General features: G+C 42.9%; 4 protein-coding genes and 2 pseudogenes across 5 annotated transcripts; 4 read left to right on the top strand and 2 right to left on the bottom strand.

Moving 5' to 3' along the window:
* Positions 1–23,052: 23,052 nt before the first annotated feature.
* On the bottom strand, positions 23,053–609,429 carry LOC126355358 (collagen alpha-1(XVIII) chain-like). Its single transcript, XM_050005652.1, has 29 exons — positions 609,350–609,429; positions 601,913–602,155; positions 496,269–496,346; positions 320,877–320,965; positions 205,044–205,297; positions 196,624–196,872; positions 187,362–187,436; positions 169,176–169,211; positions 161,844–161,925; positions 147,600–147,649; positions 141,247–141,333; positions 135,302–135,376; positions 128,596–128,634; positions 126,625–126,715; positions 120,177–120,259; positions 107,210–107,359; positions 98,951–99,068; positions 93,995–94,081; positions 86,158–86,288; positions 78,526–78,756; positions 75,220–75,315; positions 71,200–71,325; positions 67,630–67,735; positions 57,738–57,889; positions 53,963–54,055; positions 47,536–47,685; positions 39,792–39,986; positions 32,614–32,729; positions 23,053–24,917 (listed from the first exon to the last, which is right to left on the bottom strand). The coding sequence occupies exons 1-29, from the start codon at positions 609,427–609,429 to the stop codon at positions 24,593–24,595; spliced, it is 3,687 nt and encodes a 1,228-aa protein (XP_049861609.1). The 3' UTR covers positions 23,053–24,592.
* On the top strand, positions 583,824–585,778 carry LOC126356251 (uncharacterized). Its single transcript, XM_050007084.1, has 2 exons — positions 583,824–583,947; positions 584,047–585,778. Exon 2 carries the CDS (start codon positions 584,619–584,621, stop codon positions 585,744–585,746), a length of 1,128 nt encoding a protein of 375 aa, XP_049863041.1. The 5' UTR covers positions 583,824–583,947; positions 584,047–584,618; the 3' UTR covers positions 585,747–585,778.
* Positions 595,735–595,852, bottom strand: LOC126356748 (5S ribosomal RNA; annotated as a pseudogene).
* Positions 609,430–831,564: 222,135 nt separating the features above from the next.
* Positions 831,565–831,682, top strand: LOC126357335 (5S ribosomal RNA; annotated as a pseudogene).
* Positions 831,683–873,817: 42,135 nt separating this feature from the next.
* On the top strand, positions 873,818–874,379 carry LOC126355357 (THAP domain-containing protein 1-like). The gene is made up of 3 exons (XM_050005651.1): positions 873,818–873,888; positions 873,979–874,199; positions 874,363–874,379. The coding sequence occupies exons 1-3, from the start codon at positions 873,818–873,820 to the stop codon at positions 874,377–874,379; spliced, it is 309 nt and encodes a 102-aa protein (XP_049861608.1).
* An 11,719-nt stretch (positions 874,380–886,098) lies between these two features.
* On the top strand, positions 886,099–956,849 carry LOC126356250 (alanyl-tRNA editing protein Aarsd1). 2 transcript variants are annotated; one of them, XM_050007082.1, is made up of 12 exons: positions 886,099–886,793; positions 886,881–887,009; positions 888,223–888,382; positions 888,465–888,557; positions 903,063–903,184; positions 918,071–918,187; positions 928,484–928,614; positions 947,487–947,553; positions 947,629–947,720; positions 949,492–949,546; positions 949,736–949,830; positions 956,528–956,849. In XM_050007082.1, exons 1-12 carry the CDS (start codon positions 886,755–886,757, stop codon positions 956,661–956,663), a joined length of 1,236 nt encoding a protein of 411 aa, XP_049863039.1. In that variant the 5' UTR covers positions 886,099–886,754; the 3' UTR covers positions 956,664–956,849. The 2 variants fall into 2 exon arrangements, with proteins under 2 accessions (XP_049863039.1, XP_049863040.1); XM_050007083.1 differs by lacking the exon at positions 886,099–886,793 and having other exon boundaries at positions 886,951–887,040.
* The last annotated feature ends 3,434 nt before the right edge of the window (positions 956,850–960,283 follow it).

The raw sequence follows: 960,283 nt of genomic DNA, 5'->3' as shown, positions 1-960,283 counted from the left end.
AGCAGCTCGTGAAGGCTTCCCTACTGAGAAAGCAACAAATGATCTCGCAAACTCAATTTTAGTGAAATAAATGGCAGAAATCAGTCTGTTCGCATTTTCTGTCATCTTTGACTGTGTACAATGTAAAATTATGCTAGGGAAACTACAATGGTAAGGCATCCTTTGCATGGATGGAGCTATATATTAACAATAAAAAAATGTAGGCTTACTTTAGCAAATGATACAAAAGGTATAAGATTAAATGTATAGTGGGGAAACAAAATATGTTGTAGTGCATGTTTGGTGCTTGACTGGCTCCTCTTCTTGGCCTAGATAAATGATTTATTGGGGACATTGGAGGAACCTTTAAAAACTCTGTTTGCTATTGACCCAAGTATACTTATAAAAGGTCCAAATGCATCCATACCAGAAAAAGATGGAATGAACTTACACCTGGTTTGCAGCTAACACCTTAACCCTTAATTTTACAAAAAAAGCATGTTAAGCAATTCCAAACAAAAATAATTTACCGGTACCATGAGTAGACATCAGTGGGGAATACACTGGATGAAGCTCCATGTGTGATGTTCCTGGGTATCCAGATTGATAACAAACTGAGGTAGAACTAGTGTTTGGATAAGTTAGCCAAAAAACTTAGTTCTCCTTGTTTTGCACCCAGATGTCTTGCAATGTGTTATCCTGTTAACAAGACCCTAGCTTACGTTCATTTAGTTCTGTCTTCTGCCATAATCTTCTGAAGCACAGCAGTTAAGGCATGTTTGTTCTACAGAAATGCGCATTATAAATATTGTGTAAAGAGATAACCAAACTTCTTGCAAAAGCCTATTCCGGGATTTTGACATTCTTACACATACATGCCTCGTATACTCCCTAATGATATTTTTGGTTAATAATGTGTGAGTTACGATGACCTTTGCAATTCATAATCACAATGCCAGAAGTAAAAATCGCTTCCATATAGCCTGTGCATTCCTTTCTAGGCTTCAGAGTTTTATATTCTGGTGCAAAAGTCTATTACAGGTTGCCACTGAACATCAGATAGGAAATTAAAAATCCACAAATATTTAACACAAAGTAAAAGAATACTATGAACCACTCCAACTGCAATATATCCAATTACTTTGATACAAGAATGTAAATTCTGCCCAATCTAATGTTGTATTAGATAGATCCTGATTTTGCCTAATAGTGATACAACTAATAGTGCTCTTTGTCAAGTTGAAATGCTTTGTTTGAATTATTAAAGATTAACAGAAGCTAAGTAGCATAGGGGAAGGAGCAGTGGATTTTTTAAAAGTAGCCTTTTTTGCCTTAAATACATATATAACGGAATATAAAAGTACTTACCATAATTATCAGTAGTAGATTAGTGCTAGTCATAATTTTTTGTTAGTATACTTCACAGAAGTAACTAACAGTGGTTGCTCCTTTCCGTTAATTAATGGGATCTGTTTGAAAAATTCCGAAACATTCATAATTATGAGCTAATGGCATGTTGGAACAAAGTGACATTGGCGCCCCTGCACACACCTGTGTTTAATGTGTAACTGCCGGAAGTTTCATTATTGTATGTCAGTTAGTTATTGTTCAGTGCTGTATTGAATAGAAAATTACATCACACAGTTTGTGAATTTCGAGATGGGAGAGTTGAGCAGTAAAGTGTTTGCCTTAAATTTTGTGTGAAACTCAAGAAAACCTTTACAAAGGCACACCAAAATATGCACAAAGCCTATGGTGATGAGTGCTTAAGCTGTCCTTGGTGTTACGAATGGTGCACATAGTTTAAAAATGGCTGGATGGAAGTAAAGATGACCCTCATTCAGGATGCCCTTCGATATCTGTCGATGGTGCTCACATCAGGAACATCAATGAGATTGTGCCTGTCAGTCAAAGACTGACTATCCGAGAGATTGCGGAAGAATGTAACATTATGCCATGAAATCCTGACACAGCATATCGGAATGCATTGTGTTGCCACCCAAATTTATCCCACGGATAATGACTCAAGACTGTAAAGAACCTCGCCTCACAATATATGAAGATCTTTGGGATCGCACAAATGAAAACGTGGTGTACCTTAAGAGAATCATAACAGGTGATGAGACGTGGATCTACAGTTATGATGTTGAGACAAGGTTCAAGTCTCACAGAGGGAAGGAAAGGTTATCAAAGACCATAAAATTCTGATCAGATCATGCAAAATGTCAAAACCATGCTGATAGTTTTCTTTGACTGCGAAGGATTAGTTCATCATGAATTCATGTCACCAGGACAAACTGTTAATCATTGGTACTATGGGTGTGTTGCGATCCCTGTGAGAAAATGTGAGAAGGAAACGACCTGAAATGTTGTGAGACAATTCATGGCTCGTGCATTACATTCATCCCTGTTGGTGCATGACTGCTGCACAAAATCGAAATCACTGTGCTGCTTCATGCCATGTAGTCTCCAGACCTGGGCCTCCACAGAATTTTTTTTTAAATTTCTGAAGTTGAAAACCCTGTTGATAGGATTTGCAACCATAGATGAGACAAAAGAAAATTCTCAGATGGTATGTCGCATGATCCAGCAAGAGGCGTACCAAGACTGCTTCTGGAAATGGAAACAGTGTTGGGAGCAGTGTATCAATTGTGGAGGAGAGTATCTCAAAGGAGAGCATGCACAATAAGTAAAAGGTAAGTGTAGAAAAATTTTGTGGACTAAGCCCATAAATTTTGGAACAGACCTCATATAACTTCACCTGTTACATATTCCTGAAGGCTCTTCATGCTGGTACCCCAATACTGTACCCAGAAACTTACTTTCTTACATGTTTTCCATCAATTCCTCAAGTTGTTCTACCACTTCCTCTACTCTGTTGACCCTGATATCCATCGAGGCATTGGCACACAGACTAAATCTAGTTACGTGTAAATTATTACTGCTATTCTACTCTTCATAAAAATATGTAAATTGCGCTTTTTATGCTTTTCTATTACTGATTCTTTTATTTCTGTCATTAATACACTTTAAGAAAAAAGGGATGGGATGAAAATCATTAGATCTGGTGTACACATATAGACAAACACGTGACTAAAATTTCAGCAAAATTGGATGATTTATTCAAGAGTGAGAGCTTCACAAATTGAGAAAGTCAATAATGCATTGGTCCAACTCTGGCCCTTATGCAAGCAGTTTCTTGGCTTCTCATTGATTGATAGAGTTGTTGGATGTCGTCCTGAGGGATACTGTGCCAAATTCTGTCCAATTGGTGCATTAGATAATCAAAACCTTGAGACGGCTGGAGAGTCCTGCCCATTGTACCCCAAACGTTCTCAGTTGGGGAGAGATCCGTCGGCCGTGCTGGTCAAAATAGGGTTTGGTAAGCTCAAAGATAGGCAGATGAAACTTTTGCCATGTGTGGGTGAGCATTATCTTTCTGAAATGTAATCCCACGATAACTTGTCATGAAGGGCAACAAAATGGGACATAGAATATCATTGATGTATCACTGTACTGTAAGGGTGTCATGGATGACAACCAAAGGGGTACTGCTATGAAAAGAAGTGGCACCCCACCTGGTTGTGGAGGGTGACAGTCAGATTGGTATCCCACTGTAGCCCAGTGTGTCTCTAGTAATGTCTTTGGCCAGACATCTCAGTGAATGGAGTATAATTGTCTTCAGTGATAAGTTCTGGTTGAGACCAAGTCCCAACAACCAGAGATCTCAATCAAAAACAGTGCATTAGATATATTTCATGCTAAACGCATTTTGGGCAACTCATTTTGGGTGAATAGAATGGTAAACTTTCAGTTACCTTGAATCTGTTAGAAACTGTAGGAAATGAACTGAAATAGGAACATGGTTAAAAAAAATTACCATGCAGTACAGTTCTGAAAATTGAAATTTTCTCCAAAAGGCAGTTTTTGTTTGTATTTTGTGCAACTTAATTCTCATCACAAACCCCTACCTGAAATAGCAATGCTTATGGAAAAATTCTAACTGTTGTGATTTTTAATGTTTGAGTGAGATTGAAATACTGAGTGATTTCAAAATTAAGGTTTACCAATATTTTTTTGAAGCAGCATTATCTGACATTTGTTTACATTGACAGGGCAAAGTAAAAGGACACCACAAGATCCTTGGTCAATTCCCTTCAAGATGCAGCCAGGTAACGACTTATTAGTTCATAGTATATACTGCTGAGCTGGATGCAATCCTGAAGGCTCAGAGAGAGACAAAACATAACCTGTGTCAGAAATTTATGATCCTCTCTGGTTACGTAAGTTACATTGAGGAGATTTAAAACTATTTTTGTTTAATGGAAGAATAAGAGCATATACCTGTTGGGATCTACAAAGACATGTCAAGGTGAAATGTCCTGTCACATTAAAACTGTGTGCTGGACTGAGACTCAAACTTGGGACCTTTGCCTTTTGCCAGCAAGTTCTCTACCAATTGAGCTAACCAGGAGTGACTCACAACCTGTCTTCACAGCTCTACTTCCATCAGTACCTCATATCGTACCTTCCATACTTCCTGCAAACCTTGCAAGACTAGCACTTCTGGAAGAAAGGATATTGCAGAGACATGGCTTAGCCACAGTCTGGAGGATGCTTTCAGAATTAAATTTTCCCTCTGCTGCAGAGTTAAAATTCCATTCTGGAAGTTCCGCCTTCTGTGTCTAAGCCATGTCTCCACAGTATCCTTTCTTCCATGATTGGTAGTCCAAGTTTCACAGGATTAATTCTGTGAAGTCTGGAAGGTAGGAGTTACTAGTGGAAGTAAAGTTGTGAGGACAGGTCATGAGTCGTACCTGTATAGCTCAGCTGATAGAAAACTTGTCTGTGAAAGGCAAGTCTCATTTCAGCACACAGTTTTAATCTGCCAGGAAGTTTTGTATAAGTTTACTCTCTGCTGCAGAGTGAAAAATTCATTTTGCAAACATATCAAGAAGATATCTCACTTATGGGCATGAGGACATGTAAAAATCTAAGGAAATGAGTAAGCTAATAGAGCTAGCAAAGATCCCTGTTTACAACAGTAGCACACACTTTACATTTCTGCACCACCAAGGAAGCATGTGTTGTTGCATCAGCATCTAGTAGGCTGTTGCAGTCATCTGAGCGTTATGCAGACTGGCCACTTACATAATTCTGCAGTTGGCCACTGCAGTAATGTTGGTGTAGTGTTCTGGAATGCAGTGTTCCACTGGGCAGTATTGCTGCATGCTGCAGCACAATTCTGCATGCCTGTGACTGGCTATGTGTTGGGAAATTACCTCTTTCATAAAGTACCAAGCCAAGTCAAGTGTAAAGACATCCTGGTCTGACATTAGCAGCACTTCTATCAGTGCCATACTTTCATCCAGCCATTAGTCAGATGTGTGGCCAAGCAGCTGCAACCTTATTGAGAAGCATAATCTACTATCTGAAGCTGCTGGCCTACAAGCCACCAAGTAGCCCCATTGTTTCTGGGTTTCAAACTGCTGCTGATGAGAGCACCTGTTGTACACCATCACCTGACACTCTAGTGAGTCTCCAAGAGTCCTGGGTTCAATTTAGGGTATCTGCCATACCCTGTTGTCTGCTTAAGGCCATGCGCAGTGTTTTGTCAGCCAGCAGTCTAAACATGCATGCTGTGGAGTGGACAGACGCCTTCCTCCAGCAAGGGTCTGTCACTGACAGCCAGTTCCACGTCATTCGGCAGACTCACTTGCTGCTACTGTCAGCCGCTGCCAGTACATGCGGACAGCTGTCAACCTACTTTATGAAAGCTTCATGTAATAAAGAATGATGTATTGCGAAAAATCCTTAACTTCGTGCTGACTTCAGTACTCCCATCCTACAGCCGCCTGCACTCACAGTTCTGGGGGCAGAAGTTATAACATTATTTTATGTATAATCTCCCTTAATACAAAGAAGAACATAAATTGCCAAAAGGAAATCTGAGATGCTGTGGATGAAGTCAGAAAAGAACCTCAGTAACAGGAGAAAGAATATGATATTAAGTGATTTTGTTACACATGTTTACAATTAGCTAAAACATTATATCAATTACAGCTAAAAGCTGCTGAAAAATATATTGAAAGTATTGTAAACAAAACGCATTCTGAAATTGCACACAGGTACCAAAATAAATGTGAAGTCATGCACCCTAAATTGCATCAGTAAGAGGACAAACAACAATCAGAAGAGCACAGTTTTATGAAAGAGTTATTTCACTAAACTGACATCACCTTCTTTCAATTACTGAATGAAATTCTGAAGCAGTACTGTACTTTTCATCCATCATACTCGGAACACAAATGAACTGGTGACTAGAATTAAAGATATAGAAATTCCTGCAGGTGACAGGTTTGCTTCTTTTTATGTAATTAACCTATTTACAAATGTACAACTGAAGAAACAATAGATATAATCTTTGAAAAGTTAGCAAAATACAAAAAAAAAAATGTTAGTTGTAGAAATATCAGAAGTCAAGGACATGTTGCAGATAATATTGTCACAAAATTACTTCACATTTGCTTGGAAGTTTATTAACAGAAAGAGGGTCTTCACATGGGCAGTAGCGTATCAAGTTTCCTGGCAGATGTATTTCTCACTCATTTCGATAGTAAGTTCTTTGAAGAAAACAATATAATCAAAAGTAAAATTATGTATTACAGGAGATATGTTGATAATACCTTGCAGCTATCGGATGGAACAAAAGAGGAGATTGAAGAACTACTGGTATTATTCAGTTCTTTCCACAAAAACATAAAATTCACAATAGATCATAAGGACAACAACAGCATAAATTTCTTGGTTCATCAACCACCAACAAAAACATAAGTTCACCATACACAGAAAACACACATACATGGACACAACAGTGCTATGTCCTCCACCTGACAGGAACATTCCACATTTACTCCCATGCTACACTAAGTACACTTTCTTGATTGACAAGAAAACAGCCTCACAAATAAACTACATATAATAAAAAGTATTGCCATAAACAATGGCTACACAGGCAAAACAATTGACAATTTAGACAGGCAGATTCACACAAGTAAGACAGCAAATGGCCATACTGTAAAAGAAGAGAGAATATTTGGCAGTATCCGATATGTGGGCCCCTTATCACAAAAAAAGTAACAGTTGCATTCTTAGCTAATACTAAGTTAGGAAACTTACTTGTCCATAACATAAAATCAAATACACAAAAATTAAACAGCAGTGGAGTGTAAAAACTATCATGCCCCAGTTGTCATTCCTACTATGTAGGAAAATGGGCAGAAACTTCACAACCTATTTTCAAGAACACAAAAATGCTTCCAGGCTCAGCAACTTCCTAAAATCAGTTATTACACAACATATTTTGGAAATGAAATGTGTCATCAAATGTCTAGAAAACAATAACGAAGCTAATGGTAACATCCTAAATCTGTTAGGACAGCTGGAGATACACCTCCATAAATAAATAAGACAAACAGAATCTATGTTTAATGAACAGACAAATTTTGCAAGCCACAGTTACTTTAGTAACTTTAAATACATTTCTAAAGTTATTCCCTTCCTATGTTAGTTGTTTCATAAGATGATCTCTGGCACTACAAATAAATTCATCCCTGACTACACCATGTACAACACTATGTGTGAAGTGTTTACAAAAATGAATTTGCAAATGTGCCTCTTGAGGGAAGTGATATGCATGAACAAGATGGAGAAACTAATGTATGATAGTGTTAAAAATGCTATTCTTGGATTGTGTGAAGTTCACATAGTTAATTTTTTTCACTGTTTTCATGACAGGAACATGCATTTCACCTCATTTAATAACAAAAAGAAAGGGGTCCAAAATGCACTGTGTATTTAATAAGACACAAAGATTTGTGACTCAAGGCATTTTTTAATTCATACTTCCAGTGTATTGAAGACAGTCACGTTCACAGGTGCAAAACATGGATACAACTAAATTCAGAACAATTCTGACATGTAACATACTACTTATGCACTACTCTTTATTCATTAGTAACTGATATTTGCGTGTTTTAATGCCTTGCTATCAACACCAAAGAAATGGAACAATGATACACAGCAACCAGGTTTCATGGAAATTGTATCTATAACAAACATTGACGGTCCATTTCTTTTTCTGCAATTATCTGAAATAAAATTTGTTGTATGACTTAAACTGCTTTTATTTAAATTTGTAGTAAATAGAATATAAAATCATAATATTTACTAACAAAGAGATAGAGGGACTGGCCAGTACTTACCAGCTCAGTACAGCTGATAGATACACAAAAAACAACCGAAAATTTATGTTCCTAGCTTTTGGAATAAATGTTCCTTCATCAGGGAGGAGAGAGGGAAAAGAAAGGGAAGAAGGGAAAGTGGATTTAGTTACTCACAACCCAGGTTATGAAGCAACAGGGAAAGGAAAATTGGGAGGGTAGCAAAGATGGAGGCATGGTTGTCAGAGGGAAGCCAAAGATATTCTACTGTAAGTACTGTGCCAGCTTCAAACCAAAGAGGATGCATACAGAAGTAAAGAGGTATATAGTATAAAGATGTAGGATGAAAAGATGCATGAATGACTAAAGAGGAAAGGGAAAGAGAAGAAGACTGAAGAGTAAATGGGAGTGAGGGACTGCTGTTGGGTGGGAGAAGAACCTGCTACACCGTATGTACCATTTGGCTTTCCCCTCTGAACTGCGGAGATGGGAACTTGCACTCCAACACATCCTCTCATCCCGCCATCCCCCTGGACTGAACCTACGTTAAACAACCTCACTCCCATTTACTCTTCAGTCTTCATCTCTTTCCCTTTCCTCTTTAGTCATTCATGCATCTTTTCATCCTACATCTTTATACTATATACATCTTTACTTCTGTATGCATCCTCTTTGGTTTGAAGCTGGCACAGTACTTACAGTAGAATATCTTTGGCTTCCCTCTGACAACCATACCTCCATCTTTGCTACCCTCCCAGTTTTCCTTTCCCTGTTGCTTCATAACCTGGGTTGTGAGTAAGTAAATCCACTTTCCCTTCTTCCCTTTCTTTCCCCTCTCTCCTGTCTGATGAAGGAACATTTATTCCAAAAGCTAGGAATGTAAATTTTCGGTTGTTTTTTGTGTATCTATCGGCTGTACTGAGCTGAGGTAAGTACTGGCCAGTCCCTCTATCTCTTTGTTAGTATTTGTTTCACATCTTTATATGAGATTTTCCATTAATTATTTAAATCATAATATTTGGCTATTCAGACTGTCAGAGACAGCACATTTGGTGATTCAATGATCGGGCACATTCAGCGCTTTATATTGTTTAAACCGGCCAGCATTTCCTAACAAAGTCCGATAACCTTGTTTTCAAAGTATTTTTACATGTGTGGTAATATTAGTTAACGTACACCGTCAAGCATCATCAAGCATACTGCTGACCAAGATGGCACTTTGGCCTATACTAAATATGGATCTTGAAAAAACGAGAATAATTTAACAGGAAAGTTCTAAAGTATAAACTGATAGTTAAATGATTTCATCATCCTCTTATACAAAGAACGTTCATTCCGTATAATTTATGGAGTACTTTCTTCTGATATTTTAAATTGCATTGTTATATTAAAAGGTAACCATACCTTGAAAGGAATGCTCCAAAGTGGCCACTCTGCAACACAAGTGTCAGTGTAGCAGTCAACAAAAACATGACACCACTGTATGTGGTGTCATAACACATAACAGACTATGGTATTTTGGTGAAAGAAGAAAAAAATAGCTGCAGGTGTTACTGGAAACAGTGATCAACGTACCATGAAAACAAGGGAGTCAATCAGAAACTTTGTTGACAGCATTAGGAAACTGAATGTCAATACATACAACTTGATGGAATACGCTGACCCCAAAAGGCTCCTTCTACAAGAAGTAGGAAAGAGGGCATGGATCCTTTTTTGTGGGGCCTACTGCCTGACATGTCAGGGAGAACTTGAACACAGCAACTGTGACCGTGATGACGTTAGAAGAGGTAGTCACCTGAGGTCAGGTTGGAAAACAAATTTTCACTGGATGATTTAAGTATTACCATTGTGAATGAACAGGCCACATAAGGTGGGAATCATGAACTGCAGTGTAAGATGTGTGGGTGAATAAGGCACCTGGAATGGGATTGGAAGCGTAAGCCTTATGGGGCATGATAGGCGATAAAACACAATAACCCCCTGTGTAGTCAGTTGGGTTTAATCAGAGATTTATTAGGTTTTTACCGCTTTTGATGGTGCCTATCTAGGCTAAAAGTTTTATGTTGTATTTACTAGTACAGGGAGGCAGACATATCTGATGATCCCATAGATCAGAAGTGGTCATAACAAGGAATAAATTTTCGATCAAAGGTTGTTTTCAATTTCACAAACATATGACTAAATTTCCTTTACTGTTCCAAGAATGTCAAACAGATTGACTCCTAACTGATTCAGTGAAGCCATATTAATAGGAACATATTGCTTTAGTCAGTCAGTATCACTGCCAGTCTCCAGAACTGATACCCCATGATCGAAAAATTTTGTATCTCATCAATGCCACATATTAGTGTTACATTTCCGTCGGTATTGTTTCATCACGTGGTTAGTGTTTCTATCCATGATAAGATGTAATCTTTATTTCTGGGCATGAACAGAACTGGACCATGTGAAGGTTACTCAGTTGTCTTCCTTTTGGAGTTGGAAGATCCAGGAGTAATCTACAGAAATGGCACTTCCCTCTGGAAGAGGAGAGCCACAGACCATGGAACACATGCTGAATTGTCAACTGTATCCTGCACCTTGCACAAAAGAATGTCTTCTCCTTGTAATTCTGAATACAATTGAAGTTGCAAGGTTTCAGCCAACACTAGTGTGTCATGATAATTCTTTATTTCATTTGCTTTTACTAGTAATAGCCATGTATTGTATTTGTTTCTGACTTGGAAACATAAAGTACTGATTGTTAAAGGCCCATTTAAATGAAGTACAGGCATGTTCTATGATTTTTTTTTAATTATGAGCTCTGTGAGTGAATTATTGCTCTTATTCCATATGGCAAACAATTATTGGATACAAATGAGATGAAAGATTTTGTGTATGTGTACACAATTCTCAATCTGACGGTGCTTTTCAGCAGTTTAAAAAATTGTGTTATACATTGTTACTTATATTTTAATAGAAATACACATTTCTCCAATAACATATGTATTGCACCACCATCACGATGGAGTTTTCAAAACTGGTTATAACTAGGTCTGTCTGGTAACTGCCATTGTGTCTCCAGTGCCTTTGTAGATCAGCAACTGTGTGACCAAAGGAAGGTTCTACAAGGAGAGGGCCTCACCTGCAGATGCCCCTGTTCACATTCATTTCTAGTTGCAAGAGCAATGAAATCTTCAGGTCTGTCATATTGTCACTAGCTGTGGTGAATGTGTTTTGGCATAGTTGGCAGCATCACGGGTTGGCATGCTGTGGGTCGCCAGTTCAAACCCAACCACTAGCTATTATTTGTTCTTTAGTATTCTTCATTTCTGTAAGGTTCCTGAAATATCTTATGTTTGTATATTATGAAACTTTTTATGTTTGTATAAATACCAGCTTTCTAGAATATTCAGTTCTGGCTGTTCCTAATAAGTGTGCTTTCAGTGCTAAGTGTGATACTTCATTGATGACCCAGCTTTCGGATTTGTACTCGAGTGTGGTTATGGCATGACAATGGCAGAGACGCCAGGTACTTCAAAACATCTTCTTCACTGTATTCCAATTAGGCAATGTAAAAACTCTCACCTATGTGGACAGGAACTGGAATAAAAGCAGGGCATTGTTCTCACAATCACTATATTTAGGAGACCTATGGGTTCAAAGCCAGTTCACATCAGGCATCCATCATTGTTTCCCGAAGACACTGGTCAGACCCAAGAAAATGGCTGAAAGGATTTGACCAAGTTGGTAATACAACCGGTGGGATGACGTGATGTGTTTGGCAAACTTTTACATTTGCTTGGATGGCGCAGCCCAATATTGATTCGAGAACAACAAACAATCTCAATAGCTGGGAAAAATTTCAGGTCAAATTAAAGAAAATGTTTGGCAACAATCATCAGCAAGTCTGCTTAGGGCAGGGCCCAACATCATAGTAAATGAAACAGTCCTACATGCAGAACGTTACGGCTGTTTGCCACATTGTGAGTCCAAATATGACAGAAACTGACAAAATGTCACACTTAATGAAAGTAGTTGCAGAAGACATGTATCATGGTCTTCTGATAAAGGATGTCACAGCTACTGAGGGATTCATCAAGTAATGCCAACACATCGAGGAAATGCAACAAAAAATGACTCAGATTAAATATGTATAACTGAATCCCGAATGTGATCACTATGTCAGTTATTGAAGACACCATAACCTCACCTCTTTCATATACCAGATAAAGAGGGAAAAGATACAGCATTTGAACCAGAACTATTTGACTAAGTAAGCAAGATAAAGCAGCCATGAATGTCGACCTGATATATCAGGAGGTAACAGAGAATGTTGAGGAAGAGTTGTATTGATTTTTAGCATCTGTCTCTGTCACCAGCCAAATTTACTGGGAAGAACAGTCTCAGGCCAACTTGGACTTATGTCACAACTGTCAAATCACAACCCAGCAGCTTACCAACACAGATACACCCAATTCCTATATGAAGTATAAAGCCCTGAAAAGTACAGACATTTGGAGGGCAAAGGACAACATGCTGATATAGTTCCAATGTGAATGCTGTGGACAAGTATGGTGCGCTGCAGAGAAGAAGGCGAGTTTCTGACAACTGCTGTGCTTCCAAATGTCAATCACCACAACAGCTCTATTAACATCAGTCAACTATAGACGATTATAGTCGACCTGTGGGATGAAGCCTGTTGCAATACCCTGGACAAGGTCACTCCTCGTTGCTGTACAGATGTACCATCCCCCTGTCTAGCCACTAATTTCAGGAAAACTTAGCAAGACAATTACCCGCAGAGATTAGGCTGCTACAGTTGCAAATGGACAATAGTTACTCAGGAAATCTCATTGATGTTGTCATCAGTAGCCAAACTGTCCAGGTGCTAGTTGACTCAGGGGATTCCTTTTATGTAATGTCAGTTGCTTATCATCATCAGATAAAGAGAACTTTTCTGTCATATGGAAGTGATTGTGCTGAAAGTTGCAAATGGGAAATGGCCAACTGGCAGGAATGTACACTGGAAGAATATTATCAATGACAGAACACAATCCTTCGAATTTATTGCTTTAACAGAATGTTGTCATAATGTTATTCTCGAATGGGACTTCTTTCTGGCTTCACAGGCAGTCTTAGACTGTGGAAAATCACAACTTCAGACTGATGAAACTACTCCAACAAGCACACACAACAAAGATCTGAATGCCATCAAAGATATTGATATTCCACCTTCATCAATGAGATGAGTTCCAGTCATCAGGCGAAATGTTCAGTTAAACTGTGAAGCTTTTGTTGACTGCAGAAAGCTACTTAGGCTCACAAAATAAATGTACATGGCAGCGATACTCATAGGCATTGTAGATCGTCAAGGAGAAGTTTTGATTACTAATTGTCAGAAACAGCAGCATCTCATTCCTAAAGGTATGTGCATAGGAAAGCCAAGCCAGTTCACAGAGGGCAGATTAGTGTTAACACAGGATCATGCTCTGCTACCTTGACAGGCAACACAGGAATGGTAGTTAGTACTGGACTGCTAATAGGATGTGGCATGACCAAGGAACAACTTCAGTGAGTGATAGCCATTCTGCGTCAGTTTTCAGAGGCTTTCAGTTCCAGATAGCAGAAAAGAGAGACAAAACAGTCTATAAATCAGTGTATCAACACACTGGTGATCATCCACCAATTAGCCTGTGCTCATATAGAATATTGTCAGCTGAAGGATGCGTAATCCAACAGGAAATGAAGAAGATGCTGCAAGATTATGTCACTGAACCTTCAGAGAGTCTTAGGTCCTTTCCTGTGGTCCTTGTGAAGAAGGATGGCACATGTCATTTTTGTCAACTATTGATGACTGAACAAAATCACAAAGAAAGATGTCTATCCATAGATGTGCACTGATGACACGTAGACTTCTTAAGAGAAGCAAAGTATTCATCAACTGCAGACTTGCAGAAAGGCAACTGCGGCTCGAAGATGATGAAGCTGACTGGGAAAGATTGCCTTCATAACATCTGATGACCTCTGAATTTAAAGTTATGCTGCTTGGTCTGTCTAATACTCCAGCCAGCATTGAACTTATGGTAGACAACCTGTTTCGACACCTTAAATGGATGACATGTCTTTGCTATATGGATAACATTGTCTATTTTTCAAAGGACATCTAAGTCACTTGACAGCTGTGTATAAGTGTGTTCAGGCTGCAGACCTCCACCTGAATCTGAAGATGTAACTCTTCCCCATCCAAGAAATAAAGACCTTGGGGCATTTAGTAAATGGTGATGGGATCCTCCTCATCCAGAGATTTTCCAACTCCTCAGCACATTCATGATGTGAGAAGTTTTTTAAGGATGTACTTGTACTACTGGCAATACATAAAGGACATTTATACCAAGGCATGTCCCTTGCAAGAACTACCGCACTGAGGAGCCAAATTTTCCTGAATGAGGTCCAAGAAAGATATTTCCTTGTCTTTAGGGAGGTGCTGAAGAATATGCCAAGACAGAACTTCATACTAATACTAGCGATTATGGGATAGGTGCAGTTCTAGTATAATTCAATAAGATTATGAAAAAGTGATAGCTTATGCTGCCAGAATACTTTCCAAGTCCAAGATGAACTACTCTATTACTTAGGAAGAGTGCCTTGCAATTGTCTGGGTCATCAAAAAGTTCCAGCTGTATTTATTTGGCAAACCACTGACCATTATGATGAACCATCATTAACTATGCTTGCTGACTAACCTGAAAGATCCGCCGAAACACAAGGGTGCCAACAGCCTTTCAGTGTATCCTTTGGTGGAACACAGCAGTGTGGATGAAATCAATCATTGCTGGATTAAAGAACATTGCTGTGAAGAGACAAGATTTAGCACTACTGAAAACTCTGGGAGTCTTGAAGAATGAGAAACTGACCAAAGGAGGATTGCAATTAACAAATGAAACAGTGTATAGGAGGAGCCACAATCTGATGGGGCGGAAATGGTTGCTCATCATTCCAGCTTATCATGTGCCAGTGATCCTGAATTATTTCCACCTTACTCCAACATCTGATCACCTTGGATTTGTGAAGATTCTAGACAGAATCAGATGTAGGTATCAGTGGCCAGGTCTCTACCAAGCTGTTAGACTATGTGAACGACCAGAAGAAATGCCAGCAATGGTAGCATATGGTGCAATTACCTCTGAGGCATCTGGTACCAATATGGCGTGCAGCACTGTCATTCCAACGAAATGAAATCGATATCTTGATGAGGTTCATGAAGTCAATGGATAACAGACTTCACTGACTTCCTCAGTCGTTATGTTGTCCCAAAACTGGGTGTATTGCTGAAGCTTCAGAAACTGAAAAGTTTTTTGTAGAAGATATCATTCTGAAGCATGGAGCTCCCCATGTGATGATCTCTGATAATGCAAAAGTTTTCCAGTAAAGAGTAGTATCAGAGGTAATTCCGCATTGTGATATCTACAACAGGAACCATCCACAGATGAATGGCCTCAGAGAATGCTTTAATAGGAGACTGGTATATATACTCTCAAAGTGCGCTGCTGTTGAGCAGAGACACTTGTGTACAACACACCAAAGCAAGACAATACAAGTTTCACACTGTGCTTCCTGCTCCAAGATCGCAAGGTCAAACTGACAACAGATCCATTGTTTCCGTTTCAGCTGGAAAATACGATGAGTACATGAAACACATCATCACCAGGATCAAAGAAGCTAGGCAGCTGGCTTGCATACGGACCTTGGACATTGAGGAGGAAGACTGAGAGTGCCACAATGCCAAGCACTGGCAAGTAAAATACAGTCTTGAATTTTTATGCCTGTGAAGACAGTGGGACTATCTAAAAAGTTACTGAAGTGCTATTTTGGGTCACATCGTTTCCTTCATCACTTGTCAGAAGTCACATATGAAGTCAAGTATTACGACCTTCCATCCAGAAGACAAAACCGCACCGACGTCCATGTCCTCTGTACGATTTCCTACTACAGTCTAGAGGCACAGACCGACGATGGGAGGTTCATTGAAATCACAAGATCCACGGTCACGAAACTTTGATGGGAGGAGCTACCACTGATGCTCGTAATAGTGAAGAGGATGTAACAACACGAGCAGAACATGATGATTTACCAGTACTACCATAAAAACGATGATCGACAAGATATGGATCCAAAATGCTGTAGTTGGCTCCAATCAGAAGTTCTGAAACAGTAGGTTACTGCTTTTCCAGGAAAAGGGGCAATCTCACAACCTTTCTTGTGTACAGTGTGGCATAATGGTTAACGTCGAAGGCTAGCATGTTGCGAGCCGCGAGTTCAAACCTGACCACCATCAAGTATTTGTTGTTTAGTATTTATCATTTCTGCAAGGTTCTTGAAATATCTTTGTAATGTTAGTGTATTCTGGAATATTCGATGTTCATATAAACAGTTGCACTCTGCGTGCAGCAGTTCAATTCTGTTCTGGCTGTACATTGGTGTCTGTAATAAATGTGTTTTCAGTGCTAAGTGTTGCATTTAACTGATGAACCTACTTTTGGTTTGGATTCAATTGTGGTTACAACACGACAATATAAATGAACTGTGTTATTCCTCTTGGCTACAATTTGAAAGTTGGCTTGAGCTTTGTTCACTGTGCTAGCAACTGTTGAGTTTCCACAGAGCTATCATGGCGCTCTGGTTATTGTACCAAAGCTTTAGCAGCACCTACTTGTCTAATTCTGAGGTGAATCGATTATTCGGAGTTGAAAGTCACAGATTCATGTTGTGTCGATAGTTTAACAACAGACAGACATCCACAAAATGAATAAAATATTTATTTACAAAATGCACTAGTTGATATAATCGTAACATATATCCCTGAGTGTGATGTGAGTCTTTTAATAGCTGCTGTGATAGGTTAATACCATCTGGTTCCCCTGCTAGTATTTATTAGCTCAGTCACTGGCTAGCTGTAGGAATAGTAGTGGCATGCTGTAACGATGTGCTCTCACTGCAGATGTTCCAAGATCTGGGAGGGGAGAGCTCCGCCAGTGATGCCTTAAAAAGATTTGCCGATGGAGCAGTTGAAACCAGAGAGTTGTTTGAAGACGACTTCCTCTGGTTGTTCATGGTGCTACCCTTTTGCAGGTGGCGAGCACTGGAGAGGGCGGACTTGCGGAGACACGTTGGCAGGAGGTTTAAAATAATGTGTCGCCTCCTGCAGATATGTGAATGGCGCACGGCGGACTGTGTGGGGTCGATGAAGACACCATAAATACTACAGTCCATTTGTGTATAATTTTTATTATTTGATAAAAATCTTTTCGACCGAACAAGACCGATATGTAAAAAAGAAGAGATGAAGATGAGAGCAAGAAAAATGGATAGATGGATTGATATTTACGAACACTCAACATCCTGATTTTCAGTGCCCTTTCCTCAAACTATGGACACAGATGTGGTTAATGAGATATAAAATAAATCTGAAGTTCATTTGTTAAAGGTATTCATTCGCGCAAGCATGTACAATCATGAGTAGTTAATTTAGATACTACTGTATAGCAGCATTTAGCATCCCTTTCGACCCTGATAGTGGCAGAACTTCTACTGACATGAACTCCACGATCCACCGAAGTGATTTAGAAGCATTGTGATCAGCTAACTCAGAACTGCTTCCCACAACTCACGGAGATGTGTCAGGGACATACATATTTCATTCATTGCCATCTCAAGTTATACGATTGGAGGCAGGGGACCTGATGAGCCATTTAAGCACTCTCATCTCCATTGAGAGTTCCTCAAACCATCCTGACCATTGTGGAGCGATGCACTGGGACATTGTCTTACTGGAAAAATGGTCACCTGTGTGGTGTTATATATCTGCATTTATATTTGTATTCCACAAGCCACTTTGCGGTGCGTATGTGTGGGTGTGCTTTTTTTTTTGGGGGGGGGGGGATAATTTATGTAAATACCACTGTCACTGCCTCCCTTTCCTGTAATAGCGGTGAGTGGTGCATCACGAAAAAAAATGTTGATATACCGCTCTGTGAATGGAATCTGTCTTACTTGTTTGGTGTTTTGAGAGATATTTGTGGGAGAAAGCAAAATATTGGTGGATTCTCATATGAATGGCTGCTCTCTGAATTCTAACAGTAAACTCGTCTCTTGCACCACCTATCAATGAAATTGGATTAAGCATGCCCATGGGGCTTTCACGTTTACCAAACGAACCCATTGGGAAACGTACTGGCGTTTTTGTATCTCCCCTATTTCCTTTGTCCATCCTATCTGGTAAACGACAAGAACGAGAGAAAGTATTCAAGTATTGATAGAACAAGGGTTTTGTGGGTGAATTCTCCCAATGAACCTCAGTCTGGCGTCTGCCTTTACTGCTGCTGCATCCAGTGGATCTTGCAATGATATCGATGATCCGTTGAGCAAAACGGCGCTGCATGTACTGTGAAACGCCAGGAGAGCGGCGCTGCAAATGGAACCACGCCTCTCACTGGCAAACAGCCACCACCGGCGACTTGCACTATGTGATCAAAAGTATCCGGACACCCGCAAAAACATACGTTTTTCATATTAGGTGCATTGTGCTGTCATCTAATGCCAGGTACTCCATATCAGCGGCCTCAGTAGTCATTAGAGATAGTAAGAGAGCAGAATGGGGCACTCTGCGGAACTCACGGATTTCGAACGTGGTCAGGTGATTGGGTGTCACTTGTGTCATACGTTTGTACGCGAGATTTTCACATTCCTAAACATCCCTAGGTCCACTGTCTCCAACATGGTAGTGAAGTGGAAATGTGAAGGGACACGTACAGCACCAAAGCGTACAGGCCGACCTCGTCTGTTGACTGATAGAGTCTGCCGACAGTTGAAGAGGGTCGTAATATGTAATAGGCAGACATCTATCCAGACCATCACACAGGCATTCCAAACTGCATCAGGATCCACTGCAAGTACTATGACAGTTAGGTGCGAGGTGAGAAAACTCGGATTTCATGGTCGAGCGGCTGCTCATAAGCCACACCATCACCTCGGTAAATGCCAAACGACGCCTTGCTTGGTGTAAGGAGCGTAAACGTTGGACGACTGAACAGTGGAAAAACGTTGTGTGGGGTGACAAATCACGGTACACAATGCGGCGACCCGGTGGTAAGCGGTGGGTATGGCGAATGCCCGGTGAACGTCATCTGCCAAGGTGTGTAGTGCCAACAGTAAAATTGGTGTAATGGTATGGTCGTGTTTTTCATGGAGGGGGCTTGAACCTCTTGTTATTTTGCGTGGTACTATCACAGCACAGGCCTACACTGATGTTTTAAGCACCGTCTGCTATGTTTTCACGACTAAACCGCTGACTACTGTTGAAGAGCAATTCGTGATAGCGATTGCATCTTCCAATACTATCGAGCAACTTTTCATAATACACTGCCTCTGGCGTAGTCGTTACACGACAATAATATCCCTGTAATGGACTGGCCCGCGCAGAGTCCTGGCCTGAATCCTATAGAACACCTTTGGGCTGCTTGGAACGCCGACTTCGTGCCAGGCCTCACCGACCGACATCGATACCTCTCCTCAGTGCAGCACTCCATGAAGAATGGGCTGCCACTCCCCAAGAGATCTTCCAGCACCTGAAAGAACGTATGCCTGTGAGAGTGGAAGCTGACTCCAAGGCTAAGGGTGGGCCAACACCATACTGAATTCCAGCACTACCGATGGAGGGCGCCATGAACTTGGAAGTCATTTTCAGCCTGGTGTCCGGATACTTTGGATCACATAGTGTATATCTGTGCTGCAACAGGCTTAGGCAGGCAATTCTATCGTGCCCGTATAACCCCAATCTCGCCTGCCGTCAGCCGTCGACTGTGGACGTTGATATGCTATGATCACCAGCTTGTGCTGAGGATTGAGATTTGGACTTTTATTGACAGCCGTTGATGGCCTTGCTTGTTAATGCGTGTTCTCGTCAGAAAAATGCAGTTCGTTTCACTCTTCTAGTGTGGCTGTTCTGTTACTGTGCATTTACTGAGGTAAATAGATTCGGGCTGTGCCGATGTAACACGTGCAGTTATTCTTATGCCGCCATTCAACTTTAAATCAGTACCTGTATAAACACAAAGACATTCAGTAGGCATGGATGTCCCTGTTCCCAGTGATAGTGCAATTGAACAATAATGGACCATTCCACCTTTGCACAATTCGTTACATCCATGCTAATACTATAAATGTGGAAGCTACTCAGTCTGCTATGTTTTCACGACTGAACCGCTGACTCGATTTTGATGAACTTTGGTATGGAGATAGCTTGAGCCCTGAGGGAGATATAGGCTACTTTAGAAAGTAAAAGAGAATCCTGCAAGAGGGTGAAGTGGGAATGGAACAACTTTTTTCCATCAGTGAACATCAACCATGTTAAAAATTATTAAACTTGTTGCATAATGTATGCGTTGTATAGTGTACAGCTACTTCAATAACACCTGCCTACGCTCCTCTCACGAACTACACGACAGCGACGCTGAGCGTCCCATGTCGCTGCTTGTTGGGGCAGTTTGGCGGTGGCTGGGGTCGGGGGTGATGGCCCACATCATACCTTATAGAGATACTGACCTCTTTTTGAACTGTCAGGAATGTCTTCTCATTAACTGAGGTTAAATATAGGTGTTCCGGTTCCGTTAATGCGAAATCTTGATACGGCCGGTTTGCGTAACATTACACATATACAAATTACACGTCTGGGCCGAAAATTGTTAGGACTATTATAATTAGTGGTACAGCTGCAGAAGAAAGTGTTTTGGTTCCACTAATCCAACTTATAACGATGAATTTGTCTTTTCTTTTTTCAAGATTACAATTACCACTAAAAACTGCTTTTGGAATGACTGTAAATAAAGCTCAAGGGTAAACACTTAACGTTGCCAGCTCGCGTTTAGAAAAACTGTGTTTTTCTCATGGACAGCTCTATGTGGCGTCCTCACATTCATCCAACCCACCAAATCTTTACGTTCCTGCAAAATCCCTAATTTCTCGAATCTTATCTTCGTGGTCCTTAGGCAAAGTGTATGTTGTCGGCAGTAGGATCGTTCTGCAGTCAGCTCCAAACGCTAGTTCTCTAAATTTTCTCAGTAGTGTTCCTCGAAAAGAATGTCTTCTTTCCTCCAGGAATTCCCTTTTGAGTTCCCGAAGCTTTTCCGTAACACTTGCGTCTTATTCGAACATATTGGCAACAAATCTAGCAGGCTTCGATATCTTCCTTTAATCAGACCTGATCCCAAACATTCAAGTAGCATTCAAGAATAGGGTCCAACAGCGTCTTATTTGCGCTCTCCTCTGCAGATGAACCACTCGCCTTCCCTCCCACAATTCTCACACGCTCGTTCCACTTCATATCGCTTTTCCACGTTACGCCCAGATATTTAAACGACGTGACTTTGTCAGGTAGCACATTACTGATACTGTATCTAAACTTTATGGGTTTGTTTTTTCTACTCATATTCATTAACTTATATTTTTTCTACTTCTAGAGCGATCTGCCACGCATTATACCAACTAGATGATGATGAGGTCCCATACTCCGAGAAGCGTAGGGAACGATGCGGGAGAACTGCACCGTCGACTAGGCAAGGTCGTAGCGGAGGTGGTTTGCCATTGCCTTCCTCCTACCGTAATGGGGATGAATGATGATGATGAAGACAACACAACACCCAGTCATCTCGAGGCAGGGAAAATCTCTGACCCCGGGAATCGAGCCCGGGACCTCCTTCGAGGGAAGCGAGAACGCTACCGCAAGATCACGGGCTGCGGACATACAAATTAGAAATTTTGTCTAAAATGTGCACCCCATCAGTCTGCGTATAGTGTTGTCTCATGAGCAAGTTTTCCAAATGTTTGTGTACCGTGTGTCTGAGGCGAAACGTAAGTACCAGCCCGCTATTCGTCTACTGGGACGTGAGCAACCGCCTAAAAACCACACCCAAGCCGGCTGGCGATCCGGAGCCAGCGCATCTCCCCGTCATGAAAGCGGGCTTTTTGAAGCGCCTAACTTTTCAGGAAGTGTTCATATTGTTATCCTGTGTAATTTCAAGCAAGAACCACAGTGGTTTATTTTGGCTGTGTGCCGATATTCTTCTGACAGACAAGTATACATCAACAACTGTGTTCTTGAGGATCGGTTTCGGAGTCGCTAGAGCCTGTCGTGAACTAAGTACTTGCAACATCATGATTCCATTACGTTTGTCAAGGAAGCTGATGATGAAATTTTGCGTTTGAATGTATGATTCTCAATTATGTGCCTGTTAATGGAAAAAGAAAGGTGATCAAGCTAAATAATTTAACACTTACACTGAGTCCAGTGAATCTTCGCGATGTTATTCAGAATGAATGAAAGAGCTCAACTGAATGAAATGTCACAGCACAGAATATGATGAATACCGCTGGCACGAGTCTACACTCAGCACAATTTACATTATTTTATTGTGTTTTATAGCTGCATATGATCACACTTCACTCCCAGTCACAGTATCTTCTCCCACGGTTTATATGAAAACTTCGGAAGGCACGTTTGGAATATTTAGCTCTCGCCACAGCAGAACGAAGCCAATGGTTGATAGCAAATGTCTAATGATGAAATTTGATAATCATGAATCTTTACTTTTTTCTATGATATTTCCGCGAGTAGTTCATGGCGTCGCCAATTTCACGCAAAATGTAGTACATTTGTTATTTTTTGGAAAACAAAACAACCTGTCCGGTTATTGATCTAGGACGTCTTGGATCTCATTGGTACGTTTAGTTGTAAAATAAGACTATGAAACTAAAGTTATAGGGTTAATTTACTTCTAGTGAAGCATAAATTAAGGTTTCTTTCCCAGAGCAAATCAAACTCTTTTAAGCAACTCCTTTGAGTGTTCTAATTGGGAAGTGTTGTTATTTCAAAAATGAATTTACAATGGAAAGTTTTTACAGAGGACAGTGATAAAAATTTGTTATTGACTAGTATACACATATTATTACACATTATTCTGACAATAATTTAATTACAGCTTACAAAATATATATAATAAGTAACTAAAATAATTTATCAGTACAAAAAATTTAAACATTACGCGAAATACTTCACGAATTCGATATCAAGAAACGTTACGTGAAAATACACTTCTGCTCACTTGGATGATGAGTGTATTGCTGCAGGCACAGAATCACGTCGCGTGCCATCTGTAACATACTCCTGTACTAATCTCTACTTAATTTTATCACTGATCCAGCAATACAATTCCCGTGATAACTGATAATTCCTCGTGCAATTAGTTCTTGTTCTTTACGTGCAAATGCGTAATCGAATAATTATTCAGTTGTACAGAAATTTCATTTTGTGATTTTCTTCGGGTGCCGTTTGTTGTATTTCGTGTGTTTCTATCCGGCATGACTCACTGAAATCAGTGCAGATGGAATTGGTCTCTGAACTTTGTACATACGTCAAAGTCTATGATAAATTAATGAATTTAAATTCCCAAATCTTACTCGCCAAAATGATGCTCCTCACATGAATCTCTGTCGCTTTCATGATTCTTTGCTTTACTTAATATGCACAGCTGTATCAGTTTTGGAAAATTCTCTTTGTGTATGGGGCTGTCAGTAAACATGGTATCGAAATTACACACTCTGCTGTCACGTAGACCGATATTTGAACCTGAAACTGTCATTGGCTGTCATGCAGTTACATGTGGTTTGCACACAGAGATCTTCTGGCCGTTATAGTCGGTTTTCACAAAACAGATCGACTACTTAGCGTTAACGATTCTGTCAACAGTCTTCTCGAGGCCGAGTGTAGTCTGTGAGGTCCTGATGTACAAAATCCTGGAGATTACCAAGATTCGATCTCAGATCAGCCTCGCGACAGCCAAAGCAGAGACCAGTATGCTACGGAGGCGGTTTGTTATCACAAATAGTGGTTATTATGAAAGTACGGCATAAACTGTTTGAACACAATTTTGAGATTCTGATGCAAGACAAAATTTTCGTAAGAGGAAGTTGCGGAGAGGGGGTGGGATTTCTGATACAGCTGTAGCTCTATAGTGCAATGTCGTACGACTGTGAAGTTCCTAGATGAAGACTTGATGCACGGATGGTAAGGTCCATTTGGCACACAGTAGAAGTTCCATACTCACTGAAAAAATGAGTCTGCGTAATTTTAAAACACACAGTAAACATACTTTTGACCAGTTTATGCAAACACTCGGGACACTCGCCGTGTGTCGATGAAGCTTCGTGTCGATGAAACTTTGTTCGACGGACACCGAAGCTAAAACAGGGGAGACACCTGAGTTTTTGTTTACAATAGTCCTCTGGTGCAAGTAATAGGTGGCGTTATCGCCACGATTGACTGTAAGGCGACTTCTCGTTTGCAGCTTGTGGGGACACTACTCGCTCCTGCCGCTGTCCCCCTGAGCTGGGACGGCTTCTTCCTTTTCACGGACGCCTTCGCCGCCCTCCGCCACGCCCCCGCCGCCGCTGCCGTCACCAGCGTCTGTCTTGCGGCGGCGCCGGTAGGAGAGCTGACTGGTGGCTTCTATGCAGAGCACGGCGAGGCGGCTGCGGCAGGGCGCGCGCGCCTGCTCCAGTAGGCGTCGCGACGCCAGAGACGCTGCCAGCCCCTCGCCGCCGCTTGACTGCCATGCGTTGCAGTAGGCGTCCGTGCGGCGCTCGCCGTCGGGCCTCGAACCGTGCCACACCATCTTGGTAGGCCTGTGCCAAGCGGAAAAGAACAATCAGGAAAGGGCAGTTATCGCGAGAGGAACGCCGATCCATGAGCAGAATGAAAAAAGTTGTGCCGAATAATTCGAGCACTGATGGAAAGACAGAAAATTTTATTGAAATCACAAAAGGAGTACCACAGGGTTCAGTTTTGGGTCCACTCCTACTCATTATACAGGGTCTTCATTTTAACTGGAGACACTGAAATATCTCGAAAACCACGCATCGGATAGTATACAACAAACAGATCTAGTGCTTGTTATACACAATACAAGTGTTATAGTAAATTCCACCAGAGAGAAAGCAACAGAAGATTGTTAATTACGTTTTTTAAGAAATTATGAAGTCGTTCTCTGAAATGGACTCTCCCTAAATTTTGAAAAAAAAAAAAAACCACACTATGGTCCATTTCATACCAACAATTGACGTAGCACATAAACAGGAGTCATTAACTAGGGTAGAATGCTCAAAATTTTTTGTTGTGCATACTGATGAAAACCTGAACTGGAAGAAGCATACTACTGAACAACGCAAATATTTAAGGTCCACTACTTTCGCTCTTAGTATAACTCATAGTCTTGGAAACAATATTTTCACTCAGTAATGTCATATGGAATAATTTTCTGAGGTAGTTCATGACTTACAAAGGAAGTACTTATTGCAAAACTGGGCAGTAAGTATAATGTAGCTGCACGATAAGGATTAAAGAATAATGTGTTCATTTATGTTAACACTGAACATTTATACATAATTATACTGTAAAATGACTCGTTCCACATCGTTTTGAGAAAAGAATCGTTTAAATGAACTATTCAACAAGTAGCTAACTTACTAACGTTTACCGTCTCGTCGACGTCACATTACATTCACTTTATTATTATTATTATTGTTACTATTATTTATTTTATGGCCTTCATTGGACCACTCTAGTCAAAAATACAAAGCTGTAAACAAGTTGTTACACAGGTATACAATTTGGCTCAACAGTAGCTTAATATTATATTTAGGTAATATAATTATTAGAGTCTATTCTTATATGAAAGGTGTTTTGCTCTTCTGTCTGCCCAATATTTCTTCATTCATTCAGATATTTTCTTTCTTTCTTCATCTGAGACCACTCTTCCTGTACTCCTTTTATTGATTTTCATTTGTAGTCTGGTTTACGTCTCTTGCAGTATTCTGGTTTTCTCTGTCTTGTTTTTTAGATCATCTGCTGTAATTTGGAGTTCTTTTATATCTTCCTTAATTTCTGTGATCCATTTGATGTCGTTCTTGCTATTTCCCAATTCTTGGATTATTTTTTTAATAATTCTGTTTTCGGGGGTTCTCATCAGATGTCCAAAGAATGAGATGCGTTTCTTCCTAATCATGCTCATGACTGGTTCTATTTTCTTATATACTGTTTCATTTGATGCTATTTTCCAATGTCCATTTACTTTATACTGTTTGTTTATACATGTCCTAATTATTCTTCTTTCTATTTTTAGTACTCTGTCAATTTCTGCTGTATTAGTTGTTTTGAAGATAGTTTCAGCTGCATAAGTTATTTCTGGTTGTGTAACTGTTTTATAGTGTTTTAATTTTGCATGTATAGATACGCTTTTTTTGTTGTATGTAGTTTTGGTAATGTAATTTGCGTAGTTAAGTTTTTTTATTCTTTTCTGCCATGATGGCAGATTTAGATTCTATGTTATTAATTCGTCTAAATATTTAAATTTATCAACAATTTTGATTTCCTGTTCTCCTATTGTAATTTTGTTTGCAAGTGGTGGATTAGTTAGCATAATCGCCGTTTTTTTAAATGATATTCTAAGGCCTACTTTCTCTGCTATTTCTTGTGGTGATTTCACTTGTTGCCTGGCTTCTCGAACGGTGTTGGCTAGGAGAGCATGATCATCAGTGAATCCCAAGCAGTTTAAACTAATATCACCTTTTGCGCTTCCAATTCTTATCATCTTTGGATTGTCATTGTACCATTCTATCATTATGTATTCCAGTGCACAGTTGAACAGTAATGGTGATAGGCAGTCACCGTGTCTTAAGCTTGTTTTTATGAGGAATTGTTCCGAAATTTGTCCTCTAAACTTCACTTTTGATTTGGTGTTAGTTACAATGAGTTGTATTATTTTAATTAGTTTTGGATGGAGTCCTAGATTTCTTAAAATTTTTAATACTGAAGGTCTGTGGAGACAGTCATATGCCTTCTTAAAATCTACAAATGTTATTGCCAGAGGTTTGTTCTGTTTCTTGTAGTATGCCATAATCAATTTTAAACTAATTACCTGCTCTGCACAGCTTTTCCATGGTCTGAAATCTCCCTGATATTCCCATAACTCCTGTTCTAATTGCTCCTTGATTCTTTCATGTAGGATCTTGGATAGAATTTTGTATGTGCAAACTAGGAGGGAGATTCGTCTGTAGTTGTCTGGGTTGCTCTTATCTCCCTTTTTGTGTAGTGGTTGGGTGATAGCTGTGGTCCAATGTTTGGGGAGTCGTTCTGTTACCCAAAGTTTTGTTAGAGCCATGTGTAAGGAGGGTTTGACTGTGTCACTTGCATATTTCCACATTTCAACAAAAACCTGATCTTCTCCACATGCCTTATAATTTTTTTGTTCTTTAAGAATTCATTCTACTTCTTGGAAAATTGGAGGGCCTATTTTCTTAGGTTTGGTTTTTATTAGGGTATTTATGTTGATTTGTAAGGGTTCCTCGCAATTCAGAAGTTTGTTAAATGCTTTTGCCATGGTTTCTGCATTTTCCATGTTATTGTGTGTCATTTTTCCATCTTCATCTTTCAGTATTAGTGTAGGGGCCTCATATTGTTGTAGTTGTTTCCCAAAGATTTTATAGTAGTTCCTGGAGTTGGTTTTATGATAATTATCTTCTATACAGTTTATAATATCTTTATGGAATCCTCTCTTGATTCTTCTAATATTTTGTGTGAATTTTTTTCTTTCATTTTTTAGGATAATGGCATTATCTTCGTTTTATGTGTTTGAAACTTTAATCATACTTGGTGTCTATCTTCATGGAATTTGTCACATTCTGATGTCCACCATGCATGTTTCCTTCGGGGGTTCAAGGGGGCTAGATTCTCAGCTTCTTTTTTAAGATTAGGAACTAGTTAGTTGTTCTAGATCATCTGTTAATTTGATGGTTTGTGTTATTTGTTGGTATTTATTATTTTTAATTAGCTGATGTGGGTCAAACCTCCTTTTTATTTTATTAGTTTTTCCGGTCCTCTTCTTTAATGGAGTGAATTTGATTTTAATTTTAACTATATAATGGTCTGAGCCTGTGTCTACTCCTCTCAGTACTATAAAATTGTGGATCTCCTTATGAAAATTTTTGTCCATACATACATGGTCTAGCTGCCACTCCCCCTTCCTCCAGTCTGGATGTTTCCATGTTTTTAGTTTACTTAGCTTCCTTTTAAAGTATGTTGATTTAGATATAGGTTGTGTTCTCTGCAGAGTTCTACAAGTCTTTGACCGTTTTTATTTGTAAATTTATGTGGACTCCATTTTCCAATTATATCTTTATATTTCCTTTCTTTTCCCAACTGAGCATTGAAATCTCCCAATAAGATTATTACATTATTTTTATTTACTCTGTTCACTAATTAAATTCATTATAAATAGTGCAACACAACTGGAAAAATGTAAATAATGTCTACAGCTTCAACATTAGTGGTAAAAATGACCTTAATTGTTCTTGTGGTCTTTAGTTCGAAGACTGGTTTGATACAGCTGTACACGCTAATTTATAGTGCACGAACTACTTCGTCTCTGCATAACTACTGCAACCCTCATGTTTTTGTACTTACTTTATTTATGTCTTCATCTCTCTCTACAATTTTTGCCATCCACACTTCCCTTCACTACCAAATTTCAGTTCCTTTATGCCTCAGAATGTGTCCTAGCAATCGATCCCTTCTTTTAGTCAAGTTTAGTGACAAATTTATTTTTTACCTTATTCTGTTTGGTACCTCCTCATTAGTTTCGCAAACTACCCATCCAGTCTTCAGCATTCTTCTGTAGCAGCACATTTTAAAACGTTCTGTTTTCTTCTTTTCACATTTGATTGTCGTCCACGTCTCACTTCCGTTCAAGACTACTCTACAAACAAATTTTTAAATTTCTATTCAATCTGAACAAGTTTCACAAATTATTTTCGTGCTATTGCCAGTCTGCATTTTAATCCTCTCTGCTTCGGCCATTGTCAGTTCTCTTGCTGCCCAAATAACAAAATCTTCCATAACTTTTAATGTCTCATTTACTAATCTAACTCTCTTAGCTACTCCAGACTTAATTTTATTACACTCCGTTACCCTTGTTTTAATTTTGTTGATATTCATCTTGTAGCCTCTTTCCAAGATACTATCCATTCCGTTCAATTGATTTTCTACGTCCTTTGCCGTCTATGACAGAATTACAATGTCATTGACAAACTGCAGATTTTTTATTTCGTCTTGCTCAATGTTAATACCCTTACCAGATTTCTCAATGGTTTCCTTTATTGCTTGCTCAGTGTAAGGACTGTGTAAGATGAGGATGGGCTGCAGCCCTTTCTCACCGTCTTTTCCAGTGCGGCCTCCCTTCCACGTCCTTCGAGTCTTATAACTGCAGTCTGGTTTCTGTACGAACTGTTGATTTTATCCCTGTCACCTTTAGAACACACAGAGAGGCTGACGCACGTTACTCAGCGCTGCATGTGGTACTATTCCAAACTATTAGAAGCCACATTTTACGTGGTCGTCGTTGCGAAAGCGAGAGAGTTTTGTTTCGATTTGTAAGTTACATAACTGCTGGATATGTTTCCGAAATCGTGCCTGCCTTGTGTTCGGAATATAAATACATGGACATATCTGAAAAAAAAGATTGGATACTGGTGTTCAGTACATATTTTTATATATGCTCTGTAACTGTGCTGTATTTAGTGTGCATTAATTTGTTGTTTACTCGTGTTAGCGCTTGTTACATCCAAGGTTTCCTTGTCATGTAACTTAAGGCAGGTGATATTCCCAGAATTCTGCGTCGATGAAGATTCTTAACAAAGGTTTGCATATTAACTACTTTGTAGGATTTCCGAAACGTGAGGAACATAAGAGCGTTAAGTGTTTCTTGTGACTGGTAACTTAGTTTGATTAAAACAACAGTCGAGATCGCAATTAAATTAGTTTATATGACCAGTTTCGGCTTATGTTAAAGTGCACGATCGTAGTATCACGTGAAAAACGGACCCGCCAGTATCAGCCACAGGGGGGCCAAAATATCTAAGGATGGCTTTAACATAAGTAGAAACAGGTCATATAAACAAATGTTATTGCCATCTTGACTGTTGTTGTAATCAATGTTTGCACCATATAGATGCGCTCCACAGACAATGTCGAAATTTAAGAAAACTTAGTTTTGGGATGGAGGGTGTGGTAAATTACATCTCTTTTGTGAGAGTATTATAAAATAACTGATATAGTTTTTCACATTTATGAGAAACAAAACTACTGTAATTGCTTTTGCTGCTTTGTGTTAAATTTTAAATGAATTATAGTTTCACCTAAAAATGTAGTTAGTAGTTTTAAATTATAACTTCAAATTGTAGTGGGAACCGTTTGTACGCAAAGTAAAATGTGCAAACTGTAAATTACTCTATGAAACAATATTGGTATCCTTTCTTACATGGGTAGTCATTTTATAAAATTTGGATCTATGTAACGAGAAGATTATCAACTGATTCAGGAGAAAGACATTTCAGCTAGGTAGTGTTTTAAGCACTAATTTCATGAACTTAAAATAATCCATATTCGACTGGCTGGGTGTATTGTTGTATCGTACCTGATTCGTAAGTCAAAGTTTCCGTATTTGACCTATGTAGCACGTAGTTAATTTCACTTCTTTCAAATTGAAATATAAATTTAACTACATGCTATGTACAGTTTATAGAAAAGCAAAGTTTTTTAGGCCGTTTCTCTTTGAACACTGTCTCTGGGACTTGTGCATTACACGTATCTTCTACAGGTTTTCCATTTCTTTAAATTTTTGATATCTCATGTATAGAAAAGAACGTATTAAACCACGGGAAGAATGGTCCCAAACTGAATTCTTCGGAACGTGTCTTCTCACTCTAAACGTGACGCAATCGACGTCTGCGACTAGAGTATTTTGTGTGAATGTATTAAACTCACTGCTGAAAGACTATATAAATCAAATGTTCGTACAATATAGTCAGGAATAGTTTTGTTTCTTGCTGTAATTGATAAACAGCATAAAGGATGGCGGAGGGTTGTTGAACTTTATTCACAGTTGCCATTCTATGATATTCTATATCTCTGGTGCTGCTTGAGCCACGTGAACATGGCGGTGTGCGGTGAGAAACACCGATGTTCCAATATCTTGCAACAGCTACTGTGTTGACTCAGCGGGGTTGTAGAAATATCATTGTCTGACGCTTGTTTTACTAATCCTCATGCAAACAACCTTTCACCAGTTTGGTTAAGATATCAGACAACGTCCAGCTGTTCATTAAGATCATTTAGTAAGAAAATGGAAGATAAGGGTTCACTGTTTCTTTAAAGACAAGGTTATTATCCGTGGAACATCAGGCTCGGATTGCACAGGAGATCAGCAATATCCTTTTCATAGGAATCGTAGCAGCATTCACCTTAAACTATTTAAGGGAATCACTAAAAACCTAAACCGGGGTAGATAGGCAGAGATTAGAACCCTGCACATCCTAAAGTTCCAGTCACCTGTCTTAACTAATCCGTCCTCGATCGGTCCCTAAGGTTATTACTTAAACGACTGCGACGTAATTTTTCTTTGCTTTGAACGATGAACCCGTAGCAGTACACACTAGAGGGCGATCATTTGCAATCTAAATGCATTGCATTCTATTCAGTGAGAGTTATTCTGGTCTAAAGAACGTGCAGTGGATCAAAATTCATGGGCTTCTCTCTATGGTTACATTCCGTTGCTAATGCAGTACGTCTATCTCAAACGGCAGAAGTGTTCATCCATGGCTTGACGAACACGTTAAGCATATAGTGTACTTTCTCAGCACCAGCTTTTCCGGACGTTAAATCAACCGAAGGTTGGCGAAACTGCCACTGACGTCGAGTTCGCTATTAGAACCCTCAGCCACGCACCGTGTAAAAGTTATGAGATGCATCTGAAACGGCTCAGCAGGGACTTATTAGTGCCTGATTGAGTCAATCAGATGATGCATGGCTGCGAAAGCAGAGGTTACTCTAGGTTTAGCAGTTGGTTACAGTAAGACGATTCAAAGAAAGCACTGCCATCCAGTGATACGCTGAATAGCAACAGTTCGGTAGTTCAAGAATGTGACATTCTATGCAAATTTTTCGTTCTCGATTATATTGTCCATCTGTTCCACTTCTAGTATTTTTATGCCTCATAAGTAACTGAGCTATCTTCTGAACTATAAATTTAACGACAAGCAGAAAACAAATATCGCTTTCACAACTACCAATTTAGATATGTCTTCAAACTACTTAGAGGGGGAAGGGGGTATATAATATAACTCGAGTTTATTCTATGTTGACTTTGCTGGACATGCTGTAATTAGTACTTACCATCCACTGTGAGAAATTAGTTCTTTGCAATTCTTTTAAAGGCAAAAAAATTTCCGTTTGAGAGAAATTGCCAGTGGGATGTAAAAATGTGCTTACCACGTGCTGTCCTTCACTATGTTCTTCCCGTTGAAACTATATATCGTTGCATCCTCGGGCAGCAGTCCTTCTTTCCCGTTGAACATTTCTTTCCACGAGTGGAAGAGCATCTCGCCCTGAAGAAAAAAGATAATATAAGTGTTCGTCTACTGTTAATCAAGCATGCAAGATATGCCACCAGCGAGTATCTCGTGGATTTACATAGAGATTTTATTGATTTAATTTTCATATTGAATATACGGTGTAAGGCATTCATTATAGCATTTGCTGGATTGACTACAGGCAGCAAAAATGAATTTACGATGTCACGGCGTACCATCACTTCGCTACCACTGCCTGTTTTCTTTCTTTCATTTTAGGGCCCTATCGACAGAGACGTTGTCAGTGTCAACAAAGTATGCTGGTCGAAGAGAGATGGAGTTAGCAGGATTCCACGAAGTCATGCCAACATTTTTCTGAAGATACATATTTTTGGTTGTATTTTTTCTCGTAGTTTCAATATGTTTTAGTTTATAATATCCTTTCCACAAAAACTGATACTACGTACCTGTTTACGTAGCTCTGGAGCTCTGTGTCCAGGAAAACTCAGTTTGTTGGCAGTTGATGACCATTTTAAAACCGGCAGTTCAAGGGAACTGTATTTTCAATAACCTTTCCATGCTCTAAGCTAGTAAAGGAAAGAGAACCTCAAGCCACAAATGAAATCGTTTTGTGGAGTGCCTCTGATGAGTATTTGGGATAATTTTCCTTTGGTGTTTGATTTTATACTAAAGTTTGTTCATGGCAATAAATTATCAGTATTACGATTTGTGCTTTAAGTAAGCATTTTGTGTCTCAGAAAAATTTAAAAATGCATAAAAACTATTTTTCAGAACATCTAGATAGTGTTTCCGGTTTAATATTACATAAAAAAGCAATGCTTTGTGGTACCTTCGCTGTCGTTACCATTGTTCTAATACTAACGACGTATTAAGCAATTTTCTGTGCTGGTATCGATATCAAATATCGTATTGAATCTGGTATTAGGTCACCCTAAAGCATTTTGTTTAAGGAAAGCTTATAAAGAAAAAGAAAAAAGAAATCACTTCTTTGCGATACTTTTGTTGTCGATATTTCTGTTCCGATATTATTAGTATATCGATACAGTTTCAGGTATTGGTATTGATACCCGTTTTAATATTCACACCAGCTAACATCGAGTGGATACAGCGGAATAGTACTGAGCGCTTCACGGAGAGCGCTGGCGAGGTGTGGTATGGGCAGAGCCACTGACCCAGGTGTTTACCTGTCGGTGGCGATGGGCCTAGCTTGGCAGTTCTAATGCTGCATCGATCCCCGTTGACCAGACCATTCCCTCACGCAGTTCTCTGTTTCCATGTGCTCAGTTATCAGTCAAAAATGGCTCTGAGCACTATGGTGCTTAACTTCTGAGGTCATCAGTCCCCTAGAACTTAGAACTACTTAAACCTAACTAACCTAAGGACATCACACACATCCATGCCCGAGCAGGATTCGAACCTGCGACCTGTCTAGTGCAGGAATGCACAGACTTACTAGAGTAAAATATACTCCTGGAAATTGAAATAAGAACACCGTGAATTCATTGTCCCAGGAAGGGGAAACTTTATTGACACATTCCTGGGGTCAGATACATCACATGATCACACTGACAGAACCACAGACACATAGACACAGGTAACAGAGCATGCACAATGTCGGCACTAGTACAGTGTATATCCACCTTTCACAGCAATGCAGGCTGCTATTCTCCCATGGAGACGATCGTAGAGATGCTGGATGTAGTCCTGTGGAACGGCTTGCCATGCCATTTCCACCTGGCGCCTCAGTTGGACCAGCGTTCGTGCTGGACGTGCAGACCGCGTGAGACGACGCTTCATCCAGTCCCAAACATGCTCAATGGGGGACAGATCCGGAGATCGTGCTGGCCAGGGTAGTTGACTTACACCTTCTAGAGCACGTTGGGTGGCACGGGATACATGCGGACGTGCATTGTCCTGTTGGAACAGCAAGTTCCCTTGCCGGTCTAGGAATGGTAGAACGATGGGTTCGATGATGGTTTGGATGTACCGTGCACTATTCAGTGTCCCCTCGACGATCACCAGAGGTGTACGGCCAGTGTAGGAGATCGCTCCCCACACCATGATGCCGGGTGTTGGCCCTGTGTGCCTCGGTCGTATGCAGTCCTGATTGTGGCGCTCACCTGCACGGCGCCAAACATGCATACGACCATCATTGGCACCAAGACAGAAGCGACTCTCATCGCTGATGACGACACGTCTCCATTCGTCCCTCCATTCACGCCTGTCGCGACACCACTGGAGGCGGGCTGCACGATGTTGGGGCGTGAGCGTAAGACGGCCTAACGGTGTGCGGGACCGTAGCCCAGCTTCATGGAGACGGTTGCGAATGGTCGTCGCCGATACCCCAGGAGCAACAGTGTCCCTAATTTGCTGGGAAGTGGCGGTGCTGTCCCCTACGGCACTGCGTAGGATCCTACGGTCTTGGCGTGCATCCGTGCGTCGCTGCGGTCCGGTCCCAGGTCGACGGGCACGTGCACCTTCCGCTGACCACTGGCGACAACATCGATGTACTGTGGAGACCTCACGCCCCACATATTGAGCAACTCGGCGGTACGTCCACCCGGCCTCCCGCATGCCCACTATACGCCCTCGCTCAAAGTCCGTGAATTACACATACGGTTCACGTCCACGCTGTCGCGGCATGCTACCAGTGTTAAACACTGCGGTGGAGCTCCGTATGCCACGGCAAACTGGCTGACACTGAGGGCGGCGGTGCACAAATGCTGCGCAGCTAGCGCCATTCGACGGCCAACACCGCGGTTCCTGGTGTGTCCGCTGTGCCGTGCGTGTGATCATTGCTTGTACAGCCCTTTCGGTGTCCGGAGCAAGTATGGTGGGTCTGACACACCGGTGTCAATGTGTTCTTTTTTTCATTTCCAGGAGTGTACACAAAAAGCAACGAATACCTTCCAAAACTGTCGATATACATTATTTGATCATGTTTGTTGACATGATAAACTAGTGGATATGCGATCTGTTATAATTTTTTTTACGTTGGGGATTGAAAACCCATGATGTCAAGATCGCACATGAAATCGTCCTTATTTAGATTGCTTATTAGTTTCGGCAAACAATCTAGCAATCTTCAGGTCTAACGTTTTTTCTCATAGTAGCGATATACAACAGGTTACATAACTGCAAATGGTATTGAAGCAGGGTTCAGGAGAATACAGGGTGTATTATAATTAATGGCGTAAACGCATACAGTTGAAAGTAAACGATACTAGAAGCAAAAAAGTCTCAGTAAACATAGGTTCGAAAATGCATACCGTAAGAGCTTCGAGCAATTGTTCATCTTCGATACTGTGAAACAAATCTCTTCTACTGCAAGTTCTTTGCTTTCCATATTTTGGGAAGTGGCAGTACGGACCAAAATAAGAAAAAAGTACAGAAAACATTTGCTTTAAAGCGCATACCTTAAAAGTTACGAGCACTTGATCATTAGAAGAGTTGTGTTTCAAAGTAGCAAAGATGAGCAAGTGCTCATAGCTCTGAAGTAATGCATTTTCATCCCTATGTCTACTGAGACTTTTTTGCTTCTAGTATCGTGTACTTCCAACTGCATGCGTTAACGCCATTAATTATGGTACACCCTGTGTACACGAATTAGTTACAGAATACATACAATAAAGCTTTCTTCATTAGCCTTGGTATCATTACGGCTTCATACATCGTTGAAATCTTTCTTAAAATAACAAGCGTGCATGACATAATTCAAAACAGCTTTTCATTGTACATGGCCAATGTAATTGAACGTTGGTCATACAATTGAAACTATACATTAGTACAGGGAAGAGGCAGTGAAAATAAATCAATATTTGCATAAGGAAATAGCCAATAAAATGATAAAATGTAAAAGACACCGTCTTATCAAAGATGTTATGCTGTTACAAATTAGTAACTGACATAATCAGTATTTACATCACTTCGTAACACTGCTGTTAATGTGGTAAATGTGAACAGTATGGCAGATGGTGCCAACATTTTAGTGAATGGCTGTTCATGTAAATACTGCTTTATTTTCACTGACTTTTCTCTACATTAATGTATATTTTCAGTTGTATGACCATTGTTCATTTATACTGGCCAAGAACGATGATAAGCTCTTTTTAATTATGCCATGTACGGACGTTGTTATTTTAAAAATGATTTAACCATGTTTGGAGCTGTAATGGTACCAACACCAATTACGAATGTTTTATGGTATTCTGTAACTAATTCGTGTACATACTCTTGAACCCTGCTATGTGAAGTTAGATAACTTGTTGTATGTTGCAAATCTGAGAAAAACCTATTTTGTATCTTATATCGGAAGATAACCAGATTGTTAGCCGAAACAAGTAATCAATCCAAATAAGGGAAATTTCATATGGGATCTCGACTTCATGGGCTTTCATTAAATGTGTTCGCAATTGCGAATATGGACAACCATCAGCTATAGAATGGAATGTGAAATTTGCGCCGGGCGGAGTCTCGAACCCCCGTTCCTGCGAGCGGTCGCCTTATTACTTGGCTATCCGTGCACGATTCACGGCCAGACTCAAACTTCTCTACGTCGTCAACCGTGCGTCCACAACCTGTACTCGTTCAACCATTACGTATATTCCCGTACAGGCGGGACATTTTACTTGAAAGTCGCTTGCCCGGTGTCGGCGGATGAATACGATATTGCAGTGTCTGTGTGTTATTCTGAATACGATGCAAAGTTTCTTTGCACATGCATGCATGCATGTTCGAACGAACAGGCGCTGCGGCGACTACAGCCGTTATGAAATACATTAAATATATTCGCAACTGCGAATATGGACAACCATCGGCTGTAGAATGGAATGACGACAATGAAAATTGATGCCAATCCGAGAATGGAACCCAAATTGTCCGGTTATGGCGAGCGGCCGTTTTACCATTTGGCTATCCGGGCACGACTCATGGTCAGATTCAAACTACTGTATGTCGTCGAGGATATTTACCTTCAAACCACAGTAGCTTTTCATCGTAATTTAGAATAACACAGGCACTGCAATATCTTATGTATCCGTCGACACTGGGAAAGCGAAGTAAAATGTCTCGCCCGTATGGGATTATACGTAATGGATGTACGATTACAGGTTATCGAGATGGTTGACGACATATGGAAGTCTGGGTGTGGCTGTGAGCTCTGCACGGATAGCCAGATGGTATGACGACTGTACGGGATAAGCGGAAAATCCGGGTTAGAGTTTGGGTCCAGCACAAATTTTCATTGTCATTCCATTCTACATCTGATGACTGTCCATATTCGCAATTGCGAATACATTTAATGTATTTCATAACGGCTGTAGTCGCCGCAGTGCCTGTTCCTTTGGCATGCATGCATGTCCGAGGGAAAATTGCATCGAATTCGGAATAACACAGGCAGGGCAATATCGTATCACGGGTTTTCAGTCCCCATCATAAATAAATAAACTCGATACCTGTGTTCCGTCATACCGAGGTTTCCATGACAGATCTGGTTGAGAATCTAATACTGGAGTGCCGGTAGGAGTTTGGTTAAAGGAAACCTTGAACGTAATTAAAAGGCCATCAATATCTTGCAATTCTTCTAGTATCGACACTTTTGTTCCGGCATTATGGAGGTATCGCTGGCAATTATCGTATAGAACCTACACTACTGGCCATTAAAAGTGCTACACCACGAAGATTACGTGCTACAGACTCGAAATTTAGCCGAGAGGAGGAAGATGCTGTGATATGCAAATGTTTAGCTTTTCAGAGCATTCACACAAGGTTGGCGCCGGTGGCGACACCTACAACCTGCTGACATGAGGAAAGTTCACAACAGATTTCTCATACACAAACAGCAGTTGATCGGCGTTGCCTGGTGAAACGTTGTTGTGATGCCTCGTGTAAGGAGGAGAAATGCGTACCATCACGTTTTCAAGTTTGATAAAGGTCGGATTGTAACCTGTCGCGATTGCGGTTTATCGTATCGCGACATTGCTGCTCGCGTTGATCGAGATCCAATGACTGTTGACAGAGTATGGAATCGGAGGATTCAGGAGGTAATACGGAACGCCATGCCGAATCCCAACGGCCTCGTATCACTAGCAGTCGAGATGACAGGCATCTTATCCGCATGGCTGTAACGGATCGTGTAGCCACGTCTCGATCCCTGAGTTAAGAGATGGGGACGTTTGCAAGACAACAACCATCTGCACGAACAGTTCGACGACGTTTGCAGCAGCATGGACTATCAGCTCGGAGACCATGGCTGCGGTTACCCTTGACGCTGCATCACAGACAGGAGAGCATGCGATGGTGTTCTCAACGACGAACCTGGCTGCACGAATGGCAAAACGTCATTTTTCCGGATAAATCCTGTTTCTGTTTACAGCATCATGATGGTCGCATCCGTGTTTGGCGACATCGCGGTGAACACACATTGGAAGCGTGTATTCGTCATCGCCATACTGGCGTATCACCCGGCGTGATGGTACGGGGTGACATTGCTTACATGTCTCGGTCACCTCTTGTTCGCACTGACAGCACTTTGAACAGTGGACGTTACATTTCAGATGTGTTACGACCCGTGGCTCCACCCTTCATTCGATCCCTGCGAAACCCTACATTTCAGCAGGATAATACACGACAGCATGTTGCAGGTCCTGTACGGGCCTTACTGGATACAGAAAATGTTCGACTGCTGCCCTGGCCAGCACATTCTCCAGATGTCTCGGCAATTGAAAATGGTGTCCGAGCAACTGGTTCGTCACAATACGCCAGTCACTACTCTTGATGAACTGTGGTATCGTGTTGGAGCTGCATGGGCAGTTGTACCTGTACACGCCATCCAAGCTCTGACTCAATGGCCAGGCGTATCAAGGCCGTTATTACGGCCAGAGGTGGTTGTTCTGGGTATTGATTTCTCAGGGTGTATGCACCCAAACTGCGTGAAAATGTAATCACATGTCAGTTCTAGTATAACATATTTGTCCAATGAATACACGTTGATCATCTGCATTTCTTCTTGGTGCGGCAATTGTAATGGCCAGTAGTGTGTTAGTGGAGCGCCGGTGGGCGTGCTTCGTGGAGTGTTACCTTGATGTTGACGACAGGCAGCCGGCGGTCAGAGGGCCTCACGATGGAGCTGAGGTCCTGGACGCGCGAGGCGAGCAGCGCGCGGAACGTGCCCCGCAGACCGGCGCGCCGAGCCTGCCGGTAGCACGCGTGGTCGGCGCCGCGCACGCCCTGCATCTCTCCGGCCAGCGGCTCGTTCAGCGCCGCCAGGCGCAGCTGCGGGCAGAGCGCACCAGCTACACTACGAACACGGGGGCAAGCTGGCTTTACAAGAACAGAGTGAAAGTATCATTAATAAGATTGTTCAGCAAACCTGCATCTGACTGTGTCTGTGAACTTGTTTCTTGCACTCCTCCATTTTGCAAGAAATGCAACATATATTTGACTCAGCAATCAAGTTTAAGAGAACAATGCCGTTTGTGCAATGGCATTAAGATGGTACTGGAAAATTAACTCTTGGCCCTCATTGGTTCTTTCATTGGTGCGTAACTTTACTACTCATTTTCATATTCAGTACAAGCAAAGGATGTGGATTATGATTCAGGCTGTTAGATTTAAACACAATGTTGATCTCAATATGCATATTGTTAAAATTCTAAGCCGTACACAAAACCTACCATTTCAAACATTTTTGTAGCACGAATCACTCTTACAAAAAAATTTACAAAACGCTTACTGTGTCAAACCTTGGACATACAGATCCTAAGTCTGAACATTATCTAACTAAAACCAATTTGAAATGATTATATATCTTCTCTCATTTATGTGCTTAAGTTTGGTCAGGGGCAGTCACCACACGTCTGCTTCCTCCGGGAACCTACCTGCGACTCTCTGTGTGTTTTTTTTACTGCGAGTGCCCGTCTCTCTTAACCATTAAAGATCCTCCTCCTCAAACTCGTTTCACCTTGCGGTTGGCAACTACCGACTATTTTTTGGAGCTACCCTGATCAGACCTTAGCACATACCTTTCAAAAGCTACGCAACAGAGGAATTTTCAGGTTATGAGACTACAGGCAGCACAAGTAATTCACTTCACGGCCTAGTAAATGTCATGCGACTAGGGCGCCCGCCGGGAAGACCGTTCGCCAACTGCAAGTCTTTCGATTTGACGTCATTTCGACGACTTGCGCCTCGATGGGGATGAAATGATGATGATTAAGACAATACAATACCTATTCCCTGAGCGGAGAAAATCTCCGACCCAGCCGGGAATAGAACCCGGGCCCTTACGATTGACATTCTGTCGCGCTGACCACTCAGCTACTGAGGGGGGGGAGGGGGGGGGCGACCACGGTCTAGTGCCACCTTATAACTGTGATGCAGTCCAGAGATCGCGTTTGCCACACCAAAGTCTGCAACACACATTGATACCACAGACATTAGCGAGGGCTTGCTGCAATCTGCAACGACGTACAGGTAGCGCCCTGAAGAGTACTCCTCTTCTCTCAGCGCTGCAGCACCCTCGTACTGAGGTCAATATACCGGGTGATCAAAAAGTCAGTACAAATTTGAAAACTGAATAAAATGGTTCAAATGGCTCTGAGCACTATGGGACTTAACATCTGTGGTCATCAGTCCCCTATAACTTAGAACTACTTAAACCTAACTAACCTAAGGACATCACACACATCTATGCCCGAGGCAGGATTCGAACCTGCGACCGTAGCGGTCCCGCGGTTCCGGACTGAGCGCCTGAACCGCTAGACCACCGCTGCCGGGTAAAACGGAATACATCACGGAATAATGTAGATAGAGAGGTACAAATTGACACACGTGCTTGGAATGACATGGGGTTTTATTAAAACCAAAAAAATACAAAGGTTCAAAAAATGTCCGACAGATGGCGCTTCATCTGGCCAGAATAGCAATAATTAGCATAACAAAGTAAGACAAAGCAAAGATGATGATCTTTACTGAAAATGCTCAATATGTCCACCATCATTCCTCAACAATAGCTGTAGTCGAGGAATAATGTTGTGAACAGCACTGTAAAGCATGTCCGGAGTTATGGTGAGGCAATGGCGTAGGATGTTGTCTTTCAGCATCCCTAAAGATGTCGGTCGATCACGATACACTTGCGACTTCAGGTTAACCCCAAAGCCAATAATCGCACGGACTGAGATCTGGGGACCTGGGAGGCCAAGCACGACGAAAGTGGCGGCTGAGCACACGATCATCACCAAACGATGCGCGCAAGAGATCTTTCACGCGTCTAGCAATATGGGTGGAGCGCCATCCTGCGTAAACATCGTACGTTGCAGCAGGTGTTTATCAGCCAGGCTGGGTAAGATGCGATTCTGTAACATATCGGCGTACCTCTCACCCGTCACGGAAGCAGTTACTCACGTTTTGCTGTCCAGCGCCATCTGTCGGACATTTTGTGAACTTTTTTTTTTCGTTTCTAATAAAACCCCACGTCATTCCAAGCATGTGTGTCAATTTTTACCTCTCTATCTACACTATTCCGTTGTTTATTAAGTTTTCAAATTTATACTGAGTTTTTGATCACCCGGTAGAGCCGAGCATGGAAGAGCTCTGTTACAGTTCGTGACCTCATCTGAAGGAGTCGACATCGCAGTGTAGGACCAACGTGTTGTTTAACTTTCTGATGAAACTGTTCTTTAGTAAATGTTGAACATTGTATCTCAAGAGAACAGTTGAACAGTTTGTTAGTAAGTGCAGCACGTGCTGATTTGCTGGTCAGTGACAGTTATAAATTATCCACCATCCCTGTGGAAAAGATGTGTGTCAAAGTAATGTAAATCTTTTATTTTTATCGAATAAAAAGGACCAATATTATATGTGTTTTAGTTTGATGAGCAATTAAGGAACCTACAGTTATGGCGAGACAAAAACAGTTTTGTCTGGTCACAACAAAAACCACGGTCTTTTTTTCTTCTTTCAGTTTAGGGTCCCATGGACAGAGACGTTATTAGTGACAATCAAATGTCTCAGTCGAAGAACCATGATAGACTTTATGAAAGTTTTTAATGCAGTAACAACAAAATCTGCTCTAACGACTGGTGAGAAACTGAAACACATACGAGGTGCGACAATAAAGCAACCCTGCAGGCTTGTGTAGGCACAGTATCTTTGACCTTGGTCTATAAGCTGATACTAGTCCAAGCGGCACATCGATACAACTGCTCAGTCGTGAGTTGTGCTGTAATAAGTTAACATGTGTTTGTGTCTCTCGTCACGGAAAAGGAACAGCATAACATTGCGCAATGGTATACCATTTCTTTTTGTGTTAAATTGCGCGAAAATTGCGTCCACAACTTACGGTAAGGGCCGGCCGCGGTGGTCTCGCGGTTCTAGGCGCGCAGTCCGGAACCGTGCGACTGCTACGGTCGCAGGTTCGAATCCTGCCTCGGGCATGGATGTGTGTGATGTTCTTAGGTTAGTTAGGTTTAAGTAGTTCTAAGTTCTAGGGGACTAATGACCACAGCAGTAGAGTCCCATAGTGCTCAGAGCCATTTGAACCATTTGAACTTACGGTAAGCTTCAGAAGGCTTGTGGAGAGATTATGTCAAGATCTCAAGTTTTTCGTTGGCAAAAAATGTTTAGTGAAGGCAGAACGAATGTTGAAGATGAAGACAGCAGTGGACGACCATCAACCTCACGGACGGATGTCAACTTGGCGAGGGTGAGTGAACTCGTACAATCTGATCGAAGATTATCCGTGGAAATGATTGCAGAAGAACTGAACATCAATAGAGAAACGGTTCATCTAATAATAACTGAACATCTTGGTATGAGAAAGATTTGTGCAAAAATGGTCCCCAAAAATCTCACACCATAACAGCGAGAAACATGGAAAAATGTTGCAGCCGATCTGTTACAGCAAACGGAAATCAATCCAGAATTGTTGAGCCGTGTTATCACTCGTTGTGAAAGTTTGTTTTTTAGTTCGATCCAGAGGCAAAACGCCAAAGTTCGCAGTGGTGCACAAAGGGATCACCCAGACCGAAGAAACCTCGCATGTCAAAGTCAAAAGTGAAATGCATGCAGCCGGCCGATGTGGCCGAGCGGTTCTAGGCGCTTCAGTTTGGAACCGCGCGACCACTACGGTTGCAAGTTCGAATCCTGCCTCGGGCATGGATGTGTGTGATGTCCTTAGGTTAGTTAGGTTTAAGTAGTTCTAAGTTCTAGGAAACTGATGACCTCAGATGTTAAGTCCCATAGTGCTCAGAGCCATTTGAGCCATTTTAAATGCATGCTTGTGTGCTTCTTTGATTCCAAGGGAATTTTTCATAAAGAGTGGGTGCCTCCTGGACAAACAGTTAACCAATATTACAACAAAGAAATTCGTAAAAGAGTTCTTCGTATCCGTGCCAACATTGCTGATAATTGGATTCTGCATCACGACAATGCGCCATCCCATACTGCTTTGTCAGTACAGCAATTTTTATCCTCAAAACAAATTTCATGACTACCACAGCCACCTTATTCACCAGATATCGCTCTGTGCGACTTTTTTCTATTTCCAAGAGTCAAAACGACGGTCAAGGGACGCCATTTACAAACAACACAAGATGTCCAAAAAGCTGTGACGAGGGTCTTGGAGGATATTACAGAAGACGAGTTCCAGAAATTTACCATCAAAGACAGAAGCGCTGGAAAAAGTGTTAACAAGCAGAAGGGAACTACTTTGAAGGAGACAACACTAAACTTGACTAAAATTTTAAGCAATATTTTTTTTTCACATCAGTCCCATTACTTTATAGTCGCACCTCGTATGTGCCGTTTCTTGCTATTACCACCACTAAGTCTTGTAATCCTTGAACTGTGTACTTGCTCGTGTTATGTTTGATTTGCAACACATCGACAAATTGATGAAATACGGAATAAACTTTATCTCATGGGGTACTGTGAAGGACAGGGATCGTAGCAACTGGGTACAACGTGCTCTAACAACTACTTATGATACCTTTATTACAGAGGTATTGCAGCTAATACAATGTGATATGAAGGGTACTCAAATGAAAGTTACACAGATGGAAAAAAGTAAATGAATATTTATTATTTCGAAAGTAATCGCCTTAACTGTCAGTAAATTCACCCCAATACGAGGCAAGACGGTCAATGGAAAAATTTTCGGGATTGCTTACTGAACCATGATTATACCAAGGCCTGCAGATGTCCGTTTGAAGCAAATCGACGGGCGCCAATGTCTTTCTTGATGGCTCCAAAAATATGTAAATCTCATGGGAGGAGATCAGGACTGAATGGAGGATGTGTAAGGGCTTCCCAGCATAAGTTCTGCTCCCTTTGAACAAAAATTAAAAGGAAAACGATGCGTGTTGACGCTTGGCGATAACCACTTTGCCAGCAATGCTAATTGCATAAGTGGCACAATAAAGGGGGTCCGATGGGTCCGTCGTTCAGTTTCGTCACATTTCGGATTTGTCCGAAACACTTCATCTCGACTTTCCTGTTTTTTCATTTCTGCCAACGCTAGCGATTTAGCAGTTGAAGTGGCAAAATTGCGTGGTGAAGCTAAACTTTGCAGTTTCCGTTGGTAACGCTGAGTGCCGATAACGTCAACATTTCCTTTCAGAAGTCTCTGCCCACTGCAAGAACCTGTCTTGTCATTTAGACTTTTGTTCATCATTTTCAGCAACTGTTTTTGAGGAATGGCCATGTGAAGAAAAAGCACACTAACAATTTTAACGCAAATGGTGTGCTATTTCTTCACATCGGAAATCTCTTTATTCCACTCGAATGCCCCCCCCCCCCCCCTACTGAAATCAGACTACTGCTTTTGTGCCACCTATAATTCACACAATCAAAGAGAAAGACTGGACAGAATAAAAACTCAAATAGAAGTAAGAATGCTTCACACAGTGAAAGTAAAATGGTGTTTTACTACAATTTCAAAAGAAAAACTTCAAATATTAACCGAAAATTCTGAAAAATCATATAAAATAATATTTTCAGATATTAGATACGTCGATATTTTATCAACAACACTACCTCCGAGCGGCTATGGGTTTTCGTTTTACCAGGACCTCTCTCCCTGACTGTCCTCGAGCCTTACTGCTCTCCACCAATACGGCTGCAGTGACGTCGCACTAGTAAGAACTCTCCCAGTCAGTGGCTATTGTTGGGCTGGAATCAAGTAGTGCTGATTCACACCCAAATAACTCTTTTGTTGTACTCATTTTACGAGTTAAAATAAAAATTTGTTCGTGCTGCCTGGGTTTACTAATCGGCGTCGCTCTCTCAGCCACGGCACAAAAAAGGTAAAACTGGTCCTCTGTGTCCCAAAATCTATAAGCATCGCATTTCCTACAGGGGATTAACCCTTGAATTTCTGTACGAGTACATCATCAAAATATGGGACAACACCGTCAATGGAAATGGCGTTTGGCGTCATTGGCCGGGAGGCCCCTTGTGAGGCAGGTCCGGCCGCCTTGGTGCAGGTCGTATTACATTCGACGCCGGATGGGGATGAAATGATGACGATGAAAACAGCACTTTTTTTTTAAGTTCGGTGGTTGATCCTTCCACTCAGTTTTCTTATTACAGAGGCCAACCGGCTCCCCGGCCGAACACGCTGAACTACCGTGCCGGCAAGAAAGTAAACTTTTCACTCGAGGGAAGACTTGAACCAAGGACCTTTCGTTCCGCAGCTGATTACGGTAATCACGGGGCCACGGCGCTCCTGTGGCGAACGACACCTTCAACAAAGACGGTGGATTTGCAACTGAGAACGGGCTGGGATCCTGTGATTGGGGCGTTGAAGCGGGCTTAATGGTCGTACCACCAGAAAACTTCCACATATTGTGCAGGACTGAGCACCAGTGGCGTCACTGACGGTAGCGCGGCTTCACGAGTATAAGGACGGCAGTGGCTTACACACCACGGAGGAGATATCTGCCGAAAGCTCAGGGGCAGTTAACCACTTGACCTGTCTTAAAACCTGAGAATATTTTACTCTTGAATTTCTTTATGGCTGGAGATATGAGGCGTTTCCATTCCATAGTCTGATGTTTCCTCTCTGATTCAAAGTGGTGAAATCACATTTCATCTATAGTGATGATTTGCTTAAAAAAAAATTTTGCCTTCGTTAACATGTCTGTGCAATAGCTGCTGACACACTGTTTCACGACATCACCTATGCTCCTGAGTTGTTTTGATTCACATCTTGCACAAACTTTACGAAAATTAAGCTTGTAATTGATGTGGTAATATAAATAACCATGACTAATGCGCGTTTTGTTTGCCATTTCATTGACACTGAGTCACCAGTCATTCGAATCTGCTCACAGGTTCGCTCAATGTTGGCATCACTGGTGGGTGTGACTGTATGTCCAGCTGTTTCCTCATCCATCAAACTCTTTCGGTTGCTTATGGATTGTTCAATCCGCTGGTAACCACTTCGCCGTGGTGAATCACTGCTCCTGCATTATGCTGAAAGTCTTCTATGGTGTTTAGCTCCTTGCATACCTATAGACCAGAAAAAAAGGATTACAGAACTCTTTTCTTCATTTGCGCGCGTGGAAAATGGGGGCAACCAAGTTTACTTCCGAAAACTGCAAAGCAGACAGATGTGGCAACTCTGTAGCCTGGCACAAACGAAGATAACGGTGCTATCTAGATGCTGGCGAGCGTACTAAGCTGTACTGCCAACCTAAAGACGATTAGAACGAAAGTGCAGATACTTATTGGTGTACCCTGGTAGAAACACGACGATATTGGTTACATGAAAAGAGAAAATCAGCTTAGTCGAGATCACGCATAAAGTAAGCCAGATACTCACACTGGGTTCGTCGACGAAATTGATGGCCTTGAGATGTAGCAGGCGCTTCCGTGGCGCTGGTGGTGGCGGCGGCGGTGGTGGAGGTCGCGGGGTGGTGGCGGGGGTGGGGGCGGCTGCTGCCTTGCTCGGCGCCGTCGCCGTCAGGCCCAACTGAAAAAACAGGCCTTCTGTCAGCCACTCCACTTTACTAAGTGCGAGGCCCACCATTCCCCGGTCTCTGCAATTACGAGGTGTACCAGTAACTAACACCATGTGAATCTCGAAATTTTCCTGGGTTTCTGAATACTCCACGATGTTTCAGGAATGCTTCGTTTACTACTACTTGCTATATTTATTCTGAGTACCAGTCAGACATCTTCACATCGCACAATTTATTAGCGCGCTTTTTGCGTTCAGCTTATGCGTCACAATCATAATTTTGTTGCAAGACTACTCTGCCAGCAGACAGTGCCCCGAAACTCGAATTGTCTGGTTGGTTGTCACTAGCCCGGGCCATCGGCGTATTACGTCGTCTTCGCTGAGATCCCATCGTGGAAATAGAGGGTGCTCTGCCTGGTATGTACCCTGGTACACATTTTACATCCCATCGACTAGCGCCAACGTGTTCTTCCTCGTAAGTCCACGACTCACCAGTTCCATTGTGCCGAAAAACAGCAGATGTGCTCCTGCGGTTACCCAAATCTCCCTTTTGCTACAGGGTTTGACTTCTGTCGGCAGTAATGGACAACGTTATCTCAGAAATAAATTAAAAACAGATCCTATCCCCCCGGTTCCAAACAATGTTTACGGGAGGCTTACCTCGCCTCCTGCTTCACTGAAACAGTTCAATTACTTCAGTAAGGTGTTTCTAAAAGGTGTCTAAAGCCAGTTCGTCGCCAGTGAAACATTAAGGCGATATTCGCCTTCTGTCCATGGTCGGGTCAGCATTGTCCGTCAACAGTTGGGATTAGCCGAGCGGTCTAGGGCGCTGCAGTCATGGACTGTGCAGCAGATCCCGGCGGAGGTCCTCCCTCGGGCATGGGTGTGTGTTTGTCCTTAGGAGAATTTAGGTTAAGTAGTGTGTAAGCTTAGGGACTGCATGACCTCAACAGTTAAGTCCCATAAGATTTCACACCTCACACACGTGTCAACAGTTCTGCCTGCTTGATTGATTCGTGCACAAAAGGCAGCAGTGTCATTGACTGATGTTGTGTACACGCCATCTTTGACGTAACCCCATAGAAGAAGTCGAATGGTGTGACATTAGGAGAGAGTGGGAGTGATGCGACGGGACCAGCACAACACTGGCTGTCTCTTTAAACTGTGCGGCTGCTCCCGGCGGAGGTTCGAGTCCTCCCTCGGGCACGGGTATGTGTGTTCGTCCTTAGGATAATTTAGGTTAAGTAGTGTGTGCGCTTAGGGACTGATGATCTTTACAGTTAAGTCCCATAAGATTTCACACACATTTGATTTTTTCTCTTTAAAGTTTCTGAACCACGTGGTAATGATTGTTCTTGCCGTTGGTGCAAACCCATGCTGGCGACTATAATCCGGCAGTACCTTTGTCACATATGTGGATTCTGCATATCGGATGACACATTGCATCTTCTCCCCTTCTGGCAATGTTCTGATGTACTCAAGTCAAATCGGCAACAAGGGTCGAGGGAAACAACATTGAGAGATGCTGAACATTTTACAGTAAATTACTATTCTCTTTCTCTAATAGTTTCCAAGTTACGATTTTTTGAAATGATAGCGGGACTTTATGGACACACTGTAGAAAGGTTCTGTATCGGAAAGCGGCTTTCAATTGGATAATGCATCGAATCCCATTATTTTTACGATTTGTTCTCAGCAAGTACGCCGACGGCCACTGTTAGTGTCAACCCACCGGACATGTGGAGTTTCGCATTTACAGTATGGAGGGCGCTGTCCGTTCGCACTGTGGTCGACCTTGCAAAACAGATGCACGCACTGCTTACAGCTCGATAGTAAACTTTGCTATTGGGCAGTTGACGTGAGTCTTAGACGGCTCGCCTGAAGATGTCTGGCAGGTGTCCAGATGGTGGTATTAAACGACGACCGGCTGCAATCCTGAAACATCATATTGGCAGTATTACAAGCAGTGAACACACGCTCTTGAAGGAACGATGCAAGCTTTCAGCAAATGTTAACGTATGCTAACAGTTGGTATCATATGCTCATTTTGAGAAGGGCAGCTGAATATTCTAGATTCTGCTGCCCTTCTCAGTTTAGGTGGTGGTGGCGCCCTTGCGTATATGTTGCATATATGTAAAGGCTCCGCCATCTAAATTCAGAAGTGGAGCTAAGTTTGGAGGTTCAAGCCTTTAGGTGTATACAATGCGGAGGAACGACGAGGAGTTATAAAATTTTTCCTGGCAGGATACTGGAGAGGGCAAAATACTTGGAAGAGCAGTTGAACGAAATGAATAGTGTCTTGAAAAGAAGTTACGAAATGAACATCAACAAAAGTAAAACATAGGTAACGTAATGTAGTCGAATTAAATCAGGCGCTGCTGAAGGAATTAGATTAGGAAACGAAGCACTGAAAGTAGCTGAGTTTTGCTGTTTGGGCAGAAAAATAAATGATGATGGCCGAAGTCAGAGAACATTAAATGTCTACTGCTAATAGCAAGAAAAGGACTTTTGAAAACAGGAAGTTGTTAACAATGAATATAAATTAAGGTGTTAGGGAGTTTTTCTAAAGATATTTGTCTAGAGTGCAGCTTTGTACGGAAGTGAAACTTGTATGATAAGCAGTATAGGCAAAGAGCCGATTGAAGCTATAGAAGAATGCTGAGGGGTAGGTAGGTAGATCGAATAACTATTGAGGAGATACTGAGTTGAACTGGGAACAAAATAAATGTGTGGCACAACCTAACTAAAAGGAAGAATCGTTTGACAGCACACATCCTGAGGGATCAAGAAATGGTTAGTTTCTTAGTGGAGGAAAGTGTAGGGGATGAAAACTGAACAGAGTCCGAGGCTCCAGTACTTAAGTAGGTTCAAATGAGTGCAGGTTGCAGTAGTTAGGCAGAGATAAAGAAGCTTACACAAGGCAGACTAGCGTAGGCAGCTGCAAAAACCAGTCTTTGGACTAAAGACTATAAAAATTACAGTGCACAATACCGGGGCAAATAGATTGTGCAAGCTGAATGATGCATTCACAATTGTGAGCATAGCAGTCAAGGTGAGTTGTGGTGCTCTAATCGTCCCAGTAACGTCATTTCTGACTAGAACGAAACCTGGTGCTCCATTATGAGTTGGACAACAAAAGACAATGACCAAGAAGCAACTAAGGTTTCAATTCTTCTTATTATTGTCTTCTGGTATTTGAATATGTAAATTTAGGAGTGCTGTCAAAGGAAGAGTAAAACAGATAATACTGTCGGGTCCACGGCAGTGCATGGAGAAGGAGCTAAAGCCAGTAGTCCGATGTTACAGAGAACTTCCGCGTACACGTGGCGTGATATACAAGAAGCTGTAAACAAAACCAAGAAATAAGAGGATATCAAAAGAGAAATAACCACTTTGTCCTTATGTTAATAATACTTAGGAAACCTCAGCGCAGCTGCTGATTATTTGCTAAAACTAAAGTGGAAGTAGGGAAGGGGCGTGGAGGGAAGGGGGAAGAAAAATATGGAGAAAGAGAAAGAGAAAGAGAGAGAGAGAGGTTGGGAGGGAGTAGGGGAGGACAGGAGATTTACTTTATTCGGACAGGAGGAGAACGTTTTAAGCAGACATTTTAACATGAAAAGAGACAAAGAGGAAGAGGAAAAAGAAAAAAAATTAGACGAGAACGCATTTAGGTATTAACAGATGAACCATGAGAAGCTTTATTGGGATAAAGGAATGTTTGACATTAAGTTTGCTTTCATTGCTCGTACTCACGAAAGGAAGAAGAACAGAAATGAAATATCGACACGTTAGGGCCGTATGGTATAGCAAGGAGACAATTTTGATCATTTTTTTTCTTTACTGCTGATTCATGTTACTGTCATTAACAACCACTACAGCTGTATTAAAGTACATTTGTAATGTCTAGAGCGGTTTCTTTCAATGAACATCATAAGGTGACAATGCCAACAGTCTACGTCATAAAGTCCCAGAGAATTATGCTGTTATCATGACTCAGATAACCCAGTTGTCTTACATAACGATGGAGCCACGTTCTTAAACATAGCGAGCACACGAACGTCCTCCAGAATGTGGCTTCCTTCAGTGTTACGTAGGACGACTGGACTACCTGAGTCATGATATCGGCACAGTTCTCTGAGAATTTGTGACGAAAATTGTTCCCAGTGTCACCTAACAGTGCTCGCTGAAAGAAACCGGTCGTGAGATAGTAAATGTATTTTAATACAGCTTACTGACGTTAACATTCGTGGCAAGAAGAATCAGTACGATCTCTGCGAAGACGCTAATATCACTAATATGCAAAGTTGATTGCTAGAGAAGGTCCCATACTAACCTTTGTAGCAATATAGATAACATTTAAATATCTGGAAGCAAAGATACACTAATTGAAGTATTATGTTACCTTTTCATAGGCAGCATATGTCCACAAAAATTACACTGCAGCTATGTATAGGTATCAAAACTGGTGAAACAAGGAACTATCACTAATACAATTGATCTCCAATAAACGGACTTTATGATTTTTCTTATACACAGAACAAATGGAATGGAAACTGAGTATCAGTCTGGAGAGAAATACCTAGAACGTTTGTACGCTTTTCGAGCATAGGTAACTTCTTGAACCAACTACACTGCACTAAGCAAAGCATTCTACAATGCTTATATTATTTTTAAGCCCACAATGCTTTTCTATGCACGGTCCTACTGCAGGTGGTATGCACTTGGCTTCGTTCTAGTTGGTAAACAGTTGACGAGGTAAGTTAAGGAGAACTATTGACCACTTTTATTTCCAAAATAGATACCCTTGATAGAGCGTTGTCAAGCGTTAATGCTGCGTTAAGGATCAGAAATCGATGCTCAACTTCTGAGGAACAGTTTATCGTGCGATAAAGAGACGGCACCGATAGTAGAGTGAATACTGCAGACAGACTAGTGCAGAAATATATAGTAACAGCCATGTCTACGTTACTCTGCGGATTTTCGATGACCGTACAGTGTGTGATGATAAACAACTTCCGCCCTCTATATTTCAAATTTTATTTTATTGCTGCGACCAGTTTCGGCATTTCACTACGCCATCTTGAGGCCCCCTGACCTACGTGTAGGAAGAATCCAACCTCATGTACGATTTGAATCTGCAATCGATGAACGAAGGGATATCGTTGTTAAAAAAGATGTCTACGGATACCAGTTACTGAATGCTGGCCCCCATTTCGACCGACTGCACATGAAGCTGGATTATTCCTATAAGCCGGAAAAGTGGGCCTGAAGATAGCGTAGTGAAACACCGAAAGTGGTCGCATAAATAATATAAAATTGGAGTAATGGACGGCTGAAGATGTTTTTGGTTTGACATTTTACATTGAACAGCCGAAGTCCCCCAAATATACTGTATAAAGACAGATTTACAGAGACTTTCGATGATTCATCATATGCCACAAAATATACTGAAGTATATCGAAAGTTCATGAGTAACATTGCATTGTTATTGCAAAATTATTGTCGAAAATCCAAAAAAGCTGTCTTTCTGCAGTGAACAGTTTCATTAAGAACTTGGAATTTTTGATAAAGCTATTACTTTAGAACTTTGTGACAAACAAGAGCCTGCATCTCGTGGTCGTGCGGTAGCGTTCTCGCTTCCCACGTCCGGGATCCCGGGTTCGATTCCCGGCGGAGTCAGGGATTTTCTATGCCCCGTGATGGCTGGGTGTTGTGTGACGTCCTTCGGTTAGTCAGGTTTAAGTAGTTCTAAGTTCTAGGGAACTGATGACCATAAACGTTAAGTCCCATAGTGCTCAGAGCCATTTGAACCATTTTTTTGAACAAACAAGATTACTGGGATAAGAGATAAGGAGCTAAGGTGGTTTGTAGGATTAAGAAGCTAAGGGATTACATAGGGAAGGATATGTAAATAGACCAGTAAGTGAAGAACTTTGCTACAGAAATGGAAATTTCTGAAGCATACCGTTTACATGGGAAGATGGCGCGAGCACTATGGGACTTAAAAGCTGAGGTTATCAGTCCCCTAGAACTTAGAACTAATTAAACCTGACTAACCTAAGGACATCCCACACATCCATGCCCGAGGCAGGATTCGAACCTGCGACCGTAGCGGTCGCGCGGTTCCAGACTGAAGCGCCTAGAATCGCTCGGCCGCTCCTGCCGGCACATGGGAAGAAGAGGACGTATTTCCTATAATGATTTCCAGGTGGTTGGAAGAAGATTAAGACAAGAAGGAAACCAAACACTAGCCTTGAGGTTAGTGGTTGCTGGCGTGGCGTTTACCGACCTGCACGTACTGCCAGCCGGGATCCACCCGCACCAGCAGGGCCTGCTCGGCGAGCACGAAGGCCAAGGTGCCCAGCGGCGTCGTCTCCGTCACCTGGAACAACAACTACCTCCTTTAAAAAACGACCTCTGAACCAGCAGGAATGGAAAAATAATGCCTTGTTCCCAAAGGTAATGGAAATCATCTCCATTTTTAGCAATCGTGTACAACCGTTCGATCGACGAGGAATCCGTTCCTAAAGCCGAAAAAGTTACTCAGGTCACATCAATACACAATAGAGTTCAGCTTCATAACAATAATTTGTAGTACTATTCTGGAACATATACTGTATTCTGTAATTGTGAAATGCCGTAACCCGGGTGTACTTTCAACGCTGTGGTTACTTTGGCTACTCATACACCAAAAGTTTTACAGCTCTCTGCTGGCTCTCAGTTGGGCGTTTAGTATATCGGATGGTTATAATTAAACTTTCTCCCCTATTTAACATGTTACAACACGGAAACTAATTACTGTAAACGTACAAAACTTGTTAGCATTTATCTCATGGACATGGGGAAGAGAAATAATGCAGAATCAATTCAATTGAAACACTTTTAATGTGCTGCTACGGTACATCATACCATTATATCCGGTACTATCACTGCTCCAAAGGGGCTCAATATGGCGTCCTTCAGTGTCCAAAGGAGTCTGGAAGCGCAGGACTGCATTCTGCTCAGCAGAAGGAAGCATGCCCGTTGGTATGCTGGCTACCTCTCTTGATATGCTGTGCTTCGAATCAACACACGTGTGAATGATCCCTTCGTAAACTCTGTTCTTCAGATAGCCCCACAACCAGAAAACACAGTAAGTGAGATCAGGTGTTCGTGCCGGCCAAGCATTGTAAACGATCGGTTGATAATTCGATTGTTTCTAAAATTGTTTCGGAGAAGCAGGTCAACTTCACGAGCGATGTGCGGTGGGGCCCCATCTTGTATGGAAACTGTTGAGTTCAATGCGTCTCTCTCCTGCGGGTATGATATGCTGGCGAAGCATATCGCAGTAAAGCTGGCCAGTCACACTGCATGTCTTTGGTCCTTGAGCGCCAACCTGTTCGAAAGTGAATGGGCAATGATGAACGTAGCTGTGAAGCCACCCCATAAGCTGACACGTTTACCATGCAGAGAACTTCACGCGCAGTGACTGGAGGTAAAGATCCCCCCACTCGGCAGTTATGTGTTCTAACCTCACCCACCAGAGAAAAATGAGCTTCGTCTGTCCATAGGACGATCCAGGGCCAGCCCTCGTCAAGTTCAATCCTGTGGTGCAAACTGCTTTACGACATGGATCTTGCACGGATACCATTTGAGAATGGTTCGAAGCACCTTCCGTACAGTGGACCGCGGTATATTCAACTGTCGTGGCACAGCACGCTCGTTGCCTGAGCAGCGGAAAGTGCGGGCAGCGTTGTCTGCCATAGCAACAGCTATTTCATCAAAAATGCTTCAAATGGCTCTGAGCATTATGGGACTTAACATCTGAGGTCATCAGTCCCCTAGAACTTGGAACTACGCAAACCTAACTCAGGACATCACACACATCCATGCCCGCGGAAGGATTGGAAACTGCGACTTTAGCGGTCGCGCGGTTACAGACTGAAGCGCCTAGAACCGCTCGGCTGCTATTTCATCAACCACCTGTGGTGCAACAGGTCGTCGGCCTCTTCCCGGAGCGACGCTCAGTTCTCCAGTTGATTCGAACTTCTTCATCATGCTCCACACAACAGGCAATATTCTGGAAGTGCAGCTGCGGAATTACTGTTGTTTTGATGATAAAGCTTCACCAATAATGCCCTGCTTCTTTTGTCCAAGCTCTTGTTGACACGTGAACAAGGGCACTGCGACTGGTCACGTGTATGAGACTATGAATCACGATGTCTGATCACGGCACCTGGTGGCCATAGTTGGAACTGGACGGTGGCGCTGTGGCGCATGGAAATCATGCTCCCCATACTGTGGGCATTAATGCTTCCAAGTTGGTACCAGTACGGTAATTAGCTAAAGGTAAAGTTTAATTATAATCACCCGGTATATTTTTTGGTGGTAATATTCCATTAATATACGCTAGATGACGCCATGTAGTGGCGATTTTCTTGCAAGATAGTTGATGACATCTTGCGGCTTATAATTGTCTATGAAAAAGTGTGTTAAAATGAGTTTGTGCAAACTCCACTGATATCGTTTAAATGCAAAGCCACCGGTCTTTTCAACTAAATCATGTATGTTACTCCATTAACTCTCGAAACAGACCAATGGTAAGTTTTTTGATCGTATATATATATATATATATATATATATATATATATATATATATATATATATATATATATACGACCGTGATAAATAACGACCGTGATATATATATATATATATATATATATATATATATATATATATATATATACGAACAAAAAACTTATCAGTGGTCTGGTGGTGTATATATATCTTCCAGCATATTACGATTTCTGAGGCCATGTGCATGTTATCTCTGTTTCGCAGTAACTTTCACCACGTGACAGGTGAATTGGGGTGGCAATTATTAAAACAAAGGTCTTTTTGATATGAGGAGATCTTTTCACGGCATTTTAGCTACCAACCTTCTGATCTGAAAGTCAAAATATTTTATTACTCCCATCTACACACGAAGAAATAACGACCGTGATAATATAAGACAAATCATGATTGGAACGGAGAGATTTTGGTGCTCGTTTTCCCACATGCTATTCGAGAACGATAGAGAAATTTTGAAAGTAGTTCTATTCAACCTTTGGCAAATACTTAAATGTGCCTTCCAGAATAATAATGTAGATAAAACTGTAAATAAAAATGTCTGATGCCATCAGAGCATCGATGTATAATCATGTCCTAAGAATCTTTACTTCAATGTATTTGTTCCCATGTTATTTTCATAATTACTCTCCATGAAGTATTACGCTTTAACACGCTTGATCTTTCTCCTTAGGTCTTCACGACAGGGGAACTATATGATTAAGTAGGCCAATTTTTTGTCATCACTGCGGCGATACAATCTGTTACTACACACTAAATACTGAAATTGTGTTGCTCATTTTACATCTGTATGGTCAAATCGGTCTGTTAAGCAGAGCTCATCTGTAGTGGACACACAGAGCCACATGGGAGTGCTTAGGAGAAATGAGAAATGTAACACAGAGCCACATAGGAGCGCCCGGGAGAAGTGAGAAATATATGCGTCCATTCATGCGATATATTTTAAAGATATTAGTTGTTAAATTGATCATGTTTGTATTAAAAGTTCAGAAATTTCACCGGTACACTATATGCAAACTATTTATTAGGTAGGATACATTTTATAAAGGAAACTGTGATAAAAGAATCTATGCCATAGTTAACTGTAGATGCTTGTGATCAGCAAGAATGGTGTACAGTAGATGCCACCACAAAAAGTTGAGTCTGATAGACCTGTTTTCGTATGTCTCCTTCTATGATAGGTATTTTTACCTCAATTTAGAATTTTTTTGCTCTCCATAACGGATCCGAGGTAGCAATATACTCTGTACACCTATGGAAAAGTGAAAGCATACTTTAAAAAAATTCTGGTACATAAGTGTGGAGTTGCAGCTTTTCTAGGTAACGGACATATCTTAAGGACTGGTTTTTCAAGTATTAACGACTATACGTTTGCAGTACGTTTCGGAACGAACATTCACAAAACATGAAGCAGTATGGTGTGTCGTGTAGACGTAGACTTGTATGCGGACCTGGAACATGTCGTTGCTGGTGCGGAAGGAGATGGTGCTCGGTATGAGCTTCACGTCCGGCTCCTTGCGGTGCGGCTTCTTCTCGCTCTCCCTGTTCACCTCCAGCGGGCGGAACTGTGGGCCGTTTCCGTACATCTCGTGCTCCAGAGGACCTGCGGGAACCACAACAACCAGGAAATTAGATTTTACGTCTGGATAAAATTCCTCGATTCATGTTGTTAATGATTTCTGGGTACAGCAATAAATTTTCACTTAATTTCTTGCCTCTATTACATGAAACCCAGCACCCGATACCTAAAACATGCTATGACAATACAACAATTCTGAAATGTTAAATTTTATATACTGTAGTATTTCATCTGTTTTGCTGCTTTAAATATCACCATCTTATGTATTACTTCAAGCCTAACAAAACTCTACCATTTAGTGAGCAAGGTGTATGAGACAGGCGAAATACCGTCAGACTTCAAGAAGAATATAATAATTCTAATTCCAAAGAAAGCAGGTGTTGACAGATGTGAAAATTACCGAACTATCAGTTTAATAAGCCACGGCTGCAAAAAACTAACACGAATTCTTTACAGACGAACGGAAAAACTGTTAGAAGCCGATCTCAGGGAAGATCAGTTTGGATTCCGTAGAAATGTTGGAACACGTGAGGCAATACTGACCCTACGACTTATCTTACAAAATATATTAAGGAAAGCCGAACCTACGTTTCTAGCATTTGCAGACTTAGAGTAAGCTTTTGACAATGTTGACTGGAATACTCTCTTTCAAATTCTGAAGGTGGCAGGGGTAAAATACAGGGAGCGAAAGGCTATTTACAATTTGTACAGAAACCAGATGGCAGTTTTAAGACTCGAGGGGCATGAAAGGGAAGCAGTTGTTGGGAAGGGAGTGAGATAGGGTTGTAACCTATCCCCGATGTTATTCAATCTGTATATCGAGCAAGTAATAAAGGAAACAAAAGAAAAATTCGGAGTAGGCACTAAAATCCATGGACAAGAAATAAAACCTTTGAGGTTCGCCGATGACATTGTAATTCTGTCAGAGACAGCATAGGACCTGAAAGAGCAGCTAAACGGAATGGACAGTGTCTTGAAAGGAGGATATAAGATGAACACCAACAAAAGCAAAACGAGGATAATGGAATGTAGTCGAATTAAATCAGGTGATGCTCAGGGAATTAGATTAGGAAATGAGAGGCTTAAAGTAGTAAATGAGTTTTGCTATTTGGGGAGCAAAATAACTGCTGATGGAGGATATAAAATGTAGACTGGCAATGGCAAGGAAAGCGTTTCCAAAGAAGAGAAATTTGTTAACATCGAGTATAGATTTAAGTGTCAGGATGTCGTTCCTGAAAGTATTTGTATGGAGTGTAGCCATGTATGGATGTGAAACATGGACGATAAAAGTTTGGACAAGAAGAGAATAGAACTTTCGAAATGTGGTGCTACAGAAGAATGCTGAAGATTAGATGGGTAGATCACATAACTAATGTGGAGGTATTGAATAGAATGGCGAGAAGGGGAGTTTGTGGCACAACTTCACAAGAAGTGATCGGTTGGTAGGGCATATTCTGAGGCATCAAGGGATCACCAATTTAGTATTGGAGGGCAGTGTGGAGGGTAAAAATCGTAGAGGGAGACCAAGAGATGAATAGGCTAAACAGATTCAGAAGGATGTAGGTTGCAATATGTACTGGGAGATGAAGCAGCTTACACAGGATAGGGTAGCATGGAGAGCTGCATCAAAGCAGTCTCAGGACTGAAGACCACAACTACAACAACAACCTACATCTACTGACATTTTGCCCAGTAGTGGGCAGACTTACGGCCCTGCAATTTGCTGGCTTTTCATCCTATACTACTGCATTATCTAACAAATAATCACCGCTAGCTTATATTTAGTACAAAACAACATAAAATTAGCCTCTAAAGGAGTCATCATTATTTCATCTGTGGAAGTTGCACGCTCGGTTCCAAATCATACCAGCAACGGACACCAGACCATCCCCGGCAGTTTCTAGACGCCAGCCTACGGTCCTGCCATGCTATATGAAGATGGTATCTGTTCTTTCCGACACGTCATATAGAACAGATACCATCTTCATATAGAATAGGCTAACCGGACAATGATCTTCTCCAATGCGGATGCACTCACATTGCCCGAACTCTAACGGGAATGGGTAGACTGACTGCCGCGAGTAATGAGTGTAGTGGGCAGGGCCACTACAAATGTAGGGTGTGGACAGTAAGTAGAGAATGTGAGTGTCACAGGGAGCGTGCCAGAGGTAAGTTCCTGCAGTCGCATTATCCTCTGTGCCCTCGGTGGCTCAGACGGATACGGCGTCTGCCATGTAAGCAGGAGATCCCGAGTTCGACTTTGGTCGGCACGCACATTTTCAACTGTCCCCGTTGATATTTATCAACGCCTGTTAAGCAGCTAAAGGTCTGGATTTCATTTGTCCCACCCTCCTACCCCCTCCCCCTCACTGAATAATACGGCACATACGTTGGATAGCAAATACCGAGCGTAAAACGCCCTTTAATTTTCATTGGCTGCACAATACTTAATTTCATTATCTAACCATCTCATCCACATCTTTCTTAGATATTGCACCTGCTATGCTATTGAGTATATGCGGTTTCCCTTTGCCTCTAACTAGTTCACCTATGTTTCTGTTCGAGCAAAGGCCACCGGGACATACACGGGACACTCAGATATTATCTGGTCTGGGGTTCATTCAGGACGACAACATCGACAACCTCGTGTACGCTTTTCCCCTGCTCTGTGTAAACACGATGGATAGGGGTGTGAACGGTAAGGACGTGAACCATTCGGTGTCGGTTAGAAAAGAGAAATTAATCGCTTTCGCACTGTGGCACAAATTCCGTTCTGTTCTACGAACTGATTGATAGGCTCCTCGTTATTTATAGTTGTTTACACAGTATTATTTTTTCCATCTTATCAATTGCTAATTCGCTAGATACTTGTTTAATTTAGTCGAATTGCTCCTTTTGAAGCAATGATATGGAATTATCTGTGCACTGCAAATACGACTGATGTAATTAGTCCGCTGAACACGTCCCAAATGCGTCAGTACTTCCGGGAGTAATATTTCTTTGGACTCTCCTCTCGGTGATGGCACACTTCACGAGGTTAAGTCTTCGGGGATATATCAGACTACCGTAGAGCGTCAAGACGTTCAGAAAATTGAACGAAGGTCGTTTTGGTTTTTTGCCTTTCTGTGACTATGCTTTTAAATCAGTATCTTTTTCTTTTTTAAAATCAAGCAGGTCTCCACAACTAATCCTGTCACGAACATTTGCTTTGATCTGACGTATTACAACACCAGTCATTTCAGCTCTGAAGGAATGAAGAAATATTAATGTCCTGATGACAATGATGTCGTCATAAGTGGAGCACAGGATGGTACAGGACAAGGATGAACAGGAAAGGGGCCGTCTCCTCTTCACGTGAATCATCTCGGCTTTCATCTTAATTGATTTAGGGAAACGACGAAAATCTACATCTGGACGGTCGGACGAAGATTTATACTGCGGGTCCAGTGCCTCAACAACTGCAGTACCTCGCTTGGCCTTCAGTTCTGAATAGCCGTGTAACCGTTCTACAGTAGTCAGTATTTTGTGATCCCTTTTGATATTTTTTTCGCAACGCTTAACTAGCTCAGTGGGGTTTCAGATATATCTTCTCCCAAGTCCGACCGACTGAGTTCTCCCAGCACGACCTGCATTCGCAACTTTACTTTCCACAGGCTGTAGCTAAGCTACTACTCCGCAATACACTTTCTTCCAGGAGTGCTAATCCTACAATGCATAAGGAACGTCTGTGAAGTTTGGAAGCTAGGAGAAAGGTATTGACGTAAATAAGGATGTGTCGACGGGCAATGAGTCGTGCCTGGACAACTCATTCAGTAGAGCATTTGCCTGCCAATGACAAAAGTTGCGTGTTCGAATCCTGGTGCAGCACACAGCTTTAATCTGCTAAGAAGTTACAAGGCAGCGCATCCTTCACTGCGGAGCGAAAATCTTTTCTGGAAACACCCACTCACGTACGCCGTGATAGTATAAATTCTGCAGTGTGTCGTGATTTGTGACCGATAGTGAATGGTAATAGTGGCGCACTTAGCAGATATCATGTTGCCTTGCAATCTTTTCACATGTGAGTGATATATTCATTAAAATCAGACAGATTAGTTTCAGACTTTGTCTTTACACCAGTGGTCCCGGTGAAGAATTTATTTCTTGTATGAGAAGCTGAGCCCAGAGCACATTGAAACATGGGCATTGGTCTCTACAAACAATCGCTTTCTTCCTGCTCCCAACCGACGCAGTTCCGTCTTGCTCGGTTTAATCTGGACTTGCCCCCTTGTGACATGGCTGCTCAAAAATTCCCAGACCATTCAGTCTTCCTTGCACCTAAGCTGCAGGTAGTCGTTAATTCTCATATGTACAGAGATGTTGAAAAGTTTATCTTTCCTTAGCTGTGTCGTTGACTATTTGGAGTATCGTCTTCGTTACTGAGTTGGAAGCTGCCCCAGAGTGAAAGTTTGTCGTTACTGATCGGAAAAGTACGTCCTCAGTCAGCTGCAGTTGCTCTGTTTCCCTTTAGTGGCTTTCCTATGTTGAGTGCCGCAGTTCCTGCGATCTAGTAGAGCCTTGAGCAGAATTCAGGTATCATTTTCGGACTCAGTATCATCGACGACGATGTCCACCAAGTAGATGAAAAGTACGAAACTAGAGAAGCATATTGTACGACTCGGCATCATATGTCTGTTGATGACTTGCGGAACGTTCGTGTTTTTTAAAATTATTATTACTGCTGTCCAACTACGCTACAAGGAAGCTTGTTCTTGGCGGAGATAGTGCTTCTTGAATTTGAATGCTTTGTCACTTGTTACTCACAGGTAGTTCTTAGTGTCTCATGGTACTAGATCCATGCGTCACGATACTATGTTAGAGTTGCACTGAATAATCCGTGTTTTGTTACTCATATGGAAGTCACTCATATCTCCCTTTGCAGAATTAAGTTTAAAACATCTTGTTATGTGTTATTGAGGGTCTTATCTACAGATTCAAAACAGATTTTTTTTCTCCAGTTAGGGAAATGTGCAAAAAATTCTGTTAATCATTTCTGTCTGATCAAATTCGTATGTTTTAAAGGGAAGTGGAACCGTTACACTTCCTCGTGTTAGAGCAATCAGCGAAAAATATACGATTACTGTTACGAATCATCTACATCTACATCTACATCTACATGACTACTCTGCAATTCACATTTAAGTGCTTGGCAGAGGGTTCATCGAACCACAATCATACTATCTCTCTACTATTCCACTCCCGAACAGCGAGCGGGAAAAACGAACACCTAAACCTTTCTGTTCGAGCTCTGATTTCTCTTATTTTATTTTGATGATCATTCCTACCTATGTAGGTTGGGCTCAACAAAATATTTTCGCATTCGGAAGAGAAAGTTGGTGACTGAAATTTCGTAAAAAGGTCTCGCCGCGACGAATAACGTCTATGCTGTAATGACTTCCACCCCAACTCGTGTATCATATCTGCCACACTCTCTCCCCTATAACGCGATAATACAAAACGAGCTGCCCTTCTTTGCACCCTCTCGATGTCCTCCGTCAATCCCACCTGGTAAGGATCCCACACCGCGCAGCAATATTCTAACAGAGGACGAACGAGTGTAGTGTAAGCTGTCTCTTTAGTGGACTTGTTGCATCTTCTAAGTGTCCTGCCAATGAAACGCAACCTTTGGCTCGCCTTCCCGACAATATTATCTATGTGGTCCTTCCAACTGAAGTTGTTTGTAATTTTAACACCCAGGTACTTAGTTGAATTGACAGCCTTGAGAATTGTACTATTTATCGAGTAATCGAATTCCAACGGATTTCTTTTGGAACTCATGTGGATCATCTCACACTTTTCGTTATTTAGCGTCAACTGCCACCTGATACACCATACAGCAATCTTTTCTAAATCGCTTTGCAGCTGATACTGGTCTTCGGATGACCTTACTAGACGGTAAATTACAGCATCATCTGCGAACAACCTAAGAGAACTGCTCAGATTGTCACCCAGGTCATTTATATAGATCAGGAACAGTAGAGGTCCCAGGACGCTTCCCTGGGGAACACCTGATATCACTTCAGTTTTACTCGATGATTTGCCGTCTATTACTACGAACTGCGACCTTCCTGACAGGAAATCACGAATCCAGTCGCACAACTGAGACGATACCCCATAGCTCCGCAGCTTGATTAGAAGTCGCTTGTGAGGAACGGTGTCAAAAGCTTTCCGGAAATCTAGAAATACGGAATCAACTTGAGATCCCCTGTCGATAGCGGCCATTACTTCGTGCGAATAAAGAGCTAGCTGCGTTGCACAAGAGCGATGTTTTCTGAAGCCATGCTGATTACGTGTCAATAGATCGTTCCCTTCGAGGTGATTCATAATGTTTGAATACAGTATATGCTCCAAAACCCTACTGCAAACCGACGTCAATGATATAGGTCTGTAGTTAAATGGATTACTCCTACTACCCTTCTTGAACACTGGTGCGACCTGCGCAATTTTCCAATCTGTAGGTACAGATCTATCGGTGAGCGAGCGGTTGTATATGAGTGCTAAGTAGGGAGCTATAGTATCAGCGTAATCTGAAAGGAACCTAATCGGTATACAATCTGGACCTGAAGACTTGCCCGTATCAAGCGATTTGAGTTGCTTCGCAACCCCTAAGGTATCTACTTCTAAGAAACTCATGCTAGCAGATGTTCGTGTTTCAAATTCTGGAATATTCCATTCGTCTTCCCTGGTGAAGGAATTTCGGAAAACTGCGTTCAATAACTCCGCTTTAGCGGCACAGTCGTCGATAACAGTACCATCGGCACTTCGCAGCGAAGGTATTGACTGCGTCTTGCCGCTTGTGTACTTTACATACGACCAGAATTTCTTCGGATTTTCTACCAAATTTCGAGACAATGTTTCGTTGTGGAACCTATTAAAGGCATCTCGCATCGAAGTACGTGCCAAATTTCGCGCGTCTGTAAATTTTAGCCCATCTTCAGGATTTCGCGTTCTTCTGAACTTCGCATCATTATTAGACGCCGCAGCTTAGAGTAAATGTCACGTTAAGTGAGAAATTTCCACTGACAAAGGAGTAAAGGCCAGATGATAAAAGAAGTAAAGATAGGAAGACGCAGAGGAAGAATGGTACAGTAATGTGACTGTTATTACCTGCCTCACGTTCTTTTCGGAAAATACCATTTCTGTTGAGGCAGCTCTAACAAATTAATCATCGTACTAGCTGTTTGTTCCTCACCACGCTTCTTAGGTTGTATATCATGGTTGTCAGCCTAAGTTTTTTCTCAAAACTAAGTGTTATAAGGACTACAGACGTACTAGGCTCTCTCAGTCCTCCTGATTTCTTCGCTCCCATAAATCTGTGGACTTGTCGCCACCGTTAGCTGAGTGGTCAGAGCGGCAGAGTGCCACGCCAAATGGCCCGGGTTTGTATTCCAGCTGGGGCAGGAGATTTTCTCCGCTCAGGGACTGGGTGTAGCGTTGTCTTCATCATCATTTCATCTCCATCTCCGACGTGCACGTCGCCCAATGTGGCGTCGAATGCAATAAGTAGTTGCCCCGGCGCACAATGCGATACGCTCATTTCCATTTCGTGGACTTGTTTTTTGGATTGAAGTAATTCAAGGAGATTTTCAGCTGGCCAGATTCGGCGACAGTAAAATATAAAAAAAAATACTTAAGTGAAACGAAAGGTTGGACTAACCACAGAAAAGGAAACACAGGAGGAGAAACTACGTTTACTTTTCAATCCCCGAGGCATAAGACGCTTTGTCTCCCATATAGAACGACTCATATATTACGGAATAAGAATAGGTACACTGTGGAAAGAGGGCAAGGCAATTGTGGAGTTGTGTTTCTGATCATTCAATGAGGGATTCCGCGACAGGTTAGTTGCTGGTGAGTGTTACGCGCTGTATGTTCGTGGTCAGCATAACTTTTTTGGTTCTGACGTTTCGTCCAGACTTGCGCTGAACATCATCAGAGGTACTCCTGGACTGACGGGTTGGAAGTCGATCCCCAGAGGTAATCATTTACAGGAATGAAACTTAACTATCGGACGGTCATCTGTAAAAGATTTTATAGAGAAGTCATCGAAAGATATAAACTGGCGGACAATTTTAACAGAAAAGAAGAAACCAAGCAACTTAATGACATATGGTCAGCAGATCTGCGCAATCGATGCATGAACGATCTTTCAACACTCGACAATGCGATGGTTTTTATGTTTCACCTTTGACAAGGATCATCTCTGCCGATTACAACCCCTTTTCAAAGGACTTATGTTGCTCTTCGATGTCCTAATCATCAGGAAGCAAGACTAAATGTAACCAAGAGCACCTCTGAAGATGTTCAACAAAGTTCTGGACGAAACATTAGGAACAAAAAAACTTTACGGACCGCAATGATACAACCCAGAAGATTCACCAGCAGCTAGATGTAATTTTTCATTCCCAGGAGTACGCAGTTAAAAATATGTAATAAGTTTGAGGGAAGTATACTATCTGATCAAGAGTATACGAACACCCCGGTGTAATACGGAATTGACCACTAGACGTCACGAGTGACGAACCCGTCAGTACAAAACGTGGCGGGAAGTATTGTATTGTCAGTAGAGAGGCCGTAATGGCACAGTTGGTTGGTCAGAAGAGTTCTGTAACCTCCAGTGTGGACTAGTCAGCGGATTTCAGCTGAGTAACAAACCCATCAGCAACATTTCAACTCTTCTAAATTTGCCGAAGTCGACTGTTTGTGGTTTGACGGTGTCGAAACACGAAGAAAGAACCACAACTAAACCAGCCTCAGGCAGACCTCATGTACTGGCGGAAGTGCTACAGCAGTCCAGCTAGCACAGTGACTGTGGGTGCAGTGGCTGAGCAGCTCCTCATAAACCACACGTTTATGTTGTCAGCACTAAGCCATGCTTGAGGTGATGGAAACGAGTGATTTCGACTCGAATCATGCTATATCCTGTGGCAATCTGATGGAAGGATTTGGGTTTGGCAAATGCCTGGAGAACGTTACCGGCAATTATGTGTAGTGCCAGCAGTGAGAGTTCAGATGAGGTGGTTTTAAGGTGTGGGGATGTTTTTCGCGGTTAGGGTGTGGTCCCCTTATTACGCTTAAGAAAACACTAAATGCGGAAGGAAATGAGCAATGAGCATATTTTACAGCAATGTGTACTGTGCAAAGTAGAGCAACAGTTCGGAGAAGATGACTGTAACAGCAAGACAATGCGCCCTGTCATAAATCAGCATTCGTGATGTAATGGTCTTTAGACAATAACATTCCTGAAGTGGACTGACCTGCCAAGCACCACGACCTGAACTCAACGGAACAAATTTGGGATAACTTGGAACGTCGATTTCGCTCCATATCCAGCGCCCAAAATCACTACTTTCTCTAGTTTTGGCTCTTGAGGAAGAATGGGCTGCGACTCCTCCACAGACATTCAGACATCTCATTGAAAATGTCCTCTGCAGCGTTCATGCCGTGATGTGGCGAAGGATGGACCCATACCAAATTAATGTCCACTGATAGGTGTCGGGATCATTTGATCAAAAATGGTTCAAATGGCTCTGAGCACTATGGGACTTAACATATGAGGTCATCGGTCCCCTACAACTTAGAACTACTTAAACCTAACTAACCTAAGGACACCACACACATCCATACCCGAGGCAAGATTCAGATAGTGTGTGACTTTGTGCTGTTGGATCGTAAGTCATGAAAATGCCACGGGTCAAGAGAATCTATTTCACTGACTATCTCACCTGTATTGCCAGCGCTGGGGTCGTCGTACTGCAGGAAGCGGAAGCCGTTCCTGCAAGGTTCCCCTGGCTCCCCCTTCTGCCCTTCATAGGACAGTCCAGGGCGACCCTGCACAGAAAAAAATCTCAGTTATCTGCACTCTTTTAGGACCAAAGCTGCAGCAACCAGCATCACTTATTGTGCTATAGCGGAATTCACTATTGTATCATGCGTTTCGTGTCATCCATGACTTTGTCGTGAAAGTATATTTCGTATTACATGATTCCATGATCAAGAATGCCTAATGGTATTGATGGCCTGACACAAAGATTTGTTCTCAATGCAACTTACTGCTGTCAGCACCAGTGGACATAGTGAAGATCGTAAGACAGCAGAAATTGCGTTATATAGCGCACTCTGGCGTGGCGACAATGTGGACACACAGTGTTGTTGTAGCATCGGTAGTGTTTTTATCGTGGGCTTAAGCAAATAATAGGAAACAAAAGAAAAATTCGGAGTAGGTATTAAAATCCATGGAGAAGAAATAAAAACTCTGAGGTTCGCCGATGACATTGTAATACTGCCAGAGACAGCAAAGGACTTGGAAGAGCAGTTGAACGGAATGGACAGTGTCTCGAAAGGAGGATATAAGATGAACATCAACAAAAGCAAAACGAGGATAATGGAATGTAGTCGAATTAAGATGGGTGATGCTGAGGGAATTAGATTAGGACATGAGAGACTTAAAGTAGTAAATGAGTTTTGCTATTTGGGGAGCAAAATAACTGCTGATGGTCGAAGTAGAGAGGATATAAAATGTAGACTGGCAATGGCAAGGAAAGCGTTTCCGAAGAAGAGAAATTTGTTAACATCGAGTATAGATTTAAGTGTCAGGATGTCGTTCCTGAAAGTATTTGTATGGAGTGTAGCCATGTATGGATGTGAAACATGGACGATAAATAGTTTGGACAAGAAGAGAATAGAACTTTCGAAATGTGGTGCTACAGAAGATTGCTGAAGATTAGATGGGTAGATCACATAACTAATGAGGAGGTATTGAATAGAATTGGCAAGAAGAGGAGTTTGTGGCACAACTTGGCTAGAAGAAGGGATCGGTTGGTAGGACATTTTCTGAGGCACCAAGGGATCACAAATTTAGCATTGGAGGGCAGCGTGGAGGTTAAAAATCGTAGAGGGAGACCAATATATGAATACACTAAGCAGATTCAGAAGGATGTAGGCTGCAGTAGGTACTGGGAGATGAAGAAGGTTGCACAGGACAGAGTAGCATGGAGAGCTGCATCAAAGCAGTCTCAGGACTGAAGACCACAACAGCAACAACAAGCAAATAATTATTGAGATTCATCTTTGGATAGAAACTGGTAGTCCAGTGTTTTCGTAAAGCGTTTTCAGTCCTGAAGAATATTCCTTGTATGCCTTGTAGGAATCGTGTCCAGCAGCAACAAAACGATGAAGTAAATTCAGGACTGAATTCCTGTAAGATTAAAACTGTGTGTCCAACGCAGTCCGAACGCGGGACTTTTGTCTTTCACGGACAAATACTCTGCCGACTGAGCTAACCAAACACGACTCACAGTTTTACTTCCATACAGTTTTAACCTGCCAGGAAGATTCATATCAGCGCTCACTCCACCGCACAGTGAAAATTCATTCTGGAAAATCGAGGATGTTAGTATTCTTTTCGCAGAAACCGTATGATAAAAAATTGCAAATTTATTTCATAGCTGTAATGTGAAAATAAATGTTCATAGCAACATCGTTTACAGGTCAAATACATACTTAATACCAGTAAATGTTGCCAAATACACAGTAAGTCAGGGATTTAGAAGTTTAATTATGATAATTGTTACTGCTAGAACGTGGATCAAATTTTAGTGCCAGAAGAAAGGAACACGTAGATACGATTAAGTCTCCTATGCTTAGTACGTTCCTGATACTGAACATACAGTCAAAGAGAGTCGAAAGAACGTGGAGGTACAAGACGATGCCAACAGATCTAAAAAAGAGAATTGTGGAAGGAACTGAAATCCACCCACATTATCAGACTCCCAGCACCTCCTTTCTGCATAACATAACACTTTGTCAACGAAAACTTCGTTCAGAAATTTTTAAATTTTTTACATTCAAGGCAATAATACAACACCCAGTTACAACTCACGCTCCCCCCCCCCCCCCCCCCCCCCCCCCCGCCCGCCCGCCACATAGACAAACACAGAGAAACAGATAGACAGATAGAGAGAACATGTTCTAACACCACTTACGTAAATTTACGTTAGCACGTGATTCATATCTCTTAATTTTCTTAAGAACTTGTTTAAACCAAAAAATGGTCATTGTAACTAAAAAAAATGTCAGTCACATGTAACGTCGTGTGGACATAAAGTAATATATAATGTGAGACATTACAAGTTCTACTAGGAGGTTGATCAATACTTTGACTATCGACAATCTCTCTCTCTCTCTCTCTCTCTCTCTCACACACACACACACACACATACACACACACACACATTACATCACTATGTGCTCTCCTGTGCTAATAGCGTGAAAGCCACAATTATGGTTGAATATAGAAACCTGACTTGACCTGTCTGGTGCAGGAATGCACAGACTTACTAGAGTAAAATACATCCAGAGTCAAGATAAGAACTGATAACAAAGTAATCCAAGACATATGTTACTATTGTGGTTTCATTCTTTGGGAGTGGTAGAAATGTGTTAACTGTTTTGGTACAATCTTTCTAGAATCAGTTATTAAGCGACTTTGTAACCAGGTCGTTATAAATAAATTGGATCTACTCACAGAGATCAAGTGTAGGCTGCAATTACTGTGTGGCAGGGAAGTTAAATAGATATTCTAATGCGTCAGAGCGGAACCGATTTACAGTGGATAAAAATAGTTCCAGTTTTGGTCACCAGGTGCAAATCTGGCGCTGTGAATGCAAGAAAGACGCATAGAAATGTTTCCATATGTAATGAATTAGGAATGGGACGTGGGTAGAATGGGTTAAACAAGGAAGGAAGCCATAATGTTGATTTTATTACTAACAGCTGCTTACGCAGTTCGTTCAGTGTGAGCACTGGAGACGTCGACGACATGCTGTAGAGCGCAATCGCCACCTGGAGATCAAAACTGGAACTAAGTTTTTCGAGCGTAAATTGGGTCCGCATTAACATATTAGCAAATCTACTTAGTTTCGTTGTCATACGATAATTACAGCCCACACTGGACGTCTGTGAGTAACTACATTTTAATTCTAACCACATGGTACTATCAGTTTAGTTGTGCTCCAAAACATATAAACGTTGTTGAAATAAAATCAATAATCATATACTTCTGTTACATTGTTACAGTTGTAACAGTTAATGTTTTCAATTTTATTAATTGTAAATGCCACACTTAAGTAAACTGTTGATAATCAATAACTGTACTAGTGCAGAATAGCTACTCAAACTAGCTAATGTAATAAATTGATCACCACATAAGTAGCTTGCAAAGCGCGCTCAATGCGGCACACCGCGCAGGCTAGGAGGATGATGAGTGGCAGAGCGTGATGTGACTGAAGACTCACCGGCGGACCTGGAGGACCCGGGGGCCCTGGCACGGGTATGTAGGCCGTCTTGCAGTTGCAGGGCGGCGCCGGGCGTCCAGGAGGGCCCGGTAAGCCCACACCGGGGTCTCCCTTGTCGCCCTTCAGCTGTGAACACACAGACGTCATTACGTTTCATCCCTGCTGAGTGGAAGTATAATTCGGCCACTATCGAAGAATTATAACCAAAAATCACCGAGCGATTTAACGCCAATCGACATACTCTACCTGTAGTACATAAGGGGAGGCGGAAGGCAAGTGGGCTTCAAAAATTAGATTTTTAGATTTTCGTATATTTGAAATGCCTGGTCTTTCCTGCGTGAAACAGTTTTTGTTTTATATATGTATATATAAAATTCGGAGTGGGTATTAAAGTCCATGGAGAATAAATAAAAACGTTGAGGTTCGCCGATGACATTGTAATTCTGTCAGAGACAGCAAAGGACTTGGAAGAGCAGTTGAACGGAATGGACAGTGTCTTGAAAGGAGGATATAAGTTGAACATCAACAAAAGCAAAAAGAGGATAATGGAATGTTGTCGAATTAAGTCGGGTGATGCTGAGGGAATTACATTAGGAAATGAGACACTTAAACTAGTAAAGGAGTTTTGCTATTTGGGGAGCAAAATAACTGCTGATGGTCGAATATAAAATGTAGACTGGTAATGGCAAGGAAAGCGTTTCCGAAGAAGAGAAATTTGTTAACATCGAGTATAGATTTAAGCGTCAGGATGTCGTTCCTGAAAGTATTTGTATGGAGTGTAGCCATGTATGCAGTGGTAAATTTGTTGTTTATTAAAACACAACTGGTTTCACGGCTTAAAGTTTCATCATCAGGTGCAACCCACAAAGTAAAAGGCAATGACAGTGGCACCACATTTTGTAGATATTAAAACTAATAAAGGATCGTCTAAGAGATACTCATAGCGGTAAAAGGTCATGGACATATCCATCGTTCCTAGTCAAAATTTACTGTTCAGATATCGTCAATACTATTGCGAGCGAAAGGAAAAGAAGACGTGCTCCAATTTTACTATGCGAAAAACTATGTGGAGAGTATCATGTGCACACAGTAATTTGCATAGTGCCGCGACTAATCGTGTTAGCAATAACAATTTTTTAAACGCCAATCCGGCTCCTTTTTAAAAACCTTTAGCGTCCACTCACCATAAAATATTTTCGATTTTCTTTTTAGATGCTGGCAAACTTTAATGAATGGAGCACGTCTTCTTTACATTTTGTTCGCCATAGTGTTGAAAATATTCTCTGAATAATAAATTTTGACTAGTTAGGAGCGATGGGTATGACTATGATCTTTTAAAGCTGTGAGTATATTTTAGACATTCCTTTATTAAATGTGTACTTTGCTTTTTACGGTGTAGGTTGCACTTGATGATGCAGCTTTAAACCGCGAAACCGGTTGTGTTTTAACAAAAAAACAGTTTTGCTAGTTGCAAGCGGAGTTCTTCCTAACATCTTTTTTAATATGCTCAACAAACGTGTGCTCTATCGAGGTCCTAGACCTCTACCACGTTATTCACATGTGTATCAATATCACCGTCCCCTCCCCATCCCCTACTATCCCCTCCATGAGCACATGCAACAGTAGGAAGCGAAAAATGAGGGGTGAAAAAGCTTAAAATCCTTTTCTACTTCAGATCACTTTCAGATTTCGTCGAATTGTTTTGAACGGTCCCTAGTGGTTTCAGCCTGTATATCAGCGCAAAAATTGCGGCCACACTACACTCCATAAGGATTGATCACATTCAACGAGGTTGCACCCGCACAATTTCCTTAAAAAAGGGTTGAACCATCCAACGGTTGTCAACTGTGTCAAAAGTTGTCCATGAAAACTTGCGTAAAATTTATGTGTAATATTCTATTATTTGATCATGCCAGCCTTTATTATACTCAGTTATGGTGGATGCGATTGGATGCGTGGAGCGTTTTTAACACGCTTTGTCTTCCTCTGCGGTTTGTTAATCACTGTTGTTTTCGACACTTATCCTCATATCAGATACCTATCATCATTCTATTGCTGCAGCTTTGAAAGAAACTACCCAGTAGCTTGCTTCTAATCCAAAACACTTTACACTGAAGAGGATATTAATGGATGAACTTTCCTCTCGGCATATCCCAGGTGTCTTCCTTTTGTCCAATAGCGAACCAGAATCCCGACACATTGTCAAAGCTATCCATATTTTTCCAAGCCCTACCATCTCATCCCTATACCTCATCTGCTAAGCTAGCCCTATCACTTCTTGGTCTTCTCAAGACCAGACGGCTTCTTCTCAAGATATGATTCCTTTCAAACTGCTTCTGTACAAACGTAACAAAAAATTAGTTTCCTGTTAATTAGACTAAGATTTATGAACTACCATATATTATTATTATTATTATTATTTTATTATTATTATTATACAGAGCAATTCAAAAGTAGCTGTACACACTTCGTAGGTATAATGTGTTGATCAAAATGGGAGTAAAGTGTTAAAGTTTTGTCTGCCATTCCTTTATTTCCGAGTTACGATGCGTAACATCGTTTGTGTTAGGCGTTACAGCATGGGAGAGTAAAGGCTTTTGGCGTGTCGTGTTCACCTGCATATCGACTGATGTTGCTTTGTGCACCACTTTACACTGCTTGGTTGATTCTGGCACGAAATGCCTTTGCTTGATTTCCACCCATTTCGCCTGCAGAAGGTGCAGGATCTGAGACCTGTGGACTGCCGTAGACATCAGAATTTCTGTCAATGGTTACTCGAGCGCCATGCATGTGTGGGCATATCAGAATCCGTGGGTAACTTCAATACGAGGATATCAACATCGTTTTGCAGTGAACATTTGATGGGGTATAGTGGACAATCAGTTACACTGAACGCATGTTATTCCATAGCGCCTGACTGGCAGTGTGACGACAGTTTTTGGGACACGAATTGGGTGCTTCGTGATGTTCCCCCTCGCTACACGAAGCACGACGGTGGTCCTGCCCATTTCAGTCGGGAGGCGATAGAGTATCTCAGTGTCGTCTATCCCGATAAATGGCTGCGTTGAGCAGGACTAGTTACTTGGCTCGCCAGATCTCCGTATCTTTGCCCGCTGGACCTCTCCCTTTGGGGCCGTATCAGTGAGCTCGTGTATCTATTTGCAAATGAATATGGCTGCGCAGTTGTGCAGAATGGGACGACCGGAGCCTGCAAGATTCCAAGAATGTAGAGCACGTCAGTATCTTCGTCTATATAGGCATCATTGTCAACATGTTCCAGGTAAATGTGCAGGAGGTCTCTGAATTTTGAGTTCCTCCGCGACTTTGATTTCTGAGAAGAATTAATTTTATGTTGTTTGTGACGCACTTGTGATCCCTACCCTACTGCATAACTCGGAAATGAAGCAATTTCATACAAAGCTTCATTTTACACTTACTTTGATTCATGCGTTACACCCATCAAGTGTGTACAGTTACTTTTGAATCGCCAAGAAACAATTTTGTGTTGTTTGTGACTCACTTATGATCCGTATCTTGGAAATAAAACAATTTCATACAAAACTTTATTTAAAGCTTTATTCTTATTTTGGTGGATACGTCATACCCACTAAACACGTATAGTTACTTTTGGATAACACTGTATACTGCTCATGTACTGCACAAGTTGTACTGTTCAATCACTAACGATGTCTGATTAAATACAGGAGAGGGTCTGAAGACCCTAATATTGCTATAAGGAGAAAATAATTACTCTGGAACACTTTGAACAACACAATATCTTGGAGCAATCGCCGAATAATCTCGCAGACAAATTATTTCCATTGCTCTTCTGGGTGGCAAAACACACAAAGGCACAAAAATATTTTATTGTGAGAAACTGCACGACTAATGCGTGATGTTCTTACAGACAGAGCAGAAGCCATAACGGTTGGATGATGCCCTGACAGCAGTATGAAAACGAAATGCAAGAGAAAGTGAATTTGTGTCACTACTGGATGGAAGACGCTGCCGTGTACACACCTTGGGAGCTTCGCAGCTTTCTCCTCTGTCGCCTTTGACGCCGTCACGGCCAGGTATCCCGGGAGCTCCAGTGTTGCCCTTAGGTCCAGGAGATCCCTGTAACACAAGAGACAGTGAGACGACGACGTCATGGAGCTGCAGGCCGTAAGACTAACTTCATCCCCTTTTACTCTTTGAGTATAACGTTGTAGGCAATCGAACTTTTGAGGTTGTACTGTTAATTTGACATGCATTAAATCGGATTTAATTACTGACGGAGCCGGCAGCACTGATGAAATGCAGAGTCCCTGTTCAGCATCATATTTTTCAGTGTGTTACTTTGCTTTACTATGATTTGTGAAGATAACGTTTAACAAAATTTTATTTCACTGGTTTAAGCAGCAACATATCCAAAGCACTTTGATTGCTGCACCATTATCTGACAAAATAATAAACATAAGCCACGACAATAAAACTACCTGTCAGAGTTGGCTTTAATCCGAACATTGTGGTTTAGATTGTAGCCGTTATGAATAATAAAAGTTGAAGCTATTAATTAGCATAATCAGTCACATTTATTGTGTACTGTACAAGAGTTCTGCCAGATGATGAACTTAAGATTGAAAGTGATTGCAGAATAATAAAAATTAAAACTCGTTGCATCTTATGGTGGCTATTTACGAGAAAATGTCTTTTATGAGAGCTGTGAAGCACGATTTTAAGAACATTTACTATACTTTCGATTACGTGTTTCGGATGATTGTATGTTCATCGTTAGGTGGATTTGTATCAGAAGTACGACTTTTGGGTCACATGTGGTACTCTGTTTCACGGACCACAGGCTGCTTTTCCTGTCGTATTTACACCACATGCGCTATATATAATCTCAGTTAAGAAAAGATGGCGTATTAGAAGCGTCTTCAGTAACCTTTCTCCTAGGATGTACAACAGCGTAAAAAGAAGTATATGCCTTTTAAGGATACTTATGAGAAAGTTAACTGTCCAAAAAAACTACAGCTTAACTCGAATCTTCAAGCCCGTTTTTGTGTTCATCATTCCGAGACCACAAAGATCAGCCGTTTTACAAAGATACAAGAAAAGTTGGCAACTACAAGTCTACTGAAAACGAAACATTTATTGACAATAGAGAACAGAATATACTGTGATTTACAATAAACGTGTAGCTCATTTACAGATATTGCAGATTCAGGATATTATATTGTTGGTTACATGTACGATACCTGCAATCGTCGTCTTGTCTGATGTGCCGATACTTTAGGTAGCGTGATGTACGAGGTAGGTAGGTTTTCGAAGTTTTCCCACTTTAAGTGTGATAGTCCATAGAGAAAGTAGATAACTTGGCTCACTGGTCAAAGCACTCCACACTGTTTCAAGGGAGACCATATGAATTGTAGCTAGGTGACGCATTCCTGCATGAGCAGTCAGTCAGGTGCATCTGAAGTGCGGCGCTCAACTTGGGAAATGGTCAGGGAGCTCAGTCAATGAAACCCAAGAAAAGGTTGAATAAGTGAAAATATTCGTGTAGTCTCAAACTGTCGTAGACTGATAGGAGAGAGCTTATTGAAAAACGTACTATATATCCCCGACTGGAGAGCTTTGAGTGTGAGGGCGTGGGGGATGTGGGTCAGTGTGGGGAGTTTCAAGGTGACTTCTTTACGTTTTTCTCGGATAACTCCAAAACTGTTGATTATAGCAAAAATGTTTGTCAGTGCAACATTAAACTGCATTATTTTTCCTGTTCATTTCTTCTCTAGGACAAATAGCTCACACATTGCACAGGATGCAAAAATTGCAGATTATTATAAAATAGTATATTAATGGTAAAAAATTACTGTTTACTGTTAAATGAAGGGGGTTAAGAACAAATATTAAACGTGTGCTCCACGTCAAAGCGCAGGATCTTAAATAGGGGAGCTTTGTGTATGGCTCATCAGTATTCACCTGAAGATGGCAAGAAGACTCCGGGCCAAAATGTCATACGAGAAAGTAACAGACATCCGGCAGTTCTCCCAAAATTGTATAGAATAGTCTTAAAACAAATAACCAAGTCTTTATCAACAACTGCACAGCAGAAAATTTTGGAGTACTAGATGGCATCAACAAGGGGAGAATGGAATTCTCATTATTGACTCACAGAGAATTTCACACCTGTCTATAATCCCTTTCAAATCGCATAGTGACTTCAATGACACACTGTTAAAATATTAAGTTTTCATAGTGGAGGCGAGAACATATCAATTCTGTTGCACTGACACAGTTCACCTGCCCAAAAACACCAGGTAGTAGATATGCTTACATCTCTCTATAGTGTTAAAAACGATTTCTGCTATTAATCACTGTGACTAATCGCAGTGTAACATCTACCACGATAACTCGCGTAAACACCGTTTTAAGGGGGGTAGAACGTCAGACGGGCCGACTTGGAGCAGGGGAGGCACCGCAGGACATTTGAATTTCTACTGCCTATACTTTTACAAATAAATTCAGAAAACTTTGTGAGCATGACCAGAAAGGCTTCAGGATTCACATTCATAACAGTGGAAGTTCAAAAACATAACAAAATATTTTTTTTTACATGTGAAATTTGATTATTGTTTCACATACCATTGGCTGCCTTTGTTTCTGTAGGTACACTTTTCCTCATAAGTAAGAGAGATTCTTCGATGAATTTTGCACAGCATACAAACCATACTTACAAGTGTATGAAACTCTAGAATTTATTTAATTTAGGAAAAAATGAATGAGCTGTTGCATTTTAAACTTCATGTTTAGAAAAAAAAACTCAAATTTTATAGTTAATTATCTCAATTTTTACCACTGTTTTTAATAGATTAGGAAAATTCTAGAGTTTTATACACCTGTAAGTATGGTTTGTATGCTGTGCAATTTTCACCAAAGAATCTCTCTTTCATATGAAGAAAAGTGTTCCTCCAGAAACAAATGCAGCCAATAGTAAGTGAAAAAAATGATGATATTTCACATGTAAAAAAAATTGTTTTGTTATGTTTTTGAACTTGCACTGCTATGAGTGTGAATCCTGAATCCTTCCAGGTAATGCTGACAAAGTTTTCTGAATTTATTTGTAAAAGTATAGGCAGTGAAAATTAAAACGTCCTGTGGTGCCTCTCCTGTGGTGCCCGTTTGACGTCCTACCCCCATTAACGCTGATAAATGTTGTGAATTCGGAAAACTACAGTGTGATTCTAAACTGTGACTAATGGCAACTGAAAATCACAGTTACCTAAAATTAGCATTCACAGAAATCACTGATATCGGAAAATCGAAGTGCCGGCAGGTGGTACTTACGTCCCGGCCGGGCGGCCCTGCTGGCCCCGCGGGTCCGGGCGGCCCCTGCGGTCCGGGCAAGCCGCGCCGCCCCCGCCGCCCGGGCGCGCCCTTCTCGCCCTTTAGCTGCGGCGCGCCGCCCTCCGCCACGGCCACGGCGCCGGGAGGCCCGGGCTCCCCTCGGGGACCGGTCTCTCCAGGGACGCCCGGCAGCCCGCGGTCCCCGCGGTCTCCCTTCGCTCCCGGAGGACCCTGCAACAGGTAAGTACACGTCACAGCAGCTTACACAATGCACCACTTTCAATGTACATTAGTAATACCAAGGGAAACACATATTCAAAGGACTTCATGACCTAGAAAAAGCATTCAGCTACGTAAAATTGAACGTGATACACTGGCAGGAAGAACTGCAGCACCCTCAAGGACTCTGTTCACTGACACCAGGCTATAATACACGCAGGTGACAAAAGTCGTGGGATAGCAATATACTCTTATACAGATGGCGGTACTTTCACATGCAGAAGGTAGACAAGGGCATCGCATTGACGGAGCTGTCGTTCTACTCAGGTGATTCGTGTGAAGAGGTTCCCGACGTGATTATGGCCGCAAGACGGGAATTCACAGACTTTGAAGCCGGAATGGTAGTTGGAGCTGGATGCATTTAGATTAGATTAGATTTACTTTCATTCCAATTGATCCGTAGTGAGGAGGTCCTCCAGGATGTGGAACATCTCAGAAAAACAACAATACATGACAAATATTTACAACTAAAACAAATAAGCTAATGTACAATTCCACAGGTCCCAAGTGGAATGAGCGTAATTTTTTAATAAACACTATATGAGAGAGTCATTTTACAAACAATAATGCACTGAATTAAAAATAAAAAAGTTTATTTATTTATTTATAATGTAATAAACATCTAATACAAATACTATAATACTTTTTTACAATGAACACATTACTGCACTGAAATTGTGCAGAAGTTATATATATAATCAATTCAGTTGGTTTTACTGAGAAATTCATCAATGGAGTAGAAGGAGTTGGCCACCAATAAATCCATTAGGCTTCTCTTAAACAGAATTTCATTCGTTGTTAAGCTTTTTATGGCTGCTGGCAAGTTATTGAAAATGTGTGTTCCTGAATAATGCACACCTTTTGTACAAGACTAAGTGACTTTAAATCCTTGTGAAGATGATTCTTATTTCTAGTATTGACTCCATGAATTGAGCTGTTGGTTTGAAAAAGTCATAACGACAGATTTTATTAAGGGAAAATAATTGGAAAGTTGTAGTTAGTATCCCTCTTTCCATTTCGGAAATCGCTACGGAATGCCATATTCTGAGATCGAAGATGTCAAGAGGGTGCCGAGAATACCATTTTGAGGCATTACCTCGCCCCACGGACAACTTAGTGTCTGACGGCATTCACTTAACGACCGAGAGCAGCGGCGTTTGCGTAGAGTCTTCAGTGCTAATAGAGAAGCAGCACTGTGTAAAGTAACCGCAGAAATCAATATGGAACGTACGACAAACGTATCCGTTACGACAGTGTGAAGGAACCTGCGTCCTTGTGTAAAGAAAAAAGGGTGAATGTTAAGAGCTGGTAAGTCTGAGCAAGATTGTCTGAGATCCAAACCCGGAGCCATCAAAATTCATTCTGAGAAAGAAACTACTTTTGAAAGTGGTTACTTTTGCTAACGGTACGACATTGCCTGCTCCGCTCATGACCATACGGGTTGAACTCTAGAGGACTGGAAAACCTTGGCTTGGTCAGATGAGTCCCAATTTCAGAAGGTAAGAGCTAATGGTAAAGTTCGAGTGTGGTGCAGACCTTACGAAGCCAGGGACCCAAGCTGTTCACAAGCCGCTGTGTAAGTTGGTGGTGGCTCTATAATGATGTGCGCTGTGTTTACCCGGAATGGACTCGATGTTGGCTATTTGCACACCATTTGTTGCCAGACAGGGACTTTTACGGATGACAATGCGCCATGTCACCGGGGCACAGTTGTTTGCGATCGGTTTTGAAGAACATTCTGGACATTTCGAGCGAATGGTTTAGCCACTCAGCTCGACCGACACGAATCCCATCGAACATTTACGGGACATAATCGAGAGGTTAGTTCGTGCACAAAATCTGACACCGGCAACATTCGCAATTATGGCCACTAAACGCAGTCCTTGAGGGTGTTGTATTTTATCCGGCAGTGTATTTTGCTCGAGTTTACATATCTGAGTGATTTTTCTAGGTCACGAAGTCCTATGATAATGTATTTTCCTTGGTGTTTCTTGCGTATAATGAAAGTGATACGCTGAGGTAGCAAATGTCATGGACTACTTCCAAATATCGTGTCGGACCTGCTTGTGCCCGCGTAGTGCAGCAACTCGACGTGACATGGTCTCAACAAGTCGTTGGAAGTTTCCTGCAGAAATACTGAACCGTGTTGCGTTTATAGCCGGCTTCATTTGGTCTGAATTCGCCGTCATATATTCCTACAGTGATGAACTACGCGTCACATCACTTGTTAATGAAATGACATTGTCCCTATGGGTTTAACATTTTCTCACGGCAGTGTGCTTTGAATAAATTGTTCTCTGGATTCCAGCTGCGTCAAGTGTTTGAAATGATACGAGCTTTCGACCAAATTCTACTTGGCCATTGTCAAGTGTAATGATGGACCGCTGGTACGTCGTTATATACTCGGGGCTTCTGTCTGTGGCGTCATTGGTGCTCACAGCATCCCCCTATATGGACATTCGTTGATTCCGCGTTAGCTGAGCCCGCTTCAATCTCGCGATTGGTGGCTCCCATGTCGCACTGAGCTGCAGGCCCTGTCGTCTAAGATATGTGGTCCTACTTTTATCCGCAGCACAATCTGATTTTTCCGATTGGAAAATCTATTAAAAAATTTTAATTTATTTGTTTTAGCTGTGATAGTAAACAGGAGTACAGAAGTGTATTATTCAGGGATATTTCTGCGAACAAAAGTTTTGGTGTTTCGTTAATGTGTAGTCTGTTTTCTGAGTCCGGAGAAATGTCAGCAAATTTTTAATAATTTTGTAACGTTTCCCTCTTGTGGTTTACAATATGTGACTGATCTTCAGTAGTTCCTCCTGATTTTTCTTTCGAGTGCTACCAGCATTTTTTGAGCCTGTGTTAAATGCCAGTGGCTTGCATACGAGTTTTCCAACGTTATGAGTATGAGTAAGCGAGTGCATGTGACCGCGCGTTTTCTGTGAGCCGCCTTTATGTAGCGGTTGAAGATCCTTTCAGAAGAGTGACTTCTTTCTCTCAACCGAATGCTCGTGAGCAGTGAGTCTACCGTACCACTCCTGGCGTATTATTCCTCTACGGAGGCCACTTCGTAGTGAGTGGTCTTTTCCATTTTTTTTGTTTTTTCTACACAGTTTGGCTCCTGAATGGTGAAAGTGCAGGTATGAGGTATCGTCCTTCTTACAGAAAGTCTGAACGTGGCAACAGGAGGAAATAGCAATGACAATAACATTTATTAAGCAAGATTCATACCTGATGTTCTCGACAAAGATGGTATTGTAAATTCACCACACTGCAGAGAACTGATGGAATGAGGAAGTGGCTTCTAAACATTTCAAAATATCAACATTTATTTGTTCTAGGAAATATATACATGTGAACATATCAAACAATACTTACAAGGGAATTACCGACTGGACCTCCTATTTTTAGGAGGAAAAGGCACACTTGTAAGATCTCAACCACAGCAACTGTTCCCACGAGAAAACTTGGGCCATGACATGATGCTACGTAGTTATGACTCTCTGAAAGTATAACTTTTAAACTTTCGCCCGTGCCGTTTGTTTGTTCTCCGCTCCGCCCTACTGCAGCCGCCTAACACCGGAGCACGAATAACCGTACGCTGGAGTGACAACCACTTTTCCCAGGACGTTGAAGGCGAGGGAAGAGGAAGGGACGTGGGCACATCCTCCCAACGTGTTTTTAAATCTTGTTCGAGAACGCATGTTACTCTGCTAGAGAAATAGTAAGTAATATGAGTGCGTAATATGTCAGCCTCACACATATACAGGGTGGTCCATTGATAGTGACAGGGCAAAATATCTCACGAAATAAGCGTCAAACGAAACAACTACAAAGAACAAAACTCGTCAAGCTTGAAGGGAGAAACCAGATAGCGCCGTGGTTGGCCCGCTAGATGACGCTGCCATAGGTCAAACGGATATCAACTGCGTTTTTTAAAATAGGAACCCCCATTTTTATTACATATTCGTTAGTACGTAAAGAAAAATGAATGTTTTAGTTGGACCACTTTTTTCGCTTTGTGATACATGGCGCTGTAATAGTCACAAACGTGTAAGTACATGGTATCACGTAACATTCCGCCAGTGCGGACGGTATTTGCTTCGTGATACTTTACCCGTGTTAAAATGGACCCTTTACCAATTGTGGAAAAGGTCGATATCGTGTTGATGTATGGCTATTGTGATCAAAATGCCCAACGGGCGTGTGCTATGTATGCTGCTCGGTATCCTGATCGACATCGTCCAAGTGTCCGGACTGTTCGCCGCATAGTTACGTTATTTAAGGAAACAGGAAGTGTTCGGCCACATGTGAAACGTCAAACACGACCTGCAACACACGATGATGCCCAAGTAGGTGTTTTAGGTGCTGTCGCGGCTAATCCTCACATCAGTAGCAGACAAAGTGCGCGAGAATCGGGAATCTCAAAAACGTTGGTGTTGAGAATGCTACAGCAACAGCGATTGCACCCGTACCATATTACTATGCACCAGGAATTGCATGGCGACGACTTTGAACGTCGTGTACAGTTCTGCCACTGGGCACAAGAGAAATTATGGGATGATGACAGATTTTCTGCACGTGTTCTATTTAGCGACGAAGCGTCATTAACCAACAGCGGTAACGTAAACCGGCATAATATGCACTATTGGGCAAACATAAAGTGCGCGCCCAGGTATAAAAGCTGTGCGTTCAGGAGGTCGAGGTCATAACTGCATACAATTATGGCGCAAATATTCGCACGACGTCGATTTCTGGGGCTGATATCTTGCAGTGTGCTTCTTTCTCCTTAAAACATGAGGTCAAATTGGTGATGTTGCCTTGTTGGACGGCAGCTACATCCCCATTTTTCTTTACCCTTCCCATCTCGATTTCCTTCTGAATGTCAAATAACATGTATAACTGTTGTTCTTCAATAGAGCTGATATTTTCGCTATTGAAACAATTTTCATTAAAAATGTTAAAGATTAAGTGCACAAATTTTCATTTACATTCACTGTAGGGTTTTTGTCTGTCAAAGAGTTATGAAATGAAAATAACTTTTTGCTTTAAAAAAAATTCAAATGGCTCTGAGCACTATGGGACTTAACTTCTGAGGTCATCAGTCCCCTAGAACTTAGAACTACTTAAACCTAACTAACCTAAGGACATCACACACATCCATAACCGAGGCTGGATTCGAACCTGCGACCGTAGTGGTCGCCCGGTTCCAGACTGTAGCGCCTAGAACCACGCGGCCACCCCGGCCGGCTTTTGCTTTCAGATCGACATCTACATCTACATGACTACTCTGGAAATCACACTTAAGTGCCTAGTAGATGTTTAATCGGACTACCTATACGCTAATTCACTATTATTCCACTCTTGGACTGCTCGCGGAAAAGACGGACACCTGTATCTCTCCGTGAGACCTCTGATTTCCCTTATTTTATCGCGATAATCGATTTTTACTACGTAGGTTCACAGCAACATAATATTTTCTCATTCGGAGCAGAAAGCTGGTGACTGAAATTTCTTGAGAAGATCTCGGTGCAACGAGAAACGCCTTTGTTTTAATGACGGCGAACCCAAATGCTGTATCATCTCTCCTACGTGATATTCTGTATCTCTTGTGGAAGAGTATTCATAAGAACAATATCAAGTCCTCATACAACCTTTTCAACGCATCATGAAAAGCAAGCAAACACTAAAATAAAGATTAAGTGCACACATAAGCACCAAACCCGTTACTATAAAATGAGTGATCACGACGAAAATTGGTTGTAATTTCCAGTTTTAGCAGACAAGTCACCATTTGTGTCTCTGTGCATACGCCATCTTTAGTATGCTATGGATTTTAGAGCTCTACTTTCGGCGTAATCAGCCGATTACTTGCATCACTGACTCTCCTGTAGCTTGGATAGCAGGTGTGTAAGCCGGGTTTCCATATGCAACAAAATGACGCCACAGCAACTGACATGATGGCTGTTACAACAATGGGGCGGTGTGTTACTGTTTCTAGACCCTTCTGTCAAAACTGTCGTGGCAATGTTTTCACTACGGCTTCAGCTGGGACTATTCATAGGGGACATTGGTTTTGTCATTCAGGTTATGGTATTCGAAATGAGCCAAGAATCCATTAAAAAGGAGTGAAAGCACAAATATAGGATTTGGAAGTGAAACTTATGCGCACATAACACAGCGGCGTCACATAAAGTAATGGACGTAGCCCTTGTAAGCGAAGACTCATACGTGAAATACTTCCGGATAACGAAAGCTAATTTCGAGTAGTTGTAGAGCTGTGATTCAAGCTCTATTAAAACATCAGACACTCATATGAAAGATTCAGTTGTGGCTCAAGCAAAACTAGAAGCAACACTTCGACGTTTTGTCAAAAGCACTATTTCGAAGTTTTTGTGTTATATGTTGGATGCTTTCTACGATACCCTTAAGACTCATTTAAAACCTAATATTTTCACTCCTGAGTCCACATCAGTTAAATATGATAAAATATTAAATTTATTCTATACCTAATTCTGCTTCGTGCAAGTGTACTAAATAAAACTGTAATGTGACTGATTCCCTTTATTAAAAGATACACCTAATATAAAATAGTACTGTTACCAGAAAACTTGTTACTTCCATTCTCAAATGCACTGGGTAAATGTTTAAGAAGCATTGAAGTTTCCAGTACTAGAAATATTCTGCCAGTATTGCATTAATTTACATCGTTTTTAGAATAAAGTGAGCTGCTGTGAAAGTACAAATCACGTTTCAGTACTTAAATAATATTTGCTCATTTACACACAAATTTTATCCATTCAGCGCATAGTAGCAACTTCATATACTTTCACACTTTAACCATTATCTGCAATGGTAAAATTTGTGCACCAAAGTAGCACCTCCTAATACTGTAGCGAAATAAATCGTACTCAAAACAACGAGTTTCGGAGAGATTTTTAATGTGCTGTGTTGCTGAAACTACATTTTTCGTAATGTACAGGTACGAATCTGAAATCAAACAGATACAGTAAGTTATCTTGAAAGATGGCGGCCCCTTCTGGCGTCAATCGGTAGTAGGAGAAGGAAAATGCCGTCTCAAAGTTAACGCGTTTTGAAGTGTTGTGGGACTCGAGTGGTGCCACAGTTATTTGGGTGCTTCCACACGCAACTTCGGTGACGCCACCCGAGTGGCTGCCAAGTGGCGTCATGTTTGTTGCACATGGAACCCAGCTTTACATCCTGGAAAGCTAAGCTCAACCACCACGCATTGTCGATTTTGACTACAGTGTCATTCATGTAAAACAAGCTTAAATGAGTGAGAGAGGACATGAGGAGGGTGTACGCTGCACACTGTGCAGTGTCGGTACTACGCACCTGTGCCCCTGGTGTACCGGGCGGCCCAGCAGGTCCCTCGGCTCCTGCGGTGCCATTGTGACCGGGAGGGCCCCGCGCCCCAGCTTCTCCTTTTGGACCAGGATCGCCACGGTCTCCCTTCGGTCCTGGAACTGAAAATTTAAAAGTGATTAATGGAAAATCAGGTACAAATTAACGAAGAGGTTCTCAATAAAGGAACCCACGGCAGTAGCGTTGGATCAGGATGCTTATGTAAGTGTCAGTTACATACTATGATACATCAACATTTATTAATTTGATGTTTTTCCTTGGTTGGGGACCGCAATCACAATATACGCTAATGTGACAAGTCATGGGATACACAAAATATAAAAGGGCACTGCATTGAAGTGCCTGTCATTTGTACCCAGCTGGTAAACATGAAAAGGTTGGGTTTATGACGGGGATTAACAGACATTCAGTTTCGGAAATCTTTGTTGTTGTTGTTGTCTTCAGTCCTGAGACTGGTGTGATGCAGCTCTCCATGCTACTCTATCCTGTGCAAGCGCTTCATCTCCCAGTACCTACTGCAACCTACATCCTTCTGAATCTGCTTAGTGTACTCATCTCTCGGTCTCCCTCTACGATTTTTACCCTCCACGCTGCCCTCCAATGCTAAATTTGTGATCTCTTGATGCCTCAAAACATGTCCTACCAACCGATCCCTTCTTCTAGTCAAGTTGTGCCACAAACTTCTCTTCTCCCCAATCCTATTCAATACCTCCTCATTAGTTACGTGATCTATCCACCTTATCTTCAGTATTCTTCTGTAGCACCACATTTCGAAAGCTTCTATTCTCTTCTTGTCCAAACTAGTTATCGTCCATGTTTCACTTCCATACATGGCTACACTCCAAACAAATACTTTCAGAAACGACTTCCTGATACATAAATCTATATTCGATGTTAACAAATTTCTCTTCTTCAGAAACGCTTTCCTTGCCATTGCCAGTCTACATTTTATATCCTCTCTACTTCGACCATCATCAGTTATTTTACTTCCTAAATAGCAAAACTCCTTTACTACTTTAAGTGTCTCATTTCCTAATCTAATTCCCTCAGCATCACCCGATTTAATTTGACTACATTCCAGTATCCTCGTTTTGCTTTTGTTAATGTTCATCGGAAATCTTTAGGGAATTTAATATCCCGAGATCCATAGTGTAAAGAGTGTGCCGAGAATACCAAATTTCAGGCATTACCTCTCACCAAGGACAACACAGTGGCCGACGGACTTCACTTAACGACCGAGAGCAGCGGCGTTTGCTAACAGACTTGTCAGTGTTAACAGACAAGCGACACTGCGTGAAATAACCTTAGAAATCAAAGGACGTACGACGAACGTATCCATTAGGAAAGTGTGACGAAATTTGGCGTCAATGGACGTGAGTCCCTTTGTTAACAGCACAATATCGCCTGTGGCGCCTGTCCTGGGCTCGTCACTGTATCGGTTGGACCAAAGACTGGAAAACCGTGGCGTGGTCAGATGAGTCCTGATTTCGCTTGGGAAGAACTGATGGCAGGGTCCGAATGTGGAGCAGACCTCACAAAGCCATGGACCCACGTTTTCAACAAGGCACTGTGGAAGCTGGCGGGGGCTCCATAATGGTGTGGGATGTGTTTACATGGAATGGACTGGGTTCTCTGGTGCAAGTGAACCGATCATTGACTGTAAATGGTTATGTTCGGCGACATGGAGACGATTTGCAGTCATTAATGGACTTCATGTTCCGAAACAACGACGTCATGTCCCGAGACCACAGTTGTTCGCGATTGGTATGAAGAACATTCTGGACAGTTCGAGAGAATAATTTAGCCACTCAGATCGCCCGACATGAATCCCATCACACATTTGTGGGATATAATCGATAAGTCAGTTAGTGCACAACATCCTGTAACGGGGGCTTTTTCGCCATTTTGGACTGCTGTAGAGGCTGTATGGCTCAAAATTTCTCCAGGGGCTTCCAACCACTTGTTGAGTGCACGTCGCGCCCAGTTGCCGCACCACGGGCAGGAAGAAGTCCAACACAGTATTAGGAGGCATGCCAGGACTTTTGTTACCTTACTGTGCTTTTTGAATGAAATTATAGACATCATTTCCGCCATTTGACTGTAAGTCTTTTAAAATTATTTATTTTTTCACTATCGCGATTTAGGCTGTAGAGCCATTTTCAAGGGCAGTGGTGAAAAAGAGTCGTAAATGTCAGACACGTCTGAATGACATATCGTCGTCGAAATACACTACTGGCCATTAAAAGTGCTACACCACGAAGATGACGTGCTACAGACGCGACATTTAACCGACGGAAGAGGATGCTGTGATATGCATATGATTAGCTTTTCAGAGTATTCACACAAGGTTGGCACCGGTGGCGACACCTACAACGTGCTGGCATGAGGAAAGTTTCCAACCGATTTCTCATACACAAACAGCAGTTGACCGGCGTTGCCTGGTGAAACGTTGTTGTGATGCCTCGTGTTAGGAGGAGAAATGCGTACCATCACGTTTCCGACTTTGATAAAGGTCGGATTGTAGCCTAACGCAATTGCGGTTTATCGTATCGCGACATTGCTGCTCGTGTTGGTCGAGATCCAATGACTGTTGGTAGAATATGGAATCCGTGGTTTCAGGAGGGTAATATGGAACGCCGTGCTGGATCCCAACGGCCTCGTATCACTAGCAGTCGAGATGACAGGCATCTTATCTGCATGGCTGTAACAGATCTTGCAGCCAGTCAACAGATGGGGACGTTTACAAGACAACAACCAACTGCACGAACAGTTCGACGACGTTTGCAGCAGCATGGACTATCAGCTCGGAGACCATGGCTGCGGTTACCCTTGACGCTGCATCACAACCAGGAGCGCCTGCGATGGTGCACTCAACGACGAATCTGGGGGCACAAATGGCAAAACGTCATTTTTTCGGATGAATCCAGGTTCTGTTTAGAGCATCATGATGGTCGCATCCGTGTTTGGCGACATCGCGGTGAGCGCCATTGGAAGCATGTATTCGTCATCGTCATTCTGGCATGTCACCCGGCATGATGGTATGGGGCCATTGGTTACACGTGTCGGTCACCTCTTGTTCGCACTGACGGCACTTTGAACAGTGGACGTTACATCTCAGATGAGTTACGACCCTTGGCACTACCCTTCATTCGATCCCTGAGAAATCCTACATTTCAGCAGGATAATGCACGACCGCATGTTGCGGGTCCTGTATGGGCCTTTCCGGATGCAGAAAATGTTCGGCTGGTGCCTTGGCCAGCACATTCTCCAGATCTCTCACCAATTGAAAACGTCTGGTCAAAGGTGGCCGAGCAACCTGCTCGACACAATACGCCAGTAGCTACTCTTGATGAACTGTGGTATCGTGTTGAAGCTCCATGGGCAGCTGTATCTGTAAACGCCACCCAAGCTCTGTTTGACTCAATGCCCAGGCGTATCAAGGCAGTTATTATGGGCAGATGTGGTTGTTCTGGGTACTGATTTCTCAGGATCTATGCAGTCAAATTGTGTGAAAATGTAATCAAATGTCAGTTCTAGTATAATATATTTGTCCAATGTATACCCGTTTATCATCTACATTTCTTCTTGGTGTAACAATTTTAATTGCCAATAGCGTATTACAGAACATATGTGGACATATATATGAGTCACTTCATGTTGCAATCAGAGAACGAATTAAAAAAAAAAGAAAAGAAAAGATTACAGGTAACATAATGGTCGGCAGACTCACTTTGACGTACTGTGCTGTGGCAAACCTTGCCAACACAGTGCTGTGGTAGGCACAAACCATGTCCAAATATGATACTAATGGGCTGACACTTGCCAGTTCGCAGCTGGCAGTGATCTTAAACCAGTAAGCACATATTTCCCAACGAAAAGATGCTCATAAAAGGACGTAGAAAATTTCAGCAACAAATGATATAGATTAAATTGACCATATATTGGTATCCAAAAGATGAGCAAATAAAATTGAAAATTAACGCGAGTTTTAGGGAGCAAACTCAGAATTGGACCACTACCTTGTAGTTGCAGAAATGAGGAAAAGGATTGCTATGGCGTATAAACTATGAGAAAGCTGAAACGGATTTTTGAAAAACTGGAAGATAAGAGTGCAAATTTTGAATATCAGAATAAATGGAGATAGAATTTACATTAGTGGAGCACATAAATCACACAGATCAGAAACGGTAATGTATTAAGATTAATGTCATAAATGTGGCAAAGGACGTAGTAGTATGGGAATCTGGAAGACCTAGAAATGAGGTATGGTATAACGATGAATGTAGTAGACAGGTGGTGCAAGATAAGAAAGAAGCAAGTTTAAAATGTGTCCAATAAAATACGAGAATTAACCGGACCACTTATAACGAAAAGAGGATAGAAGCAGCAAGCGTACGCAGAAGGAAGAAAAGTGATGCCTTAAAAAGGAAGGCAGAAGATATGAAAAGAGTTCTTTATGGGAAAGAGAACAGAAAGTTTTATATTAAATTAAAAATCCGAACACAAGTGTATAAACCTAATGTAATAGGCGCAAGGAAGATGGAATCCTGCTGACAGAAATGCGGAAAATGCTGGAGAGACGGAGGGAATATTTTAAATAAAAGTTGGAGGACGAGCACATCAATGGGAAGCAACGAATTTACCCTGCAGTGGAACCATAAACAGAAGAGCGCACTCTTGTAGAAGTACAGAAGGTCGTGAATTATCAAAAATATCACAAACCTCCAGGAAATGATCGAATAACTGCCGAGCCGCTAAAGAGAGGCAGCATCACTTTAAACAAACGTATACATAAACTCATATTTTTAATTTCGATTCAAGAAAGAGTTCCAGAAGAAAGTACTATATGCGTCAAAAACTGATCGTGAATACCACAGCACTGTACTGGTATAATCATTCCACAGAACTTTAAAGTATGTTTACCATTATGTGGCCTGTAATCCTGGTATTAATTCGCACTCAGATTGTAATATGAAACGACTCGTATACATCCCACTTATGCTTGTTTTCGACGACGATATGTCATTCAGATATATCTGATACCGACTGTTTTTCACCACTGAACGTGGAAAATGGCTCTACAGTCGAAATTGTAGCAGTAAAAAAAAATAAAAAAATAAAAAGTACTTATAATCAAATGACGGCAATGATTTCAGTCATAAAAATCTGTTTTCTGCACAGCGATTATTGCCAGCCGTCATTCGATGGATGGACGTTATTGCCAGTCGTCTAGATACTGAGCCGAACCCTACATTCCATTAATTACAAACTAACAACTGTAATTATAGCAATGAAATGATAAACGGTTGACGCACTTATTCACAAATAATGTACACTGCGGTATTTGATAGTGTAACAATAAGTGAAAGAGTGATAATCCTGTTAACGTTTTCTGCAGCTTACTACTACTTAATACAAAGGTATAAACTATGAGGAAAAACTGAGTACATCTAGATAAAATACAGTAAGAGTGAGGAAAGTATAGGAAATAAGAGCTATGGGTAGGTTCCCATCGCAGCTGCCAGGAATTGTGGCCTTGGATTTTACATCAAGTCTCGATTCTACATCCCACTGCCAGTTGCCTACATTCTATTGCTGTTTCCGCTTCAAGCGGTATTGCAGGTGAAGTTCAACTTCTGAATATCTAGATCTTTTGTTAACTGTACAGGGCTATCGTTAGCACTCACTGAGGAACATTGAATTTTAGCATAGAAAATATATTATAGCTGACTTTATTAAAGTACAGGGTGGCGTCCGAGTACAGCCTTCTTCCAACTACATAAGAATTGTTTCCCGTCACGGGCAGATACAACAACAAATATACACTGAACCGCCAACGAAACTATTACACCTGCCTAATATCGTGTATAGCCCCAGCGACCACGCAGAAGTGCCGTAACACGAAATGGCATCGACTCGACTAATGTCTGAAGTAGTGCTGGAGGGAACTTACACCATGAATCCTACAGGGCTGTCCATAAATCCGTAAGAGCACGAGGGGTGGACATCTCTTCTGCACAGCACGTTGCAAGGCGTCCCAGATATGCTCAATAATGTTCATGTCTGGGGAGTTTGGTGGCCAGCGGAAGAGATTAAACTCAGAGGTGTGTTCCAGGAGCCACTCTGTAGCAATTCTGGACGTGTGGGGTGTCGCATTGTCCTGCTGGTATTGCTCAAGTCGGTCGGAACGCACAATGGACATAAATTGATTCAGGTGATAGGACAGGATGTTTACGTACGTGTCACCTGTCAGTCGTATCTAGACGAATCAGGGGCCCCATATCACTTCAGGTGCACACGCCCCACAACATCACAGAACCTCCACCAGCAAGAACAGTCTCCTGCTGACATGCAGGGTCCATGCATTCATGAGTTTGTCTCCATACCCGTACAGGTCCATCCGCTCGATACAATTTGAAACGAGACTCGTCCGACCAGGCATAGTGTCTCCAGTCATCAACAGTCCTATGTCGATGTTGACGGGCCCAGGCGAGGCATAAGGCTTTGTGTCGTGCAGTCATCAATGGTACACCACGTTCGAACTCACTTAAACCTTGATAATCTTCCACTCTAGCAGGAGTAACCGATCTAACAACTGCACCAGACAGCTGTTGTCCTATGTAGGCGTTGCCGACCGCAGCGCCATTCTCTGTCTGTTTAAATATCTCTGTATTTGAATACGCTTGCCTATACCAGTTTCTTTGGCGCTTCAGTGTATTTCATCCATCCTGGGAATCGAGAATCTAAACGATTTTTGCCTGTTTTCTATAGGGATACTGGCAAGATATCGGTCCAGGGAGATCGAAAACCGAATCAAACTCTCTACAGTAGTTCTCGGACTGGAGAGGACATAAAAAAGAAGCGAGCAGGGGCTTCAGTTTATATACATAGATATAGAAGATTTAATAAAATATTTTTTATTTAGTTTGCTATATCATTACTACGACTTACATTTTGTGTTTCCTTGCAGTAACGTTTGTCTATTATGGTTTTGACGGATGATGAATGCAATGTATGTTCTAATGGCAGAAAGGCATTTTCATGTGATATAATTACAATTTTCAGATTTTTTACTTTACTTGTTTCTTATCAGATTTCATGATTCTATGTCAAAGGGGAGTAACATAGATTTTGCTGAGTGAGTTCGCGAGTGTCAAAATCAGTGACATGAATGGCCGTATGATTTGATTACTTTGACTTATGAGCTTAAATTTTCTACACTAAAAAGGGACCAAAGACCTTAAGGATATAATTTTGAATTTTGTACGCCAACCTGTTTACAAGAAAGAGGAGTCTTCACAGACAGACAAACACACAGACGGATAAAAAAATGACAAAAATTGTTTCGTGATATTAGCAGTTTTCCGATTTCTTCATTGAACTCTACTGTCAAACTTTGCTTCTTGCTGATTTTCGTGATTCCATGTCAACTGACAGACAGAGAGATTGACAAAGAATAATAAAAAAATATTCTTTTCGTGTGATATACGTGCAAATTAAAACATTTACAATTTTTTTCCTTTACTTGTAATGTGAATCTGTGCGTCTCTGCGCAAATTTCACTATTCTAGGTCAACAGCAAGTACTCTGTAGATTTTGATGAGTGAGTTGTCGAGTATCAAAATTTAAGAGTACCTTTTAACTGAAATGACTTAGAAGCTTAAAATTTTTACAAGTCCACGAGACCATAGACCTTTCGGACACGGAGAATCTCTTATGGATAAAAATAAATAAAGAAAGTAAATGAAACGCATGAACTAACACTACACTAGTGTCATCAGTCAGAACCGAGGTTGGCTGTCCTCACCTGGTGCTACCTCATTGAAGCTGGGAGGTTCCAATGCTGGTCCCGGGGGGCCTGGAGGACCCTGCAAGCCAGGCGCTCCGGGTTCACCTGCAACATGTCCGACGTGTCATCACAGTATGCTGTATGAGAGAACAAATCATTCAGTAAGAGATAATGACAGTTTAACATTAAGTGGTCACTGTGTTCCTCCAGCTGAGTCGAAGAAGTATCATATATATGTCACTGCGAATCATCTGCAGTTTCAAACTTATTGGAAGTTCTATCTTCAGTCTACATCGCAAGGTAAGGAAAGAATGCGTATTCTGGTCGCAGCCCAACACGCTACAGCTCACTACATGAAGAACATACCGAGGTAACCTAAATGAAGCAATTCAGTTTCCGTAATGAGCACCACCGCAAATGTCGTGGCACACTTAGCGTCTCGATTTCACGCAACATCGGCGGCTTGCGTATCAGTTTCGCAACATATATAGAACCCAGTACGTTGTCCTCGAAGGTGAGTGTTCATCGGAGGTGAGGGTATCATGTGGAGTGCGTCAGGGAAGTGTGGTAGGTCTGCTGCTGTTTTCTATCTACATAAATGATAGGGTGGACAGCAATGTGCGGCTGTTTGCTGATGATGTTGTGATGTACGGGAAGGTGTCGTCGTTGAGTGACTGTAGGAGGATACAAAATGACTTGGACAGGATTTGTGATTGATGTAAAGAATGGGAGCTAACTCTAAATATAGATAAATGTAAATTAATGCAGCTGAATAGGAAAAAGTTCGCACCTGATGTTCGCACGCTACTGTCGTTAGTACCTACGGAAAGGTGCTGAAGGACTCTTAAACCACGAATAGGCGACAAGGCGTTGAACGTCCACACCTCATCACAGCACATGGACGTCGAGGGCTTGCTGTTATAAGGAAATATAGCAGCGACGTATGGCAGATCTGACAGCAGAGCACAATGCAGGTCCCAACACAAGTGGTTTGGTGCAAACTGTTAAGCGGGCGTAGCTGAACATGGGTCTTCGAAGCAGCCGGACTCCTCCTATTCCTACGTTAATCCATTGATAGCAACAATTCAGATGGCATTGGGCACAGGATCGTAGAGATTTGACCTTCGGTCAATGCATTTCAGTCACCTGGGCGGATAAATTATTCTTCGGATAAGCTGTCATAGAGGCGAATGGCTATTCGGAACATGCAACGCGCTAAGGACGTAGGCTGGTGGGGACTGCTTATGCTAGGCTTCCACGGGATCTGTGGTACTTACCGAACGCACAGCGACAGCTTCCCACTACATGATCGTTACGACGGACCACCTGCCTACCGTCATGCTTAATGCCTTTCCTGCTAGCGATGACATCTTTCAGTAGGATAAGAGGATAAGTGTCTGTGGTAAATATTTTCCACCTGGAACTCTGAATTGATTTATGTGTAATTTTTTTGCAGTTTTTTCCTCTTTTGCAGTTTTCTTCATTTTTTGTTTCGACCAGCCAAGGACTACGTTAGTTCAACCCTGCCTTTCCTTGAACTTTAAACTGTATCCATTACTCTCTCATTCGCTTTTTGTGAGCCTGCGTTTTTTCTTCATTCCATGTCTTGTCAGTTTTTATCTTTGGCTTTTCTCGGAAAGGCTGCTGTGTTTCAAGTTTCTGCTACAGAACATCATAGTTCTGGATGTCTTCATGTGTCATCATCGCTTCCTGAAGATTCCGCTCAACCTCAACGAACCAGGCATCTTTGTTTTTTTATCCAGGAAATAGGTAAAAATCCTCCTAGTCAGTCTATTTGGTCCCATTGGCATTTCGTGACCATAGTGCTGCATGCCAACCTTGTGTAGCCGAAGCCATCTCGCTGCATTATGGCAATGTCGACATAAGGCGGTCGCAGTGGATAGATTTCGTCACCGAGATTGGGTCAGGGCAAAACACAACATCGGCGTTTCTGGCGACCCAGGTAGCATACTTCAGCAGAATGTAGTGAGTCAGAGCAACGAAACAGTGTCATGTCACCTTCATTATGTGACGAAATAAAGGCTAAGGCGAATGCAACAAACGGCGCCAAGAGTTTTTACGAACCAGTTATATACTACAACAAACTCGCTAAGCAGGCGCAGCAGAAGGAAAACTGTTGATACCTTCGTAATAGCAAACCCTAAGTGTTCGTGGTGAATGACACCTAGTAAACATCATCCATTGCTTCGCTCCATAAATACACCAGCAGTTTCACTCATAAGGCAGTCGGTCAGACGGATTGATGGTGTTCATGACGTTCGTACTGGATTCCCTGATTGCAGGGAAGTGACTTATGACAGATTTCCTGCACACTACGGGCAACAAAAGCCGCTACTGGGACGGATGTCTACCTCGCCATAATCGCTAGTTGCAGAGCTCCATACCACAGTATACTTCTGTCGCAGATGGGAGGACCTGGAGGTCCTTCCTTCCTACCAGGATCAGGACACCAGCATTCCTGGCATTCCGCCGGGTTCAATAGGGCCCATCTGGACGGCAGGCAATATCGTCGAACTTCACGGCTACACAGCAACTGTCAACGTGGTACGAGGGATGACGAAGGAGGGTGGTTAGCGGGAGAGGGCAGAGCATCTTCCAAGCAGCCACGTGTAGGTTCAGTACACACTCTGTTGTCACTCACTGTCACAGCGTCGTGGCACAGCCGGTGCTGGGGTCACCGCAAGCAGCGAACTGCCAGTGCAGCAGCCGGCTGGATCGAAGAGTGCGGTGTCAACTGCCTTGAGCGGGCTTAAGGACGTTTACGAGGCGATTCCTCAGCTGTCATTGGCAGACGATGTCAGCCACGAGTCGAGACGCTACCTGTATTTTTATGGAAATAAATAACTAATTCCCAATCTTTTTTCACTGCGCCTACCGGCGACTACAGGTCACTACCATCCTTCCGAGGAAAACTGGCAAGGAGCGAACTGAGAGAGTGCCTCCTGACACACAACCAATTCTACTTACGACCTTCTAATAGTCACTCTTGCAGTAATAAGCAATCCTTTTTCTCATCGTGTTGTCACTTGTTACACATGCAAGAACAATTTTTCGTTTTACCGTCTTCTGAACCCTCTTATTGGGACTGAGTTCATGCTTAAGGTCTTTTCTCCCTTGGCTTCTTACTTCTTGTTCAGACCTTTCCTGTTCGTCGTGAGTCATTCTGCTCCACACAGTGTCTGTTGTCGAACGACTGCAAAATATATCTGAGCTTTGAGTCAAACGACCTGGAGCGTTTGCTGTATCCTAGGCCCTTGTAACTTTTCTGCTCAACTGATTTGTCCCTGATGTACGATTAGCGTTTGGCTGATGACTGATATAGACACATTTCTCTGTTGGACACAAAAGTTGTGAGTTCTTTGACTTGTTTTGTGCCTGTGCCTAGAAAATCAGAAAAGATCGCATCTACGGAAGCTTAGCAGTCGATGTCTGGTCTGTTATCCTGTAGGCCTTGTTACCCGATCTCGAGCCGTTCATGATGTTTCTGTGCCACTCCTGGACGATTTTGTTGTTGAAGATAAAGGTGAAACACCACTTCCTTTCCAAATATCTGTTATGATGTTGTTGGAGTCTGAAATATTTCCTCTAAAATTCACTTACGTAGTCGTGTCAGTCAAGGTTTGTTGGATAATCCCTTGTTTCTCTCAAAATTTGGAGTACGGTGTTTCTATCAGCTGAGGTGTAGATTTTAATGAAATCAACGAAGATCGCAATGAACTTTTCGTTCCCAGACTTCAGATGTGAAAGAACAGATGCAAGATTGAACACTTTCAAGGCAAAAGAGCTAATTTATCTAAATTTTTCTCATTATTCTTCCTATTGTGAACCAAGTCGTTTACCTGCCATGGTCTGAAGGGTTTTTTTTAGAGGAACTTGTGTGTTTTAGAGATAAGTGACATGCAATGGTAGTTCTTCGCGTCAGATTTTACGTCTATGTTATGAATAGAGTGACTGACGTTCTGATTACGTTTATCATCATATTCATTATTCTTTTATTATTTTTCTTTTTGATCAACGTTTACTCGTTATGTAATTAATTTACATTGACGTTCGCTTATTTGAGTTCAAGTGCCCTCCTCATCATCGTCTTTGTTGTGTGCATAGTTCCGCGTAGTTAGCGCCTACATAACTTTCCCACTAGAGCGCGCCCTGCTAAGCACAGCAGTGCAGGCGCAGCGCTCGTCCATCTCCGCACTACGAGACCAAATTCTGCTTCCACCGATCCGCGTATTAATATGTAACGCAGCCAATGAGACTGCTGCTAACGTAGAATCTTTTCTTCTCGCGGATCACACTCGCGCAGTGATACCTGAACGCGCGAGGTATTATAACGAGTGTCCAGACCTCCGATTAGTCGGTCTGTATTAGTCTGCATGAGTCTGCCTAGTAAGATTATCATATTCTTGTACATAGCCATGAAGAGAAATGTATAGACACTTTGTCAAATATCAGAGATATGTGAGAATAAGATTAACGTACCAAGACTAAAGGAACTTCAGATTGTCAATTGTAAGTAGCATCCAGAATCAAGTTAAGTAAGGTTTATGATTTTTATTATTTTAATAAATGTGTGTGAAAATTAATCAAGTTCTGTTTAAAGTTGGTCACCGTCAATCTGCTACTCTAAGCGTGCAAGTGGCATTTCTATCGTCTGACCTAACGGCAGAAGATAAACACGCCACGATAAGACCACGAGACATATTGCTAACACTCGCCTACTTCGTTAGAGCGACAAGTCAAATAATATGATGGTGTGTGTACCGGAGGTCTTACAGTACGCACACCACAATCTTCAACAACTAAAACAAAAACAGCATAACTAGTAAAACGTTCTTTGATTAGAAAACATAAAAAAATCCTACATCTGTCGACAGGAAAGTTATTGCCGTAAGAAAATTTTTTATCATGAGGTCTCTGCACGAGTAGAAGATGTGCTCCCTGCTCTAGACTCACCCCTGTCTCCTTTGGGGCCGTCCTTGCCGTCAGCTCCTGGTATCCCTGGGGTGCCGTCCAAGCCCGGCGCCCCCTGGTCGCCTTTCGGTCCTGCAGGACCCTGAGGCCCAGCAGGTCCCTGTAAAAACAATGCCGAAGATGACGTAAAAGTGGTTTAGCTAGCTGTCGGCAGCAACACGTATGTGTGTGATCGCGCTTTCAACTGGAGTGTAAAAGAGTACAGAGCAAACTGCATGTCAAATGCTTAAAGTGTTTATCTGTGCAGTGTCTGATTGTGAGATGAGAACTCACTATTGTTGCTGCAAAATCTCAACATAAATGTGCATTTTTAGGTGGTATCAAGGCAGTGGCCAATAGTAGCCCTGTCGAAACCGCAGATTTTTTTCACAGAGATAGGAGAAGAAACGTCACTGCCATTGTGGGCGATAGCTTGGAGCGAACTTCAAACCGGGAGAATTTTTGGGAGTATAACTGGAGATGAAGACACTTACCTCTCTTTCAGATATACAGACCCATGCCAAGTCTTCTCACAGGTAACTGAAAAACGCAGAACGATATCCACCGCCTGTAAGAGAAGAAGGCACGTTTTTCGTCGCCTGATTCAGAGTGCCATGTGTTGGAATACCTGCAAACACAGTCATGCACGGTGCAGATGTCAAATTGTGTCTTGCAGTCTACCCCGTAAGGTGTGCAGCTGACGGTAAGGCACAAGTCCAACCTGGTCGTACCATGTTGAGACTTCCTCGCCAGCAAGTCGCATTCCCAGCGTGCCAGACTTCACACTCAAGTTACTCGCTGAACCAGGCGATTGCCTCTGGTGCGTAGCTTCCTGAGCTCTATGCAGGGACAGTTTGGCAGCGGTGTCAGTATTTGTGCTGGTATTAGTCACTTCTCCTCCAATGAACCATGGACCTTGCCGTTGGTGGGGAGACTTGCGTGCCTCAGCGATACAGATGGCCGTACCGTAGATGCAACCACAAACGTGTGGTTCCTGAAGAGGGGCAGCAGCCTTTTCAGTAGTTGTAGGGGCAATAGTCTGGATGATTGACTGATCTGGCCTTGCAACACTAACCAAAACGGCCTTGCTGTGCTGGTACTGCGAACGGCTGAAAGCAAGGGGAAACTACAGCCGTAATTTTTCCCGAGGGCATGCAGCTTCACTGTATGGTTAAATGATGATGGCGTCCTCTTGGGTAAAATATTCCGGAGGTAAAATAGTCCCCCATTCGGATCTCCGGGCGGGGACTACTCAAGAGGACGTCTTAATCAGGAGAAAGAAAACTGGCGTTCTACGGATCGGTGCGTAGAATGTCAGATCCCTTAATCGGGAAGGCAGGTTAGAAAACTTAAAAAGGGAAATGGATAGGTTACATTTTGATATAGTGGGAATTAGTGAAGTTCGGTGCCAGGAGGAACAAGACTTTTGGTCAGGTGAATACAAAATTATAAATACAAAATCAGATAGGGGTAATGCAGTAGTAGGTTTAATAATGAAAAAAATAGGAGTGCGGGTAAGCTACTACCAACAGCATAGTGAACGCATTATTGTGGCCAAGATAGACACGAAGCCCATCCCTACTACAGCAGTACAAGTTTATATGCCAACTAGCTCTGCAGATGATGAAGAAATTGATGAAATGTATGATGAGATAAAGGATATTATTCAGGTAGTGAAGGGAGACGAAAATTTAATAGTCATGGGTGACTGGAATTCGAGAGTAGGAAAAGGGAGAGAAGGAAACATAGTGTGTGAATATGGATTGGGGGAGAGAAATGAAAGAGGTAGCCGTCTGGTAGAATTTTTCACAGAGCATAACTTAATCATAGCTAACACTTGGTTCAAGAATCATAAAAGAAGGTTGTACACATGGAAGAATCCTGAAGATACTACAAGGTATCAGATAAATTATATAATGGTAAGACAGAGATTTAGCAACCAGGTTTTAAATTGTAAAACATTTCCAGGGGCAGATGTGGACTCTGACCACAATCTATTGGTTATGAACAATAGATTGAAACTGAAAAAAATGCAAAAAGGTGAGAATTTAAGGAGATGGGACCTAGATAAACTGACTAAACCAGAGGTTGTACAGAGTTTCAGAGAGAGCATAAGGCAACAATTGACAGGAATGGGGGAAAGAAATACAGTAGAAGAAGAATGGGTAGCTCTGAGGGATGAAGTAGTGAAGGCAGCGGAGAATCAATTAGGTAAAAAGACGAGGGCTAGTAGAAACCCTTGGGTAACAGCACAAATATTGATTTTAATTGATGAAAGGAGAAAAAATAAAAACGCATTAAATGAAGCAGGCAAAAGTGAATACAAACGTCTCAAAAATGAGATCGACAGGAAGTACAAAATGGCTAAGCAGGCATTGCTAGAGGACAAATGTAAGGATGTAGAGGCTTATCTAACTAGGGGTAAGATAGATACAGGCTACAGGAAAATTAAAGAGACCTTGGAAAAAAGAGAGCCACTTGTATGAATATCAAGAGCTCAGATGGAAACCCGGTTCTAAGCAAAGAAGGGAAAGCAGAAAGGTGGAAGGAGTATATAGAGGGTCTATACAAGGGCGATGTACTTGAGGACAGTATTATGGAAATGGAAGAGGATGTAGATGAAGATGAAATGGGAGATACGATACTGCGTGAAGAGTTTGACAGAGCACTGAAAGACCTGAGTCTAAACAAGGCCCCGGGAGTAGACAACATTCCATTAGAACTACTGACGGCCTTGGGAGAGCCAGTCCTGACAAGACTCTATCATCTGGTGAGCAAGATGTATGAGACAGGCGAAATACCCTCAGACTTCAAGAAAAATATAATAATTCCAATCCCAAAGAAAGCAGGTGTTGACAGATGTGAAAATTACCGAACTATCAGTTTAATAAGTCACAGTTGCAAAATACTAACGCGAATTCTTTACAGACGAATGGAAAAACTGGTAGAAGCCGACCTCGGCGAAGATCAGTATGGAATCCGTAGAAATGTTGGAACACGTGGGGCAATACTGAGCCTACGACTTACCTTAGAAAATAGATTAAGAAAGGCAAACCTACATTTCTAGCATTTGTAGACTTAGAGAAAGCTTTTGACAGTATTGACTGGAATACTCTCTTTCAAATTCTAAAGATGGCAGGGGTAAAATACAGGGAGCGAAAGGCTATTTACAATTTGTGCAGAAACCAGAGGCAGCTATAAGAGTCGAGGGACATGAAAGGGAAACAGTGGTTGGGAAGGGAGTGAGACAGGGTTGTAGCCTGTCCCCGATGTTATTCAATCTGTATATTGAACAAGTAGTTAAGGAAACAAAAGAAAAATTCGGAGTAGGTATTAAAATTCATGGAGAAGAAATAAAAACTTCGAGGTTCGCCGATGATATTGTAATTCTGTCAGGGACAGCAAAGGACTTGGAAGACCAGTTAAACGGAATGGACAGTGTCTTGAAAGGAGGATATAAGATGAACATCAACAAAAGCAAAACGAGGTGCAGAGGGAATTAGATTAGGAAATGAGACACTTAAAGTAGTAAAGGAGTTTTGCTATTTGGGGAGCAAAATAACTGATGGGGGTCGAAGTAGAGAGGATATAAAATGTAGACTGGCAATGGCAAGGAAAGCGTTTCTGAAGAAGAGAAATTTGTTAACATCGAGTATAGATTTAAGTGTCAGGTTGTCGTTTCCGAAGGTATTTGTATGGAGTGTAGCCATGTATGGAAGTGAAACATGGGCGATAAATAGTTTAGACAAGAAGAGAATAGAAGCTTTCGAAATGTGGTGCTACAGAAGAATGCTGAAGATTCGGTGGGTAGATCATATAAGTAATGAGAGGTATTGAAAAGAATTGGGGAGAAGAGGAGTTTGTGGCACAACTTGACGAGAAGAAGGGGCCGGTTGGTAGGACATGTTCTGAGGCATCAAGGGATCACAAATTTAGCATTGGAGGGCAGCGTGGAGGTTAAAAATCGTAGAGGGAGACCAAGAGATGTATACACTAAGCAGATTCAGAAGGATGTAGGTTGCAGTAAGTACTGGGAGATGAAGAAGCTTGCACAGGATAGAGTAGCATGGAGAGCTGCATGAAACCAGTCTCAGGACTGAAGACAACAACAACAACATTAGTCACTTTTGTGCCAGTTTATCAAAATGGTCCAAATGGCTCTGAGCACTATGGGACTCAACTGCTGTGGTGATCAGTCCCCTAGAACTTAGAACTACTTAAACCTAACTAACCTAAGGACATCACACACATCCAAGCCCGAGGCAGGATTCGAACATGCGATCGTAGCAGTCGCACGGTTCCGGACTGCGCGCCTAGAACAGCGAGACGACCGCGGCCGGCTACCAGTTTATCCATTTACTTGTTCCAGCCAGCTAAAATTATCCACATAAGTACTTTATTTTTACGGGAGTCCGCCTTTGTGCAAAATCGCCCTGGCAAGCCATCGTAGGCCATGCTATTCTTCTGCTTTTTTTCATCACTCACACTGATGGTTTGAATACACAGGATGTTTCAAAATTCGATAGCACAACTTGAGGAATGGATTCCTCATATAACAAGAAGGAAAAAAGTCTAGTATACGTGGGCTGTGAAATGCATACCTCAGGAGCTACGAGCACCTCTTGATCTCCAGTAATGTAAAAAATATATCTTCTACTGCAAGCACTTTGCTTTCCTTATTTTGAGAGGAGATACTATTGACAGAAACAAGTAGAAACGTCTAGTGAACAATGAGCTCTAAATTGCATGCCTGGAGAGCTATGATCACTTGTTGATCTTCGCTACTATGAAAGACATCTCCTGTTTTGAACAAGTGCTCTTAGTTTTTACAGCTACTCGGGATACGGCTCTTTTAAACCTCCATCGCTCGATATATCTGGTGAGGGAAGGGGGGAACACATAGATGCCACCAGAGGAGGCCTGTGACTTGATTGGCTAGTGCATCTTCTTAAGTAGGCGTAATTCAGAGATTCGACTCGCGTTCAATGAATCCAAAAAAATATCAACATTAGTACGGAAGACTGCAGTGAGAAAATTACATCAATGCATCATGACACAACTAAGCATTATTAGTTATCAGTGACTATCTAATTGAATCAGCATTCTAGACTATTTTTTTCTATAAAGAATATTACTCTCATTGTATAGAACTCAGCACCACAAAATGACCTCACAGCACTTCAACGTTATGTATATCTCAGTTATTAAGTGTACATATCGTAAATGAACTTCTTAGTGTTTTACATTTTGTAGATGTATCATTGTCTTCATTGGCCACGTCAGTGTGTCATCACATGAGTTTCAATATCACTTGCCCAGCGTAATGGTAAATCAGAATGTTTGTAACTCTATGAATGGGCACCTACTACCTGGCTGGAGTCTTTTCTATAATTTGTCGAGTCGCAAGCCCATCTACAAGAATTCGCCCTCAGACAAGCAACTGAAAAGTATCCTGCGTGAAACATAGCATGTAATTATATAAAATTTGTTGCCATTTTCGAGATCCTTCATTCTTTTGGTACTGTACTCTCTGACAGCTGAAAAATTAGAAAATTCATACTTGTAAAAATATAAATACTTATAATAAATCTTTGGGGAGGTGAGAGGATGATTCCCGTTCCTCGTCACCTGCGCATCACAGACTGCAACTGACGGCTACCTGAGCGTCTGTACTAGTGCTGGTAGCAGAGTCAGTATACAGGAATGCTCGTAAGAACTTCTACATCTACATCTACATACATACTCCGCAATCCACGATACGATGCGCGGCGGAGGGTACCTCGTACCACAACTAGCATCTTCTCTCCCTGTTCCACTCCCAAACAGAACGAGGGAAAAATGACTGCCTATATGCCTCTGTATGAACCTTAATCTCTCTTATCTTATCTTTGTGGTCTTTCCGCGAAATGTAAGTTGGCGGTAGTAAAATTGTACTGCAGTCAGCCTCAAAGGCTGGTTCTCTAAATATCCGCAGTAGCGATTCACGAAAAGAACGCCTCCTTTCCTCTAGAGACACCCACCCGAGTTCCTGAAGCATTTCCGTAACACTCGGGTGATGACCAAACCTACCAGTAACAAATCTATCGCCCGCCTCTGAATTGCTTCTATGTCCTCCCTCAATCCGACATGATAGGGAAACGCTCCAGCAGTACTCAAGAATAGGTCGTATTAGTGTTCTACAAGCGGTATCCTTTACAGATGAACCACATGTTCCGAAAATTCTACCAATGAACCGAAGACGACTATCCGCCTTCTCCACAACTGCCATTACTTGCTTGTCCCACTTCATATCGCTCTTCAATTTTACGTCCAAATATTTAATCGACGTGACTGTGTCAAGCGCTACGCTACTAATGGAGTATTCAAACATTACAGGATTCTTTTTCCTATTCATCTGCATTAATCACAAATCCTGTCCAAGTCATCTTGCATCCTCCTAGAGTCACTCAACTACGACACCTTCCCGTACACCAAAGCATCATCAGCAAACAGCTGCACATTGATATCCACCCTATCCAAAAGATCATTTATATAGATGGAAAACAACAACGGACCTACCACACTTCCCTGGGGCACTCCAGATGATACCCTCACCTCCGATGAAGACTCACATCGTACTGGGTTGTATTACTTAAGAAGGCCTGGAGGCCTTGCAGATACCTGTGTAAGGTGTCAGGCAAATCCAACACCTTCCATGAAAACCCTGACATGATAAGCAAATCCAGTAGTATGTCACATAGCTCCGAATAAATCGTGACATTAAATTAACCAAAGTAATGTGAGTAACGAGTGAGCAAATGGAATGTCACAGACTAACACAAGAATGCCTAAATGCATGTCATACCTTGCCACCATGAGACAGACGCAGTTCCGAGGGGAGAAACGAGAACAGAAGCCGAGAGCAGAACCGTGTTAAGCTAGAAGGCCCTACGATAAGGGACGGAATGGACACCCACGTTGCCGGTTAACCATTAGGACAGCGCCAGCTGCATGTTTTAGCGTGAGATTTTTTCGCGTCTCTGTTACGTTAGGACCACCCTGCAGCCAGAGCCCTCCAGAAGATCAGTATAGATCTTACGATAACGCTAAAAGGACCACACCAGCTGCAAGTTTTAGCGTGAGACTTTTTCGCGTCTCTGTTACGTTGCAAACTTTAAAAACATTGTCCCACCACGAAAAGTATAACGTTTCTCATTGGATAGACATAATTTTTGGAGGCGGAGCTTAAGGTTAACATTGAGAACCTGATTGGTCAGATGAAAACACATCCAGATAGTTTTTTTTTTTTTTAACCAACTTCGGTAAATGGTAGTAAGGAGAGGTGAGTTAGTTCCGAGATGGCGAGCTGGATGGCTGCTGCGCAGCCCGCTGCCCCCCTGAAGCTGCCTAACCAACGACAAGGTAATGAACGCACGCGATGCCGCATAACAGCGCATAAAGCTTCACTCAGAACTGCAGAAGTCTCATCTGTTACACCTCCTTTTTTTGCGTAATACTAGTGTCGATCGTAAATTAAAGCTCATGGTGTTCACATTTGCCACTTGAAGTAAAAATCTGAAACGCGATGATTTCTCTGTTATATAATTATTGAGAAGCCACATCAGCCACTGTAATTTACGACAAATTAGATAAGTAATTAAAGATAATTGAGGATCACTGTAGACAATTTTGATAGTTTTCTCTCTTGTGAAACTTAATTTAAACCTAGATTATATATGTGATATGGCATAGGCCATCCTTTGATCCATTGTAGAACTTGGAAACCCACTCAGGGAATATTCGTTCACATTTTTGTTGAACGCAGTTGGTTTTTATCATCCTGTATTGAATTATTTCCTTTTATCAATAGTGCAATTTATAAACAATGTTTTGTGAGTAGAATAAAATTTACAGTGGTAAACTTAAACGCTTTTTCGACGTTATTTTACCAGCTAACTAAAAATAGGAAAGCCTTGGATCCCTTCTACTAAATTTAGTTAGTATTAAGATTCTTTTACAGGGAGTGCAGTGGAGCTGACGCTGAAATCATTAAGTATTTGGTTATATCATCGCTAGTCTCACTGAACTCTTCTGAATTCTGCATGTCATGTGTGGTCTGGCGTCTCCTTACCAGCAACAGGTCCCAGGTTCAAACTAGTCAATTCCCTAAAAAACACGCTCAGCGCGTCGTTGCGCGAAAGTGGTAGGGAGACACGAAATAGAACAAACAGACACCACGCAGAATGTTAGAGCTGGCTGGTTTAGCGCCCATGCGGGAGTTACCTGTGCTCCAGGGAGTCCAGGAGCGCCGTCCAGGCCCGGAGGTCCAGCGTCGCCCGCTGGCCCCTGCTCGCCCGCCGCTCCAGGCAGTCCGGGAAGTCCCGCCTCTCCCTTCTCTCCCGCTGGGCCCGGCGGTCCAGCAACCGCCAGCTTCTGCACACACCACACACCACTACTTTTTACACAGTAACTACGACAGAGCTGAAAACAAGGGCACCAAGACACCACATAAATTCTACACACATAAAAAAAAAGTTTTGGATCACCTCGATTCCGAGAGTTCCGGAAGCTGTACAGAAAATTCGAATAGAGATCAACATTAACATCATTTCCGTCCTTTTGAATGCTCATGAAAACCACACATTGCATGTTGCACCACCATACAGCGAGACCTTCAGAGGTGGTGGTCCAGAGTTCAGTACACACCGGTACCTCTAATACCCAGTACCACGTCCTCTTGCATTGATGCATGCTTGTATTCGTCGTGGCATACTATCCACAAGTTCATGAAGGCACTATTCGTCCAGATTGTACCACTCCTCAACGGCGATTCGGCTTAGATCCCTCAGAGCGGTTGGAGGGTCACGTCGACCATAAACAGTCCTTTTCAATCTAATCCAGGCATGTTCGATAGTGTTCATGTCTGGAGAACATGCGGAACAGTGTAGTCGAGCGATGTCGTTATCCTGAAGGAAGTCATTCACAAGATGTGCACAACGGGGATGCGAATTCATGAAGACGAATGCCTCGCCAACTATGCTGCTGATATTGTTGCATTTTTGGTCGGAGGATGGCATTCACGTATTGTACAGCCGTTACGGTGCCTTCCATGACCACCAGCAGCGTACGTCGGCCCACGTAATGCCACCCAAAACAGCAGGGAACCTCCACCTTGCTGTATGTCTAAGGCGTTCGGCCTGACCGGGTTGCCTCCAGACACGTCTCCGACGATTGTCTGAAGGCATGTGTGACACTCATCGGTGAAGAGAACGTGATGCCAATCCTGAGCGGTCCATTCGGCATGTTGTTGGGCGCATCTGTACCTCGCTGCATGGTGTCGTGGTTGCGCCGTGCGGGTTAGCCGAGCGGTCTCAGGCTTTGCAGTCATGTACTGAGCGGTTGGTCCCGGTCTAGGTTCGAGTCCTCTCTCGGGCATGGGTATGTGTGTTTGTCCTTAGGATAATTTAGGTTAAGTAGTGTGTAAGCTTGGGGACCGATGACCTTAGCAGTTCAGTTCCAAAAGATTTCACACACATTTGAACATTTTGTCGTGGTTGCAAAGATGGACCTTGCTATGGACGTCGAGAGTACAGCTGCGCATCATACAGCCTATTGTGCACAGTTTGAGTCGTAACACGACGTCCTGTGGCTGCAGGAAAAGCATTATTCAACATGGTGGCATTGCTGTCGGGGTTCCTCCGAGCCATAATCCATAGGTAGCGTTCATCCACTGCTGTAGTAGCCGTTGGGCGGCCTGAGCGAGGCATGTCATCGACAGTTCCTGTCTCTTTGTATCTCCTCCATGTCCGAACAACATCGCTTTGGTTCACTCCGAGACGCCTGGACACTTCCAATGTTGAGAGCCCTTCGTGGCACGAAGTAACAATGCGGGTATGGCCCGCATGGGCATGGCTGAACTACAGACAACACGAGCAGTGTACCTTCTTCCTGGTGGAATGACTGGAACGGATCTGCTGTCGGACCCTCCCCGTCTAAAAGGCGCTGCTAATGCATGGTTGTTTACAAGTATGGGCGAGTTTAGTGACATCTCTGAACAGTCAAAGGGATTGTGTCTGTGACAGAATATCCACAGATAACGTCTATCTTCAGGAGTTCTGGAAACCCGGGTGATGCAAAATTTTTTTTGATGTGAGTACGACATCTACATTTACATTGCAGGTACACTTTGCAAGCCATTGTGCAAAGAAACGATATTTCATAGAACCGTTAGCAGTTCTCTAGCACGTTACATTTCCATACAGATAGAGGGAGAGATGACTGTTAACATGATGTATGTCTTGTACAAAATGTCAACGTAGAAAGTGGCATATCCGATTAGAAGATATGCGAGTACATGCAGTGTGCGAGATCTGCCCCATCTGTTCTATACAGTAGTTTCTCACTGTTGTCGTTATATTAAAGAATGGCACGATCCCTAGTCTGGCAGTATTTTGTAAAGTGCAGTAACAGTGAAGAACAATGCTCGATTTACTTTGAGAGATTAAAAACGGGAGGAGCCACAGAAAACTTATGACATCATATGAGTAGAATACTTGAACCTTAACAATTTAGTCATGCTCTACGATAAAAGTAGGAAGTACCTGATCTGCTGTCAATGTCTACATAACATGCCTCTGTCTGCTTGTAGCCCTAGAAAAAGGACAAATTAACATGAAAAACAGTATTATTCAACCTCAGTTATAACCCTTTAACATTGACTATTCGTAAATCTTAAATAGCGGTATGCTCCTCGATTACAACATCATTTGTGGGCAGAGTTTCAAAGAATTGGAACCAATACGAAAATGCTTATAACTTTTTTCTAGTATGAAACCACTTATGATTTTTCGTGAAAAACAGCGGACTGTGGACGGACTAAGTTTTCTTTCATTTGCCCATTTCGTATAATATTTTGATTCTATTTATCTTGAAAGTGAGGGGTTCAAAATTTTTCAATTTCGTTCGTTTTCTGCATTTATCGAAGGAAATAATAAGAATAAAAACAGAAAATCGGTTATTTCAGAATCAAATTATTTCGAGCGGTTTTGACGGTCAGGTTATACTGGTACTGAAAAAAAGCGATGTAATCGAAAACCAATTGCTTCAGGGATAACCGCCATCCCTAGTAGTGAATCAAGAACTCATGGAAAAGCGAAAAACAAGGCAATCGAAGAGTTTAAAATGTTACGGAAGGATATTGAAAATTGGGTGCACTGATAAGGTAGGAAATTAGGATGTTATCCGTAGAATCGGCCGTGAAACAAATATCTGAAAAACACTGACTAGAAGGGATAGGATCATAGGATGTTTGTTAAACCGCCAGGGGATAACTTCTATAGTTCTAGAGGGAGCTGTAAAGGGGGAAAATAGTTTGGGGAAACGAGATTGAAATATATTCAACAAATAACTGCGGACGTTGAGTGTTAGTGATACTCTCAGATGAAGAAATTGGAAGAGGACATTCAGTCATCGCAGGCTGCATTAAAGCATCCAGAATACCGGTGACCCAAAAAACTTGTTCTCAAGATCCCTAGTCGATGATAATGTATTGACCTGGGCGCACGAGAACTACGTCTTTAACTGCTGTACTACAATATTTATGCGATGAGAGTGTTTAAAGTAACTGTCATTTTGTAAAATGAAGGCACGGTTATGTAAAATAAATTGTTGCTATTATACAACAACCAGCGACACTCGTTCCGATTGAGAAAATACAACCGACTTTCAAATGCGATCCGTTGCTGGAAAACTACAAACAGATTTTCTAGACGGACATTTCACGGCAACTCACAGTAAACCAACGCATCATATGTTTTGACGACAGCCTGAAAGCCGCCTGATGATGAATTGTACAAATTTGAAGTAATTAAAGGAAGTTTTTGAATAAAGTAACATAAAACCAGTTTGTGGCTGGCTGCTATAAACTATTAACAATTTAATGTTTAAGTTGTTAAAACAGTAAAAAATCATAAAGAACACCCCCCTCCCCCCCCACACACACACTTGAAAGTGGTAAAACCAGATTTGTGTCTCAGTTCTAAGACTTCGAGAAAAGAGCAATTCAGTGGAAATATCTAATGCAGTAGGGCTGCAACAGGTAAATAGGCGGATCACGAGTCAGCCATCATTCTGCAACAAAATAAAACGTCCAACGTAAAAGCTTAGGCTACTGGCTTAACACTATACACAGTTCTTACTTTTACGGCATTCGTTTCTTCACTAGCAAAACAACAGAGAGTATATCCCCCCTAAAATTTGCTTGTGCCGTCTCGTTAATAAACGTACTGCACTTACATAACTTGTGACGTACTTTTGTTTGCACTCTATAAACATCACAGACTGTAGTTTCTCCAACCATAGTACAGTCATGCGGTAATGGACAGTGTCTTATTCAGATGTGCGTCTGGGTGACTTCATTCTGCTACCAGTATGAGGTACAGCCGGGAAGTTGCTTTCACGGATACCAGTATATTCTCCGCAGCTGCCAGACACTTCCCACAGGTGCTTGGTTCTCTGACTCAATAGCGATGTGTCAGCCTCCAAGAAAAGGTCATATTGTGCTCCCTGCAGGACTCACTGATAGCTTAGCTTGTTTGCTTGCTCGTTTCCCCATATTCCCACGTGGATTGGCATCCAGCAGAATAACACGTCAACCGTCCTGTTGAGGAGGGATAAGTCTGTTATATATCTTTTGAGTCATTTTCTTCTCTGCGGTAAATATTTTATGCAGTTTTTGTAATGCGCTAATCGAAGTGTGATATGGAGGTATCAAATTTTTTTGGGCAATTTTCCACCAGCAACATTCCACCGTCCTGTGAAATTAGCCCTGTGAATTTTGTGCTAAGTGAAATTTGCGATGAGAAAAGGAAGAAGAACTGAAGACTCTTGCTTGATGTTATACTTCATAATGAGTGCCGATGAAGCGGAGAGCAGATGCTCGAGCCAGAAGTAATAATGTCCAAATTTTTACAATCGGTAATGAGTATAATTCATTTTTGCGGCCTTCAATAGGCTTATGCCTGTTTCTTGCAGTGAGGTCCGCAAGGTCCACCTAGTTCATTTTACATAACTGTAGAATTAACCTCTCTTAATAAAAGTTTGCATGTTTTTCATTTTATCCTATGACTGTGGCGCATTATAGTACTGTGGCATTATCTACGACCTCACTAAGTTAAAAAATTTACCTGTCTTTCATGAAGTAAAATGCGTCTCAGGTCTTATCTCATGTAAGCCTCGATTAGCAGTCAACTGTTGTTAGCATATTTTAAATTGACCCCGCTTTTAATGTGTCGTTTTAGCGCTATTGCTACTAGCTATTAATTGGCATATTACTTTCTGACAGGGTAAACTGTAAGGTTTCGTTATTTTCCCTGTAGACTTTTTTTTTTACTGATAACTGTGGTGCGTTCTTCCTCGTTGCCACTTATATATCCCCACTAAATTTAAAACTTGCTTGCCAGTAATGTAAAAGAAAAGTTTCATTGCACTTTACGGTTTATATAATAATCTTATATCGCAGCTTCCACTCAATTTTACCACAGCTCTGTACCGACCTGTTCAATACGGTCCTTTACTACGCATATTGCGCTTTTAACTTATTTCGTGCATTTTTTAAATGTATTTTTTGTTTTTTCTTCATTTTAAATGTAAACCGCTAATTGAAATTATGAACGGCTGGGCTAGTGGACCCACGTTCTTCTGTCCGTCAATAGATGGCAGCACTTTGGCCACTCTGGTTTACCAATTTGCTTCCTCTTCCGCATCCGTTTCTCGCTGTTCTGCGCTCATAGGTAGCACAGCGCGCCCAGTACACGTTCACCGCGGCTCTCGAGGGCCACAGCGCAGTGTAAGTGTCCTGCTATTATTTGTATATTTCGCTGTCCAGGCAGTCGTTCATAGTACTGCCTGGTGTCTCTTTCGCATTGGCATAGGTTTCACAGCAACTCGCCCGACCGGCGGTTTCGAAATATTTTTTGAAGGTACTTCAAAACGTTTTTATGCAATTGTTTGTTTATAAATGTGTTACGGCGTGTGAAAATCATCTCCCGCCTCTTGCTATTTTCAGTGCGACGCCTGAGGATAGGCTTACGAGAGCCCGAAACCCGTTGTGATAACAAAAGAAATTTACAACTGAAGCGGCATTTTGAACCTCTAGTACTATGCTCAGTTGCGGATGTTCTTCCAACAGGATTGTTTGCTTTTTATTTTCACTTGGACGCAATCACAAAAATTTTACTTGTGGTCGGTTCTTCAGAAACTACGGTGGAATTTAAGAGCAGAATCCCTTCTACGTCACAAAGCATACCTTGAAATAGGTATAAAATAAAATATGCAACACACTTGTGAATAAGCATATGCTACATGTAAAACATAAGATGCATTGTTACACGAGGCCTGCCCAGAAAGTAAGTTCCGATTGATCGCGAAATGGAAACTACAGTGAATATCAGAAATGTTTGTAAGGTGTCAGGCAAATCCAACACCTTCCATGAAAACCCTGACATAATAAGCAAATCTAGTAGTATGTCACATAGCTCCGAATAAATCGTGACATTAAATTAACCAAAGTAATACGAGTAACGAGTGAGCAAATGGAATACCACAGACTAACACAAGAATACCTAAATGCATGTCACACCTTCCCACCGTGAGCCCGACGCAGTTCCGAGGGGAGAAACGAGAACAGAAGCTGAGAGCAGAACCGTGTTAAGCTAGAAGGCCCTACGATAAGGGACGGACTGGACACCCACGTCGCCAGCCTACCTCTAAGACTACCACCCGCACGTTTTAGCGTGAGACTTTTTTGCGTCTCTGTTACGTCAAGGACCACCCCCAGCCCATGTTAAAAGCTAGAGCCCTCCAGAAAAACAGTATAGATCTTACGATAACGCTAAAAGGACCACACCAGCTGCACGTTTTAGCGTGAGACTTTTTCGCGTCTCTGTTACGTTGCAAACTTTAAAAACATTACCCCACCACGAGAAGTATAACGTTTCTCGTTGGATAGACGGAATCTTTGTAGGCGGAGCTTAAGGTAAATGTTGAGACCCTGATTGGTCAGATGAAACCACAACCAGATAGTTTTTTTTAAACCAACTCCGGTAAATTGTAGTAAGGAGAAGTTAGGAGAGTTGCTTCCGAGATGGCGAGGTGAGCAGAGCTGTGCTGCCCGCCGCTGCCCTGACGCTGCCTAAACACCGACAAGATAATGAACGCACGCGATGCCGCATTTTTGAGCGCATAAGGCTTCACTCAGAACTGCAGAAGTTGCCACTTGAAGTAAAAATCTGAAACGCGATGATTTCTATGTTGTATAGTTATTGAGAAGCCACATCAGCCACTGTAATTTACGACAAGTTAGATAAGTTATTAAAGATAATTGAGGGTCACTGTAGACCATTTTGATAGTTTTCTCTTTTGTGAAACTTAATTTAAACCTAGATTTAAGATGTGATATGGCATAGGTCATCCTTCGATCGATTGTAGAGCTTAGAAACCCATTCAGGGAATTTTCGTTCACATTTTTGTTGAACGCAGTTGGTTTTTACCATCCTGTATTAAAACATTTCCTTTTATCAATAGTGCAATTTATAAACGATGTTTTGTGAGTAGAATAAAATTTCCAATGGTAAACTTAAATACTTTTTCGACGTTATTTTACCAGCTAACTAAAAGTAGGAAAGCCTTGAACCCTTTCCACTAAATTTAGTTAGTATTAAGATTCTTTTACAGGGAGTGCAGTGGAGCTGACGCTGAAATAATTAAGTATTTGGTTATATCATCGCTAGTCTCACTGAATTCTTCTGAATTCTACATGTCATGTGTGGTTTGGCGTCTCCTTACCAGCAACAGGTTCCAGGTTCAAACTAGTTAATTCCCTAAAAAACACGCTCAGAGCGTCGTTGCGCGAAAGTGGTAGGGAGACACGATATAGAATAAACAGAGACCACCATTAATGTTTAGATGTTTCATTTCTAACAGTTAGCTACACCTTCGAGCTACTTTTCTACGTAGTCGCCGTTCTGACTCAGATATTTGTCGTAGCGTTGTATCAACTTTTCAATACCCTCATCATAGAAGGCAGCCGCCAGTGCCTTCCGCCAATTCTCCACGCTGGCCTGCAGCTCGTTGTCTGTACCAAAATGTTGTCTTCATATACAGCGGTTCGTGTGACCAGAGATAAAACTCGGAGGGAGACAATCACGGGCTGTATTGTGGGTAATCAAACATTACATCAGGAGCTTCTTCATTGGCCCTGCAAAATGGGGCTGTGAATTATCTTGAAGAAGAAACAGCGCGACAGTTATGTAATGTTGGCTGCATAGCTTCAGGCGAAATTTCTCACCAGGACCTCGTACTTGGCGGGAGACACTATTTTCTAGACATCTTTACGCGCTCACTGTGAGCTCAGAAATGAGAAGAGCGACGTGATACTATCTGGGGTCATACTAGAGACACTGCCCAACACATCTGTGCAAAGCTTTATCGGATTTTCATAGTAGTTTCCATTTCGCGATCGATCAGAACTTACTTTATGGTCGCCCCTCGTAATATCTAAACGGCTGTGGGTATGCACGTATATAGGTGAAATTAACTGTACATCGCTCCTCCTCCCACTCCTAGCTCTACATACGTGTGCCTTCTAGTTGAGACTTAAGACCATGTAAACAGTTTTTTATAATTAGAATTCTATATATCATTGTCAATATGGCTAGGTTCAAGGTATACGAGTATTATGAAATCCAGTGTTCTTTAAGGTATAAGACCTATGCGCTTTTTCGATATGATATCCAAAGCGCAATATAACCTCTACGTCCCATCAGGAAACAGGCGCTCTCTCTACCGCGCCGACTTATCTGCAATCCGCATGAGCTGGCACTCGGCCGTTGATCACCGGTAAGTGGATGATGGTCATTTGTGTGGGACATTAACGTTAAGTGATATTGCCAAAATTGAACATCATTTTGAGGAAGATAGTGTGTTGATATTCTGCCAGCTTACATTTTTTGCTGCTTAGTGTGCTATTTGGTATCTATAGAAATCTTTCTGAGCGTTTGATGGACATGTTTCATGAGCGCCTTAATGTGTAGACTGTACTGCTGTGCCTTAGGGCCCTTTATATTGTGGGCTTTAGACTTTAACTAATCCTGGTCTTATTTAAAGCAATCTCAATTTCAAGTCAATCTACGTACATTATTACCGGTTTCTGTTTCTCTGTTGTTTAAATTTTATTTATACATTTTTTAAAGAACTAGGATATGTCATTTGCCTTTTACTTAAAGAGGTTCAGGTAATATTTCTCTGATTTAGGTAACGCAGATATTTTACATTATTTTTATAGCTGTCGTTGGTTGTTTTTAATTGCTGCGATTTACAAGTGTCAATCCACATCTTGAGAACTGTTCAGTGACTTCTTTATATGGAACAAGGGTTAACTAAAACTTTCCATTTTGTCTGTTCTAGTAATCCCTGAATTTCTCATTATCTGAAATCTTTTTTGTCTTAGCAATGCCTAAATTTCATACTGTGATTTATTGAGATTGTGTTGGTAGAAGCTCTACGCAAGCTCACACTTTCAAACATCAACTGAGTGTTTCTCAATTTTCAGCTATTAAATCTTTTGCATGTTTTATTACATTCATTTGGCACAGTTAAATTTTACGTGTCTAACAGAAAAAATTTCAACTTGTTGAATAATGTTTTTCTGGGTGACGTGTTAGGTTGCTGTGTCCTGTCACCTTACCACTCCCTGATCCTCGCTTGCTAAAGTATTTCGATGTGTTTTAAAAGGACAGAGTACGCATCATAAAATAACTTACGTAGTAACAAGCAAACACATTTTTAAGGTAATAATGTTTAACATGGTTTTTTAATATTAGAGTAGAGTGTATAAAAGAAGTAAAATCAGCATTTAAACGTTACAACAACTGTAACAATCGCAATATGCATGTGCAAGAGGCCATATCGTAAAACGTTACGTCCACCATTGGTGGCTCTCACCTCCCTGCAGCAGAATGTTTACGTTGCTGGCCATATGCATGAAGGCATCAACGCAGCTCGAACACAGCGATACAGAAACCCATTGCGTCCATGCCGGAGGCAGAATTTCACAAGAACTTCGTCGACTTTAATCCAAAAATTTCCACTTACATTCCTCAAACATCTTTATTACAACTCAAATGACGAAAACTGCAGCAGCTGCGCAAAAATAATTTATTAATTATGACTAGTTTCATGGCACGACAACCGACTAAAGAATTATTGTAGTATCATATTGATTATCAAGTGACGTATACGGACCTTTCAATACATAATGTCCTTAAAATCATTGTAAGGATAAATACCAGAAATCCCTTATCTTCCTGCACGAAGCTGATATCATAAAGCACGCAGCTGTCACGAATAAAAACCAGTGGAAGTAGAGAAACACCTAACCTTAGAAACAAAATACTGTTGAACAGCAACTGGCACCACAAAATTTGGAAAAGAACCCCAAACCTAAACTAGCTTACCAGGCATATGTAATTCATCTTCTCAGGGACGGCGGCCCGCACCAATAGAACAATATTGACTCAATAAGGAGGCCTCGCTCTAGGAAGAATGTGCAAGAGCGACGTAGTGGACCAGAGGCCACAGACAAATGCGAAAAGTAACAGCAAAGTGGCAAACTAAACCTCTCTATAAATGTGGGTATGCATTGGAAGGAACGGAAACCACAGTATACAACAAAGAACCGGGATAGCAGAGGCAGGCCGTTCCGCAGGGGTACCATGGAAACCAATTAAAGGGATGTCCCTAATGGAAAGTCAACGACCGACCAGATGACTCAGAAGGGTAGAGTGAGTATAATGGCCCATCTGAGGGAGGACAGGGAAGAAAGCTTTTAGAAAACTGCATTTCGGAATTCCAAAAGGATACAAAACAAGACCAGTGACGCGTTTTCGATCACTTGTCCCGCAAATGGTACATATGTGAGAGAGTCAATGTACGCATTTAGGTGTCTGGGATGGGCACAAAACGTCCGATTGGCGGAAACGCGCTAGGAAGGAGAAAAGAGCCGAAGTTTGGAAGCAGTTTAATGGTAGGGACCTTGCGATTGGTAGAGAGAGTTTCCACAAAATAAGAGGAACGCTCCTATTGTTCGAAAAAAGCAGTGACGTGAAGAACGAAAGAACCCAGGTGGGGAGACAGTTCGGCTATGAGTAAGACAAGACGGAAATTTTCGGGGACTCTCCTCTGAAGTGGCGTCAAGTACAGAATGGAGCGCATAGCGTTCTGTACGATGCAGAGGAGTAATTTGTGTGAACAATGCATTCACAGCGGCTGATATCCAGCTAGAAATTAGCTGTAGCATCGTTTAGCTCCAACTGTGGAGAAACGAACCAGCCAGTTAGTTAATTGTTCTTGTGACAACTGAGAGGGCATTATAATATGCATGCTGCTCCAACCATGCGCGTGTGTATCGCCACATTCTAAGACTGTTCTCTCGCCTAAGGAGAAACATAGGGAAAGTTTCTGCTGGAAAATTTAGCAATGATGTAATTAGTTTTATAGGAATTTCAGCGGAAGAGAGCGGCCTAGCAGACGACAGCTCATCGCAGCTTAAGGTAAATACCGCGTGCAGAGGCGTAAACTTGTTGGTTCACCAGCTTGCGTCCACTGTAAACTCGAGCGACCTTGGGTAATCTTTTGCTCAATTTGTGACATAACTAACCATCCAGCGTAGACTTGACTGTCATCCTAAAAGTAGTACGGAACTTTGAACCGGAATCGGACGATTTTAGAATTACTGACCAACATCATAACGTAAGTGAAGAAAACAATTTTGTAAAGAAACTTCTAGTTAAACTTTAATATTGTCGTGTTTAGGATAATTTCAACTTCTGAGAGTTAATATTTAATATTGTCGTGTTTAGGATAATTTCACTTTTTGATGTTGACGAGATGCGTTATCCTGACAACTATTTTTGTTGTCGTATTGAAAACTGTGTAAAAGCGTGTATTTTTGTGCTACTATTGCGACATTAAACATGTCATTTCAACTTACACTTCAATCCTAGAATAAGTAAACCACAAATATTGCACCTTACAGTCTAACATTAAAACATCTTTCTGTCTGACCAACATATTTTACTGGGCAGGAATGACAACATATACTATAAACATCGTACAATTACTTGGGACTGATGTAGAAGTCGTATTGTGTCTAACAGAGACACCAAGATTCTTAGGTATGAAAAAAGCGGGTGTAACAGTCTTTGAACCCTATCCTTTGCTGACTCCTCCACATGTTCTACCTATGTTCAGGATCCTATGATGCCTCCTGTGATGTAGCTTCCCTGATTCTTCGCATGTACTGCTGGACATTATTTCTGGGACGGCACCTGCCTATTCAGTATGTGTTGCACTAGTGATGCGTGCTAGTGTACCTGAAAAGACGAATCACATGTGCCTGGTAAGCTCGTTTAAGTTGGGGGTTTTTTCCCACAGTTTATAATGCCGGTTCTTAGTCAACAATTTTTTGTTTCTGGGGTTACATACTTCTCCAGTTCCACTGGCAATTTTATTCATAGCGGTTGCATACTTTATAACGCTAGTTTCGTGGAGGAAGATAGAGAAATTCTATTTTTTATCCTTACAAAGATTTCAAGGACATTATTTATCCAAAGGTCAGTGTAATTTACTTGCTAATAAACCTCATACTAATTCTGTAGTTCCTGTTATAATATAGTTCTAATTACAATTTTTGTATCTTCCTTAAGTCAACAGTTTGTTACCTGAAGATGTGTTTATCATGTCACTAACTAGTAGTGATTAATACATCATTCTGACGCAGCTGTTGGGATTTTCATCATTTGCAACGTAACATTACAGCTGTGGCTGCCGTTCATGCCAGTGATTTGTTTGATGTCTATTACACTTCGGTAACTATCGTTACAGTAAAATGAAAAGTGTCACACCTCTATGCAGGAGCACACAGAATCCATCAGTCAGTACCGAAATAGATGTGTATTGGCACTTCGTTTGAAGCTGCGACCCCCCTTGAAGATGTTTCCCACAAATGAGAAAGAAGGATTGGGTTTCTCAAAGAAATTCATTCGATCACAGCCTGGAATATTTTAATAAGTGGTAAACCGAGTGCAGATAAACTAAAGGTAATGTAGCACTTTAAGTAGCCGTAGATCCTCTCATAATTCCATTAGTATCAAAAGACGCAGAATTTGTTGGAAGATAAACTTGGGACACTCACCTTGAGTTCCTCCGGATCTGGGGGCGGTCCAGGTAGTCCTGGGGGTCCTGGTGGACCAGCCGTCCCGTCAAGCCCTGGAGGTCCTGCAACGAATTGGAGGCCACTTCAAAACGTCTTTCATGTTAGAGTTGATACGTGAACTACAAGATATCGCCGATATTCTTACAGGAGATTTTGTTCGTTAAAACCAGAAAAAGAGTTCTATATTACCGGAAAACATACCTTTTGAGATGAGGGCTACTGTGTCCTATGAAAGCCACCTGTCTGTCGAGATTACAGGAGGCGTTCATATGGTAGCCACTCATTGAGGCCTCTGTCACAAATAGTCATGAACGTGTTCGAACACAAGTGATTAAGCGCTAGTTTGGCAGCACGTTTGCGACGTTCCATCTGTAATATGCCACATTATCAATAGGTGTGGCATACATCAATGAATTTAGTGACTCTGTAGCCAGTAGTCTAAAGGATCAAGATGAAGTGACTAGGGAGGCCATGTTACTGAACTTCCTCGATCAGTCATTAAACGTTCTGGTTGCGAACTGTCAGGTTTAGTAAATGAGTTGGAGTCACCTCGTATGCCCCATTGGCTTTCTGAAACAGTAGCATTTAACGATAGCGCTGGTAATTTGTCGTGTAAAAATGGCTGAGAAACAGCAGACGTCAACGTGTCCCGTGAAGTTTACGCACTTGCGAGGTAGCGTCTTCTACTGGCGTTTGATGAACATCACTGTGGCGTTCTCGCTTTGCTAAACGCAGCCGTGATGGACTGCACTGCTCTTCCTCATATATTCTGTGCCTTCTTTGTTAATAATGTCTGGTAACGCGTCTAGATTGACGAACAGTGCTCAAGAATCTGTCGAACGAAAGTTTGGTAATCTGCTTTCTTTAATGGTGACATACATTTCCCTACAGTTCTTTTATGAATTTCAGCCTGACTTCATCTATTCGTGTCATCTGTACTACGTAATCTATCCACTTAATATGAGTCTACACGCATTTTAATAATTTTATTGTTTATAGTGACTGGTCATCAGCTGTATACTTGAAAAAAAAAAAACGGAATTTTCCAGTTACACATTATGTATATGTTGAGGTTCTACAGCCAGTCATTGCACCCGAGTGTCATTTCTCTGCAGATCTTTCTAAGTATCGCTTCCGTTTCTGAGTTTGCAGTTTTCCTAAATGGAACATCGCCAGAGAATTGTCTCATAGAGGTTGCGACATTATTCGTTACGTAGTATATAATTTCCTTTATTATTACTATTAACGTCGTTGTATGAATCAAGTATTGGTACCTCATCATATCGCATCCTTGCACACTTACCCTGATGAGCCAAAACGTTATGATGGCTGCTCACCGCGAGACTGAATGCCCCTTGATACCGCTACGGACATATGATGCGGTATGGGAAGTGTCCAGGTGGAGCAGAGACGATTGAGGTGTTATTATAGTCATTATACGGAGCGCAAATGCGGCAGTCCACTGACATAAACAAGTCTGACAAAGCATAGAGTGTTACGGTCCGGCGCCGGGGAACGAGTCTCTAGGAAATGACGAAGCTGGTGGCTGTTCGCTTCCCACAGTCGTGAGCATCTATGGTAAGTGGTTGAAGGACGTTAAAACCACGAGTAGGAGACAAGGTGTAGGACGTAAACACCTCATCACAGAACGTGTAAGTCGGAGGCTTACCCACTCTGTAATGCAGGATATGTCGCAGTCTGTGACATATATGACGAGATAGTACAATATAGATTCAGGCACAAGTGTTTCGAAGGACATGGTTCACTGCACATTGTTGAACATGGCGCTCTGTAGCAGGCGACGCCTAAGTGTACTTCCCATGTTGACCCAACGTCATCAGTAACGAATGCAGTCAGAACGGGATCGTCGATATTGTACCGTGGATTAATGGGAAAATGCCGTTTGATAAGATGAAGCACGTTTTCTGTTACATCTTAAGCCAACGGTCCTGTCTGGATACACCCTCATTCAGTCGAGCGGGTACTGTAAAGAGGCATCGCGCCACGAACTCAGGCCTCTGGGGCAGTATTGTACTATAGGGGCCATTCATCTGGTCTTTCATTGTACCTATGTAGTGATCGAAGGCACCATAGTAGCTATGGAGTGCGTGAACATGATTGCGGACCACCTGCATCCCTTCATGATTAATGTTTCGCCCAACGAACGGAATACCTATTCACGCCATAAGGCTTGAAACGGACGACAGTGGTTTGAGGAGCATGTTGCCGGCCGCTGTGGGTGAGCGATTCTAGGCGCTTCAGTCCTGAACCACGCTACTGCTACGGTCGCAGGTTCGAATCCTGCCTTGGGCATGGATGTGTGTGATGTCCTTAGGTTAGTTAGGTTTAAGTAGTTCTAAGTCTAGTGGACTAATGACCTCAGATATTAAGTCCCATAGTGCTCAGAGCCATTTGAACCATTTGAGGAGCATGTTAGTGATTGTTGATGTCTTGACCACTAAATTCGCCTGATCTGAACCCAATAGAACACATACAGGACGCTATTGAGAGCTAGCTCCGTGCTCCTACGCCACTGACCCGTAATTTATGGCAACTGAGTGATCTGTGGGTAGTCATCTGGCGCTACATACCTCCGGAAGGCCATCAAGAACTTGTCGAATCCATGCCATGCAGAATGGCGGGAGTATTGCGCTCCATAGGTGGATCAACACGCTATTAAGCGAGCGCTCATAGTGTTAGGGAAGATAATTGTATACGTCGTGATGAATTACGGCAGCGCAACATTCCCTTAGCATACCTTCTAAGCTACTTTCACTTTTGACAATTTCATTACGTTAAGAATGACGTACTGGGTTGCATCGGCTACGAAGTTTTCCTCCGAATCACAATAACTGACCGGTAATCCTTAAATTCGATTGTGGTTCATTAAATCACAAACCGGAACTGTATTGAACGCCTTACAATGATCAAGAACGTCCCATCAACCTGGGATCTCTGCTGCTTTCTGAATCTCGAGGTTTATATGACGTTGTCAGTTTCAGAAGTTTCCTGTTTGTGGAATCCATGTTGTTTCTTACATAGGAGACACAAAGGAATTAAAGACATTGGCTGCCAGTGGGCACTGATTTATATCAATGGGGCAAGTTGAAAATTTGTGCCGGATCAGGATTCGAACATGGGTTTCTGCTTACTAAGCAGATGTGTTGACCACTACCCCATCCAGACCCACTGGTCAGCACAACTGCACGGATACCATAGCACATCCCCTGTCAGACCCTAATTCTCAACTCATACCACATGCTACTTAATGTAGTTCCCCTTCTCATTAGCCCCATTACTCATGGTATTTCGCTGATTCTCGTAAGAGTTAGAGTTTGGTGTGTATATTCACTGGCCGCCATCGCCTTAGTTATATACACTCCTGGAAATGGAAAAAAGAACACATTGACACCGGTGTGTCAGACCCACCATACTTGCTCCGGACACTGCGAGAGGGCTGTACAAGCAATGATCACACGCACGGCACAGCGGACACACCAGGAACCGCGGTGTTGGCCGTCGAATGGCGCTAGCTGCGCAGCATTTGTGCACCGCCGCCGTCAGTGTCAGCCAGTTTGCCGTGGCACACGGAGCTCCATCGCAGTCTTTAACACTGGTAGCATGCCGCGACAGCGTGGACGTGAACCGTATGTGCAGTTGACGGACTTTGAGCGAGGGCGTATAGTGGGCATGCGGGAGACCTGGTGGACGTACCGCTGAATTGCTCAACACGTGGGGCGTGAGGTCTCCACAGTACATCGATGTTGTCGCCAGTGGTCGGCGGAAGGTGCACGTGCCCGTCGACCTGGGACCGGACCGCAGCGACGCACGGATGCACGCCAAGACCGTAGGATCCTACGCAGTGCCGTAGGGGACCGCACCGCCACTTCCCAGCAAATTAGGGACACTGTTGCTCCTGGGGTATCGGCGAGGACCATTCGCAACCGTCTCCATGAAGCTGGGCTACGGTCCCGCACACCGTTAGGGCGCTCACGCCCCAACATCGTGCAGCCCGCCTCCAGTGGTGTCGCGACAGGCGTGAATGGAGGGACGAATGGAGACGTGTCGTCTTCAGCGATGAGAGTCGCTTCTGCCTTGGTGCCAGTGATGGTCGTATGCGTGTTTGGCGCCGTGCAGGTGAGCGCCACGATCAGGACTGCATACGACCGAGGCACACAGGGCCAACACCCGGCATCATGGTGTGGGGAGCGATCTCCTACACTGGCCGTACACCTCTGGTGATCGTCGAGGGGACACTGAATAGTGCACGGTAAATCGAAACCGTCATCGAACCCATCGTTCTACCATTCCTAGACCGGCAAGGGAACTTGCTGTTCCAACAGGACAATGCACGTCCGCATGTATCCCGTGCCACCCAACGTGCTCTAGAAGGTGATAGTCAACTACCCTGGCCAGCAAGATCTCCGGATCTGTCCCCCATTGAGCATGTTTGGGACTGGATGAAGCGTCGTCTCACGCGGTCTTCACGTCGAGCACGAACGCTGGTCCAACTGAGGCGCCAGGTGGAAATGGCATGGCAAGCCATTCCACAGGACTACATCCAGCATCTCTACGATCGTCTCCATGGGAGAATAGCAGCCTGCATTGCTGCGAAAGGTGGATATACACTGTACTAGTGCCGACATTGTGCATGCTCTGTTGCCTGTGTGTATGTGCCTGTGGTTCTGTCAGTGTGATCATATGATATATCTGACCCCAGGAATGTGGCAATAAAGTTTCCCCTTCCTGGGACAATGAATTCACGGTGTTCTTATTTCAATTTCCAGGAGTGTAGTTGTGGTGTCTCTTCTTTCAGACATTTATCTCAATAACTGACATTTTTGCGTTTGTGCGGTGTTTGAAAAGAGGAGTCGTATCACGATATTCCACAGCGAAACTTCTACGGAAGACCTAAATTCAGTTATTTCGGATTTCTCTTTTAGGTGCCACAGTGGTCACTGAGTGACTGAGTAGATGATTATATGTTTTTATTGATATTTTCGAGAGGTTCACCGTCTAGAAAAATTTGACAATGGATCTCACTCAACGATCCCCGCATTCCTAAACTTATCCTTATTTTGGCGCAGTCTAGCTTTTGTTTGTGAACAAGGCTTTGAATTCGCTTAAACCTGTCACGGAACTCTCTTTGTTTTTGTAACCACTTTCTGACACGGTTGACAACCACAATGGGTCTTCTCAATCCCTAATAACAGATTGTACACTTGTTTGAAATTTTATACATTTGCGTTCCACATCTTCGTCCCAACAAAAGAATACTTCACATTGACTGCTTATATAGTCATTAGTCTGTTTCCTGCGACGCTCCCTAAACAATGTTCTTTTCCTACATTATATACCACTATCTTTAACACCTGCATTAATTGGCGCTATAACAACCTGATTGTCACGGATTCCCTCCCCTCCCCCTTCCCTTTACATCGATTTATTAGAAGGGATTAAGTGTGATGGTTACTAGAGGATCTAAGACGCAGTCACGATAATTCAGTTCTCAAATTCTCTCACTGCTTGCACGAATTTTGACAAAATGCTTTCAGAATAAAGTCTATAAACCCCTACCTCTGGCATGAATTTCAGTGGTGTGACGTTTCCATTCTATAACTGACAAACTGACCTAGATATTCTACAAGTTTTTTCTCATGCTTATGCCATAAGAGCTCCTGATGCAGGTGTTCCATAAAAGAATACGAATGCCATGTTTGACCCACCTTTGACGCGTACTTTATGCAGATTCTTTCACATTTAGAATCTGAGTAACTTTACTACAAATGGAGTTCTCTACGGAAATAAATACACCGCCTACTGCCGTCCAGTCTGTCCTTGCAATACAGATTCCAATTTGAATTTAAGATTTCGCTGCTATTCATTTTCCATTCCTGGTACAACACTGGCACTTAAAAATTCTTTAAATAAGTTTCACTCTGTTATGGGACAACAGATCACTGTTTATGGTTTTAAACGTGTCACAGACCATCAGAAATCTACATTTATTGGCGACATGCTGTACCTTGGTACCGCTGTTAGATCTGATTCCATAACGCATAGAAAGTCTCAATGTATACCACGGAAAACTGACACAATGCTTTAGAAGTATTTTATCTATTCTAGAATGAAATCGTTTGCGTGTACTTTATTTGTCCTTTGTGCCATATTGTTTCCTGATGATTCCTGCATTGTGATGCCCTTTTACATGCAGTGTGACAAACCTAAGATTGCCACAAAAGGCCTGTCTGTCCGTCTGTTTGAGGTTTCCAGTAGTGGACGTATATGTGCAAGAGGTTTGTAGTCGTGAATGTACATCTACTAGAGGTTTCCAACTGTGGACTTACAACTACCAGAGGTTTCCAGTTGTGGACTTACATCCACCACAGGTTTCCCATGTGGGTGTACCGCAAGACAGTTCATTCACCTTGTGGTCCAGGTGGTCCTGCTGGACCTGGAGGCCCTGCTTCTCCTGTGTCTCCTTTGGGTCCTGGCGGACCCGGGGATGTCTCCAAGCCCTGCCAGAAAACAGAATCCATACTCAGCCAAGTGTTACTGCATAAAATGTCACAAACTGTAACAAGTTGTACAAATATTAAACTTTCTCATGACATTGCTAATCGACATAACGTTGGAAGAGTACTGTTTGTAGATTTACAGTTCAAACACCTAATGTATGGTAGGGAAAGTTGAATATACGAGGAGTTTAGAATACTCTATACACCAAGGGGTCATTACACAAGATAGATGTGTCAGTCAATCATGGCTGTAGGTGTACTATGTGTGAATCCTTTGCATCCAGTTTCTTTCTATGTTAATCAGCAAAGTGTCAAAGAAAAGGTAGTGTTCATAACATTATCGAAGATTGTTACATGTGCATGGTCTCTATTGCATCTACTTCTTTTCTGTTTGTCTTGTGCCGGCCGGAGTGGCCGTGCGGTTCTAGGCGCTACAGTCTGGAGCCGAGCGACCGCTACGGTCGCAGGTTCGAATCTTGTTTCGGGCATGGATGTGTGTGATGTCCTTAGGTTAGTCAGGTTTAATTTGTTCTAAGTTCTAGGCGACTGATGACCTCAGAAGTTAAGTGGCATAGTGCTCAGAGCCATTGTTTCTCTTGCAACTGTCTTGCAGTGGTATTCTAACCCTGATAATTTTATGATCAGGGTTTTAAAGGAAGTAAATTATGTTTCTATTTACTGATATCTGTAGGTATTGTTAAGAGATACATAGACTTTCTTTTCATCAGATGGATGAAAATTTGTCAGACACAGGGAACACAAGGGGAAACCAAAAGTTGACATTGTCAACTTATCTCATGCATGTGATAAAATGTTATCGGGCTTCCATCCGTGTCAAGTGGTAAAACGCCACGTGCTTTTAGCCAAGTACGCTTTGGCTTTTGAAAAATGAAGCGGTTGCTGGAGGGCTGTTGGTACTTCCTTATGTACCCTACCCATCGGCTGCGATGTCACTGGTGTCTTCGGTATCACCATAAAGGGGCGTACATTGTGTCTGGGTTCTCACATATGCCAGTGATAAACAGCTGTTATGGCTTTTGCCAGACCGTCTTGGCCTGAAATATGTCTGTGTTCATTCTGCTGATAGAGTACATTGAAATTTGATATACAGACTGCCAGAGTAGTGTCATTTTGAAAGATTTATAATATATTTGAAGGCAAAAGAAGTTCCTCATGTTAAAACATTTTGTATTAAAGTGTAGTTTCTGAAAGTGTACATCCACCTTGCAATCAAAAATTAGACACCACAACTTATGTAACTACTTTCTTAAATGTAGAATTAAACAAATGCCTTATGGTAAGTCATCATTATACAAATAGAAAAGTATTTTGGAGTTGATGCTTTCCATTCATAGGCTCAACAAAATAATCGGATATGACGTTAAATAGTTTTGTACAGTCATACTAAGGTAGGCATGAGTCAACTTATTTATTGATTTGCTTACTGGAGTTGTGTAATCAACGATCTCGAACGTAGACAGCGTAATCTACAACGCTGGTCATAATATTTTAATCATAACCTACAAAGAGTTAAGTTACGCAGTTAATTTTTTTGCAACTACAGGACTGCAGTCCAGATACACACTGAGATGCCCGCGTCACAGTGCCGTGGTAGCACGCCGCTGCGTGAACCAATTCCACGCCATCAGTGGGCTCCACCATTTTGATTTGGCTCCCCTAGAGTGCAAACCTGTAGCTGTAAGCGAACAAATTATTTGCATAACTTAATTGTTTGTGAGGTTAAAATTAAATCGTTAGGACTACATCTAGTCATGTACTTGTGGATTTCTAAGCGGTCAATGCGTAAGCATGTAGTAGGAAAGAAACAGATGGAAGGTCAGAAATACACCACAGAAAAAAGCATACTGTTGAACACTTACCGGAATTGGGGCCGGTTCTACTTCAATGGGATAACCGTCCTGAAACATCACAAAAAGAAGTACAGTGAATTAATTTCGTATCATAGTACACGGTCCAGTCATATTACTGTGACGCACCTGTGTTCGACGTCAACTTGCAATATCCACTCAGAGACAGCTGGTCGCAGCACTAACAGTGGAGGGTATATAAAGAGTGTCGGGGAACGCGGGAAGCAGTGCAGTCATTGTCGTAATGTGGAAACGCAGCGATTTATCTGACGTCCAAAACGTCATCACTGGCTTTCACCGAGCGAGGTGGCGCAGTGGTTGGCACACTGGACTCGCATTCGGAGGACGACGGTTCAATCCCGTGTCCGGCCATCCTGATTTAGGTTTTCCGCGATTACCCTAAATCGCTCCAGGCAAATGCCGCGATGGTTCCTTTGAAAGGGCATGGCCGACCTCCTTCCCCGTCCTTCCACAGTCCGATGAGACCGATGACCTCGCTGTCTGATCTCCTCCCCCACAACATCCCAACCCAACCCTCGCTGGCTTTCAGGCCAAGGGTGGATGCATTTCCGAAACGGCTTGGTTTAGTGCTGCCACGGTTAAAGTGTACGGAGTGGTGCATGGCAAAATGGCGCTATCCAAAACCGGCGCCGAGGCAACCGTGGTGCAACGGCTGCGGAGATGTGTACCGGCGATAGAGGTACAACTGTTGAGCAACTGACCGCCCACATGAACCAAGGGGCTACCAACACTGTGTCCTCAACTAATGTTCAGCGAACGTTGCTGCGTATAGGCCTCCACAGCAGGTGCCTGGTTCAGCTGACTGCTGTTCATTGGCGACGATGGATGGAATCTGCACGCCACTACGGCAACTGGACGTCCCATAGGAAGCGACAGGTGGCTTTTCCAGATGTTATGCTCCAACGGACAGATGGCAGATGGTATGTTCGGCGTGAAACGTCTGAAGGCAAACACCCCGCACGCGTTATGACCTGGAGAATATTTTCGTGACGTTTCCTGTATGATCTCGACGTTCTAGAAGTCACAGTGGATCAATACAAGTATGCATCTGTCCCTGGAGACCATGTCCACTCCGACATGTGGTTTGTTTTTCATTGGCACGGCGGAATCTTCCAGCAGGACAATGCAACGTGTAACACAGCTCGCAGCATACGCGCATGGTCCGAAGAGCATCAGGAGTTAACCGTACTCCTTTAGCTACCAAACTCCCCGCAATTAATTCCAATCAAAAATTTGTAGGACTACCTTGATCGGACTGTTCGCACCACGGATCATCAACTGAGAAACGTAGTGCATCTGGCCATGGCTCTAGAGTAGCATGGCTCCACATCCTTATCAACCGGCCGCAGTGGCCGACTGGTTCTAGGCGCTTCAGTCCGGAACCACGCAGATGCTACAGTCGCAGGTTCGAATCCTGCCTCGGGCAAGCATGTGTGTGATGTGCTTAGGTTAGTTAGGAGGAAGAGAAGACTTAGTGTTTAACGTCCCGTCGACAACGAGGTCATTAGAGACGAAGTTTCCGTAGTCTACGGCCTTTTATGGCGGACAGGACGCAGTTGTGGGGCGCCAACAATAGAAGTTAATAGCAAGCGCGCGAAGTCAGTACTAAAACACGGAATTAACGTAAAAGTGATTAATCGCGTAATGGGAAGAGTATTTCATGAAACAGGAATGTCGAAATATCCGTGACTTCTTCATAGGGAATGATTTTTGGGATTTGTCAGTTTAATCAAAGTGAATGGGTACGATATACACACCCCAACAAAAGTTTGAAATATTATAGTTTCCAACAATGACTTCTGACTGTACACTCATTGAGGTTTGTACAGTACCTTATCAATTAAAGACAATTCCTTCAGAAAACAAGAACAGTTTCGGTTAGTTACAAAAAATCGTTACAAAACAAAGCAGGCTCTATCCTATGTGTACATTCTGAAAACAAAAACAATGAAAATGTTTATCTCGTGATGATGATTATCGGTCTTCAGTAGAGAGTACGTCCTCCCCGCACAGGATGAGTTCTTCCGTTCTGCGAGGCATGCTCTGGATGAAACCATCAACTTTATCTTGGGGTACGATGTTCCACTCCTCAGTGGTAGGTTTAGTGAGGTTCTGAAGATTGTCAAGTGGATTCGAACGCTGTGAAATGGCCACGTTCGACAGGGATGAAGTTGTCACCGGCTTCACGTCTGCAGGGCCTTACAATCTTTTGTAGGACATCTTGGAAGTATCGGGGATCAGTTAAATTGCCATAGATGGGAATTAGAGCGATCCGCCGTCCCATCATTATTGACGCCCAGAACATTACATTTCTACCAGCAAACTGATGGATTTCCTGAGCGCATCGGCGTTCCTTGTGTCGTCTAGCGCTTCTCCAAACCCTAACGCGTCTAGTATTCGGTCGCAAACCATTCATGGTTTCGGCAGAAAACGTGCACAACATCTCACTGGTCTTCTGGAATAAAGACCACCCTGATGCAATCTTCTACGTACTGTTTGGTCTGAAATACGTATCCCTATTGCCAAGAAGAAGTCATTTCCAATATTTCTGGCAGTTGATGTTGGGTGCCTGTGAGCCGAGAGCTGAAGAAAACGATCCTGCTTTGGTGCCGTCGTACGAGAATGACCACTGCGAGGTTTATCATTCGTATCTCTCGGCTTCTGTACTTTCTCCGCATCTCGGACACACCACTTGAGTGGCACGTAACAGATCGGCAACAGCTTGCTATGTATGACCTGCTGAAAGTTAAGCCACTATCTTCACTCTATCAAAACGCTGTGTGCCTCTACGTGGCGTGTTACTGCAGTGCTGAACACAAACTGAACGAAGCTGTTGTTGATACTGGACTGCTCGCGGTTCGCCGCTGAGGTAGAGGTATGTTTATATGTCTGGGAAACGCCCACAAAGCATGCCACTAGTAAACACTGTCCAGATATGGACTCTAACTGGATAATGCATGAAGTGTCTAGGTCAATGAGACCTCAAGTATCGTAGACTACATTTTACAATAGTATTCCAAACTTTTGTTGTGCAGTGTAGATAGACGTGTTTTTCTTTATTTGAAGATGAATAAATTAAGTTAAAGGACGTTATATTTTATTTCAGAGGAATCATACCATCTTTTATGACAATTGTATTAGTAAATAATTACAGTTACGCCAAGAAAAGATAGGCAGTAGCTTAATATTTTGTATGATCGTGGTTGAAGTAAGTCTCTCATCCTATAGTCCATAGCCAACCATTACGTTCACTGTCGGATCTCTTAAAATTACTGGGGTGAAGGCTTACATTGCCATCATGTGGAGGAAGATTTCTGTTTACCAATATTTTCTCTCGGAACATATTTTCACAGGATGAGAAACGCAAATTGTACAATTATTCGTTCTACCGAACCTCTATCACTGTACGTAACACTTTGTTCGCAAGGCATTCTCAGCCGAAATATCCGCGCTGAATAAAAAGGGTCGTTGCTACTGTTAAAAATATTTATTCAAATACAGGGCCGGTTTCGCAAAATAATATTTTATCATAAGGTGTTTATCTGTATACAAATGTATGAAACAACATATTAGAATTTTGGCAATGTCAGGCAATGGAAAATAAAAGCGATTAGGTTCGTGTCTACCTACAGGCAGCGATCTGTTTAAAAGACGGAAAAAGCACATTACCCAACATTCTCACCAAGGTATTTATAATTTCTAACTCGCAAATGTGAGGACAGTAAACCTAAACAAGTATCCGATAAAAACTACTTATATTTTCATCGGGTCCCTGTTTAGTTTTAGGGTGGCCTTGGCCCCCTTTATTCTACTGGGTGATAAAAAAGTCAGTGTAAATTTGAAAACTTAATAAACCATGGAATAATGTAGATGTAAAAACTGACAGACATGCTTGGAATGACATGGGGTTTTATTAGAAAAAAAAAAAGTTCACAAGATGTCAGACAGATGGCGCTGGACAGCAGGTAACTGCTACCGTGACGGGTGAGAGGTACACCAATATGTTACAAAATCGCATCTTCCCCAGCCTGGCTGATAAACACCTGCTGGAACGTACGATGTTTATGCAGGATGGCGCCCCACCCCATATTGCTAGACGCGTGAAAGATCTCTTGCGCGCGTCGTTTGGTGATGATCGTGTGCTCAGCCGCCACTTTCGTCATGCTTGGCCTCCCAGGTCCCCAGACCTCAGTCTGTGCGATTATTGGCTTTGGGGTTACCTGAAGTTGCAAGTGTATCGTGATCGACCGACATCTCTATGGATGCTGAAAGACAACATCCGACGCCAGTGCCTCACCATAGCTCCCGACATGCTTTACATTGCTGTTCACAATATTATTCCTCGACTACAGCTACTGCTGAGGAATGATAGTGGACATATTGAGATTTCCTGTAAAGAACATCATCTTTGCTTTGTCTTACTTTGTTATGCTAATTATTGCTATTCTGATCAGATGAAGCGCCATCTGTTGGACATTTTTTGAATGTTTGTATTTTTTTGGTTCTAATAAAACCCCATGTCATTCCAAGCATGTGTGTCAATTTGTACCTCTCTATCTACATTATTCCGTGATTTATTCAGTTTTCAAATTTATACTGACTTTTGATCACCCTGTATTTATGGAAGTTCGCACATTTGCGAGTTAGAAATTATAAATACCCTGATGAGAATGTTGGGTAATGCGCTTTTCCCGGCTTTTAAACAGATCGCTTCTATGGATTAATTGTAAGTAGACACAAACCTAGTCTCTTTTATTTTCCACTACCTGCCATTGCCATAATTCTAATAAGTTGCTCCATGCATTTGTATGCGGATAATCAGCTGATGATGCAAATATAGTTTGCGAAACCGGTCGTGTATTTGAATAAAAATTTTTAACAGTCACAGCGGCCATCTTATTCCACTCCACTACTCTGATGTAGTTCGACACGGTACGAGCAGTGAGAAAAGTAGACAGTTAGAATTAACCATGAACGCTTGTGGGCGTTACATCTGCAACGTTTGTCTACCTTGCCATGTCAGTGCTTGATGCGCCAAGTCAGGGTGGTTTTGGACAGCCAAGTTACGTGACTACCTTAGGATGTCTACCTCATCGGCTGCTCAGTGCACAAACACTGCAGTACATCAGAGATTAAATACCCGTCGTCTCGTCATAACACAAGGTCCAGCTGTGCCCATTCATAAAACAGATGTATTGCCACACCCTTTCTGTATTGCTGCTGTCCGCCTTTGGAGCAAGCCGCTCTGCTCTCTACGCACAATTCAGTGCCCTACTGCTCTTAACAAGAAGCTGAAACAGTTACTTTTGGCACCCTCATAAAATTTTCCCGAAAATTAAAGTATGTGACCAATTTCCCCTGTGTCAAACAGCGAAGCCAAATTTCCTACCTTCTCCCAGTTAATGCTTCTTTCTCCTTTTCTTTCTCTATGAGTCACGCAACCTTCTTTTCCCTTACTGCCTATTCATTAACTGTGTGTTATCACGTTCTTATTTCTCTCCATCTTCCACCATTTTCTCTCGCGCCCATTGCTACTGGCGGTAATAATTAAAACATACTTTCTCGTAATTTATTGTTGTGATTATCAAGAAGGGATATAAACTGTGTGTTTCTTTGTCTGTGTTATTGTAATTTTTAATTTCTAAATGTTGCGTAACCTGCGTATCTTAGATCGTATGTAAAATGTGTACAACGCCTAATTAGGTGTAAGAGAGGACATATCACATTAAATAAAAAAGTATTTATCCGATCCTTTTCTCACTCTCACATCCTAGCAACCGTTCAAACAATGCCTTTACTACGTATCACAAACAAACCCCTTCATTCAGTACCTTATCAGTTTTACTGAAGTTGTCAGCATGTCCTAGCACCTCTAATACGGCAATCCCATTCCCTCGTTAGTGTTTTTACCACAAACGGAACACATATTTGAGGAACGTTTGCTGTAGTAACTGATAGATTACTGAAGTTACTACAGCGAAAATAACTAGTTTTGAATCACTATGCGTGATATTTAAGTTACTATTTAATGTGTTCTGTACGATGAAGTCCAAAAAAAGAAAAAAATAAGTACACCGAGTGATTTGAACCTGTAACGTCATCGTGATAGACCTGACTCTTACACGCCGAAGTACTTTCGCTTGATCGTAACATGTCTAACGTTACTAGTGTAGGGGGTACGCATTAGACTGAAACATCGATTTTCTCGTAAACTAGGGGCCGTCACTTGAAAAAAAAAATATTTAACAGGTATGATGGTGCCCTTGTTAAACAAATATCAGTCCCCTGTCATCGACCACAAACTACACAATTATTAAGCTATTACGACACCATTCTCCCTTCTGCTGATGCTACAGTTCTTCCATAGACTAGCCCTTGTGTCATTCACTAACACTCTTACTGTTGTGAAATTTCATTTTGTTCGTTCCAGTTTTGCAATACGTAACTTAAATTGATGGAGAGTAATATGGACCATTACCATCAAACGAGTCAGAGATGCAGTAAATAAGATTATTATAATACTTCTCGGCAGACACAGATTCCAACTGCAGTCGCTTGATACTCGCAGATTAAGAACTGTAGGCTTTTCAAGATCGTAAAATTCGGAATGCGAATCGAAATATTTGCAAGTAACAAAAGGTAAGAGAGTGAACACTCATTAGCTAAGAGGTATAGCGTGCGTAGGGAAGATACTCACGTAGATGGTTTCGTTAGATTCCTTGCAGTCGCAGACGCCCGGGGGGCCAGGTGGTCCAGGTGGTCCACGAAGCTTCTGTAACAGAATACGCTGATCAAATGTTTTGCACATACACACACTTTTCTCTCTATTAACAGAGGTTGGTGTATATACATGGTAAGCCGAACTCAAATGAAGCTGTTCGGAGATATTTTCTGAGTGTGTTGATATAAAGGACCCACGGTCTTGATGATTACACAGGAACTCGACTTGCGCCATAGGGTGGTGGGGTTTCGGGTTCCGCTGGATGGGTCAGGAGTCCACTACACACGGCAGGCGGCTACACGGGTAGCAAGGGTTGTGTCATGTGGACTGGGCAGTTATTTAGGTAAGATGGCCTCGGGCAAGTACAGAAAGAGCAACAGCCTCAAAGGGTGCGGGGCAAAGTCAGGACATGTGGGGAAACAAGGAGCAATCGGTATTGTGATTGTAAACTGTCGAAGATGCGTTGCTAAATTACCGGAACTTCAAGCGCTGATAGAAAGCACCGAAGTGCACAGACGGTGTTTAGAATAGGATAGATTGCATGCGACCGGTGGAGGCGTGTGTGTCGCTGTTAGTAGTAGTTTACCCTGTAGTGAAATAGAAGTGGATAGTTCCTGTGAATTATTGTGGGTGGAGGCTATACTCAACAACCGAGCTAGGTTAATAATTGACTCCTTTTACCGACCTCCCGACTCAGCAGCATTAGTTGAAGAACAACTGAGAGAAAATCTGGAATACATTTCACATAAAATTCCTCAGCATGTTATTGTCTTAGGTGGAGATTTCAATTTAGCAGATATAGACTGGGACACTCAGATGTTTAGGACGGGTGGTAGGGACAGAGCATCGAGTGACATTATACTGAGTGCACTATCCGAAAATTACCTCGAGCAATTAAACACAGAACCGACTCGTGGAGATAACATCTTTGACCTACTGATAACAAACAGACCCGAAATTTTCCACTCTGTAAGCGCAAAACAGGGAATCAATGATCATAAGGCCGTTGCAGCGTCCCTGAATATAAAGAAAGGGAGGAAGGTTTATCTTTTTAGTAAGAGTAACAGGAGGCAGATTTTAGACCACCTAACAGATCAAAACGATAATTTCTGTTCCACTCTGACAATGTTGAGTGTTTATGGAAAAAGTTCAAGGCAATCGTAAAATGCGTTTTAGACAGGTACGTGCCGAGTAAAACTGTGAGAGACAGGAAAAACCCACCGTGGTTCAACAACAAAGTTAGGAAACTACTGGGAAAGCGCCGCGCGCTCTAAGGCGCTGCAGTCATGGACTGTGCGGCTGGTCCCGGCGGAGGTTCGAGTCCTCCTTCGGGCATGGAAGTGTGTGTTTGTCCTTAGGATAATTTAGGTTAAGCAGTGTGTAAGCTTAGGGACTGATGACCTTAGCAGTTAAGTCCCATAAAATTTCACTCACATTTGAACTTTTTTTTTTTACTGCGAAAGCAAAGAGAGCTTCAATGCAAATTTAAACGCAGCCAAAACCATCAGACAAACAGAAGCTAAACGATGTCAAAGTTAGCGTAAGGAGTGCTATACGTGAAGCGTTCAGTGAACTCGAAAGTAAAATTCTATGTACTCACTTGACAGAAAATCCTAAAGAATGACACGCATAAAGCTGAAATACTAAGCACCTTTTTCCAAAGCTGTTTCACAAAGGAAGACCGCACTGCAGGTCCTTTTCTAAATCACCGCACGAACGAAAAAATGTCTGACATCGAAATAAGTGTCCAAGGAATAGAAAAGCAACTGAAATCACTCAACAGAGGAAAGTCCACACGACCTGACGGGATACCAATTCGATTCTACACAGAGTACGCGAGAGAAATTGCTCTCCTTCCAACAGCCGTATACCGCAAGTCTCTAGAGGAACGGAAGGTTCAAAATAATTGGAAAGGAGCACAGGTAGTTCCAGTTTTCAAGAAGGGTCGTAGAGCAAATGCGCAAAACTATAGGCCTATGTCTCTGACATCGATCTGTTGTAGAATTTTAGAACATGTTTTTTGCTCGCGTATCATGTCATTTCTGGAAACCCAAAATCTACTCTGTAGGAATCAACATGGATTCCGGAAACAGCGATCGTGTGAGTCCCAACTCGCTTTATTTGTTCATGAGAGCCAGAAAATATTAGATACAGGCTTCCAGGTAGGTGCTATTTTCCTTGACTTCCGGAAGGTGTTCGATACAGTTCCGCACTGTCGCCTGATAAACGAAGTAAGAGCCTATGCAATAACAGACCAGCTGTGTGGTTGGATACAAGAGTTTTTAGCAAACAGAACACAGCACGTTGTTCTCAATGGAGAAACGTCTACAGACGTTAAAGTAACCTCTGGCGTGCCACAGGGGAGTGTTATGGGACCATTGCTTTTCACAATATATGTAAATGACCTAGTTGATAGTGTCGGAATTTCCATGCGGGTTTTCGTGGATGATGCTGTAGTATACAGAGAAGTTGCAGCATAGAAAATTGCAGCGAAATGCAGGAAGATCTGCAGCGGATAGGCACTTGGTGCACGGAGTGGCAACTAACCCTTAACATAGACAAATGTACTGTAATGCAAATACTTAGAAAGAAGAATCCTTTATTGTATGATTATATGATACCGGAGCAAACACTGGTAGCAGTTACTTCTGTAAAATATCTGGGAGTATGCGTGCGGAACGATTTGAAGTGGAATGATCATATAAAATTAATTGTTGGTAATTCGGATAGCAGGTTGAGATTCGTTGGGAGAGTCCTTAGAAAATGTAGTCCATCAACAAAGGAGGTGGCTTACAAAACACTCGTCCGACCTATACATGAGTATTGCTCATCAGTGTGGAGTCCGTAGCAGATCGGGTTGACGGAAGAGACAGAGAAGATCCAAAGAAGAGCGGCGCGTTTCGTCACAGGGTTATTTGGTAACAGTGATAGTTTTACGGAGATGTTTAGCAAACTCAAGTGGCAGACTCTGCAAGAGAGGCGCCCTGCATCGTGTTGCAGCTTGCTTTCCAGGTTTCGAGAGGGTGCGTTTCTGGATGAGGTATCGAATATATTGCTTACCCCTACTTATACCTCGCGAAGAGATCACGAATGTAAAATCAGAGAGATTCGAGCGCGCACGAAGGCTTTCCGGCAGTCGTTCTTCCCGCGAACCATACGCGACTGGAACAGGAAAGGGAAGTAATGACAGTGGCACGTAAAGTGCCCTCCTGCTCACACCGTGGGGTGGCTTGCGGAGTATAAATGTAGATGTAGAACTACATTTCTTTTGAATTTGTATCCCCATTTATATTTGCATCTCTGCATCGCTTAAAAAGTCAGTGCACAGAGCAACAGAGCAAAAATGAACGGTAAGTGCTGTGTGCCTTATTCGCAAACAAACTCTTTCCATAATCCTCTTGCTGAAGCTGGAAGTAGTACATGAAACATCCTCAAACAACTGCTTCCTAAGCTCCTCCCCTCCCCTCTCTCTCTCCGTCCCTCTCTGTCACACACACATACCCAATTAAATTAGTTTCTCTCCCAGTAGACGCACCACTCGTACCAGGCACCGAATTTTGGCGCCACATTGGACAAAAACAAAATGATGAACCGTTGAGTGGCGACAATAACACAGGGTCCCTGGATGAGCACGGCGACCCCAAGTATTTTATGTATGAAAACCTGTGGTACAACAACATCTACATACATAGTCGGCAAGCCTCCGTGCTGCGCGTGGCGGAGGAGACCCTGTACCACTACTAATCATTTCCTTTACCGTTCCACTCGCACGTAGAGCGTGGGAAAAAAAGACAGTCTATACGCCTCCGCATAAGTCCTAATTTCTTCGTGGTCCTTGCGTGAAATGTATGTTGGTGACTGTAGAATCGTATTACAGTCAGCTTGAAATGCCAGTTGTCTAAATTTGCTCAATAGTGTTCCTCTAAAAGTACGTCTCCTTCCCTCAGGAAATTCTTGTTTGAGTTCCAGAAGCACCTCTGCAATACCTGCGCGTTGTTCAAACCTACCAGTAACGAATGTAACAGCCTATCTCTCAGCTGCTTCGACGGACCTGGCGTGGATGCCAAACACTCGAGCAGTGCTCAAGAATAGGTCGCACCGGCGTCCTACATCCGGTTTCCTTTACAGATGAATCACACTTTCCAAAAATATTCCCAATAAACCCGGTGAGGGTGACGTGTAAAAGATGTTAAAATAGTGTATGTAATTGCATCCAAAACAAGAAGCACACCAGAGATGCAAAACAGGACGGAAAAACTAAGTACAGGACATATACCAGTACTACTCTCGGAAAAAGTGTTTAAAAATCAATAACTATTTAAGCAAATGGTTGCAGAAGACATACTTTCAAACCATGGAGGGAAGGCGACGTTCTTTTCGAGAGGCACTATTAAAGAAATTTAGAGAGCTGCATTTGACAACAATTGCAGAACGATTCTACTGCCGCCAACGTATGTTTAGCGTAGGGGCCACGAAGATAAGAGAACTTAGGGATCGTGTAGAGGCTTGTACACAGTCGTGTTTGCTCGCTCTATTTGCGAGTGGAACAGAAAAGGAAATGGCTAGTAGTGGTACACGCTACGCTCTGCCATGCACCTCACGGTAGCTTGGGAATATATACTTAGGTGTAGACGTAGATAAGAAGTCATAAAAGAAATTCGACATATACAACTATACTTACCCAGTTAAGCAACTTCAGGTGAGAAAGCAAAGCAAAATTAAAAAGTCCATATGTTATAGTTTTAGGCCTAAAATAAACAACCGTGAGCGTCATATAATTTTCTTACAGAAATAAACTGAGACCCGAAGAAGATGACACAAATGTATTAAAACGTGTCTGGGTAAATAGAAAAAAGAAATAGATTGTGTTTTGCAGAAGGCAGGATGAAACAAATAAACAAATTTGTTCCAGTCGCTTTAGACGCAGGCATAAAAGCAGACATATAGCTGCAAGGTTGTAGCCTCTCCCCGATTTTATTCAATCTGTGTATTGAGCAAGCAGTAAAGGAAACAAAAGAAAAATTCGGAGTAGGTACTAAAATCCGCAGAGAAGAAATAAAAACTTAAAGGTTCGCCGATGACATTGTAATCCTGTCAGAGACAGCAAAGGACTTCGACGAGCAGTTGAACGGAATGCATAGTGTCTTGAAAGGAGGATATAAGATGAACATCAACAAAAGCAAAACGAGGATAATGGAATGTAGTCGAATTAAGTCGGGTGATGCGGAGGGAATTAGATTAGGAAATGAGACGCTTAAAGTATTAAAATAGTTCTTCTATTTAGGGAGCAAAATAACTGATGATGGTCGGGGTAGAGAGGATATAAAATGTAGACTGACAATGGCAAGGAAAGCGATTCTGAACAAGAGAAATTTGTTAACATCGAGTATAGATTTAAGTGTCAGGAAGTCGTTTCTGAAAGTATTTGTATGGAGTGTAGCCATGTATTGAAGTGAAACGTGGACGATAAATACTTTAGACAAGAAGAGAATAGGAGCTTTCGAAATGTGGTGCTACAGAAGAATGCTGAAGATTAGATGGGTAGATCACATAACTAATGAGGAGGTATTGAATAGAATTGGAGAGAAGAGAAATTTGTGGCAAAACTTGACTAGAAGAAGGGATCGGTTGGTAGGGCATATACTGAGGCATCAAGGGATCACCAATTTCGTATTGGAGGGCAGCGTGGAGGGTACAAATCGTAGAAGGAGACCAAGAGATGAATACTCTAAACATATTCAGAAGGATGTAGGCTGCAGTAGGTACTGGGAGATGAAGAAGCTTGCACAGGATAGAGTAGCATGGAGAGCTGCACCAAAAAAGTCTCAGGACTGAAGACCACAACAACAACAATAGCTGTCGACAGCTCCCCAACTCCAAAATGCGAGGATAAAAAGAGAGCAGAGCATGCTGGCACTCACCTCAGGATCCAGCTCTGGAACGGGGCCCGGCGGTCCCTGTGGTCCAGGAGGTCCTGGAGGGCCCTGCACCGATTCACCTGGTGGTCCCTGAAACAAGAACCACATACTATGCATGTAGATTCCTTTAGTGATGTCTGCTGGTCTTGTAACTACAACTATTTAATATCTAGAACATAGTCATCTTACACTGACAGGGGAAGTCTCTCGGTTCGAATAGGAATTCTCTGTTCCAGTTGCATTTGGAAGTTTTACGTACCACTGTGATTCGGGTGGTGAGAGCATTCGACTGCATTACACTTAGTTTGCACAATATCTACACGAGGTTCTTCAACAAAATGCATGAAGCAATATGCAGAAGTACAGTAGTCACATCTGGAATAGCAACGTTTGGACAATCGTCAGAATCACGTTCTTCAGCCACAAAACCAAACGCCACTTTAATTACATTTTTGAATCCATCAACATGTGCGGGAGTTCTTTACTCAACCACTTGCAGCAATATTGGAGCATAGGAAGATACACTGGAGCGGACAGGTTGTTATAAATAATAGTATGCATTTTCATTACGAAAATTCTCTTTCCCAATTTAGTGTCGAAGCTAGGAGAGAATCCTTATTGAGTCTTATCCTTTTTGCGTGTACACTGAAGCGCCGAACTGGTATAGGCAAGCGTACTCAAATACAGAGATATGTAAACAGGCAGAACACGGCACTGGGGTCAGCAACGCCTGTATAAGCCATTAAGAGTCTGGCGCTGTTGTTAGATCGGTTACTGCTGTTACAATGGCAGGTTAACAAGACTTAAGTGAGTTTGAACGTGCTGTTATAGTCGGCGCACGATCGATAGGACACAGCATGTCCGAGATAGCGACGAGGTGGGGATTTTCCCGTACAACCATTTCATAATTTTACCGTGAGTATCCGGAATTCAGTAAAACATCAGTTTCTGACGTCACTGCTCGCAGAAAGAGATCCTAAAAGAACGGTACCAACGACGACTGAAGATAATCTTTCAGCGTGACAGAAGTGCAACCCTTCCGCAAATTCCTACAGATTTCATTGCTGAGCCATCAACAGGTGTCAGCGTGCTAACCATTCAACGAAACATCATCGACATAGGCTTTCAGAGCCGAAAGCCCAATCGTGTATGCTTGAGGACTGCACGACGCAAAGAGTTACTCTTCGCCTGGGCCCGTCAACACCGACATTGGACTGTTGATGATTGGAAACATGTTGCCTTGTCGGACGAGTCTCGTTTCAAATTGTATCGAGCGGATGGACGTGTACGGGTATTGGTATGGAGACAACCTCATGAATCGACGGACCCTGCTTGTCAGCATTGGACTGTTCAAGCTGGTGGAGGCTGTGTAATAGTGTCGGACGTGTGCACTTGAAGTGATGTAGCACTCCTGATACGTCTAGAAACGACTGTGACAGGTGACACGTATGTAAGCATCCTGTCTAATCACCTGCATCCATTCATGTCCATTGTGCATTCCGACGGGCTGGGGCAGTTCCAGCAGGAGAATGCGACACCCACACGTCCAGAATTGCTACAGAGTGGCTCGAAGAATACTCATCTGAGAGCTTAGACACTTCCGCTGGCCACCAACCCCCCCCTAGAAACGAACATTATTGAGCATGTCTGAGACGGCTTTCAACGTGTTTTTCGGAAGACATCTCCACCCCATCGTACTCTTATGGATTTATGGAGAGCCTTGCAGGATTCATGATGTCAATTCCCTCCAGCACTTCTTCAGACATTAGTCGTTTGCGAAACTTCTGCGTGCTCGCTGTGGCCCTACACGATATTAGGCAGGTGTATCAGTACCAGTTTCTTTAGCTCTTCAGAGTATTTTAACTTGTATATCATAACATTTAAAATTATACGAACATTAATGGTTTCGTTAATTTTTACTGTCTGTGTATGACAATACGGACTCACGACACTAAACACGTCACTGCTTGTTGAGATAACTGACTGACTGCCGTTTTAACGCCACCACCATTCCTCCAAGACTGCAAGCGCTGTTGTGTACACAACAAGTGCAGTACAATCACACGCCGTCGCTGGAGTGGTTAGAAGTGTTTAAACACAAATGCCTGATCGAACTGAGAGACATCCCTAGTGAGAGACACTGTAGAGGAGTATTTTTTACACGTATACTGGGATATATTTAGGAAAAGATTATGTGAATGCATTGTAATTTTAATATACCCGGCATGTCTACGTCATGTGTAGACACCCTCGACTTGAAGTAACTTGTTCTCGTAAACGATGTCGAAGCCCACTGGACATTAGATTAGTCACCGCTAGGAGACGTAAAGTTAGTATCGTGTAACATAACATCTGGCCCTGGCGCCTGAAATTCGGCGAGGAAGAGAGTCGACAAGTTTTCTCAGATATGTGATGGCCAACTGATGATGAAACCCCGGACAGCTTTAAAAGTGTGGAGAACTCGAGTGATACGTTTCACCCGTTCTTCCAAATAGTCGCAGACTTGTCAATGGGATTAAGATCGGGTGATTTAGTGGGCCTGTCGATGTGCGATAGTGTTCGTCAAACCGGGACATATGCTTGTAGCTCTGTGGATACGGCTTTTGTCATCTTGGAAGACGGGAGTGTCCACAGCACCCTCATGAGAATGTTGGAATGAACATCATAGTTCATTAAGATACGGCATGGTCGCGAATTGAACACTGACCCAAGTGTTGAACAAATTTCCTGTATTTCATATCTATGGTCACAAGCTGGTCGTAGGTTGTCTTCCAAAAATGGACAGCATAGAGACAGAAGTGATGTCACTTTCTGCAGGACCTGACCATCATTTTGCAGGACAATGCTCAAGCACGTACAGTGCAAGCTTTTACTGATTTGTTTGACTGATGGGGCTATTAAGTGCTATACCACCTACTGAACTCCCCTGACTTAAGCCCTCGTAAGTTCAACTCGATTTCTAAACTGTAGGAAACACTTCACGGCGTTCGCTTCAGAAGTGCTACAAATTCATCGGGCAATAGACCGCTCCGCTCGAACTGTCAACACAACTGGCACTGCTAAGAGTATCCTACGCCTTCCCCATTGCTGGCAACGGGTTATACGTAATGCTGGTGACTACTATAAAGGCCAGTAAAACTTTGAAACACGTATCTACTTTGTGCAAGCTGTAAATAAATGCCGGCCGTAGTGGCCGAGCGGTTCTAGGCGTTACAGTCTGGAACCGAACGACCGCTAAGGTCGCAGGTTCGAATCCTGCCTCGGGCATGGTTGTATGTGATGTCCTTAGGTTAGTTAGGTTTAAGTAGTTCTAAGTTCTAGGGGACTGATGACCTCAGACGTTAAGTCCCATAGTGCTCAGAGCCCTTTGAACCAATTTTTTGTATATAAATAGTTGCCACTTTTAAAGTTCCAACTCTCGTATATACACTCCTGGAAATTGAAATAAGAACACCGTGAATTCATTGTCCCAGGAAGGGGAAACTTTATTGACACATTCCTGGGGTCAGATACATCACATGATCACACTGACAGAACCACAGGCACATAGACACAGGCAACAGAGCATGCACAATGTCGGCACTAGTACAGTGTATGTCCACCTTTCGCAGCAATGCAGGCTGCTATTCTCCCATGGAGACGATCGTAGAGATGCTGGATGTAGTCCTGTGGAACGGCTTGCCATGCCATTTCCACCTGGCGCCTCAGCTGGACCAGCGTTCGTGCTGGACGTGCAGACCGCGTGAGACGACGCTTCATCCAGTCCCAAACATGCTCAATGGGGGACAGATCCGGAGATCTTGCTGGCCAGGGTAGTTGACTTACACCTTCTAGAGCACGTTGGGTGGCACGGGATACATGCGGACGTGCATTGTCCTGTTGGAACAGCAAGTTCCCTTGCCGGTCTAGGAATGGTAGAACGATGGGTTCGATGACGGTTTGGATGTACCGTGCACTATTCAGTGTCCCCTCGACGATCACCAGAAGTGTACGGCCAGTGTAGGAGATCGCGCCCCACACCATGATGCCGGGTGTTGGCCCTGTGTGCCTCGGTCGTATGCAGTCCTGATTGTGGCACTCACCTGCACGGCGCCAAACACGCATACGACCATCACTGGCACCAAGGCAGAAGCGACTCTCATCGCTGAAGACGACACGTCTCCATTCGTCCCTCCATTCACGCCTGTCTCGACACCACTGGAGGCGGGCTGCACGATGTTGGGGCGTGAGCGAAAGACGGCCTAACGGTGTGCAGGACCGTAGCCCAGTTTCATGGAGACGGTTGCGAATGGTCCTCGCCGATACTCCAGGAGCAACAGTGTCCCTAATTTGCTGGGAAGTGGCGGTGCGGTCCCCTACGGCACTGCGTAGGATCCTACGGTCTTGGCGTGCATCCGTGCGTCGGTGCGGTCCGGTCCCAGGTCGACGGGCACGTGCACCTTCCGCCGACCACTGGCGACAACATCGATGTACTGTGGAGACCTCACGCCCCACGTGTTGAGCAATTCGGCGATACGTCCACCTGGCCTCCCGCATGCTCACTATACGCCCTCGCTTCAAAGTCCGTCAACTGCACATAGGTTCACGTCCACGCTGTCGCGGCATGCTACCAGTGTTAAAGACTGCGATGGAGCTCCGTGTGCCACGGCAAACTGGCTGACACTGACGGCGGCGGTGCACAAATGCTGCGCAGCTAGCGCCATTCGACGGCCAACACCGCGGTTCCTGGTGTGTCCGCTGTGCCGTGCGTGTGATCATTGCTTGTACAGCCCTCTCGCAGTGTCCGGAGCAAGTATGGTGGGTCTGACACACCGGTGTCAATGTGTTCTTTTTTCCATTTCCAGGAGTGTATATTTGAAGATACTGAGGCTGATTTTTTGTTTAACATTTGACGATGCCACTACAGCTTCAGTATATTAGGACATTTTTTTATAAAACAGACCTGAAGATGGTCTATGAGAGACCGACACCGGTAGTCTGATGACAAAAATGTTTGTGACCATAGACGTGAAGTAAAGGAAATTAATTCATTATAGTTCGTATTCACGCTAACCTGAAAGTACGAAATGTATCCCTGAAACATCACGGAACCAGCTCCGGACTGGACCATTCCCTCCTCGCACTGCGGGTTATACGCCTCATTAGACCGTCGAAGGACTCGACGCCTTGCGTCATTTGATGAGCGCAAAACCGCGGCTCGTCGCACCACATTATACGTCTCCATTCACCTACTGTCAAGTTTCTATGTTGTTTGGCGTGCTGAAGATCGGTAGATTTAACCGGCGTTGTGAGCAATGGCCTTTTGCGAGAAACCCAACCCCAAATGTCCATATGTTGGCCCAAAAATTGGTTGAGATTGACCTGCATTCGTTCAATGACAGCGGCAATCCACGCAGGAACTGAAACCAAATGCCGTTCCAAGTCGGTTAGAATCTTTTTGCGACCACTATTCTTACGCCACGGTACATGATTCATTCCATCATGCTTTATAGACATTGGAGAAAGTCCTAGGTGATGTACCAAAAAATAGGGCAACTTCACTCACGATCCGGCATAGGCACATCCTAAAACGATAGCTTCTGTTTCCACGTCGACGTCTCTTACTGGCATACAAGAAATACATGAGAAAGGTAATAGAGCTGATTTTTTATCTACCAAAGTTTTTATTTTTTCAAACAACAATATTGTCCCATTCAAAGTAGTTCCCTTCGATAGCTACATACCGGCAGAATCATTGTTCGAAGTGTTGGTAGAAGTGCTGAAAGCCTTCAGCTTTTAGGACCTTTAAGTATGTCGGTCACATTCTTTTGAATTTCCTCCAGAGTCAAAAAACGACTTTCTTTTAAGACAGTTTTCAATTTCTGGAAAAGAAAAAAGTCACAAGGACGCGAATCAGTTGAACAGGAGGCTTTGGAACAACAGGAATGCCTTCTGAGGTCAAAAATTCCGTGACGGAACTGGCTGTATGAGATCAGGCGTTGCCATTTTATGCACAATGCCACTATTATCAATCAAACATGTTATTATCCGCTTCTTAAAACTATCAATAAATGAAATAAATGCGTTGTTAACTTCTTGGGATGGAGAGAGGCAATCTCGTCGTAAGCTAGCACACCAGGAGGTCGTGTTATAAACCCAAAAGTTAATTATATCTTTTGCTATGCTTTCAAAAAAACAGTCTTTATAACTGTTGGAACTGTAATGAATAAAAACTATGAAAATATATTCCCCGATGATGTGCGACAGAGCATGTAAAACAACGAAGCTAGGAAGACCACCTTCGATGATACACCAAAAAATAGGACAACTGCACTTTCGATGAAAATTTCTTTTTCTGTAAGTTTTGATGTACTCACCGGAGGGCCAGCGTCGCCTTTTTCTCCTTTCGGTCCCGGAACCGGAATCTCTGAAACATAAACCGATTAACTGATATTGAGTTTTTTCTAAACTAAAGAATAAGTGTGATACAATTTTTTGATTAAATAATGGAAACGTTGGACTGGTAAATTTAACAGTCATAGCTATAGAGGAGTTTCTGGTAAGTTAGAAACTAAGTAGTCAGATACATATTTCTACAACATTTTCAGTTACTCAGCTGAAAAAAAAACGAATTTCCGTCTGTAAATACACACATTAAAATAAGTATTACATCAGTTCGATTCCTGGAGTTCCGGAACCTGTACAGCAAATTGGAAAAGAGATCAACATAAACATAATTTCCGCTCTTTTTATTACTATGAAAAGCACACATTGCATGTTGTACCACCATGAGACACTTAAAGTAGTAAAGGAGTTTTGCTATTTGGGGAGCAAAATAACTGATGGGGGTCGAAGTAGAGAGGAAATAAAATGTAGACTGGCAATGGCAAGGAAAGCGTTTCTGAAGAAGAGAAATTTGTTAACATCAAGTATAGATTTAAGTGTTAGGATGTCGTTCCTGAAAGTATTTGTATGGAGTGTAGCGCTTCCCACGCCCGGGTTCCCGGGTTCGATTCCCGGCGGGGTCAGGGATTTTCTCTGCCTCGTGATGGCTGGGTGTTGTGTGATGTCCTTAGGTTAGTTAGTTTTAAGTAGTTCTAAGTTCTAGGGGACTGATGACCATAGATGTTAAGTTCCATAGTGCTCAGAGCCATTTTGAACCATGAAGTGCAGCCATGTATGGAAATGAAACATGGACGATAAATAGTTTAGACAAGAAAAGAATAGAAGGTTTCGAAATGTGGTGCTACAGAAGAATGCTGAAGATTAGATGGGTAGATCACATAACTAATTAGGAGGTATTGAATAGAATTGAGGAGAAGAGGAGTTTGTTGCACAACTTCACTAGAAGAAGGGATCCGTTGGTAGGACATGTTCTGAGGCATCAAGAGATCACCAGTTTAGTACTGGAGGGCAACGTGGAGGGTAAAAATCGTAGAGGGAGACCAAGAGATGAATACACTAAACAAATTCAGAAGGGTGTAGGTTGCAGTAGGCACTGGGAGATGAAGAAGCTTGCACAGGATAGAGTATCATGGAGAGCTGCATCAAACCAGTCTCAGGACTGAAGACCACAACAACAACCACCATACCGCGAGACCTTCAGAGGTGGTGGTCCAGATGGCTGTACACACCGGTACTTCTAATATCCAGTAGCACGTCCTCTTGCATTGATGAATGCCTGTATTCGTCGTGGCATAGAATCCACAAGTTCATCAACGCACTGTTGGTCCACATTGTTCCACTCCTCAACGGCGAATCCGCGTTGATCCCTCAGAGTGGTTGGTGGGTCACGTCGTCTGTAAACAGCCCTTTTCTATCTATTCCAGGCATGTTCAATAGGGTTCATGTCTGGACAACGTGCTGGCCATTCTAGTCGAGCGATGTCGATATTCTGAAGGAAATCCGACGATCGTCTGGTTGAAGGCATATGTGACAGTCATGGGTGAAGAGAACGTGATGCCAATCCTGAGCGGTCTATTCGGCATCTTGTTGGGCCCATCTGTACCGCGCAAGATGGTCTCGTGGTTGCAAAGATGGCCTACGCGATGGACGTCGGGAGTGAACTTGCGCATCATGCACCTATTACGCACAGTTTGAGTCTTAAGACGACGTCTTGTGACTGCACGAAAAGCATTATTCAACATTGTGGCGTTGCTGCCGGGGTTCCTCCGAGCCATAATACGTAGGTAGCGGTCATCCATTGCAGCAGTAGCCCTTGTGGCGGCCTGAGCGAGGCATGTCATCGACAGTTCCTGTGTCTTTGTATCTCCTTCATGTCCGAACAACAATACTTTGGTTTATTCCGAGACGCCTGTACACTACCCCTGTCGAGAGCTCTTCCTGGCACAAAGTAACAATGCGGACGCGGTCGAACCGCGGTATTGACCGTCTAGGCACGGTTGAACTACATACAGCTGGCCGCGGTGGTCTCGCGGTTCTAGGCGCGCAGTCCGGAACCGTGCGACTGCTACGGTCGCAGGTTCGAATCCTGCCTTGGGCATGGATGTGTGTGATGTCCTTAGGCTAGTTAGGTTTAAGTAGTTCTAAGTTCTATGGGACTAATGACCACAGCAGTTGAGTCCCATAGTGCTCAGAGCCATTTGAACTACATACAACGCGAGCAGTGTACCTTCTTCCTGGTGAAATGAGTGGAACTGACCGGCTGTCTGACCCCCTCCGTCTAATAGGCGCTGCTCATACATGGTTGTTTACAACTTTGGGCGAGTTTAGCGATATCTCTGAACAGTCAAAGGGGATGTGTCTGTGACAGAGGATCCACAGCCAACGTCCTTCTTCAGGAGTTCTGAGTACCGGAGTGATGCAAACCTTTTTTTGATGTGTGTATAAAGTCTCACTCCGCCCGAGAACAACGCACAGAACGTTAATATAACCATGTGAAACTGTCAGGAAAAAACTCCTTCCCTGAGGTATTGTTCAATTCGCAAAACACTGTCGCACCTTCTTCGAACTTGGTGAACATCAGAGAACCATTCTGCATTTTTATCGTTTAGTGGTAGGTTCGTATTGTAACACCAAGTCCCGTAACTCTTGATGCCTTTTTTCGGAAAAGGACTGTCCGCGTTTTTCATTTCAATAAAGACACAACAGGTGCCTACGCCTTGTTGCTTATGTTCGGGATCCAGGTGTAGGACACAAACTTTGCACACATTTTTACATTCTTGAAAACATTCTGGTAAGTGTCTCGAACACTTGACTTAGAAATGTTCAGTTCGTTGCTCCATTGCGATTCGTGACACAAAACTTACACACTACGGTCTCAGGTCCACAGATTACCACTGCCTGCTCACAACTAACTGGCCGAATGAGCATCTGTAGTTTGCAGTTATTAGTCCAAGCTGCCATAGTAGATGCTGCGCTGACATCGCTTATATGCCAGGAATAAAACCTGTCTCGGAACTTTTTGGACGGACAGTGTATATACAAAACCACATCAGAGTCTGTGCCCAGAACCGGAGATCAAACGCCTGTCCGTAGTGTAATCAGTCAGAAATGCGAGGTCTGATAAGCAGAGCCCGAAACGTGTGGTAAACTAGAGGATGGACGTCAGTCAAGGTAGACATAACACTGGCGTGACTATACGCTGCTTATTCCGGAGTCCTTGCCAGAGGCGTTGCCTATTGGAGCCTACTAAAGCTCTGTATAGGGCGATACAGAGCCTCACACAGCACTGTCTCTGGCGGTGTCCGCAGCAGCTGCTGCAGTTAGGCACAGACGGAGCCCTTGCCTTTGAGGCTCGTCCAGTCAACTGCTGATTCTTAGTGGACTGTTTTGCAGAAATTTTTTGACAAGCTTTTATGTTTTCTAGAGTGCTAATGGGTATGAATTTTCAAAATCCCACCACAATTTCAGAAACTGGTCAAAAATGAAAAAAAACCCAAGTAAAATGGGACTTTTTTGGGTTTTACGATACAATTCAGAAATGACAATTTTCGGCAAAGTTAAGTATTTATGAAAATAAAGAACATAGATTTCCTACGAATTATGTCTCAGTGACTTTTCTCGTCAGACAAGCCGTGTGGTGTGCAGCAAATGTTGAAGTTAGCATAAGTCCTGCCGCCACCCCTAAAACCGAACCCCTAATTCTTCAGTATATTATGATCTTCCATCCAAAGGCATAATGAAAACTTCCATCACTCTTATTGTTCATGTTCTTTCAGATGCAGTGCGATGCACCAGAGCCATACGCCGAACACGATGGTCTTCCCTCTTAGTGGTGCAATGTGACCACCTGGAGCCCGATCTTCTTGCGACCATACATTCTCGTGACCACCGCTGCCAGGAATCATATACGTTGGCTACATTCCTACCAAGTCTTTCTGCAATATCGCAAAAGGAATATCCAGCTTCTCGTAAGCCTGTTACATGATCTTGTTCAAACTTAATAATGGCATCTTTGTCGCTGTTGTGTACATACACTCCTGGAAATTGAAATAAGAACACCGTGAATTCATTGTCCTAGGAAGGGGAAACTTTATTGACACATTCCTGGGGTCAGATACATCACATGATCATGCTGACAGAACCACAGGCACATAGACACAGGCAACAGAGCATGCACAATGTCGGCACTAGTACAGTGTATATCCACCTTTCACAGCAATGCAGGCTGCTATTCTCCCATGGAGACGATCGTAGAGATGCTGGATGTAGTCCTGTGGAACGGCTTGCCATACCATTTCCACCTGGCGCCTCAGTTGGACCAGCGTTCGTGCTGGACGTGCAGACCGCGTGAGACGACGCTTCATCCAGTCCCAAACATGCTCAATGGGGGACAGATCCGGAGATCTTGCTGGGTGTTGGCCCTGTGTGCCTCGGTCGTATGCAGTCCTGATTGTGGCGCTCACCTACACGGCGCCAAACACGCATACGACCATCATTGGCACCAAGGCAGAAGCGACTCTCATCGCTGAAGACGACACGTCTCCATTCGTCCCTCCATTCACGCCTGTCGCGACACCACTGGAGGCGGGCTGCACGATGTTGGGGCGTGAGCGGAAGACGGCCTAACGGTGTGCGGGACCGTAGCCCAGCTTCATGGAGACGGTTGCGAATGGCCCTCGCCGATACCCCAGGAGCAACAGTGTCCGTAATTTGCTGGGAAGTGGCAGTGCGGTCCCCTACGGCACTGCGTAGGATCCTACGGTCTTGGCGTGCATCCGTGCGTCGCTGCGGTCCGGTCCCAGGTCGACGGGCACGTGCACCTTCCTCCGACCATCGATGTACTGTGGAGACCTCACGCCCCACGTGTTGAGCAATTCGGCGGTACGTCCACCCGGCCTCCCGCATGCCCACTATACGCCCTCGCTCAAAGTCCGTCAACTACACATACGGTTCACGTCCACGCTGTCGCGGCATGCTACCAGTGTTAAAGACTGCGATGGAGCTCCGTATGCCACGGCAAACTGGCTGACACTGACGGCGGCGGTGCACAAATGCTGCGCAGCTAGCGCCATTCGACGGCCAACACCGCGGTTCCTGGTATGTCTGCTGTGCCGTGCGTGTGATCATTGCTTGTACAGCCCTCTCGCAGTGTCTGGAGCAAGTATGGTGGGTCTGACACACCGGTGTCAATGTGTTCTTTTTTCCATTTCCAGGAGTGTAGTTCCGCGTGGTCAGCGCGTACACAACTTTCCCAATAGAGCACGCCACGCTAAGCACAACAGCGCAGGCGCAGCGCTCGTCTGTCTTCTCACTACGAGATGGCGATGTCTTAGAGACGGACCAAATTCTGCTTCCGCTGATCCGCGTATTAATATGTAACGCAGCCAATGAGATTGCTGCTAACGTAGAACCTTTTCTCCTCGTGGATCACACTCGCGCAGTGATACCTGAACGCTCGAGGTATTATAACGAGTGTACAGACCTCCGATTAGTTAGTCTGCATTTGTCTGCACCAGTCTATAGTCAAGTTTCAGTCAGCGCCTAATAAGATTATCATATTCCAGTAGAAATGCATAGACACCTCGTCAAGTATCAGAGATATGTGAGAATAAGATTAACGTACCACGACCAAAGCAACTTCAGATTGTCAATTGTAAACAGCATCCAGAATCAAGTTACGTAATATCTATGTTTTTTATTATTTTAATAAATGTGTGTAAAAATTAATCAAGTTTTGTTTAAAGTCGGTCACCATCAATCTGCTACACTAAGCGTGCAATTGGCATTTCTATCGTCTAACCTAACTGCAGAAGATAAGTCAAATAATCTAATCGTGTGTGTATTGAAGGTCTTACAGTACGCACACCACAGTCGCCTTAAATTCATTCTTGACGAACATCAGCTCACCATGTCCAATCTCAAAGGTTACTAGCAGCACTCCTATGCAAGTGGCGCGAAAGCTGAACAGATATCATCTCTCAGATGTAGAAGCACGCCTACTAACTTTCAATCATGTCGCACAGCTCTTTCTTGGTGTGGCAGTTTTTTTTTCCGTCAGTGTATAATGCACACTGATGCTTGTGTTTCAGCCCTACGTCACCGTACCACTAACGTCGCCAAACGGCAAGTCACGACGCTAACACTACTAACAATAAATTCTGTACCTCGCAGCTTCACATAATTCCTGTTATGTTGGGTAAACAATACTGTAAATAGTTCCTGTCGACACTCGCTCAAATAGCAAAAGCTTAATTGTAATCACTCTGTACATATATACACTACTGGCCATTAAAAGTGCTACACCACGAGGTTGACGTGCTACAGACGTGAAATTTAACCGACAGGAAGAACATGCTGTGATAGAGCAAATGATTAGCTTTTCAGAGCATTCACACAAGGTTGGCGACGGTGGCGACTCCTACAACGTGCTGGCATAAGGAAAGTTTCCAACCGATTTCTCGTACACAAACAGCAGCTGACCGGCGTTGCCTGGTGAAACGTTGTTGTGATGCCTCGTGTAAGGAGGAGAAATGCGTACCATCACGTTTCCGACTTTGATAAAGGTCGGATTGTAGCCTATTGCGAATGCGGTGTATCGTATCGCGATGTTGCTCGCATTGGCGAGATCCAATGACTGTTAGCAGAATATGGAACCGGTGGGTTCAGGAAGGTAATAATGAACGTCGTACTGGATCCCAACGGCCTCGTATCACTAGCAGTCGAGATAACAGGCATGTTATCCGCATTGCTGTAACGGATCGTGCAGCCACGTCTCGATCGCTGAGTCAACAGACGGGGACGTTTTGCAAGACAACAACAGTCTGCACGATCAGTTCGACGACGTTTGCAGCAGCATGGACTATCAGCTCGGAGACCATGGCTACGGTTACCCTTGACGCTGCATCACGTACAGAAGCGATGGTGTACTCGACGACGAACCTGGGTGCACGAATGGCAAAACGTCATTTTCTCGGATGAATCCAGGTTCTGCTTACAGCATCATGATGGTTCCATCCGTGTTTCGCGACATCGCGATGAACGCACATTGGAAGCCTGTATTCGTCATCGCCATACTGGCGTATCACTCGGTCTGATGGTATGGGGTTGCCATTGGTTACACGTCTCGGTCACCTCTTGTCCTCATTGATGGCACTTTGAACAGTGGACGTTACATTTCAGATGTGTTACGACCCGTGGCTCCACCCTTCATTCGATCCCTGCGAAACCCTACATTTCAGCAGGATAATGCACGACCGCATGTTGCAGGTCCTGTATTGGCATTTCTGGATACAGAAAATGTTCGACTGCAGCCCTGGCCAGCACTTTCCCCAGATCTGTCACCAATTGAAAACGTCTGGTCAATGGTGGCGGAGCAACTGGCTCGTCACAATACGCCACTCACTACGCTTGATGAACTGTGGTATCGTGTTGAAGCTGCATGGGCAGCTGTACCTGTACACGCCATCCAAGCCCTGTTTGACTCAATGACCAGGCGTATGAAGGCCGTTATTACGGCCAGAGGTGGTTGTTCCCGGTACTGATTTTTCAGGATCTAAGCACCCAAATTGCATGAAAATATAATCTCATGTCTGTCCTAGGATAATATATTTGTCCAATGAATACCCGTTTATCATCGGCATTTCTTCTTGGTATAGCAATTTTAATGGCCAGTAGTGTATGACAGACAGCCCATGGTGATTAACGTGCTGTGCTTTCAGGTGTAAGGATAATAATAGTAGTAGCATTAAATTTGTGGTACCGGGATACGTCACTGACATTTGCGTCCTCTTGTATTACATCTAATGCGACAACATCGGAACGTTATTTCTCAGCAGGGCAATGATTGTCCACACATGGGACGCACCTCTATGAACTACCTGTGCTATTTTGAGGTAGTCGTGTTGCCAACAAGATCTCCAGATCCATCCTCAATAGATGTGTGCGTCCAACTTGCTCAACTTTGTTCCCGTGTCGTAACGGGAATATCAAGGACCAGTTACAACAATTGTCGGCGTGGTTGCTTGAGGAATGGTTTTATGGGGGCCACGTCATAAGCGTGCTCATACTACCAAGTTCTTTGTAAAGTTGATTCGACTTTGTAGTCACCGAAATAACATGACATCTCTCTTCAAGGTGTGCAAGATGTATGAGACAGGCGAAATACTTTAAGACTTCAAGAAGAATTTAGTAATTCCAGTCACAAAGAAAGCAGGTGCTTACGAAGTTACCGAACTATAAGCTTAGTAAGCCATGATTGCAAAATACTATGACGAATTCTTTATGGAAGAATGGAAAAACTGGCAGAAGCCGATCTCGCGTACGACGAGTTTGGATACCGGAGAAATGTAGGGACATACGAGCCAATACTGACCCGACGACTTCTATTAGAAGATAGATTAAGGAATGGAAAATATAGGTTTACAGCATTTATAGACTTAGAGAAAGCTTTTGACAAAGTTGGGTGGCTGTTATAAATGTCGAGGGGCGTGAAAGGGAAACGGTGGTTGGGAAGGGAGTGGGACAGGGTTGTAGCCTGTCCCCGATGTTGTTCAACTTGTACCATGAGCAAGCAGTAAAGCAAATAAAAGAAAAGTTTAGAGGAGGAATTAAAGTTCAGGTAGAAGAGATAAAAACTTTGAAGTTTGGTGATGACACTGTAATTATGTCAGAGACAACAAAGGACATGGAAGAGCTGTTGAACGTAATGGACAGTGTCTTGAAAGGAGGATATAAGCAAAACAAAGGATAATGGAATGTAGTCGACTCAAATCAGGTGATGCTGAAGGAATTAGATTAAGAAACAAGACATTTAAAGTCGCAGATGAGTTTTGTTATTTGGTCAGTAGAGTAACTGATGAAGGACGAAGTAGAGAGAATATAAAACGTAGACTGGCAATGGAAAGAAAAGTATCTTTGAAGAAGAGAAATCTGCTAACAACAAATATAACGAGTGATCAAAAAGTCAGTTGTTGTTGTTGTGGTCTTCAGTCCTGAGACTGGTTTGATGCAGCTCTCCATGCTACTCTATCCTGGGCAAGTTCTTCATCTCCTAGTACGTACTGCAGCCTACATCCTTCTGAATCTGCTTAGCGTATTCATCTCTTGGCCTCCCTCTACGATTTTTACCCTCCATTCTGCCCTCCAATACTAAATTGGTGATCCCTTGATGCCTCAAAACATGTCCTACCAACCGATCCCTTCTTCTAGTCAAGTTGTGCCACAAACTCCTCTTCTCCCCAATTCTATTCAATACCACCTAATTAGTTATGTGATCTATCCATCTAATCTTCAGCATTATTCAGTAGACCACATTCCGAAAGCTTTTATTCTCTTCTTGTCCAAACTATTGCCTCACGTGTTCCCATATTTCTACGGAATCCAAACTGATCTTCCCCGAGGTCAGCTTCTACCAGATTTTCCATTCGTCTGGAAAGAATTCGCGTTAGTATTTTGCACTGGTGACTTATTAAACTGATAGTTCGGTAATTTGCACATCTGTCAACGCCTGCTTTATTTGGAATTGGAATTATTATATTTTTCTTGAAGTTTGAGAGTATTTTGCCTGTCTCATACATGTTCCTCACCAGATGGTAGAGTTTTGTCAGGACTGGCTCTCCTAAGGCTGTCAGTAGTTCTAATAGAATATTGTCTACTCCCAGGGCCTTGTTTCGACTTAGGTCTTTCAGTGCTCTATCAAACTCTTCACGCAGTATGATATCTCCCATTTCATCTTCATCTACATCCTCTTCCATTTCTATGACATTGCCCTCAAGTACATCGCCCTTGTATAGACCCTCTTGGGCGCTGATGACCACGCTGTTTAGCGCCCGTAAACCTCAAACACACACACTATAGACCCTCTATATACTCATTCCACCTTTCTGCTTTCCCTTCATTGCTTAGAACTGGGTTTCCATCTGAGATCTTGATATTCATACAAGTGGTTCTCCTTTCTCCAAAGGTCTCTTTAATTTTCCTGTAGGCAGTATCTATTTTACCCCTCGTGAGATGAGCCTCTACATCGTTACATTTGTCCTCTAGCCATGCCTGTTTAGCCATTTTGCACTTCCTGTCGATCTCATTTTTGAGACGTTTGTATTCCTTTTTACCTGCTTCATTTACTGCATTTTTATATTTTCTCCTTTCGTCAATAAAATTCAATATTTCTTCTGTCGCTCAAGTATTTCTACTAGCCCTCGTCTTTTTACCAACTTGATCCTCTGCTGCCTTCACTACTTCATCCCTCAAAGCTACCCATTCTTTTTCTACTGTATTTCTTTACCCCATTCCTGTCAATTGTTCCCTTATGCTCTCCCTGAAACTCTGTACAACCTCTGGTTCTTTCAGTTTATCCAAGTCCCATCTCCTTAAATTCCCACCTTTTTGCAGTTTCTTCAGTTTTAATCTACAGTTCATAAGCAATAGATTGTGGTCAGAGTCCACATCTGCCCCTGGAAATGTCTTACAATTTAAAACCTGGTTCCTAAATCTCTGTCTTACCATTATATAATCTATCTGAAACCTTTTAGTATCTTCAGGGCTCTTCTATGTATACAACCTTCTTTCATGATTCTTGTAACAAGTGTTAGCTATGATTAAGTTGTGCTGTGTGCAAAAGTCTATCAGGTGGCTTCCTCTTTCATTTCTTAGCCCCAATCCATATTCACCTACTACGTTTCCTTCTCTTCCTTTTCCTACTGTCGAATTCCAGTCACCCATGACTATTAAATTTTCCTCTCCCTTCACTATTTGAATATTTTCTTTTATGTCATCATACATTTCTTCAATTTCTTCGTCATCTGCAGAGCTAGTATGCATATAGACTTGTACTACTGTCGTAGGCGTGGGCTTCGTGTCTATCTTGGCCACAACAATACGTTCACTGTACTGTTTGTAGTAGCTTACCCGTATTCCTATTGCTTTATTCATTATTAAACCTGCTCCTGCATTACACCTATTTGATTTTGTATTTATAGCCCTGTATTCACCTGACCAAAAGTCTTGTTCCTCCTGCCACCGAACATCACTAAGTCCCACTATATCCAACTTTAACCTATCCATTTCCCTTTTTAAATTTTCTAACCTACCTGCCAGATTAAGGGATCTGACATTCCACGCTCCGATCCGTAGAACGCCAGTTTTCTTTCTCCTAATAACGACGTCCTCTTGAGGAGTCTTCGCCCGGAGATCCGAATGGGGGACTATTTTACCTCTGGAATATTTTACCCAAGAGGACGCCATCATCATTTATCCATACACTAAAGCTGCATGCCCTCGGGAAAAAATTACGGCCGTAGTTTCCCCTTGCTTTCAGCCGTTCGCAGTACCAGCACAGCAAGGCCGTTTTGGTTATTGTTACAAGGCCATATCAGTCAATCATCCATACTGTTGCCCCTGCAACTACTGAAAAGGCTGCTGCCCCTCTTCAGGAACCATACGTTTGTCTGGCCTCTCAACAGATACCCCTCCGTTGTGGTTGCACCTACGTACGGCTATCTGTGTCCCTGAGGCACGCAAGCCTCCCCAACAACGGCAAGGTCTATGGTTCATGGGGGGAAAAAGGCAGTATAAATTTGAAAACTTAATAATCCACGGAGTAATGTAGATAGAGAGGTAGAAATTGAGAGACGTTCTTGGAATGACATGGGGTTTTATTAGAACCACCCCATATTGTTAGACGCGTGAAAGATCTCTTGCGCGCGTCGTTTGGTGATGATCGTGTGCTCAGCCGCCACTTTCGTCATGCTTGGCCTCCCAGGTCCCCAGACCTCAGTCTGTGCGATTATTGGCTTTGGGGTTACATGAAGTCGCAAGTGTAGCGTGATCAACAGACATCTCTAGGGATGCTGAAAGACAACATCCGACGCCAATGCCTCACCATAACTACGGAGATGCTTTACAGTGCTGTTCACAACATTATTCCTCGACTACAGCTATTGTTGAGGAATGATGGTGGACGTATTGAGCATTTCCTGTAAGGAACATCATCTTTGTTTTGTCTTACAGTGTTATGCTAATTATTGCTATTCTGATCAGATGAAGCGCCATCTGTTGGACATTTTTTGAACGTTTGCATTTTTTCGGTTCTAATAAACCCCATTTCATTCCAAGCATGTGTGTCAATTTGTACCTCTCTATCTACATTATTCCGTGATTTATTCAGTTTTGAAATTGATACTGACGTTTTGATCACACGGAGGTAAATATGGAGAGTAAAAATTGTAGAGAGAGACCAAGAGATGAATACAGTAAGCAAATTCAAAAGGATGTAACTTGATGTACACTCCTGGAAATGGAAAAAAGAACACATTGACACCGGTGTGTCAGACCCACCATACTTGCTCCGGACACTGCGAGAGGGCTGTACAAGCAATGATCACATGCACGGCACAGCGGACACACCAGGAACCGCGGTGTTGGCCGTCGAATGGCGCTAGCTGCGCAGCATTTGAGCACCGCCGCCGTCAGTGTCAGCCAGTTTGCCGTGGCATACGGAGCTCCATCGCAGTCTTTAACACTGGTAGCATGCCGCGACAGCGTGGACGTGAACCGTATGTGCAGTTGACGGACTTTGAGCGAGGGCGTATAGTGGGCATGCGGGAGGCCGGGTGGACGTACCGCCGAATTGCTCAACACGTGGGGCGTGAGGTCTCCACAGTACATCGATGTTGTCGCCAGTGGTCGGCGGAAGGTGCACGTGCCCGTCGACCTGGGACCAGACCGCAGCGACGCACGGATGCACGCCAACACCGTAGGATCCTACGCAGTGTCGTAGGGGACCGCACCGCCACTTCCCAGCAAATTAGGGACACTGTTGCTCCTGGGGTATCGGCGAGGACCATTCGCAACCGTCTCCATGAAGCTGGGCTACGGTCCCGCACACCGTTAGGCCGTCTTCCGCTCACGCCCCAACATCGTGCAGCCCGCCTCCAGTGGTGTCGCGACAGGCGTGAATGGAGGGACGAATGGAGACTTGTCGTCTTCAGCGATGAGAGTCGCTTCTGCCTTGGTGCCAATGATGATCGTATGCGCGTTTAGCGCCGTGCAGGTGAACGCCACAATCAGGACTGCATACGACCGAGGCACACAGGGCCAACACCCAGTATCATGGTGTGGGGAGCGATCTCCTACACTGGCCGTACACCTCTGGTGATCGTCGAGGGGACACTGAATAGTGCACGGTAAATCCAAACCGTCATCGAACCCATCGTTCTACCATTCCTAGACCGGCAAGGGAACTTGCTGTTCCAACAGGACAATGCACGTCCGCATGTATCCCGTGCCACCCAACGTGCTCTAGAAGGTGTAAGTCAACTATCCTGGCCAGCAAGATCTCCGGATCTGTCCCCCATTGAGCATGTTTGGGACTGGATGAAGCGTCGTCTCACGCGGTCTGCACGTGCAGCACGAACCATGATCAAACTGAGGCGCCAGGTGGAAATGGCATGGCAAGCCGTTCCACAGGACTACATCCAGCATCTCTACGATCGTCTCCATGGGAGAATAGCAGCCTGCATTGCTGCGAAAGGTGGATATACACTGTACTAGTGCCGACATTGTGCATGCTCTGTTGCCTGTGTCTATGTGCCTGTGGTTCTGTCAGTGTGATCATGTGATGTATTTGACCCCAGGAATGTGTCAATAAAGTTTCCCCTTCCTGGGACAATGAATTCACGGTGTTCTTATTTCAATTTCCAGGAGTGTAGTTATTTGGAGATGAAGAGATTTGCACAGGGTAGAGTAGCATCTAGATCTGTATCGAATCAGTCTTCGGACTGAAGACCACAGCAAAAACAAACAACAACTCTCTCAACCTTTGAAGTTTCATTTAATTTTCTCCTCCCCATCAGGGTGCTTCATGGTTTTTTTTTCTGTCAGCCAGTGTTCTTGACTTCTCTGACGGATGCGGAATCGCGTGCAACGTAGGCGGCAGGCTGAGATGGCGAGTAAAAGCTTAGGTTGCAGCTTGGTGGGCTGGGGTGGTGGAGGGGATGGCAAGGTGCCTGAAGGCGGCCAGGCTGGACCGCAAGATTGTGCACAACTCCACAGCTCGGCATGCCAATTGGGCTGGGCTGTGTAGCGTATGCGCCAAGCCGCTTGGTACACACTGCTCTGGCTGAAATTGCGTTTTCTGAGGGAGGGAATACCACCACGTGTAATTGCTGCACGTTTAAAATGGAGCCCCATATTGAGTCTCGACGTGCTGGAGTACTCACCCACTGGTGCCGGCGGAGGAGGCGGCGTGATGAACGGCGGGCCGCCTGTGCTGGCCTCGTCATTGTCCCAATCGTCGCCCTCCTGAAGCAAAACGAAATAATCGTCAGTCACTGCTACTACGTAGGTCGCTAAGTTGTCATGTAAGTAGTGTAGATAGCCATCAGAGGCTTGTGGAACATTCGTGTTGTTGGCAGCTGAGATACAAACGTTTGTATAGTGTGTCCTGTAGTTAACATCATTTCATTCCTATGATATGTTGGTCCCGACCAAGTGAATTAAAATGCATCGCCACAGAGTGTGTGTACGGCGCTAGAGGCGAGCTTTATGAGTGCTTCCAACCGTATATAAACAGTGTAGTCACATTAATGCGACTACCTTCTGTGTTCGGCATTAAACTGCAATAAGCAGTCGCAGGCTAGCACTAATAATTGAGGGTATATAAAATGTGACGGGGGACGCGGAACAGCAATACTGGTACCGGCCGCTGTCGCGGGGCGGTTCTCGGCGCTTCAGGCTGGGACCGCGCGACCGCTACGGTGGCAGTTTCGAATCCTCCCTCGGGCATGAATATGTGTGATGTCTTTAGGTTAGTTAGGTTTAAGTAGTTCTAAGTTCTAGGGGCCTGATGACCTTAAATATTAAGTCCCATAGTGCTCAGAGCCATTTGAACCATTTTTTAGCAATACTGGTATCAGCAGGTATTTGCTACAGCGACCACTTCAGCCATCACCTGCCGACTCAGTACGCACCAGTCATTGTTCTAATGTGGAAACAGCGATTTATCTGACGTCCTAAACGGTATGGTCATTGGCTTTCAGGCAAAGAATGAAAGCATTTCAGAAATGGCTAAGTTTGTAAACTGTTCCCATGCCGCCATGGTTAAAGTATACCGTGCGTGACAAAACAGCGCTATCCAAAACCGGCACCGAGGCAACTGTAGTGCATTGTTGAGCAACTGACAGCCTGCATGAACCAAAGGGCTACCAATAGTGTCTGATCGACGACCACTCAGTGGACGGTGCTGCGTATGGCCTCCGCATTAGGCACCTGGTTCATGCCCCCATGCTGGCTGCTGTTCATCTGCGAAGAGGGCTGGAATTTGCACGCCAATGCCGCTACTGGACTTCCAATGAGCGGCGACAGGCGCCCTTTTCAGACGAATGACCTTTTATGCTCCATCCGACGTTGGCTTCCAAGCGCCTGAAACAATCTTCGGAAGGTACCAGGCAGGAGAATGGAGCGTTATGGTCTGGGGAATGTTTTAGTGGCATTTCCTGGATGATCTCGATATTCTGGAAGGCACAGTCGATCAAGGCAGGTATGTATCTGTCCTTGGAGACCACGTCCACCCTTACACGCAGTTTAGAACGTGTCACACAGCTCGCAATGACGTGCGTGTTCGAAGAACACTATGATGGATTTACCGCACACCCCTGGCCACCAAACTCGCGGATTTAAGCCCAGTCGAGAATCTGTGGGACCACACCGATTCGCTGCAATGATCCTCAGGCGAGAAATCTAGGGCAGCTGGTCACAGCACTAGAATCGGCATGGCTCCCCATCCTCGTGGGTACCTTCCAGAACCTCAATGGCTCCTTTCCTGAACATCTCGCAGCAGCCCGCACTGCAAGAGGTAGTTATTCGGGCTTCTGGCAGGTGGTCGATTAATTTTAGTTATCAGTGTACATACACTACTGGCCATTAAAATTGGTACACCACGAAGATGACGTGCTACAGGTGCGAAATTTAAACGATAGGAAGAAGATGCTGTGATATGAAAATGATTAGTTTTTCAGAGCATTCAGACAAGGATGGCGCCGGTGGCGACACCTACAACGTGCTGACATGAGGAAAGTTTCCAACCGATTTCTCATACACAAACGGCAGTTGACCAGCGTTGCCTGGTGAAATGTTGTTGTGATGCCTCGTGTAAGGAGGAGAAATGCGTACCATCACGTTTCCGACTTCGATAAAGGTCGGATTGTAGACTATAGCGATTGCGGATTATCGTATCGCGACATTGCTGCTCGTGTTGGTCGAGAACCAATGACTGTCAGCAGAATATGGAACCGGTGGGTTCAGGGGAGTAATATGGAACCCCGTGCTGCATCCCAACGGCCTCGTACCACTAGCGTCGAGATGACAGGCATCTTATCCATATGGCTGCAACCGATCGTGCAGCCACGTCTCGATCCCTGACTCAATAGTTGGGGACGTTAACAAGACAACAACCATCTGCACGAACAGTTCGACGACGTTTGCAGCAGCATGGACTATCAGCTCGGAGACCATGGCTGCGGTTACCCTTGACGCTGTATCACAGACAGGAGCGCCTGCGATGGTGTTCTCAACGACGAACCTGGGTGCACGAATGGCAAAACGTCATTTTTGCGGATGAATCCAGGTTCTGTTTACAGCATCATCATGGTCGCATCCATGTTTGGCGTCATCGCGGTGAACGCACATTGGAAGCCTGTATTCGTCATCGCCGTACTGGCGTATCACCCGGTGTGATGGTATGGGATGCCATTGGTCACACGTCTCGGTCACCTCGTGTTCGCATTGACGGCACTTTGAACATTTTACGGTACATTTCAGATGTGTTACGACCCGTGGCTCTACCTTTCATTCGATCCCTGCGAAATCCTACATTTCAGCAGGATAATGCACGACCACATGGTGCAGGTCCTGTATGGGCCTTTCTGGATACAGAAAATGTTCGACTGCTGCCCAAGCCAGCACATTCTCCTGATCTCTCACCAACTGAAAACGTCTGGTCAATGGTGGCCGAGCAACTGGCTCGTCACAGTACGCCAGTCACTACTCTTGATGAACTGTGGTATCGTGTTGAAGCTGCATGGGCAGCTGTACCTGTACACGCCATCCAAGCTCTGTTTGACTCAATGCCCAGGCGTATCAAGGCCTTTATTACGGCCAGAGGTGGTTGTTCTGGGTACTGATTTCTCAGGATTTATGCACTCAAATTGCGTGAAAAGGTAATCACATGTCAGTTCTAGTATAGTATATATATCCAATGAATACCCGTTTATCGTCTGCATTTCTTCTTGGTGTAGCAATTCTAATGGCCAGTAGTGTATTTCAAGCAATATGCTTAGGTATAAGATTAGATCTTTCACGAATAGTACCCAGTGCGACCACAGAACTTTAAATGTCATATGGTGCATGCGCTGTGGTAAAAAAGTTGTAGTATTTGCTTTTATTTCGCTAGGAATCATGATAGTAAGTAATGTGTATGTAATACGTTGATTGGATTTTTGCCTAAATGCATGGCTGACATAACGTTGTCGTCTTTGGTAGTGCTAAGGCCACCTCCTGTGCAGACCGCGAGGAATCTTCTTTATTGTTTGCATATGACATGACTGAATACGAGAATGATGTCCTCTTAACATTGTAAAATATGCATTGACGCACATCCTGGTGCGGGTCGGAATTGGATGTGAAGATCGCAATTGTCAAATAAATAAATATAGTATGAATTTAGACGTAACACGTTGTATATGAAACACTCTAGGACTGTAGACAAAAGTAAACAGAAAATAATGCAACAGAATAATAAAAAAACAAATATTGTGGTTTATGGTTAGTTAAATGGCAATACTGAGAAGCAACAGATGGTAAGTTTCACGGGTTAATATTTGGAATAAAAGACAGGCTACGATTCTATGGAAACATAAAATGTGATGGTGATGCAGTTATGGTGCATCGAATTAGAGAGGGTTGCAGCACGGATGTGATGGTTTTGACAATGGTAGCTAGTAAAGAGGCAATAACTTTGAGGACTGTATGTTTGAATTAGGCTTGTGTGCCACATGGAAACATTGCTGGTATTGTGCAATGCATGATGTGGTCGACCTCTGCAGCGACTTACAAGCAGGTACAATGCGAAATTTGCTCCACTATCACAGAATGTGCAACCCACAATGAATAAATCGATCCATTTTAATATTGTTTTCTAATATAATGTAAACTGCACATATAGACAGGCCGAATTCCTCAATTGATGGAATATACGGACAGGAAGAACGTTAGAAAATATGTATTCGCCCTAAATGATAGTACACTGGAAAAGAAATGACGCATGTTCACTATCAGGACACGTATTTCCGCACTGCGGCTCTCCTCAGCTACTGATGTCGAAGGTCTGCCTTAGTTGGAGCGTTTTATCGGCTGAAATTATCCTTCTGCATTTCTTTGAACCTACGAGACGTGGCGGAATGATGTAGTCAGTTTTCTTCAAAGATGCGGATGACAATTCTAGAGACAAATTGCGATGAAAAACTACTAACCATTTTTTCCTCAGAAACGTGTCCTTGTGATAACTGATTAAGAGGTATAGAAAACATGGCAGAAGAAACTCAAAACTTTTGATGAACGTATTTCATTAAAGTCTTGAGCACCAGAACTAGAATGAGTAAGTCTAAATATGCAATGGAAAAGTTTATGATTTACTCGCCCAGAGTCTCAGATAAAAGAGCATTTGTTGTACCTCTGTAGGTTTTCATAACCGTCCTCAATGGAGAAAAAGCGAAGAAGATTAGACGTTAATGCCCGTAAACAACGATGGCATTAGAGACAAAGCGCAAGCTCAGATTAGGGAAGGATGGGGATGGAAATTGGCCATGCCCTTTCAAGGGAACCATTCCAGCAATTACCTCGAACGATTCAGAGAACTCAGGGAAAACCTAAATCTTCATGGCCGGACAGGGATTTGGACCGTCGCCCTCCCGAATGCGAGTCCAGTACGCTGACCATTGCGCCACCTCGCTCGGCCGTTGTCATTCAAGGTAATACATTCTAGGTTGTTAGGCTGCATCATGTTGTTCAGACTTCTTGTTCACAAACGTTCAGCTGTTCAACTAAGCAGAGACACTAGAAATTCCTGAGGCAGATTTCAGCAGATGGCTCGAAGTTTCTATTGTAAGGAAGGAATGTGAAGAGGCAGATAATGCAGCATAACTGCCAAGAAGATTTAGCTTTTTGTTTTTAGTATCCTTAGTATCATACGAGGAGTAGCCTTAGGCACATTTGATGGGAGAGGTAACAGATATCAAATGCACAGAACACCGAAGGCCAGTAACAATTTGATTCCAGAATATAGTCTCGAGAAACCTCGTAAGGAGCTGGTCGATTTTGAAATTCGTTGCAACTGGTATGTCAAGCAGAATACAAGAAACAGTGGATAGTTGGTTGAGCTTAGTACTCTGTGGATACTCATTCTGAGAGTCTATGGATATACTGGTACAAGTGACGATTTGTCCGTTAACTCATGTTTGCATATTGTATACACCATTCTCCGGCTAAAGATGGAACTCTCAGATAAGACAGTGTTACCTGTAACACATGACGAATGTTTAACAGTTCCTGGAGGAATTCAACCCAGTTTTTACGCAGGTAAGCATTTGTAAGATGAGGCTGTTCGTTTTCTGTCATTCTGCTGACGTAGCCATTCAATCGGAAATGCAGTGCACTTGTAGCCTTCACGTATTTTTGAAAGGAGCGTTGGAAGAAGAAATATTAGAGTTTAGCGTCCCGCCCAACAGCACAGTCATTAGAGACGGAACACAAGTTCGGATAACGAAAAGATGTGGAAGGAAATCGGTCGTACAATTTTCAAAGGAACCATCGCGGCATTTGCCTGAAGCGGTTGGGAAACCTAAATCTGGATGGCCAGAGCGGACTTGAGCCGTCGTCCCCCCAGATGCGAGACCAGTGCGGTAACCACCTGCGCATCTCGCTCGGCAGGATGATTGGAATTCAGCGTCTCGAGAGATGTCGACTTCATTTGCGACTGGGAGCTAAAGCAATTTAATAACGAATGGGAAGGAAATTAATTGAGACATGTCGCCGGAACAGTCCTAGCATTCGATTCAAGTGATTTGGGGGAAACAGTGAAGTTCTGAAACAGTCCATCTCGGTGGTTGCGGGTTCCTGACCAAGGAGGCCTTAGTTCCGATCCCGGATATTTTCTCCGTCCAGGGACTGGGTGCTGCGTTGTTCTTGCTTTCGTAATGTCGTGACTGATGAGAAAACCCTTCTCCAAAACACTGTCGCATCATCTTTCCGCTATTGAGATGGCTGAATGGGTGTGAACCGAAAGCAATAAATTGAAATTAGAGACAGATAGAGAGAGAGAGAGAGAGAGAGAGAGAGAGGTAAAGAAAGAAAAAATCTTGAAGCCTGTGGGCTAAACCACGATTTACTTACTTCTCACCTTTTTTTTTCTTTATTGTATTTAAATTCCCCATTGGGGCAGGCTGGCAGCAGCATATGCACTGACTGCTCTTCAGCCGAAAGACATAGAACAAACAATATAAGACAGTTAAAAATATACAAAGGAAAGAATATGGTGAACATAGATATGAAAAAGGGGGAACATCCATGGAAGTCAATAGACAAAAAAAGGGGCGACTGTAAAATGGAGATAAAAACCGTAAAAAGTAGCACACACAAAAAACCACACACTGCAACAATTAAAAGAACACAAGGCACAGTATGACCGGAGCATAAAAGTATCGACAGATGGTGTAGCACATAACAAGCACTGACAGCGAACCTCAAGGCAGTACGCAATTAAAATCACACCTCTTGATGCAGAGGCGAAACAGCACTAAACACAACACTGACGTGGCACACCGGCAATGACCAAAATGGAGGATCTGCCAGGCGCAAGGAGATGAGGGAGATCGGAAGGAGGGAGGGAGGGAGAAGAAGAGAGGGGGGAGATGGAAGGGGGGGCGCGCTGAAGAGGCCCAGGTAGGGAGGGATGTGGGAAGGAAAGAGGAAAGGATGGGGCACAGGGTCTCAGGGGGTGTGTGTGTGAAGGAAAATCCGCTCTGGGAGAAGGAGGGGAGAGGAAAAAGGGGGTCCTGGGGAGGGGGGGAGGCCAGGTTTAGTTGGAAGGAAGGGTAGATGTCATGGCGAAATCCATCGTCCGGGAGGGGGACGCGCTGGGAATTGCCCTGTTGAAGGAGATGGAGACCTCTCCTCCACGGTAACAGCCTAATATCTCAGCCGCTGCACATTCTTCTGGCAGGTACACATACTAGATTACTCGTGCAATCTTCAATCAAACGACTTAAACAAGATCTAGTGAGTGAGAGGAGTGATCAAATTCGGAGAGTTTTTAGGTAGATCGTGCTTATAGAAACAATAAGACAGCTGAAATCAGAGCGTCAGAAGCAAACCATCATGCGGTAAGTAAGCGTTAGTACTGCAATAAGTCTGCGCCGAGATGGTTAATGGCGGCGATATCATCAGCAGGTTGTTATGAGGTGTGCTGCCATCTGCAGGCGCGGTGCCGAATCACTCACGAGGAAGTCGTCCTGTGGCTCCACGGAATTCAGCGCCTGCAACAAGAGCAGCATGTGGAAAATTACACAGCCAAAGTTCCTGATCAGTATGACGAACATAATCGAATTATTTGTACAAGTTAGGGGCACTAATGACGTATCGTGCATATATGTTTTGCATCTTAGAATAGTTGGCAATCAATTGAGTGGCATTAAATTATATTTTTTAAGAAAACAAAGGGAATATCATCCAGAGATGTTCATAGACGCCAAGAAAACAAAGGGAATATCATCCAGGAGATGTGTATAGACGCCAAGCAGCTCAATCAATTTGCAGGACAATACCCAAGTACGTACAGTGCAAGCTGTTACTGATTTGACTGATGGGGCTGCTAAGTGCTATACCACCTACTGCACTCCCCTGACTTAAGCCCTCGTGAGTTCAAATCGATTTCTAAACCAAAGGGTCCGCAGCTCGTGGTCGTGCGGTAGCGTTCTCGCTTCCCTCGCCCAGGTTCCCGGGTTCGATTCCCGGCGGGGTCAGGGATTTTCTCTGCCTCGTGATGACTGGGTGTTGTGTGATGTCCTTAGGTTAGTTAGGTTTAAGTAGTTCTAAGTTCTAGGGGACTGATGACCATCGATGTTAAGTCCCATAGTGCTCAGAGCAATTTGAACCATTTTTTGAAACTGAAGGAAACACTTCGCAAAATTCTCTTCAGAACTGCTACAAATTCGTAGGGCAATAGACCGCTCTGCTCGAACTGTCAACACGACTGGCACTGCTAAGAGTATCATCGGCTTCCACATCGCTGGAAACGGGTTATACACAGTGCTGGTGACTACTTTGAAGGTCAGTAAAACTTTGAAACACCATCTATTTCGTACAAGCTGTAAATAAATAGTTGTCACTATTAAAGTTCCAACTCTCGTATGTACTGCAAACAATAACTGTCTAATGACACTTTCTTATGGTTCTCCTGAAATTAGCATATCTGTCGATATCATTCTGTTAATAGTGACATGTTCGGTTCTGTCTGCAGGGAAGTCCTGAATCTTGTCACAAATGTAGAATGCTCGTATTTTATTCACTAAACGACGTGACGCAACTGATGCCTTCCTAAAGTCAAGGAACACGGCACCACCCTGGACGCCGATGTCTTTGGTGCTCTCGATATCTTCGACGATTAGAGCTAGCTGAGTTTCTCGGAATTCTTATAGATTTTTGTACAGGAGATTTTCGTTCTCCAAAAGTGTCATAATACGAGAACTCGAAATATTCTCTAATAACAGACTGACGTCAGTGGTATTGGGAACTGCCGTGCGACTCTTCCTTGAAAACAGTAATGACTTGCACTTTCTTCCAGTCGCAAGGTATCATCCAAAACTCCAACGACTTACAGTGAACTAATGCTAGAATGACTGCAAGTTGTTTCGCATAATCTCTGCAGAAACTCACGGGTATTTCATGCGGTCCAAATGGCTTTCCAGTATTGAGCGATTTTACCTGTTTTTTCTGTTCTGCAACCCGTAATCTCAACACCTTCCGTTTCGCCGTTCCTGCTATGATTGAAAGGTGCAGCCGTATAACGATTTTCCAAGGGGAACGAATTTCAGAAGACTCAGTGTGGTAAAGGGAAGAGGCAGAGGCGACGCCCTCGGAAGTCAACACGCTGACTGTTATTCTAACTGCTCCAGTGTGTGACGGGTGGGAGTGGGGAGTTACGTGCTTCAAGAGAGAACCTGTTGTTGGTATGCGGACGGACGTATAATTACGTAATAGCGATAATGGCGCCCGTCCCAAGTCGTCCCGCCCAGGCGTGTCCTCTCGAAGCGACTGTGAGGAGCGGTTGTGCTGCGTGTCGCCTGGGAGACGAGACGAGTCCGGCTGCTGACTCACAGTATGCTGACATTCAGGTGCGGCTCAGTCGCAGGCTAATAGACTTTTTAGAAAAAAAAATACACTATGCGCAGACGGAAGTGGGTTTGATATTATATGTTAAAGCGAAACTGAAAACCTGACCAGGGTGACAAAACTGTCGTTTTGACGCTGAAGAAACAGGCAGGCAGGCGGCTACGTGGGGTTTCCTACAAGGGTGCAGCAGGTAGCGAAGCTGTCCCGAGCAACCGGTTCCCTGACGAGGTGTTTGCGAACTGAGCCTCCCCCACTGCTTGTCATCAAATCCACAATAACACAACTAATTTATCTATTTATTACAGTGTCCCATTAGTCATTCACCACCTTTCCTCTCTGTTTACCTCCTGCTCCCTCTCTCTTTTAATCTGCTTCTCTCACTTCTCTGGATGCACCTCCCCTCTCTCTTTTAATCTGCTTCTCTCACTTCTCTGGATGCACCTCCTGCCCCAATCACGTTCTCCTCTCTCCGTATACTCCTCCTCGTGCCATCTCCTCTTTCCCCATCTATGAAAAAATACGTATATCTGCCTACTTTCATGCTGATTGACGAAACGATGTTGAATTTATTTAAAGGTAGGACAACCCTCCGCCATCCAGTATACGTTGGCTTGTACAAATGCCTTCACCATGAAAACGTACATACGAGCCAACTCCCAAGTTGATCAGTAAAACGGTGTGTCATTCTGTTGTAAGGTATCCTCCGCCATACGCCGTATGAAATTTCACCTAGATGGTGAGGTTTCCCTTGTTCTGAAGATCAAATGTACAAATTTTCATCAAGATCGGAGCAGCACTGTGGCTTTTGTTGAAATCCGTAAGTAAAGTAGCCTCCACCATGGACTGAACGAAGTTTTATGTAGTCAGTGACCTTCCTCTTGGTTTGGGAAACAGGGATTCATTTTTGAAGACCTGGTCGCTCTTCGCCGACTTAGTTGCGAAACATAAATAATAGAATGTAATGATTTCTGTCGTATAAGGGGCAACATAGCTATTAAATAACAGCAACGAGATTACGAGAGCAGTCACTTTTAGTGTTACGTAAAATAAGGTTATACCTTGTAAATTATCACTACACAAAATGAAGATAATAAGCAATGTGGGACTTCCTTCCGTTTGCGTTTGAAACTCTCAGAGAACTCCTGTGTGGTGAGGAGGGTGGGAGGGGGCAGCAAGGGGAGCCTCACTTTGTTTTGCCGGCCCGGGCCACTGACAGGTTTAGTGCGCCACTGCTCGTAGGAAAACCCACGGTAGGAAGCCCCATGACACCTGGCAGGCGATGGCAGTGTACCGTCAGTGCTCTTACAGCTGGCGCGCTGTCTTTCACGCTACGGATCCACATGCCAATAGTCAGCCGGCCGATGTGGCCGAGCGGTTCTAGCAGCTACAGTCTTCAACCGCGCGACCGCTACGGTCGCAGGTTCGAGTCCTGCCTCGGGTATGGATGTGTGTGATCTGTGGTGTCACCACCAGACACCACACTTGCTAGGTGGTAGCCTTTAAATCGGCCGCGGTCCGGTAGTATACGTCGGACCCGCGTGTCGCCACTATCAAAGATTGCAGACCGAGCGCCGCCACACGGCAGGTCTAGAGAGACTTCCTAGCACTCGCCCCAGTTGTACAACCGGCTTTGTTAACGATGGTTCACTGACTTCTTCGTTCTCATTTGCCGAGACGATAGTTAGCATAGCCTTCAGCTACGTTATTTGCTACCTAGCAAGGCGCTATAGTCAGTTACTCTTGATACTGTGGATCATGTAATGTCAAGAGCGACGTTCGTCATTAATGGATTAAAGTTAAGTATTCCACCAGCTACGGCCATTGTTTCTAAATTCTAATTTCCTTGTCCTGTTCCAGACCTCACGCCAGCCTGCGTGAGCTTAAACGCGTGCCTTTCGGCCTCCTCTAGTAACCCTGTGTTGGCTCTCCGGCCAACCACAACATGATCGCCTTAGGTTAGTTAGGTTCAAGTAGTTCTAAGTTCTAGGGGACTGATGACCTCAGAAGTTGTCTCATAGTGCTCAGAGCCATTGGAACCATTTTTGAGCCAATAGTCGACGTAGCATAACAACCAGATATTGACCAACAGTTTTGTTTCACTCCTCACACACTGTCACAGTGACAACATTTTATTCATTGTGTGGTGTCCCTGGATCTACGTTTCTCTAGAATAAACCACATCTCCCTTTAGTTCTGATATTTCATGTTTTCGTAAAAATATCTAATGCAGTATGTCTGTTTTGAAACAATGGTCATGTTAGCAAATGTGACTCGCTTACTTTGACAACATTAAGCTGCAGATGACACATGCAGAACAATTTTGTTTGGTTGACTTGTTAGCATTGAAGTTCAGTTCTATGCGATGACATGTGATATTTCCGTAATGACTGTATTTCTTTGTACTCTTTATAATATCATTATAATTTTTGTTTGTTTTATTCATTATTTTTTTAATAAATGCCAAAACATTCCAGTGTAACATATTTTTTCACCCTGTGATTTCTGTGCATCATTTTTTTTTCGTTTCTGCTAGTTTCCAGTAACTTTCAGGATCTTTTTGAAGAAAGCTGTGTATCGCAGTGTTTGTATGACCTCGAGAAATAAAGGTAATTTCTGTTTGTTTTTATCAATTTTGAATTAGAATGTGTTTAGAATAAGCAGTGATACAACAATATATCCTGCGCTATCGAATAAGTGATTCTTTATTTCCTCACAACAATATGGTGACAAATTCGTTCGATGTAGCACCGGCAACGGTCTATACTTTCAGCTTCACTAGAAGAAAGCGAAGAAGAGTGAAAAAGATGACAAAAATACTGCATTTCCAATGGGCGCGCGGGGTTGCCATGCGGGCTAGGGCGTCTTGCCCCGGTTCGAGCGGCTACCCCCGTCGGATGTTCGAGTCCTCCTTCAGGCATGGGTGTGTGTGTTGTCCATAGCGTAAAATAGTTTAAGTTAGATTAAGTAGTGTGTGAGCCTAGGGACCGATGACCTCAGCAGTTTGATCCCATAGGAACTTACCACACATTACCAAAATTTCCAATGAGGGAACAGCCCAGAAAACCAAAGCGTGTGCCATCACCAATAGATAGGATGTTCCATGCCTGCATCTAGCTGAGATGAGGAATAAAAGGCAGAAAGGCCGTTTCGAACGTGCGTTGTCTGCATGTATACGTTTCTCAACAGCCCAGTACACTAAATGCAAACAGTATCTTTACTTCACAGAGAAATTGAATTGTTTTTTCCATTGCTATAAAAAAATCAGCAGAATGGACCATGCTCATAGGGAATTCAGAAAGAAAGTTACGCATCTCGTCTCACATTACTATCACTGCGCAACAAAAGCAGTGCATTGTCAGAGGACAGTACCTGTTCACAGTGTCCTGCAGAGACACTTTTGCTGCGGTACGAATAATACGCGGGGCATTCAATAAGCAATGCAACGCATTTTTTTTCTGAGAACAGGTTCGTTTTATTCATGATTCCACTGCATCATATTATTCCCCACTCTTTTGGCTACAAAACCGTACTTTGCAGTCCGAGTGGAGGTTCGAGTCCTCCCTCGGGCGTGGGTGTGTGTGTTTGTCCTTAGGATAATTTAGGTTAAGTAGTGGGTAAGCTTTGGGACTGATGACCTTGCCAGTTAAGTCCCATAAGATTTCACACAGATTTGATTTACGTACTTTGCAACATAATTTCCCTTCAATGCGACGGCCCTACGCCGTCTTACTAAGAGGGTCTGTGTGCCTGCATCTCAGTACTCTAAAAGTCGACGTCGGAGATAACGTCCTGCTGCACCAATAACTTCCCCATCATCAACGTACTGCTTACTGCAGTGTGCATCCTTCACTGGTTTGGCGACTCTCCACTGACCGCTGTATTGTTTCCGGTTCGAAGTGATGAATCCTTGTTTTTATAGCCAGTGACGCTGTTCGGCGAAAGATTATCACGTTGAGCCTCGTAACGCTGACCAATTCCGCATAGACGGTCCTTCGTTGCTATTGTGGTCTTCTGTTAGGCGGCCAGGAACGATGCAGGCACATACTTTTGAGTAGCCCAACTGGTGGTTGGTTGTTGTTTCGGGGGGAGGAGACCAGACAGCGAGGTCATCGGTCTCATGGGATTACGGAAGGACGGGGAAGGAAGTCGGCCGTGTCCTTTCAAAGGAACTATCCCGGCATTTCCCTGGAGAGATTTAGAGAAATCACGGGAAACCTAAATCAGGATGGCCGGACGTGGGATTGAACCGTCGTCGTCCCGAATGCTAGTCCAGTGTGCTACACACTGCGCCACCTCGCTCGCTCCCAACTGGCGGACGAGTATGTAAGCACTACCAATAGAGACATACAACAGAGGAAGCGAGGTGTGTGAGTTTGACCCACAGATCATCTCGAATGAAAGTGTCGGCATTTTCCAACACTGCAGGGGTCACAGCTGTGCGGCTGGCCAGTGAGATCGAACAGGTTCGCGGGATCTTATTGAGCTGATGACAGACGCCTCGCCCAACGACTCACCTTGCTTTTGTTCACTGTCTGCAAGCGCCTACGAATATCTGCAGTGCTCTGGTTTTGCGCCAAAAGAAACTCAGTGACAGTTGTGTGATTGGAACGAACGTACGTTACAGACGCTATTTTGAAGGCTATTTATGGCACCGCCTCATATCGGAACTTCATGAAACTATAGGGGCTGAAGCGAGAATATTCCACGAAGTCCTACAACAAATCCTGCATTTTATCAACCGAATTTGGCCGAGAAAAAAATGTGTTGCATTATTTATTGAACGCCCCTCGTAGGTACATCACAGCGCGGGAGTGAAAATGCATGACAACTGTAAACGTGCACCAAAGTTGAAGTATTTGTATGTCCATCCTGGTAATTTATGGTCCGCGGGACTTCGGCCGTTCACCTACGTAGTCAAACGAAACACCTGTAACCGTCGTTGATGTTATTTTCCTATTTTTCAAACAGTATAGGTGACTCAGTATACCATCTTCAGGTCGTAACTGGCGCAAAAGAGGTGAATTCCAATCGTATACACGATCCCAACATCTATGAACTGGCTTCAGTAGAATACTGTAAAAGCCATGTTGTATCCGCAACCATCAACTATCAACTGTAGTGGCGGTGTTGCAAGTAAGGTGCTTTAAATACAATTTTTCTTGGCTACCGTCGTATGTCCGCATGAAGTAATCAATCAATGAGTCTCTGTTTCTATTGAGGTTCAGTTGTAGTTGCAGGTAATGTGAAGTAACGGTTCAGTTCATCGGCTGGGACGATGGGATCAGCTGCAGCTTTTACTTTGCCTATACCAACCCCACACAGATTTTTCCAAAGGACAACTGTGTTTCTGTTGTCGGTTAATGTGTGGGCATGCCTGAGCTTTGCTTTCCTTTCGCTTGTGCTTTAAAAAAAAAAAAAAAAGGCTCAAATGGCTCTGAGCACTATGGGACTTAACATCGATGGTCATCAGTCCCCTAGAACTTAGAACTACTTAAACCTAACTAACTTAAGGACATCACACAACACCCAGCCATCACGAGGCAGAGAAAATCCCTGACCCCGCCGGTAATCGAACCCGGGAACCTGGGCGTGGGAAGTGAGAACGCTACCGCACGACCACGAGATGCGGGCTGTGCTTTTAAGTCATATGATTTTCAAGATTGGGGTGCTGTTTGTATGCATAATTTCCAGTGTCTCTGAGATTCATGGGCAGATTTAGTTCTTCAGTTAGGCAAGGTACAGAGTGCCTTCTTACTTTACCGGTGTCTTACAGTTGAGTAGGTGTGGTACTCAACAGATAAAGTTTTACGTTTATGTCCAAAAAAGGAATGGAAGACTTCACCCAATCTATTTTTGTGTCTCCGTTCCAAGTTCAGATAAATTAAGCCCCGGTATGTGGTCAATAGCTGTTTCTAGAGAGGACGTCATGAAAATTATGTTATGGGCGGAAATGCCAGCTGCAGGTATCTGAGAATTACGAATGTAATAAAAATTATACACTACTGGCATTTAAATTGCTACACCACGAAGATGACGTACTACAGACGCGAAATTTAACCGACAGGAAGAAGATGCTGTGATATGCAAATGATTAGCATTTCAGAGCATTCACACAAGGTTGGCGCCGGTGGCATCTACAACGTGCTGACATGAGGAAAGTTTCCAACCGATTTCTCACACACAAACAGCAGTTGGCCGGCGTTGCCTGGCGAAACGTTGTTGTGATGCCTCGTGTAAGGAGGAGAACTGCGTACCATCACGTTTCCGACTTTGATAAAGGTCGGATTGTAGCCGATGGCGATTGCGGTTATCGTATCGCGACATTGCTGCTCACGTTGGTCGAGATCCAATGACTGTTGGCAGAATATGGAATCGGTGGGTTCAGGAGGGAAATATGGAACGCCGTGCTGGATCGCAACGGCATCGTATCACTAGCAGTTGAATTGGCAGGCATCTTATCCGCATTGCTGTAACGGATCGTGCAGCCACGTCTAGATCCCTTGACGCTGCATCACAGACAGGAGCGCCTGCAATGGTGTACTCAACGACGAACTTGGGTGCACGAATGGCTAAACGTGATTTTTTCGGATGAATCCAGATTCTGTTTACAGCATCATCATGGTCGCATCCGTGTCTGGTGACATTGGGGTGAACGCACATTGGAAGCGTGTATTCGTCATCGCCGTCATGGCGTATCACTCGGCTGGATGGTATGGGGTTCCATTGGTTACACGTCTCCGTCACCTCTTGTTCGCATTGACGGCACTTTGAACAGTGGACGTTACATTTCAGATGTGTTACGACCCGTGGCTCTACCCTTCATTTTGCGGTTCTAGGCGATACAGTCTAGAACCGACCGACCGCTACGGTCGCATGTTCGAATCCTGCCTCGGGCATGGATGTGTGTGATGTCCTTAGATTAGTTAGGTTTAATTAGTTCTAAGTTCTAGGCGACTGATGACCTCAGAAGTTAAGTCGCATACTGCTCAGAGCCATTTGAACCAATCTACCCTTCATCCGACCCCGGCGAAACCCTACATTTTGCAGGATAATGCACGACCACATGTTGCAGGTCCTGTACGGGCCTTTCTGGATACAGATAATGATCGACTGAAGCCCTCGCCAGCACATTCTCCAAATCTCTCACCAATTGAAAACGTCTGGTCAATGGCATTCGAGCAACTGGATCGTCACAATACGCCAGTCACTACTCTTGATGAACTGTGGTATCATGTAGAAGCTGCAGGGGAAGCTGTACCTGTACATGCCATCCAAGCTCAATGCCCAGGCGTACCACGGCCGTTATTACGGCCAGAGGTGGTTGATATGGGTACTGGTTTCTCTGGATCTATGCACCCAAATTGCGTGACAATGTAACCGCATGTCAGTTCTAGTATAATATATTTGTCAAATGAATACCCGTTTATCATCTGCATTTCTTCATGGTGTAGTAATTTTAATGGCCAGTAGTGTATTTAACGTCATAGAATGATGTTTATTCAGTTTTCTTGATTCTGCTAGATGCATGGTTGAGTAAAGGTGCAGGACGAGTAAGTGAGTACAACCTCATTAATTTTGAGCTGGGCAATAAATTTAATTACCCCCCCCCCCCCCATAGTACAAGTTCTAAAGTAGCGGTCGAAAGTGACTAGCGGGTTAGCTAGTATTTCTTCTGGTGAGCTCATATCATATGGCATCTATAAAACAACCAGGGTACCTAATCGCACGACGTATTACACAATTGGTGTACACTGAGGTGATGAACATCTTGAGATAACGATATGCATATATACATATATTGGCAGCAACGCGTACACGAGGTCTAAAAGGGCAGTGCATTGGCGGAACTGTCATTTCTATTCAGGCGTTTCAGGATGAAAGATGTCCGACTTGAGTATCACCGCACGTCGGCCATTAATAGACTTTGAACGCAGAATGGTAGCTGGAGCCACATGGGACATTCCATTTCGGAAATCGTTAGGGAATTCAATACTACTAGGTCCGCAGTGTTAAGAATGTGCCGAGAGTACCAAAGTTCAAACATTACCTCTAACCACGGACCACGTAGCGGCCGACGGCCTTCACTTAACGACCGAGAGCAGCTGCATTTGTGTAGAGTTGTCAGTGCTAAAGGGTAAGCAACACTGCATGAAGTAATCACAGAAGTCAACGTGGGACGTACGACGAGCGTGTTCGTTAGGACAGTGCTGCGGAAGTTGGCGTTAAAGGGATACGGCAGCAGACGACCGACGCGAGTGCCTTTGCTAACAGCAAATCGCATGCAGCGCCTCTTGTGACCTCGTGGGCATATCGGTTGTACCCTAGACAACTGGAAAACCGTGACCTGGTAATATGAGTCCCTATTTCAGTTGGTAAAGAAAAAAAACTGCTCCAGAACATGCTGTGAAGGCCCAACGGTTACCAACCGGCAGCCGTGTCGTCCTAAGCCAACACGTGTCACTGGATGCGGATACCGACGGTGATGTGGTCATCACACCGCTCTCCCGGCCAAATGTCAGTTTCCGAGAGCGGAGCCTCTACTTTTCAATCAAATAGCTCCTCAGTTTGCCTCAAAAGAGCTGAGTGCATACCGCTTGCCAACAGCGCTCGGCAGACGGGATGGTGAACCATCCAAGTTCTAGCCTAACCAGACAGCGCGTAAATTTGGTGGTCGAACGGGAACCGGTTTTACCACTGTGGCAAGGCCGTTGGCTCAGTTGGTAATAGCTGATGGTATGTTCGAGTGTGGTGCAGACCCCTTGTCAACAAGGCACTGTGCAAGATGATGGTTGGACTGGAGCCTCTGTCCAACTGAATCCATCGATGACAGGAAATGGATATGTTCGGTTACTTCGAGACCATTTCTTGCCATTCATGGACTTCATGTTCCCAAACAACGATGGAATTTTGTAGATGACAATGCGCCATGACAGTGAACCACAATTGTTCGTGATTGGTTTGAAAGACATTCTGGACAATTCGAACGAATGATTTGTCCACCCAGATCGCACTACACGAATCCCATCGAACAGTTGTCGGACATAAAAATGGTTCAAATGGCTCTGAGCACTATGGGACTTAAATTCTGAGATCATCAGTCCCCTAGAACGTAGACCTACTTAAACCTAACTAACCTGAGGACATCACACACACCTATGCCCGAGGCAAGATTCGAACCAGCGATCCTAGCGGTGGCGCGGTTCCAGACTGTAGCGCCTAGAACCTCTCGGCCACCCCGGCCGGCTATGGGACATAATCGAGAGGTCAGACCGTGCACAAAATCCTGCACCGGCACCACTTCCGCGATTATCGACACTTATATTTCTGCAGGGGATTTCCAACAGCTTGTTGAGACCATGCCACATCAAGTTGCTGCACTACACCGGCAAAAAGGAGATTCGATACGATGTTAGGAGATACCACATGACTTTTGTCACCTCACTGTAAATGTAAGCTCGTGTTTTGCAGAGGACAGACGTTGGAACGCCTCCAAGCTAGCGAAGGATGGGTGTTACACACGTATTCAGCCTGTTATCTCGGTAGCCTTTGGCTGCACGACACCCATCAACCTAGACGGCTAATGTCAACTTTTCGCTGCATTAGGCTTAACCAAGGACGTTTCCTGCCCGACCTTCACCGTACTGGAACCAAACCATATCTGTACTGCGAATGCACCAGCTCTACAAAAAGTGACTTAACCACAGTCTCTTTGCGTACCCAAAATGGGAAAGAAAATACATCTACTATTTGTGAAACAGCTTTCCCACCTGAAAATAATATTTCTCACAAGTATTTCCATTCCGCTTTCTACGCACATTATTAGTATTTAGAATAACTTTTTAAAATTTTTACAATATGCCAAGATAACTCTGTAGTTACAGCACAGTATTTGAAGTTATATTAGTAGTTATTTCTAAAGAGCATGTAAGCGAGCTGTATATTGTGTAATCATAATATGAAATTGTTCCATCAGTATTACTTGTTAATGATATTGTGTGGTCTCTTCATCTTTTCTGCTTTTGTACCGAATAATTGTTTTCGTTAACACTGCACTTCAAAACTTATCATTAAACCATTGTTTTCACATTATTTCAATGAACATCTGCACTTTTAGCTTGTAGGAAGTCCTTTTGATGTGCTTTTGATTTTATTAATTTCATACTATAACTATCTATTCATGTGATTCAATGTATGTAACTTTTATCTGCTTAAATGGCAGATCTTTTCAAGAGGTAAAAGAGAAAATTATTTTATCTATGATACTGGTTGTAGAGCTTCGTGGGCACGTACTCAATTACAAATACCTCTACAGATACATGATTACTGTGCAATTCACAACTCAGTGCTTATCAGACGGTTCATCGAACCACCCGTCAGCTGCTTCTCTATCGTCCTACTCTCGCACAATGCGCGGGAAAATACGTAAATATTTCCGTGCGAGCTCTGATTTTTCTTATTTTATTATTTTATTATGAAGATAATTTCTCCCTTTGTAGACGGGCGCAAACAAAATATTTTCACACTCTGATGAGAAAGCTGGGTATTGAAATTTCATTAGAAGGCTTAGAAGGCCCTACTGCAGTGAAAAACGCATTTGTTTTAATGAATACCACACCAATTCGTGTATCATATCATTGGCACCCTCTTGCTTACTTCACGATAATATAAAACGAGTTGCCCTCCATTGATTTTTTTCTGTGTCCTCCGTCAATAGTATCTGTTGACGGTTGCATGTTGCACTGCAGTAGGAGAGAGCGGACAAACTTAGTGTAAGCAATCTCCTCAGTAGACCTGTTACATTTTCTAGGTGTTCCGGCAATAAATCACAGTTTTCGGTTTGCCTTCCCTACAAAATTATCTATGTGATTGTTCGAAATTAAATTAATCGTAATTGTAATCGAAAAGTGTTTAGTTGAACTGACACCCTTTAGATTTGTATGATTTATCGTGTAAGTGAAATTCAGCGGATTCCTTTTTAGTACTCATGAGGATATACATACTTTTCATTATTTATAGTCAAGTGGCACTGTTTTCACCATACAGAGATCTTATTTAAATCATTTTGCAACCAGGTGGTGAATGACAGTATCATCTGCAAACAGTCTATGAGGGCTTCTGAGATTGTCTCCTAAATCGTTTATGGAGACGAGGAACGGCAGAGGGCCTGTAACACTTCCTTGGTGAACGTCATATATTACTTTTGTTGAAAGAAATTTAGGAACCAGCCGCTTTTATATAGTTTTATTTACAGCACGATGAGACAAGTATATTACGAGAACTGAAGGTAAGCGAAAACTATAAACGCATGCTTGTTATCAATCGTACTAACAATAATGAGTCCACAACTTGTAGGCGCACGCCTGATTTGGATGAATTGAGATTGGGAACACCTAGGTCAGCCGTAATAAAGTGTCTGAGGACGTTGCGTGTCGGCTGCGTGATATCTTCGAGACTCCGCCTGGAGTAATAGCCAGAGGGGCGTTATTTACAGCACCAATTTCCGATGGAGTTATGCCGCCGCCTGGCTCTAACTCAGGCTGCTCTCTCGCGGACGTACGCCCAGTCTTAAATACTTGTCGTCTCGTTTATGGCTCGTAACTCACCGGAGCATACGACTACAATGGTGACTAAGCGCTCCATACCGGCTTGTGACGTCGTTCCAGGCGTAGCCGCGACTGCGCTTGGTTTGGTACTTCCGCTCTGATTCTTTCTGGTTTATTATTAGAAATTTGTCATCTGTTACATCAGATAATACACTGCGCACAGAGCTTATTAGTGTGTACTAATCCTCTTACTAAATAATTTCACTCAAAAGATGTTGATCGTATCAGTTTAGTCACAGGAGAATGTCCAGCGAAAGTTGTCCTAATTCACATTTAAGTAGATTTACTTGGGTCAAATTGTACGTGGTTAGGTAACAAGCCTTAACACATTCCGAAGACAACTTCAGACCTAACCTCGTCTATAATGGTTGTTTGAATATACTCAAATTTCCGTAAATAACAGCACCTGAGTAGAGGAACAATATTGCCAAGACTGAAGTCTATCTCCATTTCTCACAAAAAAATTGCAAATGTAGTTTAAAAGGATCTTAACGAGTAGAATGACCTCCAGTATATTAACATAACTGGGTGCGTGAAGCAAAAGTAAACTTGCAACAGACTATTACAAGGTCATAAATTTTCCCGTTTCACAAAATTTTTTTGTCAACTCATATTATCGAGTGAAAGAAGACATTTCTAAACCAAAGTTGAAAAAAGAAACGTTCAAAGAGTCCATGAAATGGTTTGTATTAAATGAGCACTCAAATAGATCAAAGAAATATTTGGCCCGGCTTTGAAAGATGCTCGAAATGATTACAGTAAATGAAGTTGGACCGTCTACATCATTCACAAGACAAATATCCTCTAGTACCCTCTTTAAAAATCGACACCTCATTCGCTGCACATGATTTCGAGCATCATTCAAAAGTGTGTCAAATGTTTTTCTAATCTATTTTGTTTCTTACCTCTAGACAAATCATGTCACAAAACGTTTGATAGTTTTTCTCTTATTTTTTTTAAACTGACAGTTAAATGTCCCACCGATCTAACTTTTTATGGGCAAAATACCTAGGCCTCAAGAAATGAACTTTTTCGTATTACATTTACATAGATAGCAGTCCCTATTCGCGAAAAATTTTCCACAAATCACTACGTTTTTCTTAATTACCCTGAGTAATTTCATTGCAATACTTTTTTTTTTCAAAAGCAGACATCATGATAGTCATTTTGATACCTCATTTGTCGATTTCCAATGCTTTGCTTGGCTATGAAATTTTGAACAAAACTTTTCCCTCAAATAACTTACTAACTCATTACTTTCAAGTATTTAAAATTTCTTGTAAACTAGACCTCACGATGGTCAGTGTGATTTGTCCATTTCAGATCCTCGCTTGACTAATAAAATGCAGAAAAAAATTCATTATCTGATTTTCTCCCAAATAATTAAGTTCTGTTTATGACAATGAATACAAGCAACTAACTTTTTTTTTTAAAAACAATACGTCTTCATAGTCGATTTAATTCCCCATTTGTCCAGTTCCCACTATCGGTTTGGGAATAAAAGTTCGGACAAATATTGATTGTGTTATTTCCAGGGACTTTTGTTTTCGAGCCACTCATACATTTGGCCAAAAAGTAAGTGTGACGGAAAATGCTATGAACAAACCACAAACAACGGAAATATCAGTGTAAAACAGCATTTCTTACTCATTTATGTTTCTTCAGATAATAAATAGAATAGCATTTCTTATTTCGAATGTCATTTTCATTCATAAGTCAGAAGTGCTAGTTCTGCAATAGAAATATAACATCGTAATCTACTTCAGCATATTTTACAGAGCTTTGGCTGAGGGCGATACCGTGCCATACCGGAGGGTCACCTAAGTTCGCAGAGCTGGATATTTATGTAATATACTTTAAACTTTTAAACATGTGCTGTAAAAATAATAGCATTACGTCTGCCATACAATAACTTCAATGTTGAAAATTACTGCAGAATAATAGAATATTTTAGTATCTTTTGGTGATTTTATGTTAACATGTATTTTATAAAAGCTATGCAGCACGGCTTAAAGAGAATTATTTATAAACCTTGTATGCTATATTAATGTAAACCTTTTTTTAAAATCTGGATCTTTGTGTGAACATAATGTAGAATATCTGGAATGCTTGGCCAGCTTTCGCAGTGGGTCCAATGTCACTAATCTCACTCGGAAAAACAAATCAATAAATAAAAAAATAATGAAAAAATTCGTGTAGAATTATGAATGCACTCTAGTGACAATATGATAGCATATCTAACAAAAATAATTTAAGAAATTGGGAAACAAAGCCACTGCCAAGTGAATGGACGTCTGAGTTAATACATCCCCTACATAAAAAAGGAGATAAAATAGATCCTAACAATCATACAGGAACCTTCCTCTTGCAGTGACCAAAACTGAAAGAATACTTGACCCTCAGTTAGGGGATATCAAACAGGGTTCAGAGAGAATAGATCTTATGTAGAACAAGTCACATACTTTAAGTATGTCTTAGAAATTAGGAAAAGCATAACCTTGAAATATAAGGTAACATTTGTAGATTTTGAAACGGCATACGACTCTATTGATAGAAATATATTATTCAACATTTTAAGAGAGTTTGGACTAGATAACAAAACAAGGAAAAAAATTAAAGCAACTTTAACCAACACAACATCAAAGGTAAATTTAATAGAAGAATTGTTACAAATTTTGAAAAATATATCATGAGTAAGACAAAGAGACGGTTTATCGCTCCTACTTTCTAACTATGCATTAGAGAAAGTGTTTAGACATTGGAGGAATGTCATAAATACCAAGGGTATACAGCTATGAAGGAAGCCAAACTTGATCGCTGTAACATGCAGATGACAAGTCACTTATCACAGGCTGTTTTGGAAGTGCAGAAGAACAAATCACAGAAATAGAACGTCAAGCAGTAAAAGTAGGTTAGAAGTATCACTTGGAAAAAAAGAATTCCAGACAAACTTCAGTAATGCACATCAAAATCTTAAAGTAAATAACAACCAAAAATCTAGAGTACACTGTTTTAAATATCTAGGAGAATGGGTTGTTGTTGTTCTTGTGGTCTTCAGTCCAGAGACAGGTTTCATGCAGCTCTCCATGCTACTCTATCCTGTGCAAGGTTCTTCATCTCCCAATACCTACTGCAACCTACATTCTTCTGAATCTGTATAGTGTATTCATCCCTTGATCTCCCTCTAAGATTTTTACCCTCCACGCTGCCCTCCAATACTAAATTGGTGATCCCTTGATGCCTCAGAGTATGCCCTACCAACCGGTCCCTTCTTCTAGTCAAGTTTTGCCACAAGTTTCTCTTCTTTCCAATTCTACATCTACATTCATACTCCGCAAGCCACCCAACGGTGGCTTCATCAGTTGTTTTGCTCCCCAAATAGCAAAACTCATTTACTACTTTAAGCGTCTCATTTCCTAATCTAATTCCCGCAGCATCACCGCCGGCCGCGGTGGTCTCGCGGTTCTAGGCGCGCAGTCCGGAACCGTGCGACTGCTACGGTCGCAGGTTCGAATCCTGCCTCGGGCATGGATGTGTGTGATGTCCTTAGGTTAGTTAGGTTGAAGTAGTTCTAAGTTCTAGGGGACTGATGACCCCAGCAGTTGAGTCCCATAGTGCTCAGAGCCATTTGAACCATTTTTTGAACCGCAGCATCACCCGATTTAATTCGACTACATTCCATTATCCTCGTTTTGCTTTTGTTGATGTTCATCTTATATCCTCCATTCAAGACACTGTCCATTCCGTTAAACTGCTCTTCCAAGTCCTTTGTTGTCTCTGAGAGAATCAAATGTCATCGGCGAACCTCAAAGTTTTAATTTCTTCTCCATGGATTTTAATTCCAACTCCGAATTTTTCTTTTGTTTCCTTTACTGCTTGCTCAATATACAGATTGAATAACATCGGGGAGAGGCTGCAACCCTGTCTCACTCCCTTCCCAGCCACTGCTTCCCTTACATACCCCTGAACTCTTATAACTGCCATCTGGAGAATGGGTATGAAACAAAATAAGGTAAAAGAAAGTAAGAGACCAGAATACATAAAATACAAAGAGCAACAAACATATATACTACAGTATCTTTATCCTCGAACCCAAAACTGAAACACTATGAAACAGTGGTCACACTAGGAATTTTCTGTGTACTAGAACATCTTAAACTGACTACAAAGGGAGAGCTAAAGAACTGGAAGAAGACTCCTAAGAAATGTACTAATGAGAAATAGATTAATATTCTCTGTGGACATACATGCAGGATTAAAAAAGGCAGATTAATCAAACAGATCTTTGGCTTACTAAACAATCACAAATCTAAAATAAGATGTCTGATAGAAGTAGGAAGATGCGGAAAATATAGAAGTCGACCTGGACACAATAAGAAATAGAAAACTTTTAAAGAAGGAACGGGAAAGGCAGGATTTCAGGACGGAAGAAAATCAATAAGTGGAAGAAAGAAGACGCTAGAAGAGAAGGAACAAGAATTAAATGTGGACCGAAAGGAAACTGCAGTTGAAACGAGCGAAGCACAGACACTGTTACTACATCGTAACCATATTTTATTAAGCTGAAATTTAAGTTATAGGGAACGGAGAGCTTTCAGTCTGAAGTAACAGACTGGGAATCTATGGAATGGTTGCAGCTGATCTTTGCTTAGAGGAGCGGTGAACGCAGACAGTGCTAGATGCGGTACTCACCCCCAGGAAGGAATCGTCGCACTTGTCGGCAGCCACGGACGGGTCCCCGAAGATTCTCAGCTCCTGGACGACGCCCTGCACAACAGCAGCGCGTGAGCAATCGTCGTCATGGCGAGAGCCCAGCACAGGAGGAAGCTGCGCCTAGCCCTGCCTCGTCTGCCGCTCACGGACTTGTGCGCTTATCCGCCTGCTTAGCTCCGCGGGCGATAGCAGAGCCCTTTCAAAATTCTCGACAGCAAGTGATACTGGAAAACGGTCGTTGGTCGTTTAATACTCGGCAGACCATTGTTTCGGGATGATGGAAACTAGCCCCTCGTCGTATTCAGAGACAGTAACCAGACATTCCTGTCGACATGGATTTCATCTTGATAAAGTTGCAATGAAGTGATCTGATTTTGTGTGTGTCGTGATATCATCTCGGCCTCCCCCAGAAATAAATCTAAGGAGCCACTACTGTGCCGATGGATGTTATTTTGTTCGGCATAACACCTCTGAAGGTGTCGCGTGCAGTTTTGGACGAAACGTTAGGAACGAAAAAGTGTAATGGACTACGACCATACAACCTGCAAGTTTAACTGACAGCTCTGACGGAATGCTGCGTTAAAAAAGGTCACGGCCGAGTTCCTTCTTCATGCATAATTCGAACTTGTGCTCCGTCCGTAATAACTCCGTCGCCGACGGGACGGGAAGCTCTTATCTTTCCTCCTTCCTTGAATTGTTGTTCAATAACAAAGCGTGCGCTAAGACTGATACAGAGAGTACACACTAAGATCATCTCTCTGTCTTTGTGCATAGCGCTTCCGTTCGCGGAAGTACGCCCGGATTCTGTGCTGCGGATATTTCTCAGACCGGAAGTTCCTCTTCCGCTATTCTCCATACTGCTACGACAACGCTACACTTTCCGCATATAACAAATGATCCAAAAGAAAGGCAAAAAATAAAATTATAACATTACCATATTACGGTAAAAGCAACATAAAAAGTGGAAAAATAATAATTTAGGAATTGTACACTCTTGTACAATGTTGTCGTCGAGACAATGCTATAGAGTGTATGTTACATACCATCAGACAGTTTATTTTTCATGCTGTTACAGAAAAATTTTAGCTTGAGGCACATTTTTCGTTGATTGTGCTCTATAGCTTCGATAAACTTTACATTTATAGCACTATAAGTTGCTGTTTAAATAATTATTTTTTGAAAGAATAATTTAAACAGCAACTTACAATGTTATATAATATTATTTCTTAAACGAAATTACTTATAGGACATCGAGATTACCTTTGATAGTCTACATGTCAAGTTACGTTATTATTGCCACGAGATAATATTTCAGTCAATATCCGTCTGTAACCGGGGCATCAGAAAGATGCACAGTGACCGAACCACAAGGTGGGGCAGGACATCTGCCGTGTACTCTTCTAAGCAATCTTCCAGATATTCACCTAAATTGATTAAGGGGAACCACGAGAAACTTGCATCTCAATAGCTGAGCTAGGTTTTTGAACGCCGCCAGATCAAGATTCCACTGCTTAATGATCTTCAACCAGTTATTACGTTTTAGATTAACGGACTACCTAACTCATTTACCAACTGCTAACTCCAGCTCTACGTGAAATGAAGAGAACGATCAAGATTTTGCATGCAAATATACCTTTTGAAACTCAGCTAAACGGCACCTTAGCTAAACACGTTAAGTAAGATTAGTGTGTTTAATGTTACAGAAGAGTGACTTCTGGAAGCAAAGAGAAAGAGTGGACTCGAACTTGTAAGTGTATAGTGGGCAAGTAAGTAAGCATTATAAGCGACCTGAGTTCACAGAAGTAATGGCCGTGAAGTCCAGGAATCGCCAGCACTCACCACCAACCGCAGTCTGGGCGCAGCTTCCTCCTCGATTACATAAGGTCGATCAAAGGAACATACGCTTACAGATAAAGGTTGCGTTACACTACAACAAAATAAACATTTTACAGTTCAGTTAATTTCTCAGGCAATTATACTCATCGTAATTATTCCTTGTGTTCTCCAAATCCGTCACATAGTTTACACATTTTATTTATTTACTTTCTGTAACTTGTTTTCAGTTTACGTTCATTATCACCTCTTACAATTTGAATTACTTCATATATATATATATATATATATATATATATATATATATATATATATATATATATATATATGTGTGTGTGTGTGTGTGTGTGTGTGAGAAATCGTAATGTTGTTAAAGACCTATTTCAAAGTGTAATGCAAAGTCACTGAGTTACGAACCTCTACTAGAGATTGCTTACTGTGCATTTCGTAATCTTAATCTGCCCCTGCTGATTTTCCCTTCTAATGTTCCTTCCAGCGGCCAGGTTGGCTATTCTTGGATTCCATATCAGATATCTCATTGACCTATCAGTTCTCCTGGTAAGAGTCTTCCATAGACTTCTTTCCAAGATAGTTCGTTTCACTACTTGTTCATTTCGTACTTTACCTGTTCACTTAATTTTTAATATTCTTCCATGTCAACACTTCCCAATGACTCTTGTTTCTCCTTATTGAGCTAAGCATTCAGTTAGGCTTCATTCAATTTCTCTTCATTATCTGCTTTTTCTTTGGGTATTCCCAACCTACATTCTGTGTGACATATGCATTCAGTCCCGTTTTTTATTTTTTATTTTTTTTTACTCCTGTCGGGAGGGCTATGTAAATGAGAACCTTAGAACTCCTATTTGTTCCTCTTGAAATTCAATTCCTCTTCCGAATTTTTCTTTCGGTTCCTTCATTTCTTCCTCGACGATCAAGTTGAACAGCAGGGTCCATCCGCTGCAAACCCCCTTTACAAACTTCTTAACACGAACTTGTCTTTCTTGATCTTTTACTTTTATTATTCCCATATGGTTTTGCAGATGTTGCAGACTGTCTCTGCACTGTACTTTCCGTTGATCCACAAATGACACGAATGCATAATGGCTTATATTTAGTCTGTCTTTCATTACCGTCTCTTATGCCTAATCATGTTAGTTCTTCTCCGATGACACAATATTTATCACACAGTGACATCTTCCGCATATAATTCCTTTGTCCCAAGGTGGGCAATGTGACATCTGTTTTGTAGCTATTTGCCCTGGACGTTATTCCTCCCAGTCTAATCTCAGGGATCATCAGTTGGCAAGTTATTCACTTTCATTCTCTCCCACTTGACGAAGCTTCTTGACTTAACACCTCAACGACTGTTGGGAAGTGTCTGTCCCATCAAAGGTTATCAGAGGACCAGCGAAAATTTATTGCATGTTATTGATATGTGACAACGTCCCATTGGTTTGAAACCTGCCAGTGGTATGCAGAGTTCTAATAAAGTCTTGAATGAACCGTGCCCCATAGCTTGTAGATACACTCCTGGAAATTGAAATAAGAACACCGTGAATTCATTGTCCCAGGAAGGGGAAACTTTATTGACACATTCCTGGGGTCAGATACATCACATGATCACACTGACAGAACCACAGGCACATAGACACAGGCAACAGAGCATGCACAATGTCGGCACTAGTACAGTGTATATCCACCTTTCGCAGCAATGCAGGTTGCTATTCTCCCATGGAGACGATCGTAGAGATGCTGGATGTAGTCCTGTGGAACGGCTTGCCATGCCATTTCCACCTGGCGCCTCAGTTGGACCAGCGTTCGTGCTGGACGTGCAGACCGCTTGAGACGACGCTTCATCCAGTCCCAAACATGCTCAATGGGGGACAGATCCGGAGATCTTGCTGGCCAGGGTAGTTGACTTACACCTTCTAGAGCACGTTGGGTGGCACGGGATACATGCGGACGTGCATTGTCCTGTTGGAACAGCAAGTTCCCTTGCCGGTCTAGGAATGGTAGAACGATGGGTTCGATGACGGTTTGGATGTACCGTGCACTATTCAGTGTCCCCTCGACGATCACCAGAGGTGTACGGCCAGTGTAGGAGATCGCTCCCCACACCATGATGCCGGGTGTTGGCCCTGTGTGACTCGGTCGTATGCAGTCCTGATTGTGGCGCTCACCTGCACGGCGCCAAACATGCATACGACCATCATTGGCACCAAGGCAGAAGCGACTCTCATCGCTGAAGACGACACGTCTCCATTTGTCCCTCCATTCACGCCTGTCGCGACACCACTGGAGGCGGGCTGCACGATGTTGGGGCGTGAGCGGAAGACGGCCTAACGGAGTGCGGGACCGTAGCCCAGCTTCATGGAGACGGTTGCGAATGGTCCTCGCCGATACCCCAGGAGCAACAGTGTCCCTAATTTGCTGGGAAGTGGCGGTGCGGTCCCTTACGGCACTGCGTAGGATCCTACGGTCTTGGCGTGCATCCGTGCGTCGCTGCGGTCCGGTCCCAGGTCGACGGGCACGTGCACCTTCCGCCGACCACTGGCGACAACATCGATGTACTGTGGAGACCTCACGCCCCACGTGTTGAGCAATTCGGCGGTACATCCACCCGGGCTCCCGCATGCCCACTATACACCCTCGCTCAAAGTCCGTCAACTGCACATACGGTTCACGTCCACGCTGTCGCGGCATGCTACCAGTGTTAAAGACTGCGATGGAGCTCCGTATGCCACGGCAAACTGGCTGACACTGACGGCGGCGGTGCACAAATGCTGCGCAGATAGCGCCATTCGACGGCCAACACCGCGGTTCCTGGTGTGTCCGCTGTGCCGTGCGTGTGATCATTGCTTGTACAGCCCTCTCGCAGTGGCCGGAGCAAGTATGGTGCGTCTGACACACCGGTGTCAATGTGTTCTTTTTTCCATTTCCAGGAGTGTATTTGCTAAAGGACAACTGAACACCATAAGCAGTATTCAAAATGTTTAAGGCCCAACGGGTACGTATAGATATCGATGTACATACAGTTTTTGTTGCCCACCGCATCAAATGTCACTGAGGGCGAATAATACATTCGAATAACGGTTTGGCTATTAAAATTTTTAAGTACAGCTATTAAACATTTGAAGTGCAGCTCACGGCGTTTACATGTCCTTAAGTGAATAATTGTTTATAACTTGCACCTGTACATAGTGGTGTTTTTCAGGTACCTTGTTAACCATCTGCTCCGCTCCTCTCAGTTTTGTCGCATCGAATTACTTCGCGCCTGCAGTTAGGCAATTCAGTGAAAATATCTGCAAAGTGGGCTGCTGTCGCTCATTCCGAACAATTTGTGCCAATGAACTGCATATACATACTAATGTTTGCCACTTTGTCTACAAAGTGGTGTTCAGTTTTGTTGCCAGGTATATCATAGATATTCTTTCTATTACTCCTCGATAATTTATTTTTCTTTGTTTTACTATCGGTCCTTATTTTGTGTTCATAGGCTGTTCATACCGTTCAATAGGACTTGTAATTCTTCCTCAGTTTTACAGAGGACAAAAACTTCATTAGTGAATCTCATACTAGATATTCTTACACTCTGAATTTTAACCATACTGCCGAAATTTACTTCTTTTATTGCTTCTTCGATACAAACATTGAGCATTAGAGGAGCTAGAGCATCGCATCCCTGCCTTACACCCGTTTTAATCTATTTCTCTCTTGGAACTTTTCCTTCGCCTTATTGTTTTTTTTTGTTCTTGTATAATTGTGTGTTACCCACTTCTCTTAAAGTGAGAACATATTTTTATGGGGATTTCAAACATGTTGCACGACTTTACATTGCCGAACAATTTTTCCTGGACGACAAATGCTGTGAAAGTGTCTTGACGTTTCTTCAGTCATGCTTCCAAGTAGTGCTGTAGCTGCCTCAACCTTTCCTAAGGTCAAACTGATCGTCATGTGGATGGTCCTCAATTTTATTTTCCATTCATCTACGAAGAATTCTTACCAGAAGATAATACAGTTACTGAAACATCAGATATGGTCTTTCCATATAGTATACTGGCCATTGCGGAGGATAAATACAGAGTAAAAGAGCTAGGTTTGAATAGATAAAATACATGATCAAGGATGCCTAGTAGGCATACGTATATAGGATATTTCAAAGTCTTTGGGACATTCTTTGGCAACAGCCTTGCTGCAGTGGATACGCCGGTTCCCGTGAGATCACCGAAGTTAAACGCTGTCGAGCGTGGCTGGCACTTGGATGGGTGTCCATCCAGAACCCCATGCGCTGTTGCCATTTTTCAGGGTTCACTCAGCCTCGTGATGCTAATTGAGGAGCTACTCGACTGAATAATAGCGGCTCCATTCAAAGACAACCATCATAACGACCGGGAGAGCTAAGTGCTGACCACACACCCCTCCTATCCGCATCTTCATCTGTGGATGACACGGCGGTCGGATGGTCCTTCAAAGCATGTCACAGGGGCAAGTTTTCTTACAGACAACATACTCGGCGACGTTTCCTGGTGACGTTAGGTATATTTAATAATTGATTATGACCACGAGAGGCATCAGGGCTTAGGCACTCTGTGGCGATCGTGTGGAATGTGTGGCGTCTATAAGCCGGTTATATGCCCCATGTGAAAGGTGATATGTCGGGCTTATGAAACATCTTTCTCCGCTTAGAGAACTCATCCTGAAGCTTTTCTTGTTGAAAATCACTCTATAAAATTACTGTGCTAGATAGTATGCAGGTGCAGCATTCTTGGCTCGTATGCTGTTGCAGTTCGGTTAGATATCGTTGTCTCAAGGCCGGCGAATTCAATATAATGATACCTGGCGACGCTGGAAATCGTCAGAGAACGTTTTGCCTCTAAGAAATGTCGTTGCCCATGGTGTGATCTATCACTGTTAGAAGTATGTCGGAAAGACTCCCAAACACCCTGTGTTTGTTTTAAACTTTTGCCCCCAGATAGCCGAATTAATATAGTACTGAGTTACAACTCTTTATTGTGAAATAGGAACATTTTGAATATAACTGTATAAATCATTTGAGCCACAAAAATGAGCCAACACGACATATTTCTTGGATGAAAATATACTGCTACACTAGTTGTCATTGGTTGCATCAAAGTATCTAGTGTAGATTCACTGTTTTACTATTTTCACTGTGCAGCCGTTTTCAAACTTATGTATTATAACCCACTGAATGGACCTATTTCGGTTAAAGTAAAAGTGTTCTTCAAGTCACAGAATGGTAAAAACTGTAGGGGGCTTAGCCAGTTGGGCGTGTAAGAGGGTACTGACTACTTACAGTGAAATCTCGCATCCTGTAAGAAACATGGGATGTTTGTAACTTCGATATTGATATTCAATGAAGCGCCAAAAAACTGGTATAGGCATGTCTATTCAAGTACAGAGATATGTAAACAGACAGAATACAGTGCTGCAGTCGGCAACGATTATAAAAGACAAGTGTCTGGTACAGTTGTCAGATCAGTTACTGCTGCTAAAATGGCAAGTTATCAAGATTTAAGTGAGTTTGAACGTTGTCTTATAGTTTGCGCATGAGAGATGGGACACAGCATCTGCAAGGTAGCGATGAAGTGGGGATTTTCCTGAAGACCAATTAACGAGTGTACTGTGAATATCAGGAATCCGGTAAAACATCACACCTCCGACATCGCTGGAGCTGGAAAAAGATCCTGCACGAACAGGACCGATGACGATTGAAAAGATTCGTTCAACATAACAGAAGTGCAACCCTTCCACATATTGCTGCAGATTTCAATGTGTAAGAGTCCTCTTTGATTATTTGTGATCATTGATGTCTATTGCGCATTCCGACGCACTTGGGCAATTCCAGCAGGACAATGCAACACTTCACACATCCAGAACTTGTACAGAGTGGCTCCAGGAACAGTCTTCTGAGTTTAAACACTTCCGCTGGTGTGGTGTGCGTACTGTAAGACCTTCGGTACACACACCATCAGATTATTTGACTTGTCGCTCTAACAAAGTAGGCGAGTGTTAGCAATATGTCTCGTGGTCTTATTGTGGCAAGTTTATCTTCTGCCGTTAGGTCAGATGATAGAAATGCCGCTTGCACGCTTAGAGTAGCAGATTGACGGTGACCAACTTTAACCAGAACGTGATTAATTTTCACACACATTTATTAAAATAATAAAAAGCATATATATTACGTAACTTGATTCTGGATGCTGTTCACAATTGACAATCTGAAGTTTCTTTGGTCTTGGTAAGTTAATCTTATTCTCACATATCTCTGATACTTGACAAAGTGTCTATACATTTATCTTCATGGCTATGTACAGGAATATGATAATCTTATTAGGCACAGACTGAAACTTGACTACAGACTAATGCAGACTGGTACAGACCAATGCAGATTGGTGCAGACTGGTGCAGTCTGGTACAGACTGGTGCGGACTGACTAATCAGAGGTCTGTACACTCGTTATAATACCTCGAGCGATCAGGTATCACTGCACGAGTGTGATCCGCGAGGGGAAAAGGTTCTACGTTACAGCAATCTCATTGTCTGCGTTACATATTAATAAGGGGATCGGCAGAAGCAGAATTTGGTCCGTCTCTATGACAGCGCCATCTCGTAGTGCGGAGAAGGACGAGCGCTGCGCCTACGCTGTTATGCTTAGTGGGGCGCACTCTAGTGGGAATGTTGTGTACACGCTGACTACGCGGAACTATGTACACAACAGCTGGCCAGAAGACTCCATGGACATGAAAGTTATTGATCATGTCTGGGATGTCTTGGAATGTGCTGTTCAGAAGAGATCTCCGACTATCGTACTCTTACGGATTTATGGACAGCCCTGCAGGATTTATGGAGTCAGTTCTCTGCAGCACTACTTCAGACATTAGCCAAGTCCATGCTACGTTGCGCTCGCGAGGGCCCTACACGATATTAGGCAGGTGTACCAGTTTCTTTAGCTCTCTAGTGTATGTTTTCACTAGCCTCTTATCACTCCTAAGTGACAGATCCTTAAAGTTTTTTACCATTCTGTGACTTTAGGAACGCTGGAGCTGTAACCCAAATATGTATATCTGAGGTATGATATCACATTGCTACTTGAAAATGGTTATACAGCTGATATTGCACTACAGTGGCTGCAAAGTATTTGGATGTTTTAACACACTCAATAACTGCCAAAGTTATGACATCTTTTACAAGTTTGTGGTGGCTGCAAAACCTTATTGAAGTTAAAAAAAAACAAAGATCTCATTTTTATTTTGACCAAAGAGATGATGAGGTAAAGCAAGAGGGCAGCACAGTGCAACCAGAAGTGCGTCACTGATGGCGAAGCGGGTCTGTTTCTCCTTTCCCCAGAACTGTCACTGCTCCACTACTGCCAGGGCGGGTGACTCACGGTGAAGGCTTTGGGCCCTCCGAGGCGCAGCGTGGAGCCCGGCGGCAGGGGCAGCGGCCCTCTGGCGCCACCGGCCGCCACGGGCTCGCCGTGCTGCTTGCAGTTGAGGAAGAGCGTCACGTTGCCCGGGGCGACGCGGAACGACAGCTTGGACCAGCGTTGTCCCAGCGCCGGCACCAGGAAGCTGGCCACCTCCTCGCCGTCCCGCTCGATGGTCACACGAGACTGGTCGCCCTCCGCCGGCCCGATCTGCACAACACCGCCACACAGACGCTGGCATATGGCACTTCACATGAAATACAGACTCTCCATAAATGTTTACCATAATTCCAAGATTAAATATTAACTATACAGGGTGTTACAAAAAGGTACGGCCAAACTTTCAGGAAACATTCCTCACACACAAAGAAAGAAAATATGTTATGTGGACAAGTGTCCGGAAACGCTTACTTTCCATGTTAGAGCTCATTTTATTACTTCTCTTCAAATCACATTAATCATGGAATGGAAACACACAGCAACAGAACGCACCAGCGTGACTTCAAGCACTTTGTTACAGGGAATGTTCAAAATGTCCTCCGTTAGCGAGGATACATGCATCCACCCTCCGTCGCATGGAATCCCTGATGCGCTGATGCAGCCCTGGAGAATGGCGTATTGTATCACAGCCGTCCACAATACGAGCACGAAGAGTCTCTACATTTGGTACTGGGGTTGCGTAGACAAGAGCTTTCAAATGCCCCAATAAATGAAAGTCAAGAGGGTTGAGGTCAGGAGAGCGTGGAGGCCATGGAATTGGTCCGCCTCTACCAATCCATCGGTCACCGAATCTGTTGTTGAGAAACGTACAAACACTTCGACTGAAATGTGCATGAGCTCCATCGTGCATGAACCACATGTTGTGTCGTACTTGTAAAGGCACATGTTCTAGCAGCACAGATAGAGTATCCCGTATGAAACCATGATAACGTGCTCCATTGAGCGTAGGTGAAAGAACATGTGGCCCAATCAAGACATCACCAACAATGCCTGCCCAAACGTTCACAATTGCGTGCAGATTTTCGTCAGCCCACACATGTTGATTGTGAAAATTTACAATTTGATCACGTTGGAATGAAGCCTCATACGTAAAGAGAACATTTGAACTGAAATGAGGATTGACATATTGTTGGATGAACCATTCGCAGAAGTGTACCTGTGGAGGCCAAAAAACGGTTCAAATGGCTCTGAGCACTATGGGACTTAACATCTATGGTCATCAGTCCCCAAGAACTTAGAACTACTTAAACCTAACTAACCTAAGGACATCACACAACACCCAGTCATCAGGAGGCAGAGAAATTCCCTGACACCCTGGGAATCGAACCCGGGAACCCGGGCGCGGGAAGCGATAACTCCACCGCACGACCACGAGCTGCGGATCGTGGAGGCCAATCAGCTGCTGATAGTGCATGCACACTCTGTACATGGTACGGAAACAACTGGTTCTCCCGTAGCACTCTCCATAGAGTGACGTGGTCAACGTTACCTTGTACAGCAGCAACTTCTCTGACGCTGACATTAGGGTTATCGCCAACTGCACGAAGAATTGCCTCGTCCATTACAGGTGTCCTCGTCGTTCTAGGTCTTCCCCAGTCGCGAGTCATAGGCTGGAATTTTCTGTGCTCCCTAAGACGCCGATCAATTGCTTCGAACGTCTTCCTCTCAGGACACCTTCGTTCTGGAAATCTGTCTCGATACAAACGTACCGCACCACGGCTATTGCCCTGTGCTAATCCCTACTTCAAACGGGCATCTGCCAACTCTGCTTTTGTAAACATTGCACTGACTGGAAAACCCCGTTCGTGATGAACACTAACCTGTGGATGCTACGTACTGATGTGCTTGATGCTAGTACTGTAGAGCAATGAATCGCATGTTAACATAAGCACCGAAGTCAACATTACCTTCCTTCAATTGGGCCAACTGACAGTGAATCGAGGAAGTAAAGTACATACTGACGAAACTAAAATGAGCTCTAACATGGAAATTATGCGTTTCCGGACACATGTGTACATAACATCTTTTCTTTATTTGTGTGTGAGGAATGTTTCCTGAAAGTTTGGCCGTACCTTGTTGTAACACCCTGTATACTGAAGCACCACAAAAATGGTATACGCACACATATACTCAAATGCAGAGATATGTAAATAGGCCGAATACAGCGCTGCGGTCGGCAATGCCTGTACAGGACAAAATGTGTCTGGTGCAGTTGTTAGATCGGTTACTGCTGCTACAATTGCAGGTTATCATGATTTAAGTGAGTTTGAACTTGGTGTTGTAGTCGGAGCATGAGCGGTGGGACACAGCATCTCCGAGGTAGCGATGAAGTGGGGATTTCCCCGTACAGCCATTTCACGAGTGTGCCATGAATATCAGGAATCCGGTAAAACATCAAATCTCCGACATCGCTGCAGCCGAAAAAAGATACTGCAAGAAATGCAAGAAGACGTCTGAAGAGAATCGTTCAATGTGACAGAAGTGCATTCCTTCCGCAAACTGCTGAGGCATCAACAAGTGTCAGCGTGCAAAGTAGTCAACGAAACATCATCGATATGGGCTTTCGGAGAAGAAGACCCTATCGTGTACTCGTGATGACTTCATGGCACAAAGCTTTACGCCTCGCCTGGGCCCGTCAACTCCGACATCAGACTGTTGATGACTAGAAACATATTGCCTAGTCTCTTTACAAATTGTATCGAGTGGATGGACGTGTACGGGTATGGAGACAACCTCATGAATCCATGGAACCTGCATGTTAGCAGGGCACTGTTCAAGTTGGTGGAGGCTCTGTAATGGTGTTGGGCGTGTACAGTTGGAGTGATATGGGACCTCTGATAGTCTAGATACGGCTATGATAGGAAACACGTACATAAGCATCCTGTCTGATCACCTGCATCCATTCATGTCCACTGGGTAATTCCAGCAGGACAATGTGATACCCCATACTTCCTGAATTGCTACGAGTGGTTCCTGGAACACTCTTCTGAGTTTAAACACTTTTGCTGGCCACCAAAGTCCCCAGACATGAACATTATTGAGCATATCTGCGGTGCCTTGCAACATGCTGAAGAAATCTTCACTCCCTCGTACTTTTACGTATTTATGGAGGGCCTTCAGGATTATGGTGTCAATTCCCTCCAGCAGTACTTCAGACATTAATCGAGTCCATGCCACGTCGTGTTGAGGCACTTCTGCGTCTACTAGGGAACCCATCAAGTTTCTGTGCAGTTGTGTGTCATTCAACACTTGCCCCTCAAGGACTGCCGCGTGAGCTATATAGTAAAAAGGCTCCCACCCTCCCCATCACCAGGACAAAGGTCAGTGTGTTGAGTGGCTAACAGGACCCAATTCACCGATTACTGTACAGTGAAACTTCGTGTCCAATTATGGAAAGAAAGCACCTGATGTTGGGTTAATCAGAACATGGATGGAAGCTTTTTTAGCTACGGTGTCGGTACAAACGGACAAGCAGTATTCGGAGGATGTGTAGGTAGTTCAAACCGCATTCACGAGCTCGCCACAGAAATCGATTAGACAAGCTTCGTGTGAGCTTCATGTGCCAACTACTACAATGCATAAAGTAGTTCTCGTCTTAAACTGTATGTGTACAATGTTCACATTGTTCAGGTATTACAACCAGTTGATCGCCCAAAACGTGAACAATTTTCACTCGACATGCTGAACCGTTTGGTTGAGCACGATGATCTCTTGAAGCGTGTGCGTTTTTTCCGATGAGGCTACATTTCATGACAGTGCCTCACTTAATAGCCATAATGTCCCGATCTGGTGAGCAGAAGATCCTCATGTCTTACGAGAACACATTCAGGACAGTCCAAAGGTTAATATGCGTCGTGGGTTAATGTATGGTTCAAATGGCTCTGAGCACTATGGGACTTAACATCTGAGGTCAACAGTGCCCTAAAACTTAGAACTACTTAATCCTAACTAACCTAAGGACATCACACACATCCATTCCCGAGGCAGGATTCGAACCTGCGACCGTAGCAGTCGCGCGGTTCCGGACTGAAGCGCGTAGAACCGCTCGGCCACACCGGCCGGCGGTTAATGTATGATAAAAGAATTGGCTCATTTTCTACCTTGAAAGCAGGGTAAGTGGATATTTTTACCTAGACATGTTGGTAAATTATGCCATTCTCCAGTTGCAGGATATGCATGACGATATCAGCTTTCAGCAAGATAGTGCTCTCCCTCATTGTTCTCTAGAAGTCCGCGGTTTTCTTAATGAAACCTTTCCCAACAGCTGGATTAGCAGAGAGGGTCCAATTCCATGGCCCCTGACGTCACCTGACATTACACCCATAGATTTCTTTCTTCAGGGGTACGTGAAAGATACTGTGTACAAAACAGTGGTTCCTGATATTGTGACATTGCAACAACATGTCAGAGATGCCATTGGCCCAATCACACAAGACATGTTGCACAATGTGTAGAAAAAGATGAATACCGGCTTGATATTTTGCTTGTTATCGGGTGTGCACATGCTGAAGTGTTTTTATGTTGAAGTGTATTGCCTGTATTAACTGTTTATGTAAGGTTGAAAACTTCATGAGCAGACAAAGGTATATATGGTATAACGCATTTCGTTTACTGTATCCAATAAAAATTTACATTGTCTTTATCAAGGTATACATTTGTAGACATCTTGTACAGTCAACAATACCTGAATAGCCATAAATACAGATAATACAGTGAGAAGAGTTGTTACTAGTATGTGCTAATGTCAAGCCTCATTACCTAGTCAAGACGTGATGGGTTAGTCACGAAAAAGCCATTTGGATGATCGAAGGAGGGCCTCAGTTTATACCTCATCAGCGTGCCGGTTGGTCTGTTTCGGTGCTCCACAATTACAGCTTGGGCTGGATTGCTTACCCAATTTGCACACGTTATATGCATACACTTCGTGTTCTGTTCGAGCGTGATTTACATTCTTCCACTCTTTCTGTGGGATTTAAAATCCCTTGGGTCTCTGTAAGGGGGGAATAACATGCTGCACTTCTGGTGGAGCATTCGTAGTCCAGGTTTCACGCCATTTGCTGTCAGTAGTGAAGCTGCTACCAGCAAGCTGTTGGACCATTCGTAAGGGAGGATTTTTGGAACGAAGTCGGTTTGTTGTCAACCCAGGGATATATCTAAGTGTGGGATTGTTCGTAATTTTGGAATATTCTTTAAACAGGTCTCATTTTCATGTTAATAGAGGAGCGGCTATGTAGCATAGTGTTGGAAGCCAATATAGTGAGTAGTTGTCATGAACCCGGAGATGGTTGTAATAAGCTGAGGGTCTATGTTATTTACGTGTGGACTGCTCAATTACATCGTAGCCCAATATTTAGCCGTAAAATACATTAAACTGTGTGAAGATGTTTGAAACGTATCTGCTGCCGTTGGCCAGTTAGTACAGCATTTTCCGGATAAAATTGTTTCGTGTACTTAATCTGGAAGTACCCTTTTTAGAGGTGTTTCCCGAAACACAGTATTTTGTTAACAGCCATTGTAAGATAATTTGGGTAGCTCTGGTAGGGAAGCACTATTTCGTTCATAGAGACCTCAAGTTTATGGTCTACTATGCTGTTGTTTAAGTATAAGCTGTTGACTTTGCTTTTAGAAAGATTGCATGTGCCTCCAAATGGTGAAATATTTATGTAGTTTGTTTACAACATCAGTTAGAGTGTTTTCAACACTCCTGAAGTCTTTGTGCTGAACCGTGGGCATATCCAAACTGCTTTGTGCTGCTTTCAGGTATGACAGAGGTATAAACGTTAGAAAGTACAGGGGATAATACTGAACCCTGAGATACTCCATTATATCGCGTCCGTTCTTACAACCTTATAATAATCTACACCAGACCTCTGGGTGGTGCTAAGCGAGCAACAGGGATCTGATAATTTAAATCATTCAAATAGTAACTAAAACTGTTCAGTAAAAGGTACCTGATCCTGGGTTTGAGTGTTGAATTAGAAGCTACAAGATTGAAATTTAGATGGCAGCTGTTTATAGCATAAAAACTTCATACTGAAATTTCTGTTGTCCTACGTACAGTATTTTTCGAGATTTTCCAGTAAGTGTGAATTTTGGCTTAGGATGAACTAAAATGTCAAAGATTATCCATCCCTTAGAGGTAATTAAGAACTTAGAAATTTCAGCACCATATTCTTGTTGACTTTATAAAAATGTACTAATGTTTAGTAGAATCAAAGTAATATTAAGTGGTACAGAGATGAGAAAGCGACGAGTTCAGAGGACATGGACGAATCAGAATTCAATTATAAAAATTGTACAAGACATATTTAAATAGAAGATCCAAATTCAGATATGATGTTCTATAAAAAATAATCTATCAAGATGGAAATAGAATTAAAATTGGGAGACATATTTGAGATTCATTGTTACGACAGGGTGTAATTTGAGCACACGGTTGGATCTGCAGGACTCGCTATATGTGTTGTTCACTTCCGAAAGGAAACTGCGAGTTATAACCGTGAGCCTCGGGTGGCTGAGTGCTGAAAAACTGAGCTCCTAAATGATACTGATTTCATAGATATGAACTTTCTTGTGAATGTTAGGATATTACAAAAGACTAAATGGTATTACTGTCTCATGCGTTTCGATTTCGTAAGTTTTTGTGAGTCACCCGTAACGAAAATCTGCGTGGCAAATGGATCATTATACTTTTCAGTTTTTAGGCAATTTACTCATTGTCTCATAGTATTGAGCAAGAGCTTTTACAGCTAAGGAGTGCTGTAATGTCATCAAGCAGAATGCAGAGTACAGGTTATTCGTTCCGACTGTTTTCAGGTTGCCTGTCTTAGTAGTTTTTAGGCAACTGTCAGTTTGGTGGACTAACGTGGGACATATTTGGGCCAAAAACAAATCTTGAGTCAACCTGTCACCGCACAACTCTTTCTGAGTATGATAACAACGCCTCACACTCCTTAAAGACCCTGACAAAATAATTCCATATTAATGTTTACAAGAGCGACATAAAACGTTACAGGCCTCGATGATGATAACGACAACGACGACGATGATGATGTAGAAACATTGGTTTTGTGGTTGACAGCGATATTTTTCATCACTCGAGTTAAAAATCTCGTATGAGAATTTTTTAAGAAAGTAAAGCTGTTCTCAACTCTGAGGTTGGTTTGATCAAAGTTCAGTCCTATTAGGTGTGAAATACCCAAGCTTTTCTCCAGCGTTTGAATTCACTTATACAGCCAGATACAGAGAATCCTAGAGTTTAGCCTGAACTCCGAATCACTGTGAAATTCAGCATTTTTCACAATAACAAATCACTGGCAGCCCAGTGGTGAAAGAACTGATAGCTGACGGAAAAAAATCGTAGTTCTTAGGGAGAGCTTTTGAACTTGTAGCATGTCAGTTGCGAACTGAGCTACTGAGAAGATTTAACGACTTCCTACGAACCATTTGCTCACATATATTTCGGTTTCGTTCAAAAGACCATCACCAGGTTACGAAACGGTAAAGACAAATTCCAGAACACGACGATCATTTCAACACACCGGCAACGGCCTGGCAGCAGCAGTATGATCGGTGAGCACAGGAAACTTTGCATGCTGTGTACACAGACATACCGTACACAGCATGCCAAGTTTCCTGTGCTCACCGATCATCCTGCTGCTACCAGGCCGTTGGCGGTGTGTCTTTTGAATGAACCCGGTCGTGACATAATAAACGTATATCAGGACCATTTGATGACACACACACACACACACACACACACACACACACACACACACACACACAGAGAGAGAGAGAGAGAGGGGGGGAGGGAGGGAGAGAAGGAGGGAGAGAGAGGGAGGGAGGGAGGGAGGGAGTTGTTAACTTGGTACATGTTACTAATTTTTAATTTCTTTCAGCTGTTTTTTTTGTGAGTAATGATCTTCTGACTGGTTTGATCCTTCCTGCAACGAATTTCTTTTCTGCGCCAAACTTTTCATCTCAGAGTAGCACGTGCAAGCTACTTCCTTAATTTATATATTAAAAAACTAGAAACCCGCCTCGATTGCGAAAAAAGCACCTCGTGTTAACCTAAGTTTCGGCGTAGATAACTACATCTTCTTCAGAACAATAAAACCCACAAGTGCCTAAGAAGACCTTTGTCAATGATTAAAAGAACACCATAGCTATACATTTATAAACGAAAAAACGGCAAACACAAACAGTACATATATACAAAGTCTAAATAACTACTTAACTTAATGGTGTAACCTCCACCTCACACCGGCCTACGTTCGCTGGGCCATGACCCGCCACAAACTGCAGCTACAAATTGACCATTTATTTTTAATGAGTCAGCATGTGTGTCAGGTACTGAGAAGCGAGACTGAACACAGACGCACCTTGAGGCCCAGCAGCACCTTCTCATTCCCGGGATCGGTGACGGAGAAGACGTAGCCGCCCTGGTCGTCAGCCGGATTGACGACGGCGTTGAGCGCGAACTCTGGGTACAGCTCGGCGGGCAGCGAGTCCCCGGCCGGCGAGCTGAAGTCGGTGGCGGGCGAGAGCGGGAACGCGGGGAAGCCGTCCAGGCCGGGCTCCGTCTCCAGCGACGAGTCCTTCACCTGCCGCAGCAGGTCGTGCCGCTCCAGCAGTGCTGCCGACACACCGCGCACCAAACGTTACACACACCGAGGGCTTCAAACACCACTAATGAGTACAACTTCCACAAAGACAGCGGAGAAGCAGCCGCAAGACATCCACGGTCCGCAATCGTCTAATTTACCCAAATAAAACATTAAAACGCAGCTCGTCAAACAAAGGAACGCCCATTAAAATACACTACTGGCCATTAAAATTGCTACACCACGAAGATGACGCGCTACAGACGCGAAATTTAACCGACAGGAAGAAGATGCTGTGATATACAAATGATTAGCTTTTCAGAGCATTCACACAAAGTTGGCGCTGGTGGCAACACCTGCAAAGTGCTCACATGAGGAAAGCTTCCAACCGATTTCTCATACACAAACAGCAGTTGACCGGCATTGCCTGGTGAAACGTTGTTGTGATGGCTCGTGTAAGGGGGAGAAATGCGTACCATCACGTTTCCGACTTTGATAAAGGTCGGATTGTAGCCTATCACGATTGCGGTTTATCGTATCGCGACATTGCTCCTCGCGTTGGTCGAGATCCAATGACTGTTAGCAGAATGTGGAATCAGTGGGTTCAGGAGGGTAATACGGAACGCCGTGCTGGATCCCAACGGCCTCGTATCTCTAGCAGTCGAGATGACAGGCATCTTATAAGCACGGCTGTAATGGATCGTGCAGCCACGTCTCGATCCCTGAGTCAACAGATGGGGACGTTTGCAAGACAACAACCAGCTGCACGAACAGTTCGATGACGTATGCAGCATCATGGACTATCAGCTCGGAGACCATAGTTTGCGGTTACTCTTGACGCTGCATCACAGACAGGAGCGCCTGTGATGGTGTACTCGGCGACGAACCTGGGTGCACGAATGGCAAAACGTCATTTTTTCGGATCAATCCAGGTTCTGTTTACAGCATCATGATGGTCGTATCCGTGTTTGGTGACATCGCGGTGAACGCACATTGGAAGCGTGTATTCGTCATCGCTATACTGGCCTATCACCCGGCGTGATGGTAGGGGGTGCCATTGGTTCCACGTCTCGGTCACGTCTTGTTCGCATTGACGGCACTTTGAACAGTGGACATTGCATTTCAGATGTGTTACGACCCGTTGCTCTACCCTTCATTTGATCCCTACGAAACTCTACATTTCAGCAGGATAATGCACGTCCGCATGTTGCAGGTCCTGTACGAGCCTTTCTGGATAAAATGTTCGACTGCTGGCCTGGTCAGCACATTCTCCAAATCTCTCACCAATTGAAAACGTCTGGTCAATGGTGGCCGAGCAACTGGCTCGTCACAATACGCCAGTCACTACTCTTGATGAACTGTGGTATCGTGTTGAAGCTGGATGGGCAGCTAGCTGTACCAATAGACGCCTTCCAAGCTCTGTTTGACTCGATGCCCAGGCGTATCAGGGTCGTTATTACGGCCAGAGGTGGTTGTTCTGGGTACTGATTTCTCAGGATCTAGGCCCCCAAATTGCGTGAAAATGTAATCACATGTCAGTTCTAGTATAATATATTTGTCCAATGAATAGCCGTTTATCATCTGCATTTCTTCTTGGTGTAGCTATTTTAATAGCCATTTGTGTATATCAAGCTGTTATGCCGTGATCGGATGAAATTCGTGTTGAAGCTCAGCTTTTCGTCCCCATCTGCGAATGATGTCTCCAAAGGCGATTGTAGGATTTTCAATGGTCCGATACGTACTCTGGCTCCCTAGTAAATTAAATTCCATTTCGAGTGCTCCCGCGCAGAGACACGACTTCAGACGTTGTGAAAGCTCGACCGAAAATGGCTGTTGTTGGCTGATGTCGTACACGACTGCTATCTCGCCATGGCAGAAGGTTGGTTAGATCTCCTCCAGCACCGTATTCCAGATATCATTCAGCTTCACTCCCCCCCCCCCCCCCCTCTCCTTCTGCTTAAAAAAATATGGTTCAAATGGCTCTGAGTACTATGGGACTTAACTGCTGAGGTCATCAGTGCCCTAGAACTTAGAACTACTTAAGCCTAACTAACCTAAGAACATCACACACATCCATGCCCGTGGCAGGATTCGAACCAGCGACAGTAGCGGTCGCATGGCTCGCGCTTTGAACCGCTCGGCCACTCCGGCCGGCTTCTGCTTAAAAAAGAATGTTGTTTAGCAATTTTTATAGTCTGTAGATCCACGTAATACTGAAGACTGAAAGAGCTGGCAAGTGCCAGAATTATCGCTTAACAGCGCATGCTTCCAAGTTGCTGACAAGAATAATGCACAGAAGAATGGAGTAGAAAATTGAAGATGTGTTAGACGACGATCAGTTTGACTTTAGGAAAGGTAAAGGCACCAGAGAAGCAATTCTGACGTAGTGGTTGGTAATGGAAGCACGACTAAAGAAAAATCAAGACACGTTCATAGGATTTGTCGACCTGGAAAATGCGTTCGATAGTGTAAAATGGTGTAGGATGTTCGAAGTTCTGAGAAAAATAGGGGTAAACTATTGAAAGAGACGAATAATACACAATATGTAGAAGAGCCGAAGGAGAATACTAAGAGTGGTCTATCAAGAAAGAAGTGCTCGGATTAAAAAGAGTGTAAGACAGAGATGTAATCTTTCGCCCCTTCTGTTCAATCTGTACGTCGAAAAAGTAGTGATGGGCATAAAAGAAGGTTAAGGAGTGGGATTAAAATTCAAGGTGAAAGCACACCAATGATACGATTTGCTGACGACATTGCTATACTGAGTAGAAGTCTAGAAAAATTACATGCCCTGCTGAATGAAATGAACAGTCTGATGAGTACAGAATACGGATTGAGAGTAAATCGAAGCAAGGGGGATGTAATGAGAAGTAGCAGAAATGAGAATAGCGATAAACTTAATAGCAGGATTGATGTTCACGAAGTAGATCAAGTTAAGGAATTCTACTACCTAGGCAGCAAAGTAACCAATGACGGATGGAGCAAGGAGGACATCAAAAGCAGACTAGCACTGGAAAAAAGGGCATTCCTGGCCAAGAGAAGTCTACTAGTATCAAAGACAGGCCTTAATTTGAGGAAGAGATTTCTGAGAATGTACATTTGGAGCACAGCATTGTATGGTAATGAAACTTGGACTTTGAGAAAACTGGAACAGAAGAGAATTGGAGCATTTGAGATGTGGTGCTACAGACGAATTTTGAAAATTAGGTGGACTGATAACGTAAGGAACGATGAGTTCCAGTGCGGAATCGGAGAGGAAAGGAATTTGTGGAAAAGGCTGACAAGGAGAAGAGACAGGATGACTGGACATCTGTTAAGATATTAGGGACTTCCATGGTACTAGAGGGAGCTGTAGAGTGCAAAAACTGTAGAGGAAGACAGAGATGGGAATACATCCAGTAAACAATTGAGGACGTAGATTGCAAGTGCTACTCTGAGATGAAGAGGTTGACACAGGTGAGGAATTCATCGTGGGCCGCATCAAACCAGCCAGAAGAAGACATATTAATAATAATAATAATAATAATAATAACAATAATAATAAAATTTATAGCTTCTCTGTAAAGCACTCGTAGAGTCCGCTTGTGCCTGCCAGTACGTGAGTCTCATCAAACCGAATCGAATCCGGTAGTGCTATGCTTCTCAGTTAACTGTTTCTTTTTTCTAGGTAGTGTATTAAGTAGGTGTGATAGTTATGGGGTATAAGTATGTTGCTCGCTCATTAACAGTATTAATGAAAACACAGTAATGTGCAACAAAGGGCGCGTCTCGGTCAGTATACCTCTCTGTGAGTGCAAATCACACGTAACATTTGCCCCAATTGAAACACCAAGATAGGAAAGACTAACTGAAGACAGAGGCGAGCAATACTGATTGCAAGCTTGAGTGCACTGGGTAAAGTTGCCGTCAGCAAGTACTGCGAGTGAATGTACCAAGTTTGTGTCCTAACAAGACACGTTGCACATTAGCGCGAATTATATAAGTTTAATACAGTTACAAAGGTGTATGATGGTACGAAATGAAACTAAATGTGATTACTATGTACCAGACACCGGAGACGACGGGTTCCTTACATCAGAGTAGAAAATATAATTGAACAACTGTCCTTTATATACAGATGACCCGAAACATTATATTGTTTCCTCCTATGTATATATCGCGAAGATATCATGAAGGTAAGAAGAATGAAATTCGAGCCGACACGCTTGCTTACCGGCAATCGTTCTTCCACCGAACAGATTTGTAAAACTAGCGTAGGCTACCACAAACTCTGATAATTAAGTTTTTCCAGTAGACTTGGTGAGTTAAGATCCTACCCACTTTATCAGTACGTTAGGTGAGTTGCGGACCTATCAGCGTTACCTCATTTCGATCGCTCTGTTTAGGTGTGTGATCAGTGTCTTACTAGATTCCCTCGAAACCGGAACCGTTGAACTGTGTAGAAACTGAGTGAGAATGTACAAAGGGCTGCAAAGCCCACGGGGCATTAGTAAGCGACCAACGTTCTTCAGCATGCATCATCGTTTGGAATTGTGGGAACGTACAATTCAAGTATCATCGAAAACAAAACAGAGGCCACGCGTGAGTATCGAACAACCTTACGTATATATATCATGATGCAGTGGCTACTCGTCTACTTCCAGAAGTGTAGACTCTGTCCACAATTTACCGAACTTGTGGCTCAGGGAACTTTACAAGAATCAGGAAGAATTTAGAGGACCATTTCTGAAACAATTAATGAAACGTCGATGCGTGCTATGTCTGCGACCTCACCTGATGAGCAGTTTAGTCTCTCGAACGCTGTGATCTGGTTAGCGTCGGTGTATTAGGACGTTTCGGATAAACATATAAATCAACTCATTGGACACTACGTAAAACAATAAGGTCGTTACGCTATTCGATGAGACCAGAAGAGAAATTCGCTTTATTCCTCTTGAGCGCCTGGTATGATACTGCCTCGCGACCAAACCTGTAGTTTGGGTTGCCGTCACAGCGACAACAGGCGCGGACTGCAAGGGGCCAATTCTCGCGAGCCTCATATTTGCAGCGCTCGCTTTTTTCTCTGCTCTGTTAGCTGCGCTTATCTGACTGTGGCTGTATCTCTCAGCGTCTGGTTTCTATCATATGTTATGTTATTCACGACATTAATTACTCCTAAAGGCATTTCTACTAAGGTTTACACCGATGTCATCTATTTTATTTAGTTTTTATCTTACGATCTTCACACGATAGACAAACTGAGGCGCACTCTCATCTGCATCATTGAAAAGCAAAGATATGGGTGTATGTTTGAAGATGGTTATATCTCTTAGTCAAATAATGACAAACGGGATACTCCGGTTTCTCTTCTTTTGTTGCGTGTGTACATAATATCTTACGGTTTCTCAGCTCCGGCATGTGTAGTTTCTTCCCCCAGGTCTCCAAGGGCCTACTGAAGTCGGGAAGTAGTACACTCCCAAATAGCTGCCTTCTGACCGCAATCTCAAAGTATGTCGGCCTGATCCTTCAGGCGCTTTCTTGTTAGGTTGATAATCGGCGCCACACTACCGCATAGTCGATTAATTATTCTGCAGGTCATTGCAGTGTCGACGGTGTCTACTGTCTTGACCACACACGGTAAGCCGCACGACGCTCACATCTGCGCAGAAGACGCAACACTTCAACGGGCCTCTAGCAGGCGCCACCGCGAAACACGCCATCTACAGGGCTCGCCGTATTCCTTCGTGTGGCGCGGCGTACGCCAACAGGCGTCGCCGCTTTTGCTTCCACTCACTACATGTAAATGTATTAGCCCCGCGCCTTTTTAAGAACGCGCTCGCCGCCTTTCACCCTCAGACTGGGGTGAGATTGATAAAGACATTCCACACAATGATTATACAGCAAGAAATACCGGGTGAGTCAAAAAGGACTTAACAGCTTTGGAATGACAGAATGTATTGTGATAACTTTCAGAACGGTAGATGTGTCATTTTGCAGCAAACAACTTCATGCTTGATTCATGTAGTGCGTCAGTACCCCATTTAGACGCCAGCGTAGAGAACAATTAAAATAGTTACTTTCACTTGTGCGGAGTGTACCCACTGCTTGTTTTGGTTTCTTTAAAGGAACAACTGTTCGGCAAACCTTTTGCTCTGAATATGCTAAAGAACCTCCAAGTAGACCTACAATTTAGCCTTGGCACAATAACTTTGTTGAGACGGGTTGTTCACTGCGACATGATAGATCAGCAGGTCACCCGCGTGTTGATGATTATGTTGAAAATGCTAGGTTGAGCGGAAATCCTCTTGCAACTCCGCAACACGTTGTTTGTGCCCTTAGCAAACTAAAAGTGTACGGTCCCTCTTTTTCATGGAGAAAACTGTCACAAGTATTGTGTATCTTGATATGTTCGAAAACTTTTTAATTCCACAGATCGATGAAGGTGACCGAGATGGGATGGTCTACTAACTGCAAGACGGTGCACTACCTCATTTCCTCGATAATCGCTTCCGAGGTTGGTGGATCGGTCGTGAAGAGCCAATCCCACAACCACCTCGCTCCCCAGACTTGATACCACTGGATTTCCTCTCCTGCCAAACAATTTAGACGACTTGAAAAATCGAATCTACGTACCGCTGCACAAGTTGCGCCAGATTTGCTACAACGACTATGGGAAAAAACTGATTACCGGTTAGATGTTTTCCGCATCACAAATTGTAGTCACACCGAACCACAATAACACTTCACACATTGTTACTTGAGACCCTTTGTTACAGGATGATGCATATACCGGTTCTTTAAGTATCTCAATAAACTTTTGTATCATTCCAAAGCTGTAAAGCCCTTTTTGACTCACAATGTATATCATAGACATTGGTGGAACAGAGACCCATAGTCACCTAAGCTTGTGTACATAATTCATTGCAAACTCCGTCCAATGACTCTGGTGGGTCCATCCGTGCCGACCGACCGCCACGTCATCCTCTGACAGTGGCGTCATTAGATGCGGTACGGAGTCAGCACTCCGCTTTCCCGACCGTGGTCAGTTTTCGTGACTTTGGAGCCGCTCTACTCGGTCAAGCAGCTCCTCAATTGGCGTTACGATATTTAGTGCACCCACTTCCAGTCTTCCCAGCAGGGTAAATTCATGGCAGTATCGCAAATCGATCCCTGGTCCGCCAGAGGGCAGTCAGCCATACTGACCACTCAGCTACGGAGGCGAATATACAAGTCATTATTCTATACACATTATAAATAAGTGTCTTGATACTTAATTCATTTATTTAAAAAATCGTTAAAATGGCTCTGAGCCCTATGGGACTTAACATCTGAGGTTATCAGTCCCCTAGACTTAGAACTACTTAAACCTAACTAACCTAAGGGCATCACACACATCGATGCCCTAGGCAGGATTGGAACCTGAGACTGTAGCGGTCACGCGGTTCCTGACTGAAGCGCCTAGAACCTCTCGGTCACCGCGGCCGGCCATTTATTAAATGTCTGGAGTATTCAAATTTTTCCCAGATATCTCGTGAAAACTACGGAGACAACAGACGTTCATGGAAATTTGATGCCAGTCGACTCATCTTCTTGAAATGGGTAACGTCTTGAAGACTTTATCCTAATCTGTGACGTGAAAGTCCTTCACTTTATTGGGTTGCCACATAAGTTCGTATCGTTTTTGCGAAAGTTCAATAAACAGTATACATAACAGGGGCTTTAACAATCAATAATATATTCTCCTTCACTGTTTATAACGGTCTGCCAACGAGGGGTAACTTTTCGATTCAGCGACTGTAGAAATCACGTGGTTTTCAGGGGAAGAACACGTCGAGCCATTTTCAGAGCGCATTTTCATCCGGAAAGGAAGATCCTTGTATGTTGTTCGACAGCTGAAAAGGTGAAACTATGAGGGTGCAAGATCATGTGAATAAGGTGGTTGCAATCTGACTTTTCCACCCGACTCCTGTGTAGTGTTTTTTGACAGTCTAGCAGAATGTGAGCAGGTAGTATCACTTTACACAGTCTGGAAGACGTCTTATTTGTTGGCAATAAACGTCAGCAGTGATGGTTATACCTCGGGGAAGCAATTCGTAGAACACCACACCGTCCCACTAAATGCTTAACATTATCTTTCGTCGATGCGCGCAGGTCTTTGTACAGGAGTTGCTGCTCTGTTTGGGCTCAACTATTCCTTTCTTTTCCTTACGCTGTAGCACGAAGACTTCATTTCACGTCACCAGTAACGATAAAGACTATGAATGATCGCTGTTACCTATGAGCCAATTGACGAAGAGCAAACAGGGATGCACATATGGCCGCCTGCTGATTTTCTTGATTTGGCTTAGAGCATGTGGTACTCATACACCCTACTTTTGAATCTTCCTCATTGCATGAAAATGTTGCACGATGGTGGAACGATCGCAGTTCATCACATTTGCCAGTTCTCAAGTACAATGAGGTGTATCATTGTGGATTAATGCGTTCAGATGCTGTTAATTAAACACGAAATGTCTTCCTGAACGTGCAGAGTCACTAATGTCAAAACGAACCTTCTTAAAACGAGAAAACCATTTTCTTGCCGTGCTCTGTCCGGTAGTACACTACTGGCCATTAAAATTGCAACACCACGGAGATGACGTGGTACAGACGCGAAATTTAACCGACAGAAAGAAGATGCTGTGATATACAAATGATTAGCTTTTCAGAGCATTCACACAAGGTTGGCGCCGGTGGCGACACCTACAACGTGCTGACACAAGGAAAGTTTTCAACCGATTTCTCATACACAAACAACAGTTGACCGGCGCTGCCTGGTGAAATGTTGTTGTGATGCCGCATGTAAGGAGGAGAAATGGGTACCATCACGTTTCCGACTTTGATAAAGGTCGGATTGTAGCCTATCACGATTGCGGTTTATCGTATCGCGACAATGCTCCTTGCGTTGGTCGAGATCCAATGAGTGTTAGGCAAATATGGAATCGGTAGGTTCAAGAGGGTAATACGGAACGCCGTGCTGGATTCCAACGGCCTCGTATTACTTAGCAGTCGAGATGACAGCCATCTTATCCGCATGGCTGTAACGGGTCGTGCAGCCACTTCTCGATCGCTGAGTCAACAGATGGTGACGTTTGCAAGACAACAACCAGCTGCACCAACAGTTCGACGACGTTTGCAGCAGCATGGACTATCAGCTCGGAGACCATGGTTTGCGGTTACCCTTGACGCTGCATCACAGACAGGAGCGCCTGCGATGGTGTACTCGGCGACGAACCTGGGTGCACTAATAGCTTACCGTCATTTTTTCGGATGAATCCAGGTTCTGTTTACAGCACCATGATGGTCGCATCCGTGGTTGGTGACAGCGCGGTGAACGCACATTGGAAGCGTGTATTCGTCATCGCCATACTAGCGTATCACCCGGCGTGATAGTATGGGGTGCCATTGGTTACACGTCTCGGTCACCTCTTGTTCGCACTGACGGCACTTTGAACAGTGGACGTTACATTTCAGATGTGTTACGACCCGTAGCTCTACCATTCATTCGATCCCTGCGAAACCTTGCATTTCAGCAGAATAATGCACGACCTCATGTTGCAGGTCCTGTACGGACCGTTCTGGATACATAAAACGTTCGACTGCTGCCCTGGTCAGCACATTCTCCAGATCTCTCACCAATTGAAAAGGTCTGGTCAATGGTGGCCGAGCAACTGGCTCGTCACAATACGCCAGTCACTACTCCTGATGAACTGTGGTATCGTGTTGAAGCTGCACGGGCAGCTGTACCTGTACACGCCATCCAAGCTCTGTTTGACTCGATGCCCAGGCGTATCAGAGTCGTTATTACGGTCAGAGGTGGTTGTTCTGGGTACTGATTTCTCAGGATCTATGCACTCAAACTGCGTGAAAATGTAAACACATGTCAGTTCTAGTATAATATATTTGTCCAATGAATACCCGTTTATTATCTGCATTTCTTTTTGGTGTAGCAATTTTAATGGCCAGTAGTGTATTACCCTCTTGCAAGATTCAAATGTTTCTGGCTACCTTTGCTGCTTGAACCAGAATGTGTCGGAAATGTTCCTATGTCTTCATTCGGTACTCCATTTTATAGCGTCCACAGTTCCACTCACTAACTCGAAATGACAAAATGATAAGCTGTAAATTCAAATAGCAACAGTGAACTACAAATAAAAAATGAGAATCGATAAAAAACCCATAACAACGGGAATATCAACAAGCAAAACGAAAACTTATCACTAGCTACTAGTAATGTGGTACGTTGAATACATCCTGTGCTTTCTCTTATATGAAGTTCACATTGTATTCCTGAACAGCTCGTCATATTGTTGTAGAATGAGTGTCTGCAGTTTTGTTTAGCTTGTCCAAAGGTACTACCTAAATGCCTGATCCGACATCTTTCAATAAGGACGACATCTGTTTTCTTCGCGTTCCAAACTGGGGAAGCTCATTCTGCTGCGGAGAAACACTGCTCGTAGTCGTTGGTATGAGAAAAGGACGGTTTGCACAGTGTCTCCTATACTGAAAACATATCATTTTATACTGATCTGTTTAAATCACTTGTAGAAGACTTTGTTCAATAATAAATTACGCGAGTTTTCCAGTAATATTGAATAAAAGTGCAAATTATTACTTCCTCATACTGTAACCCACTGGTTAGAATGCAGAAAGGAACATGTGGATGATACGATGCCCAACACTTAAAAGAAATTGTACCCCGGTTATTCAAACAAAAAACTAGGCGAACGTTCCGGTTCTTTGAATGAATGTCAACGACGTACTGTCGATCAAAAATCCCTTCAGTCATTTTTGAGCATTCAGCGCCCCTTAAATAAATGAATATATTGAAAGCAAAGATTACCTAGTGCCTGTTTTCCAACTCTCATGGAGTTAATCGAGATGAACGATGAATCTTTATCAAATGGACTCCAGTAGGCCAGCAGACATAACTTTTTATTTGCATAACTGCCCTTTTGAAGATGTGTAATCAAAACAGATGCCATAGCAGGATTGATTTCGGCATTTCAGGTGTAGAATTGGTTATAAACTGAACGTCTCATGTAAAGCCAATTAATTCATAAATATTGTGACTGGCATAGGCGACAGACTTCTCGGGGTTATTCGAATGTGTCTAGAGAAGTATGTATTTCAGCAGAAGCTTCAAATCATTGGAGTGGGAGAATTACGTATTGAATGGAAGAAATAAGATGCATTCTAGGTGATAGTATGGGTAGAACTCAGGAGTAATTTCGAGGTTTGAGAAGGGAAGACTGTTGAAATTATGCTGGAAAAGGGCAAGTAATGTGTGGAGATGTGAGGACAGTAGTTTAGGATTAAGCCCACGTGACTTGGGGCGCACACGTCCACGGTGAGTTCTTCAAACTATTCTGACTCATTTTGGAAGCAAAGAGATGGTGTGTTGTCCTGTTGAAGTTACTGGTCGCCTGCGGGCTGCCGTAGTGGGACAAGTGGATGCGTTTGATCGGACAGGAGTTACCAGTACCGTTCACTGATGAGTAACGACCATAGACGAACCTGAAGTCCCAGTTTATGGGGTAGTTTTTACATACCCGCATTATAATGATGCGTTATACACAGCGGAGGACTGAATATTCCGAGGTGATAACGCCCACAATCACTCGACTGGAAATGTACAGAATGGATTAGATGTCACCGCATCTGAATGCTATCGAGCTATCGTGATCTGTATTAGAAAATTAATGAATGGCACGTTAACTCCCATCAGACTCAGTTTAGGTTCAAATGGTTCTGAGCAGTATGGGACTTGACTTCTGAGGTCATCAGTCCCCTAGAACTTAGAACTACTGAAACCTGACTAACCTAAGGACATCACACACATCCATGCTCTAGGCAGGATTCGAACCTGCGGCCGTAGCGGTCGCGCGGTTCCGGACTGTAGCGCCCAGAACCGATCGGCCACTCCGGCCTTCGCTCAGTTTAGGAACTGAAATATTTCCATGTAAATCTAACAATGATTTCGTGTGAATCAGTGGGCTGATGCTAGTCTGATGAACCTTAAAATCATTAAGAAGTTTAGGCTAGGCTGAAGGCAGACTAAAAAATTCGGTGGTCCGACCGGAATTCAAGCCAGAGACCTTCCGTTTCCCAGGCATGCCCTTTGCTACCTTGTTTAAAAATTTAACTGTTTTTTCGCCTAACTATCTTCTTGTCTAACTATTTTCAGTCTTAAAAACAAAAATCAGAGCTATCCCTAACTGGCACCGTCGCTTTTACTCAACCGTAAGAAAATGAACTCTTCAGTAGTTGCCCCTAACTACTCCCAAAAAGTCTCTCATGACAATAGTATCAAGGGTTCCATAATTTTTTGCGTTGTTATAATTAGTAAATGTGTAAAAATGAAATCCTATGAAACATAATTTAACTAAAAGAATACTTCTTCTAAAAATGGTGCAACTGGATTTTTTTGTGCGCTGTAATCGGTGTTTTCTATCTGCAACAATGCCGTCTAAAATTATCAACAGAGTCATTGTGCTTTACCTACATCTACATCTACATCCGTACTCCGCAAGCCACCTGACGGTGTGTGGCGGAGGGTACCCTGAGTACCTCTATCGGTTCTCCCTTCTATTCCAGTCTCGTATTGTACGTGGAAAGAAGGATTGTCGGTATGCTTCTGTGTGGGCTCTAATCTCTCTGATTTTATCCTCATGGTCTCTTCGCGAGATATATGTAGGAGGGAGCAATATACTGCTTGACTCTTCGGTGAAGGTATGTTCTCGAAACTTCAACAAAAGCCCGTACCGAGCTACTGAGCGTCTCTCCTGCAGAGTCTTCCACTGGAGTTTATCTATCATCTCCGTAACGCTTTCGCAATTACTAAATGATCCTGTAACGAAGCGCGCTGCTCTCCGTTGGATCTTCTCTATCTCTTCTATCAACCCTACCTGGTGCGGATCCCACACTGCTGAGCAGTATTCAAGCATTGGGCGAACAAGCGTACTGTAACCTACTTCCTTTGTTGTCGGATTGCATTTCCTTAGGATTCTTCCAATGAATCTCAGTCTGGCATCTGCTTTACCGACGATCAACTTTATATGATCATTCCATTTTAAATCACTCCTAATGCGTACTCCCAGATAATTTATGGAATTAACTGCTTCCAGTTGCTGACCTGCTATTTTGTAGCTAAATGATAAGGGACCTATCTTTCTATGTATTCGCATCACATTACACTTCGCTACATTGAGATTCAATTGCCATTCCGTGCACCATGCGTCAATTCGCTGCAGATCCTCCTGCATTTCAGTACAATTTTCCATTGTTGCAACCTCTCGATACACCACAGCATCATCTGCAAAAAGCCTCAGTGAACTTCCGATGTCATCCACCAGGTCATTTATGTATATTGTGAATAGCAACGGTCCTATGACACTCCCCTGCGGCACACCTGAAATCACTCTTACTTCGGAAGACTTCTCTCCATTGAGAATGACGTGCTGCGTTCTGTTATCTAGGAACTCCTCAATCCAATCACACAATTGATCTGATAGTCCGTATGCTCTTACTTTGTTCATTAAACGACTATGGGGAACTGTGTCAAACGCCTTGCGGAAGTCAAGAAACACGGCATCTACCTGTGAACCCGTGTCTAAGGCCCTCTGAGTCTCGTGGACGAATAGCGCGAGCTGGGTTTCACACGATCGTCTTTTTCGAAACCCATGCTGATTCCTACAGAGTAGATTTCTAGTCTCCAGAAAAGACATTATACTCGAACATAATACGTGTTCCAAAATTCTACAACTGATCGACGTTAGAGATATAGGTCTATAGTTCTGCACATCTGTTCGACGTCCCTTCTTGAGAACGGGGATGACCTGTGCCCTTTTCCAATCCTTTGGAACGCTTCGCTCTTCTAGAGACCTACGGTACACCGCTGCAAGAAGGGGGGCAAGTTCCTTCGCGTACTCTGTGTAAAATCGAACTGGTATCCCATCAGGACCAGCGGCCTTTCCTCTTTTGAGCGATTTTAATTGCCTCAATGAACGCAGCTTTCCATGAATCAGTCAGTCTCTTCTCATTCTCACTGCTTACAATTCAGGACTTCCTTTCTCCAGTGTCATGTTGCGCAGAACGTCAGACTGAGCCTGGCACTCCTCAACTAAGGGGGTGGGGGTCGGGGTAGGGTTAACGACATCACTGCGTAAATAATCTGCGAAGAACGTACGGTACCTCAGTGACGTTGCGAGCGTTTTGCAGGTACCGTCAGTAATGAAGTTACACTTTCTCACCTTCGCGAAAACATTGTCGTTGGTCACTCTCTTCAGGTATGTAATCGCATAGTATTTTATGGGGGGAAAGTAACAGTCATCCGGAGAGAGAAGGGTCTGAAGTTGGGTGTGACGCGGGGGTAACGAGCTAAGGTCTTCTGTGTCGGTCGCCACACTGAGGGCGACAACACACACGCGAAGCGTTGTTCATCGGTGTCCAGGAGGCGACAGTCAGGTGAAAGGGGACAGTCCGTTAATCCGGCAGCATGGCGCCGGTATCGCGTCGCATATCTATTGTTGACGACTTGCTATCAAGTCGCTAGAACGGTGGCGGGCAGAAAGCGGTGGTGTATCGCTTTCCACCCTCGTGGCCAATGGTCACTTGGGTGCTCGGTTTTGTACCAATGGGCCGTCAGGCCATTGGCTATCGTTCAAGGTTTGTGCGAATCTATTTCCAAGAAAATTCAGACTCGTGTGGACTCTAAAGTTTGTCCTATGCGATAGTAAATGACTGTTCATGTTATTTTATAGACCTTATTGCAAAAGATTTGATGCTTGGTGAAACACGTTGCCGTTTTTACAGACAGACAAGGTGTTTTTTTTGTGGCTTTGCTGCTTCACGAGACCAGTGCAAGCAGACATATATTTGTAGCGTTAAGCGCCTGCCGCCTACTAACGAGACAGCTTGGCAGCTTACCAGAGACTGCGATACGACGGCAATCTCAGCTGTGGCGGTGCGGCCGCTGGTGCATGGAGCATGCTGTATAACGAGCTGCGGGCCAGTGCTCCTACACCAGGCGAGCAGAACCAAATAGCCTACGCGTCAACGACGAATTTCACTGTTTTCGCGGCAGACAGTGCAGTAAACGTAGGAGGTGGCACGAGGGCCACTATAGGACATCATGAGTAATTTAGTTTGAAACGGAGGATTTAAATCCTAGCTACAGCTATCACTGGAACCATGTCGTAACGAACGCCCTGTTGCCACATGGAAAGATATTTTCTTCTCATGTTACAGGGGGCATAAAAGCTTTCGCAAAGGTCTCGTATACAACTGTTCCTGAAGACCAGAGGCGAAAAGCAAAGCCGATTCAAGGGTATCTCCATCTCGAGAAAGCTATTATTTGGCGGAACAATAGGAAGCATCTCGTTATTTACTCATTTGCAACGAGCACCTGACACAATGAAGACATTATATGGTACTTTAAACACAATACTCTAGTCGTTATACATGTAAAGACAAACCTTGCAGATGCAAAGCTACAAATGGTTGGGATTTGTGGCCCACAAAGATCTATCTAATAACAACTCCAGCGACAATGGTGCAACAAGTTAATGAGCATACAGTTTACTTGCAAGTATATTCACAGTTCTGTGTTCTAATCCATAAAATATCTACTTAAATAGGTGGGATGATAATAGCTGAACCGATATCTCAAAGGGAGATAGCGGTAGCGTGGTACATTCTATGAAGAAATAAATAAATAAATAATAAAGCCGGCGCACCACGAAGGAGTGATGCAAATTGGTCACAAACTGATATTCACACAGGAATCGATGGAAAGTAGAAAATTGTAAACTTTGATGGCCGATGGATGAATGTGTGATGCTGAAGTACAATTTCACCACACAGGATAGTAAGCACGCGTCCTTTCGATACCATGGCATGAAGTCTGTGAGAATTTCATCACGTGTAGCCAGTTGGACAGTAACGATGTCTCGTAGACAGTAGCATGAACAATATCCGCTTATCATTTGAGATAGGACGTGTAGTTGGGCTCAAGGAAGCCGGTCAGAGTAATAGGCGAATAGGTCGACATTTGAAAAGGAGAGACGCCATTATTCGACGATGCCGGCAGGAATGGCTGAACACAGGGCCGAGAAGGAAGCGGTCGACCTAGAGAGACGACAGAATGGGAGGACGCAGCTATCGCCAGAGAGGCACTCAGAGGCACGGATTCATCATTAACATCGGTCCGCGGTGCAACCGGTGATTCAGTGACCACGAGGGCCTTTAATAGGCTATTAACAGAAAGGGAGCAGAGCTCACGGCGACTATTGCGCCAACTCTTATTGACCTCTGTACACCAACAAGCCCGCATGCTGTGGCGTTGCGCATATTCGGTCTGGAGAATGGAACTGTCTTCAGTGACGGGTCCACATTGAACTGAGCCACGATGACCAGCGGAAACGTGTCTGGAGACGCCTGAGGCAGCGGTGGGGTACTAATATGACTGTCATCCGCCATACAGCCCGACAACGAGGAGCGACAGCTCTTTTCATAGCAGCACCCCTTTGGTTGCCGTCCGCGATGCCCTTAAAGCGCAGTGATGCGTCGACGGTATTAATCTACATCTACATCTACATGGATACTCTGCAAATCACATTTAAGTGCCTGGCAGAGGCTTCATCGAACCACCTTCACAATTCTCTATTATTCCAATCTCGTAAAGTGCGCGGAAAGAACGAACACCTGTATCTTACCCTACGAGCTCTGATTTCCCTTATTTTATCGTGGTGATCGTTTCTCCCTATGTACGTCGGTATCAACAAAATATTTTCGCATTCGGAGGAGAAAGTTGGCGACTGGAATTTCGTGAGAAGATTCCGTCGCAACGAAAAACGCCTTTCTTTTAATGATGTCCAGCCCAAATCCTGTATCGTTCCTGTGACACTTTCTCCCATATTTCGCGAGAATACAAAACGTGCTGCTCTTCTTTGAACTTTTTCGATGTCATCCGTCAGTCCTATCTGATGCGGATCCCACACCGCACAGCAGTATTCTAAAAGAGGACGGACAAGCGTAGTGTAGGCAGTCTCCTTAGATCTGTTACATTTTTTAAGTGTCCTGTCAATAAAATTCAGTCTTTGGTTAGCCTTCTCCACAAAGTTTCCTATGTGTTCCTTCCAATTTAAGTTGTTCGAAATTGTAATACCTAGATATTTAGCTTTTAAATTACACTGATTTATCGTGAAACCGAAGTTCAACGTATACCTTTTAGCACTCATGTGGATGACCTCACACTTTTCGTTATTAAAGGTCAACTGCGAATTTTCGCACCATCCACATATCTTTTCTAAATCGTTTTGCAATATGTTTTGATCTTCTGGTGACTTTAGTAGTCGATAAAGGACAGCGTCATCTGCAAACAACCCAAGACGGCTGCTCAGATTGTCTCCCAAATCGTTTGCATAAATAAGGACAGCAAAGGGCCTATAACACTACCTTGGGGAACGCCAGAAATCACTTCCGTTTTCTTAGATGACTTTCGGTCAATTACTACGAACTGTGACCTTTCTGTCAGGAAATCACAAATCCAGTCACATAACTGAGACGATATTACATAAGCACGTAATTTCACTACAAGCCGCTTGTGTCGTACAGTCTAAAAAGCCTTCCGGAAATCCAGAAATCGATTGAAATCCCTTGTCAGTAGCTCTCAACACTTCATATGAATAAAGAGATAGTTGCAAGAACGATGTTTTCTAAACTCATGTTGACTGTGTGACAATAGACAGTTTTCTTCGAGTTATTCTGCGCCCCATTTTGTTGGCCTTTATAGTAAGCCATCTAGGGATTAAATTTCAACAAGGTAATGAACGCACGAACACGGCGAGAGTTTCTACTGTTTGTCGTCGGGAGTTTGACCATCTGACCTGGTCAGAATTCGGCACTATATCCCTCAGGTGGACATCCAACAACTCTATCAATCAATGCCAAGCCGAATAGCTGCTTGCGTAAAGGCTGGAGGTGGAACAACGCGTTATTGACTAGCTCAGTTTTGAAGTTTTTTCTCTTCAGTAAATCATCCAATTTTTCTGAAGTTGTAATCGTTTTTTGCCTGTACGTGTACCCAGTATCCACCGATTTACATCCCATTCGGATAATTCCTGCGTGCTGTGTCGTTTGTCGTTGTCTTAAAGTATATTTCCTTTTTTATCAGTAAAAAGAACTTGATAAGTAATTATGATTTTCTTAGTGTTATAAATGTACGATGTGTTGACCACAGCCAAGGACAACGATTTCCATTCTCGCTTTCGCGACTGTTTTCAATATGGAACGGTGTCCTAAAACGGCAGTTCACTGTTTCATCGCTATTGCCAGAATACTTTCCTTTTGATTTCTGTTTTTATTCTCTTCTTTTTGAATACATCACAATAATCGTACATTAACGCTACTTTTGGGAGTTTCGGTTCTACAATATCACAGTCTGTCCAATGCACCGATCTTCTTTAACATCTCTTTCCAAGAGGTGGGTATTCAGAACATTTTATGTTGAAACCTGTTCGTGTATACTAAGAATATGCTGCCACCATTTCGATTAGGGTATTTGGATACCGGTTAGTTTTTCTATATGTAATTAGATTGTTATAGTTTCACTTTACTTATGTAGCTCTTAAGTTAAGACCTGTAGGGGCGTCCTTAGACAGTTCGCTCTAGTCTGCTCACTTTGGCGAATTGTCCAACATTCGATGCCACACAGAGATAGTTTCCACATCGCAGTGTGATTTTATCATTTCCTCGTTCACGATTCTTTTTATACTTTCAGTTTGTTGCACTTTATTCGAAAAGTCGGCTTAGTTTGTAACTTGCTAAGTGTGACTGAGGAAATGAATAAAACCTGCTATTTACACTCCTGGAAATTGAAATAAGAACACCGTGAATTCATTGTTCCAGGAAGGGGAAACTTTATTGACACATTCCTGGGGTCAGATACATCATATGATCGCACTGACAGAACCACAGGCACATAGACACAGGCAACAGAGCATGCACAATGTCGGCACTAGTACAGTGTATATCCACCTTCCGCAGCAATGCAGGCTGCTATTCTCCCATGGAGACGATCGTAGAGATGCTGGATGTAGTCCTGTGGAACGGCTTGCCATGCCATTTCCACCTGGCGCCTCAGTTGGACCAGCGTTCGTGCTGGACGTGCAGACCGCGTGAGACGACGCTTCATCCAGTCCCAAACATGCTCAATGGGGGACAGATCCGGAGATCTTGCTGGCCAGGGTAGTTGACTTACACCTTCTAGAGCACGTTGGGTGGCACGGGATACATGCGGATGTGCATTGTCCTGTTGGAACAGCAAGTTCCCTTGCCGGTCTAGGAATGGTAGAACGATGGGTTCGATGACGGTTTGGATGTACCGTGCACTATTCAGTGTCCCCTCGACGATCACCAGAGGTGTACGGCCAATGTAGGAGATCGCTCCCCACACCATGATGCCGGGTGTTGGCCCTGTGTGCCTCGGTCGTATGCAGTCCTGATTGTGGCGCTCACCTGCACGGCGCCAAACACGCATACGACCATCATTAGCACCAAGGCAGAAGCGACTCTCATCGCTGAAGACGACACGTCTCCATTCGTCCCTCCATTCACGCCTGTCGCGACACCTCTGGAGGCGGGCTGCACGCTGTTGGGGCGTGAGCGGAAGACGGCCTAACGGTGTGCGGGACCGTAGCCCAGCTTCATGGAGATGGTTGCGAATGGTCCTCGCCGATACCCCAGGAGCAACAGTGTCCCTAATTTGCTGGGAAGTGGCGGTGCGGTCCCCTACGGCACTGCGTAGGATCCTACGGTCTTGGCGTGCATCCGTGCGTCGCTGCGGTCCGGTCCCAGGTCGACGGGCACGTGCACCTTCCGCCGACCACTGGCGACAACATCGATGTACTGTGGAGACCTCACGCCCCACGTGTTGAGCAATTCGGCGGTACGTCCACCCGGCCTCCCGCATGCCCACTATACGCCCTCGCTCAAAGTCCGTCAACTGCACATACAGTTCACGTCCACGCTGTCGCGGCATGCTACCAGTGTTAAAGACTGCGATGGAGCTCCGTATGCCACGGCAAACTGGCTGACACTGACGGCGGCGGTGCACAAATGCTGCGCAGCTAGCGCCATTCGACGGCCAACATCGCGGTTCCTGGTGTGTCCGCTGTGCCGTGCGTGTGATCATTGCTTGTACAGCCCTCTCGCAGTGTCCGGAGCAAGTATGGTGGGTCTGACACACCGGTGTCAATGTGTTCTTTTTTCCATTTCCAGGAGTGTATATTATCTCTAGCTGACAAGCCCGACATTAACAGTTAGATGTATTTGTAGTGTAATATCAAAAAATAATATTTCCATGTACGCATTCATGAAAACACATTTGAAATTATGAAACAGTCACACAAAGAGTTATGTATAATGTACAAATATATAAGTTCAGCATCCCACACGGTCTGTCTACGCTGGACGCAGCTGCTTCGCGTGTCCACAACGCGATTTTGTAAATGTCTCTATGGCAACGCCTCTTGATAGCTCTATTGACGGCTAATGTTTTCGCCTACAGCCGTTTGCACTTCACAGCTGAGAGCTGTCAAATGTGCTGCCAGGTGTCAGGAATATCCTTTAGTTGACTCGACTGTAGGACCGGCTCGGTACAAAAGAATAAATGTATTAAAACTTCAGGCATAATGCGGCATATTTTCATGCACCGCAGTGTTTAGGACACCATATCTCTTGAGCTATGTGTCATACCTAGGTATATTTGTGTAGGTACACTCAGAGGAATTATGGATTTGTCTGCAAAATGTGTTGAAAACAGATTTAGTAGCAGAGATGTAATAAATATAAATGTCATACACAATGCGGCAATTTTTTAGGCATCTCAGTGGTTATGACGTCATATCTCTTGAACTATTACAGGTAGGTAATTCATAGTTCATAGCGATTGTTGCCTGACAGTAGGAAATATGTGTAGCAGATTTGGTTGAATTCGGTCCAGTGGGTTAGGAGGAGATGTAGACAACACAAGTACATACGCATCCGATTTTACAATGTGTATCTATTTCCCGTTCTTTTTCAAATATATCTCGCACTCTCGCAACTTCCACCTTACACTTGGGTGACCTACGCTCTTTATCGCCGATTATCCTCATAAAGTTGATGGTACCAAATATCTGTTTCGAATCTTCTCCAGAGCAGACAAATCTTTAGTGCATACAAGCGCATGGACTTCGTTGCAGTGCGTCACCGTTTATGACATCCGCTCCCAATGTTTCTACAGATTTGTTTCGAACGAACAGGAAAAGGCCCTTGAACGAATTATCGTTGTCACACATACGTTTTTCTCTCGACGGAATCGTCAGGAACAAGAAGTCCAGTCTCAACGTTACAACATTAGTTTTCCTTTTTTAGATTTTTGTGACGATAGTGCGGCGTAGATAATTGGCGGTACACGCTGCCAGGACGTCTGGTGGAGAGCTAACATGGAGCCGACTTTATACTGTGGAAGCGAAACAGAGCCCGGCAGTGTACGCTTAATGAATATTCACCGGGTCGTTAAAAACTTAACGCGAGGAGACCCGCTGGCCGAGGTCAGGAAAGCGCAGCGGTGCCGCGTCTCGCCAGAGGACCAGCTAGCTGCAACGCTCCACCCTGGGACCGTCACTACACCTATTAACGAAATTATCATGAACATTAACAAACAGGTTCTGGTCAGTACTTTGTCACGAAACTTTCAAAGACGCTCTGTACACAGCTCAGAAATTGCAAGAAGTTTCCACTCAGCGAATATCTGAAACACGACGACAGATATTGACGCTGTTCATTCTTGGTATTACGGCTTGGTAATGCACTGAGGTGATGAAAGTCATAAGATACCGCCCAGCGTAGTGCAGCAACTCGACATGGCATGGACTCAACAAGTCCCTACAGAAATATTGAGCCATGTTTCCTCTATGGCCGTCCATAATTGCGGAATGGCGCAGGATATTGTGCACAAATTGACCTCTCGATTATGCCCATGAACGTCCGATGCGATTGAAGTCGGGCGATATAGGTGGCCAAATCACTCGCTCGAATTGTTCAGAATGTTCTTCAAACCAACGGCGAGTAACTGTGACCTGGTTACATGGCGCATTGCCATCCATAAAAATTCCATCTTTGTATGGCTGCAAGTGGTCTCCAAGTAACAGTACATGATTGTGGTGTCACCACACTTGCTAGATGGTAGCCTTTAAACCGGCCGAGGTCCGTTAGTATACGTCGGACCCGCGTGTCGCCACCGTCAGTGACTGCAGACCGAGCGCCGCCACACGGCAGGTCTAGAGAGACTTCTAAGCACTCGCCCCAGTTGTACAGCCGACTTTGCTAACTATGTTTCACTGTCTACATACGCTCTCATTTGCAGAGACGACAGTTTAGCATACTCTTCAGCTACGTCATTTGCTACGACCTAGCAAGGCGCCATAATCAGTTACTATAATTACTATATCTGAACAGATACTGTTGTGAGTCATGTAACGTCAAGAGCGACGTTCATCATTAACGGATTAAAGTTAAGTATCAAACTAATTATGTTCGTTTTCTGAATTCCAATTCCTTGTCATGTTCCAGACCTCACGTCAGTACTTCCCTCCTCACACCAGCCTGAGTAAGCTAAAACGCGTGCATTTCGGCCTCCATTCGTAACACGGTGTTGGCTCTTCTGAAAACACAACAATGACCACTTCCAATGAATGATCGGCTAAGCCATGTCTCCGCAGTGTCCTTTCTTTCAGGAGTGCTAGTTCTGCAAGGTTCGCAGGTGAGCTTCTGTAAAGTTTGGAAGGTAGGAGACGAGATACTGGCAGAAGTAAAGCTGTGAGGACCGGGCGTGAGTCGTGCTTGGGTAGCTCAGTTGGTAGAGCACTTGCCCGCGAAAGGCAAAGGTCCCGAGTTCGAGTCTCGGTCCGGCACACAGTTTTAATCTGCCAGGAAGTTTCAGCTCAGGAGAGGCTTTGCAGGTGATGTGCTGTTAGCAAAGACAGCTGTATCGGTCGTCTGCTGCCACAGCCCATTAATGCCAAATTTCGTCGCACGTCCCACATTGATTCCTGCGGGTATTGGGTGCAGTGTTGCTTGTCTGTTAGCACTGGCATATCTACGAAAACTCCGCTGCTCTCTGTCTTTAAATGAAGACTGACGGCCATTGCGTTGTTCGTAGTGAGAGGTAATGTCTGGAATCTGGTATTCTTGATTCACTCTTGACAATGTGGTTTGCATAATATTGAATTCTCCGGCGATTTCCGAAATGGAACGTTCCATGCGTCTAGCTGCGACTACCACTTCTCGTTCGAAGTATGTTAATTCCCGTCGAGCGACCATAAAAATGTCGGAAATATTTTCACATGAATCACCTGAGTGCAAATGACAGCTCCGCCAATATACTGCCCTTTTATATCTTGTGTACGTGATACCACCGCCAACTGTAAATGTACATACCGCTATCACATGACTTTCTTTCCCTCAATGTAAATTCATTACGACAGAATTTCTGAAATGCCAAAAGAAATCCATGTTTGTAGTGCGGATGTTGCAGACTCTGGTGACATAAAAAGTAGAAAATCTGGAAACCTTTCTCTTACTTTCACTCCGCATTGACAGGCGACATCATTTTTGTTGCAATTTTTCAAGTGAAGCTATCGTTTTCCGAGTCCACAAGCGCGTAATAGGTATTATTTGCAGTCAGGCAGATATGTTTAAAGAACTGGGGATAATAACTACTATGCCAAAATGATTTTTGCTATACAAAATATACCAGTCTTTCAGACAAACAGCTCTATTCATGGAATCAATAGCCGAAATAATCTATTTGAAGTTTTAAAGAGACTTATTTTGGTCCAGAAAGGAGTCTATTATCGGGGAACACACATTTTCAATAATGTGTCAGCAGCCATAAACAGTTAAGCTACTAATACAGTGCAAGTTAAGAGAGCCCTAAGGGATTTATTGATGATGATATTCTCTACTCCACTCTTGAGTTTCTTAGCGAATATTAATTGGCGTATACATATTACAATAATAGTAAGTAACTGAATGTCACATGCAAGACCACTTCTACATCTTCTGTGTAGTAATGTTGTCTGTACAACTGAGTGTTGTAGCCACATATCTTGAAACGGAAAGCAGTTTACAATATTATAAAAATAATATTACACACTTCAATGTATGGACACATACATGTTTGAGCCAAGTTTGGTATTAACTTTTAAATGTCAATATGTTTCACCTTTTAACCTGTTCTTCATCCTTGCGAAATATTTTACTGAAGATCTGTGGAAGGAACATTAGCATACCTGTTTCTTACGAGAACTGTTTGGGGAAACGTCTTAAGTTGGACGGCTTTTCCGTTATCAAATCATCCATGCACATAAGTCTTGCATTGCAACTAGACGTGCTTTTAAGTTACTGAAGAAATCCGTTTACGTGGCTGAAGCTACCCCTGAGGGTGTCACACTCAGTCGCACCACAATGTTTTACTTTCATCGTTATCCAGATAAATCGGCTTTGAACGTTCGTATGTGCCGGAGTAGTGCTTAAGGACCACAAACACAGCAGACCTAATACGACAAGAACCGATAAGAATAGCTTGTCCTGTACCACAATGGAGACAAAAAAATTACTTGAGCAGTGATGATATAACTAAAAGTGACAACCAGATTAATGTCCAGCAGCTTTCTGAAACCACATAATCGAAATAGCTAGACCGTCACAACTTCCGATGACGAGTCGGCCGTGTACGTGTTAATATAGCACGAATGAAATGGCACCAGGTAACCGTATCACTGTACGAAAAAAAAAAAATGCTATTCGCGTCAGCCGGGAGGTATAGAAATCCATTGTTCGACCAGCGACGCTTTATAGTTCCGAGCGCCGGCTTGCTTCGTGGGGAGATGAGGAATGTCTTCACACAATGGAGATGAAAATTTACTTTTATTTTATTGCTGCAGCCATTTTATTACAGCCCACGGTCTGGATTTTCTAAAGCGGGTTCAGCTGTAACTGCCACCACGAAGGGAAATGGCGCACAAATTATTACAGTATTTTATTTTTAGATAATTTTAGCTTTTAACTTTGCTTGCCGCTGTGGTTGTCGGACACGACACAGTCCCCTCTTGTTGCATGGAGGACTTTCAGTTATCTTTTATCGAAGTAATGAGTGGGATTTTAAGCATTTGTATGACTTAATCTGAACGAAGACGTACACAATATTAGTTAGGTGATATGGGTTTTGCAACTGCTTACGTTAGGCAATAGCTTAAATTGTGTACGTGTGTTAGAACCTTTTGAATTACTTCATTTGCACTTTTTGGAGATGAAGATGCTACGTTGGTAATGTTAGAAAGCGGATGCCAGTCGCAAAAATTGCTACAAAATGCAGAAACTGTGTGTTCGATTGTTCGGTGGACTACGCTGTTTGCTATGTTGTTTGCTGATGATGCCATGGTGTACGTTAAGATGTCGAAGTTGAGTGCCTGTAGGAAGGTACAAGACGACCTAGACAAAATTTCCTGTTCGAATGATGAATGGCAGCTAGCCCTAAATGTGGAAAAAATGTTAGGTAATGCGGATGAGTAGGAAGAACAAACCTGTAATGTTCGGATACTGTATTACTGGTGTCCAGCTTGACACAGTCAAGTCGTTTAAATATCTGGGCGGAACGTCGCAAAGCGATATGAGGTGGGTCTTGCATGTGAGAACTGTGGTAGGGAAGGCAAACAGTCGACCTCGGTTCACTGGGAGAATTTTTAGGAAAGACTGGCTCACCTGTATAAGAGACCGCATATAGGACTCTGGTGCGATCTATTCTTGAGTACTGCTGGAGTGTTTGGGATCAGTAGCAGGTCGGATTGAAGGAAGACATCGAAGCAGTTCAGAGAAGGGCTGCTAGATTTGTTACCGATAGGTTAGAACAAAACGTATTACGGACCGCTTCGGGAACTCAAATGGGAATACCTGGAGGGAATGTGGCGCTCTTTTCGGGAAACACTATTGAGTAAATTTAGAGAAACGGCCTTTGAAGCTGACTGCCGAGCGATTCTGCTGCCGTCAACATACATCGCGCGTAAGGACTACGAAGGTAAGAAACGAGAAATTGGGGCTCACACGAAGGCGTACAGACAGTAGTTTTCCCCTCGCTCTATTTGCGAGTGGAATAGAACGGGAAATAAGAAGTAGTGGTACAGGGTACCCTCCGCCACGCACCTTCCGGTGGCTTGCGGAGGATCTGTGTAGATGTAGATGTAGGAATGGTAGAGAGGTCTGGTGGGCAGAGAGGGTTCTGCTGCGTGACTCGCAAGGCTCCCATTGACATCCTAACAGTAGCTTGGCAGGGTTAAGAACGATCAGACTGCCGTGAAATTTTCCGTGGATTTCTAGCAATGTGATTCTCCCCTGGCCGCGTCGCAAACGCTGTGCAGGGTGCGAACAGTGGCGGGGCTGCACTTTTACTTCCGTCCCAGCTGACATTGTTCCGGACTTCATCTGTTCTACACAGACTGCCTTCTCTGCAGCTTCGATCTCTTATCCAGCTGTGTATTTCATTTCCCCAGAAGCACCCAAAATAAGCTAAGGAGGCCCCATTGGCCACATGGGGAGATGCCCAATGAGAGACAAGCCAAGGCTACGACAAATCAAGAAGCGATAATTTTAATTTCATGACACTGCTATTTGCTGGTGATCAGCTTTTAATAGCAGAATCAGAAGAAAAGTTTCAAGCTGCAGAACATTAGTTTCGTAAAATTGCCGCCAAATATGGCAATTGAAACTGCAGCGATGGCATTTCAAGGATTGGAACTCATAAGAGCCAGAATTGCTATAGATGGAAAACTAACTGAACAAGTAAGAGATCTTAAATGTCAGGGATATGATTTTAAATTTCCAGGTCAGATGATGAAGAGCTAAAATTGATCAGATTCAGACATTTCTGTGGAACCATGCTACATACATAAAAACGTAGTATTAATTAAACTTTACAAAGTTATAGCCTTAGCTTTGCTGCTTTATGTTGGTGAATGTTGGACCCTGACAATTAATTAATTAAGACATAGCAAATCCTTCGTTTCGTAGGAGGATATTCATTACTGAATCATATAAGAAACGCCGTCTTCAATCATACTCTTCTAAAAATTGTAAACACATAAGTCTGCCTTATATTGCACAGGTATTTCTCCAAATCCTCAAACGTTAACGAGGTATCATGAATTTTCTTCATTCTGCCTTCCATTATTAAGCACAACGTCAGAATCGCGGTGTTTCAGTACCACTGCGACTAAATCTTAGATTTACTAAAAGTACTCGCTTAGCATCTTCGCCTGTGTTTCTGTATTATGAAGACGCCAAATTTATTCACGTTACAAATTCTACGTAGAATCTAATTAAGATTATTCTCGTTTTTAACCCGTCTATTGTGAACGCTTCGTCGACGGAACATTAAACTCTAATAATCCTTACTTCCTTTCTTCTTTTTAATGCGCTGTACTGGGCACTACAGGGTTGTAATTTTCATTGATGTCATTACGTTCGTCAGTAGGAGAATGAGTTTCTCAGTCTTCTCTGTTAGCTTTAAATGGCCCAAATTAATTTCTCAGCGCCAGACAAAGTTTATGAATGTGCGTTTGGATGGCCCATGGTTTATAATATTCGGCCGCATTAGCGTTATTGTCAACATTGCTGCAAAGTGGCTGCAGTTCACGGCAAGTTTCCGGTAAGGCCGGGCAATATTGCTGATGTAGCAGGCTGCTGCAAGTAGTTGCGGACATATTTGAGAGGGGTTGCCGGTGTTCTCCACCAAGGGTGGAGAATAACTCGTGTTTTAGGGCAATATCTGTATCTGGTCTTGTCTGTAAATGCTTGTCTCTCGCTGTCGCATTTGTTTTCTACTTCTCTCGCCAACAGCGTTGCTGCCCTCACGTGTTTGAGCGAAAACAATATCGGTTCACTTTCGCACGTGCGTATAGCCACCTGTTTTGGTGGTTGTTTGTTGTTATGAATATGTTGTGTGTAACAATGGAAACTTGAAGAAACGAGAGAACTATGAATTTAAAAAAAATGGTTCAAATGGCTCTGAGCACTATGGGACTTAACATCTTAGGTCCCATAGAACTTATAACTACTTAAACCTAGCTAACCTAAAGACATCACAAACATCCATGCCCGAGGCAGGATTCGAACCTGCGACCGTAGCAGTCCCGCGGTTCTGGACTGCAGCGCCTAGAACCGCACGGCTACCGCGGCCGGAAACTATGAATTTCAAAAATGCGATTCATCTACGACCAGAGATATATGACGTCGAAAGTAAGATACAGAGTAGTTAAACTTTCGCTACTTGAGAGGGCCGCTATAAAAACGTATGATCGTAGGACAATCGAACTTCTTGGAAGCATTTGTAAGGACATGTGTAAAGAATAAACCATTGACAGAAACACATTTTATTTTCCTCATGAGAGGGTAACATTTGTTAATTGTGTACCATTTTGCGTTACAAGTTACAATCTTGTTCAATGTGACGACCCCCTGCATCCACGACTGTAACCGCAGTAAGAGATTGCTCTACTGCTGTCAGCAACACCTTAAGTGGGATGCTGGGTACCTCCCTCGCTATGCTCATCTTCAACCTTCAACGAGTGTTGGTGTCCCGCTGATAAACGCTGTCCTTCAGTTAACCCAACAGACAGAAATCACACGTGGTGGAATCTTGTGATCTCGCTGGCCACGCAGCTTGGAAACGATAGGCCAGTGATTCGCTTTTCTTCGAATGTGTTACTGTGTAACCGAGTGACAGCATGAACATGATGAGGTGGAGCTCCATTGTGCTTCAGAACAGTTGAATATAAATAACCTCTCATTCCCGTGGAGCAGGGATCACCTTAGGCGAAGGAGATCGCTGTAATGTGTGCCGTTCACGCTGCATGTCCTTGGTTCTTGGCGTCTGAGTTCCCCAATCCAAAATGGACCACGAACTGTGACGTGAAGTCACATCACACAGTGGTGAGTTCACTGTGCAGGTGAACTACATGAACATTTGTTGGCGGTGGCGAGATCCAAATGTCACAATTGTGAGACTTCACTTCCACAGTGCGCTTCAGCACTTCATAAAATGTTCCAAGGCTACAAGTCGTCAATTTCCATGCTTAAAATAACGCAAAGTCTACTTGAATGTCTGCGTCACGAGGCAAAAGTTGGTGAATGATGTGAAGTTTGTACAGATACCATTTCACAAATGGTCGCAGCACTTTTCGAATTGTGGACCATTGGATGTTCAGCTATCGTGACACGGCTCTGGCACGCTGTCTCATACTTGTATCGGTTTCAGCAGTTCTGGGACCAAGTCTTTGTACGAGATATTCTAAATCGTGTTTCAACATTATGTAAAATTCTGGCAAAAGTTACGGATCCAGTATCCGTTCACAACATAAATTTTCTGAATCTTTCCGCTTGTTAAAATAAAACTTCCCCCAGAAAGACCGCTTTCTCTTGTTCTTTCTTATTTTATTCCTTGTATAAAATAAAAGCAGTAGAGATTCACTCACTTCCACTAGCATGGTTCAAATGGCTCTGAGCACTATGGGACTTAACTTCTGAGGTCATCAGTCCCCTAGAACTTAGAACTACTTAAACCTAACTAACTTAAAGACATCACACTCATCCATGCCCGAGGCATGATTCGAACCTGCGACCGTAGCGATCGCGCGGTTCCAGACTGTAGCGCCTAGAACCGCTCGGCCACAATGGCCGGCTCCACTAGCTTGAATCCGCCCATTTTGTGGCTCGGAAATGTAATGCCGACAGCTTTGTCGGACAACAGTAGCTGGTAATGTTGTAGTACAGGTGGCCGAAATCGTGTGGCAGCAATGTTGCCAAACAACATTGTCGGGATATATTAACAGAAATATGCAATTTTTATCTTCACTGTAATCGTAGATTTAGAGACAAGCGAGTCGGTAGCATGCCCATACACTGACGACCAGTTTAGCAAGGCACTTTCTTTTATCACCTCAGTGGTGGCTTTAGGAAGAGCAGAATGTGATTGAAAGAATAGTGCCACTGGGATATGATATTATTTCTTCAGACGTAGAACAGCTAATGTAGTCTTCGGCATGTATCATTAGACCATTCTTGATTGATCCTTCCGTCTGTCAGAACTCTATTGTACAAGGTGTATGGTGATTAATAGGAAAAACTGATTTGGGTGAACGTATATGGAAGCAATAACTTTGCAGTAAACATGACCCGCAGATGTGTCGTTCGCGTTTTGCTTGGGGATATGTGTTCCGGAGCCGCCTCAGAATACATTATGGAATATTATGCTAGTTAATAGAAATAAATTTGTAACGCAAAACTTTCCAATAAATTCCCCATTCAACTGGTCTCCAATTTCACCCATGGCTGAAAGTCGTGAATGGCCTAGAAGGAGGTAGCTTAAAAAACCTCATTCGACTGATACTGAATATTGCTCGTCAGTCTGGGTCCCGCACCAGACTCACAGAGGAAACAGAGAAGATTCAAACAAGAGCAGTGAATTATGCCACAGGTACGTTTAGTAACGGAGAAAAAGCGACCCACATATGCTAATCCTGTGGTATCATCCAAAGATCGCGGCGCCACACCGAAGTCGGCACCGCGCATACTACAGACGTTACTGGCGTCTTGCTGCAATTCGCAGTGACGGATAGGAGAGGCTGAAAAAGACATGTCCTTTGTCTCAGCACAGCAACACCCTCGCATGGAGGTCGATGTAGAACCGAGTATGGATGCACTCCGCCACAGTTTCTGACCTCAGCTGAAGCAGTGAACATCATCAAGAAGCACTAAAGAGTTATTCAAGTCTCAGATGGAAATTTGCTTTCGTAAATGTTGAACGTTGTACTTCAAGAGAAAAGTTTGTTAATTAATCAACGAGTGACGCTTTAACAGTCAATGACAGTTGTAAATTATCAACTACTGTATCAAAGGATAGATCAAGTTAAGTAAATCTTTTTATCATTCATGTAATAAAGGGAACTAATATTTCATGTGTTGTAATTCCAAAGAGCTATCTCCCAGAGCACAGCCCCGGATCTACGATATTTCCGAACCGCGACAAAATCTTGATAGTGAGGTCTCCCCTCCCACCTCCCCCTCTTTCACCTATAACGTTTGAGATAGGATCTTAAAATTTTACAAAAAATGTATTTTTCAAAAATATGTTCATTTTATAGCGCACATCTTTCTGAACAATTTTATATATATGTTCGAGAAAATGTAAGAGGTGTTAGCGCCAAAGTGCAGTGCCATGCCTCTTCACACTTCTTTCTTCTATCGCACGTCAAAATATTTCGGTCTGTGGCATTCAAATGTGTCTATTTTGTAATGGAAGCCATGAAATATATAATAAGGGCACTGGAAATTAAAATGTCCTATGGTGATTTTCCTGGAAATCCTATTCCCCTTCGAAAAAAACGCACAGTTAGTACTGGGTGGGATTATTTGTGAGTGGGAGAATAAGAACTCTTCAAAAAAATAGCACTCTTTATTGCCCATTACCTCCTAACTTTTTCTTTCGTGTGACACAAAATTAAATATAGGAAACATAACAGCAGTAAAGACAAAAGACAAGGAACACAGTACACATTTACTGTACTCAGTTCTTCAATCCTCAGATCTCACCTTTTTTTTCTGCCATGGCGTGTTTTCCTTTCTGCGGCGTGTTTACCTCATCACCGATTATCAAAAATTTTGCTACATGAAAAATGAAAATGTTGCTGTCTGGAACCGAGCGACCGCTACGGTCGCAGGTTCGAATCCTGCCTCGGGCATGGATGTGTGTGATGTCCTTAGGTTATTTAGGTTTAAGTAGTTCTAAGTTCTAGGGGACTGATGACCTCCGATGTTACGTCCCATAGTGCTCAGAGCCATCTGAACCATTTTTTTTATTAATACCAATAGTACCCAAGACTGATGTGGTTTCTCGATATGATTACGTCTATTTTGTCACTGTCTGCTATATAAAACTGAAATAAGCATTTCTGATATTGCAGCAGTTGTAACACATGCCAAATAAGCGAAACTTTGTTGGCACATACGGTCATTTTTATCCATCTCATTTAGATAAATAACACGACAGAATATAATTCACGAAGTATCAATATCAAATGCCTATTTGGCCTACTACAAGCAAAAAGTTTTAAATTAGGAAGTAGTTTCACATGTAATTCATGTGCTCCAGTTTCTCAAGCACGAGATCGAAAAGTGGCAGTAGTACGAAGTTTGTATATAATTTTGGAAATGCTATATTCTTCGATACAATTTGTGTGATGTCCGCGTTTCTTCTCCTTCCTTCTTCTAACAAACAATCTTGTCATCACTAATGCTGTAACTATTCCCGCCATTGTCAAAACTTATTCTCTGGTTCACTTCGCTAACCCTGCCAGTTATCCCGCGTTTATTCTCCGGTTAGGCATTATTAAGCGTTTATTGTCCGGTTAAGCCTTATTACAAGTTTGGAAACGCCTTTTCTGCTCTGTTTCAAGCGGCAACTGACCGAGGACTGTACAGTTGCCCTTTATTAGTGTAGCTACCTGGAAAAAAATTTCCGTCAAAATTTGATTTTCTTGGATACACCGAGAAGATAATATGCAATCTTTCTTACCCGTTATTTCTGCTAGTCGTTTATTTACGTTTTAGTACTCTGAATCTATATAAAAATGGTTAGCCCAGCGGTCGAAGGCGCTGCAGTCGTGGGCTGTGCGGCTGGTCCCGGAGGAGGTTCGAGTCCTCCCTCGGGCATGGGTGTGTGTGTTTTTCCTTAGGATAATTTAGGTTAAGTAGTGTGTAAGCTTAGGGATTGATGACCTTAGCAGTTAATTCTCATAAGATTTCACACACATTTGAACATTTTTGAACAAAAACTGGTTCAAATGTCTCTAAGCACTATGGGACTTAACATCGGAGGTCATCAGTCCCCTAGACTTAGAACTACTTAAACCTAACTGACCGAAGGACATCACACACATCCATGCCCGAGGCAAGGTTCGAACCGGCGACCGTAGCAGCAGCGTGGTTCCGGACTGAGGCACCTAGAACCGCTCGGTCACAGCTGCTGACTGAATCTATCGATTTCGCTAATAATTACAAGAACGCTTATCATTCGCACCCCCAGTCAACGACATAAACAAACGGCGATTGGTATTTACCCGGTTTATTCGGTTCAGCAGTAGCCCCTTCTGTATGTGGGAAAGTTTTTTATTTCTAGATACGAAGGGGTTTCCCCTGACATAGACATCACGTAAACTATGCACACATTTAGAAATCAACTCATGATTCGCTCGGAAATCAACTTCGAATGTATTCGAAAATGATCAAAAACCAAGAGGGATGCGTTTCAAAATCATATGAACAATCTGTAGACCAAAGTGCGCTGGACGCTAGGCGCTTTGTGAAACAAGGTTTTTTCTTCAAGAATATGAAATTGGCGTCCCCTGAAAATTCCGCACGGGGCAGATATCCCGGTTTGCATGGGCGGACGATTGTAGTTTCATCGTGTCATAACGTTTCCTACTCTCATGGCAGACGCTGCAAGAGATCCTATATGCTTTACGGTGTGATTCACTGCTGAAATTCCGAGAATGCACGCTCCTATAAGAGCCAATCAATACAGCGCGTCCTTCTACGCAGGTAAAAGCAGTGCGTTTTCTAGCTTCCTCGGAGACTTACCAACTATCGTTCTTTCCGCGCACCATTCCGAGTGGATCAGTGAAGGTGGAAGTGAGAATGGTACACGGTGTTCGCTTCGACGCACGCCATATGGCAACTTGCGGAGTGGATGCATGATGTGGTACATGCATATTTACGGGCACATTTTGTGAGACGACGTCAAATGCGCCCGTATGGTGTGGCGGGCCGCATCAAACCAGTCAGAAGGCTGATGACGCAAAAGCCCAAGATGGTCAAATCGAGTAGGCCCTGTATCCTGGCCTTCAAGACCACCTGACGTTCTCCGGGTTTTCCTGTCCGGGGTTGGCGCAAAAGTGAAGAGTACAGGACTCCCATTAATACTGTTGAAGAATTAGTGCAGCGAATTTTATAGCCTTGCCAAGATCTACAAGACGATGCGGGGAGGGGGAGGGGGGGGGGGGGGGAGATGGATGGATGGAGGGGCAAGGTCTTCAACGCCCGCTCAGTAACAGGTTGAGACGTGCGTCCAGAAAATACTCAGAACAGGAAGATAAAACAGAATGTAAAACGCAGGTAACAAGCTTGGAAAAAAGCGTGGAACGAAGCATGCCGTCAGCAGTAAAACACGGACAACACAGGAAGAAAGTGGTAGAGGCAGCTGAAACAATATACCAGATGGAAGTGGCTGGCTCACCGCAAGGAAAAGAGGGGGCGGGAGAGGGAAGGCGGCTTTCAAATATTGCGTAACTCACTGTAGAGACGAGTGTATTACTGCATCCAAGTGTGAGAACGTCTTGTCGAACATCTTCTTGAACAGGTACGGGTGTACAGTAGATTTTAACATGGAATGGGCTGAAATAATGTTGTATTTCTTATTAAGGAAGGCCGTGGTTGAAATTTGAGCCTCGTTATTTGGAGGCTTAATCAAAATGTTTACATTAAAAATACGTCAGTTCTAATTTCGACAATAATCTGTTTGATACAGAAGTCGATAGCGGCTGGTAGCCACAGACTAACAATTACATCACCAACTGGTCTGTTGCGAACCCGTGTTTACTTGAAGGTTTTGCTACTACACTACTGTCAAAAAAATCAGAACACCCTCTAACAACCCTACCACAACAAAGGTCAAAAATTAATTATGATTTGTAGTCTCGCTCACGCTGCTAAATATTGGATTTTTGGGCAACAACAAAGTTATATTATGTGGCAAGTGTCATTAGAGCACAGTTAATAAAGTCATTTCATGAAATAATGGATAAACCAGGCACTCATCTTTTCGTGTTCCCCACGCTGGTCTCGTTGTTAATTCATGGCTCAATCGTCGAAAATTTAGGTAGTGATGATTCCAGGCTCCGATGCAAAGAGGCCTAGGTATTATCCTGCGATATTCAAAAGTTTTATAGATATGTTTCACAAACCATTCTTGAAGATTAAACCTTTGAAAGTTAGCACAATGGTGATGTAAAAAAGTAATCAGCACTCCGAATTTAAGTTACATTTCTTTTTTTTATTATTATTGCTTTTGTTGCGATATCACGTAAGTCATTCCAAAACATCACTTCAAAATGCAAAACATACTTGAAAAAGTCTTCCTCACTGTTAAAGTTCACATTTTATAAACTGACTACACTTTGCGTCTTTGCAACATGACGACCAAGACTTGACTCTCTAATAACCGCCTACGCGCCCAAAAATCAGAGTTACAAGTACGAAAAAGACCATAGTGACAAAAGAAAGAATACACATAAGAATAATATCATTGCAATATAAACATATCGATGTATCAAAGTACCTCTACATTAATGAAATCAAATCTGAATGTTGTCTCAGAAATATGTTAACTACTTTATAGAAACACAGCACAATACTGCTGGTATCGAGAGGTTGAGGTGAGGTGCCGTAATGGTTACGTAATTCAAGTACCATTACAACCCTTTTAAAGGTCTCTATAATTCACTCAAGATTGTTGCAATAGTGCATACGGAGTACATGAAGTGATGACATTTACGGATCATTAGCACAAGCGGATCTGATGTAATAGGTATCGACCGATGCTGCAACACCCATAAAAGTAAGTGGTGTAGGCTCCATGGGAGGCAGCGCAGGCGCTGACTCTAGCATCCAGATAGGGAATACTGTCCTGGGGTACGTTATGCCACGCCTAGTCGACGTGTTCACATAGCCCTGTAATAACTGTTGGCTGACGAATCGCACGAGCCACTTCTCGTCCCATCGTATCCCACACGTGCTCGGTTAGAGACAAGTCCGGAAATCGTGCTGGCCAGGGAAGTCGCTGCACGTTGTAAATAGGCAGTTTAAGTTTTTATGTTGGAAACGACATGTAGTGCTCTATACGAAAATCACTGGCTGTGCTGTGTTTGTCTCTGATTTTGTTCCATTTTGTCTAACTTTTGAAGCTGCTGTCCCATTTGTTGCATTAATTGTAATAACAATGCACTGGTGTCTGAAACATGTTCACTGTACTTTTCGGCACTGTATTTGCAGCGGCAACATTCGCAATTGAAAATCAGAAAATGTGTCTTGACTTGATCGAGAAACGGAGAATGACGCAAAACCTAAATCTACAGTATTTGCGAGATTGTCGCCTGTCATTTCGGATTCCCAGGACGAGCTGTTGCCGACCGACCGATCGACAATACTACCCTGTTCACTAATTGTTTCACTGCCTACACCATTATTTGTAGCCCACTCCATTTCCCTACCCACAATTACCAAATTACTATGTTGAACATTAGTTAATTCATTACACGGAGGCGCTAACACACTACTCTCGTCTTCACTGTCATTTCTCAGTTTAGTTTGGAGCCTAGTATTACGTTTTTCACACGCCAAAATTGTCACAATATTTCACACGATAACACAGAAAAGCACAATTTGAAGAGTAAAATAAGAAAACACAATAAAATAGCACTCAAAAAAATATTTAATTGATTGCAAGCACATCTGCGGAATACTTGGTGCAAATCTACATGCATGCCACATCTGTTTTACTGTACAACTATGAAAAACTACAACTACAAATAAGATTCTCTCTACAATTACGCGCTAGCAATAAACAATAGCTACACCAATTACACAAACTACAAAAAAAATCAGAAGATTCCAGTGAGGTATGTGAAAAATCCCCTTAGAAAATTTTATAAATGACTGTGCTGGAAAACCTCTATGTTATTTGATTTTCAAACAGCTGAGCAAAACTGAACGTACTCAGACATTTCTCTCTTTACTTACTCTGATCAGCACTACACTGACAGACACTATTTTTAGCGCAACGCAATCTGACTTTCAATAATGCCTACAAAAGAATAGCCCTGACTAACAATAATGAACAAAAATGAATCACTTACCTGACAAAAATCTTCATTAGTCGCACTACTGTAATTCATCGAGCGCCAGGTAATAAAAGATTTTAACCACTGAAGGCACTAACTACTGATAGGCATAGTTAGCAAATGAAAGATTTTGATAGAGAACAGACAATGTATTGTTCATGACATCCAGTATTACAAATTTACGCTTTCTGACGGACACACGTCCAGATCGTCCGCTCTTAAAATTCTGCCATCTCTCTCCCCACATTCACCACTGCTGGCGGCTCACCTCCAACTGCGCAACGCTATGCGCTGTTCACATCCAACTGCCCAACACTACAACAGCAAATTCCAACAATGCAAACCAGCCACATACTGCACACAGCACAGCCAGTGATTTTCATATAGAGCATACATGGCGTTACCAACATAAAAACCTGAACAGCCTACTCACAACGTCTTGCAGAGTTCGTTGAATTTCACAGGTAGTTTGTTATCTTGTTGGAACAACACATGACCTTCCTGTTTCAAGAACGGCAAAAGAACGGCTCTAACAACACTCTGCACGTACCGAGAGCTGGTTAACGTCCCCTCCAGAAACAAACGTGAACGAGAGTTGTAGCTTATCGCGCCCCAGACCATAAGGCCCGAGGTGTGACGGGCAAACGACCATCACTTGCTTGCAGGCAGAATATGTTTTCGTTCGTGAGATCACCACAAGCCATTCCAAGTGGTCCTCTGACGGCACCAGTCGCGCCGTGCACGTCGATGCTATGGCGTGAGTGGAAGACGGGCTAGACATGAGCGTGCCCGTAGTCCCACTGCTAATAACCGGTTCGCAACATTTCATGTTGACACATCTAGGCCCACAAGACCTTATATCTGTGCTGTGTAGCTGAACGATCTGCCACTAGTGCCCTTACAATACAACGATCCTGGTACGCGTCTGCGATGCGCGGACGTCCAGAAAGTCTTCTACGGGTGTGAGAATGTTCACGTGACCACTGATGCGTTGCAGTACGTGCAATGCTCAGAAACGACCATTCGCCCGCTAAGATGGTCCACAATTTGACCCCTTTCAAACTCGCTCAGTTGTCTGCAGGAAGCATGTGTGCGTCTGCGTGACATGGTTGCCTGCCTGATTCACACGTTTGCACCAGACTGACACTTGCGGCTGTGAGGATTCACCATTAAAGGATAGACACAGATGGCGCTCTGGTAGCTATGCCACTTACGCTATCTGTTGGAGGGCGACGTCGAAACCATTATCAGTACATCTCCCAGCTGGCATTTACTGTCATCGGATCTAAATCAACATCGACTTTCAAGATGCGCTATTTTTTGTGGCAGTGTATTATCGTGTACTTCCATGTGTGAGTTTTCGGTATTAATTAAGATGCATTATGTACATTTCTTCCACAGTCCACGAAGAACAACAGGTCGATTACTCAATCACCTGGCAGCCTAGTATATATTTGACCCTCCACTATATGCCGATAGGATTGTATCGTGTTTTGCCGGTGTGTATGGCTCTGAGCACTATGGGACTTTGCCGGCCGGTGTGGCCGTGCGGTTCTAGGCGCTTCAGTCCGGAACCGCGCAGCCGCTACGGTCGCAGGTTCGAATCCTGCCTTGGGCATGGATGTGTGTGATGTCCTTAGGTTAGCTAGATTTAAGTAGTTCTAAGTTCCGACTGACGACCTCAGATGTTAAGTCCCATAGCGCTCAGAGCCATTTGAACCATTTTTTTGGCTATGGGACTTAACTTCTGAGGTCATCAGTCCCCTAGAACTTAGAACTACTTAATCCTAACCAACCTAAGGAAATCACACACATCCATGCCCGAAGCAGGATTCGAACCTGCGACCGTAGCGGTGGCACGGTTCCAGACTGTAGCGCCTAGAGCCGCTCGGCCACCCTTGCCGGCTGTCAGGTGTGTAATGCCTTGTTGCCGGCTGACCTATTGGTTATCCCCACAAGGGGAGGTTGTGGGTAACACACATTAAAATCGCATTCAGGAAGGATAGAATTTAAATTCCTGCCTGATCATCCAATTAATACGAATGCCGGGATGGATCTTTCGCAAAAGACACGGCCGAATTCCTTCCCCATCAGTCGGCTACTTGAGCTTGTTGCCCATTTCTAATGATTTTAGGTCGACGGGACACGAAGTATAGTTCTTCCTTACCTTCTCTCCTGGCTTCCACAGTTGTTTTTTTTTTTTTTTTGTCGCAACACCCACATTAAAATTGTCTGATATGTATACATAGCTGATTGTAGTGTTGTGTGTCTTGTGGTTTTCTGGTTTACTATTGTAGCAACACACTCTACAGCTTTAAATTTCAAAATCGAGGAGATGGTGTGCAAAAAGCGATCGGTGGCGGCACATGTGGTATAAGACATCGAATTAGTGTGTGTGTACACAGAAACTAGTATACCTATAGACCCACTAAAGCTTTCATATTTTTTTTTCTGGCACATGTAAGTTGCAGAATTAGGTTTAAAATACCTCTCGTCGCACGCCCAAGGTTTTCTGGAAGTTTCTCTCCGTTGTTAGTCAAATTTTGGGATGAAAAATGTCCTCCCAAATTTTCCCAACTGCGACTCGCTGTGCCCAGCTAGAAGTTTCCCCTGTGTTAAGCTGAAAATTCTCTGATTGTACAATGGGTCATTATTCGAATATTCCGCGTAACCAAGAGAATCAGTTATAATAAAGACAATAATAATAAAATCGAATGGCGGCTTAGAAAAATCGTGTCCAATGTTAACGTAAAGTCCGCAGCTCGTGGTCGTGCGGTAGCTTTCTCGCTTCCCACGCCCGGGTTCCCAGGTTCGATTCCCGGCGAGGTCAGAGATTTTCTCTGCCTCGTGATGACTGGGTGTTGTGTGATGTCCTTAGGTTAGTTAGGTTTAAGTAGTTCTAAGTTCTAGGGGACTCATGAGTATAGATGTTACGTCCCATAGTGCTCAGAGCCATTTGAACCATTTTTTTTTTTGTTAATGTAAAAAAGGAAACATAGTTCGATCCACTGTATTTATTATTTTGATTATCGGTTTTAATCTCATGAAGCGCTCATTTTTAACTCTAAAATTTGGGAAAATAGAATGAATGGGTGTCGTGGCAGAAAAATAAAGAAGTGTAATGTCAAAAGATTTACAATGTTGCTACGAAAATAAAGAAAGTGCCTCAAAGCACCCTTTGTGCAAAACGTTGAGGACGTACCAGACAGTAACAAACCATGGGCAAGTTACGTTGTCAGCCACGTGATATAAATATACACGTGCAACGTTAGCACTTAAGTGATAAAAACAGTCGTAATATGTGAAAGAATTCTTCAAATATCAAAGTTTGGAAAAATACAATAAAATATACAAAAAGATAACAATATATTACAATAAATATGAGTATTACAAGATATGAGTAAAAATGTTTAAATTAAACTATAAACTTGCGAATCATAATATGTATTTTTTTACGTTACGTATTATACACTACTGGCTATTAAAATTGCTACACCACGAAGATGACGTGCTACAGACGCGAAATTTAACCGACAGGAAGAAGATGTTGTGATATGAAAATTATTAGCTATTCAGAGCATTCACACAAGGTTGGCGCCGGTGGCGACACCTTCAACGTGCTGACATGAAGAAAGTTTCCAACCGATTTCTCATACACAAACTGCAGTTGACCGCCGTTGCCAGGTGAAACGTTGTCGTGATGCCTCGTGTAAGGAGGAGACATGCCTACCATCAAGTTTCCGACTTTGATAAAGGTCGGATTGTAGCCTATCGCGATTGCGGTTTATCGTATCGCGACATTGCTGCTCGCGTTGGTCGAGATCCAATGACTGTTAGCAGAATATGGAATCGGTGGGTTCAGGAGGATAACATGGAACGCCGTGCTGAATCCCAAAGGACTCATATCACTAGCAGTCGAGAAGACAGGCATCCTACCCGCACGGCTGTAACGGATAGTGCAGCCACGTCTCGATCCCTGAGTCAACAGATGGGGACGTTTGCAAGACAACAACCATCTGCACGAACAAAAAAAATGGCTCTGAGCACTATAGGACTCAACTGCTGTGGTCATTAGTCCCCTAGAACTTAGAACTACTTAAACCTAACTAACCTAAGGACATCACACACATCCATGCCCGAGGCAGGATTCGAACCTGCGACCGTAGCAGTCGCACGGTGCCGGACTGCGCGCCTAGAACCGCGAGACCACCGCGGCCGGCCTGCACGAACAGTTTGACGACGTTTGCAGCAGGACCATGGCTGCGGTTCCTCTTGACGCTGCATCACAGATAGGAGCGCCTGCGATGGTGTACTGAACGACGAACCTGCGTACACGAATGGCAAAACGTTATTTTTTCGGATGAATCTAGGTTCTGTTTACAGCATCATGATGGTCGCAACCGTGTTTGGCGACATCGCGGTGAACGCACATTGGAAGCCTGTATTCGTATCACTCGGCGTGATGGTATGGGGTGCCATTGGTTACACGTCTCGGTCACTTCTGTTCGCATGGGCAGCTGTACCTGTACACGCCATCCAAGCTCTGTCTGACTCAACGCCCAGGCGTATCAAGGCCGTTATTACGGTTGTCCTGGGTACTGATTTCTCAGGATGTATGCACCCATATTGCGTGAAAATGTAATCACTTGTCAGTTATAGTATAATACCCGTTTATCATCTGCGTTTCTTCTTGGTGTAGCAATTTCGGTGGCCAGTAGTGTAGAATCTACTAAATCAACAAATTTAACCGAAGTAGTTTATTGAGTACCCAGTCTGCTAAAACCCGACTTTCAGAAACTCGTTCCGTTTCACAGTTTTATGTTTTCCTGGGTAGTGGATGGTTTTTATATTTTCGTCTTCATGAATGGAGAACAGTGTAGTTCTAATTATCTGTTGGGGGCGTATGCGTGCAGAGCTGGACAGGTTAGAGGCTACAAATCAGACGACGCTTTTACTGCTCGCCAAGTTCCCAGAGCCTCGATATAACAGTGTCCGTTAAAAGCGGAGGTACTTGTGGACGCAGCTCGCCGCTGCGCTACAAGACCAGTCAGCGGCGCGAACATAAAAATAGTCCTCAAAAGAACTGTCAGACCTCCCGGTGCGTTTATGCACCAACGCTGTTCAGCTAGAAAGCCTGGTAATATTTTAGGTAGACGAGGAAGAAATTTTGCAGTATGCTTACAATCGACGACTTTTTACCGCTGGAAGGCGCCGTTAAGCTTGTACTGCAGCGCGGCAGCAGACGGGTCGTAACGTTGTTTATGGGGTCGTCGGCCCAAGACGGACATCACTGACGCACGTCTCAGCTGTTCCGCACGCCTTTGTGCGCTCATCGGCTTTACACGCGAAACCTTACTTTCATGCTGCGCCGCGCTGTACAAACAAGGCAAGAGGTAAGACACTTTGTCCAGGCGGTCTTATTTCGACGACTCTTGCCTTAGAACTGTTTGATTAGGCAGCATTGACCCTAAACTGCCACAGGAAAGTTCTAAATTTGCGAGTAATAACACCCACGTTATCTTAAACGGAGATTACGGGAATAATTGTGTAAGGTAGCAGATTTTGCACCTTACATGATGCTAAATCAGTACTAATATACTGAATAATAATTGATAATTGGCCAACCGGTAGAAGAGAATGCAGACAGAAAAGGAAGTTGTGTGTGTCATGTCAAACTAACGAGATGGGCTCAGAGGCTGGAACACGGCCGGAACCCCTAAGGAAGGTGTTTATGTCATGTCAAACTAACGGGATGGCCGCGGCCGGACCCCTCTGTCGGCTGGCACTTCAGTCCACCAAAGACGTTGGGAGAGACTGGGGCATCACAACAAGACGTGGGAAGGAGTTATATGCGAAAGAGAGAAAGACGATTTCACGCCACAGTGGAAAATTTGCGGAAGACTGTGACGGGATTGGCGCAGAGCGCATAGAGATACGTGTTAAAAGTTTGTCGGCAACAGTAACCGCGGGTGAATTCTGTGTCGCGGTTGGGTACAAACGCTCACAGATACATGGAAGTCTGTGTCGTGATTGGCTACCAACGCGCACGGATCCATGCAGCGAAGAGCGGCCAGGTTTGCAAAAACTCTGAAGGAGGACTCTGGGGTCGGCTGTGGAGGAGAGCAGTCGCAGTGTCTGGCTGCCCTGCTTGGAGAGCGTGGAGAGAAGTAGGTTGGAGAAGTTACCAGCATTGAGTCCAGTGGTCACTCTGCAAGTCTGAATAGTTTAGAGCATACGAATCCACACACGTAGCATTATCTGTTCCTCTGAGGAGAGAAACAGATTTGTACTAACTTGTAGTGTTCATATGCAATCTGAAGTGTCCCTTTGCTGCCGCGCACTAGAGTCGACCAACTACTCTCGGCATATGTGCAAGTAGCTTGAGTATTGACTAGTGACGGACTCCACAATTGAACACTCACGTACAGGAGTTAACGGGGGCAAACCACGTCCACGTTGGAGATTAAAGCCAAGCTCGCTCACGGAGAAGACGGCATCACGACGTTGGCTGGGCCGACCGCCGTAATCACCACGGAGAATTACGGTGATTTTAGCAATCATCAGCCAAAGTAGGGCACTGTAATTCTAAATGAGTTCCTATTCCGCTAGCTCTTTGACTGGCGCTCTCTGAGTCTGTGTCCGTTCAGGCAGAACTGCAATAGGGTCACTTGCGGGTTCAGTGTTGACATAAGTAGTTAGGATAAGAGGGTACATTGTGCCAATGATAAGCTAGTTAGGTTAGCGAGTGTATTGTATTGTCATGTTATGCTAGAAATATGGCTCATCCTGTGCTGAATAAATCTTAATTTGGTATCATATGCTTATCACCGCATTATTGATTTCGTAGCTAGCAATCACCATATTTTTGTTTAGTAATTAGAGTGTAATGATAATTTCGATGCAAATGATACTGGGGCCATAACCGCGCGTTTAAACGGAGCCAACTTAAGTTAGAGACCAACTCATAGTCGACTAAGACTACCAATAGATATTTTTCAATATATCGATAATTTTACAATAAACCCCCCCGTACGTTGCAGTTGATATGAATATTTTTTATAGTTAAGGCTTGTAATTTCCTGTCCGAAATCCGCAGTTAGTTTCTGATCTGGCCATGACAGCAAATAATAGTTTTTCTATAAATTTTCGTGTGTCTCCGTACAGCTTCGCCGCGTCGTAACGGTGCATCAGTAACAACTTGAATTCGGTGAACGTTTATTCGACTTTCTAAAAATGGTTCAGATGGCTCTGAGCACTGTGGGACTTAACTTCTGAGGTCATCAGTCCACTAGAACTTAAGAACTACTTAAGGACATCTCATACATCCATGCCCGAGGCCCTTCTTCTTGTCAGCGTTCCTCACATTGTATTCTGTTGTATGTTGACGGGGGACCTAGAAACGACGGAGAGGCTCCGTCCCCGCCGCAGCCGCAGTGGTCCACAACCCCACGACGACTACCGCAGTCCACTTCTCCCTTCCGCTGCCCCACACCGAACCGAGGGTTACTGTGCGGTTCGGCCCCCGTGGACCCTCCCAGGGAAGTCTCACACCAGACGAGTGTAACCCCTATGTAATGGTGGTGTACACATAATTGGAGAACTTGTTTGCGCAGCAATCGCCAACATAGTGTGAGGCGGAATAAGGGGAACCAGCCCGCATTCGTCGAGGCAGATGGAAAACCGCCTAAAAACCATCCAAAGACTCGCTGGCTCACCGGACCTCGACACAAGTCCGTTGGGCGGGTTCGTGCCGGGGACCAGGCGCTCCTTCCCACTCCGGAAAGCCGTGCGTTAGATCGCTCAGCTAACCGGGCGGGCGCGTTCCTCACATATTTTTCTCTTCGCCTATTCTACGGAAATAATCCTCGTGCCTTATCTTACCAGTCCACCTAATCTTCAATATTCTTCTGTAGCACCACATCCTAAACACTTCGATTGTCTTCTGTTCCTGTTTCCCCACAGTAAGTGATTCACTACCATACAGAGCTGTGCTCCAGACGTTCATTCTTCGAAATTTCTTCCTCGGATTAAAAGCAGTGATTGATACCGTCAGACTTCTTTTGGTCAGAAATGCCCTCTTTGCTTTTTATAGTCTGATTTTTGTACCATCCTTCCTTCCTCCGTCATACATTCTTTTGCTTCCATGACGACAGAATTCCTTCGCTTGGAATATTTCGTAAGCACCAATTTTGATGTCAAACTTATCGCTAATCTCATTTCTTTTATTCATCATCGAATTAATCTTCCTCGGTTTACTCGTAATCCATATTGTGCTCAGTAGACAGATCACTCCATTCAGTGTATCCTCTAAATCTTCCTCTCTTTCACTGTTCATTAGAGACAAGGGTATCATCAGGAGTGCCCAGGGAAGTGTGATAGCACCGCTATTATTTTCTATATACATAAATGAACTGGCGGACAGGATAAGAAGCAGTCTGCAGGTGTTTGCTGATGAAGCTGTGATGATGGGAAGGTGGCGTCTTTGAATGACTGTAGGAGGATACTAAATGGTTTAGACAAAATTTCTAATTGGTGCGATGAATGGCAGCTAGCTCTAAATGTAGAAAATGTAAAATAATGTAGATGAATATGAGAAGCAAACGCTTAACGTTCGATTACAGCATTAGGTGTGTGCTGCTTGACACCTAGGCATAACATTACAAAGCTGTATGAAATGGAATGAGAATGTAAGGTTTGTACTAAGGAAGGCGAGTAGTCCACTTCGGTTCATTGGGAGAATTTTGGGGAAGTGTGGTTCATCTGTAAATGAGACCGAATATAAGACGATAGTGCGATCTGTTCTTGAATAGTATTCGAGTATTTGGGATTTGCACCAAGTCAGATTAAAGGGAGACATCGGAGCAATTCAGAGGCTGGCTGATAGACTTGCTACCGGTACGTTCGAACAACACACATGTATAACGGAGATGCTTCGGGTACGGAAATGGGCATCTTTGGACGAAAGGCGACTTTATTTTCGAAGAGCGCCGTTGAGAAACTTTAGAGTACCGGAATTTGAGGCTGACTGCAGTACTATTCTACAGCTGCCAACGTACATTTCGCATAAAGGTCCCTGGAAATAAAATTGGAAATATCTGGGCTCTTAAGGAGGCGTGTAGGTAGTAGATCTTCAGTCACCCTGTTCGCTACTGGAACACGAAAGGAAGTGACTAGTAGTGGTACAGGTACCCTCCGCCACGCACTATTACGTTAGCTTACTGAGTATGTATGGATATGCAGATGTAGATATTGTTCCACCCCAAATTTTAGTCTGGCTCTTGAACGTATGATATATAACCGACAGTGATTCTTCAACTGGTTGAAATGGCTCTGAGCGCTATGGGACTTAACTTCTGAGGTCATCAGTCCCCTAGAACTTAGAACTACTTAAACCTAACTAACCTAAGAACATCACACACATCCATGCCCGAGGCAGGATTCGAACCTGCGACCGTAGCGGTTGCAGACTGAAGCGGCTAGAGCCGCTCGACCACAGGGCCAGCACTGCCTCTTCACTGTATAAACTGATCCCTGTCTTGCGGTCTTTTTAATGGGAAAACTTCCTATTGTTCCTCCTTGATTCTCATGCATATCGTATACAACCCGTCTTCCCGTAAAGATTACGTCTACTTTCCTGAGAATTTTTATTAAGTCTTGCTTCTATTATATTGCTCAACAGCAATGCCGCTTTTCTAGTGCTTTACCTTTCCTAAAGCGAATAGTTGTCATATAAGAGGGCCTCAGTTTTCAATTCCGTTGAATATTATTCTAGCCTGTAACTTTGATGTAAGAGCTGTTAAGCTGATTGTACGAAGATTATCGCACTTACCTGCCCTTGCTACATCCGGTCTTACATGTAAGACATTTTCCTCAAAGTTGGATGATATGCCTGCAGTCTCATAGATTCCACCCATGAATTTGGACAGTTGTTTGACAGTCACTTCCCCCGCCGATTCACGAAATTCCGTGTGGATGTACGGATGTTATCTGCGGCTTCTAGCTTATTACCCCGCCCCCTTCAGCCAACGCCCGCGCCACCTCGTAAAAGCCACCTGTCAGCTGTACTCTAACAGTGGAATTCTAACAGCCTTTAAGTTGACTCACACCTTTGTTTCTAACTTCACCGAAGGTGTTTTTGACTTTTCTGTATGCTGAATCAGTCCTTGCGACGAGCACTTCTTTTTCGACTTCTTCGGATTTTTCGTGCAGTCATTTCGGCTTAGCTTCCCTGCATTACCTATTTATTTCATTCAAAAGTAGCTTACATCGCTGAATTCCTGTCTTTTCCTTAGGGTTTTTGTACTTCCTTCTTTGTTAAATAAGTATTTCTTCCGTTACACAAGGTTTCCTTGGAATTACCTTGCTTATATCTATATTTCTCTGTGTAACTTCTGTGAGTGTCCTTATTTCTTGAACTAAACTACCTATTACGGTAGAAAAAATCTCATTTCTTTTGTGTTACGATAGTAGGTGTGACAACATTGAAACGTCGGGAGTTGCGGTATAGTGTTAAAGCGGGTGCCGGGAAACCGAAAGACCGCGGGATCGAATTGTGACCGGATTGCAGAACATTTGAGTCTGTCTTTAAGCTGGCCTTCACTACTGATGTAAAGATTCACTAGGACTAACACGTGATTAGCCGGCTGGTGTGGCCGAGCGGTTTTAGGCGATACAGTCTGGAAGCGCGAGACCGCTACGGTCGCAGGTTCGAATCCTGCCTCGGGCATGGATGTGTTTGATGTGCTTAGGTTGGTTAGGTTTAAGTGGTTCTAAGTTCTGGAGGTCTGATGACCTCAGCAGTTAAGTCCCATAGCGCTCATAGCCATTTGAACCATTTGACACGTGATTAGCCTGCCGGAGTAGCCGAGCGGTTCTAGGCGCTACAGTCTGAAACCGCTCGACCGCTACGGTCGCAGGTTCGATTCCTGCCTCGGACATGGATGTGTGTGGTGTCTTTAGGTTAGTTAGATTTAAGTGGTTCTAAGTGCTGGGAGTCTCATGACCTGAGAAGTTAAGTCCCATAGTGCTCAGAGCCATTTGAACAATTGACACGTGATTAAATTGTAGGACATGCAAGGTGCGCAAGTAGCGTGCAGCTGAATTTCTTGTAACCGGCCGTTAAGGGACAAGGAATTGTTATTACATTGAAATTTATAATAAGTAGTAAAATAACGAAGATGGTTACAAATTTTGAATTTTTCGAACCGAAAAATCGATAATTACACGCTAAACAATTATGAAATCTGTAATGTCAGCACTCGATGTTAACATCGAGTATAGATTTAAGTTTCAGGAAGTCGTTTCTGAAAGTATTTGTATGGAGTGTAGCCATGTATAGAAGTGAAACATGGACGATAAATAAATTGTACAAGAAGAGAATAGAAGCTTTTGAAATGTGGTGCTACAGAAGAATGCTGAAGATTAGATGGGTAGATCACATAACTAATGAGGAGGCATTGAATAGAATTGGGGAGGAGTTTGTGGCACAACTTGACAAGAAGAAGGGACCGGTTGGCAGGATATGTTCTGAGGCATCAAGGGATCAAAAATTTAGCAGTAGAGGGCAGCGTGGAGGGTAAAAATCGTAGAGGGAGGTCAAGATATGAATACCTTAAACAGATGCAGAAGGATGTAGGTTGCAGTAGGTACTGGGAGATGGAGAAGCTTGCACAGGATACTGTAGCATGGAGAGCTGCATCAAACCAGTCTCAGGACTGAAGACCACAACTACAACAACTGTGAGCACAGCAGATTGGTATTAAATGCTGAGGCGGTACAGCGCACTGTATAAAATGACCCTAAAAAAATCACACGGCATGGAAGCGCCACAGTGACGGCGAATGGTTTTTTTTACGTCTTGGAGAAAGAAACTATTCGTTCTGTAGGAAATATCTAACCCGGGCCAAAACACGGAACACATTGCTCATTAATCTCGGAACAGCTACAAAGGGCAACATTCGGGTGAGACACCAGAACAAAGACAAACAGGAAACCGTAAATTCTAACGCCGGGTTCACACAGATTTAACGTAGCACGCTGGACAAGACGGACGTTCAGATGCTGGACAAATTTGTCGACGTTGGGGAGATAAATTAAGGCCGGAACAAGAGGGGAAACAGACACGGGAGGGACCCTTTTAGCCCGGTGGGCTGCTAAGAATAGGGGCATAAACAAGCGCCGTGCGCCGTGCGCCGCGCGCCGTGCGGCGGTAGGCGGCGTGCCCGAGGGCCAATGGCAGCGCGTGGCGCCGCGGGCGGCGTGCTGCGGCTCTGGCCGTGGTCACCGCCCGGCCGCGTGAACCACCGCGCGGGCCCGCAGCCCGATCGGCGGAGGGCGTCGCACCTGCGGCGCTGCACTGCCTCGGATCACGGGCTGCTAAACGTTTCCTCTGACGGCACGCTCTGACGATCCTGGGCCTTGGGGTTTGTTTTGAAGATTGATAAAATTTTAAAAATATATGCCAGCTGTGAATAGGACTCGCGTACTGAGAGTTTCGTACACAATTATGTAAACAGTGTAGTATCCTCGTCGCCACTGTAGAGTCTCTTGCCGCAAAGAAGCACTGGAGAGGATGTTGTTAGGCGTGGCTAATATACTCTTTCTTCAACACAAATGCACACGTGGATTAATACGATTCTTTACTTACATGAACATCTACTTAACTTGAATAGACTCCTTATGCTGTGGTATTAGCTCGTCCTCTTGCAGACAATATCGGTAATTTTGCTACTATAAACTCTAGTGTAATGTGCTGCGAATACATAGAAAGATATATCCCTTATCATTTAGCTACAAAATAGCAGGTCAGCAACTGGAAGCAGTTAATTCCATAAATTATCTGGGAGTAGTCATTAAGAGTGATTTAAAATGGAATGATCATATAAAGTTGATCGTCGGTAAAGCACATGCCAGACTGAGATTCATTGGAAGAATCGTAAGGAAACGCAATCAGAAAACAAAGGAAGTAGGTACCAGATAGGGTCGACAGAAGAGATAGACAACATCCAACGGAGAGTAGCGCGCTTCGTTACAGGACCATTTAGTAATCACGAAAGCGTTACGGAGATGATAGATAAGCTCCAGTGGAATACTCTGCAGGAGAGACGCTCAGTAGCTCGGTACGGGCTTTTGTTAAAGTTTCGAGAACATACCTTCACCGAAGAGTCAAGCAGTATATTGCTTCCTCCTAAGTATATCTCACGGGAAGATCATGAGAATAAAATCACAGAGATTAAAGCCCACACTGAAGCGTACCGACAATCTTTCCACGAACTGATTTCCCGGCGGGGTCATGTATTTTCTCTGCCTCGTGATGACTGGGTATTGTGTGCCATTCTTAGGTTAGTTAGGTTTAAGTAGTTCTAAGTTCTAGGGGACTGATGACCATAGATGTTAAGTCCCATAGTGCTCAGAGCCTTTCCACGAACAATACGAGACTGGAATAGAAGGGAGAACCGATAGAGGTACTCAAGCTACCCTCCGCCATACACCGTCAGGTGGCTTGCGGACTATGGATGTAGATGTAGATGTAGATGTAGTATCATTGCGGGAAAACTACACCACTGGCCATTAAAATCGCTGCACTAAGAAGAAATGCAGATGATAAACGGGTATTCATTGGACACATATATGATACTAGAACTGACATGTGATTACATTTTCACGAAATTCGGGTGCATAGATCCTGAGAAATCAGTACCCAGAACAACCACCTCTGACCGTAATAACGACTCTGATACGCCTGGGCATTGAGTCAAACAGAGCTTGGATGGTGTGTACAGGTACAGCTGCCCATTACCTTCAACACGATACCACAGTTCATCAAGAGTAGTGACTGGCCTATTGTGACGAGCCAGTTGCTCGGCCACCATTGACCAGTCGTTTTCACTTGCTGAGAGATCTGGAGAATGTGCTGGCCAGGGCAGCAGTCGAACATTTTCTGTATCCAGGAAGGCCCGTACAGGACCTGCAACATGCAGTCGTGCATTATCCTGCTGAAATGTAGGGTTTTGAACGGATCGAATGAAGGGTAGAGCCGCGCTTCGTAGCACATCTGAAATGTAACTTCCACTGTTCAAAGTGCCGTCAATGCGAACAAGAGGTGACCGAGACGTGTAACCAATGGCACCCCATACCATGAAGCCGGGTGATACGCCAGTATGGCGACGACGAATACACTCTTCCAATGTGCGTTCACCGCGATGTCGCCAAACACGGTTGCGACGATCATGATCCTGTAAACAGAACCTGGATTCTCCCGAAAAATGACGTTTTGCCATTCGTGCACCTCGGTTCATCGTTGAGTACACCATCGCAGGCGCTCTTGTGTCTGTGATGCAGCATCAAGGGTAACTGCAGCCATGGTCTCCGAGTTGATAGTCCATGCTGCTGCATACGTCGTCGAACTGTTCGTGCAGCTGGTTGTTGTCTTGCAAACGTCCCCATCTGTTGACTCAGGGATCGAGACGTGGCTGCACGATCCGTTACAGCCATGCTTATAAGATGCCTGTCATCTCGACTGCTAGAGATACGAGGCCGTTGGGATCCAGCACGGCGTTCCGTATTACCCTCCTGAACACACCGATTCCATATCCTGCTAACAGTCATTGGATCTCGACCAACGCGAGCAGCAGTGTCGCGATACGATAAACCGCAATCGCGATAGGCTACAATCCGACCTTTATCAAAGTCGGAAACGTGATGGTAAGGATTTCCCCTCCTTACACGAGGCATCACAACAACGTTTCACCAGGCAACGCCGCTCAACTGCTGTTTGTGTATGAGAAATCGGCTGGAAACTTTCCTCATGTCAGCACACTGTAAACGTCGCCACCGGCGCCAACCTTGGGTGATTGTTCTGAAAAGCTAATCATTTGCGTATGACAGCATCTTCTTCCTGTCGGCTGAATTTCGCGTCTGTAGCAGGTCATCTTCGTGGTGTATCAATTTTAATGGTCAGTAGTGTACAAGTCCCATTATAGTCACTTACGTGGTCGCTATGTACTATCATAGCCTGCGAGTAAACTGACAAACGCCAACTGGAAGAGTGAGTCAGTCAGACCCTCTTGTCAGCGGAGGCGGCCTAAATACAGTCGCACCAAAAAGTATCGGCACACGTGCGTATTTATCGTTGCTGGTTACAAACGCCGCACCTTCCGGTACACAGCACATCTACGTGCTACCTTACATACCAGACATTACAATTCTGCCCACAGTGCCTACCATTAACATACAAATGCAGTTTTAAGGCCAAACGTGTATCTCCTCTGCACACAAAAAGTATTGGTTCAGAGCGTGGCTTCTCGGTATATAGCTGGGTTTTCAGGTACCGGAACGCCATCTGCTGACGCAAGACACTGCGTGTTGTTGACGCCCCAGTCGCTGGTATGTCGATATATTGCGCGATAGTAGTCAGCATGGAGCCGAAGAAGAAGGAACATTCAGTGGCGCTGCTTGAGAGAGTGGTATTTCTCCATTCACAAGGGAGAAGCTATCGACAAATCGGAGCAGAGGTGTCTGTTAGCTACACCACGGTACGAGCCATCGTTCATAAAGAGACTGGAACAACAGTGAATATGTGTCGTCCTGGGCGTCCAAAAGTGCTTACAACCAGAGAGCGTCGCCGTATCATCGCACTTGCTCGAAAGGAACCTGCTTCATGTTCAGCAGCTATTGCTGAGCTTGTCCAGACAACGTCCGACAAGACGGTTAGTGTTCAAACTATACGAAATGTGTTGAATGAGGTTGACATGCATGGACGTTCTCCCAGGAAAAAGCCATACATATCGGAAACTAACCGGCAGAAACGCGTGCAGTTTGCCAAGGACTACATTAACAAGCCGGTGGAGTTTTGGACCACGGTGATATTTAGCGATGAATCGAAGTTCAATGTTTCCGGATTTGGTGCAAGAAAGAAAGTTTGGCGCAAACCGAATACGCACCTCGACATCAGACACTGCATCCAACAGTCAAACACGCTGGGGGCGGTATCATGGTCTGGGGCGGTATGGCGGCGTCCGGCGTTGTAAATCTAGCTGTAATCCACGGTACAGTGGATTATATGAGATACATCGACGTGTTGCGAGGTAATTTACACGCTAGTGCACAGACATTGGGCCTTACTGGGGTGTTTCATTTCCAGCAAGACAACGACCCAAAACATACCACCATGAAAACCTAGGAGGTTACTGTACAATGCCCCCAGAAGAGTTCCAACACCACCTCAGAGCCCTGATTTGAACCCCATTGAGAACTGTGGGCTCGTCTTGACACACAAATAAAAAAGCGTCCGTCCGGTATACACGACTTGGAGAAAGTGCTCCTGGAGGAATGGTCGAAAATTACCTCTGATATCACCCGGAATTAATTGCAAAGCATTCCTAGGCGCTTATGTGCTGTTATAGTTGCTAAAGGCATGCACTCTTGCTATTAGAAGGTGATCATCAATGAAGAAAACGAACACACTGTCCGATTCATGCGCGTGTGCCAATACTTTTTTGGATGCAGAAGAGCGATGTTTATTTTCATGACACTGTATGTTACTTTACGGACAGCTGATTTGGACATACTTGTAACCTATGTAATGTAAGGTGACACGTGTCTGGGTTCTGTTCTGAAATATATGTTTCGCTTAAGCAACAACCACTAAAATGTAACTGTGCCAAAACTTTTTGGTGCGATTGTACTTGCTGTCGAGAGGGAGTTGGCAACGTGTTGCTTGTCGATGTGTCTCTGGCCTCTGTCGTGATAGAGGCGCTCGATCCAGCGCCTACTAATCGATCTTCGCTGCATTTTTACCGACCGATGTGCTGGTGACTGCTTACGCCAGCACAAATAGATAGTTTATCCATTTCGGGAATCGAGAATCTCGACTATTTTTGCGTGCTATCGACATTGACACTGGGAAAATATCGGCCACAGGGCTTCCAAGATTTTCTAGAACGTTATTTCAATATTATAAATGTGGCAAAGTCGTGCTAGAGACAGGCGGCCATTATTATAATAACCAGGAGTTCTCCATTCAAGCTTACTCGGTCGCAATGGCAAAAGTCAAACATTAGCAAGGAATGACTTCATTGCCTGTAAGACGCTTTCCGGAATTTATCCATTGTAACACATCCAGGAGGCATTATTGCATATAGAAATGGCTAGTCTTCGAACGTTTGTTTCACATGCAACTTGACACGTCATATCTACATGCAGTAATCGCCCCTGGATCTCCAAAGATGAGTAAATTTCAAAACGTGTCATATGAGCAATAAATCCGGTGATTGACTTTTACCAGTCTGTCTGAATTCAAAACTACTGATTGTTTTAATTTCAGTTTCGATGTCAGGTTACAAATGAGAGAAGAAATAATTTTTTCGTGTTATATAAGTACAGAAATACGTTTAGGGATTTTTTTTCTTTTGGTTGTCCTGTGAAACCCTCCTTCTCGCCAAATTTCATGATTCTAGGCCAATTGGAAGTACCATACAGGTTTTGACGAGTGAGTTTGTGAGTATTAAGATATGCGACATAAATGGCCGTAGCTGTTGAATGCACCGAATTAGGAACTTCAGTGTCTTACACCGCCAAGAGATCACAAATGTGACATAAATTTCAACATGATACGTCCACCAGTTCTTGAGAAAAACAGTTTTTAACAGTCGGACAGACAGACAGGCAGACAGCAAAGTGATCCTAAAAGGGTTCCGTTTTTACCGACTGAGGTACTGAGCCCTAAAAATGAGAAAAACTTGCTTCATTAAATCATTAGTTCTTTTTTAAATCATAACTAATAACACAGAAACAATAGCAATTTTTTAAAAAGTAGTGTCTTCAAAATTTCGAAAAACAAGTAATGGTATTAACGGTTTTTCGCAGAGAACTTGCTTCCCGTGGAACATTTGCGTTCCGCGAAAACAGTTTGGGAAACCCTGCATTAGATTAGTCGTATTCCATTGACTTTTCGGAGAGTGGACTGTGGGATGTGGAAGGAAGTATAGATATGTGTATGTTCATTTTATTTAATTTAAATATAACACATAAGCAGCGGAAAACTACACCTATCGGAGCACAATAAAATGCGAGTATGTTCCTCTTTGTTTAAAAGACTCTGATTGAAATGTGGGTTACCTGCAACCTCATTCTACCTTTCTCAGCATTTCTTAAAATTTTCCCAACAATTTTGGTATGCGAACAGATAGCGCCTTTCTTCAACATGTTGCTCACCTCAAACTCCCACAAGCTCCCCTAAATATAACTCAGTCACACTAGTCCATCGCTGTATGTCTCTCATGCCCAACCACTATCAGATGCCCTTTCTCACTCACTCATTCAGCCCAACTCATTCGCTTTATCCCTCTGTGTGTACTTGTCACTGTCTCACAGCCACAGTCCCCTATGTTCTGTCCTACTAGGTTTCCCTCTTGCTCTCTCGTACTGCTACTATCTCATTCCTTCCTTTCTACTGCTGGTGCCTCTTCTCACTATAACTGACTCTGTCTTCCTTGTTGTCATTGTCATATACTTTGTCTTTCACGATCACTGGCTTTCAGTGATACATTTTGACTCGCCACTGCTGATTTCGCATAAAGCCCCGAAGCAGAGCAGCTGACATCAATAGTTCCTTCCCTTTCCATTCCTTTCTCCTCCTTCATCTTCAGTTTAAATAATGTACAGGATGCGTCAAAAAATGTATACACGCTTTGAACTGTCATAGACAATTTATTTCCTGTTCTACAAGGTTAAATATCTGTGAGAAAGTAATGTTATATTTCTTCAACAGGTGGCAACAGTGGACGTGCGTTTGAGCTTTGAAGTGCGGAAGCAGATAATTATGTGGTACTGGAAGTTTCAGAATGTAGCTGCGGTTCGAAGACAGTGAAGAAGTGAGTATGGTACAGAACCACCGTCAAGGTTAATAATTACACGTCTACGAGACAAATTCAAAATTCATGGAACAGTGTGTGATGTGCATAAAGGTAGATGAGGGCGACCTCGTACAGCTACAAGTGATGATTCCACAACTGCGGTCTTGAAACTGTTAACAGCGTTCGCCTCAAAATGTTCAAGGCAAGCGGCAGGTGAGAGTAATGTAAGTGCTGGTAGTTTGCTACGCATTCTGAAGAAAGGCAATCTTTATGTGTACATTCCAAGGCTGGTGCAACAGCTAAGTGACGACGATCCAGATCGAAGGTTAGAATTTTGTGATTGGGTTTAGGAGATGGTGAGACGTGAACCGGGATTTATGGGTAGCATAATTTCTAGTTCTGCAGGGATCGCAGGAGAGCTTCTGTAAAGTTCGGAAGATAGGAGACGAGATACTGGCAGAAGTAAGGCTGTGAGGACGGTCCGTGAGTCGTGCTTGGGTAGCTCAGTTGGTAGAGCTCTTCCGGCGAAAGGCAAAGGTCATGAGTTCGAGTCTGGGTCCGACACCCAGTTTTAATCTGCCAGGAAGTTTCACATCAGCGCACACTCCGCTGCAGAGTGGAAATCTCATTCTAAAAACAGTCGTGTCTAAATGTTGCGCGTTAAGAAATTATAGGACGAGCCACGCAGTATTGGGAAGTGAACGCCGGTTCTCCTTGCCCGTCAGCCACCTGCGGCCTACAGTAGCGCGGAACACGTGCGGGGTGCTGCGCCACGTGAATGCCCGCGGTGTTCGCGTCGGAAGCAACGCGGCGTGGGCAGGCGTAATCCGTGAACTTGGGCGCCGGGACTGATCGAGCTGCCGCTCGCCCACCGGCTGCCGTGGCGTGCCCGGCGACTGGTTTTCCATCTGGAGGCGCGGCCTACGCACGGCGCGGTCCAGCGCGCAGTCGGACGACGGCTAGGAGGTGGGCGTCGGAAGCGGAGCTGCGACTAGGAAGTAGCCTGACTCACCCCGGGCTATATCGGCCGGCCCGGCAGCATCCGCAGCTGCAGGAAGCAGAAACCGGCTCAGATTCGCCTGCAATCAGTCGCCGTCACGGCGTGCACCCACTCCGCTCTGTTTTGCAGCCCACATACATTCCGCGTCGCTGGCGGTGCAGCCTCCTCGCGACCTTGCGCTGCAGGCAGCGTTAACAAGAGCGCTGCGCCCTTCTCAGGCGCGTAGGACGGCAGACTGCGCTTAAACTAGAGTTGTAATACAACCGTACTCTACCGCAGACCATCGTAAGCAAGTGTAGACTACTGTAGTTTAAGCTTTGGTCTGTTAAGGTCACACAAGCATTACCTGTACTTAGGTGTGTTGCATACCTATCAGACATTACCTCGTAATGGTCTCTCAGTTTTCCTATGCGGTCAGTGTCTTACTAGATTCCGCCAAAAAACCTGAAGCGGTGAACCGTCTAGAAACTGAATGAGGAAGTATGAAGATCTGGATGACCTAAGAACAGTTTTGTTCTAAATAGCTATCCTTCTGTTTGTTACGTAAAAGCAAATGCTGCTTATAAAAAAAATAGAAATTTTCAACGTTTAATTCATATTTCGCTCGAAAATTGTTGATCTGTAACGTAAGTATAGATTTAAGTGTCAGGAAGTCGTTTCTGAAAGTATTGGAGTGATGTAGCCATGTATGGAAATGAAACATGGACGATAAATAGTTTGGACAAGAAGAGAATGGAAGCTTTCGAAATGTGGTGCTACAGAAGAATGCTGAAGATTAGATGGGTAGATCACATAATTAATGAGGGATTATTGAATAGGATTGGGGAGAACAGAAGTTTGTGGCACAATTTGACTAGAAGAAGGGATCAGTTGGTAGGGCATGTTCTGAGGCATCAAGGGATCACCAATTTAGTATTGGAGGGCAGCGTGGAGGGTAAAAATCGCTGTGGGAGACCAAGAGATGAATACACTAAGCAGGTTCAGAAGGATGTATGTTGCAGTAAGTACTGGGAGATGAAGAAGCTTGCAGAGGATATTGTAGCATGGAGAGCTGCATCAAACCAGTCTCAGGACTGAAGACCACAACAACAACAACAACAGATGATACATCAATCTGGGATTCATTACTAATAACTGGTTATAAGTTCTGGGAGTCTCATGACCTGAGAAGTGAAGTCCCATAGTGCTCAGAGCCATTTGAACAATTGACACGTGATTACATTGTAGGACATTCAAGGTTCCCAAGTAGCGTGCAGCTGAATTTCTTGTAACCGGCCGTTAAGGGACAAGGAATTATTATTACATTGAAATTTTTAATAAGTAGTAAAATAACGAAGATGGTTACAAATTTTGAATTTTTCGAACCGAAAAATCGATAATTACACGAAAAACAAATATGATATCCTTAATTTCAGAACTCGATGTTAACATCGAGTATAGATTTAAGTGTCAGGAAGTCGTTTCTGAAAGTATTTGTATGGAGTGTAGCCATGTATGGAAGTGAAACATGGACGATAAATAAATTGGACAAGAAGAGAATAGAAGCTTTTGAAATGTGGTGCTACAGAAGAATGCTGAAGATTAGATGGGTAGATCACATAACTAATGAGGAGGTATTGAACAGAATTGGAGAGAAGAGAAATTTGTGGCACAACTTGACAAGAAGAAGGGACCGGTTGGTAGGACATGTTCTGAGGCATCAAGGGATCACAAATTTCGCATTGGAGAGCAGCGTGGAGAGTAAAAATCGCTGTGGGAGACCAAGAGATGAATACACAAAGCAGGCTCAGAAGGATGTAGGCTGCAGTAAGTACTGGGAGACGAAGAAGCTTGCACAGGATAGAGTAGCATGGAGAGCTGCATCAAACCAGTCTCAGGACTGAAGACAACAACAACGTAAAAAAGAGGAATGTTGTTATAAAAATAAAGGTAACAATTTATATTTATCATAAAGCACTAGAAAACGCAATTTCCTCAACAAAAAGATAAAATAAAAGAAATCCGCAAAACAAAAATACATCATAAAACTGCTTCAATACTTCGCCGAACATATTAAAAACATATTCCTATTATTCATAAGAACTTTCACATTAAATAATAACAACAAGAAATTTTTGCGTTTGGTCATGATGACGAACGTTCTGTTGCGAATAAAATAACAAAAGTAATTATATATTTTTTTATGTTTGTGCATGTAAATTGTACTTGCATCAGAAGTACGAGGGTCACTCCAAAAGAAATGCACACTATTTTTGTATAAATACAGTTTTCATTCTGTATGAGTGAAATTTTTACAGTGTGTAGATACATCCTTCACACTTGTTTTCCGACCTAGTTCAACCTGTTCCCGTGAGTGGCGCCATCACAGCATGTCTTCAAGATGGCTGCTACACTTGACGTTCGTCAGAAGCAACGTGCTGTCATAGAATTCCTGTGCTGTGAAAACGAGACAGTTGGAAACATCCACAAGAGGTTGAAAAACGTGTATAGAGATGCTCCTGTCGAACGCAGTACAGTTAGTCGGTGGACAAGCAGGTTACGTGATGAAAGCGGGCATGGCAGTATTGAGGCTTGTCCTCGCAGCGGCAGGCCTCGTACTGCACACACTCCAGACAATGTGCAGAGCTTACGAACTGGTGACTGGTGACAGACGGATCACAGTGAACGAACTGTAACGCTACGTTGGGATAGGGGAAGGAAGTGTTTGTAGAATACTGAAAGTGTTGGCGTTAAAAAGGTTTGCGCCAGGTGGGTTCCCAGGATGTTGACAGTGGCTCACAAAACTCGGATTGACAACACTGAAACAGCCGCTTTACAGTACTGCCCTGACTCCATGTGACTATCATCTCTTGAGGAAATTGAAACACTCTCTTCATGGAACAAGGTTTGAAGATGATGACTCCCTTGTGCACACTGCCAAACAGTGGCTCCAACAGGTTGGTCCAGAATTTTACCATGCGGGTATACAGGCGCTGGTTCCAATATGGCGTACGACAGTTGAGAGGGACAGAAATTATGTGGATAAATGAAAATATTGTTCCTAAAGGACGTATCTACACACTGTAAGACTTTCAAACATGTAGAATAAAAGATAGATTTAAAAAATAGTGTGCATTTCTTTTGGAGTGACCCTCGTAATTGCTTTGGTTACATAAAAAGGCAGAAGTTAGACTACCAAATAATTATTATTATTTATAAAATACATTTATGCTAAATAGACACTGGACTAACAATGAATGATGTGCGCTTTATGGGCAAAACAAACAATCAAATAAACAAAGAGAAGTCGTCGGCTTCCAGTTTATCTCTTAGACATTCATTTATGTTTCATCTACACCTACGTGATTACTTTGCTGTTCACAATAAGGAGCCTGGTAGTGTGTTCAATGAACCACCTTCAAGCTATCTCTCTACCGTTCCACTCTCGAACGGCGCGCGGGAAAAGCGAGCACTTAAATTTTTCCATGCGAGCCCTGATTTCTCTTATTTTATCGTGACGATCATTTCTCCTTATGTAGGTGGCTGCCAACAGAATATTTTCGCAATCTGAGGAGAAAACTGGTGACTGAAATTTCATGAGAAGATCCCGTCGCAACGAAAAACGCTTTTGTTTAATGATTTCGACTCCAATTCACGTATCATGTCTGTGGTACCACCTCTCCTGTTTCGCAATAGTACAAAACGAGCCGCTCTTCTCTGAACTTTTTCGATGTCATCCGTCAGTCCCACCTGATGCGGATCCAACAGTGCACAGCAGTACTTCAGAATAGGGCGGACAAGCGTGGTGTAAGCAGTCTCTTTAGTAGACCTGTTGCACCTTCTAATTATTCTGCCAATGAATCGTAGTCTTTGGTTTGCTATACCTGCAACTCTATTTATGTGATCGTTCCAATTTAGGTTACTTCTAATTGTAATCTATTAGTATTTAGTTGAATTTATAGCCTTCAGGTTTGTGTGACTTCTCGCGTAATCGCGTATCTATGGTACCAATACTACCGGTAACTGTACAATTTACTACGTCATTTATGTTGTGTACCGAGCTACAGAACAGTAGTTTTGGCAGAGAGCACCTCTAGCATAAACAGTTCCGTGGCGTCCTGCGTGTCCGTGTTTACGATTCAGGCTTTGCCGGTCAAAGGCCGAGGGTTTACAGTTTACATCGACAAAATGCACTTAACGCATTTCCAGAGGAAAAGGACAGTCGACTTGAGAATAACTCTTGTTCTGAAATACTTGAGATATCATATGACGCATAAAATTGATGACTTAAGACCAGGTGTGGTGGCTGGACCATCTCCAACTAACATAGCTAGCCTCATTATCTCGAAGCTCCCTCTAGAAACGGAGGTCCTGAGTTCGACTCTGAAATGACTGCCTTAAATGTGTATTTACTGTATACCAGTCTGAATGCATACAGAAAATGAATGTAAAATGACAATACATACCCACATATGTGCAAACATATGTAATACACACTGATGGGCCAAATCATTATGACAACTGGCCACCGAGAGGTTGATGCCTCCTGGTGATGTTTCGGGCAAGTAACGCAGTAAGGAAAGAACAGAAGAGGAAGGGAGACGTATGGGTCATTACAGCGAAGATTCAGGCCGCAAATGCGGAAATCCACTGATATAAACGGCTCTGATAGGGCGCACGCTGTTAAGGCCCTACGGCTGGCAACATGAATGTTCGAAACGTCAAAGCTGGCCGCCTGTTGGTGTATTTCTATCGTGAGCACCCGTGGAAAGTTGTTGAAGAATGGTAGGTCATATGGTATTGGACAACCAAGTCTCATCGTAAATTGTAGAGTTCGGAGGATCATCCACTGTGTAATTCAGGACAGGCAGATGTGAGGGACCGATGGCCTTTGTAGTCCGGTCCCTTCAACCCCCACAAACCAACCAACCAACCAGGCAGATCTGACGTCAGAGTACAATTCTGGTGCAGGCACAAGTGTTTCGGGGTCGACCATTCGAAGGCCATTGTTGAACATGGAACCCCACGTCACACCACCCTTACGTGTTCCTGTGTTTCCCCAACGACATCATCAGTTACGATTGCAGTGGGCACAGCACCACTGAGTTTTCATCGTAGATCAATGGAAACGGGTCGCCTGCCAAATGAATCGCATTTATTGTTACACCAGGTCGATGGTTGGGCCCTTTCAAGCCGCCATCCAGGTGAATGGCTGCACGAAACATGCACTGCGTCACAGATACAGGTCGCTGAGGGCAGAATTGTTGTATGTGGTACATTGAGTTGGGCCTCCAAGGAATATGTGGTGTTAATCGAAGACGTCATGACACTAGTGAACTACTCAATATTTTTGCGGACCACCTTCATCGCTTCGTGCTTGAAATCTCCCCCTACGACGGTCGTATCTCCCAGCAGGATAACTGTTCATGTTGCAAGGTCAGGATCGCGCTGCAATGGTTTGAAGGGCAGTATAGTGTCTCCGATGTCTCGGCCAGCAAATGCGCCTGATCTGTACCCACTGGAACATATACTGATCGCCAGCTGCGTGCCCGTAAACCACCATCCTGTAATTTGCGGTAATTGCTTGACCTGTGCGCAGACATTTGGTATCACATACTTCTGGAATCCTGTCAAGGACTTGTGGAACACATGGCAAGCAGAATCTCTGTTGTACTGTGTTTGAAATTTGGAACACGCTATTAAGCAGGAGGTCACAATGTTTTGGCTCATTGGTGTATAGGTATGTATAGGCTCATTTTCTCTGCTGCTTCAGCAGATATTTATTATTTCACAATTACACTGTGTACCTGGAGTCAGCCCAAATAAATAGTACTCATAATATCTTTCATAAGACGACCAGTGTCAATGCAATGCGTCGGTTTGTTTACCGTTACAAACAAGATGATTTTTAAAGCGGAATTTTACATGCCCATTCGATAGAGCCGTCCCAGATCACTTTAATGCGATGTTTGTTATATCGATATGTATTAACAGGGACTGTACAACACGAAGAATAAACAGCAATACAGCAGCGACTCAATGGCGCTGCATGCTTGGTGGTAGTAATCAGCGCCGGTCAGGGCGGTGCTATCGCTGCTGCAGTACTGGTTATTCTTCCTGTTTTACATATCGATATAACACATATTGCACTAGAGTAATCTGGAACTGCTCTAAAGAACGGGCAAGTAAAATCCTGCTTCTAAAAATCAACGGGGAACAAACTTTCCGATTACACTGGAGGTCTCATGAAAGGCATGATGGGCACTATTTATTTCGGCTGACTCCAACTACACAATGCAAAAGCGTACCTACAAATATCTGCTGAAACACCAGAGAAAATGCGCCTGAAGACTCTTGCGAGAAACTCCCTGTATGTACTGACAAAAATAGTGAACCACCCGTAAGACTCTGTGGGATGTCAACGTAACTTCATACTCGTACACACCATCGACGAGTATGTAAATTATTGGAGTTGTAGTTCTCCGCGACAGGTATAACGGTCACAAGAATGCATTAGAGCTGTACGCGATTAGTATTCCTGTCATGTTTGGCAAGGTATATAAGAATTGTGAACAGCGTCAGATGTTGAGTGATCATTGTGAAGGACATGGAGACCCTGTGTATACGTGTGAGACAGCATTATCAGCACCTGGCAGATTTTGAAAGGGTTGAATTGTAGGCCTCCATGTCTTCGGCTGGTCGTTGCACAACATCCAGATTTGTGGAGCATTCGGACCAGACAGTGGTCGCATGTTAGCCTGTGTAGGAACCCTGAGGAAAGAGGTATACTCGTCGTCAAGTTTCTGGTCGACCACCTCTGATCATCGCAACGGAGGAACACCGTATTGTGCGCCAAGCACATCGTGGGCCCTGTAACCTCTGCGCCTGCCATCCGAGAACAATAAACAGACTCCCTGCAGAATTCTGCGTCGCCCCCTAACGAAGGACAGAGACTAGCAGACGCCGGACTAGGGAATTGCCCTCCCACGCGTAGCCAGCTGGTGCAACCACTACACAAACGGCTGCGTTTGGAGTGGTGTCGTCACCGGGAAGCTTGGACAGCTGATGAGTTGCATCGCATTGTGTGCAGCGATGAATCGCGGTTCTGCTCCACTATGGATTACCGTCATTGGCTAGTGCGGTGACATGGGAGAGTCTTGTTCGTCCAATGTTTTGAAGCCACTGACTGAGGGAAGTCTGATGGCGCAGTGGTACTTGAGGGACATGTTGTGTCCTCGTATGTTGCCGCACATGCGACAGTATTCTGGTGCCATTTATCAACAGGGTAATGCTCGCCCTCCCTTGGCACGTGTCTCTATGAACTGTCTGTGCGATTTTGAGATAGCCCATTTGCCATTAAGATAATCATATCCGTCTCCGATGGAATGTGTGTTCCATCACGCAACTTTGAAAAACTGTTTTGTTTATTTATAGGCACAATCACATGTTTATGACACAGTCATAACCGGTTTCCGCCATACAATGACCATCTTCAGCTGCTAAAACAATACAAAAGAAAATTTATATTAAAACCTAAAACATAAGTGCAGTATTTAACTATACTTATTAGTAATCTAACTGAATTTATGCGAAATACATTTAGTTCATACCTAAAGGCGGCATACACTGAACACAGGCTCACGCGTTGTCAAACTAGCTATAAAATGTAAAACACCGGTCTTATATAGATACAAAAAATTGTTAGATTTTGTTCACCGTTTTTGCGCTAGATTTTGAAGAGAATCAATCTCGCACTCCATAGACAAAATGTCGTTTTTTCCAAAAGTCAAGTTTGTGCCACCGCCTGTTTCCAGGATATCAAAGACCAGCTGGAACAGTTGTGGGCCAGCTCTCTCAGAAGAGGACACGACGGTTTTCCGACACCTATTCCATCCGAATCAGTACGTGCATCAAGGCCGGAGGTGAGTCATAGCCACGCTCGTGAGTAGCCTTATACTGTTTAGTTCTTTGGAAATTTGACTCGATCTTGTAGTAACTGGAATAACATCATATATCTCCCCGTACCGTAAAGTTTCATTTCGTTTCATCGTCATCTTCTGCGTGCTTCACTGCTTTTGTCAAGCTGTACCTACAGAGTCATCAAGAAAATTTTCTCTGGTGTTTCGCATTTTGTCCTTGCAGTGTGTATGTGGAGTCATTCCAAAGAAATACTATGCATTAAGCATTTCATTCGGTGTTTACTGACGGTATTTGTAAACGGTACCCACTGGGAAGACAGATGCTAGGTCGAGATTTGTTGTCAGAATCCTAAGGATATTTAACTTACGTACGGAGTAGAAAGTTTACAAGAATTTCCTTGTCCCTGTAATATGGGACTGCTATCAGGCAGGGTAATTAATAGGAGAGATAGGAAATATCTTAAAAAGAATGGCGGGTTTCGGTATGGATTTCTTTGTAAGTGCGATAGCTTCAGATCCATGCTGATCCAACTCGCCTAGCCTTTGTTACTGGAAAGTCGTTCATCTCTGAGCCGTTACTGTTAAAGTTCAGATTGCGTCCTTTCATGGAAGAGTCAAGCAATATATTACTTCCATCCACATATATCGCACTAAATGGCATAGCGATAAAATCCGAGAAAGTAGATGCTATAGCGAAGACATATCGACCGACTGTAACATAACTTACGAAGTATGGTTCTAGATGTTGCGTTCGATGGCACACCTTCGCAGACAACCTACTTGAAGAATATAATTTACTCTACAAAATTTAGTGAAAGCTCCCTTAGTTTTGCATGTAAATTTGGAGATTCAAGCCTTAGTACACGTACTAGAAAGCGATATGTTTGTTGGGTTAGAGAAATTGTACACAAAGTGCACAGAAAGGAAGGATGGAAGGACAGAAGGAAGAAAATGAGTTTAAGCTTTCCAATGCCGATGTTTAAGAACCCCTGACTGTTTATTCCATATAAATACACGAAACTGCAACTAGTCACTTTTTCTAAATAGTTCATTGCATGAACCCAGTTTCGAACCTTTTCAACCTGATTTTCAGGTAGCGTACAGGAAGTTACATGGCTATTTCAAGCATAATTCTGGGTGCTGGCTCTGTGACAAGAAGATGCAAAATGCTTGAAGTAGCTACGTAACTTTTCGCACACCATCTGAAAATGAGCCTGAAAAAGGTTCGAAAACCGCTTCATGGAATGAATACAAAACTATTTAAAAAAAGCGTCTGGTTGCGGGTTCATGTACTGCCCCGGCGAGGTCACTAGAGTCAGAGAACAAGTACTAGGATGGGGAAGGAAATCGAGCGTCGTCTTTCAAAGTAACCACCCCGGCATTTACCAGAAGCGACTTAGAGAAATCAGGGAAAATCTAAATCTGAATGGCCAGAATAGAATTTGAACTGTCGTCCTCGCGAATGGGAGTCCAGTGTGCTAACCTCTACGCCGCTTCGCACGGTTTATACTGCACAGGAGAGGAAACTGACGGTAGCAAGTGCCAAATTTTGTAGGGTTCTGACTTCATCAAAAATTACATAGCGTGGTCATTAGAAGGGACAAGTTCACCGCAGGAAGGTAAAGCAAGTCTGTTTTACTACAAACTGTCGCGATGAAACATTATCCGCCCGTCATGTTATATTTCGTACAATGTTTCACTTTCGAAGGATAGCACGATGAAAATCTCAAGTCGCTTACAGCTGCAGCACCTCGAATATTCCGTCTTAGAAGACTGACCCTACCACGAATAAATACCCAGAAAGAAAGAGGCACACACCCACTCACAAAGAGGCACATACAAATCCTCCCGTCCCCGTTCCACACACAAACACGCATATTCACATATACACGATCTGGTAAACATAAGCAGAAGGGAGAAAGACCAGTCTGAACGTGTGTGTGTGTGTGTGTGTGTGTGTGTGTGTGTGTGTGTGTGTGTTAGAGAATGGGAGAGAGACAGAGAGAGAGAGAGAGAGAGAGAGAGAGAGAGAGAGAGAGAGAGAGAGAGAGGGAGGGAGGGAGGGAGGGAGGGAGGGACGAAAGGAAGGAGAGAGAGAGAGAGAGAGAGAGAGAGAGAGGAGAGAGAGGAATGGATGTCGACATATATAGCTATAGAGAGAAAGATTAACTACTACAGCTGGAGAATGGTAACAAGTTGCTGGCGCGAGATTTCTTTCATACAATTTTATTAGAAACTGAGCAAGACCTGCAATTCCAAGCGATCATTTCTTCTGGGCACTCGTTACTTGGGCTAGAGCTTTTTTATTTATCGTATCAGACTAGCTGAAAGCACGATAACACTGGAAAGGACGGCGCATCGCATCTGCGTCTGAAGTGAAAGAAGACTCGGCGTTTTGACGACACTGGCATTACCACTCAAAATTTTCTTTGTAATCGTGTACAAATGATTGTGACTCTTAATATTTCAAATTGAATTGTGTTGATTTATGGAAAATTGTTATGTTAGAGTTTGGTCTGAAGTTATGACGCAGTATTATGAGTATCCAGTGGGTTCGAAGGTAAGTTATTACTTGAAAGACGATGTAGGTTCCTCTGCCTGCCAGAGGAAAGCATAATTTCAATACAATATTTATTCTTTAGGCTAGTAAGACGCCCCGAGAGCCGGGCGTGCTAAACCGTCGCTTCCGGGACGGGGAGGTGCGCCGATACCTAATCGAATCCTCCGGGCGGATTAACGACGAGGGTCGGTGTGCCGGTCAGTCTGATGTAGTTTTTAGGAGTTTTCCCACATACCACTAGGTGAATACTGGGCAGGCACCCGAGGCCCGCCTCATTTACACATTTCGCAAACAATTATATGACTTTCGCTCACTTTGACGTGAATAACACTACACGCAGATTGTTGGGGTACACACATTCCCTCTCAAGAGGTAACGGGATGGCGAAGAGAAGGACATCCGACTCCTTACATTAACGATGCCAAATCCGTTAACAACCTTCCCAACCCTGTGCTGATCGGGACCAATGCACAAGAAAAAGATACTTTAGGATACTGTGCCAAAGATGTGTATGATGTTGAATCTTCTTCTCTCGTGGTTTCTTCTCCGTTTCCCTAGTACCTATTTATTTCTGGACTTCTCATATGATATGAATTTAATTGTCTCACATTTCTAGCTATCTTCAACATCTTTCTACATGTAGATGTAGATGTAGATGTAGAAAGATGTTCAAGATAGCTAGAAATGTGAGACAATTAAATTCATATCATATGAGAAGTCCAGAAATAAATAGGTACTAGGGAAACGGAGAAGAAACTACGAGAGAAGAAGATTCAACATCATACACTGTGTTTCAGGAGGAACTCCAAATATTTTATGAGGTTTTAGTGTAGACTAATCAGAATACAACATTCCATATGACATAAATTATGTCCAATTTATAGTGGTTACAAAGATACAGCTGGTTACGTAGTCTTGTTTTAATTTCTCGTGTTGGTACTCCAGACGCTACGGGTTTATTTACCAATAGTCATTTTGCTTTGAATAAATTTCGAAATTGTGCTTGAGACTGCATGACTAAACTTTTCAACTGTCATTGTGATCGTGATTTTGGTCAGTTCTACTGTACTGTTAAATATGCGGCACGTATTTGCCAATGCCGCGTGTGCCGATATGGTACTTGTGTCCGGGTTTTGTAATAGAAGCACTGCTGTTTGTTTGTAGAGAATACGGTAGATGATTTCCTAAGAGACGTGTACCAGATTCAAGAGTGTTTATTTGCGATACTGCAGTACTGCCCTGGAGACACCTCACATGTGAACGTGTAAATGCACAGAGTGTTGATGAAGTTCGTGACGTTATTTAGTTGGTAGAACACACTCCTTCAGCAAGCACATGCAGAATTTCTGCACATATTGGTGTTCTACATACAATAATACAGTGAACAATACGTGCCTATATGCTTATCATTTACACGGGTTCTCTACAGTCTGGAACCGCGCGACCGCTACGGTCGAAGGTTAGAATCCTGCCTCGGGCATGGATGTGTGTGATGTCCTTAGGTTAGTTAGGTTTAAATAGTTCTAAGTTATAGGGGACTGATGACCTCAGAAGTTAAGTCCCATAGTGCTCAGAGCCATTTGAACCAACACGGGTTCATACTTTGTGGAAGGAGGTGACAGGAGACCACCAGTATTTTGCCGTTGGCTAATTTCAAATCGCCAAATAATCTTATTAATACTGTTAACATTTTCAAGACTGATTTACTGTAATGTATGACGTGGTATGACAGACAATTGGTGGACTGTGCATGTTGTGTTACCGCATCGTCTTACAGAGCCTGGTTACCTAGACTTCGTCGAAAACGGGCTTCCAGCATTATTAGAAGAGGTTATTCAGTCTACAAGGATTGATGTGTTCTTCCTGGAAAATATAACACTCGCACAGACCAGCCGTCAGGTGACACATAATCTAAAACTAATATTTCTCGGAAGATAGCACGCCAAAAATGGTCACATTTTTTTACCGCCAAGGTCCCCGGACTTAAACCTTCAGATTTTTGCCCTTAATCATGGCTGGAAGGCGAATTCTAAAAATAAAAAGTAAACACAAGAGTCTAATTGATCGTTTGAATTATGAATAGTGCTGCTCTCATCTAGAACTCCAAGACGATCTCAGAGGAACTACTTGTAGTGTTGTCAAGAGAATTCGAAAATAATTTGAAATAGGAAGTGGAATTTAAGAAAGAAGACTTCGAACATGATCATTTAGGTCTGCTTACCACTTGTGTGAATATTTGTTTGGGTTACATTCTTACAGTTGTACCCCTGAAACCAAAAAACTGGATACATGTTATATCGAACATTTTATTCAAATTACTCTATAATACCACTTCCCAAAATATTTACTATTCCGCCTTAAATACCCTGCTTATCCACTAGAATGATTGAGCGCAGACTCCTTTGCTTTGATTAAGTGAGAGATAACGAGAGGTGCTTTGAACACTTGTTCATCTTCGCTACTGTAAAATATATCTCTTCTACTGTGCTCATACCGCTTAAGATGTGCGTTTTTACGACCAATATTTACCGAGAAAACAACACGGTCAGGTCCTGAAGACCATGCGATAGTCGACCGACCGTCGTGTCACCCTCTGTCATTCATCATCGGATGCGGTATGCAGAGGCATAGAATCATAACACCGCACCCTCACCCGCTGTCTAAGTTTCGACTTTGAGTCGCTACCTCTCGATCGGGTAGTTCCTTAATTGGCATCACGAGGATGTGTGCAACCCAGGTCTAGCCCCCCCCCCCCCCCCCATAAAAAAGACTCTGGTATTAACGTGAATCGAATCCGGGTCCTCCGCCTGAGAGTCTGTCACGTTGACTACTCAGATATGGAGGCAGACCTATGTTTTCTAGCCAATCCTTTCTTGTTTTAGTCCATATTACTTCTTCCGAAAATGTGGGAAACAAAGAGCATACAGTAGTACAGATTTGTTTCACAGTATCGAAGAAGCTCTTATAGCTCATAAGGTATGTATTTCAGAGGTCGTGTTTATTAGACTCTTTTGCTTCGAATGATTATTCCTGTCAAATCACTGAATATTGACCATTCCTCCTCGGATACCCTGTATGCGCAGAAAGACAGACTTCTTTAAAAGTGAAATTGTTTGAGGTGAGAACACTGCCTCAGAACAATCCTCTACTTTACAGAGAACGAGGTGGCACATTGGTTACGATATTTCTCGCATTTGGGACCAGAGTACTTCAAATCTATGTCCTGACTTGCAGATTTAGGATTGTCATGGTTTTTTACTTAATCCTAGATTACTCAACCGTCGCAAAATTTACGACTGCAGTAGTCAAAACAGGAGATTTTGTGCGTAATTTGGTATGTGAAATACCACTGGAGGTCTAACAATTGAAATTAAGTATAAATTATGACATCCTTTGAACAAAACTGTAGTAAAATTTACGGTGGTTGAATAGCATTGTAACATTTCCCCGTTTTAATGTACTAAGGTTGAGCTGTTAGTTGTAGAATGGTTCTGCTGGTATAACTTAAGATGCAGCGCATTAGCTTGCGAGACACGGAGTTGAATCAGACCCGTGTCGAAACCGCTCGGTAGATTACTGACAGTTAGTCAGATACACCGGTCAGACTGAATGTGGGTTTTAGATGGTTTGCCACGCTAGACAAATCCTGAGTCCCTCCCCAACTTGCACTTCACCTGACCGAAGCGTTGATGGATCTGAACGCTTATTACTCTAGCAATCAACTTCGTTCGAACTGAGGTAAAACAAACTGTGTGAGTTTCATCTTAAACACAATCAGGCACATCGCGAACTTGATATCATACGGCAAGGGACACTGTTTGTAAATATGCACATCCAAAATACCTGGGAGTCACTTTGAATCGTACTCTGACGTAAAGGCAGTAAGAGAATGAAGCTGGTAGCGAAAAAAGAAGTGCTTCGGAAGACGGCTGGTAGCATGTGCGACTCCCGACCACAAACCCTGAGAATGACGGCACTAGCTCGTTACAGTGCTGCAAAGAGTGCATCCCCAGTCTCTTATAAATCCACCCACGCAAACATAGTGGAAAAGGTGCTAAGCGAAACATGTAGGCTGATTACAGCTTGTCAGAAACATGCACCACTTGCAAAACTCTACCAACTCGCCGTCATAGCGCCATTAGATATTCGTCGTGAAATAGCTGCCAATGCAGCAAAACCATCCACAACACGGGCACGTTCCAGCAGCACCAAGGTTGAGGTACAGAAGAAGTTTCCTCGTGAGCACTCCAGTCTTGCAAACAACAGCAGCTGCAGCAAGAAAACAACTTTGTATCTCTCGACTTCAGAATAACTCTACCTGGCCTCCCATCTGGACATGAGCAGAGTTAGGTCGTGTGGAGGTCACTCATCGTCTCCGTTCTGGTTCTGGCAGATCTAGGAGTAACTCCAGAAATGGCACTTCCCTGTGGGTACCACCAATCGTGACTGCGGAGAACCACAGACCATGGAGCACCTACTGGATTGTCACCTATGCCCTCCTGCACTTCGCGCAGAAGATGATGTTCTGCTTGTAACACCGGGTGCAGCTCAAGTTGCAAGTTTTTGGTAAAGAGGAGTGTAGCTTGATAATTCTTTCTTCCATTTGTTCGTTATAGTAATTATCGTTATTGTATTTGTTTCTGACTCGTTTAAACAATACTTCAGGAAAATGCGGTAGACAGATATGTCAAATACAACACACAGAACAAATTTCATACGATAAGTAGATGGCGCACGCGACTCCCTTGGATTAATTGGCGGGTACAGAACAAGAAGAGCACCCAGCAAGGAATACAAAAAAAAAGTGCTGATTCTGTGGACCCCGTAAGGAACGATAAACGTTAGAGAAGATAGTCCACTCTATATTCTGGCATAAACGATCTATTGCTCCAAATGACCTCATTTCCAGGTAAACGTGAAACTATTATCTCCCACATTTCAGTTCGCTTGTTGCGAACAAATCCCTATCATGTTCAAAATCTTTTGTGAAAACGTTATATCATCTCGTCTAGAAAACTATTATCAATATACTTTATGTTTTCAATTAGGTTTAGCAGAAATTCGGAACCAACGTTGCATATTTCGATTGAAATGCACGTTTCTTGTGAGAGGATTTTACAGTATCAGAGAAAGCCAGAAGTGCTCGCACAGAGAAGCTTCTGCAGCAACTGTGTGACGAAATTGATGAGGAAACATAAAAGATATACAAAGACATGCTAATCGGTGAAGTTACAGCAGGCGCGTTTTAATTCTGACCTTGGCACGTTTAGGGTCACTACTAAGCAGCGCGAGATATTTCCAGTGCCAATGAACCGAAGTCCGCAAAGTAATTCAGCGATTCTCTGGCTGCTAATCGAATAAACATGGCTCGTCGTGGACGTGCACTGCGTATACGGGTAGTCATTAACAGCAATTCAAAGACTTTAGCTAACAGCGTTGCTTCACGTCGTAACACACTCTTTGTAACGTACGGTGCGTCGTCCTTGTAAGATGAAGCGACTAATACGATAATTTCCTTCGATTCGCCAGTTATTTGTTTTTATTTTTGTGCAGCGCACGCTCTATGTTGCATTAAGGAAGAATAATAACTAAAAGTGGACGAATGATGTTAGTATTTTGGCTTCAGAATAGTATTAGTCTCATTTGAATAATAATTTTGTTTCAATATTGTCGCTCATCTTCCATACCCCACAGCAATGATGCCTTTCACGAGTTGAAACACAGAAGGAAAAGTCTAGATCCAGATATCTACTCTACGAATGTCTATCAGGAGTGTGGCAGAGGGTACTTTTTCTTGCCGAACGTATTAAGATTAGTCCTGTGAGAAGAATGGATACATCACCGCTTGCCTCTGAGTTCCTGTTTGGGTGATTTTATCTGCACGATCCCTACGGGACTGAAGGCGTTAAATATTCGCAGTTTTTTTGCCCTAAAAGAGGCTTAAAAAAGTTTCCTGAGAAAGTTCTCGCAAAGCGTATGGCGTCTTTCTTGGTGTGTCTGCCAGTTAAGGTACTGCAATATTTCTGATTCATATTGAGCGTGAAGAGCAAGAGTTGAGTTTCTCATGATCATTGTTTTCGGAACCTATGCACATTTCCAAGGATAAGGTTATTTTGTCCAGGGACATCATAACGATTCTTAAATGTTCTCAATAGATTACATTGTAAGATCCTGTTGTAAGTATGAAAGACGTGAACCACAGTTTTGTGCATTGCTTCTACTTCTTTTCTGTTTGGTGTGGTCTGTGCTGTGGAAATTTCTCTGCTCAAAGGTCCCACGATAGATTATGATCGAGACTGTGAAACGTCCCCTCGTGTAGTCCACGTAGATGCTGTGGCCGTAATCCTGGCAATCTGACTGCAGGAGACGCATTGCGCGTCGTATGGTTTTGAACATTAAGTAGGCGAGGTTTACTGTTGGACCCGTTACTGTGATGATATGCAACCGACGATTCGTTCGGCTATCAGCTACAAACTCGTAAACGAATATTTTTTATTTTACAGTGACTGCAACCAACATAATACAATGACGAAAAACACACATTGAAACATCCCCTTAGAAAAATTAATAAATTACTGTGCCGATAAACTTCTTACGTTATTTGATTTTCAAACAGCTGAGCAAAACTGAAAATGCTCATTTCTCTCTTTACTTATTATGACACACAATATTTTTTTAGCGCAATCTGACTTTCAATAATCCCTACAAAAGAATGGCCCTGACTAACAATAATCTATACCTTTCATGAATCGCTTACCTCACAAAAATCTTCGTTACTCGAACTACTGCAATATAGCGAACGGCCAATACTGTCAGCTAAATAAAAGATTCTAACTATGGGAGGCACTAACTACTGATAGGCACATTCAGCAAATGAAAGATTTTGATAGAGAACAAACAATGTATCTACCTTAATAATATTCAAAAGCCATCGTATATACAGGGTGTTACAAAAAGGTACGGCCAAACTTTCAGGAAACATTCCTCACACACAAAGAAAGAAAATATGTTAAGTGGACATGTGTCCGGAAACGCTTAGTTTCCATGTTAGAGCTCATTTTAGTTTCGTCCACCTACGCTCAATGGAGTACATTATCATGATTTCATACGGGATATTCTACCTGTGCCGCTAGAACATGTGCCTTTACAAGTACGACACAACATGTCGTTCATGCATATATCAGTCCATGATATCCAGTATATATATATATATATATATATATATATATATATATATATATATATATATATCAGTTCATGATATCCACTATTACAAATTTTTCTGATGGACACACGTCTAGCTCGTCCGCTCTCAAAACTCCGCCATCTCTCTCCCCACATCCACCACTGCTGCGGCTCACCTCCAACTGTGCAACGCTACGCGCTGTTCACATCCAGCTGCCCAACACTGCAATAGCAAATATTCCAACAATGCAGACCAGCCACAGACTGCAGATAGCACAGTCAGTGATTTCCATACAGAGCGCTACGTGGCGTTACCAACATAAAAACAGAAACAGCCTACTTACAACATCAGCCCTATAACCCTAGAGTCAGTGAGCTACGCATAATCTCCATATAATGCTTACAAACATTTTCTGCAAATTATTTCTGGGGTTTTGAATACCATATTTTGGTAAGGATTACGCGCATAGTAATTAAAATATAGAATCAATTTAAATTTCCCTTGCGTACAAGGAATTTTCTACATGTGTTACAATAATCAGTGTTGTTGATGAGGTAAATACATTCCCTCCATACAGATGTCCCACCCGTAGATGCCAAGATTTTCTGCTTCTTTTTCGCCTATTCTGCCAGGCACTTCTTCATTCACTAATTTATCAACCCACCTAGTTATCAAATCCTCCTACAGGCTGAACAGGCGACCGTAGCAGTCGCGCAGTTCCGGACTGCAGCTCCTAGAACCACGTGGCCACCACGGGCGGCTGCCTCAGGCATGGATGTGTGTGATGTCCTTAGGTTAATTAGGTTTAAATAGTTCTAAGTTCTAGGGGACTGATGACCTCGGATGTTAAGTCCCATAGTGCTCAGAGCCACTTGAACCATAATAAATGGCCGTCGTCCCGGAGACCCCCTGCCAAAAGGATGGACATATAAAAAGTTTCTAAATTATGGACGGCTACGGAAGCAGTATGCTGCACTGCGCTGGCTTCCGTGACTTTTGTCAACTCGGTGTAGTTAGTGTTTGTGGGTGCACTGCCCATTGCTCAGTAACGAAACACTCGTTTTACAATAGTTGTACTTGACACTGGAGGAAAATTATGCAAATTTTCGGTCTCTAGCCACAACCTGCCGTGTGAAACTGTTCTAAGAGTTGCAGGTGGGAAGATTGGGTTCAAATGGTTCAAATGGCTCTGAGCACTATGCGACTTAACTTCTCAGGTCATCAGTCGCCTAGAACTTAGAACTAATTAAACCTAACTAACCTAAGGACATCACACACATCTATGCCCGAGGCAGGATTCGAACCTGCTACCGTAGCACTCGCTCGGTTCCAGACTGCAGCGCCTAGAACCGCACGTTCACTCCGGTCGGCGTAATATTGGGAATTAGCTCTGGTTATATTCATGTTTGTTAGTGCGTTCCCGGTTCTTTCCAGATGTCTTTGTTGCCTACAGTATCCCCTGTAAAACGCTGATATTTAGTCTTCGGGTGAATGAATTGTTTCACCGTACAAAGACCGTCGCCTGTTGGATACAGGGAGAGAGGAAGATGGGGGTTTACGGTTTCGTCGGCGACGAGGTCATTAAAGACGAACCACTCGCACGTTTGGCAAAGGATGGGGAAGGAAACAAGCCTTTTGAGTGTAACCATGCCGGCAGTCGGCTTAAACAGTGCAGGGAAACTACACCTGGACGGCCGGACGGGGATCTGTGACCTGGAATGCGACTCCTGTGTCTCACTGCCGCACAGCCTCGCTCGGTGCGTATCAGCTGGAGAGATGACGCAAGCAGTGTATGTTGCTCCCGCGCCCTGGCTTAGGTACGGTGTGAGGTTTCATTGTGCGGGGTCTGTGTTTCCCACGCGAGTGCATGTGCAAACTAACCACGCAGGCGCGCATCCGTTCTACGTTTGACGTGCACGCGCTGTTAGCAGTCAACCAGCCGCTGCAGCTGCCGCTGGCCACTGAATACAGACCGCCGCCACACGCAGGCACTCGTTTGGTAATATGGCAGCGTCGCCGCTGTCCCAGTGACTCGCTGCTTGCGTTTCCGATGTAATTCATGAATTTCCTAGCAAAGGTCACTTCCACACTGCAGTTCAAGGTGAGAATTTAGGACTACGTTGACACCTAGTTTCCACATCATTATTTGCTGTCATGGGTGCACGTTTTTCAGTACGTAATCGTTTTGTTCCTGAATCTGCATATATTTTCTAAAGCATTCCGAGATTATTCTGAAAGAAATGTATTTCTCTAAGGGGTTTAATTGGAAACAGTTACACGAGGGCAGTTCAATATGTAATGTAAAACATTTTTTTTTTTCTGAAGGAATTTTTGTTTTATTCAGGATTCCAATATACCATCTTATTCCCCACTCTTTGGGCTTCAAATCCCTATTTTTCAACACAATCTCCGTTCAGTGCGGCGGCCTTACACCACCTCACTGGGAGACTTTGTATGCCCGCATGTTACCATTCTCTCGAAGTCGGATCCAACGACTTGTTGCATCAGTAATCTCCCCATCAACCATGTACTGCTTGCCGTCGAGTGCATCCGTTACTGATTCAAACGGAAGTGGGAAGGGGCGAGATCTGGGCGGAACCGTAGGTGAGAAAGAACAATTCAGTGACGTTTTGTGAGCTCCTTTCTGGGCGGAACCGTAGGTGAAAAAGAACAGTTCAGTGACGTTTTGTGAGCTCCTTTCGGGTGCGTAGACTTGTCTGAGGCCTTGAGTTGTCATGGAGAAGAAGTAATTCGTTTTCAATTCTGTGGTGACGAACACGCTGAATGAGAGTATCCGCACGTTCCAATATGGCAGGAGTGGCAGTTGTCTGCGGCTTGCCGGTGCGCGGGAGATCGGATAGGTTTGAGCGACATTTTTCGATGACAGGCGCCTCACCCAACGACTCGCCGTGCTTTTGTTCACTTTAGGTCTTCGTGGACATTCTGCAAGCACCTATGAATATCTGCGATGCTCTGGTTTTTCGCCAAAACAAAAATGACAGCTCTCTGCTTGGAACGCAGCTTGTTACTGACCTAATATTTACATACTTGTGTGAAACAAACATGCGTAGACTAGTCTGCGAATTTTTGTTTCGCATGGAAACTTGAAACGCCATATCTACCTTGAGTATTCGCCCCTGGATATCGGATGGTGGATAAATTCCAAAACACATCACATCAGCAATAAAGTCATTCCTTGCATGCTCTTTGACATTTACCATCTCACGAATGCAGAATTACTGATTGTATTAATTTAAAGTTTTAAGTCGGATAACAAATGATAAAGAAATATTTTTTCGTGTTATAGAATTACAGATTCATAATTTCGAGTTTTTTTTCTAACTTGTACTGTGGAAACTTGGTTCTTGGCAAATTTCATGGTTCCATAGATGAGTGGGTTTTCGAGTATCAAAATATGTTACATGTTCGAAATGATGAAATATGTGTGAATTCTTAAGGGACCAAACTGCTGAGGTCACCATTCCCTAGACTTACACACTACTTTAAACTAACTTACGCTATGAACAACACACACACACACACCCAAGCCCGAGAGAGGAACGAACCTCCGGCGGGAGGGGCCAAGCAATCCGTGACATGGCGCTTCGAACCACGCCGCAATAGACAGATGAATAGACAGCCGAATAATAATAATAATTTAAAAAATCGTGTGATATGATGTTTGTGGATTTTTTTCAAATCCCATGATTCTAAGCCAACTGGAAATGCCATATAGGTTTTCATGAGTGAGTTTTCGAGTATCAAAATATGTTGCATAAATGGCTGTATCTTACAAGTGCATTGCCTTAAAATTTTTACGCCGTTAAAGGACCACAGACACAAACGCCTGTGTATTCAAGAAATAGACAGACGGATGAAAAATGAAAAAAAAATTTCTTGTTATATAATTACGAATTAACAGCTCTGTTTTTTTCCCTTTACTTGTAATGTGGAACTTTAGCTCTTGCCAAATTTCACGATTCCAGGTCAACGGAAAGTTCCCTATAGGTTTTGATGAGTGGGTTTTCGAGTATCACAATATGTGAAAGACATGACCACATTGATTGCATTGACTTAGAAACTTGAAATTTTTTCACCTCCAAGAGACCGCCTACTTTAATAAGTGACAAAAATTTGAATTTGATACACCAACCGGTTCAAGAGAAAAAGTTGTCTTAACAGACAGATAGATGAGAAATGACAAAAACAGTATTTTTTGTATTATATAATTACAAAGTAACAATTTTCCGATTTTTTCCTTTACTACTATTGCGAAACCGTGGCCCCTGCTAAATTTCATGAATCTCGGTCAACGGGAAATACCTAATGAGTTTTCATAAGTGAATTTTTGTGTATCAAAATATGTGACATAAATGGCCGTATCTTATTAATGAATTGATCTGAAAGCTTAAAATTTTTACACTGCCGAACAACCATAGAGCTTAACATTTGACATAAATCTGAGCTTTATACGTTTACTCATTCATGAGAAAAAGGGTTCTTAACAGTCGGACAGACAGTCGGATAACAAAGCAATCCCATGAAGGTTTCGTTTTTGCAGATTGAGGCGCGGAAGCAGAAAAAGAAATAAGAAGAATACGGAAAAAAATAAAACAAAAAAGTAGAATATAAAGTAAGTAAGAAATAAGAAAATATAATTTTCTGAGGTAGGCACACAATTTTAATCTGCCTGGAAGTTTCTAATTTACAATTTTTTGAAATCCTTTACTAAGGTAAATTACATAATAATGATATGAAATAATTTATTTACCAAATTATTTTTTTATGTTTCTGATGAAAAATGTCGGCGAATACATCTGGTTGAAATAATAGACTGGTGTATTTTTGATGCTTTTCATTCGTTCATCTCGACAGACAATAACATCAAACGCTTCTTGTATAATGTATGGATGGACGATTCTGCACATAATTGATATAGAAACCTCATCTGGTGGCAATTTGGGCTCTTACGTCGCCCCTCTCACATCCATTGTTTTGCTAACGCGAAGCTACTCAGCTATGGCGGCTGCCCAGCAAGCATATGCAAGCGTCCACCCACGTGACTGATGCTGTAATTTCGGCTCCACGCAATATCCGGCCGACGATAAGACACGCCCCCTTCTGTTTAATCGGCTCACCTTGGCGCAGCAAACGGCTATGAAAGCAGATTTAGGGCTTCGGCAGCTAATTACACAGGGTACAGCCGTCCCGGTGGGCCTGTTAGCTATGGAGTTGGATTCCATTTGCTAGAAGAGGTAGTGATGGAAATAGAGCAGGTAGCGACAGTTGCGTCGGCAAGTCCTAACTTAAGCGGTTCCACCTCACTCACCACAACTCGCAAAGCAGGAAACTATTGGTGACCGAGACACACTGAACAGCTAAAGGAACTGGAACACCTGTCTAGTATCGTGTAGGACCCCCGCGAGCACGCAGACGTATCGCAACAAAACGTGGCATGGACTCGACTAATGTCTGAAGTAGTGATGGAGGGAACAGACAACATGAATCCTGCAGGGCTGCTACAAATCCGTAAGAGTACGAGGGGGTAGAGATCTCTTCTGAATAGCATGTTGCAAGGCATCCCAGATATGCTCAATAATGTTCATGTCTGGGGGGTTTGGTGGCTAGCGGAATTGTTTAAACTTAGAAGGGTGCTCCTGGAGCAGTCTGTAGCAATTCTGGACGTGTGGGTTGTCGCATTGTCCTGCTGGAATTGCCCAAGTCTGTCGGAATGCGCAATGGACATCAGTGGATGCAGGTGATTGACAGATTGCTTACATACGTGTCGCCTGTCAAAGTCGTATCTAGAAGTTCAGGGGTCCCATATCACTCCAACTGTACACGCCCCACACCATTGCAGAGCCTTGACCAGCTAAAACAGTCCCCTGCAGGGTCAATGGATTCATGAAGTTGTCTCCATACCTGTACACGTCCATCCGTTCGATACAATTTGAAACGAGACTGTTTCCAGTCATCAACAGTCCAATGTCGGTGTTGACGGGCCCAGGCGAAGTGTAAAGCTTTGTGTAGTTAGGTCATCAAGCGTACACGACTGGGTCTTCGGCTCCGAAACTCCATATCGATTATGTTTCGTTGAATTATTCACACAGTGGCACTTGTTGATGGCCCAGCATTGAAACCTGCAGCAATTTGCGGAAGGGTTGCATATCTGTCATGCTGAACGATTCTCTTCAGTCGTCGTTGGTTCCGTTCTTGCAGAATCTTTTTCCAGACGCAGCGATGTCGGAGATTTGACTTTTTACCGGATTCTTGATATTGACGGTGAACTCATGAAATGATCGTACGGGAAAATCCCCACTTCCTCGGAGATGCTGTGTTCCATCGCTCGTGCGTCGACTATAACACCACGTTCAAACTCACTTAAATCTTAATAACCTGCCATTGTAGCAGCAGTAACCAATCTAACAACTGCGCAAGACAGTTAATGCCTTATATAGGCGTTGGCGAACGCAGCGCCGTATCTTGCCTATTTACATATCTCTGTATTTTAATACGCATGCCTATACCAGTTTGTGTGGCGCTTCAGTGTAACTGTAGTGTGCAGTTTCTCTTCATAACCACTGTACAGATTTACTGCCCAGTCGTGCTAACAGATTTTCTCACACCCACAGCGAATACCAAAGCAACGACAGGAAAAGAAGGAATCTTTTTTCTGATCATGGTATTCCCAACTTGCATGAATTTCAGAAGCGACGTGTTATTTCAAGGAACACTTCTCAGCTGCGTTACAAATTTTATTGTTCTACCGTTTTCTGGTTTAGCCCATTACATTTGAAAGAAAAAAAACATATAATCTATTCGGTATCAACTTTCGTCTAGTAATTTACATATTCATGACATGCATGAATCTCATATTACTGCTCTAGTGCAATTCATGCTTTTCACGAATTTGTGATTAATATACATACAGGGTAAATCACCTAAGACTTACACCGCAAATATTGTGGAATTGGAAAGTGCTGTTGATGTGCGATTTTGACGGAATGGATTGGTAGTCAAAGGGCCGTACTGTCAGCTAATAAACATACTGTAATATTGAAACTTCCTGGCAGATTAAAACTGTGTGCCCGACCGAGACTCGAACTCGGGACCTTTTGCCTTTCGCAGGCAAGTGCTCTACCATCTGAGTTACCGAAGCACGACTCACGCCCGGTACTCACAGCTTTACTTCTGCCAGTGAGTACCGAGCGTGAGTCGTGCTTCGGTAGCTCTGATGGTAGAGCACTTGCCTGCGAAAGGCAAAAGGTCCCGAGTTCGAGTCTCGGTCGGGCACACAGTTTTAATATGCCAGGAAGTTTCATATCAGCGCACACTCCGCTGCAGAGTGAAAATCTCATTCTGGATACTGTAATATTACTTAGAAAATGTACTTTTTGTGCAAACATACGCCCTTTAAATGGAACAATTCCTATTGACATTAACAAAATGAAAGTAGGGTAAATTAAAATGTGAATCATGTAAATTGCGGGATTCGTATTTTGAAAAGTTTCTACACCTACATATGTTTGAGCTCTTCAACCTGCGTAGTTGCTAGGTACGATGCTGTTATGATTGCTTACAGTGTTCAAATGGCTCTGAGCACTATGGGACTTAACTTCTGAGGTCATCAGTCCCCTAGAACGTACAATTAATTAAACCTAACTAACCTAAGGACATCACACACATCCATGCCCGAGGCAGGATTCGAACCTACGACCGTAGCGGTCGCGCTGTTCCAGAATGTAGCGCCTAGAACCGATCGGCCACCTCGGCCGACCAGGCTTACAGTGTGCTTTGTGTTTCTTGAGTGCATTGTGATTTGATAGTCAGTTACTGTGTGAGTGGGCGATGGGATTTACCAGTACAGAAAAAACCGACACGTTCATGGTGTATGGAGAGTGCAGGGAGAACGCAGTTCGTTCATGTACGGTTACGCGGCAAGATATGCCAATCGACAACAACCATCTCAGTAATTATTTATCAGCCTCTTTAACCATTGATGTGGAAGTGGTAGTGTAACACCCGATGATGAGGATGACGTCCCATATTCCGAGGAGCGTAGGAGAAGATGCGGGAGACCCGCACCGCTGTACTAGGCAAGGTCCTAGCGGAGGTGGTTTGCCATTGCCTTCCTCGGACCGTAATGAGGATGAATGAGTGTAACACCTAGGTGAGGTAATAGGTAGAAACAAGTGACGACGCAAGAGGAGGAAATTGATGTTCTTGCCACTGTTGGAGCTGATCCGTAAGTTAGCTCCCGCGCGATCGCACGACCAAGTTGCACGAGCCAGGCAAGTGTCCTACTCATTCTCGATTGACATAAGTTCCGTCCCTATCACATCTCTCTCCGTCAAAAGCTGCTTGGAAACGATTTTGAGAATCGTGTTAACTTCTGTACATGGCGTTAAGACAAGATACTCCAGATGTATTATGTATCTTGTTTAGTGATGAAGTCACATTGGCCAATCATGGCCAGGTAAACAATGAAACATGCAATCGTTGTGGGTCTGTTTACAATCCCCGCTGTCTTCGTCAGGTGGAACGTCAGCGTCCCATGTAGTGTAAACGTGTGGTGTGAGATAGGGAACCATCAGCTCAAAGGCCGCTTTTTTTCATAGACGCGCACCGGTATCGCAACCTCCTAACATATTCTATGGCTGCTAGAAGAGGTCCTTCAGCAGATTGGGAGGAGAAAGTGGTACCAACATAATGAATGTCCAGTCCATAGTGCACGAAGTGCTGCAGCAAGTCTTTATTTCAAATCATTGGATTGCATACAGAGGCCGGGCGCGTTCCCTAGATTTGACGCCTGCAACTTTTTTCATTGGGGAAAGCTGAAAGACGCTGTATACAAGAACATACTAACTATAATCGACGATACGCAACGTCTTATCATATTACTGCAGCCTGTTCGGGCACCTCAGGTGAAGTACTACCACGCGTGGTGCAGTCGCTCCATACCACACTGGAAGCGTGTATTGCCGCTGCCAGTGGTCATTTTAAACACAAGCCGAAATGGTCAGTTGTCTCGTTGCTGGTCAGAATCCACAGAACTAGTCTACGCATGTATGCACGTGTGTTGTTTTCCAGTGTGTGCTAACACAGATATTGTACAAGTGTCGATGTGGAAACGTCTCAGAATACGATATATCGCAAACGACTCGTACTAGAATGCTGCAGCAATCACCGCTGACATCCCTATTTACCCAACTTTCAGTTTAATGATGTTAATAGGCATTGTTCCATTTAAAAAGAGTATATCAACACAAAAATATACTTCCTAAATATTATTACAATCCGTTAACTGGCTAACAATATGAGCCCATGACTGCCAATCGCACATCAGATTTCTGGTGCAAATTTAGGCTATTCACTCCGTATATGATACGCTCGTAGGGTAATGTAATCATAGGATTTCGTAGTACGAAGAGTGTATTACACTACTGGCCATTAAAATTGCTACACCAAGAAGAAATGCAAATGATAAACGGGTATTCATTGGACAAATATATTATACTAGAACTGACATGTGATTACATTTTCACGCAGTTTGGGTGCATAGATCTTGAGAAATCAGTACCCAGAACAACCACCTCTGGCCGTAATAACGGCCTTGATACGCTTGGGCATTGAGTCAAACAGAGCTTGGATGGCGTGTACAGGTACAGCCGCCCATGCAGCTTCAACATGATACCACAGTTCATCAAGAGTAGTGACTGGCGTATTGTGACGAGCCAGTTGCTCGGCCACCATTGACCAGATGTTTTCAGTTGGTGAGAGATCTGGAGAATGTGCTGGCCAGGGCAGCAGTTGAACATTTTCTGAATCCAGAAAGGCCCGTACAGGACTTGCAACACTCTGTCGTGCATTATCCTGCTGAAATGTAGGGTTTCGCAGGGATCGAATGAAGGGTAGAGCCAAGGGTCGTAACACATCTGAAATGTAACGTCCACTGTTCAAAGTGCCGTCAATGCGAACAAGAGGGACCGAGACGCGTAACCAATGGCACCCCATACCTTCACGCCGGGTGATACGCCAGTATGGCGATGACGAATACACACTTCCAATGTGCGTTAATCGCGATGTCGCCAAACACGGATGCGACCATTATGATGCTGTAAACAGAACCTAGATTCATGCGAAAAATGATGTTTTGTCATTCATGCACCCAGGTTCGTCGTTGAGTACACCATCGCAGACCCTCCTGTGTGTGATGCAGCGTCAATGGTAACCGCGGCCATGATCTCCGAGGTGATAGTCCATGCAAACGAGGCCGTTGGGATCCAGCACGGCGTTCCGTATTACCCTCCTGAACAAACCGATTCCGTATTCCGCTAACAGTCATTGGATCTCGACCAACGCGAGCAGCAATGGCATGATACGATAAACCGCCATCGCGATAGGCTACAATCTGATCTTTATCAAAGTCGGAAACGTGATGGTACGCACTTCTCCTCCTTACACGAGGCATCACAACAACGTTTCACCAGGTAACGCCGGTCAACTGCTGTTTGTGTATGAGAAATCGGTTGGAAACTTTCCTCATGTCGGCACGTTTTAGGTGTCGCCCCGGGCGCCAAACTTGTGTGAATGCTCTGAAAAGCCAATCGTTTGCATATCACAGCATCTTCTTCCTGTCGGTTGAATTTCGCGTCTGTAGCATGTCATCTTCGTGTTGTAGCAACTTTGATGGCCAGTAGTGTACAAGCAAATTACACTCAAAACTGGCCTTTGCAGAGGTACCGACCACAAACAGTCCGTGTATGTGCGCTACGTGGTTCGTAAATACCTAAGCACGTGCCTAAGAAACGAGGCTCAGGCGCGTGTTTGTGTGTAAGGTGCGATCAAAATGTTTCCGTTCGTAGGCCACACTAACCCCTTGCCTTCATATCGTTGCTTACATTCCCGCTTCGGCCTAGCGCTTGGTTACATGATACGCTGCAGCTACGCACTCAAACGGAAACTTTTTGATCGCTTCTTATATTTACGAGTCACGTAGTAGAAATGTGGTTTAGATGCTGAATGAAATATACACCGTAGGAAACCATGGTCTCTACGTTTCTTCCATGCAGTGTGATCAACTTTGCTTGTAACACTTAATAAAACATCTGTCGACAAGGGATCTCAGATCGATTCCGTATTCCTAGAAATCCAGAGGGCTTTTGATACCGTTCCTCGCAAGCGACTATTAATCAAATAGCGTGCATATGGAGTATCGTCTCAGCTGTGTTACTGGGTTCGTGATTTCCTCTCAGAGAGGTCACAGTTCGTAGTGACAGTCGGTAGATCATCGAGTAGAACGGAAGAGATTTACATAAATGATTTAGGTGATAATCTGAGCAGCCCCCTTAGATTGTTTGCAGATGAGGCTATAATTTACCGTCTTGTAAAATCATCAGATCATCAATTCTAATCACAAAATGACCTTTAGAGAATTTCTGTATGGTGCGAAAAGTGGCAATTGGCATTTAACAAAGAAAAGTCAGAGGTCATCCACATGGGTACTAAAAGAAATCCTATAAATTTTGGGTATACGATAAATCGCACAAATCCAAGGGCTGTCAATTCGACTAAATACGTAGGAATTACAATTACGAGCAACTTAAAATGGAACGAATACATTGATAATACTGTGGTGAAGTTGAAACAAAGTCTGCGCTTTGTTGGCATAACACTTAGAATATGCGACAAACCCACTAAAGAGACTGACTACATTATACTTGTCCGTCCTCTGCTGGAATATTTCTGTTCGGAATGGGATCCTTACCAGGTTGGATTGACGGAGGACATCGAAAAGGTGCAAAGAAGGGCAGTTCGTTTCGTGTTATCACGCAATGGGGGTGAGAGTGTCACTGACACGATACGCGAGTTGGGGTGGCAGACACTGAAGCGAAGGCGGTTCTCTTGGGGCGAGACCTGTTTACGAAATTTCAATCACCAACTTTCTCTTACGAATGCGAAAATATTTTGTTGACATCCATCTATGTAGGCAGAAATGATGAGCTCAGAGACCGTGGCTGCGGTTAGCCTTGACGCTGCATCACAGACAGGAGCTCCTGCCAGTAGTGTATTTAGTTGAAGTTGTCTTATTTACTGTATCACCGAAATTTAGTGGAATTCTTTTAGTGCTCATGTGGATGATTCACACTTTTTATTATTTACGGTAATTGCATGTTTTTACGTCAAGCAGATATCTTGTCTACATCATTTTGCAATTAGGTTTGACCATTTAATGACTTAACAAAACGGTAAATGTGAGCATAATCTGCAAATAACCTAAGAGCGCTGCTCTTATTGTTTCCTAAATCGTTTATGTACGTCAGCAACAGACGAGGACCTATAAGACTTTCTTGGAGAACGACAGATATTACTTCTGTTTTACTCGATGACTTTCCGTCAGTCACTACGAAGTATGGTCTTTCTGACCGGACCTCACGAACCCAGTCGCACAACTTTCTAATCTCTGGTACAGATCTTCCGAAGAGCGGGCGGTTATATAGGATTGGTAACTAGGGAACTATTATAGCAGCATTCTCTGAAAGGAACCTGACTAGTATACAATGTGGACCGGAGGCCTTGCCTTTATTAAGTGAATTAAGCTGTCTACATCGAGGATTTCTACTAAGTTACTCATGCTGCAAGTTGCTCTTGGTTCGAATTCTGGAATATTTGACGTATTTAGTAACTCTACTTTAGTGGCACCGTCATCAGTAACATCGTCATTGATATCGTGCAGTGAAGGTATTGATTGTGTCTTGTGACCGTAAACTCTTTCGGTTTTCTGCACGATTACGAGACAGATTCGTTGTGGAAACTATAAAAAGCAACTCGCATTGCAGTTCGTGCTGAAATACGAGCTTCTGTTAAATGTATTCAGTCGGAAATTTTGAGTTTTTTCGTTGCCTACTGCAACAGGGTTCTGAGTCGTTTTGCGTACCATGGGGGATCAGTATAATTGCTTATTAATTTGTTTAGTAGATGTGTCTCAGTTACTGTCGATATTATTTCCTTGATTTCAAATCACGTCTGGTCTACGCTCACACAGTCAGATCGGAAGAAGTGGAGGCTGTCTTCTAGAAGGCGTAATGCGAATTTTTATGTACTTTTTTTTTTTAAATAGATGTACTTTGCGTTTGTTTTCGGTGGGTTTGTGTGTTATGGTATTCAGTCTCGCTACAACAGCCTTGTGGTCGTACCCCGTATCTATCATGATGCTTCCTATTATTATTTGTTGCTAAGAGGTCAAGTATGTTTTCGCAAAGATTTACAATTCGATTGGGCTCCTGATCTAATTGTTCAAAATGACTTTCTGAGGAAGTATTCAGTACATTTTCGGGCGTTTTATATCTACCACCGGCCTTAAAACTGTATTTATGCGAACTTATCGAGGATAAGGTGAAGTTACCGCTAACCATAATTGCACGAGTGAGGTATCTGTTTGATTTAAGGCTCAAGTTTTTTTTTGTATTACATCTTCATGACGTGTACGTTCCCGTCATCCAATATGATGATAACCGTGGTCACAGCGCTGTACGCATACATTCCTAGATTGATGGCCACTCATTCAGCTTCACTGGCCCGGTAAAACACTCAGTCGTAACCCCATTGCAAATGTCTGGGACTATTTGGAACAGAGGTTGCTCTTCATGTCTACACCATATAATCATCAATCAGTGGCTTGAGACTAATATTGCATACGTGAAATCAGTTTCGCGCCGAACTAAATTTATTATGATTCTTAGAGGCAGTGTTACATGGAGTAAGCGTAATGTGCCCTGCGGATGACGATTTTTTTTTCGGTTCGCTTATTTCAGTGTATTAGATACGAATCTATTGAAGAAACATAACTGTTCGAGTTATTTTTCTGTGGAGATCTTATTAGGAGTGAAGGCCAAAAGAAAATTAGCATCTTTAGGCGCCCTTTAATGCGCCCATCTAATCGGAGCTTCTCATGTTGTAATAATTAAGCGTTGCAGCAACGGTCGATCTTTCGTTATATTGTATACATCGATGACAACCCACAATTTCAACGAAATTGGTTTTTGCTTTTGTCAGGACGGTTAATTTAGGCTCCCAGGCGGTTTAGTCATACGGTATTCGCTGTGTAATCATACCTGTAGATGTACAGCGAATAAGTATTAGTGTGGGGTGTCGGTAGTATTAATATAAATCAACAGTCAGCGAATGCATAGTTAAAATGAACAATTGGGAATTGCGCAGTTTCGGAACCAGGTTGTGCGGTCTTTGGTTTAGTACAGTTCATGTCTACGTGATACCTGAACGACCCTTTCGCCAATTATGAATAGGACACAAGTCACGCGGATGACGTCACGTTCGATTACCTTTCCCTGTTTGGGAATAGTAAGTGTTTCATAACGTGTCGCTGTTCAGCTCTCAGCTAAATCAGAGCGGTAGAATGTGGTCGAGGTCGATGATGTCATGATGGGTCACACTCGCACAGCACAAGTAAAAACATTCAAGCACGTGATTTGCATGATATTCAGGCTAATTTTAAGCCGCAGTCTCGAAAGTGTGTTTAAACACCGCCTATGTTTCTAGTGCAAGGACGTGACGTCACAGTTCACCGTTGACACTAATTACGTGTTTCGGAAAGGTTTTAAAATACAATTACATTGATTGGCTACTACTGATCGACCTTTCTGCTTTGAAAATCAGTGCGAGATAAACAAAAAAGAAAACAAACAAGAAAATATTCTGTCGCTACTTATTCGGCGTACATGTGGTTCTGATTCACCGTCTGCAAATGAAACACGTTATATAAATATTTGTGTGTTATGCATTCATCTAAAATGGTTCAAATGGCTCTGTGCGCTATGGGATTTAACTTCTGAGTCATTAGTCCCCTAGAACTTCGAACTGCTTAAACCTACCTAACCTAAGGACGTCACACACATCCATGGCCGAGGCAGGATTCGAACCTGCGACCGTAGCGTTCATTCATCTCTCAATAGTCTGGTTTGGTGATGTAGGGGTAACTGGTAACAAAAAGATGGCGGTATCGAATCTCAATTGGGCTGCGGAATATTTCAGTTTTCACCTTTCAGTGGTGCGAATATTCGCCAGGAACGATACGTTGTTCCAGATTTCACGTTAAAATTTAGGTTTCCTTTCCCTGGCAGGATCCATGGGGTAGGTTAAGGACACACTAGCCGTCGAAATGGCGTCCAATTGAACGACTTACATCAGGTCGTTGATCCACAAGGGATTATTATCATCTCTCAACAGACTGTGTAATATAGTATTAGAAATGCTTCGACGTGTATCCATGACACGAGAAGCCGTTTCGATGGGCAACCTATGTCTACCTTATTGTCTACGAAAATTAGACACCAATTCCGCTGTTTGTCTGTCCGGCGTCTTAGCGGCACGACTAAACACTCTGTAGTGAGTGTCTGTGTATTTAGGTTCCTGTAGGTGTTGCTGGTGATGACTATGACAAAAGGGAGAGGGCGCAGCGTGTTGGCAGCACAGTCTCTGCAGTTGCACTACGAAGGGGAAGGCCACAGCCACGGCCAACCGAATCGGATCATATTTGGCAGGTCGCTGGTGTTTAAACTAAAATGAAAGATTTTAAGATATTTTGGCTTAAAACCTTCCCGATTTTGAGAACACAATCCTTAAAGTTCAGTACGTGGAAGCGCCACAAAACTGACGGGATTGATAGATAATTGTAAACAGAGCATTTTCCGATATGTGGACTGAAGTAACAAAAGTCATGCGATAGCGACGCTCACATATACAGATGGCGACATTATCGCGTACATGAGGTATAAAAGGGCTGTGCACTGGGGGAGCTGTCATTTGTACTCAGGGGGTTCGTGTGAAAAGGTTTCCCACGTGATTATGGCCGGACGAAGGGGACTACGAGAGTTTGAGAGCGAAATGGTAGTTTTACCTAGACGCATGAGACATTCCATTTCGGAAATTGTCAGGGAATTTGATATTCCGAGGTCCGCAGTGTCAGAGTATGCCAAGAATACAACATTTCAGTCAGTACCTCTCAACACGGACAATGCAGAGCCCGACGGCCTTCTCTTAACGACAGAGATCAGCGGATATTGCATAGACTTGTCAGTGCTCACAGACAAGTGAAATAACAGCAAAAATCAATGTGGGACGTACGAATATCGTATCAGTTAGGACACTGGGGCGAAATTTGATATTAAGGGGCTGTGGCAGCAGACGACTGATGCTAGTGGGTTTTAAGAGAACGAGATCGCCTGCAGCGCCTCTCCTGGACTGATGACCATATCGGTTCGATTCTGGACGACTGGAAAACCGTGGCTTGGTCAGATAAGGCCTGATTTCAGTTTGTAAGAACTGATGGCGAGTTTCGAGTGTGGCGCAGATCCGACGAAGCCATGGACCCAAGTTGTCAACAACGCACTGTGCAAGCTGGTTGTGGTTCCATAATGGTGTGGGCTGTGTTTACATGGAATGGACAGGAACCTCTGCTCCATCTGAATCGACCATTGGCTGTAAATGGTTATGTTCGGCTACTTGGAGACCATTTACAGCCATTCATGGACTTCATGTTACGAAATAACGATGTCAGGTCACCAGGTCACTGGTTTGAAGAACATTCTGGACAATTCGAGCAAATTATTTTGCCACCCACATAGACCAGCACGAATCCTATCGAACATTTATGCGACGTAATCGACAGGTCACGTGCACAGAATCCTGCACCGGTAACACTTCCGCAATTATGGACGGCTACAGAAGCAGCGTGGCCCAATATTTATGCAGGGGACTTCCAGCGACTTGTTGAGTCCAGGCCACGTCGAATTACTGTACTATGTCGGACAATGAGATCCGACACGATATTAGGAGGTAGTCCATGACCTATCACCTCAGTGTAAGGTGTTCGCAAATGCATATTTTCCTAGGAAACAAGGAAAGAAACTGTTTCATCTATGTCTTAAGTATCCATAAGGCAAACACTACTAAACGGAAGTGCTGCTGGAGTAGGAACCAGGGCATTTGGCTGAAAAGCTGTGATCCCGTGTTCGATTCCCTAACGAACCCTACCGGTTTTTGTTAATTACATCTTCTTTTGGTATCGAAATTGATGGTATAGGAAGTTTAATAAGAAAGGTAAATTAATGGGGAATGAAGCTAAGCAAATAAATTTCTCGAATGAGTTTAGTAAAGAATTAAAATTTTTATCCTGGTCGTTTTACAACGGCTGTTTCACACACTCTGTTACATATCCTACTTTCCTGCGAACATCTACATTGATGGCACTTGGCATATAAAATATCGAAGCAAATAAACTCGCATCATCAAGAACGTCTAATGAACACAGTCTTCGCGCAATTATATTGTTCCTTTCTGTGGATTCAGCGAAAAATAGTCTCGGTTTACATTTAAAAAATTATATTCCGGGAACTAAATTTAATGCATACCTGACATAACATCACCTGAACAATCGGTGGTGACAGGTGATCTTGAATTATGCCATAAATCGTTATTGCATCCGCGTGGTTGGGCAAATTCGTCTGGGTTTCAGAAACACATCGCACGGTTAAGTGCCTGATCCCTCGTGACAAATCCGAAAGACTCGGAAACGTTTCCATACAACGAGGCTTAAAATTTTAATGCTAATGAAAGTCGTTTGAGAAATTTATTTTGGCAAGTCGTTATTATACCTTATTGGATTACTGCCTTTATTAATCCACCTGGTCCTACCAATGTCGATATTCAAAAAAAGGACAAATAAAAAGCCACGAATTCGTTTGGGAATCGAGCAAGTGTCCACCGGTTCCCAGCCAAATGCTGTGGTTGCCACGCCAGCGGCGCTTTTGTTCACCAGTGTGTACCCTATGGGTATGTAAGTGGCGGTCGTAAGAGTTTCTTTCCTAGGTTTCTAGGAAAATATCCGTTTGTGGACTCCATATTTGATGATACAAAATACTCAATTTTCAACTATCTACCGATCCCTACAATTATGAATCGATTGTGTGTTCCGAAATGTTATGGTTTAGAGCCGAAATACCTTAGAGTCTTTCATTTTAGGTTGTACACAAGCGACCTGACAAATATGAACTGAATCGGTTGGTCGTGGCTGAGGCCTTCCGCTTGTAAGTGAGCCACCAATCTCAACGTCCCTATTCGACGAACAGATTATCATCATTAACGCCACATTCCTTGAGACCCTGTGGGGAATTTTAGGATCCAGCTCATGACGTTTGGGCTAGGTCTGGTGGACAGTAATTCTACACTACCTTCCTGACAATACAGTGGCGGTGAAAGTTACTTCTACCAGCAGAAACTGAAGCATCCATCCAGGAGACGAGCACCACCACACAAGTGTGCGTTAGTAACCTCAGTGGAGGAGGCGGGTACCCCAATATAAATCATCCACAGCTGACTTCAAGCTATACACGCGAACGAAAAGCTTAGGTGAGACGAAGTATGACGAAATATGGTACAGACTATCTATAGTAACCAAACGTAAATGCATGTGGCAGTTTTGACAGTAAGACCTCGCAGTGCAGGTCCAGCGGCCTGATTGGATGGTTTTTCTGCCCGCGTTTAATGGCACTTTTCCTTCGAGAAATGTGAGAGTTGTGTGTTTAGGTGTATCTGATAAGTGTGGTTGGTTGATTGATAAGGGGAATGGGATCAAACAGTGAGGTCACGGGCCCATCGGATTGTGGAAGAATGGGAAGTAAGTTGGCCGTGCCCTTTTAAATAAATCGTCCCAGCATTTGCCTGAACCGATCTAGGAAAATTACGGGAAAGCTTAATCAGAATGGCCGGATGCGAGTTTGAAACGTCATCCGAATGCCAGTCCTATATGCTAATCACTGCACCACATCGCTCAGTCTGATAAGCATGGAAAAGTGCCGTAGACTTGATGAGAGGAGAGAGATGGTGAAACCCGGTGCCGGCATATAACCAACTCTCTCGAATAGCACCAAGGGTTGAGCCGAGCTTCACGTCCCCATTCAACCGACGGATTACCGTCAAGAGTGTCACGTGCCCTCGCTTCATTAGACACTATGGAGAATCTTGGAATTTAATTCAGGATACTGGAACTTCACGTCACAGCCCCTCCTCCCGTTTGCCGTGACGCCAGAGGGATAGCAGCCAACAGCAGGTGGCGTACACGGACATCTATCCAGGTATTGACCACGCTCGACGTTACTTAACGTCACTGATCTGACGAGAACCGGTATATTTAGCGAGGCAAGGCTGCAAGCTAGTATATATAGTGCTAAAACTCAAGGCAAACTACATCTACTTGTACCAGTTGTAGAATTTGGTCTCCAGATTCTGTGATGTGTAAGACTCGTAGATTTTTCTGTCAGCCATGCATGTTTCGGCACATTGTCTACTATCTCTGTATGTCCATCTTTTTAGAGATGGTTGCGGGACTCGGCTATTCGATTCAGGATGTCAAATCAAACACCTTTCAGCCGTCTAGTTTCCAAACTTGTTTTATTTGGCTGCCAGATTCAGAGTTTTACTACGCGATCTTCAGGCACCCGACCGACGTGTAGGAAGATTATGCCTCGGTTATGATCAAAACAGGGGCCAACACCAATGGTAATTTTTGCTATAGCGATCGCTTCAACCATCATCTGCCGAGAGTCGGCAGATGATAGGTTTCCGGGTGCTTTTTATCGCATAGTGTACATTCCTTGTGTGTAACGAGACAAACATTTGCAAATAAAAACACTTTCCCGCTATAAACAGAGCTGTGGAACTGAGTAGATATGTAAGGATTAACGAATTCTCGCTAATGGAAAACATACACAAATCCCTGTGAGGGCGAAAAATGCCAGAAAACATTTTCAGAATCCAGAATGTATGTTGCTTGTAAAACGCGAGGGATACACTACGTTATCTGGTGCTTGCTTGCGTTATTTATATTTTGTATAGTGTGAGCATTTAACCCCTGATATGCTACAGAATCTATCCCCAGTGGCCTACAGTCATAGATAGCTCGCCATAAGATCATGTGAAGTAAAAAAAGTCGTGCAACGGAAAACAGTCTGTCTAATTAAATTACCTGGAGTGGTCTAACTAAGCATGAAATATGGGTACAGCATGTCACAAACTTATTGACAACAGGATCCAACAAACTATGAAAAGAAATTAAGGTTCACTACAACCACAGATTTATTGCTAAAGGAAATTAAAAGCGATTTGTTCACTAAATCAACAATACAGTCAATTATCGATGGAACAAGGGACTGAGAGCATATACGATACCACTGACACAGGTGGATGGATATGTGATATAAATGATATTAAAATGTGTTTGCAAATGTGACCAATGAATGCTGAATAATGAAAGGTCCCGTAAAATCATGGAGAAACGCCAGTATTCTTGCCTAAGGGCATCGTGGGTGCAGCTAACCAGCTGTGAAAGTTAGATCTGAAAAATTAAATCTTGATGTAAGATACGTGACTTCACGCCTGCGGTGTCTCCGTGAACGCAGATATCGCCCATGCTTACCACTCGAGTGATGCACAAATGCAGAAGATGGCTACAGTAATGGCTGAGAATTCAAAGTTCAGTCGCGGCCTTTGAATTTTGCTCTAACTTGGAGACATCTCGTTGTGCACCTATAAGCCGAAGTATACCATATCAAGTCCTGTGGAGATGTCTCTGTGACGCCCTAAACAGAACTGTTCAGTACGATATTCCTGAAGCTAGTGGTCACTATGATGACCCTGGAGCAAATGCCCCCTTACTCTCCTCTACAAAACTTAGCTGGTTCTGCCAGCACCGGAATCTCGCCAGCCAACTGTAAAAGACTTTCCAAGTTCCGAACAATGATAATTTAATGAACTTGCTAACAAATTCCCTATCTTTATGGATAGTGCCATGTTCAACAATGAAGCAGAGTTCTCCTTTGGAGTGGAGTGGAATGAAGAAAGTCTCGCCCACTACGTGACAGATTTCAAATTACCCCCAATGAGATGGTCTGCATGTCCACATGCGCGAGTTCTCTTCCCTGCTACCAAAACGATTGCTGTGAACCAATCATGGATCTCCTTATTAAATTTTGAACAAAAATTCCAGCTGGCCTCCTTCAGGCCTAACGGCTGGTTCGCACACTCAACGCATGATTTAGCCTCTCCTTCAGATTTTGTCTTTGCTAAAAGGTATTCTTCGTGCATCACGCACAATGAAACTTTATAGTGGGCTGCGCTGCCTTCGCCTGTCGCCCCTGTTGCACTTAGCTGGCAGAACACTATTCTCATTGTGTACCTGGCCAACACTTAGCTTTCAGCAGAAGCACTTTTATTACACTTGTGATTCCCCTCGTGACCCTCGCCCATCGCCAGCCAGCTAAAAGCCCCAGGCTACAGCACATCACAAGAATCCATTACCATACCAAAAAGAAAAGAGAAAAAGCTAATCAGACTTGCAGTCACTAGCATTTGTTACTATTGCATGCAGCTTTCATGCAGCATTAGTGATTTTATTTGATTTACTAGGCAGGCCTGTGTATTGAATTATTAGACAGGTAACACGATAGTTTTGGGAAAAATTGCCACATAACAACAAAATATATATTAATGAAATGCGTATTTCGAAAGCTATCATGTATGTTGTATGAAAAATAAACATCAATAAAGTGCAGTGTGAAGCAATCGGAAGCTTTTAAACAGTGAAATACACTGTAGCGCCAAAGAAACTGGTATAGGCATGCGTATTCCAATTCAAAGAGATGTAAACAGGCATAATACGGTGCTGCGGTCGGCAACGCTTATATAAGACTACAACTGCCTGGCGCAGTTGTTAGATCGGTTACTGCTACTACAATGGCAGGTTATCAAGATTTACGTGAGGTTTTATACTCGGCAGGCGAGCAATGGGACACAGCATCTCCGAGGTTGCGGTGAAGTGGGGATTTTCTAATACGACCATTTCACGAGTGTACCGTCAATATCAGGAATCCGATAAAACATCAAATCTACGGTATCTCAGCGGCCGGAAAAAGAGGGTGCAACAACTGGGCCAACGACGATTGAAGAGAATCGTTCAATGTGACAGAAGTGCAGGCCTTCCGCAACTTGCTGCAGATTTCAGTGCTGGGCCATCAGGAAGTGTCAGCGTGCGAACCATTCGTCGATATTGGCTTTCGGAGACGAAGGACCACTCATGTACCCTTGATGACTGAACGACACAAAGCTTTACGCCTGGCCTGGGCCCGTCAAAACCGACGTTAGACTGTTGATGACTGGAAACATGTTTCCTGATCGGACGAGTCTCGTTTTATATTGCACCAAGCGGATGGGCTTGTATGGGGATGGAGACAACCTCATGCACCCATGGACCCTGCATGTCAGCAGGGGATTGTTCAATGTCGGAGTCTCTGAAATGTCTGGGACGTGTGCAGTTGGGGTGATATGGGATCCCTGATAAGTCTATACAGGGTGTTACAAAAAGGTACGGCCAAAGTTTCAGGAAACATTCCTCACACACAAATAAAGAAAATATGTTATGTGGACATGTGTCCGGAAACGCTTAATTTCCATGTTAGAGCTCATTTTAGTTTCGTCAGTATGTACTGTACTTCCTCAATTCACCGCCATGATTTCATACAGGATACTCTACCTGTGCTGCTAGAACATGTGTTCGTACGCTTCTCAACAACAGATTCGGTGACCGATGGATTGGTAGAGGCGGACCAATTCCATGGCCTCCACGCTCTGCTGACCTCAACCCTCTTGACTTTCATTTATGGGGGCATTTGAAAGCTCTTGTTTACGCAACCCCAGTACCAAATGTAGAGATTCTTCGTGCTCGTATTGTGGACGGCTGTGATACAATACGCCATTCTCCAGGGATGCATCAGCGCATCAGGGATTCTATGCGACGGAGGGTGGATGCACGTATCCTCGCTAACGGAGGACATTTTGAACATTTCCTGTAGCTAAGTGTTTGAAGTCACGCTGGTACGTTCTGTTGCTGCGTGTTTCCATTCCATGATTAATGTGATTTGAAGAGAAGTAATAAAATGAGCTCTAACATGAAAAGTAAGCGTTTCCGGACACATGTCCACATAACATATTTTCTTTCTTTGTGTGTGACGAATGTTTCCTGAAAGTCTGGACGTACCTTTTTGTAACACCCTGTATATGACTGACAGGTGACATGTAGGTAAGTATCCTGACTGATGACCTGCATCTATTCATGTCCATTGTGCATTCCGACGAACTTGGGCAATTCCAGCAGGACAACGCCACACCCCACAAGTCCAGATTTGCTACAGAGTGGCTCCAGGAACACTCTCCTGAGTTTAAATACTTCCGCTGGCCGCCAAACTCCCCAGAGATGAACATTATTGAGCATAACTGGGATAACTTGCAACTCGTACTCGTACTCGCACTCTTAAGGATTTCTGGATAGCTCTGCAGGATTCATAGCGTCAGTTCCCTTCAACAGTACTTCAGACAATAGTCGAGTCAATGCCACGTCGTGTTGCGGCACTTCTGCAGGCGAGTGTACCAGTTTCTTTGACTCGTCAGTGTACATCGCAGCTACGACCCTCCGAGGTGCCATCTTTAACGACGACGGAGAGGTTAATATCACTGCAGTTAAAGTCTTTTGGGTTGGTAGGCCGCGTCCTATTTCTTCAAAGGATCGATGTTTCGACCCCTCTGTTTTTCAGGATCATGTGGTGTCTACTGTAGATTGAGGTTAATACCAGCTGGTCTGCCAATATCATCGCAGCGGCGGTACATTGGCAGCAGTCACGTGACTCGCCACCTGACATGCGTGCACCGCTTGGCGCGGCCTCGCCCGTCCGTCTGCTGGTCTCATTGAGGGCGGGCTGAAAAGCAGGCGGAAGCGCGAATGCAGCTAAGTGGCAGAAATTGTCGGTGGGGCGTGACATTTCGGTGCCGACGTATTTATAGCAGCCACGCACGGCAGGCACGCACACACGCACACATACGCATGTTCACGCACACGCAGTCGCGCCACGCCCTGACAAGTGACGCATCGCGCCGGCCCAAGAGAGTGGCGTCAGGATCTGTCCACTGCGACCGGAACTCCAGCCCGTGTTGTTTTTGGCGAAACTCCAGGACGACGGAGTGGCCGAAATAAAGCTGTCCCGGGAATTGTAAATGCGTCTGACTCGCAATAAGTAAATGTGCAGGATAACAATTCTCCATCGTGTAATGGTACTTGAATTACACAACCATTACGGCACCTCACCTGAATCTCTCGATACCAGTGATATTCTACTGTGTTTCTGCAAAGTAGTTGACATATTTCTGAGACAACATTCAGATTTGATTTCATTTGTGATACATCGATATGTTTATATTGCAATGAGATTATTCTTATGTGTAATCTTTCTTTTGTTACTATGATCTTTGACGTACTTGTAACTCTGATTTTTGGGCGCGTAAGCGATAATTAGTTAGTTGTTAACTTGTTAGAGAGTCGGACCTTGAGAAAGTCAAGTCTTGGACTTCATGTTGGAAATACGCATATCGTAGTCAGCTTATAAAATGTGAACTTTAACAGTGACTGTGAGAAAGATGTTTTCAAGTATGTTTTGTATTGTGGAGTGATGTTTTGTGTTTACGTGATATTGCAATTAAAAGAAAGTGTAACTTAAATTCGGAGTGCTGATTGCTTTTTTTTTTTTACATCACCATTGTCCAGTAAAAGTGTAATCTTCAAGAATGGTTTGAGAACCGCATCTACAAAATTTTTGAATATAGCAGGATAAAACCTAGGCCTTTTTGCATCCGAGCTTGGAATCATAACCACCTAGATTTTCAACGATTGAGCCATGATTGTACGACGAGACCAGCGTGGGAAACACAAAAAGATGATTGCCTAGTTTTTTCATTATTTCATGAAATGACTATTAACTGTGCTCTAATGACACTTGCCACTTAATATGACTGTTGTTGCCCGAAAATGCAGTATTTAGCAGCGTGAGCAACACCTTAATCGTTATTAAATGCTGACCTTTGTTCTGGTAGGGTTGTTAGAAGCATCAACGTCGATGGCGCTCAGTTCGCAGTTTATGAAACCGGGAAGACACGCCTAGTAGCTGTACCTGAGCGGCGGCAGAAATAACGTTTTCAGTGTTTTAATAGTTTCTTCCAGTGTGTGTGTGTGTGTGTGTGTGTGTGTGTGTGAGAGAGAGAGAGAGAGAGTGAGAGAGGGGTGGGGGTGGGGGGGGGGGGGGCGGGCTAGGGAAAGTTACATGAGTACATCTGCCTCTTCAACTTGCCGGCCCCGGTGGTCTAGCGGTTCTAGGCGGTCAGTCAGGAACCGCGCGACTGCTGCGGTCGCAGGTTCGAATCCTGCCTCGGGCATGGATGTCTGTGATGTCCTTAGGTTAGTTAGGTTTAAGTAGTTCTAAGTTCTAGGGGACTTATGACCACAGACGTTGAGTCCCATAGTTCTCAGAGCCATTTCAACCATTTGAACCTCTTCAACTTGACCCTGAAGTAAAAGTGACTGACTGTGGGATGATGCGACCGTGGATTCCGGAAGATTTTACTGGCTTTGCTGACTGTTCTTGCTACAAGGGTACTGTAAAAATATGGAAACACTGAGAGAAATGCATGCTCGAACGTAAGTGCTGATGCTAGTCAAGCCTGCAGGTGACGTGTTGTATTTGACCGCGGACAGCACCTATGTGTGCATTGTATCCAATGTGTCGCAAGTGTCATTCGTCGTCCGAACAGTTTTTTGTATTGTGAGTCGGAACTAAATGATTTCAATCGTGAACAAATTGTTGGTTCTCGTATGGCGACTGCTTCCCAACTCAGGAAGTGATTCAAGAGCCACCATATCGAAGATTTATACCGCACAAAGGGAAAGCGGAACATAATAACCCTCTAAGTCACAACGTGGAAGAAAGCGTGTGTTCAGTGAGGGTGACAGAAGGTCGTTGACGAAGAATGTGATGAAAAATACAAGGTTACTATAAATGGTCCTTTCAATTTCACAGCTCTATATTTTCAAAAAATGGTTGAAGTGGCTCTAAGCTCTATGGGATTTAACATCTGAGGTCATCAGTCTCCTCGACTAAGAACTACTTAAACCTAACTAACCTAAGGACATCGCACACATCCACGCCCGAGGCAGGAGTCGAAGCTGCGACAGTAGCAGCAGCGCAATTCCGTACTGAAGCGCCAAGAACTCTCGACCACAGCGGCCGGCCACTGATTTACAGATGCTGGTTTGTGACAGAGTGCGTTGTAATGCTCATGCAAACAATTATCATCTCCAAATTGTCCTTGTACTGTACGAATTACAGAATGATGTAATATGTGCTCATATACTTCCGCATTTAGCGTTTTCTTAAGCACAGTAAGGGTACCACATTTTAACCATAATGAACATTCCCAGACTGTAACAGCAACGCCTCTGTACTTCACTGTTGGAACTACACATGATGGCAGGCACGGTTCTCCGGGCATTCGCCGCACGAGAACCGAAACACTTCCGTTGGATTTCCATAGCGCGTGGCGTGATTCATCATTCCAAATCACTCGATTCCAATAATCCGCTGTCCAGTGGCATCTTTCTTTAGACTACTTCTCTAACTGAATGCATGGAGCCATTGTGTGAGATGGACTGCTGTTAGTACCTTGCAACACACAAGTGATATTTTGTGCTGATTGTCTACAACAATCCTCTGAAGAGCTGGATGCTCCCTGTCAGTCAGTACATGAGGTCTGCTTGGTCTCGGTTTAGGCGTGGTTGTTCCTTCGCGTTTCAGATCACCAGCAGTCGACTTGGAGAGCTTTGGAAGTGTTGGAATATAGCTGATGGATCTGTTGCTCAGCTGCCAGCCCTTGGCCAGCCATTGAGATCTCCTTACCGAACAATTCTGCTGTCGCTGCTTCTCTACTAACTAGACAATTCTCCCACCTCTTTTAGCAGTGGCGGGTCCACCGAAAATGGTTCAAATGGCTCTGAGCACTGAGGGAATTAACATCTGAGGTCATCAGTCCCGTAGAACTTAGAAATACTTAAACCTAACTAACCTAGGGACATCAAACACATCCATGCCCGAGGAAGGATTCGAACCTGCGACCGTTGCAGCAGCGCGGTTCCGGACTGAAGCGCTTAGAACTGCTCGGCTACAGCGGCCGGCTGCGGTCCACCTCTCGTGATATTCAATGGTAAATTTTGCATTATAAAGGGCCGTCAGAATACTTTTGATCAGGTGGAGTACTTAGCTGGAGTGGAATCCAAGTGTTTTTATGCGGATGTTAATAATTTCGTGAATATCTCCTACGTAATGGAAAAGGAGCTGATTAAAGCCTACAGTTTATTTTCTGTCTTGTCTCTTTTCTTTCCAGTGATTCAGCATAATGCCTTTCCCTACCTCTTGTTTGCACCTCGCCCATAAACTGATTAACAGCGCCACATGTGTGCTAATGCGGGAAACATCCCAAATCAGCAAGTGAATAACCAGTCGGAGTTTCCCAGTCGTCACTTCGGTGTCATACTGAATTTCATCTTCCTGATGTTTTAAAAAATGGTTCAAATGGCTCTGAGCACTATGGGACTTAACATCTATTGTCATCAGTGCCGTAGAACTTAGAACTACTTAAACCTAACTAACCTAAGGACATCACACAACACCCAGCCATCACGAGGCAGAGAAAATCCCTGACCCCGCCGGGAATCGAACCCAGGAACCCGGGCATGGGAAGCGAGAACGCTACAGCACGACCACGAGATGCGGGCCTTGATGTTTTACTAACTTGTGAGTTAATCTGCAGCAACAGGTTGCATTTCACGGCAGTTGAGTTCTTGGTTTCACATTTTCCGCTGTTTTGGAGCGATAACATTGTCATCCCGATCCTTACACTCAATAAGGATATGCCATTTTATAGCTCAGCCCGATGGTTTCAATTTTCTGGCAGTATTTTAATTTTTCTGCGCATATTATTTCTGATGGACGTACGCCGTTCATGAAGTTCTTAACCACATCTGCGTATGTTCGCTGTTGATAAATTTGTCTTCTGTCGACTTGCTATCTGAAAAGTTGAGAAAAAGATGGCAGTAATTTGTTGTTGGTTACACAAGTTGACTCTCGCTATCGTAAGGTCGTCACTGTTGTTTTTTTATGTGTTTATTGCCCTCGCTGGGGAGTGCATTTCACGGAAACATTATCTGAAATTTATTCGTTATGCCGCTGGCGTTGTCTTACTGTAAATGACTATAATTATCGGCAAGTTTATTTCTACATTACACAACTTCCTACATGGCCATTCCACTCAGCTGAATTTTGGCCCATGCCCTAGACATGTCTATGGACCTCTTAAAATTAGTGGGTTCTTAACTTTTTCCCTGTTCAAAAAATGTTCAAATGTGTGTGCATTCCTAAGGGACCAAACTGCTTAGGTCATTGGTCCCTAGACTTACACACTACTTAAACTAACCTACGCTAAGAACAACACATGCACTCCAACCTCCGGCGGAAGAGGCCGCGCAGTCAGTGACAGGACGCCTCAAACCGCGCGGTCACTCCGCGCGGCCTTTGTCCCTGTTTCTGCCTATCTACACAATTCTTTTTGTCTTCGTATACGTTTTTCAGCTCGTTTTCTTTTCAAATTTTGCATAAAAAGAAGAGGTGGCTAAATTCCAGTTTGATTAAAGATAAGAGGAACATCACTTCGTACTTCGAAATTAGATAATGCACTTCAGCACACAGAAGTAATGCTGTCTGTTTTGTTTCAGATGCACTGGCTTCAGAGTGTATCCTAGTGGGTCCTGATTAGGGTTACCGCCTCCAAAATCACGATTCGATAGTTCTCTCTTGAGGTGGCCACTTATTTCCTTGACAAAACATCTGTAGCACAATATCTTGCTACCTGGGAAGTGGCAGACGAACTAAGCAAAAAACAGGTTAAATAGTTCCATTGTGGCTGTTGCTTCTAGCGTGAACTTATCACTGAAATATATTATTGCAGCACTAACTCAGTTTGACTGCTTAACTTTCCATATACGTCAACCTAGAACTCGAAATGTTCGGGTTCTACATCTGGTTTATTCAGGGTATGCAACATGAATAATAAACCGCTAGCGTCGCCGAGAGCGCTGACGCGCTGCTTCCTGGACTCGGGTAGGCTCGCCAGCCCCCAATCGAATCCGACGAGCGGATTAACGACGAGCGTCGGTGTGCCGGCCAGCCTGGATGTGATTTTTAGGCGGTTTTCCACATCCTGATAGGTGAATACCGGACTGGTCCCCACGTTCCGCCTCAGGTACACGGCTTGAGGACGTCTGTACACATTCGCACTATTCCATGGATTACACTAGATGCAGACAGTTGGGGTACACTCATTCCTTCCCGGGGGGTATGAGGTGGCGACAGGAAGGGATTCCGGCCACCCCTTAAACTTAACATGCCACATCCGATTAACCTGCAGACCCTGCAAGTGGGTATAAATGCTTGGAAAACATGAATAATATCTGTGATACTCATTTTTGTATCTGATAAATGTCGGACTCCACATGAACGTTATTCGACATGAATGAGCCATAAGACTTCTTTACTGTGTGCTATGCCTGGCGCGTGTAAACTAACCAGTAATGTATCCAACGCAGAATGAAGTAGTCGTTTACCGGTCGTATAGTAAGTAACATTGAAACATGATTGCTCGTTCACTTGCTCTGTCATTGAAAAACGGATTTAAGCAGCAAGTTCTACCAAACTACCTGATCATGTTCGATGTGTCATTTGAAGAATGTGTATGCATGCCACTTCCAGTGGGAATAAACGGGGAAACTACTTCGGTGCTTAAACTATAGTTTGGATTGTGAACATTAAGGTTTCCCAGTGAATGCAGGAAGTGTTAATTCTTTAGGGTAAAACCCTAGAGATCTTAGAGGATCTACACTGAGTACTTTGACATAAGGAACAAATTGTTAGAAATGAATGTTTCATTTCCTATTGACATCAACAATTTACAGCCAATAAACTCATGGGAATAGGTCAAAATGCTGACTGACAGTCTCAGTGCGTGCATTGCAACAACTCGTAAAGTTATTCTGTACTCTCTCAAAGATCGTTGCTGTCCATTGGGTAGTGAACATGAAGTTAAGAATTTACCAATCATTTTCTCTTACGTTTATAGTGGAGTTTCGTGCAGGTGATAGCCAGCGATCGCTCCGACCATGAGGGAGAAAATACATGTTGTTCTGCTGCTTAAGAAGATTGAATTCGAAGTAAGATAATGTACCATCTTGTCGAAAGCATATCATCACGTGAACGAGAGTTACGTATGACAACAACTGTGAAGACTTATAGCGAATGAACACCAAGCCACGTGCACCAATCAAACGAGATATCCGCAAATAAAGTCTCCTTTGTAAAAATAGTTTATTTTCTGGTACCATCTAACACAGTTTTAATAGCAGATTACCAGTTTATTTCGTCACCAGCCGTCTGCAGATCATAAGACGGATGCTGTAGTTCAAGTAGTAATAGTTGCTCTTGTATGACTGCACTTCACGGGTTGATAAAGAATCGCTGCTGGTGATCTGAGTATCTAGAACCAGGTGTGTACTTTTATATCACTCCATATAAGGATATCAGAGCGATATAAAACACTACCACAATTGAAAGAAACGTGATTGTGAACAATATAATCCCTAGGAGGTTCGACTTCATCTATATCTACATCTACATGATTACTCTGCAATTCACATTTAAGTGCTTGGCAGAGGGTTCATCGAACCACAATCATACTATCTCTCTACCATTCCACTCCCGAACAGCGCGCGGGAAAAACGAACACCTAAACCTTTCTGTTCGAGCTCTGATTTCTCTTATTTTATCTTGATGATCATTCCTACCTATGTAGGTTGGGCTCAACAAACTATTTTCGCATTCGGAAGAGAAAGTTGGTGACTGAAATTTCGTAAATAGATCTCGCCGCTACAAAAAACGTCTTTGCTTTAATGACTTCCATCCCAACTCGCGTATCATATCTGCCACACTCTCTCCCCTATTACGTGATAATACAAAACGAGCTGCCGTTTTTTGCACCCTTTCGATGTCCTTCGTCAATCCCACCTGGTAATGATCCCACACCGCGCAGCAATATTCTAACAGACGACGAACGAGTGTAGTGTAAGCTGTCTCTTTAGTGGACTTGTTGATTCTTCTAAGTGTCCTGCCAATGCAACGCAACCTTTGGCTCGCCTTCCCCACAATATTATCTATGTGGTCTTTCCAACTGTAGTCGTTTGTAATTTTAACACCCAGGTACTAAGTTGAACTGACAGCCTTGAGAATTACACTATTTATCGAGTAATCGAATTCCAACGGATTTCTTTTGGAACTCATGTGGATCACCTCACACTTCTCGTTATTTAGCGTCAACTGACACCTGTCACACCATACAGCAATCTTTTCTAAATCGCTTTGCAACTGATACTGGTCTTCGGATGACCTTACTAGACGGTAAATTACAGCATCATCTGCGAACAACCTAAGAGAACTGCTCAGATTGTCACCCAGGTCATTTATATAGATCAGGAACAGCAGAGGTCCCAGGACGCTTCCCTGGGGAACACCTGATGTCACTTCAGTTTTATAAGATGATTTGCCGTCTATTACTACGAACTGCGACCTTCCTGACAGGAAATCACGAATCCAGTTGCACAACTGAGATGATACCCCATAGGCCCGCAGCTTGATTAGAAGTCGCTTGTGAGGAACGGTGTCAAAAGCTTTCCGGAAATCTAGAATTACGGAATCAACTTGAGATCCCCTGTTGATAGCGGCCATTACTTCGTGCGAATGAAGAGCTAGCTGCGTTGCACAAGAACGATGTTTTGTGAAACCATGCTGATACGTATGAATAGATCGTTCCCTTCGAGGTGATTCATAATGTTTTAATACAGTATATGCTCCAAAACCCTACTGCAAACCGACGTCAGTGATATAGGTCTGTAGTTCGATGGATTACTCCTACTACCCTTCTTAAACACTGGTGCGACCTGCGCAATTTTCCAATCTGTAGGTACAGATCTATCGGTGAGCGAGCGGTTGTATACGATTGCTAAGTAGGGAGCTATTGTATCAACGTAATCTGAAAGGAACCTAATCGGTATACAATCTGGACCTGAAGACTTGCCTGTATCAAGCAATTTGAGTTGCTTTGCAACCCCTAAGGTATCTACTTCTAAGAAACTCATGCTAGCAGCTGTTCGTGTTTCAAATTCTGGAATATTCCATTCGTCTTTCCTGGTGAAGGAATTTTGGAAAACTGCGTTCAATAACTACACTTTAGCGGCACAGTCGTCGGTAACAGTAGCATCGGCACTGCGCAGCGAAGGTATTGACTGCGTCTTGCCACTTGTGTACTTTACATACGACCAGAATTTCTTCGGATTTTCTACCAAATTACGAGACAATGTTTCGTTGTGGAACCTATTAAAGGCATCTCGCATTGAAGTCTGTGTCAAATTTCGCGCGTCTGTAAATTTTAGCCAATCTTCGGGATTTTGCGTTCTTCCGAAATTCGCATGCTTTTTCGTTGCCTCTGCAACAGCGTTCGGACCTGTTTTGTGTACCATGGGGGATCAGTTCCATCTCTTACCAATTTCTGAGGTATGAATCTCTCAATTGCTGTTGCTACTATATCTTTGAATTTGAGAGACATCTCGTCTACATTTGCAGAGTCATTTCAGAAGGAATGGAGATTGTCTCTTAGGAAGGCTGCTAGTGACACTTTATCTACTTTTTTAAATAAAATTATTTTGCGTTTGTTTCTGGTGGATTTGGAAAAAACGGTGTTGAGCCTAGATACAACGACCTTGTGATCACTAATCCCTGTATCAGTCATGATGCTCTCTATTAGCTCTGGATTGTTTGTGTCTAAGAGATCAAGTGTGTTCTCGCAACCATTTACAATTAGCTTGGGTTCGTGGACTAACTGCTGCAATTTGATGAGTAATCAGTTGACATAATTTAGCCTGGGATCAAAATCATTTGCCACCATTGCTTGTATGCAGGGTGTTCCGGAAATGTTGTGACAGACTTCGAGGGTTTTGAGTGTGGCTTAAGGAACAAATAAATGACAGGAACCAGTGTCCAGAAACGTCATCCGACGACGCTACAGACCATCGAACTTATAGGTGCAGGCGCCTGCAACTAGGCCGCCCCTTCCGCAGTAAATGTGACTATGTACGCTGACAGCATATAGTAGGCAGAACGTCTCGCAATGTTGTTTGTTGTTTAGTGATCGCGCCTGGTTGCCACTATCGCCAGTGGAGAAGAAGGAGCAAGCTGCTGCATAGCAGGGACATGTGCCATATGATTACGATGCTGTTTTATCGGTGAATGATGGTTTCGGCCGAGCGGTTCTTAGCGCTCAGTCCGGAACCGCGCGACTGCTACGGTCGCAGGTTCGAATCCTGCCTCGGGCATGGATATGTGTGCTGTCCTTAGGTTAGTTAGGTTTAAGTAGTTCTAAGTTCTAGGGGACTGATGACCACAGCTGTTGAGTCCCATAGTGCTCAGAGGCATTTAACCAAATGAACCAATGGTGGTTTCGCAGCAGCTGGCTCCATTTTCGCCACTAGCAGTCGTGGCAATGAGTCACGATCATTGAATAATAAACAACAATGCTAGACGTTCCTCCTACAGTCGCTTAGCGTGCAAAGTCACGTTTGCTGCTGAAGTAGTGGCCTAGCTGGCAGGAGCCAGCGTCTGTAACTTCGATGCTCTGTAGCGTTGATGGTTAACGTTTCGAGACATGGGTTCCTATCCACGATCTGTTCTCAAGGCACCCACTACAGCCCCTCGAAGTTTGATGAAACATTTCTGGCAGACCTGTATATATGGTGTATTTGATGGGCCACCAATACTCTCCGCATGATATTGCTCCAGTTGCGCATTTAACGAGCATGTTGAAAGGACCTTTTTGATGAATTTTCTCCTGCACGTAGAAAATTATCGCTTCATACTCTATTGTGTCAATAAGTCTATGTGAGAACTATGGACTGTCTTCTCCAGCCTCAACGATCCAGTGTCTTTTGCTAAACGCAAATGTGATTTTTTCTGTAATGCACAATGTTCTACCTCTGACAATCGGCCAAGACTTGTCAAAAGAGGAAAACCACCATGGATACATCACAGAATATTGAGTTCTCTTTCTCATGGTAACAGTTCACAAACACGTGTCTCACACACATTGCTCTTTTAAAACCTCGCACGACTCGCAGTTTAAGTCCTTGAACCATGGGTATAATTTGGAGCTTAAAAGTTTGGGGCGTCGAGTACACTGATGAAATAGCTCACGGAAATGAGAACAGGAGATATTTCAACAGGTAACCCCCTCCCCCAGCCCACAAATTTTCAAGACACGAAATGCAGCTCGAGATGCTTTGATAGGCAGTTAAGAGCCATTCTGGTCGGGTCTGCGCCGATACAGACGATATGAGGGGGACTCAGAAAGGAAGTGGTGCTGTAGTTTAACTGTGAAATCGATACTTGGAGAGATGCTGTACCCAGTGATATGTGTAATTTTGCTGTATGTGTTGTACATTTGGTGAATTCGTCTTCCAAAGCCCTGTAGCTACTTATGAATAACATTTCATATTTCCTTAATCACGCTTATGAAAAGGCATAATGAATAAAGAATGTTGCGAACAAATGTTAGACCTGCCATTGATTTTTATATGTGAAACGGGTGAACCTTCCTCAGATGGGTATGAAAACACCTGCGAAAACTAAAGAGTAATATCATAAATTTCGAAACCTAATGAGTGACTTGTTGCTGGAAACCCATCTTCATCTTCACTAACTTTTCGTGGCTGTGGATCACACATATAGAAAACTTTCTGAAAGTAATCTTTGCCGCATGTGAATGTAAAAACTATATATTCATCCTTCATTTCCTCAATAGGAAATTCAACTTCAATGAGAGAGAATCGTCAGTTCGGTAGTTCCGTCTGCTATCATTCACCCGATTACTTGTGTTTTTTCGAAACATGTAAGTGCTATTATCCGTCTTTTTAACACATAATTCTCACAGTATGTAACAGCATTCGTCCCAGGCAGCCACACGATTTAGAAATACATTAAAGCAAAATCGCAAAACCTGACGATTTCCTCATACACACACGTAGCTCCTTTCGCTTTTATTCCTGCTCGTTCACGAGATTCTCTTTTATTTTTCAGGTAGGATCACACAGAATGATTCCCCATTTACGCCTACACATTACACCGAGATGACAAAAGTCATGGGATAGCTATATTTAGATATACAGATGGCGGAACTGTCATTAGTACTCAGGTGGTTCTCGTAGAAACGTTTCCGACGTGATTATGGCTGGAATTAAGAGATTTTGAGCGCGGAATGTTAGTTGCAGCTAGACGCAAGGTACATTCCATTTCGGAAATCGTTAGGGAATTCAATATTCCAAGAGCCTCAGTGTCAAGAGCGTGCCGAGAACATCAAAGTTCAGGCATTATCTCTTACCATGGAGAACACAGTGGCTGACGGCTTTCTCTAAACGATCCAGAGCAGCGGCGTTTGTGTAGAGTTGTCAGTGCTAACAGACAAGCAACAATGGGTGCAAAAACCTCAGAAATCAACGTGGGACGTGCGACGAATGTATCCGTTAGGACAATGCGGCGAATCAACACCTAACCTTGGTTCGTGACCATATCGGTTGAACTCTCGACGACTGGAAAGCCGTCGCCTCGTCGAATGAGTCCCGAGTTCAGCTGGAAAGAGGTAATGGTAGGATTCGAGTATGGCGTAGACCCCACGAAGCCGTAGACCCAAGTTTCAACAGGGAACTGTGCCAGCTGAGCCATTCATTGACTCCATACTCCCAGACAACGAGGTCATGTCATCGGGCCACAGTTGATGGCGACTGGTTTGGAGAACATTCTGGACAATTCGAGTGAATGATTTGTCCACCCAGATCGCCCGACATGAACCGCATGTAAAAAATTATGGGACATAATCGAGAGGTCAGTTCGTGCACAACATCCTCCACTGGTACACATTCGCAATTATGGACGGCAGTAGAGGCAGCCTGAATCAGAATGTCTGCAGGGAACTTTTGAGTCCATGTCACGTCGAATTGCTGCACCACGCCGGATAAAAGGAGGTCCAACAGGTATTATAAACTATCCAATGACTTCTGTCACCTCAATGTATATACTAGTTGCCATTAAAATTGCAACAATAGGAAGAGTTGTAAACAACGGGAAAAATGCAGGATGGAATTTGTAGGTGATTTGGGGGTATACAGTGTGTCAAATGTAGTACACAGAGCTGCCAGCAACAACGGCTCCAACCCAGCAAATCGAGTCAGATTCACCTTGAATGGCAGGTATGGTCACATCATTCCATGCAGCTTTAGTTCTAAACCAGATATCGTCAGTCATAGTGGCAGGTGAGAGGCGGCTTCTCAGTCTCTTGGAAACCAGTGTCCAGTTGTTTTCAGTTGGTGAAAGAGATCAAAAACGTGTTGGTGAAGACAACAAGATCTTTGAGGGACATCGAGGAAGATCAGAGCAGCTCCAACAAATTGCACTATTGCACTATCTTGTTGAAAAACAAAAAAGATCACAGAGACATTGTACAAGGGGTCCAACCACCAGCCTTCAGAGGTTCTAGCTGCTACAGTCTGGAGCTGCGCGACCGCTACTGTCGCAGGTTCGAATCCTGGCTCGGGCATGGATGTGTGTGATGTCCTTAGGTTAGTTAGGTTTAAGTAGTTCTAAGTTCTAGGGGACTCATGACCTCAGAAGTAAAGTCCCATAGTGCTCAGAGCTATTTGAACCGTTTAAACCTTCAGAGGTGCGAAATGTAGCGCTTGCTGTCCAAATTACTGTTCGTGAGAGTTACAGTTCGTGATGTTACGTACTCAGTGTATACAATTGAATACAATCACTGCAACTGCTGGGCCGGTAAAACGATGATGAATGCATTCTGGCAACTATCGCTCCCCTTGGAGCTTCCACTCAGATGCACGCCCATAGTGAGGCTGTACACGGAGCCTGGACTTCCCAGAGAAAATGGCGTGATGACACTCTTGTGTCCGATGTTGTTGTCAGGTGCACCATAGTCTGCCTCTCTCTGTTGCTGCAAAAGGGGAGGCCTAACAGTCGACGTGCTGTCGTGTCTTTTGGTGGTGCTTCAGATCTCGTCCCACTGTCTGTGTTGATACTCGTCTTGCTATAGAGAATCCCACTCCTTGACAGAAGACACGGAACGTGGCTTTGCGATCCTCGCGTGGATCTGCACGGAGATAACTTGTCCTCCGATGTGTGATGGAGTTAGCAGCAGTTATTGCTTTGCCTCCCTTGCATGCCGATGTAATGCGTCTTCACACGTGGATTGTCTTCTTGAGTGTCTTCTCAGCACAGTGCTAGCTATGCAGCGAGCAGGTGTGGCCAGCGGGTGCTGACGCTGCGCGGCAGTTTTCGGCCCAGCGTCCGGATTTGGGCGTTCTGTGACCGGCCAGCAAGGTGCGGGCGGTCGTCTGGAAGAGGTCACGGAGCAAAGGTACTTCCGCGACGTCGTGAAGATGAGCGGTGGGGAAGTCGTAAGGCAGGTGTAAGGCCAGCCGAAGGATGCGATTCTGCAGTGTCTCCAGCTTCTTCAGGTTCGTGTCGGCGGCGTTCCCCGAGACGACGGCGGCGTACTGGAGTACAGGGCGGAGCAGCGCCTTGTACAGAGTGATGCCCAGCCGCGGTGGTAGTTGGGAGCCGAGGTTCAGCACCGGGTAGAGTATGCGGAGCCTGTTCCGCACTTGGTTCTTCACTTCGCGAATGTGCGGAACCCACATGAGTCGGCGGTCGATAGTGACGCCGAGGTAATGCGCCGTTGGACGCCACGGGATAGGGTTTCCACCGACGGTGAGCGGTTGCAGAGCTGCAGGAACGAGTCGCCTGGTGACGATCAGGAACTGCGTCTTGGCTCCATTGAATTGTAGACTGCATGGCTGTGCGAGCAATATACCTGTCGTCTCGGGCGCTAGTCGTAGGACAGTTGATATTCTGTGTGGCGTTGAATGTGGCGCTCTTGAACCTATTGATCCCACATTTCCATGACAGTCGTAGGGTCAATGCGAGCAGCAATGTCGCGGAACGACAAGCTGCAACTTTTTGTTTCCGAATTCCGAAACGTAGACTTTTCTCCTTACCTGAGGCAAAGCACGATCCTCTCACAAACAACAAACGTTAAATGCCATTTTTGAATGACAAGCCCGCTCAGTAAGCTGTCCTTGTATAGAGAATTTTGCTGCCATTTCTCCTACCTCCTTTGCGCAGTTGCGATATCCTAGCCTACACTACACTTCGTGCCAGTTTTGCGTTCGTCGCGTGTCACTTTCATGGTGCTACGATAGGCATTCAATAAGTAATGCAACACACTTTTTTTCTTGGCCGAGTTCGGTTGAAAAAACATGCAGTTTGTTGTGGGACATCATGGAATATTATAGTTTGATGACGTTCCGATAGGTAGCACCGCTATACGTAGCCTTCAAGATGGCGTCTACAACGGAGGTGCTTTCCAAGCAGAGCGCTGAGTTTCTTTTGGTGGAAAACCAGAGGATCACAGATCCTGCTTGTAGATTATCTACGGGGACCTTCCAGTGAACATAAGCATGGTGAGCCGTTGGGTGAGGCGTCTGTCATCATAGAAACAAGGTCGCGAAAATCTTGTCCAATCTCCTGCGTGCCCTCCGGCCGCACACATCTGTGGCTCCTTCAATCTTGGAACGTGAGGAAATTCTCATTCGAGATGGTCGATGGATCACAAATAAACCCCTCGCTGCTCAACTGGGCATCTCTCTTCATGTTGCTGACACACTCGTGCACCAGTTGGGTACTCAAAGGTGTGTGTCCATTGAGCTCATCGCCACCTATAGTTCAATTCTTTTATCTTGGCGGTTCGCCCATGCCCGCCCAGACGCGGGAGATTGCTGCGTTGCCAGTTGCACGCGCCAAGCAAACTTACGTTTAGGGGGGAGCTGTGTTTATGAAGTAAAGCCACCACGGCCGCATTAACCCTTTCGCTGCTACAGAGACGTGCTCCCCGCATTCCGCGCTGTGCGCGATTTTGTTGTCACTGCACTGCTCGCCTGTGCAGACACATGGTCTTCCGACTGCTTTGACACACTAATCATTCGATTTCACAAAAACTATTTGGCCCAAAAATTTGATTTTTACACATCTTCTTGACTGATACCTTCCCACCGTCAATGACTTAATTTTGTTTCGATGTTCAACGCAGTTATTGTGTAGCATTAAATGTAATGAAGAGTTTACAGAGGTAAAAGACCACAGCGTATACTTTCCGTATGGTGGATTTCAGTTGCCACTAGAAATTTCAAAAACTTACATTCAAACAATTAAAATTCTTGAAGTAAGACACTTCGATATGAAATGAAGAAAACACAAGCACCGAACAAGGTCTGAACTTTTTTTTTTGTTGCACTTTCGTCGTTATTGATCGTTGTGTTTGGTCGTTCGGGACGTCGCAAGACATCCTGTTCAAGTTTGGTGGTTGATCCTTTCACTCAGTTGTTTTATTACAGAGGCCAAACGGCTCTCTGGCCGAACACGCCGAGCTACCATGCCGGCAACTCGGAACCTTCCACTTAGCAGCCAAACACTATCACCATTACGCTAACGCAGCTCATTATACAATATGGTTCCTGGAGGACTTTAAGCTAGGACGCAAAATACCGACAAACACTGTTGGTATGACTATGAATTACTCACGCTTCGTCGAAGTACAATTGGAAATAAAACAATTACCGCTGTTCTTTATTGCGAAAAAGCGGTTAGTGAGAATGATACAAACGCCTTTCCTTGCTATCGCCTGAATTAGGAGGCTTATTGCTTGTTTGGTTTAATTAATTAATAGAATATGAAGCAATTGGTATAAAGAAAGACTTCAAAAACTTTCTATAAAAGAAATTCTGCTATCAAGACATTGCTTTCGTTCAGTTACTTTCTTTATGACTGAAAGTTTCTAAAACTGTACTGCAGTCGAGCTCTGGCAACGTCGTTCTTTGTTCATTGGCTGTCTGTGTTTTGTGACGTCAGACGCACAGAACGAACCTAAACTCGGCCGCCGTCATAAATGACGCGCACTTTAACAGAAGAACACAAAGAGCAACGAAGGTCCATCTGCGCGGAATTTCTTGTGCGTTACGAGTCTGATCGTGACAATTTTTTGTCGAACTTGATCACAGGTAATGAAACATGGGCTCATAGCTTCGAACTGGAAACTAAACGACAATCCATTGAGTGGCGTTACACAACCTCTCCACTGAAAAAAATAATTCAAAGTCGCTCCCTCAGCCGGTAAAGTCATGGCGCTGCTCTTCTTGGGCTCTGAAGGGGTCATTGTGTTTGATTTCCTTCGCCATGGCGCAACAACCAACTCTGAAATGGATTGTGCTACCTTCAGGAAACGGAAGAGATGACTTCATGGTGTTCGTCGTCACAACAATGCAAACGAACTTCTCCTTCTCCAGGAAAACACAAAGCGTCTCACACGTTTGCTCACCCGAGTGGAGTTCACGAAATTTCATTGGACTGTTCTTCGTCATCCACCCTACAGCCCGGATCTCGTACCTTTCGACTACCATCTGTTTGGCTCTATGAATGATGCACTCGGTGGGAGGCAGTACGTGGATGATGGGGAGGTTATTGGTGAAGCAAAACCTTGGCTCAGACGTCGACCACAAGAATGGTATCATACTGGCATAGAGATCCTGGAGGTAAGTGGTGTAAGAACGTCCCACTGAAAAAAATTGTATTGTAGCCAAAAGAGTGAGGAATAATATGGTGTATTAGAATCCCGATTAAAACCAATCTGCTTCTAGAAAAAAAGTTGCATAGCGTGCTGAACGCCCCTGCAGTGTACATTAAAACTTTAGACGCTGCCATCGAAAAGGGAACCGCCTTGCCTACTTAAAGCATGAATTCACTCAGGGAAATTTGTAGGTCGGTTTTGAAGGTCATGTAGTCTACTGAGCTAGAGAGTCCAGCTAGAGAGAGAGCCAGTAACAACACTTACAGTCCATCGCTTGGGCGCTGTGGACGGTCTGCAAGGCCACGGCGACGAAGGCTGCGAAGCTCAGCGTCCACCTCTGATGCCGTTTCCTGCTGAAACACAAGGCGCAGACCGTTACATAAGGCATACCATAGCCTGAACACAATGCAGTGCAGATATTACTAGCGTAGAAATCGGCAGCCAAAACCGTTGTGACCAGACGAAAGTACAGTCGTCGATTGTCTCCACAGGATTGATTGATAAATTACAACTGTTATCGATTATTAACTCATAACTTGAGGCACGGCTTAACAAACTGTTCTCTTGCCTTACAGTGTTCCACACTGAAATGAACAAGTCCATGAGAAATTTTAACTATCACGTTGGGCCTATAATACGATGTTCGCTCCTTCAGGTGAGATCACGTACTGGGCGAGCTGTGCTATGCTTGACACTACATCGACCTCAGGGTGAAGGCGCTGCTCTGCTGAGTGGGAGGTGTGGCCTTCAGAAGCACCTCCCAGAGGTCTTTGCGGACTGCAGCCAACCCTCACTAACGTCTGTGGTATCGATTCGCTTTGTTGACTTTGGTGTGTCAAGGCGATCCTTGTACGACAACACAATAATTAGTATAATGTTGGGTATCATGTCAACATGTGGGGCGCTAATCTGCTAGAAGTACGGTTGAATTGATCACATTGGTTGTAGTTTATGGTATGTGATTTACTACGCAAAATTCTACTCCATTCTAATCCTCCTCTATAGGTCAGGTTTCATCGCCTATAGTGTGTTGTTCAACTGTAATGTATCATGTTATGTTCCATGAAGATTTCATCACCAGTATTAAGTTATAAAGGGCGGGAGGGATGATGATTTAAATTTTCTGATGGCCACACTTTGCCCCAAAGGCCTTGGCAGTGCCCCGTGCAATGATGGAAGGTGACGCTGTTGATGATTCATCTACTGAATGGAACGTTAAGCTCGGCGGCTCCATTGGTGCTATTCGAGACAAGTAAGTGGAATGCCGGCACAGGAATTCATCCTCTCTCTTTCTTTCTGATCCGGAACAACGCCACACAGTGTTATACTGTATAACTAATCATTGTCGCCCACGCTCTGTAGACACAGGTGAAACTTCGTAAGAGGCCAAAGGAAGGTGGCGGCACACCACTTCAGCTAGGATCTTCCACAGCACAAAAGCGCGTGATTCCCGTAAAGAAAAGAGCCACGTGGAGCGGCGTGAAGACACTAGACTCACATTCGGGAAGACGGATATTGGATTCCATCCAGATTTAGATTTCCATTACTTTCTCTATATAGCTTCAGAAAAATGTCGGGATGTTTTCTTCGAAATGGAGGCACCCGAATACCACCAACATTCCTCCTCAAATCGAACTTGTGCTTCATTTCTAATGACCTCGTTCTACATGGGAGGTGTGGTTTGCGTACTGTAAGACCTTCGGTACATACACCATCAGATTATTCGACTTGTCGCTCTAACGAAGTAGGCGAGTGTCAGCAATATGTCTCGTGGTCTTATCGTGGCATGTTTATCTTCTTCTGTTAGGTCAGACGATAGAAATGCCACTTGCACACTCAGAGTAGCATATTAACGGTGACCAACTTTAAACAGAACCTGATTAATTTTCACACACATTTATTAAAATAATAAAAAGCATAGATATTATGTAACTTGATTCTGGAAGCTGTTTACAATTGACAATCTGAAGTTCCTTTGGTCTTGGTACGTTAATCTTATTCTCACATTTCTCTGATACTTGACAAAGTGTCTATACATTTCTCTTCATGGCTATATACAGGGATATGATAATCTTATTAGGCGCAGACTGAAACTTGACTATAGACTGGTACAGACAAATGTAGACTGGTACAGACAGGTGCAGATAAATGCAGACTCGTGCAGACTAATGCAGACTGACTAATTGGAGGTCTGTACACTTGTTATAATACCTCGCGTGTTCAGGTATCACTGCGCGAGTGTGACCCGCGAGGAGGAAAGGTACTACGTTAGCAGCAATTTCATTGGTTGCATTACATATTAATACACGGATCGGAGGAAGCAGAATTTGGTCTGTCTCTAAGACACCGCCATCTCGTAGTGCGGAGATGGACGAGCGCTGCGCCTGCTCTGTTGTGCTTAGCGGGGCGCGCTCTATTGGGAAAGTTGTGTACGCACTGACTACGCGGAACTATGTACACAACAGGAGGTCAAATCTAAATTTTCCTTTCTTTTTGTCTGTATTGTACCAAATATCTCACTAACTGCATTCGGCTTTGACTTTGAGTTGGCTCTAAATGTGAAAAACATAGATTTACCATTAAAATAAATTTAACCATCCTTTCTTTCCGGCGCGTTTTATCCAGTCATGTTCAATTCGGAATTGATACGGTTCTCCTCCAATTTCGCGGAGCACCTGCCATACCTTTAAACATGATATTATTTCACTGGGGGGAGAGGGGGGGGATGTTTACCCCTTCTGTTTGCGTCTAGCGTAATCGCATGGTCAAATGTGATATCGTGTTACGAAGTGTATGCACATCGTGTATTTGAGGTGGTACGTGGGAATCAGCCTGATATTTACTTAGAATGTGAGAAAAAGCCTAAATACCGAATCCAAGTTGGCCGGCATACTGGTTCTCAGTCGTTAATTCGTGAGATGGGGGCGTCTCCCCGTATCCCGGAAGTGGGCGCTTTTACGCACTCGGCTAACCACTCGGGTCTCAAAATAAGTTTCATGCGCAATTTAAACGACAGAGTGGAAATGGACAATATAAATATCAATAGAGTGTTACAATCTAGGGGCTACCATGTTGGGTGAGTTATTGTCTTACAAATGCGACTCTAGGGCCTGGGAATGGTAGACCTCGGCATCAGCTCTCTGCACGGAAAAAAATGCCTTACGAAGGACTGTATTGTAAATAGAGGACAAGGCAATAAAGAACTAATGATGGAGCCAGATCAAAGCACCCCGTCAGCACTACATAAATGAAAACCATTGAAAGCCCTTGAATAAAGATGTGAACTGAATACACGATGCTTAAGCTATTTGGTTTTGGTAGAAGTAAAGACCGAATTTTCGGTAGTTCAAAATAATATTAATTTACGAAATACGATCCCAGCCTTTTCCTCAATAATTGTTTTAAATCTACCTGTAAGGTCAATTTTACTTTACTAATTATCGTGACTGCTGTATTCTGATACCTATGTCTGTATTAATGCCACCTTTTACTGTCATCCGCACAGCTTCTCGATCTCAAGGGTAGCACGAATCTTATGTACGCCCTCTGACTGTACTTTGTTTTAAAGAAAAATGCTGGCGCCGCAGCATCGTCTTCTCTTCTCTTGCTTGGCAGTGTTCCTCCTGAACGGATGGATTGGAAAAGAGTGTGTAACGTTATGTTGCACAGTTTTACTGAAATCATAATATTACGAACGTTTTCTTCAGTCGTTTGTTATTTGTTTCATTCCTTGTCCTAATCAGCTTTTTTTCAGAAAATTGATTGTCTACGTCGGTCGTTATACTACGAAGACGCAATTGATCGGACGTCATTGTCGCACTTTTAATGTAAATTTCTCGATGAAATTAAATATAGAGCCTGCAATCACTTAGATTTCATCTCCCCCCCCCCCCCCCCCCCCCGAAGTCTGATATTATTGCGAAGAGTCATCCTCCCACAAAATCAATACAGATACTGAAACTTTTAACTCTCTTTTCACTGTCACGCGTCATCGCATTGAAGATGGGCCGCCAATATAGTCTTATCCGATTTTTATTGCTCCCGTCATCAGTATAATCTCACTTTCTCTCTTTTGTTTGTCTTATTCTTTAGAAACCAACATTTAAGAAATTAATATTGAGAGAAAGTGCGATTATACTGTCCAACAATTATTTTACCTGTATTTGTTATAGTTATTACCTGGTAATGGCCTAGGAAGCCGACAACCGGTTGACAAAGAAAAACTACGGTTATTGTGCATCTAAAAAAGGGCTTTCTTTCCTTTTTCGGTTTTTTAATTAGTGCTTTTTGCAAACTTCTTAACTACACAAATATGGACATTTCCATGCAGTTAATGAATCATATGCTCTTTCTTTCCAACAGACATTGCAATAACGAATGTGGAAGATTATTATCTTATTTCAGGATGCACAGACAGCAAAACCATGATACCAAGGATGATAACACTATCTATACTGCGACAATTTTATCTGCAGTTGTGACACTTATCAATTGTAGGTGGATTACACTTCTATTTTCTAGTCTCAATATTCTTACAATAATAGTTTGTTATATGTTAGTCGATTTGACAGTAAATACCTGAAACACGCACTTTTTGTAAAGAAATAAATAGATCTTTAGTACAATTTGAAAATCCGTTCTCCATAATTAAAATATATTTATTTAAATACTAAAATAAATTAACATAGACTCTACATCACTTTAAAAAAAAGTCAATAGACTGGTTTAATGCCTACTCACAGAGCACTTGCCGACTGGCCATAACCTCCAGTGAAAGCTTTCGGTGCATTCACTTTGTTTGGGTAGTTTCAAATGCGATGTTTCTGAAGATGAGTACATGTTGCATGCTACGCAGCGGTGTGGCACGACGAAAACTGTGTCCGCAGCAGCACCAATGTTCTCTAGCACTTCTCATACGGATATTTTGTCTTAGAGTGTATTTAGTAATGGGTGAACAGATTCAACAGTGAGAATGCTGTACGTTATGTATTTCAAAAATTTACTGCCGATAGGAGAAAACTTGAAATACTTTTAGAACCAATAGTTTGAAGATAGAAAATTGGTGTATCGCTTTAGGCACCAAAATATGTATTGCTCAAAGAGTTTATTCATATTCCACCAATGGAAATGCTGCTTTATAAACGGTACAGTATCCGCCATCAGGTGTTAATACTTGTAAAATTCGCACTGGTTAGAACAATGGTGGTGGAAGGCATGTTTATCGCCACAAGTTGGGCGGAAAATTTCAAAACTATTCAGACAGTCTTGTCTACTGAGGAAACAAAGCATTTCTGATTGTCATTTGTAGGAAGTGATGTTAGAGTTTAGCGTTTCTTCCATACGAAGAGCATTAGCGACGCAGCAGATTCTGATTTGTTGAAGAATGAGGGGACATATCGGCAATAGCATTTCTTTACTTTTTCATTCTCATAGAAGCAGTGACTATCTCAATGCACGGCTAAATTATCTAGGCAATTGGAACGTGAATTTCGATATTATCTCTTTTCCATTGCGGTACTTCATCTGACCTGGAAAATGAGAAGACAGTTACTGAAACGGTACAAAGCGGCACAAACTTAGTGTCAACAGTGGGAAAAATTAACAATGATGCTGGAGTGATTTTAAATGTATATGTATCGCCGAGAAGAATTTCAAAATCACATGGGAATTTCAAAAATGAATTACTGGACAGAGCTTGCGAAGAAACCAAGCAGCAAGTTAGTGTCTGCTCAGTCATTAAGAACCAGCTAGTTTCATTGAGCAGTAGTAGTTAGGAATCAACTACATTGGATGACGAATACAGTAATACGTAAGAAAAATAAAAGACGACGTTTGTTGCACAAAACAGAACGAATTTCAGTCGCTGCAAAACAGTGGAATGATTGATATGAACTAGAATAAAATTATGGGTGATGGAAAAACGTTACCGATATTCATAAAAGTAAATGATCACGTTTGGTAGACAACACAAAACGTCGCTGAAATTTGCACTAAAAGAAATTTAAATGTCGTAAAACAGTCAAAAGACTTTTGTATACTTCAGAATAAAATTCTGGGTGTCGGAAAAACGTCGCCGATATTCAGTTACTTGAATGGAATATTTTTCCATTTTCTTCAGTTTTATGCTCTCTATCTCTGCTATAGGATGCGAATGCGGTTGTGGTGTAGATTCTTTGTGTTGAAACACGTACTGAATAGCGAGAACAGGTACTTCACTGGTTTGTATGTTCCAGTGTGACGTTGTGGACATGACGACTTTACTAGTCTTTCGCTTCGAACCTGCATGTACTCAAGTCCAGAGTAAACAAAAGCACACCTGGCATATGGCAGCAGAGAAGTGTTGGCGAGTCTGTTTGTTTACTGTAATGCATGTCAAAACGATTCAGACACAGTTCCCTTGCAGACAGCACCAAGGAGAAAAAATCAAAGCGTGTGCCTACCAGGATAGAATTTTCTGCCAGGAAAGACGTAGCCGACGTTTACGAAGAGAAGGTTATAAGTTCAAAAACGTTCCCAGATTGTAGTGTGTTACTGAAAAGGCAGATATAATCGAAATTTATTTCTTCTCTTTTGAAAGAAAAATGACGCCTGGCAGCCTAGTTTTATGTGGCAGGTTATCGGTGGCGTGAAGTCAGGCACACGGTTTTGAGTATCACGTCAGTCTTATCGACATAACTGTCACATAACCGTATGGCAACACATAGTGCAATGAAAATTTTTAAAACTAATTCATGTCTTACGAACTAGCTTCGCGATGTTGAGAGAAAGATTAGGGTTTAATGTCTCGTCGACACCGAGATGCCAGGCGGTGTGGCCGAGCGGTTCTAGGCGCTTCAGTCTGGAGCCGAGCGACCGCTACGGTCGCAGGTTTGAATCCTGCCTCGGGCATGGATGTGTGTGATGTCCTTAGGTTAGTTAGGTTTAAGTAGTTCTAAGTTCTAGGGGACGGATGACCTCCGATGTAAAGGTCCCATGGTGCTCAGAGCCATTTTTGACATCGAGGTCATTAGCAGTGAAGCACGAGCTCGAAATATTGCAAGATGGAAAAGAAAATTGGCCGTCCTCTTTTAGAGGAACGATACCGGTATTTGCCTGCAGTGATTTAGGGAAATCAGAAACACCTAAATTTGGAAGGTAGGACGCAGATTTCAACCGATATCTTCCCGAATGCGGGTCTAGTGGACTAAACACTGCGCTACTTCACTCAGTGTCGTGGTACTGGGTTCCATAATCTACGACTTTTAATCATTTCTCCTGCATGGTGCAGACAGTGATGAGCAAATATTTCCAGTTTTATTTCTCTTCTGAAATTCACTGAGGTAACAAATGTGATGGGATACCTGCTTTTGCCCGGCACAGTGCATCAACTCAACGAGTCATTGATTCTGCATGTCGTTAGAAGTGTCCTGTAGAAATAGTCATCCATGCTGCCTCTATAGGCGTACACAACTGCAAAAGTGTTGTTGGAGCACAATTTTGTGCACGAACTGGCCTCTCGATAATGTGTCTTAAATGCTCGACGGGATTCATGTCGGGCGATACAGATGGCCAAATCATTCGCTCGAATTCCCCAGACTGTTCTTCAAACCAGCGGGAAACAACTGTACACTGCTAAAATATTTGGGAACATGAAATCGCCCGCATCTCGTGGTCGTGCGGTAGCGTTCTCGCTTCCCACGCCCGGGTTCGATTCCCGGCGGGGTCAGGGATTTTCTCTGCCTCGTGATGGCTGGGTGTTGTGTGATGTCCTTAGATTAGTTAGGTTTAAGTAGTTCTAAGTTCTAGCGGACTGATGACCATAGATGTTAAGTCCCATAGTGCTCAGAGCCATTTGAACCATTTTGAACAAGAAGTCGATGAATGGTTACAAATGGTCTCCAAGTAGCCGAACATCATCATTTCCAGTCAATAGTCGGTGTAATTGGACGAGAGAACCCAGTCCATTTCATGTAAACACAGCCCACACCAGTATGGAACCAACACCAGCTTACACAGTGCACTGTTGACAACTTGGGTCCATGACTTCCTGGGGTCTGCGCCACACTGGAACTCTATCATCAGCTGTCACCAACTGAAATCGGGACTCATCTGACCAGACCACGGTTTTCCAGTCGCCTAGAGCCTAGTCGATATGGTCACGAGACCAGGAGGGGCGCTGCTGGCGGTGTCGTGCTGTTAGCAAAGGCACTCGTATCTGTCGTCTGCTGCCATTTTTGTCGAATTCTAACGGATATGTTCGTCGGACGTCCCACACTGATTTATACTGTTATTTCAAGCAGAATTGCTGGTCTGTTAGCACTGACAACTCTATACAAATACCGTTGTTGTCGGTCGTTAAGTGAGGGTCTTCCGACCACTGCGTTGTCCGTGGTGAGAGATAATGCCTGAACTACGATATTCTCAGCACACTCTTGACACCGTGGCTCTCGCAATATTGAATTCCCTAACGATTTCCGAAGTGGAATATCCCATACGTCTATCTCCAGTTACCACTCTGTATTCAAGTCTGTTAATTCTCATCGTGTGGCCATAAACACTTCGAAAACCTTTTCACATGAATCACTTGAGTACAGACGACATGTGCGCCAATGCATTGCCCTTTTATACCTTGTGTACGCGACACTACTGTCTTCTGCATATGTGCATATCGATATCTCATTACTTTTGTCACCTCAGCGTAATCTTTGGTATACTTCATACGAGCTGAAGCGATTATCTGCAATCCTACTGAACACTATTCTTAACACGAACTTTCCTTCTTGATCTGGCTTTCTGCCCCCACAGGTTTCTTGTGAAGACTGTGTATTAGTCGATGTCGTGAGTTTTTCTACCGTGGGGTTTCCTACCGTGACTTTTCCTACGAGCAGTAGCACACTAAACCGGCAAAACAAATCGAGGCTCCCCTTGCTGCCCCTTCCCACCCTCCTTACCACATAGGATTTTTCTGAGAGTTTCATACGCAAACGGAAGGAAGTCTCACATTGCTTATCATCTTCATTTTGTGTCATGATAATTTACAAGGTATAATGTTATTTTACGTAACACTAAAAGTGACTGCTCTCGTAATCTCGTTGCAATTATTTAATAGCTATGTTGCCCCTTATATATCTATTATTTGTTTCGCAGCTAAGTCGGAATAGAGCGAGCGGGGTGTGTAAAAATGGATTCCTATTTCCCAAGTCAAGAGGAAGGTCTCTGTCTACGTAAAACTTCGTTCAGAGCATGGTGGAGGGTACTTTACTTACGGCTTTCAACAAAAGCCACAGCGTTGCTCCGATATTGATGAAATTTTGTACATTTGATCTTCAAAACAAGGGAAACATCACAGTCTACGTGAAACTTCATACGGTGTATGGCGGAGGGTGCCTTACAACAGAATTACACACCATCTGACAGATCAGCTTGGGAGTTGGCTCATGTTTTTGTGGTGAAGGCATTTACACAAGCCAAAGTATGCCGGATGGCGAATGGTTGGCCTACCTTTAAATAAATTCAACATTGTCTCGTCACTCAGCATGAAAGTTGGCGGATATACGTATTTTTTCATAGACGGAGAAAGAGGAGATGGCATGACGGAGGCGGAGGAGAAGATATACAGAGAGAGGAGAACGTGATGGGAGCGGGGATGGGGGAGGAGGTGCATCCAGAGAAGTGAAAGAAGCAGATTAAAAGAGATGGCTCTGAGCACTATGGGACTTAACATCTGTGGTCATCTGTCCCCTAGAATGTAGAACTACTTAAACCTAACTAACCTAAGGACATCACACAATACCCAGCCATTACGAGGCAGAGAAAATCCCTGACCCCGCCGGGAATCGAACCCGGGAACCCGGACGTAGCAAGCGAGAACGCTACCGCACGACCACGAGATGCGGGCATTAAAAGAGAGAGCTAGCAGCAGGTAAACAGAGAAAGGGGGAAGGTGATGAATGACTAATGGAACACTGTAATAAATACATAAATTAGGGGTCTTATTGTGAATTTGATGTACTATTAGAAAAAGTTGAGGAGGAGGTGGACAGAGACAGGAAGATGGTTAGAGAAGGAGAAGAGGATGGGGAGGAGGAGGAAATGTTGTGAGAGAGGGGAGGGGGGGGGCAGATGGAGGAGATAGAAACAGAGATGGATGGGCGGAAGCAGGAGATGGATAGAGAGACGAGATAGGACCAAATGGACAAGAGAGATGAGGGAAGAGGGGATGAACTGACATAAAACTGGGATGAAAAATATCCGGGCAACGCCGGGTTTACAGTTAGTAATTACATAAAGATTTACGCGACAATGGGCGTGTTCATCTGAAAGAAATTACAGAATATTTCCCTATGGTTAGATGCGGCGTATAGTCTCGATAACTAGAGTGTTGTTCTTGATGTCTACAGATGATAAAATTCGTTGCTTAATATAGATGACTCCACCAAAGTTCATCTAGTTGGAATTTCATCTTTAATGCATAATAATCAGCCGAAAAATGCTCCTGTTGGAACACAATAAAGGCAAATATGATCGCGTTTAAAAGTCTCTGACAGAAAAGTGGGCAACCAGCTGTCTGATTCCTCATTCAGCCTTCCTCACCAAAAGTTCTGGAAGCTTCACAGGACAAGTTATCATGTTATGTAAGAAATTTACCAAGTAAAATTTCAGTTTTGTTGAGATAAAAATTCAACAAATAGCAGATTGTATATTAGAACTTTAGAAATACCGTTAAAAGCGTACTTTTGTGGATGAGATCCGCCAAACACAAATAAAAAGTTTCGTATGACATATATCACAAAACTCCAGACTCGGCAAGTTAACTTTGCGAAATTATTGATGCTGATCGATGACGACACTGTCTGAGAAACGGTGACAACAGCTGCACTGAGGGTGACCGACTGGGGTAGACAAGCAGTGGGGGAAGTTCAGTTCGCAAACACCTCGTTAGGGAACCGGTTGCTCTGGACAGCTTCGCTACCTTCTGCATCCTTGTAGGAAACCCCACGGTAGGAAACCCCACGTAGCCTATTAGTCGGCAGTGTCAATACATTTTACCCTTTGATCCCGGGATCTGTATAGTTTTACGTATTACAGCTATATTTTAGAAGGCTGTTTGTTGTACTGGAAATGCCAAGAAGATATTTTTAATTTTTTCTCTAATCTTCCGTCTACTATTGAACTAAAGTTCTAAATAGTATCTCTGGTACCTTTATTCTTTCAGAAGGCGAACATTTTGAACCTACCTATTTATTTCTGTTCTTCTACGTATTAGTATTATACAAGCTCGAATGATTTCATATACACTATATGACAAAAAAAGTGAAGCACTCAGAAGACATCTGCGAATGCCAACGTGTATACGTGCACTTCATGGGAAGTATGAAATGATTCAAAGATGCAGTCCTCTGTGGCAGGTAGAACGACCAACAGAGTGCAGTTCTATTGTTCGTGGTTAGTGTTGTTACCGGGCCCGGTAGGGTATATTAGGGCTGTGAACAGCGTCAGATGTTGAGTGATGATTACGAAAGATGCAGGGTCTACGTGTGAGACCGTCTGAGAGAGTTCGAAAACGGGCCTCGTAGTGGATCTCCATTTAGCCGGCTCTTCGAATCGTGCACTATGTCTGTGGTGCATTCGGATGTGACTGTCGTCCGATGTCGGGCTGCGTGGAAACTTCAGGGCAGGCACATTCGTCAGCAAGGTTACAATCGACCACGTCCAATCACCACAAGGGAAGATCATCGCGTTGTGCTCCAAGCACATCTTAAGCCCTTCACGTCTGGGTCTGCCATCTGTGGACAAGTAGTGAACTTCCTGCCATATTATGCGGCATCTCACACCTTCGGTCGCAAACTGGCACAAGCCATACTGGGAAATAACCGTCCCATGCTTAGGCAGCTGTTAACACTGCAACACAGAAGGCTGCGTTTGGAGTTGTCCGTGACTGGCAAATATGGGCTGCTGATGAATGGCGTCGCATTATGGTCAATAATGAATCGCGGTTCTGCACTGCCTGGGACGATCGCCGTCGACGAGCATGGCGCTGAACTGTGGAGAGATCCCATTCTTCCAATGTTTTGAAGAGCCAGAGCGGTGTTCCTCCTGGCGTAATGGTGTAGACCCATTGGGAATTACTTCAGGCGACGGCTGATGGTGATTCAGGGAACTCTGCCTGCATCCCAGCACATCACGAACATCCTACGTCCTCCTATGTTACTTCTAATAGGCAGTACCGTTGTGCAGTATCTGAACAAATGGCTCTAAGCACTGTGGGACTTAACATCGTATCTGAACATGACAGTGCTCGTCCACATACGACATATGTCGTGTTGTTGAGCCACTCCAGTAGTCAGTAAGATCCACCGATCTGTGGGACTAACTCGAACGCCAGCTTCGTTCCAATGCCAGTATCTACACTCATGCTCATAAATTAAGGATAATTACAGAATGTGTGCCACACAACGTGGCACTGCACAAAACTGGCGCTAATAGCATAGGCACATAGGGTACACACACGACACAGGTCTGTTAGTCTACGGTAGTGGTGATAAGTTGAGAAAACCGCCCCGAAACACATATGCTACAAAACGCCACTGCGCGTGTACCCCGATGGGATATGATCACCACGCACACGTACACAGGCCGCACAACGGGTTGGCATACTCTGGATAAGGTGGTCGAGCAGCTGCTGGGGTATAGCCTCCCATTCTTGAACCAGTGCCTGTCGGAGCTCCTGAAGTGTCCTACGGGTTTGAAGACGTGCAGCGATACGTCGACCGAGAGCATCTCAGACGTGCTCGATGGGGTTTACGTCTGGAAAACAGGCAGGCCATTCGCCTGATATCTTCTCTTTCAAGGTATTCCTCCACGATGGAAGCGCGGTGCGGCCGTGCATTCTCATCTATCAGGAGGACTGAGGCACCAACTGCAGCCCTGAATAGGCGGACATACTGGTGCAAAATGTCGTCCCGATACACCTGACCTATTACAGTTCCTCTGCCAAAGACATGCAGGGGTGTATGTGCACCAATCATAATCCCACCCCACACCATTAAACCACGACGTCCATACACGTCTCTTTCAAGGACATTAAGGGGTTGGTATCTGGTTCCTAGTTCACGCCAGATGAAACCCGGTTAGAATCACTGTTCAGACTAAACCTGGACTCGTCCGTGAACATAAACTGGGTCCACTGTTCCAATGACCATGGAATGTGTTCTTGACACCAGGCTTTACGGTCTCTCCTGTGACCAGGGTCAGTAAATGCACCTAGCCAATAAACCATGTCTGTTCAGTCGTCTGTAGACTGCGTGTCTGGAGACAACTGTTCCAGTGGCTGCGGTAAGGTCCCGAGCAAGGCTACCTGCAGTACTTCGTGGCCGTCTGCGGGCACTGATGGTGAGATATCGGTCTTCTTGTGGCATTGCACACTGTGGACGTCCCGTACTGTAGCGACTGGACACGTTTCTTGTCTGCTGGAATCGTTGCCATAATCTTGAGATCACACTTTGCGGCACACGGAGGGCTCGTGCTACGACCTGCTGTGTTTGACCAGCCTCCAGTAGCCCTAGTACTCTACCCCTCATAACGTCATCAATATGTGTTCTTCGAGGCATTTTAAACACATAGTCACCATTATTACGTCTGAAAACGTCTGCACACTTACTCGCTGCTCCGTTCTCTGACATGCACCAACACACCTGTGCGTATGTGGACTGCTGCCAGCGCCACCGTGCGACGACCGCAGGTCAAATGCACCGCATGGTCATACCCCGAGGTGATTTAAACCCGCAAATCACCCACTAGAGTGTTGTTGCACCATGTACCAGCATTATCCTTAATTTATGAGCATGAGTGTGGTATATCAAGGTCACTTCAGTCGTAGGACACCTTGGCACAAGACAGAGGATACAACGGCTTGATGACATCCTTTCCAACCGAAACAATGGTTGTATCTATAGCAGACGCTGATGCAACGTCATACTGGTAACTGGATTCATATTCTTAAGTTATTTGTAATCTGATATCCAGTTTGTAATAACTGAAATAACAGCACACACCCTCGAAACCCGTGAAGTTTTATTTGCTCCCTCCAACCCTTACGGAGTGCCTAACTTTTTTTTGTCAGGCAGTTTCCTAACTGTCGTAACAGCGGAATTACGTTTTACAAACGCTAACTGCAACTATCAATACTAGACTTTTACAGATCTTGCACAGCAAACATGGATATGATCTTTAAGAAAAGGAAGCTAACAGACTACACAGGGTAAATTACCTAAAACTTGCACCGCAATATCGCGGAATTGAAAAGGGCGGTTTTCACAGAATAGATTGGTGGATATGTGCTCGTTTTGTTAGCCAATAAACAGACTGTAATAATACTTAGAAAATGCCTACTGAATTAAACAAAATAAAAGTAATGTAATTTATAATATCAGTGGTAATTGTTACAGGATTCTAGCGCCCACACCGACAGTTGTACAATATCTGTATTAGCACAAACACACACATAAAAAAAGTTCAAATGTATGTGAAATCTTGTGGGACTTAACTGCTAAGGTTAGCAGTCCCTAAGCTTACACACAACTTAACCTAAATTATCCTAAGGACAAACAAACACTCCCAAGCCCGAGGGAGGACTGGAACCTCCGCCGGGATCAGTCGCACAGTCCAAGACTGCAGCGCCTTGACCTCTCGGCTAATCCCGCGAGGCGCACGCATTAAGGAACGACACAAGTGAATACACTGGTTATGCGGATTCTGACCAGTAACGAGACGGTTGTCAGTCACACGTTGTGTTCTAAACTGCCACCGACAACGACAATACGTATTTCCAGGCTAATATGGAACGACTGTTGCACACGTACCAGTATTTCATCGAAGATGACCGAGCAGGCTGCAGTAACGCATCGTTCCGTATCAACCGTTGTAGTTGGTATGTCCTTGTAGACAGTGTCTGTCAGCTTTCCCCACGGAAAAAAGTCTACAGGCCTCAAATCCGTGCGATTGGGCCTCTCCGCCCAATCCAACTATTTGGAAACAGTCCGTGAAGACATGCTGTAGTACTTCGTGCACTAAGGGTTGCGCATCCACCATGTTGGTACACAGTCTCCTCCCAATCCTGAGAGGAACGTCTTTTGACATTCGTGAAGGATGGCCCGTTACGAGGATGCGATACTATTGCGCGTTCAGTGTTCCGTCTATGAAAAATGAGCCTATGAAGTGATGGTTCACTACACCTCACCACACGTTTACACGCCACGGACGCTGATGTTCCACCTGACGAAATCAACGGATATTGTCAATGGACCAACAGTGCATGTTTCAACTGTTTACCTGGTCTGGATTGGTAAATGTGGTTTCATCACTAAGCTAGATACATGATACCCCTGGAGTATGCTGTCTTAATGCCCATGTACATAAGATAACACGATTCTCATAATCGTTTCCATGCAGCTCTTGATGGAGAGAGATGTGCTAGGAATGGTACATATGTCGATGTAGAACACGTAGGACAATTGCCTGACTAATGCTAATTCCTCCCGCGATTACGTGGGAACTAACGTACGGATCAACTGCAATAGCAGCAAGAACATTAATTTCCCCTTCTTTCGTCGTTATTTGTTTCCTTCTGTAACGTTGTCTAGAAGTTACACTATTACTTTCACGTTACTGGCTGAAGAGACTGATAAATAATTGCTGAGATGCTTGACGCGTGTTGAGATATCTTGCCGCATACACCGTACAAGAACGAACTGCCTTCTTCGTACAATCTCCATACATCATGAATATGTCTGGTGTTTTTGCACTGGTAAATCCCTTCGTCCGCCCAAGCCATACTGCTTGGACTGTCATATACTAGCTGACTACCAAGTCACAATGCACTCAAGGAAGACAAAAGCACACTATATGCAAACATAACAACATCTTACCTAGCAACTACGCAGGTTGAATGGCACAAAGCAGGATCGGTGTGGAAACTTTTCAAAATACGATATTTCGTAAACGACTTGCGCTAGAATCCTGCAACAAACTCTACTGACATTCTAATTTACCCTACTTTTAGTTTGTTAATATCAGTGGGGCGTTGTTCCATTTAAAAAAGTGTATGTTTATACAAGAAATACACTTTCTAAGTAATATTACAATGTTTTTATTGGCTAACAATACGAGCCGTTGACTACCAATCCATTCCGTGTAAAACGCCCATTAACGGCACTTTCCATTTCCACAATACTTACGGCACAAGTTTTAGGTGATTCAGCCTGAGTATACATACAGACAAAAATTAATGGTAACTCAGGTGCAAGAGAGTACGTGGAGGAACATATGTTGCGGCCTAGTCAAAAGACCTTTACTATCCTCCACCTACTACTATTTGCGTAATACGAGGAAACCCTAATTAGATCCGAAGTATAGGGATTTGAATCTTATTGCTTTCATATACAATTCGTTTGTCTTTAAAACTTCAGCAACCCGGTCGGTATATTCGCTACCTAGTGACGACAACTCTGCTAAGGACTGGATACTGTCTCCAGGTTCACTTATATCTTAAACCGTCACCGTCGAATCGACTAATAATGATTCGTCCATTGATTTCGAAATAAAACTTCCTGGATGAATTCTGAAGTTGTTGTAGCGGTAAACCTAATTTTACGTCGGGGTAGTAACTAAGTGTTAAGCAAAATCTGATGTCATAGATTGGTGACAAGACTTCCACATCAGCCCTGTTGATTGTACCATGCGGTCTAAAAGTACCGGTAATAGGAAAAGTGAAAAACTTATAGTCTGGAAAGTGCTGCTAGCGGCCTAGTGTGGTCTCCACAGCTGCAGAGACACACGCACACGCACTCACTCGCGCGCGCGCTCACACACACACACACACACACACACACACACACACACACACACACACTTACACGTACACATACAACCAGACATGCTGTTCTTAATAATGAAAAATTTGTTAACATCTTACTTTTTTATGGATAGAGGCACTTAAGATGCTTTAGTACTCGTATAGTTGCGTATTACAACACTTCAGTAACATAAAGTGAAAGACCGCACAATGATAGAATTTTTAACGAGAAGTCTACACATTTTCTCAGTCGATTGGGCAATTAACGACGGCCAACAGCTTTGGAACCGCTACAGCATCATTTAGCGGCGTAAAATGTAACAATGCAACAATAAATTATTTCATTGTTCAAGAAAAATGTAATTAAAATATCATTATATTGCTTCAAACAGTGTCATATTTCTGGCATTGCAGTTCCACCTATAGATTTTTCCGCAGTTAATTTTTCACCTAGCAACTGGGTGCAGGCTGTTTCTGAAATATCCAGGCAGGTTAAAAAAGTCTGGAGATACTTAAGCCGACCCCGGATACTTGTGCATCGAAGGGTACTATCTCTATTAACTCAGCTACGCAATCTTTATTTCTGAGAGTATCTCTCCCACACTTTTTCCAAATTTCGTGAAGGAGCCTAATGCATCTTTCCACGTTATCCTTTCTTCCAGGAGTGCTACAACTGTAAGATACGCGAGAAAGCGTCTCCGAAGTTTGGAAAGTAACAGAGAGGTACTGTCAGCTTTGAAATTTTGAGCCCGAATAGCAAAGATGCTGGAGGTCAAGAATTCGAAATGTCAAGAGAGATTGAATTTCCAACAAGGATCTTCAGCCGAAGAAACTGACGCAGAAAACATTAAGTTCACAGAGAATATCATGTGAATGATTACTTTATCATTTGGACTCATTCATCAAGAACAAATTTCGTGAGGTAAATCAATTCCAAATATAAAACTTACAGCGAACGTTAAGACTGGCTGTAGGAAAGGATTGAGATACCAAAAAACAAAAATAAAATAAAACATAGCCTACTGGTTAAGGGGAGTTAACGGCCTTACAGGTAGCACCCGTTCCCGTCAGTTCACGGAAGTTAAGCGCTGTCGTGGTGGGCTAGGATGGGTGACGGAGTCTGCCGAGCGCTGTTGGCAAACTGGGAGCACTCACTGTCAACCTTTGTGAGGGCAATTGAGGAGCTACACGACTGTGAAGTAGTGACTCCGGTCACTAAAACTGACAAAGGTGGGGAAGGCGGGGTGTGTGGTGACCTAATGCCCCTCCATCCAGATACACGTAGCGGCTGAGGTACCGTTGGCCTTCCGAGGCCTCATCGGACGAAGTTATAGTAATGCTTCAGACGTCTGCCTTGTGAAAAGGAAAACAGGTACCATTTTTCATATCAATAATAGTAAGAATAAGAACATTGGCTGCGAAACACAAATTTCTGTGCTCGGCTCCCGGTGTCCAGTAAATAGTTGATGATTAGTTTAGGATCAAACTTAAAACTGTATAGTGGCAAGCTATTTACTATTCCCACAAGCATACCCTGCCCGAGGCCATTTTGATATTCATCTCAATTTTTGTTTTTTTGTTTTTCACACGTATCTGCACTCGACTGGCCTCTTTTTGGCTATTGTTTGGGTCCAGATAAGACGTGGTCCGCCTCTCAGAATCACGGTGGTCTTCAGATGATGTAAAAACCGTGAAACCTGTCCAGCTGTAGTCACAAAAAAGACTCCGTATTTATCCCGACATGCGTTTCCTTCCGTACGCCAATGCATCATTAAACACAAAAGTAAATTTACAGCGGTATAAACACCAGCATTAAACATGAAAAACGCGTGCTCGGTGGCGCGCGCTTCTATAAAGTGCAGTATTAACGAACAAAACTGCGCAGCCCGCCTCTGACGGGCACTGTTTAGTCTGCAGGCGGCCGTTGGCCGTCGTTTCCTGGAACGAATCGGTTTGGCGGCGTGTCGAGGTAAGAGCAGAGAGTAGCCACGTCTCCTGCCCGGCCGCCACACGTCACGCAGGCTAAGCCGCCACACGCACCGTACTGCCGTGCTAATAAACTCATTCAGCGCGCCGCACCCCGTGGGCGGTCGCCGACAAAGGCCGCGGGCCGTGAGGCGCTCACCGCCGTCTGTCGGAGCTGGCACAGCGCTTTTCATGTCGGCTTATGGCGCATTACGTACAGACATTACTACCGCGATGCAAAGAAAACCTTAATATTAGACCGACAATAAGTCGTTAGGCGTCTCGTGAAAACGAGCTCAACATTGTATGGGTAGCCTTGTGTGCTAGGTCTCGAGAGCTTTTGGCGTCTGTTAATGAGTTTTAATGCGAGGTCTTGTATACTAGTCAACAATGGCACTTGATTTTTTTCTAGATATGTTCCGATGTAAAGCTGGAATGGAAATACACTACTGGCCATTAAAACTGCTACACCACGAAAATGACGTACTACAGGTGCGAAATTTAACCGACAGGAAGAAGATGCTGTGACATGCAAATGATTAGCTTTGCAGAACATCCACACAAGGTTGGCGCCGGTGGCGACACCTACAACGTGCTGACATGAAGAAAGTTTCCAATCGATTTCTCATACACAAACAGCAGTTGGCCGGCGTTACCTGGTAAAACGTTGTTGTGGTGCCTCGTGTAAGGAGGAGAAATGCGTACCATCACGTTTCAGACTTTGATAAAGGTCGGATTTTAGCCTATCGCGATTGCGATTTATCGTATCGCGACAAGGCTGCTCGCGTTGGCGGGGATCCAATGACTGTTAGCAGAATATGGAATCGGTAGGTTCAGGAGGGTAACGCCGTGCTGGATTCCAACTGCCTCGTATCACTAGCAGTCGAGGTGACAGGCATCTTATCCGCATGGCTGTAACGGATCGTGCGGCCACGTATCGATCCCTGAGTCAACATCCGTAGCAACATCAGAACAAGACTTCCTTCGAAACTATGACATACAGTTTGAAACTAATAGTATGATGATAGATAGTAAAGAAAGAAAAATGTAAGCAAATCCTGCACGCCATTCCCTGTGCATGGCGCATCTGCGTACAGATTCCATGTTACAAGTCGATAAAACATGTCGCAGTTTGTGGAGCTTCATGGCGGCGGTCATCCTGTGGCCGGTACTCCCCAACTGTGAGGGGGGTTATCGAAGACACTGGGCAAATAGTTCGCAAATAGCTGTCGGTATCGGGGTGTGCGCTCAAGTGTAACCGTTCAGCTATTGGGGCGGACATGAAATAGCAAGATGTACTTATACAGATGGCGGTAGTGTCGCATACAGAAGCTATAAAAGGACAGTGTGTTGGGGGACCTGTCAGTTGTACTCAGGTGGTTCGCTTGAAAAGGTTTCCGACGTGATTACGGCTGTAAAACGGGAATTAAGACGCTTTGAACGCGGAGTGGTAGTTGGAGCTAGACTCATGGGACATTGCAATTAGGAAATCGTTACGGCATTCAATATTAGAGATCCTCAGCGAAAAGAGTGTGCCGAGAATACCACATTTCAGACATTACCTCTCACCACGGACAACACAGTAGCTGACGGCCTTCACTTAATAACCGAGAGCAGCAACGTTTGCGCAGAGTTGTCACCGCTAACAGACAAGCAACACTGGGTGAAATAGCAGCAGAAATCAAAGTATCACGCACGTTGAATGTATCCGTTAGGACAGTGCGGCGAAATGTGGCGTTAAAGGGCTATGTCCGCAGACGCCCGAACCGAGTACCTTAGCTAACAGCACGATATCACCTGCAGCGCCTCTCCTGTTCTCGTGACCATATCGATTGGAAGCTAGACGACTGGAAAACTGTGACCTGATCAGCTGACTCCCGATTTCAGTTGATAAGAGCTGATTGTCGGGTTCGAGTGTGGAGGACACTCCTCGAAGCCATGGATACAAGTTGTAAACAAGGCACTGTGTAAGCTGATGGTGACTGTATAATGCTGCGGGCTTTGTTTACATGGGTTAGGTTGGGTTGTTTGTGGGGGAAGAGACCAAACAGCGAGGTCATCGGTCTCATCGGATTAGGGAAGGACGAGGAAGGAAGTCGGCCGTGCCCTTTCAAGGGAACCATCCCGGCATTTGTCTGGAGAGATTTACGGATATCCCGGGACACCTAAATCAGGATGGCCGGACGCAGGATTGAACCGTCGTTCTCCCGAGTGCGAGACCAGTCTGCTAACCACTGCGCCACCTCGCTCAGTGTGTGTTTACATGAACCGATCATTGATTGGGAATGGGTACGTTCGTCTACTTGGAGACCATTTGCAACCATCGATGAGATTCATGTACCCAAACAAGGATGGAATTTTTATGGATGACAATGCACCGTGTCACCGGGCCACAATTGTTCGCTACCGACTTGACGAACATTCTGGGCAATTCGTGGGAATGAGAGTACGTAAGCGTCAGATCAATTCGAGCACAAAATACTGCACCGGCAACACTTTCGCAATTATGGGGGGCTATGGAGGCAGCGTGGCTCAGTATTTATGCAGGGACACCTGACAAAAGGAGGTCCGACACGACATTACGTGGTATCTCAGTGTACTTCATCCTCAGGCTACAACGGAAATAAAAACATTAAACATCCAGCAGTTGTGCTATGTAACCTTAACAGGTACTGTGGCCATCCTGCGGAGAAACAGAAGGAAACCTAATATAAGGGATATTAACTTCCTTTGTTGGTCTATTGTTCACATACAGACTTGTAAATAATCATTCACTTTCTTCATACGAAATGGTAGTCTTCTTGTGAAATGTTCAGTTGCCTCTTTTGCTGTGGTTTCTTGAATGTTATTAACGTCTGTTCGTGAACTTTCAAGAGACTCATTCAGTTCTTCTGTGCAATAAAAATAAGATACTCTCGATGATTCGATCTTGCGTTGTCAGTCTCTTCCAACGACTCTTGCACTCTATCAGTAGGGCTTTAAACTGCTTTACGTTCTTATTTATTCTGTATTTATTATAGCGAATGTCGCGAGTAGCCGTTTAGTCCATTCCGTATTTCTTTTTTCCTTGGTTTTCTTTCAGTGTTCTGACGGTTTAGATGAAGCTCGCCACGAATTCCTCTCCTGTTCAGCCACTTCTTCTCCGAGTTGCGCTTGCATCCAACGTTTCAATTATTTATTGAACAACCCCAATCTCTGTCTTCGCCTACAGTTTTCTTTTTTTACCTCCTACAGCTCCATCAGATACCTTGAAGTTTTCCTGGGCTCTTCGACGATCCTGAAAAGCTGTTGCAATGTCTTTAGTCCAGCATGGCACAGGCCTCGGCAGTGGGGACCTGTATAAGGGGGAACTGGAGTTCCAGTGGCGCAGCTGACAGCCTCTGTCTCGCCTAACTGCGTCGATGGAGTCTAACAGAGAGAGGATGAAGGTGACAGCGGAGGCATACGAGTGTGAGTCGGCTCTTCAAAGAGCCCAACGTGGTAACTGGTCGTTCAGGCTGTGACAACAAAGTCACCGGATCACCGGATAGCGGTCACTGTCACAAAAATTGTGGTGCACCGGTTTCCTAGCGAAGCCTCGAGACTGAGGGTAGAGACCGTAAGGACGATAGCCGGAGAGGTGTCAAGGGCTGTGAGAAGTAGGTAGGAGTATCATCATTCAGGGGACTCGAGTCTAGATGAAAAGGAGCAGGTCAATCAAATGGCCCAGAAGACCAGACGACGTAATACTTCCCAACAGAGGATGGTGCGCACTGAAATCCCGTAGTAGGAGAAAGGACAGAAAATTGCTAGATTAAGGTGTTCATCCAAAGATATGTAAGTAACACACCTGGAGGTAAATAAACGTCACCGACTGTGATCGCTGACGTTGTTCGCACTCACACTGCAATTGTTTATAATGTAGCATGAAAGGGAATCCACTCAGCGACGACGTCTGTGCGAAACAGTGTATATATCCCTCGTGATGCCCTCTCTGCTCCAGTATTGTTCTGATAGAATGCGTGGTAACCTTAAAGAGTTGGAGAATAACTATCAATGGAATGTGTTTCTTGGAGAGCAATAGAGACTGCATGACAGAAGGAAATCAGTTGTAATTCTGGCAGGTAACATTAAGATCATAAAAATTAAAATTCAAAACAGTCTTGATTGCAATTTTTTTTTATTGGAGAGAGTGACCGTTTTTGAGACTTTCATAGAGTCATCTTCAGACTCCAGAGCGGTGGATGGACACTGCCAGACGAGTTCCGTCGATCCTCGACGCTCGTGTAACTGCTCAACTGGTCTGGCAGTGTCCATCCACCGCTCTGGAATCTGAAGATGACTCTATGAAAGTGTCAAAACCGGTCATTGACTCCAATAAAAAAATGCGATCAAGCCTGTTTTAAAGTTTAATTATAACAAATTTTGAGATCGCTGACGATGTTTTCAGAGATTTTAACATTAAGATCCATTGCAGTTCCATTGAATTATTACTTCAAGGATATCCCGGTTAGATGTGAAGGGGGCATGACTCGTCACACCCCAGTGCAAGGTGGACCAAGACGAACGAACATCGCTTCTTACAACGTCGGCGGATCTGGCGCGTTCGTGGTCACTGGAGAAACCTTCTCCAGAGATTTCTCCTTTCTTCTTTTTTTCTCTTACACTTCTGGGTATCGAGAATCTTGTGAGGGGTTATACTTTGCAAGCATTGGAACCAACGAGGAGCAGGCAGCTCTCGGACGTGCACTCCATGGAAACTTCAGTCACTGTGTGCGGTCTCTGATCTGTAGATTTCTGAGGAGGGGCTCTTGAACGGGTCCATGTAGATACTGGGGAAGGACGCTGCTTTTCTGGCCACATGCAGGGAGTCGAGGTTTCCAGAGATGGTGCTGCAGGAACCACAAGAGGAGAGGGTAATAGATAGCAGTCAATTGCTGGACTGACACGTCTCGTCTTTTATTCTCATTAAGTTCTTTGACTCAATTGGTTTGAGTTTGATTGAAGCTAGCTGATGTATGTTCACGTTTATAGAATGGAACTTTGAGTGATTGTTTACATTAGGATGTCAGTTAACATCTTACTTTATTTGCATACTGGTAGTTACATGCGAATCTTTCGCTATCTTTCGTGAAAGAAGAATTCTAGATTGAAGCACCACCTGTCCGCCTTGTTTTTCTCAGCTGAACAAGGTCCCGTTCTATACTTAAGACTGACCACCGTTGGTGCCTTAGGGCCAGGTATGAGAAGGACTGTGAGAGTATAAGCTGCCTGCCACAGTACTGTCCCGTTTCGTGGGCTGCTTGCTTGAGCCTCAGAACGGTCGCCGTGACCAATTTTGCACTATAGTAGGTCACGGGGGTGGCTTCCCAGTAGGCCAGATAACAGAGTGGGAGAATACTTCATTTCTGACAACTCGATGTGCGTAGCAGGCAGGCGAAACTGTTTCACAAGCGAAGTTTGTTTTCGAATTTGAAAGTCCTTCCCCGTAGCAAGTAGAGCGAGTTGGTGAGCACGGTGTGGACCCTTGAGAAACCACGAGGCCCAAGTTTCACATGGGACAGTCCGACTTGTTTGTTGTAAGTTTAGAACGAGATGCCGCACTGGATAACAGTGATAATTTAGCAGAGGGACAGAGCTGAACACTGCCTTCCAGGAAGTCCAAAACATGGAGTCAGTGGATTGGCCGGAGAGAGAATCCGATAGCTGGGTTGGGACGTCAGGAACACTTCTTCAGAACTGAATCCTTCCACAGCATAACATAGCTTCCGTAGCTTAACATAGCAAACTCGGAAACTATCGATTTATTTACGGCCTCACCATTGGGCAGAGATTTGTGAAACAGTCTGACTGGGGCACCGAAGACCGCACGTACTCAGAAGACGGATTAGCCTGGAGAACAAACAGAAAATACTTCTCCGGCCATGGAGAGCCGAGCAGAACACCGAGAGCCGACGAGGGCTGGCTTCTTTCCCACCAGCAACACTTACCAGCACCTCATGACTTCTGCTCCACTATGTGTAGTGTCGGTAAGAAGACGCGAACTTCAGCAAACGAGCGAGTAGACTCAGTTATTGCTAGCCGCGATGTTGGGTTCGAGCAATCGATTTGGGCTTTCTTATTTCATGGAAAGTTTTGATGCACATTCAGCTTATTTCCTGATGTAGGGTGAATGTATTAGATAACCAAACTTTCAGCGTAGTCACGCGTTTAGCCGGCCGCGGTGGTCTCGCGGTTCTAGGCGCGCAGTCCGGAACCGTGCGACTGCTACGGTCGCAGGTTCGAATCCTGCCTCGGGCATGGATGTGTGTGATGTCCTTAGGTTAGTTAGGTTTAAGTAGTTCTAAGTTCTAGGGGACTGATGACCACAGCAGTTGAGTCCTATAGTGCTCAGAGCCATTTGAACCATTTCACGCGTTCACTGGACGGAAACTGCGAGTTCGTAATTATACGGATAGCTCATGAGCCGATAATTTTACGAAGCCCCTTTTTTCCAGTCTTTGCCAAAATATTAGTATTCCTCACATTCAATAATCCTTTAATCTCTTTACTTGTGATTTCTGATTTTCAATGGGAAAATTCATGTCTGTGTTTTCTATCCACCATTTATAGTAAATAGAATTCATTTGGTAATTATATGAGCATTCTGATCCTAATTAAAGATATTACTATATGGTCAACTGAAGTCTCGTGCCTCATTAGGGACATTTATCTGATGCACACCATTCAGCTAATTCAAATGAGTCTACGGAAATTAGTCATGTCCCAGTCTATCGTCCAGGTGATTTAATTTTCTTGCGCGACTAGCAGAGGTCGACGTCAAGGGAGCAATTACGTTAGGCACTGCCGACGACCTGGACAAAATAGTGGTAAAGTTCGATACATCTGCGACGAGGTGGTAGCGCAAATGGAGCTTTCATGGTGGCCGACCACAACCACTACAAATCGCGTCATATGTAACCAGGAAGACATACGCCCAAATTGCTAGCATTTAAAGCACCAAGTCGAGGGTGGGAAACAAGGATTCACGTTACATAGGTAAATCATTGGAAGCGCATCCTCCTCAAAAACTAAATGAATGCTCTAGTGTCAATCTTGCTGTCTGGCGGGACTCAGCGGATATAACACACAAAATAGATACCACGCTTCTCCAAGTGCTCTCGTAGCTTCTCATCCGTCTGCAGCGAGAAGTACCATGTTTCGGCTGTTATGAGGTGTTACTGTAACAAATTTTTTATAACGATGACATTGGACGCTGAAGAAGTGAATTAAAATTTGTGTGGCAGCCGGGACACGAAACCAGGTCTTCTTACTTAGTAGGAAGATATGCTGACCATTACACCACCGCACCATTATGGTCAACGTAGCTGCACGAACTACCCAAATAAATTATCCTCCCCAACACAAACTCCAATTCACATCTCCCATGTCACTACTACCATGGCGCTCCGACACTGGAATAGCACTTCAGCATTGGACGTAATAGGGAAGTGCTGTACTACATGTGATCGTATAGGTCTTAAATTAAATTTTCTCTGAGACATGTAAGTCTCCAATTTATCCACAATAACGTTGGAAGCTGAAGAAGTGACTTGGGTAGTTCGTGAAGCTAGGTTGACCACAAATTTTAATTCACTTCTTCAGCTTCCAACGTTATCGTAGATAAATTAGAGACTTAAATGTCTCAGGGAAAATTTAATTTAAGAATTTTTATAGGAACGTAGCCCCCCGTTCTGGGCAGGATTTTAATTAAAATGATATAGTTTCTAATATTCTCCATAACGAAAACAGGGTTAGTACAGACAAAGGAGCTGTCCAAGTGGAAACCAGTTACTGTTGGGAGTAAGTATCTGCTGGGCACTTTTTTTACTTTCTAGAGTCATAACGATCCGCACTGTGGAATTCTGGTCTGTCTGAAGAGACTGCCGGAGCCTCGAGGGCACAGCCTTATAAATTAAGTCTTCCCACGGTGTCAGATATCCGCTGCAATGCCTCCTTCTCGAATGAGAATTCACCTCATGGCCATCGCCCAACCAGAGCAACAGCCGAATGGCTTTATGGCCATTTCCCGGACTCTCAGTGCTTCCAAACAGACATGTAGGAAGTGCTCGGCATGTGCGAGGAGATGACAGACGGGCATCAATACTGCGTTTCCTGCCTGGTCATAGGGCTACCACTCTAGAGGTACCTGACTACTCCAGATTGGACTGTCTGCTGTTCTGAGTATTTGGAGATTTCCGCTCACAGCCCGCCCTTCAATGAAAATCTTGAAAAGGTGTAAGTCAAATCCAAATGTGGGTATCTAACGTAAGTTAACCGAAGTAGGTGATGTAAAATAAAGAAACGAACTGGTGAAAGCCACTGTCGACGTCCTACGACCAAACTAAACTGTCATCAGGGTATTTGTCCTAGAGACAAGTTCTGAGAAAATATAGTCAGAGAGTACAATTACACCACAGGAAAGGAAGAAGTACTGCAGTTGTTTGGGGCACCATGCTCATCACGCTTGTATGTTTTGGGGAGGTTGACGTCTTGGAGCAAATATGTTCCTTATTGTTTACAGACTCATGTTTTCGCGGCGCAGAGGCTAATCCATTAAATTTCCGACATGCAACAGGATAACCTATTTCTTCTTCTAATATTTCAGTCGTATATATTTCGGCCATCTTCAGAGTGAGCCTACAGACTGAAGCTGTCTTTTTAGACCTGCGGACCACGAGAAAGAGAGCTGCAGCTTCAGTCTGTCAGAGCACTTTGACGATGGCCGGAAGGTATACGGCTGAAATATTAGGAGAAGAAATAGAGTTTATGCGGTTTCATGACTGAAATTAAATGGTCTGAACTTTCACATATGTAATCTGTTGACATCTAGTGTTGACGTGATTACGCGTACAAAGTTCTTGTTTCTAGCAGAGAAGGTCTTCACAGCGTTGTATTTTCGCGAGATAGTTTTGACGCTAGCAGCTATAAAGGTTATACTATGTTCCATGGGTTCCATAACCTTGCTTAGAATCCTCGTGTTCTATCTTTATGGTTCTCTGTGAAGGTTCTTTGAGCTTCGCAAAAACTACAGCGAAACTGTAACCTTGTCGGTTGTGTTCATTCATTAAGGTAAGAAGATAGGTTTACAGGAAGGTAGGCTTCAGATGCGTGGATGACGGCTGTACTGAGAGATGAGTCGCTGTAGTGTCTGAGCTGTCCTGAGGCTGACTTGAGCACCAGCGAGAAGGATACGCTAGCATAATTTCAGTCTGCGCTTTTTCGCTCCCGATACGGTACTTCGAGGTAAAAGTCAGTAGCATGAATGCGACAGTATGTGAGCTTAAGTTCCAGGACGCCGCGCATTGAAACGAAAACAGGATTTCCGGTGCTCATACCTAGGATCCTATTGATGATAAAAAGGTTGGGTCAAGAGTTTTGGATAGCCAGTGGACGATACCCAATAGAAAGATGATCTTACTGTCACTCTCATAGAGCAACAGGTCAAAGTATGAATGTTACACACTTCTTTCTGTTTAGGAAAATGGAAGAAATGGGTTGGTTCTTTTTGCATTTCGTGTGTTCTGCGGTGGGCTTGATAGGTTACGAAGACACCATTACTTCATGGGAGGTTTCTTGGATAACTCCACAAAAAAGGTTTTTGCCGTATTTTCATCGTCACCAGTGAGCCACAACCGTTCGGAGGATACCAAGAACGTTAGGCAAAGCAGATGGTTGAAATTTTTACGATATATTCCTATAATCTCGATCTCTAGCGACCTTGAAAATGTTCTTGATGTCTTTACCTATTTCCAAGACCCGGGAGTTAGAAGCTACCCTACTTATACACGTAAAATCCGGTATGAGGCGAAATCTTAGTAATAGATAACTGCAGCAACTTGCTCAAATTTTAACGATATGTATTCTAGGCATTTATCTAGACGAGACATCTCGTTTCCAAAAATCTTTATCCTTTGTCGAGAAACACTCCAAAAACTTGCTTATGGGTACCAAACCGTAGCCGCGGATTTCAAGACGTCTATGCACATCAAATGGCTGTAATCTTTACAATGTGTCCTTAGGATCCCCATCTCTAACAATCCTGAAAATTTTCTTTATACCTTTTCCCGTTTCAATAAGTTACTCTAGTTATACACGCAAAATACGAATGTAAATCGGGTGTGAGGTGAAAACGTAGTTTATAAAATGACGTGGCACAGAAAGTGTCTCGTCTGGGAACCACACATAGTACCAAAGCACATGCAAAATATTTTTGCACGAAAAATCAAGTCTGAAGTACAAAATCAGTTTTTTTTTTATTTCAATTTCACATAAGTAAACCATTTAATACATTTCTTTTCATAAGATTTACATGCCTTGCTGTAGCAGGAAAGAGAAGGAAACCAGCGGAAAAATGCTGCTATCAAAGAACAAAAAATGTGGGTAGTTCCTGTTTATTTAAAGGACTGAAAAGTGGGGTACAGCTGCCTCATTCTAGCCTCCTCATCACCGTTAAAAACGTTCCCAAAAATTTTGGCATGCGAACGTGCTCTCGCTTTTTATGCTGAAAGACAAGAAGACAGTGGCAGTGGCAAGGAGGCGGAAAAGTAATAAATAGTGAAATATAGTAGACAGTGGTTGTGTTACGGAAAGATCGAAGGAGACAGTGGCAGTGAGAGAAAAAGGGACACAGTGGCACTGAAACATAGTTGACAATGACAGAACAGTGCTAGAAAAAGAGTGAAGAAGGTAATATCAGAGGGAAAGAACAAAGAGAAAAAATGGGTGAGAACCAGTGATAATGAGAGACAGAGTATATGATAAAGACAACGAGGAATAGAGAATAGTGACAGTGAGAAGTTCCTAAAATTTTTTAAATGTGCTGAGGAATGTAGAATTTGGCAACTGGTACCTTACTTTTCACCCAAGAGTGTTTGAAAGAAACAGGAACATATTCGCGTTTTTTGACTCGCATAGGAGCGTTTTTCTGCTGGTATGTTACGATTGTTCCATTTATGTTTTTTACTCTTGTTACACAGGGTCATTTAAAATCTGGTATTGTGTAAGTTTCTCCCAGCACCCCTGATGAAAATATGAGTCACTGGTGCGCATCCGGATATAGGAACCTAACAGGAACTATTCTTCGGCAAACGTCCGCAGTGCCATCATCGGATGCACTGGTAAATGGACTGCTAAATGTCGAGGTAGTTACCAGCAGGCTTCCGACATCTGTGGCAGACCCTCTGTTGCTTTGTTCAAAAATTCGCGACTGGGAACGTGTCGCCCAGTGGCACTCTGAGGGCATCAGAAGATGTCGCGTTGTTCTTTCATGGCATCTCTTTTAGGCTTTTAACTGACCCGAGTGATGTTTCCGCGGCCTACTATAATACCAACAGTAGTCGTTTCGTACCTAAGTAGAGCCTTTCATAACAGTCCCAATAGCTCGGAGTTTGAGCCAGAATACTATGCCCAACCAGTAGGTCACCAATACGCTCTTAAAATTTTCAGCTAGCATGTCACAGCTTCACACTTTCACATAAATGAGAAGCGCTTCGTGGAAAGAGTTGTTTGCAAATCTTACACTGGACAGGTCTTCATAGCCAGGTTAAAAGCTAGCTCTCTTGGAGGAAGCGATCTGCACATCAGGCAGTTCATTTTCCTCCGTGATTCAGAACAATGAGCTAAGCTTATTTCTGAATGAGGAACTTATTTGTCGTCTGATGTCACATCCCACACTAGTGTCTACGAGACTCTCAGACAGATTTGCTGACCATAGGGTTCCTGTTGATTATACAGTTACACGATTCACATATAATTTGCACGATTTATTTTCTTCTGTAATGTGATATGTGTCAGTTTACAGGCCACGTGTACAGGGTTTGTTTAGGTGTACGGCTACATTTTGCTCGTTTATAGATTACTAACAAGTAAGTATCACAGTAGACTAAATTTAATAGGAATGCACAGATTTAGCTACTATTCATGTGAGAAGTGAAACACAAATTTCATAACAAACTAAAATTATTTATCTAGTATTCTAATATGCTACAAATCTTCCATCAAGCATTTACTTACAAAATAGAAGATGTTGAGCAAAAGAAATCATTTCAGAGTAAATCAGAAATTTACTTTGGTTTCTGTTATACATTTTATGTTATTGCGTGGAGCATTGGCAGTTTTAGTAAAGAGTTAGGAAGATAATAATTTCACACAGTATTGTGACGGTGGACACTATTCTTCTCGTCAAATTACAGAGAATTATTTACAACTAAATCACTATGTTTGAGACTGAAGTAGCTACACGGTGAATAATTGCTGTCTAAGTAGTGAGTTGTTCTACAAATTACACCATAAGACATTCATGAACAAGAATATGCGATAAAACTGTTGATTTGTTTGTTTTCAAAAGTAACAATTATACTAAGAGCAACAATTGCTAATTTTAACTATTTGACAAGTTGAATAATACTGTTTTTCCTGCTCCAATCGTCAGCAATATGTAAACTCAATATTTTGGAGCATCGCACCGTATGCATTGACTCCTGTTCATGTGCTCCATTAATTGTTGGTGTTATTATATTGGCTAATGGAATTTTTTTAGTTAAGAGAAAATAAGTTTGTAGAGAACCACTTATCAATAGTTTGAAATATATATGTAAATCTTTCTACTTTGCAGTCCCTCTAACTAGATTAATTTTAACACGCGTGTCCTCAGTGCGTGTACACAGTTTGGTGCACATTATGTGGATTGGACGACGCTAAATTGAACCCTGTGGGATCCTATTGGTCATTTCTACCTATTCACAATTTTTTTCTCTATTCAGCATCTTTTACATTATTCAGGAACACTTTTTACATTGTTGTCGCTAAATACGATTCAAACAGTTTTTGGATGCAATATTAATTAGACAAAACGTAAAATTTCCTGGAGTAGTGTCATGACCTGTAAGCTCACATGTCTTAGGGAAATCACAAAAGGTACCAACTGGTGATATGTTGTTGAAGGTTTGTAAAATTTGGTGAGCTAATAGCCAGGTGATACTGTCAGATAAGCGACTCTGAGTGCACTAACTAAATTTCCTACTTAAGTGCGACACTACTACTGAGTACATTAATTTCTCAAATACTTAGAAATAGATGTCAAGAAGGAAACTTCGCTGTAGTTACTTAAATGTTCGGTGATCTTTCTTATCAGGAAATTTAACAAAGGAATATTTCAATCTGTCTGGAATATTTTCGTCTTCTACTGGTTCATTACATATATCACTAAAAGATTTCTTGTTCCTTCAGAAGTTTAAGCATCCACGTAAATGACTTTAGAGACGACGCTCAGTTTCAACAAGCGCTGGGGAAGGTATCCGCAGTACCGATGTCGAAGCCATCATCCCTACACTTGACTATCTATTCGGGGAAATCACTGAAGACGTAAATCGTGGCGACTGGAGTGGTGCTTGAAGGTGGCGCCTGTCGATCCACGTCAGCACTTCACGATTGGGTTTCCCTGAAGACGAAGAGCAGCTCGGTGAGCTGGTATCCCACCCCGGGTTGCTTTAGGAGAAAATTCGTCCTGCAGTAGGTGCAGCAAAATGAGCTTGTGAGATACATTGCTTAACTTTAATGTTCGAGTTCCGCCTATGTAATAGACAGGATTACACAAATTCTTTACAGTTATACTTTTAAGCTAGTCGTACGTTCTACCTGAATTAATACCGACTTGTCGACAAAATAGGTTCTCTACCATAAGTGCAGTCCTGGACGTTATGGAAAATGCTTATCTACGGCTACCACAACCTTTTCATTGGGCTTGAAATGTTTCTGATACAAAAATTTTATGAGGGGGTGTCCGTTGTGGCGATCAGAAAGAATGTTCTATCTGGTTACCCATTCCATAAACACCATTACTGGAAGCTGCACTGTCATTACGAAAAATTCTTTTTTCAATTCAGTCCCCATCTCATGTCATAAAATCCCTTCTGTTACATTCTTGTTGCTTGTCACCTCGTAGGTCACTCCTTTCTCTCTTTCCCTAAAGTTTGTCTTACATGAAGTTTCCCATTAGTAATAACCATTTATTGTGACTGTTAGTTTTCATCAACATAACCAAACTTCACTGATTACTATACCCCATTACTCTTGAAGGGGTTCACCAAAAATTAGGAAACACCGCTAGAAATGTTTGCTTGAGCATAAATGTAGATGCCAGTTAAGCCTGCATGTTGCGCTGTCGTATTTGACCATGAACGGCACCCTTGAAATGTCCTTAATACGATGACAGTGTCAGTCACGGTGAGAAAAGTGTTATCTGAACTTGGCATAATTTTGCAGGAAGAATAGTGTAAGATTCACTTCAAAACTATACAGGCCCTAGCCACCGGTGGAATCGAGGTAAAAGTAAACCTCCATTCTCATTGCAGTTTAATAGAATGTGCTTTCTCGAACCGTGAAGGGGATGATGCGGCTTCTACGTCTACATACATCTACATATACACTCCCGTAGCCACCAAGCGGCATGTAGCGGATGGTACAATAAGCACCAAAGTCGTATTTCCCCCTGTCTGTTCCACTCACGGATCGCGCGAGGGAAAAACGACTGTCTGAACGCCTCAGTACGAGCTCTAATTTCCCTTATCTTTGAATGGTGATCACTGCGCGATTTGAAAGTCGGTGGTAATAATATACGCTCTACATCCTCGGCGAAGATCGGATTTCGGAATTTAGTGAGCAGCCCCTTCCGTTTAGCGCGTCGTCTATCTGCAAATGTGTCCCACTTCAAATTTCTATGACATCTGTAACGCTCTCGCGATGGCTAAATGTATCAGTCACGAATCTTGCCGCTCTTCTTTGGACCTTCTCAATCTCTTGAATCAGACCCAACAGGTAAGGGTCCCAAACAGTTGAACAATACTCAAAGACTGGACGAACTAACATATTGTAAGCAAATTACTTTGTTGAAGGACTGCATCGCTTCAGGAGTATAATAATAAACCGCAATCTAGAGTTCGCCTTGCCCGTTACATATGTAATCTGACCATTCCCATTGAGATTATTTCGAATAGTGTAAAGTGTTCCGTTTGTCTACAAGCCTCGAATTATTTCACGCTTAGGCCGCGTCCTATATAAGTGACAGAAGCGGGCGACAGCTTCAGACGAAGAAACACCACCGCACGTATGGTTAAGCCGATGTCCGTGGCGCTGCCTGTCCTCTGCTGCAACTGGCGACGTTTGAATTCAAACGTGTTTGAGTCTCGTCGCTGCAGCACACCTGACAGTGAGAACGGCCGCCAAGCGTTTTCTCGGAAGAGCAGTGGAGCGGACGCGCCGGCAGCTAAGGAATACTTATCATCCGATTTTAAGAGAACTATTCGGTGAAAAAAATTGATTCTGCCGCAACGTAGAGCTTGGTATCTTTGCTCGATAAGGTCTGAATTAATTACTGTGTTGATCGAAACTGAGTACATGACTGCATGAAATTTTTAAGAGTCTGCAAAGGTAAAATCACGTTGCGTAGACTTTTCGTACAGTTCATTTTAGGCCATACATTATTGCCCATGAAATGTAACAAATATATCTAAACTGTATTTAAAGTTGAGAGCGGAATGACATCTCGCTTCATTCTTGAGACATTCGTTACTATATCCGCGGATGGGTCGCTCGCGGTGCGTCCGAATCCTTTCGTGCGCTTCGGGAATCAAGTGGTCGTAAAAATCGTCGTATCTCAATAACGGTTCACGATACCGAAACGACTTGTGTTGGAAATGACAACACACAGAAAGGACTATTGTATCGTATGATTAACACTCGACACATTTTTGTCAAACGTCTGAACAGAGCGAAAACAAAAGTACCTATAAATTACACCATGAGGCTTTGCTCGAATTCTCGTAGCCAACAGGCAAACAGGGTATCAAAGTGACCAACATGAGGTCTGGTTTTCCATGAAAATGTTTAATTATTTGAATGTAGTCAGGGTAATTAAGGAAAACTCAATTACTGAGTTGAGGAAAAATTGAAATATTTTACGAAAAGCTGCTGCAAAGCTATGTAAATGAAGTGTAAAAAAGATCATCTGTTTGAGACCTAGCTATTTTGCTTGGATACGTTGGTGCGGTATTTAAATGACAAAAAGGATTCCTTCGAATAAAGTACCAAAGTTAGGATTATCGATACGTAAGAAGGCAAATGAGGTGTCAGTAAGAACACGATTTCTGAATAAAACTCGAAAATAAAAAATGAAAGAAATCGCTCAAATATTTTGTGAAGTGATTTGTGTAAAAGATATAAATAGATCAGAGAAACATTCTACGTGCCTTCCAATGATGCTCGAAATCATGAACAGAAAATGAGGTGCATCAAACGCTCCACTAATATTTTTTATTTCATACTTTTAGACACATCATTTCACAAAACGTTTGAGTTTCCTTTCAAAAATTTTGTATGCTTTACTTTTAAAGACCATTTAGACTAACTGAAACGCTTTTCTGAACATAGGCTGCTGATGAATTACGTTCGCAACATAAAAGATCAGTAAAATTTCATGGTTGTTCATTGTATTTTATTAGGAATTTAATGTGTGTGATATACTGGGATAGGCGTGTATACACTTAAATATCAAATACTTTGGCAAGACCTTAAAATATACTTAGCGTGTAAGTACCCTGTTTAGGTTTTAATGTTGGTAACGCCACATAGGGCTATGTATGAAAATCACTGACTGTGCTGAGTGCAGTCTGTCGCTGGTTGGTATTGTTGAAATACTCACTATTGTAGCATTGGGCAGTTGGATGGGAACAGCTGGGAAGTTGGATGGGAACAGCGCGTAGCGTTGTGCAGTTGGAGGTGAGCCGCCAGCAGTGGTGGATGTGGCGAGAGAGATGGCTCTGAGCACTATAGGACTTAACATCTGAGGTCATCAGTCCCCTAGACCTTAGAACTACTTAAACCTAACGAACCTAAGAACATCACACACATTCATGCCCAAGGCAGGATTCGAACCTGCGACCGTAGCGATCGTGCGGTTCCAGACTGTAGCTCCTAGAACCGCTCGGCCAATGCGGCCGGCGGAGAGGGAGATGCCAGAGTAATGAGAACGGACGATCTGCACGTGTGTCCGCCAGAAAAAGGAAATTTGTGAAGATGGATGTCATGAATTTATATATGAGGACTTTTGAACATTATTAAGGTAAATACATTGTTTGTTCTCTATCAGAATCTTTCATTTGCTAACTACGCCTATCAGTAGTTAGCGACTTCAGTAGTTTGAATCTTTTATTTAGCTGGCAGTATTGGTGCTCTCTGTATTGCAGTAGTTCGAGTAACGAAGATTGTGGTGAGGTAAGTGATTCATGAAAGGTATAGGTTATTGTTAGGGGCATTCTTTTGTAGGGATTATTGAAGGTCAGATTGCGTTGCGCTAGAAAAAAAATATTGTGTGTCAGTTTAATGATGATCATAATAAGCAAAGAGTGAGTGCGTTCAGTTTTGCTCTGCTGCTTGAAAATAAAATAACGAAGGAGTTTACCAGCACAGTCATTCCTAATTTTTCTAAGGGGACGTTTCATAAGCGATGCAGTGTAAACAGTATGCATAGAACTTAGTATACAGAATTGTAGCTGAGTCAGTTGAAATGTAAAAAATAGCCGGGAACGAACCCAGGGAAAGACTACTGTGACACCACAGTTAGTTCCCGGATGCAATAGCCGGGAACGAACCCAGGGAAAGACTACTGTGACACCACAGTTAGTTCCCGGATGCAATGTTCATTCTTTTGTATTAGTCAGACATTCTTCCGCAATTATCGGCTGTTACAAGTTCTTGATCATGTAAAAACCACTCGTCTTTAATTTATTGATGAGACAGTCGAATGTTCCTCTGCTCATTCAGGCGTATTCAAAGAATTTGTCTGATGATATTCGTAGTTGATATAAATCATGAAATTTTCTGTGAAAATTGCTCCCTTTGTAAAGGTCATGCACATGATTCCACTTTATTTACCTAAGTAAAGTTAACCTTACTCTCTAGCTACAGCATTACCTGCCAGGGTAGCCGAGAGCGCTACTGCGCTGCTTCCTGGACTTGGGTAGGCGCGCCGGCACCGAATCGAATCCGCCCGCGGCTTAACGACGGAGGCCGGTGTGCCGACCAACCTGGATGTAGTTTTAAGGCGGTTTTCCACATCTCACTAGGTGAATACCGGGCTGGTCCCCACGTTCCGCCTCAGCTACACGGCTTGCAGACATCTGTACACATTCGCACTGTTCTATGGATTACACTGACACGTTCCACATAATTACGAAGTGTCGTATTCATGATCTATGGAACAAGTATTAATCTAATCTAATCTAATCTAATCTAAACACAGACAGTTGGGGTACACAGGGTGGCGGCAGAAAGGGCATCCGGCCACTCCTTAAATTAAACTTGCCAATTCCGATTAACCATGCCGACCTGCGTCATTGCGGGAAAAAGGCACAAGCAAAAGAAAGAAAGAAAGACTATCTAGTTACAGTATTCTACAGTTTAGGGGCGCCGTTTTGTGAAACAGCTGGTCGGCTCTAAGCCGCCATCTTGTAGCAGCGAGAAGGTCGCTGGCACGCAGGACACCCGAGCTTTCCGCCCGATGCTGCTGCTTGTTGCCGAAGTGTCGCGGATCCAGACGTCGCTCGCTGTCAGTCGCTTCTGACACTTACGTAGGAAACGGCCTTAGGCCGTACGTGCAGTGAGAACAAGGAGCGTTGTCCATTCAAATTGGCGTAAACCGCAGCGACCTTACTAGCGCGTTCAGTCGTAAGCATTGGACAAAAAGCAATGAAAGTCAGTCTCACAGCGGTCGCCCAAGGTTAACAATACTGCCTACAAACTACGACTCATTGGTCACGAAGGTGGTTTCTCACACCCAACTAGGTAAGTACTGGGATGGTACTGAGCCGTGGTAAAAATTGTTGTTTTGAAGAGCGCGCCGCAGCGCGTAGTGTGAAGCAGTTGCCCTCCGTTTCTGGCGGTGGCACCGCTGTGGCAATCGCAACTTTGGTGTCTCCCCCTGGTGGGAAGGGGGAAAGGTTGTCTGTTCACGTGCATTTAAGGGGCGCTGTGAGCTAGCCAGTTAGTCAGTCTGGGTCAGTCTCTCGTCGCGGGCTTGCTAGTCTGTCTCTCGTCCGAATTTGTGAGGCAGTTAGTGTCTGTCTGTCGTCCGGAGTGCTAGCATGTCTTTCGTTCGGATCAACCTTTAAAGCTGGCAAAATGACTTTCCACTCCGCCAGTAAGAGAACTCAGCGAGTGGTCGCCCGGTCGGGGCTTAGTTCCTGCATCTGAGTCTGCGCATTAGGCCGCCAGTCTGCTCGAGTTTGCTCAGGCGGTGGTCATTGGCGGTTGGATCGATCGGTTGGTCGGTCGCGCACTGAGACACGAGATGACTTGTCCGTCTTGAGCGTCGGTGCATGTGAGGTCACCACGTGAATCCAGTGGGCCGCGCCGTATAGCGGTCGTCACGAGAGCAACAGCAGTCAACTCACGACATCGGTCTGGCCGGTGCGAGCTGCGACACCGTGAGACGGGAGATCGGCGCTCCTTCCTGCGTCCGTTGAAGCGGCTCGCAGCGGACGGTTCGGGAGAGCGATTTGGGGGTGCTGCGCCAGGTCTTCTCCAGAAATCGCAGTTTATTAGAGGTGATTGGTGATATGTTGTTTCAGTTACCTTTTAAAGTCTACTTGTTTTCTTGGCGAGATCACCAGCAGCTTTGTTTTGGGGTCGTCCCACCATTCTTCTTCGTTTGCCCACCCACGGGCAGCTGGTTATTTATTAATTGGGTGCTCCGTTTTTCCCTTGTGGAGAAGGGGCGGGTTAGAGCAACCTGCGGTTCGGGTTGATCGGTAATCTCCCTATCATTCTGCCGTACGTTATTAGCTGCCTCTGTGATGTTTCTCGGATTCGGTGTGTTAACGAATTCATTGCTTGGAGTGTAATGGCCTAATTCCTGAAATATGTTTTGATCTTGCCTATCATCTTGAGAGGCGGTATCTGTGTACTGTAGAGAATGTTAACTTGTTTGGTCAGCCTTGTATAATTTTATATAAGATTGCATTTCATGGGCTTTTATTTAAATGGTCATTTTAGTATATAAGGTTGCCACACTTTCACCGTAAGACTTTTCTTAGAAGTTAAAATCAAGTTGCATAATCGGTGACAAAGTTAGTATTTTAATTTTAGTGTTTTGTACCATTTCCACCCCTCCTACGGGGTGCATAGTTTGTGTGCTTGTGTCAATTGTTAAAACTTTTAGTTTAAAGTAATCTGGTGTGTTGCAGATTTCCACCAGTGTAGTCTTTCAGAGGTTGTGAGCGGTCGCAACTACGGCCGTGTCAAAAGGGAGCGGCAAGGTTCTCAGCCCGGAAGCTCATACAATGAAAAATTTGTTTCTTTCTGCCTCTGAATAAGTTGTAACGTGATATTTAGAGTCTGCTTTCTGATTATAATTTTAAATCTGTTTCTTTTAAATAAATGCTTTAGGCACCATTAAAGTGAATAAATTACCATTTGTTAAAAAGGAATTTGCTTATGATTTCATCAGTTACCCCCGGGCAATTACTTGTACGCTAACATAATGTGATTAAATGTGTTAATGTTATTGATGAATCGCTAGTAAATAAAAACAAATTCTTAAGAATATCCTTTGAAATGAAATCCACGGTTCAGGTACCCATGTCTCGCCTCAGAAATGCGCTACGCAAAACATTTAGAAAAACCTTCTCACACTCGAATACAGATTTACTCTAGTCGCAGACAGATGGGGGCACACAGATTCCGTCCCGGACGAAGATTGCGCCTCAAGAAGGGGACGTGGCCACCATATACCACTAACATTGCCTCAACTCATGTAACAATGCCGGCCCCGTAGAAGAAAAGGGAAACAGGCAAAAGAATATGAAGTACCCAAAGGAGAATGAAACAGAAGTACGTGCTTCTTTTTGGTGGCAACTGGTAGGTCTGCATCGACCAGCCAATACGCAACCGACTCCTCAGCATAAATTTAACTCACTGTCCGATACGAACAACAGTACAAAGGTCCTAGGACTGTGGTACGCATAAAAGCTGGGAATGAGAAGTGCAAAATTTTTCTGACGCTTGATGATCGCCGCAGAAGAGTGAGGGGGTGGCCAGATACCGATCCACACCTCGTCCAGCAGCCACGCGGGCGCAACACGGAGGTCGGTCAGTCACAGTTTGGCCGAATGTCATGAGCAGATGTTTGACAACTCTCTTTGTTCTAGAGAGTATTTTGAGTGTTACTGAGTCAGGATCTTACAGCTTAATGTGCAGTCGTACAGTGAAAATTTGGACGATGAGTTCGTGATTGTCTTCCTCAAAAAGACAGGAATCAACCGAATGCAACGACCTACGGATCAGAGACACGAAACCGGATGAGCATGCCAGAAAGCCCCAGAAACTTCCAGTTCGTTCTCACAGGAAGGCTCTTCATATACTGGACGGCCTCAGAAAGGACGCTGTCGAAGAGGTGGGCAGGCTTGAGGGCAAGTTCTCCACCACGTCCTGGGCAGCGGACGGAGGATGAAAGCATGTTAAAACGCACTGGACGCGGAACGACAGTACTGAATGCTACGAAGCGGCAATGTTTTTGGTTTCACAGATGTGGAGTTCCCAACAAGGCGCCTTTATTTGCCTTGATCTGCAAGGTTTCTTCGCCGCAATAAAGGAGTGCTATTAAGTTTTCAGCCCAGTCGTACATTCCATATGCATGCAACTACAACTCGGCTGAACAACTGGAAGCACACCTTAGTTCTTTTTGTTTTACGGTAAAGCTATTTCTTTAGTTTTACAAGGCTCATAATTCCATACCCTTCCTCCCTTGAAACTAGGCTCACAAGCGTTCGCAGATTTGCAGAAGGTGCAAAACGTTTTTGTGCAGATTATAATATAGAAAACCAGAGCAACTACACCAGGTATATTCACCTCTACAGTCGACAGTTTTCCGGACCTTCATTCTATTCTCAAGAGGAACACGCTCTTGAATTAAATGTAACAAATGTTAAGGTTCCCAGGCAAGAGAATCTATGACTGAGACTGCGTTTTTCGACAGTGCAGCTATTTCGATGCTGTGAAACTGTGACATTCTTATTTGGATTAAAGATTAAAAATTTACTCTGCCTGACAAAAAAGCGAAGTACCGGGAAGACATGGTCGGAAACACAGATATTTAAATAATTCTCTTTGACAGATAGAACGGACACTAGAGTGCATTAATGTGCTTGTTTATTGTTGAGGCAACGCCCTATGGCATATATAAGGGGAGAGAGATCAGCTCCAGATGTTTAATGAACATACTGAAATACACGGAGATGCCGCGCACTCGTGCGTGGTCAACATCTGACAGAGTCTGAAAGGGGCCTCATTCTAGATCTCCATTTGGCTACATGGTCGTATAGTGCATTATCTAGACTTGTGTGGTATTGAGATGTGACAGTGGCCTGATGCTGGACTCCATGGTGATGAGGAAGGAGGCATATTCGTCGTCAAGATAATCCAGACTAGTATGGTATTTAGATGTGGCAGTGGCCCGATGTTGGACTCCTTGGTGATGTGGAAGGAGGTATATTCGTCGTCAAAATTCCCTCGACGACGTCAGACCAACACAGGGGATGATCACCGTATTGGGCATGAAGTGCATAGTAATCCCTTCACACCTACGCCTTCCGAGAAGAAGTAATGGACTCTCTCTAGAATTCTGTGACATCGCTTGACATTGGTTGGCTACTCGCAGCAGCTGGACTAGGGAATTACCGACCCATGCGTTGGCAGCCATTAACACCATAACACAAACAGCCGCGTTTGGAGTGGTATTGTGATCGCTAAGCAAAGCGTTCTGATGAATGGTAGCGCAGTGGTTTCAGCGATGAATCGCGGGCCTACACTACCCTTGATGATCGTCGTCGGCGAGCATGTTGTTGACCTGAGGTGAGGTCTCATTCTTTCAGTGGTCTGAAGAGGCACAGTGGTGTTACTCCTGACTTCTGTGAGGAGTCGTCGGGCATGACTTCACGTTTCCGCTGGTAGTGACGGAGGGGACTCTGACGGTAGACCTTTATGTCACGGTGAGCCCCAGTGCTCATTTCTACCTGTCGTGCGACCGTATCGTGGTTCACTTCTTCAAAAGAACAATGCTAGTCCAGAAGTAGCACGTCTGTCAGCATGATGGCGATGTACTCTCGTAGCCAGCAAGATCCCCAGAACTTTCCCCATTAGAAAATGTATGGTGCAGCTCGGACAACTCCGTTCCAGTGCTAGAACCAGGATATCAAGGACCTGTTGTAACACTTGTGCGCCATCCTGCTTCAGGAAAAATGCGACGGCTTTATGGCGGCTTTCTCAATCGAATCAGTGCACGTATCCAGGCCAAAGGAGGTGCAACGTCTTACTGATAGGTGGACTAATACTGCAAAGTTTTTCTTGTAAATTTGAGTAGATTCTGTAATTAATCCAATGAATCACGTACCCTTTCCACGTGCGAAGTTTCATTTCGTTTTCTTCTCCCCTTCTGAGTTCTTCACTTTTTTTTCGTCAGGCAGAGTAATCATCTATTCAGACGACCTTTTCCGGGACTTCACTCTGTTAACAAGTGGGTCACGTAAGTGGGTTAAATATATTGAGAATTTAGATTGTCAGGCGAGAGAATCTGAGAGAGAGCATTCTTCGATTATGTGACTATTTCTCATGCTGTAAAATTGTGACATTCTTATTCGGAGTAAAGGATCAAACTATAGTTCTGCTGGGACTGTGAGCTTATTGTCATAAATTAAAGTTTTTTTATACATTTACTGTCATAACGCCTTCGTAAGTGAGCGGTCAGCGTGTCACTGTCTCGCATAGGATCCACTCTGCCTCGTGTTGGGAACTGAGGAGCTACTTAAATCAAAAACACAGGGTCCATTGTTTTTAAACTTGACATCAACGCGGAGAGCGGTGCGCTGTCTCCATGCCTTCCGCATCCATAGGATTACACGGCGGCCAGTCGTCATTGTACGGTCCTCAGGGCTTTTTATCTCCAAATTTTTATTTTTTAAGTTTACGTGCATTGATAAACAGCTTACATTACCGGAGGAACGAAGGCTTTAATTGTTTAACAAGTTCACAGTGACACTGAAACATAATGTGAGGAAACTGACTGCAGTTCATGACTCACCTGTTTTCATTTGCTTTTCCGTGGAAAAGCATTACCCCAGCACACGTGGGGACATTTTCAAGTGGTGGGAGGTCAAGTCCCTGCTGAAAGCAAGTCGTTTCGACGCGAGGCGAGAGCCTCAGGTAAAGCGGCGAGGAGCGCAGGCGGAATCACAACGAAAGACGCCAGCCGGGTCTGCCCGGCCTCAGATAACTCAGCTGACTGAGACGAACGGCGCACGACAGAGAAGTTTTTCCTGCCAACCTTCGAAATACGTTTCGGTGAAGAACGCGAAACGACAGACCAAATTTTGTTTGTTCTTTTTGTCAAGTACCTAGAGATAAGACCTCCGACGGCGGGAGGGGGGGGGGGGGGGGGGATCGAACCGTGACAAGGCCCCTCACACCGCACGGCTACCCCGCGCGGTTGCAAAAGTAAACTGTTGGTACATTAATGACCGATTAAAACGTTGAATGTATGCAGGAATTGTTTTGTAACGTTGCCGAATGTCAGATTGTGAGATGGAATTCCATGCCTGTTGCATTTCGTCGGTCAATACAGGGACAGTTAATGCTGGTTGTGGATGACGCTGGAGTCGTCGTCCGATGATACCCCATATGTGTTCCATTTGCAGGCAGATCTCGTTATCTACCAGGCCAAGGCAACATGTCGACGCTCTGTAAAGCATGTTGTTGTTACAACAGTGGTGCGTAGGCGAGCGTTATCCTGTTGGAAAACGCCCCGTGGAATGCTGTTCATGAATGGCAGCACAAGAGATCTGTCATCAGATTGACGTACCAATTTGCAGTCATGGTGCATGGGATAACCTGAGAGTGCTCCGGCTGTCACACGAGTTTGCACCGCAAACCTTGACTCCAGGTGTAGCTTCAGTTTGTGCGGGATGCAGGTAGGTTGGTAGAAGGCCCTCAACTGACCCCCATCTAACCATAAAACGGTCATCAATGGCACTGAGGCAGAACCAGCTTTTATCAGAAAACACAACATACCTCCACCCTGCTCTCACTTGACACCGCTGAAGTCACAAATGGAGGTGGCTCGGGATCAATGGAATACACGCTACAGTGCGCCTGGCTCGGAGTTGTCCTTGAAGTAATCAATTTGTAACAGATCGTCGCGTCACTGTGGTGCCAACTCCTGCTCAAACTGCTACCAGATGCAGTACGATGCGCTACAGCCATACGCCGAATACGATGGTTTTCCCTCTCGATAGTGCCTGGTCTTTTTGCGACCATACATTCTCGTGGCCACCGCTGCTAGCAGTCATGTTCAGTGGCTACATTCGTGTCAAATATTTCTGCACTATCGCAGAAGGAACATCAAGCTTCTCGCAGCCCTATTACGTAATCTACTTCAAAGTCAGTGACGAGTTGATAATGGCGTCTTAATCGCCTTAAAGACATTCTTGATTAACATCTACTCACCACGTCCAGTCTCACAGCTAACAAAAGTTCGTCGGTCGCGGTGGCCGAGCGGTTCTAGGCGCTTCTCTCCAGAACCGCGCGACTGCTACGGTCACAGGTCCGAATCCTGCCTCTGGCATGGATGTGTGTGATGTCCTTAGGTTAGTTAGGTTTAAGTTGTAGGAGGCTGATGACCACAGATGTTAAGTCCCATAGTGCTCAGAGCCATTTGAACAAAAGTTCACCACGGTTACAGCATGTATTTGAAGCAAATCTGATTTGTATCCTCATAATGGTGTTAATAATGCCACTCTTACATGACTGGTGCGAAATACGAACATACATTATCTTTCAGATGTAGGAACACGCCTACCAGCTTTCGTTTATGTCGCACAACTACTTGTTGGTGTTGCGATCTTTTTCTGTCAGTGTGGTTAGGGATTGGAAGCAGCAGGAGACATGTTTGTGTCCTGATAGGCCATGCTTTTTTATGAGACGCTGTTAGTACAGGAAACAATCCTCTACTTAGTGGTGCACTGGAGTGAAACTTTCTTCATCTATATAATGGCTGAAATGAGATTAAGATTTCTCTCTGGCAAGTCTCTCTATAACAGCTCCCCAAGGCAGACCACGGCGTCTAACCTATTCTGACTTAGCTTTATCAATTAGTATCACCGGCTTCACGTTATCCTGTGTAGTGAAGTAAACAATACTCCTCAACAGAGTTAGTGGTAGTAAAGACTGTCTTTTGTCAGAAATACGCATATTTTTCGCCGCAGTTCTTTTTAAATCCGGAACGAATGACGAATGAAACGTATGAAATATGCACTGATATACCACTGTCCCTCGCGTCGTTAGATGCCTCCTGCTGGCTTTGCGCGCACGTGACGCGGTAACAAAAGTATGTAAAGCGGAGCAGACACGAACGAGGGATTATACTAGTGAAGATATGGGCTGAAAATGGGCACATCATACGAAGTAAGCGACTTTGACAAAGGAAAGATTATTATTACGCAGAGCCTTTGAATCAGTATCTCGAAAACGACAGAGTTGGTCGAATGTTCACGTGTTGTCGTGAGCATCTACGGAAATTGCCACTAGGCTCTAAATGGTCGGACGTCCACGACACTTCACAAAACGTGGGTTTCGAAGGCTTGTCTGCTCTTTAGAGTAAGATACATCGTGATCTGAGGCGTCTCTGCTCAAAGAGCACAATGCTGGAGCACGCACAACTGTTTCGCAGCACCCAGTTCATCGTGCAATGTTGAACATGGAGCTCCGCAGCAGACCACTCCTAAGTGTTTGCACGTTGACCCAACGACATCGTCAATAACGATTGCAGCGGGCACGGGACAATCGGTATTCGAACATCGATCGCTGGAAACGGGTTGGCTCTTCGGGTAAACAATAGGTCGATAGTCGTCTTCGCAAACGCCGTCATCGAGATGAAAGGTGGCTCGAAACGTGCAGAGCACCAAAGACGCAGGCTGGTGGGAGCCGTATTGTACTGCGCTGGCATGGGGCCTGTGGTAGTAATCGAAGACACGCTAACAGCTGCGAACCACCTGCATCCCTTCATTTTTGATGTCTTCCCCGAAGGCGATGTCACCTTTCAGCAGTATAGCTGTCCGTCTCTCGGAGCCAGAACTGTGCTACAGTAGCTTGAGGAGCATTATAGAGAACTAACGTCGATGTCTCGGTGACGGAATTCGCCTGATGTAATCCCTTGCGAGCCACCTGGGTCGCTGTTGGACGCCATCACCGCACATGCAAATCAGGTCGACAACCAAGCACTACGATAAACTTGCCAGTCTCTGAAAGTAAGCCATGCAACAGGACAACCTGCATGTCGGGCCACCGGCCCATGAGACTGTCAAGTGCGTCTTGTGGAAAGCAATCTACGAGGTAGGATTAAGCCGTCTTCGCTTACTTATATCTATACGTAAAGACTGGCACGTACAACGATTCTATTCGTTTCCCAGGAACTAGTACATCGCATGCACGTTTGTTAAATGAATACGCATGCAGCACCCAAAATGGAGAGATGTCTTTCCTGCTGGGAGAAGCAGCTGAGGTCGTCTTCTCGCAGTTGAACCCCTTACGTTCCGTTATTAATCCTAGTAGCAAAAGCATAAGTATTTGGAGCGTTCCCCATGTACGTGTGGATTGCTATAAACAGCACACGCTGCTGGGGTCGTAACATATAGTTTCAGCCTATCAGAAAGTGAAACTAAGAAGCTTAGGTGACATAATTGGAAATCAGTGGAACGCATGTTTTTAGATTTAGAGAACTGGAATTTAAGGTGGAATATGGAATAATGATGTTGTCTCTATAGAACATTTCGCGTAGGACGATAGAGAGAGAGAGACTTCTACGTGTAATACGGATAGAGTAGAGTGGCAAGTTCTGTGACAAACCTTCCGGTATGCAATGTGTGGATGAGTAGGTAAGAGTGTACATGTAGATACCTCTGATTCCCTAACGGTCGTAATAACTCTCCAAATCCGCAGAGTCGCAGTCACTAATAATAGTTCCAAAGCATATAAGAGGTGCACATTTCTGTCTATGTGGACGGACGTAACAATCAGAGCGTGCGTAAACATGTGTAGCGTGGATATTTGAATAACTTCTACTTAAAACCTCGCAGAATTTCCAATGTTAAAATGCATTGTAGGCTGTTTTACTCTCCTCTTCTTTTCTCTTCTCAAGCATGTTTAAATCTCAATTCCCCTAGAATAATTATATGATTTTTTTACCCTTTATTGTTTTACCCTTTGGATGGTAGCCGACAGGAAGAGACTCGCTGGATCCGAGTCAACCATAACCTGTCCGGCATGTGAATCTGGCTTCATTCTCTTTGTCGCAGGCCATCAGGTTCCAGCCATAACTGTTTACTTGCCGGCTAGGTCCCCTGTCTAAACCACTGTAACAAGTTTGTACGTAATTTCAGTAAGAAAGTCTTTAAAATAGTATAAATATTTCAGAGAAATTCTTATTCTCATTTTCTTTCGGTATACGAGTCATCAGTCTTCTAACTGGATTTGATGTGGCCCGCCACGAACGTCTCTCCTGTGCTAACCTCTTCATCTCAGAGTAGCACTTGCAGCTTACGTCCTCAATTATTTGCTGATGTATTCCAATCTGTGGCTACCTCTACAGTTTTCACCCTTTAAAACTCCCTCTAATTCATGGAAGTTATTCTATGATGCCTTAACAGAAGTTTTACCATCCCATACTTTCTTCTTGTCAGTGTTTTCCACATTCCTTCCCTTTTCGATTCTCCAGAGGATCCCCTCATTCCTTACTTTTATCAGTCCACTTAAGGTTCAACATTCTTCTGCAGCATTACGTTTCAAATGTTTCAATTCTCTTCTGTTCCGGTTATTCCACAGTTTCACTGCCATACGATGCAGTGCTCCAAACATACATTCTCAAAAATTCCTTCCTCAAATTGAGGCCATTGTTTGCTACTACTAGACTTCTCTTTGCCAGGAATGCCCTTTTTGCCAATGCTAGTCTGCTTCTCATGTTCTTCTTGCTTATTTTGTTGGCTAAGTAGCACAATTCCTTAACTTCATCCACTTCGTAATCATCAATCCAGATGTCAAGTTTCTCGATGTTCTCAGTTCTGCTACTTCTCACACTAGGCATCTCCGTGTCCTTCAGTGATCCCTCAGCATCTGACGCTGTTCACGCCCCTCTTATACCCACCAGACTCTCAGTCCGTATTCTGTACTCATTAGACTGTTAATTCCATTCAGCAGTTCCTGTTTTATGTATTTATTTATTTAATCGTATGGCTAGGGCCCCCGTCGGACAGACCGTTCGCTGGGTGCCGGTCTTCCAATTTGACGCCACTTCGGCGACCTGCAGTCGATGAGGATGATAGGATGTTGATGAGGACAGCACAACACCCAGCCCGTGGGCGGAGAAAATTACTCGACTCAGCCGGGAAACGAACCCGGGCCCAGAGGATTGACAATCCTTCACGCTGACCATTCAGCTACCAGGTGCGGACAAGCAGTTCCTGTAATTCTTCTTCACTTTCACTGAGAATAGTAATGCCATCAGCGACTCTTTCCTGCTCTTGAACCTTTATTACTTTATTTCCGTCATTGCTTTCTGTGGTGTGCGTACTGTAAGACCTTCAGTACATACACCATCAGATTATTTGACTCGTCGCTCTAACGAAGTAGGCGAGTGTCAGCAATATGTCTCGTGGTCTTATAGTACCGTGTTTATCTTCTGCCGTTAGGTGACCAGCTTTAAACAGAACTTGATTTTCACACACATTTATTAAAACAGTAACAAGCATAAACCTTACGTAACTTGATTCTGGATTCTATTTACAACTGACAATCTGAAGTTCCTTTGGTCTTGGTACGTTAATCTTATTCTCACATATCTCTGACACTTGAAAAAGTGTCTATACATTTATCTTCATGTCTATGTACAGGAATATGATAATCTTACTAGGCAGACTCATGCAGACTAATACAGACTGACTAATCGGAGGTCTGTACATTCGTTATAATACCTCGCGCATTCTGGTATCACTGCGCGAGTGTGATCCACGAGGAGAAAAGGTTCTATGTTAGCAGCAATCTCATTGGCTGCGTTACATATTAATACGGGGATCGGCAGCGCCATCTCGTAGTGCGGAGACGGACGAGCGGTGCGCCTGCGCTGCTGTGCTTAGTGCGGCGCGCTCTAGTGGGAAAGTTGTGTATGCGCTAACTACGCGGAACTGTGTACACAACACTTTCTCTATGTATACATTGTACAGTGGAGGCGAGTGACTGCATCCCTGTCTTGCACCATTTTTAATCCGTGCGGTTCGTTCTTAGTCTTCCACTCTTGTTAATCCCAGTTGGCTCATGCACATATTGTATATCATGCGTATGTCCCCATAGCTTAGCCCTATTTTTCTCAGAATTTTCAATATCTTGCACCATTTGACATTGTCGAACGCTTTTTCCAGGTCGACAGATCCTATGAAAGTGTGTTGATTTTTCGTTAATATTGCTTCCATTATCAAACGCAACATTAGAAATGCCTCTTTGGTGCTTTTGGTTAGCATTTTACAAATACGGCATCCATCTTGCAGAAATCTTTCTCATGATAAAGTCTTCATGTAAAATGAGCTGCACAATCTTTGGAGTCAAATATATCGTATTTTTATAACCGCCAGTCTTCGGATGTCATATTACGTATTTGCTGAAAGTCTTCAGCTGTGTTTGTAGTTTTAGGACTTCTTTTGAGTGGAAAACTTCAGAGGACTATTGCATAGTTTGACTTTGGGTCCCATTTTTTCAAAATTGTTAAAATTATACTTTAATTTTCATTCTTGACTGCGTCAAGAGTATAAGGTGTGAAACATGTACGTCGAACAGCACTTTCATTTGATGGCAGTTTTGGACATTTTTTGTGACCGTTTTATTTATATGCAGTGGGTTTTGGTAGGCAATGTTTAATGAATTTCAGTCGTGTGATGTTTGTAAATGGACATTTATTTTGCTATTATTTCGCGTGATGAACTGCGACTTTGATCCAATATTTACGCGCGATACATTGTAGAGGCATGGAGGTACTTAGTTTTTCGTAAGTTGGAAGCTGATTACAGGATGCGTTGTAATTGCTCAGTCCTATTTATTGTGCCCTCAATTTTGTCATGCATTTGAAACTACTCAGTGCTTTACGCGAAGACGTTTATAAGAAACTGTATATTTCTGTGACTACTAGAAATTCGATTCATGTTCACATGTATTGTGATTCCCACATTGTCTGTGTTCTTGTCTGGGTAATTTGAAGTTAATATCGAGTATCAGTTTAATTTTACTGTCATTTATTATGCTGTTCTCCTCCTTTGTCTATTGAATTAATATCTGTGGTGCAGAGAAGGAGTAGCACAGTCGTATACAGCTCTTTCATATTATTAGTACTGAATTTCCATGTTGTAGAAGTTAAAATTGGGCGCTGTCTCCAGAACGCGTATTGCTGTTGTATACTGTGTGTTCAAATGGTTCAAATGCCTCTGAGCACTATGGGACTTAACATCTGAGGTCATCAGTCCCATAGAACTTAGATCTACTTAAACCTAACCAACGTAAGGACATCACACACATTCATGCCCGAGGCAGGATTCGAACCTGCGACCGTGGCAGCCACGTGGTTCCGGATTGAAGCGCGTAGAACCGCTCGGCCACACCGGCCGGCCAGACTGTGAGTGTGTGTGTTTTTATGTAACAACGGAACAACTTCCATGGGACTGGGTAGGAATCCCTTTAGTTCTTGAAATCGTACCTACAGTTATTGTCCTTGACTACACCATTATTTAACAGCTCTGGTGAGACATTTTCGGTGATGAACAATTTTCATATATACATATCACGGAATTGGTGTAGAAAGCAGCTCAGAAATGGGGAAAAAGTACCACTGAAATAGGAAGAAAATTATACCGAATTTGAAACTTCCTGGCAGATTAGAACTGTGTGCCGGACGAGACTCGAACTCGGGACCTTTGCCTTTCACGGGCAAGTGCTCTACAAACTGAGCTACCCAAGCACGACTCACGCCCCGTCCTCACAGCTTTACTTCTGCCAGTACCTCGTCTCCTACGTTCCAAACTTTACAGAAGCTCTCCTGCGAACCTTGCACACTTCGCTGCAGAGTGAAAATCTCATTCTGGAATGCCGAATTTGATAAAAAATTGCAGCGAAATTGTCAAGAAAAGTTGCACTGAAAATGAAAAAAATAACCCAAAGGCAAAAATAACACGGAAATGGAAAAAAACATCGAAATCGACAAAAGAAAGTAACTGAAATCGAAGAAAAAGAGAATTTTGCATCGAAATAGCAGTGAGTTTGACAAAAAATTGCACTGACTTTGGCAAAAAATATTGCAACGAAATTAGCAAAAAATAGCACTGAAATAGACGACAAATGACACGGAAATGGGCAAAAAATAACGCCGAAGTCAGTAAAAATTAGCACTGAATCAAGCAAAAAATAATAGCGAATTTGGCCATAAAGTAAAACGACTTTTTTCTGCCCCTAGCACTGCTTGATAATCTCTCCGTGTACAAATATTTTCAGTTAACGTGAGATATTGCAGTATCTTCCGAGAATGAAAGCTAGCGCTCGTCTCCGGGAGCGACGATCGCCCTCTTTCCACACGCAGTGACTAACCAAATGTTTGCGCGGCGCGACGCGATCCAGCGCGCCCAAAATTATGGCCGGCGGCCAGTTCAAACAAGCGCGAGATGCGGGACCGGGGAATGCCAGACGCCCCGCGGCGCTATTTGTGTATTTGTATTTCCGGCCTCCAGAATGCGAAAAGGAAGTAAAAAACAGACAGCACACTGGAAGTGCACTCATTCTTTCTCCGGTGCTATTTCCGCTCCGCGACGCGTTACACCTCGGAGCACGGTTCTGGACATAGACCATAGATAACATAGACTGCGCGTGACGTCATTTTACTCAAATCAACATCTAAGTCACGTGACTCGGGGTATGAAGCCGAGCATGTCGTCATACATTTATAGTGCACAACTTGTTGCAGAGTAAATGTGTTTTTTACTAGATGAAGACATAAAGTGATCACATACGCTCAGATTAGTCGTTTTACATCCTACAGATTAGGTACTCAGTTGTGTAAGTGAATTACTTTAAAATGCTTGCACAGCTATTTCCACTAAAGAACAGTCATTCTGTCTCTTGTTAAAAGAACTGTCAATACGTTTCAACTTGACCACATGTAAAAACGATAACCACTGCTTTATTATAAGGAATTCCCGAGGAACTAAGTTAACTGCACTACTGCATGTGTAACAGTAATACTACAGTTCGTTTAGTTGTCAAAATCAGTGCTTGGTTTCAGCTATAAATGAGAGAAACTGTTACTGTCAGCTCCACTCCCCACAGAGCGTAATGACAGGAACTCTGCTTTCGGCCCCCAGTCACATAACTTAGATGTTGGTTTCAAGCGTCAAGACGGCAGATATAGGGACAAGCGCGATCTCTGTCATACACGGCCAATGGTTCTGAGCAAGTAGCATCTCTGTTCGCCACTGAGATATTACTGACTTTCGCCTTGTCATTTTGTTCCGGTTAATTTTCGTTTTACAAGCAACAGACTTACTTGTTTCATTTGGATCTGCACTGTGCAGTTAAAAGGCACTACTAAAGTAGGCATGATCTGTTTTACGTGTTGTAATCTTTGTCATGTGCCCATTCACACACTGTCAAAGGAGATATGGTTCTTCAGACTAGATGTATAACTCATGGTTAGGCTACAAAACATCTACCACTCACAATAATCACAAATGACGTCCATGTTGTTATGATTTTACATGCCTCACTTAACATATGGAAAATCACTTCCTGGCCTAAAATCCGAAACAGACAATTAAGTGCTGCGAAATGGCGATGTAAACAGCCCCAAAAAATAAATGTTGCGCTTATTCTGGGAAATTCCTTCAAACTACACTGACTGACAAAGAAAGTGAAGCACATAGAAGACATGGTAAGAAGTTACATTGACATGTAACCTTCGTACGCCATCGGCAGGTATGTAAATGATTAGAGTGGCAATTCTCTGGACAGGTACAACGGCCATCAGAGAACATTATTGTTGCTCCTGTTTAATGTTGTTATCAAGTCTGGTGGGTAAAGAGGGGCGTGAAAAGCGTCATATGCTGAGTGATCACTGATGGACACGGAGATTCTGAGTACCCGTGTGAGACAGTTTTATCAGTACCTGACAGACTTTCAAAGGGGTTTCATTGTGGCCGTCTGTTTGGCTGGCGTGTAATATCCCAATTTGTGGGGCATTCGGGTATGACAGTGGTCCGATGGTGGGCTGCATAGGAACGTGAGGGCAGGTATACTCGTCATTAAATTTCTGGATCACCATGTCTGACCATCAGAAAGGAGGATCGCCGTATTGTGCGCCGAGCAGCTCGTAACCCCTTCACATCTGCGCTTGCAGATTTGGGGGAAGAAACCAAACAGCGAGGTCAGCGATCTCACTGGATTAGGAAAGGATGGGGAAGGAAGTCGGTCGTGCCCTGTCAAAGGAACCATCCCAGAATTTGTCTGAAGCGATTTAGGGAAATAACCTAAAACCTAAATAAGTGTGGCCGGACGCGGGTTCAAAAATGCGTCAAATGGCTCTGAGCAATATGGGACTCAACGTCTAGGGTTATCAGTCCCCTAGAACTTAGAACTACTTAAACCTAACTAACCTAGGACATGACACACATCCATGTCCGAGGCAGGATTCGAACCTGCGACCACTAGCGGTCGCGCGGTTCCAGACTGAAGCCGGGCACGGGATTGGACCGTCGTCCTCCGCAATGAGAGTCCTGGAACCGGACACGGTATTGGACCGTCGTCCTCCGCAATGAGAGTCCAGAGTGCTGACCACTGCGCCACCTCGCTAGGTCCGATAACAAGTAACTGACTCCCTGCAACAGCCTGTGCCTCTCAGCACTAGTGGTCGGAGACCAGCAGCAGCAGCCGGAGCAAGGAATTACTGTCCGATGCGTAGGGTGCCCCTAACACCACAAATGCCTGCGCTTTGGAATGATGCTGCGACCGCGTAGCACCGACTGCTGATTGAATGGCATCACATTGTTTTCTGCTATGAATCGCTGTTCTGCGTTATCCCGGATGACGAATGTTGGCAAGTATGGCAGAGGATCAAGTAGATAAAAAGACGAGGGCTAGTAGAAATCCTTGGGTAACAGAAGAGATATTGAATTTAATTGATCAAAGGAGAAAATATAAAAATTCAGTAAATGAAGCAATCAAAAAGGAATACAAACGTCTCAAAAATGAGATCGACAGGAAGTGCAAAGTGGCTAAGCAGGAATGGCTAGTGGACAACTGTAAGGATGTAGAGGCGCATATCACTAGGGGTAAGGTAGATACTGCCTACAGGAAAATTAAAGAGACCTTTGGAGAAAAGAGAACCACTTGAATGAATATCAAGAGCTCAGACGGAAACCCAGTCCGAGCAAAGAAGGGAAAGCAGGAAGGTGGAAGGAGTATATAGAGGATCTATACAAGGGCGATGTTCTTGAGGACAATATTATGGAAATGGAAGAGAATGTGTATGAAGATGAAATGGGAGATATGATACTGCGTGAAGAGTTTGACAGAGCACTGAAAGACCTGAGTCGAAACAAGGCCCCAGGAATAGACAAAATTCCATTAGAAATACTGACAGCCTTGGGAGAGCCAGGCCTCACAAAACTCTACCATCTAGTGAGCAAGATGTATGAGACAGGCGAAATACCTTCAGACTTCAAGAGCAATATAATAATTCCAATCCCAAAGAAAGCAGGTGTTGACAGATGTGAAAATTACCGAACTATCAGTTTAATAAGGCACGGCTGCAAAATACTAACACGAATTCTTTACAGACGAATGGAAAAACTGGTCGAAGCGGGCCTCGGGGAAGATCAGTTAGGATTCCGTAGAAATGTTGGAACACGTGAGGCAATACTGGCCCTACGACTTATCTTAGAAAATGGATTAAGGAAAGGCAAACCTACGTCTCTAGCGTTTGTAGACTTAGAGAAAGCTTTTGACAACGTTGACTGGAATACTCTCTTTCAAATTCTGAAGGTGGTAAGGGTAAAACACAGGGAGCGAAAAGCTATTTACAATTAGCACAGAAAACAGATGGCAGTTATAAGAGTCGAGGGGCATGAAAGGGAAGCAATGGTTGGGAAGGGAGTGAGACAGGGTTGTAGCCTCTCCCTAATGTTATTCAATCTGTAAATTGAGCAAGCAGTGAAGGGAACAAAAGAAAAATTCGGAGTAGGAATTAAAATCCATGGAGAAAAAATAAAAACTTTGAGGTTCGCCGATGACATCGTAATTCTGTCAGAGACAGCAAAGGAACTGGAGCAAAATAACTGATGATGGTCGCAGTAGAGAGGATATAAAATGTAGACTGGCAATGGCAAGGAAAGCATTTGTGAAGAAGAGAAATTTGTTAACATCGAGTACAGATTTAAGTGTCAAGAAATCGTTTCTGAAAGTATTTATATGGAGTGTAGCCTTGTATGGAAGTGAAACGTGGACGATAAATAGTTTAGAGAAGAAGAGAATAGAAGCTTTTGTAATGTGGTGCTACAGAAGAATGCTGAAGATTAGATGGATAGATCAGATAACTAATGAGGAGGTATTGAATAGAAGTGGAGAGAAGAGGAGTTTGTGGCACAACTTGACTAGAAGAGGGGATCGGTTGGTAGGGCATATTCTGCGACATCAAAGGATCACCAATTTAGTATTGGAGGGAAGCGTGGAGGGTAAAAATCGGCGAGGGAGACCAAGAGATGAATACACTAAACAGATTCAGAAGGATGTAGGTTGCAGTAGGTACTGGGAGATGAAGAAGCTTGCACAGGATCTAGTAGCATGGAGAGCTGCATCAAACCAGTCTCTGGAGTGAAGACCACAACAACATGGCAGTACCTGAGGAGGGGTCTCTTGTAAAGTGTTGGAGAGCCACAGTGGCGTTACTCCGTGTATCACGATATGGATAGCCAGCATCAAGTGTGACTTCAGATTATTGTGGATTGTAGCGATTGAGGGTGCTCTGGCGGCACAATATACGTCACGAAAATCCTGCGTTCTCCTGTGTTACCTCTCATTCGAAACCAACGTGGCACCATTTTTAAGAGGAAAAAACTCGTCCACAGATGGTACTGTCTCTAAGAATTGTCTGCGTAATGTTGAGTAACTGTTAAAGCCAACAAAATCCCAAAAATTGTCCCAGATAAAGCCCGTGTGGTACCAGCTTTGACGTAAACTCCGTCCGAATGCCAGTACCCAATACATCAAGAATCAGTTACAACAATTGTGGGCCAGCTTGCCAGTCACAGAAACTGAAAGAAAAGGTACAAAGAAGGGAACAGCGAAGAAACCATGGATAACAGACGAAATACTTCGATGAAAGGAAGAAGTACAAAAATGTTCAGGGGGATTCAGGAATACATAAATACAAGTCACTTAGGGATGAAATAAATAGGAAGTGCAGGGAAGCTAAGGCCAAATGGCTACACGAAAAATGTGAGGAAATCGATACATAAACGATTCACAGAAGGACTGACTCGGCGTATAGAAGTCAAAACAATCTTCTGTGAAAGTAAAAGCAAGGGCGTTAACATTAAGAGCTCAACGGGAATTCCACTAATAAATGGAGAGAAGAGAGAGGATAGGTGGAAAGAGTATACTGAAGGCATCTATGCGGAGGAAGACTTGTCTGATGACTTAATAGGAGATAAACCAGGTGCCGAGATTATAACCATAACTTAAAAGAGCTTTGGAGGACTTAACATTGAATAAGGCAGAAACAATAGATAATATAGCATCAGAATTTCTAACATCATTCGGAGAATTGGCAACAAAACGACTGTTTACGTTGGTGTATAGAATGTATGATTCTGACGATATATTATCTGACTTTCGGAAAAACATCATCCACACAGTTCTGAAGACTGTAATAGCCGAAAAGTGCGAGAATTATCGCACAATCATCTTAACAGCTCATGTTTCCAAGTTGCTGACAAGAAAAGTATACAGAAGAATGGAAAAGAAAAGTGAGGATTTTTCAGATGCCGATCAGCTGGGCTTTCGGAAAAGTAAAGGCACAAAAGAGGCAATTCCGATTCTGCAATTGGTAATGGAGGCACAACTGAGGAACAATTAAAAAAACATTCATAGGATTTGTCGATCTGGAAAAAGTGTTCGACAATGTGAAATTGTTCAAGATGTTCGAAACTCTCGGAAAAATATGGGTAAGTTATAAGTTACAGTATGTACAAAAACCTAGAGGGAACAATAAGACTAGAAGATCAAGAACGAAGTGTTCGGATTAGAAACGGTATAAGGCCCTTACTGTTCAATTTACAATCCGAAGAAGCAATGATGAAAATAAAAGGAATGTTCAAGGTTGGCATTAAAATACAAGGTGAAAGGATACCAATAAAAAGATTCGCTGATGACACTACTATCCTCAAAGAAAGTGAAAGAACTGCAGGCTCTGATGAATGGAATGAACAGTCTAATGAGTATAGAATATGAACTGAGAATAAATCGAAGAAAAGCGAAAGTAATGAGCAGTAGCAGGAATGATAACAACTAGAAACTTAACATCAGGACTGATTGTCACGAAGCAGGTGAATTTAAGGAATTCTGCTACCTAGGCAGCAAAAATCCCATGATGGACGGAACAAGGAGGACATCAAAAGCAGACTAGCACTGGCAGAAAGGGCAATCTTGGCCAAGATAAGTCTACTCGTATCAAACATAGGCCTTAATTTGAGGAAGTAATTTCTGAGACTGTATTTCTGGAGCACAGTATTGTATGGTAGTGAGACATGGGCTATGGGAAAACCAGAAAAGAAGAGAATAGAAGCATTTGAGATGTGTTGCTACAGGAGAATACTGAAAATTAGATGGACTGATAAGATAAGGAATGAGGCAAGGAAAAGACGATGTGGAAAACACTGACAAGAAGAAGGGACAGAATGGTAGGACACCTCTTCAGATGCCACTGAGTAATTTCCAAGGTACTAGAGGCAGCTGTAGAGGGTAAAAACTGTATTGGAGAACAGAGATCGGAATACATCTAGCAATCGAAGACGTACGTTGCAAGTGCTGCTTTTCCCAGGGGATTAATTCGTGGCGGACTGCAACATACCAGTCAGAAGATTAATGGAATGGCAAAGTTGATGACTCACGTCTTTAATGTTGTCACACTCAGGTTATCGCTATTGACTTTCCAACTTGATTACTCGTATCAGTAGTTCTCCAACTTCGAATAAATGAATGAATAGATCTAGCAGAGGGCAAAAGGACTTCTCGAATGGCTCCGTTGGTAGAGTTTTAACACCAAAGGTAAATGTCCAGCTTCAAGCCACTTTCCGGCACGTAAATTTAATGTCAGTAAATTTCTCCTGCTGCACTTATCTCCGATAGCATTCTGTGAATCTCGATGTCTGGATATACAGCCCACCAACATGACAGCAGTGCGCCATAGATTGCCTGCACATGAGAGCCCAGGGAAAAAAAACGCAAGAAAAACAAGGCTTGTCACTGCGCCAATTACAATAATAAGCGATGTTAAGAAGAACAACTCCGGACGCCAACGGCGCAACTCAGGGCTCTCACGTTGTCGCCAGAGGACAGCGCCGCGCTCTTAGGAGGTGCTGCGACCGCGGATCTCCTGTGCTATGCCAACTGGTCGCAACATCTTGTGCACTATTCTCCCGCCCGGTGGTACCTCGCCCGGCTCGCGTCTGGCAGTTGCACCTAAGCTGGGATCACCGCAATCCTAAGCTACGTAGAATCGCCAGCAGTTTTCGTCCTGGCTAAGCACAGGCTACGCCTCGCGACGCTTGGGCCTCGTGGACTTGGGTATCTCCACTCATTGCTGTGATTGTGTTCAGCGACAGTCGTCTCACAGTGTGGTACTTCAAACTTAAGCTCTTGTCTGGTAGTAGTGAATTAGCCATATTCGGCGAAAAGTTGAACTTTGACTTGAGGTATTGGAAGCGTAAAGCATGACACACTTTAACTGATGCACTATTTTTGTATTCTTGTGAATTTATATTATTAATAATAAAACTGTTGTTCATTGTCCTCTTGGGCGTTAGTTTCTCCACAACCAGCGTGGGCCACTTCAGTTGGTTCAAAATGGTGCAAATGGTTCTGAGCACTATGGGACTTAACATCTCAGGTCATAAGTCCATTAGAACTTAGAACTACTTAAACCTAACTAACCAAAGGACATCACACACATCCATGCCCGAGGCAGGATTCGAACCTGCGACCGTAGCGGTCGTGCGGTTCCAGACTGGAGCGCCTAGAACCGCTCGGCCACAAACGTCCGGCCTTCAGTTGGTGATGAGGTTTTTTGTGAATTATGTGTGAACTCTCGTCCTGCGTTCCAGGTTCTAGCGGCTTTGAAGTGTTTTTACGAACGTGACCGTCTAAGTATTATTGCTTTTGCAAAACATACAGCAGGCACTGCAAACCAAGCACAGACGCACGAGCTGATGGTGGATAAGATGGCCGCCATAACCACGTCAGCTGAGGTCTCCAATAGATCGTCTCGCATGTCCATGGTGAAAGGCGTTAAGGTGTCACTTCCACTGTTCTCGGCATCTGACAAGAAAGCAGAACCATGGGCCAACTAACTTACGCAGCGGCCTCGAACAGCGGTTCCTCGTCCACCCAGCAGTTTTGTTGGTTTATGCAGCAGCTGATACCTATTGCCTCCTGCAGCAGTTGAATCCTGAAGTGCAACCGCGTGCTTTAACTTATAAAAATTCTAAAACGTGGTTGTTAAATTATTTTTCTTCACAATTTCTTGTGGCAGCTGCCAGGCACTAATTTTTTAGCTGTTGTAGGCGGAAAGGGCACTTCTACCGCGAATGGATAACACAATTTCAAGGAGTTTCACGGGATTACCATCTTCAGTGTTCCACCACCAAGTGTAAACAGTCGTATGCTGAATCATAACTTGAGGATATGATTCTACTGTATTCTCTAGGAGAGGAGCTGCAGAATGACCTGGTCATATTGAATGACCCGTCGTTAACTGCTTGCCTGCTCCTCATCCAAGCTTCTGAGCCAGTCCCCGGCTGTGGCATAGCTCTTTCCGTTCACTCTCATAGTGTTACGAGCGTATTCATCTTTATTTCCTTCGTTAGGTATTTTTTACTATCGTTAGACGCTCACTTGGGAATTTTATATCCGTTGTTGTCTAACTTTCAGTTTTCATTAAAAAGAAATGAGGCAAGATTCGAATCTGCGACCGGCGCAGTCGCGCGGTTCCAGATCGAAGCGCCCAGAACCGCTCGGCTACACGGCCGGCCAGTTACACGACTCCGGACTGAAGCGCCTAAAACCGCTAGGCCACAGCCGCCGGCAACAGCTAAGTCAGAAGTTCAGATCAGTCCGTTTGAAATTTTTACTGCTCCTTCTCTGGTAACGCAGTCAAAATCCTATCGTTGGCCTCGCTCACAATCTTCTATTGGTGACGTTTTAACTCGATAATCTGAAATGTCTATTGTGACGAAAAAACTTTAAATCAGTAAGTTACATACCCAGTCAGTCAAAGAAGTTTAAAGACTGGGTTATCAGATAATAGAGAAATGTGAAGATGGTGGTCTCAGTGCTTCATCTGATCTACTTTGTCTCCTTCCACTTGAGTACAACGCACAGAACGTTCATACGACCATGTCAAACAGTCCTTCTTTGGTCTTCACGCGATAAATTTGCTTAACATCAGTTATGTCGTCAAAAGGTTGACCTTATATATGAATTTATGCAGTTTGTCTTTTGTGGTAGATTCTTATTGACAATACCAAGTGCCGTCATCAGTGATGGCTTTTTTCAGATAAGAATTGTACGCGTTTGTCACTTCAATCAAGTCGCGGCAGACGTCAAGGTATAATTTTCTCTGTTCGGGAGTCAAGGTGTGCGGGCCAAACTTTTCACACACTTTTCTGCTCTACAAAACATTCCGCAGAATGTTGTAAACACTTGATTCAGATATGTTTCTTTACTGCAATATGTGCCACAACAATGTTGACACACTATGGCCGTACGTCCACTGCTTAACACTGCCAGTTCCCAAACCGACTGGTCAAATGCTCGTCTGTTTACGGTTGTTAGTTCAAGCTGCCAAAGTATTTACCACTCTGTCGTCGCTTATACGCCAGCAGTAAAACCAGTCTCGGAACTTTTTGGACAGACATTGTTTACAGTACCAGTATCAACAAGATACTAAGACAGCAACTGCTGAGTCCATGTACATACGAATGCAGAATCTGACTGGTACTATTTCGAATGTATTGTAAGTAGGCTGTTAAGGTTTTTTATTGGTAACGCCACATAGCGCTCTGTATGAAAAATCACTGGCTGTGCTGTGTGCAGTCAGTGGCTGGTTGGCATTGTTGTAATACTCGCCATTGTAGTGTATTCTCATGTTATGAAATTGTTATTGACACCTGTTCATCAAATTAAGTAACTTGTAAGTTACATTTCACTGCACACATTTCTGTTGGTCATAGTATATGGACAATATGTGAGAAGTAGGGACTGATAGTGTTTGCAAGTGTGTTGATAATTCAGCAAGGGACTGGATAACAGAATTGCTGGTTCTAAGGACAATTCCAAAAACTTTGTGAGTGCACAAGTGGTGGTTTATGGACTTGCTAAATTCTGCGCAAGACTCTTCGATAGTGACTGTGCACCTGTACAGTCGCAATAGATGGCTGCTAGCCATCTGTACATGGACTACAGTGGGTCTGCATCTTTGATGACTCACCAATACCATTATTTCTACAAGGACTGCAGTGGGTCTGCACCTCTGGTGGCCCACCAATACCGTAATCTCTACCAGGACTACAATGGGTCTACTCTGTGTTGACCTATCTACCAATATTCTTCAAAATTTCGACTGACTCTGCTGTGGGTTTGCTCTGTTGTGGCCCATTACCTGTCTGCATGTCAAGAGTCAGCACTCTCTTTCCGTTGGAAGGACAACACTACTTTTTCAAGACTGCATGGAAATCCACTACTTCCGTGTGCATTTTTTTTATTGCTCAGTCTTTGAGAAAAACACTGCTATTTTACTGTGATGAATGATCAGGACTGTCTATATGGACTCTGAGAAAATTTTAGCTTTTGACCAACATTGTATCAATAAGTGTGTGCATTTGATTTCTTTGTTATTGTAATCATAATGATGAAAAATTTTTTTCAAATATGTATTGGCCACTGCCTAAAACAATTTGTAAATTTTTTTGTGGGGAGCATGGGGGCTATGTAAGTAGGCTGTTAAGGTTTTTTTATTGGTAACGCCACATAGCGCTCTGTATGAAAAATCACTGGCTGTGCTGTGTGCAGTCAGTGGCTGGTTGGCATTGTTGTAATACTCGCCATTGTAGTGTTGGGAGGCTTGATGTTAACAGCGCGTAGCGTTGCGCAGTTGGAGGTGAGCCGCCAGCGGTGGTGGACGTGGGGAGAGCGATGGCGGAGTTTTGAAATTTGTAAGAATTGGTGTCATGAACTGATATATATATTATGACTATTAAGTTAGCTGGCAGTAGTGGCGCTCGCTGTATTGCAGAAGCTTGAGTAACGAAGATTTTTGTGAGGTAAGTGATTTGTGAAACGTATAGGTTAATGTTAGTCAGGGCCATTCTTTTGTAGGGATTATTGAAAGTCAGATTGCGTTGCGCTAAAAATATTGTGTGTCAGTTTAAGCACAGTCGTGTATAATTTTTCTAAGGGGACGTTTCAGTATTAGTGCACAGATGAGAGGAGACAATTTAATACATTCACTTAGCGCAAACCACCTCACGCTTACCAAAATACAAAGTTTTTGTAATTGTACTCGTGACAATGTTTTTTGAGTAGCACGTGCGATATTGTCTTAGAGAAACGCGCAATTTACACACGACTCGTTCTACATTCCTGCCGCGCGCGTTCTTGTCAGCTGCAGAGAGCACAAAGCTGCGTCTTAGTATAGGGTGTGGGGTAGTCGCAGCGAGGCTCGGGATGTGGTGGATGTGGGTTATGACGAGGGTATTTTTAGCGGCACGGTGGTTCGTCAGATGTCCTGCCCCTGGGTAGGGACCGAGAGCTGTCTCTTTATATGCGCCACATCCGGCGGTGACGTCAGCCGTGTCCGGCTGAAGCGTCCACGCGTAATCCGGTGTCCAGCTACCTCTGACTCTCGGAAGAAAGCATGAATATTAAAAACAACACCTGCATTACGAGGCTTCCGCGGAATACACAGATGTTTCTTATTTACATAAAATGGAGGTTTTCTAGAGGCAAGAGCATGACAAATTCTGTCAGCGATCAGAGAGAGTCTATATAAGCAGAAAAGCAGCGTTTGCAATAGGTGAACACATGTTGAAATAAAACTTTAAACCACGTAGCCGTATTTGGCAACATAGACTAATAAAAGTTTAAAAATAGCATCGGCGACTATATGTGACAACAGTGATTAAATTACCTAAAACAAATAACATCAGAATTTAACTATATGCCTTAGGTGACCAACTACGTTTCAAATGAGGTACTAAAACTTAGGAAGGAGCTTTTGTAAGGAAATCTTTAGAAAACAAAGCCTTCCACTGGGCTATATTTTAAGATTTAAAATTCCTTAGTCTTGAGGCCTACAAACAGTAAGAGTCTGCATCAAACACTTCAAAAGTCTTTAAGCTTTTAAATGGTACTTCGATAAGCACACAGAATTAAGCCTGAATATAAAATACACAAACATCAAATATTAAGATTTTTGACAGTAAAACCGAAATAATGGATGCACCAAACAGCAGTCATCAAAGGGCCAACAGAGTGAGATGTCATAAGAATAGAGATGTAAATACCAGTTAATGGCCGGCCGCAGTGGCCGAGCGGTTCTAGGCGCAACAGTCTGGCATCGCGCGACAGCTACGGTCGCAGGTTCGAATACTGTCTCGGGCATTCATATGTGTGATGCTCTTAGGTCAGTTAGGTTTAAGTAGTTCTAAGTTCTAGGGGACTGATGACCTCAGACGTTAAGTCCCAAGGTGCTCAGAGCCATTTGAACCAGTTGAATCAGCTAATGCCGAAGTGGCGCAAAGGAAGACGAAAGCCCAGTAAAAATGAAAGTAAGCAGCGCTGCTGTAAATGCCACTGGCCCCAAACTGTTTTATGTACAATGTAAACTGAAATAAGGTTACTGACAGACAACGTCAACTCGCCAGCCTATTGTATATACACTTCTGGAAATTGAAATAAGAACACCGTGAATTCATTGTCCCAGGAAGGGGAAACTTTATTGACACATTCCTGGTGTCAGATACATCACATGATCACACTGACAGAACCACAGGCACATAGACACAGGCAACAGAGCATGCACAATGTCGGCACTAGTACAGTGTATATCCACCTTTCGCAGCAATGCAGGCTGCTATTCTCCCATGGAGACGATCGTAGAGATGCTGGATGTAGTCCTGTGGAACGGCTTGCCATGCCATTTCCACCTGGCGCCTCAGTTGGACCAGCGTTCGTGCTGGACGTGCAGACCGCGTGAGACGACGCTTCATCCAGTCCCAAACATGCTCAATGGGGGACAGATCCGGAGATCTTGCTGGCCAGGGTAGTTGACTTACACCTTCTAGAGCACGTTGGGTGGAACGGGATACATGCGGACGTGCATTGTCCTGTTGGAACAGCAAGTTCCCTTGCCGGTCTACGAATGGTAGAACAATGGGTTCGATGACGGTTTGGATGTACCGTACACTATTCAGTGTCCCCTCGACGATCACCAGAGGTGTACGGCCAGTGTAGGAGATCGCTCCCCACACCATGATGCCGGGTGTTGGCCCTGTGTGCCTCGGTCGTATGCAGTCCTGATTGTGGCGCTCACTGGCACGGCGCCAAACACGCATACGACCATCATTGGCACCAAGGCAGAAGCGACTCTCATCGCTGAAGACGACACGTCTCCATTCGTCCCTCCATTCACGCCTGTCGCGACACCACTGGAGGCGGGCTGCACGATCTTGGGGCGTGAGCGGAAGACGGCCTAACGGTGTGCGGGACCGTAGCCCAGCTTCATGGAGACGGTTGCGAATGGTCCTCGCCGATACCCCAGGAGCAACAGTGTCCCTAATTTGCTGGGAAGTGGCGGTGCGGTTCCCTACGTCACTGCGTAGGATCCTACGGTCTTGGCGTGCATCTGTGCGTCGCTGCGGTCCGGTCCCAGGTCGACGGGCACGTGCACCTTCCGCCGACCACTGGCGACAACATCGATGTACTGTGGAGACCTCACGCCCCACGTGTTGAGTAATTCGGCGGTACGTCCACCCGGCCTCCCGCATGCCCACTATACACCCTCGCTCAAAGTCCGTCAACTGCACATACGGTTCACGTCCACGCTGTCGCGGCATGCTACCAGTGTTAAAGACTGCGATGGAGCTCCGTATGCCACGGCAAACTGGCTGACACTGACGGCGGCGGTGCACAAATGCTGCGCAGCTAGCGCCATTCGACGGCCAACACCGCGGTTCCTGGTGTGTCCGTTGTGCCGTGCGTGTAATCATTGTTTGTACAGCCCTCTCGCAGTGTCCGGAGCAAGTATGGTGGGTCTGACACACCGGTGTCAATGTGTTCTTTTTTCCATTTCCAGGAGTGTATATTGACAAGGCAATCTTCTGCCAAATGTAAGGCATGAAGTATCACACTCGCTTATTACAAGAACAGAGCATAACCAGTGCACCCACATTGGACGGTACCGAACACTATTACAGCGCAGTGTTGTCTCGATAAACAGGATGGCGGAACCCTACTGCAGAAGACCCACCAGGGTAGCCGAGCGCGCTGATGTGCTGCTTCCTGGACTCGGGTAGGCGCGCCAGCCCCGGATCGAATCCGCCCGGCGAATTAACGACGAGGGCCGGTGTGCTGGCCAGCCTGAATGTGGTTTTTAGGCGGTTTTCCACATCCCACTAGGTGAATACCGGGCTGGTCCCCACGCTGCGCCTCAGTTCCAAACAGTGCAGACATTTGCAACACGTCCGCACTATTACACGATTAACGCTAGACGCAGATAGTTAGGGTACACTAATTCCTTCCGGGGGTACGGGGTGGCGGCAGGAAGGGCATCCGGCCATCCCTAACACTAACTTCGCCAAATTCGTTGTACCCACGGAGGACTATGGCATAAGCGACAGAAAGAAAGAAAGGAACCGTACTGCATAACATAGGGATTTTCCAAAACTCACCTCCTCCCGATGGCTGTAAAGCTGATGCTCACTTTAGATTGCACTTTGTCCCTGGATGAAATTAAAACCGCCGCAAGTCCACTATCTACCAGCCAAGGCAAAGTATTGAGGACTCGTTCTCCAGCCCGCAACTTACTGCTGCCCTACAGGAAGCAGACAGCCACTTCCAACAGCAAGGCCTGCCTGTTAATGGTCAACACGTCCGCCTCGATACTCCAAGCGGTCCCAACTGCCGAAGCCAGTCTCTCGGCCGTTACAAGGAGTCATAACCAGAATGTCGCCCACAAGTAGCACTAATGAAGTGGACGATCAACCAACAACTTCACCGCATCGCATACGCGAATCTTTATCATCGCAAGGCGCTATGTTGCAGTCCCCTAGTGGAACGCCCGAGCCACAGTTACCAGGCAACGGGCGAAAGACGTTACAATAGAGCGGCAGGAATCAATAAAGGCTGTCGAACGGCTAACTCGCAATAGTCATGTTTAGGCTGATGAGAATCTCCGCTCTACAGTTGTGAAGAGCCGTCAATTAAGATTATTAGGCAATGTGTAGGGAGGAATACTCAATAAGTATGTACCAGGCCTTCCTAAATTCACCAGTGTTGTTTATTAGACACATACTACCCAGATTCCTGGAACATATCGCACTTGTTATTCGTCAATAGATTTGGTTCCATCATGATTGCGCTTCATCTCACCTCACTTTGGACTGAGGGTTATTCAACATCTGGAACAGACATTCCCAGAAAAGAAAATAGGCAGCGCAGGTCTTATTTCATGGTCAGCATGTTTACCTGATTTCACCCCACGTAATTTCTTCTTGTGGGGTCACGTGAAAAATCGTTTGTACGAGACACCTGTCGAGACAGATGAGGATCTCCAAACAAGAATTTTCGCTGCCTGCGACACGGTTCAGACGACTCTGTGTATTTTAGGATGGGTACGACAGGACTTCGTGGGATGGCGACATTTGTTGGCGCTGTGGGACGCCATTTTGAACAACTGTTGTAAATGTAGCAATTTGTGAAACTTGTGCAGATACATGGAATTAATCATTACTGTACCATAGACTTAAGTTTTTGGTCTCTGTCACATCAAGTTATGTATGTCCAGAATGAGATTTTCACTCTGCAGCGGAGTGTGCGCTGATATGAAACTTCCTGGCAGATTAAAACTGTGTGGCGGGCCGAGACTCGAACTCGGGACCTTTGCCTTTCGCGGGCAAGTGCTCACCCACTGAGCTACCCAAGCACGACTAACGCCCCGTAGTTTGGAAGGTAGAAGACGAGGTACTGGCAGAAGTAAAGCTGTGAGGAGGGGGCGTGAGTCGTGCTTGGGTAGCTCAGTTGGTAGAGCACTAACCCGCGAAAGGCAAAGGTCCCGAGTTCGAGTCTCGGCCCGCCATACAGTTTTAATATGCCAGGAAGTTTCAAGTTATGTATGTATCATACATTTCGTTGTGTCTCACTTTACAATGCATGTCCTATCAACACAGAGTCTCAACTAAGAATATCATGTCCGTACACTTCTCTAACCACTCGCTAAGTGCTAGTCCGTCCACCCCGTTACTAGTTCATCAACATAGGGTAGTACCGGAGGGAATTGGGAAGTATTCAATGGGAATTCTATATGTCATGATCGTGGTTCGCAAGTTTGGGCTCTTTAGTTTGTGCACTGTGGGAGGTTAACGCGGAACTTGACTAAATTTTCGCTTATTCTTTTCGACTCGGTTCCTCACTTCAAACTGTTAATTTTGCTCTTCGTCATCATCCTGAAAGTTCGTAAAATCATCACGGTGTCACCCTGTGTAAGGAGAGTGAGCAACGTCAGATGTTCAGTGATCACTGTGAAGGAAATATAAATGCCGTATAATTGTACAAGACAGTGTTCTGAGCACCTGGCAAACTGGAAAGGGGTTTCATTGGGGTTTTCATTTGGCCGGCTGGCGAAGCGTACAACATTCAGATTTGTTGGTCATTTGGCTGTGGCAGAGGCCCGATGCTAGACTGCTTGGGAACTTGAGAGCAGGTATACATTTGATTTAGGTTCCTGTCGACTACGTTTGACCACCACAAGAGCGGATCGATGTATTGCGCACCAAAAACATTGCAACCCCTTCTTAACATCTGCGACTGCCAAACAGGAATTGTCCGCCACATTCTGTATCTCACACCACTGATCGAAGACTAGTAGCAGCTGGCTAGATAATTACCGTTCCATTCTTCGGTTGCCGTTAACATCACTACATAAACGACTGTATTTGAGTGTGTGTGTGTGTGTGTGTGAATTTCTAAGGGACCAAACTGCTACGGTCATCGGCCGACTGCGCTTGGGATGGTGCCGTGACAGGGAGATATGTATTGCTGATGAAAGGTGTCGTATTGTGTTGAGCCATGAATAGCGGTTTGAACTACACTAAAAAGAAACTGTTAAAGGCATTCGCACTCAGATACAGAAATATGTAAACGGCGCTGCCGTCGGCAACGCCTATACGACAACAAGTTTCTGGTGCAGTTGTTAGATCGATTACTGCTGCTACAATGGCAGGGTATTAAGACAGAAGTGAGTTTGTACGTGGTGCTGTAGTTGGCGCACGAACGATGGGACACAGCATCTCCGAGGTAGCGATGAAGAGGGGATTTTCGCGTACGACCATTTTACGAGTGTACTGTGAGTATCAGGACTCCGCTAAAATATTAAATCTCCGACATTGCTACGGCCGGAAAAAGATCCTGCAAGAACGGGACCAACGACGACTGAAGAGAACCGTTCAGCGTGACAGAAGTTCAATCCTTCTGCAAGTTGCTGCAGATTTCAGTGCTGGGCCATCAACAAGTGTCCGCGTGCGAACCATTCAACGAAACATCATCGATATGGGCTTTCGGAGCCGCAGACCCACTTGTGTACCCTTGATGACTGCGCGACACAAAGCTTTACGCCGCGCCTGAGTCCGTCAATGCCGACACTCGACTCGTGATGACTGGAAACATGTTGCTGGGTCGGATGAGTCTCATTACAAATTGTTTCTAGCGGATGGACGTGTGTGGGTATGGAGACAACCTCATGAATCCATGGATCCTGGATGTTAGCAGGGGCAGCTCAAGCTGGTGCAGACTCCGTAATGGTGTGGTGCCTGTGCAGTTGGAGTGATATGGGATCCCTGATACGTCTACGTACGAGACTGTGACATGTATGTAAGCATCCTGTCTGATCACCTGCATCCATTCATGTCCATTGTTGATTCATACGTACTTGGTCAGTTCCATCAGGACAGTGCGACACCCCACACGTCCAGAATTCCTGTTCTGAGTTTAAACACTTCCGCTGGCCACCTTACTACTCAGATATGAACATAACTGAGCATATATGGGATGCCTTTTAACGTGCTGTTCAGAAGAGATCTCTTCCCCTCGTACTCTTACGCATTTATGGACAGCCCTGCAGGATTCATACTGTCAGTTCGCTCCAGCACTACTTCAGACATTAGTCGAGTCCATGCACCTTCTGCGTGCTCACGGGGACCCTATAAGATATTAGACAGGTGTACCAGTTTCTTTGGCTGTTCAGTGTATCTCGGATGACCATCATCGGTGAATACTGTGTAAGTAGGCTGGTTAGGTTGTTATGGTGGTAACGCCACCCAGCGCTCGGTATGAAAATCGCTGACTGTGCTGTGTGCAGTCTGTGGCTGGTTTGCATTGTTGGAATTTACTATTGTAGTGTTGGGCAGTTGGCTGTTAACAGCGCATAGCGTTGCTCAGTTGGAGGTGAGCCGCCAGCAGTGGTGGGTGTGGGGGGTGAGATGGCGGAGTTTTGAGAGTGGATGATCTTTGCTATTGTAGGTTGGGCAGTTGGCTGTTGTCAGCGCATAGCGTTGCGCAGTTGGAGGTGAGCCGCCAGCAGTGGTGGATGTGGGGAGTGAGACGGCGGAGTTTTGAGAGCGAATGGTCTTTGCTATTGTAGGTTGGGCAGTTGGCTGTTAACAGCGCATAGCGTTGTGCAGTTGGAGGTGAGCCGCCAGCAGTGGTGGATGTGGGGGGTGAGATGGCGGAGTTTTGAGAGCGGATGATCTTTGCTATTGTAGGTTGGGCAGTTGGCTGTTGACAGCGCATAGCGTTGCGCAGTTGGAGGCGAGCCGCCAGCAGTGGTGGATGTGGGGAGTGAGATGACGGAGTTTTGAGAGCGGATGATCTTTGCTATTGTAGGTTGGGCAGTTGGCTGTTAACAGCGCATAGCGTTGTGCCGTTGGAGGTGAGCCGCCAGCAGTGGTGGATGTGAGGAGTGAGATGGCGGAGTTTTGAGAGCGGATGATCTTTGCTATTGTAGGTTGGGCAGTTGGCTGTTGTCAGCGCATAGCGTTGCGCAGTTGGAGGTGAGCCGCCAGCAGTGGTGGATGTGGGGAGTGAGACGGCGGAGTTTTGAGAGCGAATGGTCTTTGCTATTGTAGGTTGGGCAGTTGGCTGTTAACAGCGCATAGCGTTGTGCAGTTGGAGGTGAGCCGCCAGCAGTGGTGGATGTGGGGGGTGAGATGGCGGAGTTTTGAGAGCGGATGATCTTTGCTATTGTAGGTTGGGCAGTTGGCTGTTGACAGCGCATAGCGTTGCGCAGTTGGAGGCGAGCCGCCAACAGTGGTGGATGTGGGGAGTGAGATGACGGAGTTTTGAGAGCGGATGATCTTTGCTATTGTAGGTTGGGCAGTTGGCTGTTAACAGCGCATAGCGTTGTGCCGTTGGAGGTGAGCCGCCAGCAGTGGTGGATGTGAGGAGTGAGATGGCGGAGTTTTGAGAGCGGATGATCTTTGCTATTGTAGGTTGGGCAGTTGGCTGTTAACAGCGCATAGCGTTGTGCAGTTGGAGGTGAGCCGCCAGCAGTGGTGGATGTGGGGAGTGAGATGGCGGAGTTTTGAGAGCGAATGGTCTTTGCTATTGTAGGTTGGGCAGTTGGCTGTTAACAGCGCATAGCGTTGTGCAGTTGGAGGTGAGCCGCCAGCAGTGGTGGATGTGGGGAGTGAGATGGCGGAGTTTTGAGAGCGGATGATCTTTGCTATTGTAGGTTGGGCAGTTGGCTGTTGACAGCGCATAGCGTTGCGCAGTTGGAGGTGAGCCGCCAGCAGTGGTGGATGTGGGGGGTGAGATGGCGGAGTTTTGAGAGTGGATGATCTTTGCTATTGTAGGTTGGGCAGTTGGCTGTTGTCAGCGCATAGCGTTGTGCAGTTGGAGGTGAGCCGCCAGCAGTGGTGGATGTGGGGAGTGAGATGGCGGAGTTTTGAGAGCGAATGGTCTTTGCTATTGTAGGTTGGGCAGTTGGCTGTTAACAGCGCATAGCGTTGTGCAGTTGGAGGTGAGCCGCCAGCAGTGGTGGATGTGAGGAGTGAGATGGCGGAGTTTTGAGAGCGGATGATCTTTGCTATTGTAGGTTGGGCAGTTGGCTGTTAACAGCGCATAGCGTTGTGCCGTTGGAGGTGAGCCGCCAGCAGTGGTGGATGTGAGGAGTGAGATGGCGGAGTTTTGAGAGCAGATGATCTGGACGTGTGTCCATCAGAGGCAGTAAAATTGTAAGACTTTATGTCATGACTTTTGAACACTATTAAAGTAAATACATTGTTTGTTCTCTTTCAAAATCTTTCCTTTGCTAAGTATGCCTTTCAGTAGTTAGTGCCTTCAGTAGTTAGAATCTTTTATTTAGCTGGCACTATTGGCGCTCGCGGTATTGCAGTAGTTCGAGTAACGAAGATTTTTGTGAGGTAGGTGATTCTTGAAAGGTATAGGTTATTGTTAGTCAGGGCCATTCTTTTGTAGGGATTATTGAAAGTCAGATTGCTTTGCGCTAAAAATCTGGGTATGACTTCAGGTCACGGCTGCTAGTTCCTGTGGGAACTCTGATGGTACAACGGTATGTCACGTACATCCTGTGTCCTCATGTGTTGACTTTCACGCGACAGAATCGTGGTGTCATTTTTCAACAGGACGATGCTCGTCCTTACACGGCGTGATTCGTTGTGAACCGTCTATGTGATGCTCAGTTGTTCATATGGCCAGCAATGTCCTCAGATTTGGCCCTATAGAGCACGTGTGGTACCAGCTCGGACGTCAACTCTGTCCCACTGCCAGTATCCAGGATATCAAGAATCAGTTACAGCGGTTGCTTGCCTGAGGAGAGGATTCAACGGTTTATGACACCCTCCACAACCGAGTCAGTGCATGCATCCACGCCAGAGGGAGTGCAACTTCATACTGATTAGTGGGCTCATAGTGCCAAGTTCTTCGTAGATTTGACTCGATTCTGTAATCACCGAAATAACATCACATGGTTGCTGAATACGCGGAGTTTCATTTCGTTTCCTCCTCTCCTTCAGGGTGCTTTAGTTTTTCTGTCAGGCTATGTAGTATCGCCCTACACTGCTCTTCTGCAGCGCGTCTTTTCTTTAATGGTCGTACAGGCTCGAAGATCTGCCAGGTAGGCGGCGTGCTACACATGCACTAGCTACAACATAGGCAGTACTTTTTCGGTTTTGGTGCTCTAGTTATGTGAAACATGTTGTAATGTATGTTAGATAGCCATATCTCGAAATTCTCTTGTCTGAATGTCATATAAATGATATATACTACTTGAACAAACTAAAGTTATTTGATTATGGTATTTCAGCACCTTGGTAGAGCGAGTTAGTCGCTGACAAGGACCTACCTGCACGGTTACACGAATAATATCGCACTTATCTAACGTCAGAAGGCAATTCACCATTCAGACTGAATGGCAATCAAGAACACACGGCAGCGGTACTGAACAAATCACTGGAATTTACGAGTCTCAAGAGGAGTCCCAAACGGGAGCCTCATTCTCAAATTGACGGCCAAGAAATATTTTAAAAAACGTGAATTAATAATTATCCCGTATAAACTAGACGTTTCTCACTTATCAGTATAATACACATTTCCTAGCTTACATTTCAAACGTTTTTAAAGTTTGTAAGTTGCCTTGTGATAGATTTCCACTTCGGCTGCATGGCGATGTTGACACATTTTTTTCTGTGTACCTCCCGTGGCCTCATTAGACCTTTTGGCTTATTTTCCTTCTTAACACCAAAATCATCCCTCAAGAAAAGGAGGAAGGAACTTTAGAGTAAGACACCTCGTCTTTAGAGCGGTTATTATAAACGGATCACAAGCTCGTATTACTAAAGAATGGGGAAGGAATCGGGCGCAACTGCCTGGAACGATTAAGGGAAGTGATGGAAAACCTAAATCTAGATGGGTAGCCGGGGACTTGAACCAAGGTCCTTCCCGATGACAGTCCAGTGTGTTAAACATTACACAATCTCTCTCAGTCATCTTTTAATAGCTAGAGATACGGATTAACCTCATCCGGTTTATGCTGTGGTTTTCGTGGTGAATAGAATTGGACTACAACTCCCGTTTTGTAGTTTCATTATTTCATAGCATTAATCGAAAACGTAGATTGGAAAAGGTCTCGACATAATGACTGACATGGATAATTTCTCCATGCTCAAATCACTGATTCAGAAAAGCCTTCTATGCGTCACAAAGGAGGGAACACATCATTATCACGTTACGTTGGAACGATGTTACTTTTTTATATTGAGAATTCACATGGTACCATTTCGACATTATTTCCAAATATGACTATCAGTTATCTTTGGGGGTACCACTCAAACGCTAATTCCTTGTCGTTTCAAGAAGAAATTTTGCAGTAGTGATATTTTGAAAGCCTCGTGGTTTTTAAACATTTTTGTTTTTACTAATTCAGTTGCTGTAACAGTGGTCACAGATAAGGAAGAAAATATATTAAAATAGAGCCCAGCTTTGATGATAAAATAACGCTATATTTTATTTTAATATATTATTATCTTCAAAAGGTAGAAGCAATCTCTGTATATAAAAGGAAATGTCCTGACTGATTGAATTATCATCGCCCAGTCAAAACTGCTAAGGACAGAAACTTGAAATTTGGAGAGGGTGTTGATCTTTTACTGTAAGCATTGTTAAAGAAGGAATCTTTCGAAATTCCATCTCTAAAAGGATGAAAGATTTTTCGAAAATACGACGCTGTTAAGGCATTTTTAAAGCTGCAATTACGAAAATTGGTATTTGGTTTCCCGGTCAGAAATTTAAAAAAAAATACGCTTTTCAGCAGTGTTTATCATTCAACTCCTAAGGAGGTGAAACAGAAAGTGAATTTTTTAAAAAGTAAATCGTTATTAGATAACTACTAAAGGATTTTTAGAGCTACATCTATGAATATTGATATATGACTTCTCGGTTAGATATAAAAAAATTACGTGTATCGGTTTTTGGAAATTCAACCGCTAAGGAGGTGAAATAGAGGACGAAAGGTTTTGCGAAAATATTTCATTATGGGAGCATTTTAAAGGTTAAATCTATGATAATTTGTGTTTGGCTTCTCGGTTGGGAATAAAGAAAATACGTGTATCAGTGATCTTGAAAATTCAACCCCTAACGGGATTAAAGGAAGGATGCTAATTTTTAAGCAAATATTTCATCGTTAAAGAATTTTTGAAGCTAACATTATTAAAATTTGTATTTGGCTTCTCGGTTGGAAAAAAACAAGTATTTCAGCGTTTTTGGAAATTCTGCCCCTAAGGAGGTACATAGGGGATGAAATTTTTTATGAAATCTTTCGTTATCCTTGTTAGGAATAAATGAATATGTGTTAGATGATGCAACTTTCTATAGAAATATGACCACAAGAACTGAAAAGGGAGGATTGCCTTAACCTCCAGCTCCAGCTACCAGAGTCGCTTTTTGGTCAGAAAAACCATGCCCCTATGGCTAGCGAAGCAGCGGGTGCTAAGCCAGTTTTGAATTATATTTTTGTTGTTCTCTAATTAAGCGTGACATAAATTTTACAGCAGTTTCTTTGCCATCGTGTTTGTCTTTCGTAACGATTCAATTGCTTGTTCCATAAACCATTCTGCGGAGGCTGTTCGAATGTACATTTACAATGAGTGAGCATTTACAAAGCTCAGAACTCAGGCGTGAAACTGTTTCATTACATAGTTCGATACCACAAGCTTCCGTTTACTCATTTTCACATGAGTGAACTTCGCCAGAGAACATTTTTCTTTAATATAGACATTATGGACATTTTAAGCACTGCTCGTGACCGCTTGGTTACAGGTGTTACAAGCATGTTATGGTTAGAAATGATGTACTTGGTTTCACTAATTTGTTGAATTTTAATTTTCAAAAAGAAAACCCTCCTCACTTTTGATGAACACGAACTAGTTACTCCTCAAGGCAAATGCTGGTTTTGACGTCATAATACTTTATTGAGTACGATTCTGCAAAGCAGTCGGACATGGTATCAGGTCCGTGATTTTCGAATACATAGCATTTCATTAAAGGTTAAAGCATGGTTATGTCGCAGACTAAAATTCATGCGAAAACCAAAACCATGGCTCACTCAATTAACTAAATTCGTTATGATTGCGCACGAGTTTTAATATGGCACATGCACTGCCAATGATCTTGTGGCTAACTTTACATTTCTTCTATGTAAATAACGACTTAATTATCCCTTTGGTGGCCAAATAAAAAGATCTCTGAAAATAATTATTTATGAAATCGATTTAGCTTGGAGTTATGTTATCAAGGAGCTAGGTAACATTGGGAGCATGAATACATTTTGTAACTGGTTTATGATTGCTGGACAGTGCGTAGTTATTGGAGTACATGTATCTTTCTATTAATAGCTAGCATTGCAGCACAGAAAATCAAGGCAGGCCGACGGAGGAAGTGTGGTGGAAAAACTGCACCAGCAATTGTGGACTGCTATGTTTACACTCGCGCTACTTACAGATGCCATAATATTTGTCTTGAGCTGTCTGCTGGTACCTTTTTTTACCACTTAGAGACAGATCTCTTGCATTAGATGCTAGCCGTCATCATCTTGCACACAGGGAAAAGAGCATATGGCTTGCATCCTCGGCAGTTTTCTCCCCTCACAGAGAGATGAATGCGTGTTAGTATTTGCTGGATTTAATTCGAAGAATTCACGGGATGCAAAAAGTAGGTTGGAGGTGTTGTTCCAGGAAGTATCGCCGAATCCGATCAAAATGATGAAGGTCTCAAACAAAAGTTCCATGGCCTAGCCGAGGAACCTGTGAGTAGAACCTAAGTAAAGGAGAAAAAATCTGGAACAACAGCAACACCTGTCAAAAGTGAGTATTTGAAAGACTTTGCGGTGACTCACCACGAAACACATTCGTAAAACGGACAAAAGGTACAGAGAGTTGTGTGGGGAAGGTAGAATGGAAGAGATGATCAGTTGCGTGAAATGCGAGGTGTGGACTGATGCAAAGTGTGAGGGAGTGGGAAGGTAGGGAAAAGTTGCATTGTAATGCCTACAAATAGTGAGAACTAAAATTGGAACGGTTCCTTAAACGTAGATTAGTACATACGTTGTAACGTTTCTATTTTTTATCTTGTGAACAAAAATTAGAGAAAACCGTATTGCTATTCTTTATAACTCTTGTACCTGTGTTGTACTGTTGTACAACGCAAGTGGCATAGTTACGGAAACACTGCCTGATGCAATGAATTGCCAAAACTGTCTGAAACTGTATAACTGCCTTATTTAAATTAACTTCAACGAAATTAATTAGAAAGACTAAACTGTAAACTAAGTAAGCTATCCTGTGAAGCTATATTCATGCTATAATAAGTAATGCTACAATCAGTGATGTCACAATACGTCTTTTGCGATTCCAACACACAAGCTGACAGAATGAAAATGCTGCATAAAATTACTAATGGAATGTTTTTGTAAAAATGTCGTGTACCTTTACGTACGAAATCCAAATAAACAAAATTCCAAACACGGAATAATACACTCGTAAATGCATCATTGTAATGTGAGAATAGAGCTGTCTGCACAAGAAATAAAATCTGAACTGAACTTTCCTTAAACTGACCTGATAACGAAACACCTAATCCTGGATAATCTCGTTGTGTTCTGACTGTACTGTGACTGGTCCTAACAAATTTGATGTGGGTTACTTGTGCCAACGGAAACTTGGTACAGCTCGAAGTGATGATTATAAAATATATTGCGCAGCGGCTTGCAGTGTAAATGGGAAAGAGAAGCCTTGTGGGGTGAAGTGCAAGAACATGCAACTATTCTATGCATATCATGCTTCAATCTTACTGTGCTTCACGATGTGTTATGCAGCAACACAAATAATAAAAAAAATATGAAATTCTTTCGTGGAGGTATGATGATGGAATTTGATCTTTCTAAAATGATTGAAAGTAATTTATCTTTTAAAAAACCGTATTACTTAAACTGTCATTTACCAACAATCATAAATATTTTTTAAAACATTCTTTTGTAACAAATATTACTGTGCCGTGAGTTTAATTATTAAATTGGCAAAGGAAAGGTAAAACGTCTAAGTGCTAGTAGTGTGAATTGATAACTTAACATAATCGCGTCTGAACAATGAACTTAACTAACCGAAGCAATAAAGAAAAATTCCAGTAAAAAAAATCCGTTATTCAAACACATCAAGCAGTGCAGTACCGACTTTACCTCGTAATCTTCACTTGTCCAATTAATCATTATCAAATCGTAATTCACAATTCATCCATCTCGATTTCTTCGCCTGTGTGCTCAACAAGCCCCTTCCGTCCGCTCAGTAGCATAGGCGACATGCGACTCTCTCGCTGCCTTAGCTTAGAATGCCTACTGCAACAACAGTGCTGCTGACAACCAAAGATCACATTGCTACTTCTCAGAACCTCTGTGGCGTAACATATCGACTATTGAAAACTACTGATTCAAAAATGTTCAATACATACATAAGAAATATGACGACATCGGGTGAAAATATAAAGCTCACATCACTTTCCTTGAATACCAAAAATGAACTTGGAACCTTACAATCTTTAATCCCAGGGACTTAGTTTATAATGGTGGTACAATTTATGCACCCACTAGTAGAAATTAGGAAACCAGATTCCTGATTTGTACCGGTTGCGATTGTTTTAGTAAATTAAATTTAGTGTACCTCAAAATTTCCAGTCTTTAAATCAGTTACCAAGACCAACATATTGCAGCTGAGGATGGAACTGTGTAAATAATTTTGTAGCTTTTTGGGCTACAGCAAATAAAATCTCAGATAGGTAGAATTAGGGCAACTCTCCACCACTTTGATTAGATTTGGGAGCAGTCTGTACGGAACCTTGAAATGAGAGCTGTGAAGGAGGCGAAGTGTTGCTCTTACTGGCTCTCTTCTGTAATACCTCTGTGTTAGATGCCGCGCGGTAAGTAGTGTGTTTCGATGAACTGAATTAGAGTATGATAGTGACGGATGATCTCCACTCTAGGGCTAGCGACTCTACCGACGGCAGCTACGAGGGAGCTTTTCCACATTGTGTAAGAAGTAATGTTTGCGAGCTGTGAAAATCACTCTTACGAAGGAACAATCCTATCACAACACTTTTAAATCAATTAAAGAGTGTGGAGTGCTTGGTGGTAGTGAATGTGAAACTATTAAGTCAAGAATATATTCTCGTTGTCACCAAGAGTGTGTTCAGAATTTCTCTTCCTAATATGAATTTTTATTACAGAGTTGTTGAGACGGAGGAATTGCAGTTTTCGCGCAAGACAGATGGAAAGAGTTTACAGTAGTTTTCAGGTGTCGCTCACTGCTGTAGTTGTGCTCTACATTATATAAATAACGTAGTAAATGTTGGATTATCGGTAGTATTGGTAGCATTGGTAGGGAAAGAAACATAAGTGCAACTGTAAGAGAGAGTTAGAGAGCCGACGATTTTTTGTTTGTTTTGTTGTTTGTTTCACAAGTAATTAGAACCGCACATCATTCACTGGTTGGTTTGATTATGGGATTAAAGGGACCAGACTGATATGGTCATCGGTCCCTCATCATTCAGTGATAGTCAATTGTGTATTTTACATCCCTACAGAATATAAATTGCATGTTATAAGTAATAAAAATTGGCTGTATGCGTAACTTCTGCGCTTTTATGTAACCAAAGTAATTACCTTTTAGGCCAGTTTACACAAGCAGACATAAAACATATATGTAGTTTATGGTTGTTACTTTGTACTCAGTCGAATGTTCTTCATCTTGATCAAAGGCAAAGGCGAAAGTTGTTTATGAAAAACAGAACATGTTTTGTATAAGTTCGACGAAGTACTGGAACGATGTTTGATATATCTTTCTTTTCCGGTGATTTTAGTTTACCTTTTTGTTGAGGAAATTGCCTTTTCTAGCGCTATAGGATAAATCGTTATTGGTTCCTTTGTTTTCAATATACAGATTAACAATTTTCGAATAAAACCCGAATTAAACATTGACAAGTTCAATTTTGTTGTAAATACTATTTATTTTTAATTAACAGACTATAGTGTAACTCTGAGGCCCTTTATATATCCTCATTCAGTTTGTTGCTGATTCACCGCTTCCCGTTTTTAGTAGAATATAGTAAGATACTGACCGTATACGTAAAGGAAGTGATTGTTATGAGGTAATGCCCGATAAGTATGCAGCACACCTAACGTACTGGTAACTTGGATCCTATCTTAACTGACCAAAGCTGCCAGAAAAACTACAGTAGTCCACGTTTACTTAGGACAGTCCACTTTAGCCTAACGTAGTTTTACAGCTCTACTTACTGTATGTGCTGCCAGTGTAGCGCAGAAGGCAAAAGTAATGTCACAGATGTACAATTAGAAATCAAAGAACATCACTGGGCAGGAGAATTGGAGCAAAAACAAACCCGTAAAGTAAAAGCACGGCGAAAATCAAGCAGCATCCCCGCCACTCGGTACTCATTGTTTCCTACACTACTGGCCATTAAAATTACTACACCAAGAAGAAATGCAGATGATAAACGGGTATTCATTGGACGAATATGTTATACTAGAACTTACATGTGATTACATTTTCACGCAATTTGGGTGCATAGATCCTGAGAAATCAGTACCCAGAACAACCACCTCTGGTGGTAATAACGGGCTTGATACGCCTGGGCATCAAGTCAAACAGAGCTTGGATGGCGTGTACTGGTACAGCTGCCCATGCAGCTTCAACACAATTCCACAGTTCATCAAGAGTAATAACTGGCGTATTGTGACGAGCCAGTTGCTCGGCCACCATTGACCAGGCGTTTTCACCTGGTGAGAGATCTGGAGAATGTGCTCGCTAACACATCTGAAATGTAACGTCCACTGTTCAAAGTGCCGTCAATGCGAACAAAAGGTGTAACCAATCGCACCCCATACCATCACGCCGGGTGATACGCCAGTATGGCGACGACGAATACAGGCTTCCAATGTGCGTTCACAGCGATGTCGCCAAACACGGATGCGACCATCATGATGCTGTAAAGAGAACCTGGATTCATCCGAAAAAATGACGTTTTGCCATTCGTGCATGCCAGGTTCGTCGTTCAGTGCACCATCGCAGGCGCTCCTGTGTGTGATGCAGCGTAAAGGGTAACCGTAGCCACGGTCTCGGAGCTGATAGTCCATGATGCTGCAAACGTCGTCGAACTGTTCGTGCAGATGGTTGTTGTCTTGCAAACGTCCCCATCTATTGGCTCAGGGATCGAGACGTGGCTGCACGATCCATTACAGCCATGCGGATAAGATGCCTGACATCTCGACTGCTAGTGATACGAGGCCGTTGGGATCCAGCACGGCGTTCCATATTACCCTCCTGAACCCACAGATTCCAAATTCTGCTAACAGTCATCGGATCTCGACCAACGCGAGCAGCAATGTCGCGATACGATAAACCGCAATCGCGATAGGCTATAATCCGACCTTCATCAAAGTCGGAAACATGATGGTGCTCATTTCTCCTCCTTACACGAGGCATCACAACAACGTTTCACCAGGCAACGCCGGTCAACTGCTGTTTGTGTATGAGAAATCGGTTGGAAACTTTCCTCATGTCTGCGCGTTGTAGGTGTCGCCACCGGCGCCAACCTTGTGTGAATGTTCTGAAAAGCTAATCATTTGCATATCGGAGCATCTTCTTCCTGTCGGTTACATTTCGCGTCTGTAGCGCGTCATCTTCGTGGTGTAGCAATTTCAATGGCCAGTAGTGTAGCTGCAGATTTTGTTTTCACAGTTGTGTGTATTTGAAAGAGAACGCCTTTATTTTGATTACTGTTTTGTTCTTATTTCTCAGTAAGATGACGTTTCTTTGTTTTAAGATTGTTAGCCTGAATGTAACAGAGACACGGGCGGAGACAGACAGATGACGAAAATCTTGTTTTGAGCATTCTGCATAAGAGAGACACTGCCGCTGCAGACTTAAGGGCCATTTGCAGGCTGAGGACGCGGCACAGGGAGGCAGAGCTCCACGTAATCTGGCCGTGCCTTCCGGACGGCCGCGCCGTCGCGGTCCGTGTCACGTTTACCAAAGTCTCTACCCAGTGGCCCGCTGTAGGGGAAACACACGACCGTCTTTTGGTTTATGTTACCGTACTGTGCCGCAGCTTACAGCCAGATTTATTCCTGCATAACGTAGAAGAACCACTGAAAGAATTGGAAGAAAACTAAAACAGCAATCCACTAAAATTCATAACATCACAGACGTCTGCCTACAAATAGCTTAAAACTGAAGCAGTTAATCTGCTAGGCATAGCATGTGTATATCAAAGAAAATAAAGAATACTTAAAAAACACTGAGCTGATAAAAGTCATGGGATACCTCCTAATATGGTGTCGTGTCCTTTGGCTCGGGGTAGTGTAGCAGCTCACGCGGTATAGAGACAACAAGTAGTCGGAAGTCCTCTGCAGAAATACTGAGACATGTTGCCTCTGTAGGCCTTCATAGCTGCCAAAGCGTTGCCGGTGCAGGATTTTGCGCACAAAGTGATTTCTGGATTATGTACCACAGATGTTCGATGGGTGACCAAATCAGTCGCTCGAATTGCCCAGAATTCTCTTCAAATCAGTCGAAAACAATTGTGCACGGTGTCATGGCGCACTGTCATCCACAAAAATTCCATTGTTGTTTGAAAATGTGAAATCCCTGAATGGTTGCAACCGGACCCCAAGTAGCCGAATATAAATATTTCCATTCAACGATCGGTTCAGTTGGACCAGAAGACTCAGTCCATTGCATGAAAATCGCTATGGAGCCACCATCAGCTTGCACAGTGTCTTGTTGACAGCTTGGGTCCATGGTTTCATGGTCAGCGCCACACTCGAACCCTACAATCATCTCTTACCAACTGATATCTGGACTAGTGTTACGAGGCCACGGTTTCGCAGTCGTCAAGGATCTAACCGATATGCTCACGATCCCAGTAGCATTGCTGCAGGCAATGTCGTGACATTAGCAAAGCCACTCGCGTTGGTGGTCTGCTCGCATGGCCCATTAATACCAAATTTCACCACACTTCCTTCGTCGTAAGTCCCACATAGATTTTTGCGGTTATTCCACGCTGCGATGTTTGCCCGTTAGTAGTAACAACTCTACGGAAATGCCGTGAAGGGTGTCTGTTACTGTGTTGTCCGTGATGAGAGGTAAAGCCTGAAACCTGATATTCTCGGCACACTCTTGACACTATGAATCTCTGAATTCTCTAACTATTTTCGAAATGGAATGCCCCATGCGTCTAGCTCCAACTACTATTCAGCGTTCAAAGTCTGTTAATTCTCGTCGTGCCACCATAACCACGTCGGAAACCTTTCCACATGAGTTACCTGAGTACAAATGATAGTTTCGCCAATGCACTGCCCTTTGTACCTTGGTTACGCAACACCATCGCCATTTATATATGTGCATATCGATGTGCCCCCTGAGAGCGTATTGTCAATATAGAAAAGTGTCCGACGTTTCGGCCGCTGTTGCAAGTGGCCTTCCGCAAGGCTTTATGCTGAGCTAACTACTGAATGAGACTGCAGGTCTTATATAGTAGCGGAGGAAGCTGTTTACGTAATTTGAGGATAGGAGAAGGGGTGTTAGGCGTTCTTTATTGGTCAACAGTTCAAAAGAATTTTATTGACAGTGACAACGGCCGTGGAAGCCTACGCTTACGTGTGGTATATGTTTCAATATGATTTGCCGTGTAGTTAATGCACTTAGTGGGCCAGAACGCTTCACGATAAAAAACAAAAGAAATAAAAGGAGCAACTCATAATAGTATTTCATTAAAAAAATCAATTTCAACACATTTAAAAAATGTTACTATGTTTTACATTTTTAAAATCGTTTAGCTGAAGAGCAGCAAACTGTAAGCGCTGACAATACGCCTCCCCCTCCCCTTTCCCTCCCCCGCCCCTCCCGCCCTTTGTAAGGGTTGAGAGAAATGAAATAACAAGAAAAAAAGAAACACTTTCAGTGGAGACCTCCAAAGAAGACAAAAATATATACTGAACACTCTCAAAATATTAAGCGAAAAAGCTGGGCGATACCACGTAAAAAATATATTTCATAGACAGACATAAAAACATTAATCAAGAACATCTCCGTATTTCCATCTAACAAGCCCAAAAATGAGCAACTTAAAATAAGCATAGGATTTCGTATATAAGGCGTACACACTCTCTGACATGATTCATGACGATAACGGTATTTGATTTTTGAAGCTTTACTTAGATGATTGTCAGCAGACATATCGTAGTACATCCAAACGTGCTAATAGTTCAGTTTTTATCTGTAATGCTTCGACTACTGATCAAGCAGTATCTTTGAGGGGCCGTGAGTGGTGATCTGATATATGATGGAATCAAACTAGGCTGCGGGATACTTTATATAACTTGTGCTTACTACAGTCGGGTAAGATGGTTCGGTTTCGTTACGTAATGTGCCTGTAAGTTGGGAAAAGCGTAGGGGGAATGCCATTTGGGAGCACTTGGGCGAGGATTACCAGTAGAGATATTTGCGCCGAAGTCATGGGAAACGTCCCGAGCACTTTAGTCAAAACGAAGAGAGCGGAACCGTATTGCGGAGACGATGATACGCAACCAAAAACGTGTAGATTTTGTGAGTCTGTGTACATCTACGGGTGCAGAGGGCTTAAAGTTAATGACTACCCGAGAATTTTCTGAAGCTCGCTTTGCTCGATAGTTGCGAGAACTCCTTCTGACATTATACTGCTGAAGAAATGTAGAAATGAAACAGATAGACTAGGAAGAAACTGGTAGCAATGGAACTACTGTATAACAAGAATAGAATGAAGCGCTCCTGGGCAGATTTAAAATGGGTAGAAAAGGTTTTAAATAACGCGTACTGGGGTAAATCCTGCTGAAAAAGGGAGTAAATGGTAGAATGCGCTGGAACATGCAGGGTTATGTAATTTAACAACTCCAGGAGCAATAAAGGGTGAAAACCGTATAGGAAATTATTGGAATGCGTATTCACAGTAATGAAAGCTGTACAATAATTATAAGTCTATAGGCGAAGACATTGGTCCAGATGTAAGGGAGTGGCAGATAATTGCAAAGAAGGTGCACGATTTCTAGTTTACAGACAATGATAATAATAACCAGGGGGCTCTTGCTAAACTTTCACACTTTTATAGTTTCAAATAATGATAGTAGTTACTGGATAAGGGTAATTGTGGGAATGAAGAGAAGAAATCTTTAAAAATGAATCGAATGACGTGAAATAATATTCATTAATTTATAATACATCCTTGTACATACATTTCTGAGCATTATTGCTTGTAATTTTAACTTTCGACCGTGATATTTACATGTAGTTGTTGGTGAAGTGAATTTTAATGAGAAATTCAAATATAAAACATAAACAACAAATAAATGCGAAATATATAGGTTAGAAAGTAGTGTTCGTTCCTTACCAGGTATATCACTGACGTCACAATAACTTCTAACTGTATGTTGAAATTTTAATTGCACTTCGTACTTTATGTAAGCACTGTAGGCCGAAGCAGCAATAGGTAAATCAATTCAAGGCGACAATTACAGACATATTTGTCGTTTCGTGAAACATATTCGTTTAGAAAAGTCAAATTGTGTGGCGGGCAGAGATAACAGACTATCGCAGTGGTGCTGTATACAAATTATCCAGTAATAAATACTTTAAAACAAATAAAATAGTGATGTATTTGTAATACGATAACATAACAAGGGAGTCTCTTATTCGAACTTCGTGAAGTATAGGCATGAAGCTGGCCATCCAAGATGCCCTTTTGCCTATGACGGTTAAAAGTCATTTTTATGTTAACATTTTCCACAGAGAGTACGTTTTAGGGCAAAACTGGTATACAATGTCAGAAGCCGGTCAAAAATCATTTATGACGATACCTTACTCATCTCTATACGATCACTATGTGTTGAGAAAAAGAATGTTGACTTGAGAAATAATATATATGATAATAATTAGTTTACACAATCACTCTGTTTCAAATACAGGAAGAGACTGATGCGGATGATAAATACTAATAATCATCAAATCTATAGCTAAAATTTTAGAAGGGTTATGTGATGCTTTTGATATCGTAACAGTTGTTAGACAAGGAGATGATCAAATCCGTAAATTGTCCTAAAAAAAGCGATTCCATAGTGAGAAGAAGAGCACAAAAAGCGTAGAGTAAACAACGACATGATGCTGGGCTATAAAAGCAAGAGTGTTAAACGTCAGTGTTTCATTTCATCCTTAAATATTGTCTGGAAACATAATAACGACATCAGGAATTATCAGTCTGAGACTGAAATCTTTCCCTGGGGATTTCATGAAGGAACTAGTCTTGGATATTAAGTCGCATATGAGTGTCAGAGTAACACGATATATCGACGCCATGTACCTGACAATGGCGTCTCTGTTTGACGTCGAAATACCGTGTCACTCAGATTTATCGTGATATTTGAGAATTATTCCTTCAAGAATAATAATTATTTTAAAGTGCTTCATAAATGACTGACGCGTGTCATAGATTTTATTCGTTACAGTGAATCTGTACGTGGCTGGTCCTAAGAGCTGTAGAAACCTCTTGAGCGATCGTAATATGTTACCTCAGTCCGATATGTTGTCTCCAAAGACTGACAACAGTTAGCAGTAAATCTGTTATTGAGTTATCTCTGGAATCAATCACTGCCCGTTTTCGTAGTAGGGTGACACGTAGATAATCCAAGGTGGCTTACCTGAAACAACAAGAGACAAAAATTAGATATCTTGGTGGGTAGAAGACAGTGCTTTTAAATGGAAAACGTAATTTTCTTACGGCTTACTATTACTGAGCTATAATGGATTGCGTATAACTTCTCAAAATATGAGGTATGAGTATCAGTGCAATAGAATCTTACTATTAGCTATTTGCTGGTCATTTTGTAATTGACAACTTCTTGTCAAGAATTCGTCTACATCATAGGAGTTGTTAAAGAGGAAACAACTTAGACCTACATTTAAAATACTTACATTGTCTGTCACATTTTTTACTTTCATGGTGACATTATAAAAGAATTTTATAGCTCTCTCGCACCAAAGTTAAATTTACTAAGACGAAAATAAATATTATTTTTCCTTCTAGAAGTGTTTCGGTGAAAACCTCTATTACTCTTAGATTGAAAAGGACTGTTTATGTCAAATTTCACCCATGAATAAATGTGCTGAGAGGCTGTGATTAATATTCTCAATTGCTTAAGGAGGTAGATGCAAGATGTACGTGTGCGAACCCCAAACATATTTCTAATTATTTTCTTTTACGCAACGAACTCTGTTTACCTGAATGAGAAGTTACTCCAGAGTACTTTCTCTTAGGATGTCAGTGAATGAAAAAAGCGAACGATATCACAGCACTGATTATTATTTCCCCAAACATGGCAGTTATTCTTATGGTAAAAGTGTTTGAAACAGGACGGTTTAGCAGGTCTGTTAAATGTCTTTTGCAGTTTATGTTTTCATCAGTTTGCACTCCAAAAATTTACACCTTTCTTAACTTAATTATTTTTTGCTATTACACTACATGAATAGGAGGTGAGATCTTTGTATTTTCTTTCTCAGAGTTTAAAGCTATTTCATTGGTGTCAAATCAGTCAATAACCTTAGGAGATGCATCGCATTCAATTTTCCTTGTTGATATTTTTTTTGTTCGCTCTTACAATAATGCTTGCATCAACTCTAGGAAAGACCAATTCTGCCTACTGATTCAAATAAAATGACCTACAACCATCTACTGTCATATAGAAAGAACAGCAATGGGATCAAGATCGAATCCTCTGGAATGACCCATTGTGAGGTGCATGAAAATAACCTAAGAAATTTTAAATTCAAGATCAAATATTCACTGGAGATGTGAGGAGTGTGTAAAAAAATCTTATATATCTTTCACGGGTTCGACATTATTAAGATCTTCACCTGTGAGCGTGTAATTAACAAAGGAGAAAGGACTAGACTTCATTTCACATTTAACTTTTTTTTTAAAAAAAAAGGAAATCTGAGAAAAAGGTTTTATCAAAATAGAACACGAAATTTATGATCACTGGTGGCAAACATCAAGGAAGAAATTTAGTTACCACTAGTGAAAATACAGGCAAGGACTCTTTTGAAATATGATGCACTGCCAAGAAAGTCTTTTAAACGCTAATACAAGACGTTTCCAGTACGTTATGAGGCCATTACAGCTCTCTAAATATGGTAAACTTGTTTTAAAAGTCGTTGAAGTATCTTAATTAGTACAAAAGATATCAAATAAATGTGGATGTCGTAGAGAGTGGGACATATTCTTGCAGAAGTTTCTGCAAATGGTTGGAAGTTATACGTTGGTCCTGACATTCTCTCCCCCCTCCCCCCCTCTTTCCCTCATTCTCTCTTCTTCCCCGTCCCACAACACACACACACACACACACACACTCACACACTTGGCAAACTCGTGAGCAGTGCGGTAATCTCAGAAGTGCTACCACGAGAAGGCCAATTCCCGTTTTCCTTGGAGCCGGTTACGAGAGCGAAAAAGGCCAGCGGTCACTGTTAAATAAATGCGACGGGTGCGAAAACGGAAAGCGGCTCAACCACTGAATGAGTTGTGCCTACGTCGTTCGTCCAAGGTTTTCCGTCCGTAAAAAAAGAAATACTGACTGATACACTCAGGCAATCATCTCTCGCGACTCGTAAAACTTATTTTTACAGCTTCATAATTTTCCTTCACTCTGCATTGCTATCATTATTCCAGTTGCCTAGTAACATGAGACGCCAGAAATATTTTACTTATTATTTTGTTTAGACCTCCTATGGACTACGATGAGTAACTATTTCCGATTTAACTTTCGGTTTTTCCAGTATTGTGTCCTTCGATCAGAATTTTGTCCTTCCCGATTTTTTTTTATCACTTTGCTGCAGGTTTCCGCTTATGTTTCTTCTGGAGATGTGCATCTTAAGCCCTCTTTCGTAACTTGTATCTTTTCAGAAGTTCATGGTCTTTGATATTCATTCCTTTAAGATCTTTCAATATTTTTGCAGCCATATAGACAAGGTACACTGCATTTTACTGATGTGTTCGAGATTTCTCTTGAATAGCCTGTTTACATTTTTTCCAACCAGATGTCTATAGAATACAGTTATGGATTTCCTCATGGCTCCATTCAGTCGCTCAGTTCTCTCACTGTACTCTATTCTGTTTTAGTTTTCCTAATATTTTTCTCAGAATTAATTTTTTCCAGACCTAGCCAGATTCAAGCAGTCATCTCCGACTAAAATTTCTGTTGTTGTGCCTGCCGGAGTGGCTGAGCTGTTCTAGGCGCTACAGTCTGGAACCGCGCGACCGCTACGGTCGCAGGTTCGAATCCTACCTCGGGCATGGATGTGTGTGATGTCCTTAGGTTAGTTAGGTTTAAGTAGTTCTAAGTTCTAGGGGACTGATGACATCAGAAGTTAAGTCCCATAGTGCTCAGAGTCATTTGAACCATTTCTTTCTGTTGTTATTTCGAATTGTAATGTTGTAACTTTGCTGGAAGGGAAACAGATCACATGTGATACTAATCTTAAGTCCATTGGCTCCAAATTTCATCAGAACTCTTCCCAACGCCATCATGGACGTATTACGCGCTGAGAATGTCGCCATTGCCCCTCAAACCCACTTTTCACCCCTTCTCCTGACGTTTCTGCGATGGATGTCTGAACAGAGACACCCAGCATTGATGTCAGGCGGTTCTCTTATTGGTAGCCAAGGAAAGTATTTCACACGCACCGCCTCTCAGAATCGACACGAAACGGCCTCAGGGGGTGACATAAAAGTCGTCAGTGAAACCATCCATTTCCTTGGAGCCTTGATTCCCGCACACTTCGCGGCTGGAAACGACAGATCGCAGTGTGATGAGCAATAGGAAGATGTTCTTGACAACCTTGGCACTCAAACTTCCTGGCGGATTAAAACTGTATGCTGGACCGAGACTCAAACTGGGGACCTTTGCCTTTCGCAGGCAAGTGCCCTACCAACTGAGCTACCCAAGCGCGACCACGCCCCGTCCTCACAGCTTTACATCTGCCAGTATCTCGTCTCCTACCTTCCAAACCTTACAGAGGCTCTCCTGAAAACCTTGCAGAACTAGCACTCCTGAAAGAAAGGATATTGCGGAGACATGGCTTAGACACAGCCTGGGGAAAGTTTCCAGAATATTTTCACTCTGCAGCGGAGTGTGCGCTGATATGAAGTTTCCTGGCAGATTAAAACTGTGTGCCGGACCGAGACTCGAACTCGGGACCTTTGCCTTTCGCAGGCAAGTGCTCTACCAACTGAGCTACCCAAGCAATACTCACGCCCCGTCCTCACAGCAAGATTCATATCAGCACACACTCCGCTGCAGAGTGAAAATCGCGTTCTGGAAACATCCCCCAGGCTGTGGCTAAGCCATGTCTCCGCAATATCCTTTCTTTCAGGAGTGCTAGTTCTGCAAGGTTCGCAGGAGAGCCTCTGTAAAGTTTGGAAGGTAGGAGACGAGATACCGGCAGATGTAAAGCTGTGAGGAGGGGGCGTGAGTCGTGCTTGGGTAGCTCAGCTGGTAGATCACTTCCCCCGAAAGGCAAAGGTACCGAGTTCGAGTCTGGGTCCGGCACACAGTTTTAATCTGCCAGGAAGTTTAATATCAGCGCACACTTCGCTGCAGAGTGAAAATCTCATTCTGGAAACCTTGGCACTGCTGACACCTTCGGACGTTTCAGTTGTTCTCTAAGGATTAAACGTGATCAAACTAATTTGGAGAGCTGCACGACAGCAATGTTTGCCCTCGTGTATAGATTGGAACAACTAATGACCTTTTCAAAACCATTCGAAGAAATTTGATCCGAAGCATCAAAGAGTACTTATGCTTTTTCAACCCTACAGTTCTCCGCTCTACTGTGTCGTTATCTCGCGGGAGTGCAACATTAGCATGTGCGTGAATAAAACGGTGGACCGTGCCTTCTAAGACATCTCGGTTCTGCAACATCCTCGGTACCACCCACGCATCTTTGTTAGAAATGTACCTTCGGAAATTTCGACACCAAGTCAGCCTGGCATCTGCTGTAACGCCTGAGAGTTAGACAACCTCTTCGACACCCCTTTGGTCCGGTTTGCCTACCTTCAGAAGCATCTCCAGAGACGTCTTTGGCCTTGAATCTCATTGACTGGAGTAGAATTGTCTTCACTGATGAGTCCCGCTCCGAGCTCAGCGCCGATGACAAGCAAAGACGTGTCTGGAGACGCCCCGGACAGTGGCGAGATACCAACCTGTCACCCACCATACTGCCCAACAACGAGGAGTGGTGGTCTGGGGTGCCATTTCATTTCACAGCAGGGTCCCTTTGGTTATCATCCGCTGCACCGTAACAGCCTAGCGGTACCTCGACTATATTCTACGATCCGTTTTGTTGCCCTTCATGACGAGTCATCCAGAGCTTAAACTTCAGCAAGATAACTCCCACTCGCTCACGGCGAGAGTTACTACTTCTTGTCTCCGTACTGGCCTACTCTAACTTGGCCAGCTAGCACAACAGATCTCTCCCCAGTTGGGAACGTTTGGAGCTGGGATTTTGACGACTTAACGTGCCAATTGGAAGAATTAGGCAAATATCCCTCAGGAGGACGTTCAACAACTCTATCAATGAATGACAAGCTAAATAATTGCTTGCACGAGGACCAGAGGTGGACCAAAGCATTATTGACTTGCTCAGTCTATGAAACGATCGAATAAATCAAGCCACTTTTTCTGAAACTGTAATAATTTATTTGTCTCTACATGTACGTTACTTCTACCGATTTACCTCCCATTCAGATAATTTCTTCGCAGTGTATCGTTTATTCTTTCTTAGAGTATACAAGAAAATGGGAGAAACTACGTAGAATGAACACAACGAAAAAATGACTGAAGAAAGATTACTTCCACGGGCAAGAAGATTTAATGCAACTAGGTGCAGAAGCCAAGGAAGACCGTAAGAGGCAAAACAGAAAAGATCTGATGCTTGGAGCAAATATGATGAGGATGGTAATGATGATGAAGATGATGACGACACTGTCCTTAATTTTTAATGTGAAAATAGATCAGAAATTGACTACTGTTCTGAAATTAGCGGAGAAATGCATATTGGGATTTACTGGGATGGATAGGAAGACAAAGAAATGTATATTTGAACAGGCTTGACAAGTACTTGCATTTTTCTCATTTTAATGAAACTGAAATGGAAGTAGATTATTGAATATTGGATGAACCAATGAAGGGTCTTGCTGGAACCAGTAGAAAAGATCAAGACGAATACGTAATGGAAGATGGCAGAAACACATTACAAATCATATATGGAGATGTCTAAGTGAGGCCTTATTTCGGCAGTGGATATCAAATTGCTGATGAAACTGAATTCCCCTGGCGGATATTTACTACCGAGTTCCAGTGTACAGTGCGTTATTTTTAAGACTTACGTTTGTACACTGTAATTACACAAATTTGTTACAGATGCAGCCATTATTCGCATTACGGCCGGCAGCTGTGGCGGAGCGGTTCTAGGCGCTTCAGTCCGGAACCGTGCTGCTGCTACAATCGCAGGTTCGAGTCCTGCTTCGCGCATTGATGTGTGTGATGTCCTTAGGTTAGTTAGGTTTAAGTAGTTGTAAGTGTAGAGGACTGATGACCTCAGATGTTAGGTCCCATAGTGCTCAGAGCCATTTGAAACATTACTCACATTACGACCGCTTACCAAGCTTTCACCATTCACGCTCACGCAATAGCCTCCATTCCAGCCTTTCTCTCTTTGCATTTCTTCACACATTTCTGATTAGTTATGGCTCCTGGCCAAGTCTTAGGCGATTAATAACATTAAAATACACAAGTCTTCAATAACTTAGACATTTAAAAAAAAACGCTCGCCCCAAAACCTATAAATTAAGAAGTTTTATTACACTTCCCTAAAGTGAGATGTTGTGATGATTGTACACAGAGGGGTGTGTCAGTTATGTGCCGTCGGTACGTTCTCCAGCGAAAGGCAATGTTCTCAAGCCAAAGAGTACGTCGTCAGATATATACACTGAGCGAGGCAACGGAATGGTTTAAACACTGGACTTGCACTGCGCGTGATTGGAATTGAAAAACCCGTTTCCCCATCCACGTTTCCCGAAGTTTTTTCGCAGAATATTAACTGCAGATACGAAAAATATTTCTCTGAAAAAGTCTCATTTTTCTTTAAAAATGACTCTTTCTCTTTTTTTGTAGAATCTTGTGACGTGTGACGTACAATATGTTCTGACGAAAACTCGCCTTGCTTGGGTACTAAATAAAATTAAGAACTCCGAAATCTGCAGATTACTGCGTATTATTTTTTTCTGTGTGCCTGGGAAAGTTAATTATGGAGGTATAATGATGCGAAATCTTTATGTGTTTCATGTGACCGCGTCTGAATAGTCCTCTTTCCCGCGAGAGTCACCGCTATGGCTCCAGAGTCGGCCTTCACATTCCGGACCTCCTAAACCGCCATCTGCTCTTACTGTGACGTCGCACGCCAGGAATGTTGTTCAAGAGCCTACCTAAGTCACTATAGCATTCGTCTACAATGGGTGCGAAATATAAAAAAAAACTTTAACGTACATCGAGTGATGGTATAATGACTAAAGGCCTTATACAAGGCGAGCATAAAGTCATCCCCTGATTACAAAAATTTATTTCTGTATAGTAATGCGGTTTTGCTGCAAACGGTAACTGAACTGACGAATTTCTTTACGGAAGCATGTCTACATCTCTACGGTTTTTTGCAAATGGTAGCTTAACTCATGAAGTTTTTATGGATACATTTCTACATCCGATCTTGACAACTCAGTTACAGGAATTTCAACCACGGTTAGTGTTTCTGCAAGATAGTGCATTGTCGCAGTAGGAGGGGGAAGGCGAGGGGGGGCGGTGTTTGTTCGTCCGGTCTTGGATGCAGCCTTTCAGGGCAGATGGATCGGTAGAGACGTCCACCATCAAGGCCACCATGTTCATCAGTCATGACCCCTCTTGACTTTGTTTGTAGGGTTACGGTTAGAATGAAGTGTTCAGTTCACGAACTGCTAGTGCACCGACTCTTACGACACAATTACGAGATGAGAGGAGGAGAGGGAGCAGACGTTATACGGGCAAAAACGGAGGACTTATGGAAATCTATCCACAAAAAAGTTTGAGTTATGCTACCATTTACAACAAACGGCATATCTGTATCTAGCGTAATTCCTGAGAAATAAATTTTTGTAACAGCCGAGAGACGTTATGCACATCCGGTACCACATGCGATAAGAAAGTATGGACCGGATATTGTTAGGTTGTTCTCTATTGACCTAATGATACAAGAAATACAGATCGTAGTGCTAGGGGCTGAGACATGATGACAACAGTACAAGACCAATATTCGCGACCTCTAGTTTCGAAATCGACTTTTTCGAGAAGACCGGGCGGTTCGTCCAGAAGAAACTCGGTATTCTTCCGACAAATTCAAGTTGTGTACCGAAACGTCACTCACATCCACAACAGTATCTTTCACGGGGTATCGTCCTACCGACTGAGCTATCCAGGCATAACTCAAGACCAAGCCACACAGATTTACTTCTGACAGTACTGTCACCCGTTTCCCATCCCGGGTGACTTGCCGACTTCATATAGTTGATAAACGACATTTTTATTTGTGTGTAAAGACAGGACAGCTTATTTTTTATATTTTAATTTAGCGCACCGGTCTCAAGCAGTTGTTCGGCATTCATCACCAGCGGCCCCATAGAAGAAACATAAAAATAATATATAATACATGATATAGGCTGTATGTTATGAGAGGTGAAATATGTTTACAATTTCGTGTATTTTTGTTAGCTTGTTTAGTACGTACTTAAATTTTACATTTAAGCTTACATAGACGTTTTTACTGATGTTCAGTTAAGTTTATATGGCTTCTAGCATGTTCTTATATTAGTATAAATGAGGCTAATCGTGCTTTGTAATATGAGCGACATATTTGTTTTCAGAGACGTTAAAACTGTCGAAGATATCAGTTCGTTCATATTATTTCGTTGGTTTGTGAATCAATGTGCGATCTGTTAGTTTTGCCCAGTAATAATAAATGTATAAAAATGTAGTCAATAAAAAATAAAATGTGTATAAAATATTAATTTTATAAAGTCTGTTAAGTTTCGTTTAAAAGGTTGCTTCATTTTTAGACCAGAATATTTGCATATTTTTCGTTAGTCTCATTTATACTAATAAGAGAACATACTAGACATCACGTAACAGCAATAGAAGAGCTGCAAAAACTTCTAAGAATGCTTAAAAGTAAAAATAAGTGCTAAACAGTCTAACACAAAATACGCAAAATTACTGGTAGACCAAATTTGTATAGATAGTTCATCTAAAAGTTTTTTTGAGTGAGTTTGCGAGTGTCTTAATATGTGTGATATGTGGCCGTATCTGTAGCTACATTCACTTGGAAGCTTAAATCATTAACAAGGAACGGCAGATCCCAGCAGTTGATATAAATTTCAACTTGACCACTAACTGTTCCTGAGAAGAAAGGGTCTTGACAAACAAACAGATAACAAATTTAAAAAATTATGTCATATAATTACAAATAAGCAGTTTTCGGATTTTTTCTTTACTTCTACTGTGAAACCTTGCTTACTGTCAAACTTCATGACTCTAGGTTAACGGGAAGCACCCTATAGATTATGATGAGTAAGTTTGCAAGTATCGGTATACAGACCGTATTTTCCGACAGCAGTCACTTACAGGCTTAAATGTTTCACACCGCCAAGGAACTGTAGATCTCAGTATGACATGAATTTCAATTTGATACTTCTACCTGTTCCTCAGAAAAAGGACTCTTAACAAGTGGATGAACAGACAGACAGACAATGAAGTGATCCTGTAAGGGTTCCCTTTTTACTCATTCAGGTACAGAAAACCAAAAAGGAAAAGAAGAGAAGCAACCAAGGGAAAAAAAGTTGAAGAATACAGCGTGAGAAGCTAACAATAGATTTTTTTAGAGAGACAGAATGCGCTATAAGAGGGGAAGAAAGGAGGCCAAAAGTAAAATATAAAAAGCATTTGGTAAAAGCAAAGTTGGAAAAGGCAAGGTTCTGGATTCGATTCCCAGCCCGGCACACAGGTTTAATCTGAAAAGATGTTTCAAAACAGGGCACACTCCACAGCAGAATGAAAGTTTTATCCGGCATAAATTTCGATGTAAGTTGTCCCTTTGAGTCTGTCTTCAAAAACCGGGAAACCAACGACACGCTGTCCCATTTTTCCGTTCCAGGAACTGACGGTCCATCAGTGTTGAATGACTTCCTCAGTCAGGCACGGCAGTGAAGTTCCACGGAGACCCAGCAGCTCTCGGCAGCACGATTTAACACTCCTGTGTTGCAAAATGTCGACTCCTCTGGGAACAAAATCGATTTACAAAAATGTCGACATATTGGTTTACTACCCACTCACAAAGGAGAAGCCGACAGATTTCGTCCTGCAGTGAAAGGTTTCGGTGCATTTTTGAATCGTTTAAAGTGCGGCGCCTGTGAAGGTGTGTACTGTTGTATTTTACAGAGCGGTGCGGCGGGACGAAAACTAAGCTGTCCGCAGCTGGCTCCAGTGTCCTCCAGCACTTGTGCGGGTAAATATTTGTCCTCCACGCCATACTCGCCGAATTCGCCCGCCTCGAGTGCTGTGCTGTCTGTCTGCTGCCGCCCAGCTGCACCGCCGGAGTGGTGTTTATACTTCGTTTGGCAGTGCCTGTTAAGACGTGTAGCTTAAACGGACACCGCGCTAGACCAAGTTTGGAAGTTGACTATCTAATGGGAAGAAAAAATTCCACTTTGACGAAACATTTTGCAGCTAAAGGGAGAGGAATCGACGATTTCTGTTAACACTGGCGTCACAGGGAACATATGGTGCACAGTACTAGTTTGGGAGGACTCGACCAACTGATTGAAAAAAAAATGAAAACGTCTTATTTTAAGGAGAAAAAAGTGCATTTGGCAGGTAGCAGCCCCAGCAGTGGATACTGGGCCTTCATTCTGACAGTACGCTGTTATGACCATCTCAACGTACAGCTTTTAAACGTGCGCGCACCGGTTATAAATCCCCCTCCCCGCTGCAGCCGCTTAATGCCCAATCGCGAAGTAGTGTAAAGTGGAGTAAGAGCTTTGTGAGACATTGCTGGGTTGTCACATAAATTCTTACTGTTTTCCGTAAGTTTAACAAACACAACGGATACACTTTAGCCGTCAGTAATATATTCTCCTTCACTATTTATAACAGTCTTCCAACGCTACGGAGCTATTCGATTCCGTGACTGTAGAAATCACGTGTTTTTGAGGCGGAGAACATGTTTGGAGTGCATTTTCACTCGGAAAGCAAGTTCCTTGAAAGCTGTTCGATAGAGAGCGAGCCCGCCGCGGTGGCCGAGCGGTTCTAGGCGCTTCAGTCCGGATTCTGATAGTACGCTGTTATGACTTCATAATGTGTAACTTTCACAATTCGCGCGCCCCAGTTGTCACTCGCTCCGTCCACTGCAGCTGCCTAATGTCCGAGCGCCAAGTACACTACAGTGGAGTAATAATCAGAGCCCTCCTGCTACCGTCGCAGGTTCGAATCTGGCCTCGGGCATGGATGTGTGTGATGTCCTTACGTTAGTTAAGTTTAAGTAGTTCTAAGTTCTAGGGTACTGATGACCACAGATGTTAAGTCCCATAGTGCTGTGAGCCATTTGAACCGTTTGAAAGACTTTGAAACACCCTATATATAAACTGATGTGCCCATCTCTACAGTGTGTCTGACGCGTAATTTCGTAAATAAGTTGACAACTTGGGGAGTACAAAATGTAAGTGATGCAGACGAGTTTAAAAATTGTGTAAGCACAGTAAAGTGAAGTTTCCGCTAAAAGCAGGTGTATTTAGGTTTATCAGTGATCTTGGTCACGCATGCAGTCTGGAGCCGCATTAACCCGGATAAATGGGAACTTGCTGGGTTCTTGTTGAAGAAATTTCAGGACATTGCTGGATTTTGTCTCCTTCCACTGATACTCGTGGCCAGCGGTCTCCCGACTGACACAGCGCTTTCATTCAGAGACGACGAAATTACGCGTCCGTCGCAAAAGTTACTGCTACACGGGACGTACACCAATGGCGCACCTTTCAGCACCTCTGGCGTATAATACTAACATATTGCCAAGCTGTTCCCGTTCGTATAGAAGGATGACGCGAACATATTTGTCGAAACGACAATCTCTGATACACTTGGATAACTGTTACGCAGTTCTCCCCTGAAATATCTGTGGAGGAATCCAAAAACATCGGAATTCATTATTGATTTCAAATCGACAGTTAAGTTCTCGGGGGAAAATTCAGGGCAAATTGGCAATCACTGTATTAGACTAATACACGTAGATACGCAACTTAAGATGTTTGCGAGGAAAAAAAATTAATCTGATGTCTCCAAGAAGGTAACATTCAAAATAAAACTGTTCATCACCTTCAAAGTAATTTATATATTTTTCGCTTGTCTATGAAGTTACTGGAAATAATCGCCAAAGGCCTTTTTTTGTCTCTATCAAATCAGCTATGTCACGTCTTCGGACGTCCGACGAAATATGATGCCAATGCTTGTGGACCGTAACCTGAAGGATTTAATTCATTCCATCATCCGATGTTTACTGTGTGAACAATTATTGAGACGAGTATGAGGAATTTATCACCATTTTCAAGTGCATGTTACATCATAACCAATATTAATCTCAGCTGTTACGCTACTTCTTTAATGACACACTGATTCATTTAGTTATTAATGTTTTATTTGTGAATCATAACATAAAAATGTTCGAAGCAGTGAGATCTCTGGCATTAGCAACCGATTAGAAACCGCGGACTTTGATATAGTGAGCAAAGCATGTTACCACCGTCAGAATATTAGATTGGTACACAAATTCGTAGAGTTTTTGTTCTGCATATTGGTATTGCAGTTATCTTTATTTATCGATTGTCATTTTCCATTTATAGTTAATTATTGGTTTTTGGATTTTCAAATTGTCATTTTTTCATTTATAAATGAGTGGAGCTCTGGACGCTAAAAATGGAGTGCTAAATGGAGATATCGGAACATTTCCGACACATTCTTCTGCTTCAGCTTATTAGAGGGTTTTAGCACCGCAGGCAGCCAGAAACATTTGCACAATGCGCGCCGATAATGCTGTTGGACAGTGCAAGGCAAGGAAATGGTTTTCTCGTTCGGTGGAGGATCTGTATGACACTAGTGACTCTGCACGTTCAGTAAGACCTTCGGGGTTTGATGAAACGCATTGATTCACAATGATCCACATCAGTGTTCTCAAGGAATGAAAAATGTGACGAATTGTGATCATTCCGACATCGTGCAACATTTTCACGCAGCGGAGAAGGTACAAACATCGGGTGTATGGGTACCGCATGCTGTAAGCCAAAATGACAAAAATCTGCGGGTGCCCATGTTTGTATCTCTGCTTGCTCCTCGTCAGTCGGTTCGTGAACAACACCGACCATTCCTATTCCGTATCGTTGCCGTTGAGAAGAAATCGTGTCTTTATGATAACATAAAGAAAAGAAAGTGGTTGTTGATCCCAAACAAAGCAGTAACTCCCCACAAAAGAACGTTATGCATCTGTGGAACAGCGACTGTGTACTGTACTACGACATTCTTCACTAAGATGTAATCATCACTGCAGACGTTTATTGCCAACAACTGAGGCGTCTTGCAGACGCCATCCAAGAACGACGGCCAGAAAAACTGCGTGAAGTGATGCTACACGACGATAACGCCCTCCCGCATTCTGATGGACTCACAAAAAACACTGTACAGGAGCTGGGTTGGGAAGTCATTCCGCACCCACTTAATTCACCTGATCTTGCGCTGTCATTTTCTCACCTTTCCTCTATCTATCAAAAATGGTTCAAATTGCTCTGAGCGCTATGGGACTTAACATCTGAGATTATCAGTCCCCTAGAACTTAGAACTACTTAAATCTAACTAACCTAAGGACATCACACACACCCATGCCCGAGGCAGGACTCGAACTTGCGACCGTAGCGGTCGCGCGGTTCCAGACTGTAGCGCCTAGAACCGCACGGCCACTCCGGCCGGCTCAAAGTCTTTGCGACAGGCTTCTAGAGGTAATGGATCATATCATGGGGAGCTTTGGTTAGAGAACAAAATATATTCACTTACGCTTCCCGGCGACACAAGGTGTCTTTTAGTATTCGCCGGGCCTGGGACGACGAGATTTCTCCGTACTAGCAATGTCAACTTACCAGCTGTGTTGCATACCACTTACCACTGCACTGATAGAGTGATTTTCAACAAGAGAACCACAAAAATGAGTCTCTCAAAGCCGAAAAAGATATTTTAGAAGCGAAAAAGGAACTTTAATTTTTCTCAACCCAAACCTTTTCTTGCAGAGGAGATGATGGGATTATAGACAACACACACTGCATACCGACGCAGCAGAGTGGCTAAACCCTTCCAATTTTTAGGGGCATAACCAATAACCAAGCACGCCCAGCGTAGCCGGTAAGTGTCAGTCAACATTTGGTCTCAAACGGCGTGATCTATCACCCAAAGATGTTTGTTAGCAAAGAATTTGAAACAACCGTGTCACCGAGGAGTTGTGTGTGATGTAAACGAAAGTTGGTGGGCGTTTTCCTGCATCTGAAAGATGATGTCTGTATAGATTTCATGCCAGTCGCATAAGAGTGGTGCTAATGGCGCCACTATGATGACGCAAATCATGTTTCATTTAAATACACGCCGAGATCGGATGTGATGACTCGATTTTAGTCAAGAATGTCTTTAAGGCGAAAAAGACTCCATTTTCAATACCTCAATGAGTTTCAACGGGGTCGTGAAATAGAGCTGAGGGAAGCTGGATGTCCCTTTTGCGATACTGTACAAGGACTTGTTAGAAATGTAGCCTCTGTGCTTGATTACTGGCAGCGGTGCTCACGGGAATGTAAGATAGCAAGAAAACCGGGCCCGGACGGCCACAAGGCACAAATGAGAAGGAAGACCATCGTCTTCGGCGTACGGCACTGAGGCATCGTACTGCATCTGCAGCAACAGTCTGAGCAGCAGTTGGCACCACACTGACATAATGAACTGTTACAAATTAGTTACTTCAAGAACGGCTCCGAGCTAGACGTCCTGCAGCGTGCATTCCAATGACACCAAACCAACGCCAATTGCGACTTCAGTGGTGTCCTGCGAGAGGTCAATGGAAGGTCTGTTGTGTTTACAGATGGAGGGTGGTTCTGCCTCGTCGCCAATGATGGCCGTGTGCTGATTAGGAGGCCGGGTGAGGGCGTGTAACCAACCTGTCTGACTGCTAGGCGCACTGGCCCTTCAATTGGATTTGTGGTCTGGGGTGTGACTCCCGTTGTTATCCAGAGCACCATAACTCTATATTTGTTCGTCAGTATCGTGATTGGAGCTGTTGTGCTGATATTCATGAACACCATTCTAGGAGGTGTTTTCCAATAGGGTAACACTCGCCCACATACCGATCTTGTAGCCCAACATGCGCTACAGATTGACAGATGTTGTCTTGGCCTATTCGATCACTAGATCTGTCTCCAGTCGAGCAAGTAAGGAACATCATTGGGCGACAACCCCAGCGTCATCCACAAACATTACCCATCCCTGAATTGGCCGACAAAATGCAACGAGGATAGAATTTTATACCTCAAACTGACATCCCTCACCTGTACAACAATATACACGAACGTTTGAATACTTGTATTCAGCATTGTGGCGGTAATATCGGTTTTTAAGTACCAGCATTTTACAGTTGCTATGGCTCATCTCGTGCTTATGTTAACCAGTGATCTTGCAATGTTTGTCACTTAAATATCTTACCCAGACAAATGTATTCCCGAATTTTCATTACTCTGTATTAATTATCTTTTGGTGCTGCGATATTTTTCTGTCAGTGTATTTATTCTCTTTATTTTGAAATTAACTGATGATGGTCATATATTATGACTTGAATCTCTGACGGCTTCATCATCACATACATGCTATGCACCCGCAAAGTAAACACCTGCATAGTCATGGAATATTACCACGTATAGCTCCACCGTTAAATGGAACTAACATTCAACATGTCTATTCAAACACTGATTATCATATTATGAATTGAATCTCTGACGGCTAAATCATCACACACATACTATGCACCCGCAAAGTAAACACCTGCATAGTCATGGAACATTACCACGTATAGCTCCACCCTTAAATGGAACTAACATTCAACATGTCTATTCAAACACTGATTATCCTATTTGACTTGAATCTCTGACGGCTTCATCATCACACACATGCTATGCACCCGCAAAGTAAACACCTGCATAGTCATGGAACATTACCACGTATAGCTCCTCCTTTAAATGGAACTAACATCCAACATGTCTATTCAAACATTGATTATCATGGACACTAGTATAAGCTAGGCCTAATAATAATTCGATTTTGGTTAACGTTAGCAGTTTAGTAGAATATGCACATATATACATTTACATTAATATCCAGGAAAATCAGTGTTCGTCTTGGCATTTTGGTTATTATTGTCAGTTAAGATGAAGCTATACGTGATAGCGTTCCATGATTATGCCGATACATACTTCTTGGATGTGTAGCAACTTCTCACAATATAACCCTGATGATAATGCCATCAGAGCTTCGAAATCGGTCGTAATAAATGATCATTACCAAATACAGGTATCTGATATTATTTTCAGAATAAAGAGATTAAATTATTACTCTACACAACAATACTGTACTTCGCATAACTTCCTTTGAGTTCACTTTCGCGAAATAACCGCCCAGTTCTTTGCCTTTTCTGTTTTTCATTCAGTTTCTTCCGAACTACGATTACCATTTCCTGGAAAGTCACATACATATAGTACATTCAAAACGAAAATATTCTTTCCAATTGTAACAGTATGTCAAGCATGTTTTTTTTTTTTTAATCGCCGAACAATGATCTATAATCTGCATACCGGGTGATCCACAACCTGATAATCGGACGGCTGCTGTAAGTTCATCGGGCACTTTCTCCAGGGGTACTCCGGAAAAGAGCACCTGTGTATACATAAACATTCATTAAGCTAAGAGAGAAGCTTGAAAAGGTGATGTATCCAAGCAGGGAGAGAAAGCGAAATGCTAGTGTGCGCGCTCCAGCGAATTACATACGCGGGAACTGACAGCAAAGGAAAAGCATGCAGTGTGAGCTGAATCGATAAGCAGTAAGATGGAGTGGCGATCTTCGTTGCGCACATGGCTGGGACTGTTTGACGAAATCACGTATAAACGCCACCAAAAATTGTTTATAACACACAACAGTTGTACTATGCGGCGTACCGACCTCGAAACGTTTGGAATCCTGACCGGTAATATCACAGTAAAACCAGTCACATTATGTCATTTTCCTTTCTGTATAAGGTGGTACAGTTCGTTTGTAACTTGTTGTGAACAAGGAGATATTAACTATAGGCATAGTTGATACATTTCTCATATTCGGCTAGTTCCACAGAACATCCCCTAGCGCTGGATTATGAAATTCTGAAATATCCTATGAGTATGTTTCAAAGTATTTTACTTTTATTCCAGTAGAATATTTATCAATACAAGCCGAAAATATTGAAGAGGCAATGAGGCAAAGTCAGCATGGCTTAAAAAAAGTGAAGGAATCAGTTCTGACCACGCTAATATTAATGGAATGAAGACTGTAGAAAACACAAGATACGTAATGGCATCTGTGTATACAGGGAAAGTCATCGACGATATAAGATGTAACAAGGTGTTTGAAGGCCTGAGAAAATGAGTATGAAGAACAGAGGGAAATGAATGATCTATAATGTGAAACCACTTGGAAATAATAAGCGTGGTAAAAGTGGATGTCCAATAAAAACAAAGAGTCTGGATTAAGTAGTATGTAGGCTGTGTGTGCCGCTTATTACCACAGGTGCAAAAAAATTCTTCCGGATACATATACTACAAGAACCAATATAGTGCATCGCAACGCACCATTGGTCTCAAATATTTATGTGGAGCTGAAGATATATTGTAATTTTTGTGTCAAAAGTACAGCGTTGTAGGAAAAAGAACCGTACAATGTAGAAAACTAGAAAAGAGCAGATAGACGTTTGCAATACGATACGAATAGTTCTTGAACGGAGGTCCAGAAATTGCTAACAGAAAACCGGGACACTACCCCTAGCAAAGAGCTCACCAACACCAGTCGATATCTACGCGCCGAATTCCAGATCTCCCTATCTTCTGACAACGACCAGCAATATTTTAAGGCCAACAAAAGGTAAAAAATATAAAGTGTCTTATGTCACCGACAGAAATACAACGAACTGAAGCACCCATTCCCACGATAATTACACGGTAGCCTGAGTAAGGTCGCTGACAACCGTCTGAACCCGTTTTAGTATTTTCGAATTTTTAACATTTTATAAGATGACACAACAATACGATCAGGAGGACTTTAATGAGATTCCCTCGGACATTGAGTAGGGAGGCTCCGTGCAGCCTAAGAAAGATGCTATTGACGTTCTTTATCATGACTGATTTAATAACTAATTTATCATCTTAACAAAAAAACACACACAATGAGCTGCGATAGTCCAAAAGAATTGTCAATCTGACTTTGGAACCGTGGGTCAGATGTTTTAAATACGGAATCAATCTCTGAGTTGAAAGACCATGAAGGTTGAGAAAATGTTAGATACTCAAACAGGCGGACTTCCTTTATATAATATTTACGATACCATACAAGGCCATAGCTCAAAATGAGATTATGAGAAAGGATGATGGTTTAAACAGCGATCAGAATTCCACCAACGCTTATGGACTACTCGGTATTAAAATCATCCGGTCCTCCTTTTATACTGGCTGGGGTAGCATCGGCTAGCTAATGTCAGTTACCAGTCACGTGCAAAGATTGCTTGAAGCAGCCGCTCCCAAATGAGAAGCATATGTGTTTTAAGCACTGTTCTATTATCATATGGTATGATTCTGCCTCATCCATAGGCCTCAAGAGCAAAAGTAGCAAACAAGATACACTTAAATAATTTAAAACACGTACATACATGTGAGTAACATTGTATTATAATGATACTGATTGAAAACCGTCTTGGTTGCAATTTTAGTTTTTCATTTTTCAACTACGCATTTCATATTACTTAGTTACATTCAGGCTGATCTTAATTTGGTATTTCTTAGAACGATCCTTTAGACAGTGTAGCCAAAGGGCATCGTCAAATACATCAGGCCTTATCTATTCGACGACGCACTTTGGCTACACTGTCTGAAGTTCAAATGGCTCTGACCACTATGCGACTTAACTTCTGAGAACTAATTAAACCTAACTAACCTAAGGACATCACACACATCCATGCCCGAGGCAGGATTCGAACCTGCGACCGAAGCGGTCGCTCGGCTCCAGACTGTAGCGCCTAGAACCGCACGGCCACTCCGGCCGGCCTGTCTAAAGGATCGTTCTAAGAAATACCAAATTAAGATCAGCCTGAAGACAACTACATAAGATGAAATGCGTAGTTGAAAAATAAAAAAAAATAAAAATTGCAACCAAGACTGCTTTCAACCTATACTGTTAAGCACTGGTTTGCTGAATGCCACAGATGGATTGGAAGAATTTCTGTATTATAATGATTTTTTTTGGTTTTAAGGAAATCTATTGGATTATTCTAAAGAAAGTAGCACAAGAACGTGGTTTATTACTAACGTAGACAGTGGTACCATTTGATAACAGATATCATTATGAGTGATTCTCTTAAAATAATAGATAAGGGTAAATTAAAACGTTTCCAATCGAAGGCTGTTCAGTTCAGAGGCAGCATGTCAATCACACAAAACGCCGTGAGCATTGAAGCAACCATCCCACCGACGCACCAGGTTGAAGATAACATTTTTGCCAAAACACACTGTCCTATTGCGTGAAGAAGTCCTTAACGGCCTGCTGCACATCCTCGTCCGATACAAACTGTCAATCCTTCAAGGCCCTTTTAAGGGACCCAGGGCGTCATAATCATATGTAGAGAGACCAGGACTATAGGACAAGTGTTCGAGTGTCTCCCACTCGAATTGGCATAGATTCTGCATTAGAACATTTTTCGATATTGGGACGTGCGTTATCATGAAGCAGCAGCACCTCTTGTCGAAGTTTTCTTGGACGGTTCGTGTTCATTGAACGCCGTAATTTCTCCAGCATTCTTCAATCGTCGATGGGTGTCTATCGGTGTTTGCCCTCCGCCGCAGCCAAGAAGAGAATGACAGCACTCTGGTTCAATTTGGACGCATTTGGTAATACCACCATCATAGTTTTCGTTTCCGTATTTATCGAACGCACGCGAAGACACGAACGCCACACTAATCCCTCCCCCACTTGTCGGTGGTTATACAATATGTCCATATTGGAATCGAGCTGAATTGTATATGTGGTGTCACCGTAAGACACCACACTTGCTAGGTGGTAGCCTTTAAATCGGCCGCAGACCGTTAGTATCCGTCGGACCAGCGTGTCGCCACTATAAGTGATTGCAGACCGAGCGCCGCCACACGGCAGGTCTAGTCTAGAGAGACTCCCTAGGACTCGCCCCAGTTGTACAGCCGACTTTGCTAGCGATGGTTCACTGTCTACATTCGTTCTCATTTGCAGAGACGACAGTTTAGCATAGCCTTCAGCTACGTCATTTACTACGACTTAGCAAGGCGCCATATTCAGTTAATATAATTATATCTTCAAGAATGTAATCTGAACAGATAATATTGTGAATCATGTACCGTCAAGAGCGACGTTCATCATTAATGGATTTAAGTTAAGTATCAAACTAATTACGTCCGATTTCTGAATTCTCATTCCTTGTCATGTTCCATACCTCACGTCAGTATAGTTCCCTCCTCACGCCAGCGTGCGTGAGCTAAAACGCGTGCATTTCGGCCTCCACTCGTAACACGGTGTTGGCTCTTGTGCTAACACAAAAGCATATACGCTGCAGCACCGCCCTCAAACGGAAACTTTTTGCTCGCTTCTTATATTTGAGTATACAAAAAATATCTTACCTGAAAAATATTCCTGTCATGAAAAAGCGAGCAGTTCGGAGAATCATTGTCTGGCTTCCAATACCATCTCAGTTTTTTCTAGCTTTTCCTAGGGGCTACCAGCTAGTGAGCTGGAAAAATGCTACGCCTTCTCTAGATGTTGCATTGCACAGTTTACACTGAGGGGACAGAAGTCATGGTAAACGGATATGCACAAATACACATGGTGGTAGTATAGCGTAGGAATTCGTATTAAAATGTGCCGACGTGATTATGGCTGTACGACGGGAATTAACGGACTTTGAACGTGGAGTGATAGTTTGAGCTAGACGCATGGAACATTCAATTGCGGAAATCGTTAGGAAATTCAATATTTCGTGAGCCACAGTATCAAGAATGCACCGAGAATACCAGATTTCAGGCAGTACCTCTCACCACGCACAACGCAATGGCCGACGGCCTTCATTTAACGACCGAGAGCAGGGCCGTTTCCGCAGAGTTGTCAGTGCTAAAAACCAAGCAGCAATAACCGCAGAACCGTTCGATATACGACGGAGGCATCCGTTAGGACAGTGCGGCGAAATTTAGCGTTGCTGGGTTATGTTTGCTAATAGCACGACTTCGCCTGCAGCGCCTCTCCTGGGCTCGTGGTCATATGAGTTGCACCGTTGCCAACAGAAAAACAGTGGCCTAGTCAGATGAGTCCCGATTTCAGTTGGTAAGAACTGATGGTAGTGTTCGAGTGTGATGCAGACCCCACGTAGCCATGGACCCAAGTTTTCAACAAGGCACTATGCAATGTGATGTTGGCTCCATAATAATGTGGGCTGTGTTTACATAGAATAAACTGGCCCTCTGTTCCAACTGAACCGATCATTGTCTGAAAATTTTCATGTTCGGCTACTTGGATACCATTTGCTGGTATTCATGGACTTCACGTCCCCAAACAACGATGGGATTTTTGTGGATGACAAGGCGCCATGTCAGCAGTCCAAAATTATTCATGATTGGTTTTTGGACATTTCGAGGAAATGATTTGACCATCCTTATCGCCCGATATGAATCCCATCGAACATTTATGGGACGTAATGGACAGGTCAGTATGTCCACAAAATCCTGCACTGGCAACAATTCCCCAGGTATGGACGGCTCAATATTTCTGCAACGAATTTCCAACGACTTGTGGAGGCCATCCTACGCCGATTTGGTGCTCTACACCGGGAAAAATGAGATCCGATATGATATTAGGAGGTATCCCATGACTTTTATCACCTCAGTGACCTCAGAGTGGGCTATAAACATTTTAGATAATAGGAAGTGTTGTGGAAAAGACGATATTTTCGTTGAGCTATTCAAAAAATGAGGATTTCATTTATAAAAGTTGATCGATTTATTTTTTAAACAGGCTGATCCCCATAACTGAAAAACTAGATGGTAAATGCCAATGCGGTTTCTTCCAAAAACAGATACAGATTGGATCACTTATTCACACTGACAGGCCGGCCGTTGTGGACGATCGGTTCTAGGCGCTTCAGTCCAGAAACGCACTGCTGCTATGGTCGCAGGTTCGAAACCTGCCTCCGGCATGGATGTGTGTGATGTCCTGAGGTTAGTTAGGTTTAAGTAGTTCTAAGTCTAGTTGACTGATGACCTCAGATGTGAAGTCCCATACTGCTTAGAGCCATTTGATCCATTTTCACTCTGACAAACACGAGGATTGGAACTTAAATAGTGGCAATTACGTATTCGCAACAGTTGCAAAAGAGTTACATATTTGCACGTGTTAGTGACCTTCAAAGTAATCACCAGCGTTGTGCAGAAGCCAGCAATGGGAAGGCTTAGTATACCGTTAGCAGAGCCTGTTCGTTGATGGTGCGAATGGAGCGGTCTACTGCCTGTCTAATCTCTCGAACAGTTCTGAAGCGAATGCCACTAACTGGTTCCTTCATCTTCGGAATCAAATCAAAGTCAGAAGGATTTAAGTCCGGGGAGTACGGTGCATGGTACAGTACAGTACTTTCCAGTCCCATCGACCGAACAGTGCAGCCACAGCTTGTGCTGTATGCGCCGGCGCATTGTCGTGCAAAATGATGGTTGGGTTGCATAAAATGTGTCACCGCTTCTTTCGAAAAGCTGGTCACAGGTGATGCTCCAAAAACGAACAGTAGTACAACTTAAGTCTTTGTCGCTAATTTGATTCCCAAGATGCGCTTCAGAACTGTTCCAGAGATTCGACAGACAGTAGACCATCAAGAGAACAGGCTCTGCTAGCAGTATACTACGCCTTCTACATCGCTGATAACGGATTCTGCACAACGCTGGTAACTACTTTGAAGTACAGAAGCAGGTGCAAACATGTAACTCTTTTGTATCGGGTTTGAATAAATAGTTGCCGCTATTTAAGTTCCAACCCTCGTAGCCAAGAGGTAGTGGGAATTCAGTTGTTTTAGAATTTAGAAGTTTAGAATTCAAAAATGTCTGTGACGGCGTACATTGTCAGGCACTTCTAAGCATAGTGAGAGTATCTGAAATCCCCCAAGACTAACCAGATTAGTAAAAGTTTTATAGACGTAGTTTAATGGAGTAGAAAGATACCAACAGGGAAACACAAAATTTTGATGTGCGTTAGACTAAGAAAATGGAACGCGATTTCGTTAAAGAATACCAACAGAAGTTATTAAAATTCAGGAGGGATCCAGCTGCAGTATGTCACCATTATTAGACTTGTCTATGGGAATGATGTAACATTAACAAGTAGCTCGAAAGCAGAATTAATCAGAGTGATGCAAAACTATAAAATAAACGGCTAAGAAAACAGGACTGCGTGCGAATGAAGAGAACAAAGAATATCTGGTCTTACTTCGAACTGATGCACCTTTGACTGCATATAGATTCACCGCTTCAAGTACAGAGCGAGCTTTTGGTAAAGACAGTAGAACGGATACGTAAATAGGTGCCTACCTAGCACCAACTGGTAGAACAGTTTCCAGTTTTATCAATATTTTAAGGAAAAGACCATTTTCACTAACTTCGAACTTCGCCGTTGTGAGTCAACTGTCTTACCACTATTATACCATAGATGTGAAACTTACATATATAGAAAGGAAAATAAATAAACACTTCATATTCAGAAAAATGATGAAGAAATATTTTTGACATGTAAGTAATTAAAATAACATGAGATGGAAAAAATGGAGAACTACTGGAGTTGTACAAAAACTAGAACTTCATCGAAGTGCTAAAGAAGAGAAAACTGAAAAAAAATGTTGGAGATATACTACATGAAATTGCATTCTCTGGGGTAACAGTTGGAATGAGACAAAGAGGAAGATTCAGAACTGGCTGGCGAGACGACATCTGAGATGACACAGCTAGGATGAGTATAAACTCAGAATGGCCAATCAATGCCCTCGACACGAATAAATCGAAGAGGCAGGTAGAGCATGCGTATGGTCGATTAGGCCCTTGCCACACGTACAGTAAAGTAAATTGAGGAGCAATCGCCATCGAATCAAGTTATTTTCAGAAAGACCCTGGACAGACTTGAAAACTCGTTACGCAGCAAACTTTTCTTTTAGGCATGCATCTAGTTTGTCTCTTAGGTTTCTTGCTTTTTGTTACTTCTCATTGTTGAACGTTTCAGAACTTCTCCTTTTCCATACTCATACCGTCGAGCTCAAAAATGGAAGTAATCAGTATTGTGGGCAAGTGGTCATTAGGTATAATAAACCTGATTCGTGATCTGGGAAATGGAGGAACTGAGTGTTCCCATAATACAACCTCATGCTGTCTTCGCCCACGTAGCGGTGATTAAGTCTAACGGTAAGGGTGGGCGGAAGCAGCAGGTGCTTCTCGGATGCAGTCAAGTTTACGAGCGCACGTGAGCCTGCGTTACCCCGCGCGGCGTGGTGTGCTCTGTATGGAGGCAGGCGTCTACTTGTTCCCGAGTATTGTTGTCGCCTAGAGTCTGAGCTACTGAAAACACTGTTGTCTTGGTTTTACAATTCCTGATTGCGGCTCGCGTGCGATTGGCACACAATATTCAGTTCTCGATCAGCACATTACACTCAAGTCGTAGAAGAGTAGCATGACACACAGGGGAAGAAAAATTATCCTACTCTTGGTTAGATTGTAGCAACAGTCATCATAATACTGGCTGGAAATGAGTACCACCCGTAGCATCATTTCACGACTGTGGAGAATTTTCCAGGAGGGAAGAAACATTCAATGATAGTGCAGAAGAAGACGACCATCTTTGCAGAATGATGCCCGAGAAGAATGACTTTCGGTAAGCATCTTTAGCAGTTGGGGTTTCTCTGATTTTCCCATTACGATCATTTCACAGTAGAGTTTTCGATGATCATACTTGTATTAATTATGCACTTTTCCGTCTAGAAGACACTGTTAACGTATTTAATTCCAACTAAAGTACATGTTTCGGCAAGCTGTCGCTTTTTTGTGTCACTAACCAAAATGATGATATAATGGCTGAAACATCCAATGTAATTAGAACTAAATAAGTGAAAGGTACGATCTAGATGGAAACTGGAATATGGAATATCTCTAATTTTATCAATACGTACAATTTCCGGGTAATTTGCGGTAAAGTAAGTTGCATAGTCTCATAGTTTCAATGAGAGTGTGAAAAAAATTACACTCGTAGCTTCTGATTTTCGTTTAAATCACATTTTCCACAAAAAATTGAAACAGTATTTAAAATATGTCACACGACGCCATTTGAGCCAGGCTGTTTCGTTTAATATATCATAACGTAATTTCAAAATAAAGCTGATAAATTCCATTTTCACACGCAGAAGGAACTTCATAAAGGAAGTTAAAAATAAACCTTTTAGGTCTATAACTTTTAACGAATCTATACGAGTAAGAGCCCTTTATACAAGAGCAATGACACATTTTGGCGCCGGACCTGATAGTTTGCTAATCCCAAACCCTTTCATCTAGCCCGCTCACTTTTTCTAGTCTTCAACATTAATACACTATTTAGCCATCAGTACTTACAAAACAGAACTTTTAAGGTAGAAATGGACATACTCATTGTTTCATTAAAGTAACTAAATAATATTGCCTGCCGGCCTGTGTGGCCGTGCGGTTCTAGGCGCTACAACTGGAACCGAGCGACCGCTACGGTCGCAGGTTCGAATCCTGCTTCGGGCATGGATGTGTGTGATGTCCATAGGTTAGTTAGGTTTAATTAGTTCTAAGTTCTAGGCGACTGATGACCTCAGACGTTAAGTCGCATAGTTCTCAGAGCCATTTGAACCAATAACATTGCCCCACCATTAGCAAAAGAAGAAAATCTTAATTTTTGAACTCAAAATTAAAAATTACATTTTCTCTTAAATCATGTTGAGAAGTAGGTATGTAAAAGCACCACTTTCGTATACAAACAGTTTTGTTCCTAACCACTAAAATGATTGTTCTTTCTCTAAGTACCTGTGATTGGATTTGAAAATTGCTAACTGAAATAAATGTTATCACACATCTAAGAACTGCCTTACCATACAATTCTTTATAGGAAGATCTGTAATCCTTATAGGGAATGGTATCCTAAGTTTTCTCAATTCGGAGAGGAATTCTTCTCTACGTTTGTGAAACTTAGAACAAGCGCAGAATTAATGATAAATATTTGCAGTGTCCGGATAACTGCAACCACGAAGGTCTGAATTTCTCAGTTTTAAGCGACACAAGTGATTAAATCCCATACGAGTGATTGTAGATATTGCTCTGTGGTGTACTGACGTGTTATGAAACCAATGTAAGCAAATATGTTCTACCTGAGCATACGGGGCGATTAAAAGCCTGCGTTTGAGGGCATTGCTCCACCATATTCAGACCAGCGTGACTCCGTTGCGGGTATATAATCCCGACATGTACGCAAGGGGTTAGTGTCGTCGAACGGATACTTTTTGATCGCCCCTTCTAAGAAATCAGTGAATGTTAACTGGGTATCACGGTAAGCTCTCGATATAGCATCCTTCTTGGCCCTTTTGTCTACAGTTTCGTCGCAGAAACGCTTGTATGAGAAAGTTTACCTCTGTGTTTCCAGCAGTTTCTGGCCTCTGTGGCACTGGGCGTGCGTTTTGAAACAGAAGTAATTGAAATATCTTCGTCGTTCTTAGTTAAAGATTACTGATAGATGCCGCTGTTCTTGCTGTATAATGAGAGGTTATCCCGTTCGAAGTAACTAGTTTTCGGACACGAGAAAGCATATCCACCATTACCTTCTGACACTATTCTTGAATTAATAGTGTATATATGGATGGCTTCGCTCCATTTTTCGACGATGTTTCTGCTAGTCCAAACAGAACACTGGAACGTTACACGATCAGAGGTGAAAACGTCTTTCACCTACAGGAAGTCTCCTCGATGTTATGATACGTTTGGATTTTTCAACCTCTCAGACTTCTGAAAAAAATGTTGTAGTCGATATAGTATTCTGTTTTCCAGAACAGTGTGTATCATTTCACTTTTCTTAATGACAGGGTGCGTCGTTAACGCTATCCTTTATAGTTTATATTTTCTGGTAAGCCATTGAAGCCTAAAGTGGAGAGGCATTTCCAGTGCATCTGTTAATAGCCCCCTTATATGATCTGACCTCACCGACGCAGACGTGGTCTGATACACCTATGCATCAAGTAGATGTCCGTGCACGTCTCAGTTCTCATAAATTAGTTATTTTGTGCCATTCTTTCCTTTCGCGTTCTATCGAAAGTTGAAACCTCCTGTAGAATTTAAACTGTGTGCCGGGCTGTGTCTTGTAAACTAGAGGAACGTTCCTACCATCTGAGCTAGTCAGCTGCACGTCTCACGGCCAGACCGAGTTTCACCCTCCCACGTAGGTTCTCCGGGTTAGAGTCCCAGTTCCACACGCGGATTAAATGTAGTTAAGGGGGCCGAATACACATCTTAGATTGTAGGCGAGTTGCAGAAAGATACCAGCATTTAATATCGAGTTCCCATCCCCTTCCCCTACCTGATATCCATTTAGAGTTCGAATAATGCGAAGTGAGATAAATGGCAAAAGTACCCAATGTGTTCAGCAAATTCAGTTGGCGTGAATGCAGAGCGAGGTGCATGATGCTTAAGATAGTGTTTTCACACTGGGTAAGAGTTCGGTTCAAATCTCTGTAAGGGTTATTGAACTTCGGATAGCTGTGGTTTTCCAGAATCGCATGTCGCGAATGCTGAGATGTTGCCTATGATGGGCACAGCCGGTTCCTTTCCCCATCCTATATCTGAGGTCATCAGTCCCCTAGAACTTAGAACTACTTAAACCTAACTAACCTACGGACATCACACACATCCATGCCCGAGGCAGGAGTCGAACCTTCGACCGTAGCAGCTGCGCGGTTCCGGACTGAAGCGCCTAGAACCGCTTGGCCACAGAGACTGGCGAGAAGCAGGGGAAAAAAGGAAACGTACCTGGGTGAAATCGTGGGTTTTGCGACACGATAAAATCATTCAACAAAACTTGTTACGTGAGCTTGTAGTGAAGGACGTCAAGTCGTACATCAATTACTTAAGAATGGATGAGCATATATTTCTGAAGGTGCTCAGTGAAGTGTATTCTCATATCACATAGCACACTACTCACTTAAGATATGCTATATCTGCAGAACACAGGCTAACTGCAACACTCCGATTCCTTGCTACAGGAGAGGGTTAGGTTAGGTTAGCTTAGGTTAGGTTATGTCAGGTCAGGTCTTCAATAATCTTAATCTATTTTTGTTTTCACGGTGCCTCACGTTGTAAAGCGCCTCATCAACTTCATACACCTTTATTAATTTTGTAGTTGTCGGTACATACCAGTTGTATTTACCGGCAATGTTTATAAAAACACTACAGATGACAGAACGCTGCAGCGATGCTAGCGCTCCACATGGGAACATGTCACATTGCACTGAACAGAAGACAAGCGACTTCTTTGATAAAATCTACAGCGAGGCCCTAGATTTGATCATATATTTGACGACATTTGACAAAGTTCCCTATTACATCATCAAATTTCTTTGAGAAAGATATTGGACAAAGAAATTTGATAGTGTAATACCGGCTGAACCAATGGCGATTACGTTTCAGACCCGAACTACTGTATTATTAACATTTCTGACTGACGATCAACATTTACACAATGAAACGCATCACAAGTGCAGAAGACAATGAAATGAGATATTACTTCATGATGGTGAAGAAGACTTGACTAATATCCGCTGTGGCAGACAGATAACGGTGCCACACGAGCGGAACCAGGACACCATCAACAGGAGGCAACGGTCACAGATAAATTTCCTCTGAAAGCTGTCAGCACCGCGTCAAGGCCTTAGCGGAGGGAGAGTGCTTTATATCTAGAAAGCACTTAGGAGCGCTTAAGCCTCGCAACTGCTACAGAGCTTCCAGCAGAAGCAAAGAGAGCGTGGTGTATCAGCTGACTCACCGAGAAAGCCAACCTGGCCGCAGAAGCAGCTGACTCCCCGCTAGGCGAAAGTAAATTAGTTACAATTGTTAAGCCTTCATTTGAAATATTACTTCTATTACTTTCCATGTTTTATACCCCTTGTAGTTGCCTCATCAAGTACTGTTTTTATTATACTTGGTTCATTTATTTAATACAAACTGTTACATAAGCACAGTTTTGAGTATGGTGTTAATGCTTTCCCTGCTTACTCCTTTTATATTTGTATGCTGCCCAACTTTTTACTTTTTACAATGCAGTACCTGTTACTGATATTGCATAAGCTCCTTATAAATTCTGTAGTTGTATTGACAATTATTTCTTCTTTTTATTGGTTCGTGTATCACTCTCCATGCTTTATATCTCCTGAAGTAGCCTTGTCAAGTACTAATTTTATTTTATTTTATTGGTTTTGTTTGTTAATATAAACTGTTATAAGGGCTAGCTGTTCCAATTTTTTCCTGTTTACTCTGTTTATATTTATTTACTGTTCAATTTATTATTTTTACATTGCACTACTACCACACTGTCAAAGATGGTTAGCCGTCCGGAGTGGCCGAGCGGTTCTAGGCGCTTAAGTGTGGAACCGCACGACCGCTATGGTCGCAGGTTCGAATCCTGCCTCGGGCATGGATGTGTGTAATGTCCTTAGATTAGTTAGATTTAAGCAGTTTTAAGTTCTAGCGGGACTGATGACGTCAGACGTTAAGTCCCATAGTGCTCAGAGCCATTTGAACCATTTGAAAGACGGTTTTATACTGAACGTTTCTGCTTCTGTCTAGATCTCTGACTTCTTCTCCAATGTCGTTTACAAACATTGTAACGTCTTGGTGACAGTAATTAGTAAATGTCTGAAGATAGCCTTGCAAGCCGAAAATCTGCTACCACAATAAAAGTAATACTGTAGATGAAAAGCTAACTAGCGCTTTTCATTTATTAAATGATCATATTTTTCTTTTTGCTTCCCTTGCCCTCGAACCCAGCAACAATGCTGACCACAATAATAGCGACGTTTGTATTCGCAAAACCAATTTTTATTGCTAAAAAAAAAAAACCTTTGTCTTCAGGCCACGAGTGGCCCATCGGGGACCATCCGATCTCCGTGTCATTCTCAGCTGAGTATGTGGATAGGAGGGGCGTGTTGTAAGCACACCGCTCTCCCGGTCGTTATGATGGTTTTCTTTGACCGGAGCCGCTACTTTTCGGTCGAGTAGCTCCTCAACTGCTATCACGAGGCTGAGTGCACCCCGAATAATGGCAACAGCGGATTGCGGCCTGGATGGTCACCCATCCCAGTGCCGGCCTTGCTCGACAGTGCTTTACGTCGGTGATCTGGCGCGAATTTTTATTGCTAAGACAGAACTGAAATTGTGGTTTCAAGATCTGAGTAAGTCTTTATTGGGTGATCGACGCAGCCCGGACACCATGAATATATCTTAAACGGTTCCAGATGTAGGAACGAAGTTCTCGGGAAACGGTAATACAGAAAGGGACAAGTACAACGTACAGTCAAATTACTGTAAACACCGCCTATGTTCGACGTTAATGTGCAGTAACAATTCAGAGACGGCAGGTGGGAGCAGGCAGCAGGAATATAAAGCGTACAGGGGGGGGGGGGGGGGGGGGGAGGGTTGTGGAGTGTAGTCGTTGTCGTAATGTGGAAACGAGACGATTTATCTGACGTCCAAAACGCCATGATCATTGGTTTGCGGGCCAAGGGTGGATGCATTCCTAAAATGATAAAGTTTGTAAACTGTTTGCGTGCCGTGGCGGTTAAAATAAACCTGTATGGTAAAAATGCGCGATCCAAAACCGGCATCGAGGCAGCAGTGGTTGCCCAACGGCCAGAGGTGGCAGGGGTGATCGTCGGCTGCGGAAATGGTGGAAATGTGTACGAGTGAGTAGACTTGCAACAGTTGAACACCTGACTGCCCACATGAACCCAGGGGCTATCAACCGTCTCCTCAACGACGCGACAGCTCAGCAACGTTGTTGTGTATGGTCTCCGCAGCAGGTGCCTGCGTCGTGCCAACACACTGACTGCTGTTCATTGGGACGCTGGCTGGAATTTGCACGCCAAAGCCGCAACTGGATGTCCACTAAGTGGCGACTTTATGAATCACGTTTCACGCTCCATCGGACAGATGGCCGTTGGCGTGTAAGGCGTGAAACGTCTGAAAGCAAACACCCAGCTACAATGGTCGGAGATGTCCAGACCAGAGGAGGACGCGTTATGGTCTGGGATATTGGTAGCGCTATGGTCTGGGACATGTGTTCGTCGCGTTCTGTGGCTGATCTCGTCATTCCGAAAGGCGCAGTGGATGAACACAACATTGCTAAGACAGAACTGAAATTGTGGTTTCAAGATCTATCCTTGAGGATCCTGTCTATCCCCACATGTAGTTTGTTTTTCCTCGGCACGATGGTAGCAGGACAGTGCAATGTGTAACACAGCTCGCATTGTACGTGCGTAGTTCGCAGAGCACCAGGTTTAGTTTACCGTACTCAGCTGTCCACCAAATACATCGGACATAAAACTCAGTCGAGAATGTGTGGAAAGATCTCGAGAGGGCTGTTCGCGCCAAGGGAACCTCAACCGAGAAACGTAGTGCGGCTGGCAACGGCACTGGGTACGGATTGGCTCCAGATCCCTGTAGGTATCTTACAGGACCTCAATGGTTCTTTTCCTGCACGTCTAGATGTGGTCCGCGGTGCAAAAGATGATTATTCAAGCTTTTGATAGGGGGTGACATTAATGTGATTGGGCAGCGTGGATCGCTGCATTGGCAATTTATTTACCGAGATAATGAAGTAACAGGTTTCTTTTATATGACGGTCTGTTTTTCTTATCGTCATTTCGGACCTCTTGGAAAGAGATAGTCATTGATGTAAAGGGCAAATCGCTAAAACTTGCATCTGTATTATTTCGTGAATGGTTTAAGTTCTCAAGCCCAGGTGTCCGGCAAATGATAGTACACATGCGGCACGTAACTTTTTTCGCATACGAAATATTCCGAACACTTGTCTCAGTGGAGTTACTGAGGTAAGTATTTTTAGAATGAAACTATATACGTTTTAACGGCATTATAAAGCTCTTAGAAACACTGATACAGTGATATGACGCTCGTTGACGCAGGCTTTGTAAATTTCACAAAAATATACGAGAATTGCTCTGAAATTGAAAGGCAATGCGGTCGGAATCAGCTGCTGCAGTGTAAAATTCGCCATATCGCTCTCTCATGTTAAGTTTCGTCGGTATACGCAGTTAGATTATGTGGCTATGCTACTAACATTTCCTCTTTGACCTATTTTATGTGCCATAGGTACAAGGTCAACTTCTTTGTTATAAATGGAGCTTATACAGTATCAGAAGGAGCTTAATGTGTGCACATACTCATGTTTAAGTGAACAACTGCATTGGCAAGACGTCAAAAATCGAAAATCTGCAAGTTCTTTACATCTAATGCCGTTTCTTGCTTCTCAACCTACGTGGCTTAAGGCCTTCCCAACTCCTGTCAGATTCTTCGAGTCAGAGCTTCGTCCACATCCGTCACCCGTCTTCTACACTGCCGACCTCGCTTCTATTAACTCGCTGTGATCCAATTACTTCCACACATTCAGAGATATGAAATTTGTAACGATTTGCAGTACAATTTTTGTAACAGTATCTAGATACCTGTCTAAACAGATTCTGTAAGTGCCAAGGCAGCCGAAAACGCTCTCTCCCTCCTTCCGTTATGCAGCGCTTCCATCCAACTTGAGCGATGTTTACTCCTTCAGCAGAATGAGCTGACCAATAGTACATATTGGGAATATTCGCTTCCCCTTTGTTTGCAAACGATACTTCACACGTAAACAAACTTTTGCATAGATACGCCGCAACATCTTGTGGTTTTAGTAGACAGCATTCGGAGCTGTCGATGGAGTGAAGGGTGGAAAGGATAAGCTGCTCTGGGATTTGGTATGTGCAGAATACTCCTTTGGGTAATGACACCCGCATATTCAAGCTTCCTTGCAGTAACATGTGGTTTATGTGCTACCACTTCTATTAGGTGTATTTCTTTCATGAGCTGCAGTGCTTTTTCTATAGCGTATTTTGTGTTTCACACTTCCAGTTTAATGAAGCTTTTAATGATGTTTGCAAAGATATAACATGAGGGTTAACACGATCAAGATACCTTTGAGCATAAAACCGTACCGCTGCTCTCAACAGCTTGGCGACATACGCCATAAACGAAAACTATACTCTGCTTTTCGATTGTCGTATGCTGTCGGAAACTAAATATTTCCACAAGCAAATTATCTAGTCGACACAACAACAGAACACTGACTGACGGGTTTCAAGCGCTCAGGGAAACACACTTACCGTACCCGAGCTACACTTTTGCTTACATTTGGTACAGTAGAATTGATGTTTGTGGACCTCTTCTAGGGGCGGGAAGGTGGTTTGCAGTGCTTGTTGCTATTTGATCAAATTTTTGTTCATGTTGTGTCGTCTAATTTCTCACCGTAGATCTTTCCAGTGCCACAGAAAAAAGCATAAGATACCATTAAAAAGAAGTCGGTGTCAGAATTCATCATTTCAACATAGTTCTTTGTATCGCATTGAAATTTTTACATCAACATAATGTTGCTCCAAGGAAACACAATAATCCTGCTATGAACAATGTTGGTTTATAATACATTTATAAGTCGAAACATTACGATCACCGCCCAGCGCGAGGACGAATACTGCCTGGTGGTGCCTCACGCAAGTGACGAGGAAAGCGTGGTGCTCTAGCAAAGAAGAGACGAAGGAAACCATTCTAGCGGCGATACGGGCTGCAAGTAGGGAAATCCATTAACGTAAGCGACTTTGAAGAATAAGAGATTCTTATGCCCCGTGGTTTAGTAGGAGCATCTCGGAAACGGCGAAGATCGTAGGCTGTGCTGTTATCGTGAGTATCTATGGAAAGTGGATAAGGATGGTGAAAAGACGAATACGCGAAAAGTTGTTGGATATGAACGTCTCACTGTACAACATAGAGGTCTGAGGAGTCGCCGTCCTGCAGCAATTTGTGGCAAATCTGACGACAGAGCCCAATGATGGTGCAGGCATAAGTGTTCCAGAACCAACCGTTCAGCGCACATTCTTGAGAATGGGGCTCTGCAACAGACGACTCGTCCTTGTTCCCATGTTGACCCAACAACTTCTTCAATTTGACCTTGAATCAATGAAAATATGTCGCATGGAAGGATGAATCACGTTCCTTGTTCTGAGCTCTCGGGTTTTCTCGGTGCGATTCCTTAATATTCTGCTTCCGAGCTATCTGCGAGTTGTTGATTCCATTAAAGCTTATTGTTATACTAGGTCGTGTAAAGCGAACGCCTACTCGAAACACGCTTCGCGCTACGGGCGCAAGCCGGTGGGCTTTTTTAAAATGGCTCTGGGCACTATGGAACAACTTCTGAGGTCATCAGTCCCATAGAACTTAGAATTACTTAAACCTAACTAACCAAACAACATGACACACATTCAAGCTCGAGGCAGGATTGGAACCTGCGACCGTAGTGGTCGCGCGGTTCCAGACTGTAACGCCTAGAACCACTCGGCCACTTCGGCCGGCTCAAGCCGGTGGGGCATTCATCTTGGCTTCCATATGACCTGTGATAGTAACTGAAGGCAGCTGAACAGCTGTGAAGCTGATGAACGCTTTATGTATTCCCCTGCGTGGCATCTTCCACCGCTACAACTGTCCGTGTCACAAGGCCACAATTCGCCTGGAAGAAATCTGGAGCCACGCGGGATTAGCCGAGCGGTCTAGGGCGCTTCAGTCACGGACTATGCGGCTGATCCCGGCAGAGGTTGGAATCCTCCCTCGGGCATGGGTGTGTGTGTGTGTGTGTGTGTTTGTCCTTAGTATAATTTAGTGTAAGTTTAGGGAATCATGACCTTAGCAGTTAAGTCCCATAAGATTTCACACACATTTGAACATTTTGAAGAAATCTGGAATTTTACCGCTCGCCAGCTCACCGCCTGTGAACCGTCGACCAGTTATTTGCGCCCAGGAACCGTCGACCCGTAATTTATGTGAATTTCGTGACCTATGGGTACACATCTGGTGTCTCAGATCCTGGGACGTACCACGGACTTGTCGAAATGATCGCTGCTGTACTTCGTTCCAAAGGTGAATCAAGCTTCGAAGCAGGTGGTCGTAATACATTGGCTCATCGGTCTAATATTGCAGCCGTTGAGACCCTTCTCAATAATAGGTTATTATACATTCTAAGAAATCCGTCATATATGCGTGCTTCTTCAGAAGTCTATAATAAATGAAGTTTCAAGGAGTCTCTTTTGCCTTCCCGCTTTTTATCATCACTTGCATCTTTCCATCACGCACAAGTTGAAACTCGATAAATTTCTGTCCCTATATCGTTGTGAAAGTATACCGTTGGCGCACTGTCGCACTAAGTTGTTTCATGTGGGAGTTTTGAACTGGTCTTTGGCCGTTGCTTCTAGTCGTAGCAGTACGCGTAGGTCGTTGGCATTTGTCTCCACATTTCGGTGGAGTCTGCGTCGTCCAACACGTAGAGTCACAGAGGGATACGATTTGGGAGGTATCACACAGAGCTACTGTACCATGTTCACATTGTCTTTTCCTGTCAATCATTTCAATTTCAGATTATATTCAGCTGAATCTTTAAAATTTGTTAAATCGAACATCCAAGTAGTACACCTACTTGAAAATTTGAATAACCAGGTAAAAACGTGTAAGGAAGGGGTTACTTCCAGTGCATCTACGCTCCCTTCTATTAAGGTCGACCCAATGCAGGCGCTTCGCGTCGTTCTTGGAAATTTGTATTTTTTTGCTGGTAATTGTTCCTTCAGACTCGTAGAAGACGCGGCTTGGATCCATGACTTTTGCTCTGATTTTTGTTAGAATTATAATTTTTACTTGTTTACTTTAATTGTTTGATACAGAAGCACAGTTTTAAAACCGAGTTTTGACCACATGGGCCTCATACTGAATTAGCAAATAATACAACAACAAACATACGTTGAGTCTCTTCCAGCCTATTTTAAAAACCGGCTAACATGCTTCTAGCGTTCTCCAAGTGTACACTTAACCTTAATAGCATTGTAGGACAGCGCTTATCCTCCGCCCGTCACCCTTCCTTTTTTGTCTGCATCGCTTAAGACAATTACAGAGCAGGGAAGTAGATAAGTCAGAGTACTACAGCAGAAGGTCACACAATAGCACCACATGGAATGCCTAAAATAACTGCAAGTGTACTGTCGACTTTCAGAGTGTCTGGTAAACCAATTTCGTGTACGGTCCACACCGGGTGGAAGTCAACTACAGTCTGGTCTCTAGATGAAATATAGTTTTCTGGAGTAATCCACGTAATGACAGCCACGTTATTTCCGGGTCGAGCTCGAAACAATTGACCGCTGCATGCACTAAAATATATGAGTCACCCCAAGCAAAAGTGGCGTTTCTCACGTCAGAATTAGAGCAATAGTATTTGGGATTCTTTAATGAATGTGAGCTGGGGAGATTATATGCGAGGTCAAACAGCGTTGATGTGCGTGGTGAGGCATAACTGGCAGTGAGAGGGCTGTGCTATAACAGACGTTGGGTATAACACGTAGAATAGAGAAGGGCTGTGGAACAAAACTGCTTCGAGCTTAGTCGCCCACTCTATGTCCACAGCCGCGAACTTTGGCGATTCATTCTGTCGTGATCGGCTGCCGCGTTGTCCGTTGCATACCAGTGCTGCCGGTTACAGCGTTGTAGTGACGTCACTGGTGTTTATCTGCCGCATTTCGCCGCGTGAACCCTCTGTGTCCGTTTCAGACTCGTAATATCTTCCTTCCCACAGTCACGTAGTCTGTGGAAGCTTTTATTAATTATTTTTTATCATTGGAACCTAGTAGTCAGGAACTGAAATTTCGATACCATGTAGTAAACGTAGATACAGTAAAAAAAACTTTTCACAGTTTTGATCACTTTGGCGTACGTCCTCCGTTAAAAGTATTACTTTTGTGCTATTAACTGTGTTCGCAACATATTTCGCTGACACCATCCACATATACCGCTGAATGTACCTACAGAAAAATATCGTTGTACGACTCGTAGTTCAAGAAATATGACGTCATAAGCACTGACATTTGTGAAAAACTGCCGAATCACACACGAACTTTTAATTCACTTATTCTTTGCTACCAAGACACCCCTACAGTCGAGTAAGCTTACGGAAATCCCGGACACCTGGCAGCGCCTTTGCCAGATTTCAACAGCGGAGCGCATACGGCTGTAGGCGAAAACAGTCGCCATCTATAGACGTAAAAAGAGGCGGTGCCATAGAGACGTTGACAAAATCGCCTTGTGTACACGCAAAGGTGCGACGTGAAACGTACAGAAACTATCCGGTATCATGTTTCTTAATTTGTATACTGTACTTATACATTTGTACCTTAAGCATATTTCTTTGTACGAATTTTTCATGATTTCAAAGGTGTTTTCGGGAATACATTGAAATGAATTTTTTTCGATACTTCACTACAAACACAGTACATTTCCAGGGTTTCGTGCTTCAGTAGGTAAAAACGGAACCCTTATAGGATTGCCCTGCTGTCCGTCTGTCCGTCCGACAGTTAAGAATCATTTTTCAGAGGAACGTGTATCCGTATAAAATTTAAATTCGTCGTATAGTAAGACCTCCGATTCCTCGGACGTATAAAAAATTGTAGTTTCTAAGTCAATGCGGTCAAAGAGACGGTCATTTATGTCAGACAGGCAAACTCACTCATCAAAACCAACAGGATACTTCCCGAAGCCCAGAATTATGCAATGTGGAAAAAGGAAGGCTTCATAGTACAACTAAAGGAAAAAAATCCGAAAACGGTAAATTTGTAATTATACCACACGAAAAATATTTCTTTTGTCTTTTGTTGCCCGTCTACCCCGATAGCTGAGTGCTCAGCTCGGCAGTCTGTCATGCCAAGGGGCCCGGGTTCGATTCCCGACTGGGTGTGAGATTTTTCTCCGCTCAGGGACTGGGTGTCGTGTTGTCTTATTCCCATTTCATCATCACCAGTGGAACGGGAAATCACCACTGGCATCACTTCCGTAGAAGCTCATACGGTGGACCTCTCTGACGAGGCTTCCCCCATGACAAGAGCTGCCGTAATGCAGAAAACAAAGTTTTTGTTTCCCGACGTCAAACTTGAAATTAAAACAATCAGTAGTTGTGCTTTCAGCAGGGTGGAGATTTGTGGTAAGTTCCTATGGGACCAAACTGCTGAGGTCGTCGTTCCCTAGGCTTACACACTACTTGATGTAACTTAAACTAACTTACGCTAGGGACAACACACACACATGTCCGGGGAAGGACTCGAATCTCCGACGCGGGGAGCTGCACGAACCGTGGTAAGGCCCCGTAGACCACGCGGCTTCCCCTCTCGGCCATTTGGGTGGGTTGCAAGGATAAAAGTCAAACATCAGGCAGGAAATAATTTTATTACTCGTATGACGTGTTTCGGAATAGTCTGCGAATACAAGTTGAAACGCCATATCAGCGTGCAATAGTCGCTTCTGGATATTTGATGATGAATAAATTCCGAAACGCATCACATGAGCAATAAACTCATTCCTTGCCTGATAATTGACTTTTATCATTGCCAACCAGATAGAACTATTTGAGATCTTCTGATTACTATAACATTTGTCGCCTGCATTACTATGTTACATTTATATTAGTGCTATTAAAACACTCTCGAAAACCTTGAAATCCATGGAACGGATATAATGCCGTTATCAATGTCGATAACAACCAAAAATGCCGAGATTCTCGATTCCCGGACTGAATGAACTGTCAGTAAACATTCACTACTGGCCATTAAAATTGCTTCCCCACGAAGATGACGTGCTACAGGCGCGAAATTTAACCGACAGGAAGAAGATGCTGTGGCATGCAAATTATTAGTTTTCAGAGCATTCACACTAGGTTGGCACCGGTGGCGACATCTACAACGTGCTGACATGAGGAAAGTTTCCAACCGATTTCTCACACACAAACAGTAGTTGACCGGCGTTGCCTGGTGAAACGTTGTTGTGATGCCTCGTGTAAGGAGAAGAAATGCGTACCGTCACGTTTCCGACTTTGATCAAGGTCGGATTGTAGCCTATCGCGATTGCGGTTTTATCATATCGCGACATTGCTGCTAGCGTTGATCGAGATCCAATGACTGTTAGAATATGGAATCGGTGGGTTCGTGCGGGTAATATGGAACACCGTGCTGGATCCCAACGGCTTCGTATCACTAGCAGTCTAGACGACAGGCATCTTATCAACATGGCTGTAACGGACCGTGCAGCCACGTCTCGATCCTTGAGTCAACAGATGGGGACGTTTGCAAGACAACAACAATCTGCACGAACAGTTCGACGACGTTATCAACAGCATGGAATATCAGCTCGGAGACCATGGCTGCGGTTACCCTTGACGCTGCATCACAGATAGGAGCGCCTGTGCACGAGTGGCAAAACGTCATTTTTTCGAATGAATCCAGGTTCTGTTTGCAGATTCATGATGGTCGCATCCGTGTTTGGCGACATAGCGGTGAACGCACATTGGAAGCGTGTATTCGCCATCGTCATACTGGCGTATCACCAGGCGTAACAATCCCCCGTCCGGCCATCCTGATTTAGGTTTTCCGCGATTTCCCTAAATCACTCGAGGCAAATGCCGGGATGGTTTCTTTGAAAAGGCGCGGCCTACTTCCTTCCCCTTCTTTGCCTAATCCAATGAGACCGTTGACCTCACTGTCTGGTCTCCTTCCCCAAACATCCCAAGCCCCCAACCAGGCGTGATGCTATGGGGTGTCAATGGTTACACGTCTCGGTCACCTCCTGTTCGCATTGACGGCACTTTGAACAGTAGACGTTACATTTCAGATGTGGTACGACCCGTGGCTCCACCCTTCATCCGATCCCTGCGAAACCCTACATTTCAGCAGGATAATGCACGACCGCATGTTGCAGGTCCTGTACGGGCCTTTCTGGATACAGAAAATGTTCGACTGCTGCCCTAGCCAGCACATTCTCCAGATCTCTCACCAATTGAAAACGTCTGGTCAATGGTGGCCGAGCAACTGGCACGCTGCAATACGCCAGTCACTACTCTTGATGAACTGTGGTATCGTGTCGAAGCTGCATGGGGAGCTGTACCTGTACAAGCCATCCAAGCTCTGTTTGACTCAATGCCCAGGCGCATCAGAGCCGTTATTACGGGCAGAGGTGGTTGTCCTGGGTACTGACTTCTCAGGATCTATGCACCCAAACTGCGTGAAAATGTAATCACATGTCAGTTCTAGTATAACATATTTATCCAATGAATACCCGTTTATCATCTGCATTTCATGGTGTAGCAATTTTAATGGCCAGTAGTGTAACTATGTTTGAACGGATCTCTCAGTGCGCAAGTACTACTCCCGATGGAAAAATAAATATGCGAGCAATGCTGGGTTTGTCAGCTAGCAGGAGATTACGAATGGCTTTGAGCCCTATGGGAATTAACTTCTATGGTCATCAGTCCCCCAGAACTTAGAACTACTTAGACCTAACTAACCTAAGGACAGCACACACATCCATGCCCCAGGCAGCATCAGAACCTGCGACCGTAGCGATCGCGCGGTTGCAGACTGTAGCGCCTAGAACAGCTCGGCCACCCCGGCCGGAGGTTACGAGCATATCTGAGAAGGGCGGGAAGAAAGTAGTACAGTGGCGGGACGGGCCCGGAAGTAGTGTCGAGACGAGAGGAAACAAATGAATGAGCGCGGGCGGCAGGAAGGCCAGGCGATAGCGCGCTGAATCAGCGGCCCGCACAGTGGCTGCGCTGTGCGTGGCGCGGGAGACTCTGCCCGCCTCCATTCACGGCGGCCGTGGGCGCGCGAGATACGCGCTGCGCGGTACGGCGCCACCCACGCCGCCGTCTGGCGTGCAGCCCCTGCACCGGCTGGCGCGGCGCCCAGCTGTCAGGACAAACCGTTCCTGTTCTCTCTCTCCCCTCCCTCTCTCCGTCCCTCCCTCTCTCTTTCCCTCCCTCCCCCCGTGTCCCCTCCTGTCCCCCAAGCCGAGAAACACGAAATGCTCGCCGCTGGCAGAGACGGACGGCTGCAGGAGAAACAAAAGCGACACGCCGCCCAGGCTGGAACGTCGCCAGTGGTCGCACAGCCTTACATACAACACAAGCACGAAGGAATTAGTGCCGGCCGGTGTGGCCGAGCGGTTCTAGGCGCTTCCGTTTGGAACCGCCCGACCGCTACGGTCGCAGGTTCGAATCCTGTCTCCGGCATGGATGTGTGTGATGTCCTTAGGTTAGTTATGTTTAAGTATTTCTATGTTCTAGGGGACTGATGACGTCAGATGTTAAGTCCCATAGTGCTCAGAGCCATTTGAACCATTTTTTGAAGGAATTAGATGGCGGCAGGATAGCTAAATGGGAGAATAGTTCATAAAAGGTTTCATGTGGCTGTCAATGACCTGTCTTATTTTGTATCACAGTCGATTATCTCCTGTCCTGATGAAACAACTGTACTTACTCTGTGTCACGACATCACAGCTTTTCATAAGATTACGCAAGAATCTCTGACTCCGCTTTAAATTGGTTTCCAGCCAATAAACTTGTTTCTAATTCACACAAAGCCCAAAAGCTTGTGTTAGGACTGTCTTAGAAAGTAGACAATAAATGTGTCAAACTCTTAGGAATATATATTGATGCCATTGCGTATGGGAAGAGCGTATCAACCTAGTCTGTAAAAAGACCTTACGAGCGTCGTACCGCATGTGGAAACAGATATCATAGAAACGTGAGAAACAATAATTATTGTTACATATAGCACTTGCAACTAACGCCGAATTTTTGCGTGTGGTTCGTTTTTTCAGTGTGTCTACTGAAAAGAAACTCGGGATACATTCGTAAGTGGAGTTCGATCATCACACGATTTCGCGGCGTACAACGAATATCTGTTGTTAGAATTACGTTGGAATGAAATAAAACAGAAAAGGGCACCGGAAGCATATTCGATTTACAGACCTCGCGCTAATGAAACTAAGGACTTACTCGCTTGGCTGCAAACCTATTGATTACTAGTCTCCATACAAAGCTTGTAAACAAGCGCAAAATGTTCAAACTCGATTTTCTCGTGAACGATTGAGAGTTGTGTCTTGCTACTTACGTAAGTTGTAGTCGTGCCGTGCAAAGCCTGTCAATATGAACCAAATCAGTGAGGAGAAGTTCGCACGGTACTCTTGTTAACGTCACACCAGCTAATTCTCTGAAAGAGTACACGGCTCCAACTGACTGCAATGAGCCACCCCCAAAAATGTCACAGGGGCCATGAAAACAACTACGCAAACTGCTCATATCTATCGTACTACTGTTAAACTCAAAAAGACCTGTAAAGCCGCCGAAGAACCTATTACCGTTCTCTACCGGTTGCTCATTAAGGGCATTATCAAACTCTGTTTAGGTCAGTTGATATTTCCAGTTCAAGTGCGTCAAGCTTCTTTCCTTCCTGTGTTACGTGCAGCATCTCCAAATCCATTTCAGTGCCTTTTAGTGGGTGGGAGAATATAAAGTAATACAAGGGCTTTGTACCCATCATCTTTATTTTATTTTATTTCATGACTATTTTGTGTTTTTCTAAGTGCATGCGTATGAAGAGTTGAATGCTGACAGCCAAATGACGGTTCTATACCAGTGCTACAAGCAATCCTTAAGATAGATAAATTAACTCTCTAAACTCATCAATTCTATTCTACTATGTGCTACAATTATTGCACACAAAAATTTATACTTAACCGTGGTAAACAAATACCTTTCCTTCCATTCTACCTGTTTAGTTAAGCTTTCACACATTTCTGTCTCCAACTTGAGCCTCACGAAACGGTTAACTAGCATATTACGATATACGTACGGAATTCAGAAAGTAAGTTACACATGTTGTCGCAAGCTAAGGCCTCTCCGTGACAAGAGGGGCATATTGCCAGAAGAGAGTATATGCTCCCGGTTTCCTGCAAACATAGCTTTCCTGCGGTACGGTAAAGGATGCATCATAGAGTGCGAGTGAAGTTGAACGGCAACTGGAAACGAACTCAAGATTTAAAGTTCGTGGGACAGAACAATTTTTGCGGGAGGAACACCTAACACACTACTCACCGTGAAATTCTGTTGACATACGGACCAAATACAATGTCGTGTCCAGTCGTAGTGAAATTGTGGCAACAGTTTCATCGAGATGGCAGAGACGAGCGTGATGCCGATCGGGAAGTCCAGATCTTGTAACGTGTGATTTCCAACTTTTCGGTAAGATGAAAGAGCATCTGGCGGAAAAGATATTTTCTAATTTTGAGGATGCCTCGAATGGTTCCATGACAAAGGAGTGGTTTTCTGTCATCGAGGAAGTGAACAACTTGTAGAATGTTCCGAATATTGTTTACTGAGACTTGGTGAATATGTAGAAAAATAGTGCCACGTTTCGTTGTTACTCTGATGTGTAGTGCAGTGTTCAATAAAAGTAACATGGGCTGCCATAACAGTGTGTTAATTACTTGCCTCGCGGGCCGGAGTGGTCGTGCGGTTCTAGGCGCTACAGTCTGGGACCGCGTGACCGCTACGGTCGCCTCGGGCATGGATGTGTGTGATGTCCTTAGGTTAGCTAGGTTTAAGTAGTTCTAAGTTCTAGGGGACTGATGACCACAGCAGTTAAGTCCCATAGCGCTCAGAGCCATTTGAACCATTTGAATTACTTGCTGAAGATCTCTCGCACACAACACATCCGCTCTCTTTGCACGACCGACAACGACGGACTTCGCATACTGATTACAAATGATAGCAACTTAAATGCTGCAACTAGGTATATACACTGAGGTGACAAAAGTCATGGTAGTATTGCGTACACAATGTATAAAAAATTGTTCAAATGGCTCAGAGCACTATGGGACTTAACATCGGTGGTCATCAGTCCCCCAGAACTTAGAACTACTTAAACCTAACTAACCTGAGGACATCACACACATCCATGCCCGAGGCAGGATTCGAACCTGCGACCGTAGCAGTCGCGTAGTTCCGGACTGAGCGCCTAGAACCCAATTTATAAAAGAGCAGTGCGTTGGCGGAGCTCTTATTTGTGCCCAGGAGATTCACGTGAAAAGGTTACCGACGTGATTACGGACGCACGATGGGTATTAACAGACTTTGCATGCGGAACCGTAGTTGGAGTAGACTCGTGGGACATTTCATTTCGGAAATCGTTGGGGAGTTCAGTATTCCGCGATCCACTATGTCAAGAGTGTGCTGAGATTACTAGATTTAAGGCATTACCTCTCACCATGGCAACACAGTGGTCGACGGCTTTCATTTAATGACCGAGACCAGTGGCATTTGCGTAGAGTTGTCACTGCTAACAGACAAGCAACACTGCGTGAAATAAAAGCGGAAATCAACGTGGGACGGACGACGAACGTACGTATCTGTTAGCAGAGTGTGGCGAAATGTGGCGTTGACGAGCTATGACAGCAGACGACCGACGCGAGTGCCTTTGCTGACAGCACGACATCGCCTACAACGCCTCTCCTCGGCTCGAGGCCATATTCGTTGGACCCTAGAGGAATGGCAGACCGTGGCCTGGTCAGACGAGGTTGGATTTCAGATGGTAGGATACGAATGTGTTGCGAACCCCACGAAGCCATGGATCCAGGTCGTCAACAAGGCACTATGCAAGCTGGTGATGGCTCTTTAATGGAATGGATACTCTGAGCCAATTGAACCGATCATTGACTGGAAATGGATATGTTCGGCTACTTGGAGACCAATCGCAGCCATTCATGGATTTCATGTTCCCAGACAACGATGGAATTTTTATGCACGACAATACTCCGTGGCACTGTGCCAAAACAGTTCGCAATTAATTTGAAGAACATTCGGGAAAATTCGAGCGAATGTTTGGCCACCCTGATCACCCGCCATGAATGCCATCGACCATTTATGGGACATAATCGACGGGTCTTTCGCGTACAAAATCCTGCAACGGCAACGCTGTTGCAATTACGGATGGCTGTAGGGGCAGCATGGCTCATTATTTCTGAAGGGGACGTCCAACCACTTGTTGAGTCCACGCCACGTCGAGTTGCTGCACTACGCCTGGCAAAAGAAGGGCCGACATGGTATTAGGAGGTACCCCACGACTTATTTACCTCAGTGTATAAACGCTCGCCAGAGGAATTTACCTCCCCTTTCACTGGCTTGTAGGTCTATAGAGTTACAGCCATGAGGTGAAAGTATAAATAGACGAATGTACAAAAAGTAAATTTTTACAAATCTTGTCCATTATAAGCATACATTTCCGTTTATAACTTTTAATCTCATTTCTCTTCATTTTCGTATTACTATTTGTCGATGCCTCCTATCAATCTATACCCTGTCTTGCAAACTACTAAAATCACATGTCAGTGATGAAATCCCCTCGGCGGAAAAAAATGAACACAATATACTACCCAGCATCGATATTATGGCTATTGGCCTCCCGTAGCTGTTCTCATAAACACGCGGTGACGTTATAATAACTAAAAACCATAGAGATTTTTTCGCCTGTGTTATACGCTGTGGAAGTCCGAATAGGTTCACGTGCAAGTTGTCTGGTCGTTAGAACAGCAGAGTATGTTCTGGTCGGCTTCAAGTGCACGGGTAAACACACGAACCGACACTCGCTCCCAAGTCCAAAAATACGTAAAAATAAGTACATTTACCTAACAATCTAGATCCACTACCAACCCAAAAACGTTACACGTTGCTGTGGTATTTCTTTTACATTTTTGTGCCACTGCTTTCACCAGGTTGCTCTAGTTATGAAGCAATCACGAACATTCCCTACAGTCAAAATAAATAATTCTTTCTTCGTTTATTTTGTGGAGAATGCCGTTGTTGGTAATTTATCTGTCCATGCCATTCTTAGTATGTTCCTATACAATCACCTCACAAATGCCTCAAATCGTCTGCCTATGTTCTTAGCCAATGTTCAGGTCTCAGATCCCAAGTAAAGGATGGGAAATATGAAGCAACGTGGAAATCTTAATTTTGCTTCGACTGTGAGGTCATGGCTGTTGGATACCTTAGTCATTTTATAAGAGGCGACTTCAGCTTTCTCAATACGGACTTTAATTTCTTGAGAATTGCACCCGTGCTTGTTAATTTTAGTTCCCAAGATATGTGTTTTTGTTTACTTATTTCAAGCGTTTATCGGCAGTGTCTAAATGGCAGTTCGGTAAGTCTTTCTTGCCAGTGACCATAAGTTCGTTTACTGACCTTCATTTCTAGACCATAACGCTCAGTACTTTCACTGATTCGGGGTATTATCAGTAATCAGGAAGTGACGACACAAAACTTGTAGAACGTAACGTCAACGTTAGCTAAATCTTCCCGTGTGCCGATGGATTTACTATATCAGAGTTCTCATTTTCTTCTCTTACAGCAGCATATTCATTCCAATATAGATTAATTATGATCCGGGGGTCTTATCCATGCATCCCACTGTTTTCAGCACCTTCAACACACTATTGAAAGCCTTTTGATTATCAATGAATCGGGCATAGACGTCACAGTTCACATCTCTGCACTTCTGGAATAAGTTTTGAATCCAGAACAGACACTCTCGAGAGCTGACAGCATTTCTGAGACGAACCTATGTAGGTGCCATTACCTATTCACAAATTTTATAGATTCTTTTGTGAATAGTTTTTAGAAATATTTTCAGGACAGGACTCATCAAACTTTTTGTTCTGATATCACTACCTTTTATAGCTTCTCGGTTTTTTGGTAAGGTTCCAAGGCCAGTAATTCAGATCGAATAAATTAAAATATTCTAATTACCCGCTCCAATCAAGGTTTTCGGGAGGCTTCCCTTGGTCATGAGGTTAATACCAAGACTGAAAATCGCCTCCCCAAGACTCCCGACAGGGATTCTCTACCCTATTCCCAACGTGTTGGGATATTTAGTTATGAAGGGCGAACACCTGCAAAATCCCACGATACTTACAGAAGTTGGGAAGATCACTCTTCTGACCCACTCATTAAGTCGTTTGGTTTCCCAAATATTCGCTACTGCGACTTCCTCTGCGCCACTACCAGCTCGCATAACGTTTGACCGAAAAGACAGCGAGTCTGCATCGGATAAGAGCTCGAACCACGCGGTCTACCCTTAGGAGTGGATAATGAAAAGTGAAAGAAAAATCCCAAAAGAATTTGACGGAAAAAAAGTGTTACAACTTCCTGATGAGAGACTGCAGACAGGAATGGAAAAGAAAAGACGAACACATATCATCATTCTGGACATACGACCTGAACGACCGCAGCAACGATATAATATGACCAGCTGCATAAATAAATTCATATGTAGAGCAGCATACGATGAGAATGCGATAAATTCTACTGTCCGATTCCATTCGTCGACTTTGAGCACATAGAGGCAATCTTTGAAAGCAACGGATGATATTCGTATACAAGGCAATGTAGCGCACGATAAAATTACTGTCACAATTCACGTGATTATTTATTTAACCGCGAATTGAAGATAACTAAAATAGATAAGAACAAAACAAAAGAGAAGTTTATATGTGTGAAATAAATTACTTAAGAAAAGCACAGAGAACCTTTATATTCTAAATCAGTGTTCTGCATGGTGAATTCGTAATACTACAAAACATCGTTAATTCACAATAATAGTTATTGAATCTAATGGGACTACCACGGGTTAGCGGGGGCTTTCGGCAGAAAAAAACTAAAATGTGGCATAACAACGGGAAAATGAAACGGATAACAAAGTACACGAAAAAGTAATATGAAATGTGGAAAAAACGACACAGAAATCCCAAAAAGAACCCAGTATACAAATAACTAAAATTCACAAAAATAACAAATATTTGAATCGATAACTAGAATTGACCTAAAAACGTTAATTCTTGTTACCGATTCCAATATTAATTACTCTTTCACAGCAGTTCAGAGAGCAATTACAAGAGCAGAAATCTTATTATATTGCAGTCACACACGTGATGCAGTAATGATCTAAATAAGGAACCATGAAACGGTTGGAATTGGTAACTGGATTTGACCTATATGTTGATTTCAATATTTATAATTTTGTGCAATAGTTTAGAGAGCAGTTACAAATGCAGAAATCCTATTGTCTTTCAGAGTACACACTTATGGGAAAAACGTTCTAAATAATAAACTACGGAATTGTTGGAATCGGTAACTAGAACTGACCTAGTTTCCGATTCCAACCGTTCGATTGTTCATAGTTTTTGACATATTTGCAGTAAGTATGTGAACTCAGTTTTTTAGGATTTTTGGAGTTCTTTCGACCTCTGAACTAGCGCGAAAACGTAATAAATATTGTAGGTTTTGATTCCATTTTTTTTTCTTTTTTATTGTAGTGAAGAGAGTAATACGAAAATGCAGAAGTCCTATAACACTGTAGTGCACTTACTTAATGCAAAAACGGTCTAAATAACGAGCCGTGGTGTGGCTGGAATCAATAACTAGAACTGATATACGTGTGCAGCTGAATTCTAGTTAACGATTCCAATATTTGTTACTTTTTGTGAATTTTTGTTATTTGTGTACTGGCTTTTCTTTCAGGATTTCTGTGGCATTTCTCTACATTTCATTTTCCCGTTCTCTCTGCCCAAAACCTCCTCTGTCCCGCCGTAGTTCCGTTTAATTCAATAATTATTGTTAGAAACTAACGCTATCTCACAATACTACGAGTTCACCATGCGCTATATGGTAATGGATTTACAGGTTCTCTGCGCTTTTTTTGCTAGCATTAATTGCGATAATAATATATTCCAGACATGTATTTCTCTTTTTTTCTGTTCTTTTCGATATAATCCGTGTCTAAGTAATTAATCACGTGAATTGTGAATATAATTTCATCGTATGTTACATTCGTTTGTTTACGAATATGATCAGTTGTTTTCAAAGACTGCCTCTACGTAGCGTCTTTGCCTTAGATATGAGGTCACTGATTAATGACGGCGGGTGGAATCTGACGCTAGAATTGACCCAAAGATTGAGCAAATTACTGCAAAAACAAGAAACCAATCAAAGTACTTATAAATTGTTTTAATCTCTTTTTGTAAACTACTTTGTAGAAACAATATTTATAGGCTAAAACAGACTGGGATCTAAGACATTTCATAGATGTTCTGCAGGAACAGCCACAACCTACAATCAACAAAAGACGGTGGCTGACAAACGACAGATTGCTTTCTCTGGAAACGAAATGTGACTGTTGGCCGAACACGATCGTTGAACTGCGTAGCGTGTCTGTCAAAATTTCAGCAAGAAAGTAAGAAGGATAGTGTGCCCCAGAGACGGTGGGAAAAGGTAAGGAGCAGAGTGAAATAAGAACGAAGTTATGTGCATAAGAGCAATCTGCAGTTGCGGAAGTGCTATATCTGACATCCCAGCCCCACTTCCTATAGGCACAATGGAGCGGCGGTTCATTAGCTGCTACGTCCTTAATATTTCATCACACAATGCGCCCAATGTTTTCCCCTTTTTTACTGCCGCGAGAAAAGGTTCCAGTGATAAATTCGACTGAATGGTTCATTCAGACCCCGGTGATTTGAGAAGTATTTGTGCACAGCATCATTTTATGCTTAACGCTGTTTTTCGAAACGTTAGCAACCCTCACTGATAATCGCTGGGAATTTTGCTCTGTTTCGTGGCTTATTAGTTGGTTACACAGCGTTGTCCGCTTACTTATTTTGTCAGATCGCATAGGCATCGAAAAACATTTCCTCGCACGTCTTGTTCGTCTTCAGGATTGTACAGTCCTCTTGATTTACAAGAGGTCTATTCGTTCCATATAACACTACGCGGGCTAAAATTCTATCAGAAATGTCAGAAATCATACAAACTATTCCGAAAAGCTATAGGTTAGACATATATTTCGTCGATTTAGACACATTTTTTGTGTAACCCTATGCTGATCCTCAAAAGTGTACCAGTTTTACCCGAAATTGCCCCAGCATACCCCAGCGATGTTGTAACATGCACATCCACTCATGAACCTCCATTTCTTGGAGGATGGCGGAGTATCCTTTAACCGCAGCAACAACAGCACAAAAATCGCTATATGCAATACAATGTTACCCCGTGATTTCTTGTTACATCTACGAAAGAGTTAAATCACTGAATTTGCCTCATCGAAATATGACATTTCACTGTAAAAATTAGCATGGTTCTAATAAAAAAAACACGAAAATGTACACCCATCTCCGTTATTAACGAAGTTGCGAGAACACATTGCTGTTCTTTCAATGCAGTCCTGGTCACAGTTCCTCCAGGTGAAAAGAGATTAAAAATATTTTTAGCGGGTGAAAAGTATTTTTTTTTTTTTTTTAGTCATTATTCTTCTGAATGGTTTCATGTTGCCCGCCACCAATTCCTCTCCTGTGACAACTTTTTCATCTCAGAGTAGCACTTGCAACCTACATTCTCAATTATTTACTGGACGTATTCCAATCTCTGTCTTCCTCTACAGTTGTTACCCTTTACAGCTCCCTCTAGAACCATGGGAGTTATTCCCCGACGCCGCAGCGCATCATATCCCTTCTTATTGCCAGTGTTTTCCATATATTCCTTTCCTCGCCAATTCTCTGAAGAATCTCCTCATTCCTTATCTTATCAGTCAATCTCATTTTCAACATTCGTCTGTAGCACATTTCAAATGCTTATATTCTCTTCTGTTCCGATTCCCTCCCTCCTCCCCCCCCCCCCCCCCCCCCCCACAGTCTATATCTCACTACCATACACTGCTGTGCTTCAACGTACATTCTCATAAATTATTTCCTGGAATTAAGACCTATGTTTGATACTAGTAGACTTCCCTTTGCCAGAAATGCCTCTTTCGTCATTGCCAGTCTGCTGTTTATGACCCCTTTCTCTGTCCGTCAGGGGTATTTTGCTGCCTAGATACCAGAATTCCTTAACTTCATCTACTTCGTGACCATTAATTCTGATGTTAAGTTTCTCGCTGTTCTCATTTCTGTTGCTTCTTATTACTTCATCTTTATTATATTTACGCTCAACCCATATTCTGTACTCATTAGACTATTCATTCCATTCGACAGAGCCTGTAATTCTTCTTCAGTTTCGCTGAAGATACCAATGCCATCAGCGAAGCTTAACATTGATATCCTTTCACCTTGAATTTTAATCCCACTTTTTAACCATTCTTGTGTTTCCCTCGTTGTTTCTTCGACGTATAGTTTGAACAGTAGCGTCGAAAGGTACATCCATGCCTTACATCCTTTTTAATCCGTATCCCTCGTTCTAGGTCTTGTTCTTCCCCATAGGTTACCCCCTATTTATCTCAGAATTTCGAACATCTTGCACCGTTTCATATTGTCGGAACGCTTTTTCCAAGTCGACAAATCCTAGAAACGTGTCCTGACTTTTGTTCAGTGTTGTTTCAGTTGTCACCCGCAACGTCAGAACTGCCTGTCTGGTGCCTTTACCTTTCGTAAAGCCAAACTGATCGTCATCTAACACATCCTCAGTATTCTTTTCCATTTTCCTGTATAGTATTCTTGGTAGCAACATGGATGCATCAGCTGTTGAGCTGATTATACCATAATTCTCGCACTTGTCGTTTCTTGAAGTCTTGGGAATTGTGTGTTATGATGTTTTTCCGAATGTCTGATGGTATATCGCCGGTCTCATACATTCTGCACACCAACATAGTTTTGTTGGCACTTTTCCCAAAAGCAGTATGAGATGGAAAAGTCATCTACGCTAGTGTGAAACACATCTCTTCTACTGAAGAAGTGCTCAGAGCTCTTAAGATACGCATTTTAGAGCCCATGTTTCCTAGACATTTTTGTCTTGTCCGGGTCCATACTGCCTGCTCCCAAAATATGGAAAGCAAAGATCTAGCAGTAGAAGAGATTTGTTTCTCTGATGAAGAAGTGCTCATCGCTCTTAAGGCAGGCATTTTAGAATTCATGTTTAGTAGACTCTTTTGCTCCCAATGACCGTTCCTGTCATATTACAGATTACTGACCATTCCTCCTGGGGCACCGTGAATAGGTCATAAAGCTGGTGAACAGCTCTTGTTTGCACAGTTACGAGTGAAGAGAGCCCAAAGCTTAACAATGCACTATTTGGAACTGGTTGCTGATATATCGGCAACGAAGTCGTAACAAATGGAATCTTGGATCAGAATCCTTTACACCTATAGTTTCAACATCCGGGGCAGATTGTGTGCCTTTAACAGCTGAGAGATACGATAGTAAGTTTGGTTCCCTGCTTGAAATCTCACTTTGGTCTCCGTCTGCCTCGAACCCTTTGTGGAAAACACACTCAGACATTTTAATCGCCTCATCTTTTCACAGGATCAACTTCGAAATGCCACTGCCTGAACGTATAGCATATAAAAGCTCCTTGCTAATGGACATGTATTCCTTCTCCATCATCCGTCCATAAAGTTGTGGGACATATTGGCGCATAAGCGACGTCAGCGCAGTAAGTACGTTGGCAGCTTGAACTAACAACTGTGAACAACTGGTGTGCATTCGACAAGCCAGTTGTGAGCAGGCACTAGTGGATGTGGCACCATACTGTGTCGACGTTGTTGTGTTACAAACTGCAGTGGAGAAACTGTTGTGGTTGGCAGGAGAGCCAACACAGGGTTACTAAAGGAGGCCGAAATGCACGCGTTTTAGCTCACGCAGGCTGGCGTGAGGTCTGGAACATGACAAGGGAATTAGAATTGAGAAAAACGGACGTAGCTGGTGGGATACTTAACTTTAATCCATTAATGACGAACGTCGCTCTTGACATTACATGATTTACAATATCAATAGAAACTGATAATGGCGCCTTGCTAGGTCGTAGCAAATAACGTAGCTGAAGGCTATGATAACTATCGTCTCGGCAAATGAGAGCGTAGAAGTCAGTGAACCATCGCTAGCAAAGTCGGCTGTACAACTGGGGCGAGTGCTAGGAAGTCTCTCTAGACCTGCCGTGTGGCGGCGCTCGGTCTGCAATCACTGATAGTGGCGACAAGCGGGTCCGATGTATACTAGCGGACCGCGGCCGATTTAAAGGCTACCACCTAGCAAGTGTAGTGTCTGGCGGTGACACTACAGAAACATCTCTAAATCAAGTGTTAAAGACATTCTCCAGAATGTTTTGAAGAAGAGAAAAGTGTGTGCAAAGTTTGTCCCGCCGAACAAAAACAACCACCCGTAGCCACCCGCCGCGACTTGACTGAAATGCCAAATGCGGACAGTTATTTTCTGGAAAATATAATAGTGAGTAGAAATACTTGATTTTATCAATGCACCACTACTACAAGGCTGCAAGGTGCAGAAATTCACATGAAATGTCAACGATTTGACGGCATAACCGATATTCAACTCAATGTGACACGCTAGTACAAAAACATCCCAAAGGAGGGCTACTGACAGCTTGACAAGGTTATATGAACGATACGAATATTGCAGAGCCTGTATTGTTCAGAAATGTGATGCACACTGCGCAAGCGACTTTCAATTAAAATGTCTGCCTTTTACAGGAATATACGTAATGGACGTAAGAGTGCAGGTTGTTGGCACATGGTTGACAGCATATGGAAGCTTGGGTGAAGCTTGGGTGAAGTGTGCTCGGATAGCCTAATGGCGAGGCGACGGCTAGCAATAAGCGAGAAATCTGGGTTTGAGTCTCCGTCCGGCACAAATTTTCATTTAGTCATACCCTTATATAGCTGATGTTAGTTTGTATTTATGTACTGTCTTATGAACGTTCTGTCCATTGTACGCATGTGGTGGGTATAGTGGTGACGGGTCGGGCAGGGGGTGGGGGGTGGGGGGTGGGGGGAAGGGCAGATATAGAACATGTGAAGCATTAAAACACCATCTTAACATTTCTCTGGTTGTTATTAATCAAGTTTGAAAACTTTTTGGACTAACGGGGTCTTTCAATTTCATCACAGGCAATCCTACTCTCCGACATGTCAAAGAGTACGATGATTCGTACCATTACTTACATGAATGTCGACGAAACGTCTAAATCGTCGCCATATGTTAGGTCTTTCATCCGACGCCGCTCTCTCCGAAACGTTAACCTTGTCAAGAGCGCGTCTGAGTAAGAAGGAGAGCAAAGAGTACCTTGGGACCTGTTCAAAGAGCTTTCCGATTTAATAAGAGGTAGGTATAAAGAAATGTTTTGTCACAAGTGTTGTCCAACACTGCACCAGATATAATAATCGATAAAACGTTTCATACTGATTTAGATGGGACTATAACATGTAGTGGCATACACGTGTTCTACATGGAAACTAACGAAACGCAATGTATTTGTATGCTTATACCGGAAGCGAAGTCAAATAGAAAGTAAAATGGTGCTTTAGTCTTTGACTTCTTTCTATTTTCAACATAAAAGAGGTTGTGTGAAGTTTAATGTTCTCTTAAATAAGATTCCATATAAATTTCTGCTGTTTTCAGCATCACAAGTTTTATATTTTACGCACAGGTTCGTTGTAAGAGAAGATGTGTAGTGGCAGACAGAACTAGGCTGTCTTATTTTTTATTATTGTAACTTGTTGAGACCATCAAGTTCTACTGGAAGTAGCCTGTAAAAAAAAGTCAATAATATGCTGCTGGCATTGAGCGCACAGCTCCTTATTAACCAACTCTATGCAGAGGTTGTAAATCTTGTAGATGACGCTGGTATCTTTGCCGCTCCCGTGGTATTTCCATAAATAACGTCGTCAGACATCAAACAAATTTATCACCTAAAATTTGCGACCTTGTGCGTTACGCGAATACTGATTAAAGAACGCAGACGCGTCAAGGTTGCTCCTGAAAACGGAGACCGTGAATGAAGGCGGTGGAACGTTTAGTAACGAAGGGGAACGCAAGTCCAACTGTGCCAGTCTATGCTCGAAATGCAACAGTTCTTGTCTTAACTAACATGTTGTCATCTGTAATGACAACTTCAATATTTTTATCAGTACGATGGTACATTTCTCTGTCCAGCAAATATAATTCCACCTACTGCATTTTTAGCGGTCTGAGTTAAGAAAGTCTTAGAGTTGTTTTAAAAATGAAAGCTAAATTAGTGCTTTTATTCCTCCTCTCACTTGTCCATGCGTTTGCCTCCTTCAACCGTATTTCACTAGTCCACAAATGTGGTACACCTCATAGTATCACTAATACTATACACTCACAGCAAGGTAAATGGTTTAAGTAAGCGGAAGTGAGTGCTGGGGAATGCACAACCATCGGAGCACATTTTTATATACATTGCCGCAGGTCGCACTTGTAAACATGTTTTTCTATATCCTCTAGTACATGACATACCTTGCCTATAAGTGTGCCACTCATTCAGTGAATCAATGAAATCATTCTTGATGATATGTTTAAGACAAGAGTCGACAGAAAGGATCCTAATTTTACTGACTCTTGTAAACTATTTTGAGGCTTTATATGTAGCGGTCTCTGCGCTGTTATGGTTTGTAACATCTAGTTACTACGTCTATCAGTACAAACGAGTGCCCTTTCTTCTGAAAACTCTTACTTGCTAATTTTACCCACTTCCGCTCCCGACGCCACTGAAGTTCTTTTTTGTATCGGCACTAGACCAAGAGGTAGCTGGTTTAAAACCCGGCTTGGGCGGAGCTCTCATGGTTAGCATTAGGCCAGTAAGGGCAGGAGAGGTGGCAACGTAAAGTTCCTGATCACGATACTTTGTCCTATGTTGTGTTCCAAAATAGTCTGCAGTGTTTCACGGTTTGGCGGCAAGCGACACATATGATAGTAAGAGTCAGTCAGATAAGGACTACAAGATCGATGGCTCCCTCGTTCCTTACTCCGATATCCCCTAAGAGATTAACTTAAGGAAACGAGAAAATTAAGAAATCTATAGTATGTAACGAATCACGTAGTTGACGTAGCAGTAACTATTTGCACCAATTTAGCAAGCAGAAAAGTGATCACGGTATGATTCTTTATATAGACTATTTTTAACTTCTAGCATCAAAAGCATATTTTCGAAAGCCGAAATATAATAGTGGGACCGATGTTAATATTTATACTAAAATATTTTTGATCATCAGCTGGGCAATATACTAAATCTGACAATAGCAGTATTGCAGTAATCGTCAATGTCAAATTTTCTTTGTATTGGTTTGCCCACGACATTGGCAAAGCTCCAATAAGCTGCGGTGTTCGAAATGCGAAACTACAGGCGACTGTTTTTCCTGTAGCTGCATTAATTAAAATATATCTCCAAACGATAACTTAAAACTGCTGAATATTTTTCCGGTATAAAATTATTTCTTTCAATAGAAAATGGTCTGCGCTGCCTGAGGCAATCTCTGACATTCTTCCCGTTCATCTGTGGGGCGTACGTCCCGGTGCGTCATAGTGGACTATGTTTTATTTATACTCCGGAAGAAAGGGGGGGGGGGGGGGAGGCGGACGAGGTCAGCAGATTTAAGCGGGAATCTGTTCTAATTTATCGGATAACAAGATGAATGTGGTACGTGTTTTAAAATTTTGTGGATTGTTCGGCCTTCTCCTAAGCTCTCAGGCTGGAGGTTTTGAGTGTTCCAGAGCGGCTGGCTCACCCTTTATTAGTGCTGTGATCAGCCAGCCTCGGTTCCCGCTGCACTATTTTACGTCTCTCATTGTGTTTCTTCTCTTTTAGCTAATGTTTTTAGAACTGACAATTTCATCGTTTAGCTGTGCTCGCGCGCCTCTCTGTGTGAGTGTTTTATGTCTCTCTATAATCTTGAATTTTTAAGGGACTGGTGTGGTTTAATTCACATCTAAATTTTTATGGCTTCCTTTTAAATCTTTAACTATCAGCTTTATTTCAAAAACACAAAAGCATTAATGTATCGTTATTTTAATTAATGTCTGAGAAGTAACGATAAGAAAAGAATAAGTCCCGCCGTTTCGTTTTCCAAGGCTGTTGGTGTATAGGATACTCGAAAATACCTCCAGGATTTCAGTAGACGATTGCGAAAAACTTACAAGACGTATTGAAAACAGGCACACATCAGTGGCCAGAGCATCTCTCCAAATTTGTAATTCACGCTACAGGTGCTCAAATTGGGCTTCGTTTGTGATGTGGAAATCGTCAGTGCAAGCCGGTGACTCAAGGTGTACTTATATGTCATTTATAAAATAATAAATATGCCGAAAGGGCATTAGTCACAAAGATATTTAAGATAAAAAATTGTGATGGCGAACCACTAAGGGCTGCTCGTTACTTACGCGGTTACAGGTTGCAACCTGTTACCGCGTAAGTAACGAGCAGCCCTTAGTGGCCTGCCATCACTTTTTTTTATCTTAAATATCTTTGTGACTAATGCCCTTTCAGCATATTTATTATTTTATAAATGACATATAAGTACTGCCAGTCTTTCACGATGATTCTGTACTTATACTCTGTATCATACGATTTTAGTCATAATTCTATGACCATGTTATAGACCATTCTTTGATTTAAATTCTGAGGAAGAAACGCCTAGCAATGTTGAAGCCCGGTTAATTCGTTAAACTAGTGACCGAGGGCTGTGTTCTTTCAATTGTCATTATGATCAAGTAGTATTTGGACAGCCGGGTTTATTCCATTGACTAATTTTACACAAGGCGAAAACTTTTTTACTGTTTTTTCTACTTAGTAAGTATGATTTTGCTTTCGAGATTAAGGCTACCTTCACGTACAACTGTGCTTATGCTTGTTTCAACTTCGTGCAGCTTTAGTTTATCATCAAGAGTTCGGCTTCATTTGAATGGAAGGTACTGTGATGTTCATTAGCAGGAAAACTGATCGACAAGGGATGGAAGATATTTACTCTTAACAGCAGTGTACATGGTACTCCATCTGTAAGTGAGAAAGGTTTTGTTTAAATCGCTAATAGGTTTTTTCAAGCCTATATCAGGGAACAAAGACGACTATGTAGTTTATCACAGATGGACAGATCATCTGTAGGTGAGTATATTCTGAGTGGTGCATAGTATACAATAAAATTTAATGACTGTTATGTACTACATTTCACGCATATCGTTATACAAAGCTGCTAACGACTGCTAGGATGGTGGCTTTCGATGCGAGGGCACCCAGTTCAAATACTGATGGTGACGGAAATTTTCATCAGCCGAATTCGGCTGGTAAGGAGAGGCGAAATGGCGACGGACCGGCTGTACACGATTGCCCTCGTTTTAATGACGGAGCCCCCCTCAGTGCATCAACGGAGACAGAATGGGAAACTTTCAATTGTGATGCGTCTTCGGATGGGGACATTAGATCGACGGTTGCCTTGGCGCTATTTGCGAAGAGTAAGTTATTTGCCGTCTGCCCACAACAGTTGAGTGGTCAGCGCGACAGAATGTCAACCCTAAGGGCCCGCGTTCGATTCCTGTCTGGGTCGGAGATATTCTCCGCTCAGGGCCTGAGTGTTGTGTTGTCCTAACCTTCATCATTGCATCCCCATCGACGCGCAAGTCGCCGAAGAGGCGTCAAATCGAAAGACTTGCACGCGGCGAACGGTCTGCCCGACGGGAGTCTCTAGTCACACGACATTTACATTTTTAGTTATTTGCTGGCACTATTTTTCACTCTCTCCCTTCCTTTCATGCCTTGTAAATCTAAAACAACATGAATGCAACATTATATCTCAACTATTCATCATAATTACCTACATGATTGTGCTAAGGGTGGTACGATTTTGTTTTGGTACTAAGGCTGTCACCTTCTGATTGCTGAGTTGCTGGCCAGAGATAGTGTTGGCTTCCTCTAGCCCCTTCGACCATAGACTGGCCTTGCTGTGCAGAAGCTATAGGGCTGGTGTGGCTCCAACATAAACCACGTGACTGTTGGCATCCTATGTTTGTGTAGTATTTTACCCACATTTCTTAGTTGACTGCCAAACGCTTCCAACAAAAAATACTTTTTTATTTTCGAAAAATTATGTCAGAACTACATTTGACCTGGATTTTTTCACAGTTCCATTTATAAAATCTAATACATCGAACGCCCCTCTGGTGGGCAGCGGGATGGAATTAAAACTTTTAATATTTGATTCGCCGCGTTTTGAGCTCTAGTCACTTATAAAAGAAAATGGGACATTGGAATCATGTCAACTATAGGTGCTAAAATTGTCGACTTTAGGAGCAGGTCCATTTTAGAGTATCAATTTTAGCTGCACTTCAAAGGTTCAGTTCCTACTATTTTTACAAAAGTTTAAACTATCAGTTAAAAAAATGATATTTTAGATGAAAGGTGAGACTTTGAAGTTTCAGAAAATAATTTTGGAACCTACATTTACTTAATAGTATTAGAAGGTAGAAAAAAATTCTTTTCATGTGTCGACTATAGGTGCTCTTGCCTCACTAGAATCTCACTTGTACATACAAAAAGGGGCGTATGTGAAGATGGCTTAAAGTTTTTCCGTTTCAGGGCCTGTATCCAAAGCTGTCTTCGGTTTTCATCCTTAGGGAACCTATGAGTAGGAACGAGAAACAGTTATACTTACTTCTGTAACCGAATTATGACAGATACTTTCCAAAATGTAATATGAGTCTGACTTTACAGGCATCACTTTCAACACTTTAATTTACGTGATACTCTATTTCAAGTGTAAAAAACTTATAAAAGTCACTTCAGCAGATTTCAATAAACGCATCCGCACTATCATAGAAACACACGTGAAATGTAATGCCATTTCCCCCGACAAAGCGCTGAGTGCAGCCATAAGCGCAACACGAAACAACCATGTTTGGCCAACATTCACGTGACTTTAGCCCAGAGATGTCGGAGCCACGAAAACGAAGTCAGGGCCAGTCTATTATATTTCTGGTCGAAGTCTAGCCCAGTCGTTGATATATCGCTGCACCGCGCCGTGGCAGCGGACTTCGCTGTGAGGCGAGGAGGGTGATGTTGGCTGCGAAGTATGAGTGCCAGCAGGTCTCAGCAGTGGAGGCAGCCTGCTGTCCGATCTCTCGGAATACACACTGGGCGTTTTGGAATGTGGGGCTCGGTGGTGCTGTGTGGGCAGGTGTGGCTGAGAATTCCGATATTTGGGACAGGTACCTGTGTGACCAGCAAGTATACAGATGTGCTGTGAAAGAGTGCTGTTCGGCCAGGTACTGTAAGTTGGTGTTTGTTAATTCTGACCTCGCCCCTTTGGAATGACTGAACTGTTGTTGGCAACCTGACGTTAGATGTATTGGACGTCATTTTTCAGGTTACACGTTGTTGCAAGTTAAGGGGCGCTACTATTTTAAATCAGTTGCCAGCGCCAGTTCAAATGGTTTAAATGGCTCTAAACACTATGGGACTTAAGATCTGAGGTCATCAGTCCCCTAGAACTTAGAACTACTTAAACCTTTAAACCTAACTAACCTAAGGACAGCACACACGTCCATGCCCGACGCAGGATTCGAACCTGAGACAGTAGCAGCAGCGCGGTTCCGGACTGAAGCGCCTAGAACCGCTTGGCCACAGCAGCCAGCTGCAAGCGCCAGTGGGAGCCTGATTTGGCTTATTGCATGTTGTTATAAAGCGTGCGTTTTGTGAGAGGTTTCTGTTCTATTTAAGCTGTTTGGCGTCACCAGAGAGGGGTACGTTAAATTGATGTTGTTAACACATTGTAGTGTCCTGTGCCCAATACTGAACTGTTTCAGGGAAGTTATTGACGAATTGATAATTTGATACATGATATGGGCGATTGATTCTTGAGCTCAAAATTATGAAACATATGCATTTAAATCCTGTTCTTGTCGGTTTCTGTCATTATTTTCATGTTCTTTTTAGGTACTGATTTTGTAACTATTAAGACATATTTTAAAAAGATCTGTCTTTGTCACAGTGTTTTCAAGTTGTTAAGTTCCCTTGCTATTCTCGAAAAGTGAGCCTTGTCTTACTGTAGCTGAAATTAAGTATTTTCAAGTTGGCTTATTATCTGAATAAACGTGCAAGTTTTGTAACTGGTAACTCAGCTCAGCCAATCGATCCTAACCTTCTACCCTTCTACTCTGTTTCGAAGAAGACCGTTCTCTCTCTCTCTTTCCTTTATGTCTGTGTGTCTCCCCTGCCCCCCCCCCCCCCCTCTCCCTCTCTCGCTGGGCTATATCAATACTAGCTAAAATTTTTTGACCTGGTCTTCACCGAGTAAAGTGGGCTCACGTCTGAGAGGAAGTGAACTTTTATCCACTTCTAGGGCTATAATCTCTTTTGCTCTCGCTTTCTCTGTCATATACATGTTCTTTTGTGAGAAAATGGTACTACATGTAATTTACTTGTGTGTGGTGCTGATGGAGCACGTACCGAGAGCTAACAGAGTTATTGCTCTGTATGGCCATTTTACAATTTGTGTAGGCTATCTTGAAGTCTTTTCTACTTTTTAATACGCAGACTACTGTAATTTGCATCTAATTTTTCTACTCTATTTGATCCATGTTGTTTCCAAGAGCCCGCATTGTATAATACGACCATCAACCTGCAATGTATTGTGCAGTTAACAGCTCTCTTTACCAGTTATCAATAATTTCTCTTGTGAAAACAGACATGGTTCAAGAAATCACGAGATGTTTATACTTATAGCCAGTGAGCATTGTGATTACCACGCCGTGTTTCGGACATCATCATCGTCGTCAAGTAACTCATTCTCTCTGAGAGATAAAAATTACCATAAAGTAAAAGGTAATGCTTCATTTGTAAGGAAGTAAAGGATTTTAAATAAGTAGGAGCTTTGATGCTTCATTCGGTAATTAAGTGGGTGACTAGAAAAAATTACATGTTTCGCTTTGCTACACACTTCAACGTATGATGTCAGTTTTACGTTAATAAAGTGAGTTAAACTTAAGCGATTCCCCTAAGATAATATGGCGTGTCGGGTGTGATTATAAGCTAATGCGTTTCCACAGGGGGAAAAAACGCCGCCGCATGATGCCACGTATGCCAGGACCGGCGAGGAATTTTTATCGCCACGCTATATGCGGCACTTCCTTCGCCTGCAATTAGCCAGTGAACGGACACTGCCGCTGCCTTTCTACCGTAATAGGCCGGCGGACTAAACGTTAAACACGGGAGTCCCTCTGCCCTGTGAAGCGATGGGACGGCGCCGGGCGGTACCACGTGTTCAGGCCCACAACGTGAACATGAAAGTCGGTAGCGCCTTCCGTCTTGGAGCTGAGACAAACCGCTACTATTTGCTTTCGTCAGTTGTGCACAGCTGGCAGCTGGAATCTGGCCAATAGATTCTTGTAGGCTAAACTGAGGTGGTCTTTTCTTTTAGTTACTAGCTCATTATTTTGCTTGGATTTCCTAAGTCTCTGTCAGACGTGAAAATCAATCAGACGTATGTATAGTGTAAAAATAAAGTTATTTTATTTAGAAATTATTTTTAAGTTTAAGCAAAGTACGTAAATTATAAATTTAAATCATTTACAAATTGACTGTATTACTTCAAAAAATTAATATACCGGATGATCAAAAAGTCTGTATAAATTTGAAAACTTAATAAACCACGGAATAATGCAGATAGAAAGGTAAGAATTGACACACATGCTTGGAATGACATGGGGTTTTATTAAAACAAAAAAGTTCACGAAAGTCCGACAGATGGCGCTGGACAGCAAAACACCAGTGACTGCTACCGTGACGGGTGAGAGGTACGTCGATACGTTACAGAATCGCATCATCGCCAGCCTGACTGATAAACACCTGCTGGAAAGTACGACGTTTATGCAGGATGGCGCTCCACCCCATATTGCTAGACGCGTGAAAGATCTCTTGCGCGCGTCGTTTGGTGATGATCGTGTGCTCAGCCGCCACTTTCGTCATGCTTGGCCTCCCAGGTCCCCAGACCTCAGTCCGTGCGATTATTGGCTTTGGGGTTACCTGAAGTCGCAAGTGTATCGTGATCGACCGACATCTCTAGGGATGCTGAAAGACAACATCCGTCGCCAATGCCTCACCATAACAGTGCTGTTCACAACATTATTTCTCGACTACAGTTATTGTTGAGGAATTATGGTGGACATATTGACCATTTCCTGTAAAGAACATCATCTTTCCTTAGTCTTACTTTGTTATGCTATTATTGCTATTCTGGTAAGATGAAGCGCCATCTGCCGTACATTTTTTTAACCTTTGTATTTTTTTTGGTTCTAATAAAACCGCATGTCATTCCAAGCATATGTGTCAATTTGTACCTCTCTATCTACATTATTCGGTGATTTATTCAGTTTTCAAATTTATACTGACATTTAATCACCCGGTATTTGTGTTTGTGCGTTCCCGTGTAGGTCTGGAATGACTGCTTCAACTAATGAGGTCACCTAATTCTAATTACCATCTTCTCTTGACCCTTCTAACCGCTATATACAAATGTGTCTGTATCAAAGAATATGAAGAGGAAGATGATTTCTCAGGACATGAAGATATGGAAAGTGTTTCTAAGAATTTCGACACGGTTTTATAGAATCCTATTTGACTAAATTTAAAGTTTAATGTCGTCAGAGACGTCAGCATTCTACCTAGAGATACCAAAATCTGTGCATTAGACAAAATTATCGGTCGTTTTCGATTATATTGGTAATTCAGATTCCTGCTACCCCTAACTGACCCTTACTGGAGCTCGGCGTCTTAACCACCCCGCTGGTTTTTTCACAGTTAATAAGTCATGCGTATTAAGCTTGGTTGAAGCCACTACAGTCATTCCATATTTGCCGATCACAACATTGTTATTTCCCAGAGTGTGCTGGAACACACAAACCGTCTAACATACAACCATCTTATAAATATTGTCATTTGGCCGTACCATCAGCAAGAGTAATTATGCAGTATCTTTTCTTATCCTATATTGTATTATACGTTTCATTGTTTACACGAAGTGAGTTGACTAAGGTTAGCGAACTACATTTCAGTGTGTTATCAAACGGGAAAATCGCAGTAATTGGATAATAGTTCGGGAAAAACGGGAACAATCTAAATTTGGATAGTTGCGAACAGGAAGATTAATTTGATGGTTCAAATGGCTCTGAGCACTATGGGACTCAACATCTTAGGTCATAAGTCCCCCAGAACTTAGAACTACTTAAACCTAACCAACCTAAGGACATCACACACACCCATGCGTGAGGCAGCATTCGAACCTGCGACCGTAGCAGCCCCTCGGTTCCGGACTGCAGCGCCAGAACCGCACAGCCACCGCGGCCGCCAAGATTAATTTGAGCAATGCGTAAATAAAGTTGGTGGGATTCCGGAGAGAAAAGAATCAGACGTAAACAGTGATGCACATATGTAATTATATTTCGGTCATGTGGCTCTGAGAGTTTTGTATCCCCCCTGGGAGGCGGCGCGTGGGTAGGAACAGGAAAAGGTACTAATCTCTCGGTACTGCAAATGCGGTTTAAACACCTTTACTAGCGGATAACATATGCAATCATATTACATAACTTGTAAGGTGGTTCGAAGTTGAAGCGAAGTGTCCTGGCTGTCTGCACTTGATCAAAAGGGCTGAAGCAGTCGCGAAGCTCGTAGACCTCGACAGCGCCGGCTAGAGGGCGCTGTCGTCGGTGTCTCTCGTAGTGCCAACCTAGCAGAGCGGAACTACGTTGTGGCATCGTAGCTATCGATGCCACAAAGAGCAAGTTTTAATTACACAGGGTATGTCCAGAAAGTTCATCGAGGACGAAAAAAGTGTACAATGCATACCGCTAGCCCTAGGGTGGAGTGTTCGCAGCGGGCAAGTCATTGCACTGCTGATTACTGGCGGATGTTCCTCTGCCTGGATGAGACCCGGATTAACATGAAATGTCACAGCACACGTGTACTGACTTTACAATATGCTTTACAATTTTTATGCGAGATAACGATTCCATTTTTAAGCCCAATATTTCGACGACTGAGCCAATCGTCCTCTTCAAGCGATATGATCAGTGATATAGTGTGTGCTCGCTGCCTGGACTCCTGCGAGAAATTGCCGAAGTCACTCCCCTATTTGTACTCTACCTCCACTTCGCCACTCGCTACGCCCTCTAATACATATGTGATTTACTTCGTTGTTTTGTTCGTTCTTCAAACGCATATTTCCTCTGTATTTTTCCTATATTACGGTTGAGATGACAGAAACTTTGTTAACAAACGATTCGCCGAACCATAGGCCTTAATGAAATTTGAAATCTCCGTCCTAGTTTTAAGGTTCCTGACACATTATTCCGAAACTTGAAATTTGAAACGCGCAGAACGATGCTGATGTTGTGTCTCGTTTCATGACTGTATTCCAAGTAGTGATTGCATAACGCTCATCGTTAGTAAGAGCTCTGTCCGCCCCTGGTAGCTGAGTGGACACCGGCACGGTAACTCAGCATGTTCGGTCACATGGTTAGCTGCCCTCTGTAATAAAAAACAACTGAATGAATGAATCGACGACAAACTGAAACGAGTATCTTGCGACGTCCGCCCTGAGCAGATAGAACGAACAAAATGAAAATTAAAAAAAGGAAAAATAGTGGTCAGCGCGACGGAATGTCATACCTAACGGCCCGGGTTCGATTCCCGGTTGGATCGGAGATTTTCTCTGTTCAGGGACTGTGTGTTGTTTTGTCCTTACCAGCGTCATTTCATCCCCATCGACACGCAAGTTGCCCAAGTGCGTCAACTCGAAAGACTTGCAACAAGCGAACGGTCTACCAGACGGTAGACCCTAGCCGCACGGCATAATAAGTAAGAACACTATCCTCGAAAACCAAGTGTCGGGGTGTGTATCGATCGTTACACTGTGTCAATCTTCCAGCGCGTGAAATGCATTCTTAAAAATAAATGCAGATGTTAACCAAGCCTTCAAGTTAAGCTGTTGTATTAGACCACGAACGTCACCTGTCCAGTGACCTCGGTACCTTGCAAATGTTAGTCGTAGCCAAAACAGTGTTCTATGTGGTGGTGAGCGGATTATGTCAGAGCTAAGTGAATTCGACCATGAGAAAATTCTTGCTGTCCTGTGGTGGGTGCTTCCGTAACCAATGTAGCCTAAGTGTTTCAAAAGGTACCGATCGAATATTTATACGGCATACATGGAAGTGGAGAAACGTCATCCTCTAAGTCGTCACGCGGACGAAAGTATGTGTTGAGCGATCGTGACGGGTGATATTCAAGAGGAATGTGACGAAAAATAAGAGGAAAACAGCTGCGTAAGTCACTGCAGAATTGAATATCGCAGTCGCGAACCGTGTCGGCCCCAAAGCAACACGAACAGAGGTCCGTAAACAGGGAATTGCAGGATGAGCTGCAATTCGAGAACACATCAGTGATGCTAATGCCCTTAACAGGAAAACGTGGTGCCGGAGCTAAGAAACCTGGGCTACGGAGTAATGGAAGAATGTCGTTTGGTCGGACAAGTATTGTTTCACACTTTTTCCACCTTGTGACCGGGTTTCTACATCTGCATGGATACTCTGCAAATTATATTCAAGTGCCTGGAAGAGGGTTCATAGAATCACCTTCACAATTCTCTATTATTCCAATCTCGTGTACCACACGGAAAGAATGAACACCTATATCTTTCCGTACGAGCTCTGATTTCGCTTATTTTATCGTGGCGATCGTTCCTCCGAATATTTTCGCATTCGGAGAAGAAAGATGGTGATTGGAATTTCGTGAGAAGAATCTGTCGCAACAAAAAACGCCTTTCTTTTACTGATTTCCAGCCCAAATCCTGTATCATTTCTGTGACACTCTCCCCCATATTTCGCGATAATACGAAACGTGCTGCCCTTCTTTGAACTTTTTCGATGTACTCCGTCAGTCCTATCTGGTAAGAATCCCAGATTCTAAAAGAGGACGAACAAGCGTAGTGTAGGAAGTCTACTTAGTAGGTCTGTTACATTTTCTTAGTGTCCTGCCAACAAAACGCAGTCTTTGATAGCCTTCCCCACAACGTTTTCTATGTGTTCCTTCCGATTTATGTTGTTCGTAATTGTAATACCAAGGTATATAGTTGAATTTACAATTTTAGAGTAGACTGATTTATCGTGTAACCGAAATTTAACGGATTCCTTTTAGCACTCATGTGGATGACCTCACACTTTTCGTTATTTAGGGCCAACTGACACTTTTCGCACTATTGAGATATCTTTTCTAAATGGTTTTTCAGTTTGTTTTGATCTTCTGATGACTTTATTAGTCGATAAACGACAGCGTCATACGTAAACAACCGAAGACGGCTGCTCACATTGTCTCCAGAATGTTTCTATAGATAAGGAACAGCACAGGGCCTGTAACACTAGCTTGGGGAGCGCCAGAAATCACTTCTGTTTTACTCGATGGCTTTCCGTCAATTACTGCGAACTGTGACCTCTCTGACAGAAAATCACAAATCCAGTCATATAACTGAGACCATAGTCCATAAACACGCAATTTCACTACGAGCCGCTTGTGTGGTACAGTGTCAAAAGCCTTCCGGAAATCCACAATACGGAATCGATCTGAAATCCTTTGTCAATAGCACTCAACACTTAACGTGAATAATGAGCTAGTTGTGTTTCACAGGAACGACGTTTTGTATACCCATGTTGACTGTGTGTCAATAGACCGTTTTCTTCGAGGTAGTTCATAATGTTCGAACACAATATATGTTCTAAAATCCTGCTGCATATCGATGTTAACGATATGGGCCTGTAATTTGGGTTTACGTCCCATGAGTGAAACTACGTGGGTTCGGTGATATTTTGGGCAGTCATATCGTGATATCCAAGGGTCTATGGCTACTCTGCAAGGTCACATTACTGTCGAGGATTATGTGACTATTTTGGCTGATCATGTCCATCCCATGGTAAAATGTTTGTTCCCCAATCGCAGTTCTGTGTTTCGACAGAGCCTCTTTTGACGCAGCTCGCATCGCCTAAGGTTTTGTGAGCACATGAATCAACTGTCACATCTGCTTTGCCATCGATCAAGAGATCACGATATCAATGAGCCTTTGTGGTATACTTGAGAAAGAAGAGTGTGTGATCCCTGTCCACCTCCATCGTCCACCTGAATTTGCCACCATTTTGGAGGAAGAATCGTATAAGGTTCCCTTATAAACGATACACGACCTTTATTTATCTATTCCAAGTTGACTGGAAGCTGTTTTGGGAGCCAACGGTTTTCCTAAACCATATTAGACATGGTAACCTGTCGTATTTGTGGCTTTTGCATATTTTTGTCTACCTCTTGTGTGTCTTCCGTTACGGATTTTACACACTACGGCTCCCTCCATTACCACGGAAGCTATTCCCTGATGGTTTAACAGATTTTCCTTTATTCTGTCCCTTCTTCTAACCCATGTTCTTCAAGAGCTCTGTGGAGAACTTCTTCATTTCTTTTCTTATCAGTACATACCCAGTTTTCGGAAACCTAGCTACCGATACCTCAGATACGACGTGTATTCATTTGTCAAAACGCCAGTTGCTCTTTCCATTCAATAGACACTTCTGTAAGACAGTTTTCGTGTAGATGAGCTTTAAGGCTCTCAACGTGCAGGAGTCCTTTGCGTCCATATTGTAGAGATGACACAGTAGATCGTTGATAGTCCTCGTGCTTGATTAATGATTTCATCCTGCACATTTTCAGAGGTAATCACAATGCGCTAGTCTCGCGCACGAATATCTTCTAAGGCAGCAAATGCACTGCACAGAGAGGCCCACTGGATCTCACGAACGGCAAACCGTAGAGCGTGATCGGTGTGCTATCCGGGAGGCGTGATGCCGTTCTGTTCTGCTCCACAGACCGTGGCGTCGTTAAGTACAGCTTTATAAGGTGAATGACATTGACTTCCTGTTGAGCTCATAACCACTTTTATTAAGAAGCGCGTGCTTCCAGATTGAATCTTTCAGTCAGCGATGTGCGCACTTCACACAAGCTCTCCTATATTCCTTTTTGGGCTCGTACTGCTGCAAGTGGAGAAATGGCTTCGACATAGCCTAAAAACTTTCGTGCAGAATGGAAATTCCAGGACTGCCACTCTGGAGCGAAGTGCGCACTGTTTACAAATGTGCTGGTAGATTAAAACTATATCCCATACCGGGATTCGAACCCGGGACCTTGCGTTTCGAGAACAATGAAGAAGAACTTCTGTGAAGTTTGGTAAGTGGAAAGAAATTACACGCAGAAGTGAAGATGTGGTGGGGGGTATATACTTCAGTCTGTGACAGCATTTCCAACGAAAAGTAATGTTCTGCGTTTCAGCTACAAATTCATTCCATTTTGCACCTCGGAGTAATTGTTCTCCTATTGATGTTGCATGTGCCTTGCCAAACTGTCACATCCTTTTGACACGACCACACATGTTGAGAGATCGATTATTCAGGGTGAGATTAAATTTCCTTAAGAGGCGACGAGGGCTTGTAGCGGGGAATGAAGACGGTTAACTTGAGCATTGGGACTCATTGCCGGAAGCTTTCCATCCTCCCACTACACGCAAAATACTACAATACACGTTCAGGTCTCACCCATTTTCGGCCCCTCTGAGTGGGGTATTATGTGCGTCATTCAACGATCACCAGATGTGCCATGCCAACTGCAGGTTTGTTTACACGCTATTCGGTTGAGTTTCTGATCTACCCAGAGAGGCTCGCACCTAATGTTGTCCTTGTGATCTTTGTTCATACTGTACTGCTGTTCAGCCCATGGTGAACTAGACGTTTATTGAATACACTAACGTGATGTTATTGTACGGCGAAGTTCGATGCAGTGGGAGGACTGTTCGTCAGTTATAAGCGGAGCGTTTTACACACTGTCATACAGTTTCGCACCCCCTCTTTCCCACCGTGTGCTAGAGGGCCTCAGAGATGGGTACCTTCACCACCAGCTGGGCCGACTGTGGTGCTTCATGGCGACGGCTCACTTTCGAGTTCCCGAGTTTGAAGAGGCTGTCTCCTTGCAGTGAAAGAGAACGCGACCAGTACCAGAAACACAGCAGGTAGAGTGAATGTGGATCACCAAAATGTCTGGAGTGTTCTGCGTAAGCCCCAGAAGGCACCGGCAATGCAACTATAGGATTTTGTGCCACGAGCCCAATTCTGCAGAGTCTTCTTTCACCATTGTGTGGACAAGTCCCACTTTCCAAGGGTGTCCTTTTTTACAGATGAAGCCAAGTTCACCAGGTAAAGTGTTCTCAATTTCCACAACAATCATATGTGGGCTGATGAAAACTCGCGTGCTGCAAGCCTCCATCAGTGTTGGGAACGTTACGGTCCAAACATTTGTGCAGAGTTCCTGGATCGACATGTGATTGGGGCGTACCTTCTTCCACCACATCTCACGGCTGCCGCCTACTTGCGTTCACTGCTTGCTGCATGGACTCTTGGAGGATGTGCCACTGTAAGTGCGTCAAATCTGTGGTTCCAGCACGATGGTCACCTCATTTTTCATGTGCGGTCTGAGATCATCTAGACGAACGATTTGGGCAGGATATGGTGGCCCGATTGCGTGGCCTGCACTTTCTCCCAACTTGAACCAGCTACAGTGCTACCTGCGGGATCTCACGAAACCCTTGATTTATGAGAGCCCCGTGGTGGTGGTGGTGGTTAGTGTTTAACGTCCCGTAGACAACGAGGTCATTAGAGACGGATCGCAAGCTCTGGTTAGGGAAAGATTGGGAAGGAAATCGGCCGTGCCCTTTCAAACGAACTATCCCGGCATTTGATTGAAACGATTTAGGGAAATCACGGAAAACCTAAATCAGGATTCTTGGACACGGGATTGAACCGTCGTCCTTCCGAATGCGAGTCCAGTGTGCTAGCCACTGCGCCACCTCGCTCGGTCGAGAGGCCCGTGGCATCCGAGGAATACCGACTGGCGCGGGTTATGGATATGGCGGATGCTGGAGGGCCAAGGATTGGTGATCGTGTGTATCAGAACACGGTACGGGGATAATGTATCTGTGTTGACTTCCGTGGTCGCCACATTGAGCGCTACTTGTAAGTGGACCCAGACGACAAACAGCAAGAATCGGAGAGCACTTTGTGTCGTTGTATTTTGCGTGTAGCGGGTAAACAGTACGTTTCCGGACATGACTTCCTATACCGAACTTAGCCGTCTTGGCTCCAGTACAAATCCTCGAAGTCTTTGAAGGGAATTTAGTTACACCCTGAAGGTTATATTCCACACCCACTTCCTTGACATAGCATTTACAAACGGTGTTCCGTAAAACTCTGGTGTTGCGTGGGCACTGAATAAGTGCTCCACGGAAATAAATTAATAACATGGCGACAGTTTCACAATACTAATTATTTTTATTACATTTTCTGTGTTATTAGTTATGTTTTAAAATTTATCACTGAATGAAGCAAGTTCTTCCAATTTTTAAAAACTTGATTGAACTTAAAATAAAAAAGGTGTGCCATCAAAGTACCAGAATTCTCAGTGTGTTCTGTCAGAGGAAAGTTCTTGCAACCTCTTCTCTAGAGTCAACACTATATTTTTAGTTATCGTTCATATATGGTAACACTCGTTCTTGTCGATCTGGTGTTTCTTATAGGCAGTGTGCAGCAAGTGCAACAAAAGCAACAATAGACACTATTAGGAAAAGAACGTTTCTAAACGGAGAAAGACTGAAGTTAACAACGTCTATTACAAGTGTCTTCGCTAAACGATTAAAATAACTATTACAGGAACTGCTTCATATTCAACTCTTACTTTTGAGTAAGCAAATGTTTCGCTTTCACGTGTCTCTGGAGTTTAAATATGCATCTCCGCTAGCCGTCTCCTGCTTCATTTAACACGTGGCAGTACTAAAAAGGTGCTCCCTTCATTCCCAGGATAGAAGCAGCAGGTGAGTGGCATTAATAACGCACGGACTGCAGTGAGTAACCGACCCTGCAGTTATGCAAGCAGACCGCTGCGCTGTTACGTCATTTGGCACTGGATCCGCAGGGACTGCATCCACATTATGAAATTTCTGGCCTCACCACAGACCGGAGCTCAGTGCGGTTTCCGCGCGTTTCTCACCCAAGAGGAACGAAACACTGGAAAACACGTAACAGATTTAACAAATGTTTTGTGGACCACGGCAGCTCCGAGGAGACGTCCGTGCAATTTGTTAGTACTTATGTGCGTCGTCATATGCAGCGTGGAGCATTTTAACGCATAAAGCGGAATAACTCGGGTCAGAGAGGAGATACAGATAGAAGTTATAAGTGGCAAAGAGGGTCACGCGTTGCTACTAAGCGTCGTGACCTTGAACGTATTTTTCAAGGTGATTTGGAGAGTAAATGATTTTTTTTAATGGGAATCCTAACATTTGATTTAAGATTTGAAACGCGCTGCAAATTTTACTTATAACATGATACATTATTCAAGGTCATCGCGAGGTCCAATGAAGGTGAAATAAGCAAGTACACTCCTGGAAATGGAAAAAAGAACACATTGACACCGGTGTGTCAGACCCACCATACTTGCTCCGGACACTGCGAGAGGGCTGTACAAGCAATGATCACACGCACGGCACAGCGGACACACCAGGAACCGCGGTGTTGGCCGTCGAATGGCGCTAGCTGCGCAGCATTTGTGCACCGCCGCCGTCAGTGTCAGCCAGTTTGCCGTGGCATACAGAGCTCCATCGCAGTCTTTAACACTGGTAGCATGCCGCGACAGCGTGGACGGGAACCGTATGTGCAGTTGACGGACTTTGAGCGAGGGCGTATAGTGGGCATGCGGGAGGCCGGGTGGACGTACCGCCGAATTGCTCAACACGTGGGGCGTGAGGTCTCCACAGTACATCGATGTTGTCGCCAGTGGTCGGCGGAAGGTGCACGTGCCCGTCGACCTGGGACCGGACCGCAGCGACGCACGGATGCACGCCAAGACCGTAGGATCCTACGCAGTGCCGTAGGGGACCGCACCGCCACTTCCCAGCAAATTAGGGACACTGTTGCTCCTGGGGTATCGGCGAGGACCATTCGCAACCGTCTCCATGAAACTGGGCTACGGTCCCGCACACCGTTAGGCCGTCTTCCGCTCACGTTCCAACATTGTGCAGCCCGCTTCCAGTGGTGTCGCGACAGGCGTGAATGGAGGGACGAATGGAGACGTGTCGTCTTCAGCGATGAGAGTCGCTTCTGCCTTGGTGCCAATGATGGTCGTATGCGTGTTTGGCGCCGTGCAGGTGAGCGCCACAATCAGGACTGCATACGACCGAGGCACACAGGGCCAGCACCCGGCATCATGGTGTGGGGAGCGATGTCCTACACTGGCCGTACACCTCTGGTGATCGTCGAGGGGACACTGAATAGTGCACGGTACATCCAAACCGTCATCGAACCCATCGTTCTACCATTCCTAGACCGGAAAGGGAACTTCCTGTTCCAACAGGACAATGCACGTCCGCATGTATCCCATGCCACCCAACGTGCTCTAGAAGGTGTAAGTCAACTACCCTGACCAGCAAAATCTCCGGATCTGTCCCCCATTGAGCATGTTTGGGACTGGATGAAGCGTCGTCTCACGCGGTCTGCACGTCCAGCACGAACGCTGGTCCAACTGAGGCGCCAGGTGGAAATGGCATGGCAAGCCGTTCCACAGGACTACATCCAGCATCTCTACGATCGTCTCCATGGGAGAATAGCAGCGTGCATTGCTGCGAAAGGTGGATATACACTGTACTAGTGCCGACATTGTGCATGCTCTGTTGCCTGTGTCTATGTGCCTGTGGTTCTGTCAGTGTGATCATGTGATGTATCTGACCCCAGGAATGTGTCAATGAAGTTTCCCCTTCCTGGGACAATGAATTCACGGTGTTCTTATTTCAATTTCCAGGAGTGTATGTTTCCAGTTGTAGTAGGGATTGACTCGGAATAGAGAAGGGATACAGCAGCATACAATGTCAGATACAAATTGGAAGAGGCATAAGGGCTCACGTATCATTACCAATAACCTTGATCTTAAAGATCATTCGAAGGTTGAGTATTGCTTCATGCAGACCCCTATTTGTGACGTTGGATTTGGAAATAGAGAAAAGAGATTTGATCTTTAAGTTTTAATTAACGTGTTCATTACCAAAAATAAATACATCACACGTATAAATGTTATTTTGACATCTGCAAGACAGAACGTACATTATAAAAAGTAGATCATTAATTTATAGGTCCTTGAGTGAGTCCCTTCGCCACTCGTTACTCGAGGTGTCGCTTCAAATTTGTATCTAACTGCATTTTGCTATTTACTTTCTCTGTTTTGAATTAATCCCTACTACACCTGAAAACATATTTGCTTATTTGATCTTCACTGAACTTTTCCATGACCTTGAATAATGTGCAGGGTGATAATTATTGAACTACATGAAAAAAACATGCATTAGTTACAAACTACTGCGTGCACACACTTTATTCAGTATGTAATCGACACTATGGATATTGGGATCCAGGTTATGGCATGTTCGATGTGCCTGCCAGCATTGTCGATGATGTGGCGTAGACGAATAGCGAAATTCTGCATGACCCCATGAAGTGTCGGAACATCAATGCTGTCGATGACCTCCTTAATGGCAGCATTCAGCTCAGCAATGGTTTTGGGGTGATTGCTGTACACCTTGTATTTAGTACAGCCCCACAAAAAGGAGTCGCTTGTGTTCAGATACGGAGAATATGGCGGCCAACCGAGGCTCATGCCAGAGGCCTCTAGGTACACCAGAGCCAGAATGCGGTCCCCAAATTGCTCCTATAGGACATCAAACTCTCATCTACTTCGATGGCGTCGATCTCCGTCTTGCATGAACCACATATTGTCGAAATCAGGGTCACTTTGGATAAAGGTGATGAAACCATCTTCCAAAAGCTTCACGTACCGGTCGGCAGTCACTGTGCCATCAAGGAATATCGCACCGATTGCACACCATATAGTCACCTGTTCAGGGTGAAGAGACTTCTCGACCGAAAAATGCGGATTCTCAGTCCCCAAAATGCGCCAATTTTGCTTATCGACGAACCCAGCCAAATGAAAGTGGGCTTCGTTGCTAAAGCGTACAAATAAACGCATACTCATTTGCATTATGCCCCGCTGCCAGCAGTGCAGTTTGAACATCCTAACGCAAATTGTTCAGAAGTTATGGCGGTTTTATTTCATATAGTTCAATAATTGTCAACCCTGTATTAGTTTATACGTAATATTTGCCGTTTTTTTCAAATCTTAAATCAGATGTTACGGTTCCCATTAAAAAAAATAACTTTATCCTCTAAATCACCTTGAAAAAGACTTTCAAGGTCACGGCCATTCGTAGCAATGCGTGACTCTCTTTGTCACCTCCACCTTTGATCTAAAACAGTTTTCTGTATATCATCTCTCTCCAGTTAATTGACATTATGGATTAAAACGGTCAACCCTATATTAATCGACCACAATATTATTGAATCTGGGAGTGGGGGCGCTTTTGTCGTGATGTTTCACAAGGACACGCTGAACCAGTTGGTAGTATGTACAGAACTGTCCTGAAAGAACTCACAGTCGAATGCTTTTTCGTTTGTCACCACAATAGGCCCTATTTGTTTACTGCAACCTCACCGCGTGTTTCCGATAACGGCCACGGGGAGGGGGCAGGGGGGGGAGGGGGGAGCAATTGCAACAGTGTCGAGGTCGGGTAGTAGAGGTTGGCAGTTTGTTTTGCCGGTTGCTAATACGTATGGAGCACGAGTTTTGTCCCTGTATGGAATTTAAATTTCTATTTCTAAAAAGATACTTGCCGTCGCCATACATTTGTGTTGTTCCTGTAATCACACATACTAACCGTATTAACAAAGCCAGCTAGGCTACTTTTTCAGTCTTAAAACTGGAATAGCAATAGGTCTATGGGTGGGGAAAAGTTCACATTTCATGACTCGTAAAGGACTGGGAGATGAATAAGCTCGCACAGGATAGAAATGCATTGAGAGCTGCATAAAACCAGTCTCAGGACTGAAGACCACAACAACAACAAAGGACAAATCACAGTAGCCCATGGGGGGGAGGGGGGGGGGGGGGGGGACGAGAGGCAACACGAATGTCCTCTGACGTTCAGCTGTTGCCGTTAATACCATTCACTATTGAAACTGAAACCACTAACAAACGATGATTTGTCTTTCGTCAATGCCTCACACAATTACGTGAACATCCGCTGGTTTCCCGCCTGTGGTGATGCTGATAGTGGAGGACGGCGAAAACAATGGCGAGACTTGTTTTACGACGATCCGCTCATCTCATGTCGCTGCACAGGGGGCACAACTTCCGACGACAAGCATTTGCAGCCTTCTAGATACAAGAACTCCGTCAGTTAGATTTGTGGAAGGCGCAGATGTACCGTCATTAGGCCACAGAACAATGGACGGGACGTGACTTCCTACACAGATGGTCATCAAGCAGGCACGACATATAGACATCTAAGGAATTTACAAACTCGCCGCTAGCCTCTTAACAAGTCGGTATGGTTCAAATGGCTGTGAGCACTATGGGACTTAACATCTCAGGACATCAGTGCCCTAGAACTTAGAACTACTTAAACCTAACTAACCTAAGGACATCACCCACATCCATGCCCGAGGCAGGATTCGAACCTGCGACCGTAGCGGTCGCGCGGATCCAGGCTGAAGCGCCTAGAACCGCACGGCCACCAGAAACAAGTCGGTATAACTCATACAAAAGTTTATCAAAAATGCTCGATGAACTTTAACGGGAATTATTGGAAGAAAGATGACGTAGTTCTCGCGAAATTCTGTTAGATAAATTTAGATTATGATAAGTTGAATATGACTGTGGGATGATTATGGTACCACCAACTTATACCTCGCATAAGGATCATTGGAAATACTGGAAGAGATTAGGTGTCGTACAGAGGCATATAGATAGTCATTTTTCTCTTCCTCAATAAACGAATGAGTAGGCCAAAAATGTGATAATGTTGGTATAATGGACCCTTCCACATACTCTGTACAGTGACATGAGGATTATTGCGTAAATATACAGTAGATGTAGATGAATCATGCTTCAGATAGAACATACCAATGATTTCTCCAGATAACCTGTCTTCCAAGATCACTTGTCGATACACGTATCATGGGACGTGCTTAAATCAGTGGTGTTGTTGTTGATGATGATGGTGATGATGATAATGTTGGTATCAAGACGCTCAGCGTAATCCTTGTCAAAGTCTTTCGTCGTAAGCAATTTTCTTGGACCAGTGCCCCACGGACACATATTAGAACTCTTAAACACTCTCTGGTAATAACACGGACGACAGTTCCCAGGCCGGCCGCTGTGACCGAGCGATTCTAGGCGCTTCAGTCCGGAACCGCGCAGCTGCTACGGTCGCAGGTTCGAATCCTGCCACGGGAATGGATGTGTGTGACGTGCTTAGGTTAGTTAGGTTTAAGTAGTTCTAAGTTCTAGGGGACTGATGACCTCAGATGTTGAATCCCATAGTGCTCAGAGCCATTTGAACCATTCGAACAGTTCCCTGTCAATACATTAAAAGAACGCTAACTAACACATGAGTGTGTCAACGTCTGCATTCACTTTCACGTATCTTTCCTCACGCTTTCATAAAATTAATAAGAACACAATTATTAAATAAATACTAAATATAACAAGAATTAGTTTATAAGAGTGGTAAATATTTTCGCTGGTACATGTGGCTGGCTGACACTTTATAAAAGTTAAATATATATGTCATATTAAAAGAGATAATCCAGGCCTGATAAGTTACTGTAAGAGGAGTGTGAAACATTAAAAATGCCTATACAGTAATTTTGCTGGCGTCTTAACAACACAGTACACCTTACACTGAGGTGACAAAAGTCATGGGATAGTGATATCCACACAAGGTACAAAAGGGCAGTGCATTGACGGAACTGTCATTTGTACTCAGATGGTTTATGTGAAAAGGTTTCCGAAGTGATTACGGCCGCATGATGGGAACCAAAAGATTGTGAACGCGGAGTTACACAGTGTAGAGAGTGTTACGAGGATACCAAATTCCAGGCATTACCTCTCACCACGGAAAACGCTGTGGCCGGCGGCCTTCACTTAACGACTGAGAGCAGCGGCCATTGCGCAGAGTTGTCAGTGCTAACTGACAAACAACGCTGCGTGAAATAACCGCAGAAATCAATGTGGGACATACGATGAGCGTATCCGTTAGGAGAATGCGACGCAATTTGGCGTTGGTGTGCTATGGTAGTTTACAACCGACGCGAGTGACTTTTCTAACAGCAACACATCGCCGGCAGTGCATCTCCTGTTCTCGTGACCGTATTAGTTGGACCCTAGACGATTGGAAAACCGTGGCCTGGTCAGATAATTCCCGATTACAGTTGGTAAGAGCTGATGGTAGGGTTCGAGAGTGGCACAGATCCCACGAAGCTGTGTACCCATGTTGTCAACACGGCACTCTGCGAGCTGGTGGTGGCTCCATAATGGTGAGGGCCGTGTTTATCTGGAATGGACTGAGCCCTCACGTTCAATTGAGCGATCATTGACAGGAAACGGTTCTGTTCGGCTACTTGGAGAGAATTTGCAGTCATTCATGGACTTCTTTTCCCCAAACAAAGATGGAACTTTTCTGAATGAAAATGCGCCATGTCACGGGACATAATTGTTCGCGACTGGTTTGAAGAACATTTTGGACCATTCGAGCGAATGATCTGGCCCTCAAGATCGCCCAACATGTATTCTATCGAACATTTATGAGACGTAATCGAGAGGTCAGTTGGTACAAAAAATACTGCACCGGCAACACCTTCGCAGTTATGGTCGGTTCGGGCATGGATGTGTGTGATGTCCTTAGGTTGGTTAGGTTTAAGTAGTTCTAAGTCTATGGGACTAATGACCTCAAATCGTAAGTCCCATAGTGCTCAGAGGCATTTGAACCATTTGTGTTGAGTCCATGCCAAGTCGAGATGCCGCACTACGCCGAACCAAACGAGGTCTGGCATGATTTTAGGATGTATTCCATGAATTTTGTCACCTCAGCGAAAATCCTATTCTACAGCCCCCCCATTACTATTCAGAACAGTGGAAATCGTCTTAAAACACTGCTGCCCTCTTGCCAGCATTTAAAAAAAGTCAAAGTGTGACACCTCAGCATTGGTACACCACAAGCAGTGTCCTTCCGCCAGAGGAGGTACGTATTTGTTAGTGGACAGTGGCTTATTTTCATTCATTTTAAAGCCACTTCTTACTTTCTGTGTGACTGTAGGGTAGAGAACTTCTGGCTGTGAAAGGAGTCATTACGAAAACTGTGAAACATGTCGGCATTGTTGCTGCACAATTGGGTCCATTCAGCTCTTTTGTCTTCTGAATCAGACATTTATCAGGAGGAATACTGAAAACGTAAAAATCTTTATGCGGTGATTGCAATGACTGCAGTGGTTTCAGAAGTACCGCAGTGAAAATAATTCACCTTTTGGTAACCCACTCCGTCCCCCCTCCCCCCTCCCCCCCCTCCCCCCTCCCAACTCTCCGCCCCGACTTTCACCACCCACACATAAATATTTTCAGAAAAAGATAATAGATAAGCGAGGAAGGTTATAGTTTAACGTCTCGCCAACAACGAGCTTAATAGAGACGGAGCGCTAATTCATGGGAATGTATAATACGGTCGGGTGGGTATTTGAACACGGCTCCTCTCAATAAGAAATCCAATGTCCCCAGAGTATTTAAAAACAATTTACATTTTCAGTGGGTATTAGTTGTGCATTGAAACTAAACAGACCGTAGACAAAGAGTCTTTTGCCTGTCCGTAAACACAGTATTGGTAGTCAACTCTGAAGGTATCTAACGAGTTCTACAAATCACATCAGCAATTAGCGCGAAAAAATTACCCCGATAAAAGTAACAGACTCTCTGAAAAGGAGAAACTTGTTGTCACTGGTCAGCAGTAATGATACTTCTCAGGAGAGACCACTGGGGAACGTCACAAAAACAATCAAACCGTAAATGGGGACCCAGCATCCGGAATTTCCGGAACCTACTCACTGAGAACACTTTCCTGCAATTTCTCAGTCAGGTCCCACGGAAACCACGAGGCTTGTACGGACGAGGTTTCTGTCACTGCATTTCACGAGTTACCGTGAAGGTAGCTTAAGTGTTACCTCTATAGTACATCTCTGCTATCAAAGTACAGCCGTTACGCACAGGCGTGAGCGTGGAAGTCTATAGAATTGTAGGATGACTGTCATGTAGATGATTTCAAGGGGCTCAAAGGCGTGGATATCAGCGCCATTGTGGGATATGAATGTATACGTTCACTGAGACGAACAAAGTCTTTCCTCGTAAGCAACCTTCTTCGGATAATGGCCTGTGGGCACACATGACAGACAGCTATGAAAGACACTTTGACAAACATACCACTGAAATCAGTAGCTTATCACAAAATACACTGACGGAAATGGGAAGTGTCACACCATGAAGCACCTGTCGGACAATTTTTAAACTATTCTACAACCTACTGCACATAATTGATATTAAACTATTAAATTTTCATTCAGTTCGTAGCTAATACTTATAATTAACATCAGTATGTAGTAACACCCCCCACTGATACGAACACACTCTTGTATTTGTCGTGGCATGCAAGCGAACAGCCGATGAATGTCATCCTGAGGAATTTCTTGCCATGCCTGAAACGCATGCCGTGTCAGCTTATGAAGATGCTGGCCTGTGACTGGAGCGAATGTAAACTTCTTATCATTCCAGCACATACATGCTTTATGAGCGACAAAATAAAAGATGTGGAGGTTAGTCAAGGATCCGTAAATTACTTAAGTTGTTTGTTGCCTGAACTGCTGGCTGAGGTCTTGCATTATCCTGCTGGAATATGCCGTTTGGTACCCTGATCAAGAAGTATATGACAGTAGGGTTTATCATTTTTGCCGCATACTGGCGTGCATTCAGCCTCCCTCCAACAATCATCATACCGTTTTGTCATAGCTCCGCATACCGTATTACGGGAGCTGGGGAGTTTCTGTCTCGAGGATCACTGTCTCCATGTCAGACTCAGACAGTATCCCTGAAGAGCCTTCGAAATTTTGCCGGAAGAGTTCCTGTTCACCCTGTTCAGATGTTACGTAAGCCCCACAAGCATGAGCACATGTTTATGTACTAGTTTAGGACTAGATTATAAGGTAATCACACTTTTGTCCCAGTATCAACTTTACCCTCTACCCCATAATATACTTATCGCTACTTTTTGGTGAAAACAAATGACGGAGAACTATTTTTTTACAGAAATCATATTCATGGATGAAATGATGAATTTTTATAATGAGCTAATCGCTGTAGATGCGCTTTGTCTAGTTCTGCGTTCTTAAACGTTTGTGGTTTCAAAACCATTCTCACTTCAATTATTGAGGCGTACTCAGGTCACGTATTTTTGCATGGAATCTTGGGTAGCATTGCATACCTTCGGTTACAGACAAGGGCGCTATATTTCCTTCAGAATTCCAGAACTATGTAATAAACTTTGAGTTATAGCTGTTAAAAGGGGGAAAAAGTCCATCGGATTTCAACCGGGTGACCTTGGAGGCCAAGGCATTAAGCTTTCACGACCTATTCATCTCTACGGATGCTTTGCATTCTGACCATGAAATATTGGTGCTAATTAATGCCATTCGCAAGAACATATGGACGCTCATTGGAAAGCTTTTTTCGCCCAGAAATATTTGCCCATTGTTCGCTTGAAGGGAAAAGTCCGTCAGCAGTTTGAGGACAGCTATATAAAATTACAAAATCAAAAAAGTCTGTTCATGCTAAGAGGAATGTAAGGCAGGATTGTAACTTAATATAATTGTTGTTTAATTTGTGTCTTAATGAAGTAATGACAGAAGTGTAAAAAAATTCGAGAATATAAATAGAAACTAAATATACCTGACGATATAGGCCTTCGCGGGGGAAGTACGGAAGAATATTATCAACTGAAGAGAAAAACGTGTTTAGAACATAATTTTGTTGAGAATAGAAAATTTAGGAGTACTGAAACTGAAAATAGTCAGTTTCTATAACTAAGAGTGGAGAACACACGGCAGAAGAGGAGAAATAATTCTGATATTTAGAAAAGAAAATAGTGTAGACTGGCTGAAGTAAATGGGTACATCAGGAGCAGATGAGCGGAACCAATAAAGGTTTCTTCAACGTCAACAAACTTTGACATAATGGAGTGGAAGACGTTTCTGGAACTGGACGTCAGGAGATAAACATTATACTGAAGTTAAAAGCGTACGATGAGAAAAGTGGTGGGGAGCAGACGAGACTCAAAACTTTTTAAAGGGGAACTACACAAGTCTGTTAACAGTTGAATGCACAGAAAAACACGGAACTCGAAAAATTAGAAAGAGCCGGTGGGGAAATACTTTTATGGAAATTGTGCAGGAGGGCAGAATTGGTAGCTTAATATGACATTTGCTACAGTAGACGTAAACAATTTTTTTTGGACCGGTACCTTCAATTGATCAATGGAAGGCAATCAGTCCTCTCTCCTGCTCTTTACAATCATTTACAAATATCATATATTTTCAGGTAAGTCGTAGTGGCTCAAAACTTTTACTCAATGCTTACTCTAATTTCTATAATCCAATTAAACTGAAATTTGCTATGTATGTCTGAGATTGATATTTAAATATTATACGTTCATACAACATTAATTTACGAGGGTGGCTCCAAAATGGTGTACAAACTGTGCTACTGCCTATCAGATATACTGAAAGTCGATATATGAGTTTCCAGAAATGCAGATAACAAGTTTCTCAAGATCTAAATGAAATTATAGTTTTCCTAAAATAATGAATTACATGTTTGCGTTTTAAGGTTGTTTCTTATTCTTTTCTAAACTACTGGTAAGTGCATTAGGTGCAAACAGCTTTTTTGCGAATGTACACTGAGGTGAATAAGAGTCATGTGATACCTCCTAATATATTGTCAGACCTCCTGTTGCTGGGCGTAGTGCAGAAACTCGTCGTGGCATGGACTCCACAAATCGTTGGAAGCCCCTGTAGAAGTATTGAGGAATGTTGCCTCTATAGCCATCCACAATCGCGAAAGTGTTGCCGGTGCAGGATTTTGTGCAATAACTGATCTCTCGATTATGCCCAAAAAATGCGCGATGGGATTCATGTCGGGCGATCTGGGTGGCTAAGCCTTTCGCTAGAATTATCCAGAATGTTCTTCAAATCACTCGCGAACATTTGTGGACCGATGACATGACCCATTGTCATCCACAAAACTTCCATCTTTGTTTGGGAAAATGAAGACCATGAATGGCTACAAATGTTCTCCAAGTAGCCGAACATGTCCATTTCCAGTCAAGGACCAGTTTATTTGGACCAGAGGATCCAAGCATTGCTTGTGAACCCACCTACCTCATTATGGAGCCAATACAAGCTTTTCCGCGATCAAAGTCTGTTAATTCCCATCATGTGGCCATAATGAGGTCGGAAACCTTTTTATATGAATCACCTCAATGCGGACCATTATTTCAGCTAACAGTAAATAAGTCTTTAAACATTTTGTGGAGCTTTGGCGCCCCCTAGCTAAAATTTTGGGTGTATTAACAAGCTTCGATTGGGTGAAATTCATCCATCTACAATAAATCTGTATATATATATATTCAAATTCTGAAGGTGGCAGGGGTAAAATACAGGGAGCAAAAGGTTGTTTACAATTTGTATAGAAACCAGATGGTAGTTATAAGAGTCGAGGGACATGAAAGGGAAGCAGTGGTTGGGAAGGGAGTGCGGCAGGGTTGTAGCCTCTCCCCGATGTTATTCAATCTGTATATTGAGCAAGCAGTAAAGAAAACGAAAGAAAAGTTCGGAGTAGGTATTAAAATCCATGGAGAAGAAATAAATACTTTGAGGTTCGCCGATGACATTGTAATTCTGTCAGGGACAGCAAAGGACTTGGAAGAGTAGTTGAACGGTATGGATAGTGCCTTGAAAGAAGGATATAAGATGAACATCAACAAAAGCAAAACGAGGATAATGGAATGTAGTCGAATTAAGTCGGTTGATGCTGAGGGAATTAGATTAGGAAATGAGAAACCAAAAGTAGTAAAGGAGTTTTGCTATTTGGGGAGCAAAATAACTGATCATGGTCAAAGTAGAGAGGATATAAAATGTAGACTGGCAATGGCAAGGAAAGCGTTTCTGAAGAAGAGAAATTTGTTAACATCGAGTATAGACTTAAGTGTCAGGAAGTCGTTTCGGAAAGTATTTGTATGGAGTGTAACCATGTATGGAAGTGAAACATGGACGATATATAGTTTGGACAAGAAGAGAATAGAAGCTTTTGAAATGTGGTGCTACAGAAGAATGCTGAAGATTAGATGGGTAGATCACATCACTAATGAGGAGGTATTGAATAGGATTGGAGAGAAGAGAAATTTGTGGCACAACTTGACTAGAAGAAGGGATCGGTTGGTAGGATATGTTCTGAGGCATTAAGGGATCACCAATTTAGTATTGGAGGGCAGCGAGGAGGGTAAAAATCATAGAGGGAGACCAAGAGATGAATACAGTAAGCAGATTCAGAAGGATGTAGGTTGCAGTAGTTACTGGAAGATGAAGAAGCTTGCACAGGATAGAGTAGCATGGAGAGCTGCATCTCTTTTTATTACGTAATTTTGCGTATATAAAACAATACGTGTAATATATAACGGGAGGACATGGTTAACAAAAATTTCAAAATGTATCTTTCCGATTTTCTCCAAATTTTTACACGTCATTATAAGACACGCTTAAACACCTATAGACTATGTACTTCTTAATGGATGAGTATACAGGATGTTTCACAATTCGTGTTACACACTTCTAGAGACTGTAGAGAGGAGTTGGTAGACCAAGATTTACATAGGAAACGTCTTCTGTAGCGTCGGCTACAGAGCGTCAAATTGATAGGTGCCGGTGCCTGCAAATGTATTTATATATACAGGATGAGTCCGACGTTGCATGCTTTTTAGTATGATGGAGAAGGATAATTGTATCAATTTGAGGTAAGGGTCCCTGTGCCGCAAACGAACGAGTCGAAACTAATAAGCGAAAACCGTTCTGATACTTCTGACGGAGGAATACGCGTACTGGCACTATTGTTGCTAAGACTGCAGGCTGGACACCTTTCAGAGGTGGTAGTATGGAAGAAAAAAAGAAAACACGTCCAGTAAACGTGGACTGTAAAATGCATGCCTTGAGAGATACGAGCGCTTGTTCAATAGAGGAGATGTGTTTCACAGTAGCAAAGATAAACAAGTGCTCACAGCTCCACAAGAATGTGTTTTAGAGCCCATGTTTATTCGGCATTTTTCCTTGTTTTCGTCCAGACTATCATTTCTGACAGTTGCCTGCTCAACAATCTTAGCAATTCAATTTCATGTATTCCAGTGTCAGAGATATCAGAACGATTTTCACTTATAACTTTCGACTCGTTCATTTCCGGTATAGGGAACTCTACCTCAAATTGATGCATTTGTTCTTATTCACCTCCCTAGAAAGTCTGTAACATTGTAAGGGAATCACCTCGTATATACACATGCATTTAAAAGCACCGGCGCTTTAACTTCGACGCTCTGTAGCTTCGTTGAATGACTTTGGATTTCTATGTAAAACTAGAGGTGCTAAGTCCCCTCTACAACCTCTAGAAGCGTGTAAAATGAACTGTGAAATATAAAAGATATTGGTTTATGAATCGAATATTACTACAGAATATGAATTTGGAATAACAATAAACAAGGTTCAGGATCAGTGAGAAGGGGAAGAAGATATGGAGAGAGGGGTGGGAGGAAATAGAAAACGAGGAGGAGGAGGTTGGTTGGTTGGTTTGGGGAAGGAGACCAGACAGCGTGGTCATCGGTCTCATCGGATTAGGGAAGGATGGGGAAGGAAGTCGGCCGCGCCCTTTCAGAGGAACCATCCCGGCATTTGCCTGGAGTGATTTAGGGAAATCACGGTGAACCTAAATCAGGATGGCCGGACGCGGGATTCAACCGTCGTCCTCCCGAATGCGAGTCCAGTGTCGAACCACTGCGCCACCTAGCTCGGTCGAGGAGGAGGAGACGAACAGAGAGAGATAGGAGGAGACGAAGAGAGAGGGGAAGGAGAAGATGTACAGAAAGAGGGGAGGGGAGGCGGTGGACAGAGAGAGGGGGAGGGGAGGCGGTGGACAGAGAGAGGGGGATGGAGGAGGAGATAGACGAAGGAAGGCGGAGGGAAAAATGGACAGAGGTAAGGAAGGGAAGGACATTAGGACGTATATCCAAACTCCTTATGTATTCGAAACGTGTGCTTTCTCTTTTCTTTCTTTTCCATTTAAGCAGACTGAGCCGCAGCAAAGCGTGGCCAGATACACCTAGGGCACTTTTCCACACGACGGTAGGGCTTTAATAGACGACAGATTAACTGACTGATTTTATCAGTGACGAATCACAATTTGTGATGACTTTGCCAGACATTCTCAAGAGGACTGCTAATGTGTGTTTCTGCGGAATCGTCGTTCCAATTTTGTCTGCGAGAAGAGAATTCGCCCAAACCGCGAGATGTGTACCAACGTATCCAGTAAGGGCGCTGATTGAATATACAGTGTTTTTATAAATGAATATCGGGGTTTTAAGGCTTTATAATATTTATCACATTATTACATATCATTGATATATAAAATGAAAGAGCAACTCAAACAGTTGTGTTTGTCACCATTGCACATGCGCAGCGTGCAATGGTTTCGCCGCAATCGGCTAGAACTTCACTGTACCCAAGCGCTGGATAGGCCGCAACGGTCCTAATGACAGGGCTTGATTTGCTTGGCCTCCACGTTCACCCGACCTAACGACATGCGACTTTTTCCTTTGGGGCTTCATCAACGATCGTGTGTACGTGCCTCCGCTACCACAGACCTCCCTGAATTAAGAAATCGTATTGAAGCAGCTGTTAATACTATCACTGAAGACACACGTATCAATGTTTGGGAAGAACTCGGCTATAGACTTCATGTGTGCCGTATGACAAATGGTGCTCACATTGAACATTTATAAGGTTCTTGGTAAAACTGTTTGAGCTGCTCTTTCATTTGACATATCATTTATAACTGTAAGTTTAACATAATAAATACTGTAAAGCGTTAAAACCTTGATATTCATTTATAAACACCCTGTACTCTTGAGAGCCCTCGAACCAGCATCATCAGCATGGGGAAGGTATTGGCGCTGTTGGAGAAATCATCCTGCTATTCACGTGACAAGCTTTAGAGAGATCGCGGAATATCTAAACTAAGCTAGCTGAAACTTGAAACCTCTTTCTCCGAATGGCACAGTAGCTCTGCCTCACATGACAATGACATCATATCTCCATTATGAACATAGCTCCTATCTCACATGTTGAATGAATTGTCACCGATACTAGAAGTTTCGACATTATAAACAATATTGTTTCGTGAGTTTCTAACTACACACTATATACTTTCTTCTGTTGGTTCATGTAGATAAGCGGACCAAGGACCTCTGGCAATTTTTTCATGAAAGATATCAACGGCAGAAATTTATTTTTAGTAGTGGTCAGTTCTTTATAAGCATGGGATAATCGTTTAGGGTTGGCAACCTTTGTAAATTTCGCCGCTAATGTACGGATTCCTGCAAGTTTGTCGTTCCGTATTTGAAGTTTGCTGTCTTCTCTTTAGCGGCTGCTCTTACGCTGAGCCGGAATGTCCGCCAGCGGGAATTTCGTAACATCGCCTCCAGCAGATCTTTTTCTCCTTTTAGTTTATCTTTCGTCGCTCTATAATGCACTGGTATAACTACCAATCGCTTCTGTTTGTTTCTTTAAAGAAGTCGGTCAAATGGGGTCTCACAACAGGAAACCGAATTCCTACAAACAAAGACTGGGTGCCAGGATAACACCCTTTTGTTTTCTACCACAATTTAAGCATACTAATAGCAAAGGATCGTTTTAGCCTGGTCTAGTCTCGTAAAGTTAGACACGTTTTCATTATTTCAGTTGACTAAGTGCTATCTTAGTAGTTAAACTGTTTCGTTTACGTTCCTCCTAAGCCCTGGGATTACACCGTGACCCGTAATCTGACTTTAGCATCTGGCAACGCGCTGTGTGTGTGAGAAGTGCCGAACTGAACAGTTGTCTGGCGTTCACTTGTTACAGAATTTAAAGTAATAGCACCTGTAATCGGATGGTACCTAGTAGATCTCTACGGTACTCGATCCAACCATGAGGTTGATCACTACGTTATTTTATGTCTTTGTTATTTCTTGCTATTGATTCTTGAAACACCACGACTGTTTGCTGTGTCGAATGACCTACTTCTTCTTCTTCTTCTTCTCATAATTATTATTACAGTTGTTGTTGTTGTTGTTGTTGTCGATGTTGCTGGTTGGTTCAAATGGCTCTGAGCACTATTGGACTTAACATCTGAGGTCATCAGTCCCCTAGAACTTAGAACTACTTAAACCTAACAAACCTAAGGAAATCACACACATTCATGCCAGAGGCAGAATTCAAACCTGCGACCGTAGTGGTTGCGCGGTTCCAGACTGTAGCGCCTAGAACCGCTCGGCCACCCTGGCCGGCCGTTGCTGCTGCTCGAATTTCCTATTTTAATTGATAGTCTTCTATCTGCACAGAGTTCTCGTTACCCACTGCAATGCAATTTCAGTATTCCCAATATATTTTTGTGATGCCTGTCGAGGAAAGTGCAAAAGGAAACATAGGAAATGTGTTGTTTACGAGAGCAGAAATACACGTGTGATACCCGTTTGTAAAAAGAACGCTCATACACTTACTTATTACTATCACAAAACACGTCTTTGAACTAAATCATTCTATAGTTCAGCTAAATGGAAGAATGGAGAAGCGGTGGATCCATGGAAACAAGGCTGATCGGGGTTTTAGGTAGAAGATTGTTATTTTGATCAACGAATTACGGTCACGAGCTAAGAACTTGAGTATTAGTTGCCCAATTTCATCATCCGTTTGTAAGGATTTATTCCACTATTGCAATCCTTTACCTCTTGAATTAGAATGTTGCAAATTGTGATATTTTGATATTTTGTTTAACGTGATTTTTGTTAAATTAATTACAAGCTCACTGTAATAATCCTATTGATTCTACAATAGTAGTTGTGATTATGTGAAAATTCAAACATAACGCTCCAAATTACTAGCCTTAAAGCCCAGAGAATGTTAATAGTTTTTCTACAGTTAAGTCATTCGGTTTTTTAATAGGTTATCGTTTGTACTGGTCGTTAGCTTAAACGGCAATGTGCCTTGAAGTACGAAATTGTTGCCTTCCTAACGTATATGACACTTAAAATGTCTGTGATAAAGTTACTTTGGGTAACATCGTTAGTTGAAGTTATATTAGAAAAAAAAATTAGCAATTTCAAGGCTCATGGAAATATCAAGCCACTTTACTTGCCTTGCAGTCGAAGGAGAAGTCAGCATTCTTCTGTCTTCAGTTGAAACATTCCTTCGTGGACAAACGTCGTCGAAGTCCCTAAACAATAAATAAGATGATGTTACTAAATCTGCTTCAGTACCTGTAACAAAATGGTTATTAAAGACCCAGTTCATCGTGCTCTTATACGTCGTTGCTGAAATAAATATTAACCAATTTATATTTATGATAATCCCATATAGCTTCAATTGATAATGTTAAATGTCGAAGATATCGAAAAATAGAAATGATATCAGTACCGTAATGAATTTAGAGTCAGACAGGAACATTTTATTGGTATAGTTACTACACAGATTAATATTCTTTTCACTGTAAAGCCTCACAGTTAATTTATGAAGAAATGCGCTAAGAGACACTGTTTTCTCTGACTGTACAATGTAATTTACTGATAACACACAGTGCCATCCAGATTCGAGTTATTTTTAATTTCCGATCATCAGGATCAGTGTGAGACAAAGGTGTACAGTAACCAATTAGGTATTGCAAAGACTCTTGCAGCTTTGCATGCTTCACATGATAACGAAAATGACACAGTTTCTAAGTGTCTGTAGTGAACTACCAGCCGCATATCAGCTGTAAGCACACACTCCCTATCGTATGCGATTTTTATTTGTAAGCAGCATTATTCCTTACCTCGAACGACCTTGAAATCCGTCACACTACATTGTAGTTATTGTGGCCTTCATTCCGAAGATTAGTTTGATGCAGCTCCCCAGGCTAGTTAACCATTAGCAAGTCTCATTGTCTCAACTTCTGAAATCTACTCCCACTTGAACATGCTTACTGTATTCAAGCCTTCCTCTCCCTCTACTTCTCTGCCGCTCAAAATTCCCTCCATAATCAACGTAACTATTCATTGTTACCTCAAGATGTGTCCTCTCAATAAATCCCATATTTTATTCAAATTGTACCATAAATTTCATTTCTCCTCGATTCAGTTCAGTACGTCTCCATCTACCCACCCAGTCATCAGCATTTTTTCCTCAAAAGATTCCATTCTCTTTTTGTCTGGAATGCTTGGTGTCCACATTTCGCTTCTATATAAGGCTACACTTCAAATGCTTTCAGAAAGGATTCCTAACATTGAAATTTTTTTATTCAGTGTTATCATATTTCTGTTTTTCAGAAAAGCTGTTGCTGGTGTACAGCTTATGTCGTCTCTTTTCTGTCACCTTTATTTTGCTTCCCAAATGGCGAAACTCATCATCTGCTCTTAGTGTCGCTGTCCCTAACCTAAATTTCTCATCGTCACCTGAATGAATGGGGTTGCACTCATTACCCTTCTTTTATTTTTAGTAATGTCCCTCACGTAACCTCTTTTCAAGACACTATCCATTCCGTTCAACAGCTCCTCGAAGTCTTTTGCCGTCTCTGGTGGAATTGCAATCTTGTCGTCAAAACTCGAAGTTTTTATTTCTTCTCCTCGAACTTTAATCTCTTTCAGCATTTCTGTATGTGTAATTCATTACTCCAGTTTAGCAACGTCTGTCGATTTCGGTTTCTGCGTGCCACCCGGGGCGTAGAGTCCACTGTCAAAGCTAAGCAATGTTTTTATGACAGAGGTCGCCGTCTGCTATCCTTCTTTTTAACACTGAAGAGAATGGCCACACAGCCGAATCACTGGCTCATTCAGTGCTGAACAACAACCGTCGCCTGTCCATATTACGCAGGACATCCTCTAATCGGCACACAGTAAACATCATGAGCGTAGTAACACCGTTGCTGAACACTCCAAGCGTGGGGACATGAGGCCTCCAATGATGAGTTGCGCTACACGTTGGTACGCGCCGACGCAGAGTGTGAGGACGTTGAATACCAATTGAGGTGGTGTATCGCGTTTGCCAACATGACACCTTTCGGGATAATGATGGAGCTGATGGATAACACGGAATGGAACAGTGACCCTGATTCGTCTATCATTGTGTGCGCCGGCGGAAGAATCAGGAACTCAGTGTCTGATCACGCGCATCATTTTATTTCCTTACAGCACCTCCGCACTGTTGCATAATGATTTGAGAAACACCCTACGAACATTAGGATACTTCTGTGAAATCAAGGTCACTTCACCGCAGTCGTATGGAGCATATACCTATATTACTAACCGACTAACCCCGTTGATGGTTCATGATACATGGTTCATGGTCCTAGTTGCAGATGGCCTATCTGACGATTTTCGGAGGCAACATAAATTTTGGAAGGAGAATCAGCATTGGTCGTATTTTTTTGTTTTATTATCCACAAAATCGATTTTGCTGGAACCAGTACTGATTCTCCTTCCAATTCTGTCCACTATTTGGTCGTGGTGCACAGAACACTCCATGGAGTCGCCAATCAAACATAAATTTTATTTTCAAAATTTTATATAACTATTGACCGAATCTTCTCAGTAAGAAGTATCCAACAAACTTTAAACGTAATATAAAACCCTCATGAAACTTTTTCTAGCTGACCCTCTCACAAAATGATGAAATAAAAGAGGGTAATCACTTAGTAAGATCTACTGTTCTTGTAGTACAATTTTAGCATCAGCCATGACATTTAATTTATTATTTCTTTACTGCTAACTCTATACTGCAATACGTTTTGTAGACAATATCCAAGCATACCTGCAAAATTATGCAATGGTACGACACATATTTCGGGAGATATGATGTAAATATTGTGATGCATGAAATAGACGTTTTTTCTTAATTTAGCAAAGTAAAACTTCTGCACCAGGCATTCTAATTTCTTAGTTATTTACTGCTGGAACTATTCGCAACACACTTTGCAGAGAGTATCTACGTAAACCACTGATAGTACCTGGAAGATTTTCTCTCCGACATGCTTAACCTAAAATAATTAATACATTAACTCATTTGTAATTAGAAATCTGATGCTGTTTTATACGTTGGAGTTACATTCTTTAAGGACTCTGGGTTTGCTGGTTGGCTCTAAAGAGAGAATTTTTCTAGCTTTGGACACACGTCTGTCGAGCATCCGTTAACTGTGTATTTTCCTGCGTTTAGCTGTACGTTATTTCGACGACCGACTCTGACGTCTTGTTCATGAGGTGTGAGCTGAGTACCGTGAGCACTCGATGCTCCGACTCAAATCAGATTCTGAAGCTTGTTAGTGTCGCACCGGTACCTATAGCTTAGACTTCTGGTGTCCAGTGCGTCCTTGACGCTCATTCGCTGTTCATTCGTTTCTCACAGCCCGCGCCGTTACTCATTACTCTGATGGACGAAGTCATCTTCGAGATGTCAATAGATCGAGTGCCAGACCCCAAGATTAGCTTAAATCGAAAACTGCGTACGTCCACGTGTATTAGGTTTTCAGACATCTTTATTTCGATGGACTACTTCATGTCGCTGTCCCAGAAACTTGGAATTTTCACCACAATACTGGTATCGTCCTACTCCAGTTCATGATTAAACGAGAGGTAGTGGTCAGCAGCAGGTGATTTCCTTGGTTGTTGTTGTCAAGTGTCTGACAGATGTTTCTTGCATCTCTCTGAACATTCTTGAGAAGGAATTGGTGATACGAAATGGTCACTAACAAAATCGATACAGTTGATAATGCCTGCGTGGCAGAAAGCAAGATTCGATCGCTTGATCAATAAAAAAAGCCAAGACAGGAAGGACGGAGTCATACAGTAATTAATCTCACTGAGAGAGGCGTGGACGAGAATAACGGGGCTATCCCACGACTCGTCACCGTCATCAGCATGACAGGATCTGCTATGTGCTTTTCTCTGCCTCGTGATGACTGGGTGTTGTGTGATGTCCTTCGGTTAGTTAGGTTTAAGTAGTTCTAAGTTCTAGGGAACTGATGACCATAGATATTAATTCCCATAGTGCTCAGAGCCTTTTGGTATGCGCTACTTGACAGATCTCTCTAATTTATTGCTCGTGAGTTTGTACTGCGTTCTTTTTTCTGTTTCTGAAAACTGTTTACGACTTATTTTAAGATATACTGTAGTTTTCTTTATAATGTCACATTATTTGAGATGGAAAATATTTGTATTATAAGTAGACCAAGGCACGCGAGACAAGGTCACAATAACCGTTAAGATTCTTTGGCGTTTTTTGTGTTCTCCTTCACACATTCCGATTATACACACAAGATGCCGAATAGGGTCAGCTCTTATGCTAATACAGATATTTTCTGTCGTAACCGTGCGTCATTAATGGTGATAACTCTCACAGCATGAGGTAGGTTCTTCCGTTATTAAGACTGCACTTCAGTATGCTTGAAGAAGTTTTATAAGGAACCATTAAGTCTTCACATCAACCATTAGTGTTTGGCATAGCAATCACACGTATTCAATAACTTTCCAGCACATATTAAATATCTACATATTAAATGTCTTGTAGGTAATGTGGTGTAATTAAAGACTGAATTAAGGTACTTTCTGTTAGACAACTCGTTTTGCTTCACCGAGGACTACCTTCTCAGGATCTCTTAAAGTCGCAAATTATTTTATTATCAACATTAGACCAGTAATACAATAATATTTCATAACGAAAAATTCATTTTCTTCCACTGAACTTAGATAAAATTTCCACTGTTGACTTCTTCCCGATATCCCAAAGCCCTTCCTTCACGGACTCCACGGAATAAACCAATGTACGGAGGTTAAAAAAATATGACAGGAGGACCGTTGAGACATTAAATTGCAATTGACGATGGTCTATTTCAAAGCCGTTAAAAAAATAGCAACAGGCGGGTGACATTTGTATTGCAAATAGAAACGAATATATAAAAACTGTAAATTGAAGAAATAATTTCCGCAATTAGGTGCATGTTCTGTTTTTTCTCAGATCCGCTATGGCATGTAAGAGAAACAGCATTATTTCGTCATAGATCTTAGTTTTTGATACTTATACATTTTTCGCTATAGTGTGATTCTCTGAAAACATATCGATTCATTCTTGAAAACATAAGTGAACATTGGTACATCATGCCAATATAAATTGTTTCCACTTGCTACATCGTGCACATGCTACTATACGGGGAATTTTGTCTCCATGGAGCAAAGTCCTTAATTTCGATGCTGCTGTTCGGTCTTTTTCTCCATTGACAGTGAACAGCTTCAGTTTATTTCAACATCAACAAGAAAAGTAACTGAATTTGCAATATCAAGCTGATTTGTCACAACATCGTCTTAAAGTAGGATCTACATTTATTTTATTACCAAACCTCGAACAGCAAAAACCTTGCAGTAGTTGAAAGCTGTGTGTTAAAAAGCTGTTGGGAAATGTGACTGAAGCCTAAGATGTTGAGAAGTAGCTCTAAGTTTCTTTGTGAGTACATCATCACCGTTACAGCATTTGCTATTGCCTTTTAACTCAACCAACGGGCTTTGTACCTGAAACACGCCCGTTGGGAAGATCTCTGTAGTACACTTGGTGACGTCAGAGGCTTCCCGGCCACGTTAAGAGCAAAGTACAATTTGGCGATGGCACACACTTAATTCTGCTACGCTGCTTTGAGAGGGCTGACCATTGCCTCTGTGGCTGCAGCCTTCTGGGCCCTGAATGTGCTAAATTGCACGGACCATTTCGCGCATGCCATGATCTCTATTCTTCTGTAATACGATTAGAGCGAAATAATAATATCGCCAGTTGCAACCTTTTGATGTTAGATTCAATATAATGAAATCACTATCCTGGTAGCCACCTTATGGTAGCCACGTGGACCTAAGAATTAACTTGGATAGGTCTACTTGGGCCTGTAGCGCTGTTTAATACGCGATGGTATCAGAATACTTGTTATGTGGACTCAGACTTTCATTCTACACACTCAGTTATCTGGACTGGCGTGTTCTAATAATGGCTTCACGCTGAGGTCTTAAAGCAATGTAGGTTAACAGACAGCCAGTTTTCTTGCGCCACGCATGAGTTCAGGAAATTGTCACATTCCTGTCCTGAGATGGTAAACAAATTTCATGTGGAAGTCTTCCCCCGAATATGTGATTTACTAGCTAAGTTTTTGTATTCGATGCTTGACTACATGTGACGGACAAGCTTGTCCAAAGAGGCATGCACTTAAAATGATAATACATCTCTTTAAGCACGTGCTTCCAAAATACGTCTCCTGCTATTCAGCCTGAGAACATTGGTGGAGCCCTATCATATTTTCGCAAATACTGTTTAAAGATACGTAAGTGTTATTTATTAACTTGCGTAAAAATATTCAGGTTTGTCTCACAGTTACTGTATTATGAACGGGAAAGCCGACTGTGCAACGTTCTACTACTTTGAGTTGCTTAGTTCTATTTTTAACCCTGTTATTATACAGCGCATCCAGCACTACCAATTAGCACAGTAAAGTAATTTCTATGGCGCTCAATCAGTGAATGAGCCAGAGGAATGACTGTAGTTAGAGCGCAGTCACTCTATTAGCCGTGGCGCTAGGAGGGGATTTGTGGCTAGCCCACAGCCCCAACCGGGGAAGATCCCGGGTACTGAATTTGACAACAGACTGAGACGAGCTGGACCTGTCTGGGGCGGACTGGGCCAAGGATAGATATCCGCTCCTACCCAGAACTGAACCCTGGATCTACATCTACATCTACATACATACTCCGCAAGCCACCATACTATGCGTGGCGGAGGGTACCCTGTACCACTACTAATCATTTCCTTTCCTGTTCCACTCGATAATAGGGCGAGGGAAAATGACCATCTATATGCCTCTGCACGAGCCCTAATTTCTGTTATCTTACATTTGTGATCCTTACGCGAAAAGTATGTTGGCGGCTGTAGAAGGGTAGACAGCTTCAGATGTCGGTCTTCTACATTTTCTCAAAGTGTTCCACGAAAAGAACGTCGCCTTCCCTCCAGGGATTCATATTCAAGCTCCCGGAATATCTCCGGAACACTCGCGTGTTGTTCGAAACTACCGGTAACAATTCTAGCAGCCCGCTTCTGAATTTCTTCGATGTCTTCCTTTAATCCGACCTGGAACGGATCCAAAACACTCGAGCAGTACTCAAGAATGGGTCGCACTAGCGTCCTATATGCGGTCTCCTCCACTGATGAACCACACTTTTCCAAAATACTTCCAATAAAGCGGAGTCCACCATTCGCCTTCCCTACCACAATCCTCTCATGCTCGTTGTATTTCGTATCTTTTTGCAACGCTGCGTCAGATATTTAAACGAAGTGACTGTGTGAAAGAGGATACAACTAATGGTGCCTCCGAACATTATCGGTTTGTTCTTCCTACTCATCACCACTAATTTATAGTTTTCTACACTCACCACACCCACTAGAAACGTCGCCTAAGCCACCTTGTATCCTACTACAGTCACTCAACTTCGAAACCTTCCCGTACACCACAGCATCATCAACAAACAGCTGCAGATTGCTGCCCACGTTGTTGCGAGATATTGTACATCACAGATGATGTTGTACATCATAGATGTACACTGAAGAGCCAAATAAAGTGGTACACCTGCCCAATATCGTGTAGGGCCCCTGTGAGAATGCACAAGTACCGAAACACGACGTGACATGGACTCGAGTAATGTCTGAAGTAGTGCTTGAGGGAACTGACGCCAGGAATCCTGCAGGGCTGTCTATAAATCCGTAAGAGTACGACGGGATGGATATCTCTTCTGAACAGCACGTTACAAGGCATCGCAAATATGCTCAATGCTCTTCATGTCTGGAGTTTGGTGCCCAGCGGAAATGTTTAAACTCAGAATAGTGATCCTGGAGCCAGTCTGTAGCAATTCTGGATGTGTGGGGTGTCGCATTGTCTTGCTGCAATAGCCCAAATCCGTCGGAAAGCACAAAGGACATGAATGGATGCAGGGTTCGAATGGTTAAAATGGCGCTGTGCACTATGGGACTTAACGTCTGAGGTCATCAGTCCCCTACTACTTAGAACTACTTAAACCTAACTAACCTAAGGACATCACACACATCCATGCCCGAGGCAGGATTCGAACCTGCGACCGTAGCGGTCCCGCGGTTCCAGACTGAAGCGCCTAGAACCGTTCGTCCACACCGGCCGGCTGGATGCAGGGGATCAGACAGGATGCTTACGTACGCGTCACGTGTCAGAGTCGCATCTAGACGTATCAGCGGTCCCATATCACTCCAGCTTCTCACGCCCCAACCATTACAGAGTTTCTACCAGCTTGAACAGTTCCCTGATGACATGCAGGGTCCATGGATTCATGAGGTTGTCTCCACACCCATGCACGTATTTCCGCTCGATACAATTTGAAACGAGACTCGTCCGATCAGGCAACATGTTTCTAATACTTTCTGGCAGATTAAAGCTGTGTGCCGGACTGAGACTCGAACTCGGGACCTTTGCCTTTTGCGGGCAAGTGCTCTACCAACTGAGCTACCCAAGCACGACTCACGTCCCGTCCTCAAAGCTTTACTTCTGCCAGTACCTCGTCTCCTACCTTCCAAACTTAACAGAAACTCTCCTGCGAACCTGGAAGTTCGAGTCTCTGCCAGGAAGTTTCATATCAGCGTACACTCCGCTGCAGAGTGAAATCTCATTCTGGAAACATGTTTCTAGTCGTCAACAGTCCAATGTCGATGTTGACGGATCCAGGGGAGGCGTAAAGCTTTGTTAGTCTTACACTCATCAAGGGTATACGAGTGGCCCTTCGTCTCCGAAAGCCCATCTCGATGATGTTTCGCTGAATGGTTCGCACGCTGACTCTCGTTGATGGCCCAGCACTGAAATCTGCAGCAATTTGCGGAAGGGTTGCACTTCTGTCACGCTGAACGATTCTCTTCAGTCGTCGTTGGTCCCGTTCGTGCAGGATCTTTTTCCGGCTGCATCGATGTCGGAGATTTGATATTTTACCGGATTGAAGACACTCACGGTAAATTCGTGAAATGGTCGTACGCGAAAACCCCTTTTCATCGCAACCTAGTAGATGTTGTGTCCCGTAGCTCGTGCGCCGACTGCAATACCACGTTCAAACTCACTTAAATCTTGATAACTTGCCATTGTAGCAGCAGTAACCGATCTAACGTGCGCCAGACACTTGTTGTCTTGTATAGGTGCTGCCGACCGCAGCGCCGTATACTACCTGTTTATGTATCTCTGTATCTTAATACGCATGCCTACACCACTTTCTTTAGCGCTTCGGTGTATACAGAAAATAACAGCAGTCTTATCACAATATCTCAAAGGCCGGTCGGTGTGGCCGAGCGGTTCTTGGCCCTGAACGGTTGGTTCTGAGACACTTATCATTGTGCTCTGTCGTCATATCTGCCACAAATCGCTACAGGACGGCCACTTCTCAGACCCCCATGTTGTGCGATGAGGCGTTCATATCCAACAACTTGTCGCGTATTCGTCGTTTCACTGTCCTTACCCACTTTCCATAGATACTCACAATAGCAGCACAGCCCACGATCTTTGTCGTTTCCGAGATGCTCCTTCCCAACCAAGGGGCATAAGAATCTCTTATTTGTCAAAGTCGCTTATGTTAGTCGATTTCCCTACTTGCAGCCCGTATCACCGCTAGAATGATTTCTTTCGTCTCTTCTTCGCTAGAGTACCACGCTTTCTTCAGTATGGAACCGCGTGACCGCTACGGTCGCAGGTTCGAATCCTTCCTCGGCCATGGATGTGTGTGATGTCCTTAGGTTAGTTAGGTTTAAGTAGTTGTAAGTTCTAGGGGACTGATGACGTCAGATGTTAAGTCCCATGGTGCTTAGAACCACTTGAACCAATATCTCAAAGGCCAGAGTCTGCTAGACTACCTGCTACACCACCACGACCACTCATTAGTATAGAAATTGGTTTAAAATGTAACTGTTAAAAGATATTGTTTATGATGGATGCGAAAAATACAGTGAGGAACTATCACCGCTTAGTCTATCGTGGAAATGAACCCCGTGGCACTGCTGTCTCCCCGATGACGTTATAGGACGTCGGCCAATGGCAGCCTATTAGTCGCGAATGGCCTACCTGTTAACTTTCTGTCTTCCTTCGGTTCTTGACCCCTTAGTCGAGCGATAATAGGAGAAACAGCTCTCGTCGTAACGGCTGAGAGGTGTACATCAGCCATAGCTAATAGATGGTGGGTCGTACACGGCCCATAATCTCGGGTGTCAAAGGGCCAGGAGTTGTCGCAGGTGTGGCGCGCGCCCGCCGTGGAGGCGTTGCCGTAACTGGGGGCGGTCTGGGCGGCTAGACGAACGAGGCCCCGAGAGCCGTGACAGAGCACAGGGAATCCCACACACGTGTCGCCGCTGTCGCGTGGGGGCCGGGAGGCCACGTGTGTCCACAGCGCTGCCGCCGACAGACGACTCCGCCTCGTGTAAGCACAGCCCGGAACGTCAGGACCACGGGCCGTCACGGCGCAGAGCGCCCAAAACTCTGCTCAGACGCGGTCTCCATCTCCTGGCTCAGGGTACCTCTCCATCCGATACAAAGACGTCTTCCTAATCTCGTTTTCAAAAAATCTGAGCTCGAAGCAAGGACGAGATTCAAAGATGCGATATATTGTGAAAAGGGTGTTGATATTTGTTTGCTATCAACTTTCCTTATAACTTGGATAGACGGCGGTAGGAATGCAAACGATACATTGATGTTTTGGTAACATCGAGGTTCCATACATAGAAGTAGAGGATAACGTCGATGTTTTGAATGGCGATACATCGCCGATAATTCGACTACAAAAGTCAAAAAATATCGACGTCGTTCAACAATGGATCATGCAATTCAATCGTGGACGTTCGGCTTCCGACGCGTCGAGATTCTAAATTTTCCAGTACACCTTCTAAAGGTGTGGTGTGCGTACTGTAAGACCTTCGGTACACACACCATCAGATTATTTGACTTGCCGCTCTAACGAAGTAGGCGAGTGTCAGCAATATGTCTCGTGGTCTTATCGTGGCGTGTTTATCTTCTTCCGTTAAGTCAGACGATAGAAATGCCACTTGCACGCTTAGAGTAGCAGATTGACGGCGACCAAGTTTAAAAAGAACTTGATTAATTTTTAAACACACATTCATTAAAATAATAAAAAGGCATATTACGTAACTTGATTCTGGATGCTGTTTATAATGGACAATCTGAAGTTCCTTTGGTCTTGGTAAGTTAATCTTATTCTCACATATCTCTGATATTTGACAAAGTGTCTGTTCATTTATCTTCATGGCTATGTACAGGAATATGGTAATCTTATTAGGAGCAGACTGAAACTTGACTATAGACTGCTACAGACTGGTGCAGACAAATGCAGACTGACTAATCGGAGGTCTGTACACTCGTTATAACACCTCGCGCGTTCAGGTATCACTGCGCGAGTGTGATCCGCGAGGAGAAAAGGTCTTACGTTAGCAGCAATCTCATCGGCTGCGTTACATATTAATACACGGATCGGCAGAAGCAGAATTTGGTCCGTCTTTATGGCACCTCATCTCGTAGTGCGGAGACGGACGAGCGCTGTGCTCTGTTGTGCTTAGCGGGGTGCGCTCTAGAGGGAAAGTTGTGTAGGCGCTGACTACGCGGAACTATGTAAACAACAAAAGGTATCAGCATTAACGTCTCTTTGTACAGAAACCAGATGGAAGTTGTAAGAGTCGAAGGGCAGGAAAGGAAGCAATGATTGAGAAGGGAGTCATATAGGGTTGTAGCTTATCCCCGATGTTATTCAACCTGCTTATTGAGCAGGCAGCCAAGGAAACAAAGGAAAAGTTTGGAATGGGAATTAGTCCATGTAGAAGAAATAAAAACTTTGAGATTTACCGATGACGTTGTATAAGATAATTCAAAGTAGTAGATTAGTTTTGCTCTTTGCGCAGCAAAATAACTGATGATGGCCAAAGCAGACACGATGTAAAATATAAACTAGCGATGGCAAGAAAAGCGTTTCTGGACAGGAGAAATTTGTTAACATCGAATGTGTATTTAAGTGTCTGGAAGACTTTTCTGAAAGTATTTGTGTGGAATTAAGCTATGAATGGAAGTGTAACGTGGACGATAAATAGTTTAGACAAGAAGAGAATAGAAGCTTATGAAATGTGGTGCTGCAGAAGAATGCTGAAGATTAGATGGATAGACCACGTAACTAATGAGGAGGTACTGAATAGAATTGAGGGGAAGAGAAATTTGTGGCGCAACTTGACTAGAAGAGGGGATCCGTTGGTAGGAAACAGTCTGAGGCATCAAGGGTTCACCAATTTAGTACTGGAGGGTAAAAATCGTAGAGGGAGACCAAGAGATCAATACAGTAAGATTCATGAAGAGATCAAGAGGCTTGCAAAGGATAGAGCAGCATGGAGAGATGCATCAAACCAGTCTTTGGACCTTAGACTTCAACAACGATATTTCAAATAAATGGTGTAAAGTGTTTGAGATATTGACAAATTGCCCAAGATAACATTGTCATTTATCAAAGAAATGTAACCTGATCCGAAGAAAGTATTATGTAATGTTCCTTGTCGGTTCAGCACTGTTTTTCATAAAATGGTTATAAAATGATGATTCATGATTCTGTCAGCTCTCTCTCTTTCTTTGACGCTTCAGCTTGATACATGGAATTGTTTTGTAAGTATGAATTGTTTTATTTAAAAAATAACAGCATAAAAGAAGTCCTATTGTAATTCAATCTTTCTGAGCTTCCTGAGTCTCCCTTTGCATTAAAGTCATTGTGATAAATAGTCTTGGCCTTAGTAATTGTATTAGCTGAGGCTTGGTTGGAAGTGCGGATGATCGGTTGGCTTTTCCCACCGATCGTAACTTCAGTGTCCGCAAATGAAAACTTTTTTGTTCATTATTAACATGCGAAGTCCGATACTTCTACATAGCTTTAGTGGATGAATTTCTATGCGTGTTTCAACGCTGTTTCAAGGCAACCACGTAGCGCAGATGCTGTTCAGTAACTTTGGCTTGAATCGAACTCTGATAAATAGTAGAAGCAAAAGTATTCAAAATTTAAGTATCAGGAAATGCACTATCAAAGAAAGTTGCATTTAAGTAACAGAGTATTATTTTAACTTCAATGATTTGAAAGGTAAAGATCCTACAAAACAACAATTTCAGTTTTAACCAATTTCAGTACTATAGCTTCTTCCCCCGGAGAATTACTTGAAAGTAGTTCGAGATATTTTTGCTTTTCACCCATGTGAGCTACGTAATAGATAGAGAAAAGTTGTATCGGTAACATGTATTAGGTTCTTGGTGAACAAGTGTCGCTGTTTGTTTTACATCTTCATTGTGAGTATGCTGTGGACAATCCCGGCTTCCAAAATGGCAACCAGTGTTCATAAGGATGCATGCATAAGTTCTTAGCTTGACGAACATGAAAATGTGAGGACTGTGATAGGGAAGGCGGATAGTCGACTTCGGTTTATGAGGGGAATTTAGGAAAAGTGTCGTTCCTCTGTTAAGGAGACCGCACACAGGACGCTAGTTTGACCTGCACGTGAGTACTACGCGAGCGTTTGGGACCCGCACAGAGTCGGATTAAAGGATGACATCGATGAAAGTTAGAGGCAGGTTGCTAGATTTGTTACCGGTAGCTTCGAACAAGACGCAAGTGTTTGGAGATGCTTTGTGAACTCGAATGGGAATTCCTGGAGGGAACGCGACTTTCTTTTCCAGGAACACTGTTGAGAAAATTTAGAGAACCGGCTTTTCAAGCTCAAGCTGAGTGTAGAACGATACCACTGCCACCAGTATGCGTTCTGCGTAAGGGCCAAGGAGACAAGATACGACAAATTAGGACTCTTACGGAGGCACGAAGATAGTCGCTGTTCCCTCGCTCTGTCTGTGAGTGGAATAGAAAAGAAAGCTGCTAGCAGTGCCACATTGAACCTTCCGCCATGCACCGTCTGGTGGTCTGCGTAGTACGTATGTAGATATAGAACATACTGACGCATCCTACTGCATCTGGTCTTTTAAATAAACCAGTTTTAATTCCATAGACGATATCTACTTGTAACAGCCGGTGAAACAGCGATGAACATCCCTGCAATTTGGCAGCTCTGCGGGACGAAAATTAACGAGTGGCTTCAGCTGCATACGGCATACCTGAAGACTGCGAACTCTATTCCTCGCCGAATCGAGGTGATTATTAAGGCTAGAGACGGCATTACACGGTATTGCCGTGCTGTCTTCTGGGGGCGCCAAATTTTTTTATTACCTGTACTGATAACCAGCCATGCTGTTCATAAACTACACCGCTCTGCAAAATTTAAGGACGAGATAGATAAAGTAATATAATATAGCAGTAACTAGGAGGAAATGAATGAAGTGCGGGAGCATGTTGCCATAAGTACCCAGTCGTGCACAGGAAGCTGTACGCCACATGGCATGACAGAACCAAAGGCTCTACTGTAAGAGGGCGAGGGTTTGGTCGACAGTCAACGACAGCAGCACACAACCGCTACGTTGTGTAATAGGCAAGAAGGGATCCAGTCAAACAGCGGGTGCAACTGCAGCCACATGTAACAGGACTGCAAGGCACGCAGTTGTAAACTCCCCAGTGGCACGACAACTGCGTTGGGGTGGTCTCTTTGCCCAACGACCAGTATCTTGTGTTCCGTTGACTCCCGCACATAGCCGGCACCGTTTGCGATGGTGCCAAGATCGTAGCGACTAGACCAACGAGGAATAGGGTCAATTACTCTTCTCGCGTGAGAACGGATTTATTCTGTTTAGTGATTTTGGATACACCCTCATATGTTGAGAGGTAGGAACACCGTAATGCACCCAGAAATATTGTCGAACATGGTCGTATTGGTGGTCCAGCCTTATGATTTGGGAAGGTATAATATTGCAAGGGCGTATTGACATCCAAATATTTCAACACGGAACACTCAGTTTTCGACGTTATTGTAGCACTGAACTCCTTACCCGTGTGCGACGTTTCAGGGTTCCATTCGGCCCTGACTTCACTTTTACGGATGACAGTGCGCGACAGAATCGAACAGCACAGGACGTTCAAATGGCTCTGACCATTATAGGACTTAACATCTGAGGTGATCAGTCCCCTAGAACTTAGAACTACCCAAACCTAACTAACCTAAGGTCATCACACACATCCATGCCCGAGGCAGGATTCGAACCTGCGACAGTAGCTGTCCCGCGGTTCTAGACTGAAGCGCCTAGAACCGCTCGGCCATAACGGCCGACTCAGCACAAGTGGAGGAGCTCTTTCAGCGAGAGGATACTCGGAGAATGGATTGGCCTGCCCGTTCTAATGACTTAAATCATGAAGCGCGTGTGGGATGAGTTGCGGAGATGCATCGCAGGACGTCCACATGCACCAACGACCATCCAAAAGTTGTCAACCGCCCTGTTAGACAAACGAAACTCTTCCACAAGAACTCTTTACCAATGTTGTGGCCAGCATGGGAATATGTTGCAGAGCAGGCATTGCCATCCGTTGCGATCACACACCTTATGAAAATCCACGTCCCGCCTTTTGTAATGTCCAGGAGACTATGATAAATCGCGGTGACTTCCAGGTAAATTCTATCTTTGAATAAGGGTGCGATTACTGTTCCTGTCACTGGGTATTTCTTTCAGTTACCTTCTGTACTATACTATACTGTAGCAGTCCTATAAATGGTCCAAGTTTCACCGATGTGTGTTACGTCTCAGTGATACAGTAGGCGTCATTAAGTTTTGCATATCGATGCATTAAGTACACTTGATTCGAACAAGGCAAAAGACCTTTACAGAATTCTACACTGAGGAGCCAAATAAACTGGGACACCTGCCTAATATCGTGTAGGGCACCCGCGAGCACGCACGAGTGCCGTAACACGAGTTGAGTAATGTCTGAAGTAGGGCTGGAGCGAACTAACATCACGAATCCTGAAGGGCTGTTCATAAATCCGTAAGAGTACGACGGGGTGGAGATCTCTTCTGAACAGAACGTTGCAAGGCATCCCAAATATGCTCAATAATGTTCATGTCTGGTGAGTTTGGTGGCCAGTGGAAGTGTTTAAACTTAGAAGTGTGTTCCTGGAGCCACTCTGTAGCATTTCTGGATATGTGGAGTGTCGCATTGTTCTGCCGGAATTGTCCAAGTCCGTCGGAATGCACAATGGACATTAATGGATGCAGGTGATTACACAGGATGAGTACGTACATGTCACCTGTCAGAGTCGTATCAGGGATCCCATATCACTCCAACTGCACACGCTACACACCATTACAGAGCCTCCACCAGCTTGAACAGTCCCCTGCTTACATGCAGTGCCCTTGGATTCATGAGATTGTCTCCATACCCGTACACGTCCATCCGCTCGATACAATTTGAAACGAGACTCGTCCGACCAGGCAACATGTTTCCAGTCATCAACAGTCGAATGCCGGTGTTGACGGGCCCAGGCTAGGCGTAAAGCTTTGTCTCGTGCAGCCATCAAGGGTACAGGAGTGGGCCTTCGGTTCCAAAAGCCCATATCGGCGATGTTTCGTTGAATGGTTCACACGCTGACACTTGTCGATGGATCAGTACTAAAATCTGTAGCAATTTGCTGTAGGGTTGCACATCCGTCACGCTGAGCGATTCTCTTTAAGTCGTCGTTGGTCCAGTTGTTGCAGGATCTTTTTCCAGCCGCAGCACGTCGGAGATTTGATGTTTTAGCGGATTCCTTATACGCACCGTACTCTCGTGAAATGTTTGTATGGAGAAATCCCCACTTCTTCGTTACCTCGGAGATGCTGTGTCCCATCGCTCGTGCACCGGCTGCAATACCACATTCAAACTCACTTAAATCTTGATAACCTGCCATTGTAGCAGCAGTGACCGATCTAACAACTGCGCCAGACCCTTGTTGTATTATATAGAAGTTGCCGACCGGAGCGCCGTATTCTGTCCATTCACATATCTCAGTATTTGAATACCCATGCCTATACCAGTTGCTGTGGCGCTTTAGTGCAATTAGATTTTATACTGAATGCGCTGCGGAAGTACTCCGTTTCCTAACTCTTACTATCCAGAATCTCTTACACAGCGAATTATCCCGCATGCTCGTAGAAGGACGTGAGCCTCCTGTTTTACCAAACAGCGGACGGATACAAGGTAAATTTCGTCTTTCTAGACTTCTGGATGGCGTTCGACACTGCACCAGGTTATCCACTAATAACGAGTGTACGATCATATTGAATTTCTACGCAGATTTACAATTGGATCGACGAATTTTTCACTACTAAAGCCCAGCGAACTCTATTTATGTCGAATGTTCCACACGTCAAGATAGTAATCTATGGTAGAGGCAAACACAGAATTGAGTTCTTTACTTTCTTATGCTATAGAAAATGAAGTGTTCCACATTCTTGTACAACCATTTTGATTTAGGCGTCCCAATATTTTTCTTAAACACACGGATGAAATATAGGACGTTTCTTTCAGTAATCATCATTTAAGACTGATTATGCCTTTCAGCGTTCAGTCTGGAGCATAGCCCCCTTATAAAATTCCTCCATGATCCCCTATTCAGTGCTAACATTGGTGCCTCTTCTGATGTTAAACCTATTACTTCAAAATCATTCATAACCGAATCCAGGTACCTTCTCCTTGGTCTGCCCCGACTCCTCCTACCCTCTATTGTTGAACCCATGAGTCTCTTGGGTAACCTTGCTTCTCCCATGCGTGTAACATGACCTCATCATCTAAGCCTGTTCATCCTGACTGCTACATCTATAGAGTTCATTCCCAGTTTTTCTTTGATTTCCTCATTGTGGACACCCTCATACCATTGTTCCCATCTACTAGTACCTGCAATCATCCTAGCTACTTTCATATCTGTAACCTCAACCTTGTTGATAAGGTAACCTGAATCCACCCAGCTTTCGCTGCCATACAACAAAGTTGGTCGAAAGATTGAACGGTGCACAGATAACTTAGTCTTGGTACTGACTTCCTTCTTGCAGAAGAGAGTAGATCGTAGCTGAGCGCTCACTGTATTGGCTTTGCTACACCTCGCTTCCAGTTCTTTCACTATGTACTTGAAACCGTCCACCTGTTCTAACTTTGTTCCTCCTATTTGGCACTCAATCCGTTTATATTTCTTTCCCACTGTCATTACTTTCGTTTTGGAGATGCTAATCTTCATACCATAGTCCTTACATTTCTCATCTAGCTCTGAAATATTACTTTGCAAACTTTCAATCGAATCTGCCATCACAACTAAGTCATCCGCATATGCAAGACTGCTTATTTTGTGTTCACTTATCTTGATCTCACCCAGCCAGTCTATTGTTTTCAACATATGATCCGTAAATAATATGAACAACAGTGGAGACAGGTTGCAGCCTTGTCTTACCCCTGAAACTACTCTGAACCATGAACTCAATTTACCGTCAACTCTAACTGCTGCCTGACTATCCATGTAAGGACCTTTAATTGCTTCCAAAAGTTTGCCTCCTATTCCATAATCTCGTAGAACAGACAATAACTTCCTCCTAGGAAACCGGTCATATGCCTTTTCTAGATCTATAAAGCATAGATACAGTTCCCTGTTCCACTCATAACACTTCTCCATTATTTGCCGTGAGCTAAAGATCTGGTCCTTTCAGTAATGTTAAGAGAATTTCATCTCACATCCTTGGTCAATTTTTCTAGTTCTCCCTCTCTAAAGAATGCATTTTAACTTTAGACTTGCTTATTATCCTTTTCTTTTTTACCATACATTCTAAATTTATATTGTGTAAATTTTGCAGTTAGAAGTACACTCTTGCTGTAACACAGGGGAAATTCTCTGATGAGATACATAGCAAAAGCTAATTCACTGGATGAGGCCAAATGGATTGATAAAAATGCACTATGGAATGAGACCTTCGTGTTGTGGAGGTCGAAAGACCAAACAGCCAGTTTCATTGTTTACTGTATTCTTTATTACGCTACATGTCCTTGGGACGTGGATCAGCTATTGCCACGCAACATCTGTATATATAATACACTGTTTATGTTTATAACACGTGGAGTCTGTGTATCTGTCGTAAGTAAGCCATCTGGTATACCTATAGAGCATTGTGCCCAATGATATGGCGAAAATGGAAACTGCTTAAAGCGATACTGTGTGCTTGACATATAAATCCTGTTTGTTTACCTGCAGGATAAATTACTTTTACTGCATAAAAGTTAACTGAACGACCTCCACAGGATGGTTGTCTGATATTCCCGATCTTATTCGTGCGACTTCACATCACAAAGTCACCTAAAGCACCTATTCTCTTCGTATGAGTGCAATCGGAACCGATACGTCACTTTGGCAAGAGATTAAGCAAGTTTAAATACCACTTTCCTGTTAATAGCATCACTACACTCGCATTATAAAATACAACGACGTCCCCTTAGTAACTTATAGATGGACTTTTCATCATATTGTAATCCTCACATACAGCCGAGGGTGTATTACGACGGGGTGTGTCTGTACTAGTCCATGGGCTGGGTGTAAGGAGACAACGCGATATCTTTGTAATGTTTAATCGTTGCTAGACGGAAGTTATTGTATAACCAGAAGATCATGTAGCAATTTTATATCATTATCTGTTAGTGTATTTTTATTATACTTTACCTTTCTTCCATCAATAATCTAAAAATTTGGGTTTATTGCCAGTTACCATGATGTTCTACTGTGATCTTTCATCAAATATTATGTACTCTGTATGTCCTCATACAATTTTTTTAATCGTCTCCTAAACAACTTACGTAATATTGTACTAGTTCATTAAGTAGGTGTACCAAACGCCAATAAATAAATAAAAGTACGTATCTTTTAACTGCTGATAATATTGCCAGCTATATCTTGCACTGAAATTCACAGTGCTAAATGGCGTCGTATTCTTCAAGTCATCGGTCAAAACCGACACTTCGAATATGTAGATAACTCCATCCGTAAAATATTTCATACTGACATAAACAAAGACGTAAAACTAAAGAGTGCGTGGAAAATTAGCTGACCCGGAAGATGAGTGTATAGGCTAAGTTGCTAAATGTGAACGTATTTAGGAAAATGAAAGCAGGAACACGATGTGCCGAATCTTTGGGATCAAAATTGTGTAGACAGTAACTGATCCTAAATTGATTACTTTAAGATGAAGAACCAATAAATGGAAAATAAAGTTTGAGGCCGTACCAAGTGTTGGATGCGTATGATGTGCGAATTTGTAAACTGCTTCTGTTTCGTAACAAGCAACTGCTTGTTGAACTGATGTTGTCGCCGCTGCGTTGAAAAATATGTGATGTATCCACCATCGATCACAGTTCACGATTACTTATCGAAAACGGAACATTACTTGTTAAATTTAATGTATGGTGCAGCAGAGTACAGAGCCCTGAAAGCTAAGGAACGTACGAAATAAAATTTCCATCATCCTTCTTCCTTATTGAAATAAACTTAATATCTTGGACTGAAATTTACGAAAAACCAGGGTCGTTCTCATCACAGAGAGTATGTTGAAGTTGTCGACAAAAGCAGTAGAATTTCAGAGGAGTGTGTCGGATGGTGCTGGAGAAGATACACGAATCAGCACACGTCAAAAGAACTCGTGGAAAACACACTTCGAAGAATATGGGGTGTAGAGCAGTGGCGAATTGGCCATATGAACTTGAACTCAGAGTGCTGTTGTGATATGAAGTATGCCTCCTTCAGTGCCTTTGGTGTTTCCAACTAATAAATAATGAATACTTTGACTATAATGGAGTGTTTGTCAAGGACTGTGACCGAATAATATGCATACAAATATCATAGTTTCAGTCATATCTGAACCGTCTTAATCCACCTGATGATGTTGGAATGACCATTGCCAAGTTTTTTTTGTTTTTTTTGTTTGTTTTTTTTAAGGCAACAGTAGGCACCTACATTCCCGTATCTTCAGAATTACGTGTGACAATTGTCAGAGACAATATACTGTACAGATAGCTAGAATCTCTAAGACTGTTCTTAAAGAGCGCACTTGGGCACAAAATGAAACAGCGATGGGCAATCATACGATCTCGAAAATGGACACACACGTGGAGGTCCTCCTCGAAACCAACAAGGGATGGCATCGCGATGTTCTGGAGGAGGTTGAAAGGTATTGAATGAAAACAAAAAGAGTGGACAAGATTTTGAATAAGCAGCATGAGTTTTCACGGATTGCTTGTATCAATATATACGATGTCGTTGTATGGGAAACTTACAATTCTCGATGTCTCCTTGGTTCCGTAAACACGAATGTGCTTACTCGTGTGGTTACGCTGCCCACGTGCTCAGTCTAAACCAACACCATTTCCACGCTCGACGCTCAACCAACTGCGGGTCGTCACGCTCTTCTTACTACCTTCATATGGTCTTCTGTAGTTTTAAAGCTTTTTGCGAAATAATTAAAATGAATTAATCTTTTGGCTACATCTAATTTCAATATTTATTTTGCTTATTTTTTGGGGTAAAAAGTTAACTTTTGTGAACGTGGCTTTTATTATATGCGTGCGCTGGAGTAAGTTTTGAGCCAAGTGACAGTATGTCCGTAATTTAGATTGTAGTTCAACCTCCGTAATTTCAGCAGCTTTAACTGAATCTTTGTCAAATGACTCGATATGCTTCTCTTCGTTTTCTTTTATTCTTATTTTGCATACTGAGCTGTATTCATTTTTATATCACTTTACGACTATCTCTGTGCTATCGTAAACCTTTTCTTTACTTTTTAATAATTAATGGATCTAAGGATGACCTAAAAGGAGTGTAGACCGCTTGTTGCTTAAGGGAGGAAGTGTCTTCATTACGACAATGAGTTATCCCACTTTGATATTAACGTTAGTGAGCGCGTGAACAACAGATACAATCACTGGATGGGAAGAGTCCTGTCTCCTGGGAAGTGGGATCGTCGGATCTCATTGCTTTGATTTTATTTTCCTTATGGGATTGTAAGAAGTTCAAATGGTTTAAATGGCTCTAAACACTATGGGACTTAACATCTGAGGTCATCATTCCCCTAGAACTTAGAACTACTTAAACCTAACTAACCTAAGGACATCACACACATGCCCTAGACAGGATTCGTGTAACTGTAGCAGCAGCTCGGTTCCGGACTGAAGCGCCTGGAACCGCTCAGCCATAGCGGCCGGCATTTCAAGAAGTAATTGGGTTATTAAACACAAGCGCAAATAGAGACGTGCTGGATGATATGGTCTTAGCTGGCTGTCTCATTGCACAGTAGACAGCATGAAAATTTAAGAGAGTGCGGCAAGAATCTGTCCGTCGTTGTAATTCTTGCAATGAGACTGCCAATGGTTGCTTTGAACTGTTGCTATCAGTGTATGGTTTTGCTGGTTTGGTATAACCTCTACGTTGTTTACGTTAACCATTGGGTTATAATCTCAGACACTGAGTTTAGGACTCTCTATCATCTGTATAAGTTTGATTCCAAAGATTTGGGACACAGTAGTCTGTACCAATCTATTGTAAAGGAAAGCCGTTCTTGCACAAGCTTTTTTTCTTTGCTGTCGTAGTTTCGTATTCACTATTTACGTCTGTACTCCGCAAGCCACCTAATGGATTGTGATGGTTCAGATGGCTCTGAGCACTTTGGGACTTAACATCTGAGGTCATCAGTCCCCTAGAACTTAGAACTACTTAAACCTAACTAACCTAAGGACATGACACACATCAATGGCCGAGGCAGGATTCGAACCTGCGACCGTAGCGGTCGGAATGTGATGAATCGTACTTACTGTACCACGACCCACCCCCCTCTCTCTACCCTGTTCCATTCACAAATGTCGTTGTCGGTAATTCGGCGAATGAGATCTAATATCTCTGACTGTACCCATTTCGTGAGTTGTATGTGTGAGAGAGAAACATGTTGTCCGACCTTCGTGGAATGCACGCTCTCCGAATTTCCACAGTAAACCCCTCCGTGATGTACAACGCCTCTCTTGTAGCGTCTGCAACTAGAGATTGTTGAGCATTTCCGGACCCCTCTCGATGCGACTGAACGACTCCGTGACGAAACGCGTCGCTCTTCGACGGGTCCTCTCTATCTCCTTTCTCTTGGTCCAATTTGGTACGCAGTGGTTAGACACTGGACTCACATTCGGGAGGACGACGGTTCAATCCCGCGTCCGGCCATCGTGATTTAGGTTTTCCGTGATTTCCCTCAATCGCTCCAGGTAAATGTCAGGATGGTTGCTTTGAAAGGGCACGGCCGACTTCCTTCCCCATCCTTCCCTAATCCGATGAGACCGATGACCTCGCTGTCTGATCTCCTTCCCCAAACAACCCAACCCAACCAATTTGGTAAGGGTACCAGATGGTTTCCACTAAAGACTGAGATTTCCTCGTACTGGAAGTATCACTGCGTGTTCATATGGTTCAAATGGGTCTAAGCACTATGGGACGTAACATCTGAGGTCATCAGTCCCCTAGACTTAGTACTACTTAAACCTAACTAACCTAAGGACATCACACACATCAATGCCCGAGACAGGATTCAAACCTGCGACCGTAGCAGCAGCGCGGTTGCGGACATAAGCTCCTAGAACCACTCGGCCACAGCGGCCGGTATCACTGCGTGTCATATAGAAAATAAGAAACGAGAACCTCTAGGTCTCAGTTATCCATCTTCTAGTGTGTGTGCGTGTGTGTGTGCTTGTCATCTGCGCTTTTATGTAACCAAAGTAATTACTTTTCGTGCAAGAATAGTTTACATCCACAAACGTAATTATTATTTCTATGCCCGCTGGAGTGGCCGTGCCGATCTAGGCGCTAGAGTCTGGAACCGAGCGCCCGCTGCGGTCGCAGGTTCGAATCCTGCTTTGAAAGGGCACGGCCGACTTCCTTCCCCATCCTTCCCTAATCCGATGAGACCGATGACCTGTGTGTGTGTGTGTGTGTGTGTGTGTGTGTGTGTGTGTGTGTGTTTGTGTGCATGTATGAATGACAGAGAGGGAGAGGGGAGAGAGAGAGAGAGAGAGAGAGAGAGAGAGAGAGTCTTTAAGAGGAAAAAAAAATAGACTTCACAGGAACACAACGAACAGGGCTTCGTTAACTCTCCGATCAAGAGATACGAAAGACAAATGTTGTGTAGCGGGAGGAGTGTCTTGTTCGTTTTCCTTTCGCCGAGGCTCTATTCCGAGGGACGCGTCGCGGTAGGAATGGATGCCACTTGACTGGAGGAGCCCGCATCTGCAGGTGGGCAGCTGGCAGCTCATTGTCTCCAGCATGTAAGCTCCAGGGTGGACCTGGAGCTGGAGGCGGGGGGCGTCAGATCGCGGCGCTGCCCACGCGTCCACGCGCCTGGACACGCCTCCAGTCTCCACACCTCCAAAAGTAACCAGCTACCCACGTGCGCCTCCTACGGCCGGAACGCGGAACTGCACCGTCAGATTACACCACTGTCCGACCATGACTTTGCTTGTTGGCTGACTCCGTCATAATGTTCTTCATTGTCTCTATTGTACCAGACGAAATAGCAGTCTTCGGTACGCCGGTGAGTTCTTATCTTTACCCCTGGAGGGGCCGACATGATGCTACCACACATAAAATATCCGATCACTTTACACTGACGTGACGAAAGACGTGGGACAGTGATGTGCTCATACACAGATAGCGGTAGTATCGCGTACACAATGTGTTAAAGGACAGAGGATTGGCAGAGCTGTCATTCGTTCTCAGACGATTCATGTGAAAAGGTTTGCGACTTGACTGCTGTCGCACGACGAGCATTAACAGACTTTGAACGCGGAATGGTGGCTGGAACAAGACGCATGGTAATTCCGTTGCGGATATCGTTAGGAAATTCAATATTCCGAGATCCACGTGTGCGGAAAATATCAAATTTCAGGCATTACCTCTCACTACGGACAATGACCAACGGCTTTCATTTAACGACCGAGAACAGAGGCGTTTGCGTATAACTGTCAGTGCTGGCAGACAAGCAACGCTTCATAGAATGACCGCAGAAATCAACGTAGGGCGTAAGACAGTGCGGCGAAATTTGGCGTTAATGAGCTGTAGGAGTAGACGACCGACGTGAGCGGCTTTGCTAACAGCAAGACATCGCCTGCAGCACCTCTTCTGGGCTCGTGACCACATCAGTTGGACTCCAGACTACTGGAAGACTGTGGCCTGGTCGGATGAGCCCAGATTTTAGTTGGTAAGATCTGATGGCAGGGTTCGGGTGTGGCTCAGACCCGACGAAGCCATGGACCCAAAACTTGTCAACAAGGCATTGTGCAAGTTGGTGGTGGGTCCATAATGCTGTGGGCTGTATTTACATGGAATGGACTGGGTCCCCTGGTACAACTGAAGCTATCATTGACCATTTTCAGCCATTCATGTACTTCATGTTCTGAAAAAAGGATGGAATTTTTACGGATGACAATGCGCCATGTCACCGGCCCTCAGTTGTTCGTGATTGGTTTGAAGAATATTCTACATAGTTAATGTGAATGGTTTGGCCACCCAGATCGCGCAACATGGATCTCATCGAATATTTATGGGACATAATCGAGACGTCAGGTAGCACGGTTGAGGATTTCTGCAGGGACTTCCAACGGCTTGTAGAGTCCATGTCATGTTGAGCTGCTGAAGTATGCCAAGCAAAAGGAAGTCCGACACTATATTTTTTTACCTTTTTTTCTTATTACAAATGAAAATTTTAATACATACGCACATGAAGAAGCACACAATTGACCTTTTTAAAGAATAGGTGCTAGATTCCCAAAGGGAATATTTTTCCATTGTATCCAATAGTTAGATGTGCAATCTAGACCTAAAGTTTACTTTATAAAACATTCTTTTTATATGTTAACATATAATTATGCGCTAAATGCAGATACAGTTAACAATTCATAAGAATTAAATATTTTCACCAAAATTATTTTTGCACAGTATCCAATAATATTGTGTTCAAACAATACTTTATATGAATGATTCCTTTCCTTGTAGTAAACTGTTCCATTTCCATCATTGAACCACAGGATAAATTAATCACTTGTATGCATATAGCAACACTTGTACATTATGAAACAGGCTTTTTAAAATCTTTAATATACCTCACACCAATGCACCAAACTACAACGGCCAGTTTAGTTTTCAAATCTTGAAGTATTCTCGTTGAAAGTTATATTAGTCTTACAGGTAAATAAAGGATGTTAGTATTTGTAATGGAAGAGACAGTAGCTATTAAATTTCAGGCAATACCCTGCTATTGTTCACCAAATAGTCTTCTCCTTGATAGTTATGAAACAGAAATTTTCTTTTTTGTCTTCTTGTATTTTTCTTACCGTTTCCCGCAACTAGAAGAACAGTGCCACGTTAGTATGACAAGTGACGTCTCTCTTCAGTAGATGACAAGTAACCTTCTGATGATTTAAAATGTCTTGTAGAAACTAAAACTGTCTCCTTCGCAAATAAAGGAAAAATAATAAATAATAATGATATTAACATAGGATAGTTCTGTAAGTTTTGCTGGTTTTTTCTTGTTCTTGTGATACGCTGTTTTGTACTAAATAGTGCCTTAAATAAATCTGCATCATAATTTTCAACATGTTACCATACGTGTCAACGTAATCTCTTTGTCCTCTCATCTTTGATCGTTCGTATTCCATATATGCAGTATTTTTCAAGTGTTGAATGGCGATGATTGTTAATATGAGCAGCGGTGTGATCTACAATCCAAATGGCGGGTTAATTCCATGATGTCGACGTTGTGTGGAACCGTTCGGTCAATTACCGCGAGCCTGCTTCGCTTGTGTTGCGTGATCAGTCCAGTTGTACCACAGGTATACCTGTGAATTAAGGTGTCCACGTGATCGCATATCGTACAGGTGAGTGTGAGGCTCATGTAGATGTTGTGGAGTTTCTTATTTGTTCGAACTTTCAAAATGGCTCTGAGTACTATGGGACTTAAGATCTGTGGTCATCAGTCCCCTAGAACTTAGAACTAAGTAAACCGAACTAACCTAAGGACATCATGTTCGAACTTTGTCATTGATGATTAGATGCCATGTAGACCGGACGGGTGATGACAATACAGAGCAATGTTTTTTTTTTTTTTTTTTTTTTTTTTTTTTTTTTTTTTTTTTTTTTTTTTTTTTTTTTTGCCAGGTGGTATTCCACTTATCTTGGGAGTATTTTTGAATGACTCTGTTTTTTCTACCATCTGTTGTGAGAAAAGTACAGATTCTCGCTTTGGTATAAGATGTATCGATGTTGCCAGCTTGTCGTACGTAACTGAACTCCGGTAGTAGAGTCTGACATGGCGAAAGATAGCATTATGCTGCACGGCTTCCATTTTAGCGTTAAGTTATTAATTAAGCTCGGTGTGTAATTGTTGGTAGTTTTATGCATACGGTTGACTAGTAAGGTGCGACACTTACGTCTGACAGTAATGATACAATCCCTGCTCGTGTACATCTACATCTACATACATACTCCGCAATCCACCATAAGGTGCGTGGCGGAGGTTACCTCGTACCACAACTAGCATCTTCTCTCCCTGTTCCAATCCCAAACAGAACGAGGAAAAAAATGACTGCCTATATGCCTTTGTACGATCAGTAATCTCTCTTATCGTTGTAGTCTTTCCGCGAAATGTAAGTTGGCGGCAGTAAAATTGTACTGCAGTCAGCCTCAAATGCTGGTTCTCTAAATTTCCTCAGAAGCGATTCATGAAAAGAACGCCTCCTTTCCTCCAGAAACTCCCACCCGAGTTCCTGAAGCATTTCCGTAACACTCGCGTGATGACCAAACCTACCAGTAACAAATCTAGCAGCCTCCCTCTGAATTGCTTCTATGTCCTCCCTCAATCCGACCTGATAGGAATCCCAAACGCTCGAGCAGTACTCAAGAATAGGTCGTATTAGTGTTTTATAAGCGGTCTCCTTTACAGATGAACCACATCTTCCCAAAATTCTACCAATGAACCGAAGACGACTATCCGTCTTCCTCACAACTGCCATTACATGCTTGTCCCACTTCATATCGCTCTGCAATGTTACGCCCAAATATTTAATCGACGTGACTGTGTCAAGCGCTACACTACTAATGGAGTATTCAAACATTACGGGATTTTTGATCCTATTCATCTGCATTAATTTACATTTATCTATATTTAGAGCTAGCTGCCATTCTTTACACCAATTACAAATCCTGTCCAAGTCATCTTGTATCCTCCTACAGTTACTCAACGACGATACCTTCCCGTACACCACAGCATCATCAGCAAACAGCCGCACATTGCTATCCACTCTATCCAAAAGATCATTTATGTAAATAGAAAACAACAGCGGACCTACCACACTTCTCTGGGGCACTCCAGATGAACACACACTATCGAGAACAACGTACTAGGTTCTATTACTTAAGAAGTCTTCGAGCCACTCACATATCTGGGAACCAATCCCATATGCTCGTATCTTAGTTAGGAGTCTGCAGTGGGGCACCGAGTTAAACGCTTTCCGGAAGCCAAGGAATATGGCATCCGTCTGATACCCTTCATCCATGGTTCGCAAGATATCATGTCATAAAAGGGAGAGTTGCGTTTCGCAGAAGCGATGCTTTCTGAAGTCGTGCTGATGCATAGACAGCAACTTCTCTGTCTCAAGGACATTCATTGTATTTGAATTGAGAATATGTTCGAGAATCCTGCAACAAACCGATGTTAAGGATAATGGTTTGTAATTTTGGGGATCCGTCCTTCTACTCTTCTTATATACAGGCGTCACCTGCGCTTTTTCCAGTCGCTCGGGACTTTACGTTTGGCAAGAGATTCGCGATAAGTGCAAGCTAAGTAAGGAACCAATGCAGTGGAGTACTCTCTCTGTAAAACCGAATTGGAATCAGGTCCTGGCGATTTATTTATTTTCAACCCATTCAGCTGCTTCACAACCCCAGGGATATCCATCACTATGTCCTCCATACGAGACTCAAACGGCGGTATGTTTGTACGATCCTGCTGCGTGAAAGATTTCTCAAATCCTAACAGAAAACGCAACAGAAAATATGATCCTTGTTAATTCAGGAGGTTACAGATAATGGAACGAAGGATTCTCAGGGGGATATCCGGACCTAAAGAACAAATTACTGTCAGTGTAGAAGATAAGCGAACCAAGAACTGTACTCCAAGGTAGAGAAAATCTTGGACAATACGAAAAAGACTGTTTTTCAGAAACAGGCCAGGGGAACTCGACACATATAAAGCGGTTTTCTGAGAAAGAAGGAACAAAAATACGTGGATCCGAAAGGTACAATGGGATCTGGGAAAGATGGGAATACAGAAAACCGAGATTTACAGTAGGTTTATTTTCAAATAAAAAATACAGGCTGTCATGAATTTCGAGGACAGAATTAAAACCAGGACAAAACCTCTAGCACATAAAATCGAAGAAAGTAGCAAACTGTGGGAATGAAAGAATGTTAGACAAGGATAAAGACAGGAAGAAACGAATCAGATCCGATTTTACGTGGTCCTAAGATGGCCAAACTAAAAGAAGTTTGAATAGTTCAAGGGCAACTACTTGTACGTAGTCGTTATGAGCTCGACAAACACTTTGCAAGGCGAAAGAAACAAAAACAACAATCGGCTCGGAGAAAACTTATCAGTCCTCGTAAACAGCAGCGGTCTTCCGGCGCCAGTCCCTTATCTGGTGTTGGGGTCGCAGCCCAGTGGGTTTCGCGTATCGTCTGGAGGACAGGAGAGGAAAGAGTTTGCATGGACCGCACGTGTCTAGCCGGCCGACCCCGAATTTATGGGGTCGAAGCTCAAAGCTGACACCACATTTTTCAATGCACATCTCTACACGCCTATGAACAACGGGTCATTCTCCTTTGCTCTGAGTTCCGCTGGACTACGAACGAACGTCAAAATTAAATGACTGTTGATAGTATAAGAACAGATACGAAACGTTTCCGATGATCGCTACAACGATTTCTTTTGTTTTGAATAACAAGAGAAATAGCTCCTTCCTTCTACTTCCAAACTTTCAATTTTATTTAGTTGGGTAGCTGAGTTGTGCTTAACTCCGCAGTCGACGGTGTTAGCAATCGCCTGTGTGATGACACTCAATCCGAATGTAACTGGGTCGAATCCTGCTGGTGGAAAAATATTGACTGCCCATATCTGTCTCCAAATGGAAGGAGAGTTGCTGGCGTTAAGTTTATGATCACCGGTCTTGTCCTGGATCAGAATCCAAACCTCGCTGCATTGTCACCTGGAGTGAGGGCATACAACACTGTTGATGGTGACCCATCCGTTCATGGCATGGGGACGGAGGAGCAACCAGGAGCCGGAAATGCGTTTCACCCTTCCTCTTATCCATAAGGACAGAAACATAACACTACACTAAATTAGCATCTACATCTATACTCCGCAACCAACCTTACGGTGTGTGGTGGAGCGTACTTTGTGTAGCACTGCCACTCTCAATTTTTCCTGCCCCAGTGGTGAACAATTCGTGGGAAGAATCTTTACTAGTAAGCCTCTGTATGGGCTCCAGTCTCTCTATTTTATGTCCGTGTATTTACACGACATCTACTTGGGACGAAGTGATATATTGGTAATATATTGCTTAGCCCGCTCGGTTAGCCGTGCGGTCCAACGCACTGCTTTCCGGGCAGGAAGGCGTGCCGGTCCCCGGCACGAATCCGCCCGACGGATTAGTGTCGAGATCCGGTGTGCCGGCCAGACTGTGGATGGCTTTTGAGGAGGTATTCCATATGCCTCGGCGAATGCGTGCTCGTTCCCCTTATGCCGCCTCAGTTACACTACTTGTGTGTCGGCAATTGCTGCGCAAACACTTTCTCCACGTACGTGTACCACGCAAACATTGGGGCTACACTCGTCTGGTGTGAGACGTCCCCGTGGGGTGGGGGTGGGGGGGTCACTGGGGGGCCGAACAGCACAAGAACCCTGGGTTCGATGTCGGGCGGCGGTGCGGTGCGTGGACTTCAGTACACTGTTGTGGGGTTGTAGACCATTGTGGGCTACGGCAGAGACGAAGCCTCTCCGTCGTTTCTAGGTCTCCGGTACCATACAATACAATATATTGCTTAACTTAATTAGGAACATACGCTTTCGGAAAGGTAACAGTAACCCACACCGTGATGCACAGCGCCTCTCTTTCAGCGTCTGCCGCCGAAGTTTTGCTGTGCGTTTACATCTACATCTACGTGGATACTCTGCAAATCACATTCAAGTGCCTGGCAGAGGGTTCATCACGCTTTCGCGCTTACTAAATGAAACTATAACTAAAAGTGCTGCTATTCATTGGATCATCTCTGTTTACTCTATCAGTTCTATCTGGTACTGATACCAGACTCCAGAGCAATGTTGAAGTATTTGTCGAAAGAGGATTTTCTTAACTATCTCCTTTGTTGTTGGTCTACATTCCCTAAGGATTCTTCCAATGAATCTATCCGTAAGCTACCTTTCTTGTGATTAATTTTATGTGGTCGTTCCACTTTAAATCGATCCGTATGCGTACTCATAGGTATTTTATGGAAGTAACTGGTTCCAGGGATTGTTCTGCAATACTTTAATCATCCAGTAATCTATCTATGTTAACTCAATACTTTTCGTTTGTTTTTGTTGAGAGACAATTTATCCTCTGCAGGTTTTCCTGCATTTCACTCCCTTGGGGTACGCCTGAGGTTACTTTTGCGTCTGAAGACTTTTTTTCGGTTGAGAATGACATGCTGTGTTCTGTTTGCTAGACATTCCTCAATCAAATCACACAGTCTGTGTGATATCCAGCACGCTCGTATTTCGTTCATTAGGTGGCGGTGCGGAACTGTATCAAACGCCTTCCGGAAGTCAAGGAACACTGTAAAAGCTCTCAGAACAATCATCCACACGACACAGGTACATATTTGACAAGTCAAATCAAATCAGAGAAGGCAAACAGCAAACCACCTCCATTAGGACCTTGCCCTGGACAGTCACGTGCGACTACCCATCTGATCAGCTGATTTATATTTCTGCTGCGCAAGCAGTAATTTCGTGTTTGCTATATTTACACTTACGTACAGGACTATTCACAAAGAAGGATCAGATTTAAAACATTATAGCAAAAGACAGAAACACAATTCCAACGTTCCTGGAAAAAGAAATGTTCGAATTTTCATGCACCACGTGTTACACGGCAAATATCAAAACAGTGGCTCATTTTCTGCTACACACGAAGTAGCTGGTCTCTCGTTATCGAATTCATAGCTTCGAGAATGCGATGTCACAGATTTTCAAGAGTGTCAGGCATAGCGGGGGATAAAAACGCGGTCTTTTACGTAACCCCACAGATAAAGGGCGCAAGGCGATGAAGTTCATCTTCTGCCCCTCCTCTTCCAACCCAACGTCCTGGAATTGTGTCATTCAGGTAACGTCGGGCGTTAACAACAACAAAGATTTCCCTTCAGTATTTGTGCTGGAATGGTTGGATCTGCCAAGCTGCTGGACATTGTACTGCTTATGTGCGGACCTACCATTATTTCCATCGTGAAGAAACCCCAGTTCATTTCAGTGTTCATGCGCGAACACCGTCGTCGATATACGAGAATAGTGGATCGGCTGAGCAAAACAGACTGTGAGGCCATAGCATTCGCCTTACTTAATGTCGCACTTTGGAACGTCGCTTTACAATCTTTCAAGGCTGAAATGAGCGCCCAGATCGATGAAGAATTTCATAACACGTAACACAATTCATACTACGCCGAGTTGGCAGTACTGCACTGGGAACGTAGCAAGCAGGTTATGTGGTTCACGATAAACTGCGAGAACATATGTTGTAAATGTATTCGAACATTTAATAAATCATCATTTATGTACAGTTATTAGTAATGAATCTCAGATTGATGTATCATCTGTCGTTGTTGTTGTTGTGGTCTTCAGTCCTGAGACTGGTTTGATGCAGCTCTCCATGCTACTCTATCCTGTGCAAGCTTCTTCATCTCCCAGTAACTACTGCAACCTACATCCTTCTGATCTACATACTGTATTCATCTCTGGGTCTCCCTCTATGATTTTTAACCTCCACGCTGCCCTCCAATGCTAAATTTGTGATCCTTTGATACCTCAGAACATGTCCTACCAACCGATCCCTTCTTCTAGCCAAGTTGTGCCACAAATTTCTCTTCTCCTCAATCGTATTCAGTACCTCCTCATTAGTTATGTCATCTACCCGTCTAATCTTCAGCATTCTTCTGTAGCACCACATTTCAAAAGCTTCTATTCTCTTCTTGTCCAAACTATTTATCGTCCATGTTTCTCTTCCATACATGGCTACACTCCATACAAATACTTTCAGAAACGACTTCCTGACACTTAAATCTATACTCGATGTTAACAAATTTCTCTTCTTCAGAAACGCTTTCCTTGCCATTGCCAGTCTACATTTTATATCCTCTCTACTTCGACCATCACCAGTTATTTTGCTCCCCAAATAGCAAAACTCCTTTACAACTTTAAGTGTCTCATTTCCTAATCTAATTCCCTCAGCATCACCCGACTTAATTCGACTACATTCCATTATTCTCGTTTTGCTTTGAATGATGTTCATCTTATACCCTCCTTTCAAGACACTGTCCATTCCTTTCAACTGCTCTTGCAAGTCCTTTGCTGTCCCTGACAGAATTACAATGTCATCGCCAAACCTCAAAGTTTTTATTTCTTCTCCATGGATTTTAATACCTACTCCGAATTTTTCGTTTGTTTCCTTCACTGCTTGCTCAATGCACAGATTGAATAACATCGGGGAGAGGCTGCAACCCTGTCTCACTCCCTTCGCAACCACTGCTTCCCTTTGGTGTCCCTCCACTCTTATAACTGCCATCTGGTTTCTGTACAAATTGTATCATCTGTGTAGCTCGTAAACGACAGGTTACGTACGAAGAGTGTCAGAAGAATGAGACTGACAACGAAATGCTAGAACTCATAATGTTGTTATCTCCCATTTGAGAAGACAGTTTGAATCCTGCCAATGGCTCTGTAACAATCTGAATATGCTACCCTAGTGTGCGAAACGTCTGAATTATGAACAAAACTGCGTCATCAAATTTTGTATGAAGCTTGTGATTTTCGAAGAGTTCCGTACGCTTTTTAGGAAACACTGTCCACACAGGGAACAAGTGTTCAGATGGAACGCCCATTTCAACAATCTGAGAATTACAAGGTGAAGCTCTTTCGGAAAAATTCAACCTCTGGAATGGATGACAATGTGGAAAAAGAGAACCTTCTTGCGAGCTCATATCGTCGACTGACCAAATTTGAACGTGTTTAGCGCCCGTCAGATCTCGATACAGGACTCGGAAATGTGAAAAGGGCGACAAAGGCAGCTCCAAAGGACCTCTCGCGTAACGGGAGAACAGTCGTGTTGACGTGTCTCTTGATCTTCCAGACCATCTTTAGAAAAAAACCAAAGTTCTTCAGTCATATTGTCACAGATCACGAATCATGGATTTTAGAATTCGAACCGAGACAAAACGCGACAATCGAGAGAGACCCACAACAAAATCTCTCCTTCCCAGGAAACCGAGAATGAGCAAATCTAAAATCAAATACATGTTCATCTGATTTTGTTAGTTGTCATCCACAAATAGTTTGTGCCTTCAGGACAAACTGCCCAAGTTTTTATCTGAAATTTCTTAAAAGGCTCATGAGATGGGTGGCACGTGAAAACTAGCAACTGGATTCTGCTCCACGGCAATGCTCTCTGTTATAGGGCAATGTCCTCCAACGAATTTGTGGCAAAACATAGTTTTCCAGCGGTTCCTCACCTCGCACACAACCTCCTCCTCCCTTCGCCAGATGCCAGCACTTGTGACTTATTTTTATTGTCCCGGCACAGAAACCATATGAAAGGCCGTCACTGGGATACGTAACCGAAGGAATTATCAAACTTTCAGCCTTGGTCATACTTCTTTTTAACTTAAATTAAAATCCATACTTTACACGTTTCCGTAATGGCATCGTCAGCTCTGTGATAAAACAGTAAAAACAAAACAAAAAGAACCGACTGATTCGAACAGAGCTAAACATCGTTGGTCTTGAGATACAACGTCCCAAATACAGAGAAAGAGAGAGAGAGAGCAAGAGAGAACAAACACGCGGCAATAAAATAAAATTTTTTTTCCGAAAAATAGGACCACAATAACGTAAAATGTTTTTCCCGAAAAACAGATAATAGTATGTCACGCGAATGTAACTGAGAAACTGACAACTTCACATAGTTCTTGAATGGAGAAACTACCAACAGTGTGTCAACTGCAAAATACAAATAACGTATAACATATTCAAATGATGTTTGTATTAAGTATTAGAGCAAAATAAAAGTACGTTACTTATCATATAAAACAGTAACTGTGAGAGGATGTATGTCTCAGTTGCACATACTACAAAGTAAATAGATTTACATCATTTGTAACAGAAATACATTCATCAAAAAATAAAATGTAAATAGAAAACCATGTGAATATCGGTATCTCTTACGATAAAAGAAATACCCATTTCTAGTATGCAGTCGCAGAGAATTGAAAATATGACAAGAAAGCATAGCAGATGTGGCAGAATTGTTGTTCCTTAAATTTCGTCAATGAGGCTGTGAAACACCTGTATAGTTTGTATACCAATAACACCCCTCCTCTCCGATCTTGTGAAGAAAACTCCGTTGTATAAAACAGCTTCACACATCTGATTACTTTACAAATAGGTTAATGTGTTAAACATTTGACGTTAAGCATGTAAAACCTGAACAATGCGTCGTACCATGTCATAATTTTTACGTACATTTAGTGGTGTATGTAAACAACGCCTGAAAAATCTGTTACGAATAGAATTAGTAGTAAGGAAGTAATACATTAAGCTTGATGCTGAAGTTTAATTGCATGAAAGGGAAAATGTAGTCAGTAATAAACTTGTTTCTCTTGTATAAATAGTAAACAACCAATCAGTTGCAAAATGGAAGGTTTATTAAAACCCCTTTACCATGATTTCAACGTTTATAAAAATATCGAAACCACGTTAAAGGGGTTTTTGTAACCCTTCCATTTTGCAACTGACTGTTTCTCCAGCCATGTACAAAATTTTTAGAAAAGAACTTCTTTTGATTATTTTGTGAGGGTTGTCAGCGAGGCAAGTTACGGAAAGATTTGAAATTAGGTGTAAATTTGGAAGCAGTTAAGTACTTTCATTCTCAATTAACGGATGAATCTAGTCTGAATAATTTGCACCCCTTGATTTATGGACCGACCAGAGTGGCCGAGCGGTTCTAGGCGCTACAGTCTGCAACTGCGCAACCGCTACGATCGCGGGTTCGAATCCTGCCTCGGGCGTGGAAGTGTGTGATGTCCTTAAGTTAGTTAGGTTTAAGTAGTTCTAAGTTTTAGGGGACTGATGACCTCAGGAGTTAAGTCCCATAGTGCTCAGAGCCATTTTTTTTTTTTTTATTTATGCTACCTCAAGACACACAGGGTATTCGGAAATTTCCGTTTCAGTCTTCTAGGACATGTAGAGGGGAGTGAGTACACAATATCTTGAATAAGAACCCATGTCCGGAAACGTGCCTTTCCGTTCTATGACGGTTTCAATTCAAATGTGTACTCAACAACTACTGTTTGTAGTAGGCGTGACGCAGTTTAGTTATTAGATAACAGTTGGAAAGGAAATACAACGGGACATCAGTTTATCACTTACTCACACGTGTTTCTACTACCACTTCAACGTTACGTATTTACATCATTGCAAAAGGAAAACGAAACCAGCATGTAGATCTGTACTGATGCATTGCAATAGCGGCCAGATGTGGCTTCCAACAACGTTATTACATACTGTGTGACATTGCACACGTCATCTTCCAGTCTACCCTACTGCATTTCAGAACAAGCAGCTCTAAGCTTTTCTTCATCCGATAGGGATGAGCTACACTCCTGAATTGAAACCGCCGTGGAACGGGAACGGTACGTTTCCAGACATGGGTTCCTATTCGAAATAATATATACACACTCGTCTCGTACAAGTCCTATAAGTTAGAAACGGGAATTTCCGATCGCCCTGTACATACAGTTCTTAAGTTTGGTACTTTCCTTTTTGTGTTAAAACTTTAACGCAAGATTATACCTGCTAATGACTAGATTATGACTTAATTTAAAATTTTTAAAGTCGGTCAATAATTATGTGAAATACTGAAAATCAAATTTTTGTCCACCCTGGAAGCCGTTAGTTAGGCAACATGCAGCAGGACCTGGGTGACCGTTTTAGCCGTTTGGCAATTCAGATTATTTAAGATGCGTAACCCACAGGTAAGGGTATCAACTGGACAATGTATGTATGCGTTCTACAGGGTGTCGCAGGAGGGCGGTTAACATAGGTTACACACGTTTATGTGATGAGAGCGATCTGTCCATTTAAAGGAACGTAATTTCCTCTGAACCCAACATCGCTAAAACTGTTTATTTCGCGGTGGCCAGTTTAGACGGAGGCTTGATGTCATCTTATCTACTGGCAAACCAATGCGCTTACACTGCGTTGCGAGTGGAATGTGTACCCGCTATGTGATTTATATACGGGGGTTGGAACTTAAATTGTGGCAACTATTTATTCACAACCGATACAAAAGAGTTACATGTTTGCACCTGTTACTGTCCTTTGCAGTAGTCACTAGCGTTGTGTAGAACCCATTGCCAGCGATGTGAAAGGCTTAGTATACCGTTAACAGAGCCCGTTTTGTTGATGGTGAAATGGAGCGGTTCGAAGTTATTGTGATTATCGTGTACAACTGTGATGGTGTTATCTTAGCGCATTAGTTTGCTCCACAGAAGACCGTCAGTGCACATAATTACTGTTCGTTTTTGGAGGATCACGTGCGACCAGTTTTGCGAAAGAATCGGCGACACTTTCTGCGCAACCCACCCATCACTTTGTACGTCAATGCGCGGGCGCATACACTGCAGGCTGTGGCTGCTCTGTTCGGTCGATGGGACTGCGAAGTACTGTACTATCCACCATACTCCCCGGACTTAATCCTTCTGACTTTGATTTGATTCCAGAGATGAAGGGACCACTTCGTGGCTTTCCCTTCAGAACTGTTCCAGATATTCGACAGGCAGTAGACCGCTCCATTCGCGCCATCAACAGAACAGGCTCTCCTAACGATATACTACGTCTTCCACCTCATGACAACGGATTCTACACTATGCTGGTGACTACTCTGAAGGACAGTAACAGGTGCAAACATGTAACTCTTTTCTATCAGCTGTGAATAAATAGTTGCCACTATTTAAGTTCCAACCCTCCTATATGCGCTTTAAATTTCCGAAGATTATCAGATGACAGCAAGCTTCTGTCGAAACCTGTCGTCGTGAAATAAATAATATTTAGTGGTCTTGGCTTCAGAAGATCTTTTTTTTCTTTGCGACGATCAGCATTCAGCGATATGAGCGGAACGATCATTCGAAGCTAAAAAAAAAAAAATTATAATCTAGTAAACATGGGCTCTAAAATGTATACCTTTAGAGGTAAGAGCATCTGTTCATTTTCGCTACTGCGATACATCACCTCTTGTGCTCCATAACCGTGTAGGTAAGCATTTTAGATCCCACGTTTACTAGACTTTTTGCTTAGAATGATCATGTCCCTGAAATTGACCGTTCCTGCTGGGAAATCCTGCAAAAAACACAACAATCGTTTGCAAAACAGTTGTTTGTGTCTCCACGAATAGCAGAGCTTGCATCGCACCTGCGGAAAAACAACTCCAACCAGCAGAAGCTTTATGTAACAGTAAGTGCTGCGGCTGCAAGCTCAGATGTCAGCGGGCAACACAACCCTGAGCTGAGTGTGCTAACCCAGGCTCCATGCAAGCCCCTCCACAGTGATCACAGCTCTTTCTTTCTCAACGGCTAATCCTAATGCAAGGTCCCTCAAGTGCGACTCCGTAGCATGAGGGCTTAGAACCTGGACGCATCACCTCCAATGGCGGCAGCAGTACAATTTCTCGCTGCTGAGGTAGAATTATGTCTGCTACGATGACGCTACAAGATTGTTTGCGAGAGACTCTTATAAATAAGAGAGACATTGTACACATTCAAATGTAATTTGGTAGAACACACTTGCATGCTTTGCTCGATAATGTTCGGGCCGTCACGAAGCATCTTTATACCTTGCTTACTCCGTTTCTTCTATTGTCGCTACAAAAATACAATGGTACAGCAACTCTTTGGACGTTGCTTTACAAGCGCTGGACTCATCCTGTCATTTAAACCTAAACCTGTAAGACTTTAAGTGGATTGCAGGCATTCCTTGGAGTCGATTTCTGGTTCTCAACATTCCCCTCGATAACAATGCCATCATACTATGAGAATACGAGTTTTCTCGCGGGATATCGCCGATGACATCATACTGGGCTATCAACCGAGCGACATCGTACTCTAGAAACAAAGTTTAAACATTTTTCGTAGCTCTTATCTACTACCGAACACAACGCTTTACCTGAGCATTATGGGTAGGAAACTCGTAGAAATGTTGATCGAAGATGTTGCTGCTCCGTTGATAAAGTTTTTACGGCGTAAAGTCAAGCGCCGGACCGCCAGAGCAGAAAGTGCTGTGAAGAAGACATCAACCAACTGCACGCTGACTGACTCCTCTCCAGGACGACAACGTAACAGCAGCGGCCTCTATGCGAAGAGAACGTAAGCGCCTCGCCCGACTGGCCGCGGTTCAGTTCTACAGCAGCATCAAAATTAGGTACTAGTAAACGAGCAACTTAGGAATTTTACATTCTGAAGAACATTGTTTATTTTGTCTGTCGCCCTTTGCTTGTGACACATCTGTGTAAATACACTACTGGCCATTAAAATTGCTACACCAAGAAGAAATGCAGATAATAAACGGGTATTCAATGAACAACTATATTATAGTAGAACTGACATGTGATTACATTTTCACGCAATTTGGGTGCATAGATCCTGAGAAATCAGTACCCAGAACAACCATCTCTGGCCGTAATAACGGCCTTGATACGCCTGGGCATTGAATCAAACAGAGCTTGGATGGCGTGTACAGGTACAGCTGCCCATGCAGCTTCAACACGATACCACAGTTCATCAAGCGCAGTGACTGGCGTATTGTAAAGAGCCAGTTGCTCGGCCACCATTTACCAGACATTTTCAATTGGTGACAGATCTGGAGAACGTGCTGGCCTGGGCAGCAGCTGAACATTTTCTGTATCCAGAAAGGCACGTACAGGACCTGCAACATGCGGTCGTGCATTATCCTGCTGAAATGTAAGGTTTCGCAGGGATCGAATGAAGGGTAGAGCCACGGGTCGTCACACATCTGAAATGTAACGTCCACTCTTCAAAGTGCCGTCAGTGCGAGCAAGAGGTGACCGAGACGTGTAACCAATGGCATCCCATACCATCACACCGGGTCATACACCAGTATGGCGATGACGAATACACGCTTCCAATGTGCGCTCACCGTGATGTCACACACGGATGCGACCATAATGATGCTGTAAACAGAACCGGAATTCATCCGAAAAAATGACGTTTTGCCATTCGTGCACCGAGGTTCGTCGTTGAGCACACCATCGTAGGGTCTCCTGTCTGTGATGCAGCGTCAAGGGTAACCGCAGCCATGGACTCCGAGCTGATAGTCTATGCAATTTTAATGGCCAGTAGTGTACAAAGTATTGTAATCATCACCTTTTGTAGTAAAATTCTTTAATACGATTTGTTTGACCGTTGTCTAGCGATCCGAGAAAGCAGTTTTCCTAGACACTTCACAGTCGACAACTAGGCAGGATTCAACTAAGATGATAATCTTTCGTTTGTCATCACTGTGCTCCATAAGAAAACGATGGAGATACGAAGTCAGGAGCAATACAGATATGTATCTTTGTCTGCGATTGGAAGATACGTTGCTGAACTAGGAAATATATTCGAGAAGTGTTAACTGGAATAGGAAGGAGCTGGGGTAGGGTTGTGGTGGGCATGAGTCTAGAGTACATATTAAAACATTGATGTTGTCATACTAAATACAGGGAAAGTATGGAGTCCATGAAATATTTTTAAAAAATCGGCAAAGGTAAATGGCTAAACACAACGTCACAGATGATTCCGTACGTGAAAGACAAACTCTCATAGTTGTTTTTCAACGTGGTGGTAGCAAGTTAGTTGGGAAAAATTCTGACAGGAGTGCCACCGATTGCAGTTGTTAAAATGGCGGCCAACCGTACGGAGAAAGCATTTTGTACCCTTGAATTCGCCCGTTGCCAATTGGCAGTGAGTATGCAAAGAGATTTCCGTTGCAAGTTTCACAAGATACCATCAGTTTACAACAGTATAGTTAAGTGATACAAGAAATTCGGAGAGGATAGTTGCTTGTGCGAAGCAAAACGTACGGAATGACCGGTCGTGTCAGAACGGATAGTTATCTGTGATGTTACGAAGTCCCTGAAAGATACTATCGAGTTAGTGCAGAAATGAAGATCCCTCAGGTAACAGTGTGGTAAATCGTGCGTAATATTCGCTGGATAAGCCATCTTGCAGCTGCTTCCTTGCACTACTCGAGTCGCCACCAAGGTCGCCGGAGTAGACACCTTGCGAGTTTTTCTTGTGGGGTGACACTAAGGGTAGGGTATATGTTATATCTCCGCCACTGAACCTCGAAGACTTAAGACACTGAACCGCAGCAGCTGTTCTCACCGTCTCCCCTGATAGGCTGGGTCGGTTACGCGCAGAATTGGACTGTTGATTAGAAGTGTGCCTTGTGACAAACGATACACACATACAGCATTTATAAACATTGTAAAAACACTCTGAGAGTTTGTCTGTCATATACTGTACCATTAGTGTTTACTATTTGTTTGTACCAATTTTTTGAAATGTTCACCTGCATGCAGTCTACACACAATCGTCTTCATAAGATGCGATGATGCTCTTTTAATAACATCCTATCTGATACACTGTTCAGTCTTCTTTCTAAAATTTCGGCATATATTTTCGATTAATAGTTAACTAAGTTTATAAATGGATAAATTTCATAATTATTACTTTCTTCTTGTATATTGTAATAACAACATAACACCACGTATGGATCGAGCCTGCTTCCCCGTTTCTGAGGCTGCTTGTACGCCACGCGTGAAGAGGGTTTCTCCAGCCTGGAGGTAATGGACAGGTCTTTCCGCAATCTTCATAAATGGGCACAGGCCGGTGCGTACGAGGCCAGCTGAAGGATAAATGATTTCCTCGAGGTGCCCAATGTTATCCAACACCCGCTGCACAGAAACTTACAGAAATTATAAGTGGGACACATAAAACGGCCGATGAAAATTCCAACATTCTGTTCCTGATTAAGACTGGTTGAAAGGCACAAAAGGTGAATAATTTTCTGGAACAGTTTGTAGTCCACGAAGTCGAGGAGTCAGCCGGAAGTCACCATGTGATGCAGAAGTCGTCTGCCCTCTGGGGCAAAGGTGGGGTTCTCGTTGTGTACTTCAGAAGATAGCAAGGGCCGACAAGTGCGAGAACTCATGCATTCAAGCTGCTGACAAGGAAATGGACAGAAGAATGGGAATGAAAATTGAGGATCTGTCAGATGGCGATTAGTATGGCATTAGGAAAGATAATGGCACAAGATAGATAGTTCTGACGTTGCGCTTGATAATGGAAGCAAGACGGGAGAAAAGCCAAGACATCTTCATAGTGATTATCGTCCTAGAAAAAGCGTTTGAAAATGTAAAATTCTGCATAATGTTCGAAACTCTGAGAAAAATAGGGATACGCTACAGGAAAAGACAGGTGATATAGGAAGGCACGTTTTCAGTCTTCTCCCCCACCCCCAACACCTACCCATTCTTCATTCTGTATATGGCAAAAGCAAAGAAAGAAAAAAAAAAGCTACAAAAGTGGGATCAAAATTGAGTGTGAAAGAATGTCAAGGGGAAGATTCGCTGATGACGTTTACATCCCTGTGAAAGTGAAGGAAAATTACAGGACTCTTGAATGAAATGAACAATCTATTGAATATAGAACATGGATTGGGGGTAAAGCGAAAAAAGTCGAAATTAATTATAAGGGGCAGAAATGCGAATACCGACAAAGTTAGCTTCAAAATTGGTGGTCACGAAGCAGGAGACGAAGTTAAGGAATTCAGCTACCTTGAAGCAAAATAACTCATGACAAATGGAGCAATGTCGACATTAAAAACAGACAAGCATTGGCAGAAAGGGCACTCTTAAACAAGGAATGTCTATGGTAACAGAATGTTGTAAATCAGATGGTCTAATGAGGAATGAGGGGCTTTTCCGCTGAATCGATGAAAGACAAGGAGGATGGACAGGACGACAGGACAGGGAAACCTTTTTGGTTTTAGAGGGAACTGTAGAGAGTAAAAGCTCTAGGGGGAGACGCTACAGTCTGGAACCGCGCGACCGCTACGGTCGCAGTTTCGAATCCTGCCTCGGGCATGGATGTGTGTGATGTCCTTAGGTTTGTGTGGTGAAAGAGGACCCGTAACACCTCACGTGCTTAAAATATTAGGACGCACTACTCGGAAAATCCCGAGAAAAATCGATTCAAAGTTTCTTAGGTGCCTTATGAGTATAAAATGTTAGTCCATTGCCGAGCCGCCGTCTGGCCTACATGATTAGCGCTCGGACCCCTCAGCCAGAGGTCTCAGGTTCGATTTATCCTCCGGCACTTTTTTTTCTTCTGTTGCTTGCACAATTGCAGCGCATTGTTACAGGAGAATCGTACAATTAGTTCCCGGGAAGATTGTATAAAAATTAATTCTATAATTCACCATCCATTATCGTCACCAATATTCCGAAACATGATTCAAAATGCCTGGTTTGCGTCAAAATTGTGAGAAACTCAAAACATTTAATTAAATGTTAATGGGGCATGTTTTTGTAAAGATTTATTGCAAACGCCCTGTGATTGTAAAAAATCCGCTTTTATATGTTGCTCAAGATGTCGCAAAAAGTATTGCTTTGCTTGTTTTTTCGATAATTACCACTGCGGTTCTTATTTATAATTATTATATGTATAAAAATTGAATGTTTCCCAATCGACTTTGTTATTCTGATTAAAATGCCCAATATTTCTCCTCATATACTTTACAATGGAAAATGGAAAAGCCACCGCCATGAATTGTGTTGTTGGGCGAAAAGAAAATAATTTTTATTTAATAATGTAACTAATTTGTTAAAGATAATGTATGTTTGGGAAACTTTGTGAATAATTGGTGGAATAACAAAAGAAAATGAAACGTAAGAAAAAAGGAAGTGCTGGAGGAGGAATCGAACCCGAGATCTCTGGCGTAAGACTCCGATCCATAAAAATCTTTTTTTTGTATCTTATTTTGTTCGTAATTGATCGTTGTATCGTTGTATTCGTTCGCGGCGGACGTCCTATGATACTTGTTGAAGTTCATTGTTGATACATTAACTCAGTTTTTTTTTATTACAGAGGGCAGCTAACCCTGTAAGTAGACTGTTTAGATTTTTTTTTTATTGGTAACGCCACGTAGCGCTCTGTATGAAAATCACTGTCTGTGCTGTGTGCAGTCTGTGGCTAGTTTGCATTGTTGTTGGCTATTGTAGTGTTGGGCTGTTGGCTGTTAACAGCGGTTAGCGTTGCGCAGTTGGAGGTTGTTAACAGCCAACAGCCCAACACTACAATAGCCAACAACAATGCAAACCAGCCACAGACTGCACACAGCACAACCAGTGATTTTCATACAGAGCGCTACGTGGCGTTACCAATAAAAAAACCGATGACCTCAGCAGTTTGGTCCCATAAGACCTCACCACAAACATCCAATTTTTTTTAAAAAGACAAGAATAAATTAAATTTATGGTGACATTACATAAAACAGAGAGGATATGAAGAAGTTAGACGACTTTAAATACGTAAGACCAGTTGGAGAATGCTCGTTATAAGTCAAAGTCAGAAATTGTCAAGTACAAATAATTAATTGAGAAATTCCAGGTGCACGGTTGATTTGTATAATTATCCTTTGTTGTAAAAAAAAACAGTGTACTGATTGGGAGAACTGCTCTTGAATCTCTTTCAGTTGTTTTTATTTACCCTCCGTGTAGTTTTCCCAAGTACTTAAGACGCTTTACAGCCTGCTTCCTGTCGTTTGATATCACAGACACAGAAAACAGAACCTCCGACTGCTGTGTTTCTGTGTTTGTGGGGTATCTTAAAAAATACAACTGCTAAAAGCATATTTACGTTCTCAGGAGATAGTGTTGGTGTGAAAAGTGTCGAAACTCGCGCTCAGCGTTTTCAGTAATGCAACGACAATTACACGCTCATTTTCGCGAGCAATGATGCAGATTATATTGGGTAACACCACCAGGCTGCTGACAGATAGTTTAGCTCTGCTCTCATTCTTTCAAAATGAAACCCCGAGGTCCCTTCCTTTTTTCTCAGTCCCCCGCTTTTTTCTCTCTTTTTTTTGGTTCTGTTTTGGTGTTTGGGTTTTATCTCGCGGCTTCCCACGGCGCGGCACGGTTCAGCGCCCAGATACGCGCTGCCCAGTATCTGGGTACGCGCCTGACGCCACGGCTGCGACGCTATTCTGGGAACCCCATTCAGCGGCTGGCCTGTTACGGTCTAATTACTCCGCCCATACAGTACTCATTGTGGGCAAGCAGCGCTACGAGTAACAAGTACACGCAGGAGACGCATTAATCCCTGTCACACATTACTAGGGTATACGAGGTGCTATACCGTGGGTGGACTACAACTCTGCAACTGTCCTTCACGAACAGCTTGCATGAGTAATAAAGAATTTACAACTTCTGTTTTCTTCGAATAGTGTCACAATCAGAGACAGAACCTACAAATTGTAAAGGGTTCAAAGAGTAAAAGTTAAACTACAGTAACCCATACTGATGATTTTTCACGGGTTTGCAGCCTGGTTCTATCGTCCTGGCAACACGATGTTTCGGCGGACCATCTGGCCCCCATCTTCAGGTGAGATTGAGTGCACAATCACGCCGGAACTGAAGAGACCTCAGATTCGGCGGCTCCTTTATACCGCGGGTATATCGTGATGTCGCCAAGACGATGGAACCCGGCTGCCAACCCGTAAAAATCATCAGTATTTGATACGCCGGGAAAATCTACGTTATCACATACAGTAATCCAAATATGTATACCGAAGAAAAAAAGACCACACACCACTAAGTAATTATTTGAATGGAACGGAAATCGGTAGATGTGATGTACATGCATGGACAAACAAATTGAAACAACCCCTTACAAAAATTATAAATGACTGTGCTGATAAACCTCTACGTTATTTGATTTTCAAACAGCTCAGCAAAACTGAACGTACTCAGACATTACTCTCTTTAGTTATTCTGATCAACACTAAACTGACATACAATATTTTTAGCGCAACGCAATCTTACTTTCAAAAATCCCTACAAAAGAATGGCCCTGACTAACAATAAACTATACTTTTCATGATTTACTTACATCACAAAAAATCTTCGTTACTCGAACTACTGCAATACAGCGAGCGCCACTACTGCCAGCTAAATAAAAGATTCTAACTACTGAATGCACTAGCTACTGACAGGCATATTTAGCAAATGAAAGATTTAGATAGAGAACAAACAATGTATTTACCTTAATAATGTTCAAAAGTCATCATATATATAATCAGTTCATGACATCCAGTATTACAAATTTACTCTTTCTGATGGGCACACGTCCAGATCGTCCGCTCTCAAAATTCCGCCATCTCTCTCCCCACATCCACCACTGCTGGCGGCTCATCTTCAACTGCGCAACGCTACGCGCTTTTCACATCCAACTGCCCAACACTACAATAACGAATATTCCAACAATGCTAAGCAGCCACAGACTGCGCACAGCAGTCATACAGAGCGATACTTGGCGTTACCAACATAAAAACCTAAACAGCATACTTAGAAAATAATTACAAAAAAAAAGTTCAAATGGCTCTGAGCACTATGCGACTTAACATCTGTGGTCATCAGTCGCCTAGAACTACTTAAACCTAACTAACCTAAGGACAGCACACACATCCACGCCCGAGGCAGGATTCGAACCTGCGACCGTAGCAGTCGCGCGGTTCCGGACTGAGCGCCTAGAACCGCAAGACCACCGCGGCCGGCGAAAATGATTACAATTTCAGAAAAATTGAGTGAATTATTCAAGAGAAAGGGTGTCACAAATGGCAGCTGTTATTCGGCTTGACATTAACTGCTAACGTTGGTGCATGTCCTCCTGCGCCGTATCGTCCCAAATTCTGTCCAACTGGCAAGTTAGATCGCCAAAAATCTCAAGATGGTTGGAGGCTCCTGCCCATAGTGCTCCACCCGTTGTCAATTAGCGACAGATCCGATGACCTTGCTGGCTAAGGTAGGGTTTGGCAAGCACGAAGACAAGAGTAGAAACTCTCGCAGTGTGCAGGCGGGCGTTATCTTGCTGAAATGGAAGCCCAGGGAGACTTGCCACGAAGGACAACAAAACGGGGCGTAGAATGTCGTCGACGCACCGCTGTGCTGTATGCATGCCGCTCGTGAAAACCAAAGGGGCGGCCTAGACAATAACCCCTGGTTATCGGACCGTATGGCGGGCAATAGCCACGCTGATATCCTATCGTTGTCCGGGCGTCTCCAGACATCTTATTGACTGGAGTAGAATTGTTTTCAGTGATGAGTCCACCTTCGAAATGAGCCCCGATGACCATCGAAGACGGCTCTGGGTAGCGGTGTGATACAAACCTGACTGTTACTCGACATACGGTCCGAAAACCCGGAGTAATAGCCTGTCATGCCACTTCTCTTCGTAGGTGGAACCCTTTGGTTGTGAGCCGTGGCATCCTCATAGCACAGCGCTACGTCGAAGATATTCTTAATGGCAAACCATGCTAGGCTTACATTCCAACAAGATAATGCCCACCCACACACGGCATGTACATCAGATATATCTAGTTCCCTACTCGGATAATTCCTCCGAGGAAGGTCTTTTTTAGTCTTAGAGCTACTGTACTACGCAAGCTACTGTACGGTGCATGACAGAGGCATGGGCATCCGCAGAAATTTATCCAAGAGGGGTGCAGGGTAAGCGTCTACAACTGTCATTTTCTTACAAATAAATATCGTCACAACCAAAGGCAGGTGAGTCATATGGCAACTGGTAAAGCCATCTTATTGTCTCACTGCAATCAACCGCATAATGTTAAATTTGGTAAACGAGAGGTTTGTTGGAATCATGGGAAATCACTCATAGAAGTGCATGAGAACTGTGTAATGAATAAAAACTCTCCAGATTTTAGAGGGAGAGCGGCAATTTCTCCCTCTTACTTCTCCTCCCCCCCTCCATGCGGACACCTACGGACAGAGGGTACCGCACACTGTTATTCGTCGGTCTACGTTTCCTATTTCATTCGCGTACTAAACGAAGAAAAAAAAAGATTCTGTAAAGGGTGATTGAAAGAGAAAAAAGAGATTTCAATTGTTTATTGCAGACGGACTATAAAAGATAAATCCATTGCGCTTGTTACTGGAAAACGGAACGTTCAAAGTTTAGAAACAGCTCCGATGTTGTTTATTTGTAGCAACATGCCGACTACACCACAAGGGATATCATTGCGCAAAGTTAGTCCGTTGTTCAAAGTGCCACGTGCTTTCCGGCTTCGATTCAGCAAGAAGCCGCCTCTGCCGAAGCAGATTTATGACTGACATACAAAATTGTTGGAACCTGATTGCATATGCATAGGGAAAAGCACTCATCGGCCACGCACGTCTGATGAAAAGGTCGAGACTATCCGAGATGCGTTCACACGAAGCCCACTGAGGACCACAAGACGGGCAGGCGAGCGACTTCCTCGAACAACGGTGTGACGTGTTCTGAAACAACGCCCTCATGTGAACGTTACAAGTTGCAGTTATTGCAACAATTGCCTCCCGGTGCCTTTAACTGATAGTACGAATTTTGCTTTTCATTTCTACAGGGTTTGGCAGTCGACACTTCTTTAGAATGACTCGTATTTTTGGAAGAATCCTGTAATGTAAAACACCTTAATGTAAGAATTTGGGGGTCACAAAATCCCGGTGTCGTCATCGAATATGAAAGAGACTCAATGAAACTGAATGTGTTTTCTGGCTCTCTTTCTTATAGAGGAAACCGTGACAGGCACGTCATACCTGGACATTCTACAAACCTCGTTGTTTCCTTAACCTCACGAAGAACCCAGTGGTTTCAGTTTTATGCATGGCGGCGCTCTGCATCATTTGCACCTTGAGGTGTGAGGTGACTTAAAAACATCATCCCACAAAGCTGAATCGAAAGAGATGAACAACAGAAAGTTGTTCAGCGTTTTTGGCCTCCCACGTCACCAGACCTCACACCTTGTGATTTCTTTCTGTGAAGATACATAAAAGAGAGACTCTTTGTCCAACCTGTGGCAGCTACTCTTCAGGATTTGGGAAATCTAATTCTTTCAGCTGTGAATTCAATAAACAGGGAACTGTTGATCGTGTATGGAATGAAATGGACTACCTTTTCGATTTTTCTCGTGCAACGCATGGTGCTCATGTTGAGTGTATGGTAAAGCGTCTGTGCGAAGATAAACCTCTGGAGCTTTCCTCTATCCAGTGACATTCACAATGTGTTTCTATCTTTGAAAGTTTGTCTGTCATAACAAACTGAAATCTGATCTTTCTTTTTGAATTACCTTCTATGCCTCCGTATGCTTTATCTTCTTTTTGGGATACAATGGAGGCAACAAATCGGTTGCACAGTCTACTTCGAATACCATTATCGAAAACAGTCTCCTAATAGAGTTTCGCGACGACAACGTCACCATCCTTCGAACAGCACTTACATGCATTTCCTGAGCGTCTCTGTAAGAGTTTCGTTTCGGCCGTATCGACGTGTTTCAGTCTCAACAATATGTATCTGAAATCCCTTGACATCTGTTACTAGACCCTATGGTTAGAACCCCAGCCATTGGGGCAGTACTTTTGCACAGATGGCATTGCACTCATATGTGCGGCTTCCTCAACAAACGTTCTATGCTTTCATTGAATTCTGCCAACAAATATCACTCTTACAGACGGTTTTCGTACTACGGATTCCACGATCTCATTATTTACCATCACTCAGGCGTATTTCAACCGTTTTACAGGCCAAAACCACATTACTAATACCATAATACGTTACTGTCAAACTCTTTAACTTGTTTATGGACGTTTCCTTGCATTCATCCACATTAAAGGAGATTTCGTAATGATTACTCCAAGTGACAATAATATCTGAGTCGTTTTACATTTTCTTACAGTTTACCAGAGGCGTTAATTAGTTGTAGACAATCTAAGAAGAAAACTGTAGGCTTGAATATTACGCAAAAGTAACATGAAACGTCACTGCATTTTCTGTCTAGTTGCGACAGCACCGCAGTAAGCATCTCGCTTATACAATTTTTCATGAAATCCTCATTGAAATATCCCTAGTTCTAGAGCGGCCGAGCTCAGTCTACTTTGGGCACGAATGTTTTGTGAGAGCTCGCTGTCAGCATTAGCCATAATACGATATAAATATCTGTCTGTGCAGTAGCCATTACTGAGCGATTGTCGTGCCGCGCCGAAACAGCACGCAGATGGCAGCAGCGAGCGATGAAAGTCCAGATTGTTCAACCCTCACCAAATCTTCGCCGTAGGGTGTCCATGTGTTGTCCTTCGGTGGGCGAAGTCTACGTCCTCCGCTGTTCGCACCGTGCTGACAGCTCGACCAGGGCAAGAACTGTTTGAATCCTACGTACTGAGTAACGAATACGTCACAAGATTCGTAGTACCGTTTCGGTACCGTATGAAATTGCAATTACGAATAACCTAAACTGGAACTATGTTGTGGGAAAAGCAAACCAAAGACAGCGATTTATTGACAGGACATTCAGAAAACGCAACAGTTCTGCTGAAGAGACTTACTTCACTAGGCTTGTCTGACCTCCTCTGGAGTATTGCTGTGTGGTGTGGGATCCGCATCAGATAGCATTGACGGCGGACATCGAAAATGTTCAAAGCAGGCAGCTCGTTTTGTATTATCACAAAATAGAGAGAGATTGCTACGGATATGAGACGCGAAGTAGGATGCCAGTCGTTAAAATAAAGGTTTTATTGTTGCGGCAGGATTTTCTCATGACAATTCAAGCAGCAACTTTCTCCTCAGATGGGTTCAAATGACTCTAAGCACTAAGGGCCTTAACATCTGAGGTCACCAGTTCCCTAGAACTTAAAACTACTTAAACCTAACTAACCTAAGGGCATCACACACATCCATGCCCGAGGCAGGATTCGAACCTGCGATCGTAGCAGTAGCGCGGTTCCGGACTGAAGCGCCTAGAACCGCTTGGCCACCGCGGCCGACTCTCCTCAGATTGTATAAATATTTTGTTGCCACCCAACTACGTAGTGAGAGCTAATTATCATCACAAAATAAGGGAAATCAGAACTCGAACGGGAAGATTTAAGTGATCATTTATCCCACGCCCTATTCGAGAGTGGAACGATAGAGAAACAGCTCGAAGATGGTTCGATGAATCCTCTGCCAGGCACTTATTTGTGAACTGCAGAGTAATCACGTAGATGTAGATGAAATGTTTCGTTAGTCACATGTTTTCTTCCCCTCACGCAGTTCGCTCGGACCGAGGATTCCTTCAGTTCGTTATGCACAGCGGATTCAAAAGTAACAGAAACGTTTCGTTACTGGCCCTCTGGCCCCGATTCTTCGTCACAACTCAGTAATTTTCGTATTCTTCCAATTACTTATTCTCAGCAGAGCAAATAGTCAGTGACACCGACATCATTACACGTCATTGCATCCTCACTGATCTTATCCCTATCGAATCAGTCATTTTTTCGGTACGATTCATTCATTTCAAATACAAGACTTTTTGTAACACATTTGCCGTAATGAATGCAATAATAAGGTATGAAGACGCCTGGATCGATGAAAGGGAGGACCTGTGTCCATATCATTACCAGAAGAGATAAATGTAGTTCATTAATTTACCCATTATAATGTAAGTTGAGCTCCTTCACTGTGGTTTAAACTACTTATTGACATACAACGACACCACTTTTCATACAGCTTAGTTTATTCCGATTGCTTTTCGACCATTCACTGGTCTTCTGTTGGAGTAATACTTTTATATCTTAGCCAACCAACGTTTCATTTCCCGACTGCATTTTGAACGCTGCAGCTTCTCTGTTCCAAAGCAACAATTCATTTACCAACTAATATTTTCCGAGTTGCATATTTACGTTTAATTAATGTATAGGTGTATTTACTTTGATTCTGGAAGTTGTAGCTTTTCTGCGCTGAATATGTGCTTTACTGAAACTGTGTGTGTTTTATGCATATATAGGCAAGAAAAGGAGCTACAGATTACAGAACAAAAGCAAATACAGTGAAACCTCGTCAGAAGTTAAGTCTAATAAGTGGTTCGATGTTTCAGGAGAGCGCACTTTTATTTCGAAGAGAATTAGAAGAGGGAGAAGAAAGTTTTTCTGCTAGTTGGGAAAATCTGTGACTGTATAAAGTTTGTGGTTGTGACAGTACAGTACTCAGTTATGGAACGCTTTCGACTAAAACGCTCTCATGTTATAACAAATCAAAAGATAGAGTAACAATTTTATCTTGAAGCGGTGCCTCAGCAGGTCATAAATTGCCGATTTTTTTGTTGGTTAGTCTGACAAGCAAAGAGCATTCAAAAATATACAGACGTCGGCCATATCAGTTTTGTATAAACTGGGTGTGTATCTCAGTTTTTAAGGACGGCTTTTTTCACACATTTGTGCCAGAAACAAAATAATACGTAGTATGCAAAAAATTACCGCCATCCGTACTTTAGACAACGCAGAATGTCACGCAGACGTCGAAGAACTTCGTAGTGAAGACATTTTTTACATCTACATGCCTTGCACCATATGGTGCAAGGCGACAACTACGAGTCATTGCGTTTACTGTTCCACTCGCAAATAGCGCGGAGAAAAACCGACTGTCTAAAAGCCTCCGTACGAGCCATAATTTTTCGAATCTTATCTTCATGATCCTTACGTAAAATGTAGCCTGGTGGTAGTAGAATCGCCGGTTCTCTAAATTTCCTCAATAATGACTTGCGAACTTCTCTCCAGAGATTTGCGTTTGAGATCACCACCCAATACTTCTAACTTTACCAACCAATAGACCAAGGATGCTTGAGTGTTTGAAGTAATGTATCGGTTTGAGTTGCAATCAGTACTGCATTCGACAGAATGTCCCAATCAATAGAAGATGCCCTGAAAGAAATTAAGTTGAAGGATATTGCCTACTGCATTGCAGGAGGGTGGGACCATTTAAAATCAAAAACATTAAAAAAAGATTAGGAAATTCACTCACAGAAATGTTATGAAGCACAGAAATATAATGAAACAAAACAAAAAATAATGAAAGCAACAATGACTATCAAACGAAAACCAAATTTGACAGCTGATACATCTCTTTCGCCATCCTTCTGGTTATAGCAATACAAACGACGTTGAAGTGCAAATTTGGTTGAACAAAGACAATCAGTATGATGTGACCGATAGTGATAGTGTGGCAATGATACATACAGGAAACAGAGATTGTAGTGATGAAGAGGCAAAGGACGATGTTGGTGCCAACATAGTGAACAACGGTGACTGAACGGCGGCGTTAGAGCTGGTTCTGCGCTACGTAGAGCAACAGAATGGGCGACACCAGGTGATTTTATGCTTCTACGATGGTGGCGGAACACCGCTGCGAAGAACAGACGTTCTTCACAAAAAATTAGTTCTTTTTTCCAAAAATATGGAAAGTAATTACAGCTGTAGAGTACCTAACGTAATACGTATGTGTTTACAATACAATGTTTGAGTTTCTACTAGAAAATTATTTCTAAAACAAATTAAGAACTCTAAGATTGACAGTGGATATAAAGAAGATCCAAACAGAAGCAGCACCTGTTGTTCCATGTTCATTAGTAGGAATGAATGCGTTACGAAAATGATCAGCCAACTCGAATGGCAGACCCTACAAGAGAGACGTTCGGCATCTCGGTGTGGTCTGCTGTTAAAGTTCCTAGAACGTACGTTCCCAGAAAAATCAACCCATATATAGGTTGCTCCTACGTATATCTCGAGGAAAGACCAGGAAGACAACACTAAAAACATACGAGCCAACACAGAGGCTTAGCAGCAATCGCTCTTCCCGCGAACCACATGTGACTGGAGCAGGAAAAGCGGAAAGTACAAACGGTACCACTCACCATATGGTGGCTTGCTGAGTATACAGGGTGTTATAAAAAGGTACGGCCAAACTTTCAGGAAACATTCCTCACACACAAATAAAGAAAAGATGTTATGTGGACGTGTGTCCGGAAACGCTTAATTTTCATGTTAGAGCTCATTTTAGTTTCGTCAGTATGTTCTTCCACCTACGCTCAATGGAGTACGTTATCTTGATTTCATACGGGATACTCTACGTGCTGCTGGAACATGTGCCTTTACAAGTACGACGCAACATGTGTTTCATGCATGATGGAGCTCCTACACATTTCAGTCGAAGTGTTCGTACGCTTCTCAACAACAGATTCGGTGACCGATGGATTAGTAGAGGCGGACCAATTCCATGGCCTCCACGCTCTCCTGACCTCAACCCTCTTGACTTTCATTCATGGGGGCATGTGAAAGCTCTTGCCTACGCAACACAGGTACCAAATGTAGAGACTCTTCGTGCTCGTATTGTGGACGGCTGTGATACAATACGCCATTCTCCACGGCTGCATCAGCGCATCAGGGATCGCATGCGACGGAGGGTGGATGCATGTATCCTCGCTAACGGAGGACATTTTGAACATTTCCTGTAACAAAGTGTTTGAAGTCACGCTGGTACGTTCTGTTGCTGTGTGTTTACATACCATGATTAATGTGATTTGAAGAGAAGTAAGCGTTTCCGGACACATGTCCACATAACATATTTTCTTTCTTTGTGTGTGAGGAATGTTTCCTGAAAGTTTGGCTGTATCTTTTTGTATCACCCTGTAGATGTAAAAGCAAGAAATACGATACTGATGAAATAACTTTGTTTACTGTAACAATACCATAAACATCAAGTCCTGAATCTACACTTAAATAAAAGGTGTCTAAAATTGTTACTTTTCGCCTAATTCGAGTTTTCTCAAATTCGAGCTCTACTCGGTCCCAATTACCTCGAATTACCGAGGTTGTACTGTAATTAATTAACTAAAGTAAATACGCAAAGTGGGTCATGTGGCAGCTTATTTTGCGTAGGCCAAGTGTAGCGATCAAAATGCAATAGATTGAATGTCGGTACTGACGGACGTATACACTTCCAACTGAAGACGGGTAAATGCCTGAAACGCATCCAGGCACAAATAAAGGCTATAAAAACTGGCCGGTTGCTATATTGTTCAGCAGGCTTGTCACTCCCTCAAGGAGTGCCTCGATGAATACATCGTTCAGCCGTGTGAGGAACGCAGGAAGAGAGTGATAGTTACCTAGATAGGTGTCCCGCAAGGAGAAATACAGCGCGCTTCGACCGTCTGTTAGCAGCTCAGTGGAGGAACGCGATAACGGGGTTAAAAGCCCGCGCCGATTTGTCGGGGCAAGTCAAGGCCGAGCATTAGCGGCCGACCCTGGTCGCGTCACAGTCTCGCCTCAGTGGTTCCTGGCAGTAGCAGCACGGGTAGGAGCAACAGCAGTGGTAGCAGCTCCAAGCTGATAATGCGCAGGCGCCGACACGAGCAATTAGTCAGCGTCACTCAGCGCTCCTCCCCTCTCCCCCTCCCCCCCCCCTCCCTTTGCGGCCGTTATGGCTGGCCGGGGCACATGATGTCCAGCAACAGATTAGCCCACCACGTGGACACGTCACATGCATTCTCGTTTCCAAACTCCATGGATCCTAGGCCGCTAGGCTGAAGCAAAAGTTAGTAGCGTTTTCTTCTTCCCCATTTTATCTATATGATCATGGAGTTATCATTGTTAGCTATTTTATTGCTGGATAAAGGACATAACTATTATTCTCTGTGCGTGATGGGCTTCAGCAAAACGTATCCACGTTGTTCCTACGCATTCTATGTCATACCGCTATGCCCAGCTCCCATAAGGTCTTCTTCTCGGCACTTTGTTATAAACAGCAGAGCCAAAGAAACTGGTACATATGCCTAATATCATGTAGGGGCCTCGCGAGCGCCCTTAACACGACGTGGCATGGACTCGGCTAATGTCTGAAGTAGTGCTGGAGGGAATTAACACCATGAATCCTGCAAGACTCTTCACAAATCCGTAAGAGTACGAGCGGGTGAAGATATCTTCTAGACAGCACATTGCAAGGCATCGCACATATGCTCTTTAATTTCTTGTCTGTGGAGTTTGGTGACCAGCGGAAATGTTAAATTCAGAAGAGTGTTCCTGGGGCCACCCTGTAGCAAATATGGACGTGTGGCATGTCGCATTGTTCTCCTGAAATTGCCAAAGTCCGTTGGAATGCGCAATGGACATGAACGGATGCAGGTCATCAGGCAAGATGCTTACGTATGTACCACCTGTCATAATCGTATCTAGACGTATAAAATCCCACACCACTCCAAGTGCACACACCCCACACCATTATAGTCTCCACCAGCTTGAACAATCCCCTGCTGACATGCAGGTTTCTATTGATTCATGAGATTGTCTCCATACCCGTACACGTCCATCCGCTCGATACAATTTGAAACGAAACTGGTCCGACCAGGCAACATGTCTCTAGTCATCAACCGTCCGCGGTGGCCGAGCGGTTCTAGGCGCTTCAGTCCGGAACCGCGCTGCTGCTACGGTCGCAGGTTCGAATCCTGCCTCAGGAATGAATGTGTGTGATGTTCTTAGGTTAGTTAGGTTTAGGTAGTTCTAAGTCTGGGGGACTGATGACCTCAGAAGTTAAGCCCCATAGTGCTCAGAGCCATTTGAACCATTTGAACTTAAATGTTGATAACCTGTCACTGTAGCAACAGTAATCGATCTAACAAATGCTCCAGACACTTGTTGTCTTCTATAGGCATTGCTGACCGCAGCGCCGTATTCGGCCTGTTTACATATCTGTGTATTTGAGTAAGAAGCCTATACCAGTTTATTTGACGCTTCAGTGTAGACGAATCTTAGAGAAACACATGTCTGCCACTACATCATGAAGAAATTTGATTAATAAAAATAATTTGTCACCTGTATGTGTCGATTTACTAAGACATAATTTTCCATAGCACGAGTTTATCAGTCATTTATGTAACGGACCGATAGCAAAGACTAACTTCCAGAGATACATTTGTAAAGCTTGAACAAATGAAAGGAAAGATTGTCTTTTGGTATTAAGAAAAGCATTTTTGAGTTAAACAGCGCGCAATAGGCAGAAGAGCAGTAGGGGGAGAGCTAGTCGTAGTCGGGTCTTGGGCGTGATGTGACGGTGATTGCTTGGTTTAAATGAGAGCTCTGGGGCAGAATAAGTGGTTCCCTCTGTAAGATGAGAAAAATTTTTAGATGTAGATAATAACTAATAATCGAGTATTATTGGAGGAGGGATTTTTGCAATTTAATTTTGACGCAGAAACGATTCAGCAATCAAAGGGTATTTGTTACATGGCTTTGCGGGCACTTAGCGATAATTGGATCTCATTAATTATCATTGTTCTGTGATTTCGAGTGTTAGGTAAAACAAATGATTTATCAGTGCTATGTCCACAGTGTTAGAAAGTTCCACCCTTACTTTAGTTAAAAGCAGGCTTTGATTTAAAAATTTAAAAGTAAACATACACTCCTGGAAATGGAAAAAAGAACACATTGACACCGGTGTGTCAGACCCACCATACTTGCTCCGGACACTGCGAGAGGGCTGTACAAGCAATGATGACACGCACGGCACAGCGGACACACCAGGAACCGCGGTGTTGGCCGTCGAATGGCGCTAGCTGCGCAGCATTTGTGCACCGCCGCCGTCAGTGTCAGCCAGTTTGCCGTGGCATACGGAGCTCCATCGCAGTCTTTAACACTGGTAGCAGGCCGCGACAGCGTGGACGTGAACCGTATGTGCAGTTGACGGACTTTGAGCGAGGGCGTATAGTGGGCATGCGGGAGGCCGGGTGGACGTACCGCCGAATTGCTCAACACGTGGGGCGTGAGGTCTCCACAGTACATCGATGTTGTCGCCAGGGGTCGGCAGAAGGTGCACGTGCCCGTCGACCTGGGACCGGACCGCAGCGACGCACGGATGCACGCCAAGACCGTAGGATCCTACGCAATGCCGTAGGGGACCGCACCGCCACTTCCCAGCAAATTAAGGACACTGTTGCTCCTGGGGTATCGGCGAGGACCATTCGCAACCGTCTCCATGAAGCTGGGCTACGTCCCGCACACCGTTAGGCCGTCTTCCGCTCACGCCCCAGCATCGTGCAGCCCGCCTCCAGTGGTGTCGCGACAGGCGTGAATGGAGGGACGAATGGAGACGTGTCGTCTTCAGCGATGAGAGTCGCTTCTGCCTTGGTGCCAATGATGGTCGTCTGCGTGTTTGGCGCCGTTGCACGTGAGCGCCACAATCAGGACTGCATACGACCGAGGCACACAGGGCCAACACCCGGCATCACGGTGTGGGGAGCGATCTCCTACACTGGCCGTACACCTCTGGCGATCGTCGAGGGGACACTGAATAGTGCACGGTACATCCAAACCGTCATCGAACCCATCGTTCTACCATTCCTAGACCGGCAAGGGAACTTGCTGTTCCAACAGGACAATGCACGTCCGCATGTATCCCGTGCCACCCAACGTGCTCTAGAAGCTGTAAGTGAACTACCCTGGCCAGCAAGATCTCCGGATCTGTCCCCCATTGAGCATGTTTGGGACTTGATGAAGCGTCGTCTCACGCGGTCTGCACGTCCAGCACGAACGCTGGTCCAACTGAGGCGCCAGGTGGAAATGGCATGGCAAGCCGTTCCACAGGACTACATCCAGCATCTCTACGATCGTCTCCATGGGAGAATAGCAGCCTGCATTGCTGCGAAAGGTGGATATACACTGTACTAGTGCCGACATTGTGCATGCTCTGTTGCCTGTGTCTATGTGCCTGTGGTTCTGTCAGTGTGATCATGTGATGTATCTGACCCCAGGAATGTGTCAATAAAGTTTCCCCTTCCTGGGACAATGAATTCACGGTGTTCTTATTTCAATTTCCAGGAGTGTAAATTTACGAGGAACTTCCAGGTAGCACTTCATATTTTCGACTCTGTCGTCAGTTTCAGTAGAGGAGGAGTTTGTTTTATCTTCTCCACTAGCAGCTTCTTTCGATTTGCTTTTCTGAAGTTGCGCTTGTACATTGTTGCTTTCTGGTTCTGCATCTATCAGAATGGTTTCAAAATCACTGTTGTCTTCAAACAGTGTTTCTTCATTTTCTCGAGATTTTCTGGAAGTATTCTGTTGTCGTTTGGTAGATGGTGTGTCATAATTTTTTTTCGTTGTACCTGTACATTTTTGAGTTCGAATACTTCAAGAACCTATTCATGTTCAGAATCAGTACTTTTGTCATATTGTGTTTCAGTGTCAGATATAAAATCCTCCAGGAGCAACTCAAATATCTCTTGATCTTTCAGCTTTCATGTTATAGCCTGTCATGCCAAAACGCATAGCTACAGGCCTGACGTGACTTACAAGTACACAGTTTTCTATACGAAAATATTCCGAAAGTCTATAATATTTTTCGCTTCTCAACAATTATTAGCATAAATAGAACTACCACGAATCACGGAAAAAATATGAAGACTGGATTATCACAGAAAACACATGAATAAATGACAGAATGCCCTCTTTGCAATTGCAAGCAACAAATAGCACGAAAACTGCGCGCCCTGAAATTCAAACTGCTTTGTTGCCATAGATAACACGTTCATGTTTGTTTTTCGTTGGGTTAACAATGTACCAAAGCAAGAATAAACGGGTCGCTGCATTGCTGTCCCACCGCAAACGACTAAGAATATTATGCACTCTTACAGGGTGTTTCAAAAATGACCGGTATATTTGAAACGGCAATACAAACTAAACGAGCAGCGATAGAAATACACCGTTTGTTGCAATATGCTTGGGACAACAGTACTTTTTCAGGCAGACAAACTTTCGAAATTACAGTAGTTACAATTGTCAACAACAGATGGCGCTGCGGTCTCGGAAACTCTATAGTACGATATTTTCCACATATCCACCATGCGTAGCAATAATATGGCGTAGTCTCTGAATGAAATTACCCTAAACCTTTGACAAAGTGTCTGGCGGAATAGCTTCACATGCAGATGAGATGTACTGCTTCAGCTGTTCAATTGTTTCTGGATTCTGGCGGTACACCTGGTCATTCAAGTGTCCCCACAGAAAAAAGTCACAGGGTTCATGTCTGGCGAATAGGGAGGCCAATCCACGCCGCCTCCTGTATGTTTCGGATAGCCCAAAGCAATCACACGATCATCGAAATATTTATTCAGGAAATTAAAGACGTCGGCCGTGCGATGTGGCCGGGCACCATCTTGCATAAACCACGAGGTGTTTGCAGTGTCGTCTAAGGCAGTTTGTACCGCCACAAATTCATGAAGAATGTCGAGATAGCGTGATGCAGTAATCGTTTCGGATCTGAAAAATAGGCCAATGATTCCTTTGGAAGAAATGGCGGCCCAGACCAGTGTTTCTTGAGGATGCAGGGACGATGGGACTGCAACATGGGGCTTTTCGGTTCCCCATATGCGCCAGTTCTGTTTATTGACGAAGCTGTCCAGGTAAAAATAAGCTTCGTCAGTAAACCAAATGCTGCCCACATGCATATCGCCGTCATAAATCCTGTGCACTTTATCGTTAGCGAATGTCTCTCGTGCAGCAATGGTAGCGGCGCTGAGGGGTTGCCGCGTTTGAATTTTGTATGGATAGAGGTGTAAACTCTGGCGCATGAGACGATATGTGGACGTTGGCGTCATTTGGACCGCAGCTGCAACACGGCGAACGGAAACCCGAGGCCGCTGTTGGATCACCTGCTGCACTAGCTGCGCGTTGCCCTCTGTGGTTGCCGTATGCGGTCGCCCTACCTTTCCAGCACGTTCATCCGTCACGTTCCCAGTCCGTTGAAATTTTTCAAACAGATCCTTTATTGTATCGCTTTTCGGTCCTTTGGTTACATTAAACCTCCGTTGAAAACTTCGTCTTGTTGCAACAACACTGTGTTCTAGGCGGTGGAATTCCTACACCAGAAAAATCCCCTGTCCACAGCACACTTGCACGTTGTGAACAGCACACGCTTACAGCAGAAAGACGACGTACAGAATGGCGCACCCACAGACTGTGTTGTCTTCTATATCTTTCACATCACTTGCAGCGCCATCTGTTGTTGAAAATTGTAACTACTGTAATTTCGAAAGTTTGTCCGCCTGAAAATGTACTGTTGTCCCAAGCATATTGCAACAAACGGTGTATTTCTATCGCTGCTCGTTTAGTTTTTATTGCCGTTTCAAATCTACCGGTCATTTTTGAAACACCCTGTATATTTAAAGTGGGAGTTTGAAGTCCCGTCAGATCATGAAGGGTTAGAACAAAGATGTCGGAATTTTATAACATGAATGATGACATCAAAATACCGTTACATGGTGAAGAGAGAAGACATTTTAACTCAACTCTTATAGTTCCAAGTAAACATCTTTTTTCGCCCATTAAATTTGAAAGTTCATGGTATTTAAGTTATAAATAACGCTATGAAGCTTGTCCTCAACAACATCGTGTCCCTTTTGCTTCAAGTTTGGGTGCATGGTGGTATCTCTTATCTGGTAGCTACTGACATCTTCTTGGATTCGGTCCCTTATTTTATCTCTTGCAACAAGACAATGTTTGTCTTTGAGAAATCCCACGTCTCACAAGGAAAAGAATAATGTAAAGAAGTTTGGCGACCGCTATGGAGAAGCCATTGGGTTCCCCTCATGCAGCCGAGGGACAACGTTCTGATCACGGACTTATTAATTAATAGTTAATTTGGTTCCAATCATCCAGTTCCAACCACGGCTTGCAGGAGGTTTCCCTTGGTTGTAAGGCGTATGCTGGAACTGGTAAGCCTCTCCCATTTGTTCCTAATTGAGATCTCCCATTGGCCTCACTACCAGCTTGCCTGATACTTGGTGAATAGAATCGCGACTCTCCAGTGGGACGGATCTCGAACAACTCAGTCCGCTCCTAGGAGCGGAGAATGAAAGAAAGTCAGTGTAACTGCCAGCAAAAGTACATTTTGGGACACGCTGAAAAAAATCTTCGACTGTATACCCTGATGCTTACATCCAGCTACACGCCCAAACCCTAGGGTTGCATATCTTGTAGTGGGACAGCAACAAAACAAGAATAATTCCAATCCTCCATTCCCGACAAGGTTTCTTCTGGGGAGGTGTTCCTTGGTTGTAAGGCAAATACAGAAAACTGAGAAGAAATGGCGCCGACATACGTTTTGTTGGAGGCGCATTAACAGTTGGGTATCTTGGTCCAAATCTGTCGATAGGGTTCGTAGAAATTCAGAATATTACTCAGCGTTTAATCAGCATTATCTTGCTAAAATGTAAGAACAGGATGGCTTGCCATGAAGGGCAACAGAACTGGGCGTAGAATGTCATCGGCCTACCGTCGTACTGTAAGGATGCCGCGGATGACAACCAAAGGGATCCTACTATGAAAAGAAATGGCACCCCAGACCATCACTCTTGGCTATTGGGTCATGTGGCGGGAGACAGTCAGGTCGGCATCCCACCGCCGTCGGGGACGTCTCAAGACACATCTTCGATCTAGAATCTCATTTATTAATACAGAATTGATTTCAGCTCCGAACTGAGCCCCGATGACCAGCGAGGACGAGTCTGGAGACAGAAGGCAGCGGTGGGGTACCAACGTGACTGTGGCATGCCGTATGGCCTGACAACCAGGAGCGATGGTCTGGAGTACCATTTCTCCTTCCAGCAGGTCCGCTGGTTGTCATCCGCGGCATCGTTACAGCACAAGGATACGTCTACGATATTCTACCATCCGTTTTATAGCCCTTCATGGCAAGCTATTCCGGGCTTATATTTCAGTAAGATAATGCCACCCATACACGGCGAGAGTTCCTACTGCTTGTCTTCGTGCCTGCCAAACCCTACCTTGGCCAGCAAGGTGGCCAGATCTCTCCCCAACTGAGAACTTGTGGAACATTATGGGCAGGGTCCCGTACCATCTCGGGATTTTGATGGTATAGGTCGCCAACTGGACAAAATTTGACAAGATATCCCTCAGGAGGACATCCAGCAACTCTATCACTCAATGTCAAGCCGAATAACTGCTTGCGAAACGGCCAGGGATGAGTTATTTCCTTTCTCAATCTGTGAAGCTTTTTCTTTTGAAAAAGTCGACCAGTTTTTCTGATATTGTAATAATTTGTTCGTCTTTACATGTACATCAGATAAACCGATATCTGTCCATTCGGGTAATTTCTTCGCGGTGCGTCGTTTTTGTGTCTTCTACTGAATTCACTCGATGTTCATTTTGCTCATCGGTCACTGAACAAGAAATTGACCTTGTTGGACTTGATATGTGTTCAATTTCTCGGTTAGAAAAACATTTTTTTTAATTTGTGAAGTCCACCAGTTGATGTTAAAGACCTTCTTGGTGGAGAGTCATCTGTAACTGCTTCTCGTCCGCGTTTGAATCTTGAGAGATATGCGTAACACTGCGTTACACTTTTAGAATGTCAGGTTGTTTTATACATTCAAATGCGTCAGTATATTTACGCAACATCTCCCCCCCCCCCCCCTCCCCTCTAAATCAGATCAGCACTGTGTCGCATTTCACTGAAATAAAAAATATCGGAAACTAAGCGAGACATCCGCAATATGAGATAAACTGGTTAATTGGAGGGACAACGGCCTTGAAGCAGTGGTAACACCGGTTCCAGTCAGATCACCGAAATTAAGCGCTATCGGGCTGAGCTAGCACTTGGATGGGTGACGATCCGGTCTGCCGAGCGCTGTTGGCAATCGGGGTGCATTCAGCCCTTGTGAGGCAAACTGAGAAGCTACTTGATTGAGAAGTAGCGGCTCCGATCTCGGAAACTGACATACGGCCGGGAGAGCGGAGTGCTGATCACATGCCCCTCCAATCCGCATCCAGTAATGCCTGTGGGCTGAGGATGACGCGGCGGCCGGTCGGTACCTTTGGGCCTTGGGCTGTTCGGGAGGAGTATTGGAGTTTTTAGTTAATTGGAGGAAGAAGATAAGTTCCTCCAATTTTCAGCATTCTTTTATATCACCGCTTCTCAAACGTTTCGATTGTCTGCTTCCGGTTTCGCAACCGTCGATAGACGATTCGCCTCCATGCTATGCTGTGCTCCATACGTAAATTCTCAGGACTTTCTTTTTTAAATTATAGCCATTAGAATCGCCACAGTGGAAATAATGATTATATGGTAAATGAAGACCGTATGTACAACGTTACTAATGTTGTGGTGACATCAAATAAATGAGGACATTACATTCAACGCGATGAAAAAATATATGCATGATTTGTGCATGGAGTTCTTAGGTTTGATCAAAACAACATCTGAATACAGACTATAACAATATTTGGTCGCAGTGCACAGAAATTCTGGGGGAAGCACAGTCATAGTTGAAAAGCAGATTCCTTGCTACTCTATAGAATTCAAGCAGCAACGGAAACAACGAGAAATGGGCGGTAAGAGTGCACAGAGCAATACGAAGACTGTTTTATTCTTTTGTTGTTTTTTTTTGTGGGACGAATTCCAAAGGTATAATATTAGAACATTGTTTGGACAAGGTCGGAATGATAACTGCAGCCTGACTGAGACAACTTCTGGCAGCCCCCCCCCCCCCCCTCTCCCCTTCACCCACTCCACTTGTCGTCCGCGCATCCACGCCAAATCCGAAATACCGGTCCTTCTGCAATGAGCACCGCGCCACTGCGACTTTAAACTGCAACCTTTTAGCATCCACTTGATACATGTTCAATTTCTCGGTTAGAAAAGTATTTTTTTTATGTGTGAGGTCCACCAGTTGACGTTAAACACCTTCTTAGTGGAGAGTCATCTGTAACTGGTAACCCCTTCCTCCCTCCCTCTTTTTATTTCCTCCACAAATTGAAAATTTGATATAATGGGAAGGGGTTTTCGTGAAGCGTGAAAGTAACGACAATATAACGGAGTATTTTGCAGTTCACACATATTTAAATAGCAATAACAAAGGTATCGTAAAAATTGCGCTATTTGAGTTTTGCTGTTCTTGTGACATACAAGTACAGTACATTCTTCATGCAATGGTGGAAATACGTTAGACCTTTCACCATATGTCTTTGCACAAACAGGTATACGCACAAAGTCCGTCGGCATAAGCCTTTCAACTAGATAGCGATCAGCTAGCTACAAATGACGACCAAACCCATGTTACGTGTATACTATTTGTAATTAAGACTTCCAGAGTGCTCGCATTTCGTGGTCGTGCGGTAGCGTTCTCGCTTCCCACGCCCGGGTTCCCGGGTTCGATTCCCGGCGGGGTCAGGGATTTTCTCTGCCTCGTGATGGCTGGGTGTTGTGTGATGTCCTTAGGTTAGTTAGGTTTAAGTAGTTCTAAGTTCTAGGGGACTGATGACCATAGATGTTAAGTCCCATAGTGCCCAGAGCCATTTGAACCATTTGAACTTCCAGAGTACAAACTCAATGCTTCATAATATCTATACTTCATAATAAATGTCATTGCCCCTATGAAAGCAACTCAAAAAGAAGGTGCTGAATGAAATAAGTATCACAAATTGATTAATGAACATGTTTGCTTAACTGAACAATACAAAATGCTAATAAGATATGTTATCAGGGTCCACAGTGTCACTGACGCTAAATAAAAACGGTCACGACCGAGAAAAACCTCAAACATCAACGATGTTTCCGCGTCATTTGGCAGCTATCAAATCAATTCCGCGTAGCAATTAGCAGGCGCCAGTTTATCTTGCCAGTATTAAGAAAAGAAATTTCAGTTTCGCGATGGCAATTATAATTCTGCAGAAAGTAGCAATTTTTTCCATACTCAACAAACATCTGACTGCTGGGGTCAGTGCCAGAGTAGGAAGAAACTTTCATTTGACCTTGAAAAAGATGTTACCAGTAAAATCTAGCAACCACAGCAAGACTAGGACTTAGTGATACTCTTCCTAATATTGTGCCAGGAATGGTAAGTACGTAAAAGCGCTTTTAAACTTACAAGCAATTTCTTTGCTGTGATGCCTGCTTTGTAGGTATCTTATCTGCTCTTGCTAAGTGCGTCAAGTTATATGGGTAGAGAGGGAGAACCAAATAATGAGTGGTTTAGACTGAAGTGACAAAAGTCATGCAATCTCTCCTAATATCGTGTCGGACCTCATTTTGGCCGGCGTAGTGCAGCAGCTCGAAGTGGTGTCGACTGAACACAATCCGTACAGAAGATAGTCAAATGGCCAATGAGCCTTAACTATATATATATGGAGATGGTATCTGTTCTGTGCGGATGCACAAACATTACCCGAACTCAGACGGGAATCGGTAAAGCCGCGAGTAATGAGTGTAAGAGGCAGGGGACACTACGAATATAGTGAAGGACAATAAGTTAGGAATGTGCGTCTCACGGGAGGCGTGCCAGAGATAAGTCGCTGCAGTCGTACTATCCTCTGTGTCCTCGGTGGCTCAGATGGATGCCGGCAAGGTAACTCAGCGTATTCTGTCAGAGGGCTGTGTGCTCTCTGTAATTGTTGTGTACGCGTACACAACTTTCCCACTAGAGCGCGCCCCGCTAAGTACAGCAGCGGAGCCGCAGCGCTCGTCCGTCTTCGCACTACGAGATGGCGCTGCCATAGACACGGACCAAATTCTGCTTCCGCCGATCCGCGTATTAATATGTAACGCAGCCAATGAGATTTCTGCTTATGTAGAACCTTTTCTCCTCGCGGATCACACTCGCGCAGTAATACCTGAACCGTCGAGGTATTATAACGAGTGTACAGACCTCTGATTAGTCAGTCTGCATCAATCTGCATTAGTCTAAATTAGTCTGTACCAGTCGATAGTCAAGTTTCAGTCTGCGCCTAATAAGATTACCATATTCCTGTACATAGCCATGAAGATAAATGTATAGACACTTTTGCCAAGTATCAGAGATATGTGAGAATAAGATTAACATACCAAGACCAAAGGAACTTCAGATTGTCAATTGTAAATAGCATCCAGAATCAAGTTAAGTAAGGTTTATGATTTTTATTATTTTAATAAATGTGTGTGAAAATTAATCAAGTTCTGTTTAAAGTTGGTCACCGTCAATCTGCTACTCTAAGCGTGCAAGTGGCATTTCTATCGTCTGACCTAACGGCAGAAGATAAACACGCCACGATAAGACCACGAGACATATTGCTGACACTCGCCTACTTCATTAGAGCGATAGGTCAAATAATCTGATGGTGTACCGAAGGTCTTACAGTACGCACACCACAGTAATAAAAAAAAACTGAGTCAAGGAATCAACAATCAACTTGAACGGATGTCTTGCGACGTCCGTCCAGGCCAATCGCAACGAACTATATCGAACAAAATAAAGAAAAGGATGGATAGAGCGTCTTTCATGTAAGCAGGAGATACCGGGTTCAAGACCCGGTCGGGGCACACATTTTCAACTGTCGTCGTTGACGTTTATCAACGCCTCTATGCAGTTAAGGGTATTCATTTCCTTGTATTAACTTAATTGTAATTACATTCTTTTCTGATTCACTGACAATTTTAGCAAAGAGTAATAAAGCTCTCTATTTTCATCTAGTGCTGTAGCTGTGGACATCGCTTGTCTTCACTGATTGTAATTTTTAAGACGTTGAATAATGCGCCGTGTAGCTATTGGGAGATGTAGATCATTGACTAGATAATGTTCAGTTAGAAGGAATAAATACTTTATCCTTTAGCAATTTCTGGAACTTGTGCTATGTCTGTCCCGTGGAAAGAATGACAGTTAATTTTTAATTCAGAAACGCTGTAGACATCCAGTGTTGATAACCAGTTACGCCACAGTACCACGACAATGGTTTTAATTTACGCTTCTTCTTGGCTGTAGAATTGCATACCAGTGTAAGGGAGTGGGTTGATTATTTATTTAGGAAAGAAGTGTTATATACTGCACGCAATAACTAGTAGGCTGAAGAGAGAAAGAAATGTAGTCCGAAAGCTGCTTGTTGCTATTTTCTTTTATTGCAGACGTATACACGAAAAAGAGTCCTCCAGATTCGCAGAAGAGGACTCTTACACATAAAAAGCGTCTGTTGCTTTTCCTCTTTTTGCCGGCAGGAGCCGACTACCGGGCATTTTCGCCGTAAATCTCGTAGGGGCAGATGGTGAACACATTTCCCCGGGATTCGCGACTAGATACACACGGCGGCGGCTGCTGCTTCGCACGCAGCTGCCGGCGGTACGGATCGAGGCGGCAGCTCTCCGTCCAGACAACCGCCGGGGGGGAGGGCATACACGGGAGCGCAACAGACCGGCCAACGCCCGGGATATATCTGGCTGGCGTGTGCAGATTGCGGAGCCCGAAATTATAGCCGGCGCAAAGAAAAACGAGCACGCAGACATGTGTACTCGCCGCTTCGCGGAAAGCGACACGGTAATAATTTTGACGGCGCCTCCAGACCCGCCCTGCGTCTGTGGCACCCCGCGCCTTGGCCTTGGCCGAGCTCGCACCAAGCATTGCCAGCGGCCTGCACTCGCCGTATCGCCGTGGAGGTCGCTGCTCGCACGCTGCGCTCGACCGCCGCCACTGTAATCGCGATGGGATATCAGCGAAAGCGCAGACGGGCAGGCAGGCCGAGACCTAGCTCGGTTTCTCGCACAGCGTGCACGCCGCACTCGCAGCCCGAGAAAGCCAGCCACACTCCGAGAGAGCTGCGTCTGAAGAATGGCGCTGTCTGCGAATCTCAGCAGAGCCTCGACTCCACTTACTCCTCCCATTGTTCTCGAGGCAACGCAAACTCGAGCTGCAACCAGCATCAGCTACTGCGACCGGTGCCAGTTAACGTAAAAATAGGCGAGTCTTAAGTTACTCGCCTCCGTAGCCGAGGTGCTTGATGAACTTGGAGGTAGCCGGGTCATATCTGCTTGGTGGCACGCTACTAGCTACACACAATATGCTCCACTGGCCATTAAAATTGCTACACCACGAAGATGACGTGCTACAGACGCGAAATTTAATCGACAGGAAGAAGATGCTGCGATATGCAAATGATTAGCTTTTCAGAGCATTCACATAAGGTTGGAGCCAGTGGCGACACCTACAACGTGCTGATATGAGACAAGTTTCCAACCGATTTCTCATACACAAACAGCAGTTGACCGGCGTTGCCTGGTGAAACGTTGTTGTGATGCCTCGTGTAAGGAGGAGAAATGCGTACCATCACGTTTCCGACTTTGATAAAGGTCGGATTGTAGCCCATCGCGATTGCTGTTTACCGTATCGCGACATTGCTGCTAGCGTTGGTCGAGATCCAATGACTGTTAGAAGAATATGGAATCGGTGGGTTCAGGAGGGTAATACGGAACGCAGTGCTGGATCCCAACGGTCTCGTATCACTAGCAGTCGATATGAGAGGTATCTTATCCGCATGGCTGTAACGGATCGTGCAGCCACGTCTCGATCCCTTAGTCAACAGATGCGGACGTTTGCAAGACAACAACCATATGCACCAACAGTTCGACGACGTTTGGAGCAGCATGGACTATAAGCTCGGAGACCAAAGCTACGGTTACCCTTGACGCTGCATCACAGACAGGAGCGATGGTGTACTCGACGACGAACCTCGGTGCATCAATGGCAAAACGTCATTTTTTCGGATGAATCCAGGTTCTGTTTACAGCATCATGACGGTCGCATCCGTGTTTGGTGCACCATGATGAACGCACATTGGATGCGTGTATTCGTCGTCGCCATACTGGCGTATCACCCGGCGTGATGGTATGGGGTGTGATTGGTTACACGTCTCGGTCACCTCTTGTGCGCATTGACGGCACTTTGAACAATGGACGTTACATTTCAGATGTGTTACGACCCGTGGCTCTACCCTTCATTCGATCCCTGCAAAACCTTACAATTCAGCAGAGTAATGCACGACCGCATGTTGCAGGTTCTGTACGGGCCTTTCTGGATACAGAAAATGTTCGACTGCTGCCCTGACCAGCACATTCTACAGATCTCTCACCAGCTAAAAACGTCTTTTTAATGGTGGTCAAGCAACTGGCTCGTGACAATACGCCAGTCACTACTCTTGATGAATTGTGGTATCGTGTTGAAGCTGCATGTGCAGCTGCACCTGGACACGCCATCCAAGCTCTGTTTGACTCATTGCCCAGTGGTATCAAGGCCATTATTTCGGCCAGAGGTGGTTGTTCTGGGTACTAATTTCTCAGGATCTATGCACCCAAATTGCGTGAATATGTAATCACATGTCAGTTATAGTATAACATATTTGTCCAATGAATGCCCGTTTATCATCTGCATTTCATATGGAATCACATGTCAGTTCTAGTATAGTATATTTGTCCAATGAATACCCGTTTATCATCTGCTTTTTAATGGTCAGTAGTGTAATTTGTAGAAACTGCATGCCTACAGCTGGTAGCAAACAGTACAGGAATACGAAAGCGCTTTGCTTGTGTTATCAATAGGTGCGACGCAATGTTCCTTCAGACGTATTCGCCAATACCAGGCTCTCTACTCCCATTAAATACGAGGGTTATTCGGAAAGCAAGGAACGTTCGGTCGCGAAATGGAAAATACAGTGACTATCTGATGAAGCCTTGCACAAATGCGTTGGGCACCGTATCTACTACGGCCGTCGATCGTATCATGTCGCTTTTTCAATTCTGAGCTCACTGTAAGAACGTAAAGGTGGCTAGAAATTAGTGTCTCCCGCCAGGTATGAGAGCTTGGTGAAAGATTTCGCCTGAAGCTACGCGCTGCACATAACGTAACTGTTATGCGGTTCGTTCTACACGACAATTCACAGCCGCACTCTGCAGGGGCAATGAACATGCTCCTGCAGCGTTTTCGAGGCGAAGTGCTAGTTCACCCACAATGCAGCCTGTAATTGGCTACCCCTGAGGTTCATCTCTGCTCAAATGGATCGCTGACTACGAAGACAGTATTTTGACACAGACAACGAGCTGCAGTCCAGAGTACAAAATTGTCGAAAAGTACTGGTTGTTGTCTTCTATAACGAGGGAATTGAAAAGTTGGTGCAACGCTACGACAGATGTCTTAGTCTGAGCGGCGGCTATGTAGAGAAGTAGCTGGAAGGTGTAGCTAATCATTGCTAATGAAACAGTTTTGATGGTCACTGTGGTTTCCATTTCGCGACCTATCGTTCCTTACTTTCCGAATAGCCCTCGTATATCCTTTCTGGACGGGAATGTACGTAATATACAAGCTCAGGTTGTGACTCAAGGACGACGACGTACGGAAGTTTGGTTCTGGCTTTGATTCGTGCACTGATAGCCGAAGCGGTTAAGGCGACTGCTCGCGTGAAGCGGGAAATCCGGGTTCGACTCCCGGACTGGCACAAATTTTCATTAGCTCCATTCTAACACAGAGCCGAAGGTGACTCATATTCGCAACTGCAAATATATTCCTTGGATACAGGAATACTCCCGAAGGAAAAGGAATGAAGATTAGGTCCAGCGACGACGAAGACATTAGAGGCAACAAAAGTTTGGAGCGGGAATGGAAGGGAATGGAAATAGTTCGTTTCTTTTTCAAGAGAACCATTCTGGCAGTTGCCTAAGCGATTTCAGGAAATCACCTCAAGCCTATATCTGTATGTTCAGGTGGGGATTTGAAGCGGCATCGTACCGTCGCGCCAACTCGTTCGAATACTGTTGAGGCAGGAAGTTGCTTGGTAGCAATTACAGCGAATTAGATGTTCGGAGCAAAACACTTTGTCACGCTCCATATTTTTCAGATGTATCTCATAAGGATTGTCAGATGCTGTTTCTACGGTATTTTTCTGAATATTACTAAAATTACAGTTTCACAAACATTTTCTTTATAGTGAGAAGCAAAATGTCGTTATTCCTTGAGGAACGACGTCGTATGACAACAACTACAACAACATCTACATCAACACCTATATTACGGAAGCTGCCTTATAGTCTGTGGCGGAGGGTACTTTGGTACCACTATCATTGCCGCCGCTTTTCCCATTTTCTTTTCCATTCGCATGATGCGGGGCAAGAACGACACTCGGTGACCTCTACAATTTTCAGCCATGGCCATTTCATTTCAAATTTCAGCCATGGCCCATTGTTGGAGAATGTGGTAGATACATGATGAGGCACATATACATCTTCCTGCTGATGGGAGAGGTCATCTAACCCACCAAATTGCCCCAAGATGGACAGCTCGAACAGGACTTGTACCTTCACCTCCAGGATCACCTGATCTCGTCCTCTGGATTTTATTGTCTGGTGTCCGAATTGTCCGCCTGAGAGGTCAGCGCGGCTGGATGCCAACCGAAGGGACCTGGGTTTGATTCCCAGCCAGGTCTGGGAGTTTCTCCGCGTGGGGACTGCGTGTTGTGTTGTCCTCATCATGGTTTCATCACCATCGTCACTCAGGTCGCCTAAGTGGCCACATGGCAGACAGATAGGGAGATCTCAGAATTCAAATGTATAGCACTCCTATTGACACAGCAGAATAACTGGAGTAGTTAATTTACAGTTGTGTCAAGATTTACGAGATGATCTACATCTACATTTATACTCCGCAAGCCACCCAACGGTGTGTGGCGGAGGGCAATTTACGTGCCACTGTCATTACCTCCCTTTTCTGTTCCATTCACGTATGATTCGCGGGAAGAAAGCCTTCGTGCGCGCTCTAATCTCTCTAATTTTACATTCGTGATCTCCTCGGGAGGTATAAGTAGGGGGAAGCAATATATTCGATACCTCATCCAGAAAAGCACCCTCTCGAAACCTGGCGAGCAAGCTACACCGCGATGCAGAGCGCCTCTCTAGCAGAGTCTGCCACTTGAGTTTGTTAAACATCTCCGTAATGCTATCACGGTTACCAAATAACCCTGTGACGAAACACGCCGCTCTTCTTTGGATCTTCTCTATCTCCTCCGTCAACCCGATCTGGTACGGAACCCACACTGATGAGCAATACTCAAGTATAGGTCGAACGAGTGCTTTGTAAGCCACGTCCTTTGTTGATGGACTACATTTTCTAATGACTCTCCCAATGAATCTCAACCTGGTACCCGCCTTACCAACAATTAATTTTATATGATCATTCCTCTTCAAATCGTTCCGCACTCATACTCCCAGATATTTTACAGAAGTAACTGCTACCAGTGTTTGTTCTGATATCATATAATCATACAATAAAGAATCCTTCTTTCTATGTATTCGTAATACATTACAATTGTCTATGTTAAGGGTCAGTTACCACTCCCTGCACCAAGTGCCTATCCGCTGCAGATCTTCCTGCATTTCACTGCAGTTTTCTAATGCTGCAACTTCTCTGTATACTACAGCATCATCCGCGAAGAGCCGCATGGAACTTCCAACACTATCTACTAGGTCATTTATATATATTGTGAAAAGCAAAGGTCCCATAACACTCCCCTGTGGCACGCCAGAGGTTACTTTAACGTTTGTAGACGTCTCTCCATTGATAACAACATGCTGTGTTCTGTTTGCTAAAAACTCTTCAATCCAGCCACACAGCTGGTCTGATATTCCGTAGGCTCTTACTTTGTTTATCAGGCGACAGTGCGGAACTGTATCTAACGCCTTCCAGAAGTCTGGGAAAATAGCATCTACCTGGGAGCCTGTATCTAATATTTTCTGGGTCTCATGAGCAAATATAGCGAGTTAGGTCTCACACGATCGCTGTTTCCGGAATCCATGTTGATTCCTACAGAGTAGATTCTGGGTGTCCAAAAACGACATGATACTCGAGCAAAAAACATGTTCTAAAATTCTACAACAGATCGACGTCAGAGATATAGATCTATAGTTTTGCGCATCTGCTCGACGACCCTTCTTGAAGACTGGGACTACCTGTGCTCTTTTCCAATCATTTGGAACCTTCCGTTCCTCTGGAGACTTGCGGTACACGGCTGTTAAAAGAGGGGCAAGTTCTTTCGCGTACTCTATGTAGAATCGAATTGGTATCCAGTCAGGTCCAGTGGACTTTCCTCTATTGAGTGATTTCAGTTGCTTTTCTATTGCTTGGACACTTATTTCGATGTCAGCCATTTTTTCGTTTGTGCGAGGATTTAGAGAAGGAACTGTAGTGCGGTCTTCCTCTGTGTAACAGCTTTGGAAAAAGGTGTTTAGTATTTCAGCTTTACGCGTGTCATCCTCTGTTTCAATGCCATTATCATCCCAGAGTGTCTGGATATGCTGTTTCGATCCACTTACTGATTTAACGTAAGACAAGAACTTCCTAGGATTTTCTGTCTAGTCGGTACATAGAATTTTACTTTCGAATTCACTGAACGCTTCACGCATAGTCCTCCTTACGCCAACTTTGACATCGTTTAGCTTCTGTTTGTCTGAGAGGTTTGGGCTGCATTTAAACTTGGAGTGAAGCTCTCTTTGCTTCTGCAGTAGTTTCCTACTTTGTTGTTGTACCACGGTGGGTTTTTCCCGTCCCTCACAGTTTTACTCGGCACGTACCTGTCTAAAACGCATTTTACGATTGCCTTGAACTTTTTCCATAAACACTCAACATTGTCAGTGTCGGGACAGACCCGAGGGTATTTGAAAGAATTGATAACTCGTTGCAATATCGAGTGCTGTACTGCATCTAAACCCGAGGACGACAAGTGAAACACCTTCTTTACCATGTATGACTAAGTGATGGGACAAGCGACCGGTTTTAACAACCCAATGGCCAGTCGAATGTTATTTCGTTCAGTCAGATTATTCAATGGCATGAAATAACGGAATGAAACTGCTCTCTAAAGGCACGTAAACTGTCTCAATGTTTTTCTCCAAGTTTGAGAGCTTTCACTTAGTGTGAAACAAATAACAGTTCAAAAGTGTTCAAATGTGTGTGAATCTTATGGGCTTTAACTGCTAAGGTCATCAGTCCCTAAACTTACACACTACTTAACCTAAATTATCCTAAGGACAAACACACACACACACACACACACACACACACACACACACATGCTCGAGGGAGGACTCGAACCTCTGCCGCGACCAGCCGCACAGTATCTGAATTCAAGGAGACGAGTATAAAAATGAATTCTTTTCAAAACTGATGCATTTATTTACTTAAATAAGAAGTTTTCGTACTTTTCGTAACAAATATCGATTTTTACTGGTTTTAAAATTTCAATAACTGATGTTCCAACTTAAATCCGTGTTTGTATGCACTAATAATTACTTTTCTGATTTAAATCTATTCAGGCTCTGACTCTCTTTTCCACCAGTTTGCACCGGTAAGTACTGATGTAACGTGAACAGGTAGTATATAGCATAGAATTTCTTTCGAATTGTTTAGTGACTTAATAATTTGCTTTTGAAGCATATACTGCCATCTATCGGAAGTATTTTTTGCGAATAATATTTGTTATTGTTAGTTAACTTATTTTCAAATTCTTTAATTAGTACAGTTTTTGAATATGAATCATCTTTTCAGATAGTGTATATTGCAATGAATTAAACTTGATCACTTTTTATCCAGTCATATGGATTTTCTTAATCATAAACAAGTTTTATATAACCTTTATGCGTATTTGTGTCCCTCGACGAATTGGTCTATCAGAATAGCTTTCAGTGTTGTTTAAGTCATTTAAGTAATAAAAATGAAGAACATACATTAATAAATTTCAAACTTCACAACTTTTTTCAACCTAAGATTCTCTCCAAACTTGCTCTTACGTGTGTTCAAATATATCTAAATAGTAGTATTACTATGTATTGTAAATGTCTGTGTACTGTGAATTTAAGGTGAAAATGGTTAACCAGTCCAGAATTCACCCAGGCTCCCAGACGAGCATGAAGAAACCACCAGAAAACCACATTCTGCCTGGCCGACAGAACCGACTCGAAACCAACTCAATAGTTTGTTATTCGGTTCCTCACATGGAATGGTTTCACTCTAAAGAACGAGTAAATAATTCAATCGGTAATGAATAATATAATCGGTACGTAAAACTGCTACCGAATGAGGAAGGTTTCCCAACGACCGCCTGAATCTTTTGTTTTCATTCGGTTGTTCGTATCATTAGTATGAGAGTACCGTATATTGTTACAGGTAACGTTCTGAAGTAGGGGGCTTACGCATTTGTTATCAAGGTAGCCCATGAGTGAAATTTGACTTGAATTAAATGGGGACTTAAAAGTTTGCGTATGAAGTACATTTTCTCTCACTGAGACAATATTTCATACTGAAGTCAGTGGCAACTCGTAACCACACATTTGCAGTTATATCACAAACTGCTCTTTTGCGAACCCTTGTTTACTGGAACACAGTTGATTCTGTCATCGTTTACTTTCGTCAGTATTGATTGTCACTGCTGATTCTGATACACCATTTACATATACATATACAGTAATAGTCCTATAACATTCCCTTTGGGAACTACAGAAATTATTGTTACACCTATCGACCGTTGCCAATTAACATAAAAATAGACCAATATAAAGCATACTCGTCCGTAGATGGAATGATAAACGCACGCTGTTTCAGTGAAACTCAACTTTCAGGTAGCAGGTTCCAAACCCATTGGTGGAAGACTGTTAGTTACTTATGCAATGATATATGAAAATAGTAGACACATAGGTGACAGGACCTTGTAAGGAATGATACGGGTCAATTTATACTGGAATGCTGCCTGTTGCATGATCAAATTTCATTCGGAAATAAAAGAAGGTCATGGTTTAATGCCCGTTCTGCATCATATAATTATAGGTGATGTACAAACTCCGAAGGGGAAAGATGGGGAAGCAAATCGGCCGTGTCATTTCAAAGAAACGATCGCAAAATCCGCCTTAGCAATTTAAGGAAATAGGGGAAAAGCTAAATGTAGATCGCCGGATGATGATTTGAGCAGTCGTCGTCTCGAATAAGTGTCCAGTATCTCACCCTGTGCCACCATGTTTTGTGCAGCTAATTCAAGCCTTGGTCAGTTAGATGATAAGAGCGGAAGACCACTCCGTGAGTGCAAAATAATAATACATTCTACATGCACTTCATGTGAGTCGCCAGTTGCTATTACTCTGGTCGATTTTGCGGATGTTACGAAAGATACAATTTAACCAAGATCTACTTTATAATTTTTCGTTGAGACGAATAGCTGACGGTGTATGACTATCTGTTGTGTACATAGTTCCACGTAGCGCGCACACAACTTTCTCACTAGAGCGCGCCCTGCTAAGCACAACAGCGCAGGCGCAGCGCTCGTCCGTCTCTGCACTACATGATGGCGCTGCCATAGAGACGGACCAAATTCTCCTTCCGCCGATCCGCGTATTAATATGTAACGCAACCAATGAGATTTCTGCTTATGTAGAACCTTTTCTCCTCGCGGATCACACTCGCGCAGTGATACATGAATGTGCGAGGTATTATAACGAGTGTACAGACCTCCGATTAGTCAGTCTGCATTTGTCTGCACCAGTCTGTACCAGTCTGCATTAGTCTGTACCAATCTGTACGAGTTCTACATTTGTCTGTACCCGTCTATAGTCAAGTTTCAGTCTGCGCCTAATAAGATTACCATATTCCTGTACATAGCCATGAAGATAAATGTATAGACACTTTTTCCAAGTATCAGAGATATATGTGTGAATAAGATTAACGTACCAATACCAAAGGAACTTCAGATTGTCAATTGTAACTAGCAACCAGAACCAAGTTAAGTAATTGTTATGCTTGTTATTGTTTTAATCAATGTGTGTGAAAATTAATCAAGTTGTGTTTAAAGTTGGTCACCGTCAATCTGCTACTCTAAGCGTGCAAGTGGCATTTCTATCGTCTGACCTAAGAGCAGAAGATAAACATGTCACGATAAGACCACGAGACATATTGCTGACACTCGCCTACTTCATTAGAGCGACAAGTCAAATAATCTGATGGTGTGTGTACTGAAGGTCTTACAGTACGCACACAGCATCTTCTGCTATCTTTCCATCATGAGAGCACAGTTGCAGACCAGTGAGCTGTAGCTAGTAGCATCGGAAGCACTTTATATAGAGTGTTCTGTCTACTAGCTTTATTGCATGTTTCTACGTAACATTGAAAAGTAGTTATACGTCTAATATGTCGATTCGCGATTTGTTTCAGTTGTTCGCGGAATTTCCGGGCGTTAGTGTCGCGTAAACCATTTAGTCAGCCAGGTATTGTCCCAGTTTTCTTTTTTTTTCTTTCTGTTTTAGATTATATGCCCAGGTAGGTTAACATAATTTTAATTCTTTCAAGTATTTAATTAGATTTATTCCTAAGGACTGTACTTGTTGTGTAGGGATAAAGGGAGAATTGGCCACAGGTCGCTAGAAGCTGCCTTGGTTGCGGTTGACAAGCTTCGGACCGCTGCTTAAGGCTGCGGAAGCGATGTTGCCTCTGGAACGCCGGCTATGCCGCCTGTCGCGCCATTGGCCTTGTCTGTAAACCCTGACGTAATTGCGTGCTCCAAAGTGCGTGGTCTGATCGGTTCGGCATCTCTCGAGGGTGAATGGCGGACAGTGGCGTGGGAGTCAATCTCCTGGCAGAGAGTAAGTTTGTGGTTGCAGTCGTATTGCCCGTGCAACTTATCAACTACCGGTATATGAGACGTTATCCATTTCTGAAATCGCGACTGAGCCCGTAAGAGGTACCTTACATGTTGGGATTCAAGTCAGTCTTACTGCTTGGTTCTCTCGTGCTGATTAAACAACCGACAACGAAATACATTGCTCTTCTTTGGCATCTAATCTGCCTCCTCTATTGATCCTGTGTAGTAAAGTCCGAAGGTTTTGTACGTACGTAAGCTACCTATTTCGTAAGTGAACTACATTTATAGGAATACCTCCATTGAATTGCAGTTTGCCATATGGCTTTCCTGTAAATAGTTTTTGTGGTCGTTACACTTTAAATCGAGGCGACGGTTTTTAGTTATTGATCAAGATGTCTTATCATCATCATCATATGGCAAGTATTATTTACTGATATCACAGCTACTTACTTCCCGTTTTACACCTCCTTCTCTTCAGCCAGTCTCCTTTACGAAGGCCTCTCGCTGCCATTGGTTCACAGACGCTTTCCAGCGTAGCCGTCTTCTGTTCCTTCTCCCCTGTGGAGTTCATTTCCAAATTCGTGTAGCCCACTTATTGTGATCCACCCATCGTAGATCGCCGATCGACAGTAGGCGTTTTGCTTCTTTTATATAAATTGTCAGCATGTTGTCTTCGACGGCGAGGGTTCATCAGAGACAAGAGTAACGTCAGGAGTGCCATAGGGAACTGCGATAGGACTGCTCCTATTTTCTATATACATAAATGATCTGACGAACGGGGTGAGCAGCCATCTGCGGCTTTTTGGTGACGACGCTGTGGTGTACGGCAAGGTGTTGTCGTTGAGTGACAGTAGGAGGATACAAGATGACGTAGAAAAATTTCTAGTTGGTGTGATGCGTGGCAGTTCGCTCCAAATGTAGAAAAATGCAAGAATGCAGATGAGTAGGAAAAACAATTCCGTAACGTTCAAATACAGCGTTATTAGTGTGTTGACTGACTCAGCGATGATGATTAAATATCCAGGCGTACCGTTGAAAAGAGATATGAAATGGAACAAACACGTAATGACGGTACTAGGGAAGGTGAAGGGTCGACTTCGGCTTGTCTTGAGAGTTATGGGAAAGAGTAGCTCACCTACAAAGGAGATCACACACATAACACTTGTGGGATCTATCTAGAAGACTTGTGGGATCCGAACCAGTTCGGATTAAAGGAAGAATTCGAAGCTATTCGGAGTCGTGCTGCTAGATTTGTTACCGGTAGGTTCGAGCAACACGCGGGTATTACGGCGATGCATCGTGGACTCTCTCTTTTTGGTCTGACCCTACGCAGATGTGTAGTGGTATCACACGCTAAGCCCCTTGAAGACCTGCCTCCACAAAGTTCTGTCTTGAGTGTAGTGACTTGCGTGCTGCAAGTCCATCCTGGTCAGGCACTAATTCTGGTCTGTCCGCGGCAATGATGCGCTTCCTCTAGGTCTTCAAAAATGGTTCAAATGGCTCAAAGCACTATGGGACTTAACATCTGAGGTCATCAGTCCCCTTGACTTAGAACTACTTAAACCTAACTAACCTAAGGACATCACAGACATCCATGCCCGAGGCAGGATTCGGGGAGGGGGTTATTTGGGGGGAGGAGACCAGACAGCGAGGTCATCGGTCTCATCGGATTAGGGAAGGACGGGGAAGGAAGTCGGCCGTACCCTTTCAGAGGAACCATCCTGGCATTTGCCTCGAGCGATTTAGGGAAATCACGGAAAAATCATGATGGCCGGACCCGGGAATGAACCGTCGTCCTCCCGAATGCGAGTCCAGTGTGCTGGCCACTGAGCCACCTCGCTCGGTGCAGGATTCGGACCTGCGACTGTAGCAGCAGCGCGGTTCCGGACTGAAGCGCCTAGAACCGGCTATGGGTCTTGGTCAGTCTACTTTTTCCTCTATGATTGTTCTTTCCATGGTCTCTTGCCTTCTGGCAGTATGACCAAAATAATTCAACTGATTTTGATTGACAAGAGACGACTCTTTTGTTCTGAAGAGGAGCTGCCTCCGGATGTATTCATTAGTTCGATATGCTATCCACGGTATTCGAAGTAATGTTATGTAGCACCACATTTCCGCCGTCGTCATCATTCAGTTTCCGCTTCATATGTTACGATAGGGGAGATTAGCGTTCGGACGAGCGCAAGCTTTATCTTGGCAGTGATGGAGGTGTCGTCCCGGATGCGAGCAGATGCGCCTATGGTTCTGGGATTCGCAAATTCTAATATCAGTGACAACAGATCTAAATACTCAAAGCGACGGACGACCTTGTAGCCATAGATTCTTGTAATGTCGGGTCTGTTGTCATTTGGACAATCTACAGTCATCTTTTGGTCTTCGAGTTGTTGATTCAAGACCCTTCGCATTGTGGTTTCCAGCTGATGTTCGTCTGTTCTGCGAAACGCTATTGAGAAAATCTGGACATCCTGCATTTGCAGCTGACTCCAGAACGATTCTACTGACGCCAAAGTATATGTCTCGTTAGCACCGCGAAGAAAAGATAAGAGAAAATACGGATCGTACCGAAAAGCTTAGGAGTCGTTTTCCCCTCTCACGATTTGCGAGTGGAACAGAAAACGAAGTGGCTAATAGTGGTACAAAGTACCCTCCAGTTGACTTGCTAAATATGTGTCTAAATGTAGATGCAGATAAAGATATTGCTCTACACCTTAGTAGTATTTCTCCTTTAAAGATCTCATTTACAGCGAGTCAGTCGGAACATCGTGATTATGACGCATTCTGTCGCTGAGATGCATTTTTCACAACATGGCTGTCAAACATGCACATGAAGGCCATTATCAGCGACATCTTACTGGAGGAAAGGCGCCACACAGGAAAGGAGCGTCTGCGACGCCGCCCTGTCGTCCATCAGATAACACTCGACGTTGCCCACGACCGGATCGAATAACAGGCTCCAGAGGCGCGCCCACGTCTTGCAACTACGTCTTAACTTTGCACCGCTGAAACGAGTGAGTTTTAGACATTCACACGTGACTTCTCGGTACATACGATGATGCAAGTTCAGCGGAGAAAATATTACTCACCCCATAAAAAGAACACACTGGCAGCTTTGGGGCGCTGTGTAAGGTGTAACACTGGATCCAGGCGAATATGTGTGACTACACAGCTGACGTACGTCATGAAAGTAAAATGTTTTGTATGTCCCAGTCGTTTACATCCAATAAGCGCAGAAAGATCAGTAGACGTCGAGACCCGACAGAATGGCAGAAAAGACATATTGTATTTGGATGTGTCCATGAGTACGCCGCTGATGAAGTTGCCTGCTTTGTTGGTATATCAGCGCGGACTGTCCAGCGTGTCTACAAGGAATGATGCACCCTCGCTGCCATTTAATAACGCGTAAAAATAGTCGTCGTAAAAAGTTTGTAGCTGACAGGGACGGAAGGTGACCGACGTGCCCTGCCAATGACAGTTTCAAATCCGAAAGGAATTGTTGGTATCACTGAATGTATGCCAATCTCAACCAGTTACCAAGCGAACATGGCAAAGGGAACTGCATGCATTGGGTATTTGGAGAGGGGTACCTCGCAAAAGGACGTTCCCCACAGCAGCAGATACAGCTCCACGTTTTCAGTGGGCCAAACAAAACAGAAACTGGGCAGTACCTACAGGAGGTGAGTAGTGTCGTGATTTTGCTTGTTTTCAGAAGATGCAGAAAGCGAGTCCACCGATTGTCCAATGAAGAAATTTGATTCTGATAGATGTAGCTCAGGCCGGCGGCGGATTTGCCATGTTTTAAGGGTAGTTTCAGTACGATGTTTCCGGTCTACACATTCAGGTTGCCGCGAATATGAATGTAGATGATTATTTCAACACTAGATAAGTATCTGGCGTTGCCTGGGTATGTATTTGTACCAGTCTTCTAGTAATCCATCTCCTTCATGTCTCAGCCTCTGTCCATCTCCTCTTTCACCCCCTATCCATTTACTATTCCCCCTATCTCGATGCAACTCCATCTCCCTCGCTCTCTCTCCATCTCCACCTCCCCAGTCTTTCTGTCCATCACCCCCTGCTCATCTCTCTTTCTATCTCCTCTTCCCACCTCTCTCTTTGTCCAACTCTTCTTCCCAAATCTGTCCGTCCATAAGCTTCTCCCCCTGTCTCTGTCCATCCACTCTCCGACCCTCTATATATCTCCAAATCCACCTGCCCCTCTCTCTGCCCATCTCCTCCTCAGCCCCTGTCGATCTGCTCTTCCCTCCTTCCTTTATCCCTCTCCTCCCTCCAGCTTTCTCTGTCTATATTCCCCTCTCTCTGACCATTTCCTCCTCCCCCCTCTGTCTGCCTACTCTTTCCCCCCCCCTTCTCTGCCTGTCTCCTTCTTCTCTCTCTCTCTCCATCTTCTCCTTTCCCTCTCTCTGCCCATTTCCTCCACTCCATTTCTATCTATCCATCTATTCCTCCCTCCAGTCCACCAACTCTCCCCTCCTTTCTCTGACTCCTCCTTCCACGTCTCTCTGTCTATCTTCTCCGCACCCTCTCTTTTTCCATCTCTTCCTCTGTCCTGTCTGTGCCAATCATCTCCACCCTCTCTGTCTCTCCGCCTTCTGCTCCCCCACGCTTCTGTATCCACCCCCCCCCCCCCATCCAAATAGGAGGTTCCTGGATCTTACTCCCACAGTGCTCTTCTTCAGATAATAAGTAACATGTGTACCATGTTCAACTGAAATCGATCCATGGGTTTAGAAGGAGATTTTTACGCGGTGCTTCTCCTCTGTACACACATGTCACGTATATTTCACATATAGTTTAAATATTTCACACAGATTTGTACACATATTTTACGTGTCTCTTTAGCGAATTTCGCACTCAGTTTCGTTTTCACGCAGCTCAATGTTTATGACATCTTTCTCCTGAGCTATGTGTCGTACAATAAAACAATTTTCACGAATATCCAATGGAATTTGCGATTACTGTCTTCGAAATGTGTCGCGAATAGAGTTATCAGTGAAGAAGTAGTAAATTAAAACGTCATGCCTGATGCAGCAGTTTTTAAAAATTTAGTAAACAACGTGTCTCCTTTCACCATTTTGTGGGGGACGTCAGCGAGAAAAAAATTTGTAAAGGTTTGGAATTATATGTAAAGTGTGTTGCAAGTGGTTAAGTGCTCTCATCCTCACACACTTGATGGATAAAATCAGGATATTTGCGTGTCGAGGACTACACTTGTTTTTCACTACCATCGCAGCCCCTTTCATAGGGTTCTTTCACTCGCAGCGCTTCTTTCCAAACACTAAATGATATATGTAAAAAGTGTAGGAGGAGATGTGTGACGTACGTACCTACATCAATTTTTATAATGTTTACTGATTCTCGGTGATCAAGCGTTCCCCTTTCTTATACGTGATAAGCATGGAGTGGGGACCCCTATCTTACATTACGACTACAGCGGTGTTCACAGGTCGTGTGCATGCATTCCTATTTTGATGGACACACAGCCACCCTGTCGGAACTTGATCGGCCGGCTAAATTACTCGATCTTAATCCCATACAAAATATCTGGAACTGTTTGAAACAGCGAGTGAAACTTAGTAATCAACATATCCTCAATATGTTAGCTCTACAGGATCAATCATCAACGAGTGGCGTACCTGAGCATACTTGTGTACGATCTTCATCGCCGAACTGAGGCCATTATAAAGGCTAGAGTTGGTGACACACGGCATTCGCGAGATTTCTTTGAGGTCGTCAAAATTTTTGTCCATTGTGCTTTCGTTTCTCTGTTTTGCTGTATAGGCTGTTTTCTACAGCAGTGTCCTAAATTTCCCTTGACAAAAGTGCTGTCATTATACATTTTAGTTTATAATTTTTTTTTCTTTTAGCCAGCAGCTGATGTTCAGGTTTACAGACTATATCTTGTGTCTTAAAATAGTGCTGTTGTGTGCAGTTTTTGTGCTATGTTCAACGCATAATGGGTGCTGATGACATTAATTCGATTTTGAACGAGAGATGGAGACGAAGGAATGGTTTTCTACAATTTGTCCCCTCGTAAAGCCAGTGCCGGTATGTCACTCGGGAACGACAGAGAAGAGTAAGCTGTGAGAATAGGTCAGACAATCGCACGCTGACCGAGCTTCCTCCAGGACGACAACGCGATAGCAGTGGCCCCTAGGTGAAGAGGACATAAGCGCCGCACCCGATTGGTGGCAGTCCACTTCAGTAGTACCTTAAACGTTAGAGACTTTGTTAGCCGACGCATTGTAGCCTCTTCATTAGCAATCACTACGTAGCACAGCTAGAGATCAGCAGTCACTGCAGTTCAGTTGACAGACTTTTGTTAGTAGCGGTCGCTAGGACAAGATGTGTTACCTGCGTTTGTCTGTTCTGAAGAAGACTGATTGTTTTGTCTGTCGTCCTTTGCTTGCGACACATCTGTGTAATTGCCCTTGTGGACGATCATGTATAAAGGACTACAAGAATTCTCAGATCAAAGTTAAGTAATTGTACTTGTAATAAAACTCAAACGAGTTGTTTGATTGTTTGTCTAGCGAACCGAGTATGCAGGATTGCTAGACACAACAACAATGACCGTAAGGAAGTTGGTAGTATTTACCATCGAGAGCTAAACATATTCCGCGGCAAAAACCCGCAGAAAGCCATCTTAGAGTTTCAATTACTGCGAGCAGATCTTCGACCCATCACGCGACATGTCCTCGGCATCAGCCCACTGGATCTCCTAGAAGCACATGATCTTTGGCAGCCTACAGTTAGAAAGTCCAGAGGAAGGAGTTGTTCCCTTCACACAGCAAAAGATATCAAGCACCGTCTGAAAATATCTGTGCAAGTACTCGAAGAGGTCTTGATAAGATTTAGAAGTGGTGCACATATTGGCAACGTGCTTTAAATGTTCAGAAATGCAAACTTCTGCACTTCACAAACAAAACAAAATATCAGTGAGTCACTGTTGGGACAGATCAATTCAAGTAATAACTACGTGTAAAAATTTGTGGGGGAATGATGTGGAACGATCACATAGTATCAGTCATGGTTAAAGCAGGTGGAAAACTGCGGTTAATTGGTGAAATACTAGGGAAATGCAAATAGCCCACATAGCAGACTACATACAAAACACTCTTGCGACCCATCCTACAACATTGCCCAAGGGTATGGGATGCGTACGAAATAGGAATAACACGGGATACTGAAATTACAGAGAAAGGCAATTAGTCACAGGTTTTTTCGATCCAAGGTAGAAGACCACGAAGATTCTGAAGGAACTGAACTGGCAGACGCTTTAAGTGATGAATCTATGAATATATTACAACCCTCTACGTATCTTCCCCACAGCAATCGCGAAGATAAGATTAGTTTAAGTACAGCATCCATAGAGGTATTTAAGCAATCATTCTTCCTGCAACCATACGTGAAAGCAAGGGAGAAACCCCTAATAACTGGTGCAATGGGACGTACCCTCTGCCAGGCACTTCAAAGTGGTTTTCAGAGTATAAATATTGATCGATGTGGGTGAATAACGGACAAAAGCTACTTGTGGCACACGTCTGTGTCCTGAATGTGCAAGAACAATGTGCCAGCACTGTTTCAGTGACACACATTTAGAGTTTACAGTGTCATAAGTACAATATTACGTCTACGATGTGTCTCAATTTCCTAAGAATTGTATGTTTTCTGAAATTATACACTACTTAGTTTAGTTAGTAGATGCAGGGTGTTTGGAAATCACGGTTAGAAACTTCTAGGACTTATAGATGGGAGTCAGTACATAATATTTTGAACAAGAACCCATGCCCGGTAACGTACCGTTTCCGTTCTACTACGATTTCATTTCAGATGTGTAGCGCATCTACGTCTGCTGAGGGGAAGATAAAAGTCTCGGAGTTGCTTATCCTGGCATGCTATGGGTAGACAGGAAGTTGTGCCACTGAATGTTTGTCGAGGAATGTGGTTTAGCATGATGGTGAAGCAACTCACTTGTCACCTGCGGTTCGGAGGCATCTCAACAGCCGATGTGGAGAAAGACGATTAGGCCGAGATGGATCAACCACGTGGTCGCCACACTCGCCGGGTTTAGCTACTATGGACTACGGCTTTCGGGGTCGTATACAAAGTTTAATTTACCGGACTCCTGTAGAGACAGAGGAAGATCTGCTGGCACGATTTCTGACCACTACACTAGAAACTGAAGAGACACCAGGTGGGATGGAGAGTGTGCACCGAACAGGCTTCGTAGGTGCAACGTCTGTAACAATATTAGTAGTCCCCACATCTAGCCGCTGTTTACTTACGTACAGTATGCTAGGTTCTTTTTGGTTTAGGAATAATGTAAACACATAATGTTTAATTACACTGTTCGACATGGGTTCTATTTCTGATATTAAAGTATGTGCTTCTAGACCATTTTACCGTGGGAAATTCAAATATGTAAATAAAATATAGTTGTCAAGGATATTTTTTATGTAATATGTATGAATATGTATATTCACAATTCATGGCAAACACAGAGACGTTATAGAGAAATACGCGTATGTTGCAGCATCCAGTAGTGATAGAACGTGATAATTTCTTGTGCAACAGCAAGTGGGAAGAATCAGACATCATTAGGTTATCCCCCGCCACACCTATGTCATTAAGACCACCTGAAACATCTCATTAACTCGAACGGCGACAGCCGGTCGCTGCCTCGGCAGTAAAGCTTCATGCCTCCTAGGGGCAGGTGCATCGAGTTTACAACAGTAGTATTAGTCTTAACGAGTGGGTGTTTTGGCTGACAAGTAACTGTGTCATATTTCCGAGCACGGTTGAATTTGTTATTTCCTGTGTGTAAACTGATTGAGCCTGGTGCTGAAGGTAAAACGACTGCTTGTTTTTACACATCAGCGTTCCTCTAGTTCCCTACTATTAATTTAATACAGGTGTTTTACCAAAGTGGTATTTTTAAATTGGCAGTATGACATGTCGTCGTGGATGTCGATATAAGCCGGACAACTTCTGCTACATCTGTGGGAAGTTCACTTTTGCCAAAAACAGGAAGAAAATTTCTTCAGTCATAAAGAAAGCATAAAAACATTACTTTGGAGTAGAGGTAGGAGACCAAGATAAAGAATGGGCACCATATTTCTGTTGTGCTACATGTTACTGCAAACTAATTCAGTGGTGGAAAGGTAAAGAGAATGTGACGTTTGTTTGCTGTTCCCATGGTGTGGAGAGAGCCTAAGGACCACGTTACTCATTGTTATTTCTGTCGAACAAAAATTCAGGGTTTTACAAACAAAAAGTCGAAGAGGCACATCGTTTACCCAGATCTGCCTTCAGCGAGAATGCCAGTGCAGCATTCCGACAACCTTCCAGTACCTTCAAGAGCTAGAGGTCAAATTCCGAGTGACACTGAAATAAGTAGTACTTAAGTAATCACAGATGATGATTCTTTGTATCACTGCACAAGTGAGTCATCGGCACTTTTGTTAACACAGGCTGATTTAAACGATTTAGGACGTGATCTAGAACTAAGTAAACAAAAGATGCAGCTGCTTGGTTCAAGATTAGAAGAGTGTAATCTACTGCACCAAAGTACTACAATCAGTGTGTTCAGGCACAGAGAACACGCCTTTATTTCTTATTTTTCAACTGACGAAGCACTGACATTTTGCAATGACGTTGCTGGCCTGATGAAAGTGCTGAACTTCACTTATATTTCACAGGAGTGGAGACTTTTCATAGATGCATCGAAAACAAGTCTGAAGGGTGTTTTGCTCCATAACGGAAATAAAATACCCTCCGTTCTAGTAGCTTACGCTAGTTTGACAAAAGAGAATTACGAATTCGTACAAAGGATGCTAAATTCATTAAAATACAATGAACACAAATGGAAAATATGTGCAGATTTCAAGGTAATTGCTATGGTACAGGGAATGCAACAAGGCTACACAAAGTATGCCTGTTTTCTTTGCGAGTGGGATAGTCGTGACCGAAATTCTCACTACGTGAAAAAGAAATGGCCTAGGCGAAGATGGAAAGTTCGCGAAAAGAATGTACAACTTGAAAGTCTGGTAGCTCCTAAATATATACTACTTCCACCGCTTCATATCAAACTTGGCCTGATGAAACAATGCGTGAAGGCCATAGATCCAACAGGCTGTGGGTTTGCATATCTGGCTACCAAATTCCCCCGTCTTTCAGCTGCAAAAATAAAGAAATATGTATTTGTGGGCCCGCAAATCAGGGAGCTGCAGAGAAATGCAAATTTTGAAGCACGTTTAACTGATAAAGAAAAAACCGCATGGGACTGTTTCAAGATGGAATCGGAAAACTTCCTCGGAAGAAGAAGAGCTACTAACTACAAAGCAATGGTGAAGGATATGATCAAAGCATATCAGGATTTGGGGTGCAATATGTCTTTGAAGGTACATATGATGGGCTCTCATCTGGACTACTTTACAGAGAGTTGTAGTGACGTATCGGATGAACATGGGGAAAGATTCCATAAAGACATTTCTACCATAGAAAGGCGCTATGAAGGGAAGTGGGTACCTTCTATGTTAGCAGATTATTGCTGGAATATCATTCGAGAGAAGAAAGATTCACAATACAAGAGAAAAAAGTGGTGTGTATTACAAGGCAGTGGCTCATTGTTTGTCAATTTTCTGTAATTTCTCATGTAAATAAATGCTTCAAAGTGTATACACAAAGGTTACTGTGTTGTTTGTTAGATCCCACCCTCCACTAATGTGATGAACTTATAACATCACAAAGATGTGCATTTGTTTGTCGAATTTCACCTCACGTTTGCTGCACTATATCAGAAACTAAAAAGAGAAATTAAATTGCGATTACTCATAAACTATCCCTGACAGAAAAAAACCAAAAACAGTTTTCAATTCAGCACTCAAAATACAACTAGGATCACAATATTTTTCATCAGAAATAGAAAAAAAGTTTTTTTTAGAACAGTGTTACTAATACAAACAAATGTGCTTTGATAAATGGATGTTTCGTTGTGTTTCCTTTCGAACTGTTATCAGATAACTGTTCCGCGTCACGTCTAATTCAACACCTAAAGCTGAAGAGGACAAGTCAAACATATGAACTGAAAGCGTTATAAACATAAGCGGTACGTTTCCAGACGTGGGTTCGTACTGAAAATGTTATGTACTCCCTTCCCTCTGCAAGTCCTAGAAGTATGCGACGAGTATTTCCGAAAACCCTGTATAAATGACGTACGCGATCGGGCAGTTAGGAGCTATGGCCACATGGATTAACTCTTAACGGTAACCGGAACAGTAATTCAGGAACTTAACAGTGAAAAACCATCAAATTTATGGCATATTTGAGCCTGGATGAAGAACTGTGGTGTAATGAATATTTGTCAGTAACATACGTGAAAATCTAACCTCCACTTCTTTTCCCTCGTATTTCCAGAATCTGGCACATCTTATTTTGTGATTTAACAGTGTGGATGAGTGTCCTTTCCTGGTGACCGTCAAGGTAATTTAAGTGGTGGTGCGGGGGGAGAGGGGGGGGGGGGGGTTGATGGGGCTAAACGCCTCCCGGCTACGAACCGTACAAACTGCCCCGTGTGAGATCGCATTTTAACTGCTTCTGTACCGTATTCTATGAAGCGGAATGTGTGTACCTGCTCACCATTTGCCTGAAGTAGCGTGGGAAAGCTCCAAAATAGCGTACTCAAGCTGGCCGATGTACCAGCCCAGGGCAGTCACGAGTATTCCGCCTCGCGGGTTCGTTCCGGGTCGGCTCACCTCCCAGTGTCTCAAACAAGCACACTGTGCGTCACGCTCTGTGAGCAGGTTGATACCTATCCTCGGTTAATACTGCAAAAAATTCACAGTGTATCCCGTCTACCCAACTGATGCTTAAGTCTATACGAAAATGGGTAACCCGCTTACATATAAAAGAGAAATGCTACAGTGACGTAAATCATTTGACAGCGGCCTATCAGCTTTAATTAAAATGAAACATTCTCAGATCCGCGTGTGGACAACCACAGTGTTCCACTGTATTTCTTAGAATGATACGTGGATAGTTCAAGGAGCAACTAAGTGTCTGCATGTGAGGTCGGACACGTGAGATGTGAAGCGGGCGCTAACAGAACTGAAAAGCCGCCAAAAGAATTAATATTCATTGTATACATAAATGTTACTATTAAGTTTAGAGCCAGACTGCCAAGGTGATGTAATTACTAACAAAGTAAGTTGACTTAAAGTGATGTTACGGTGTTTAAAACACAAGCACGTGATCAAGTCGTTTTGATTTATGGTTACACGGATTAATAACGTAACGCTTAATGGTCGCTGGAGCAGTATATTAGAAACCGGTTCTATCAAACAGTGGGCATTCATCATATTTATGGCTTATCGCAGCATGGATAGACCCTACTGAACTCCGATGTTATGAACAGTGTGGGTGTAAATACAGCACCATAAATGCGTTTGAATTATTGTGCTAATAAAAATCAGTGAAAAATATTCTCATTTATTTGAAACTACGTAAATCACGAAATAATAAGAAATAACAGTTAATAACGTCGAGCATGTCGTGATTTTAGGGACGTTGTCATTAAACATCCAAACCAGACATGACGTATTCGCTACGACCCTAACAATTCGACCGCCTAGTTCAAAACAATTACAGATATGAAGGAAGTGCGAAGGGAAAGAAGAAGAATAAACTTATAGTGGTCTTCGAAATACAAACATTTGGTAGCTTATGCTTCCATCGTGGGTATTTTGTCGGTTGGTTTTCAGGTATTCTGTTTGGCGACTATCAGATGGGTAGAGCATTTCGACAAAACAAAAGAGACTATGATGTTTTTTAGTGATTAAACTGTTAGACCAACTAAAAATTAAACGGGATTTTTCGTCTGTAAATTAAAACTATATTCACTATGTGATCAAAAGTATCCGGACACCCTAAAAAATCGTAAGTTTTTCATATTAGGTGCATTGTGATGCCACCTACTGCCAGGTACTTCATATCGGCGACCTCAGTCGACTTCGAACATGGTCAGGTGATTGGGAGTCACTTGTGTCATATGTCTGTACGAGAGATTTCCACACTCCTAAAAATCCCTAGATACACTGTTTCCGATGTAATAGAGATGTGGAAAGGTGAAGGGACACGTGCAGCACAAAAGCGTACAGGGCGACCTCGTCTGTTGGCTGACAGAGACCGCTGGCAATTGAAGACGGTCGCAATGTGTAATAGGCAGACAGCTATCCAGACCATCACACAGGAATTCCAAACTGCATCACGATCCACTGTAAGTATTGTGGCAGTTAGGCGGGAGGTGAGAAAACTTGAATTTCATGGTCGAGCGGCTGCTCATAAGCCACACATCACGGCAGTAAATGTCAAATTACGCATCGCTTAGTGCAAGGAGCGTAAACATTGGACAATTGAACAGTGGAGAAACATTATGTGGAGTGACGAATCACGGTACACAATGTGGCGATCCGATGGCAGAGTGTGGGTATGCCGAATGCCCGGTAAACGTCATCTGCCAGCGTGTGTAGTGCCAGCAGTAAAATTATGAGACGGTGGTGTTATGGTGTGGTTGTGTTTTTCATGCAGGGGACTTTCTTCCCTTGTTTTGCGTGGCAATATCACAGCACAGGCCTACATTGAAGTTTTAAGCACTTCCGTGCTTCCCGCTGTTGAAGAGTAGTTCGGGGATGGCCACTGCATCTTTCAACGCGATCGAGCACCTGTTCATAATGCAAGGCCTGTGACGGAGTGGTTACACGACAATAAAATCCCTGTAATGGACTGGCCTGCACAGAGTCCTGACCTGAATCATATAGAACACCTCTGGGATGTTTTGGAACGCCGATTTCGTGCCAGGTCTCACTGACCGAAATCGATACCTCTCCTCAGTGCAGCACTCGGTGGAGACTGGGCTGCCATTCCCCAAGAAACCTTCCAGCACCTGACTGACCGTATGCCTGTGAGAGTGGAAGCTGTCGTCAAGCTAAGGATGGGCCAGCACCATATTGACTTCCAGAATTACCAATGGAGGGCGCCACGAACTTTTAAGTTATTTTCAGTCAGGTGTCCGGATACTTTTGATCACACAGTGTCTGTGGTTTCTGCAGACGGCGTTTTTGTACGCATCGGTAACTAACCATAAAGGCTTACGTATAATGTCCTCACACCGCAAGAGTAAGGCACCTTCTGTCTGGAACCATCATTGTTGTAGTTTAAAATGCATAACAATTTACGTATTAAACAATGGAGAAGATAAAATGCAACAGATACTTAAAGTAATCAACTGCGTCTCACATGCACAGCTCTTGGAACTTAGCCAGTCTTAAATCGAACATGATTATCAGACATAAAGATTCAATTTGTCAACATTGTTGCTCTATTATCGATTTCGTAACGATTTACAGCCTTCGTAGAAACTGAATTCCCCGCTGAATATGTAATTCCATAGTCGCTACTTCCGTAGCATTTATGGCCATCGTATCCAAATTGGGAGGGAGAGAGAGAGAGGGGGGGGGGGGATGGGGAGAGAGACAGACGGTGAGAGAGAGACAAAGAGTGGGAGAGGAGTTGCGGAATGTTTTGAAACTCTTGGCGAGTAGTACTTTGATACCCCTACTCGTTGACAAGCATCCCTATAGAGTGGTGGCCCGTTAGAGAGAATATGTCGCAAAGACATTCTGATCAACTGTATCAGTACACCCCTATCAAATGAGGAATTGGCCACTGGATGTAACGACAGGCTGACTCTCGCGTTTGAAAGGAGACGGAGAATACTGTGTTGTCAATAGAGAAGCAGTAAAATCAGAATGGGTCGGTCACGAGAGCCCAATGACTAGTCATTGGGTGTGACCTTGGTAACAAATACATCGGGGACATTTCAGTCCTTCTAAAGCTGCCCAAGTCGACCGTTGGAGGTGTGACTGTGAAGTGGAAAGGTGAAGGAACGACCAGTTAAGCCGAGACAAGGCAGACACCTCATGTACTGACCAACAGACACCGCCGAGCACGGCGGAGGGTGATGCTTCAAATGGCTCTGAGCACTATGGGACCTAACATCTGTGGTCAGTAGTCCCCTAGAACTTACAACTACTTAAACCTAACTAACCTAAGGACATCACACACATCCATGCCCGAGGCAGGATTCGAACCTGCGACCGTAGCAGCCGCGCGGTTCCGGACTGAAGCGCCTAGAACCGCACGGCCACCACGGCCGGCGAGGGTGTTTGTAAAAAAAAAAATCCTAAAAAATTAGTGAAAAGAATCACTCGTGAGTTCCAAAGTACTATAGCCAGTCCAGCTATCACAATGACTGCGCATATGGAGTTAAAAATGGGATATAATGGCCGAGGAACTCCTCATAAGCCATTCATTTAGGTAGCCAGTGCCACGTGGCGCTTGATATTGTGTAAAGAGTGGCGCCACTGGACAATGCGTGGCCGTAGTGATGCAGCACGCTATACCCTCTGGGAATCCGCTGAGAGGGTTGGGGTTTGGCGAATTCCTCGAGAATATTACTAGCTACCATACGCAATGTACGGAGGAGATGGTTTTACGGTATGGGGGTGTTTCTCGTAGCAAGGATGTGATGCCCTTGCTACGCCCAAGAATACGGTTAATGCGGAAGGATGTGAGCTTGTTTCTACATCTACATCTACATACATACTGCGCAATCCGCCATACGGTGCGTGGCGGAGGGTACCTCGTACCAAAACTAGCATCTTTCCTCCCTGTTCCACTCCCAAACAGAACGAGGGAAAAATGACTGCCTATATGCCTCTGTACGAGCCATAATCTCTATCTTATCTTTGTGGTCTTTCCGCGAAATGTAAGTTGGCGGCAGTAAAATTGTACTGGTTCCTTCATTTCCTCAGCAGCGATTCACGAAAAGAACGCCTCCTTTCCTCCAGAGACTCCCACCCGAGTTCCTGAAGCATTTCCGTAACACTCGCGTGACGATCAAACCTACCAGTAACAAATCTAGCAGCCCACCTCTGAATTGCTTCTAAGTCCTCCCTCAATCCGACCTGATAGGGATCCCAAACGCTCGAGCAGTACTCAAGAATATGTCGCATTAGTGTTTTATAAGCGGTCTCCTTTACAGGTGAACCACATCTTCCCAAAATTTTACCAATGAACCGAAGACGACTATCCGCCTTCCCCACAACTGCCATTACATGCTTGTCCCACTTCATATCGCTCTGCAATGTTACGTCCAAATATTTAATCGACGTGACTGTATGGAACGCTACACTACTAACGGAGTATTCAAACGTTATAGGATTCTTTTTCCTATTCATCTGCATTAATTTACATTTATCTATATTTAGAGTTAGCTGCCATTCTTTACACCAATCACAAATCCTGTCCAAGTCATCTTGTATCCTCCTACAGTCACTCAACGACGACACCTTCCCGTACACCACAGCATCATCAGCAAACAGCCGCACATTGCTATCCACCCTATCCAAAAGATCATTTATGTAGATAGAAAACAACAGCGGACCTATCACACTTGCCTGGGGCACTCCAGATGATACCCTCACCTCCGATGAAAACTCACCAACGAGGACAACGTACTGGGTTCTATTACTTAAGAAGTCTTCGAGCCACTCACATATTTTGGAACCAATCCTATATGCTCGCACCTTAGTTAGGATCTGCAGTGGGGCACCGAGTCAAATGCTTTCCGGATATCAAGGAATATGGCATCCGTCTGCTACCCTTCGCCCATGTTTCGCAAGATATCATGTGAAAAAAGGGCGAGTTGCGTTTCGCAGAAGCGATGCTTTCTGAAGTCGTGCTGATGCATGGACAGCAACTTCTCTGTCTCAAGGAAATTCATCACATTCGAACTGAGAATATGTTCGAGAATCCTCTCAGCATTGTGTACTCCGTACAGTAGAGGAACAGTTCGGAGACGACAATTGTAGCAGCAAGACAATGCACCCTGTCATAAAGCAGCTCTGTGGGGCAGTGGTTTGTGGACGGTAGTATTCCTGAAATGAACTGGCCTGCCCAGAGTCCCAACTCAATGGAACACCTTTGGGATGAGTCGGAACATCGACTTCGCTCCAGACACCAGTGTCCAACTGCCTTCTCTGGTTTTGGCTATTGAGGATGAGTGGGCTACGATTTCTCCACAGACATTCAAGCACCTCATTGTAAGTATTCCCAACAGACTTCAAGTTGTTATAAGGGCACAGGGTGGATATACTTTATATTAATGTCCACAACTAGCTGTCCAGATACTTTTGGTGAAATAGATGTATGCTTAGGATATGGTCTTGAAGTAAGATTTTGTTGTGGTAAGTTCCTATGGAACCAAACTGCTGAGGTCATCGGTCCCAAGGCTTACACACCACTAAATCTAAGGACAAAACACACACACACACTCACATGTCCGAGGGAGGACTCGAACCTCCGGGGGACCTGCGTGAACTGTGCAAGACGCCCTAGAACGTGCGGCTACCCCGCGCTGCCTTGAAGTAAGATTATTGAGTTTCAACGTAAATATTCCTTTCATGATCGTTTATGTTATGCTGTGATTAAAAATTTTTTTCACAGTGCACATGGTAAATTACGTAGATTTATCAGAAAAACCTGTCACGGCTGAGCAGATTTGGGACAGGACGTGTCCATGTTTAGCATTACGACCCGAATGCGGGCAGAAATTGGCGAGAGAGTGACACAGCGGTTACTGGGCTGGACTCGCGAGATGGACGAACGGGATTCGAACCCCATTCCGACTGCAAAGATTAACGTTTTTATGTGTCTCCGTACATGATTCAAGTAAGTGCTGGCATGTGTGCTTCGGAAACAACGAAGTCCATTTGTTTCCCCACTCTTGCCGTACACAGGCACCACGTAGTAACTGGCACATGAAACTCTCATCTTCCTTCGTATCTTTGCGGGCATAGATTGTTGTGCGAGGCATTTACGCGCTTATATACGCGTTTGTGATTGGATTTCAATCCGCTTGTCGCCCACGATTCTCACAAAAATGTAAATGACACGACGAGGAAATAAAATATGCACAGAAAACCTTTAGTTATAGGAGAAACTTCAAATTACCGAAGAATTGGGAGACATGAAATTCAGTTACATGCTACACTTTATACAGAATGGTAGTAAGGTAATTTCGTTTAGTATTTCTGTGTAAATTAATTGCGTGACCATTAATTTCAACTAGGGCCATGAAGAAGTGTCCGGGCAAGTAATATATCTGTATCATCTTCACTTAAAGTGTTTGGCCTACGGCTCATTCCAGCTGATAAGTCGATTCTCCTCGGCAGATCAAGGGCAACATTACTCATCACGCTGCCTCTGATGACTATTTTTAGCGAGTACGAGAATTATGCTGCCCTGCTTGTTTCAAGGAAGCTTGTAACTTTGCTCTAAGGCCGTGGAAATTTAGTGTTCTTGACGTGTTTAGATTACGTCTTAAGAGGTACTTGTTTGCGATATTGTGACTTCTGTATCTGAATTATTCTCTACAATCGGAAAATGATACACTGTCTTTCATTGAACAGAAAAAGTGTATGTAGCGTTCATATATCTAAAATTTTATATTAATAAGCAAACTGATTATGTGGATTTGAGATCTGGAAACTGGTTTCTACAAACAGATATTGTTAATGGTTGAGAAATGTCACACATGGCGAGGCTAATTATTCCCTGTCTTTGCATTAGACATAAAGAGATTTTCGTCACTGGAACCTTAACGTAATCTAGTCTCCCAGTCTCCATATCAGCAAGCAAATACTGTCGCACGTGAATATAAACATAAACAGTGCAGTTTTAGAAAAAGGGTGTGTCAGAAATATTTTACAAACTTTGAGGACGCTTTCTTCACACCAAACAAAAAAAAGGCTCATCTGAACCGTCCAGCCATACTAAGTTTTATAGTTATTAACTTTGAGGTTCACCGATGACATTGTAATTCTCTCAGAGACAGCAAAGAACCTGGAAGAGTAGTTGAACGGAATGGACAGTGTCTTGAAAGGAGGATATAAGATGAACAAAAGCAAAACGAGGATAATGGAATGTAGTCGAATTAAGTTGGGTGATGCTGAGGGTATTAGATTAAGAAAGGAGACACTTTAAATAGTAAAGGACTTATGCTATTTGGGGAGCAAAATAACTGATGATGGTCGAAGTAGAGAGGATATAAAATGTAGACTGTCAATGGCAAGGAAAGCGTTTCTGAAGAAGAGAAATTTGTTAACATCGACTATAGATTTATGTGTCAGGAAGTCGTTTCTGAAAGTATTTGTGTGGAGTATAGCCATGTATGGAAGTGAAACATGGGTGATAAACAGTTTGGACAAAAAGAGAACAGAAGCTTTCGAAATGTGGTGCTGCAGAAGAATGCAGAAGATTAGATGGGTAGATCACATAACTAATAAGGAGGTATTGAACAGAATTGTGGAGAAGAGGAGTTTGTGGCACAACTTGACTAGAAGAAGGGATCGGTTGGTAGGACATGTTCTGAGGCATCAAGGGATCACCAATTTAGTATTGGAGGGCAGCGTGGAGGTTAGAAATCGTAGAGGGAGACCAAGAGATGAATACACTAAGGAGATTCAGAAGGATGTAGGTTGCAGTAGGTACTGGGAGATGAAGAAGCTTGCACAGGATAGAGTACCATGGAGAGCTGCATCAAACAAGTCTCAGGACTGAAGACCACAACAACAACTATGAACGAACGTTTTATATAGTTCTTAAGCCACAAACTCGTAACAAATTTTCAAATTGGTCTCCGTTTTAATCTACATTCGCATGTACTCGCAGTATCATGGTTTGATGCAACATTTGAAAGCCACACAATATTTCCGCTGCCTTCCGTAATACATCATGGAGCATCTCTACATTAGGAATGTCTGACAGATAAACTAAAATGGTAGTAAGGTAATTTCGTTTAGTATTTCTGTGTAAATTAATTGCGTGACCATTAATTTCAACTAGGGCCTCCCCTACACGGGGAGTCTCTCCTAAGAATCGCCAGGCGCCTTTTCTCTGGTGTTTCGTCAGACATTTGCAATTTCGTGTATACAGCGTGTAACTGGAATCAACTCAGACAGACACTGCTCACCAAGTTTTTCATGTGACGTCCATTGTCAAAGGAAACCGTCGGTTTGTTTCCCATTACAAATAAAACGATTTTTTATCGGGATTTTACGTGATCATTCCATAAAATGGTCCCAAATTAGTCTTCTGTGATATTCGTTTTACTGATATGTACTAACAGGTAAAGTAAAACACAAAGAAGCGACAGCACTGCTCTGCCCTGCGTTGACTTCTACCGCTATTCAATAGGAGTGCTGCTCAGCTGTTGTTGGAGTACTGGTCATTCTTCGTGTTTTACTTTACCTGTTAATACATATCAGTAAAACGAATATCACAGAAGACTAATTTGTGATCACTTTATAGAGTGTTTTCTCCGTCTTCAGGCCACAAGCGGCTCATCTGTACCATCCGACCGCCGCGTCATCCTCACCAGAGGATGCGGATAGGAGGGGAGTGTGTTCAGAACCCCGCTCTCCCGGTCGTTGTGGTAGTTTTCTGTGACCGGAGCCGCTACTATTCGGTCGAGTAGCTCCTCAATTGGCATCACGAGGCTGAGTGCACCTCGAAAAACGGCAACAGCGCATGGCGGCCAGGTTGGTCACCCATCCAAGTGCCGGCCACGCCCGACAGCGCTTAACTTCGGTGATCTGACGGGAACCGGTGTATTCACAGCGGCAAGGCCGTTGCTACTTTGTCGAGTGGGCACGTAAAATTCCGCTTTAGAAATAATTTTGTTTATAACACGAAACAAACCGACGCTTTCGGTCCACATTGGGCATCACATGAAAGACGTGCTGAGTAGTGTTCCTTTTGGTTGACTCCAGCTACACACTGTAAACACAAAATTGCAAGTATTTGCCGAAGCGCCACAGAAAAGGCGCCTGATGGCTCTTAGGAAAGACGCCCGGTTTATATAGTAGAAATCATCCCGAGGATCGCGAATAATGTGTCTGAAATATGCAGGAATCCCATTGTCCAGCTTATTCTCAGCGTCACATTCTGTAGCTTCTGGTAGAATGGTGTGAACGATCATTGAAAACAATATGCGTAAGACGCTCTAGGAGAACATACACATCAACTAGCCTGTCAGCTCTAATTCCAGTGCACATATTCATCTAAACGTATTGCTTTTGTCTAACCTGATTTGTGCCACAAGGATTTTCATCCGTCCTCATGTTGGTTTTCAAAATTTGTAAGTTCATTTTTTCCAAATGTTGCCTCGCGCGCGAACGTGATCTTAGAAATATAAAAGAGATTGGCATCTTATTCAAACAAATCATCGGTAAATGGTCTTTCGAGGTTGAGAACCGTGAAGTGAAAGACCCTGAAAGCGTTTAACACTATACCATTACGTGAACTACCCACGGAACACGCCCCACGTCGTAGTATGAGGTGAGTCACATGCTCTGGCAAGTGTCGTTGACATATGCCTCGATCTCCTTTGACAGTCTGCAAAATGCGCTCTCTCTGGTTAGATGTACAAATCTATTTTGGTCTACTTCTCCAGCTATATCTACATCTACTGCACTACTCTGCAATTCATACTTATTTGTTTGGCAAATAATTCACAGCACCACTCTAAGACTATTTCCCGACCGTTTCTCTCTCGAATAGGATGTGCGAAAAACGAATGCCTAAATCTTTCCGTGCAAGGTCTGATTTCCCTTATTTTACTAATGGTCATTTCACTATATGTAGGCTGCAGTCCACAAAATATTTCAGCATCCGGAGATCATTGCAGTTTAGTGTAAAGCTCTCGCCGCATCATAAAACGCCATTGATTTAATGATTTCCACCCTAACTCGGGTATTATAACCTTGATACTCTCTCCCCTATTTCGCGATAATACAAAAAGAGTTGCCCTTCTTTCAACTTTCCGAAGTTTTCCGTCAATCCTGTCTGGTAAGGCTCTGTACAGTAATGCTCCACAAGACTACGGACAAGTCTAGTTAGGAAGTCTCTTTAGTAGATTTGTACCATCTTCTAAGTATTCTGCCAATAAAACGCACTCTTTGGTTTGCCACCCCAAAGCATTTTCTACGTGATGGTTTGAATTTAAGTTTTTCGTAATTATAACCTATAGATACTTACTGAATCGACAACGTTTAATTTTGTGTGATTTATCGTCTATTCGAAATTTAACGGGTTTTCACACAACTGAGACAATAGTCTATGGACACGCAGCTTTTTTAGGCTGCACTTGTGAGGGTTGGAGTCGAAAGCCTTCTGGAAATCTAGAAAAATGGAATCAACGCAAGACCACCTGTCGATGGCACTCAATATTTCGTGTAAATAAAGAGCCAGTTGTGTTTCATAGGAACCATATTTTCTGAATCATTGTTGATTATGTGTCGTTAGACCGTTACCTGTGTTCGAACACAGTGTATGATCCAAAACCCGGCTGCAAATCGATGGGTCTACAATTCAGTGGGTTAGTTAAAATTCTTTTCCTGTGTATTGGTTGATTTGCACAACTTAGGCCCAGATCTTTCGTCGAGCGACGGTTATATGCGATCGATAAAAATGTACCTATTTCATCAGGGTACTCCGAAAGAAACCTAATTGGTGTAGTCTGGACCGGAAGGCGTGCCTTTATTAAGTGACTTTATTTTTCTTAGCTGCACCGAGGTTATTTTCTTCTAAGTCACTCATGTTGGCAGCTATTCTTGATTCGGATTATGGAATATTTTTTAAATCTTCTTTACCGAACAAATTTCTGAAAACCGTGTATCGCAAATTCATTTCAGTAGCGCTGTCATCGGTAACATTACCATTCGCGCAGTGGTGTTGATTATGTATTGCGGCTGGCATAAAAAAAAAACTGGGTTGCTACGGATGCTGTCTCTGCAATGCGACTGTATACAACAAGAAAGATAAGAAAACTTTGCTTACATTCGTCTCACTGTAACCGCTAAGACCCACAGAGCCTTCAGTCCAATAATAAGTCATATTTGTCTGCTCAGGAAAACATTATACAGTAATGGTTACGAGGGCTGGTTGTCAGGTTATTACAAGAGCAATCAAACAAGGCTGGATTAATGGAGGTGGTCTTTGGAATTGAAATGCCTGCTCCTAATTTGTGATTGATCACTTAAGCCAACACATGATGGTCATGGCACATAGGAAACTGGCATGACCGGCGATCTTCATTTCACGAAGTGAAAGTTTTGAGAACTGTTAATTCCTTAAGGACTCGCCCAGATTTATTCCCTCCATAGTATATCGCGCGTAAGGCCATAAGAATAGACGATATACAGGGTGCAAAAAAAACTACTTATACAAAATTTTAGTGTTTCGAGGAGAGAAGCGGGAACAGTTCTTAATGGGACAAATCGTCTCAGTTGCACCCTTTCCTTGCTAAGGGTCCATGAAGGAGTTGCCGCAAGTGACATGAATAGTGGTTTAGAGATGTTGCTGGAAATGTCCCCTGTTTCATTTATGCATGAGAGGCATCTGCGTGCTAATGATTATGTAACACGCACGGAACAACCAGGTGTTTCACGAATAACGGCTGCAGCTTCTGCCAAACGGGCTACCAGCTTTTCTGGACTGTCTGTCGGTATCCAGTATACCGGACCATTCATCACCTCCGCACAAAAAGAAATTCATATGACGTCAGCAACGCCTCTAAAACATAACACGGTAGTTCGAACATCTTCACTGAATGACGTAAAGATGTTTTTTGTTTTTATCTTCTCCAAACACTCCAAAATTTTGAATACGTTGTTTTCTGCACCCTATATTTATTGGTGTTTTTCAAATAAGTAGTACTACATTAGTATATACTGACATAAAGTTATTTTCATCAAATTAAAACGTATGGGTGACATAATTTTCACGGCAAAACAAAATGAAACTGTTAAAGGCTCACCACTATTAGATTTACAACTTCGATTCCGCCGTTTCTCTCGATGTTCGAGGCTTTATTGTGAAAAACGTACAACTTTACGCTACAAAGTATTGGCCATCCCTGGCCACTACTTTCTCCCTTCTTCCGCACATTGTAGGAATTCTGTGGCGGAAGAACTGGGCGTCTTTTGTGGAGATCCAGTTTTACTCCTTCTCATATCACCGGAAGTGCTGGACAGGCAGGCCATGTGCCATTGATCAGAAAAGATAATAGTCAGACGGAGCAAGGTCTGGAGAATACGGCGGGCGGGGCAGCACTTACGATTTCACCGTTTCCAAGTATGTTTTGACGAGTTTTACGACCTGCGGCCAAGCACTGTCGCGCTGCTGCGGTCAAGCACAAGTTTCGTTTGAAACTTCCTGGCAGATTAAAACTGTGTGCCCGACCGAGACTCGAACTCGGGACCCGAGTTCGAGTCTCGCTCTGGCACACAGTTTTAATCTGCCAGGAAGTTTCATATCAGCGCACACTCCGCTGCAGAGTGAAAACCTCATTCTGGCACCTTTTCATGTCTGTCGCTGTATTGTGTTCGTTTGTCTTTCAGTGGTATGTTCAAACGCATGAATTGCTTTCTATATCGATCTTCTGTGATTGTTTCCATCGGTTTCAGTAGCTTCGGAAAACCTTCTCTCTTCCGCCGCCAAATCGGTCCTCGGCGTCCAAATCACCGCGCTTGAAGCATTGAAACCACTCTCTGAGCGTTCTCGCACCCGGCGTTCGATGAGCCTCATCCGCAGCTTCCTTTCTGTTAAAGTAGGAAACTAAAAGCTCCACCAAATGACGATAAATGGGCTCGTAAGTAGACACATTCCATCGAGAATGATTTTATGATGCAATCACAAATCGATTAGTATTTTGATGGCGTCGTTTCTACAAATGCCTAAGCGTACTATATGACACTTGCGACCAACCGCCTGCACCACCACTTGCCGCTACTGCCATCTATTGCAAAACGGCGGAAACAATCTTGTTAGACTTAATAATTAAAGAGCAAAAAATAAGCTCTACTTATGTACTATGCTTTGATTTGTACGCTACACAAATTCACGGTTTTGATGCTGTCTCGCAAACACTTCGAGGCCCTCCAGTCCCTTGGTACGCACCTACGAGGCTAACCCTAAGATACTAGATGCCCTCCGTTTGTTACTATCTCAGCACTATACGAGCCTTCGTCTGTCCGCGTGGGCTGACAAGATAACAGCGAGCAGCTCGTGTACACGGTCACCTTTCCCGCGCTTCTTTTGCGAGTGACAAATAATGACGCGAAGTATCCCCTGTCGTGTCTTTAAACTTGTCTGTATTGTTTATATGTGGACATAATTTCATACGAAATAATTTTGGCAACTACAGAAAACGCACATCCGAATGGCTGATCGCAGGTTTGAACCCCAATCTCACGGATAGAAGTGCAGTGTTTCAATCAATTCGACAGCTTGCACATTTAAAAATAAAAGACTAGAATTTTGATTTTTCTCCTATTTACTTGGTCTGACGTATAGCAGTGTTAGTACTGGATATAAAGCTTAATAGTTTGCGCAAAGTCGGAATCCATTTTGCACTCTCCGCTACATAATAATTTCACTGCTGATGTTATATATCAATGGCATGGCAGATAACAGTAATGTCAGACATTTCGCAGGTTATGGTATTGTCTAAATGGATCTGAGAAGCTTACACATATATCCCATCAGATCCAGATCAGATTTCAAAATAGTGGAAACTTTGACAAATTGATTTAAATATTAAAAAATGTATGACTATAGTTGATTCACTAAACTCATATTATATTTACAGTTTGTGAGAATATGAAAAAGAAAGATCACTTGGAATCAGTCGTGGGAAAAACATGTGGCTGCGTGCGATTCATTGGTAGGATACTAGGAAAATTGAATCAGTGTCTCAAAATTTCGAGAATCAACTTGCTCTCTGCCACGTGTGTTGAGCGAAAAGACAGTGAAAGCTAAGATCAGACGGAGAGTAACCAACAGTCGTTCTCCACGTGACCCTTTCGCGACTGAAAGAGTAAGGGGGAAAGTGAAAGTGAGTTAGTGCTACCTGCGTGGAGTAAACGTAAACAAAGTATCTACAAAGGAGGCTGATTACAAATGGCCCGTGTGACCCACCGTAGACTATTGCTGAACTGTTTGGGTCCCATTCGAAATAGGAGTAACAGCGGCTGCTGAAAATTTGGAAAGAAGTGCAGCATGGATGGTCACAGGTTTGTTTCACTCACGAGAGAACTTTACGGGAACGCTGAAAAACCGAATAGGCGGGCGTTTGAAGATAACGTCAACTATACCACGAAAGCCTACTTACAAACTTTCATGAAACCATAGTAAGTATCTAAGGATAAACGAAAACCCTCTACGTATTGGTTTCATAAGGATCAAAAATGGTTATAATGGCTCTGAGCACTATGGTACTTATCTGCTGAGGTCATCAGTCTCCTAGAACTTAGAACTACTTAAACCTAACTAACCTAAGGACATCACGCACATCCATGCCCGAGGCAGGATTCGAACCTGCGACCGTAGCGGTCGCTCGATTCCAGACTGTAGCGCCTAGAACCGCTCGGCCACTCTGGCCGGCGTTCCATAAGGACCACGAAAGTAAGATTACTCACACTATGCACAGAGACAATTAAGCATTCATTCCTTCCGCGCTCCATACGTGAATGGTGCAGGAAGGATCCCTAAAACATGGTACAATTGGAAATACTCTCCACCATGTGCTTCCCGGTGTTTTGCATACTATGGATATGGATATAGCTGTCTTGGCTCTGAATCGCACCACCACTGCAGTCTGACAAATTGCCTGGCAGGCGCCAGCCCGACTCACCCGTGGCGTCCGGCGGCTGCCGCCATGGCGGCAGTAAGTCTCTGGTCGCCCGTCGCACTGGGAGCAGAGCAGCTGACTGCTGGTACGTCTGCTCTCTGCCGCGCCGACACCGCTACTGCCTCAGTCAGGCTCCGCTGCAGCTGCCGCGCCTGGCCCCCGCAGCGTAGGCAACACACCACACACCGCGTCCCCTCGTACCGGCACGCCCACCTCCGTCTCCTCCTCGCTGCAAGTACTCCGTCGCTACAACACTCGTGCAAAGCATTCCCCCTTTAATTTTAGCAGAGTGGTCAGCTCGTCTAACTGCCGTGTAGCGAGCCGGGGTTCGATCCTTCTCTCAGGGACTGAGTGTCGTGTTGTCATCACCATTTCGTAATAATCGACACGCAAGTCGCTCAGTCTGGCGTCAGCTGAAAAGACTTACAACTCGGTGGTCGAATTTCCCCAGGTGGGGCCTCGTGGCTATCAATGCCATACGATCATTTCATTTCATTTTCGCTTTGGAAAATTTCAAATGTTGCAAAAACATTCGAAAAAAAATAGTACAAGTCATGAGACGACAGATTATTCACACATTTTCTTAAGTGTTAATCCGACAACTGGTTGGCAGCAATACTTCTACAAAACTTCTTTTTGTTGTCTGTTTGTCTCTTCAATTTCTCATGCGAAGCGTCTCGTACATCACAGCTGATCTGTTTGGAGCATGAACTCTACCTCTCCTTCTCTTGCCTTGAATAATTAATTCTTTTTCATTAGCCATGAAAGATATTGTTTTGGTGCAGCTGGCCATAGTGTTGGTAGCAGAGATCTTTTTCACATATTCTTCTAAGGATTTTTCATTTGTGAGCGTTGTTTCCGTGAGATTGTTTACATCATGTTCGAGCAACACTTTTTAAATAATTCCAGATTTTTCTTCTCACATGCACAAATAGTTCATATTTTCGTGCAGTAGTGGCTACGCTCCAGCAAAGAACTTAAAAAACTTTATTTTGGACTCCACGTCCTGGTTCCTCGAACCAAGCAGTATGTTTCTCTTGTAATAGACTGCCTTTGTCTGTGCAGTTCTGCCCTTTATGTCAGCTAAAGGGTCACTGTCTGTACTGCTTTTACATGCTAAGTAGTTGAAGGTATTCATTTGTCATACGTTAACTGCAATGTCTACTACGATAGGTTGGCGCTTGCATGATATAATTTCGGCCTTCCTTGTGTTAATTTTGATTTTATGCTTCTGTTCCTCGATAATCATGTTTGCTAACGTTTTCTCCAGTTTCCCTTCTTTTTCCGCTATGGCAGTTATGTCGTCAACATAATTTCATTCTGATTTCCACTCCATTATTTTTATCTCTTCCATATCCTCTTTTCCCGCCGCGCGGTCTAAGGCGTCTTGCCACGGGTCGTACGGCTCCCCCCGTCGGAGGTTCGAGTCCTCCCTCGGGCATGGGTGTGTGTGTTGTCCTTAGCGTAAGTTTGTTTAAGTTAAATTAAGTAGCGTATAATCCTAGGGACCAAGGGGCCGATGACCTCAGCAGTTTGCTCCTATAGGTACTTACCACAAACTCCCAAAAATTTGCTCTTTCCGCGTTGCACTCGCGAGAGACAAACGACGGTGTTGAATATCCTGTGGCATGCACTCTAAATGTGACAATAGACCAAAAATGGACCAAAGATGAGATTAGCGGTAAACGTAACATTAGAATTGGAGTCCCGTAGTAAATGAAAGAAAAGAATTCTTCTACATTATAGACAAGAGAACAGCGAGAGAGGAAACGTGAAAGACACAGAAAGTAGATTAGAACAGATATAGAGAAGACTTTTCATCAAAGAAAAAGTGTACTTTTATCAAAAAAGGTATTATTTTTAAAGATGGATGTATTGAACACAACATTGTATCAATGAATCATGGATAGTGACAAAAGCAGGAAAAAGAGAATCTAAACGTTTGATGTATTACAGAAAAATGCTGAAAACTAAGTGGAGTGATAAGTTAAACACAGGAAATTCTCCGCAGAATCGTCGAACACTCTTATATGGATAACAGTAACTAGAAGAAGAGACATGTTAGGAAATGTGTCTATACACCAGAGAACATTCAACAAATAAGGGTGGACATTGGGTATAAGTGTTACCCTTAGGTGAAGAAGTTGATACAAGAAAGGAAGCTGTGGCGGGCCACATCACACACTCGAACACTCTGGTGACAAAAAAAAAATCTGCACTTACGGTTCTTGTCTGTCTTCCTACACACACACGCACAATCACGCACAGCACAGCACACAGTGTAGCACAGATGCTCTAATACCTCAACAACATCGGTTAAACAGAGGCCTATCAACTTCAAACTGTATATTGCCGTAAAAATGTTAAGCATCATCGGAAACAGAGGAAATAGGAAAGGAAACAGCATGAACAATCACAGTAAAGAACAGACAATGTTAGTCCACAATTAGAATTGCCCTGTCGATATAGAGAGGACTACTCCCTGTCAGTGTGGTTCAAAACCAAAATGAGTGCACTGGAAATTGGAAATTTGTAGTAAGGTCTTATGGGACCAAACTGCTGAGATCATCGGTCCCCAAGCTTACGCGCTACTTAATCTAACTTAAACTAACTTACGCCAAAGACAACACACACACACACACACACACACACACACACACACACACACATGCCCGAAAGAGGACTCGAACCTCCGGCGATGAATGCGTTCTAACAGTAATATGGCAGTGGTGTTTGCTCTTAAATTTTGAGTTGGGTATACAGGTAGTCTGTTGGCATAGTTTTGAAGTGAATGCCACCAATACCTTTTAAAGACAGCGTAGTGTTCGAGAGAGAAAGACCTGCGAAGCAGTTCCCAGAGACACCATCTATCCGTGGCTCAGAGCAGTTGGTCTGCATGCCATACTTTCGGCAGTGTGTATCTCACGCTCATTGTGTGCAGAGAATGGCGCGTTTAACGTGAAGATAGAATCATGATGAATGGTGGAATGAGCTTTTCCCAGAAGTATGCTTTTCAGTTTACAGAATGATTCTCGTTGCACATCAGCCTAGAGGAAAACTGACAGTCGATTTTCCTGTAGACCAACCAGAGTCGGCTACGACATCAGTAGCGTGCAATCGACTCTGCGGATATCACCTGCCCGAGACATCAGGCAGTGCTGTCGGTGGATTAACCTGCTGCTCCATGAGCGAGCACGCTCATGAGCGCTCTGGTTGGTCAGCCTCGGTGGTAACTGCCTTGCTGACAGGGTAGCTGGCAGCATGAGAGGAGAAAAAAGAACACCAATAAACAGAAGTCACCCATAAAAGAAGGGTGTGACGAATGAATTTCTTTTATTTCCACTAGTCATCAAAAAGCTTTTCGTCCTTAAACTACTGGTTTCCGTCAGCAATGACCTCCTTCAGATCTGTTTTATGAGATGTATGACTCTGCCAGAACTGTGGCGTGGTTTATACCGTATTTTAAATGTGTGCGTAACGCTAAGCTGATTGTGTGTATATTTTTTGACGGTGCCACTACGGCTTTATTACATTAGCTCATGTTATGAAACAGATCCGAAGATGAGTATTGCTGACCAAAACTGGTACTCTAAGGACCAAAACTTTTGTGATCAATGGAGGAAATAAAAGAAATTCATTTTACACTTCCTGGATCACTATTCTGATCCGATACTATTAAGCAACGTGCGAAAAGAGTGTGACGGTTTCCTTAGGAAAACCGTTGTACGTTATTTTAATCCTCGAGTACATCGTAAATGTAGGGGATTTTGTTGAGTACTTCTGCTGAGCGGGCAGGCTAACTAGAACTAGGGAGATATACTTGTGCTCATTTTGGTGAACAACTGTTCCAGAAAACTATTTATTGTAACGAGCCAGGCAGTGTTCAGAGGTGCTGAGAGGTATGAAATTTCCCTGCACACGTCTATGTGAGCAACGACAGCCGCCCGACAATACCGGCCTCCAAAGGACGCGCGTTTCCGCTGTACGATAAGCAAACAGAAATGTTTATAATTCTTTTATTGTATTACATTCTTATAGAGTGATGTGGATCGCTCAGAATACGCCAGGCCAGTCCCATTTGGATTAATAGTGCACTTCAAGTATTTCCGACATTTAAAAGATAGGTATATGCGCTGCACAGTGCTTGTGTTGCTTTATGGAACAATACACCAGCCTAAGTTACAGCAGTTGAGTGATTTTTCTTCTTACTTTCAAGTGACTATGTTGAATCAGAACTTTAATTTATTGGTTAACATTCACCGAAGCAGTTGATTTTGCTTAACAGTAATCATGAAAAGTGCGAGACGTTTAGTCCTTGGAATTAATTATTACTCTTAGAGAACTGAAACCTTTAAATTGTTTCCTGCAATAAACATTAATTTTTACGTAGACACATGAACATTTTAGACAGGACGATAACTTAAAGTAGCCATAGTGTTCAATGGGGATTCGTTTTACGCCCCTACTGCTTGTGATAGCACCTGCAGCTGAGTTAAAATTCCTCTAGTGTCCAGGATTGGGAAGGTGTGACGTTAAACTGACAGAATAACACCAATAAACATTCACCTCCAGACAGACCGCCACAAGCTTAAACCGCAAAAGAAGACTGAGAGGCGGGAGCACTTAGTTTGTTAACGCTTCTAGAAACACCAGGAGAAGAGGCCACGTTGTGAAGATTGCCAGCGAGATTGTATCAGATACATCGCTCCCGAACGAGGAACACCGCTGACATCTCGCGTCGATGTCTCATTACACTATCGGAATTGGGAATCTAGGCCTTTAGACAACTCTCTGGACGGAATACTAAACGCTCATGACAACTCCAAACTATACCTGAATTTTTTGGATGTTTCTTTTGCTGTGTATTAATTTACTCATTTACGGATCGGCAAAGACTCGTTTCACTCGGAGAACTGTGTAACGATTGTGTATTTGGGCTTTATCAGTGAATCCTGTGTGCTGTTGCGCACATGGATCAAAGTAGCTAGTTCTGTAGCTATAATCTCTGGAATGTCGTCGAAAGAATCTAGTTCCTCGGTGAGTGGGGCTGATGTGATGAAGCCTTACGTTCGAACGGTGTGCACCCCTGACACGCACTTTTAGTTCCCACACGTACAGAGACCATCACAGGGGTGTGGGACCTTTCCAAGCTGCTCTAGTGGAATAATTGCTCACAGACTAGGAAATCCAGCACATGCGCCTCTCTGCGATACTTTGCGGACGTGAATCTTGTAGTTCATTTGTGGGGTGCATTGGAGATCCGCAATGTAGGCACTTAACCCGCTTCTTAAGGCTCGTCCAGTGTTCTGTTCAGCTCTTTCTCAAAACGGAATCGATTGTGCGAAGTTTTTTTCTATCCCTGCCAGAAGCGTCATACTACAAATTAAAAGAAACAAAAGTAAGAACAAGTTAAGAGACTTTAACAGATATTCACACTTACAGCAAATCAGGCGATGGTGAGGGAAATAGATTAATTCGAAAATGAGACTCTTGTGATACTGAGCGAAGCAGATTAGGAAGTGAAAGACTAACCCTAACAGATAGGTTTTGCTATTAGTTTATGGTGGACAAAGTACGGAGGTGCAGACTGGCAATAGCAAGAAAAGTATACCACAAAAGGAGGACTTTGTTTATTCGAATATAAATTTAAGTGTTGTAAAGTTTTTTTTTTTTTGAAGATATTTGCCTCGAATGTAGTCATGCATGAATGAGAAACGTGGACGATAAACAGTCTATACAAGAAGAAAATATAAGCTTTTGAAATGTGGTGCTACAGAGCAATGGTGAAGATTAGATGAGTAAATCGAATAACTAGTGAGGAGCTACTGAATTGAATGGGGGAAGATATAAATTTATCGCACAAGTTCTTTAAGATAAGAGACCGGTTGATAGGAGACTCACAGAAGCATCAAGGAATCGTCAGATTGGTAATGGAGAGAAACGTGTGTGTGTTTGTGTCTGTGGAGCATAAGAGCGGGGGGGGGGGGGGGGGGAGCGGTTGTGGGGGGGGGGGTGTCTCAATGTTTCGGAGAAATGGTAAGTATTTAGAGATGAAAAGGCTTGGACAGGCCTGATTAACATGGAGAGCTGCAATAAACCAGTCTCCGCACTGAAGACCAAAACACCAACAACAATCTTTTGACCGGGTGTTATCGGATTGTTTCTCGTGGTTATAGCCATATTCTTGCATTCAACCACATGCGAAGACAGCTGCTATTTACTAAACCAATTATAAATTTTGCCGAGTTTTACTTGCGTTTCCTCACAATCGTCCAGAGACGATATTTTCTTGTAGACAGGAGCATCGTTAGCGAACAATCTCAAAGTGATTCATTTATTTAGCGTATGCAATACAGATTGAACTATAACTAACAACATGAATTGCATAGTTCTACAAAACAAATAGAACAAAAAAATTAAATCTACAATTTAATATCCAAAGTCTGAGCCCATTCAAGGGTTACCTCTGCCACTTTAAAGAAATGGTTTGGATTTCCAAGATAAGTTCGTCCGCTACAGCTTTTTACAATGTGTTTGATGGTCTGATGTTCATTGCCACAGTCACATTGAGAAGATGAAGCCTTTTCCCATCGGTGGAGGCGTTCTGCACAAATACCAGGACCTGTACGAATTCTGTTAACTGTTTTCTAAGCACGTCGCGGTAATTACATGCCGGATGGTCGTGTGCTAGGTCTTATGATGGTCTGATACTGCTCATGGGCAATGTTACACGCGTTTCTGACTACTTCCTGCTCATGGCGAAATCTACTGCTTGCAGTGATTCTACCAAAATACCAGATGCCTGCCTCGATTTTCATCGCTTCATTCTAAGCGCAGGCACATCAGAGTGGATTGCCAGCTGCGGAACTTTAATTAAATTTTCATATTTCTTGAGAAGGGCATTCTGTCTTCCAAAATCCGGTAGCGCAGTATAAGTTATAGGTGGTAACCAGTGATGAGGAACAAATCTGATACAGTCTGTTATTGTCCTCGTTGCTGCATTTAGCTGAACATCGATTTTTTTCACATGAACGAAAATATTCGCAAACGCAGCGTACCTTAAGCTGTACGTTTTCACTGGTAGGTGCTAAACGAGTATAAAATCTGTATTCAGGCCTGTCTTCTACAGATTTCCCGGCTTAAACATGAATGCGCGACTGCATCACAACGTTTCTTCCAGGGAAAAATCAATCAGATATCCGAGTCATAAGATACGAATGCTGCTGCTGATCATGTCTGATAAATTATTTATGTATTTGAGAACATTAGGCATGCTATTACACTACACTGCCGCATGCTGATATTATCCTCGTTTCCATTATAGCCAACTCTACACCTGCGAAGGTAGTCCGTGTAATTTAGTAGTCGACGATGTGGCACTGTGTTTAACACTGTTCTGTAGCGTAGGAAGAAGGGGACTGCCAATCCATTTGCACCTACTGTTTGACAGGTATAGTACTAGGCTGGCTAGTTTCATTCCAGAAGTAGGCGACGTCCGTTGCTTTAAGAGCTACCGACATTACGTCAATGAGGCTGCATTGGATGAAAGAATAAGCACAGGAACATATGTCTTCGGTTGTCTGGAGCTCACCAAATTTGCACTGGTTAGGCGGCACTGAGTATCTCCATTTTTGAAGATTTGCTTAGGATCTTGTTGTTCTTGTTCGCAGTCTACCAAGGGATTCCGAAACTTCCCAGTTTTAGCGATGGTTCATCGTAACGTGAAACTTAGATTTGCCTAGAGCGAGAAAAAATGTTATTTTCAAATACGGAGAGACTCAAGTTGCAGTTACAGCTCCTTAAAATAAACACACTCTAACAAGGAGACTGCAACCGCAGTAAAAGCAGCCAACAGTAATGTAAGCAGAATCTCAGCAGCGTTCGCATTTAACAAGCCTGTGGAGCATCTCGATTAGTGAGGGCGCCTATTGTGTCGGAGAACAATTTGCAAGTCTCGTAATGAGTTGTGGATGGGTATGCGAGGCCAACTAGGCGTCGACAGAAAGCACTCCACAAACGATCACCTGATTAGTCACTGCACTCTGCGGGCTGTGTACCCGCCCAACAAGTGGACTAGCAGACACGCCCTGCGTAAATGACTATTGTCCCCTGCACGAATCATGTCGTATAATGATACAAAGTATGACAGAGGTAACATACTGCTCTCCAAAAAACATTATACCTAACCATGATCCGCTTTCCTTATCAGGTTACGTAATGTTGATAGCATTCTTACATCAATGTAAAGCGCAAAGCCTGTTCTTAATGACACTGTACTAAGACACCACTTACAATGCATCCGATGTATTTCTGAAATGCTCCAAGAGAAATGGTGTTCTATTTTGATCGTACGGTTTTTACGTTGACTGTTTTCACGGACATTAGTGATATATTGAAGTAGTGCATTCAGCTACGAGATATTTGACACCTGGTAGTCAAGGAAGGCAGGATTCGGTTACGATTGTTGACGGGGCGGTAATCACTATTGGTTGGCTTTTCTTTTAATCACACACAGTTTATTTAAAACCAACAACAAATTAAAGTAATGGCAATAATTTACGAATTGTTCCACGGCTGAAGGCCTTAAGGTGAATAAAGTAAGAATTGTTTGAACTTGTAACGTACAATTACAGTTATTAAAATATAAAAGACAAATCACCAAAGATCTTAAAGCTCACTGCTAAAATAGAATTACCAAATTAGTATTTTAAAGCAATTAACCATGCTCACGGCTGAAGGCCTTAATGGCAATAAATTAATAATTGTTTCACGGCTGAAGGCCTTAAACGCCAAGAATGGCAATTATTAACAAAATTAACAACATACAATAAAACAGCAAATATAATAACAAAAAATGGTTCAAATGGCTCTGAGAACTATGGGACTTAACTTCTGAGGTCATCAGTCCCCTAGAACTTGGAACTACTTAAACCTAGCTAACCTAAGGACATCACACACATCCATGCTCGAGGCAGGATTCGAACCTGCGTCCGTAGTGGTCGCGCGGTTCCAGACTGTAGCACCTAGAACCGCTCGGCCACTCAGACCGGCTATAATAACAAAGGTTAATTCAAAAGGACAAGCAACTGATCACTAAACAGGTGAGACAAATGGTGGTAACTTGGTAATAAAATAATAACACAATAAAAAAACACAAGGGCCAGTCACACACGATGCTCCAGGAATTGGCCTCTGAGTAGGTCAGGTCAAAAACACTTTAGCGACCGATGAGAAAGGCAGCGAAAAGTTGCACTCGCACCACAAGATGGTAACTCAGAAGAGTGGCAGTTTAACGAGTGACTAATGATAATCTTGGTGAGGCTACCTGAAGTCCAATAAACCAATTGCAAAGATGTAAAGATACGCCAAAGCCGGAACCGGCGGTCTGGACTCCAGCCTCAGAATACGGTGCTTAGAGCGCCCGGAACAAGAATGGGATCACTACCATCAAGGTAGAAAAATCGCCAACCAACCTACAATCAAGAAAGCTGTCAAACGTACACGCCTCAACAGAGAGCGACGGCAAGGCGAGGAAACGTACACTGCCGTTACAGACACAAACTCCCCCAGGACAGGTAACTGGGGCATTAGCGGTCCCCAGGAAGGATAATATCGCTGATTGAACTTAACAACTGTAACAAGCTGAAGGTAGTAAATATTAATTAGAAGCCTAGGAAAGCTAATCAGATCCGCGTTCCCCAAGCACTCCACTCGTTGCTCTTTGCCTCGGCGACACTATGAGCAGCAACACGAACCCAAGTCACTGGGGAATCGCGAGATTTCGTAATGGTGGAGGTTTGTCTACCCGAATTGACATGCTCTCAACTTAAACTTGCAGGATCCGGTTTCGACGAGGTCGTGCACCCTCGTGACCGCAGCCCTTCGATACGGCAGTTCATGCGCGCCACCAGCGGTCCCGGCGTGTTCCCGCTCTGCTCCTCCTACATCCCCAACCGCACTGCACACTCGCACAGCACGGAAGAACCACGACGTCACCCCAAAGATAGGGCCACAGTTGCTACATATCCATATCGCCGCTGCTGCCACTAGCGGACAGGCATCGCTTGCGAAACCAAGTGGCAAGTGGCGCCAGTCAACACAAGAAGAAGTAAACAACCGCAGCCACGTCAACTAAATGATACAGTCTGGCCTCCAACAGAGGACGAAAACCTACAACAGCACCAAAGTGAGCCGGAGCACGGCTCTTCTTCTTGTTGACCTACGGGTATCGAGAAGACAAGCATTTTTCTTCAAGTTCGGTGCAATGGTATTATATTAAATTTTTCACTCCGACTAAAATGCATCTATCATCATGTCTTCATCAGTTGGCCGTGAAATATTCAGTTCTCTTATCCACACATTAAAATACACATCTGGAAAAAATTGTACAAATGGAAAGACTACGTCGATTTTGATCCAATGACGGTATATTCCACCTGTAAACGCCGTCCACCAACAGAGAATTTTATGGCGTAGCTATCAGAGCGCTATTTCTGTCTACCATTTAATAGGGAATGCTCACAGGCCCACTGCGGTGCAGACATGTGAATCAAGCAGACATTCATGCAACGAAGGCGCATTTGTGTTTCCTACAGCCAGCTGAGCGAGTTGGAGAGGTGTCAGATTGTGGCCTTTCGATTGATGGGATGGTCCTTTCGGAGAACTTCCCCACAGGATTGACCTGCTGCGTCTGTTGTGCAACGATGCTGGTATCATTGGCCACCTGAGAATTATCACACCAGTAGACGAGTTTCTGGACGCCCACGCACCACAGAGGCCCGCCAGGATCGTCGCACTGTTAGGGTACCAGTGGCAGATCGTACAGCCACCACAACACAAACAATAGGTCTTGTGAGCCCAGACGTGTCAACACGAACTGTTGCGTACCGCTAATTAGCAGTGGGACTACGGGCACACACGCCTCTAGCCCATCTTCCACTCACGTCACAGCATCGGCGTGGACGTCCGCCCCGATAGCTGAGTGGTCAGCGTGACGGATTGCCGTCCTAAGGGCCCCGACTCGATCCCCGGCTGGGTCGGGGATTTTCTCCACTCAGGTACTGGGTGTTGTGCTGTCTTCATCATCATTTCATCCCCATCCGGCGCACAGGTCGCCCAATGTGGCGTCGAATGTAATAAGACCTGCACCAAGGCGGCCGGACATGCCCCGGAAGGGGCCTCCCGTCCAATGACGCCAAATGCTCGTGTCTTTTCATCGGCGTGCACAACTCAAGTGGTGCTGTCAGAGGATCATTTGGAAGACAGAACGGCACGCCGTGGTCTTCAGCGATGATAACAGATTCTGCCTGCAGGCAAGTGATGGTGGTCTGCGCGTACGACGTAGACCTGCTGAGTGCTGTCTCGTAAAATGCAGTAGTGCAAGACACACTGCCCCATCCCAGGCCTTGTGGTATGGGATGCGATAAGCAACAACTCTCGTTAATTTTTCGTATCCCTGGAGGGGCTCCTAACCATGGCTCGAGGCGTGCAGAATGTTGTTAGACCCTTTCTTTTGCCGTTCTTGTAATAGGAAGGTGGACTGCTGTTCCAAAAGGATAACGCTCGTCCACACACGGACCGTGAAACTCTGAGTGTTCTGTAAGACGTGCAGCAACTTCCCTGGCCATCACGATCACCGGAATTGTCTCGAATCGAGCACGTGTGGGGTACGATGGAACGAGGAGTGAACTGTGCGATTCATCAACAAACTCTTACGGAACTACGAGAACAGGTCGAGCAGGCATGGCATGACGCATCCCAGGACAGTATTCGCCATCTCCGTGATCGACCGGATGCCAGGGTCACCACAGTCTAATGTGGATGTTTCAAATGGTTCAAATGGCTCTGAGAACTATGGGACTTAACTTCTGAGGTCATCAGTCCCCTAGAACGTAAAACTACTTAAACCTAACTAACTTAAGGACATCACACGCATCCATGCCCGAGACAGGATTCAAACCTGCGATCGTAGCGGTCCCGCGGTTCCAGACTGTAGCGCCTAGAACCGCTCGGCCACCCGACGTGGATGTTTCAGCATGAGTCGGTACCTGATACCTCATAACAGATTGTGCTACTGATCTTTAAATGTAATTATTTCACGTACTCCATATGCACTCTTGCAACGAAAAATCTTAAGTGAATTGAAAACTTCTAAAAGGGCGTACTAATTTTTTATGGCAGTTTTTATTCACATCATGTTTTGGTTTCACTGTAATGTAGAACAGCTTGCGCTATTGTAAGGTGTCAGGCAAATCCAACACCTTCCATGAAAACCCTGAGATGATAAGCAAATCCAGTAGTATGTCACATATCTCCGAATAAATCGTGACATTAAATTAACCAAAGTAATACGAGTAACGAGTGAGCAAATGGAATACCACAGACTAACACAAGAATGCATAAATGCATGTCATACCTTCCCACCGTGAGACAGACGCAGTTCCGAGGGGAGAAACGAGAACAGAAGCCGAGAGCAGAACCGTGTTAAGCTAGAATGCCCTACGATAAGGGACAGACTGGACACCCACGTCCCTGGCTAACCACTAGGTCCACACCACCCGCAAGTTTTAGCGTGAGACTTTTTCGCGTCTCTGTTACGTTAGGACCACCCCCCAGACCATGTTAAAAGCTAGAGCCCTCCAGAAAAACAGTATAGATCTTACGATAGCATAAAAAGGGCTACACCAGCTGCAAGTTTTTGCGTGAGACTTTTTCGCGTCTCTGTTACGTTGCAAACTTTAAAAATATTGCCCCACCACGAAAAGTATAACGTTTCTCATTGAATAGACAGAATTTTTGTAAGGGGAGCTTAAGGATAACATTGAGACCCTGACTGGTCAGATGAAAACACATCCAGATAGTTTTTTTTTAAACCAACTTCGGTAAATGGTAGTAAGGAGAAGTTAGTTAGTTCCGAGACGCCGAGCTGGATGGCTGTTGCGCCGGCCGCTGCCCCCCTGAAGCTGCCTAACCAACGACAAGGTAATGAACGCACGCGATGCCGCATAACAGCGCATAAAGCTTCACTCAGAACTGCAGAAGTCTCATCTATTACACCCCTTTTTGCGTACTAGTGTCGATCGTCAATTAAAGCTCATGGTGTTCACATTTGCCACTTGAAGTAAAAATCTGAAATGCGATGATTTTTCTGTTATATAGTTATTGAGAAGCCACATCAGCCACTGTAATTTACGACAAGTTAAATAAGTAATTAAAGATAATTGAGGGTCACTGTAGACCATTTTCATAGTCTTCTCTTTTGTGAAACTTAATTTAAACCTAGATTATAGTTGTGATATGGCATAGGTCATCCTTCGATCCATTGTAGAACTTGGAAACCCATTCAGGGAATATTCGTTCACATTTTTGTTGAACGCAGTTGGTTTTTACCATCCTGTATTAAAACACTTCCTTTTATCAATAGTGCAATTTAGAAACAATGTTTTGTGAGTAGAATAAAATTTCCAATGGTAAACTTAACTGCTTTTTCGATGTTATTTTACCAGCTAACTAAAAATAGGAAAGCCTTGAACGCCTTCCACTAAATTTAGTTAGTATTAACATTCTTTTACAGGGAGTGCAGCGGAGCTGAAGCTGAAATCATTAAGTAGTTGGTTATATCATTGCTAATCTCACTGAGCTCTTCTTAATTCTACATGTCATGTGTGGTCTGGCGTCTCCTTACCAGCAACAGGTCCCAGGTTCAAACTAGTCAATTCCCTAAAAAACACGCTCAGAGCATCGTTGCGCGAAAGTGGTAGGGAGACACGGTATAGAACAAACAGACACCACCCAGAATGTTAGACTATTTAACGGTGTTTATGCAAACTAAGACAGAAACATGATATGAATGTATTTTAATGTGAGGATAGAAGTTTTAGTGATTCGTGGAGAGCTCACAAAGACATGACGATTCATATATTTTAGTGGGGTAAGAAAAACTATTCATGTAGTCCTGTTACACTGACCCTAAAGAGAGACCTTTGTTCTGTCGATTCGCATAGTTTAACAAGAAGAACAACATCACGCTCTTGAATGCAGTAGTTGAAGCTATTAGTGATTTATGGAACTGCAAGTTCCATACTCCTAGCAATGCACAGATAGCGCGATGACCAACAACAGCTTGGAAACATGAATTAATCGATCATTTAGGCGAAGTCCATCACTCCATTTAGACGCCATATATTCAGTATCAAGCGAGTTACACACTAACGGAAATGGAAAGTGCTCCACCGTGAAGTATCAGTCCGTTTTATCAAACTTCCCGACGACATTCACTGAACTGTGATCGATAAACTCTAAGCTCCTGAAACACCTTACGTTGTGGTTTAATTACACTACTCGAATTAATTATTTACTTCGAGTAATCACAAGCACAACAACATTACTTAATGCAAAGAAAAGACACATGAATAGAGACAGAAATACTCTGAAAAGGACCACAGGAATAAACTCTCAGGGTCGGTGGTGTAAGGTGCACAGACCATCCAGAAGAAGCGAACTTTGAATTCAAAAATTTATTACATACATCATTTATAAAATTAATTAGAATTGGAAAGTCACGAAATTGAATCATTACAATACTGCCTTCAACAAATGATTCCAGTTGCGAGAGCGCCAGCTACACGCCGTCACTGAATGCGAACACCCGCCGCCTAAGATCAGCTTCACACAACAAATTTCAATAGTATGGACAGGAATTTCCAAAATACGCATAAAATAAAACGGTTACCACACATGAAATATTTCAATAAACTATTAAGTTGATATAAAACCCACCAGAGATCGGAAGTAAGTGTGACACTTAACCAACAATCCCTAACTAATTAACATCACCTAAACGTGATAAAATATATAGATTGCACAAACATGAAGAGATCAGCACGGGTTTAAAAGAATTACCTATAAAAAAAATTACACTTTAAATTGAGCCAGCGAGTGCAGCAATTAAAATTAATAGCTCAGATCTAAAGATTTTAAATAGCTACGGTAACTATTAGCCGCTCTGTTCTCAGACAGATTACGAGTAGACACAGTTGGGAGTTAAATGAGCCAAAATGTGCTTTAATGTAATAACAGACAAATTAAGCTTCACGCGTCTTGCCACTCCTCTCTTACCCTTTAAAAAGAACAATAACGTTTTTCAAACCAGTTGCACTGTACAAGCAGCACAAGGTGCCGTGACGTTTCATGGAAACACGCTCCTGACAGGTCATTACAATTAAAGCGTAACACTGGCGACGTTAAGGTAGAGCACCAGTTGCAACCAGTTATCTCATGGCGAAAGCAAGAAATCATTCACCTGTAAACTGGTCGCTGCTCACTGTTTTCAAATGCAGCGCTGTACAGCGTCCACAAATAGGAGACATGAGCCGGTTCTCCATCCACTGTGAGTGAAGACAAGATTTAGCAGACACCTCCACTTATCCAAATTCCACCCACGAAACCCCTTTTATTGAGTGGTGCATAAGTTGGTAGCGTGTTTCCATAAGTTTAATAAGCACAACAGATACACATAACAGAGACATTAGTCACTACAACATATTCTTCTTCACTATTTACAACAGTCTGCCAACGCTGGGGTGACTTTTCGATTCCGCAACTGCAGACACCACGTGGTTTTGAGGCGAAGAGGTCTTCAAGCCATGTTCGGAGCGTATTTTCATTCAGAAAGGAAGTTCCTTGAAGGGTCTTAGATAGAGAGCGGTAAGGGTGAAAATCTGAGGGCTCAATACCGGGTGAATAACTTGGGTGCGGAATGAGTTCCCAACCCTCTCCTGTAGCAGAATGCAGGCTGGCGTTGTGGTGGAGTAGCATTTTTTCACTCGGTCTTCCCGGTCGTTGTTCTTGGACTGTCCCTGCAAGAGGTTATAATTGTTGACGGTAAATGTCAGTAGTGGTGGTTACACCAAGGGAAGCAATTCGTAGTGCACCAGACCTTTGCTGTTCCACCAGATGTGTAACATTATCTTTTGTAGATGCGAGCAGATCTTTTTACGGGGACTTGCTGCTTTGTTTGGGCTCAGCCATTCCTTCCTTTTCCTTATGTTAGCATAAAGACACCATTTCTCATCATCAGTAACGATACAGGTCGGTGTTTTTCACGAGCCAATTGATGATGGACAAGCGTAGATGCACTCGCTGAATTATGGCTTAGAGGATGAGGTACCCATACACCCGATTTTGAACCGTCCCCATTGCATTTAAATGTCGCACGATGGTGAAATGGTCACAGCTCATCGCATTTGCCCTTCCTCAAGACACTTATGTGGATCATTGTGGATTAATTCGTTTAAACGATCTTCACCGCACCCCAAAGGTGGAGAGTCCCTGATGTCAAAACGATACTGCTTAAAAGGAGAAAACCATTTTCTGGCCATGCTCTGTCCAGTGACGTTATCCCGTACACTGGCTTCCTCCGTTGGTGTCATCTCTCTACTGAACTGAAACAGAAGAATATGTCGAAAATGTCCCGATTTCTCCACTTGGCACTCCATTATATAGCGTCCACAGGTGCACTCACTATCTCAAAATGACAATATGCAAACTCGAATAGCAACAGTGAGCTACAAATAAAAATGACAATCGATAAATAAGCCCCTAGCAACCGGATAACATGTAAAACTTAAATGATACAAAGTTATGCACCAGCCTAATATACGACAATAAAATTGACTTGTAAATTGTTAAAGTGAGTCTAAATGCTCTCCAGTATGTCGCACGAATGGTAAGTGCTATTCTCATACCCTTCATGACCATATTACCAAACGGTACCTTCCAGCATGATAACGCAAGACCCCTCATTGCAGTTGACACGACATGGTACGTCTTGAGGAAGGTACGTTGGATGCGATAGTAAGACGTATACTTTTATAACAACTGTCAGCCAGCAGTCTTCATGAACTAACACAAGTTGTGTTTAACGCTAAGCGACAAATTCCTCAAGATGTCATTCAGAGACTGTTTTCATGCCACAACAGAAACAAGAGTTTATTCGCGTCAGTTGGGACTACAGCTCATACTGCTGTATGAAGGACATCACTCACGAGAGAATGAACATTCAGTCGCTTGTTAACCGTTTTGTGGTGAATAAGACGGTCCGCATTTAATCCCAAGGTTTGCTTCCTCCTCGTGGTTGCACGGTATCGCTGTCCGCTAGGAGGCGAGCAAGTCGTGCCATCTGTAGTTCAAACTGGTGCGAGGGCCGGGTCAGGGAGAGTCTGTCGGCGCGCTCTGCCTCTTGCCTTGGCTGAAGTCTTGAATGCTTTCGTTTTGAGAGGATGAAGTCGTACCACACCCGTTTTGGTGTGGCGTCTTTACCGGAGTACTGTGTAGCCATTGGCATACTAAACTTTAGATGGGGACGGTTCATACAGCCGCAGTGTGCTATGGCTTTCACAGCCCAAAATAAAAGGAGTTCGTGGATTGAATTTGGATAATTGGAGGTGCCTGCTTGCATGGTTGTGGAACAAAAAAGATGTTCAAATGTGTGTGAAATCTTATGAGACTTAACTAGTTAGGTCATCAATCCCTAAGCTTACATACTACTTAACCTAAATTATCCTAAGGACAAACACACACATCCATGCCCGAGGGAGGACTCGAACCTCCGCCGGGACCAGCCGCACAGTCCATGACTGCAGCGCCTGAGACCGCTCGGCTAAGGTTGTGGAACATTCACAGTGGCTGCCACAAACAGAATCGAGACTGATGGCTGGGCTCTGCAGACTGTCATTCAGTGTCCAAATTAACTCTATCTCTCCACCTTGCTAGTTTCTGTTGTTTGTTGTACGAGGAGGTTTCCCCACCTCCCCCACCTACAAGAAAAAACTGGATTAACAATACCGTGGGCTTATCTAGTGCGCATTTCTGCCGCTACGCGTTTATATCGCAACTCATAGCCATTCCAGTTCCGCCTGTGTTGTCTACCTGTTCATCTGCAGTGACTGTTTTTGCTAGGGCTGTTTTGTTCTTGTTTCGTTTTTTATTATGGCAAGTTTAAGTGGACATCGTACAGCTGTGAAATTTTGTATCCTATTGGGTAAAAACGCTGCTGATATTGTTTTAATCTTGAAAAAAGCTCACCAAGAGGACTCTGTGAGAAAAACTTAATTGTACAAGTGGTTTACTCGATTTAAAAATGGCGACATGTCGATTGATGAAAGACCGCGTTCTAGACGTCCATCAGCTGTTCGAATCGACGAAAATATGTAGTACAATTGTTACTGTTTACATTATTTGTTGGCTATTTTTTTCCTCCAACTAATGTAAACAACAACGAATATCATATAAACGTGAATAATCGTCAGAAGTCGAACTTGTCAGTTCGAAAACGGGAACGGTGCTATTTGTGTAAATAAATAACATTGTTACCAGTGCCCGGTTGCTGTTCTCTTCTTTTTTGCTAGAATCATCTCGTATATTGTACACAATCACGGTCTCAAAAATTTCAAGTTTCGGGAACTCAGCAGAAAGAAAGTACGAGGGGCGTTCAATACGTAGTACAACACATTTTTTTCTGAAATCAAGTTGGAATTTGTTAAGGATTCCAGTATACCATATTTTTCCCCTCTCTTTTGACTAAAAAAACCTATTTTTTTTCAATATGATCTCTGTTCAGTGCGATGGCCTTATGCCACCTTACTCAGAGGGGCTGCATAGCCCCATGGCAGCACTCTACTAATCGACCTCCCCGCCCACATCTTGCTGCAGCAGTAACCTCCCCATCATCCACGTGCAGCCTTCATTGGAAGGTGCGACATCCGGGTGCGAGGGAGGGTGAGGAAGAATATCCACTGAAGTTTTATGAGCGCTTCTCGGATGCTCCGAGGTGTGTGAGACTTGGCGCTGTCACGGAGAAGGAGAAGTTTGTTGCATTTTTGTGCCGACGAACACTTTGAAGTCGTTTCCTGAGGGTAGCACAGTACACTTGAGAGTTGATCGTTGCACTACGGGGAGGACATCAAATAGACATATCCCCTCAGAATCCCAGAATACCGTCGCCATGAGTTTACCGACTGAGGGTGTGGCTTTGAACTCTTTCTTTGGAGAAGAGATGGTGTGGCGCTTCTTCGTGGATTGTCGTTTTGTTTACGGTTCGACTTGTCGAATCCATATTTCATTGCCTGTGACTAGATTCAAAAATATTGTTACGATCAGCCTCGTAATGCGCAAACAATGGTCCTTCGTTTCTCTTTATAGTCTTGTGTTAGGCAGCGAGGAAACCAGCTGGCACATATCTTTGAGTGCTCCAACTGGAGGACGAGTGTATAAACACTACCGACAGAGACGTCCAGTTGTGCAGCGAGGTATTTGATTGTGATCCTTCGATCACCTAGAATGAGAATTTCCGCACATTCCAACATTGCAAGAATGACTACCTTTTATCTGTGATAATACTAGTACAGAAATACAACACTACGACAACAAAAACCAGTTCTCATGTCTTTTAAATTTTCGACCTCCAAAGGGTAGCACATGTTTGCACACCATGTGCCATTTATCAACACATGTTTGACAGACCTTCTCCATGCTGTGCCACCTCGATCAATTCTAGAAACATACAACATGATACCGAGGATACAACGGCCCTGAAATTACATATTGTGAAATAATGTCACTTAGAATATTTTCAGTTTCCACTCTCCATATAATAAAATGATGCACTTTTGATATAGCTTGTCGAATCAAAACTTAATGCACTCACACATAATATAAAAATTAAATGGTGACTAAAGATCCCCCATTTACCGGAAGAAGACGTAAGTGCGGATTGTGATTGACAAAATTAGGTCTCTGGAAGTCCTGAATGCTTTTCTTCCGTCCCCTTCGCTAAACTTACTAACAACATCGAGGAATTAATTTTCAGACATTGAGTTCCTTCTTGACGTCTGCTTCGTTCTTTCATGCACAGCATTTGGCCAGGTACTGTTTTTAGAAGTGGCGTCTTTCGAGTGGGAGCCACCTGTCGATGGAGCAAAATACGACGCCGAAGTGCCGTCATATTTATTTCTGCTCTCCACTAATATAATGCAAGTGTACGAGGAACACAGGAGGGTGTGGTACCCAACGTGGCGTCATAGGCTACTTCTGCGGGAGAGCTTAGACCCAATGACAACAGAATCAAAACAACTAGCTGCATATAACCTCGTATCCATCTACAGACAATTTATGGGTATATAGACTCATGGAAAATCACTGGAGGTACCTCTATCTTTCTATTTCTGAAGTGTTCGGATCATTGTCGTATGTATGGGCATTACAAGTATGTATACTTCTGAAATGCAAAATAATTCAGATGAAGGAGATCTTCTTTGTTTTGGGAGACAGAATGAAGTCCATAGACCACACCATCTTAGGAGAACAGAACCATAAGTCGAATACACCACATTCTTTATTACTGAAGATTAGCTTATGTAGGTCAAAATAACCTGAGCATATCAGAGCTGCAGAAATAGGCAAGTACAGCCGTGTAGGAAGCCAAGGTGCTAGCTTTACTGCACCAGGCGTCTTGACCGCAAATGTAAAAGTACGGGTCTGACACTTGTCGGTAAACGGCGGTGGAGCAGCGAGGCAGCATCAACTTTTTGAGTCCTCCTTCGTTTCTGGGGCGAGAATTCATCGAATTCGAACTGAATACCGAGAAGCAGGTTCCTTGCCGTTCCACACGGCAGTCACCCGGCCCACAAAGTGAAGATTTTTGGGGCGAGTTTTCGTCCACAAAATGCATCACAGTCCTGTATCATCTGATGTATTCAGTGAATTTGACCCCAGCCGACTTCTTGCTCCCCAATTTGAAGCCGGCAATGAAAGAAAATCATGATGCAATTGAGGACATCGAAGAAAATTGTGCTGCAGTGCTAAATGCATTCCGAATAAAGGGCTATAGTTTCTGTTTCAAAACACTTCTAAAACGATTTTAGCTGTCCAGTGATTCATGGGGAGACTATTTTGAATAAATAAAGTAATTTTGTGTATATAATTCATGACTTTTATTTTTCATAGGTACAGTTCTAACGGAACTAGGACACACTGTGTACCCATCACTTCACCGTCATGACATACGTCAGCTGTGGCAGATCACATAATAACCATCTGGTATCGGTTCCACATCTAAAACACTCGTATTCAAGCAGTGAGCTCTTTTAAGCGGCGACTAATATTTTGTTAGGTGAACGTAACACCCTAAGATACAGGAGGGAGAACTACAGGCCAAGATCCAGGCAGAAGTACATTTCTCTGAACAACTGATGAAGGATAAATAATTTACGACCTACCATGATAACCAGACCAAGTCACGTACTGAAAACAAAAGAATAACAAGATAAGGTCATTTAAACTCGTAACAACAGAAAGATAAAAAAGAGACAGAGTCGTTAGGAAAGGGGGACTATATACACAGGTTCATACATCTACATCTACATCTACATTTATACTCCGCAAGCCACCCAACGGTGTGTGGCGGAGGGCACTTCACGCGCCACTGTCATTACCTCCCTTTTCTGTTCCAGTCGCGTATGGTTCGCCGGAAGAACGACTGTCTGAAAGCCTCCGTGCGTGCTCGAATCTCTCTAATTATACATTCGTGATCTCCTCGGGAGGTATAAGTAGGGGGAAGCAGTATATTCGATACCTCATCCAGAAACGCACCCTCTCGAAACCTGACGAGCAAGCTACACCGCGATGCAGAGCGCCTCTCTTGCAGAGTCTGCCACTTGAGTTTGTTAAACATCCCCGTAATGCTATCACGGTTACCAAATAACCCTGTGACGAAACGCGGCGCTCTCCTTTGGATCTTCTCTATTTCCTCCGTCAACCCGATCTGGTACGGATCCCACACTGATGAGTAATACTCAAGTATAGGTCGAACGAGTGTTCTGTAAGCCACCTCCTTTGTTGATGGACTACATTTTCTAAGGACTCTCCCAGTGAATCTCAACCTGGTACCTGCCTTGCCAACAATTAATTTTATATGATCATTCCATTTCAAATCGTTCTGCACGCATACTCTCAGATATTTTACAGAAGTAACTGCTGCCAGTGTTTGTCCCACTATCATATAATCATACAATAAAGGATCCTTCTTTCTATGTATTCGCAATACAGTACAATTGTCTATGTTAAGGGTCAGTTGCCACTCCCTGCACCAAGTGCCTATCCGCTGCAGATCTTCCTGCATTTCACTACAATTTTCTAATGCTGCAACTTTTCTGTATACTACAGCATCATCCGCGAAAAGCCGCATGGAACTTCCGACACTATCTACTAGGTCATTTATATATATTGTGAAAAGCAATGGTCCCATAACACTCCCATGTGGCACACCAGAGTTTACTTTAACGTCTGTAGACGTCTCTCCATTGATAACAACATGCTGTGTTCTATTTGCTAAAAACTCTTCAATCCAGCCACACAGCTGGTTTGATATTCCGTAGGCTCTTACTTTGTTTATCAGGCGACAGTGCGGAACTGTATCGAACGCCTTCCGGAAGTCTAGGAAAATAGCATCTACCTGGGAGCCTGTATCTAATATTTTCTGGGTCTCATGAACAAATATAGCGAGTTGGGTCTCACACGATCGCTGTTTCCGGAATACATGTTGATTCCTACAGAATAGATTCTGGATTTCCAAAAGCGACATGATACTCGAGCAAAAAACATGTTCTAAAATTCTACAACAGATCGACGTCAGAGATATGGGCCTATAGATTTGCGCATCTGCTCGACGACCCTTCTTGAAGACTGGGACTACCTGAGCTCTTTTCCAATCATTTGCAACCTTCCGTTCCTCTAGAGACTTGCGGTACACGGCTGTTAGAAGGGGGGCAAGTTCTTTCGCGTACTCTGTGTAGAATCGAATTGGTATTCCGTCAGGTCCAGTGGACTTTCCTCTGTTGAGTGATTCCAGTTGCTTTTCTATTCCTTGGACACTTATTTCGATGTCAGCCATTTTTTCGTTTTGCGAGGATTTAGAGAAGGAACTGCAGTGCGGTCTTCCTCTGTGAAACAGCTTTGGAAGGAGGTGTTTAGTATTTCAGCTTTACGCGTGTCATCCTCTGTTTCAATGCCATTATCATCCCAGAGTGTCTGGATATGCTGTTACGAGCCACTTACTGATTTAACGTAAGACCAGAGCTTCCTAGGATTTTCTGTCAAGTCGGTACGTAGAATTTTACTTTCGAATTCACTGAACGCTTCACGCATAGCCCTCCTTACGCTAACTTTGACATCGTTTAGGTTATGTTTGTCTGAGAGGTTTTGGTTGCGTTTAAACTTGGAGTGAAGCTCTCTTTGCTTCCGCAGTATAGACTGTGGCGCTCTTTTGTCTGCTGCGAATATTTGACTTTGACCTAGGGACCTACGGTAAACATCGGTTTCCGCCGGATATGTTACGTTACACGGGCTCGCAGAGCCGGTAATTGACACAGAAACCTAGTATCTGAAAGTGCTTCTATCTGCGAACGCTGTCACCGCAGCCGTATGGACAATCGCCACAATCAGGAAGGATGTGGCGCGGTTACCATCCGCCTCGGGATGTAGCAATGATCGATAAAGAACCTGTCGCAACGAAAATATAAGCTGGCGACAGGTTTAACGAGGTCGTACTTAATGTCCGCTGTTACGCTATTTCCATGTTCATTAACAGTCAGTCTGCCTCTCGCTTTCATTTAGTCCCCTCTCAAGACGTGTTCCAAAAACTTGTCAATGTGGTACTTAAATAGTCTTTGTAACAGATAAAGAATTGAAATTTCAACGACGAGTCTGTTTCATACTTTAATTCTTGAAGAGGTCCACTACAAATTTCTCTCCTGTGCCAACCTTTTCATTTCAGAGTAGCACGACCAACCTATGTCCTCAGTTATTAGCTGAACTGATGCTAATATCTGTCTTTCACTGCAGGTTATACCCTTTACAGCTCCCTCTAATACCGTAAAAGTTATTTCCTGATGTCTTAGCAGATGTCCTATCATCCTCTCCATTCTGCTTAGTGTTTTCCATACATTCCTATCCTCGCTAGTTCTGCGGGAAACCTCCTCATTGCTTATCTTATTAATCCACTAAATTTTCCACACTCTTCTGTAGCACCACATCTCAAATGTTTCGCTTTCCTTCTGTTCTGCTTTTCCCGCAATTGGTGTCTCAGTACAATACAATACCGTGCTCCAAACACACATTCTCACAAAATTCTTCCTCAGATTAAGACCTACATTTGATACTAGGAGACTTTTCTTGGCCAGGAATTCCAGTACTAGTCTACTATTTATGTCCTCCTTGCTCCATCCGTCATGGGTTATTTTGCTGTCTGGGTACCAGAATTCTTTAACGTCATCTAGTTCTTTATCTTCACTTCTGATGTTGTTTCTCGTTGTTCTAATGTCTGCTACCTCTCCTTACTTTCGTCTTTCTTCGATTTACTCTCAATCCATATCCTGTACTCGTTATTTGTTTATTCGATTCAACAAAGCCTCTATTGCTTCTTCTTCTTGTTCTTGTTCTTCTTCGATTTCCCTGAGTATAGCAATGTCATCAGCAAATCTTATCATTGATAACATTTCACCTACAATTTTAATTCCACTCTTGAACGTTTCTTTTATTTCCGCCATTGTGAAAGATTACATCCCTGTCTTACACCCTTTTTAATCCATGCACTTCGTTCTTGATCTTCCACTATTATTATTTCCTGTTGGTTCTTGTACAGATTGTATATTACCAGTCATTCCTTATAACTACTTTTCTCAGAATTTCAGACATCTTCCACCTTTTTACATTGTCGAACGCTTTTTCCAAGTCGACAAATCCTATAAATGTACCTTGATTTTTGTTCAGTCTTGCTTCCATTATTGACTGCAACGTAAAAACTGCTTCTCTGGTGCCTTTACGTTCCCTGAAGTCAAACTGCTCTCCATCTAACAGATTCTCAGTTTTTTTTTCATTCTTCTGTATATTATTCTTGCCAGCAACTCGGATGCATGAGCTGTTAAGCGGATTGTGCGTAAATTCTTGTACTTGTCGGCTCTTGCAGTCTTCGTAATTCTGTGGATGGCATTTTCCCCCGAAACTCTGTTGGTATACCGCTAGTCTCATACATTCTACACACAACGTGAATAGTCGTTCGTTGCCACTTTCCCCAATTATTTCAGAAATTCCAATGGACTGCTATCTACTCCTCCTGCCTTATTTCATCTTAGGTCATCCAAAGCTTTTTTGAATTCTAATTATAATACTGGATGCCCTATCTCTTCCCTGTCAACTCCCGTTTCTTCACCCATCACATCATCAGATAAGTCCCTGCCATCGCAGAGGCATTCAATGTACTCTTTCCACATATCTGCACTCTCTTCTGCGTTTAACAGTGGAATTACGATTGCAGTTTTAATGTTACCGCCCTTGCTTTTAAATTTCACCGTAGGCTGTATTGACTTTTCTATTGTCCCTGTGACAATCATTTCTTCCTCTATTTCTTCACATTTTTCGTGTAGCCATTTCGCTTTAGCTTCCCTGCACTTCCAGTTTATTTCATTCCTAAATCATTTGTTTTTCTATATTTTTAACTTTACCTGAACATTTTTGTGCTTGCTACTTTCGTTGATCAACTGAAGTATTTCGTCTGTTAGCCATGGTTTCTTCGCAGTTTCCTTCCTTGTATCTTTTGTTTTTCTTTTAAACTTCTGTGATTGTCATTTTTAGAGACGTCCATTCCTCTTCAACTGAACTACCTATTGAGCTATTCGTTGTCGCATTATTTATAGACCTGGAGAACTTCAAGCGTATCTCCCCATTCCTTAGTATTTTTGTATCTCACTTCATTGTGTATTGATTCTTCCTGACTAGTCTCTTAAATTTCAGCCTACTCTTCATCCTTACTAAATTGTGTTCTGAATGTATACCTGCTCCCGGGTAAGCCTTACAATCCAGTATCTGATTTCAGAATCTCTGCCTGGCCATGATGTAATCTGAATGAAATCTCCTGGCCTTTTACAAGTACTCCTTCTCCTCTTGTGATTCTTGAACAAAGTATTCGTTATTACTAGCTGAAATTTATTGCCAAACTCAATTAATCTTTCCTCTCTCTCATTCCTACTACCAACCCCATATTCTCCTGTAACCGTTTTTTCTGCTCCTTCCCCTACATCCGCATTCCACTCGCCCGTGACTATTACATTTTCATAATCCTTTACGTACTGAATTATCCTTTCAATACTCTCATGCACTTTCTCTCTCTCTTAATCTTCTGCTTGCGACGTTGCCATGTGTGCCTGGTATATTATTGTCGGTGTTGGTTTGCTGCCGATTCTGATGAGAACAACCCTATCACTGAACTGTTCACACTCACTCTCTGCCGTACCTTCCCTACCGTAACGAATCCTCCTCCCATTATAACATTTTCTGCGGCTGTTGATATTACTCGATACTCATCTGGCCAGAAATCCATATATTTTTTTCTATTTCACTTCACTTACCCCCACTGTATCTAGACTGGGCCTTGGAATTTTCCTTCTCAGATTTTCTAGCTTGCGTACCACGTTCTATCGTCTGAGATACCACACCCCGAGTCGTAGAACGTTAGCCTTTCGTTCATTATTCAGTCTATTACTCATGGTCATCTCTCCCTTGGCCGTCGCCTCCCAGAGATCCGTTGGGGTGACAAGTCAGGAATCTTTTGTCAGTGAAGAGATTATCATGACACTTTTTCAGTTACAGTTCACATGAACTCTGGATATGCATTAATACAGTGGTTTCTGCTGCCTTCTGCATCGTCATGCCGTTGATCATTGCTGATCTTCCTCCTTTTAGGGCAAATTCCCACCCCAATTTCTTATGCCGGGTGTCTTTGGCCGCAACTGCCGATGATTTTTATTCCAAATTTAAAGGGTAGCGGGTTTCGAACGCTGGCCCAAGGACCTTTTGGTTACTATTCAGGCTATTCCCACTCAATCGAGTGGGATACAGAGTTTGTTCCAAGGTCACGGTTTATTCCTTCCATCATCCAACAGATATTAATTCTTTCGTGGTTGGTAATCATTATGCTCATTAAATTTGGGCATCCGTTTGAGAGTCAGAACATACGTTAACCATATCGAGATGGTGTTGCCATCTATAAGCAACTGTTCTAAACTTGAGTAAAATTCGGGACAGCATTCTACAGGAACTATAGAACGCTGTGACTATCCAAGTTCACTGGCACATACATATGGCTGCTGTAACCTCACTGTTTGGTGCCGTACGCCGATTTTCGTCGTTTCATATTTTCCAATGATGTCTAAAGTAATGCTGCTTCTTATTAACTTATCAGTAAACTTTTAGAACAAATACACTGTCAAACGTTCTTCTCGGCGGCAGTATTATTCTACATGTCAAATGAAGTCAGTGGGACGTATTTCTTCAAAGAAATGAGAAAAAATGGACTTTATAATTGTGAAACTGCGAGAGGAAACAGGAGTGGGTTGACAGAAATATTAGCAAATAGAAAATGTGATCTCAAAAGTGGAAAGTCTCAGTTTGGAATAAGATCTAGTGTTGTTACTGTGGAAAGACAGTAGAACAAAGCAGCTTCTTTGCTTCCTACTTACAACTACCCAAAATACATTGTATTTAACGGGAGAAAAATGACAGATGGCTCTATAATAACTATGCCTTGTCGTGAAGTAACGCCATTACAATGACACAATTTGTGGACTCAAAAGGTTCTATCAAGTACGAGAAAGCTACATGATCGGCCAATCTGTAGAATGGCGGCACCGTGTATTGTTTTATTCGTTTGGGCAGTATATGTAGCGTATCAGGTAGAACGACAAGAGACAGATAACTTGTCTCTTTGTTCCATAATAGTAAGACAATAATTGATGAATATTCATCCAGAAGAAAGATGGGTTCAGTACTCACTTCATTTCCAGACGATATCCTGCTAATGAACGTAGGCAAACATGTATTAAAAGACAAGGACACACCAAAGCGATTGAGACACTGCAGCATAAAATCTGAAGATAAGATAACCATAGTTGTTTGCTTTGCCTCTGATTTACCACTATGCTTTACTAAGCCTCATGGTATACAAGGCTCTTTAAGCTATAACCTTATAACTTTTCTTGAGAATTGAAATATAATGATTTTTTTTTTACTCTGAAAATGTTCAAATGGACTATCAGATACGTATGTCTGTCAAAAACTGAAAATTATGAAATCTAGTAGTCAACAGTAAATAAATTTCATTAATCGTAATCGATTTTTTTTGTAAACCTTGCAACTGTGTCGGTCATGATTTAAATAATGAAACACTGCATCAGTTACGCAACAGTAAATCTTAGTCCACATTAGCTCGTGGGATACGTGTGTCTCACTTATTATAGTGAAATAATGGGGAACTTAAGAAATACTTTTTAGTGAAAGTCTAATAATTGTCTTAAAAGGAAACTATTATCGTCTTAATATTTCAATAATCCGTACAGGATCAATTTTAACCACGAAAGCGTTAATATTTACAGCAACATCTATACTCTGCAAGTTACAGTGAAGTGCGTAGCAGAGGGTACAATTTTTCATACAGAATATTACAGTTTCTGCACGTTTCCTTCACAAGTGGAGTGTGGGAAGAACGCTTGCATGCCCACCTCAGTGCGAGCAATTATTTGCCTGATTTTATCTGCACGATCTCTACGGGACGGAAACGTAGTGTCTGAAGCTTATTCTTGGTTTTACGCTCTAAAAGAAGATTCCTGGTGGTTGTTTAACGCGGTAATCGCAATATGCACTTAGTTTCTCTTGGAATGTTTGCCAGTTAACATTTCTCGACGTTTCTCTTAGAATGCCCTCCCAGTCAAAGAACCCTGTAGCCATTCGCGCAACTTTTATTTGTATGCAGTCGATATCCCCTGTTAGTCTTACGTTGTATAGATCCCATACACTTGAGTAGCATTCAAGTATGGGACATACAAATATTCAGGAGGCCATCTCTTTTGCGGACAACCTCAGTTTCCCACGTATCAATGAATCGTAGTCTACCATTTGTCTTACCTTTGTGGTCGTCCCACTTCGTATCTCTACACCGCCTTACTACTTCCAAATATTCGTAAGATACGACTGATTCTAATTTAGACTCATTTATCCTTTAGTCAACGATGCTATGTCTTTACATTTCGTGAAGTACAAAACTATGATTTTTTTCTACACTAAGAGATAACTGTAATTCTTTGCAGCTTGCTGATAACTGAATACTATAACAATATTCATTGGATATAATTTTGTCATAGATAACCTTATCATCTGTTAGTTTTTCACATTGCAACCAATACTATCCACTAATTCATTAATGTAAAACAAGAATAGCAATTTTTTTACACTCCCCTCGGTCTCAAAACATACTGCTTCAATGTCTGTAGGTAACTACACAATTAGAGTAATTTTCTTCGTTCTCCAAGTCAGAAATTTTTTTATCTAGTCGCAGATTTGGTTAGATATCTCAAAGAAATCTATCTGTATTACTAACGAGCCGAAATGATCAGCTGGTCACCGAATTCTACTTACAGGCTGCCTATCTAACAGCTTCCAGGGGCAAAAACAAATTTATTTTCAGTATTTCATGGAATTATTGACAGAGTTTAAGAATTACAAATGATGCCATAATTGTGTCATTAAGAGCTATAATCTTATACAAAAGGATAAGGATAACACAGTAAGACAAGTATTACAGTTAGAAACTTTGAGGCAAAGTGAACCATGGCGTGCAAATTACCCAGATTATATTCATCCGATGTTTGAGATTGAGAGCAGTTATCAACTTTCAACAAACTTTAAACATAATGTGAAGCTGTTTTATAGACGGGAGTTCGACTGTTTAAAGAGTCATGGAAGTGGGAGCTACAAGTTTGTCGAGAGGTTTTCGAAAGTCTGATTTTTCACATTTCCATGGTACTGAAGATATCTTGTGCTGAGTTTTAAATGATCCATGTTTTCGGAGCACAAGCTGGCTTCCATGGAGAAGGTTATTTCGTTTTGGGTAGGTCTTAACGATTGAACTCAGAACGTGTTGTAGAATTCTGCTAAAAATAGACGTTAAGCTATAACATTCCTTCCTTAGGACGGTAGCTTTATTGTTTACAGCTAAATGTAAACGGAACGCAATAAATAAAATATAACATTGGAAAAATATAGAAGCAGCCAAGAAGGAGAGAAACTAAGATTTACCGACTTGGTGTTTTGCGAGTTACACTCATTAAGATCTGAATACATAATCAGTGCGAGATGGTTTTCAACAAAACAGTTCATTTGCCTTTAGCTGCTTAATGAAGTTTTTTCAAAAGTTATGTATAGACAGGTAGATGGGTACAATCCAGAAGAGAAATAATATTCGTCTTCGTTGCAAAACGATCAGAAATAGAACGAGCATGTGAGAATTGTGGTTAGTAAGGCGAATCGTCGACTTCGGTACAATGGGAGAGTTTTAGGAAAGTGTGGTTCATCTGTAAAGGAGATCTCATATAGGACGCTCGTGCAACCTATTCTTGAGTACTACTTGAATGTTTGGGATCCGTACCAGATCGGATTGAAGGAAGACATGGAAACAATACAGAGGCGGGTTCCTACATTTGTTACTGGTAAGTTCGAATAATACGCTAGTGTTACGGAGATGCTTCTGGAACTCAAATGGAAAACCCTGAAGGAGGGCGACATTCTTTTTCAGAAACGCTACTGAGAAAATTTAGAGAACTGGCATTTGAAGTTGACTATCGGACGTTTCTACTACCGCCAAAATATACTGCGAGTAAGGATCACGAAGATAGGATTCGAGAAATTAGAGCTCAGACGCAAGCATATAGACGGTAGTTTTTCCATCGATCTATTTGCGAGTGGAATGGGAATGGAAATGACCATTAGTGGTACAGGGTACCCTCCACCGCACACCATACGGTGGCTTGCGGAGTATCTATGAAGACCTAGATGTAGATGTAGATGTACGATATATTTTTCTGTAATTTAGAAGATTATTTGAGAAAGTGAACGGTGACACTCAATCTTTTCACAAAAATTACATGTTCGTCATCTTCTGTTTCAGCAGGGCCGATAGACCTTCATTAAACTCGGGAACCCTTTTTCCGTAATTTGGTTGTCGTCAAATAGCAGATATTTAGGAAATTAACCAAAAGTTATCTTTGACTGTTGCCAGTTTACAGTACAGTCTGAATTGTCGACCAAATCCCCTTTATCTAACAACCGCTCAGTGGAAGTTTATATAGCAAACGAAATGGAAGCAAGACCCATTAAACCCCATTATATTCTGGATGGGGAATGGGTGGATTTATTAGCACGTAGCTTGCGTCTTTCAAATAGTTACCCAGAAGAAATTACAGTGTACTTACGAAGTTGTCTGTGACTATAGGTTACGGGGAAGGAAGTCAACATATAAATTAATGTAAGAACACATGCGAAAAAATAAGGTTATTCAACATTCATAAAACAACAAGCAGTGTTAAGCAGAATTGCCGTTTATTATTCAGCTTAAAACAAGCTTATCGCATCCATTTTCTCTAATGAACATGACAGTAATTTCTTAAGAATATGTGTTTGAGGGCCGGCCGGGGTGGCCGAGTGGTTCTAGGCGCTGCAGTCTGGAACCGCGAGACCACTACGGTCACAGGTTCGAATCCTGCCTCGGGCATGGATGTATGTGATGTCCTTAGGTTAGTTAGGTTTAAGTAGTTCTAAGTTCTAGGGGACCGATGACCTCAGAAATTAAGTCCCATAGTGCTCAGAGCCATTTGAACCATTTTTTTGTGTTTGAGATTTTGGGCTGCACTCTCTGATTAAAAATTGCTTGATCTTGGTACAAGTTGCCAAATACATAATTCACAAAATATCAGTTACGACAAAAATGTTATAAGAGATTAGCGATAGTAGAAACATATTGAAGGGTACCTGTTTATTAGGCACTTTCACTTCTTCTTATCATATCTGGTTTCTGGTGAGTCTCAGTATTCATCTTCCCGTAAGATCACCGAAGTTAAGCGCTGTCGGGCGTGGCCGGCACTTGGATGGGTGACCATCCGGGCCGCAATGTGCTGTTGCCATTTTTCGAGATGCACTCAGCCCCGTGATGCCAAATTGAGGAGCTACTCGACCGAATAGTAGCGGCTCCGGTCACAGAAAACCATCTTAACGACTGGGAGAGCGGTGTGCCGACCACACGGGCCTCCTATCCGCATCCTCAGATGAGGATGACACGGCGGTCGGATGATACCGGTGGGCCACGTGTGGCCTGATGACGGAGTGCTCAGTATTTATCTTTGCTATACTCTATGAGAGTCTGTTATCAGTTTCGATTTATCGATACAAGAACTGCAGCAATCTCTTTCCATAGCTACTGTAGCGATTCTGAGTGTTTGGGGTCAGTTTCGCTTAAGACCAATAGGACCGCTGGCATGTGTCAGACCGGATGGTTCAGTTCTTTTAAAAGACAATTCACCTTCTAATCCGAATGGCTGGTCGAGTCTGTACTGCGTTCTGGTGTTGACAGAAAGACTTTGTCTGGCAGTAGAGACCCGTGCTGTCCTTCGGGCTCTAAAATGAGTAATTGAGTGCCGTACCGAAACTTTCTGCGAGTGGCGATGTCAGTCTGGCATTGTTAGCTGCGATTACGCCACGAGTGGGCACGGGGTGACGTGCTAGCGCATCGTGAAGTCGGTGCTCATACAGTGAGGTTGCACTACTTACATGAAGAATTTTGCACAGGAGAGGCTACCGCCTACAGTCGCATTAAACCACTCTTCGGACTGTAGACCACGACAGCAAGGTATAAGGATTCACAAATGTCCCTGTCTGTTACCGAATTATTTTCCTGTCTCAATATACATTTTTTGCGACGCATCATGTACAACATGTAAATGTTTGCTTATAAGCTGCTACCAATTTGTATTTAACTCTTTCTCCTTGAGTAACTTCGGCGGCTATAAAGACGGAAAAGTCCACTGAAAAGAGCAAGGAATTCTTATAAGTTCTATAGTATGTTGCAATTCGCAATTTCTCTTATAGACCTTGCAGACCTGAGTATCATCCAAATACCTCCCACTGGAAGGATGTCAGTGTCTAGTAAAGCAAGCGTCTAGAATAACGACGGTTTACTTTATGTTGTTAGCATATGGCTTTACTTGTTGTCTACCGCGTTACGTGAACAGTACTCTCCTGCGACTGTTCTGAGCGCCCTAAGCAACGGACGGAAGCGGCATTCCGCGTAGCGTTAAATAACTAGCAAGGAAGTGGCTAACCTCACCCAGTCACTGCGACCGCACGGCGGAAGGGAGCGCCGGCTTCAGCCGTCTCCATCCTTGTAAGCAAAACGCTGGCTCCTCCTGCAGTGTCTTCACGCCGCAGGTTTCGACAAAGAGCTTACTTTGCATCCCGAAGTAATGAAATTCGGGGCGAGGTCTCCGACATCCCCCGACATCATTACAACAAAGGCGTTTCTCGATGCGGCGGGATCTTTTCACGAAATTTCAGTCACCAAATTTTTCCTCCGAATGCGATAATAAATTTTCGACGTCGACCTACATAAGGAGAAACGATCATTATTATATTTAAGGGAAATCAGAGATCGTACGAAAAGATATAGGTGTTCGTTTTTTCCGCCCCCTGTTCGACAGCGCAGTAATAGAGAATCATTGTGAAGGTGGTTAAATGAACCCTTTGCCAGCTGCTTGTCATTTGCAGAGTATTCATGTAGATGTTCACTCAGATGTTTCGACACTTGCACATCCCATCATTGTGAAGGCGTCAATGAAATAAGGTATCGCTTGCAGTCGTGCCTTGATAATGACGGGTAGTGCACTATCGAAATACAGGCCGCATTCCAGCAAGTTTATTGGACATTTTATGCGCCGAGACAAGGACAGGTTCACAGTACATTACAGTGCAACTTCGCATTTGAACAGGGCTGGACAGAAACTCACAATGTAAAGAAATGTGCGCACTATGGTGTTGTCCTGTCGTTCAAATGGCTCTGAGCACTATGGGACTAAACGTCTGAGGTCATCAGTCCCCTAGAACTTAGAACTACTTAACCCTAACTAACCTAAGGACATCACACACATCCACGCCCGAGGCAGGATTCAAGCTTGCGACAGTAGCGGTCGCGCGGTTCCAGACTGTAGCGCCTAGAACCGTTCGGCCACTCCGGCCGGCTGTCCTGTTGTAATTTTTCTTATTATACCATGGATGTGTAAGACTTAAGACGACAGTAAGTGGCAAGTAGCATAACTCAAAGAAGCTTGGGCCATACATACACTCCTGGAAATTGAAATAAGAACACCGTGTATTCATTGTCCCAGGAAGGGGAAACTTTATTGACACATTCCTGGGGTCAGATACATCACATGATCACACTGACAGAACCACAGGCACATAGACACAGGCAACAGAGCATGCACAATGTCGGCACTAGTACAGTGTATATCCACCTTTCGCAGCGATGCAGGCTGCTATTCTCCCATGGAGACGATCGTAGAGATGCTGGATGTAGTCCTGTGGAACGGCTTGCCATGCCATTTCCACCTGGCGCCTCAGTAGGACCAGCGTTCGTGCTGGACGTGCAGACCGCGTGAGGCGACGCTTCATCCAGTCCCAAACATGCTCAATGGGGGACAGATCCGGAGATCTTGCTGGCCAGGGTAGTTGACTTACACCTTCTAGAGCACGTTGGGTGGCACGGGATACATGCGGACGTGCATTGTCCTGTTGGAACAGCAAGTTCCCTTGCCGGTCTAGGAATGGTACAACGATGGGTTCGATGACGGTTTGGATGTACCGTGCACTATTCAGTGTCCCCTCGACGATCACCAGAGGTGTACGGCCAGTGTAGGAGATCGCTCCCCACACCATGATGCCGGGTGTTGGCCCTGTGTGCCTCGGTCGTATGCAGTCCTGATTGTGGCGCTCACCTGCATGGCGCCAAACACGCGTACGACCATCATTGGCACCAAGGCAGAAGCGACTCTCATCGCTGAAGACGACACGTCTCCATTCGTCCCTCCATTCACGCCTGTCGCGACACCACTGGAGGCGGGCTGCACGATGTTGTGGCGGGAGCGGAAGACGGCCTAACGGTGTGCGGGACCGTAGCCCAGCTTCATGGAGACGGTTGCGAATGGTCCTCGCCGATACCCCAGGAGCAACAGTGTCCCTAATTTGCTGGGAAGTGGCGGTGCGGTCCCCTACGGCACTGCGTAGGATCCTACGGTCTTGGCGTGCATCCGTGCGTCGCTGCGGTCCGGTCCCCGGTCGACGGGCACGTGCACCTTCCGCCGACCACTGGCGACAACATCGATGTACTGTGGAGACCTCACGCCCCACGTGTTGAGCAATTCGGCGGTACGTCCACCCGGCCTCCCGCATGCCCACTCTACGCCCTCGCTCAAAGTCCGTCAACTGCACATACGGTTCACGTCCACGCTGTCGCGGCATGCTACCAGTGTTAAAGACTGCGATGGCGCTCCGTATGCCACGGCAAACTGGCTGACACTGACGGCGGCGGTGCACAAATGCTGCGCAGCTAGCGCCATTCGACGGCCAACACCGCGGTTCCTGGTGTGTCCGCTGTGCCGTGCGTGTGATCATTGCTTGTACAGCCCTCTCGCAGTGTTCGGAGCAAGTATGGTGGGTCTGACACACCGGTGTCAATGTGTTCTTTTTTCCATTTCCAGGAGTGTAGATACATACGTAGGACTGATAGACTATAGCAGGGAAGGTAACTGAAAGAAATACGCAGTGAGCCGGACAGCAACGACTCCTTTATTGAAAGAGAATAATTACAGTGAAGTCATCAATATTTATGATGATCCCTTGGACATTACAAACGACAAGGCATGGTTCTTAATAGAATGTGTGATCATCACCGACGTTAATGAACGCTCAACAACGTGTTCCTATGTTGGTAACAAACTTTGTAAGGAGCTCTTGTGGTAGGAAATTCTGACCTTCCATTAGCGCGGTTGACAACGACAACTGCTGCATGTGAATTTTCTACAATACGCCTCCCCCAACGCATGTCATACGTGTTTGATGACATTTAAGTTGGAAATGGGCATGCAGTCCATTCGCAGAATATTCTCTCGTTCCAAGAGCCCCTGAACCTGTCCAGTTAGATACGGCACCACATTGTCCTCCATAAAAATGAAGTCAAGCATAAGCATGACGTCATCAAGATGTGTGTGAGTGCTTGTGTATGGAAAATAACAATTTGACTCTTGACGTAAACATTGCATTCGTTGCATTCTTGACGAATTTTTGTAAACGTTTTAAACCATTGCGTGAGTATCATAAATCAATTATATGTGGTAAATATTAATTCCGAGGATCCTTTTGTCTTACGACAAGTGTGATATGATAATCGAACGTGGGATATTCACAGGTGCTTCCTTACGTGTAAATTTGTAAGTAGGCTGTCTAGGTTTTTTTATTTGTAACACCACCTCTGTATGAAAATCACTGGCTGTGCTGTGTGCAGTCTGTGGCTGGTTGGCATAGTTGTAATACTCGCCATTGTAGCGTTGGGCAGTTGTCTGTTAGCGGCGCGTAGCGTTGCGCAGTTAGAGGTGAGCCGTCAGCAGTGGTGGATGTGGGGAGAGAAATGGCGGAGTTTTGAAATTTGTAAGAATGGATGTCATGAACTGCTATATATATTATGACTTTTGATGATATTAAGGTAAATACATTGTTTGTTCTCTATTAAAATCTTTCATTTGCTAACTATGCCTATCAGTAGTTAGTGCCTTCCGTAGTTTGAATCTTTTATTTAGCTAGCAGTAGTGGCGCTCGCTGTATTGCAGTAGTTCGAGTAACGTAGATTTTTGTGAGGTAAGTGATTTGTGAAAGGTATAGGTTAATGTTAGTCAGGGCCATTCTTTTGTAGGGAATATTGAAAGTCAGATTGCGTTGCGCTATAAAAATAATATGTGTCAGTTTAAGGACAGTTATGTATAATTTTTCTAAGGGGACGTTCTATGTGTGTGTGTGACAGAGAGAGAGAGAGAGAGAGAGAGAGAGAGAGAGAGAGAGGACCGGGGGGGGGGGGGGGGGGGAGTGGTTGCTGGTATACACGGTGGTCCATTGATAGTGACAAGGCCAAATATCTCACGAAAAAATTACAAAGAACGAAACTCGTCTAGCTTGAAGGAGGAAACCAGATGGCGCTATGGTTAACCCGCTAGATGGCGCTGCCATAGGTCAAACGGATATCAACTGCGTTTTTTAAAAATAGGAATCCCGATTTTTTATTACATACTCGTGTAGTATGTAAAGAAGTATGCATGTTTTGGTTGGACCACTTTTTTCGCTTTGTGATAGATGGCGCTGTAATAGTCACAAACGTATAAGTTAGTGGTATCACATAACATTCCGCCAGTGCGGACGGTATTTGTTTCGTGATACATTACCCGTGTTAAAATGGACCGTGTACCAATTGCGGAACAGGTCGATATCGTGTTGATGTATGGCTATTGTGATCAAAATGCCCAACGGCCGTGTGCTATTTATGCTGTTCGGTATCCTGGAAGACATCCAAGTATACGGACCGTTTGCCGGATAGTCACGTTATTTAAGGAAACAGGAAGCGTTCAGTCACATGTGAAACGTCAACCACGACCCGCAACAAATGATGGTGCCCAAGTAGGCGTTTTAGCTGCTGTCGCTGCTAATCCGCACATCAGTAGCAGACAAATTGCGCGAGAATCGGGAATCTCAAAAACGTGGGTGTTGAGAATGCTACATAAACATCGATTGCACCCGTACCATATTTCTGCGCACCAGGAATTGCACGGCGACAACTTTGGACGTCGTGTAGAGTTCTGCCACGGGCACAAGAGATATTACGGAACGATGACAGATTTTTGCACGCGTTCAATTTAGCGATGAAGCGTCATTCAGCATCAGCGGTTACGTAAACCGGCATAATATGCACTATTGGGCAACGGAAAATCCACGATGGCTGCGACAAGTGGAACATCAGCGACCTTGGCGGGTTAATGTATGGTGCTGCATTATGGGAGGAAGGATAATTGTCCCCCATTTTATCGATGGCAATTTAAATAGTGCAATGTATGCTGATTTCCTACGTAATGTTCTACCGATGTTACTACAAGATGTTTCATTGCATGACAGACTGGCGATGTACTTCCAACATGATGGATGTCCGGCACATAGCTCGCGTGCGGTTGAAGCGGTATTGAATAGCATATTTCGTGACAGGTGGATTGGTCGTCGAAGCACCATACCATGGCCCGCACGTTCACCGGATCTGACGTCCCCGGATTTCTTTCTGTGGGGAAAGCTGAAGGAAATTTGCTATTGTGATCCATCGACAACGCCTGACAACATGCGTCAGCGCATTCTCAACGCATCTACGAACATAACGGAAGGCGAACTACTCGCTGTTGAGAGGAATATCGTTAAACGTATTGCCAAATGCATTGAGGTTGACGGACGTTATTTTGAGCATTTATTGCATTAATGTGTTATTTACAGGTAATCACGCTGTAACAGCATGCGTTCTCAGAAATGATAAGTTCACAAAGGTATATGTATCACATTGGAACAACCGAAATAAAATGTTCAAACGTACCTACGTTCTGTATTTTAATTTAAAAAACCTACCTGTTGGCAACTGTTCGTGTAAAATTGTGAGCCATATGTTTGTGACTATTACAGCGCCATCTATCACAAAGCGAAAAAAGTGGTCCAACTCAAACATTCATATTTATTTACATACTACACGTATATGTAATAAAAATGGGGGTTCCTATTTTAAAAAACGCAGTTGATATCCGTTTGACCCATGGCAGCGCCATCTAGCTGGCCAACCATATCGCCATCTGGTTTCCCCCTTCAAGCTAGACAAGTTTCATTCTTTGTAGTTTTTTCGCTTGACGCTTATTTCGTGAGATATTTGGCCCGGTCACAATCAATCGACGACCCTGTATTTTATATGTGGAAGTATTGCAAGTTAAACTTCTTATGTAAATTTTTGGATAAATACTATTGAACATGTTGCAAATAAAATATAAAATGCAGATCGTCAGATGCTTTTAAGCACAGCCAGGATAGTTGCTCTGGGTCTACATTGTGATTAGGTGATTCGTTCTAATAGCATAGAAATTATTCAGATGACTGGCTGTTTCTTTTTAGTCCCTGTTAAAATACTAGGCTGTGTTTGACTGTAGATGGGAGGGGGTGATTTGAAGTTAGCAGTTACAACCCATAGTTGTGCTAATTCTGCGGTCATGCATTTATACATTTTTTTTAACTTGCCAGCTTCCTGCATTTTTTGCTTTCCCACCTACCATATTGCATTTTTTCTATTTCCCGCCAGTGTCAGCCTGGATTCTGTCATCTCGATGAGTTCATGCAGATGGCTGGTAGCCCTGCCTCTGCATGTAGGCAATCTAGATTCTTATTTCTCAAGATTGGAAAAACGCCCAGCTGATACGAACCCCATTGCCTCCTTACTCACAGGATAATTGTATAATACATTTTCATAGCAATAGGGAGAAAGAAACATCACGTAGTAACGTAAGTAGGATTCACATGATTTTCTTCAGGATCAGGCATGCAAAACAGTTAAAGTCACATTCATTAAAATTCGTCCTAACATATAATTTTCACATTTTTTATTAAACATTTCTCCCAAATCTTGTGTAGATCAGAATTTGTTTCTCTATAGACCATACTTGATATTGATACATTGGTAGTTCTTTATCTGAATATGGTTACCATTATGCATAGCTGTCACCAGAAGATGCAAGGAACAATACATAAACGAATCCAATAAAACTGTAACTTAACTGCTGTTTCCAGCCATTCCCCATAGCGCATCAACGGTAATAGTAGCAACTTTAGGTGCCCTTAATGGAACGCATCTTCTGCAAAGGACAGGCGACGATTGACAATGGCTGTCTACATACTTCCAAAACTTTCTGTCTATCTGTAAAGGTATGAAACTTTCCACGCTATCACAACGACAGAAGTAATATCTAAGCACAGATGACGGCCGCAACAAAAAATGGAAGCAGTGTACTACTATGGAAAGCGAATGGAAGGCTTAAATTTGATGAAAGGGCTGTGGGAAAATAGAGTAAATTTTGTGATGGAAATATAAAGGCAGTCTCGTACAAGACGTTAGTGTGACCAGTTCTAGAGAATTGTTCCAGCATTCAGAGCACATATCAAATAGCCATGGTTGTAGATATCTAACGAATTCAGAGGCGTGCTATTAGGATAGCCTCAGGTCGGCACAGCTCATAAGAATGTGTATAAGAGCCGCACTGGAAAGTTGAATGAGAATCTCTGTAGGAAAAGAGAAACACTGTTGCCACCTTTTACATGAGAGACAACTTCCGAAAGACGAAAGCTGGATTTCGGTGACAGTTTCTCTTTGTCTTGTTTACATGTTAAGGCCTGAAACGATTTTGCTATCCGTGTCAAACATTGGTTTTGTAATTGTCAATTGTTTTACAGTATTGGCGTTTGCAAATCAGTTGTTCTGGTTCCTGACTGAGTAAACAAAATGAGTGATCCTCTTCAATTAAATATCGTAGATAGACAAATTCACATTCATTCTCATATTTCTACTTATTTATTGCAAGAAATGCAACTCCGTCCAGATCAGCCGAAATTTTTTTAAAAAAAGACGTAAATTGACAACAAAGTACGTTTCAAAAACGGTTGTGCGCTTACGTTGGAGAGAAAATCGAATATGAAAGAGTCAATCCGCAGCTAGAGCTGCATTTCCAGAAACAATATTTACATGACCAACCAGAAGCAATACTGGCAAATCGATTTATGAACTCCGATTGCCACAGTCCCGTGTAAATGTAGTGTGTGTAACAATTCTGCTACTTACATAACATACCTCCTGAAGTTAAGAGAAGAGAGGCAAGGGTACGTTTTTCCCCCGGACAATATGTGGATGGATTATGATAAAAATCGCAAAAATTGTTACGAACTAGTATTCACCCCCCCCCCCCCCCCCCCTGCCACCCACCCACCACCAACCATACAGTGTTCTGCAACTTGGGGAGTGTATATACAGATATAGACGTCTTTGCATAACACAACGCCGTACAAAGTAACAACATATGCAGGAAACAGTTTCTCTTCCAAAGAAGTCTATTTGCTGGGTCCGAAGCGGAGAGTGAGAAATTCACGACTGAGGAGATCAGGAGTGGTAGGACTCTGACGGGAGATGCCTAACGGATCTTACGGAGTGAGTTGGATGATGGAGTGCGCCTCACGAGAGATGACAGGGTCGTAGGGCGAGACAACAGAGCATCCTAATCGCACTGAGCTTACGCACGGTGCGTTGACAAGGGGAAACTCACAACCTCGTCGGCTACAGCCGACGTGACGTCACATTACTGACAAGGAGAGGCCACGACACTGGGATCACAGATCTACCTCAAACTTTGTACATCTTCAGTAGGCCAATAAAACAACATAATGTGCAGGTTGTACGATGCTCTACCTGGCCAATTCCGAGGAAATCGCAAGAGAAGTTTTACGCAGCTATTATGTGGCTTACCTCTCCGTACGCAGGTACTGGATGTTAGATTTCATGGTGGTCAAGTGATTGGCGTTCGAGCTTCGTCACACGAAAATGTATGGTTCAAATGTTTCTAAGCATATGGGACTTAACAACTGAGGTCATCAGTCCCCTAGAGGTTGTTGTTGTTGTTGTCTTCAGTCCTGAGACTGGTTTGATGCAGCTCTCCATGCTACTCTATCCTGTGCAAGCTGCTTCATCTCCCAGTACCTACTGCAACCTACATCCTTCTGAATCTGCTTAGTGTACTCATCTCTCGGTCTCCCTCTACGATTTTTACCCTCCACGGTGCCCTGCAATGCTAAATTTGTGATCCCTTGATGCCTCCAAACATGTCCTACCAACCGATCCCTTCTTCTAGTCAAGTTGTGCCACAAACTTCTCTTCTCCCCAATCCTATTCAACACCTCCTCATTAGTTACGTGATCTATCCACCTTATCTTCAGTATTCTTCTGTAGCACCACATTTCGAAAGCTTCTATTCTCTTCTTGTCCAAACTAGTTATCGTCCATGTTTCACTTCCATCCATGGCTACACTCCAAACAAATACTTTCAGAAACGACTTCCTGATACATAAATCTATATTCGATGTTAACAAATTTCTCTTCTTCAGAAACGCTTTCCTTTCCATTGCCAGTCTACATTTTATATCCTCTCTACTTCGACCATCATCAGTTATTTTACTTCCTAAATAGCAAAACTCCTTTACTACTTTAAGTGTCTCATTTCCTAATCTAATTCCCTCAGCATCACCCGATTTAATTTGACTACATTCCATTATCCTCGTTTTGCTTTTGTTAATATTCATCTTATATCCTCCTTTCAAGACACTGTCCATTCCGTTCAACTGCTCTTCCAAGTCCTTTGCCGTCTCTGACAGAATTACAATGTCATCGGCGAACCTCAAAGTTTTTACTTCGTCTCCATGAATTTTAATACCTACTCCAAATTTTTCTTTTGTTTCCTTTACTGCTTGCTCAATATACAGATTGAATAACATCGGGGAGAGGCTACAACCCTGTCTCACTCCTTTCCCAACCACTGCTTCCCTTTCATGCCCCTCGACTCTTATTACTGCCATCTGGTTTCTGTACAAATTATAAATAGCCTTTCGCTCCCTGTATTTTACCCCTGCCACCTTTAGAATTTGAAAAAGAGTATTCCAGTCAACATTGTCAAAAGCTTTCTCTAAGTCTACAAATGCTAGAAACGTAGGTTTGCCTTTTCTTAGTCTTTCTTCTAAGATAAGTCGTAAGATCAGTATTGCCTCACGTGTTCCAACATTTCGACGGAATCCAAACTGATCCTCCCCGAGGTCTGCATCTACCAGTTTTTCCATTCGTCTGTAAAGAATTCGCGTTAGTATTTTGCAGCCGTGGCTTATTAAACTGATAGTTCGGTAATTTTCACATCTGTCAGCACCTGCTTTCTTTGGCATTGTAATTATTATATTCTTCTTGACCCCTAGAGGTATAACTACTTAAACCTAACTAACCTAAGGACAGCACACACAGCCAAGACCGAGGCAGGATTCGAACCTGCGACCGTAGCAGCAGCGCGGTTCCGGACTGAAGCGCCTAGAACCGCTCGGCCACAGCGGCCGACCGGAAATGTATGTGACGATGGTTCGACTCCCGCTCAAACTTAACTATTAATCTATTTATTATTATTGGACATATTCTTTAATTTATATGACATTTGAGAGGTAATATAATGAAAAAAACCACGTGTATTAGAATGAAGTATTTGCATGAACTTTCAGTTTATGTTTTCCATGTCTGTATGACAAATGCCGTCCTGCAACGTGTGATGGCGTGAGAGCACATCCGACGAGTAATTATACACTACTCTTGTGGTCTGACACATAGTGTCTTGCTATATTGCTGATTGTGAATAACGACATTCGCATCATTATTTATCGAGGTTTGACTTGGGTATTTCAAGCCTGTCCCTCGTCCTTCCAGATTTAATTACAAATAGTATACTACTGGCCATTAAAATTGCTACACCAAGAAGATAAGCAGATGATAAACGGGTATTCATTGGACACATATACTATACTAGAACTGACATGTGATTACATTTTCACGGAATTTGGGTGCATAGATCCTGAGAAATCAGTACCCAGAACAACCACCTCTGGCCGTAATAACGGCCTTGATACGCCTGGGTATTGAGTCAAACAGAGCTTGGACGGCGTGTACAGGTACAGATGTCATGCAGCTTCAACACAATACCACAGTTCATCAAGAGTAGTAACTGGCGTATTGTGACGATCTAGTTGCTCGGCCACCATTGACCAGACGTTTTCAATTGGTGAGAGATCTGGAGAATGTGCTGCCCAGGGCAGAAGTCGAACATTTTCTGTATCCAGAAAGGCCCGTACAAGACCTGCAACATGCGGTGGTGCATTATCCTGCTGAAATGTAGGGTTTCGCAGGAATCGAATGAAGGTTAGAGCCAGGGCTCGTAACGTCCACTGTTCAAAGTGCCGTCAATGCGAACAAGAGGTGACCGAGACGTGTAACGAATGGCACCTCATACTACCACGCCGGGTGATACGCCAGTATGGCGATGACGAATACACGCTTCCAATGTGCGTTCACCGCTGTGTCGCCAAATACGGATGCGACCATCATCATGCTGTAAACAGAACCTGGATTCATCTGAAAAAAAATTACGTTTTGCCATTCGTGCACCCAGGTTCGTCGTTGAGTACACGATCGCAGGCACTTCTGCCTGTGTCGCAGCGTCAAGGGTAACAGCTGCCATGGTCTCCGAGCTGATAGTCACTACTGCTGCAAACGTCGTGGAACTGTTCGTGCAGATGGTTGTTGTCTTGCAAATGTCCCCATCTGTTGACTCAGGGATCGAGACGTGGCTGCACGATCCGTTACAGCCATGCGGATAAGATGACTGTCATCTCGACTGCTAGTGATAGGAGGCCGTTGGGATCCAGCAGGGCGTTCCGTATTACCCTCCTGAACCCACCGATATCATATTATGCTAACAGTCATTGGATCTCGTTCAACGCGAGTAGCAATGTCGCTATACGATAAAGTGCAATCGCGACAGGCTACAATCCGACCTTTATCAAAGTCGGAAACGTGATGGTACGCATTTCTCCTGCTTACACTAGGCATCACAACAACGTTTCAGCAGGCAACTATCCTCATGTTAGTACGTTGTAGGTGTCGCTACCGGCACCAACCTTGTGTGAATGCTCTGAAAAGGTAATCGTTTGCAGATCACAGCATCTTCTTCCTGTAGGTTAAATTTCGCGTCTGTAGCACGTCATCTTCACGGTGTAGCAATTTTAATGGCCAGTGGTGTAAATAGTAAAATAATATACATGAAAATGCACGTGGTTTCTTTTCGATTATATTACCTCTCAAGTATCATATAAATGAAATAAAGTAACCAGTGAAAGAAAAAATTATAGATTAAAAAAATAAGTGTTAGCAGGATTCAAACCCTCGCCTCGTCCACGGCCATTTTGCCCACCGCGAATGCTAACCGTAACTGCTTGCAACCAGTACCTTCGTGTAGACACAGCCGTTACATAATACCGGGTGGTTATAATTAAACTTTCCCTATTTAGCATGTTATAACACGGAAACTAATTACGCTACGATTACCAACCTCGGTAGCATTAATGTCCAGAGTATGGGGTGCATGATTTCCATGCGTCACAGCGCCATCGTCAAGCTCCAACTATCACCACCAGGTGCCGTGATCAGTCATCGTGATTCGTAGTCTCATACACCTGACCAGTTACAGTGCACTTGTTGACGTGTCAACATGAGATTGAACAAAAGGAGTAGAACATCATTGTTGAAGCTCTATTATGAAAACAACAGTAATGCTGCAGCTGCACTTCGAGAACATCGCCGGCTGAAAGGATTACGGAAGGGTCGTTTTTCTCCATATGCTGTGCGGAGCACGATGAAGAAGTTCGAAACAACTGGAGAACTGGCCGCCGCTCTGGGAAGAGCCGATGACTGGTTGCACCACCGATGGTCGATGAAATCGCTGTTGCTATGGCAGACAACACTGCGCGCAATTCCCGATCGTTAGGCAGTGCGCGTGCCGTGTCACGACAGTTCAACATCCCATAATCCACTGCACGGGATGTGCTCTGATCCATTGTCAAATGCTATCCGTAAGATCCCATCGTACAGCAGCTTGGACCTCAGGACGAACAACGACGTGTTGACTTCGCTCTCCATTTTCTCGCAAGGACTGAAGATGACGAGGGCTGACCCTGGACCATCCTATGGACAGACGAAGCTAATTTTTTTTCTGACGGATGAGGTGAACACAGAGAATTGCCGAGTGTGGGGATCTTCACTTCCAGTCACTGTGCATGAACATCCCCTGTATGGTGAACGTGTCACAGTGTAGTGTGGCTTCACGGCTACGTTCATCATTGGCCCCTACTTTTTTAAACAGGCTGGCGCTTAAGAAGCGAAGACGTGCAGCGTGACTGGTCAGCGTTACTGCTATGTGCTTCGCCAGCATGTCATACCCGTCCTATAGGGAGAAACGCATTGAACTCAACAGGTTTGCCGCGCGGGATTAGCCCAGCGGTCTCAGTCGCTGTAGTCATGGACTGTGCGGCTGGTCCCGGCGGAGGTTCGAGTCCTCCCTCGGGCATGGGTGTGTGTGTTTGTCCTTAGGATAATTTAGGTTAAGTAGTGTGTAAGCTTAGGGACTGGTGACCTTAGCAGTTAAGTCCCATAAGATTTCACACACACTCAACAGTTTTCATGCAAGGGGGCCCCACCCCTCGTCGCTCGTGAAATTCACCTGCTTCTCCGAAACACATTTGGAAACGATCGAATTATCAGCAGATCATTTCTCAAATGCTTGCCCTGCACGATCACCTGATCTCACTCCCTGTTATTTATGGTTGTGTGGCTACCTGGAGGACAGAGTTTACCGGGGAACATTCACACATGTGCTGATCTGAAGCGCTTCACGGCTACGTTCATCATTGGCCCCTTCTTTTTTAAACAGGCTGGCGCTTAAGAAGCGAAGACGTGCAGCGTGACTGGTCAGCGTTACTGCTATGTGCTTCGCCAGCATGTTATACCCGCCCTATAGGGAGAAACGCATTGAACTCAACAGGTTTGCCGCGCGGGATGAGCCGAGCGGTCTACGCGCTGTAGTCATGGACTGTGCGGCTGGTCCCGGCGGAGGTTCGAGTCCTCCCTCGGGCATGGGTGTGTGTGTTTGTCCTTAGGATAATTTAGGTTAAGTAGTGTGTAAGCTTAGGGACTGGTGACCTTAGCAGTTAAGTCCCATAAGATTTCACACACACTCAACAGTTTTCATGCAAGGGGGCCCCACCCTTCGTCTCTCGTGAAATTCACCTGCTTCTCCGAAACACATTTGGAAACGATCGAATTATCAGGAGATCATTTCCAAATGCTTGCCCTGCACGATCACCTGATCTCACTCCCTGTTATTTATGGTTGTGTGGCTACCTGGAGGACAGAGTTTACCGGGGAACATTCACACATGTGCTGATCTGAAGCGCAGCATATCAAGAGAGGTAGCCAGCATAACTAAGAACATGCTTCTTTATGCTGTCCAGAATACAATGCTGCGCTTTCAGACTGTTCTGGACACTATGGGCGCTGTATTGAAACCCCCTTTAGCAGTAATGATACCGATATGTGATGATACGATGTACCGTAGCAGCACATTAAAAGTGTTTCAATTGAACTGCTTCTGCATTATTTCTCTTTATCATATCCTTGACATCAATTCTACCAAGTTTGGTTCTCGTGCGGTAATTAGTTTCCGTGTTAAATAGAAGAAGTCCAATTATAACCATCCGGAAGAGGCGTATAATTTCTATTGCAATATTGTCGTAATTACCAGAGTAACTGGGTGTTGTGTGCTGTCCTTAGGTTTTTTAGGTTTAAGGAGTTCTAAGTTCTAGGGCACTGATGACCATAGATGTCAAGTCCCATAGTGCTCAGAGCCATTTGAACCATTTTTACCAGAGTAGTGCACCTTACAATTTGCTCATTATGTTGTTTTAATTACCTACTAAAGGTGTGCAAAGTTTTCAGTAAATCCGAGATACCTACGCCGTGGCCTCCCCTTGTGACACTGCTGTCCGTTTCGTGGACGTAAGAGTACACCAGGGCTCTGATGTAGCACTTTTACTGGTGCCAACTGAACTGGAATCTGCTGTCTAGCCAGCTGTGGTAAGACACATTTCCAAGTCGATTGCTAATACTACTGATCTTTTTAATTTTAAATAAATTATGATTATAGCCTCAAAAGATTTCACACGTCATCTTACGTAATGCTCTCTAATGCAAGCGCTCATTGAAGCAAAAACAATAGAAAAGCCTCTTGCATTTACTTATGCCAGAATCCAATCTGAAAAAGGTGTTTCAATTTAATTTGAATGTCCTGTACCTTATTGTCTCCAAGACTGCTGGCGTTCAGCAAATAAACGAACCCCTGAGGCACGTACTATTGTTAAGGCAAAATTTTCGTCAAGAATTCATTCACTAACACATCATTACTGGCTAATAGCGTAAACAAGAAAAGCTAACTGCTGACAAACACATACTGTGGCATGTGTCTCCTTGATAGTAGTATCCATGTTAACCCCGTTTCTGAAGCACAACTGAGGAGAACGGCATTCACCCGAACTTGTTTTTAAATTTAAAATATGTTTCAAACGTTGCTTGCCGAAAACAGTCTGATGCGCCGTCGAAAGTCCCTGGAATGCACCATTGTCTCTGCAGCAGACAGCAGGTCGAGGACAACGGGTCGAGTATAGTGCTCACAACACAGCAGAGCATTAACCAGTTGTGCTGGTCGGGTGTAGAAGTCGGCTTCGATCATCACGTAAACAAACTGCAGAGGATACCACCACACCTTTATTATCTACAACAGCAACAAGAATATTTCAATTTAAGGAGAATAGTTTTGCTATTTTTTAATTCCTAGTGTACAAATTAAGGGCACATTTGAACCGTTGTAGCACTTCCTCACTTCTTTTCCTCCCAATGTCTCTTCATTCGTTCGCTGTGTTTCTTCATCCTTTCTTCCTTCCATTCTGTAGGTTATAGAGGAGCGTTCTCATCAAATTTGTGATTTGCCATTATCGTTCGAAATCTTGTTCTCTCTTGAATAATTTCTTCATGTGTGCCAGTTTCTTTGCGGTGTTCAAGCATTTCTGTTAGCCATTTCTTTCGGTTCTGCATCCATAAAGCTAACAGCTAAGTTCAGAATATTATTTTTTAACCTACTTTTATTCGCTCTACGTAAGGAAGCATAAAATTGCAACGTCCGTTTGCTGATGGTAGCTACGATTTTTCAGTTACTTGATAAAATTCCTTAGATTTCTTTGTCATACAAATTCCATTCTCACCGTTTGGTCCCAGTATTTTCCTCTGAAGTTTTCCTTCTTGCATTTAAATGTTTTTTGTTTGAGATCGGCCGCCAATTATCATAGTTCAACATCTATAAAAGTACTGCTGTTTCAGCACTTCTGTTAATAGTTTGCAGTTTTGCCTTTTTTGATACAGATATTTTGTTATATTTGTTCCAGATAAGTTTGTGAGCTCTTTTAGTTTTACAATTCTTTGTTTGGATCCCGATTCACGTGCCCGTTCAATAATATTTAATGTTTTCGAAGTGGAAGTTTTTCGTATCTGATGATTAAAGGTTGATAGTAGAATCCCGATCTTTTTACTTCTATATACTGCGTCTCCTCACACGAAATTTGGAGTCCGGTTTTTGCGATATTTCATCTAATTTTTCTACAGAGTCGATTGCTTTTTTTATATTATTAGAGAGGATTGCAAGATTATTAACAAACGGTGGACAAGGAAAATGAATTTTGTTTTGTAAATGTCTGCCTACAATCATAACCTTAAATTCATTTTTGCATTTTCCTATAACCTCTCACAGAATTAAATTCAACAGCAGTTGATGAACGCCATCCTTCTTTATGACTCCTGTCAAAATATAGAATGGTATGCAAGTTCTTGCAAATAATTAACTTTTGAAGTTGTGCCACACAGTCATTGTTTGTTCAAATGGTTCAAATGCCTCTGAGCACTATGGGACTTAACTTCTTAGATCATCAGTCCCCTAGAACTTAGAACTAGTTAAACCTAACTAACCTAAGGATACCACAGACATCTATGTCCGAGGCAGGATTCGAACCTGCAACTGCAGCGGTCGCGCGGCTCCAGACTGTAGCGCCTAGAACCGCTCGGTTCTGTTTATGGACGACGTGACCCACCAGCCACTCTGAGGGGTCTACCCCGAATCGCCATTGAGGAGTGGGACAATCTAGACCAATAGTGCCTTGATGAACCTCTGTATAGTATGTCACGACGAATACAGGCATGCCTCAGTGCAAGAGGACGTGCTACTGGGTATTAGAGGTACCGGTGTGTACAGCAATCTGGACCACCGCCTCTGAAGATCTCGCTGTATGGTGGTACAACATGCAGTGTGTGGTTATCATGACCAGTAAGAAGGACGGAAATGATGTTTATGTTGATCTCTATTCCAGTTTTCTGTATAGGTTCCGGAACTCTCGGAGCCGACGTGATGCAAAACTTTTTTTGTGTGTATGATGAGATACAGCGAATTGTTCAGATAATTCAGGGAGACAAAAGCTTATTTGCGGTGGGTGACTGGAATTCTACAGTAGAAAGCGGAAAACAAGGAAAAATAGAAGGTGAAATAGTGGCTGAAAGGCAGAGAAAGCCGTCTAGTAGAATTTTTCAGAGCATAATTTAATCATTGCTAATGCTTGGTTTAAAAACCATGAAAGAAAGTTGTACACGTGGAAGAGACCTCGGGTCAATGGAATGTTTCTGATTAACAATATAATGGTAAGAACTAGATTTCGAAACCGGATTTTACACGGTAAGACATTAGCAGAAGCAGACGTGAATTCTGACCGTAATTTATTGGTTGCGATCTGCATAGTGGAACTGAAGACGTTGCAAAAAGACAGGAAATTAAGGACACTGGACATGGATAAACTGAAGGAATGAGATGTTATTGGAAGTTTCAGAGGATCAAGAGAGAACGCTGGAGTGAAACGGATGAAAGGAATAGAATAGGCAGCAAAGGATCAAATAGCTTATGGCGAGGCCTAGTGAAACCACTGGAAACACAGGAGATATTGACAAAAGAATAGAACGTAACAGTGAAAATGAAGCAATTCAATCAGAATACCGACGTCTAAAAAATGAGGTCAACAGAAAATGTAAGATACACTATGTGATCAAAAGTATCCGGCCACTTGGATGAAAATGACTTACAAGTTCGTGGCACCCTCCATCGGTAATGCTGGAGTACAATATGGTGTTGGCCCACCCTTAGCCTTCATAACAGCTTCCACTCTCACAGGCATATGTTTAGTCAGATGCCATAAGGTTTCTTGGGGAATAGCAGCCCATTCTCCACGGAGTGCTGCACTGAGCAGAGGTATTGATGTCGGTCGGTGAGACCTGGCTCGAAGTCGGCGTTCCAAAATATCTTAAAGGTGTTCCGTAGGATCAAGGCCAGGATTCTGTGCAGTCCAGTCCATTACAGGGATGTTATTGTCGTGTAACCACTCAGCCATAGGCCGTACACTATGAACAGGTGTTCGATCGCGGTGGAAGATGCAGTCGCCATCACCGAATTGCTCTTCAATAGTCGGAAGCAAGAAGGTGCTTAAAACGTCAGTGTAGGCCTGTGCTGTGATAGTGGCATGCAAAACAACAAGGAGTGCAAGCCCTCTCCATGAAAAACATGACCACACCATAACACCACCCCCTCCGAATTTTACTGCTGGCGCACACACACACACACTGCCAAATGACGTTCACAGAGCATTCGCCATACCCACACCATGCAATCGGATCGCCACATTGTGTACCGTGATTCGTCAATACACAGAACATTTTTTCACTGTTCAATCTTCCAATGTTTACGCTCCTTATACCAAGTGAGACGTCGTTTGGAATTTACCGGTGTGCTGTGTGGCTTTTGAGCAGCCTCTCGACCATGAAGTGCAAGTTTTCTCACTCCCCGCCTAACTGTGATAGTACTTGCAGTGGATCCTGATGCCGTTTGGAATTCCTGTGTGATGGTTTGGATAGATGTCTTCTTATTACACATTACGACCCTCTTCATCTGTCTGCGGTCTCTGTCAGTCAACAGACGAGTTCGGCTTGTATGCTTCTGTGCTGTACACGTCCTTTCACGTTTCCACTTTATGGTGTGCCGAGGAAACTGTACTCCTGTCAGAGACAGCAACAGATTTGGAAGAATTATTGAATGGACTGGATAGTGTCGTGAAAAGAGATAATAAAATGAACATAAACGAAAGAAAGCAACAATAATGGAGTGTATTCGAACTAAAACAGGTGATGCCGAGGGAATTAGGTTAGGGAGTGATAAATTAAAAGTAGTAGACGAATTTCGCTATTTGGGCAGTAATGCAGCAACATTCACTGGACTCAGCTTAAGTGACTGAGTGGTGTGGGTTTACAAGCTCCTTCATTCTCGGTTCTTTTTTCTTCGAGGAGATGACACCTCGCAGGCCCATTAAATGTACAATGGCGACAATGGCGTCTGTACGGGAAAGGTTCTCCTTATGTAACACGTGATTCCAGCTTTGCAAGATCGCACCTGTGTCCAACCACAATTTTCATGCAAGATGGGGTAACACTGCATGTCGATTGCCAGGTGAAAGATATGCTTCAAGAAAGCTTCAGTATCTCTGGGCAGTTTCAGGATGTGTCGTCTTCCAGATGCCCCAACCTAAATCCATATGAGTTCTAGTTGTGGGAATATTTGAATGATTGTGTCTATCAGGGATGTATGCAGACTCTTGTTGATCTGAAGCACTGACTAAGATGCAATATTGCTCTGTTTTACACCAGATATGCTGCGATCAACTGTCGTCCATGTCGTGTTACGGATGCAGCATGTTTCTGAGTCGGGAGATCTTATGGCACACGTCTTGTAACTTATGAGAGTATCCTAATAAACGTGCAAGTACCACCGTAATCTAATGTTTGATCATTCCGCCCCTTTTCCTGCAGCCACGCCACATTCTGATAGCTTGGAGTCCATATTGTCGCCTGGGTGTAGAACGTGGAATTTTTATTTTTGTCAGCATACTGCAAGAGTACACCGATTGATGAACATACCCACTGCGTTTAGCGACCTGCAATGTATACTGCCCGCATTGTAGCACTCGGAACACCATCAGTTTAATTATAACTATCCAGTATATTGATGACAAACTTAACATCGACACTGGTACCACGTAATAGACGAATTGAAGGGATTCTGCTATCTTGGAAATAAAATAACGTATAGTTGATGGAGCAAGCACAAATGCAGACTAGCACAACCAAAGAGAGCACTCCTCACTAAGAGAACTGTGTTAGCACTCAACATGGGTCTTAATTTGAGAATACTCTCTCAAAAAGTGTGCCTGGAGTACAACTTCGTATGGACGTTACTCATGGCAAGTGGAGAAACGGGGAAAAAGAAAATCAACGATTCTGAGACGTAGTTTTACAGAAGAATGTTGAAAACTAAGTGAGCTTGTAAAATAAGAGTCAGGAGTTTCTCCGCAGAACTGGCGACAAAAGATAGATGTGGAAAACACTAATTTGAAGAAGGAACTGGATGATATGCGTGAATGCATCAGAAAACTGCTGACGACAAAAATTTTAGCTTAAGACAGGGATTGGAATGTACAGGGTGGTCAGAAACAATCTGAAAAGCTTGTAGGGGCGTCACAGGATGGGAAGTGCTGATAAATAACTGTTGAAGTTAGCCAACCAGACCTTCGCGAGCGCATACTTAAGTGACCCGACAGATACAGTTAGTGTCAGTTGTTATGTTAACATAAATGATGGTGCACGAGATAGCTCAACCTTTGGCTCGAGTTTTATCCCATGCCCAACTTATGTATCGCTCTCTTGTTTGAGTTTAGGAAACCAAACGAAGAACACGTTTGGCGACACTGTCTCTGGCAGGCTGCTTGAATTTGCGAGCACAACTGACTGGCTAACTCGGAAACGGCGCAAAGCATCGTATTTTTTTTTAGCAATTCTTTCTCACCATAACCTACCCTGCAACGCCCTTACAACGTTTTTAGACTGCTACTAAGCGCCCTGAATACAAGAAATTATTGAGGACATTGAGTGTAAGTGCCACTCTAAGATGAAGAGGTTAACACAAGGAGAGGAAATCATGACGGACCCAATCATATTAGTCAGTAGACCGATGAGCCAAAAAGTGCAAGTGATAGAAAACAATCCGTATCTACACTGACGGAAAAGAAATCGCAACCCCGACAAATAATTAATGTAGAATAATGAAATTTCGCGAATACATTTGTCTAGGTAGCATATTTAAGTGATTAACATTCCAAGATCACAGGTTAATGTAAGCGCGATGTGAGGCATTAAAAATGTGAAATTCTGGTATATTAGTAACCGGTATAGCCACCAGAATGTTGAATGCAAGCATAACAACTCTATGCATTGTGTTGCATAGGTGCTGGATGTCAATTTGTGGGATACAATTCCATGCTTGTTGCACTTGATCGGTCAGTACGGGGACAGTTGATGATGTTTGTGGCTGACGCTTCGTCCGATGATGTCCCATATGTGGTCGACTGGAGATCTAGCAGGCCAGGGCAACATGTCGACTTTTCGTAGAGCGTGTTGGGTTACAACAGCGGTATGTGGGCGAGCGTTATCATGTTGGGAAACACCCCTTGGAACCTGTTCATGACTGGCAGCACAACAGTCCGATTCACCAGACTGACGTGCATTCAGGGTACGTGGAATAACCACAAGAGTACTCCGGCTATCCCTGTCTTACGCACCCCAGACCGTAAGTCCCGAGGTAGATCCGGGGGATCTATCACGGCGACAGGCTCTTTTCAGGCCCTCGCCTGGCCCACTCCTAACCACCACACGGCCATCACTGACGAGGAAGAAGACAGATTTCATCAAAAAACGGAACAGGCCTCCACCCTCCATCCAATGAGCTCTTGCTTGACATCACGGACGTTGCAAATGCCAATGGTTTGTAGTCAGTGGATTGCACGTTACAGGGCGTCTGGCTCGGAGCTGTCCTTGAAGTAACCGATTTGTAAGAGTTCGTTGTGTCACTGTGATGCTAACTGCTGCTCCAATTGCTGCTGTAGATGCAGCACGATACGCCATAGCTATATGCCGAACACGACGGTCTTCCCTCTCAGTAGTGCCTCGTGGCTGTTCAGGACCCGGTCTTCTTTCGATCGTACATTCTCGTGACGACTACCGCCAGCAATCCTGTACAGTGGCCTCATTCCTGTCAAGTCTTTCTGCAGTACCCCAGGAGGCACATTCTGCTCCTCGTAGACCTATTCCACGTCCTCGTTCAAATTTATTGAAGTGGTGATAATGGCGATTTTGTCACATTAAAAGCATTCTTGATCAACATCAACTCACCACGTCCAATATCAGCCGGCCCGTGGGGCAGAGCGGTTCTAGACGCTTCAGTCTGGAACCGCGCGACCGCTACAGTTGCAGGTTCGAATCCTACCTCGAGCATGGATGTGTGTGGTGTCCTTAGGTTAGTTAGGTTTAAGTAGTTCGAAGTCTAGGGGACTGATGACCTCAGATGTTAAGTCTCATAGTGCTCAGAGCCAATTGAAGCATCAAATACCAAAGTTAAGTGACGCTCACGACCGTTACAGCGCGTGTTTAAAGCAAACCTGATTTTCATCCTTATAATAGTGCTACTGGCGCCACTTTTATGCGACTGGCACGACATCATTCAGCACAGACATCATCTTTCAGATGCTCAGACACGGCTACCAACTTTAGTTTACGTGACACAACTTCTTGGCGTTACGATTTTTTTTTCTGTCAGTGTATATATTTAGCTTTTTTCGTTTGAGTCACCCTTCTCTCGAGTGGTATGTGTGCATAGATTCTTCCTGTTCTCTCTGCGCTTCAGAATACCTGTTACAGCCAGCGTCCTCATTACAGTTTGGTACGTATTTCAATGTCCTACCATTCTCTCAAATTTGCTCACTTCTCATTTTATTGTGCTGTCTGGGGCCTGGATAGTTGCAGATATCTAACCGCAGGTTATAACAACCCTCTTAAGGCAACAAACGTCACTTGTCCACTCAACTCGCCTATAATATTTCACTTCAAATTAATCCAGTCTCCGCTTTCTAAATTTTATCTCTGTCTGCTTCTCTCTTACTTTTCTACATCTACATCTACAAGGATTCTCTGCAAATCGCATTCAAGTGCCTGGCACGTGGTTCATCGAACCACCTTCACAATTCTCTATTATTCCAATCATGTATAGCGCGCGGAAAGAGTGAACACCTATATCTTTCCGTTAGAGCTCCGATTTCCCTTGTTTTATCGTGGTGGTCATTCCTCCCTAAGTGGGTCGGTGTCAACAAAATATTTTCGCGTTCGGAGAAGGAAGTTGGTGATTGTAATTTCGTGAGAATATTCCGTCGTAACGAAAAACTCCTTTCCTTTAATGATTTCCAGCCCAAATCCTGTATCATTTGTCTGACATTCTCTCTCATATTTCGCGATAATACAAAACGTGCTGCATTTCTTTGAACTTTTTCGATGTATTCAGTCTGTCCTATTTGGTAAGGATCCCATATCGCGCAGCAGTATTCTAAAAGAGGACGGACAAGCGTAGTGTAGGCAGTCTCCTTAGTAGGTCTCTTACAGTTTCTAAGTGTCCTGCAAATAAAAGCAGTCTTGGGTTAGCCTTCCCCACAACATTTTCTATGTGTTCCTTCCAATTTAATTTGTTCGTAATTGTAATACCTAGGTATTTAGTTGAATTTACGGCTATTAGATTACACTGATGTATCGAGTAACTGATTTTATAGGACAGCTACAACTCCTGTTCTGTGCCAATGACTTTTGTTCTTCAATGGAGTCTTCTTGCTCTGTTCTAATCTGTCCATTTGCCCTTAGCTGATATTGAATAGTGATACTTTCTAGGGTGAAGAACTTTTCTGTTTACTGCAGAATTTTTCCCATTTTTTTTCTAACAGTGAAGAGAACGTCTCCTACAAGTAGAATTAATGTCTTCAATGGAGTGCTTTATCAATGGCTTTCGTATCACTGTGATATTCAACAGTGCTGATTATCCACCACCAGAAGCCATTTCACGTGTGTGACAGCGAAAGCTCCCACGATGCTCAGCATCTCTTGGTTAGATAAAAGATGACAGAAAGGGAACGATTTCTCATAGCGGAAGCCAATCAATAAGGAATTCATATTCACCAATGATATAGTTCTCTCGGCTGTCACTCGGACGGATCACTTTTTGTTATCATCATTTGTGAATATTGCAAAGAGTAAACAGCAATATTTCTCTACGACACAATAGAGTATTTGGACGAACGAAACCCGAGAGCAGAGGCAACAGCAATGTTCGCAACTGGCCTAGCAGCTCCACCGCCTGTGCAGCTGGGTTCACGACCTCGCACAAACCGGTCACGCACTGCCAACAAGGACGCCCCTGCAGCGCCAGATGCGACGAAACGTCGCGGACAGTCGGCCAGCGTATCGCCCGCGTGCATCCAGTGAGTTACAGAATCGCTGCACCGTATGCACTAAATTCTACATTTTACTACCTGTTCTTCGCCCCACTGATGGACATGCAACTGCATCTGTAGAACATTTATTATTCAGCGGGCTGATCATTAACCTATTCTTTTATACGACGAAGTGGCTCTACTGTAGGCGTCAACGTCTCAGAGACACTATCGTTTTCTCTATGCAGTAAGAATCTGAATTTGGGCTGGATAGTGTTCGCAGGAAATACATGTCATGTCCGTTGCTACACAGACAGTAGTTTACGCAATATTGCACTTGAAGTGGTGTTTGCCATCTCAAGATTATCACGTGTGTTCAGTCGCCCAGCACTCAAATTATAAACAAACTTAGTCCACCTGTGACTTCCAGATAGTAGCGCACTGTTCGAAGCTCTGCAGGCTACGAAATGGTACAGAGAGAATTTTACTGAAATTGTTGAAGTACTTTGGTGAAGCTGCTGTGTAAAGCTACAGATCGACCAGACCCAACTCTTAGTAAATTTCCTGTGCCCTTGCGACGATCTCTGTGGACGGAATTGTTGCAAGGTTCTACGAGAAGTCGTTCCTAGGTAGTAAAACACACAGTATTCGTCATTGTTATGAAGAGCGACTGAAACAGTTTGAACGAGTAATTCTGACATCGAGTTCTCTAGATGTGACAAAGGTTGACTGTCCATAGGCCGCGTACCAGCACTCCATTCTTTCCATGTTCTTCCACTGCCTGACGTTGCCGTGTGATAGGAATATCACGTCGACGGCATAGTTGCTGAGAATTTCTTCTGGGTGGAAACGTACACAATACATCGAGACGCTGCACATCGCTGGGCTAATGCATCATATTACGAGGGGTAGTCAATGGGACTTTGGAATGGTTCCAGTCAAAATTAATCACCCCAGGTGTTAAGACATTTATCCCACTCGGAGACGAGATGATAAATTTCCGTTTCATAAAAAGCGGTCGGCTGCTTACGGATTCACAACCCTACCCACTCTTGCACTTTCTCGTTCGACTGAAACCAACGTCCAAACATGTCTTTCTTCGCTTTGCCAGAGATTTCCGAGCTGTACGCAGGATACTGCAGTGTTTCCTAAACAAATTGCCGAAGCGTAACCTTCGTCCGATTGGCAGCGTAGAGGTGGGCATTATTATCATGCAACAGAAAGATTCCGTCCGACAGCATTCCTGGGTGTTTTGACCTTAAGGCGCGTCACAGTTTCTGCAAAGTGCCTCGTAGTGCCACTCACTGATTGTGGTTCCACGACCAAGAAACTCGACTAGTACAGAGCCCCTGCAGTCGAAGAAGGAGGTCAACATGATGTCATCGGAACTTGGGTGAACTTCTTTGGATTATTTTGGCTGAGGAGATGTGGCATGTTCCACTATTGGCTTTGCCGTTTGCCCTCGATCTGTCGAAATGTTGTCGGATGGAATCATCCTGTTGTACGATAACGTCCGCCCCCACACTGTCAAATAGACGAAGGCTATTTGGCTGGGAAACACTGCAACATTCTCTGTACACTATGGATCTTTCAGTGCAAGACTTTCATATCTTTGGCGACGTGAAGAAAGACAAGCATGGACTCCGATTTCAGTCGGACGAGGAAGTGGAGCTGTGGCTGCAGTTGTGGATTCCTCAGCGGCTGACTCCTTTCTACGAAAGATGAACTGATCGTCCCGTTACCCAGTCGGGTACATGTCTTAAGGCATGTGTTGATTACTTTTGAATGAAGCCATTCCATGGTCCCATTCCGGTGTTTGTTCGGTTTTCACTTGATTGCGCCTTACAACACGTCGAAACCACAATCAACCCCAAACCAAATGTCAATGAATTACAACATTTAGAACTCAGAGCACGTTTATTACAGATACTAACGTGCATCCAAAACAGAACTGATGCCCAGGGCGGAAAAGGCATTTATTTATGCACACATAGAATATTCCAGAATGCTGGTATTTATATGACCATCGAATTTTTCAGATTGCCAGTATATATATCTGCAACATTCTAAGGATGTATCATTCATCGAATGTTGCAAATATACTGACATTACAAACATAAAATATTTTAAGAACCTTCCAGAAACGATACATACGAGATAACAAATTATAACTGGTGGTCGAGTTTGAACTGTTGACCGGCAGTACCGCAACCAGAACGTTAATCACTGCACGCCCGGAGCGCGCGGCTGTATGTAGGGATCAGACAGAAAAGGAATGTTACACTTATAGCCTGTTGATGTTTTAGAAATGTGAAACATTAGCTTCGTTGGGCTCGGATATGGAGTGATTGACCTTTTGACGGAATTGTACTGTCATTCGGATGAAGTGATTTAGAGACAGTACGAGAAGACAATCAGAGCGACCGGATAGGGATCTGAACACCATATTTTCTGAAAGTGAAGGCAGTATCCAACTGACTAAGCTACCTCGTTCGGTAGGTACCTCATCACTTTTGACACATTAGTTGATCTTTCTTATTTCACAGCTTGCTCTAGTGGACACTGTAAAAACGTTTCATATTAGGCTGCGAACACACTCCTCGGGGTTAGCATCCACCTACATAGACAGAAATGATCATTGCAATAAAAAAAGGGAATCAGAGCACGGAAAGATTTAAGTGTTCGTTTTTTTCCCGCGCTCTGTTCTAGAGTGGAACGGTAGAGAAATAGCTTGAAGGCGGTTTGATGAACACCCTACCAGGTACATAATTGTATATTGCAGGGAAGTGATGTAGATGTAGATGTTAAGCAGTGAGTTCATATTTTGGGCCAGTATGACGCACGTATGTCGACGTCTTCCACCTCTAACGAGGTTTCATTCTTGAGCTATGCAGTATCGGAACAAGATCCGATAAACTATCATCTAGCCCTACAGTCAACATTTTCGTGATGGATTCGTCTTTCTCAGACGATAATCCACCAGCACGCTTGGAAACATCGTCTTCCAGGATGAAGGGATCAACCGAAAGGAATGGGCAGAAGTATCTTCTGATATGAGCGTAATTGAGCATGCTTGGAAACGGTAAGCCGGCTGTTGTGGCCGAGCGGTTCTAGGCGCTTCAGTAGGGAACCGCACTGCTACTACGGTCGCAGGTTCGAATCCTGCCTCAGGCATGGATGTGCGTGATGTCCTTAGGTTAGTTAGCGTTAAGTAGTTCTACGTCTAGGGGACAGATGACCTCAGATGTTAAGACCCAGCCGGCCGCGGTGGTCTCGCGGTTCTAGGCGCGCAGTCCGGAACCGCGCGACTGCTACGTTCGCAGGTACGAATCCTGCCTCGGGCATGGATGTGTGTGATGTCCTTAGGTTGGTTACGTTTAAGTAGTTCTAAGTTCTAGGGGACTAATGACCACAGCAGTTGAGTCCCATAGTGCTCAGAGCCATTTGCACCATTTCTTTTTTGGTTAAGTCCCACAGTGCTCAAAGCCATTTGAGCATTTTGGAACCGGTAAAAGCACTCGCAAGAACTGTTCCAGCACACTGGATCAGAAAGGTCGCATTTGAAGTGTGGGACAGTTGATCAGAAATATCTCGACCATCTTGTGTACAGCATTCCAAAGAGGATCCTAGCATATACACTACTGGCCATAAAATTGCAACACCACGAAGATGACGTGCCACAGACGCCAAATTTAACCGACAGGAAGAAGATGCTGTGACATGCAAATGGTTAGCTCTTCAGAGCATTCACGAAAGGTTGGCGCCGGTGGCGACATCTACAACATGCTGACATGAGGAAAGTTTCCAACCGATTTCTCATACACAAACAGCAGTTGACCGGCGTTGCCAGGTGAAACGTTGTTGTGATGCCTCGTTTAAAGGAGGAGACATGCGTACCATCACGTTTCCGACTTTGATAAAGGTCGGATTGTAGCCTATCGCGATTGCAGTTCATCGTATCGCAACATTGTTGCCCGCGTTTGTAGAGAGCCAATAACTGTTAGCAGAATATGGAATCGGAGGGTTCAGGCGGGTAATACTGAACGCCGTGCTGGATCCCAACGGCCTCGTATCACTAGCAGTCGAGATGACAGGCATCTTACCTGCATGGCTGTAACGGACCGTGCAGCCACTTCTCGATCCCTGAGTCAACAGATGGGGACGTTTGCAAGACAACAACCATCTGCAAGAACAGATCGACGACGTTTGGAGCAGCATGGACTATCAGCTCGGAGACCATGGCAGCGGTTACCCTTGACGCTGCATCACAGACAGAAGTGCCTGCGATCGTGTACTCAACGACGAACCTGGGTGCACGAATGGCAAAACGTAATTTTTTTTCAGATGAATCCAGGTTCTGTTTACAGCATGATGATGATCGCATCCGTATTTGGGGACACAGCGGTGAACGCACATTGGAAGCGTGTATTCGTCATCGCCATACTGGCGTATCACCCGCCATGATGGTATGGGGTGCGATAGGTTACACGTCTCGTACACCTCTTGTTGGCATTGACGGCACTTTGAACAGTGGACGCTACATTTCAGATGTGTTACAACCCGTGGCTCTACCCTTCATTCGATCCCTGCGAAACCCTACATTCAGCAGGATAATGCACGACCGCACGTTGCAGGTCCTGTACGGGCCTTCCTGGATACAGACAATGTTCGACTACTGCCCTGGCCAGCACCATATCCAGATCTCTTACCAATTGAAAACGTCTGGTCAATGGTAGCCGAGCAACTGGCTCGTACAATACGCCAGTCACTATTCTTGATGTTCTAGTACTATATATTTGTCCAATGAATACCCGTTTATCATCTGCATTTCGTCTTGGTGAAGCAATTTTAATGGCCAGTAGAGTAAGAGCGATTCAGCACAGAATATAACCGAGCAGCAGACTTTTATTTGACTGATGTGCGTATTCGAGCCGACTTCCGTTATTTTGGTTAGTGCGTTTCTTTAATAATTTTACCGTAAGCTATTTTATCTTTTCATTCCTGCTCCCTTTGAACCTTAGCCTGCGAACATATACAGATGCTGTAAAGACTTTTTTGAACCGTTTATGTCGAACCCACTTCTGCTAGGCTGACCACAGTCTGCTCCGACGGTGCTCAGTTCGGAAGGGGCACAGCCGCCCCACACTCGGGCGACGCACAAATGCCAGGCGACAAGCCGACGTCACGAGGGTGCGTAAGGTGACGTCACTTGGCGAGCAATATCTCTCGCTGCGCGTCGCCGTTCATCACGAGTAGGGCCTGGCCGGTCGTAAGTTTCTCCAGCCTTGACATACTGAGTATAGCTGCCGTCTAAAGACGGGACTGACGCAACCGTGTTTCGATCGGGCCACGTAACGCGGCAAAAAACCGGTAGTCTGGCCGCTTCATGTGTCACGCTTGTTACTCGGACGCACCAGTGGCGGAAACAAAAAGACGAGCGCTAATGGGATCGCGGCGAGGGGTCAGCGGCGCGGTCATTATCGCCCTTTGGGCTGGTGTGCCGCACCCGAAAATGGGACATTGGGCGTGTCCACCGTCTCACTGACCGCACTGCTTCAATGGAGGAATGCGAACCATTCTGAAGGAAGTAAACACTGTGTCTTAACCGATGCTAAACGCTCACTCTCATGCACAGCCTACTGCCCCACATTTTATAAGAACAGTAGCCAGTTGAAGAGCGATGTATGTAAAACTGATACAAAATGTTGATTTTTCTTGTTGGCAACCGATAGTTTTGTAACGTGTTAAAACTATTGTCTCCGATTTTCAGAGTTAAATTTGTCCTCCAAATAGTGTAAAAGTCAGTTTGTTTCAACGAATTCACAGTGCCATGTCGCCTTTTCTACGCCGGCCGCGGTAGCCGAGCGGTTCTAGGCCCTTCTGCATCTACATCTACATCCATACACCGCCAGCCACCTGACGGTGTATGGCGGAGGGTACCTTGAGTATATCAGTTCTCCCTTCTATTCCAGTCTTATATTGTTCGTGAAAAGAAGGATTGTCGGTATGCCTCTGTGTCGGCTCTAATCTCTCTGATTTTATCCTCGTGGTATCTTCGCGAGATATACGTTGGAGGGAGCAGTATACTGCTTGACTCCTCGGTGAAGGTATGTTCTCGAAACTTCAACAAAAGCCCGTACAGTGCTACTGAGCTTCTCTCTTTCAGAGCCTTCCACTGGAGTTTATCTATCATCTCCGTAACGCTTTCGCGATTACTAAATGATGCTGTAACGAAGCGCGCTGCTCTCCTTTGGATCTTCTCTATCTCTCCTATCAACCCCATCTGGCACGGATCCCACACCGGTGAGCAATACTCAAGCAGGGGGCGAGCAAGTGTACTGTAACCTACTTCCTTTGTTTTCGGATTGCATTTCCTTAGGATTCTTCCAATGAATCTCAGTCTGCTTTACCTACGATCAACTTTATATGATCATTCCATTTTAAATCACTCCTAATGCCTACTCCCAGATAATTTATGGAATTAACTGCTATATTGCACCTAAATGATAAAGGATCTTTCATTCTATGTATTCGCAGGACATTACACTTGTCTACATTGAGAATCAATTGCCATTCCCAGCACCATGCGTCAATTCGTTGTAGCTCCTCCTACATTTCAGTACAATTTGCCATTGTTACAACCTCTCGATATACAACAGCATCATCTGCAAAAAGCCTCAGTGAATTTCCGATGTTATCCACAAGGTCATTTATGTGTATTGTGAATAGCAACGGTCCTACGACACTCCCCTGCGGCACACCTGAAATCACTCTTACTTCGGAAGACTTCTCTCCATTGAAAATGACATGCTGCGTTCTGTTATCTAGGAACTCTTCAGTCTAGTCCGGAACTGCGCGACTGCTACGGTCGCAAGTTCGAATCCTACCTCGGGCATGGATGTGTGTGATGTCCTTAGGTTAGTTAGGTTTAAGTAGTTCTAAGTTCTAGGGGACTGATGACCTCAGATGTTAAGTCCCATAGTGCTCAGAGGCATTTGAACCATTTGAACCCTTTTCTACACGACTCTGTCCATATCTGCGATATTTTATTATTCACTGCCACCAGAGAAGATATCTGCATAATGTAAAGGGCCATGAGCTCATTTACGATGCGACTAATTACGATTTATTAAAGAAATCCAAACAGGGTGGAACGCAAAACCCAAACGAAAGCTTTAATAACCTCATTTAGAAGAGACGCCCAAAGACAATATTTTGCACATTTACTATTGTTAAAGTTTCCTCACATGATGCTTTTATCTCGTATTCAATGACGGTAACATTGGAAGAATCAGAACTCTTATGAGACTAGGATTTGATGCAGATTGCTTCACTGAAAACCTACTGAAGTATATAGGTGATGAGCGCATTGCTGGTTCAGTGAAGTATACTGCCAAAAGGCCACACCAGAAAGGTCAGACTAGAAAAAAAGAGCTACGTGAAGACAAAAACGATCGAATTTATGGTTATGGCCAACACTAAGCTACTTGTTTCTGGCATAAATCCAAATGAAATCTTTCTTCTACATTTCCCGCAACATTCATTTTTCAGTGTGTAAGGAACATTTTCTGCTGACTCATTGCAGATAAAAAGGCGAACTTTGCTATAGACGTTTGAATGTTATAACTTTTTGTGGTACAAAATTTTCCAAAGTGTTACTGTCAAATTTATTTAAATGTTTGTCAAATAAAACTTGCTGTGTCTCATACACATTAGTTTTAAAAAAAAAATTGTTGAGACACTTCTAAGACCGATATTAAAAAACTGGTACACAGATTTGTTTACCTAATTACTAAGAACAACCTACCAAATTTTGAAAGTAGTAAGTAAAGTAATATTTGAGAAACTGTTCCTCGTGTAACAGTATACTCGTATGTTCTAAAAGTGTCCATCAACGTCCCAATAAAATAATGTGACAAAAAATTTCAAAAATCAACGTTATAACCATTAACACAATGACAACATCTGCTGAGTTTCATTCTATTTCCTGTGACAGTAAATGTTACATTATCGTATATGTGCATGCGTATTTTCTCAGATGCACTGCCCACTGCTTCGAGAGGGCTGATCTAAAATGCGTGGATACCATCACACTCATGTTTCTTTTCATATTGTTTGCTCTTTCTCTGATAAACTTTCTTTCCAGTTTACCAAGAAGCGCATGTTGATGGTATGAAATGTCGTGTGACGAGGTCCACCTGTTGGGTAGACCGCTCGCCTGGTGCAAGTATTTCGATTTGACGCCACTTCGGCGACTTGAGCGTCGATGGGGATGAAATGATGATGATTAGGACAACACAACACCCAGTCCCTGAGCAGAGAAAATCTCTGACCCAGCTGGGAATCGAACCCGGGCCCTTAGGCTGACCACTCAGCTACCGGGGCGGACATGTTGGTTGTGAAGCCGTGCCTATGCCTCAGGAGACAAAGAGACAACGAATTAAGCTAAGTCTGCCGGATACAAAATAGTTCTCTTCGGCCTAACAAGAGCCTTATAACAACTGAAATTTGTTCTTGTCTTTCCTGTGGAAGTTATGAATCAATGAGACATAAGCCTCAAACTAACACTGCCACAAAGACAAGTAGATCGACCAGATTTCGTGTAAGGCAGCGTTAATGTTAAGCGCGTTGATCCAGATAATTTCAGTGGAGAGTCGTTTGATAAAAAGTCTGATATGCAGTACTGACAATTTCACCTCATCATTGTCATCTTGGAGGATGTTCTATTTGAGTTATTGCCGAGTGAGGTGGGGCACTGGTAAGACACCAGACTCGTATTGGGAAGCACTGAGGTCCAAATTCCCATCAGGCCATCCAAATTTTTTTAATGATTTCCCAACATTTGCTTAAGGCGAATATCCTGATGGTTCCTTCAGAAAGGCACTGCCAGTTTCCTTCCACACCCTTCATCAATCCGAGCTTGTTCACCGTCTCTAATAAGCTCGTCGTCGATTAGTACTGAACTGTAATTTTTCTTTTCTTCTCCTAGTGAAGCCGACGAGCGGATTTCATTTGAGCACCCATATCATCTTAGTTTCGTTAGTATGTGTTGGTACAGATCTCAGTCAAGTGCTTTTCGAAGGTCAAGGAATAAATCGTCTACCTGACTGTCTCGATCCACGTCGTTCAGAATATCATGAGAAAACAGCGCGCGTTGCGTTTCTTATGTCGATGCCGCTTGACGTGGAGGAGATAATTCTGTTCGAGATACCTTACTCAGCAAATATTCTACTACAGCTGTATGTCAAAGATATTGGACGAAAAATACGTGGATCACTCTTGCTACCGTTTTTGTATATGTATGTAGCCACCTCTAGCCGGAATGACAGCAGGTCCGGGTGGCCGAGCGGTTCTAGGCGCTACAGTCTGGAACCGCGCGACCGCTACAGTAGCAGGTTCGAATCCTGCCTCGGGCATGGATGTGTGTGATGTCCTTAGGTAAGTTAGATTTAAGTAGTTCTAAGTTCTAGGGGACTGATGACCTCAGACATTAAGTCCCATAGTGCTCAGAGCCGTTTGAACCATTTTTGAACCGTCATGACACTACGAGGGCGTTTCAATAAGTAATGCAACAGAATTTTTTCCTCGGCCATTTTCTGTTGAAAAAAAATGAAGAATTTTTCTGGGACATCGTGGAATATTTCCGCTGCAGCCCCAATAGTTTCATGAAGTTCCGATCGGTGGCAGCACTATATGTAGCCTTCAAAAATGGTTCAGATGGCTCTGAGCACTATGGGACTTAACGTCTAAGGTCATCAGTCCCCTAGAACTTAGAACTACTTAAACCTAACTAACTTAAGGACATCACACACATCCATGCCGGAGGCAGGATTCGAACCTGTGACCGTAGCGGTTCCAGACTGTAGCGCCTTTAACCGCTTGGCCACTCCGGCCGGCATAGCCTTCAGAATAGTGTCTGTGACGGAGGTGCGTTCCAAGCAGACAACTCTCATGGAGTTTCTTTGGAGGAAAACCAGAGCGTCCAGACATTCATAGGCAATTGCAGAATGTCTACGGAGATCTGGCAGTGACAAAAGCACGGTGAGTCGTTGGGCGATGCATCTGTCATCATCGCAACAAGATCGCGCAAACGTGTCCGATCTCTAGTGTGGCGGCCGGCCGCATGCACCTGTGACTCCTGTACTGTAGGGATGTGCGGGCACTCTCATTTGAGGCTATCGTTGGATGGATGGAATACCTCGCTGCACAACTGGACGTTTCTATTGGTAGTGCTGACGCACTTGTCCACCCGTCGGGGTACCCAAAGGTGTGAACCTACTGGGTTCCTCGCCGCCTAACGGAAGTCCATAAAGACCAATGAAGGACGAACCGTGTGGAATCGCTTCGCGTTACGAGACTAATCGTGACAATCTTATGTCGAACGTCGTCGCAGGCGATGAAACATGGGTTCATCACTTCGAACCGGAAACAAAATGGCATTCGATGCAGTGGCGCCACCGTACCTCTCATCCGAAGAAAATGTTCAAAGCATCCCTTCAGACGTTAAAGTCATGGCGACGGTCTTATGGTACTCTGAAGGGGTTATTCTGTTTGATGTTCTCCCTCACCCTGAGGGAATTGAAGAAATGACTCCAGTGTGTCCGTCTCCACAGAAATGCAAACAGTCTTCTCCTTCTCAATGACAATGCAAGGCCTCATGAAATCTGCGCACCCAAGAGGAGCTCACAAAACTTCACTGGGGTGTTCTTCCTCATCCATCCTACAACACGGATCTCGCACCTTAAGACTTCTACCTGTTCGGTCCAATGAAGGATGCACTCGGCGGGAAGCAGTACGTAGATGATGAGGAGGTTATTGATGCAGCAAGAAGTTGGCTCCGATGTCGACCAGTAGAGTTACCGTGCCAGCATGCAAGCCCTCCCAGTAAGGTGGCGTAAGGCCGTCGCATTAAACTGGGATTATGTTGAAAAATAGCGTTTTGTAGCCAAAAGAATGGGACATATTATGGGGTATTGGAATCATGAATAAAAGCAACCTGCTTTCAGAACAAAGATGTGTTGTATTACGTACTGAACGCACTCGCACAGCCAGCGATCTAGTGACTGGATTGAGGTATACGGAAATCAGTTACAGTGAAAAATCAATACTCGTACAGTTGCGGTTAGATTGGCGCTATTCATAAGGGAATTAGTTACACATAGCTCCTGTGCTGGAGGGAAAGTGCTTCCGTGGCTACAACAAACTGAGTAGTTCTGTGTGTCGACGTGACTGGGCTGACGTCAGACCGTGTGCTGGAGGCCGGTGTGACAGTGGAGCGCAGGCTGCGCAAGGTGCACGATATCAGCGCATCTAATCTCGCCCTGGTCTTGTGTGTCGGACTAAGGGGAATCTTCGTATGCGTGCCCGTGTAGGCACAAGCTTTCCGCATGCCATCATGTCAAGGACGTGGCGCGAGTACCTCAATTCGGAGAAAGCCGCAACAAAAGCCGTCTGCCTCAGACAACAACGAAACGATGAGAGTGAGCCGCCGTCGTCTAACGCGTGTAGAAATAGTAGAGCAACAGTCGAAGAAATTTGAGATTAGTTTATAAGTTCGTGGCGTTTTTGTTTTGCATGTTGGTATTCCACTTGTTACGGGTTCATTTGTGGATTGTCATTTTTTATTTGGAAACCATTGTTGCTACTTGAGTTTACATATTGTCATTTCGTCTTCTGGAGATAGTGGGTGGAGCTGTGGGCGGTACGAAACGGAGTGCCAAGCGGAGAAATCAGAACATTTCGGACATATTCCTCTGTTTGAGTTCAATAGGGGAGTGACAGCAGTGGAGGCAGCCGGAAACATTTGTGCCGTGTATGCGGTAAACACCACTGAAAAGAGCACGTCAGGAAAATGGTTGTCTTGTTTTAAGCGATATGGTTTTGACATTAGTGACTGTTCACGCCGGGCTCTGTGGCCGAGCGGTTCTAGGCGCTTCAGTCCAGAACCGCGCTGCTCCTACAGTCGTAGGTTCGAATCCTGCCTCGGGCATGGATGTGTGTGTTGTTCTTACGTTAGTTAGGTTTAAGTAGTTCTAAGTCTAGGGAACTGATGACCTCAGATGTTAAGTCCCATAGTGCTCAGAGCCATTTGAACCATTATTCACTCTTCACGTTCAGGAGGACCTCAAGCTTTGATGAAGATCGCTCAAATTATTCATGTCAGTGTAGCCGAGAACCGGCAAATGTGATTAACCGTGTTCATTCCACCATGTTGCGGCATTTGCATATAATGGGGAAGGTTCGTATATCGCGTATATCGGTACAGCATGCTCTAGGCCACAATCTCAAAAATCAGCAGATGACCATGTGTGCACCTCTGCTTGCTGGTCATCAATTGGCTAGTGAACAACACTGACAATTCCTGTCCCGTATCGTTACTGGTGACAAGAAATGGGGTCTTTATGCCAACATAAGGAAAAGAAAGGAATGTATAAGCCCAAACAAAGCAGTAACCCTCCCCACCCCCACTTGAGCACATCCACGAAAGATAATAATATGCAATAAGTTTCCTTTAATTTACGTCTATGCTCACAAACTTTTCGTTAACAGATTACCAGCTTCGGTCTTTAATTACCACCATCAGATCTGTTTCATAAAAACAAATTCCTAATGCACTGCAGCCATAGTGGCGTCGTCAAATGTTAAATGCGGAATCAGCACCAGCATCGTCAAATACATATAAATAACAATACATGCACGAGTCATGTTGTCAGTAGTTTGTGACCATAGGCGTAAATTAAAGGAAACTTATTAATATACGGGTCACTGCTTTTTTCGCGACGATGTCGCAGCTTATGATAATGTTATGCATCTGGTGGAACAGCGACGGTGTGGTACACTACGAATTGCTTCCCCGAGGAGTAATCCTCACTGTTGACATTTACAGTCAAAAACTGAGAGGTCCTGCAGACGGTATCCAAAACAACGACTGCGTGAAGTGATGCTATGTACTCCACGATAATGCCCGCCCGCATACTGCTAGACTGACAGTAAACACTATACAGGGGTTGAGTTACGTTGTCATTCCGCGCCCACCTTATTCACCTGATCTCGCATAATTAGATTTTCATGTTTTCTGCTCTCTATCGTACAACCTTCAGGGAACTTTCGTTCTGGATGAAAATAAGCCTCGAACATGACTCGAGGAGTTCTTCGCCTCAAAACCACGTCATTTCTACAGTCGCTGAACCGAAACGTTGCCGCAGCGTTGGCAGACTGTTGCAGATAGTGAAGGAGAATATGTTGTTGACGTTGAAGTCTCTGCTATGTGTATCTGTTGTGTTTGTTAAACTTATGGCAAAACCCTACGAACTTGTACAACAACTTAATACTTCCCAGTTCTGTGCTAGACAACGACAGCCGGTGTTCAGTCACACGATCCAGTACCTCGTGCTGGGGCTGCGTTATAAACAAGTCATTTGTCTACACGTATATTTCTCCTCACCGTTGGTCACAGAGCACAGAAATTCGAACAGTACGAAAAACTACCATCGGTTGGAGTAGGTCGAAAACGACACGAAACGGTGTGTTGCGTTCGCCAACAGAACAATGCTCAGTCAGTTGCTGTCGCTAGGACAAATAGAGTTGTTGAAGAGGCTGATATAAGAAAGTCGGACTGTGGACTAAAACTGTAAAAAGTGTGGATGGGATAATTAAGATGTTTCTATTAAGTTTCTTGCAAGGTCGCAACTGTGACACATCCCAGAAGAAGAACATCAGCTTACAAAATTACCGCTAGTAATTATGCGAAAATAGTTTTATATTCTGTATCTGATATTCAAGAGCATGAAGTGTAACGTAAAATTATTCAGATAACTTTATCCTGGATGGTAGTGTTATAAGAAAACTGAGACCTGTACTCTTTTGTTTAATCTCAATCAGTTTCCTGAATGTCAAGAATGATAATGCTATTAATTTCAATTTACTTTTGAAACATCAAAATAGCTACGGTTGACAGTTAGCTTGGCAACAATTCGATTGGCATTTTACTGATCTTGAAAAGCAGAAAAGTTTACTTTCGTAATAAATGCACTCAGAAATATTATAGTACTTCAAGAAAACTAAATGAACGTAGCTTCAAATAATATTTACACACAAAATGGCTTTTGAAATAACCGCGAACGAAACGAAAGGCTTCCTATTTATTTTCTCACCTTTAGTGAACGAAATCTATTTTTCCTTTGTACCTTAAATGAAGGAGAATCTTCAGTAACGCAGTCGTAGTATGCAATTTATTTTTTATGCTTCAATGAATATTCAGTCTACACACGGAAATAAGGTTCAGCGACAAAGACCTAATTCCATCCAAGACCTGATCGCAGGAGAACAAGACAGCAGGAGCACAAGACAACAAGAGAATTTTTTACACTCGTGAATGTCCTTTTACAATATTCTAACACTGTTATCTTTTTGTGATTTTTATCTCAGTAGTAGTTACAAGTTTCAAGCATCGCTGCACATAGATATTGGTAACAATAAAATTGAATATTATTTCACTTAAGCATGTAACCCCCTCCTTCCTAATCTGACTACTGGATTGCAATATAACTGACCGTGATCGCATATGCTTACTGGAACTATTCAGTGCGTAAGGCAATCGTTACCGAAGGAAAATAACACCGGTTAGTTGGAGGAAAGTGTACAACAGACCCTTTTGAAGGAGGAAACTATTCTAACCTAATCTATATACTCATGATAATTTTGAAATGGATGGAATTTACGGAAATCGCTCACGAGCCACACCGGAAATGGATACCACATAATATTTACTACAAAACTACTGGTAATACAAAGAAAACAATGATTAGCTAAAAGGAAGGTATAATTAAACGGTCACCAGCCCGCTAGAGCAATAAATCTCCAGGATCTTAAGAAACTTAATGGCAAAGAAGTTTAACCAATAATCACTGGCGTGACAATAGAAGGTTGTCGCGCTTTTCCACAGCACAACAGTTCACGAGAAAATATATGAATCAGTTACTTATTATGAAATACTAAATTTTGAAAATAAAGTTAAGTAGAATTACTGGTCAAATAAATGACTGGCTTAACTTTAACTTTGTTATGTAAAAAAGGACTTTCAGTAACGTGTAACCTAATGCAAAAATTTAGAAAAAGACAAGCAATATAATTTCGATTATTGAAAGATTCAATTAAGTTCAAGTAAATGAGCAATTGATTTTACTTTTAATATCGAAAGAATAAGATATACATCAATCCATCGGACGTCACTAGCTAAGCTAAATACAGAATAAATGAAAAGTGCACTCTTAATTTGTGCTGTATATTTAGTCATTAGCTTTGCCACTGAAGCTCTACGTCAGTTTAAGTGAATGACGTTAATACTCAAAACTTCAGATTAGTAAGCCTCTGTTATTCAGCTCAAGAATGAACAGTTAAATCAATGAATTTTCATATTCTTACGACATTCGGTGACTGCATGGAAAGGAAAGGGATCCTGCCTGGTAATAATGTCTGAGGACAATGACAGGTGTCCTGCAAGTTTTAACTATTGCAGGTTATTATTCAAGTTTGTCATACTTCGTGAAAGAAATGTCACTGAGTAGTGCCTGCGTAAGTCTATAATTTTTCACTTAACAGCTTTACGATGTTGTAGCTGCGCAGACGACGAAGAATACAGCCGACGCCAATGTTGATGCTGCTGGTTGAGAACCCCGAGTCGCCTCCAGAGCCACGGATAATTATGAGACTGGCAACAGTTGGAGTTGCAGCTTCCTCCACCTGTCCACTCCTACCGTGCTGTCAATACTCGCGGGTTAACGAAATAGGCGCGCCTACACTGGCGCGATCAGCTGCACCCCGCGTCTGCAGGAGCGCCCAACAAACACTTGCGCACTCTTTCATGACTCAAGTTGCTCTGCCTCCTCTCTGCTCGCAACGCGACAGGAACTCTCCATACGCAAAGATAAACAACGGCACAGCTAATGCCATTTCGTTGTTGCTATCGATACATTTAAATAAAGTTCCCTTGGCTATTGCCTAGCAATTTACAATATTTTAATTATATTTACAATCAATTATATACAGTCAGAATTAATACACTATTATATCGATTACATATTAAATATAGTTTCTGTAATAAAGCTTACAGATTCAGAATCTGAATTACAGTACAAGTTATCGACGGATATTAAACGGTGAAAAGTTTTGAATGGTGCAGAAGGCATTTTATTTACATTTTCGGTGTTACTAGCGTACTACGCGCTATCATTTGAAGGGCTTATTTCAATAGTGGTACAAGTCCATTTTTGTTCATTCTGAGAGTCCTAAAATTAAATGAGGGCTGAAAAATCTGCAGTTGAGATACCAGAAATATTCAAATATTCAAGTATATGTACATTTAACGTTAGGACTCTGTATCTCAGAATGAACAAAAATGGACTTGTACCACTACTGAAATAGGCCCTTCATTTAATAAGCATTTCTCTTGATATGAGAGAACATTCGTTAATTCAGAACCATAAGTGCCGCGCGGGGTAGCCGCACGGACTAGGGAGCCTTGTCACGGACCATTCCCACATCTCGTGGTCGTGCGGTAGCGTTCTCGCTTCCCACGCCGGGGTTCCCGGGTTCGATTCTCGGCGGGGTCAGGGATTTTCTCTGCCTCGTAATGGCTGGGTGTTGTGTGATGTCCTTACGTTAGTTAGGTTTAAGTAGTTCTAAGTTCTAGGGGACTGATGACCACAGCTGTTAAGTCCCATAGTGCTCAGAGCCATTTCACGGACCGTGCGGCTCCCCCCCCCCCCCCCTCGGAGTTTCAGTCCCCCCCCCCCCCCCTCCCGGGCATAGGTGTGTGTGCTGTCCATAGCGTAAGTTAGTTTAAGTTAGATTAAGCAGTGTGTAGGCTTAGGGACCGATGACCTCAGCAGTTTGGTCCCATAATACCTTACCACAAATTTCGAAAAAAAGAACCGTCAATTTCGCCATCTTTGAACTGGAAAACAATTTGTCTGTTTTTTTACATTTTATTTTTCCTACATTTTAATTTCACATTTATGAACATTTAAATATTGCATTACTTTAAAATTTATCGGTATATGGGTGCATCTTTGCGCAGCTTTTTTCTGATAGTACTTCATAACAGACAACTGCAATAAGTCTGAGATTTTGATATTATCGTCCGCCACATCATTCAGTTTACAAGATGAACAGAAAGAGTTCCAACAGACTACCCTGCACTACACTGAGTTTATTTCTACACATATCGATGACACTATATTTTAGACGACATGCTGCGTCATCCCCATGCTGGAATCTTCAATCCGTCAGAAGTATCGTTTGATAGCCCATACCATGCTACTTTCTTTAACAATCCATGGTGTGGTACTGAGTCAAACGGATTTCAGAAGTCAAGAAATACTGCGTGGGTCTGATTGCCTTCACTCATAGCTTAAAGAATACTGTGCGGGAAAAGGAGCATATCGCGCTTGCCAACAGTCAGGTAGTCGAAATTTCCTCGTGTTGAGGATGCCTGTATGACTGAAACGACTGAAATGTCTACAACTTCCTCATCGCCAAGCGATATAGAAACGTACTGGTCGAGCATGTGCGTACATCAGCCTGCTTCGACCTGTACCTCTAGCAAGACAATACACTGTCCCATCGTTGTTGAAACGTGTCAGAATAAATTCAGGAGCACTCTTCGGTCATAAAAGCCCTTGTGTGGCCTCCCAGGACAAGTGAATTCAAGCCATTACATATACAGAGGACGCTATCATGTGAGATCAGGCGCTTTTAAAGTCGGCTGTAATTACTCTCCTTGTCTTGGACAACACATGGAATCTGATGGGGCCCCATCGCTTTCGGTATCTCATGGAGTTCACGCCACACCGCATCGGTGCCGTCTTCTGGGCGAACGAGGGTGTTACTTTTAAGTACATCTATCTGACTTAGTTGCCTATTGGTGTACTAGTGTTAGATTAATCCTTCAGACTGTCTGCAGTTGTGGTTAACGCCGTTCCCAAATCATGCAGGATTATCCATTGTCCAGTCACATTAATGCGAACACTTATCAAACGCCTGAATAACCGCCTTTACCTGTGTGGTCCGCTGCGAGGCGTGCAGGTAGAGAGTCAGTGAGGTTCTGGAAGGTATCGGTAATTATGTGGAGCCATGCCGAATCCAGTACCGTGGCCAGCTACGCTAGGTTTCTCTTGAGAATCCATGGCACCAACAACCCTGTCGAGGTGGTCGTACAGAGGCTCGATTTTGTTTAAATCAGAAGAGTATGGTGAGCAGGGAAGTGCGGTAAACTTGTCCGTGATTCATCTGAAAAGACCAACTGTCACCATCTAGTAGACGTCCAGTTCCAGTATTGCGGGCTCATTCCAGTATTCGTCACCAATAAACAGCAGTCAACATAGCTACATAGCCAGGCACCTGCTGCAGAGGCTCGTAAACAGCAGCTTTCGCTCCACTGTCGTTGAGGAATTACTGTTGGTAGCCCCTTGATTCATCTTGGCAGTCTACTGCTCAACAGTTGCGCGTCTGTTCGCCCGTACACATCTCTGCGGCCATCGTTCACCCAAATGTCTATGGCCGGTGATGCACCAAAGTTGCCTTGGCGCCTGTTTTGGACAGCGCCACTTTGTCATGCACGGCATAGTTTATTATCTACACTTAGCCGTTTCGGAATTGCTTCCGCTCTTGGCCCGAAAGCCAACAATGAGGCCATTCTGGACTTTAGATAAATCACTCTGTTTTCACATTACGACAGTGACTGCACTGTTTCCCTCGTCCCCCCGACATGCTGTATATACCGCCCGCTGCTACGGCTGCAGCATGCAACCGTGAATGATAATTGCACGCTGTCGTCGAACGTAGGTTGTGATCACATGTGACTGCACAGTGTACGTGAGTACCTCAGGAGTTTCAGAAAACGACAGAGCTAAAACTACAAGGCGTACAGAAAAATGACACATATCGGTGTACAAAACACCTTTCCAAGCTTCGATTCATAATATGAGCTGTGATGTAGTTTGACTATGGAACAGGCGTGTCGGAACGTGTAGACAAATCACCCGCTCCGTATTGTCGCATCGCAACAGTTCGCGCCTGCAGATAGGCAACCAAGACAACAAATTTCAAAAGCGGGCTGCTGTCGTGGCTTCCCTGGTAGTCGCCGTCAGTGATTTCAATTAATGTCACTCTCGTGTTGACGTTTGCTGTGTTACAAGCGGTGGCCATACTGAGCACGTTTGCGCAGTTTCCCGTTAGATCAACGAAGTTAAGAGCTGTCCGGCTTGGCTAGGAATTGGGCGGGAGACGTTCCAGTCCTACCAAGTGCTGTTGGCAAGCGAGGTGCAGTCACTCCTCGTGGGGCCTGTTCCGGACTACACCACTGAGAAGCAGCGGCTCCGATCACGAAAACTGACAACGGCCGGGAGAAGGTGTGCTGACCACATGCCCCTCCATATCCGCATTCAGTGACACTTATCGTCTGAGGATGACACGGTGGTCCCTCGGTACCATTAGGCCTACCAAGGCCTGTCCGGATGGAGGAATGGAGTTAAAAACCGAGAGAAACGCTGTATCCGAAGATAGTGTCTATTTTCTGTTTGTCTTGAAGTTTTAATCCAGTCGTTTCCTTAACCCCTGAGATACTTAGGAATAATCGTGTGTATTCCTGTAAGGAACGTCTGTTCTTTATGGATATTACAATGCCTAAAAATGGAAAGAACAGCACATCCTACGTTATAGCACACTGAAATCATGAATAAGGAAGTGACGTCTCTCGATACTTGAATGTCTTGTTACATGCGACCTTTATTAACTTTTTCAACGGTAGATTTTACTGTCTGTCTAGACTCCTTTGATTAAAAAAATAATGACTGGTTTCAGTTCCATATGAGCTATCGTTAGATCTGACTGTATCGGTTATAAGAACAACTCATATAACTTACTAGCCGAATTATTCTTGTAACGGGCTTATTCAGGTCTGAGGATGCTTCATGTGGCAACGAAACCGGACTTCTTTTTTTTGTAAAAGGTATCCAGAAGGACAATAAAATCTGTTGTACAACAAGTGACCGCAGATTTCCTCCGAAGACAATATGCAGTTTTTACAAAGTATCACAACAGTGTTTCAACGAAGTTACAACACTATAATGTGAGTCACTGAGGGCGCTGTTCTAATTCCACTTCTGTCAAAAAGACAAAGTTGCCTGCTTTTATCATTGTCGGATGAGCGCTTAAACAAATGGTTTCGAGCTCTCTTAAATGTGTCATTATGTGGCTGCAAAATGAGCAACAGTTGCTTCGAGGTCTGAGAGGTCTTAGGCCAGTCTGCTCAAGGTCGAGGTTGAACACACCTAACTTTAAGAGGGACGACGCTCCAGCCCGACTGTCGCCTGTTTGTATTTGCTATGCAATTACAGAAGACTTCAAAGACACCGACCCAGCTTTTTACAGTCTTAAACGTCTCTGAGCTGTGCTCGCTTTGTATGGAAGTGTGAAGACGCCGAAAAAGAAGAACTACTGCAAGTACGGGAAGTTGGGTTGCGGCCAGTAAGCGAAGGACAACCGGTTGCGTGCTCTCCATGGATGCAGAGGTGTTTTGAGATACAATGGAATCATTTTGAAAACTTAAAATAAATGGCGCTTTATTGAATATCTTCATTAGTACGCTCCCTACTGAACGAAAAACTACACTGAAAAGTATTGGTTTCCTAGTATGAACTCAACCCAAGGAAAAAGAGCGCATAAAATAATTAATTGTTGCTTAGTAATATAGCACAGCTATGAAAGAGAACATTCGCCAGTCGCAGCAATAACGTGTCTTAGAGAAAGTGTATGGGATTTTACCGTTCTGAAACGAAATTTTCGCAGGTTTGAATCCTGCCTCGGACTTGGATGTGTATGATGTCCCTAAGTTAGGTAGGTTTAAGTAGCTCTAATTGTACGTCTAGGGGACTGATGACCTCAGATGTTAAGTACCATAGTGCTTAGAGCCATATTTTTTTAATTTTCGTGTATTGTGAACGTCACCAGCACAGCAGGCATTCAGTGACGACACATTGTCCCCTAATTACGACACATTGTCTGCGCTCCGGAAACCGCAAGGAGCCTTTCTCAGTTCCAGGGCCAGCAGGAAGCCAACTTTTTAGCAAGTTCGCCTCATACTGCACGTCTCTTGCTCATCACTGGTTTGCCATTTCTATCTGAAATAGTACTTTCCTGAAAAATATATAACAAAGCTATTATTCAGCGTTTACTCAGTAGTTGAATTGTCCTGTTTCTCTCTTTTTTTGTTCCTTTAACTGTTTGAAACTTGACGGTATGAAACTAATACCACCTTTACAGCATTTCCCGGGGCTGCTATAGAGGAAAATTTTCATGATCACCATTTTACGGTGTGGTTTTGCTATTTTCTTTTTTTTAGCAGCGTGTTACACAGATTACGTTGATTGGATCACAGGAAGAAAAAATGTCACCTCCAACACCTATGAGGTGTATTACTCGTCTTCCATTTGACGGAGTTCACGATCTCTGGTTAGCTGCGGCACAGTGTACCGTGCGTTCTTGTTGTGTAGTGTTTTTGGGAAGTATCGCTAAGATATCACCCACTTGACAGGTGTTACCGATATTATTCTTTATTCTGGCTCGTTTTATTTTTGGGGTATGTTTTCTACTTTATTATTGAAATTTTCTTCAAAATCTAAAAACTGTCGACCATGCATGAACTTAGTAAAATGAGACATGGACGGTCCTGGGGACCTTATTCCCAATCTCCAAAAGAAGAACATTTTAGTAGAGGTGTTTACATTTTAAAATATATTAATTTCCAAGTTTTTCAGCTTGCTTTCAGAGAATATAGCACACTTCTCTGCAAAACTTAACGATGATATAGATAAAGTATCATACATACGGAAATGAATTAAAGTGTGGGAACATGTTGCAAATGGTCCTCCAGCAGTCGTGTACAGAAAGTTGGACGTCATATGCTGTGAGGTGAGTGAGACAATAGCGCACAGCAACAAGAGGCAGTTGAAGAAACGGGGAAGGCAGTGTGTGTCAATCAGTTACAGTGCACTGTGGCAGTGTTCTTCATTACAACGCAGCCCAGAGACAACGTCTGCGTAATTTCACACGGGAAAGAATAATCGGGAAACTGGAAGGACGAATTGTGACGAGTGCAGCCCAGGAGTTACGTGTTGGTCACATCGTTGTTTCATGTGCATGGCAAGCGTTCCAAACCACAGGCACTAATGACCGATGAAGAGTAAATGGTTGACACCACGGTCAACGCAGCACCAGATGACCACTACATTGTGTGACAGACAAGAAGTGACCCAGCCCAACAGCCAGTGCAATTACAGCCACATTTAACAGGACTGTAACCCATGCAACCTCGCACTCTCACGTAATGCATCCAGAAACATTGTCAAACATGATCGTTCTGGTGGTCCAGGTGTTGTAGTGTAGTTAGGCATAGTGTCGCATGCGCGTGCTGACCTCCAAATCCTTGAACATGGCACACACAATTGTAAGGTGGCAGAATAAATTGTCAGATTCGCACCTTACATGAGACCTTCACAAATCGCAATGAGAAGGTGAAGATGACTCCTAACGTAAATCGACAGATATGAGAACATTTGCCTATCATTATGTAACGCAAAAAGGAATGACAGTCAATCGACGGTAATTGACACACCGTTCCTATACAATGCATGTCTTTGAGCGGAATGTAGAACAGGGAATGTGAGTCGAATGGCTTTTAGTTTTGAAAAGTCAGCTCCACAATGGCGTAATGAAGCTGTGCTGCAGGAGTTACGCTGGCAACCACTTTAAAGGGTGGCAGAAACGAGAACAGCGACCCTGGGTCAGGTAATTCAAGGTGGAGGGCCGCTTGTAGCGAGGGCATCGGTACAAGAGCACAGAAGAAGCTTTAGAAAACTGCGTTTCGAAATTCCAATGGGATACAAACAAAAGCAAGTGATGCATTTTCGTCCAGTGAGTGCGACACACAGAAAGGTCAATGTACTTTAGGCATCTCGAACGGGCACAAAACGTCCGATTGGCAGAAACTCACTAGGAAGGAGAAAACTATTGAAGTTTCGATGCAGTTTGATGGAAAGGACGTTGCAACTGGTAGAGGGTGTTTCTACAAAATGAGAGGAACTCTCCTATTGGTCTAAAAAAGCTGTAACGTGAAAAAGGAACCCAAGTGGAGGGAGGCAGTTCTGCCATGAGTAGGACAAGAGAGAAATTTTGTAGTGGGACTCTTCTCTGAATTGGCGTCAAGTGCAGAACGGAGCAGTTAACGCTCTATACGACGCAGAGAAGAAATTGGTGTCGACACTGCGTTCATAGTGGTTGCACTCCAGCTAAAATTAGCTGTAGCAAGGTTTAGCTCCAACTGTGGAGAAACGAACTAGCCAAATACAGTTAATTGCTGTTGTGAGAACTGAGAGGGCACTGTAATATACACGGTGCTCCAACCAGGCGCGTGTATTCCGCCACATAATAAGACTAGGGCTGAGTACATGTTTTCTCGCATAACGAGACACATAGGGAAAGTTTCTACTATAAAGTTCAGCAAAGGCAACGTGCACTGAAATAGTCTGTCCTCGTGAAACAATTTGACAGCTGTTAAATTTAGGACAGTTAATTAACCATTTAAAAGTTAAGAAAGAATATGATTGGTGATTCCAGGAACGGTACTGCGGAAGTATAATACAGTGGGAATAGTCGACTTAAATTTAAATAGCGTAAATGATCGTGTAATCAAAATGGTGATGTTATATCATAACGTTACAGTGAATGAACTGAAGTGTGTTAGCTAACAGTGATTGACTCCACGTGTGGTATTCTGAAATAAAAGAATGAAATCAAATTAAATGAAATCAAGTTACTGATCAACTCAGAATCAATAAAACTGTGATCATATACTCGCTTTTTACTTTTGCTTGCATGCAAAAACCAGTGCCAAGAAAATATATTTCTCATAAGCATACAGTATCAACGTTATTGAACAATAAGTATGCATGGACCGAGATATGCATTTAGTTACTCGGAATACACTGACGCGCGCCGGCCGCGGTGGTCTAGCGGTTCAGGCGCTCAGTCCGGAACCGCGCGACTGCTACGGCCGCAGGTTCGAATCCTGCCTCGGGCATGGATGTGTGTGATGTCCTTAGGTTAGTTAGGTTTAATTAGTTCTAAGTTCTGGGGGACTGATGACCACAGATGTTAAGTCCCATAGTGCTCAGAACCATTTGAACACTGACGCGCCGAGCCCCCAAATTTATTAATATAACTTGTATTCCTTAGGTCTCTTCTTTCTTCCAGATGTATTCAGTTGCTTCACCACTTACATTGAAGTACCAAAGAAACTGGTATAGGCATGTTTTTTCATATACAGAGATATGTAAGCAGGCAGAATACTGGCGCAGTTGTCAGATCAGCTGCTGTTGGTACAATGGCAGACTATCAAGATTTAAGTAAGTTTGAACATAATGTTATAGTCGGTGGACAAGCACCTCCGAGGAATCGATGAAGTGGGGATTTCCTCACACGACCATTTCACGAGTGTAACGTGAATATCAGGAATCCGGTAATATATCAAACCTCCGTCATCGCAGCGGCCGGAAAAGGATCCTGCAGGAACGGGACGACTGAAGAGAATCATTCAGCGTGATAGAAGTGCAACCCTTCCGCAGACTGCTGCAGATTTCAGTGCTGGGCCATCAACAAGTGTCACCGTGGGAAACATTCAACGAAATATTATCGATATGGGCTTTCGAAGCCGAAGGCCCACTCGTTTACCTTTGATGACTGCAAGACACAAAGCTTTACGCGTCGCCTGTCTCGGTCAACACCTACATTGGACTGTTGATGACTGCAAACATGTTGCCTGGGCGGATGAGTCTCGTTTCATATTGCTTCGAGCGGATGGGCGAGTACGGGTCTGGAGACAACCTCATGAATCCACAGACCATGAGTGTCAGAAGGGGACTGTCCAAGCTGGTGGAGACTCTGTAACGGTTTGCGGCGTGTGCAATTGGAGGATATGGGACTCCTTATACGTTTAGATAAGTCTCCGACAGATGACACTTACGTAAACATCCTGTCTGTCCACCTGCTTCCATTCATGTCTCTTGTGCATTCCAATGGACTTGGGCAATTCGAGGAGGACAATGCGACGCCGCAGAATTGCTACAAAGTAGCTCCAGGAACACTCTCCCGAGCTCCACTGGCCACCAATTTCCCTAGACATTATTGAGCATCTTTGGGATCCCTTGCAACGTGCTGTTCAGAAGCGATGTCCTCTCCCTCGTACTCTAGCGAATTTATGGATTTATGGTGTCAGTTCCCTCCAGCACCACTTCAGACGTTAGTCGAGTCCATGTCACGTCGTGTTGCGGTACTCCTGGGTGCTCGTGGAGGCTCTACACGACAGTAGGCAGATGTACCAGCTTCTTTGGATCTTCGGCGTATTTATGGGGTTAAATTGATAAGCTTGTTCGTTTGCGAATGTTGATCATTCACGATATGGCTCCTGATCACACGTGGTGCCCTCGAGGATAATTTGTCACAGATATCATTTACTTCTTATCTCACCATAGAGTTTGCATATTGTTCGACGATCACAGTTTTAGAGTGAATCGCGATCGTTTTTCCTTTTCATTTCCAGGTCATTGCTTTCCTACCGATAATCAAATTACCACGTGGTTCACTGTGTGAAAGAGAGTGAAAAATCTGTCTATTATCATTGTAGCCTGTGGGCCTATGACCTGTTTCGTACAGATATATGCATTTTGCAGATTTCATGTTCTTTTGCAACATGATTATGTTGAATCTATTTTATTTGTTCTTGACACTGATCAACCTTTTGGCGAGGCTAAAGAATGGACCTTAACGCTGTTTCGCTTCTGTACGAATATTTACTACTTAAAAGTGTAATTTACACCTTCTGGAAGGGATTCACAATTCTTGACTTACATTCGTATAGATTATGAGTGACTTTCGATTACTTTCTGATTCATGTTGTTGCCTCGTGGCCCCATTATGTATATTCCCGTAAAATCTGTAATAATGTCAACTGAAGTCGTTTCTGAAAGTATTTGTATGGAGTGTAGCCATGTATGGAAGTGAAACATGGACGATAAATAGTTTGGACAAGAAGAGAATAGAAGCTTTTGAAATATGGTGCTACAGAAGAATGCTGAAGATTAGATGGGTAGATCAAATAACTAATGAAGAAGTATTGAATAGGATTGGGGAGAACAGAAGTTTGTGGCACAATTTGACTAGAAGAAGGGATCGGTTGGTAGGACATGTTCTGAGGCATCAAGGGATCACCAATATAGTATTGGAGGGCAGCGTGGAGGGTAAAAATCGTAGAGGGAGACCAAGAGATGAATACACTAAGCAGATTCAGAAGGATATAGGTTGCGGTAGGTACTGGGAGATGAAGAATCTTGCACAGGATAGAGTAGCATGGAGAGCTGCATCAAGCCAATCTTAGGACTCAATACCACAACAACAACAACATGTACTGTGTATTTCGCAGCACTCTTTACTAATTAGCGTGATGCAAATAGCTGCTTCTATTAATGAGAATAGCTTTCGTGTTTCACAAGCTTTTGTGATATTTTGGTCATGGTTGATGAACTACTGTAATGTTTCTATACATGATGATTCAGCTGCCCCTATTGATGTCGTTTATGCAGCCCGCAATGTTATGCCTGGCCTTCAAAAACCGTGCACGATATTTTCATATTCTCTCGCCCGCTATGCGCAAGCTACACTGCCGAAAAAAATTAGTATACCTGGAAAGACGGTGTCGATTTTGAACCGATGACGACATATGTCACCTGGGGGATAGTAAGTAAACGGTAATGGTTTCAGCGTCGTGTGCCAACGGATAGCGTAGTAACATAGCTACCAGAGCGCCATCTGTGTCTAACCTTCAATAGGGAATGCCTCAGCCAGAAGGCTCAGTGTCATCCAAACGTATGAAGCAAGCAGACATTCAAGCCACGGAGACGCCCTCGTGTTTCCTGCAGCCAGCTGAGCGAGTCTGAAAGCCGGCGTTGGTGGCTGTGCGGTTCTAGGCGTTGCATTCCGGAACCGCGGGACTGCTACGGTCGCAGGTTCGAATCCTGCCTCGGGCATGGATTTGTGTGACGTCCTTAGGTTAGTTAGGTTTAAGTAGTTCTAAGTTCTAGGGGACTGATGACCTAAGATGTTAAGTCCCATAGTGCTCAGAGTCATTTGAACCATTTTTTTGAGTCTGAAAGGTGTCAAATTGTGGCCTTCCGAGTGGCGGGATGGTCCTTTCGGAGAATTGCCACACATTTTGGACGTGCTGAGTCAGCTGTGCAACGATGCTGGTATCAATGGTCACGTGCTCACACCCGTAATGGAGGTTCTGGACGTCCACGCAGCACAGACGCCCGCCGGGATCGTCGTATTGCAAGGGTAGTAGTGGCCGATCTTACAGCTACCACGGCATACATAATAGGACGTGTGAGCCCAGACGTGTCAAAACGAACTGTTGCGAACCGGTTATTAGCAGTGGGACTAAATTACGCACACCTCTAGCCCGTCTTCCACTCACGCCACAGCATCAACGTACGCGGATCGATCGGTGCCGTTACTGGATCACTTGGAAGACGGAATGGCGCGCCGTGATCTTCAGCGGTGAAAACAGATTCTGCCTGCACGCAAGTGGTGGCCGTTTGCGCTGTATCGTAGGGTTCATTCGTCCAAGGCACACTGGCACCACCCCAGGCCTTACGGTTTTGGGGTGCGATAAGGTACAACTCTCGTTCACCTTCAGTGTTACTGGAGGGGACGATAACCAGCGCTCGTCACGTGCAGAATGTTGTTAGACCCGTTCTTTAACAGTTCTTTCGACAGGAAGGCGATGCTTTCTTCCAGCGATGTAATGCTATGCCATGAAATTCAATGTGCTTTGCAAGACGTTGCTTGCCAACACGATCCCCGGACTTGTCTCCAATCGGGCACGTGTGGGATACGATAGGACGAGAAGAGACTCGTGCGACCCCTAAACCAACAACTCTTAGGAAACTACGTGTACAGGTCAAGCAGGTGTGGCACAACGTATCCGAGGACAGTATTCGCCATCTGTACGATCGACTGGATGTCAGAGTCGACGCCTGCATTGGCGCGCTTGGAGGCTACACCACGTACTAATATCGGTATTTCAGCGTGGGTCGATACCTTGTACCTCAGAACCACTTGTTCTGTTGATCTGTAAATGTAATCATGTCATGCACTGTTGAAACAATAAGTCTTAAGTGAATTGAAAACCTCTAAACGAGTGTAATATTTTTCCTGGCAGTTAATTATTGCTAAATAAAAAATGAACAGGACCTTTTTATAGGAAATTTAATGCATCAAAATTTTTTCTGGGATACATTCTCGCTGGAGGCCACAGTTTTCGAGTTAATCATGAAAAACATACAAAAGCAACCTTCAAACGCACCTCCACCGTCACACTCGTCCCACACCAATCAGGAATTTTAGTACGTTGTTAATGGCACTACCTCCTACAAATGTACAAATATTTCCGACTGTACGGACTATTCCCGATAGTCGACCTTTTATGGTCTCTGTTGTTTGGGCTACTATGCCACCAGCATAGTCTGCTGTTTCTGCAACATTTAATTTAAACGTGCCCGTGAGGGTAATGAAAGAAAAACAAGTTTTGTAAATGTTACACTAAAGCTAATTACGTTGACAATTCGAGCCAAACAACCACAGTCGTTTAGTACCCAGAAGGCCTGACGAATATAACGACACAATTGTTAATTCACGTCGTTAAAATTCACAGAATTGTTAGTTAAAATGCACACAAAGGTCATTTTTACAATTTCTAATTGTTCGGCTGAATTGGCATTGTAATAACGCTAGTCGATGAAGACCAGAGTAGGTCAAGTGGGGGAAATAATTGGTGCAGTCGGAAATTTTGGGATAGTCATAGGAAGGAGTGTCATGAACAACATACTAGAAATGCTGACCGGTGGGGGCAAATGTAGAAGTGGGGGTGCGTCTGAAAGTCACTTTTGTACGCTTTTCCTGAATAACTCGATAGCTAAGGTCCTAGCGAAAACGTATACCGGTACAAAACTTAACTACATTATTAAATTTCTTACAAAAATGTCCCAATCATTTTTTCTGTAAGACTAATAATTTGCGAGTAGGGGCCGAGAGAATATGAAAATCTAGCGCATTGTTTTTAAAGGCCAGATATAAAAATGCAGGTTGGATGAAATGACAGTGGGACAGCTGAATCACCCTGTGTATGGTAACAAGTCTACAGTGGCTACAATGACAGCTCATTTTGACAAAATATTTTTGAGAAAACGAGTCATAATAGATTACTGTCCTTGCTTAAATCATTGTGAATTTACAGCACAGTCGTCGTGTTTAAGCTACATCCAGACTAGACTAAATATATTTAACTTTGATTTAACATCATCATCGTCTAATATCACAGGTACGGTGTATTATCTTAATAACATGTGCATCTTACGTACATACAGAAGAAGAAAACACCTGCGTCACATGTGAGTTTTACGCTGAAAGCACGAAGCAGTCGTTTTTCCGTGTCTGACCGACCAATGTGTGACTGAGTCACCCAGCCACAGTCGCAGAGGAGAGAAACAAGTGGGCACCACTTCCATTACTGTCGAAACATACAGCCCATCTGCATGCGGTTAGCAGCGTGACCACACAGTGGGTAACTTCCTGACGTCACTAAATTTGGTCGATCGCCAACTTCAAGTGTTTCTCGCGAATGCTTCAAGAGTGGCCTGTTTTCCTTCCTGGAACTTACAGCTAAGTTTGTCGCATTATCGCAGTACACAGCCACTAACCGCTCTTCTGCAGCTATGGTTCTTGACAATATGAAGCCTGCGCAACGCCATGTGGATCTAGAGTACCATTTTTAAGCCAGAGAAGTCGCTCTGATGCCATATGACGAGTGTTATTGACATATAGTTCATATCTGACATATTTGGGACTGGTCTGTGTAACATTACATGAAGCGACAGACTGATACGGTACTACAGAATGCGTAACGTTAACGTTAAAGTATATTTGTTTATTTTATTTTCTGATGTTGAAAATATCTGTAAAGGATGTTGTCAGTGCACGAATGAACCGTTTGAAATTTGTGGCATTAAGGTCTAGCACTGCAAACTAGAAATTTGGTGTGTGTATGTTACTCCCGATGACCGACTATTATTATCGTATGGGATTACGTAAGTACCAAACTGTGGACCGAGTGGTCTGTGAGAAGTTGCCGGTTAGTTTATAACACCCCAACGACCCGCTCAGAGTCAGTTAAGACAGAATATCATCATATGAAGTAGGGAAGAGTTATCTTGGCAAATACGACATCTTTGCCGATAAGCTAACACCAAGAAGTTTTGATAAAACAACATTATACATCACTGAGAGTTTTTGTTATGAAAAGAGCAGTACGAAACCTCATATTTAATTAATGGTAAAATATCCAAGTGATAATTGCAATTAATATATTGAGAGCTAAGTCCAAGGTGATGTTAGTCAGAGATAACTTTCATGTGGAAGAGAGTAGTGAGCGCAACGAAGAAATTCAATGCGCCTACAATACTCTTTCACAGAAGAAGTCGCTCGCTGGCTCTCGTCCTGTAAAGACGTGCGAGAACAAATCTTGTCTTAGTTATTGAGAGTAAGGAACGCGACGAGATTGTTTTGCGTTCAGAAGTGTTTCTTCCGTGGCGTGATTCACGACCTTCGGAAACTCATTTTCTAAGCAGAGACAGGAACTGATAGACGCGTTTAATCGTGCGTAACGGGTTAATTGAACTTTATTGACGAAACTAGTGAATACTCGACTTGACTTTCAAATAGTTGGAACTAAAAGAAGAGTGGGTAGTATCTCAAAGGACTACACTCAGTCTCGAGTAGGACACAACTACACGACTTCACAAAGATAATACAATTACGCTGAAGAGTCAAGATGTCGTAATTGTCAAAAAAATTAATTTTAATAAAACTGACTTTACCAACCAACTGCGTGTGCGTGTGGTGCGAAAGTTATAAAGTATTTAGTGGCCAAGGAACAATAAACTGTTCGTTCCAAGTGAAACATCAAGCGTGGGCTACATTATTAAGTGATTTAATCAATGATAGTTAATCAACGACTGTTCAGCAGGGACAATTTAATGTGAAATCAAAATACCTACTTCATTAATTGAAAAAGAGAACTTTTGAACATTTTTTTAACATTACGGCGTACGCTTTCTCAGACGTGATCAAAGAGTATCTGTGGCTCTCGCTTCTTACAAGTTCAACAACTTACGAGAGGACTGATAATTACAATGTTTTTCGCAACTGGTGGTGTGTACGATGCGGATGAGATAAGATTTAACAACTATGGCATATCCGGGCAATGATCGTGGTCGTGTGGTAGCGTTCTTGCTTCCCACGCCCGAGTTCCCAGATTCGCTTCCCGACGGGGTCAGGGATTTTCTCTGCCTCGTGATGACTGGGTGTTGTGTGATGTCCTTAGGTTAGTTAGGTTTAAGTAGTTCTAAGTTCTAGGGGACTGATGACCATAGCTGTTAAGTCCCATAGTGCTCAGAGCCAGCCTCCGGGCAATGAATCATTCAATCTTAAATCAGAAGAAGCATCCATCGTACGAGTTCGCATTTCTGTCTCCCGTTCACCAACGGGGACCTACGTCATCGCGCATCGCGTCTCAACTCCACTGCGAGAGCTGTGGCAGTGTCAGCTCTACGGCGTCGACAATATCAGCACGCGGTTGGAGTGCGGGGACGCCACAAGTTCTAGGATTTTTATCTGTCACTCATCACTTCTGTCATCGCTGGTAATGTTTGTTTATACGAAAAAGGCTGGGTTTGACCATTGTTCCGAGTCCACTTTGAACTGTCGATCCCACTACAGCTGACTGAGAAAGTCAGTATGTTTGAGGAAGACAACGGCACATCCTCCTCAATACGACAATTCCTAGTAAAGTAAGATTCAAAACAACATACGAGTTGATGGCAGCTCCACTTTAGTGCCACTACAGAATATACGCGATAGGTACACAATGTATTTAAAAATTAATGTTTAAATTCAACAGCCAACAATCGATGTCACTCCATGAAATTCTTTCAGATCGGTTTTAAACGCACGGAGTCGACAATTGTCCATAACACCTTTTTCGCTGATTTTGAATTAGTTGTGGGGTGGATATTCATTCCAGAGTACTTTCCACCTCTCAGTGACAGGGAAAACTTCTGCGACTCGAAGATAGCACAAAGATGGCGTAAAGATGGTTGCATTCTGGCATGCGCTATTTAGAACAGAGGTACTGTGGACCTCTGTCTTCTTAAGCATTTCCGCCATGGCAGCTTTTCGTCTAACAGACAGATGACCAATACTGGATAAAATAGGCAACCATGAAATGGATGTCGATCTAACAATGGTAGTAATTCTCCTCATGACCTCATTCAGTCGTGAGTCTATCTTGTTAGAATGTTCACATGGAAGCTAACATCGGGCGTCGCTCAGGAACGGCGAAATACCGGCTAATTCATTATAGTAGCCGCTGGTACACAACAGCAGAGTAAATGCAACGGAGCACACTTTCTTTCTTTCAGGATGAATCGTACTCAGAATACTGCTTGATTAAGGTTGTTTACAGCTTACGGACGTGTCACTTAAACAATGAGTCGATCTCACCATCTGGAGCGTGTAGCTGTAATGGACACCGTGAAATAAAAACTCTATAAAATTTTTAGAGAGACAATGGAATAACTGATCTTTTGTTTTAGGTTGTTTAGGATATCCATTACATGTGATATTTTAAGAAATCTGTGCATTCACGGTATTTTTCTTTCTGTGGTACTAAATAAATAATTATATTTATTAGAAATCACAAGCGAATAGCTCTCGCATCTGATGCTTGCAAAGGTATTGTAAGAAGTAACCAAGGTACAAGGACTGATGGTATAGCCAAGCAATGGTTAGTGTCATATCGAACCAAAAGAATGCAAAAAGATGTACTTAGTAATTCAACCAATATAGTGTGGGGACATAATTCTGACTTGGGATAAATGACGTATGGGGTTCCCCAAGACTCAATCTTAGGTCCACTATTGCTCCTCATATAAGTAATGGATCTTCCGTCTAATAAACAACAAGCAGAATTAATTATTTTGCAGATGACACCACTATTGTAATCAATGCAAGCATAGATACAGAAACAGAAGAAATAGTAAACAAAGTTCTTAAAAGTAGCATTGACTGATTTTCTGAGAATGGACTCATCCTCAATTTTAAAAAGACTCAACATATTCAGTTCTGCATATCTGTGGGTACTACACCAGGGAGTGCAACACATGGTGAGGAAATAATAAACAGGGAAAATGTTCAAAATTCTTAGGTGTCCATATTGATGAGAATTTAAACTGGAAAAAGTACGTTTTGGAACTCGTAAAACAACTTAGTTCAGCCACATGTGCACTTACAATCACTGCTAATCTTGGGGAGACACAAATCAGTAAGCTAACATCTTTTTCATATGTCCATTCAATAATGTGATGTAGAATAACGTTCTGCGGTAGTTCATCTTTAAGGAAGACAGACTTCATTGCGGAAAAACGTGATGTAAGAATAATAATTGTGCTCACCCACAATCATCCTGTAGACAACTGTTTATGGAGCTGGGCATTTGACTACTTCTTCACAGTATATTTATTCCCTCATGACATTTTTTGTAAGTAATCCACTACAGTTCAAAACGAACATTGAGGTACGTAACTGCAATACCAGAAGCAAAAATTATATTCATTACTACAAGTCAATGTTGTCTTTAGCACAAAAAAGAATGCACAATATTGTACCAAAAAGTTTTGATCACTTACCCAATGACACAAAATGTTCGACAGATAGGAAAGTAAAATTTGAAAACAAACTGAAGAAATTTCTCCCTCACAAATCCTGCAGCTCTATAGGAGGATTTATATCACTGTAATATGTAAAAGGTGGTGGGTGGCAGTTACTAACTCACATCTGTGTATCTTTCATGTATATTTTAAAAAGAACTTAGAAATATTCAGAATATAACCATATGTAGAAAATAGTTTTCAATGTGAACATAAAGAGACACGTTCCACTTCGTTACGATCTATCGTGTAAAATGATCCATGGAACATGTAACTAACTAACTTAAAGTATTATGCTATGAGACAGAAGAAGTAGAAAACATTCATTGTGAGACATGCTACACTTTGCATAACACATACCATAGTACAACGTTCGTAATTACCAGTGGCATAGCATTTTTATAGAGCATAATATCACATGGACAACATATTCATATTTCCATTACAACTACATGTTAGTGTATAAACTAATGCCAAGAGATGATTTGTCTTTTCCTTGTTTGTAGAACGTGGAATGGGACCATGTCTTCCAAAACCATGTTGTGTTTTTAAACCAACAAACCACATTCAGACAACTAGTGGGTCGTAATCTCCGTATTGATATCTCTACCAGTCCGCCGCCACACTCGTTATCAAGTTTGAAACATAAATAGTGACAGCTTAAACATGCATCTCTCGCCTTCAGGCTCACAGAACGAGGCGGCGCAGTCGTTAACCAGCCACTGCCGCATTCGACAGGAACGGGACCTGTGGTATAAGTAAAGCAATCCCTATGCAGTTTTACATGTGTCGCTAAAGTTATTTTCGTACATGAAAAAGATGCATTTTGCATGCGTCACTAACATCATTTCCAAACATGAAAAATAAATCTTCTCAATGTAAGAAATTGACCAAAACCTTCCAGCCCCCAACCTCCTACAATCTTCGCCGCATAATCATAACAACAGTGGAAGTGATATCATGAATGACGACGTGTTAGCGGGAGCAACAAGTGTTGTCAAAGAGCTACGTAGCGATTATGTGAACGAGAATGTTGCATCCAATGAAGCAGTGGTACACACCAGGCAGATCCCGCAGTATCACACATCAACACCATACAGAGGAGCGCCACAAACAGTGTAGATGCCTTTCCGAAACTGTTTTCTAGAATCCACATTGTGATAAGTGAGATAGAGGCGCAAAAGTAACATGGTTTGACGTCATTCCACAGCATGTAAAATAATCCACACGTAGCTCTATACCGGACGCTGTGGGGCAGTAGTTAGCACATTGGACCCGCATTCTGTAGGACAACGGTTCAAAACCGCGTCCGGTCATACTGATTTAGATTTTCCTTGATTGCCCTACATCGCTTATGGTAAATGTCGAGGTGGTCCCTTGGAAAGTGCACAGGCTATTTTCATCTCCGTCCTTCCGTAATTCGAGTCTGTGCACCGTTACTAACGATGGGACGTGAAACACTAATCTCCCCCCTCCGTAGATTTATAGGTAACTCTGTAACTGTCGTTTCTGCCCTTGACACTGTTCTTTTCCGGTATGTTAATAATGCTTCTTTCTACACACATCAAAAAACGTTTTGCATCACCTCGGTTCCGAGAGTACCGGTATCTGTACAGAAAATGGGAATGTAGATCAACATAAACATCGTTTCCGCCTTTCTTATTGCTCATAAATACCATACATTGTATGTTGTACCACGATAGAGCGGGACTTCCAGAGGTGATGGTCCAGATTTCTGTACGCATCGGTACCTCTAATACCCAGTAGCACGTCCTCTTGCATTGATGCATGCCTGTATTCGTCGTGGCATACTATCGACAAGTCCATCAAGGCACTGTTGGTCCAGATTGTCCCACACCTCAACGGCGATTCGCGTAGATCTCTCAGAGTGGTTGGTTGATCACGTCGTCCATAAACAGCTCTTTTCAATCTATCCCAGGCATGCTCAACTCTGGAGAACATGCTGAACACTCTAGTCGAGCGATGTCGTTATCCTGAAGGAAATTCACAAGATGTGCACAACGGGGTTTGCGAACTGTCGTCCATGAAAACGAATGCCTCGCCAATATGCTGCCGATGTGGGTGCACTATCAGTCGGAGATTGGCGTTAAAGTATCGTACAGCCGTGACGGCGTACGTCGGCCCCATATAATGCCACCCCAAAACAGCAGGGAACCTCCACCTTGCTGCACTCGCTGGACAGTGTGTCTAAGGCGTTCAACCTGACCGGGTTGCCTCCAAACACGTCTCCGACGATTGTGTGGTTGAAGACATATGCGACACTCATCGGTGAAAAGAACGTGATTCCAATCCTGAGCGGTCCATTCGGTATGTTGTTGGGATCATCTGTCCGCGCTGCATGGTGTCGTGGTTGCAAAGATGCACCTCGCCATGGACGTCGGGAGTGAAGTTGCGCATCATGCACCTATTACGCACAGTTTGAGTCGTAACACGAGGTCCTGTGGCTGCACGAAAAGCATTATTCGACATTGTGACGTTGCTGTCAGGGTTCCTCCGAGCCATAATCCGTAGGTAGCGGTCATGCACTGCAGTAGTAGCCCTTTGACGGCCTGAGCGAGGCATGTCATCGACAGATCGTGTCTCTTTGTATCTCCTCCGTGTCCGAACAACATCGCTTTGGTTCACTCCGAGACGCCTGGACACTTCCCTCGTTGAGAGCTCTTCCTGGCACGAAGTAACAATGCGGACGCGATCGAACCGCGGTATTGACCGTCTAAGCATGTTTTAACTACAAACAACACGAGCCGTGTACCTCCTTCCTGGTGGAATGACTGGAGCTGATCGGCTGTCGGACCCCCTCCGTCTAATAGGCGCTGCTCATGCATGGTTGTTTACACCTTTGGGGGGGGGGGGGGGGGGGGAGGTTAGTGACATCTCTGAACAGTGAAAGGGACTGTCTGCGATACAATATCCACAGTCAACGTCTACCTTCAAGAGTTCTGGGAACCGGGGTGATGCAAGACTTTTTTGATGTGTATATTGAGATCTGCATTTCGTACCATTACTTGTTTTTAAATTTTCATACTGAAATTGAGAGGGCATGTGACGTTATTTCAGTGATTACAAAATGGAAATAACCAAAGACTTTTGTGGCAGAATAATTCACCCCTTTCTGTGCCAAAGCGAGATTTAATCCAGAAGAGTGAATATCATCCTTTCTTCTAGTGTTGTAGCTATGCACTTCGCTGTTATTTTTGAATTGGGATGGGTTATTAATGACAAATTTCATAAGTGAATATATGTATTGCGAAGGTACTGTGAATATCCCGAATTCCTTAAATAAATGTCTGCAACGTAATCTTGGTTGGGCTCCAGCTATTATTCTGAATACACTTTTGTGCATGAATACTTTGTCTCTTAATGACGAATTGCCCCAAAATATGAAGCCATATGAAAGCAGTGAATGGAAATAGGCGCAGAAGGCTACTTCACTGATATGTTTATCACCAAAATTTGCAATAACCCTAATAGCGTAAGTAGCTGAACCTAACCATTTCAGCAGATCATTGATGTGTTTCTTCCAATTCAATTTCTCATCAGTGCACACACCCAGGAGTTTTGAGTATTCTACCTTAGCAACAGACTTTCCTTCATAGCCTATATTTATCAATGGTGTTATGCCATTTCATGTACAGAATTGTATAAACTGTGTTTTCTCCAAATTTAGTGTGACTCCATGTTATTAACCGTGGTTAGTGCCTTATTTAGCCATGTATAGATAAGAGATAACATGTGAGGGCGCAGTATGTCTATAACGTACCACTGTGCCATCAGAGCTCCCTCATTTACTACCGGTTATAACTTGAAGTCATACCCGACAGTTCCCCACACCATAACGCAAGAAATAATTCCACTGTGCTTCTCCAAATCATTGTAATAATGGGACATCCCCCAGATCCCCATCATACTCATCGAAGATGGTCACCCGGGATACCGCAGAACTGCGATTAATCACTGAGCACAATGCTAGACCAGTCATCAGTAGTCCACGGTGCATCATCACGGCGCCACCACAAGCATGGTCGTTTGTGCTGTGGTGTTAACAGCAGCCTACATATGGGATAGCAGTTCCCCTGTCCGGCTGCTGCCAGTCTCCGACCAGCGGTGTGCGATGATACAGAATGCTGCAAAGAGTCCATTACTTGTTCTCGGATGGCAGTCCACGTTAGAAGGATTTAGGATGTGATTGGTGCACAGTAAAGCGATCCTCCATTGTGTTGCTCAAATCTGGTCGACCAAGAGCTTGGCAACGAGTATGCGTGTCCTCAAGTTCGCATGCAGTCCAACATGGTGCCACTGTCATACTCTGACTCGCCGCAGATCAGTATGTTGCATGATTCGACCAGCCGAGCAAGTGGAGACTCACAATGAGGCCCAATTTGAAATTCTGTTAGGCGCTGATAACGCTGTGTCATACACGGCATCTCCATGTCGTTCTCAGTGATCACTCAACATTGGGCTCTGTCACGTCCGTTATATACTCACCCTGTCTGGTAATAACAATAAACACGAAAAACCCTAATGTATTCCACTCCCCATTCTACACTACTGGCAATTAAAATTGCTACACCAAGAATAAATGCAGATGATAAACAGGTATTCTTCGACAAATATATTATACTAGGACTGACATGTGATTACATTTTCACGCAATTTCGGTGCATAGATCCTGAGAAATCAGTACCCAGAACAAACACCTCTGGCCGTAATAACGGCCTTGATACCCCTGGACATTGAGTCAAACAGAGCTTGGATGGCGTGTACAGGCATAGCTGCCCATGCAGCTTCAACACGATACCACAGTTCATCAAGAGTAGTAACTGGCGTATTGTGACAAGCCAGTTGCTCGACCACCATTGACCAGACGTTTTCAATTGGTGAGAGATCTGGAGAATGTGCTGGCCAGGGCAGCAGTCGAACATTTTCTGTATCCAGAAAGGCCCGTACAGGACCTGCAACATGCGGTCGTGCATTATCCTGTTGAAATGTAGGGTTTCGCAGGGATCGAATGAAGGGTAGAGCCACGGGTCGTAACACATCTGAAATGTAGCACCCACTGTTCAAAATGCCGTCAAAGCGAACAAGAGGTGACCGAGACGCGTAACCAATGGCATCTCATACCATCACGTCGGGTGATACGCCAGTATGGCGATGACGAATACACGCTTCCAACGTGCGTTCACCGCGATGTCGCCAAACACGGAGGCGACCATCATGATTCTGTAAACATAACCAGGATTCATCTGAAAACATGACGTTATGCCATACGTGCACCCAGGTTCGTCGTTGAGTACTCCTGCCTGTGATTACTCCTGCCTGTGATGCAACGTCAAGGGTAACCGCAGTCATGGTCTCCGAGCTGATAGTCCATGCTGCTGCAAACGTCGTCTAACTGTTCGTGCAGATGGTTGTTGTCTTGCAAATGTCCCCATCTGTTAACTCAGGGAACGAGACGTGGCTGCACGATTCATTACAGCCATGCGGGTAGGATGCCTGTCATCTCGACTGCTAGTGATACGAGGCCGTTGGGATCCAGCACGGCGTTCCGTATGACCCTCCTGAACCCACCGATTCCATATTCTGCTAACACTCATTGGATCTCGACCAACGCGAGCAGCAATGTCGCGATACGGTAAACCGCAATCGCGATAGGCTACAATCCGACCTTTATCAAAGTCGGAAACGCTATGTTACGCATTTCTCCTCCTTACACGAGGCATCACAACAACCTTTCACCAGGCAACGCCGGCCAACTGCTGTTTGTGTATGAGAAATCGGTTGGAAACTTTCCTCATGTCAGCACGTTGTAGGTGTCGCCACCGGCGCCAACCTTTTTGTGAATGCTCTGAAAAGCTAATCATTTGCATATCACAGCATCTTCTTCCTGTCGGTTAAGTTTCGCTTCTGTAGCACGTTATCTTCGTGGTGCAGCAATTTTAAACGCCAATAGTGCACTTGTCATAGAGAACTGCATCTCTAATCATAACATAATCGCCGAAGTTAGACTGACAATTCTGGGCGCAAAAATGTCAGAGGTCCACCGTTCACCGCTAGAGGTCCTTGAAGGGCTTGCCACTAGACTTCCCTTAGGTCAACGTACACAGTTTTTTTGACCGATTCGTATGCAAGACCTTGACACTGACAGCTGATTTGCAACACAGTTACATGTTACTCCTAGGAAGGGTAAGTTTCTTTACTACCAGCAGCGTTCAAGCTTGTGGAGAAAAATTACATTATTATTATATTATGCCGTGTTTATGTGGAAGTTCTACCGACTCACTCCCGCGGGTTTCGTTTTGTGAGGGCGGATGAAGCGTTTGGTGTACGAGACACCTACAGACTCTCCAGAACCTGGTTGCCAGTTTAGATGAAAATGCAGTCGTTATTGCCCGCATCTCGTGGTCGTGCCGTAGCGTTCTGGCTTCCCACGCCCGGGTTCCCAGGTTCGATTCCCGGCGGGGTCAGGGATTTTCTCTTCCTCCTGATGGCTGGGTGTTGTGTGCTGTTCTTAGGTTAGTTAGGTTTAAGTAGTTCTAAGTTCTAGGGGACTGATGACCATAGATGTTAAGTCCCATAGTGCTCAGAGCCATTTGAACCATTTTGCAGCCGTTATTCGTGAAACAACTGGTTGTTTCGAGAGTGTCTGACAATCAGTAGCACGCATGTGCCTTTTGTTCAATAATGTAAGCACACGACATACTCAGAAACAACTCTAAAACGATAATCATTAGAGTACTGTTTGAAAACCACCTTTGAAGATCACTTGCGTCAAAATACTATAAAATTGTATATTCGTAGTTTTTTTCCACGTTGTATATAACGTCCCCGATTTATCTTACCAGTGACCAACCTTCGCTGTCTCATAAAGAGTAGAGACATAAGTTTAGCAACAAAGATGAGTACAGCAAGAGCTATGGTCTTAGAACAGACTCCTTTCAACTGTGGTGTTGGGAGAAAACATCTTGGAGTTGGACCGGTTACAGAGAGAACGATTACGTCGGTATTACAGAAAAAATGGCTCCTTGGAAGGTCTGATAGTGAGACTAAAACAGACTCATTGTAGGCTCATCATGAGAAGACATGATTCGCTGCAAAAGATCTTAATGTCGAAGATCAAAGAGTCAAAGCGAAGAGGACGGAAAAGGATTAGATGGGCTGATGGCACTACAAAAGTAATAGATTCCAACTTTCGGCAGACAGGGCAGGACAAAATAAATTCCCATGCATTAGTTCATGAGGTCAGGGAGAATAGGAATCGACTAAACGACTTGAGAAAAGAGAGAGAGATTTACCTTGATCACACTGAATAAACTTTTGTTCTGCAGTAAAACCTGCATCGAGAATTGTTTTTAAGCTACCAGGGCGGCAGTAACTAAAGTGATTGCCAGTTTTGTAACTTTGCTCGTTACGGAGTTATTAATCCCAAGAGATCTTCAAAAACGTATCACAGTGTACCACTCTCGCAAATATGACGTTATTAAAAGCGTAACACAAAACTAACTTTAGCTCTCCTGTGTCACTACACAGAACATGTTCCCAGGCTGAAATACCTTGTCCAGTCTACAGTGAACACATGGGAACGTAAGTAAATACGCACATGTCATTCAACCAGCCGTCTTCAGTTGAAGTTTCCTGTGAGTGCAACGTGCACCAACGATGAGAAGGGAGAAATGATACCCATCTACGGAATATGTACACTGCGGTGACAAAAGTGACGCCTCCTAATTTCGTGTCGGACCTCCTTTCTCCCGGCATAGCGCAGGAACTCGACATGGCACGGACTGAACAAGTCGTTGAAAGTTCCCTGCAGAAATAATGAGCCATGCTGCCTCAACAGGCGCCCATAGTTGTTTAAGTGTGTCAGGTCCAGGATTTTGTGCGAGAATGGCCTCTCAATTACGTCCCACAAATGTTCGATAGGATTCATTTTTGGCCATCTTGGTGGCCAAATTGTTCGCTCGCACTGTCCAGGATGTTCTTCAAACAAATGCCAAGAATTGCGGCTCGGTGACATGGCGCACTGTCATTCATGAAAATTTCATCGTTAGTTGGGACCATGACATTCTTGAATGGCTAAAAATCATCCAGAGGACCCAGTCGATTCCACGCAGACACAGCCCCAAGCATTACGGAACCATCACCAGCTTGCACAGTCCCTTGTTGACAACTTGGGCCCATGGCTTTGTGCTTTCTGCGCCACACTCGAACCTTGCCATCAGTTCTTACCAACTGAAATCAGGGCTCCTCTGAGCAGGATACGATTTTCCAGTCGCCTAGGGTAAAACTGGTCTGGTCGCGAGCCCAGGAGAGGCGCTGAAGGCCATGTCGTGCTGTTAGCAAAGGCCCTCGCGTCGGGCGTCTGCTGCTATAGCCCGTTAAGTACTAATTTCACCGTATCCTCCTAACGAACAACGTTCGTCCTACGTTCCACATTGATATCTGCGGTTATTTCACGCTGTGTTGCTTGTCTGTCAGCACTGACAACTCTACGCAAACGCCGCTGCAGTTGGTCGTTAATTGGATGCCGTCAGCCGCTACATTATCAAAAAATGGTTCAAATGGTTCTGAGCACTATGGGACTTAACATCTGAGGTCATCAGTCCCCTAGAACTTAGAACAACTTAAACCTAACTAACCTAAGGAATCACACACATCCATGCCCGAGGCAGGATTCGAACCTGCGACCGTAGCAGTCGCGCAGTTCCAGACTGAAGCGTCTAGAACCGCTCGGCCACATCGGCCGGCGCTACATTATCCTCGGTGATGGATAGTCCCTGAAATTTGGTATTCTCGGCACACTCTTGGCACTGTGGAGGTCGGAATATTGAATTCCCTAACGATTTCCGGAAAGGAAAGTGTCATTCGTTTAGCTCTAACTACCATTCCGCGTTTAAAGAATGTTAATTCCCGTCGTACGAAATTCCCGTCGTGAGGCCGTAATCCGTAGGAAACCTTTTACAAATGAGAACTCCGACAATGCACTGCCTTTTTATACCCTGTGTACGAATTACCGCCACCACATGTGTATATGAATATCGGTATCTCATGACTTTTGTCACCTCAGTGTAAGTTAGCGGAACAGTTTGGAACCGCGTGACCGCTACGGTCGCAGGTTCGAATCCTGCCTCGGGCATGGATGTGTGTGATGTCCTTAGATTAGTTTGGTTTAAGTGGTTCTACGTTCTAGGGGACTGATGACCACAGATGTTAAGTCCCATAGTGCTCAACAACAAAAAAAGTACAGGTGTATGTAGTACAGTAGTGCAGTACCTTTAACCAGAAGATGCACGAGTTACGTTCCCACTTGCATGCTGTACTGTCAGATGGGGCCTCGCCTATTTTCCTACATAATGACCACAATGTCGGCAACATGCTAGAGGGAAACGTTGCGTCAGCTGTGGATGACGCCACGGGCAGCCGGCACAGGGCCGGATATATCAGGCCGAGGAGGCTTCGCTCCAGCTGCAGAGCGCGGTTTTGAGGTCACCCCTACCCCTGCCCACCCTTGTGGCGCATCTTCGTGCGCCAGTGAAGGCGAGGCCCGTATTTGCTCTCAGACCGAGTTATGCCACACCGTATTTCAGTATGATAAAGTCAAACACAAGACAACATCATTGAAACTAACACAGAATTTATAGGTCAGGCTCGATACAAAGTACTGCTTTAAGTTTACTACTCAGACAACTTTCAACAAAGTTTTATAACCGCCAAAGGTATTTTTGTTCCTTCTTCCACGTGGCTTTGTTTTCCAACAAAACAAGAAAAGAAATAAAAAGCTACTACAGATGACAAATTTGTGAGCAGATAATAGAAAACAGTGTTGTGAACCAGAAGTAAAATTCCTACATTGTTTTCTGTAGACATGAATGTTGTTCGAAATCATGTACACCAGATCAAGCGCATAAGATGTTTCTCTAATCTATTTTATTTCTTATCTTTTACACAAATAATTTCACAAAACATATTTTCACTTTTCAAGTTTTGTTAAGAAAGCATTAAATATAATATATTTAAACATCGATCGATATCCCATCAATTGATATTCTAGTATTATTAAGAATACCGAACATCAAGATCAAGAGAGAGCAAAGAAATTTCATTTATGCTATAATTTTAGATTAATTTTATTGTTGCCACACAAAAGGATAAATCCACAATTTCTACACCAGTGCGACTTTTTATGCGCTGTATGGCTAGACCCTGAAGGGGCGAACTCTTTGACACGTCATTTACAGATCTAGCAGCAGCAGTTCGCGGATAATTTCCTTTTCCCTTCAGAACAATAAGGTTTTCTTAATTACTTTGATTACTTTGAAGTAGTTAAATATTTCTTTGCAACACTAGACATCACGTTTGTTTATTTGATACCCTTTTCCCACTCTTCTTTTTGCTGTGAATAACCCATTACATAATTTGTAGAGAATCGTGTATTTGCTCCGCTCAAACAGTTGATCAGAAACAGTGTTTTCAATCAGAAGAGAGATACAAATCCTACATTGTTTTTTGTAGAAATGTTATGGTTGTAAACTAATGCAGTGGTGTAAACAGCAGGTGGAATACTGCATTCCTATATATTAAACTTGGACAAATGATTTTTGAAGATGTGGACGTATTTTACCATCTCAGAAGAATAATACACTGTCCAGTCACTGCTGCGAGACGTTCGAGAAGAAAGTCAGTGAGCTTCTAGAACGTACCAACGGGGATTTAGAACCATGCCGACTCGAGTGCCGTGGTCAGTTGCGCTAAGCTTCTAGGTTGAGGATCCATGGTGTGACCCTGCTGAAAGATGTCATCGTGCCGAGGCAAAGCAACCTGCATGTAATGGTGCACATGGTCCCCGAGGATAGATGCTTACTTGTGTTGATGCGTTGTGCTTTCCAGAATGCTGATATCACCCACGGAATTCCACTAAAACATTCTCCAGCTTATAAAACTCGCTTCTCTGGCCAGGGCCCTTTCGACTTTTGTTGCAGAATGTTTGCTTTCAGACTTATCACGCCTTACACGATAACGGTCATCTTTCTGATGGAGCATAAATCGTGATTCATCTGAAAAGACCGCATGTGTAAATTCCAGCCTTCCTCGCCGATGGACAGCAGTCAGCATGGGTGCACGAACCAGGGGTCTGCTGCAGAGACCCACACGCAACAAAGTTCACTGTACGGTCATTGAGGAAACAATGTTAGTAGCCCTTTGCTACATCTGAGCGGTGACTTGTTCGGCAGCTACACGTCTATTCGCCCGTACATACCTCTGCAACCGTGGTTCACCCCGTCATCTATTGTCTGTGATGCATCACAGTTGCCTCAAAGCTGATTTTGGGTAGCGCCATTTTGCCACGAACAGCGTACTAACCACCTAGCCACGCGAACAGTTTACAAACTTATCCGTTTCGGAAATGGTTACACCCTTGGCCCAAAAGCCAATGATATGCCCTTTCGAACGTCAGATAAATCACTCCGTTTCCGCATTAGGACAATAACTGCACTGTTTTCCTTATCCCCCTTCACTGCTAGTGCTGCCACCTGTCGACTGTGAATGGTTATTGCCAGTTGACGTCGAACATACGCTCCGGTCACCTTAATGTGACTGGACCGTGTACATAAAGCAGGAAGATGCAAGAAAGGCGTAGTAGTAAGGACTGCGCAAATCAAGAGGACTTTCTATAAAACGAAACAGCTATTAATATTTTTTTTTAAATCAACTCTGAGAATAGAAAACCATTCAGGGAATGCTATGTTTGAAGAAAAAGTATTTGCGAGTACGAAACATAGACAGTAGGAGAGACAAAAACGAAACGATCAGAGCGTTTGAAATGTGGTTTTACAGCAGAATGTTGGAGATCAGATGAATTGACCGGCTAAGGAGTGAAGACTTCCTGCATTGGGTCAGTTAGGCAAAATGTATAATGAAGAACGTTATTAAACTAAAAGTCAGGACGTTTGGACACATGTAACGACATGAGCCGTTAGTGAAAACCTAATTGAAAGATGGTAAATGGCCAATCGTTGATATTGTCGGGTGCGTCGGTTATGCTGAAAAAAAAAGAGTGTAGCTAACAAGCTACAGAAATAGAGAACAGCATGAAGCCAACCTTGAGGTGCCTTCCATCCAGTATTATACCCGTATGTACCGCTAACGAGAGAGAAGTAGGAAATCTGTGTAAGGACCAAAATAATGATTTTGGCAACGTTTCTAATGGTGCCTACTCTCACTGTATCATTTCGTTGAAGTTCAGAACGGTTCAGAATACTTTTCATGTTGTCCTGGTAAAAACAAGGTTAGAGCAAAATGACACGCAAGTCACCTAAGTGGCGTCAACTAAAAACACTTGCAATACGGCGACCGAACCCCGAAGGGGATATCCCGGCCAATAAACGCCATACGATTTATTTATTTACTTTTTTAGCGAAATGCATGTGTCGCGGAAGTGCCACCTCACAGTTGATTGTTTATCACAACTTAAACAGTTGTCTGGCATCGATAAAAATTCATGTATTTCTCCTGAAGAGGGGGAAGTTTGACGGCTTTACACACAGTGTTTTAGATTTGAGTCGGTGTATACAACAGGTCGGGCATGCCTGATGTTACTGTTGCTACGTGCTGCTTCACTTTGTTCAACAATTTGCCGTGTAATTTATTAAGTTCGTGTCTCGGATTTCGCTTGAATCTTCTATGTGCAGTGTCATGATCTGTAGTCAGTCACTATGGAAAGACTATCTCTATTTTTACTGAACACTTAAGAGCATGTTTGTCACGAAGTCTACGATTGTACGGCACCATGGTTGACGTGTTCACAGTTGACTGAGATTTTTAGCCGCTACTTTCTACCATGAACTCCTTTATGAATATACATAATATGAACATGAATATGAATATATATAACGTAGGCAGATGTACCAGAAGGAGAAGTCTAGCTAGCGCGAATTACTTCATTTGTCCTCTCCGTTCTGATTATATCAAAGAGTATGTGACTGAGTGGTCTACGTTTGGTTGGATCCAGATTCGAAGTATTCATATAATTAGAGATATACGGTCTATTTAAATTCGCAATGAGATAGTTACATGTCTCACAAAGCTCAGTGAGGATAAAGCTGATTGTAATAATGTTGAGGCACTGATTTTTGACGACACCAATTAAAAATTTCTCAATCTACGCATTTATCCGCCCCGAGTAGGAATCTGTGTGTATGCCCCTGTCTGTGTACGCGTAGTGTATATTTCATCATCAAGTGTGGGAACGTTTTCTTAGTGTTTGCGTAGTGTGTATCTGTTGCAGTATATTATCCAGTTGTATATGAGAAACCGTGTAAAAACCACATCCAAACAGGCCAGCTCACAAACCTTCGTCGTTAATCCGTGAGACGAATTCTATACGGTGTTGCCTCGTCTCCCCATGTCTCGGGAGCCTGCCTCGTTATCTCTGTTATCCGGATAGGTACTGTAGTATCTGGGGAAGTAACTATTATGATTACACTATCTGATCAAAAATACCAGGAACTCCTATGTAATGCGGAGCTGACCACTAGATGTCACGAAACGTGGACCTGCGAGTATAAAAGGAGGCAGGGAGCATTGTGCTGTCGGTAGAGAAGCAGTATCAGAGCTATGGATCGGTGAGAAGAGATCATTGACCTCTAACGTGGAGTAGTCATTGCACGTCACCTGAGTAACAGATCCATCAGGGATATTTCAACGATGCCCAAGTCAACTGTTGGTGATGTCATTGCGAAGCAACAACCACAGCCACAACATGACCAGGCAGACTTCGTGTACTGACGGGTAGGGACTGTAGACCATTGCCGAGGGTGACGTAAAAATCGCATGAAGCCAGCGCAAGGAATCACTCATCAGTTTCAAAGTTGTATCAGCAGTCCAATTATTATGACTGAGCGTAAGGAGTTAAAAAGAATCAGCTACAGTGGTCGAGCTGTTCCTCGCCAGCCACAAATTTCTCTAGTCAGTTCTAAGCAACTCTTGAGGTGGTGTAAAGAGTGACGCCACTGGACAATGGATGATGGGAATGAATGGAAATGGAAATGAGCGTTTGGCGTCATTGGCTGGGAGGCCCCTTACTGGGCAGGTCCGGCCGCCTTGGTGCAGGTCTTATTACATTCAACGGCACATTGGGCGACGTGCGTGCCTGATGGCGATGAAATGATGATGAATACAACACAACACCCAGTCCCTGAGCGGAGAAAATCCCTGACCCAGCGGGAATCGAACCCAGACCCCTTAGAATGGCAGTCAGTCACGCTGACCACTCTTTTTTCTTTTTCTTTTTTGTCAATTTGTTCGATATAGTTCGTTGCGTTTGGTCTGTGCGGACGTCACAAGACACCCGTTCAAGTTGATCGTTGATGCCTTGACTCAGTTTTTTTATTACAGAGAGCACGCAGCCCTCTGACCGAACACGCTGAGCTACACAGCTATCGGGGCGGACAATAGATGGCATTAGTAATCGTTAACATAAAGTCAGAAAGTTTTTCCATAAGTTTGCATATAAGAAAAACGTGTTGTAGTGAAACTTTTCCTTAACGAAGAGGAGAAATGGAAGAATGGGTTACCTCTTAAGAAATATTCCTGCATGTATTGGACGCCAGATATTTAGGAACACTGCTGAAGATTTTAAAGTCTGCTGAAAGTGCCTAAAACACGTCGAGTGTTTAAATCCCTCAATGGTCCTACGATACTGAGCAGAAAAGAAACTCAAAAAATTTCGACATATTAAGAGTAAACTTTTTCACGTACTAGAGGAAATTCATGTTGAGAAGAGAGAAAAATATATAAATAAACAAGGGAATTGAACATACAATGCCTGAGTGGCACAACTTCAAAAGTTAATTATTTGCGGACATGATTTGTGCTGATGAACTACTCTATACCCTGTGTCCGTATACAACGTACAGTTGAGGAAGGGTTCGGAGGTGATGTTTTCTTTTTGTATCAGCAAGATAATGTAGGTTGTCACTAGGCGGTATCTGTGAGTCGATGGTCTGAGAGCAACAACATTTTTGTAATGGAGTGGCCTGCTCAGAGTTCCGTCCTGAACCCAATCGATCATCTTTTGGATGAGTTAGAACGTCGAGTTCGCTCCACACCCCAAGGTCCAACATCACTACCTTCAAAAAATGGTAAAAATGGCTCTGAGCACTATGGGACTTAACTTCTGAGGTCATCAGTGCCCTAGAACTTAGAAGTACTTAAACCTAACTAACCTAAGGGCAGCACACACATCCATGCCCGAGGCAGGATTCGGACCTGCGACCGTAGCGGTCGCACGGTTCCAGACTGTAGCCCCCAGAACCTCTCGGGCACCCCGGCCGGTCATCACTACTTCTCTGGCTTGAAGAATAATGGACTGGCATCCCTGCACAGACACGGAGACACCTCGTTGAAAGTTTTCCCAGAGGTGAGGCCGTCTGAAAGGTGGAGGGTGGGCAGATACTTTTGATCAGATAGTGTATATTAAAGTATGTACTTCATTATTATTAAAATCGTTATGATAAGTGGTACATTAAATGTGTGGTGATGGTATGTTGTATATTCCCATTTAGGGGAGGGGGGAGGGGGGGTGTAAGAATCGTGAGCCCCAGGACTGAACTCTGGACCACTCCTGTCGGCTGGTGTTTTTGAGGAATACCGTATACCACATCGAGTCGATACTGGTCCCCTGTTTCTAGAGAGAAACGGTGTTTCGTCGTCGGAGAATGTGACTGACTAAACTCTTCACACTTTATTCTTATCTGACAGACTCTCATAACGTTCCGATACATTAACCACTATCGGTCTACACTAGACAACATCAGAACTGTAAGATGAAAGCACCAACTGGTGATGACAGACACACTTAGTGGACTTCGTCATGACAAACCATTAAGTGTTTTTGGGATCACCGTTCATCAGAATTGTATCTAATTATGTCCAGTGCTGACTGATACCGGCTAGTCTTGTGAAGCGCTTTGTGATTCATATCGAACGAAGAGACGACTGAATTTTGCAGCAGAGAACGCCTTCGAGACGGGGTTTTATTGCGAGTGTGGTGGCTGGCGAGAGCCGCCGGCGTACTCGTACTGGTAGCGCAGCGTCGGCTGGTCGTCGGCGTCGGCGTCGGCCAGCTCCAGGCCCAGCAGCAGATGCAGCCACTCCTCGCTGTGCGGCGCCGCCGCCTTCTCGCCGCCGCCCAGCCTCCTCTCCACCTGCACACACGCGATACAAGGCTATTTTACTGTCTTAAAAATATGGTTCGCGCTATGGGTATTCTGATGGATTATCGCGGTCGAACAGCATTTACGGTCAATATTCCCACAATATTGCCGGCCGTGGTCGTCTCGCGGTTCTAGGCGCTCAGTCCGGAACCGCGAGACTGCTACGGTCGTAGGTTCGAATCCTGCCTCGGGCACGGATGTGTGTGATGTCCTTAGATTAGTTAGGGTTAAGTAGTTCTAAGTTCTAGGGGACTGATGACCACAGTAGTTAAGTCCCATAGTGCTCAGAGCCATTTGAACCATTTTTTTCTCACAGTATTCCTTTCAGAGTATGTTGACGCATTACCTCCGTACTTCACAATCATATACAACCGTTCGCTCGACGAAAGATCCGTACCCAAAGATTGGAAAGTTGCACAGGTCGCACCAATATTCAAGAAAAGCAGCAAGAGTAATCCACTAAATTACAACCGGCCGGAGTGGTCGAGCGGTTCTAGGCGCTGCAGTCTGGAACCGCGCGACCGGTACGGTCGCACGTTTGAATCCTGCCTCGGGCATGGATGTGTGTGATGTCCTTAGGTTAGTTAGGTTTAAGTAGTTCTAAGTTCTCGGGGACTGATGACCTCAGAAGTTAAGTCCCATAGTGCTTAGAGCCACTTGAACCACTAAATTACAGGCCTACATTGTTAACGTATATATGCAGCAGGATTTTGGAACATATATTGTGTTCGAACATTATCAATTACCTCGAAGACAGTTGTCTGTTGTCACACAGTTAACATGGGTTTAGAAAACATAGTTCCAACTAGCTCTCTATTCGCGTGAAGTTTTGAGTGCTATTGACAAGGGATTTCAGATTGATTCGGTACGCCTGGATCTCCGGAAGGTTTTTACAATGTACCACACAAGCGGCTCGTAGTGAAATTGCGTGGTTATGGAATATCGTCTCAGTTATATGACTGGATTTGTGATTTCCTGTCAGAGAGGTCACAGTTCATAGGAACTGATGGAAAGTCATCGAGTAAAACAGAAGTGATTTCTGGCGTTCCCCAGAGACACCCTGTTAAAATATGTACTTTATTATTATTAAAATGCTTAAGATCAGTGGTACATTAAATCTGGGGTGATGGTATGTTCCTTATCTATATAAACGGTTTGAGAGACGAACTGAGCAGCCGTTTTAGGTTGTTTGCAGATGACGCACTCGTTTATCGACAAATAAAGTCATCAGAAGATCAAAAAACTGCAAAACGATTTAGAAAAGATATGTGAATGGTTCGAAAATTGGCAGTTGACTCTAAATAACGAGAAGTGTGAGGTCATCCACATGAATGCTAAAAGGAATCCTTTAAACTTCAGTCACACGACAAATCGGTCAAATGTAAAGGCCGTAAATTCAACTAAATACCTAGGAATTACAATTACGAACAACGTAAATTCGAAGGAACACATAGAAATGTGACTGCGTTATATACGCAGGACATTTAGAAAATGAAACAGATCTACTAGGGAGACTGCCTACACTACGCTTGTCCGTCCTCTTTTAGAATATTGCTGTGCGGTGTGGGATCATTACCAGATAGGACTGACGGAGTCCATCGAAAAAGTTTAAAGAAGGGCAGCACGTTTTGTATTATCGCGAAATATGGGACAGAGTGTCACTGAAATGATACTGCATTTGGGCTGGACATCATTAAAAGAAAGGTCTTTTCCGTTGCGACGGAATCTTCTCACGAAATTCCAATCACCAACTTTCTCCTCCGAATGCGAAAATATTTTGTTGACACCAACCCACATAGGGAGAAAAGATCGCCACGATAAAATAAGGGAAATCAGAGCTCGTATGGAAAGATATAGGTGTTCGTTTTTTCCGAGCGCCATACGAGATTGGAATAATGGAGAACTGTGAGGGTGCTTCGATGAACCCTCTGCCATGCAGTGAAACGTGATTTGCAGAGTAACCACGTAGATATGGATGTAGAAATAGGAGTATATATTATTTTTTGTAACTGAAGCTCAAAAACCATTAAATATCAAGATTTGGTCACATGATCGAAGACGCACTGTTACTGGCTGATGCTCTGCTGACGTCACTGACTAGTAATAAGACGAAGCTATACCTATGTTACAAGAGTGTTAGCCGAAGTTACAAGGGTTTTACGTACTTTTCCTGCAAACAGTTTAGCTATTTGATAATGGATAACGCATTTCCAATTTTAAGCAACAACAGAAAGAAAATTTGTGTACGCTCATAGTGTAAACCTTGCGAAAGTTGATGCATTTATGCTCGACCCACTTAGAGCGGCGATAAGTGCAACGACGGCTATTCTTTTCTCTGCTCCTTGCAACATCATTAAACTCGCTCAAAACTAAGGAATTGTAGAACTTTTGCAAATAGGTCAGCATATTGTAACTAGATTGTCGGCTGTCACTCATGAGCTACGACCCCCAGCCAATGAAATTATTGAAACTTCCTGGCAGATTAAAACTGTGTGCCGGACCGAGACTCGGAGTCGGGACCTTTGCCTTTCGCGGGCAAGTGCTCTACCAACTGAACTACCCAAGCACCACTCACGTCCCGTCCTCACAGTTTTACTTCCGCCAGTACCTCGTCTCCTACTTCCCAAACTTCACAGAAGCTCTCCTGCGAACCCTGCAGAAAGAGGACTCCTGTGCTGTGAGGATGGGGTGTGAGTCGTTCTTGGGTAGCTCAGCCACAAGAGCACTAGACCGTGAAAGACATAGGTCCCGCGCTGCAGAGTGAAAATATCATTCTGGGAGTAAAATTATTATTGGCAATTGTTAACACTGATTTCCTATATTGAAGTCACTCAGCACTGACACTGCTCGGATAGCGCCTCTGGCTGTAAATAATGACGTCTCGTGTACAAATCCTGAAAGAGTCATATATTTTTATAGAAGTTTTACATGAAATACGAAAACAGCTTTAGCAAGAACAGATTGTAACTGTTGTTTCGGTAGTGGGATGTATTATACATAGGTTCACATTAATCTTAGTCTGAGAAATGGACAACAGAGGTTAAATGTGTTTACCTTGTGAACAAACAATTCATTTTGTTTTTTGGAAAGAATAACTAGTAGTGAAGATATCACCATACGCCCTCAGTACAACGAGGTGTATGACGGTCAGGTTTCCTAAACGGAGAGATGTAATGCATGTACAAGATACAGGTAACACAAACGTAAGATCTGTGATGTTTGTGAGTGTAAACGAACGCCATTGTCTCAAGCAGAGTTAACTTCATCTTTATCTCAGATGATGATACTTCAAAAGATTAAACAATAAGGATCCTAGATTGCTGGACAGTATGAAGATAAAAAGAATATTGTTTCTAATAAAATAAAAAGTTTGTGGTCACGTTAACTTGATAATATCTTTTGAACTTTACGTGTGTGAACAGCGATTGCAAGTGTTAACAGCAGCCGGCCGCGGTGGTCCAGCGGCTCTAGGCGCTCAGTCCGGAACCGCGTGACTGCTACGGTCGCAGGTTCGAATCCTGCCTCGGGTATGGATGTGTGTGATGTCCTTAGGTTAGTTAGGTATAAGTAGTTCCGAGTTTTAGGGGACTGATGACCACAGATGTTAAGTCCCATAGTGCTCAGAGCCATTTGAACCATTTTTTGTTAACGGCAAAGAAAACACAAAATATTCTGTTTCTGGTCGGTGTGGTGAAGTTTTGTAATTGTGGTTTGGTTTCCATATGAGCGGATTGTCTCATCCTTTGGAACACTAAAAAAAAATTCCAGGAGTTGTTATGGATATATTCATACAGTGTGGTACCAAACACTATTTGACACCCATTTTCCGAAACCTATATTCCAAAGCAGACATCACTGTGGATAAGCGTTATAACAGAAGGACAGCGAGCTAGCCCATCACGTAACAGGTATCACATGACTCGAATGGAGAGTTTTATCGGGCTTTTACATTATTTTAATTTCGTTCCCGTTTTTATAAAACAATACTGAAATTTAAGAGGAAAAAAAAAACATGTTAGGAGTATAAAATGATATAATTAATCATTTAAGACAATTTCCAGGAAACAGTCAAATAGACCATTATGTCCCTGTCAGTATCAAGAGGGAGGCGAGTTCTGTACTTGAGTCTCAAACATGTCTCGTTTGCCGTGTTCCTCCGTCTATTATTTACATATGCTTCCTTTTGCTGTGGAATCCTCAAGCTGCGGGACACAGACCGCATAGAAGATCGCCGTGCTCCCTACAACTCGGACGCACCTGGGACTGTTCCCTCCTTATCCACCTTACAATCCGGATCTAGCACTTCCCGACTTCTATCTGTTTTGCCAGTGAAGGATGCACTCCGCGAGAAGCAGTGCGTAGATAATGGGGAGGTTATTGACGCAGCGAGGCGTTGGCTCCGATGTCGACCAGTAGAGTGGTACCCAGAGGGCCTGCCTCAGGCCCTCCCAGTAAGGTGCCGTAAGGCCGTCACATTGAACGGAGAAGTGAGACTCCAGCGAGTGCGCTCACAACAAGGACAGCGTTGCGCATTCTCTTTACGCCATACAAATATTTATCAAGCTGACACCCTACCACCAAAAGTGAATATAAGTAGACACATGGCCCAACTCACGTCAGTACCTCTGGAGAGTCCTCAGACGATTATCAGGCAGTATTAGGGGCAGTGTCTTAGGTAGTGTCGTAGGACTCATGTACAATCGCCACCAACAAGAGCCAGACTGGGCATTGTGCCAGTGATGTTAGTCGTTGATGAATAAGACGTGCCGGCCGCGGTGGCCGATCGGTTCTAGGCGCGCAGTCCGGAACCGTGCGACTGCTACGGTCGCAGGTTCGAATCCTGCCTCGGGCATGGATGTGTGTGATGTCCTTAGGTTAGTTAGGTTTAAGTAGTTCTAAGTTCTAGGGGACTGATGACCTCAGATGTTAAGTCCCATAGTGCTCAGAGCCATTTGAACCATTTGAATAAGACGTCAGTGTGTTGAGCACACTGATTAATACAAATACTTTATTCATGGTAAAAACTGTATATGTAACTACGACAGCCGTTCAATAAGTAACGCAACACATTTTTTTTCTGAAAGCAGATTGGTTTTATTCAGGAATCAAATAACAATATTATTCACCACTCTTTTTGGTACAAAACCCTGTTTTTCAACATAATCTCCGTTCAACGCGACAGCCTTACACCAACCAACTGACAGGGTCTGAGGCACGCCCGCCTGGTACCTCTCTACTGGTCGACATCGGAGCCAACGCCTCGCTGCATCAATAACCTCCCCATCATCTACGTACTGCTTCCCGCGGAGTGCATCCTTCATTGGGCAAAACAGATAGAAGTCGGGAAGTGCTAGATCCGGATTGCACGGTGGATAAGGAAGAACAGTACAATGAAGTTTTGTTAGTTCCTTTCGAGCGTGCAGACTTGTGTGAAGCCTTGCTTTGTCATGGAGAAGGAGAAGTTCATTTACATTTTTGTGGCAACGACTACGGTGAAGTGCTTCCTTCAGTTTCATGAAGGTATCACAATACACTTCCTAATTGATCGTTGTACCATGAGGAAGAACAAAAAGCAGAGTTGCCTCACCAGAGTTCCAGGAGACGCTCTCCATGGATTTACCGACTGAGGGTGCGACTTTGAACTTTTTCTTCGGAGGAGAGGTGGTGTGTCGACACACCATGGATTTCCGCTTTGTTACCGGTTCGAAGTGCTGAACCCGTGTTCCATAGTCTGGACGATGTTCGACAAAAAATTTTCACGATCAGGCTCACAACGCGCAAGTAATTCCTCACAAATTGTTTGTCGTTGTTCTTTATGGTCTTGTGTTAGACAGCGGGGAACCCATCGGGAGCACACCTTTGGGTACCTCAAATGGTGAAGATTGTGTCTGCATTATCGACAGGGATGTCCGTTGTGCAGCAACAGGTTTTATTGTGGCCCATCGATCACCTCGAATGACAGAGTCCGCACGTTCCGACACTGCAGAAGTCACAGCTGTGTGCGGCCGGCCGGCACGCGGTAGATCTTTGCGCGACCTTGTTGCGATGCTGACAATCGCCTCGCCCAACGATTTACCGTGCTTTTGTTCATTGCCAGGTCTCCATACACTTTCTGCAAGCGTCTATAAATATCTGTGATGCTCTGCTTTTCCAGGGAAATAAATTCAATGACAGCTCTCTGCCTGGTTCGCACCTCCGTTACAGACGCCACTTTGAACGCTGCTTATAGCGCCACCATCTCTCGGAACTTCATGACACTATAGGAGCTAAAGCGGGAATATTCCACGATGTCCCACAACAAATTCTCCATTTATTGAATCGAAATTGGCTGAGAAAAGAAATCTGTTGCGGTACTTATTAATTGCCCCTCATACTAAATTCCGTTTTTTTGCGACAATACAAGTCGCATCTTAATCACTTCAAGCTTATCAATGGTGAATGTCTACTGTCTGGTTTTCGCTGACGAGAAAATGTGTTGCCTGTTTGTACATTCCACATGAATTTTACTCTTGGTACAAGTAGCCAGTTTTTATTTACACAACTGTCCAAAAGTTAAAATTCTTGTGAAACATCCATGTACAAATAAAATTTTTATTATAATCAGGAACGAGACGGTAAACACCCTGTCTCCCCCTCCCCCGCATTCGCTCCCCTAGCCACATAGTTTCAACTGAGTGAAAAGAAATGTGCGTCGTATAGAAAAGCAAGGCGTTTCAGTAGTTTTATGCTCAGCCCGAACTACACTGAAGAGCCAAAGAAGCTGGTACACCTGTTTAATTTCCTGTAGGGCCCCCTCCACCACGCAGAAGTGCCACAATACGACGTGGTATTGACTCAACTAATGTTTGAAGTAGCGCTGGAGGAAATTGACGCCATGAATCCTGCGCGCTGTCCATAAATCCGTAGGAGTGCAAGGGGGTGGAGATATCTTCTGAACAGCACGTTGCAAGGCTCAAATATGCTCAATAATGTTCATGTTTGGGGAGTTTGGTGGCCAACGGAAATGTTTTAAACTCAGAAGAGTGTCCCTGAAGCCACTCTGTAGCAATTCTGGACGTGTGAGGTGTCGCATTGTTCTGCTGGAATTGCCCATGTCCATGGGAAACCACAACCGACATGAATGTACGCAGGTGATCAGACAAGATGCTTACGTACGTAGTCGTATCTGGACTTACCAGAGGTCCCATTATCAGTCCAATTGCGCACTCCCCACACCATTACAGAGCCCCCACCACATTGAACACGTCTGCTGACATGCAGGGTCCATGGATGCATGAGATTATCTCCATATCCGTACACGTCCATCTGCTGGATACAATTTGAAACGAGACTCGTTCGACCAAGCAAAATGTTTCCAATCATCAACAGTCCAATGTCGACGTTGACGGGCCCAGGTGAGGCGTAAAGCTTTCTGTCATGCAGTCATCAAGGGTACACGAGTGGGCCTTCGGCTCCGAAAGCCCATATCTATGATGTTTCGTTGAATGGTTCGCACGCTGACATTTGCTGATGGCCCAGCATTGAAATCTGCTGTAGTTTGTAGAAGGGTTGCACTTCTGTCACATCGAAATATTCTCGTCAGTCGTCGCTGGTCCTGATCTTGCAGGATCTTCTTCCGGCCGCAGCGACAGCGGAGATACGCTCGTGAAATGGTCGTACGGGAAAATCCACACTTCATCGCTGCCTCGGAGATGCTGTGTCCCATCGCTCGTGCGCCAGCTATAAAATCACGTTCAAACTCACTTAAATCTTGATAACCTGCCATTGTAGCAGCAGTAACCGATCTGGCAACTGCGTCAGACGCTGATTGTCTCATATAGGTGTTGCCGACCGCAGAGCCATATTCTGCCTGTTTACATACTCGTATCTCTGTATTTGAATACTCATGCCTATACCAGTTTCTTTGGCACTGCAGTAGAGTTATACAGCAGACACCATTAGGATGGCCACAGAAATGAAGAATATGACTATTATTATGCCTGTTTGTGAAGAGATGTGATAGTCTAGTGCACTTACGTTGCCTGCATGTAAACAAGTCAGTCAAACAGTGTTGAAGCAATTGTACTAACGACAATGCTTTTAGAGCAATGTATGCCATCCGGACTTCACTACGTCAAAAGACACATCCGACTGACTCCCACACTACTACCATACCGATTCTTCTAATCAGTGGACAATACCTAACGCTATGATGAACATGAATTGCAAAATGATTAAGTAGTAGACAACAATTTGTAGAGCATAATGAAAAATTCGGTTCTTTGTAACATCAAGGATAAAAGCGTTGTTCACAAAAGGCTTGTTAACGTCACTAAATTCTGTCTGAAGTAAAGTCACGAGAAATAAATTTTAAGTTAAATTTATCTATATTATTTGGATCTTACTTGAGGGCTGCGACTTTACAGTAAGATCCTCATGAAATAATACTTTCTGCAACACTCACTTGTAACTGATGTTTTAGTAGCACGACGCGTTTTGGTGGCTTGCTGCTATAATCAGGTGTATTTGCAATTACTGTTACATTGTGATTCATGAGAAGTGAGTTCAGTCGCCTTTGCTGTGTGTGCCAGTGAGGTTAAATGTCGAAAAATACGCCTCCTTAGGAAAATAAATATGTTACTGTACGCACGTACGTTATGTGGTAAGGATGATTAGTGTTTTGTTAGTGCATTTACTTATTGTTCTGTTGGTAATTTCGTTGTCTGGTACACAGAACACAGTAACAAGTACATCACAACTTAATGCTTGCACACTCATTTGTCACGCCAAATATTAGGTGACTAAAAAAATAAATAAACTACTCACCTAATATTTGCCATGACATAAATACATCTAGGTACAAATGTTTCATCTTCACTGTATACTACTGTTTTAGCAATGGAAACTGGTTTATCTTAGCTTTCAAGACTCTTGAGACTGATGTAAGCTAATGAGTGCAAAAGTGTTAAGTTTTGATGTAATTGGTGCCAGAGAACGAAATTACCAATGCAAATGTAAGAAAATGTTCTAACAAAATGGTTAATCATACTTAACACGTAATGCACACACTGTAAACAGGCGTCTTTTTCGACACATAACCTCACTGGCACACGCAGCAAAGAAAACTAAGCTCACTTCATATTAATTACAATGTAAAAGTAACTGTAAATGCACTTGATTATGGGACCATGCTGCCGAAACGCATCGCGCTGATAAAATGTTACTAACAAGTGACTGTTGTAGTATAAATTATTTCATAAAAATAACTTTTAAACTGGCATTTGAAAATAGTTACATTTAACATCATGGTAAGTGATTGTAAAGACAGACACTGAGAACCACATATGACTGGAGGTATTCTGATCTGAAATAGTCCAGTTCGTACAAAATAAATTTTGGAGAAGAATGTAAGACATCACCACATAGAAATAACACCTTTCCGATAGTTTATTTCATTCAGTCCATTTTATCACATATCATAATTTAATATCCGACAGCGACTCGTTTTCCCCACTCGGCCCGAGTACTGAGATAGAGCAAAGGCAGAGATGCTCAGACTTCATACCACGGCAACAACTCGCTCGCATAGAGGGCGCAGTGGCCACCACGGACGTGTCATGTCGGCCTATCTGCTGACGCAACAGTGCTTGTAAATACTCTGGCCCTGGACTTGTCTGACAGGCCCCGCTATTCTAGGAAGCCTTCGATACACGCGCTACTGATGCTACAGCAATTGATCTCGCCTCTTCTTACGTTTTTCGATTCAAATTGTTCCATGATTTTTTGTGGACGCTTAGGATTCTTTCGCTACGCTGTGGACTTTGTCTCTGGCTAGCATTTCCCTTCATGAATTCCGCTAGCATGAACCACAGGAACTGCCCGTTTCTCCCAGAGGTCTCTGTGTACCTGCCAGTGCGAGTGACGCTAACTGCATTCTAACTACGTTGAGTAGCATAGAAAACACGAGGAGCCACACTTGTCACGTCCAAACACAGGAAAGAGGGAAGACTGGGGGTCAAGGCCAGTCTGCAGTTTCCGAGTGGTTAAAAGCAAATGCTGAAAGAGCAGCTTCCAGTGAAGACAGGGTGATTGTATGCATCGGCTCCGCACCCTGTCAAAAGGCAACTAGGAGAGGCACGGATTTTCAGACTCGACAGGATGCTCGCAGCAGGAAACTGCAGGCTAATTCTAAACATTAGAAAAAGCAAAGAGCGCAACTGGTTGCACAACGGAAGTCAGTGTGTGAAACCATGGAGTCAGCGCTAACAGAAGCAGCGAACAGTAGCAGTATTTTAAGCACAAATGTTGCGAGCAGCCCTCCAAGTGAGAGAAGCAGACTTTTCCGAGCTTACAGGTACTCGCAACGAGCGGCACAAAGCTGTCGCCCCAACGATCGGACTGAGAATTCTGTGTGAATACCAAAACGAGGCTATTTAAAGAATTTTGGCGGCGCACCATTTCTCCCTCCGTATAGTCGGCTCACCAATCCGCCGGCAGTTTACAGGCTCTGGCCATTCTGACGAGTGTCTCTGCACCGCCAGGGTGTTTCTGGCTAACCACACGCAGATTCCTTCCATCTTCCTAGGCATCTTTCTGGGCTTTACATTAACAAACTCCCAGTTGTGTAGCAACAGCCTTCGGTTGAATGCTAAACATCACTGCCCTTCCTATTATAGCTAGCAACAACAGTATTTTACGTCACTTGGTACCGCCTGAGGTCTCTCGTGAGTTGGGACCTCTGCTGAAGCATTGCAGTTCTCAGGGCCAAGTATTAAGCTTGCTGCCTCTGATACAACGTGTCTTGATATGACAAACGTCTACTGTGACACGACAGCGGCTAGGCGGTGGATGGAGTTACCAGTTAATTCTCTGAAGTGAAACTTGTCCCCCGGGCAGCTTCCCAGAGCGTCTGCAATTCGCAGGGCTGTAGCGTTAGTGACATCCGAAAACCTAAATGCTTAAATATATACCTGCTCTCTGCACTGTGTCTCTGATTTCCTATCTTCGAGTGCCCTTGCTAGCTTCCAAAAGGCTTAAGCTTAACAATGTACAAGTCATTACATCGTCAGCATATAACAGTGGCTTAGATATAACGTCATTAAAAAACGCTCAGTTCATCGATAATGGCCGGCGGGGTGGCCGAGCGGTTCTAGGCGCTACAGTCTGGAACCGCGCGACCGCTACGGTCGCAGATTCGAATCCTGCCTCGGGCATGGATGTGTGTGATGTCGTTAGGTTAGTTAGGTTTAAGTAGTTCTAAGTTGTAAGGGACTGATGACCTCAGAAGATAAGTCCCATAGTGCTCAGAGCTATTTGAACCATTTTTTGCAGTTACACTTGGCCCCGCAACCGAAGTCACTGACACACGCTTGTTAGCTGGCGCTCAACTCGAAGACAGCGAAATGACGCTGGTCATGAACATAATCACCACCAGAATTTCAAAGAGAAAATGTCTGTAACACACTATTGTAACGAAGTGAAATGTCGACTAGCGGAAATGCAGAGAAGAAGAAACTGGAATCATTTGAAATGTCGAGCTATTGACCATCGAACCATCGATGAACGTTCAACATGCTATAGACCATCGAACTACTGATGAATGTTAAAAGGTAAGTGGAGACATGAAGTAATTAAATGAAGAACTACTAAAAAGGATAGGACAGGAAAGAAATCTATTGAAGACTGTTACTGGAAGAACGTACCGGGCAGTAAGATTTCTGCTACTTCATCCTGGAATAGAAACGCTTGTGCTGGAAGGAGCAATACAGGAGAAAATAATAGACATTGACGAATTCTAGAACATGCAAAATAGATTATACAGGATGTTGGGTGTAGTAGTTACACAAAAATGGAGGACGTTTTTAAATTACTAGAAAGAGAGATGACAAAAAATGCGTTTCCCCGACAAGGGAGGCACAAGTGGTGGCGTGAAGTTCGTGATTACCAGTCTTTGCACAATTATACTGCCTTAAATGCCAAATATCACTGCGATATCTCGTGAAGTGAGAGTTTGTGACGTAACTGACGGCGATCTGCCCCTCAGATGGCAACGTTAAGCACAGTGGTCCCCTTGGTATCATTAAAGAGACGTAGGCAGCGGGTCTTATCCTCTCCTTTCTCTCGTCGCCATACAACACGACAACATTTCTCATTTACTTTACTGTATAGACAAAGGCCTGTCACCTAGTATTTTTAAAACACGTGGTACCTTTTACAATTTTCATCTTATGGGAACATAAATAATTCGGTATTATTAACGTGTCTTATTTCAGCAAAGAGTTTTATAAAAATTAGACAACTTAATAACAATAAATTACAAAGAAAACGGTACCATATTATTCTAACACGATATTACAATCATCTGCATTCAACAAATACATTTAAGACCCATCTCCAACACATCACGAGGACAGAAACTATTGTGTGTGGAGGAAGAAATAAGTCGTTTTAGATCAGGCGGCTGGACCTACCACTCAATGTCTCCCAATCAATCGTGTCACCCAGCTTAAAATTCTTTGGTTCATATCATGGACGTCATCCACCAAAATTAAGTAATGGAAGGAAGTGAGGTTTTACGTCCTGTTGACGAGGTGATCACTAGAGACAGAGGCAAACTGGGCTAGGACAGATGTCACGAAAGAAATCGGCTGAACCCCTCCCTATGCAAACATCTCACCATCCGTCAAAACTGATTTTCGGAAACTGTTGAAAACTCTAATTTGGTGGCTGGATGGGATATCAATATAGTTCCTCTCGGAAGTAAATCCAGTGTGCTAATCACCTCGCTCAGCTTAGAAAATATACAGGGTGAGGCAGCTAAGTCAGAACACCCCTTGTATCTCCCCAACAGTAATAGATACAAAGATGCCGTTTGGACAGTGAATTGCAGGGACAGGGGCTACTTGAATACATCACATTTCATGTTTGTGCTATTTTTTATTACAGACATATGAGGCCATATTTGCTTTTTTAAATGGAACCCAATGTTAAATTTAGCATAACATGATGGGCTTTAAAAGACGATTTCAAATATGTGTATATCATAATATTTAGGCGAATAGTTTTTGAGACACAGATATGTTCCAATATCGTATTCGTCCTTCGAAGCGGCGTTGTCCAATGCGACCTTTCCTGTTAACCACTGAGGAACTTAACAGAGAAGGCGTTGTTTTCCCGCTTCTCGATGACGCCGCAAGGTGACGCACGAAGTAGCTGGAGAGAAGGGTATAAATGTGCTGCTGGGGTAGTGAGACATCGCATTTCCGTCATAGTTTCTTGGAGCAGACACGTACACCAACGAAGAAAAGTTAGATATGCTTCTAGTGTATGGTGAAAGCAGAAGAAATCCTGTTAGAGCAATAGAGCGATATGGAGAGCTGTATCCCGATCGTGAGCGTCCTACGCGCCAGCTTCTTGCACGTATTTGCAAGAGACTACTTGAATCGGCATCATGAAACGCCATACAGAGGACAAGGCAGAAAACTGCAACTGGTGAGATACACGAAGAGGGCGTTCTAGCGTTGGCTCATAACGACCCTGCTGTTTCATCGCGACGTATCGCCTCGGAATGTGGTATAAGTCAGAGAAGTGTTCTACGCATGTTGCACCGGCATAGATTTCACCCGTTTCAACTCTCATTACATCAAGCACTCTCCGGTGTGGATTTCTAACGGTGCCAGTAATTTTGTTGGTTTGCTCTGCAGCGCCTACAAGATGATCCAACGTTTTTTCAACGGGTGCTTTTTACTGATGAAGCGACTTTCCCCAACTACGGTAATGTGAATTTGAATAATATCTATTACTGGAAAATAGAGAACCCTCATTGGTTTCGACAGGTACAGCATCAGCAACCGTGGAGTATTAACGTGTGGTGCGGCATCGTCGGAAATGCCATTGTGGGGCCGTACGTCATTCCGCGTGTACTAAATGGCAATAACTATGCATAGTTCCTGCGAAACGTTCTACCCATTTTGCTGAAAGAGGAACCACTAACTACGCGTCAGTGCATGTGGTTCCAACATGGCGGCTGTCCTGCTCAACTCTTCCCGTATGGCTACAGAGCTGCTAAATGAAAAGTTCCAAGATTTTGGATAGGACGACGTGCTGAAGTGAAGTGACCAGGCCGATCTCCTGATTTGCCCCTCTTGATTTTTTGCTCTGGGGAGCAATCAAACATGAAGTGTATGTTCAAATACCAACTACACCAGACGATATCATCGAAGCGTGCGCTGATATGTCACGTGGCACCCTCGCAGCCGTTCACAAACCATTTGAGTGGCGACTACAAATGTGCATTGCAGCAGAGGGGAAGCATTTTGAGCACATGCTTCAGTAAAGTTTTGTATCTTGTACAGTATGTACTTTGCATCTTTGTGTGTATTTGCTTCGTATTGTGATCAATAGCAAATATATTCAAATAAAAATCAAATACGTACGAAATAATTGTGACCAATAAGGTCCTTCTCATTTACATTTGTATTGCTGTTACTTAAAATGTATTAACATCTCGTAGCATTTTCATACTGTATGTTGTCTACTATTTTGGTATCACAGTTGTCAAATAACTGAATAATATTTGCGCGACATCAGCAGTTAATTTTTGCCCAAAATATCGCAATATACAGGATGTTACAAAAAGGTACGGCCAAACTTTCAGGAAACATTCCTCACACACAAATAAAGAAAATATGTTATGTGGACATGTGTCCGGAAACGCTTACTTTCCATGTTAGAGCTCATTTTATTACTTCTCTTCAAATCATATTAATCGTGGACTGGAAACACACAGCAACAGAACGTACCAGCGTGGCTTCAAACGCTTTGTTACAGGAAATGTTCAAAATGTCCTCCGTTAGCGAGGATACATGCATCCGCCCTCCGTCGCATGGAATCCCTGATGCGCTGATGCAGCCCTGGAGAATGGCGTATTGTATCACAGCCGTCCACAATACGAGCACGAAGAGTCTTTACATTTGGTACCGGGGTCGCGTACACAGGAGCTTTCAAATGCCCCAATAAATCAAAGTCAAGAGGGTTGAATGGTTCAAATGGCTCTGAGCACTATGGGACTTAACATCTGTGGTCATCAGTCCCCTAGAACTTAGAACTACTTAAATCTAACTAACCTAAGGACATCACACACATCCATGCCCGAGACAGGATTCGAACCTGCGACCGTAACAGTCGCGCGGTTCCGTCAAGAGGGTTGAGGTCAGGAGAGCGTGGAGCCCATGGAATTGGTCCGACTCTACCAATCCATCGGTCACCGAATCTGTTGTTGAGAAGCGTACGAACACTTCGACTGAAATGTGCAGGAGCTCCATCGTGCATGTACTACATGTTGTGTCATACTTGTAAAGGCACGTGTTCTAGCAGCACAGGTAGAGTATCCCGTATGAAATCATGATAACGTGCTCCATTGAGCGTAGGTGGAAGAACATGGGGCCCAGTCAAGACATCACCAACAATGCCTGCCCAAACGTTCACAGAAAATCTGTGTTGATGACGTGATTGCACAACTGCGTGCGGATTCTCGTCAGCCCAAACATGTTGATTGTGAAAATTTACAATTTGATCATCAGAATCGAGAAAGTACAGTACATAATGACGAAACTAAAATGAGCTCTAACATGGAAATTAAGCGTTTCCGGACACATGTCCACGTAACATCTTTTCTTTATTTGTGTGTGAGGAATGTTTCTTGAAAGCTTGGCCCTACCTTTTTGTAACACCCTGTATATTACTATTCGCGGGTAAATGGACGTGTTTGTGTAAGTGCGGACTCGCTACGATTACCATGTACTGTACACAACAGGATAGGTCGCATTGGAGAACGCCTCTTCGAAGGACGAACGCTATACGAGAACATATCTGTATATACTCATATTTGAAACCGTCTTTGTAAATCGTTTTACACTAAAATTTAGCATAGTGTTCCATTTAAATAAACCAAAGATGGCCTCATATATCTGAAACAAAAAATAGCACAAACATGAAATGTGATGTATTCAATTCACTGCCCAAACGGTATCTTTGTATCTATTACGGTTTTTATGACTTAGCTGCCTCACCCTGTATACATCGCGTCTATTCACAATTGTACAGACTATAAACAAAGACATTTCAGTTTTAGTGTCAATAGCAAAGTAGTATATCGTTAATAGTCAAAGATTCGTGTAGTTCCCTTCTGACAAGAGAAGGCCACGCATGTTGCGGTTCAGGTTACCCACAGTGCGCCTCTCCACGGAGGTCTCACCACCGCTTCTGTTTCCGCTTGCACCGTGGTACTGCAGACCTCATCCTACTCAGATTCTCCCACATCGTATAGGACGCGTCGCGACCCGTAGCGAGTTCCTCCCAACATCCCCGAACTGACATTCTTCGCCAGAGTTCTTTGGCGGGGTCTGTTAGCTGGTGGATCAGATTTCACTGTCCTGGAAGTCTTTGTGACACGTGGGACGATGGTGCAAAAACAAGGTATACTGGAAACTCTACCATGTACTTTATGTAATTATTTGCTTGGTGAGATGTCCGTCCCGTAAAGCAATACAGTACATCGCAGCGGACTCTGATGGCCTTACAAGGCAGTACAGTATGCACAGTGGCTCCGCATGCTGCAGATCTGGCCCTGCTACATAGTTTATAGTAATACCTCCCATTGTTTGACAAACGCCCTGACGTCAGCAGTGGTCCTTGGCGGCAGTGTCAAGGATTAGGTTCGTCAGTCTAGATGCCTTATGCTGTGATGTCGGTGGAACCCGTTCACTGCCCAGCCTTGTGCGATCGCATGACATCATCCAGCAGATGGAACCGAGGTCCTCACTCACTTCAAAAAAGGCGTGCGAATCGTTATACGATCTCGTGCCAAAAGAAATCAGCATCGCCACAGCACCTCTTTGAACTGCATGCAATGGCGCATGTGTCCTTAGAAGCAGTTACTGAAAACAAGAATTTTGGAGCCCACTCCTTTCCGCAACATTGACAGGTTTTTATAGTTTCCCAGAGCATCGAAAGATGAATCAACAACGAGAATAATCCATAGCAGCAAACTTTATAGTAATATGGGAATCTGCAATTGAAGGTACGCATTCTTTAAAAATAAACCGCAAACAGCTGTTGCGTAATCCTTTAGTAGTACTACCGGTTTCACATTAAATTCGCACATTCAGGTACGTCTAAATAAAGAATAATAGTACAAGGGGGAACTATATATATTTACTCACTTATGCTTCCACATCGAGCAAACACAACAGTTAACCAATCATTTTGGTTAACTTTGTGTTTTGCCTTACGGCATGTCTCGTCATGGGGGAAGCCTCGTCAGAGATCCAACGCATGAGCGTCTACGGAAGTGATTCCAATGGTGGTTTCCCGTTGCCTTCCACTGATGATGATGAAATGAAAATGAGGACAACACCCAGACCCTGAGAGGAGAAAATCTCCGACCAGCTGGGAATCGAACCCGGGCCCCTTGGCGTGACAGACCGCATATATGAAAAACGCAAATTTAAACAGAGGAGTCAGATTACTTATTTTCATATCATTCACAGGAAGAAGTTTAACCCATTGGACGTCCCACCATTCTGAAAAAAAATGGTTCAAATGGCTCTAAGCACTATGGGACTTAACATCCGAGGTCATCAGTCCCGTAGACTTAGAACTACTTAAACGTAACTAACCTAAGGACATCACACACATCCATGGCAGAGGCAGGATTCGAACCTGCGACCATAGCAGCAGCGAGGTTCCTGACTGAAGCGCCTAGAACCGCTCGGCCTCAGAGGTCGCCGACCATTCTCAGTCAGCTTATAATAAATTCGTCGGAATAGTGACGAGCGTCAAAACTTAAAACACACGGAATGACTTTTCATCATGACTACTATTTAATATATTACTTCATATTTAAGTCTCTTTTCCTGGTTTTACAACTTTATTGTGTTTCTTTTAGGGCTGATCTTCTCTTATGGCAGCCTTCTTCATTCCTCCTGTTTTAAATTTTGATTTTAGAATGCATTATAACCTCACTGGGAATAATGAGACGACCAGTGCATTCAACTTCTTCTTGTAAATGATCTGAAAATAAGATTACTATGTTCTGACACTAGTAGTATTATTAAAGGGTCGTATGATAGTTGTACGCGGTTTATTCTTCAAAAATAATCTATAACCTACACTGCGACACAAATGTGAGCAGGACACTAGCCTTCTATGCTGCGTCCATTAAAGCTAGTTAAGAAAAACGTTTGTTGGGCCATGAAGTAACTTCGTCACAGGGGAAAGCAGCTGATGAGTCTGAGAGCATAAAGACGAGACACGATGTGACAGGAGACATGAGTTCCAGAGACTGTCACGTCTTTGCTCCAAAATTTTACTCGTTATTCCAATGATTCTTTACACGACGCAAGGTTTTTCATTGACTTATTTGAAAATAAATATTTTATTTTGATCCATCAGAAACAACAATTTTGAAAGTTTGCAACAGTGTGGATACAGATTCAAAAGAATACAATTAACTGCAACAGTTACAGTGCTGCCACATTCATAACCTGTTTGACAAGCGTCACTAGAAGCGTTGTCCCATTTGACGTTGTGCCCTGTAGTACGCAAATCTAATCAGCCTATTACAGACAACTGCGTAGTGCACGAATCAGCTCGTCACGTATTAATCGACTTTGATCATAGCAAGACGCAAATGTATCAGAGATCACACAAGAATTTGAGTTCCGAGGTCAACATTGTCTAGGATAGATCTTCCATATCGCAGAGACATTATCTTTATACGCGTAAATCGCCGCACAGGGCAATCACAAGTGTTTGAAGAACGGACGTCACGTCGTCTCCGTGATGCGATCGATGGTCTGCTGTGAGCCAAGCGGTTCTAGGCGCTTCAGTCTGGAACCTCGCGACCGCTACGGTCGCAGGTTCGAATCCTGCCTCGGACATGAGTGTGTGTGTGTCCTTAGGTTAGTTAGGTTTAAGTAGTTCTAAGTTCGAGGGGACTGATGACCTCAGATGTTAAGTCCCAAAGTGCTCAGAGCCATTTGATCGATTTTTAAACGAGACGGCCGTTGGTTCGAATATGGGGCATCAGGAACTCATTTCTATCAGGATAGTACGGAGACAAATCAATCGCACAGATTTCAGCAGCCGACCACCGACATCACATCCTGTGGCTTTTCATGGCGTTAGGCCATTCGAAGTATTTTTCCCTTGATCGATCACACGAATTGTGTGAATGGAAGGGCAATGGCGCATTTGAAAATTAATCAAAGTGCATTATGAACAGATCGTACACGTATGTAAGGTTGAGCCTTTCGTATGCCTTTTGCAGGAAGAAGATCAACACTTAAAATCCATTTTGCATTTGCTATGAACACAGGAATAGACCCAGCCCTTCTTTCGCCAGAACACAAGGAAATGCTGTGCTCGCTGCACATACATTTTTCCCCAGTCACATTTTACATTCTTATGTGGTACAGTAGCCCCAATGAATACAGACTTGAAAATATGACGTTCTACTTTACATCTATTCTAAAATAAATTTACGTTTTTTTTTTTTTAATTCAGATTTTCCTCTCTGCGCAACGACATGTAGCAGCTAGCGTCCACATTAAGGTGCATAGTTCAGACAAAGTCGGTACTGGTAATTATTATTCCGCTGCCAATACTCATGTTTATTTGTCGTCAAACTTTTTGTATTATTTTCTTTCTGAAATCTGGTGTATTTCTGCTTTCGAAACAAACGATACACAATCTGACTTCTGAACCACGTGTTTTCTAGCTAGGGTATCTGCTTGTTGGATTACAGCTTATCGTCAGACTTACCTGCAATGTTGCAGAATGTCTCCTCCCTCCTACAATTTCTCGACAGTTGTAAAATGGAGTTCGCGGAGATACTAGTCTCCCATACCAACTCTCTCTGGTTGTCAATGACGGGGCCCAACGTAATGCCATCCATTGTTGTCCAGCGCTCTGTCCTAACCAACACAGCTCGTATATTGTGCATCAAATGACCATAATACCAAACAGAATCATTAATCCCACGACTGTACGCGCATTGTAGGCATGCTGAAAAGTAAATTGAAGCTGGAAGGCGGAGAAATGAAGTGAAGGGTGTAAGTAGGCTGTTTAGGTTCTTATATTTGTAACGCCACCGCCACGTAGCGCTCTGTATGAAAATCACTGGCTGTGGTGCGTGCAGTCTGTGGCTGTTTTGCATTGTTGTTGGCTATTGTAGTGCTGGGCTATTGGCTGTTAACAGCGCGTAGCGTTGCGCAGCTGGAGGTGAGCCGCCAGCAGTGGTGGATGTGGGGAGAGAGATGGCGGAATTTTGAGAGCGGACGATCTGGACGTGTGTCCATCAGAAAGAGTAAATTTGTAATATTGGATATCATTGACTGATATGCATGTTCGATTTAGTTGTATATCGTTTTTAGTACGTAATTAGCGTTTGAGATCTTAAATACGAGTTGAAATAATGAAGAGTTTTGTGTTGAAGTCGGTTGGCCTACATGTTTGAAGTAAACACGTTAGTAATTGTACAGTATTGTTTGTGACATCTGTATTTCTTTCTGCAGACGCTCGTAAACGATGCCAGGTTGTGCTGCATTTGGCTGTTCCAATAGAGGCGAAAGTGGATTTCTCATGTTAGCATTTCCATGCAATGAAGAAAGACGAAAGCAAAACAGGTAGGCCTATTACAATTTACTGCATTTTTAAGCTCTTATTTCTTTAACAGTTCGTCATACTGGTAGCATCACAAGCTTTTCTGAAGCCAATATCTGACAGTCCTTGCTGGAAACGAAAAGTTCGTGTAATTTTTGTGCCATGCTCATTCGATTTTATAGCGTCAAACTTTATTTCGTTCCGAATCAGAACACTAGGCATTATTTTGCTTTCAGTATTATTGCCTGACTGTTGACGCAGGCAAGTTGTAAGCACGTTTTCCCCAGTTGTCGTGGTTGCTGAAACATTATTCGTAGTAAATAATTGCAGGTACTCTTGAAGACAGTTTTTAATAGTCCTACTTACTGTGGGGTAGAGGGGATACGGTAGTTATCTTGTTATATTTGGCCGTTATTACAGTAGCCTACATTTAACATTACCTGATATTTGTAATCTTTTTCGTTTGCTATGTACGAGAGGTATTCAGTATATATGAAAGAAAGTCGTAAGCAGTTGTTTACTTCTGACACGAAAAAGTTTGAAGACGTGACAAGAATTACTAATACGTCTCACACTTTTTGCATGTCACAAGTAAACAACTGCTTACGACTTTCATTCACTTGACGTAATACAGGTACGTTAAATCTTTATCGTTATGCACTTCCGATACAAAACAGATACTATACAATATATATTTTTATTTACTTTACTTTCATTGCAATATGTCTAGTAAACTAACTTTAAAGAATATAAATGCAAATAACCAATAATTTTTACAGCCACTGTATCAAATTTTCCTGTGCTGTACGTAGTAGGCTACTATGAGTATATTATAGCTGTAAAGAAAGGCATTTAACGAATGAATTCGCCATATTGTCTTGTGCTTTTGATTCGGTGAGTGTGTACTCCACTACTCCACTAGTGGCCATTCAAAAGTCCCGCCCGCAGTTTGGCAGAAAAATGGCCGCCGTATCGTCCGGTTGGCCACTCTCTCCCTATACAGGCTCTCTAACCCACACTCCCATCTAGCGCCACCTATCCGCATTCAGTGTCCTCCATGCTCGCCAATTTTATATTCCCATGTCCGAAAAAACAGACACCACGTATTCATATAATACTGGGAAGTCTCATGAATGGAAGAACTCATGTGTCTCACGGACTGTTGCAGGGTTTCTCTAGTTGACACCACTAGCTTTTCAGGCGTCTGAAGTGTTACTGCCCGTGTTGGTAACTGTAATGTGGGTGTGTACGTGCATGTATGTGTGTGTGTCGTATTTTTGTTGTGTGATAATGAGAAAACGGAGAAGGTGAAACCCGGTGCAAGCACACCGTCCACTCCTCTGGAATAGCACGAAGGACGCCACCGCATTCTGACGTCCTCATTCGCCGCGCCGATCACCGTTAACAGCGTCACATGCCCTCATGCCATGAGACACTGTGTGTAGGTTTGAATTTAATCCAGGATATTGGAGCAAACTCTAATAACCAGGAACTTCACGACAGCATTTCTCCTCGTTTGCCAGTAAAATTACTTTCTTTTCGCCAGTCTTTCGACTGATTATGCTATCCTCAATGGTTTCCTATCCTACGCTCATTTCTTCATCTCTGTGTGACTATTATATCCAACGCTCTCTATACCCTGTTTTACATATTCTAGTCCTAGTCTACAGCACCTGTTCTCTTCCCCTTACCGATTAAATACTGGAGATAAGAATTTCTTCTACAACCGAGACTTCCCACGTCCGGCCGTCCTGATTTAGGTTTTCCGTGATTTCCCTAAATCGCTCCAGGCAGATGCCGGGGTGGTTCCTTTGAAAGGGCACGACCGACTTCCTTCCTCTTCCTTCCCTAATCCGATGAGACCGATGACCTCGCTGACTGGTCTCCTCCCCCAAAAACAATAACAACAAAAACCACCAAGATTCAATCCGGCTACCCCCGACTCACGCACCGAGACACAAGCGTGCGTTAGCGACCTCGGACACGAAGTCATGACCAGGAAAATCTCATACAGGGAAGTCTCATACTGGTGTATAATGCAGGCCAAGTGTTTCCATATCGCCTCGCAAAGCTTGAGTCTGCAAAGTGTCATGATGACGCAGTATTTCTTTGTGGTTCTTGAAGAGTCTCTAACTTAAGGAAACTACTTAACTTGCTTTTCGCTTCTCTGTTTCTCAAGTGGCAATCTTCAGATGCACTAGAGGAAAGACACTCATAAACCAATGTGTTTCCGGGCAGGAGGAGGCTTTTGTGCTTCTAATACGTTTCGTCACATTGTAGATCACTGCAAACGAAGTACAATGTCATATAAGACGTGGCTCATAAAAGCAATAGGACTTCCGATTAAAGAAGGACACAATCGGACAGGTGCCTGAAATAATTTACTCAAACAAATGCCCTTTCAGTGGATCTTTGATTTCGTCTAGGACTGATGACCTCAGATGTTAAGTCCCATAGTGATTAGAGCCATCTTTGATTTCGTCTAGTGAACGAAATTCTTATCTACAAAGTACAAAATTATCATCAAATCGAAGGTAATTCACAGCCTTGTAAAATTTAAGGACGAAATACAGGGAGTGGACAAAGATATGGAATCACAACAACACATTACTACGCTTATTACGGCGTAGGAAAAAAGTTTACATTCAAAACAGCTTACAGTCATCTCGGAATGGATAAATACAGTTGCTATAAGGTTTTCAAGGGAATCGAATACCATTCTTACTGCAAAATAGTGGTAAGTTCATGTAGCGTTGGTGAAGTGGTTAGCGATCATTCAACTTTCTCTCCAAAGCAGACCGCGAAGACTCAATAATATTATGATATCGTAATTGTGGTGACCAGAGGGGTTGCGACAATCCTGCTCACCAGACCAGTCGTGGACGATGCAAGCTGTGTGAGCAGGGTCCTATCGTCTTGGAACGCCACATCAGCATTAGGAAGGAACGTAGTGCCGTGCGATGGACGTGATGCTCCAAAATGGTCATATAGTCCGGGGAAGTAAAGTGACCTTGCAGAGTAACCATCAGGCCCATGGAATACCACGATGTGACCAAGCGGTTCTAGGGATTTCAGTCTGGAACAGCGCGGCCGCTACGGTCGCAGGTTGGAATCCTGCCTCTGGCAGGGCTGTATGTGATGTCCTTCGGTTAGTTAGGTTTAAGTAGTTCTAAGTTCTAGAGGACTGATGATCTCAGATGTTAAGTCCTATAGTGCTCAGAGCCATTTGAACCATTTTTTCTTCGGAGTTAACAGGGGCCAATAGTTGAAAAGAGTGTGAAACGAGACTCATCCGACCAAATGACATTCATCCATAGCTCCATAGTGCAGGTTTTATGGCCAGGCACCACGTTTTCCTGTTTCAATGATTTGCATCACTGATGAGCGCATTTGGAAATTCCATCTCGTCCTGCCATTCTCTACTTATGGAGCTCCCTTCACGCTGTTTTGTTGCTGACAGTGTTCTCAAGCGCGACATTCAGTTATGTAGGCACTTTTGCACCTGTGTTCCTCTTAATTTCCGTCACAGTCCTCGTCAGTCATCGTCCATCGCGATCATTTCGTCAGCGTTTTAACTTGGCGGATGGCGTACTTCAGCTGTCCCTGTATGTGGTATAAATCTTCGATAAAACGTCTCTTGAAACTCCAAACACTTCGGCTACCTTGGTTATGGATGCACCCCCCATACGATCAGCAACAGTTTACCAAGATTCGAATGCATGTAGCTCCGACAGAATTCACTCACAACTACACAGAACACTGTTCTGACCACGACCGACACCTGTCACGTTTTGAACACTTTGCTCAGGTGCCGTTCGTGGTCAATACAACACCGCAGGCTTGTCTGACATCTGCCTTGCCGGCCGGAGTTCTAGGCGCTACAGTCTGGAACCGCGCAACCGCTGCGGTCGCAGGTTCGAATCCTGCCTCGGGCATGGATGCGTGTGATGTCCTTAAGTTAGTTAGGTTCAAGTAGTTCTAAGTTCTAGGGGATTGATGACCTCAGATCTTCAGTCCCATAGTACTCAGAGCCATTTTTTGAACATCTGCCTCTGTGTTGCAGCATGCATTTTTCGCGATATTTCCATATTTTGTCCAACCCATGCGTAGGAAAAGACAGATTGCTACTTACCGTAAAGAAGACACCTCAAGTTGCATACAGGCACGATTAAAAGACACTCACGTATAACTTTCGGCCACAGCCTTTGTCAGTAAAGAGTCTCACACACACACAAATCCACACACACTCACGCGCGCGCGCACACACACACACACACAGCTCGCGGGCCGGAGATGCTGGAGTCGGCGGTCGTGTTTGCGTGAGGTCTCTGTGTGTGTGTGTGTGTGTGTGTGTGTGTGTGTGTGTGTGTGTGTGTGTGTGCGTGCGTGTGTGTGGATGTTGTGTGTGTGTCTCTCTTTATTGACAACGTGTCTTCTTTGCGGTAAGTATCAATCTGTCTTCTCCTACATTATTGATACTCCGACCTGCAGCTTCCATTGTCAGGCGGAAATAAATTGGCTGAATGCGAATAACTTACTATCAGCTGCTTTAGGCCATAGATCTCGATTCCCCACAGCCTTATTCTCACTAACGCTGGAATACAGAGTTAAGATGCGAGCATGCAGTGATGAAAGTAAGAGATTATGGTATAGGGGTGTATACAGTGTCACATATGTAAGTTTCGGTCAGTCCGGGAGACGTGCACGGATAGCCTATGGTAAGACGAGCACTCGCGGTAAGGGAGAAATCTGGGTCAGAGTCCTTGCCCCGGACAAATTTTCCTATATCAGCAGCAGGTATAGCATGTGTACCTAACACAGCTCAAGCCAAGTTATTCGCATTCAGCGAATTTCTTTCGACTCTGTACTGCATTTCATGCCAGTTTGATGTTTGTTGCTTGCAGCCTTCATGGAGTCGCAATTTTAGAGGTCAATAATGTAGATAGTCTGCCGCGCTGGAGACACGCATGAGAAAATTGGACTCACCGGACGCTCTAGAGAAGCGACGGCCCAACGTGCGTCGCGGCGCAGCTGCAGCGGGACGGCGGAGAGCGGGCAGACGAGCTGCAGGTGGCAGAAGAGGGCGCCGGCAGAGTCCGCCACGGGCCGCCGGGGGCCCTCCTGGCAGCACGTCACCACCAGCCGCTCCTCTGCACACACAGCACAGGATAGCGATCACTCGTCTGGGACAGGCAGCCGCGAGGTGGCTGGCAGCCACTCACAAGCACGCACTCACTGGATGGCTACAGAACCTCGTGGACCTCCCTGCGGGGCTGGGACATTACCTCATAGGAAACGTCAGGAACTTTTGTCCACACATCAGAAACTATCGCCCATGCGAATCTCATCTTGCTCTTTTCTCACATGATTTCTTGCGAACCATGGATGAGCAACAGGCAGATTCCATATCCCTAAATTTCCGGAAAGTGTTTAACACAGTGCCCCACTGCAGCCTTAACGAAGATACATCTATGGCAGTAGCTCGAAGACTTCTTAAGTAATACCGGCTGGTTGTAATTGAAGTACAGCTACTCATGGACATCCAGTGCGGGCTGTAAAAATCTTATGGTAGCAAAACTTGGAAGATATGCTAATGTGTTAATGCGGAACCGATTTACGCAGGAAAAAAAAATTCCGATTTTGGCCACCATGTCGGGATCTGGTGCTATACACTGTATGACGGTATGACATCGACGCTGTCATTTAACAAGCCATAACGTGAGTGAACAGTATGGCTATCGAGAAGATACACTGTGCGCTGTCACCTACAGTGGTGCATTGAGAGAGTATCGCCGACTGAAAGGTCACAAGAGATGTCCGATGTTGTTAAAAGGTTTAAAGAAGATCATAAGCCGGCTGGGGTGGTCTCGCGGTTCTAGGCGCGCAGTCCGGAACCGTGCTTCTTACTTCGGTCGCAGGTTCGAATCCTGCCTCGGACATGGATGTGTGTGATGTCCTTAGGTTAGTTAGGTTTAAGTAGTTCTAAGTTCTAGGGGACTGATGACCACAGCAGTTGAGTCCCATAGTGCTCAGAGCCCTTTTTTTTAAGATCATAAGACAATTAAAAAATACGGGTGAGCCTGGTGTGGCACCTGGAACAGGAAAGTGTCCTAGCCCGGTGTAAGTTGCTGTTGTTTAACTCGTCTTGCATCAAGTGTCCCGGGTAGCGCTAGAGCTCGTTCAGTGTCACGAGAATTGTCCATCCCGTGGTCAACAGCGGTGGGCGTTCTATGATCCGTTTTACACTGGTACCTGTACAAGACCCAGACGACACAGCAGCTGAAACCTCACAATCCTCAACAGCATTGTGAAGTTGCTCTTCGGTTTCTGGCTCGGAACGAAGAAGATGACATGTGGCCGGGCAGTATTCCATGCAGATTGGTTCAAATAGCTCTCAGCACTATGAGACTTAACTTCTGAGGTCATCAGTCCCCTAGAACGTAGAACTACTTAAGCCTAACTAACCTAAGGACATCACACACACCCATGCCTGAGGCAGGGTTCGAACCTGCGACCGCAGCGGTCGTGCGGTTCCAGACTGTAGCGCCTACAACCGCTCGGCCACCCCAGCCGGCTACCATGCGCACATTTTACACTACAGAGTACAGCGAATATCCAGAACTGCTGAATTAGGGGTATCGTTAAAGCGCATGTTGTGCACGGCGAGCCATTGCACTCGCCGTATGTGACTGTGTAGTGTGGATTCACAAGCAGCTGCACGCTATGGTCAGTTTCTTGTACAGCATGTAATTCCTGCATTGGAAGAGTGTATTTAGAAACCACTGTTTTCATGCAGGACGAAACAACACCTCATGTGGCTCGCCCAGTGAGATATCGGCTTAATGCAACCTTAAAGGAGCGTGTTATCTCCAGAAGTTTTCTATATGCATAACCTGCAGAATGACCCGATCTTAATAAATGTGACTTTTGGCTCGAGCGATATCTAAAAGAATGCGTTTACCATGGATGCACTCGTTCTCTATCTTATCTGATGGTCACAATTCAGAAACACATTGCCAATATTCCAGCGCAACTGCTGCGAGCAGCTGTTGATCACGTCTTTTTACGAATGGAGCATTTCTTTGACGTCTCCAGTGCTCATTATGAACAAATTCTGTAAGCAGCGTTTAATAATAAACTCAGCGTTACGCCTTTCTTGTTTGTTTGACCTTTCCTGCCCACGTGCCCTCCTAATCCATTACATATGGAAACATAACTATAGGTGTTTCTTGCATTCGCAGCGCCAGATTTGAACCTGGTGGCCAAAATTGGAAATAATTTTTTCCTAGTCTAAATCGGCTCTGCAGTCACGCATTAGAGTATCTACCAAGTTTCGTTGCCACATTATAATTACAGCCCACATTGGACCTCTGTGAGTAGTTGCTCTTTAAATATAACCACCCAATAGAACTCAAGACGTTGTCGTCGACGGCAAATGTTCCTCAGAGACAAGAGTAGCGTCCGGAGTGCCCCCAGGACAGTGTGATAGAATTCCTTCTCTATATACATAAGTGACATGAGGAACAGGGTGAACAAAATCTCCGGATTTTTGCAGAGGATGCTGTAGTATACGGAAAAGCGTCGTCGTTGAGTGACTGCAGGAGAACGCAAGATGGCTTAGACGAAATTTCCAGTTGGTGTGATGAATGGCGGCTGCTTTTTAATGTAGAAAAATGCAATTTAATGGAGGTGAGTAGAAAAACCAAACCCATAATGTTCGAATACAGCATTAGTTGTATGCCACTTGACACAGCAATGTCGATTAAATATTTAGGCGTAACATTGCAAAGTGATATGTAGTGGAACGAGCACGTAAGGGCGGTAGTAGGAAAAGCGAATGGTCGACTTTGATTTATTAAGAGAAGTCTAAGTAAGTGTGGTTCGTCGGTAACGGACACCGCATGTAGAATAGTAGCACGACCCATTCTTGAATGTTGTTAGTGTCTTTGGGAGACCAACCAGGTACGATTAAACAAAGACATCGAAGGAATTTACACGCCGGCCGGTTTGTTACCGATGGGATTGATCAACACGTCAGTATTACATAGATGCTACGTGAACTAAACTGCGAATCTCTCGAGGGAGGACAAGGTTCTTTTCGCGGAGCACTACTGAGAAATTTAGAGAACAGACATTTGAAGCTGACTACAGAAAGATTCGACTGCCACCAACGTGCGTTACGCATAAGGACCACGAAGGTAAGGGAAATTAGGGCTCATACGGAGGAATACAAACAGTCGTTTTTCCCTCGATCTATTTGCAAGTGGAACAGGAAAGGAAATGACGACTAGTGGTACAGGGTACCTACTGCCACGCATTCGCATCAAACGGTGGCGTTCCGAATATATATGTAAATACACTCATCCTCATAAATTAAGGATAATGCTGATACATGGTGAAACAACGCTCTGGTGGGCGGTTTGCACGTTTAATAAATCACCTCGGGGTAAGACCATGCGTTGCATTTCACATTCGGTCGTCGCACGGTGGCGCTGGCAGCAGTCCATATAAGCAAGAGGTGTGTTGGTGCATGTCAGAGTACGATGCAGCGAGTAAGTGTTCAGACCTTTTCAGACCTGCTAACGGTGACTGTGTGTTAAAAATGGCTCAAAGAACACATATTGACGACGTTACGAGGGGTAGAATACTAGGGCGGCTGGAGGCTTGTCAAACACAGCAGGTCGTAGCACGGGCCCTCCGGGTGCCACAAAGTGTGATCTCAAGATTATAGCAACGATTCCAGCAGACAGGAAACGTGTCCAGACTCTACAGTACGGGACGTCCACAGTGTACAACACCACAAGAAGACCGATATCTCACCATCAGTGCCCGCAGACGGCCACGGAGTACTGCAGGTAGCCTTGCTCGGGACCTTACCGCAGCCACTGTAACAGTTGTCTCCAGACACACAGTCCCCAGACGACTGAACAGACATGGTTTATTCGCCCGGAGACCTGCAAGGTGCATTCCACTGACCCCTGGTCTCAGGAGAGCCCGTAAAGCCTGGTGTCAAGATCACAGTACATCGTCAATGGAACAGTGGTCCCAGGTTATGTTCACAGACGAGTCCAGGTGTAGTCTGAATAGTGATTCTCGCCGGGTTTTCATCTGGCGTGAACCAGGAACCAGATACCAACCCCTTAATGTCCTTGAAAGGGACCTGTATGGAGGTCGTGGTTTGACGGTGTGGGGTGGGATTATGATTGGTGCATGTACACCCCTACATGTCTTTGACAGAGGAACTGTAACAGGTCAGGTGTATCGAGATGTCATTTTGCACCAGTATGTCCGCCTTTTCAGGGGTGCAGTGAGTCCCACCTTCCTCCTGATGGATGATAACGCACGACCCTATCGAGCTGCCATCGTGGAGGAGTACCTTGAAACATAGGATATCAGGCGAATGGAGTGGTCTGCCTGTTCTCGAGACCTAAACCCCATCGAGCACGTCTGGGATGCTCTCGGTCGACGTATCGCTCGACGTCTTCAAAGCCCTAGGACACTTCAGGAGCTCCGACAGGCACTGGTGCAAGAATGGGAGGCTATACCCCAGCAGTTGCGTGGCACCACATTCTGTAATTATCCTTAATTTATGAGCATGAGTGTATAAATGTAAGTATAGATGTGGATGTAATGGAAAATTGCGAGCGTTGTTCAAGTAAACTTCAAGATAGAACTCGCCATAATCTCCGTTGCCAACATCTGCTAGATATTTAGAGACAAAATCTTACTGTCCATGCTATAATCACTGTACGATATTTGACTCACAAGTTAAGACGATAATACACACGCACAAGTAGCCCCATGCTCAGGGAATGAGCACAGGAAAGCAGATGCAGCAAACCTGCATCGCCGTTCTAGGCGAGGTGGTTTGCCATTGCCTTCCTACAACTCTTTTAAAGAGTCAAGTGTGTATCTATGCAGCGTGGTTGACTGTGATGACTGCTTGTGCAGTGTGTTGTTAGGTTTGTGTTGTCGTGGATGAAGGGAAGCGATAGTGTGAAAGCCGGTATCGGCAAACAACCTACTCTTCTCGAAGACACCAACGAGGCTGCTAAGCTTAACCATCAATAGTGTCCCATGCCCTCACTTCCTGACACACTGCGGTGAGGTTTGGAATTTAATCCAGGACATTGGCGCAAAGTCTGGTGATCAGGAGCTTCACGCCACCACGTCTCCTCCCCTTGCACCGCAAATACTGGCAGTGACAATTTTCCCGTAACAGGATTCGAACGAGCGTACCTCCAAATCGAGCGCCACCACATAGGCTTTGCATTAGCGACCTCGGCTACGGAAACGGGTCCACAAAACAATACCCGGCCTAATTACATGACACGAAAACAAATAATCATACACAGGAGATAGCAAGCTAAAATCAAACACATGTTTTCACGGAAATGAAATAAGAAATCACTTGTGTAAAAGTTTAGTTAAAACAATTTCAGGTTCAATTAAACGAATATACACCAAACTTATCACTTGAAACGGCTCAAAATATGTTTTAATAATTCGATTATCATAAGTCAAAATCTAAACCTGTAGGAGAACTCAAATCTTGGTAGACAGAACTTCCTTTAAACAATCACGATCAGCTTGGACTCTTGAAATACTATTTACTTGACTTTCGTCAATCTGTTTGACGGACAACGTAATTATGATGAGACTTCAAAATTAAGTTACACATTATTATGGCAGGTCATCTAACTTTTATTAAATGCGGCACTACGTTCAAAGTGACAGAGATACATGACATTATTTTTCAAAACAGTCACCAATACTATATAAAATCCGGTCGAAAAGTTCGACCAATCGTTCAGTTCGGTAGAAATCCCTCCTTGATCACAGAGCCATTCGAAAAACAATTGTCTGAACGTTCTCATAGTTGGAAAGTGCGACCCCAGTAGCTGAGTGGTCAGCGCGAAAGAATGTCAATCCTAAGGGCCCGGATTAGATTCCCGGCTGAGTCAGAGATTTTCTCCGCTCAGGGACTGGGTGTTGTGTTGTCCTTGTCATCATCATTTCATCCCCATCGACGCGCAAGTCGCCGCAGTGGCGTCAAATCGAAAGACTTGCACCCGGCGAACGGTCTACCCAACGGAAGGCCCTAGTCACACGACAGCAGTAGTATCGTTGGAAAAAGTCTCACTCCGCCCCCCAGACGTTCTTTCAGCTTAGTGTAAATATGGAAATCGCATGGTGTAAGATGTCACCTACGTATGTATCACCTTAGTTTATGAGGCCTTGGTCAAATTGTTGGCAACATTTCACTAATGCCGGACGCGACATTGCCTTCGATCCATAATATGCTACATAGCACGCATTTACCTTGTACTTCAATTGTGGAGTACGTTTCCAGGCGCCGCGCAATTTCACTTCCTCACTGTGATGCATCTGTTGTCCGTACTCCAGTAGAATTTTGTCTGAGGGAAAGCCGAAACACGTTCTCACTTAGACAATGCGCCGCTCTTTTTGCGCAATGATCTTAGCGTAGGACGACATTTATTTCAGTTTTCTATCGGGAATCACACTAGAATTAATGAGCTGGATTTCTTTCAGTAATCAATAGTCCTCGGGACTTCAGCAAAGGGTGGGTGCAGGAAAATATAGGATCAGCTGCTTCAATAATTACTGTACACATTAGATTCTGGAGGATAAATATGCACTCTAAGATTTAAAAAATCACCACGAAGAACTTACGAAACTCGGTGACAAATTGATATCCATACCGGTATCGACGGAAAAAGGAAAACCGTAGACTTTGGCGGCCGATGGATCAATTTCACCGCGCAAAATAATAAATAGTGGGCATTTCGATACCAGCGCATAATGCCTTCGCGAATTTCCTTCCGTGTACTCAGTTGGGCAGTAATTATGCATCTCAGACAGCAAGTAAAGAATATAAACAGACCTCAGCATTTGAGAAAGCTCGTATATCTGAGCTCAAAGAAGCCGGCTGGAGTAATCGGCGAATCGTTCGACATTTGAATAGGATTGATGCCACTAATCGACGATGTTGGCAGGAATGGGGGACCCACGGCCGAACCCAGCGTCAAGAGGGTAGCGGTCGACAGAGAGAGGCGACTGAACGTGTGAGAGACCGAGCAATCGTCAGAGAGAACTCTCGGAGTTACGGACTCATCATTATCATCGATCCAACGTGTCTGACAGAAAGAGGGATGCGCTCAGGGCACCCCTTGCGCCTACTACCTTTAACCTCTGTACACTAACAAGCCCTTTTGCAGTGGTGTTGCACACATTCGCTCTGGAATCTGATCGACTGGAATCTAATTGTCTTCAGAGATGAGTCTCGCTTGTAACCGAGCACCGATGACCAGCAGAGACGTGTCCGGAAACGCCCCAGACAGCTGAGGGTTAAAAACCTGACTGTCGCCTACCATACGGCCCGCCAACCAGGAGTGATGGTCTGGGTGCCATATCATTTCATAGCACGACCCCTTTGGTAGTCGTCCGTGACACCCCAACAGCGCAGGGGTTCGTCGACGATATTCTACGCCCCGTTTTGTTACCCTTCATATCAAGCCATCCGGGGCTCACACTTCAGCAAGATAATGCCCGCCCCTAGCCAGCAAGGGTACCGGATATTTCCCAATTTGAGAACATTTGGAGCATTGTGGGCATGGCCCTCCAACCATCTTGGAATCTAACGCACGAATTGGAAAGAATTTGGCATTATCTGTTAATCAGTGCCAAGCCGAGTAGTTGCTCGCATAAGGGCCAAAGGATGACCAACGCGTTATTGACTTACTCTATTTCTGAAGCTCTACCTCTCGAAGAAATCATCTTCCGTTTTCCGTACCACTCAGATAATTCCTTTGTGGGGTGTGGTCGCCTTTTTAGGTTATTTCAAAATTTACTTGTTGTTGTTGTGATCTTCAGTCCAGAAACTGGTTTGATGCAGCTCTCCATGTTACTGTATCCTGTGAAAGTTTCTTCATCTCCCAGTACCTACCGCAACCTACATCCTTCTGAATCTGCTTAGTGTATTCATCTCTTGGTCTCCCTCTACGATTTTCACCCTCCACGCTGCTCTCCAGTACTAAATTGGTGATCCCTTGATGCCTCAGAACATGTCCTACCAACCGATCCCTTCTTCTAGTCAAGTTGTGCCACAAACTCCTCTTCTCCCCAATTCTACTCAATACCTCCTCATTAGTTATCTGATCTACCCATCTAATCTTCAGCATTCTTCTGTAGCACCATATTTCGAAAGCGTCTATTCTCTTCTTGTCTAAACTATTTATCGTCCACGTTTCACTTCCATACATGGCTACACTACAGACAAATACTTTCAGAAACGACTTCCTGACACTTAAATCTATGCTCGATGTTAACAAATTTCTCTTCTTCAGAAACGATTTCCTTGCCATTGCAGTCTACATTTTATACCCTCTCTACTTCGACCACCATCAGTTATTTTGCTCCCAAATAACAAAAATCGTAGAGGGAGACCAAGAGATGAATACAATAAGCAGATTCAGAAGGATGTAGGTTGCAGTATGTACTGGGAGATGAAGCAGCTTACACAGGATAGGGTAACATGGAGAGCTGCATCAAACCAGTCTCAGGACTGAAGACCACAACAACAACAACAGTCAGCTGCTTCATTATGTACATTCATCGTAACAGTCCAAACCTATACAGTTTCTCCAGTTGTGAGGGAATTAGGTTTTCATTTGATAACTAGGCAAAATATATCATCGGTAATTAGTTTCGGGTAAAACCACTGTTGTCTTAACCAGCTGGCGTGGGCAACAGGTGTCACGATTTGCTATCTAGAATTACAGCAGCTCATACTCTTGCAATTGTTTAACTGCTCTTTCGTCATTTCAGTGTTGAACAACAACATGAGAGCAATCATGCTACTTCTATTTCCTCTACGTTAGGTCGAGAGGCCATGACGTAACAAGAAAATTAATGCGAACTGCATAAAAAAGTCAAGACTCGATAATAAACCGGAGTAGTATGACAGAGCTGTGTGTTGCCATTTTACGATCACCTCCATCCGACGCCCCGCCAGCGTGACGCACCCATTCACTTGCGCCGCCATGCATAGTACGAGTGAGTCATTAAAGTCTGTTGCAACAAATGTCAAGGTTACAGTCTCACACATGACGCAGAGGACAATGGAGTCAGTAATTAATTCCGAGGCGAGAGCTCTAATACGTTGCGAATCACAGGAAGGATGCATGTGTTATAAAGGATGCTCCATTGATCGTGACCGAGCCAAATATCTCACGAAATAAACGTCAAACGAAAACACTACAAAGAACGAAACGTGTCTAGCTTGAAGGGGGAAACCAGATGGCGATATGGTTGGCCCACTAGATGGCGCTGCCATAGGTCAAACGGATATCAACGGCGTTTTTTTAAATGGGATCCCCCATTTTTATTACATATTCGAGTAGTAGGTAAATAAATATGAATGTTTTAGTTCGACCACTTTTTTCGCTTTGTGATAGATGGCGCTGTAATAGTCACAAACATATGGCTCACAATTTTAGACGAACAATTGGTAACAGGTAGGTTATTTAAATTAAAATACAGAACGTAGGTACGTTTGAAGATTTTATTGCTGTTATTCCAATGTGATACATGTACCTTTGTGAACTTATCATTTCTGAGAACGCGTGCTGTTACAGCGTGACTATCTGTAAATACCACATTAATGCAATAAATGCTCAAAATGATGTCGGTCAACCTCAATGCATTTGGCAATACGTCTAAAGACATTCCTCTCAACAGCGAGTAGTTCGCCTTCCGTAATGTTCACACATGCATTGACAACGCGCAGACGCATGTTGTCAGGCGTTGTCGCTGGATCACGATAGCAAATACCCTTCAACTTTCCCCACAGAAAGAAATCCGGGGACGTCAGATCCAGTGAACGTGCGGGCCATGGTATGGTGCTTCGACGACCAATCCACCTGTCATCAAATATGCTATTCAGTACCGCTTCAACCAAAAAAATGGTTCAAATGGCTCGGAGCACTATGGGACTTAACATCTATGGTCATCAGTCCCCTAGAATTTAGAACTACTTAAACCTAACTAACCTAAGGACATCACACACATCCATGCCCGAGGCAGGATTCGAACCTGCGACCGTAGCAGTCACGCGATTCCGGACTGAGCCCCTAGAACCGTGAGACCACGGCGGCCCGCCCTCTTCAACCGCACGCGAGCTCAGTGCCGGAAATCCATCATATTGGAAGTACACCGCCATTCTGTCATGCAGTGAAACATCTTGTAGTAACATCGGTAGAACATTACGTAGGAAATCAGCATACACTGCACCATTTAGATTGCCATCGATAAAACGGGGGCCAATTATCCTTCCTCCCATAATGCCGCACCATACATTAACCCGCCAAGGTCGCTGATGTTCCACTTGTCGCAGCCATCGTGGATTTTCCGTTGCCCAATAGTGCATATTATGCCGGTTTACGTTACCGCTGTTGGTAAATGTCGCTTCGTCGCTAAATAGGACGCCTGCAAACAATCTGTCATCGTCTCGCAACTTCTCTTGTGCCCAGTGGCAGAACTGTACACGACGTTCAAAGTCGTCGGCATGCAATTCCTGGTGCATAGAAATATGGTACGGGTGCAATCGATGTTGATGTAGCATTCTCAACACTGACGTTTTTGAGATTCCCAATTCTCGCGTAATTTGTCTGCTACTGATATGCATATTAGCCGCGACAGCAGCTAAAACACCTACTTGGGCGTCGTCATTCGTTGCAGGTCGTGGTTGACGTTTCACATGTGGCTGAACACTTCCTGTTTCCTTAAATAACGTAGCTATCCGGCGAACGGTCCGGACACTTGCATGATGTAATCCAGGATACTGAGCAGCATACACAGCACACGCCCGTTGGGCTTTATGATCACAATGCCATACAGCAACACGATATCGACCTTTTCCGCAAGTGGTAAACGGTCCATTTTAACACGGGTAATGTATCATGAAGCAAATACCATCCGCACTGGCGGAATGTTACGTGATACCACGTACTTTTGTGACTATTACAGCGCCATCTATCACAAAGCGAAAAAAGTGGTCCAACTAAAACATTCATATTTCTTTACGTGCTACACGAATATGTAATAAAAAATGGAGGTTCCTATTTTAAAAAACTCATTTTATATCCGTTTGACGTATGGCAGAGCCATCTAGCGGGCCAACCATAGCGCCATCTGGTTTCCCCCTTCAAGCTAGACAAGTTTCGTTCTTTGTAGTTTTTTCGTTTGACGCTTATTTCGAGAGATATTTGGCCCGGTCACTATCAAAGGACCACCCTGTATGCTGCCTTTCATTTCCAAGAATAACCGGTTACCTGTTGCTCGAATAAACGAGATGATTCGTTCTAAGAAACAATTCAGCAGAAGATGGAGTACAAGGAACATCCCGACAATATACAGTCATGGAAAAAAGTATTCATATACCGTTGTTCATATAGGACAGCTGTGTTTATCAGAACTAAAGATCACAACCAGAAATGTTATTTGATAAACTAACAGTATGGGCTTTCCTTCCTAGTCCGTACATATAAAAGATTTAAATAAATCAATCTTCTGCAAAAAATTATTAGACATTTTGTACCGGCTCGCATCAGACGGCCAGGAAAAAGTACTCACACATGGAAAGAAAATTACAATGTAAATAAATGTAACGACAACGTTAGTACTTCGTAGTCACTTCTCTTGTATTTACCACTTCTGTTGCCCTCATTGGCATGGCCTGAATCTGTTTTGGTAGTCTCTGAGCTAATACTTTGCTATTCATGCTGCAGAGAGCAGTCTTACTCCGTTATTTCATGCTTCTTTCAAGGGTACAGTCAAGACGTTCAAGTGGACTATGATCTCTTCTCCGTGATAGAAGCTTTAAAACTCAGGGAATATAGTATAATGACCATATACAAACAATTTCCTCTGTATGCTTAGGGTCCGTAAGGTCTGCCATCAATTATTCCATATTTTCACATTTCCAGTACAGCGTAGAGATCTTCAGTCATTTGCACATCTTGTCTATACTCTTGAAAGAATGGTCAGAAAACATGAAATACAAAGTAAGACTGCTCTAAAACAATGTTTACACCATGAATGGCAAAATATTACCCCAGAGACTACCAAATGAGGGTCCGTCCATGCAAAAGAAGACGACAGGAGTGATAAACTCTAGAGGAATGACATCTTCCGACTAGTTAAACGGCCATCTTCATATCTGAAAGTATACAAACGGTGGCTACAGGTACTCATAATACAAAAAATAGACGAAACTAATTGTTTCATAACAGTTGTGTAAGTACATACAACATAACAGAAGGCAAGATGCTTTGTCACGATCGTTTACAATTTCAAACTGTAAGACGAAGACGAATACATTTTATGGAAATAATCCAAAGTCGTCGGAAAAAAGTTATGTACAAAAGATTTTTTTAATACTACATAAATAACACATATCTCAAAATAGTGGTTACAGTATTTATGTATTAGCTACACTATGCACAATTTCATTATGTAGTACAGCAGGTACATCACAATTATATGATGAGACAATATATTAAGGAGCTATCTTGTCTGTTGACAGCGTCGGACGAAGCTGTCCAGCTGACAGCAGTAGGCAGACTGACCGATACTGCATATACCTACTTCTGAGTCACTGAAGCTGCCACCAGGTGGTCGTTCAGTAAACATATCATACTTGTGCAGAATAATATAAAATAATGATAACATATCCAGCAGTTTAAATAGTAGTAAATGTAGAGTACCTTACAATGTTTTATAGGTAAAAACATGAAAGGTACACAGGTAGTTAGAGCCAACTGATGGCGCTAGTGATAAAGATTGACATTCCAGTAGAGCAATACATCAGACTAAATGAAAATATTTTAACGTAAAATACCAGATATATTATGAGATAATATTATGTTAAAATTGTGAAATTTAAATAGAATACACTTTTAGAAATTTCAATGTACTTCATCATGGACTATCGCACTGCAAGTGGCGGACCGTCGACATAGCAGAAAGTACAAGAAAAACTATTTTGACTGACGTTCAGGGTATCATAAGCGGATTCAGTTATTGCCTACACTTAAATGACTGTCAACATTTCATTCTGAATAACAGCAAAAAATACAATACCAAATGTTCTGACCATAACCTGATAAATATGTCTAATGCAATTAGAGATGTTACATAAAAATAACAAAACAAGTACAAACGAAGGCGCCCGCACTGTAAGTACATGCAGTGACGTACAATGAGTGGGTGAAAAGAAATATGGGTACTGGCTTACATACAAACAAAAAAGTAAACAAAGTGTGGAGAGTGTGGTATTGTAACACATTCCACGTAGCATATATTGTCTAATGTAACAGATATGGGAGTCAAAACACTACAAGTTTAATATTTTACAAATGTAATAATTACAACATTCCAAGTTTATAAAAACGACAAGATTGAAATCTACTGTCGACAATCGAGAACTGAAGAATGTGATGCAGTTCAAGTACTTGGGAAGCTTGCTGCCAGAGACGCCCACTGGAGAAATGAAATACGAGCAAAAACCATCATGGCGAAAGCCGCATTCAACACTGAGAGGACTCTACTGACCAGCAAGTTGAGCTTGGAATTAGGGAAGATACTGGTGAAGTACTCCATCTGGAGCTCTACACTGTACGGAGTAGAGATGTGGACCATGGGACAAATGTAGAAAAAATATCTGGGAAGTTCTGAAATGTACTATTGGAGAAGAATAGAGTAGATCAAGTGGTCACATAGGGAGACAAACGACGATGTACTGAGAAGAGAAGGATAGAAGAAAACTTTTCTCAGTACAGTTCTTCAGAGGAAAGCCAATTGGATATGACACATACTTAGATACGAGGGGCTTATACACGGTGTCGTCGAAGGGAAGGTCAAAGGAACTACAGGGCGAGGGAGAAGAAGAAATAAACACCTAGATGGCATGAAAGATAGAAGGAGATACAGCAGAGTGAAGGAAGAAACTGAAGACAGAGAAAACAGGCATCAGAAATTCTCCGCATGAAGACACGGACCTGCCACTTGGCATTATCTTAATACACACATCAAAAAAAGTTTGGGATCACCCAAGTTCCCAGAAACCCGAAGACAGACGTTGACTTTATCACACACACACAGTCTAATTGACTGTTCAGAAATGTCACTAAACGAGCCCAAAGATGTAAACAACCATGCATGAACAGCGCCTACTAGACAGAGGGGGTCCGACAGCCGATCATTTCCAGTCATCCCACCAGCAAGGAGGTACACGGCTCGTATTGTCTGTAGTTCAACCATGCCTAGACGGTCAATGCCACAGTTCGATCGCGTCTGCATTGTTTCGTTGTGCTAGGAAGGTTTCTCAACAAAGGAAGTGTCCAGGCGTCTCGGAGTGAATCAAAGCGATGTTGTTACGACATGGAGGAAATAGAGAGAAACGGGAACTGCCGATGACGCCTGCTCTGACCGTCCACGAGCTACTACTGCAGTGGATGAAGGCTACCTACGGATTGTGGCTCGGAGGAACCCTGACAGCAACGTCACCATGTCGAATAATGCTTTTCGTGCAGCCACAGGACGTCGTCTTAAGACTCAAACTGTGCGTAATAGGTGCATGATGCGCAACTTCACTCCCGACGTCCATGGCGAGGTGCATCTTTGCAACCACGACACCATGCGGCGCGGTACAGATGGGCCCAACAGCATGCCGAATGGACCGTTCAGGATTGTCATCACGTTCTCTTCACCGATGAGTGTCGCATATGCCTTCAACCAGACAATCGTCGGAGACGTGTTTGGAGGCAACCCTGACAGGCTGAACGCCTTAGACACACTGTCCAGCGAGTGCAGCAAGGTGGAGGTTCCCTGCTGTTTTGGGGTTGGTATTATGTGGGGCCGACGTACGCCGCTGGTGGTCATGGAAGGCGCCGTAACGGCTGTACGATACGTGAATGCCATCCTCCGACCGATAGTGCAACCATTTCGGCAGCATATTGGCGAGACATTCGTATTCATGGACGACAATTTGCGCCACCATCGTGCACGTCTTGTGAACGGCTTCCTTCAGGATAACGACATCGCTCGACTACAGCGGCCAGCATGTTCTCCAGACATGAATCCTGTCGAACATGCCTAGGATAGATTGAAAAGAGCTGTTTATGGACGACGTGACTCACCAACCACTCTGAGAGATCTACACCGAATCGCCGTTGAGGAGTGGGACAATCTGGACCAACAGTGCCTTGATGGACTTGTCGATACTATGCCACGACGATTACAGGCATCCATCAAGCAAGAGGACGTCCTACTGGGTATTAGAAGTACAGCAAAGTGGACCATCACCTCTGAAGGTCCCGCTGTATGATGGTACAACATGCAATGCGTGGTTTGCATGAGCAATAAAAAGGGCGGAAATGATGCTTATGTTGATATCCATTTCAATTTTCTGTACAGGTTCCGGAACTCTCGGAACCGAAGTGACGCAAAACTATTTTTGGTGTGTAGTAATAACAATAATAATAATATCTGCAACCTTACCAATAGGTCAAGATTTCTCCCTTTCGGAGCATTATGTAATATTTTCATATCATACTAGATGTCTGTAATTTCATGTCGGGTATTTTCGAAGCACGTATAACCGATGACAGGATAATTTCCAGAAATTTTATTCAACTTTATCTTACATTTTGGAATTGTAAACACGATTTTATTTTCAGTACTCGTGTAGACATTGCTTTGCATTATATGATATATTCTCTTACAGCTATTTTGAAATCATAAATTTTGTCCATTCTTAGTAATATGAATGTTGGCTTGCAACCGTCTGTGTATGCTTTCAAATCTGGATGTGGTCATTTAACTGGTCGAAACTAGTAACTGGTGTACCCATCCTTGCTATATTGTCAAATAATACAAGGTGTACAACTTTGCTTCTGCCGTTTGCCGATAGGTGGCGACAACGGTAAGTAGCGATCAAAAGAAACAGATCGCAGACGTCAGGCACTTAGCTTGGACCTCGGTCAACATAATCTCATTCAAAAGTTAATCGATTTGTGTCTGCATCATAAAATTGTTCTTGATTGAAAATGTCAGTTTACGAGCCTAATTCTCGTCATTTGCGAGAGGTGCTACTCTTTTGTTTCAATATGAAGAAAACAGCGGCTGAGTCTCATCGAATACTCTCAAATACGTGTGGTAAGGACGCTATTAGTGAAAGAACGTGTCGTGAGTGGTTTCAACGCTTCAAGAAGGGTGATTTTAACGTTGTAGATCGGCATAGTGGTGGAAGAGAGAATGTTTTCGAAGATGCAAAATTGGAGACACTGCTGAGTGACTCGCGTCAAACTCAAGAAGAATTGGCACGATTAGTGGGAGTGACACAGCAATAAATTTCAAAACGATCTCAAGGCTATGAGCATGATTCAGAAAGAAGGAACTTGGGTCCTGTGTGAACTGAAACCGAGAGACGTTGAACGGCATTTGTGTGTTTGTGAAAAGTTGCTTCAGAGGCAAAAACGGAAGGTATTTCTGCATTGCATTGTGACCAGAGACGAAAAATGGATTCATTACGATAAGCTTTAACGCAAAAAATCCTGGGAATATACCGGTCATGCTTCCACTTCGTCAGCCAAACCGAATATTCACGGCTCCAAGATCATGCTCTGCATTTGGCGGGACCAGCTCGGCGTCGTGTACTAAGAGGTGTTAAAAGCAAGTGAAAAAAATCACAGGTGCTCGTTTTCGAACGTAATTACTGCGTTTGAGCAGAGCATTAAAAGACAAACGGCCGTAATACGGGGAGAGGCAGATGTAGATGTAGATAAAGTGATTTTGCAGCATGACAACGCTCGACCCCACGTTGCAAAAGAGGTTCAAATGATTCAAATGGCTCTGAGCACTATGGGATTTAACATCTGAGGTCATTAGCCCCCTAGACTTAGAACTGCTTAAACCTAACTAACCTAAGGACATCACACACCTCCATGCCCGAGGCAGGATTCGAACCTGCGACTGTAGCAACAGCGCGGTTCCGGGGCAAAAGAGGTCAAAACGTACTAGGAAACGTTAAAATGGGAAGCCCTGCTCCACCCGCCGTATTCTCCAGACATTGCTCCCTCTGACTATCACCTGTTTAGATCAATGGCGCATGGCCTTACTGACCAACACTTCCGACCTCATGAAGAAGTCACAGACTGGATCGATTCGTGGATCGCTCCAAAAGATGAACAATTTTTTCGACGAGAGGTTCGTACACTGCCCGAAAGATGGGAGAAAGTAGTGGCCAGCGATGGAAAATACGTTGAATGATTCATGTGTTACCAGTTTGTTTCATTAAAGCCTCAAATGTTGGGGAAAAACGGCGGAAGCAAAGTTGTGCAGCTTGTAAGTTTTCCTAAAGAAGACAACAGCACTTTCATGCCAGCCTCCAGCCACCAGTCTTCATGAATCGACAAACCGTGTATTTCAGGCGTGGCACAAAATTCTTGGAGATCACATTCAGAGGCCGTTTGTCTCCATGCCACAGCTAGTGCAAGAGAGTATTCAAATCTGTGGGGGTCACACCTCAAACTGATATTGATGATGAATGTAATTTCCTAATTGAATGGAAGTCTTATCATTTAATGCACATCACGTGATGAACATCTCTACAAATTTTCATAAATATTGGTCCGGTGCTTCATGATCGAGCAGTTTGCATTTCTATCAGCGTATATAACGCTACGCTAAACCCCACAGAAACATACTTTAATGAGCCAAAACACAGCAACGGCCTGCTTAATACCGTGTTGGTCCACCTTTGGAATGCAATGCAGGTAGGTTCCTGGAGGTGTGTGGCACCAGATGTCTACGTACTGGTAACTCGGTTGCCTTAAATTATGGGGCTGTCGTTTGTGGGCGCCAATCTGGCGACCAGTAACGTCCGAGATGTGTGCCATTATGTTCGTATCTAGTGAATTTGGTGGCCACGACATCAGTTAAGGTGAGTGCACCATCATGCTCTTCTAACCACTCCAGCACAATTCTGACGTTGTGACACGGGGAGCTATCACGTCATATTGCCTTCGATTACTACCACAGGTCCCACGGAAACCGAAGGAAATATCGCCCATGTTGTGTACTACTTCATACACAACGGTAAGGAGAAGTGAACTACAGAAAGGTGCAGCGGCTGTCTTCTTGGGGGAGCTAGACAAGAGCAAATATGATTACCGAATACGTAAATATAGTAAACAGAAGTTTTACGTAACTTATAGCTTTCTCCAAATGTTGCGAAGTAACTTTACTAAAGAACAAACAGCAGTAAACTGTAGCTATGATAAGAAGCAAAAGAATGTCGTGCAGTGTGAGGCTCGTGCTAATAATGCACGTGCAAACTGTCAAAGGCTGCCTAAGACTGAAGACTGTCGAAGACGGCGACGGACACTGGGCTTTGTAGCTGCCGCCGGCCATCTTATATCGTTGCAGCAGGGGGCGGTCGAAGTAAGAGTTTATGAATGCGTGACTCAGTGGGCACTCATCATTGGATCCACCGGGTCCATTTGGGTTTGGTATTGACCTATGACACCACACCCCATGGCACAATATAGCCCCCACCTGCCTGTGTCAATGGCGTGGTGCATGTTTTGAGCAGCTGTTTGCCTGGATACAGCGCTGTTGACCTGACGTGATTCATCCACTATTGCCACAGGTGTGATTGCCCATTCGTCCCTGCTCCGCTTATACAGGGTGGAGAAAAATTATGTCACGTACCTGGATTTCTGATGCCAGTAGGAACCAAAATTACTAATGTTGTGTTGGTCGACAACGCACAATTTTTAAACTACGGAAACTTGGCGCCAAGCGCTCCGATTGGCCGCGGGATTGCCCTGTTGCGGGATGCTCTGGACAAAGCATGACCACGAATGCTTTGCCTGCCGGAGATCGCGAAGTATCCAAGGCGGCTCCGCACGCTCGGTGGTAGCGCGCTAGCCTTCCATGCTCGAGGGGTTTGGGTGCGAATCCGCCGGGGTCCCGGCATATCTATTGTAGTTTCATGATAAGGCCTACCAGGAACAAACCCGTCAACAGCTGTTAGTTTGCGTGCAGAAAGTCTTTTATAAATTGTGTCGGACCTGCAGAGGGCCTTTTTGTAGCTAGGACATGGTTTAATGGCTCAGAGCACTATGAGACTTAACATCTGAGGTCATCAGGCCCCTAGAATTTAAAACTACTTAAACCTAACGAACCTAAGCACATCACACACATCCATGCCCGAGGCAGGATTAGAACCTGCGACCGTAGCAGTCGCGCGGTTCCAGACTGAAGCGCCTAGAACCGCTCGGCCACACCGGACGGCGACATGGTTTACTTAAAACAGATTCTCGAACTGGCGACCCTATGACGCGACACAAGTTTGGTAACGTCGAATGGTGTTTTTCCGACCTCATTCGAAGATTCCTGCCATTGCTCTGATGTGACTGGCGGCTTGTTGAATACGATCCATTAATTCCTATTGGTTTCTAGGCGATTCCCGTCAGAGTGGGTGAACTAGAGCCTTGGAGAATCCCAACAGGAAAAAGTCCGGTGGCGTGAGGTCTGGTGATCGCGGCGGCCGTGTCCTATGTGCACCTCTGCCAACTACCCGGCCGTCGAAGTGTTCATTTAAATATCGGTACACAGCACGACTCATTTATGTGTGGGCGCACCATCACGCTGAACCACATCCATAGCTGTATGTCCAGGGAACATCTACTAGCAAGCCGAGTAGAGTTTCTTGCAAAAAGTGAAGGTAATTTGCCCCAGTTGAAACGTCCCCTTAGAAAACTTATACAAGACTGGTCTATGTGAAACGTCCCCTTTGAACAATTATACATAACTGTGCTCAGACTGACACACAATATTTTTAGCGCAACGCAATCTGACTTCCAAAAATCCCTACGAAAGAATGGCCCTGACTAACATTAACCTATACGTTTCACAAATCACTTACCTCACAAAAATCTTCGTTACTCAAGCTACTGCAATACAGCGAGCGCCACTACTGCCAGCTAAATAAAAGATTCAAACTACTGAAGGCACTAACTACTGATAGGCATAGTTAGCAAATGAAAGATTTTAATACAGTACAAACAATGTATTTCCCTTAATAGTCATAATATATATAGCAGTTCATGACATCCAGTCTTACAAATTTCAAAACTCCGCCATCTCTCTCCCCACGTCCACCACTGCTGGCGGCTCACCTCCAACTGCGCAACGCTACGCGCTGTTCACATCCAGCTGCCGCTGCCCAACACTACAATGGCAGACAACAATGCAAACCAGCCACAGACTGCACACGGCACAGCCAGTGATTTTTACACAGAGCGCTACGTGGCGGCGGCGTTACCAATAAAAAAAACCTAAACAGCCTAATTACACAGTGAGTCGAGGAGGTAGACGGACTGCCCCAATCAGATGGTCACCCACAATGCCTACCCAAATGTTGAGCGAAAATAGTTCCTGGTGTCCGCCGACGTACGTGACGTGAGGATTTCCCCTTGCCTAGTAATGAACGTTTCGAGTGTAGTAAAGGCCATCCCGATTGAAGGTGCACTCAACGGTAAACAGGACAATGGCGGTGAAGTCGGGATCTCGTGCAACACGTCGCAGAAACCACCGGCAGAACCCTAGCCTGTGTTCATAGCCGGCCACGGAATTTAGGTCTTGTCTAAGATGGAAACTAAATGGATGCTGGCCGTCATCCCTCAAAACCTCCCTACTAACTGATGAGAGACTCTCCCCCATGTCGTGTCCAACCGCTCGAGTGGTTGACGTAGATGCTTCCTCGAATCGCTCGAGAATAGTCACTTCAAATGCACTGTCCCGTCGTGTTCGAGGTCTTCCATCACCACCATGATATCCCGCTAACGATCCTGTTTCGCCAAGTCGCCGGTGAATTGCTGTAAACGTTTGTGGGTGTGGATGGCGTCTTGCTGGATACCGTTCCTCATACAACCGTAGAGTTTCATGTGCATTACCCTCGGCTAACCCATAAACAAAAACCATATCTCTCTGGTAGAGCACTTGCCCGCGGAAGGCAAAGGTCCCGAGTTCGAGTCTCGGTCCGGCACACAGTTTTAATCTGCCGGGAAATTTCATGTCAGCGCACACTCCGCTGCAGAATGAAAATCTCATTCTGGAAACATACCCCAGGCTGTGGCTAAGCCACGTCTCTGCAATATCCTTTCTTTCAGGAGTGCTAGTTCTGCAAGGTTCGCAGGAGACCTTCTGTAAAGTTTGGAAGGTAAGAGGCGAGGTACTGGCAGAAATAAAGCTGTGAGGAAGGGGCGTGAGCCGTGCTTGGGTAGCTCAGTTGGTAGAGCACTTGCCCGCGAAAAGCAAAGGTCCCGATTTCGTGTCTCGGTCCGGCACACAGTTTTAATCTGCTTGGAAGTTTCATATCAGCGCACACTCCGCTGCAGAGTGAAAATCTCATTCTGGCATATCTCGTTGTTCTTCAAACGAATACTGTGCCGCCATGCTTACTGTATTACTAAATCGCAGGTGACATACGTGTGATCCGAAGCGAAGCTTACATGTGAATGCCTCTGACGTGAGGTGGAGACAAACAGCAAGACCTATTCGCCACGTGTGCGTATCACGTTGGTGGAGTGACGGTGCGAGAGACGTTTTAATGTGTGAACCGACAACCATAGCGCTGCTGGTCAATCGACGAACGGCAACAGGGCAATCCCACGGACAATCGGAGCGCGTGGTGCCAAGTTTCCGTAGTTTAAAAATGGTGCGTTGTCGACCAACATAACATTAGCAATTTTGGTTCCTACTGGTATCAGCTATCCAGGGTCAGAATTTCGTGACACAATTTTTCTCCATCCTCTATGCTTACTTACCACGTCACGCGCCCTCAAAGAAAATAGGTGGCGTTCACTCTCGCGTTAACAGCGGCCATAATGGTATGGCTCATCAGTATGCCTTTATGTGAGCTACAACGAAAACTTCCGTAAATATTACGCATCTACAAAAACCACCAGATCATTTGGGGGGTTCGGCCAGGGGCACTATCCTGAGTAATTGGGGGGGGGGGGGGGGGAAGCAGAGATAGCTAAACAGACAGTCGCAAATACGCAAATATAGAATATGTTAAAACTACAACTAATTAAAGCTAATCTGTACACATTCCAAACCACATACTCTGAATCCACCACACATCGACAGGTGGCAAATTTTGCTCTAGAGTAGAAAATGATATAGCCAAAACGTATTAAGACGTTCGTATCTTGTCGACTAGAAACACAAGTAGAGAACCAGGAGATAATTCAGATAAGACACTACGCCGACTAACAATATTTTTGCTTGGACGGCAGCTCCGCATTACAGTATGCCAGGGGCAAACTTAGAGCAATGCACATATCTGCATCATGTAGCAAACGTATGGGTAGAAGGGAATGGAACGCACAGCACGAAATATAATAGCCTCTCGACATATTAAGGCGTAATTATGTAATAAAAAAGTTCATTGATAAAGAAATAACCGACGAAAATTCCGCTATCAGATTGCACAACCTCTAGTATCTAAGAGTGCAGGAAGTCATGTCGTCATGGTGAACCCACCGATTGCATATTCTGCTAAAAGTCATTGGATCTCGACCAACGCAAGCAGCAATGTCGTGATACGATAAACCGCAATCCCGATAGGCTACAATCCGATCTTTATCAAAATCGGAAACGTGACGGTACGCATTTCTCCTCCTTACACGAGGCATCACAACAACGTTTCACCAGGCAACGCCGATCAACTGGTGTTTGTGTATGAGATATCGGTTGGAAACTTACCTCATGTCACCACGTTGTAGGTGTCGCCACCGACGCCAACCTTGTGTGAATGCTCTGAAAATCTATTCATTTGCATATCACAGCATCTTCTTCCTGCCGGTTAAATTTCGCGTCTGTAGCATGTCATCTTCGTGGTGTAGCAGTTTTAATGGCCAGTAGTGTAGATGCTTCTCCAAGTGTGGACGAACTTCCCGCTCTCTATGTCCTTCTTCTCATTTCCCCCACCCTCTCTGTCCATCTCCTCCACCCCCACTCTCCGTCCACTCTCTTCTGCCCCTCTTCCTGTCCATCTGATCCTCTCCCCTCTCTGTATCCATCTGCTCCTTTCCCTCTTTCTGTCCATCTCCTACTCCCCCTTCTATCTCTTCCTCACATCTCCTAAGTCCATCAGCTCCTACCCCTCTCTTTCTCCATCTCCTTGTCCCCCTCTTGATCTCCATCTCATCCTCCCTCCTACCTCTACGTCTACATCAACATGCATACTCCGCAAGTCACCATACGGTGTGTGGCGGAGGGTACCATGTTCCCATTCCTGTTCCACTCGTAGATAGAGAGAGGGACAAACGACTATCTATATGCCTATGAATGAGCCGTACTTTCTCGTATCTTACCTTCGTGCTCCCTCTGCGACATGTATGTTGGTGGCAGTAGGATCGTTCAGCAGTCAGCTTCAAATGGAGATTCTCTAAACTTTCTCAGTAATGTTCTTCGAAATGAATGTCTTCTTCCCTCCAGGGATTTCCACCTGAGCTCCCGAAGTATATCCGAAACACTCGCATGCTGACCGACCCTACCAGTAACAAATCTAGCAGTTCGCCTCTGAATTGCTACGACGGTCTTCTTTCACTCCAATGTGGTGCGAATCCCAAACACTCGAGCAGTACTCAAGAACAGATCGCACTAACGTCCTATATACGGTTTCCCTCTACGGATGAAAAACACGTTTCTCAAACTCTCCCAATAGACCGAAGTCGACCATTCGCCTTTCCTGCCACAATCCTCACATACCCGTTCCATTTCATATTGCTTCGCAACGTTAAGCCCAGATATTTAAACGACATGACTGTGTCAAGCAGGACACTAGTAATACAGTATCCGAACATGACAGTTTGTTTTTCCTAGTCATCCTCATTAACTTACATCTCCTCCATCCCCACTTCCCCTGTCGATCTTCTCTTCCCCCTCTCGCTGTTATTTCCTCCTTCCTCATCTCTCTGTCCATCACCTCCTCTTCCCTTTCTTGGTCCATCTCCTCCTCTCCCCTTTCTCTGTCCATTTCCTCCCCCCCCCCTCTTTCTGACCATCTTCTCCTCCCCTATCTCGCTTCATATTATAGCCCTCGCCCCAATAAGAAGATGCACGCTCTCAACCCCAACAGTGTTTCTTTCCAGGTAGTAAGTAATATGCTTACTAAATTTAGTTGAAATCGATCCAGTGTTTTAGGAGGAGGTTTCTACCAATGGCTTTGCCCTCATACGTACATGTCACGTATATTTTACATATATTTAACAAATATCACACGTATGTGAATAAATATTTCACCTGTGTGTCTCGCGTATTTCTCCCTGCAGTTCCCTTTTTAAGCAGATCAGTGTTTATGACGTAATAGTTCCTGAACAAGCTGTCGTACAATGATACAATTTTACAGGTACATCCAGCGGTATATGTCGATACTGTATGCAAGATATGTTACGAATAGAATAAGTAGTAAATAACTAATTCATTAAAACATTATGCTTGAATTTTCTCGTATTGTGAGTACTGAAGGGCGATCTGTTTTAATTGTAAAAAACTATTCAACAACCAAGATCACACTAAATACACTACTGACCATTAAAATTGCTACACCACGAACATAACGTGCTACAGACGCGAAATTCAACCGACAGGTAGAAGACGCTGTGATAGGCAAATGATTAGCTTTTCAGAGCACTCACACAAGGTTGGCGTGGGCGACAGCTACAACGTGCTGACATGAGGAAAGTTTCCAACCGATTTCTCATACACAAACAGCAGTGGCCGGCGCTGCCTGGTGAAACGTTATTGTGATACCTCGTCTAAGGAGGAGAAATGCATACCATCACGTTTCCGACTTTCATAAAGGTCGCGCCATTGCTTCTCGCATTGGTCGAGATCCAATGACCGTTAGCATAGTATGAAATCGGTGGATTCAGCAGGGTAATACGGAACAATGTGCTGGATCTCAACGGCATCATGTCACTAGCAGTCAAGATGACAGACATCTTATCCGCATGGCTGTAACGGATCGGGCAGCCACGTCTCTGTCCCTGGGTCAACAGATGGGGACGTTTTCAAGACAACAACCATCTGCACGAACAGATCGACGACGTTTGCAGCAGCATGGACTATCAGCTCGGAGACCATGGCTGTGGTTACCCTTGACGCTGCATCACAGACAGGAACGCCTGAGATGGTGTACTCAATGACGAACCTGGCTGCATGAATGGCATGCCGTCATTTCTTCGGATGAATCCAGGTTCTATTTACAGCATCATGATGGTCGCATCCGTGTTTGGCGACATCGCGGTTAACGCACATTGGAAGCGAGTATTCATCATTGCCATACTGGCGGATCACCCGGCGTCATGGTATGGGGTGCCATTGATTACATGTCTCGGTCACCTCTTTTTCGCATTGACGGCACTTTGAACAGTGGACGTTACATTTCAGATGTGCTCTACCCTTCACTCGATCCCTGCGAAACCCTACATTTCAGCAGGATAATGCACGACCGCATGTTGCAGGTCCTATATGGGCCTTTCTGGATACAGAAAATGTCCGACTGCTGCCCTGGCTAGCATATTCTCAAGATCTCTCACCAATTGAAAACGTCTGGTCAATGGTGGCCGAGCAACTGGCTCGTCACAATATGCCAGTCACTACTCGTGTTGAAGCTGGATGGGAAGCTGTACCTGTACACGCCATCCAAGCTCTGTTTGACTCAATGCCCAGGCGTATCAAGGCCGTTATTACGACCAGAGATGGTTGTTCTGGGTACTGATTTCTCAGGATCTATGCACCCAAACTGCGTGAAAATGTAATCACATGTCAGTTCTAGTATAATATATTTGTCCAATGAATACCCGTTTATCATCTGCATTTCTTCTTCTTGTAGCAATTTCAATGGCCAGTAGTTTATTTCTTTATTCAAGACAACCGGTTTCAACAGACTTAGCTGTCATCTTCAAGCCTTAAAATCTTCTTGTTGTAAAACATGTTCGTTTTAAGCTGAATCTCACGCACAAGATGTCAAGTTCTTGTCCACTTGACATCTTGTGCGTCAGGTTCAGCGTAAAATCAATATGAATTACAACAAAAAGATTGTCAGGCCTGAACATGATAGTTAAGTCTGCTGAAACCGAATATCATAAATAAAAAAATATTTTATGCCATCTTGGCTGTTGAATGGTTTTTTAAAACATAATGCACGGTGCGGCAGTTTCTCACGCATTTCAGCAATTATGACGTCATATCTCCTTCACTACGTGACGTGCAATGATACAATTTTTATGGTAAATTCAGTGACATATGAAAATACTGTCTGCAAAATGTGTCGCAAATAGAGTCAGTAGTAAAGCAGTAATAAATTAAAATATCAGGTCTCATGTGGCAGTTTTACTGCATGAACAGCGAAAATGTAGTAAACAAGAGACTTCTTTTCTGTCATCATTCTGTGGGGATTGTCAGCGAGAAAAAGTTTCGTAAAGATTTGTAACTATTCTAAAGTTTGTTGCATATCACTAAGTGCTTCATTCTCTAATACTGGAAAAATGAAGTCTGGGCTACGCTTCGTTTTTACTCTCACCCATTTGATAGGTAGGTTCTCCTTACGCCCACAGTGATTCTTTCCAGATCGAAATTGATGTGTGTACCAACTTTGGTTGAAATCGGTCAGTTGGTTTAGGAGGAGATGTGGAACATCATACATACGAGGGCTATTCGGAAAGTAAAGAACGATAGGTCGCGAAATGGAAACCACAGTGAAAATCAAAACAGTTTTATTTCCAACGGTGAGCTACATCTTCCAGCTACTTCTCTACACAGTTGCCACTCAGACTTAGACATCTGTCATAGCGTTGTACCAACTTTTCAATTCCCTCATTAGAGAAGACAGCCGCCAATGCTTTTCGACAATTTTCTACTATGGACTGCAGCTCGTTGTCTGAGTCAAAATATTGTCTTCATAGCCAACGGTTCATTTGAGCAGAGATGATTCTCAGGGGTAGCCAATTGCGAGGTGTATTGTGGGTGATTAAACACTTCCGATTGAAAACGCTGCAGGAGCATCTTCACTACCCCTGCAGAGTGCTGCCGAGAACTGTTGTGTAGAACGAACTGCATGACAGTTCTGTTATGTGATCTGCATAGCTTCAGGACAAATCTTTCGGCAGGCCCTCATACTTGGCAGGAGACGCTAATTTCTAGTCGCCTTTAAGCTTTCACTGTGAGCTCAGAACTGAAAAGAGCGACGAGTAGTTTCCATTTCGCGACTGATCGTTCCTTCCTTTCCGAATGACCTTCCTACATACATACGTATATACATACATGTGGATTTTTAACTTTTAATTCTGATTCATTGTTGTGTTGAGTTAAAATGTCTAATAACATTGTAAAACAACCTGTGGGTGAATAAACAAGTAAAAGATTCTTCCATCACGTCATTCTCATGATTTAGCCCCAAACTACACTTAAAAGGTACCCGATTCTTTGCAATTTCCAGCGCCAGAGGGGGTGATCCCCTCGCGAACGCAGTTTTTTTTTAAGATTTAAGAAATGTACTAATTTTGTAAGGTGTCAGGCAAATCCAACACCTTCCATGAAAACCCTGACATGATAAGCAAATCCAGTAGTATGTCACATAGCTCCGAATAAATCGTGACATTAAATTAACCAAAGTAATACGAGTAACGAGTCAGCAAATGGAATACCACAGACTAACACAAGAATGCCTAAATGCATGTTATACCTTCCCACTGTGAGACAGACGCAGTTCCGAGGGGAGAAACGAGAACAGAAGCCGAGAGCAGAACTGTGTTAAGTTAGAAGGCCCTACGATAAGGGACGGAGGGACGGACACCCACGTCTCCAGCTAACCGTTTGGACCACGCCCCCCCCCCCCCAGCCCATGTTAAAAGCTAGAGCCGACCAGAAGAACAGTATAGATCTTATGATAACACAAAAAAGGCCACCCCAGCCGCATGTTTTAGCGCGAGACTTTTTCGCGTCTCTGTTACGTCAGGACCACCCCCCAGCCCATGTTAAAATATAGAGCCCTCTAGAAGAACAGTATAGGTCTTACGATGACATTAAAAGGACCACACCAGCTGCAAGTTTTAGTGTGAGACTTTTTCGCGTCTCTGTTACGTTGCAAACTTTAAAAACATTGCCCCACCACGAAAAGTATAACGTTTCTCATTGGATAGACAGAATTTTTGTAGGCGGAGCTTAAGTTTAACATTGAGATCCTGACTGATCAGATGAAAACACAGCCAGATAGTTTTTTTAAACCAACTTCGGTAAATTGTAGTAAGGAGAAGTTAGGAGGGAGTTGCTTCCGAGACAGCGAGGTGAGCGGAGCTGTGCTGCCCGACGAACACCGACAAGGTAATGAACACACGCTATGCCACATAACAGCGCATAAAGCTTCACTCAGAACTGCAGAAGTCTCATCTGTTACACTCCCTTTTTGCGTAATACTAGTGTCGATCGTAAATTAAAGCTCATGGTGTTCACATTTGCTTCTTGAAGTAAAAATCTGAAATGCGTTGATTTCTCTGTTATATAATAATTGAGAAGCCACATCAGCCACTGTAATTTACGACAAGTTAGATAAGTAATTGAAGATAATTGAGGGTCACTGTAGACCATTTTGATAGTTTTCTCTTTTGTGAAACTTAATTTAAACCTAGATTATAGATGTGATACGCCATCCTTTGATCCATTGTAGAACTTGGAAACCCATTCAGGGAATATTCGTTCACATTTTTGTTGAACGCAGTTGGTTTTTATCATCTTGTATTGAAACATTTCCTTTTATCAATGGTGCAATTAATAAACAATGTTTATTGAGTAGAATAAAATTTCCAATGGTAAACTTAACTGCTTTTTCGACGTTATTTTACCAGCTAACTAAAAATATTAAAGCCTTGAACCCCTTCTACTAAATTTAGTTAGTATTAAGATTCTTTTACAGGGAGTGCAGTGGAGCTGACGCTGAAATCATTAAGTATTTGGTTATATCATCGCTAGTCTCACTGAACTCTTCTGAATTCTACATGTCATGTGTGGTCTGGCGTCTCCTTACCAGCAACAGGTCCTAGGTTCAAACTAGTCAATTCCCTAAAAAACACGCTCAGAGCGTCGTTGCGCGAAAGTGGTAGGGAGACACGATATAGAACAAAGAGACACCATGCAGAATGTTAGAATTTGGCGGATAAAAGAAACGGTGGTGTTTATTTCGAGTTACCATGCTGTCAAATTATTTTAAAACGAGCGAAATTTTATTCTTTGTTTTTACCGGACTTAATAACCCAACCTCGTATGAGAGATAGTAAATTAATTAAAGAAACAGTGACTGTATACAATAGCTAAGCAACTAGATAACGCAAATACGCACCTCGCTGGAAGTCGTCGCCGGATTCTTCCGTAGCGGAGATGACGCACTGGCGCTGTGCAGGGTAATCGTGAGGCGGCTTCCAGAGTCTGCTGCCCCTGCACAGTAAGGCACACCGATGTGACTCGCAGTACACCATTATAACACCCTGTACGTGGTATCTACGATATGTAGCTCACGCCCATGACCTAGGTCATATTAGGTAGTAGCTGTTCAATTTTTCTTACACTTTTGGCCTTTAAAATTACGAAGTACAGCAGACAAAAAGTGGGAAGAACAAATGATAAAATTTCCAGATCATTTTAGGGTATACACTACATAGGGTTGCGAAATTTACGACACAGAGCTGACACTTCTGGCATCAACAACGACTTAAACTCGGATGAGCACAGAGCCGAACTGACAAGGTGATAGCCCCTACTCTTCAGCATCGACATCGTCTAAACATATTACATTTGTAGGACTTGACCATAAATGAAAGTGACACAAGTTCAAATGTTCAAATGGCTCTGAGCACTATGGGACTTAACTTCTGAGGTCATCAGTCCCCTAGAACTTAGAACTACTTAAACCGAACTAACCTAAGGACATCACATACATCCATGCCCGAGGCAGGATTCGAACCTGCGACCGTAGCGGTCTCGCGGTTCCAGACTGTAGCGCCTAGAACCTCTCGGACATTAAAGGCCGGCGCGACACAAGTGGAGCTGCACATCGCCAATCCTTTAGAGGAAAATACACTCCTGGAAATTGAAATAAGAACACCGTGAATGCATTGTCCCAGGAAGGAGAAACTTTATTGACACATTCCTGGGGTCAGATACATCACATGATCACACTGACAGAACCACAGGCACATAGACACAGGCAACAGAGCATGCACAATGTCGGCACTAGTACAGTGTATATCCAACTTTCGCAGCAATGCAGGCTGCTATTCTCCCATGGAGACGATCGTAGAGATGCTGGATGTAGTCCTGTGGAACGGCTTGCCATGCCATTTCCACCTGGCGCCTCAGTTGGACCAGCGTTCGTGCTGGACGTGCAGACCGCGTGAGACGACGCTTCATCCAGTCCCAAACATGCTCAATGGGGGACAGATCCGGAGATCTTGCTGGCCGGGGTAGTTGACTTACACCTTCTAGAGCACGTTGGGTGGCACGGGATACATGCGGACGTGCATTGTCCTGTTGGAACAGCAAGTTCCCTTGCCGGTCTAGGAATGGTAGAACGATGGGTTCGATGACGGTTTGGATGTACCGTGCACTATTTAGTGTCCCCTCGACGATCACCAGAGGTGTACGGCCAGTGTAGGAGATCGCTCCCCACACCATGATGCCGGGTGCTGGCCCTGTGTGCCTCGGTCGTATGCAGTCCTGATTGTGGCGCTCACCTGCACGGCGCCAAACACGCATCATTGGCACCAAGGCAGAAGAGACTCTCATCGCTGAAGACGACACGTCTCCATTCGTCCATCCATTCACGCCTGTCGCGACACCACTGGAGGCGGGCTGCACGATGTTGGGGCGTGAGCGGAAGACGGCCTAACGGTGTGTGGGACCGTAGCCCAGCTTCATGGAGACGTCTGCGAATGGTTCTCGCCGATACCCCAGGAGCAACAGTGTCCCTAATTTGCTGGGAAGTGGCGGTGCGGTCCCCTACGGCACTGCGTAGGATCCTACGGTCTTGGCGTGCATCCGTGCGTCGCTGTGGTCCGGTCCCAGGTCGACGGGCACGTGCACCTTCTGCCGACCACTGGCGACAACATCGATGTACTGTGGAGACCTCACGCCCCACGTGTTGAGCAATTCGGCGGTACGTCCACCCGGCCTCCCGCATGCCCACTATACGCCCTCGCTCAAAGTCCGTCAACTGCACATACGGTTCACGTCCACGATGTCGCGGCATGCTATCAGTGTTAAAGACTGCGATGGAGCTCCGTATGCCACGGCAAACTGGCTGACACTAGCGCCATTCGACGGCCAACACCGCGGTTCCTGGTGTGTCCGCTGTGCCGTGCGTGTGATCATTGCTTGTACAGCCCTCTCGCAGTGTCCGGAGCAAGTATGGTGGGTCTGACACACCGGTGTCAATGTGTTCTTTTTTCCATTTCCAGGAGTGTATCATTCTGAAAGCGGGTCGATTGAGGCATGAGCCATTTATGTTAGCACAGTTCAGAGGCAGCGGTTGGCCCATCGGAAAGAATCTTCTTAATGTAGGTTAATTCTTACAAAGAAGAAGACAGTAACCATCCACTATTAATACTGCTATTTATTTAGGTAAATAGCGCCGTTACCGGTTTCGAACTGGCAATTTCATCATCAGACGGCTTTTCACGTGATTTTCAAGATACACTTTACATTGTTGTCCGTTTTCGATTTTTATTCTTCCACTGTGGCGACGTATTTTTGGTGTGTTGTTGCCCTACGGTAGAAAACAGTGTTAGAGGCGCCCTATGTGAAAATAACTATCCTCCAAACGGTGAAATACAGAGTAAACAAATATGTGAGGTTCAATGGCTATGGTACTTACGTCGAAATCAAAGTCGCGCGGAATTATCGACCTAAGTACCATAACAATTTAACCTCACATTTTTATTTACTCTGTATTTCATCGTTTGGAGGTTGATTATTTTCACATAGGGCGCTTCTAACACTGTTTTATACCGTAGGGCAACAACACACCAAACATACTTCGCCACAGTGGAAGAATAAAAATTGAAAACGGACGATAGTGTAAAGTGTATCTTGAAAATCATGTGAAAAGCCGTCTGATGATGAACTTGCCAGTTCGAAACCGGTAACGACGCTATTTACCTAAATAAATAGCAGTATTAATAGTGGCTGGTTGCTGTCTTCTTCTTAGTAAGAATTAACCCACATTAACTGTACACAGCCACGGTCTCAGCACGTCAGTTTTAGACAAAATAGCATTAAGAATCTTCTTCTTTTGCTACTGCTGTTGACCCGCATCGTGCGCAAGTTCGGTAGGGTTAAGCATGGATTTGGCATGATTATTTTCAAGGGACGTCTGGATGCCCTTCCTGCCACCGACCCATACCCCCGGGGACGAAATCAGTGTACCCCAGCTGTCTGCATCCAGTGTAAATCATTAAATAGTGCAAATGTGTTTCCAATGTCTGTGAGTCGTGTAACTGAGGCGGAATGTGGGGACCAGCCCCGTATTCACCTAGAGGGATGTGGAGAACCGCCTAAGAACCACTTCCAGGCTGGCCGGCACAGCAGCCCTCGTCGTTAATCGGCCGGGGGGATTCGATCCGGGGCCGGCGCGCCTACCCGAGTCCAGGAAGGAGCGCGCTAGCGCTCTCAGCTACCCTGGCGGGTTGGCCCAGCAGAAAGAATACGGAACGGTAGTCCTGCGGTCGTGCAGTCGAGTCCCTATGCTATTTTTACGTTACTTACACTGCAAATAAGCCAAAATAATACTCGATATATTGTATTCATTAATTTTTTCACTAAAGACATGAAAGGCAAAGGCTTAGGAAAGTTTGGAATCTCAAATACATTTCTAGTAGAAGTTCGTGAGCAGTACACTAAAGCTTCCTACGCAAAATTAGATACGTTTTTATTTTACAGTTGAAGTTTTACTCGTGCTCGCCAATATCCATGGCAAAAACTGGGGGAACAGTAAATTTCTCGGTATGTTGCACGTGTTAGAGACCGAGCAAACAAAAGTCATGGGATGGATGTCTCCTAAAAGCCTCTCTGACTTCCTTTTGCACGGCGTAATGCAGCAGCTCGACGTTGTATGGACTCAACAAGTCGGAAGTCCCCTGCTGCTTCTATAGCCGTCCATAACTGCTAAGACGTTGCCGGTGCAGGATTTTGTGCACGAACCTACCTATTTATTGTGTCCCATAAATGTTCGATGGGACTCATGTTGGGCAGTCTGGGTGGCCAAATTATTTCCTGCAATTCTCCAGAATGTTCTTCAAACCAATCGCGAACAATTGAGGTTCGGTGACATGTCGTCCATAAAAATTATATTGTTGTTTCGGAACATGAAATCCATGAATGGCTCCAAATAGCCTCCGAACATAACATTTTCCAGTCAATGATCAGTTCAGATGGACCAGAGGACCCAGTCCATTCCATGTAAACGTAACCTACACCATTTTGTAGCGACCGCCAGCTTCCACAGTGCCTTGTTTACAAGATCCGTGGCTTCCTGAAGTCTGTGTCACACTCGAACACTACCATCAGCTCTTGCCAACTGTAATCTGGACTCATTTGACCAGACCACGGCTTTCCAGGGGCCTAGTGTCCAACCAATATGGTCATGAGTGCATGAGAGACGCCGCAGGCGATGTTCTGCTGTTAGCATAGGCACTCGCGTCCGTCGTCTGCTGCCATAGCCCATTTATGCCAAATTTCGCCGGACTGTCGTAATTGATACGTTCGCCGTATGTCCAACATTTATTTTTGCTGTTATTCCACGCTGTGTTGCTTGTCTGTCAGCACTGACAACACCAAATAAACGCTGGACATAGTGGCCGAGCGGTTCTAGGCGCTTCAGTCTGGAACCACGCTGCTGCTACGGTCGCAGATTCGAATCCTGCCTCGGGCATGGATGTGTGTGCTGTCCTTAGGTTAGTTAGGTTTAAGTAGTTCTAAGGTCTAGGGGACTGATGACCTCAGATGTTACGTCCCGTAGAGCTCCGAGCCATCTACATCTACATCCACATGACTACTCTGCAATTCACATTTAAGTGCTTGGCAGAGGGTTCATCGAACCACAATCATACTACACTCCTGGAAATGGAAAAAAGAACACATTGACACCGGTGTGTCAGACCCACCATACTTGCTCCGGACACTGCGAGAGGGCTGTACAAGCAATGATCACACGCACGGCACAGCGGACACACCAGGAACCGCGGTGTTGGCCGTCGAATGGCGCTAGCTGCGCAGCATTTGTGCACCGCCGCCGTCAGTGTCAGCCAGTTTGCCGTGGCATACGGAGCTCCATCGCAGTCTTTAACACTGCTAGCATACCGCGACAGCGTGGACGTGAACCGTATGTGCAGTTGACGGACTTTGAGCGAGGGCGTATAGTGGGCATGCGGGAGGCCGGGTGGACGTACCGCCGAATGGCTCAACACGTGGGGCGTGAGGTCTCCACAGTACATCGATGTTGTCGCCAGTGGTCGGCGGAAGGTGCACGTGCCCGTCGACCTGGGACCGGACCGCAGCGACGCACGGATGCACGCCAAGACCGTAGGATCCTACGCAGTGCCGTAGGGGACCGCACCGCCACTTCCCAGCAAATTAGGGACACTGTTGCTCCTGGGGTATCGGCGAGGACCATTCGCAACCGTCTCCATGAAGCTGGGCTACGGTCCCACACACCGTTAGGCCGTCTTCCGCTCACGCCCCAACATCGTGCAGCCCGCCTCCAGTGGTGTCGCGACAGGCGTGAATGGAGGGACGAATGGAGACGTGTCGTCTTCAGCGATGAGAGTCGCTTCTGCCTTGGTGCCAATGATGCGTGTTTGGCGCCGTGCAGGTGAGCGCCACAATCAGGACTGCATACGACCGAGGCACACAGGGCCAACACCCCGCATCATGGTGTGGGGAGCGATCTCCTACACTGGCCGTACACCTCTGGTGATCGTCGAGGGGACACTGAATAGTGCACGGTACATCCAAACCGTCATCGAACCCATCGTTCTACCATTCCTAGACCGGCAAGGGAACTTGCTGTTCCAACAGGACAATGCACGTCCGCATGTATCCCGTGCCACCCAACGTGCTCTAGAAGGTGTAAGTCAACTACCCCGGCCAGCAAGATCTCCGGATCTGTCCCCCATTGAGCATGTTTGGGACTGGATGAAGCGTCGTCTCACGCGGTCTGCACGTCCAGCACGAACGCTGGTCCAACTGAGGCGCCAGGTGGAAATGGCATGGCAAGCCGTTCCACAGGACTACATCCAGCATCTCTACGATCGTCTCAATGGGAGAATAGCAGCCGCATTGCTGCGAAAGGTGGATATACACTGTACTAGTGCCGACATTGTGCATGCTCTGTTGCCTGTGTCTATGTGCCTGTGGTTCTGTCAGTGTGATCATGTGATGTATCTGACCCCTGGAATGTGTCAATAAAGTTTCCCCTTCCTGGGACAATGAATTCACGGTGTTCTTATTTCAATTTCCAGGAGTGTATCTCTCTACTATTCCACTCCCGAACAGCGAGCGGGAAAAACGAACACCTAAACCTTTCTGTTCGAGCTCTGATTTCTCTTATTTTATTTTGATGATCATTCCTACCTATGTAGGTTGGGCTCAAAAAAATATTTTCGCATTCGGAAGAGAAAGTTGGTGACTGAAATTTCGTAAAAAGGTCTCGCCGCGACGAAAAACGTCTATGCTGTAATAACTTCCATCCCAACTCGTGGTTCATATCTGCCACACTCTCTCCCCTATTACGTGATAATACAAAACGAGCTGCCCTTTTTTGCACCCTTTCGATGTCCTCCGTCATTCCCACCTGGTAAGGATCCCACACCGCACAGCAATATTCTAACAGAGGACGAACGAGTGTAGTGTAAGCTGTCTCTTTAGTGGACTTGTTGCATCTTCTAAGTGTCCTTCCAATGAAACGCAACCTTTGGCTCGCCTTCCCGACAATATTATCTATGTGGCCCTTCCAACTGAAGTTGTTCGTAATTTTAACACCCAGGTACTTAGTTGAATTGACAGTCTTGAGAATTGTACTATTTATCGAGTAATCGAATTCCAACGGATTTCTTTTGGAACTCATGTGGATCATCTCACATTTTTCTTTATTTAGCGTCAACTGCCACCTGACACACCATACAGCAATCTTTTCTAAATCGCTTTGCAACTGATACTGGTCTTCGGTAAATTACAGCATCATCTGCGAACAGTCTAAGAGAACTGCTCAGATTGTCACCCAGGTCATTTATATAGATCAGGAACAGCAGAGGTCCCAGGACGCTTCCCTGGGGAACACCTGATATCACTTCAGTTTTACTCGATGATTTGCCGTCTATTACTACGAACTGCGACCTTCCTGACAGGAAATCACGAATCCACTCGCACAACTGAGACGATACCCCATAGCTCCGCAGCTTGATTAGAAGTCGCTTATGAGGAACGGTGTCAAAAGCTTTCCGGAAATCTAGAAATACGGAATCAACTTGAGATCCCCTGTCGATAGCGGCCATTACTTCGTGCGAACAAAGAGCTAGCTGCGTTGCACAAGAGCGATGTTTTCTGAAGCCATGCTGATTACGTGTCAATAGATCGTTCCCTTCGAGGTAATTCATAATGTTTGAATACAGTATATGCTCCAAAACCCTACTGCAAACCGACGTCAATGATATAGGTCTGTAGTTAAATGGATTACTCCTACTACCCTTCTTGAACACTGGTGCGACCTGCGCAATTTTCCAATCAGTAGGTACAGATCTATCGGTAAGCGAGCGGTTGTATATGAGTGCTAAGTAGGGATCTATAGTATCAGCGTAATCTGAAAGGAACCTAATCGGTATACAATCTGGACCTGAAGACTTGCCCGTATCAAGCGATTTGAGTTGCTTCGCAACCCCTAAGGTATCTACTTCTAAGAAACTCATGCTAGCAGATGTTCGTGTTTCAAATTCTGGAATATTCCATTCGTCTTCCCTGGTGAAGGAATTTCGGAAAACTGCGTTGAATAACTCCGCTTTAGCGGCAGAGTCGTCGATAACAGTACCATCGGCACTGCGCAGCGAAGGTATTGACTGCGTCTTGCCGCTTGTGTACTTTACATACGACCAGAATTTCTTCGGATTTTCTACCAAATTTCGAGACAATGTTTCGTTGTGGAACCTATTAAAGGCATCTCGCATCGAAGTACGTGCCAAATTTCGCGCGTCTGTAAATTTTAGCCCATCTTCGGGATTTCGCGTTCTTTTGAACTTCGCATGCTTTTTCCGTTGCCTCTGCACCAGCGTTCGTACCTTTTTTGTGTACCACGGGGGATCCGTTCCATCTCTTACCAATTTATGAGGTATGAATATCTCAATTGCTGTTGCTACTATATCTTTGAATTTGAGCCACATCTCGTCTACATTCGCATCGTCAGTTCGGAAGGAATGGAAATTGTCTTTAGGAAGGCTTCTAGTGGCACTTTATCCGCTTTTTTAAATAAAATTATTTTGCGTTTGTTTCTGATGGATTTGGAAGAAATGGTATTGAGCCTAGCTACAATGTCCTTGTGATCACTAATCCCTGTATCAGTCATGATGCTCTCGAAACAAGTAAACAGCGCTGCTCTAGGTTGTTATGTGAAGGTCGTCAGCCACTGCGTTGTCCATGGTGAGAGGTAATGCCTGAAATTTTGATAGTCCTGGGACACTCCAGACACAGTGGAGCTCGAAATATTGAATTCCCTAACGATTTCCGAAATGGAATATGTCATGCGTTTAGCTTGTCATGCTTTAGCCCGTCGTGCGGCCATAATCCCGCCGTAAACCTTTTCACGTGAATCGCCTGAGTACAAATGACAGCTTCGCCAATGTACTGCCCTTTTATTCCTTGTGTACGCTATACTACCGCTATCTGCATAAGTGCATATCACTACGCCACTGCCTTTGTCACCTCAGAGTAAACGCTGCATTTTTACGATTACATGGCTATTTTCAAGTTTCTGTACGTAAACGAGCGTGGCTTATATTTATAAAAGCTTTTCTCTCAGGGGTTAGTTTGGCAGCAAACCACGCGTAATGAAGTACTATATGTTTGAATCATAATCTCTTCTTTGAAACTTAGTTGCAGTCCTCGTGAACGCTGTAAGTGCAATCCCTTCCTGGAAATTTATTTGCTATCCCATATTTTCCTTTGCCTTTCCCTTCATATATTTCATTAAAATATTAATAGATACAGTCTACTGAGCTTTTCCGTTTAAATACAGTGCAAGTAACGTGAAAATCAAAAATGTTCACGCATAAGGCTTCGACCCTACGACCCTCTTATTGCCATTATGTACTCTTTTCACTGTGCCAAATGCTGACGGGCAACTACGCTGGCATTAATGGCTCGGCCACCTGGCGCTCCCACCTCTGTCACTTCCATTTCTGGTCAAGCCCCGCATATACCATAAATCTGGACGAAATCGGTGAAGACGAGAGGCCGCTGTCCCCTTGTCAGCTTGGATAATAAAAACAGGTACGTCATTCCTTTCCGCTCCAACACCAGGCCAATTTCATCAATCGTGGTCACGGAACCTGTAAAATAGGGCACAGCAATAGGCCTTAGTCGTGAGATACGTAAGGGCTGCTGTCCAAATTGCTTGTTACGCGAAACAACGATGATCGTGTCATGTATAGAATGGTTCCCCAAACCATTACACCAAGCGCTGGGTCTAATGATGAGGTCGAATGCAATTTAGCAACGTTCGTTTTCCACGGAAACCCCTCACCCCCAACCCACACATGCACACACACATAAACGTCCATCGTGGTACTGTACAGAGAGCCGGGACCCATCTCAAAAAACGAAGTGATACGACCCCAGTATCCAATAACATCGTTAGGAGCACCAGTATCGGCGTGCCTCTCTCAACTGCAGTCTCAAGGGGCCCCACAGTAGCGGCCATTATGCTCCATACGCAGTCCCACTATCCGTGTGGTTACGCATCTTGCTGCAAACAACACTGTTTCCTGACAATATATACCACGTAGCGGTAAGACCCTACAGCGCCAAGTGAATGATATGTCTGTCCTCTCATGCGCTAGTCGCGTGGAACCATTGAGATCCTACATGGCATTGTGTATGGTCTTCCTGAAACCATCACTTCTGTAATGAGATCCTGAACAACGCGAGGAGCGATAGCGACGAACTATAAACCGTAGTCTCGATAGGTTACGGCCCTGTCGCTGTCTGATTCCAAAATGTGTTGGTAGACGTTCCTCCTCCTTATAAAATGCGTGACACGGTCCTTTCACAAACGACCAGCATTAAAATGCGTTTTCTAAATGAGTGGTATGCTGCCTAATCTTTCCTTATACACATAATGTACACTACTTGCCATTAAATTTTCTACACCAAGAAGAAATACAGATGATAAACGGGTATTCATTGGACAAATATATTATACTAGAACGGACATATGATAATATTTCCACGCAATTTGGGTGCACAGAACCTGAGAAATCAGTACCCAGAACAACCATCTCTGGCCGTAATAACAGCCTTGATATGCATGGGTACTAAGTCAAACAGAGCTTAGATGACGCGTACAGGTACAGCTACCCATGCAGCTTCAGCACGATACCACAGTCCATCAAGAGTAGTGACTGGCGTATTGTGACGAGCCAGTTGCTCGGCCACCATTGACCAGACGTTTTCAATTGCTCAGAGATCTGGAAAGTGTGCTGCCCAGGACAGCAATCGAACATTTTCTGTATCCAGAAACGCCTGTGAACACCCTGCAACATGCGGTCGTACATTATCCTGCTGAAATGTAGGGTTTCTCAGGGATCGAATGAAGGGTAGAGCCACGGGTCGTAATACATCTTAAATGTAACGTCCAATGTTCAAAGTGCCGTCAATGCGAAGAGGTTACCGAGACGTGTAAGCAATGGCACCCCATACCATCACGCCGGGTGATACGCCAGTATGGCGATGACGAATACACGCTTCCAATGTGCGTTCACAGCTATGTCTCCAAACACGGATGCTACCATCATGATGCTGTAAACAGAACCTGGATTCATACGACTAAATGACGTTTTTCCATTCGTGCACCCAGATTGGTCGTTGAGTACACCATCTCAGGCGTTCCAGTCTTTGATGCAGCTTCAAGGAAAACCGCAGCCATGGTCTCCGAGCTGATAGTCCATGCTACTGCAAACGTCGTCGAACTGTTCGTGCAGATGGTTTTTGTCTTGCAAACGCCCCCATCTGTTGACTCAGGGATCGAGACTTGGCTGCACGGTCCGTTACAGCCATGCGGATAAGATGCCTGTCATCTCGACTGCTAGTGATAACGAGGCCGTTTGGATCCAGCACCGCGTTCCACATTACCCTCCTGAACTCACGGATTCCATATTATACTAACAGTCATTGGATCTCGACCAACGCGAGCAGAAATGTTGCGATACGATAAACCGCAATCCCGATAGGCTACAATCCGACCTTTATCAAAGTCGGAAACTTGACGATACGCATTTCTCCTCCTTACACGAAGCATCACAACAACGTTTCTCCAGGCAACGCCGGTCAACTGCTGTTTGTGTATGAGAAATCGGTTGGAAACTTAACTCATGTCAGCACGTTGTAGGCGTCTCCACCGGCGCCAACCTTGTGTGAATGCTCTGAAAAGTTAATCATTTGCATATCACAGCAACTTCCTGTCGGTTAAATTTCGCGTCTGTAGCACGTCATCTTCGTGGTGTAGCTATTTTAATGGCCAGTAGTGTAGATGGCTTTACTTCTATCTATAAGGCCCGATCAAAAAGTTCAGTTCGAAGGCCGTACAGTCCAGAATCTGTATGCCAATCAGGCTAAATAGCCATGTGCGTTGATACAATCATCTCACGGGACGCACAACTTTAAAAATATCTGTTCGTTAAAACATTGTGCGCTGCTGCACGAGGAATTCCATATCGGGCTGCTGCACATCCTCGTCCGACAGGAATCATGAACCTTTCAAGGCCTTTTTTAAGGAACCGAAAGCGTGATAATGGAAATGGGAGAGCTCAGGGCTACAGGGAGGCTGCTCTAGTGTTCTCACTTCATCTGGCGTAACTTCTCCGTATCTCCCGCATCGACGTCTCCTGTGTCGAATAGCAATCTTCACGAAACTTGCCGCACCATCCCAAAACGGTGGTTTTCGACAGACATGAGGCCTCATATACATTCTTCATTCACCAATGTATCTCTACCGGTGTTTGCCCTTCGCCAAACAAGAAAAGAATAACAGCACGTTGGTCCTGTTTGGAAGCATTTAGTAATAATGTCGCCATAGTTCATGTTTGCCTTGTCTACATGTCGTTGCTTATACCGGCATCGGAGACGCGCAGGTTCGATTCCCGGCGGGGTCAGGGATTTTCTCTGTCTCGTGATGACTGGGTGTTGTGTGATGTCCTTAGGTTAGTTAGGTTTAAGTAGTTCTAAGTTCTAGGGGACTGATGACCTGAGATGTTAAGTCCCACAGTGCTCAGAGCCATTTGAACCATTTGGAGACGCGCAAGTTTGCGTATACGCTGCAGCAACGCCGTCAAACGGGAACTTTTTGATTACCCCTAAGACTTAGTACTGCTCGGCTGAAATACTAATCATTTGTATATTCAAGCATGGAGTACACTTCATATCAGTCTAACGTTTGTCGGATACCATTTTCATGGTGTTACTATTTTAATGAGCAGCAGTGTATACATTATCCGTCGCTTGATACAGTTTAACCATTGTTTACCTGTTCAAATAGTTTAAATAGACATTTAAAAGCATCAAGTACTTCAGTCGTCTTAATCGATAACCATATAATACAGTAAACGGGAAAATATAGGTATTTACTTAGCAACTATCGTATTTGGTTGAAACTGGAGGTTCGTTCTTCGATGATCATCTTGGTCTTCATGTAGTTGTTTTATAGCTAGATATCAACTACTTCAAAAAAAGAAAATCTACACGGCATTACGTAGTCCGCCAGATGTAGCTGCCGCAACACTAAAAGCCAGATATTCCTGCTTTGATTTACGCCCTACAAAATCCGTGCTGCTGACTTTCGAATCTGGAGCACTTTGTGATCCGCTAATTCATCTACGTGACCTTCACGAAGCGGAGCTGCCTACATTTCATCTTGTACAAATGTGACGTATCACATCCATATCCCAACAGGACGCGAGTTACTGTAGATGTAGAAAATCTTGTCTGAGACACTCATGTTTTTTAAGAGACATAGAGCGTGGCATAGTGAGGTTCCTTGAGTAATTGGGACAACTGCCGCATCTCTTGCCATTCCTGCAAGACCGGTTTCTTCAACGTAGGTTTTAGGTCATTGTGAGGCAATCTAGTTTAATAAGCTAAACGTAATGTTTCGCATTCTGGCCCAAGACATACCAATCGGGCCCTATCGACCGCCGTGTCATCCTCTCGGAAACGCGTCATCGGAAGCGGTGTGGAGGGGCATGTGGTCAGCACACCACTCTCCCTGTCGTTGTCGTGTTTCTTGGACTTGGAACCGATACTAATCGGTCGAATAGCAACTCAGTTGGCCTCACAAGGTTGAGCGCACCCCGTTCCAGACCTCCCAGCAAGGTAAAATCTCTGGCAGTGTCGGGAATCGAACACGGATTCTCCACATTCCAGCCAGCTGTACTGACCACTCAGCTAGGGAAGAGGAGACTTTTTGTTGCATTGTACTTCAACAATCGACTAACCATCTCATTTTTTGTGGTGTCGAAGTGCCTTCTGATTCAAAGTAAGTAATATATTCATCGTGGCACTCGTTGTTGTGGAGAAATTTAATTATTATCAACGCCTGGCCGTTAGATTTTGAAGGAGGAAATCTTACAGTTCAACATCTCTTCGACAACGAGGTCATTAGAAACGGGGCAAAAGCATGTGTTATGGAGTGACTCAGAAGGCCCTGATCTCTCGCAGGAATCATTTCCGAATTTGCCTTAAGCCATGTAGGGAAAATACAGAAACCCTAAATCTCGATGGGCGGACTGTGATTTGAACCACTGGAAACGAGCGCGCTATCTTAGCGGTGCACCGTTTCCCTCAGTGTTAGTTTTGAGTACCATTTCTGACGTTCTATCAATTCTACGGCAATCCTAGAAACAGCGACGATAAGGATGGACTATTTAGCTGCACACAGATGGGCTTACTGTATGCGATGATTTCCACAGCTTCAAATGCTGGCTCCTGATGGAGGCACAGAACAGCGGACCACGAAGGAACTATTTTAATCGAACAGAAATCAGCAGACGTGATGGACATATACTGAGACAAACAAACAATTTCAGAAAATCTGGATGTTTCATTCAAGAGAGAGAGCTTCACAAATTGAGTAAGTTCATAACGCGTTGGTTCACCTCTGGTAGTTATCCAAGTAGTTATTCGGCTTGGCAATGATTGATAGACTTGCTGAATGTCCTCCCGAAGGACAACATGCCAAATTCTGTCCAACTGGCGCGTTAGATCGTTACAGTCTCGAGGAGTTTGGGGGGTCCTGCCCATAATACTTCAAACATTCTCAATTGCGGAGGTACCTGGTGGCGTCGCTGGCCAAGGTAGTGTTTGGCAAGCACGAAAACAAGCAGTAGAAATTCTCGCGGTGTGCTGGCGGGCGTTTATCTTGCTGAAATGTAACCCCAGGACGGATTGCCTCCAAGGACAGCGAAAGAGGGCTTAGAATATTGCCAACGTACCGCTTTGCAGTAAGGATGCGATGGATGACAACGAAAGAGGTCCTGTTACGAAAGGAAATGGCACCCCAGACCGTTACTCTTGCTTGTCAGGCCATATGGCAGGTGACAGTCAGGTTGGTATCCCACTGAAAGTTGCGAGCTCTATCTTCTCGTGTTTTCTACTAAAAATCTCGTGCTTGTACTCTTGATAACTTTATTATTACAGAGATCGCCTAAACTTTATTTTATTGGCCCTGTGCGCAACAAATAACTTACTTGGTCTTTCTGCTGCCACTGCTTGATCTGCTGCATTCCATTATTTAACGAAAACATAAAAAAAGCCTATTACTCATGCTGAGTGCAATGCATGTTCTGTATGGCGGCTCCTGCTGTTGCTGCGGCTGCTGCTGCTTACTACCTACTACATATAATTCAAGAGTAATGGTTTGGTCAAATCTAAACTCGATAAATGATAACCCAAGTAAGTAATTCCTTTTTTCAAAAACTATATTCTGAAAGCGATTCTTTCTCATTCAATCAACAAAACGCTGGAAGCTCTTTGAAGAATCGCTTCGTATGTAAATCTGCCTCCAGTGGCATTAAAGCAATATTACAAATTAATCAAACTCTTGAGACAGACTGAAATACTTCTCAATTAAATACATAGTGAAACAATTCCCTGTCAATTACAAAAGAAGTCAATGACAAAAATCAATACTTAATCTATTCGCCTAGCAATGGTTTCCCTTAAGAATTCAACTCCTATCATTATCAAAATTATCGTCTGCTGCTACGCTCATACTCAAACCCTTTTCTTTAAATTAATAGCCGGCCGCGGTGGTCTCGCGGTTCTAGGCGCGCAGTCCGGAACCGTGCGACTGCTACGGTTGCAGGTTCGCATCCTGCCTCGGGCATGGATGTGTGTGATGTCCTTAGGTTAGTTAGGTTTAAGTAGTTCTAAGTTCTAGGGGACTAATGACCACAGCAGTTGAGTCCCATAGTGCTCAGAGCCATTTGAACATTTTTAAATTAATAGGCGCGCTGCAAATTACAAAAAATATCAACTCAATAGCAAATCCTGTGTCGTTGCTGGCAGACACGGCAGTACGGCAGCTCGGCGACGACCCCTCGCCCAACGCACGTGCGCACCACAGCAGGCGGGCTCCTACACTTGCTTCCAAACTGCCACTTGTTAATCTGTGCGCTGCGAAGAGCGACAACAATATCTTAGATTCCAGAGTTTGTGTATGCGCGCTGTAGCCAACCTTTAAATCCTAAGAGAGTATTGCCAACTCTCACCACTGCTGTCCACAGCGTCTAGAGATACGTCTTCCTGGTCAACGAGGGTTGTCGCTGAAGACAGTTCTACTCCAGTCAATGATATTCCAGGCCGAGACGTTACTGACGGCGGTGGCATAGCAACCTGATTGTCGCCCACCACATGAAGTAATGGACTGGGGTGCCATTTCACAGCAGGGCCCCTTTGTTTGTCATCTACAACACCCTCATACCACAGAGGTACGTCGACGATATTCTACGCTCCATTTTGTTGCCATTTATGGTTACATGCCCGTCCACACACGGTGAGAGTTTCCACTGCTTGTCTTCGTGGTTGTAAAATCCTACCTTCGTCGGCATACAGCCAGAGTTTCTTCTGCTTGTCTCAGCAGTCCGCAGATCGTGGTCGTGCGGTAGCGTTCTCCCTTCCCGCGCCTGGGTTCCCGGTTCAAATGGCTCTGAGCACTATGGGACTTAACATCTGTGGTCATCAGTCCCCTAGAACTTAGAACTACTTAAACCAAACTAGCCTAAGGACATCACACACATCCGTGCCCGAAGCAGGATTCGAACTTGCGACCATAGCAGTCTCGCGGTTCCGAACTGAGAGCCTTAACCGCGAGACCACCGGCCCGAGTTCCCAGGTTCGATTCCCGGCGGAGTCAGGGATTTTCTCTGCTTCGTGATGACTGGGTGTTGTGTGATGTCCTTAGGTTAGTTAGGTTTAGCTAGTTCTAAGTTCTAGGGGACTGATGGCCATAGATGTTAAGTCCCATAGTGCTCAGAGCCATTTGAACCATTTTTTTGTCTCAGTACTTGTCAAAGCTTACCTAGGTTAGCAAGGTCGGTGGATCTCTCTCCAATCAAGAAAGTTCGGAGCATTATGGGCAGGGCCCTTCAACCAGCTCGGGATTTAACGATCCAACACGCCAATTGGACAGAAATCGGCACGCTATCCCTGAGGAGGACATCCAACAAACTAATCAATCAATGCCAAGCCGAATAACTGCTTGCATAAGAGCCAGTGGTGGACCAACGGGCTACTAATTTGCTCAATTGTGAAGTTCTTTCTCTCGAATAAATTATTATTTTTTTTTTTGTAATTGTAATCATTTCTTTGCCTGTTCGCGTACATCACATCTATCGATTTCCGTCCCATTCAGATAATTCCTCCTTGGTGCTTTTTGGTGTCTCAGAGTGTATGTTTCCTGTTTGAGTATCTTGGAAGTGAAACGCGAACCGTGCACCCCTTGTTGACTTGGAAGTCCCATTAAATGTGGACAGTATGTTGGTGCGGTACCTGCTGGCGCAGTCGACGCCGACGCCGACGCCGACGCCCCTTGTGACAAGCGCCAGGTCGACCTCTCTGTAGAACTGCAGCTGGCGCAGCGCCACGCGGTTGTTGAAACGCACCAGGCTGCACAGGTAGTCGCCCAGCGCACGAGCCTGCAACCGGCGACACGTCCGCTTAGCCACGCGGCGGACCTGTTTGCTGAATAGCAACTCAGCTCTGTGCTAACACGGAGGATTCCACGTCGCTTAACCGTTGCAAGAGCGCAGTGGGATTTCTATAACTGCCGCTGTGTTGTATTTGTGTGTATGTGTGACACCGCGGGAAAGCCTTCTGCCCTAAAGCCTGTTCCACATAAGCAACGATCCAATAAAAATCAGCTATACGTTGCAGGTGTACGTCACGTGCTTGTGTGTAAATAGCAATACCGACTCAAAGGAAGGCCTCGGCGCTTGCTCGTGTCGTCACGTGAGCTAGGCACGGCGAACGCCAGGTCTGTTCCAGGCATACTCATAATGGTGGTGTCTCCCTCTCTGACACAGGAACATGTGAAACTATTAGCGGTAGTTGACCAACACACATTGTTCTGAGAGATTTCTGCGATCAATTAATTGTGCAATTCATTACACTTCTTAACAAATAGTGTACTCCTGAACTTAAATTTCCACCTGTTTTAAGGACTGACATACAAAAACAACTTCATGGTCCAGCAGCAACAGAATTCGTGCTTCTTTACATTATTTGTAAATCTGAGGAAGTTTGGTTCTTACTGGGTTGCTTTTACAAGAAACTGTGAACATATTGGTGCTCTTCTTTAGGTATCTTGGTTGACTATGGGGTAAGGAGCACTGAATGTTAATGAAATATCTTGCGATTGTACACGTTGGGAGAGGGGGCGGGGGACAGAAGAAGAGGCAAAAGAGAGATACTTGTTTTAGCAAATAATTTTTTTTTATCTTATAAAGTTGCTCCTTTCAGTTGCAAGAGGGGAATATTTATCTTTTCTAATGTGCATGTTTAAAAAAGTTGAAGCTCAGCAGTATTTTCGACATATGAAGCTATTGTGTTTCCTGTTTAGAATTCCTTTCGTTGAAAACGACTGTAATCTAATAACTGGCAACAGTCGGACATTTACACATGTAAATTAGTTCACATTTCCAGTGAAACGAAAATAAATAAATAAATAAAAGAATCGAGTTCATTGTAAGGGGGTTGGGGTAAGTTTCGATAACAAAATGGATCAAGTAAATATAGTTAGTTGAATGTAAAATTTCCGAAGCTTGCAATGGGGCAAAGCATCTTCTCATATTGATCTACGTTTGTTTCGACAGGATTCAGTAATACAGAACTATGATCTTCATTCGTAGCTTTACTATAGTAAGATAATCTTTCATCTAAATAAAACTGCAGAATCCAAAACAATACCAAACATTTTGTCCAAAAATAAGAGATTTATAGTAATAAGCACGCCCAGGCGTTTCTGCCTGCAACAGACCTGGCGTTCGCCGTGCCTAGCTGACGTGACGTCACCAACAAGCGCCGAGGCCTTCCTTTGAGTCGGTGTTGGTAAATAGGCAGGCAACCACGCCACCGGCGAGTGAGTGACGTCAGTGAACAATAGACTGTGGCAAGTATAGAATTCTAATAGCGTGAGTGTGATGTGGGCTGCGCATGCGTAGAAATGGAGGACTGTGGCGTCGTCTTCTAACTTGGGAAGTTAACTTACTCTCTCCGAGCTAACTCCTTTTAAGTAATGGAAGCTTTATCGTCTTAACCATTACTTCATTAGCAATATTTTATGGAGCTGATGTACAGTTTTAATTATATTAAGAACTGCATTATACAGTACACAGCTGTAACGGTATATTTTATTACAGAAGATCGATGTCGGTCTAGGATCAAACCATCATCGGGTCCAAACCCCCATCTCAGCTATGAATCTTCGTAATTGATCCTGTAACTGGTACTATAATTACACGGATGCATACCTGAGGTGGTTTTTGGTCCTGATGATGGTCTGGTCCTAATCCGAAATCGATTGTCTGTAATAAAATACACCGTTACAGCTGTGTATTGCATAATGCCGTTCTTAAATTTATTTTATCGTTTCGTATTTGTTTTCGTGGTATATTGCAAAGGCTGCGCCAGGGCCTGGTACTTAGAGTATTAGTCTTCCCCCGCCAAAGAGACAAAATATCTGAGAACAAAGAGTACCGGTATTTACGATTTACAACACCAGTACGTGTACAAAGTAAAAGCCTACATTGTGCAGAAATAACAATGTAAATAGATAAACGTTTCTGAATTAAAATATTTCAACAGAGAAAAAGTCGGAGTTATTTTGTGACAAAAATAGTTCCCGATGTTACTTGGCACTTGAGAAGAAATAAGAAACAAAGGATAATGTAGAAAGGCGTCGGTTACTACCTTCTAAATTGACGTGTTTGTAAGTATAAATTTTCTCGAGCAGGTGATACAGATACACTAATTTATTCAGTTTGCTAGCTGTTGAGCTCCATGGCTGTAAATTATCTAGATATTTTCTGTTTGCACGACTTGTTTCCTATTCTTCCAGTTTTCAGAGGTGTGAAGAATTTACCATACGAACTTAGTGAAGACATCCACTATGAATTTTTTTGGTAAAAAATAAACTCTATTATCATTGCTTGTTTCTACATTCCGTTGCTACACGGTCCAATCGCATTAACGTGACCGCAGCCTATGTTCGACGTCAAAGTGCAATAGCCACTCACAGGTGAGAGGTGACAGAACTATCTATGGAGGGTATATAAAGCGGTCGGGGAAAGGGGGGGGGGGGGCGCTCAAAAGGATGCAGTCGTTGTCGTAATGTGGGAAAGGAGCGGTTTATCTGACGTCTAAAAGAGCATGATCATTGGCTTTCAGGCCAAGGGTGGAAGTATTTGGGTTGGGTTGTTTGGGGGAGGAGACCTGACAGCGAGGTCATTGGTCTCATCGGATTATGGAAGGACGGGGAAGGAAGTCGGCCGTGCCCTTTCAAAGAAACCACACCGGCATTTGCTTGGAGCGGCTTAGGGAAATCACGAAAAACCTAAATCAGGATGGGCGGACGCGGGATTGAACTGTCGTTCTCCCGAATGCGAGTTACTGTTCAAGCTGGTGGACACTGTAATGGTGTGGGGCGTGTGCTGTTGGAGTGGTGTGGGATCCCTTATACATCTAGATACGATTCTGACAGTTGATACATACGCAAGCATCTTGTCTGATCACCTGAATCTGTTCATGTCCATTGTACATTCCGACAGACTTGGTCAATTCCAGTAGAACAATGCGACACCCACAAGTCCAGAATTGCTACAGGGTGGCTCCAGGTCATTAGTGCTGAAGCACAAGCTCGGATTTGGGAAAGATGAGAAAGGAAATCGGCCGTGCCCTTTGAAAGGAACCATCTCGGCATTTTCCTGGAGCGATTTAGGGAAATCAAGAAAAACCTAAATCAGGATGGGCGGACGCGGGATTGAACCGTCGTCATCCCGAATGCGAGTGCAGTGTGCTAGCCACTGCGCTACCTTTCTCGCTCGGTGTGTCGTATTTCCGAAAGTGCTAAGTCTAAACTGTTCGCGTGCCGCCGTGGTTAAAGTATATAGTGCATGCCAAATATTGTGCACCGCGGGCCATTGATGGGTGCGGAGGTGTGTGCCGCCGAAGAGATGTGCAGCTGTTGAGTGACTGACCGCGCACGTGAACCAAGGAGCTGCCAACAATGCCTCCTCAACGACCGTTCAGCCGAAATTGCTGTGTATGGGCCTTCGCAGCAGGCGCCTGGTACGTGCACCCCTCTGTTCATCAGCGACGAAGGCTGGAATTTGCATACCAGTATCGCAAACGGGCAGCCAATGAGTGGCGACAGTTTGCCCTTTCAGATGAACCACGTTTTATGCTCCAACGGGCGTGAAAAGTCTGAACGCAAACACTTCGCAACAATCGTCAGACGATTCCAGAGGAGGGAGGCTTATGGTCTGTTTTCGTGACATTCCCTGGATGATCTCGTCATTCTGGTTGGCAGAATGGATCTACACAAGTATGCATCTATCCTTGGGGACCATGCCGGCTTCTACATGCAGATTATTTTTCTCGACACGATGCATGTACCAGTAGGACAACGCAAAGTGTCACATAGCTCGCAAAGTACGGGCATGGTTCCAAGAGCACCAGGATGAGTTTACCTTACTCCCTTAGCCACAAAACTCCCCGGATTTAAACCGAATCGAAAATCTGCGGGACCACCTCAATCGGGTTGTTCGAGCCATGGATCCTCAACAGAGAAATTTAGTGCAGCTGGTCACTGCACTGGTCGGTATGGCTCCACATCCCTGTCGGTATTCTCCAAACCCTCACTGACTATCTTCCTACACGTACCGCAGCAAGTCGTGTTGCAAAAGGTGGCTATTCAGGCTTTTGACAGGTGGTCATATTAATGTGGCTGGACAGCATATACACTCATGCTCATAAATTAAGGATAGTTGCAGAACGTGGTGCGACACAACGTGGCACTACACAGAATTGGCACTAATAGCATAGGCACATAGGGAACACACACGTCACAGATCTTTAAGTCCACGGTATTGGTGATAAGTTGAGAAAACCGTCCAGAAACACCTGTGCTACAAAACGCCGCTGTTTCTGGGGGATGTACCCCGACATCAATATGGGATATAATCACCATGCACACGTACAAAGGCCTCACAACGGGTTGGCATACCCTGGAACAGATGGTCGAGCAGCTGCTGGGGTACAGCCTCTCATTCATGCACCAGTGCCTGTCGGAGCTCCTGAAATGTCCTTGAGGTTTGAAGGCGTCCAGTGATACGTCGACCGAGAGCATCCCAGACGTGCTCGATGGGGCTTAGATCTGGAGAACAGGCAGGCCACTCCATTCGTCTAATATCTTCTGTTTCAAGTTACACCTCCACGATGGCAGCTCGGTGGGGCCGTGCGTTATCATCGATCAGGAGGAAGGTGGGACCCACTGCACCCCTGAAAAAGCGGACAAACTGGTGCAAAATGACGTCCCGATACACCTGACCTGTTACAGTTCCTCTGTCAAAGACATAATCCCACCCCACATCGTCAAACCACGACCTCCATACAGGTTCCTTTCAAGGTCATTAAGGGGTAGTACCTGGTAACTGCTTCACGCCAGATGAAAACCCGGCGAGAATCACTGTTCAGACTATACCTGGACTCTCCTGTGAACATAACCTGGAACCACTGTTCCAATGACCATGTACTATGTTCTTGACACCAGGCTTTACGGGCTCTCCTGTGACCAGGTGTCAGTGGAATGCACCTTGCAGGTCTCCGGGCGAATAAACCATGTCTGTTCAGTCGTCTGTAGACTGTGTGTCTGGAGACAACTGTTCCAGTGGCTGCGGTAAGGTCCCGAGCGAGGCTACCTGCAGTACTCCATCGCCGTCTTCGGGCGCTGATGGTGAGATATCGGTCTTCTTGTGGTGTTGTACACTGTGCACGTCCCGTGCTGTAGCGCCTGGACGCATTTCCTGTCTGCTGGAATCGCTGCCATAATCTTGAGATCACACTTTATGGCACACGGAGGGCCTGTGCTACAACCTGCTGTGTTTGATCAGCCTCTAGTTTCTCTAGTATTCTACCCCTCATAACGTCATCAGTATGAGCTCTTTGAACCATTTTCAACACACAGCCACCATTAGCACGTCTGAAAACGTCTGTACACTTACTCGCTGCACCGTATTCTCACATGCACCAACACACCTTTGCGTATGTGGCTTTCTCGCTGCATCGTATTCTCACATGCAACAACACACCTCTGCGAATGTGGACAGCTGCCAGCGCCACAGTGCGACGACCGCAAGTCAGTGCACCGCATGGTCCTACCACGAGGTGATTTAAACCCGCAAACCGCCCACCATGTATCAGCAATATCCTTAATTTATGAGCATGAGTGTATTTGTGCTATTTTTCTGAAAGGACAGTCCCTCTAAACCTCACTTTCAACTTCCAGATGTCAAACTGCACAACAGACAGCTCTCACAACATAGGCGATTTCGGCGCTGACTTGTAAACGAGAACGCCCGCCCGTGACAGACGAGACTCAGTACAGGAATAAAATGCCAGAGGCACTACAGTGGACTCGTTTGTATCGAGTAGTGGATTGTGACGAACAAAGTCGATCATATAAAAGGGGTTTAAGAGTACACACACAACGCTATTGGAGCTCCCTTCTCGAGAAACATCTCCTACACTCAGCCTATACGCTGCAAACAATGGCAGCACCAATGATTTGGAGTGCAATATTGACGCGTATGTTGTATGGCTGGCGAGGTGAATTGGCCATTTACATTGTCTGACCAAATGTATCTGTACATAATGAGGAATTGGCAACTATATGTCATGAGAGGCGGCCCCCCGGAATAAAAGGAAGTAGGGATTATTATACTGCACGTGGTGAAGCTGTAACAAAAGTACAGATACGTCAGGAGAGCTCAGTAACTTCGAATGTGACTTAGTCATTCGATATCACCTGAGTTACAAATCGATCAGGGACATTTCAGCCCTCTAAAGCTGCCAGGTAGACTGTTGGTGAGGTGCTCTGGTTGCGAAGTGGAAATGCAAACGAACGACAGTAGTTAAACCGAGATTGGCAGACCTCATCTGCTGACAGATGGGGACCACCGGAAATTGAGGAAGATAGTTGGAAAAGAATCGCATGAAATCAGCGGAAGGAATCAGTCGTGATCTCCAAGGTGCTGCTCTCATCTCAGCTAATAATATACATGTGTCTAGGAAGTAAAAAAGAATGGGCACAAAGGTCGAACAGCTCCCCATAAGCCACACAGTTCCGTAGCCAATGCTGAGCAACGCTTTAGGTTGTATAAAGTGCGACGCTACTGCACGGTGGATGACTCTAAACGAGTGATTTCGAGCAATGAATCACGCCATACCCTGTGGCAATCCGATGGAAGTGTTTGGGTTTGGCGAACGACTGGAAAACGTTGCCTGTTATTATGTGTATTGCCACCAGCGAAGTATGGAGGAGTGGTGTTATGGTATGGGGTGCTTTCATGGTTAAGGTATGGTTCCCTTACTGAAGCTAAGAAAACACCAAATGCGGAAGGATACGAACATTTTTTACATCTTGTAGTGCATACAGTAGATGAACAGTTCGGAGACGATGATTCTTCGTACAGTCTGACAATGCACTCTGTCATAAAACAGCATCTGTGAGGCGATAGTCTGTAGACAGAAACATTCCTGCCCAGAGTCTAGACCTGAACTCAACGGAACATCTTTGGAATCCGTTAGAAAGTCGACTACGCTGCATACCCCGGCGTCCAACATCATTAACCTCTCTAGTTTCGACTCTTGAGGAAGAATGGACTGCCATTGCTCCACAGACGTTCAGGCACCTCACTCAAAATGTCCCCAACAAAGCTCAAGTCATCATAACGGTAAAGGGTGGACACATTTCATATGCATGTCCTGTAGTAGGTATCCGGGCATTTTGGTCCAAATAGTGTAAATGTATGACACGCCCAAGGCAAACTAAGCAGAAAGCCAGGGGAAAGATGCTCCTAGTGTGTGGGACTTCGATGCGAGGCTTCATGAGATATATGGTGTTAGTAGGTCTGATGTAAGGCACTTCAGCAACTGCCTAGATATTACTTTAACTCTGAGTGCAATGACCTTCAAAGAGTCACAGAGAGTAAACGCCTCGCCCGCCCAGTTCTGGCCACCGTCGAAAGACCGCAGCTCCAGCCATCTTCATGGGCCTACTCGGCAATGCCCGCACCCATCCAATGCGGCTGACTCACAACGCCTGGTAAAGCCGGTAAACTCGTTCGTCCTAGTCCGCCTGCCACACAATGAGCACGTACCTCAACGAGTTACACGCACATTTAACCCTACAACCACCAAGCCTGAGCATTTTCCATAAAAAACCATAACAAATACCCTTTTGTGTTTATGGGTATTTTCTATTTTTCTTTCACTGTACAAAGTACTGTACTGTACATTTATCAATCTAAAATTTTACAAATGGGAAATAAAAAATACTTATTTTATGTTCAAGGGCATATTTTGCCTTGGGTTGGTACTACCTGTGACTGTAATTCCAGCTGTGTCTAAATTTCATTTGGCAACCTTGAAAGTGCCTGTAAATAAAGCCTTGAATTTTTAAAACCGTATGTAGAAAAGCGATTGAAGGACTTGAAAAGACTCCATATGCCTATCATTTACGCTATGGGAGACATCCTTTGAAAGAAACTATAGGAAATTAAAATTGCTCCAAATGAAGAACCGACTAGGAAAGCAACATGCTACATATGGCTGAAGGATACAACTAACCAGAGAGCCAGAGATAACATCCCAAAAATCAGGTTAACGTGTGGAAGCTGTGGTCGCCATCAACGTAAGACTCATACAGAATCAGCCATTTTGTGTGCACAGGGTAAGTGTCATCTGTAAATGATATTATTCTCTTCCAGTGAGAAATGTTTCTTAAAAGTTTTCAATATATTGTAACCTATATCTGTCCATGTGTGTGTGTGTTTTTTTTTTTTGTTTTTCGAAACTTTTCGTCAAGGCCAAAAAGTTTTATTTAGTTATTAGACCAAAACGTACATAGAAATTTCGGACAGTCTGCATATTCAAGAGTGGACTTCATCCTTCTACCTTCTACAGACTTTCAGTTTTGACCAATGTTGCTTGTTACATTTCACCAGAGAAAAACATTATACAAAACTTAGTAGTGCTTGATTTGTAACGGTATGCATTGATAGGCCTTACCCGTATCTCTGCCGAGAAAGTATCAGAACCGCAGATTTTGAGATGTGGTACAATAGAGCCTGTGCTGAGGTTGAAGAAAATGTCAAGCACTGAACCTTGATATAAGCTTTTGGATACCCTATGTGTTCCAAACGTTACATTTTTAGTTACAATGGGACTGAGCACTTTTAAAGTTACTCCGAATTGGAAACACAATCATAGATACCTACATATCCAGCAGTCACAGGCCCTGCAGACCACATGCTGCTTCCACAAATTTCCGCCATTCCTTTCTGTTTTGTGCTCAGTTCCTTCTAGTGCCACCAGTTCTCAGGGCTGCCAGTCCTTCGCCAGGTCGCCCATCCAGGATTGCCTTGGTCATCCAATGGGGTGTCTGGTGTTTGCTTTCCCCTCAAGCCCCTTCTTCACCTTTCTTTCTTCTGGTATATGGACTACATGGCTTCCCACCAGATTCGTTTGCTCTTCAGTCCCAGTAATATTGTCAGTTGTTTCATCAAGAGGTAGACTTCCTCATTCTTCCTCCTTCTCCATTCGCCTTTTTCTAAGCGCGGTCCCCATATCTTCCTTATTTCCCTTCTTTCAAATATTAACATTTCTTTCCTTTCCTCATTTAGTTATGCTCCAGCTTTCTGAACTGAATATGACTGCTGGACATATCACTGTGTTATAAATTCTCAGCTTAGTATTCGCTGATACTAATTTTGAGCTGAGCGTCTCCCTGAGGGTATACATGCAGGTCATTCGCACAATCACATAAAATAAAGACATAGTACTCGTACAAGATCTGTTGTATTACGTGCAAAATTCAACAACGCAATACTTCAGACAAGTGAGGGCTGAGGGCGATTCTGACCTGTTCCAGCGTAACGCTGCCCTCAGCACGAGGTTCCAGCCTCGGTGGCCAGAGGACATGCGCAGCGGGAAGTCGGTAGTCCGCAACTAGGTGGCAGCTGCCGTCGCTCCCGTCCAGAGTCGCTGTGACGCACGCGTCCACATCTACGAGCGCGTCCAGCAGGTCGCAGCACAGGACGCCCAGAGGCGGGCTGCCAATCAGTTAAATAATGATTATCTAACAACAGGTGCAGTAATTACAGAACACAGAACTCGTGACAACATAGGATTAACAAAGTAACATAAAACAGAGATACGTACAGCCAGTGCTTTTTTCTAAAAAAAAAAGTTTTTGGGTACTCCGACGTGGGATATAATGCAGCGAAAATTAGTTAGAACTGAAGAATGGGATACCACCCGTCTGATTTTAGCCATGACGTCATCAAAATGTCTAAGTACAAAAAGAAAAATGGTATCAGACTCTTCAGTTGACTTTACAGCTCAAATGAAGCAAGTGATCCTGAGAAACACACAAGAGAAAGTGGTATCGAACACTTCAGTTTACATCACCTCAAATTAAGCATGCGGTTTGAGCGTACGCATATCAGTTTAGCACTACCATCGCCCACTATTAACGGGCGAAGGCACTACATGCTTGTCGAACTGGCTGCCAGCGATTCAGTTGTCGAGAACGGTTGCAGTAGCTTCGAAATGGTTGAAACAGTCAATGACATCGATTTTCCCACCAAAAACTGCACTGGTATCGTTCATACTGCAATTACCAACACAAAAAGATGAAATAAAAAATTTATGTCCGTGAAATAAATCTTTGGCACTCTTCCAAGTTCTCAACATCGCAAAAAAATTCCTTTGTCGACGTTTCGGAACCGGAAACTTGGTAGTAACGCCCCCCCCCCCCCCCCCCCATGTGGAGAGTTTGAGATAGGAAATCAAAAATCTTTTAGAATATCGATTTTTCTAAAATATTTCCATTTTGTGGCGCACATCTTCCTGAAGAGTTTGATATATAAATCTTATATATTCGAGGAAATGTAAGACATTTTATTTGGTCTAAGGTGTGCCAAAGTGCAGTGCTACATCTCATTAATTTTCTCACACACCTCGTATGCTGGCTGTGTACTACTGGAGCACCAAATGGGACTGCCCTCTGCAAGTACACAAACATAAAACCTACAAGCGTACATTTCTGCCCAAACAGAATGTTTATGAACGTTGGAAGCTATTCGTGGAAAAGGACTTTACGCGTTAGGAATGATACAGAAGTTTATTGAGATAACGTACAGAATCGGTAAATGTGCATTAGGTAGCAAACAATCTCAAGTTTGGTGCAGGTGGTGCATCTGTACCCCATTCCGCCACCAGGAGCGTCACTGTAGTGCACAATTAAAATGGCTACTTTTCACTGGTACAGAGCATGCTCGCTGTGTGTTTTCGTGTATCTGGATATGCTTGAAAACTCCACAGATCGATGAAGATGACCGAGATGATGCAAGACCGTGCACCACTTCATTTCCTCTGCACCACTTCATTTCCTCGCGGAAGTTCGAGGTTTCCTCGATAATCACTTCCTAGGTTGGTGGATTGACCATGAAGGGCCAATCGCATGGCCACCTCGCTCCTGGGACATGACACCACTGGATTTCTTCTCTGGAGTTTCAGTAAAGATCATGTGTATGCTCCTCTCCTACCAAACAATTTAGCCTACCTGCAAAATCGAATCTACGCTGCCGTTGCACAAGTTACGCGCGGTCTGCTGCAACCTGTGTGGGAAGAAACTGATAACCAGTGGGGTGTTGCCAAACCACAAATGATTGTTATATTGAACCACAGTGGCACTCTTCACTTTTACGTGACACTTGCGGTTGTTTGAGACAAAATGACACATCTTCCGATTCTGTAAGTTATCTCAATAAATTACAATGTCATTCCAATGTATAAAGTCCTTTTTGACTCAACCTGTATTTTCCCTCATTAGTTTCATTACGTTTGTTCTCATACTTAAAGGCACTGATATTCCAAAGGAGCGTTTCATTATTTTGTTGTAGTTTCTGTGTTTAGCGATGGGTTGCCCATTTTTTTTTAAATAAAAGAAAATATGTTTGTTGAGATGGACTCCATTATAGTTTGAAGTTAAACAGCAGAACAGTGTTTTTAAAAAATTTCGTTTGTGGGAAAACCTTAAATGGTGCCTTGAATAGGAACTACAGATAGCAGAAGGAAACCTACTTCAGATTTGGAGTCAGTACGCCAGTACTGGCTGACAACAGATGTTGGTATCACAGCAAAAAAAAAATTGTTGACCGTCTTTACTCTTATTATTTCATAAGATTATATTTTTGCTAACAAGGAAATTTGATATTTTGACATTGGCATATGAAAGGGTCGACAGAAGCGTTTACTAACCAACGAGAGCAAATGGCATGTGTTTCGTTAAATTCAAATACATTAGCATAAAATTAGTTTCATTCGAAGACGAGCTGAAAAGTAATGCCTCCGAATTTTTTATGTGAAAACTCCAAAAGATTTTTAAATAAAAGAAACGTTATTGAAAATCTACATCTTTATTCTGGTCGCCCTAGTAACGAACACATTTCTCCCAACAAGAGGGCAGTTCGTTGACACCGTCACTGTACAATGTCTGACTTTGCTGACAGAGCCAAAATCTCACATCAGTTAGCACCGCTTCATCAATATCAATGTGAAGTCCTCAGAGACGTTCTTTAAGTTTTGGGAACAGATTAAAATCGGATGGGACCAGGTCGGGACTCTATGGAGCATGATCGATGACAGTGGAACCCACGGCGTCGGATCGTTTCAGATGTCACAGCGCTGGTGTATGGTGTGCATTGTCATGTGGAATGAAGGGGAACTAGACGGTAGTGTCTAGTAGTACTATGAAGTTATTTGTCATTAGTATGTAGTTGATTCGATGACAGAACAGGCAGCGTGATCAGACAATTCCTTATTACATTATTCGTGTTATTGAATATGCGCCATGACACGATTATTTCGATTTGACATATACTTATATCTCAATTTCGGCGTCGTACTACACTGACAGCACGAACGTATTACGATTACTTTTGTAACAGAAACTTCATTTGTCGTAAAGGAAAAGAGCAGGCCACACGATCAAGTGTAAGTGAAGCTACAGTCGGAAAAAAATACGAAAGGAAAACTCGGATGTCCCGTCCGTCGACAACGAGATCACCAGAGACGGAATAAAAGATCAGATTTGGAAATAATTGGTAGGAACATCTGCCGTGTTCTTACTAAAGGAAACATCTCGGCATCTGCGTTTCGTGACTTTGAAAACTTTGGAAAACCTAAATCTGGATGATTTTAGGATATGTGAACAGTTAGTCTTTGTCAGTGCGAAATCTGCCTATTACTAGTGTGCCACCTCGTTTGGTGATGATGATGATGATGTTTGGTTTGTATGGCGCTCAACTGTGCAGTCATCAGCGCCCGTACAATGTCCCAGTTCTTACACAGACCAATTTTTACACAATCCAGTCTAGCCACTGTCATTGATGATAATGAAGTGATGAGGACAGCACAGACAGCACAGACACCCAGTCCCCGGGCAGACAAAATCCCCAACCCGGCCGGGAATCGAACCCGGGACGCTGTGATCCAGAGACAACAACGCTAGCCACTTGACCATTTCGTTTGGTGCTAGAGTAACAAGGTGAGTCCACGAACCCTATGGAGCCTAGCAGAAATCAATACAGACAGCAAGCTGTTGCAGTTACCAACATTCTCAGTAGATTCCGAAATGGGTGCCATGCCACACTTAACCGATGCCGACCATCCTCTGTAGAGGTGACGTACACTGACAATTTGGTGGACATTATCAAATACAATAAGGAGTTGTTAAGATGTTTATTTCGTTCTTCTAGAAAAGTTACGAGGCTTTATGTCCATATGGAGTGAGCCGAGTAACTTCATGCTATCAGTAAGATCCACGTGAGAGACCGAAAGTAAATGTATAATGTGATTCTTGAGTTTCTCCCGGCGTATTTGGTAATCAAAATATCCACGGGTGTACTGCCGGTCTATAGTGACCAACGGGCACAATATTTCGGCGATCAAACATGTCGCCATCATCAGGTGAACTGACGAACTGAGCTCCTGTGAACGTGCCGGCACGAAGATCCGTACGCTATGGCTGCTCAGAGGGAGCTGGGTTCGGTCGCGGCGGCGGCCGATTTAAATTCCCTCTGCCCGCAGCGCGCTCCCTCCGCCGTCCGCGCCCCGCGCCACGGTCGCGCGGTGGAACAGATGGTTGTTAGAGAGGCCATCGAAATTCGCACCAACGAAGACCTCATAAACTGTGACTGTGGCTATAATCTTAGCAAGGCTTGGGAACCAGCGATTGGGTTAATCAAGAGAAAAATCGAGCAAACCTATAGTTGTGACGACCACGGCGGACAGAGCCATCACACCGACGTCATCTCAGACGCCGTCGCAATCTGTTCCACCGCGCGACCGTGGCGCGGGGCGCGGACGGCGGAGGGAGCGCGCCGCGGGCGGAGGGTATTTAAATCGGCCGCCGCCGCGATCGAATCCAGTTCCCTCTAAACAGCCATAGCGTACGGATCTTCGTGCCGGCACGTTCACAGTAGCTCAGTCCGTCAGTTCACCTGATGATGGCGACATGTTTGATCGCCGAAATATTGTGCCCGTTGGACACTATAGACCGGCAGTACACCCGTAGATATTTTGATTATTAAATGTATATTGTCTCGTTTCAACATTGCAAGAATCTGACACAACATTTGTTCCTGGACGTCATGGGTTATTGCTTAATGCCCCAGTTCACATCGCAGGAGGAGAAACAGTGCTTCATTTCCCAACAAAACAGAGCATTTTCACTTTGGCTTATGTCTAATAACACAACAGTCGACCTGTAAAATAGATGGATACATCACATCACGCCATCAGATGTCTTTTGCTCAAAAATGGTTCAAATGGCTCTGAGCACTATGGGTCTTAACATCTGTGGTCATCACTCCCCTAGAACTCAGACTAACTAACCTAAGGACATCACACACATCCATGCCCGAGGTAGGATTCGAACCTGCGACTGTAGCGGGCGTGCGGTTCCAGACTGAAGCCCCTGAACTGCTCGGTCACAGCGGCCGGCATGTCTTTTGCACAAGATCACACCACCATGCCGTGCAACCAGCTTTGAATATACTGTACAACCAGCTTTGAATAGCATCACCGTAGAAATCTGTCGTCTGCACATAACATTCTATAATTGAAGCGTTCTGTTACAATTCTATAAAGTACACTTCTTGACAACATTATCACATAACGCCGACATCATGAAGCGTCTGCTCTCTCCCCAGTTTTCATCAACTTTCTGCACCAGATTGTCAATAATGATTGAAAGTTGCCCACTTCGTTACTCATCATGCACATTCATGTGGCCGTTTTAGAACATGTTTTCTGCTCGCGTATTATGTCGTTTTTGGAAACCCAGAATCTACTCTGTAGAAATAAACATGGATTCCGGAAACAGCGACCGTGTGAGACCCAACTCGCTTATTTGTTCATGAGACCCAGAAAATATTAGATACAAGCTCCCAGGTAGATGCAATTTTCCTTGACTTCCGGAAGGCGTTCGATACAGTTCCACACTGTCACCTGATAAACAAAGTAAGAGCCTACGAAATATCAGACCAGCTGTGTGGCTGGATTGAAGAGTTTTAGCAAACAGAACACAGCATGTTGTTATCAATGGAGAGACGTCTGCAGACGTTAAGGTAACCTCTGGCGTGCCTCAGGGGAGTGTTATGGGACCATTGCTTTTCACAATATATATATATATATATATATATATATATATATATATATATATATATATATATATATATATATATATGACCTAGTAGATAATGTCGGAGGTTCCATGCGGCTTTTCGCGGAAGATGCTGTAGTATACAGAAAAGTTGCAGCATTAGAAAATTGTACCGAAATGCAGGAAGATCTGCGGCGGATAGGCACTTGGTGCATGGAGTTTCAACTGACACTTAACATAGACAAATGTAATGTATTGAGAATACATAGAAAGATGATTATATGAAAGCAGAACAAACACTGGTAGCAGTTACTTCTGTAAAGTATCTGGGAGTATGCGTGCGGAACGATTTGAAGTGGAATGATCACATAAAATTAATTGTTGGTAAGGCGGGTACCAGGTTGAGATTCATTGGGAGAGTCCTTAGAAAATGTGGTCCATCAACAAAGGAGGTGGCTTACAAAACACTCGTTCGACCTATACTTGAGTATTGCTCATCAGTGTGGGATCCGTACCAGATCGGGTTGACGGAGGAGATAGAGAAGATCCAAAGAAGAGCGGCGCGTTTCGTCACAGGGTTGTTTGGTAACTGTGATAGCGTTACGTAGATGTTTAGAAAGCACAAGTGGCAGACTCTGCAAGAGAGGCGCTTTGCATGGCGGTGTAGCTTGCTTGCCAGGTTTCGAGAGGGTGCATTTCTGGATGAGGTATCGAATATATTGCTTCCCCCTACTTATACCTCCCGAGGAGATCACAAATGTAAAATTAGAGAGATTCGAGCGCGCACGGAGGGTTTCAGACAGTCGTTCTTCCCGCGAACAATACGCAACTGGAACAGAAAAGGGAGGTAATGACAGTGGCACGTAAGATGCCCTCCGCCACACACCGTTGGGTGGCTTGCGGAGTATAAATGTAGATGTAGATGTAGATGTAGATCTTTTAAGATTCTCATCCATTGCCTTACAACCCCATCGTTCATAAGTGACAAAAAGTGTGCCTCGTGTAGTAATTACACGGCGTTTAAATTATCGAAAGCTACCCTCAGGCGGCAGATTTCTACGAAGATGATCTTCAAAGCCATGCATGATGCGCTAAGTGCCTTAATATCGGTGGGAATTATGTAGAAAAGTAGATTAAAGATAAAACTCATGAGAAAAGTCTACTTGTTTTGTTTTTATTTCAGAACATTACTTACTTAAAAAATATGCCTCATACGTAAGTTTACAATTTCGTCAACGCCGGCCATGGTGGCTGAGAGGTTCTAGGCGCTTCAGTCCGGGACAAGCGCGACTGCTACGGTCGCAGGTTCGAATCCTGCCTCGGGCATGGATCTGTGTGACGTCCTTATGTTAGTTAGGTTTAAGTAGTTATAAGTTCTAGGGGACTGATGACCTCAGATGTTAAGTCCCATAGTGCTCACAGCCATCTGAATTTGAATTTTGTCAACAATGAACCTCAGTATGTGGCCTTGATTCAGCTTCAGAAAGGTGAGTTCTAGGCCTCGCAATCGACCAATAATCTGTAATCACTCTGAGCTCTTATTCAAGACATAAGGTTTCTTTTCTCAGTATCTGATCAAACTCGTCATTATACTAATAAATTTAATAACGTAATGCATAAGACCTCTGAAGTTAGAGTTAATTTGTTGTGGAATCAAATACATTCGATTAACTCTTTAATAAATACAAGTTCTTAATTCGTAACCATTCATGTGAACCAACCTGCTGTAGTACTGCGAGCGTCTGTAGCCCCCCATGTAGCTCTTGATCTGCTCTAGCAGCTTGCTAGACATGTCTGTCTCCATACTCCACGCTGGCAGGACTCGGCTTTTTGCCTGCATAGGAGAAATACCCGTCAACTACAAATTTACTCATTAACAAATAGACTTAAGAATGAGAACACAAAGAAAGTCGACAGTCCGCAAGATGATTCCCTGGCCCCGACAAGACAAGTTACACGTGTCTGCAGCTGCATACGTGGAATGCTGGCTAGCCTGCTAGTCAACGTGGAGCAGCGCCAGTACGAACAGAATGCCGCGAGCACGCAGCTAGCTCTGAGGTCTTTTTCAGAAGATTTTATCAAAAATCTTCGGTAACAGAAAATAATTGTTTTGAATCTCATAGACATACTCATGTCAGATTTACGGCAAACTGCCTATCTTTTCGTTAATTGTCATAGTTAGTTATTGTGGTGAATTCCAGTAGTTTACAATCAAAAGTAGGACTCGCAATGTTGCGTGCAAAAAGCAGTCAACATATTCTGAATCCTTTTTTTAAACTTAGTAGAAGACCTATCATCATCAGTTTCTACTATATTAGCAAGTCTACGTCTCCATTTCATGCCCTCCACTGCTTCCTTCTTAATGCCGTTTTATATACTGCTGTCCGTCATATTATCCATGATTCGAAATCTCTTCCTCATTTGCCTCCTCTTTCCTTCCACATACCCATCTAAGACTGGTTTTATAAGCCCTTCCTTCATTCCTAATCTAAGTCCTATCCAGTTTCACTTCCTACTTTTTATTACATCTGGTAATTGTTTTGGTTCTCCTAATCTTCTCAATATACCTTCATTTTTCACTCTATCCATTCAACTAATTTTTTCAATCCTCCACCATGTCCACATTTTAGATGCCTTTCTCTATCTTTCTTCTTCAATGTAACGTGTCAGACCCAAACAACAGTACACTCCATGCAAAACAATTTATTATATTTTTCCTTAAATCTTGTCCATATTGCTGCAGAAAATTCTTCTTTTCTGATAAAAATTCAGCTTTCGCGATTCTGGTTTTAATTTCTGTGCTGGCCTCCCAGACCGTTTCTGCCCTGCTTCCAAGGTATTTAAAGCTTTGCACATGTTCCAGTAATTCTCCATTCCGAATTGTCTGTACGTTTTTATTTCCTCCCAGTGACAATACTTTTGTTTCCTTTCTATTTATTTTTGTTCCATGAATCTTTCGTGTAGCTTCAACGGTATCCACTAAATCCTGAAATTCTTTTTGACTTGTTGCTAGGTGGACCATGTCATCTGAAAACCTCAGACACCATCTTCTTCTTCCTCTAAATTTCACCCATTGTCATCTACTGGACAGTGGTCAGTTACATTTTCTAAGTACAGATTGAAAAGGGTAGATAGACAGCAGCCTTCTCTTTCTCTTTTTCGTAGTTCTATCCAGTTGGCACTTTCACTGATGTTTTTTGATTTCCAGATATTGAGTTTATAAGTCGTCTGATTTTCCAGTCTACACTTTCCTCATTATAGTTGGAAGCTCATCCAAAGCCACATTACCAAAAGCATTTTCCAAGTATATAAAACACACACACACATATATATATATATATATATATATATATATATATATATATATATATATATATATATGTCTCTTCGCTATTCAATAAACCTGTCTCCCAAAATTCTCACGTGTCCTATTGCATCTCTTGTGTCTGGGTTCCGTCCAAAACCAATTTGTTCTTCGACTAGATTCTCTTCCATTACCTTTTACAGTCTTTTAAAATGATTCTTACAGTACTTTTCGACCTCTGTGAAATGAGGCTAATTGTCCTATGTTCGCTGCATTTCCTGGTTCCTTGTGTTATTGGTATTGGAATCGTTAATGTTATCAGAAAGTCCTCTGCCCATTCATCACTCCTATATTTTGTTACGTAACTTCAATATCATAGCTAATACTTGGTTTAAGAATCATAAAAGAAGGTTGTATACATGGAAGAATCCTGGAGATACTAAAAGGTATCAGATAGATTATATAATGGTAAGGCAGAGATTTAGGAATCAGGTTTTAAATTGTAAGGCATTTCCAGGGGCAGATGTGGACTCTGACCACAATCTATTGGTTATGAACTGTAGATTAAAACTGAAGAAACTACAAAAAGGTGCTAATTTAAGGAGATGGGACCTGGATAAACTGAAAGAACCAGAGGTTGTTGAGAGTTTCAGGGAGAGCATAAGGGAACAATTGACAGGAATGGAGGAAAGAAATACAGTAGAAGAAGAATGGGTAGCTCTGAGGGATGAAGTAGTGAAGGCAGCAGAAGATAAAGTAGGTAAAAAGACGAGGGCTAATAGAAATCCGTGGGTAACAGAAGAAATATTGAATTTAATTGATGAAAGGAGAAAATATGAAAATGCAGTAAATGAAGCAGGCAAAAAGGAATACAAACGGCTAAAAATTAGCTCGACAGGAAGTGCAAAATGGCTAAGCAGGGATGGCTAGAGGACAAATGTAAGGATGTAGAGGCCTATCTCACTAGGGGTAAGATAGATACTGCCTACAGGAAAATTAAAGAGACCTTTGGAGAAAAGAGAGCCACTTGTATGAATATCAAGAGCTCAGATGGAAACCCAGTTCTAAGCAAAGAAGGGAAGGCGGAAAGGTGGAAGGAGTATATAGAAGGTTTATACAAGGGCAATGTACTGGAAATGGAAGAGGATGTAGATGAAGATGAAATGGGAGATACAATACTGTGGGAAGAGTTTGACAGAGCACTGAAAGACCTGAGTCGAAACAAGGCCCCGGAAGTAGACAACATTCCATTAGAACTACTGACGGCCTTGGGAGAGCCAGTCATGACAAAACTCTACCATCTGGTGAGCAAGATTTATGAGACAGGCGAAATACCCTCAGACTTCAAGAAGAATATAATAATTCCAATCCCAAAGAAAGCAGGTGTTGACAGATGTGAAAATTACCGAACTATCAGTTTAATAAGTCACAGCTGCAAAATACTAACACGAATTCTTTACAGACGAATGGAAAAACTGGTAGAAGCGGACCTTGCGGAAGATCAGTTTGGATTCCGCAGAAATGTTGGAACACGTGAGGCAATACTAACCTTACGACTTATCTTAGAAGAAAGATTAAGAAAAGGCAAACCTACGTTTCTGGCATTTGTAGACTTAGAGAAAGCTTTTGACATTGTTGACTGGAATACTCTCTTTCAAATTCTAAGGGTGGCAGGGGTCAAATACAGGAAGCGTAAGGCTATTTACAATTTGTACAGAAACCAGATGGCAGTTATAACAGTCGAGGGACATGAAAGGGAAGCAGTGGTTGGGAAGGGAGTGAGGCAGGGGTAAAATACAGGGAGCGTAAGGCTATTTACAATTTGTACAGAAACCAGATGGCAGTTATAAGAGTCTAGGGACATGAAAGGGAAGCAGTGGTTGGGAAGGGAGTGAGACAGGGTTGTAGCCTCTCCCCAATGTTATTCAATGTGTATATTGAGCAGGCAGTAAAGGAAACAAAAGAAAAATTTGGAGTAGGTATTAAAATTCACGGAGAAGAAATAAAAACTTTGAGGTTCGCCGATGACATTGTAATTCTGACAGAGACAGCAAAGGCCCTGGAAGAGCAGCTGAACAGAATGGACAGTGTCTTGAAAGGAGTATATAAGATGAACATCAACAAAAGCAAAACGAGGATAATGGAATGTATTCAAATTAAATCGGGTGATGCTGAGGGAATTAGATTAGGAAATGAGACACTTAAAGTAGTAAAGGAGTTTTGCTATTTAGGAAGTAAAATAACTGATGATGGTCGAAGTAGAGAGGATATAAAATGTAGACTGGCAATGGCAAAGAAAGCGTTTCTGAAGAAGAGAAATTTGTTAACATCGAGTATAGATTTAATGGTCAGGAAGTCGTTTCTGAAAGTATTTGTATGAAGTGTAGCCATGTATGGAAGTGAAACATGGACAATAACTAGCTTGGACAAGAAGAAAATAGAAGCTTTCGAAATGTGGTGCTACAGAAGAATGCTGAAGATTAGATAGGTAGATCACATAACTAATGAGGAGGTACTGAATAGAATTGGGGAGAAGAGGAGTTTGTGGCACAACTTGACAAAAAGAAGGGACCGGTTGGTAGGACATGTTTTGAGGCATCAAGGGATCACAAATTTAGCATTGGAGGGCAGCGTGGAGGGTAAAAATCGTAGAGGGAGACCAAGAGATGAATACACTAAGCAGATTCAGAAGGATGTAGGTTGCAGCAAGTACTGGGAGATGAAGAAGCTTGCACAGGATAGAGTAGCATGGAGAGCTGCATCAAACCAGTCTCAGGACTGAAGAACACAACAACAACAACCTCAATATTTCTCTTACGTCTTCTTGGTTCAATATTTTAGTATTTATCCTGCTACTGTGTGTGTTCCTACTGCTTTCCTATTTTTTGCAGCTATTCTGCTCTTTACTTCCTCCATTGTGACTATTGGTCATTTCTCGTCCTCATTTACCCTGCTCATGGATTTAGGTTCGAGAGCTGTTGGTTTGGGATCTATGTCATGTAGCTCTTTTAAATTGTCTTCCCATCTCTGTAGAATATCTTCACGATCTTTGTGCAGTTCATTTTCGCCTTCGCTGAGAATTACCATGGTAGCACTTCCTTGTCTATTTTGATCCCATGTTGTAATCTTCACTTCTTTGTACAGTAAATCGTACTTTGCCTTCCTCTCCAGTTCTTCAGTTGAATCACACTCCATTTTTTCCGTATCTGCTCTGTTTCTCTACGAAGTTCGTTCTTCATTCTTTAGTCCTTTTTTCTTGCATCCTCATTGTTTTTATTTTTTAGTTTTCTTCTCTCCTCCATCTTTGAAATCATTTTCTGTGTTCCTCATAGCTTTTTTGCCCTTTTCCCATTTAAATATCCTACATTTGTCTTCAGTTTCTACTAAACGGATTGTTTGTAACATTCTCACTTCAGCCCACGAACACCACAATACAGCCACAGTGAACTTATTTATTACATCCAACACATCTTGTAAACGGTTCAACGCTGAAACACAGTCTATTATTAAACAAAGAACTTGGGCAACAGAAAATCATAAAAAGGAACTTCTTATTTCATCATTTATGTTTTCGCAACTGCACGAAATTCGCCAGTTATCGATGGATCTTAAAAAAATTACATTATTCCACTGAAAAAACAAATATGTAGCGATTTGTATAACGCAGTAGATAAGAAAATTTTGAATATAAACCATGTCGCCAAATACTCTCCCCTTCACGTGTTAATACCTCGTTTCGATATCTTGAAACATTTATGACACATGATGGAGCTTAAAAATAGTTCTCGCTCACTATGTATTGATTGTGTGCACATCCTCAGAATTTAGTGCACTACATACAATCCACTCTCTCAAGGTTGGAGATAGATGTAGGTCTGCTCCCAAATCTAAAGAAATTTCAATATAATATATTTCAAATGCAGCAGTATAGGACTAAAATGAACCAAACGTAAATCCATACCTTTTCCTATTTTTGTTTCATACTGTACTATTTCGGTGAGTTACGTAATAACTATGACTGTTGATTAAAAGATTAGCAGTTCGCCATGAAGCTGATAAATAAGATGTGGAGGACACAACTTTTCTACTGTACAGTTTACTTAAAACCGTTTGAGAAAGATTTCAGAGCAGCCTGCGTGTGGGTGCTTCCGTTCCTGCAGTGTGTGAAGGCCGCAAGCCATGGTGAAGCGGCAAAGTATATTTAGTTCATTCTCTGTAGCCAGCCAGTGTCAGCCCGCTCCTCTCGGTACTGCCACCTTCATCAAATTTCTTCCCACCTTGTAGGCACTTAGCTGCCAATTTGTGCTACTCCTTTAGATAAGACATGAATGTTCTTAGTGCTACTTCATGTCACACTGGCATTAAGTATGCATGTAACATGCTTCTTCTGTGTACACACCCTAAACATAAAATTCCTGTTTGCATACACCAATAGGTAAAAGTAAATTATCACATACCACTTAAACTAGTTACTTAACCTCTTCAGATGGTTCAACATGTGGCTTCAGAGAATTTTAGGTGTTATGTTATCAAAGGAATCTGAATGGGTTCATCCTCTTCAATAAGAACTTAAAGACTAAATTTTATTTCCCAGGCAATAAGAACTACCTCATTTTTTGTATAGTATTTTATTTAGTAAAACATCTAGAAGTGTAATTTATTTTATGCATATTATGCTCATTAAGTTAAGTATCCTCAAATAAAGTATTTTCTGGAATGGCTGACAGATAACTCTTGATTAATTCATTGCAAATTAAGGGAGAGCTTTTGATTTAGAATAGTATATTTTATACAATAAGAAGAATGAAGTCAGCTTCATAGATGATCTTTTCTTTTATTTACACATGTCTTCATGTTGCCTTCAAAGACGAAAATTTAATTTATGAAACTAAATTTATTTACTATAAACACACAAAACAAAACAGTGTTGAGTCCTTAAATTGAAAAGAGATAATTATTTTTTATTTGTATGAAGTATCAGTTAACTAAAACAATGAAAATGGCTCTGGAGCCAGGCCAAGAAAGTGTATGCTGAGTAAAAGGAAGGAGTGAGGGGGAGAAAAGAGACTATAGAAAAAGAAAAATATTGATCAAGTAACTATAGAGTGCTCTAGCATGTTAGACAGAGAGGTGTGCAGGTCTCTGAACACATGTGTATGGCAGATTAACTACTGTTGATCTGACACACCATTGAACCTGAGAGTTGTTTTTAGGCATGTTCCACGTTTATTTAAGCAAATCTTAGACTGATCTTACATCTCTACCTCCGAAAATACGACGCAAAAGCAGTTAAAATACTATGACATACAGACACAATCAGACAGTACCCACATTTTTCCCTTTGGCAAACAGACAACAGTGGTAATTGTTGCTTTGAAGTACGATAAGAAATATCTAAGAATGAAATGAGAGGAATTCCTATCACTAATGGTTGATTTTACTCACCACAGAATCATACAGTACCAATGATTCACCTACTTCCAACATATGCACAGCGACATAGTAAAATGGTTGATACACTGGACTGATATTCAGGGAGCACATGTCTCAAATCCCTATCTGGACATACATGTTTTCAATCTTCGAATGCATTCTGTTATTGGAGCAAAGCAGCGATTGGTATAAAGGATATAACAGCGTAATGTTTAATTGTTGTAGCTTATATTTTAGATGTTGTTTGGCCATATTTTCATCCCTCTATACTAAATATATATATTATTATTGTACTGCAAGAGAGAAAAGCACGAAGATGGTCTGAGGAAAGGTCGAAACCGGTTGCTAACGAATAAAAATCTGAAAACGCGATCAAGACGTTTTTTATTCAATTTTTATACAGATTGCCTGCTTTCCTTAAGATACTTCAGGCAAATTCTAGACTTGTTCCTTTCCCTGTCAAGCAACTGCTCCATCTCTGATAAATATAGTATCGATGGAACATTAAACTCTAGTTCTTCTAATCTTCATGGACATATTGGATTTTCACATAAGTTATAGTACCACATCACTATTGTTCATTACTGACATTGGCTGTAACATAGTTATAAGTTATCAACAATTCAAAAAACTTAGAGAAATTATGAACTTTAATGTAAAGACAAGCCCTCAATACTGTTCATCATAATATGAAGCAAACTGGTCACTGGCATTATTTGTAGAATAATGCTCTTCAGTATGTCAGTATCATACACATCACTGGTTTTGCCAAAGAGCCCTGCACTGATGACAACTGAATTAATTTACATCACACTCGTAACACTCCTGTCAACTAAATAAATCAAGTGAATATTCAACAGGTCAAACACTTGCATATATACGCTGTCCTGCATCTCACAGTTGGCACTTAGCAGCAGTCATGCATCAACATTAGTGTGTGCTGGAGTACCAGTCAGAGGTTATTGCATGCAACAAACAATATTCTGCCCACCAGTTCTGTAAATGCAGAAACAGAAGACAATTATTCCATGAAAGCATTGTAGAAAAATTATAGGATCTAGAAGATGGTTACAAAGCATTCCATCCCAAAGCTTCACAGAGCCCCTTTCTTAGCGAGATTAACAGCAGTCACATGTGTGTTCTGATAGGAGCATATTTGAATATTCCAACTCTTAAACTGTGACAAACAAAACAAAACGCATCTATTAATAATTTGTGGTGGGTAGTACCATTCCGATAAAGAAGCACTGCACAGATATCTAAGGAAATACATAGTCATGTGCTCCTCGTGCCTGTACCTTCTGAAGGTGGGAACTCATGAGTTTTGTACCATTACAACCTATTCCAAATGGTTAAGAGGCCTACATCCATACCAGGTGCCATAGCACACACTTTACTGGATAAAGCTGCATTACTGAACTTCTCTGTCACCTCAATATGTATTTTTCCACCACAACCATTCCCCTGCCAGTATACCCAGGATGGAGATTCAATATTTTTCAAAGGTGTAGTCAAAATATAGCAAAACTGCTCTGGTGTGAATGTCTGCTATTAGGAAATGCTGTTTACAGCAAGATTATAGAATTATCCATTGCACCATAACAAATACCCCATCAGTGATCACGAAGAATTCATTGTCTCTGATGCATCTAGTAACATATTTATAAACCCCTACTGATAAGGCAACCTGAAGTATTAGAATAATAACTACAAGTTGACTACAGCTTGTCATGTGCTATGCAGCTCATTCATGTGTCTGGCTCAGATATAGGATTAAAAAATGTATCTTCATTAGCAAATGAGTATGGTTTGTGTGTATCCCATCAGCACTATACTTAGTCGTAGATAACCTTGTAGAACGTTTCTAAAGCATTACTAAAAATGTTTATGTAATGTCCCTGTATCGGTGTACACAAAAAAAGATCTAAATAACCGTGAAAAGACAGTCAATAGGAAGAAACATGTTACAAACATGTAGACATGATGATATATACAGAGTAGCAAACAAAGCAGAATATACATTATTAAGATGTACATAAATCTTATGGTTCAACAATCGTTCCAAAGCTCAAATGATGCCTTTCCTCTTGTTCCTGAAATTTATGATTAGATTGATGGAGATTTTTCATAATTTAAACTGTAATATTTGAAAGAATTTAATTAATATTAGCAAGAACAGATAAAAAATTAAAATACCATATGACATTCTTCAGCATTTTATATTATTCCAAAAACCTCACATTCTGAAATAGTGTACAAAACTAATTGGTAGTCTGCAAAAACTATTGTTTATATAACTGTAAAAAATTACTGAATTGTTGTACAAGATTTTTAGTTTTAAGAAAATAGTTCAGCGTCTAAGGAAAACATTGTGAAATATGTAAATATTTTGCAGTCTAACAAAAATCTTCATTTTTTGTAATAAAAAATATCTACGATTTAGGAGCACAGTAAAATCCTGCATTTTTTTCTATGTCATTTTCAAATTATTATATTGTACAAACTCAACATTATGCATTCAACAAAATAACAGGATAATTTACCAGATATACAATTTTAACATATATAGTTTTTAAGTAGATTATCTTTAGCTAATTCTATGATAAGTCATGTACCAAAAAGTTATCAAGCTCTTCAAACTCTAATTTCAGTTATATTGTAAAATCTGTGTATTTCATAACATATTTCTTTCCAAGTGTGAATTCAATAATCACAGATGACATGAGGTACAAATTTATGTCATCTGTTAGTTAATTCTTTTTTTAAATAAATGATAATTTAGAGAAAAAACCAATTTTGAATGTTATAAAACAATTTTTGATACTCTAATGTGAACCAAAAATTCACATTTTTTTACTTTCAAACCTCATACATAGATAAGCATAACTGGTGTATCACTTTCGTAATTGTGTCACTAAGAGACATATTTTGCACTGCAGACCCCAAAGAACAAAAAACGACTGTGAACTTCTCCAAATATTCACAAACGTATAACTTAGCACTTCACAAAATACAATAACATTGGAGTGTATAACTGCAATATCAATGAGTGACAACTGAAATCAAAGTACATAGATATAATAGTTTGTGGGAAGATTCAATTTGAAGAAACACACTTATAACCTGCTGTGCTGAAATGCTTGAGTTCAGTTGCTTATGCTATTAGAGTTATTGCCACTTTTGGCGATAAACATGTCAGTAAAGTAACTTACTATGCCTATTTTCATTAAGTGCACTTGTAAGGCATCCTATTTAGGGGAAATTCATCACTGAGGATAAAAGCAGTAATGACTATGAACTGGCTACAGTCGAGCAGATTTGTTGTAATGAAAGAACAAAAATTATGAACTTGAGGCACTAACAAACACAAGATGAATAAAAATGAAAATGGCAAGTTAATTTTAAACTACTTTTAGGTGATATGTCTTCCAGAATTGGCCGCCTTTGGACTGGAAAATAAAATTGTAACTTACTTTCTCCACCAAGTTTTGTGTGATGCAAAATTTAGTACACACACTGAACAAAATTGTTTTATGAACTCTGGCATCTACAAAATGTTATGTCATAGTTGTCCTAATTATTATAGAGAACAAACTGGAAGCGCTACCAAAGTCAGACATAAGGAGTATCTGCTGGGAAAAAGGCATGAATGTACAATTTTTTTCTTTTCAGAGTATTTTTTTTTTACCATTCTCCAAGGAAATTGGACGAAACTGAAATCCTGCATGAACAGGTAAAAGGCTGTGAATTGCGTTTCTTATAATAAGTTAAAATATTTGTGTATTTAACTAAAATAGATGGTAACATTTTTAATTATCAGCTACAATTGGCATGTAAGAATTTCCTTGATAATTTTAAGCCCCTGGTGACTGCAAATATAGCATGTTTTTACTGATCTCTGCTAACTTCGGTGAGCATGTCATCTTTTTCAAAACATGTTCTCATTATAGTAGTTTCAGAGGGTTTTTATTTGTATAACAAATTTTACAAGCACGTAGCAGTATTTTAAGTCTTTCCAACATATGCTTGTGTTGTTTTGAGCTTAATCTGAATGTAGAATTTGTAGGCCATGCTGTCTAATCTGCTGTTTGTAAACTTCTCTAATGCTAAACAGAATTCTCTCAATTTTATCCACTGGCTTCTAACAAATTTTAGTTCATGTCTCTCCCCCCTCCCCCCAATTACTTTATTTTCTACTTTAAATACCATGTGTTACAACATTTATGGCGAAATGTAGTTGCCGTCCTACTATGTTATAAAAATGTTCAATATTCTGTTATTACATCTGATTTCGAATCTTTTAGATTAACAGTGGCGTTGCACGAGACACATTTTTCTTTCTCTATTTTATTTACTCAAACGAGGCTTGCCACAGTTGTTATGTACGCAGATTTAGTGCCTTGCACACGTAATTTTCCCTACTGCTAGAGCCTGTACATTTGGGCAGCTGACTTTCGCTATTTGTCATATGCATATAATCCACACACCATCATTGTATACAAGTCAGCTTTTATGTCGACAAGAGCCTTCTGTTAATGAATTCATTACACTTTGTATTTAATTTTCACGCCTGAAATACTATGCTGCTGCAGTCTTAAATTATGGTTTGTGATTATTCGTGTTCTTAACATGTCTCATATAACAAGAGATGTTTGGCTTTATTCGATGTACTTTATCAGCATATAATATAACAGGTGAGTAATCTCATCTTACAATTTTTGCTATGCAGTTGTTACTTCTTCGTTTTGTTTAAAATGTTTTTGTAAGTATTAATTTAATTTTGGGGTTCATACCAGCATCTAGAGAAGAAAATTTTAAAATTGTCAAGTCCTAGGCCAGGGCCTCCAACAAACTTTTATTTGCAACAGATTGGCTAATTTGTCAACCTCTGCAAGCTCAATTACATTATTTGTTTACCAATGACCTAAGCCTTTAGTTCAGAATCTAGAGAAGAGTGGTATTTAAAACCTTTCTAAAGTGGCACATTATGTGCTGGGAAACTATCAGGGACGTGTGTCAAACTTTCTGGGTACTAGCATTTAATGTGACATTTACTCACAACACAGCAAAAACCTACATTGTACAGGCTCACTTCACAGCCACCCAAACAATTTTAATACACAGCCAACTCAGCTAGGCTCTTCTCCAGGTACCATTTCCACTTGTCTTAAAGACCAACTGCTTGAGTATTGGAGTCACTTTGACTATCATTCTGCTGTACTTGGAAGTTTTAGTTTTGTGCGTGGTTCATTGGCAACTTACAGGTCTGAGTGTGCGGAATCGTAGTGTTTTATACTGAATTTTGTTATGTGTTCCTATTTTCAATGAGATGACTGTGGTTGGACAACTTATCTTAATACTGTAACAGCTGATAAGCAATGTTTATCATTTTCACCGGTCATTAAATAAGAAAACAGAAAGAGTGTATTATTAAGATTGGACAATCACAGCACATACAAGCGCGCAGATTATGTATTGCAACAATTCTTAAAGTAAACTCTCATAACTGAAACCAAAAAATTTAAAAAACAGGATCCATGATCAGTGTTCGATTATTGAAAACATTTGCAGTAGAAATGCTCAGATAAGTACCCATTAACAAAATCATTCAACAGAAATTCTCAGAGAGACACTTATTAGCAAGAGCTCTGAAACTATGAAACTAAAATTTTAGTGAAAAGGAAATAGAATGTCGCAATGGCACATTCTCCAAGTAATCAACAGTTAAGCTGTAAACTAGTCCAGAAACGATACCTACTACTGCTTGGGTACTTGTCTCTTGTGGGAAGTGCACTACCAACTCAACCATCAAAGCATGACTCACAGGCTCATTCAAAGCTTCAACCCTACATTGGTTTTCGGAATTCTATATACGGTATCCCTCAGTGCTGCAAACTTGCATATCCAAGAAGCATAAATACAGGGGGGAGTAAAACTTCATGACAGCCTGTGTGAATCTTAGTTCCACATCTTCTTGAACGTACTCTGTGAAGTCCAGGGGAAACGCAGTTTAACCAGTCGCAATCTTTGATTGTCTGAAAAGAGCTCTACGCCATTGTTCGCTAAGAGACCCCAAGGGGTGGATTCAGCTACCTAATTGGAAAAGATTTTCTTTGTCTGCACACTATGGTTGATTTCCTTGTGGTGTTTGAGAGTTGTGTCTTTAGTGTTTGTACTGAGCATGTGTTACTGTGATGAGTGTGTACAGTGTGATGTCACGCCTTGTGTTAGGTGGTAATGAGAGACAGGAAAAGGTGGAACCTGATACTGGCAAATAGCCTATTCCTCTCAAACAATATCAACAGGGCTGCTGAGCACAGCAATAGATCAACATCGGGGGGGAGGGGGGGCATGAGCCCTCACTCAATGAGGCATTGTGGAAAATTTTGGAATTTAAGCCAGCACATCAGTGCAAAGGCTGGTGATCAGATACATTATGCCACCACGTCGCCTTCGGTTGCTGGAAAAATATTGTAGCTGAAAAGTTCTTCTACCCATAATTCGGAGCATGTGTTACTGTGATGAGTGTGTACAGTGTGATGTCACGCCTTGTGTTAGGTGGTAATGAGAGACAGGAAAAGGTGGAACCTGATACTGGCAAATAGCCTATTCCTCTCAAACAATATCAACAGGGCTGCTGAGCACAGCAATAGATCAACATCGGGGGGGAGGGGGGGCATGAGCCCTCACTCAATGAGGCATTGTGGAAAATTTTGGAATTTAAGCCAGCACATCAGTGCAAAGGCTGGTGATCAGATACATTATGCCACCACGTCGCCTTCGGTTGCTGGAAAAATATTGTAGCTGAAAAGTTCTTCTACCCATAATTCGAACCGGATGCCTCAAGTCATGCATCACAACAGAGGCATACATTATAGACCTAGGCTGAGGAGACGTATTTTGATTCAGTTAGCGAGAGGTATTCAAGTGGTTAAGACAAAAGAGAATTTGGTGTGAAAGTACTCTAGGGTGATTAGATTTCCAAAATCAAAATATGGAACACAAATTACAAGTTGAAATGAATCGTCATTTTGTGGAAACTTTCATCAATAATATATCTCTTTAGCAGATTTGTGATAAAATACATTGTTTATGCCACAACTACATCGATCTTACCTGTTTGTTAGGACTCACACTAAAATGAACATCAAATTAGATTGCATTACTGAAACTCCCTAGCAGATTAAAACTGTGTGCCAGACCGAGACTCAAACTTGGGACCTTTGCCTTTGGCGGGCCCCATGAGTCGTGCTTGCGTAGCTCCGTTGGTAGAGCACTTGCCCGTGAAAGGCAAAGGTCCCAAGTTCGAGTCTCAGTCTGGCACACAGTTTTAATCTGCCAGGAAGTTTTATATCAGCGCACACTGCGCTGCAGAGTGAAAATCTCATTTTACCTTACATTATTGATTGACCATATATTTTATGCTTTAATGTTGTCAACTACAGACACAATATATCACTAATGTAATGAGGCCTTTAACTATTGAAAACAATTGATCTTATGTACGTAGGTAACTTTTTTGTTACTCCCAATTAGATGTTGTGGAAGAATGTATGTCATTCAGGACTCCAATATTTTAAAATAGAATTTTAAAAAATGCTTGAATTACCCTGAAAATGAGTTTAGTTTCAATCATTTCCTTCAGAGTTTCCGCACTAAACCATTTCTGCGACAGCATCATTGCCAGGTAAAGCTAGCACAAATGCACTACTAAGCTGCACATTTTTTCAGCAGGTATCTTGAGATGTAAGGAAGTTTATGACGAAGTTTTGTTTGAAACAGCTAGCTTGTGTTTCTTCACATTAATCCATTGCACATCACATCAACCTCTATAGTCTACTAAAAAAATACTCTTACGCAATGTGCAATGCAATTTTTCGCTCTGCTGTTCTAATTTCGGGAACTGAAACTAAGGTTTAATTTCACCAGTAAACAGACAATTTCTTTTTTGTCATTTCTGTCAAAATTTTGTAATATATCACATCAAGTTACTCAACCTGTGAATCTGAAGGTCTAACGCCACACTGCGAAATGCAGCGACCTTAAGCAGTCATGAAAGCAATAGACAATGCACGAAGAAGGCGGAAGTGATAAACTGCTCGCCATGTGAAAACATTACACAGTACCAACCCAAGAACTTCAAAAATCGTGTCCTTTTCAGTTTGGTTTAATCAAATAGTATATTTTCTTTATTCTTTGGGTATGACCATGTTTGTTTTCTATTTGTTCCACGTTACTTGAAAATACGCCATTGGAAAATATATAGGACGATTAACGAAAAAAATTGGACAAGTTGAGTACATATATACAGTTCATCCAACTTGGGAATCAAGAATCTCAACGATCTTTGCCTGGTAGCGATATCGATACTGGTAACATATCTGTCCAGGGAATTCCAAGATCGTCTCAAAATCTCTATAGAAGTTCCTCCAACCAGCCTGGACATACAAAAGGAAGCGAGCAGGGACTTCATTTTATATATGTAGAGGGAGAAGTCTAACAAAACATTTTTGATTTAGTTTCTAAAACATAACTACAGCTTACATTTTATTTTTGCATGCAGTAATGTTCGTCTATTTTGCTTTTGACAGATGATGAATGCAATGTTTGTTGAAATGTAAAAAGATATTTTTATGTGATATAATTACAAGTTCTAGACTTTTTACTTTACTTTTGCTGTAAGACCTTGCTTCCTGCTGAATTTCGTAAGTAGGTCAACAGAAAGTACTCTATAGGGTCTGATTAATGAGTTTTCGAGTATCAAAACATGTGAAATAAATGACCGAATCTTTGATTGCATTGACTTAGTGGCTTAAATTTTTTACACCGCCAAGAGATCATAGGGTTTAGTAAGTGACAAATCTGAACTTGATGTACCAACCTGTTCTGGAGAAAATGGGGTCGTAAAGAGGGACAGACAGATAAACGGGTAAAAGATGACAAAAAATATTTTTTAGTGTTATATAATTAAAAATTAACAATTTTCGGATTTTTTCCGTTACTTTTACAGCGAAATGTTGCCTCTTGCCAAATTCCATGATTGTAAGTCAATGGGAAGTACCCTGTAGGTTTTAAAACAATGAGTGAGTTGTCGAGTATCAAAATATCTGACGAAAATGGCCGTATCTTTTGACTTAATTGACGTAGAAACTTACTATTTTTACACATCCAGTGATCATAGACCGTAATATGTGGCATAAATTTGAACTTGACACATCCACCCAGTCCTGAGGAATGACCGACAGACAGACAGACAACAAAGCGATGTTATAAGGGTTCAGTCTTTACAGATTGACGCACGGAACACCAGAAATGGGTTAATATACGCCCCATGTGTAACTGTCGGTACAACGAGACAGTTAAGCTAAATAACGGACGATCGAGACATCTCGTTACCCTGAAGTACCACCATTTAATATCAGTCCAGCGCACAGGGTTATTGTGTCGCAGACGACCTCTGCAGCATATATTTAGCGGATACTGAAAGAAATTCATGTGATAAAGGAACTATAGTCTACAGCCATGAGAGAAGTGCAGCAGTTGCTGGCCTCACTTGCTCCAGGAGGCCGCAGAAGCCATCGAGCAGGTGTCCGGCAGGGTAGCAGCGGGCGCACAGCTGGTGGTGCGTGGCTGTGGTGGCGCGCAGCAGGAGCAACTCGCTCAGCAGCAGCTGCAGCAGGCTGTGTGCGCGCAGCAGCTCCGCCCTGCACAGAGCCACGTGCTCCACACTGTCCCTGCAGCCCGACTGCGGCACCAGCTGCGACAGCTGCTGCCGCAGCACTGCCAGCTCACGCACCATCTCCTGTCAACATGGCAGAGAGAATGAACTAAAAGTTCATGCATTTTCTAATAGAATACTTGGCATGCGAACTACGTGACCGATAGAAGCGACCGACAGTGCACGATGCCTCGTCCTACTGTACATTGGCCAAACCATTCGGTTCTGTAGGTTGGCAGCGGCACTGACGTCATTTTCGATTCGCAAGCCGGATTGCCATTCTGTACAATATTGAGGCATGTTAACAATCGGTCTGCCTGCCGACTGTTTGACTACTGCACTGAGAGGCGGTGAGGTGCTGGTAAGGCCTTTTGTTCAGTTCTTGTTAGCTTAGCAAGTCTCAAAATCTCTGATGTAATTGAATAATTCTCATCAGTAATCAAATTCTTCTACGTTTTGATAACTCTTAACTTATTGGAATGGGTCTGATCAAAAGGAGTTAGAAGCTGACAATTCACCTGGTACAAGTGTGCCAAGTGTCTCAAGGTACACTGATGAAGTTGTGAGGGCGCTCAGTGCCCCTGCGGTTTTGAAGGCAGGCGTCCCCTTTCCTGAGATATGAGAAGATAGATTTCCTACTAAGCGAAGGTATCAAAAATTTACATGCTCACCCATACATGGTGTCATTGGGTATGTAGATAGAGCCCATGTAGAATGAGATTTTCACTCTGCAGCGGAGTGTGAGCTGATGTGAAACTTCCTGGCAGATTAAAACTGTGTGCCGGACCGAGACTCGAACTCGGGACCTTTGCCTTTCGCGGGCAAGTGCTCTACCAACTGAGCTCCCCAAGCACGACTCACGCCCCGTCCTCACAGCTTCACTTCTGCTAGTATCTCGTCTCCTACCTTCCAAACTTACAGAAGCTCTCCTGCGAACCTTGCAGAACTAGCACTCCTGAAAGAAAGGATATTGCGGAGACATGGCTTAGCTACAGCCTGGAGGATGTTTCCAGAATGAGATTTTCACTCTGCAGCGGAGTGTGCGCTGATATGAAACTTCCTGGCAGATTAAAACTGTGAGCCGGACCGAGACTCGAACTCAGGACCTTTGCCTTTCGCAGGCAAGTGCTCTACAAACTGAGCTACCCAAGCACGAATCATGCCCCGTCCTCACAGCTTCACTTCTGCCAGTATCTCGTCTCCTAACTTCCAAATTTGCTAGGAGATGAGATACTGACAGAAGTGAAGCTGTGAAGACTGGGCGTGAGTCGTGCTTGGGAAGCTCAGTTGGTAGAGCACTTGCCCGCGGAAGGCAAAGGTCCCGAATTCGAGTCTCGGTCCGGCACACAGTTTTAATCTGCCAGGAAGTTTCAGAGCCCATATAGTTAATTTAACCTCTGATATCCACAAAGGACAGTATGTGAATAGATGTGGCACCTGTTCCCTGAAGGTTCAAGTTGTAAGTATTAATATTTGAAAAGTTGCTGCACATACAAATTGCAAAATTAGTGAGACAATGTGGATTATTTCTATTGTACTACTTTGTCATTTATGCTTTGCAGACATGCGACTCGGACATGATCATCGAAACTGTGATAGCAAGGTACTCTCCGTCAACACACTTTCCGAAAACAGTAATGTGAATAGTGTCTCTATTAGTTGTGTCGGTTGGCCACTTCACATGTAGGATGCTGTGCACACTGTGGTGCCCCATGCTGGGGGGCGAGCCTGCCCACAGTCATGGTCAGTTGTATTTGATTGGTTGGAGGGATGAGAGATGGGCTCATCTTGGTTCCTTGGGAGCCGGACTGACTTGCTACCAAACGACGTAACAGAACTGCACAGAGGCTTAGCCGTGATAACCCTACCACTCGGTGTACTCACTACCAAACCGATCGGCAGAGCAACCGAACAATACAGAATAGTGCTACTAGATGTGGGAAATTCGAGCTACAAGTAGCAGTGTCGGCCGATATGCTCGGGTGTGCTGTGTGCAAGCTTGCAACTCCTGCTATGAGAGCCATCCTATAAATGGTAGAATGTTGTTGTTCAAAACTATGACAGCAAAACTACCTCTATTTAGAAAAATAGGAGAAAAGAAGTACAGCGCATGACATTTATAAGGGAACGAATCTTCATGGAGAATTTCATCATTTGTATGATTTACTACAAGCATCATCACCCAGTTACTTTGAACATAGGAGGACAAGCACAGATACATTCGACTGTCTCATCAATAGGTTAAAGAGGAGTGTTCCTTTTTGTATTTTTTCCATAGTATCAAGGTAAACTGCTTTTACATCTTACAGATTTTGCACCATTTACTGATATGTTCTTCCAGTATGTAACATGACCTACGTGGCATGCGTGTTCCCAAGACAATTTATTTGTTTCAAATCAGTTTATATTGCATAAATTACGTTGACAATTAAGACTTTTGCTCTCTCTCACTTGTGGTGTTCCCACAGCTGTCGCTACATCGTAGATATCTGTCACCATCGGTTCCTATCTACCTGTGCTTTCTCATCTTCTTTTGTTTCTCTATTTCTCAGGATCTCCTTTATCCCATCTGACCAGGCAAAGTTCCGTCTTCCTCTTTGCTTTCTTCATTAACGATGGTACATTAAGATCTTTCACCATCTGTCACTTGTCTTTTGCATTGTGTGTCTATTCAGTGAGCTGCCATTTTTATATTTTATCTGTTCTTGAGTCTGGACCAGTTCCATTACTACTGTATTTCTTATGTTCTCGCCAGACTTGTGAGATGTGTATTTCAACAACACTCAACCAGTTTTCATTTTTACCCAGCATCCGCATCTGTAAGTAGTTTTTTCACTAGCCAGAACAACCTGATCATGTGCAAATAAAAAGGTGCACACACATTGATTCTTTGTTATCTGAATGTCCAACCCTTGATGTTTCCAACTCCACAAGTTCAACTCTTTCTGGGTGTATATTTTAAACAGTGTAGAAGACAAACAGAACACCTGCTTCAATCATTTTGTAATTTTCAAAGACTGTGACGAAATTTTATTCGACACCTTGATTACGCACAATGCAAACTTGTACAGGACGCAAACAATTCTGACACATGTCTTTCCAAGCCCACTCCCCCTGCGAACTTCCAACAATTTTTTTCGGTGGCAATGTGTCACACGCTTTTTCGAGATCTATGAACATTAAATTGCTTCGCAGATTCCTTTCCAGCCTCTTTCCCATTCGTTGTCTTAAAGACAAAATGTTTTCATTACAATATTTTCCCTTCCAGAATCCACCTTGATCTTCAACATCCATCGACATCCTCACTAGCTCGTCTTTTAGGCTACCTGCTGGTTGCGGAAACCAGGGACACTTGGAAAACTTATATTCTATTTTAAATCATAACGAATAACACAGATATTATAATAAAATTTTTAGAGAATAAGAAAAATGTTGCAAAGACCGCCATGTTACACTACTGGCCATTAAAACTGCTACACCAAGAAGAAATTCAGGTGATAAAAAGGAATTCTTTGGACAAATATATTGTACTATAAGTGGCATGTGATTACATTTTCACGCAATTTGGGTGCATAGATCCTGAGAAATCAGTACCCAGAACAACCACCTCTGGCCATAATAACAGCCTTGATACGCCTGGGTCAAACAGAGATTGGACAGCGTGTACAGATACAGGTGCCCACGCAGCTTCAACACGATACCACAGTTCAACAAGAGTAGTGACTGGTGTATTGTAACGAGCCAGTTGCTCGGCCACCATTGACCACACGTCTTCAGTTGGTGAGAGATCTGGAGAATGTGCTGGCCAGGGCAGCAGTCGAACATTTTCTGTATCTAGAAAGTCCCGTACAGGACCTGTAACATGCGGTCATGCATTATCCTGCTGAAATGTAAGGTTTCATAGGGATCGAGTAAAAGGTAGAGCCACAGGTCGCAACACATCTTAAATCTAACGTCCACTGTTCAAAGTGCCGTCAATGCGAACAAGAGGTGACCGAGGCATTTAACCAATGGCACCCCATACCATCACGCCGGGTCATATGCCTATATGGCAATGGCGAATACACGCTTCCAATGTGCGTTCACTGCGATGTCGCCAAACACGGATGCGACCATCGTTATGCTGTAAACAGAACCTGGATTCATCTGAACCGCAGGGTAACCGCAGCCATAGTCTCCGAGCTGATAGTCCATGCTGCTGCAAACGTTATAGAACTGTTCGTGCTGATGGTTGTTGTCTTGCAAACGTCCCCGTCTGTTGGTTCAGGGATCGAGACGTGGCTGCACGGCCCGTTACAGCCATGCTGATAAGATGCCTGTCATCTCGACTGCTAGTGATACGAGGCAATTGGGATCCAGCACGACGTTCCATATTACCCTCCTGAAGCCACCGATTCCATATTCTGCTAAGAGTCATTGGATCTCGACCAACGCGAGCAGCAATCTCACGATACGATTAACCGCAATCGCGATAGGCTACAATTCGACCTTTATAAAAGTCGCAAACGTGATGGTACGCATTTCTCCTCCTTACACGAGGCATCACAACAACGTTTCACGAGGTAACGCCTGTCAACTGCTGTTTGTATATGAGAAATCGGTTGGAAACTTTCCTCATGTCAGCACTTTGTAGGTGTCGCCATCGGCGCCAACCTTTTGTGAAGCTAATCATTTGCATATCACAGCATCTTCTTCCTGTCGGTTAAATCTCACGTCTGCAGCACGTCATCTTCGTGGTGTAGCAATTTTAATGGGCAATAGTGTATTAAGAATTTTTCCTGAAGCAGCTGTTCACTACCTGCGGAACACTGAATAATCATCACCTCGTACTCTGTTTACAGTAGTGACTGGAAAACTGTTGGCAGGCCTGACTGACACGGCTACCTGGTGCACGCGCGCGAAACCTCGGGCCAGCACGGCGGCGCAGCAGCGGTACAGCTGTCGGCTGACGGAGCGGAGGGCGCTGACGTCGCGGTAGCTGAGGCGCCACAGCACGTCCTCCAGTACGCAGTCCGGCAGCTGCGCCAGCGACATCCCGCCTCTCTGCAGCCGTCTGCGGAACCCACAGCGAACCAAAGGATGAAATTACGACTATACAAAGGACGGCGCTGCTCGATGTCCAAATCTGTAGGCTGTTTACGGTCGTACAGTCTGTTAAGTAAGAGCGTGCTCGGTATTAACCACACACGGCAAAAGATACCGCCTTAGTACTTTCACGGCCTGCGGAAGCAAAGCGAACTTCACGGTAAACATAAACATAGCCAATGCCTTGCAGACAAACAAAAATTAAGCAAAGCGAAATGTAGTGTGAGGAGGGCTATGCGAGAGGCGTTCAATGAATTCGAAAGTAAAGTTCTATGTACTGACTTGGCAGAAAATCCTAAGAAATTTTGGTTGTATGTCAAAGCGGTAGATGGATGAAAACAAAATGTCCAGACACTTTGTGACCAAAATGGTACTGAAACAGAGGATGACAGACTAAAGGCCGAAATACTAAATGTCTTTTTCCAAAGCTGTTTCACAGAGGAAGACTCACTGTAGTTCCTTCTCTAGATTGTCGCACAGATGACAAAATGGTAGATATCGAAATAGATGACAGAGGGCTAGAGAAACAATTAAAATCGCTCAAAAAAGGAAAGGCCGCTGGACCTGATGGGGATACCAGTTCGATTTTACATAGAGTACGCGAAGGAACTTGCCCCCCTTCTTGCAGCGGTGTGCCATAGGTCACTAGAATAGCGTAGCGTTCCAAAGGACTGGAAAAGGGCACAGGTCATCCCCGTTTTCAAGAAGGGACGTCGAACAGATGTGCAGAACTATAGACCTATATCTCTAACGTCGATCAGTTGTAGAATTTTGGAACACATATTATGTTCGCATATGATGACTTTTCTGGAGACTAGAAATCTACTCTGTAGGAATCAGCATGGGTTTCGAAAAAGAAGGTCGTGTGAAACCCAGCTCGCGCTATTCGTTCTCGAGATTCAGGGGGCCATAGACACGGGTTCCCAGGTAGATGCCGTGTTTCTTGACTTCCGCAAGGCGTTCGATACAGTTCCCCACAGTCGTTTAATGAACAAAGTAAGAGTATATGGACTATCAGACCAATTGTGTGATTGGATTGAAGAGTTCCTAGATAACAGAACGCATCATGTCATTCTCAATGGAGAGAAGTCTTCCGAAGTAAGAGTGATTTCAGGTGTGCCGCAGGGGAGTGTCGTGGGGCCGTTGCTATTCACAATATACATAAATTACCTTGTGGACGACTTCGGAAGTTCACTGAGGCTTTTTGCGGATGATGCTGTGGTATATCGAGAGGTTGCAACAATGGAAAGTTGTACTGAAATGCAGGAGGATCTGCAGCGAATTGACGCATGGTGCAGGGAATGGCAATTGAATCTCAATGAAGACAAGTGTAATGTGCTGCGAATATATAGCAAGAAAGATTCTTTATCATTTATCTACAATATAGCAGGTCAGCAACTGGAAGAGTTAATTCCATAAATTATCTGGGAGTACGCATTAGGAGTGATTTAAAATGGAATGATCATATAAAGTTGATCGTCGGTAAAGCAGACGCCAGACTGAGATTCATTGGAAGAATCCTAAGGAAATGCAATCCGCAAACAAAGGAAGTAGGTTACAGTACGCTTGTTTGCCCACTGCTTGAATACTGCTCAGCAGTGTGGGATCCGTACCAGATAGGGTTGATAGAAGAGATAGAGAAGATCCAACGGAGAGCAGCGCGCTTCGTTACAGGATCATTTAGTAATCGCGAAAGCGTTAAGGAGATGATAGATAAACTCCAGTGGAAGACTCTGGAGGAGAGACGCTCAGTAGCTCGGTACGGGCTTTTGTTGAAGTTTCGAGAACATACCTTCATCGAGGAGTCAAGCAGTATATTGCTCCCTCCTACGTATATCTCGCGTAGAGACCATGAGGATAAAATCAGAGAGATTAGAAAAAAATGATGCAAATGGCTCTGAGCACTATGGGACTTAACGTCTATGGTCATCAGTCCCCTAGAACTTAGAACTACTTAAACCTAACTAACCTAAGGACATCACACAACACCCAGTCATCACGAGGCAGAGAAAATCCCTGACCCCGCCGGGAATCGAACCCGGGAACCAGAGAGATTAGAGCCCACACAGAGGCATACCGACAATCCTTCTTTCCACGAACAATACGAGACTGGAATAGAAGGGAGAACTGATGGAGGTACTCAAGGTACCCTCTGCCACACACCGTCAGGTGGTTTGCGGAGTATGGATGTAGATGTAGATGTAGATGTAAAGGAACCCTTGCTCTTCACGCAATGTCCATATGTCACTAGTTTACTTTGAATTCTTGACAAGAATGTGCAAGTGCATACTGACAATTCAAATGCATAGAAGATTGTACAAATTTGTCAAAGATGTTTGATGCTGACTGACTAACGTTGGTTCATAGACAAAAATGAAGACTGGGTACTGGAGGAGGGCAATGATACGAAGCGCCCCAGCAGGCCTTGCAGCGACGGGAATAAGGAGAAGGATGTGCAGGTACTGGATTGGCCCTGAATTCGCTATGCACTGATCCTAATGAAAATGTATGTTCATACATCAAAATGAAGTTGCGAGGAAAAATGATATTCACTTTAAATCAGCACTCAACGCAAATTCGACGCATTTGGAGGTCTCTTCTACGTGAATACATCGCTACACACGTCTGTGCGTAATGTGTAACTGTCGGAAGTGTCATTGTTTATGTCTGTTGATTACTGTCCAGTGTTGTGTTGAGTAGAACGTTGTGTCGCACAGTTTGCGAATTTGAAGATGCCAGAGTTAGAGGAGCAACGCGTCTGCACTACATTTGCGTGAAACTCAGGAAAACCTCTACAGAGATATACCAAATGATGTAGTAAGCCTACAGTGTTGAGTGTTTAAGCCATACTCGGTGTTACGAATGGTTCACACGGTTTAAAAACGGCCGGAAGGCAGTCAAAGATTGCTCTCGTTCAGGACACCTTCCGACGTCTACCGACGACGCTCATGTCAGGAATTCCAACGAAATTGTGAGTGCCAATCGAAGAGTGACTGTCCGAGAAATTGCAGAAGAATCTAACATTTCATTTGGATCATGTCATGAAATCCTGACACAGCATCTTGGAATGCATCGTGTTGCCGTTAAGTTCATTCCACGGCTCATGAGGCAAGACCAGAAAGACCTTCACCTCGCAATCTGTGAAGAGCTTTTGGATCGCGCAAATGAGAACGAGATGTTCCTTAACAGAATTATAACTGGTGATGAGATGTAGGTCTTTAGCTACAATGTTGAAACCAAAGTTCAGTCTTCACAACGGGTGGGAAAGGTTCTCCAAGACCGTAAATAGCTCATCAAGCCAGGTCAAGTGCCAAAGCCAGGCTGATACTTCTCTTTGACTTTGAAGGGTTTGTTCATCATGAATTCGTGCCAAAGGAACAAAGTGTTAATAGATGGTACTATCGGGATTTGTTGCGATGCCTGCAAGCAAATGTGAGAAGGAAACGGCCTGAGATGTGGCGAGACAATTCATGAGTCGTGCATCACGATATCGCACCGGCATATTCACTCCTGTTAATGCGTGACTTTTGCACAAAAAACGAAATCACTGTGCTGTCTCAACCTTCGTACTCTCCAGTCCTGGGCCCTGCGGGCACTTTTTTATTTCCAAAGTTGAAAACCCCGTTGAAAGGACGAAGATCTGCTACGACAGACGAGATAAAAGAAAATTTGCAGACGGCGCTTCGAGCGATCCAGCAAGAAGAGTACCAAGACTGCTTTCGAAAGTGGGAACGGTGTTGAGAGATGTGTACCAGTTGTGGAGGACAGTATTTCGAAGGAGACTTTGCACAATAAGTAAAAGGTAAGCGTAGAAAAATTTTGTGGACAAATTTACGGAATTTTATGAACGGGCCTCGTATGCGGGTTAAAGGATGTCTCGGCGATTGCAAGCAATAATCGACGCTGCAGGTGACTGGACGTATTATTAATTGTAATTGCATTTTTATTTTATTCGTATATGATGTATGTATATGATTTTTTTGTTGTTGTCAAATCCATTGTTCTACTGATTAACCCGCCCACGATCTTGCTTAATAGACTCTACGTCGCTACCAACATTTTTCCAGTAGCGATGCTATTGTCCTTTACCACGCGCTTAAGCACGTTTTACACAAGTGACATTTTTGCCAAAATCGACTACTTGTCGTAGGTGCACGTCGTATGCTTGCATATAAATCACCCACCAACCACGTCACGAGTGTATGAGCGACGTCAGTGATCACTTCACTGTGACAAGTGTGGGGTTCTAAAATCGTGACTGCACGTGCACAGAAACGGAAGTCTATGACGTCGTCTGCTAACATCGGAAGTTAAATTACTCTCGCCGAAGTCATTCCTGTAACAGTAGTGGATTTTGTGTCTTCTTAATTTTTATTTATTTCTTTGTTTTGTTTTGCTTCAGGGTTCACTATTTCTACACTATGCGTAAATAACAACGTGAATCAGTAAACATTTTTCATGAAAATTGTTTCAACAGTGTAAAAGTCAGATCCGACTAACAGTGAAAATAATTTTCAACTTATAGTTAGAAAGAAAACAAAGTGCAAAGGAAAAGCTTTTATGCCTTCTGAATATTGTTTGATCACTTTATAAGCACAGTATATATATACTCAATCAAATAAATTTAGACCTATTCAAATTTTTGGAAGAAATTTCTCCTATTCTTTCAGTTCTCAGGAATGTGGAGAATTTACCATCTAACCTTTGTCAAGAACAGCCACCATGTATTTTACCTTTGTCATAAGTAACCTCTGTTATCTTCCCTGTATTGCGTTTCGATTCCGGATGACTCCACATATCCTCGCCGTCACCGTTTCGGTGCCAAATTTCAGAGCAGACAGCTCTGACAACACGTGCACTTTGGGAGCTGACGTGTAAACAAGAACTGCCACTAGTGATAGACGATATTGAGTTCAGGAGAAATACGCTAGGGGCGCTTCAGTAGACTTACCACCAATAGTGGACTGAAAGAAGAATGTCGCTCATGTTAAAGGCTCTTTAGAGAGGGTTGCCGTGCTAAAGTAGTTGGGTAAATCCTATGGGAGTTGCTTGCTTATCGAAACACGGAGCAGAGCAGTCATCGGAGCATTTGCGGGTACGGCACAGAATGAGACAAGAGATTCACTATCGGGTTTATTTTGAAACAGTTTGTACAATAATTGATTTATATTCGTGAATACTTGCTGCACCACGGTGAATATGCTGTTTGTAGCGAACTGAATCACAAGCATTAATCGCAAAAGTATTATTAATTGTTCACTCTAAGAAAATTGTCTTCTCAGATCCTTTCAGGAGTAACTGTATCGACAGAATCTGAACGACCTCTGTTGGTATCGAAAGCTTTCATGACGAATCTATCCTAAATATCCTGACATAGATGCTCAGTGCAACTACTTGCTCATAAACGAGAGCAGGCGTAACATTCACACGTAAAATATCGTTGAAATGGCATGTGTAGTTGTTTGAAATGGTTTCAGTTTATTGATATAACGAACGAAGATACTATACGCACACAGAATTGAAAGTCAAGTTTTAGAGCGATCGGAAACAACTGAAAACCAATCCAAAGTCAAACACCATCTTTTGAAATATCGTACTTTGCGGACTATAAGACTCACTTTCTTCTTCGCAAAATTTCCTCCAAAATTCAGGTCGCCTTGTACTCTAAATTAATGTTAAAATGTCCCTTGTTCAATTTAAAATTCCCGCTAGTCTTAAACATGGTCATATATTCGAAGCTGCGGGAAACCTATCTCCATCTGCAAACATCGGATTCAAAGGCCGCAGCAGTGCACCGGTGCGACGAACGTGAGTAGCGGGGGTTCACAAGCTTGCTAACGCTGTCTCCCTCCTGCCCCATCATCACAAACCAAGAACACTGTCTAGCCAATGGTACGTCATAGCAGTTAACGCTGCCAGCGAACTTGAAATGAAAGAGACTTGCGTTCTCGGTAACAGTACAGTATTTGTGCTAACAGCTAGTTTCTTAATGGAAAAAATGCCGGCTATGAAATGAAAGTAACAGCATATGTAGAAGAAAATGGAAACAGAGCAGCTGAGCAGCATTTCGGCCCTCCACCAACAGAAAAACGCCATTCGCGATTGGCGAGCTAGTAAAGAAGACCTGAAAAAAAAGTAAGGAAGACTAAATGTGCAAATAGGGGACTAAATGCAAAATGTCCAGAAGTAAATGACTTATTGAAATGGATTCAAGGACACTGTCAAAATGACATTGGAATTAATACAAAAATGATTCAAATACGCGCTTGTAAGCTAGCGCTAAGACTTCAAGGGTGGAGTTGGTTGGTTCTACGGGTTTATGAAGCTTGATGGACTCAGCATGCGAACCAAACCCAAAATATCTCGGAAAATTCCACAAGACTATAAAGACAAAATATTAACTTTCCACTGCGTCATTCTACAATATCGAAAGAAAACCAATGTGGAACTAAGCAAAATAGCAAATATGGGCGAAACTCTGACATTTAATGTGCCGAGTAACAGGACTGTTGTAATGTAAGGCGCTAAACCTGTAACTTTAAAAACAAATGTACTACTCTGTTGTTCCTTCATGCTGTGCTGACGGTACTAAACTTAATCGAATGATAATTTTCAAGCGCAAAACAATGCCAAATCCCTCCGAAGTACCACCAGGTGTTGTTCACGTACTTGAAAAGGGTTGGATGGACAAGGCCGGTACGCAGTTACTGATTAACAGAGTGTGAACAGAAGCAAAGGTGCTCTACTGAAGAAGAGTTGTCTTCTTGTGCGAGATCTGTTTACTAGTCATTGGAAAATTTCTGTGGAGGAGGAATTTAGACAGGAAAACACAGAGCTTGCTGTTATTCCGGGATTTACTTCACATTTGCAATCTCTTGATGTCTCGACAAATAAACCATTTAAAGTGTATGTGAGAGAAGAATGGCATAAATGGATGATGAATGAAACTGAACATGAATTAACGCCGAAGAAAGCTTTAAAACGACCTGCAATCAAATAAGTGTGTCAGTGGGTAAAACAGTCGTGGTCTAGAGTGAGAGAAGACATTATTGTTAAATATTCCAAAAAGTTAGGCAGTTAAGACCATCTTACATATGATGAGAATAACGATTACGACGACGAAGAAGAAGAAGAAGAAGAAAGTTCAGACGATAATTCCCAGGGACTTCATAGGTCAGTTCAGTTTTATAAACTAAGAATTTTTTAATCTGGCGTTGGAATCTAATAAACAACATGTTACAAATGTTACTTTTTTAAATTAGAAATTAAGGTGCGTCTTATAGTCTGTAGTTGCTCCCTTGAGCCACCACGGCGACAGCCTTCTTATAAGGAACAATGAATACTGAGTTGTGTATTGCATGCTGAATGCGAACTTACTGTTCGTGGTATCTGAAGCTGAACTGAGTGATTATCGTGATGGTCAAAATGTCATTATGCATTCCCGTCACCTACCTGTTCAGTGCAGAATGAAAAGATCACATAATCTTGCATAAATAACGACATTGGTAACTAGTGTGGTGCGTTTACGAACCCAAGTCCCGTTTGACAACTAGACACAATTTTAAGTGCCAGTTTCAGTTACTAGTTAGAAACTATATGCTCCGATATTTGATACTACGGTGACCCCATACGCATTCAGATACCTTATATGATGGTCCTCATAACCGATACTCGGCATCAAATAAACTGCTCAAAAACAGTTTTACTTTACTTGCTTATATTACAAGATAATTGCTCTCTAGATCTTCAATCAAAATCATTTAACACATTTTCAAGTTAAAGTTACCTGCTATTTCCTTTTTTTTTCGACGGAATTTGCTTAAGATCGGTAAATGGGTTCTACATGGACTAGACTATCAAGCTACCATTATAGCATGGACTTCACTGCTTTTCCTATCTCACCAAAGGGAGGACGCTGGTAGTTTAAACAAGTTATATCTCACCTCTTGCCTACCATGTGTGCAGTGCTGGCGTCAAGACCATATGTAAGAAACTAAGATTTTAAATATCGCAACTGTATGCTCCCTTTGTTGCAGCCCGACTACATGCAGACGTCGTGTGCCACACATACACGAGAAACTCCATTAATTATCACACTGAGTCTAATGTACCTTCTATTTATTTTAAAGAGGAACAGATATAGGAAAGGGGAGCGTGAGATGAGTTGGAATGTTTGTAAATCAGTTTTTACCGATACTAGCAATATATTACTGTGGTTCGCATCCCACATCAAATATATGAACTAACGTCGAATCATCAGTGCAATTTTAGCCCCTTACTTATACAATGATTATGTTCAGAACAATGATTGCAAGGAAAACCAGAATACTGAATTCAAAGACGGAGAAATGAGAACCTGGAATCTACACAACAGGAGGATAATACTGCATCGATGTTTAAATACAGCTGCTCATTACACAGGGGAGGCAGAGAGATCCCAAAGTTCTTTACGTTTCCACTAAAAGAGATAAATTCTGTTCGAGAAATATTATTCAAATTTGGTGTCAGTTTGTGTAGAATTAAGCAACGTGGACAAGGGGATAGCGTACACTTGCAGTACCGTTGCTCCTTTCACACGTGGCAATGAAACCCTACAGTCACACCTCGTATGTGGAAAAATATACTACAGATTTCGCAACCTGATTTATGTAATTACGCAGCAAGAAAGCAAGCGATTGCTGAAGGGAATAATTCAGATAAGTAGGTATGAGATAAATATGTGCTTCACCACACAGAAAACTTTGATTTGATTCCAAAAAAATGATTTAAATCAGTGTAGTCATTCTCGCCAATTTAATAGACATATTATTATTGAGCAAAACATGGTAGATATTCAGTCGCAGAGAGACAAAGACGAATTGTACATGTTCACTTCCGGAATGATCAAAGATAGATTCCCTGTTTAACCACACTCATGAAAATTAACGAAACGAAAAAGGCGCTCCTGAACACTGCGAAATAAACGAAATGATCTCATCTTAACTGACAAAAACATGTCCGCACTAACTGGAAAAATGCAGGTGTCTATAAGTAGCGATTTTCTCCTATCAAATAGGTAATGAAAAAGATTGTAAAACTCATAACGATGTTTTTTCTTTTTTTTTTTTCAAGTTCCTAAGCTGGGTCTATGTACATTCCTGACATTTGAAGCGACGTCCCTGGTGCTTCTCAGTACTCGCCCTAGCTCCAGAACGAAATGAGACGAAGTCTGCAAGACGATTATCTGACGCTGGTCCACCGCAGAACTTGCTGTTTGCATACAAATTGCATATCAGTGATCAAGAGCCGTTGGTCTGTGTGTCAGACATACGCAATGAGTGTAAGGGCGGTATACAGGATGATTTTTCTGAATGAGAACAAACTGCAGGGAACGATCCCTGAAAGGATAAGAAGCCAAAAATGCCATCTGGATATCTGAGCGGAAACGCGTTCCAGTGGAAGTGCACCCACTTGAAGGTGGAGATAAAAGGTGTTAAATACTGTAGAATATGACCCTGGTATCGGCACAAGGCAGGTGGCCCGACAGCGTGGTGTAAGCCAGAAGGCCACGTGGAATATTCTTCACATCTGCCACTATCTGCAACACTTACAACGCATTTAGGCCTTTATCATCTACGAATTTGTCTCCAACAGTGATGATTTTGCCACTGGTTCGTCGCACGGAACACCGTGATGAATGGATTTCTGTCATTCTCGCTATTCACCGATAAGTGGTGGCAGTATCGTGAACCTTCGCAGCACCTACCTCTGGGCTACAGAGGTTCTCATGGTATGGTGGCAGCGAACCATCAACACCGGTTCAGCCTTAATGTATGGTAGAAAATTATTGGTGAATATCTCTTGAGTCTTGAGCTAAAACACGAGTAGATGAAAAACATTCCTCCTTGCTAGTGTAGTCTTATGGGTGCTTTTAATTATTGAAACCCACATTGTCTAAGATCTTTCATCACCACTATCAAGTGGCTGTATCCCCCTTGAAAAGCATTTCCAGCCGTATTTCCTTACGACATTTTTAACTCTAAATCCTCTCAGGGATCTTTTCCTTCAGTTTGTCCCCATTTAGCAAAATCACCGTGTACAGACAAGTCTTTTTTTATTGTGAACACTATAATATCACGATTGGACCATGAATGAGTGGCGAAATGCGATCATCACAGATGAATCCGGCTTCATCTTGTCAAATGAACCTGCCCCACCGTAGATCCATCTCGAGGAAAAGTGCTAGATAATACTATTACATTAACATCTTGGGAAAGGCCACCAGTTTTGTCGTGGTAGATCACTAGTTTGGAAAGTCGTCATGTAATGGGGGAGGGGGGGGGGGGGGGACTACGGAGCTCTGCATCTTCCTTGGTGGTCAGAGGAATCACGTTAACCGTACTAAGTATCAGTATGAGATGGTATAAAATGTCAGATTTGTTAAAGGTCCAGCTGGTTCAGACACCCTCTTTATAGACGCTAATGTCTGCCCCCATCAGGATGTTCTAGTGTATGAATTTATCATAATGACGATATCCACCTTATGGATCAGCCAGAAATTTCATTTGCCTTTACTTCACATTAAGCTGGGATTAATTTAATAATTTAACAACGCTTCACGAATAGATAGTTAATTTTTTTAATGTATTTTCATCACTGTTAGAACCAAACTGAAAGATACTTTCTCTTTGGTCGTGACATTTCGAAGCTATTTAGAAATTAAGTATTTGTCACAAACATGGAAACAGTTCAGCAAGAGGCACTGAGCCTACAAACAACTGTTACAGAAATTTCTTGGATATTACAATGGTGGCAGAGCGGTTTTAGGAGCTACAGTCTGGAACCGCGCGACCGCCACGGTCTATTTTGAACCATTTTTTGAAATTACAAGGACCACTTTTCTGAATGTTTATTGGGAAACACACTGACGAAATTTTTACAAAAACTTGTTATTCAAGGAGTTCAAAAGTGCACTTTCTCTATTTAGATTTCATCTGCTTTCCCGAACTTTTTGCTGATGTTAGTGAAGAGTAGGGAGGAAGATTCTGTCAGGATGTCAGGGAGCTGGAACGCAGATTCTAGGGTAAATGGAATTTAAACGTAATTGCTGTTTATTGCTGGATGCTACACGGAGATGTACAGCACATTGTTTACAGGAGAAGAAGTGTCGAAAGGAGCTTTCAGGATAACTGAAAAAAACATACAAAAACTTCTAAAGGTAAGCATTAATTTTTTTTATTCCCTATGCAAAATATCTTGAGGCAACGGCCTTGTAACAGTAGATACACCGGTTCCCGTCAGATCACCGAAGTTAAGCGCTGTTGGGCGTGGCCGGCACTTGGATGGGTGACCATCAGGGCCGCCATGCGCTGTTGCCACTTTTCGGGGTGCACTCAGCCTTGTGATGCCAATTGAGGAGCTACTCGACCGAACAGTAGCGGCTCCGGTCACAGAAAACCATCGTAACGACCAGGAGAGCGGTGTGCTGACAACACGCCCCTCCTACCTGCATCCTCAGCTGAGGACGAAACGGTCAGAATGATCACAGTGGGCCACTTGTGGCCTGAAGACGGAATGATTTAAAATACCTTGCATATTCTTGTTTTGCTTTCTTTTTAGGTAGTATGTGTCCATCAGGGCGATAAGAAAAACATGTATTTTTGAACTGCTTGTCATTGATTTCTGATAGTTTTATGTGCTAGAAGAAAATGATGGTTAAACTTGAAATCAGCACATAAAACTACTTTAGAATCAGATAGATGTTGAAAACGATTTCCAATGACATTATTCAAAACCTGAAAAAAAATTTCTACAGCGATAAAAAATCAAGAATCTCGTAAAACCAGACGTGCTGCATTCAGTGGCGCTTATCTTCCGCAATTTTATTTTATATGTTATTTACGAAACCTACAAGTCAATTCTCAATAATAAAGGTGATTAAAGAATGGAAAATTTAGAAATTCCCGCATTAAAAACTGCTCTGTGATCGGCCATCAGGCAATGCTCGTCCTTGCACCATTACTTTGTTAATACAAACATCAACCCGTCATGGCTGAATGAAATGATCGGTGGGGGAAGCTCAGCACTTTATTTGCGAAGGTCATGGCGATGTTCAAGAGATAGTAGTATGTAAGGGCTATCACACGATGTCTGGACGACGACATACATCAGCTGTGGACAAACTAAAATGTGTGTCCGTGGAATGCCTGTGTATCCTCCTCAGTACAGATATCATTTCTTCTGGCTACGAATTGTTCATCCTTGTCAAAACGTGAAACAAGGCGTACACGACAGTACATATTGAGGAACCTTGAACCTTCCGAGTAGCTCTGTTGCTATTTTACACAAGAGCAGATTTCAAATATACAGAACTGTGGACCTAATTTCATGAAGTAAATAGAAATTTTGCAAAAACACGATGATGGCTCGTGCTTTTAGTGTCGTGTGAGTTTCTAAATAAATTGCTAGTCAGCAGATGTAAGATGGCATAAAGATGTCAAAGATGTAACAAGGTAAAATCCCTCAGACTGTAGGTGGATTATGTTTGAAGTGGAGAAACTGGGATACCTGTTGTGATATACAGTTCTCACAAGTGCATCGCTCCCTGCATTCAAAGATCGAAAGCAACCGTTCGATTGATATCTGATCGATTGCTTCTGAGTATAAACTTTTTGGTTTACCAATGAAACATTACATATATTAAAAGTGTATACCGCAACATACAGATTTTGAAGTAAATGAACCATCTCAAACGAAGTAGGAATTCAAACTACCTCAGTCACACACCTAGTTTCCCACACAACGGGATACTTTTATTGATACCCTTATGAATTAATTAAGAGGTCTAGTACTGAATTATTATTTTGGTAATATTGTGGTAAATTACCATTTTTCTAAAACTGCGGTCTTCATGCGAACTCATTTCGATCAGTTTCTTCTAAACATAATTCGCATGCATTAAGAGATGACATTCTGTAAGAGACCCCCTCTTTTATTATGAATCACTAAACCATATAGGAATTCGGCTATCAGCCTAATTTTAACAATATACAAAATCTTAGACGACGTATAGGTAGTAGCATAATTGAGCTATGACACAGCTCGCCTGAAGCTCGACAAATGAAGTCATGAACCACAGGTTAAAAGAAGCTGTCTCAATTGATGGTGGACATAAGGTGGCAATCGAACTATGAGACAAGATTCATGTGACACATATTATTTGTGAAGCTGTCAGTGTACGTGTAATACAAAATTTAAATTGGCAACACTGATTTTGGCAACATTGAATTAAAATCCAGTGTCAGTGTCCGCATCTGTTTCGTTTGGATGAGATAAATGAACATCTTAAGCTAAGTTCCTCATTTATCTCGTTGGACACAAGACAAAGAAACATACCTCAAAACCTGGGGAAGAGCCGCATATCCACATCTCTACACTAGACAATTATGCCAAATAGTAAGAGACAAGTATGGTACCCACAAAAACCACTGAGACGTCAATCTACATATTTATATTTAAGGAGGCTCAATAAACTTGCTGTCGGACTGTTCGAAAAACATTATATAGAGCGCAATCGAGGCATGAGTCACCCATCATGCGCAGTGAATTAAATATCGATTTAAAAAGCAAAATGCAGATGGTAACTGTCATTTCAGTTCGAAAAATACACTGTGATCTAAAGCCTTTACAAACGAAACAAAATAAAATTACATAATACTATTATTGGCTCAGCTGTACTCTAAAACTCCGAAAAATGAGAAATAGGAGGCATGATGTATAGAAACTAGACGTCTTAGAAAAAAAGCTGGTGTAGAGAAGTCTTGGATCTGTTTAAGGCTGAGGACAGAACAATCAAAACAAGAAATACATAATTGGAAGACTTAGAATACATAAATATACTCATTAACCTGTGGATCCAGTGGGCCGATTATGTGATGTCCCGTGCTTAAATGTGGGAGAAGAAGAGGGGAAGCACAAGAAATGCATCCCTTTGGTGGACCAAGTCTGTATCCACAGGGTGTAGCTGGCAGTCGATCAAACCCAGGACATTGGAGGAACAAGGACAAGATGAAAGCAGATGGTGGGTACTAGTCAAGGCAGTGTGTTATCTTCAGAGCGTGTGTTTTGTGGGTGATTATGATGTGATGATGATGACGATGTCAAATTATGAATCTCCGTATTTTTCTGTCTTACAAGAGAAAATCTTGATCAGAAGCGTGATATGATTACAAAGATGTTGCATCGCTTATGTTTATGGCTGCAACTGTTGTGTAAGTTCCTCTCTTCCGCTGGCGCCAAAACATTCAACGCATTCAAAACATTCAGCACCCTGCTTCTGGTGGAGACACACTTTGATCGCGATTATTACAATGGAACGTACGCTACAAAGGAAAAGTTAGGGCGACATAGGCATTCGCAGCGTTTGATATGTCGACCTGTTAGCCCCCGTAACTTGGAACTCGAACGTAAGTTAATTTGTAACATTCGGTGATTTAATGTTGGCTCATTTCTAATCCATTTGTCATAAGATTACGTGACATACATCCAAGAACTGATTTCTGAAATGCTCTTGGGAATTATAAGGTAAACCATTATCAAAAAGAGGCATAACACATTACAAAATCACGTTAATGAATGATGCAGCTTACTCGAGCATCTTGGAGTAGGAAATGTTTATCAGGCCAATATCAGAGAGAAGATCATGAGACATGGGTAAACAAAGCAAGGAACTTCAGGCGTTTCTCACAGATGCCTAAGTGAATGGCGCACTAAAGCAGGTTTAATAACCTCTGAATTATTTGAACAAAATAAATTGCAAATACGCTCTCTTAGACGTTCACAACCTTCGCACACCTTCTCAAGTGTGTCTGATTAGTGTCTCTTTTTGAAACATGCCTCCAGTGATAACAACAGTTGAGATCGCCACACTCCAAAATATAATACCCTGCGCCTGGCAGAGACACTGCAAATAAGACGGCTCTTTGGTCGCGAATATTACAGGGTAACATACGGTAGAAAGGAAAAGAGGATTGCAGTGACATTTAGCAAATGATCATTGCGTATCCGTAGAAATTCGAAAGCTGTCTCCACATCAGCAGTAGACATTTGTGTCACAGAGGTAAATATTTAGTTACTCACCCAAAGATTTCGACTACGTCACGAATGCCCGTTCCGTATCAGAATTATCTGAGACATATAAAGACAAAAATATATCACAATTCGATGCATCGCGATAGGCAATCAAAGATATTACGCACATACTGGGACACCATTAAAAGCAGTACAAAAAAAATAGGAAGTACAAAAATTAATATAATCAATTAGGGAAACAGTGATAGTTTATGAATATTAATCACTACACCGAACTTTATACGCTAAATTTCGACGGCAAAAGGAAAGGGAAAAAAAAGAATGCAGAAATGCATATTCTGACTGCTGCATGTTAAGAACTAATTCTAAATGTATTGATTCTTAATCATACACGAACACACTCGGGATCTATGAGAATCTCTGGCTTTCATGTGGAATGTGTGGAAAACTGCGGAAATTTACACTATTGGTCAGTACTAATTCTAAATAAATGCAGTACTAACGCAAAGAAAATGTCTCGACTTAACACCAGTGTTTCGGCGAAGTTTAATTCATCAGAAAATCTGTTCCTTGCAGCATATAAACTGAAGGATCTCGTGTACTTGGTTCTTCGAATAACCTCGTAAGATGACACTCACCCATGTAATATTTGAATATGGAACAGTATCACCGCCACCAATACATCAACACACAAAACGTAAGTAAAGGTGTCTATACCCTGCTACTTTCGTACATAAAGGTGGTTCCTAACATCGCGTGTAAACAGTGTGTATGCCCTGTTACTTTGGAACCACGTAACGAAACAAAATATCTACATCACATCTCACAAGTGTTGTTATGTTCACGTCTCCTTTCATTCTTTCAGGAAGCATACAAAGTCTATCGCAAAACAGCTTACATTTGGAGCTCACTCGATCACAGCGAATGCCTGTTAGTAGACATCACACAGCAGTAAATGTACATTAACGTCATCCTAGATACTTGTAGTTTTATTGTTCTATGTAATATGTCTCATAAACATCGTCTCCTTTGAGTAAAATATCAAGGTAAGGTAAATATACTTGCCTCCATGTTGCAGTAAGATCACTTTGTAAATTCCTCTCGACGCAGATACTCTATATTTACTTTTTTTGTTTGTAATTAGCCTTCGGGCATTAAGCATATGTCTATTTTCACAACGCCATCTATACTCTGCGTCTTACTATAAAGTGCTTGACATAGGATAATCTTTATTGTTTTGTGTTATAGTGTTTGCTGCCATTCTGGTCGAAAGTCGGCAATTGAGAGTTATCAATATTTCTGTTAAAGTATATTTCTTTGTATATTTTTTCAGTAATACTTAGTCATGTGGTTGGCACCGACCAACCGCCGTGTTATCCCCCCCCCCCCCCCCCCCCCCCGCCCGACAGGCGTCATTGGATGTGGATAAGGGTTAGGTTATTTTAGGGGAAGAGACCAAACAACGAGGTCATAGGTCTCATCGGATTAGGGAAGGATGGGGAAGGAAGTCGGCCGTGCCCTTTCAAAGGAACCATCCGGGCATTTGCCTGGAGCGATTTAGGGAAATCACGGAAAACCTAAATCAGGATGGTCGGACGCGTGATTGAACCGTCGACCTCCCGAATGCGAGTCCAGTGTCCTAACCACTGCGCTACCTCGCTCAGTGTGGATAAGGAGCGGCAAGTGGTCAGCACAGCGCTCTCCCGGCTGTCGTCAGATTTTGTGACCGCAGCCGCTATTTCTCAGTCCAGTAGCTTCTCAATGGACTGAGCACACCCCACTTCCCAACAAAGTTCGGCAGACTCAGATGTTACCCGAAGAAGTGCTAGCCAAGTCCAACAGCGCTTAACTTCCGTTCCCTAACGGCAACTGGTGCTACCACTGCAGCAAGACCGTTGGCCAGAACAGTTGCACTGCTCACATCTAAATCTCATTCAGTTTGTCGACAATTGAAAACGGGGTGGTCTTCAGAGATATTTAACACCTTCTCATTGGTACTGGTGTTTTGGTATATTTCATTTGACCATCATCATTCATACTAACATACTGATGCGTAAGAGCCCAATTTATCCTGACATCTGTCAATAACTGCAAACATAGTGTGATGAAGTTGCTGCCACTGAGGGAACAGCTTTCATTGGGCCATTGGATCATGTTTCTATAGCATCACGCAGAACGATACGAAAGATATACACTGAAGAGCCCAAGATACTGGTACACCTGACTACTATCGTGTAGTGGCCCCGCGAGCACGCAGAAGTGCCGCAACACAACGTGGCATGAATAGACTAATGTCGGAAGTAGTACTGGAAGAATAATGGATATCAGCCATATGGGAGTCCGGGGATGGAAAAGAGCAGCAAGTAACCGAGAAGTGTGGAGGAAGATTGTTGAAGAAGCCAAGGCTCACCAAGGGCTGTAGAGCTACAGAAGAAGAAGAAGTACTGGAAGAAACTGACACCATGAATTCTGTAGGGCTGTCCCTAAATCCGTAAGAGTACGAGGGGCTGGCGATCTCTTCAAACAGCACGTTGCAAGGCATCCCAGGCTAAATAATGTTCATGTCTGAAGAGTTTGATGGTTAGCAGAAGTGTTTAAACTCAGAAGAGTGTTCCTGGACGTAGCAGTTCTGGACGTTTGGGGTGTCCCATTGTCCTGATGGAATTGCTCAAGTCCGTCGGAATGAGCAATCGACATGAGTGGATGCTGGTGATCAGACAGGATGCTTACGTACGTGTCACCTGTCAGAGTCGTAACTAGACGTATCAAGAGCCCCATATCACTCCAACTGCGCACGCCCCACTCCATTACAGAGCCTCCATCAGCTTGAACAGTCCCCTGCTGACGTGCACGGATTCATGAGATTGTCTTCATATCCGTACACGTCCATCCGCTCGATACAATTTCAAATTAGATTCGTCCGACCAGGCAACAAGTTTCCAGTCATCAATAGCACAGGCGAGGGGTAGAGCAGTCATCGAGGGTACATGAGTGGGCCTTTGGCTCCGAAAGCCAATATCGATTATGTTTCGTTGAATGGTTCACACGCTAACACCTGTTGATTGTCCAGCATTGAAATCGGCAGCAAATTGTGGTAGGGTTGCACTTCTGTCGCGTTGAACGGTTCTCTTCAGCCGTTGGTCCCGTTCTTGTAGAATCTTTTCCGGCCGCAGCAGTGTCGAAGATTTGATGTTTTACCGAATTTGTGATATTCACGGTAAATTCGTGAAATAGTCATATGGGAAAATCCGCACTTCATTGCTACCTCGGAGACGCTGTCTTCCATCACTCGTGCGCCGACTATAACACCACGTTCAAACTCACTTAAATCTTGATAATCTGCCACTGTAGCAGCAGTAACAACAGCGCCACACACTTGTCTTATATAGGTGTTGCCGAACGCAGCTACATACTCTGCCTGTTTACATATCTCTGTATTTGAACACGCATGGCTATAACAGTTTCTTTGACATTTCAGTGTATATCAGTGAGTTTTCCGTTTGTTGTATTCATCAAAATAAGTCTAATGTGCAGCATACATGATATCAGGAAGCGAACCCCCTCTTACAGAATAATTGTTTATATACAAAGTAGGTGGCTTGTACACTAGCAGTAGATGTGCTCACAGGACGTTATCTCTGAAACACAAGTAATATGCGCAACACAGAATGAAACAAGGAATAAAGATTTATTAAAAGAATTTATACAAAATGAAACACTCAACTTTGAGTGATGGATGATGCGTGGCACTTCTGTTGGTCTCCTACACACTAATCTAACTTAACACATTAAAAGAGAACCATCTAATCTAGAGAAGTGTAGTCTCTGGGTTGCTGTCTCTAACCGTTTATAATTTTGGCTTTGACGTGATTGTCACTTGGGCAGTGGGCGGTTATTGTCAGATGATCACTCGTGTACAGCAACTGGCTGTAATGGTGGTAACTATATCTATGTCGGCTGGTGATAACTGTTGACAGGAAATGTCGCCAAGTGGCCGAATGTGTGTGGCGCATCCGCATTCATCCGCGACCTGTGGAATGTCGTCCATCTGCGTTCCATTTTGCGAAAGAGAAAAGTTGTGTCAATTCATAAAAGGATCCATTCCATAATATTAATGTAATCAAAACCAGAGATGGCACTTAACAGTACGAAGATCTTTTTATCGATTTAATCACTTTTTCGCATTCATCATCGTCAGCCAATTCAGTCATTAAATGATGTGGCCTCTTCGAGTCGTGGATTCAGGTAGGCTTTCAGCAGTCTTCTCCAAGTGGGACGGTCTTGGGCAGTTCTCTGCCAGGTGTTACCAGCGATCTTCTTGATGTCTTTGTCCCATTTGTCTGGTGGTCTTTCTCTATGCCTTCGGTGCTCTCTCGAACTCCACTCCAGTACTAGCTTCGTCCATCCGTTGTCTTTTCTTCTTGCGACGTGGCCAGCCCACTGCCATTTCAAGGAATCTACTGTCTCTAAGATGTCATTAACCTTCGTCATAGACCAGATGTCATCTGCCCTTTTCCTATCCTTTCTTGCATAGCCCAGCATTGATCTCTCCATAGCTCTCTGTGCTGTCCTAAGTTTCCCTTTTGTACATGAGTTCAGTGACCATGTCTCGCATTATATTCGACAATATGATGTGGGTGTCAAATTGCAATTTTTTAAAGTAATAGTTGTATCACAATCGATAGCAAAAGCTGAGACAGGTGAAAGTATATGTTAATAGTTCCACAGTTTGCTTCTGTAACTGTGACTGACTCCCATCCTAAGGACCTGGATCTGATTCCTGGTAGTGCCAGGATTTTTTCTTTTTTTTTTTGTGGAAAAACTTGTATGAGTTGCACTTGCCCTCATGAGACTGAGGAACTATTTCACAGACTAGAAGCGGCTCCAAGGTCAAGAAACACGACATCGTCCAGGAGAGCGGTGTTCTTGTCACATGCCCCTCCGCATCGCACCCGCTGACAGCATTGGCAAAGGGTGACAAGGCGGTCGGTCGGGTCCGAGCGGAACTTTATAGCACGAGCAAAAACTGCCCAGTAATCATGGGTTTTGCTTTTGTGAGATAAGTGAGAATATGTAGTTATGAGCCACAACCGACTTCTGTATGAAATAGATCCCTAGTAATAGAAATCTGTTTCAAATGCATACTTTTCGACAAGTCCTCGTATAATGGGCTCATATTTCACCCGTGACCTACCTCAACCAGAAATAGTGCATTACATGTTACAGTTTACCTATTAAAGGACGTACTCCTCGTATCGACCTCGCATTTGGATGTAATACCTCACTCGTATCGGCGGTGAGTTACGAACTCTTTCAAACGTTCAAGGATCCTCTCGCATATCTTGACAAGAATAAACAAGTCGATGCTCTAGTTCTTGAACAATATCAACGGCAGCGCTATGCTCTCCACTTTTGAGATGACTTTAGACAGATAAATTCAGATGAATTAGATCATGCACGCGATCTTGTAGGATGAAATACAGGCCCCACTCGACCTATCCGTCTTGGACTGCCACATTTGAAACGTCCCCTTAGAAAAATTATACATGACTGTGCTTAAACAGACACACAATAAATCACTGGCTGTGCTGTGTGCAGTCTGTGGTTTTCATACAGAGCGCTACGTGGCGTTACCAATAAGAAAACATAAATAGCCTACTTACACATTATACATCGTCTTGAATCAGTAGCTAGATGAGCCAGTGACTATCACATATGTACTAATTCCTTAACCACGGAACATAGGTGACATTTTAGCCCATATAGAATAATACTAGATGAAATTACATTGCAGATACCCTTGCACTAACGAGGAAAATATTTCTTATTGAAATCAGTGGTGGCTCGTAACCACACATTCACACTCAAAAGACTCGTTTTCAGATCCATGTTTACTGGAACGTTTCATCTTCTACAATCGTTTACTTTCCCTTATGTTAATATTTGCTTTTAATCAAGTGGGATAAATAATTCCATGTGTGTTTTTGCTTCTTATCACAGTCTAATACATACAGTCACAATGCTCTCTGGTGCGAAAGTTGTTACCACTTGGACAGCTGGAGCGACACTAGCGCTCAAGTGGTGAAAAAGCTCAGTCATATGCGTCCTAAGCACCATGTTCGTTTTAAATTTATTTTCTACTTGATTAACGAAATAGTTGATACATTTTTACGTTCTATGTGTTAGTAAATTATCAAAAGACATGAATAACCATGTAATACATATGAAAACAGCCAAATCACACTGATTCAATGACATAAGCTGCAACTTATACATGAAGAAATACTTTCGAATATGTGTATATTTGCAGATTACTGTGCTGAAAGCAAGATAATGTAAACATGTATTTCATGCATAAGAAGCATGTATTTCTGTTGCTGTTTGTTGTTGTTGTCATAGTCACTTTCTTGGCACTTAAAATTATTTCATTGGGTCTTGCGATTCGTACATTTTTATACTTCAGTCGACTTCCTAATACACGAATATCTTTTAAATAACTTGCTTTTGCTTCAAAAGCGAATTTGTTGGAGCTTCTTGCCATTTGTGACTCAGATTTAGCAACAAGTGTGGAATTTTGACGATTTATTTTCCTTAAGCTGCAGGTGTGGTGGTTTCTTTAGTACGTTAAATAACGTAGGTATTACATTCCATATAGGTTTCCTACGTTCCACATTGACTGATTTGGCTCAGAGTGTAGCGAACAAAATTCCGCTTTGTTTGGTAGATGTATGATGTCTTTCTGCAAAAGGATAGGTCTTCTGAGTTCATTAGCAATTTTTTTGTTATGAAAGGAAAACGACATTATTCAATAAATATCTGTACATTATAAGGAAATCGTAAATGAAGTGTCCTGTTATGTACCATTTCATGCCTCCCAGGGTCTTTAGTAAATTAAAGCATGACAAATGTGGGGAAATTTTTTAGTTTTTGTCGATTTTAATTGCGCTATATGCACTCCCTATTGTGAAACATATGTTATAAATCAAATAAACGTTAGTATTTGCATCCATTCGATATTGTATTCAGAAGTGTCATTTGCTGGCCGCTTGGGGCACTGTTGTCGCTGTGGGTAACAAAAACGAGATCGAGTATCAAGGCTGTTCATATACTGGGTGATCAAAATGTCAGTATAAATTTGAAAACAAATAAATCACGGAATAATGTAGATAGAGAGGTACAAATTGACACTCACGCTTGGAATGACATGGGGTTTTATTATAACCAAAAAAGTACAAAAGTTCAACAAATGTCCGACAGACGGTCCTTCATATGATCAGAATAGCAATAAGTAGCATAACAAAGTAAGACAAAGCAAAAGATGATGTTCTTTACAGGAAATGCTCAATATGTCCACCATCATTCCTCAACAATAGCTGTAGTCGAGGAATAATATTGTGAACAGCACTGCAAAGCATGTCCGGAGTTATGGTGAGGCATTGGCATCGGAAGTTGTCTTTCAGCATCCCTAGAGATGTCGGTCGATCACGATACACTTGCGACTTCAGGTAACCCCAAAGCCAATAGTCGCACGAACTGAGGTCTGGGGCTCTGGGAGGCCAAGCATGACGAAAGTGGCAGCTGAGCACACGATCATCACCAAACGACGCGCGCAAGAGATCTTTTACGCGTCTAGCAATATGGAGTGGAGCGTCATCCTGCATAAACATCGTACGTTCCAGCAGGTGTTTATCAGCCAGTCTGGGGATCATGCGATTCTGTAACATATCGGCGTACCTCTCACCCGTCACGGTAGCAGTTACAAAACCAGAATAAGTCATTTCCTCGAAGAAAAAAGGCCCGATAACGGTAGATGCGGTAAATCCAACTCATACCGTGACTTTCTCGTCGTGCAATGGAGTTTCCACGACAGTTCTAGGATTTTGGTTCAAATGGCTCTGAGCACTATGGGACTCAACTGCTGTGGTCATTACTCCCCTAGAACTTAGAACTACTTAAACCTAACTACCCTACTAAGGACATCACACACATCCATGCCCGAGGCAGGATTCGAACTTGCGACCGTAGCAGTCGCACGGTTCCGGACTGCGCGCCTAGAACCGCGAGACCACCGCTGCCGGCTCTAGGATTTTCGGTAGCCCAAATTCTGCAGTTGCGGGCATTGACAGACCCTCTGAGCGTGAAATGAGCTTCGTCGGTCCACAACACGTTACTCAACCAATCGTCATCTTCCGCCATCTTGTGAAACGCTCAGACCGCAAATGCCCTCCGCTTCACTAAATCGCCAGGTAACAGTTCATGATACCGATGAATTTTGCACGGATAGCATCGGAGGGTACGCCTCAGTGCCAACCAAACAGTAGTGTATGGAATGCCGGTGCGACGTGCGACCGCACAAGCGCTGACTTCCCCGTGCATAGACGAACCCGCTACAGTCTCTATTTCTTCCTGACCTGTCTCAGCAGCATTACGCCTTGTGCTCGGTCGGCCACTACGGGGTCTATCGTCTAAACAACCCGTGGCTTCGAACCTCGAAATCATTCTCGCCACAGCTGCATTTGTCACGGACCTTTACCCGTTCGAATCGCCTTCCTATGGCGATAGGATCGTAACGCTGAACAAGCACATTCCCCATTCTGATAATACAGCTTCACTAAAAGCGCCTTTTCAGGTAATGTCAACATGTTGCGACTGCTGGTGCATCTGATTCTCTCTTTCATTACAGCTTCTTTTACACACAATTGTCATGTGCAGCCACCGACGTTTAGCTGACCAGTGCTATCTGTCGGACTTTTGTGAACTTTGTTTTTTTTTGTTTGTTCTATTATAATCTCATGTCATTCTAAGCATGTATGTCAATTTTTACCTATCTATCTACATTATTCCTTGGTTTATTAAGTTTTCAAATTTATGCTGACTTTTGGATTACCCTGTAAAACAGAAGTTGGTTTTATCACATGGCGATCTGTGGACACATTTACAGTACTGAACATTTATTGCTGCTTACAAATGTGTGAATTACTTTAATTAAATGTGTTGTAAGTATATTGCTCATATTCTGCTTTATTTTTGTCTGCATCTGTTTCCTGTACTTTCTCGCATTTAATGAGAACTCGTGTTAGGAGCTTTTTGGTAGAATTGATATTCAACATTATTACATCTTGGTATGTAACTTCCCTTTGAATGTTGTTACTTCTTGCCACTGTATATGCTTTGTAGTCTTAATGACTAGAGTATTCTTCCTTGGAATTGCTAAAAATGCAATAATAGTTACGCAAATGCTTTTACTCGTTATAAACAGACTAAAAATAATACATTTTAGCTAAAATCAATATTCTAGGGTAGTGCTCCCACCAATGAAAACTTTTCAAGATCATTAAATTAAGGATAGTATGATTCTTAAGCAGTAACAAATATACGTCAGTCCTCAGATCACAATGCAACGAAACCAGCTTCTGTAATGTATTAGATGAAAACAATTATAAAAGCGTAAGTGTAGGCTTCCATGGCCTTTGTCACTCTCAATAAAATTCTTTATTATATGTGATCGCATTGCCAATATGTGGAATCATTTACTTCATCCAGTACTACAGATGCAAGCAAAAATCAAGCCGAATATCACCAACATACTTTCCATACAATTCAAAGAGTGCAATACACACAAGGAACCACAATCAGGGCCACAATGTGATGAAACTAGCTTCAGTTTCACATCATGTCAGATGATTTTTCGGTTTAAATATATACTGAAGTTCAATTGTTTCCAATTGCCAATGGCTGCATGGTCGAAATTGCAATTCTGGAATTTACTAATAAATAACTTTGCTGAACAACCACCATGCACTAGGGAAGGTGCAATTCGACAGCTGAAGGCTATACACAAATGCATCACTTGTAGGCAGCAGCTAACGAGTTTGTAAATAATCATAACTAACAGGTCACATCAGTATAGCCAATCATTTGATAAACTGGATGAAGGACGATCATTTCTCACTCGAATACTGAAAAAGAAATAGTTTCATAAACAAATTATCAAAGAAAGCAAAGCAAATCCCACCACCACTGCTAGAAGGAAATTGCATAAAACAAAACAGGGAGGAAAAATATAACGGGTAATGGGTAGCATTGTTTACTATGATACAAACAATATAGAAAAAAGATGAGGAGGAAACTATGTGTCAGTCCCCTTCCAGCTTCCAGCATTATTGGAAAAGGTTCCTCCACTACATTCAAGTCTTAAAGGGACACATCATCCAAACCTAACATTTCCCAGAAGATGGATCAGTAGATATGGGCACTTTTCTTGGCCACCAAGGTTCCTGGACCTTATTCCTTTGGAATTTTACCTGTGGGGATGGTTGAAAGGCGAAGACTGCAAAGAAAAAGTAAACGCAAGAGCCGAGCTGATCGTGCGGATTATGAATAGTGCAGCCCTCATAAACGAACGCAAAGACTTTTTCGTAAGAGCTATGCTTGGTGTTATCAAGAGATGTCAAGTGCATTGAAGTTTGTGAGGGAATTTTTGAAAATCAACTTTAAACTTCCTCATTTGTCTTTTCTTTGAGTTTGTTGGGTTATGTACTAACAGCTGTATCTCTGTACTGAATAAAAAGTGGACACATTTATATGGGATATTTTATGAAATTCGTCTATACTACCACCTGCTAAAATATCTACTTTTTCTCCTGAGACAACATGTATATGCATACGCGTGTGGCGTCTGTTCTTTCAGACATGTCCAAAATAAAAGACACCACGAATCGAGGTTTGAACCTGGTCAGGCACAAATTTTCATCTGCCGCCGTAGCTGTATTTTAACGTCCTGTGACGGTCTGAACATATGTCCTTCATGTCAGATGGTTTTGCTCCTCCTCTACTGTCTTGAAAACTATCACAAGGACATTAAGTACAGGAACCCTACGAAACCCCTGAGTTCATACTGCGGTGCTGTGCAGATGAAAGAAGTAATTTTTCAGTTTATCAGATGACAGATGGAGTTTCTCAGATTCCACTAGTTACGATTGCATTATTAATTGATGCTTCACAGGCGAATTTCTGCTGCTTGTTGTAATTATTTTTTCAATGTTAGAGCTGAAAGAATAGAAGCATCATATTTTCGCCAAATGGAATATTCGAATTCACCTTAAGACTTCACGTTTCGAGCAACAGCAGAAATCGACCAGAAAAACTGACAACAAGAAACCAGGCCATGCCCGTCTTCTGGCGGGTGTGCCAATGACAGTGATCTCAATAACAACATTGTTTAGCAAAAATATGTTGCCAACTAAACCACTGGAGAACCGCCAGAATTGTGAATAGCGTCTGGTGAATATGCTTATGGTTTCGGTACGATTAAGACAGTAAAATACAAATAATTGTCGCAGTTATTAATTCATGATCTTTCGTTTACTCTTATTGTATCAATGTATTACAAGTAATTTCACTCCAGCCCCTAAACCTAGTTGCAGAAATTCGAATAAGACATATAATGAGGATATTCTGGCCCTTGCCACTCTCAACTCTGAGACAAAGCTATGCTCACTTCTGAGGTCACTCATACAACACATCAGCTGGTATCCTTCCTGGTAGTATAAATGAAACTTGGCAACAACGTAGAATATGTTTGGCACCTCTGTGATCAAAGAGTTACTTCCTTGATGGCACAGAACTATCCTGCTTAATTCACTTGGTATGGTCGTGTAATTCCAGATGAATAACGTGAGTGATTTTCTCTTGAGACGTGATATAAGGATGTTAGTTAATGCTTTTGAGTTTACGAAAGTCGTTCCACTCAGGAAATACAGCTACTCTCGTCTCTTACGTTGCGATTTATCTGTCATAGCTCCTACGGGGACTAGTAACTAAGACACATACGCTGCACCTCTTCGCTAGCTCCGCGATGACGTGCGCGTGTACCACGTGCAAACTGCTTTCGTTCGCCTTTCCAGACTCGCGGAGAGCCAGATTTTTAATTCTTCTGTAGCAGAGCTACAAGCAGACAGATAGAAACTCAATAAGCGAATCGTAAGACAACGCTCGAGCAAAATTCGTCGTTTTACTTTCAGTACCTCTTAGTGTCAGAGAGAAAACATTATGCTACTACAAAATTCATAACGTCACTTTTGTTTTCTGCTGACATATTTTTTGTCGTTGTGTATACATAATTTTATCTATGATCTACTACATTTTCATAATAATTGAGTTTGATACAGGACATGAAGTAAATACAGACCTTTCCAAAGTCAAAAGACAGTGATATCATACTAATTCGTGTTAAAATAGGCACAATCTCTTTACAGACACTAAATGCTTTATTAAGATAGAGTGCCTTCGTGATGTATCTGTAGTAAATTGACTTTAATTTGTATTAGTACACTTGAATATTTTAATGGTGTTTTTCATTAGTTAATTCGACACAATAGTAATCATCAAAGGGAAATTGATCAGCAACAGTATATTCTTTCACAATATCTAAAACAATCTAAAACGATCTGACAATGGTAAAGTAGTTTACAAATTCGACATCTGTAGAAACCTACTGGTTCTACCGATCTCATTAAACCAGTATAGTGTGAACAGCATTTATGTCAAGAAATAAATTGCCTTGATGGTTGATCAGTCAAGAGCATGGAAGGTAAAATTTACGATCAGAGCGACAAGTGCCTGAGAGATGACATCTCTATCAATACAAGTGCCCGAGAGATGTCTTCCCTATCAATCTCCTAGATAGTTTTGTTTCTCAGATTAACAGAGTGTATTATCAAGCAGTTGACATGTGATGTACCGGGTGATCAAAAAGTCAGTATAAATTTGAAAACAAATAAATCACGGAATAATGTAGATAGAGAGGTACAAATTGACACATATGCTTGGAATGACATGGGGCTTTATTAGAACCAAAAAAATACAAACCTTCAAAAAATGTCCGACAGATGGCGCTTCATCTGATCAGAATAGCAATAATTAGCATAACAAAGTAAGAAAAAGTAAAGATGATGTTCTTTACAGGAAATGCTCAACATGTCCACCATCATTCCTCAACAATAGCTGTAGTCGAGGAATAATGCTGTGAACAGCACTGTAAAGCATGTCCGGCGTCGGCTGTTGTCTTTCAGTATCCCTAGAGATGTCGGTCGATCACGATACGCTTGCGACTTCAGGTAACCCCAAAGCCAATAATCGCACGGACTGAGGTCTGGGGACCTGGGAGGCCAAGAATGGCGAAAGTGGCGGCTGAGCACACGATCATCACCAGACGACGCGCGCAAGAGATCTTTCACACGTCTAGCAAATACTTTTTTTTTTTGTTCTAACAAAACCCCATGCCATTCCAAGCATGTGTGTCAATTTTTACCTCTCTATCTACATTATTCCGTGGTTTATTAAGTTTTCAAATTTATACTGACTTTTTGATCACCCGGTAGTTTTGTCGGTCGATTTTCTTAAGTCTTTTGGTAGGACTCAGCCTTTCATTTCTTCTTAAAACGTTAACGATAAAGGCAACATTAATCGTCAGCCGTAATAGTTTTGCATAGGAATGTTCAATGAGCGACATCATAACGGTCAAGCAAAACTGCAATAATAGTCCATAAATGTTTTTATTTTTATTTTTTATTTTTTTTGAATCAGAGGATACAGTACTCCTACTCCAGACTTCTGAACGTTGCCTGTTGAATGCAAATTTCACTTGGTGGTTAAACGGTAATCCATCACTTGTATCGATAGTCGCGACTGCCGTAATGTGGAAAATCATTCATGCCAGAAAGACCTTTGTTGAAACAAGACTATCTATTTCTGGCGTATTTTTCCCAAAAGTACTCCACATACAGTTCAAACCTTTCGAGCTGCCTCTTCCGCATTCACCCCTCTATTATACCAAAAGTAAATATTGTGTTGTAGACGGTACACTTTTTTCCACTTGTGACCAAATTTTACCGCACTTAACCGTAGTTCAAGATTTGTAAGAATGCAAAATCCAATGCTTAACTGGAAGATGATAACTAGAGCTTCAAATTCGAAAATGGCAGCTGATACATACACTGACAGCGTGGCGCCACGTTCACCTTTGCGGCGCCCGATTTCAGGCGGCGGGTGGCGTCTGGCTGGTGGCCGGTAGCCGCTGCAGCGCGAGGAAACTCTAGAGCGTAAGCTGTCCTGATCGTGACGCAGTCACGAGCTGTCCTGCGGAATTGTCTCTGGAAGTATTTGTTATTACTGGTGGGTAGAATGTGAAGCAAATTATCCTCGATGTTCAATCAGACTCATATCTTTTGATGAGGGCAGAAATGTGGTAAAAAAAAAAAAGAAAGGAAGAAAGATAGAGCTAGACTTGGACACGAACACGCGACTATAAGTTTAGAATGCACGACAATTACCCCCTTTTTTTAAGAGTAGAGTGGTCAGTTCTGAGCAGGTGGAAACAAGGCAAGCAGGGGTCGAAACCCGATGCCTCCCCCTCCCATCCTTGAATCACTCACTCAAGCAGGGGTTTTTTTTTTTTTTACCAGGAACAGGGTAAATAAACAAAATGTCTTTATTGGTACAACAGAAATGCCATCCTCTAGCCGGAAATAACACGAGACATTACACTCGAACAAGGGGAGCAAAGTTTTTATTAACAAGGTGTCGGAAAAAAATGAGAAACAATAACAGTAATGTAAGCTAAGAGGTGTGAAGCAATAGACAGTGGAGTTGCGGGAATAACCAGCATAAAAGAAAGGAGGCGCGTGTCCATGCGCCTACTCCACTATGGGTTACGATATAGAAAATACAGCGGAGAGTCTCAGATGCCAGCAGGGGGGGTCGGGAGTGTTGTCGGCGTGTGGCGCCATCCAGCTGAGCAGGGGTGACGTAAAGATCGCGTTTAGGTAATTGGCGAAGAAGGCGCGGTAGCGCGGGTGGTGCTCGACTTCACTGTGGGTTGTTTGTAAGTACTGCCAGAGGTCAAGGCGTGATTTGTCGCCATCATTATACATGTAGACGATCGTCCACCCCTTGACCCATGCAATCGCATGATTTTTGGTGGCGGGGAAGTGAGTATCCTCAGGATGTATAAAAGTCCATGGGTCAATCGAATCCGGCGGAACGCAGAGGTAACAGGCAATGAACTGTCGGCCAAGTTTCCAGACGTCACTGGTGGCAGCACTAGTCAGTTGGTGGACATCGTCATCCATGAGGTGGCAAATGGAACAAAGCGGAGAGTCCGTTGGTCCGATTGCGTGAAGATGTTGATTTGTGGCGAATTTTCCACTTGCGACGTGAAACCATGTTCCCCGGACATTGTAGGGAAGGAAAGGCTGGTGGATATGACACTAAACCGTGGGCCATTGCTTGGATGGATGTCTGAGTTCGATGTTGTTGCTGGATATGTAATGGGGTGTAAAAATCTTTAGGTCTAGGAGAATGCGTATTCGGTAAGCGTGTGTGAGCATAACTGAAGTCGACGATGAAATCAGAAATGTGCTTCAGATGGTGCTTGATGTGTCCGACTGGTAATGGTTTTGTTGTGGTCGCGGGCATAAGAATTTCAAACAAGCTGTGCGTAAGGGAGGTGCCCCATTCCACTGCTTATGCACGGTGGACATGTACAAGGACGCCGCTTGGAGACGGACATTGACAAGGCCGAGGCCTCCCGCTCGCAGAGGAAGGGTGAGCGTTTCGTAGCGGACCTTAAAGAACGTACTGGCCGTAAGAAAGTATCCGAAAGCAGCCTGGAGGCTGCGTCCAATAGTAGGTGGCAGTGGGAGTACCTGTGCGATGTGGACCATTCTGGACGCCACATGTTGATTGAGCTGATGGACACGTTGTAAAGAATCGTGTCGGTGGAAGAGGTTTTGTCGCACCGCCGTGCGGATAATTTGGAGTGCACACCGAAAACTGATGGCAGCGGAGCAGCACACGGTGGAGGTGAAAATGATACCAAGATATCGTAGTTGTTGTACAAGCGGGAGATGTGCTAAGTCTTCGTGTGAGAGGCCACGACCAATGGACATCGCCGTGGATTTAGCCACATTCATGTTACTGCCCGCTGCAGTTCCGTACGTTGATATCAAATCCAGCACCGTTTGTGTTTCATTCCGTGAACGGACCAAGAGGAGGTGGTCATCCGCATACGCACGACACCGAAAAGTGTGCTGTCGAAAAGTGAGACCAGAAAGGTGGCTCGTCAGACTCCCGACGAGTGGATCCAGGTTTATGGCATAGAGTAGGGTTGAAAGTGGGAAACCTTGCCTTACGGAACGCCGGATCGTCACTGGTCCCGCCACACATCCATTGAACTGAATCAGCGATTCGGCGGTGCCGTACAGACGCCGATGGCATCGATGAAGGCGTGTGGAAAACCCATTCTGCTCATCACTGAGAACAGAAAACGATGCCGCACCTTGTCGAATGTGCTGTCAAAATCAATGGCAACCACTGCGGCGCGGAGTCTGCACGCCGCTGCCAGTGCAATTAAATCAAGACAAAAAAAAATGGCTCTGAGCAGTATGGGACTCACCTGCTGTGGTCATCAGTCCCCTAGAACGTAGAACTACTTAAACCTAACTAACCTAAGGACATCACACACATCCATGCCCGAGGCAGGATTCGAACCTGCGACCGTAGCAGTCGCACGGTTCCGGACTGCGCGCCTAGAACCGCGAGACCACCGCGGCCGGCTAAATCACGACATTCTCCTGTGGCTTTTTGTATATTAACTGAGCCACCTGGAGTTGTCTGAATGCTAGGTAGTCTCTTGGGGCATCGTGTCGCCAGGAGCCGTGTAAAAATGTTATACCCTGCATTAAGCAGAGTCAGGGGGCGCTAATGTGCTGTCGTCACTCCCGGTGTCGGTTTGTGGATGGGTATAACAATTCCCGTGACAAAGCACGGCGGTACGGCGTTCCTCATCGACATCAGTTCATTAAACATTGTCGTCCACTGTGACGCCATTAGTGCGAGGAAAGCGCGATGAAGTTCTATCGGCAATTCGTCGACACGAGATGACTTATTCGGAGCACCTTTGTTGATTGCATCGTGGACTTCGTCAAGCGTAACTGGCTCCACCAGCTTGTCCGCTTCATCGCTGGTGAGGGTGCCAGTTACGAGTGGAAACACACTCCTCAGCGTGGTTGTTGGTAGTCTCCTCCTGGTACATTGTGTGGTAGTGGTCTACAAAGGCATTGACGATTTCGGCCTGGTAAGGGACTTGCTGGGCGCGACAGCTGTAGATCTCGGTCATGAGTCGTTGTCGTCGGTTTTTCCTATCGGAGGTGATATAATGCATGGTGGGATGTTCTTGTTCCGCCGAATATTGACGTCGGGTCCGCACCATCGCCCCCTGCAGTCTACTGCGTGTCAACTTTACACTTTGTGCCTCAGTCCTGCTGCGATCCCTATGGGTGTCAGCGTTGGGCGGCTGAGCTTCCAGGTCACGGAGAACGGCGTAGAAATAGTCAGTAGTGTGCTAGCGCCACGCAGCAGTTTCCTTGCCATACTGAATCAAGATACCTCGAATGACAGGTTTGGCACATTCCAGCCACCAAGTCAAGGTCGTGCAGTACTTAGGTCAGCAATATTCAAAGGTAACGCATGTCTCGGTAACACATTGAAGACATTCAAGACAGGAAGATGGGAGGTGTTTAGCTTCCATGGTGCACTACTGTGCTAGACCACTTGCTGGGGGAGGAGAATATTGCAGATGTAGTCACAGTGGTCCGAAAAGGCCAAGGGTCAAAGTTCTTCACCTCGGACTGCAGGTGTGAGTTCCCGAGAGACGTAAATCCTATCAAGGCATCTCGCGGAGTGACTTGTCTGGTAAGTATGTCCAGGCGCGTCACCGTGACAAACTTACCAAATGTCACAGAGCAAACTGATACGGACGAGAAGACGCAGTTCTTGACAGATGTTGTAATGGGACACTGGAATGCCTTCTCGGCATAGATGGCTACCCCGCGTCCCAGGTGGTCACCAGGAGAAGGATAAGTGTTAAATCCCGCGACGTCTGGAAGTGTGGCCAAGTGTACTTCCTGTAGTAGTGCGATGTCGACGTCCGATGTCCATATCATCTCTCGCAGCAGTTGAAGTTTCAGGGGGGAGCTAATGGTGTTAGTGTAGTTCGTCGCTATGTTTGGAGCCATACCCCCTCCCCTCCCCCTCTTGGAGGGGAACTCCATCAGCAGAGGTTGAAAAGGGGGAAGGCAATGGCGAGTCATGCCATTCACCACCAGACGGCGCTATCGGCGGCGACACTAGGCTTCCTTCTAGGGTAACTCTGTTCCCAGCATGTGGTCCAGGCCTTCGTCGACTTCGTTGCTCCACACCATTGAAGGCGCTGTCGTTGTGATGTTCTTACGTTCCACTTCGTAGGAGCCGAGGATGTCTCTATTGCGGTCGCAATGGTGGAGTCCATTGGTTCAGGTGCACCTGGGCGAGCCAGCAGAGTAGGCACCGGCTCAGCCACATCCGGCGTCATGTTGTCGTCATTCGTGTCGTCCTGCAGGTTCTCCGAGGCCTCTAGAGCCTCAGGGGGATGTGATCAGTCTAATTCCGGGACCGAACGCGCCGCCTCTTGCTCCTTTTAGGTGAACGTTGTTTGCGTGTTCTTCCCTTTGTGTCGGAAGGGAGTCGCGACGCTCTAGGAGGACGGCCGTCGCGGGAACGATAAGTGAAAAGGGGTCCATATCATCGGTCGGGTGGCGTCCCTGTTGGTAGAGCCGTCGGAGTAGCGTCAGATCGTGAGCGCGACGCGTCGACCCCGGCGGTATCCGTAGCAGCAGGAAGGGTCCGACGGGCGGCGGCTGGTGGGAGGAGAAGAGAGCGCCGATGCGTAGGTGATCGGTAAAACCGTCTCCTGAGTCGGAGGCGCCACGGTAGCGGCTTGCAATTGGGTGATTCGTCGCTGAAGACACTCAGACCTGAAGTGGCCTTCTTTGCCGCACCCAGAACAGGTCTTGGGGCGGCCGCAGTATATGACGACCCTGTGGCACCCGCTAATTTTCAGGTAAGATGGCACGTGGCGATGGAGATCGATGGTGATCTGTCGTACTCCGTTAAGAACGGGGTATGTTTGGAATTTCGTCCAGCGTTCGGCAGTGTGGCCGTGTACAGTGCCATAGGCGCGGAAAGCCGGCATAAAGTCTTCCGTCGGGAGCTCGAACGGGAGTTCGAAAACCTGTATGGTGCGCATTCCCAAGCCTGCATGGTCGACAATGACCGCACCGACATTTCCGTCGGCATGGCAAAAGCGTAGTCCGTGTAGTCTTTCGCACACCGCGTCATTGACGACTTTGACATACACCGTACTGCTTAATGTGGACAAATGGATGCCCGAGATATCAGAAGCTAGGATCATAGCAACGTCGCGTAGGAAGCGCTCCACTTCCAAGGCCTTTGGTCGTGTGTAGTAATTGCAAAAGCTGAATGGAAGTGTTGATTTTCCATGGTTCTACTATATGTAAACGACACGTAAGTGATGGCCGCTGAAATGTAAACAACAGCGAGCACTGTGCGGCTGCGAAAGCCGCACTGCCACTAGACCACGGGCCCACACAACGCAACACAACAGCAACACTTCCTCCTGACACTTCTGCATCTTACAGTGTCGCCAGATTGTGCCATTCGGCGTCAGTTTTATGTCTACGACTGTACATGCCTGCTTCTACTTTGCTGGTTTTATGTGATGGCAGGTACAGCAACCTGTCATGGCTCATGTACTAGCTGACAAGGTCGAGAAAGTTGTTACAATCAATGTCCAAGTTGTTTCAGTCAATTTCACAGTCTTCCTCAGAGGTGTCCATCATGTTGATTGTATTTTGTTTCCTGAGTGTATGGCTGGCGTGTTTTCTCATTCATTTACGAAATGAAGTGAAGATTTCGATGTCATGCCATGTAGTACAGCTATAGCAACGATAATTCTTGAAGTGTGCTGGTTGGCAAACAAAATTCAACTGAGGCAGCTATCCCTTTGGAGCACTGGGATGGATTCACCTAGCATTCGCTATGAGAATGCGTTTCTGTGCAGGAACCACGTTATTTTGCGTGATCTCTACCCTAGCATGGCTTATGACCAATCTTCCCTCCTATTTGTCAAATTTCATAGAAGCTCTCCTTGCAGAACTAGTACTCCTGGAAGTAAAGCACACAAAAGGACATCTTTCCTTCACAAAGTGCTTGTGTTGTGGTGTCTTACAAGTATCTGTCCGGTGTAGATTCCTGTGATACACACATGCACAATTTAGTGACATGTTTTATGGTTGCTGGTGGTGAGAGAGATATTGCATCATGATGATTTGAACCTACTACCTCAGAGTCAAATGTCATAGCAAAATCGTTCTCTAACGAATGTATCTACAGAGGTACGTAGATGGTAAGATTCGCATGTAAGTTTCTGGATAGATAGTATCACTGAAGACTACAACACAGCACACAGGCAAAATAATCAAGTTCAATTTAACTTACACAAAGAACCTATGCATCACTATGTACATGCTGCTATTAGAATTGTAACACCATGGTGTCGATACACAACAAACTTTACATTGCCATGAAGTGTACTACATCTTTTGATATGTCAATGATTAGCCTTTCAGTGCAACTGCATAAAGTAGGTACGAGTAAAGCAAAGGCATCTGAAAGGGGGGAGGGGCAAGAGGGAGCACCTGCACTTTCTGAAATTAAGGTTCTGACTGTGTATTCTTTACAGAATACATACTACTGAAATTCTTCGAGCCTCGAGATTTAACAATGACAAGAGAGACAGGAAATACTATGACTTTAGCAATCACTATAAATCTTTTGTTTTCTTAGTTGTCACACACTCCAAGGGAAATGCAGTCATAGAGGTATAAACTGTGGGAATTGCTGCACAATAATGTGACAAAAGGAAGAGGCCTGTCTTCAGTCCTACGCAGTTAAAAGTGAGATCTACCTGTCAATTTGAAGGCGGTTTTGTGAGGTTCCTAGTTGTATACTGCCCCAAGATTTCACTTCACACAAAGAACACCAAAAAATGCAGCTTCCAAAACATGTTTTGTTCAACTTGAGTTATACAAGTCAAAATTAAAAAATAAAAGGGATTAAATTTGAGGGTGAAAAAAAATCCACTTATACTATTTACTATGGTTAACTGTTAACCATCTGAGATACAATATCACTTGTATGTTCCATTTCCCATCAGATCACAGAAGTTAAGCACTGTTGGGGTTGACTCGCACTTGCGTGGGTGACTATTCAGGTCTGCCAAGTGCTGTTGGCAAGGGGGGTGCACACAGCTTCTTTAAGACTAATTGAGGAACTACTTGCTCGAGATGTAGTGGCTCTAGTTATAAGCACTGATGACAGTCGGGAGAGTGGCAAGCTGACTGCAGACACCTCCATATCCGCATCCAGTGATGCCTATTGGCTGACGAGACATGGCGTTAGATTGGCACCATTAGACCTTCCAAGTCCATTTTGGACATAGAAAACTCTTGTAGCTTTTCTGTCAAATTTCTTTCTTTGGAGTCAATCCAGTTCCAAACTTGCTGAATCTGTCATATAAAAAAATGTCATGTTACCTACATTCCGTGTGCAAGATAAGATCAAGAATTGGATTTTACATACAGAAATTGCATTTGGATGTTGTTTGTTTATGAGAGGGTCGTGTTGTGCTTCATGTATGAAGCAGAAACGTCTCTCAGCATGACAGAATTCAACAGCAGCAGAGCCATGATCTATTGACACTGTGGTTTATTGTTCCACATTATAGCTGCTCATGTTGTTCAGAACAGCATGACTGCCACACTACTATTGGATTGGTTGGTTCATGCTGTATCTCAACTGCATCATGAGACTATCACCCAAGTGGATCGGCATAGTACAGTCAAGTCACTCTGTGAGTCAGGAAATGTGCTTCTTTTCAGAAGGATAAGTATCCAGAGAAACAGTGCGACAATCCCTGGAGTGCCAAAGACTGTTAGTATGGTGATCATTCTTGTGACTTCTCTTAATGTGGCGATACTGATAACTTTTCCAGTTATGCCAACCCTAGACACAGTAGATGCTCCATGTGGCTGTTTCAAAAGAGTCCCAATTCTGTGTGCAGCATCACGATGGACTTTTCCACCTGTACAGGTTCTCAGGGAGATGAACATTGCCAAACTGCATTCATCATTGTTATACTAGTGTGATGGTGTTCCATTCATTATGTGTTACGTCCAATGGCTGTGTCTTGTCTTCAAGGTCTCTGTAACGTTATCTCTCAAGAATATAAAGCAAGACCACATATTGCCTGTGCTGTCCTATACTACCTCGATATAGAGAATGTTCAACTGTTAACCTGACCTGCACATACTCCAGATCAAGCTGTTCACAGGTTGGCGAGAGACTGGCACGCCATCACTCGCCAGCTGCTACAGTTGATGAACTCTGGCATGGTCTTGAAGCAATGTGGAATAATGTACCCTCATCTATCCCTCAAGCATTGTTAGACTTGACACTCAGCCAAGTTAGAGTGGTTGTTGCTGCCAGACATAGCAGCTCTGTGTACTAAATTTCATGTTCTGTACATGTCCAAATCACCTAATCATGTATAAATTCAGCCATGTATTCTTCCTGTTACGCTATGTTTGCACAATAAGTAAAATTTCATCCTTTGCTCTCCATCCGGGAGCTATAATTCTAATAGCCAGAACTCTGGGGGGAGGGGGGGGGGCGGAGGATGGGTGCTTGTGTGTGTGTGTGTGTGTGTGTGTGTGTGTGTGTGTGACGAAGCCAGAAACTCTCTTGCACTCTCTTCTGCAGTCTAAAGAACAAACTACAAATAGTAAATGCACAGTGATAGTGTCCTTTCACATGATTGTAATATTACTCGTCACACACTAACTTTTAATTTATTCTCACGATCTCCTCAATGTAATTAGTTTAGCCAGTATGAATATACATGCCAGTATGAGTGACAGTTCAGCTGACAACTTTGAGCATTTTATGAGCTTCACTGAAAGTCATGAGGATACCACAAAAACTGCATAGCAGTTAACGATTGCAGTTAATAAGGAGCAGAGCAGTGTGTTTTGTATCTGTTTTGGGGACAACAGGCATGTTCCTAATGAATAATGCCACCCCGTTGAAAACAATGAGTGTCTTAAATCTGCAGCAATTTTCTGAATTACTATGTGGTAATCACATCTGAATATATAAAATATAAACTTAAAATTCATATGGACTGTAATACCACATACAAACTAGACTTGTCAACACAACACACATCATAATTACCATAAAGCAAATATTTCCTTAGCACATTAACGACCGTTTCTTTCCTTTGGGGTTTCACTTAAGACTTTAAAACATTTGATTAGATAATAAAGCAATTCATTCATCTTATGGTATTAAACACAATATTTTCACAAAAAGTAACAATGTGGTTTATAATTATATAAGGTAAAAAAGTAACAGATTACCATAGTGTAAGCAGGTTCATTACCATTTGGTACAATCTTTTACTTGGGAGGGAGAGATGAAGGTATGCAAAGAACAGTACTTGCCTGTCAAATTTGATATAACAGTTAAGGAAGTTGATATCAATGGTAACTGAATATGGCCCCTTTCTAGGTCGTAGCAAATAACGTAGCTGAAGGCTGTTCTAACTATCGTCTCGGCAAATGAGAGCGTATTTTGTCAGTGAACCATCGCTAGCAAAGTCGGTTGTACAACTGGGGCGAGTGCTAGGAAGTCTCTCTAGACCTGCCGTGTGGCGGCGCTCGGTCTGCAATCACTGATAGTGGCGACACGCGGGTACGACATATACTACCGGACCGCGGCCGATTTAAAGGCTACCACCTAGCAAGTGTGGTGTCTGGCGGTGACACCACAGTTTCTTATTTAAATTTTTATGACATATTGGATACTGCATAATGAATATATAAAAATTTGAGTACAACCTGGTTTATATATGCCACTTCTTTGTCAAATTAAATGGATGAGTTATACATTTTCATACATAAAGTACTGTGTCACTGAGTACAGGCAGGTTTGCAGTAGGTAGGACGTTACAAATTTGTTTAAAACATAGGCTATTTCTGGGTAATGTGTTGCAGTTTTGTTCCTGCATGATATACATCTTTTTGGCACGATGTGGTGTTGTTGTGAACAAGGCTTGTGTCTTGTACGATCTGGTACTATAGTCAAGGAGAATTTTGTTTTAAGTAAAAAATAATTTCTTTCCTCAGTACACTTTCTTTTACATGCATAACTACTCTCAATATTTAAGGGGAGATAAAATTATTTGCTGTTTAAAAATTTGTTTGGGTGACTACCCACCACGTTTAATTATTTTTATAATTGCTTTTTGTTTCATGAAAACTGTTTTGGATTGGTGTACATTTCCTGAGATATGATGATGTTGTCAGTAACGAATTTATATGAGGAAAATATGTGACTTCGATGCTTTCAGCACTGGCGCAGTCACAAAACATTCTTGTTACATAGCTCACTTCTACAAGTTTTGAATTTAGGAATATCATATGAGAACTCCATTTAAAATTTTCTTGAATATGAATCCCAAAAACTTCAGTTTTAGTAGTACCACTAATATTTTAGTTGTCCATACATATTATTGGTTGTACTGTACTTTTATTTTGCGATGCATGAAAATTCATGGATTTATGTATTCTGTGTATTTACAATTAACTTATTTCTTGTAAACCTCTCAGACAGTTCTTTCATAATACCGTTTACAGTCCTGGTAAGACGTTCTTCGTTCTCCCTTTTGATCAAATGACTGGTGTCAGGTGGAGATAGCACTAGCCCTGACTCTCTGACATCTAATTGAAAGACAGTTTTTTTTTATATAAAATAAGTGGAAAAGGTTTAAAATTGATCTCTGCAGAGCACTATGGCATAGCACACATAGACTTGTAAAGTTAATCTGGAATTTTTTCCTTTCGACGCATTTTTTTCCATTAAATGAGAAAAATATCCCAAACACGATTTAATCCATTCATTTGACAGGCACCTTATGCAGTATCATCCAAGACTTCTCAGAATACCATGATCAATTACATCAAATGCTTTTGATAATTCTAAGAATGGCCCTGAGATTTCTGTGTGATTGCTGGCTGCATTAAAGGTAAGGTTTACTGGTTTTAAAGGCACTCAGTTAGATGGCCTTCTTCTCATTTACTGTCTAATCCAAAACACCTCAGTGATAATCAGATACATGTTTCAGAATGTTTGTAGGACAACTTCAATGATTTTTACTGGATAACTGTTTGTGTTCTTAGCTTGTGACTCGCACAGTTTATAATGGATATCCTTTTTCAAACTCTTTTTTCTAGAATCTCATCATATGTTAGCAAGCACTTATTAAAAGTAATGTCGACCAACATGTTCACTGAAGCAATGGTTTGCAGTGTTACCAAATCAGCTTTTTAGAGCTAACTCTGGAAAAAAGTGATTTAGCTGAGGTCCAGAAGTGTGGCTCTTTTCAATCATTTGGTTTCTTTTCTAGTTTTTTTCCCTTGACAACAGGAAGGCATTAAAATCCATGTTGATTAAAAGAAAATTATGTGCCTTGAAATAAGATTTCAAAAATTGCTTCAATATTCCATGAAAATGTATTATTAGATTTACTTAAAAATCGCAACAAAGCCAACTAAAGCTTTTCTTGGGGTGCACTCTGGGCTCGTCAGTACACACTTACACAAGAAAAAAAGCAAAACTAAGAAAAATAAACAGCTCAGAGCCTTACTGGAAACGCTGTTGCAGCTTTGCATAGGATAGGAGTTTCACAATAATGGTGGAAGCAGTTTTAAGAAAACCAGATTTAGATTTATGAAGGATGAACCAGAAGTCAAAGTCACACACTTCATAGCTGCAATAAACAATGTGCCAGTAAGTGACCTGTGGAGAGGACTGTAAAATCCTGTGCATTGCAGTAGTTTTCTAAGTGTAGGAAATAATTTAATATTACAGTGCACATAGTGTGCCATTTATAAAAATTATTTATACTTTTAGTGTGAGTAAAAGAAGGTTATGCAGAAGAAACTGACATCAAGAATTTAATTAAAAATCTTTTTGCACCAAAATAGTGAGGTTTTAAAAATGGGCTGATATTTTATATGCATGTCATAGAAATAAAATTCAAATTGTTATTTCTGCATTTGAAGTACTAGTGCACCTAGAAATCATTTCTCTAATGACATGCTATAATACACTCCTGGAAATTGAAATAAGAACACCGTGAATTCATTGTCCCAGGAAGGGGAAACTTTATTGACACATTCCTGGGGTCAGATACATCACATGATCACACTGATAGAACCACAGGCACATAGACACAGGCAACAGAACATGCACAATGTCGGCACTAGTACAGTGTATATCCACCTTTCGCAGCAATGCAGGCTGCTATTCTCCCATGGAGACGATCGTAGAGATGCTGGATGTAGTCCTGTGGAACGGCTAGACATGCAATTTCCACCTGGCGCCTCAGTTCGACCAGCGTTCGTGCTGGACGTGCAGACCGCGTGAGACGATGCTTCATCCAGTCCCAAACATGCTCAATGGGGGACAGATCCAGAGATCTTGCTGGCCAGGGTAGTAGACTTACACCTTCTAGAGCACGTTGGGTGGCACGGGATACATGCGGACGTGCATTGTCCTGTTGGAACAGCAAGTTCCCTTGCCAGTCTAGGAATGGTAGAACGATGGGTTCGATGACGGTTTGGATGTACCGTGCACTATTCAGTGTCCCCTCGACGATCACCAGAGGTGTACGGCCAGTGTAGGAGATCGCTCCCCACACCATGATGCGGGGTGTTGGCCCTGTGTGCCTCGGTCGTATGCAGTCCTGATTGTGGCGCTCACCTGCACGGCGCCAAACACGCATACGACCATCATTGGCACCAAGGCAGAAGCGACTCTCATCGCTGAAGACGACACGTCTCCATTCGTCCGTCCATTCACGCCTGTCGCGACACCTCTGGAGGCGGGCTGCACGATGTTGGGGCGTGAGCGGAAGACGGCCTAACGGTGTGCGGGACCGTAGCCCAGCTTCATGGAGACGGTTGCGAATGGTCCTCGCCGATACCCCAGGAGCAACAGTGTCCTTAATTTGCTGGGAAGTGGCGGTGCGGTCCCCTACGGCACTGCGTAGGATCCTACAGTCTTGGCGTGCATCCGTGCGTCGCTGCGGTCCGGTCCCAGGTCGACGGGCACGTGCACCTTCCGCCGACCACTGGCGACAACATCGATGTACTGTGGAGACCTCACGCCCCACGTGTTGAGCAATTCGGCGGTACGTTCACCCGGCCTCCCGCATGCCCACTATACGCCGTTGCTCAAAGTCCGTCAACTGCACATACGGTTCACGTCCACGCTGTCGCGGCATGCTACCAGTGTTAAAGACTGCGATGGAACTCCGTATGCCACGGCAAACTGGCTGACACTGACGGCGGCGGTGCACAAATGCTGCGCAGCTAGCGCCATTCGACGGCCAACACCGCGGTTCCTGGTGTGTCCGCTGTGCCGTGCGTGTGATCATTGCTTGTACAGCCCTCTCGCAGTGTCCGGAGCAAGTATGGTGGGTCTGACACACCGGTGTCAATGTGTTCTTTTTTCCATTTCCAGGAGTGTATAATAAAATGATAATATAATAGGATAGGGAATGAATGATAATAAAATGTTGGAATGTGTGGCTTTTTTTAAAATGGATGAATTAAAGAGGTTAATTCTTTGGCATGAAGGACAAGCACAATAAGCTAGGCATTGCCTGTAACGGGAAAGGAATCATTTTAGTTTATATTTATATAAATAAATCGTCTTCATAGTATTTTATGCGTACCAATTATTAATATTATGTCCGATCGCCGTCTCCTTGACTGTGGCCGTGTTGTTATATTCGGATCTTCGTAAATTTTCCGAAGTACACAGGTTGGCTTCCGTTCTTCTTATTGCATTACTACTTGAAATATTAATAACTCTCACAAATATTCTGTTAATAAAACACTACTATATTTCTGTTCGATGCACATAGAAAATACACACAATGGCGGTCTGCAATTACTCGCTAAAAAATGGCGGTTCTCACTCGTTCACTCACTGAGCGAAACCTTCCTTCCAACAACTCGTACAAGAACAAAAACTGCTCTGTCTTTTAACATCTGAAAGTCAAAAATACCTGACGGTAGGCACAGGCTCTACGCTGGGCTACTACCACCTCATCTTTTCACTTTGCTTTTAAAGAGGATGAAAACATAAAAGTAAGAAATGCAAAAGGTATATCACAATTGCCCCCCTACTGTATACTGTTGGGAATAAGTCTCTTTATTTAGTGAGACAGTATACAGTAGCCTTATGTACCTTGGGGCTCATGTTGAGTCATTTGGTGCAAGTCAATGGAGTTTTAATACCCTTAAGCTACTACAAGTAAGTCTACGAAGTTCATTTCCTTGTTCATTACAAATTCATACATATAAATACATTCACATACACTTATATCACATAACGACATTCACATATATTTATATTACATAATCGTACGTCCATGTCGTGCTAACGTCTTAGTCTGTGATTTTTCATTATACTTGTTAAGCTGTATGGACAGGGGAAAAATTTTACATTTCGTAAATTGTCCTCACCATGTTTTAAAACTTGTTTTTCTCACTGGCTTTTGGTTCATTGGCCGTTCTGAGAAGGTGTCTTTTCAGCACATGCTATCTCATTGTTCGCTGCGCTTATGGCTAGCAGCAGCTCATTGTTTACCGCGCCCGTCGCAGTGACGCGAGCGCCACGTGAGCAGCAGCACTGCCCGCACATCCATCGTAATGTCGCTCCAGGCTCATGAAGTCGGTGTTGTATATGCCCTCCAGTCCGGAGACTGGATACGACGGATTCAGCTCCAACGCTCAACCCGAAGAACACCAATACATCATCTCGCGCCTGGACGAGGTTTTCGCACAGCAAGGTGAGGTAAGGGCCGCACTGCAGAACTCGGCATTGTCTTCCGTTGTTCATTGTAGTTCAGCGGTCCTCACACCACAACTCGTGGTTATACGGATTTCCTCTCATTTTTCCGTCGCACACGCATCACACTCACTGTATTCACTTCGCCACATTGTAGCGTTTACTCTTACTACGGCTCAGCCGTTATTTTCACTATTATTAGGCCTTAACATTTTTGTATTACTTCACACGTGCGAGTGTTTTACTCGTCCGTCGCGTTGCACTTCACATACATACATAAATGGTTCCTTTTCAAGAATAAAATTTCACATAAAATTGACAATAGTACATACATTTTACATAGACAAAAACGTTGACAATAATAAAGTCGGCATACAAATTTACAATTCTTACTCATTTCATATATGTGGACTCCATTACATGCACCCTCTTACACACTAATATGCAAATCAGAAGGAATCTTTAATTTATTCTGAATATTTGGGTTTCCTGTTCCTTTCTTGCAGGACCGACCTCCTGCGCGTTTTTACGTTCACAACTAGACATAGAAAGCAGTACATACATACATTTTACATAGACTTCGACATTGACAATAATATAGTTGACAACTAAATGTACAATTCACCTTCAGTTTTCATTTATGGATTCCATGTTTGGTATCGTTTTACACACTAATACGTAAATTAGAAGTACTCTTCCATTTGTTCTGAATATTTGCATTTTCTTCTCTTGACTTGCAGGCCCGACCTCCTGCGCGTTTATACCTTCACAAAAACACATAGAAAATACGTTCCAGCACTACTCACTACATGGAAAAAGAAGATTTGCTAAGGTATGCTTCAGAGATCAAGCTACTTCTAAGATTGCTACTTGTAGTGCGTCGTTAGTGTACTTATTCTATCCTTGGCATTTGATAGACACCATACTACGTACAATATTTACAAGTGCTCGTTTGTGAGCGAGTGTGTAGGATGTTTTTTCCTTTGACAATCCTGACTTCATCACTGCTTGTTAATCGTCGTAATATTACACATTCATGTACACATATTTCAAGTCATATTTCTGCCTTATTGATGCGACGACATGTACGTGTTTACCCTTTGTAATGTGTGGCCGATACTTTTACTGTATTTTTGCCATGTGTAATTCCACTCATAATTCATTCCCGCAGAAGAAGAACGTGCTTATGTTAAAGTACTGTTTTCGCTTCTGCGTGTGTCAAGAACTCAGTGTAGAAAATATTGTTTCACTGCATTTTGTGCTCGTTCCTCATACGAATCGTATATCATATTTTCATTAATATTCACCTTATAGTTGCTCAAGCTGTAACAGTTAGTCGCTAAAGAAATATTTTTCATACTAATTTGTTTTACTTTCTGACGCCTGTGTAGCAGATCACTGTATTGTAGTGTACTTTAAATGTAGCGTGTACCTTTGTTACTATGGACTCCACTGTTTCTTCTTTATTCTTCACTGCTTCTTCAAGATGGTCGTTTTCATAATTACTTACCGTACATACATCATCATACTTTGCTTTCCACACTCATACAACCATTCATTCTAAGACCTAAAACTATATAATCTATTCTTTCTTACGTCGCCTTCGTGGCCCTTTCCCAGGTACCACTGCAAAATTAATCTTCATATTCATCGCCGTATATCCATGTAATTATTCATTAAAAAATCTTCCACGTAAATCGCCATTTATACTCATGTATTACCTACAGGGTTCTTACACTAGAACCACCGCCCTATTTATTTCTTCTCACAAATATAAATAAACTCATATTACTCTAATACACTTTCATTCTCTTCCTAGATTCATTCATGCATGTTATGTCACCACAAACGTAGATTAACTAATTAATACCTCCAATCGAATCTAAAACTTTTCACACTCTCTCTACTTCCAAGTATTATCCAACAGTGAAATTAATTTGTTTCTGTATATTGCTTTTTTAAACATACAGTACTTACCTCAGTTATTTTGTTTTAGTTCGTATAATTACGTTGTGTGCATATTGGTTGGTTTTCGTATTTACTTAGCTTATCTCCCGCAAGTTGTACGATTCATGTTGACAGTTTTACTCAGCTGCTTATGCTTTTCGTATAAGGTACCATGAAATTAATAGCAACTAACCTAAGTGAGTTCTGTAATAGCAAATTTGTGGGTATGTATTCTCCCTATACGTCACGCTCGCTAATTCTAATGTTGTCTGTAAAGAAGTGTAGTCTTATAAGTGCACAATTGCTCCTCTCGCTAAATCTCGTACGATATGTTATTTTGTAGTTTACGTCTCCGTCACACGCACTTTTCTATGTGTATATTTCAGTCTACGTTCCCCATCGTCGCTGACTTGCGTGCTGTATGTAAGCCCCTTAGTTCTCAATAAAGTTCAGTGCTAATCGTGTTCTTTTAAGTGTACATGTTGTTACTATTCTTTTAAACTTGTCTTAATACTGTTGTATATAGTCTGATAGGAATATCTGTGTATATTTTCTTCTCCTTTGAATACTCATGCTTATTTCTAACTATGTACATTCAATAGCCTATGTTAAGTTCACAATTTTAGCTTATTCTACGCTCCTTGTACTTAACTTGCACAGATGCGGTCCTTTTCTTAAAACTACGTATGCTTAACTTAATGATATACTCTTGAAATTAGTGCTCTTTACAGTATAGTCTCCATCTTGGGGATAAATGTCTGTGTTAGTTTTGTTTGTGTAACTGATTTACGTTAGAGTAATGAGCTGATAGGTACTTCATTTCGTGTCGCTTCTGTTTTGTCCAGTTGGCAGCGCAGCGTGAATGCCGATTCGCTTAAATTCTAGAATGGTTTTCGTCGCGATGCGCAGTGTGTCTTTGCGCATCTAGCTGAGGACACTGAACTCAACCGTGCTTTTTGCCTACTCGACCCCTACGATCAGCTGTTAGCCGCTTCGTATGTAATTGTTATAAGTACACTCCGCTTCAAGCGCGGCTGCGCGTCTCAGTACTCTTCATCGCTCGTGCCGCTAGCTCAAAGCTCGCGCGCTGTGAATTCCTTTCTTTTCCATCGCTCTTGTTTAATTATTTTTATGTATTGTAACTACGTAATCTAATGATTTTCACTCGTCCACTATTGTGTACAATTCTTTTATTTCTTCCCATATATTTAGTGTTCTCTTAAGGAATATGAAAAAGTTTCTTGTGCTTCTATAGATATTTATGTCTTAAGAAAGCTCAATACCAAAATTACAAGCAAAATCTCTAACGACTAGGTTGCATTCTCATCTCCGCATTTTAGATAGTAGAAGAAAATTGAACATTCCTTATTGACTAAACAGGACAGTAGAAGAGGGAGAGGGTAACGAAAATATAAATATTGTACCTCCTAGCTGGAGAGGAACCGAGCGCCAATCGGTTTATTCGTCATAGAGTGACAAACCTCCTACCTACGCTCTCCTACATGAAATTGACATTCCCCGCTGCCGATATCTATTTTCACCCCATACCTTCTGAACACCTCCATACCAAGTATACAGTTCACTATCAGTTTGTCTGCCAACAAGAAAGTACACTGCAAAGTTACACCACATATGCTAATGGGTATGCTGGCCTGTAATTTTATAACCTTAGATTTACTTCCCATTGCCGTTACGATCTTACAGTTCTCCACGGGTAGCGTGGGTACACTTACTTCCCTCGCTATCTCTTTGAACAAGCTAGTAGACATGAGGCTTGTCGACGCGCCAGTATCCAAAACAACGGGTACATCTATGTTTCGCACTTTTACCTTTATTATTGCTTGAATAATTTCACTTACCTTGGGTGTTGTTCCTTTCTCCTCAGTAAACAGGTCTTCTTTCATTTCTGTGTCCTTATCATACCTTAAAAATAGATTCCGGATGTGCTGTATGTGTAGGTTTGTTTCAGTTTCTACTTCCTCCTTTCCGTCCCTGTTCGTGTTAGTGTGTATGTCGCTCATATTAGTACTGTGGCACATTGACAGTTCATTACCTTCTTCCTCTAGTCACGCTCGATTACTATTGCTTGGGGGTGGTAAAGGTATGGATTCATTTTCTGCCGTCATTTCTACTATGTTCACTGTATGTTCGCGTGCTCGCCAGTTCGTTTCCCGGTTGTTTCGATTTGATTGTACTGGCTGCCTGTTCTCTCTCGGATCCCTGTGTTGCATATTCCGATCCTGGTAATTTGCATTTCCTTGTCGCCTGTTGTCAAAGTTTTCCCTCGGATTCCTAATGTCTCGGCCATTGCCGTACCTATGGGGCTGATATTTATTTTCGTACCCTCGGTCACCCTGTGGCTGGTGGGTAGGCCGATTGTACGGATTGCCGTTGTGACGCGGCGGTGCATACGGATGCCATTCATTCATACGCACACGACCACTATAGTTTCCAAATCCATTGCCGTTACCATAGTTGTTCTTTCCGTTTGGGTAGTGTTCATTACCGTTACGATAACTAGGCATGGCTTGCCCATCCTCATGAATCAGATCTATTGAGTCGAGCACTAAAAGAAAATACTCAAGGTCATATTCGGGAACAGTTACTAATTTTTCCCTAACATTTGCAGGTAACTTGTTCTTTAAGATTTTCAATACATCTACATGAGAGATCGGATTATTCCAGTAACGGGTCTTGTTTAGATATGTTTCAAAATAGTTTCTCAGCCCCCCCGAATTTTGAATGATATGGTACTGGGTTAAATATCTCTCGTCTTAACCTCTCCTGGATAGCTGTAGACCAGTATTTATCTAAAAATGCATTCTCAAACTGATCATATGTCTCGCAAAGTTCTGACATCTCTGTAGCCCACAAAAGGGCATCACCTTCGGTATGTCCTACTACATATTTGATCTTTTGAGCTTCTGTCCAAGTCCTCGGCAGTACATTTCTGAAGGCTCGGACAAACACTACCGGGTGCGTTCGCTTTTTCTCATTTGAGAATACGGGAAACTGTCGATGTTTTATTAAGCTCTCGTCCATTAACAACTCTGTCCAGGAGGGCGGAACAGTATTTCCCTGCAGTGACGGTATATTTGTTTCACAAAAATTTTGCCCATTGCTCGCGTCGTGCGTCGACATGCTGTCGCGCGGCGTGGGTTGGGCATTGTTGTCCGCGCCACTGATTCCTCCCACTGGCGGATAGCTGTTTAACGCTCCGCTTACCGCCCCCGGCGATGATATTACCGTACTTTGTTTGCTAACTATTTCGTCCCTTAACCTTTGTTCTACCTGTCTGATATCCTGTTCTATGCGTTTTAAGATTTCTTCTTCCTTTTCCCCCATTACTTCCTTTACCGCTTCCACATAAGTGCGCTGTTCACGTACGCATTTTTCTGCGAACGTTGTGTTTTCGTCCTTTGTATTACTCTTTACCGTTTCGTAAAGCTGCACAATGTCTGAGTTGATTCTCTTGTGTTCTAACATGAGTAACCCTATCTCCACTGTGATTTTCTCTACATTTTCTGGCAAGTCGTCACAGAAAGAATGTTGTTTCGCTGCTTCTGATTGTACATTGTCTAAGTTAACCTGTGTATTCTTTTGCATTGCCTGTAAATTCTCTTGGGTTTCTCTAATACCGGATAGCTCCTGTCGATATGTGTGTGTTAGTGTCTCAAAATTTTCTCTCATTATGCCTTTTAATTTCTCACCCATATCATGAACTGAAATTTGCACTTGTTCATTAATTTTCCTATCCACCTCCGTGGAGATTTGCGAAATCTGCTGTGTGAACTTCGTATCCATGTTATTGAGTTCTGTGCGCAAACTTTGTACCTCGCCTGAAATGTGCGTCATGTTTGTATTTACCTTCGCGATCTCGGACTTTACTGTGGTCATGTCTGTTTTCATGTTACTCATGTCTGCTTGGATTATGTCTAAACTCGACATCTTTGAATTAATTGTGTTCATGATAGTTTGTATAGTTTCTGTTAAAGCTCGAAATAATGCTTGCATATCTTCTCTGTTCATTTCCGGCCTACGCCTGTCAGCATCTGCGTCTGTACTACGCGTACTACGTTCATTTAAAATATTCTCCTGCCTTGAGTTGTCATTAATTTCGTCTATTGTAATCAAAGTATTGCTGGTAATGAAATGTTCTGTATTCACGGGCGTCGAATGCAACAATGGCATGTTGTGCCCAGCATCCAAATAATCTCCACTTAACGGTTCCAAAACACTCATTGTTGCGTTTTGTAAATGCACACCCACTACATTGGCATTTTGATTTTCGAATGACATTTCCTTATTGTTTTGACTCTCCATTATAGAAACTCTTAAGGCACTACAGTTATCAAAATCAGTATTTTCTCTCTTTAGATTCCACTTTCCTGGTACTTCTCACGCTAAAAATGCATATACAGCTGTATGTAATTGTAATCTCAGTTGTTGTTCGGTCAATATATTTTCAGTACTAATAAAGAAATGTCATTGTCTCTACTCGAATACAATAGCGTTAATCTCTGAAGCTTTAGGTTCTGGATTTTAGGAAATAGGTGCTTGGGTTTTCTAATATGCTTACTGGGAACGCATTTTCTATATGCATTGCGCGGTCTTACCTGATTGTTGTCTTGTAACTGTTACGTCCTCTATTGTGCTTTGTTGTACGTTCTTGGTATTGTCGTCCTCTTCCTTCTAATTTATTTATTATTTCCTTTCAGTATCACATCACCGTCTCCGTCACATCATCAGCGTACATGGAACATAAAGAAATTGTTAACATACATGTTTATCATTTTCCTAACAATACTAGTACTCACAGTTTTGCCCACTACGTGTTGTGCCTGTCACTTGTCGCCACTTTATAATATAATAAAATGATAATATAATAGGATAGGGAATGAATGATAATAAAATGTTGGAATGTGTGGCTTTTTTAAAATGGATGAATTAAAGAGATTAATTCTTTGGCATGAGGGACAAGCACAATAAGCTAGGCATTGCCTGTAACGGGAAAGGAATCATTTTAGTTTATATTTATATAAACAAATCGTCTTCATAGTATTTTATGCGTACCAATTATTAATATTATGTCCGATCGCCGTCTCCTTGACTGTGGCCGTGTTGTTATATTCGGATCTTCGTAAATTTTCCGAAGTACACAGGTGGGCTTCCGTTCTTCTTATTGCATTACTACTTGAAATATTAATAACTCTCACAAATATTCTGTTAATAAAACACTACTATATTTCTGTTCGATGCACATAGAAAATACACACAATGGCGGTCTGCAATTACTCGCTAAAAAATGGCGGTTCTCACTCGTTCGCTCACTGAGCGAAACCTTCCTTCCAACAACTCATACAAGAACAAAAACTGCTCTGTCTTTTAACATCTGAAAGTCAAAAATACCTGACGGTAGGCACAGGCTCTACGCTGGGCTACTACCACCTCATCTTTTCTCTTTGCTTTTAAAGAGGATGAAAACATAAAAGTAAGAAATGCAAAAGGTATATCACAATGCACAAGGCATAGCTCTAAATTTCTATTATTTTATATTTTTCTCTCTGGCTATTAACGCCATTAAAATCGAAGGTCACACAGGCATTTAGATAATAAGCAAAAGCCTGTGGAAGAGTTATTTCCTGAAACTGTTTTAAACTGAATTACATTCCTGATATGAGTAAATCTCATTAAAGTATTCTTCAAAAATTTGATTACAAAGTAAAAAAAACTCGATCAAAATAGAACCTCCACTGAATATATTTTGGCTTGTCTATATACACAATTTGATCAAATTGTCCTTCATATAGTTGGAGTCAAATAGCAATTTCTACCTTACTGTATTTTCATCCCTACTCCACTTAAATATGTTACACAGAACAATTATTGCAAAAATAAAACTTCTAATCTTAACTGAAATCAATAGCAATTAGACTTTTGGGGAAAACTGGAGTGCATAACGAAATGGTAGGAAAATGGGAAGTAGAAGTGATGTATTTGTTGCAGTAGACAAAAACTCAAATCCACCAACGCAGAAATTGAAGCTACATGTGAGACTGTTTAGGTGAGACTCAGTATTAGGGGTGGCCATAAATGGATAATTGGATCCTTCTATCGCCCACCAGACTCATCTCCTGATATAACCCAGAACTTTAGAGAAATCCTCAGTTCACAAATTCCCCAATCATACTGTAATGGAAATTAGTGTTTGTCATCATTGGCTGGAAGGCCCCTTACGGGGTAGGTCCTGGTGGAGCTTTGTTAGTCATGGGCATGATAAGACATCCTGTGAAACATTACTGAATGCCTTCTCTAAAAACTACCTAGAACAGATAGTAAGAACCCCGCTAATGACGAAAATATATCTAATGGCAAAAAATAGAGATTACCTCTTTGAGAACGACTGCATTGAAACTGGTATCAGTGACCATAACATAGCTGTGGCAACAATGATTACCAAAGTAGAAAGGACAACTAAACCGAGCAGAAATATATACATGATCAATAAACTAGATGAAAAATCGGTAGTGCCATACCTCAGTGAGGAACTTGAAGCTTTCAGCGTATGACAGGAGCATGTACATGAACTATGGCTCATGTTTAAAAGAATAGTTGACCATGCACTGTATAGACATATACCCAGTAGAACATTTTATAATTGGTGGGATCCTTCATGGTATAAAGTCACTACAAAAAAAATTCTAAGGAAACAGAGATTACTGCATAACAGGTGTAAAACAAAGTATATGGCTATAGACAGAAAAATACTGAATGAAACGTGTTTGACTCTCAAGAGCGCATTGTGTGATGCCATCAATGACTACCATAGCAGATTATTGTCAATGATATTTCACAAAACCCAAAGAAATTATGGTCATCTGTAAAGTCTATTAGTGGCAACAAAGTTAGTGTCTAGTCCCTAGCGAATGAGACAGCAACTGAAATTGAGGGTAGCTAAGCATAAGCTTAAATGCTTAACTCAGGTTTCAAAAGTTCGTTTACAAAAGGAAACCCAAGGAGAACTGCCCCAATTTAATCCTTGCACCACTGAAAAGATGAATTAAAATAAGCATTGGTGTCAGTGGGGTTGAGAAACAGCTGAAATTGTTAAAACTGAACAAAGCTCCAGGGCCTGTTGGAATCCCTATCAGATTCTATACTAAATTTCCGTCTTCTACCTATTATCTGTCACAGATCCTTTGAACAAATGGCTGTGCCCCATTCTTCTAAAAAAGCATAAGCCACACCTGTCTGCAGAACAGGTAATAGAAATGATCCACAAAACAACTGTCCAGTAGCCCTGTCGTCGATTTTTTGCGTATATTTGAACATATTCTGAAATCATACATGATGAAGTATCTTGAACAGTATGACCTCTCCAGTGCCAAACAGCATGGATTCCGTAAACATCGGTCATGTGAAACCCAACTCGCATTTTTCTCATGGTCTCCATACTAACTGGATGTACATCTTCTGTCTTTGACCATAGCGCTTATCCGCGCCATCTCAGGAGTGTTTGTTTATGTCGTCCGCCATCTTTTAGTTAGGCAAAAAGTTTCTCTTGGTGTTAACGAAGTGTATGTAGTGAGTGTAAAATGGTTATTTCGTGCTCTGCATACAACTGTACGAACCGGCAGAACAAGGAAAGTAATTTAATTTTCCACAGGTAATAATTGAATCTCAAGAAATGACAACAATCTCGTAAATATCTTGGTCGTTACCTTGGATGATACAATGTGTCTTCTGTTTTGGACAGGTTTCCTCTGCAAAAAGGTGATTTGCTGAAACAGTGGGTCATTGCCACTAGACGCAAAGGTTTCACGCCTACAAGGGCTAGTTCCTTGTGCGGAGATCACTTCTTGGAAGAAGATTATTTAGTGAGGCCTGGTACTTCGAGAAGGCATCTCAAGCCTGATGAAGTGCCATCACAGTTTGCGTTTCCAACGCATTTAATGCCCAAGGAAAAGCAACCAAGGCGTTAGAATAACAACTGAACAGCCTACTGTAGAAACTCATGATTATATTGAACATGTTTGTCACTTCACATAAACATTGTTTCTGTTTTCAAACATGTTTTCTCCTAAGTACTTGCCAAACTTTGTTTCATGCCTGTAATACTTTTATTCTATTCTTGTTACAGTTTTCTCAGAGTTATGAAACATCTAAGGAATGTGGATCTCAAACACAAATAGAAATGACTGACAAGGCCACTGTCACATGCAGTTTTTTACCAGATGTTGTGGAGACACTGAGAAGAAAAATCAAGAGACTGCAGGAAAAAATTAGGAGAAGAGAGGAGAAAAACTATTCAACGAAAGACATCACAAGTGCTCTGAAAAAGAAGGGTCATCTAACAGAGAAGCTCCATGAATTCCTGAATCAACAAACAGCGACTCATTTGAAATTAGTGTGCAATTTGTTGAATAATAGTATGTCATCCAAGGGAAACAGGTACAAAACAGATATTAAAATGTTTGCAATGACAGTGTATTTTTTCTCTCCTAAGGCATATGAATATTTACAGACATTAATGCCTGTGCCTCACAAATCACTGATTTCACGTTGGGCAGGGACTGTGAATTGTGATCCTGGCTTTTTAAGTGATGTGTTCAGGTACTTTGAATTTAACCATCAAGTGAGGACTGAATTTAAAGATTCTAGCCTCATAATAGACAGTATGGCAATTAGAAAACAGGTAGTGTGGGACCAGGAATCTAAGAGATATACAGGTTTTGTAGATTTTGGAGGAGAAGTTGAACAATCAAAAACAAGTGAAAGAAACTTCAGAGGCATTAGTTTTTATACTTGTGTCCATAAAAGGTAAATTTAAGTGTCCTGTTGCGTATTTTTAGTGAATGACTTTGATGGTAGTGTGCAGGCGAAGTTAATAAACTCTGCTCTGCGAGGCTAAGCAATTGAGGCATCAGAATTTGGGCAGTCACTTGTTATGGCACAAGGACAAATATAAGTACTCTTCGTTCATTGGGATGCAGTATTAATTTTCATCAAAACGTGTATTTTTCTCAGTTCTTCACCCAGTTTCAAACCACACTGTTTACTGTGTTTTGGATATGTGTCATATAGTGAAACTTGCTCGAAATGCATTAGCAGAAGTAGGTGTTATAGAGTCTACAAATGGCTGTATTAAGTGCCAGTACTTAAAAGAACTAAATGAGTTGCAAATTGAGGAATGCATGACATTTGCTAACAAGTTGTCAGGACAACATATTAATTATGTTAATAAATAGATGAATGTCAGCTTAGCAGTTCAAACACTCAGTTCTAGTGTTGCAGCCACTACAGATTTTTTGAGAAGAGCTGGCAATTCCAGATTCCATGGTAGTGAGGCAACAGTGGAGTTTTTGAGATTTATAGACAGAATTTTTGATCTCTTTAACTCCAGAAATCCTCCAGCTTCACGATATAAAGCCAGCCTGAAACTCAGTAATCAGGCATATTGGCTTGATATTTTTCATCAGACAGAATCTTATATAAGAAGTTTAAAAGTAAGTGGTGTTTCTCTCCTGCAGCACCCAAGAAATACTTTTGCCTTTGACATAATTTTGAACACACATTCGATTAAAGCCATTGCACTGGAAATAATGACTAGGGAAAAGTCTCCTCTGCAATATTTATTGACATATAAGTTTTCCCAAGACCATATTGAACTCTTCTTCTCATGTGTGAGATCTAGAGGGGGTTGGAATAACAACCCAAATTCATATCAGTTGAAGTGTGCTATGTGCAAGTTGCTTTTAGGCACTAATGTTAGCACTGTTGGGGGAAACTGTACAAATTTTAACATGTGTTCAATGTTACCTGTAGGACTATATGATTCCCGATCACAAAAGTGTCCTCCTGTAGATGATTCTTGTATGTTTGTAGACGAAACAGAAAAATGGTGCTCACTTATTGAAAAGGGTACTCTATTTTCCACATACAAGCAGAACATTTTGTACTACATTGTAGGATATGTTGCCCTCACAATTTCAAAACAAGTTACATGTAAAGACTGCCTTTACATCCTTAGGCCACCCATTGTTTGTAATGACGCAACATATGCACTTCCTAGTACTGCAGAAAAAAGCTCATTCACAAAATTTGTAAGCCGAGGCAAGCTTATTGAAACAAGTAATGCTGTATACTCTGGAGCACTCAGAAAAATTGTTTCAAATGTTTGTTGTCAATGGTGACGTGAGGCAAAAGCATTTAATTAGTAAGATTGTCATGTGTGTTCTTAAAAAATTTATGAACTATTCATTCCCTGAACTTGACCATGACTTCCATAATGAATGCGGAATTGAAGATTTACATGAGACACAGCTTGTACTTAAGATTGCATCCAGGTACACTCAGGTGCGGCTGAAAACATATGGGAAAAGGTTTTCACTTGAGAAAATAGGTCACAATACAACTAGTGTAAGACAAAACTCAGTAAGACTATTTTATTCAGTAATGTGTAGTATTGTGCTTGTAACATTGCAGCAGTGGTTAAAAATGTATGGAAATGACAAAAATAAATTTCGTGTTTCAATGTGTTTTTGTGTTCTCATTTCAATACTCTCGCTCATGCTTAATGTTTACAGTATTCATTATTTTACAAATGATAAAAAAGTACATAGACATATGAAGGTGTTCCTTGGAACATTACAATCAGGGTAACTTTTAACTAATCATATTATCTCTGTACCAATTGCTATTCTTGTTTCAAATGGTTGGTGTCCCACCTGTTTGTATTATTTTGTTCCAAATATACCGTTTTTATTACCTCTGTGAATCATTCAAATGTCTTTCCACCTCCCTAAAAGCTCTTAGGATTGTGATTTTTCTTTAATTGCTATGACTGTGAAGTGAGCTTCTGACAGTGATTTAAGTTGAACAAAGTCAGGTTGATACAAATATCTTGATATTTCAAAGTAAATCTGGAAATTGAATCAACGCTGTTTTTACTTCTTATTAATAACTTATTTCCTTTTGTTGGTATGTAAATTTATTCAGAACATTATATATGGGAAAAATACTATGTTTTTTAAGACTAAAGTTACCCAGAATGACTGAGTAATTTTGTACCAGTATTAAAATTGAAATTTTACTCCAAGAGAGCGTCTCTAGTACATATTTCCTCATTTCCAAGCACACCTTAGCAATACGGGTGAAATTTTGGTGTCTGTTCTGATGTAGATTGTGCATGCAGTACTTTCAAAAAGACAGAAAAAAGTGGTGCAAAGTTGCCCAGATTGACTGAACTGTTTATATGCGTTAGTTTTCAGTTAAATATGCACTTTAAATTAACTGATTTCATTGTAATTTCCGCTTTGGTACATGTGAAATAGTTCAGTAAAAGAAGAGAACAATTTTCGTGTCAGTGACACACTAATTTTGGTTGTTTTATATGGTGCCTGACAATAATTATCATATTGTTGTAGATATCCAAATTCACGTTTAAATAAACCCCATTACGTTTTTTGCCGACGGCAAAGATGATGTCGCCACTGATAAGTGCACTACATATGTGAATAAAACTGTTCCTTCCACCTGGGAAAAATATTGTTTCGATTTTAGGTACTTTACATTTACGATATTACAGTAGACTTTAGTGTTCATGAGAGTAAAACGAAGTTGCTAGTTCGTTGCTTTAATGTTAATCTAGTTAGTAATATTATCATCAAGAATGTAGATACTTCCGAACGAAAACGAGTGCCGCCTTTCTAGCTAAAATATCACATACAGTGTCTTGCCTAACTGTAATATGGCGGCGCTAACAGACGACGAAATGTGATGCTACAGAAGAATGCTGAAGATTAGATGGGTAGATCACATAACTAATGAGGAAGTATTGAATAGGATTGGGGAGACGAGAAGTTTGTGGTACAACTTGACCAGAAGAAGGGATCGGTTGGTAGGACATGTTCTGAGGCATCAAGGGATCACCAATTTAGTATTGGAGGGCAGTGTGGAGGGTAAAAATTGTAGAGGGAGACCAAGAGATGAATACACTAAACAGATTCAGAAGGACGTAGGTTGCAGTAGGTACTGGGAGATGAAGAAGCTTGCACAGGATAGAGTAGCATGGAGAGCTGCATCAAACCAGTCTCAGGACTGAAGACAACAACAGACGACGGCATGCTGTGACAGCCAAAGTTCGCCATCCAGTTAGTATAGAGATCACTGCATATGACATATTGAAAGCTTTGAACCAAGGCAGTCAGGAAGATGCAGTACTTCTTGATTTTCGAGAAGCATTTGACTCAATACCTCATTGATGCTTATTGTCATAAGTACAATCATATGAGGTGTCAAGTGAAATTTGTGAAAGGGCTGAGGGCTTTTTGGTAGGAAAGAGACAGCATAATATCTTGAATGGAGAGTCATCATCAGACGTAGAAGTAGCTTCATGTGCGCCCTGTGGAAGTATATTGGCACACTTGCTATTCATGTTGTGTATCAATGATCTTGCAGATAATATTATTAGTAGTCAGACTTTTTGCAGATCATGCAGTTACCTGTGACGAAGTACTATCTGACAGAAGCTACATAAATATTCAGTGAAATCTTGATAAGATTTCAAAGTAGTGCGAAGATTGGCAACTTGCTTTAAATTTTCAGACATGTAAAATTCCGCACTTCACAAAAGGAAAAAACGTAGTATCTTGTGATTATAATTTCAATGAGTCACTATTTGAATTGGCCAACTCATACAAACAACTGGATGTAACACTTTGTGGGGATATGAAAGGGAGTCATCATATAGGCTCACTTGTTGCAGCTGGTAGACTTCGGTTGGTATAATACTGGGGAGAGCAAGCATCTACAAAGGAGATTGCTTACAAATCACTCATTTGACCAGTTCTACAACACTGCTCAAGTGTGTGGGACCTGTATCTAATAGGAATAACAGGGGATACTGAACGTATACAAAGAAGGGCAGCATGAATGGTCATAGGTTTGTTTGATCTGTGGCTGAGTGTCACAGAAATACTGAAGGAACTAACTGGAAGGCTCTTGAAGATAGAATAAATTATCCCAAAAAAGTTTATGAATAAGTTTCAAGAACCAGCTTTCAATTAAGACTATAAATATATTACAACCCCTATGTATCGCTCACATAGGGCTGGTTGTACAATCTCCAGTTAGCTGTTTTTTAAACTCTGTCTTTGAATAGTGCGAGAAATGCGACATATGAACCGGAATAACGACTAACCAGAGAATAAACTCGTGATAACTTAACTGGCGATTTCTGAGCTTAACGAGGGAATATGTTTTCAAGATGGATGGAATATTGACAGAGTCACACAGTGATGATGAGAATTTAGCTGACATGTTCATAAGAATGAGGAAGGAGAAGGAAGGTGTCGTCGATTCAGTATTTATATGCATATTTTGCTTATGAAAGGAAGCCATACTTCGTCTTTTCAATTTTGTACAAGAGGAACTGGAACATATGAGGGACAAGTGAGACTATTATTCTGTTTTCTAAAATAATACTCTTTATTTTTAATAACATATATTTGATTTCAATACTTAATACATTCCATCGCACTATTTATGTAAATTAGGCATACTGAAATGACGATTCATGCCAAAGTAGTCTTGTTTATCTGGTATGTGTTACTGTCTCTGCAGTATCGGTAGGACTGTTTCATTTTAGTCACTAGACAGGGCCGTAATATACTAAACAAAATCGAAAAAACACCCCTGTTGTGGTACTATTTGTATTAACGGCTTTTTCTGTCTTAGAGAAAAACCTTATGCTTTTATATGTTGTAAAACTTTTTAATAAAACAGTAGTGTCCCAATTTCACTCAGTCATATCATGTCAATAGCAAAAATTATTGTTCCATTCTGTCTTCTAATGGGAATTACACTGTTTGTAAATATCACAGCAGGCTAACAACAGCTTTCAGTCTTTTAGAGAAAATATTATGGGCTCAGGCTCATTAATGCTTCAGAGCAGCAACATTGTCACCTACCTACAATTTTTTCACTGAAGCCTATGAAGTATTTGCGCTTATTCACTTAGTTTAACATAGTAAGATTAATAGAAAAGTTATCTTTTTTTAGGTGATGCTTCCCCAGCTGTAGTGTTTTTCAGTTACTAGTGTGATCCACATAAGCCCATCTATATTCATCATAAAGTAATAGCTAAATGTGTATGTTACAAGAGCAGAACAGGAATGTTGTTATTGAATCTATATGTTGTACTATGTGGAAGGAGCGCCTGGAATGCTATTTTTTAACTTTCCTTGAATATCAAGTTATTTTCAGTGTCCTCCTTTAAATGTCAAATTGTAGCTGGTTGAAGATAAACTAAACTGAAATATCTTATATTATACATTTGGGAACCACCATTTTTTCTGAAATTGATGGCTGATTATGATTGATTAATGTAAAAAAATTGATATTTGGCTAATGTCCCAAGTTCACTCAGACATATCTGTAGCAAAAAATATTGCTCACTCTTATCTCCTATTGGGACAACTACCTTTCATCTTTTAGTGAATGCTTCAGAGCAACAAAATTGCGCATCATCTAGCATTATTCACATAAGCAAGTAAATTATTAATGTTCACTTAAGCTAAGTTGAACACAGTAAGGGAAGCTATAGGACATAACTGTTGTATCTTTGTTATTAGTATCATCTGCATAACCATATCCATATTTATTCTGAAGTAATGATTATCTCTGTTATAAGTACATAGGTACATGTTATTTGGCTAACAGAAATCTTTAGTTATTGAATACACATAATCACAACAGTGGAAGAAGTGACTGCCAAATTTATATTCTTAAATTTCTCTTGAACTGTCACACAGATTATCTCACATCGCCCTTTTCTTTCTTTCAGCAATGGCTGCTCCACTAATGAGCCAGATATTACTGACACTCAAATACTTTGACTCTGGTGATACCCTTCCATCTATTGGAGCCTTCATTGGTACTGTCAAGGGAACAGCCAGCAAGATTTTTAAAATAACATGATAACACAGGACAACATGAAAAAGATACAGTTTTGTTAGTTACTTCAGATCTCTGATGCAGTTACATGGAACTACAATAAACAAATGTTTATGAATTAATATATTTTTTCCTGAAATTATAAGTTTTAATTTTTATTTTCTGAACTTAATTTGAGCTATATGCTCTTTTTTTAACCAATATAGTTCTTTCTTCCTTCTCTGATTCTTTTTGTGCTACTCGGTGATTTCATTTCAAATCATATAGTGAATGTGTCAGATCATTATTTCAAAGTTAACTGAAAAAAATATATGTTCAATTACGTCATCATATCTCTCCAAAACTACAATATTTCGATTTTCTGACGATTTGTTAAAACACCAAGGACCTCTCTAAGCAAGTGTGTTTGGGAGATTGAAAAATTCTAATAAAGAAACCAAAAGTGATACAGATGTGAAAGTATTGTCAATAAATACTTTGTTCCCCATACTATGAGGCATTATATATATATATATATATATATATATATATATATATATATATATATATATATATACTGTCGAAAAGAGATCATTTGTTTTTTTTTTCATTTGCTTCTCATCGAACTTGCATAGTCTAGCTGAATTTGCACACAGACAAGGATGATCCAACAAGAGCAGTACTTTGGAAGTGGGAACTACACACTGATCTTTTGATGATGACCATTTGAAACCATTAGCATGACCATGAGAGGTCATAAAAGACACTTTCACTTAGAGTTAAGAGTTTCGTGTTTGTTAATAATGTTGATATATGTGTACCAATCCAGTAGAATCTCTTATGGCATCAACAGCTTCATACTAAGATTAAATCTTGTTGCAAGATGTTTACAGAGATCTCCAACCCCATCTCATGCACTTTTTATATGACCTGTTGCTGAAAATATTAAATTTTTTGTCTTTTTTCCCGTACTGCAGAGTTGGCAGAACTCATAAAGCTGAAAGTGGTTTTTAAAATGAGATGCTGCACCATCAGCCACATACACATATTTATGAAATGTCTGGCGTGTATGTGCTGCATCATCAATTATCACGCTAACAATATAGCGTGTATGTGCAACGTAATGAATGTGATCATCACTGACTATAACAAAACAGTGTGATGTTCTAAGGAAGTGAGCAACACCTGTGACCACTGGTATTTGTGATGTGTGCCAGTGGTAACTTCGAATTTTGATCTGCAAAGCAACAGACCAGTTCTCATGAAAGTCGAAATGAAGAACTAATGTGTCAGTATTCTGGTATGTGGTTGATTTTACGACTGATGTGGCCTGTCTCTGAATCTTCTCTATAAGATTCCTTTCGTGACACAATGTCTAACCTCTGTTACAAACTTCTCTGGCTCTACTGTCTTGTTCACCAACTCTCCTCCCTCCCACAATAAGTAGGTTACATCATTGCCAGTATTCTGAAGATGTAATGCTTCAATAGTCATCACTTCAGCGCCAGGACACATTGCACCCTCCTGCGACCAACATTTATCTTGACATATACACAAAAACATCAGGTCCATCTTTGTGTAGTTCTTTCCTGTGACACTGCTTATGACGAAACAAACAAGTTTCAAATTATTGCAGTAAATACATGTGCACACTTACTTCACTGGCTGGCATTTTACCCTTTTTGTTTGTAAGGAGTAGAATCTTGTGGGACCAATTTCTAAATTCGAGTTCTCCTTTTTCATTAGGAGATATGCTTCTCTTATTGTTCTTGTCATATATCTTTTTACCTTTTTCACCACTTTCACTAACAGAGATAACATCAGCATGTTTGGGACTTCGCCTGCTGCAAATTTTGTCATCACTTAGATAATAGTCCAGAGCAATAGTATCATCTAGCAAGAGATATCCACAGTAAGAATCTGGGCATATCTAAATACCGTTCTCATTCTTTATTTTACGAGATTTTGAGGTCAAAAAATTTGAGGAAGTTTGTATGTATTTCTATATCTGCTGCTTATAGTAGCTAACTGGTATCGTTGCCAGTAACTGTATCTTCTCAGTATAGGTGGCTGCTGAGATAGCAATATTTAGGTTTTGAAACCACACATCACATTTTGTCCACATATCACTAGCTTCAGGTTTTGCACCAAGTGCCCCTACCCTACACACTTCACAAAGTTTTGAAGATGTTGATTGAATAAAACTTGCTTCAATTTCTTCCACTAGTCTTTTTACATACTGTTTTCTTCTTGTACTTCTTACCTTTCCTGGACGTTTAAGGGGGGTTATAGTAGGGGCTACAGCAGAAATGCTAACATTCAATGCATTAGCAACTTCACACCCAGGAATATAAACATCTTCACTGTCTTCTCCAGTTTCACATTTGGGTGATAGTGATTTTTCAGGTTTGTTGTCACTAAATTTCTTCTTCTTGTGAGTGTGGCAATTCTTGCACAATGGATGTGATGTTAATAGCGTTACTTAAGGGCTAAAATATTTTGCAACACCTCTGACAGATTTCCAACCACTGTGAAGTGTCCTTCATTTTTCTTAAACACCACCTGCTTGTGTCTTTTTTTCGTAATTCACACAGTCACCCTTTCGCTACTGTATTTCTTCATTGACATTGTATCTAACAAAAAGTTCAAACCAAACACAAAACTCGATTCAGAATGATTTATGTGCAAGTTATCTTTCGTTTGTATAAACAGAAGAACGCTGGGAACAGTGTTGCCAACGTGCATATTTTACACCAGAAATTCAGTAACGTGAAATACGCAGAATGTTGAAAACTTTTTAACGCTTTATAAACAAAAATATTGCCCACTTATGATTGCACCAATTACTAACATTTTAACCAAACAATATTTTGTGTATTTCTCAATAAGTCATAAAAACTCGAAAAAAGCAATTTTTTCGTTCGTATATATATTTACACAATAGAGATAGCTGCACCAGAGAAGATACTGTCTATAATTACATCAGTAGTATCTGGTAATATGTCAGAAAAGACAGCGTTCTATGACTTTCCAAACTAGAAAAAAATTTAAGTGGATAAATTAACTTAAATTTCGTATTTTCATCTTAAATTTGCAAGTTAAAGGAAGCTTATAAGTGTTTAGGTGTTAACTAAATTTCTACACACTAAGAGAGAGGTTTAACGCAAGATACTTGCCAGATCTCCAGTACTTCTGGTTACTAGTTATATATTTTTTGTAGTCTACTGTATTAAGAGTTATTTAGAAACTATTTTTCAAAGGGCTGTACCATTTACAAAAATTAAGATGAACCGAAAATTCTTTATTCATAACACTTACGATATAGAGGTCTAATATATATTTTTTCAGAGAAATGCATGACCACAAGTTGACATGACCTGTATGGTCTGAAATGAAATCAACCTGCTTTTGTAGCAGGACCATCTGGAACTCGGCTAATTCTTTTATATTTGAGAACATGTATTTTTATTCTGAAAACAAAACTGACAGTTTTAAGCTGAAACATCGGTAGAAATGGAAGAAGAACACAGTGAAAGTGTCACTTGCCCAGTTGCTGCCCTTCCCTTCCAGATTACAAGCAGCTGCTACAAATGATTGTTCAAGCCAAAATTGTGTATGAACTAGTTACTCTTCCTCAAACATTTAGGGTGAGATACAGTAACAGCCTCAAGTGTTGACATGTGGCATAGGTTCATTTCTATTCTGGGATTTAAAAAAAGATTATGGTTTATTGCAAATGTTAGCATCTTATTGTTCATGTATGCGCTCAATATAATTATTAGTAATCATCACATCATAGAAACAGGATTTATACATGCCCAAGAAGTGCTAAAGTGGATGCTCAAAATAAGTGCTCAAAAATTCAGCAAAGATACTCTCTGTAATACACCAGTTGCTGATGTAATGAAGTAATCATTCTAATGTGTAAATACAACACCAAGGTAGCTGGTAACAGCTCTCAGAATTGTCTGTCAAATCAATCTCCATGATGTCAGTGTTGTCACAATTTGTTGAAGACTCTGAAAAGGCAACTTTTCACAAAGAAGAGCCTATTTCACAGTTAATTCTATATTCTGTGCCTATTAACAATTCACTATCTACCACACAGCTACATTTGATCGAATACTATCGTGCCTAGAAATTTTGCATTTGAATCGAACTGTGTGTGGCGTCCTTCTGTTGACAACTTCTCACTTGTGTATTTCATTGTATGCAACTTGGAACTTACATTCAATGTATGGGGCGCCACCAATCTGCAGCCCCTGTTACCTTTTCTGGGCACATTTCTATGTGTTTCTGTCTTGGGTAAAAACAAGTACATCTGTAGTAGCTGCTCTGTCGATCTATGTGAAGCTGTATGTGACTACAAACAGCTGCATACTTTTGCCACACTTTACTGATCAAACGATAAATGCCTCATCCATTAACTAATTTCAAGATAGATCATTATCAAGGGCACTATTCCAAGATTTTGATATAGGGGTTTTGAATAACTAATTTTTGGTTTAAGAGCTACCACATCACACTCTGGAGCCATTTCCTGCATATAATGCACAATTTATACAATGCTTGGTCCTAAGAAATACGAAGTTTATACGACTCGCTCTTTTGGTTACAAATATTAAGTTTAATTATCATTCCTTCGTAGGATATGTCACTGGTTTGCACACACACACACACACACACACACACACACACTGCTACACAAAATCAAACATATGTTGCTGCTGTTGTAGTTCTAGAAGCTGCGGAAGTGTACCTGCCGAGCTTTGTTTTCTCTTTTTTCAGAAATAATATAAAAACAAACTGAAATCGAATGAATTTCAACGGCAATTACTGCACGATAACCACAGTCTAATATATTAGACTGTGATGATAACTGTGACAGAATGCTTGTGTTTCGCAATATTGCCACCAGGGAGTAGTGGTAGTAGGAAAGTGGTGCAACAAAGTACAACCAAGCTGAAAGTACTGCGGCATGACAAAGTTGCATCTCTTAAATTGCGCCATTAAAAACTGTGAGTTCACACTTGCATCTGCAGTTTGCCACTAGCAGTGCCGAAACTTTTGTTGCATATGTGAACCCGGCTTAACTAACCGCGGAATGAAATAGTGTCTTACCACACGTACCCCAAGTTAACCACGTAGTTAGCCTATTCCTCGTTTAGTTATCCTTGGATTTATCCCGAAATTGTACAACCGGCCCATAGGGGTCATGAGGATGAGATTAGAATAATTACTGCATGCACAGCGGCATTCAAACAATCATTCTTCCCGCGCTCCATATGTAAACCGAACGGGAAGAAACGTTAATAATTTATAGAATGCCCTCTGCCATGCACATCATGGTTGTCAAGGTATAGATGTAGATGTTTTTTCTGGCTTTTTTCATGGATGCAATTAGCTTATTTCGTTTAGGAGAGTTGGCCACACTGATGCATTGTTTACCTTTAATACAAATGCAGACGAACGTGCTTATCTTTTGAGTGATTTGCATTTTAGTGCATGTAAAGAAGAGGTAGAACATAATTGATCATTAGAAGTCTGCAAAAGACGGCCCCCAGTCCTTTGTTATAGCTGGAATTAAAATAATAAGCCATGGTATTTGCCTGTCAAGCAGACAGTTTTCTGCGAGAGGTAATTTTGAATAGTTGTATTCAATAAATGTGTTTTGTTGCGTATAACAAGAGTACGAATTTTGATTGTTTTCTTTTCTCCGTGTAGTTTTCTTCTAAAGTCGTGTCTTGTGCTGAAGCAAAACTAGATTTAGTAAAAGATGGGAAGAAACAAACAATTGATGGGTTTGAAGTGGTTTTAGAAGACACAATTTTGTTTCCTGAGGGAGGAGGACAGGTGAGAAAAACGCTGTAATATTCAGACCATGGTAAGTGTGTGTAATAACGTGTTATATGAGAAGTATTCATGAGTGATGTAGTCTGCTTCGTGTCACAGCTGTTGTTAGTACCTACATCAATTCTGTATGACTCACTGACATTAAACTTCGAAAAGACTAACTATATGCAATTCAGAACCTGTAAGAGCTTTCCACCCAGCATATGCATAAAGTACGAAGAAGAGCTGATAGAAGGGGTTGACAGTCTTAAATACCTGGAATTACAACGTGATAATAAATTCAGTTGGGAAGAGCACACCACAGAACTGCAGAAACGCCTTAACACATCTGTATTTGCAATTCGAGTGTTAGCAGACATAGGCGACATAAAAGTGAAAAAGCTTGCATACTTTGCCTACTTTCATTCCATAATGTCATATGGTATAATATTTTGGTGTAACTCTTCAAGTCAAACAAAAGTTTTCAGAGTCCAAAAGCGTGTAATACGTATTATTTGTGGAGTAAAGTCCCTGAAGTCTTGTAGAGACCTCTTCAAAGAACTGGTTATACTAACTACTGCATCTCAGTATATTTACTCCTTAATGAAATTTGTCCTAAATAATATATCTCTTTTTCCAACAAACAGCTCAGTTCATACATACAATACCAGGAACAAAAATGATCTGCACAAGGACTTAAAAGCACTTACTTTAGTTCAAGAAGGGGTCCACTACTCAGGAACACTAATCTTCAATAATTTGCCAGCAAACATAAAAATTTAGTTACAAATAGAAATCAGTTTAAAAGGAGCCTGAAAGACTTACTAGTGGCCAACTCCTTCTACTCCATTGACAAATTTTTTAATAGAAACAAATAATGTGTTGTATATATTTATACTAATAGTATTGTTATTTCAGCTTTAAAAAAAAATTAAAAAAAAGGTGACATGTTCCACATCCAAGAGGATCTCCTCAACACGGATCTATGGAACGAAAAACTAATCTAATCTAATCACGACTTCCTTTTGCCGAGCTGTGGTATGCAGTTTTGTACTGATACACGTCTATCGTACTGGCCAGTGTTCTTCATTATTGATTAATTCAAGTTTTACTAGAAAAAAGACAGAATTTAACTCAACATCGCTGCAAAGCATAAGATTGGAGTATGCCCCCAACCCAACACTATTCTAATTCTTGGTTGTGGTGAAGCTGACGATTATACTTTTTTTTCCAGCCATCAGATACAGGATACTTAAATGAAACACAAGTGATTCAGGTTAATCGACGAGGTGCTGAAGCTGTTCATTTTGTTCAATCAAAGTTCTCAGTTGGAGAAACAGTGAAACAAAAAGTGGACTGGGAGAGGAGGTTTGATCACATGCAGCAACATTCAGGTAAATTGTTGTAACATTACATTCTCTCTGCTGATTAGTGGAAAATAATTTCGTCTTGGTTTCTAATTGTTCTGTGTAACAGGGCAGCACCTTCTTTCTGCTGTTGGTGAAACTGAATTCAATTGCCCCACAACTTCTTGGTGGCTTGGTGAAGAAACCTCATATGTTGAACTTGGTAAGATATTACGTTTTTTAGGTGAAAACTTACAACTGCCGTAGATGGCAGCTCAGACTTGTCGCTATGATGTAAGTAATTATCAAGCAGTATGATTATAAGTGGTTAAAGAAAAGGGGTGGGGGGGATAGGCAACAAATACGTGATTTCCGTCATTTCCATATTATGGGAAAGGAATCAGAATTCTCTGGCTTTGCTTTATCACTTTACATATTACTAAAAATATAATCATTTGGCTTTTTATTTTAAAATTTTACTGTTGTGGTTGAGTAAATTTTAGTAAATGTCATTAGTTAAGCACATGCACAATACTAGTTTTACTGCTCACGTAAAAGGACAAAATCCAGAATGCGGTGTATCACTTTATTGAAAGCACTATTTTTTTCCCATTGCTAGTGGGGCCAGTAGGCAATCTACATTGAAATTTATTTGTGCCCACCCACTCCTCAGACATGCATTTGTGAGGACACTGTTCAAAAAACCCCTCCATCGCTCTGGATGTTGGATTCTCATTGTTTTCAGAAATTGCTTACAGCAAATCCTAGTGTTCTTTCTTTCAAAAGGATACGACCAATCTTTATTGACTTATGCTGCTTCTCTGTTTCTAATAATCTCATCATCATTTTACCATTAAACTGTAATCTTCATTAACCCCCACTTCGTTGTTTGATAGACTAATCTGTAGTGTATAAAAAGTTCTAAATTATTTTGAAATGTTATTTTGGTTGTGAGTTGACAAAATCATTGAACATAATACAAAAACTTCGTTGTAGTGGCAGACTGATGTTCTGCTTAGTGACGGGTCTAGATTCATCTTTGACAAGATTTGCTCCATATTTAGTAATTACACAGCCCTAAGATACATAAATGATGCTTTGTAATTTTGTTAGCCTTTTCTAATTTTGGAAACAGCAAACATCCACAATGAATTTTGAAGATAAGGTAGTGATCTACCCCAATTCAAATACTGATCTCCCACTAAGATTACGGCCACTATTTATTTACATTTTTTGCACGTACATTATCAGACTGATGACTTTTGCAAACGTCATACATAAATTGAGTAATTAACATAGATAACACACACAGTAGTGGCACATACATTCGTCTTAATATTCTAATTATATTACATGTTGCAACAGAGGGCAAGTAGATTACAATTCAGTGAGTGAATATAAACATTTATCTACTAAGAAGGCTTTTAACTCCCTGTGGAACAGCTTTGGTCTACAAGGTTTCAAAGCATGTGGCACCTTGTTGAACTATATCTGCCCATTAATATACTGACTATTGTCAGCTATTGTAATTTTGTCCTTTGCTTGAAGTAGTTACCCTTCTTTATAGTGTCATAAATGTGTGTATCACTGCACTTATTTACTTTGTTTTTACTATTCAGAAAAAGTATAAGAAGTTTATACAAATACAAGGAATATACTGTTAAATATTTATATTGGACAAAGGTTTCATGACAGGTCTCTCTGGACCAACCTAATGGCCCTGTTCTGCAATACTGGTACTATATTCATGTGCAGGTCTGCTGCACAATCCCACAGTGCAATACAATAATTAATAAATCCATTGATTGTTCCGTAGTAAACAATTTTTAGTATTTAACTTGACTATTTGCCAGGTGACTTAGCAGATACAAACTACTGCTGATTTTCTAATATACAGTAGTAATGTGATCTACCAAACGGAGAAATTTTTTCAAGGTAGACATGAAGAAATTTGACGTTATCTGTTTCTGCTGATGTAATACCACAAATATTGTTTATGACAACCTGTTTTACTGATGATAGTGTTTATACTGTGGTGCAGAAATTATGTGGCTACTTTACACACCTATAGTTGCAGCTGATTGTAATGTTTCTCTTTTTCATAAAGTAAGAGAGAAGTGTCAACAGCACAGTGTACTAGATGTGAGTTGAAGGGTTGTGTCATGTCATTGACATAAACAAAGAAGAAACAGAGACTGAGGATCGATACTGGCAGTACCCTCTGGATTACTGTATATCTAGAAGACTGGAAATCCATTACCTTTTTATGTATTTAACGTGAAAGTTTAGTACACTGTTCACGATTTGTCAGGTGTGTGGTGAGTAATTGTATGGATGAGACCTCAATGTTGGAAGCCTTCAATTTCTTAGTAAGCAACCCATGGTTGACTGAATCAAAGGCTTTAGAAAGCTCTAAGAATATGCCCGCTGTCTTCATACCGTGGTCTAAGACAGTGTACACTTTATGGAGAAATTCAGCAACTGCAGTAGTTTTGCACATATCTTTCCTAAAGCCATCCTGTGTTTCCGTTAACAATTTGTTCTTTGTAAAATAAGTGGAGAGCTGAGAAAGGATATCCATTTCAAAAACTTTACTATAGGTAGGTATCAATGATGTGGGGATGTAGTTTATCTCTTTTGTATTCCCCTTCTTATGTTGTGGTTTAACAATTCTTATTTTTAGTAAATGCTTTCTCTAATACTACAGTTTGAGATGCTGTTTGATTTTTTTTTTTTTTTTTTTTATTTTTATTTATTTATTTATTTATTTATTTTTTTTTTTTTTATATATTTAAACTGCTACATTCGACACACCATCCCATACAGCTGAGTATTTGTTCTTTAATGTTAGGATTATCTTGCTTATATCATTTTCTTTAACCTCATCAAATTCAGAACTTGATGCTTGAGGGGTGTGATTTGGTATCTCTTGGTATGTTTCTAAAGTGTGGGTTGGTTTTCCTGTTGGTGATATGAAATGTTTATTAAAAATATTACACAATACTTTTGATTCTTTTATAATAATGGATAAGGGTTTGTTGTCCTTAGTTGCAGAAATCTTTTGTTATCAATTAGTTTCCAGGACACCTTTCTTACAGTTGTAGATTGTGAGATTCCATTACTGTGGACTTGTTTTCTAAGGTTTGAATGTTCCACTTTAAATTTTTTATTAGCTGTGTTACTTTTTTTGTTTGAAAATGTGCAGTTTTCTTCATCTGTACAGGGTATCTAGGTCATGAATATTTTGCCTGAGTTTAACAATACTGACTGAAAGTCTTTGGTTGTTATTTCTTACACTCTGACTGTGTATTGGCCCTGTCTGCATTTCTTTAGTGGGACAGCCGGAATCAGTGTCTCAATAGAATGTTACAAAACTCTTTCCATTTGTTAATTGATCCTTCCTCGTAGTACATTCTATACCACTTCTCCTCAGCTAGTTTAATTTTCTGAGAGTTGATGTTACTTTTGCTCATAATTCATTTCTTTTCAAAAGTTTTTGGTCTTATTTAAGCAAGTGTTTTTCTGTTTTCTACCTGGTGTGCAAGGTTGCCTGAGAAATAAGTCTATATTACTATACTTAAGTGTCTACAGCAGTTTCATTAATTATTGCATAATCTGTCCTGGTAGAACTAGACTCTGAGACCCTGGTACCCATGGTAACTATATTTTTTAAGATTGTATGAAGTTAATACATCTAAAAATTTCATATTAGCTAAGTTGTTGGAGTTTACATCAGTGTTAAGGTCTCAAAGTACAGCAAGGTCATTGGAACCTGTTTGCCTAGTTATGGTATTGAAACATGTTACATTTTGAGATGTATTGTGCTAAGTGATGGCTGGGTTTCTTCTCTGCTTATATATCTTTGGATGTTGTGTTCTGTGAGAGACTGTCTTTGCTGTTGTACTTATCTTCTATGTGAGTGATTACATTGAGTGCACATGGTTCACATACATCTAGTTTGCCTGATAGATCACTGCTGTAATGGTTCTTTTCTCTGGAAAAGCGTACAATTATAACCTAGTGCTATTGGCTCCTTGTTGGTGAATGAGGCATAGAGAACTTTTATTTCAATCAGTAACATTATTATTTTTTTTTTCTTCCTGTTCTTGTGTAGTCAATGTTGGGTGTCTGCATCTTGGTTCATTTTGCTAACATCTCTTAATTTTACATAGCCTAATTTTTCACATAGCTTCCGTAATACTGAATCGCGAGTTTCTGTTTCATAATTAAACATCTCCAGTTCTTTTCCTTCACTCCTCTTCCTTTCCCTTCAACTCTTCTGCCAGAATTATTTTTCATTGTGGCTTATTCTCAAAGCAGTCACATACTTTTGTTATGATCCTGTCTACTGCTTTCACAGCAAGTAGGGTAGATCTAAAGCCATACTGTACAGAACCAATTAGTTTATTATACTCAAAATTTTGGTTCAGCTGCTGGTACATTCAGTGCTTTGTTGCAGTAGAAATAATTTGGGCAAGTGAAATGATTAGGTAATTGTCACCTGATGTTGCATTTGTTTTGTTATGGACACACTTTATTATGGATATTATTAGGCATTCTGGGTACACTCACTCTTGATCTTCATTCCTGCCAAGACACTTATTATTCTATCTTGCATCATAACAAAAGTTTGCAGGATGGTGAGTTATTCCAAAAAGTATCCCCGTTCTTTACGGCAGGATATACATTAGCAATGTTCACAATCCTTACGGCAACAGTTTTCAGGCACTCTCTTTAAACAGCATATGATACTTAATCTTCTAAATATACCATCAATATGTGTATCCGATCTAAGATAGTCTTGGAGCAAGACCCGAGAAATTTTGTACTAATCACACTTAAAAATTCAAATGCCAGACAAAGTAATTTATGTCCTTCTCACTAGTTCTCTTGACGTTATGAAAAATCTACGTCTATGTACGCTCCACAAACCACCATATGGTGAGTGGCAAAGGGTACCCTCTACCACTATTTGTTGTTTTCCTTCCTGTTCGCCAGCTGGTGTGGCTGAGCGGTTCTAGGTGCTTCAGTCTTGAACCGCGCGACTGCTACGGTCGCAGGTTCGAGTCCTGCCTCGGGCATGGATGTGTGTTCTGTCCTTAGGTTAGTTAGGTTTAAGTAGTTCTAAGTTCTAGGGGACTGGTGACCTCAGATGTTAAGTCCCATAGTGCTCAGAGCCATTTGAACTTGAGAAGTATTAAAGAATAGTTCCCACTAGCATCACATATGTCGTCTCCTTGCAGATGAACCACACTTTCCTAAAATTCTCCCAATAAACTGAAGTCTACCATTCATCTTCTGTACTACAATCCTCACATGCTCATTCCATTGCATTTCATGTCTTTTTGCAACATTATGCTCAGATATTTAAATGCTGTATCCATATATTACTGGTTTGTTTTTCGTACTCATCTGCCTTAAGTTTTTCTACATTTAGAGCTATTTGGCATTCATCACACCAAAAAGAAATTTTGTTAAACTCCACTTGTATCATCCTATGGTCACTCATCTTAACACCTCCCCCTACACCACAGCATCATCAGCGAACAACCACATATTGCTGTCCACCCTGTCTGCCAGATCATTTATTTATATAGAAAATATTAGTGGTCCTGTCACACTTAGCTGAGGCTGTCCTGATGAGAACCTTGTCTCTGAATGCTTGCCGTTGAGGATGGCGAACTGTATTCTATTACTTAAGAAGTGTCAGAGTCACTCACATATCTGGGAATCTATTCCATGTGCTTGTACCTATTTTAAGTCTGCAGTGAGGTACAGTGTCTAATACTTTTTTGAAATCTAGAAATATGGAATGTGCCTGTTGCCCTTCATCCATAGTTTGCAATATATCATGGGAGAATAGAGAAAGTTGAGTTTTGCATGAGGAATTCTTCCTGAAACTGTGCTCTATTCATGGACATTGAGTTTTCAGTCTCTAGGAAATTTATTGTATTTTAACTTGAATATGTTCCAGAATTCTGCAGCAAACCGATGTTAAGGATGTTTCAGGCTGGTTTTTATTTTTATTTATTACCAGTTTGCAATACAACTCAGTGTTTGATAGTATATTCTGAAGCACTTCTGTCATCTTACCACCAGTTATGATACTTATCATCCGTGAACTGAATATTGTGTGTGTGTGTGTGTGTGTGTGTGTGTGTGTGTGTGTGTGTGTGTGTGTGTGTAGTTTCTGTTGATTGAACTTCATGGAATTCATGTTGGGCTGTGGATAAAATGTTGCACTTTCCAAGAAAATGTAATGTCCCCTTCTGGAAAATGTTTCCAGTAATTTAAAAATTACAGTCTGTAAATAGAGCTGCTATATCCTTCTTTTCCCATTTCTGGACAGTGGATTCAGCTTCACCACCTTTCTACAGGAAGGAAAGGTTCTAGTTGAAAATGTACTGTTGAATGAATGGGCTTGTGGTATTGCAATGAGGGCACCAAAGCCAGTGAAACGGTCGAAAATTTCATCCAGTCCAGTCGAATATTTTGCTTTAACCAAACAATCGCTAACACAACTAGTGAAAACTCCAGAATGAGCCACAGAGAAGTGCAATGAAAAAGAACACACACAATTTTGTGTGTTGTGAATATGTGGGTTTTCTGTTTCAGAAGGAATTGGTCCAGAATCTTAATTATGTTAGCAGTCTTTTTCATTGTACTTCCTGCGGCCCAGTGCCTCCTTTATGTAGTGAACACAGTCTGTCCTTTCCTTATTGCTGTCGAGTCACTAACACAGTTTCTTTAGGGTTGGTTGGAAAAAAGGAAGTTGAATTAGGGTTTGTATTCAGGTTTAAAGGTAATATTGCACAATTCTTCCTCTTCTTCTTTCCCTGGCCTATGTCTCTGTCTTCATGGAATGGGCATTTTAATTATTGGATTTGGCAGTATTGGTGATAGAGGGTGGCCGAAGCCCTTCCTATACGCTCCACCCCCCCCCCCCCCCCCACCACCACCACCACCTAACCCCCTTCTAGAAATGGAATTTGTGCACCCCATCTATTTGCATCTAGTGCTGTCCCATGGGAAAGTGTCCAGGCATTTTATAGATGTTTGTGAATTGTGAGACTGATGCAGGGTGTGTGTACCAGCCCAGTATTCGCCTCGTCAGATGTGGGGGGGAAACTGCCTGGAAACCACATCCAAGCTAGCTGGCACCACAAGCTTTTGTTGTTAATCTGTCAGGTTCATTCAGTGTGGGACCGGCATTCTTCCTTGAATGCCAGATGTGGCATGTTAATGCCTACAACTATGCAGATGGATTGATGTTCTATATTTGTTACTGAACGATTTAGTGTTACTGGTACACCTCCCTAATATCATGTAGGGGCCCCTGCAAGCACGCAGAACTGCCACAAAATGACATGGCATAGATTAGACTAATGTCTGAAGTAGTGTTGAAGGAAATTGCAGGGATTTCCATAAACTGAAAGAGTGAATAGCTTGTTGCAAGGCACCCTAGATATGCTCAATAATGTTCATGTCTAGGGAGTTTGGTGGCCAGCAGAAGTGTTTAAACTTAGATTATTCCTGGAGCCACACTCTAGTAATTCCGGACGTGTGGGGTGTCGCATTGTCTTGCTTGAATTGCCCAAGTATGTCAGAATGCGCAATGGACATGAATGGATGATCAGACAGAATGCTTAATGTGTCACCTGTCACAGGCGTATTTAGACACATCAGGGAGCCCATATAATTCCAACTGCACATGCCCCACACCTTTACAGAGCCTCCACCAGCTTCAATAGTCCCCTGCTGACATGCAGGGTCCATGGATTATGAGGTTGTCTCTATACCCATACATGTCCATCCACTCGGACTCGTCTGACCATGCACCGTGTTTCCAGTCATTGGCAGTCCAATGTTGGTGTTGACAGCCCCAGGTGAGGTGTAAAGCTTTGCATCTTGCAGTCATGAAGGGTATACAATTGGGTCTTCGGCTCTGAAAGCACGTATCGATGATGTTTCATTGAATGGTTTGCACCCTAACACGTTGATGGTCCAGCGTTGAAATTTGCTGCAATTTGCGGGAGTCTTGCACTTCTGTCACGTTAAACGATTGTCTTCAATTGTCATCAGTCGCGTTCTTGCAGGATCTTTTTCCAGTGACAGTGATGTTGGAGATTTGATGCTTTACTGGATGCCTGATATTCACGGCTCACTCATGGAATGGTCATATGGGAAAATACCCATGTCATTGCTACCTCAGAGATTGTGTGTCCCATCACTCCTGCGCCGACTGTAACACCACGTTCAAACTCATTTAAATCCTGATAACTTGTCATTGTAGCAGAAGTGACCGATCTAACAACTGCGCCATATACTTTTTGTCTTACATAAGCATTGTCAACCGCAGTGGTGTATTCTGCCTGTTTACATCTCTCTGTATTTGAATATGCATGCCCATACCAGCTTCTTTGGCAGTCCATATTAATACTGGATCTGTAGCTCTGCTAGGTTTTATGGTTGTGGGTTGTTCAGATGGCTGGGAAGAATAGGTACCTTGCAACAGTTGGCGATGGCACTGATTGTTGATTAGCAGGGCAGAAGGTTCATGGAGCCAGTTGGATGTCAGACAGTAAGTTTAAAAAAAAAAAAAGGCATTTACATAGGTAGATTCATTTATTCCATGCGAAAAGTGCAGCAGTCATATTATTGCTGGGTGTTAGTCAGTACGCGGCCACGTAATGTCCAGTGCGTGATATCATCCATTGAGCAGGGGCCCCTACATGATATTAGGGAGGTGTACCAGTAACACTAAATCGCCCAGTAACAAATATAGAATATCAGTCCATCTGAATAGTTGCAGGCATTAACATGCCACTTCTGGCATTCAGGGAAGAATGCCGGTCCCACACGTAATGTCCAGTGCATGATATCACCCATTGAGCAGGTGGAAGCTGAAGTGAAGGTTCTGTTAGCACACCAGCGGTGTAGCACTATCTCACACCCCAGGCAGGCAGTAGCCATACCGCTATGACTGACTCCACAGATACACATCTGAAAGCCAGCAGCTGATCTGCTGCCTGAAAGGCAACAGTTCCACTCCTAGCAGCTAGTGAAGGTAGTTCTTTGTACCAGCAGTTATATGACCCATATCAGGGTGAAAACCAATGTGGAAACCTCCTGTAGCTGGCTGCAGGTCATGACACTACACAGCTGAAATGGGCATCCTTATGGTGGTTTGACCGACTACCAAGTTATCGAGCCATCACTTCCCATTGCGTAGACCAAGCAAATGGCTTGGTGCTAGGCATGAAGATGTGTTATTCACCTCACTGTTCCTACAATCTGCTTCTGTACTTCAACAATGTCAATAATGTTATGGCGGCCTGACAGCGGGTGTGGAGGTTAGATGTGTAGTATTTCGTCCATCGTGAGGCATGAGCAGTGATTCTTGTCAGGCTCTTGTAGCTTCCTGCAAAATTACCCCCTTCTGGCTTCTGTTTGTCCCATCTCTGTCGTCTTGTCAGCTTGTTGTGATATTTCTCGGCCACAGGTTTTCACATGCCAAGTAAAGCAAGTTGTGATGCAACACGCCTCCCCTCTTCAAAAGATATGGTCTGCTGGATTGCAGACTGGTAATATCTCTGAAAATAAATAGTTAATCTACACTCCTTTATTATTTTTATTTTATTTTTTACTTACGTGCGTGAAAATTAGATTTTTCCTATACTAACTCATCTTCAACTATAATGTTCATTGGTTGTATATTAATAAATAACTGCTTGCTAATAGTGACCTACTTGGCTGGTATTTTGTGTACATGGAGTTCAGGTGGGTAGGCAGTTCCATCTTAAATAGTTACAGGCCACATAGACAAGAGTCAAAGGCAAAATTATACCAGAGGCCGAAACATGTACTACCACAACTCTGGTGATAATCGCTACTGTATTGTTTTATTTACTGCAGCATCTGCTCTACACAATTTGGCCTTGCTGTGTTGCTATTAACTCGCTGAACTTGCCTTACTTTCCCACATAGCCATTACATAACAAATGAACAGAACAAACAAATAAGATAATATTTCTGAACACTCTCTCTCTCTCTCTCTCTCTCTCTCTCTCTCTCTCTCTCTCTCTCTCTCTCTCTCTCTCTCTCTCTCCCCCCCCTTTCTTGATGTTTTAGTACATCCCTCAATATGTTGTCTTTGCAACCAAGATTTGCCTTATGTTATCCCAGGAAATTCATCCCTAAACTGTGCTGACACATAACCCACACATGGTACTGCAAACCCCCATTAAGGCAGTCTCGTGTATGTCCCGCTTCAGTATTGATTACAGGTTGAATCCTTTCTGCAATGCTACTTTTCCTCATACCTTGCGGTATTGCACCATGGAAATTGAGCCTTGCTAATTTTGAATGAAGTTTGCAGTGTAACTAATTTGCCCTACGCAAGAGACAAACCTTGCAGCAGCTCATCATCAACAGTTTCCCCTAAGTTCTACCCTGTGTTGTCCATGGCCAACTTCAGCATGATGCTTTCTCGTATCGCTTCCCCCGTTTTAGGGAGTGCCACAGTCACCAGTGGAAAGGAATTGGATGCTCCTCTTTGGATTCAATGTGTGTCTTGTACTGCCTATTAACCCACATTTGCAACATAATTAATATTATCAATAGCCACTGCATCCTTCGCAGTATTGACTATGAAATTCGTCATCTGTAACTACACTTTTCACGAGATAATAATCATTGGCACATGTATTTCGCTGTACATAACCATTCAAGAATACACCTGCCATGACTCCACTGCCTGCATGGAGCACTCATCTGCTTCTAGAGGGTAGATACCAATGCGCCTAAATCAGTATCGCCCATGTTATTTGCATGCTCCTGCATCTTGGTACAGTGCAAATTTTTTCCATCTGCAACACCAGCAGATTTAGACTGCAAATTCATGCCAGGTAGTAGAGCTGCTAACTCACATTATTTTCTTTGACTTCTACAATTTCACTGCCATCTGAATCTAATACAATCCCACGTGCATATACTACCATTATTTAATTTCTCCCCGTATTATGCCTGAGCCAACCTCCCCATACATTAGCAGTCTGCTTCCCACAGTTAATCATCCTTGCTTCATTATTTTTCTGTACCCTGTCTGTAAAACTCTTGGCAGGATTAACTAAGACACCAGTAGTTGAAACTAGTGTGGAGGCAACTAAATTTGATGAGGCTCTGTCCTCTTTTACAGCATTTAACTTCCTATGGAAGTTTTCATTACCTCCTCTGGACTGAGCTATTGGGTCCATAAAAGATTGTCACTTCCTGAGTGGTAACCCCTCACACTTAGACATTTAGCTAATACACAAAAAGCAATAGGAGAAACAAAATGATAGGATCACGATAGAGGCACTTAAATGTAACACTATACTAACACTTTTTGCTGACTTCAGTGTCTGTGCCCGAGTGGTTGCTTATAATTAACACGGTATACAGTCACAGGTTCAATTCCCAGCCGGGTTGTGGATTTTCTCTGCCTGGGGCTGGTGTTTGTGTTGTCCTCATCATTTCATCCTCATCATCATTCATGAAAGTGGCTACATTGGACTCTGTAAAGATTGGGGACTTTGTACAGGTGCTGATGACCATGCAGTTGAGTGCCCCACAAACCAATCACCACCACCACCTTACACAGTTAAGAATAAACTACAGATGATGACTTAGCCACAGTCCTTGGGTTTTCAATAAATTACATCGCCCATACCAACTGGATACAAACTAACATATGCTGCTTTCAAAATTCACCTCATACACCTTCATTTGTAGTCAGACTTTTTGGACACAAATTTAACCCAAAACCCAGAATTGAAAATCTGGCAGGAGACTAGCTGATTTAGCATCGAAAGTATAGCCCAAAAACAGTTACTACACTCACCCCAGTGTGTTCTTGATGGTGTACATTGCAGCTGTCACCATTGTCCCAAGTCCAGTTGGCCACTTCTTCCTGTAGTTGACAGCATTCGGTCAATTATGAAGCTAGTTGCAGTGGGTCCACTGGTCACTTTAGAAATAGTTATATCACAGTGTCAGTATGGCGAGTGAGATTAGGTACCCCGCTGCAGGTAACAGTGTCATTGAGAGTGTAGTAGCAGGACGGCAGGTTTGTGGAGCCAGGTGGAGATTCAACAGTAAGTCACAGAAACAGCAGGTATGTACATTCATTTATTCTGTGCAAGAATTACAGCAATAATAGTGTTGATGGTCAAATGTCCTGACATTTGCCCCCAGACGCAGTTTGGTTTTGGTCAAGGAAGTGTGTTCAGCTCAGCAAGGTGCCTCGTGTAACGACAAGCGTGTAACGGCACCCTGTCACGCAGGCAGTGAAACTACGTTGTCAGCACTTCATTGAAGAAGTTCTGCATTGAGCCTCAGGCAGGTGGTCTGTACTCTGCTGTGATAAACTACACAGAAGATGGTCATGTTGGCTGTTACAGGTGTGTAGCTCAGAAAACTTGAGCACGCAGTACTCAATCAGGACCCCGTGCAGTATGTGGCAACAATGATCCACAGGGGCTAGGGCAAGTCTGCAGTGGTATTGTATGCTGCACTGGTCAGGCACTGACTCAACATCTAGTGATTCCCAGGCATGAACTGTGGATCTCTAGGTACATACCCTGAAGTTAATAGAAGTTGGCCAGAAGGTGTTCCTGTAATTAAGTAGTATACAGAGATGTACATATATCCTCCACCTCAATGTATTAGAGTGCATGGATTATTTTTGCTCTTCTTTTGTATGAAACAAAGGATGTACCGTTGAGTTCTCCTTACTTCCCACTCTGTCTCGATACATGCCACTACACAAGGTTTACGTCTTTGAGTTAACCTTCAATGATAATCTTATTTTTGAAATAAATGTTGTACTGTTTATTGAATATGTATCTTAAATATTACTAATTGTCTGTGCAAGTTTGTCATATGTTGAAGCAGCTTAATTCTCAAGAGGTTTAAGGAAATTAATTACACTGCCGTCTGGACTACCATATACACGAACATTATTTATTTTTAGGTCAGTCACTTCTGTAGTAGTAGTTTCAAAATCAAGCTCTTTCCCTTATTTGTCAGTTAACTTTAAGGGATGGTGTTTGAAGCTTTCTCTTATGTATATTCATATTCTTCCATAAGTAGGGATTACCCTTGTTAACTTTATTTGATAATGAGTGAACATTTTAGTGAAACAGAATGAATTTTGCTGTTTGCTTATTTACTTGGTTTCTTACCCTTATTTGTGATTGTGCTAGCCATTTTTTGACTTGTTGCTCGTGATTAAAAGTAAACCGAAAACGAAGAGCAGTGACAAGTAAGGGTAAGGAACCAATTGGAGACAACAGGTAGTAAACTGGGATGCAAAACTTAAGAATGAAAGGATCGCATGGCATGTCACTGCCAGTCTAAAGTAACTGAAAGAAATGCACGGTGAGACAAACAGAAATGACACTTATATTCAAAGAAAACAATTACACATAAAGTTGAGCATAGTTCTTAATAGTGTGTGATCACCATGATTGGCAATGCATGCTCTGCAATGTGCTCCCACATGTTCATGTGGTACAGCTTTCCATACCTCCAACAGAGTGCCTGGCAGCTGCTGCATGTCTGTTGATTTACATGAACGTACTGCAATAAGTCTCCCCAATACATGCCACATGAGCTCAGTGGGATTTACGTCAGTAATGGTCATGCTATTCCATTCACAGAACATCTTCTCACCTCGAGCTCTTCCACATGCACTGTTTGACATAGTCATGCGTTGTTATTAATAAAAAATGAAAGTAGGAGCCCAATGCAGCCCTGAAAATGTTGACTGGTAGATGTACTGTGAGTTCATAGACTTGCAGACCAGTGCACACAGGCAACATTATGCCGTCCTGCATCCCAACACTTGGATGACAAAAATGAACATGTTCAACAATGCTGGATGCATCTTAATATGGCAAGATGTGGGAATACATAATGCGCTCAGGGACATAGTTTGAACATCATCATTTTGGTGGTCTAGGTGTTACATTGTGGGGTGTCATAATGTTGCATGGGCATACTGATCTCCAAATCTTTGAACACGGTCAACTCACTGACCAACATTGTTGTGACACTGTACTCAGTCCCCATGATAATCTTTTCAGGGATGCATTCCTCTGTACAGACAAGAGTGGGCGACCACGTAAAACAGCGTGCACTGAAGAGTTATTGGCATGGGAGAATATTAAACATATGGACTGGCCTGCCCATTCCTCCATCTTAATTTCCATAAAACATGTGTGGTATGTGTCAGGGAGATGTATTGCAGTGCGTCAGCAACCATCCAACAGTTGTCAGCCACATTGCTGAACAAATGGAATGCCCCTACCACAAGAACTCATCACCACAGGGGCAGGATGGGAACACATTGTACAGTATGCATTATTGTTCATGGTGTTCACATATGGTATTAAGAACTATGTCCTGTTTGTGTTGTCCAGAGGATTCTCGTAAATCATGGATACATCAGTGTAATTTCAATTTGTCTCATTGCTTATGTTTTTTGGTTATTTTCCGTCTACACTGTAGGCATTCTTTACACGCCTGAGCCAAGTTTCATTAAGTTACGTGGCTTGCCAGTGGCACAGCAACAAAAGTTTCTTTTGTCCTTAACTTTTGCACACCACAGTACTTTCTTTTAAATCTGTCCAACATGTTATGTTGGTGGTTCCCACACATTTGAGATTTTTGTTTCTTTGTATTTCAGCTACAACCAGTCTTACCCAGAGCATTGTGGATAAATGGGAAGCTATAGTGAATGAAAAAATAAGACTAGCATTGCCTGTCACAGTCAAAGTATACAGTAAGGGTGATCCATGGTTGGATGAGGTATGTAAGGTTTGAAACAATGACACAAAAAATTAAGAAGCGTACAAATTTAAGTTTTTCAGTGTGTTTTTTTTCCAGCACAGAGCAGTAATGTGAAATCAGTAAACTAGAGGTATGTTTCTTTTCATTAATGCTAGACAGGAATAAAGTATAGCCGGCCGGGGTAGCTGAGCGGTTCTAGGCGCTGCAGTCTGGAACCGCATGACCGGTGCGGTCGCAGGTTCGAATCCTGCCTCAGGCGTGGATGTGTGTGATGTCCTTAGGTTAGTTAGGTTTAAGTAGTTCTAAGTTCTAGGGGACTGATGACCACAGAAGTTAAGTCCCATAGTGCTCAGAGCCATTTGAACCAATAAAGTATTATTGTTCTTTTGTATGGACTGGAAAACTAGCACAAATGGGACAACCTTCTGGCAGTGCTCTTATCCTCTTCACTTGACGCAGCTATTTTTCTAGTATACCACAATGACTTGCCATTAAATGTGACACACCAGTGGACAGTGTGTGCAGCTGCTTATACAAACATACGATTTTTCCAGAATGTAAGTATTTATACAAGCATTGAATATTCCAGAATATCTTTCAAGAAACTTCCATAACTCAACAACAAATAATTGCTAGTGGGTGGGTGTGAACCAGACACATGTGCGAGGAAACAATGCTAACCACTACACAACACTGCATGCATCACAGCTCCAGTATTGCTTCCTTTCCTGGAGAAACTGTGACATGTTGCTTCTGAAATTCTTACTGGAGCCAACATCACTTTGCATCTCAGTCTTGCCAATGGTCCTCTGTAATTTGTTGCTGGTAGAACATTATGTTCTGGTCATGTTCTTACATTCTCTTCACTATGATACGAATCATGGGCAGCTCCTCCCATTGAGACTTCACGATTATTGAGTCAGTCATCTATTTTTGTGAATGTCCCATCATTGTTCTATATTTCTGCACTATAGTTGGGCTTCTTACATGGGACACTGACAGTATATTCATGCTTTTGTGTTCTTGATGAAGGGTTATAATCCTCAATCTCATAAGTGACATCTGATAGAGACAAAGGAGACAATACGGTATGAAGTAACACTTGGTAACTTTCTGCACAGGTGTAAAAGTCCACACCAGGTCTCTTGGACTGTATCTCCCTGTCCTGGGCATTAAAGGTCCATATATGAGCCGTTTGTCTTGCTTCTTTGGTCCTGGTGATGAGGTTTTTCCTGTCATCATCCTGAGTATCATCAGATTTAAATGGGAACAGTGTATTCATTGTTGTTTTGGCCTCATGACCATGGAGCAGAAAGAATGCTGTGAAGCTTGTTGTGTTCTAATTCATTGTGTTGTATGCGAATGTCATGATGGGCAGTATTGTACCCAAATCTCATGTCAGTATAAACATACATAGAGAGCGTATCTGCCAATGTCTTAGTTTTCTGTGAGGCCATTCTTTTGTGGATGGTAAACTGTTTTCATTCTGGGATGCTGTCGCAATGTGAAATTGTCTAAGATACTAGTTTTCGCTAGAAAGCTTTTCCAAGATCAGAGATCTTCACATACGGTACTGTGTTCTTCAAAAGTTTGTCTCCTATGAGGAACAAAAGGAAATTTGCAATTACTGGAGTTTCAGCATTTAGCACAGCTTTATTGACAGTGTAGCTGGTGAGGTGCACAGTGCACACTTTTGTCCATAGAGTCCTATTTCTCAATGTTCTGAACCTCCCCAAGATGTAGATTGTAGCTGAGTGGAATGGTGCTGCTGGTGGCAGGATTAGTACGAGATGATTCGGACTTAATAGACACAGGCATTCCTTACATTGGCTCACATGTCGTATAACAGATGAGGAGAGATATGGCCAGTGCTGCCCGCATCTGACTCTGTGTGCAGTCTTCATGAATCTCAGGAGTCCAGATGTTGGAACATCTTGGGAATACTTTGTGAAAGCTGGCCGCAGATGAGCTGGAATAATGACAACCATTTCCGCCCCTTTGTATCATGACTCCTCTTACATAATATTCCATTTATTAATTGAATTCCTCCTGTGGTTGGTTCCATTCTTCAGGTTTTCATGGTTTTCAGCAGTACTGTATTTTACCTCTGTTCACCAGCCATGTCATTTAACCCAGCGATGACTGAGATTTTGTCCACACTGCTTTGGTTCAACCAGTGGGGTCTTGTATTTGAGCCCACTTTTATGTCATTGTGACAATGTACAGGGAGCAGCAAAATAATATGAACACCTGTACTTACTTGGGAGTGGTGTATTAATAAGGGGTTGGACCCACATTTGCCCATAATACAGCTGTGATTCTTATTGGAGTACAGGCATATAATGATTGTATAGTCTCCACTGGAATGTTGTACAACTCTTCAGAATCTCTTCTAACTCCTGTAGTGACGAGGGAGACGGAAGTCTGCTCCAGAATCTGCACTCCAGTACCACCCATAAGGGTTTGATAATGTTAGAAGTCCAGGGACTGTGCTGGCCAGCGAAAATGCTGCAGCTCAGTTGCATGTTCCTTATACCACAATTGTACTGTCCTGGCTGTGTAAATGGGTGCATTATTGTCTTGAAGTATGACATCATTGTTGGGAACAACATTTGAATCATGGGTGCACCTGAAATGTTAACATAATTGTTGGCTGTAACACGGCCTTTGAGAGACGAGTCCAGCAGAATACCATGAAATGACTGCTCGCACCATCACACTTCCATGTCCATGCGTACCATTGGAATAAAGCAGTCACATTGTAGGCTTCTTTTGGCATTCTCCAGATGTAATCCCAGTCCGAAGTTGGAAATAATGAAAATGTTGACTCTTCCAGGATTTGTGTCCCAGACACACAGTTCTACGCTTCTTTGTATTGGTTGTCATCACCAATGGTTTTAGTATAGCAGCCTGTCCATGAATATTTGCTTTATGGAAGTGTTGGCGGACAGTGTCAATAGATACGGTGTCTCAAAAATGCCTATTGAGCTCTGCAGTCACTTTAGCCACTGTAGTTTAGAGTTGTTTTGACACAATTAATGTTGTCGTATGATAATCTCTGTCATTTAGTTTTGGTTTGCATCCACTGTTATGTAAACGAAGATGTCTTTCCATATTTTTTTTTTTTTTTGTGTAGGCTGTCATGACTGTTGAAACAGTTGCTCCTGTAACATTCAATGAGTTAACTGTCTTGGTTACTGATGGTCCAGCTAATTGGGCCCCACAATCTGCTCTCTTCGGAGCTCTGTTTGGTTTTCATTGTGCGCCTCTGAATGCAAATACTCGTGAACAACCTGCACTGATGTCTAGTCCGTACTGAGCACGCACAGTCCAGTGTGACATGTGCCTTACCTGCATTGTTAACTGTCTAACACAACCTTCCCATTACAACCACTGTTCACATTATTTTGGCTCTCCCTTGAACTCTTCAAGCCTTAGTGCGCATCTCACCAGTCGGCCCGAGTCCTTCAGGCTGGTCAGCATAGAAAAGGGTAGTCTGTTAAAGCGGTGAATTGTTTGCCAAATAAATGATAGGAATTTGTGGATGGCCCAAACAACTGCAAGGGATCCTTTCTCAGTTATAGACTAATTCATCTCGTTCTTGAAGAGTAGCTTCAGAAGCATAAGCTAATAATCTTTTCAGCACCTTGCTAAATCGGTACTAGATCTGTGCCTATCCCAGAAATGCTAGCCTTTGTGTGATGTTCTATTTCGCAATTTTCAGCAAGGTGGTGTAAGAAATTCCTGAATGTCAAGAAAAGATATTTCTTGGGCCTCATTCCAGGAAAATTTGGCATCTTCCTGCAGTAGTTCTTGCAAGGGACATGACTTGGTACAGAACCTAATTGTGAATCACCATTAGTACGAGCACCTTCTGAGAAAACTTCTTATGTCATAAATGTTTTGAAGAGTCGTAAATTCTGTGACTTTTTTTTTTTTTTTTTTTGGATCAGGACGGAGTCAAGTGGCATTCACTATGTGCCCCAAAGATTTTTTCATCTTGGGTGATGAAGAGGCACTTATTTGGATGCAAGCAGAAACCTGCGGTCTGAACACATTTAAACAGGGTTTTCAGGTGGCTTAGATGTATCTCAAATGTCAAAGCCTTGTCATCCAGATAGCAAAGATCTTGTCCACTTAAGGTGTTGAAGCAAGTTGCCCTTCATACATTTGAAGGTGGTTGGAGTGTTACACAGTTCAAATGACATAACTTTAAACTTAAGAGGTCATCAGGAGTTATGAATTCAGTCTTTTTCTGGTAAACTTCACCAGCCTCAATTTGCAAGCAGCCCCTGGTGCATGTCCATAGATGAAAAATAATTTTGCTCTTTTCAAGTAGTTTATGTTGTCCTCAGTGCACTGCAGTGAATGGACATATTTCTTTGGAATACTGTTCAATCTTTATTAGCCAACACAGAAATGCCATGAGTCATCCTTCTTTGTTCACCAGACCCCAGGAGAGAACTAAGGACTCTCTGAAGGTTCAGTGGTGTCATCCTGCGGCATCTTCTCCACTTCCTCATGAATTGTCTGTCTTCTGTTATTGAGACTATATAAGCACTGGCCAATTGGTGCATGACGTTCAGTGTTCATTCAGTGTTTTACTATGGCCACTCAATCTGTCTTTTGACCATTCTTGATTTGAAAGCATCGAAAAATTTATACACAATGACTTACCTCTCACTGATACTGTTCCTCAGTCAGGCCAGATCCTATTAGCAGTTTGGTAGTAGCTCCTCCCCCCCCCCCCCCCCTCCCCACCCTTTGAATTGTCTGTAGTGGTAGCAGAGCAGATTCTTCATCAATGACACTAAGCTGCCCTTTTTGAACTGGTGCGGCTGCCCCTGCAAACGCGCCTTAAGGGATGAGTTGCGGTGATTCACGACAATTAGTAATCCAAAGTTCTCTTTGATCTCCTAAAATGCTTGTGATCATCAGTGGCATGTAGAATACTTCTGTATGCCTGAGCAGCTTTCTGCAATCAATGAAAGCTTCACCCTGTGACTTAGCATCTGTATTAATGACAGGAACTTGTCTTGTTGACAATGCCGAGACATCGTCTTCGACACCAAACACGCACCCCGACCAATGTTGGTTCTTTGTGCTTGTTGGAATAGCTCTATTAATCTGGAGCTCTGATCGTCCACAGTCTAAGACTGCTTATGATGCCTACAAAAAGTTCCATTTGAAAATAATATTCTGACTAAATTCTGATAAAATGATTCGTAGGATCTCGGGAGAGTTAATCTTGAAAGAAATGTTCCTGTCAGCTGGATGTATTTATCATTTGTGACTTTCAGCACAACTGCCCTTTTTTTGTATCAAGCAACATAGTCTTTAGCTGATGTAACAGAAAAAGAAGCCCTGAAATCGACTAGTGCCCAGACAGGTTGATCATTGATAATGTTGATGACACTTCCTAGCATTCTGGTGACTATCGTCCATGGAGGATTTGTAGCTGTGGCTGCCTCGCCTCTGTAGATGGCCACCTATCTATATTTTCATTGACGCACAGTCAACATGGATTTAGAAAACATTGTTCTTGTGAAACAAAACTTGTTCTTTATCCGCATGAAGTGTTGAATGCTATTGACAATTGATTTCAGATCAATTCCGTATTTCTGGATTTCTGGAAGGCTTTTGACACAGTACCACACCAGCGGCTTGTAGTGAAATTGTATGCTTATGGAAATCCTCTCAGTTATGTGACTGGATTTGTGATTTCCTGTTAGAGGTGTCACAGTTCGTAGTAATTGACAGAACGTCATCAAGTAAAACAGAAGTGATTTCTAGTGTTCCCTATGGTAGTGTTACAGGCTCTTTGCTGTTCCTTGTCTATATAAACGATTTGGGAGGCAATCTGAGCTGCTGTCTTAGGTTGTTTGTAGATGATGCTGTCATTTATCGACTAATAAACTCACCAGAAAATCAAAACAAATTGCAAAACGATTTAGAAACATTATCTGAATGGTGCGAAAATTTGCAGTTGACCCTAAATAACAAAGTGTGAGGTCATCCCCATGAGTGCTAGAACAACATAAATTGGAGGGAACACACAGAAAATGTTGTGGGGAAGGCTAACCAAAGATTGCATTTTATTGGCAGGACACTTAGAAAAGTAACATATCTACTAAGGAGACTACTTGCAGTATGCTTGTCCATCCTCTTTTTAGAATACTGCTGTGTGGTGAGGGATCCTTACTAGATAGGACTGATGGAGTATGTTGAAAAAGTTCAAAGAAGGGCAGCACATTTTGTATTATCACGAAATGCGGGAGAGAATGTCATTGAAATTGTACAGGATTAGGTTGGACATCATTAAAAGAAAGGCGTTTTTTGTTGCAATGTAATTGTATCATGAAATTCCAATCATCAACTTTCTCCTCCAAATACGAAAATATTTTGTTGACACCGACCTACATAGGGAGAAACGATCACAACGATAAAATACGGGAAATCGGAGCGCGTATGAAAAGATATACGTGTTTGTTCTTTCTGCACACTATACGAAATTGGAATAATAGAGAATTGTGAAGGTGGTTTGATGAACACTCTGCCAGGCACTTAAATGTCATTTGCATAGTATCCATGTAGATGCAGATGTAGAAGTCAGTGACTAGGTGAACGGTTGGTATCTCTGCACGATGACAGGGAAGGACTATGGCAGGGGCAAGTGATATCGTCCAGGGTACAGTGATCAGCTTTGTCCCACAGTTGACTTTTATCATCTACAGCTGACTGACATGAATGAAACTGTTGTGATCATTGCCATGTGGCAGAACTGTAGTTGGCAGAACTATCTCTCTCTGTGTGTTCTTCTACAGGGCATCTACTTGATGTAGGAATTTGTTGTACTTGAAATGGTTGTGTGCTGAGTTATACTTTGATGCTTGCGATATAAGTCAGAGTTGGCAGAGTCCATTCTTCCCAGTGATTTCGGCTGGTGGTGGAGATTGCTACTAGAAATAGGTACGCCATATGTACCACATTTGGCAGTCAGTTGTACCTCTTTGTCCGACTCGTTTGTGGCATTTTCTAAAATTTCTGGCAGCAATTGATGAATTCCTGTCATGACATAATTTACCAGAAGAGCGTGGTACCTGTCGTTGACTCCTTTTATCAAATGAGAGATTTTGCCGGCTTTTTGATGTTGAGATTCACAATATGCCATAGGACCAAAATATTCTGTATGTATGACTGTCATTTCTCCAAGACATTGGGTCCAAGTTGTTCTTCTGCTAAATAGGCTTGCTGCTGATTGTTACCAAACTGGAATTTATCCCAGCTGTTATGCTTCTCTTTTTATTCTTGGACCAAGCTACCATGAACACCATTGTGAACGAATTATTGCAGTCACAATAGATAGGAAGCCAACACCCATATCATTGTAGTACAAGCTTATATTCCAACTAGCTCCTCAGATTACAAGTGATTAAAACAATGTACTCCCTTTGTCAGAAAAGTTCCAGGACAGTTTTTTTGAAAATTGCACTTACCTAGTCATAATCCTAGCTTCTATTGAAGTAGTCCCCTTGGCTAACTGTACACATCGCCAACATTTCTCAAGGTCTTGGCAGAAAACGGAAATTTTCAACTGTGATGCTTGTAAGCTCACTTGTCACAGCCCGTTGGATGTGTGCAGTTTCTTGATGAAGCTTTTCTTTCAGTCACCTTTTCACTCGCAAAAAGAAGGAAAAAATCACAGGGTGAGAGGTCGGGCGAATGTGGTGGATGTGGGATGGCAGTAACACAATGTCTGGCCAGACACTCGTAACAGGTAAATCAGTGTGGGGTTGTGCATTGTCATGCAGTAAAACACAGCCCTGAAAGTGCCACAAATCAGGGTAGTGACATCGAATTGCTTGTCGCAAACGTTTCAAGATTTAAATGTAAAGAGTTTGGTACATTGTCTGACCTGGAGGAACATACTCTTGGTGAAGTAATCCTTTACTATCAAAGAATGCAATCAACACTGTCTTTGTTCTCAAAGGTTGTCATTTGACTTTTTTCAAGGCTGGTGATCCGGGACTTTAATGATTCATGTGAGGGTGATACTCGTAGCACCAACTTTCATCCAGCAGTAATCTTTGACAGAAATGTTGGATCACGTCTGAATCTGTCCAGTAGTTCAGCAGAAGCTCTTCATCTTTCCTCTTTCTGTCCGTCTGTTAGTGTGCAATGAAATATTGAGACTCCCATTACAGTTCAAAGTAAGTTCTTCTGATACTGCACACACAGTTATATGATAGACTTTTTGCAATAACTGCTCTGGGATTGTCTTGCAGTTATTCTCTGCATTAACGAAACCTGTTATGCCACTCAAAAACACAAAATTGTTGTCTCACCTGCATATGCTTGCTTAATCATTATCTACATTTCACTAGGGATTTTCCTGAGCTTAGCGTAGACCTTAATGTTCACTTTTTGTTCATATCAGCATCCATTGAGTTACCATAACTATGTGAGGTAACAGGCGATTTGTGGTGCCCTGGAAATATTCTAAGTTCAGAGTTGGCAGCCACCACTTGGGCCGCTTGGCAAGGCGCAGCTCATTAGCAACCGGACCACGTAGTCCATCAAGCACATGTCTAGGAATTCCTAGGTGACGCTGTGTCGATGAAAGAGACTTGTAAGCCGGGAGAGCCAAAGATGGCGGAGCGGACTTTGTGAGGCCATAATGGCAGACAATTCTCAGTTCGTATAGAAATTAATAGTAGCCAGATGAACAGGATACCTCAAAAAGTAACAGGTACATTACTATTATTTACACGATGATTCTGATGGCGTAATCAGACTTCCAATATCTTTATTAGTTTAAAGTTTAGTATCAGATGGTAAATTATACAAGTAACACCCAGCAACGAATTTCCAAAAATCTAAACACTTCATGAGATTTCGTCGAGTGACGTGTCTTTCGAAAGCTATTAGTGTAAATCTAAATTGGCATAAATTACAGGCATGTAACAAGAGTTTTATTGGAGGTAAAAGTGGCAGATTACTATCGATCGCGTCAGGCCGTAAATACTCCACATTACACGAAGAAACAGTAGCAGCAAGCCTACAAATATATTTATTCATCTATGTCTTTGTTTATCTGATATATGCTATTCATGAAGAAATTAGTTAAATATTTACTGTGTTTCATAGAGCACAGAGACATTAGGCTACTGGCCTATCTTTTGTTGCTATTGCTTTGATATATGTTTATTTAATTTGTTTATGTATTTAATAATGTATGTTAGTGTGTGTTTATGGCCCAGCCAAAGGAATACATATTTAATTTAAAGTTATTTAAATGTAAATCCAGTATTTCGAAAGTGTTTCAATATGTTTGTGTGGGTGCATTGGCTTGAAGACATGGCACGAGCACTCTAGCCAATCACAGCGCTCGTGAATGGGGAGACTGGATGGAAGTGGGTGAAGAGTACGGAACAGGACACGGGAGGTGCTGGATGGAGAGTCGACAGAATAGCGCAGTGCATGCACAGTCGTGGAATGACGTGGACATTGAAGCAGTTTGCACATGGGTGCAGGAGATAGAAATATTTCGTAGTGCTGACTTATGAACTTATGAGATCACCATGGTTTCTGCAGTGAAGATGTAGTATGCGTGTAGAAATGAACATCTCGCGAGCAATGTTGTTGTTCATATTTAATTTCTTGCTGTAGGAATCTATTGTTTCCCTATTATTCAACTTACGTTTTATTTAATTGTTGGACCATCAAACCCAATAAGTGTTTTGCAGAAATATATTGCATTCTCAAAAGTACTTCTGCTATTGTACTCATCATTTTTATTTGATTGTAGTCTTTCATTTATAAATGCATATGTGATGTTCAAAATTCACAATTGCCGAGCGATAGGAACCTTCGACCATTCGATTCACGTGCATAGTCATATTGTATACTGTAGACTAAGCAGTATTTGGCTTGTAATGAGGCAACTACGTATTCCAGCCCCCAAACAATGAAACCAGCCAAAACGTTTAATATTTCAACACTGAGGGGGAAGGGTATGTAGCTGAGGACCACCACCACTCATTTTTTTTACTTGAAGCCCGCAACTGATACACCAAGAACCCAAACAACTTGTTGTGTAGGAGAGCCCTGCCACTTAGTGAGTTTGCATGGAAACATGAACAAGGTAATTTTAAGGTCACACACATATCAGGTAACATAAAAAAACATTTTTGCCTTTTTAGTATTGCAAACTCAAAAAACCTGTCCTGGAACTATACTGACAAAGGGAGTATAATTAAATAAAGGAATACATGGGGACACCAGAAGGTTTCAGATCAATTGTATAAGAGGCAGTCAAATAAAAACAAGGCAGATGTAAAAAAATAAGTAAACTGTTTATTATTTTAAAAGTAATTGCCATAACTGTTAATATATTTATCCCACAGTCAGACAGGTCATTGAGTGCATTCGTGGAAAAAAGTTTGTGGTTGTCTGAGGAACCATTGTCCCCAGGCGTGCACCTCTTCATCTGAAACAAATCAACAGCCATGAATGCTTTTCTTCAGTGCTCCAAAATCTTGGAAATCACATGGGGAGAGATTGGAATTGTATGGAGAATGTGTGAGGGCTTGCCGGTAGAAGTTCTGAAACATAACCGAAACAACCTTGGCAACAGTCAACATTCCTGGGTACTTGGAATTGATGATTTACTTCAATTTTTGCAAAGTGTGCATGTAGACACATTGCAAAAATTTAGACACATCATAAAGTCCAAACACCCAGGAATGTTGATAAGAGGACATTCTGTTGCAGGGTAATGCCCACCCACATGTTGCTGAGATTTAGATAATGCTGCAGAATTTTCACTGGGTAGCCCCTAACATCTTCCATAAAGTCCCAATCACTGCTCATCCGATTTCCATGTTTTTGGAGCCCTGAAGAAACATTTGTGGCTGTCAGTTTGCTGCAGACAAAGAGGTGCATGCCTGGGTAATGTTGCATTTTCCGTAAAGGCAAATTACGGTCTTGTCTCACAGTGGGATAATACACTGAAGAGCCAAAGAAACTGATACATCTCCCTAATATCATGTAGGGCCCTAGCAAGCTTGCGGAACTGCCACAACAAGATGTGGTGTGGACTCTACTAATGTCTGAAGAATCCATGCCATAAATACTGCAGGCCTGTCCATAAATCCATAAGAGTGCGAGGCAGTGGAGATGTCTTCTGAACAGCACATTGCAAGTTATCCCAGATATGTTCAGTAATGTTTGTGCTTGGGGAGTTTAGTAGCCAGCCGAAGAGTGTTCCTGGAGCTACGCTGTAGCAATTCTGGATGCATAAGGTGTCGCATTGTCCTGCCGGAATTGCCTAAGTCTGTTGGAATGCACAATGGAAATGAATGGATGCAGGTGATCAGACAGGATTGCTATGTACGTGTCACCTGTCAGTCATCTCTAAACATATCAGGGGTCCCATATCACTCCAACTGCACATTACCCACACCATTAGAGCCTCAACCAGTTTGAACAGTCCCCTGCTGACATCCAGGGTCCATAGATTCATGAGGCCATTTCCATACCTGTACAAGTCCATCTGCTTGATACAATTTGAGGACTCATCCAACCAGGCAACGTGTTTCCAGTAATAAACAGTCCAATATCAACTTTGACGGGCCCATGCAAGGCGTGTGTCGTGGAATCATAAAGGGTACACAACTGGGCCTTTGACATTTTGTTGAATGGTTGGCATGCTGACACTTGTTGATGGCCCAGCATTGAAACGTGCAGCAATTTGCAGAAGGGTTGCACTTCTGTCACACTGAACGATTCTCTTCAGTCGTCGTTGGTCCCGTTCTTACAGGATCTTCTTCCGGCCGAAACAACGTCGGAGATTTGATGTTTTACCGGATTCCTGATATTTATGGTACACTCAAGAAATGGTCATATGGGTAAATCCCCAGTTCATTGCTACCTCGGAGATGCTGTGACCCATCACTCGTGCACTGGCTATAATACCACGTTCAAACTCACTTAAATCTTGGTAACCTGCCATTGTTGCAGCAGTAACCAACCTAACAACTTCGCCAAACTTTGGTTGTCTTAGATAGGCATTTCCGACAGCAGTTCTGTATTCTGCCTGTTTACACATCTCTGTATCTGAATATGCATGCCTATACCAGTTTCTTTGGTGCTTCAGTGTATATCAAGTTATGGTATTACTTTTTAAATAATAAATAGTGTGCTTGCTTTTTCCATCTGCCTAGTTTTGCCCCATATGTAATGGTAATATAGATCTTCATGTCAGATTTTAAACTGAGAGCCATTTCCAAGGGTAGTTGTGAACTCTACCCATAATGTGTGGGCTATGAACTGCAAATGAAAACTGAAGAAATTGGTAAATGGTAAGAATTCCAGGATATATGATTGGAATAAGCTGATAGAACCAGAGATGTTTTTCAAGCTTTAGAATTAATGTTGGAAACTATCAGGCTGCAACAGGTGGAAAAGATTACAATAGAAGACAAATAGAAGGCTTTGAGGAAGGAAATGGTGAAGAAGCAGAGGATCAAATGAGTAAAAAGACAAGGCCTATTGGAAGTCCTTGGGTAGCACAAGAGATACTGACTTTAGTTGATGAAAAGGGAGGGGGGATGCAACAAAAGAAGCAGGAGAAAGGAAATAGTCATTTATAAAATGATACTGACAGAAAATAAAAATTGCTAAGCAAAAATACTTAGAGAACAAATGTAAGACTCGAAACTTGTGACTAGAGGAAGATAGATGCTGCTAATGGGAAAGTTAAAAATGCATCTGGAGATAAGAGAAACAGCCATATGAATATTAAGAGTTCAAATGGAAATCCAGAACTAAGCAAAAAAAGGGAAAACTTAAAGGTCGAAGGAATATATAGTGTGTCTAATGGAAACAAATATGAGGACAATATTATAGAAAGAGAAGACGAAGTAATTGAAGATGTAATAAGAGATATGATGCTCCATGAACAAATTAACAGAGTACTGAAAAACATCAGTGGAAACAAGGTCCCTGGAGTAGACAACATTCCCAAAGAATTATTGAAATCCTCGAGACAGTCAGTCATGACAAACCTATTCCAGCTGGTGTACAAGATAATATAAGGCAGGGAACATGCCTTCAGACCTCAAGAAGAATGTAATAATTTAAATTCCTAGGAAGGCAGGTGCTGAAAGGTGCGAATATCACTGAAGCATCAGTTTAATAATACATGGTTACAAAATGTTGATATGAAGTATGTACAGAAGAACGGAAAAATGGGTAGAAGGTGATCTTGGGAAATAAATTTGAGTTCCAGATAAATTTAGGCATATGTGATGCAATCTTGCATCTTATCTTAGACTGAAGAAAGGCAGAGGAACATTTATAGTGCTTGTAGATCTAGATAAGGCATTTGACATAGTTGTCTAGATTACACACTTTGGAATTTTGAAGGGAGCAGGCATAAAATAGAGCATAAGGTTATCTGCAACTTGTACAGAAACCAGACTGTAGTTACAAGAGTCAAGGGCATTAAAGGAAAGCAGTGGTTTAGAAGTGAGGGAGACAGATTTGTACCCTGTCCCCAATGTTATCCAGTCTACATTAAATGATCAGTAAAAGGAAACCAGGAGAAATTAGGAAAGGGAATTAAAAGTTCAAGGAAAAGAAATAAGAATAAGTATGTGGATGCTATTTAATTCTGTAAGATGACTAAGAACTTGGAAGAGCAGTTGAACAGTATGGATAGCATCTTGGAAAGAGGTTATAACAATAATGAACAGCAACAAAAGTAAAAAGAGAGTACTGGAATGTAGTTGAATTGAACCAAGTGAGGTTGAGAAATTTAGATTACTCAGTGATCTACTAAAAGTGGTAGATAAGTTTAACTATTTGAGTAGCAAACTAACTTAAGTTTCCTGAAGTAGAGGAGATATAAAATACAGACAGGCAATAGCAAGAAAACGTTTATGAAAAAGAGAAAGTTGTTAACATCTAATATCAAATTGATAGGGAGTCTTTTTTGGAGATAATTGCTTGTAGTGTAGCCTTGTATGGAAGGGATACATGGGCGATAAGCAGTTCAAATAAGAAGAGAATTGAAGCTTTTGTATTGTAGTGCTACAAAAGGAAGCTGAAAATTAAATGGGTATATTGAATAACTAATGAGGAAGTGAATTGAATTGGGACCACTTGATAGGACACCTACTGAAATAAGGTATCAAGGATTCAAATAAGGTATTAAGGAACAGCTCAGTTTAGTAATGGAGGCAATCGTGAGGGGTGAAAGTTGTACAGGGAGATCTAGAAATGAATACAGTAAAAGAGTTCAAGGAAATGTCGGCTGCAGTAGTTACGTAGAGATAAGGCTTGCACAGGATTGTTGGAGAGCTGCATCAAACCAGTATTTGGACTGTTAGACTCAACAACATTTATTGAAAAAGTAATTCTCTGGAATGTGCAGGTTTTTGTGATCCATGAGCACTCAAATAAAATCAGTTTGAAGCTATAACAAAACAAACCTAATGAGCCTGAAAATGTGAAAGATCAATACCATCCTCTGTACCTCACAAACTGAGTACTTGAGTAAAATTTGGTGCCCTGTATAGATAAATGTGTTGTTTCTGTAGAGCTACATCATAGCGCCTTTTCCTTTTTCTTGTTCCACTCTTCCACCATTTTCTCTCTAATTCTTACTCTCTTTGCACTTAATTATGTTTACCTTCATTAGAATATTAGTAGCAGAGCAAATGAGGAAATGAATGTTCAATCATCCTCTTAGATTTTTGACAAGAACTTAATCACAAAGCCAAATAAACCTGTAACTTGTGGGTGTTCATTTTCAGACAGAAATATAGTTTTATAAAATTATCTTAAGTTATGTCATATTGTTACATAATACATTTTTTTAAATATTTTTACATTCATCAGGCACATACTCGTGGGCTCCCAAAGGATCATGAAGGTGATGTGCGTGTGATCTCAATTGAAGGAGTGGACAACAATATGTGTTGTGGTACACACGTCAGCAATCTTAGTCAGTTACAGGTCAGTCTTTATCTGTTTTTGATTTGATGGAATGTATATGTATGGTTCACAGTTCACTAGCTAGTATCCTAGATATGTCTATATTTCATATTTTGTTGGAGCATGTTGTATGAGAGTAATGTAGTGCACACACCACCTTGTGGTTTTTTCTGCTTTTTTTAAATTTTTTATGTAAATACATAGCTACACATTGTATTGGTGTCAGACTGGTGTGGGTGACATAATCACATATGCTGTGTTTCTCGTTTATGCACTCATACTTGTTAATTTATAAAACCAGACTTTAGTTGAACATGATGACTGGTCAATAGTTTGTAGTGTCCGAAGAAATGTTTTACTCCTCCTCTTTCTTCTCCTTCTTCTTCTTCTTCTTCTTCTTCTTCTTCTTCTTCTTCTTCTTCTTCTTCTTCTTCTTCTTCACATGCTAGCTGCCTTTGCCAAACATCTTTAGCACGTTTCAGAGTTTATTAACGTTGTGGGTGCATTCTAGTCCTTGCAGCTCCTTTAGTACTTCATCAGCTGTGGCCCGGAAAATCAGTGTGCCCCTAGCATGTTTGATGTTATTCTTTGCAGTTACATTGACCTCAATACCCAGCTGATATAACGTAAGGGGTCTTTAAAAATGTGACGAGAATAGAGACAGAGAGGCTATACATCCTTGAGAGATTCCTTGTGATACTTAATTCTGCGGTTCTCGCTTGATCAAACTTAGCGCTAGGGTGCTGACTCCCTAGCGAAGAGCTCACGTAATACTCACAGCTTTTCATTCTGGCTGCTAGAAATCTAGTGTTTTACACTAATTTAGTGTTTTATCACAGTAAACCAAATCATCTGCAAAGTTTGGAAAAACATATGTACATCCACTTTTTAATTTTTATACTGTTGGCCTGAAACATGGCTTACATCATCCTTGGCAGTCTGAATGTTACAATGGAGGGTACTAATGGAGGAATATCATGTTACTGGCCTTTCTTCTGAGCATGTGCCTGACACTGAGATACAGTTACCTTACTACTCTATCTGGTTGCTCTGATGTGAAACAAGGTTACTGGAAGGGTGTGGGGAATGTTGAACATAAAAGTTTTATACGACACTGAATTCTCAAACATTTCCAGAAACCTTTTTTCTGTGAGTTTCCTACATTGAATGGCAGGCTTTGCATTTGCAGAGTGCAACAGAAAATATTGTAGCTTTAGCAATTGCCGTATGCCACAGACTTACTTGATTCTCAAGATGCCTATGAGAAACTACACCATTCCTTTTCCGTAGAAGTCATTTTGGCAGTATCTTGCAGTCAGGGTGAATGAAAACATCTGCAAAACATTGCCAAAATAGTATCACTGATCTTTTGTCTGTTGCTTTCTTCATTCAGCTCTTATCAGGACAAAGAAAGGGATCATTCAAACACTCCGGCAATGCCTCCCGGTACTAGTTCCCAGCATAAAATAAGCATTGGCTGCAGTACACTGACTGAAATCTGCACCTAATTCCCACAGTGGTGCCGCCACCTCTTTAGTACAACGTAATCACTGCATTATTTTACTTTTTATTTAGGAGAAAATAACAAGTCAAACTGGGGAGGTTTAGCCATCATAGTTCAGTTCTGTGCTATTAAGTCAGTTCTGCTGGCTAATTTAAGGGTTGCTTTAGGAGCTCCAAAAGCTGACCGAGCTACATTTTACTCAGATAACTAAAAAGAAACACTAATTTTCAAAAAATATTTTGTTCAACTAATTATACCAGCCAACGTAATGTTATAAAATAATCGGACGTATAGTGTAGTATGGAACTGGGGATCTAGAAATGCCTGAGAGGCTTCGTCCCAGCCGTAACCCTCAGTGGTACACAACGCCACAACAGGCTACAGCAGTCCTTTCACCCCACCGCTGACCCACACTAAACCCCAGGTTATTGTGCAGTTCATCCCCTAGTGGATGAACCCCTCCTCCCGAGAACATCTCTCACCAGATGAGTGTAACCGCAATGTTTGCGTGGTACAGTAGTTAGGGTGTACACGTACGTGGAGAAAGTGTTTGCACATCAATTGCTGACTAGTGTATCTGAGGCAGTATAAGGGGAACCAGCCTGCATTTGTTGAGGCAGGTGGAAAACCACCTTAAAAACCATCCACAAACTGGCTGGCACACTAGACCTTAACACAGACACTGGACCTAAACACAGATCTGCCGGGCGGATTCGTGCTGAGGACTGGCATGCCTTTCCACCTAAAAGCAGTGCATTAGACTGCACGGCTAACCGAGCAGGCTTAAAGTACAGTAAGTAAGCAGTGTTATAGATGGCATCACAGTTTATTTTTCCAAAAGGGTTATCACAATCACTCGTTTTTGCTGTTGGAGATATTTAATGAGCGGTGTGAACACATCATTAGTATTTCAATAAACATATCTTCAGTGAACATTTTCTACCTTTATTTCTTTACTCTTTGCACACACTGTCATTTCAGACTGTTAAACTAAGAGGTAACCTACACACCTACTTTGCTAGTATAAACGATCTATTTTCGACAGTCTAATGGAAATAGGCTTACCTTTTAGGGATCAGAGTAGCCTACATTTCAAAATATATATGTATTGAATTAGTAACTATCAATCATTTGAGATACAGTAAAGTTTGTGTATATCATACCAAATTTTATTCTTGGAGCATTACACATTCTCACTCACAGAATGAGTTATATTAAGAAAGGACAATTTTGGACTCCTGTCTCCTCTTGGATAAATTTCTGTGGATACTCATAAATGCAATCTGCAAAAATTTGATCACGACACACTGTGTATCCCGTAGCTCTCATGCTTAAACAGCTGTTTGAAAGCTACTTATGCTTTCCTTGTATAACCAAGCCAGAATTTCTGATTATATGGTTAAGGTTTAATTACGATTGTAGAAACATGTACATTAGACACTATTGTTCTTCTTTATTCCTCATGAGAGTGAAGTTATAGTTAATCTGTAAAAGCACCTGCTTCAAAGTAAGTACAATATGGAGTTGTGTCTTAACTGTTGCTTTGTCAGCCACAGGTGTGAAGTAGAAAAATTGTTTCTCTTTATGCAAATATATCATTATTTTTGAAGAACAATTAAGTGTAAAGTTAAATTTGTTTAACTGATTAAAAGATTGTTGAAGAGTATATCCTGTAGAAGTTTTGGCATTTAGTGTCAGTGAAATACTGAGCAACAACAAAGTATTTGTAATTAATGTATGCTGTGCACAGTAAGTAGATTATTTTCCTGTGTAGCAAAATTAAAACAAAAAAGCCACAAGAGTCTAGAATGAAATTTTCACTCTGCAGTGGAGTGTGCGCTGATACGAAACTACCTGGCAGATTAAAATTGTGTGCCAGATGGAGAATCGAACTCGGGACATCCCCTCCCCCCTCAGGTCCCAAGTTCAAGTTTTGGTCCAGCACAGTTTTTATCTGCCAAGAAGTTTCATAGCCACACGAGTCTTTGTAGAATTATCACATACACAAAACAAAATAAATTCAACCAAGGTCTTCCATATTTTCATACCTTTGACACTCCTTTAATATATTGCACATCTTTTGTAATGCAAAACTTACAAATGCACAACTGAATTATTTTGTTACCTCAGTCAATGCTGACACCTTTCAACACATATATTATGTTGTTAATGAGGAAAACACACCATCTGAAGATGAACCCTTCTCCATGAAACTGGTAATGACATGAATAACTGTTATCAAGTCACTAGTTACTCTACAGACTCAAAATAGATTTTATGGATATGAGATAATTTCAGTTCGCTCTTACATCCCCAACGCTACACATTGCTATAACTGTCAAAGGTTTAATCATACCCACTAGTCATGTTCCAATACAGCCAAATGCATTACCTGTGGCAGGGAAGCCGATGAGGGTGCTTGTCCACCCCCATCCCCTTGTTGCGTCAACTGTATGGGTGACCACACTGCTTCCTCTAGATTGCCCTATTTTTAAAGATCAGCAAATTATTCAGGTAATTAGTGTCTACCTTTGCTGCTCGTAAGTTATTTGCCAGTAGAAAGCCCACTGTGCTCCCAGCAGGTAAATACTGCACTGTCCTCGGCTCTCTTCCACCTACTGAGGAGGTAGCCACACAGACTTGGGATCTCACCTTTAGCAACGCAGACATCATATTGGCCAGCGAGCCCAAAGATCGCCTGTTCAGCCTCGCCACTATCACCCACTCACTCTAAGGCTCAACATTCATTGGCTCCAGTTAAATCATGGGTCTCGAAATCGGATGCCTGGACTTCCAAAAAAAGAGCTTACTGGTGAACATTTTTTACATACCCAGACCTCACAACCATCAACTCCTCCCTCATGACAACATCCTACTTCCAAGAAGGCTCATAAAAAAAAACAGTTCCTCTGCTTCTTCCCCACAGCATCTCTCTTCTACAGCACCACCCAGCAGTAGCTGCCCTTGGCTGTCTTCAGTGTTGCTGACATGCATCGCTGGTGGCAGGAACTACCCCTGAACAGCCTATGGCTCAGGATCTTCTGCCTCTGGCTCAACACCATTCCATGCTGTTGGCCACCAGCTCCCAGCGGTCGCCGAGTTGATGGCAACCGTGGCAATATTTTTCCTTTTCTTGTCTACCCTATGTCAGTTATCCATTGGAATATTTGCGGAATTCACTCCAGTCAGGATGAACTGTCGATCCTCTTACAATCCTACTCCCGGTCATCCTCTGTCTTCAGGAATCAAAGTTACATCCCCATGATCGCTTTGTATTCCCTCGTTTCCAGTCAGTCCAGTTTGATCTCCCCTCTGTTGCTGGCGCTCCAGCAAATGGTGGGACTTAAGATTCTCCATGATACTATCCATTGTCACCTACTTCACTTACACAATTCCTTCCAAGCTGTCATTGTATGTCTTTCTGTTTCTGGATTCAACTTCTGTCTTTGTACCATATGTATACATTCCGTAGTCCACACCAATGGCAAGAGCCAATCTTGGTTGTTGAATGATTATTGCTATCATCATCCTCAGTAATCCTAAGGCACATGTCTGTTTCATTCTTATAGATAAATATGGTGTCCACACATTCTATTTTAAAATTCTATGCTGTGTTAGCATTTCTTGGAACACGATTATTCATAGCGTTATCCAGTACGACATTTTTTAGTGACTTTGAGAAGAAAGTAGACAGTCCCTGTAAATTGCTAAAAAATATACTAAATTGTTTTTATTGTGTTGCACAGCACTCTACAATGAGGTTGAGTTGGTGGGCATAGCAAATTTGCTCTTTCATACACTGCTTTCACTTATCTACACACTGTTGTGCCCACCACTCACAACTGAAGCTACATCATAACTCTAAACTATTGGTTTTTCTGGAGAGTTGGCAGTCTTTGGTTTGACAAAGTCTTTGAACAGCTCACTACTTATACCTGCAGCTGTATGATTTTTGGGTGTTATGAATTTTTAATTCATATCAAGCAATAAATACGTTATGACACAATGTTTCACATTCTGTCGTTTTATAAGTTTCAGTTGTGATGCACTGTTCATGATATTTCTTTATAAATCGACTGATGACAGTGTGTCAGCAGTCCATTCTGAATTGTTATTAAATGTCCAAAAAATACACAATTATTGGGTTTTTTCAATATGTTCATTGACTGTGGAATCCATTTCTGCCATCAGATTCACCAGATCCTGAGAAACACTGAGCTTCTGTGAAGTATCCATTTTCATTATTTCCTTAGTGCAAGTTCAATTTTCCCACAGATTTTTCTACTTGCTAAGAATGTAACGATTCTTAGGAACATCTTCATTATGCTTCTTATTTCTCCTACTGCATGTTGTATGCAGCTGACATCTCGTATCTACTTTTCCAAGCCCGGGATACACAGTGCTATATTTTATATGTAGTTCAGTCAATTTATGGTTTTATCTCAAACAGCTAAGTGTTTAAAGTCTGTTAACCCATTAGTGATCTAAGGACATTCCTGAAGATTTGTTACCGGACACATGTGACAGAAAAAAGCATTTAATATTAGGAAAGTAGCAACTTTCCTTTCCGTAATGTTGTTACATTCCATCCTGGATTTTCCACTGTTTTATAGAAGAAAGCTCGCGGCCAGTCTGCACATTTATATAATGTAGGAGTAAATTTCCTAGTAAAACTACTTTCACTTTTGCACACATTTTAAGTCTGTACAATGCTGAAATCAGGTTTTGGTAGTTCTGGTATTTTCAGTTCCAACCTTTTTTCAGAACTAAAATTTTGACTGCCTTTATTTAAAATAATGTTTGCGATATTTATACTGTTCATTCTAAATAGGAAACTAGGACACACGTTAGTCTCTAGCTCGCAGTTTCAAGCAATCTGTTTCATAACAAAAATGAATAAATACTAGTACATAGGCACAGTACTACTGAAGCTCCACAAAAAATATAAAGGACAATCAAACAATTTAAAATCATAAATGGTAAAATAATCTGTACTGAAATTGAGTGAAACTCCAAATCTGCAATAGCTGTTGATTGTGTTTTCACTGTACAATGACCAGTTTCATATCCTGGAGCTATATCTTCAGGTCATGTCACATACAGAATAAAACGACATAAGTAAAAGCACTAATAGTGAACATAACCTACTGAACGAAGTAGACAGAAGAACAATGTACTCACAAAACGAATACTTCATGTGCCTTGAATACCAAGGTGCAAGTGCACACAAAAACTTGTCACTCCACAGTAAAGCCTTGGATGAAAAGGCCAGATGGGCATCTGCTCCGAACTATGCATGATCAGTAATACATCTCCGAAATACAGTCAAAAGATGAGCCTAGAGAGCACATGACAATCCACATGTGACAGAATAAAACCTATAAACACAAAACACTTCAGAATGAATGTAATGAAAACTAAAATACCACTCGCGGTGTCGGTAAAGGATGAAAACGAAGAAATCTACCATCAAAATCCACAGGAAAAACAAAGAATTAAGACATGCAATCCTTGGGAGTCATCAACATATTAAAATATAGTCACATGTCAAATAGAACCAAAAGTTACAGCGCTAGCTACACATTGAATACGGTGAAGCCAGGCATGCACCACGCCATCATGAAGATCATGACATCTACCGTTAGAAACTGAATTAAAAGGACACACACATTGGACAATGGAAATGGCACTAACAAAATGGATCTCAGTGTTAAATAATAATCTGGTGCATGAGATGGAAACCATGAAGCATTACTCTTATGAGAAGTAAGATACAATTAAAATTTATTCTGTATGCAGATATGACTTGAAGATATACCTCCAGGGTATGGAATCATCATCATACAGTGAAAACACAATCAAGAGCTATTGTGGATTTGAATTTTCCAATTTTAATACAGATTATTTTGCCATCTCTGACTTTAAATTGTTTGATTGTCCTTCACGTTATGTAAACGTTTTTTAGCTGTGGCTTTCCAACCTAAAAGGTTATTCATAAAAAAAAAAAAATGCTTGGCTTGTGATCCGTACTCATATACTTCAATTGGTTTGCACAGATGCCATGCTATGCAGCCCTAACATCAACTAGCTATGCCCGCTCAACTCCTAATTACCCCCCCCCCCCCCCCCCAATCCATGTGAGTGCATTGCCTGTCTTTTAAACCACCAGGATGGTTCGCTGAGACTCCAACTGTTTACACATTCTAAAAAGATTCATCATTTGTGTACACGGGCTGGTGGTATGAGAAAATTAAACGAGTCTATTTGTGATTCACGATTCTTACGTATTGCAACCTTTGGTGTGATTGATATTATTGGTAGGGTGCTGCCCCAGAGACCTTGAGGAAAAACTACCTCTGTTGCTGACCTCTTCCAGGTGTCAATTCCCCCAAAACTTCTGCCCAACATCACACAAAATCCAGAAAAATGTATTGCTTTCAGCCCTGTGCACAAATTCCATCGTGCTAGAGGGTAAGAGAGGAGTCTCTTTCACTCTGTTTGCACAGAAAAAATGTTTTTTTACCTACAACTCCTTCATTCAAACTAAACTAAAAGGTAACAACTAGGCATGATCCTACCCTACCCCACTCCTGGTTACCTTTGAAGAGTGACCTCCAACTTGACATTGCATCCTTTCTTAGAACCCTTCCCAAGAACACAAACCTCTTAGTGAAGGAAAGACCAGGTATCCACCATGTTTAGACAGACCCTGCTTTGATCGCCTCCCTTGCAGGCAAAGGGTCAATCAGCGTTCTGAATTTTGCACCTGAAAGTCCTGCTACTGTGATTCAATTATCACATCTATGTCATTCATAAAAGCTTGTATTGTAAGGCAGCACAGTTCTCAGTGATGAGGGGAAAAGAATGTAACACACACCCAAGTGCAGAACACACATTTGGGCACGCGCATCTCTGGCCCTGCAGATAACCACACTATTGATAAAGCCAAATAAGACACTGGGATAAGCAGAGCTAACAACTAGCAGTGTACATGGTTGCAGTTTAAATGTTTTTCGTGAAATTTGTGTGTTTGGCCCTTTATTTGCAGAGATTAACATCTGACATGGAAAATGACTTCCTTTTATTTTTATTATTATTATCAGATGTACTGTAGGAATTTTGACACGTTTTCAAAAAGAGATTTGTTCCAGAATGTGAATCAACATTTTAAGAAAATGCAAGTATTAGAGTTTAACATCTTATCAGTATCGAAATTACAAAAAGTAGGTAATGGGTAGATTAAGCATGGCCTGTTTGAAGGAATCATCTCTGACATTGTTAGAAATGATTTCCCTGAATCATGATAGCAAAGCACAGATTTGTATCAGACCCCTCCCAAGTGCACAGCCAGGGTTTCCATTACTGTAACATATCACTTTATTTCAATAATGAATATGATAATGTAATTATGAGAGGTGTTCAATAAGTAATGTGACACATTATTTTCTTGGCAAATTTTGGTTGAAAAATGCAGAATTTGTTGTGAGACATTATGGAACATTCCAACTTCAGCCCCTATAGATTCATGAAGTTCCAGTAGATGGCAGTGCTCCATGTAGCCTTCAATATGGCATCTGTGATGGAGGTGTATTTCAGGCAGAGAGCTGTCATTGAGTTTCTTTAAGCAGAAAACCAGAACATCTCAGATATTCATAGGCTCTTACAGAAAGTCCTAGCAGTGAACAAAAGTACAGGGAGTGATTGGGTGAGGTGTCTGTCACCATTGAAACAAGTCATGCAAACCTGTCCAATCTTCTGTGTGCCAGCTGGCTGCACACACAGCTGTGACTCCTGCCGTGTTGGAATGTGCGGACGCTGTCATTTGAGGTGATAGACGAGTCACAAACAAACACCTCACAGCTCATCTGGACATCTCTGTTGGTAGTGCTGACGCACTCATCCACCTGTTGTGGAGTACTCAAAGGTGTCTCCTTTGGGTTCCTCGCTGCCTAACATAAGACCATAAAGAGCAATAAAGGACCATCTGTGCAGAATTGCTTGTGAGTTAAGAGACTGATAGTGACCGGGGTTTTTTTTTTTTTTTTTTTTTTTTTTTTTTTTTTTTTTTTTTTTTTTTTTTTTTTTTTTTTTGTTGAACCTCCTCACAAGTGTGGGCTCATCTCTTCGAATTGGAAACAAAATGGCAATCCATGAAGTGGTGCCAACCCCCACCTCTCCTCCGAAGAAAACATGCAAAGCCTCAGCCAGTAAAGTTATGGCGACAGCCTTTTTGGACTCTGAAGGGGTTATTTTGTTTGATAGCCTCCTTCATGGTGCAGCAATAAACTCTGAAGTGTATTGTGCAAACCTCAAGGAATTGAAGAAATGACTTCAGGTCATTCATCACCACTAAAATACAAATAAACTTCATCTCCATGACAGCTGAAGCCTCACTCAAGTGTGCACCCTAGAGGCACCCACAAAACTTTTTTGGACTGTTTCCCTCATCTATCCTGCAGCTCATATCTGGCAGCTTCCAACTTACATCTGTATGGCCCAATGAACACTCTTCTGGAAGCAGTACATGGACGATGTGAGGTTAGTGATACAGCAAGACATTGGCTCATATGTCGACCAGTACAGTGGTATGCACATGGGTATGCAAATCCTCCCAGTAAGGTTGGCATATGGCCATCACATTGAACAGAAATTGTGTTGAAAAATAGTTTTGTAGCCAAAAGAGTGAGGAATAATATGATACATTGGAATCCTGAATAAAACAAACCCACTTTCAGAAAACAAATTGTTTTATTACTTATTGAATGCCCCTCTTATTACTCCATGTTAATAATTTAGCAATATTTGTATTCCAGGCAATTAAATTTTTATATTTTGAAAAAGGGAAGAAGAATAAAACCAACTTGCATTTCCTGGTTGGTGGACGGGTACTAAAGTATTTGTCAAACTGTCTTGAACGAGAAAAAAAGCTTACAGAACTGTTACAGTAAGTAATAGCAACTGGTTGGATTACTCTGTTTAATTCCTCATCTTTACTGCATAATTATTGCTTTCTTTGACCCAGTATATCTTCACTCCCTGGATTGTACTATGTGGTGTGCACTGACTTCAATCTTCCCAACATAAAAACTTTCATCTAAGATCATAGTAACAGCTGCTGATGCAGTCCCGTTGGTACATTGGATGTCAGTAGGTGCAGTTGGCATCTTCTAATTCTCTGAACATAAATGGGTTGTATTTGGTAATGAATGTTATTAAACAACTGGACTAATCTTTATCATAAATAAAACTTATTTCACATTTGAATTCAGTGAACTAATGTCTTAACAAGATGAAAAATTAAAGTTTAATACGTTCGTAATGTTGAGTTCGTCATAGAAGTAGCAATGATAGAAAGTGTTCCTCAAAAACTAACCGCAAATGACAAGTACAGTTACTGGTTCCCACCAGATCTGCTGCACCTGATGCCAGGGATGATGTTTGCATTACTTAAGCTTGAGTTATTAGATTAAGGTAGAACATACACACATCTTCGTGTGTATTTGGAACATGCTGAAAAGTTAAGGTAGCTTCCATTTATGTATGTATTTATTTATTATTCAAAACAAAGATTCCAAGACTTACCAAGCGGGAAAGTGCCGGCAGACAGGCACATGAACAACACACACACACACACACACACACACACACACACACACACACACACACACACAATCACAGAATTACTAGCTTTCGCAACCGATGGTTGCTTCTTCAGGAAGGAGAGGGAAAGACGAAAGGATGTGGGTTTTAAGGGAGAGGGTAAGGAGTCATTCCAACCCCGGGAGCGGAAAGACTTCCTTTAGGGGAAAAAAAGGACAGGTGTACACTCGCGCGCGCGCACCCACACCCACCCACAAGCAGACATATTTAAAGGCCTTTAAACATGTCTGCTTGTGTCTGTGTATGTGCGGATGGATTTGTGTGTGTGCGTGTGCGTGTGCGTACACCTGTCCTTTTTTTCCCCTAAGGGAAGTCTTTCCGCTCCCGGGGTTGGAATGACTCCTTACCCTCTCCCTTAAAACCCACATCCTTTCGTCTTTCCCTCTCCTTCCTGAAGAAGCAACCATCGGTTGCGAAAGCTAGTAATTCTGTGTGTGTGTGTGTGTGTGTGTGTGTGTGTGTGTGTGTGTGTGTGTGTGTGTGTGTTTTGTTCATGTGCCTGTCTGCCGGCGCTTTCCCGCTTGGTAAGTCTTGGAATCTTTGTTTTTAATATATTTTTCCCATGTGGAAGTTTCTTTCTATTTTATTTACATCATTTATTTATTATTCTCTGTACATAGTGTATCACAAGCACAGATGTGTTAAGTCGATAACTGTGGTGAGTGATTTTGCAATACAATGTAGTAGTTTAGGGTGTGTGCTTGCGTGTGGTTGTGTTGTTGGGGACAATTATGGGCATTAAAGAAGTGGAGAGCAAATAGCCCTCATTCCATGAGTGTGGTGAGGTTTAGAATTTATCCTAGATTCAAGAATACACAGTTTAGTAATCAGGAACTGTATGTTACAGTGTCTTCAACCCTTTCCTGTCAAATACTGATGAAATCAACACAAGAGAAGCTGGCTTGCATAATGTAGGTACATAGCCGAGATGGTGACCATTTAGGATGTAACCATGTCGGGATCAATTTTTAAATGGAAAAGCGGTCATGTGACTTATCGGACAATTACACTGAGAAAACAATTACGCCTTTCATTTGAACATACCTTTATTCTTTCTCGAATTACGTGTAATATTTCTTCCTTACATGTGCCATGAAAACGTGTGGCATTAACACAAGTCAAATGCATTTAGGATGTCCTGATATCAGGAGAGAAGAGCACCTATATTATTATAGATTATGTCTACCTTTTCCACCCAGACAGACAATCTATTATCCACTGTGTGGAACTCTGTCTGAAACTGAAAACTGGGTGAACAAAAAACAGTTAAGAATGAAATATCATCAACCATTGTTCTGGAGTCTTTCAGTAAGAGTCCACATCAGTAATGAAAATTTCCACCACATATAAATGGCGCTGTTACAAAATACAAATGTTACATCATCGCACTGAAGACAGTCTAGATCATCATATTTATTTTGCAGAATGTGTGACATACAGGCTGGATGAAAACTATTATTACCCTTGTGGTGAAGTGGTTAAGGATGAAGGTTCTATTGACCGCATGGCCAAGTGCTTAGTGTTTAAAGTCGCTGATCAATTCCACCAACAATTTTTAGAGGGGGAGAGATCTCAAAGAAGATCCACTCAGCCTTGATGACAACTGAAAAGCTACTCTTTAACATTAAACAGCAAATCTAATGTGCAGCTAACCAAAGTAGCTGTATGCCGAAAGGATTGCACCAAGCAAGGCAGCAAGAGCATCAGCCATTATTTTTCACTGAGCGAGGTGGTGCAGTGGTTAGCACACAGGACTCGCATTCGGGAGAACGATGGTTCAAACCCACGTCTGGCCATCCTGATTTAGGTTTTCCGTGACTCCTCTATATATCTTCCAGCAAATACTGGAATGATTCCTTTGAAAGGGCACGGCCGATTTCCTTCCCTAATCCGACGGGACAGATGACCTCACTGTTCGATCTCTCCCCCAAACCAACCAACCGACTGTTATTTTTCGCGTTAGTGAGATGCTTCATGTATTACAACTACAGATTTTATTCTTTGCAAGATTCCAGACCAGTTCTGTAGGATTTAGGTCCAGATGATGTGACGTTATGAAGGGAACCATTTTGTTTCAAATTTTACAATAGGAATAAAGAGTACAAGGTTGGTGCTCTGTCCATTTCTGCATGATGGTCATCGAGGAGAAATGATGATGAAATAAAATTCGGCATTCACAAGAATGAAATGTTGCCTTGGCATTGATGTTGGACAGTACTCATTGGATAGTGTTAATTTTCAACATTTATTCCTAGTTTAGTGGTGTATGAAAAATAATGACTCGTTTATACTGATGTGTGCAACAAAACCTTTGATGTTTTTGCAAAGATAATTTTCCTATATTGTTCATAATGTAGTAAAAATTGCTATCTAATAACACATTCTGCTCTACACAGCTGCTAGTAAATAAGAATCATGTTTACTCTTGCTTGATGTAGGCCTTCCGACAAAAAGCTACTTTGGTGATTTACGGGTCAATTTTGCTGATTTTATAATTGGGCTCCTTTTCAGTTACCCTCGTAAGGCTTAGATCATTCAAAAAATAAAGAAGCGCTAACCGCTAGACCACGCTGAAACATTTCCTTTCTTGTGACTATTCCAATGAAAGTGTCTCGATAAGTGACATTACAAAGCAATGTGAAGAATATGAAATTTTGTATAATTTGAAAATCGCAATGAGTAAAAAGTTCCCGTAATAGTGAGGTAAAATTTCTTTTCAAAAGCACAAATAATACAAATTATAATTGTTACATTCCATCCTGGATTTTCCACTGTTTGAAATAATACAGACTGTATGATAGTCTGTAATTTAGATTTCGTTTTACCTTAGATCCACCATTGTATAAAATAATTAAAAATGGTGCTATATCAAGTGTGTGAGTATGTTGGCAGATCTAATTGTTAGATGATGCTTGAACAGTCATTCGAGAACAAGTCATAATGTGAAATTGCGCAATTTAAAAGAAACTATCAGCAAATTAATCTCGGGGACAGCCTGTCTTCTTTAATAGAAGAATTGTCGAAGAACACGAATAGTGCTCGGTCATTTTATTACCAAACAATCCACATCCATGTCCTCTAATTCAGTCTCCGAAAAATTCTTAAAACACAATGAAAATCACATTCGTGACAAGGAAATAAGAAAGGTGGACAATTAGAAAATAATTAACACAACTACGTCCAATGAATGACATTATTGGCCAGCAGTTTGTAGGTTACATAATTTAAATCCTGCTTTGATGGGCTCAATCTGCTGAAATGCACAAATATAATTATATAAAATCAGTAGATTGCTCTCTTAATTCGTTACCAGCAACACGAAATAAGCAATTAAAAGAATGTCAGAAGCTTCATTATGAATAAAAATGCTTTCTTTGACTGCATGAAATAGTTCTGACTTCCTACTACAATAAAAATAAAAAGTAATCTACAGAATACAATTATGAATTCAGTGTCCTTGCTTTACCCAGTGTTACTTTTAGAAATCACTTAGGAATACTTATGTCACAGTCTGATTAACTCTCTCTTGCTGCTGTGGTGTTAGCTTTTACTGTGATGAAATTGAAAGATATTTTATCGTGGCAAAAACATGTGTAATGACTGCTGGAAGGGAGATACACCCAACAGTTATGGATACCGAGAATATAATAAAATCAGTTGGCATCATGTCCATTCTTCTGTAATTTGCACATCATTGACTGACTTTAGCTAGTCAACATGTGCTTACATTTTGCAATGCCTCACACAGTATCCTCATTGTCAGTAAAATTACTGTCATTAACAGCAAGTCACCATGACTTCAATTGAAGGTATTTTTCTCAACTGGTTTGTGACCACTTTTTGCACTCATACTGTGAGGTAACAAAGGGAACTGCTTTGAATTGGAAAATGACTGTACTTAGTCATTTACCAAGTTATTTCCTGCTGCAGCCAGGTTACCACTTTGGCTTGTGGAGTAATAAACTTTAATTTTATGTCTAATAAAACTTTCACAATATGCCAAATCACACACACATGGACTATTTCATTAGATAAGCAGCCATGATGAGATGTATGAAATGAAACCAAAAATGTAATATGAAATATGTTGTGCTTTGGTTTTACATAACGGTGCATCAGGAGGTGGCATGAAGTGGGTGTGTGCCTTTCTCATTACGCCAGCAGTTGTACTATGTGAGTGTGCATCACTGTCTGAATGTCACTGTGAGCCCTTCCATCCCTTCATAGATGCGACATCCTTTATGAAGTGTTAAGCATATGATACTGGGAGTTCATCATATCCTTACTGGATTATGCAGAGACCTTGTGATACGAAACAAATTTTTATTAGGCTAACAAAATGTTCAAATGTGTTTGAATTCTTAAGGGACCAAACTGCTAAGTTCATCGGTCCCTATACTTACACACTGCTTAAACTAACTTATGCTAAGAACAACACACACACACCAACGCCCGAGGGAGGACTTGAACCTCTGGCAGGAAGGGCAGCGCATTAGGCTAACAGCGTGTAACCTAGTAAATGATGGAAATTCTATGTGCAAGTCAGCCACTGACGGATACAAAATATTTTTTCATGTTTTACAGTTTTAAAAATAGGTATATGATATATCTTGTGGAAAAGATTTTTGCTGCTCTCGTGGACAACATAATTTTGGGGTTTCTTCAGGTGAGCTAATCTTCAGTTCATTTCAGAGAACTTCGTGACTCCTGCAAATTTTAGTGCCAGCAATACCTTAAACTACTCAAAAAGCTTATGCACCATTATCAAGACTAGCTATGTTTTTGTTTTGGTGATCAGAATCTTCTTTCTCAGTGCCTTTTTGACAATAGGAAATCATTGAGTACATCCACCCCTGTAAAGGAAGTAAAAGTAAACAAAGCATTCTCAGTGTGGTTCAGTAAAGTGCACTGTGCCTCCACTTATGAACCAAACCATATAGCCATGTAGACACTGCTCAGTCTCCCAAGGTGCCTCAAAGGGTCATTTTGAACTTACAGTGTGCACACAATGTCACATTATCGTAAAAAAAAAGGTTGTCTGCACAATTGGCATATGCCATAGTGAGTCATTCAACATTCAACCACTATCATAAGATGGAGAAACTGAGGATCTACCCAGTAGTAGTTGCACATATTTCAATCAACAATAATGCTATCTTCAGATTATGGCTTGTAAGCACCCCAAGCCATTTTGTTGCCATCTACATCACAGGCCAATTTTCCCACTCAATAATAGGTGAGGAGGGATCAAACGCATTGTGGGCAGGAGCCAGGGCATCAATGGTAGTGGACCAATTGGGGGGACACTTGGGACGTGCGGAACATCCCTTGGATCCCACGTCCAGATCCCCGCCCTCTAGTGATGCCCATTGGGAAAAGAGCAATGCCAACACTGCCAAGCAAAATGCAATGGAACTGTGTGCTGCCTTTTTAGAGACAACTGTGAGGGCTGTGTCGACATTCCCATGAAATTAAATTGGCCATTAAGCATCTATTATGTACAACAGTAAAAAACCCTGTTATGTAGCCTGGCAATAAGGTTGGGTAGAGAACACCTGGATAAAAGAAGTCTGATCCTCTTCACCATCAGTTGCAGGATTTCACCAATGCCTGATGATTGTTACAGCTGAGCGCGGAGATACAGGTACCATTGCAGTTCTCAAAAAGAGCAGTCATTTTTTGGGCCGTTATCACATTTTACTGTTGACAACTTTAATCACTAATGAAAGTTATAATATTGCTACAGGAGCTTTCAGTGTACTGTTGAGTCCTGAAGTCAATGTTTCAGCAATGGCTTTGTCTTCGGAGATGATAATGCAAACCATACCCACCTCCTGAACACCTTCCTCCAGTATGAGTGACTCAACCAAATGGAATGCCCTGCAGTATCTGCTGACCTGAATTGGATTGAGCATGCTTGGGACTAGTTGAAACAGGCTTTATGTTGTCACAGGAAACCATTTGACACATCAAATGAACTCTGTCAAAGAGAGTGTGACAGTCTTGACAGCAAAATAGAGACAACCTTGAGACAATGTGCTATTGGAGATCCTTGTATGCTATAATTTGTAGTATGGAGCAACACACCATTGAATATTATCCAACAACAGACTTCAATTTCACAGGTGTGCACTTCCACATATGCCTCCTTTATTTTAGTTACTGTTATGTTTTGTTTGTTTAGTTTATTAATGCATATTGTTTCATACCCTGCAGTCTGTGAGCATAAACTCACTCAAGTTCTGGGCAGGCCTGTGGGCAGTTTATTACACTCGGTACTCATATACTGCAAAGAATGTGAAACCTATCATCATTTGTAAGTTATGAGTATGGGACTAATCTGTTTTGAAAGTGTTCAGCTTCAAGTTGAGAAACATATTTTAATTGCCCTGTAGTTTCATAGGGAACTTGCAGGAAGATTTCAATGTGTATGGTACCTCAGGAATTTGAATGTGAATGTTCTTGAGTAAATCATGCTTTATTACTCTAAGAGGTACGCTTGAAAATCATTCGTTCAGTCACTGTAGGAAAAATTTCAAGTAAATGTTTTTAAATTTGCCTGTCTGCTGCTCCGTGCCACTCCCATGCTACGAGTAGCATAATCAGTCACATACTCTGTTGCCAAATACTGGGCTTTATGGGATAAAAACAATGATGTCAGCAAGATTGGTGTCCACCTTAGACACAATGATAGTCATCACTGGAATGCTAAAATAAACAGCAATTTCCTGGCTTCATATCTCCTGTAATTTACTTGATCTCATTTGCTAATACGTGGTGCACTAAGAATTGAGTAACATTCAATGGCTCAGTTTCTAAAAACTGTACAGTCAACGAAGTTCTTTCTAGCCTGCACTAACCAGGCTTAGATGTATTAAGCCTGCTCCTTGTCCCATAGAAGAATGATGGAGATGTAATTAGACAGTGTTTGCTGGACTAGAACTGGCAAGACATTTTAACCCAACCGTAACTGATAGACGTAAAGCTGCCGAGAAAAACATGGAACAGCCTCAACCACATAACACAAATACACAAGATGTAAAGCATCTGTTAAGAAGGGGGATCAGCTACAGCCCTCAATGTGACTGTGGTGCAGTGGAGCTAACAGTAGACCACTTTAGTTCTAAATGCCCAATAAGATAAATTAAAGAACAGGGGAACAACTTCCTGAGGGCCTCTCCGAAGACTGCTTCATTGTTAAGTTCTCATGAGGTAGATCTATGATGTCTAATTTATGCCTCTACATGCAAGTTGCCCCCAATCACCTGACCATGTTTGAAGTCTGTGAGTTCCACGGAGTGCCCATTCTGCTCTCACGATGTCTGACTACTGAGGTTGCTAATATGACAGTAGGTGGCAGCACAATGCACCTAATATGAAAAAAGTATGTTTCCAGGGTATCTGGATACTTTGATCACATAGTGTACATCACTAGGGGTAAGATAGATGCTACTTATTGGAAAATTAAAGAGATCTTTGAAGAAAATAGAACTACCTGTATTAATATAAAGAGATCATAAGCAAAACCAGTCCTAAGGAAAGAAAGGAAAGCAGAAATGTTAAGGGAGTATATAGTGTGTCTATACAATGAAGAGGTTCATGAGTGTTAAACTATGGAACAGGATGTAGATGAAAATGAGAAGAGATGTCCTGTGTGAAGAATTTGACAAAGCACTGAAAGACTTAAGTCAAAACAAGGCCCTGGAAGTAGACAACATTTCATCAGAGCTACTGATATGCTACAGAGAGCCAGCATTGACGAAACTCTTCCATCTGGTGAGGAAGATGTGTGAGATTAGCGAAATCATCTGACTCCAAGAAAAATGTAATAATTCGGTGGTGGTGGTGGTGGTGGTGGTGGTGGTGGTGGTGGTGGTGGTGGTGGTCAGTCCTGAGACTGGTTTGATGCAGCTCTCCATGCTACTCTATCCTGTGCAAGCCTCATCATCTCCCAGTACCTACTGCAACCTACATCCTTCTGAATCTGCTTAGTACATTTGTCTCTTGGTCTCCCCCTAAGATTTTTACCCTCCACACTGCCCTCCAATACTAAACTGGTGATCCCTTGATGCCTCAGAACATGTCCTACCAACCGATCCCTTCTTCTAGTCAAGTTGTGCCACAAACTTCTCTTCTCCCCAATCCTATTCAATACCTCCTCACTAGTTACGTGATCTACCCACCTAATCTTCAGCATTCTTCTGTAGCACCACATTTCGAAAGATTCTGTTCTTTTCTTGTCCAAAATATTTATCGTCCATGTTTCACTTCCATACATGGCTACACTCCATACAAATACTATCAGAAACAACTTCCTGACATGTAAATCTATACTCGATGTTAATACATTTTATATTCTCTCTACTTCGACAATCATCAGTTATTTTGCTCCCCAAATAGCAAAACTCCTTTGCTACTTTAAGTGTCTCATTTCCTAATCTAATTCCCTGAGCATCACCTGACTTCATTCGACTACATTCCATTATTCTCATTTTGCTATTGTTGTTGCTCATCTTATACCCTCCTTCCAAGACACTGTCCATTCCATTCAACTGTTCTTCAAAGTCCTTCGCTGTCTCTGACAGAATTACAATGTCATCGGCGAACCTCAGTTTTTATTTCTCCTCCACGGATTTTAATACCTACTACGAATTTTTCTTTTGTTTCCTTCACTGCTTGCTCAATATACAGATTGAATAACATCGAGGAGAAGATACTACCCTGTCTCACTCACTTCCCAACCACTGCTTCCCTTTCATGTCCCTCGACTCTTATAACTGCCATCTGGTTTCCGTACAAATTGTAAATAGCTTTTCGCTCCCTGTGTTTTACCCCTGCCACCTTCAGAATTTGAAAGAGAGTATTCCAGTCAACATTGTCAAAAGCTTTCTCTAAGTCTACAAATGCTAGAAACGTAGGTTTGCCTTTCCTTAATCTAGCTTCTAAGATATGTCGTAGGGTCAGTATTGCCTCACGTGTTCCGACATTTCTACAGAATCCAAACTGATCTTCCCGGAGGTCAGCTTCTACTAGTTTTTCCATTCGTCTGTAAAGAATTTTTCGTTAGTATTTTGCAGCCGTGACTTATTAAATTGATAGTTCGGTAATTTTCACATCTGTCAACACCTGCTTTCTTTGGGATTGGAATTATTATATTCTTCTTGAAGTCTGAGGGTATTCGACCTGTCTCATACATCTTGCTCACCAGATGGTAGAGATTTGTCAGGCCTGGCTCTCCCAAGGCTGTCAGTAGTTCCAACGGAATGTTGTATAATCCCGGGGCATTGTTTCGACTCGGGTCTTTCAGTGCTCTGTCGAACTCTTCACCCGGTATCATATCTCCCATTTCATCTTCATTTACATCCTCTCCCATTTCCATAATATTGCCCTCAATCAACTCGCCCTTGTATAGACCCTCTATATATTCCTTCCACCTTTCTGCTTTCCCTTCTTTGCTTAGAACTGGGTTTCCATCTGAGCACTTGATATTCATACAAGTGGTTCTCTTTCTCCAAATGTCTCTTTAATTTTCCTGCAGGCAGTATCTATCTTACCCCTAGTGAGATAAGCCTCTACATCCTTAAATTTGTCCTCTAGCCATCCCTGAAGATAAGGTGGATAGACGTAACTAATGAGGAGGTATTGAATAGGATTGGGGAGAAGAGACGTTTGTGGCACAACTTGACTAGAAGAAGGGATCGGTTGGTAGGACATGTTTTGAGGCATCAAGGGATCACAAATTTAGCATTGGAGGGCAGCGTGGAGGGTAAAAATCGTAGAGGGAGACCGAGAGATGAGTACACTAAGCAGATTCAGAAGGATGTAGGTTGCAGTAGGTACTGGGAGATGAAGCAGCTTGCACAGGATGGAGTAGCATGGAGAGCTGCATCAAACCAGTCTCAGGACTGAAGACAACAACAACAACAACAACAGCCATCCCTGCTTAGCCATTTTGCACTTCCTATCCATCTCATTTTTTGAGACGTTTGTATTCCTTTTTGTCTGCTTCACTTACTGCATTTTTATATTTTCTCCTTTCATCAATTAAATTCAATATTTCTTCTGTTACCCAAGGATTTCTACTAGCCCTCGTCTTTTTTCCTACTTGATCCTCTGCTGCCTTCACTACTTCGTCCCTCAAAGCTACCCATTCTTCTTGTACTGTATGTCTTTCCCCATTCTGTCTATTGTTTTCTTATGCTCTCCCTGAAACTCTCTACAACCTCTGGTTCTCTCAGTTTATCCAGGTTCCATCTCCTTAAATTCCTACGTTCTTGCAGTTTCTTCACTTTTAATCCACAGTTCATAAGCAATAGATTGTGGTCAGAGTTCACATCTGCCCCTGGAAATGTCTTACATTTTAAAACTTGGTTCCTAAATCTCTGTCTTACCATTATATAATCTATCTGGAACCTGTCGGTATCTCCACACTTCCTCCATGTATACAACCTTCTTTTATGATTCTTGAACCAAGTGTTAGTTATGATTAAGTTGTGCTCTGCGCAAAATTCTACCAGGCGGCTTCCTCTTTCATTTCTTAGCCCCAATCCATATTCACCTCCTACGTTTCCTTCTTCCCCTTTTCCTACTGATGAATTCCAGTCACCCATGACTATTAAATTTTCGTCTCCCTTCACTATATGAATAATTACTTTTATATAATCACACATTTCTTCAATTTCTTCGTCATCTGCAGAGCTAGTTTGCATATAAACTTGTGCTACTGTGGTAGGCGTGGGCTTCGTATCTATCTTGGCCACAATAATGCGTTCACTATGCTGTTTGTAGTAGCTTACCTGCATTCCTATTTTCCTATTCATTATTAAACCTACTCCTGCATTACCCCTATTTGATTTTGTGTTTGTAACCCTGTAATCACCTGACCAGAAGTCTTGTTCCTCCTGCCACCGAACGTCACTAATTCCCACTATATCTAACTTTAACCTATCTATTTCCCTTTTTAAATTTTCTATCCTACCTGCCAGATTAAGGGATCTGACATTCCACGCTCCGATCCGTAGAACGCCAGTTTTCTTTCTCCTGATAATGACATTCTCTTGACTAGTCCCCACCCGGAGATCCAAATGGGGGACTATTTTACCTCCGGAATATTTTACCCAAGAGTACGCCATCATCATTTAACCATACAGTAAAGCTGCATGCCCTCGGGAAAAATTACAGCTGTAGTTTCCCCTTGCTTTCAGCTGTTCGCAGTACCAGCACAGCAAGGCTGTTTTGGTTAGTGTTGCTAGGCCAGATCAGTCAATCATCCAGAGTGTTGCCCCCGCAACTACTGAAACGGCTGCTGCCCCTCTTCAGGAAACACATGTTTGTCTGGCCTCTCAACAGATACCCCTCTGTTGTGGTTGCACCTATGGTACAGCTATCTGTATCGCTGAGGCACGCAAGCCTCCCCACCAACAGCAAAGTCCATGGTTCATTGGGTTAAGGAAAGGCAAACCTATGTTTATAGCATTTGTAGAATCAGAGGAAGCTTTTAAAATTTCCACTGAAATGCTCTTTCAAATTCTAGAGGTGACGGGGTTAAATACAGGGAAAGTATTTGTATGGAGTGTAGCCATGTATGGAAATGAAACATAAATACTTTAGACAAGAAGAGAACAGAAGCTTTTCAAATGTGGTGCTACAGAAGAATGCTGAAGATTAGATGAGTAGATCCCATAACTAATGAGGAGGTACTGAATAGAATTGGAGAGAAGAAAAATTTGTGGTACAACCTGACGAAGAATGGATCAGTTGGTAGGACACATTTTGAGGGGTCAGTGGATCACCAATTTAGTACTGGAGGGTAGCATGGGAAGGGTAAAAATTGAAGAGGGAGACCAAGAGGTGAACATAGTAAGCAGATTCAGAAGGATGTAGGTTGTAGTAGATACTCAGAAATGAAGAGGCTTGCACAAAATAAAATAGCATAGAGAGCTACATCAAATCAGTCTTTGGACTGAAGACCACAACAGCACATGTAAGTTTGCTGTAGTTTTATACTAGTTTAATACTTTCATATTTAAAGTGGCAACTCCTGCTCTGTCAGCACCACAGGAGAGTAAGTTTTTGATTATGAATTCTTTTAATGAGCTTCTAACTAGAAGTGACTTACTTTCTTTTACCTGTGTGCTTAGTAGTTTAATTTGTAAATTTGTTGCGTGTTTATGTGCTTACTCGGCATTCTAATAACTGTGTAGTGTACAGTTCCACTGTCTTTAGTATGGTTAGGAACTGTGATTGCTGTGTTCAGATGCAGACAAAGATGGTGACCCTTCACTCACACCTCTTGGCAGTGTTGGCATTGCTCTTTTCCCAATGGGCATCACTAGAGGGCGGGGATCTGGACGTGGGATCCAAGGGATGTTCCGCACGTCCCAAGTGTCCCCCCAATTGGTCCACTACCATTGATGCCCTGGCTCCTGCCCACAATGCGTTTGATCCCTCCTCACCTATTATTGAGTGGGAAAATTGGCCTGTGATGTAGATGGCAACAAAACCTTTTTCTGGAGGGCCAATCGAAAGGTCGTCCCAGTTCATCTGAAAAACAGGTTTAAGACACTGTCTGTGGCTGATAGAGATCCTGACCCAGATGCATCTGGTTGCTCAGTTATAAAGGAAGCCTCTCGGCCTGCAAGATCCAGGGATTCACAGAGGGTGGATTACTGGTTGTTGGGAGCTTCAATATTACATTCATAATGGAACTCCTTAGAGACATGGCTAACAAGGAGGGGGAGTAGTCCAGTGTGCAATATCTGTGGTGCATATCAGGTGGGAGTCATCCCAGATATGGAACAGGGTCGTTCCAGTTGCTGTGACCAGAGGCCATGAGGAGCACAAGGAGCAGCTAACTGCAGGTGGTGGCACATGTTGGTTCTAATGAAGTGTGCCACTTTGGATCGAAAGAATTCTCTCCAGTTTCCAGCAGCAATCAGAATTGGTAAAGACTGCCAGTCTTGGTTGCCAGATGAAGGTAGAGTTCACACTGAGTAGCATTGTTAACAGACTGATTGTGGGCCATCGGTAAATAACTGAGTGGAGAGTGTGAATCAGAGGCCCAAGTGGTTCTGCAAGCATGTAGGCTGCAGATTCCTTAACTTGTGCTGTAGGATGGTGGGATATCGAGCTCCACTTATAGGTCAGGGGTTTATGATGCACAGGAGGCAGCTACAAACATGGCAGGGGCTGTGTGGCATGGACTGGACAGCTTTTTAAGTTATAAGGTCTTGGGAAAGAACAAAATGGGCTCCAGTGTTGAAGGGTGCAAGTCAAAAACAGAAATTGGGTAGATGTAGGAAAGATAGGTGTCAAGATAGAGCAAATAAATTTGGTGATGTGTTTGTTGCTGTTAAAGGTAGTTAGTTCCTGTGAGTTAGTACGGGTAGAGGTTGTACTTAACTGATACAAATTAATATTTTGTCCCTTTTATAAGGGGCATTCAAAAAGAAAAGAGCCAGAGGCATAATTACAGACCAGTATCTATATGTTAGAAATATTGACCCTGGCTGTTGAGACACTTGTCCCACTGTGACACAAGGTGGTGAATGGCTGTCTCATAAAATTCCCAGGGCTGCGATGTTCTACGTGTACAGCTGGACATCGTCATGCAAGGTGAATCGTTTGCCCCTCAGAGCCTTTTTATGGGGACCAAAAATGGCGTAATCACCGGGAGAGAGGTCCAGGCTGTATGGAAGGTGGCAGAGAACCTCCCATTTGAATTTCTGCAGGAGTGCTGTGACTCGGTTGGCCATGTGAGGCTTTACATTGTCGTGGAGCAGAATGACACCACAGGTGGGATCGCCTGGTCGTTTTGATCTGATCGCTTGAGGAAGGGTGGTCAAGGTTTGCGAGTAACGCTGGGCATTCACTGTTGTCCCGTGCTGCAGGAAGTGAATCAGAAGGGCTATATGTGCAGAACTGGTTTGCATCACAGCCCCAGGAATTTTATGATACAGCCATTCAGTCTTGTGTCATAGTGGGACAAGTGTCCCAACAGTCAGGGCCAATAATTCTAACATACAGGTACTGGTTTCTGTAATTATGCCTCCAACCCATTTCTTTTTGAATGCCCCTTACACCAACTACCTGACTTGGATTATAAAGGTACTGAATGGTTCAAAGAAAACCTAAGCATTCTCTGAAATAAGTACCCTCCTAATACAGCTACAGTTTGTGGAGATTTAGATCTACCCTTGATATGTAGGCGAAAACACATGTTCAAAGCTGGTTGTAGGCATAAAACATCCAGAATCGTACTAAATGCTTTATCCAAAAAACAAAAAACAAAAAAACAATCAGCTCAGGAGTCTACTTGAAGTGTAAACAGTTGCGAAAACATACTTGACGTTTGTAGCAACAAATAATCCTAAGCAAACAGGGAGCATCATGATGGATGCAGGAATTCGTGATTGCAAGGTCAATGTCATCAGACTAAATATCATAACACCCAAACCCACCAAAACTAAATATAAAATATATCAATTTAAAAAGCAGATAAAAATTCACTTGACACCTTTCGAAGAGAGTTTCTATTCCTTACAAACTATGTAAACACAGACCAGATTTGGAATAGATTAAAAAAAGGGGGTTCAACAGCAACTGAGAGGTTTGTATACAAAACGGGTCAGAACACTATTACAGATGCATTGAAAAAAGCATGCCAAATTTAAAAGGATGCAAAATCCCCAAGATTGGCATAGTTTTACAGAAGCTCAAAATTTAGTGCACTTCAACATGAGATGCTGTCAGTAATTTCCCCGACAAAACTCTCGAAACCTGGCAGAATGGGTTCTGCTCGTATGTAAAGTATACCAGTGGCAAGGCACAGTTCCAGTGTACAACAGCATTGGTAATGTTACCAATGACAGTACCACCAAAGCAGGGTTACTAAGTATGGGTTTCCAAAATTGCTTCACCAAAGAAGACAAGGTAAATATTTCAGGCTTCAAATCAAGAACTGCTGATGTGAGTAAATTTGAAGTATATACCCTCAGTGTAGCGATGCAACTTCAGTCATTTAATAAAGGCAAGTCTTCCATTCAAGACTGTGTATCAGTTGGATACCTTTCACAGTATATTGATATTCTAACTCATCACTTAGCAATCATGTAAACACTCGCTTGATGAAAGATCTGTACCTAAAGTTGCACAGGTTACACTAATACTCTAGAAATGAAATAGGAGTAGCCTAATGAATTACAGACTCATATCACTGACAACATTTTGCAAGAGGCTTTTGGAACATTTACTGTGTTTGAACATTATGAATTACCTGAAAGAAACAGACAGCATGGATTCAGAGTACATCACTAGTATGCAACATTACTAGGTCTTTATTCTCATAATGTGATGAGTACTACTGACATAGCATCTCAGATTGATTCCACATTTCCAGATTTCGAAAAAGATTTTGATACCAATCTTCATAAGTGGCTTCAAATCAGACTGCATGCCCATGGCATATTGTCTCAGTTGTGTGACTGGCCTCATGATTTCCTGTCAGAAAAGTCATAATTTCTAGCAGTTGTTGAAAAGTCATAAAGTAAAACAAAAGTGATATCTGGTGTTCCCCGATGAAGTACTATAAATCCTCTGCTGTTCCTTAATTTATAGAAATAGTGTAGGAGACTGTCTGAGCATTCACCTTAAACTGTTTGCAGATTTGCTGTCATTTACTGTCTAGGAAGTCATCGGAAGAAGAAAAGCAATTGCAAAATGATTTAGACAAGATATCTGTATGGTACGAAAAGTTACAGTTTACCCTGAATGGTGAAAAGTGTGATGTCATACATGTGAGTTCTAAAAGGAATCAGTTAAATTTCAGTTGCACCATAAGTCAACTAATCTGGAGTCTCATAGTTCAACTAGGAATAACAATTATGGTCAACTTAAATATGAACAATCGCATAACATTGTGGCGAAAGCAAACAAAATACTGTTTTTACTGGCAAAACACTTAGAAGATGAAATAGGTCTACTAAAGGGATTGCCTGCACTACATTTGTCCATCCTCTGCTACAGTATTGTTGTGTGGTAAGGCATCCTTCTGAGAGGGTATGGAGGACATCGAAACAGTTCAAAGAGCAGCAGCTCGTTTAGTATTATCACAAAATAGGGGAGAAAGTGTCAAAGATATTGTGCAATCATTAAAACAAAGGTGTTTTTCAATGCGGTGAGCTTTTTTGTGAAATTTCAATTTCCAACTTTCTCCTCTGAATGGGAAAATATTTGTTGACACCAACCTATATAGAGAGAAATGATCATTGTACGAGGGAATGCTGAAAAGTAGCGCCTGCAAATTTTTTATTTTGTTCTCAGTATCAGTTCAGATATTACATGTCATGTATATTACTCGATTGACTCTCCCACTTCGCTGACGTTAATTGCAACCCCTTGGTGCTAGAGCGTTCCAAATTGTTGTGTGTAACATGGCAGAGTGTAACATAACTATGTTGGCAGGTGAGAAACAGCATGTTATAATTAAGTTTCTAACCACAGAAAAAAAGTCCACAAGTGGAGCAACCGCACCCTCTCCTTCTGCATGCCAGTACTGCAACATCTGCAACAATCCAATGCCTTGTGTTCACTGTCATCAATCATCCTCCATACAGTCCCAACTTGGCCTCGTACAATTTTCATCGTTTCAAAAACCCAAAGAACACCTTCAATGACTTCATTTTGATAATGGTGAAGCGGTGCAAGCAGAGGTGCTGATGTGGCTTTGTCAATAAAGACAGACATTCTACAGTGACAGTATCGATGAACTGGACTCAACTTGGAGACATATTTTTATCGCCAAGGTGAACATGTTGAAAAACAGATATATAGACATGAAGAATAAAGATGTAGAATGTCAAGAAGTTCATTTTATTCACACAGCTTTAAGAATTTTCACGTATATATAATTCAGAGGCATTACTTTTCAGCACACCCATGTGATAAAGTAAATCAGGACCTGCATGAAAAAATTTAAGTGTTCATTTTTCCTGCATTCTGTCTGAGAATGGAACAGTAGATAAATAGTGTAAAAGTGGTTCGATGAATCCTCTGCCAGGCTTTTAAGTGTGAATTGCAGAGTAGTCGTGTAGCTGTAGATATTTTACATATATTTTTTCTGTTCTACTTGTCACATTCATGCATAGTTTTGTAGGATGTGAAATAGGAAATACTGCTTTAGCTTGCTCAGTATTTATTACTATTTGTCTCGGAATTGAATAATTTTACCCTGTTTCATTTGGTTTTTAGACAAATAGAGTTACACTACATATTAACTGTGTGTGTAGCAGAGCATTCAGCATTTGGAGAATCAGTTTTGCAACTTCATTAGAATAGCTCAGATTCTATCCTCCAGTATACTAATTCTGCACAGTAACAGCTAACCAGCATACTGAAACATTGTCAGACTAAGAAAATGTTTCACTATATATCACACTTTTTCCTAGTTTCTTATTAAATGCTAAATTCACTCAGTTTTATTTATAACTAGCTATTCCCAGCCACACTGCATTGCTGTTGTTAAGTGGAAAAGAAAGAAACGAGAAAGTACACATTTCTAATACATATGGGAATTAGATACATGTGCGAATATGTCTCCGCCTGTCTCTTTCCATCTTCTCCTTCCCCTTCTTTCTGCTCATCACCTTGTCATTCCCCCCTCTCTGGGCCATTTACCCCCCATCCCCCTCTCTCCCCACCCCTGTCTGCCCCCCCCCCCCCTCAACCCACCCATCTGTCTGTTCCACCACTTGAGCCTTTGAGCCTTGTAGAATCTTATTACAAATTCAGATTGTGTGGTGACAGACATTTACATTTTTATTTTATACATGAACACCTGTACTTAACAATAATGTAGATATTACTGCTAAGCAGTAAGGAGCACTAGATTCTCTGTGCCTTCTTTCATTTCATGGTTGAAAATAAAATTAGAGAGAAATGGTTAACAAATATAGCTTCCAAAAATTGGTACTTTTATGTAAGGCTGAAAACTGTTTCAATGTCACATAAGGAGCACCATCTAAAAACTAATGTATATTCTCATTTGGCCTACATTTTGGCGTAAATTATAGTGAGGCACATACTCCTGTCTGTAGAAAAGACAGACTAAAGATCTACTACGTGTGAAAATACAACTCCTTTTTCTCTTTCTCTGTTTAGGAGCAATCCAAATGATCATGTTAGCTTAGTGGAGAAACTCCAAAAATCTGTGAAGAATGCAAATAAAGTAAGTAGTTTTATTTCCATAAACATGTTTCTATGTTTGCCAACAATGTGTTGTTAATGAATCCTATTTTTACAGAATTTAGTAAATGCCCTAAAAGAAATTGCAGCATATGAGGTAGAAAAACTGAAGAGTCAAGAACCTAAGCCCAAATTCTTCTGTCTTCACAGGTAACCTAATTTTTCACATTGTATATATACTGCCAGTTTTAGAGCAGTATGTAGCACAATTTTTTTAAAACAACTGGTATGCAATTTTTTTCACGTCAGCAATCTCATTATTCAATCCACATCTGTCCCCCACCCCACCCTACCCCACCACCTCCCAAGTGCAGTCGGTCTTCTTATTTGTGCCACCTATACTTGCATTTCACACAGTGAAAGTGAAGGCTGGACATAATGGAAGTTCAAAAAGTGTTAAGAATCCTTCACACAGTGAAAGTAAAAGAATAAATATTTACCGAAAACTGAGGAGAAATGTAATACAACATAAAAATATCGTCACTCAATATTGGAGAAATAAATATCGCTGATATATATCAATATTTTTCAGAATAAATATCAATAAATTGATATTTTATCAGCAGCTCGACCCTACTGTAACAGCTAAGCAAATAAACTGTCACTGGGCACTCAATGGAGAGCAATGAGATGTGGTATGATTTAGGATCATATTAAAGACTTCTAAGATTTTGTGACTTCATGCCATGTACACGTAGTACATGACAAAGATGGTGAAAATAAGTCAGTTACATTTTGCTTCAGCACTTGTCAGACCTTAAAATCCTGTAACACATATACGTGTCATGGTCCAAACTAAACCCTTTCACTGTAGAAATACAGTAATGTTAACTCGTAAACAGTTTTCGTAATTTACATCATTTCATGGTGTACACAGCTTTGCTCTCATTTGTTGTTACTGTACTTCTATGCTGAAAGGGCTTAGTTTTGATAATGTCATGAGGATTTTAATGTCTGACATATTCTGAAGCAAATTGTAACTGATTGTTATTTTCACTATTTTTGTAATGTACTACTGTCTACACGACATGTTTGTGCAGTTGTGTATATACACTCTATGCTTCGTTTTTTGTATTCTTTTAGCATTTGTAGAACCACTTGATACAGTTAAAGGGTCAAAATTTCAATTGTGAAATAAACAGTTTCTTCAGTTACTGTGAACCCCAATCGTGAGACTCTAATCAATATAAATAGAGCTAGAGATTTCATTTCAAGCAAGACTTAACCTGATTTATTAAGAACTTGCCATTTGTCAAACTTGTCAAAGCCAAAAAGGTATGAGACGTGACTGCAGTGGATTGTTTTAGATGCAGGAAAACTGTTGTTCTTCACTAGGTATAGCATGTGGCAGGAATCAAAGTTTCCTCTAAACATGAATGACAGCAACAATTCATCATAGTATGATTGGAATCCAGGCAGCTTACTGTTATGACCTTGTGACGAAGATTACTATCTCAGTCGCTAAACATCGTGTGCGGAACTAGGATCATTAAATTAGCTACAAATCTAAAAACATACCAAGACTACCACACTGAGAATATAAAAAATTGCAACATTTCCCTAGCCTTTCTGATCTAGAACCAGGTAAGATATCATATCCCTTAACTTGAAAGTGATAGTCATTGGGAAATTATGTCTGAACAGGGCCGATAGCTCTTTGCTGTGGATGATGCAGCTTCTGTATGTCACATTGTATAACAATAGTAATTGTGTTGTTGAATATTAGTACTGTTATCTGACATTTAATTGGAAAAACTACTTCTGTTTATTATCTTGGTGCTTCAGATATTTTTTTTAATCTTAACAAGTCAAAGTGTTTTATATGCAATTTAGGCACATACTGCAGCACAGTTTTATTTTCATTGTGTTCATGATATTGAAACATTTTGCTGTGTGCTATTGTTTTTTCGTCTTATTCCAGAAACGAGGCCGAAATGGATTTCATAAATATGTTCCTTAAGCTGTTTGCGGATGAGGCAAGTATACTAATCAAGTAACCTGCTTGATATTTGTGACAATGTTCTCTCTCTAAAGCAATAAATATAATAGTGTTGTATTTTTCTTTCACATCCCTGCACGTAAGTATTTTCAGTTTTAACAAATATCTCAAGCATTACTTCCACATATGTAGATACTTAATATACTTACCTGTTGTGCGTATTTAGAGTGTGCTGCTGCTACTTACTGTCGGTGAACCTAAGGGCCCTGGGCACATGGTGTTGCATGGAGAGCAAACTGCTGTCTCTGCTTTGGGTCAACAGTAAGTAGAATCTCATAATTTTTGGTATGTATGAATTCTAACTGCTTAGATGCTTCCTTTCTAAGAAAATCATGAAGCTAAATATGTCTCCTGCACAAGTTTGAGAGTGGAGGGAGGGAAAGGGGAAGGTAACGCTCACACATTATGGACGGTGCAAGGTACACTCACTAAGTCAGAGAATCATCCTTGCTATAGAGCTGTTGACCATCTTCTTCCAAAATATCACATATTTTGTCTTCAAAAGTTCCCCCGCAGAGGAAAATGTAGGCATGTAACTACAACACAGTTGCTATAGTACTCCCAGGATGGATGATATAAATTTAAGCTCCTGTAGTGCTGAAATCCCAAAGTAGCAGAATTTTAGCAGATATTCCATGTTGAAACATAATAAACTACTTGAAATAAAATACTACATGGCAGAAAAAAACCTTGAAGTGAAACACAGCTTTATATTATTCAGAATTGTTCTATAGGCCTAGAATATGGGTAGTGAACTGACAAGTGCTGTCTAACTTGACTTTTAACTAATACCATGTGTTTATTTACAATTTTAGGTGTTTATTTACAAGCATGCATATTTATTTCCTGTTTTGCGTGTCAATTTGCAATCAAACGTATCGATTTAAAAGTGTGCGTAATATTTCCTTCTCTCTCTCTCTCTCTCTCTCTCTCTCTCTCTCTCTCTCTCTCTCTCTCTCTCTCTCTTTCTTCTTCTTTTTTTCCCTCCCCCCCCCCCCCCCACCTATATCATTTATATCCATAACAACATTTTGGTCAAACTTCTTATTTTTAACCTTTTTTAACTATTCTTTCGTCACTCCTTTTGTCTCCCATCTATCCAACCAGCCATGAATCCCTGTTCATTTTACCTCCGCCAATCCTGAGAACTCTCCTTTGCCGCAGTAAAACTCCAAACACACATCCTCTTCCTGAAATCTTGTTTGGTACTTGGTATCCCACCTAGTGGGCTTAACATTAAAATTGGCTTCTCGGGCTGTCACCCGTGCTACTGCAAGACTATTTTACAATTCTGTCAGTCCCTCACCTTCACAAGTCTGATCATTCATAATAATACAATCGAAGCTTAAACCATACCTGACAGCCTCTATGCCTTTCGGAAAATCCTTTTACCCCACCTCCCTTTCTCTCTTGTCTCCCTCTTCATCTTCATCTCCATCTCCCTCTCCTTTTTTCCCCATAGCTTTCCATCCTCTCTCCATATCTTAAAAGCTCAACCGTCTAAACTGCTTTAGACTTGTGCAGCCACTGAGTCATCTGATGCAATACCTGCCCCACAATATCCCGTTACCTCCTCCTTGCCTCACGCATCCTTCACTGCCCTCACCACCTTCACTACCTCCTCCTCAGCACCATCTAAGCTGGCAACTGCCCTCTGTAATCAGTAATTAATACTCAGTCTTGCCTCTGCCACAGGACTGTGTACTTGGGTGTCTGTATGGTTGTGTACGTGACAGAGTGCACTTTGTGAGAGAAAGAGCAAGAGCTTGAAAGCTAGTGTGTGACTACTGTTTTCTGTAGCAATTTTTGTGTCACATATTATCCCTTCCAGGACTTTCCATTTTTGTTAATATGATAAGTGTTACGAAATAAATATATGTTAATACAACATAAGCTTGGAGCAAAGATTGGCAATTAATGTAGAGGAATTTTAAGTTGTGCAGTTTACAAAATTTAATTGTACAATAACCATTCACAACATGTAAAATGATTAACAACCAGAAGCAGTCATCATAAGAGTATTGAGAAGTAACAGTATATAATGATGTGGAAAACTGCACTTGATTTGATTTTCATGGGAAGACAAAATGACAGTTGTCATGGCACATTGTTGCCAGCACCAAAACTGAGTTCATTGTGTGGTTTTGCCCATGTCATTCTAGTAAAGCCAGCCAGTACCCTAAAAGAATAGTAACAGGCACCCTACTAGGTCTTAATCACAAACACTTTCGGGAATGAATGACACAAATATTGTGTGTCCTTTGGCCTCCAGGGCTTCACATTGGAAGATTAGATGCAGTGTGATTTTATCCCTCACCAAATAATCTACATGTAGGAGCTTCTTTCTCTACAGCCATTGTGTGCAGGTGTTTCCTGAAATTCACATGGTCCACTGTTAATTCAATCACTCTCCCGTTCAAGCCCATGATTCCAGAAATTGCTTTAACAGATTTTACCATTGCCTTAATGATGGTTAAGACAAGTTCCAATCCAACAAATGGAGGTCTCACGCCTATCTTAGTCATCCTATCAGCTTGTTCATTACCAGTAATTCCTGAGTGACCTGGTCCCTCAGCAGGTTTACCTTGTTGCTTTCCCCTAGCCTCACAAGGAATTCGTGGCACTCTGTAACAATCTTTGATCTTGTTGCAGGTCTAATACAGATCGTGGAGTTGATTGGCTGCCTGTATGAATGTAGACGACATGATCCTTGTAGCACCTATGCAAACTCTCCTCCACACACACTTTTATAGCAAATATATCAATGGAGAATAGTGTGGCTCGCTTCTCTAAAGAGACTGCACTCTCTAGTCTAGTCAATACCCCACATACTCCAGCTCCAGCACTTTTTGTATACGACCTCTTAATAAACCATACTATGTCCCCTGAACGGTAGTGTGGTTCAGTCTTTTCAGTCTTCTGCTGCTACCTACCTTAAATTATTACATTGAAAGATTTATTGAAGCAGCTGGAAGTTATCGTATGGTTAATTGGTATTTCTCCAGCCTTCGCAATCAATGTTTATTACATTCATTATATTGGTGTGGGATTTTGACTATCCCGAAGGTTTCCAATTTTTTTCTTCTGGTTTTGAATGTGTATGCCCTGGCTGATTCCTCCATTGTAACCCAAAGATGTAATGGGAGCATGTCCATGGTCTCTATCTGAGCAGTGGATGTGTTGATAATTCCACCTGTTATGGCTAGCACATTCTTAAGCACCTTAGCGGCCCCCTTCTGCTCTACTTTATTCTACCATACTATGGTACCATAAATTATCACAGGTCCTGTTACAGAGATTTGTATCCAGTATATGACCCTGTGGCTTAGACCACATTTCTATTAAGGGCCCTTCTGGTGCACATTAGAACACCTTTTGCCTTGGAACATATATTATGGAAGGGCTCCATCTTAAATTAACATCCAGGGCTGCCCCTAAATGCTTCACTGCTCTCTCTACGAGTAGTATTTTGTCAAAGAGCTTAAGATTCCAATGCATATCCTAGATATGCTTCATTGTGAACATTACAACAGCAGTTTACCTGGGACTTGACCCTTAGATCATGTTTCCTGTGTTGATTTTGCAAGATCTTCAGAAGACATTGTTCTAATGGTACTTTAGAATTTGCCAAGTGTTAATATGATTAAATGTCTGTGTGTACCTTCATTGTTCTCCAAGCATTAGGAATTGGTTCTGCTACTAGACGTGAGTGAAAAGTCCTGCTTGTTGCAGTAGAGCCAGCCAAAAAGATTCCACTGGGGCTTCATAACTTGAATGATTGAAACAATCCCACTGTCCACCAGATTTTCTTGAAGTCAGTACATTCTCAGACATGTCACCAGTACTCCATTTGGTTACCAGTATCCAAAGGGGCCAAATCTTTGTCTGTATCATCTGTTGACATGCATTGAGCGAAGTGAATCTTGAGGACTGCATCCAGCATCTTGAGCGCTGTACTTGTATACCTAACGTCCTCCTCCTTTAAAGTGCCTTCTGGATCTGTTGGTATTCTTAAGAGGATTTTTAGGAGTTAGCCCCCCTGCCAGTTGTATCTTCCATCTTCTTGTGGAATACTTTCCAGGATGGTAGTTTTGCTTGCTTAATAACAAGGTTAAATTTGGGAAGGGTCTCCTGCCATTTTTGTCCATTGTCCTTCCCTTCTTGCGAAGTTGAACAGTCTTCTTAATTGCTTCCTTTGCAATTCTGGATTATTGTTCCACCCAACTACACTCTTCTTTGTGCATTTTTTGGTGACTGGATAGTTTTCTAAGGGTGAGGTCATAATGGTAGAGGTTAATTCATCTGCCATTTCTTAAAGATCTACTGGATTTCTTATCAAAGTTTTAACTTCAGTTAAGCAGGCATTTAGGTCTTTCTTATGAGTCCCAGTCTGCTTTCCTAGGACCTGTATAGGCCATGGTCTGTTCAACACCCACTTCAAACCAAACTTATACTTGTGGTCAAATAAGGATGACTCCACCACCACATTCCAGTGTTTGATGTAATTACGTATTAAGATGAACTCAGTAGTCTGATGTTGGTAACTACTCCCTTTCCCACCCCCATTTTACTATTTCTAAAGGGTACCTACTCCTATTCAAAATCTCTAACTTACTCTCCAGTAGGTATTCAACTACGGCCCACCTCTGCTGTTGTCACTGCTTTCTGTTGCCAGTTGTGGGCAGCGGCATCACAACCAACAGTTGTTCATTCAAGACTTAACACACCATTTATAGGAAATTTGCTGAAACGCATGGAATCGGTACTGGGCTAGTCTTGTCTCCAGAACCCCACTTGCAACAAATTATACCATTACAAAATAGTTGCCACTATGGGCAATAACTGACCTACACATCTTGCATCAGTCTCACAAAAAATCACTTTTTTTATGAATTTGGTCAGCTGTGGACAATATATGACGTAAGACTTCTGGTATCTGGTATTTCTTTTTTCTTTCTTTCTTCGCAATACTATTTCATTTACTCTCCAATCAGTCATCTCTGATCACCTGTCCAAGCCACACACTCTGCGGTCTAGGTATTGGATAGTGTTGCATTTTCTATCAGTAGCCATAAGCGATTCCTGCCATGTATTATTTCTTCTGTAACACCTATTTTGTTTGTATCTTTCTTCACTGCTTCTATCCATCCTATGGTTTTCTTCGTTTTATTAGTGTTATTAAAATTATTCTTTTTAATCCTTGTTTCTTCCATTATTTTTAAATGTCTATACAATTTTAGCTGTCTCTTTCACATTGTATCTGTGATTTTTTTCTGTATTTTTATATAAATCATCATTTCTACTTTTAATCCATAAATTTTCAATGTTTTCCTCAGGACCTAGAATTTGTTGGTATTTTCCTCCCTCTCTCTCTCTCTCTCTCTCTCTCTCTCTCTCTCTCTCTCTCTCTCTCTCTCTCTTTGCTAGTTCTCTTCGTTTGCCTTTCTTATTCATTGTTAGGAACTCTGATCCATATGTTATTTGTGTCCCAATAACTGAATCTAATCTTCGCTTGGATGAACATTAATTTCTTGTTGTAGTAATTCTGTGCTAATTCGTTTGCAAATTTGAACTTCTTCACTCTTCCTTTATTTTTTGTGTTAACCAGTTTGTTAGTTTGGACCCATTCTCAAGGGTATTTATCAGTTCTTTTAATGTTTCCACGCTTTTTTCCATAAATTTTTCTCTATTGTGTTTTTGTTCTATATACTGTTTTTTCATAAGCTACTTTTAGCCCCGTCTTTTCAGCAATCCCATGTAATGGATCAAGCATAAAAGTTGTCCATTAGGTTTTTAGTTACCAATGCTATATCATCCACAAATGCAAAACATTTTACTTCAAATTTTCTCTTTCCTTGTCCCACCTTTATACCTTTTATGGCTCTGTTTTCTAATGTGTTTTCCCATGTTTTTACTATTTTATCTAAAACCAGGTTAAAGAGAATTGGGTACAGTCCATCTCCGTGTTTTGATCGTGAACAGTTCAGAAATTTTGCCTTGAAACTTAATCCTTGATGTTGTATCTGTGAGTGTGTGTTCAACAAGTCTTCTGGTATTTTCGACTATCATTGATTAATAAAGTATCTGAAATAGTTTTTGTTTTTCAACTGAGTCGTAAGCCTTCTTGAAGTTTGTTAAAGTAGCTGCTGTGTTATTATTTTGTATAGCTCTCACTTTCAAAGAGGTTTTTAAATTAAGAACCTGTCTGCACATGATCTACCTTTTTTAAATTCTGCTTGGTACTCTCCTGTATTACACCTTACTTGTTCCTCTATTTTAGTTAGAAATGCTTTAGACAATATTTTCTATGTTACTGGTAACAAAGAGGTATCCCTTTTGTCCAAATGTCTTTAATTACTTTATGAATTTTCTGCTATGTGGATAAGCCCTCTAGTTTCCAAAAATCACTTATAGTTACCAATATTACCAGCACAACAAATTTCACTGCAAGAGAACAATTACATAAATTCCAAGTTATAACAATGACCAATAATGAGGAAAGGACTGCAAAATAACAAATATACACACATGTGGCAGTTTTTCTTTAACCTCACCAGTAACTAACCACAATGACAACAAAACAATGGACATGACAATGACAAAGATAAAATGTCCATCAGAATAACATTCATTTAACTTGCCAAAACTGAATCTGGCATGTGTAATAAAAAGGTTCCCCCCTCCCGGTGGAATATAGCCTCCAATTGACTTATGGTGCTGCTTCTATTAGCAATGTTATTGATCTTTGACTCATTACTCATTAAGCTGATTGGATTGCATGGAGAATTTCAGGTCACCTAATGAAGTGAAGAAATATTCAAAATTATTAGTATCCAGTCCACACATGGAATTTTGCTGGAATTGGAAACAATTATCATCTGCTTCCCTTCCTCCTGCCCCTTGCGATGCAGTTCATTTGTGCCATAGAAAAATAAAATGAGTAACATCTTCCTTACAGAATCTGCAAACTTCTGGATGGTAAAGGTGCAGGGAAAGGGACTCGATTCCAAGCCAAGGTCAACAATCTTAAAAATATAAGAGCTGCAGAGAAGTTGATCAAAGAATATTTTCAAACAGGTCAGAATGAAGTATAATGCTGCATTAAAGAGTGAGAGTTAATTATTGTATTATAAATTTTTGACAATATTTGCTGTGCAATTCATCATGTTTCACAGTGTTATAAGACTCAATTTCATATAGCAGATGAAACTTAGATTTGTAAATAAAACTGGCGTAAAATGTGTAAGATATGTATCACGAATAAAGTGAGTTGCTAACTATGGAGGCTTCTTTCCTTTTCATTTTTTAAAAGTTATTTGGTTGTGTTTCAAAATCAGATTGAAAAAAAATCTGTTATTGGATAATGAAAGAAGAAAATTAGCTTTTGCTTGTGCAGCCTTTCTTAGTTATTTCACTAACATAATCTCAGGTCATCAGCTAAGTATCAGGATTTCCTTCTTTGTTAAAGGATGTCATGTAAACACCATAAGCTGTATTTAAAATGATGTAAGAAATTCATTGAATGTTAGAATAAAGATAACTTGACTACCTTGCATAGCTCAAGATGATTTCCTTAACATTAGGCTTTTCTAGTTCTGTATGCAGCGATGTCTTAAGTCCTTTTTCATTGGCTGTCGAGTAGAATTGAGAACACTATTTCCTGTTTTTCCTACAGCTGCAAAACACCTCCAGTTTTCACCTGGGGGAACATCTGATTTCATATTTCAGCTCATTAAATTAAATTGCACGTATAAGTTTAGGTAAGGCATTGTCATTGCAGCTGCTAAACAACTGATACCTACACTGAGGTGACAAAAGTCGTGAGATACCTCCTAATATCATGTTGGATCTCCCTTTGCCTACCACAGTGCAGCAGTTCGACGTGTCGTAGACTCGACAAGTCATTAGAAGTCCTCTGCAGAAACATTGAGCCATGTTGCCTCTGCAGCTGTCCATAATTAAACAAGTGTTGCTGCCAGGATTTTGTGCACAAACTGACCTCTTGATTATGTCCCATAAATGTTCGATGGCATTCCTGTCGGGTGATGTGGGTGGCCAAATAATTTGCATGAGTAGTCTAGAATGTTCTTCAAACCAGTCACAAACAATTGTGGTCAGGTGACATGGTGCTTTGTCTTCCATAACAATTCAATTGTTTGGGAATATGAGATCCATGAAAGTCTGCAAATGGTCTCCAAGTAGCCGAACATAACCATTTCCAGTCAATGATGGAGTTCAGTTGGACCAAAAGACCCAGTCCATTCCAGGTAAACACAGCCCATGCCATTATGGAGCCATCACCCATTAGCAGTGCCTTGTTGACAACTTGGATTCATGGCTTTGTGGGGTCTGCACCACACTCAAACCCTGCCATCAGCTCTTACCAGCTGAAATCTTGACTCACTTGACCAAGCTACAGTCTTGCACTCGTATAGGGTTCAACTAATATTGTCATAAGCCCAGGAGAGGTGCAGCTGTTGACAAACACACTCACATCAGTCTTCTGATGCCATAAGGCATTAATGCTAAATTTTGTCGCTTTGCCTTGATGGATACATTCGTCGTTAAGTCCCACATTGATTTCTGCAGTTATTTCACACAGTGTTGCTTGTCTGTTAGTACAGACAACTCCACACAAACACTGCTGCCCTGTCATCAAGTGAGGGCCGTTGATCACAGCATTGCCCGTGAGAGAGGTAATGCATGAACTTCGGGATTCTCAGCACACTCTTGACACTGTGGATCTCGGAACACTGAATTCCCTAACAATTTCCGAAATGGAATGTCCCATGCATCTAGATCCACATACCATTCTGCTTTCAAAGTCTGTTAATTCCTGTAATGTGGCCATAATCGTGTTGGAAACCTTTCGTGTTGGAAACCTTTTCTCAGGAATCACCTGAGCACAAATCACAGCTCGGACAATTCGCTAACTTTTTATACCTCCTGTACACGATACTACCGCCATATGTATATGTGCATATCACTGTACCATGACTTTTGTCATCTCGGTGTATTACAGAAAGAGGAAAAACAGGGGAGATAGGCATAATGCTTTTCACTGACGTTAAGCATTTCAAGTGTGCTAATGCTCAACCAACCTTCAGATTGACCACTGAGGCATGAATTATCAATCTTGCACTGGACTCACTATAAAGGAAGTGAAAAGGATACTTAGTGACTAATTTAGTGATCATAATCTTACAAGGGGAACTTACAGTGGCCCTCTTCAGTTTTCTTTATGGTTGGATTTAAAGCTCATTGTCAGATGCGAACTCTGATCACAATGTATTGGTTATGAACTGTAGATTAAAATTGAAGAAAATTCAAAAAGGTCAGTAATTGATTAGATTGGAACTGGATAAGTTGAAAGAAGAAGCAGCTGTTCAGAGTTTGAGGGATCTTTAGGCAATGATCGACAAGAACAGGAGAAAGAAATGTAGTACAAAAAGAATGGTTAGTTCTGAGAGAAGTAGTGAAGAGAGTAGAGGATCAAATAGGTAAAGCAAGGTCCAGTAGAAATCCTTGTATAAAAAGGAGAGATATAAAAAGGCAAAAATGAAGCAGCTAGAGTCAGACTGTGAGTAGCAGTGCATTGTGGGAGAGGCAACTGGGTGAGGGTGAGAAGGAGGGTGGCGCAGCGAGGGGGAGGGATAGCAGGGTAGAAGTCAGGGACAATAAAGTGCTGCTGGGTGTGTACAGGGGTGACGTAGAGTGGGGCAACTAGGTGCTGTCAATAGGTTAGACGTAGCGCGGGGGGGGGGGGGGGGGGGGGGGGGTTAGTGGGAAAGGGTAAAAGTAAAAAGACTGGGTGTGTTGGAATGAAGGCTGTGTATGCTGTAAAGGGAGCAGGGAAGGAGACTAACAAAGGTTGAGGCCAGGAGGGTTATGGGAATGTGGGATACATTGCAGGGAGAGTTCCCACCTGTGCACAGTTCAGAAAATCTGGTGTTGGTGGGAAGAACCCAGATGGCAGAGGCTGTGAAGCAGTTATTGAAATGAAAGATATTGTATTGGGGCAGCGTGCTCAGTAACAGGGTGGTCCAGTTGTTTCTTGGCCACAGTCAGGCGGTGGCCATTCATGCGGACAGACAGCTTGTTGGTTGTCATGCCTTTGTGCCTTTCTGCAACTCAGAATCTCTGCTACATGGTGAGTAGTAACTATTCTTTGCATACATTGATACATTCCATCCTGGATTTACCATTGTTTGAAAAACTGGTAAAATACTATTATAGTCTGAAAGCAATAAGACCAAATAACTCCGACAAATGCTAAACTAACTCTGAAAATTTTCAGTGATGTCACAGCTCTTCAGATGCTAATCCCAACACACTCCTTAAGAAACTGCAAATTACATTAGATTGTGTGTCAAACAAATGTAAAAGCACATTTAAACCTAACAGGTTAAATGATGATTACATGAGTGTCTTCAAAATGATGTACAGTTGCTGAACCGAAGTATGCATGTCTTAAAGGAATGTTAGAATGGCTGTGTAGATGGAAAAAATTAAACATCTGACACCCTGAGGGCTCCTTAAAAAAAAACATATGCCAACAATGCAAACTGTTATGTCAGATGGCCTCTTGTTGCAACTTCTGCAATACTTGTTATGGCCGTTTGCTACTTATTACGACTTCTGCAGTACTCGTTAGCAGCAGATACAATGGCTCCACCAAAAACTGAGACGGCGTGGAGTTTTACAATTATTTATT

This window comes from Schistocerca gregaria, chromosome 3, assembly GCF_023897955.1.
Source record: "Schistocerca gregaria isolate iqSchGreg1 chromosome 3, iqSchGreg1.2, whole genome shotgun sequence".
Classification (NCBI taxonomy): Eukaryota; Metazoa; Arthropoda; class Insecta; order Orthoptera; family Acrididae; genus Schistocerca; species Schistocerca gregaria.
Note: the sequence above shows the minus strand (reverse complement) of the source record. Positions and strands in the feature narration are given on the sequence as shown.

Coding starts and splice junctions, on each gene's coding strand:
- LOC126356251 (XM_050007084.1), top strand. CDS start 584,619: ATGCAGCTGCTTGGTTCAAGATTAGAAGAGTGTAATCTACTGCACCAA.
- LOC126355358 (XM_050005652.1), bottom strand. CDS start 609,429: ATGTCGGTAGCTCTTAAAGCAACGGACGTCGCCTACTTCTGGAATGAA. Junction 161,926..169,175: donor AGCCACAGGACGACTTCCTC/GTGAGTGATTCG, acceptor GTTTTGCTTCAG/GAGGGCGACGATTGGGACAA. Junction 107,360..120,176: donor CAGATCCGGAGGAACTCAAG/GTGAGTGTCCCA, acceptor TGGTGTGTGCAG/AAGCTGGCGGTTGCTGGACC.
- LOC126355357 (XM_050005651.1), top strand. CDS start 873,818: ATGGTTATTTCGTGCTCTGCATACAACTGTACGAACCGGCAGAACAAG. Junction 873,889..873,978: donor AGTAATTTAATTTTCCACAG/GTAATAATTGAA, acceptor TGTTTTGGACAG/GTTTCCTCTGCAAAAAGGTG.
- LOC126356250 (XM_050007082.1), top strand. CDS start 886,755: ATGGTATTTGCCTGTCAAGCAGACAGTTTTCTGCGAGAG. Junction 888,558..903,062: donor AACCTCATATGTTGAACTTG/GTAAGATATTAC, acceptor TTTGTATTTCAG/CTACAACCAGTCTTACCCAG. Junction 903,185..918,070: donor GTGATCCATGGTTGGATGAG/GTATGTAAGGTT, acceptor TACATTCATCAG/GCACATACTCGTGGGCTCCC.